This window comes from Rhinatrema bivittatum, chromosome 1, assembly GCF_901001135.1.
Source record: "Rhinatrema bivittatum chromosome 1, aRhiBiv1.1, whole genome shotgun sequence".
NCBI classification, from domain to species: Eukaryota; Metazoa; Chordata; class Amphibia; order Gymnophiona; family Rhinatrematidae; genus Rhinatrema; species Rhinatrema bivittatum.
In genome coordinates, this window is record NC_042615.1 from 207,415,048 (window position 1) to 208,390,222 (window position 975,175).

Sequence of the window (975,175 nt, forward strand, 5' to 3'; positions counted from 1 at the left end):
AGGGCTTCTCCCGTCGGCGTGGCCATCTGCCACAGTACTCAAGAATCCACTCAAACACTTCTAAACCATAACAGATTGCTAACTCCATGGATTCGGCTCAGCTCACCGCATTGCAGGCCATTCCAGGCCTGGCCCAGGGAATCTCCAAACAGCAAAATGCACTGGAGAATTTGACTGCTGCATTTAACCAGCTGCACGCACAGATGAATTCACCGACCACCACAGGTAAAGAAGTTACTCCGCCAGAAGTGACGGTCAAGACCATTGTACCTCTATCTGCTCCAACATGCTACTCAAGAGAAGTTTGGAAATGTAGAGGATTTATCAATCAGTGTTGCATGCACTTTTCCCTGCAACCTAATCATTTTCCTACAGTTTATGCCAAGACCACCTACATCTTGTCTTATTTGGATGGAAGAGCATTGACTTGGGCCTCTTTGCTCTGGAAGTGCGATGATCCTATCCTACATGATCTTGCCAGGTTCCTTGAACTGTTCAGATCAGTTTTTGATGACCCTGCCCGGCACACAACTACAGGATCTTCATTGGTTCACCTGAAGCAAGGTAATAAACCTCTATCGGACTTCACCATAAAATTCAAGACACTGGCATCTGAATTACATTGGGACCCTAAATGCCTGAGGACCCTCTTCTTTGAGGGACTGAACTCTCGTTTGAAAGATGAGCTGGCAACTCGCGAGATGCCGGAGACCTTGGCCGAACTGGTGACGTTGACAACAAGGATTGATCGCCGACTTCGTGACAAGGTTCAAGAGACCAAGACTCCCAGAAGACCCCTTCAGGGCAAAACTCAAGTTAAGACTATACCCAGGCCTGTTCCTTTGGGTCCAGTTGCTGGCGAAGAAGAACCAATGCAATTAGGCCGCAGTCACCTGACGTCAAAGGAGAGAAGAACGCGGAAGAAGTTGGGACTATGCATGTATTGTGGATAAGTTGGCCATGCTGTACAAACATGCACTATATGTCCGGGAAACTGGCAGACTTAAGTCCTGCAGGAGGGCTCTTCTTAGGTCTAACTGCATCCTCTCCTCCACTCTCTCTTCCTGTATCCTTGATCTGTGGACCCTTAGAATTCCAGACTCTTGCCCTAGTAAACTCAGGGGTAGGGGGAAACTTCATTCTGAAACAATTAGTGGAGCACTTGCGGATTCCCACCACCACCATGACGTCTCCACTACTCCTATCTTCAATCCACGGGGAGTTCTTACCGAGCGAAGTAACCCAGCTCACCGAACCAGTGAGTTTACAGACCAGTGCTCTCCATTCAGAGACTATCTCCTTCATTGTACTAGAGAAGGCCATGCACCCTGTAGTACTGGGGCTTCCATGGCTGCAGCAGCATATGCCTCAATTCAATTGGGCCACTCTGGAGCTTTCACGTTGGGGTCCAGATTGCAATGGTAAATATCTGATGGAGGTCTCTCCTATACACTGCATGCCATCTACTCCATTGATGCCTGGGTTGCCGCCTCAGTATGCATCTTTTTAAGATGTATTTTCCAAAGAAGCCGCAGACGTACTACCTCCTCACAGATCCTATAACTGCGCCATCGATTTGAAGCCTAACACTGAACCACCCAAAGGAAGGGTTTACCCTCTTTCCGTGGTAGAGAATAAAGCTATGTCTGAATACATACAGGAGAACCTTCAGAAAGGCTTCATAAAACCCTCCAAGTCTCCTGCCAGCGGCAGGCTTCTTATTTGTGGGGAAGAAGGATGGAAAATTGCGTCCGTGCATAGACTACCAAGGTCTAAATGAGATCACAGTGAAAGACCACTATCCCTTACCACTCATCTCAGAGCTATTTGATAGACTACAGGGAGCCAAGATATTCTCCAAGCTCGATCTCAAGGGAGCCTACAATCTAGTTCACATTCACTCTGACGATGAATGGAAGACAGCCTTAAATACCCGGGATGGGCACTTTGAATATCTAGTGATGCTCTTTGGTTTGTGCAACACCCCGGCTGTCTTCCAAACCATGATGAATGACATTCTGCGTGATCTACTCTACAAATGTGTTGTCGTTTATTTGGATGACATTTTGATATTTTCCCAGGACATGAACACTCATCTGGAAGATGTCAAAAGAGTGCTGCTAAGACTCCATGAGAACCGTCTATACGCCAATTTGTCTAAATGTGAGTTCCACAAGGAATCAGTGCCTTTCTTAGGGTACATAGTTTCCAATCAAGGTTTCCAGATGGACCCACAGAAGCTGGATAGCATTCAGAAATGGACACAACCCATAGGTCTAAAGGCTCTTAGATGATTTCTGGGATTTACTAACTACTACAGAACATTCATTAAGAACTACTCCTCACTAACTGTTCCGCTTATAGCAATGACTAAGAAAGGTGCAAACATCGCCAATTGGTTTATGGAGGCAGTAACAGCATTCCAGAAACTTAAAGATGCCTTCTCGAGCAAGCCATGCCTCCGACATCTGGATCCGACCCTGCCCTTCATCGTAGAGGTCGATGCCTCAGATGTAGGCGTAGGGGCTGTGTTAAGCCAGGCCGGTGACTCTAAGGCCTTACACCCATGTTCTTTTTTCTCCCGACGCTTCTTGCCAGCGGAGAAGAACTATGGCATAGGGGATAAAGAACTACTGGCAATAAAGATGGCATTCGAGGAGTGGCACCCTGGGCTTGAAGATGCGCAACATCAGATCACAGTTTTCACAGATCATAAAAATCTGGAGTAGCTCCGTCACGCTCAGCACCTAAACCATAGGCAGTCAAAACGATCCCTGTTCTTTAACAGATTTGACTTTGTGCTGAAATACTGCCCTGGAGATAAGAACATCAGAGCAGATGCCCTATCTCGCTCATTCCTCTCTGAGGACATACCTGATGAACCTCAACATATCATCGACCCGAAAAGAGTTATCCTATCAGCTACGCACCCAGTACCTGCGGGTAAGACCGTTGCACCCAAGAACCTAAGGAAAAAGCTGTTAGCTTGGGCTCATGATTCTAAACTGGCTGGACACCCTGGTCAACCAGAACTCTGGCTAAACTACAGAAGTATTACTGGTGGCCCACCATGAAGGAAGGCATATTCTCCTAAGTTGCTTCTTGTTCCAATTGTGCCAGACATAAACCGCTGCCCAGTCATCCTTGGGGCCTACTCCAACCCTTTTCAGTGCCAGATGAGCCCTGGACTCACATCGCTACAGACTTTGTGGTAGACTTACCATTCTCGGGAGGTAACAATACCATCCGGGGTAACAGTGGATCATTTCTCGAAGATGGCTCACTTCATGGCTCTCCCTGGCTTGCCCTCAGCCTTGGAGCTTGCAAAGCTTTTCATCGCTCACATCTTTCGCCTACACAGCATGCCAAAGCACATCGTCTCTGACAGAGGAACCCAATTCACAGCTAAGTTCTGGAAAGCACTGTGCAAGAAGTTTGATATCTCTCTCAACTTCACCTCTGCATACCATCCTCAGTCTAACGGGCAAATGGAGAGAATGAATAGGACACTCAAGCAGTTCATTTGTGCCTATGTGGGTACTTGTCAAAATGACTGGGCTGAATTTGCCATCAACTCTCATCCAGCATCATCAACTGGATCAACACCATTTGAAGTGGTCTACGGACAACTACCATTACCACCCTTACCACTTCCACTTTCAGTGTCATCCCCAGCAACTCAATCTACTGCCAAAGATATCCAACAACTATGGACTAAAACCAAAGAGATGCTCCGTAGAGCAGGACAAAGAGCAAAGAAAGGCTATGATGCTCATCACTGCAAGGCTCCAGAATTCCAGCCTGGTGACAAAGTCTGGCTGTCTATAAAACATCTAAGACTCAAGCTACCATCAGCTTGTTTTACTCCAAGCTTTGATGGACCCTTTCCCATTCTCCAACAACTAGCTACTCTTACATACAGTCTGAAATGTCCACCAGCATTGAAGATTCATACTGAAACCGCTAGTCCTCAGCGAGTTCTCAACTAAGACACCTGAACCTACACCCATTGATGCAAAAGAAGACTTTGAATACAAAGTAGACGCTATCCTTGATGTGAGAAAGAGAGACAGAGTATGGGAATACTTCCTGTCATGGGAGCGTTATAGACCTGAAGAAAACTCTTGGGAACCTATGGCAAATATCATGGATAAAGAGATGCTTCAGCAATACCACAGAATGCATCCTCAGAAACCAAGACCAGGTAGGAGGTCTGGAGGGGGCCCTTTGAAGGGGGGTACTGTTGCGTCCGTCGGTCTCAGATGGCTTTGACCCTTGTACCTCACCTTTTTCTCTGCTCTCCGCACTAGCCTTGGGAAGATGGCTACCACAGCGTCTGCAAGCTGAATTCTCCGGCGTCCCCAGAACGGCTATGGCAAAGCCTCACGCCATGTTTCTCCTAAGGGCCTCCTAGGGTGCACACATGCATGCCACCTACATCTTTATCCACGTCATGGCGGGAATCTCGGGGGCGTCCCCCTCGAGTGACGTTGCCATGCGGGTATTTATCTTACGCTTGTTTGCTAGTTCATTGAGTTAGCAAGGATTGGACTCGTCAGGTCTAAGCTACTCTGCCACTTCCGTGCTGCTGCTGAAAGCCTCTCTGGCCTTCAGGGTATTCTCTAACCTGGGTACCCGCTCCTCGGGGACCCTTTGCTTTATTTCAGGTGCCTTACTGGGATCGGGTACTCGCTTTTCGAGGGCCTGCTCTCCCTGCTTCGGTGCCTGTTACCATCTACTTCTGCCTGGTGGAATCATCAACCATACAGCTACCATCTAGTGAGTAATCTAATTCTCAGTCTGTCTCATCTACAGCTCTGCTGTACTGGGAAAGCTACACTTGGATATCCCTATACCATCTTGGTAAGAAGGGTTCCCTCTGCCGAGGGTTCCTAGACTGCTACCTCTGGATCACCTCACTACTGCCACCTCTGTTGGTATACATCAGCTGTACAATAAAAGACTATCTCTGTGTTTGTGCGTCCTGAGTCTAGCCCAGTACTGTGGCTCCCCACAGAGCTCTCCCCGTGGGCGTGGTCATCTGCCACAGTACCCAAGAATCCACTCAAACACCTCGAAACCATAACACAAAGGAACGAGTAACTAGAGGCGCTCAAGCAAAGAAAGACCTAAGCCTTGTAAGTCCACGTCCAAAGGATAAGCGAGAGAAGGCATCACTGACAGGCTAGGATCAGAGCTGGCAGCAAGTGGAAGTCATGGCAAGCAACATAGAACTCTGGACACAGAGAGGTCTGTAGCATAGTCAATCAAGCAATGGTCAGGGCACGGAGAAGGCAGGCGTAGTCAGACGTAGCAGAGGTTGGGATGCAGAGAAGTAGAAGAGTGGTCAGGCGTAGTGGAGGTCTGGGGCTGGAGAGAAGCTGAAGAGTAGTCAGGCGTAGCGGTAGTCAAATCCAAAGAGTCAGTCCAACACATAGATGAAACAGGAACAAGGAAGACAGGAACCAGGAACCACAGGAATCAGGAACACAACAAAGAGACTATTCTAGGATCAGCAACGAGTACTCGGAGTACGAGGAGATGTGTTGCAAAGGCAATGCTATTGCTATGGAGCGAGGCCTGAGCTTTTATATGCTGAAGAGTCTGACATCAGCCTCTGGGTCCGCGGCCAGGTTCCCGCCGCAGGCCCTTTAAAAGAACTAATGATGCGTGTGTGTGCCTAGGAAGGGGCGTGGTGCCGATGGTGGCATCTCTCCGCGGGCCACGTGGAGAGGCCTGGCAAACAGGGATATGTTGGCTGGCAACACTGGGTAGCGTGGCAGGGCCGGAGGCTCTGGAGAGAACCCGAGGTTGGAGCTGGCTGCCCACCGCTGCCAGTGAAGAGAAGTCAGGAGCTGGAGTCCGTCTGAAAAGGTGAGAGGGCTGCGCCACGGGGCTGCTGTGGGCGGCACGTGTAACAGAGGGCATGAGAAGGGTTTACATTTGAAGATCAAGTTGTTAGACAGATAAAAAAACACACACCAACTTTGTTATCTCAAATGAAGACATAAAGTATGCATATTAGGTACACATACATTTTTTAAATGTAAATATACTTGTGTAGTTTTCAACCACACCTCCAACACTTTCCCTGGAGTGCCTCTTTTTAATTTGGCTAAAAGTATGAGAATGATAAAGTATACATATACTTTTAGGTGGATGAAAATCCACTTCTACAGAATCATAGATGCAGCTAATCCTATAGTTTAATGATGTAGCTCCTAACTAAGCCTTTGAAATTTTGCCCTTTAAGGATGACAAAAAGCATTTGTCCTATATAGGAGAGAAATGACTACTCATTTGAATTTTGTGTCATGGTCTGAAAAAGTGGAAGAATCATCTATATAGGCCTATAAAGTTAAGCTGCTTCAGGGTCTGGAAGAGTCTTACATGTCTGTTCAGGAACTGAATAAATCCCATTAGAGACAGAATATATATCATGATCAGAAACACATGTGGGAAATTTATTTAAGATGCCTACCCACCATTAGAAGAAAAAAGAAGACCACAGAATTAAACTAAAAGAGGAAGTAAAAGAGCCAAAATATAGACCAATTAATGTTGCTTTAAATTTAGTTAAGTTGGAGTCATATTATGATGCAAGATGTTTGTGAATTTAGGACACAGAAAATAAGTTATTTAAAGATAAGAGAACTAAAAGGCTTTTTTCTATAGTAATGAGTTACTACATTGCATTTAGTAGGCTGCCCACATAAAGTTAAACCAAATTAAGAGTCCTTAAAACAGTTGGCATTTACATTGTAGGATAACTATAATGGTTCTCAATATAATTCTCAAAAACTGCACAGAAGTCCTGAAGAGCAGAGCTCTACAGACAACTGTTTAAACTAAACCAGTTTATTAACAATGCAGATGTGATACTGCCAAAAATAGACTTGAAAGTATCAAAAAGCTGGCGATTCCCATCCCTTACATCCTAAAGAGGCAGCACAGTTGGGGCTGAGGATTCCCTTCCTGTGCTCCAGATAAGCAACACGATTGGAATCAGGGATTTGCTTACATTAGATTGGTAGGAAGGGTTAGAAAAAGAGAACAAATAGAGACAGAAAAGAGATTATAAGGTTAAAGAGGAGTGAAGGAAAAAGGGAAGAAGGAAAGGCAAATCAGTAAAGAGAAAAGAGAAAACAGTTTAGTGAAAGAATTAGTGGGAGACAGGAGAGCTGGAAAGAAAACAGGTAGGAAAGTGAAGACAGAAAAAGGAAAAGATAGTGAGATAAAGGGCATGCAAATGCATCAGTTCACTTTTTAAAACTGGTTTAATACCTGCAGTGTGAAGGTGCAAATTTGGTTACCAGTTTTGTCAAGTACTCCTATAGATGCACTGAACTGGTTTGGTTAAACCAGTTTCAAGAAGGTTTATATGGCATGGACAATAGGGATATGCAGTCATTTGAAACGACATTTCCTTTATCATCTTGTGTCATTTTCTAAACAAAACAAAAAAGTACCCATTATTTGCAAATAGCATTTGTTAAAATGTTTTAGCGCACACTATAGTCAAATAGCAAGTGTTATTTCCAAATAGCAATCACTTATCTGGCTAACTTTGGAGACATAATCAAAGTGCTGCCACACTATGGAATAAACTCAGCTATTTTAAATTGGAGTTAGCAAGTTAACATAGCGGGCTAATTCAACTTCTCCCAGTTACATCCCTGGAGTGCCTCTAAGTTAACCAGCTAAGTTCTAGCCTGCTGTCTTATTAGCTGGTTAGAATTTAGCTGGATAAGTGACAAAATATTCATTTATGTTACGATTCTGCCTGCGGCTAGGCTGCGAGCAGTCTCTCACCTTTTTTTGCCGCCAGCTAGTCAGCTCCCCGATGCCGTGTCCTGTAGAGATGTGAATCGGAACCGGAACCGGAATCGGTTCGGTTCCGGTTTCGATTCAAATCTTAGAATTTTTATCGTCCGGCCCGATTGGTTTTTTGTTTATCGGCTGCACCCGATCTGATAAACAAAAAACCCACCCTGACCCTTTAAAACGGACCCCTTAGCCTCCCCCACCCTCCCGACCCCCCCAAAAACATTTTAAAATTACCTGGTGGTCCAGTGGGGGCGCGGGGAGCGATCTCCCACTCTCGGGCCGTTGGCTGCGCTAATAAAAATGGCGCCGATGGCCCTTTGCCCTTACCATGTGACAGGGTATCCGTGCCATTGGCCGGCCCCTGTCACATGGTAGGAGCACTGGATGGCCGGCGCAACAAAACATTTTATATCTCAAATACAAACTTCACTAATGGGGGAAACAAATCTGGTAAAATACTGGCTAGATTGGTGAACTCGGGTGCTCACTCCAGAAGACTCATTACTCATATTCAGGAAAATATGCAGACTCTTATGACTACTCCTTTAATTTCTAAAGCTTTTGAATCATATTTTAAGTCCTTATACACTGCTGAACCTAAAAATGAATAGGCTCACTAAAATATCTTTTTGGGCATAAACTGCCAGGGCCAAGTGCACAGGCTAGAGAGATGTTTGGAGTTGCCTATTCAGGAGGCAGAGATACATAGAGCTATCAGGCAGTTGAAGTTACTTAAAGCATCTGGGCCTGATGGGTTAGAGCCAGAATTTTACAAGCTACTAGGGACTACTCTCTCACACCTTTACAAAATCTGTTTTATGAGAAAAAGGAGAGGGGAGAATTTGATAGAGGGCATAATCTTACCACGATTGTTTTGTTGCCCAAGCTGGAGAAGTATCCCAATCTCACTCAATCATATAGGCCCATTTCCCTCCTTAATCAAGATATTAAATTGTTGGCGGTAGTCCTAGCATTGCAAGTTAATTCAGTGGTGTGAGAGGTGGTTTCTCAGGATCAGAACAGATTTAGTAAGGGAAGAATCCCTAACTCCAATTTATTAAAAACCTTGCTTGCATAATATACCTCTGCAGATGGTAGTCAGAATGGCTTTCTCATCAGTTTGGATGCCGAAAAGGCATTTGATCATGTATAATGGTCATATTTGCTGCAGGCCCTTGAGAAATTTAAATTTGGGGAATCGTATCTATCATGGGTTAAATTATTATATAAGTTACCTCAGGTGCAACTGATGATAAATGGGACCCTATCAGAGATATTTCCCTGGGTAGGGGTACATGACAGGGGTGCCCATTATCCCCCTTATTATTTGTTCTTGCCCTGGAGCTGCTAGCCGCTAAGCTATGAGGTCTCAGTTCATTCCAGGGTATACAGATGATAAAAAAAATCAAATGGTTAAGCTAAGTCTTTTTGTGGATGTAGGATGATTTATGTTGGTAACCCTAGTAGCAGTCTTAGGGATATTATTGATGACACTAATAAATGTGGGTCTTTTTCTGGGTTCCAGATTAATTATGAGAAATATGAGGCATTCCCTCTATCCCCCCAGTGTATAGAGTCGCTGGAAGGGTTTCTTTTCACTGGCCTGGGCTGGGACTCATCTTCACTATTTGGGCATCCAGGTGGCCGATCAGTTAAAGAGCTTTATGAGCTTAATACTGAAACTGCATTGCGAAACATTAAAGATCTGTTGCAGCGATGGAAGGCTTTGCCTCTCTCTATGCTAGGCAGATGTGTCTTGGTAAAAATGGTTATCCTCTCTAAAATCCTCTACCCATTACAAATGCTACCTTGGTAGCTTAAAGCTAAGAGTGTAAAAGTCTATAGTTCTATGATTGGTTCTTTTATATGGCGCAATAGAAGGGCGAGGGTGAGTTTTGATGTGCTGAGACAGGACAGGAAACACGGCGTGGTTGCTCTTTCTGATTTACACATTTACAATGCTGCGTGTCTTCTCTGTTATGTACATGAGTAGGCGTCTATCCATTCTAAATTTAATGTGGCCGGGTTGATGTCTGATTGGATGTCCCCCCACTCTCCAATCAATCTGATATATCTAAGCTTAGGCAAACTGTCCTCTTTGAAAGATTCTGCTTTTTGGCTTATGGTGATAAGAAAGGCTTGATCCTGGTGGCAGGGATTCATGAGTCGTAGCTCGTCGGTCTCACCCTTTTTGACCCTGATTGGGAGCCCAGATTTCTCGCTTGGCTTGGGAACTCAATTTTTCAGGGGTGGTCCAGAAAAGGCCTTCACAATATAGCTCAATTGGTAGACTCCATGTCCTTTTGTCTGTATTCATTCTAGCAAATGTGAGAGGATTGGGATATACCCAGAAATCACTTTTTTGCATATTTGCAAGCCTGACATTATTGTTTAAGTGTTTACACAAAGGATATTTCCTCTATAGTACGAATTGATGATGAGGAGAGTTTCTTGGAGACTGCACCCTAGCTCAACAAAATAGCTATTTGGACGAGACAGATGATCTCTGGTATACTAGCAACTCATCTAACACGTTTGGCTGCACAGTGGAGCGAGGAATTTGAAATACCTGTAGAATTGCTGTCACATGCCTTTATTTATTTATTTATTTATTTGTAGGGTTTTATATACCGATATTCGGTAGAGCCATCACAACGGTTTACAAATCTGCAATTATCATCCAACATATGCAATTATCTTACAGTCAAATGGAGTTAACATAGTAGTTGGGAACAGTAGGGTTTTGTGAACAATCAACATATTTTCTTAGTCGTTGAATAACAGAATATTGCGGAGAACATTTTCAAAGAACTTAACGGATAAAGGGAGTGAGCAGGGAGGGGTAGAAAAGGAGGGTACATCAGGAGAGCATGAAGGAGGAGGATTATGCTTGCAAGTTCTGTTGAGTGCTGGGATGATCAGGTGTCAGATAGTTAGAATAGAGTTTGCGGAATAAAAATGTTTTTAGGTCTTTTTTAAATGTTTTTTGGATGTGCTGGGTCCTCAGTTCTATGGGTAGGGTGTTCCAAGTTTTGGTGGAAGCAATGGAAAATGCTCTTTCTCGCGTAGTTGAAAGATGAGCGTCTCTTAAGGTGGGGATGTTTAGGAATCCTGTGTTGTTGGAGCGTAGGTTTCTTTGTGGGTTTTGGGGGGTAATGTTTAAGCCTTTTAGTCCATGAAGATCATCATTTAAGATTTTATGAATGATGGTCATAGATTTGTAGGTAATTCGTGCAGAAATAGGAAGCCAGTGAAGAGAGGTTAAAATGGGTGTAATGTGTTCGTTTCTTTTTTTTCCGGTAAGGATTCTGGCAGCTGAGTTCTGCATTATTTGGAGTGGTTTGAGGGATGATGAAGGGATTCCAATAAGTAATGAGTTACAGTAATCGAAGGTGGAGAAAATAAGCAGTTGGAGGATGGTTCTGAAGTCAGAAGGGTTGAGAAATGGCTTTATGTGTCTTAGGGTTAGTAGCTTGTGGTATCCTTCTTTCGTTTTATTTACAATGTGAGGTTTGAAAGAGAGTTCAGCATTGATGGTAACTCCAAGGTTCCTGGTATGGGTGGTAGGGATTATAGTTGTCATTTGTTTATCTAGGATTGTCAGGGGTGGCGGAGTTGGATTGGGTTTTTTATCCATGAGTATGATTTCAGTTTTGTCGAAGTTGATTATGAGTTTCAGGGAGTTTAGTAAGTGCTTGATTGAGATAAGTAGATCTGATGTTTTTTTGTATGCGTCTTCAATTGAGTTTTGAATGGGAATTAGAAGCTGAAATTCATCAGCATAGAGGAAATGTGAGATTCCATGATCTTTTAGTAATTGGCAGATGGGTAGGAGGTAAATGTTGAAGAGGGTAGCGGATAAGGCTGAACCTTGTGGAACTCCAGTTTTGAGGTCAATCATTTTTGATGGGGTGTTGTTGATCACTACTTGGTATGAACGATCAGAGAGGTAGGACGAGAACCATTGTAATGTAGTACCAGAAAGGCCAATGTTTGACAGTCGTTCTAACAGTATATTGTGGTTTACTGTGTCGAAAGCGGCTGATAGGTCAAGGAGTATGAGTAGGTATTTTTCACCTGTGTCAAAGCCTCTGATGATAATATTTATAAAAATATGTCAGCATTACATCTCTGCCAACATGAGGGAGATTAAGTTCAAGGTATTGCACAGAACTTATATAACCAGGGTATGGAGGGGGGGGGGGGGGGGGGGGGTCAAAATTAAATTGTGGTACTCTGACTTATATTTGAAATGTAAAATCTTGCCAGGCAGTTTTTACCATATTTTCACAGGATGTCAGAAACTGCAATCTTTTTGGAACCAGATTATGGTTTCTCTTGATAAGCTGGTGGGATGTGACATCTCTTGATCTGGACTATCTGTTTATAAGTGTATGTGGCAGGGCAGAATGGCACTGCCTCAGGGTGGGAGTAAATTTCTTGTGGTGGCTACCCGCCTTGCAAAGAAGTTTATTTTACTGTGCTGGAGGTTGAAGGAAAGCTCTAATGCTGCAGAATGCACAGATGAAAAGAACTAGGAAGAGGGAAAATAAAAAATGTTTTGTACACAAATGATTTTCATGATCTCTGGACCAAGGTATTGCTTGCTACCTAAAGGATCAAATAAAATATTGGGGCAGTGTTTAACTTGCTTTCCTTGGAGTCATGGAGTAATTTGAGTTGTACTTTGGGGGCTGAGCTGACAGGTTGTATGAATGGGTTAGTGTGTGATTGTGAATGTTGGTGTGCTTGGGGAGAGGTTACATTTGGAATGGAAACAGTCAGCAATGTAGTATTTGGAACTAATATGGTCGCTTTTGCTGTTTTGTAGTCTTATTCTGTTATTACTTTTAATGACTTAATAAAGAGAAATTATAAAAGAATTTTGATTTACTGTTTTTTTTTAATGTACACACCTATGTTTGAGAACTAATTTGCTGAATCTTTGCTGTCTGACAACTTTTTCATGGTCTAGTAATACATTTTTACTATGTCAGAACAGATTGGCTACATAAACTCTTAAGGCAGAACCCATATTATGATACAGGATTAGGCAACTCCAATCCTGGAGTGCCACAAATAGGTCTGGTTTTCATGATATCCACAATGTGGGCCGGATTTTAAAATGTGCGCCCTATTTTATAACATGTGCGCGGCTGCGCGCACATGTTATAAAATCTGGGGTCGGCGCGCACAAGGGGGTGCACTCTAGTGTACCTTACACACGCCGAGCCCTAGGGGAGCCCCGATGGCTTTCCCCGCTCCCTCTGAGGCCGCTCCCCTAACCTTTATTTTATAAGTTGTGCCTGCCTCTGGTCAGGCGTAGGTTGCGCGCACTGGCCGAGTGCTGGCGCACAATCCCCCTGCCCAGCGGCTGTACGGAGACTCTGGCCCTTGTCTCATCAAGCCTGATAATGTGAAAGGAAGGAATATCAAACAATCCGAATGAGGCTGATCTAAATGGTCTAGATGAATGATACAATTTTAGAGTGTCATTGAAACATGGACGTGCTAGCTCATGAATTCCTTTAAACACCAACATTAAAGTCTGAAGCTTGATGTGCCATTTCACTAGAGTCATAGTAATGTGCTGGCGAACATTAGTACCAGAAACTATTCAAGCGCTGAGTTTTGTACACACTGGAGGGCTCGAATAGTTGTTTGGGGGAACCCTAAATATAAATAAGGCATTACAGTATTCTAGAGATGAAAGCATGAGAGAATGCAAAATAGTTATGTCATTCTCACCCAAATAAGGACACAATCAGCTCAAGAGATGCAGTTTGTAGTTTGCATCCTTGACTACCTGACTAATATGAGGTTTCATTTCAAGTTTGGTATCTAGGACAACCCCAAAATTCTGAGCTTGATAAACAATAGGAACAGACGTTCCCTCAATAGTTATTGAACTAGGAAATTTGCAAAAGGGAATCTAGCAAAATATAAAATCTGTTTTCTTCATGTTTAGCATAAGTGGTTTACAAAACAACCACCCCTTTAAAGCAATTAAATATGATGAAATCTTATCCAGAATTTTCTGAAGAGAATCTTTGATGGGGATAAAAATTTGTATGTTGTCAGCGAATATACAATATCCCATGTCTAAACTTGCAAGAACATGACAAATCAGAGCAATATAGATGCTATCAAATAAGCTATAAGGGCTGAACCTTGGGGAACTCCAGTCAACATTAAAGACATCTGGTTTAATGTCAGCTACCACAATCTATTGCATTCGGCCTGTTAAAAACAATATGACCCAATTTAGAACAGTGTTTGCTTTCCCAATCTTTTGTAAACATTTTATCAATGATCTATAATCTACGGTGTTGAAGGCCACCATAATATGTAATAATACCAGAAAAAAATCTGTGCCATTATCAAATCCATGGTGGAAAGTATCTGTTTTGGACAATAAGAGAGTAGTGCATCTCCATGCAGATTGCAGGGTAATAAGTTTAATAGCTATTACCCTGCAATGCAAGGAGGTTTGCTAGTGGGGTGGCTGCTTACTGGGCCTTCTTTTACCATGGGAAATTTAACTCCCAGTCACAGGCAGGAGTTAAAGTTCCTGTGGTAAAAAGGAGGAGATTGAATCCCACGCGAGTGGTCAGACAGGCCTGGCAGGTGAGTCCACCCTTCCTGCCTCCCCAAGCAAGCCAAACGTCCTTCCATCTTCAAAAAAAATATATTGACTGGGTCGGGGCAGGGAGCTGGGCCTCCCTCCCAGATAAGGCTAAACCTCCCTCCCACCCGCCTTCAGATTAGCTGGGATGGAGCAGAACTCATCCTCATGAACACCATCCTACTCATAAAATAGACTTGATCCCTCCAAACCCCTTCTCCCCCCACTCCCAGGGAACCCCAGCTGGAGAAAACCTTACCTTCTCCAGCAGGTCTACTCCCTCACTGGCAGCCAATTGGTCCTTCCTCTGTCAAATGTCAGTGAAAGGATCAATCCCTTTTCAGAATTCTGAAAGTGCAGCCTTCTGAAAGAGAGTTGGTCCTTTCACTGACAGCTGACAGTGGAGGGATCAATCAGCAGACAGTGAAGGGGATAATACATTTAATATTAAGTACAGAACTTAATATTTATTTTTAATCATTTTTATTCAGCAGACAATGCATAACACTACTGGTCAAACTTTACAACGAACAAGAGATATAATGTATATATTTAGGAACACTGAATATTCATTCCTTCACTGCCTACCTCCAAAGTCAGCTATCACTGAAAGAACCAATCCCCTTACAGAAGGCTGCACATTTTCAGAATTCTGAAAGGGGATTGGTCCTTTCACTGAGAGTAAAAACACCAATCAACTGCCAGTAAGGAGGAGGTAAGGTTTTCTCCAGTTGGGGTTCTCTGGAGGTGGAAGAAGGGGATTTGGAGGGCTTGGGGCTATTTTATGAGTGGTAGAGAGTTCAAGAGTGTGAGTTCTGCTCTGACCAAGATAATTTGAAGGCAGGAGGGAAGGAGGTTTGGTCTGCTCTGGAATGAATGAAGTCACATGGTCTAGCCCACAAGGTCTGACTGACACCCCCCCCCCTCCACTGAATGGAATTTAATGGTCTCCTCTCAGCTGCACTCTTTTGAATTTTTTGTGTTTATTTACCCAGACTCCGGATTAATGGAACACAAAATAGTCAATCAGTTAAAAAAGCTGTTTAGCCTGCTTTTTTTTTCCTCCTAGCCTATTTGCATGTAATTAGCTTTCTGCATCTTGCAGGGACCACAGTTTTTAATGCATGCGTTAAATAAAACAACACTAACATTTTGTGCGGATTTTATTACATTGGCTCCTAAATAAGCATTGGAGGCAATTGCATACATAGAGATGCTGCTAAGGAAAAAAATAAGGTAACAGGAATTGATATGAGGTAGAAAAATTACAGAAGTGTTTTTTTTTATAGTAAGCTAAACCACAGCAAGTGAACCAGATTCAAAAAAACTTGTATTTCAAACATGATATTCACTGTAACAATTGCCCCTCACTCGCAGGCAATTGCTTTTGTACTTATTGTTCAAGAATTTCAACCTATGTCCAGAAGATTTATGTTTTTGTGTGTGAGCAAGCATTCTCCTATTACTTTTGGCAGTAAATTTCATGTGCTTGGCTGCAACATAAATTTAAATACAAATATATAGAGAGCCAGACTTGCTAGGTAGAATTTTAATTAACAGTTCAATTTGACAGTGTGTTTGCCCCATTTCTAAACCTTTAAGCTGATGCACGCACTTGTGCATAACGTTTGACGTGCATATCTCAAATAAAAGAGAGAGATTAGGAACTCAGATGTGCAAAATAAGAATTGTGCCTTGCATATGTATTCCCAAGGATCTTCCATGTCTCCATGTACTATTGTCATTATCCCTGGCAACTATATCTGCTTCTTTGGGTTCCTTGCTTGCCATTTAGTTTGATCCCTCTATATGTTTTGTTGCCACATATTAGTGCCTGCATGGTTTTGATATTGATGCAGGGATGATCAGGGCCAGTACAAGGCTATTAGGCGCCCTAGGCAAACCTTCTGCCTTGTGCCTGCCCCTCCCCCTCCCCAGGTCTAGGCCCCAGCTCTGGCCCTGACCTCATTCATTCAGACAGGCCCCCTCTCTTACACATACTTAGGTTCCTTGTCTCATTCACACACGCACCCTTACTCAGGCTCCCTCCCTCTCTCTTACTAACACCATTGCTCTCTCGTACACACACAATCCTGATAACTCACACACCCACACAAAGAGAAGCGCTCATGGCCCATCGAGACTCTGCTACTCTCGGACACGAGTGGGATGAGCTCCGCTTGCGGCCTCACACGGCTGCTCTTTGCCAGCCCCTAATGACTAGCGCCCTAGGCGACCACCAGTTTGCCTAATGGGATGCGCCAGCCCTGGGGATGATATACAGGCCTGGGTTTCTCTTACGTGCACTTGGCCTGCACGTAGGGCAGCAAAAATCTGGGGCCAGCAGGCTGGCTAAAAATGTTGCCTTACAGCTGTTCTAAATCTCAATCAGTAGAGATTAACCCTCTGCTTCCTGATCCATCCCCTCCCCTCTCAGGCAACATACAGGATGGGAGGGGCCAGCCTGAATACAGACAGAGCAAAGGGGATCATTTTTGGAGGAGCTGCATAGGGATCACTGGAGGATGAGGAGAGAGGCTGAAGGTCAAGAGGGGATCACCTAAGCAATGTGGCTTTGTGCGAGAGAGAAGGGAATGAGGAAGCATGCAAAGCTTGTGAGAGAAAGATGTGTTTGTAATAACAACTCTGATTGTTTGCAAATAAACAACTCTGACCAAGTCTTAAATCACACAATAATATATTTATTATACTGAGTATAAGCAATGGTATACGCAGGAAGCAAAGGTATACTTACAACAATGTACATAGCACATCTATGGTCTGGAACATTTGCTTAATTTTTCCTTTTTGCAAACTCTTTTTATATACATTTTCAATAAGCTAATTGATAACTACTATTTACTCCAAACCACAAGATTTCAGTTAACCTCGCTGCAAATACAGCTGTTCTTTGTTCCTGTTTGATCTTATCTTACTTCATATGTACAAACTTTCTTCACAGATACCCTTTTTCAGATCTGTTATCTTCACAGATACCCTTTCTCAGACCTGTCATCTTCTTATCTTATGCTCATCCTGTGACTTCACTTGTTGACGTTTCACCTGGATTCTGCTAATGTGTGTTTTGCTTTGCAAAACTAGGCCATAGTTCATATGTTGCTTTGCAGAACTAGGCCATAGTTCACCATAGCTTCTTCTTCTTTCTTCAGAGCCTTAATTCATTTTGAGGCCTCTGGTATTTTTTCCTTCAGGATATTCTACAATCCTCCCTTGAGCCAGATTGACTCTGGCTCACATTAGGTGTCTTCATTCTTCACACAGGGGAACAGCATAGAGACTAGGGTTTTCTTCTTTGTATCTGTGGACACCTCCCTAGGACCTCCCTTTTTTAACTGCTCTCACTTTCCGTTTCCCAGCTATCATCTGTACTGATTGTGGTTTGGACCATTCTAGTAGTTCTCAAGTTTATATTGCTATACGCTATCATATTGGTTACTGGTTTTGGTGTTGGCATCTTTGGTCGACAATATTGTAATACTGAACAAATACATGGAATACAAAAACATAACATTATGCCTAAAACTAGTAATCCAAGAAAAACCCCTACTATCCCCTTCAAATGACTAGATAAGTTAGAAAACCAGGAGGTTATGGAATCCCACCAAGTTACTGAGATTCCTCCCTCAAAATCGCTAGCTTGAAGTCTAGCCAGTTCTTGTATCTTTTGCATTGCGTTGTAAACTATATGAGAGCGATTAACCACTACTGTACAACATTCAGAGCTATTAAGTACCGTACACAATCCTCCTTGGGCAGCCAATATATAGTCCAGACCATGTCGATTATATGTAGAAACAGTAGTTAATTCATCTACCGTGTCTTGAAGGGCTTTAAGGGCGATCTCTAATTCATGCGTGACTACATGGAGAACAGATTGTAGTCGCCGAATGGCCATTCCCAATTCAGCTGCAACTGCAGGTTGGGCAAATGGCAACCATGAGGTATAGCTTAATGCATCTAATCTAGTTTTAGTTAAAGGGTAGGTTGTGTTAATATAATCCAATGAGAGTTGGATTGCTTGATCTTCAGGGACAGCTGAGGGAATACTCCTTCGGGAGCGGGTATGCATAGGGTGATTTAATGGAATAATTCGAGAAAAATAGTTAAATGTAACTAACACACAAAATTCATAGTATGTAGGGAGTTTGAGGAAGACTATTCCATCACACAACCAATAATGTCCAACATAAAGATTTGCAAAGTTTTGTATTACGGTATCATTGCTATTGTCATAAGGGCCATAAACAAAAGGAGATTTATATTTTCCTAATACACTACAAGGAACCAAAGATAAGTCATTTTCAGATGAACAGTTATTGTCTGCTATGTTGAAGAGGTCACACAGACGTGGACAGACAGTGTAGGTAGAATTGAAAGTGCGTATGTATTGGGTGTCGGTGGCTACATGTACAATCTTGGACAGATTTGCTATACATGGGAGGCAACCTGGTGGAGGAGATGCAGTAATATGTGAAAATGTGCAATTACAGCTTATTACAATGTCAGTGAAAGGGGTGCTGGGTAAGATGGTTCCCTTACGAATAATCCATGTTGTATTGTATGTGGAGTAAGTATAGTTGCAAGGAATAGGGTTCGGGGAAGTAACATTACTAAGGCAAAGAAAACCATTTTTTGGTAAATCAGCTGTAAGTGGGGGAGGTTTGGCATTACCCAAATATTGTGTCCATGTTTGTCCTGCTAATGGATCTATGGTCATATTGTGTGGTCCATTATCTTTAAATCCTAAAATATGGTGTAATGGAACTGGAAAGGAAATGGCTGGGACATGTGAATGGGCTTTTTGATGTGGAGTACAGACGATACAATCAGTAACATCTGCTGGAAGAGTCTTTACTAATTCTTGTATTGTCTGTACCCACAAATTTGTTAAACCTGAGACAGGGGCCTGTTGGAGAGGGAAAGAAATAACAAGTGGCCATGTATACGTTAGTACATATAAACAGGTTAGTAAACATAACATTTTCTTTTCCTTCAGTCGTCAATCTACTTCAGAGAGAAAAGATAATGCAACAGTCCAATTATAGTATCGGATTAAATGTCCGTATATCCGACAAATGTACCCAAGTGGAATGTTCAGATAGTTTAGCAGCAGTATGGCTGAGGTCTGTGATAGTGAAAGGTCCAACGTATATCGGATCCTTCCAAGTCTTGTGGGTGTAATTCTTTCGTAGTACTTGATCACCTACTGAAAAGGAAGCGCAAAAAGATTGTTTAGGAACCTTTTTCGATTCAGTCTGTATTAGATCTGCTGCCATGGCTACTAGGGGCTGAACTTTTTTCCAATACTCTACTTGAGTATCAGTTTGTCTTATTCTCACCGGATTCATAATCCGTCCTGTCTGTAATTGAAATGGAGTAATCTCATGGATTGTACCTGGCGTATTCCGTATATTCATTAAGGCCAATGGTAATACATCCAACCAGGTATATAATTTGTTTGTTTTGTTTTTATTTAATGCTGCTAGCAATACCCTCAATTTGGTTTTCAATATTCCATTATATCGTTCTACCAAACCATTCGAGGTTGGCTTATAGACTGACACACGTCGATGGATAATATTACAGATCTCTTGTAATTCATTCATAATTTGATTATTAAAGTGTGTCCCATTATCAGATACAATTTTGATCGGACATCCATGGGCTGGTAAAATTCTATGTAAAAAGGTATCAATAACTACATGAGCTGTTTCTTTTGTACATGGGAAAGCTTCTATCCAATGTGAAAAGCTATCCACCCATACCAATACATACCGTTTTCCTTTAACTGCTTCAATCATATCAGTGTAATCAATGTGCCATTCCAAACCTGGTCCCTGGGGGATAGGCAAGTTCCCAGGACTCACAGCTGGGCCTCGACGAGCTATATGAGTAGAACAGACTAAACAGTTATGAATTATCTGTACAGCTAAAGCATAAAGATTCTGGTTCCAATGATTACTTTGTATGCCTGCTAATAGTGCAGTGGCAGACAGATGCATGGTTGCATGCCATGCCAAGAAGTATCGCAACACTTCTGATGTTGTCAGACATTTTTTTCCATTAGGGTGGAGCCATTCTTTCCCTTTTTTATAACATCCAATTGTCACCCATTTCTGTAATTCCTCACCACTAGGTTGTTCATGGAGTATGTCAAGTGGCATGGGATATGGAGTATGCATTAATTCTGAGCTAAACCGTGTTTGCATAGTCATTAGTTTCACAGTAAGCACTTCTGTAGCAGCTTTATCTGCTAGGTCATTTCCTTGTGCCTCAAAGCTCATATGTCCAGTATGTGCTGGCGTCCATACTATAGCAGTTTTAGAACCAACCCCTTCCCTTTTCGATAATAAATTCAATATTTGTTTCCAGTTGTTGATATGTTGTAAGGGCTGACCCGTGGCAGTAATCATTCCCCTTCTTTTCCATTTCAATAAATGGTATTGTAGAGAACTAACTACATATGAACTATCAGTATAGATCGTGCAGTGCTCTTTTATTCCTGAAGATTTCAAAGCTGCTATTACAGCAAGGAGTTCAGCTTCTTGTGCTGTTACACCTTTCTCTGTTTGATACTGTATTTTGGTAATAATATCTAAACTGGGTGTAACACTTAATGCTGCAAACGCTGCTTGCTGGTCTTTCTGTGCCCCATCTGTAAACCATATTAGTCCCTTGTCAAGGGGATCAAACTGGGTCAGTAAAAGATCCGGGATGTCTTTTCTTTCAATTTGTCTCTGTACATTACTAGGAAAAAAACAATCTAGTAACTTATTCTGAGCTTTCGTGAGAGGTGCTGTTACTATATCTTGGCCAGTCAATATTGTTTGATATTTACCAAATCTGGTTGCTGTCAATGCAGCCTGACTAGTCGTTAGCAAATGATGTATTGAATGAGCGCAGTGTAAAATTAACGAGCTATATGGCATCATAGCTCGCCATTTACCAATAGCGGCGACAATAGCAGTTAATAACTTTGGAATTTCAGGTAGAGCCATTTCCACTGGACTATAGGATCCAGATAGAAATGCCACTGCTTGTTTCGGTGTATCTTCTTGATTTACAAAAGCAGCCCATGTGTTTCCCATGTCTCGGACCCATATATGCACTTTCAGCCTGGGGTCTACAGTACCTAAGGGTTCAGCCTGTAGTAAAGTCTGTAATACATCTTGTATTACCATTTCGTCATCTTCAGTCAATTTTATTTGCGCATAAGACCCAGTACCAGCCGGTACCTGTAAATGCCTCAGTAGAGGAGAAATGCGCGCTGAATAACCTGGTATCCATTGTCGACAGTAATTAAAAGTTCCCAATAAACCTCGTAATTGCTTTAAATTCTGGGGAAACTCCTGTTTCTGTAGTTCTAACAATAGGTCCTTTGTTATGTGTTTAGTAGCTGAGGATATTATTTGACCTAGAAAATTTACTTGAGTCTTAGCTAATACACATTTCTGTTGATTACATTTATATCCTGCCTCACCAAGCCTTTGTAATAATTTAAATGTCCATTCACAACATTCTATTTTAGTTTCAGCAGAAAGCAATATGTCATCAACATATGTAAATAAAGATACTGATTTAGGTAAAACACTTCTGAACTGCTCTAGATCCTTGTTTAATTGTTTTGAAAATACAGTCGGGCTATCTGTAAAGCCTTGGGGCATCCGTGCCCACCGATAAGCTTTTGTGCCTAATACAAAAGATGTTAAATCACGAGAAGCAGTATGTAAAGGAATTGCAAAGAATGCATTAGATAAATCAATGACAGAGTTGAACTTATATATGGGCTGTGTTTGTAATAATGTCAGAGGATTAGCACATACTGGATATTGTGGAATCACTATATCATTCAATGCACGTAAATCATGAACAATTCTGACATCATTTTCTCCTTTTGGCACAGGGAATAAAGGAGTATTATAGGGTGACTGTGATTCTTCAATAATACCATGTTTTAACAATCTAGCAATATGTTTCATAGTAGGTTCCATTAATTTTTCTTTTACTGGATAAGGGCTCACATTTGGTCCCAGCTCAAATGGTACTGTTTTAATTCGATAAGCTGGAGCTGTTTTTGCCCTACCATAAGGAGCCTCTTCAGTGCTCCACAAATCTAAAGGTAGTTGATCCCATTGCCATTCATCTGGGATTTCATTCTCCTCCTCACTTCCTATTGAAGTGAGTAAGGAAAGGAGGCTCTTAGATGCTGGGATTTTAAAGGTGAGAGTTAATCCAAATTGAGTAAGTAGGTCTCGTCCTAGTAAATTTACAGGGCAATGCTCAGCAATTAAGAATTTAACTGAAGCTTCTCTTTTACCTTGTGTAGTGTTAATTACTACTGGGGTTAATTCAGTTAAATGTTTTTTACTGGGCTTGCCATCAAAGCCAATAGTGGTGTTTGTTTCAATGGATCTTTTTACAGCGCTTGGTTTAACACAAATAACAGATGATGTAGCGCCTGTATCAATCAAAAATTGCATTGGAACCTGCTGAGGACCTACTAATAATTGAATAAATGGCTCTGAATTATGTAAGAATACAGTATCTCCCTGGATCATTCCTCTATTCCCTGCAGTCTGTCAATAATTACCTTGGTCCCACACAGGGAATTGTGAGGGCTGTTGGCCAGCCTGTAACTGAGCTGGTGCTGATAACGGCGATGTCTGCAATGTTTGGTTAAGCGGCGGCGGTGTCTGTAAAAATGTTTGTTGATCAGGGACTCCTGATCGCCTGCATTCAGTTGCATAGTGTCCAAATGACTGGCAATTCCAGCACTGCACATGAGCTCTTCTATCAGGGGACGGTCTATTCATTATCCCTTGTGCAAAACCTCTTCCTCCCCTTCCCCTTCTCATCCCTCGACCTCGGGGGATATAGGAGGGATATGCTCCCTGATATATTCCTGCATACGGGGTACGCGGAGGACCCTGTATCACATAACAATCCTGTATATCACTGCCTTGTAGGTTTACTGTATCCTGATTTCTTTGTGTTTTCATATTCTTTTTCTCTTCTAAGTCCGCTATCTGTAATGTCATTAATTTGCTAGCCATTTTCTGTTGCTCTTTATTAGAAGTTCTTATCATTTTGCAATGCACTGAGGCGAAATGCATTAAAGTGTTTCTCACCTCTGGCCATGTTTTTGTTGAAAGTGCCACAACATTATTCAAATTAGTCTGCATATTTGCAGGCAAAGTAGCATAGAATAAATGTAAAAATACAGGGATGTTTGGCTGTATATCAGCATCCTGCCCGGTTTGTGCCTTATACATGTCCATACATTTTGTCAAGTGCATTGCAAAATCAGTTAAGCCATCCCACTTGGCTGCAGTGATAGCTGTAAAATCTATGCTTGTAGGATACAGGACATTTAAAGCATTTACCAAATCTATCCTATCTTGGCCTTGGAAAGGAATTCCGTCAGCAATATGGGTGATAAGTCTCGGACGTGCGCTTACTGCTGAGAGTTGTGGTAAACTAATGCCGGAAGCTGCACATAGCGCCTTAAAATCCCCTATGGCTAAATGTGTTCCGGCCGTATTAGTATCTATTGCCTCGAGCCAGAGCCTTGCTCCTTTATGTATACTAGGCAATTTTTGTATAATCGTACTAATATCTACTGGTGTATATGGTTTATAAGCTGCAATGGGTGGCTGTTGCCCATTATCTCTTAAGAAGATAGGAAATTCTTTCAATTCCACATTATCTTTCTTGTTTCTTACTCCCTTAGCAGGTGGCGAGTTTAAATCTTGTATACATTTTAACCATATGTCTAAACCTTTTTGGATAAATTCCAAATCTTCTGACTCCTTGCAATATTTGTTGACTAATTCCCTTATTTCTGAAAGCTGTGCTTCAGTTACTGGCCCTTCCGGGTGGCAAGGAGTGTTTATATTTGCATTGCCTAATTCTGTCTTAACAGTGGTCCACCATGGAGCCCCATATGAACCTTCCTCATTCGTTTTAATCCTTTCTTTAATCATCTCTGGTGTCAAGGATGACCCTTGAGCCGTTTCTGTTGACCGACTCTGTGGGGTTTCTGATAACACATTAACCCGTAATTGCTGACAGTCCTTGCCATCGGCAGGTGTCAGGTGCACTAATCCCTTAATTTTAAAGTTATCTGTTCCAGGGAAAAGCTCAGCAGCTTCCCGTTCAAATTTAGCTGCTTGTTCTAAGTCCGGATATAAGGGTTTAGGCTTTTGTACAGGACCTTTCAACGGACCATAGCCTGCTGGTATAGGCATTAAAATTTCGTGATCACTGTCTTCCAGCAGGGGACATGTAGTCACATATGGGGGCGGATTTAGGGATTTTGATCCTATCTCACCTATAACCTTATTTTTCTTTTTTATTTCTTTATCAGCTGTATATAAGTCACCTGTCACTGAAAATAAATTCCAGACATGCAGGTGTTTCTTTAGACTATTTTTCTTTTTATTATCTTGTAGGAATGTTAACAATGGCAATAAATAACTGAGTTTCAAAGATCCTTCCATGGGCCAGGAAAAGGAATCTTTAGCAGAGTATTTACCCCATTTGTCATTTGTTTTCTTAATAAGGTCTTTTTCAAATGGAAATAAATTAATTACATGCTGGACAGCCGTACATGTATCATCACTGTTAACATATAATGTACGTACCGTGGTAGGCTTTCCTAATTGTCCTTCTGGGACCCTTTTAGGGGTTGGGTGTGTGTTAATCATTTTAAACTGTCGTTTACTTAGGCTACGCACATATAACTGTATATAGTAACCAAAACAAAATAAGAACACAAAATATATACACGCTAATATCAACCCACACAGTAAATACAAGAAAAACAACAATTGCTGCAGCGTTAAAACCTCAGGCGCCTTTTCTCAAAACTATCACCACGATTTACACAGGACTCCTGGCTTTAATTACCGATCACTCCTGGACCAGTTGATCAAGCTGGGCCCTAGGGGATCACACCAGGAGAACGTAAATCTTTTACTCTTCCCAAGAAATAATCAGAGTTGCTTCCGCAAACATGTGACAAATGCCCGCATTCAATCCACCAATTGTTTGTAATAACAACTCTGATTGTTTGCAAATAAACAACTCTGACCAAGTCTTAAATCACACAATAATATATTTATTATACTGAGTATAAGCAATGGTATACGCAGGAAGCAAAGGTATACTTACAACAATGTACATAGCACATCTATGGTCTGGAACATTTGCTTAATTTTTCCTTTTTGCAAACTCTTTTTATATACATTTTCAATAAGCTAATTGATAACTACTATTTACTCCAAACCACAAGATTTCAGTTAACCTCGCTGCAAATACAGCTGTTCTTTGTTCCTGTTTGATCTTATCTTACTTCATATGTACAAACTTTCTTCACAGATACCCTTTTTCAGATCTGTTATCTTCACAGATACCCTTTCTCAGACCTGTCATCTTCTTATCTTATGCTCATCCTGTGACTTCACTTGTTGACGTTTCACCTGGATTCTGCTAATGTGTGTTTTGCTTTGCAAAACTAGGCCATAGTTCATATGTTGCTTTGCAGAACTAGGCCATAGTTCACCATAGCTTCTTCTTCTTTCTTCAGAGCCTTAATTCATTTTGAGGCCTCTGGTATTTTTTCCTTCAGGATATTCTACAGATGGTACATTGATACATTCATTTGTTTTATCAACAATAAATAATTGTGAAAATATGACCGTGTGTCTCCTGTTTTAGCAAAGCTCCATTGGCTACCTGTTTTAGCTCAGATCCAGTTTTAAGTTCCTCTTTCTTACCTGTAAAGCAGTACAATCCTGCTTAATAATCAGTCTTTTAATTGTTCACACTCTTTCTAGAGCTTCACAATCTAGTGAACAACAATTGTTGAGGATTCCACCACTGTCTGAGATCAAACTAGCAAGAGCAGATGAACTGCTTTTGCTTATCAAGCACCCTATTTATGGAATGCGTTACCAATGGAGGTTCATTTGGAAATTAATTTCATGAAGCTCAAAAAGAGTGTAAAAGATTTCCATTTATGCTCTGATAGAGTCGATCTCGTGTGTCTGAGCTCCCACTGGAACAGAGGTATTTTATATAATTGCTGTGATATTTTGACCACAGCACCTTAAAACATCAAAGACCAAAGAATCCAGTGAAAGTTCAATACTGCATTTGTGGGCCAGGCGAAGTGCTAAAATGAGGAAGGTGGTAAAAGCGAAAGTGGCTGAGATGGAAAGCATGGCCGGTAGCTGATCTTCTGACGATGAACAGGAAGATCTCGTGGAGGATCTGGCGGGAGGAAGGGACCACATTTCAAATCTGCTAGAGTCCTTAAAAATGATCCAATACAATAATTGGCTGGGTACAGTCATCGAGAAACCACGCAGGAGGTGGAGTCTGTGAAAGACAATTCCACACAACTTAAGCATAGAAACATAGAAATGACAGCAGACAAGAACCAATAGACCATCCAGTCTGCCCAAAAAGCTTACCATGGTAGTATCTAGAGATGTGAATCGTGTGCCAGATCGTCTTAATGATCAGATTCGGCTGGGGAGGGGGGGGGGGGAATCTGATCGTTAAGATATGTGAATTGGAATAGTTTCCGATTCCAATTCACATCGCTAATTTTTTTTTTAGGGAGCCCGCGCCGCTAAAAAAAAACCCCCACCCGACCCTTTTAAATCGACCCCACCCTCCCGACCCCCCCAAAACCTTTTAACATTACCTGGTGGTCCAGGGGGGCCTCGGGGGACGATTTCCTGTTCCCAGGCATCAGCTGCGCTAAAACAAAATGGCGCCGATGCCCCTTTGCCCTTACCATGTGACAGGGTGTCCGTGCTATTGGCCGGCCCCTGTCACATGGTAGGAGCACTGGATGGCCGGCGCCATCTTGGCGCCGGCCATCCAGTGCTCCTACCATGTGACAGGGGCTGGCCAATGGCACGGATACACTGTCACAAGGTAAGGGCAAAGGGGCATCGGCGCCATTTTTGTTTAGCGCAGCTGATGCCTGGGAATTGGAAATCATCCCCCGAGGCCCCCCTGGACCAGCAGGTAATGTTAAAAGGTTTTGGTGGGGTCGGGAAGGTGGGGGAGGCTAAGGGGGGGTCGATTTAAAGGGTCAGGTGGGTTTTTTTTATCGGGCCATCGGCGCCATTTTAATTAGTGGCAGCCAAAATGGCGCCGATGGCCCGAGAACGGGAAATCGCGCCAGGACCCCCCCATTGGATCACCAGGTAATTTAACATTTTGGGGGGGGGGGGTTCGGGAGGGTGGGGGAGGGTAAGGAATTGGTTTTAAAGGGTCAGGGGTGGGTTTAGGGGTTGTTTTGGTGTGCCGGTTTTCCCGCCCTCCCCCAAGTAATTCCCGTGCCCTATTTAACGATTTAGGACGATTTATGACGATAAATCGTGGGCATTTGTATTGTATCGTGCACTCTGATGATTTAGGACGATTTTAAAATTATCTGACGATAATTTTAATCGTTCAAAAATGATTCACATCCCTAGTAGTATCTGCTGCGCCATGCAGGATACTCCCATGTAACAGTCAGTGCTGCTTGATGTGCTTTGCTTATGGCCTTGACTGTAGAGCACTCCTGTGGTTTTTTTCCCTTAATGTCTGCACATCAGTGGATTTAGAGGATTCACTTACTTTATTCTGGGCTAAGCTGGACAAATTTGATCAGTCACAGACAATAGTTCTGTCAAAAATTGATAATCATTTTTCCACACCTAGATTACTGTAACAGTTTGTTTCTAGGTTTACCTAAATCTTCATTACAACCACTACAGTTACTACTTAATTCTGCTGCTTGGCTAGTTTCTAATTCAAAATGACATGAACATATTACACCTGTTCTGTCTCATTTAAAATGGTTATCAATTGCCAAACGTGTTCGATATAAAATTGCAATGACAGTCTATAAACTTCTCAGTCCTGACTCTCCTCCTTGGACCAATGATTTGCTTCAAATTTATCAACCAACCCGGCAATTAAGATCGTCACAACGAGGCTTACTTGACATCCCTTCTGTGAGGCATGCCCATTTGTTTTCAACTCGAGAAACGGCTTTTTCTGTAACTGCCCCTTCTATCTGGAATTCCTTACCTTTTGAGGTTCAGACACAAGAAAACTTAAAGAAATTCAGGTCTGCTTTAAAAACTTCCTCCTACAATGTGCCTAAGGTGTTTACTATATATCTGATGACTGCAAATGTTATGTTACATTATGTCTTGATAACGTCTGTATTTTATATTGTTGAATTTGTTTTTAAATTTGTGTATGTTCCATTGTATATCACCTAGGCCAAAAAATTTTGTGTTAGTGTGATTAATACTTTTAATAAATGAAATTAATGAAATCTCAAGAACCGTTCCCAATGCAACAATATATGCATAGTTGGGCTGCCAGAGAAAAACAGAGGATGATTATCCGATCGTATTTGCAGCAAGATGGCTCCCAAAACTATTGGGTGTAGAATGTAAAAATGGCACCTTGAAAATAGATGAGCACATAGGTTCCTAGCCCTGGTCCCAACACGTGGAAGTAGACCTCGAGCTCTCATAATATGGCTGCACAACTTTCAAGTCAAGCAGCGGGTTATGAATGCAGCACGCAAAGCTGGCTCATGCAGAACTAGGAAGTTAAAATTATGATCTTCCAAGACTAATCCTTGAAGATGCAAAAGCAGCGACAAGCATTCGGAGCGGTGAAAAGAGAGCTGCAAACTGTGGGGGGTGAGATATGCTATGATGTTCTTGGCCAGGCTGCACATTGCATTCAAAAATAAAGCAAAACTATGCGCCATGGTACAAGAAGCGGAGGGTTTCCTCGATGAATGCAAACCCCCCCCCCCCCCCCCAAGCTTCAAAACAAATTTCGTCAGATTTATCTCAGCGGGAGGTGACTTATGTGGAAATAGTTGCTCTGGAAATGTTGGAAGTCCTTGTTTATTACTCTGGGAGTCTGGGGACTTTTACTGGAATGAGAGCAGTCTATAATGGAAATTATTTATTTTTATTTTTTCTTCTTTTTATTACTAACTTTTTACTTTTTTCTTTGTTAACCTCAGTGCATCCACCTAGTGTTGGTGAGACAGGACCGGCAGCCTCCAATCTAGATTGAAGTTTGGTCCTCTTGAAACGCAGGGCCTAGTGTGCATCTCCCTTCTTATATATAGATTATATACATTTAGATGTGTCTCCTTTAATTTAGAGGAATTTCCTTGCCGATCAAAAGAAAGCGTATCCTGCAGTTCTCCAGACAACAGAAGGTGCAGCTTTTGTTACTGCAGGAGACACATCTAAACAATGCTGAACATAAAAAATTAAGGCGGGGGGGGAAGGTTGGGTAAGGTTTTTTACTCCTCATATAATTTACAGAGTAGAGAGGTGTGTGCGTGGTTTGATAAGCACTTCCCCCTGATGGTACACAGATCCTTGGCAGATCCCCAGGGGAGGTACCTGATCTTGGAATGTTCTTTAAATGCTGTGAAATTCACTTTGGTCAATGTCTATGGGCCTAATCAGGGGAAATCAGAGTGTTTTTTAATCATCCTACTGATACCCTGGTTACTTTTGACTTTGAGCACCTCTTGCTGGTGGGGAACTGGAATGAGCGTATAAACCCAGAAGTAGGCAAATTGTTTGCCACCAGTTCTGTTTCTCAGACACAGCCTATCTACAAGGAGTTACTGGATGTATTAAATCCAGAGATGGATTTAGTATTTTGGTACCCCTAGGCACTACTAGTGCTGTCACTGCCATCACTGCCCTCTTCCCCCAAGGTTGGACAACAGGGAACAAAAGTTCTAAGATACAGTCCCCTCTTTTCCTGTGGCAGCTCAGGGATAGATTATATGGCAAAAATTTAAAAATTCTAAAGCAAATTAGCAAACATTTCCATCTTTGTATCAAACTATTAAAACAAATGTGTTTAATACTATAATTATTAGTATCATTCATTTTATTTTTATTGGTGAAGAAAAGTGATCTCAAAAATCAGTACAGGGAGGCTATCACATTGATGTGTAGAGGAAAGGAAAATCAGGAATAGGGTGAGGAGAAAGCGGGAGGTGCATGAGAAGGAAAAGGCATGGGATAGGGGAGATGGGAAAGATTAAGTATCTGGGATGGGGAAAGAGGAGGGAAAGAGGGATATTTTTGTACAGAGGAAGGAAAGGAGGAAGTAGAAAGAGTTGGGGACTAGATTCCAGGATGTGGGGGATAGAATCCAAGATAAGGGAGGGAGGATTTGAATTTCACTGGTTGGGGAGGAGAGGAAGAAGGCCCAGCTCCTCCTTGCATCTCCTCTCTAATATCCCATCCAATATTACTCACACACACACATACCCTTGTTCCCCTTTCTTTCACATAAAGACATACACTTCCAAGTTGATCCCCCTCATCCTACAACCTCTCTTCCCACCTCCAATTATTTCTACTCATCTCCTCCTAACCTCCCCAAAATGATTCCCCCTTTGCTCTGTCTGCTGCTCCATTCCTCTCTGTTCCCTGCATGCTGCCTGGAGGATCGGGGCTGGATCAGGAAACAGAGTGATGTTCTCTGTTGAGTGAGATTCAACACAGCTAAAGACAGGACTTCTTCCGTCTACCTGCTACCACCACCACCACCCCCTCCGATTTTTGCCACCCTAGGCACAGGCCTAGTGTGCCTATTGACAAATCTAGGCCTGATTAAATCTAGTAGATGCCTGGCATCATTATCCTCCCAGACATAAGTCACATACGGCCAGATTTTAAAAGGGTTACGTGCGCCGGGCCTATTTTTAAAAGGCCCGGCGACGCGCATAAAGTTCTGGGACACATGTAAGTCCCAGGGCTTTACAAAAGGGGCGGTCCGGGGGTGGTGTGGTCCAGGGGCGAGGTGGTCCAGGGGCAGGACGGGAATGGGGCCAGAGGCCTCTGACAGAGTGGCTATTGCCACTGTGTTGGAGGATCGCGTGCTGGCAGGCTGCCGATTGCGCGCAACTTGTGCCTGCCCAGAGGCAGGCCGCAAAAGGTAAGACAAGAGTCAGGGGGGGTTAGAGTAGAGCTAGGGGGGGAAAGTTTAGGGGAAGAGATGGGAAGGTTAGGATAGGGGTAAGGGAAGTTCCCTTCCAGGCTGCTCTGATTTCGGAGTGGCCTGGGAGGGAACGGAGGAAGGCAGCGCGGCTCAGCGCACGCAAGGTGGCCCCTTGTGCGTGCCGACCCCGGATTTTATAACATGCACATGCCTGCGAGCACATGTTATAAAATCAAGCACACATGTGCGTGCGCCAGGTAGCGTACACACATGTAGGCTGCACACGCTTCTTTTAAAATCTACCCCATAGTAGAGCAAACTATTTTCTTTCCACTCCAAATTTCTTAGCCCAAAGTGTATCAAATTCTCCTGTGTTATATCTGACCACGAACTCTCCCTGTGCTCTTCTCGCTCACCTGGTTTTACGTGGTGGCTCAATGCCTCCCTACTTGGACATAAGGAATTCCTGGGATTGCTCCGAGAAGCAATGTCAGAGTTTGACTGGGGTAACCAAGTAGACAATTACTCTCCAGTGCTGCACTGGAAAAATCTTTACAAGTTTTCTTCCAAGGCAAGATGATTAGCTATGCGAGTCACTTCCATAAGGAGCAAAGCAAAAGGATGGTCGAAATCTTAGATGAAATTAGTAGATTGGTAAAACAGCATAAGCAAATCTGTTACCTATAAACTGGAGGGCAATGCATAAAGGCCTACAGACACTGGAAAAAACTAAGAGAAAGACTTATGATACACTCATTTAAAGTTCTACAAGAACGGTGATAAGCCGGGGAGCATTTTTTTTTGGCTCAAAATACCAATGGGTTCCCCCACTTTGAAGCCCGTGGAAATTGAGAACCTTTTTCGGCAATATTTTTCAGAGCTTTACTTGGACCCCACACTGGCAGTGGCTGATGACATCACTGACTTCCTTGCTTGCTTAGAGCTGCCCACTCTAACAGGTATGCAACAGGAAGTTTTAGCTGCTCCCATCTCCTTACAAGAAATACAAGACGCAGTCGGGTGCTCCCAGGAGGGAAGTGTCCGGGGCCAGATGGCTATCATATAGATTTATATAAAAAAAAACCTGCCTGCACTGGCCTCTTATCTATTGCCTTTGTACAATCAAGTGGACAAGCACAAGTCATCACTAGGGGAATTAGGGGATGCCTATATTTCATTAATAGATAAGAAAGGAAAGGATGTGTTGGAATGTAGTTTATATAAGCCTTAGCTCACTGTTTAAATTTGGACCTGAAAATATTTGCAAAGATACTGCAAATTTGGATGGAGACTATCTTGCCCTCCTTAATACACAGAGACCAGGACAGTTTTTGTGACAGGTAGGATCTCCACATCTAATACCAGGGAGACTGTTTAACATACTACACTTGACCAAAGGGCTGGAAAAGACAGCTCTGATGATCTCTCTGGACACAGAAAAAGCTTTCGATAGGCCTTCTTGGCCTTTTTTATTCACAGTGCTGCATATTGCAAAAATACTAGACCATTACTTTGCATTAATACAAACAATGTACGCGAAACCTTGAACATGTTTATTAATTAATGGGATACAATCATCATTTGTCACTATAGCTAGAGGCATGAGACAAGTTGCCCCCTATCCCCATTACTATTTGACTTGGCAATTGAACCGCTTGCAGTTGTGGTATGCCAGGACTGGAATATTAAGGGTCTGATATCTGGCAGACGAATGCATAAGATCTCCCTATATGTGGATGATGTTCTAACTTACTTGACTGATTTGCAAAGCTTGTGTCCCTGCCTTGCTTCATCTACTGCAGCAATATGGACGCTTAGCAAGGTATAAAGTCAAGTGGGACAATTCCAAAATTTTCCCCTTGGAACCTAAAGTTCAATTCTGTCTTATCTTTTGGGGTTTAAGGTGGGGCGGGTTGGATTCAGGTGCCTAGGAGTTTATATTCCTAAACATCCTAAAGATCTTTACTCAAGCAACTTTGAGAACCTTATTGCTAAGATTAAGCAAGATCTATTAGCTTAGGAGGATCTCTTCATCTCCTGGGCATTGTATGTATTTGTTTTCATGTTACCTGTCAAGCTCCACTTGAGTGTAGTTTCTCGTTTATTGTAAACCGATGTGATATCCCTAACGAATGTCAGTATATAAAACCATTAAATAAATAAATAAATAAATAAATAAATAAATAAATAAATAAAATGTCAATCTAATAAAAATGAGTATTCTTCCTATATTACTATACCTATTCCAGCATGTTACTATAATATTCCCTCCCAGGTATTTGATGATTTACATAGAGCTGTATCCTGATTCATATGGCAAAATAGGAAGGTGTGAATATGGCTCACTTTGGCTGCACTTTTGCTATGTTTTAAATAGTGGTTTGGGCCCTTTGAAGATTCCTGGCTCTCACTGGAAAAAAAGCAAACAGATATAGCTGACCTCACAATGTTTCCATTTTTACTCCTGTTTCAGCAGTCGAAAGACGGGTTATGTGAAAAAGTCCTAAACTAGCCCATTCCCTACGTATCTGGAGGCAAATGCAGAAGTTTCTGGGAGCAAACAGCAAAGAGATCTTATTGTTGACACCCCCCCCCCCCCCCCCCCCCCCCCATTCATGGCGATTCCCTGCTTTCAGGTTACCAAGAAAATTCCAGAAGGCTTATGAGTCAGCTTCTGCTCACTGCTTGCTCACTATAGCACGTTCTGGAAAGCATAATCCCTGTATGGATTACTGGAAATCACAAGTGTGGGATCTTGGCTATTATGAAACACTGAGATATCTATTGAAACATAGGCGGCATAAAAATATAATTGTGGGCCTGGGGGATTATACAATCAACAAATTGTAAGAATAATGGTAATCATAAGTGATCTGCTTCAGAGAGTTTTGTTGTAGTCCAGGACTGTTTAAATGCCTGTACTGCCTTCTCTTTGGTTTGTCTGTATGTGATGTGATTAGTATTGTATACTGGAGTTTATTACAGCTTCTATCTCTTGTATAGGAAGGACCCACAAAGCAAAGTTGGTAGTTGGGTCTAGTGTAGCCAGGGCTATGAAGAAAACAAAAGCAGGCCGAGGCCTTGGAAAGCAAGATTATTCAGTTTAGAACAGAGCCCGCCCGACTCTGGCCGAGTTTTCGCCTTCGGCTGCATCAGGGCTCTTGAGATTGAATAATTTAAAGAGTATGTACTCAGCATAATATGTAGTGTCAGAATTGTCAGCTTGGAAAGTTTTTCTATCCACGCTTTGCCTAGAATGTAGTATTGCAGTCTTTATATCAACCGGTTTATGTGGGATGGAATGCTTGTAATCATGCTATCATACCCCGGTAGCACATTTGATCCAAAAAGTGGTGTGACTTAAATTTACTCAAACTGCTTCGGCCCAATATAATCTATCTCTTGTATGCCTTGAAAAATCTATAAATGAAAGGTTTATATAAAAGAGTATAAAGACATAGTTATTTAATAAGTTGTGTGAGGAAGACTAGCTTTTTATTATCTGTGTGCATTTAGTTTTGCTGAAAACGTTTATCCTATTGACTCAATGCCCTCTTTAACAAATAGCGCCCACCCCTCCACTAGTTTGATCCATCCTGTCATTGCGATATAAATCGCACCCTGTATCACAGTGTCCAAATTGGTTATCTTTCTTCCACCATGTCTCTGACATGCCAATTATATCTACCTCTTATTCAGTGCTCTATACTCTAACTCTCCCATCAGAGACGGTACAGTTCAAATCTGCACACGGATGCACATATGTGCACATTTGTCGGCCCACACCCAGGGATACAGTTATTTTATAACTTGCACAAGTATATGCGCACATATTATAAAATAGCCCTACCCATGTGCACATGTGCACTAAATTTTAAGTGGGCACGCGCAAAATGCACGCAAAAGCTGTTTTCGCTCATGTTGTCTTGTCTGTGTATATGCAAGTGTTTTGTCATATAGTGTCTGCATGAAATATGGCACACTATTGTCATCTACTCTTTTGCTTGTTTGCGTCATTTGGTCCAACTTTGACGCAATGAATGCTCCCTCCTGCTGTTCTTCTTCTCTGTTGTCTCTCTGTATTTGGGGCATTGTTTCCTTGCTGTCCTTTGGGCCTTGTCCTGTGTGGCATGGAATAGAAGACAACATGCTTTTCTGGCTTCCCTGGGTAGTGTCTGTCGTAGCTCTCGACATTCTTGGCTTCATTTTACCACACCTCTTTTCTGTGCATCCTACTTTCCCATTCTTTGTTTAATGGGCTGTTTTAATCCCTTATGGGGCCCTGGATGACTTTGTGGATGGGCTCTTGTGTGACTCCTGTGCGCATGGGGCGAGGTGGGGGTACGACACCCTCCTCACCTCCTTCTCTACCCTCAATGGTCTAGGTCCTGATGCTTTTTAACCAGATTCCTCCTACACCCACAACATGAAATTCTTCATTTAAAGAGCTGATCCCACCTGAACTGTAAGAAGGATTCTCCTTCCCATGCATTTCACATTCACATCAGTTGTATATCGCACAAAGAGGAGGAAGTGCCTCTCGGTATAATACAGGATGGAGTCGGACAAAAAGCTCTAGGATGGCCTTCCAATTCCACTGTCTTTCTGACTAGGGCCTGGGATATTTCAGGTGAACGGGTAATGTGTGCTGGGGACCAGGAGCTGGGGGAGACTCAGCCACTGAGAAGGAAGTCCATCAAATGGGGATAAGTTGATTCAGGAAATTTTCTGATGGCGCCACTGTTTTCAATCAATGTCCATTGTATCGTGCTTACCTATCATCAACCGTGGTTCTGAGACAGCTGGAAAATGGGCTGCTTTATTGGCAGGGCTTTCATATCAAGCTAGTTTTTACTTTCAGTGCTGAGGAAAACCTAGAAGGTTTGTGCTGGGCTGTGCCATTAATGTCCCTCTTCTAACACAGTTGTCTGCATCTTAATTGCCAGGGTGGTGAAAGGTGCATAGGCTGATCCCATGGTACCTCTTGTGCTACAATACTCAACATACTTACATATGAGACTGGTGGATGCATGCACATATTCCTAGGAATATGCTTTTATTTATTATTTGAAAGTTTTGTATACCGACATTCGTTAAGAAAACATCACATGGGTTTCCATAGAACAATAAGTAGCTAACAGGGCTTTACAATATAGGGCTTTGTAGAAATGGTGCCCATTTGAGGCATACTGAATGACTGTTTTTTTTATTTCTCTCTTTGAGCCTTTACCTGCCTGACAAGCTGCAGATCTGGCAATTGTAGCAGTGAAAGGAGGTCCCCCCAAGTGATGGAGGGAATACCTGCCACTCCATGAAGGGCGAAAACCTTAAAACCTATGGGGTAGAACTTTAAAAACTACGCGATCTCGTACTTTTGTTCGCGCACCAGGTGCGCGAACAAAAGTACGCTGGATTTTATAAGATACGCGCGTAGCCGCGCGTATCTTATAAAATCCGTGGTCGGGCGCGTAAGGGGGTGCACATTTGTGCAACCTGCACGCACCGAGCCCAGCGCGGCCTGCCTGTTCCCTCCAAGGCCGCTCCAATTTCGGAGCGGTCTCTGAGGGAACTTTTCTTCGCCCCCCCCCCACCTTCCCCTCCCTTCCCCTACCTAACCCACCCCCCCCGGCGCTATCTAAATCCCCCCTACCTTTGCACGCGTCGGCCGGCAGCACCGCTCCGCCCTCCGGTCCTGGGGGCTGGTCCGGAGGCCTCGACCACGGCCCCGGGCCGGCGCCACGCCTCCAGGCCCGCCCCCGAAACGCCACGTCATTTTGGGAACGCCCCGGACACGCCCCCTCCCTCCCCTTTTCGAAAGCCCCGGGACTTACGCGCGTCCCGGGGCTTTACGCGCACCGGCGGCCTATGCAAAATAGGCGCGCCGGCGCGCGTGGCCCTTTTAAAATCCGCCCCTATGGTTTTTTATTTCTTAGAGTAATATTTATTTTGGATCATAATCATAAGAAAGAGTTCTTTGATTTGTTAATATTCAATAATTTCTATATTAAGGGTTTTTAATCAATTAAACTTAATTGATCAGGTATTTTGCAGATATATATAGCAGTTGCCATTATATATTAGGGATGTGCAATCATTTTTCCCAAATTAGGCAATGTCAATGAAATTGCCTAATTCGGGATGGTTCGGGAGAATCGAAAAACGATTGAATTTTTTCCGAAATTTTTGAAAAAAATAATTTTTTAGTTAGTGTGCACTAACGGGAGTTAGTGCGCGCTATCTCCTGTTAGTGCACGCTAACTCCTGATAGTGTGCACTAACTCTGCCAGGTTAGCGTGCACTAACACGAAAATCGGGGCCCCCGAAAAAAAAAAACCCGAACCATGGGAAAAAAGAAATTCCCGTGGGGGAGCCACGAAACGAAGCCCGACATGAAATTTTTACCCGAAGCACATCTCTAATATATATAGGTGATGTATGACAGAAGCACGTTTACAGTTTCTAAGTTATTTCAACAGATCGATCAATTCTAAACTTACACAGATTTCACCTACCGGTATATACAAATTCTACTAGTTAACTAAGCCCACATTACTTAAGATTGATTCCCTGACCTTCACAACATTATTAGGATTTAGAGCCTGTTTTCTTACCAATCAGTGGTTGAAAGGTTGTGCAGTCTCTCTCTGTGGGCAAGGAGCCTCTGTGCTGGACAGGAACACAGTGTCAGCAGTTTTAGGTACAAGGACTTATTTATTTATTTATTTATTTGTAAAAATGTATATACCGCAAATTGCATGTATGTTCATGGTGGTTCACAAGCATACATGCATAACTAAAACAGGTAAAAACAATATAAACAATAAAAGCTTCAGAAAGAGGCAAACATTTGCTACATATGGTCTTTCTAATCTTTGAAAGCCAAGGTGAAGAGATATGTTTTCAATACCTTTTTGAAGGCTTTCAGATAGGGAATTCTACACAACAATTAAGGTATAGAGTTCCACATTATGGGTCCAGCCAAAGATATAGCACAGTTTCTTGTAAAGTCAAGACTGACCAGTTTGACAGTGGGTACTTCCAGTAGGTTCTTAGTTGCAGAGCACAACTGCCTGGGAGGTTTGTAGAATTGTAGAGTTGTGCTCATCCAAAGTGATGAATCATTATTGAGCAGGTTGTATGCAATAAATAGTACTTTATATTGAGAACTGTGCAACATAGGTAGCCAATGCAAATAGTACACCAGTTATAATCCTGGCAGCAGAGTTCTGCACTATTTAAAAGGGGTGGATTACATTAGCAGGATGGCCAAGGTATAAAGAGTTACAGTAGTCAAGTGAATTGAAAATCAAACTTTGTACAAAGGAATTGAAATTTCCATGATCATATAAAGGTTTCAATTTCATTAACACTGAAAATTTATGAAAAGAAATGTGAATTTTCATTGTAAGTTTAGAATATATAATAATACCTAAGTTCTTAGCTTTTTGTCTGATTGGTAAACAGTATCCTTGGAATGTCAGTGTAGTTGGAATGGGATTGTTACACTGAGAAGAGGACAAGTTTAGTCTTAGAAATGTTGAGTTATAATCTGTTATGAAGTGATCATCTTTTAACCAAATTGAGGCAGAGAGACTAAGTCAACCATATTGGTCCAAGATAAGGAAAACAGTAAAAGAAATTGGAAATTGTCTACGTAAATTTTGTAAGTTACCCCAAAGCAAATGAGAATTCTGCAACAAGAACTAGATAGACATTGAATAGAATGACAGATAAAGTGGAACTTTGGGGAATGGCTAAGGACATTGGAAACCAATCAGAGAGAGCTGAATGAATTTTGGACCTAGTTTCATCATTTTGCTATAAATTTCACAGGCCTAACACCCACAATAAGGAAAAGGGGCATGTTTAGGGAAATTTTCCTGTTACCGCATTGCACAGCTATTTTATCACAACATGCATTAAATTTATCACATGCCGTATTATTTCACATCTCACCTTGCGTTACTGCCCAGACAGGTTTTAATCACATTTGGAGGGGAACAAGAGAGAGAAAGACTCTCCCATTAGTAAACTATTTATATCACTATAAGAGAGACAACTAGTAACTCGAGGTGAGGTTTTGGTGGTGGTCTAGGGTTTGGGGGGCAATTTTACATGCACAGTCAGACTTACGAACAGCACAATACACAGTGAAGATTTGATGTGATTTGGAGAGAGGAAAGGTACACAAAGACGAGATTTGTACATTATACTCTCAACTTAGTTTTATGCGCTCTCTACCTAGATGCTATCAAGCTAGGACAAGAGTACAATGTACAAATCTCGTCTTTGTGTACCTTTCCTCACTCCAAATCACATCAAATCTTCACTGATTTGTACTGTGCGAACATTTGTACTGTGTGTGAACATACATACAATTCATACCTCTGATTGTGCATGTTAGAATGTCCCCAAACTCTAGACCACCACCAAAACCTTACCTTCAGTTACTAGTTGACCCTCCTACAGTGGTATAAATATGTGTGCCATACCAGAGGCTCTCTCTCTCTCTACCTCCCTCCCTCCCTCTCCAAATCAGGATTTACAAAAAATCCCATTTCAGCCACAACACATACCTATCACAGGCATAACACTAGGAAAAAAGGTGTAGTTATATCCCATGATAGCATGTATAATGCATGCATTGTGCTATCACACACATCATTAGCACTTCTCATTTCCATTTACTCCTCCCAAAATGTGGGCATACATTGCTTAAAGTTTTGAAATTTGCATACTTGGCTCGCGATGCGATAAATAATGCCTGCATTATGGCATCGCAGGCGTTAGGGCCCTAACACATTATAATGAGTGACGCTGTTGATTTGTTGTGAATGATCTTTTATGAAAGATGAAAACCATCTGTCATAACAGCTGTCTGTATGCTAATAACAGGAGATAAGGCAGAGATGTCGGCTGGTCACGGGATAGCAGACAGAGATGTAGCAGCTTCTGTGTAGGAATCTTCAGCTCATTGATTTGGTATAGAAATCTCCAATCAGTGTCTGACTTCAGGCCATCGGCAGTTTTTGCTTGGATACCAGCCATGGCATTGTTGGTCCCATGGGTATATCTGTTGGGTAGCTGTGCCCTGAGAAAATGCCGTCTTCCTGATATTGGCAGGCTCTGATGTAGATGATAGCCCTGCTGATTTGTAACAGATCTTCTGTCTTGTTCTTGGTTTCCATTTTATAGCAAATGAAAAGGCAAGAGTATATGAATATTGAGGGGGTCAAAACTCAGCATTTGATTGGAGAATTCCTTTTTTGGAGAAGAGTTCATCATGGAATATATGACTGCATACCCTGAGGAATGCTTAAAGATAAGCAATGTCCAGTCCTTTTAAAGTAACAGAGTATAGCCTTTGAGGAGATGTTTGTGAAAACCAGATATTTGGCTGCTAGTCATGCACAGTAGGTCCAGAACTGTGGATGTGAATTGAGCCCTAAATATTTTTTAGTATTTTTTTATTATTATTGTGTATGTATTTCTGGAAACTGCTTCGACCTACCCTCATTGAAGAGTAAGGTATATTAAAATTTTTAAATAAATAAATTCATGCCAAATTGTGCTAAAATTCTTGCAAGACAACATAATATAGTGAAAGGTGGAAGTGGTAGTGGTAGTGGTAGTGGTAGTGGTAAATACCTTTTCTGCCATCGACAGATTACTGAACTTTTAGTTCATAATTCTTATATACTGAACTATGACTTAGTCTTCCACTTTGTAAGTATCTGTCTCATTTATATTGATTTAGGGTTTTGCCACCCCTAAGCATTATTGCTGCTGTTGCACCTCTCCCCCCATAAGATCAGACCTCAGGAAGCAGAAGGTCTAGGGCACAGCCCTCCATTTTCTGCAGCAGCTCGGGATTAGAATCTGTGTCAACACTTACAAAACTCTAAAGTACATTGGCAAACATTTCCATCTTTTATATTACATTATAAAAATGAAGTAATTTTTCCAACCTTGCTTGTGTCTGTGTAATTTATCTTTTTATTCAGTGAGGAAAAAAAAAGTTTGTAAGCCTCAGTAAAGGAGGGAGATCTCAGGGATAAGGAAAGAAGGGGAGGGTAAGAAGATCAGGGATGGGAAGAGAAAAGAGGAGGACCAGGAATGGGCTGAGGAGAAGGTGAAAAGACCGGGGCAAGAAGGGAGGAGTGTGTAAAGGAAAAAAAGACTGGGGATGGGGAGAGGAGAGGGAGAGAGGACTGGGAAAGATCGAGGAATAGGGAAGATCAGGAATCTGGGATAGGAGAAGAGGAGGGAGAAGGAATAAGGTTCTGGGATTGAGAAAGGGGAGGAGGGATTAGGAGTGGTTAGGGGATGGGTTTCAGGATCTGAGAAAAAGGCAGAGATAGGAAGTGATGTTTCAGAATCTGGGAGAAAGAATCCAAAGTTGGGAGATGCCAACAGTAGCAGCTGCGTTTACTCTGCTGACGGCCCCTCCGTTGAGGCTACAGTCATATCATTCTCCTGCGACAGCCTCAGCATCACATTGTCAGAAGAGCCTGGTTGAGGTGGAAGAAGGCGTTCAGGAGGGCTAAAAATCCAGTGGTTCACTGCTCCCTCAGTGGATTGCGCTCCTTCTAAGTCCATCAACCGGCCAAGAACCGAATCCAGTGTGCGCTGGCCAGGGAGAGTCACTGACTTGGAGGGAAATAGCCTAGGCTTTTTACTTTCATATTTTGAAACTTTTATATTTCATATTTTTCTTTCATAAAGCTCATGCTCTTTTTTATGGGAAAAGTATCTGGATTTATCCAGATATAGTTAAATCCACTCAAGAAATAAGTAAAATTATTTCTTGCTATGTGCCAAGAAGTTATGTGATTGGGTGCAACTTTTGGGGCAGATTTTCAAAGGGTTACATGTGTAATATTCGCGCGTAACCCCCGAAAACCTACCCCTGCACGCACCGACCCTATTTTGCATAGGCTCGGCGGTGCGCGCAAGCCCCGGGACGCGGGATGTCCCGGGGCTTTGAAAAAAGAGTGGTCCGGTGGTGGGAGCACCAATCCCGGGGCGGTCCCAAGTCCTCCGGCACAGCGGCTGTGCTGGAGGTTCATGCGCCGGCAGCTGGCCGGCGCGCGCAAGATACGCCTGCAAGAGGCAGGTGTAAAAACATAAAATAAGGTAGGGGGGATTTAGATAGGGCTGGGGGATGGGTTAGATAGGGGAAGGGAGGGGAAGGTGGGGGGACAGAAAGAAAAGCTCCCTCCAAGGCCACCCTGATTTCGGAGAGGCCTTGGAGGGAATGGGGAAAGCCACCGGGGCTCCCCTCGAGCTCGGCACGCGCAAGGTGCACAAGTGTGCACCCCTTTGTGCGCGCCAACCCCTGATTTTATAACATGCACGTGGTAGCGCGCACGTTATAAAATCGGGTGTACATTTGTGCACGCCGCGTAGCACGCACAAATGTACGCCCCGCGCGTAAGATTTAAAATCTGGCCCTTTATACTTAGATATCTGTGTAAATGTATTATTACTTATGTTGGTTTTAGATATAATTTCCTCTTACCTGAACAATTACATTTCTTTCTAGATCAGAAGAAGACTTTAACTTCAGTGCCCCCAGTAGGCATTTAATAATGTTATTTAATCTCAACCATGTAGCAAATTAAGCTCATTTCTTATACCGATTCCTTTTGTTTAAAAGCTCCCCTAAGTTTGTATCTCCTCCCCCTATTATTGTGGACTAAGGCAATGTATTTTTGACCCTTCATTTTTCTTTTTATAATTATTTCTGTTATATAAATATTTTCTCCTGTTTTGCCTTTTCTTTGTCATTTATGGTTTTGTAATGATAAACTAAGAAATGTGTAAAAAAATTGTTGGTTTTTTTTTTTTAAAGTAGTGCATTTGCTGCTACTTAACCAGATAAACTGGAATATATCTGGATAAGTGCTACCCTTTATCTGGATATGTCCTACTTTCAAGATTTATCTGGCTAAGTAGCGGCAGATAAATTAGAAATCATCAGGATGAGTACTGCACACCTGCTATATCATTGTATTTTTATATCTAACTAAAAATATGTGCATGGAGATTTTACCTGCATAATTTACATGTATTTACATCTCTGTAAGTTGGGTTTTACACATGTAAATCGGGAGATTTTCTAACATGTGTGCCTCAATGAAATTACCAGTCTACCAGTTTGCCTACTCCATCTGCAGGTCATCGAGACCCTACTGACTTTTCAGCTTCAGTTGCCTCCATTTCATCCAAGCCCTCCAATCAGTCAGTATTTCACTTTTATTTTCACTTACTCCAGATACAGAACAGGTGTAAATATACACAAGTAAGCTGCTAAATGTAGATATGTAAATTTCTTATAAAACAGCATCTTATACACCTAAATGCTGGCCCTGTCCCAGAATTTCCCTTGTCACCCCTTTTTTACATGCACAAATTTTCTTGTAAACCCTTACTTATGTGTATATTTTGGAGGTTTATAAAATAGCATACATTACTCTTGGGGGAATTCTGCACACACAAATTTAAATTTCTGTGCACAAAAATCTAAAATTCTTCTAAATTCTGAATTATTTATATTGGTCAAAATAACACAATATACATCACAGTCTTTCAGTAATTCATTTAAAATGTAATACAGAAAAGTTATTACTCAAAGATGAAGAATTTTAAATATTTTGAGCAGAATTTTCCTAGAGGTAAACTGTAGGAGTGCCCCTTCCACCCTCTCTCCTTATTACCCTGGTCAGACCCCTTTCACTTTGCCCTCTCAAGCCCCAACTCCTCCACCCTATCTCCACTCCCCCTCTAGATTCAACCCCTTCTACACTATCTTTGCTCCCCATCCCTCTACTTCCAGAGTTTGACCCCTCTCACAACCTGTCCCTCACACAAGCTCCTTTCCTTCCTCTTTCACACACATGGAATCCTTCTCTCTCTAGCACACATACTCACCCTCACACAGGCCCCCTCTCTCTCTTGCACACACATACCCCCCCCCCCACACACACACAGGTTCCCTCCTTCTCTTGCACACCCACATCCCCCTCACACAGGCTCCATTTCTATCTTGCACACATACCCTCATACCCTCACACAAGCTTCCTCTTGCTCTTGCACGCACACCTACACAGGCTCCCTCTCTCTTATGCACACACCCACCCCTGCGCACAGGGTACCTTTCTCTCTCTTTCACCCCCACCCCGCACATAGGCTCCCCCTCCTTATCGCACACACACCTACACACCCTGACACAGGCTCCCTCTATCACAAACAAGCTTCCTCACTCCCTCATACTCACACACCAGCTCCCAGTCTCTCACTCATATACATGCTTTTTCACAATCTCTCCTCATATTCAACTCGCATACATACCCATGCACCCTCACAAAGGCTCCCTCTCTCTCTCTCACTCACACACACACCCTTGCACACTGGCTCCCTCTCTCTCATACAAATACACCTCCTCTATAGACAGGGTCTCTCTCACTGGGCCTGTCAGATGGGTTCTGACAAGCCCAGTGGGATGGGTTCTGTTTGTGGCTTCCAAGCCTATGACATCTTCACTCCAAGCAGGATGAAATCCACTTGCAGCCGCTGGCCATATGACATATTCACCATGTGCAGGAAGGGCTCTATTTGCGATCACTGAGTCTTACTTACCTTCATTGTGAGCTGGGTGGGCTCCGCTCATGGCTCTGTGGCTCACTCATCTTTGCTGCAAGTGGGATGGGCTCTTTTTGTGGCCGCAGGACCTGTGACATCTTCGTCTTGAGTGAGATGGGCTCTGCTCATGACCGCCAAGCCTCATTCATGTTCACCGTGAGTGGGATAGGGATCTGCTCGTGGTCCGCTGTGCCTCTCTTCAAATTCTGCACCGAAGGGGAATTCTGCGCAAATTCTGCACTCCACAGCAAGGCAGAATTTCCCCAGGAGTAATATATGTGAGTATGTGCTATTTATGCATGTATATGTTGATTTTTATGAGCACAACTTTTGAAAATTCACCTTTAAGTGACAATAGACTAGAGACAGAAATGTGTAGACAAAAACTGCAATAGAACCTCCATGAAGCCAAATTCTATATGCAGTGCAACACTGGAGAAATAGAAACAGAAACAGATTTTCTCCTGTGCTGTGCAAATTACAAAGATATCAGAGATGCATGTTTCTCAAAACCAAAGACTACCCACAAAGAATGAACAGGAACAATTCTTTATAATCCTAGGAGAAATAGAAGCTATAGCAGTAAAATATGTGGCATCCTGCCACCAGGCCATAAACATTATCTGAGCAGGGACAATATGGACCAGCACGAACACTTGAGACTTAACCTTGTTATTGTACTTTCTGTAACTTGTGATTTTACTTTACTATTATTATCTTTGAATATTTTTTGTCTTTTATTTTCATCAGTCTATCTATTACTTTGGAAATACATGTGAAATTGTCATGCTAATAAAGTTATCGGAATCAGAATCTGTCTTCGAAGAAGGCAACAGCAAAATTGAGTAGGGGATGGGATGTTCATGATGTTTGCTTCACAGGAAACAGAAGACATATCTCTGCCTCCGTGCCTACCTTGCTGCTAGCTGTTACTGTAGCAGAAAGAAAATGTTGCCTTCCCATGTCAGGAACAAAAGACAGAATAAACAAATAAACTCTGTGTGTATGATAACTTTCTTTTCGCTTTTTTTTTTCTTCTCAGCAAGCCTATCCAGAGCAGAAAAGCTGGAACCAGTTTCTGACTTCAAAAGAGCAGCTTTCAGCTCCTCTTGCAATACACCTGGAAGTTACTGCAGCGAATGTTAAATACTGTGCTGTGGTCTTGGTATAATGCTTTACTGTTATTGCTTTCTGACTGGGCTGGCATTTTTTTTTAAATACATAATACACACTTAAATAACAATGGGGGGGGGAGGGGGGAGATGAGGAGAGAAAGTCCTAGCAAGGGAGTGTAAATATATTCCCATAACTGCATTGCAGCCTAGGATTTATAATAGCTAAATGTCTGGTAACGGCTTCCTAAATGCCCATGCTCTTTAAACAACCTAATTTATAATTTAAAAAGCTGACAACTCTTAAAGTGTTTTATTTTATCTTGTCTGAAATAATTGAAGAGTAAGTTATTGAAAACCTTTATTTTTCATTAGCCTTAAATTCAGCTACAATTAATGTGCCCAATTTGATTATAAACTGCACAAATTAAACAATAAAGAGCTGTCTAATGAGAAATTAATTATGAGGAACAGAAGAGGAGCTGGGCTGGATAAAAGTAATAAGTTATGGCCTATGGCAGGATGTGTCAGGTTTTAAAAGAGACAAAGGGCTTTTGCCTCCATGTGTGCCAGTGCTGATAGGGCTCATCACAGATCAGTAGATCCAGAAGCCATAACAGCATGGTAATTGAAACTGCCAAAATCAATAGTGCTGACAACCTTAATTAAATTAAATATGTCTCTGATGAGCTCAAACAGCATGGCAGCAGGACCACTTGACCCTTTCCCTGAGCGCCGGCTTGATAGAATGCAGTATGCAGCTTGATGGATTTCACCCCTGAGGACAGTTGGAGCTCTCTTGGCTACTGTAGAAAATTGCTGGAAGAATAATGGTCTTCTCGGTGTAACTAATATCACTGACTGGTGAAGTACAGTGCTGGAGTTTCTTTCTTGTGGCAGTTTGCCCTCTGCGAGGCTGCTGGGCCACTGATATTTTAGAGCCGCTCTGCTTACGTGCTGTGTTTAGTCAGAGAGGTAAATCATCACAATTGGCCCATTCTTTCCTTCTTCCACATTACTAAGAAAAACTAAAACATGAGCAAAAACAATTGTTTCTCTTTCTATATATTTGTATTGATATGGGGCCTAATTTACTAAGTTTCTTTCTCAAAGACATAGAATGGGAAAAATGATTTAGGAAATCAGGCACATAGACATATTTTTGTATGAAATCTATAGATATACTGTATATAAAAATCATATCTATCATTTTTATCTTGCTATCTCTTTCTATATATCTAGATCTATACATGTTTGTTTACGTGTATGTTAGCAGAATTACCTGTTCTAGGCATGAATGTGTATGTGTTTGTGCTTGTGTTTAGGTGTTTAGGTGTCTCTGTTGTTTGTATGTTTATGTATGTGTGTGCTTGTGTGTGTATGCATATGTCCATGTGTTTGTCTTGTTGTTGGGGACTGCGTGTTTGTAGGTGGTGATGTGGTGCTGCATGTTGTGGGTATGGTCATACGGGTGAGAGTGTGTGGGTGCGTCTGTGTGCATGCAAACATATGTGTGTGTATGTGTGTGTGTAAGTATTTGTTAGAAAACATTATGTCAGATGAGACAAAGTGGAGGAAGGAAGCTTCTTTCAGCAACTGAAAGAGAAACAAAACTGGAATTTTGAGCCACTGTCTGGCAGTATGGTTGCCTGTTTGCATGATAACCAATTCTAAAGCTGATTGGACTATTAGACTTTATGTCAGATGAGCTTTATGATATCAGACTAGTTATGCAGCCAGGCTACCCCTCTTATTTTCTAACCCTCTCTCCAATATCTATATCTATATTATATATCTATCCATCATCTATCTATACAGAGAGAGATTAATTAAACAAACTGATTGTAAGATATTTGCATTGCTAATAATCCAAAGTGTATTTGCTTTGCTATGTATAAGTCCAAGTTTGATTTTATTTCAGTGCTTCACAGTTATTCATCCCTGCACCACTCATAAAAACAAAAGCAAAAACCCATAGCTACACACACAAATACACTGGAATCTAAAATATTCTATCTTTAACATGGCATTTAGAAATACACAAACATTCAGCATGCACCTAGATTATGGAGTAATATTTTAGATCAGCAATCATAAGTGATGGCTTTATGGAAAAGAAAAAGTACCTACAGATGCTAACTGAAAAGCTTAATAATGATAAATCATCATTGCCCTAATCTCAATTCAGTTTAATAATATACATTTGGTTTTTTTCCATAAGAAGTGATATGAGTAAATATTTTCATACCAATTCTGATCTGTGGGCTTTCCAAACAACATAAAATAATAACACCTCTAGGATTTCAAAATGTTTATGTCAGCATTAGCAAACTGTTCCTTCATTATAAGCCTGTCAAAGATCAGAGGCTTGGATTATTGAAGCAGATTCCTTTCAAATGCTAAAGTTGTTGCTGTGACAACTCCAGAAGAGAAAAGATTGTTGGAAGGGAACAAACTGTGGGCTTTCCATACCAAAAGAGCTGAAATAATCCACCTTTACTGCCTAGCAAAATACTTTAATCAGGCTAAACACCCAAGCGCTAGAAAGAGAGGGTTTGGAAAGGTAAAACATGTAATTATTGCCTTTATGAGAACCTAGTCTTAAACTAAATGGCTGTGCCTGCAACATACATATTTAAGCTGCAGTAATTCTCAGCCTAATAAGGGAGGGATAAGTGCACTTTGCTTCCTGCATGACAGCTTTCAGAAAAGATGTGTGGCAAATGTGCTTCAGAGCATCACTGGATAAAAAGAATGTTTACAAGCCCTTGCATCAGCCAAAGACAAGATAAAGATTATTGGGGGGGAAAGGGATATCAGAAAATATATACGAGCAGAAAACCTCATCTCGCTCACACATGCAAAACACAAACAGACCCTCATCAAATAGGGAAGAAGTGACCAAAGACTAGAAATAGAAATGTGCAGATAAAAACTAAACTGAAAACCCCAAGAAGCCAGACTTTGCATGCAGTGCTACATTGGAGAAATAGAAACAGAAACTCATTTTCTCCTGTCCTATGCAAAATAGAAAAATATCAGATCAGAGTTGCATATTTCCCAAAACTTCCAGAGAAAATCAAAGACTTTTCACAAAAGAGTGATCAGGAAAACTCTTATAAACTTGTGGGAAACAGAAGAAACAGCAACTACATCAGCAAGACATGTCATACTATTTCCTGTCACTGGGCCATAAATGTAGATCTTACCATGGACAAAATAGACCAGCACGAAAACCTGGGAACTATCCTTGTTATTATCCTTTCTTTAGTTTTATATTTTATTTTACTGTTATTATTACTGTTTTCTAATATTTTTCCTTTTTTGTTTTAATCATGTTGAAGGTAATTTTAAAAGATAGTACATTACCTGCATAAATGACCTCATGTAAAATTGCTTGCCTGATCAGCAGGTAGTAATAGATATGCATAAGGTGTACACGCGTTGTTAGGATAATGGACCTTTGAGCTGAGACGAGGTTGACGCTACCTTAAGGGGATGGCCCCTGTAGGTCCTCATCATCGGAAGTCGGTTCCAGGAGAGAGGACCCAACTGGACCTTCACCTATACCAGCTCTCGTTCCCCGCAGGTTGAGCCCTTGGGTACTGGGGCCAGCAGGACTTAAGCGTGGGTCTTTCGAAGAAGACAATCCCAAAAGGCAGGAGGCAGAAGCAACGTCAGATATACCAGAGGTCAGGGCAGGCAGCAGACGAGAGGAACGGGGCACAGTTCAGGAGTCAGGGCAGGCAGCATACGAGAAGAGTTGGAGAACAGGCAGATGATCAGGCCAGGTGGCAGTCAAAGTAGAATCCAGGAATGAAGCAGGGTCAGAACCAGGAGAGCAATCCGAGGAGGCAAGCAGCAAAGACAGGAATCAGAAATGCAGGAATCAGGAGCTGAAGCAGGAATCAGGAACAGGAATCAGGAACGAAAGAACCAAGGCAGGCAACTCGCACTCTGCAAAGAGCAGGACCCATTGCTGAGGCGAAGAGGGATTGACAAGGCAGGGTATTTATACCTGCCTAGCCTGACATCATCTTCCCGGGTCATGGGGAGCTTTCCCATCATTGGCCCTTTACATTACAGGAAATGGAGCGTGCACGTGCCTAGAGGGTCTGCGGGAGGTGTTGGCAGAGTTGGGAGACTCCACAACGGCAGAGGCAGACCGCAGTGGCAGAGGCCAGGCCCGGAGGTGAGGGCCGGTGAAGGACGGGGCAGGAGCAAGCCTTCTGCCCCTCAAGGTGAGGGGACCCGGCTGCACGGGCCCGCGGTCGGGGCGCCTAACACACGTATACTGGAGAGGCATTCCAGGGGATGAAGTATGGGAGGGAAATGGACTCAGGTGCACATCAATTCTACTGGGCAAGCTACCTGCACACATTAGCAGGTGCAAATGAGTAGGGCTAATTTTCTCGGGGATAATTTTCCAAATGAAAGTATTCATGTATTTTTACTTTGAAAATTAGGGTACAGTCTGCAGGCAAAAAATATTCACAGACTTTACACCGGCCAAAAATGACCCACATTTATATATTACCTTGGTAACACATGTAAAAATTGTCATTGACAATTCATTTATCCAAATCCAGTCTAGCAGTTCCACACCATGCCTGCTATCTGTGCCTTGAAGGGCCATGTCTGTGTTAGCAATTATCCAATGAGCATCACATATGGAAGGTTATGCTGATACTATAGCAATGTACTTCGGTAATTGCTAATTAACCCTACTGCTCTTAAATCATGGGTCCTGACCTTTATTATGATTTGTTGTGCCAATAACTGAAATTCATTACATCGAGCATGTTTGTAAACAAAATGTATTGCAGATTTCAATTTCTGTTACACTTAAGTGATTGTAATTCCAAAGTATAACAAGTTACTATTAATTGTCAAGCTGTGTTGGGAGAAAAATATCTTGGGTTTTGCTGTTCACTGCTTAATTAAGTCTCTACATAGAGACAGAGGGCGATAAATTTGCTTGTGACCTGGAAAAGGATCCTGCTTGGAGAGCATGATTAAAAGCAAAAGTATCCTCCATGCAATGCTTTCTTTTAAGGTGGCTATTTTCAAAGGAACTTCTGTGAGTAAAGCGGTGCTTTGCCTGCAGATATGGACCTATAGAAAATTGTGCCGCCAATAAGTGTGTAAAATTACAAATATATACACTGCATGTGCATCCTGTTACCCACATAGGGGAGAGATGGTCCAGAGAGTGGGGTGGGTCTGGGTCTTGCGCGCATAGTTTTATATTTTAAAAAGTATACACATAAATTCTCCCTGCAACATCACATACACCAAAAAGCAGGTATAGTTTTGTTGGTATAGCGTCAGAGGAAATATATGCATGTAATTCCACTTTGAAAACTGGTATATCTTATGTGCATATTTGTTTGCTAACATATGTGCAAGTTACAAAATTACCCCCTAAAAGTGCACTGTATTATACTCCACCCATCAGTTAAAAATGGTCTTGTTAAATCAAAATTTCTTTTATTCTTTAAGTTGTTCTCCTACTTCTTGGCTGTACTTTGGAAAAGAGTCTCAGATTATCTCACATGTACTGTACAGTGTATATGATTGGTCTGTACAGACTCTGATGTCACAAAGGACATCAATCAGGCTAAATGAACCAATCAGGTCCCAGTGTGTATGAAGGAATTTCTGACTCTTTTCCAAGCATGGCCGCTCTCACAGGATCAGAGACGTTGCAGGGAAGCAGCTTAAAAGATTTAAAAAAATAATTTAGTAGTAACATTTTTAATTAATTTAAGGTGAGCATTAATATTTTGCCATCTATACTTTAGAAATCTTCCACAATTCTTATTACGTTTAGTTAAGCCATAGATTATCCTGCCTATTATGATAGTTCTAGCCAATTCAGGAAACACTTTTGCAACCAAGTATATATACTAGCATAATTCATATTATATACTATCGATTTCAATTGGCAGGCACTGAAATATGTTCCAATTGTCTTACTGGGGCCTGGAAGAAATTATTTTAACTGAGTTATAGAGCAAATTGGGTCTTATAGCAATATTTTATTAGCCTTTTTCTGGATCATCACACATAAAATGCACAAGTGTGGGCAGCTTGAAAAAGGCTGAACTCACTCCAGTGTTTTCTTTCACTCAAACTATTTCAACTGTTTTAAGTAGAGTTGGTGAAACAGTGAACCTCCTCCGATCTGAGTTGAAATAAAGCTAAGGTTTATGAGGATTTGACGTTTGATTTTACTTGGATAACATGAATCAGTTTCAACTTAATACAGATTGGCATGTAGATCTAATTTTATGCAATCTGGATGTACTTGGATTGGTTAAGATTAATCATGCAATTATTTGCAGTAATCCAAAACAGTGGAACTAACTGAATACCTTGAATATGCAAATTCTGAAATCTAAACATAGTCTCAAAAATCCTTAAAGGCTGGTCTGATAGCTCAGCAACAGCAAAATGTGCTATTGTGAGAGGTTCAACTTGGATTTCTGGGACCAGCATCTGCTCTCCAGACCTGGGGCTATTGTTGAATCAGTACTCATAGCCTCTGAGACAGAAGGAGGCTCTGCCATGGCATGTGCCTGACAAGTAGTAGCCAGACTCATAATACCCTGCACGTTGTGTTCAGAAGGAGCTGTGGTTTGTGGCCCCTCACTATGGCTTGACACTGTGAGGTTGGGCTCGAGGGAAGGAAGGAGACTGTTAAAAATTAAAAAAAAAAAAAATCTGAACTGGGTAAATATAGAGATCAGAGCCAAGAGACGAAAAGGCTGGATTTATTCAAGCAGCATCCCAAACTGACTTAGATTCATAGCCACCAAATTACAAGATACTCAAATTTGACACTCTTCATCCAAGTCTCCTTTCGCTAGTTCTACAAATTTAAACCAGTCTGGTTTACCAGCCTATAGTTTTAACATAACTAGAAAGAAAACACATACCAAGAAACTCTTGTTTTTTAAATTTAATGCATCAAAGATAAACATTATTTTTCAGGGTACCCTGAATTCAGTAGGTTACATTTTATGGACCTTTGTGTGCTTTCCAAAATAAAACAAATTGGAAAGAATTATGTAAAAGCTCTCCATATCGGTCTGTCAGTCTGTTCATCTGTTTGTCTGTCTTTCTGGGAGAACAATAACCCTTCAAAAAAGATAGGGAAAGTTACCAAATTTTGCTCACTGGAAGAAAACATGAATATCTTTGTTGAGTTTAAAAACCAGAAACATCAGGTTATCCTTTTTGTAGAATGAACCTTCCCAAAAAATCATCAGGCAGTTAGAGCTTGCAGAGTGTTGACAAAAGATAAAAATACAGAAATAGCTGGTAAAGGATTGTACCTTTCAAACATCCCCACACACATCCCAATCCATTTCTCCCTCCCAACATGTCCCCCATACACATCTGCATCTTTTCCCCATGACAACTACAACAGCAATGCACTCACAGACATACATCCCTCCCCATACACTCCATATCCACTGTACATGACCTCACTCCCACAACTCTACATGCAACCCTCTCCATACAAACTGCTTCCAAGACATGCACCCCCACATATCACACACACATCCATACACTGCCATATCCCTACTCAAAATATTCCTCCCACAGCACACCCACAAACCCCCGACACACAAATATCCACAAACAGACACACACACCACACATCTCCATACATATCCCCACATTTGTAGTGAGAAAAGTCTCACTACAAATGTGCCGTTCATATGTCTCACTCTGCATGTAAAACTGGCCCCAAAACCCTAAACCACCACCAAAATTTCACCTCGCATTATTAGCTGGCCCTCCTATGGTGATATAAATAGTTGAATATTGTGAAGGCCTTACAAAATCTCTCTCTCTCTCTCTCTCTCTCCTTCACAAGTAGAAAGATTATAGCATTGATGAATCTAGGCCTTTGAGACATATGGAGGGCTGTGAATCATACTGAAACCTCAGTGTGCACAGTCTCACAGTTGTGCGACTTCTCATCTATGAAGCTATCTGATCTTGAGGGAAGAATGGGGAAAATAGAATCTCAGGTGACTTCCAATTCTTCAATAATGCAGTCATCTATAATGGCTGGGATTAAAGATAATTTGAGTTTGCATTATAATTGTGAATTGTTAGAGAAAAGGATGAGATCCAAGAATCTCTGGCTTCTAAATTTTCCTAAAACACGATTAATATTAGGGTATGAGTTATTTAGAAAATATGTTATAGAAATTCTTTAATTTTCTTCAGATTAAATGTTTCTTGCTTTCTAAATACTTTTATGCTCCTGATATAAAGAAGGTGCCTATTTCAGAGGAAGGGGAAAATATTTCTTCTAGAACGACTTTTGTTATTATTTTGCTTTAGAATCAGATAAGGATTTAATACTTCATCGGTACTTATCTGTTGTGGACAGAAGATCCAGATGTTTCCCGATGTTGCTAGCGAAACCCAAGTTTGAAGGAAATTCTTCAGTTTAAGCAGCTTGTTCTTGCATTAGGTGTATCTATCTTCCTGTAGTTTACATGCAAATGTGAAGTCGTTTTTCAAGAGAACAAATTTATGTTTTGTTCATCCTCTTCACTTAGAAACTTTCCTTGTGGATAAGTCATAAAATAGCAGTGTTGTCAAAGTTGGTGTAGTTCGCTTGGGTTGTATCGCTAGAATGTGATGGTTTTTTCCTTATATATTTTTTCTTGTTTCTTTATGTCCCCTCTTATAATGTGGACTAGTGATGTATTTCTTTTATTATAATATTTCATGTCCTTTATAATATTTCTTGTGTTATTATTCTTTGTTTTTGGGGGTTTTTTCATGCATATGCATGAAAATAAAAAAAAAATAGTAAAAAAAACCCCTAATACAAGCCAAGTCCTTAATACCTGCCACGCTTGATGCCACTTTACCCCACTCTTAGTATCTTAAGGTACTGCTTTCTCTGCTGCTGATGCCTGCCTGCAAGTTTAATAAAACTTGGATGGAAAACCTGAGAGGCCAAAATAGAAAGCATTGCTTTCCCCGCACACTTTAATGAAAAGGAAATAAATGACAATGAAATTACACAAAATTGCAATTGAAACAAAACAAAAAACAAACATTTTTCCTTGCACACCCCTAAATGGAGACTCTTCTAAAGGAATGGCGAATGAAGTATCTTGAATCCAGTGGGATACAGGATCTGAGGCAACATGAGTTTAGCAAAAGGAGATTGTGCCAGACAAATCTGATCCGTTTCTTTCATTGGGTGACAGAGAATTTGATCATGGATATGCACTTGATGTGCCTTAGAGGGATTTCAGCAAAGCTTTTGATATTTTTATGCATGGAAGGCTCCTAATAAACTGAACTGGATTATAAACTGATTGAGTCATAGAGAAAGGGTAGGGGTAAATGGCATTCAAAGTGAGAAAATAAGGGTGATTATTGGTAGGCCTCAGGGATCTGTCTTGGAGCCAGTTCTATTCAATAATTTTCTGAGCAATATTGCAGAGGTTAATGGAAAAAGTAGGCCATTTTGCAGACAACACTAGGATCTGCAACAGAATCTGCAACCCACCTCTTAGGGGGTAGACATTATGAGGTGATTTAAGAAAGCTTGAGAAATGCTTCAGTGCTTCCAGTTATGATTCAGTGCGAAAAGTCACAGAATCATGCACTTGGGGTACAGAAATCCAAGGGAGAAGTAGCCATGGGGGGAGGAGGGATGAGATACTAATGTGCATCAACCAGAGGAGAGATTTTGGGTTGATCATTTCAGCACAAAAGTGTGGTAAGGTGGTGGTCAGAACCAGAGGGATGCTAAAGTGCAAAGAAAGAGGCATAAACAGTAGAAAAAAAGGAGGTGTTAAAGCCTCGCCTCGAATTATAGATGAGGTACCTCTGAAAGCGTATAAATAGGGTGGATACGGTCCAGCAAAACACCACTAAAGTAGTTCATGTAGCGATGTGCGCATGTTATAAAATACAATACCCACGTGCACCTGCGTGCCCAATTTTTATATCGGCATGTGCATGTGTGGGTGGGGAATTTTTAAAGCACATGTGGCGATGCAATCAGGCCTTTGCCCTGTTCTCTCCCAGTCTGCTCCAATTAAGGAGCGGACTGGGAAGGAACTTTCCTATCCCCCTACCTACCCTTCCTCCCTTTTCCCCTCTCCTCTTCTCCCTGACCCCTAACCCTCCCCCCAACTAACCTATTTTTTTTTTGTTTTGGAACTTACCCCCTCCTTCGAGCAGCCGGTCGCTGTCCTGGCTGGCCCCCGCCCCTGCCCTGCCCAGATCCACCGCCGGCTCGCCTCTTTGACAGAGCCCGGCACTTCCGCACATACTGGGAGATATGTGCGTGGCCGGGCCATTTTTAAAATGCGCTCAGTGCGTGCACGGCCCGGGCACGTGCATATCTCTCAATTTTTGCACGCGTTCTCAAATCTAGGCGTGCTGTTTTTGAAGGAAAAATGTACCTGCAGAAAAAGGAAGGGCAAATCTCTCCCAATATTTTTTCCCTAGGCAATTTTCAAAGAGAATGTACATGTGTATTTTCCTTTTTGAGAACTTCCACAAAGCTCATGGGTAAACGTATGTGTGGACTTTGCGTCAATATGCACAGTTTTGAAAATGTCCTCCTTCATACATGTTGATCAAATATCCCTTTCAAACAGGGTGCAGTTAAAGAAGCAAAAATATCATTGTTAATATATTATTTATTGATACTCCAAATAATTTCCCCGTCAAACATGCTTAAGGTTGTCTTCATTAGGAACATGAATTTTTCATATAAATACTTAAGAAATTTCAAAGACAACTGATGGGTGCACATTGTTAGGTCACATTGTTGCCCTTTTTGGCACTGTAGGCATCTGGTTTGTTTGTGATGTGAAACTGTATACCCTTTCAGAAAGAACGACATATGTTTCTTGATCACTTTAGCAAACAAAGGTTTCCAGAGCTTGCTTGCTTCACTTTGTAGTGCAGGTTATTTACTGTAGCTGGATAATTGCTTGTTACCCTAGTCAGAGCTCCCAGACCTAAGCTGAAAACATCTAATGAGGTCAAGAGCATTTATACTAGTGATGGAAAATGTTGACAAGGGGATAACTGCTATTACAAAATAGTTGGTAAAAATGTGGAATAATGTGTGGTTTTTTAAAATCTGTTGCTTCAATTGTAACTTTCAGCAAGCTTTCAACCTGCAGAGCAGGACTGCTTGAGCTGGCAGCTGATCAGTGGGTGAAAGTGTTCCATTTTCTACCTCAATTTTTTTTTTGGCCTGATCAAACTGCATTTTATTACCTTCCATTCTCTTGTAGTCCATGGTGAAGTCAAAAAATTCTCAGTGAGTCTTGGAAAAGTTTCACATCAAGGCCATCAAATATGCCTCATATTATGATCACCTTGACATTTTCAGCAAGTTTTGATGCTTGCCTGTGATTACTCTATTAACTAACATCTTTTCTGATATAATACACTTAACCCTCAGTGAAGAAGAAGCATATAGATGGAAAGATACAGCGCGATTGTTTGTGTAATATTAAAATCCTAATCTTTAGCATCTGGAGGACAATTATCAAAGTAATTTACCTGAGTAAATAGCAATTTACCCATCTAAACTAACCTTGCTGAAATCTTCCCTTCTCTGAATGACTAAAAAGTACATATGGGGTTTGCACAGTAACTATAACAATACTGGTTGCTAGGCAGCCTCCGCCCCCCCCCACACACACACACACCAGGGGCTCTCTGTGGGTTGCAATCAGTCCTGCTCTAGACTCTGCCTTGAAGACTGGATGACACAGCAAGGCCAACCTCATATAACCCACCCTCACAGTTAGCTTGGAGCCTAATCATCAAGTTGCCCAGCTCCGTACTCTGGCCAACCCTACACTTTGAAATTGTTCCCAGTGTGGCCTGTTAAAGGCCTTCTTGCCTTGCCGTGCCTTGTCTAGCTTCTGCTTTGTTTGTTCCTGTTTTCCTTTCCTGCCTGTTTGTTTCCCTAGTTTTTGTGGGGCCTCTTGTTTATGTGTATACCATTACCTTGCCTTGTCCCTGTCCTATCCTGTGTGAGCTTCCTGGTGGCCCTCCTGTTCCCTCTGTTTTGTCTAGATCTCCCAGTGGCCTAGTTTGTTTTGTGGTTTGTTCTTGTTCTATGTGGGCCTCCCAGTGGCCCTCCTATTCCCTGTGTCCTTTCTAGGTTTCCCAGTGGCCTAGCTTGTACCGTGCCTTGTTCTTTTCTGTCAGGCCTCCCAGTGTCCCTCCTTGCCTGTGTGCTCTTGCCTTGCCCTGGTAGCCTAGTTTGTCTGTGTTCCTGGTTCCTGCCTGTATGTTTTACCTTGTTCCTGCCTGTGTTTTCTTTGCCTTACCTTGAACCCTGTTCCAGTTTCTGTCCCTTTTCTGTCCTTGTTTGTCTGAGTCTGTGTTGCCTGTCCTGTTTCCTATCTTGCTATGCCCTGACTATTTGCCTGTAACAGTTCCTGCTTATCTTGCAACTCCTTGCCTCTGATGGACTTCTCTGCCCTGACCACAGTTGGCCTTCATCTCTGTCTCCTGTTAGCGAAGTCCTACTGTTGCGTGTGTGGACCCTTGAGCCGAGACGAGGTTGATGCTGCCACCAGGGAAAGGCCCCTAGTGATCCTCATCATCGGGAGGTGGTGCAGGCTGAGAAGATCCAACAGGAGCTTCACCTTTACCAGCCCGCGTTCCCTGCAGGTTGAGCCCTTGGATGCCGGGGCCGGCATGACTTAGGTGCGGGTCTCTCACGTCGAGGAGTCCAAAGGAGAAGACAACTTGTTATTTATCCCTCAAGCTAAAATGACTGACACATGTGTAAACTGTATTTTACCCTACTATACCCATGTAAATAATATCACTAAGATTGTAAAACGCCACTGGTCTATGTTGGCTTTGCATAAGGTTTTTGATTGTCCGCTACGTTTTTCATTTTGTCGCGGTAGAAATCTCAAGGATCTCCTAGTACATTCGCATTTTCAGGACTCTCCTGTGTCATTGTCGCAAAGTTACTCTGGTCATCAACCATGTGGGCACTGCTCAGTTTGCCCCCATGCTATACCCACATTGATTTTTGAACACCCTGTTTCTCACAAGAAATTTCATTTGAATTTCTCAACTACATGTCAGTCCCTGGGGGTAATTTATGTAATCTTGTGTCCGTGCTCAAAATTGTATGTAGGTAAGACTACCCGTCTGATTCATACTAGAATCGTGGAACATCACTCAAATATTAAGAATAGATAGGAGAAAGCCCCCTTAGTTACCACTGGCTTGCATTAGGACATTTAGAAAGTGACATTAAATTTCTTGTCATTGACGTGTTGTTTCCACCATCTCGAGGCGGTAACTTTTCAGAAATACTAATTCGTAGGGAACAGAAGTAGATTTTTAAACTTGACTGTTTACATTCGAAGTGGTTGAACAATGAGATTGAATGGCAATATTTCATTTAATATTCATAATACTGTGGTTTCCTTTTTGTAACTCTGATTTCTTTGTTCCCTTATTGTTTGTTTTAATCTGTTTATATAAGAACATAAGTAATTGCCATGCTGGGTCACACCAAGGGTCCATCAAGTCCAGCATCCTGTTTCCAACACAGGCCTAACCAGGCCACAAGAACCTGGCAATTACCCAAACACTAAGAAGATCCCATGCTACTGATGCAATTAATAGCAGTGGCTATTCCCTAACTAAACTTGATTAATAGCAATTAATGGACTTCTCCTCCAAGAACTTATCCAATCCTGTTTTGAACCCAGCTACACTAACTGCACTAACCACATCCTCTGGCAACAAATTCCAGAGCTTTATTTTGCGTTGAGTGAAAAAGAATTTTCTCCGATTAGTCTTAAATGTGCTACTTGCTAACTTCATGGAATGTCCCCTAGTCCTTCTATTATTCGAAAGAGTAAATAACCGATTCACTTTTACCCATTCTAGACCTCTCATGATTTTAAACACCTCTATCATATCCCCCCTCAGCCGTCTCTTCTCCAAGCTGAACAGGCCTAACCTCTTCAGCCTTTCCTCATAGGGGAGCTGTTCCATCCCCTTTATCATTTTGGTTGCCCTTCTCTGTACCTTCTCCATCACAACTATATCTTTTTTGAGATGCGGCGACCAGAATTGTACACAGTATTCAAGGTCCGGTCTCACCATGGAGCGATATAGAGGTATTATGACATTTTCCGTTTTATTAACCATTCCCTTCCTAATAATTCCTAACATTCTGTTTGCTTTTTTGACTGCTGCAGCACACTGGGCCGACAATTTTAAAGTATTATAAAAGTATGTGTATAATCTGGTTTTGTACATACGTTTACACACATTGGCACTAGGTGTTCTGGAGGGTGGAGCTGGGGTAGGGATATAGCTTAAGCTTATACTTTTGTATTTTTTAAAGTATGCATGTAAGTTACCAAGCACAAGTTACGCCATGCTTAGCAGGACCAGATTTATATTTTGGGTGCACATATAGCAGGAGCAGAGGTGGTGGTGGTGGTGATGGAGAGGGTCCCATCTCCCTCTTCCCCTGCTCCAAAACAATTGAGGGGTGCAAGCTAGGACTGGTTGACTTCCACCCTCCTCAGTGACATCAGCAATACCACGGGGAGGGAAGGAGATGGGAGCGAGAGACCCCAGATTGCCCCTGTCTAGGGCTTCCCTTTCTGGTCCTCCTCTCTCCTCTCAGCCACTTGTTTCCTAAAGTGGCAACATTCTATTCCAGCAGCAGCAGCAGCAACAACTTTCAAAATGAAATTCAGCATGGGGCCTCCAGCTGCCTGTCATGTGCTCAAAGCCCTGTGGCAGCCCCCACCCCACCTCTCACAAGGGCTTCCTGCTACTTTCCCGAAGTTGTTGTAGTTGGTGCATGACTGGAATATCGATGCTTTAGGTAACAAGTAGCCGGGAGGTAGACCAGGACAGAGCTATAGAAGCAGCGGCAACACTCTGACGTCTGTCAAGGTTTGGCACCGGAGGCAGTTGCCTTTCTTGCCTACACCTGAATCCGACGTGATGCTTGTAGCAGCTGTAAATTTGTATGTGAACAATTCCATATGGACTCGTTAATGTAGGGAGGAAAGTTCAAAACTTTGAAAATTGTGGTTAAAGTTTATATGTACACATTATAGGAAGACTTTAGCCCTACCTGCACAGTTATAAAATTACTCTCTTAATGTTAATGTACAATGAAGCATCACTCCAAGATAGACGGGAGTGAAACTATGCTTCAATTTATTATCTAAAAAGTTCACACTCAAGATTGTCTTTGCATTTCCGTTGTTAAGACAGAAAGCTGCAATGATGTTTTTTTTGAGAGTTTGGCTTAAGTTTCCATTTCTGGAAGTCAGGGTAAGTTGGATTTCTTTGAGGGCAGCTGTTGGTTTAGCCAAAGTAAGATTATCAGCATACATAAATTGGCATGATGCTGTTTGTGGCATATCCCACTATATAGATATTGAAGTTTTGGTACTAGCACTAACCCTTGTTGTAGTTGTTTAAAAATTAGGTTGAACTGATTTTATCATTCAGTTGGATATGCAACTCTTTATTACTCAGCATCATCCATAATCAGACATGACTTAAGAGGGATCTTTGTAAGTTTCAGCATAAGACCTTTGATCTATATAGTTTCCTATGAAAATGACAGATTGACAAAGGTTGTGCCAGTGTTATGCTTCTTCTGAAAGCCAGATCTGCTGCATGTTGTAAATACTTAGAATTGGTTGCAACAACTACATTTATAAAAAAAAACAACTCCTGCCTGTCCTTGGGGAATCATTAGCTCATTAAATTCTTGATTCTCTGGAGGTTAAAGTTTATAGGTAGTACACAAAAGGGATATTGGTCTATAACTTCCAAGATCACTAATTGTTTTTTTCTGATTTAGGTAGTGCAATCCTCTCCATGCTTTAGGAATGCATTCAAGTTCCATTATTTTACTGAACAGCTTCATAGGCCATTGGAATCTCTTTATGCTAAGTTGGAAGAACTGTGAATGGATATCACTTTTTCCAGCTGTTTTCCTTATTTTCTTTGCATAGGTCATCCTTCCCTTCCATTATGCTAATATTAGTTTTTTAAAGAAGGATCAAAGCCATTGTCTGATTATGTTGCAAAGATACCTCCTTATTTAATGGACTTTTGATAATCTCTAGCAAGTTTAAGTTCTAAGGGAAAAGACCAGTTTCACAGGAAAATAGGGGTCCTAGAAAGAACCTATAACCCATAATATACAAAGTCTTTCTATGGGTATCTAGAGGGAAGGGTAGTATGAAGAATGGAGCAGATGACCAGAATATAGCCCCTATGTCTACTAGCAAAACTAGGAAAGGTAAGGGTTGGTGGACCTTTAAAAAAGTCTGAAAGAAGACATATGGTAAGGTCTCTTAAGGCACAGAGTAATGAGAGGAAGGAAAGAGAAGAAGTCGACAGTTCACAAAGCCTTTTTGCGAATAGGCATCGGGAAAGTCCCAGAAAGAGAGTGATTATTTTTAAAAGTAAGAGAGGCAAGTGCTTCCCCACTGAATGAAGAGCCAATGAGGAGCTGAGGGGGAGGGTATGTGAAAGGGTATAGAAGAGAGATCTCAGATCACCTTAAAGGATCATCTCTAGTTATCTACCTTAAGGGAGACCCAGGAGAAAAAGCCAAAGCAAAGGACAGATCTCTAGGGAGAAACATAAAAGAAAAGTGAGTAGGAAGGACTAGGAAGGGAGGAGGAAGCAACAAAAACTACATTATATGTCTGACTGCCCTAACTTTGTCACTGGGATATCCTAACTTTACGACAGGAATAAACTACTGAGGTAAGCAGATTGTATGCTGTTTCTTTTGCTGTACACAATGGAAGTATGTCTTTTTGAGAGAAAGCCAGAGTCTAGTTGCTTCGGTTCTTCAGCATCCTCCCTGAAAACAAGGGCCACTCACATGGTATTAGCGATATGCAGGAGTCTACAAATTAGTTTCAGTTCATTGTTTCATAGGTCACAGTCATTGATCAGATTCATTTTGAAATGGGAAAAAAGTTTCTTTTTCATTTCATTTATTTTTTTCATTTACAATTAAGACAAAGGAATAAGGTCCTATTGAGTTCAATGTAAAGGAAAAAATGGGCCAGGGCCCAGGTTGGATGCCAGATATCATCACTGAGGCACAACCAAGGCCTAGGACTGACTCCTGGGCCCACAGGTTCCTTCACTGAGGCCTAAGCCAGGTTCAAGGGTGGATCTTATCACCAAAGTCAAAGCTTGGGCCTAGGCCTAGGGCCGACACTATGTCCCAGTCACCGATGCCCAGGAGTAAGCCCAGGCCAGACACCAAAGCCCGGCCAAGGCTGGGTTCCATCCCAAAGACCCAAGACCTAGACCTTGACCTGACACTAGGGCCTGGAAAAGAATAGGTCCCAATCTCCGAGGCTCAGACCCAGGCCCATAGCCTAGGTATGAAGGCCCAGGAGCAAACCTTCCAACCTCCACTTTCTTCTTCCATCAACAAAAATGTCCTCTGTCCAGAAGATGCACTGCAGTGACAGTTGTACAACAAAATGGTGCTGTCCTCTTAGGAGGAAGGTGCTAAAGTAATGTCACTGCAGTGCATCCTTCAGGTTATTTTTAGTTGATGAAAGAAGATGCCAGAAGATCTGCTCCTAGGATTCTGGGCTTAGGCGTCAGCCCTGGGCATAACCTAGGCCTGGGCCCTGGCATTGAAACCAGACCTAGGCCAAGCCCCAGCATTGGACCTAGGCCTAAGCCCATGCCTGGGTATTAGCAATGGGAATTGGCCTTAGCTGGGGCCCAATGTCAGACTCAGACCTAGGCCTCGGGCCTATACCTGGGCTCCACAATGGGACCCAGTCTCGGGCCAGGCCCTAGGGATAAGAATATGCCATTGTCTTATCCTACTGGAGGCCTGTTTGTTTTTGTTGAAAGTTTTGGCGTATTTTTGTTTGAGAATACGTTTTTGCTCGTATGCTTTGTATGAACCAAAAATGGCCTCATTCATTGTGTTTTGCCCATTTGTTTAAAAAGAATGCACATTCCTTAATGAAATCACAACCTGGGTTTCTCAGAGTTTATCCATTTAACTTTAGGACTGTTCTCCAACTGTTCTAAAGTTATCCGACTATGTTAGCTGTATAACAATGAAAATCAATATTTATTAGAGATGGAAAGTTATTTACAATGAAATAGGAAATACAGATGATATTTCCTATTTTGTTGCATTTTTGGGAAACCGAAAAATGATAGGAAAAAACACAAAATTTCATGTTGCTTTTCCAATCATTTTTTTTTTTTGGGAGGGGGGTTAAAAAATGTAAAATTTAAAAGGAAAAAAAATAACAGAACCTGCGCAAACCCTTACTATTTATTAAAAAAAAGAGCCCCCTTCACCATTGCACCCTGTGCCTACCCTCCCCACCCCCCCCCCCCCAGTACTCACCACAAACACCCAGTGGTCTAGTGGGGGACTTGGGAGTGACCTCCCACTCCTGGAATGGCAACTGCCCTCATTCAAAATGGCACTGGCTGACTTAACATGTGACAGGGGCTCCCAGTGCTATTGGGCAACCCCTGTGACATGGTAGGGACAATGGATGTCTGATGCCATTTTGAATGAGGGCAGCTGCCGGCCCGGGAGTGGGAAATTGCTCCTGAAGCCCCCCACTAGACCCCCTGGTGTTTGTGATGAGTACTGGGGGAAGGTCGGGAGAGTGGGTGGGGGAGGCTTTGATTTTTTAGAATTTTTTTTTTTTTAATGAAATGGGCAAAAAAAGTAAAAACAACAATCCGAAATGGCCCAGCCCCAGAACAAAAATGATATGGCAATGACATTTTTCCAGGGCTCCCACCCTTAATATTTATTGTGCTAACTTTTCTGGGTAAGCGATGCCACATCAGAGTGCACCTGCCCCATCTCAAACTTATCTGGACCCATGCTTTCCCAGGTTAAAGCACCTTAAGCTTTAACCATATTCTTCTTGTATGATGTTACAATTTCTTCCTACCTTTACCTTTCTTCCAGCTATTTAAGCTTCCAAGTTCGTACTCCTTGTTAAATGTAACTTTGCCTTATTCACCTCTATTGTTATTTACTTTATTTTTGCCTCAGTTATCCCTTTGTTATTTGTAAACCGATCCGATATGGTTATTACTATGAAGGTCGGTATAAAAAAGTTTTAAATAAATAAATAAATCTAGGTAAACATTTAGCTGGATAAAAAGTTAGCCAGCTATGTCTGGGGCTGTTAATCTGGTGGGAATTTAAATCTTGTGGTTTGTCTGGCTAAATCTGGGACTTTCTGATCTGAAAAACAGGCAACTAATTTGAAGTTGATGATCCAATGACAACGCAGGTTTCTGCCAACAAAAAAAGGTTCCAGTTTTCTTGAAACCTATAAAAATCTAAAGCTACCTCCAACCACTATTAATAAATTCTTCACATCCTAAAATGACATCCAGGGTCATCAACATTTTAAGCCAGCCTAAAACACTGCTCTGCACCTCTTAACAACCCACTAGAAACAAAATAGAGAAAACTACTGTTAAATCAGCAGCCCAAACACATATATTAGACAGCATGCATGCCATATCCTTCTCCAAAATGCCAACTCCGGTTAAACATCTAGATCAGCAAACACTGAAGACATGAAAGATCTATTTAAGCATCTGAACTCAGACAAGTTGAAAGTATCAGAGCCTGCTCAGAAAATTCAGATTATGAGATGAACAAAATTAGCCCCAGTTTAGAAAACTGGACAAAATTCTGGATGCGATTGGTCTAACCTGAACTAGCATCTGAATTAGGTCATAGTGGATTTATCCAATTTTGTCCTTCATTGTGTTAAAGGGAAATACTTTACTTGGAAATGTAGATAACCAGATTCTTAATGAGTTCCATTCTTTCTCTCCCACCAATTTATGATTACACTTTCACATAAAAGCAAGAAAGAATAAAACAGTGTTAATAAAATATTTCCCAAGGACATGTTTCTGATGGGGGATGTGATGTAGGTGGACCCATATTATAGAAACTTTCTGTTTTTCTTAAAAAATGCTGAGGGAGTGAGTGAGTCATTAAGAAATAAAATGGTGTATAATTTAAGGTTTCTGATTAAACAGTATTGCTAGGCATAGTAGGCATTAGAGGATTTATAGGTAGAAGTCTCCAATGAAACGATGTTCTCTAAGTCCTTCCCTCCTCTAATGCTAGTCAGTGGTGATATTTATAGTTTTTTTTAGTTATTTAAAAAATGTTGCAACAATAGCAGGTTGCTAAAATTAATCATTAAGTTATTCAAATTATAGCCTAGTCTCACATATACCATGTAAAATAGAAACTAAATAGGCAGGCACATACTCTGTGGAGGTGCAATCCCTCTGTTCCTCCCCCAAAACATTTCATTGCACAGGTTGTCACTGTGCACCGTACTATAATATGCCACCTTTAGTCAAAGGTGATGTCTTATAATGCATTTTTCTGCATTAAAGCTGTTTTTGTTTGCTTTGCAAATCCCTTACCATAGAACTGACTTGGACATCTTTTGAAATATTTTTTCGATACTAAATCTTTTTGCTGCTCCTGTTGGATTTCTTCTTTGACAGGAGCTGGACCTTAGTGTTCTGTCATTCCTACAATTAACCTATTTACCTTATTTTAGAATTATTTTTCTTTGTCCTCTTGTCCTGTCCTAACTTTGAATCCTTTCTCTGTAGAAAAAGCTGTTTAGGGATACTCTCTTTAGCTCACATTCATTTCACAATATGCATTTCAAGAGACTTGCTTACTCTTATCCAACAACACTCCTGCTACCTCTAGTATTTCATTCTGACACTGATACCATGCAGCTTATCTGTTGGGCCATGTCATCAGCTATGTGACACTTTACTCCATTATAATAGCAAAAGGGTTCAGTTTTTGCACTTATCTTCCCTAAAATTTCCAAGTTACTATACTATAGTTATTCATGCAGTGTTCTTATTCTGTGCTGTTAGAGCAATTTTCAATATTAGATTCAGTCTCCTGTAGTGCCATTTGCTGATTTTTTCTTTTGGTGTTTTATGCTGGATTGTTTCATTTTCATCTTCTCCTAGATATTTTTATTATCATAGTCTGCGCCGCTAAGGATGGAAGAAAGGTGCATTGGCTAAGCAAAGACATACTTTGAGAGGCTGGCTGATCTGGAGCTGTTGACTTCTGCCTAAGGCAGATGTTGTTCACTGTGGGTTGAGCCCTTGGGTGCAAGTGGCTGACAGGACTTCCATGGGCAAGCAGGAACTGGAATGGATTAAAGACCAGGATTGAAGCAGGAAGCAGGAGTATAGAGGAAGACAAAGACCGGAGCAGGAGCTAGGAACACAGAAATACAGCCAGGAAACAGGATAACAAGAATGAACTCAGTATTGACTGTTGGACCAACAAAGATGTGGCAGGCTGGAACTTCTTATACACAGCTATCTATTTGAGCCACACTTAATGCTAGTTCAATAGGAAGCCTCTGGAGGTAGATCTCCCTAACTTTGCCTGGCTTGATATTAACTAGAGGATTCTTTCTGACTTACAGTCTCCAAGGTTTTACTGGAATATTGTGTGGTCTTAAGTACCTAGGGCTGCAGGTTTGATCCCTGCTACCTCTGACAAGAATACCTCTCCTGAAGTAGCCCCTCCTAGGGCTCTCAATCTGGGTGTTCCTGGTAAAATTTGGCAACCAGTTCTTTTGCATGGACATTTTTGGCTGGTTCTTAACTGTGGTCCTCTGGGATATACCTTTTCTATCCCACAAAATTGTGTAGGCATCCCCTGATAACGCTGGCATCAAAAATCTCATGGACAATAAACTCTTGATTCCCTTTAACCATGACTGAAGCTGGAGGAGGGGGTCAACTTCCTGGGAAAGGATTGGGTTTGTAGGGCTTCCAAAAGGTCACATGGAATACTGGGGGAACATGTAGATTGGCTGTCAGCTGAAACCTTAATGCCACTGGATTTATTTGTTCCTGAATCAGGAATGGCCTATAAACTTCTGCTCAAGCTTACTTGACTGTCTTTTGTTCCTTATGAGCACAGCAGCACTATTGAATATAGCCAAGCCACCTATCTTAAAGTTAGCTGATAAAAATTACAGAAGCAGCGGAGATACTGATCTAGAGTCTTAGGGGGTTATTTATTTACTAAAGGTTTATCTCGTGTGATAGAATTTAAATTAGCTGGTGGGGAGGAGTCGGGGAGGGGAGGCGAAGAGTTGGGGAGGGGGAGGAGACAACTGCGGCACCACTGCAAGCGATAATGTGAGGAACATGGTCTTCCCTTGTGAAAGTGGGAAATCTGTAATAAAGTCAATTGATACCCATTCCCATGTATTTGAGGGTAAAGGCAAGAGTAGTCCATGAGGACAGTGATGTAGCACCTTATTCTGGATGCATACTTTACAAGAGGTGACATACACAGTTACATTTTGACTTCATTCTGGCCACCAAAATTCATGAGTAACTAGTGTTTTAGTTTTGTGGCAACCAGGATGATCTGTCAATGAGGAATCATGACAGCTTCAAAGGACTTCCAAAAGTAATGTACCTTCTGATACATTAAGTAAATGAAGGTTTCTTGCCGGCTATACACGGTATCTTTTCCTCCTTTTTCCAAACCCTGCAGCCAGGCTTGTGCTAACTCATCATGCTACAGGTTCCCCTGGATTGCCTCCATCAAATCAGAATGTCGACTTCTGAAGGTGAAGTTCTCTAGTTGAAGGATTGTGGTGAGAGCTTCTGTTCTGCAGATTCTTCTAATTCCCTCTAGGATAAAGCATCTGCCTTACAGTTCATGGAGTCTGGTCAGTAAATTAACATGAAATCAAACCAGGAAAAGAAGAAAAACTAATGCGTTTGCCTGGCATTCATGTTGTGTGTGGTCTTAAGGAAACCCTGGGCTTGGTGATGGGCCTTTTCCAGAAGGTGATGCCATTTTCAAAGGCAATTCTTATAGCCAGAAGGTCCTTGTCATAGATATGATCATTCTTTTCAGCAGCTGTAAGCATACAAGAGTAGAAGGCACATGGATGAAGGAGTTCTTTAGGTTCTCTCCTTTGCAATAGTATAGCCCTGATAGCCAACCTTGATGCATCAGCCTCTATTATAAATGGTTTTTATGAGTCTGGGTATACTAGGATTAGAGGCATCATAAATGCCTTCTTCAGCTAATCAAAGGTCAATTACTGTTTATGGGTCCACTTGAACAAGATTTCCTTCTGAAGAATCTTTATTAGAGGAGCTGTCAATTTGGAAAAACCCAGGCTAAAACATTGTTAAAGTTTGCAAACCCTAGGAAATATTGGATTTCTTTAAAATTATTTGAGATACAGCTGACTTTACCAGGCTCCATTTGTATTTTGGGTGAAATTATGTGTCCCAGCAACTCCACTAATTGCTTGTCCAATTCATATTTCTTGAGCTTTGCATACAATTTGTGTTTCCAAAGATGGTCCAAGACCTGACAGACTTGCTGGTCATGCTCTGCTGGTTCTTCAGAAAATATCAAGATGTCACCCAGGTAAATAACTATGCTCTGATTTAGCACATCATTAAATATTTTGTTCACCAGGTTTTGGAACAAAGGTGTAGCGTTTCTTAAGCCAAAAAGCATCACCAGATATTCAAAGTAGTTAAGATTACATAAATAGCTGAACATCCCTTCTAGAACCTCCAAAGCACCACATAAGAAGCAAAGCATCACAAACCAATACCTAAAGTTAAAGAGAACTCTGGAGATCTACAGTAGTCATTGTTTGTAAATTGTACCTCAGACCTGGGTATAGAGCAAAAGACTAATCCGTAGGATCTGATGAACTTACTACCCCTGGCCAGTGAGAAGTACTACACAACTGTTTTATTTGTGTGATATTTTAATGTTTTATGTGATATGTTGTATGTGTTATTATTTATGGTTATATTTTATGTAATCCACACTGGGTGAATCTTTTGGAAATTAGTGGAATATAAGAAATTTTAAATAAATAAAAAAAAATATATATACTGTCTGTGTAGACAAGACTTCTGACCTATGTATAAGGCAAAACAATAATTGAACTATCTAGAAGCCAAAAGATGATGAACCTACTATCCCTGGGCAGCAGGAAGCCAGAGAAAATATCTGGAGAAGGTATGTAGTGGTCTTGATGTGCAAATCAGAACAAACACCTGTGTAAGGGCAAGAAACTCATTGAACCAAGAAAATGGTAATGTGACTAACACTGGGCAGGGAGAAGGCATAGAAAATATTTGCAGGAGTCTGTAGTTGTCTAGATGTAGTTTTCATATGGCATCAGTAGGGGAAAGAATTTTGGGGGGGGGGGGGGGGGGGTCAGGTTTGGAGATCGACTTCCCCTTTGCTGTGTCAGTGTTGAAGTAAAAACACCCAAATGCAAAAAGACACCCCAGCGCCATTTCCCCTACCATATGATAGCAGTAGGAAATGTGGAACAAAGATGATTATCTCTTTAATGCCACATGCCCAAGCCCTTCAGACTGAAGCTCAAACCTTGTATGGTTAGGCTAGATGTGGCCCATGACTCATAGGGATCAGGCCACGTCATAGTTGGTTTGCTTAGGAATGCAGCCTAAAATGGGTGGTATAATCCATTGAAAACTAAATACCAAATGAGACCAATAGCCAATAACTACTGTAAGGAAATTTGAAAAGATATTTGACGAAAAAGTCCAAGAAGACATGAAGCAAAGTATGAAAGGAAATTGAGTAAGGTCCATGCAGTACACTGAGAGAATTTGAACCAATAGTACAGTTGATCAGATTAGGATGGTGGATCACCAATGCTTGTGTCATGTGTAACCAATTCTGAAACCCAAGGCATTGAATTAATAGCAAAGTAGAAGAAATTTAGGCAAAAACACTTGCAAGGCAGTAAACAGGGGCAAAGATGAAAGAAAACTGGCATTAAAAACCCAAACAATAAGAAGTATATAAATGTCTCCACATAATAAATACCAAAAATACAAATTAGTGGGTAAAAAAATAATAAAACAACCCTTAACAAAACCATATAAGTTTATGTTATACATTTGTAGCATCAAATTTTAATTGAAGCAAGTCACCTCTTGTCATCATATATCAATTTAAATATAGCAGTGAACAAAAACAACCCTTAAGCTTTAAAACATGATGCTCATGATAAATCAAGAGAAACTTAATCTTTATATTGAAAGTATTTAAATAATCCACAAGCTCAAGTGATAGATAGTGTAGCATTGATATAATCCTGGACAGATCCCAACATCAATGTTTCATCACAGACTGATTCAGAGGACCTGTGGAGAAAGACTGATGCCGTGAAAACATCGAAGTAAAATTTAAAAAGTACCACATCCTTGATTTTGTCAAACTTGTAAGATCACATGATACAAATCACCTAATAAAGAGAGGACATACAATGGCAAGTTGAATTTAAGAAACATAGACTAAACAATATTACATATGGGGAGTGGAAATCCGAAAGAATTGTATTTGATGGGAGGTGAAGGACTGATGTGCACGGAGCAGGAGAGAGACCTTAGGGTGATAGTGTCTAATGATCTGAAGTCGGCAAAACAATGTGACAAGGCGATAGCTAAAGCCAGAAGAATGCCGGGCTGCAGAGAGGAATATCTACTAAGAGAAAGGAAGTGATGATTCCCTTGTACAGGGCCTTGGTGAGACCCCACCTGGAGTACTGTGTTCAGTTCTGGAGACCGTATCTCCGAAGGGACAGAGACAGGATGGAGGCGGTCCAGAGAAGGGCAACCAAAAAGGTGGATGGTCTTCCTAAAATGACTTAGGAGGAGAGATTAAAGAACCTAAATATGTACACCCTGGAGGAGAGGAGGAGCAGAGGTGATATGATACAGACTTTCAGATACTTGAAAGGTTTTAATGATTCATGGTCAACATCAAATCTTTTACAATGGAAAAAAATCAGTAGAACTAGGGGTCACAATTTGAAGCTCCAGGGAGGAAGACTCAGAACCAGTGACAGGAAGTATTTCTTCACAGAGAGGGTGGTGGATGCCTGGAATGCCCTTCCGGAGGAAGTGGTGAAGACTAAAACTGTGAAAGATTTCAAAGCGACGTGGGATAAACACTGTGGATCCATAAAGGCTAGAGGATGGGAATGAAGAGTAAAGCCATGGGGATGACTGCTGGAATGATAACTACTACCTAGTGATTACTACCCTTACTCAAAAAAAGACCCTTGCACGGTTAATGCAACCCCAACATTGCTCTCTGCTTCAATGGCAAAGGGAAATGTAGAAAAGAGGATTTGCATTCAGATAACGACCAAAAAGGACTGAACTTCACAATCTGGGTAAATAAATAAACGTGGGGGTAGCTTGCTTATTACGGCGGTTACTTCCCTAAACCAATTAAGCCTGATACATCACTTTGAATGCATACACAGCATTGCTCTCTGCTTCTACGGCAGGGGGTAATGTGGAAAAGAGGATTAGCATTCAGACAACAACCAAAAAGGCTAAACTTCATAATCTGGGTAAACAAATAAGCATGGGGGTAGCTTGCTTATTACGGCGGTTACTACCCTAAACCAATTAAGCCTGATACATCACTTTGAATACATATATAATGCTGCTCTCTGCTTCTACGGCAGAGGGAAAAAGTGGAAAACAGGATTTACATTCAGGCAACAACCAACAAGGACTGAACTTCACAATCTAGGTAAACAATCGTGGGGGTAGCTGCTTAGTACGGTGGTTAATACCCTAAACCAATTAAGCCTGATACATCACTTTAAAAGCATATACAGTGTTGCTATCTGCTTCAATGGTAGGGGGAAATGAGGAAAAGAGGATTTACATTCAGACATCCTCCAACAAGGCATCGATCTGTGCAATCTGGGTAAACAAGCATCGGGGTAACTTACTTGATGCGGCAGTTACAACCCTTAACCATAAGCCTTATGCTCACCTTTGATGCAACTCCAACATTACTCTCTGCATCAATGACAGGGGATGGCAGGAAATTTGAATCAAACAGTTACCCACAAGAGTCCTGAAGCTGGTGGTTGGTGAAATAGATAAGTATGGGAAACTAAGAGTGGAAGCTTACTGGGCAGACTAGATGGGCCGATTGGTCTTTTTCTGCCGTCATTTCTATGTTTCTATGCTTCTATATTCATGCTATGGGGGCCTGAAAATCCAATGCTGCTCCTTTTGAAGTAATCACTGATTTTAAGTTGCCACGCCTTATGGAGGGAACAATCAAATCAAGAATACTCCACTTTAGGGATTCACAGGAATGTTGAAATTCCAAGCAGTCACTAACCACTGGAGCCTCAAGTCTATGATTAGAAAGACAACTGTGATGTTCAATCATTGTCTGAACATTCTTATGGTTTTACCCTTATATACAAGTGGATACATTGTAGGGAACATGGTTTTAGGTTTGCTAGGAACTGGAGAACATTCCTTTTGCCCATACCTTCTCACTCTCCAGTCTTATTTTTCAGAGTTCTGGCTTTTCGCATGACATTTTAAAGTAGCTTTATTTGTATTACTATTTTTAGTGTACCCACAATCTTCTTATTATCAGATGATACAGGCAGCTTGTAGTGCTTGAACCTGCTGTAGCAGAAATGAATCTGTTTCTGATTCTCCCTTGCCAAAAAATATGTAAAACTAGTAAAAACTTTCTTTTAAATTCAAGCAGCAATCAGTATTAAAGTCTTTTTTTCTCTCAGCAAAAGCTGAAACTGAGTAACACTGGATCACCAAGCAAATGGCTTGCAAGTGTGGTCCACTTAGGCAGAGAGTTGCAGCTATGATTGGACTCACATAGACTACAGTTAACAAAATAAAATCAAAGAAACAAGCACCTACCTCAGCTGAGCAGTTATTAACTATATTTTTCCCTCTCTGCTTAGGCAGGCATAAATCCTTTAACCTCTCTCTCTTTCTCTCTCTCTATATATATATAAAAAAAAAAGAAACCTGCAGCGATACCCTTTCTTTCTTTTTAGCTGTTTTTGCTGCCAGAGCACAGCAAAGCTGGAGGTAGAGGCTTGAGGCTCTTGAATTGTTGGATCTTTTAGGTTTGGGGCTGGCAAAATCTGTCAGGGTATGATCAGGGCGTAGATACAACAGGCACAGTTCACAAACAGCTTCAATTAAAGAAAAATGTATCAAACATAACACAGGTTCCTGTCTTTCAATATGCAGGAGAGCCAAAAGTATTCAAGAGTATTTCCTTACCAGGCAAGTGAGGAGTGAGATCTAAAACAGCTCAACCAGATTCAGAGAGGTCCTTAGACCCAGCCCAGGGAATTACAGATTTGTTGTGCCAGCAGACACTCTCTGCCGGCTAGGGGTTTAAACAGAGTGTGCTGTCAAGGAAGGGCCTCCGTTTCAGCCAAAGAGACTTTACTGGGTGTTCCCCAGCCCCTAATACCTGAAGGATATAAACAACGATGCTTCCCTAGCTCTGCACAGCCAGCTTGACTCTCCCTGCCACAGTTCAAGACCTGCTGGTCCTGACACAGGCCTCAGCTCAGGACAGATCCCAGTGCAGGGCCAGAATTTTGGCCTGGTGAGGGGCTGCTGGAGGTCCATTTTTCCCCCCCAAAATGCCAGGAATATTTTCAGTTTATTCCATTTGGTTTCTGAGCACATTATCTTTGTCATTCAGCCAGGTTTCAGATATGCAAAAAACAGGGTGGTTTAAATCCTTTAGTAAGTCGTTAATTAGCGGGATTTTTTTTTATAGAGATTGAACATTTTATAGGAGCAGAGTAAACATGAAGCAGGAAGAGAGTGAGGCAGAGTTGTTTACTTATCGTGAGGAAGATCAGCTTTGTGTTCCTTTTAATTTGCTTCTTTTTTTGGGGGGGAGGGGGGTTCTTTCTTGGCTCACCATTTAGGCCCTGTCCAAATATGGGTTCAATGAAGCGAAATTGATCCATTATTTTAGTTGCAATGGTCAGGAGGCTAATATCAAGTGGTAGACTTGCTTTGGGTTTGCTCTTCATTCATACGCAAAGGGGCACACAAAGGGGCAAGCTCTCTCTCATATACACACACATACATACACACACACACACACACACATGTACACACACACACACACACATGCACACACACACACACATGCACGCACAGTCATACTCTCTCTCATACATGTACACATACATGCTTTCTCTCTCATACATGTACACACGCAGACATGCCCTCTCTCATACACATAATCATCCACACACACACATAAGGACATTCTCTCTCACTCACTGCCCCTCCCCTGGCAGCACAATGCCAAATAGGAACAGCCTCCTCCTTCAGCCCCCGCAGCCCAAGGACGCTTGCTCTTTCTCCAGGCCTGTGGGGGCTGCCACTTCTCTGCCTCCTGCTCCCAACACCCGAGACTTGTGCTGCTCCACCTTCTACAGCTGAGCAGGGAACAGGGCTGATGTTACTGCTTCTGGAGTGGGCAGGGACGCGCTGCTCCTCCTCCTCCTTCTCTTCACTGCCATGCGGGCCTGGGGCTGGTGTTACTTCTTCTGGCGGCAGGGGACGCAGTCTCATTCTTCCTGCCTCTGCTGGTGACAGCATGGTCTCTCCTTCCTGCCCATCTGGGACCAAACCATGGTGCTTTAGCACCATGTTTATCCTAGTATGCCTAGCGCTTCTTCTGGCCCTGGTTGCATTTATTTTTATAATTATATCTTTATTCATTTTAAAGCATTACAATAAATGATAAAGAAAAATCATAAAAATGTTAAAATATTTCATATATAAGAATTGCAAAAAGAAAAACTTCCAATATTTACATAAATCAGTCCCCATTAGTAAAAGAGAGGGGCAATCATTCATTAATAAAGGTAGCAATCATCAGAAACAAGGAAGAAAGGAAATAAGCATTCTATATATATCTACCTATATACGGCAGCTTGCTAATTGAAATTAAATGCTATGCATGTATTTATTTATTTGTTTGTTTGTTTTTCTATACCGATGTTCATCGGACATATCACACTGGTTTACATTGGAAACAGAGGAGTCTGTTAGAGTGGGCTTCTTGTTTTATAGTGGAGCATTGCGTCATATACGATTAATAGAGATGTGAATCGTGTCCTCGATCGTCTTAACGATCAATTTCGGCTGGGAGGGGGAGGGAATCGTATTGTTGCCGTTTGGGTGTGTAAAGTATCGTGAAAATCGTTAAAATCGTGAGCCGGCACACTAAAACCCCCTAAAACCCACCCCCGACCCTTTAAATTAAATCCCCCACCCTCCCGAACCCCCCCCCCCAAATGCCTTAAATTACCTGGGGGTCCAGCGGCACACTAAAATACGGCACACTAAAACACGGCACACTAAAACCCCCTAAAACCCACCCCGACCCTTTAAATTAAATCCCCCACCAAATGCCTTAAATTACCTGGGGGTCCATAGCCTTAAATTACCTCCGTAGTGGCGGTCCGTAGCTAAATCGGGGGAAGGGGGAGAGCAGGAAAAGCGGCACACTAAATCGTGTAGTCTTCAGCCGGCGCCATTTTGCAAAATGGCCACCGCAAAATGGCGGCGGCCATAGACCAAAACGATTCGACGCAGGAGGTCGTTCCGGACCCCCGCTGGACTTTTGGCAAGTCTTGTGGGGGTCAGGAGGCCCCCCCAAGCCGGCCAAAAGTTCCTGGGGGTCCAGCGGGGGTCCGGGAGCGATTTCCTGCCGCGAATCGTTTTCCGTACGGAAAATGGCGCCGGCAGGAGATCGACTGCAGGAGGTCGTTCAGCGGGGGTCCGGAACCCTCGCTGAACGACCTCCTGCAGTCGATCTCCTGCCGGCACCATTTTCCGTACGGAAAACGATTCGCGGCAGGAAATCGCTCCCGGACCCCCACTGGACCCCCAGGAACTTTTGGCCGGCTTGGGGGGGCCTCCTGACCCCCACAAGACTTGCCAAAAGTCCAGCGGGGGTCCGGAATGACCTCCTGCGTCGAATCATTTTGGTCTATGGCCGCCGCCATTTTGCAGCGGCCATTTTGCAAAATGGCGCCGGCTGAAGACTACACGATTTAGTGTGCCGCTTTTCCTGCTCTCCCCCTTCCCCTGATTTAGCTACGGACCGCCGCTATGGAGGTAATTTAAGGCTACGGACCCCCAGGTAATTTAAGGCATTTGGGTGGGGGATTTAATTTAAAGGGTCGGGGTGGGTTTTAGTGTGCCGTGTTTTAGTGTGCCGCTGGACCCCCAGGTAATTTAAGGCATTTGGGGGGGTTCGGGAGGGTGGGGGATTTAATTTAAAGGGTCGGGGTGGGTTTTAGGGGGTTTTAGTGTGCCGTGTTTTAGTGTGCCGCTGGACCCCCAGGTAATTTAAGGCATTTGGGGGGGGGGGGTTCGGGAGGGTGGGGGATTTAATTTAAAGGGTCGGGGGTGTGTTTTAGGGGGTTTTAGTGTGCCGGCTCACGATTTTAACGATTTTCACGATACTTTACACACCCAAACGGCAACAATACGATTCCCTCCCCCTCCCAGCCGAAATCGATCGTTAAGACGATCGAGGACACGATTCACATTTCTATTTGTTATGGGAACAACAGATATAGCAAATATATGCTCATTTGTTGTGTTTTATCCATGTGTTTCAAATCAATGCACATATCTAGTATCCATGATCAGTTTCACCATGACTTATAACTGTAGAAGGGTTGTTATCTTTACCTGAAAATTCTTCACCATTGCTAGCACTATTAGTCCTAATGCTGAGGCTATTATTGGGCACCATAATTTATAATTTTGCTGCTTTTCATGCTTAAGTAATAGTGGTTGCCTTGATAAGATTTGATCTAGACTTTTTTTTATGTTTAAATGTGTTTATTAATTTCAACAAACTAGGTACATGGTTTAAATTGTTTATTTTATTTATATTATGCCTTTTGTGACAGTTCAAAATGGATTACATTCAGGGACTATATTGTATAGTAGGGTCACCTCTTAGGTCAGTGTGGAGATACTCAGGTAAGGAAAATTTACTTTTTTTCAATTATTCCCAGAATATCAGGATCATTGCATGGTATTACTGATTGAACTGGAAGCCCAAAAGGAGCAGGAGGAAACTGCCAGCTCAAAAGAATAAAATGAGAACTGAAAGATACATGACAAAATCACTTTGTGAAAGGAGGGAGAACATGTCAGTCAGCAAAGTAAAGTAAGTGAGATAGAATAATGGAAAGCAGAGAAAGAATATTACTTTTACAAATTATCTAGATAGCTGATGAGGAACCAAAAATCCCCAAAAATATTTAACAGAGGCCTGCTTCTTGGAGGTAATAATACAATCCAATAAAAATCTTGTAAATGTATACGGCTAGCTGCAAGAATGCTACAGAATCCAAACTGCAAGACTGTTAGCAAGACAAGGTGATGAGTGTATCAGGAAGTGCTCATAGTGCTCCTTTCATTCCATATACAGAAGATTAGTATTAGATTTCCTCATTGTTGGCCAGCATAAGGAAGTTTCCTTAATGGAACCAATAAAATAAATGGATCAGGCAAGGTATTTGGGGGTAGCACTTTTCTAAGTAGAACATTTTACTCACTGCTTTTGTAAGTAAGAAAATACTTTCCCTTGGCTCAGTCCATTAAGCTTCCTGATTCCTGTAGCATGCTCAGGGGTGGGCAATGAAAAGGAACTAAGGTATCATAAATTTGTGTCTTGCAGCTGGGATAAATGGCTTGAAAATGTTCAGCCCCTAATTTTGACCTGGACTCTGGAAGTTGTTCAACTGACAATATATTCTGGTGTGATGATGTTATATACTTTCCGAGATAAGGGGGCAAACCCTTATTTTAGAAGTGTACAGTCAAATTAGAGAGAGAGTCTGCAGCATGTTACTCCTTACTGTATAATGATATTCTGCTAAAATGCATTGAAGACATTATTACAGACATTAAGTCTTGCCTACCAAAGAACACAACCTAATTGTGTCAAAAAACCCATATCTGGCCATATGATATTTAAAAAGATGGACCATGGACTCAAGCTATTCATTTTCCAAAAGCTGTCAAAATCCATTAAATTTGTTCCACCAATTTTGAGCAGAGCTTATTATGCCCACCTGACACTGCAGTTAAATTTTGCTGAGGCATGCTGTATGCCATTTTCTAATTAAGTTACCTTGATTCAGAGAATGGAGAAAAGAAATATAGGTCTGATTAATTAAGGGTTTCTATTTTGTGTCTGTGGGAAAAGCCTTTGATAAATCAGGTCTGTGGTAATGTTTTTGGTTTGTTTTTGTTCCTATATGAAATAAAAATGTGCAGAAGAGCATATGGAAAACCATAACAAAAGATTCTTGTATAAAAAAAAGTAAAGACAACTTTTCAAGAAGCCTCATATTATATTAAACTCAATAGCTTTTATTTCACTTTCCAGTAACTGTTTGAATGAGATTCAATATATACATACTTGTGAATTGTACAATATTTCTTGTTTTTTTCATACTTGAATATTCATCTCCAAATACATTCCACTATGTCTATACAGTAAAATGAATTTTAGACTATATGATGAGGTCCTTATGATGGTTTGACCCATTGTGTGTCAGTGAAAACATGCTTAATACATTACATATGGCCCTGGAACAGGATTAGGCTTCAAGCAAAGGTAGAGCAAAAATATACATAAAGCCTGCAGATCGATTTGCTGATACAATTCTGAAATAGCAAGTCTTTTGCCCAAATACTTAATTTCCTGTAATTTCTAAAGCAAAAAATAAAAATACAGAAAACATTTGCACAAAAATAACTGTGTGCCCAAAAGTGTTAAATGTAAGAATCAGGAAAACCTTCTACAGGCTTTATTGCACGTTTTGTATCACATGCATTTTAAAGTGGAAATTTTTCCTTTAAGTAATCACAGGAATTTAAATCCTTGTACCAAAGATAAGCTATTGCAAAACTGTGCAAGCAAACTGATTTGATGTGCATGTTTTTCTACAGTTTTTGTTTTGCTATTCTGTTGGTCAGAAATTAAATCAGGACCATTGTCACTTAGAGGTTTCTCAAAAGCATTTCATTTGTTTGCACTTGGATTTTTTCTTGCCAGTTTTTTTTTCCATTTCCTGAAGTTGTAGGAGATAAATACTTAGCAAAAGAGGCACCATTTCAAAACTGTGCAAGCAAATTGCCTTTTTGCTCTTCTACTGGCTTAACCTCTAAATCTGGCCCTAAATCACTAATGGCTTGATTTTCAAAAGCATTTACATGCTTAAAATCGGATTTTACATGTGTAAATGCACGTCAGCCGTGTAAGTGGACTTTTGAAAATTGCTACAATATATGCCATTTAATTGTCCATAGGATTTACCTGCATAAATTGCTATAATAGTAGTTACATTTGAACGTGTAAATCCTTTCGAAAATTACCCCCAACAGGTGCTCACTCTAAAATAGTCCCATATGTGTATGTAGGCCACGTGCGAGCAATATGAATTCTAAGAAGCCAGGAAGTACGCATGTCAAGAATAAGGAGGCAAAAAAGGGGCAGGGCATGGGCATTCTGTAATGGGGTCAAGACTTACACGCATATTCTTGAATTTTGCAAAGGCTGAACATGGCAATGCATCTGCATAATTTTACTGCCAGTCCTGATGAGGCATAAGTCTGGAGATTTTGAGCCAGAGGGGTCCTGAACACTGGTGGTGGGGGGGGGGGGGGAGAGGGAGAGAGGGGGGAGAGAGAATCAATATGACATTCTGTATATCTCCCTCTGTAAGAGGAACACTTTCAACTCAGGGTGGGTTTTAGGGGGGATGGGGTAGTGTTATATTTGTCTGCCTAGGGAGCAAGGGTATGTAGACCCTTGTAACATCACCCCAACCCCAAACCCACTCTGAGTTGAACGTGCCACTCTTACACAGGGAGATATATAAAGTAGGGATGTGCAGACAAAAAGTTTAAGTTCATAAGTCCATAAGTCGAAAAGGGGGGTCAATTTCGGTCAATATGGACATATGGAGAATTCCATGTTGAGTCTATGTCCATACGTGCACCGGTTCCCTAAATAAAAATTTAAACCCCTCACCCTCCTTAATCCCCCCCCAAGACTTACCAAAATTCCCTGGTGGTCCAGCGGGGAGTCAGGAAGCCATTCCTCTATTCCTTTGCGAGGAGCACGTGACATCCGCGTCACGTCGGAGTGACGCGGCCGTCACGTGGTCCACCGCGGTTCCGCTCCCGGACCCCTCGTTGGACACAAACGGAACTTTTGGCCAGCTTGGGGAGGCCTCCTGACCTCCCCAAGCTGGCCAAAAGTTCCGTTTGTGTCCACCCGTGACGGCCGCGACACGAGTGGACCACGTGCTGGCAAAAGCCAGCAGTGATCGCACCACCACGGTGCGATCGCTGCTGGCTTTTGCAAACCAATAGCGCCACCGTGAAAGTTGGTATATTGGGCGCGCTACTGGCAGCGATAAGATGTCCTACCTTTTCACCGTCAGTGAAGTCGTCACGGAGTCCGCCCCGACGCCACCCCGGCTCCTCCCCTTCTGGTGTGGACTCCGCCCTGACTCCTCCTCGATTTAGCTATCACATGCGATCCCTTTAGAAAATGACCCCCTTAGCCAAACATCAGGATTTGGAAATCTCGCCATGCTGACTGATCATGAAATAGCCAGATAACATGTTTTCCAGCTAACTTGGGACAGGGCGGGGCATTATGGGGGCAGATCAGTTATCCAGCTAAATTACCCGGATAAATGCCAATTTTTCAGCATTATCTGGCTTACGTAAATTAATAATTTTGGAAGTATCAAATACTTCATCCTAAATTTAGGCACATTAACTTATCTGACTTACTTTGAGATAGCTGGGTATATTCAGTGGAGTGAGCGCCATTGAATATCCCAACAAGTTTACATTACTTTACTTTGTTAAAAATTTCTATTCCACTCATATTCCTACATTCAAGGTAGATTCCATCAAGCACACTCATAAATAAGAACACAAAACACCAAAATCAAACATGAACAAACCCACCCATGAAACCTGGAACAAGATATCATATGCCAAGTTCAAAAGATGATAAAACAAAGCCACTATATGCCAAAAATCTTCAAACTGTTAGCCATAAAGTTGCAATAACAGATGGAATAATGTCTGTGATTTACCTGGATAGGTCTGTGGGTTAGCCGGATAGGCTTTGGCTGGACAGTGGCTCAAAATGGACCCCAAAATTCCAGAATCTCACACACACATGTATACTAGATTCTGGAAGGAGCTTCATCTGTGGTCCCTGGCTGAACTATCAATGTTGATGGCTGGATTAGATGGGAGCAAGGTATAGGGGGGGAAAGCCCAGATAGGTGCAAATGAAGGTGCCATAGCCTTGTAGAGTGTGGTTCTGATTGACCTGTAAGCGCTTACCAAGTTTAAAAAATGCATAGAAACTTTTACATTTGGCATTGGTAAAAGGAGTAGCCTACTGGTTAGAGCAGTGAGCTGGGAAGCCAGGGTTCAAATCTCACTGCTGCTCCTTGTGAACTTTACTCTCCATTCCCTGAAATACAAACTTATATTGTGAGCTCTCTGAGGATAGGGAAATGCCTATAGTATCTCAATGTAATCTGCTTTGAAGTGCTGAAAAGTGGAATATAAATTTAAAAAAAAATCTTCTCTGTGCTGCAAAGGTCTTAATCATTGTACCAGAAAGAGAAGCAGTGCAGTGCTGCTGCTTTTCATTTTTCTCTTCACAGGTGCAGCGTCAGGGTGGGAAACATTATGGAAATTGCAGTTGCAGCACTGCTAGTGATTTGTTTGTCTCTGGGCACACTCAGAGACTGAAGAGAAAGAGTCTTTCTAGGATGCTAATCTTTTTTTGTCTGTTAAGGTTTAACAATTAATGTTTGTATGTGGAATTAGTCAGCACTACTGCACATATCACATCACATATTCACTGTATGTGTCTGTGTATGTGTGTGACACAGGTCTCTATACTGTGAGTGGTACAGTGAGTGTGGGTACAGTTACAGTATCAAATTTATTTTTAATATCTAAACCCCTAATAGGCAGCACACCTCAACAGATTCTATCATGTCAGGAGATGAGAGAGGAGGGGATCTTAGCAGGATTGGCAGCTTTGGTTGGGGCAATAACAAAAAATCAGTCCAGCACCTAAATTAAAGAGGGACTTTTTTTTTAGGTCCAGAATAGCAGGAGAGGAATGCAGCTCAATGCAGAAGAAATTGAAATTGGGTGAGCATGTGCCACCACTACCCGTTCCTTTTCCTTTTGTTTTAGAGCAGAGGGGGAAAATGTGAAAGTCATCCAAGACTGGCATTGGCATGGCAGGAGTAGTAGACTTGCAATTCTCAAAACCAGCATCATGCTTCTCATTGATTCCTGATTCTAAGGCAGTTAAGGCAGTATTTGCATAAACTGATTCAGAGGAAGAATCTTGTTGGATTCTCTGAATCAGAAGATATTGAAGAGTGAGAAGCCAAAGAGAACTTGGGAAGTTTAGTCAATATCATCTTTTCCTCCACTTCAGTGATAGGGGAGAGAGATGATACTGATGTTGAGGTCAATACCTAGGAAGAGCAGGCAGCACACATCTCAGGTTCCACCTTGTACATTAACTCAAGTGCCAGCATCAGTCACCAAGGATGTAAAGAAGTGATAGCAAAAGAGATCTCTGATCTGAAGGCATTTTAAAGTGAGGGAGGTCATGAATTTTTCTCAGTGTATTCACTGCAGGAAGGATATCAACTGAGGAATGCTACTGGGGATTCTCACAAATGCTAGTATGCAACATCATCTACAGAAGCAGCATACACTAACATTGGCTGTACTAGCCTGGGGACCCCTTCTACCACTCCAAATAAAAGCAAAAGAATAGGGATTGAAGAAGAAAAGACATTTCCCGAAGTTGATTTCACAGCCCCTTCTAGCAGTCAGGTGGCAGGCCAGCAGTCCCCAGCCATGTGTCTGAAGCAGCTACCCACCTTAGAAGAAATGAGTTGATGTTTCATAGCATTATTCCAAGGCAAGAGGCATCTAAAATAGTAACAAAGAGCATTGGGAAATGAATGCTCTTGTTGACCAGCTCCTGTAGGTAGTAGAGATTGTTGGTTGTAAGTGTCTACTCCATGTGTTAGCTCACAATTACAACATGCTCTCAAGGACTTCATGTAGTAAGAAGGTCATCCCTACCTTGTTCAACTAGTAGGGATGTGCAAAGCCCGAACCTTTTGATTCGGGCTTCATTTTTGGCCCATCACGGGAAATATCATATTTCCTGTGGTTCAGGCCTTTGAAATTCGAGGGGGACCCAAATTTTGGGTTAGTGAACACTAATGGGGTTAGTGCGCACTAATTTCCCATTAGTGCGCACTAACTCCTGTTAGTGCGCGCTAACATTTTAACGTTAACAGCCACAAACGGGAGTTAGTGCGTGCTAACCCAAAAATGAACTTTTCCTAAAATTTCGGGAAAATTTTGTTCGGGTTTTGGGGTCCCCAAACCAGCACGAATTAGGAAATTTCATTGAAATTGCCTAATTCATCCTGAACGAATGCACATCCCTAACAACCAGTGTTATAGTTGGATCAAGGCATGGCTGGTTAAAGCAGAGGGGAGTAGCAGTTAGGGATGTGCATCCGTTTTCCACGTATTTGTAATCCGCAACTTATTTTGTCCTATCTGTTAAATACGTGGGGAGGCAAAATGCTCCAGCGGCGAGTCCAAAAGCCATCCCTGCATTCTCACACCCTCATTTGCGTCTCAAAATGGCAAAGGTGATCGGCGCCATTTTGAGTATTGGCATCGGACGGCCGGCGTGCACGAGGTCGCTCCCGGACCCCCGCTGGACTTTTGGCAAGTCTTGTGGGGGTCAGGAGGCCCTCCCAAGCTGGCCAAAAGTCCCTGTGGGTCCAACGGGGGTCCCGGAGCGACCTCTTGCACACCGGCCGTCCGATGCCAGGACTCAAAATGGCGCCGAAAGCCTTTGCCCATACTATGTCACAGGGGCTACCGGTGCCATTGGCCAGCCCCTGTCACATGGTAGGAGCACAAGATGGCGCCGGTGACCATGTGACAGGGACTGACCAATGGCACCGGTAGCCCCTGTGACACAGGCTATTGGCGCCGTGATGAAACCGGCAAACGAGGGTGTGAGAATGCAGGGATGGCTTTTGGACTCGCCGCTGGACCACCAGGGAGTTTTGGTAAGTCTTAGGGGGGTCAGGAGGGTGGGGGGTTGTAGTTAATTTTAATTTTAGCTGGGACATGAATTTACTCGCCGTAGTAACGCATCGGGGCGTCATACATCCGTATGGAACGGAATTGACCTTCCACAAATCCGAATCACTAACGCAACGAAACCTTTTTGGCTGCACATTCCTAGTAGCAATGATATATTAACCAGCACAAACACTAAGCAATCTTAGCTCTCTCTAATAGTACACTGTAGGACCTGGCTTAGGCTGGGACTGACAGCAGCTCTAGTGGGGATGAAGCATCAGGGTGCAGGTGGGCTTTGCTACTCACCAGTCTATCAGCTATAAGAAAGATGCTGGAGTGGTTGCAGCTAGACCGGAGAAGCAGGAGTCGTCAGGTAGGTTTCTTTTTGACAGTCTGAGCTTCCAAATATGATAAAAGAAACAGAAGATTGGGCTATCAGGTTATCCATTGCTTTGCACACTTGCTGCATCTGGCATGAGGGATGGCTTGGGTCTGGAGCCCAATGAAGAGTAATCCATTCCTGAAAAACCTGATAGAGAGAAATAAGAAAACAGCAGGACATTCCATCAAAACATGAATGCAGCGCACCTTCTCTATGAGAAACAGAAAGAATTTGGGATGCCTCGCAGGCATCAGATTCATGATGCTGGCACACACTAGAATTCCACCTATACTGTATAATGCTGTAAAACATTAATGGAGCAGTAGACAACCATTTATGATCTGTCTCTGGAAACAGAAATAGGTGTGTATTGCCCCTTGAGGCTTCATTATTAGGTAGTGGTGAGGCAGCTGGTACAAATTCTGAAGCCCTTCAAAGATGCCATGGAGGATCTGAGTTCCAGAAGAGCAAACCTAGGTGTGGACATTCCTAGAGTAAATATTCTTGAAGAAAAGTTTGAGGATTTCTGTAAGAAAGAGGGAATGGAAGCAGTGGTACTGTAGTTTCTAGCCTCCTTCCAGCAACAAGTGCAAGATAGACTAAAACCTCTCACACAAAACAACACATGCAAGCTTCCTACATTTTGTTATCCATGGGTGAAAGGGAATACCACCTTCCAGTCCCAGCATCTCTTGAAGAAGATACTGGTAGCTAGTTATATGAACAGGAGCACCAGAGGCTTAGGCACAGTGGGGATGTAGCACAGGAAAAATTGGTTACCTCATACAGTAGTTTATTTATTTATTTATTTTATTTATTTAAAAAGTCTTCTATACCGATGTTAGTCGAAACATCACCTCGGTTTACATGGAACAAAAGCAACGGAAATTACAAGTAACAGGGGAAGGGTAAGGGGTACAAAAAACCAATAGGAGAGCAGAGAAGCATAGGAACAAACAACAAGTGAACTATAATGTCATAAGAACAAGGTCATAGTTAAATTCAGGTCATGATCCATCACAATTCAATATTCATCAAGGCTTGTTTGAATAGCCAGGTTTTGAGCTGGGCTGTGAATTTGGTGATGCAAGGTTCAAGTCTGAGGTGGGTTGGGAGTGAGTTCCAGTGCATAGGTCCAGCAAATGGAGAGCGCCCGATCCCTTGTAGCTGTGAGGTGTGCTTTCTTTAGGGATGGCACATGGAGGGACCCTTTGTTAGTGGTCCTTGTCGGTCGATTCGAGCAGGCAAATTGGAGGGGATCTGCCAGCCAGTTGGAGTGATGGGAATATAAGGCTTTAATGTATAATGGTCAGGGATTTAAAGAGGTTGCGGGAGGGAATAGGGAGCCAGTGTAGGTCTTTCAGTATAGGGGAAATATGGTCGTATTTGTGAGCAATAGTAGTGAAAGAAGGAGTAGTGAAAGAAGGAGCAGCACCCTGCCAGCTACCATTTCCTCCCCCACCTCAATATGCCAAAGTCATGTTGCCCCCAAGCAGACATCTCTTCTGGCACATGCTATAGCTAATACGTCTCAATAGTGCTAAGTCGCTATAGAGTCGGGGATCACTGATTATATTAAAGTCCCTTTCACATACCAACTGTTCCCCCAATCACATTTTATTCTAGACGCCACTTTTGACTGTCATAATAGGCTTCATTGCACAATAAAGGTTCTCCTTATTGCTCTGCCTTGCTTTTAATCATAGATCAATATTGGATGATATCTTTTTATGACACGGGGCCGTGTTTTGGACAATGGGGTCCTTTTACGAGGGCTATTTCTGCGTCAAGTAATGATAAACTCGATAGTCAATGATTTAAGCAAAATCACTCAGAAGCATCACAAGTCCTACTTACTATTCTGGCAACCTCTGCCTTCATGGAGTTCCATGGCGTTTTTTAGTAATTTCTCTTCTGGTCCAGCCTGGAACCGTACTTTAAGTGGTACTCCTCTGCTACGTCGCTTACCACCCGACTTTTGCTAAGTCCAAATAAGGTTAATGACATCACACATCACCGTGAAAGGTGGTGCTATTGGGCATGCTACTGGCGACGATAACGGTGCTTACCTTATCGCTGCCAGGGAAGATACCACTGCATTCCCTTCCTCGCCGCCCCGACTCTGCCCCTAGCAAGCTTTTCGCATGTGATAGGCTTAGAAAATGACCCCCTAAGTTCTTAAAAAGGCAAAAAATAAAGTATCTTCATAAATACTAAACGCAATGCATGGAATTATTCTCTGCTATTGTGGGAAATTTGTTTTTCAAACTTTTGTCAAAGTTGAAAGCTACACAAAAAAACAAAATAAAGTGTGAATCTCCAAAACTTCTGAGCCTATATTTCTCAAATTTGGCTGTTGAATCCCTCCTGGTAAATTGCAAAGGAAACTGGGTAATATTGCACAGGGGCTGTAAAATAGGGCCAACAATCTGCCATGATGCTGTAGCTAGCACATGTACTGCAGTCAGGTTCTTCTTTGTCACAGCAAACTTAGGGGCAGATTTTCAAAAGCCTACACGCGTAAATCCATTGGATTTACGTTTGTAGATGGGGTTACGTGTGCCGGACCTATTTTAGAAAGGCCCAGTGACACACGTAAAGCCCTGGGACGCGCGTATGTCCCTGGCCTTCGAAAAAGGGGTGAGGAGGGGCGGAGCAGGGCAGGGTCAGAGGCTCCCGACACAGCGGCTATTTGCTCAGAAGGTAGGACAAAGGTCCGGGGGGGGGGGGGGAGTCTAGATTAGGGCTAGGGGTTGGGAGGGTTAGGAGAAGGGGAAGAGAGTTTAGGTTAGGGGGTTGGGAAGTTCCCTCCCAGGCCGTTCCAAAATTGGAGCAGCCTGGGAGGGATCGGGGGAAGGCTGTGGGCATTGGCATATGCAATTTGCACAATTGTGCACCTCCTTGCATGCGCCCACCCCCGATTTTATAACATGCGCGCAACTGCATGCACATGTTATAAAATCGGGCTTCCATGTGCGTGCGCGAGCAACCTTTATGACATAGTGAGGGCAAAAGTAGCGCCGGCGCCATTTTGAATATTGGCAATACGGCCCGAGTGCAGGAGGTCGCTCCCGGACCCCCGCTGGACTTTTGGCAAGTCTTGTGGGGGTCAGGAGGCCCCCCAAGCTGGCCAAAAGTCCCTGGGGGTCCAGCAGGGGTCCGGGAGCGATCTCCTGCACTCGTGATGTCGGGTGACAGGAACCAAAATGGCGCCGGCGCTACCTTTGCCCAGTCATATGGTAAGGGCAAAGGGCCACCGGCGCCATTTCTATTAACGCAGCCATGGCCCGAGAGCGGGAGATCGCGCCGGGACACCCCCCCCCCCACTGGACCCCAGGTAATTTAAAATATTTTGGGGGGGTTCGGGAGGGTGGGGGATTTGTTTTAAAGGGTCGGGGTGGGTTTTAGAGTTGTTTTGGTGTGCCGGTTTTCTCGCCCTCCCCTGATTTACGATTTTTTGACGATAAATCGGGGGAATTGCTATTGTATCGCGGCTCTAATGATTTTTGACGATTTAAAATATATCTGACGATTGTTTTAAATCGTCAAAAAATGATTCACATCCCTATTGCTAACATCCTCAATGTGCAAGATAAAGAAGAGTCCAAATGAAGCAATATGCCCAAATAGAATCTTAAGTCTAAAGGAGGTTTAACTGAGGGAGGCCATGATTCATGGCTGAGGAGGACCAAGTTTCTATCACTGCAGAAACATCCAGCAGCTCTTCCCTTTGCATACCCTGTCTCGATGACACAAAAGTCCAAGGACTCCCTTTAACCGCCGGAGACATCATACTTCCACTCCTCGTAGCTTGACCCCTGTCATCATCACAACATGATGGGGTTGCTGCGGCTCTCAGTTGTTCTCATGAAACTGGCGTTATAGAGCACAGAGGAGAGAGAGATATTTGGTTTCCTGTAGAGAAAGGTTCTCCCAAGCCAAGCCCTGGAAGGGATACATCCTCCAATGAGCCTGTCACTCCTTCAGGAAAGGCTTCCAAGGTCTGCTGCAGCAATGGGGTGGAAATCAATTTAGGGGTACATTCTCAATTTACCTTTCTGTTTAGGAAACTCAGTAGATGAAGTCCACCTCAAATAGAAGAGCAAAGGTAAAAAAATACACCTCAGGCTATGCAGTAGACAAACCTGACGCTGTCAGGGGCCCTGCCACCATCTTAAAATCCTCCCCACCATTTAAAATGTTTTAACTATAATGATAGATGCTACTATGGCGATTGCAATAATCAGGTGATAACAACATCTGTCAAACATCTGGAATTAAAGCATAGTTCACAAGTAACATAGTCAAAATCAAAAGAAATGTGCAAATTTTTCAGATTAAAATTGGTAATAGAGATACATTTATTAATTTTATATTTGAAGTGACATAAATTCTTTCTCTGGAGTTTTGTTTTCTTATTTCATCTTTATTAACTCCAACCACAGAAAATCTTAGGAGATTAATGATTTTATTTAACATCCTACAGAAAGGTGGCTGTTGCGTCAGAGAAATGGAATGCCTCTCTTGGACTGAAATGCCAATAATTGCCTTAGGACCTCTACACAAAGAAAGTTTTAGTCTTGGGTCTGTCTGGACTGGCTGGTCTGTAATTGCCATAATATACAATCAGTCCTAGACTGAAAGAGAAAATGACATATATTTAGAAACTTCAATAAGAGCAGTGCAAACAAGTGATGCCATTATCTGTGATTTTCAACAATTTGTATGTTCCAGTGCTCTGTCTCAGAAACTGCTTTATTGTTCAATAGGAGTGGACTTGAATCTAATAAAAAAAAGTTTGATAAAGTAATTGGGCTAACCACAAATACTCTCTGTGCACCTTTTATGTCTGTTTAGAAATATTTGTTTAACTTCCTTGTAAGAAATCAAGCTGATATACAGTAATTGATATCTGAATTTTCTGCTTTAGCACTGATCCACAAAAGTATTCTTGTCTATCTACCAGTTAAAATTCTCATCTTCCCTATAAAACTATTTGGATTAATATTTGAAAGATTTATATGGTTAAAACTGTATTTTAACCATACAAATCTAACTACCTCCCCCTGCCTGTCCTGCTCTGCATCTACTATCTGGTTAAATTTTGTGCACACAAAATCACTGTGCTTACAGATTTATCTGGACAAAAAAGGTAGCAGGGGCAGGATATGGACCTGCAGGCTTTTAAAATGTAACCAGTTAGCATGATATTCAGTGCTAATTGGATAAATCGGTGTGGACAGCTCCATCCACGTAAATGGTTTTCCTAAATCTAATTGAACAAGCTTTGTATGATTAGATTTAACCAGGTATTCAGCTGCATAGTTAACCAGTTCAATGCAGTCGAATATCCAAAGGTAACTGGTTAGTGGTTACAGTTAACTAGTTAATTTTGCCTGCTCTGCCACTGCTGGATCCAAATTACTCTTCCTGTATCTCCATCTTTTTGTAAAGCTTACAATGACTAGATTCAAAGAAGACTTCAAAGATCAAATATGCCTAACTATCAAATCTGCTCTCCAGGAAATATGTTGAGAATGAATGAGTTTTAGGTGTTGAAAATCAAGAGGGGAATCTTTCTCAGTTCCATGGATAAACTATGTGGCTTTTAGGTTTTCCTCATGGAAAAGTACGTGCATATATATTGGACACATGATAACAGATGCAGAAGACTGGTTGAATTAGAAAGAAGCTGTAAATTTGTGATCAGCATTTTATGTTAACGCAACCATTTTTCCTGTGGGTCTTTCCTTTGAAATCTGGCTGCAACTGGGAACAATTCGAAATCATTGTCTGTAAAGAGAAAAGCAAGGAAAGAAATTAGCTTCTATATTAATGTACTAGGTGATAGCAGAAAAAGACCCAATTGGTCCATCCAGTCTACTCAGTTATTTCTGTCCACGCTGATAAGGATATATCTCAGCTGCCAGCCATACAGAATGACCACTTGTAAGATATCACTCCTTATCCAGGACAGTTTTTGTGGTCTGTCTCCTTAGTATGCTACCAATTTGTAAGGTCATTTATCAAAATGCTATAAGGTGTTTTTGCATGATTAAGGGCTTATCACATGTGAAAATGCCTTTAAGCATGCAATAGCACCATATCGTATGGTGCGATGCAAATCTGAAAAAGAGGAGTGGGTTTACCATTTTGCAAAGCCCTATCACTTGGCTTTAATGCTGTAGTGTTAAGGCTTTATTGCATTTGGTGATGTGTTTTCAAATGCCTGTTTTTGTACCTAGCTTGATGTTACCCAGGTAGGACTCTCTACCTGGGTAACATCAAGCTAGGTTGAGAGAACATTGCACAAATCTCATCTTTGAGTGAGTTTCCTCACTCCTAAGGTCATCAAATCTTCACAAGAGAGCACTGTTCTGTTTGCACGTCTCACTTTGAATGCCAAAGTAGCCCCTAACCCCTATACTAATACCTAAACCTCACCTCGAGTTACTAGGTGGGCCTCCCATAGAGATATAAATACCTACCTAGTGGTGGGGCATTATGGCTAGGTGCACTCACTCACTCTCTCTTTCTCTCTCTCTCAGTAAACATGGTCCCCCCAGTGGTTGTATGTAGGAAATGGCACTTATCTGAAAGTGCAAAAATAGGTATTAGCATAAACTGCTTATAACTACACCCCCTTTTTTAAATCACAGGCGATATTTATCACATTTTGATAAATCCAGGCCTTGGGTAGATAAGCATACAAGATCCCCTATTTAGCCCCCCAGTACCCCTTTCTTCCCATGTCTAACAATAAAATTGTTGACTGAACATCTGACCTCCTAATTCCCTATATAGCCTAGCAGATAGACCCATCTACATGAGCGCCTGAGTTTCCACTAGACTTTGCAATTGCTGTACTTGAAGCCTGCCTGAAAGTTTCTAATTTAATTCTATAATCACAGTCTCTGTGGTGTGCTCAGCTCCCTAAACAAGTTTATATTGCTCCAAGTTTAGCCTTTTTTTTTTTTTGCCACTCTATCTCATTCATGCCCATTTAATTCCTCCATATTCCCCTCAGGATGATATCTAATCAAAGTAAAAAAGCTGTTATTCAGGTCTTTCCTAAGTCATTATTATGAACTCAGCTCCCTTGCAGACTGATAGTTCATTGCCTCCTGGATCAATCAGAATAAGAAGCAGTGGTGGTACAGTTCTCCTTTCATACATTAAAATCAGTATTAATTTATTCCAGCTCAATCCACATATTTCCATTTAGTACGCACGTACCCCCTTTTGGGCTAATCCTATACATATTCACTGTCTCCTCTCCACAGGTTGCTTCTTGGTCCAAAACATGAGTGAGTGGCCCTAGATTCAAACTAACCTCCACCTGCCCATTGGGTCCTGCTTGAGCTCAGCCTTCCTTTGTAAGGCAGAGCATCATCATCCCCAACCGATTGCACTGGCCTGCCTGACTCTGAGGAGCTGTAGACTGCTGGTACCAACCTGGTTACACTAATGGCCTACTGCATCATTAAGTCATCCGTCTACTACTCTTTACTTTTTTGCCACTAGGATCCTCTATGCTTATTCCATGCCTTTTTGGACTCTTTTTAACATTTTAGATTCCACCACTAGGAAGGGAGTTTCAAAGGTCCACCAACTTTTCCATGAAAAAATATTTCATGACATTGTTCCTGTGTCTATCCCCTTGGAGCTTCATAACATAACCCCTAGTTCTAGAACTTCCTTTCTGCTGAAAAGGTTTATTTCTTTATTTTTTTACTTCCTGTTTATTGAATTTTTTGAAATTATACAAAGTAAAAGAAAGCTTTGCACGGTAATGTGAGAGAAATATTATAGGCAGCCCAAAACAAAAAATATCAATAATAAACAATCAGATATTCTCTCTAATTCAAAACATAAAACAAAGAGGGGGGGGGGGTGGAAACAAGGAGAAGAAAAGCAGAAACAGGAAAAATATTACATGTTCAAACTATAGACGGTGTAAAAAATGCCCCTGTAAAATAACGGATAACTTTAAAAAGTCTCTAGGTTTACTTCTTGTGAATTAGTAATATCTTAAAGGTATTTCAATGTTTTGAGAATGTCTCCCCTGTCTCTTCTTTTCTCTAGGGCAGGGGTAGGTAACTCTACATAAGAACATGAGATATGCTATACTGGATCAGACCAAGGGTTTATCAAGCCCAGTATCCTGTTTCAACAGTGGCCAATCCAAATCACAAATACCTGGCAAGCACCCAAACATTAAATAAATCTCAAGCTACTATTGCTTATTAATTAATAGCAGTTTATGCGTTTTTTTTCCTCTAGGAACTTATTCAAACCTTTTTTAAACCCAGTTACACTAACTGAAGTAACCAAATCCTCTAACAATGAATTCATGAGCTTAACTATACGCTGAATGAAAAAGAATTTTCTTTGATTTGTTTTAAATGAGCTACTTGCTAACTTCACGGAGTGCTCCCTATTTCTTCTATTATCTGAGAGTAAATAACTGATTTACATTAACCTGTTCACATCCTTTCATAATTTTGTAGACATCTATCATATCCCCCCTTAGTCATCTCTTCTCTAAACTGAACAACACTAACTTCCTTAGCCTTTCATCATAAGGAAGTCATTCCATTCCGCTTTTCATTTTGATCTTCCTTCTCTGCACTTTCTCCAGTGCAACTATATTTTTATTGAGATGTGGCAACCAGAACTGCACATAGTATTCAAGATGCAGTCCCACCATGGAATGATACAGAGGCATTATAACATCCGTCGTTTCATTTCTCATTCCCTTCCTAATAATTCCTAACATTCTGTTTGCTTTTTTGATCGCCACAGCACATTGAGACAACGATTTCAACGTATTATACACTATGACACCTAGATCTCTTTCCTGGGCGGTAACTCCTAAGAGAGAACCTAACATTGTGTAACTACAGAAAGGGTTATTTTTCCCTAAGTGCATCACTTTGCACTTGTCCACGTTAAATTTGATCTGCCATTTGGAAGCCCAATCTTCCAGTTTCGCAAGGTCCTCCTGCAATTTATCGTAATCCGCTTAAGATTTAACTACTCTGCATAATTTTGTGTCATCCACAAATTTGATCCCCTCACTCATCATACCCTTTCAAAATCATTTATAAATATATTAAAACGCACGGGTCCAATTACAAATCTCTGAGGCACTCCACTATTTACATTTTTCCACTGTGAAAACAGACCATTTAATCCTATTCTCTGTTTCCTGTCTTTTAACCAGTTTTCAATCCACAAAAGGACATCACCTCCTAACTCATTACTTTTTAGTTTTCTTAGAAGCCTCTTATGTGATACTTTGTTGAATGCCTTCTGAAAATCCAAATACACCATATCTACCGGTACACCTTTGTCCACACGTTTATTAACCCCTTCATAAAAATGTAGGAGATTTGTGAGGCAAGACTTCTCCTGGTAAATCCATGCTGGTTGTGTCCCATTAAACCATGTCTATATAAATGTTTTGTGATTTTATTCTTTATAACAGTTTCCACAATTTTTCCTGGCACTGAAGTCAGGCTCACCTGTCTATAGTTTCCTGGATCACCCTGGAGCCCTTTTTAAATATCGGGGTTACATTGGTCATCTTCCAATCTTCAGGTACAATGGATGATTTTAATTATAAGTTACAAATTAATTAAAATAGGTCTGACATTTTATTTTTTAGTTCTTTCAGAACCCTGAGGTGTATACCATCTGGTCCTGGTGATTTTCTACTCTTCAGTTTGTCAATCTGGCCTACCACTTCTTCCAGGTTCACTGTGATTTGGTTTAGCTCTTCTGAATCATCATCCTTGAAAACCATCTCCAGAATGGGTATCTCCCCTCAGTAAACACCGAAGCAAAGAATTTGTTTAATCTTTCCATAATGGCCTTATCTTCCCTAAGTACCCCTTTAACCCTCGATCATCTAATGGTCCATCCGACTCCCTCACAGGCTTTCTGCTTCAGATATATTTTTTAAAGTTTTTATTATGAGTTTTTGCTTCTATGGCCAATTTCTTTTCAAATTCTCTTTTAGCCTGTCTTGTCAATGTCTTACATTTAACTTGCCAACTCTTCTGCTTTATCCTATTTTCTTCTGATGGAGCGCTCTTCCAATTTTTGAATGAAGATCTTGTGGTTAAAATAGCATCTTTCACCTCACTTTTTAGCCATACTGGCAATTGTATGGCCTTCCTTCCACCTTTCTTAATGTGTAGAATACATCTAGACTGTGCTTCTAAGATGGTATTTTTTAACAGTGTAACCGAAGATATCCTGATCTGAAACGCAGAAATGATACGTAGTCAGAGAAGTTCCTGAGGCAGCTTTGGACGTGAAACATGGTTAAGTCGAACTGTACTCTGTTACCATCAGAAGGGTAGCACCCTCCACGAACTTTCTCTGCTATCCCTGGAAGGGAAGTACTTTTGAATTATTCATTCTAAAAATGGAATGCAAAATTATTTAAAGGCATATTTTATTTAAATGAAAAATTGTGAAAAAAATCGAAAAAACAAAAAAATGACTTGAACACAAGTGAATTCATGACCTATGATTAAAGATGATCCCAGTAGCGGCTTAACAAAGAGCAGAGATGCCCAAAGAGACCGCGGGATGTTATGAAGGTCAACAAATCACTTGTATAAATATTGCATAGTGGAACTCGGTACCAAATTTTTGATTCTTTGAAATATTTAAAGGAAGTTGACGTACAGTTTACAATTATTTTGCGATATTCATCAATTCAGAAAAAAGTAAGAGTAATTTACAATATATTTTTTAACAGTGTCCATGCCTGTTGCACACTCTTTACCTTTGTAGCTGCATCTAGTTTTTTAAACTATTTTTCTAATTTTATCAAAGTTTCCCTTTTAAAAGTTTAGTGCTAGAGCCATGGATTTACTTATTGTCGCACTTACAGTCATTAATTCAAATTTGATAATATTATGATCACTATTGCCAAGCGGCCTCACCATCGTTAGCTCTCCCACCAAATCCTGTCCTCCACTGAGAATTAGATCTAAAATTGCTCCCTCTCTCATTGGTTCCTGAACCAATTGTTCCATAAAACTTTCATTTATTCCATCCAGGAACTTTATCTCTCTAGCATGTCCTGATGTTTCACTTACCCAGTCAATACTGGGGTAATTGAAATCTCCCATTATTATTGCACTACCCATTTGCTTAGCTTCCCTAATTTCTCTTAGCATTTCACTGTCCATTTCAACATCTTGGCCAGGTGGGTGCTACTATACTCCTATCACTATACCCTTCCCTAACACACAAGGGATTTCTACCCATAAAGATTCAATTGTGCATTTAGACTCATGTAGGATCATTATCCTGTTGGACTCATGCCATCCTGGACATAAAGTGCCACCCCACCACCAAGATGTTCATCTGTCATTGCATTATATAATTTGTACCCTGGTGTAGCACTATCCCATTGGTTATCCTCTTTCTATCATATCTCTGAGATGCCAATTATGTCTATGTCATCATTCACTGCTATGCATTCTAATTCTCCCATCTTACTTCTTAGACTTCTGGCATTAGCATACAAACATTTCAAAGTGTGTTTTCTGTTTGTATTAACATTCAGCTTTTCAGCTGACAGGGATAAATTGGAATTTTTAGCTCAGGTGAGTTTTTAATTATAGGCACTTGGACTACTTTTCTTATTATTGGAACCTCTATGTTGGGATGCTTTAATTCTAATGCTTCATTAGTATCCTTTGAAGATACCTCCCTCTGAAGCATGCACTGCTGAGTGTCTGTCAGCTTTCCCCTTTGATTTAATTTAAAAGCTGCTCTACCTCCTTTTTAAAGGTTAGCGCCAGCAGCCTGGCTCCACCTTGATTAAGGTGGAGACCATCCCTTCAGAAAAGACTCCCACTTCCCTAAAAGTTTCTCTAGTCCCTTACAATCCTGAATCCCGCTTCCTTGCACCATTATCTCATCTACGCATTGAGACTCCGAAGCTCTGCATACCTTTGGGGACCTGCGTGTGGAACGGGGAGCATTTCAAAAAATGCTACCCTGGAGGTTCTGGATATCAGCTTTCTACCTAAGAGCTTATAAATTTGGCTTCCAGAAATTCCCTCCCACATTTTCCTATGTCATCGGTGCTCACATGGTACCACGACATCCGGCTCCTCCCCAGCAGTGTCTAAAATCCTATCTAGGTGATGCAAGAGGTCTGCCACCTTCGCACCAGGTAGGCATGTTACCAGGTGATCCTCATGCCCACCAGCCACCCAGCTGTCTACATTCCTAATAATCGGAACACCAACTATAGCGGCCAACTTAACCCTTCCCTCTTGGGCAGTAGTCCAGGAAGACACATCCTTGGTGTGGGAGGACACTGCACCACCTGGAGAGCAGATCCTTGCTACAGGATCATTTCCTGCTGCACCAGGTTGATGATCTCCGATCATGAGACCTTCCACTTCCAAGGCAGCACCAGGGCTGCCAGACTGGAAGTAGGCTACTATGTCCTTGGAGGTCTCATCTATATACTTCTCTGTCTGCCTTAACTCCTCCGCCACTCTATCCTCAAAAGATTGAACTCTTTCTCTGAGAGACAGGAGCTGTTTGCACCAGGTGCACGTGTATAACTTCTCACCAGTGGGTAAAAAAATCATACATGTGACATTCAAAGCAAAAGACTGGGAGGCCCCCCTCTTGCTGCTGGACTGCTGCCTTCATCTTATATTTGTTCAGTTTCTAGTTAAGTTTAGGTTGCTGTGGGAGTAGGAATGCGTATAATTGGAGTCCTTTAAATATATTAGTGTATTCACTATTTATCTGGTAGTGATCTTCAAGGGAATGATTAAACTCTTGATAAGGTGTGAGGAATTTCTGAATTTAAGTGAAAAGGCTGATTAATTTTTTTTTTTAGTGTGAAAGTGTCACCTGCCTATAAATTAAAGATGAGCTAGGGGTGGGTGGAAGGAAATACCAACACACAAACTCCCAGTTTTTGCCTGCCCTCTAACCAGTTATTTAATACAGACACAAAATCACTAAACAATATATCCCAATAGTTTACTTCTCCCCAAAACCTAAAAATTTCCCCAAGCAGTACTTACCAATTCTTTTCAGCCACTAGCAAGGTGATCCTCTCCTCTCAGTGCTCCCTCTAGTCCTGGAATGCCACAAACAGATCTTGTTTTCAGGAAATTCACAATGGGGTAGACTTTAATACATGTCTGCGCGCGTCCATGTGCATGCACTTCCTGAATCTCCCTCCCACATTTTCCTATGTTGTTGGTGCTCACATGATAGGTCAAGGTGAGGTGTTAGTGGTGGTTTAGGGTTTAGGGGCCAGTTTCACATGTAGAGTTAGATGTACAAACAGCACAGTACAAATTGGTGAAGATTTGACATCATTTTGAGTGAGGAAAGTCTCACAAAGATGAGATTTTTGTACTATGTTCTCTCACCCTAGCACAAATCTCAGTGTAACCAGGACTCAACTAATAATAGAGAGAAGGAGGGAGTCACTTGGAGTTTCAGTCAGGTGAGAATGATTTGTGGGGATAGAATGGGGATGAATGCTAAAAACAGGTAAGGAGAGAAGAGAGTAAATGCTGGTAGTGAGAGATAGGTTGAATACTTGGTGGAGAAGTGTAAAAATACTGTAAAGTTTGTCTATAGTGCCTAAGGCCCTTTCACCGGCCCGGAGAGCATGTGCCACAACAGGAACCCCCACCATTCACCTATCTCCATCTTCTTCAGGGGAAAATGCTGGGGAAAAGGTGGGAGACATGTCAAGGGTTCCTGGGGGTATGGCAGGGTTGCCAGCTTCCTAGAAACATTATCACTGACACTCTGCCACTCCTCTGGGAAATCTGACCCCTACTTTCCCCCTTCTGCAGCATTTGAAATCACTGAAAAGGCCAGACCACAAAGAGATGCCCTCCCTTGCTCTTCTTGATATCTTGACCTGTGCTGTGCCTTGTGGGGAGGGGGGAAGGGAGTGCCATCTAATCCCTCGCCTCAGGCAGCATATTGCCTTGAGCCACCCCTGAATTTATATTTAGCCATTTAATTTGGAATATCTACTTCTTCATTTTGATCCAGTGACTAAAGAGTATAGGCCTTGCATCTTCTGGATTAGTTTGAATTATTTCTTTCCTCTCTGAGTGGTTTCAGGAGATAGTGTTTGGTGACCAGCAGTCATCTTTATTTTCTTTTCCCATGGTCCCACAGGGTTCTGCACGTTCTGCGACTTTGTTTAATATCTATATCTTTCCTTTGTATCGGTTGCTTTCTAATTTGCACATTAGCTATAGGATTTATGATGATTTTCAGTTTATTGTGCCTATTTGCCCAAATGTTGAAGTGACCCTTGCCAAGATTTTCAACTGTATTGGCACAATCCATGACTGATTGATTAAGCATAGGTTGGTACTCACTATTAGAAAGATAAAGATTCTCTACTTGGCAAGGATTTCTGTAGCTGATTTTTCTTCCGATATATCTCTTGAAAATGTTAAGATTCTTATTTCAAACCAAGTATGAGACCTAGGATTTATACTTTATGCTTCCCTTCTATATGTGTTTTCAGGTAAGGAGCCTGGGGAAGAGTTCTTTCTATAAGCTCTGGATATTGCACCAGTTGAAAACTTTTTATCTGAGAGCAATCTAAAAACATGGTATGGGCCATCCATTGCTCCTACCATGTGACAGGGGCCGGCCAATGGCACCGATTGCCCCTGTCACATGGTAAGGGCAAAGGGCCATTGGCATAATTTTGATTAGTGGCAGCCGATGGCCCGAGAGGACATCGCTCCTGGGACCACCGCTGGACCACCAGAGACTTTAGGTAAGTTTGGGGGGGGGGGTCGGGAGGGTGGGGGATTGTAAATAATTAGATCTGAAGGGTTGGGGGTGGGTTTGGGGTTGTTTTTTTTCTGTGTGCCCTTCACCCCCCCCACCCAAAAAAAAAAAATGATAAGAAAACCACACAAAATTTAATGGGGTTTTCCTATCATTTTCAGGGACCCCTGATACATGACGAATTATGAAATATTGTACGATATTTTAATTTGTCATAAAAACGATGCACATCCCTAATGCCTTGTCCACTGGAACCACTAGACTGAGTTGTGAATTGACTAATAAAAATTAACAATGAACAAATGTGTGCCCTTATCTAATTGTTGTCAGAGGATCAAATATACTTTTCTTTTAGTCAAACCTTATACTACTAACACACCAAATCATGTCAGGTTTCTCATCTGACATGTCACTCTCTTGGCCCTCCAGCTCAGTTTATTGTATGAGAAGCATTTTTTCTGTTTCTTCTAGAGTATTAACCGCATTTCTCTCGCAGACCCAAAGAAGCAATCTTACACGGTTTCTATGAACAATGTTGCTCTTTCCTGAGTTTGAACATATTTGCTCTTTTTATATATATATTTATTAATTTGAATTTTCAATGCGTACAGGTATTGCATCATTCAGAAACAAGAAATACTGTTTAGGCCAACTGAAATAAAGAAAGATAATAGACCAAAATAACATCAATTTGTTGGCATAATACATAGTTAATAATACAACAAAAGAGAGAGCATACTCTCTGAGGAGCGAATTAAAAGGAAAACATAACACGTGAAAGGCTTTACCAGTGTGGGGCTGCTATCTATTTATTTCTAGACAGTTTAAACAAAGGTAAGTACTGCAATCGGGCTTGAGCATTTAAAAAAGTTCTTAATTGCTATGGAATAAAGAAAATATAACAATTGTTATCATTTTTAATAATACACTTGCAGTGATATCTCAATAGAAACATTGCACCTAAGGAAATTATTTCCTGTCTCATTGAAAAAAAAGCTTTTCTCCTTTTCTGCATTATCCTTGAAATATCAGGAAATATTCTGACAAAAGACTCATGGAAAGAAGAATTTAAATGTCGGAAATAATGAGACATGAATTTACTAATATCTCGCTCAACTATCAAAGAAACAAGGAAAGTAGGACGATCTATAACTTCTTGTCCAGATTATTCAAGGAAATTTGTCCCTCCTGTTAACCCTCTGACAATGGTTTGGACCCTAGTGGTAGAGTAACCGCCTACCTTCAGTGGAGTGGTAGTGAGGAACGAACCCCAGTGGTTGTCCAGATCCAGGGCCAGTGACGAGACAATACTCCAAGGCAGTCCGGAATTGGAGCAGGCAGCGACACAGCACATGCAAGACCAGTTCGGGTTCAGGGCAGACAGTGAGACAGCGGATCCAAATAAAAGTCTGGGTTCGGGGAAGGCAGCAAGACAGCAGATCCAAGTAACAGTCCGGGTTCAGGGCAGACAGCAAGACAGCAGATGCAAATGACAGTCTGGGTTCGGGGCAGGCAGCACGACAGCAGATCCAAATGACAGTCCGGGTTCGGGGCAGGCAGCACGACAGCAGATCCAAATGACAGTCCGGGTTCAGGGCAGGCAGATGACAGCAGATCCAAATAACAGTCCAGAAACAGAGGAAGAAACAGCAACCAAGAATGCACCAGCACAAGCAAACCTGTAGCCGAGGCACTTGCTGTGCTGAGAGTCTGGGTTTAAATGCCCATTTTTCCCGCGCTCTGTGCTGGCCGGTCAGAGACGTGAACGTGAGAGGGGCGGAGCTTCCAGGTATCTTGAACCGCATATAACACCAACACGGGTCTTAACCTTCAGATCCAAAGAGTTAGTAAGCAATTTGATCTTTAAGTTATAGCTTTCAATAGCCTGCATGAGCTCACAGTTAACTTCCAGGGTTTATCAAGAGTTACAATTGCTGGCTTGATAGGGGAGATGGAAAGCTCATCAGGTGTTGAAGGGACTCCATCAGGAGGGAAAGACATCGCAGGGCCTCCACTGGCTGCAAAACCAGCCCCAGATACATCTGTGGACAAAGCATAACCAATTGCCAGCATTTATCCTTCCTTCCCAGGAAGTGTGAATGACAAAACAGCTTCTTCCCTCTGTGCTCCGTGTGCTCCCTCCTGCAGCATCAAAATTCTGACATCATCGGTCATCGACGCTAGCAGTGCACCTGGAGCAAAGTCCCTCAGAGCCAATGCTGGTCTAGTGTTGGAGGGGCTGAGAGAAACCTTACCCCCAGACAACGACAATGCTCCTCCATCGCCAATCACAATGGGGTTAACCCCACCAGAATTTTCAGCTCCCAGAACCAAGAAGGTGGAAATCAGTGGTTACTCTGCAAAGTGTATGGGAACTGAGGGGAAACACCCTCACTTTGCCCTTACATTGGGACCCGGCCTTCATTGGATACCCGATCGATCAGATATGTTTTTTATTTTATTTTCAGGGGTCTTGGCAGAGGCCCCAGAATTGGAGCTCGCTTCTGCTGAGACCATGGCATTATGCTTTAACCTAGGCCTGGCCCCTGCTTTGGGCCTCGGCCCAATACATTGCCGTTGTCTGGGGGTAAGGTTTCTCTCAGCCCCTCCAACACTAGACCACCGTTGGCTCTGAGGGACTCTGCTCCAGGTGCACTACTAGCATCGATGACTGATGATGTATTTCGCTGCTCCAGAGAGATTTCAGTCTAAGGGCCTCATTTACTAAGCTTTTTTCCAGACACAGAATGGCGGAAAAGCCTTAGTAAACCAGGCCCTAAGTTTGGTAATTGAGGTGAAGTGATTTTCCTAAGGTCACAAGGAACATCACTGAGAGAAGTGTGATTTGAAAACAAATTTTCCTGGTTCTGAGACCACTGCTCTAACCACCAGGCTACTGTTTCATGGCATATATTCTTCACTGTCCTGAATCTTATAGAGCCCATCACTGTTCCCAGGGAATATGTGAAGATCTGGCTTCTTCATCATCTTTTTCCATTATAACCACATCATGAAACCCTTCTATGGAGTCCTGACACTCTGGTAAGGTTATCCAGCAATGGCATTTTCTGTCTTTGATATACTGGGCTAGACTTATGCTGAGCAATCTTGCTGTTTGAAGCTCTCTTTGCTGGATAGCATCATGGATAAAATAAGTATCAGTGCTCTTTCACATTAGTCAAAATGTACTCTGCCCGATAGGTTGTCTTTCTTAAGCATTTGCTGCAGGGTGGGAGCCACTTAATCCAGCTGAAGCATGTGTCGGAGATCAGACAGCTTCTTCTGTTCCAGAAGTTCTGCATTTATTGAGTCAAAGCTGTTGAGCAGTAGGGATGTGAATCGTTTTTTGACGATTTAAAAAAATCGTCAGATATTTTTTAAATCATCAAAAATTGTTAGAGTCGCGATACAATAGAAATTCCCCCGATTTATCGTGAAAAATCATAAATCGGGGGAGGGCGGGAAAACCAGCACACCAAAACAAACCCTAAACCCACCCCGACCCTTTAAAACGAATCCCCCACCCTCCCGAACCCCCCCAAAATGTTTTAAATTACCTGGTGGTCCAGTGGGGGGGTCCCTGCGCGATCTCCCGCTCTCGGGCCATCGGCTGCGTTAATAAAAATGGCGCCGATGGCCCTTTGCCCTTACCATGTGACAGGGAATTCGTGCCATTGGCCGGCCCCTGTCACATGGTAGGAGCACTGGATGGCTGGCACCAAGATGGCGCCGGCGATCCAGTGCTCCTACCATGTGACAGGGGCCGGCCAATGGCACAGATTCCCTGTCACATGGTAAGGGCAAAGGGCCATCGGCGCCATTTTTATTGACGCAGCTAAAGGCCCGAGAGCGGGAGATCGCTCCCCGCGCCCCCACTGGACTACCAGGTAATTTTAAAATGGTTTTTGGGGGTTCGGGAGGGTGGGGGAGGGCTTTTTTGTTATCGGATCAGGCGCAGCAGATAACAAAAAAAAAAATCGAGCCAGACGATAAAAATTTTAAGATTTTGAATCGGAAGCGGAACCGATCAGATTCCGGTTCCGATTCACATCTCTATTGAGCAGATCCTTGAGCTAGACCTCATACTGTTCCTTCTCTTTTTCATGCATCCCATCCCTTGCAACATTATCTAGCTCAAAGCCCTGTCATGGATGCTTGTCTGACATCACCTCCTGGATACCCCTCAGCCACCTTAAACTTAACATGGCCAAGCTGAAACTTCTTGTCTTTCTTCCTAAACCTGCTTCTCTTCTTCCCTCTTTTTCTGTCTCTAGGGATGGCACTGTCATCCTCCTTGTTCACTTGACCCATAACCTTGGGGTCATCTTTGATGCCTTTCTCTCCTTCTCTACACAGATCCAAAATACAGATAAAGGGTATTGCTTCTTCCCCAACAACAATGCTAAAATCCATCCATATTTCTGAGCATGCTATCAACATGCTCATCCAAACTTTTATTTATTTTTTATTTATTTAAAAGATTTATAGGCTGCACAATTCATTGATCTTATCACTTCCCAGTTAATCTGCAGCAACTTACCTTTCACAGTGCTACAACTGGACCATCTTTCTCCATTGCATTCTATTTTAATTTCAGCTGAACAACTTATCTTCCTTCAACATCCCTAGCAAATGCCATTTGTGTTCTATATATTGTACTAATAAAAAATCTCATATCACCAATCTACTTTTGTTTTGGGTTCTTTCTTGCTACATTGGATCAGCTTCCGTGTTGTTTCTTGGGATCACCCCGCTTCTCAAGTCACTACATTGGCTTCCCATCTACTTCTGTAAACAGTGCAAACTTCTCTTTCTCATCTACTAATGCATTCACTCTGCAGTTCCTTATTACCTAATTTTTTTTCTCTCTTCCTACTGTTGCATCCGTCGCTGCTCAACGCCCTCACTCCGCCCTCTTTACCTCTGTGGCGACTCCCTCCAGGTCTGATGGACGGTTAGCTGCCGCGACATCTTCTTGCTGTCTCCCTTTGGCGTCCCCAGACCGGCATGATGCTGCGGATCCGCCATGTTCCTGATGACGTAGGGCACGTGTGTGCATGCGCTCCAATTGATGTACCAGGTAGGGTGCGAACCTCAGGGCTGTCCCCCTGTGATGACGTCATCCGCTTCCAATATATAAAGTCTCAGTATTCGCTAACGAATCGAGTTAGCAAGGGGATTGCTTCGGCTTTACTCCCAAGCTACTCTGCCTCCTCAGACTTACCAGGGTTACCCGCTCCTCGGGGGCCTCGCTCTCTTTCCTTTATTTCAGATTGCAGATAGGAACCGGGACTCGCTCCTCGAGGGCCCATGTTCCTGAACACTCTGAAGATTCTCTACTGCTTGGAAGCTTCACAGATACAAACAATTGTGAGTTACCATCGCTCTCTCAGAGCTTTCCATGGAACCAGGTACTCGCTCCTCGAGGGCCTAAACCTTTCCAGCTACTGAGCTTCTTAAAGACCTTATGTGAGATTGTCATCCAGTTCTGGCTATGAACACAGCTTACCCTGTCTACTCACTATCTATAGTTTCTCTACAGCTCAGCAACCCTGGGATCGCTGTTCCAGTACCTGAGGGACTTCAGCCCTGCAGGGCATATCAGCTCACTACTGCCACCTCTGGTGGTTCTACTAACCTGTCTAATAAAAGAATTATTTCTGTCTGTCTCTGTACTCAAGCCTAGCCGGTGGTCCCTTCCAGGATATCCTCATTGGGGTGCAGTCATTTGCCATCGGTCCAAGGATCCACCTATCTACATTCCTCTACAGTTGAGTGCCCTCTCCACGCACTCCACTGGTAACAGATTGCTACTTCTTCTCCATCAGGAGTCTTCCGCAACAGATTCATAACAGATTGCTATCTCCGCAGTCTCAACCCTATCAGATTGTTAACTACTCCCTCTACAGGAGCTGAACATATCAGATTGCTAACTCCTCCTTCCACAGGAGCAGATTCATTTACAGATTGCTAGCTCCTCCCTTCTTGAGGAGTAGATCAAAACAGTTTGCTAAACTCCTCCATCCACAGGAGCTAAAGCCTAACAGATTGCTAACTCCTCCCTCTCAGGAGTCTAGATAATAACAGATTGCTAACTCCTCCTCTCTCGAGGAGCCAAAGCCTAACAGATTGCTAACTCCAGTGGATCCAGCTTTAATTTGGAGAAGCAGTACTCCTGGAAATCCAGCTTAAGGTATGAGATGTCAGTAACCCCATGGACCCGGCGCCTCTCCGCCTTGCAGGCTATACCGGGCCTGGCTCAACGCATCTCAGAACAGCAAGAAACCTTGGAGAAACTTACTGCAGCATTCCATCAGCTTCACACACAGAAGATACAAGGCACAGCTTCTACTCAAGAAGGTCAGTTACAGGAGGTAACTTTAAAGACTGCTGTTCTACTGGCTGCTCCTATTCACTTCTCCGGAGAACTCCAGAAGACTTGGTGTTTTTTGAACCAGTGCAGCATACATTTCACCTTACAGCCTTCATTGTTTCACACGGGCCTCTCTAAGACCACCTACATTCTGTCATACTTGGATGGGAGAGCCTTGTTGTGGGCATCTACCTTATGGGAACGCAAGGACCCTATTTTGCAGGACATAGAAGGATTTATGGACTTGTTTAAATTTATTTTATTTATTTATTTTATTTAAAGGGTCTTTTATACCGATATTAGTCGAAACATCATATCGGTTTACATCGAACTATAGGAATGACCCTGCTCACATGTCTGTTGCTGGGTTTGCTTTAGTGGACTTGAAGCAAGGCAACAGATCATTGACTGAATTTGCCATAGAATTCAAGACTTTTGCAGCGGAACTTTGCTGGAACCCCAGATGTCTCAAGACTCTCTTCTGCAGAGGCCTGGATACCCGCTTGAAAGACGAGATGGCCGCTCATCAGACACCTGACTCGCTGGAAGAATTGATAGCCTTAGCTACTCGGACTGATTGTCGTCTCCGAGACAAGGTGAAGGAACTCCGGCCTAAGGTGTTAACTGGGTTGAAACAGGCCAGTATGCCTGCACCTCGGATGGGTCCAGCAATTCCTGCTGTTGATAAAGATGAACCGATGCAACTTGGTCATGGCCACTTGACCTCAAAGGAGGGAAGATTTCGGAAGAAACGCAGCCTGTGCATGTACTGTGGTCAGCCCGACCATGATGTCTCTACATGCCCCATTCATCCGGGAAACGGACGGGCCTAAGTCCCGCGGGAGGACTGTTCTTGGACCATACTGCGTTATCTCCTCCGCTCTCTCGTTCAGTCTCTGTGACCTCTGAACCAGCAACGGTTCGGACTCCTGCCCTGGTGGACTCAGGGGCAGGAAGCAACCTTATTCTCAGACATCTTGTGGAAGACCTGAGGAATCCCTTCGTCAAATTAGAAGATCCATTATTGCATCACAACTTGAAGTGGGCTTTGGACGTTCCTTTACATCACCACTTCTCTTGAGGATCTTAATGATGTCCACAGCAGTTTTACTCTTGGCTGCTGTTATTCATAGCGGTTGCTATGTTCGCCATGGCTAGATGGCACTCTACATCTTTACTGTCTTCACGGGCTATAACTTAGAGATATCTGCTATGATTGTTTCACTCGGAAATCGTGTCTGAAGCTCTACAGCACAATTAGATCCGAAGAAGATATCTCCAGCTACCAGCCTGTTTGATTTGCTGGTGCTGCCACCATCTCTCTTCCAGCTTTATCTATGGAAGAGTTATCCAGAAGTGGGGTTGGACGTACCCCAACATTGCCACTTCTGCTGAAGGTTCTGTGACGTCCGTAGCAGCTGGGCTATTGCTGCTGAATTCTACACTTCATCCAGTTACATTACTGAAGAAGTTACCCTTAGAAGTGGGGTTGGACATACCCCAACATCGCCACTTCCACTGAAGGTTCAGTGACATCATAGCAGCTAAGCTATTGCTGCTGAATTCAACATCTCATCCAGTTACCTTACTGAAGAAGTTACCCTTAGAAGTGGGGTTGGACGTACCCCAACATCGCCACTTCCACTGAAGGTTCAGTGACGTCATGGCAGTTAAGCCATTGCTGCTGAATTCAATACTGCTTTCAGTTACTTAATGAAGAGTTCCCTTTAGAAGTGGGGTTGGACATACCCCAACATCACCACTTTCGTTGAAGTCTCAGTGGCGCCTATAGCAGTTAGTTATTGCTGCTAAATACTACCATTTCTCATCCAGCATCATCTACTGGAGAGTCATCTTTAGAAGTGGATTTTGGATATTCTTCAACATCACCACTTCCACTGAATTCCTCAGTGACGTCCACAGCAGCTCTACCCATTGCTGCTGATATCAATAACACTCTGAAAGATTCTTATGAATCTCAAGATCCATCTGTCACCATTGCAGAAGACAAATTACAAATCAAAATCAAAGAGATTCTGGATGTTCGTAACAGAGGCAAGACTTTTGAATAACTTCTGATTTGGGAAGGCTTCGGCCCCGACTTGATCACTTGGGAGCCTCAGACCAATATCTTGGACAAAGAGATGCTTCATCAGTTTCACCTGGCGCATCCTTGAAACCTAAGCCTGGTACCCGAAGAGGAGATTGCCCTTTGAAGGGGGGTACTGTTGTGTCCATCGCTGCTCGACGCCCTCACTCCGCCCTCACTCAGCTAACCGTCCATCAGACTCCCTCTGCGTCTGATGGACGGTTAGCTGCCGAGGCATCTTCTTGCCGTCTCCCTCCGGCGTCCCCAGACCGGCATGACGCTATGGATCTGCCATGTTCTTAATGATGTATGGCGCGCACGCGCGCTCTGATTGATGTACCAGCAAGGGCGCGAACCTCAGGGGCATCCCCCTGTGATGACATCATCCGCTTCCAATATATAAGGTCTCAGTATTCGCTAATGAATCGAGTTAGCAAGGGGATTGCTTCGGCTTTACTCCCAAGCTACTCTGCCTCCTCGGACTTGCCAGGGGTACCAGCTCCTCGGGGGCCTCGCTCTCTTTTCTTTATTTCAGATTGAATAGGAACAGGTATTCGCTCCTCAAGGGCCCATGTTCCTGAACACCCTGAAGATTCTCTACTGCCTGGAAGCTATCACAGATACAGACAATTGTGAGTTACCATCGCTCTCTCAGAGCTTTCCTTGGAACCAGGTACTAACTCCTCGAGGGCCTAAACCTTTCCAGCTACTGAGCTTCTTAAAGACCTTATATGAGACTGTCATCCAGTTCTCGCTATGAATACAGCTTACCCTGCCTACTCACTATCTATAGTTTCTCTACAGCTCAGCAGCCCTGGGATCACTGTTCCAGTACCTGAGGGACTTCAGCCTTGCTGGGCATATCAGCTCACTACTGCCACCTCTGGTGGTTCTACTAACCTGTCTAATAAAAGAATTATCTGTGTCTGTCTCCGTACTCAAGCCTAACCGGTGGTCCCTCTCAGGATATCCTCCTGGGGGCGCAATCATCTGCCATTGGCCCAAGGATCCACTTATCTACATTCCTCTACAGCTGAGTGTCCTCTCCACGCATTCCGCTGGTAACAGATTGCTACTCCTTCTCCATCAGGAGTCTTCCGCAACAGATTCATAACAGATTGCTATCTCCACAGTCTCAACCCTATCAGATTGTTAACTACTCCCTCTACAGGAGCTGAGCATATCAGATTGCTAACTCCTCCTTCCACAGGAGCAGAAAAATTTACAGATTACTAACCCCTCCCTTCTTCAGGAGCCAAAGCCTAACAGATTGTTAACTCCTCCCTCTCAGGAGTTTAGAACATAACACCTACACTCTTCCTCATAAACTCCATTCATTAGGCAAGTCATTCTTATATGTGCCATTCATTTTTACCACCACTTCCAACTCCACACTTTCCATCATGCTATGCAATATGCATAGAATAGACTTCTTGAATTGACATAGCATCCTTGCTCTCTGGTCATATTAAAATTAGGTCTAAAAGCTCACTTTTGTAAGACTCTTTTAATTTCTAATGACTTATCTACAACAAATACACTTTTGATAGACTCCTGTTTGTCATATATGTTTGTACTGAATAGATTGAAAGCTTTATTGAGCCAGAACTGTCTCTTATGAGTATCTGTATAGCACTGTGTATGTAGTAGCACTTTAGAAATCATAAAGACTAGTGGTAGTAAGAATCAGCCATGTCTACTGTGCCCCTGCACAAGAGAAGACATTAGTTTTCTGTTAGCCATGGGAAGAGGAAAAGAGATCTACCTGGTCTTTGTGTCACACTAGTGCATCATGACAACTGGTTGAGAGCCACTGTTCCAAATCACTAAACTGATTCTTATTTTGAAGATTTTCCTCCAAATGAGGGTAATAATTATTTATAAAACAATGTGACTGGGTGGATGGGAGATGGGAAAGGATGGTGGGAATAAAACACCAGTGATTACTTCCCCAGGAAATAGTTCTCGCACCTTTTCAGATGATGCAAGTGACCTTTGCAAACTCACAATTATAAACTTCAAATTAAATTCTAACCTTAAACTACAGAAAAGGTTAATTCAAATTCTGTTTCTCAGAACATACATAATTATAAACTTAGAATTAAATTATAACCTTAATCTACATACATAATTAATTCAAGCTCTTAAATTACTTACCAGTACACAAACATACACAGTGATATTTTAACTCTCCAGTTTCCTTTGCCTATTTAAGCACTCTTTCCCAGTAAGTTGAACATATCCAACAGAAGAAGGAGCTTCTGCTTTCTGCAATTGCTCAGGACACTTCTGTTATATATAGTTACAAAAATAGTAATTAAACAATAATTGAAATATTAAGAAAACTGTTTAAGTATAAAAGATATTTTGGATGGTAAAGGAGTGTAGATGTACAGTGTGTGGTATGCTTCCTGTAGAGTGTGTAAATGATAGAGATGTGAATCGTATCCTCGATCGTCTTAACGATCGATTTTGGCTGGGAGGGGGAGGGAATCGTATTGTTGCCGTTTGGGTGTTTAAAGTATCGTGAAAATCGTGAAAATCGTGAGCCGGCACACTAAAACCCCCTAAAACCCACCCCCGACCCTTTAAATTAAATCCCCCACCCTCCCGAACCCCCCCCCCCCCCCAAATGCCTTAAATTACCTGGGGATCCAGCGGCGGTCCGGAACGGCAGCGGTCTGGAACGGCCTCCTGCAATTGAATTGTGTTGTCTTCAGCCGGCGCCATTTTTCAAAATGGCGGCGGCCATAGACCAACACGATTCGACTGCAGGAGGTCGTTCCGGACCCCCGCTGGACTTTTGGCAAGTCTTGTGGGGGTCAGGAGGCCCCCCCAAGCGGGGGTTCCGGACCCCGGCTGAATGACCTCCTGCAGTCGATCTCCTGCCGGCGCCATTTTCCGCACGGAAAACGATTCGCGGCAGGAGATCGTTTTCCGGACCCCCGCTGGACCCCCAGGGACTTTTGGCCAGCTTGGGGGGGCCTCCTGACCCCCACAAGACTTGCCAAAAGTCCAGCGGGGGTCCAGAACGACCTCCTGCAGTCGAATCGTGTTGGTCTATGGCCGCCGCCATTTTGCGCCGCCATTTTGAAAAATGGCGCCGGCTGAAGACAACATGATTCAATTGCAGGAGGCCGTTCCGGACCGCTGCCGTTCCAGACCGCCGCTGGACCCCCAGGTAATTTAAGGCATTTGGGGGGGGGTCGGGAGGGTGGGGGATTTAATTTAAAGGGTCGGGGGTGGGTTTTAGGGGGTTTTAGTGTGCCGGTTTTCCTGCCCTCCCCCTTCCCCCGATTTACGATTTTTTGACGATAAATCGGGGGAATTGGTATTGTATCGTGGCCCTAACGATTTTTGACGATTTAAAATAAATCGTCAAAAAACGATTCACATCCCTAGTAAATGATGCCACTAATACTGAATGACTGCTTTTCTCCTTCTCTGTTCAAGTTTCTTCCAGCATGGCACTGTATACATGCTGAATAAAATAATATAAAACAAAACTTTGATATAAGTCATACCTATCACCACTTTGTCTCCTCTCCTTCCCATTCCTGTCTCCCTTCTCCAATGACAGCAAGCAGTCAGTGCTTGTGAATGCCTCATTAGGGACATATTAATTGGAACTGATTGGTTGGGAATCATTTTAGTGTATGCATATGGCTGTGAATTGATGCAAAATTGCATGTCATGAGCAACGGTTGGGAAAGATATGATAGGAGCACATGCATGAACAGTAATTTGTGACTGCCCAAAAATACAGAACTACTAGAAACCTGTTGAACAAAATGCACCTACTTCTGGGGCCAGCATAACACACTGAATATTAAAACTGTGCTGAAATTCAGCACCTTTTCACAAGCTAATTTCTTTCAAACTCTTGATGTAGTAAGCTAATGGGATACTAATGCATTAGGAGTAGAAAATGAATGCCAATTGTAAAATGTGCACAAAGAAAAGGCTTAATGCACAGAAAAACATGATTGGTGTACAGAAATCATATCTTATGTGCAGAAAACATGTTTTGGGGGCCCAAAAACTATATTTTCTGTATATAAAATAAGATTTATGAACAGAAACAATTCAGCACAGAAAGCAATTACGGGTTCCAGCACCAGAACTCCAGCTTCCACCCATAGGCTAACACTAGCACTGGAAACTTTACTTCACCTCTGAAGAGAAGCAAAATTTACACAGCTAAGAAAAAATGACTAAAGCCAGCACACCTGTCTGCACAGAGGGGGTGGGTAACAGCTAATGCCTGAGGTCAATAAGCACTATGCACAGTTTATGTGCACATTTTTTTGGGTATAAAACTCACAATTGCAGGTAAAACTGTGCACTTTACTAAGGACACCTTATTACCCTGGGCCTTCTGTCAGGAAGCAACCGTTGGTCTTGACCGGAGGGACTGAAATGGAAACAGTGTGCTCATGATGAAGCTTGTATAAGGAAATGAGAGGAGGCAGATGGCACAAAGGCAGTGCTGGTTATCTTTCATGACCCCTTCCCCCGCTGAGGATCAAGAATCACTGAATCTAGGAAGGTGGGTGTCGAAAATGTACATGAATGTATATTAACTTTTTGTGTTTTTTGAGGGGGAGGGGGGGATTTTTCAAGATGGGAGAGAAAGTCTACCAGTTGAGAGGCTTGGCTGGTGCTACTAAGAGCTATAAACTGCATTCTGTATTTTTCTGTACAGTACCAGTAGATTATCAGAACTACTTACATTCATATGAATTTTAAATTGAGCTTAGGACTTCCAAGGAGATTATGATACACTGTACAAAAAGTTTAAATTATTGTAAAGACTTTTTTTTTTTTTTGCTTTGCTTTGATCTTCACTCAGAAATATATCCGGAAGCAATGTATAAGTTTTCCTTCCTTCCTCTCTTATTTCCTGTAACTTACAGCAGCAGCAGGTAATGAGAAAAAAAAAATCCATGAACTGAATTTGCTCTGAATGGAGAATATTCATAGAACTGCCAGCCACAAATCCATGAGAAGCTATTTACAAACATGCAAGTGCTTTTAGAAAGGACAGTCAGCCTTTCTCTAGCTGTGCATTCAGAACAAATCCAAAAAGCTGAAATAAAACGGAAGGAGAATCATTGAAAGTTTAAATCCCAGCTCAGGTGACCCATGTGAAATGGGATGGCAGTCTTCAATAGCTGGGGCCAATAGCAGAAAACTTCACATCACGGCTTCTGCCACATTTCTGAGAATCTGAATTCTGCTACGACCCACCCACCCCGGGGACCGGGGACAAGGACACCAGAGAGACAACATGAACATACCTTGGGTAGCAATCTTGAAAGAACTGTGGCTGCAAGCTAAACCCCTCTTATGATTAGATTGAGTTTGCGGATCAGCTCAACATTATGAACAACCAGATAACCTGTTCGGATATTATTCCGCTACCGAATCAGTGTCTTCGTTGAATCAGCATAATTGTTTTAACTGCAGCGCATGCTGGCTGCATGCCATGGTTCCCTTTTCGGATGCTAATTTAATCTGTGTCCTAGAAACATCGGACTGTGCGGTGTTCGCGGGAAGCTGTAAACCGTGCCGCCTTGGTGCTGCATTCTTTCCGTGTAACTTTTACCCGTTTCTGAGGCCGAGGGAGCCATCTATACCGAAGTTGGGTCTTTGCGGTGGAGGGAGGGCAAAGCTCGTGCCTGCCTAACGGAAGGAGGCAGTTTCTCCTGTGCAATGCTGTTCATTGCTTTGCTACTAACCAAAGAAATCTACACGTGTTTAACTTATCTTGTATTTTTACTTATTAGTGCTAGATACGATTGTTAAGATTCCAGCGACCTTCCTCTAGTTATTTTACAGCAGGGAAATTGCAATGTATTCATCTGTAAGTACTCTAACCCTGCAATTAAACTTTCATTGCATCGTACTTTCCTACCTTTTTCTCTGGTGGAATTATTAATTCCAAGGGAAAATAAAGTGCATTTTTCAACACTCGCTTCAGATATACATATCTCATTCTTAATGAATTTCCCCCAAAAGTAGTATCTCATGAACATGCACACACATGAAATACGAATGCTTTTAAGTCATTTGAATTGCTTTAATCTTAAATTCATTTATGTTAGTTTTGAAAGATTTGCATAAAAATAGCAATTGATTATTCTAAATCACGTGGATCTATCTGCACCTTAACATAACGCACCAATCAAAACCAGAAGGTGAAACAACTTTTTTAAAGTCTTCCAAAAAAAAAAAAAAGGAAATCCTAAACAACAATAAATAATCAAAATAAATTTTGAAACGGCTGAATTGCTGGGTCCAGGGATGTAAACTAGGATTATCTTTCCAGGGCACACAATTATTTATCTTTGTCAACCGCAGAAAATGTTTCGACTAAACAATAAGGACGAAACAGGATATTGGAAAAGATGCCCGGGCAAAATTCTTCTCCTGTCCTTGTTTTGTGCGCTGAGCGGAGAGCCTGCGTTCATTCCTCTAAACATAGCTGGAGATAATGAGCATTTTAAGGTTTAGCTGGTTTAATGCCTGTCCTTACCCAGCCCAGTCTTACTGTTCAAGCTTTGCGACTAAAGAAAGCTTCTTGAAGGTTAGAGGGAGGGAAGGGAATATGATAGAGAATTCTCATTTCATAAGTAGAAAAGAGGAACGGACAGATCCTGGCATCCTGCCAGGTGCTTGTAACCTGGATTGGCCACTGTTGGAAACAGGATGCTGGGCTTGTTGACCCTGGGTCTGACTCAGTATGTTCTTATGATAGAAGCTGGCAGAATACAGTTTTTATTCTTACAGTTTAAATGCTCGGTTTACAGGCAGACGGATGACCGACCTGAATTATCTGCGGGCGATACTTCCCACGGCAGCAACATCCCTTCCTCAGTAAATATTTACAATCCGAGTCTTAGTACAGAGAGATTAAGTGACAATCTCAAGGTCACACCATAAACAATGGACTGAGGAACCCACTTAGGGTCGCCAGTATTGTAACTTTGTACTCTAACCGCTGCCCTCCTCTTGAGTTAAGAAAAGTGAATTAATACATCTGCAAAGCAGCTAGCAGATGAAACATTTTTTTGTGCATCTCTAAACTCCTCCCTCACCCATCTGAAAGTACTGTGATGATTGCTGTTTGTAGCATTATATTATATAATGGGCATTATAACATTGACAATTATGTATATAAATATGAAACTCGAAGCTTATCTAATGTATCTACCCTTTTAAAAATAAGTATCTTTCACTAATCTGTAAGAGTGCTAAAGGCTATCAGAGTTTCTTATATTATGCTTTTTAAATAGAAATTTAAGATTGAAATCGTGCTTGATCTTTGTTTTGCCTATTTAATATTTTGAAACCCGTCTTAAGTTTTTCTTCCACTAACAAAGTTCTATTTGCTCATAGGAATTAATGCAGGCTCTTCTGCTTTTGTATGACAGATTTATTTTAGTTATCTGTTTAATCACTTCGGTGTTATAGCGGCACTTATATAAACGCCCTTAACATTTTAGACGAGAAAGAGGAATGTTTCACTACGCAGAATCGGAGGACCTTAGTAATAATTAGTTATAGGTACCCATGCAACCTATGATGATTATTCTCCACCTTAAAAAAAACAAAAAAAAAAAAAAAACAAACAAACCAGAAAGAACAACTTAAATGTATCTAACAGGAAAGGTTTCACCCGTGATCAAAGCGACATGATGTATGAATTTAATTTGATGTGATTAATATATGTATGTACTTTTGCTCTAACTAAAGTGAAGCGACTGGCTTATAACTTACACCACTGCGTTTCCCTGCGTGTCTGTTTTCTTTCTGGGCTCAGAACTCTATTTCACTATCAGGAATACATCTGCTTTTAAGAAAACGTCCCTGTTCTTACAAAATTGCATGGAAAACCTACCTGCACTTTTGTTCGTCAGTGCGTTACGGCTTATTCCTGCATTTGGGGGTAAGGGAATCTGAAAGTTTAGTTAGCCAGCCTGTTAATCATCCTTCTTTCAGAGTTTCAGAGGTAATCGCTCTCTGAACCTTTTCGAGTGAGATAAGGATTGTGGAGCCTGTTTAAACAAGTGAGTCTGAACAGGAAAATCAAACGGACGGGGCAAGACTTCAGTTTCTTGGGTGATACGATGCTAAGCATGATAAGCCAGGATATATTTTCACATAATTGGCCTGTGACAGGGGTTCTGCCGTTTGATCTGATTGGAAGGTTATATATGCTCTCACATCAGAAGCCTGTTTAACTACAAATTAAGGCAGCTTTCCGAGTTAGTCTAGATAAAACCTCAAATTACATTAAGCCTTTAATGGGTCACAAACTAAAGTCACTAGACTCGGTCACCGTATATAATTAACGCAAAAAAGTGTAATTAATTCTTTTTTTTTAAAGTGTGGGGGGTACCATTTCTTTTATGAATATTGTCACATTTCATTGTATATAGTCCTTTTGATCGAGAAGATCTACTAATATTAGTGCAGATCTGATAGGAAAAGCTTTTCAGAGTATTATTTCTGCCTTCAGTTTGGCGGTGAGGGCACTGCAAACTGGCCCGTGGTGAATTGTATTTGGGTGTCAAGGCACAACCCCCCAGACTATTTTCTTTCATTTATTTTAGGGTTAAAACGTGTAAGAGTTGTGAACAATTTGTGCACCGTATTCTCAAGGCAACATTCCTATATCCAAGTGCAGAAGTGGGTAAGTTACATTCACGAGCTCGGGAGGGATTTCTTCGCGCAAGCTTTTGTCTTGGTGTTGGTTGTTTCATTTTGCACTTCGAACTTTTTGTCCGGCATACATTTTTTTTTTTTTTAACAAATAAAAATATTTATTACTTTGCAGTTGGAGAATGTAAAAGACCATCATTTGTTGTGTCCTTTAGAGAGTTACTTTGCTCCAAACTGGAACGAAAATGTACATGAAAAGTGTTACTACAACTTGATAATCCTAACAGATTTAAGATCACGCTTTCACTCTTTTAAGTTATTTCATTTCTATTTTGCAGCGGAGTAAAGAAAGTGAACGCCGGGGATGAATTTCACTAATTCATACCAACCATATAATATATATTGCTCTCTTCGGGTTAAGGCTGTACATTTATCTCAGTTCTTGTTGAAAGAAAGACGACTTCGGTCAGGCAAATATAGGAGAGCAGAGGAGCAGTAGGAATTCGTTTCGAAATCAGCAGGTTTCTGGGGTTTAGTTTTGCTTTTAAAGTGGGACCAGTCGCAGTAGTTTGTCAGTGGAAGCTGGAAGTTACTACGCTAGGGCGTCTTTTAATGAGACTTTACTGTACAATCGTGCGTTGTGCCTATGTCCAACATTAATGAACAAAAAAAAAAAAAAATGCTCCTAACCTCAAGGTATTGGTGAAAGCATTACCACTACGTTTATTTCATATTCACTTTATCACATATTCACATATTTACATTTATTTCATATTCACTTTATCAAGAATGTGGATGTCTTCATCGATTGCAAGCTCCATTTTTCTCTGTCCATTTGGCACAGGTAAGTTAAGAAATATTATAGGATTTTAGATACAGGCAGTAGTAGTAGTAGGTATCCTTGGAGGTAAGCTTGGAGGTATTTCAAGTGAATTTAAAAATTCATTTATTATAGCATTTCTTGTTTATATCAATGCTGGCTGTATGTGTTGTATGTGCCAGGCCGCACTGCTCTAACAACAAACGAGATAAGGAAACAGATGATACTGATGATGCTTAGATTCATCGATCTCTTTAGCCAGCTATTTAGCTCCAGTGTTATTCTCCACATGTACGTAGACAGTGAAAGTGATATGTACTGTGTGTTCGCGCGCGTGCACGTGTGTGTGTGGTGTTGGAGAGTCTTAGCAGTTGTTGGGAATTGGCACATGAACAGCCTTGCTTTTCCATGATAGTTTTAAAGGAATGATGTAACACTCAGAGAATATAGACACGTTTCTTCCTGGTGCCTTCATGCATTCAGAGATTGGAAGGAGAAAATGAAACTGCTTCGGCAATTTGGTTTTAGTAGAAGGAAGGAGAGTGGGGAGACTTTGGTTGAACATTGTCTGGTTATGTTTCACCTCTGGGAATCATTTAAGGAGTAAGCATTGTGACATAGAGCACATTTGTGACACAAGTCCTGACTGAGAACTTGTTGAATTCTGGGTATATGTTAGGGACTGGGACTGATCTAACAGCAGTGGAAGGTACATTATTAAATACATTAAGTTCTATATTGCTTCTCTCACATTCATATATTTTTATTCCATTCACATGCAATTTTTTTTCTACAGTGAGCAAAATATTAACTCATCTGGAAGGATACTACAACCGGATTCTGCAACATTCTTATCTATTGATAGAGCAAAAGGGGTGGGAATTAATGCCATACTTGGACTACATAAGGAACTGCAGATTTCCAGATTTCCTGAAATTTCTTTATACGTTTTGGCTAAAGCAGCTTTCTATTTGTACATCAAACATATATTTCTAGGAAGGAACTAAGGGTGAGTTTTAAGAACAATGATAATTAAATATTAATTTTCTTATTAGAGACAGAAATATCTTCTGTAAGTATAATTGATTTCCAAATAATTTTAATTGAAAGCTCACATTGGATATTCACTCAGTATGACTTTATTTATTTTATTTTATTTATTTAAATTTCTTATATACCGGCATTCGCGATGGGAGTCGCATCATGCCGGTTTACAAATAACAAGGTGTGACAACAGAATAAATACTTAATAACTTAAAAACATTAACATGTGATAGAAGAATAAGGTAGCAGTTACAATAAAACAGGGATAAAATGCAACTTGGAATGAAGAGAAGGCAAAAGAGAGATTAACACTGAGATAACAAAAGAATGACCAAGGTAAATAAAACCAAGGTAAATAAACCTTTAAATTTAACCTTTCCCCATGTCCTATTCCAAAATGTCCTTATATTATTACAGATTCCTTATCTCTATGTGACAAAAATGACATCTGTTGAGGCCAATTCAATAAGAATTGGGTTGAAAACGGGCGCTCAAATTGAGCACCCATTTTCTAATGCATGCTTAGCCACATCCCTGTGCACCCCGATGTAATATGTAAATGGGAGACAGCGTAAAAAAGTGTGCACAACAGGAGAATGTGAGCCTCTGGCACTCAAAAGAGATTATTGCATTGGGTGTCCACAATTGCGACATTTATCACAACACAGAGGACCATATTTAGGAATGTTTCTCATGAGCCCTTGACTGAGAGTTAACTTTACTCCACCTCTGGGGCTGGAGTTAAATTCTCCATGTTAAAAAGTGTGCATTGGGTGCCCAGCTCTTTCCTGCATCAGGCAGTAATAGCTAATGTCCTCATCCATGAGGAATTTGCATGCACTGGTATGCTCTCAGGTTTGCATTTATTAGGGCGCACGTTTTGGACACGCTAATCTCCTTACTGCATCTGGTGCAAGTCTTGCACTCCCAAAACATGTGCCCAACTGCAGATAAAACCATGCATTAGGCTGAGCGCACTTTATTGCATCGGCCCCATTAACTTTCTGAACATTAAGTTCAGAGATCTTTAGCAATGTCCAGACTGTCCTATCAGCAATAAAATACGATGTCTGAGTGAGGGATCAAAACTCTCATTGATTGCTCCACAAGAGAGCCCATTGTGCAGGCTCCTATAGGCCTCGAAGACTTTTTTCCACCACTCAGCAATGTCCAAGTGTATTTTGCAAAATTTGATGTAATCTTAAAGCCCCTAAGAGTTTGTCAACATTTCAATGCAAAATTTAAAAATGTCTGATACACCTTACAAAGAATGAATATCACTTTTCCCTGCTAATACACAGTGTCTCAATTGAAGCTGTTTAAGTCTTTGAGAACTTACCAAGTTGAACCTAATTCTTATGTCGCTGAAAGTCATCAGCTCTTTTCCATTTTGATATCTGATCCATTGTCCATATGCCCTGTCTTTGCCACACTGGCAGATTATAGCAAGAATTTCCAATCTTAAACATTAGGTTGTACAATAGAAGTAGTTTGGTAGTATCTTTATATTTCATTTCCAATGAATCATCCAATTTCTGAAATGTTCTAAAGTCTGATATTCATTCTAAATTTTTCTTAACAATTTTTGTAGGAACCATCCATGGAATTTGACATAGGACAAGAGGTTCAACTCCAATTACTGAGGAATTACTTTCTTTTTTCTAATTTTGCAGCCACATACCTCCTTGTTGCAATATATACAGTATGCATAATGAGAGAGTTTGTGAAGTTAACCTCACCTTTTTCTTTGCTTAAATATCTTTTTTTTCCAAATTATCGCAATTGTTATGGCACTATCACATGTGATAATGCTGTAACGCATGTGATAATCAGCGTATCGCAAATTGAGTATGCAAATTTTAAAAAAAATTTTTGTGAAGAGGGAGGAGTTAGGGTGGGGTTAAGTCAAATTAGGGGCTGGTAGCACTACGAGCGATGAAGTATAGCATGTTAGTGTGGGGAATTTTGCCGGAAATAACTACAGCTTTTCCCATGGCGCTACAGGGGAAAAGGTTAGTAGTGCAACCGATGTCACGTGGTCGATGCCACACTGCCGCATTCCATATTTTGCATATGCGATGTGGCAGGCTGCAAATTTGCCTAGCCATGCCCCTTTTCCCAACGTGGCTGTTATCTTTGCTATAAATATAGAATTTTGAAGAATCTAGGCCTAAGTCATTAGCTACAGGGCCAGTGCAACCCACTGTGCAAGCCGTGCACTTGCACAGGGTGGCGGCCTGGAGGGGGTGGTGGTTTCAGGGCCATGAATGAGGAGTCAGCTGCTGGTGCCGCCATGCTGCAAAGAAGAGAAGGTGCTGCAGGCCACAGCGTCGAAGAAGAGGGAGTTGCAGGGCTGCGTGGCAGTTCCCAACCCACCATGCAGTGAAGAAGATGAGGCGGCGGTGGCGGAGGACCACGCGGCAAAGAAGAGGAAGAACCCTAGTGCTGTGTGGTGAAGAACAGGAGCCCTAGGGCTGCGTGGTGGTTCAAAATCACTGCTTGGCAAAGCAGGCACCAAGGAAGGGAAAGTGTCATCTCAGGAGAGCCGCAGACCGAAGCCTGACCCTGTAAGAGGGATTTGTGCCTCCCATTAGCATAGTCATGATTTTCATCTCCCTGGGCATGCTCCTGTGCTGCTTTCCTCTAGGCTTGATTCCTCCTGCCATTAAACTCTTGGAGGTAAGTTTCTGCCTGGAGCTTTTCCAAAGTTTGCATCCGTACTTTAGAAATAAACCTTGTGTTTATTTTTAAGTGTAAAGAGGCGTGCCAAGAGATGAGATCTGCCTCCTGCCGAGTTTAATGTAAAGAAAAATCCAGAAAGAGAAGTATCAGTGGGTGTTCATCTGATGGTGATTTTGACTCTGCTGGTGCACAGTTTCAAAACTTTTAGCAGTCGACGTTTTTCATTATTTTTTTTTTCTGGTGTGTTTGGATCGTGTTTGTTTGGTGCGATCCAAGCAATGTAAAAGTTTGAACGCATCTATTGCTGTTGCATTCCTCTGCCACTGATCGGTGAGAAGCAAACTGACTCGCAATTGTGAGGTTTAGCTTTTCTGCAGGTGTCCTAAAAGGAGAGAGAGAGAGAGAGAGAAACCAAACTGTCCCAGACCAGAAGGGTGGGTGGGTGACACAACACAGGATTCCCTGCCTTAACTTGGCTGCTCGTCCTCTGTCCAGCAGAAATGTAGCATCTCTCAGGGTAGTATAGGATCATGTTGCAGGCTCTTTGCCTTTTAAATTATATTACATGTTGATTTATTGCATTGGTGCCTTAGGTAACTGCAGTGTGGGAGGTGGAAGGAAAATTTATAAACAGGTTGAGAAGTTGGAGTAACGGGACTTTTGAGTAGTCAGCCAGGGCCAATCATGTGAAGGGAAAGGGGACCAGTGGGAGATTAGGAAGGAAAGGCAAAATGTAATGAAAACATGCATGTGTATCTGTTGGACATACTGTAAAACACAGCACCTACAGATAAAAAATATTTTTGAATTGACACAAGTTAGAGCCTTCTAAATAGTGGTGATGCTCAAGGCTTGAAGCCTGCAGCTCACAGTGCTAATTCAGCCATTTATTTTGGTTTATGTTTGGAGCGAATGAGAGGTGCACATGGCACGCAGAATTCTCTGGGCTACATTACATCTTCCAGGGCTGGATTTAAGATTATGATGTCCATAGGCAGAGGATCAAGAGAGAGAGGTTTCACCTCCAGAAGTTAGAAAGCAGAAGGGGGAATCTGTTTTTCAGCACCTTTAAAATTCGGTGCCATAGGCATATGCCTATTGCATATACCGAAATCCGGCCTTGCTAGTTAGACAAAATATCTTGCAAAAATGACAGGATTTTATTGTTGAGGAGGGGAAATAACTTTCACTTTTTCTCATGCAAATTGCTACTGCCTGGGAGGACAGTATAACTTGGCATGGCTGCAGTTGATCAGTCTTAGCTGGAGAGTGTTTTTTATGGGGTGGGCGGGCTGTAAGTCTGTTGTTGACTTGTTTTTTTGCCATAGGTTCAAGCTGATCGAGGTGGATACCGACGTCTGTCTAAAAAAGATGATCTTTGCTGTCTAGTTTCTTGTTGTTCATCAGACCCACTTGAAGAATCATCTGATGTGGCACAATTAGTCCAAATACCAAGAGAGGCTTTTTTAGTTAGCTTAGACATTGAAGCATTGTACAGTAACGTACCTCAAACTGAAGCCTTAGATTTAGTAAAGGTCATCTTGTCACAAAGAGTTAGACCACAGTGTATCCCTTCTGAGTTTTAAATATCACTAACAGAATTGATATTATTTAATAACTTTTTTTCTTTTGAGTAGAAATATTTTTTACAGGTTCATGGAGTAGCCATGGGGTCACCTTTAGCCCCCGATGTGGCTAATCTTTTTGTCACTAAATTTGAGGAAACTGCAGTCTATCAATCAAAAGTTTTTGAACATGTCATACAATGGTCGCGTTATATAGACGACATATTTTTCATATGGATGGATACTGAAGAACAGTTAAAGTGCTTTCACACTTGGTTTAATCAATCTCATCCACATTTAAATTTCACGCTCTCCTACCATCGTGAACATCTTTCGTTTTTAGATATTAACATTAGCAAAAACATGCATGGCATACAAACGACTCTTCATAGGAAAACCACAGATAGAAATAACTTTCTTTGTTTTGAAAGTCATCATCCATGTCGGTTCAAAGAAGGGCTTCCAGTTGGCCAATTCTTTCGTATCCGTAGGATTTGTTCTGATAAACAAGAATTTTTTGACCAAGCATCACTACTAAGAGAAAGATTTCATGAAAGAGGTTATCCTAACCATGTAATTAATCGGGCATTTAAAAGAGCCATGTTCTCTGACTGGGAACAACTGTTAGAATACAGAAAAAGGACTCAGACTCCAAGTTTTATATGTGTACTATAATACACAGAAATGACCCAACAAATTAAGAAAGTGATTCTACAGAATTGGCATGTGTTGAGTCCATATTCCAATTTCCAGGCTCCACCTATGTTTGCCTATACAAGGGGCACGAATATTAAACAGCACATTCTTAAAGCCGCTCTTCTAGTAAGGTCATCTCACATTCTAGTAGGACAAGTCCAATGTGGCAAGTGTACTTTCTGTGCGCAGGCGCACATGGGCACAGAATGGCAAGACCCGTGTAGTGGTTTAAAAATCTTCAGCAAACATGATGTCAATTGTCATACAGACTATGTGATTTATGTTCTTCAATGTCCTTGTCCTAAAATATATGTTGGCCGCATGGAGCACAAGATTCGTATACGATTCACAGAACACAGGAGTCGCATTAATAATAGAGCTTTGAAAGCGCCTATCATCCAGCATTGTATTAAAGAAAATCATTATTTAGAAGATTTTAAATGGATCATTTTAGAGCATGTCCCTCCCGTGTGGCAAGGAGGAGACAGACAATCCATTCTCAACTTCAAAGAAAATCAATGGATGTATCGCCTTCAGTCTGTTGAACCGTTTGGTTTAAATGAAAATATTGAGTGGTATTCTTTAATTTGACAGATAAGGAAAGCCTTTCATTTTAAGATGGCTTCCCCATTATGCACATACCTATATTAGGTTTATTCAGCCCCATCATAGACGTCATGTCTGGCTGTCAATCTCTAATGCCGGTGGAAATCCCCTTTAAAATGGCGGCATATCGAGCAGCTGCTTTTCAGTGATGGATCTGCCATCTTGTTTCAGTAGGTAGATCATTTCACCACGTATGTAAGATAAGTTGACCTTCCATCATAAATACAATAATTTGGAGATTTTATAGTATTTTCAGTTCATAAGTTTATTTGATTTATATTTTCAGCATTAAAGATGTATGTCCCGATAGTCTGCTGACCGCTTTGCACAGACTAAGTAAGTGTTTTTTCCAGACTTATACCATTTTATATATATGAAGTACACATTCAAAAGGGATTTCTTCTTTCTGCACATGTTACAGGTATAGCTCTCCCAAGTACTTTATTCCCTCCTGTTTCCGTTGAAAAGAGTAAAAATCTACAATAGCCTTTGTACAATTAATATTAAGAGGGATAGCTTCTGATTTAACTAAAAGATCCCAAAACAAGGCAAAAGCACCCAACAGTTTAGGAATGGAAATATCAAACTCAATAAGATTAGTATGTCATCCACATAGATGGTTAATTTGCACTCAGTTGCACTACCACTGAAACAATGAATTTCTTTAGCATAACTGCAATTGCTAAAGGTTCTAGCAATAAATTTAAAAATTGTGATTAGGGACATCCCTATCTATTATTTGTACCTGGAACAAAGGAATTCCAAATTAATAACCTAATACTAGAATCCTTGTATAATATATCTATCATTTGCGCTAGATTTTCCAAAACTAAACCAATGTAAAACCTGCAATAAATATTCTTACTCTACTTGATCAAAAGCCTTTCAGCATCTAATAAAATTGCTATAGCCAGAACCTCCATTGTTTAGATTTTAGCAGGATATTACGGAACATCCTTGTATTATCTGTGGAGTAATAACCCTTTAAAAAACATGACTGTGTCATGTGCATTAATCCTCCCATGACTTTGCTTAATATTTGAGTTAATATCTTGGCATAAATTGTACAATCCACAGTAATTAATGAGATATTCTTGTAATTGTGAGTATATAGTAGGTCTAGACCTGGTTTCTTCAATACTAAAATTATAATCTCAGGAAAGGTACCCTCTACTTTACTCTTGGAAATTAAATTTTCATATAATTGTTATAATTTTGGAGACAGCTTACTCTTAAAGGCTTGATAAAATTCCACCATAAACGCTCCAGTACTGATGACTTGAGGGGTGATAGAGATTTAATGGCTTCTTGAATTTCCTTTTCTATAATACTTTTCTTCCTTCAGAATTAACTGGGGCAGATCCAAAAACTAAATTAATATTATATAGGGAGGGTAATTTATTTTCAAGGACATTTCTGAGGGTAAAACATTATTTTACCCATGAAATATCTGTTTTAAAATTGCCTGCCAAATATGAAGGGCAAACATTTGCATGTGTGTCCTGTGTACACAAACTTAACCTGGCCTGAACGGAGGCATTCCCAGGGACAAAGTTGGGGCAAGGTTTTCAGTTACATACATACTTTTGCATTTCCAAAAAAATACATGTAAAGGTTTCCCCAAATTTCTGCAAACATTTAAGCCGGTGTAATGGTGTGAAGGCAATTTCAGCGGGATAATTATCAAAGCGATTATATGCACAGTTTGAAAATTGGTGTCTCGTGCTTTTTTGCCAATTTCTTATGCTACTGGCATAAAATTAACCCCATAGTTTCTGATAGATACAGGTTTGAATAGTACTCCATAAATCACTGGACAATCTTAGTACCCTTATAAATTAAGTTGGTATGTGATAATTGTATAGTTAACTTCTCTTCCTATTGCTTCTTGCTTGTGCTAATAACTGAAAACGTTTATTATTCTCTGAAAAACAGCTAGCTTTCTATAAGCAAATTGATTTATCAGCTTGTTAACTACAAATTATGTTTGTATTTTATCTTCTGAAGTTGTATCAATAAGGTCTTATTGCTTTCCTGTATACACTTGTACTTTTTATTATACTGCCACCCTATGACCTGCTTTCATATTGATTAACTCAATTACTTTATAAAGGCATGTTGGCTGGGTGCTTCTGGTAACTAGTGCTATGTTCAGGAAGAGGCTGGATGAAGGCTGAGCCAAGGCCTGTAGAACCAGCCTCGGCATACTGCTGCTGTAACAGTGGAACAGGCTCAAAAACAGGAACCCAGGACAGAGGTGTGGAGCAAGAACCTGGGAGCAGGGTGGCAGAGCTGAATGTAGCACAGGCACAAGGCCAAATGAGCGGAAGTTCCAGAGAATGTACCCCAGGAGTCTCTCTTGCAGCAGGAGCAGCAGCAGCTTATCTGTGCAGCTACACAGCAAAGCTGCAGTGTGGAGAGAGAAAAGCTATCTTTCTTGTTGATGTGTTGGTTCTCCATATGTCTGATTTCTCTTTCCAAATTGTGCAATTCCTTTCCTGCTTCCTTCGCATATTCTTTCGGTTCATAATCGCTTCCCTTAGAGTTGCTTTAAAAGCATTCCGTTCAATTGTGAGTGAAACCTCACACAAAACATTTAATGAAAAATATTCCACAATTGCCTCACCATTTCACCTCTCAAATTCAGACAGTCCCAAAGCTACAGTTAAAGTTTCAAATCAGATCGGGAAAAATGGACTCCCTGCCAGCTTCAAGTTAGAGATTCCAGCACGATCAATGCTCTTAATTGAAGGTGAAGGAACAATGGAGCTCCCCACGGTTCTTCCTTATTCCCTCTTCTTTTTAATATTTACATGGTTTCCTTGGGTAATGCTTATCCACTCTTTTGGGTTTGTTTCTTTTATTTATGCAGATGACATCCTTTCGGGAATAATCAGCAAGATGTTATGATACAGCTAAATGAGTTTTTCAGTGTGGTAAGTGATTGGTTAAAGCAAAATGGGTAGTATCTATCTAATACAAAAAAAGACAGAGCTATTACAGGTGAGAAAGGTAGGGGACAGATCTTTTTTGCAGGTCGAGGGAGTTTCTGTGATGGCAGTGGATCAGGTGAAATCTCAAGGAGTTACACTGGACAGTGAATCGAGATGGAGGAACAGGCAATTCAAGCTGGTGGCGAGGTTATTGTAATCTTAAATTGTGAGGCAGATGAAGCCATTTTCAGAGTTTCATGCCTTAAAGGCAGTGATCTATGCATTAGTATTCTCACATGTAGATTACTGCAATGCTTTATATTTGGGGGCTGTCGGGAAGGTTGCTTAGAAAACTACAAGTGAAACAGAACACAGCAGCTAGAGTAGTGCTGGGAAAATCTAGACCCAATTTGTTCTGGAGGACACCCAGCCAGGATATCTGCAATGAATATGCATGAGGGAGATTGAGTGAATTGCATGCAGATTTATCTCATATATATTCAATGTGGATATCTGAAAACTTGACTGGCTGGGGAGTCTTCCAGGACAAGTTTGGGAACCACTGATCTAGTCAAAACTGAGCAGGCCCATTATAACTAAAACTGCATTAGCTGCTGATTAAATTATATTGTAAATTTAAATGCTTAGTGTTGGCATTTAAAATTTTGAGAAGAGTAGGACCTCCACAAAGCAATACCTGTTTAAGATGACAATGTTCAGGGCAGAATTTAAGATCCAACTCCCATTATCTAGCTCAAGCTTTTAAACATGCCAGTTGTGAAATGGTTTTCTCAGCTACAATGGTGGAATGCTCTACCATTCGAAATGCGAGAGAAATGTGATTTCATTAAATTTTGGAAGAAGTTGAAAACTTGGCTGATGTTATCAGGGAATAAGGTTATTGAAGATCTGGAAGGGCGGGTATGACATTCAGCAAATGGGAGTTTAAACATTTTTAACTGGAAAGCGATTTATAAATGACTTTAAATAAGTAAGTCATTCACTTCTTATACCACGCTCTCCACACTTTGTTAATAATTGGACCGCTGGTGCATATGTTAATCCTCCTTCAATTCAACTCGCTAAACGATGAAGCCGAGAATGATGTCATTTAATAGGAGATAATTGTTGCAAGCATCTCGATTGTTTAAGAAATTAGAGGATTATTTGGTATTTGAAGGAGGATTTAAATAAGTAAGTACTTAAATAAAATATGCTCTGTCTATCTCCCTCCCATCCAGGGATGACCCCAGCACTTTTTGTCTATCCTCAAGTCATGCCTAGCACTCATCCCCTTTCCTGGCCCCAGGACCATTTCCAGCATTCTCTGCCACCACCCTCCCTAACCCCCAGGAATTTGCACACAGGGCTTCTGCAAGGGATCTCACCCAGCAGAGAACAACAGTATGCTTCTTGCTTCAACTAGGGTTGCCAACTGGCTCCAGATTTTTTAGGACAGATTGATCTAGTCCTTATTGCATGCTGGGACTTATTCTGATTTACCTATTGCATTCCCTCAGAAAATCAAGACTGTAAGTACCTGCGTGCAGGGGAGTAAAATCAGGACTGGATCGACCTGTCCTGAAAATCTGGAGCTGATTGGCAACCCTGGCTTCAACCCCTACCTACCAAGATGGCCTGCAGGGGACAGGAGATGAGGGGGTGAGGCAAAGGCAGACAGAACAGAGAGGAACTCAGCTACTCTGGAGAAGTAGCCTAGTGGTTAGAGCAATAGGCCAACACCCAGGGAAGCCATGCTTTAAATCCTGCTGCTGTTCCTTGTGGCATTGGGCAAGTTATTTCACACTTAGGATCCTTGGGGACAGGGAACAACCTAATAAATAAATAAAATAGTCTCTACCTGAATGTAACTTGAGCTGCCAATGAAAAGGTGTGAACTAAATATTCAAAAAAAATATATTAAAATCTAGACCCTCTCCTCCTATCTTGCAGAGAAGAGGGGGGTGAATTTGAAATAAACAGAGCAGACAAAAAAAGAGCTATTGGGGAGAGAGAGTGGTGTTAGAGGCAGCAAAGGGCATCCCAGTGAGCAGGTGGGTTAAAGCGTATAAGAAAGAGAAAGTGGGAAATGGTGCTGGAATAAAGCACAACATCATTTTTTTTTATGTGTGAAAAAGAAGCTGAGTTTAACAATAGAGGCTGGCTCCAAGTAGACAGGAACTGCGACTCCCAAGCTGGACTCTTGCTCAGACAGACTGGCTCTCCGGGAATAATTTACAGAAATCTTGGAAAGTCTGGACTAAGACTTTCCTGCCTTGTTTTAGGAATATGGTTGACCACAGATAATTGATAGCCTTGGCGTATAATAAGTAATGGGAAAGGCTGAAGTTGCTTTAAGAAATATTATTAAGGAGAAAAGGTGGAGATGGTCTAGCCTGGTCATAACTAGTAAACTCTTCTGGGGAGGCAAAGTGAACACTGAGAGGGGTTGTCTAGAAAGCATACCATAGAAGGTTTGAAGGCATCTGTAGAACAACTGCAGTTAGGGTATGTGGATGTAATTTTTGCATACATACCAGATCCTAACACACCAATGGAAGAAACAGTGAGCGCAATGACCCCTGTCATCAATCAGGAATGGCCATGTACTGGGGAACGTGTAGCTAGAGTTCCATGGGGATAATGGAAACATATTCTGTAGCTCAATCAGTTTAACCTGATCCCGCCAATCAGGGTCAGATTTAGGATTTTGTCGCCCCCTAGGCACTTCTGATGCTCTTACCCCTCAACCTCCTGTAAGGATCTGTTATAGGTTAGTAAAAGGCTGTTCTCTGCTGAATGAGTTTCAGCAGAGCTGGAAGGAAGTAAATTTTAGCCTAGCCTGCTGCCCCTAAATGTTTTCCACCCTAGGCACAGGCATAATGGGTACTTATTGACAAATCCAAGGCTGCCACCAATCTGTAAGCAAGCCTAGTACCACATGTTTCAGAGAGAGAAGGTGGAAGTGCAGTTGCCAGAGCTTTACCACATAATAGGCTAGGGTGCTGTGATATAGTCCTTGTTAACCTGTGGGATCATTTCTGGGAAAGATGTTAGTGGCATTTCCTCCTTACTCTACAGCATCCTTGAAGGGTTATTAGAAGCTAAAAGATAAGATTCTGAATGAAGAGGGGAGATGACAGCAGACATAACTGAAGGAGCTATAAGCCATTGCAGAGTGCGTGGGATGCACACTACCACAGCTAGCAATAGCTTGGTGTCTGAGAAATGAAGGCCTTAGCTCCATTTTGCTAGAGGCCTCCAATGCTGATCAACTTTTGGAAAATATTGGAGCATTACAGGTCCATCCTGCATTTCCTTGGGTTTTTTATTATCAACTTAATATTCTGTTCCTCTTTATTGCAGCATGATTATGTTTTGCCATGTGTATGTATGTAATTGATTATATTACATTTCACCGTTACATATGTTTTTATGTACCCTGCCCTGAAATTTGGAGGGATCAGATAAGAAAATACTTTTAATTAAATAAATAAGATACATAAATACTCTGTTCCCTAATCCAGCCACTCTCCTCCTGTTGTTTCTACCCTTTCCAGGCAGCCTGCAGAAGCACAGGCCAGCACTGCATGGTAATCTAAGAGGGAGTGGGGAATATCCAGTCACCTGATTGTACACTATTCTCCAGAATGAACATAGAAAACTGTGTTTGCAAACTCTGTGTAGACCCCATGCCACCCCTCTCAGATCCCAGCATTTCAGTTTGTCTCAGTATCTAACTTACTTTATTAAAATTACCCCTTGACATGAACAAGGAATTGTGGTTGCCATGTTAGTCCACTTGGATATGTAGAATTAAGCTAGTCATAGAGATATTAAGTTAGTCCAATAAAATAACAACTGTATCACTGCAACTTGTTTTTTGATCGTTAAATATCCTATTTGCAGTAATGCTATCCCCTGTGCCATGATGCGACTGACACAACCCCAGGACTGGCTTTGGTCTACTCTGTTGGCAGGCGAGCACATCTGGGCATGGGCTGGCTGAAACAGGAACATTCGACTTAGAAATGGGAACATTTCTGACTTTGAACAGGAACACTTGGCCGTCCAACATGCTCCAGGAACTGAGAACCAGCAACCCATGCTGGTCTCTGGGGTAGCCCTCTGGACACTTGAAAGCCCTTTCATTCTGCCGCTTGGAAGTGGTTTGAGCATGAGGACAGATGGAGGCTGAGGACTGAGAAGATGACTCGAGATGTGGACAAGATGCTGAAGACTTGGACATGAAGAAGGCTCAGGACTTGGAAATATGACAAAGGCTTTGAAAGAGTCTGGTGCCACTGCACGCCCTACACAACCCTGGGGCTGGCTGTGGACAATGCAATAGCGGCACAGGCACTGGACTCAAAGACTTGAAACAAGATGGAAGCTGGAACAAGAACTCTGAAGATCAGGGACAGGACTCAGGAACTCAAAACTCAGATTCAGGAACTTGGAATTCAGACTCAGGAACTCAGATTTAGACTCAGGAACTTGGACTAGGAAGTCAAGACTCAGGAATTCAGACTCAGACTCAGGAACTCAGATTCAGACTTTAAAACCAAGTAAAGACTTCCAAAGACTTGAACCAGCAACAAAGACTCTGAAGACTCTAGACAGGATGAAGGCTTGGGACCAGGAACAAGGCAAGGATTTGGATTCAGGAACAAGGCGAAGACACCACAGGAACCAGGAGATCAGGAACATGAAACAGGAAACATGGAGGACCTTGAAAGTGCTAGTAGACCTCTGTGAAAGCAATCAAGAAATGACTGAAGAGCCCTTTTATAGGGCTACAGGAAGGTCATCATCAGAAGGGGATGCAGGGCTTTTCCCTCTGCGGTCCCTTTAAAGCTGGAGCTGGGGCACATGCACACACCTAAGGAGGTGCTGGGGTGCATTGAGGTCGAAAACGATCCAGGCCATAAGAAGACAATAGTGGCAGCATCACAGACTATGAAAATCACATGCAGCACTGGCGGCTCTCTGGTCGTGAAGCACGGCAGAGGCAGCATTTACAGGGTGCGCAGGAGTGAGGCGACCCAACAGAGACAGTGGCATACAGATTGCAAAGAAGATGGCAGCGGTGGTGGCTCATAGCTGCATGGCAGACTTGTGGTGTATCTCCAGCTGCATAGCTCATGGAGGCAAGGGCACACAGGAGAACAGAACTGGTGGAGACCAGCATTGGTGATAAGTGAGGCCGCATGTGGAGCCCTCCCATGAGCACTATCGTAACAGGATAGACATTAGGGGAGAGTGGGGAAAAATAAACTTGGGATTAGGGGGAGAGCAAGAGAAGAATGGAGACTCAGGAACTGGTAGGAATCTAGAAGAAAAAAGACTTGGGGACTGGATGAAAATACAGGGGAAAATAGATCTCAAGAACTTGGGGAAGATCAGGGGAAAAATGGAGACTTGGAGACTGGGAGACAGCAGGAGAAGAATAGGACTAAGGTGAGAGTGGTGATTCAGGAATTGAGGAGAACAGTTGAAGAATAGAAACTCAGGGTCTGGGTGGGGGTCTGGGAGAGCAGAGACTGAGATTGAGAAAATGGGGACTTGGAAATAGTGGGGTGCAAAGCAGGGGTTATGGGGACAGTAGGGATACAGCAATTGTGTGGGTATGAGTAGGGGGTGTATTAGATGTGTTGGAGGATGTGAGATCAGGGTAAGAAAGGGAAGCTAAAAGGTAGTATGGGGTAGATAGGTGGTGTGAATGACCTGGAGGTCATGAGAGAGGGTGAGAATCAGTGAGAAGAAATAGGGATGCTGTTGACGTATGAGAGGGAGGAAAAGGATTTGTCTGTGAAGGGGTGAGAAAGTGTGGAAATGGTTCTGGGGAGGTGGAGAAAGAGGGGGTAATAGGAGCCTGGGTAGAAGGTAAGTGACAAAAGAACTGTCTGGAGGCCAGGGAGGGGAATGAGTGACAGGAAGGAACTGGAGCTGGTGAAGGGATGAGAGGGAGAGGAAGGTAGACGAGAGCTGGAGAGGAGGTGAGTATAGCAGGCAGAAATGGAGAACTAGGGAGTAGGTGAAAAATACAGGGGAGAGTAGGAGGCTGAGGAAGGACTGAAAGAGAGAGGGGGGAAATGGGAGGGTTGGGGAGGGTTGAGAGAGAATATGGAAAGCTGGTAGGTAGGTGACAGGTTAAAAGGGGGAAACTGAGGACTAGAGGATTAAAGCTATAATTGATGGAACCCAGCTCTTGAACCTTTTTAATTAATTTAATATGTTTTTCTTGTAGATTTGTGCATTGTTTTAATTACAATTTAACCATGCTATATAATTATTTTTAACCTTATTGTAAACCGTCAGGTTTGTACACCAGATTGAAGGTATATAAATAAATATATTATTATTATTTTTATTATGAATATGTTGTATGCTATTTTACATTGTACATTGCTTAAAGAAATTTATCAGTTAAGTGATTAACAAATTATTTTATATAAATAATAAATAAATAAATAAATAGGGAGAAGGCGGGATGAAATTTAGCTGAGGATAGGTAGAGAAAAGAGAACTGGAGAAAAAAGATGAATGGGATAGATCAATGTCAGATAGATAAGAACATAAGAACTTGCCATGCTGGGTCAGACCAAGGGTCCATCAAGCCCAGCATCCTGTTTCCAACAGAGGCCAAAACCAGGCCACAAGAACCTGGCAATTACCCAAACACCAAGAAGATCCCATGCTACTGATGCAATTAATAGCAGTGGCTATTCGCTAAGTAAACTTGAATAGCAGTTAATGGAGTTCTCCTCCAAAAACTTATCCAAACCATTTTTTAATCCAGCTACACTAACTGCACTAACCACATCCTCTGGCAACAAATTCCAGAGATTAATTGTGTGTTGAGTGAAAAAGAATATTCTCCGATTAGTCTTAAATGTGCTACTTACTAACTTTATGGAATGCTCCGTAGTCCTTCTATTATCCGAAAGTGTAAATAACTGATTCACATCTACTCGTTCAACACCTCTCATGATCTTAAAGACCTCTATCATATCCACCCTCAGCCATCTCTTCTCCAAACTGAACAGCCCTAACCTCTTCTGCCTTTCCTCATAGGGGAGCTGTTCCATCCCCTTTATCATTTTGGTTGCCCTTCTCTGTACCTTCTCCATCACAACTATATCTTTTTTGAGATGTGGTGACCAGAATTGCACACAGTATTCAAGGTGCGGTCTCACCATGGAGCGATACAGAGGCATTATGACATTTTCCGTTTTATTAACCATTCCCTTCCTAATAATTCCTAGCATTCTGTTTATTTTTTTTGACGGCTGCAGCACACTGAGCTGATGATTTTAAAGTATTATCCACTATGATGCCTAGATCTTTTTCCTGGATGGTAGTTCCTAATATGGAATCTAACATCATGTAACTACAGCAAGGTTTATTTTTCCCTATGTGCAACACCTTACACTTGTCCATATTAAATTTCATCTACCATTTGGATGCCCAAACTTCCAGTCTTGCAAGGTCCTGCTGTAATGTATCACAATCCGCTTGTGATTTAACTATTCTGAATAATTTTGTATCATCCGCAAATTTGATAACCTCAATTGCCATATTCCTTTCCAGATCATTTATATATATGTTGAAAAGCACCCTGAGGCACTCTACTGTTTATTCTTTTCCACTGAGAAAATTGACCATTTAATCCTACTCTCTGTTTCCTGTCTTTTAACCAGCTAGTAGTCCACGAAAGGATATCGCCTCCTAACCCATGACTTTTTACTTTTCTTAGAAGCCTCTGATGAGGGATTTCTTCAAATGCCTTCTGAAAATCCAAATACACTACATCTACCGGTTCACCTTTATCCACATGTTTATTTACCCCTTCAAAAAAATGAAGCAGATTTGTTAGGCAAGACTTCCCTTGGGTAAATCCATGTTGACTGTGATCCATTAAACCATGTCTTTCTATATGCTCTTCGATTTTGATCTTTAGAAGAGTTTCCACTATTTTTCCTGGCATTGAAGTTAGGCTCACTGGTCTATAGTTATCCGGATCACCCCTAGATCCCTTTTTAAATATTGGGGTTACATTGGCCACCCTCAGTCTTCAGGTACAATGGATGATTTTAATGATAGGTTACAAATTTTAACTAATAGATCAGACATTTCATTTTGAGTTCCTTTAGTACCCTAGGATGCATACCATCCAGTCCAGGTGATTTGCCACTCTTTAGTTTGTCAATCTGGCCTACTACATCTTCCTGTTCACAGTGATTTGGTTCAGTTCGTCTGACTCATCACCCTTGAAAACCATCTCTGGAACTGGTATCTCCCCAACATCCTCATTAGTAAACACGGAAGCAAAGAATTCATTTAGTCTTTCTGCAATGGCCTTATCTTCCCTATGGGCCCCTTTAACCCCTCGGTCATCTAATGGTCCAACCGACTCCCTCACAGGTTTCTTGCTTTGGATATATTTTTAAAAGTTTTTTTTATGAGTTTTTGCCTCTATGGCCAACTTCATTTCAAATTCTCTCTTCACCTGTTTTATCAATGTTTACACTTAACTTGACAATGCTTATGTTTTATCCTATTTTCTTTAGATAGATCCTTCTTCCAATTTTTGAAGGATGTTTTTTGGCTAAAATAGCCTTTTTCACCTCACCTTTTAACCATGATGGTAATCATTTTGCCTTCCTTCCACCTTTCTTAATGCATGGAATACATCTGGACTGAACCTCTAGGATTGTATTTTTAAACAATGTCCATGCCTGTTGAAAACTTTTAACCTTTGCAGCTGCACCTTTCAGTTTTTTCTAACTATTTTCCTCATTTTATCAAAGTTTCCCTTTTGAAAGTTTAGTGTTAGAGCTGTAGATTTAAGAATTGTCCCCCTTCCAGTTACTAGTTTAAATTTGCTCATGTTATGATCACTATTGCCAAGTAGCCCCACCACCATTGCCTCTCTCACCAAATCCTGCATTCCACTAAGAATTAAATCTAAAATAGCTCCCTCTTTTGTTGGTTCCTGAACCAATTGCTCCATGAAGCAGTCATTTATTACATCCAGGAACTTTACGTCTCTAGCAAGTCCTGATGTTACATTTACCCAGTCAATATTGGGTAATTGAAATCTCCCATTATTATTGCACTGTCAAATTGGTTAGCTTCCCTGATTTCTCTTAGCATTTCATCATCTGTCTGACCATTTTGTCCAGGTGGATGGTAGTATACTCCTATCATTATACTCTTACCCAACTCACATGGGATTTCTACCCATATAGATTCTACTGAGCATTTAGTCTTTGTATGATCTTTATCCTTTCGGACTCTATACCCTCCCGGACATAAAGTACCACACCCCCACCAAGTTGATCCTCCCTATCATTGTGATATAATTTATACCCTGATATAGCACTGTCCCATTGTTTATCCTCCTTCCACCAAGTCTCTGCGGTATGCCAATTATGTCAATCTCATCATTTACTGCTATACACTCTCACTCTCCTATCTTACTTCTTAGACTTCTGGCATTGGCATTCAGACATTTCAAAGTGTGTTTTTTGTTTGTGTTAACAACCTGCTTTTCAGTTGTTAGGGATAATTTGGAAATCATTAGCTTCGGTGATTTTTTACATATAGGCAAATGCACTACATTTGTTTTTATTGGAACCTCTCTGTTGGGATGCTCTAACTCTCCTGTTTCATTAGTATACATCAAGGATACATTGCTCCGAACCATGCAGTGCTGAGTGACTGTCGGCTTTCCCCCTTGTTCTAGTTTAAAAGATGCTCTATCTCCTTTTTGAAAGTTAGTGCCAGCAGCTTGGTTCCACTCTGGTTAACGTGGAGCCCGGTTAAGGTGGAAAAGTCTCCCACTTCCCCAAATGTTTCCCCAGTACCTTACAAAACTGAATTCTTCTTCCCTGCACCACTGTCTCTTAGACGCATTGAAACTCTGGAGCTCTGCCTGCCTCTGGGGACCTGCACGTGAAACAGGAAGCATTTCAGAGAATGCTATCCTGGAGGTTCTGAATTTCAGCTTTCTACCTAAAATCCTAAATTTGGCTTCCAGAACCTCTCTCCCACATTTTCCTATGTTGTTGGTACCCATATGTACCACGACAGCCAGCTCCTCCCCAGCTCTGTCTAATCCTATCTAGGTGATGCATGAGGTCTGCCACCTTTGCACCAGGCAGGCAAATTACCAGGCAGTCCTCATGTCCTCCAGCCACCCTGCTATCTACATTTCTAATAATTGAATCACCAACTATGATGGCCGGCCTAACCTTTCCCTCGTGGGCAGTAGCCCTGGGAGACTTGTCCTCAGTTTGAGAGGACAATACATCACCTAGAGAGCAGATCCTTGCCACAGGATCACTTCCTGCTACACCAGGGTGATGTTCTTCTACTGGGAGACCTTTCTGATCCAAGGCAGCACTGAGGTTGCCATACTGGATTTGGGACTTGGCTACTATGTCCCTGAAGGTCTCATCAATGTACCTCTCTGTCTGCCTCAGCTCCTCCAAGTCTCCTACTCTAGCCTCAAGAGATCAGACTTGTTCCCTGAGAGCCAGGAGTTCTTTGCACTAAGTGCACACATACAATCTCTCACCGGCAGGTAAAAAATCATACATGTGACACTCAATGCAAAAGACTGGAAAGCCCCCCTCTTGCTGCTGGACTGCTGCCTTCATCTTAGTTTTATTGAGTTCCTAGTTAAGTTTAGGATACTAAGGAAGTTGGAATTAGAGTACTTTAAATTTACAGGTGGATTTACTAATTAATCAGCTAATGTCCTTCAAGGGGATGATTAAACTTTCAATAAGGGCTGGTACAATAGTATGATTTAGATAAGACCCTGATTGATTTTTAATGAGAAAGTGTATCTTGCCTAAAAATCAAGGGTTAAGTGGGTGGGAAAGACAGACACTAGAATTAACTATCTCAGACACATACAATCTCTAAATAATATATTTCTCTATTTCACCTTTCACCAAACTTTTATAAATCCAAAGTTATACTTACCAATCCTCTTTAACTACCATTAAATTGATCTTCACTCAGTTAATTGAAGGGTTTGAGATTCCCAAGGGATGCTGGGAGCAGTATGCAGATGAGCCTTCTGGTCCTCTTCAACTGCAAAGGATGCGAGGCCTCTGGAAGCTAGAGCTGTGGAATTCAATCCCTGGATCGCTTGCGGTGATGTCTAGACTCCTCTCTTGGGGGATGCTGGGAGCAGTATGCAGATGAGCCTTCTGGTCTCTTCTACTACAGGGAGGGAAGAAGATAGGAGAGGGAAGAAATGGAAAATGGAAAGGAGACACTGGAAAAAAACATAGGAGAAGACCTAAAAGAGACCAGAACCAACCCAATTTTAAAAATAAAATGCTCACATAGTGAAAAGTAGAAAAGAAAATCTTTTATTTTCTATTTTCTAAAGAATAGAAATTTGCCAGGTTTGGGAATGTGATTCTCTTAATATTTTGCTCAATTCAGAAGGAAATGTACTTGTTTCTCATTCTCTGGTGTTGCACTACATGCAAAGTCTAGCTTTTGGGGGATTACATAAGAACATAATAACATAAGAACATGCCATACTGGGTCAGACCATCAAGCCCAGCATCCTGTTTCCAACAGTGGCCAATCCAGGCCATAGGAACCTGGCAAGTACCCAAAAACTAAGTCTATTCTGTTACAGTTTTGTCTACATGTTTCTGTTTTTAATTTGTGGCCCCTTATTTGATATTACATAAGGGTCGGTCTATGTTCTGCATGTGTGACTGAGGTGAGGGATCTTATTTATTTATTTATTTATTTATTAAAAAAACAAACAAACATGTATTTCCTGCTTGTATCAAACCAGTTGATTCTGCTAGCAGATAGTGTCTGTGTAGGAATCTAGAGCAGTCTGGCAGGTATATTGTTCTAGGACCTGTAGAAATATTTGTATTGGTGCTATGTTTTAGGAATGGTTGCTGCTATTTGAGTTCTAGGAGTTAGTGCTATTATGGTATAGTAGGTTTGCTATATAAAGGCTTTGTATCTTTTTGCAGAATTTTGTGTTTCTTCAAAAAGTGGCAGTGGAAGTTGTTTATGTTGCTATTACAGAAGTGACACTAAAATTTGAATTTTATTTTTTTTTATAAGGTGAATTGTACAAGGAAGTTCCTGTGTCCATTGCTGAGAGAATTTCTGTGGATGCAGAGTGTGTGTTACAGAACTGGAGGTGCAGGATGTTTGTTAAGATTCTTCTTCTTCCTATATAGATTCCAGACTTCTCTCCCATATCTAGTGATTGAATGCTATCAAATAATTTTAATGATATTTATTTATCATTTGATTTATATTCTGCCTGTCAGGCACTACAAAGTGGATTACATTCAGGTACTGTAGATATTTCCCTGCCCCCGGAGGGCTTATAATCTAATGATAGTTTTACTGCCTAAGAATGGTTTAATTGCACAGATGGTCCTAGCCAATTTAAACACAAGTGCGATATTGTAGGGGTAGTGAAGTGTAGAAATGTCACTTTGGCTTACCCCTTCCATACTCAGCTTGTTCCCCTGCCACTTCCTCAAATGCATCTCTCTAGAGACACCACTGCCACTCTGCTGGGAGCGATAGTTGTCAAGATTTACAGAGCTAGTTTTCCGCCAATGGCTTTCCACTCTTTGGACTTCCCACTTGAGGAAGCACATTTCCTGTGTGAACCATGGGGACAATTTCTTACACTTTGGTTTTATTACTTTCCTTGGAGCAAAGGTGTCTAATGCTGAGGGGAGGGGAGATTTAGATTGCCAGAAGTTCACCAAATCTTCAACATTGTGATATTTAGCAGGAGAAAGAGAAGGTAGCTGTGCACTACCTAGCTCAACAACATCAACATGTGGCCGACGTAAGGTTCAGGGTGGAAGGTTGGCCAACGGAAAATCTAGATCAGGGCCAGCCAGGTTGTAGTGAATTAAATGATGATCTGACCATGTACAAGTTAATGGCACCGCTGCAGTTTCCACCCATGAATTATAAACAAAAATGTGATCTGGTGTATGACCCTTGTTATGTGGAGGAGAATTAACAATTTGGGAGCAGCCTAATGCCTTCATGAGAGACAGAAAGTAATCACAACTAGGGGAAGAGGCAATGCATAAATATGAATATTAAAATCTCCTAAAACTAAGACATTTTTTATATCTGCTTTCATAACCAACAAACAATCAATAAAAACAGTTGGGTTGGAATCTAAAAAATTTGGGGGACAGTATGTTAATCACAACTCCCAATTAAGACTGGAATTCAAAAATAGTATTTAAAGCGAGGGAGTCAGTATTACCATGTGAGGCCACGGTGAATTGTAAAGAGAATACTAGCAATCCTCCACCATGCTTGTTTGGGTGGGATTTTGAAAAAACAGAGTAGCCAGGAAGGCTAAGGTATTGTAAGAAAACAGTATCTGAGGACAAAAGCCAGGTTTCAATGAGGAAAATATCAGGAGAAGAGTCCCGACTCCCTAATAAGATGTTATTACAGGTATTTTGCCACTCATAAAATCCCTTAAGGAATAGGCACAGGTAAAATAGAAGAGCAGCAACCCAATATACTTATAAAAGCCCTTCATGGTCAAAAAAGCAGTAATCATGACTATTGTCTTATCATATACCTGGTGGGTAAAGACAAACAAGAAGTTATACAAAGTTTTCATACAATAATCAGAATGAGAATTAAAACAACCTAGATTCTTTAAAACAAACAAGCAAAGTCCTGTAGCACTCATGCTTGCAAAGGAACATTCTCTTTCATGCGTGCGACAGAGGCACATGCTCCTCTTAAACATCAAAGCCAGGCAGGGAGACAGGAAGCAGCAAGCACTAAAAGCACTGACCTGAAAAACATACAAGCAGCCAAAACTAAGTCCAGGAGCTTCTTGGGAGGGCAGAGCAGCGTCACAGCAAGCAGTGCAAACAGGCAGACAGGTAACTGGGTCTCCAGTCCCACTCAGTCACTGGTATTTATCAAACAATGGCCTAGATTCACCATTCTAATGCAGAATGGTGAATCTAGCAAAAACGGGGGGGGGGGGAGCAAGGGGGTGAAGGGGGGCGGGCCTGCGAAAGCCGGCAGCCATCGCACCACCGCAGTGTTATCACTGCCGGCTTTCGCACCCAATAGCGCCATCGTGAAAGGTGGTGCTATTGGGCGCGCTACTGGTGACAATAACAGTGCTTACCTTAGTGCCACCAGCGAAGACCTCGCAGCGTTTGCCTCCTCGCTGCCCCAACTCCTCCCTTCGCTGCCCCGACTCCGCCCCTGGCAAGCTATCGCACATGATAAGCAATAGAAAATGACCCCCAATGTTTGCTTTTTCAGGTAAGGGGTTCTATGGTCTTCACAGGCTTTGTGAACACTTCATCAGACATCACTGAATGGGCTTTACTTAAGACATGCTGGTATATCCCTACTGACTGCATTGCCGAATCCGATCACTGTGGAGAGCATGTTTGTTCAGCTATGGCTTATATGAACTCTTCCCAGCCATTGGGTATCCTCCACTGTGAAAAAGTGTGGGCCTGTGTAACTCCACAAACCAAATCCAGTAGGTTAGAATCATTTAGAGAGGCATTCTCCTAAATACAAAAGTCCCATTACCTTCCCAGGATGCCCAATCCTTGTTCTTTGACAGTTTATTGACTAGTTCTTGAGTATGCTTCCTATAGTGCAAGCAGATGCTGTTTAATATTTCCTAAAGGATTGGATCTGCTTTCTAGCAATTGTGCTGAAGATGCATTATGATGTACCAGTAGATATAGGTTTATTTTTATTTTTCCATTTCTCCTTGTCTGTTAAGCAAGAGGTAGCAACTGAAACACTTCGGAATAGCGTTTGACCTTTTCATGTTCAGGCATACCCAAGCTTAGAAGAATATCTCTCATTTCTTCATGTAGACTTTGAGTGGTAGTGTTTGTTTTTAATAGTTTCTGGGAGAGAAAGTGTCATTGTGGTTAGACTAGAGTACAGCACTAGGAACCAGGAGACCAGAGTTCATATCCTGTTTTTGTCACTGCCACTCATTATGATCTTGGGCAAATTGTTTTAGAGGTTATGGGACATGGGTGAAAGAGGGTAGACTCAGTTTAGTTTAATTTATTTAATTTACTTGATGAATTGCTATTTCTTACACTGGTAAAATAGGAGTAATCGAAGGAAATATTTCTTTACAGAAGCAGCATCCCCCAAGAAGGTGGCAGAGGCAAGAACAGTACCTGAACTCACAAAAACATGGGATAATCACAGAGGATTTGTGAGAGAAAGGTAAAGATTGTAAATATGAATAGTTGGTGTGGATGTATCATGGCAAACTAGATAGGCTCGATGGTCTTTTTATGCCATCACGTTTCTATGTTTCCTCTAAGCCTGGTTGAGTTTTTGACTAGAAACCAAGTACATTTTCCCTGTGGGGATACAACCCCTGGGTAGGAGATAGTCATAGTCATTATAAAATGGTGAGTACTAGCAGATGCAGGGTTTCAGAGGGAGCCCTGGTGTATGAACTCCTGCTAGGTACTCTTCCTGAAATAATTGGATTAAGTAAATTGGGAGAGGATATAAAATATGGGCAAAATCCTTGGATAGTTATGAATGAAGGTTCACGGTGCCAGATACCAAACCTGTATCTAGCTTAGTTGGGTCAAAATAAAATCAGTCATTAATGGTTATTTCACAGATTATTGAACAGAAAAACAGAGTAAAAAATGAGAGAAGGCAAAACAGCACAGTGGGCTTTATAGAAAAGATGGATGTATGAGTGTGTGTGTGGTGTGTGTGTGTACACCTGTGAGTGCTAGGAAAAGGATTGAACAGATCAATATAGTAACATAGTAAAAGAGTATATGGCAGCAGACAGAGACCCAAATGGTCCATCCAGTCTGCCCAGCAAGTTGTTTAGGCTACGAACTGGTGCTTCATGCAGGTTATCATGCAGGTTATCTTCATGCTGAACTATTACAACTGAAGTTAACAAATATTACCCCTTTTCTTCATTTCCATCCTCTAGCTATAAGAACATAAGAAAATGCCATGCTGGGTCAGACCAAGGGTCCATCAAGCCCAGCATCCTGTTTCCAACAGAGGCCAATCCAGGCCATAAGAACCTGTCAAGTACCCAAACTCCAAGAAGATCCCATGCTACTGATGCCAGTAATAGCAGAGGCCATTTCCTAAGTCAGCTAGATTAATAGCAGTTAATGGACTTCTCTTCCAAGAACTTATCCAAACCTTTTTTGAACCCAGCTACACTAAGGGGCAGATTTTAAAAGTTATGCGTGCGGCCTACATTTGTGCGTGCTACCCGGCGCGCACAAATGTAGACCCAATTTTATAACATGTGCATGCAGCCACGCACATGTTATAAAATCAGGGGTTGGCGCGTGCAAAGGGGTGCACAATAGTGCACCTTGCACGCACCGAGCCTTCGGGAAGACAAGCTGGCTTTCCCCATTCCCTCCGAGGCTGCTCCGAAATCGGAGCAGCCTCGGAGGGAACTTTCCTTTCCCCTCCCACCTTCCCCGACCTCTCCCACCCCCCCAGCCTGAAACCCCCCCCCCCCCCATAACTTTGTTGTGGAAGTTACACCTGCCAGAGGCAGGTGTAACTTGCATGCACTGGCCAAGTGATGGCGCGCGATCACCTGGGAAAGCGGCAAAGGGCCGCTGTGCCGGAGTCCTTGGCAATGCCTCCCAGACCACCCAGCCATGCCTCCGGACCTCCCACCATGCCCCTGGACCACCCGCCATGCCCCAGGACCATCTGTCCTGCCCGGCGCGTGTAACCCCCCTACGCGAGTAAATTCTCCTGGATTTATGCGCATAGGGCTTTGAAAATCTGCCCCTAACTGCCCTAACCACATCCTCTGGCAACAAATTCCAGAGCTTATTTGTGCGTTGAGTGAAAAAGAATATTCTCCAATTAGTCTTAAATGTGCTACTTCCTAACTTCATGGAGTGCCCCCTAGTCCTTCTATTATCCGAAAGTGTAAATAACCAATTCACATCTACTCATTCAAGACCTGTCATGATTTTAAAAAGCTCTATCATATCCCCCCTCAGCCATCTCTTCTCCAAGCTGAACAACCCTAACCTCTTCAGCCTTTCCTCATAGGGGAGCTGTTCCATCCCCCTTTATCATTTTGATTGCCCTTCTCTGTACCTTCTCCATCGCAACTATATCTTTTTTGAGATGCAGCAACCTGAATTACTCTAGGTGAGGTCTCACCATTGAACAATACAGAGACATTATGGCATTCTCCGTTTTATTCACCATTCCCTTCCTAATAATGCCTAACATTCTGTTTGCTTTTTTGACTGCCGTAGCACACTGAGTCTACAATTTCAATGTATTATCCACTATGATGTCTAGATCTTCTTCCTGAGTGGTAACTCCTAATGTGGAACCTAACATCGTGTAACTATAGCATGGGTTATTTTTCCAAAGATGCATCACCTTGCACTTCTCTACATTAAATTTCATCTGCCATTTGGATGCCCAATCTTCCGGTCTCACAAGATCCTCCTGTAATGTATCACAGTCTGCTTGTGATTTAACTACTCTAAATAATTTTTTATCATCCGCAAATTTGATAACCTCTCTCGTCGTATTCCTTTCCAGATCATTTATATATATATTGAAAAGCACCGGTCCATGTGCAGATTTCTGAGGCACTCCACTGTGTTTATTCCTTGCCCTTTTGAATTTCATTACTGTTCTTGTCTTCACCACCTCTTCTGGGAGGGCATTCCATGCATCCACCACCCTTTCCATGGAGAAATATCTCTTGATGTTGTTCTTGAGTCTAACCCTTGGAATTTCATATCGCGACCCCTGGTTCTACAGCTTCTGTTCTATTGGAAAATGATTGATTCTTGTGCCTCATTTATACCTTTATTTAAAGGACTTTTTCATATCTTCCCTATCTGTCTTCCTCTCCAGGTATGCATATTTAGTTCCTCCAGGCTCATCTCATAAATCTTTTGGTGCAGAACCCCCTCACCACCGCCATGTATAGATAGATAATCTTTAAATATAACATTACCAGGAAAATACCATAATGTTTTCTTCTCAAATCACATGTATAATCAAGGTTCATGGTTTCTTGTTAAAGTTTGAAGGTAGATTCTGCAGTAAGGATTTATTTTTGAAGTTCTGTGAAAATGATGTGGCACATTTGCATATAATTATATATGCAAAACATTTCTATTGAATATTGATTGTTGTATGCATCTAAAACATTTTTATCTCTTTTCCAATTCAGTCTTCTCTTTTTCCTTTTACTTTATCTCTCCCTTCCTTTCTTTTTTCTTCTTTCTGTTATTCACTTATTCTCACTAATGCTAGTTTCTCTCTCTTTCAGGTACCTCTTTTCCATTCAATTACCTGTGCTCTCCCCAATCTTTTCTTACCACTCTCCTCACACTCCCTTTTCACATTTCTCTTTCCCTTCACTCCTTACTGCTCTCAACCCCAGCCCACTTACTCTGTCATCTCTTTCCTTCTCGCACTTTCCTTCATTATCTCCAGGTCTGGCACGACCATTAGGCAGGACTAGGTGCTTGCTTAGGGTGGAGTCAGTGGGCGGAGCACCACCGAGGTACACGAGGGTGCCATTTACAAAATGTGAAAGATGGGGCAACAGCAGTCATGGAGCACTCTCTAGGTGAGAAAGAGAGAGAAAGAGAGACCAGTGTAAGAGGGTGACTATAACCCTATACATCTACCACCATCAGAGGGCACATTCAACTGAGGGTAAGGGTTGGAGGGGGTGGTGTTACACTGGTCTGCCTAGGGCGCTATAACCCTTGTACCAGCCTTGATCATCTCATCCACTTTCTGAACCCTCCATACCTTCTCTCCCCGTTCCAAACTTCTCACCCCTGCCCTTTCCCATTTTTCCTCCTTCTCTACTCTTCTCCTCCACTATTATCCTTCCTCCTACTACTATGTTGACACATTTCTTACCTCCCACATTGCCTTCCTTCACCTACCCCATCCCTGACACTGGCTTCAAAATTACTGTAGATTCTGCAGGGATCTATTAATTCTGAGGCCTACAGTCCCAACAGGAATGGTTAGCATTGACATGACTCAGTGGCCCGTGGCTTGATCAGAACGTAGAACCAGACAGCCAGAGCGATGTGAATGAAGAAGGCAGATTGCAGAAGTGGGAAAAGAAGGTGTGAGGAATTTATTTTAATTTAAAAAAATGAGTAGGTCACCTTACCTGACACAAGTCATACCAAGGCAGAGTAAAGCCATTATCATAAAACCATAAAATGGCAATGTACAAGACAAACAGTAAAACTGGAGTGACTCAGGGAGGGAAAGGTGTGAAGCATGAAAAGAAGGAAGATTGCAGCATCTAGAAGTGAGGGATGAGAGGAAGAAATTACAGTGGGGAGTAGAGACTGAAGAAGCAAGGACAATTGCAGCAGGGTGTGAGGCAGGAGAAAAAATATTGCAGAGGATAGAGGGGGAGAAAGAAGGTAGTGTGGCAGCCCCTCAGAGAGGCAGGAGATGTAGAGGCAGCTGCCATATTCAGGCCTGGATTTGTCAATAGATATACAGGGCCTGTGACTAGGGCAGCAAAAATCTGGGAGCAGCAGGCTGAATGAAAATTTGTGTCTTGTAGACCTGCTGACTTTCACTCAGCAGATCCACCCTCTTTCACTCAGCAGATCCACCCTCTCCCTTCCTAGGAAGTGTGCAAAGAACAGGAGAGGAAAGGGTGAGTCTGGCATAGACATAGCAGAGGAAAGAATATATACTTTGCTCCCTTATCCAGTTCCTTCAGGGACAGAAGGAGAGGGGGTGAGCTTTAGTAGACAGAGTAAGGAGGATCATTTTAAGGAGGTTAGAATGGACTGAGAGGGTCTCATTGAAGGGTGAGGAGAGGGGCTGAGGAATAAGAGGGGATCAGAAGGGAGACATATATAGGTGTATGAGAGAGGGGAATATATGGGTGAGAAGGCAGTGTTTGTGCGTGAGAGAGAAGGGATTGTGTTGGGTGTGTGTTTGTGTTTGCCAGATTGGGTGGGTGGTCAGAAAGAGGATGCAAGGAGAAGCAGGACTAGAACATGGTAGAGGCACCTGCCTCTTCCTCCCTCTCTTCCTCCCTCTCTTCCTCCCTCTCTTGCCCCCCCCCCCCCCCCAACAATTCAGATCCTCTCTATCTTGATCTCAGATTCTATTCCCCAGTTACTGGAACCTCCCTTCCTTCCTACTTTTTCCAAATCCTCCAACTCCTTCTAATTCCTATTCCCTCTTCTCTTTTCTCAAACTCCTTTCTCTTCTCACATCCCATATTCCTTATCTTCACCTCTTCCTTGATTCATCCCATTCCCATTTTCCCCATCCACAGTCCTCTTTCCCTCTCCTCCACCAATCCCCAATCCTATTTTCTTCAAGAACTTAACCCCCCCCCCCCATCCCCATTCCTCACCTTCTTCTCTCCCCATCCCTTAGATCTCCTCCCTTTACTGATACTGGGGATATCATTTCCTTGTCCAATAAAATGAAAATAAATTATACAGATTCAAGCAAGTTTGGAAATCTACTTTATTTTTGTAATGTAAAATAAAAGATGGAAATGTTTGCCAATGTGCTACAGAATGTTCTCATTTTCATAGAATCTACCTCTGAAATGCCAGAGGAAACTGTTGGGACTGTGCCTTAGACCGTCTACTCCCTGCTGTCTGACTCTATGGTGGGGTGGGGAGGGGGGACTAGTGTTTAGGCTCTGGATGGTGAGAGTTTAGTGTAAGAAGAGAAGGTAGAGGGAAGGGAATAAAATAGGAGGATGGGAGAAGAAGATTCATGTAGAATGAATTGATTGGGAATAGTAACATCGAAACTGTGCTCCCTTCCTCCAAGGTTTCCCGTTAGAATATTCATGAGGAAAATATTGAGCTGAGGTTAGAAAAGAGAGGGGGGGAAGATGTGATGGCGGGGAAGAATGAACTGAGACTAAGTTTGTATTTGTATTTGTGTAACTGCAAGAAAATTTACTTCCTATATTTGCTTACCAATAAACTTTGTCCCCAAAAATAAAGGCAAGAACTAATGATTAAGAACAAAAGGCACTATGGGAGCCCATGGCCTTCAGGAAATACTGAGATTTTAGCACCAGAAAGCAGCTGGGTATGTTTTGAGAGATTCCATTCTCCCACAACTGCCACTCCTCTGCCAAGCCCAGCAGCTCTTCAAGCTATTCTTTCACTAGACTAGAAAGGAAGAACATAGCTGAGTACATTTGGTGATCAAATTTCCATCCTACCTGCAGTCCTTCACATTTAGCAGGTGCCAGGTCTCTGAACACTGTTATGGTTTTGATGAAGTTGTGAACACCGGGCTGAGGTGAAAGATGTCTCCGCCCACAGGGAGGAGCCCTGTGGACCTCACCATCAGTTGGCGTGGTCTCAGCGATGTAGGACACAGCTGTGAGAGAGACTTTATTGGGAGAAAAGATAGTACATAACCCGAGGAGCGGGAAATGTAATAAACACTGTCTTTGAGCAAATACAGTAGTCAAGATGATAATGTAGATACGAAGATCCGGTAGTGGCCCGCAGCGCGGGGTATGCCGAGGAAACTGTACTATAGATGCCAAGGAGGCAGAGGTCTGTGATACAGGAACCAGGCCATAGACCTTGTAGAGCTGGAGCAATATCCTGAGGCACAAGATGAGTAGCATAGACAGACTGAAGAACGGTAGTGGCCAGAGAAACGGGGTACACGTGAATCTTCAGTGAGGTTGTTAGAAGCTGGAGAATGTACTCACACAAGGAAGTCCCAGCAGAGATACCCGAGGAGCGGGTCAGGAAGTCCTAGGCAGGAGGGCCCTCTGAGGAGCAGATAGCCAAGATGCGGAAGAGCCCCCAAGGAGCAGGTACTCAGAGCATCCGAATGTCAGGAGGAGAGTCTGGAACAGAAGATCCAAGTTAGAGCAGATTTAACAGACCCGAGCCGCTTAGACTTAGGTGCGTCCTCTGGGGATGGAGGTACGAAGAGAGTCCAAAGAAGAAGTCAGAGCCAGGAGACCAACAGGAACTTCACCACTGGAAGCCCGTGGTCCCCCAGGTAGGAGCACATGATGACCCGAGCCACTTGGACTTAGGTGCGGTCTCCAGAGGACGAGGGCCTTGAAGATAAATCTGAATCAAGGCAGGCAGCAGAGAGGCAAGACAAGGAGGCAAACCAAGAGTAAGGGCAGGCGGAAGACAGCAGAGACCGAAGACAAGCCAGAAGTCAGGAACCAGGAAGATGAGCCAAGGGGACGCAGGAACAGGAGTAGGCAAGGGTGGGCTGGAGCAGGAACAAGACTGGAGTAGGACTCAGGAAAATGCTGGGACAGGAACAAGCAGGAACAAAGACAGCAACTAGCAAACTCAGAGTGAACCTCGTTGTAAGGTGAAGAAGAAGACTGTGAGCACGGTTTAAATACTTGCCAGTGTCTGACGTCAGTACAAGGAGAATTTGAATTTCCTGCATTGGTCCCTTTAAGTAAGCCGACTCTGCGCGCATCTAGGGGCGGAGCCGCGGAAAGGCCAGGCTGTGGCCTGAACGGAGCAGCGGACCGCCGAGTGTTGCTCTGGGGCTGGCTGGAAGAAAGGTCTGGGCCCGGTTGTGATGTCCTGCAACCGGAAATCATAAGAGTACCCCCATCTTATGCCCCCTCCTCAGGGGACTTGGTGCGTTGGGATGCTCCTGGTGAAAGCGATGGAGAAGTCTTTGTTCAAGATGTTGACTATTGGCTCCCAAGTATTGTCTTCAGGGCCACAGCCCTCCCAAGATAACAAATACTCCCACCGGCGATGCTGGAAACGAACATCAAGAACATGGTGAATCTGACAGATGGAATCATCTTCAGCAGGAGGTTTGGAAGGTTTGACGTCAGTACAAGGAGGATTTGAATTTCCCGCACTGGTCCCTTTAAATAAGCCGGCTCTGCGTGCGCGTGCGTCTAGGAGGGCTGAGCGCCGTCGCGGCAGGAAGTTCAGGAGCTCAGCAGCATCTCCCTCGTGGAGACGCCGCCGCGGAAAGGCCAGGCTGTGGCCCGAACGGAGCAGCGGCCCGCCAAGTGTTGCTCCAGGGCTGGCTGGAAGAAAGGTATGGGCCCGGTTGCGGCGTCCCGCGACTAGAGATCATAACAGTGGATTTCCCCAAGTCCACCATAATAATTATGTATAGACTTTTCTTTAAGAAACTTGTTCAAATCTTTTGTAAATGCAGCTATACTAATAGCTTTCACCACATCCTCTGCCAATGAATTCCAGAGCTTAATTATGTGTTGAGGAAAAAAAATATTTTCTCTTGTTAGTAACTTCAGTGTTTGTCTCCTAGTCTTTGTACTCCTTGAAAGAGTAAACAACCGATTAATGTTTACTCATTCCACTCCACTCCACTCATTATTTTATAGATGATTATCATATCTCCCCTCAGACATCTCTTCTCCAAGCTGAAGAGTCCTAACCCCTTTAGCCTTTCTTCATAGGAAAATAGCTCCATTTACTTTATCATTTTGGTTGCCCTTCTCTGTACCTTTTCTAATTCTGCTATATCTTTTTTGAGATGTGGTGATCAAAGCTGAACACAATATTCAAGATGAAATCACACCAAGGAGCAATATAGAGGCATTATGATATTCCCTGTTTTATTCTCTATTCCTTTCCTAATAAATCCTAGCATTCTATTTGCTTTCTTTGCTGCTGCTGCACACTGAATAGAAGATTTCAATGTATTTTCAATAATGACGACTAAATCCTTTTTATGAATGGTGGCTCCTAGGGATGTGAATTGTGTCCTCGATCGTCCTAACGATCGATTTCGGCTGGGAGGGGGAGGGAATCGTATTGTTGCCGTTTGGGGGGGTAAAATATCGTGAAAAATCGTGAAAAATCGTGAAAAATCTAAAAATCTAAAAATCGCAAAACCGGCACATTAAAACCCCCTAAAACCCACCCCCGACCCTTTAAATTAAATCCCCCACCCTCCCGAACCCCCCCCAAATGAGTTAAATAACCTGCGGGTCCAGCGGCGGTCCGGAACGGCAGCGGTCCGGAACGGGCTCCTGCTCCTGAATCTTGTTGTCTTCAGCCGGCGCCATTTTCCAAAATGGCGCCGAAAAATGGCGGCGGCCATAGACGAACACGATTGGACGGCAGGAGGTCCTTCCGGACCCCTGCTGGACTTTTGGCAAGTCTCGTGGGGGTCAGGAGGCCCCCCACAAGCTGGCCAAAAGTTCCTGGAGGTCCAGCGGGGGTCAGGGAGCGATTTCCCGCCGCGAATCGTTTTCGTACGGAAAATGGCGCCGGCAGGAGATCGACTGCAGGAGGTCGTTCAGCGAGGGTTCCGGCGCCTCGCTGAACAACCTCCTGCAGTCGATCTCCTGCCGGCGCCATTTTCCGTACGAAAACGATTCGCGGCGGGAAATCGCTCCCTGACCCCCGCTGGACCTCCAGGAACTTTTGGCCAGCTTGTGGGGGGCCTCCTGACCCCCACGAGACTTGCCAAAAGTCCAGCGGGGGTCCGGAAGGACCTCCTGCCGTCCAATCGTGTTCGTCTATGGCCGCCGCCACTTTTCGGCGCCATTTTGGAAAATGGCGCCGGCTGAAGACAACAAGATTCAGGAGCAGGAGCCCGTTCCGGACCGCTGCCGTTCCGGACCGCCGCTGGACCCGCAGGTTATTTAAGTTATTTGGGGGGGGTTCGGGAGGGTGGGGGATTTAATTTAAAGGGTCGGGGGTGGGTTTTAGGGGGTTTTAGTGTGCCGGCTCACGATTCTAACGATTTATAACGATAAATCGTTAGAATCTCTATTGTATTGTGTTCCATAACGGTTTAAGACGATATTAAAATTATCGGACGATAATTTTAATCGTCCTAAAACGATTCACATCCCTAGTGGCTCCTAATGTGAAACCTTGCATTGTGTAGCTATAATTTGGGTTACTCTTCCCTAAGTGCTTCACTTTGCACTTGTCCACATTAAATTTAATTTTCCATTTGCATGCCCAGTCTCCCAGTTTTGCAAGGTCCTCTTGCAATTTCTCACAATCCTTTTGATATATAAATAACTATGAACAATTTTGTGTCATTTGCAAATTTGATCACCTTATTCATTATCCCCATTTCCAGGAGGTTTATAAATAACTTTAAAAGTAGTGGTCCCAGAATAGATCCCTGGGTCACTCCACTATTCATCTTTTTCCATTGGGAAAATTTACCATTTAGCCCTACTCTCTGTTTTCTATTTTTTAACCAGTTTGCAATCCACAATAGGACTTTTAATTTCTCATGAGGGACTTTGTCAAATGCTTTCTGGAAATCCAGATATACTATATCAACTGGCTCACATTTATCCACATATTTATTTAAGCCCTCAAAAAAATTTAGAAGATTGGTGAAGCAAGACTTCTCTTGGCTAAATCCATGTTGGCTTTCTCTCATTAAACTATGTCTACCTATATGTTCAGCAATTTTAGTCTTTATGATAGTTTTTAAAATTTTACCTGGCATAGATGTCAGATTCACTGGTCTGTTGTTTTTGTGGATCACCCTTGAGCCCTTTTTAAAAATTGGTGTTACATTGTCAACCCTCTAGTCTTCAGGTACCATAGACAATTTTATTGATAGTTTACAAATTACTACTAGCTGGTGCACATTTCATTTTTCAGTTCTTTCAGCATGCTGCGATGTATTCCATCTGGTCCAGGTGATTTGCTATTCTTTAGTTTGTCAGTGTTACTTATGTGGACCATTGGGCTGCGACAAGATGGTGGGCCAATGGAGGTGCCCCAAGATATCTGCGGTTAGCAGGTGGACTCCCTTTTGAGGGCCAGGGGCTTGGTACGAGGCCTGACAGGTACAGTCTGACGTAGGTCGGCAGTTGACAAACAGAGAAGAGTCCAATGCACCGTCCAAATCAGGGCAGGCAGCAAGCAAGAAGAATCCAAGGCACGGTCCAAATCCAGGGCAGGTGGCAGGCAGAGAAAAATCCAAGGCACTGTCCGAATCAAGGCAGGCAGCAAGCAGAGAAGACTCCAAGGCACAGTCCGGCAGGGAAACGTGTCAGACAGGAGACCTGTAGCTGAGGCACCGATAGCAGGTCAAGCTGCCCTTAAATAGGAGCAGCTTGATGATGTCCTTCACCTGCGCCACCGAGAATTCCCGCCACAGTCCCTTTAATGAAAGGGCTACTGCATGCGTGCACGCCCGGGGGACCCACGGCAGCACGTCTCTGCTGTGGAATGGTGGCATTTGGCAGTCAGGCATGTCTCAGAGGTCCATGGAGGGTAACAGTACCCCCTCCTTTAGGGCCCCCTCCACGAGGTCTTGGTTTCTTAGGATGAGTGGCATGAAAGGTCTTTAAAAGGCTCTTATCTAGGATGTTTGATATAGGTTCCCAAGAATTTTCCTCAGGACCAAAACCTTCCCAAGAAAGTAGGTATTCTCATTTATGCTTCCTCCAGCGAATATCCACAGCTTCTTTTACTTGGTAGACTTGATCCTCTGATGCAATGGTGGTAGGTGCAGGTGTCTTCTGGGAATGTCATGTAAGAACCAGCAGTTTGAGAAGCGACACGTGAAAAACCTATGTATGCCCATGGAAATGGGTAGTCGTAGTTGGTAGGTGACAGGGCCAATATGTCGGAGGATGGGGAATGGCCCTACATATCGAGGTGGCAATCTCATGGAGGGTAGGTGGAGTTGAAGATGTCAGGTACTTAGCCATACCTTGTCTCTAGGCTTAAATTGGGGAGCAGGTCTGTGATGTAGATCTGCAGATGTCTTGGCTTTCCGTGCCGCTTGTTTTAGCATTTCCTCAGTACAAATCCATAGTTCTCCCAACTCCCGAGCGGTGGATTAGGCTGCAGGCGAAGGTACCGATAGATCCATTCGGAGGAGATAGCCTTCCTTGTGTTGGATAAGGCTGTCCACCCCGTGGTGCTAGGGTTGCCATGGTTACAGAAGCACTCGCCCACAATTCAGCGGGATACTCTACAGATTGTCAAGTGGAGCCCTTTTTGCCTAGCTAACTGTATGAAAGTGCCTAGGACTCCCGCACTTCCGTTGATGCACTCTGCTCTAGGTCCTCCTGCACCTTATGAGGACTTTACGGACGTATTTTCCAAGATCAAGGCGGAGATCCTTCCGCAGCATCGTCCGTATGACTGCGCTATAGACCTGTTACCTGGTACTATGCCCCCCCGAGGAAGGGTGTATCCCTTATCATTACCCAAAACCCGGGCCATGTCCGAGTACATTTCAGAGAATTTGGCCAAGGGGTTCATTCGCCCGTCCAAGTCGCCTGCAGGGGCAGGCTTCTTCTTTGTCAGCAAGAAGGACGGCTCGCTGAGACCGTGAATAGACTATCGAGGCCTAAATTCCATTACTAAGCGAGACCGTTATCCGCTCCCGTTAATCCCGGAGCTCCTCGATAGGCTCCAGGGAGTGAAGATTTTCACAAAGTTGGACTTACGAGGTGCTTACAACTTAGTCAGAATTCGTCCCGGAGACGAGTGGAAAACCGCTTTTAATACCAGAGACGGGCATTACGAGTATCTTGTGATGCCTTTCGGCTTATGTAATGCTCCGGTGGTGTTCCAGCACCTTATGAATGAGGTGTTACGGGACCTTCTGAACACCTGTGTAATCGTTTACCTCGACGATGTGCTAGTCTACTCCTAGGACCTGCCTTCACACCGTCAGCATGTCCGTCAAGTGCTCCAAATACTTAGGGAGCATGGTCTGTACATGAAACTGGAAAAATAGTTTCGAGAAGACTTCACTGCCATTCCTGGTCTACATAATCTCTGCAACAGACTTTCAAATGGATCCTGAGAAAGTGGCGGCAATTAAGAATTGGCCCCGGCCGAAGGGTCTTAAAGCGTTGCAAAGCTTCCTCGGCTTTTCCAATTTCTACCGTCACTTTATTCCTAACTACTCCTGTATTTTGACTGCCCTCACCCGAAAGGGGGCCAACGCAGTGGATTGGCCTGTTCCCGCCTGCCAAGCCTTTGAGGCCCTTAAGGAAGCGTTCTTGTTTTCTTCTTTCAGATCCCTTTTCCATTTCTTGAAAAATGTTCTTTTAGCTGTTATAGCCTTTCTCACCTTACCTTTTAGGCATGCCAATGGTCATTTAGGTTTCTTTCCACCTTTTCTAGTGCATGGAATACATCTGATCTAGGTTTCCACAATGTCCATGCCTGATGTAAACTCTTAAACTTTGCAACTGTTCCTTTCAATTTTTCCTAAATATTTTCCTCATTTTATCATAGTTACTTTTTTGAAAGTTAAATCTGTTGAGGTAGATTTCTTTAATGTCCTCCCTCCAGTTATTAAGTCAAATTTGATCACGTTGTGATCCCTATTGCCAAGTGGTTCTAATACTGTTACCTCTTGCACCAAATCCTGTGTTCCACTAAGGTCTAGGTCTAAAATAGTTTCCCCTCTTTTTGGTTCTTGTACCAACTGCTTCATGAAGTTGTCATTTATTTCATTTAGGAACTCCTGGTGTGACATTCACCCAGCGAATATTGATGAAAATGAAATTGTCCCATTATTATCGTGCTGCTGATTTTGTTATCTTCTCTAATTTCTTTTAGCAGTTCAACATCTGTTCATTCTGGCCAGGTGGATGGTTATACACCCCCCCCCCCCCCCACCCAAAAAAAAAAATTAGTCCCCTTTTCACCTGGAATTTCTATCCATAAAGATTCAACATTGCATTTTGATTCCTGCAGAACTTTTATCTTTTTGGATTAATTCCCTCTTTAAAATATAGTGTTACCCCTCCACCCATTTGATTTATCATTTCGATATAATTCATACCTTGGCATCCCAGTGTCCCATTGGTTATACTCCTTCTACCAGGTCTAAGAGATGCCAATTATATCTACCACTTCATCCAGTGCTGTACTCTCTAACCATCCCATCTTATTTTTTAGTCTTTTAGCATTTACATAGAGACATTTCAAATTATGTTTTTTGTTTGTATTAACAAACTGCTTGTCAGTTGACAGGAGTAATTTGAAATCTTTCTGCTCTGTCTACTCTTTACTTAAAGCAACATGGTCTACTTTAGCATTTATTGCAATCTCTCTACTGGGATGCCCTAATTTCCCTGATCTTTTGATATTCATCAAAGATACATCATTCAAACCATGTGCTTCTGAGTGACTGTTAGCTTTCCCCCCTTCATCTAGTTTTTCCAGCAGCCTGGTTCCTCTCTGGTTAAGATGGAACCCATCCTCTCGGAAGCAAGATAAGAATGGAGGGTACAAAATGAGAAAAACAAAGGAAAGAGTGATGTGAATAAATAAGATACTGAAAACTAAAGGCCCGCTGAAAGAAAAGATGAAAGGCAAATGAGACTGAGAGATTAGAGAAGAAATTCAACAGCCAAGAAAAAGTGGCAAGCAGAAGGGTAGGAAAAATAAATAGGATGCAAATAAAGGAGTATACAGAAAGAGGAGAGACACAAAATAGCAGAGAGAAATAACAGATAAAGAAATAGAGCATAGGAGAAGGAGGGAAATAAGGGCAGATAGAACAGATCACAAAACTGGAGAACAAAATGACAAAAAGAAGAGAACTCGGAAAAAAAACAAGATTAAAGAGCAAAACAGTGATGTTGGTAAAGAAAAACTGGTCAAAAAGATTAAAGCAAGGAATTTTATACTTTTGGTTTCAGTGAAGTAACATAAATGAGTATTTCACCAGAGGAATCAAATGTGTGTGAGTTTATGAAAGTGTAAGCATGTGTGACTGTGTGGACAGAGCTAGCTCCATGTATGTTCATGGGAACGAGGGGAAAGTAAGAGGCAAGAAAGTGAGTGAAAGACGAAATGGTCATGACAAAGTGGAGACTGAGCTGAAATAGAAAATGTATTTATTGACGGATTGATTGCAGTTTGTTAGTTGCCTAATTTTGTAAGCCTTCTAGGTGATGTGCAAGCTAAAACATAAAGACAGACAAATGCCAACATTAAATAAACATAGGATAAAAGTACAACAGACAGGAAAGATAACTGTGTGTTTGTGTTATGACTGAAAGGGATGAGTAAGAATAACGGGAAATTAGGTGAATGTAGAGGGTCCTCCAAAGGTTGTGTGAGAACCCCCCATCCCCAGCAAAGTTACTGCCTTGGACAACGAACTTAGGAAAGACCTGCCTGTCATCCTTACAGGGTTTGCTGTAGTAATTTTAGCGAACAAAGTATTGATCTTTGAATCATGTGTCATTGTTACTAATGATAACGTTAATACAAGTTCTGCCCTTTGGCCTGTGAGAACACAGTCATTCATGCTAAGCTAGCACCTCTGCCGGGGACGGATTCTCCAGAGAAAATGTCTTTGGCTGCAGGGAGAGAACTGCTTTTTTGCCACGGCTTTTACCCAGACGGCCAAGTTTCCTTCTGGGCAAAGCCGAGTCTCGAAGTCTGCCTGACATCTTGAAGCTTAAATAACCGTAAGGCATTGTTATTCTCTGGCAGCAAAGTGCCTCGTTACGCCTGATTGAGCTAATTGCTTTGAAATAGGATATATTATCTATAATTATAGAGATCTTGGAGGAGCCAGTCAGCCTTTTCTTTCATCTTTTCCAAATGCATCATAAAGTCGCGATCAAATTAATTTGGGCCACTTGAAATAGTGCATTCCATTCCGGCCAGCACTAATGCCAGCCTTAAAGGGACAATGACGCCTTTTCAAGTGCCAGTTTTGGGTCATCCAAATATGCCACTCATTGGAATCCCTTCCAAGGCATGTTGATGACTGTAACCTTCAATGCATGTCAGAATATGTTTGATTTCATTCAAACGGCTTTCAATTCAACTGCTTTTTTTTTTTAATTTTTTAGAATCGGCATGTGAATTAGAAAGGAAGAAAGTTTAGGGCAGAGTAAAGAAATCTTACATTGTAGTTGATAATGAAGACGGGGGACCGAATCCTGAGAAACTACACACACAGCCATTTCTTAGTTTTTCTTTTGTGTGTGTGTGTGTGTGTGTGTGTGTGTACACACTTTATGGAGTATCCTGACTAATGATTTCCAAATCTGCAATTCTGCCATGTCCTTGGAGTCCTGTCTCCAGTACTCTTAAGACAAAAGTGTCTTGTCTTGTGAACTCGTTTTACTACCTCTCCGCCCTCATTCAAAGCTAACGTTTATACATGGCAAACAATGCCCTGAATTGGCTCATAGGTACCCTTTTTTTTTTCCGCTTCAGCCATCATTTGTGGCTATCCACACTGAAGGAAAACGCGCTGGGTAATCGGTTTTCAGAACGCATTCATTATATTTAAGGAGGCTGTTTAGGATGCTAATTGTGCAATATTGTCAAATAGCGCCAGTGCCCCACTGAGCACTCCCATTTCCAATCCAAACACAGAACTGCAGCAAACACCGCCCCGAGAAAGCAATCAACTCCACTCTCATCTTGACGGCATTTCTTAGATCTCAGAATAAAAACCCCTTTTTTGTGTGAGAATAAAAAAGGAAACGGATGACTAATTTAAAAGCCTTAAAGTATCTACTTCAAGTCTAAAGTGCAGAGTACACAAGAAAAAAAATATTTCCCTTTAGTGTTTACAAATACGTAGATCGAACTGAGGGCAGATTTGATATTACACTTTGATACAATCGAGAATACAGCTTGTTATGAACGAGTTGGAGGAAACAAGTTTTGGCTTCAAAAGTGAGTTTAGTGTATTTAAGAGCAAGTGGCTTTGTGTGTGTGTGTGTGTGTGTGTGTGTGTGTGTGTGTGTGTGTGTTACACAGGAGTGTAGCTTGCCAACATGCAAATCCCAAACAAGTATCCTCTTATATATGCTAAAATCGAAATACCACCAAGGGGTAAAAATGCACAAAAAGATCTTTCAGTACTGCCAGACAGACATAATCATCTCTTTCTGTCACGTGCACATTCTAGCTTTCAATCCAAGCTAGCAATAAAAAAAACCAAAAAACTTCATCTCATTAGGTTATTTTTTTTAACTCTCCTAGATTTTCCCCCTTCTATTAATCCTTCTTCCCCACAAAAAAATTGAAAGATTGATGGGGACTGTGCTATCAGTGAATTTCCTAATTTTCAGTATGGACAACAATACTAACCCATGCTTATTAGGAGTGAAACTTCAACACTGTGCTCCACAGAGGACCCTAAGATCACAACACAATATCTAACTATACCTTCTACTAGGAACAAACATCTAAGGCACCTAAGAGACTGAATGTTTTCCATAGCAGGCCCCAAGTCCTGGAACTCCCTTTCACAGCCATTATGCCAGATAACAGTGAAAAAAGAATTTCAAACCTGAACTGAAAAATGGCTGTTTAGAAAAACTTAGGATTTAACATAAAACACCAATATACTGAAAACCTCATTGTCAATACAAGAGAGAATGGTGGTGAAGTGAGCAATAAGTAATGATTGATGTAAAGTGTATAGGTAGTTGAATTAGAATCTGCATTTGATGTGATGCCCAGGAATATGAAGTCTATAAATCCACTGTCATGTTGACCAAGAATAAGTAGGAACATGAATAAGAGCATATATCTGCTGTGGTTTTGATCTAGATTATGAATGCTGACACAGAATGTGATTGTTAAACAAGAATATGAACCATGATTTTGTAAATGTTGTGATCTTATTCTGGAACCACAGAATATAAAACGCCAAATAAATAAATAAATTGTGCTAATGAATCAGGGGTCGAGACAAAACAATAAATAATATATATGATAGATACAGATATAGAGAGGGAGAGAGAGAGTGTGTGTAAGCATATAAGATAGATATAGTTATATATACACACACATATGTATTTATATAGATAGATACATAATATGCTCCTGTACCCATATATTAGAAGTTAATTTAAAGCCAAGGTACATATTTCAATATATGAAATATATATATACACACACACACATTCCTTCTTCCCTTCCCGTAAGATTGAGCTTTGAGAAGCGCTGGAGGTCAGAGATTGTTCAGGCTGAATGGACTGCCGTCCCTGCAGGGCTCTCTTGATGCGGGTTAACCTTCTCAGTAGTCCACTCCAGTTGAAGCCTTTGATCAAACCGCTGCTGGCGCCTAAAAACAACATCACTTGTCTGCCTATTAGAGGCACTGACTAATCGTGACAGATTGTTTATACTCGCAATTAGCAATGCAGACGCTTCCCGGAGAAGTCACTAAACCCTCGCCAAGGGCCCGTGACCCATCCCAGCACAAGGAAAGAGTCGTCACAGAAAATCGGGCTTTATTCCCACCAGCAGGCGGGATACGCCGAAACATACTAGATTATTCTCCACTGTAGTGTGGACGAATTAAAGTTAAGATAAAGCATAAATGCTATTACTTTTATATTCTGTTTCTTCTTTTGACAGATTTCGTTTTTCAAATGAATTAAAAAAAAAAAAAGCAAAAACAAGGTTTAATGAAATATATGTGTATGTGTAATATCAAACCTGAACACACATCTATACATCATATGCAGAAAGAAATAGAGATACAGATATAGTTCTCTACTTTTCAGACTTGCCAGTCATCTGTCAACAACGTTTCCATTATTTAACTCGTTCCGTATCCATATGCACATAATGTATAGGCTTTAATATGTCCAGTTAGAAGGCAGGGGAATTGACTGTCCCTCCCTTTCAGATAATTACTCTTAAATGACTGCAAAAGCCTCTTGTGTTTCTAGGAGATTAGAGCCCTGCAGCTATCAATAAACTTTTCCCAGCGAGCGGCCAATGGAATTATTAGAGAACTGCTCAGTTTTACTGCACATCCGCCCTAAGCACAGGCAGAAAGAAATGTAACTACAAACTTAGCAAGTTCTGCAGTTTCGAGTTGGGGCTTTTGCAAACAAAACAACAAAACATGTTCGCGTCTAATGAAACAAACCAAACATCCTGCCGATTTTAATGATCAAATATATGATTTCATAATGTGAAAGACTTTTTATGGGATTCGTTGCTAACCGATAAAGTAAACATTTAGGCACAAGGTGGGAATTTGGTTTTCAGCAGATGAGTCAAAAAAGAGCAGGATTCTAAATAGCATTATCTAAAAAAAAAACCACCTTTTCTCGATGATATAATAATTAATTACTCCTTGAGGAATTCGATGAATAACAAATGAAGAGCAATTGGCATAGATCCTCCGATATGTCAAGACGTTGACATAGGTTAAAAGATGACATTGTGTTTAAAACAAAACGCTATCAAGTGTCAGCTTTCAATTTCTTACCTAATACAAAGTCATTTAAATATTTTAATTTTATCTACAGGAAAATAAAGTGGTGGAAAAGTAAAATATTTTTAAATAAACTGCCTTTGTAAAGAGGCAGCTTCTCTCTGTGTTTAGGTGAACATTTCATAGAATAATGTCTCTGTTCTGGTCTTGAATTAATCTTAATATAGAGGATTTTTTTTGCTTAACACCCCCCCCCCCCCCCCCGCAAAAAAAAAAATCCTAGAAGGGTGGAAGTGGTTGATGTACACAATTTTGTGTTTTCCCTTTAAAGATGAGGGTTACTGTTTCGATATCTAGAACTAGAACGCCGCTTTCACTTTGTTTTTTTTTTTTCTTTTTTTCTGTACAGAAGAGAGAGAGAGACCCTATCGGACTTCCAGAATCCGAAACTTCACTGAGCCCGGGGGAGGGGGGCTCCCTCCCCACTCTCGGCGCTTTGGGAAGAGCGAGGGGGATGGGGGGACGGGGACCGCGGATCTTAGGGCAGCCAATGGCGGCCCGCGGCGCCTCCCACCTTCGCGCTGATTGGACGCCGGCCTCGCTGCGCTCGCCTTCATAACAAGTCTCAGCTCCTGCGCCCTCGCCTGAAAAGTGACAAAATAAGTGCGGGCGCCGGGATCCGAGCCGCCGCCGCGCGCCCTCTCCCTCGTCCGACAGCACATGACCGGCCGCGCGCCCGGGCCGGGGGAAGCGATCGACTCTGCATGGCCCCTGGCACTGACCTGATGGCCTCCTTACAGCTCGCCGGGAAAGGGGAAGAGTCGTCTCTCGGCAAGCAGAAGATGCAGGCGGGCCCGGGCCTGGCGGCAGAGCGGGAAAGCGCCGAGAAGCCGAAAGTTCCCGCGGCTCTTCTGCCCTTCAGCGTGGAGGCGCTGATGGCCGATCGGAAGCCGGGCCGGGAGAGGGAGAGCTGCGGGCCCGAAGCGCCGCCGCCGCTGGCTCCAGGCACGTCCCTGGCGCTCAGCCCCAGGCTCGGGTCCTTGGCGGCTGCCGCCGACACCCCGGCTGCCCCGCTGGCTGTGAACAGCCATTTCCCCGTAGGAGGACTAATAAAACTACCCGAAGATGCCCTCGTCAAGTCGGAGAGCCCTGACAAGCAGGAGCGAAATCCGTGGATGCAAAACTCACGATTTTCTCCTCCTCCCCCAAGTAAGAAATGCGCGGCCGTCTCGATCTCTGCATCCCAGATGTACATTTTAGAATCCCTGGACTGCGGGGGGGGGGGGGGGGGGCGCAGCAGACACGGTCTTATTATGAAAGCAGCTTTTATTTAAAAAAAAAAAAAAAAAAAAGCCGTAGTAGTATGTCCAGAATATTTATAGTGTTGAAGCACACAATATTACTTTCTTCAAGTGTCAGCGCTGATTGTAGTTATCCAAAAATAAAACGTGTTGTATCAGGTCAGTGGAAGCCCTCGTGCCCAATCCGTGTTGAACTGTGCGAGTTAGCTGTCAACTCTTAAGTTCGGCTCGGAAGTATTTGATCAGAAAGGTTAAGTTGGCTTTTAATTCAAGCGCGGTTTCCCTATGCACTCCTCATTTATGTTTGTGCGCGTCCTTTTGAATATAAAGCCATTTACCCTTGAATGATTTTATTGCTGCTGTTGGGTTGTCCGAGGGCTTCTGACTGTGCATATGTCAATGGTCAACTGCCTTGCATTAATGTGTGTAACTGTTCTGTTTTCAAAACAATACGGAATTTCTTTTGAAAGCAAACTATATCATTCTTTAGCGTGTTCAGAGCTATCTTTATCAAACCTAAACACTGTCTGCAGTCTCCGATTACAATGACCAAATTTCAAATGATATTTGGAGGCAAGCTCGTATGACAAGTCAGCCTAAGTGAAATGTAGTGGCATGAAAGATATAGTGATTAATTTTCCAGGATTGTCAAACATTGTGTAGGTCCTTACATTAAAGCGGGACAGGAGTTTTTGGGCGGGCGTACAAAAGCAAAGGCTGCTGATGTGTGTCTGTGTGCTGTGTTTCTAAAAGGCTTGTCTTCGCTTCTGTTTCAGGACGGATGAGCCCCCCAGCCTGCACCCTGAGGAAGCACAAAACCAACCGGAAGCCACGGACTCCCTTCACCACCTCGCAGCTGCTGGCCCTGGAGAGGAAGTTCAGGCAGAAGCAGTACCTGTCCATCGCGGAACGGGCCGAGTTCTCCAGCTCCCTGAGCCTCACGGAAACCCAGGTCAAGATCTGGTTCCAGAATCGCCGGGCCAAAGCCAAGCGGCTGCAGGAGGCCGAGATGGAGAAACTGAAAATGGCAGCCAAGCCCATGCTGCCCCCGGCTTTCGGGATTTCCTTCCCTCTCGGGAGCGCGGTGCCTGCCGCCTCGCTGTACGGAGCCTCGCACCCTTTCCAGCGGCCCACGCTCCCGGTGTCTCCCGTGGGACTTTACACGGCTCACGTTGGATACAGCATGTATCACCTCACCTAAAGGGACCTCAGAGAGAGATGCCAGAGACATTTTGATGTGATTGATACTTTGTGAATTCTTTCTCAATCAGGTGTTCTCTCAGTATTTATAGCAACAGAAATGGTTGTGAAGCATTGCAATCCTCCACCACCACCACCAATTTCTCCAACTCATTTCTTAACCAGCTTCTAGTATTTCTGCAAGTTCTAAAGGATTTTGCAGCTAAAACTAAAAAAAAAAAAAAAAAACAACAATCAACACAACGTTTCCGTTTCTTTTCATGTTACCTTACACTTTAATTGAGTTCTTATTGGGATACCCAGTACATAATAAATTTACAGAAACAGATGCCGCTTTGCAGCAGCGCAGTGTTCTAGTAGTGAGGCATTTCTTTGAACTGTCATTTGTTAAGTTCATTAAAAAAAAAAAATTCTGTTCATCATAACTGGGATGCGATGTATTTCCTATTACCAGAGAAGATTTGGTTTTGGAAGAAAAATCGTTTCACAAAGGCTTTAAGAAAGGGATGCTATCTCTTAAGAATAAGAGACCAGCATTTCTATTTAACAGCATTGTCTGTGTTCCTACAACAGTCCCATTGGCTGGGATTTTGCGTACCATGTAATATAATGTATATTTGAAATTTTATTATCATTTATATTATAGCTATATTTGTAAAATAAATTAATTTTAAGCTACACTGTTGCAGAGTATTTTGAATTATTCTTTTTCACCTTTCTACTAGTCTTTACCGATTTTTATTTTATGGTCCCGACATAGCAATAGAAAATGCCCCCACCCCCCAAGATAGGAATTAATTCCCTGACAACAAACTCTCCAGTGCAGTGTTGTATCATTTATTATTTACTCAGTAAATGCACAGCCTATATAGTTTGCTTTTAAAGATGTGAGAATGTAAAAAACATAATACATTTACAGAAAGTACAGATTTGATGCTTGAAGCACAAGTACACTTTATTTTAGGATCAGCACTCTTAATTTTGGGAGTTAATAAATCACTCTTTTTTTTTTTTTTAACAAAAATGTGCTCAGACAAGTTTTGCACTTCACCTACTCCTATAATAAACTTCTTGTCTACAATATCGCAAACAAAAACAATCTACAAAAATAACATTTCTAGATTTTTGGTAGTCTGATAGTACAGTTGAATCAGAGAAAGTTAACAAGAACTTTATTGAGGGGGGTGGGGAATGGGGGAGAGAGAGATGATAGTAAAAGTGACCTTATATGTTGCCTAAAAGCTGAAGTACCATGACATCTACACTATTTATGCTGAAAAAGCATTAAAGTACACAGACCCAAACAGTCAAAGTGTTCAGATAGAAGAATTGTATTTATATTTTGTATGCAATCCATCCATTAGCACTTTCAGAGGTTACTTCTTCTGGTCTTATTGAAAAAAATGTTTCTGGGCAAAAAAGAAAAAGAAAACCTTTGGAAAATTGGATTCAGTTTCTCAGTCCGTGCAGTGCATCCACTTTTTGAAAAAATTTGACAAACCAGCCTCCGGTGCTTTTATTTTGTTTGAAACAATTAGAATTGTTTATAAACAAATCACGATGCTAAATACAACAAAGGGATACCTTGAGGTAATGCTTTTTGCTGCTGATCACACAACTGTACTTGAGTTTGTAAATCTGCTTTGTGCATAAATATACTCGATACTTTTTTTGGGGGGGCGACGACACTAGAGAACTCACCACCTTCATGCATTGAAAACTTTAAAGCAGTGGGTTTTCCTTCCAAACGTTTTCTCTCTTTCTAAGCTTATGAGTTTTTCTCCTAAGTGAAAAATACGTTCCTTAAGTATTAAATCTGAAACCGGACAACTATAATTTAAATTAAAAAAAACCCCAAATAAACATGATTTTCTTCGCAGTGTAGTAGACTGCCCCAGACTGTTCTAGTTTGGAGCAGTTTAAAGAATCTCAGGGCCTCTTTGGTCCTTACACAGTGTGACGGCCTTTTCTGAGTCGGGGGGAAAGTACTAAAATGTTTTTCCTTTTGGTCCCAAGATCATCTTTTCATAACTTTTGCATGGGCCCCCCAATCGCTATCCCTAGTGACCAGGTTGGGTGATGAGGTCTGAACTTGGCGACATTGCCCTAAAGGAAACATTAAGGGCTCTTGAGGTATTTAACTAATAGCTGAGAGAAACTTGGGAAAGACATTGGGAAAGCAGAATTCTGTTTTGATCTTGGAGTAGGTATTTGTGATTTGTCTAGGGAAACCTGCAAACAGCAGCGGTATCAAACTTAATGACACGAAGACTATAAACTAAAAAAAAAATATATATATACAACCTCTGCATATACCCATATATCGTCCTGTTTTCTTTCTTTCTTTTTTTGCATTGAAACGTAGGAGTTTAACATACAACAACTTAACATGTGCTAGCACCAGACCATTGTGTATATATGTTTGACGTGAAGCAATGCTTTAAAACCGCTAGGAGTTTAATTGCAGTGCAGCAAGATAATTGCAAAATGGTTTTTCCTTGCCTTCACCGTGCAGTTTGGACCTTTGCTGGATTTGCTTTCAGCAATTTAAAACTTTTATGTTGGAGGCAAAGTCGGAGGAAAATAATTGCTGTAACGAGCCCAAGCAATCTCCTGCAGGCTCACCATGGCTCCAGCGAGACTGGCGCTGGGGGCCAGGCGAGGCTTTCATGATACCAAGCATATCCCTGAAGCTTTCAATAAAGTACTCGCCTCGGTGTTTGTTTCTTCCTGGTTCCTCTCTCCATTTTTTTTTCGATTTCCTCTCTTTCTTTTAATATGTTTCCTCTGCTTCTCTATCCTTTCATTTTTCCCCCTTTCTTTTTCTCTGTTCCCCGCTTCCTTTGAACGCTCCTTCGCTTTCTGCTCTCTTTCTCATCCGGCTCTCTTTGTCCTCGGTCCGTTCTCTAACCTCCGTGGTTTACTCCCTCTCACTTTTTTTCTCGGGTCCATCTCGACTCTTCTTCGGCGGTAGCGCAACATGCAAAGTAACATTCGGTTGCATTACGTTATCAGAGGGACGCGAGCACTGTGCTTCCAGGTTATTCCAGTGATTCAGAGATGGATAATCGATCTGCCCTCACTTTGTTTTTTTTCCGAAGGCTCATCCAAGATAAGGCTGCGGGCACGCTGTAGGTTATATCCCGTACCAAAAGCCGAGTGGCAGAGGCCTTGCAAAACATCAAAAGACAGAAGTGAACAGAAGGTCCCCGGGCAAGAATTTACTGTTTGGGAACCAGTTTTCACGGTTGTCACACCTACATTCGCCTGCTTTCCCGGTGGATTGATGGAAAAGCAGACAATGAAAATGCTGTGATATGAAATCGAGGAATAGCTCATTCACCTTTTGCCTTCTGAGATTTTAACCTCCTCAAGTGGGAACCTGGGGAAAGGGATCCACAGACGTGATTCCCACAAATATGTGTCACTTCTACGTTTAAGCTTCTTTTTTTTTTTTATTGACCTTTGGGTGAAAAGTCCTGTCTTGCTCAATTAAGCCCAGATGAGAACAATTAATAAATAAGTGATGACAATAAGTTGGGAATCACACGGATGAACGCTTCATCTGAATAGAAAGCGCTCACACAAAAGCGCAAAAGGGATTTGTCGGCTCTTTTTAAAGAGGAATTGGCTTTTCTTTTTCTTGCCTCGGGCTTACCAGCAAATAAAACTCACTTTTGTGTCTTTGTTGTCTTCGGGATCTCTACGGGTAGTTGGAAGTGAAAATCGGTATTTCCCTTTCAACTTGAGGGTGATGGCGCCAGGCAGCCCCCATGGATAGAGGGGCAGCCGAAGCAGAGTTTCCTAATCAATTTTTTTCCCCTAGTCAATTCTGTTCCACAGCGAGAGACCTGAAACACAGACGGCATGCACACAACACAGGCCTCAGACCACGACTTACATGCAAATTGTATGCAAACACTGGCTCACTGAACAGTAGTCACATTCACATGCACAGAAAGATTAGTCTTTTCTGTGCTTCTTTGATACAACACACATATCACACAGAAAATAAAGGCACATAAAATATGACAGTAACAAATGCACTTAAACTTCATGCAAAATAGATGAGCACTTTCATATGAAGCATACATTACACATAATATATGTAAGACTAGGTGTGCAAAATGTTTTGCCTTTTTTTAGTCTATACGAAATTGCTAAATAGAACTCCTCTGGAAATAGGTACATTCCCATAATACCCATGACATTTTAGGCGTGCAAGAAACAGAATTTGGATCATGAAGGAGAATATTTCTACGGAGTAATATATTTACAAATTTACATGGGCAAATAATCCATAGTTTATATGCAGAGACACAAATATGTGTAAACATGATTCTACTGAAATATTTTTAAGCTTAAATAGGTATATGAACTTTGTGCATCTTGTTCAGGATCTTTTATCTTGTGTGTGTGTGTGTGTGTCTGTATCACTTTCTATAGACAGACAGACAGACAGACACATATTGGATAAACGATCCTCAAGCTGCACGAAGTACACATATAAACATAAAGGGCCAGAGGTAATAAACATGCCTTCTATAGACAGTAATGAGGCAAACCCCTCAGTAGAGCCAAAGACACAAATCCACTATATATAAATACAGGGCCCATAAACCTGAATTTGAGTATGCAGGGTGTGACCTGCATTTCTAAATTAAGGTACAGATATGTGCCAACTTCGCAGTAATGTTTATTAAACGAAATACTAACTGGGCTTATCCAAATCTACACAGTAATGATACAATCATCACCGCTGATCAGTAACCCATGACAAGAAACCTCGGGTAATAGCAGAACTTTTCACAACTCTTATCTACGTCTCCATTATAAACGGGGAGCGCTTCACAGTTGCGTACATCAGCGCTTAATGAAAAAAAAAAAATAAAACATAAAAAACAGAACAACGTATATTTGTAAATACCTGCACTTAAAATCAGTTCCTCAATCTTTGTATAGGTCTGCAATCTTGTGGCAGGTTTTTTTTTTTTTAGAGTTATTCTTTCCAATTCAACACAAGAACGTTTAAAGAATCACCTATGTTTCAGTTCAGATTCATGTGCAAAGGTAATCGGCAGCACTCTGAAACGCAATTAGGAAGGGCAGAAGTGAAGGAGAGCAGAAGCGTGATGCTAGAATAAGGAAGGAGTTAACTATTTCTGTCTCTATGCCTCCGGTGGGGGCGGGAAACACGGCTTGGCTTTTGAAGAAGTGAAACTTTTTAAATGCTTCAGTATACGATTCTAAAGCTATTGCAAGGTCTTTGATCCTGTAAGATTCTTTAATGTAAATACAAAAAAAGTTCACAATTACATTATTATTATTATTAATAATATTCAGTGATAACAACAGAGAACATAGTAGCAAGAATGTAACAAGAAGTTTGCTAACCTGGAGAAAATCAGAATGGGTGAGGGTTAAGCTACTTGTTGAAAAAGGTCAAACGGCTTTTGTAGCCCCGAAGGCAAAGCAAAGCCACTTTATCAAACTACAAAAACCAGGTGAAGTTAAGAACAACCCCTGCTCGTTTTGATCGATCGAGCCTATTGTTTCTCCGCCTTTTATAGTCTCTCCTGTTTGTCTTCAGTGTCTCCGTGCTCCTAGCCTTCCTCCTACCCTGCCACGAGTCTCCTTCTCCTCCTTATCTCACCCCATTGAGAGGAGTCACCTCTAGCAGGAACGGACTTAAAGATGCTCCTCTCAGGCCGACATTGATTTAGGAAGAATCTGCAGAAAGAAAGAAATCAGATAAACGCAACGCCCAGACTCCTCCAGAAATGTCCTGCAGCTTCCTGACAACGAAAGTGCATTTTGTTCAGTTTCTTAAATCAGAATTTCAATGGAACACAGACGCACGCAATGTTTTTGGGGTTGTTGGTTTGTTTTTTTTTTTAATGTGCCTTAACAGTTAACACATCCGTTTCTTGTAAAATCCAGATGAACGAGAAGGTCTGGTCTCCGAGCACGGATGAAGTACCGCACCTCTGAGCCGCTCTCTGCCATAAATCAAGGCAAGGAGGAAACGCTCTCTCTGCTGCCTTTTTCATTCTATGAGAGCTGCCTAAATAAACTCGCAAAGGGCGAGGAGCCTGTTTTCCACAACCGAATTGTAAAAGCAATTCCACAATGTTAAAATCATTTGCATTGTAAAATACACTAGCTGTGCGGATAGGTTTCGTTGCATTAATATAAATAATATACATGTAGACACTTTTTTTTTTACGCCTGGGCGTAAAAAACCCCCCAAAGCAAAAACCCCAAAGCAAAACAACAAAGTAAGTCTATGAGGAGAAAAAGTTTAATATATCTGATCCTTAGAATGTACTACTTTTCTAGAATAAAGGAAAAAGTTAGTGAATGGGATTACATTGCTTTTAACAGAGAGTCGAATCGCACAATGTGTGGATAGTATGAAAGATGACAGTTTCACACTGCAAATCTATAATTCGTTTTTTATACATATGATCTCAGCAAAGAGCACGCGAGTATCTCCATAATAAAATTGGTATTCCAAATATGATCTATCTCCCTAACTATGCATACAATTTGTAGGCCAAGCTGCGATATTTTTAAAATAGAACACGTAGTGGAACTAGGACTCCTGGAAGAACAGTTTAGTTGACCTCCAAACAACTGTTATAAAAATGAATCAGCGGTACGAGTCTGGATTTATGACAATCTTATCAGGACTTTCTGTCGTTTTGCGTCAATGGGAGCTACCGTTAGAAGAAAAAATAGCTCTTAATTAATGGCTAATTATATGAATCGAGCTGATGTAATTTGAAGGAGCACAGAGAGCGTTGCAGCACTCACGCAACAGCAAATACCGACCCTCTTATGCTATGCTACATATGAGCGTATTCATTTCTGAGATTGCACGTTAGAAGCATTATTATTTATTCTGTTGGAAGATGCAACATTTAAAAAAAATCAGAAATCACAGCCAACTTTTTTAGGTCAGAATTCATAACTAGGTAGAGGAGGTGCTGTGCTGTGCTGTTAAGATGAGGATGAAAATAAAATTTCCAACCTACAGAGCAACAATTGTATTTGTGTAAAAAGGAAGACATTTAGCACATATTCGAAGCTTGTCAAAAAGAATTCCTTACAGGCAAGTCAGGATGTGAGTCAAAGTGCTAAGTACACCATCTGCTGTCCAACAAGGGGTTCGGCTGGTTTGTAGAACAGATTGCAGTTTGCGAAACCGAATCCATTCGTCCACGAACCACAGAATCTTGTCAGCGCCACGCATTAGCATAAATATAGAATCTGCCAAGCCTACACGCATGGACTCTGGTTTCTGGCTGCCAGCTCATCTCACTTGTCATTAGTTTGCAGTCGGAAGACCTGGTATATGTTTAAAGGCAGAGTTTGCGACTGCACTAAGAATTTGGAAGTGCCGGTGAAAGAAATCTCCACCGCTAAAATAGAAATAAGTTGCTCCACGCTGAGGAGCCGGAGTAGAAGACGACGAAGCTGCCGAAATGTTGAAAAATTACCTACACCAACTGTGAGTAGCATTTTGCTTGCAAAAAAATATAATATACTGCAGATTAGTAGTATGAATCTAAAAAAAATTAAAAATAAAAAGATTGTGGACTGTATTCAGGAAAAATAGACATGTAGATCAGAAATAGATTTAAAAAAACCCCGTAATATTTTCTATTTGATACCCTGTAACATTTTTTTTTTTGCATTTGAAATCCATTGTGCAATCAGTTTATAAAGTTAGATTGTCATTTTATTTTATCAAGATTTAACTGAGCGATTGCAATTTCTTATTTTTAGCTGTTACAGTTTAATGTTCGTGGTTCACAAATGTCTTGTTTATAGATGCTCAATGACAATTAACCTTCGGGAAACAGGGCCTTAATTGTTACGACCGCTGTGTCCTGAAACTTATCCTGCAGCCCAGCGGTTTAATACTCAGCCAAATATGCAAGGACTGGCAGAGCAGCATCGTAGCTGCCTGGATCACTAAACTTCACTGCTTTGATTTTTCCTAACGCCCTGCTACCGTGAGTCCCTCACTCAATCACCGGGTGCTCAAATTGTCGCGGACGTTTCCTTTGGGCAAGGCTCAGTCTACCCAGATTAATTTTGGCCTCCTCTAGAGGACAGAGAAAAAGGGGCAAATAATCAGATTTTTGCTGAATTCCAATTGTTATTCCTTAGGGTAACCAGATGGGAATATTTGGGTGTTGCCGCTTAGCATAGCTGTTATCAAACGGGTTATTCAGGAGAGATGCAGGATGGTCAGAAACATATTGGGATCACATTTATCACCCTCTTATTTGCTCCTAGGTATTTGGCCACATATTTACACTGTTTTTATCGCCCCCATCCACCTCGAATTCTCCAACCCAAATATATAGTACTTACCTCAGCCTACGTTTGGGATATCTCCAGAAGCTTTGGGTTTTTGGTTTTGGTTTTTTTGCTACAATGATGCAGCTCCCACTATGGTCTATGGGAGTGATCTGGTCACTTTTCTTTTTCCCTTATGACCAGATCGGCAAACCTCGCTCAAAGAGATCATGCTGCTTTACTTCTTGTGTTTAAAAAGCACATGCTGCACTTTCTAAGGGCACAAGTCACATTAACCTTTTAGGTACCAACCTTCTACAAGTGGAACATTTTTTCATATACTTTTATTTACTTGCAAATTTTTTTATACCATATTTATGCCAAATTTGGGTCTAGTTAACTAAGATATGTAAAAAGGGGCATCAGGAAATAATTCCTTCAATGAGCAGGATCTAAAAGGTTAAAAACACAGCACCAGTTTCTCCATTGCACAGCATTCTCTTTAAAAAAATGTTTGGGCACTTTTATATTTTCTTGCCCTGTTTGTAGACTGTTCCATTAATTCTCTATATGCTGCTGCACACACTAAGGAAATGTTTATTAGACACATTTTCTTCCTGAGGTAATCTCCTTAAATCTGTCTTTTGGGGTCATTCCTAGCCATGTGCATAGGGAATCAAATTCAAAATTGGAGTCTGCCCCCTTGTTCTTTGATTTCAGGGTGAACCTTCCCCCCCCCCCCCCCCCCCACACACACACACACTTCCAGTCCTCTGCCTGTAGGTGCCATAATCTTAAATCTGGCCCTGGGTCACTCCTAATATCCAACTACCATGACAACATCACATTAGCAACTTGATAGGCTGTATGGTCTTTTTCTGCCATCACATTTCTATAATTCTGTGTTTCTATGCTACAGACCCACAGCACAATATCAAGGAGCTACACTGTTCTCATGAAGACAAGGGCACTCATTTGATAAAATACAGAGAAATTATTTTATATACAAAGTATTTATCAAAACCTGCCTGATGTATTGTAATGGCAGCCAGAAATAGTAGCTACAGAAGGCAAAATACTGGTTAGTTGGACAGATTAGTGAGGTGAGAATATTAATGGATATTTTTCTTTCTTATTTTTTTAAATATTTATTTATAATCCAGGCAACCTACAAATATAGGGGCAGATTTTAAAATTTATGCGCGGGAATAGATTTGTTCACGCAACCCGGCGAGAACAAATCTATGCCCAATTTTATAACATGCGTGCACTGCCACGCGCATGTTATAAAATCCAGGCTCGGCGTGCGCAAGGAGGTGCACACATGTGCACCTTGTGCGAGCATAGCCCGAGGGGAGCCCCGATGGCTGTCCCCGTTCCATCCAAGGCCGCTCTGAAATCGGAGCGGCCTTGGAGGGAACTTTTTTTCTGGCCCTCCCCCACCTTCCCCTCCCTTTCCCTATCTAACCCACCCCCCAGCCCTACCTAAATCCCCCCTACCTTATTTTATTTCTTACACCTGCCAGAGGCAGGCGTATCTTGCACACGCCGGCAGGCTGCCTGCGCGCGAACCCCTGACATGGCCGGAATGGAGGAGGGCTCGAGACATGCCCCCAGACTGCCATCAAGCCCCCAGACCGCCCCCAGACCCCAGACATGCCTCCAGACATGCCCCCAGACACGCCTCCAGACCACTGTCATGCCCCTTGTCCACCCCCAGACCGCCCACTTTTGAAAGCCCCGGGACTTACGCGTGTCCCGGGGCTTGCGTGCGCCGCCGAGCCTATGCAAAATAGGCTCGGCGCATGCAGGGGCATATTTTCTCAGGTTACGCGTGTATGTTACACGCGTAGCCTTTGAAAATCTGCCCCATAATATCAATAATTCATGAAAGGGCAGCAAATACGTTACAACAGACATAATATCTGAGCTAAACATATTAACATACCCAACATAAAGAAAGTTTCTAAACAATCAGAAATGATTATTGAAAGAAAGAAAGAAAGAGCCAGATAATAAGGTAATCCTGACAGCTCTCACCCATTCATGGAGTAAAAGTGCCAAAATATGCCTCATTTTGAACATTATTTGTGCAAGTCCCTCTTCAAGGAATGGGTCATCCTGAATAGCTGTGTTTGCTAGGGTTGTGCAGAAGGAAAAAATTAATTTCAATTCGATTTTCATTTTGCCAGCACCCAAATTCATTGAATTAGTTTCATAGGGGGAAAAACCAATTCGTTGATTAGTTTTATTCATTTTCCATTTTCCCATTAAAGTCAATGAGGGAAGTATTTGCAGCCTATTTTTGGCTGCAGCATTAGGGTTTTCTTATCAATTCTGATGAAAATTCTGGGGAGCAATCATCAGAACGAGAAAAGAGCTCCAAGGTACTTAGACTGTGGCAAAGCGGCACTAAAGTGGCATGAATAGCCTAAGGCACTGTAAAGGGGCAAAGGGGTACCAGAAGTGGCAAGAGTGCTTTAACAGAGGTGCAAAACAGCAGAGAGAGTGTCAAAAACACCACAGCTTCAAAACAGAGCACCGATAACAGTTGCATGAACCCTCGAAGGCAGCACAACAGGCAAAGTGGCAAGACAAGTGGCATCAACATCCTACAGCGCAATGAAGGGGGAACATAGCAAGCAGAAAGAGTGTCATAAAAAACCACAAGGCGCCGATAAAGGGACAAAGCAGCAGAAAGACTAGCACCAACCCACTGAGGAACCATGATAGTGGCAAGAATACCATAAGGAGTAGAGTGAGTCGTCTGGTGTATGGCAGCAAGGCAGAGTGGCAGAAAGGTGATAGGGGCAAGACAGGCTGGCAGAGCTGAGGTAGTCAGGTCCCTGTAGTTTTGATATGTGCAAGACAGGCTGGCCCCAGGGAGAATTCCCTTTCCTTTGCACAGGAAAGGGCTCCCTAGAATGGGTTAGCCCCTAGAGTGGGGTGTTTCCGTTGGCGTCTAGTGAGCTCTCGTTGGTCTTTTAAAATCTGGTGGATGTAGCAGATATACAAACAAGAATTTTGAAGACCGAGGTGGAGGAGGTTTCCATGTGAACAGTGGTTCAACATGGCTCAGAGGGTGTTAAGAGATAGGCTGGCTACGCCCAGGGGGAGTTCCCTTTCCTTTGTGCAGGAAAGGGTTCCCTGAAATGGGTTGGCCCCTAGAGTGGAGCACGAGCCTTCAAACGTGGCGAGTCGACATTGAGGAAGTTTCCATGTGAACAGTGGTTCAACATGGGTCAACAGGTGCTAAGAGATAGGCTGGCTACAGCCGGGGAGAGTTCCCTTTCTTTTGCGCAGGAAAGGCCTCCCTGAAATAGGTTGGCCCCAGAGTGTCATGGTTCCGTTGGCATCTAGTGAATACTCAGAAGCTATTAACTGTTCTTATGCACTTCAGCTGATGACAAAGGAACTTGAAGAGCTCTCAGAAATAAGAAAACTGCTATTCAAGTCCAAATCTACAATATCAACCTATGTTGACTGTGTACACTACAGTGCCTCTGTAAACTATGGGAACACAGAAGATGAACTATAGTACAACTACCACCAGTGTTCTATAGTAATAGAAACATTAATGTTGGCACCTAAGAATCATCTAGGGAAAATGGCCCATATTATGAAGGTCATGAAAACTATTGAGCATATGAAATATCCAAACTCCAAGCTGGACAGACAGGCACAGTGATGTAAGGGCTGGATGGACAGGCACAGTGTTTGAGGTCAAGCCCTTGTAGGGACCTAAGGCCTGGATGAACAGGCACAGCATTTGAGGTCAGGCCCTTGTTTGGATGTATGACCGGGATGGACAGGCACAGCGTTTGAGGTCAGGCCCTTGTAGAGATATATGGCCTGGATAGTGGACGGACAGGCACAGCATTTGAGATCAGGCCCTTGTTAATACGCAGAAGCTATTAACTGTACTTATGCACTTCAGCTGATGAAAAAGGACCTTGAAGAGCTCTCAGAAATAAGAAAACTGCTACTCAAGTCCAATTCTAAAATATCAACCTTTGTTGAATTTGCACCCTACAGTGCCTCTGTAAACAAAGGGAACACAGAGAATGAACTAGAGTACAACTACCACCAGCTTTCTATAGCACTAGAAACATTAATGTTGGCACCAAACAAACATCTAGGGAAAATGGCCCGTATTATGAAGGTCATGAAAACTACTGAGCATATGAAATATCCAAGCTCCAAGCTAGACAGACAGACACAGCGTTAGAGGTCAGGCCCTTGTTGGGACGTAAGCCCTGGATGGACAAGCACAGTGTTAGAGGTCAAGGCCTTGTAGGGACATAAGGCCTGGACCGACAGTCACAGCATTAGAGATCAAGCCCTTGTAGGGATGTAAGGCATGGACAGACAGGCACAGCGTTAGAGGTCAAGCCTTTCTAGGGACGTAAGGCCTGGACAGTGGATGGTAGGGATGTGAATCGTGTCCTCGATCGTCTTAACGATCGATTTCGGCTGGGAGGGGGAGGGAATCGTATTGTTGCCGTTTGGGGGGGTAAAATATCGTGAAAAATCGTTAAAAATCGTGAAAAATCGAAAAATCGAAAAATCGAAAAACCGGCACATTAAAACCCCCTAAAACCCACCCCCGACCCTTTAAATTAAATCCCCCACCCTCCCGAACCCCCCCCCAAATAACTTAAATAACCTGCGGGTCCAGCGGCGGTCCGGAACGGCAGCGGTCCGGAACGGGCTCCTGCTCTGAATCTTGTCGTCTTCAGCCGGCGCCATTTTCCAAAATGGCGCCGAAAAATGGCGGCGGCCATAGACGAAAAAGATTGGACGGCAGGAGGTCCTTCCGGACCCCCGCTGGACTTTTGGCAAGTCTCGTGGGGGTCAGGAGGCCCCCCACAAGCTGGCCAAAAGTTCCTGGAGGTCCAGCGGGGGTCAGGGAGCGATTTCCCGCCGCAAATCGTTTTCGTACGGAAAATGGCGCCGGCCATACGCGTATGGCCGGCGCCATTTTCCGTACGGAAAATGGCGCCGGCAGGAGATCGACTGCAGGAGGTCGTTCAGCGAGGCGCCGGAACCCTCGCTGAACGACCTCCTGCAGTCGATCTCCTGCCGGCGCCATTTTCCGTACGAAAACGATTCGCGGCGGGAAATCGCTCCCTGACCCCCGCTGGACCTCCAGGAACTTTTGGCCAGCTTGTGGGGGGCCTCCTGACCCCCACGAGACTTGCCAAAAGTCCAGCGGGGGTCCGGAAGGACCTCCTGCCGTCCAATCTTTTTCGTCTATGGCCGCCGCCATTTTTCGGCGCCATTTTGGAAAATGGCGCCGGCTGAAGACGACAAGATTCAGAGCAGGAGCCCGTTCCGGACCGCTGCCGTTCCGGACCGCCGCTGGACCCGCAGGTTATTTAAGTTATTTGGGGGGGGGGGTTCGGGAGGGTGGGGGATTTAATTTAAAGGGTCGGGGGTGGGTTTTAGGGGGTTTTAGTGTGCCGGCTCACGATTCTAACGATTTATAACGATAAATCGTTAGAATCTGTATTGTATTGTGTTCCATAACGGTTTAAGACGATATTAAAATTATCGGACGATAATTTTAATCGTCCTAAAACGATTCACATCCCTAGTGGATGGACAGGCACAGCATTTGAGGTCAAGCCCTTGTAGGGACGTAAGGCCTGGACGGATAGTCACAGCATTTGAGGTCAAGCCCTTGTAGAGACGTAAGGCCTGGATGGACAGGCACAGCATTAGAGGACAAGCCTTTGTAGGTGCATAAGGCCTGGACGGATAGGCATAGCATTTGAGGTCAAGCCCTTGTAGGGACATAAGGCCTGGACAGACAGGCACAGCGTTTGAGATCAGTCCCTTGTAAATACCCAGAAGCTATTAACTGTTCTTATGCACTTCAGCTGATGACAAAGGAAATAAGAAAACTACTACTCAAGTCCAAATCTAGAATATCAACCTATGTTGACTTTCTACCCTACAGTGCCTCTGTAAACAAAGGGAACACAGAGGATAAACTAGAGTACAATTACCACTAGTTTTCTATAGCACTAGAAACATTAATGTTGGCACCAAACAAACATCTAGGGAAAATGGCCCGTATTATGAAGGTCATGAAAACTATTGAGCATATGATATATCCAAGCTCCAAGCTGGATAGACAGGCACAGCGTTAGAGATCAAGCCCTTGTAGGGATGTAAGGCCTGGACAGGCAGGCACAGCATTAGAGGTCAAGCTCTTGTAGGGATGTAAGGCATGGATGGACAGGCACAGTGTTAGAGGTCAAGCCCTTGTAGGGACGTAATGCCTGGACATGGACAGACTGGCACAGCATTTCAGGTCAGGCCCTTGTAGGGACATAAGGCCTGGACAGTGGACCGACAGGCACAGCATCAGAGGTCAAGTCCTTGTAGGGACGTAAGGCCTGGATGGACAGGCACAGCGATTGTGATCAAGCCCTTGTAGGGACGTGAGGCCTGCATGGACAGGAACAGTGCTAGAGGTCAAGCCATTGTAGGGATGTAAGTCCTGGACAGTGGACATACTGGCACAGCATTTCAGGTCAGGCCCTTGTAGTGACGTAGGGCCTGGACAGTGGACAGACATGCATAGCATTTGAGGTGAAGCCCTTGTAGGGACGTAAGGCCTGGACAGTGGACGTACCGTGACAGCATTTGAGGTCAGGCCCTTGTAGGGACGTAAGGCCTAGACATTGGATGGATAGGCACAGCATTTGAGGTCAAGCCCTTGTAGGGACATAAGGCCTGGACAGTGGACGGACAGGCACAGCGTTTGAGGTCAAACCCTTGTAGGGACATAAGGCCTGGACAGACTGGCACAGCGTTTGAGGTCAAGCCCTTGTAGGGATGTAAGGTATGGACAGTGGACAGACAGGCACAGCGTTAGAGGTCTGTTGTGTCCTTCGGTCTCAGAAGGTCCTTGTAGTGAAGTAAGGGCTGGACAGACAGGCACAGCATTTGAGGTCAGGCCATTGTAGGGACATACGGCCTCGACAGTGGACAGACTGTCACAGTGTTTCAGGTCAGGTATGTGTGCTGCTATTATCTGAAGCATAGGAGGCAGTTGGAGTTGCTGCAAGGCTTTCATTTGCTTTTTTTATTATTTTTTTTATTATTTAAATTTTTTATTGAATATTATAACATTTACATCGAAATGATATAATAGGAAATCCAAATAACCAAAGAAATCAAAATGAACAATGAACACATCTTTTATTTAACACTCCATAATATTTGGATATCTAGCACACATCTAGGAGGAGGAAGAAAAAATGATTTGGATATGTACTCCTAATTTTTACAACCCTTTCCCTTTAACAGCTCAGTTGTTAGTCAGAGTCTTATCCCTTAAGAAACGTTCCAAATGTAAAGGGTCAGTGAAAACAAACGTATTATTTTGAAACATTATCTGGCATTTACAGGGGAATTTTAGGAAAAAATTAGCCCCTATATCTAGAACAGATTGCTTATGTATCAAGCAATTGTTTTCTACGTGCCTGCGTAGCACGAGACACATCAGGGAGACCTGCATTTTTTGCCCACGAAAATTTAGATCTTTTTTTTGAAAATATTTAGAAAAAAATGGTCTTTCTCTTGTTTTAATGAAAAAGATATACGCAACATTGCTCTAGAAGACATATTATCCATTGAGTCTTCTAAAAAGGTGTAAGTCTGAAATTCTCTATTTGCTTCCCAGCAAACTGGAACCGAGTGCCTCCCAGCACTCCGACCATTTCCTCCTCTCCTCCGGCTTTCAATTGCTTTTATACATCTTGCCATTCACAGGGAAAATTTGGAAACCCAAGGAAAGGCATGTTTATTTTCAAAAACACTAGCATTTCCATGAACTCTGGTGCCAGCCTTGAGCGGTGAGGGCTCATGATATCGCCTGTCATTGAAAAAACACATTCACTGGACACACTGGTTAGTGGACATGACAGATATTGCTGAGCCACTTTGGCTAGGTGTGGCCAGACAGTGGACTTGTGGATGTGGAGACCAGGTGGAAGCTTCAGATGGTAGGTGAGTTTCCCAATACATTGAAGGACTGGGAATGGTCCCACGTAGTGAGGAGAAAACCGAGAGGAGGGTAGTTTAAGTCTGAGGTGCTTGGTTGACAACCAGACCTTGTTTCCTGGCTTGAAGACTGGAACTTGCGAATGGTGTGCATCCTAGTACTTCTTAGCACGGTCACTCGCTTTGATTAGCATGTCCTTTGTCTTAACCCACAGTTTATGGATATCATCAGCAGTGGATTGTGCTGCTGGGGACGTCACTGAGAGCTTCAATGGAAGTGGCGGTGTTGTAGAACATCCATAAACCACTTCAAATGGTGACTCAGTAGTGGATCTTTCAATTTGATGAGGGGACTCCTCAAGTCTTCAGCTAGACATCTGAGAATGAAGTTGCTTCCTGCCCCTGAGTCCAGTAGGGCAGGAGTCTGAACCGTGACCAGTCCGTAGGTCAAGGAGACTGGGAGAGAGAGTGGCGGAGAGGGTGCAGTATGGCCTAAGAACAGTCCTCCTGCAGGACTTAGGCACGTCCGTTTCCCGGACGAATGGAGCATGGCCGGGCTGACCACAGTACATGCAAAGGCCACGCTTCTTCTGAAGTCTTCTCTCTTTGGAGGTTAATTGTCCATGACCAAGTTGCATCTGTTCATCTTTATCAGCAGCAATGATTACTGGAACCATCCAAGGTGCAGATGCAGCACTAGCCTGTTTCAACCCAGGTAACACCTTAGGCCAGAGTTCCTTTACCTTGTCCCGGAGCCGGTGATCAATCCGAGTGGCCAAGGCTACTAATTCGTCCAGCGTCTTGAAGAACCTTTGGTTGCACATTTTAAAGAATCAGGACATACATTTCAAGACATTAAATGGACTGTTTTGGAAATTGTTAATCAACATTGGAGGAGGGGGAATCGAATAAAGACATTGAGACAATGTGAGCAGAAGTGGATTTTTCGTCTGCAATCAGTCACTCCCGGTGGACTGAATAAGGAGATAGAATGGTTTCACTATGTGATCTCTCGCTGAAATCAGCAAGGAATTGGATATTAGGTGGCTGCCTGAGTGTTTCATTTCCCGCCAAAATCACACATGAATGGAATGTCAAGTGGATTCCCGAGTACCCTATTTAGAGCTAGACCGGGCCCTGAGCTGTTTCACCACCAAATACATTTTTACGCGGAGAAATGGTGTTGGGTCCGGTAAGTACGTTCAGGAGCTAAGCCGTGCCAACTGCAAAAAATGCATCGTAAAAATATTCTAGAAAAATGTTTTGCTTAAAAGTTAAGATTGTCATAAAGATGCTTTCATTTAAAGTTTTTGCTTTTTTAGAAATAACAGTGGACCTTCAGTTTCCAGCAAGTCGCTATAGCAATTTTTGGCGATTCCAATAGAAGCACTGGTGAGGAAGAATTGTCTACCGTCCCGTGTGCAAGACACATGGGAGTGCGGGATTGGAGAGTCAGAAAAGCGTATGTCTCTGAAGCAGCAGTGTTGCGAAACGCGCGCATCGGACTACTGACTCCGACAGTTCACCGAAGGGAAGTTATACCTTTCATATCTTTTACATAAAAAGTTAAAAATTGCATGTTTGGATATTGGACTCATTTGGACCGCTGATTAAAGATGACCCAATAAATTGCAAAATACACAAGTTTTAACTTGGAAGCACAGCGGGTGGTATGATGGTCCCTAACTTCACATAATGGTGCATTTTTACAAAAATAATTTCTTTGAAATAATATACAGCAATATATAGTATTATAGCATTTCAGATTGAAAAAACATATTGAACCACGTTATTTGTTTTGATGGTAATTGAAATCTCCCATTATTACTGCACTATCAATTTGGTTAGCTTCCCTAATTTCTCTTAGCATTTCACTGTCAATCTCACCATCTTGACCAGGTGGACGGTAGTATACTCCTATCACTATAGTCTTCCCCGACACACAAGGGATTTCTACCCATAAAGATTCGATTGTGCATTTAGTCTCATGCAGGATGTTTATCTTGTTGGACTCTATGCCATCCCGGACATAAAGTGCTAAATTGCCTCCCGAGTGCTCCTCTCTGTCATTGCGATATAATTTGTACCCTGGTATAGCACTGTCCCATTGGTTGTCCTCCTTCCACCATGTCTCTGAGATGCCAATTAAATCTATGTCTTCATTCACTGCTAAAAAAACAACAAAGGGACTACCTTACACCGTGGAAGATTTTATTAGAGATGCATCTCTAATAAAATCTTCCACGGTGTAAGGTAGTCCCTTTGTTGTTTTTTGCGTTGGCTACGTGGGACCGCCTTCCGATTTGTTTTATTGGACCTTCATTCACTGCTATACATTTTTATTCTCCCATTTTACTTCTTAGACGTCTGGCATTAGCATACAAACATTTCAAGGTTTGTTTTTGTTTGTATTTTCATTCTGCTTTTTTAATTGATAGGGATAAGTTAGAATTTTTTAGCTCAGGTGAGTTTTTAGTTACAGGCACTTGGAGTACTTTTCTTACTATTGGTACCTTACTGCCGGGATGCCCTAATTCTAATGCATCATTAGTATCCTTTGAAGATATCTCCCTCCGAACCATGCACTGCTGAGCGATTGTTGACTTACCCCTTTGTTCTAGTTTAAATGTTAGTGCCAGCAGTCTGGTTCCACCCTGGCTAAGGTGGAACCCATCCCTTCGGAAGAGACTCCTCCTTCCCCAAAAGGTTCCCCAGTTCCTTACAAAACTGAATCCCTCTTCCTTGCCCCATCGTCTCATCCATGCATTGAGACTCCGGAGCTCTGCCTGCCTCTGGGGACCTGCGTGTGGAACAGGGAGCATTTCAAATAATTCTACCCTGGAGGTTCTGGATTTAAGCTTTCTACCTAAGATCCTAAATTTGTCTTCCAGAACCTCCCTCCCACATTTTCCTTCGTCATTGGTGCCCACGTGTTCCACAACAGCTGGCTCCTCCCCAGCACTGTCTAAAATCCTATGTAGGTGACGCATGAGGTCCACCACCTTTGCATCAGGCGATCCTCATGCCCACCAGCCACCCGGCTGTCTACATTCCTAATAATCGAATAACCATCTATGTCGGCCGACCTAATCCTTCCCTCCTGGGCAGTAGGCCTTGGAGGCACATCCTTGGTGCAAAAGGACAATGCACCACCTGGAGAGCAGGTCCTTGCTACAGGATCCTTTCCTGCTGCACCAGGTTGATGCGTTCTGATCATAAGACCTTCTTCCTCCAAGGCAGCACCAGGACTGACAATCTCAAGTTGGGACTTGGCTACTATGTCCCTGAAGGTCTCATCTATATACCTCTCTGTCTACCTCAGCTCCTCCAGGTTTGCCACGCTAGCCAGAGATTGGACTCGTTCTCTGAGAGACAGGAGCTCTTTGCATCACATGCACATGTACAATTTCTCACCGGCGGGTAAAAAATCATACATGTGACGCTCGATGCAAAAGACTGGGAAGCCCCCTTCTTGCTGCTGGACTGCTGCCTTCATCTCAAATTTGTTCTGTTCCTAGTTAAGTTTTAGGTTACTATGGGAATAGGAATGTGTCTAATTAACGACCTTTAAATGTATTAGTAAATTTACTATATGTCTGGTAATGGCCTACAGGGGAATGATCAAACTCTGAATAAGGTTTTGTTTTTTTTGTTTTTGTGAAAGTGGCACCTGCCTATAAATTAAAGGGGTGGGTTGGAGAGGGGTGGGAGGGTTGTGAAATACAAACAGTCTAACTTCATTTAGTCAGCCAGAGTGACTCACTGCTCTCTTGATTAACAATAATTGGTACCTATTCAAACCAAATCACACTACCTTAACACCTTTCCAAGGTGAGTAACTGAACTGAGCTTTTCAACCTTTTTACTTAGGTATACACAGCTCCTAGCTTATTTCTAGCTTCTGGTACCATTTTTTTGTTTGTTTTTTTTGTTTTTAATATACAAATACTCTAACTTCTGCTTATTAGCTGCCTTACTGACTGACTATTTAAAAGGTTCTAGCACAAGGGATTTATGAGTTCTCTGAGGGAGTAAACTTAGGAGGAACATAAGGAATCATCTTTTCACTGGAAGGTTAATGGAAACCCGTGCGAAAGGCAAGGCCACAACTGACTCACAGGATCCACACTTATTACTGTCACTGTCATCCTCAGATCACTCCAGGCCAGGGGCACTAGGATTGAGCCTTGCTGTAGAGCAAGGATCGCTTGGACAGAATCTCTACAACTGGTGGCATTAATTCTTTCAAGAGTTCGGAGCTCAGCTTTAATGCCATCCTAATAATCCTTAGAATGTTATACTTCACAAATGTCTATGGAATGGCATTTAGCAAAGTTACTATTTTAATACATTTGTACACATTTCTGTGTGATTTCTTCCCTTTAATTTCTAATAGTTCTGCTGTCATCAATCTGTTGATACGTATGGTACATTACTTTGGGATTGCTGTAGTTTACAGCCTTCATCATGGACCTGCCTTCTTGGATAGATGGAGCAACATATAGATGTATTTTCTGTGATTCTCCTGGACCCTCTGAGTACAATATATTTACTCTGCAGTGCAGAGCTGGTGCAAGGTAATAATTACCCAGACTTGCTTCCCCTCTCTACAACTGCCTTTTGAAAGTTGATATTACTATTAGTATGAATACAAATTCTGCTTTTATAGTTACAGATTTATTTTACATTAAAAAATGAAGAACATTATACTGATTGGAACATTAGGTGATGGCAGAGAAAAGCCAGCAGATCTATCCTGTCTGCCTAGTAATTATTGTCCACTTTGTAGGGATATATCCCAGCTGCTGGTCTTGGAAGCAGAGGCATTGCTGGGTACTTAAAAGAACTCAGAGCTTGGACCCATAGGGGCCTCTCTCCTGAGACGTTGATAATTAAACTCAACAATCATAATTAGTCATTCCTGCCACCCCCCTGAGACCTATCCTGTAAAAACACAGAACTGGAATTGTAACTGAGATCCTGCTGGCCTTAGGGAAGGAAATTTTATTACTGTGCCTGTTTGGATAAAGCTGATGTGTACCTTTTGGGCACAGACTTTACCCACATTTATAAGTGCAAACCTATGCCATGAGTTTGCTTTGAAAATTTGCTGGTAATAATTAGCCTGGTACATGAACAGATTGTCTTGCACAAAGTTACATCTTTTCTTTTAAGGGTGTAACGTGTGCGGGTAAACTTACGTGCACACTTTTTCAAAATCAAAAAAGTATGCACACAAATCCACCCCCCTGGTACGCCTCTCCTCAGTTCATGCAAAAGTATTTGCAAAACTGGGTTATGTGCATACCTTTATGTGCACAGAGCCCTGGGCTATTCTCTAACAGTCATTTATGACCATAAAATAAAGTTTTATGCATGTAAGCAATTTTGAAAATTCAACCTGAATTGTGCATTAACCATGCAGGCAAACACATTGAAAGAGCTAAGAGAACACATCATACTGGTTGATTCCTACTTGATCAGTGGTGCACTGCCAGTTTCTGGTCAAAGGACTCTTACCAGCTCTGGTCCACTTGGTGAAGCACTCAGTATTCACAAAATTATTTAACCCTCCATCAGCTTTTTCCAGTTAACAAAAACATAAAATGTACATAGACCATACAAGAACTTAATTCTGAAATTTACATTTCAATCATGGGATTCTTGGCAGATTGAAACACTTTACTGGATCAGAATTAGCATTCTTAAAATATTGTATATGAGCATATGCGAGAGTAGCATGGTTGAGCATGTGTGAGTGTAAGGGATCATGTGTGTGATCATGTGTGAGTATGAGGGAGAAAGCAAGAGTGAGAAAGGAAGCATGTTTTTGAGCATGTGTGTGTGTGTGATCATGAATATGAGAGATAGGGGGCATGTGTGTGTGTTTGAGAGAGAGAAAAAAAGAGCATGTGAGTGTGAGAGATAGAGTGTGTATGTGAGAGAATGATCATGTGTGTATATATGAAAGAGAGAAGAGAAAAAGTTTGTGTACCCCTTTCCTCTCGTACTAATGCATGACATTCTCAGGGTGACTGGAAATGAAAAGTTTCTAGGTATGGAGAGAGGTGGATTTTTTAAGATCCTTATTGGTTTTAATTATTGGGTGTTTTTTTATGGTCTGCTGTTTTGAAATATTTTATTGGTGTTTGGAAAATTTTAAATAATTGTTATATGAGTTTTTAATTATTGGATATTATATTCAGCTGTTTTGAAACATTATTTCTTTTTATTAGTATGGTTTTACTGTTATGCTTGACATTTTATATATATATTTTTATTTTATTGTCTAATGTTTTATGAGAAAAGCTGATGTATCTGGTTTACCATAGTCACACTGCAAACAGAGTCTGGCTTTTTGCAGTTTCCAGTTCAGTTTTTGTCTGCACATTTTTATTTATTCTGTATTTGGTGAGAGTCTGTCTGCATTCTGCATGTGTGGCTGAGGTGAAATATTCTGCTAGTGTGTGATTTCTCTATAGTAATCTATAGTAACCTGGCTGGTAAATTGTTGTTTTAGAGCCTGGTATAATGTTTGGAGTGTTGCCTTTTCTTAGGTAGAGGGTTACTGTTTGACTGCTGGCAGCTGTTTTGGTCATAGGAGGTGTACTATATTGTAATTGTAATTCAGTTTACTCATGGCTTCGTGGGGAAACCCACACTCAGCATGCATAAGCCTAATACCAAATGGATTCCAATTATATTTTTTGCTTTTTTTGCAGAGTATTCTGGTTGGAATGACAGCAGTGTTTGCAAATATAATATACATGTTGTTGTAAGTGATACATTTAGTTCAGAAGACTACTTTGAATGTCCTTTTTCATCTAAAGACCTGGTTATTTAAATCAGCATTTGACAACAATAACTTGGGTTGAAAAACAAAAGACAGAGAAAAAAATTCAGAATTGTTTGATGAGCTAGAACATTAGAGGGATGAATGGGAATATTACCATGTTGTATTTTTGTTGTTGTTGTTAGGAATGTTTTTAATTTATTTAAGAATTTTGTAATTTAAACATTGTAAACTGCCATGATGGTGTAACAGAATGATGGTGTATAAATAAATAAAATAAAATAAATGTAAAATATTATATATGCATACTTTTTAATTCAGTGTGGAAAGGGTCATAAAAGGGGAGGGTGCAAGGCAGTAAGGTTCAACTAGGACACCTAATAGGTCGTATAATATCCTTGTACCGGCCCGTGTGCAAAATATCCTGGGACCCAATTCAAAGTCTCTGACTGGGATGTGTCACCCACAAGGAGTTTGCATTGTTTAGAGAAGTTTGGCCACTTATTCTTTATTGATATTTTTTTTTTATTTATATGTGGATAACGGCTGGATTTTGTTGGCTGATTTGAATTTTTCTGGTGCATAATTAATTCCCTTGTATGTTAGACATACTTGCCATCCCTAAGGCTTTATATTGGGGTTGAAATGTTTAGTGGTTTCAAAATTCAAAGGATGTGCTTCATAAGTATATTTTGAGATGAGAATATGGCAGTTTTCCATGGGGATAGTCCACCAGATAATCACCCCTCCCTGCAGAGCAACTACTTGCCCACCATTGATATTATGAGGAGAAAGTGTCCCAAATTTATCCGCAGGCAATCTGATCACTTTACTTTAACTTCACCACACCTGTAAATGATGTTCAAACACAATAAGTTATTGTTGGTGGGGGGGGTGGAGAGAAGCCTATGAATGGTTCCATAGCCTCCATTAGAATCCACAGGAGTGGGTGGGTGAGGGGGGGCAGCACATTAATCATTTGCACAGGGCAGCAAAACAGGTAGCCCGGCCCTGGTGGCGACAACAGTCCAAAGCACCGTGAGAGCAGCAAAGCAGCACCGATAGTGGCAGGAGCTGTTCAAGGCACCGGGAGAGGGACAAATCAGCACAAACAGTGGCACGAAGATCCCAAGGCACTAAAAAAGAGAGGCAAAGAGCTCCAACGGCAGTGGCATGAATACCTCAAGGAACCAAGAGCGAGGCAAAGCAGCATTAAGCGTGGCACCAGAAAAGGGGCAATGCAGAAGGAAGAGATTCATAAACTGTGAAAGGAGACAAGCAGCACTAAGAGGATCACGAACACCCCAAGGCACTGTGAGAAGGACAGAGCAAGATTATTTGGTTGGTCTTTTAAAAAGATATTACAAATCTCCAAAGAGCCTGTTTCTCCAGGAATAATAGCGCTCCTAAAATTCTTGTTAATGCACTAAAGAAATATTACCTCTCAGCAAATACATTCTTGTATAAAAAAAAAATTAAATACAGCTTTCTTCTTAAGCCTGTAAACATGGGAAGGAAAACATGACATGATGATATGGTTTTATTACATGCAGGTCACTGGAAGGTTGTATGGAGAGCAAAGCAGCAAGAAGAGCGACGTCAGCACGCCAAAGCACAGTGTGCTGAGTGACACATCAGGCGCATTGGCATGAAGATTAAGGGACCCTGAAAGGTGCAGCAAGTGCGTCAAGCATCAGATTACCATGGCAATGGTAGCAGCCTGGTTGTCATTTCCTTTACTTTGTAGGCAAAGTAAAACTGGAGGAAAACAAATAAACCACTTTCAGAGTTACAGTCTATCAAAATATACTATCCAGGAAAAAAAAATACATATAACAGAATAGCAGTATGGATCTCTGGTATACCTTCTGGCCTCCACGGCTTTCTCAGAATCAGTTAGGCTCTTCTGTTACTAATACAGATTTTTCTTTGTACCTGTAAAAACTACTGTCCTTCAGAAATGGCTCCACTCGCCTCTCTTTGGTATAGTCATCATCCAAAGATTGCACACATTCAGTTCTCACCAAATTCTCTTGCACAAAAATAGAATATAACTATTATCTACAGATTTCTGTTGCGTGTCCCATCCGCGCTAGACCTGCGCCCGGGCCTGCCCACCTTGATCCTGCACTAGCGGGTCCCGGGTCATCCTCTCCCACTGCCAGCACCACCCGTCCGCGGTGACCGGCGGCGACGTCCCTTAGGCCCTCCACTTCGGGCCTAGCTCCACGCCGGGGCGCGGCGTCCTCTCCTGTGCCGGCCCCGCCCCTTTAGTGCGCGTGGACCACCCGGCCCTTTAAAAGGCCAAGGGCGGGAACCAGCTCCGCGGTACAGCCCGATGACGTCACTTAACTCCAGCATATAAGCGAGGCCCTGTTCCCCAGGACCTCGCCTTGGCAATCAGGTTGACACCGTTGGTGTAGTAGTTTGCCTCTCCTTGTTCCAGCTTCTCCTTGTTCCTGAGTCTCCGTGTGTTCTTCCTGAACTGTTACCTCCCTGAAGGCTCCGGAGCTTCCAGTTCGGGTGTAGTCCATACTCTCTGCATCAGCCGCACACACTTGCTCGTGGTGGGCACACCCCTCCACTACCTCTTCAGGAGACCATCCAAGGCCCACCTAAGTCCAGGCGGTCCGGGTACCCAAGGGCTCAACCTGCGGAAAACCTGGACTATTGGCGAAGCTCCAGCTAGCCTCTGTCTCCTCGTGTGCTCCGCCTCCTGGTGGCAGGCATTCTCTGGGTCCGACCAGAAGGCCGTACCAATCCTGCACCAGGCCAAGGGTCCACCTCCAGTGCAACAATTTCTAGCTCACCACGAGAAATCCTTGGTCACCAAAGAATTTACAAAGGGTTGTGCTTTCCTCCCTTTGTGAGAAAAAAAGGGGAAAACTCTCCCACTTCCATTAAATATGAGAAAATACAATGTTTGTATGGAAAGATAAGTGGCCTTTCCACTGGAACTGGAAAAGATAAGAAAAGTTGGAGAAACCTCTCCATAGAGCAGGCTAGCATCTTTGCTGCCTCTTTCCTTTCCTCCAGGATGTCTAATCCTTCTAGTGCCTTGTGGAGACACCTATTTAATATAATATAAAAGGATCCAACCTTAGGGATGGGCCATGTCAATCACTTCACTATTACCTCTACTCCCATGGCTAGAAACTTCCACATTTTATCTAATAGTGACACTTACTAAATTTACATAAGTAATCAACTTCTTTTTCTTTGTGGGTTACCAGGGCAGGTCTTGGACATTTCGAGGACCCTGTCCAAAGATTTGGGGGTCCATATTATTTATAACTACTGCCTTTACATAATTTTGTGTATTTTCTATGGCATTGAATAGATTACTATAGAGTAACACAGCTGACAGTGCTCATGCAGATCCAGTCACCATGTTAACCCTTTGTTAGGCCTACCCTCCTACAGATGTTTCCTCTCTTTGTGTTATGTCTTATAAAGGTGTGAACCCCTTGGCCGAGGTGAGAGGTGTCTCCGCCAACAGGGAGGAGCCCTGTGAGCCTCACTATTGGTAGGCGTGGTCTCAGCAAAGTCAGACACAGCCGTGGAACAGAGTCTTTTATTGATAGAAGAGAAAGGCACAACCCGCGGAGCGGGAGATGCAGTAAAGTTCTGGGTAGAAGGGTATACCCAAGGGTGATACCTCAGATGTGAAGATCAGGTAGTGGCCCACAGAGCGGGGTACATCGGAGATGTGTCTCATAAGAACATAAGAGCATGCCATACTGGGTCATACCAAGGGTCCATCAAGCCCAGCATCCTGTTTCCAACAGTGGCCAATCCAGGCCATAAGAACCTGGCAAGTACCCAAAAACTAAGTCTATTCCATGTTACCATTGCTAATAGCAGTGACTATTCTCTAAGTGAACTTAATAGCAGGTAATGGACTAAAAAGTCTCTGGGGTGGTAATGAGAAGGTAGTCCGAGGTGCAGGAACCCCAATGAGATTCCTGTAGCGGTGGTGCGGTAATGACCTGCAGGCAGGGTATACTGGAGTGGTTTCTTCTGGAAAGAAACAGTAGAGGCCCGAGGCACGGGGTACACCATAGAGGATCCCACAACGAGGCTTGCTAGTTGAAGTCTGTAGAATTAAGATACTCACAGGAAGTAGTTCCAGGAGAGGTCCTGGGGAGTGGGATAGATAGCAGTCCAAGGCGGAAAGGTCCTCCGAGGAGTGGATAACCCGAGATGAAGTAGGGCCCCCGAGGAGCAGATAACCAGAGTGTCTCACGCCAAACCTAGTATCTGGAACCGGAAGTCCAAGGATGGAGCGGAATTCAGCAAGAGGGAACTCCTTGCTAACTCGTCAAAGTGAAGGGCCAGCCAGCTTAAATACAGGAGATGGGTGATGTCATCCGGAGGAGACGCCCCTGAGGTTCCCGCATTGATGTGTACAAGAGTGGCTCATGCACGCGTGCACCTAAGTAATTCCTGGAATAAGATGGTGGTCAGCAGCAGCCACGCCGTCCCAGGAACACCAGGCTGGTCGGCAGTGGTTGGCAGAGGCCACCATTCTTCCAATGTATGACAATGCAGCAAAGAAAGAAGTGATCATGGGTGGTTGCAGCCATCTGCGACTGACGGGTGTAACAGTACCTCCCTTCTTAGGGCCCCTCCCCGGGGGTTTTGGTTTCCTAGGATGAGAAATGTGTTATTGTCTGATCAACTTGTCGAGGATGTTGTTTGCAGGTTCCTAACTATTCTCCTCGGGACAAAATCCTTCCCATGAGATGAGATACTTCCAGCACCTTCCACGTTTTCTTACATCTAATATATTCTCGACCTGATAATTGATGTCCTTTTCTGCAGTAAGAGGTTGAGGTTTAGGTGTTCTCTTCGAAAATTCCAAGAGAATGAGTGGTTTAAAAGGGAGATGTGGAAGGTGTTGTGGATTCTAAGAGAAGAGGGCAACTGAAGGCTGTAAGTGACAGGACCCAGGCGGTGAAGTAGAGAGAAAGGTCCAATGTATCTGGGCGCAAATTGAGCAGAGGGCAACTTTAAGTGGATAAAACGGGTGCTGAGCCACACCTTGTCTCCAGGATGCAACTGCGGAGCTGCATGATGGTGAGCGTCATAGAACCTCTTTGCCTTTTGTCTAGCCTTTTCGAGGAGTTGCTTGGTATGCTCCCAGAATTGGTGCAGTTCTTGTGCTGAAGCCTGTGCTGTAGGGCAGGGGTACCCAACCACTGGTCCGCGGACCGGGACCGGGCCGTGGGGGTTTTTTGCCGGTCCGCGGCGCCGCCAAGCACAGGCAGGTGTGTCGCGCGCTCCCGGTCTCTCCCGCTGCCGTTGCCACCGGGCTATCAGCACGTTCAAGCCCAGTGGGAATGGCAGCGGTGCTAGAAGAAGCTGTGGCACCCATGGCTGGCCTTTTCTTCTTCCCGCGCCTGCCCCCTCCCCCTGTGATCTGGAACAGGAAGTGATACGCGGTGCGTGGGAAGGAGAAAGAGCTGTGCCGAGCAATTGAAGCAGCCGGTAATCGAGAAAGGAGTCAGCAGCATGAGCCTCCCGCGGCCGATGGGATTCTTCTTTCTTGGCCTGCGGGGGCTGCTGCAGCTCCCATTTGTGTTCGGGGGGTGGGGGGGAGAGAAGTGAGTGAGAGAAAGAGAGAGAAGCAGCCAGCCAGCCTGTGAGTGATTGGTCAGAGAGCTGATGTGTGTGTGTGTGTGTGTGTGTGTGTGTGTATGAGAGACAATGAAAGTGATTGCTCAGGGAGATGACTGATGTGTATGTGAGAGTGTGAGACATTAGTCAGGGAGGTGACTGATGTGTGTGTGTGTGTGTGAGAGAGAGAAAAAGCATGGAAGTGAGAAGTCTGGGTATGTGAGAAAGCATGGGCGTAAGAAGCCTGGTGTTGGGGGGGGGGGGGTGAAAGAAAGCATGGGAGTGAGAAACCTGGGTGAGTGTGCATGTATGAGAGAAAGAGAGAGAGAGAGACTGGTTGGTAAGGTGACGGTGTGTGTGAGAGAAAAAGACTGGTGTGTGTGAATGTGAGAGAATGTGATTCAGGGAATGAGAAGCCTGTGCACGTGGAGAGTGAGCATGGAAATGAGAGAGACTGGTGTGTGTGTAACAGAGAGAAAGTGATTATGGGAATGAGAAGCCTGTGCATGTGAAGAGAGTGAGCATGGGAGTGAGAAACCTGGTGTGTGTGAGACACAGCATGGGAGGGAGAAGCCTGTATATCTGAAAGAGAACATGGGGTGGGAAGCTTGTGTGTGTGTGTGTGTATGCATGAGCGAGATCAGGTGACTGGTGTGTGTGTGTGTGTGTGTGTGTGTGAGAGAAAGAAAGTGATTATGGGAATGAGAAGCCTGTGCATGTGGAGAGAACAAGCATGGGAGTGAGAGACTGGTGAGTGTGTGTGTGTGTGAGAGAGAGACAGAGAAAGTGATTATGAGAGTGAGAAGCCCATATATGTAAGTAGAACATGGGAGTGGGAAGCCTGTGTGTGTGTATGGCATGAGAGAAACTGTTCAGGAAGGTGACTGGTGTGTGTGTGCCAAAGACTGTTTGGGAGATGATTGGTGTGTGAGAGACAGAAACTGGTCATGGGGGCATGACTGGTATGGTGTGTGTGTGTGTGAGAGACATGGACACTAAGGAAGAGGACCATAAGTATAGAGCTTAGCTTCTACTGCTGCTTCTGGTGTGTGCCACGGCCTGCAGGGAAGGGGAGTAGGAGAGCTGCTGGAAGGGGTAAGTAAAGGTGGCTTTTTAAGTTTATTTTTCTTGACTGCCATTTTAATTGTGTGATGTCTGCTTTTTTGAAATATTTTATTGGTGTTTGGAGAATGTTTAATAGTTTTTATGAGTTTTTAATTGTTGGATGTTATTCTGTTCATAGCTGTTTTGAAACATTTATTCTGCTTATTAGTACAGTTTTACAATTATTTTTGTGTGGGGATCTATAGCTGCTTGCTAGTTCTGTTTTCATAATAAGAGGTGTATTGGTTTTTAGGACCTGATTTAATATTTGTAGTGTTGCCTTTTCATAGATAGGGTTGCTCCTGTTTGAGTGTATTCCATAATACAGGTGTAACTGTGTGCGGATTAGTTTATGTACATTACTACAGATTCTGGGAGTATGTTAGGTCGGTTCTGTGTCTGTTACCTAGATGAGATATTTTACTAGCATGTAAGCATTTGTATCAGTCTTATTTATTGTGTTTTCTCAAGAGGACATGCATTGGTGGTAAACTGCTGTCTTTTCATAAGTAGGGCTATTGAGCCTGAAAGTAGAAGGAGTTTGAGTTGCTGTTTCTGAGATGACACCAGAACCAGAATATCTTTTTTATAGGGTGAGTTGTATGGGGAATGTCCTAATTCTGCTTTACATCCATTATTGTGGGTCAGGGGGTTCCCGTGGATGCAAACTGTACTTTTACATCTAGCCCCGTGACGATCATGGGTCAGTGTGTCATGCATGTGAGAATCTATGGTGAGTTGAGTCACATTCACATTATAAATGTCATAATTAAATGATAAGTGTGCACTAAAATCCAACCCCCTCCATAAACCCCGCCCCCATATGACCAAAGCCCCGCCCCCACCCCACCCCCACCCTGCCCTGCCGGGCCATAGAAAAATGCTCTTGCTTGAAGCCGGTTCCCTGGTGCAAAACAGGTTGGGGACCACTGCTATAGGGGATGATACCAACAAAAGCACTGGGAGAGGAGGTAGAGGTTGATGTCTATAGACGATTTGGAAAGGTGAAGATCCAGTTGAAGCAGACTGGTGTCTGCAAATTCAGCCAGGGAAGCAATTCGGACCAGTCACTCTGTCTGGAGTTAACGTATGCCTGGAGAAACTGTTTTAGCATGCGGTTCGTCCTCTCAGTCTGGCCATTGGCCTGCGGATGGTAAGCTGATGTGAGATCCAGGGAGATGTCAAATTTTTGCATAGGGATTTCCAGAATTTTGCTGTAAATTGGACCTCTCGATCAGAGGCCATGAAGGCGAAAGACATGGCGGATGAAAAGCTTTGCCAATTCAGGAGCTGAAGGTAACCTGGGTAATGCCACAAAATGAGCCATCTTTGAAAAGCGGTCCACAGTGACCTAGATGGTATTGTTGTCATTGGATACGGGTAAGTCAACAATGAAATCCATGGCTATATGCGACCACGGTTCGCTAGGTGCAGGGAGTGGCTGAAGAAGTCCCCAGGAACGACCAACTGGTGGTTTTTGTTGAGCACACATAGGACATGACTCTACGTAGGTATGGACATCTTTGTTCATGGTGGGCCACCAGTAGAATCTTTGTAGAGTGGCAAGTGTTCTGGCTTGTCCAGGATGACCTGCGAGCAGAGAGTCATGTGCCCATCTGAGGATATTTTTTCTGAGTGTTTGGGGAACCACCGTCTTCCCAGCCTGAACCGTGTGGGTAGCAGAGAGAAGTACTCTTGTAGGGTCAATGATGTGACGTGGAGTATCAGGTACATCTTCTGTAGAAAAGGAACGGGAGAGTGCGTCAGCGCAGGTATTCTTTTCCGTGGGACGGTACCGCAAGAGGAAGTCGAAGTGATTAAAAAATAAAGACCAGCAGGCCTGCCTGTGGTTCAGGCGTTGTGCATGATGTAAGTATTCAAGGTTTTTGTAGTCGGTGTAAACTATGATTTGATGTTGTGCACCCTCGAGCCATGGACGCCATTCCTCAAATGCCAATTTAATCGCCAATAACTCTTTATCTCCAATCCCGTAGTTTCGCTTGGCAGGGGAGAAGCATTGAGAAAAAAACGAGCAGGGATGTAAGGTATGGTTGTCATTATGTTGGCTGAGGACGGCATCAACCCTGACGTCAGAAGTATCCACCTCTACGATGAAGGGTCGTCGAGGATCTGGGTGGGGTAAGCACTGTTCTTGGAGAAATGCCTCTTTAAGTTCCTGAAAGGCGGTCATGGCTTCTGGAGACCAGTAGGGGGATTGGGTCCCTTTCAGGTCATGGCTGTAAGAGGTGCGGTCAATGTAGAATAATGGTGAATGAATGATCTGTAGTAGTTAGTGAACCCTAGGAATCTTTGCAGATCCTTGAGGCCAATGGGTTGTGGCCAGTCCTGAATACTCTTGGTTTTTTGCGGATCCATCTGGAACCCTTTGCTGGATACCACATAGCCTAAAAAGGGGACAGACTCCTGGTGGAAGGAGCATTTTTCCAATTTGGCATATAGGCAGTTGTCTCGTAATCTCTGCAGAACATTAATGACGTCTAGTAGATGGCTCTGGAGATCTTGAGAGAAGACCAGTATGTCACCTAGGTATACTACTACACAGCTGTAAAGCATGTTGCTGAAGATTTCATTCATCATGTTTTGAATAATGGATGGGGCGTTGCAAAGGTCAAAGAGCATGACTAAATATTCAAAATGGCCGTCGCGGGTATTAAATGTGGTCTTCCATTTGTCGCCCTGGTGTATCCAGACCAAGTTGTATGCCCCTCTGAGGTCCAATTTAGTGAATATTTTGGCCCCTTAGAGCCTATCAAAGAGTTCAGAGATCAATGGCAATGGGTAGCGGTCCTTCATGGTGATCTCATTTAAGCCGGGAAGTCTATGCACGGGTGAAGGGATCCATCCTTCTTTCCCACAAAAAAGAACCCGGCTCTAACAGGAGATTTAGAAGGTCAAATAAAACCCTTTGCCAAGTTTTCTTGAATATAATCAGACATTGCCTTAGTCTCCGTCAGAGAAAGTGGGTACACCCTTCCTCTGGGGGGTTCGGTGTTGGGTAATAAATTTATGGCACAGTCAAAAGATCTGTGAGGTGGCAAAGTGTCTGCCGCTTTCTTAGAGAATACGTCTTGATAAGAGGAGTACTGCGGAGGTAAATCCGGAAGAGATGTGGTGGTGGTCAGGCAAGGCATAGGAGTTACAGTCTCTAGGTACTTCCCATGGCAGGACGCCCCATTGAGACAATTGCAGGGTACTCCAGACAAATTGGGGGTGTGTGTATTTGTAACCATGGCAGTCTGAGTACCACAGGATGGATGGCCTTATCTAAGACCAAGAAGGAAATGGTCTCCGTGTGCAGAGATCCAGTGCGGAGTCTGATAAGTTGCGGGGAATAGGTGACTTCGCCAGGCAATGGCTCACCATGAATCAATGATAATAGCAGAGGTGTAGATGTCTGATCGGTGGGGATTCGTAGGTGCTCCACGAGATGTTTGAGTATAAAGTTCTCTCCGGCACCGGAGTCTACCAGGGCTAAAGTTTGGAACTCAAGGGTGTCTGAGTTAATGGAGACTGGAAGTATCAATGGAGGAGATGGCGAGGTGAGGCCTAGGAAGAGTCCTCCGGAAGATCCTTTGTCTGAGAGTTTCCTGGACAGATAGGACAAGAAGGCACAGTGTGTCCTGGCTGACCGCAGTACATGCAGAGGCCTAATCATTGCCGGTAACGTCTCTCTTTAGCAGATAGGTAGTTGCAGCCCATTTGCATGGGTTCTTCCTCCTCGATACTGGATGTAGGAGTAGCCTGGGTGACTGGTGTTGGACGAGGGCGTGGAACCCCCGAGGACAACTTCTTGGACCCTTTAGTCTCCTGGGATTGCTCACGCAGGTGGCGATCAATGCCACCAGCGAGGTCAATGAGTGAGTCCAGAGTTTCGGGGAGCTCACATGCAGCTAATTCGTCTTTTATGCATACATTGAGACCTTCCAGGAATATAGCACATAGGCATCCCAAATCCCAATGTAGTTCCGAGGGCAGGGTTTTAAACTCAATCACGTACACAGTTAAAGGTCTGGTACCTTGTTGTAGATGCAGCAGTGCAGATCCATCGACAGTCTTGCGAGTGGGGTCGTCAAATACAGAACAAAATAGGACAAGGAAACCTGTCAAATCATTGAGGATTGGATCCATTCTCTCCCAAAGAGGTGATTGCCAGGCCAGGGCTTTCCCATCCAAAAGGGACAGGTTGTACGTAGTTTTGGACACTACGCTGGGAAATAGGTACATTGCAGCGAAAAGTGCATACAGCATTGATTCAGGAAGCTCCTACATAACAGGGGATCACCTGTAAAAGGAGTAGGTGCTGGCAGGGGCACAGAAAGCCGGACAGGCAGCATCTGTGAAGTGGATATGGGCTTGAGCAGGCAGCGAGGAGGAAGAACCCATACAAATGGGCCGCAACTACCTATCTGCTAAAGAGAGATGTTACCGGCAATGATTTCATTCTTGGAAACTGATTGATGGCATTAGCTAAAGTCTCTAATACCTTTTGTTGCTCTGAGATGCGTTGGGCCAGGCCAGGGATGACCTGGATGGCTAAGGCCTGAGCCGAGTCCATGAAGTTTGCAATCTGTTATGTCTTGTAAAGGTGTGAGCCCCTGGGCTGAGGTGTCTCTGCCAACAGGGAGGAGCCCTGTGAGCCTCACCGTCAGTAGGCGCGGTCTCAGTGAAGTCAGATACAGCTGTAGAACAGTCTTTTATTGCTAGAAGAGAAAGGCACAACCCGTGGAGAGGGAGATGCAGTAAAGTTTTGAGTATACCCAAGGGTGATACTTCAGATGTGAAGATCTGGTAGTAGACCGTGGAGCAGGGTATGCCGGAAATGTGTCTCTGTGGTGGTAATGAGAAGGTAGTCCGAAGTGCAGGAACCCTGATGAGGTTCCTGTAGTGGTGGTGCAGTAATGACCTGCAGGCAGGGTATACCAGAGTGGTTCCTTCTGGAAAAAAACAGTCGTGGCCCGAGGCACGGGGTACACCGTAGAGGATCCCACAATGAGGTTTGGTAGTTGAAGCCCGTAGAATTAGATACTCACAGGAAGTAGTTCCAGGAGAGGTTCTGGGGAGTGGGACAGATAGCAGTCCAAGGTGGAAAGGTCCTCCGAGGAGCGGATAACCTGAGACGAAGAAGGGCCCCAGAGGAGCGGGTACCCAGAGTGTCTCATGCCAAATCTAGAATCTGGAACCGGAAGTCCAAGGATGGAGCGGAATTCAGCAAGAGGGAACTCCTTGTTAACTTGTCAAAGTGAAGAGCCAGCCAGCTTAAGTACAGGAGATGGGTGATGTCATCCGGAGGGGATGCCCCCAAGGTTCCTGCCATGATGTGTACAAGAGAGGCCCATGCGCTCGCGCACCTAAGTAATTCCTGGAACAAGATGGCGGTCGCCAGCGCCCACGCCATCCCGGGATCGCCAGGCTGGTCGGCAGTGATTGGCGGAGGCTGCCTTTCTTCCAATGGATGACAATGCAGCAAAGAAAGAGGTGAGCATTAGTGGTCGCAGCCGTCTGCAACCGACGGGCATAACACCTTGCAGTTTAAAATGTAATAAAAATTATAGACTTAAGTAAATATGAAGTCACTAAACAAGGCTAGTTGTTTTACACAATCCAGGAAAATTACATATTAATAATTGACAATAACTGACAATAACAATAACAAGGATCGGCCCTGCCGTCCATTGCTCCTACCATGTGACAGGGGCCGACCAATGGCACCGGTAGCCCCTGTCACATGGTAAGTGCAAAGGGCCACTAGCACCATTTTGTTTACTGGCAGCCAACGGCCCAAGAGCAGCAGATTGCTCCCGGGACCCCCGCTGGACCACCATGGATTTTAGGCAAGTATTGGGAGGGTCCAGAGGATGGGGGGGTTATAATAAACTAAATTTTAAGGGTTGGGGTGGATTTTTTTTTTCTTAATAAAGGTGCCCCTCCTCCCCGCGCTAACCTGAACAGCGAATTTTCTCCGAAGTTCAGGGAAAATCCATCTCGGGATTCGGGTCCTCCTATCCATGACGAATTGGACAATTTCTTTGAAATTTTCCAATTTGGCAAAAATGAATGCACATCTTTATTGGATAAGTTCTTGGAGAAGTCCATTACCTGCTGCTATTAATTAAGTTGACTTAGAAAACAGCCACTGCTATTACTAGTAACAGTAACATGGAATAGACTTAGTTTTTGGGTACTTGCCAGGTTCTTATGGCCTGGATTGGCCACTGTTGGAAACAGGATGCTGGGCTTGATGGACCCTTGGTCTGACCCAGTATGTCATGTTTTTATGTTCTTATGTTCTTATGCTGCTATAAGTCTAGTTGCCACCGCGACATGAATAGCAGGATTTTGGAATATTTTGGTAACTTTGTTGATCCCGTCAAGGATTTGATGTCAAATGAAACTTGAGTTGATGAATGGATAAGAATACAGATGGTCTGACAAGTTGCTTGGTTTGGATACTGTTGCACATCAGTTCTAGTATCACATATTTCATGAACCTCTGACAGTTGGTAGTGTAAAGCCTTTGTGCTTATGAACTCTACATTCCCAGCAATTTTTTGAGAGCGGTTTAACTATCAGTTTGCAGTGTTCTTTTAACATTTTCCAGTACTGAGATGAAGCAGAGAAGAAAACAAAAATTCGCTGCAACAGTCCAAAAAACATAATTTTAGTGTCTGATGAGGAGGCGACATCACATATTATTGTGATTACTGTAAGGCAAGTAAAATGCTCTGTTGTTTGTGTTCAAAATTCTTGCCTGCACACCAATATTTTTGCCCTTTATGTTACTACAATTATTGTAACATTGACCTCAGGCATTATATATATACAAGCCGTTAAGCCCGTTAAAACGGGCTACATTACATTTTGTTTTCAGTCCATTTTCTAACACAGCACCCTTCTACACTTTTTCTCCATCTCTCCCCCTTCCCCTCGTTCACTCCTTCCCTTTCCTCCACTCAGTCTTACTCACTCTCTGTCTCCCACTGCCTTCTTCCCCTCACTCTCACCTCCCTCCCCTTCCCTCAGTCACTCACACCTCTCTCCCCTTCCCTCAGTCACTCCCCACCCTCTCTCAATCCCATCCCCTCCCCCTCAGCCCTCCTCCACTCCCTTTTTCTCTGCTCCACAACCTTCTTACCCTTCCACTTACTCACATCCCTGTCTCTCACCTCTCCCTCATTCTCCCTCTCCCCCTTCCACTTACTCTACATACCCTGTCTCTCACCTCTCCCTCATTTCTCCCTCTCCCCTCACTCTTCCCCACCCCCTACCTCCCTCCCACACCACTCACCCACTCCTCCCTCCCTCTCACTCCCCTCCCTCTCTCTCCTTCCCTCTCTCTCCCTCAGTCCCTCCCTCCCAGTCCCTCCCCTTCTCAGTCCCTCCCTCCCAGTCCCTCCCTCTCACTCAATCCCTCCCTCCCTCAGTCCCTCCCTCCCACTCAGTCACTCCCTCCCCACTCCCTCTCTCCGTCCCTCCCACTCCCTCCCTCCCTCTCACTCAGTCCGTCCCTCCCTCTCTCTCTCTCCTCCCTCCCTCGCTACTGGCCGCTGCTGCTGCCGCTACCGCCGCCGCCCGCTGCCACCGCCGCCGCCCGCCGCTACCGCCGCCGCCGCTACCGCCGCCCCCTGCCACCGCCCGCCGCCGCCGCCGCTACTGCCGCCGCCGCCCGCCGCCGCTACCACTGCCCGCTGCCGCCGCTGCCACCCGCTGCCATGTTTTTTTTTTCCTTACCCTGCCTAAGACCGACGTGCTCGCCCGCACATGCGCAGTAGAGCTGCTCTCTACTGCGCATTTGCGGCACGTCGGTCAGGCTTCATTTATCTAGTTATATAATTTTGCTTTAGAAACTTCAAAATTGTTTCACTTAAACACTCTCTTGTTATGTCAGTCACAATCAAGAAACCTACAAAGCTATCTTTCATCTACAGGATTTCTTATGCAGTCAGATTGACATATCTGACAATAACTGACATCTATTTTGTTCAAATTACATTGGTTGTACAATCAACATTATGGAGAGGTATTTAGACTCTATGACATTGCTAATGATTCATATCAAAATGTTCTTTTCCACAAGAAAATTATTTCATTTTGAACATGGTTCCCAAGTAATGGTCAAATGTCTTTTATTTTGAATATGCTGAATATGCTCTTCCAAAACAGGGTCAAGAAAATGTCCATTGCTTGACTTATCTAATTTCTTAACATTTCAATAAAATGGTAAGCTTCTTTCAGCCTAATGTAGAAGGCCTGCTATAATACAATACATAATTTTTGCCATTGCATTCTTTCTTTTTCAATCAATTTCTGAATGTGAGCATCAAATGTTATATTTGTCTTCAACATCAATTAATCCCCCCTCCCAAAAAACAGCAAAAAAAATGTCAGGGCCGCCCCAATTACCAGGTCCAGTGGAAACAGGATGCTGGGCTTGATGGACCCTTGGTCTGACCCAGTATGGTATGTTCTTATGTTCTTAATACTGCATCAACATTAGCTGGTTTTATAGCATCACCTTCATTGACATTTACATCTAATTTCAATACTGTGCACATTAATCCCTTCTTCATCCATATGCATGATTATTTTGGTTTGGAAAAAAGTCTAGTCAATTTCATGAGCTTTTTTGTCTGTTGAGATCTCTCATGTTCCTTCTGTTTTTTTCAGTTTCCTTTTCTTGGCACCAGATATTTACCTTCTGCCCATGCACGCATATTGGGCTCATTTAAACCAGTTAAAAAAAAAATTCTATTGTTAGTCAATTTTAGTACAACTACTGTACTTTGCCACTGTGGCTTACACTCGGGCTGATACAGTACAGTGCGCTCCAGTGGAGCGCACTGTTAACCTGCATTTGGACACGCGTTTTTGACGCGCTAGATTTACCCATTATTCAGTAAGGGGTAATAGCGTTCCGAAAATGCACGTCCCACCCCCCCCGAAACTAATAGCGTCCGCAACATGCAAATGCATGTTGATGACCCTATTAGTTACGCCTGCGTGATTCAGAAAGTAAATGGAAATATGTTAGACACATGGCGATATTAAGTCAGAGGTCCAAAAAGTTACAAATAGTTGAAAATTAAAAAAAAAAATTTAAAATGGGCCCACAGCTCATGGGTTGAAAACCGGATGCTCAATTTTGCCGGCGCCCGGTTTCTGAACCTGTGGCTGTCAGCGGGTTTGACAACCGACGCCAGCAAAATTGAGCTTCTGCTGTCAAACTCGCTGACAGCCGCCGCTCCTTTCCAAAAAGAGGCGCTTTACCGTGGGCCCTAATTTAAATAAATAATTTACTGAATCGCTCGCACAGGAGAGTGGCCTGTGCGCGCGCCGGGAGATTGGGCGCTCGCCCGCTCTCCCGCGAATTTTACTGTATCGGCCTGACTGTAGGTACATTGCTCTTACTAGCTTTGAAGACTGACTAGCTTGACTATTCCTTGCTCCCTGCCTCCCACACTCCATTCATTAGACACAGCATTTACAGAAAAAACAGAAGGCTCATTAAGGTAGTGTGTTATTCATGACCTCTTCTTCCTATCAAAATAGATTCTATACATTAACACATTTGGACATGAGATATGTTTTTTTGGATCTAGACAAAATTAATGTTTCAGGAATTGGGGACAACTTTTTCCCAGCAATGTTATATTCTTCACAAGCAACTGGATCATTATTGTTAAAAACATTTCGTTCCACATATTCTCCCCATTTAGAGACACATTATGGTTAAATGTGATCAGTTATTTGAATGAGCTTATCACCAGTGGGAAGCCCTTATTGTACTGAAACTTATGATAAACGAGTTGCTTAAGCACACATGAATTAAAAAAAAAAAAGTTATTATGGTCTGAACATATTATTAAAAAAGATATACAAAATCTCTTTGACCATAGGATAACAAACACCTAGGCAGGAAGAGTTAGAAGCAGCAGAACTAGGAAATACTTTTTACAAATTCATGTGATAATTAAAACACAAATAAATCATTAAGATACTCATTTTTATTCTGTACTTTATGAGAAGATAATAGTGTTTAAAATGAGTATAAGCAAACTGGGGAAGTGATAGGCTAAGCCTCATTAGAACCACCTACAGGGATCACATTGAATTGATTATATGCAAATATAAATAGAGAAGGAATGAGTGAAGACTGGACTCGGGGGAGAAGAAATTTAGAACAGGTTGTGCTAACAACTTTTAGTCCCAAATATGTGAAAATATAATATGCTAACATGATAGATGTAGAAAGGCTTAAACTAGGTCTATTTAGCTTGAAGGAGAGATGTCTGAGATGGAGTATGAAAGAAATTTATAAAATCATGAGTGCCATGGAAGTAATTAATAGGGAACAGTTATTTACCCTTTCAAATAGTATGAGAACTTGGGAATGTTCCATGGACCTAACTGGTAGCAGATTAAAAAAAAAAAAAATTAAGAAAGTCGTTTTTTGAATCGATGCACAATTAAGCTGTGGAATTTGTTGCTGGAAAATGTGGTCAAGCCTAATAATATAGCTGGGTTTAAAAAATGTTTTGGATAAGTTCCTGGAGGACAGGTCTATTAACAATTATTTGCCAGGGAGACTTAAAGAATGCCATCACTGACTTCTGAGAATAACATGGACTGAATCTTCCCATTAGGATCTGCTGGGTATTTCCAAGTGACCCGGATTGGCCCCTGTTGGGGACAGAATGCTGGGCTTGATGGACCATTAATCTGACCCAGAATGGCACTTATTGAAGTCGATATTCAAAAGCCATTTAGATGGATAATTGAAAAGCCGGCTATATATAAAGCTGTATGCATCTAGAATTTAGTTGCATAAGTCGGGGCATTTCGTGGGCAGGCAGGCCAGGGTTAGCTGGTATTCAGAGTTAGCCACTTAACTTATGCGGCTAGCTCTGATCGCACAGTAGAACTGGCCTAAATTTGGTGCATATATTTATCCAGCTAATTTTAAGATAGCCAGGGATATTCATCATTCCTGTTAAGTTAGCCGGGTAATTATATCTGGCTAAGTTAATTAGCCGCTCAGTGGCTGAATATCGACCTCTTTATTTTTTAGATGGCATATAAAGACTGATTAGCTTATCCAGCTTGCCCAGGTAGTCCAGTTCATACTACTAATGTAATACCACAGCTCAACTGCTTATAGAATATTGCTGCTTATCCAGGTCAGTTTTTGTTGTATTCCTCTTTGGTAGGGATGTGCAGAGCAAAATTTTATGTTCATATTTTTTATGTCCGAAAGGGGGTCCCACTTGCGGCCAATATGGACATAAAAAAATCCAATGAGTTGGGTATATGTACATATGTGCAAAAAAAAATTAAACCCCCTCACCCTCCTTAATCCCCCCCCCAGACTTACCACAACTCCCTGGTGATCGAGCGAGGAGTGAGGACGTCATTTCTGCAATCCTTGGCGAGAAGCATGTGACGTCGGTGGCACGTCGAGTGACGCGGCGTCACGTGATTCCCGGCTCGTTCGCGCCGGACGGCTCGTTCGGCCCAAAAAGAACTTTTGGCCAGCTTGGGGGGGCCTCCTGACCCCCCCAAGCTGGCCAAAAGTTCTTTTTGGGCCGAACGAGCCGTCCGGCGCGAACGAGCCGGGAATCACGTGGCGCCGCGTCACTCAGACGCGACGTCACGTGATTCCCGGCAAGTTCGCGCCGGACGACTCGTTCGGCCCAAAAAGAACTTTTGGCCAGCTTGGGGGGGCCTCCTGACCCCCTCAAGCTGGCCAAAAGTTCTTTTTGGGCCGAACGAGCCGTCCGGCGCGAACTTGCCGGGAATCACGTGACGTCGGCGTCACGTGATTCCCGGCTTGTTCGCGCCGAACGAGCCGTCCGGCGCGAACTTGCCGGGAATCACGTGACGTCGCGTCTGAGTGACGCGGCGCCACGTGATTCCCGGCTCGTTCGCGCCGGACGGCTCGTTCGGCCCAAAAAGAACTTTTGGCCAGCTTGGGGGGGTCAGGAGGCCCCCCCAAGCTGGCCAAAAGTTCTTTTTGGGCCGAACGAGCCGTCCGGCGCGAACGAGCCGGGAATCACGTGACGCCGGCGTCACTCGACGTGCCGCCGACGTCACATGCTTCTCGCCAAGGATTGCAGAAATGGCGTCCTCACTCCTCGCTCCATCACCAGGGAGTTGTGGTAAGTCGGGGGGGGGGGGGGGATTAAGGAGGGTGAGGGGGTTTATATTTTTATTTTGGCTCAACAATCGCGATTTCCCACATATCGAACATATCTATGTTCGATATGTGGGAAATCCGATCGTTATGTCGAATCAATTTTTTAAGTAAAAAAAAATATGAGTTGCGTTTTACTAATGCGGTCAATCCGAATGCACACCCCTACTCTTTGGTTCTCTATTATTCCAGGCAAATGAGCCTTCTGGTTCGTATACTCAATAAGTCAGGAAAAGCTAGGAATAGGAAGAAAAGAAGAATTCAGTTGAGTCAATGAACAGGCAAATTGATATTCGGAAGAATATAGCTAGCACTTTTCCATTAACATACCCATTTTGATTTGTGCTTAATGTCACAGGGTGAAGTTGCCTATTTTAAATTGTCCAGTGCAACTGTTAAATGCAATTAGTTAATTATGGAGCTGTGTTACAAAGACCTGCAACCAGTTTATTTTACTTAAGTATAAGAGGTCAGAAATCATAAACCATTTTCAAAGTTCTTTCCTTATGTTCACAGTGTTCCAAATTAGAAATATATTCTGGCTGTAGTTATCTTGAAATTCATGGATCCATAATAAAGTGGATCCGTACTTGTCATAACCGAAATGGAGAGCAGCTGCCAAAGCAAAGAATGCAGAAGCATTATGACACTTTTAATGCATTCCCCTTGTCTTCAAACACCACCCATCTCCGATAAGATATGAATTAATCTTATTATCTGTCACAAAGGGCTCACAGAAGGGCTGCTCCAAGTGCCTGCTTAGCTGGGGAAAATGACAATGCTGACAATATTGTGACAGTCCTCCAAGAAAGCCTTTTGAATGGTTGGAGCCCATGAGTTTTCTTGTGGGCTTCATTCTTTTTAGCAACAGCTCCAGTACTGTATTTCTTAAAAAAAGGTTTGCTGAATTTTGCCATGTTCAATTATATTATACATTTTTTTTTAATTCATTGGTGTGAGGTTTCTTCAGCTATGAAAATAATGTTACAGCATGAGAATTTGTATGGATATTTTCCCCATTTTTAAAACATATTATAAGCTCTGTTTAGATCTGTCTTATGTACCAAATTGCAATTGAAATATTTTTGCTGAATTTAATGTATTTCTTTACTTTGGCCTCTGAATTTGAATATTCCTGAGCTGCACAGGTAACTCCCCTCCTGTATCCTCATTCAGAAGGAGGGTTCCATGTGTAGAGCTGTTCCTGAACATGGAGGAAGTTTACTTTCTAGGCTCTTAGGATTTTTACCATTAGACTCAGATGGCATTTCAGCTGTAAAATCAAATTTCATTGATTGTGATAATCTGGCAGATAGTACATTTACTTAGAGATGAATCTGTTTCTTCCTTTTTCATGCTCACAAACCACATAAAACCAGACCCCTTGCTTTCCTAATGCAGGATAAGAGCATGGGAATATAAGAATTGCCATACTAGGTCAGACCAAGGATCCATCAAGCTCAGTATCCTATTTCCAACAGTGGTCAATCCAAGTCACAAGCACCTGGCAAGTATCCAAATATTAAATAAATCTCAAGCTACTATTCCTTATTAATTAATAGCAGTTTATGGATTTTTCTTTTAGAAACTTATCCAAACCTTTTTTAAACCCAATTACACTAACTGCTGTAACCACATCCTCTGGCAATGAATTCCAAAGCTTAACTATGCACCGAGTGAAAAATAATTTTCTTTGATTTGTTTTAAATGAGCTACTTGCTAACTTCATGGAGTGTCCCCTAGTTCTTCTATTATTTGAGAGAGTAAAGAACTGATTTACATTAACTTTTTCAAGTCCTTTCATGATTTTGTAGACCTCTATCATATTCCCTGCTCAGCCATCTCTTCTCCAAACTGAACAGCAATAACTTCCTTAGGCCTGAATTTACTAACGCCGCTGGGCTCTCTGAATCCTGCGGTACCAGAGGGCAGGGGGGTGAAATGGGGAGATGGTCCTGCGATAGCCGGCAGCGATCGCACCTCCGAGGTCAGGATCAAGGAGTATCCCACGGCTTCCTGGGCTCAGATGGAGGAGCCTTGTCACAGTCCTCCAGCCTACCTCCCCGAAGGGAGGTGTATCTCACCAGACTCCTCCGAAAAAAGCGTCGCAGCCCTTCTGGTTTTATTGGGTGGTCGGGTCCTGGATGATGACGTCGCCGGGGTCAGGATCAAGGAGTATCCCATGGCTTCCTGGGCTCAGATGGAGGAGCCCTTTTGCAGTCCTCCAGCCTACCTCCCCGAAGGGGAGGGGTATCTCACCAGACTCCTCCGAACGCTGCTGCCCTTTCGGTTTTATCGGGTGGTCGGGCCCTGGATGATGACGTTGCCAGGGTCAGGATCAAGGAGTATCCCATGGCTTCCTGGGCTCAGATGGAGGAGCCCCGTCACAGTCCTCCAGCCTACCTCCCCGAAGGGGAGGGGTATCTTACCAGACTCCTCCCCCATGATTTTTTTTTTAAACTTTACTGGCATTGTGGAATGGACATAGTTTGAGTCTGCTAATCCTGCCCCAGCAATTTTGCAAGGGAAAGGATGAACTGAAATGAAGCAAGCCTTTTTTTATGGCTACTCTCGACTATTGTAAAGCAATATACCTTTGCCTACCTGCTGCCACAACAAAGCTTCCTCAAGTTGTTCAAAATCTGACTGCTAGGGTCATATCTGGAACCGTGGTATGCAAAACATAACTCTTGCTTTGGCGTCTTCACACGGTTTCCTGTCTGTTGGACAGCATTCCTGTTTCTTTCTCTGCTGTTGCTCAGTGTTGCTGAAGCCCCCACCCTTCAATGATGTCTTTTGCTTCCCCTATTAGAAGCCCGCAGTGATGCCAGAGGTGCGCACACCTCAGTTGCACACACGAAGAAGCATGACTAAGGAACATGCTCTTTTGTGTGCTCCTTCATGCGCATTTTCTGTGCACTGCCATTTTAACGGGAATTTCTCTCTATTTCTCTTTCATTTTAGTTGTTTTTATTTTCTGTACCTCAGATGTGTGCCTCTCACCCCATGTTTTATTAGATGCAATTTACCTCCTAGAAAGGCTTAAAGCCTTGATAAAACTTTGAACCATTGTATGATATTGTGTGCTAGGTAGACATTTTATTTTACAATATGCATTCCCATTCATTTGATCTACCTGTTAAGAGGGTTTTTAAAGTATATTATTTCATTTGTTGGTTTCACTTTCTCCCCCTACAATACATCCTCTCGCACCGAGGATGTGTCTCCCAGGTCTACTGCCCCGGATAGAATGCATCACCTAGATAGGATTTTAGACAGTGCTGGGAAGGAGCTGGTTGTCATGGTACATGTGGGCACCAATGACATAGGAAAATGTGGGAGGGAGGTTCTGGAAGCCAAATTTAGGCTTTTAGGTAGAAAGCTGAAAACCAGAACCACCAGGGTAGCATTCTCTGAAATGTTCCCTGTTCCACGTGCAGGTCCCCAGAGGCAGGTAAGAAAGAGGGATTCAGTTTTGTAAGAAACTGGGGAAACTTTTGGGAAAGGGGGAGTCTTTTCCAAAGGGATGGGCTTCTCCTTAACCAGGGTGGAACCAGGCTGCTGGCACTAACCTTTAAAAAGGAGATAGAGCAGCTTTTAAACTAGAACTAAGGGGAAAGCTGTCAGTCGCTCTGCAGCAAATGGTTCAGAGGGAGGAATCTTTGAAGGGTACTAATAAAGCATTAGAGTTAGGGCATTCCAACAAAGAGGTTCCAATATTAAGAAAAGCAGTATAAGAAAAGAATCACCTGAGCTAAAATATTCCAAATTATCCATGACAACTGAAACGCAGACTGTTAATACAAACAAATTTCAATTCACTTTACCTTGGTTGTTCTTGCACTGCACTTCGTCCTTTGCAATTAATCCAAAATACAGCAGCACATATTCTAACAGGCTCCTTTCGAAGAGATCATATAACACCAGTATTGCAATGCATGCACTGGCTTCCTGTCAGTTTCCTAATTCAATACAAAGTTCTTTCCATCATACACAACTTAATTCACTGTCATTCTTCTATCAGGTTATGCACAACTTAACGTATCTACAAACCAAATAGGCATCTACGATCCCTTGACAAAAATCGGCTTGAAGTCCCAATTATTTGTCTAGCAAGACTTGATATAACCAGGAGATGTGCCTTCTCAGTCGCTGGTCCCCTTCTTTGGAACTCAATCCCAGATTCCCTAAGACAAATAACAAATCACAAATAATTCAAGAAACATTTAAAAATGTATTTGTTTTCTATAGGCATTTGGATCTGCCTCCACTTCATGATTCCAAATTAACCAGTTCTGGAACATTGTAGCTATGAAGAATTTGTTATTTTTTGCATTGTTTTTGTATTTTTGTTTTTATGTTTGATTTACTTGTTTTGATGTGATTTTTATTATGTTTTTATTATGTATATGCAAACTTGTAAACTATTTTGATTAACCTTGGTTGCAAAAGTGATATATAAACAACTTTATATAATTAAATAAATACATAAAAAAATAAAATAAAAAACACACTTTGAAATATTTGTATGATCATGCCAGAAGTCTAAGAAGTAAGATGGGTGAGTTAGAGTGTATAGCAGTGAATCATGACATAGACTTAATTGGCATCTCAGAAACATGGTGGAAGAAAAATAACCAATGGGATAGTGCTATACCAGGGTACAAATTATATCACAATGATAGAGAGGAGCAACTTGGTGGTGGGGTGGCACTTTATATCTGGGATGGCATAGAGTCCAACACAAAGGTAAAGAGTGTGCTTCAGATATGGAAATTTTTTAAAAATGCCATCTTAGAAGTGCAGTCCAGATATATTCCACACATTAAGAAAGGTGGAAGGAAGGCCAAACGATTGCCAATATGGTTAAAAGTTGAGGTGAAAGAGGTTATTTTAGCCAAAAGATCTTCATTCAAAAATTGGAAGAAGGATCCATTAGAGGAAAATAGGATAAAGCATAAGCATTGGCTAGTTAAATGTAAGACAGGCTAAGAGAGAATTTGAAAAGAAGTTGGCCAAAGAGGCAAAAACTCATAATAAAAACATTTTTTAAATATATGCAAAGCAGAAAGCCTGCGAGGGAGTCGGTTGGACCATTAGGTGATCAAGGTATTAAAGGGACACTTAGGGAAGGTAAGACCATTGCAGAAAGACTAAACAAATTCTTTGATTCAGTGTTTACTGAAGAGGATGTTAGGGATATACCCATTCTGGAGACGGTTTTCAAGGGTGATGATTCAGATGAACTGAACTGAGCCAAAATATGATGAACCTGGAAGATGTAGTAGGCCAGATTGACAAACTGAAGAGTAGTAAAATGCCTGGACCATGTGGTATAAAGCTCAGGGTTGTGAAAGAACTAAAAAATGAAATTTCAGACCTATTAGTAAAAACCTGTAACCTATCATTAAAATCGTCCATTGTACCTGAAGACTGGAGGCACAAGGCCCGGTGGCACATGTAACCCCTGTGTTTTATGCATGCAGGCCATTAAAAATCCAGCCGTTAATGTTTGGGTACTTGCCAGGTACTTGTGACTTGGTTGGCCACTGTTGAGGATACTGGGCTGGATGGACTCTTGGTCTGACCCAGTATGTTCTTATTGTTACACTTGCTCACTCACCTGACACCGCACTATGGTGGTCGGGCCAGCCCCAGGCTTCCTGATAGTAGCAGGAGCTAATGCCACTGCTGCCACTCTTCCTTGCAGCCCTGAGCTGCCAGCCTGATGCTACTGATCCCTGCTTCTTCATGGCTGGAATGCTGCTGACTTCCTCCTACACCTGGTGTCGTCCTTAGCGCGCACCCCTCTCTTTTTTACTTAAGGGGCCCACAGCAGGAATGTGCCTGTGGCCCTCCATGATGACATCACTGCCTAGGGACTATTTAAGACTGGTTCCTGCCTTCAGCCAGTGCCTTGGCAATGGGTTTCCTTGCTCCTGAGCAGTGGATTGCTGTTCCTGAGTTTTGAGTTCCCTTCTCCCGTGTTCCTCGTCTCCATCCTTCGTTCCTCAGACTGATCTTTGCTTTGACTTTGGACTGGACCTTGACCATATGCTATGCCACCTGCTCAGCCCTTGCTTGGACCTTGACCATGAGGTATGGTGCCTGCCTCGACCCTTGCCTGGAAGCTGACCACAAGCTTCGCTGCCTCCCTTGACCCTTGCCTGGATCTTGACCTCAAGCTTCATTGCCTGTTCCTGACCTTGGCTTGCACCACTGTGTCTCTTCTTCCACCTGGACATTCATCTCCACAGCTGGCCCCGGCACCAGAGGGCTCAACCTAAGGGGAATGTGGGCTGGTAGTGGTGAAGCTCCAGCAAGGTCTTTGCTTTCAATCAGCCTCGCCTACCGATGGTGGGGACCTGTGGGGCTCCTCCCCACAGGTAGCATTAACTCCCCCTCAGTCCAAGGGTCCTCCAGTATAACACTTCTGTTCTTATGTTCTTGTAATTTATGACATAGGATGTTTTGGCTGCCTACCTTACAAAGTTTCCAAGCATGGTAGCCCTGGGAGCAGTCACACTTCCTTAATATCTATTCACACTGACATTTCCAATGGCATTGATAGTATTAATCCTGGCAATCTATCATTTGATCTCATTAATGCTCAGTCTATTTGTCATAAAATCCCCATTTTAGTAGACCTAATCAAGGACATTTCCTTAGATCTACTGTCTATCACTGAATCATGGCTCCTATCTTCTGATTTTGTGCTATTGAATCAGCAACAATACCTGGTTTCTCTGTTTTCTCTAAACCACATGATACTAGACACAGCAGTGGCCTCCCGGTTGTAGCTAGAACTTCTCTCAATCTAACTCCCATCCCAACTGTATCTATGGTACCCTTAAATATGCTTTTATTTAACTTCAGCACAAAATTGAAGTTCATGTCTAATATAAAGTCCCCTGGGTTACTTAACTGCCAATATCTTATCCTTATTTGACCATCTGTTCACTGCAAAAGTTCAGTCTTCACATAGATGCGCTCCCTCTATCTACCAGTAGTGAATTTCTCTTAACCACTATGTCCTCACTAGGATGGTCTCACATCATCCAAGTCCCTATACATAGGTTAGGCCATACACTTGACCTAGTCTTTGTCCTCAGCAAAGGGGCCGCTTGCCATTCCTCATTAGTCTCATTTACCCCTATCCCTTAGATGGACCACCACTTAATTCACTGTATGGTAACAGTTTCTGGCCTCAAATCTCCGGTCTCCGCTGGAACCGCCAGCCTCTTACCACCCCTCCCTCCTGAGTGTCTTTGCAATTGCTGGCTACCCTTTGCTTTGTATTCCTATGTTCCAAGGCTGAAGATCTAGTGTCTAGTTGGCAGACCTCACTCTACTCTGCCCTGGATGACATTGCACCCCTTAAACTGACTCAGGTTCCCCAAACATTATATACCCTGGTACTCTGTTGAATTGAAAATTCTAAAAAGAGAATTATGATGAATTGAATGGATGTGGTAGAAAAACAAAGCAAAGGTAAGCAGAGAAGTGTATCAAGCTAAATTAGCACTTTATAAAACTACCATAGACACTACCAAGAGAGAATTTTCTCCCAAAGAATCTCAGCCACTGCTTTCTGCCCACAGGAATTATTTTGCATAATCCGCTCTCTGATACAAACATCTCAAAGTGAGGACTTTGCTGCCTTCTTTAACAGGAAAATTATCAAGCTCAGGAAGGGTTTGCCAGGTTCTTCAAACAGCCCCCTCCTGTCTCTTCCTCTTCTCCTGTTTCTTGGTCTGCCTTTGATCTTTCTTTGACAGTTGAAATCTGCTCAATACTTAGCTTCACTTAAGGAAACTATTGTCCATTTAACTCGTGCTCCACTGCATCAATCAGGGTTATGAGGTCAGATCTGGGCAATTTCATCAAGGCTATTGTTCAGGCCTCCCTTACACAAGTTAGAATGCTACCAATTTAAAAGAGGCAACGGTTTGCCCTATCTTTAAGAAACCAAATTCCATTTCTCTTGATTTAGTGAACTACAGGCTAATTTCTTCCCTCCCTATGCCATCCAAAGTTATTGAAAAGTAATTTTAAATCAGCTACAGCAATGATGGCGAAATCCAGTCCTTAATTGCCGCAAACAGGCCAGTTTTTCAAGATATCTAAATGAATATGCATGAGAAAGATCTGTATGCACTGGACTGGAGTTCACCATCACTGAGCTACAGGATTTCCTAACTGAAAATAACATACTTCATGAATCCCATTTCGGGTTCCCTCGGTGTCATAATACAAAGACCCTGATTCTTTGTAATTTTGATATGATTAAGGATGGATTTGTCAAGGGACTTAAATATTTCTTGGTCCTTATCGATTTATCTACAGCCTTCAGCACCATAAATCACCATATTCTTTTGGGCTGTCTTGAATTACCGGGTATTGTTTCTACAGTCCTTCACTGGTTTTTATCTTTTCTAACAAACTGAGTGTTTACAGGCACCTCATCCTTCTCCACTAAACCTCTTATTCCAGGGATCTCTCAGGGTTCCTCACTTTCCCCTGTACTATTCAAAATTTACCTGCTCCCTTTTTGCTATATTTTCTCTCAACTCAATATTCCTTCAAACTATATGCCAATGACATACAATTTTTTCCCTATTATTTCTACATTTTCTGCTGCATTTGACAACCTTTTGCTCTGCTTTTCACAGATCAATGATTGGTTATCATGTAACAGTCGTACTAAATCTTGGTAAAACTAAGATACTTTTTCTTTCACAGACTGAAACTGATTCCATTCCCACTCGCTGGACCTTTAAAGACTTTAACATTCAAATCAAATCCATAGGTTGAAATGTAGGGGTCCTCCTAGATTCTATTCTCTCTCTGCACACACAAATACCGACACTGGTTTGTAGCTGTTTCTTTAAACTCTAAATGCTCCACACTAGTAAACCATTCTTAAACACCTCTGATTTATTTCTTGTCATACATGCTTTAATTGTATCTTCTCTAGATTATTGGAATTCCCTATACCTATGATTACTTCAGTCTACATTGCAGGCTTTACAGGCCATCCAGAATTCTGCAGCCTATTTGGGGCTCCTGTACACACACACATCTCTCTAATTCTAGCAGAGCGTCACTAGTTGCCTATATGCTGGTGCATTAGATTTAAAATCCTGACATAAGTATTAAAGGTCTTATACCTAGTGATTTCCCCCAAACCTGTTAGCTACTGCACCATCCTTGCCTTACTATCCAGATCAAAAGGTCTGCTGGTTGTCTCTGATTTTAAAAAGATCTGATTAGTCCAGTTTCGTGACTGTATGTTTAGTGTTGCAGGCTATCAACTATGGAGCAAACTCCCAGATGACCAAATGACCAATTGTGCTTCAGAAAACTACTGAAATCGCTTCCAAGCTTTGCCATGTGATTCCCCTAATGGTGCTACATTGCTGGAGCATGATGCTACAGAGCCCTTGTAAAATTGGAGCATGGCTGAAATGGCCCTGCATTCACAATGGTGCTACCTTGCGATAGCAGGATCCTATGGAGCACTTAGCGAATTGAAATTCAGCAGGTGAGGGGACGTGGTCACCCCTGGGGTTGAGAATATTTTAGTAATTGATGTTTTGTAAATTGAATTAATTTTAATAATTGTAATATAATAGTTGTATGCTATGACCTATACTGCAGCCATATCCATCCAATAAATATCTTCTTTCGAACAATGAACTCACAGTAGTTTCTTGCAAATATGACAGCAGGGGACAAGGGTGGGGTTAATTATAGATTGGCAAGAGGTGGCAGTTGCATCTGAGATGGTTGAGGGGCCAGCCTGCCCCCAATCTAAAGTGGGGCGGCCATAATCGGTGAGGAGCAAGGGAGGGGGCAGGGGCTGGGGGGTTGGGCCGGCAAATAATTTAAAGGTGAGCCAGTCTCCCATCCCCTTCTTTTGGCTTAGTGTACAGCTGCAGTTAAAAAGCAAATAGAATGTTCTTCATTCCCTCTTCACCTCTATTTTATCTTTGTTACTACTATCTCTTTCCATTGAATGACTCTATCCCAAGTCTACTCTCTCCTTGCTATTCTTCCACCAAACTGAGCTTCACAGTTAGTACCATTGATTGTGTGCCTTGGAAGAAGTTTTTTAATAGAAAGTCTTTACTATGTCTTTTGATAATTGTTCTCACAGATATACATGGCTCCATGAAGAAGGTTTCAGCCGAAACACGGACGGTATTGAGCAGTTTGTGAAAAACCTCTGAACGCACTGGGTCTATAGTGTTTCTCCAACTAAGCTAAGTAGCTTGCATTTTTATATCACAAATGCAATGAAACATTAAAAAAAAATTGAAATACTTCATGTTTGTGAAAGGAAAGCATGTCACTATAAGAAGAAAATTCTGTCACGATAAGCATAATGAAAATAGCATTTTTATGACCAATGATTAAAACCTTTGGCAGAGGCAATCATCCTTGCTATCTTGCACATCTGAGCCCGGTATGAGGTCAGTTAAATGTGAAAAAAATGGTTTTTTTTTAGTAAATATTGACTTTGGATTGTGAGAGGTACTTGAGTCTTTTTTTACATCACCAATTTTTTAACAATGTCCATGCCTGTTGCACACTCTTAACCTTTCTGGCTGCATGTTTCTGTATTTTTTAAACTATTTTTCTAATTTTATCAGTTTCCCTTTTGAAGGTTTAGAGCTAGATTAGTGGATTTACTTACTGTCCCCCTTCCAGTCATTAATTAAAATTTGATCATATTATGATCACTATTGCCAAGTCGCTCCAGCACTGTTACCTCTCTCACCAAATCTTGCGCTCCACGGAGAATTAGATCTAAAATTGCTCCCTCTCTCATCCAATCCTGAACCAGTTTCTCCATATAACTATCATTTATTCCATCCAGGAACTTTATCTCTCTAGTAGGGATGTGCAGAGCAAAATTTTATGTTCATATTTTTTATGTCCGAAAGGGGGTCCCACTTGCGGCCAATATGGACATAAAAAAAATCCAATGAGTTGGGTATATGTACATATGTGCAAAAAAAAAATTTAAACCCCCTCACCCTCCTTAATCCCCCCCCCAGACTTACCACAACTCCCTGGTGATCGAGCGAGGAGTGAGGTCGTCATTTCTGCAATCCTTGGCGAGAAGCATGTGACGTCGGTGGCACGTCGAGTGACGCGGCGTCACGTGATTCCCGGCTCGTTCGCGCCGGACGGCTCGTTCGGCCCAAAAAGAACTTTGGCCAGCTTGGGGGGGCCTCCTGACCCCCCCAAGCTGGCCAAAAGTTCTTTTTGGGCCGAACGAGCCGTCCGGCGCGAAAGAGCCGGGAATCACGTGACGCCGACGTCACGTGATTCCCGGCAAGTTCGCGCCGGACGGCTCGTTCGGCCCAAAAAGAACTTTTGGCCAGCTTGGGGGGGCCTCCTGACCCCCTCAAGCTGGCCAAAAGTTCTTTTTGGGCCGAACGAGCCGTCCGGCGCGAACTTGCCGGGAATCACGTGACGTCGCGTCTGAGTGACGCGGCGCCACGTGATTCCCGGCTCGTTCGGCCCAAAAAGAACTTTTGGCCAGCTTGGGGGGGTCAGGAGGCCCCCCCAAGCTGGCCAAAGTTCTTTTTGGGCCGAACGAGCCGTCCGGCGCGAACGAGCCGGGAATCACGTGACGCCGGCGTCACTCGACATGCCGCCGACGTCACATGCTTCTCGCCAAGGATTGCAGAAATGGCGTCCTCACTCCTCGCTCCATCACCAGGGAGTTGTGGTAAGTCGGGGGGGGGATTAAGGAGGGTGAGGGGGGTTTATATTTTTATTTTGGCTCAACAATCGCGATTTCCCACATATCGAACATATCTATGTTCGATATGTGGGAAATCCGATCGTTTATGTCGAATCAATTTTTTAAGTAAAAAAAAAATATGAGTTGCGTTTTACTAATGCGGTCAATCCGAATGCACACCCCTACTCTCTAGTATGTCCTGATGTTACACTTACCCAGTCAGTATTGGGGTAATTAAAATCTCCGATAATATCCGTATAAACTATCCAAAATACAACGAATTATACAAACGCTGCAAATGTACACGTTGCACAGAAATCTTAAATTTTTTCAATGTGTTCTATTTTTTAATATTTTTTAATATATTTGGGACCATCATAACACCCGCGGTCTGCATGCATGTTATGCCTGTATTTTCAGCCGCTACGGGTCATTTTTAATCATCGGTCCAACACTGTGAATGTCTTTTTTTTTTTATTTATCACTTTTTCAATATTTTTTTCAGAGTTTTAATTTCTTCTATAAAATATGTGGAATGGGTACTTCCCTTTTTTTGGTCCTGCCGCGCTGCCGCACAAGTCCAGTCCAGGTACTTCCCTGGACATAGACACATAGACACAAACACACTCTCTCTCACTTCCTACCCTGCTCCCCATCAGAAGCACAGCAGCTGTTTCCTCCTTCAGCCTCCGTGACAGACGGGGACTCTTCATTTTTCTTGAGGTGGCATGGGGGCTGGTGCAGCTTTACTTCCTGCATCTGTGGTGGTGAGGGTGGGGCCAGTGCTGTTGCTCTTCCTCCTGCTTCGGGCCCAACTACATGACCTTACTTCTTCTCGCCAATGCGTAGTCCCACCACTTCCTCTTCCAGGCCACGAGGTTGGGAAGAAGAAAAGGCTATGCAGTTTCCAGTTCCAGACCTGTGGCGCTCTATGTTGTCACCCAGTGGTCCCACCGCTCGCAGCCTGGAGGACTCCCTCTTCTAGCATGAGCAGGATGGGTTTCACTCACAGCCATCGTCCTCCCGGCTGTCACCTGGGGCAGACCGCATCCCCCCCCCCCCCCCCACATTGTTCACCACTGGCTCTGTCTTCTTTTTAAAGGTTACCACCAGCATTTTCATTCCACCCTGGTTAAGGTGGAGCTTATCCCTTTGGAAAGGACCTCCCCTTCCCCAAAAAGTTCCCCAGTTCCTTACAAAACTAAATCCCTCTTCCTAGTAATAGCGTCTCACCCATACATTGAGGCTCTGGAGCTCTGCCTGCCTCTGGGGAACTGTGAATAGAAAAGGCAGCATTTGAGAGTATGCTTATTGCTTCCCTGGCTGTTCTGGATTTCAGCTTTCCACCTAAGAGCCTAAATTTGGCTTCCAGAACCTCCTCCTGCATTTTCATATGTCATTGGTGCCTAAATGTACCATGACAGCCGGTTCCTTCCCAGCAGTTTCTAAAATTCTATCTAGGTGATGCGTGAGGTCCACCAACTTTGCACCAGGTAGGCATGTTACCAGGTGATCCTCACACCCACCAGCCACCCAGCTGTCTACATTCCTAATAATCGAATCGCCAACAATAATGGCCGACCTAACCCTTCCCTCCTGGGTAGTAGCCTTGGGAAACACATCTTTGGTGTGAGAGGGCAATGCATCACCTGGAGAGCAGGTCCTTGTTACAGAATAATTTCCTGCAGCACCTGGTTGATGGTCTCCAATCAGAAGACCTTCCTCCTCCAAAGCAGCACCAGGGCTGCCAGACTGGAGTTGGGACTTGGCTACTATGTCCCTGAAGGTCTCATCTATATAACTGTCTGTCTGCCTCAGCTCCTCCAGGTCTGCCCCTCTAGCCTCTAGAGATTGGACTCGTTCTCTGAGAGACAGGAGCTCTTTGCATTGGGTGCACACATACAACTTCTCACCGGCAGTTAAAAAGTCATACAAGTGACACTTGATGCAAAAGATTGGAAAGCCCTCCTCTTGCTGCTGCACTGCTGACTTCATCTTAATTTTGTTCAGTTCCTAGTTAAGTTTAGGTTGCTATGGTGTAGGAATGCGTGCAATTAGGATCTTTGATTAAGGCATGCTTAACAGACTGTATTTGTTTAAAATCAGTTTCCAAGGCATCAATTTTCCTCAAGTGATCTTGATATTGAGAAATTTAGTAGACATTTTGTTTAACTTGGTGGTGGTGAAAGAAACAGCAAAGTTAGCCATCAGACCTCAGATAGTCTCAAGAGTTACAACATTTGGTTTTACAGGCAGAACAAAAGGTATGGCATGAGTTGACACCACCATTGATGTGGCAGCACCTCTATATGCAAAAATGGACCCTTCCTCAGCACTCACCAGATGGACCTCCCATGCCTGAGTGGAATTGAACAATACCAACACATCACCCTCTTCTGCAAATGCTGGAAATTCCACGGAGCCATCTTGTGCAGTGGCTCCCTCTGAAGCTGTCGTGCTTATGATGAAGTCATCATCCTATGCCACAGTTGTCACAATGGGAACGCTTTTAGTGTCAGAGATATGCAACTGTCAGTGGGGCTAAGCAATACCTCCTCCCCAGGCAGAGATGGCATTCCTTTGCTGAAATCATGAATGGAGACCTCTATAGCCCCTTCAGCTGCAGGAGCCACAAATTCCGTGATTTTTTACTGTCCCAGGAGAGGGGCAGCCTTGGATGGAAAGACTCAATCTCCCCTTCCATTTCGAAGGCATCACTACAAGGTAAAAGTCAAACTAAAAGCAGAGAATATAGAACACCAGAGCCTGAGGCACACTCATGCCGCCATCTTTGCTCCTCCTCCAAAATGTTACACGTTAAGATTTGTTCATTCTAGCCACTCACAACATACAGTTTATTTTTTTTTTATGTAAACTTTATCCTTATTCCTCCTCCAGATCTCCAGGAAAACCATAGACTAGATGGTATAACCATAACTTTTGATAGGCCTGATAGGGGAGCATGTAATTGTGGGATCTCCTTTAGGCAACATTGTAAATCTGTGTGACACACCATCTAATTTATACCTTGGCCACTATAATGGAAATAGAGGTCTCAGCCCATAGAGTGGCTTACATATATTTATTTATTTATTTATAACTTTTATATACCGAGGTTCAATTAACAGAATTAATTATCACTTCGGTTTACATTACAACCAGCAAATGACAACAATGACATAGTCTTGTCTTACATTGAACAAGGTGGAGAAACCTGGATAAACATAACTTGGGATAAAACAGTGAACGTGTTTTGAATTACATTGAACAGAGTGGAGATAAAACTTGTAAAAACAACATATGGGAGAAGATGAAGTGAAAGCGTGGTGAGATGTACTCGAAGGGTGAAAAAACCGGTATGGAGGGGTTGGTTAAAGGGGTGAGAGGGGGATGAAAATGGTGGCTTTGTTACAAATACTTAGGATACTTGAGGGAACGCTTAGGTCAGGACAGACAGGTGGGGCTGAGGAGGAAAAGAGTGGTTATGGGAAAGCTTGGCCAAACAGCAGTGTCTTAAGTCTCTTCTTGAAGGTGATTGGACATTGTTCAAGCCTTGTGTCTCCACTGCAATAAAGGATTGTTTTAAGACTACAGGCATCTATTTCTTTTCTTTCATCCTGACGGCTATTATAGATCGCCTTCCTTCGTACTGTTAATAGTTTATAAAGGATTCTGAACTTTATTGGGAGCCAATGTAACTTCTTTTAAAATCGGGGTTATATGGTCCCTTTTATTGGATTTTGTGAGAATCCTTGCGGTTGCGTTCTGTAACAACTGGAGCGGCTTAAGTGAGATATCTGGCAGGCCGTGAAGAAGGGCATTGCAATAGTCAATTTTTGAGAAAATGATAGATTGTAAGACTGACCTGAAATCCTGGAAATGGAGGAGGGGTCTTAGCCTTTTTAGAACTTGGAGTTTGAAGTAACACTCCTTTACCGTGTTGTTGATGAAGCCTGTGTAGCTCATTTGGCTGTCCATGATTACCCCGAGGTTTCTGACTTTGGGGGAAAAGGAAGGAAACACTGATGGTTGTAGGTTGTTTAGCGGTATGCTGCCATCTTGTGTGATTAGTAGGAACTCTGTCTTGTCTGCGTTGAGTATCAAATTGAGGTTCAAGAGGAGGTTATTAATGGAGAGTAGACAGGCGTTCCAACGGAGAATGGTTTTTTGCAGAGAGTCGGTAATTGGTATCAGGATTTGGACGTCATCTGCATATAGGTAATGGGTTAGCTTAAGCTCAGAAAGAAGTTTGCAAAGCGGGAGAAGATAGATGTTGAATAATGTGGGGGATAACGATGATCCTTGTGGAACTCCAAGGGTGGAGATGAAAGGAGGGGATTCTTTGCTGTTGATCTTGACTTTATATTGCCTATTCTGAAGGAAGGATTTGAACCAATTTAGGACAGTGTTTTTGATGCTGATCTCCGTTAGTCTTTCAATGAGACACTGATGGTTCACTGTGTCGAATGCGGCTGATAAGTCTAGGAGAATGAGCAGGCAGGGCTGTTTCCTTTCTAGGTTCATGAGGATGTTGTCTGAAAGAGATATAAGGAGGGATTCCATATTTCTAGCTTTACAAAATCCAAGTTGTGCTGGAGAAAGGATGTTGTTATTGTCCAGGAATTTGGAGAGTTGTTTATTGACTATTCTTTCCAGGATCTTAGCGATGATTGGAAGGCTTGCAATCGGGCGAAAGTTTGCTGGGTTGTCTGTGGAGAGGTTTGTTTTTTTTAGTAGGGGTTTTAAGATGGCAAGTTTGAGTGGTCAGGGACATGACCCTGGGCTAAGGAGGCATTGATGATTTGCGAGATAGGCTTGGAGACTTCATTGGCAATCGCTATGAGAAGATTGGTTGGAATTGCATCCAATGGGTGGGAGGTTGGCTTTAGTTTCCTTAGTAGAGTTTCTATTTCTAGAGAGGAAGTAGATTTGAATTCCTCAAGGCATGCCGTATGAGGCGATGAGGCAGTGGGTAATTGCTTAGACTTGGAGATGAGAGGCGGAGCTACGAGGAGAGGATGTGGTTGGCCAGGAGATGTTTTCACTATGCGGGAGGTAAGTTAGCTATTTTATCCTTGAAATAGTTGGCAAGTTCAATGGATTTGAGTGCTGTTTTGTCATCTGGAATTGCTGGAACTGGTGGTTTGGTGAGCGAAGAAACCAGGGAGAAAAGGGCATTTGGATCAAAGATGAAGTTGTGGATTTTCTGGGAGTAGAAATCTCTTTTTGTCAGAAGAATGGCGATCCTGTATTGGTGCATGAGAGATTTAAAAGACGATAGGTTTGAGGACGAAGGATTCCTGCGCCAGTTCTGTTCCCTTTTTCTGAGTTCACACTTCATGGATTTTAATTCTGGAGTGAACCAAGGTTTTTTCTTGTCCTTGTTAGAGAGGATAACTTTGGTTTTTAGGGGGCAGGTCGAGTCCGCCACTTTGTTTGTGATTTTGGTCCAAGAGGATAAGGCCGTGTCTGCATCAGTGAGGTCAATTAGGTTTAACTCAGGGGTGAGGTGAGAGATTAGGGTTTCCTGGTTGCATAATTTTCTGAATTGTATTGTGGCTTTCTTTGTGGCTGAAGGAGTAGGATGTTGGTTAATGAAGGAAGTGGAGATAATATTGTGGTCCGACCAGGGAATTAGCTGACAGACAATATGCGATGCTTGGGTTAGGCTTTGGTTAATGAAGATTAAATCCAAGGTGTGCCCTGCTTTGTGAGTGGGTTCATTTATGAGTTGATTGAAACCCATGCAGGAAAGAGTGTTGAGGAAGGATTCACAGTTGGGGGAACGCTGGGTGGCGTCCACATGAAGATTGAAATCGCCTAACAGGATGGCTGGGGCGTCTGAGTTGATGTTTTTAGCTATGTATTCTATTAAAGGAGATGGGTCGGAGTCTAGGCATCCTGGTGGGGCATAGGTGAGTCCAATTTGAAGTTGAGACGATTTGAAGACTGCAAATTCAATGGAACGGGATGAAGTAGACAAATGAAGTGTCAGCCCCAGATTTTTGTTGGCAGCGAGGAGCAGACCACCTCCTCTTTTCTTCAGTCTGAGGATGGAGAAAACGTCGAATGTGTGAAGAGGGAGTTGATTCAGAAGGACTGTGTCTTCAGGTTTAAACCAAGTTTCTGTGACAGCACATAGGTCTCGAAGATCATCTATGAGGTAGTCGTGTAAGAAGTGGGTTTTTTTCGAGAGTGATTGGGCATTTAAAAGAGTTAAGGAGAAAAGGGTAAGACCCAGTAATTGGTTCAGTGGTGAAAGCATGATGGGGATAAGTCTTTTTTGTTGTTGATGATGTTTGGAAGGTGTTTGTCCAGGAATGGTTGCTGAGAGTCTTCTGTGATAAGGAATGATGGGTATGGTGGAGAGGGGCATGGTGGTTATCTGAAGTCAAAGGTGAAAGGGAGTTTAGGCGGAGTGGGAGCCAAGGAGTAGGAATGATTTTACTATTGAGGAAGGCTTTAAGAGAGATATAGCTTACTAATGCAATGGTAGATTTTTGGGGCAGCTAGGACTCAAAGTCAGCAGGGTCTGACCTCAGGGGCTGTACGAAGGGGCGTACAAAGGGGCAGGCTCCTTTGTTGCGCTCCTTAGGTGCGCGACACCTGTGTGAGAGGGAGATTTAAAGGTGGATTTGTTTAGTTTCTGTGACGTCTTCCAGCTGGGGGAGGGGTTAACAGCCACGAGGTGGAGGAGGAGGAGAGGGTCCAATGGAGGGCTGGGTACAGCAGAAATCTCAATCCAAGCCCTGGATCCTGGCTTGGAGAGCAGTTGCACAAACAGAAGCAAGCAGAAATGAAGTTACCTGCACAAAAGGGAGATTTAAAGGTACATTCGTTTAGTTTCTGGGACATCTTCCAGCTGGGGGAGGGGTTAACAGCCACGAGGTGGAGGAGGAGGAGAGGGTCCAATGGAGGGCTGGGTACAGCAGAAATCTCAATCCAAGCCCTGGATCCTGGCTTGGAGAGCAGTTGCACAAACAGAAGCAAGCAGAAATGAAGTTACCTGCACAAAAGGGAGATTTAAAAGTGCATTTGTTTAGTTTCTGGGACGTCTTCCAGCTGGGGGAGGGGTTAACAGCCACGAGGTGGAGGAGGAGGAGAGGGTCCAATGGAGGGCTGGGTACAGCAGAAATCTCAATCCAAGCCCTGGATCCTGGCTTGGAGAGCAGTTGCACAAACAGAAGCAAGCAGAAATGAAGTTACCTGCACAAAAGGGAGATTTAAAAGTACATTTGTTTAGTTTCTGGGACGTCTTCCAGCTGGGGGAGGGGTTAACAGCCACGAGGTGGAGGAGGAGGATAGGGTCCAATGGAGGGCTGGGTACAGCAGAAATCTCAATCCAAGCCCGGATCCTGGCTTGGAGAGCAGTTGCACAAACAGAAGCAAGCAGAAATGAAGTTTACCTGCACAAAAGGGAGATTTAAAGGTACATTTGTTTAGTTTCTGGGACATCTTCCAGCTGGGGGAGGGGTTAACAGCCACGAGGTGGAGGAGGAGGATAGGGTCCAATGGAGGGCTGGGTACAGCAGAAATCTCAATCCAAGCCCTGGATCCTGGCTTGGAGAGCAGTTGCACAAACAGAAGCAAGCAGAAATGAAGTTACCTGCACAAAAGGGAGATTTAAAAGTACATTTGTTTAGTTTCTGGGACGTCTTCCAGCTGGGGGAGGGGTTAACAGCCACGAGGTGGAGGAGGAGGATAGGGTCCAATGGAGGGCTGGGTACAGCAGAAATCTCAATCCAAGCCCTGGATCCTGGCTTGGAGAGCAGTTGCACAAACAGAAGCAAGCAGAAATGAAGTTACCTGCACAAAAGGGAGATTTAAAGGTACATTCGTTTAGTTTCTGGGACGTCTTCCAGCTGGGGGAGGGGTTAACAGCCACGAGGTGGAGGAGGAGGATAGGGTCCAATGGAGGGATGGGTACAGCAGAAATCTCAATCCAAGCCCTGGATCCTGGCTTGGAGAGCAGTTGCACAAACAGAAGCAAGCAGAAATATATAACCTCGTCTTTGTTGCAGGACTGACTAAATGGCTACCATTTTCCCTGGGATGTAGCACAAACGTCTTAGACCTCTCTCTTTTCTTCCTATCTCTGGTATGGATAAATAAACCACTGGGTTGCTGGGGTTCCACCGTTGGGGAGAATGTATAACCTTCGGAGCCCTCAGTGCCATAGGGGAATAGTCCTTTCAAATAATTCATAGAATACTCACTGTGATAGATTGGTAGACCACATCAAGGAGATCAGAAAAAAGTACTGCCAGAGTCTTTTGGTGGTGTTCAACATAAAACCAGGTTATTACAGCTTGAAAAAATAAAATCCAGGCCAAGATTGCAAAAATAATGAAAAGAAACAGGAAAATAATAACTAGGGATGTGAATCGTTTTTTGACGATTTAAAACAATCGTCAGATATATTTTAAATCATCAAAAATCGTTAAGAGTCGCGATACAATAGAAATTCCCCCGATTTATCGTGAAAAATCGCAAATCGGTGGAGGGGGAGGGGGAGGGCGGGGAAAACCGGTACACCAAAAAAACCCCTAAACCCACCCCGACCCTATAAAATGAATCCCTTACCTTCCCCCACCCTCCCGAACCCCCCCAAAACTTTTTACGAGTACCTGGTGGTCAGCTGGAAAAAGGGGTGGAGCTTCATCCCTCGCCTCTCCTAAAGTTCCAGCCAGAACACTCCCTTCCTTTTCTTTCCTCAGCTTTGGTTTGCACAAGCTTGTCTTCATCCTTGTCTGCTGAATCCTCCTCTTTTCTTCCTGATAATCCTGTCACAATTACGGACACATTAGGTGGCCATCTTTAAAGATGGCCACCGCCTTCATAAAGATGGCTGCCACTGTATTTAAAGATGGCCTCTGCCGTCATAAAGATGGCCGCCACCATCTTTAAAGATGGCGCCGGCCATCCAGTGCTCCTACCATGTGACAGGAGCCTGCCAATGGCACGGATACCCTGTCATATGGTAAGGGCAAAGGGCCATCGGCACCATCTTTATGAGTGGCAGCCGACGGCCTGAGAACGGGAGATCGCTCCCGGGACCACCACTAGACCACCAGGTATGTTTTGGGGGGCTCGGGAGGGTGGGGGAAGCTAAGGGGTCGTTTTTAAAGGGTTGGGTGGGGTTTTTTTTTATCGGGCCATCGGCACCATTTTTGAGTGGCAGCCAAAATAGCACCGATGGCCCGAGAGCGGGAGATCGGTCCCCGCGCCCCCACTGGACCACCAGGTACTCGTAAAAAGTTTGGGGGGGGGGGGGGTTCGGGAGGGTGGGGGAAGGTAAGGGGTTAATTTTAAAGGGTCGGGCCTCACTACAAAAAAAATAACGATGTGAATCGGAACCAATTCCGATTCACATCACCCACATCACCCACGATCAGATTTTTTCCCCCCTCTAGCCGAACCCGATCGTTAAGACGATCGGGCACACGATTCACATCTCTAATAATAACTAAAAGATCAGCAGTATTTTACACATAATAGCCATTATTCTTGCTCTCCTTCTGTTAATTGAATCAGAACTTCCCTGCGAAGGGTGGGAAGTTGTGGCTCTTTCTGAATCATGAGCCACCAAAAATAGATTGAATTAAAAATAGACTCCTGTCCGTCTCTACTGTTAACTGAGCACAGCGAATCAAATAAACTGGAATGTACTCCCTTCTGAAAGGGGTAACCTTTAGGTTGAGATAAATCAGACTCCAAAGACTCAATCTCAATTTCCAAACATAATGTCCTACATGGTGGACCTAGAGGCCTACCAATATACAGTAAACTCAGACTCTGATTGTCAATGTCTGATGCTCCTACAAAATCTCCTTTCCCCCCTTCCAAAATAGTACTGCTAACCCTTTTTACAGGAAAACTCATACCCATCTTCATTAAGGGTGGGACCAAATCAGGGGAAGTAATGCAAAACCTCCCATACCATGGAAAACTGAAATAGTACAGAGGAACAGAGGCAAAGCCATTGTTACATATCCACGGTGTAACAGAGATGGACTGGCTTGAGAGGGATATTTTGTAGTGTCCTATGTAGAATTACACCTCTGCTCAATATTTGTACACCCCAAATGTCACAAAAGAGAAACTTTTGTAAAAATATATTTAATTACATTTCTTATTTGTCTTTTCAGTGATAGCTGAAGGTGAGATACATATTCATTTTATGCGAATACCTAATGTGTCCGTAATTGTGACAGGATTATCAGGAAGAAAAGAGGAGGATTCAGCAGACAAGGATGAAGACAAGCTTGTGCAAACCAAAGCTGAGGAAAGAAAAGGAAGGGAGTGTTCTGGCTGGAACTTTAGGAGAGGCGAGGAATGAAGCTCCACCCCTTTTTCCAGCTGATAGGCAACACAAAAGCAGAGAGCAGGAAGAGGAAGAATGGGTCACTGGAGATGGAGAAGCTAGCTGAGAGGACTGGAGAGCCAGAAGGTCTAGGTGAAGAAGAGAATAAAGGAAGTGTATGATTCTGCTTCTGGGCTAGGCCCACAAGCAGGCTCTTACCTCAGCAGGGCCTGGACGCCGTTGCTGCCGACGTCAGTTCCACCGCTGCTGCTGCCGCCATTCCTCCTGCAGCCAGGAGGCCGCCCAAGTCTCTCTCCTGCATGGCAGGCTTTACTGCCGTGCTTCCATGCGTACCGGAGGCCTCCGTCTTCCCTGCTCTGGCAGGGCCGCCGCAGTCCTGGTTTCACGGCCCAGAGTCGCTGCCCTCTTCTCGGTTAGGCCACCATTGAAGTTTCTCCCGGTGCAGCCTGGAGGTCGCCGCCAGAGCCGTCCTTCCACAGCCAGGAGGTCACCCCAGAACTCCTCTTTTTGCGGCCTGGGAGCTGCCATCAATTTCCTCTCTTTGCACCAGGGTGCCACCAACGTCAGGGCCTGTTCTTCCTTCGTGGCATGAATGCCGTTCTCTGAGGTCCCGCCCTCTTCCTAGGCGCATGGTCATGCCTCTTCCCTTCATTTAAAGGGCCCGCGCTGGGCAGGGCCCTGTGGCTCCTCCTGATGATGTCTTCTAGGCGTCTCCTTCTTCAGCCCTATATAGATGGCCTTCCTTTAGTCAGTCATCGCCTTTGCAAGGAGTTGGTTAGCTCCTGGATTCTCCTTGGTTCCAGCTCGTCGTTCCAGGAGTCTTCTCTATTTCATCTCACTTCTTCAAGGCACTCTGTTCTTCATGGGAATTCCCTTGTCTTCAACTGTGGTTCCTGATCCATCATCTTCACCTTCATTCCATGTCCTGGTCTCTCGTTGGGTCCTGTGTCCTCGTCATTCTCATCTCCAAGATGTTCCTGTCTTTAGATGCTCCTCCCTCTGGATGTTCCTAGTTCCAATGTTCCTGCTCCAGAGATACCTGTTGTTCCATGCTCCATGTCGCAGATGTTCCTGATGTCTTTGTCTCCAGAGGTCCTGTCATCTAGTGGTTCCGATGTCCTGATGTTCTGATGCACCCAATGTCCTTTGTTTTTGTCCTGATCCTGATGTCCTCTTCGTCAGTTCTTCGTCCAACTTCCAAGTTACTTTCATCCATCCTTCCTGGCATGCCTCTGTCGTGGTCCATGACCAGCCCATGGGGGGATGTGTAGGGTGCTTCGTGGCACAAGGCCGATCTTCACCTAGCAGCACAGTCTCCGGTGGACCCTTGCTTTTAATGTTCCTGAATCCGAGTTCCAAGTTCTGAGTCTTCAATCCTGAATCTTGTATCCTGTCCCCACTCATCGGAGTTCCTTGTGCCTGCTTCCGTTCATGCCTAAGACTCTGCCAGAACCTGTTCTGCTCATCGTGGTCCACGACCAGCCATGGGCGGCTGTGTAGGGCATGCCCCAGTGCAGGCCTTTCCTGAATCTTCGTCATGTCCTGGCTTCAACTTCCACTTCTTTGTCTGAAGTCTGCTTCACATTTAGTGTGGTCCGCAACCAGCCATGGGCAGCTGTGTAGGGCGCGCTGCGAAGCAGTTCTCACCCAGTACTTTCGCCTGAGTCCTGAATCCTTGTCTGAGACCTCCAAGTATCCTGAATCCTTGTCCGAGTCTTCTGAGTAACCTGAGTCTTTGTCCGAGTCTTCTGAGTAACCTGAGTCTTTGTCCAAGCCTTCTGAGTAATCTGTATTAGGGATGTACATTTGTTTCATTCGTTTCCCATTACATGCCAATTAGATGTGCATTCATTTCATATGTTTCATATTACATGCTTGTATAGGAAACAGATGAAACAAATGCACATCCCTAATCTGTATCCCTGTCTGAATCCTCTGAGCATCCCATATCTCCATCCACGTCTGAGCATCCTGCATCTTTGTTTACGTCTGAGCATCCTGTACCTTCATCCACATCTGAATTCTTGCCTGAGTTCTAAGTTTCCTCGTCTCGTCCAAGTCTCCAAGCACCTACGTCGTGTTTCTGTACCATCACCTGTCCTCGACCTCTATCCGTCCGATCGCATCTGCTGTCCCCAAGCGGCATGTCTGAAAGAGCTATCGAGTGGCAGGAGGGCTACCCCAGAGACCAGCGTTGCATTGCTGGGTCTCTTTTGGAGTGATGGGTTCGGCAGAGGTCAGGCCTCCTGGTCTTCTGCCTGTCCTTGAGCACATCTTGCCTCGGTGCACCCTGGAGTCCTCTGGGGTTGTGTCATGGCCTAAGGGGGGTCATTTTCCAAGGAGTTACCGCTGGAGATAATTCCGCAAATCACACTAACGCGATTTGCGTATTCAGGGGGCGGAGTATATGTAAAGTAGGAAAGAGTTATCATGTGCCGCGAAACAGCTGCAGTGTTAACGCGGCCAATAGCTACACCTCTTTCATTTGCGTATCGCGGTTCATGATGTTTCCAGACAGCCTGGGGGGGGGGGGGGGGGGGGGGAAGAGAGAGAGAGAGAGAAAGAGAGGGAGAGAGAGACTACATTGCCCAAATCTCATCTTGGAGTGAGTTTCCTCACTCCAAAGGCCATCAAATCTTCACAAGAGACCACTGTTCTGTTCGTACGTCTCATGTTGAATGTGAAAGTGGCCCCCAACCCCCTACACTCATACCTAATCCCCACCTCGAGTTACTAGGTGAGCCTCTCATAGGGATACAAATACCTGTCTAGGGAAGTGGCACTATAGGAAGTCTCTCTCTCTCTCTCTCTCTCTCTCTCTCTCTCTCTCTCTCTCTCTCTCTCTCTCTCTCTCTCTCTCTCTCTCTCTCTCTCTCTCTCTCAGCTGTCTGGAAACATCATGAACTGCAATGTAGCCCAAATTGGGTTAAGAGTGTGTTGCATAGCTGTTATCACAATTTGTAATACACATGCTTATTGGCATAAGGTAACACCCCTTTTTGGTATCGCGTGCGATATTGGAAAATGAGGCCCTAAATCTTCCCAGAATTGGGATCGCTCCCTAGCACTCCCCCAAACAGGAAGATGGCCAGGTCCAGAACCACGTGCCCAAAATGAATAGAACATTTGAAATCAAAATCTGTTTTACAATTACTTCTGTCTGTGTTCTATGTCTATAATATAATAGTTCTTAATTTGTTAAGTGTTTTCCAAAAACGTTTGCTGCTTGCCACAAAGGTTGTTATAACTTACATGTTTTTATCTTAGTGTGAATGAGAGTGTATTTAGATTTAAATTGCTTTAAAAATTTTTGATATGCTGAATTGTATAAATATTTGATATGTGCCTTATAAAATGTTTAGAATATAAATAAAAATCATTTATATACTTGTGGATAGGAATAATAAATCCTTCTAATTTTTGAAATGAGGAGGAAGGTAATTGCTTGTGTTTTACATCTGTATATTGTATATACCTTCCAGCAAAATATTTATTACTTTTATTCTTTTATGATGTATAGGACTAATTTAGTACACATCTTTTTTTCTGTTTGTTTGCTGTGAAAAGTGGGGTTTTTTTTTATGACTGACATAGCACAATGATAAATATTTCATAGGAATTACTTTGAGGGACAAGATTAGCCTGTGTAATCAAAATCTAATATGAATGGGTTTCATATACAGAGGTACTACTTACTTATATTGGTTTAAAGGGTAGAGCAATAAAAGAAAAATTGTTCATCTGATATTCTACCACTAGATGGCAGTATATGTATGAAGATGAATGATGTGTTTGTCACAGTTGTCTATGTTTTTGAATAACGAAAGTAAAGGGCAACCTTGGATCTTGTCAGTTTTTCATGGAGCGTACAGTTCTTTCTGTTATGGCATAGCATAAACTTGGTAATATTTTTTCATAAATAAAATTACACTGATTGTTTTCAAATCATGAGAAATATAGGATAAAATAGTGGATGGCATCTTAATTCTATTTATACCCTCCTTCTCCCCCACCTCTTATTATGGAATAACAAGCCATAGGACTGGCAAGATCCAAAATCATGATACTATTATGGATATTAATCCTTATCTTTCTGGGGCCAATTTATTACGATAAAATAAAACAGCACATTCCCGTGCTGTGTTTCCGTGAGAAAACTCTTACAGGATTTACTAGACTGCAGAATATGAATACCATAGCTTAATAAATCCCATGAGAATTTTCCTTGTGTTTCTGTTGCTAAGAAAACAGCATGTTCCCTGTGGAAGCAATTCGTGATGATGCCCCGCCCCCCCCCCCCCCCCTCCATTTTTGGTGGTTCATGAGGTGACTCCCCTGGTGGGGCCGGCACATAAATTCAAAGAAAAAAAAATTACCTACTTAAGCTTCAATGTCTGCCCTCAATTGCATAAAAAGTGCCCCCCCTTCATAAACCAGTATTCCACCCCCTGGACCCTCCCCAGGCTTATTGCTAAATCCTGGGAGACATGAGAGGAAAAAAGTCCACATTTGCTTCTGCTCCACCAGCACCATCTTTCAAAATGGCACTGGCTAACCCCAGACAATCCTTTGCTCCTCATGTGCATGGAGAAGAAGCACCCAGAATCATCCAGCACCAATTTAAAAGATGGCACCACAAGGCAGGAGCAAGTGGGAATCACTCTTGTCCTCTCAAGACCTCCAAGATCTAGCTGAGAGCTTTAGGAGAGTCTAGAGCAGGGATGGACAACTCCAGTCTTTGAGTGCCACACACCAGTTGGATTTTCAGGATATCCACAATGAATATGCATGAATGTGCTTGCATTCAGTGGAGGCAGTGCATGCAAATACATCTCATGAGTATTCAATGTGAATATCTTGAAATCCCAACCAGATTACGGTATGCGAGGATTGGGGTTGCCCACCATTGGCTAGGGAGTAGGGTTGGGAAGTGCTTTCTGAAGCGAACACATTTTCTTCAACCCCTTAAGGCTTGAATCCTACAAGTGAGACTTAAATGCAGGAAAACTTTTTTTTAAACAATGTATGCACTGGGCAGGGGTACAGGGAGTCCAGAGGAGGATTGCCTCATGGATCAACAGGACATTTTTAAGGGGAGAGGTAGGGGAACTTTTACAGGCCTTGTGGTCCCTATAAACCAGTGTTTAGAAAGAAACTTAAAGCTTTGTATTTTAATGAAGCTTTTTTCTTAATTTCAAATAAATCAAGTTTTTTTTAATTGTTTTATTTGTTTTAAGTATTGTTGTTATTTGTGCAGCAGATTTTATTGTGTATGTATTTATTATGAATGTATATACTGTAATCTGCCTTGAACAACTTATGGAAGTTGCCAAATATAAATGTATGTAAATAAATAAATGTGTCCTGGGAGCATCGCTAAACATTTTAGTTTGGCGATTCACCTAGTGGTGAGGGGAGGATAGGAAGTTAGCTACACCTCTTGAGATATAGCTAATTCTTCTGCAGAACTGTAGCTTGCAATATTTTTCACAAGCTGCACTACAGATTTCCATGATAATGAACATGCAACTCAGCTCATTATCATGGCCTCATTGCACCTGATATAGGGGCTAGCAAATCATTTATGGAATTTTTTGTAATTACAGATTCTGCCCCTTTATTTTCCATTACCATGCAATAACATGTAAATAGGCAACTCTGTATGTCTTTGTATGCATGTGACAGTCCTTCAACGTCAAACCTTCTTTTGCTGAAATAACTTTAGCTTAGGAACCCAGAACTGAGTGCAGCGATGTTCAGCCCTCCCAGCACTAACATCCTGCTGTGAATATATTAATTTAACATGGTTATTTATGATTCTACTCATTTGCAGCTTCCCCTAGGCTCTCATGATTCTGCGATCATGGGAGAAACTGCATAATTAGACTGGTGCCACATAATTTATAACCTGCCACACAATCAACAAACCTGATGCTCCACCATCTCCTAAAGAAAGGTAGAGGATACCTGCCTTCTGCTCTCTCTGTCTCTTTCTGCTTCCTGCTCCAGCCTCTCCCCTGGTAAGAAGCCTGAAGGGAACAGGAGAGGAGGGGTTTGAAGCTCAGGCTGGAGCAAACAGAGCAAAGGAGAGAAGAAGTGCTCTGCTCCCTAAACCAAACCCTCCCTTCCCCACCCTCCTTCCATTCCTGAATGGGAAGGGTGAAGTTGGAGTGTATAGAGAAAGCATTCAGAATGTTTGATATCTGAAAGATCTCTTAAATCAAACAAAGATGACTTTGATAGAATTCCTGGGAGGAATATCCCTTTAGAAGAATTTCATTTTTATGCAAAGGCTCCTCCACCTGCATATGTGGCCAAATATACATCAGCTATAAAAGACATGGATGTGCTTTGGAAGTCTGCAACAGTTGCTCTCCCACAGCTGCAGAGAGGCCAACATTTTAAATTCATAGAAGCCTTGATGACTGGCAGTATTGCTGACAAGTTTCAGACTTGTACCATTCAACCTTTTTTTGTTTTTGTTACCATGAGTTTGCAGAAGAACAAATTTTGTTTGTATTCCAATTCCTACTCAGTGTTGGTTGCAACTCCTGAATTGAGTGAGGATAGGAAAAGGGAAAAACACATTTTTATAACTCACATTCAGTGATTGGATTGTGGCATCTCTGTGTTTTGAGTATTTTTGAATTTTTGGTGAAGTTTTTTGCCCATACTTCCTGCTCAAGCGAGAAGTGGGGAAAGAAGAGGATACTGCTTTCCCTGTTGCATGATTTGTGAAAATTTCAGCTTGAAAGAGCCAAATAACATCTGAGAAGAGAAAGGCCAAAAAGGAAGCCAAACCAAAGTAGATAAGCTAATATCAAAGTTCTCCTCCTCTGCTAGTCCCATCAACCTCGCCAAACCTGATCTCATCCATACAATGACTAGCAACAATACTACAGTGCTCTCCTCTCTAGACTGCACCTCAACATTAGAAATAGAAACTTTTATCAAGAAAGCCAAACCCTCCACGCACCCATCTGACACCATACCCACAAAACATCTTCTCACAATACCCAATATTATTTCTAAACCTTTAACAAATATCATTAACCGATCCATTAACTCTGGACAGGTACCTCTCCCCCTGAAACAGGCTATTGTTAAACCTATCCTAAAGAAACCCAAATCAGACCCTTCTAATCTAGCCAATTATCGCCCCATTTCTAACCTTCCATTTATCGCTAAACTCCTTGAAAAAACTGTCAACAAGCAACTTACAGAATACCTTGAACACATTCACATTCTTGCCCCCGCACAATTCGGCTTTCGGAAATCTCACAGCACGGAGACTCTATTACTTTCCCTGACAGACCATATTATTAAAGGATTTGAGAAAGGACAATTATACATACTTGCCTTCCTTGACATCTCATCCGCATTTGACACCGTCAGCCATCCCATTCTTTTACAGCGGCTGACTGAAATAGGCATTACAGGTGTTGCCCACAACTGGTTCAAATCTTACCTCAGCAACAGAGACTACAAAATTCAGCTAGGCAATCACGTATCCAATGCCATCCCCCTTAATCAAGGTGTCCCTCAGGGATCATCCCTTTCCTCAACCCTCTTCAATATTTACATCCTTCCCCTCTGTTACTTCCTATCCAGCCTAAATCTCCCTCACTACATATACGCTGATGATGTTCAGCTGCACATACCCATCACTGATTTCCTATCAAAAACCATGGATTTCTGGAATGATACTCTCCAATCCATAAACAATCTCCTTTCTTCTATTCACTTAGCTCTTAATACATCTAAAACTGAAATCATGCTCATCTCATCCCTTAACCACTCGATCCTCCCCCCTCTTTCACAGTTCCAATTTGCCCAACAAGTCCGTGATCTGGGAATCATCCTCGATGGGCACTTTACACTGAAGAAATTTATCAACAATATACTAAAGGATAGCTTCTTTAAACTCCATACCCTAAAAAAACTTAAACCCTTACTACATCCCCGATTTCCGGACAGTCCTTCAAACTACTATCTTCGCCAAAACCGACTACTGCAACTCCCTCCTCCTCGGCCTTCCCAACAACGCCATTCACCCCATTCAAATTTTGCAAAACACAACAGCCCGGATCTTGACCAACTTACGCAGACATGACCATATTACACCTGTTCTAAAAGATCTTCATTGGCTCCCAATAGCATCCCGTATACAATATAAGGCGCTCTCTCTCATCCACAAGGCATTATACAACCCTGAAATGAACTGGTTTAACGAATCCTTCCGCTTACACCAGTCTAATAAGCCTACCAGACATGCACATCTCACAACCATGCCTATCCCCTCTCCTAAACTCTACAAACTAACCTCCACGAGAGCCCGTGCACTATCCATCGCTGGGCCGACCCTTTGGAACACAATGCCAGTTGAATTAAGGCAAGAGGAATGCCTTAAATCTTTCAAGCGGAAGCTCAAGACCTGGCTCTTTGCCAAAGCATACACCTAATTCCCCCTCTTCCTCTCCACGGCCTCACCACGGCCCTCCTTCTGTCCCCCCCATCTCGCCCCTTCCTTCTTCTTTCCCCCCCCTCCTCTCTTGTTCTCCCCCCCTGCTCTCCACCCCCCCTTCCTAGTATTCCTATATCCCTTTTCTCTCAGTCTCCCCATTTTGTACATATGTATATAATTGCAAATCTTGTTTATTATTTAATGCAATTTCTCCCATGTTTTCTTACCCCCTTATTCCCGTGTTAACATGTTTTATTTGTTCTATGTAAAGCGCCATGCATGGCGTCTGTTTGCGTTACACTGTGAACCGATGTGATATCCTGGATGAATGTCGGTATATAAAAATTTTAAATAAATAAATAAATAAATAAATAGGGAGTTGAGAGAATTTAATTTGAAGGAAAGAGGAGAGACTCACTGGAGATCTCTTACAGAAGTCTCTACCCTGGTGTTATGATTAGTATGTAAGTGGACCCTTGGCCCAAGGTGAGAGTTGATACAGCCTGTGGGGAGGAACCCCACAGGTCCGCTCCATCAGGAGGCAAGGTGTTGGAGTGAAGGGAAGCTCTGTGCACAGTGAAGGGGAGAGCCCCAGAGACCAAGAGATGACCCTTGTAGGGTAGCAGTCTGTAGATAGCACTTGGAGAGACTGAAGAGAAAGGGCGCTAGGCAGATCATGGGATGATGGTGCCCGAACAGCCAAGCAGAATATTCTCCGATGGTGCAGCCCAGGGGGGTGGAGCCACAGCGCAGTGTGTGTAGAGGGAGAGTGTAGAAGAATCCCCTGGGACGGAGAGGCCGAGCCCAAGTCCAGTCGCTCAAGTAGACAGGTACCTTGAAATCAGAGGATAGCTGGCTGACTAATGGAGAAACAGGCCCATGGAGTGGGGCAGCTGTCAATTGTTGAATCACAAGGAGCAAGCCCCGAGGAGCAGGGAAGCTCAGGGTGGTCTTGGAATAGGTGAGTGCGGCCCAAGGAGTGGGAAAGGCGTGAACAGTCTTTGAAGGATACGACGCAACCCCGAGGAGCGGGGAAGGCTGGCTGAGAACTCACAAGTCACTGCAGTAGTTCCCAAGGAGAGCCGAGGTAGAGCAGTAAGCCAGATGGAACGCAAGAGGCACAGGCCAGCCCGAGGAGCGTGTTAGGCCAGGGAATAGCTCCCCATAGAGCGCACACTGACCCCCGAGAAGCAGGTGCCAGACAGGGTCCACGACACAAGTAGGAGCGGCGTCTCAGGAACAAGGCAGGCGTAGGATTTGTATGGAACTTGTTGCCAAGTTGGCTTGCTGGGGGTGAAGCAGGAGCTTAAATACCAGAGTCCAATGACATCATCAACAAGGGACACCTCCGAGGTTCCCGCTGAAGTGGCTTCAAAGGTGGGACTTGTGACATGTGTGAGCGCCTAGGAGGACCCGACATCAAAGCCAGAAGTAATGACATCCATGCTCTTTTTCTCCTTCTCCCAGTTCTGCTACCCTTGTTAAATGTAACTACACCTTCGGTCACCACAGTTCCAGTTTGATGTATCTACTGCACTCCTGTTTTATGTAAACCAGCAAGATATGTTTTTCATGATTGCCGGTATATAAAAACCTTAAATAAATAAATAAATAAATAAATAAATAAATGCTTCCATGAGGAGGGCCATGGAACACGGCGATGCAGAGAGGCCCGTGCAGTGAGGAGACCCAGGGATGGTAGGAAAACAGAACAAACTGTGAGTACTCATGGTCGCAGCCATCTGCGACTGACAGGCATAACAGTACACCCCTCTTAAGACCCCTCCCTGGAGGTTTGGGTTTGTGAGGGTGGTTGGCATGGAATTGCCAAAGAAGATCCTTGTCAAGGATGTTAGCCATGGGTTCCCAGCTGTTCTACTCAGGACCAAACCCCTCCCATGACAGGAGGTATTCCCATCTCTGGCCATGCTTTTGGAATGCAAAATTTCACTAACTAGGTATGTGACATCAGCCTCTGAAGACACTGGGACAGGATCTGGGGATCCCTTGGAGAATTCGGAGAGAATCAGAGGCTTCAGTAGAGACACGTGAAAAGCACTGTGTATTTTAAGTGATGATGGCAATTGCAACTGATAGGTAACAAGCCCCAGACGACGTATCACTGGAAATGGTCCAATAAATTTAGGAGCAAAATGAGCAGAGGGCAACTTAAGGCGAATGAACTTGGTGTTGAGCCATACTTTATCTCTGGGTTGAAACTCGGGTGCAGCATGGTGATGGGCGTCAAAAGCCTTTTTATAGATCTCTGAATGGCTTTCTCCAGCAGCTGTTGCGTATTTTGCCACAGTTGATGTAACTCTTGGGCAGTTGCCTGTGCTGCCAGGGATTCCACAGACAGTGGAAGTGGTAGTGGAGGCAAGGGTTGATGTCTGTAGACCAGCTTGAAGGGTGATGAACCCATGGAGGTGGAGACATGAGAATTCAGGGCGAACTCTGTCCAGGGCAGAAGGCTGGCCCAGTCATCTTGCCACAAGCTTACGTATGCTCGGAGGAATTGCTTAAGGGTCCTATTCGTCCTCTCGGTTTGGCCATTGGCCTGAGGGTGGTAGGCTGAGGTAAAATCTAAGGCAATATCAAATTTTTTGCAAAGGGCCTTCCAAAAGTATGCAGTAAACTGGACCCCACGGTCCAAGAGAATGTGTCTGGGGAGACCATGGAGCCGAAACATGTGCTTAAAAAACAGCTTAGCCAGCTGAGGTGCTGTAGGGAGACCTGGTAGAGCCTCAAAATGTGCCATCTAAGAGAATCGATCGATGGTAACCCATATGGTGTTATTTCCATTGGAGACCGGCAAATCCACAATAAAATCTGTGGCAATATGGGTCTAGGGTTCGCTGGGCATGGGGAGTGGTTGTAAAAGTCCCTAAGAGTTCCCTGCCAGAGGCTTATGCTGCGCACATGTGGGGCAGGACACCACATATGCTTGCGTATCCTTGCGCATGGAAGGCCACCAATAGTACCGTTACAGAGTGGAGAGAGTCTTGGATTGACCTGGGTGTCCAGAGGTCAATGAATCATGGGCCCATTGTAAAACCTTGGGTCGCAGTGGATGAGGAACCACGGTCTTACCTGGAGGCACTGGAAAGGTGGCTGAAAGGAGAGCCCTTGCAGGGTCAATGATATGACGAGGAACGTCTGGCTGATCCTCAGTGATCAATGATCGAGAGAGAATGTCGGCACGGCCATTCTTATCCCCATGGCGGTAGCGTAGGATAAAGTTGAACCATGTAAAGAAGAGGGACCAATGGGCCTGGCGGCTGTTGAGGCGCTGAGCCTGGTGTAGATACTGGAGATTCTTATGGTCCGTATATACTGTAACCTGATGTTGTGCCCCTTCAAGCCAGGGGCACCATTCTTCAAAGGCCAATTTAATGGCCAACAGTTCTTTATCCCCGATGCCGTAGATTCGCTCTGCAGGTGTGAAGCATCAGGAAAAAAACACCAGGCATGGAGTGTGTGAGTGGGGGAGAACTGGCTCAACACATCACCATCTCCGACGTCAGAGGCGTCAACTTCGACTACAAATGGGCATGTGGGGTCTGGGGGTCAGAGACAAGGTTCTTTCAGGAAAGCTGACTTGAGATCCTGAAAAGCAGTCATGGCCTCTGGTGACCACTGAGAAGGATTGGTGCCCTTACGGGTCATGGCGGTGAGTGGTGCTGTCAAGGTAGAGTAATGGTGAATAAAAGAGCGATAGTAATTGTGGAGTGTGCTTCTGAAGCCAGGGCAACCCCAAAACAACTGGGTGGATGGCCTTGTCTAAGATATGGAACGAAATGGATTCCTTATGCAAGGTTCCGGTGCATAGTTGGATGGGAGCAGTGGAATGAGTGACCTCACCAGGCAGAGGTTCTCTGTGAATAGACGAGAGAAGCAGGGGAACTGGAGAGAGAATGGTGGGAATCTGCAGATGCTCGGTGAGTTGCTTCAAGATAACGTTCCCTCCAGCCCTGGAGTCCACCAGGGCTAAAGTGTGGAATTCCTGGTTGTTCACGTAGATGGAAACAGGAACCGTCAGTGGAGGAGATGGCGAGGTCAGGCCACATCGTCACCAACAGCAGTCCGGTCTTTGCTTGTACTGTGGTCAACATGGGCATGCCATCTCTTCCAGGTTGACCACAGTACAAGCAAAGGCCGGACTGCTGTCGGTGACGATGTTCCTTAGGAGAGAGTCTACTCCTACCCATTTGCATGGGTTCTTCCTCTGAGGGTTGGGGGGAAGGAATGGGTTTAGGAGAGGGTGAACGTCGAACTCGAGATGGCCCAGGAGTTGGTTTCCGGGAAGCTCTGGATTCAAGAGAGCGATCTTGTATCTGACAGTCTATGCACTCTGTGAGCTCAATGAGAGAGTCCAAGGAATTACGCAATTCGTGAGCAGCCAACTCATCCTTAATGCATGGACTCAAGCCCTCCAGAAAGATAGAGCACAGACAGTCGGAGTCCCACTGTAACTCTGACGCAAGTGTTCGAAATTCAATGATGTAGTCAATTAAAGGGCGAGAGCCCTGCTGAAGGTGAAGGAGAGTTGACCCAGAGATGGCACATCAGCTGTGATCTTTGAGGATGGACCAAAACAGGGCCAAGAACTTTGGGAGGTCCCGAAGGACGGGGTCTGTTCGCTCCCGGAGGGGTGATCCCCAGGTGAGGGCTTTGCCTTCTAAAAGAGCCAAGATGTACGTGGTCTTGGTGACCACATCAGGGAAGTATGCAGGTTGCAAGCAGAAATGCATATTGCATTGGTTCAGGAAGACTCAACACATGACTGGGTTTCCTGAGTAGCGTGGTGGTGCTGGCAGCAGCATGGTCAGCCAAGGAGCCAGTGAAGAGGTAGGGGCTCTGAGCTTGATAGATGTGGCTGAGGTAGTCACTGCAGAATCTAAACGAGAGCTCAGGTTGTCTATGGCAGCAGCCAGTGACTCCAAGAACTTCTGCTGTTCGCTGATCCGTTGTGCCAGGCATGGCCTGCAAAGCTAAAACCTCTGCCAGGTCCAGGACTTGGCAATCTGTTATGATTAGTGTGTATGTGGACCCTTGGCCCGAGGTGCGAGTTGATACAGCCTGTGGGGAGGAGCCACACAGGTCCGCACCATCAGGAGGCGAGGTGTTGAAGTATAGGGAAGCTCTGTGCCCCAGAGACCAGGAGATGACCCCCGTAGGGTAGCACTTGTAGTTGGCACTTGGAGAGACTGAAGAGAGAGGGTGCCAGGCAGATCACGGGATGATGACACCCAATTAGCCAAGCAGGATATTCTCCGATGGTACAGCCTGAGAGGCAGAGCCACAGTGCAGTGGGTGTAGAGGGAGAGTGTAGACAAACCCTCCCAGGACAGAGAGCCCAGGGTGGAGAGACTGAGCCCAAGTCCAGTAGCTGACATAGACAGGTACCCAGAGATTGGAGGGTAGCTGGCTGAGTAGTGGAGAAACAGGCCCGTGGAGCGGGGCAGCTGTCAATTGTTGAATCACAAGGAGCAAGCCCCGAGGAGCGGGGAATCTCAGGGTGGTCTTGGAATAGGTGAGTGCAGCCCGAGGAGTGAGAAGGCATGAACAGTCTTTGAAGGTTACGACGCAACCCCGAGGAGCGAGGAAGGCCGGCTGAGAACTCACAAGTCACTGCAGTAGTTCCCAAGGAGAGCCAAGGTAGAGCAGGAAGCCAGATGGAACCCAAGAGGCACAGGCCAGCCTGAGGAGTGGGTAGACCAAGGAACAGGTCCCCGTAGAGCGCACACTGACCCCTGAGGAGCGGGTGCCAGACAGAGTCCACGACACAAGCAGGAGCAGCGTCTCAGGAACAAGGCAGGTGTAGGACTTGTACGGAACTTGTTGCCAAACCGGCTTGCAGGGGGCGAAGCAGGAGCTTAAATACTGGAGTTTGATGACATCATCAACAGGGGACGCCCCCGAGGTTCCAGTCGAAGTGGCTTCAAAGGCGGGACTTGTGACGTGCGCACGAGCCTAGGAGGACCCGACATCGGAGCCGGAAGTAATGGCGTCCATGCCTCCGCGAGGAGGGTTGCGGAACGCGGTGATGCAGAGAGACCTGGGGAGGGTAGGAAAGCAGAACAAGCTGTGAGTACTCGCGGTCGCAGCCATCTGAGACCGACAGGCATAACACCTGGGAGAACAAGATGGAGAGGAACAGAGCTTGTGAAGTCAAGTAGTGGACCGCAGGTATTTTGGAAAGGGAGAACTACCAGAATTAAGAGATTCCATTCCAACCTGGGCATCTTATTTCCTACCTCCTTGAAAGAGAGGGAATGTCAGGACAAATAACAAGGGACATATACAGAGACTAAGATGGTCTTTGAGTGTTTGCGGTAATCATATATATATCTACAAGAAAGTGTGTTTGGTGTCAACTGATTTCAATAGACCAACAGTAAACTTTTATTTTGGAACCCAACGCATGCTCAGTTTTTTTTTTTTTTAACATTTGTAATCTAAAAGCCTTAAGTACTGAGCTTGCATTCCTATATAGAGACTTTGCACAATGCCTCGGGCACTGAAGGTATACACCCACCCCCATTTTATGAATCCACACGAGGGTTTAGAGAGACTTAGCCCAGACTAAGTCCTGGTACTGTTTCCTTACTGGCCAACACTAGACGAGGGGCTACATTTTTATTGTTCCTACCTAGATTTACAGCTAGCCAGAAAGTTTTCTGAAAATAACTATTTTTAATTTTATTTATTTGTGAACTCTTATAATCCACTTTTCCCACTAGAGTGCAAAATAAAAATATACTGGCAATGCATAGGTTGATATAATAAGTGGCACATCAATGCAAACTTAGCAGCTAAGAGGTAATTTTCAAAATGCTTCAGCCATGGAAATGGCCTGTTATAGAATTGCCTGCTCGGTATGTAAGTAAATATCAGAATTAAAAATGGTATAGAGCAGGGCAACGGAAGTAATAAAAGTAATGAAATGATTCTCCTGTGAGGAAAGACTAAAAAGGTTAAATCTCTTCAGCTTAGAGATGAAACGGCTGAGGGGAGATATGATAGAGGTCTATAAAATAATGAGTGGAATGGAACGAGTGAATATTAATCCATTTAATCTTTCAAAGAGTAGACTGGGGGCAAAGACTAGGGAGCACAGAATGAAGTCACTAGATGATACATTTAAAACTAATAAGAGAAAATTAAGCTATGGAATAAATTCCCAGAGGATAGGGTTAAAACTATCAGTGTAGCTACTTTTAAAAAAGGTTTGGGCAAGTTCCTGAAGGAAAAGTCCATTAAAGTGGAGTTGCAGAAATCCGCTCTTATCTTTGGCATAAGCAGCATGAAATCTATCAACCTTTTGGGATCCTGCCAGGTACTTGTGACCTGCTTGGCCACTGTTGGAAACAGGGATACTTTTCATCTGACCCAGCTTGGCAAGTCTTATATTCTTAAGGCCGAATTTTAAAAGGCCTGCGCACATCAAAACGGGCAGATACGCGTGTGGATGGGATGTGTGCATGCCACGGGGATTTTAAAATGCCTGCAGCCATGCGCGTATCTGCCCGTAAGCTCAAAAGAAAGGGCTTGTGAAAAAGGGGTGGGCCAGAGATGGGGTCTGGGTGGGGTCTGGGCATGCATGGGTGGGCGAGGACAGCCATTAGGTAGGCACTGTCCTGCTGAAGCGCGCATCGGGAGCTGACTGGCCTGCACAAGTTGCTGCTGCTCCGGAGAGCAGGTAAGTTTTAAAAGAAAAAAAAACTAGGGTAGGCAACGGGGTTTTAGGGGTCAGGGCTAGTAGGGGAAAAATGAGGCAGGTTAGGTAGGGGGTTAGGAAGTTCCCTCCCAGTCTGCTCCTTTACTGGAGTGAACTGGGAGTGAACCACGCTCAGGTTGTAAAATCCCCCCACTTATGCCCGCGATTCGGCACTCGCACAAACTTGCTCGTGCCGATATAAAACCTTGCTTCAATGCACTCATGTTATAAAATCACTGCATCCATGTGCGTGTGCTGGGAACCACATGCACAAGGATGCCTACACGCAGGTCTTAAAATCTACCTTTTATGTTCTTAACTTACCTGCATATGCCCTGTATGCATCTAAGGTCTTATCTGCAGTGAGTAGTTAAGGTTTGGGTGCACTTCTGCCTTACATTTCCATTTTCAAAAGCATGCATGTACATTTTCCTGAACGTTTTCTATGCATGTATTAGCAGGTGTAATTTTATGCTGATGTTTTTGATGGGATAATATTCAAAGGGAAAGTATGCTTGTGTAATTGTAATTGATACACTTATTTGCTGTCTAATTTATGCAGAATGTTACAAAATTTATCCTTAATAAGAGTACAGAAGTTCTAAGAAATGCTTCTCATTAGTTTTAGGTTTTATTTTCTGTTCCTTAAATAAAATAATGCACTCAATTGTATTAGTGATTTCTTATGTTAGATTTTATTTTAGAGAATTAATATAAATGATGCTGAATAATTCAAAAGAGTATGTGACGGGACTATGCCTGTCACTAATACTGCTCCCATATACATATTTCAGCAATGGGCAGTAGGAGGCATTTTGATATCTGGGATTCAGTGGGTTAGGAGCTGCGAAGTGGGAAGACAGAGTGTGAGGAGAGTAGGGGAGTGCAGAGGCTAGAGATCATCTCTGGGTTGCAAGTACTTTGGAGAAGAGAGGAGAACGATTAATTCTTGAGAGGATTTTTGGATAAAGATTAATCAATTCCAGAAGGAAGGGTGTACCCCTGGTATCCTGAAGGACTATATCAGAGGATCTTTTTGTTTAGGCTACCAGTCACCAGCTGTTTTAAGAAGAAGTTGTGGTTTGAGAAGAGAATCGGGAGACTTGAAGACACTTCTGAACATTTTTGGATTACTGTTGGAGTTTTTGACTTGTTGGAACCCAGCTAACATTTTTTCTGCTTGGAGATATATTTTTCCATCTGACCAGTTTATGCTGGAGCTACACTCTAGTTATCCCACCCTCACTGGTGAGGATATAATTTCTATGGATGAAGGTGCAAGAGATAGGAGAGTGATGAGACGATCTATAATGGATAAGGAAACCATATTTTTCATTGTGGTGATTTGTTTGATGATGCTGGTTTTGATTTTTTAAATTTTGGCCTTGATACTTCTCTTTAAGATGCAGTAAATTCATTCTTTTGAACACCATATTTGGTCTCTGATTTTTCTTTCTTCTACCCAGTGCTTGGGCTGCATGGATGGACACTGGTTTGAGTCTTGCTTTCTACCCATTTGCTAATCCTGTCTTCCTTGATCTTTTACTGGACCTGTTTTGCACCTGTTGGAGATCTTTCAGCTAGAGTTGTGAGCCTTTGTCTGTAGTAGTGACTGACTATTCCAGGGGCCCAGGATAATAGTTTCTTCTCCTCATCTAGATTTGGACCCGGACCTGTAGCACCCATATGGGGACCTGATACAAGTATATGGCGACATGTGATTAACTTTATTTATTTTAAATCTCTTCACAGTAATTCATATACTGGTGAAAAAGTTCTAATAATGACATAGAATGTCTTTATACCAAGAAATTGTCTTAAAGGAAAAAAATCAGTTTCCATACACATGCAGTGTTTGGCATCTCTATTGAGGTTTCCCACAATGGTTCTATTAAGTGCCAAATAATATACTAATAAGACAAATAGAGAAGCCAAGCAAGCACTGTTCATAAGAACATAAGAACTTGCCATACTGAGTCAGATCAAGGGTCCAACAGGCACAGCATCCTGTTTCCAACAGTGGCTAATCCAGATTACAAGTACCTAGCAAGTACCCAAACACTATCCCATGCTACTGATGCCAGCAATAGCAGAGGCCTTTCCCTAAGTCAACTTGATTAATATCAGTTAATGGGCTTCTCCTCCCAGAACTTATCCAAACCTTTTTTAAACCGAGCTACACTAACTGCAATAGCCACATCCTCTGGCAACAAATTCCAGAGTTTAATTGTACGCTGAGTGAAAAAGAATTTTCTCCAATTAGTCTTAAATGTGCTCGTTGCAACTTCATGGAGTGCCCCCTAGTCCTTCTATTATCTGACAGTGTAAATAACCGATTCACATCTACTCGTTCAAGACCTCTCATGATCTTAAAGACCTCTATCATATCCCCCCTCAGTCATCTCTTCTCCAAGCTGAACAGCCCTAACCTCTTTAGCCTTTCCTCATACGGGAGCTGATCCATCCCCTTTATCATTTTGGTTGCCCTTCTCTGTACCTTCTCCATCGTAACTATATCTTCTTTGAGATGCGGTGACCAGAATTGTACACAGTATTCAAGGCACAGTCTCACCATGGAGCAATTCAGAGGCACTATGAAATTTTCCGTTTTATTCACCATTCCCTTCCTAATAATTCCTAACATTCTGTTTGCTTTTTTGACTGCTGCAGCACACTGAGGTGATGATTTTAGTGCATTATCCACTATGATGCCTAGATCTTTCTCCTGGGTGGTAGCTCCTAATATGGAACCTAACATCGTGTAACTACAGCAAGGGTTATTTTTCCCTATGTGCAACACCTTGCCCACATTGCATTTCATCTGCCATTTGGATTCCTAGTCTTTCAATCTTCCAAGGTCCTCCTGCAATTTCTCACAATCCACTTGTGAATTAACTACTCTGAATACTTTTGTATCATCTGAAAATGTGATTACCTCACTCATCGTATTCCTTTCCAGATCATTTATATATATATATATATATATTGAAAAGCAGCATTCCAAGAACAGATCCCTGAGGTACTCCACTGTTTAGCTTTTTCCACTGAGAAAATTGACCATTTAATCCTATTCTCTATTCTTTTAACCAGTTTGTAATCCATGAAAGAACATCACCTCCTATCCCATGACTTTTTAGTTTTCTTAGAAGTCTCCCATGGGGAATTTTGTCAAACGCCTTCTGAAAATCCAAATACACTACATCTACTTTTTCACCTTTATCCACATGTTTATTAATCCCTTCAAAAAATGAAGCAGATTTTTGAGGCAATACTTCCCTTGGGTAAAACCATGCTGACTGTATTCCATTAAACCATGTCTTTCTATATGATCTATGATTTTGTTCTTTAGAATAGTTTCCACTATTTTTCCTGGCACTGAAGTCAGGCTCACTGGTCTATAGTTTCCTGGATCATTCCTGGAGCTCTTTTTAAATATTAGATTTATATTGACCACCCTCCAGTTTTCAGGTACAATGGATGATTTTAATGATAGGATACAAATTTTAACTAATAGATCTGAAATTTCATTTTTTAGTTTCTTCAGAATCCTAGGTTGCATACCATGAGGTCCAGGTGATTTGCTACTCTTTAGTTTTTCAATCTGGCCTACTACATCTTCCAGGTTCACCTATGATGACATAAGGGCTACGGCAGGTAGGCATTTGCTAGAAAGGCCCTTATGGTGGTGTAAGAAACAAGGCAGATAGGCATATGCTAGCAAGTTTTCTATGTTAGAATTAGGGGTATGGCAGCTAGACACCAGGCAGCAAGTCTGCTATGCTGGTACTAGTAGTATATTTTAATTTGTTTAATTTTCAATTTTTTTTATATGTAATTAACTGGATTCATCACACTTATGTATCCTACTGAAATATCTAAAAAAATTTTGAAAAATGTTTAAAAGGTTTGCCATTTTTTTAGAGGAATATCGACTGAGCAGCACTTTGCGAGCTCTTTTATGGATTTAAATAATGGACGAGGTTGAGCTGGGATGTGTAGCGATCAAGTGGCTTCCCCTGATGAAGAAGCAATTCGAAACCTGGCCTTGTTGGGGCAAACGCCGCTAAGGATTACATCGAAGCCTGAGGATTTGAATTGGAGATGTGTTATATGAGATTGTGCTCAGTTTTGAATGACGGGTTGGCGACCTGTATTCCTCTGTTTTAAACTGTTTTGTCACACTTACATTTAAAGAGGTTTTTTGAACATATAAAAACAATAAAATAAATAAAACGTTTTTTTGAAAAAATAATTAAAGGACTATAAGGTGGATGGTGGTGCTGAGGATTAAACAAAAAATTAAGTAAGGTACACTGGATAGTGCCCCTGAAGTTATATGAAGCATCACTTTACACCTTTTAAACATTTTTCAAAATTTTTTTAGATATTTCAGTAGGATACATAAGTGTGATGAATCCAGTTAATTACATATAAAAACATTTGAAAATTAAACAAATTGAAAATTATAAAAATAGAAACATTTTCTTAGTGTGGGTTATTTGATATGATTGATATTAGGATTGCCCCCACTGTTGGTGGATTGGTAGTAATTTAGGTACTAGTAGTATGGCAGGTAGGCATCAGGCAGCAAATCCCCTATAGTAGTACTCAGGGTATGGCAGCTGGGTATCATGTAGCAAGTCCCTCATGTGGTACTAGAAGTATGTTGGCATGGCATCGGGAAGCAAGTACTCTATGCTGCTGCTAGTGTAAGGCAGGTCAGGTAGTCATCAGGCAGCAAGTCCCCTATGTTGGTACCAGGGGGTATGGCAAGTAGGCATGTGTGAGCAAGTCTCCTGTAATGGAATTAGAACATGGCAGATAGGAATTTGCCAGAAAGTTCCCCATGGTGGTATTAGGGGTATGGCAACTAGATATAAAGTATCAAGTCTCCTGTGGTGGGATTAGAGGTATGGAAGGTAGTATCAAGCAGCAAGCCCCTATGGTAGTACTATGGGTATGGCAGCTGGGCATCAAGCAGCAGACAGACCTGAGAATGACAACAGAAGGAATGCACACTTTGTATAACACAACTCAGACATACTCAGATCCTAGGTCTGCAGAGCTTTGATAAGTTGGTTTAAAAATGCTTTACTGTGATACATTGTCTCTTTGACAATGTGTCCTGCCAGGTCTGACAAGAATATGACTTACTGGGCTGGCTGCTAATTGCTATACTGTAACAACTACTAACTTACTGTATTGCACCTATTATTCTCCATAGACTTTAATGGTCATTGAAATGAATGGGGGAAAAATGAATAAAATGAATAGGATTCATTTAATTTGGGGTCCCTCACAGTTTGTTTCTGGAATCCCTGAAAGAAATAGATTTGATCCAATTCCTTTCGGAATGCCCATTTATTTTGAATAAATTCAAATCTTTACTTCTTAGTATTACATGCTATACTACACCAGTAGCACTCCTTGCTTCTGAAACTCTCCCCTGCCTTTTATGTAGGTTTTATTTCACAGCTTGAAATCCATCTTCCTTTACTACTAATGCAATAGCATCTCCCAGAAGATCATTAATATAATAGTAATATTATGTAATGCTTTACAGGACAATTTTCATTGTTCCTAATGACATTGATGTGAGTAATAAAACATTACATGTTTGCCATTTTCTGTTATAAAAAGCTAGAGCTTTATTCAGAAAGGACTTTCTTCCCATTCTGTATCTATGTAAAAAATCTTTATTGACCCTCTGAGCCCAGTTTACTATGTGTTTTTTACCCGTAAACACAGAAGCGGAAAAAAAAAGCCTGAATATATCAAGCCTTTTGTATTTTACTAGTCCTGAAGCTTATTCTTATGAACCTTATGACTCATTTGGTTGAATTAACATAATATATTTGTCACATTGGAAGTTTTGTTTACACATTTGGGTTGATCTCCCCTTCCTGCCTGAGGCAAATACTGCAATGGCGGTATGTAACAAAGGAGAGTTTAAGCAGTAAGGGTCCAACACTCTTTATTTCATATACCCACTTTAACAACAGTAGTGTAGCAGGCAGTCTGCTTACAGTTTTAGATCTCATTATTCCCCCAACAAAGAGGTGTTTTACTTCTCTATGTTTAACCACTGCAGTGGTGGCTCTAGACCAGTGATGGCTAACCTATGACACGCTTGTCAGAGGTGACACGCCGAGACGTTTTTGCTGACACGCGCAGCGTTTCGTGGACTATCGGGATTTTTTTTTTTTTTATCGGCTGTGCCGAGCCTTTTTTTATAGGCTGTGCCGACCCTTTAAAATTAGTTTTTTAGTATCCCCCCAATGCCCCCGGGCGCAGGGAGGCTCATGCGGTGCAGCGACAGGCAGATAGGCAGGGCCGTGGTGAGGCTCACGTCACCACGGCCCAAAGAAAAAGATCGCGATGCTCCTCCTTCCTGCCTGTGCAGCCCCGGAAGTAAACGTTGCTGGAGCCGTGTGGGCAGGAAGGAGGAGAAGCATCAGCGCGTGCAGAAGAGGAGCAGCGCCACGAATCCCAAGTCGCAGCGGCCCGAGAAGAGGAAGTGGCCCGGTAGCAGGGCCGCTGAGCCCGAGAGGATCAGGGCCGCTGCAGAGCTCATCCTGCGGCGACCCATGAAGAGGAGGCCCAGAGGTGAGAGAGAGGCTGAGGGTCTGTAGAGGGTGTGTGTGCCCGTGTATGAGATGAGTTGAGAGATTGTGTGTGAGAGTGAGGACCTGAATGTTTGTAGAGACAGCATGTGCTTGAGCAAGACAGCATGTGGGAGTGAGAGAGAGCCTGTGTGTGTGAGAGTCAGACAGCATGTGCCAGTGAGAGACTGTGTGTATGAATGATTGTATGAGAGAGAGCATGTGACAGTGAGAGCCTGTGTGTGTGTGAGAGAGAGAAATGCATGTGAGAATGAGAACCCAACTGTGTGTTTGAGGGAAGAAGATGGAGAGAAAAGAAACAGAAAAAAGGACAATATAAAAGGAATTGACAAAAAGAAAGGAAAGGTGGAAAAAGTAAGAAAGGGAAGGTGGAAATAAAAAGCCTGTTACCAACCAATTAGAAAACTAATATCAGACAGCAAAGGTAAAAAAAAAATAAATAATTTTTAGTGATTGGCACATGTAATCTTTGGGAATGTGCAAGAATAGCACTTTCTCTATGCGGATCTCGCAATGTATGAGATCAGCATGGAGAAAGTGGAAGCCCAAGGGGCCTGCACAGAGGAGGCAGCAGAATGGGCTTCAGTGTCAGTAGCAGCAATCAGCGCCTCCCCAATAGCCACATGGCAGCAGTGACAGTGGCAGCAGAGGAATGAGAGAGGTTCTGAGGTTGCTGGCAAAAGAGAGGGGGATCTGCCTTTAGTGTGTGCATGTGTATGAATGGGACTGTGCCTGGGGGTGTATGTGTGTGAATGCATAGGTGCCTGCCTGGGGGTCTGTGTGTGTGAGAATGAATTGGTGCCTGCCTGGAGGATGGAGCGGGAGTGGTGTGAAAATGAATGGGTGCCTGCCTGGGGGTCAGAGTGAGTGTGTGTGTGTGTGTGTGCGTGTGAGAGAATGATTGGGAGATTGCCTGGATGTGTGTGTTTGTGTGTATGTGAGGGAGCCAGTGAGTATGAGAGCATGTGTGTGTTTGAGAAAATCCAGGGGAGTGTGTGTGTGTGTGTGTGGGGGGGGGGGGGTGTGTGTGTGTGGAGGGAGAGAGTGTTTTAATTGAAGATTTAGCCAATGAAATTCAGCAACAAAAAAGTCACTAAGCAGGTAAGGTAAATAATTATTTGTTTTTGCTTTATTAATAAATACAGTACATATATTAAAATTATAACTCTTTGTTATTAATTAGAGCTACAAATATCACAAAATTATTGAGTTTTCTAAAAGTGACACACCACCCGAGTTATGCTCCGTTTTTTTTAATGAATTTTGACACACTGAGCTCAAAAGGTTGGCCATCACTGCTCTAGACAATAGTGGCTGCTCCACACTTATAGCAGTGTTCAGGCATGGGCACTAGCAGACATGATCAGATACCATCAGCCCTACCTCGGTATGGCTGCCCCTTCTGGTCCTGTTACTGACTGGACCTCTCAGCCTTTTCCCTGGGGTGTTACCCCCCCTCCCCCCCCCACATGGATTTCCCTATCTAGGAGCAGGGACTCTCCTCTAGAGAGTCCCAACCACATTCCTACAGAGCTTTAGGGTCTCCTGCCTCTAACACTGACAATTCCTGTTTGTAAATACAGAACAAACTAACAATGCAGAAACTTTACTGATCACATTTAGTTTCACATCACCCTCTTTGGCTTTTCATGTTCCCCTGGCGGATATTCTCTCCTCTTCATACCCTCCCAACAGGCCCACTTCTCTCATTGGGGCCGATGCAATACAGTGCACTCAGCCGAGCGTACTGTTTAACCCGCTGCCGGATGTGGGTTAAATAGGCACTAATCCACCCCCTAATACAATAGGGGGATTAGCACCTATTTAACGCATGTCTGACGTGGAGTGAATGAGTTAGCGCTCATCACAGGCAAATGCATGTGAATGAGGCTATTACTCATTCACTCCAAATGCAAAATAATAAATGTGCATTCCAGACGCACATTTATCGCTCAGCTATTAACGCCTGCCTGGAGCAGGCGTTAAAAGCTGAGCGCACTGAAAAAAAGTACAGAAAAGCAGAAAAGTAAAAAGTAAAAAAAAGTGCAGAAAATTACAGAAAAGTAAAAAAAAAAAGAAAAAAAATCTCTGCAGGCCACTTTGAAGACCAATGCTGATATGCTCGGCGTCGGTTTTCATAACCCGCGGCTGCAGTAATGAAAACAGACACGATAAACTCGCTGGCTGACTGCAGTTATGAAAACCGATGCCAAGTTTATTGGCATCACTGTTCATAACTGGCAGACTGCCGGTAACCGCGGGGTCGCGTTAGCAAGGAGGCGCTAAGGTCCGCTAGCGACCCTACCACCTCCTTGCTAGCACGACCCCTAATTTGCGTATTGCATGGCCCCCCCTTGCGGGTACCATGCGTGCGTTAAGAAAGCGGGCGCTGAAATCCGATCTGGTTCTTAAAGGAGGTGGCTAAAAAAATAAAGGCAAAAAGAACAGCATTCAAGAAGAGGAACACAGGGCAGAATACATTGTGAAAGTGAGTGAAACAAAGAAAAAAATCTGGAAAGAAAATGGTCAAGCAGAGGAAAGGATTGCCTAAGAGGTAAAGTGAGGTGACAAAACATTTTTCAGATATATCAGACAAAAAAGGAAGGCCAGAAGTGGTATAGTGAAATTGAAAGGTGACAAGAAACAATGTGTAGAGAGAGAAAAAGAAATGGAAGAAGTATTAAAAATAATTCTTCAGTTCAGTGTTTACCAAAGAAAACCCTGGAGAAGGACCATTGCTGGTTGACAAGACTATAGATAGGGGTGGGGTAGATGAAACTCTGTTTACAGAAGAAATTTATGGGAAGAGGCTATGGGGCTTGATGAGGTACATCCCAGGATACTAAGGGAGCTCAGAGATGTGCTGGCAGATCCAATGAAAGGCCTGTTCAATAGATTCCTGGAAACAGGAGTGGTGCCACAAGACTGGAGAAGAGCGGTTGTGGGCCCGTTTCACAACAGTTTTTAGCTGTTATTAATTTATTGTATTCAATGTATTTTTCCTTCTCAAAATTATTGTAAACCGTTGTGAAGGCTAGTCCGATACAACGGCAAATAAAACTAATAAAACCATAAACCATAACAAGAGTGGTAGCAGAGAGAAGGCTGGAAACTACAGGCCAGTTAGACTCAACTCGGTAGTAAAAACATTAATGGAGGCTCTGCTGAAGGAAAAGATAAAGAGCTATTTACAAATTGGTGGGTTGCTAGATTCAAGGCAGCATGAATACACCAGAGGAAGATCCTATCAGACAAATCTAATTGACTTTTTTTTTGATTGGATGACTAAATAATTGGATCAAAGAAGAGTGCTTGATGTGATTTTCTTGGATTGCAGCAAAATGTTTGATATGATCCCACATAAGCTCATGAATGAAATGAGAAGCTTGTGAATGGGCGCCAAGATGGTGGAGTGGATTACAAAGTGGTTGACTGACAGGAGACAGCATGTAATAGTGAATGGAAACTACTCTGAAGAAAGAGCAGTGTTAAGTGGAGTGCCTCCAGGATTGGTTTTGTGATCAGTTTATTAAATATCATTGTAAACATCATTGCAGAAGGGGTAGAATGTAAAGTTTGTTTATTTGCAGATGATATTAAGATCTGAAACAGAATGGACATGCCGGAAGGAATAGAGAGAATGAAAAGATTTTTGAGAAAACTTGAAGGGTGGTGAAAGATTTGGCAGCTGGGATTCAATGCCAAGAAGTACAGAGTCATGCACTTGGGGTGCAGTAATCTAAAAGAACTGTATATAATTTGGGGGGGGGGGGGGGGGGGGGGGTGAAAGGCTAATGTGCATTGACTAGGAGAGGGGCCTCAGGATAATAGTGGATGGTGAACTGAAGGCAGTGAAACAATGTGACATGGCAATAGCTAAAGTTAGAAGAATGCTGGGCTGCACAGAGAAAGGAATAACCAGTAAGAAAAAGGAGGTGACATTAGGGATGTGCAGAGGGATGCCATATGTTGCATTCGGGATTCATATTCGTCGGGGGGCAGATACGTTGCATTCGGCAAGGGGGCCCCCCAATACGTTTATACGTTAATTTTTATTCGTTTCCCAGCTAAAATTAAATTAACCAGAACCCCCCACCTCCTGACTCCCCCAAGACTTACCAAAACTCCCTGGTGGTCCAGCGGAGGGTCCGGGAGCCATCTCCTGCACTCACACCCTCGGCTGCCGGTATTCAAAATGGCACCGATAGCCTTTGACCTACTATGTCACAGAGGCTACCGGTGCCATTGGTCAACCCCTATCACATGGTAGGAGCAATGGATGGCCGGCACCATCTTGTGCTCCTACCATGCGACAGGGGCTGACCAATGGCACCGGTAGCCCCTGTGACATAATAAGGGCAAAGGCTATCAGCGCCATTTTGATTACTGGCAGCCGACGGCCCGAGTGCAGGAGATCGCTCCCGGACCCCCGCTGGATCACCAGGGACTTTTGGCAAATCTTGGGGGACCCTTCTGACCCCCACAAGACTTGCCAAAAGTCCAGCGGGGTTCCGGGAGCGACCTCCTGCATGTGGGCCATCGGCTGCCAGTACTCAAAATGGTGCCGATAGACTTTGCCCTCACTATGTCACAGGGGCCGACCATCGGCACAAGATGGTGCTGGCCATCCATTGCTCCTACCATGTGACAGGGGCTGACCAATGGCACCGGTTGCCCCTGTGACATAGTAGGTCAAAGGCTATTGGCGCCATTTTGAATACCGGCAGTTGAGGTTATGAGTGCAGGAGATGGCTCCCGGACCCCCCGCTGGACCACCAGGGAGTTTTGGTAAGTCTTGGGGGGTCAGGAGGGTGGGGGGTTTGTTTAAATTGGCTACTTTAGGCGGCCGAATAATTCGGCGAATATTCGTTGTATTCATGGGGAATAGTGATACGTTTCGCTTCCCCACGAATACAATGAATATGGCCCTATACGTTGCGGATTACCAATTCGTAGGGAACAAATGCACACCCCTAGGTGACATTGCCCTTGTACAGGTCCTTGGTGAAGTCTCACCTGGAATACTGAGTTCAGTTCTGGAGACCATATCTCAGAAGGATAGAGACAGGATGGAGGCAGGCCAGAAAAGGGTAATCAAAGTGGTGTGGGGTCTGTATCAGAAGACTTATGAGGAGAGGCTGAAAGGTCTAAATATTAGAGATGTGCATTTGTTTTTGCTGAACAGGAAAATTTCAAAGAAATTGTCCAATTCGGCATGGATAGGAGGACCTGAATCCCAAGATGGATTTTCCCCGAATTTCGGGGAAAATTCATTGTTCGAGTTAGTGCAGGGGGAGGGGCACCCTTATTTAAAAAAAAACAAACAAACCCACCCCAACCCTTAAAATTTAGTTTATTACACCCCCCCACCCTCCAGACCCCCCCAAAACCTGACTAAAATCCGTGCTGGTCCAGCGGGGTCCCGGGAGCGATTTCCCACTCTCCGGCCATCGGCTGCCAGTAAACAAAATGGTGCCAGTGGCCCTTTGCCCTTACCATGTGACGGGACTACCGGTGCCATTGGTCGGCCCCTGTCACATGGAAGGAGCAATGGATGGCCCGCGCCAGATACACAAAATGTTTTAATGATGCTTGAAATTCTAACCTTTTCTGTTGAAAAGCAAACACAGTAGAACTAGGGTTCATAAAATGAATCTTCAGGGGGTCATCTCAGAATCACATCAGGAAATATTTTATCACAGAGAGGGTGGTAGATGCCTGAAATGCTCTTCCAGAAGAGGTATTGAGGACAAAAACAGTAAACGAATTAAAAAAGGAATGGAATAAACATTATGGATTCATGGCTAGAAGTTGGAAATAAAGAAAACAGTGCATGGGGGTAACCTGCATGGAGTGACTGTTACTACCCTTAACAGAAGGCATGGATATAACTATCCTTAACCAAATAGCTTTCATACTTTTGATGCAACTGCAGCATCACTGTCTTCTTCAACAGGGTGGGGAGGCAGGGGAAGGGGAATTGGATTTAGACAACAGCCAATGCTGGGCCCCAACTTTTACAGTCTGTGGTAATGATATGCAGACATTAGGGAAAAAGCACAGACTGCTGCTACAACCAAGTCCAAAAGCAAAGCATGTTCAAGCAGAATTTTCTGAATTATCAAGAAAGCCATTCACTCTAAAAATGTTGCTAGCAGTAAATTTGTCATGGGTTTGACGGCTGCTTAGTTTTGATTGTAAATATTACTACTCTTACCATAAGGCTTGGGGGTAACCTGCACAGAGTGACAGTTACTATACTTAACAGAAAGATGGGGGTAACCTGCATGAAATGACAATTACTATCATAATAAACTTGCTGGGCAGACAGGATGGACCATTTGGTCTTTTTCTGCCATCATTACTATGTGTTATGTTCCTAAAGTTATATAATCTAAGAGGAAGACTTTTTGATGGTTGTGCTCATTCTTGATGTCATGCCTAACCATGTGAAGAACTCTGAGGCAAGTAAAAATACTATAAACAAACTTCATATCCACAAGCTTAATATAATAGAAAACAATAAAAAGATAAAGAAGTAACAAATACAAATCATAATAAAAATAATAAATAAATTCTCATTATCAACAGTAGAATTCAAACTCTTTCTTAGTTGAGATTTCCCTTCTTTTTTTCATTTTTGCTTGTTAATATTTTTCTTTTGAGTTTTTCAGTTTATTTTAATAGAAGAGATTTTGAGTTCTTGAATTCTGAATCATTGAGAACTTGATGGTGTTAAGATATAATAGTTGCTCTTTTTGACATCATGATTACTGTTATTCTTTTTTTTTTTAATGTATTGTTCAAAAAGAGATTGCTGTAATATCACCATTACCATTTCAAGTGTTTATTTCTTGGAATTATGTTTCATATTTGAGTAAATATAAAGTTAAAAAAGATAACCCCCTTTCCCCAGTAGACACACAGAAGCTTAGCTGACCTGATAGCTCAATGAGAAGTGGTGTAAACTGCTGTATAGCAGTAATGGGTTCAAGTCCCAGTCCAAAATAATGCTCCTTAGGCTAACTGGGGCTGGGAATGCTACAGTGGCAGAGTTCACAGCCTCTGTGAGGCAGGACTTTCAACCATTATTAAATGGTAACACCTACCTGTTAGATTTAGGATCCACATGAACTAGGTTCTGGAGGAGACCATGGCTAAGGACTTTTGCTACGATGGAGTATATAAAAATAGGGAGAAAATTGCTCAGTAGAGACCAGATCCAATGGAGCTTTAATCCCAAAGGATCAGGTGGAAATTACCAGGTTAAAAAAACAAACAAACATGGAAATTGACAAAGTAAAAAAAAGCCAAATAAATAGAAGTTTGTTAGGCCTATATAGCATGCCCATTTTCCTTACTTATTTTAGCATCATTTCTATTACTTGATATTTGGCTTAATATCCTCATGTTACCATTGCCATCTTGAATTCCATTGCTGTTTTTATCTCCACCACATCCACTTGGAGTCTGTCCCATGCATCTACTGCTCTTTCAGTGAAGAAATGCTTTATTACATTATCCCTGGTTGCACCTCTCCCCCTCCCCCAGAATCCCATCATGAGAGAGCACAATTTCCATTAAATATGCTTGCCCATTGTGTAATATTTATACCATTAAAGTATTTTTATGTCTCTGTAGTATCACTTCTCTTCCAGGATATAAATATACAGGTCTGAGATTCTTTTCTTACAGGGTTTATAGTGCAGACTGTAGCATTAAGTTAGTTATTCATGCATTGCTAACACTAACTCTTTTATTGGTCTCTTAAATCAATTTCTTAAATGGTCTTTTCATAGGTTTTATACCAAGTTTCATGTACACAATAGTAAATTAATTCTTTATTTTTAATCTCTGTGGGGGGGTTTTCAGTTAGGAAAGCTTATTGATTCTCAAACTGTAATGGCTTGTTATTTTCTAATTAAGAACAATCTTGACACCAGTTATAGCTTTAAAGTTCAAGGAAATTCTTCTTCCAGAACAAATAGGCTTCAGTCAGTCATGCTTGCACAATGGTAGTGAGGGCTTGTACAGTCAGAGCACAATTCAGCTTGCAACTTCTAACAGGAAAGGAGCCCAAAGCATATTACAGGATGAAAAAGGGAGGGAGCACACGTTTCTCTCTTCAGGTCCTGAAGGACATTGCTAAAGATACCACATACAGTTTTTCTGATTAGGTCCAGTAAAACCAGGGATAAGCTTGAAGAAGTGGTGTAAACTGCTGTATAGCAGTCATGGGTTCAAGTCCCAGTCCAAAATAATGCTCCTTAGGCTAACTGGGGCTGGGAATGCTACAGTGGCAGAGTTCACAGCCTCTGTGAGGCAGGACTTTCAACCATTATTAAATGGTAACACCTACCAGTTAGATTTAGGATCCACATGAACTAGGTTCTGGAGGAGATCATGGCTAAGGACTTTTGCTATGATGGAGTATTTAAAAATAGGGAGAATATTGCTTAGTAGAGACCAGATCCAATTGACCAATGGACCAGTAGAGACCAGATCCATTGGACCAGATCCAATGGTTGAATGGGAGAGCATGCCAAGGATATCTTAAAATACTTCCATAGGCGTCCTTCTCCTGCTGGTATGTCTCTTATCCAACAGTCCATGTTCCCTCTACCTCAGGAAGAAAGCAGTAAGAGATAGAGAAATAAATAATTGAAGAAATGTTAAAAACAATAAAATGATGTGTTGTTGGTTCCACCAGATAAGAACTGTTGAACTTTTCCTAGGTTTCAGCAACTTTGATTTCAGTGGCAGTTAGATTCCAGCGAGCCTACTACCCATAATTCCAAGAGTGCTTCCCCAATCCAAGATTTTTTGGCATATCCCCAACTGGCAGGAGTTATTAGGTTTGTTTTAGAAATTGCTCTGTTCATGACCGAAGTACTGCTGTCCATGCAGGCAAACTGGGACTGGAGAAAAGTCCCAGAGTTAGAGAGATGCTAGTTTTAAATTGAAAGGTTAATTTTTCTTCTGAGGGTCTTGAGTACATATTCTAGTGCTGAGTGTGGGCAGCATTTCAAGCTAGCTGAATTTTGAGTCGGCTAAGGCTGAAATGCCTTTTGGAATTATATAAATATGTTTTTATTTACTGAAAATCTATCATTTCAGCTTCATGCTAAAAATCATATTATACTGACTAGATTATCTGTTCAGTAGAAATGACAAATTTACCTTCCGTGCTTTCCTTCTAAATTTGTGATTTCCATGCAAAGGATATGCATGATCAGTGAACAGTAAGTGTTGAAAATATAACATTTAATGATATTGTAAGATACATTTGTGAATTCCTCTGTATTTGTGGATATATAAATATATATGTATGCATCTTTTTATCACTAATGCATGTCTATAATTGGACTCAATTCATCAGCAATCATTAATCAAGGCAAAATTGGTTCATCTGAAAATGACTGCAATGTTGTAATCAGAAGGTACATTTCTAGGAGGCACGTCATTGAACTATTTATAAACCAGCCTGTAATACTCAGTGGGGAAAAAAACAACCTTTATTTTGCTGGATTGAAAAACAACTAGGAATTGAACTGAGACAGACTGAATGATGCTCTGAGGAAGCTACAGTGCATGTTTTTGAACAAAATCTTGCTTGCGGCTCTTCCTAGCCTGATTACTGATAGGATAAAAGACTTCTATCAGCAAACATGGTATAAAACAAAAGGAAAAAACAGGAGAGATTTTACCTTCCTGACAGTCCCTGGGGCCTGAGATGGCAGTCAACCAATGTCCAATTTGACCTGAAATGAGAACTTTGATGGCTTCCTCAGGTTTGCAATAAGAACTGGTGAGGCAACTTGTGAACTGGCCAGCAGGGGATGATATGAAGTCACCCAGAACTAATCAGGAAGAAGTGGAGCAGATATGAGAGCTGCTGCTACAATTTTTGGTTTTGTTTCTTTTATGGATTAGAACAGGGGTGCTCACTGGTCTTCGGGGTCACCCCCTCCAGCCCGCCAAGCTTTCAGGATATCCCTAATGAATATGCATAAAAAGTATTTGCTTACATTGGAGGCAGTGCATGTAAATAAATCTCATGTATATTCATTACGGATATCCTGAAAACCTGACTGGCCGGGGGCTCCAAGGACCAGTTTAAGTACCCTTGGATTAGAAGCTGGGAAACAGACACACACACACACAAAGATGAAGAGGGAAAACATTGCACCCTTCACTTTTCTTTGAAAAATGTGAATAGGTTTAAGTTTTGCTATTTTTCTCTCTTAATATAGCCCTAGGCACCAGAGGGTTGCAGGGGCAGGGGTAGGAGATGGTTATTAGTGGCCCCATCTGAACAGGATGGGAAAAAAACACTATGGGTCGGTGCTGGGGTGTCATGAAGCAGCATTTTGAATTTTTGAACAAAGCATCACATACCTATCAGTCTGTCACATAGTACTGAACTGTCATTTCAAAAATGACCTTTTCCCAAAGTGACACTGAACACAGAATGGCACCATTTTGAATGTTCTAGACCCGGGGCAGTAGTAAATGAACTTCACTTCTGCCCTTTCAGCTTTTTCAAGGACCCAGGAAAGGGATAAGTGAGGGCCAGTGTTGTAGTTCACCGGCCCCAGCAAATTTGAATGAGAGGATGGGAGGGGCTTAGAGATACTCTGGCTGGGCCTGGGCCCCAGGCTGGGCTTGAAATGTGTCAGAAGTGGGAATCGGAGGAGCCCAGAGAGTCATCAGCTGGGCCCAGGGAGGCTCAGCTAGCCAAGCCCTGGCCCCAGGTTAAATTGTAGAAGGACTGTTCTGTCCCCAGCAGTGGGTACATGTTTTTAACTGTATATACTGTAATTTAACTGTGTTTAGTGCAGTCTTCCCTTCTGAGGATTCTTGATATTGAAACACTTTTTGTAACCCATGATAAAAGTCTGTGAACCTTGCCTTTAAGAGGAGCCTTTGCCCTTAAGAGAAGCTCCCTCCCCCCTCCACTTTCTCTCACTATCGGAAGAGCTCGAATGCTCCTCAATCTAACTTGAGTCTTCATAGGTGCTTTATAGGCTCAAGCGACTGTCCTTCATGCTCCTCCTGTGTCACATGGTTCTTAGGCGCGCTGCCATTGGACCTTGCCCCCAGCTTGTGGAGGCGTTTCCCTTAGCAGCTGTCGACCTGAGCCCAGTCTTGCCCATGTGGGCTTCAAAGTCAGCAGCGCTCTGTAAAACTCCCTGAAGCAATCGAGTTTTTACGTTCTTTTTTACTGTCTTCTTCTGAAGACTAAATCAGCCTCATATCCCTCAAGCTCCCTATCTCCACCATAAATTAACTCATGCAACTCAAGAGACATCCTTCTCCCTCCTGCTACCCTGTCTCCAGTTACCAAAGATCTTTGCCTTGGGGCTCACGTTTGAGATGCAACAATTGTAAGTAGAATTTACCTGAACAATAAACAATTTCAAACTTAAAGAATCTTTGTCTTGAGGACTGATTGGAAAGAAGGTTTATCTGCCTGGATGGCAAACTCTGATGTCTGTCTGATCCAGATCAAGGATCCATGGGAGGCCTGGTTTGTTTGTTTTTTAAAATCAGTTTGTTTTTTTTTTTAATTTGAAATGTTTTTTGTTTTCGGGTTTGGCAAAAGAACCAAACTAAAAAAGCATTAAACTAACAAACCAATAAAATGAACACCCCTTTCACAAAAACAAAAATTTGGGGGCTGCACCTCAATACTGTAGGGCACATCCACATACAATCTAGAAAAAATTAGATAATACATTGTTGATGTCAATCAGTAGCTACAGCAGACTAACTGCAAAATTGTCTTAGTTGCATAAATAGAGAAATATCTTGGATTTTTGACTGGCTTCTGGTATATTTTCATTATGCAACAAAAAACCCCATTTGGATTGGCTCAGGGAGTGAGGTGCAGAGGGGCATTCATCTCTGTCATATGGAGACTGGCTCCTGTGCATAATGTTCTCCCACTGCTGAATTTCCCAGACTAAAAGCCTTAGGGCCTGACTTACTAAGCTTTCCCCCTTCCATTCTGTCTGGAGAAAAAAAGCTTAGACCATAGTTTTCAAAAGATCTAGGTGCCTAGATTATCCTAAATACAAAGTCTCCCCTGTTTAATGCCTAAATTTAGGTGCCTTAAAAGAGGGAGTAAGCTGGGCAAAAGGTATGGCCAGGTCAGGGAACAAAGTTAGATGCCTAATGCTGATGTCCAGTGCTGAGTGCCTAACTTAGGTGCCTTAATTTATGAAAGGCATTAGCTGGACTAAATTATACGCCTTAGTTTAAAGTTCCTGAAGTTAAAGTTAGGAGTCTACATTTACCCCAAACTGAAGGTGCCTTACATCAGGTGAAAATAGGTGCCTAACTTAAGTTTATAAATTGAGGCACCCAGCATTATTGGCCAGATTTTCAAAGGGTTACGCGCGTAAATCCAGAGCTGAAGTAAGTTTTGCAACAATAAAAAGAAATCAACAAACGTAGAGGAGGAAGGGGAAGGGAAGAGAAAGTGGGGTGGGGGTAGGGAACGGGAGAAGGCAGCGCGGCTCGGAGCGGGCTCGGCGCACACAAGGTGCACAATTGTGCACCCCCCTTGCGCGCGCCGACCCTGGATTTTATAACATGCGCGCGCATGTTATAAAATTGGGCGTACATGTGTGCGTGCCGGGTAGTGCACACACATGTACGCCTGCGCACTCCTTTTTTAAAATCTACCCCTATTTGAATATCAATCTCTTGGAAAGCCAAACCATTAATGATTTCAAATTTGTTTTTTATGTCTGATATTGACACAATATATGCCCATTACAGCCTTGTGCAAAATGATGTCCTTTGTGGATATTATGGAAGTGTGGGGCTCTTATAAATCAAATTGGTTTTTCTCTTATCCCCATTTCAATGCTTACAAAAATGTATGTTTTTGACAAAAAGAGATATCCTAAAGCTATGAACTTGTATAAGAACTAAAATAAAAATTAAGGATTATCTTAGGCTTTGCAGGTTCAGATTGTAGGAATGTGCATATGTTTAAAATACATGGCTCCCCAAAACAAATGGGACCACATTTGTTTTTTTGCGAGTCCCTGAAGCAAAAGGAGGGGGTCCCATGTATGAAGTAAATCCTTTCGTATTATTCATTTAGTTCCCCATTAATTCCTATATCCAATTGAAGTCTATGGGCCTTAGAAATCAATGGGGTAGGGGAACAGGTATAACTATAGCAAAAGCCCTTCCCTGTGAGTCATGTGTGACCTCACTGCCTTGTCGCAGCCTGGGCAAGACATGATGTCAAGGAGACCATAAAGGAAACATATCACAGTGAAGATTTTTCTAATCCAGTCTATCGCTGCTCTCTGGATCCAGTGATGTTGATCCTAAAGAGTGAGCATGTGCAGGGATTACTGTGTATTTCTTTGGTAGACTTTGTCTTGGACGGATACAGTGCAGTGGAGCTCTTACAGAGTTTAACTTTTCAAAAAATGCTTTTTGGCTGTTGCCAGTAATTTTATTCTGTGCTGCCCTGGTTTCACCCATTGTGCCAGTCGGGAAAGACAAGCAGTAACACTTAGCTGCTGTTTTTTCTCCCCCCTGGAGGAGATGGGTCCGGGTGTGGGTGGGAAGGTATGGAGAGATTGCAGCAGTGTTTCTGATTTTGTCTCTGACTATTTGGGCAGTGGGCCGTAGTCCAGTGAAGTGAGCAGTGGACAGTACTGTACAGATCTTGAAACATACCAGGCTGCCAGTGTGTTTTGTGGTTCCTGTGTCAGTGTCAGCAGTCTCAGCACTACTGCACAGTATAACCCTGCATTGTCTGTGTTATCCACACACACATACTTTAGCATGATGCAGTCAGTTGATGTACTGTCAGATAAGGCAACACTAATAAATAAAAAAATCATTTTAATATCCAAACTTCTGTGACAAATTCCATCATGTTAGGGATTGGGAAAGGTAGACAAGAGAAAGGAAATGTTGGTAAGGCAGTAATAACAAAAGAAAGTAGTCCTGCACTCAAGTTAAAGCAGGACTTCTTCAAGTCAAGAATGACAGAAGTCAGCTTTACCTATAAGAATTTGGAATATGGAGAGTAAGGGTGTGCAGCCAAAAAATTTCATATCATTTTTTTAGTTTTGTTTGCTATTTTTTTCAACCATAGGGGTGAATTTTCATACCTGCAAGCGGGCGTACATGTGCACGCGCTACCCGGTGCTCACACATGTATGCCGGATTTTATAACATGCGCGCGCAGGCGCGTGCATGTTATAAAATCAGGGGTTGGCATGTGCAAGGGGGTACACAATTGTGCACCCTGCGCGTGCTGACGCCCGCGGGCTTTCCTCTTTCCCTTCCCCCTAAACTAACCTTCCCACTCCTTCCCCTAACCTTTTCCTCCCTAACCCTACTCTAACCCCCCCAAATTTTTATTCTACCTTTTGCGCCTGCCTGGAGGCAAGCGCAGGTTGCGCGCTCCGGCAACCTACCAGCATGAGATCCTTCAACGCAGTGGCAAATGACCACTGTGCCGGAGGCCTCTGGCCCTGCCCCCGGACCACCCCTTTTGTAAAGCCCCGGGACTTAGACGCGTCCCGGGGCTTTACACGCATCGCTGGGCCTTTATAAAATAGGCCCGGCACGTTTAACCCCCTTCACGCGTGTAAAGCCTTTGGATTTACGCATGTAGGCCTTTGAAAATCTGGCCCTTAGTGTTTTTTTGATTCATTTTGTTTTTACTGCACACTAATTCCAAGTTAGTATGCACTAACATACATTAGTGTGCATTAACTCAATATTAGTGCACATTAAAATAAGAAAAAAATGCTGCACATCCCTAATGGAGAGCATGTGCCACTGAAGACTGCAGATATTTTTCTCCCTTCTGTTTCTGAACAGAGAGAAAAGAGTTACGCAAAAAGGCAGAGAGTAGCAAGGCAGCAGGGCCAGAAGAGCAATGCCTAAAACCAACAGTGTGCTCTTCTGTACTCCCTACCACTTGGGTCATGAAGGAAATATTTTTATCAACTGATTCAAATGAAAAATCTTTTCTTGGATTTCCTGAATCACGAGACATTGAAGGGATACTAGGCGAAGAAAATTTGGGCGGCATATACAGTAGTGCCTTAACATCCAGTTTAATGACTTGAATGGGTAAGTGTGAAACGGTTATTTACTCTTTCAGATAATTCAAGTGTGATGGACCCTACAGTCGTGTCATCAGTAAGACCTGGATGAACCCTTAGTATAGTTAATAAGAGTGCAAGTAAGTGTGAGGGGGAGAGCACCATTCAAATGCAGTTCCTCCCTTTCTGGGGTTTGACATGGCCATCCCCTTGAGAGTCTATTTAGTAGCTTTCCAGTGAAAGCTCGGGAGGCAGTCCCTTTAGGTTTGCAAAGAGTTCAGAGGTAGAGAGATGTGTTTTGCTTAAGTTGTCCTTTCAGACCCAATCAGAGGACCCAGACAAGCCCTGCTTGGTTGTCCTGACCGGGGTCGGGAGCGGTTCCTTTTCCAACCCACTCACTGGCTGGTTAGGATTTCCCTCTGGGTTTATTTTTCGAGTTTTAAGATTTTAAGTGGTAGGAGCCTTTCTGAGGCACATGAATTGGGGAACCCTGTGTCTGGGTTGCCCATAGACAGGAAAGATCTTCCTCAGAAGTAGTGGTGACCCACTGTGAGGAGGAACTTCGGTGTTATTATCATTTTGAGGAAAAGAAAGCATTTTGTTAGAAGATCCAGGAGGAAGTTTTGGCTGCCCTTTAGGGATGTGCAGAGGGATGCCATACGTTGCATTCGGGATTCAGATTCGTCGGGAGGCGAAAACGTTGCATTCGGCCATATGGCGTCCCGATTCGTTAATACATCCATTTTGATTCATTCTCCCACTAAAATTAAATTAACTACAACCCCCCCACCCTCCTGACCCCCCCAAGACTTACCAAAACTCCCTGGTGGTCCAGCGGGGGGACCGGGAGCCATCCCCTGCACTCACACCCTCGGTGCTGGTTTCAAAATGGCGCCGATAGCCTTTGACCTATTATATCACAGGGGCTACCGGTGCCATCGGTCCACCCCTGTCACATGGCCATCGACGCCATCTTGTGCTCCTACCATGTGACAGGGGCTGAGCAATGGCACCGGTAGCCCCTGTGACATAATATGGGCAAAGGCTATCAGCGCCATTTTGATTACTGGCAGCCAACGGTCCGAATGCAGGAGGTCACTCCTGGACCCCCGCTGGACCACCAGGGACTATTAGCAAGTCCTGGGGGACCCTACTGACCCCCACAAGTCTTGCCAAAAGTCCAGCGGGGGTCCGGGAGCGACCTGCACTCCGGCCGACCGTCGGCCCTTGTGGCATAGTGAGGGCAAAGGCGATCGCCTGCCAGTATTCAAAATGGCACCGATCGCCTTTGCCCTCACTATGTCACAGGGGCCGATGGTTGGCCCCTGTGACATAGTGAGGGCAAAGGTGATTGGCGCCATTTTGAGTACTGGCATCCAACGGCCGGAGTGCAGGAGGTCGCTCCTGGACCCCCGCTGGACTTTTGGCAAGTCTTGTGGGGGTCAGGAGGGTCCCCCAAGACTTGCCATGGTGGTCCAGTGGGGGTCCGGGAGCAACCTCCTGCACTCGGATCGTCGGCTGCTAGTAATCAAAATGGCGCCGATAGCCTTTGCCCATACTATGTCACAGGGGCTACCGGTGCCTTTGGTCAGCCCCTGTCACATGGTAGGAGCACAAGATGATGCCGATAGCCATGTGACAGGGGCTGACCAAAGGCACCGGTAGCCCCTGTGACATAGTAGGTCAAAGGCTATCGGCACCATTTTGAAACCAGCACCGAGGGTGTGAGTGCAGGGGATGGCTCCCGGACCCCCTGCTGGACCACCAGGGAGTTTTGGTAAATCTTGGGGGGTTAGGAGGGTGGCGGGTTTCTTTAAATTGGTTTCTTTAGGCAGCCGAATAATTTGGCGAAGATTCGTGTATTCGTGGGGAATCACAATATGTTTTGCTTCCCCACGAATACAATGAATATGGCCACATCCATTGCAGATTGCCAATACATAGGGACTGAGTGCTCACCCCTACTGCCCTTCCTTCCTGTCTGAAGCAAGAGAGCTGCTGTTTCAAGGAGATCCTTTCCATCAGGGATCCAGAGAGAAGAAATAAAGAGACTGTGTAAAAATCAAGGACATCCAGAATATCTGCTAACCGTGAGTAAGGGAAATCAAAGATCATTGTGGACACCCATCCGGTATTTTCACTGCCCTGGGGAGAGAAAGAGAAGATTTACTCTCTGTTCCATAGATGGTTATTATTACTATCACCTTGGAAGGGTTTTTGACCAGTCTAAAAAGGCCCTGTCCACCTAGGGGCTCCACTTTATCTAATCTAAGTGAGTGGAGGTTTTCCCTAGCCCTGATATGTGAGTCCTGCACAGACAGAGGGAAGAGACTGTAAACAAATCAAGAGGATTTTGGGGAGCTGTAGTTTGAGTTATTGTGCCATGCATCATCAGTGTTAAACAGTAAAGACTTTAATTTTGGACACTAACTCCAGTGTCCTTGTTTGGGCACACAGCACATAGCACATAGCACATAGCACATAGCACACAGAAAGAGAAATGATTATCTCTCCAGGATAATCAAGAGGAAGTTAGTCACCCCTACACTGAGACCTGAAAAGAAACCTTTCTTCCCCCAGCCAAAAGGATTCACACCCTGGGGAAGGGGCAGCAGAGAAGAGTTAGTCAGGGTTCCTGCCCCAAAGAATTTACAAATATTTTTATGGTCCCTCCTTTACAGGACAGGCACATCAAGGTGAAGTTATACAATGACTAGGGGGCACTCCATGAAGTTAACAAATAGCTCATTTAAAAAAAATTGGAGAACATTCTTTTTCACTCAGTGCACAATTAAGCTCTGGAATTCATTGCCAGATGAAGTGGTTAAGGCAGTTAGTATAGTTTTGGATAAGTTTCTGGAGGAGAAGTCCATAAACTGCTACTAATCCAATAGGGAATCGCCACTGTTTGTTGCCAGCATTAATAACATGGGATGTATTTAATGATTTAATGTTTGGGTACTTACCAGGTACTTGTGTCTTGGATTGGCCGCTGTTAGAGACAGAATACTGGGCTTGATGGATCCTTGGTCTAACCCAGTATGGCATATCTTATGTTCTTATTGATGGAGGAGGCAGAGCAAAGTGAGGATGGTGATGAAGAACAGGCAGCATGAGTGATGCTCCTGGCATTGTTCCTCAGGGTCACAACTACAGTAATAGCATCCACCCCATGGATGTACAGAAGTGATTGTGGAAGAAATCCATGATCTGGAGGAACTCAAAAGTCAGGGAGGACCCACACTTCATGCAATGTATTCACTGCTTGAAGGACAAAAGTCAAAGGAAGCAAGTTGTCAAACACTGGTATTCAGTATCTCCCACAGAAGCAGCATTTACTAGTATTGGCTTCTGGGGAGGGCTGCGGTGCTAGTAGCCAGGGGACCAGGGGACCAGAGTTTGAAAAGGGGGAGAGTGCTCTCCAAACTGATCCCATACCCTAGGCCTTTTCCAGCAAACATGTGGCAGGCCAGCAGCCCCCTGCCATGCATCAGAAGTGACAACCAACCATGGAGGAAATGGAGTAGTGTTCAGTAGCACTGTCCTGGGGCAGGCAGCATCAAGAGTTGTAATGAGGAGCATCAGGGAAATGATTGCCCTTAATGACCAGCCCCTGCATGTAGTGGAGAACATGGATTTTAAACGCCTGTTGCGGGCTTAGAGCCAAATTACAAAGTCCCTTCCAAGTACACATTCAGTAGAAAAGTCATCTCCAATCTGTACAATCAGTACTATAGTTGCATTTGGGCACCACTGGCTAAGACAGAGGGGAGTAGCATGCATTTCACCTGCGACATCCATACCACTACAAACATTACACACTCAAACTTTACACTCTTACTCAGGTACAAACGTATCCCTAGATGCAATAAGCCACGGTAAATAAAAAAGCTTTATGGCATGTTAAACTCTTGCGATAAACATATGTGCGTGACTAGTAAAATTTCCAAAATATCACATTTTGCGATATCTTTTTGCGTCACGTGCCAGTTTACATTTAGTGTGCTACCTGGTTGCGTCTCACGATACTGTGTCATGTCATATGTCTCTTTACGTGTCACACGATATACTTTGAGGGTATGGAGAGGGTGGTGAGTTGGAGAACTGGTTGAAGTTTAGTTGGAGTTCTGGAGGAGAGTTCTATCGATTACCTGAGTGAGTTGTCCTGTTTATTATTTGTTTACCTGTACCTTTGTCTATTGCATTTATCTGTGTGTGAATGGAGAGAGTCAGTTTTTGTGCGTTTGTCTTGTTTGTCCGTCTGTCCCTTTGTGTAGAGGAGAGGAGAGTGGAGTGGAATGGAGTAGGAGAGGATGGAGCATGGAAGACATGGGGAGAGGGAAGAGAGGAATGAGGAGGAAGAGGAGAGAAGAGGAAGAGAATTAGAGCAGGAGTGGTAGGGCAGAGTGATAGACGACAGTGGAGGAACAGTAGGAGTAGGAGTAGAGACAGGGAGGAGGGAAGGCATAGGAGGAGAGAGTAGGAGGGGGCCTAAGAAGGCAAGATGAGGACATTTGGGTAGGGCACAGAAGAGAGGACAGAGGGTTGAGCAGTTGTCAGGGCAGGTGTAGGGATGGGGGGAGAGGGCAGGGAGCTGGGAGTGAGAATTCTTGGAGTGACACCACCTCCTTGGAAGTGGAAGTGACAACCCAGTCCTCAGGCAGCCATGCGGCACCTTGTGCACAGCTCCGTGGACACAAATTCAACATGGAGGACAATGAGATGCTCATTGCAGTTGTCCTAGACAACTACAACATGCTATTTGGAAATCAGCCTGAAAAGACCTCCAGGGCTGCCTTTAGAGGGCCATCGCACAGGCCATATCTTGATGCAGTGGGATTAAAAGGAGTGGAGAGCAGGTGGCCCACCACTACAGGGATGTCAAGGCCCAGTTGAAGGCGAAGGTGTCCAGCCGAAAGGTACATGTGGCAGACTGGCGGAGGAGCCCCTTATCCTATAGTCCTCACACCCATTGAGGATCAACTCATACAGTGGCTGGGACTGGATGTCTTCGAGGGCATGGATGAGGTGAGCCAGGGCAGGTAAGTGACACCACCTGTAAACATGAACATTGCTACAGTTGTACACACTTTTTTGCACTGGATGCTCACATTGAGTGTTGCAATCAAAGTGAACATCTTATGCAAAATAGTACATGTGCACTGGTTAGCATTCATACTTATATCTTCTTTGTTTCTACAGCTGCCACAAGGTTGTCCCCAGCCCCAGCCAACCAGATCCAGGTTCCAGCAGTGCAGCCCCAGGTCTCAGGGGTCCCTTTCAGCTGGTTGCAAAGATACGGTGGACAGAGGGAGAGGGAGAGGAGGAGCAGCAGCAGCAGCAGCAGCTTGCTACTTGAGCACCTGGGGTGCCCATACCCCTTGACATGAGCCTCTACTTGTCCAGCTTAATGGAGGGCACTGCCCTGCCATGGATAGAAGATGCATAGTCACCAGCTGCCTCTAGCACCCCTCATGTCCTGCGGGATATTCAAGATGACACCCAGCAAGCTCAGCCCATGAGCCCATGAGCCAGCATTGCAGCCGCAGACACCATCTCAGCAATCTGCAATCCCACTACCAGCAGTACCAGCAGCACTAGCAGTGGTGGAGAGAAGCCTGCATGTCATACTTGACTGTATCAAGAGGAGGCATGGGCTGCAGTTATACCAATTACAGGCAGAGCTGGTCCGATTGAGGAGGGCTCAGGTACAACACACACCTGTGCTGTAGAGCAGCAAACAGTGGCCATTATACAGGGCTATATCACTGTGCAACATCAATCAATAATTTGACCACAGCGATACTGAAGATCATACAGCACCTGCCACAGCCTGTAACTTTGCTATCCCCATCTCACAGGAGTCTACGCCATGGAGCAGTGCCCAGATATCAGGATGGGCTAGGGGTAGGTCTGCAAAATAAATACCATCCCCAGGGAGGAAAAGGGCCATAAACCACACTGGTGCAGAGTTTTTGTGCCAGCTAGATGGAAGACTGCTAGGCTGCTTGTCCTCTCTACAGTGTTCCTGTGCCATTCAGTTGATTTAGATAGTCCTGTATTTGCCAGCATAGTGCTCCAGTTACCTTTTAATGCCCTCCTCTATGCTCTGCCTGTACTCGGGCCTCCATGCTGCTATATCCAAACATGATCCTGCTGTTGTGTTATCTCATCTCATCCCGCTGCTGGTGTCTCATTTGATCATGACTCATCTCATCCTGCTGCAGGTGTCTCATTTCATCATGCTGCTGCTGTCTTATCTCATCATGTGTCTAACTGAATACAATCTTAAAAAAAACAAACAAAAAACTACTCAAGACACATTTATTCCATCTGTCATTTGACTATTGAAGACCTCTGTAGTGATACGAAAGCAGATTCATGCTGGCTTGATTCTTGTTTATCTGTTTTGTATTTTAATTTATTGTTCATGTTAATGTTGTAAGCCTTCTACGGCTTTAAATATATGGCATATAAATCTCAAAAGAAATACATAAAATAAACAGGAAGATAGACATCTCCCATGCCATTCTGCTACATCCCTTGTGCTACACCTTGGGGTACTTTCTTTCACTCTGCCTTGCCGCTATATCCAAGACTCTACCCCTCGGGGTGCTCTTGCCACTCTGGGGGGATGCCTTGCCCCCTCATGGTGCTTTGATGTCTTGATGCCACTTGTTGAACTGCTTTGTCCCTGTATCAGTGCCTTGGGGTTCTTCCTGCCACCTTTTCTGTTTTGTTCCTCCTTATAATGCATAGGATGTTGATGTCGTTCTTGGTGCCACTTTGCCTTTCATCCTGCCTTTGAGGATTCATACCAGTATTGTTGGTGGCCTCTTTTGAAGCATTGGGTTGATCTGGCCACTCTTGCTGCTTCTTTGCTCCTCTGACAGTGCCTTGGAGAACTCCTGCCATTGCTGGTACCCCTTTGACGCTTTATGGTGCCGTAGGCCATACATGCCACTTTTAATCAAACTTTGCCCAGTCTAGCTATCTTGAAATTCTTTTCCCCTTCTGATAATGCCATCCTACAAATTTCATGAAAATTGAATAGAAACCCCCAGTTCTGAAGCCCAAAATAGACTGCAGTGCTTCCCCTATTGATTTTAATGGCAAACAAATGAACAAATAAAACAAAACAAATAAATATATTTTTGGGGGGGGCAGGGGAATGCAACACTGAGGTGGCCACAAAACAAATGAATGAACTAAAACACATTTTTTAGCTCTGCACATCGTAGAAGATTGTGAGCCTTCCCCTTTATGAAATGAATCCGCTTTCTCAAAGAATATGTGTGAGAAGCTATAAAATCCCCAAAGACAAAAACTATATATGCCTGGATGTCTGGAATGCCCTTCCGGAGGAAGTGGTGAAGACCAGAACTGTGAAGGACTTCAAAGGGGCATGGGATAAACACTGTGGATCCATCAAGTCTAGAGGACATGAATGAAGAGTGGGTTGCTTGCGGGAATGAAGGCTACTACCTGGAGATAATACCCCTATTCAATATACATACACACGGTTAATGCGACTCCAACATTGCTCTAAGCTTCAACGGTAAGAGGAAATGTGGGAAAAAAAAAGGATTTGCATTCACAAAAAAGCGGGGTGTAGCTTGCTTGTTACGGCGGTTACTACTAGGGATGTGCAGAGCAAAAGTTTATGTTCATAAGTCCATAAGTCGAAAGGGAGTCCCATTTGCGGTCAATATGGACATATGGAGAATTCCATAAGTTGAGTCTATGTCCATACGTGCAAATAAAAATTTAAACCCCTCACCCTCCTTAATCCCCCCCCCAAGACTTACCAAAACTCCCTGGTGGTACAGCAGGGAGTCAGGACGCCATTTCTGAACTCCTTTGCGAGGAGCACGTGACGTCGGCGTCACGTCGGAGTGACGCGGCGTCACGTGATTCCCCGCGCGATTGCTCCGGGACCCTCGTTGCACCCAAAAGGAACTTTTGGCCCCCCCAAACTGGCCAAAAGTTCCTTTTGGGTGCAACGAGGGTCCCAGAGCGATCGCGCGGGGAATCACGTGACGCCGCGTCACTCCGACGTGACGCCGACGTCACGTGCTCCTCGCAAAGGAGTTCAGAAATGGCGTCCTGACTCCCTGCTGTACCACCAGGGAGTTTTGGTAAGTCTTGGGGGGGGATTAAGGAGGGTGAGGGGTTTAAATTTTTATTTAGGATCAACAATCGCGATTTCCAACTTATTCAAAATAGCTATGTTGAATAAGTTGGAAATCCGATCGTTTTCGCCTCATCACTTTTTTAAGTTAAAAAAAAAAATAAGTTGCGTTTTACATTTAAGTTCAAAACGAATGCACACCCCTAGTTACTACCCCCAAACCAAATAAGCCTGATACTTTACTTTCAATGCATATCTAGCATAGCTCTTTGCTTCAACGGCAGGGGAGAAGTCTGATACTTCACTTCAACGCATAGCCAGCATAGCTCTCTGCTTCAACGGCAGGGGAGAAAGTCTGATACTTCACTTCAACGCATAGCCAGCATAGCTCTCTGCTTCAACAGCAGGGGAGAAAGTCTGATACTTCACTTTCAACGCATAGCCAGCATAGCTCTCTGCTTCAACGGCAGGGGAGAAAGTCTGTTACTTCACTTTCAATGCATAGTTCTCTGCTTCAACGGCAGGGGAGAAAGTCTGTTACTTCACTTTCAACGCTTAGCCAGCATAGCTCTCTGCTTCAACGGCAGGGGAGAAAGTCTGTTACTTCACTTTCAATGCATAGCTCTCTGCTTCAATGGCAGGGGAGAAAGTCTGTTACTTCACTTTCAATGCATAGCTCTCTGCTTCAACGGCAGGGGAGAAAGTCTGTTACTTCACTTTCAACGCTTAGCCAGCATAGCTCTCTGCTTCAACGGCAGGGGCAATGTAGAAAAGAGGATCTAAATATAGACAACAACCAACAAGGACTGAATTACATAGTCGAGTAAACAAAAGCATGGGTGTAGCTTGCTTATTGAGGCAGTTACTACCCCTAACTAAGCTACATATTCAATTAGATGCAGTTCCAACACTGCTCTCTACATTAATGGTGGGGTGGAAGGGAAATAGAACTGAAAGGTACTAAGAGCCAAGCGTAACAAGTAAGAGGGAAAAAAAAAGTGCATAGCTTGCTGGGCAGACTGGATGGGCCGTTTGGTCTTCTTCTGCCGTCATTTTTATGTTTCTATGTTTCTATAGAAAGAGTTTAGGAATAACAGATTCATCATAACAAAGGATTATTCTAGCTGTTGACAACATGCCAATGGAAGAGTAAAACAATTAATTAAACTGATATTAGATATGCACTAGTGTTATGATCATCTGCTCCACAAAGGATGGAAAACTGGTACGATGGCTGAACCAGGGTGTACCTTGAAAGGCTGGATCATCTGGAGCTGCTGTCTTCTATTAGGGCAGCCACTATTCCCTGCAGGTTGAGCTGACTTAAGAGTCCCTGTGGCTCCACTGCAACACGTGGAGTGGCAGGTTTGATCCCTGCTACCCTTGACAACTAGTGGGACATTAGGAAGAATTATCATGTTACAATATGGTCATAGATATTTTTTTCTTTTTCTTGCCTTATTACTTTTAGGATTTCAAACATTCAATTATTTAGTTTTATTTTTTATCATATTTTTCTTTTTTTTATCATATTTTTCTTTTCACATATATTTTTCCTTTGTTTATATAGCCCTTGCTTCAGGATTTTAGCTAAACAATGTAGGGGGGTCACACTCAGTCCGACGGCTAAGTCCTCTCATAATCACAACTCCAAAAACAGCTCCAGATGTGAATTCTCTTATTGGGGGGAGGCTGAACCTTCAGGGCCCATGTGCAGGGGTAAAAGCCTCTTCTTGGAGTGTACTTAAGGTGTGATGGTGGTTACTCAGTTATAGGTGCAGAGCAAAGCCACTGGACACCCTGGCTGGGTGCTCCAAAAATAATTTTACTGAAGTTCTTCCCATCTAATCATCTGTCCTGTTACATCCATGTGCAGAAATTATTTCTCAAAACTGTTCCTCTTCCTCTCTATGCCTGTGGCCCTCAGACTGGGCTCACCCTCCAGGTAATGGACTGGTCAGTATCACAGGTGTGCAGGTGGGTCCTATCCAAAAGGTAATCCTCTCCCTCGGGTCCAGGGGTTTAATAGATTGTCTTCCAAAGTTCACACTTCTCCTTTTCCCCAGATGGAGATTTCCAGTGTGTGTGTGTGTGTGTGTGTGTGTGGGGGGGGGGGGGGGGTCTCCAGGTTTCCTCCTCCACTGGGCAGGAAGGGCAAGAGGGCAAAATCTTCCTTCCGAAACCAGGAAAAGTCTCCCTCAAAAATACTTCTAAAAGGAATCCTCATGCGGTGAGTCACCACTGAGCTGCCATCCACAGGGTGTGAGATGGTGCTAGTGGGTTTTCTCTACTCCTGAGCCAGGGACCAAGGATTTCACAGGCAACTCCAAACTATCAAAAAAAAAAAAGAGATTGCAAGAATAAAACTCAAAAACTGAAGACAACTCAACCAGAAAGGTGATGTACTAGAAGGAAGGAAGTCTCCCACTATCTAAGGCACCAAAACCATGAGACCTGGCACTGGAAATAGACAAACAAAAACCAGACAGAACTCCTTCTCTTCCAAAATGTAAACTGAAGCTGCCATACTGCATTTTCTGCTCTGCCTGTTTTTATACAGGCTGGGCTGACTAATCCAGCAACCTCACCGGAGAGAAGCTATTCTACCCCCTCCTACCTCCTACATCTTGACACATGGCTTGAGCTAGAATCATATAGTGGAAATCCCTGAGGGGATCTCGCTATGCAAATGAATTTTAATGACAGTTTCCATAAATAATTTGGTGTATTTGCAGTGTCCTTTGAACAGATGTTTCACTATATTTCCTCCTAGGAATTATATAAATGAAGGCATTGTGACAAAGTCATCCAGGGGCCCTAAGACTCTTGGAAAGTGTTGGGTTTGTGGCATTGTGGACCCTTGGTCACTGTGGAGATGACTCTGCCCACGGGGAGGAGCCCCGTGGGGAACCACAATGATAGGCTGAATGCAGTTAGCAGGCACAGTATGGATAGAGGCTTTATTGTACTGCTTGTAGATAGATGGTAAAGCAGGAAGGTAGGGCACTGATCCGATCCCAGAAGTGCCAGTACATTCAACAGGCTCAGAAGTGAAGTTTCACCCAGATGTTTCACGATGGCAGAAGCCCGCAGTGCAGGTGATGTCGCAGCTGGTGGGTGGAGCTGGAGCAGCGGATCGTAGAGGTACTCACAGGAATAATGGCGTCTTCCTGATGGTGTAAAGTTGGGACTGAAGGTCCGTGGTGCAGGATATAATGGGTAGTAGGCCCTTGAGGAGCGAGTACCCGATGATCCGATATCCTGAAATGTAGAAAAGAGAGAAAGACCCCCGAGGAGCGGTTGTCTAGTATGAGAGGACCCCAAAGGATAGTTGGAAGCGAGAGACCACCGAAGAGTGGGTATCTTGTGCTTCTACTGGAGCGAGGCCCTTGGAGAAAGTAGCGTCTAAGCATACAGCTTAGAGCGGTCAGAGTAGCTTAAACCAAAGTCCTAAACCGAAGCAGAGGCTAGATATACCCGGAGGTACTGATGTCATGCGGTGGGGCTGCCCCCGAGGTTCCCACCATGATGTGTATTTGAGCATAGGAGATGTGTGTGCTCGCTCCCTAGGAGGCCACGGGAGTGAGCATGGCGGATGGGGACGCCAATGCTTGCCTGGATACGCCGAGGCCCTCTGAACTCGGCAACAGAGGTAACCATCTTGCCCAGAGAGAGAGAGAAAGGGGAGAAAAAGAGGAAAGGCAGAGCGGTCGCAGCCGTCTGCGACCAACGGTCGCAACAGAAAGCCCATGCATCTTGAGCTGCTATGAGAGTCACTCAGGATGGGAGATGCAGCAGAGACTAAAGAGGGTAATTTTGTTATCTTGGTATAAATTAGCAAGGCTAATCAACCTAATAAATGAAGGTTGACCGACGTGCCGCAAATGCGCAGTAGAGAGCAGCTCTACTGCGCATGTGCGGGCGAGCACGTCGGTCTTAGGCAGCGTAAGGAAAAAAAAAACATGGCGGCGGCGGGTGGCAGCGGGCGGCGGTGGCAGCGGTGGCGGCGGGCGGCGGCGGCGGCGGCGGCGGGCGGCAGCGGCGGCGGCGGTAGCGGCAGCGGGTAGTGGTGGGCGGCGGCAGCGGCCAGTAGCGAGGGAGGGAGGAGAGAGAGAGAGGGAGGGATGGACTGAGAGGGAGGGAGTGGGAGGGACGGAGAGAGGGAGTGGGAGGGAGTGACTGAGTGAGAGGGAGGGATTGAGTGAGGGGGAGGGACTGGGAGGGAGGGACTGAGTGAGAGAAAGGGGGGGGAGGGACTGGGAGGGAGGGAGAGGGAGGGAGGGACTGAGTGAGAGGGAGGGAGGAGTGGGTGAGTGTGTGGGAGGGAGGTAGGGGGTGGGGAAGAGTGAGGGGAGAGGGAGAATGAGGGAGAGGTGAGAGACAGGGATGTGAGTAAGTGGAAGGGGAGAGGGAGAATGAGGGAGAGGTGAGAGACAGGGCTGTGAGTAAGTGGAAGGGGGAGAGGGAGAATGAGGGAGAGGTGAGAGACAGGGATGTGAGTAAGTGGAAGGGTAAGAAGTTGTGGAGCAGAGAAAAAGGGAGTGGAGGAGGGCTGAGGGGGAGGGGATGGGATTGAGAGAGGGTGGGGAGTGACTGAGGGAAGGGGAGAGAGGTGGGAGTGACTGAGAGAAGGGGAGGGAGGTGAGAGTGAGGGGAAGAAGGCAGTGGGAGGCAGAGGGTGAGTAAGACTGAGTGGAGGAAAGGGGAGGAGTGAACGAGGGGAAGGGGGAGGGAGGGAGAAAAAGTGTAGAAGGGTGCTGTGTTAGAAAATGGACTGAAAACAAAATGTAATGTAGCCCGTTTTAACGGGCTTAACGGCTTGTATAAGCATAAGTTATACCAATTTGCAACGCAGACTTATGAGTATAAGTCCAGTTGAAAATTATCCCTGCAAAACTATGCACATACATCTGCTATTTGCTGCATCTGGTTTCGTCAAGATAATTTACATGCATATTTTTTAAAATCCAAAAGGATGCTGGAAATCCCAGCCCCATTTAGATCCACTCCACTCCTGGAATGCCCCTATGTGTGAAAGGTACATGCATATATGTGCTTAAATTTAGGTGCATATTGGTTGTGCAATTTTCTAAAGGGACATTTATGTCAATAAAGTACTACTTTACCTACAGAAAACCCTTTGAAAATTACCCTCCCTAAGAACAGGATCCAAGGTACTTTCCTAATCAGGTAGTTAAGAGAGACCACCAGCCTGTTTGGGGGCAAGTTCTGCAGTTCTAACCTCTTCTGAAGCTCACTGTGTTGCATGGTCAGAAACTGCAGCTGCTGTGCTTTCTGCAAGCTATTGTGTTAATACCAAGCTAAGCTAACAAAGACTTATTTCTGGAATCATTCTGAATTGTGGATGGGCAGGGAAGCCAGCTGTTTTCTGAAGGTGGGCTCAAAGCAATGGTGTCCAACCGGGAAGTGAGAACCTCTAATGAAAAGGTTAAAGATTTTGCTTGATTAACTAGGTTTTGTTTTGCAGGTTTTTATGGAGGAAAGTCCTTCCGGTTTTGAGCACACCTGAACATTATTGCCGCCTGCTGCTTGGTTATTGAGCCACACCCTTTGAAATGACATTGAGTAGCTCGGATGCTGTAGCAGCCACTGCAGATTCTTCATCAATACCTCTGACAAAGTGCACTCTCGGTAAACCCATTAGTCTATAAGGTGCTACCAGCATGCTTCATTTCATCATATCAGTCTTACAAAGAATATTTGACTGAACTTTGTTAGCTACTGTTAATTGTTTGGTTTTATTCTTTTGGTTGAACTTGGGTTATAAATATTGTTCAAACAGGATTCCCAATGAACCCCTCCTCTCCCAACAAAATATATGAAACTGAGTAGACTCTATTAATGTGGTATGGTTAGTTCTTACTATTCATAGCTGTCAGGTTAGTTAGTTGCTGGGTGGTCAGTCTGTAAAGTCATTTACTATCATGGAATACAATACACACTAGCAGTGGTATACCTCCTCATGTAGAGAGAAATCACCTGCTGCAGGCTTCATGTAGATCCAGCCTTCAACGCCCACTGACTTACTCCTTTATTGATAGATAGATATATAAAGGCATATTCACTATACAATAACTATATTATTATTATTTGTAGTAGTAAGTCATTTGTAAATTCATCATTTATATATTTCACATTTTTCCATCAAGATCCAATTATAATTGAGGGAGGGTATAAGGTAATCACCTAACAGAACAGTATTGCACATAACTAATCAAATACTAAATGCAATGAAATAAAATGAAAAAGTAATAAAATGAAACAAAAATAAATGATAAACTAAAAATTCATGTGCATTTTGTATGAATGGTGGGCAATATAGATACTTTCACATAGATAATGCAAACCAGATTTACACAGTGCTGGCAGAGATTACCAACTAATCAAAAGGCAGATTGACAAAACAGACAAAAAACAAATAATATGAGGGTTTGAGTTAAAACAGTTAAACCATAATTCAACACCCCCCCCCCCCCCCCCGAGGTGGGTAGAATTGAAGAAGGGGCAAGGCTCTCTCTTCTTTCCTGTATCCTTCATTTTCTGTGCTTCATCAGCTTAGGGAACTTTGAAATCACAGCAGCCTTGTCACACATATTGCACTTTTCTGAATCCTTGAAATATATCTTTTCTTTTTCTTGGAACAGTATTGCAGTTTTGCTTCTGATATATTTTTGTAGTTTCTTGAAGAGATGATTACTTTCACTTCATTATTTGTTCATGCTTTTATATTTTCTTGGCCTTCAAAGTCATTTTCTGTTTTACATACGTTTGTAAGTAATCAATGTTTGACACCCTCTCTGACTTGCCAGACACTTTTCAATACAAAACGTTAGTCAGTATTGGATCCTATTTGTTGCCATGGGAATATCTTTTTCAACCACTGGCTGGATAACAGAGAATGCAATTTTAAACTTACTCTTCTTTACCTAGATAGGAAATGTGGACAATAAATTAGTATTGGCATATATTGTAGATGTGGTCTAGTAAGATCTGTTAAATGAGGTTATTGCAGTTGCTTATGAAAATATGGATATAGTATGGTTTCACTTAAGCACATGGAACTAGAGGTCAATAAACAAAAAGAAATACATAAGGTGATACCTTTTATTGGACTAAATATAGTTCTTAAGTAGCTTTTGGGAGCTATGCTTCCTTCATGATGAAATTGTTAATCCAATAAAAGGGCATCATCTTATCTATATTTTTAAATTTATTCACCTTCATTTCTGCCCTATGTAAATTTAGTGATGTACTAAATTGCGATAAGTGGTGCAGTATTTATTACCTGATAAATGAATCAGAAAAAAATCTATGTGCAGATTGCATCAAGAATAAAAGCTCACATCTCAGAGAAGAGCTTCCTGGCACTAACATGGAGAGTCTCATTATACCATGATTATAACAGTATACTTCATTGCTATTATGGCAATGCAGCCTATTGTTTACTGCTAATTTAATACATTTTATTTTTGTATATTGAATTTTGAATATGTATTTTTTTAAACTTATTTGTATGTTCTGTTTGTAATTTTTTACTTCTTGTTTTGTATATTATAGGACATCCTCAAGTTGTAGTAGATAAGCAGCTTAGAAATGTAAATTAGAAATAAATAAGCAAGTAAATAAACAAATAAATAAATAAACAGTAGTGGGTAGGGAAGATAGAAAGAATGGAAAGAGACAGTCACAGACTGCAAGGAGACAGATTGGAAGGAGTCCTGAGTCAGAAGAAGACAGGAGACCACAGCAAGCGCCGTTGCAGAAGAGACCATGTACAGCAAGTAGAGTCAGGACCTGGCACCACTTTGCTGTGTCTTCCTGAGGCAGACGTCATCTTCAGATATAAACTGAATTCAAATGCAATTACAGCTTTATAGAGGAAATTAAAGGTGATGTTTGTGATGACAAAATGGTGACAAAATTTGAAAGGGTGTGGGAGGAACGCACAGAATCCACAAGAACATAAGAATCGCCACACTGGGGGTCCATCAAGCCCAATACCTTGTTTCCAACAGTGGCCAATCCAGGTCACAAGTACCTGGCAGGATCCCAAACAGCAGAAAGATCCCATTCGTAGTGCAAGAGGATAAAAATGAAGCACTGGGGTAACCTATACAGAGTGGCAGGTGAGAGAGTAACCGATACAGAGAGGCAGTTACAGCCCTAAACAAGAAAGCGAGGGAGTAACCTGTACAAACTGTCAGTTAAAATCCTGAAGAAGAAACTGAGGGACTAACCTGATAGGAACAGCAGTTATAATCCTGAATACCTTGCTGGATAAACTAGATAATTTTGTCTTTGTATGCCATTATTTACTATGTTAGTATGTGACCACTTTGCTTTATTACTATGATCTTCTGATAGCCATGCATCCATCTTTGTCAAGTTCTTGAACCCATTGAGGTCCATATTCAAACTCCATTTAGAGGGATAATGTAATAGTTATCCATGTAAATGGCTTACCTGGCTATATTCATCCCATATCCAGTTAAATTCTAGCTGAATAACTATTTACCCAGCTGGAATTTAGCCATGTAAGTCTGGGGCATTTGGGAGGCAGGCAGGAGGCATTCCAGGTAGGAACAGAGTGAGCCGGATAAATTGGTCATGCTTAAGGTGTCCTAAAATTAGCCGGTTATACAAAACTGGCTAATTTTAAGATAGCCAGGCATATTCAGTGGCACAGCTCTGTGGTTTGTGACATGCACAAGAAAATTCTGAATATAGTGCTCAAGTTTTCTGGGTCATGCCATGATTCACATGTCTTATGTCAGTACATCCTCTTTGAGCAATTTGAGGAGGTCAATACAGCAAGTCTGACTGCTGGTTAAGGATACTTTATTTCTATTAGCACTTGATTTACATTAGGGATGTGCATTCATTTTAGACGAATTAGACAATTACAATGAAATTGTCTAATTTGTCCTGGTTCGGAGGACCCAAAAAACAATCGTAATTTTTCTGAAATTTCGGAAAAATTTGTTTTTCGGGTTAGTGTGCACTAATGGGAGTTAGTGCGCACTAACCCGAAATTCAGGGTGGCCGAAAAAAAAAAAAGGCCCGAACCGCAGGAAAACGATATTTCCTGTGCGGGCCGATAACAAAGGCCGAACCAAAAGGTTCGGCTGAATCACATCTCTAGTAGATATGCTTAATTCATGTATACTTCATAAAATAACAATAAAGTATCATATTCTATCTGAAATTAACCCAGATCTAGCAGAGGATCCTTTCTATCCCTTTCTGCAGTCAAGGAATCTACAGCGAGTGGGCATCAGATCCAAATACAGAGAACTGTGGATTATTTTTTTGTAAATGTGACAGCAACCTTGGTATTTATCGTTTTTCCAGGCTTGACATTGTAAATTATGTGTGGGTGTTCAATGTAAAAGCCTCTGTGTCTGAAGCTCCTTAAAACAGCAGAGGTTCAAATCACCACCCCCTTAGAATAAGCCTTCTGTACCTTAAATATAGTGGTGGATTGTGATAAATTGCAGGAGGTCCTTGTGAGCTGGAAAATTGGGCATCCAAATGGCAGGTGAAATTTAATGTGGAGAAGTGCAAGGTGATTCATATTGGGAAAAATAACCCATGATGTTATGTTCCATATTAGGAGCTACTTCCCAGGAAAGAGATCTAGGCATCATAGTGGATAATACTTTGAAATTGTCGGCTCAGTGTGTTGGGGCTGTCAAAAAAGCAAACACAATCTTAGGAATTATTAGGAAGGGAATGGTGAACAAAACGGAGGATGTCATAATGCCTCTGTATCGCGCTATTGTGAGATGGCACCTTGAATACTGTGTACAATTCTGGTTACCGCATTGCAAGAAAGATATAGCTGCGATGGAGAAAGCACAGAGAAGGGCAACCAAAATGGTAAAGGGGATAGATCAGTTCCCCTATGAGGAAAGGCTAAAGAGGTTAGGGCTGTTCAACTTGGAGAAGACGGCTGAGGGGGGTCTATGATAGAGGTCTTTAAAATCAGGAGAGGTCTAGAACGGGTAAATATGAATCAATTATTTATTCTCTCGGATAATAGAAGGCCTAGGGGGCACTCCTTGAAGTTTGCATATAGCACATTTAAAACTAATCGGAGAAAATTCTTTTTCACTCAATGCACAATTAAACTCTGGAATTTGTTGCCAGGGGATGTGGTTAGCTGGGTTTAAAAAAGGTTTGGATAATATCTTGGAGGTGAAATCCATTACCTGCTATTAATCAAGTTGACTTAGAAAATAGCCACTGCTATTACCAGCATCAGTAGCGTGGGGTATAATTAGTTTTTGGGTACTTACTAGGTACTTGTAGCCTGGATCGGCCACTGTTGAAAACAGGATGCTGGGCTTTATGGACCCTTGGTCTGACCCAGTATGGCAATTTCTTATGTTCTTATGCATCTATGCAGAGTAAGTGCTCTAACCTGCTCTCTCTTTTGCCTTGGTTGTGGTTGTGGATTGATTTCCCTAGAAGCCTTTAACCTGTTCTGGTCTTCAGTATGTCCTTCATGGCACTGAGCTGGTCTGAATTGATGAGCCGGTATTTTCTATATATTTCAGAGTAGTCACTTGCTGTCCTTCTACTTCTTTTTGCAGTGGTTTGCAGTACTTGGGATTCTCCCAAACGACTGATGGCTGAAGTGGTATCATAGTAAGATAATAAATGATAGCAGATAAAAACCAAGGGACCCATCCAGTCTCCTCAGGTCTTCCTGTCTGCACTGCTAAAAGTATATCACTCTGTGTCTAAGTCAGTTTATGTTGTCTGCTAGGTCCTACCCAGTTATTTGCCCCTGAGAGAGAGAGAGAGAGAGAGAGAGAGAGACTAATGAGATTAGAGTCCATCAAGCTAGGTTGAGAAAACATTGCACAAATCTCATCTTTGGGTGAGTTTCCTCACTCCGAAGATCATCAAATCTTCACAAGAGAGCACTGTGCTGTTCGTACGTCTCACTTTGAACGTCAAAGTGGCCCCTAACCCCTACACTTATACCTAAACCTCACCTTGAGTGACTAGGTGGGCCTCCCATAGAGATATAAATATCTATCTAGCGTGAGGGCATCATGGCTAGTCTCTCTCTCTCTCTCTCTCTTTCTCTCTCTCTCTCTCTCCCTCTCTCCCTCCCCCACCTGAACATGGTCCCCCCAGTGGTTGTATGTAGGAAATACATGAATCCTGGCACTTATTTCAAAGTGCAAAAAAGTTATCACACTAAGATAGTGCTTCACATAGGTATTAGCTCAAATTGCAATAAACTGCCTATTACCATAAAACACACCTCTTTTCCTATCACATGAGATATTTAGTGCATTTTGATAAATCCAGGCCTAAATTTGTTCCTACCACTGTCCTCTATATTTGTACCAAGCATACTTTAATTCTGTCATACTCCCAGTTTTCTACCACCTCTTTTGATAGGTCGTCCCAGGCATCTCAAATTTCCATCTTCCACAATTTTGCCTTTGCCACTGTAGATCTCTCGCTGGAGTCTTTCCAGAAAAAGACTGGGTAGTACTCCAATAATACAATCATTCTCATCCATGCTGAACTGAATGCTCCATATTATGGATCTGCACTCTTCTTAGCCTGGGAAAGCACTTTCAAATCCAATGATTCAGATTGCTAAAAGACTTTCCTCATCCCTGCTGTTTCATTCTTCTTCCTATTTCCCTCTTCCTCCCCACCCAGTCCAGTCCTATTGTTTAATACAAAACACAAACTTATTGTTTAATACAAATCACATTCAATTTCTTATCAAGACAATGAGGACAACATTGTAGATAGCACTATTTTATTTTCAAAAATTGCAAATACATGTATTTTTGGCACAAGAAAGTATGAATCTCTAGCATGTTGATCTCTCCTCACAACATAGAAAACAAAAGATAAGCAAAAATTGTTAAGCTTGTCCCTTGGCAAATATTGAAAATTGAGGTCCTGTATTAAATTGTGAAATTCAGGAGCTCATTTTTAGCTCTTATAGTATCTTAGGCATTCTTCTTTCTTTCTTCTTCCTGTATGAAGCTGTCATTGAGTGTCCTTGTCAGAGGTGGCACTTGCATGTCTCAGAAATGCTTGATGTATTGCAGTAAGTGTGGGAGAGCATAAAAGCTGAATGTGCCCATATGCTTTGCTTCTAGATGCTGAAACACTGGGATTATGATCAACATCGAGAAACAGAACATTTGAATGCCAAAGGAAAGGTCTTTGATTTAGCTTGAAAAACGTAAAAAGGTGAAGAGCAGATCGTCACTGGAACCATCTATTCCAATGAACTGTCTGCACATACTGAATAAACCTATTTGGTAGGGGTGTGCATTCGTTTTGAACTTAAATGGAAAACGCAACTTATTTTTTTTTTTTAACTTAAAAAAAAGATGAGGCTTAAACGATCGGATTTCCAACTTATTCAACATAGCTATGTTGAATACGTTGGAAATCGCGATTGTTGATCTAAATAAAAATTTAAACCCCTCACCCTCCTTAATCCCCCCCCCAAGACTTACCAAAGCTGGCCAAAAGTTCCGTGAGGGTCCGGGAGCGGACGCGTGGGGAATCACGTGACGTCCGCGCCACGTCGGAGTGACGCGGCGTCACGTGATTCCCCTCGGGTTCGCTCCCGGACCCCTCGTTGGGCCCAAAAGGCACTTTTGGCCAGCTTGGGGGGGTCAGGAGGCCCCCCCAAGCTGGCCAAAAGTTCCTTTTGAGCCCAACGAGGGGTCCGGGAGCAAACCCGAGGGGAATCACGTGACGCCGCGTCACTCCGACGTGACGCCGACGTCACGTGCTCCTTGCAAAGGAGTTCAGGAATGGCGTCCTGACCCCGCTGGACCACCAGGGAGTTTTGGTAAGTCTTGGGGGGGGGGGAGGATTAAGGCGGGTGAGGGGTTTAAATTTTTATTTGCACATATGGACATAGACTCAACTTATGGAATTCTCCATATGTCCATATTGACCGCAAATGGGACCCCCTTTCGACTTATGGACTTATGAACTTAAACTTTTGGTCTGCACATCCCTACTATTTGGTATTTTCTGCTCTTTAAGCAATGGCTATTTAAATGTTTCAAACTATAGTTTTCCACCAAACGTCCTGGTGTTTTCCAAGCTTTCAGGACCAGTGCAGCAGTGAATCTGTCAATTATACAATTTCTTGATAATATTACTACAAAGCAGTTTTCACAACCACTTCTGGTAGGTTTTTTGTTTTTTTTTTCATTTGTTCCATATTGATTTAACTTCTAAATCCATCATTGTTTTCTTCCTATTTTTCTTTATTTGTGATAATGGGAGGTAGAATTCTAACAAAGATCCCGGTGGTAAGGAGATTCAGTGGAAGCTTAAGATTGTATGAAAATAAAAGAGTTTCAGGCGACCCCATCTGGTACAAAATTATACCTCATGGTCAGTTAAATGGCAGCATTTATGTAGCTCTTGGGATTTCTGTATCCTCTTTTCTTGGTTATAAGAACTTGCTGCAGTGTTTGGCCTATATAGAGTATAATAAAAGATATAGGGAAGAATACATGATGGCTCCCCTGTGAGAGTCAGATGGTAAGACATAAAAAGAGCTGTTTGATAGGGGTATACAAAAAAAAAGGAAAAGAACACAGCAAATAATAAATGTAATTGAAGGATAGAATAGTCTTGAACATAATGTTTTCAATTAAAACCCAAAAGATTTTCATTCAAAAGATTTGTAATTAACCTAGGGCTCAATCCATCCCATGAGGTTTAGGCTTCTACCAGGCAGATAGAGGCCAAATATCAGGCTTCCCCTGTCACTGGACACTAGCTGGTGTGTTCTGAAGCACTCTAAAACTTCAGTTTCACTGTGTCTCCTTCCCGTATCGAGATACACAACTTTTGTTTTCCTCCTTGAGAGTCCTACTCCAAATAGATTAACTCCTGATTTCATTTGTGGCTTATTTGTAGATGCAGGGTTATGATCATAAGAATATAAGAACTGCCATACTGGGTCAAAGCGAGAATTCCTCAAGCCTAATATCCTTCTGTTTCCAACAGTGGCCAATCCAGGTCACATGTACTTGGCAGGATCACAAACAGAAGATATATCCCATGCTGCTAAGACCCAGGATAAGTAGTGGCTTACATCAAGTCTATCTGGTTAATAAGTTTATGGATTTCTCCTCCAGGAGCTTGACCAAATCTTTTTTAAACCCAGCTTCGCTAATTGCCTTTTCCACATCTGCCAATGAATTCCAGAGCTAATTGTGTGTTGAGTGAAAAAGAATTTACTCTGACTTGTTTTAAATGTGCTATTTACTAACTTCATGGAATGTCCCTCAGTTTTCATATTTTTTTAAAGAGTAAATAACCAATTCACATTTACCCATTCTATTCCACTCATGATTTTATAGACTTTTATGATATCCCCCCTCAGCCATCTCTTCTCCAAGCTGAACAGCCCTAATCTTTTTAGCCTTTCCTCATAGGGGAGGTGCTCCATCCCAATTATCATTTTTACACAATAAACAATAAATTAGACCAGAGATGTAAAAAGGCAATGGAGAAGGATGATAGCAAGGAATTATGGAGGGGGAAGTAGAGAGGGAGGAAGAGGAAGGGAAGAGAGAAGTACTGGGTGATGGGGAGGTGAAGGCAAACAAAGGAAGGAACAATAATAATAGTGCTCACTGCACCTTCTACTTTTTGACCCACCAGATATCATTGTCTTCCTTGGAAAATCAGGGGAGTCATCTATGCCACCCTCTTTCCTTTTACTTTATCCAGTTCCGCCTATACAGTAAAATGGATTGCGCTTCATGGACGCGCGTTGGACGCAGCTTGCATTTGCATGCCATTTAAATACAGTATCGAGCGGTATGTGATCCAGACTGTGCGTGTGGCAAACACGGGTGCGCCCGGCACTAACACACCTCTTTCTACCGCACCTTACTGTATCGGCCTGTTAGTGAATAGCCATTGATATTAATTGCATCAGTAGCTTGGGATCTTCTTAGTGTTTGGGTAATTGCCAGGATCTTGTGGCCTGGTTTGGCCTCTGTTGGAAACAGGATGCTGAGCTTGATGGACCCTTGGTCTGACCCAGCATGGCAATTTCTTATGTTCTTATGTTCTTAACTCCAATATTAAGAGTTAGTCAGACGACTTATCTGGCTAACTGATCGTGCCATAGACTTGTCCTCAAGTTAGCCAGATAAACGTTTCTGACTAACTTTTAGTTTGCCTGCAAAGACTTCAACATATGATGCTTTGAACCTTTTGAAGCAATTGGTAGTAATGTTTATCCTAAAATGTGTTATATTTTAGGACTGAGAGTTTGGAGGTTTTCTCATTTTTTCCTATGGAGTCATGGTGAAAAAGTGTTCAAAGAATAAGCAAAAGAGGCTGTATGGAGATTGAAATATGGGTAGGAATGTTTGGTTTCTTTAAGTTACTTTGCGCCGATGTTAGTCTGTACATGCTCAATGTGGTTTCTTTTCTCAGCCTTTTCAGTAGGGGATTAATGGCAATTGAATGACTTAGCATGTCTGAAAACAAATATTGATGATCATGCATATCAGAATGAAACTGATAATTCATTCTCAACTCACAATTCATTCCCACTTTGCCACTATTTGTCTTCCAGCACAACTTCTACTCAAGCTTTGAAAGATTTTTTTAATATATTTATCTTTCCAAATAGATATTCACTTCAATCATCCTTTTGGCCTCCACCTAGGTGACTCAAGCTCCTTTGTTTAAGAAACATATATTTTTTTGGACTCTCCATACAAGTAACTGACAAATATCAATAGTGACTTTGACCTCACTCTGTTGTTATCTCCCAGAGTTGGCACAAGCAGGTGAGCTAGAGATGTTGTGTACTTAATGAAATGTATTTGCAGAAAATATCTAAAATATGTTAATGTTGGTACATTTAAATTAAATTGTGCACTATTGATAAGTTTTACATAAAACTACCAGTGGTAACCAATGAAAAAGGAGGGGGTAGCAATAGAAATACCATGAATCAATATTCAAAAGCAAAGACCTAAATCATTGTGGTAACACTATTTATTAAATCAACAAAGGAGTTTTGTTTCTAGTAATAACAAACCGATCAGGTGTTGCAATCGGCGGTCCATGGGCCTGTCCCATGGACCGCTGCTCTTACCTCCAGCCCGGACCTTGGTGCACAGCTCCCTGATGCCGCGGCCAGCCTCCCTGGCAAGGATGCAGCCGTCCAACGCAGTGCAGCTAGGCCAACGCTGCCATCACCACAGACAATTCTGGAGGGATTCCTTAGACATGCGCTTGCCTGACTTGCCAGCATTTAAAGGGCCTCTGGCCTTTGATGACATCAGACTTGGTATTTAAGGCAACCTTTCCCTGCAGCCTACACCTCGGCAAAAGATTGACTTCTCCTGGAGAAGTGCTTTGCATCCCTGTTCCTGGCTCCTGCTTCCTGGTTTCCACTGTGTGTCGTTCCTGTGCTCCTGTGTCCTGTTCTTGGTTCCGTGCCAGTCTGGCTTGTCTCCTGAGTTCTTGTCTTCGTGGTTAGTCTTTCCTTCATTTGTATTCAGTGCGTTGTCTTGCCTCCGTGGTCCCTTATCCTCTTTTCTCCTCTTTGCTTCTCATCTTTTCGAATGTGACTTCTGGCTTTCACTTCAGATTGGACCTCAACACTGCTTGACTTCCATCTATGCCTGACCACTGCCTTCTTCCGCTTCTGACTGAACACCACCTGCCCAGACCACTGCCTGACCCATGACACTGCAAGAACGCTGCCTGCCCCTGACCACAGCCTGAACCTGACCCTGTTGATTGCTGCTTGTCCTGACTCTACTTCCTTTTCTGTGCTGGTCTGCAACAACTTCACCGCTATGAATCTTTAGCTCCACAGAGGCCCGCACCTAAGACCAGCTGGCCCTGGCACCCGAGGGCTTAATCTAAGGTGATCATGGGCTGGTATTGGCGAAGCTCCAGTTGGGACTCTGCTACTGCCAGCTCCGTCAGCCATCAGTAAGGACCTGAAGGGCTCCTCCCTGCAGGTTGCGCCAACTCCCCCTTGGCCTAAGGGTCCACATTCACAACATCAGGTAAATAAAACAATGTCAAAATATCTTAATGGAGCATGAGAAAATTACTCAAACATATATGGAACCCCCAGGCTGGTGTCCCCTTGCAGGACCCCAAGGTCCACACCTCAAGCAAAGTTTGTACTGGATACAGTCCTCTCTTGATGCTAATTTACTCTGAGTGTCCGGAATTCCCTGATGGGGGAACATTACTTTTCTAGGCTCTGTGTGTTAAGTGTTAATGCAATAGTAAAGTCAACTGTCAACAGCATGCGTGAAGCTGATGTGGTTTTCAACTTCAGCTTTTACTGATTTACAAAAAAAAAATTGATAATTTCCTTATAACTCTTGATTATTTACAGAGTCCTTGATATTTACAGAGTATGCAATTCTTCAATAAATTTGTGATTTCATTCTTCCAATCTATTTAACTAGTGGTTAAAGCCAATTCAATTGTGTAATTTATTCCTTGTCCCTACCAAGCATAGGAGCAGTTTTTAAGTTTCCTCCTGACAAATGATCTATAGGATTTGATTTCTGACCCAATTTGGTTGTATTAGTTTCCAGTCCCATTTGTCATATCTTTCCTATAGCTACTCCATGTTCTCCTTTCTTCTGTTTTTTTTACCTGAGTGGTACCTTTATGTTTCTCTTCTCCTTTGATCATCTACCTGAGATGGTAGTGGATACAACTAAGTGGTGCTACCGTTCTGCTTCTCTCTCCATTTCACTCTTTTTCCCTGGGAATGAATATAGATTAATTGATTTCGAATAGCATGGCAGTATGGCCTCTTTATATAGTCAATGAAAAGCAAAGCCTTTGGCAATGTTCCATGATTTCTGCCTGTTTTAAGCACAGTTGCAAGTTAGACTATAGGAAAAGTCAAAGGTAGAAAGAAAGCAAACATAGAAGAGGAATAACAGTCCATAAGAGCTTACAAGTTAGGATATTGTTCTGCCTTTGCCAAAGGAAATGCATACAATAGAAGAGTTTTCTACTTAAGATTTAGCACAGATTTGTGTTACTCTCAGTAAACTCCTTATCCTTATGCCAGACATTAATGTACAATCATCAGAGGAATGGGTGCTCAGAGAGAGGAAGAGAGCACTGGGAATCACAGAGAGGAGTCTAGGGCAGATCAGCGAGAAGGAGAAAAGGGGAGCTCAGAGGGAGGAGGATAACAGAGGTAGGAATACGAAAGATCGAGACAAAGGGGACTGTGAAAGGCAAAGAGGGAATAGGAGAGTAAAGTGCGGGAGACAGAGAAATGTAATTAAGAAATGTAATTAAGTGAATGAAGAATAATCAAGGACGAGACCAGGAGAAAGGAATGGCAGAATATAAGAAGGAGGATGAAAGATCAGACAGAGAAAGGTTTGAAAATAGATATTTTATCAAAAAATAGTAATATGTTACATAACTAAGTTACCTGCCAGAACAAAGGTACATACAGTGGACCTGGGTAAAGAGTCTGTTTAGTTTAGCACTTGGACTCCAATATATATTGTTTGCATATTTATTTAGATTTTTATATTCTGCTTTTAGGCACTTCAAAGTGTACATCAATGTGGATTATATTCAGGCACTATAGGTATTTCCCTATCCCCACAGGGCTTACAATCTAAGGGCTGGATTCATCATTCTTCGCAGAATGATGAATCCAGCGAAAAAGGGGGCGGGGAAGCAAAGGGGGGGGGCGGACCTGTGAAAGGCCGCAGCCATTCACACCATGGCGGTGCGATTTCACCGGCTGCAGTGCAGCTGGCTGCAGCCTTTCGCACAAATAGCGCCACCATAAAAGGTGATGCTATTCGCTGTGCTACTGCTGGTGATAATGTCCCTTACATTATCGCCGGCAGCGGTGCCGTGGCCGACTCCTCCCCCTCCCTGCCCCGACTCTTCCCCTCCCTGACTCCTCCCCTCCAGCTTATTTGCATCCTATCGCACATGAAAAGGCCTTTTTCGGGTGCGATAAATGTTTAGAAAATAATCCCCTAAGTTTGTACCTGAGGCAATGGAGGGTAAAGTAGCTTGCCCTAGGTCACAAGGAATGACAATGGGATTTGAATCCCAACCACTAGACTATTCCTCCACTCCATTTAATTGAATACAAGCTTTACTATATGTAAGAAACACATATTAGTTACTACCACAATATTTGTAATCTTTTCTAGTAATGTAGCTGTAAAACTCCCCCTTCTACCAACAACATTTCTTACAGGTCTCCTCTGAAGTGCCACAGGTCCTGAGTTTGGAATTGCAGCTGATGGCTATGTCTGCCCCTGGGTTTCTGCACAAATTAGCATAAATAATGCCTCCAATCATCTCGTTCTTTCCCAGTAAGGACACTGGGGGTGCTGCTCAAGTAAAAAAACTAGAATCTACCCAACAATCTGAACCCCTGCATGTTTAGGCAATTAGCATGTCTGAAGATCCCAATTTCAAATAAAATATATTATAGTCAAAACCTGAAAATTTATTTACTGAACACAGAAGACAAACAGGGGACAAGAATGAGTCCCTGTTCACTTTCACAATGTAAAAATAAAGTGGGTGAGTGTGGGAGGAGGGGGTAGAGTGGAGGCAATATATTTTTGTTTGACCACTAGATGTCACTATAACAAATTACAGGATGTGCCATACTTCTTGATTACAAGATGTAAAGACACTCTGCAATAAATGCTGACTTATATTTCTTAACCACAAGGTATCATTATAATGCTTAGAACAAACTGTGAGATATACAGATCCATGTTCAGCTGCTGGCCAGCTAGGAAATTTAGCCAGAAAAACTTATCTAGCTAACATAGCCGGGATCTTCAGCTGTGTGTGGGGCACTGCTGAATATAGTCAGCTATCTTAGTACCTGATTCACTGAGGGTTTTTCCCATAGACACCAAATGGGAGAAAAGCCTTAATGAATCTGGCCCTTAGTTAGATGGGATAGGTTTTTCCATGTAACTTTAGGATTGCCCTTCAGCTGTCATAAAATTATACTGCTTTGGGCCAGATTCATTAAGGCTTTTCTCCCAATTTGTATCTGTGGGAAAAACTCTTAGTGAATCAGGTACTATTGTTAGCTGGATATTGCTGAAAACTTGATGTTTATCCAGCTTACTGAGCGAGATAACTGGTTATGCCCCAGATCACCCTTGCTGTGTCCCAAAATGCCCCTGCCCTGCCTCCAAGCTAGCTGGATAACTTTTAGGTGGATACAGGCTCGATGCAATTGGGTGTGCATACTATGCATTTGCATGGGGCGGCACACCCAGGGGAGGCAGGAAGCCGGTGGCAGCAGGAGAGGCTGCAGTGCCGCCGGCAGCTGAAGAGGGAGAGAGGCTGCATGCTGCCAACGCTCAAGCCACCAGTGGCCGTCAGAGAGGCCCATCTTCCGTTTGCGTGAGTGCACCTACCAGCACACAGCTTCTACTCTACCCCCCAATCAGGAAGGCCAGTGGGCCATGGTGGAGCTCATCCCACCACAGCCTGAAGTCATCCAAAGGCCCACAGGGCCATAGTGGAGTTCATCCCACCATGGCCTGGAGACATCAGGGTGCCCACAGGGCAGTGATGGAGCTCATCAAACCACAGCCTGAAGACATCAGCATGGATTTACCCAAGGGAAGTCTTGCCTCACAAATCTGCTTCAGGTTTTCAAGAGGTTAATAAACATGTGGATAAAGGTAAACCAGTAGATGTAGTGTATTTGGATTTTCAGAAGGTATTTTGCAAAGTCCCTCTTGAGAGGCTTCTAAGAAAACTAAAACGTCTTGGGATAGGAGGCAATGTCCTTTTGTTAAATACAAACTGGTTAAAAGACAGGAAACAGAGAGAGGGATTAAAAGGTCAATTTTCTCAGTGGAGGAAGGTGAACAGTGGAGTGCCTCAGGGATCTGTATTTGGACCAGTGCTTCTCAATATATTTATAAATGATTTGGAAAGAATACGATGTGTGAGGTAATCACATTTGCAGATGATACAAAATAATTCAGAGTAGTTAAAACACAAGCGGATTGTAATAACTTTCAGGAGGAACTTGCGAGACTGGAAGATTAGGCATCCAAATGGCTGATGAAATTTAATGTAGACAAGTGCAAGGTGATGCATATAAGGAAAAATAACCCATGCTGTAGTTACACAATGTTAGGTTCTATATTAGGAGCTACCATCCAGGAAAAAGATTTAGGCGTCATAGTGGATAATACATTGAAATCATCAGGTCAGTGTGCTGTGACAGTGAAAAGAGCAAACAGAATGTTAGGAATTATTAGGAAGGGAATGGTGAATAAATTGGAAAATGTCATAAAGCCTCTGTATCGCTCCACGGTGAGACCGCACCTTGAGTACTGTGTACAATTCTGGTCGCCACATCTCAAAAGAGATATAGTTGCACTGGAGAAGGTACAGAGAAAAGTGACCAAATTGATAAAGGAGATGGAACGGCTCCCCTATGAGGAAAGGCTAAATAGGTCTAGGGCTGTTCAGCTTGGAGAAGAGATGGCTGAGGTGAGATATGATAGAGGTCTTTAAAATCATGAGAGTTCTAGAATGGGTAAATATGAATTGGTTATTTACCCTTTTGGATAATAGAAAGACTAAGGGGCACTTCATGAAGTTAGCAAGTAGCACATTTAAAACTAATCAGAGAAAATTCTTTTTCACCCAATGCACAATTAAGCTCTGGAATTTGTTGCCAGTGGTTAGTGCAGTTAGTGTAGCTGGGTTAAAAATCATTTGGATAAAATCTTGGAGGGGATTTCCATTGAAAGCTTTAATCAAGCTGACTTAGGGAAAGGCCTCTCCTATTATTGGCATCAGTAGTATGGGATCTACTTATTGTTTAGGTACTTGCCATGTACTTGTAGCCTATTGGCCACTGTTGGAAACTGGATGCTTGGCTTGATGGACCTTAGTCTGACCCAGTAATGCAATTTCTTATGTTCTTCTTATGTGCTGGCAAGGGTGAGGCAGCAAGGTTATATTGGAATGAATCCTCTCAGAGAATCGTGAATTGATGATGAGAACTAATATTCTAGGGAAATAATATCAACCACTTTGGTGGCTTGGACTTTGGACTTTATTGAAGGGAATCACACCTTCCCTGCGGTGGCATGGCAACAGTCCAAATAGCCCTATCGATGCATTTTTGTCACTGACCCAGAAATGATTGCCAGTCCCTTGGATACAGTAAAAGAAGAGGGATATTTCCACTTACTTTCCTATTTTTACAAAAGTATAAAAACGCCGATAAAAAGTAATGGAAGCAGCACTCAACCCTGCTCATACTCTTGCATTGGGTATAAGAATATATATTTGGGTCTGTCTGCTTCCAGAGAGGAATAAAAGGCACATAGTTATTAGGGTGCATATATGTTTGTTATAACTATGTTATAGATCTGCTAGGGAGTTAGCAATCTGTTATAATCCGCTATGCTGATGGGAGGAACAATCAGATAAGAGTAGCAATCTGATGTATTCCATAGGTGGAGCTAGCAATCTGTTGGAGGATCTGCTAGGGAGTTAGCAATCTCTATGCTTCGACTCCTGAGAGGGGAGGAGTTAGCAATCTGTTATGTGCGAGCTCCTCTGGAGGGAGGAGCTAGCAATCTGTTATGGTTAAACTCCTATGATGGGGAGGAGGTAGCAATCTTGTTAGGAAAGCTCTGTGATAGAGCTAGGAGTAGCAATCTGTAGTGTACTAGGTCCTGAAGGAGATGAAGTTAGCAAGCTGTTGATGAATCTGTTGCTGAAGACTCCTAGTAGGAAAGGAGTAGCCATCTGTTACCAGCGGAGTGCTTGGAGAGGACACTCAGCTGTAGAGGAATGTAGATAGGTGAATTCTTGGGCCAGTGGCAGATGACTGCGCCCCCAGGAGGACATCCTGAGAGGGACCACTGGCTAGGCTTGAGTATGGAGACAGACACAGATAATTCTTTTATTAGACAGGTTAGTAGAACCACCAGAGGTGGCAGTAGTGAGCTGCTATGTCTGGCAGGGCTGAAGTCCCTCAGGTACTGGAACCACAATCCCAGGGATGCTGAACTGTAGAGAAACTATAGATAGTGAGTAGACAGGTATGCTGTGTTCATAGCCAGAACTGGATGACAGATCTCACATAAGGTCTTTAGAAAGTTCAGTAGCTGGAAAGGGTTAGGCCCTCGAGGAGTGAGTACCTGGTTCCAGGGAAAGCTCTGAGAGAGCGATGGTAACTCACAATTGTCTGTATCTGTGATAGCTTCCAGGCAGTAGAGAATCTTCAGAGTGTTCAGGAACATGGGCCCTTGAGGAGCGAGTACCGGTTCCCATCGGAAATCTGAAATAGAGAAAAGAGAGCGAGACCCCCGAGGTGCGGGTACCCCTGGTAAGTCCGAGGAGGCAGAGTAGCATAGGTAGCGAAATACTTTGCTAACTCGATCCGTTAGCAATTTCTGAGAGCTTTTATATTGGAAGCGGATGATGTCAATTCAGGGGGACGTCCCCGAGGTTCGCGCCCTTGCTGGTATATCATTCGGAGCGCGCACATGCGCGCATCCTACATCATCAGGAACATGGAGGATCCACAGTGTCGTGCCGCTCCGGGGACACTGGAGGAAGACGGCAAGAAGACACCGCGGCAGCAAACCGTCCATCAAGCCCGGAGGGAGTCGCCACAGTGGTAAGGAGGGCGGAGTGAGGGTGTCAAGCAGCGACGGATGCAACAGTAACCCCCTTCAAAGGGCAATCTCCTCTTCAGATACCAGGCTTCGTTTCAAAGGATGCACGAGGTGAAACTGATGAAGCATCTCTTTATCTAAGATATTGGTCTGAGGCTCCCAAGTGATCAAATCGGGGCCGAGGCCTTCCCAAATCAGAAGGTATTCAACATTCTTGCCTCTGTTACGAATATCCAGATTCCCTTTGATCTTGATTTCTATTTCATCTTCTGCAAGGATGATAGATGATCTTGAGATTTGGAAGAATCTTTCAGAGTGTTATTGATGATAGCAGCAAAGGGTAGAGCTGCTGTGGACATCACTGAGGAATTTAGTGGAAGTGGTGGTGTTGAAGAATGTCCAAAATCCACTTCTTAAGATGTATCAGCAGCAATGGGTAGCTACCATAGACGCCACTGAGACTTCAATGGAAGTGGTGATGTTAGGGTACTTCCAACCCCACTTCTAAAGGTAACTCTCCAGTAAATGATGCTGGATGAGAGATGGTAGATTTTAGCAGCAAAAGCTAACTGCTATGGACACCACTGAGACTTCAATGGAAGTGGCAATGTAAGGTTTCTTCCAACCCCACTTCTAAAGGTAACTCTCCAGTAGATGTAGCTGGATGCGGTGATAATTTCAGCAGCAATAGCTTAGCTGCTATAGCGTCACTGAACCTTCAATGAAGTGGCGAAGTTGGGGTACATCCAAACCCACTTCTAAGGATAGCTTCTTCAGTAAGTAACTGGAAGTAGTGTTGAATTCAGCAGCAATAACTCAGCTGCTATAACGTCACTGATCCTTCAGCGAAAGTGTCGAAGTTGGGGTACGTCAAACCCACTTCTTGATAACTCTTCTGTTGTTGAAGTTGGAAGAGAGATGGTGGCAGCACCAGCAAATCAAACAGGCTGGTAGCTAGAGATATTTTCTTCGGAACTAATAGTGCTGTAGTGCTTCAGACATGTCTTCTGAGAATGCTTCCTCGGTAAACTGAGGAGGGATACCCTCATCCTTCTAGTGGCACAAAAATACTTAGACCCAGGGCACCAACATGAGAAATCCAGGGATGTCCAGTCAAATAGAGGTTGGTGCATCAGCAGCCAGGGAAACCCCAGGATGATATGGTGCATAGCCTTTTCCGGTACAAAGAAGGAGATGGTTCCTGTAAGGAGCGTGACAGATATCTCTACGTTATAGTCCGTGAAGACGGTAAAGATGTAGAGCACCATCTGACCATGGCGAACATAGCAACCGCTATGTATTTCAGCAGCCAGGAGTAGAACGGCTGTGGATGTTATTAAGATCCTCAAGAGAAGTGGTGATGTAAAGGAACGTCCAAAACCCACTTCAAGTTATGATGCAATAATGGATCTTCAAATCTGATGAAGGGACTCCTCAAGTCTTCCACAAGATGACTGAGAATTAGGTTGCCTCCTGCCCCTGAGTCCAACAGAGCAGGGGTTCAAACCACAGCTGGTTCAGAGGTCACAGAGACTGAACAAGAGAGCGGAGGAGAAAATGCAGTATGGCCCAAGAACAGTCCTTCTGCGGGACTTAGGCCCGTCCATTTCCTGGATGAATGGGGCATGTAAAAACATCATGGCCAGGCTGACCACAGTACATGCATAGGCCGTGCTTCTTCCGAAATCTTCTCTCCTTTGAGGTCAAGTGACCATGACCAAGTTGCATCGGCTCATCTTTATTAACAACAGGAATTGCTGGACTCTTACGAAGTGCAGGAGTACTGGCCTGTTTCAACCTGGTTAACACCCTAGGCCGGAGTTCCTTCACCTGTCTCGAAGCCGATAATCAATCCGAGTAGCTAAGGCTATCAATTCTTCCAGCGAGTCAGGTGTCTGGCGAGCAGCCAGCTCGTCTTTCAAGCGGGTATCCAGGCCTCTGCAGAAGAGGGTCTTGAGACATCTGGGGTCCCAGCAAAGTTCCGCTGCAAGAGTCTTGAATTCTATGGCAAATTCAGCCAATGATCTATTGCCTTGCTTCAAGTCCACTAAAGCAAACTCGGCAACAGACATAAGAGCAGGGTGATCAAAAATGGATTTAAACAAGTCCATAAATCCTTCTATGTCCTGCAATATAGGGTCCTTGTGTTCCCACAAGGTAGATGTCCACGACAAGGCTTTCCCAACCAAGTACGACAGGATGTAGGTAGTCTTAGAGAGGTCCGTGGGAAATAATAAAGGCTGTAAAGTGAAATGCATGCTGCACTGGTTCAAAAAGCCCCGAGTCTTCTGGAGTTCTCCCGAGAAGCGAATACAGGAGCAGCCAATGGAACAGCAGTCTTTATAGTTACCTCCTGTAACTGAACTTCTTGTGTAGAAGCTGTGCCTTGTATCTTCTGTGTGAAGCTGATGGAATGCTGCAGTAAGTTTCTCGAAGGTTTCTTGCTGTTCTGAGATGCGTTGAGCCAGGCCCGGTATAGCCTGCAAAGCGGAGAGGTGTGCCGGGTCCATAGGGTTACTGACATCTCATACCTTAAGCTGGATTCCCAGGAGTACTGCTTCTCCAAATTTAAAAGCCAGATCCACTGGAGTTAGCAATCTGTTATAGATCTGCTAGGGAGTTAGCAATCTGTTATAATCTGCTATGCTGAAGGGAGGAGCAATCAGATAGGAGTAGCAATCTGATGTATTCCATAGGCAGAGTTAGCAATCTGTTGGAAGATCTGCTAGGGAGTTAGCAATCTCTATGCTTTGACTCCTGAGAGGGGAGGAGTTAGCAATCTGTTATGTGCAAGTTCCTCTGGAGGGAGGAGCTAGCAATCTGTTATGGTTAAACTCCTATGATGGGGAGGAGTTAGCAATCTTGTTAGGAAAGCTCTGTGATAGAGCTAGGAGTAGCAATCGGTCGTGTTCTAGGTCCTGAAGGAGGTAGAGTTAGCAAGCTGTTAATGAATCTGTTGCTGAAGACTCCTGGTAGGAAAGGAGTAGCCATCTGTTACCAGCGGAGTGCTTGGAGAGGACACTCAGCTGTAGAGGAATGTAGATGGGTGAATCCTTAGGCCGATGGCAGATGACTGCGCCCCCAGGAGGACATCCTGAGAGGGACCACTGGCTAGGCTTGAGTATGGAGACAGACAGATAATTCTTTTATTAGACAGGTTAGTAGAACCACCAGAGGTGGCAGTAGTGAGCTGCTATGCCCGGCAGGGCTGAAGTCCCTCAGGCACTGGAACCACAATCCCAGGGTTGCTGAACTGTGGAGAAACTATAGATAGGTAGATTTTAAAAGGGTTACGCGCATAAGTTATGTGCGTAACCCTTTCAAAACCCCCCTGTGCACGCCGAGCCTATTTTGCACAGGCATCCGAAATCGCTCCCGGGCCGGGGAATCGCGCAGCAGTGGCCGATCGGCTCACGCGAGTTATGCCTGTTTGGAGCAGGCGTAACTTTCATAATAAAGTTAGGGGGGGTGTAGATAGGGCTGGGGGGGTGGGTTAGGTAGGGGAAGGGAGGGGAAGGTGGGGGGAGGCCGGAGGGAACGGGCAGCACGCGCAGGGCTCAGTGCGCGCAAGGTGCACAAATGTGCACCCCCTTGCACACGCCGACCCCGGATTTTATAAGATGCGCATGGCTACATGCGTATCTTATAAAATCCAGCTTACTTTTTGTTCGCGCGGGCGTACATTTATAAAATCTACCCCAGTGAGTAGACAGGTATGCTGTGTTCATAGCCAGAACTTGATGACAGATCTCACATAAGGTCTTTAGAAAGCTCAGTAGCTGGAAAGGGTTAGGCCCTCGAGGAGCGAGTACCTGGTTTCAGGGAAAACTCTGAGAGAGCGATGGTAACTTACAATTGTCTGTATCTGTGATAGCTTCCAGGCAGTAGAGGATCTTCAGAGTGTTCAGGAACATGGGCCCTCGAGGAGCGAGTACCAGTTCCCATTGGAAATCTGAAATAGAGAAAAGAGAGCGAGGCCCCCGAGGAGCGGGTACCCCTGGTAAGTCCGAGGAAGCAGAGTAGCTTAGGTAGCAAAATCCTTTGCTAACTCGATCTGTTAGCAATTTCTGAGACCTTTTATATTGGAAGCGGATGACGTCAGTTCAGGGGGACGCCCCCGAGGTTCACGCCCTTGCTGGTACATCATTCGGAGCGCGCACGTGTGCGCGTCCTACGTCATAAGGAACATGGCGGATCCACAGCGTCTTGCCACTCCGGGGACACCGGAGGAAGATGCCGGCAAGAAGATGCCGTGGCAGTAAACCATCAAGCCCGGAGGGAGTCGACACAGTGGTAAGTAGGGCGGAGTGAGGGTGTCGAGTAGCGACGGACGCAACAAACTACAGATGGGGTCAAGGATGTTAATGGAGCATGTTTGGAGATTCTTCCTCCCCTGCAGGTCAAATACATTTTTTGATATGTGATGTATATTGTTTTGCCAGTGATATCTTGAATACCTACTTTTATGATACCTGCTATTTGTCTTTTCATTTCTATTTCCCTCTAGAGGCCAAAAACATTTTGGGTGACTTAAGCCTAAAACTCTCATTTAGCTAAAGTCATATCAAAATATTCCAAAAGACAGCACAACTAGTGAACACTTACAAAACAGATAAACAAGAAGAAAAAGCCCCAATGATTATTTCATGCTCACATGAGTATCTCTTCATGGTACTAAAACTGAATAATTTTATAGATTAAATACCTCACCTCTTCCCATTCTACATAAGCACAAGGTCTCGTTTATCCTGTATTTTCTCACCAACTTATTTCTGGTTTGAAGTACCTCATGTGTCTGAATCAATGAGTTTTTATGCATTAAAATACCTTTTACAATTCTCCTATCATTGAGCATCATCCTCTTAACCGTTGATCAGGAAGTAGGGTTACCAACTGGCTCATCTGGACAGGTTCATTCATCTCTGGGGATACCCCATTGCCTTATGGACTTCCATCCACATGCCATGAAGCCAGTTGCTTAACCCTCACAGAAAGGTAAATTAGCATCCACAGGTTTGGAAAGGATGCTTATCTAGGACATGAAGAAAGGGAAAAGGAAAAGCAAAATGTGTTCCCCCTAACCCCCAAAATCAGAAGGGGCTTGAAGTTTTACAGACTAGATACCAGGGTTGAATAGCTCCAATTTACTCCATTGAGGTTAGCAGGTTGGTGCTTGGATCAGATCTATTAATAAATGGATTTGATGGATTATCTAGCAGTTTCATATTATATTTCAATATATTTTATGTAACATGGGGGAAAAGAAAACCCACAGTGGACCAGAGAAAAGGGCATTACTGTTTTCAGTGCAGCTGCACATAGGTTTTAGGAGGCTGATTATGGCATTTACTGATACAATTTAGCTGTATAACCTAGTTTGTTGCTAAAGTGGAAACAGAATAAATATTTCTTTTTTCTAAATGAAAGAACTTTCTGTTTAAGTGAAATGCCATACATATTTAAAGGGTCTGCTATAGCCACAAATGGCATTCAAATATGACCTTTTAAACACACGGGCTGCAAAACTAAAAAGAAATTTGTACTGAATACAATTTATATCATTTTGGGTTCCATTCAAGAATTTAATGGAACAAACTACTGACTACATTTAAAAAGGAAACCTTTTCCTTATTATGGGAATGTACTGTTCATATTATTGAGGAAATCATTAAAGGTATTTTTTGCAAGATATCTGTTTACCAAGCTAAAAATACCAACTCCTCATAGATAATAACAAATGATGCTTGGAAAGATTAGCATATAGAGCAGTTCTATTACTTTTCAAAACACATATTTTATTAAATAGCTATACAGATAAGAATATAAGAATGTAAGATAAAGATATGCCTTGCTGGGTCAGACAAAAATCCATCAAGTCCAGCTTCCTGTCTCCAACTGGGGCCAATCAGGTCACAAGTACCTGGCAGATCCCGAAAAATAGATCTTTTTCTTGTTTCTCACTTACAGGGATAGCGATGGTTTTCCCTAGTCTACCTGGTTAATAATGTTTTATGGATTTTTCCACCAATAACTTGTCCAAACTTCTTTTAAACCTTGCTATGCTAGTTACCTTGACCATGTCTTCTGGCAACAGATTCCACAGCTTGATTGTGGGCTGAGTGAAAAAATGTTTTCTATGTTGTTAGTTTCTAGAGATGTGTATCGTGTGATCGATCTTCTTAACGATCGATTTCGGCTGGGGGGGGGGAGGGAATCGGATCATCGTGGTTTTGTTTTTATAAATATCGTGTAAATCGTAAATCGGGCGAGGGCGGGAAAACCGGCACACTAAAACATCCCTAAAACCCACCCCGACCCTTTAAAATAAATCCCCCACCCTCCCGAACCCCCCCAAAATGTCTTAAATTACCTGGGGTCCAGTGGGGGGGTCCTGTTGTGATCTTCCACTCTCGGGCGTCGGGCACGTTGATAGAAAATGGCGCCGGCGCCATTTTGGTTCCTGTTCCCCGATGTCAAGAGCGTAGGAGATCACTCCCGGACCCCCGCTGGACCCCCAGGGACTTTTGGCCAGCTTGTGGGGGCCTCCTGACCCCCACAAGACTTGCCAAAAGTCCAGCGGGGGTCCAGGAACGACCTCCTGCACTCGAATCATGTTGCCGTACGGCCGGCGCCATTTTGCTGTACGGCAATATGGCCATATGGCGCTACCTTTGCCCTGTCATATGACAGGGCAAAGGTAGCACCGGCACCATTTTCTATCAACGCGCCCGACGCCCGAGAGTGGAAGATCACAACGGGACCCCCCCACTGGACCCCAGGTAATTTAAGACATTTTGGGGGGTTTCGGGAGGGTGGGGGATTTATTTTAAAGGGTCGGGGTGGGTTTTAGGGATGTTTTAGTTTGCTGGTTTTCCCGCCCTCCCCCTTCCCCTCCCCCTTCCTCTCCCCCTTCCCCCGATTTACGATTTTTGACGATAAATCGGGGGAATTCCTATTAAATATTGCCTCTAACGATTTTTGACAATTTAAAATATATCGGACGATATTTTAAATCGTCAAAAAACGATTCACATCCCTATTAGTTTCATGAAATGTTCCCTTGATTTAGTATTATTTGAAATGGTAAATAACTGTCCTTAATTTACCCATTTCACCCCACTCATTATTTTATAAACTTCTATCATTTTCCCTCTTAGCCTTCCCGTATTCAAGCAGAAGAAAGAAACCAAACCTGGGTAGCCTCTCTCCATAGGGAAGCCATTCTATCTCCTTTATCATTTTTGTTGCCCTTCTCTGTATCTTTTCTTGTTCTGCTATGTCTTTTTTTATATCAATTCACCAGAACCTTGACAATAATCATGGTGCAGTCATATAATGGCTTAATACAGAGGCAATATAATAGACTTTGTTTTATTCCCCATTCCTTTTCTGAAAATTCTAAATATTCTCTTTGGTTTTTCGACCACTGTCATACACTGAGCTGAGGATTTCAACTTATTCTCCACAAGGATTATGAGATCTTTTTCCTGGGTGTTTGTTGCGATTCCGGGCCGGTCCCGGAATCGCCACCTACCCCGTCGTGCTTCCGGGTTGGGCCCGCGGTCCCCGGGCCTCCGGGGACCTCTGCCGCCGCAGGCCCGGCGCCTGCCCACCTCGCCTGGGCCTGCAGCTCCTTCTGCCACCGCGTCTTCGCTGCGTTGGAGCAGCCGGCGTCCAGCAACAGCTGGCTCCGCCCCCTAGACGCGCGCGTGCGTCCCTCCCTTCAATTTAAAGGGGCCAGCGCGGGAAACTCCAGCACAGCCTCAGGATGACGTCAGACGCCCTCAGGGTATTTAAACCCTGCATCGAGATCTGCTCCTTGCCTTGCAACGAGGTTCCCAGGTATTCCTGTCTCCAGTTGCTGCGTTCCTGTATTGTTTGGCTTCTGCTTGGCTTCTGACCATGGACCGGCTTACGTTGATTCCCTGGCTTCTGACTCCGGACCGGCTTACATTGATTCCCTGGCTTCTGACCCCTGACCAGCTTACGTTGACTCTTTGGCTCCTGACCTTGGACTGGCTTACGGTGATCCCTTGGTTCCTGACTCTGGACTGGCGAGCGACGACCCTCCGGCACTTAACCTTGGACTCCATCTGACTCAGCCCCCGCGGGCCCTCCTAAGTCCCAGCGGCCGGGTTCCTACGGGCTCCTCCTGGGGGGACTCCGGCTTCCAGGGTGAATCTCCTAAGTCCCAGCGGCCGAACTCCTACGAGCTCCTCTCGGGGGAGGATCGGCTTCCAGGGCGAAGATCTTCCCACCACTGCGCCAGCTCCATCGTCTCATCCTTCCTCGCCAAGGCCCTTGGTCGCATAGGGCTTCCAGAGTCCCTCCTTCGGCCATCCACGAGTCTGTCCTTGCCGCCTCCCGGTCGGGACCACTGCTGCAACCTCCTTCAGCAACTCATCCTTCGGTTCCGATCGGCCCAAGGGTCCACGAATCCAACAGTGTTAATCCTAATATAGAACCTATCATTGTGTATCTCTAGTTGGGATTATTTTTCTCCTATGTGCATCCCTTTGTACATTTCCACATTATATTTCTTTATTTTTTTATAGTTTATACTTTATTCAATTTTTAAATTCAAAACAATAAATAAAATTAACATAAAAGGCAATAAACAGTGAACAATTCAGGCAAACTTATTACAAAAAGACTAATACAGTCAAAAGTAAATTTGATTGTCACATTGAGCCAATAAATGAGTGAGGGTCTTTATACATTATATTTCATGTCATTCAGATGTCCAGTCTCTTAGTCTTCAAAGGTCCTACTGCAGTTCCTTACAATCCACTGCTGTATTAATAATTAAATAACTTTGTGGCTTCTGCAAATGTGGTTACCTCACTCATCATTTCCCTTTCCAGATCATTTATGAGTATGTTAAACAGCACAGGTCCCAGTACAAATTGTTTTGAGAATGTAAAATATAAGAATTTTAAATAAAAGATAAATACTGATCCCTGTGGTACTCCACTAATGGGTGGCTAGTCTTTGGTGTTGGCATCCTTGCAGGTAAGAGCAATGAGTGGAGCTGCCATGAAGGATTAATTTGGGATACATTAACAATAATAATTCGCAAATCTCAAGAATCTTTGTAGACTTGGAGCCCTTTGGAGTGGGGCCAGGCCGTATTGGCCTTCACTTTGGCAGGGTCCCATGTGGTATCCCTCACAAGACACTATGTATCCCAGGAAGGGGAGTTCTTCTTGCTTCATATTAGGAGCTAGCACCCAGGAAAAGGATCTAGGCATCATAGTGGATAATACTTTAAAATCGTCGGCTCAGTGTGCTGCAGCAGTCAAAAAAGCAAACAGAATGTTAGGAATTATTAGGAAGGGAATGGTTAATAAAACAGAAAATGTCATAATGCCTCTATATCGCTTCATGGTGAGACCGCACCTTGAATACTGTGTACAATTCTGGTCCCTGCATCTCAAAAAAGATATAGTTGCAATGGAAAAGGTACAGAGAAGGGCAACCAAAATGATAAAGGGGATGGAACAGCTCCCCTATGAGGAAAGGCTGAAGAGATTAGGGCTGTTCAGCTTGGAGAAGAGACGGCTGAGGGGGGATATGATAGAGGTCTTTAAGATCATGAGAGGTCTTGAACGAGTAGATGTGACTCGGTTATTTACACTTTCGAATAATAGAAGGACTAGGGGGCATTCCATGAAGTTAGCAAGTAGCACATTTAAGACTAATCAGAGAAAATTCTTTTTCACTCAATGCACAATAAAGCTCTGGAATTTGTTGCCAGAGGATGTGGTTAGTGCAGTTAGTGTAGCTGGGTTCAAAAAAGGTTTGGATAAGTTCTTGGAGGAGAAGTCCATTAATGGCTATTAATCAAGTTTACTTAGGGAATAGCCACTGCTATTAATTGCATCAGTAACATGGGATCTTCTTAGTGTTTGGATAATTGCCAGGTTCTTGTGGCCTGGTTTGGCCTCTGTTAGATACAGGATGCTGGGCTTGATGGACCCTTGGTCTGACCCAGCATGGCAATTTCTTATGTTCTTATGTTCAAATTGATATTTTTCCATCTTGGTGTAGAGGTTGTTCTCCCACAGTCATTGGAGAACAAGGCAGACATTTCAGCAGTGTGAGTTCAGTGTTTGTGAAAAGATTAAGATGTCTAAGTATATGACCACACAGGAGTAAAGAAGGTCATGAAAGATCTCAGTGCCCATTTTAGGGAAAACAGTGGGGGCATTATAGAGCCCAAATGGAATGACTAAGTATTCGTAATGTCCAAAACAAGTGTTAAATGCTGTTTTCCACTTGTTTCCAGCTTCGATACATATGAGGTTATACTCTCCCCTGACTGCAGCTTAGTGAATATCTTAGCTACTTGTAGGCAATCAAAAAGTTTTGTTATTAGAGGTAATGGATACTGGTCCTTCTTGGTGATGGCGTTCAGGTTGTGATAGTTGATGCACAGCCTGAGGGATCCATCTTTTTTTGCAACAAAAAAGAACCCAGCACCTGCTGGAAAGAAAGACGGATGACTAAATCTGTGTTTCAGGTTCTCCTGGATATAGTCAGACAGCCTGGGTCTCGGGAAGAAACTATTGCGCTCGGCAGTTCCATCCTGTGGATTGACATTCCATCCTGTGGATTGACATTCTTATCTCCAGCCCCAAGCCTCTTCCAAGTATGCCCAATGCCAGGGTAGACTGCCGAGGGCTCAACCTAAGGGGAATGTGGGCTGGTTTTGGTGAAGTTTCAGTTTGGCTTCTGCTTCAACCAGCTTCACCAGCCAACAGTGAGGATCTGTAGGGCTCTTCCCTGCAGGTAGTGCCAACTCCATCTCGGCCCAAGGGTCCACGCCTGGAACAAAAACAATGGGTAAACCCAACTGTGTGGAGATTTGCTCCCTAGGAGGAGTTAAAAACCGTAGTTGTAAGGATGATATGGTGACAGGATTTCAGCCTTCTTTGAAAAGAAGGCTGGGGAAATCTGTGTAAGGTGGAGGGAGCCCAGGACATAATGTAGCTATGGTCATTTCAGTAGGAGGTTCAATGTATTCCAGGCAGGAGTCTGAACAGTCGTGGCACCAATGGGCAAGTTGCAGGGCAGCCCAATTGAATTGTGGTTGATGCCTCTGGAGCCAGGACAGGCCCAAAATAACAGGATGAATGGTTCTTGAGATTACGTGTAGTTACTAGAATGACTCCATCAGGAAGGGGTCTCCGTAAATGAAAGAGATGACTAGTGGAGAGGTTATGCTGACTGATGGAATCAAAAGTTTCTCAATAAGTTCTTTAAAATAAAATTCCCTTCGGTCCTGAAGCCACAAAATATTGAGTAATGAAGCGTGTGGAACTTAGATCCAGGGATACAGGGACCAATAGTTGTGGAGCAGGAACAGTGAGGCCTAGAGTCATCTCTCCACAGAACTCTAGGCATGGAATCTGTCTGGGTTGTGTATGTGTGTGAGAGAGAGAATGTGTCTGCCAGTGGATCCCAACCTGCCAACAGCTGAAGTGAAGAGGAAAGGTTGTATTAGCAGATCCCAACCAAAGAAGAGCTGGAGATGCCCCGATGTGTGTCAGAGAGAGGAAGCATGTGAGTGAACATATATATGTTTGTGTGAGTTTGAGTGTGTGTGTGTATGTGTGTAGATATATATGAAAGAGATTAGAAAGATTTGTGCACCCCAATCCCACTACTCCAGGACAATGTCAGGGCAACTGGAAATCAAAAGTTCCCAGGTATGGAAAGGGGTTTTTTTTCTTTATCCTTATTAGTTTTGTTACATTTGGTGAATTGCAGGACAGCCCCTGCAATCCAGCGCATTCACCCTCAATGCATGCTGGGCCTCCTCTCAGTGCCGGGACCCCACCAAACCTCATACACATAGCAGGATGCCACCAGACTGCCTCCTCTGGTTTTATTTATGTATTTATTTATTTTTAATTTTTATATACCGAAGTTCTTGTATCAGCTACAAATCACTCCGGTTTACATAAAACAGTGAGATGCCCAAACGGAAGGGGCTTTACATATAACTGAAGACAACAGACTTTACATATAACTATAAAACTATAATAACAACGTCCAACTGTAACATGGTATAGAGATAGTTACAAGGGAAGGAAAAACTTTTGATATCAATATCATATTATAGCGATAAATAACAATGGGTATGGTAGATTTGAAAATGAGCTAAAATAAATAAAGGTAAAAGTAATGCATTAAAACAGAAAAATTGCAAAGTAATAAGCGCAGTATATACAATAAAGTATATTATCTTAATGGGGTAACATGTGGAAGCGTTGATTTGATTGAAAACTCTGTTGTATATTACGCAAGAATGCGAGCATCTAGGCTGCGTTAAGTGTCTGGGTAGGCTTGGCGGAAGAGCCAGGTTTTTAGTTTTTTTTTTAACTCCTGATGACTGGGTTCAAGTCTTAGATCTGGGGGGAGCGCGTTCCACTGGTGGGGGCCTGCTGAAGATAGTGCTCTTTTCCCTAGTAGTGTTTTTGCAGGTGGGGCATAAAGTGTGCCTTTGTAGGTGCTTCTGATGGTTCCACTCCTAGGCACCCATGCACCAACATCATGCTATTTAAAGGACTAGTAGCGGGAAAAAGTTGCAGTGCCCATCAATGACATCTCCAGCATTAGCCCTATTTAAGGGCTGCCCACAGACATTCCTACTAGGGATGTGAATCATTTTTTGACGATTTAAAACAATCGTCAGATATATTTTAAATCGTCAAAAATCGTTAGAGCCGCGATACAATAGCAATTCCCCCGATTTATCATCAAAAAATCGTTAATAGGGGGAGGGGGAGGGGGTAGGGCGGGAAAACCGGCACACCAAAACAACCCTAAAACTCACCCCGACCCTTTAAAACATATCCCCCACCCTCCCGAACCCCCCCAAAATGTTTTAAATTACCTGGGGTCCAGTGGGGGGGGGGGAGGGGGTCCCGGCGCTATCTCCTGCGATCTCCCGCTCTCAGGCCATGGCTGCGTTAATAGAAATGGCGCCGGTGGCCCTTTGCCCTTACCATATGACAGGGCAAAGGTAGCGCCGGCGCCATTTTGGTTCCTGTCACCCGACGTCACGAGTGCAGGAGATCGCTCCAGGACCCCCGCTAGACCCCCAGGGACTTTTGGCCAGCTTGGGGGGGGCCTCCTGACCCCCACAAGACTTGCCAAAAGTCCAGCGGGGGTCCGGGAGCGATCTCCTGCACTCATGACGTCGGGTGACAGGAACCAAAATGGCGCCGGCGCTACCTTTGCCCTGTCATATGGTAAGGGCAAAGGGCCACCGGCGCCATTTCTATTAACGCAGCCATGGCCCGAGAGCGGGAGATCATGGGAGATCGCGTTGGGACCCCCCCACTGGACCCCAGGTAATTTAAAACATTTTGGGGGGTTCGGGAGGGTGGGGGATTTGTTTTAAAGGGTCAGGGTGGGTTTTAGGGTTGTTTTGGTGTGCCGGTTTTCCCGCCCTCCCCCGATTTACGATTTTTTACGATTTAAAAAAAAAAAACCAAAACCATGACGATCAGATTTCCCTCCCCCCCCCAGCCAAAATCGATTGTTAAGATGATCGATCACACGATTCACATCCCTAATTCCTACTGTTGCATCCATCGGTCTCAGATGGCGAAAACCTTTGTGCCTCACCTTTCTTCCTTCTCTCTCCTCAAGCCTTGGGAAGTTGGCTGCCACCGCATCTTTATGCTGCTCTCCCCAGCGTCCCCGGATCGGCAAAGGTTATGGCATTCACCATGTTTTCCTGAGGGCCTCCTAGGGTACACACGTGCACGCCACTCACATCTTTATCTACGTCATGGTGGGAACCTCGGGAGTGTCCCCTCTAAGTGAAGTCAGCACATCCTGGTATTTAGCCTGCCCTTTATTTGCTAACAAACCGAGTTAGCAAGGATTGGAATTACTCCAGTCTAAGCTGCTCTGCCGCTTCCTAGCTGCCGCAGAAAGCTCTCTTTGCCCTTCAGGGTAATTCTACTAACTTGGGTACCCGCTCCTTGGGGGCCCTTCTACTTTCTTTCAGGTGCCTATCCTGGGATCCCAGGTACTCGAATCTCGAGGACCTGCTCTCCCTAACTTGGTGCATGCCACTCTACAATTTCTGCCTGCCAGGACTCTCAAATATACAGCTTCTGCTCCAGTGAGTACTAACATACCAGGGGATCCATAAAGTCAAGAGGCCGCCAATGAAGAGTGGGTGACTCGCCAGAATGATGGCTACTGCCTGGAGACAATACCTTTATTCAATAAACATACACATGGTTACTGTGACTCCAACATCGCTCTAAGCTTCAACAGCAAGAGGAAATGTGGAAAAAAGGATTTGCACTCACAAAGCCGGGAGTAGCTGGCTTGTTACGGTGGTTACTACCCCAAACCAAATGTGCCTGATACTTCACTTTCGATGCATATCCAGCATAGCTCTCTGCTTCAACGGCAGGGGAGAAGAAAAACTGATACTTCACGCATATCCAGCATAGCTCTCTGCTTCAACGGCAGGGGAAAAGAAAAACTGATACTTCACGCATATCCAGCATAGCTTCAACGGCAGGGGAGAAGAAAAAAGGATTTGCACTCACAAAGCGGGGAGTAGCTGGCTTGTTACGGCGGTTACTACCCCAAACCAAATGTGCCTGATACTTCACTTTCGATGCATATCCAGCATAGCTCTCTGCTTCAACGGCAGGGGAGAAGAAAAAACTGATACTTCACGCATATCCAGCATAGCTCTCTGCTTCAATGGCAGGGGAGAAGAAAAACAACCAATAAGGGCTGTATAACATAGTCTGGGAAAAAACAAATGAGCATGGGTGTAACTTGCTTATTGCGGCGGTTACTACCCCTACTACCCCTAACTAATCAAGCTAGATATTTCACTTGGATGCAGCTCCATCACTGCTCTCTACATTAATGGTGGGGGAGGAAGGGAAATAGAACCAAGAGCTAAGAGAAACAGATAAGTATGAGAGAAAAAATGTGTGAAGCTTGCTGGGCAGACTGGATGGGCCGTTTGGTCTTCTTCTGCCGTCATTTCTATGTTTCTAAGTTTCTATGTTTCTATATCTCCTCTACAGCTTCAGTGCTCTACATCTGGGACTTGTTCCTGTTCTCCACGCTGTCTCCACCTACTGTAAAGTGAGAATGGTCCTCTCTGCCGAGGATCCCTGGACTACCACTGCTGTCTGCTTCCTGGGCAGTGCCACCCTGCTGTACAATAAAACTATCTTCTCTGTGTTGTGTGCAAAGAGTCTAGCTTAGTATTGCAGTTCCTCCCGGGGCTCCTCCCCATGGGAGTGGCCATCACTGCAGTACCCAAGAATCCACTCAACACCTCACACCATAACACCTACTTTGCCTCAGCAATGGGTCTCCTGCATTGCTGATGCAGTGTGTGTTGCTTCTCCTGTGTTCCTATGTTCCTGGTTCTTTGCCTCATCTCTCCAGCCTTGCCTTGTCTCTCCAGTCTAGCCCTGCCCACCTCTACAGCCCAGCCTTGCCTCATTTCTCCAGCCTTGCCTTGCCTTGTCTCTTCAACCCATCCTCATCTCTTTAGCCTTTCCTCATCTCTTCAGCCCAGCCTTGCTTCATCTCTCCAGCCCAGCCTTTTCTCATCTCTCCAGTTGGCCTTGTCCCATCCAGCCCAGCCTAGCTTCATCTTGTCCAGCTCCCTCACCATCCTGCCTGTCCTCTTGTGTAAGTCCTTCTTCTTGTCTCCTTGCCTGTCCTTTGGACTTCCTTGAAATTACACTTGCCTGAACATTGACCATCCTGTGATTGCTGCCTGCCTCTGACCCTTGCCTGGACATTGACCATCCCTATTTGCCTCCAGCCTCTGACTCTTTCCTGGCCCTGGATTACTGCTTATGCTGTTCCTATACAGATTCTTACCTAAGGCCTATTGGACCACAGAACCCAAGGGCTCAACCCAAGAGGAAAGGGGTTAGTATAGGTGAAGCCTTAGTTTAGTCTCTCATTAGCATAGCTCTGTCAGCTGTTGATGAGAGCCTGTGGGGTTTGCCCCATAGGTTGCGTCTACCTCACCATAGCAACAATGGTCCACACACATTACAAATTTTAATTATTAGGTGTTATTTGAAATATTATTGATGTTTGGGAAATTATATAATTTTTATGTTTTTAATTATTGGCTGTTATTCTATTAATCAGCTGTTTTGACATATTCTTTTTATTAGTATGTATTTATTATTATTATGATTGATGTTTTTTATATCCCTGATTTTATTGTTTTGAGGAATGGCATTTCTATTTTTCCAATATTGTTCTGCATATGGTCAGTTTGGTGAGGTTTCCAGTTAATTTCTGTTGATGCTTTATGGTGTCTTTATTCTGTATTTGGCGAGAGTCTGTCCATGTTCTACATGTGTGAATTGGGTTAGATATTATGTTGCCATGTAATTTCTGTGTAGGATTATATAGCAGGTTGGCTTGTTCTGTTTTTCTAATAGGAGGTGTATTGGTGTTTAGGGTCTGGTGTAATATTTGCAATGTTGCTTTTTCATAGTTAGGGATTTTACTGTTTTAGGGCTGGCAGTTAGTGCTGTTTTAGTATGGGAGGTTTACAAATACTGTAATTGTAATTAAGTTTACTCTAGGCTTTCTGAGGGCAGAGCCCACACTCAACACGCATTTCTAAAAGCTTAATTCCATATGCATTCCAAGTGTGGTTTTTTGCAGGGTTGTGATATTTTTTTTATCTCAAAAGACTGAATTCTCAATGTCCTTTTTCATATAAAATTAATTATTATAAATGTAGAATTGTTTGTGTGTGATGGGGGGGGAGAGGGCAGGGGCACAAGGCTGTAAAGTTTGCCTAGGGAGCTTAATCCCCTTGCACCAGCCCGGAGAGAGTTTGCCAAAGATCCCCCAACATTCACTCATCTCCCACTTCTTCAGGGGAAAATGTTGGAGGAAAGGTGGGAGGCAGGTCTTGGGGGTCCTGGGAGTGTGGCAGGTGTGCCAGCTTCCTAGAAAATTATCACTGACACCCTATATGCCACTCCTTTGGGAATTCTGACCCCTGCTTTCCCCCTTGTGCAGCATTTGAAATCACCAAGAAGTCACAAAGAGACCTCCCTTGCCCTTCTTGATGATTTGGCCTGTACCGTGCCTGGAAGGGGAGGGGGCACAATCTCATCTCTTGACTCAGGCAGCACATTGCCTTGAGCCGCATCTGGGTCAGTAGCAGGAGGTGGTCAAGCATATCCAGACACAGGCATTGGTCAATGGAAGGAGGAAGTCAAATGTATCCAGAGACAGGCAGTGGTCAGTGGGAGACGGAGGTCAAATGTATCCAGAGGCAGGCAGTAGTCAGTGGTAGGTGGAGGTCAAGCATATCCAGAGGGAGGCTGAGGTCAATACCAGGTCCAAAGGGAATGGCAGGATGGATAGGCAGGGATGGATAGGCAGGGAAGGAAGGTGAGGAGAAGTACAGGAGGCAAAGAACAATGAAGAAAATGCTGATCCTGAGGACAAGACACTGAAGACCAGGCTGGGCTGAAGACAGACACTGAAGCAACATCCCCTACACTAGGTAGTGGAACCTGTTGCTGAGGTATGTTGCGACTAGAACATTGCTTTTAGATAGGGTTCTGCTGCTGATGTCATCAATCAGGGCCATGGGGGATTTCCCGACATGGTCCCTTGAAATACAGAGGAGGGTCGTGCGTGCACACCTAAGGAGGATGTGCAGAAGTTTGTCGGTGATGTCCCTGACGCATGTGCGGGCGGTGTCTTGCCACTTATGCTGGTGGCATGCTGCTACTTTGGGGGTTGTTGCATCAGACCAGCCCGGAGATGGAAGTGGTGGTTTGTGGGGGTAGCCCATGGACCACTTAGCATAACATCAAGTGGTTACTCAAGGAAACATTATTCTTGTGTCTTTCCTTAGCATTTGTTGGCTTTTATACGCTCAAGTGAGCACATTTTAAAACATGCACGCATGAAGGAAATAACCAGTTTGACCACTTAGTCCAGGGGTGGGCAAGTCCGGTCCTCGAGGGCTACAAACCAGTCGGGTTTTCAGGATACCCCTAATGAATATGCATGAAATAGATTTGCATACAACTGAGGCAGTGTGTATGCAGGTCTCTCTCATGCATATTCATTAAAGATATCCTGAAAACCCAACTGGTTTGCAGCCCTCAAGGACCGGAATTGCCTCCCCTGACTTAGTCCACCAGTTGTCCAGTCTACTGTATCTCTAGGTATTCAAGATTCCTCTGGTTTTTCAGCCTGCACCCCCCCCCCCCTCCACCCCCAGTATTCCCAGACCCCTCACCCAGTCAGTTTTTGGCTAAATCTAGTTGTATTCTAACACGTGAAAAAAAGCAGAAGTAAATATGTGCAGGAAACAGCCCGAAGTGTGCTGCATTTACCGGTTTTAAAATCAGAATTTATGTACGTAAGTATTGGCATCTCCTCAGAACGTCCCTTGATCTGCTCCAAATCCACCTCTCTTTTTCATGCTTTCTATTGTGCACACAGGTACATATTTCCGGCTTTAAAATAACAGCTGCTTGTGCTTGGCCCATATACTCACATATATTGACCTTTTAATGCAAGCAACTCTTTTAAAATTCACCCCATGTGAACTCCCAGGTGGAAGGATCTTGCTTGAAGAGCACATTTCATGTGAGTAGTACTACTAAGAAGAGAGACTGAAGGGTGGTAATATTAGGAATTGCCTGTTGGAATGCTGTGCAAACTGAAGATTAAGAAGAGAAATGAGACAGTGAAACCTTATACCATCCTGGTCAAGCAGCAAGTTCAGTTGCTTTGGATATCAAATAACACCAGTAATTATGTTTGTCAGCGTTATAACATCTTGCTATATTGCCAAATAAATTCAGCAAGTTGGAAAGAATTGAACTGGTGTGGAAGACATCAGTTTTTATTACAAACTGCACTGATACACTGAGCAAAATAGCCTCTAAGAATCAATTTTGAAGACAAGATATCCTTGTAAACCCTGATAGCTTTCAGTGTGACTGAAAGAAGAGTTTAATACTGTTGCAATAGTACTGAGGTGTTACACAATGTTGAAAGAATAAGGAATTGTACTTTACTTACCATGTAGGCTGTGTTAACCTCTCTATTTATTTTCCAGTTTCTGCAAGCTTTTATTTATTGACGTACTAGCCGATAAGCCCGTAACAACGGGCTTCATTTAAAAAAACATTTTCGGTCTATTTCCTTCCCACTTCCTCCCCCCTCCTCCCTCCCCCCACCTCACTCTCTCCTCCCCCCCTTCCTCTCACCTCCCCCCTCTATTCTCCCTCTCCTCCCCTCACCTCATTCTCTCCTCCCTCCCTCCCTCCCCCCACCTCACTCTCTCCTCTCCCTCTCACCTCCCCCCACCTCACTCTCTCCTCCCTCTCACCTCCACCCACCTCACTTTCTCCTCCCTCTCACCTCTCCACTCTATTCTCCCTCTCCTCCCTCCACCTCACTCTATTCTCCCTCCCCCCCTCTATTCTCCCTCTCTCCTCCCTCCCACCTCCCCCTCTATTCTCCCTCTCCTCACTCCCCCTCCCCTCACTCTCTCCTCCCTCCCCCCTCCCCTCAGCTCACTCTCCTCACTCTCTCCTCCCAGCTCACTCTCCTCACTCTCTCCTCCTCCCTCCCCTTTCAGCTGATCCACAACCGGCAGACAGGGGGGTGTCCCTCCCTCCCTCCCTCGCGCGCGCGCCGCTGCTCCTGCTTGTCGCCGTCGCCGCTCCTGCTCCTAAGGAGCAGGCACCATTTTTTTTTGGGGGGGGCATGCTCTGCTCTGGCCGACGTGCTCGCATGCGCAGTAGAGCTGCTCTCTACTGCGCATTTGCGGCACGTCGGTCCGGGCTCCCTTATGTAGTAGATGCTATTATGTATTTATTTCAACTTGATGTTCACTAATTCAGGGGAAGAAAATCCTCTAAGTGGTTACAAATAAAAACCAACACATAGAGCATAATTATGGTGCAGAAAAAATGCATGGCTTCTGCTAGAACAGGAGCTGGCTCCATAGTAGCATCATCTAAACCTGAGTACTTGTGTTTTGTGGAAGGAATATTAATGAGCGAGAAATATAAGGAAGCAAAAGCGAAATAAACTAATGAAAGGGTGTCAAACCACAGTTCTTGAGGGCTGCAGACTGGTCTGGTTTTCAGATGATCCCTAATGACTAAGCATTCTGCATATATATTTGGAGAGCAGGACAAACTGTAGTGATTGGTATAATCTGGGATTCTTTATTGGTGTTTCGCTCTCGCAGGAGCTGCCTCAGGGGCTACTGTACCAATGGTGGCTTGTATTGTCTCATGAATAATACGAGAATTTTACATCATATTATTTGGAATTATAGTGGGTTGACGCAACATGGAAGCAGTCACTTTGCAAAACAGAGTGTAATTGATGTTTTGAAAACACGAACACCACTCTTAATGCGGTATATATCTTAGTCACGTAATAAAAGGCCTTTCCTTTTTTGTCCTTCTTTCCAGCATTATTGATCAGCTTCCGATTTGTTTCTTGAGTCCTATATTTTGGAGAGTGCATGCAGTTTTACAGTATTTTATGTATATTATTTAGAGATCGCCTGAAAACCAAACAGGTTTTCAGCCCTCAAGCTCTGCAGCTTGACTGTCCTGATATTATGGAATTGACTGTAAGAGAACAATGTTGTAAAAACTGAGGATAAAAAGAACAGTCTAGACACTAGAGAAGGAGACCTGATCCTGAGATAGAAAAGAAATACAGGAATATAAACATAAGAACCACCATACTGGATTAGACCAAGGGTCCATCAAGCCCGGTATCCTGATTCCAACAGTGGCCAATCCAGATCACAAGTACCTGGCAGAATCATAAAGAGTAGATACATCCCATGCTGCTTAAACCAAAGGATAAAATGTACAATATTCAGCTATTAATAGAACTCAATCTATGATGTTTTCTAGCAACCGTCATAAATGGCCACAATTGCTAATGGCTTATTTGAATCAAGCCCTTAAAGCACTGGGCTTGTATAATCATAGGTTGCTGAAAATGGACAGGGCAAACACTGTGTAAAAACTACTAATGTTTGCACTTAGCTTGTTCCACCAGACAGCAAATGAATATTTTTCAATTCCTGAAGTACTTGCTCCAACACTACAGTGTTTCGGAGTTTCCAACTCCTTCCTCAGGGAACTTCAGGGAGGCAGTGTGCTGGTAGGAAAATTCTGTGTGGAAAGACAAAGCAAAACAGAGTTCTGAACATTGCCAAAGGCTAATGAACCAACAATAGGCTGAGAGCTGGAATCGGGAGACTTACTGTATAGCAGAGGCTGAGGTCATTCAAAACGCTGAAAAACATTTGCTGTGAATGCTGCAATAAGTAACACAAATTGGTTATATCCTCCTTATTATGCCGACAAAACAAAAATTAGAAGGCTGGAAATGTGCAGACAGCGTGAAAGAGTGTCTTTTTAGAAGTAGTATACCTCTGCGCTGAGATCTATAATCGGACATCGCGCTAAACTTCTTTGAATTAACAACTAAAAAGTATCAAAGTCTCTTGAAAGTATAGAAAAATGCCACTCTGGTGCAAAAATGTAAAAAACTTACGTGTACTGCAACTGTACAGCCTTACTGTGATTTGTGCCGCTGAATGACAAGTAAACGCGGGAAAAACTGCTGGCTTTAAAGGGGACCCGCCGACCAAGTTTGTTGGTAGCAGGAAATGACGTATACGACTCAAAAATGGAGGTGACATATTAAAGGAATCCTTGTCTGAATGTGATGCAAAGAAGGGCAATGATGTCATAAGTCGGCCATTTTGAAAAACGGGGTTGCAGTCAAAGAATGGACACCCTGCTATAAAAGAAGGGAATCCTTGTCTAAATGTGATCCAAATAAGGGCAATGATGTCATAAGTCGGCCATTTTTAAAAACAAAACAAAATTACATAATGGCAGAGAGAGAGGTTCTGTGGAGCGTAACTGGAAAATCCAACGATTCTCTTAATAATTTAACCGTGATGTTCTATCTCCTCCTCTCCAGTGCAGGGGAATGTGTTCCAAAATAGTCCATTTATAATCTTCGAATGTATGTGTGTGTGTGTCATGCTGTGTTGGACAGAACCTTTGGGGCTAAATGAGAAGGTGGAATGGTTTTCCCTTATTTAATCATCCAGTTAATATAGTGTTCCTCTGCTGCGGTGTGTCCATTCTCTCTCGGCCATCTTTAAATATGGCGGCGGCCATCTTTACGAAGGCGGCGGCCATCTTTAAAGATGGCGCCGGCCAGCCAGTGCTCCTACCATGTGACAGGGGCCGGCCAATGGCACGGATACCCTGTCATATGGTAAGGGCAAAGGGCCATCGGTGCCATCTTTATGAGTGGCAGCTGATGGCCTGAGAACTGGAGATCGCTCCCGGGACCACCACTAGACCACCAGGTATGTTTTAGGGGGATCGGGAGGGTGGGGGAAGCTAAGGGGTCATTTTTAAAGGGTCGGGTGGGTTTTTTTTTTATCGGGCCATCGGTGCCATTTTTGAGTGGCAGCCAAAATGGCGCCGATGGACCGAGAGCAGGAGATCGGTCCCCGCACCCCCACTGGACCACCAGGTACTCGTAAAAAGTTTTGGGGGGGTTCGGGAGGGTGGGGGAAGGTAAGGGATTTGTTTTATAAGGTCGGGGTGGGTTTAGGGTTTTTTTTGGTGTGCCGGTTTTCCCCGCCCTCCCCCCTCCCCCGATTTACGATTTTTCACAATAAATCTTGGGAATTTCTATTGTATCACGACTCTTAACGATTTTTGACAATTTAAAATATATCTGATGATTGTTTTAAATCGTCAAAAAACGATTCACATCCATAGATGATGTCCTTATTTTTTCTAAATCCATAGACCCTCATTTTACACATATGCGACAAGTCCTCCAACACCTCCGAAAACACAAGCTTTTTGCCAAGATAGAGAAGTACATGTTTCACAAAAAGTAACTATCCTCTTTAGGCTACATTATTTCTCAAACTGGACTGCAGATGGACCCAGAAAAACTTAAGGTAATCATGGACTGGTCTAAATCTGTAGGCCTTAAAGCCTTATAACGGTTCTTAGGATTCTCTAATTACTATCGGCAATTCATCCCTGCCTATTCAACTTTGGTAGCACCTCCCACAGCAATGACTAGAAAGGGGGCTGACATCCATAATTGGACCCAAGAAGCTGTCAAAGCCTTCCAACAATTAAAAGAGAAATTTACTAAGGACCCTTGTCTACAACACCCAGATCCCACTAAGCCTTTCTTTCTTGAAGTGGATGTCTCCTCCCTAGGGGTAAGAACTATCCTTTTACAACCATCAGAAGAAGGGAATCTTGTCACCTGTGCCTATTTTTCTAAAACATTTTCATTAACAAAAAAAACTATGCCATTGGGGACCGAGTTACTGGCTATCAAGTTAGCATTGGAGGAATGGCGACACTTGCTGGAAGGGGCAAAACACATCATCACTATCTACACTGACCATACAAATTTGGCTTATCTATAACTTGCTCAACGTCTGAATCCGTGGCAGGCCCGTTGGGCCCTATTCTTTAGTCGCTTTATTTTAAACTACTTTTCCATCCTGCTGAGAAGAATCAGCGAGCTGATGTGTTATCAAGAAGTTTTCTGTCGGTTGACATTCCAGAACAACCTCAACACATAATTTATCCTGCCCGGTTTATGATCACTGCTACACTTACGGTTCCAATAGGGAAGATAGTAGTACCCAAACGTTTGAGGGAGAAAGTCCTATGGTGGGCCCATGAATCCCACGTGGCAGGCCATCCATGATTCCAGAGCACCAGGGAACTTCTTTTCCACCATTATTGGTGGCTGCATTGGAAGGAGGACGCTAAGAAATTTGTTTAATCCTGTCCTACTTGCATTTATGCACAAATCCTCCCAGACTCGACCCTGGGGGTTATTTCAACCCTTACCTATACTTGACAGACCTTGATCCCATATTGCTACTGATTTCATCATGGATCTACCCCTATCTGAAGGAAACAATACCATCTGGATCATAGTAGACTGTTTCTCTAAGATGCCCACTTTGTTCCCCTTCCTGATTTACCTTCAGCTTTAGAGTTGGCTTGTTTATTTATTCATATAAAGTGGAAAAACTGGCTATTAATGTGGCAGTTATATATATATGAAAGCAATGAACCCCATATATTAATAAATGCCACTTATTTTTGTGTGTTTTAAGTGATAACCCTCATAAACGAGCAGGCAACACAAACGTGAAAAAACATTTTGTGTTTTTGTTCACTTACAGATAATGCAATTCTTACTTTGCAAAGTGTAACAGTAGACTTGCTCGGTAATTTTCAATCCCGGGGTTAAACACTTGTTTTATGTCCATAAAGCCTCTTGTTAAATCTAAAGAAACTTTGTATAAAGTATGTGAAAGACACTTATCCTTGAAATGATACTGGAGCATTAGATGTTATCTGCTCTGCTCCGCCCACCCGACACAGACTGTGTTTCATAATCTTCATCAGGGGCTGTTCTTAATGACTACAACAATAAAAAATAAAACTTTTTAATATAGTACCCTTGGTTTGAAAAAAAGCAGAAGAAAGAATAAAGTAGCCTTCAAACATTACATACGTGTCTTGAATCAATAGTTTTCCTCAATGTATAGGATGTAATTGGCGGACATGCCAGTGTTGACAAATGCTCTGGGCTATGGCTGGAGATAAATTGGCATGTTGTAACACATACACATCTTGTAGCAGAGGTTTCCTCATCTGATATTCGAGCAGGGCTTCTCTTGGGGAATAGAGGGCTCTTTTATATGCGGTACGTACTGTTGACAAGGGATAGCCTTGATCTCAAAAACGTTTGGCTAAGATGTATGCCTGATGTAAATTTGTCATAATAATCACTACACACAGGCCACCGGGACATCACCTTTCTATTTGGTCTTTGGTCGACACCCCCCAGATACTGCTACCCATTGCCACACCTTCATCTTGCCCTGTGGTTGAACTAGCCACCCAAAATCTGAAGGACTTATGAAAAGAACCTGCACCCTCTTACAACAGGCTGCAACCAAGGCAAAAGACCAGGCAGATAAGAAGTGAAGAGCAGCCCGACAACTTCATCAAGGAGACCTAGTTTGGTTAAGTACCCATAACCTTAGACTACACAGCCCTTCCTTGAAATTCACCCCTCGCTTCGTGGGTCCATTCCCAGTCGAGAAACAGATTGGAGTAGTCACATATAAGCTGCGATTACCACCAATACTCTGCATCCACAATGTGTTTCATATTTCCCTCCCTAAACCAGTGATCTTGTCCTAGCCTTCCAAAAAACCTAAACAAGTCCTGCCCAACGTTGTGGAGGAGGACACACAATATGAAGTAGAAGAAATTCTGGACACCACCCGTAATAGCCCTTAGTTAAACAGTCAGTTTAAATAACCTGGGCAAGTGTTATCATTCTTGTCAAAAGTTCCTCATCTTGTTTTTCTGTTGAAACATACATGTCAGCATCCATCTTATGAAGTCTGCATCCCTCTTGTGGGGTCAGTATTCATATTTGGTTGCTTACAGTGGTAAAAACTTTTGATATCTCCTACAGAGCTGTCAATTTAGTTTGGATAGTATCCTAGTGTGGACTGAGTTGCAGTAGTCCAGGTGGGAGATCAGGTGGCAATCAAAAAAGCAAGCAGAATGTTAGGAATTATTAGGAAGGGAATGGCAAATAAAATGATGGACATCATAATGCCTCTGTATCGCTCCATGATGAGACCGCATCTTGAATACTGTGTGCAATTCTGGTCACCACATCTCAAAAAGGTTATAGCTGCACTGAAGAAAGTGCAGAGAAGGGCGACCAAAATGATAAGGGACATGGAATGGCTGCCCTATGAGGAAAGGCTAAAGAAGTTAGAGCTGAGCAGTTTAGAGAAGAGACAACTGAGGGGGATATGATAGAAGTCTACAAAATGATGAAGGGACTTGAACAAATTAATGTAAATCAGTTATTTACTCTTTCAGATAATAGAAGGACTAGGGGGCAGTCCATGAAGTTAGAAAGTAGCTCATTTAAAACAAATCGAAAAAAATTCTTTTCAACTCAGTGCATAGTTAAGGTCTGGAATTCATTGCCAGAGGATGTGGTTACAGCAGTTGGTGCAACTGGGTTTAAAAAAGGTTTAGATAAGTTCTTAGAGGAAAAATCCATAAACTGCTATTATAGTAATTAATAAGCAATAGTAGCTTGTGAATTATCTAATGTTTGGGTACATGCCAGGTACTTTTGACTTGGATTGGCCACTGTTGGAAATAGGTTACTAGGCTTGATCTGACCCAATATGTCATGTCTTATGTTCTTATGTTCCTATGTTTTTATGTTCTTAGGCAGGCTTGGATGATTGCTGCAAAGGTGGGTTTCAGGAAGAGGCTAGAGGCATCATAATTATCGTAGCTGGAAGAAGACTGTTTTAGTCTGCTAGGACTTGGGCTACAGTGGAAAGTTTAGAGTTTAGTTGGAATCCTAGGCTCTGGACTTGGTGGCGTTAGGGACCTTCTAGAGTTACCTTTGGTTCCAGGTAGTTGGACCTTTGTTCCCAGCCTATAGCAGTTCAATCTTTTGCAGGTTGTTTCAACTTCTTTAGATGTGGCCAAGCAGAGATTCTTCTAGACAATTGAGGATTTGAACTGCCCTGTCTGTGCCTGGACAACTTTGTTTTAGCAGAGTTCTGTAAACTCAACCTTTATCTGAGGGTGCTTGAGGAACTTGTCATAATAACACACCAGATTTTAACATATAAAGGCCAGTTGTTCCTTCTGATATTGCTCTAGCTAAGGATATCTGCCAGCTGTCAGCCATACAAACATGACCAACTATGTTGCTCTAACGTGCAGGAATTTCCTCCTTATCCAAGTTGGCTTTATTATGTTTCCTTTTGGTTCTCTACCACTTGGGTAGATGAGCATATGGGGCAGATACAGTACGCAATAGCAAGAAATGGAGTAGAGAGAGGTTAAGCAAAAGAAGTGGAGGCGATCGCCGCCATTTTGAGTATTGGGATCGGACGGACGGCGTGAAAGGAGGTCGCTCCCGGACCCCCGCTGGACTTTTGGCAAGTCTTCTGGGGGTCAGGAGGCCCCCCCAAGCTGGCCAAAAGTTCCGGTTGGGTCCAACGAGGGTCCTGGAGCGACCTCCTGCCATATGACCTGTCACGTGGTAGGAGCACAAGATGGCGCTGGTGACCATGTGACAGGGGCTGACCAATGGCACCGGCAGCCCCTGTGACACAGGCTATCGGCGCTGTGAGGAAACCACAAACGAGTGCAGGGATGGCTTCCTGACTCCCTGCTGGACCACCAGGGAGTTTTGGTAAGTCTTGGGGGGGGGGGGGGATCAGGAGGGTGGGGGGTTGTAGTTAATTTAGTAGTAACGTATTTACAGATCGACAACTTATTGAATTCTCCATACGTTCGCATGGAACGGAATTGACCCCCCACGAATACGGATCGCGTACGCAACGAAAACTTTTTGCCTGCACATCTCTAGTGATCTCTTCTGTTGGTGTTTGTTAGGATTCTAGCGGCTGCGTTTTGGAGCATCTGAAGAGGCGGAGAGACCTAGCAGAATGGAATTGCAATAGTCTATCTTGGAGAATATAATGGCCTGGAGAACAGATGTGAAGTTGTGCAAATGCAGAAGAGGTTTAAGTCATTTTAGCACCTGTAGTTTATAGAAGCAATCCTTGGTTGTGTGGTTGATGAACTTCTTTAAGTTCAGATGATTGTTGATTATTACTCCAAGATCTCTTGTTTATGTGATTAGAGTGTTGGGGTGGGTCAGCTGAGGGGTATTGCTGTATTCAGGGGATATGAGGAGGAGTTCCGTTTTGGCAGAGTTAAGTACCAGGTTTAGGTTGGTGAGAAGGAGGTTGATAGCTTGGAGACAGCTGTCCCAGAACTTAAGTGTTTTCGTAAGGGATTCAGTTATAGGGATCAGGATTTGTACGTCATCGGCGTAGAGGTAGTATTTTAGTTTTAGGCTTGTTAGCAGATGGCAGAGGGGAAGGAGGTAGATGTTGAAGAGGGTGGGAGATAGGGAAGAGGCCTGGGGTACTCCTAGTGAAGAATCGATGTGTGGGGACACTTTGTTGTTGATTTTGACTTTATATCCTCTACTACTGAGAAAGGAGTCGAACCATCTGAAGGCCGTTCCTGTTATCCCAATGTTGGATAGTCGATTTAGGAGGATGGAGTGGTTCACCGTGTTGAAAGCTGCTGAGATGTCGAGGAGCACTAGCAAGAAGGAGTGTCCATTGTCCAAGCCCATGATGAGGTGGTCTGTGAGGGAGATGAGGAGGGTTTCGGTGCTTAGTGATCTGTGGAATCCGTATTGAGTTGGGTGAAGTATTTTATGGTCTTCAAGATAATCTGAGAGTTGAGTATTGACTAATTTTTCCATGATCTTAGCGACAAAAGGCAGATTGGAGAAAGGGCGGAAATTGTTGGGGCTCCTGGGGTCTAGGTTCGGTTTCTTAAGAAGGGGTTTGAGTGTGGCGAGTTTTAGAGCATCAGGGAAGATTCCTTGTGATAGAGAACAGTTTATAATATCAGCCAGTTGCTTGGAGATAGTGTCCGGCACCAATAGGAGTAGTTTAGTCGGCATTTTGTCGGAAGGATGGGTAGAGGGCTTCATTCTCTTTAGTATGGTTTCAATCTCCATGGCAGATGTGGGTTCAAATGAATCAGGTGATGCTCCCATATTCGAAAAAGAAGAGGAGGAGATGGGAGGAGGGGTAGAGCTGGGGGGTAGGCGTGTTAGGAGGTTGGAGATTTTGCTCTGGAAGAAGGAAGCAAGTTGATTGGCTTTAGATTGTGCTTGGTCGTCTGGGATGGATGGGGTGGTGGTTTTTGTGAGTTCAGATACGTAGGAGTATAGGGCCTTAGTGTCAAATACGAGATCATGAATTCTGATAGCGTAAAAATCTCTTTTTGTTTGTAGTGTTGAGTTCCTGTAGAGGTGGAGGGCGGATTTGTAGGCAGCTAGCGTGCTGGGACAGGGGGCCTTGTGCCATTTGTTTTCTTTCTAAGGTCTTGCTTGAGTTTTTGGAGTTCATTGAAGAACCAAGGTTGTTTATTTTTTAAAGCCGGGCTGATTTTTTGGTCGACAGTGGGCAGAGTTTGTTAGTTACCGCTTCAGTGATGCTGTGCCATGAGAGTAGTGCCGAGTTGGGGTTTGAGACATCTAGGTTAGGAAGTTCTTTGGCTAGGTGTTCCCTGAGGACATCAGAGGTGCACGATCTCCTGTGGTGAAATGTAGATTGGAGGGGGTGAGAAATAGGACTTTCTTTCATTGCGAGGGTGGTGGAGATCAGTGAGTGGTCAGACCAAGGAACTTGGACACATTCGGGAGGGGTGGAGAGTGTGAAACCAGAGTTAATGAAAATAAGGTCTAGCAAGTGGCCAGCTTTATGAGTGGGCTTGTTAATAATTTACTTGAAGCCCATGGCCGTGAGGGAGGTGAGAAATGCTTCGCAGTTGGTAGAGAGTGGGGTTGAATCAACGTGAAGGTTGAAATGCCCTAAGATCATAGCTGGGGAATCCAAGTTGAAATACTTAGCTATGGTTTCTACAATAGGGGAGGTGTCTGAGTCTAAAAGTCCTGGTGGAGTGTATATGAGGAGGATTTGAAGCAGGTTTGATTTGAAAAGGCCTACTTCTAGTTTAGATGCAGCCTTGGCTGGTTGAAGGGTTAGCCTCAGCTCTTTTTTGGCAGCTAAAAGAAGGCCTCTGCCTCTTTTTTTTGTCTGGGAAGTGAGAAGAAATCGTAAAGATGTGTAGGTAGCTGATTTATCAAGGCTATATCCGTAGGTTTGAGCCAAGTTTCCGTTATAGCGCAGAAGTCTGGCTTTGTGTCAAGGAGATAATCATTGAGAATATGCTATTTCTTTGTGAGAGATTGTGCATTGAAGAGTGTCACTGAGAACAGTGCAAGACCTAGGAGTTGGGTAAAGGGGGAGACCATGATTGGGATGAGGGTTCTGTTGGAGTGTGTCCGGGAATGCGTGGGTGATTTTCCAATGGTGAGGAGACTGTGGTGTATGATGGGGATTGGGTAGCCTTGTGTCATGCTTCTCTTGTTGTGGGGGAAAGTAGCTTAGTGTTGAGTGAGAGTCCATCTGTTGGAGTGCTGGAGAGTGGTTGAATGCTGAGTGAGAATCCATCTGTTAGAATGCTGAGTGAGGATCCGTCTGTTAGAATGCTGAGAGAGAATCTGTTAGAATGCTGTTAGAATGATGTTGGAATGCTGAGTCTGTTAGAATGCTGAGTGAGAGCCTGTCGCTGCGTGAGAGTCTGTCTGCTAGGGTTTGAGGGTGGAAGATTACTACTGAGCAGCGTTCTGGTGCGCACGAAGGGATGTCCTATTAGTCTGAAAGATTGCAGAGAAAGGGCAGAGCAGAAGAAACAATTATCTGAAGTACAGTGTGAGTAGCAGTACAGTGGCAAGGGAATCAGGATTGCCGTAACAGAGGCGTAGAGAATTGTACGGTTGAGGGGATTACATTGCATTAGGGTCTGCAATGTAGACCGATGTGCTGGGAAGCAGTGCTGCAGCGGTGCTGAGTTCTAGGTGAGCAGAGTGGTGTGGCATGGAGGAGCGGATGGCTGTCACCATCGCTGGTTCGGTTCGAGGTCGTTGGTCGATGGCGGTCACCGGTTAGTTGGTGTTAAGGAGGTGCACTCAGGAGGCGCACGAAGGGGTGCAGAAAGGGGCAGGCCCCTTTGTCGCGCTCCTTCATGCATGCGACGCCCAGCGCGAGACACCTGAGGCTGTTTGGTGATTTTAAAGGGCTTCCCTCCACCAGATGTGCATTCCCAAAGGGGGCGGTCTGAATCACGTCGTGTGGCTGAGTTGTGCTGTGGCCTGGTGCTTGGGCTCGGACCCCGATGGGTCTCCCTTGCCGAATGCAACAAGCGGGAAGCGAGCGGGCGGCGGCGCAATGAAGGCAGGTCAGTAGGTTGGACGGTCCGGCACGAAAGGAGCGATTTCGGGCTTGCCTGGTGATTTTAAAGGGCTTCCCTCCACCGGATATGCGTTCCCAGAGGGGGCAGTCCAAATCGCATCGTGCGGCTGAGTTGTACTGTGGCCTGGGGCCTGGAACTGGAATTCCCTTCAGGGTTGTACCTTAAGATGGAGCAGGCTAGGGATGTGCAGAGGGATGCCATGTGTTGCATTCGGGATTCGTATTTGTTGGGGGGCAGATACGTTGCATTCGGCAAGGGGGGCCCTGGATACGTACATGCATTAATTCTTATTCCTTTCCCGGCTAAATTTGAATTAAGTACAACCCCCCACCCTCCTGACCTCCCCCCCCAAAGACTTACCAAAACTCCCTGGTGGTCCAGCGAGGGGTCCAGGAGCCATCTCCTGCACTCACACCCTCGGCTGCTGGTATTCAAAATGGTGCCGATAGCCTTTGACCTTCTATGTCACAGGGGCTACCGGTGCCATTGGTCTGCCCCTGTCACATGGTAGAGCTGATTGATACCGTCAAGGGTACCAACTCTTCCTTTTCCATGAGAATACATTTTGGACTTCCCAATGGGGGATCTCTAGCAAGGACTCTTCTTTATAGCTGGTTGAGGTGGGCCCACAGAATCTCAAAATCCAGGAAATTGTGCCCCAGGACAACTGGATTTGAGGGTTGCTGGAGTGTTCCCACTTCAAGGCTAGCCTGTCTTGCCAATGCCCCCAGTGAGATCTGTGTGGCAAGTGTATGCTACAGTCACTGGAGGTTCATACTCAGTATAGACTCACTTAACTGGCTCCCTCTGAATGAGGGTTTTTTAACTCCTAGAATTAACTCCTAGAATTAAATGGCCGGCGCCATCTTGTGCTCCTACCATGTGACAGGGGCTGACCAATGGCACCGGTAGCCCCTGTGACATAGTAAGGGCCAAGGCTATCAGCGCCATTTTGATTACTGGTAGCCAACGGCCCGAGTGCAGGAGATCGCTCCCAGACCTACGCTGGACCACCAGGGACATTTGGCAAGTCTTCGGGGGGGGGCCTCCTGACCCCCACCAGGGTGTTTTGGTAAGTCTTGGGGGGATCAGGAGGGTGTGTGGGGGTGGGGGTGTGTGTTTAAATTGGCTCCTTTAGACGGCCGAATAATTTGGCGACGATTCATTGTATTCGTGGGGAATTGCAATACGTTTCGCTTCCCCACGAATGCAACGAATATTGCCCTATACGTTGTGGATTACAAATATGTAGGAAATGAATGCACACCCCTCTCCTCTGTGCAGGCACTTAGAATAGACATTCCACTTATGCCACCATAAGTGATACCATGCAAGCACACTTTGGCTTTATAAGGGTGCCAGAGGACAGAATAGTCTGGACTCTGGCCTTTCCTCCACAGAATCAGCTTTATTATTTATAAGCATAACAGAAAACAAGTTGAAAGATCTGCTTACCTCAGCAGTTTTAAATCAAAAGTTACAGCAATCAACAGTCTTGACACAGGAGCTGCCTTCTCCTCGTCCTCAGGGCTTTCTGTTCCCTTCTGGGTCTGCTATTTTATTCCTCTGCTTAGGGAAATGCACTAGGACTAGAATTTCCATTGGGACTGTGCCTTAAGTTGGACAAGGCTTGGTCCTCATCATTTAAGGGGGTCCTGATATGCATTTCTTTACACAATCCATTTCTCAAATATAAACTGCCTCCTTCTCACACAAACACATACACACACACACACACACATACACACACACACACATACACACACACACACAAACACATACACACACACACACACATACACACACACACACACACACACATACACACACACACACACAATAGCATCTCTGTCATCAACACACACAGAAATTCAAACTCTCAAATGTATACACAAAGGGGCCTATGCACTAAAACATGCATTAATGTTCGTTTAACAAGAGCATATTCAAAATTTTTACAAGCATGCTAACACACTCTTAAAGAATAATGCATTAATAGCTGAATTTTTAAAAGGATTTATGCACATGTAGTAAATCTCCCATACCAAAACTGCAATAACTGCCAGCACTCAAGCACTAACAACCCTACTTATGAAAAGGCAACACTGTAATTATTACACCAGGCACTATAAAATCAATGCACTTTTTAGGAAAAAAAGAAAAAGCTAAGCTGCTATAGAACCTAGGGATGGGTATTCAGGAGAAACAAAATAGGAAATGAGATGAAATTTCCTATTTCCTTTCATTTTGTTCTCAAAACAAAACAATTGAAAATCCAACAAAATTTCATTGGTTTTCACATTTTGTTTGAAATAAAACCAAACAAAAAAAGTATTAATTGGGCCTAGGTAGGTTACAGATTAAAACATTTATAAAAGCAAATAAAGAACCCCTTACTCCACAAAGCATGAAAAACTAACTTAAAAGAGAACAAAAATACCAGTTAAAAGCAAAGCATGCTAAACTAACTTAAAAGAGAATGAAAATACCAGTTCTTTTTAAACTGTTTCAAATCAGTGAGGAATCTCAGATGTTCAGTTTCTCGACTCAGTTAAATGAGTGAGCTTTGTGCAGGTATTTCCAGCAAACTCTTGTTAGCCATATGCAGAGGGCGAGATGTTTAGTAAATTCTCAACATGGCATGGGACCATGGAATCTCCAAATTATTGACTATCTTATGTACTAATGTCAAGGTTTTAAATTTAATTCTGCATTGTAACAATGAAGAGCAGCCCCGCAGTGGAGAGATGTGTTCAAATCTGGGTGTTCTAGAGAGAACATGGGCAGCTGCATTTTGTACAAGCTGGAGAGCTCGCAGGCTATTGGCTGGTAACCCTAGAAAAAGGGAATTGAAGTAATCAATGGAGGGAAAAATTAGTGCTTGTAAAACAGACCAAAGTCTTCATATTTTAAATGAGGTTTCAGCCTATGCAACATCTTGAATTAAAAAAAAATGCAGTTGTTACTAAGTTTTTAATGTAAGGATTCATTGAAAAAGAAGAGTTGACTATCACTCCTAAGTTTCTAGTCTGGGCCTTGATTGGGAATAGAAAACCATCAAAAAATGAATTCAGCTGAGACATCAGCCTTGGGATATCTGTGCAGAAAACTATTTCTGTTTTTTCAATGTTTAAGACCAGCCTATTAAGAAAAAAACATCTCTTGGTGGATGATGGAGTTAAAAATTGAAAAGTGGAAAGCCAGGAAGAAGTGATTGGGAAGAAGAATTGTATGCCATCTGCATACATCTTATTTAGGACGCCTATGATTGCCAATAGCTTGCAGTGCAGAGTCAAGTAGATATTAAAAAGTGCTGTTGACAGTGCTGAGCCATGAGGCCCTCCAGTCTTCATTTGATGCCCAAACTGAGAAATTCTTTTCTAGTTTGATTTGCTGCATGCGGTTACTGAGAAATGAGGTGAACCACAATAGGACCGTGATGCCAATTCCAACCTCAGTCAATCTTGAAATCAAGATGGTATGGTTAACAGTATCAAATGTAGCAGTGAGGTCGAGAATAACCAAGACATACCTTGTCCCTGAATCAAAACCATGCTGTATTGTACTGAGGCTGGACATTAGTAAGGCCTGTGCGCTGAAATTCTTTCCAAAGCCATTTTGCTGGTAATCTAGAATGAGTATCAAGAAATTCAGTTATCTGTTTTACTACCACAGACTCTCTTATTTTTGCAAGAAATGGCAAGGTAGATATGGGCCGGTAATTCGCAAGAATAGTAGGGTCAAGATTGTAGGATCAAGATTGTTTTTTTTGCTCAGTAACGGATGAATCGCAGATCTTTTGAGTGTTTTGGGAAGATACCCTTCAAGAGAGGAGGTATTCACAAGTAATCGTGGGGACAAAACCTTCCCTGAAGGCTCAAAGTAATATAGTTGGACATGGGTTTAAAAAGGAGGGCAAAAGGTAAAAATCTGATGAATTTCAGGTGGGAAAGAATCCCAGAGCACTGACTCATAGTAAGGGTTCAATTTAGGTAGTTATGAAGGGAAACTGTTGCTCAAATTAACTAGATTGTTATGAAAAAAATCAGAAAAGCCTGGGGAAGGTCAGCTTGAGAACAGAGAAAAAAAATTCTCTGAGAGATTAGATCTGGGGGAATCCCTTAGCTTCCTCACAGTTCAAAAAAGTTATTGAGGATTATGTAAAGCGTCTTGGTTTTTCATGAGTTAAAATACATGCTTGTCTTCATTCACCTTTCCTCAGTATAATTTTAGAACCTGTTGGTACATGTCATAATTATTCATAACAGATGAGTAACACCACGTCCGCTCCAAACAGTGAAGGTTCCTTTTAGCTGTTCTGAAATCACAGGTGAACCAGGGTAGGGAACTGAATTTCTTCTGAATTGTATGTAATCTGTTTTACAGGAGCTAATTAATCAGTCACTGAGTAGAAAATAGTATAAAATGATCTACAGACTAACACACATTTGAAACTGTGAAATTATTGAGATGAGGTTGAAGAATAAGTCTAAATTTATCAGGATCAATTTGTCCATGTTTCCAAATCATTGTTTATGGGGTATCAGAGGAGTATTGATCATATGAAAAGGAAAAGCCAAAAGATAACAAAATAGTGGTCAGACCATGGAACTTTTTCCACCTTAAGAGCAAAGCTCATGGAAAATTTAGCAGCGTTATAGAAAATTAGATCCAAGGTATGACTCTGTGTGTGTGTGAGAGAGAGAGAAAGAGTGTGTGCGTATGTCTGTGTCTGTGTCTGAGCCACTGGATTGCAGTGTGGTTGCCTCGTTGCTTGCCAACTGGTTCAAGAACTGATTGGTTGCAAGAAACTTTAACATAGGTAAGGAATCCAGGATCGACATACATGAGAGATTTAACCAAACTTGTGTGGGGTGGGGTGAGAGCTAATCAATTGAATGGATGGATGGGGGATTGCAGTTAAGCTTGCTCATCCCTGGACTAAGGTGTGCTCTACTTCTTCGTTATTTAGGAAAAAATGTGAAATTTACATTATAGATATTTTGGCTATAGGTCCATGATGGACATCTCAAGTTTCAGCATAGCATGCTTCTGGGAATTGTTGAAGCACATGCTGCACAGAAAGTGCACAAGGGATTCAGACATATAAGCCAAGAGCCTGTTTGAAAAAATGCCCCTAGCTAATATTTTCCTACAATCCACCCCTGCTTTTGCTACTGTCGCCCCATACCCACTGATAGTTGGGCAACAGGGAGCAAACGGTCTAATGAATAGTCCTACTGTTATGACCATCGGTTGCAGATCGCTGCGACCGCGCCTACTCACATCTTGTACTATCCTGCTTCCCTCTCTGGGCCTACTAGCGGCGGGGGCCAGCCTCCACCGCCATGTATCCCAGTGTTATTCATGGTGGCTGGGACGCCGCCGCCATCTACATCGACTCCGGGCTATCTTAGGCTCGCGTGCGCACCCCCGGTCCCTCTTTTAAAGTTGCTATGGCGGGAACCTCAGGGGTGTCCCTGTCCTATGACATCATTGGATCAGAGTTCTTAAGCACCGCCTTCGCCCCCTGCTAACTGACTTGGTGACGAGTTCCATCGCTTCACGTCTAGCTACTGTCTCCCCGGACCTGTGGTGATTGCCTGCAGACCTTTCTTGGACTCAGGACCCTGACTCAGGTACCCGCTCCTCGGGTCTCCTGGCTTCCCCTGCTCCTCGGGCTAGCCCTGCACCTCCCGGGAGTCCCTTCTACTGGCTTCCCTGCTCCATGGAGTTGCTATTGTGTCGCCCTCACCACTTGGGAGATCTATCGCCGTGCTTCCCTGCTCCTTGGGGCAGTTCCTACGTTCTACTCCAGAGACTGCCTGTACTTTCCCACTCCTTGGGGCAGTGCCTAGGTTCTACTTCAGAGACTGTCTGTGCTTCCCCGCTCCTCGGGGCAGTGCCAACGTTCTACTTCAGAGACGATCTGTGCTTCCCCACTCCATGGGGCAACGCCTACATTTTATACCAGAGACTCTCATGGCTTCCCTGCTCCTTGGGGCAGTGCCTACTTTCTATGCCGGTGCTTGCCGGTAATTCCCCATGGCTACATTATCACCTGGAGACCTGACTTGAGCTTTCTCGCTCTGTGGGGTATCCTATGTCATTACATAAGTACCTTCCTTGCCACGTGGCTCCGCCTCTTGGGGTTATCTCTGCAGCATACCTCCTGCGTTCCTTGCCTTGTGCTGCTCGCTCCTTCTCGGAGGTCTCCGCCCAGGTACCGCTCTCCAGCCTATCAGCTTACTGTGGGTCCCTTACTGCTGTGTCTCTCACCCCACTCCTCAGGACCTTACCACAGACTCTCCCCAGAGCTCCTGCCATACCAGACCTCGCCTCCCGGTGGTGTGGACCTGTGAGGCTGCTCCCCACAGGCGGTAACAACTCACACCTCAGGCCAAGGGCCTACGAAACCCACAAGCCTTAACACCTACAGTTTCCTGTAGCAGTGGAGGGTAAACAAGTTTTTAGATACATTTTTTAGATAATAAAATGCCTCCCATTTGTCTTAGATAATGGATTTTTATTAAGGGGTTTATTAAGTCTAATACAATAAATTTATCATAATAAACTTAATGATTGTCAGTTGTTAAAAGGTTTACATATTCAGCAATTATTTCAAATAGAAAATACTCTGTTCTTATAAAATCAGTAAGACATTAGCATAACAGATTAACTTTCAAACTTGATGAAATTAAAATATTCTAATTACCCAGCTGATAGTAACTTAAAATGCCCAATCTCACAAATGCAGTCAGTTCACAGAATCACTTCCTTGCTGCAATGTCTTTTGTGCTGCTATGTTGCTGGTCTTCATACTGCCTACCTTGGAATTTACAGCACTTCTCCTGAGGTGGGCACAGTCACAGTCTCCTGAGGAAAACTGGATTGTATGGGACTCGAAGACTAAGGAGCAGGCTGCAAGTGAGATCTGTCTGGGTTGATTCCTGTTCTAGCTGACCCATGTCACTCTCTCTCCCCTGAGTTCTTTATTCTCATCCTTTTCAAATACGTTAATTTGCATTTCCTTTGTTCATTAATGCAAATCCATTAGCTTCAAGATCAGTAGCATGATTGGTCCAAGTCATCCATTTTTTTTTTCAGACAGTTGGTTCAACATGCAGGCAGTTGAATATTTACTACATGGCTTGTGGTAAACATTTGCTTGATAAGTCCACAGGTTCTGATAGGTGGGTTTGTGTGGAAAAGCAGTAAAGATGAGACTTACTGGCCCTGAACTGGTTCTGTTTTGCAGTAAAACAGTCGTTCTTTGTACTTGTCTCTCTTCAGTGGTACATGGTCAAGCATCTGATGCTACTTTGTGAAATGACCCCATCTTGGCACTATACAAACAGGGTAGACGTTTTCACTGGGCCTTGCTCCTACAGCAGCTCAGGGGTAGATTCAGTGGCAAAAATTAGAACATATTGAAGCAAGTTGGCAAATGTTTCTAGCTTATTTATTTAATTGATTTAAATTCTGCTTTTGGTACTTTTCAGCTGAAAGGCAGCAAATCTTCAGCCAGCCTGCTGCCCCACCAGATTTTTGCCGCCCTAGGCACAGGCCTAGTGAGCTTATTGACAAATCCAGGCCTGCCCTGTGCTGGATCTCATGAAGCAGAAAACAGCATTCGGCTTTTTGATCCAGCCTTTCTCAGGTAGTGCAGGAGAAGGAAGTGGGGCGGGGAGGAGGGTGAACGTGCAGCAGTCAGAGCAAAGGGGAATCATTTTGTGAGGTTAAGAGGGGCTAAGTGCAGATCACTGGAGGTTGAAGAGAATAGCTGGGGGATGATAGGGGATCAACTGGGGTCTGTGTGTGTGAGAGAGAGAGGCACAGAGGTAGGAGGGCAATGTTGTATAAGTGAGAAAGAAGGCATTAATGCCAAGTCTGTGTGTGTGTGTGTGTGTATGTCAGATTGGGTGGAAGGTTGGAGAAGAGATGCAAATCGAATAGGACTGCAACATGTTAAGGACATTTCCCACCCCTATCCATTACAATTCAAATCCTTTCTTCCTTGATCTTGGATTCTAGCCAGCAGATCCTGGAACCTCCCATCCCTTGCTATCTCATCCAGATCCTGGAATCTATTCCACAATTCATCCTACTTCCTCTTCCTCATTCCCAGAACCACCCCTCGCTCTCCCACATATTCCCGGCCTTTCCCATCATGCCCATTCCCAGTTGTCTGCTTCTCACACTACTCTTCCCCATCCCTAGTCTTTTTGCTTTTCCTCAACTATTCCTGATCCTCCTCCCTTCCTTTCCCCATCCCTGAGATCTCCTCCCTGTACTGATACTTGAGATCCCTTTTCTTCACTCAAAATAAAACATAAATTATTCAGACGCAAGAAAAGCTAGAAAACTACTTAATTTTTATAATCTAATATTAAACATATAAAGGCTTGCCAATTTGATTCAGTTTTTGCCACAGAATCTATCCCTGAGTTGCTACTGCAAACTGTAGAGCAGTGCCTTAGACTGTTTGCTCCCTGTTGTCCAGTGTTTTATGTGTGTGTGTGTGGGGGGTGGGGGCGTGCAGTGCCAACAGCACCAACATTGCCTACATTAGGCTCCACAACTTTGAATTTTGTTATTATCCCCTGTTATTTGCATCCAAGTCATGGTTTTGTTTATAATGTAAACCGACTTGATTAGTAATTCTGTTACTGGAAAATCGGTATATAAAAGTGCTAAATAAATAAATAAATAAATAGGGATAGCCAAGTCCTAAATCCAGCGCTGCAGGTAATCCAGGGCTGTAGTGTTTAGCATTCACAGCCCACGTTCATTAGGGACCTGAATTCTTTACATCTCTTTTGGTTTATAGGAATTTTTATTCTGGTAGTTAAGCGGCACAGAATTGTTTATAATTACATTAGTCAAACATCATTCTTGGTCTAAAAGCCAGAAACATCCTGTGCCAGGTTAATTCTAGCTCATATTTCACAGGTATGCATATTGCAAGCTAAATACCCAGCTTAAGAAAATAATTAGCCCATTCTCATGTATACTTGACAGGAGCTTATAAATGCCTGCGCAGACTCTTAGCTGCAGTCCTGGTGGTCAGGTCCAATGTCTGATCTCAGGGCTGTTATCATGCAGGAAGTCCAGCTACACCCACAGCTTAGGAAGCAGACCGAAGAGCGAGCTCCACAGAGTCCAATGACAGCAGGACTGGAACACTTGCAGATGTTTTCTGTAATTAAAGATTAAGCAGGAAGGCAGAAAACTTGGCAGGTAGCTGAACAAGCAATTCTACAAGGACTGACATCTTTCTTTTGTCTTCAGTCACTTTTAAAGTTTTTTTGGGGCCTTATTAGGACTTCATACAAATGCATATGATCCAAAAACAGACATTGTGATTGGATACACCTCAGTTCACTGGTATAGGATTGGTGGGTTTGGAAGCTGCTTCTTTGTAGCAGGCACATTCATGCTTTGTGTGTATGAACGATGATGGATGCTGGAGGACACCTAGTTAACTGAAATGGGCCTCTCAAATAGCTACAAAGTTTGACAAGGCCACAGAACTCGACAAGTCTGGATCTGGCTGTATCAGCTAATTATTGCTGTGAAGAATAATGTTCAGTGTTTAATTGAATTAATTGTGAATGTAATTAATTAATTACTTAATTATAGTCTGCTGTTTAGGGCACTTCAGAGCAGATTACACTGAGGTATTGTAGGTATTTCTCTTTCCCCAGAGGCCTTACAATCTAAGGGGTTGATTTTTAAAGCGTTGCTCGAGCTGAAAAGCCTATATACGCGAGTATATGGGCACGAGCTAGCAATATGGATTTCAAAAGCCATGATTTGCAAACGTATAAGTGCATGTGTGAGCAAAAAATAAGGAAGGGGGGGAGGGCAGAAAAGAGGCGGAGCATGGGTGGGGCATGGGCGTTCCAGGGCAGGGCCAACTGTTACACACAGAAGTTCGTATTTAAAACTGGAGGCTGCAGCGCGCGCCGGCTTGTTAGTCGCTTAACTTTACTGCTTCTCCTGATGAGGAGCAAGTTTGTAGATCTCATGGTTTTTTTGGGTTTATGCGACAGGGTGAGGGGTCCGGGTCAACTAGGGGGCGTGCAGGATGAAGAACAAGAGGGGTCTAGATGATCTCAAGACTGACTCGGCAAACTGGTGGACCAAGTCTTTGGAAAAACTTGGAATGTCCTTCGAGTGAGCATGTTTTAAAATCTGCGTACCTACAAGTGTTAAAGCCAGCAAAGTCCTATGAGAGATACACAAAGTAGGTTTGCGTGATTAACCTCTTAAATAAGGAATATTCTTAAATGCAGTAGGGGTATTTTAAATCGTGCGCTTATGATTTAAAATTCAAGCATATCTCCACTTACGTGCTGACTGATGTGCACTCATTTTAAAATTAGCCTGCTAGTTTGTACCTGAGGCAACGGAGGGTTAAGTGACTTGCCCAAAATCCATGATGGGATAGATATTTAAAAGCCATTTAGATGGATAACTCACAAGTTACACTTGATTAATCTTGCATAAGATGACCAATCCTTAATGCAGGAGCGCTGAAAAGATTGAACTCCCAACTATGAATACCAACGATATCCCCAACCATCTTAGCTAATTAGTCGGAATAATGATTAAATTCTAACATGTTGACCTTCATAATAGGCATCATCGTATAGTACTTATGACTTCTGTATTCTGCCTTATATATAATCATTGGTCAAAGGAAACTTTTTTTTTAAGCTTTTTATGTTGCTATAAGTGAAAGTCCAACACCATTTAAAATGTATATGCTGATATTTTTTCACTGCTTTTGTGTAATTACACTTGTATTCTTGCACTTATCTTAAACTCATAGAAATCAATTCATGCCCGAATATTTCCAAGGTAAGGTTATCAACACCTGACACGGGGCTGTGCTGTGGACAGCAAAAGTCCTTTGTCAAGGGCTAATACATTGCGTCAGAAAAATACAACAATACTTTGTAGATATCATTTGAAAAGGTTTTACAACTAAAATGCAATACATGTTTTTCGGAGCAACAGCAGTACTACTTACAATCAGGGCAGCATCATGGCATTTTTTAGTGTTCTACTTCTGGTATTCCCCGGATCTTTGTTATATAGAAAAAAAGATACCTATGCCATTGTGCTCCCCTTCTTGCTAACCTTTGTGCTTCCTGTAAAATAAGTTTAGTTATGTTTGTCATTTAATTAACCTTTATTAAGCTGTCTAGCTTTTTGCTTTTTTAATATTTGTTTCATTCTAGATGTTCAATGTATTAGACTAAGGAAGTATATTTCCTGCTTGTTCAGCTTTCACTGTAAACCGGCCTGATTTGCATTTCATTTCATGCAAGAAGGTCTGTATATAAAAATTAAAAATAAATAAATAAATAAATTAGACACATGACCCAAAGAGTCATCTCCTTAAAATAAGGAATTCCAATCTATTGCGCAATTTAAACCAAGCGGGGCTACCGTATTCATACGAAAGATCCATTGTTGCTCTCTCAGATTTAAAAGACTGTTGGGGTCACCTCCTCATGGATTCATTGGAACTTGTTCCATTATATGCCAATGTAAATCTTTGAAAGCGTGTTGTTTCTCCAAGTAGTGTGTAACCATCGGTGCTAATACTTTGCCTGTAGTAATACAACTACGGTGTTCTGTCAATCTAACTCAAATAGAGTGTTTAGTATGACCAATATAGTACAGTTTGCATAGGCAAACAATTAAATAAATCACTCGTTTTGAGGAACAATCAGTACATTGTTGAGCAGTATATGAGATGCCCCGAGAATCAGCCCACTGGGGGGCCAACAATGGCTTGATTGCAAAAAGAGCAGTGATGGCATGGCCAATGACCATGTTTCTTATAGAGAGATTGGTCCGGTATGGGACTTAAGAATGAATGTGTCACTTCATCACCTATATTTTTGCCACAGCTGTAGGTAATTATAGGTACTTCTGCAAAAACTCTATGTGCTTTTAAAACTGGCCAATGATGACGAATAAGAGATACTATTGAAGCGGCTTTATCAGAAAATGGTAAAGTACATACCAAAGGAATTTCTGCTTTTTCTGATGTTTTTTCCAAAAGTAGCCATTGTCTTTCAGCGTGATATGCATGATTATATGCAGCCTTAATATACTTATAAGGATATCCATGAAGTAACAACCCCCATTGTTTTGTGCTACATAGATGTTGGAGATGCAAAAATTGGCCCACCAGCAAATTTTTCTGGAGATGGTACATGTGGAAACTAGCAAAATGTAGTAAAGTATTGCCCTCACATGGTTTTCTGTATAAGGTGGTGGTCAATAATCCTTCAGACTTGGTGATCTGTACATCCAGAAAATTAATTGTTTTTTGGTGAAACGAGATTGTGAACTGTAAGTTACTGTCCAACGTATTGATCCACTGATGAAATTGTAGAAGACTCGTTTCATCCAAATGCCATAGGAAAAATATGTTGTCTATGTATCTTATCCAATTCGACACCTTCTGAAACTGTGGAGCATTGTACAAGAAATCTTCTTCAAATGTTGTTACATATTTATTTATTTATTTATAGATTCTTTTATACCGCGGTACGTATAGTTATACATCACCTCGGTTTACAGTTAAACAATAATTTAGCAACAGGCTTTACATATAACAGTTTAAACAGTAAAACATTTAACAGCAACGGGCTTTACAGAAACATTGGATTTCAAGGGAAATATGCTTACATCATTAACTATAATAACCATAAAATATTAATAATCAAGTATTACGCAGGAGTAAATTAACTGTCAAAGGCAAGACCAAAGTCATATTAAAGACAATAGCCAGAATTGAATTACAGAGGGGGGGATGGAATAGCAGAATGATAAATACAAATGGTTAAGATAAGACCCTGGTGAAGGTGAAAAATAAAATGGAATAGTTGAATTTTAGGTTAGATATGATTCATAGAATGAATGCTTGTTCAAACAACCATGTTTTAAGGTTTTGTTTGAAAGTTTTGTGACAGGATTCAAGACACATATAAATTTGTGAGACTCGGAACCATGGTAGCTCCTATAGCCGTGCCTCGTTTTTGTTTATACCAAACTTCCTGGAAAGTGGAAAAATTTTCACATAGGGCCAGTTCAGCTAAGGTTCTCAAAAAATTAGTAGGAATGCGGTGTGGTTGTACTCTTTTCTCCAGCGTCTGTGTTACTATTTCTAATGCCGCCATCTGGGATATGTTGGTGTATAACGCTTGGATATCTAATGTGACTAGAATAGCCTGTTCTACATTTTGGACTGCCTGTATGATATTAAGCATGTGTTTGATGTCTTTGCAGTAAGAACGAGCCTTTGACACATAAGGTTGTAAGACAACATCCACAAAAGTGGATAAGGGTTCAAGAAGAGATCCTATAGTGGTGACACTAGGATGTCCTGGTGGGTTAACTGAATCTTTATGAACCTTTGGACTCACAAGTTATCCATCTAAATGGCTTAAACAACATATTGAGCCTCTTATCTGGCTAAATCATAGCTAGATATGTTGTTATTTGCTATAATTTAACCAGATATAAAAGGAGAATTTTGGGGACGTTCCGGGGAGGAGCCCCATTATCTGGTTAACTTAGGCGACTATCAGGTATATCCAGCAAAGCTATCCGGTCGCGTGGGACCATATAACTTGAGACTTAACTGGATTTCCGCTTCCATCGTAGTTGCCTAACAAAGGCAGAGGTGTCTCCAGAAGCACTGGGCCCAGATTGCAGTATATGGCTACCATGATCTTGGCCATTAAATTAAAATAAAGGTACTGGGCGAGGGGTGGTTGGGAAAAAGGAAAGGATTGGGATGAGTGTCGGTGATTCAGAGGGCCACTAAATTAAAAATGTACGCATTTAAGTGGCAGTTGGTGCAATGGGTGGGGGAAGAGAGAGGGTTCTTTTGGAGCTATACAATTTTTATTTTATTTAAATGAACTGTTTTAGGGAGATGGAAAGGGCGGCCCCAGAGGATCTTTTCAACTCGAGCAGGAAGGAGGTGTTGCGCGCCCCGTCTGTGCTCGGCCCACGCATGGGCCTGCTCACCTCGCTAGCTCCTCTGCCTCCCCAGTGGCAGCCGTGAGCTCCTCCAGGCCTTGGCGTCCCACGGCGGCGGTCGTTGGGCCTTCCACTGCACACCAGGCCTCATGCTGGAGTTCAGCATCCTCAGTGGCGTTGGCCATGCCCCTACGCACACGCACACGGACCACCCTGCCTCTTGTAGGACCAGGGGCGGGTCCTAGCTCAGCGGTGTGTCCTGATTGAACGTACTACATAAGGAAGTTCCTGCCTGCACTTCCTTGCCTTGGCAATCGGGTCGGCACTGTAAGTGTACTAGTTTGCCTCCTCGTTCACAGTCTTGTTCCAGTCTTGTTCCAGCATTCTCCTGTTCCAGTGTCGTTCTGTTCCAGCATCTGTCTGTCCTGTCTTCCCAGGTAGTACCTTCGGACTGACTCTCTGGTACTGACCTCTGCCTGCTCCATTGACCATTCTGCTCGCTGCCTGGATCTTGACCTCTGCCTCCCTTCCTGACCTCATCTGACTCTGGAACCTGACCCCTGCTTCGTTGACTACTCTCGGACTGACTCCTGGTATCTGACTCCTGCTTTGGCTGACACTCCTCGGACTGATCCTTGGAACCTGACCCCGGCTGCCATTGACCACTAGGGATGTGAATCGTTTTAGGACGATTAAAATTATCGTCCGATAATTTTAATATCGTCTTAAACCGTTATGGAACACAATACAATAGAGATTCTAACAATTTATCGTTATAAATCGTTAGAATCGTGAGCCGGCACACTAAAACCCCCTAAAACCCATCCCCGACCCTTTAAATTAAATCCCCCACCCTCCCGAACCCCCCCCAAATGAGTTAAATAACCTGCGGGTCCAGCGGCGGTCCGGAACGGCAGCGGTCCGGAACGGGCTCCTGCTCCTGAATCTTGTTGTCTTCAGCCGGCGCCATTTTCCAAAATGGCGCCGAAAAATGGCGGCGGCCATAGACGAACACGATTGGACGGCAGGAGGTCCTTCCGGACCCCCGCTGGACTTTTGGCAAGTCTCGTGGGGGTCAGGAGGCCCCCCACAAGCTGGCCAAAAGTTCCTGGAGGTCCAGCGGGGGTCAGGGAGCGATTTCCCGCCGCGAATCGTTTTCGTACGGAAAATGGCGCCGGCAGGAGATCGACTGCAGGAGGTCGTTCAACTTTTGGCCAGCTTGTGGGGGGCCTCCTGACCCCCACGAGACTTGCCAAAAGTCCAGCGGGGGGTCCGGAAGGACCTCCTGCCGTCCAATCGTGTTCGTCTATGGCCGCCGCCATTTTTCGGCGCCATTTTGGAAAATGGCGCCGGCTGAAGACAACAAGATTCAGGAGCAGGAGCCCGTTCCGGACCGCTGCCGTTCCGGACCGCCGCTGGACCCGCAGGTTATTTAACTCATTTGGGGGGGGGGTTCGGGAGGGTGGGGGATTTAATTTAAAGGGTCGGGGGTGGGTTTTAGGGGGTTGGTTTTGCGATTTTTAGATTTTTAGATTTTTCACGATTTTTCATGATATTTTACCCCCCCAAACGGCAACAATACGATTCCCTCCCCCTCCCAGCCGAAATCGATCGTTAAGACGATCGAGGACACGATTCACATCCCTATTGACCACATCTCTTGATTCTGGCTTTGTCCCTTGCCTTGTCATTGCCTACGCTGTACTGGCCTTCCCTGATTCTCCAGGCCTACAGCCTAGTGACCGACCGTGCTCCCTTGCTACTTGTGTGCATGCCTCTCTTCTACCTCTCCGGGAGACCCTGCAAGGCCCACCTAAGTCCAAGCGGCCCGGGTCCCTAAGGGCTCCACCCGGGGGGACTGCGGGCTTCCAGTGATGAAGCTCTTCCGAGCCTCTGTCTCTTCCTGTGCTCTGCCCACTGGGGGCAGGTGCTTCCTGGTCCCTACCAGGGAGCCTTTCTACACTGCTCCAGGACAAGGGTCCACCTCCAAGCGCAACAGGAGGCAGAGGGACAGGCCACATTGGGATTTTTTTTTTTCTTAAGCATAACTTAACCAGATATATTCTTTTTTGTATATATCCAGTTAAGTCTCAAATTATATGGTTAACCATAGCCAAATAACTTTATACATAAAAAGTGATATTCAAAAAGATTATCCAGTTATGTGACATGTCATCCAGCTATGGTTAGTCAGATAACTTGTGTTGCTCAACTTCCATTTTGGATGGTTCAAGTAGTGCATTTAATAATGACATGGGCTTATTCCTACATACCTCACTCATGATTTTCTAAACTTTTATCATATTCCATCTCAGTCATCTCTTCTCCAAGCTGAAGAGCCCAACTTGTTTAGCTTTTCTTCATAAGGAAGCTATACCTTTTCTGGTTCTGCTATATCTTTCTTGAGATGGGGATGAGCAGAATTGAACATAGTATTCAAGGTGTGTTTGCACCATGGATTTATAGAGAAGCATTATGATATTATTTTTATTCTCCATTTCACATCACCATCATCATCATCAAAGAATATTACCAGATTTTATACACTTTTATATTATTTACTCTAAATTTCTTCTCTGTGTTTCACCAGCTGCACCTGATGCTACAATATAATTGTGCTCTTCTTCATTCTCAGGCTTTGACACTTTCATCTCAGAGCCATAATTATTGTCAGTTTAGCACAACTGGCCTCAGGCTTCCCTGCAGATTCAGATAGATTAGAAGAGAGAGAGAAAAAAAAAGGTAAAGGCTTTTTTTTCAACTATGGTTTTAGTTAATTGTTTTGGTTTGGTTGTTTGCTTTTTTTTTTAATAGTGTTAATTAGGAATAATGAGGTCCATTTTCAGCTGCAGGCTGCTCAGGTAAGTTATCCAGATAAACTTATCTAGATAAATTCGACCATATATTCATCAGTGCGGTTGTACTGCTAAATATATCTAGATAAATCAGTTTATCTGGATAACTTTAGGATTGGTCTGTTTTCCAAATAACTCACATATCTAAGTCAGCCATATCTTGGAACAGCCCCAGAATGCTTCCAGTTTTTTCAACTAAGTTTTTATCTAGACAACAACTTAGCCTGATAAGTCGGAGCTGGCAAATGTGGCAGGAAATTTAAAAACTATGCTGGACTACTTAGCTAGATAAACCTTCTGGATATGGACCTCAATGTGTTGTATTTATTTATTTTTCTTTGCACAAGGCAAAACTTTGTTAATTGTGCTAGATGGAGATTTTTGTTTTTGTGATGATATTGATGAGATAGTTTTGAGTAGTCAATAGTTAACTATACTGCTCCTGCAGGTGACAGCAGCTGTTGGGATATGTCAGGAAACATTTTTAGTATTCTTAGACCTAGTTTCAGGGAATGGACTCTTTAATTTATTTCTGCTGTTTTCAATCTGTGGTATGCAAACCCATGAAATTTGGCCAGAAACCATAAAATAAAGGCTTAGTTCCACAGAGCTGTCATTCTGCTGTCAATTCTACAACTAGAGCAATACATAATCATTAACAACTGCTTATTGTAACAGAGAGGGAAGAAATCTCAACACAAGTATCCACAATGATTGGAAAATGCAGTATTACCAAGTTCATCTCACTGCTGAGCCATCCTATCTGCGTCTCTTGGATCCTTGCAGAAGTTGGTCATTTTACACAGAGCTTCCACCTACAATGTGATCTCAATTTTCTGAAAATGTGGCATGCATATTCCAACTAATGAGTGTCAGTCTTTAAATATTATTCATTCTGAGAGATAGCAGTTGATGAAATACCTCAGGGAGCAGATAAAGGGGCAGGCTGAGAAGTATTCAGGAAGATCAAAGTTTTATTGATATACAGTATTATATATGGAGACCTCAATGTCCATCAATAACAGTCAGCTAGACAGGATAATATGGGCAACAAAAGAGAAATAAAACAAAGCATCCCATTTACTCAAATTCTAGAATTATAGACACTACTAGCAGCTGAGAGCACACCACCCCCAAGTCTCAATCAATTAGATTGCAGAACTAGTTTGCAGTCCAAGTATCACCAAAGGAGGAGAACATGCAAAACCCAGAAGAGGGGAAGTTGAGCACTCCAAAGACCATGAGAAAGAGGAGAAGGGTTGCTGTTGATGACTTTCTTTTGTGGGACAGAGGGTTTCATCAGCTGACCAGAAATGCTGTCTAGGAAGGTGTACTGCTAGCTAGGAGCCTAAATCTAGGACATAAGAGAAAGATTGCCAAAACTCATCAGGTCCTCTGACCATTATCTTATGCTGCTTATCCATATAAGCACCAATGATACAGCAAGATATATATTTACTTATTTATTTATATATTTAAAGGCTTTTATAGACCAGTATTCATAGGAACATCATATTGGTTTACAAGGAACTTAAACGCAGTACATGGAACAGGTGTATGGTAACTTGGAGGGAGATGTAAACAGGACTTGATTATTATTTATTTATTTATTTATTTATTTATTTGAAAACTTTTATATACCGAAGTTCGTATAGATATCACATCGGTTTACATAAAACAATTGGGAAGAAGAGGAAGAGTATAGAATAGATTAGAATAATTATAGAGGATATACATATATAGGGCCTGGATATACATGTACGTAAACAACTTGGAAAGAATAGAGGATATACAAACAATAGTACAATAATGCATACAGTACAATAAGCAATTCAATAATACAATAGAATAATGTTGATTCAGAGGATGCTATGTGACTCTGAGCAGATCAGTAAGGACTAACTGATCCTGGGAGTGTGGGTAAAGGTAAAGGCATGGAAAGAGACAGCAAAACATTGGTTTCTTGGATCATGTATAGACATTCAATGGAGGACTGCTGATTAAAGATAAGATATTCTTTCCATTTCTTGACAGGTTTACTTTTGCCTATTGACTTGTCTACCTAGTGAGGAGGGCTTCCAATTAGTATTGTGGCTTTGGCTCAAATGGAGCATAAGGAACACCACCATTCGAGTGGGGCAGGACAGCATGACAAAGCTGACTCAAGGCTTGGAAAGGCATGTAAGGCTGGAGCAAGACTTGGACAGGCAGGTAAGAATGGAGCAAGGCTTGGACAGGAATCCCATGCAGGCAAGGCTGGAACAGCAGGCAAGTAAAACTGGAACTGAGTCTTAGACTGGAACACCTTGCAGGTAAGACTGGACTGAGGCTTGGACTAGAACAGTGTTCAAGTTAGACTGGGACTCAGGCTTAGAGTGGAACAGCATGCATATAAATCTGGGGCTGAGGCTTAGATTGGAACAGTGTGCAGGTAAGACTAGAATTTGGTCTTAGATTGGAACAGTGTGCAGGTAAGACTAGAATTCGGTCTTAGACTGGAACAGTGTGCAAGTATGACTGGACTGAGTCTTGGACAGGAACAGCATGTAGGTAAGGCTGGACTGAGGTTTGGACAGGAACAGACTAAGGCAGGACACGACAGGATGAGACAAGGACAAGACAGAACACGAAACATATAGGCCCGAAGGCAGCGATACAGAAAGGCCCCGAAGGCAATTCAAAGAGAGGCCTAGATAGGTCACAGAGTAAGGCATGGCCAATATAGGCCAGAAGGAAGGGCAAGAGGCAAGAAGGCCCAAAGGGCACAGGGCAAGGCTGAAGACAGAAGGCCCGTAGGCCACGAGGTGAGGCAAGGCAAGGCTGAGGTTAGAAGGCCTGGAGGCCATGAGGCAAGGCAAGAATAGGTCTGGGGAGGCCTCAAGGCAAGAGTGTCTAGACAAGGAGCCAAGGGTGACTCAATGTGGAAGCATCTTGGGTTTGGTAAGGCAGGGTTATGTAGAGCTGGAGTCTGGGTATGTGCATACAGAAAGGAGGAGCTTGGCCAGCCTGGACAGTAAGCTTGTTGAGGACCCAGGTGGAGGGGAGGCTGTAAGACAGGTTGAGTCATGAGATCAGGGATGAGATGGTGAGAACAGTTCTGAGCGGGGATCACTGGAGGCCCCTGCTGGTAAGGAGGCATCATAGTCAGGGTACAGTTAGGATGCATAGCAACTGAAATCGTAACAATTAGGTTCACTCAAGATGGTGACAAAAGTCCACAGGTAAGGAGGATAAAGAGTAATTGAAATAAAGTCTTGAAAATAGGAAAATACATAGAGAGTTCTTTATAAGCATGTGGACATATCGAAGCAATAGTAAATTGGAATGCATTTAAAATATCAGATGAAAAATTGTAAGGCTGAATTGGGGAGAGCCAGTGTGGAGATAAGTGGAATTCCTAGGTAAAAATAGATAGGAAACAAGAGAAAAGGAAGTAAAACTTGGAAAGTCATGTCTACAAGTGGTTATAAAAACATTGACAAGCAGTCATAAAAACATTGACCAAGAAGCCACTGTGGTGGATGAGGACATTGATATGGTTGCAGTAATTGAATCACAGTTCAGTGATAATGTGTACTGGGAGGAGAATATGCCAGGGTATATTTTTTTCAAAAAAGACATTACAAATAATAAAGGGTGAGGAATAATTTTATGTTAGGAACAAAATAAAAGTCATTAAGATTCTAATAAAGCAAAAAGCATCTAAGCTAATATGGGCTCTAATAAAGAATCTTAAGGTGTCTAATATCTATGTAGGTATAATTTATAGCCACTATCACAAGGAAAAGAATGAGATATGGACATCAGAAGCCATCCAAAGGATAGCATGCAAAGACAAGGTGCTGTTTGTGTGGAATATACATCTATCAGCTGTAGATTTGAGAATGTGAGCTGCTGGATCAACTTGAAGTAGGTGGATATTGGAATCCTTGGAAAGAACTAGTTGAGAAACCCACTCATGGTAAGGTGATACTGAACTTGGCACTTACAATTGAAGACAGTATCATCGAAGTTATGATAAAGGACAACCTAGGCTCCAGAGATCACTTGAAATTTGTGGTTCAAAGCAAACACTAGATAAGATTCAAACTATACTAGAATTTGTGTTCTAGATGTCAGAGGGCCGAACTTTATATGTTCAAACTGTTTATTAACATAAATAATAAACACTCCCCCACCAGATTTATATTGATCACTGATGCACATCTAGCTACATTCAAAAACAGTCATTTATTTATTTATTTAACTCTTTTATACACCGACATTCATGAATCATATCATATCGTATCGGTTCACATGGAACAGGTGTATTATAACATTAACATTAAAGAAGAAGATAAGTTACAATAAACAAGGGTTATGGGAATCTGGGTAACTGAGAGAGCAGATGACAGAGGTTTAACAATATAAACTTAACAAGGTAAGTATTGGTTGTGCTATGGATCCATATAGAACACTCTATAAATAAATATAGAACTTGTATACTATAAAGAAAATAAGTGTGGCTACAATGCAGTGAGATAATACCTTTTTTGTGCAATTTACATCCTCTCTTCCCTCCTGTTCCACACCATCATGGTTTTTAATGATGGAACTATAAAACAAAGAATTATATTTGAGAGTAAGAAACATACCTTCAGTACAATGATGAAATTATTTAGATTCCATTGTGATCAGACGTCTTCCAAAGCCTCCGGCGCCCCCCCCCCCCCCCCCCCCCCCCTATCACCTATTTGTTACAATGCTTGTCTAGGGAGAAAAATTAAATTCTGAGCCAACTGCACATAGTACATATATATATCATCCAATAAAGGTAATAGTCAGAGTCAAATCAGATAATGATTTTGCAGGGATAATTTGTCACCTCACTTCTAGCTCTTGGAGAAATTTGTTGGATGTATGGATCCCATATTGCAATAAACTTAAGTTTACTCTTATAAGATCTGGCTGTAATGCATTTTATTTCTCCAATATCAAAAAGAGGGCAGAGATGGAACACCCCAAACCACAAGAATTGATTTTTTTTCCCTATCAGGCAGGCTTTCCTTAATAAAAGGACTGGCCCCTTGCCTCTTACTGGAAAGGGAAGTAGTCAATTCAAAAAGGACCTCATGTGGTGTAAATGTCAACCTTTGATCTAGAAGAGATGAAAAATATTTGAAGATCTTGTCTCAGAAAAGCTGAATAACAGGACAGAGCCAAAAGTAATGATCCAATGTGGTCCTATTCTGTTGACACTTGATACAAAGCTCAGAATCAAGGCACCCCACTCTATATAGTGCAATGTGGAAGTTAAATAAGCCCTACTTAGAAATTTATATTGCAGTTCTCTAAGATTTGCATCCTCTGACAATTGTGGTATTGGAGCAAAGGCCTTGGACAGCTGAAGGCCATTTAAAACAATCGATAATTCAGATTGACATTTACTCAACAAAATGTCTAAAGGAACTTTGGGCCCCAAAAGCACAAAAGCCTTGAAGATTTGTGACACCCCCATCTTTCGTCTTTGCTCTATTTGAAACAATTCTTCACGTTGATCCTGAAGGGCTTCCTTTAAGTTAGCCTCCTGAAGACTTTTAATATAATGCTGTAATTGGTGCTAAGCAAAGAAGTATTTAGAGTGCAATTCAAAGTTGGACTGGAGTTCTAAATAGGGCACCATTCTCCCCTGGTCATCTACCACCTGAGATACATAGTGCAAACCCTTTTCAGCCCAATGTGCAAAGGCCCCCAGAATGTATTCTCAGGGTAAAATCTAAATTACCTTGGATTGGAAGATATTCCAATTCTCTCGAATCGTATCCCAGTTTACGACAATGGCCTTATGTAGGGGTATAATTAAAAGATTGCATCACAAGTCTTGCAGCAGACTTTCGACCTTCACATGGAGAACATAAGATTGGGAGGGAGATATCAAACCTTTTTCAAAATCAAGAGGTGTAAATTGAGAAGTATTAAAGACCCGTTCTCTAACATGCCATAACAAACATGTCATGTTATAATCTTCAATATTCGTGATTCTTAAACCTCCTTCCTGCGACCCATCCACCATCTTATTTATGGAAATTCTGGCTCTCTTGCCCTGCCACAAAAACTAGAAAATATAGCACAAATGAGATTAGGGGTAGATTCTGTGGCAAGAACTAGAAAATTCTGAAGCACATTGGCAAACATTTCCTTATTTTATATTACATTATAAAAATCAAATATTTTTCCAACCTTGCTTGTGTCTCTGCAATTTATTTTGTTTTTATTGGGTGAGGAAAATGGATCTCAAGTATCATTATAGAGGGGAGATAATGGAAATAGGGAGAGGGGAAGGAGAAGGTAAAAAAGGCGCGAGATGGGGAGAAGAGAGAGATTACAGGAGATTGGGGAAACAAGGGGGAGAAGGGTCAGAATACGATGAGCAGAAGGTGAGAGGACTGGGAAAGGATGGGAGGAAAATAAGAAGATGAGACTGGAGATGTGGGGAAGAAAGGGAAGGAGGACCAGGTACAAGGAGGGTGGAAGAAGGGGAAGATTGAAGAAAGAGGAAAAATAAAAGAGGAAGGATCAGGAATCATGGATGAGGAAAGCAGAGGGAAAAGATCGGAGATTGTTGACTTGAGGAAGGAGAGGAGGAAATAGGAAGGGGATCTGAGGAGGGAGGTTCTGGGATCAGAGGTTGCGGGGAGGAGGTTTCCAGGATCTGGGGAGAAGGAAGAGCAAGATGGAAGGGAAGGTTCCAGGATCTGGGGATAGAATCTGAGATCAAAGGAGGGAAGACATGAATTACAGGGGGTGGGGTGGGAGTGGAAGGAGATAAATGTCTTTACCATGCTCCAGTCATGCCTCCTTGTGTCTTGCATCCCCTTCCCCTCTCTAAGCCTCTACCCAATCTGGCATGGACACCCACATACCTGACACCAAACCCTTCCTTCTTCACATTCACAAACATTGCCCAGCTTCCCCTTTCTGTCACACACAGACACATGGCTCCCAGTCAATCTCCTCACATTGTAGGATCCAAGGACCAGGGACTGCCCATTATATGTCTCTGCTGAGTGCTGCATACATCTGGCATTCCCTATACAAATAATAATATTAATGATCCCCCCAGATCCTTTCTTTGTCTCCCAATGACCAGCTTCTCAATTCCTTCTAACCTTTCCAAAATGAACCCCCCTTTGTTATGTTTGCTCCAGGTTCACCCCTCCATACTATTCCCTGCACATGGCCCGGGAGGTGAAGGGCGGGAACAGAAGGCAAAAGGGGTGTTTTCTGCTGAGTGAGAGTCAGTTCAGCAAGGAGGCAGCACCACCTTCAGCTAGACTGCAGACCCCAACCTTTTGCTGCCCAAGGTGTAGGCCTAATGTGGCTATTTGCAAATCCAGACCTGAAGAAAGGATGTAGCACTTTTAGCATTTATACTCTGTGCTTGCTATTTGTCAAAGTGAAATTCCTCAAAGAATTTCTCTTTGAAAATGTCCTACAATGTACATGGACTAAAAGTGTCCATACATATTACAAACAATATGAGCTATTCAAAATTGTCCCTAAAATGTGTCTGCTAAAGAAGTCTTCTTGTTAATATTACTGTTTTGTTTCCTGCTGGTAACCTAACATCAGGTCTTTCTTAATCACATCAGATTAGAGAAAAATATTCTCCAGTTTGATTTATGACAATATCTCACACTGAAGTGCTGAAAGATGGAATAAAAATCAAATGAACAAAATCAATAAATGCTACCTGTTTCACTGGTACGTACATTTGTGTTTTAGACTAGTCACTGACTGACTACTCTAGCTGCCAGGCAGCAGCATCCATGCACAAAATTGGAAACATATACAATTAAAAACTGAAATCACTCTTTGTCTCGTACAGTAGTTTCTCAATCCAGTCTTTGGAAAACATCCATCCAGTCTGGTTTTCAGGATATCCAGAATTAATATGCATGAGATAGATTTGTACACAACTGAGGCAGCGCACGCAGCTCTATCTCATGCATTTTATTGTGGATATCCTTTTCTGGGTATGTATCAAGGACTGGGTTGACAACCACTAGTCCAGAATCTGGAAAAGGGTTGTCTAATTTAAAAAGGGTTCAGGTCTGCTTAACTATGAATGAGACTTGCTTCTACTTCCCTGGCAGTCTCCTCCCAGCTTTCTATTTTTTCATCATTTTTGCCTGATTTTCTTATAACATAGTTATTTGAAAGTTATTCCTACCTTGTCTCACTCTCACTTTTTGCCATTTACTCACTTTTCTATCTGTCTTTAGCTCTGTTTCCATCTCCATCCCTCCCAGCATATCAGGAGGCTGATACACTAAAGTAAACTGAATTTCACAAAGACCACATCACATGTAAAAATGGACTTAGAGACACAAGTTTCCCTCTTTTCGCATAATTTTATAATTTTTTAAAACTTTTATATGAAGTAAACTTGTGTGCATAAGTTTACTTTTGTGTACTTTATGCAAAATCAAAATGAATGAACTGCTGTAATGCAAAATCATGTAGAGCAGCTCATTAACTATGTTTCCATTGCTAAAATAAGTGCAATAGGCCTTCTCAGGTCAGTTTTTACAAAGAATATAACTACATCTCATGAAACAGATATTTTTTTGTTAAGTTGTCCAGAGGAAACTGGAAAACTTTGCTCATAAGTTTCCCACCAGGCTTATTTGCACATGAGTTCCAGGAGAAAACATACATGTTGAAAACTGACTTCTTTGTGAAATTTTGTACACCTTAGTACATTGTCCACAGAGAGAAGCTCATCTTGACCTTTTTTACTGAGCTGCTTCAAATTGAGATTCAGATGCAGCTGAGCATTTCTGTGTTTTTCATTATAAACCAGAAACATTCTTTTTTGGGGATCCACTCCTTTCAGATAAATTTTTAGACCACAGCTTCTGAAACTCCTGAGTCTTTTAAAAAAATATTCCACCCATCTCTAAAACAAAACCAACTCAAAAAGTTGGTAGGATGTCACCTGGAAACTGTCCGAAAAGAAAATCAAATAGAAATACTTGTGCATAACATTCCGCAATCAGAGATCACAAAGAATATGATTCACAAATACACAGTCAACAATATCCACAATCACCTACAATTTGAAGTAATAATCATCTATTTCTCTGCACCTTTAATAGTTATGGACACTAGTGACACAATGCATTTATGAAACCTATAATGCAGATTGCAGTCTGAGCTATTTGTAGTTGAGATGCTCCAAATGAGTGATCATTTTGGTTTACTGCTAGGATTTATCCTTAAAGCACTTTCTTTTCCCTGTGCTCTATGCATAAGATCTGAAGAAGTCCTATAGCACTGAACCTATTGTTCTGAACATAAGCCCATCCACCATACTAACCAAACCAGTTATGTGCATCTTTTAAATGAAAAAATTAAAAGGAAACCTGGAGTGCCAAACTGATTTGGCACTATGTACTAAGGTGTGCAGGATTTCACAAAGAAGTCACAATTTTCAGCATGCATGTTTATTTTTACATAGGTTTATTAAAAAGTTTTATTACTTAGTATAAATCACATAATATAACTACAGTAAACGTGCTACTAATGTACATGCATTCACAGTTTTATGCAAGAGCAGTCTTAAATTTCCTGGTCACCCTCTATCATGCTAGTGGATTTTGCTTGTCTGTATGCAATTGGTCTGCTTTAAGATCTGATTTAAGAAACTGTCTTTAGTGATTGCAGTATAATTGTTAATAATAATAATAATAATAATAATAATAATAATAATAATAATAACTACATTGAAATGATATATATATTCTGTTGAAATGTGTGGAAAAAAGTACAGTTTTCAGAAGATGGAGGACTCCACTAGATGGCACTGTAATGACAAGAATCAGTTTCACCAAATGTTTTGCTGGATGTTGTGACTACAAAAGCAGGTGTTTGGGGACAATTATTCACAACATGCCTTCAAATTCTACTAACTGGAAAAGAATGGATGATCATGCACATCACCTCAAGATTAGGATCTCTGTCTTCAGACTTTATTAATGAATTTTTATGTTCTAAATTACCTTTGATACCCTAGATTTAGACCTTTTCAAACAGGAATTAAAGTGAATGTGTCAGTGGGGGTATAATTATTTTATATTGCCTTATAATAAGACAAGTTTGCTTTCCATCCAAACCAGAATTAAAATCATCAAACTTTGCAAACATTTTACTGTTTGATATTGTAGGAAACAGGCAATTATACTGTACCATATGCTTGAATGAATTTCTCCCTCATTATAGCTTAATGCGATCTTGTTGAAATAGATCCTTTCATCAAGGCATAGTGGAAACATGTGAGAAAAGCTGTGTTTCATCTCAGTGACTGCATAAGAAATACTGAAACCCTTTCACTGCAAGGATGCCTCCCCACACCTCCTTTTCTCCTCCCCCATCTCTCCCTCCCTCTCTCTCGCTCTCTGCTGGTCCGTGATGAAATATGTATTGTTAGTTAGTAGTAGTAGAAGCAATTTCTGTCAGAGAAAGATGAATCGCCTTCATTTTGCAGAATGATTTTACACACACAGAGGATTTCCCCAGCTCACAGTCCAGCCAGCGTCCTGCCGATGATGGAACTTGTATACAGCTTGGGTGTGGAGGAGGAGGCGGCTTAAACTCCAAGCATGGACGGCAATATCAGGCTTCCTTCTGCTTAATCAAAGAAGGAGCCGAAGGGAAGTGCCAGGAGGGAAGGTGCTCGGGGGGTATCCCCTGCTCCATGCTCTGTTGCAGCTGACCCAGAAGAGGAAGAGACGGCTAGTATCACTTAATGCTTCGCTTTGATTCTCCGGGAGATGCTGCTACTCCACCTTGTGAAGCTGTCTGCTGGGGATGTGGAAGAAGCTGTGAAGTAATATGGGCGCCAATCACTCCCATAAAACTCCAGTGTTTGATGAAAATGAAGACGGTAAGGAGCTGTCCAATGTACCCATCTTTGATTTCCCTACTCCCTCTTCTCTGGCTTCCTCCTCTTTCCTTTGAGTAGCAGCAGTGTTGTATGCTTTTGGCTGGTTCTCTGTGACTTTTCATTCACTTTCACTTATTCCAGGTTAATTCTGTGACATCCTGATGCTGATCATAAAACACTGATCTTTACTTTTTCTGCTTGTAGATTATATATATATATATATATATATATATATATATATATATATATATATATTGTCCTCTTTATCCATTCTGATTCTTTATTAAGCACTGTCCTTTCACTGGCTGCATGAGGTCCCTGAGTAAAACAGACAGTTACAAATCCTTTACAATAATGAAAAACCAGTTCTTCTGTCATGGAAGTGTAATATTAACTATATTATGTTTTTCATCTGGACTTTTGTACCAAATAACAGTTGTTCGCCACATTAAAAAGAACATTTTTACCAAAATTTGATCTTTGCTTGCATTAGCATGTTATTATGTGTTTTCAATGATACATTCTTTCCCATATTGTTTAACTTTGCTTGATAACTTTCTCTTTATTACTTCCGTTTATTATTCAAAATCATATATGTTTGCTAAGATTAAAATATCATGAGAGTAGCAGTTTTCACATTTAAGGACATATGAACTGTGTTTTATGATACTTAAAAAAATTGACTTTTATTTTGTATCCAATCAAAGAATGATAAAATAGACACCTAAACCAAGCTTATCAAAGATTTTTTTTTTCCTTTTTTGGTGTGGTTTATGCAAATGCACAATGCACCATAGTCTATGAGTACACAAAACTTCTGAAGACTCTGGGGTTTGAAAAGGTAGTAGTAGTAGTAATAGCAGCAGCAGCATTATGAATAGGATTTGTTATCACTGCTTGCTATATACTATTATTTCATCCTACAGGAGTGCCAAACAAGATTCAAAACCCCAGGCAGACTGCTGTTTTAAGTTACTCTTTAGTTTTACTTTGCCATGTCAGAAGAAAAGAGACTGCGTTTGAAACACAGTAGATTACTAATGCATCTGAGAATGTTCATACTTTGTTTCATGTTTCTCATAAAATACCTTACATAGGGAATCCATGGTACAATAATGCTTATTACTTTTTCTTAATTATATTCACTAGAGAACTACATGAGGGGGAATCAAACTGTACCAAACTGTTATTTATTTATTTTTTACTATACCCCCTTGATACCTGCTCAGGTAAGATAACTGTTTGCAGTTCTGTAAATAACGGAGAGTAAGGTATTATCTGCAAGTCTAGAATACCCACAAAGGTATTTTTGAAAGTGCAGAATAGCTTCAAAAGTATATTTTCTCTCCTTCTCTGTGGAATAGCAGACTATAGGGACACCAGGGGGTTGGTATGACACTCTCTACAGCTGCCCGCCCACATATTTCCTATTTAGAGTAGAAGCACAAGGGTAGGGGAGAAGGAGTTACTATAAGGACAAAAGTTTAGATAAGTAAGGCCTCGGATCTTGGGAGGTTAAGGTAAGGGAGGCTGAGACCTGGTGAGCCTCATATGAGTTAGCTTTGAGAGGCTAATTAGTCCTTTGTTAAAGAGTGCCTCCTGCTGGGGATGAGAGAAGTTTTGGAGAGGAAGTAGGAATGTGTGTGTGTGTGTGGGGGGGGGGGGTTCAAAGTAGGTTAGGTGGTTGTGGTTTACGTATTATGCCTGTATTGTTCTATTACAGTAATATTATTTGCAATATATTTTTGTATTATTTTGTACCCCATTCTGGGTGCTTTTTGTAAAAGGATGGGTAATGGAATGAAATGAGAAATCTCTCAGCACCTTCAATGCCCATGTTGCTAACATATTGAAGGTAGAAAGAACACGGAGCACATCTGGGAGATTTTGGGGGAAGGGGGGAGATAGGAAACTATGGGCGAAGTGTTATGGAGGGCTTTCAGTAGAGAAGAAGTGGTTAAGAGTGTTGGAGGAATAAAGGTGGAAGATGGAGGACTCTGGGAAGGGGAATGGGAGTTACAGTTAGGAGGACTGTGTGGGGGGGGAGATTAAAATTAAGATACTGATAGAAAGAGGCTGAGAGCAGAGTGGGGGAGATGGAAAGCTGTCAAGGGGCTGGTGGGAGAGGGAAATTAGGATGTGGTAGAAAACTGGGGAGAGAATGAAAGGCTGCCAGTGGGAGATGATCAATGGAAGAGGTAGAAGGCTAGTTGGCAGGGGTGTTATAGGAGTGCTTTAGGGAAACATTTTGTTTAATTTTTCATTTTGGTTCTTTTTTTGTTTGTTTTATTTCTTTTTTCCCATTTGTTTCATTTCATTTAGTGGTTTAAATCATTTTAGCCTGCTCTAAATGGTTTCATTTGCACTAAAATCATTTAGTGTGTGCCAACCATTTTAGCTTGTCCTAAAGGTTTTTGCCTGCAATAAAAAAAAAAGAAAGAAAGCACATCCCTATGAAGACAACAGACAGGTGCTGGAAAGTTAGTTCTAGAACAAGAGATCTTGATCTCAAAGATAGAGGGGAAGACACAGAAGTAACTTTAGAAAATGTTATTTCTCAGAAAGGATGGTGTGTGCATAGAATAGTCTCCCAATGGAAGGGTTTGAAGGAAAAACAGTAACAGAATTTAAGAAGGCATGGCATAAGCCCAGAGGCCTCTGACTTGCAAAAAAGATTAAGGGAAAGACTTTATCTGCTGTCATACTCTATGTTTCTGTGCTGCCAGCAGAGTAGAAGGACCTGCGGGTAGGTGAGGAGGCAAAGTGATGGATAACTAGGCACTGGCAGTGATGGAGGGATGTGGAATGGCTAAGCACCAGAAAAAACTCAAAGAATGTCACCAATTTTCAACTTTTCTTAGCACATTTAAATATTATTCACAATGTTAAATTGCTGTTGGGACACAATTAAACGCCATTAAATGCCATATAGCCATGAGAAAGGACACTTATCGTTTGGATGTCTGCAGCGGCACAAAGTTTTTTTTGTAAACACAATTTTTATTGAGTGACTCACACAAAAAGAAACAATATTTGTCAGGAGATCAATGGAACATAGAACAGAAACAGATATCAACAACCATAGTCAGAAAGACAATATAGAACCACTCCTTTACTATTTTCTCTGTGTACCTACACCCGCGCTAATATCACACCCCAGGGTCGCCCCTTGTATGCGCAGTGCCAAATAGCGTCGGGGATGTTGTATTCTTATACATCCCCCAGACCAATTGATCCGGCTGCTGTAGAAGGCGAGGCCCCAAAGGAACAACTTATAGGTACACGAGGCCTCCAGTCCCACCCTTATCCCTTCTCTCCCCACCTCCCACCTCCCTCCTCATAACCCTACCCCCCTCCCCCCCCCCTCCAGGTCTAGGCATATAGAAAACATGGATATAGCAACATTTTTGAGAATCGAAGTTAACTCATAGGGGTGGGAACCCCATCCTTGTCCAAAAATTTGATTGACAGTCAATGGTCAAGCATTAAGTATCAAACTTCGGGCATGATGTGGCAAGGCTTGTAGATATACCTCCCAGATGTCCATGAATGATCGTCGTTGCGCTGGAAACATTGTAGAAGTAATGTTGTCCATTTGCATCATTCGATGAAAATGATTCCGCCAAGTCCAGTAAGAGGGCGCTGACTGTTCCAACCAATTAAGTAAAATAACTTTTTCCCCACCAGTCAGGCCTTCTTAACCAGAATACGCCACCCCACATTTCTAATAACAGACTGGGGAATGCAATCAAATAAAATCAGCTGAGGAGTGATTGTAAAGCGCACTTTCAAAAGGTGCTGTAAATAATTTACAATTTTCCTCCAATACAACTGTATGAGAGGACAAGCCCAAAAGGGTGGCAATGGTGAGGTGCCAATGGCGAGGTGGCAATGGCGAGGGCATGTGGAAATGGAGATGAGACGCACTCGCCAAGCAACCTGTGGGGAGACAAAGGCCCTCCGCAGGAATTTATATTGCATTTCCTGGTAATACATGCTGTCAGAAATCTTTTTTAAGTTCCCCATACAAGCCGAAAAAGTCACTACTGGGAGCGTAAACACTCCATCCTGTCCCCAACGCTCTACTGAGGTAACATATGTGCTTTGTGACATCCCCCGCTGGAGACCTCTGTAATACATGGAAAGGGATAAAGGTCTTTTTCTGTCCAAGTGAAAGAAGGATTCCACTGCTAGGAACTGAGCAGGGCTATGACAGTCCAGCTTTAATGCCAGAATGTAATGCCTGAGTTGGATATAACCAAATACCTGAGCTGAAGTTAGGCCATAGATGCGCTGTACGGTGGGAAACGACATTATCGCCCCATCTGGCTCCAGCACATGGCCCAAATGGGTAATACCTTTCTGTGCCCACCCCTATAGGCTCGTAGCTTGGGAGCCCGGAAGAAATACTGGGTTTCCCTGTATGGGGAGGAGGTACGGACTACATTGAGGCAGACCCAGTCGCTTGGTAAGATATAACCAGGCTTTTCGAATCGGAGAAATCAGTGGGTTGAGAGATACCCCAGGCGGCAGTTCTTTGCTCGGCTCCGTCAAAACATAATTGAGTGCTAAAGGAGCCACCAGAGTACTTTCCGCCAAAATTTTATTTATTTATTTATTTATTTATTTATTTATTTATTTATTTATTTAAATTTTTATATACCGACATTCATCCAGGATATCACATCGGTTTACAGTGTAACACAAACAAACGCCAAACATGGCACTTTACATTGAACAAATAAAACAAGTTAAATATCCATTCCCGAATGAGACGAAGATTCACTGCTACACAATACACACTGAGATTAGGGACACCCATACCTCCTTCCCCCCAAGGAGGGGGGAAGGAGGTATGTGTGAGCCAGGACATCGGTACCCGCGCCCTCTTTCCTTGCCATATAAAGTGCCTTATCATTTTTTGCAGGGCGACATTGTCACAGTGCCTTAGCGTCAGAGGTAGATTCTGCAACACATTTAGCCACCTTGGTAGTAATATCATCTTAAACAAATTAATCCGCCCCCCCAAGGAAAGTGTTAAATTTTTCTAGAGATTGAGTTTTTCCTTAGTATGCTGGAGGATTCTTGGGATATTTAACTCATACATAGCTGACATGTCCAAAGACAGGTTTATCCCCAGATATTTGATTATGCCGTCTGCCCAGTGCAATGGAAAGGGACCTCCCCACGAGTCACGAATAGTGGTGGGAACCCCAATGCCTATGATTTATCCCAATTGATCTGAAGGCCAGAGAATACTCCATAGTCCTTCACCATGTCCAATAATGCCGGCAATGACTGACTGGGATTAGTAAGAAATACCAGTAGGTCATCCGCGAACGTGGCGTATTTGAAAACTTCTTTCTGTCCTTGAGCCTGAAATAGTAGCCCTCGGATCTTGGGAGAGGCCTGAATGGCCAATAATAAAGGCTCTAGAGTCAATAAAAACAGTAGGGGGGATAATGGACATCCTTGCCTGGTACCTTGGAACACTGGGAAAGAAGTTGAATACTGACCATTCACCATCAGTGATGCAACTGGCTTTGTATACAAAAGTTGTGCCTGATAGAAGAAACCTCCAAACCCCATCTCTCCTAAGAGGCCAAACATAAATTCCCACTCTAAACAATCAAAGGCCTTTTCTGCATCTAAACTTGTGATGAGAAAGGGAGCACGGTGTCTAGTGCAGAGGTCGATAGCAACTGTCAGACGTCGTATGTTGGTTAAAGTATACCTTTTCTGAACTAAGCACACCTGTCCCAGTTGGATTAGTTGTGGGATAATATTCCCCAACCTATCTGCCATAATCTTTGCTAGGAATTTATGGTCTACATTTAGTAGAGAGATGGGGCGATAAGAGGCAGGCTGTAATAAATCTTTGCCAGGCTTGGGGATCAAAGTAATGTGGGCCACATTGCCATGAACTGGAAAACTTCCCTTCGTGATCAGTGTGTTAAGCACTAAGGGAAGAAACGTAGTGAGGGGCTCGCTCAAGCAATGATAAAATTCAGAGCTATAGCCATCCGTACCCAGCGCCTTAAACCTCGGGGAGCCACGGATAACCTGCCTAACCTCCTCCTTAGAGATAGACCTATTTAGCCACTGTATCTGGCTTTGGGTAAGTGAGGGAAGGTTCAAATGGTCACTAAAGGCCTTCCATTTTTCCGAATCCCAGCCCTCTGCTTGATATAGCGCGGAATAGTAATCCCTAAAAACAGTTAAAATATCAGGGGTGTCATGTACTATGTGGCCCTGAGGATTGTGAAGAGCCATAATGTGACGGGATCCCCTACTGGACTTGACCAGGTTCGCCAACAGCTTCCCCGATTTGTTGCCATGTCGATAGAGCCGATGTTGGTAGTAAAGGAGACTGTGTTTGGCTCTTTGATATAAAAGAGAATTCAATGCAGACTGGGTAGCCATGTAAACACTCTTGGTGTCAGAGGTATGAGATTTCAACAGCGTCTGTTTAGCCTGTTGAAGTTTCTTGATCAGTAATAATAACCGGCTGTTCAATACTTTTTTCCGGTGGGTGAGGTAGGAAATAATGTCACCCCTAAGTACAGCCTTAGCTGTTTCCCAGAACAAGATAGGATTGTCGCTATGTTGAGCATTAAGTGTTGCAAAATCTTTCCATCTTTCGAGTAAGAATGCTTGAAAGGCAGCATCCGTGGCCAAATAGTAGGGGAAACGCCAGCAACACCGATTACCTTCCTGGAGAAGTAACGTTAATGCTGCCCAGATAGGGGCATGATCTGAGATGGCAATGTCCCCAATTCCAGCTCCACAACTCTTGGAGAACGAATGAGTGCTGATTAGCCAATAGTTTATGCGGGAACGGGTCGCATGCACTCTAGATATTTGTGTAAAGTCCCACTCAAAAGGGTGTAAGGTGCGCCAAGTATCTGCTAAATGCAGATTCCGTTCAAGAAGATGTATCCCCTAGCCTATGACCCCAGCTTGCCGCACATTCGAGGACCTATCCAGCTCAGGGTCTCTCAGGGCATTAAAATTGCCCTCCACCACCAACAATTGATCGATATGAGGGAGTAATAGTTTATGTAAATTCTGAAATAATGGCTTTTGGTATGAATTCGGGGCATATATGTTGCAAAGCACCACCGGCGTTTGAGTAATCAGAGCTTCTAAAATAAGAAAACGCCCTTGAGGGTCCCGGTGCTCGGAGATAATCTGCAATGGGATATTTTTGCGAACCAGTATAGCCACTCCTGCAGATCTCGTGGTGGCAGATGCAAAATACACTGATTCCACCCCATTTTGATGCAATTTCTTATGCTCCACATCGTTAAGATGTGTTTCTTGCAGAAACACTATATCTGCTGTCTTTTCAATGCCTGCAAAATTTTGGACCTTTTAATGGGCGAGTTGATACCACATACATTCCATGAAATCAATTTAAGTCCGCGCGTTGCCAATACCCCATATCATTCCACTGTAGAGAAAGTTGAACAATGAGAAATTTCCAACTCCAAGGGAGCAATGGCCATCCCAGCTCTGACCAGCTCCCTTTGACAGTGAATTCCCCACCCCTTTCAAACATCATATAACCAACAACCCCAAATTGCCCAGACCTGGAGCCCAGTCCCTTCCCACCTACCCCCTCTCCTTGCCCCATTCCCTCACCCCCCCTGTTTAACCCAGTCCCTACACCCCCTACTCACCTTTCCAAAAATCCCCATCGCAACAATCCCCCCTCCTCGGAGATCACCCCAGACACTGAGACTCCTTTCCTCCCTCACCAGCCCCATCCCTGCAACTTGAGAACTTCTGGTAGGCTGAGTGCTGAAAAGTGAATTTAAAGAATTAACCACAAACAACAGATCCCACAAAGACAGGTCACAGCACAGTCCCTATGGGACAAATAGTAGATCCATTACAGAACATGTGTGATGTGGGGATATGCTACATCTGGAACTCCAAATATCATGATTTAACCAAACCCATAAACAGGGAATCGCATGTAAGGAACAACAGTAGCCCAGCCCCCACATCCTTTTACCCAGAACCAGGTGCACTGCATATCATGTCTTGCCCCTATATATAAGCATAGAATATAAGCAGGACAGACAACTTTTTTGAGACACATCACCCAGTGTCAGACCCGGAGCTGCGTCTGCCCGATCTGCGCTCCTCCACACGGCCCAGCATAGCAATGTAGTCTTTTAGTTCAGCCACCTCTGTAAACCACCTGGGCCCTTCAAGGGGTGCTCACCCACACTCGCACCGGTAAATGATCACTGCCCTTTGGCCAAGATTGAATAGCTGGGCACACATGGGGGGAGAGCGCTCTTCTCTGCGCAGACAAGGCACCTGAAAAATCTTGAAAAACTAGGATCTTCTTTCCATCGTACATCAAAGACTGCCCCCGGCGAGCTGCGCTGTAAAATTTCATTTTTATGAGCATAGTTCAGCAGTTTTAATAATCACCACTTACGGTTTGTCAGACTGTGTACGCTTTTGCCCCAGCCAATGGGCTCATTTCTATGCGGAGGGGGACCATGCTCTTTATCCAGGGGTATTTCCCGGTTAACAGTGCTCCAAAGTTCGTGGCAAATCTCGTTCTTCAATCAGGTGCAGATTGGACCTCCGGGACCTGTTTTCCAGGTCCTCGAGGCATGCCGTATGCGGACGATCTCTGCCTCAGCTCCGTGACCTCTGACCACGTGGTCTGTGCGCCATCTTCTCCATCAAAGATCCATTGTTCAAGTGCCAAAAAACGCGCCTCATATCCAGCAATTGCCGCAGTCACCTCAGCGATCTGGGAGGATAGTTTTTTAAATTCTGGTTCCAAAGCTTCTACTATGGCAGCGCGCAAGTCTGCCCAATTTGCGGGCACTGGGGAATCCGCCATGTTATATTCGTCTTCAGGTGCCCTGTCAGTGGGCGGCGATTTTTCTTTGGTCTGCTCCCTCTCTCTGCATGCCGTCCACGTTGACATTGTGCTCGCGGGCAGCTCTATCGGACAGCCGCTGTTGAGAGATGTGTTTAGGGACCTCCAAAAACACACAGAGATGCAGGATGGGGCTGGATCAGCGAAAGAAAGGAGCCAGAGAGGGTTGGCTACATCCACTCCCTCTCACGCATCACGTGATCTCGCGGCACAAAGTTTAAATGCCCTGCCCTGCCTGGAACGCCCAGATGTATGCAGCGACACAAAGTTTAAATGCCCAGCCTGGAACACCCAACGCCCGACACAGCGCGTGTTTCGTTAAGAAAACTTCGTCAGGGGCTCAAAGGGCTCAGAAGACAATATCTGTGTCTTTTGAAATGCCGAGCTTCTATAATATACTGGGAGCTAGAAAAGTTAAAAGAAAATTTAAGACAATTGGAAAAAAAAAGAAAAAAACTCCTTAAAAAAAACTTTGTTGACAAACCCTATGATTATAAAAAAATTTAGTTAAGCAGTTTATTTCACACTTGGATATTGCAAATATGTCCTTATAAGTGAATATTGTAAAACACATTGTTGTGTTGGAACAATTGCTGCTCACCAATGGGGGATTTGTCAAAATTACATTAACACTGGCATTGTACATTACGTGGTTTATTGGTTTTTGAATTTTGTTATATTGATACCACTATTTTCCAGTTTTTTTGGTTTAAACCAATTTTCAACTAGCATGATGAGCAATCTTTTTGATGTTTTATTATAAAAAGACTAACATACAAAACTATCCTAACATATGAAAAGAAGTGTTCAGAAAAGAAGCTTATGTGGCTGGTTTATGAACCACTTTCTAACATGCTGTGTCCAAGGAATACATCCCTTGATAAATCAGTCCCCATGGGTCAAAAAATTATTTCATTACTGTACAATGATTAGAATAGAAATCTGCTCACATTTGATTAGGTTGCCTTTTTGTTAAAGGTTTTAATTGGGAAAAATTGATTTAGATTATCTTTGAAGTGATAAAAAACTTAAAACCAATTGTGCTTAACCAAATCAAATTTGTTTGGATGAATTACCTGATATAGTCAATTTTTTTTCCGGAAGACAGCCTTTCTTAAAATGTATTTCAATGCAGTAAAATTCCAGTTATAGATCCCAATTAATATTCTGTTAGGGAAATGTTCTAGGCTTCATTTCTACAAATTTCCTGAGCCATATAAATGACTGAACATCTGACGATATTCTGGCAACAAACATTTTCTCATGCTGCAAGGAAAATATTTTGGCCAGCCCAAGGAATGTTCAAGTTTGTACTATAGACGTTTACTACCTATGGAAAAAATGACTTGTAAAGCTTTTGATTTCACACATTGGAAGCCTTTAAACAGAAGGTTATTAGTTTCTAGGGGTGTGCATTCGGATTGACCGCATTAGTAAAACGCAACTCATATTTTTTTTTTACTTAAAAAATTGATTCGACATAAACGATCGGATTTCCCACATATCGAACATAGATATGTTCGATATGTGGGAAATCGCGATTGTTGAGCCAAAATAAAAATATAAACCCCCTCACCCTCCTTAATCCCCCCCCCCCCCGACTTACCACAACTCCCTGGTGATGGAGCGAGGAGTGAGGACGCCATTTCTGCAATCCTTGGCGAGAAGCATGTGACGTCAGCGGCACGTCGAGTGACGCCGGCGTCACGTGATTCCCGGCAAGTTCGCGCCGGACGGCTCGTTCGGCCCAAAAAGAACTTTTGGCCAGCTTGAGGGGGTCAGGAGGCCCCCCCAAGCTGGCCAAAAGTTCTTTTTGGGCCGAACGAGCCGTCCGGCGCGAACTTGCCGGGAATCACGTGACGTCGGCGTCACGTGATTCCCGGCAAGTTCGCGCCAGACGGCTCGTTCGGCCCAAAAAGAACTTTTGGCCAGCTTGAGTTCTTTTTGGGCCGAACGAGCTGTCCGGCGCGAACTTGCCGGGAATCACGTGACGTCGCGTCTGAGTGACGCGGCGCCACGTGATTCCCGGCTCGTTCGCGCCGGACGGCTCGTTCGGCCCAAAAAGAACTTTTGGCCAGCTTGGGGGGGTCAGGAGGCCCCCCCAAGCTGGCCAAAAGTTCTTTTTGGGCCGAACGAGCCATCCGGCACGAACGAGCCGGGAATCACGTGACGCCGCGTCACTCGACGTGCCACCGACGTCACATGCTTCTCGCCAAGGATTGCAGAAATGACGTCCTCACTCCTCGCTCGATCACCAGGGAGTTGTGGTAAGTCTGGGGGGGGGATTAAGGAGGGTGAGGGGGTTTAAATTTTTTTTTTGCACATATGTACATATACCCAACTCATTGGATTTTTTTTATGTCCATATTGGCCGCAAGTGGGACCCCCTTTCGGACATAAAAAATATGAACATAAAATTTTGCTCTGCACATCCCTATTAGTTTCTATTCTGTCAAATTAGAGGGTAAAAACAAAGGCCATGAAAAGTTGGGCAAATATTAGGAGATAATTCTGGATTTGAATTTTTTTCTTCAGCCAAAATTATACTTCACTTGATTTTCCAGTCATTTATATGGCTCAGGACATCATTGTGTAAAAACCATGAAATCTGGCCTCTGTAGATCAACTCCATTATTTTACCTGGCAACTTGGATGATAGCCAAAACATCAGGAAGTATTTACTTACATGATGGTCAAGTTTCAAAGCAAAGAAAAATGAAGCAAATTACCACAAAATGATGCCAAATGATGAACCCAGCAGTAAACGAAGCAATAAATAGTAAATAATAATCAATTAATAATAAATGGTAATTATTTAAAAAAAATGAATAGGACAATAATAATATACAAACTTTTAATATACAAGTTAAAATAAAACAGTGGAATACACAACATAAATATATCTTTAAAATACACAACCTTACGTGGCCATGTTTCGGCAACAGCACCTGCATCAGAGGTGAATTAAATTTAAACAACAAATATAATATAGGGACCGAATAGCTGGTATAACTCAAAGGTCATCAAACCAGAGCATGCGGATGATAGTGTATGAACACTAGAGTAATTCAACTGTAAATCTGGTATTGATCATCAGAAAACTGATATGCAAAGGGCTGTGGTCCATGCAATCACCATAGGATTAGTAAGGCACTGCTTCAAGGCACTGCTGCAGATTTCATCTATATTATAAACATGATGCTTCTGTGGTAATATATTAGTGAGCAGTCCCAGGATCAAACTTCTGAGGATAGACCCTGTAGCATTCATACAATGCCTGATTGGTTCTGTTCTGCTTTCTTGGGCCCACATCCCTTTGCACATCAGTTTTCTGATGATCAATATCAGATTTACAGTTGAATTATTCTAGCAGTTCATGCCCTACCATCCACACACTCTGATTTTATGATTTTTGAGCTATTCAATTTTCAAAGTCAGTTATCTGTGTAAATCACGAGTCACCAGGAGTCCCACACTCTATCTACTAGCCCAAAATAAAAACCAACATTAACATGATCTAAGAAACCTTTGGTCTCCTTACCAGAAGGACTGAACCAAATTACTAGGGAGGTACAGACAGTTAGTATAAGCAGAGGTTTGGGTGCAGTTCCTCCCTGTGAAAGAAGCAGATGGTGTGCTCAGAGGCTTTATAAACTCCTCCCACCATCTTGGATAATAGATTTGCAGTTGGATTTTTGAACTGAAAGCTTGTATATTAACCTTTAAGAGACAGCATATCCTATGCTACTATGTTGATTATTTTTAGGGTAAGGTTTTAGTTGCCAGAGGATGAAGTACCTTCCACCCTTTCTGCCTCTCTTTGAGTTGTTCTGTTGAATATAATATTGTCTTTTTGTGTTACTGAGGCACTTCTCCTCAGCTGCTGCTGCTGCTCTGAGGAGAAGTGCTCTGCCTTTAGAGGTGTCATCAAGGACGAAAGGACTGACATCCATTTCCAGAAGCTGAGGTATGGTTTAAGGATTTTGTATAAACTCAGGGAGACTCACTAGAGAAGAGAAATGTGCTAAAGGGGCCCATGTGATGCCACATAGCTGGGAATGGAGAAAAGGGAAGACTGTGTGTGGAAAGGTATGAGAAATGAGACAGTTGGTGGTGGAAAATATGTGGATAAATATTCCCTCCATTCCCATGGAGAGAAACTGAGGGTTAAGAATTAAAGAGTATGAGCTAAGGACACAAATAGTAGAGCAACAAGAATTAACTAAGGAGTCAAATTACTCAAGGAATTGGCTGGAATAATTGGAAGAACTATTTCTGGAAAATTGGTTACAAATTTATTGAGTTTTATGTTACGGAAATCTATTGAACTATTTCCACTTTTGAGTTCTTAAAGAAATTATCAATTCACTTTTGCAAACTATCCGTAAAATTGAGTTGAAACCCACACAGCCTGGTTATTGCTGCTAAGGGAAGAGATCATCAGTGCTGTTTACAGGGTGTGTGAAGAAAGACTGAGGAGTGAATAATGCAAAAGGGCCATGAATGTGAGCTTCCCATCACAGGGTACCCTGGACACTCAGAGTGGTGCTATCTTGGTGAGAACTCTGCAATTAGTCTCCAAAAACTGAAATGTGAGCTATTGAAGACAGTATCAGGGTGTTCCTGCCCAGGGATTACATCAGCATATTTGTGTGCTATTTGTAAATGATTAAAACAATGAGCATAAGAACATTTGTATTCAAGAAGCAATTCTAATTAGTCATTTTATCAGTCAGAATCCAGTGTAAGAAGAGCTCCACTTGCTAAGCTCTTATATTTTGGTTCCCATGAGTAGTCAAATCTAGCTCTGGTTGGAAGACTGGAATAAATTCTTGCATGTTTTAATTTTTGTATATATTTCATCTCATTCTAAAGCTTCTCTTTCCTGTGAAATGTACACAACAGTATATGCAGAATTACACTCAATTAATTGCTCGTTCATATGAACCAAAGAGAACTTGACCAACTTAAATAACTATTTTAAAATAACTACATATGTGTTTAGACCTGAAAGGGAGCAAGGTGGCATCCCTGGAATAACCTATACTTGTTTATGTCAGTTTCTTGAGAAGTCAGTTTTTGTAGAAATCGTTAACCTATATATAGTGCATGCTGTTTATTCTCTTTTAAATATAAAATTCTTCAGGCGTCTCATGCTGTCATTATTTCTGGAAATGAAAGAGGCAGCTTGAATCTAATTGTATGCTGAATAACAGTAGGGTGCCCTTTTCACAGAGAAAGTAATCTCTCTAGTCATTAATGCAAAATTTATACGTATATTATTTTCTGTGGCGCTATCGAAGTAGTGTAACATCAACAGCAGCTTTATACTAGCATTCTTGTGTAATAACATTCCATTATGGGGCTAATATTTAAATAAACATGTGAAACTACAGATATTATTTTAGATATTATCCTTTACCCTGCTGGAGGGTTTAAGATACAGCTGTATAAATCCTGATGTTCACAGGTTCAAATCTTGACATAGACCCATTTTTTTATCCCTTCAGAACAGAATGAGCTTTCAAATATTTTTAATAGTAAGGTCTTCTCAGAAACTGATTATATATCAGAATGAAATGTTGGAATTTTAGATATGGGATTACCACCTATTTTAGAGGCCAGAAAGGAAGCTGAGGGGAATAAGTGTTTGGGAGGGGGAACAGATGATATCTTGTATGTTATCTTGAGTTTTATAAAAGGATACTCAGGCCCCTGAATAGAGATAAATAAGCCAATAATGAGCTTATCATGGGAGATTTTAGGCAGGCATTATTCTATGAGTAAGAATACATTATTTGCCTCATTTAAATATATATCTGAAATGTTATTCCTTTTTGTATACACCAAGTCAATCTGTCAGCAATATTGATAGCTGGGTAGAAGAAATTCATGCATCATTTTAAATGAGAAACATCAGTAGGATCTATGAGCAAGAAGCCAAAAAAGCTTGTTCACACCAGTCCCATTTACATATACTTTCAAACACTTATTCATCCTGACTCCATAGAACAGAATGGGGAAAAAACAGCATCAAAATATATTGAAAATGCTTTGTTACATAGTAACACAGAAGATGATATCAGAAAATAACCAACTGGTCCATCCAGTCTGCCTAGTTCATTATTATTGTTTATATTGCAAAAATCAGCCTAGCCAGATGATGTAGAACATGACTACTTGTAAGATTTAAATCTTTATCCAGGACCATTTTTGCTATCTTCCCCACCGTTCATGCTACTCCACTCCTCTCTTGTTGGTTGCAAGGGAGATTGGCATGCTGGGATCCCAGTCCCCCAATACAAGCATCTTCCTCAGGAAAGGCACAACAAAGAGAAATCTTCTCCAAACCTGACCTCCTATTCCCATTGATACATAGGGAGGCTTCACTAAGACCATTACAGATCTCTTCCTGAGTCTCCTCTGGCTTACCCCTGCCCAGTGATAGGTTTTCCATCTTTCAGCTACAAGATAGTTTGATTAGTCTTTTACCCTTATTGGCTTAATGATCAATTTATACATCAGAACTGCTAAAGACCTCCTTCAGAGATTTCCTCTAGCTTCACCATGTCCAGGGATAGTAAATGCACCATCTTTCAGTTACCTGTTAGTTTAATTAATCTTTCACTTCTATGAACAGGTTGGATGACTGATTTACCTGTCAGGATCAGATTGTACCTCATAAGGACATAAAATGTGCCATATTGGGTCAGACAAAAGTTCCCTCAAACTCAGTATCCTGTTTCCAACAGTGATAAATCCAGGTCTAAAATATGTGGCAGGATCCGAAAGTGTAGAAAGATTCCATGTTGTTTCTCTCAGGAATAAGCAATGGATTTCTACAACTTCACTTTACTAATGGTTTATAGACTTTTCTTCCAGGAACTTGGCCAAACTTTTTTTTAAATCCACCTATACTAACAGCTTTCACCACATCTTCTGGTAAGGAATTCTAGAACTTGGCTATGCATTGAGTAAAAAAATATTTTCTCTTTATTAGTTTTAAATGTACAACTTAGTAACTTCATTGTGTGTCTCCCAGTCTTTGTGTATTAACTGGCTCACCTTTATCCACATGTTTGTTTATGCCCTCAAAAAATTAGCAGAATAGTGAGGCAAGACTTCCCTTGGCTAAATCCTTATTGGCTTTGTTCCAGTAAACTATGCTTATCTATATGTTCAGTAATTTTGTTATTAATGATTGTTTCTACCATTTTGCCCGGCACAGACATCAGATTCATTGGTCTGTACTTTCCTGGATTACCCCATGGATCCTTTTTTATATATTAGCATTATTTGGCAACTCTCCAGTCTTCAGGCACCATAGACTATTTTATTGATAGTTACAAATTACAAATAGCAGGTCCAAAATTTTATTTTTGTGATCTTTCAATACTCTGGGAAGTATACTGTCTGGTCCAAGTGATTTGCTATTTCTTAGTTTGTCAATTTGCCCCATTATTGCTTCCAGGTTTTACTGAGATTTGTTTCAGTTCCCTTGAATCCTCACCTTTGAATATCATTTCTGGCATGGGTGTCTCTCTTATATCTTTCTCAGTGAAGAAGCAAAACATTCATTTAGTCTCTCTGTTATGGCTTTGTCATCTTTAAGTGCATATTTTACCGCTTGATAATCTAATGGGTCCACCTGACTCCCTCACAGGCTTTTTACTTTGAATGTACTTGAAAAAGGTTTTATTATGAGATTTTGCTTCCATGGCAAACTTCTTTTCAAATTCTCTCATTGCCTTCCTTATCATTGCTTTGCATCTAACTTACCAGTGCTTATGCTGTTTCCTGTTTTCTTCATTCAGATCCCTTTTCAATTTCTTAAAATATATTCTTTTAGTTATTATAGCCTCTCTCACCTCATCTTTTAACCATGCCAGTAGTTGTTTGGCCTTCCTTCTACCTTTTCTAATGCATGGAATACATCTGGTCTGAGCTTCCAAAATAGTATTTTTAAACAAGGTCCATGCTTGATTAAAATGCTTGACCTTTGCAGCAGCACCTTTCAGTTTTTTTCTTCCATTTTTCTCATTTTATCATAGCCACCCTTTTGAAAGTTAAATGCTGTCACTTTGAAATCTTTAGTATCCTCCCTCCAGTTATTAAATCAAATGTGATCATGTTGTGACCACTATTGCCTAGTGACTCCAACATTGTTACTTCTCACACCAAATCCTGTGTTCCACTAAGCACTAAGTCTAAAATAGATTCCCCTCTTATTGGACTTGTACCTGCTGCTCCATGAAGCAGTCATTTATTTCATCTAAGAACTTTACCTCTCTAGCATGTCCTGATGTGATATTCACCTAGTCAATATTGGGGTAATTGGAATCAACCATTATTCGTGTTGCTAATGTTTTTAGCTTCCCTAATTTTTTTTCTTTTATCATTTCATTGTCTGTTTGTTCATTCTGGCTGGGGGGATAGTAATACACCCCCACTGCTATTTTATTCCCCTTTTCACCTGGAATTTCTATCTATAAAGATTCAACATTGAATTTCTTTTCCTGCAGAACTTCTATCCTGTTTGACTCAGTGCCCTCTTTAATATATAGTGCCTCCCCTCCACCAGTCTGATCCATTCTATCGTTTCAATATAATTGGTACCCTGGTATCACAGTGTCTCATTGGTTATCCTCCTTCTCCCAGGTCTCTGAGATGCTAATTGATTCATCAAGTGCTATACATAAGAACTCTCACATCTTATTTTTCAGACTTCTACCATTTGCATACAGACATTTCAAAGTATGTTCTTGTTTGTGTTATCAACCTGCTTATCAGTTGACAGAGATAATGTGAAATATTTCTGCTCTGTCTGCTCTTTACTTAAAGTCACCTGTGCCACTTTAGGATTTATTGCAACCTCTCTACTGCGATGCCCTAACTTTCATGTTTTATTAGTATCCTTCAAAGATTCATCATTTCAAACCATGCACTTCTGAGCGACTGTCAGCTTTCCACCATCATCTAGTTTAAAAGCTGTACTATCTCCTTTTTAAAGTTTAGTCTGGTTCTACTCTGTTGAAGGTGGAGCCCATCCATTTGGAAAAGGCCCCCCTCCCCTCCCCAAAATGATGCCAAGTTTCTAACAAACCAAAAGGCCTCTTCCCTGCGCCATCCATGCATTGAGACTCTGGAGCTCTGCCTGCCTCTGGGGTCCTGCATGTGGAATGGAGGACATTTCTGAGAATGCTACTCTGGAGGTTCTGGATTTCCCTAGAATCCTAAATTTGACTTCCAGAACCTCCCTCCTGCACTTTCATTGGTACCCACTTGTATAAAAAAATCTGGTTCCTCTCCAGCACTATCTAAAATCCTATCTAGGTGACACATGAGGCCCATCACCTTCACACCAGACAGGCAATTTACCAAGTGATTCACATGTCCACCAGCCACTCAGCTATCTGCATCCCTAGTAATCGAATCACCAATTAGAAAGGCCATCGTAACCCTTTCCTTCTAGGCACGTGCCCCTGGAGGCACATTCTCGGTGCAAGTAGATACTACATCACCTTGAGGACAGGTCCTAGCTACAAGATTGCTTCCCGCCTCACCAAGGTGATGCTCTCCTTTCAGATGGCCTTTCTCCATGGTACATTAGGGAAATATTGCTCTGGATTACTAGGTACGTTTTGGTTCCCCTTGTCCTCTTTTTGTGCCTTTGGGATTACATTCCAGTATTACCGATTCCCTCTATGCTTCTTTGCTGCCTTGGAGTCTTCATGCCACTGTTTCTGCTGCTTTGCCCTGCTCGCAGTACCTTGGGAGGTTCATGCCACTGGTGGTACTGATTTTGCTCCTTTTTTTTCCCTGCCTGGGGTTTTCATACCTCTGTTTATCATGCCCTTTTCCCCTCTCATGATACCTTCGGTCTTCATGCCACTGTTGTGGCTACTTTTCCCTCTCTCAGTGCCTCAGGGAGTTTATGCAACTGTTGTTCATGCTATTTGCCTCTCTTTTGGTTCCTTGGGGTATTTGTGTCACTGTTGTGTGTGCCCTTTGTCCCTTTTGTGGTGTCAGGTTTTGTTCTGTCGCTGTTTATGCTGCTTGGCTCCTCTCATGGTGCCTTAGTCACTGTTTTATGCCACTTTGTGCCCATTTTGTTGGCCTGGGATCTTCATGCCATTGTTGATGCTGCTTTTCTGCTGTGACAGTGCTTTGGTGCGTTGATGCCACTGTCGGTACTCTTTGCCCATTTTTTTGGTACCTAGGAGACTTTATGCCTCCCTCCGTGCCTTGAGAATTCGTGCCACTATTGTTGTTTCCCTTTGCCCCTTTTTTGATGAATTGGGTTGTTCATGTCACTGTTCATGTTGCTTTATAACTTTTACAGTGCATTGAGGTGTTCATATCTATCTTTTTGCCACTTTGCCCCATTATTGGTGTCTTCGGGTGCTGTATCCTCTGCTGCTGATGCCTGCCTGCAAGTTTCATAAAACTTAGATGGAAAGCCCCCAATATTAAGAGTCAAAAATAGGATGCATTGCTTTCCCCATAATTTTAATGGAGCTAAATAAATGACATAACTTGTGAAACAAAATGAATGAAATAATACAGAAAAAAAGCAAAATGAAAAAAATGACAGGTAACTAAAGTTTTTTTTATCTGCACCCCTGGTTAATACTCAAGATACGCTTCCATTTGTTCTGTTTAGCACTTAAGTCCTTTAATGTGTTAAACAAAATGAAACAAAACAAAAAATACCTTTAAAAAAACAAAAACCATGAAACATTTTTTCCCTTCATACTCCTAGTTAGTAGTATGATTGTAATCTGCCAGACAGATCCAGCTGCTAGTTAACTCTATCATCACAACCTGCCGCATAGACCCAACTGTGTGGTTAACTACAGTACTGCTAGAACTTCTAAACATTTAACGTTACCCCACTTTGCCATTCATTACGGCAAAGCCAAAAGGAGCTTTTGAATCATTCGAGCAGGGAACTTTACAGTTAACATAGGCCATTAGTTCATACTTTTGCTATTTCTTCATTTTTTTCAGCTAAGGATCCTTTGTCCTTATTCCTTGCCTTCTTAAAATTCATTACCATTTTAGCCTACACCACCTGCTCTGAAAGGCAATTCAACACATACACCACACTTTTCATGAAAAAAATATTCACTGATATTGCTCCAGAGTCTACCTTTTTGGAACCTCATATCATGATCCCCTTGTTCCAGGAGGAACCCCCTTATTTATTAATTAATTAATTATTTATTTATTTATTTATTTATTTATTTAGAGTTTTTCTATACCGACCTTTGTTGTTGGACATCAAATCGGTTTACAGGCAACATAGTGTCAGCAACAGTGCTTTACAGTGTAACAAATAACTATTTATACATAGTAACTATAATATTGTTTTAACAGTTTAAAGCAACATTGAGTTAGCAACCATGCTTTGCAGCGTAATCAGTCTAACAAATTCAAATTCTCACAGTATAACTATAATGGCAGTTTGACGGTTTAAGAGTCTTACAATATAACTATAATGACAGTTTGACAGTTTAACATTATCACTTTAGAGTGGGACTTAACATTATCAGTTTAGTTAGAATTCTTGAGATTATGAGTATGCTTGTGAGAAAAGCTGTTTTGAGTCTTTTTTTAAATTTTTGTAGGCAGTGTTCTTGTCCAATGTCAGAGGGCATGGAATTCCATAGTGTGGAGCCGGCAATTGATAGGGCACATTCTCTGGTGGTATTGTAATGAGTGAGTCTGGGTGTGGGAATGTTTATGGTTGCTAGATGGTGTGATCGAGTAGGTCTGTTTGCACTGCAGAAGGAGAAAGTGTTATGTAGCCATTTCATATCTGGGTTGTGTAAGGATTTGTGAATTATTGTGAGTGTTTTGTAGTGTATGCGCTGTTGAATAGGTAACCAATGTAGGTCTCTGAGGATTGGGGTTATGTGTTCGTTCCTGCGCGTGTTGGTGAGTATGCATACCATTGTGTTTTGCAGTAATTGGAGTGGTGATATGGCATTTTTTGGAAGGCCAAGGAGTAGGGAGTTACAATAGTCTACTTTTGTGAATATTGTGGACTGAAGTACAGTCCAGAAATCATTAAAATGTAAGAGTGGTTTTAGTTTTTTTAGCATATGCAATTTGAAATAACATTCCTTGAGGGAGTTCTTAATGAATTTTTTGTAGTTGAGTTGAATGTCTATGATGACTTCTAGATTTCTAGCATGTTGGGATGTAATGATTGAATTTGCAGGAGGTTGAGTTGTAGGCATCGAATTAGGGGAAGTGTTTTGTTGATTCGATATGAGATGTTTGTGTGGGTGGGTTATTATTAAGGTTTCTGTTTTTGCAGTATTGAGTGCAAGGTTGAGACTAGAGAGGAGGTTCTTGATGGCTGCGAGTGATGATTCCCAAGTTTTAATGGCTTTAGGAAGTGAGTCTGTGATTGGGATGACAATTTGTACATCGACTGCGTATATGTAATGTTGAGTCCAGGGTCTGAGAGGAAATTGCAGAGGGGCAGGAGGTAAATGTTGAAAAGTGTAGAGGAGAGCGAGGAGCCTTGTAGGACTCCTTGTAGTAGATCGAATGCTTTGGATTCTTGGTTGTCTATTCTTACTTTGTATTGCCTGTTTTTTAGGTACAATGTGAACCAAGGGAGAGGGGTTCCTGAGATGCCGATTTCGGTTAACCGTTTAAGTAGCACATTGTGATTTATGGTGTCGAATGCCTGCTGATATATCTAGAAGTTGCAAGTATGAATGAGTGGCCTTATCTAGTCCTTTGAGTAGATGGTCGGATAGTGATAATAGGAGGGATTCAGTGTTGAAGGATTTACGAAAACCATATTGTGAGTTGGATAGGATATTGTTGTTTTCTAGGTATTCTGTAAGCTGGATGTTAACTATTCTTTCCATAACTTTTGATATGAATGGTAGGTTGGATACTGGGCGGTAGTTTGTCAGTTCATTTAGGTTTAGAGTTGGTTTTTTGAGAATGGGTTTCATCACTGCTTGTTTTAATTCTGAGGAGACTTGACCCAGTGTGAGAGATCTATTTATAATTTGGGCTAATGGATGGGATATAGTGGTGGGAATAGCGAGGAGGAGTTTGGTGGGTATGGTATTGTATGAGTGTGTGGGAATGGACTCATTTTTCTTAGACATGTTTCAATTTTGGGAGGGAGTGGTGTTCTCAAAGGAGTCCATGGTTGCTAGTGGTGTTAATGTATGGCTCTTGGGTGTGGTTTGGCAAAGAGAAGATGGGTTTGTTTGAAATTGTGTCAAGATTTTTGCTATTTTATCATGGAAAAATTTGGGCTAAGTCTTGCATTTGTTTGCCGCTTCCTCTTCAGGGATAGATGGGGGGGAGTTTTTTGTTAGATTGGCTATGTATTCGAATAATGCTTTGGGATTAAAGTGGAATTTGTGTATGCAATTCTGAATGGAAATATGGTTATTTTTAGGATTTTTTCATGGTATGTGTGCAGGGCTTGTTTGTATTTGGTGAGTTGAATGGTAGAGGGTCTTTACGCCAGTTCCTTTCTAACTTTCTGAGTGTTGCGCTTCATTGTCTTTATCGGTAGTGTACCAGGGTTTTTAGGGTTAGGTGAGTAGTTAATTTCTTGGATTGTAGTGGGCATAGTTTGTCGGCAATGTTACTCGTAGTTTGGGTGCCAGGATGAGAATGCTGAATCTGAGTCAGTTAAGATCAAGTTTGTTGATGTTATTTGTTGATGGTTGCAATGAGGTCGTCCACTTGGGCATGGTTTTCTGTAGTGGATAATGGAGTGTTTTAGCATTGGTATCCGAATTAGGGGTTTTTGGAAATGGTGAGCATAGCTTTGATTAGGGAGTGGTTGGGTCCATGGAATTGTGTGCAGGAGGGGTTATCAGAGTTTATGTGTTTGTTTGTGAATAAGAGGTATAACATGTTCCCTGCTCTGTGTGTGGGATTCTTTATTTTTTGTTTGAATCCCATTGCTTTTAAGGATGTTAGGAAGGCCTTGCATGAGGGGGTGAGGGGGATGGTATCAACATGTAAATTGAAATCCCCTAGGATAATAGCTGGTGTGTTCATGGATATATTTTTTGCTATAAATTCAAAATAAATGCTTATAATGAAAAAGGCATACTTTCTGCGCTTTACTTTATCTTTCAGGCATTTGAATGTCTCTATTATATTCCCTCATCCATCTTCTCCTCCAGATATACAAATTTATATCCTTATGTCTCATCTCACTGGGCTTTGGTGCAGATTCTGCACTATTTTATAATCCTTCTCTTAACACTGGTACCAACAGCATTCAAGTACAGTGTTCACCTTAAGAAATAATATTGCACAGGAGCTGCCTTCCCTTTCAAACCAGTTTAATTTGAGGATAGGAATGTTAGATAGGAGCTGCCTTCCCCTGGAGATCTGGGCCTAGTCGCCTGATCCCAGCTGGGCTTTGTCCCCATCTGGGTCCCACCCACAGGACTCTTCCTGCCCAACAAGGTCCCAACCACAGAACCCTCTCCTTCTATGGGATTTAAGGTGAACCAAGCATCTATCGTGATCCTGCACAGGTTAAGGAGGGAAAATAGGGTCACTCCTTCATATACCTCCCTCTTAGCTTGAACCTATTGGGGCAAGCATCTTCACTCACCCTGAATCCAAATCAAGGAAGTGGTTTCACACCCCAATGTGCCCTGTCTGGCCTCCCACCAGCTAAGCTCTTAGTTGGGTTTGGGTGATATTTAACCAGTCTTGACTCAACTTTAAGCTCAAGATAGCAGCTATAGGATCCTGGTCTCCCTTTCTCTATAGGGTAACCTTTAACCCATACCCAACCATCACAACGCCTCACTGTGTGCTTTGCCTGGGGTCCACCCATAGTCATTTACAAGAGCCAAACAGGAACTCTAACTTCCACTTCTCCTCTGACAGGACTTTTGTAACTTCTCTTGGGTTTTACTGTTGTGGCTTCTTTTTTGCTTGTCTCACCACTTTTCTATGTAGAACTGTGAGATTTCTTTTTCAGCATGAATTTCCTGCATTTGTTTTTCCAGCCCTCATAACTTGGCTTGGACATTCTTCGGCCTGCTTTTCTTTCCTTCCTGGAGGTGCTTAGCTTCCCACTCTCTTTACAAGCCTGTAGCTCTTTTCCCAAGGAACTTTGGAAGTGACTCTCAGCAGACACCTTATCCACAAGACTAGCAAGCTTCTCCTCCTGCTCTTGTAGTAGTCTGGCTACCTCAGGTATCTGGCTTCTCTGAGAAACTTTTTCTGTGTCTATTTTCCTTATTGGCATCTTCGCTGCCACAAGTTTCTCTTTCAGTGTCAGACTCCTCAACTTCCCTTCAAAACTGACTTTCATATGAAATGCAAAATGGTCTATCACTCCTGTTTATTCCTTGAATTTTACTTGTACTGCCCCCTGCAGTTTGCTCACAACTTTTCCTATTTTTATTAGATGCTGTTCTTCTGCACGTTCTAACTTGGACCTCCAGGCTTCCAAAACTCTCTCTTTTCCTTCCAAATCTAAGTGCATAGGCTCCAAAACCTTAGTCTCTTTTGCAAGGGCAGAACTCTCACCTTCTTGACTGATTTTTAGCCTTTCCATTACAGACTGTTGCCCTGACGTCAGCCTTGAATTCCAAAGTTTTATCACACTTGTATGCTCCTTGTTGGCATACTCCTGCTTGTTTTCTCCAGATTCCTTCTCTTTAGAGATCTTCTTTAATTCTAAATTATAGGTCATTAGCTCCCTTTGGACAAGCCTCTATTGGTTTTTAAAGTTTTTTATATTTGGAGGTTTCATTCTGACGCTCCTGTGTCAGCTGCTCACTGGCCACTTGAGCATCCTTCATTTCTGCCCTAGAGTTTTGGATCTGAGTATCCAGCATGGAGATCTGTTCCTTGAGTTCCTTAGCCTCCTGCTGCTGGTCTGCGAGCTCTGTCTCCACTGATGCTCCACTGTTTGGGTTTCTCATTCCCTTCATTCTTCCTCCAACTCTTCATGTTCCCAAAACGGTCATCTGTATCAAGAAGGAGAGCTGAGATACCAAGTCCTTCAGCTGTGCTGGTAGCTCCTGCTGCCTCAGCAGGTGGCACAACTGGTCCACCTCAGCTAATGTCCCCTCATGCTTGCTCTTCATGTCACAGAGCTGTCCCTGAAATTCTTCAGCCAGCCTGCCACCACCTTCCAGCACTCCCTGGCTCAGGTGCTCCTTCAGTGGCAGGAACTGATCTTGCATCTGCTTGCCTGCCACCACCTGGATTGGCCCACATTCTGAAACTAGCACCACACATGGAGCTGCATTGTGAGTGGACACTCAGGGGAGTTTGGGCATCTTCTGCCCCCTCATAGTGTCTGTGTAGAGTGTTCAATTCCTTCCTCAGACCATCCAGGTCTGCACAGACTGTCTCTTATTTCTCTTGAGCCTCATCCTCACTGAGGGCTACCTTCTGCACATAGATTTGCATCTCAGCATTGGTGGCCCCCAGTTCCCGAGCCTTGGCTTGCTCCAGGCTATGGGTCCATATAAATTTCTCCAACTGTCTCTGCAACTGTAATAGGTTTCTTTGGAGGGCATCAGTTTCCTTTCCATGTAGCTCTGGGTGGATATAGGTTGCTTTCAAGTGGTCTATATTTTGTAGAAGCTGTTCCTTTTCCAGTTGACTATTGTCCTGCTTCCTGGTTGCATTTGCCACTTGTGCCTCCATGTCAGTGATGGGGACTGCATATGATTTCCTTAGCTTAGTGTGTTGCCACAATGGCACCTGCTGAGCTTGCATTGCAGCCATTAGCTCCTCTGCAGCTCTCCTCACTGGCTCCTCTACAGTGACGCCCTCTGAATTCCTGGTAATGCCTGTCTTTGGTCACCCTGCAGCACCCCCCCTCTGGCCACTCTGCAGGGGTTACTTCTGTGCTACCAACAGTGCCAATCTGGACTCTCTGCAGCCCCAACTAGGTTTCCTGTTGTCCTCCTCTCTGGGCTCTCTGAGGTACCTCTCTCTGGGCTCTCCTCAGCACTTTCTCTGGGCTTTCCACAGCACCTTTCTCTGGCACCTCTGCAATGCTTTCCACAGGCCAGCCCATGCTGTTTCCAAGTGGTGACTCCATACTGCCCTCTTCTGAGCTGACTGAGGAGCCTCTATCTGCTTGCACTCCACTGTGCCTGCTCTTGCCCCTTGGACTCTCTCTTTTCTGCCACTTACTTAAGCAATGTGTTTCCTGGCTCCCTGCCAAGTTCCTCTATAACACTGCCCACTGGTTCCTCAAGAACACTTTGCCACAACTCACTCAACACTTGGTCCATCTTTGCTGAAATCACCCATATTTCAGCCATCGTCTGAAGCCATTCACTTCTCTGGGCAGACAGAAGAACTGGAGTGAGTTTTCTGGCTTTACTGTCTTGGCTTGCTTCTCTACTTGCCATACTTCCAGCCCCAGGTTCTTCCTCTTGTCTGACCTCTCTGCAGCATCTGCATCTGGTTCCTCCACAGTGCCTCCCATAGGCCAATTGGTACTGCATTCAGCAGCCATTCTGTATTGCTCCTTTCTGGGCAGTCTGTGTGGTCTTCTCCAGGCCAGGTTATAAAGCTCCACCATGAGCTTTCTTGTGTCTCAAACTCAATCACAGCAGGATCATTCCTCCGGCACTCCTCCAGAAGCTCTTGCCATTCAAGGACTCTGTTGGCTTCAGCCCCATTGCTGCTTTAAGTTCTCTCAGGAGTGGTGTTTCTCTGAAGGGTAGAACTGCAGTCATGTGACTTAGTGAGCTGCTGTGCTCTCTCTGCTTCCATCTTTATCTCTGCCAGGCAGACAGTAACTTGTACCCAGTGTGATTCCCGGATCATTTGGTTCCTTCTGGCACTCTCTTCTCTCTGGGCTCTTGCCTATTAGGACCTAGTCTAATGTCAGCTGCCTTGCTGCTTCCAGCTTCCTCTGAAGCAGTGTCACTTTTAAGGCTAGAGGAGACAGGTGTCTGGGTTTGCAATGGTGTTCTCTCTGCATCCAGCTGTACTGAGTCCAATCCTAGGTTTTACATTAGCCAGACTGCCCTATCTGCTTTCTGTTTATCTCAGGTGTTTGTCCAGAGACTCTGGTACTTCAGAACACTTTCCTGCAGCTGCTTCTTCCCTTCTAGGAGGCTCTGAACCAATGCTTGCATATTTACTCAAGTCATGCTTTCTCTTGTCTGTTAAGACACAGTTTGTTGCTGGGCAGTACACCCTGTGCACACACTAGCAGTTTCAGTTTCTGCCTGGGATGTAACTTATGTAAGCAGCGACAGGCCACAAATGTATCTCTCTCTTTTTTTTTTTTTCCTTTTAAGAGGTAAAAAAAAAATAAAAAAAAAAATTCTGCCTTTCCAGCACTGACTTCACTATCAGGCCTAACTCCAACTAGAGCTTACCTCCTTTGCACTCTGTAAACCTCAACCTAACTTCCTTCTAGGCCCTTCTGTTTTAAAGGCAGTTTCACTTTTTTTTTCTTAAGTGCTCTTCTTTGAGCCAGCAAGCTTTAAAGTTTCAGTGCTCTGCAACTCTAGTAGCACTTTTCTTCTGTCCCAGCTCCTTTCCTTAGGCAGGGTGGCATAAACATTTACTTTTCATCTGCTTTATTTCTATGCTCTTGTGCACCTCTGTGATCTGTACTTTTCAACTCTCTGGGGCCAATACAATATTTGTGCGTAGAAAATGGGTGCTCAATTTTGAGCGCCCGATTTCCTAAATCACACCCAGTCATCTCTCCTGGACGCATGATGCAATATTTAAAAAGAGGGTCATGCTGAAAAGCAGGTGCTAGGGAAAATTGTGTGTTACTAGTGCTTCCTCAGCATCGGGCACACAGGAGAGGTGGCTGTCAGTGCAGCTTGGTAAAATGGATGCTCAATATGAGCATCCATTTTCTCCTGTAGCGGAAAAATATATGGGGTAGATTTTCAAAGGGTTACTCGAGTAACCCTTTAAAACCTACCCCTGCGTGCCGAGCCTATTTTGTATAGGCTCGGCAGCGCGCGCAAGCCTCGGGACGCGCGTATGTCCCGGGCTTTGAAAAAGGGGTGGGAAGGGGGCGTGGGCAGGGCGCTGGTCCAGGGGCGGTCGGGGCAGGCGTAAATACTGCAACAAAGGTAGTGGGGATTTAGATAGGGCTGGGGGGCAGGTTAGATAGGGGAAGGGTGGGGAAGGTGGGGGGGGGGGGGGGGGAAGGAAAGTTCCCTCCGAGGCCGCTCAGAGGGAACGGGGATTTCGGAGCGGCCTCGGAGAGAACGGGGAAAGCCACCGGGGCTCCCCTGGGGCTCAGCGCATGCAAGGTGCACAATTGTGCAGTCCCTTGTGCGCGCCGACCCCGGATTTTATAACATGCGCGTGGCTGCACGCGCATGTTATAAAATCGGGCATAGATTAGTGTGCGCTGGGTTGCGCGCACAAATCTACGCCTGCACGCATGTTATAAAATCTGGCCCTATGTGCACAAGATACACGGTCTGGACATTGTATCTTGGGCGTTTATATTGGACGCCCAGAATTATTATTATCTTTTTACCTAAGACTTTTTTTTACTGGAATCTGCTTTGTGTGGTTCCTCCTACTCAGTATCGCAACAATACTAATAGGAGGAATTACGGAAAGCAGGATTTTTTTGTTTTTATTAATGAACACTTGACTTGAGCGCTATCCCCAGGCTGGCATAAAATTTGCCACGTTGCAATTGGCACATTGCACCCGCTTTCCGCATTTATTATAGCATAGGCCCCTTAGTTTTTTTTTTCCATCTTGCGCAGAGAAAATTCCTAATCTGAAGCCATATGTGGCACTGTAGTGTAAATCAGCAATCAGCTTTGTGTTCAGTGATTTTTATTTACAGTGCACATTAAAGTTACAGGAAAAAGTTACAGTAAACACTGGTACCAACAGCATTCAAGTACAGACTTCACTTTAGGACAGTAATATTGAACAGGAGCTGCCCTCCCCTTCAAACCAGTTTACTTTGAGAATAGAAATATTAGATAGGAGCTGCCTTCCCCTGGAGATCTGGAGCTAGTCTCTTGATCCAGTCTGGGCTCCGCTTCTTAATGTCCCCAGCTAGGTCCCACCCACAGAGCTCTTCCTTCCCAGCAGGGTCCTACCCACAGAGCTGTCTCCATCTATGAGATTTAAGGTGGACCAGGCATCTATCCTGGTCCTACAAAGGTTAAGAAGGGAAAATAGGATCACTCCTTCACCCACCATTTAGCTTGATAGATCAGAACTTATCCTGCTAAGTGGTCTCAAATATCAACCTCAATTCCCTCACTAGGGCTTGCAAATGACCCATACAATGACTTAATCATTTCTTTATTCCTACCTTTCCCCATGAACTCTAGCATTCTTCCGGCTCTAGTCACCAGTTTGTCATATTTTCCCTTACCTTGCTATTTATTTATTTTTGGTTTTTTATATACCGATCTTCTTGCATTGGATGCAAATCAAACCGGTTTACAGAAAACAATTCAACTTGCCAAGTAGCATTACATGGAACAAAGAACATGGAACAATATAATAATATAATATTATGATATATAATCATCCTGAGGTCTCTTTCCTACTTTGTGGTCATCAGTACCTCACCTCCTATTGTGTATCTCTCTCTCTCCTAGCTATATAATCTTATTTTCCTAGTTATATAATCTTATTTTCTCTGTCACTAAATTACAAATATCTTGCCCCTTAGCATACAACACTGGCCGTTTTAGTTGACAAAGTAGATCTTTCCCTTATGCAGACCATTTAGCGGATAATATTCAAAGTATTTGCATAGTTAAATAGCAATTTACTTATGTAAATTGTCCATCTGAAAATTGCTTCCCTGAATATGGCTAAAAGTGTGCACGGTGTCCTACAAATGAGCAATTTTAGTCATGTGGCGGGAAGGATCCTTTTTACATGCACCCAGGGCTACATAGAAGAAAAATATGATGATGGGTCCTTTCTACACACCCTGCTATTTACTCTCTCACTCTTGGCTGCTCCATGGATAGCACAAGATATGAGTTCCAGGGCATCTCAGTGGGGAAAGAAGAACAATTTCAAAGTCCCTTGTCCTTTTGCAATAGCCCAATACAAATCATCGCCGCCCCTTGTAAACAGCACTAATAATTAACAGTCTTTCCAGTCACAAAAACACACTGAGAAGCAGGGCAGTTTCCAACTTAGTTTACTGATAGTTGATTTGACCAAAGATGAATATTTACAGCTTCATTTTCTCTCTTAAAGTCAATAAATAATAGGACAGCAGAATGATTAATACACTTTTGACCTCATTTCTATAGCAAGTTCTTCGAATTCCTTTAGAATCATTCTTCTCAATGCTTGTTCTCCCTCTCTTTCCAGTTACTTCGGTTTCTCCCAATTACTCAGATTTCTCAGATTACTGAGATTGAAGATAGTTCAGGCCTCCTTTAGTTTCCCAATTTATACCCCAACTTCAAGCTACTGGTCAGAATACAGTCCCAATATTTTATCAGAACAAAGTCCCAGTTCATATCTTTCTAAAGTCTTCTTAAATCTTTTAATTCTCCTGTTGTGCACCCTCCTCACAACCCCTTCTCAGTTGATTTTGCAGCCTTCTCAGCTCTTAGGAAGAATATCTTCAACCCCTTGCCACTTTGTATCTTCTAATTTCCTTCCCTCTATGGCACTGGCAGGGATACTTGTTTGCAGCTGGATTTCTCTAAACTTCAGTTTCTTCCAAGATGAAAGACACCATTCTCCAACAGGTTTGGTTATTGAGTTCTGAGTACCAAGGGCCATCAGCTCCCAGTGAACCCAAAAAGGGGAAAAAAATCAAGCAAGAAACGGGAAGGGTGGAAAAATCTTCCTTGCCTCACAACAGAGGAGAAAGTCCATAAGAACATAAGAACTTGCCATACTGGGTCAGACTGAGGGTCATCAAGCCCAGCATCCTGTTTCCAACAGTGGCTAATCCAGGTTACAAGTACCTTAAAAGTACCCAAATATTAAATAGATCCCATGCTACTAATGCCAATAATAGCAGTGCTATTCCTGGGTCAGTAACTTTGAAACAGCTGCGTGGGCACACATGCATGCGTGTTTGCCGGCTCACATCCAGAGATGTGGTCATTTTATAACATACATGCGTATATGTGCATAAAATAAGAAGAATGCACGTACATGTGCATACAATTTTATATGGATGTGCACATATGCATGCAAAAGCCACTTCTACCACATTAGTGGAGGGATTTTAGTAGACATGTGCGCCAAGACAATTACCAGTTCTCCCAATTCATTCCCAGTTCACCCAGGTAAGGGATAGGACTTCCTAATCCCCCTAGTTAAATAGCCTCCCTTTTACCCTTTTACCCTGTTAACCCCAACCTTTAAAACCCTGCTCACCTCTTAACATTTTTTCTTGTCTGACTTACGCGCCATCCATATCAGAAGTAAAGATACGTGGCAAGGGACCCCAGTGCACACTTGTTTGCATAAATATTTATGTGCACATTTCAGGTTAAGTCCCAGAATGCCCATGTTCTGCCCAGATAACGCCCACCCCTTTTCTGGACATTTTAATTTGTGCGTGTACTGGGAGATTTGAGCAGCTTTTAAAATCCACTTGATATATGCCGGCCCAACATATTTATGTATCTCTTGGCTTCGGTGCATGCAGGACTTTTAAAATTCACCTTTAAGTCAACTTGATTAACAGCAGTTTAAGGACTTCTCCTCCAGGAACTTATTCAATCTTTTTTAAACCAGGCTACTCTAACTTCCCTAACCACAACCTCTGGAAACAAATTCCAAAGCTTAATTGTGCATTGAGTGAAAAAGAATTTTATCTGATTTGTTTTAAATGTGCATATGGAATTTGCTAAATTCATGGAGTGCCCCTAGTCCTTCAATTACCTGAAAGAGTAAATAATCAATTCACATTTACCTGTTCTAGTCCTCTCATGATTTTATAGACCAAAAATAGTTAAGCTAAAGTTGAAACGTCTCTGCATTGGGTCACTTCAGGTCCATCCTCTGAAGGAGAGATAGCACACTGTAGGACTTCTCTATCCCTTGATCCAGTCTTGAACAAAGTTATGCCCCAATCCACTTCAACAAGGGGGATCAGGCTCTCACAGGGAATTCTCCAAATTGGATTAAAAGAGTGAAAACAAGCAGAATCAGGTCAGATGGGAGGCTGACCCCAAAAGGGAAAATTCCTAACTCCTTTCCAATAAATAAGGAAAAAAATTATACAGCAGGAGACAATGAGCTCCTGTATACATGAAAGTAACTCAAAGTCAACAAGGATAGATGGTGCTAGAGGATGATAAACAGTAGGGATGTGAATCGTTTTTCGACGATTAAAATTATCGTCCGATAATTTTAATATCGTCTTAAACCGTTATGGAACACAATACAATAGAGATTCTAACGATTTATCGTTATAAATCATTAGAATCGTGAGCCGGCACACTAAAACCCCCTAAAACCCACCCCCGACCCTTTAAATTAAATCCCCCACCCTCCCGAACCCCCCCCAAATGAGTTAAATAACCTGCGGGTCCAGCGGCGGTCCGGAATGGCAGCGGTCCGGAACGGGCTCCTGCTCCTGAATCTTGTTGTCTTCAGCCGGCGCCATTTTCCAAAATGGCGCCGAAAAATGGCGGCGGCCATAGACCAACACGATTCCACGGCAGGAGGTCCTTCCGGACCCCCGCTGGACTTTTGGCAAGTCTTGTGGGGGTCAGGAGGCCCCCCAAGCTGGCCAAAAGTTCCTGGAGGTCCAGCGGGGGTCAGGGAGCGATTTCCCGCCGCAAATCGTTTTCCGTATGGAAAATGGCGCCAGCAGGAGATCGACTGCAGGAGGTTGTTCAGCGAGGGTTCCGGCGCCTCGCTGAACAACCTCCTGCAGTCGATCTCCTGCCGGCGCCATTTTCCGTACGAAAACGATTCGCGGCGGGAAATCGCTCCCTGACCCCCGCTGGACCTCCAGGAACTTTTGGCCAGCTTGTGGGGGGCCTCCTGACCCCCACGAGACTTGCCAAAAGTCCAGCGGGGGTCCGGAAGGACCTCCTGCCGTCCAATCATGTTCGTCTATGGCCGCCGCCATTTTTTGGCGCCATTTTGGAAAATGGCGCCGGCTGAAGACAACAAGATTCAGGAGCAGGAGCCCGTTCCGGACCGCTGCCATTCCGGACCGCCGCTGGACCCGCAGGTTATTTAACTCATTTGGGGGGGGTTCGGGAGGGTGGGGGATTTAATTTAAAGGGTCGGGGGTGGGTTTAGGGGGTTTTAGTGTGCCGGCTCACGATTCTAACGATTTATAACGATAAATCGTTAGAATCTCTATTGTATTGTGTTCCATAACGGTTTAAGACGATATTAAAATTATCGGACGATAATTTTAATCGTCCTAAAACGATTCACATCCCTACTAACTAACTCTTTCATTTTGGGCTAGTTAATGTAAGGAAACATATGCAGAGCACAGCCATGTTACCATGGCTGCAGTGTCTTTAATAAAAGCATAAGAGTGCTGCTACATTCTGAATATAATTAGTTTGGTACAACATATGTTAAAATTGGCAGGTAAGTCATGTTGCCCTGCCAGTTTTAATGGTGATTGATAAACTGAACTTTAAGAGATCTATTTACTAAGCTGCAACAATGTGTTTTAATGTGCTAAATGCCAAAATTGATAAGAGGATAGGTGAAGGGAGTAGAGTTTCTTCTTTGACTGTGGAGGTGGAGTTTACTTTGAAAACAAATTATGGGGGGAGGGAGCAGTGAAACTGGGGACTTTGTGCCCTTTTTGCCCTTTACTAGAAAGAGATGCTAGGACTGCACATTCCCTGCATGTTCACTTAGATGTTACCGTCACTGTTAACATCTGCACAGGAATGGGAACAGTTCTTTTGTATGCACTAAACTGTGCTACTTCATTAGTAAAGGGTGGTTAGTGAATACCATGGTAACTGTGAGTTTTAACAGACTCTAGTAAATGAACCTCTTAATGTGTTTAAATAGTTACCATTTCCATTCAGTTATATCTGAGACAAAGAAAAATTATATTCTGAAAATAAACTATGAGATATTAAGGGAAATCATGATGTTTTGTTCAGACTAAAATGTAAAAATCTACTCAAAATCCTTCTAAAAATATGTACAAGTATCTTAAATCCAACTGCAAGAATTTTAAATTATACATCTACTGTATCTAATTTATTGTATCCATCTATATATTAGCAAAATGAAACCTGGCAAGGAAATACTAGATTTTTATGAATTGCATCACCCACAGAATAATGTGCCATTAGTTGCAGTAAAGCACAATAAAAGTAATACACTTTAGAACAATTCTTCCTGATTGATCAGCAAAGTTACTTAGCAATAAATACATCAAGTGAAATCTTCTTCAAAATACCAATACTGTTTTTCATTGTGATGATCCAAAAGAACACACAAAAAACCCCCCTGTAGATCCCAAGTCAATTAAGCTCTAAAGATAAAAATGTTCTTCCTAGTATTCAGAATTAGATATGTGGGGGAATGGATCCTAGATGAATATGCATATTGTGAAGATGGACTGGTTATTAGCATGGTCGCATCTTGGTCCCCTCTGTACCTGATCCAGGCTAGTCCTGGGGCTTATCGAACCTTAAATATCCCTCGCAGTTTGGTGCAGCCATGTCGACAGGCTTGGCGATGGATACGGTCCAGGGGAGGACTGTCTGGTCTTTCCTCTCTTTTCATGCCCTTAATGGGCAACTTAGATTTTTCTCCGGGCCGAGACAACCATTTTCTTTTTGATGTATGGCTACAGAAAGGTTTAGCGTTTATTTTTCACTTCTATGTTACTGACTCACCAGTAGTGCATGACTTTGCATCTTTGGCCCGAGAATATGACTTGCCAGCTAAACATTTCTATGCATATTTGCAGACCCACCATTATCTCCAATCCTTTCACTGGACTGAGGAGTCCTATCGTCGGGAGTCAGCTTTTGCACAGCATTTTTTTGATGGGGCTCTAAAGTGTAATTCCATCAAAGGTTGGTGTGAGTTTGGCAGAGCATATCGCTCCGTGCCGCATGGGGCCTCTTTAGCACGATACTGGGCTGAGGCGTGGAACATGGATATCCCTACTTCTTACTTGCTTTCATGCTTTAAACTTACACCCAAAAGCCTACCAGATCTCTCTCTTCAGGAGCTACAATTCAAGATTTTGCATCACATTTTTTGTGACGATGTTCGCTGTTGCCGGGTGGGAAGGTTACCCTCCCCAAAATGTATTAAGTGTCATTAAGTGACAGGCACTTTGGCACACAAATTGTTTCTTTGCCCTGTTTTGCGACCATTTTGGATGAAGGTGCTTGCAGTAGTAGCTCAATGTACTGGCTCTTCCATTGGCTGGACGGACAAGTTACTTCTTTCTGGTTTAAGAGGAGCTCTTCCTTCTTACAATCTATCCTTGTGAAAATTTGGCCATACTGCAATATTACTGGCATGTCGTACAATCTTAGCTGACTGGATACTACCAGATACGCCGCCCAACCTGCAGGCGTGGTTTGGGCGGCTGGCCTTTTCAATGCAAATGGACTGACTGGTGGCCATGGGCAGTGAGAAAGAAAGGGATATGCTATAGCAGTCTTGTTGGTCAACCTGTTATGGCCTGTTACTGCAGGATCTTCAATCTACTTTAACCGCCGCTGGCTATCATCCCTCTTGGAAGTGACTGAAAATCTCAGGTTACCTAGCTTATCTTATGACTTGACACTTGATCTGAGAGCATTGTACATCACAGTGAGGACTGAACTTTGTGACGGCATCTGATGTCTCTTTATTAAAAATGTTGGACAGTGCTAGTTGTGGAGGGGTTGTCTCCCAGGGCAGGGGGGGAGGGAGATATGTGTGTAGTGTGTGGACTGTTAGTGGTTGTCTGTGGTGGGATTGGGTGGTGGGATATGCTTGGAGTTCAATCTGCTTCTCTGGGTCAGGCGGCCCTAAAAAAGGAGAGTATGCGGGGTGTTGTTCTAGTTGACCGTGCTATGTTGGGGAATTGCCCTTGTAATGTGTCATATTGCTAATATTCTATTCCATCTGTGCTTTCTTCTCCTAAGTTTGGATTATTGATTGTACCTGTGTTGCTCTTTAATAAAAAAAGGATTTTGACAAAAAAAAAGTATGTGATCAGAATAAATCCTTGGAGGCACACCTACTAACAAGTCTCAAGAAATCTGACTACTTACTAATGTTATAACCTGCTAGGAATACATCTGGCTTCATTTTGAAATGTGGACTGAAATCACTGTCTAACATGCAGGCTATAACATAGTACCCTTAGCATAATGAACACTTTCCTGTCAGTGAGCTTCATTTTTAGATCTCCTCATCTTTATGGGTGGTCCCTGGTTCTATTCATAGCTCTAGATGAAAAAAGGTGTCTTGAAATAAGTTGATAAGGTCATTTGATATATTTTAACAGGTGTTCAAATTCTCTTTGATCTCCTTTTTCCAGGGAGGATAGTCATAGATGAGCTGCCGTAATTTTATGTAATTATCTAGAGACAATTTCCAAATTGGGTTGTCTCTGCATATTACAAAACTTAAGCCAGAGTTTGTTGTGTATGCTTTCAATATTTCACATTTTCTATTACTGCTCTTCTTAATAATTTCATTGTATCAAAGTGCTCATAAGGTGTAATATCAACAGACAACATATGGAGGAGAACTTGGAAGGTCTTTCTTGTTGATATCACATGATAAGTCTGAGACATAGAAGGTATTGCCCCATTTTGTGCTCACAAGAAACAGCTTTTTTAAATCAGGCACAATGTCATTATCTTAGTACTGCTTGTGATGATCCTAGCTGTTCCAGAAATGTTCTTGTGCCGGAATGATGTACTCCTGCTCACTTCTGCTTCAGCTTGCACTTGGCTCCTGTAATCTTCTTGGTCCATTTGTTTCTCTACCTGCCTGTTGGATGTCCTTGGTTCTGACTTCAGTCACTTCTGTCCCTAAGTGTGATTGCCGGACTTGCTCTAATGTGGCTGTAAATACTTGCCTCATCTCTGGAGTCCCAAAGGCTCATTTAGTAGAATCTATCTGGATTATTCCTTCATTGCTCTAATAAAAGGCATCACCAAAAATGAGGGAAAACATGAGTGTGGAAGTTGTTTTTTTTTCATAAAATGACACTACTCACAAAACTCTGCAAACAATTGCTAGGACTATTCTCACCTGCAGTCACTGCAGAGCTAAGGAAATTTGAAGAAAATTAGCATGCTTTATAAGATTATTTGGGAAATTTTGAAGAATGAGTGTCAATCTGGGCAGAATCTTTCCATTAATTTTATTCAAAAACTAGGTCACAGACTATGTGATTTTAAGTGGGGTTTGTCTTTAACATGATATTCTTTGGTATAAGCAAGAAACCAGAATGGAATTTGAATTTTAACACATACAAATTATACTAACATTTTTTGTATTATTGTTTTAAACCACAATATAAAGTTAAATACAAAACATATCCTAGGCAGTATATGCCAAATATATGCACTATATGCATCCACATCTTAAACAATTACATGTATCACAAACATAAATAATGTAAAATTCTTATCAATCACATATTTATTTATTTATTTTATTTGAAACTTTTATATACCGACAACCGTTTGCACATCGTATCGGTTTAACATACATCCCCACACTCATACATGCTATTCACTCACATGCCACTAAAAGAAATGACCCAGTATATTATGTCACATACCTCTATTACTGTATTCCAAACTAAAAGTGACTCCCCTGTTAGGCTTCTTCAGGGGGATCACAATACTTTGTTTTTCTGAAAGGTGGACCAACTGATCATATTTATTGTAACAAATCACTATCTGCATATCAATATGTTTGTTGTGGGAGAGTTGAATGTGCCTTAATGCTCAACTTCTTATTCAATTCTATCATAAGAAAATGGAAGTAATCCATAATCGGCGCCATTTTGATTCCTGGCAGCCGACAACGAAATCGCTCCCGGACCCCCGCTGGACCCCCAGGGATTATTGGCAAGCCTTGGGGGGGGGGGGGGGGGTCAGGAGGCCCCCCCAAGCTGGCCAAAAGTCCCTGGGGGTCCAGCGGGGGTCCAGGAGCGATCTCCTGCACTCGTGCCGTCGGATGCCAGGAATCAAAATGGCGCCGATAGCCTTTGCCCATACTATGTCACAGGGGCTACCGGTGCCATTGGTCAGCCCCTGTCACATGGTATGAGCACAAGATGGCGCGATGACCATGTGACAGGGGCTGACCAATGGCGCCGGTAGCCCCTGTGACATAGTAGTTCAGAGGCTATTCGGCACCATTTTGAGCACGGCTTGCAGTAGCACACCGGGCACGGAGGGACAAATGGAACCTGGAACCTCGCTGGACCCCCAGGGATGTTAGTAAGTCTTGGGGAGGGATCGGGATGGGGGGAGGGTGGTTGTATTATACTTAATCTTGATGTTTGGGATGGTTTTTAATTTAAAAAAAAAAAAAGTGCCCCTCTCCCCACACAAACCCGAAAAAACGAAGTTTCCCCCGAAGTTCGGGGAAAATCCTTTTCAGGTTTCGGGGTCCCCGAACCACGACGAATTAGGCAATGTCATTGCAATTGCCTAATTCGTGTTAAACGATTGCACATCTTTAATGTTCGTAGGTCCTGTGTACTCTATGAAATCATCAAAGATATTTTTTTACTTACATACAAGGTTTTACAAAAAGCTATTCAAAAGAGACCTTATCACATCTCCCATCAAACAACAATGCTGGAACCTTTATACCAAGATTTCAAGAATAACTCCCTTATATTATGTATAACTACAATGATATTTAAATTATTTACCATTTGTATCAGATTTGCCCGTCCTTCTTTCATCCAAGTCATTTAAACCAGACAGCACTCTTCACATACTGTGTCTTCATACTCTGTGTCGCATAGTCTGTGTCGCTCTGTGAACGGGCAATGGCAGCTATAATTAGCTGCCATTGCCCGTTCACAGCGTTCCCCACACGATTTGTGTAATTCTACAAATGCAGTGCATGCTCATTAAAGAACCAGCAAAACGATGCTAAACATTGTGGTAAAAGACTATTATTCAAATAATACCTACCAAACCGTCTTGTTAATTTTCATCAAGTATTGTTCAAAGAAAATATTATCATCAAGACGCTGTCTCTCTGCACTGCTATACCACGAGCTTTGGAATCCCCTTCAACCAATGAAATACACAACTCGAATCTGACGCACTTCATCCGGGCATTTTGAATAAACTTTATAGTTGCCTACATCCAGAGTCTAACACGCTACATCCGGGTATTTTAAATAAACTTTATCACCTACATACAGAATACCACTGATTCTCAGACATTTATTTATATAAAGGTTACTTAAAAACCAAAGCATAACGAAAAACATTATTTATCTTTGTGTTATTATGTACCAGATTTTAAATTACCTATAGAACACAGGACAACTCGATCTACTACATCCAAGAATTTTAATGAACATCATAAATATCTACATCCAGATGATTCCAAATACTCACCAACCTCTATTTCACTAACTATTGATAAACTGAATGATACATGCTAATAGGATATGCCCTACAAACTTTCCCTGTAATGCATCCTTATACCACTGTATATTTTTTTATGTACCATAGAATACATCCCATTCAACCGCGTCATTTAATCCATAAGGGACTACAGTCTTTCAATTATATATATATATTTCTGCTCAATTCTTTTGAGGAATTTTGTTTCACTCTGATGTACCTGACTATAACATTGTTGGACAATAAAAAACTTTAATTGTTCAACATCATGTTGCGCTTCCTGCCAATGGGCTACAAGGGGGGCTCCTATTTTTTCTGTGCGTAATCTGCTTTTGTGTTCGATAATTCTTAACTTAATCTGCCTTTTCGTGTGACCAATATAAACAAGATTGCAAGGACCTTGATAAGATTTTACAGTAAGTATATTATTGCACACTACACATTCCCCACAAGGCTGATTTCCCTATGTACCATCATCCTCTCTATTATTCTTATGAGCAAGCATAGGCCTGGATTTATCAAAATGCGGTATGTACCGCATGCGATAGCAAAAGGGGTGTGTTTTATGCTAATATAGTATTTATTTCAATACCATTTCAGGTTCTGCAATAAGTGCCAGACCTATTGTATTTCCTACATTCAACTACTGGGGGACCATTTTTAATGAGAGAGAGAGAGAGAGAGAGAGAGAGAGACTGGCCATAATATCATGGCCCATAGGCAGGTATTTGTATCCCTATGGTAGGCCCACCTAGTAACAGTGGTCTCTTGTGAAGATTTGCTGGCCTTTGGCGTGAGGAAACTCACTCCAAGATGAGATTTGGGCAAGGGTCTCTCAACCTAGCTTGATGGACTCTCTACCTGGGTAACATCAAGCTAGGTTGAGAGAAGTCCATCAAGCTAGGTTGAGAGACCCTTGCCCAAATCTCATCTTGGAGTGAGTTTCCTCACTCCGAAGGCCAGCAAATCTTCACAAGAGACCACTGTTCTGTTCGTAGGTGTCACGTAGAATGTCAAAGTGGCCCCTAACCCCCTACACTCATACCTAAACCCCACCTCGAGTTACTAGGTGGGCCTACCATAGGGATACAAATACCTGCCTATGGGCCATGATATTATGACCAGTCTCTCTCTTTCTCTCTCGCTCTCTCTCTAGCTGTCAATTCAGCTGATTTACAGGAGACATCACAAATGGCAATGAAACCTTACCACACAGTCACAGCAGCTATCACACAGCCTAACACATTTGAAAGAGGCATAGTTAAAATTGGCATTATGGCTGTGCAATAGCTCTTTGCAGACAGACTAACCCAGCCCACTCTCCACCCCTAACTCCTCCTATTTTTGGAATTTGCATCGCACCATACGATATGGTGTGATCGCATGCGGTAAACACGTTTTCGCATGCATTAAGGGCTTATCGCATGCGAAAACGGGGCTTTTTGCATGCGATAAGCCCTTAAAGCATGCAAAAATGCCTTACCGCATTTTGAAAAATGACCCCCATAGATCTTAAATTCATTCCCTTTTCATAGCAAAGATAGGGGTTTCCTCAAAACCCGGTAACTTTGCAACTACATTCCAATGCTTCATAATGATTTTTTTAATACCTTCAGATTTAGATGAAAATGGTAAAGTACAAATAGGTCTTGAAATGGAGTTCTTAGGGGTAAAGGAGTTCTTGTGGGGGTAAAGCATGTATGTGTTGTATGGGTATGAATGTGTGAGAAGTAAAAGAGTAGTGTGTATGGGGTGAGTTTTAACGAGCATGTTTCACTTAGGTCCATTGTAAATGGTTAATAAAGAGTCTAATTCAAATGGATCCAAACACAGTATAATGGTTATTGGATTACCTCCATTTTCTTATGATAGAATTTCCTGAGTTTTGGAGGGTATGCACAATGTTTTTCAACTTCTTATTCAGACAGGCATCACTATGGGTACCAGATATATCTGTGCATCTATAACCATATAAAACACATATTTATATGGTAACCTTTATTGTTATCCATATTATCTGTGTAACACCATGAACACAAATAATAGACTAACTATACTTCATGTGCTTGTGCATACAGGTAGTGAGAAAGGATGTTTTGGATCTATTTTTATTATTACTGCATGAAAATAGAGATAAATAGAACATATAAACATCTTGCCTGTTTGATTCTCTTGACAATACATCAACTTGCTCCGTGGTAAAAGCAAAAACTTTGCACTTATAACAAAATGTATGGTTTTCTGTCAGAGAACAGAATGAGAAGCTTGATTTAGAGCTCTCTCTGTTCATTTTGTTATGAAAATCTTGACAATGTGAAATTCTTATTCAAGTATCATCATATGCTCCAGTTAAAATTTAATCTGATACAGTAATTTCATCTTTTTTTTTTGTAATATCTCAGCTTTTATAATAAAAGGGATTCATTTGATTTGTGATATCCCAGAAATAACTCTACCTAGAAACTCCAAGTTCCTTATCTAAAGATAGGCAAGTCAACTGTGATTATGATTCCAAGAAACTGATGTACTAACCCATAGGGGTAGATTTTATAAATTTGCGCACACGCATACTTTTGTTCGCGCACCAGGCGCAAACAAGAGTACAAGGGATTTCAATGGATACGCACGTAGCCATGCGTATCCATTAAAATCCGGGGTCGACGCGTGCAAGGCTGCCCAAAATCAGCAGCCTGCACGCGCCGAGCCACGCAGCCTGCCTCCGTTCCCTCCGAGGCCGCTCCGAAATCGGAGCGGCCTTGGAGGGAACTTTCCTTCGGCCTCCCCTCACCTTCCCCACCCTTCCCCTACCTAACCCACCCCCCCCGCCCCTATCAAAACCCCCCCTACCTTTGTTGTACAAGTTACACCTGCTCGAAGCAGGCATAACTTGCGCACATTGGGCTGGCCGCCGGCGCGTCAGGGTCCGCTCCGGGGACTGGTCTGGAGGCCGTGGCCATGCCCCCCAGAACGCCCCCGATGACGCGCTGGCCGCAACACACCCCTGACACGCTCCCCCAGGAAAGCCCCGGGACGAGCGTAAGTCCCGGGGCTTGCGCACGCCTCTGAGCCTACTCAACATAGGCTCAGCATGCGCAGGGGGAGTTTGGGCGCGTATCCCTTTGAAAATCTGGCCCATAGTATTTACTGCTATTTTGTGCAATGTTGCTACTGATGCAAATTAGCTACTTTGCTTCCAAAGCAAACTTTCTCATGAAATGTTCCACATGTTGCCATGGCTGATAATTTTACATGTTCCCAGCTGTGGCAATGCGCAAAACACTTTGCAGGCTGTCAACCCCAGACAGAACCACCATGTTGTAAAGGGATCCATCTCCAGGAAAGTCAATGGTAGGTCAGTGACCTCCTGACCCCTAAACCCCTCACAGGGCAAAAAAGTGTAAATGAAGCAGGACTTCTAAAAGTACTACCCAAAACCCCACTCCATGATCCTCCTCACCACATAAAAACATTTCAAATTATAGCTTCCTCCCTCTACCACTATTCCCTGACCCACCAAGCTTACCCAAAAATTGGGGGGACTTCTAGGAACAGAAGTGATGTCCACTCACTCCTGCCCCACCAGTTGCCATTTTCCAGTATGGCACTAGCTGTCCAGCTGTCCCCATTCAGTCCCTTGCAATGGGAGGTATAGTTATTTATTTTTTGCGAAAACAGGCCTGTGAAGCCTTTATTGCGCTACTGTTTTTGCAAAATCCCCTTTAATGAGTTGTTTTGCATGATTTTGCATCTCAGCAGCTCATTATGGGGGATGTAAATACATTTATGTGCGAAGGTCACCATGTTTGTGAATTTTTTTCATAAATGGGGTTTTCACAAAAAATATTACACAAAATGCCCAGCCTTTCATGTTTTTGCATGTTTCTGGGCGTTGTGCAAAACTTTTACACTGAAACTTGTTTTGCAAAAAAACTTTGGGGTACATTTTAAAAAACAGCGCGCGCACGTACTTTTGTTCGCGCAACCGGCGCGAACAAATGTACGCTGGATTTTAAAAGATAAGTGCGTAGCCGTGCGTATCTTTTAAAATACAGGGTCGGCGCCCGCAAGGCTGCGCAAAATCGGGGGCGTTCCGTTTTTTTTGTCCCCCCCCTCCTTTCCCTCCCTTCCCCTATCTAACCCACCCCCCCCAGTCCTACCTAAATCCCCCCCCCTACCTTGTTCGATGGAGTTATGAGTGCCGGCTGGCCAGGCCCCGACACAGGCCGCTGTGTCGGGGCACTCGGCCACACCCTGGACCACCCCGGACTGCAGACACGCCCCCGGACCGTCCATTTTAGCAAGCCCCGGGACTTTCTCGCACGTGCCGGCGCGCGTAAATCAGGCAGGATTTACGCGCGCAGGGCTTTTAAAATCTACCCCTTTGTGCTTAAGTGCATCAGCTTCTTAGATTGGATTTCCCAAGGATATCCAACCAAATAAACTTGACCAGAAAATCTAGTCACTGTTTATAAAATTTACAAAAAAGATTTCTCACTCCAGAAACATCTAAATATATGAATGTTCAAGAGTTTAGGCTCAGATGTACATCAAATCAGACTTTGCTATTATCTTAGTAAATCAAATCACTTGTAATTTCAATATACATGATGATATCTTGGAATTGTATGGAGCTGGCTGCAATATATAATTACTGGCGACATGCTATACTAGCCGCACATGTTGCTTTGAATACAAATGACTATTTTCAGGGCCACTAGGACATTTTAGAAAAGTTGCAGGTTTTAGAACAATTTCTTGCAGAACTTCTCTAGTCAGTGCTTGAATCTCATAAGAACATAAGAAATGCCTTGCTTGGTCAGACCAAGGTCCATTGAGACTATTCTTTTGTCTCTGACAGCTTACACTGCGAGTCACAGGTACCCGTCAGATCCCCAATAATGGATCTATTTCTTGTATCTCACTCCCAGGAATAAATGCTGGCTTTCACAATTCTATCTGGCTAATAACTGTTTATGGACTTTTTCTTTCAGGAATTTGTCCACAGTCCTCTTTTGAATCCCACTATGTTAGTTGCCTTGACCACATCCTCCGGCAACAGATTCCATAGCATGATTGTGGTCTGAGTGGAAAAATTTCTTCCTACGGTTTGTTTTAAATCTGCAATTTGCTAGTTTCATGTAATGTTCCCTAGTCCTATTTTTGTTTAACCTTTCCTTATTTACCCATTTCACCCCACTCATGATTTTATAAATCTCAATCATATCCCCTCTCTGTCATCTCTTTTCCAAGCTAAAGAGACCTAATCTGTTTAGCCTTTTTCCATAAGGGAGCATTTCTATTCCGTTTATCATTTTTGTCTCCAAGCTCTGTTTCTTTTCTATGTCTGCTGTGTTTTTTTTTAGATGGGATCTATATATAGGCATAATGATATTATCAGTTTTGTTTTCTATTTCTATCCAAATAATTCCCAACATTTTATTTGCCTTTTTGAAGACCACCAAACACTAAGCCAAGATTTTAAGGTATTCTCCACAAGGACTCTGAGATCCTTTTTCTGGGTGATGACTCTTATCATGGAACCTAGCAGTGTGTACCTGTAGTTGGGATTATTTTTTCCTATCTGCATTCCTTTGTACTTGTCCACATTAAATTGCATCTGTCATTTAGAATCCCAATATCCTATTCCCATAAGGTCATTCTGCAGCTCTTAACAATCCTCTGCTGTTTTAATCACCCAAAACAATTTTGTGTCATGTACAAATCTGATCACATCACTCATCATTCCTTTCTCCAGATCATTTATGAATATGCTAAATACAGACCCCTGGGGCACTCCACTAATGACTTTTCTCCATTTGAAAAAAAGACCATTTAGTCTTACCCTCTGTTTCCTGTCTTTTATCCAGTTACCAATCCTTAATAGTACACTTCCTCTGATCCCATGACCTTCCAATTTCCTCAGGAGTCTCTCATGAGGGACTTTATCAAATGTCTTCTGAAAATCCCAATACATAGTGACTCACCTTGGTCCGCATGTGTATTTACATCCTCAAGAAAATCTAGTAAATTGGTAAGTCAAAACTTCCCTTTCCAAAGCCCATGTTAACTCTCTCCCATTAAACCAAGTCTAGTTATATGGTCAGTAATTTTGTTTTTAAGAATAACTTCAACCATTTTGCCATCTCTTTGACTATATCCCTTCAATGTCAATTCAGATCCAGTAATACCTGAGCCAGTATGTGCTTGATTTATAGAAGGCTTTTTACCATGCTTCCCAATTTGCTATTAAATGTATGCAAACAAAATCTGGAAGATATAAGAAAAATATAATAAAAATGTAAAAAAATGTGAAATTTGTGATATCACCGGTAAACTGTGGAAATGGCAACTTTATTGCACTCATACTTTTCCACTGAGTAGTTATTTTCCTCACATTATTATGATCTGCAACTTTGAACTAATTTAATCATTTTTAAGTTATTGACCTAAAAGTAATAACATATTTCATTATACATCAACTTCATTTTCTGCAAACAGATCAGGAAGAGATTTTACAGCGAAGGCCACCAAAATATATTCCAGATCTCTCTCTTTAAGAAGCTCCATATAAAGGGGCGGATATTAAAAGGCGCGCGAATAGCCTACTTTTGTTTGCGCTCCAGGCGCAAACAAAAGTACGCTGGATTTTAGTAGATATGCGCGGAGCCGCGCGTATCTGCTAAAAACCTGGATCGGCGCGCGCAAGGCTATCGATTTTGTATAGCCGGCGCGCGCCGAGCCGCGCAGCCTACCCCCGTTCCCTCCAAGGCCGCTCCGAAATCGGAGCGGCCTTGGAGGGAATCCTCTAACGCCCTCCCCTCACCTTCCCCTCCCTTCCTCTACCTAACCCACCCCCCCGGCCCTGTCTACACCCCCCCTTACCTTTCTCCGGGGATTTACGCCTCCCGGAGGGAGAAGTAAATCCCCGCGCGCGAGCGGGCCTCCTGCGCGCCGGGCCGCGACCTGGGGGCGGGTACGGAGGGCGTGGCCACGCCCCCGGACCGCCCCGGGCCGTAGCCACGCCCCGTACCCGCCCCCAAAACGCTGCCGACACGCCCCCGAAACGCCACGACGACCGGGCCCCGCCCCCCGACACGCCCCCGACATGCCCCCCACGGAGAACCCCGGGACTTACGCGAGTCCCGGGGCTCTGCGCGCGCCGGGAGGCCTATGTAAAATAGGCTTCCCGGCGCGCAGGGCCCTGCTCGCGTAAATCCGCCCGGTTTTGGGCGGATTTACACGAGCAGGGCTCTGAAAATCCGCCCCTAAGTAAGAGTTTGCTGTGTGCAGATTTCCTGCAAAATCTAGAACTATTGAGCAGACTAACTATAATGCAGGCAATTCCTTGAGCAGCCAGAATGTTATGCATGGTTTCCTCTCCCAGATGCACACTGATGGCAGCTAGATGAGGCAGGGGAGGGCAGTAGTCGTAGTGGGGATACACCAGAAGGGTACAGTGGCCCAGCTTTTATTTTTTTTTACCCATAAAACCAGCGTGCCTAATGAATGAATATTCTCAATCGTACATTCTGAGCCACATCATTCATGGCTGGCACCAGAGTTGGTGGAAAAGTTGATCTTCTGTAAAATAAATGTCCCTCTGCAGGATTTCCCTGAATTTCAATGTCAGTGCAGGAGGACTGAATGCACAACCGTTATCCACAGTGAACCAATATCCAGTGATTCAATACCCACAGTTTTTGCCCTTAGAATCTTGGTATATTGTACCATTTGCCACTCTTGCCGCCGCTGCCTGGCCCGCTCCTCATGCCCTGCAATTGCCTTGGTTATACTTTCCAAAAAACAGCTATTTTAAACTGAAAAGAAAGAAAACTTTCTTCTCCAATCCTGTCGCTCTCCTGTTCAGCACCTTGCTGAGTTGTTGTACCATGTTACTGCCATCTTGCTCCTCCAGCCCTGCCTCTATGTTGGTTATTTTAGGTTGGTCTCAAAAAGAAAACATTTAAAAAAAAAAAGGATAAAGTGAAAAACTTTCTCCTCCTATCCTCTCCTTCTTCTGGTTCAGCATTTTGCCTCTTACTGCCTGCACTTGTCCCTCTCATAGCCCCTTGGAGAATGTTTGCCACTGTTGGTAGCTCTTTGCCCTTCTCATGTACCATTGGGTATTTGTGCCACGGTTTCTGTTGTTTTTCCCTGCTTTCTCTATCATGGGGTTTTAATATGAATGTTGTTGCCTTTTGCTGCTATTTTGGAGCTTTGGTGTTTTGATACCACTTTTCTTCTTCCCATACACCTCACTCTTTGCCTTGGGGTGTTGAGGCCACTGTGCTTACTTCCTTACCCCTCACTCAGGGGTAGATTTTCAAACGGGTACACGCGTAAGATACACGCGTACCTCCCGAAAACCTACCCCAAACCCCCCCTGTGCGCACCCAGCCTATTTTGCATAAGCTCGGCGGCGTGCGCAAGCCCCGGGATGCGCGTAAGTACCGGGGTTTGCATGGAGGGGCGTGTCGGGGGTGTGTCTGGGGCGTGCCGGGAGTAACGCGCCGTTTCGGGGGCATGTCGCGAGTAACGCGGCATTTCGGGGACGGCGCCACGGGCGTGGTTTTGGCCCGGGGGCGTTCCGGGGGCATGGCCGTGGCCTCCGGACCAGCCCCCGGACCGGAACATGGAGCCCGGCTTCCAGCAGGTGTAACTTTGCTGACAAAGGTGTGGGGGGGTTTATATAGGGCCGGGGGGATGGGTTAGGTAGGGGAAGGGAAGGTGCAGGGGGAGGGGGGTGGAAGGATGTCTCATGCCTGCCAGTACCAGCAGTCTCAGAACTGCAGAGCATTGGCTAATGGCTATTGGCTCCTATTGTGTTCATGCGGGCTGACATAATCTCACAAGGAAGGTGGTATATGTTTCCAATTCTGTGGATGCATTGAGTCTACAATGTCTTCTTGAATGCCATTGTCAAATGCTGGTGGGGGAAAAGCAGCATATAGTGTGAATGATGATTTGGGGGCATGGTCATCTGTGGTTCCAATTGGCTTTTGCAGCCATCTGATAAGTCTTACACAATCTTGTGCTCATCGTGCTATGTTTAAAGAAGAAGCTATGCTGTAGGACTGAGCTACAATTTATGCAGCTGCCTAATCAATTCCTCACCTTTCTATGCTCTAGTGTGGCTCTGTGCTTCCGCATGAAAATTTTCACCAGATCCATGCTGAACAAAGTTTCTGGAGATGGGCAGCAATGGGAAAGGGGCATGAAGTCATTTTATTTTTCAGTTCTATGTAATGTAGTAGCCAGGGCCTTTTAAATAAATATACTGGGATGCTTACATAAGAATTTTACTGCTTGCTTTTGCTAATTCTACCTCCTTTGTACTCTACTGTCTCAAGATGGTCTCAGATGAGGCTGATATTGAAAAAAAGATGAGCTCCTAAATCTAGGCACCTATTTTCAGTTGTAATTAGGAGCTTAATTTCAGCTGCAAATTCACCTAACAAAATCTAAAATACAAACAGCACACGCAAAAAAAACAAAACAAAAAACAAGCAAACAAAAAGTATCCTCCTGAGAAAAAAATTGAACTAAAAGCTGCTATATCAAAATAATACAATATTTACATATGGACCAATAAGATCTTAAATACTGCCCTATATACATCCTAAATGCCCAAATGTGTCAAAGTGCTTCATTTTCATAGAATACAATTATATTGCTATCAGTGGAAAGAAACCCTGCTATTCAGTAGCCTTTATCTTTTGATTAGGGCATGAACCACCCCCCCCCCCCCAAACAAAACCAGCAATGAGATCCAAAACTTTGATGTGCCAAACTATTGAAAAGTCATCCAAGAATGGTTGGCATCATGCAGAACTGCAACCCAACCACTAAAACAGTCTGCAGTACAGCTGGTTAACCGCTCTGCCAAAAATGTAAATGCATCTGCACAGAAAAGGCCGAAATCAACTAAAATTAATCTTTTGGCAAGACCCATTGTTGGCTCATTTGCATCATTCTGGTCACCAAGATTTCTCTTCACATCTCTGTTGACAAGACTGTCCAGCAGACAGGACATACAGGTAAAACGATTATAAATTTAACTTTTAGCAGTACGTGAAGATAAATCAAAGGCATTTGTATTTAAAGCAAGTAAGTGGAATCACTTCTTTCATTCTCTAACACTTATCAAAGGCAACTTATCTAACAACAGGTAAAATTCAGTTCAAAAAACAACATGAAGAGTTTGTGGAAAAGGTAAAATGCTTTCCAAAGGGAAAGGTGATTGTTTAAACAATCAAGATAAAAGCATCACTTCATACTACCTGACTCATTAGAATATAAAATATTTGCTAAACTATATTGCTATTTTACTTGAATTCCTGATTATGTTTTTATTATTAACATACTCTGTTTAGTGGGAGTATTGTCTCAACAGTCTTTGGTAGTGTCACATTCTGGATTGTTAGGCATAGCTAAGCTCCATCCCATAGAGACTCAACCACACCACAGCAACAGTGAACTTCTTTATTATTTCCCAGGGCATAACATATGCTGAAGCACTAACCTTTATATGCCACATTGCATCTTCCCTCTTTGCTATTGTGAACGATTTCATATGCTAGAAAACAAAACAAACGAGCATTTCTAAACAACCCTGGGACTCTACCATGTGGAGTGCCTGGGACACATACCATGTGGAGTGCCTGGGGATTATTTTGTCCCCTACTGTCTGTCATCAGACTATAAATCCAGTCTAATAATGGGTTTTACTATGCCATCGATTACACCTGGTTAATGTGGCATCTGAGGTCTGAAGAAAGTAAAAACATGGTGCATTATGTTGCTCAGTAACCACAGATGTCCTGTCCCAAAGGTTCTCACCATCTGTTTTGAGACAAATAACTCGCTCCCACCGGACCTCCACCAAGAACCCTGCCCTTTGGTATTCAAATAGAAACTAAAAACATTGGCTTTTCAGCCAGGCGTTCCCTGAGAGCTAAGGTCCGATGAATGGCGCTTCATAGACGTTGCTCCACTTATTCCACTGTAAATATGTTTTGAATTGTACTAATTATGTCAGCTAATCATGTTTTTAAATGCATTCCACTTGTTCACTGTAAGTTCACTTCAACCTCGTTCCAATGTATCCGCCCCTGAGGCGGCAGTTCAGTTCTCTGTAAACCGGTGCGATATGTATTCTATACAGGAACATCGATATATAAAAATTAAAAATAAATAAATAAATAAATACATACATAAGATCTTCTGGGATGAGAGTAGGTAGCAGTTTTGCTGAATGGCATCTCTTGTAGAAAGTCTCAATAGTAGCAAGGGATGTATTTAATGTTTGGGAACTTGCCAGGTACTTGTAACCTGGCTTAGCCATTATTGGAAACAGGATACTGGGCTAGATGAGCCCTAGGTCTGACCCAGTATGTCAATTTATTTATTTATTTTTATTTAACATCTTTTATGTACCGGTATTAGTGAGGACATCATACCGGTTCACAATTGAACAGCAGGATTGAAATTACATTATAACAAGGGAGCGTAACTGGGAGGGGGATAACTTGAAAACAGCATGGAAGGAGAGGTTAAAACAACAAGAGGAAACTCTATAGAGACTAAAAATACAGTATCTTAGAGGAGCAAAACCTGGAGGCGCAGGGAGGCAAGGTACTATTCTGGGTAGGCACATTTAAATAACCAGGTTTTTAGCTTCTTTTTAAATTTGATGGAGCATGGTTTGAGGTGCAGGATGGGGGGAAGAGCATTCCATAGGGACGGGCCAGCAATTGAGAGGGCACGGTCCCATGTAGAGGAGAGGCGGGCTGTTTTGAGTGGGGGTATGATTAGAGTGCTTTATTGGCAGTTCTGATGGGTCTCGAGGACTGGTATGGGTTAAAAGGCAGGTCGAGCCAGTTGGAGTTGTGGACATGGAGGGATTTGTGTACAATGGTAAGCGTTTTGTAGTGGATGCGGGAGAGGATCGGGAGCCAGTGCAGCTCTTTGAGGATTGGGGTGATGTGGTCACCCTTGCGGGAATTTGAGAGTATTCAAATTTCTTATTTCTTATATTCTTATTTCTTATATTCTTATATTTTGTATCATTTTTGTTGCCTGACTATGAAATCAGACCATTGCAGTGCAAACATTGCTAGTAGTGAAGGAAGGGTAGCATGAGAAGTTCAACCCATTAACAACTTAACAGGACTATCCCTGTAAATTCTATTGGCATAGTGTGATAACTTGAAGGGCCATATTGGAATCCAGTTAAAACAGGAAACTTTTCCACTTACTACTGCTCTTTCTGCCAGTCCATTCACTTGTGAAAAATGGGGATGGATGTCATGATGAGCTGCTTCTATGTTTCTATATAAAGTGTGCTTGGATTTACATGCATTCTTTAGAATATCAAAAGTATGCATGGGAATCCCAATCCCATTCCATTTCTGCATCTTGGAATGCCTATTTAGTAAGTGCATAAAAATACACACAAGATGATGTCATGTGCATATTTTTACATGCATACCAGTCAGGGCAATTTTCCAAATGCCATGTATATGCATAAAATAGGTTTTATGCAAATGAGAGCTTTTGAAAATTACCTCCACAATGGCTTAACTTTCCTGCCTCTTCCTCTTGATTTCCCTACTGGGATTCATTTGCATTTCATGTGATTTTTAGGTCCTGCTGTTACTAAACAGAAGGTGGACCCCTGTTCCAAGGTAGAGTTAGTGCTACCAAAGAGAGAGTCAACCTTCTTAGGTCCCTACCATCGGAGGGCAAGGCCTGATGAATCAGCAGCTGAATGAAGACTTTGCCCTGGAAGCTCGTGGTCCCCCCAGGAGGAGCCCGTAGGGACCCGGGCCACTGGGACTTAGAAGACTCACTGAAGACTGAAGATAGGTCTGGATGCAGGCGCCTCCTGCAGGTCATGGATTCCAGGCAGCTGGCGCATCCAGCAGGTCGTTGTCAGTCCAGGAGTGGAAGCTGAAGAATGGTCAAGAGCTGGTCCAAAAGTCTAATCCAGGAGAGGGGTCGTAAGCCAGTCCAGGAGCAAGTCAGGAGAATGGTCCGAAGCCAGTCCAGGAGCAAACCAGGGGAAGGGTCAGAAGCCAGTCCAGGGTCGAGCCAAGAGAAGAATGGAAGCCGGTCCAAAGGTCCAACACCAAGAATCAGTCCAACGAGGGAGTAGAGAAAAAGCAGGACGAAGAGCAGGAACAAGACCAGGAAGCGGGACCAGGAACACGGAGCTCAGGAATAAACCAACAAGGTGCCTCAATACTAAGGCAAGGTCTGAGGAGTAGACCTTGCCTTAAATACCCAAGTCAAGGGAGGAGTCTTCAGGAAGGAGTCACGGCAACTTCCTGTCATGGCCCCTTTAAATTAAATCTTCAGCCACGCGCACGGCTCTAACAACCTGGAGGGAGAGGAGTCAGCCTGGCCGAGCAGTAACCATGCGGTCGGGCTCAGCAGTGGCAGCGGCCGCGAAAGGAGCATCAGAGAGGGCTGCCTGCACCAGCAGGCGCCCCGGAGGTGAAACGATGCGGCCTGCCAGTACCTGACCCCGGTCGCAGACCGCCGCGGCTGACGGCCATGACAGTTGTAGCATCTGAGGAGCTCCGCCACCTCGGGCGAGGAGCTGGCCCCGGTCGCGGACCACTGTGACCGGCGGCCATAACACCTGCTCAAAAGGCTGAGGAGAACTGGTCTGGAGATTAAATATATGAAATGTTTCTCAGAAGATATGGTTCATGAGATGCATCCTTCATGCTAGAATAAGATGGGGGCCTAGTTAACAGAGCCTGAGAGGGAATTACAGAGTTAGGATACAGAAACTAAGAAGGAATGAATGTGTGTTAGATTAGTATTATTATTATTATATCTAATAGAACAGTGTACTCACGCTTGCAGCCTCAAACACAATTAAAAAATGTTTGGTTCTGTTAAATCACTGCATTGTTGTGCAGTGAAACTGTTAGTTTGTATTTCACATTCTTAATTGCCACTGGCAGGCTAAGTGCAAAGGCATTAGCCTGAAGCTTTATGTGTAAGCTTCTAAAACAAAGCAGTTTTAATGAGTGGTTTTCTGGTTGCCTCAGCAGTGCTTCAAGATTTATTAATTCTAGCTAATGCTTCTCATCAGCAATTGAAATTATTTGATGCGCAAAGATATATTTGGCAAGGGGAGGTTTACATAATATAATACTTGACTTTTACCAAAATTAGACAATGGATTGAAAGAAAAATGTTTCAAGGTACCATACAAATGCATATCAACCAGATGTTAGTGTACAATATTAGGGCAAAAAGTAATGACATGTGATTCATTTCTTAATAGGATTCATTTATTAGTTTAATAGGAACTAAAATTGATCGTTTAGGGAAAATAGTAAAGCACATGTTAAATTACAGTTTCTCCTATTTTTCTTAAACTATAATTAAAGAATAAAGTGCACGTTCCTGAGTTGCTAACCAAGTAATTGTGTGATTCATTTGATTCATTATGGCTTTTATTAAGGGACAAACTTGACTACAGTATTTGCTTGCCCAATGTGTAACCATTTATCTCAGCTTTATATGTAAGAAAAGGTTGACTCAGCCAATACCAAATGAGTTAACCTTTTCCACTGAATAGAGCTGAGATGAGCAGCTGAATATCGACCATACAAACAGTTTGAGTTAAACCCACAAAGACGTTTCTTCTCGAAACAGTATGAGAAAAAAAATACTTTCATGGGCCTCAGAAATCACTGTGCATTTGCATAGTCTCAGTAACACTCTAGCAGATAAATAGAATTGACATATGGTCTAAGACTGAAGCATGGAGCTATGAATCAGGTGAACTTAAGGGCCATAAATACGAATTACCTGCTACTGGTTCTCTGTGAGAGTTTTGGAATTATACTTGGTCACTCTGGACCCAAAATTCAGTGCTACTTAACTGCTTAAGTGGTGGCTGCTGAATATTCAGCTATGTTCAGCGGTCATCACTTAGCCGGATAAAGTGCTTATCCAGATAAGTAGTTAACCGGATATCTAGTGGGTGGGCGGTGGATGAATCAGGGTGTCTCTACTTATCCGATATTCATACTTATCCAGTTAAGTTAATCCGATAAGTTAGGCCTACCATAATTTATCTGGCTAAGGAGCACCAAATAGGGGATATTCAGCAGTATAGCCATTCTGATGAACATTCCATGTAAGTTAGCCGGATAAATGTTATTCGGCTAACTTACATAGACATTTTATTCTCAATATCTACCTCTAAGAGTCTTAGATTATGCTACTTGAACATATGTAGTAACATTACTGTTAACTGTTTCTATCATAATCCCCTCTCTTCTTTAGCATCTGTTGTATAGATCTGGTACTTAAACCATCTACCCTATAGGTGACAACATATTTGTTTCTTTAGTATCATCATTATAAAACAATAACTCAATTCAAACTATTATTATTATAACTATTTGCATCTGCCTTCACAGCTTAATTTAAGAGAAAACTGGGTGAACTTCAGAAAAATATGTGATTCTGTTTCATTCAGTCCTCATCTTATAAAAAAGACTCTCTTTGCAGCTCAGCTAATTAGCCAGATAAACATATCTGGCTAACTAGCAGGGAACATTCAGTAGCACTGAATATACCCAACTATATTAAAGATAGCCAGTTATGTCTAACCAGCTAACTTTAGGACAGCTCTATGGCCCAACCAGAGTTAGCCACATAAGTTAAGTGGCTAATTCCGAATATCAGAGTTAGCCGCATAAGCTATGTGGCTAACTCTGGTCCACCCAGAAATGCCTCCTGCCTGCCCCTGGAACGCCTCTGTCTTATGTGACTAGAATTTAGCTGCATATGGCGATGAATATCGCTGCTTTGCCTTATGATGGATAACTTTTCTGTTAGCCATCTACATGGCTTCTGAATATTGGCCTCTCTATTAAAAACAGATATGGGAAAGAACTAATTTTCCTCCATTTTACTAAACTACAAAGCAAAGCAAACTATGGAGATATTTTTCAAAAGGTTTTACACATGTAAGTGAACATTATATGCATAAATTGGGTTTTAAAAATTACTACTTAGTCACACAACTCCTTTTAAAATTCACTCTGTTGGACTGAATTGTTAAAATGTTTTACATGCATAAATGCACTTTACGCACATAAATGGGCTATAGAAAATTGCTACGATATATGCTACTTGTACATATGTAGCTCCTTTGAAAATTACCTCCTAAGAGCCTAACTTTCAAAGTTATTCATGGTACAACATTTGCATGCATAAGTGGGCATACAGAGATTAATATTAGTACTGTTTATAGTACTGTGCAGTGGGAACTGCAAAGTTCATAAAATACCGTGTAATTCTGCTCCCAAAGTATGTGTATATGTGTCAGTATTTCCAATGCAAAAAAAATGCATACTTTCCCTTCCTATTTTATAAACATACATGTGAATATTTTAGGTGCATAAAAAATATAACAGGCAAGTGTAAAAAACCCAATTTATATGCAGAGGCAGATATTTTATAAAGTATGCACTTGTGCTTGTACTTGAAATCACCAGTTTGCCTACACCTCTGCCAATTCACCCAATCCATCACCAGTTCACTTAGACCCTCTAGTACTTCACCTTAAACCTCCCCACACCAGTTCACCCAGACCTCCTACCCAAAAACTGCAGCTAACAGACAAGTTTGATTTCACTTGCATCAGTGAATGAGCAGGTGAAAAGTGTACAAATAAGTTTATTAATGTATACGCATATCTCTCTTACAAAATAGCAAATACCATACATATGTCTGAACCCCCTCCCCACCCCCACTGGAATGCTCCTAGCCTGCACCTTTTTTCAGACTGTAAAATGTACATACAAACGAGAAAATAAAAGTGTTAACTCTCGAAGTTAATAAAAGAGCACATATGCGAGTACATGCTACTTACTCATATATGCTATTTTAATGAATGAAACCCCTTTGAAAATTTACTCCTAAGAGACCTACTATTATTCAATGATATCCCCTGCGGCTTAACCCCTTGCTGCATCAATACATTACTTAAACTTATCTGTTAAGTTATGTTTCATTGTTTAACAGGTTATTTCTATAGTTCTGATCTCTTGTTTGCCAGTCTCCGGCTACCCTTCTCCCCTGTTCCTTGTAGTCCCATCCCCTGTCCCTGTTTGATGTATTTTCTACCTCAGTTCAGATGTAAACCTGTATGATGTAACCACTAATACCGGTATAAAAAAGAATTAAATAAATAAATATTTTTAATCTTTCATAATAAACGAAATCTTATTTATCCACACTTTTCCAAATTGTCCAAGGCAATTTCCAAATAATATCGATCAACAATTCATCAAGTCTAAAATACACATATTATTTACAATGCATCATAAATGAAGCATATCATAGTATATGTTACAAATAATAACTAACATTGAAATAAAATCATAGTATCCCACATTACAGATACAAGCAGCACTTAATATGTCTTTTACAATCAAATCAGGAGGTTTTAACAGTATAATGTAAGCAAAATAAAAACCCATGACTTGATATTTTACCAAGATTAAATGCTGTCAAAGGCTTGAGCGAACAGTCATGCCTTGACTAATTTCGTAAATATTAGAAAGTCAGTAGTTAAATAAACCTCCTTGGGAAAATGGTTCTAAAGGTCCAGACCAGCACAGCTTACAACCATAGACTAGAACATGTTATCAAAAGGGCTGCCAAGAGGGCCTACAAGGAAGATCTCAACTGCAGGTATATAGCAAACTAACCATTTGGAAAGATAATAGGGCACCTGCCCATGCAGAGACTTGAAAACCAGTGCTAGTAACTTAAACAGCTATGAAATTTAACAGGATGCCAGTGCAGTAGGGGTGTGCATTCGTTTTGAACTTAAATGTAAAACGCAACTTATTTTTGTTTTTTAACTTAAAAAAGTGATGAGGCGAAAACGATCGGATTTCCAACGTATTCAACATAGCTATGTTGAATACGTTGGAAATCGCGATTGTTGATCCTAAATAAAAATTTAAACCCCTCACCCTCCTTAATCCCCCCCCCAAGACTTACCAAAACTCCCTGGTGGTCCAGCGGGGAGTCAGGACGCCATTTCTGAACTCCTTTGCGAGGAGCACGTGACGCCGCGTCACGTGCTCCTCGCAAAGGAGTTCAGAAATGGCGTCCTGACTCCCCGCTGGACCACCAGGGAGTTTTGGTAAGTCTTGGGGGGGGGATTAAGGAGGGTGAGGGGTTTAAATTTTTATTTGCACGTATGGACATAGACTCAACTTATGGAATTCTCCATATGTCCATATTGACCGAAATTGACCCCCCCTTTCGACTTATGGACTTATGAACATAAACTTTTGCTCTGCACATCCCTACAGTGCAGTTCTCTTAGCACTGGCATCATTCTCTGGGGACTAGTTCTCTGACTGCAGCATTTTGAACATGTTACAGAAAGACTAAGGGGTAGATTTTCAAAGGGTTTCGTGCATAATATACGTGTGTAACCCTTTAAAAACCCTCCTGCGCCTATTTTGCATAGGCCGCCGCGGCGCGCGCAAGCCCTGGGAAGCGCGTATGTACTGGGGCTTTGAAAAAGGGACGGGAAAGGAGCGGGGGAGTGGGCATGGTGCAGGTCTGGGAGTGGTCCGGGGGTGGAACCGAGGTCTCCGGCACAGCGGCTATGCTGGGGGATGGCGCACCGGCAGCTGGCCAGCGTGCGCAAGATACGCCTGCCAGAGGCAGGCGTATATACGTGAAATAAGGTAGGGTGGGATTTAGGTAGGGCTGGGGGATGGGTTAGATAGGGGAAGGGAGGGGAAGGTGGGAGGGAGCAGATTTTGGAGAGGCCTTGGAGGGAACGGAGAAGGCCATCGAGGCTCCCCTAGGGCTCGGCGCTCGCAAGGGGCACAAGTGTGCAACCTCTTGCATGCGCCAACCCTGGATTTTATAACATGCGGGCAGCAGAGCGCGTATGTTATAAAATTGGGTGTACATTTGTGCGCGCCGGGTAGCGAGCACAAATGTACCCCACGTCGCTTCTTTAAAAATCTACCCCCTAAATTAATTTATTTGCTTCCGAATGTAATACACTTTGAAGTGCAGAAAAGCAGAATATAAATAAATAAATAATGAGGATGTTGGTGAGATATCAGTTCCAGAGATGATTTTCAGGGGTGATGAGTCAGATGAACTGAACTAAATCACTGTGACCCAGGAAGCTGTACTAGGCCAGATTGACAAACTAAAGAGTAGCAAATCACCTGTCCTGGATGGTATGCATCCCAGGGTTCTGAAGGAACTAAAAAATTGAAATTTCAGATCTTTTAGCTAAAATTTGTAACCTATCATTAAAATCATCCATTGTACCTGGGTGGCCAATGTATCTCCAATATTTTAAAAGGGCTCCAAGGGTGATCCTGAAAACTATAGAGCAGTGTGCCTGACTTTAGTGCTAGGAAAAATAGTGGAAACTATTCTAAAGATCAAAATCACAGAACATATAGAAAGACATGGTTTACTGGAACACAGTCAGCATGGATTTACTCAAAGGAAGTCTTGCCTCAGAAATCTTCATTTTTTTGAAGGGGTTAATAAACATGTGAAAAAAGGTGAACCTGTAGATGTAGTGCACTTGGATTTTCAATAGGCATTTGACAAAGTCCCTCATGAATGGCTTTTAAGAGAACTAAAAAGTCATGGGATAGGAGGCGATGCCCTTTTGTGGATTGGAGAGCATCAACCTGGTGCAGCAGGAAAGGATCCTGTAGTAAAGACCTGCTCTCTAGGTGGTGCATTGTCCTTTCGCACCAAGGGGCGGATTTTCAGAGCCCTGCTCGCCTAAATCCGCCCAAAACCGGGCGGATTTAAGCGAGCAGGGCCCTGCGCGCCGGTGAGTCTATTTTACATAGGCCTACCGGCGCGCGCAGAGCCCCGGGACTCACGTAAGTCCCAGGGTTCTCTGAGGGGGCGTGTCGGGGCGTGTCGGGGCGTGTCGGGGGCGGGCCCGGTCGTCGCGGCGTTTCGGGGGCGTGTCGGCAGCGTTTTGGGGGCTGGTACGTGGCGTGGCTACGGCCTGGGGCGGTCCGGGGGTGTGGCCGCGTCCTCCGTACCCGCCCCCAGGTCGCGGCCCGGCGCGCAGGAGGCCCGCTGGTGCGCGGGGATTTACTTCTCCCTCCGGGAGGCGTAAATCCCTGGAGAAAGGTAAGGGGGGGTGTAGACAGGGCCGGGCGGATGGGTTAGATAGAGGAAGGGAGGGGAAGATGAGGGGAGGGCATTAGAGGATTCCCTCCAAGGCCGCTCCTGATTTCGGAGCGGCCTTGGAGTGAACGGGGGTAGGCAGCGCGGCTCGGCGCGCACCGGCTATACAGAATTCATAGCCTTGCGCGCGCCAATCCAGGATTTTAGTGGATACGCGCGGCTCCGCGCGTATCTACTAAAATCCAGCGTACTTTTGCTTGCGCCTGATGCGCCAGCAAAAGTACGCCTATTCGCGTTTTTTGAAAATCTACCCCCAAGGATGTGTCTCCAAGGCCTGCTGCCCAGGAGGGAAGGGTTAGGTCGGCCGTCATAGTTGGTGATTCGATTATTAGGAATGTAGACAGCTGGGTGGCTGGTGGGCGTGAGGATTGCCTGGTAACATGCCTACCTGATGCGAAGGTGGCGGACCTCATGCATCACCTAGATAGGATTTTAGACAGTGCTGGGGAGGAGCTGGCTGTCGTGGTACATGTGGGCACCAACGACATAGGAAAATGTGGGAGGGAGGTTCTGGAAGCCAAATTTAGGCTCTTAGGTAGAAAGCTTAAATCCGGAACCTCCAGGGTAGCATTCTATGAAATGTTCCCTGTTCCACGCACAGGTCCCCAGAGTCAGGCAGATCTACGGAGTCTCAATGCATGTATGACACGATGGTGCAAGGAAGAAGGATTCAGTTTTGTAAGGAACTGGGGAACCTTTTGGGGAAGGGGGAGTCTCTTCCGAAGGGATGGGCTCCACCTTAACCAGGGTGGAACCAGACTGATGGTGCTAACCTTTAAAAAGGAGATGGAGCAACTTTTAAACTAGAACAAAGGGGAAAGCCGACAGTTGCTCAGCAGTGCATGGTTCGGAGGGAGGTATCTTCAAAGGATACTAATTATGCACTAGAATTAGGGTATCCCGACAGTGAGGTTCCAATAATAAGAAAAGTAGTCCAAGTGCCTGTAACTAAAAACTCACCTGAGCTAAAAAAATTCTAACTTATCCCTCTCAATTAAAAAGCAGAATGAAAATACAAACAAAAAACAAATTTTGAAATGTTTGTATGCTAATTCCAGAAGTTTAAGATGTAAGATGGGAGAATTAGAATGTATAGCAGTGAATGATGACATAGACTTAATTGGCATCTCAGAGACATGGTGGATGGAGGATAACCAATGGGACAGTGCTATTCCGGGGTACAAATTATATTGCAATGACAGAAAGGAGCATCCGGGAGATGGTGTGGCGCTTTATGTTCGGGATGGCATAGAGTCCAACAGGATAAACAACCTACATGAGACTAAATGCACAATCAAATCTTTATGGGTTGAAATTCCTTGTATGTTGGGGAAGACTATAGTGATAGGAGTATACTACCGTCCACCTGGTCAAGATGATGAGACGGTCAGTGAAATGCTAAGAGAAATTAGGGAAGCTAACCAAATTGGTAGTATGGTAATAATGGGAGCTTTAAATTACCGCAATATTGACTGGGTAAATGTATCATCGGGACATGCTAGAGAGATAAAGTTCCTGGATGGAATAAATGATAGCTTTATGGAGCAATTGGTTCAGGATCCGACAAGAGAGGGAGCAATATTAGATCTAATTCTCAGTGGAGCACAGGATTTGATAAGGGAGGTAATGGTGGTGGGGCCGCTTGGCAATAGTGATCATAATATGATCAAATTTGAATTAATGACTGGAAGGGGACAGTAAGCAAATCCAAGGTTCTCGTGCTAAACTTTCAAAAAGGAAACTTTGATAAAATGAGAAAAATAGAAAAAAACTGAAAGGAGCAGCTACAAAAGTAAAAAGTGTGCAAGAGGTGTGGTCATTGTTACAAAATACCATCCTAAAAGCACAGTCCAGATGTATTCCACACATTAAAAAAGATGGAAAAAAGGCAAAACGATTACCGGCATGGTTAAAAGGGGAGGTGAAAGAAGCTATTTTAGCCAAAAGATCTTTATTCAAAAATTGGAAGAAGGATCCAACAGAAGAAAATGGGATAATGCATAAGTGTTGGCAAGCTAAATGAAAGACATTGATAAGACAGGCTAAGAGAGAATTTGAAAAGAAGTTGGCCGTTGAGGCAAAAACTCACAATAAAAACTTAAAATATATCCGAAGCAGAAAGCCTGTGAGGGAGTCAGTTGGACCGTTAGATGATCGAGGGGTTTAAGGGGCACTTAGAGAAGATAAGGCCATCATAGAAAGATTAAATGATTTTTTTGCTTCGGTGTTTACTGAAGAGGATGTTGGGGAGATACCTGAATCAGATGAGGTTTTCATGCATAATGATTCAGATGGACTGAACCAAATCATAGTGAACCTAGAAGATGTGGTGGGCCAGATTGACAAGCTGAAGAATAGTAAATCACCTGGACCGAATGGAATACACCCCAAAGTTCTGAAGGAACTCAAAAATGAAATTTCAGACCTATTAGTAAAAATTTGTAACCTATCATTAAAATCATCCATTTTACCTGAAGACTGGAGGATAGCTAATGTAACCTCAATATTTAAAAAGGGCTTCAGAGGTGATCCGGGAAACTAAACTACATACCAGTTAGCCTGACTTCAGTGCCAGGTAAAATAGTGGAAAGTGTTCTAAAGAACAAAATCACAGAACATATAAAAAGATATGGTTTAATGGAACAAAGTCAGCATGGCTTTACCCAAGGCAAGTCTTGCCTCACAAATCTGCTTCACTTTTTTAAAGGAGTTAAACATGTAGATACAGGTGAACCAGTAGATGTATATATTTGGATTTTCAGAATGCATTTGACAAAGTTCCTCATGAGAGGCTTCTAGGAAAAGTAAAAAGTCATGGGATAGGTGGCGATGTCCTTTCATGGATTACAAACTGGCTAAAAGGCAGGAAACGGTAGGATTAAATGGACAATTTTCTCAGTGGATGGAAGTGGGCAGTGGAGTGCCTCAGGGATCTGTATTGGGACCCATACTTTTCAATATATTTATAAATGATCTGGAAAGAAATACGACACATGAAGTAATCAAATTTGCAGATGATACAAAATTGTTCAGAGTAGTTAAATCACAAGCAGATTGTGATAAATTGCAGGAAGACCTTGTGAGACTGGAAAATTGGGCATCTAAATGGCAAATGAAATTTAATGTGGATAAGTACAAGGTGATGCATATAGGCAAAAATAACCCATGCTATAGTTACACAATGTTAGGTTCCATATTAGGAGCTACCACCCAAGAAAGAGATCTAAGTGTCATAGTGGATAACACATTGAAATCATCAGTTCAGTGTGCTGCGGCAGTCAAAAAAGCAAACAGAATGTTGGGAATTATTAGAAAGGGAATGGTGAATAAAATGGAAAATGTCATAATGCCTCTGTATCGCTCCATGGTGAGACCACACCTTGAATACTGTGTACAATTCTGGTCACCGCATCTCAAAAATGATATAGTTGCAATGGAGAAGGTACAGTGAAGGGCGATCAGAATGATAAAGGGAATGGAACAGTTCCCCTATGAGGAAAGACTAAAGAGGTTAGGATTTTTAACTTGGAGAAGAGACGGCTGAGGGGGGATATGATGTTTAAAATCATGAGAGGTCTAGAACGGGTTAATGTGAATCAGTTATTTACTCTTTCAGGTAATAGAAAGACTAGGGGGCACTCCATGAAGTTAGCATGTGGCACATTTAAAACTAATTGGAGAAAGTTCTTTTTCACTCAATGCACAATTAAACTCTGGAATTTGTTGCCAGAGGATGTGGTTAGTGCATTTAGTGTAACTGTGTTTAAAAAAGGATTGGATAAGTTCTTGGAGAAGTGCATTACCTGCTATTAACTAAGTTGACTTAGAAAATAGCCACTTCTATTACTAGCAACAGCAACATGGAATAGACTTAGTTTTTGGGTACTTGCCAGGTTCTTATGGCCTGGATTGGCCACTGTTGGAAACAGGATGCTGGGCTTCATGGACCCTTGGTCTGACCCAGTATGGCATGTTCTTATGAGAGAGGAATACCTAGTAAGGAAAAAAAGGTGATAATGCCCTTGTATAGGTTCTTGGTGAGGCCTTACTTGGAGAACTGTGTTTGGTTCTGGAGACTGTATCTGAAAAATCATGGAGGCAGGATGGAAAAATTCAGATAATGGTGATAAAATGGTTTAGGGTCTATACCAGAAGACTTATGAGGAGAGGCTGAAGGATCTGAATATGTACAGCCTGCAAGAGAGGAGGTGCAGGGTTGATAATGTACAGATCTTCAGATACCTGAATAGTTTTAATGATGCATGCTTCTCGAACCTTTTCCAAAGGAAAGCAAACAGTAGAATTAGCAATCATGAACTGAAACTTCAGGTGGGTCAATTTAGAATCAACATCACAGAATATTTCTTCATGGAGAGGGTGGTGGCTGCTTGGATTGATCTTCAGGAAGAGGTGGTGATGAATAAAACATTGAACGAATTCAAAAAGGCATGGGATAAATACTGTGGATCCCAAAAGGCTAGAGTTGGAAATTATGAAATGGGTGCATGGGAGATAACCAGCATGGAGCAGCAGCTGCTACCCCTAACAGAAGGCATGGGGATTACTACCCTTAACCAATTAGCATACATGATATCGATGCAACTGTAGCATTACTCTCTGCTTTGATGGCAAAAGGAGTGAAAAGTAGAATTTGATTCAGACGACAACCAGTGCTAGGCCCTGACATTTACAGACTAGGGTACCTATATGCAGACATTAGGGAACAAGCACAGGACTGCTTCTACGGCTAAGTCGAAAAGCAAAGCATTTTCAAGCAGCAGCATTGTATTAATTTGCAGAAAGGCTGCTCTCTCTGTAAAAATGTTGCTAGCATTAATTTTGTTATGAGTTTGACAGTTGCTTTGTTTTGATTTGTAATATTACTATCCTTAACATAAGGCTTGGGGGTAACCATGGAGCGGCAGTTACTACCATAAGAAGCTTGCTGGGCATACTGGAAGAACCATTTGGTCTTTTTCTGCCATCATTACTATGCTACTATGTTACTATGTGTGTGGATTGTAAATTGGTTAGAAGAGAAAAACAGAGAGTAGGGCTAAATGGTAAATTTTCTCAATGGACAAAGATGAATAGAGGAGTACTTCAGGAATCTGTTCTGGGACAACTGCTTTTTAACATATTTATAAATGACCTAGAGATGGAAACAATGAGTGAGATGATCAAATTTGCAGATGAGACAAAATTTTTATTTTATTTTATTTTATTTAAAATCTTTTCTATACCGTCGTTAAGCGGGTGCCATCACAACGGTTCACAAAAAGGCACAAAAACTATGTTGTATAAAGTGTTTAGAATTCTAACTCTTAAACAGGTGCCATCAAAAATACTGTAACATAATATCATAATAAATACGATTTGGTGAGTGTTATAAGTCATGTCCAGTTTTTCTAACTCCGTTATAAGATTTGTGTTGCTTAACTCTAGTTCTTTGTTGTATAAAATAAAAAGAAGAATTTAGAATGTAGAAGAGAAGACACACTTTAAGAAGAAAGGTGTGTGTGTGTGTTGTTAGTTCATAAAAGGATTGTGAGAAACTGCAAGGGGACCTTGTAATGCTGGGAGACTGGGCATGCATATGGCAGATGCATTTAAAGTGGACAAGTGCAAAGTGATGCACAAGGGGAAGATCCAGCTAAACTATATCTACACAATGCAAAGTTCCATATAGGGAGTCATCACTCAGGAAAAGGAGCTAGGCATCACGGTGGATAATATATTGAAATCCTTTTCTCAGTATGCAGCAGCAACCAAGAAAGAAAATAGAATGCTAGGAATTATTAGAAAAAGAATGGAGAATAAAACAGAGAAAATTAAAATGCCTCTGTATGACCACATCTTGAGTACTGTGTTCAGTTCTGGTCACCGTATTTCACAAAAGATCTAGCAGAATTATAAAAAGTACAGAGAAGGGCAACCAAAATGATAAAAGGGAGAAAATGCTAAAAAAAAGTTAGGGTTTTTCAACTTGGAGAAGAGATGGCTTCGGGGAGATATGTTAGAGGTCTATAAAATAATGAGCAAAATGGAATGGGTGAATGCAAATTGGTTGTTTACTTTTCTAAAAACGTGCAAAGACTAGGGGATATGCAATGAAGTTATTAAGCAGTACGTTTAAATCAAATACGAGAAATAATTTTTTTCTCAATGCATAATTAAGCTCTGGAATTCATTTCCAGAGGATGAAAGCTGTTAGTATAACTGGGTTTAAAAAAGGTTTGGAAAAGTTCCTGGAGCAAAAGTCCATAAACCATTATTAAAGTGGACTTGTTGAAATCCATTGCTGGGTATAAGCAACATGGAATCTATCAATCTTTTTGAGATCCTGCCAGGTTCTTGTGGCCTGGATTGTCCACTGTTGAAACAGGATACTGGGCTTGATGGACCTTTGGTCTGCCCCAGTATTGCAAATTTTATGTCCTTAACCTCTTCAGATCCCAAATATTTAGCAAATGAATCCCTAACAATGAATGCATAAAATGAAATATATTCAAGAGGAAATGTCCAATAGTAGTAATGGATTTCACGGGTTTCTTTTGTCACCCCTGGGCAATGTTAGTGCCATTTCCCCTTTCTCCTGGACCTCAGGTCTGATTTCTTTTCTCTCCCCTCCCATCCAGTGTGAAACTCCAATCTAATTTCCCCTCCATACCCCCATCCCCTCGGACATGAAGACATCTGATCTGCAGAGATTCCAAATTTGATTTCTCCCTGCTCCTCCGCAGATCTCTGATCCCTTCTCTCTTCCTGCTGATTTCATCTTCCACTCATGGATCTCAGAGTTCCAGTTTTTTTGTACTGTCATCAGAAGGTAGTGATCATGTGGAATGAGTCAGCCAAAAGCCTTGCACCTGCATGGAAGTGCAGAGATGAGGGAGTCACCATTGCACTTGTGAGCAAAGGTTCATGAGCTGACGTCATCTCCATAGTCACTAACTTTGGATGACATCACCCCTATAACTGGAACTGGAGCCAGGGCTCTGTGGTCTGCAGTGGATGGCTGAAGGGAAAAGTTAGGAGGCCCAGGCCTTGAAGGTGGATACAGGCCCAGACATAAATTTTGCTACCCCCACTATTTTGGCATTCTAGGCACAGGCTCAGTAAGCTTGTGCATAAATCATTTTATGTAAAGGAGATTCCTATGGGAAAGAACAGTATATTAAATTCTACTAAGAAGTATTCAGCATAGAACTGAATGTAATTCAAAGAAAAAAATGTGGTCTTCCAGAAAATATACAATAAGACAAATTCATATGTATCAAATTCTATAAAAAATCTTTATAAGTACAATGCAAAGTTAAAAGCATGTAGATTATATAGACTTCCAAAAGAAGACCCTTTTTAAATTGAAAAAGACATCAAAGTCCCAAGGATTTCCTACAAAGGTCAATAAGTCTGAATACAAGAGTTGTTTCAATTCCAAACATCTTAACAAAACCTCAGCCTGAAAAGTAAAACAACCTAAAGTATAAATATTTTATAGAAAAAATATTTGAAAAGCAGGAGAATAGAATTTTGCTTATTAATAATCTTCCTTTGTTCTAATATTCTGAACATTTGTTCTTTTATAATAAAATGTCCTGTGTATGGAAGCAAATATTTAAGAAACAGTAACGTTAAAATGTGATTTTGGTATTTTTTACTTTGTGTTTCGCAAGCTATTTTAAAGTTATGTTTTCTTTTACAGTTAATTTTGATCATTTTCAAATACTACGAGCAATTGGAAAAGGGAGTTTTGGAAAGGTAAGAATGAATTATTTTTCACTAATAAGATAATATATCCAATCCCAATAATGTAGGTTGTTGTTGTATAGTGTATATATATGCTAGCTGTATTGTGGAGAGCTAATATAAAACTGTTACTGCATGCATATTAGAAAGAAGTGGCTTATTGTTAAAAACATACTACTAGTAGCCAGCTTTGAATTTCCCTCATGAAAAATTAAGCACAGTTAATCAAGATCTCATTTCATGATAAAAGACTTGTAGCTACATATTTTAACTGCATATTTGTCATCTTTTATTTTTCAAATATAAAATATGTCTATTGTCTTCAAAAACTAATAGCACTATGTAATATTTTGAGGAATGATACTGTGAGAATATACAAACAAAAAAATCACATCTCCTCTTAACAATCAATTTTTTAAAAAAAATTCCAAAGCCTTCATCCAAAACGATTCTATTTCTATCAGAGATATTTTCAATTTTATGTTTTCCCCAAAAAACATTAAAAAAAAAATATAAAACAAAAATTTTTTTTATGGATGGTAGGAACATTTCATATATTGTTTTTATACAACACCATCCAGGTGTTCTTCAAATATCTTTAATCATTAACGTTCCCTTCTCCATCCATAATATTTTTAACACATGTACAAGTACAAAAATTGTGCCAACAATCTAGCAAATGCTTCTAATATACTCTTGAATGTTAATGAATTTCTCTAAAATGACATTAGTGGACCATCATTCACTATGTAAGTATAAGCTCCTGTTTGTTAATGTCCAAAGCTGAGTGAACAAGGTTGTAATTTGTCTGTTAATTTTAAATAGCCTAACATACGTAGGTTATCCTTCACTATACAGATAATAACCACTTATCTGTTTGGTGTTCAACGACTCAGGTGAACAAAGTCCCGACTTATCTGTTGGTTTCAAGTAGCCCTGTTAATGTCCAAAGCTGAGTGAACAAGGTTGAATTTGTCTTTTAATTTTAAATAGCCTAACATACGTAGGTTATCCTTCACTATACAGATAATAACCACTTATCTGTTTGGTGTTTAATGACTCAGGTGAACAAAGTCCCGACTTATCTGTTGGTTTCAAGTAGCCCGATGAGGCCTCGTTTCAAATCCCCTAAGGGATTTTTTTCAAGGGATTTTATAATAGTATCATCGATGGTCAGGTGACTTCGACAGTCTGATTGAAAGAGAACTGGGATAACTCTATGAAGTATTCAGTTTCGTTTCACATCCATTGAGTGTTACATGGAATTTGACGTTTGGAATTTGGGAACAGACACCTTATACTTAGTACTTGCTATCACCACAATGGATGCATGACACAAGGGTGGGTGGTAGGCAGAGGGTTTGGTAGGAAGGATAAATACAATAAAAGCAGCATATAGATGACCAGGCAGTCGACACAGAAGAATCTCAATGCAGATCATTTTCTCTGTGGCTTCCTCCTAGGTGTCACAGAAAATGGAGATTGATCATGTCGCCATATCTTGTGGATTCTGAGAGACAGGAGATACAGTGAAGCTAATTTGCCCACTTGCTACATAGTAAAACATATTTTAAGAGTGGTTAAAAAATTGCTTCAGGTGTTTGGATTGCTCACTTAGAACTGGGAGATTCTTCATTGTTATCAATAGAATAGATCTACTGGGTTAGCTAAGGCATCATCTAATGCCAGGCTCTGGTCTTCCTCCTTGCAGACTCTCCTGACTGGATGTTGTCTGAGGGTATGTGGTACACCCTCTATGATGTTGACAATGCCTCCCCCCTTTGATTCCTGTCACTTCATGGCAGCTATGGAGTTTACTGGCAGTGGTCCTGTGCATGTGATAGCTTGGGGTGCTGCCCACAAAATCATTGGATCTGGGAAACAATGAAGAGATGAATAACTGGTATTTCTGAAGCATGATATTAAGCTCATGAATATAAATGGTCCTTAAAATTAATGAATACAGAGGATAGTGAGTGGTGAACACAAGGCTATATTGGATAATATTTAATATATTTATTTCAAAGGACTTAGTATTGGACTATTGGTATTTATCCTTTGATTCAGACTGGGGATTTATACAATAGTTGAAATATATGCATAATTTTATGTCCATCAGAAATGTCAGGCTAATATACAGCAAGGCCCTTACTCTGTAACTCCCCTCCCCTCCCCTCCTCCCCCTTAAATATGTTAGTGCCCCTCCAAGTTCTCAACTTTCCTAAAAGATCCTGCCGTAAATTTGGCCTCGGCCATCCCAGATGGTCCCAAACCTGCTAGGTCCCCAATACAGTCATAAGTTTCTCCACCCACTAGGCCTGTAACCTACAGGCTTGATTGATTAGTTGGATCCTGCAGGACTACACTAGAAAGAATGTTAGTGGACTCTTGCTGTATGTTCCTTATTTGTGTTTTAGTAAAGCAGGTAACTCAATAGCTTATCACTGATGTCTTTCTGATGATATATCCATAGATTCTGGGAGGTCAACAATAAGCCCAAAGTTTCAGCAAGGCAATGGTGGGAAGTGAAAATGATGGACATGGCCAACTTTCATCTTCCTCTGATAGGCATATGTCTTTGCAGACTTTACTTAGATGTCCCTTTGTATATCCTAGCATAATTGTTTAATGTATTTTATTATCATGAGGGTGTCAATATCAGAAGTTATTCATTTCCACCAATGTCATGTTCTCCTTTGACAAGGATTTGCTTGTGTAGTCTTATCCAAAGATCACACAAGAATTTTTCAGTTTCAGCTCCCAAGGGGGGGGGGGGGGGAAAGGGAGAGAGAGAGAGAGAGAGGGAGAGAGAGAGAGAGAGACTGGCCATAATATCATGGCCCATAGGCAGGTATTTGTATCCCTATGGTAGGCCCACCTAGTAACTCGAGGTGGGGATTAGGTAAGTGTGTAGGGGGTTAGGGGCCACTTTGACATGCTACGTGACACCTATGAATAGAACAATGGTCTCTTGTGAAGATTTGCTGGCCTTCGGAGTGAGGAAACTCACTCCAAGATGAGATTTGGGCAAGGTTCGCGTTAAAGGGGGCTTTTCGCATGCGATAAGCCCTTAACGCATGTGAAAACACCTTACCGCATTTTGAAAAATGACCCCCTAACTTTGCAAAGATAAATAGCAGTGTGGATGTGCTGTTGAATATCCCTGGCTATCTTAAAGTTATCTGGATCAATGCTGGAAGTGTCCGGGATTGCACTGTACTGCGATCCTGGGATAAAAATGTGCAACCCGGTTTAGGTTCTGACTGGGAGGGCTATGAAGGGAAGGTAACAGTGTGGGAGGATTGTTTGGGTGGGCTGATGAGGCAATATTCAGTGATATGTTTAGCGGGGAGGGATGGGGCAGGGCTAGGCCCAGCTGGCCTCTCCAACAAATCTATTTTTAAATTTTAGGACATTGGGAGAGGGGTTCTGGCCAGAAGGGTAGAGGGAGAGTGTCAGATTTTTCTGGTGAGGTGGGTGGGAATCAGGCCAGAAGGCCCATGGATGTTTGTTTTTTAAAGATTGGCCACTTAACCGGATATATTTTGAAGATATCCTGTTAAGTGGCAGGTTATGTGGCCATACTTTAGAATGGAATATTCAGTGGGATATTTATCTTGCTGAATATATGGAATAAATTATCTGGATAACTTGTCCACAAACTGACCTATGGAATATGACCTCCATAATCTCAAGTTATAATTCGTTTTTATTGAACTATCAGTGAAGTTATCTTAGGATCTCATCATGGTCTCCAGTGTGATTTTTACTAAATAATAATAATGGACATTGAAAACACCCAGGACATTAGAGAGAAAATCTGCCCCCTACAGGGAATCCTGGAAAGAGTTATGTAGTTTATTGAAAATAATGGGACTTGGAAAACAGATTAACCCCAGAATGAGAGGAGTGTCCTTGGACTCCAATGGAGAATATCAGCCCAGCGGTTACATATGTTTGACCACAGTGCATATAACTGGGGCTGGCCATAACCTCAATATACTTAACAATTACAAGCAAACTGAAATTGTTAGATCACCATGTCTCTTATCAATTACACAAGTAACCTCAATTAACTGGAAACTTTCAAGCTACAAGCAAGAGCCATCAGCATCTCTTACTCTGAGCGGTAATCCATTGACATCTAGCCGACCTAATAGCACATTACACAGTAAAAAACTAAGCATGTGTACAGTGCAGCAATTCTAAGAATTTTAGCTTATTAATTATGAAAGCTTTTAGTCTGTAACCAACATGTCCATCCAGTTTAATAACTGTGTTATGTAATTGATGAATTAAAATTTCCATTCTTTAATTGCATGGAATCAAAGGTTAACAAACAAAGAAAAAATGTATGGTGATATCTTTTTATTGGACTAGCTTGATGCATTTCTTGACTAGACTTCAGGTGGTAACCCTCCTTTCCTCAGATCCAAACATAATGAATAAATGTTGACATTGCAGGAAAACATGTTAATCATAAAATACATTGCAATGATAGTGGAGAGGAGAAGCAGGAAAGAGAGGAGGATTTGATTTGTTAGAGTGATAAGAACGTGACTGAGAGGCAGTAAAATCATTTCTGGTAGTAAGTTAACAATTCAAATCTCTGTTAAGTCTTTTTTTATGTGAGTTCTGAAGAGTCTGATAATTTTAAATTCAAGTGTCTTACATTCCTGGATTGTTCTGAATTTACCTGGAATTCGTTACCAGAGGATGCAATAAAACAAGTTGGTGTGGCTGGAAGAAAAGTCCATAAACCATTATTAAGGTGGGGGAAATCCATTTCTTATTCCTGGGATATAAGCAGCATGGAATTGGGATCCTGCCAGGTACTTGTGACCTGGATTGGTCACTGCTGGAAACAGGATCCTGGGCTTGATGGATCTTTTGTCTGACCCAATATGGCAAATTTTATGTTCTTATAAGTTCAATGATGCAGTGGTCTGTTCATGAAAATATTTTCCCATGGAGGTGGCATCTTGCCTTTCTTTGCGACTTGTAATTTTGAGGTAGATAATCAAACTACCCTTGGTCTAGGCAAACCCCCTTGTGTAGTTTTTACCTGTTGGGTTTGTTGAAATAATCAAAGCAAAACTATGCAGTAGTTTTGCTTTGATTATTGTGTCATTAATAATAACACAAAATATTTGTGCCTGCTTTGTGTGGGCATTTTTTTTATAGGAAAATATATGCGGGTAGTTTTGTTGATTCAAAACTATCTGTGTAAATTCTTCCTCTGACCTAACCCTACCCAAGAAACAGCACCAAAGATACACGGATAAAAAGTACCAGCATTCCTGTCATACTCAGGTACTTTTACCTGTGCAGACTAGTATGGACAATAATTTCAAATGTCTATTTCTGTGTTTAAAATGCAACTAGAGTTGTAAAAAGGGAAACTTAGATAACAGTTTGGTTATCACTTTTCTATTTTAAAGAAAGTGAAAAGAATCAGAATGCTCTAATAAAGAACTGGAACACCGTAAGAAAAAAAAACCAAACAAACAGAACACCATTCCAGACTGTTCGACCCTGGTATGATTAAAAAAATAATACTGGAAAGCTACTGAAATACCAACAACTGTTTTGAAGTTTGCTATTCTCCCCAAACAAGAAAATGGGTTTCTTACAAAAAGTTTTTTTAAATCTGACTATACTTTGGGGCCTATGTAAAAAAAGCAGTGCCAAAAATTGTGCTGAAAACGAGGTTTCCTATCTATATAGTAAGCTAATTGTTGTGCTGGAGGTGGACCCTTGGCCCTGTACTGCCCACCGGTCAGACCTGGAGAGCGCCTGCCACCAGGAGGCGGAGCACAGGAGGAGACAGAGGCTAGCTGGAACTTCGCCAATAGCAACCGGGGGTTCCCTCAGGTTGAGCCCTTGGTTATCCTGGCCGCCTGGTCTTAGGTGGGCCTCACAGGATCTCCTGGAGAGGGAGGCATGCCCACCACGAACAAGGGTGCGAGGTCGAGGTCCAAACCAGAATGTCTAGTGGTCACAGGAGGCCAGAACAGAGAGTCCAAATGAATAGCGAGAATCAAGGCCAGAGTAGTAGATCAGAATGGTCAGCCGAAGCAGGGGTCAGTACCTGTAGTCAATCCAGAAGCAGTTAGTGTCCAGGCAGAGGTCGGTTCCAGGCAGCAGTCAAGAATGGTCAGTGTTCAGGAAGAGGTCGGTTCCAGGCAGCGGTCAAGAATGGTCAGGAGCAAGCAACAGTCAGTACCGTGAGATCAGTCCGGAGGGTACTACCAGGGATGGAGAGATGAAGGAACAGGAGATGCTGGAACAGGAGACACAGGAGATGCTGGAACAGGAGACACTGGAACAAGAGACACTGGAACAGGATATGCTGGAAGGAAAACTAGACACACAGGAGTGTATGACCTGATTGCCAAGGCAATGAGATAAGAGCTGAAGCATGGTTTAAATACCCTGCTGAAGTGATGTCAGACTCGGGCGCTGCCCGAGGTTTTCCTGCACTTGGCCCTTAAACTCGGGGAGAACTCCATGCACGCACACTAGGGGGCGGGGCTGACGCCGAGGAGGATGCCGAGCCCCGGCGCGAGGATAGCTGTGATGAGGAAGGCCGCGAGGAAGCCGGGGACACCCGTGGAGGCCGTGGCCGAGCAGTGCAGGGACTCAAGGCGGAGCTGGTAGACGGTCGGGCCAGGTGAGCAGGACCGGCCGCGGAGCGGATGAGGCCAGGAAGCTCAACACTAATGATCTGCATAACACACATAAGTTAAAAAATGTGTGCTAAAAGGAAAGGGTGCTGAAAAATATGCTAAAAATTGTCATGGTTCTAGTGGTCCAGATCCAAGGGTCATTGGTCTGGGGCTGTAAGCTATGGATGTCTCTTTAAACTTTTGATAAGAAATTGAAGTTATTATTTTGGATAAAATTAAAATTCATCAAGGCATAATCTATTTAGTGTGATTTATTTACCCTATAGAAATAGCTTTAACCAGTTTTGGGGATGTTCATTTGCTTGAAATGAAAGGGTTAAATATAACATATGTGCCCATAGTTCTTTCATTTGTGGGACCCTGACCAATCCCCAGACCCTGACTGATCCCTAGACATTGCCCTATTCACATGACTAGGGCAAGGTCAGGTCGGCACCTTGACCCATGCTTAACCTCTCTTTTGCCTCTCTAGTTTACATTTTGCATAGCCCTTTATATCTAACGCTGGAGCCTCGGGACCTAGAATAGAGTCACAGGGCTCCTATATTAGATTTAACAAAATCCAGGTAAGTGTTGTTAATTTATCACTGCTGATCATTTTCTCAGCTGGCATGATAAATTATTAACATAGAATTGAATAGAAATGAACCACTTTGCATGAATTTGCATTATTCATGCATGCAAATCGCATCCACTGCAGATCATTGTAATAGGGGAGAGAATCTAGGCAGGAGCCATATAAAATATTGTATATCACATGATAACCCCATGATAGTGCTGTATCACATGATAAACAGAATATATAGCGTAATATACCCTATTAAATGCACATTAGAGTCCTTTCGTGGCTTGATGCATCTCCCAGTGAGCCATATAAATAGCAATATTTAAACTTATCTAGCTATGGCCTAGATTCATCAAGCTGCTCTGTTTTTTCTCAGTGAGGTCCTACTATCACGGGGGTGGGGGAGGGGACTATGATAGTGGGGCCTCTCCCCCAACAACACTTTGTGGGTTGGTAGTGGGTTCTTTTGCGTCGCAGCCAATCACCTCAATAAAAATAAAGCAATGAGTAGCACTTTAACGCAATGGCAGCCCAACCTCATAGGACCGCCATTGTTTGTTTTAAAGGGCTGCTAGTCCCTAAAAATATAAAACGCGGCCAAACGGGGAAGTTGAGTTTCAACCCAGGGCCACCAGTCAAGACAGCCCCAACTTTCCCAAAAATGAAAAACTACTGTAAATATGCGTGCAATGCCAACCCCCCTGAAGACTAACTCCCTGCCCCTGGGCCTCTAACAGTATGAACTCCCCCCTATCCCACTAGCCCCCCCAATGGCTCAAGACCCTACCTCAGCCCTCCAGACAGCTAAACCCACTAATCCCTCACCCCCAGCCCACCCAGTGGCTCAAGACCCTCATCCCCTGGCCCCCTGACAGCAAACCCATCCACTCTAAGCTTAAAGTGGCTTGATGAATAATCCAAAAAGTTAGCCAAATAAGTTAGATCTAAAGTTAGTGAGATAACCTTATCTGGCTAACAAAAAGTTATCTGGGTGTATTCAGTGGCATGATCATGCTGCTGAATATCCCAGCTAAGTTAGCTGGATCTGTTTATCCATCTATTTATTTTTATTTATTTATTTAATAACTTTTATATACCGACGAACCTTTTATATACCCGAACCTTTTATATACCCTTTTATATACCCGACGTTGGGAACATCTAATTTCCCTCACCAGATAATTTTTGAATAGGGACCTCTTTTGGATTTGGCACTGCAAAAGGATTGCTTCTGTTCTACTGTTTGTTGCAATAGTCTTATACACTCACTGTGTCAGAAAGAGAGGCAGTGTATGCTGCAGATTTTGATTTTTCTCTTCTCTGAGTTAGGGTCAGGGTTGGAGACAGTGTAGAGATTGCATTTGCAGCAATACTGGTGATCTTTTTGTCTGGACAGCAGTTAGGTGAGCAGTGCACACTCAGAGACTGAAGAGAAGAGTCTTAACAGGCTTTCAGTCTTTTTTATTTCTGTTTAACAGTATTTCTCTTTGTGTGTATAGAGTCAGTCAGCACTAGTGTACATAGCAGGAAACATATATACTGAATATGTATGTGAGTCTGTGTGTGAGACACGGTTCTCCATACAGTGAGTAGTACTGTGAGTGGGTGTAGTTACATTATCAATAAATTAAGAACATAAAAAGTTTCCATACTGGGTAAGACCAAAGGTCCATCAAGACCAGCATCCTGTTTCCAACAGTGGCCAATCCAGGCCCCAAGTACTTGGCAAATACCCAAACATTAAGTAGATCCCATGCTACTAATTCATTTCTAATATCCAAACCCACTGTAGGTAGTGCACGTCAAAAAATTATATCTTAAGACATAAGACAGATTCCATGTTGCTTATCCCACTAACAGTCTTTACCACATTCTCCTGTTATGAATTCCAGAGTTTAATTATGTATTGAGTCAGGAAAAGATGGAAAAGGGGATGTTGGCAGGGATGACAGCTTTGGTAGGAGCAGCAATAAAAAAGGCAGTCCTGAACTCAGATTTAAGAGGTACTTTTTATGGTCCAAACTGACAGAAAAGAAAAGCAGCTCGATATAGAAAAAAAAAAATTGAAATTTGGACACCATGTGCCATCACTGCCTGATCATCTCTCTCTTGATTTTGAGTACTGGAAAAAAATGGAAGAGTCACCAATACTAGCATTAACAGGGCAGGGGTAGCACATGTGCAACACCCAAAACCAGCAGCACATTTACCTTTGGTTCCTGTTTCTGAAGCAATGAAGCCAGTATTTGCACCAATATTTGCGCCAGCTAATAGCTGAAGAGAATTTGAGAAATTTAGTAGTTATATTTGGTGGCTTACAGGATGCTGCCACGAACTGCCGCACTTACACATGCTGCTTCCCAATGTTGACAGAGGCCTCCCATTGTGGCTGTATCCCCTGTCACCAAATGCTGATGACCATCACTGATGCAGGCATCTCAACTAGGCCACTGTCTCCCCTTAGGCATGTGCACACATGGGTGCAAATAATACACGTGCCATGGCATGAAACCCAGAGCAGTACCTCCACATGACCTCAGTCTCCTTGTCTACATAAGCCAAGGGCCCACAGCATTTCCTCACCTCAGCAACAGGTCTATTGCTACTGAACTATTGGGTGTTGCTCCTGTGTGTTGGTTCCTGATTCCTGTCAAAGTTCCTGATTCCTGTGCCTTGCCTTCCAGTCTTGCCTTTTCCAGCCTTGTCTTCCAACCTTATCTCATCCATTGTTTCTCTCAGCCCTCCTTGTCCAGCCTCACCTTGTCCTACTCATCTTGTCCAGTGTCTTCAGTGTATCTACATCCACCCTGGGGTTGATTCTTTGGATCTTGACCTCTTGTTTAGACCTGACCATGATTGCTTGCTGCCTGGAACTGACCCCTTGCCTGGACCTGACCACAATTTCCTGACATCTGGACCTGACCACTCTTTCTAGCTTCCTGCCCTGACCTTGGCCTGTCCTGACCCCAGTGTGCCTTTGGACTTTAGTTATCTCCACTGCTCCAGTGACCCACCTATGACCTGCTGGTCACCTGAACCCAAAGGCTCAATCTGCAGGGGAGGCAGTTGGTAAAAGTGAAGCTCCAGACTGTCCCACTACAGGGCATATTCACCAGCTTCTGGTGTAGACCTCATAGGTTTGCTCTTAAGGCTGCATCAACTACACTGCAATACATTAGTCAGTAGCATCTTAGCCTCCAGTTCAATGTTAGGGGAGAGATATGATGCTGATGATGTTGAGATTAACCCCCAGGAAGAGCAGGCAGCACAGGTTGAGGGCATGAGCAATGCTCCTGGCATTTTTTCTCAGGGTTCTCCCTCTACCTCAACACTTCAATTCCAGTGCCAGCATTAGCCTCCAAGGATATATAGAAGGGATTGTATAAGAAATCCCTCATCTGGAGGTACTTTAAAGTGAGGAAGGATGCAAGTTTTCCTCAGTGTTTTCACTGTAGGAAGGATATTATCAAGGGAAGCAAGTGGGGCACCTCACAAATGCTAGTATGCAGCATCAACTGCAGAAGCAGAAACCACTAACTTTGGCAGCAGGGGAGGTTGGCAGTACTAGTATTAGATAACCATTCAGGCACTACAAGTAAAAGCCAGAAGAAGAGAGTTGAAAAAGGGAAGAATCTTCCCGAAGCTGATCCCATAGCCCCTTCCAGTAAGAACATAAGAACATGCCTTGCTGTGTCAGACCGAGAGTCCATCAAGCCCAGCATCCTGTTTCCAACAGTGGCCAATCCAGGCCATAAGAACCTAGCAAGTATCCAAACACTAAGTCTATTCCGTGTTACTGTTAGGGATGTGCAGAGGGACGCCATACGTTGCATACAGAATTCGTATTCATCGGGGGGGCAGATACATTGCATTTGGCAAGGGGGGCCTCCGATATGTTAATGCATTCATTCTTATTCATTTCCCAGCTAAAATTGAATTAACTACAACCCCCCACCCTCCTGACCCTCCCAAGACTTACAAAACTCCCTGATGGTCCAGCAGGGGGTCCGGGAGCCATCTCCTGAACTCATGCCCTCAGCTGCCGGTATTCAAAATGGCACCGATAGCCTTTGACCTTACTATGTCACAGGAGCTACCGGTGCTATGGGTCGGCCCCTGTCACATGGTAGGAGCAATGGATGGCCGGCACCATCTTGTGCTCCTACCTTGTGACAGGGGCCGACCAATGGCACCGGTAGCCCCTGTGACATAGTAAGGTCAAAGGCTATCGGCGCCATTTTGAATACTGGCAGCCGAGGGTGTGAGTGCAGGAGATGGCTCCTGGACCCCCCGCTGGACCACCAGGGAGTTTTGGTAAGTCTTGGGGGGGGGGGGTCAGGAGGGTGGGGGGTTTGTTTAAATTCGCTCCTTTAGATGGCCAAATAATTCGGCGAAGATTCATTGTATTCGTGGGGAATCGTGATACGTTTCGCTTCACCAAGAATACATCGAATATGGCCCTATACATTGCGGATTACCAATACGTTAGAAACAAATGCACACCCCTAGTTACTGTTGCTAGTAATAGCAGTGGCTATTTTCTAAGCCAGCTTAATTAATAGCAGGTAATGGACTTCTCCTCCAAGAACTTATCCACTCCTTTTTTAAACACAGCTATACTAACTGCACTAACCACAGGTGGCAGACCAGAATTCCCCAGCCATGCATCTGAAGTCATCTCACCATAGGGGAAATGGATTAGTGTTCTATACCACTGTCCAGGGCAAGAGGCAGGCAACATCTAAAATAGTAACAAAGGAGCATTGGGGAAATGATTGCTCTTAATGACCAGCCCCTGCAGGTAGTGAAGAAAGTGGGCTTTAAGTGGGCTTTAAGTGTGGATTAGCCCTCAATTACAAAGAGCCCTCCAAGATTATACTTAGTTGGAAAGTCACCCACATCCTGTGCAATCAGTGCTATAGTCGCAGCTGACTAAGGCAGAGGGGAGTAGCCTGCATTTCACCAGCAATATATGGACCAGCATGAATGCTATGCATTCTTACCTCTCCTTGATAGCATACTGGTGGGACCTAGCTGAGGCAGGGGATAGGAGCAGCTCTAGTGGGAATGGAACATCACAGTACAGGTGGGTTTTGCTGCATACCCAGTTGACACATAGCCCCCATACCTCATGCAATAATCTATCAGCCATAAGAAAGATGCTGGAGGGATATGAAATAGACCGGAAAGACAGGGGTCTTTAATCAGGTTGCTTTGAGACAGTGGTGGAAATATCATAAAGGCAATACAAGATGGGGCATTCATAATATCCATTGCTTTAATACTTTGCAAACTTGCTGCACCTAACAGTGAGGAATGTCCTGGAGCTGTGGCCCAACAATGACAGGAATTGATTCCTGAAAGAATCTGATGGACAATTACAGGAAAATAGCAGGGCATTTCCTTAGAAGAATTAATGTGGGACAGCTCTTCCCTGAGAAGAAGAAAGAACCTGGGATGCCTCACAAGAATCTGGTTCAAGATGTTTCCACCTGCTGCATTTCCACCCATATGATGCAGAGGAGGTTAATAGAGCAGCAGATACCCCTTCATGTTTAGTCTCTGGAGACAGCGATAGGTGTAGCCCCCCCTGGGGCATCATGATTTGGTAGTGATGAGCTACTGTTACAAATATTGAAGCCCTTCAAGCATTCCAAGGAGGATCTGTATTCCAGAAGCACCACCTTGGGTGGTGTCATCCTTATAGTAAATATTTTGGAGGAAAAGTTAGAGGGCTACTAAGAGCAAAAGGGAATGGAAGCATAGATGTTGCTGTTTCTGGATTCTTTGCTGCAGCAGGTGCAAGAAAGACTGAAACCTCTCATACAAAACAATACAGACATGGTTACCATACTTTGTGATCCATAGGTGAAAGGGAGTCTCACATTATTCCAGTCCTAGCATCTCACATTCATGAAGAAAATGATGGTAGTTAGAGTGTGTGAACAGGATCACCAGAGGTAGAGACACAGTGGGGATGTAGCACAGGAAAAAGTGATGTCCCCAAAGTGTAGTGCAAGCAGGAGCCACGTCCTCTGCCTTCTCAATATGCCAAAGCTACATTGCCTGCAAAGAATCATCTCTCCTGACACAGGCCACAGCTAAAGCCACTGGCTAGAGTGATCCTCACCCCAACCCAGCAAAGGAAAGCCCAATAAAGGTTTCTGTGACACCCTATCTGGCAGAGCCTATTGAGGACCTGGATACAGATGCACTGGCATATTAAGCACACAAGTCCTTAGCACTATCTTTCATGTCCACCAACCCCAGCGTGTTCAATATGTCTTCCCAATAACGGGGCATCGTGAGCTCTCATCACTCAAAGCTGGCACCAGAGTTGATGGAAAATTCTGGGTTTCCAGGATTTTCATGTGAGTGGCAAGGTAACTGACAGCACCTTGAAAGTCTTACTGCTGTTTTGTCTAGCTGTCATGCCACTGATATACCACCTTGTGAGTTTTGCTGCCACATGCCTAACTTCCATGCCTCTTATACACCATCTTAGAGACCTTTCTGCCACATTCCTACTTGCCATGTCCCTGATATACCACCTTAGGGGTCTTTCCGCTACTGTTCTGCCTACCTGCCATGCCCTAGATATAGCACCTTAGGGGTCTTGCTGCTACCACTCTGCATACTTACCTTGCCCCGATATACCACCTTGAGGGTCATTCCATTAATTTTCCTACCTTCCATGTCTATTTTGTACCAGCTTGGGAATTTTGTTGCCTCTGTGCTGTTTGCTGTTTGGATCGCAGCTAATTCTCCCAGCCTGTTTTTTTTGTTTGTTGATTATTCTGGGGTGATTTGTCGCCAGGAAATTTTGTTTTTTTAATAAAAGAAAGCAATATACACGTTTCTGCTCCCACCCACCTCTTTTCTGGTTCTGCATTTTGTTGTACCCCTCTACAATCCCAACCTAGTTCTCTTACCCTGCTTCTTTGTTGGTTATACTTGGGTGTTTTTCCCCAGAGAAATATAAATAAAGAAAAAAATACAAGTTTCTCTTCCCACTCCATCTCTTTTCTGGTTCTTCATTTTGTTCTACCTCTCTACAAACCCAGCCTGTTTCTCCCACCCTGTTTTTTGTTTATACTTGGGTATTTTGCACCCAGAAAACCAATTTGAAAAAAAAAATACACATTTTTCCTCCTACCCCACCTCTTTTCTGTTTCTTTATTTTTTTCTACCTCGCTGTAATCCCAGTCTAGTTCTCCCACCCTGTTTCTGTGTTGGTTAACTTGAAGAAAGAAAAAAATGTTTTTCCCATCCATCCCTTTTATGGCTCTTTACCTTACTTTTTTGTTGTCCAGCTCTAGGATTATATCCTAGTTCTCCCATCATTCTTCTTTCTTGTAGTGTGTAGAAACCCTCAGTAAGAAGAAAGAAATTCAGGAACACGAGAAAAGATGCACAGGAGAGACTTTTTACATGTTCTAAATATGGTAAAGATTTCAATAGGAAGAGAGAACTAATTCAACACCAGAAAATCAACAGAGGAAAAGGACCATGTACAGATAAAGATTATGGCAAAGGCTTTCTTAATAAAACAAATCTCACAAATTACCAGAAAAGCCACACTGATCAGGGACCAATTACATGTTCTGATTGTGATAAAAGTTTAAATCGGAAAGCAAATTTCACAAGAAATCCAAAATTCCACCTGGTAGCAAGATCAATTTCAAGTAGGGAATGCAATAAATGCTTATGTCTCAAAACTGATAGAGATGACAGATCATTCTCTTGTACTAAATCTGACAAGAGGCAAGTGCTTCAACAGGAAGACAGACATCTCCAATGCCACTCTGCCTTGTTGCTATATCCCTTATCCTACACCTTGGAGGCCTTTCTTCCACTCAGCATTGCTGCATACCCAGACTTTGCACTTTGAGGGTCTTTCTTTCACTCTGCCTTGCTGTCATACCACAGACTCTACAACTTGGGTGTACTTGCCATTGTGGGGGGCTGTTTGCACCCTTTATAGTGTCTTGGTGTCTTGATGCAATTCAATTCTTTGTGCTGCTTTGTCCCTTTATCGGTGCCTTTTGTTTTTCCTGCCATCTTTTCTGATTTGTTCCCGCTTCATGATATTGATTCCACTCTTGGTGCCACTTTGCCTCTCATACTGCCTTCGAGAGTTCATGCCACTGTTGTTGGTGCCCAGTTTTGAAACCTTGGGATCTTCTTCCCCTTCTTGCTGCTTTTTTTGCTCCTCTGATGGCGCTTTGCAAAACTCTAGCCACTGCTGGTACCCCTTTGCCCCTTTAGGCTCTTCATGCCACTGTTTGTGCCATGTTGAAACAACCTTGATGCATTGGCATGCTTTCTTCCTTCCGATGATGTCTACTCACCAGTTTTATTAGAACTGATGAGAAACCCCCAAATTGGGAGCCCAAAATAGGCTGCAGTGCTTCCCCCTTTGACTTTAATAGTAAATAAATGAACACATAAAATGAATAAACAAAAAGTTTTTTTTGTTTGAAACTAATGAACTGAATGGAAGTGCCCTACAAAATGAAGGAATGAACTGAAATGACATTTTTCTCTGCGCATTCTGACCAGGTTTCATGTCAAACATATGGCTATATTGTCATAGCCCAGAGGTCCCCAAACTATGGCTCATGGAGTTAATTTTTCCAACCTTTCTTCTTTGCCTTCCTGTTGCAGGATCTGGAGGAAGTTTTTATTTTTCAGTGGAAGGCTGTCAGGGTTTCCCAGATCCCCACCAGTAGAAGCAAATGATGACGTGCAGTGATGGTGAAAATGGAAAAGTTGGTGGGGTTTCCTAGGTCTGCTAGCAGAAGAGGAGCTTGCCAACCACACTGCTAAATGGAACTGCTGATGGGGTGGCCAGGCTCTAGCCACTTAAGAAAGTTTGGGCGAGGGGGTGGGGGAGGAAGGAAGAACAAGAGGAGTGAAAAGGAAGCAAAAGATGAGACAGAAAGGAGCGGTGGGATGGGATGAAAGAGGGGAGGGAAAGGGGAGGGGAGGGAAGTTGAGCAAGGGAGGAATTGTGAGAAGGGATGCAAGGAAGGGGAATAGAGGGAGAGGGAGAGGAACAGGGGAGAGGTGGCAAGAATAGGCATGGGAAAGGAAGCAAGGGTATATGAGGAAGAGGGAATTAGAGGGATTGGAAGGGAGATGAAGGGTGGAGAGGAGGAGCAAACATGTGAGAAGGCAGAAAGGGTAGGAAAAGTAGAACAGGGGAAATGGAATGGAAAGGAAGGGGGGACAAGGCAAGAGGGGAAAAGAGGGAAGGGAGGGAAGGAATTGAAGGAAAGAGATGAAAGAGAGGGGGAAAGGGAAAGAGGGAACAAGGGAAGGAGTGTGTGAGAGAGGAGTCAGGGGATCAAGGAAGGGGAAGAAAGGGAGAAGAAGGGGAAGCAGGGGAGAGGGGGAAAGGGGAAGGAAGTGAGAGGGGGAGGGGGTGGGAAAGGAGAGGAGGAGTGGGAGAGGAAAAGCATAGGGAGTGAAAGGGAAGAGAGGGAAAGGAAGGTAAGGGAAATGAGGGGGATGAGATAGAAGGGAAGAGGAAGCAAGGGGGGGGTGAGAGGAGAGGGGGAGAGAGAGAGAGACGGAAGAGAGATGAGAGGGAGAGAGAAGGGGCAGGGAAGTGGGGGAGTGAGGTGGAGTGAGAGAGAAGGGAGAAGTGTGCCCCTCACACATACCCTTGCATCTCGAAGGCAGGGAACAGGGGGAAGGATTCACAGGGGTGTGGAAGAGTTGCCATTTCTGAGAAATCTAGAAATAATGTTAACATTTACTATCTGCTCTCTCCCTGGGAATCCTGCCTCTTGCTTCCCCTCTATCATTGGAAGGGACAGAGATACCCCCCTTCCTTACCCACCGCTCAGCAGAAAACTCTGAGGAGGTCCCTTCTCCTGCTCAATAAACTCAGACTCCAGAGGGAGGGGGACATGCCCCAGCCCGTCCAATGATTTGAAATTTCTCTGTGGCCCTTCCCTTTAAATGTTTGGGGACCCTGCCATAGGCTATGAACCATTTTCTATGTTTATTTTTTATAATTTTGTTTCTGATATAAATAATTTTGAGCATCATAATTTGTAATTATTAAAAAGACATTTCATAAATATGTGCATTCATCTTACATTATCTTGCTACTCAAGTACAATTATGCATTATTTTCCAATTTTCGCCCCATAACATCCAGAGCTGGAAAAACTGAGGGAAATAATTAAAGGCCTACAGCCACAACTCCTGGAGGATGAGTCAGTAAAAGAAATATTCCCTGGCCTTTCAGCAACCTCCGAATCCGATGAAAACATTAGTAAGAAGCAAGCTTCTAACAGAACTGAAAAAGAAGAAAATGGCATAGATCCCTGCGGTATTACATGCTGCAAACTACACCAGCACTTATGAAAGGATGCCTCAGATATTCACATGGGAATATCCAGCATATGGGGCCTCTCTTCATGGGCCTCTTCCAATGTAGTATAGATTATTCAGTGCAGAAAATAGGACGAGGGGTGTGGCATTGGTGAAACAGGCCAGAAGATAAAGATGAGAATAATCATATACAGACACAAAATTACACAGCATAAAGAAGAGCAAAGTAACCCCCTCCACAGGGAAGAACCTTTCGCTATACTACTACTGCGTAGCTGTCCTTATGATCAGGATACTATAGGATAAATTCAGAATAATCTAGCAGCTTGATCCACAACTGTCATCCATGGCCAGCACTGCAGAATTGCTGGACATGCCTTCTGGAACTGGACGGGTGGAAGGGGTCTGCATCCCTGGGATGAATGTCATGTCTGAGTCCTGGCCTTCCGTCCCTAGCATGTGATCCCAGGAAACCAAAGCTGGATTTCAAGATTGCTCCTGCTTGGGTTATGAAAGAGTCTGTCAGATCGGAGGAGTCAAGATTCCTAGGGTCTGAATGAAAGATCCTAGTCTTGCTTTTACGTTTAACCATAAGAAAAGAAGGCAATATCACTGTGCAACAGAGTTCAAAGGAGTGTGCCCAGGAAGCATATGCCGTCTTGGATTCACATTAAAGAAATAAATAACAACAACAAGTTCTAAAGAAGACTAGAATTGGAATAACATTTCATGATGGAAAGATAGTAAATTGGCAAATGGGCAGACTGGATGGGCCGACTGGATGGGCAGACTGGATGGGCAGACTGGATGGGCAGACTGGATGGGCCGTTTGGTCTTCTTCTGCCGTCATTTCTATGTTTCTATGTTTCTATATGATGCATAAATTGTAGAAATTAATTTAGGACCAGTTGCGACCTGTCTGAACACCAGAGGAAATGTGCACAGAAACAACAGCAGAATAAAGACCCAGGCTCTGCTTTTATTTGATTAGCATAATTTGTTTTATAATTAAACATTAAAACACAGCAGGGAGTGCTCTTCTGAGTCATTGCAACATAGCTCGAGTGTGATGTGAAGCATGGTAAAAGAGGTAGTTGTTAGACAAATTGGGACCCGAAGTATCTTAATATTGAGGATGTATAATCAGTGCAATTATATTGGTTTCTTTTAATGTCAAGTTTATGAGGCCATGGCAATGTTTGTGCCTAATCATTACAACACACATATGGTCTCACATGCAGCACATTTTTTGGGGGGGGCAGATTTTGAATTCATTGTATAATTTAGAACTGAAACATTGCTCAGACTGAGGGGCAGGAAGTTGACAGGGTGCTATGATGCCAACCTGTCTATCTGGTTGCATACTGGGGGTAATTTTGAAACAGCGCACATAAGAAAGCCCGTAATCTTGTACCTAAGTTGCTCTGATTTTCGAAGCGGACTTCTGCGCATAAGTCCACTGTGAAAATTATCCCACCAAATTTTCCTGCACACAGTTGCACCTGCTATTTTATGCCTGGAAAATGTTTGGGGAAAATCCACATGTATAGTTTGTAAAATCCAAAAGTATGCACATAAGACCAAACCCCTCCCCAAATCTGCCCCCAAGAACACCTCTGCTCAGTTCAAACAGGACATATACAGGTAAGTTTACCCTCATATCAGGCGAGCAATTTTGCAAAAGGTCATTTCTGCTGGTACAACAGTTTTACCCACGGAAATGCCTTGAAAATTATCCTCCTTATGTGTTGTCAAAATGTAAAGCAATTTGTTTCTCAGTGATCAAGCAGCAAAGATTTTAAGAACAGTTTGTAGACTTTGATGTTTTGAACTCTAATATTAAAGTTAATAAAAACGAGAAGAATCTGTGAGTTGATTTCACATCCCTTTTTTCTTTTTTGGTTTTCCAAATCATTACTGTTTTGTCCTAGCTTGATGTTGGGGATCTTTTTTTGTGGTCTGACTGCTAATTTGGGCCTAGATTCATCAAAATGCTATAAATAATATAGCGGAAAATAGCCCTGTGATAAAAAGAATGAGTGTTGTTAGCACACATAATATATTATTGCAGCACACACCTGCAGCTGTTATGAGAAAGAGAGAGAGAGAGAGGCCATTTGACATGCTTACCACTGTAAGAGAGTACACTTTCATCTTGGGGCGAGCGGGTAGTTTGGTACTGCATTGTACAAAGCAATAAGGCGATAAGGCCCTAACATGACTTGAAAAATGACCCTGTTAGTAGCTTAAAAAAAAATCCCACAAAAAGGGGCTCAAAATGGCATCCTTATCAGCAGCAGCATATTTTGGCACTGTCCTGTTTTTCTATTCACTGTTCTCCTGTTTTCACAGTGTCCTCCTTCCTCAGCAACCTTTCTGTTTGTGTTGCTATGCTGTGCTCATGCTTTTATTCTGCTTAGTTTCTTAATTTCTGTTATACTGTCAACTGGTGGTCAGCTTGCATGTTCACACCTTCTTCTGTATTCAGAGGATCCTGGTTGCTTTTCCTCATGGTTTTCAGTCAACTCTGATCAGCTCTGGTCAGGCCTATGCGATGCAGCAGCTAATCTGGCCTAACCCTGAAGAATTATCCTAAATTTACATGTTCTTATTTCTGTGATCCAGACTATACAGGTCACTGTTACCTCCAGTTTATGTTCAGTAAGAGCCTGTTATTTGTTTTGCCTGTCAATACAATTTGTAGTTGAAGAAGCAGCCTCCTCTGTGTGAAAGTAAGGACAGAGTTAAGCTATCTGTTTAAGCTATGCATAGGTAATACATAGCTGAGACAGAATACTGAGGTTTTATTTTTCCTTGAATTGGTGTTGTCCAATTTTTTTTCCACTATGGTGAGGAAAAAGAAGGGCAGGATAACTGCTTACCTCTCCAAGTCTCTGCCATCCTAGACTGCACTGATTGATCCTTTTTTCAACTTTGTTCTGCTGTTGAAAACAGCACTGTGCCTTAGGTGCTGCTGCACCAGAGGAGGAGAAATCGGCATCATTGGCTTCATTAAGCCTAGGAGGGCCTGAGCAGCCACTGCTAGAGATGTGAATTGAAACCGGAATCGGTTCCGATTCCGGTTCCGATTCACATCGTACATTTTTTGTGTGGCCCGATCGCAGTTTTGTTTATCGGCTGCGCCCGAGCCGATAAAAAAAAAAAACCCACCCGACCCTTTAAAACTGTTCCCTTAGCTTTCCCCACCCTCCTGAACCCCCCCAAAACTTTTTACAAGTACCTGGTGGTCCAGTGGAAGTCCCGGGAGCGATCTCCCGCTCTCGGGGCCGTCAGCTGCCACTAATCAAAATGGCGCCGATGGCCCTTTGCCCTTACCATGTGACAGGGTATCCGTGCCATTGGCCAGGCCCTGTCACATGGTAGGAGTAATGGATGGCCGGCGCCAAATGGATAAAATCTGTAGATAAACAATACTTGCAGACTCTGTCCTCTGTAGGCTGTTAGAAAATTGTTCTCACTAATAGGTTCTCACTAATAGGTCAGATTTTGGCTAAATCTAGCCAACTAGATTTTGGGATGAAAATGTATCCTAAGTCTAGCCAACTAACACTTAGGGCCTCATTTTCTAAAGTATCGCAGGCCTGCGATACTTTAGAAAAATGTGGTAACGAGGGGCGGGGGACCGAAACGGGGGGGGGGGGGGGGGGGGGCGGTCTTGCGCTGCCAGCATCGCGCCCAATAACTCTACCATAGAAGGTGTACTTATTGGGTGCGAAATAGGCAGCGAAAAGGCCCTTACTTTTTCGCTGTCTGTGCCGTCGTCGCAGAGTGGGCCCCGGTGACGCCCCGACTCCTCCTCTTCCGGGGCCGACTCCGCCCCGATGTAGGTAGTGCAGGCCTGCGCTAACTTCGCTAGCTATCGCAGGTTTGCACTGTTAGCGCAAGACTGTGATAGCCTTGGAAAATAAGGTCCTTAGTCTGCCAGAATTAGGATGCTCTGCTAAAATTAAACAAATTGCCAGAAAAATAGCATTATTTATTTATTTATTTATTTATTTATTTATTTATTTAGAGTTTTTCTATACTGGCATTCGTGATTAAAAATCACATCATGCTGGTTTACATATAACAAGGGGGCGTGAACGCAGAAACGAAACATTAACAAGTGCAAAGAGGTCATAAAGTTACATCACAACAAGGTTCATATAACTGGGGAGGGAATTAGAGCAAGATAACCGAGCAGTTAGGATTAACTATTTACATTATATTGTGGCATTAGACATCTAAGTCCTCTCCCTCCGACCCAGTGTACCCACACCCATTAAATTTAGTGTGGCACCATCAGTTCCCTGTCCCCTGTGATTTCCTGCCAAAGTTAACAGTTCAGACGGTGTCAACTGCCCTTCCATGATACTCATGTAAAATTTTGGTGGGGGGACTGAATGCCCCCTGTTATCCACATTTTCTCCTAACCAAAGATGAAAACAGTTGGAGAGGCTGACAGCCCCCATCCCAGGACAGCCTTGCAAGAGGTCAGGTCTGGCTCAAGGAGTGAAAAAGATTAACCAGGGGGCTGTTAGGATTTGGAGAGGATGTGGTGTTTGAGTGGGGTCTCACTGCTCCACGTCCAGTTCTGATGAGAGTCTGACCTTGTTTAGGATTAAGATGAAATCTCCCATGCTAAGTAATTGGTCCTTGGCCTCAGACCAGTAAGCATGGGATATTTTGACATACAGTATGTATATTGTATGCATATTACACTTTTGTTTTAGTGTACATGCTTTTTCCATGCCCGATGAAGAGGCTTGTTTTTCATGGGTGCACAAGAACGCCCATGAAAACAAGCCTATGTTAAGTTGGCTTTTTGCATGCATTCTACGCTTTTTAGCATTTTTTTTTAAGTGTTAAAAGACATTTAGTGCAAGTTTCATGCACAGGTAACCTAGTATCTGATTCACTAATGGCCTAATTTTAATTCCCTGGCGCGCCAATACCGGGAGATATGAGCATGGCTGGGCCGCGTGTGCGCTGAGTGCATTTTCAAAGTGGCCCAGCCATGCTCATATCTCCCGGTATTGGCGCGGAAGAGCCAGAATTCGAAAAAGGGGGTGGACTGGGGGAGGGCGGGGTCTGGGTGGGAAAGCAGCGGGGTGGGGTCCAGCCAGGACAAGTGCCGGTAGGCGCATGGATCTTACTGCTGCTCGGGAAAACATGTAAGTTCCAAAATAAAAAAATTTGGTTAGTTGGGGGGGGGGGGGGGGGGGGGGTTGTTTAGGGGTCAGGGGAAAAAGTGAAGTTGCGTCGGTGCGCATTTGTTAAAAAATTTCTCCCGTTGTGCGCGCGAGTCGGCAACTGTTGACACAATATTCAGTGGGATAAATGTCCCACTGAATGTACATGAATAAAGTAATCCAGGTATATGTAGCCAGATAGCTTTGAAACCTAATCGACTATGTTTGAATATCGTTGGCATTAATCCTTATGTGTTATTAACTAATAAAAACATTACATGGCAACAGGGAGGAAAATTTCAAAAGCCATTTAGTTAAAATAATATTACCCTGTGTGCAAGTAAGCGATTCATGCGTCCTGCCACCACCTGCATAACTTTGCACGCAGTGAGAAGAGATATTTCTGGGGATGGGCTGGGAAGGGGCTTGCACTTCACAACTATGCATGTATTTTTGTTCTCAGGAAAACCACCAACACAAAATAGCAGGCATATGTGTGTATATGTGATAGATTTATCTGAAATAATTCGTTTTCGAAGTGAAGGCACTTTCAGGCAAAGTCTGCAGGTAAAGAGAATTTATGGGCTTTGCACCAGCGCGGGTGGTTAGAAAACGACTCCTGTTGTAGACGACAGCGGTTTGCCTGGTTGTTCTCTTCTACTACACTGCTATAGCTAAAGATATATCCCAGCGATTATCTACAGTGCAAGTCTGACTGCCTGTAGATATCATTCCTTATCCAACTCAGTTCATTTTTATGTTGTCTCTCTTTTGACCTCTTTAAAGTTCTGGATAGATGAGCATACAAGTTCCCATGCATTAGCACCTATCCACCCCCATCCCATTCCAATCCATTTCTTTTACCCTCTCAGCTATGTTTTATAGCAGTATTTTTAATGAGCATACTTAGCAAGGATAAGAGAAAGTGAAGGTCAAGAAGCTATATTATGAAATGAAGGAAAATACCTGTTCATAAGGAGAGAAACACAATTCAAATGATAATGCTATGTAACCAATAGCTTCATACACTGTTTGATCTATGCTCTCACTGTAAAAAAATTGGACGTACTACAGAAAACAGGCTGAACTGACCTTTGCGTATCTAATCGTGTACAGCAGTTAGAAGTAATTAGGAAAATATTTGAAAGGAAATTAGAAAAAAGTACATCATCCCATTTTTTTCTTTGGGGATTAAGTAAAATCTCTGTAATGCTGTTTTGATATTTATTTTAGGTGTGCATTGTGCAGAAAAGAGATACCAAGAAAATGTATGCCATGAAGTATATGAATAAACAGAAGTGCATTGAAAGGGATGAAGTCCGGAATGTTTTTAGAGAACTGCAAATCATGCAGGGCCTTGAGCATCCATTTCTGGTAAATCTGTGGTATGTTTTTAAAAATCTTTATATATATATTTATCTATATCTAAAATATTCTTCTCATAGCACCCCCAATGATTTTAAATGAATGCTTGCTATAGGTGTTGAAGACGATAGATATTTGATGTTGCAAAAAAAAACAACAAAACAAAAACCCTAATCTAAATTAATGATATAAGATTGAGAGTTCCATTGGCCTTGCCTGTGGTGGTTTCCATTTGGGAATACATGCTCAATACCAGTGCCATAATTTAAAAAAAAAAAAAAAGCAATGTTCTTACCATTTCAAGCAAGTGCAAATTTTATAATTATCAATAAGAAAACCTTCTTTAGTACTATTTTTAAAACTCCTCCCCCCACCAATATCCAATCTCAATAAAGATAGACAGGGAGCCTAACTTTCAAATCTATCCGCAGTACATCATTTACTCATGTAAGTGGAGTTGCACATTTTATAAATACTGTGTAGTTCTGCTCCAAAAACACATATGTATGTTTCAGTACACATAGATATTTCCAATGCAACAAAATGCATACTTTTGTTCCTATTTTATCAACATGCACGCATATATCTAGGTGCATAAAAAAATAACATTATGCATAATAACCCTGATTTATAGGCATATACCATTTTGTAAATACTTATTTGCTCATGTACATTAAATCAACAGTTCACCCAGTCTGTCTCCTGTTTACTTAGACCGTCTAACACTTTACCTTGAACATCTGTTAGTTCACCCAGACCTCGCACCCACAAACTGCAGCCAACAGCGAAGTCTGATTTATTTATTTTTTTATTTTTTAAAATTTTTTTCTAGACCGCCGCTAAGTTATATACCATCACAACGGTTTACATGTAGGCACATAAATCAATGTAGGTGGATGCGTACTATAGTACATTCTAACAGGTGCCACAAAAGGTTCAGTTACAATAAATCGTTAAAGACAATCAATTGTTTAGTGAAGTAGGTCATGACCAAGGGCCTCATTTTCTAAAGTATCGCAGGCCTGCGGTACTTTAGAAAATCTCGCTAATGGGGGGCGGGGAGTCGACATGGTGGGGCAGTCCTGCACTATCCGGCAGCGATCGCACCACCACAGTGCGATAGCTGCCAGTTTCGCACCCAATAGCACCATCATAGAAGGTGTAGCTATTGGGCGCAAAATAGGACGCGAAAAGGCACCTACCTTTTCGCTGTCCACGGCGTCTTCACGGAGTCGGCCCCAATTTAGGTAGCGCAGGCATGTGCTACCTTCGCAAGCTATCACAGGCTTGTGCTGTTAGCGCAAGCCTACAATAGCTTTAGAAAATGAGGCCCCAAGTGTACCTGTAAGGAACGGTTCACGGGTAAAAATCGTATTTATAGTGCTGTGCTGTGTGCTGGTGTTCTTCTGCCTATTCCTGTATATTTTCATGACATTCTCCAGTCTCTTTATAAAATGCTTGTTTAAAAAGCCAAGTTTTTAAACTTTTCTTAAAGGTTTTGAGATCTCTTTGCAATCTGATCTCTAGAGGCATTGTGTTCCAAAGTGTGGGGCCTGCTAAAGATAAGGCCCTTTCTCTCACTTGAGTTAGTCTCGTTGTTTTTACTGAGGGAATGGTTAAGAGTGCTTTATTTGCCGATCGAAGGTTTCTGTGTGGGACGTGTTCTCACAATGCTGTGTTTAGTCAGTCCAATTTTTCATCATGTATTAGTTTATATATGGTACATAGGGCTTTGTATTTAATTATGTGTTCAATAGGTAGCCAATGCAATTCTGCTAGGGTTTTGGTTATATGGTCCCTCCTCCTTTTTCTGGTTAGTATTCTAACTGCTGTGTTTTGAAGTATTTGAAGTGGCCTTAATGTTGAATTCGGGAGCTCTAGTAAAAGGGCATTACAATAGTCCGTGCTGGAGAAAACTAGTGCTTGAAGTACTGTTCTGAAATCAGTTAGTGTTAGTAGTGGTTTTAATTTTCTGAGTACCATGAGTTTTGCAAAGCCTTCTTTTACTTTTAGTGATATATGCTGTTTTAGATTGATTTCTGGGTCCATTATTATTCCAAGGTTTCGTACTTTTTCTGCTAGTTCAATTTTCTGGTTGTCTTTGAGGAAATTCTGTTTTTTCAATATTAGGTTTAACGTTTTCTTGCGCCAGTGAATTAGCAGGTGTAAAAATGTATGAATAAGTTCGGTAATGTATACATGTATATCTCATACAAAATAGAAACTACTGCATATACTTCGGTGCCCTGCCCCAGAATGCCCCAAGCCTATTCCTTTTTTCCGCTTGTAAAGTGTATGCATGAAATGTATATTGAACAAACTCTAATATAACACTGATATATATAAATACCTACAAATACACGCACACACACACATACATACAGAAAACAAATCATCAAAACATAACATAAAAATATAATTTAAAAATTTTGGAAATACAATTATTACACATCTACACTGAAAATCATAGTCCCTTATAAAAGTTCATCAAGATCTAACAGGAATGGTAACTTTAAAATGAGCGTGCAGGTATCTGTAAATGTACTTATGTTCGCATGAGTGTACATTCATAGGAATTTTAAATTGTGCGCACAATTGCGTGTGCAGGATTTAAAATACACCAAGCAATCATATGTGTGCTCCTAATTTCAAGTGATCACATGGGCATACATAGTTTGCATATCCTCTTTAGGACTTTTTCGGCTTTAACACACGCTCATAAGTGGATTTTAAAACATGCGCACATGAAGGACAATCCCAGTTTTACCAATTAATCCACCAGTTTGCCCAGTCTATCTTGAAGTCATCCATTTCCCTCTGGTTCTTCAGCTTGCACTCCCCCAGTTTACACAGACCCCTCATTTTAGGCCTGAAAAGAGATTTCTGCAGACTTACACTTTATCAAGAGCAGAAGTTAATATGTGTGGCTAACAGCCCTCCACCAGCTGTGGCCACTGGATTTAAAATATGGATTTTTGCACATAAATGTTGGCCCATCCCGCAAGGCCCCTGATGCACCGTGACTCTGCCCCTTTCCTCCACTTGTGCATATACACGCATAACTGGACTGTTTTAAAATACGAGTTGCTCGCACTCAGCCCAGACACTCATATTTATGTGCCTTTTAACACGAGCAACTCTTTTAAAATTCACCCCAAAATGTTTATTCAGTGGTGTCTTTTATTTCACTCAGGATTTACAGTTCATAAGAATGTTCTTAAAGCAGAAACTGAAGTAGAAGATATTGAATATCTTTGCCCTTATGTTTTTGGAGCAATGGTTTACAAAATGTCCTTGTGGATTGTGAATCCTTTGGTTTTTGAGAATAGTAATAAAGAAGATTTTAAAATCAATAGATAATTATAAAATTTGTTCTTGGTTGAAATGCTAGAGACATCAGTTTTTAAATTGAATGGCACTATGTGTGATGATGCGATTTAGCCAATAGCTTTGTTTTTTTGCTCAGTAACAGTCACTTGTTAAAGTAAGATTCTTATAATGCAATCCTCTGAATAATACTGTTGCAAGGTTTTACCTACATAAATCCTAAACTGTCTTCTACATTTCCAAACCATTATAATCAAGTACCACAATCATGCTGCACGCCCTGAGTGTTATTTTTCAAGTGCAAAATAGCTTTGCTAACATAAGCAATGATATTTTCTGAACTTCAAGCATGAAAATCAAAGACTGCTAGACTAAAGCACTAGATTTATTCTCTAAAGCATTCTGTATTTATAGTCAGTTCATCCTACACATTACAAGTCATCTTAAAGAGCAGCGTAGAAGGGGGTGAATGAGCAGTCAAGTGGTAGGAATAGCATGCTGAGCAGTAGAGAAGCCAGGGTTCAGATCCTACTGATGCTCTTTGTGACCCTAGGCTAACTGCTTCACCCTCTGTTGTTAGATTGTAAGCCTGTTGGGGTAAGGGAAAATACTTCCTGTAGCTAAATGTATCTCATTTTGAGCTACCAATGAAAAGGCATGAGCTTAAAAAAAGGGAGAGAAGCAAAGAAGGATAATGAGGAGCTGCAGTATGAATTTATATATTTATTTAACAGGCATATAGTCCGCATTATACAACACACTTAGGTTAATAAAACTTGTTCTAAGTGGATAACAATGTCAATATAACTACAATTGTGGTAAAAACATTGACATAGGGAGGCAGGATTTGTGCAGCATCACTTATTTTCCCTTCCTTTTCCCAAAAAAGACAGTAAACACATAATGGCTTCACAAAAGGCCGCAGTTTATTACTTAATAAACATAACCTGAGCCCAGACAAGCAAAGAACATGCATTTTAATCATCAGCAAACCCCCACCCCCGTATGCTACCATGTGCCAGTGGCATACCGACTTAAACACTCCTCCAGTATTTCTTACCCCGTCTCTTCCCAGCGAGGGCAGGTCTACAGCCTGAGCAGCAACCCCCACTGCTCGCCTACTGTCTCGTGTAGTAGCCCCCCCCAACTATACAAGTATCCCCCTCCACCTTAACATTTTAGTTATAAACAAATGACAATTTTGGGCTTGGGTTTCCGCCTCCAAACTGCGATATAACAGATACACAATATCAATCAAATTTATAATATACCAGAAAAAGGGAGGGAGGGAGGGAAAAACTATAGCACCACCTAACCACACTGTGAAAGACCCCCGAGGACCCAAAACCTTGAGACGTATGAAACCAAGCGCTGCCCTCAGGGACTGATAACCGCACAGCATTTTAAAATTGTTTATAAATGCTGCAACGGTCCCTGAGGCACAACCCCCTGCTGTCACCCTCCCCCAATGAAAATGTCATGCATAATTCCCCACCCCCATTTTAATATCAGCAAGGGGGGATCAAGCCCCCCAGACTTTAACTAACATACAAGCTGATACAATACGGATGCGCTAAAATGGGAAAATGTCATAATGCCTCTGTATCGCTTCATGGTGAGACCGCACCGTGAATACTATGTACAATTCTGGTTGCCGAATCTCAAAAAAGATATAATTGCAAGGGAGAAGGTACAGAGAAGGGCTACCAAAATGATAAAGGGAATGGAACAGCTCCCCTATGAGGAAAGACTAAAGAGGTTAGGACTTTTCAGCTTGGAGAAGAGACGGCTGAGGGGGGATATGATAGAGGTATTTAAAATCATGAGAGGTCTAGAACGGGTAGATGTGAATCAGTTATTTACTCTTTCGGATAATAGAAAGAATAATAGAAAGACTAGGGGGCTCTCCATGAAGTTAACATGTGGCACATTTAAAACTAATTGGAGAAAGTTCTTTTTCACTCAACGCACAATTAAACTCTGGAGTTTGTTGCCAGAAGATGTGGTTAGTGCAGTTAGTATAGCTGTGTTTAAAAAAGAATTGGATAAGTTCTTGGAGGAGAAGTCCATTACCTGCTATTAATTGAGTTGACTTAGAAAATAGCCACTGCTATTACTAGCAACGGTAATATGGAATAGTCTTAGTTTTTGGGTATCTGCCAGGTTCTTATGGCCTGGATTGGCCACTGTTAGAAACAGGATGCTGGGCTTGATGGACCCTTGGTCTGACCCAATATGGCATGTTCTTATGTTCTTATATTCTTATGCCTGCTCTTTCAACACGTGCACAGCTCCCTCTCCTGGGCGAGCGATAGAATATTCAAATGAGACATAAATAACAACAGCACCAAAACAGCACACGGAGATCAAAAAAGAGCATCCATAACACTTCTCATTTTATTGTATTGGACGTCCATATAGTATCGCGTATGTGGACACGCTGAACGTCTGTCAAAAGGACATATATCTGTCAGATGGAATAAGAATTTCCATTTTATTCATTTTCAAATCTATCATAGCTCCCCCAATGTGACATCATGCTGTGCGTCATAATCCTGCCTGCGAGGTATATAAATCACTGCTGGGAGTATGACTGTCCTTTTGTATTCACTTCAAATTGAAACTGTATTATATACAGACTGGTATGAACTAGTGCCTGGATATCGCGGGAATATCATGATCGAGATCAACATCGTCATCGCTTCATTTTGAACAGGTAAGAGATGGTCAGAATCATGGATGTCCAAGAAAGAAGCAGCACGTCCATGATTTATACTCAATCGCCCTGCTCCTTTCCTAGATGCTCATGACTTGGGTGGCCCAGTACAGGCCTGTAATGGAAGCTCAGAATCATGGACGTTCAAGAAAGAAGCAAGACATCCATGATTTGTACTCGGTTGCCCTGCTCCTTTCCTGGATGCTCATGACTTTGGGCAGCCCAGTACAGGCCCGTACTGGATGGTCAGAATCATGGGCATGCAAGAAAGAAGCAGGACACCCAACACATGGCCTGTACAGGCATGTAGTCAGTCGCCCAAGTCCTGTTCCTTTCATTAACTGCATTTTTTGGCATCTGTTCATGCAATCCATGTGCCTTGCTTCTTTGTTCTTACAATTAACTGCATGTATTGGTATCTGTTAATAATAGCCATTTGGCCAGCTTCTCTCTTCTTTCATTAACTTCATTTTTTGGCATCTTCTCATGCTGTCCATGTTCCCTCTTTCTTTGTCCTTACCATTAACTGCATGTATTGGAATCTGTTAATACTAGCCATGTGGCCAGCTTCTCTCTTCTTCCGTTACTATTAGTAGAAAGTTAAATTGACATCACTCAGTGGACAGTGGATATTCCAACATTTTATCTTGAATTGAAATGTATTATTTATTAATAACTGATGTATGCACTGTTTCATTCACAGTCCCAACAAGCAGAGACAGATTGTCATGGCTGCAAAATGAACCTTTTCTCAGGTGGTGAGAGAGGCTGGAGATCTGGAAGAGCAGGCAGGCACTTGCGGTAACCAAGTGTCCAAGAAGCGAACATGTGATGCTCACTTTATGGACGATGAAAAGGACCTACAATGCCGCGCCATCTGCAAGAACTACAAAGATCTCTTTCTTCTTCTACAAAGAAATGATTTTGGGAGAGGATCATGCTGGATGTCAGCTCCCTGTAGGAAACACACAGGGAGGTCAAACAAATCCAGCACCAGTGGCACGACACTAGATGGAAGGTAAAAGAAAAGGCCACCAAAATTGATGCTTAAGCATGCAGGACTGATGGGGGTGGGGGTGGGGGGGGGGGCACCATGTGTTATTGTTTTGATCCCCTCGAAGAGCTCATCTTGAGTACTATGCATTCAGGGTTCATAGCTGCTGTGACTTCAGTGTACGGCACTGACACAGGAGCAAGTGAAGGAATGAATTTTGAAAGTGCCACCTTGTTTGCATTGCATGTTTTTCTTTAAGGCTCTTTGGTAGGCAACAGTTGAAAAGTATATAAAGAACTTCAACTTGACTTTTTCCATCTCTCTCCACAGATGGAGTGGGTAATAATGTTGCAGATGTCGTTGAGGAAAGACACAATCCTTCCCATACCGAAATTTGTCTTTCCTTTGAAAGCTGAGGAGTCCCCCAGTGAACTAGTCCAGGATAATGATACTCAGGGCCCTATCGCACTCAACATTATGAGGTTAAATCTGAAACTCAGGGAACTGAGACATCTGCAGCCCTGGACAATAATGTTGCAGATGTCGTTGAGGAAAGACACAATCCTTCCCATACCGAAATTTGTCTTTCCTTTGAAAGCTGAGGAGTCCCCCAGTGAACTAGTCCAGGATAATGATACTCAGGGCTGCAGATGTCGTTGAGGAAAGACATCTGCAGCCCTGGACAATAATGTTGCAGATGTCGTTGAGGAAAGACACAATCCTTCCCATACCGAAATTTGTCTTTCCTTTGAAAGCTGAGGAGTCCCCCAGTGAACTAGTCCAGGATAATGATACTCAGGGCCCTATCGCACTCAACATTATGAGGTTAAATCTGAAACTCAGGGAACTGAGACATCTGCAGCCCTGGACAAGGCAGCAGTGGCACGTGGCCTTGAAGAGGCTTTGTTCGGCATCGATGGGCTGAGCGAACTCTTCATGTCTGAGATACTGTCACAACAGGAGTGCAATGAAATAAAAAAGGCAGTGGCTTCTCAGTCCAACTTGATGAACGATCTGATCAGTGCCATCTGAGATGTTGCTATTGCTTTGCATTCTGTACACCCATGAATATTAGCCAAATAAAAATGTTTGTTCAGTGCAAGCAATGAATTATGTTTCCTATTTATGGGCTCTTGTTTAGACAAAATTCAAGTCGTCCGCATAACCACTGTAATGGTTAATTGGGTAATGGTGGGATGGGGATCCTGGCCCTGAACTGTACACTAGGCTAGAGGGAATGGGAGATGGGCATGGGAGCCCATCTGGGGCTTCGTTTTATAAAAAATAGTCCAGGAAATTAGTAACCAACATTAAACATGATTTTTAAACCATGCAAATATAATATATATCGGATCATATGGCACAACCCCCACTTCCTCATCCTCAATCTCTTCTCTTGTATTCACTCCCTCCCACTCGTCCCTTGGCGGCATTGCCATCTCCCTCCCCTCTTCCCCCACCATCATTGTCATGTCTCTCCCCTGGTATCATCATCTTCTTCCCCCCCTATACTCACCACCACTACCACCATCTGTAACATCACCTTCCTTGAACCAAAATTGCATCCCTCCCCTTTGTATGCTTTGTACACAGGACAACCACCATGTTTTAGTAAAAATCTTATTAAAATAATACTTTTTTTTTTACAAAATTATAATAATTAACATATTTACAGAAGAGGAGGGGAAGGAATGAAGAGGGGGTGGGAGTTAAGGTCCATGGGGGCTGAGGAATATTGTCACCAACGGGGAGATGGTGGCCAGCTTGGTGGAGTCCAGGCCATGGCCATCAGTGATTGAGCTGCTGCCATAGATTGTAGTACCTCAATCATTTCCTGCTGGCCAAGCCCAGGTCTTCCAAGGTGGCCACCATTTGGACTGCCAGGCTCTCCAGGACATCTAGACCGCGGGTCAACCAGACCTGAAGAGTTATCATAGCATCCAGGCACACCTTGATGGGAGAGGGTCTGCCCTGCTTCCGTGGCATTTCCCTGGATACTGTGCCAGCCTCCAGGAATCAGTGACCCGCTATTACTACCTCTGGCAGAAGCCGGTCATTGTCTATGAGGATGACCTCCTCGGCCTCCATGGATGGTGGGGTTGGAGAAAAGGGGACTTGGGAGCAGGTGATGGACTTATTGCCTCCTGCGGCTCAGGGAATGGTTGAAGAGGTGGCAGAGATGGTGGCGGTGGTGGTTCCTCGCCATTCTCCTCCTCCTCCAAAGTGCTAGAAATGTTTTAAGTGAGAAATATGAAAGCATTATTAAGATTCAATGTAGGGGAAAGGGACCTGATGAGCCTGCAGAAGCGAGTTATTTGTAAAGATTTATCAATTGTACATAGTTGATATAGGCTGGCACTTTTGCAGGCATCCCTTTAATAGCCATGATTGATTGCTATTTATAATTTATAGGGATGTGCAGAAGGAAAAAATTTGTTTTGATTCTTATTCATTTCACCAGGACCCAAATGTGTTGCATTAGTTTCATGGGGAGAACCCAATTCGTTTGATTCATTTTATTCATTTTCCATTTTCCCAATAAAGTCAATGGGGGAAGTATTTGCAGCCAATTTTTGGCTACATAATTGGGGTTTTCTTATCAATTCTGATGAAACATCTGGGGAGCAATCATCAGAAAGAGAAAAGAGCTCCAAGGTACTTAAACTGTGGCAAAGTGGCACCAAAGTGGCATGAATAGCCTAAGGCACTGTAAAGGGGCAAAGGGGTACCAGGAGTGGATAGAGTGCTTTAACAGAGGTGCAAAGCAGCAGCAAGAGTCTCAAAAACACAGCACAGCTTCAAAAGAGAGCACCGATAACAGTTGCATGAACCCTCGAAGGCAGCACAACAGGCAAAGTGGCAAGCAAGTGGCATCAACATCCTACAGCACAATAAAGGGGGAACATAGCGAGCAGAATGGGTATAAGAAAAAACCACAAGGTGCCGATAAAGGGACAAAGCAGCATAAAGACTAGCATCAACACACTGAGGAACCATGATAGTGGCAAGAACACCACAAGGCATACAATCATCTGATGTATGGCAGCAAGGCAGAGTGGCAGAAAGTTGATAGGTGCACGACAGGCTGGCAGAGCTGAGGTAGTCAGGTCACTGTGGTTTTGATAGGGGAAAGACAAGGAGGCAAGACAAGACAAGGCTCAGCATGTGGCGCGACTGTCAACCGGGGCGTACTGTCCACCTGACCCATCTTGAAACATGGACCAAGGAGTCTAACATGCGTGCTAGGACGTGAAACATGATGGGGTGGAGTGTTGCTGCTGTGCACATGGCTGGTGCAAGGGTATTAGGCACCCTAGGCAAACCTTACAGCCTGGTGCCCTACCCCCACCTCCCCATACACAATTTTAAATTATGCATTTAATACATATTTTACATGAAAAGTGAGATTCTGAGGTAAAATGAATATATCCATTATTGTGATAATTTCATGCACTGTTGTGATGCCAACAAGAAAACTTTGCATCTTGGAATTCATATGGCATCATACCTATTGTGATATATTTCGGCATGGTCCTCCCATATCAACACAATACTATCTGCCAACACTCAAAGAATAACAACCCTACCTATGACAAAGAACACCACAAACATTACACCAGAATCTAAAATATCAATATACCTCCTATCAGGTAAACAGAACAGGCCAAGCTAAAGCTACTACAGATCCCTACAGAGAAACAACATATTAAAAGAATGCTTCATCTTAGTCTCTGCATGCAGAACACAAACCCTCACCAAATACAGAATAAAGCCACATAAAGTATAAATAGAAATGTGCAGACAACAACTGAACTGTAAAATGGATCACACCAGACTCTATACAGTGCAACAATGGAAAAACAACAATTTTACCATTCCTCATGAAACAATCAATAAAATCAAGATCTATAAATCATTAATTATAATAGTAAAATCATACTAATAAAATAATTTCAAAGCAGCTGATGAATAGAATATCCAATAATTAAAGACTCATGCAAATTTTGAAAGCTTTACCAAGCACAAATAAAATATTTCAAACAGCAGACACATCACATACTACCCAGTATTTAAAATGGTAGTCAATCAAGAAAAATGAACTTAAAAAGCCACCTTTACTTATCCTCTCCAGCAGTTCTCCTACTCCTTTCCCTTGCAGGCCACACCAGAATCAGCAGTAGCTACTGAAGCTGTCCTCACTGTCCTCTTCCTTAGGGACCACAACCAGTCTCTTCTGTATCTCACACACACACACACACCAGTCACACCCTCAGGACCAGTTTCTATCTCTCTCCTATTGGGGTACCTGCTCCTCGGGGGCCTCTCTCATTTCTTTCAGGTCGCTATTAGGGATGTGAATCATGTGATTGATCATCTTAATGATCGATTTTGGCTGAGCGGGGAGGAAAATCTGATCGTCATGGTTTTTTTGGTTAAAAAATCGTTTTATCGGGGGAGGGGGGAGGGCGGGAAAACCGGCACACCAAAACAACCCTAAAACCCACCCAACCCTTTAAAACAAATCCCCCACCCTCCCGAACCCCCCCAAAATGTTTTAGATTACCTGGGGTCCAGTGGGGGGGTCCCGGCGCGATCTCCTGCTCTCGGGCCACGGCTGCGTTAATAGAAATGGCGCCGGTGGCCCTTTGCCCTTACCATGTGACAGGGCAAAGGTAGCGCCGGTGCCATTTTGGTTCCTGGCACCCGACGTCATGAGTGCAGGAGATCGCTCCCGGACCCCCGCTGGACCCCCAGGGACTTTTGGCCAGCTTGGGGGGGCCTCCTCACCCCCACAAGACTTTCCAAAAGTCCAGCGGGGGTCCCGGAGCAACCTCCTGCATGCGGGCCATATTGCCAATATTCAAAATGGCGCCGGCGCTACCTTTGCCCTCACTATGTCATACGGGTCGCCCGTGCTGGATAGTCAAATAAATAGGATTTATCCGGTTATCTAGAGGTCCGCTGAAAATCAGTGGCCACTAAATAGCTGTTTAAGTCACTTATCCGGCTATCTTTTAGCTGGCCAATTTGTGGGCGGACAGTGGGCTGATATGGGTGGCTCTTCATATCCAGTTAACTTAACCAGATAAGTAGCAATATTCTTCCTTATCTGAATAAGTTAATTGGATAAGTTAGATCGGGTGCCAGGAACCAAAATCCCTTTTCGCATGTGATCACTAAATGGGGGCGGCATCAAGACCGGAACAGAAGGAGTCAAGGCGGCACCGGGGAGGACATCGCGAGGACATTGTGGACAGTGAAAAGGAAAGAACCCTTTTCGCTGCCTATTTCTCGCCCAATAGCAACACTCACCTTTTATGATGGCGCTATTGGGTGCGAAAGCCGATAGCGATCGCACTGCAGAGGTGCGATCGTTGCCGGCTTTCACAGGCCTGCCCCCCGCTTTGCCCCCCCCACCCCCCATTAGTACGTGTTTCAGGGAGCCCTGCGACATAGGAAAATCTAGCCCTAAGTTAATTACCCAGCCAGTGCTAAATATCGGGCCCTTAGTGTCTTACAAAAGTGCTAGATTATATATGCAAATAATTTACTTCTCATTACATTGGTATCCTTGTTTAATATTGCTTGAAAGACAACAATTTTATAAAAGTTCACAGTTCTCACAAAGACAGATTTTGTTGTTAAGAGCTTTATTGTCCACATAACTGTTCGATATAGTTTGCAGTGTGTATAGGATGCATAAAAATGAAACACTATTGCTACTTTCTTAATAACTATTGTCTGTGAGCTGCATCGGGAGGACTATAAATCTATAAAGCTTGTTAAACTGTCAAGATGGATTTTATTCACTGGAAGAAAGAATGTTATATACATGCTTTTAAGGCTCACAGTGAAAAGCAAGTTATCAAATTTAAAGAATGAATGAATGCTGCACGTTTACAGTAAATAATGGGATATTCCGATGGGTCCTTGTTGCCCAAACATATCAGGTTTGTAGGACCTAAAGGTGAGTTGAAGTTGTGCAGAAATTCATCTTGGGAAAAGTCAGATTTTTAAACTAGAAACTGGGATCAGAAAGCAGTGCACTTTGAGCACTAGACGCACCACTATGACCTTGCTTTGTATGTAGTGTAAAAGAAAGGAAAACATTCACTAACAGGCTCTGCCAAAATTAAGAGTTTTCCTTCTATTTATTTATTTATTTATTTATTTATTTATTTATTTTTACTAATCCATATCTTTCCAGATACCTGTGCACACCATCATTGGTGTAGCTAAAATAAAATAACTTGACTACCACAACTTACATTTCTTTAGTGACAGTTGATATTTATTCTGTTAAATATGCCCTTGTATGACTATATATTGATCACATGGGAGGGGTGGAGACACCCAAAATAGTTGGAATAATTGGAAGTTTAGGTAAATGTGATTGTACTGTATGAACTGTCGATTCCATGCTTCTCATTATTATTTACTACATCTTTTTTCCTGCAGTACAAGAATATTCTCTTTCCCCAACTTGTGGTGGATAGGGCTAGGCTTCCTCTCTTTCATTGTTCCCTGTGGTTTTCTCCAGTTACTTCTTCTGGCGTGCTGGGAGCCAAGCTGCTAATCGTTTCTAGAACACCCTGGAACTCTAAATAAAAGCTTCTTATGCTACCATTCCCCGAGACTTTCTCAGGCTGCCTCTCCCATTTTCATCCTTGAGCCTTCTCTGGCTGTTGAAACTCCTGGTAGAGAGTCAGAGGGAAAACTGATGATAATGGTATATTAGGGCCTCATTTTCCAAGGAGTTACCGCGTGTGATAATTCCGCAAACCGCGGTAACAGCAGTTTGCAAATTTTTAATTTCGTATTCAGGGGGCGGAGCAAATGTAAAGTAGGGAGGATTTATCGTGTGCCACGAAACAGCCACACTGTTAGGGCGGCCAATAACTACACCTCTTTCATTTGCGTTACGTTGTGCGATCGCATGCGCTACAGGCCGGTAAAGGTTTATCGCAGTTCACGGATGTCTCCTGACAGGCCTGTTTCAGAGAGAGAGAGAGAGAGAGAGAGAAACAGGCCTGTCAGGAGACATCATGAACCGCAATGTAGCCCAAATTGGGTAATGAGGCCCTTAGATAGGGAGCCCTGGACAAATAAGCTTTGAATAACCAGAGCTACTGTACCATTATCCATGTCCTCACTTTCAAAATGAGTCACTCTAATTTTTAATGCTTTTAAAACCAGAGACACCAGTTTCCTGCAGGATCAATATGGCTACTAGATCCGCACTATTTTTTTTTTAGTTAATTGCTTCAACAAATCAATAAAAGCTGCAGTAAGAATTGGTAAGCTGCTTTTAGTATAGGGGTGGCCAACTGCAGTCCTCAAAAGCCACAAACAGGTCTGATTTTATTTATTTATTTTTTATTTATGCTAATTTTACATTCTTACAGAAAAAGAATTGACATTGTACAGATATTTCATATAGTTCTAAGAATACTTATATTTAAACAGTATTTAAATTTATCTGTAACTTTAAAGAATTGAAATTAGAAATGCTCCAGGAAAAGAAAAGGAAAATAAGCGGTTAACAGGAAAACAAGAGAAACCCCAAACAACTGAAAAACTGAAGACTCCTCCTAGCTTTTTATCTTACTGCCTCGCACCTAATGCTAACTTTCAGGGGGAATGGGAATCGAGGAATTTACGTAATTGTGTAATTTCAAAATAAACATATTTCTGACCATTTCTCCATATTTCACATCTACATGGATATTTTAAGGTCATTTTTCCACCTTTATTTTCACTTCAGATCTTAACTCTAAAAATTTTTTCCTCCTTAATTGTGTCATTCTAGAAAGGTCGGGATAAAACCAAACTTTCTCCCCGTGGAAATTTTCTGTTCTTTTCTTCATAAATAATCTAAAGATGGCATCTCTATCAGTTGCAAATACAAAAGAGACATGTAATGTTGTTCTGTTAACAATCTTAGAATCTACAGTAGCTTCTAATACTTCGGATAGGTTTAATGAAGATTCTTCTACTTTATTCTCTTCTGATATTTTACCCCTAGTATCAACATATTATATTTTAGATATAGTAGGCATGGATTTCTGGGGCCACTTTAATATATGAGTTAAATACTCCTTAATCATATCTAAGGGTGATACTAATCTAAGCTTGGGAAAATTCAATGCTCTTAAATTTAAATATTTTTGAGAATTTTCAATCATTTCCAGTCTTTTATTGTAAAGTATTTCAGTTTTTGTAAATCTTTGATGACAGGTTTCTAATGCACCTATTCTTATCTCCATCATTTCTTTTTATTTATCTATCCTTTCAATAGAAGATTCTATATTTTTTGATTGCAAGTTTGAATCAAATGTTTGCTTCGTCAGTTTTACTATTGCAGTCTCAAGAGATGTGATAGCTGACCATAAAGAATCCAATGTTATCTCATTTGGTTTAGATGGCAATATTTTCAATTAACAGGTCTGATTTTTATGATATCCACAATGAATATGCATGAGATAGGTTCACATGGACTACCTCCACTGTTTGCAAAACTATCTCATGCATATTCATTGTGGATACCCTGATCTGTTTGTGGCTCTGGAGGACTGCAGTTTGCCAACTCTCCTTTAGTACATTTTGCTCTTTACAGCATAAATAAACATATATTCACATTTGAGCTAATCAAATATTTCTCACAATACTAGCCATTAATATCTGCCAGGGCATAAGAATCATTTGACAAGTAGTAATCTCACTGTATCATTTTATTACATTTTGAAGAAAAATGAATACACAAAAGATTGCATTAATGTATTGAAAACTATAAAAATTAAGAAGTCTTTGTTGCTTTCCAAGAGCTTCTTGAAAATCTTTAGAATGCAGGATATGCTAAATTATACATAAGCTATTGTTAATGCTTCCAGCATACTACTGACAGAAGCAGTGCTGGAATGCTGGAAGTGGGTTCCTGTTGTACTTAACTCCCAGCGGGGGTTATTAAGTATCAGGGAGATGGGAGGAGTACCAGGGAGTGGAGGAGCAGCCCAAAACTGGCACTGCAGGTGGTCAGAGCACAGGCAGCATGATTTAACATCTATTTACAGAATCGAGATGTCACGGGTGCAAGTGTTTGGACTGTGACGTGGTTGACAAGGCCCAGAAGGCGAAGCCATTAGGCCCACGCCGACAGCAGGTAGATTTGCTTCTACAGGGACTGGTTCTAGGGCTTCACCTAGAGTAGCCCTGCTACCTGCAGGATGGGCCTCTAGGTTCCAGGGGCTGGCAGGGCTTAGGTGAGAGTCCTATAAGGAGTGGTCAGACGAAGTTGAGTAGTGAGCAGAAGACAGGGCTGGCAGCAAGAAAACGGTGTCCGGGTCTAGGCCATGGTCTGGGCAGGTGGCAGGCAGAAGAATAGTCAAGTCCGTAGCAAAGGTCAGAACCAGGAGTCAGGCAGAGATGGACAGACAAGATGAAGACAAGATACTGGGTGCCAAGACACAAGCAGGGCAAGGGAGGGTAACAAGGAGGCAAAACAAGGCAAGATAAAGTACAGAGACAGCAAGCAAAGCGCACTGCAAGGCAGGAGGACCTGTTGTGGAGGCTGGGCTTGGAGTGAAGCTAGGGTTTAAATACCTCACCGCGTGACTTCATCACTGAGCGCCAATGGTTCAGCTTCCCGCTGCAGGGTCTTCAAAGGTTGACAGACCTAGGGAGACCCGGAGACATGGCGGCATGGTAGTGTCTCAGCCAACTGGCAATGTTCAGAGGGTAAATGTGGCCGATCAAAATGTTACAAAGAAAGAGAGCAAAGGCTTCTTCTGTGGAGTGGGATGAGATTGAAAATTTAGGAGGGGTTTGGGAGTGGGGAGTGAATGGTTTGAAAAGGGTTTTATTTGAAGTTTTGAGAGGAAAGGTGGGGATCAAGCTGCAGCCCTGTTTAAATCTTTTCTTTCTTTTTCTTTTTTTGTATAACCAGAGCTACTTAATATAGAAACATAGAAACATAGAAATGACGGCAGAAGAAGACCAAACGGCCCATCCAGTCTGCCCAGCAAGCTACGCACTTTATCCATTGTTTTATTTCCCTTTTTCTCTCTCCCACCTGTTACTATTGGCTTCCAGTACCCTCCAGCCCTAATTCCCTTCCACCCCACCACAATTTCCCTCCACCCTACCACCAATGTAGAGAGCAGCGCCGTATCTGCATCCAAGTGAACATCCAGCTCAATTAGGGGTAGCAACCACTGTAACAAGCAGGCCACATCCCTGCCCCATATCTTACCCACCCCTGTTTTGTTTTTTTTTGGAGATGGCAGCCCTTCATCCTTCCGCTCCGTGAAGGTGGAACTCCAACCACTGGCCACTGGCATCCCGCTCCGTGAATCCCTCTGTGGCTACTGCCGCTCCGTGCAGTGTTTTGCTTCCTCCTCTTTATTCACGCCCTCTAGACTTGATGGATCCACAGTGTTTATCCCACGCCCCTTTGAAGTCCTTCACAGTTTTAGACTTCACCACTTCCTCCGGAAGGGCATTCCAGGCATCCACCACCCTTTCTGTGAAGAAATACTTCCTGACATTGGTTCTTAGTATATCCTTTGAAGATATCGGTTTAAGTAGCAAGTTATCTAGCCACACAAGGCCTGATAACTAAAAAATGTAACCACTATATTCAAAATTAGCTGGTTAGGATTTTTTTTTTTCTTATTCGTCCACATGTAGCCAAATTCCTTTAGGTGAATACATTAGATGGGATGTTTAACCTGCTGAATGTCTGGGACAAGCTACCCAGATAACTTTATCTAAATAACTTGCCCGCTCACAATGTACTGGAAATGGGACTCTTCGAACATTACAAACTCTGCAAAATGCTGCTGCCCATATTTTGAGTGGTGCCCTTGCGAGATCACATCATCCCAATTCCCAATTCCCTCTTTTGGCTTGCTATCCAATGGAAAATTATTTTTAGAATTGCCATGACAATTCAAAACTATGAAATAATTAGACATGTGCATTTGTTTTTCCCGAATTAGACAATTTCAACAAAATTGTCTAATTCGGCATGGTATGGTGGCCATGAAATACAAACAGAATTTTTCTGAAATTTCAGCAAAATTTGTAGTTTGTTAGTGCGTTCTAATCATGCTAAGCTGCAAGGTTTTTAAAAAGTGCATGAGTACATGCGTATCTCCCAGTATGCGCACAAAAAAATTGCAAAAAAAGGGGTAAGGCATGGGCGTTGTCTGGGCAGGGTATGAGTGTTCCTAGATTTCTCAATAAAATCTGCACATATTTATGGGCACAAGCATGCACCAGGGTCCCGAACCATGTAACTTTTCTTCTGCTATGGATGGCGTGTAAGTCTTTTAACAAAATAAGCTAAAGAGGTTAGTGGGGTTTTAAGGGTTGGAGCTAATAGGGTAAAAGGTAGGCTAAATATTAACAGGGGGGGGGCTGGGAACTGTTGAATTTAAATTGACATCAATAAAAAAAAGTAAAAAATTAATGAATTAATTAATTAATTAATTTAGCGTGAGTTTTAAAAATAAAATTTGACTTGTTTTCCATGGAGTGTTTTTGAAGTTAAAAATATGCAAAATATACTAGGAAAAATCAAAGAAAGTATGGGAACATCAGGGATAGGATTAATAATTCCCATTTAGGGGTAGATTTTAAAACCTGCGCATGGGCATACATGTTCGCGCTCTACCCGGCGCACACACATGTACGCCAGATTTTATAACGTGCGCGCAGGCGCATGCATGTTATTAAATCGGGGGTCGGCACGCACAAGGAGGTGCACCTTGCGTGCGCCAAGCCCGTGCCGAGCCGCGCTGCCTTCCCCTGTTCCCTACCTCACCCCACCTTCCCTTCCTTTCCACTACCTCCCCCACCCTTTCCCCCCCACACCCTTTTCTGTTTTTTCCTTTTGTTACAAAACTTACTTCAACCCTGGGGCTGAAGTAAGTTGTCCGTGCCAGCCCACTGCCAGTGCACGATCCCTGCCACAGCGGCAAATGGCTGCTGTGCTGGGAACCTCTGACCCCGGCCCCGGACTGCCCCTTTAGTAAAGCCCTGGGACTTAGACGCGTTCCGGGGTTTTAGCACATCGCCGGGCCTTTATAAAATAGGCCTGGCACGCGTAACCCCCCAAATGCGTGTAAATCCTCTGGATTTACGTGCATAGGGCTTTTAAAATCCAGCCCTTAGTGTTTATTTTGGGCAACATTATGGTAATCATTAAAATTTGGACATCGTTACTTTTTGGGTATTTTTGTGGGTTTTTGTAGGTGTTTGATAGTTTAGGATGATATTGCACATTTTTTATGGTCGTTGATTGATACAGAACAAATTTGAAATGGTTTTAGATTTAAAAAATTTAATTTTTGGTTAATTTAAATAATCAGATTAAACTTTTTGAAAATTGAAATTGTATTCACCTTTTTGGTCTATGGGGTAGATTTTAAGAAATTGCGTGCGGGCGTCCATGTGCGCGCGCTACCCGGTGGCACACATGGATGCCCGATTTTATAAAATGCATGCACAGGTGCACGCGTATTATAAAATCAGGGGTCGGCACGTACAAGGCGTGCACCGACACCTGTGGCCTTCACCCGTTCCCTCCCAGGCCACTCTGATTTCGGAGTGGCCTGGGAGGAAACTTCATAATCCCCTAACCTAACCTTCCTTCCCCTTTCCATAACCCTCCCACCCCCAAGCCCTATCCTAACCCCCCCAGACCTTTATTTTACCTCTTGTGCCTGCCTCCGGGCTGGTGCAATTTACGCGCGCCAGCAGTCTGCCGGCACTTGATCCTCCAACACAGCAGCAAATGGCCTCTGGCCCCACCATGCCCCGCCCATTCCCCACCCCTTTTCAAAGCCCCGGGACTTAGATGCGTCCCAGGGCCTTTGTAAAATAGGCTCGGCGCGTGTAACCCGACCTACACACTTTTAAAATCTGGCTCTATATGTTTAATGTGATTATTTAAATTTATATACACAATGATTTGCAGTGATACTTTTTGCCCTGTTTGTTTATAAGAAATTTCCCTTAAAGAAGCTTTAATAAGCAAAACATGTTGGGAAGTGTGTTTTACGTATTATGTATGAAGGTTTTATGTAGGAAAGTTTTGAGTGAGTATGTATGTAGTATGATAGCTGTATGAACTGTGAGTGTGTTCTTTTTACCATTTTTAAATTTAGAGATAATGAAATGGTTTTTGATATGATGATTATATGTATTTGTTGGATATGATGGTATGTAATAAAGTTTTGTAAAAAGATTTTTTGAAGTAATTTATTATATTATTATATACTATATATCATTATTGGTTTGTGACTGTTTAAATAAAAATATTTTAAGAGAAATAAACTCAGGTATTCAATAACATGATGACTTACAGAGAGAGAAAAATCAAATAAAACTGACTGAAAGAGAATAAATAAAGCACAGAATGAATGTTAGTGTAATAAATGGTGAATAAGAAATAGTGAAAATTAGTGATCAGACAGTAAGATTCACTAAAGAAAACTAAAAGAGATAGGAAAGAAGAGGAAGAAAAGCATACACATAGCAAAGGTTCACACATGGAAGAATAGTGAGAAGATGCGGTAATACTTACCTTTAGGGAATTACAGTTCTATTTCTCAAGATAGTCTTGAAGTGTCTGGAAAAAAAATAAGAAAGCACAAAGAATCAATTCCTGAGTTTATAGTAAAGATAATAGAGCAAAAGTAGTGTAAGGAAAATTTTAAGGATATTTATTTATCGGATGAAAATCAATTGCTCTGTAAAGGAATCGGTTTCACAAAATTAATAACAAATCTGAAAGCAAAATTACAGAATTTGGTTGAAATAAAATAAAATGGTTAATGAAAGTTACTTTCTGAATGCTATGGAATATCTCACATTGCATTGCTTGAGTATTTGACCTGCAATTTGATTTATATAAGCTCATTGCAATTCATTTACAAATATTAAGAACACTGTTTTCTAAAGAACTGGCTACCTATTTGCCAATTTAATTGCCTCTTGAATAAAATTGTTATTGTTTGAAGTGTTATTTTTCTCATTATTTAACCTGTGAATTTACCTTGGGTTTTAACATCTGATGAACTATTTTCAATAAAAACTAAGTGGAAATCCCTAAAGACTTTAGCCATCAACCATAATCGTGACCATACAAGAAAATAGTTCCCTGCCCAGGTGGTTTACACACATAAATCAAATTTTATGCCTATTAAATATACCTTTGTGCACACATTTGTCAGGTTAGCAATCATCCCCAATACAGATTAAAAACAGATATACACAAAATCATTCCTAACCTGAAAACCCTCCAAAGTCCCACGAAAAGGAGAGAATATCATTCTTTTATGATGTCACCCACTGTAAAAAAAAATGAAAGATACAATCTCAGCTGGTTCTGCAAGCTATCCCTTAATAAGGAGGAAAACATCACTCTTAGATGTCATCCACTATGAAGGTGACTATGCAGCAACTAACAGAAGCTTACATCACAGAATCAAACAGCATTTAATTGCTTCTAGGGCGGGAATAAAATGGCAAGAATAGAGAATATTAAAATACTAGCCTGAAAAAATTCATTTTGTAATCTCAGCTAGTCCTACAGGCCACCCTTAATAGGGGAAGAATATCACTTTTTGATTGCTTCACCCAGTGTAAGGGCAACCATACAGCAACTATCAACAGCTCATATGCCCAACAGCATCTGAATTCTTCCAGAGCAGAAATAAAATGACAAATGCAGTTGACATTGAAACAACTGAGCTGAAAGGTACAAAATGAAATTAAAGTATGACTTGCATGTTGTCAATGAAGAATAAGCAGATTGCTTGGGAACCAATAAAGGGGCATGCTCCATTGCAATGCTTCTTTGCAGGTGCGTCACCGTGGTGCACTGCCGCTGGCACTGAGTCAGGCAATTTAAAGCAGCAGCAGCTACTGAAGTAAGCACTGCCAGAGTCAGTATCAATGGGAGAAGCACGGGTGGAGGATGGAGATGCTCACCTGCCACACACAGCACACTTACAAGTGAGGAGCCCTTCTCTATTCACCCTTGTAGGTTTCAACCTCCCTTGGGACAACAACAAGTTTTCAGGTTTTCTCAAATAACAGCAGAGTATTTAAGAGATATTCAGATCTGGCAAAAAAAAAAATTTCATTATGACTTGAATAAAGATGCATGTGAAAAGTGCTGTTAATGCATCCATATTGTATGGTGTGATGCAAATCTGAATGAGAGAGAGAGAGAGAGAGAGAGAGAGAGAGAGAGAGAACCTAGCCATAATACCCTCACACTAGACAGGTATTTATATCCCTATGGGAGGCCCACAAGTAACTCGAGGTGAGGTTTAGGTATTAGTGTAGGGATATAAATTGGAGGAGTGCCGAGGTGGAATTAAATTTGCTGAATAGCTCAGGGTTAACTGAATTATTTTCTTTTCCTCCCATGGAAAATTATGAGAGCCATGCCATGGAATGTGAAAGAAATGTCAGGACAAATCTCTTATTTACCATTTTGGCAGACTTTGAAACTGCTTTTAAAGATACAGTATAATTTCTCTGCTGGAGATCACAGCACACACAGTTTTAAAATTACTGTAGCATACTCTACTTACTATACACTCTCACTGACCACAAATACCCAACTCTTTCATTCATACCTCATCTATACATCCCCTCCCATGTATGTACACTGCCGATACCCACATTTGACATATATCCCTTCATTGCCTAAGATAGAAACTTAAAACATGAGCCCTCGGGGAACAGGGAAATATGTAGAGTGTTTAAATGTAATTCTCTTTGCCTGAAAGACAGAATATAAATCAAATAAATAAATAAAAATAAATATATAGTCATAATCCTGTACATATATCATCATTGATGTTCTCAGGCTATGAAAACATCAGAAAAGACAAAAGAGACATAATTTAAATAAACTATACAAGTTTTGCGGAATATATTTAAATGTTTTAATGTTTTGTGTTTTTTTGTGTTCTTTTAAATGTGGGTTACCTGCAAGTCAGTTTTTTCGTGCAAAACGTATTTGCTCTACAATGATGGATTTTGAGATTCAAGCCTCTATATTGCGAGACTGATTTTTGGAACGCGGGTATCTGAAATCAGCTATCAAGAAGACTTACAAAAGGGCTAAATATTCGGACAGGCAGAGTTTACTGCAGTTTAAACCTTCTAAACAGGATCCACAACTCGTCTGTGTATTAAAACAATCTGTTGCCACAAATGTTATTGCAGCATCCATTCACTGACATTGGCATGTATTAGCTCTGCACGACATTTTTAAAGAGACACCTCTTATTGTGACCACTCGTGGAGCTAATATTAAAGATAAACTTGTACATGCTCAATCTTTGCCGCATTCCCAGGTTCCCATAACAGGACACCAACAGTGTGGACAGTGTCCCCACTATGGAAATAGTTGGCAAGAACCAGTTACAGGATACCAAGTTTATCGTAAGCATAATACAACATGCAATTCAGATCATGTAATTTACGCGGACATCTGCCCTTGTCCTTGTGTATGTTGGTAGGACTGCCCGCAAAATCAGAGTGAGATTAAATGAACATAAATCCAAGTTGAACACATCCACATTAACAGCACCAATAGTAACACATTGTGTGCAGCAAGGCCACTCTTATAGTGAATTAAAATGGACTGTGATTGATCATGTACCTCTTACCATAAGAGGAGGAGATTGGGAAGGTTTATTGAATAAACGAGAGGCATTTTGGATTTTTACTTTGAAAACGCAAGTTCCCCAGGGATTAAATGAAGCGCTGGATTGGGTTTCATTAATTTGAATCATACGTCATTACGTCACAGCAACGAGCGTTGTGATTGGTCCTTGAGCCATCTGTACACTCAGGTTAAAAGCAGAGTCTGTTAGTGAGTAGCGTTCAATGGTGGAGGAGCGCTAACGGCGCCTTGAGGAAATTATATATAACATCGTTGTATTCATCTCTAGCTATCTTGGTACACCGACTGATTATAACAGGAGAATATCCCCTGAAGAAAGGTCCTTTAATGGACGAGAAACGTGGCTGCGTCGGGTTTTTCAACAATACCATATAAGTCGGGACTTTTAAAGCATGCTTCTTAAATGATTTTTGGCACATAATTTAAAAAGAAAAAACTATATGCAGTTTTCACCTAGGGTGTACAGAATCATTGACAAAAACATTGGATGGAGGAGGTCTGGTTGATGATTATACATGAAAAGAGTTCACCCATGGGGGTTCAATACTCATATATATGAAACCCTTCCTCTATCTTTCCAAAAATTTTTCTTTGGTTAAACAGCTGGGCTATAGGAGTCAACAGAGACTCCGCAGCCCTCACGGGCGGATTTACGTGAGTAGGGCCTTGCGCGCCGGCGCGCCTATTTTCCATAGGCCGCTGGCGCGCGCAGAGCCCCGGGACGCGCGTAGGTCCCGGGGTTTTTCGAAGGGGGCGTGTCGGGGCATGTCGGGGGCGGGGCCAGATGACGCGGCATTTCAGGGGTGGGGCACGGTGTTTCGGGGGTGGGACCAGGGCATGGCGCCGGCCCGGGGGCGTGGTCCAGGCCTCCGGACCAGCCCCCGGGTCGGAAGACGGCACGCCAGCAGTCTGCTGGCGCGTGTAGATTTACGTCTGCTTCTCGCAGGCGTAAACCTAGGGACAAAGGTAAGGGGGGGGGGGGTTTAGATAGGGCCAGGGGAGTGGGTTAGATAAAGGAAGGGAGGGGAAGATGAGGGGAGGGCGAAAGGAAGTTCTCTCCGAGGCCGCTCCGATTTCGGAGCGGCCTCGGAGGGAACAGAGGCAGGCTGTGCGGCTCGGCGCGCGCAGGCTGCCGAAAATCGGCAGCCTTCCGCGCGCCGATCCAGGATTTTAGAGGATACGCGCAGCTATGCGCGTATCTTATAAAATCCAGCGTACTTTTGTTTGCGCCTGCTGCGCAAACAAAAGTACGCGATCGCGCTTTTTTAAAAAATCTACCCATCAGTGAATATCGTTTGGATTAATACATGACTCATTGTTTTGAGCATATAATAGTGTATTTTGAATGTTCAGAGAAAAGATATTTATGGGGCATTAATCCATTGATTTGATAGTTTATCATAAATTCCCCAGAATAATTGGGTGCTTTTTGAGGTTTGTGTTTTTTTGTGACATCTTCAAAAGGGATCCAGGAGGAAGGGGCAGAATATGAATTTACTTGTCAATACATTGCTTGGCTACATGTCTGATGTGAATTTTCAAAGGAGTTACTCACATAAATGTTCACAATCATAGCAATTTTCAAAAGCCCACTTACACAGATAAAATGCATTTACACATGTAAAACCCATTTTTAAGTGGGTACATGCTTTTGAAAATCAGGCCCATAGATTATAAGCTCTTTTGAGGTGGGACTTGTATGCAATTTGTTATATCAATCCCCCCCTCCCCCAGTTTAGAACACTATTTAAAAGACAAAATAAAGATATTGGGCCTGATTTTTAAAAGTATTTACTCAAGAAAAACTGGGTTTTACTTGAGTGAATGCACTTTACTGGAGTAAATGGCTTTTGAAAATTGCTACAATAGTAGTTACATTAATGCGCGTAACTCCTTTTCAAAATTACCTGAAAATAAAGAAAAATAACGAATGGAGTTCAGGGGTTGAATTTTGAATGGCTGGCTTAAGGAAATGAGTGGGACTAAGTATTAATGTTAAAGATCAATAGCAATTAAACATTAGCTATTATTCCTGTTAGAATAATGGCATATGGATGAGGACTTTTGTTAATTAGTCAGCTATGTCCTGATAGTTATGATTATGAAGGAAAAATAAGAGAAAATAGAAGAGGAGGAGGAGGGTTATTGGTGATTTATAGGACATTTGTAAAGGTAATTAGAATGCCATTGAATTTAAATAGAGAAGTTGAAGGGATAATTTAGCGAATAGCACGCTGTATATTTTGTCTAATGAGACAACCACTGACTTGTTTGATTGTGAATTTAATGTATCTCACAGAACTGTTAATCTCTCTTTATCCTACTATATAGAATCTTATTATTTTAGGAGATTTTAACTTGCACATGGACAATCAAGGGTAGGTGAAAATAAATGATTTTATTGAAACAATGACAGCTAGTGGCTCAATATAAATCCAGAAACCTACCCAGAGGGAATGCCAGTTTTTAGAACTAGTTTTCTGCTATGAAAGCTCATTCGTACAGAATGAAATCATTGTAAAGGACATATACCAAGTATTATGGCCGAACTCTTATGTGACACATTTTTCTTTGATTATCCGTCTAAGTAAAAAAATGTATTAAGAGTTGATGATAAACTTGATAGATTTTTTTTGTTGATTGGACAGTGGAAGATGAAAAGTTAAAACAAGAAGGAATAGATGTTTCCAACTTGGCTAAATGCTGAAATAGTACAATGAATAATATTTATGATAGGTTAGCCCCCTTAAAGGAAATTTGGGTTAATGAAAATAAAAACTAAGCACTGAGGTTTTACACAGAGTTAATTATCTTGAGATAGAATGTAAGGAGAAGTGAGAGAAATGGAGGAAAACAAAGAATATTGAAGTAAAATAAATATGTCTAAAGTTTTTAATTAAAGGATTATAAAAAAGTAAGTGAAGTCAGAAAAGAGTATTACTCAGAACAAATAAAATCACCCCTAAATAGTCATAAAAAACTATTTTCACAATAAGAAATTTACTAAGAGCACCTAAAAAAATCATCTATAGACTGTATATGTCTGACTGTGACATTGTGGCTCAGTATTCTTTATAAGTTGATGACCTGTATTTAGTTCTGCAGAGAGATGAGACTAATATTTATAAGGGGGTTATTTATCAAAGGCTTATCGCACGCGATACAGCCGTATCACCTGCAATAAGCCTCTATCACATGTGAAAAGGCCTTTTTTGCATGCAATAGCATGTAAATGAGATTGGGGCGGAGTTGGGGAGGGGAGGGGCGAATTCGGGGCAGGGAGGAGGCGGAGTCGGCGGTGTCTTCGCTGTCGGCGATAATGTTACTAACATTATCGTCGGCAGTAGCGCACCGAATAGCACCACCTTTCACGGTGGCGCTATTCGATGAGAAAGCCGGCAGCTGGCGCACCACCATGGTGCGAAGGCTGCGGGCTTTCACAGGCCCGCCCCCCTGTTTTCGCAGGATTCATCATTCTGCGAATAATGATGAATCCTGGCCTAAGATAGAGTTGGCAAGTGTTGTTAAAGATTTTTCTGAATTTGCATGGCTTATGATGAGTGATGACCGACATAAAGAAATGAATTCCACAATTAAAAGCAACTTACAGCTATCTTGATCCATGTCTGTTTTAAATTATTCAAACATTAAAGGAAGACATGTATGAAGTATTGGTGAGAATTGTTAAGACCTCTTTGCAAGAAGGCATAATAACCTATTATGCTAAAAAAAAAAAAAAAAGCCAGAATGTAGCCAGTGTAAAAACTCTTACCATTATAGTTATCTAAAGTTTCAAATAATTGACCTATCTCAAATTTGCCAATGATTAGCAAGATAATAGAAAAATGGATATAAATACAGTTGAATGAATATTTAAGAAACTTAATTCAGATTTAGAAAAGCCTATGAATTGGAAACTTGCATGCTTTCCTTATTGGAGAGATTGTATAGAAAACTTCATGGAAAAACTGTAGTGTTGTTAGTACAGTATAATGCATCTGCATTCTCTAAATCACAGTGTCTTACAGGATAGATTACAGACTATTGGGATTGGATCAACAGTATGGAGCTGGTTTAAGTTCTTTCTTAGTGAAAAACTACAAAAAGTAATAATGGAGGATAAATGCTCCTCTTGGAAGTTATTAAATTCAGGAATACCACAAGAATCCTCGTCAGTTGTATAGTTCCATATATATTTGCAACCTTTGACTAACTTATTAAAGTATTAGAGGTGAATTATTACACATATATTCAGATGATATATAGCGTATTATCCCTTATGATCCAGATGGAAGCTTACCAGAAATATAGAATAGGAGGGAATTTCCTTTTATGGATTGCAAACTGGTTAAAAGTTAGGAATCGGTAAGACTAAATGGTCATTTTTCTCAGTGGAGAAATGTAAACAGTGGAGTGCCTCAGTGATCTGTACTGGGACCGGTGCTTTTTAATAGGGATGTGCATTCGTTTTGAACAAATGCACAATCCAAATGTATAGGTCCCTATTCGTTGCATTCATGGGGTTCCGAAACATATGGTGAACCCCCACGAATGCAACATATCTTAAACAAATAAAACCCCCACCCTTCTGACCCCCCAAGACTTGCCAAAAGTCCCTGGTGGTCCAGCAGGGTCCTGGAGTGATTTCCTGCATGCGGGCCGTCGACTGCCAGTATTCAAAATGGCGCCGATAGCCTTTGCCCTTCTATGTCACAGGGACTACCGGTGCCATTGGTCGGCCCCTGTCACATGGTAGGAGCACAAGATGGCGCTGGCCATCCATCGCTCCAGGACCCATGCTGGACCACCAGGGACTTTTGGCAAGTCTTGGGGGGGTCAGGAGGGTGGGGGTTTGTAGTTAATTAAATTTAAAGGGTCGGGATGGGGGTTTTTTCAACTTTAATGGGAAACAAATACCATATGTAACTAATGGACGAATCGGGGTCCCCCGAAAACGGATGCAACGGATTTGGGTCCCGACGAATACAAATACCGAATCGGACGAATCCCTCCCTGATTGTGATACATTGCAGGGGGGACCTTGCGAGACTGGAAGACTGGGCATCCAAATGGCAGATGAAATTTTATGTGGACAAGTGCAGGGTGATGCACATAGGAAAAGTAACCTACACTGCAGTTACATAATGTTAGGTTCCGTATTAGGAGTGACTGCATAGGAAAACAATCTAGGCATTTTAGTGGGTAATAAATTGAAATTCTTGCAGCAGTGGTCAAAAAAGCAAACATAATGTTAGGAATTATTAGGATCAGAATGGTGAATAAAACAGAATGCCATAATACCTTTACTTCTTTCCATGGTGAGACAGAACTTGAGTATTTGCTTTGGGATGACAGATACCACCCAAGATGGGGAGAGGAAAAGAGAGAATAGAATACTGGTAGAGGGATAAGGGGAGCAAGAGTGAGTGATGGGTGCTGGTGGGGTAAAGGAAGAGTTTGTGAGGAGATTTCAGGGATTGTGAGGGGAGAGAAAGTGAGTGAGGTGTGCCACAGGGACTAGATGGGAGAGGGTGAGCAAGGGGCAGGGAGGCAAGAATGAGTGATGGGATCTGAGTGATTGCAAGGAAAGGGAGAGGGAGAGGTGGATGGGAAGAATAAGTGAGGGGTGGGGTTATAGGAAGAGTGAGGGGATCTGAGTTTTTGTGGAGAAAGAGAACATGAGTGAGTGTGCAGGGGGATTGGAAGAAAGAATTGTGAGGGGATCAGAGAGGAAGCAAGAAAGGGATTGAGTGTGGAGAGTGGAGAGGATGCAGTGGGTTAGTGAATGAAGGGCTTTAGGGGATTGGAGAGGATGTTTGGAAAGACAGTGAGTGAGAAGACTCGCATGGTTGTAGGATGCGAGTGAGGGGATTTAAAGGGATGGTTTGAGAGAGAGGTTTCACCTTGAAAGCAATAAGGAAGGCTATCTATGAACGCCGTGAGGGAAACAAAGTGGAATAGATGCCAGATGTCCGATCAGAATCTTTATTTTATGGAGACGTGATTTTTTTAAAAAAATAAGCCCGACTCTGGCCGAGTTTCGCCCCTTACATTGGGGCTGCCTCAGGGGCTAAAATACACAAACAAACATATATAACTCAATACTGATTGATAAATCAAATAATAATTCAAATCATAATAAAAACATGACAGTTGACATGACATAAAATGGCAACATATACAACTGTGTGTTAATATAACAAAACAAAGAGTAGTAGTGTGTACATTTGATGATGAGTATTGATAAATCTATTATTAAACAGCTCTAAAGGATACTTGTTGCATATTTGATTTTAGAAAAAACAGATCATTTTGCTGTAACACTAATACCAGTTTTTACCTGTGTGCAGTCAAGTGTGTTTAATCTGAAGAAACAGTCTCATTGCATTAGATGGTCTGATTAAATCAGATGGTCTGAAAAAGTATGCATATAAAATAATAATATAGATAAAATCAAAATTGTAAACATAGTTACTCTACAATAATGTAAAAGTATGATATATACAAAAGAGGGATAGTGCTGAGTATATAAAAATGCACCAAAATGCTTAAAATATGGGCCATAAATATGTATTAAAAATAAACTAATAGATAAATAAAAATAAATGAATATGCAGCAAGTATCCTTTAGAGCTGTTTAATAATAGATTGATCAATACTCATCAAAAAAATGTATACCACTACTACTCTTTGGGGCGGATTTTCAGAGCCCTGCTCGCCTAAATCCGCCCAAAACCGGGCGGATTTAGGCGAGCAGGGCCCTGCGCGCCGGTGAGCCTATTTTACATAGGCCTACCGGCGCGCGCAGAGCCCCGGGACTCGCGTAAGTCCCGGGGTTCTCCGAGGGGGGCGTGTCGGGGGCGTGTCTGGGGGCGGGCCCGGTTGTCGCGGCGTTTAGGGGGCATGTCGGCAGCATTTTGGGGGCGGGTATGGGGGCCGTGGCTACGGCCCGGGGCGGTCCGGGGGCGTGGCCGCGCCCTCCGTACCCGCCCCCAGGTCACGTCCTGGCGCACAACAGGCCCGCTGGCGTGCGGGGATTTACTTCTCCCTCCGAGAGGCGTAAATCCCCGGAGAAAGGTAAGGGGGGGGGTGTAGACAGGGCCGGGCGGGTGGGTTAGGTAGAGGAAGGGAGGGGAAGGTGAGGGGAGGGCGTTAGAGGATTCCCTCCAAGGCCGCTCCGATTTCGGAGCGGCCTTGGAGGGAACGGGGGTAGGCTGCGCGGCTCGGCGCGCGCCGGCTATACAGAATTCATAGCCTTGCGCGCGCCGATCCGGGATTTTAGTGGATACGCGCGGCTCCGCGCGTATCTACTAAAATCCAGTGTACTTTTGCTGGCGCCTGATGCACCAGCAAAAGTACGCCTATTCGCGTTTTTTGAAAATCTACCCCTTTGTTTTGTTATATTAACACACAGTTGTATATGTTGCCATTTTATATGTTGTGTCAAATGTCATGTTGTTATTATGATTTGAATTATGATTTGATTTATCAATCAGTATTCAGTTATATATGTTTGTGTATTTTAGCCCCTGAGGCAGCCCCGATGTAAGGGGCGAAACTCGGCCTGAGTTGGGCTTTTTTTTTTTTAATTTTATTTTTATTTGCTTTTAAATATTTAAAACAATTATTCAGATATATAATAAAGAACATATCTCTATGGCATGTTTATACAAAACATTCGAAAACATTACTATATATCATAATATAAAGAAATTAAAGAAACATCAAGAAAATTAGAGAAAATTGGTTCTTAAGTACATAATGAAGCAGCAATCAAAGGAAATAACATTATTCTATTACAGATTGTCTAACTCCTTCATCAAAAATTGATTTCCCTCTCCAAGCAACTTCTAAGAGTGTGAATCAAGATATGTACACAACTGATCTGGCTGACTGAAAACATGTCTTGTATCTTGGTGTTTAATAAAACACCTACAAGGGGATCTTAGAAAAAATTGAGCGCCTCTATCTAATACCTCAGCTCTCATAGCAATAATTTTCTGCGTCTTAACTGAGTAACTCGTACTACATTGGGAAAGATTCTTATACGATGGCCATAAAAATCCTGGTTCTGATATCTAAAGTGTAACCTTAATACAGCGTCTCTTTCTAGAAGTTAGGAAAACTGAACTAATAAAATAGCTCTTGTGTCAACTTTCATCTCGTATGATTTTTCAAGAAAATCTGTAAGATTCAAATCAGCTTTGTCCAAGTTCTCTTGATTTAAATTACCTTCTCTATTCTGAGATTGCTGCAAATAGTAGATCTTAGACAATATAGGAATAGATAAATCTGAATATTTTAAAATATTCTTCAAATAACTCTTAAATAAATCTACTGGAGCTGCTAAATATATTTTGGGGAAATTTAAAATTCTAAGATTAAATTTCCTGAGTTGGTTCTCCATTACTTCAAATTTATACTCATGCTCTTTCTCAAATTTTATTAAATTTGTTTGTATTTCCTCAACTTTCATTTCTAAGGTATTCACACTTTTATCTATACTATCGATTTTTCTCTGTACAGAGATATTTTTATTCAAAGCTTCCTGAACTGTTACAGTAAGATTATTTATGGATTTTTGCATCATAGACCCAAGTTCTATGGTGTGATAACTGAGATATTCTCAATATTCCCTAATCGCACTTGTTCTTCCACTCTTAGGGCCTCATTGGTAACGCATTAGGGGGCGTTTCCAATGCAATGAGGCTTCTTTCGTGCAGCGGGGAAACATCGCGTGCGGTGATGTTTTCGCCGTTTGCGAAAACATTAGTGCCATTCGCGATGTTTTCCCGGTGCACGAGGAAACATCGCAGCATACGATAGTTGTCAGTAGCCGACAGAGGGTTAGTGCAGGAGAGAGAGATAAACTGGTTCCTGTTTTACATATGCTCGGCCCCAACTCCTCCCCCTGACTACCAAATTACTAATTTGCATTCGCAAATCGCGTTAACGGCTGTTAGCGCGGTAAACTGCTTGGAAAATGAGGCCCTTAGTTGCTTGGATGTCCCTCCAACTTCATCTGTAAAGGACTTCTCTCTGGGAGCTAAATGAGTCTTTTAAGATTAAATTAGATTCTAAATCCATCTTCCCAGATGGGGGAGGCTGGTTTTTCTGGGGCACCGGGACTCAGAGATGTTTCACATGCCTGGTAGTTTGGCTCCTGCTCCTGGCCTGAACTTCCTATGACTCCTACCGGTGCTGATGAGGAGATTGTTTGAAAACAATCCACTATTCGGGGTTGTGTTAATCTCATATTAGGGGTAGAGGTAGAGGAAAACTCTCTCAGTTTAGCTTTCCTCTTTGTATGAGGCATAGCTAACTGAGAAATAATATTGGTACCACTGATAGAATTTGTTCCTCAAGAATGAACTTGCCTGAGCGTAATTGTATTCAACTAGACAAAAACAAGTTACTTAACTTGCCAATAATGTCAAGGCCGCTGATTTGCCAGTATATCCGCTCCAAGCCGTTCCAATCTGGGCTAAGCCAGGCAAAGCCTGCACGCGGCTTTGTTGTCGCGCCAGCGGCATCGCGCCAGAGTGAGGCAGTTCTTATTGCCGATCTGGCTCCTCCCACCGACGTCACCACAGCAGGCTTCAAACCAAGGAAATTAATGAAGAAAGCTCAGAGCTCACCACTGGCGGATCCACTCAGCTCCAAGCAAGTTCAAAATCAGTGGCAATGTCGCACCGGTGTGAGGCAGTTCTTATTGCTGACACAGCTCCTCCCACCGAAGTCACCACAGCAGGCTCCATACCAAGGAAATCAATGAAGAAAGCTCAGAACTCACCACCAGTCGGTCCGCTCAGCTCCAGGCAAGTTCAAAATCAGCGGCAATGTTGCACCGGCTTGAGGCAGCTCTTATTTCTGACCCGGCTCCTCCCACCGATGTTACCACTGCAGGTTCCATACCAAGGAAATCAATGAACAAAGCTCAGAGCGCACCACCGGCGGGTCCGCTCAGCTCCAGGCAAGTTCAAAATCAGTGGCCAGTCGGGCTTATTTTTTAAAAAAAATCATGGTCTCCATAAAATAAAGATTCTGATCAGACATCTGGTGTCTATTCCACTTTGAGAGAGAGGATTGACATCTGAGGCAGTGGAGTGAGTGGATCATGCCTTCATTTTTTGACTCTAGATCCCCCTTCTTAGATTCCCTCCTTCTTCTCCCCCTTCATGAGCTTTCTCCCCTCTCCTTGCTGATTCCCCCATCCTTTCCCCCCTCTGCGTCTCTGTCCTCCTCCATCCTTTATCCCTCTAAACCTCTTGCATGAGATCCCTTCTCTCCCTATCTCTATATCCCTTTCCCTTTCCTTCCAGCACTAACCACTAAGATCCCTCGTCCTCTGATAAAAAGCTACATAAATTAAATGGACACCAAAATGTCAGAAAATGACAGCAAATTATACAAATTTGTTAATTGCCACAGAAAAAATTTGAAAAATCTGCCACAGAATTTGCTAACTCTTGCTGCAGAATCTTGAAAATTCTGCTACAAGAAACCAGGGGCTCAGAATATAACCATAGTCAACTATTATTTTCTTTAAAGGCTGCAGTCTTGGTTGAGCCTTCTGGTAAGCCATTTAGACTTACCTGTAAATGGAATTGTGTATTTTCTTATATTGCTTCTTATCTTTGCAATTCATTCAATGCTGAATTATTTGGATTTTAGAAAATTGGAGAAAACATTTCCTTTTTCTCAGGATTGATTTTTTTGCCTAATGTTTTGCCCTGAAGCTTTTGCTTGCTAAAGTTTTTCTTGCTGGCTTTCTTATTTTATTTTAATGTGTTTCATTTTGTTTGCTTTCATTGTGTGTGTGTTAAATGAGTTATGATTTTATGTACTCTATTTTTTTTTTTGTTTTGAATATGTTTATATTTTCTATTGCATTTTATTTTTGTTTTGTTTTTGTGCTGTAACTGGCTCAAAGTAGTTCATGCATATTAGCAAGTAATAGATTTTAATAAATACATTAATTTTATTTACATCCATAACCCATATGCTTTTTGACTGGCTGTCAAAGAAAATCATTTTGGGTTACTAGCAGCTAATAACTAGATCTTTAGAATAACAAAGATCATATAAATAGTTAATTTCAAAATAATGACAAAATCACCCAAAGAAAAGGAACTAATGCTATGAGAATGAAAAAAATGATTGCTTTTTAGAAAGAAATGAGGCTATTAATAAACTTTTTGGACCTTGATTAAAACCCTCTGAAAGCAGAAATCTTGCTTTGTGTTCATATCTGTATCATATCTGTCATTTATGACTTGAGCTCATGACTGTTCATAGGGTCTGGATAGAAACTTTAAAATAATGAATGCAGCCGCTCGGCCTTATCCAGCTACTCTACAGACAGACATGCAATATTAATAAGGAAATATGCTTTGTTATATTAGAATATTTTTCAACCGAGAATGCCAAACAGAGCATTTTGCTCATAAAATACAATACTAAGTCATCAATGCACAGCAGAGGGTGATACAAAGAGTATCCATTGTAAAATTGGTAAACTTCTTTGTGAATAGATGGTTGAAATATATTAACTTCTAGATTTTGTTCATGAGTAGCATTATTTTACCTTCCAATTATTCAGAATTTAGTCAGATGTCATACAACTACTATTTTAAAGCAGATTTTAAAGATAACAAGTTCTTGTTAAAATGAGGGTTTTGTTGTCTATATGAGGCCCTTCTTTCAGAAAGAAGTCATTATCAAATTATCTGGCTGACAGCACTTTTTTTTCAGATGTTTAGTATCTGCACAGTAAGAATGATTTAGGATTTAGGACACTTCTTTCAGGAGCTGACATCATTAGATAATGCTTTTCTCTTGTATGGTGCTATCAGCTCCTGAAAGAATCTTCCGGAGCTTTGCTTTCTTTTTCTGTTGTTTCATTGACTGTTCAGTTTAATTGATCTGGTTAGAAGGGCATTTTTAGGGTAGCCTTTTAATGATGTTTTTTGGACAAACAAAAGTAGGAGTTAGTATACTGAAGCTACTCAGACAGTACTTAATAAGCACAGAAAAAGCAGAATACAAAGACTTTTATTCAAAAAGCTGTGTTTAGGTGCAAAAAAAAAAATCAAATCACAGGTGCAAAATGCAGATGTGCTAATAGAATGTACAAGAAAAGTACCAGAGCACAACAACAAAGCTAGTAAAAAAAACAAACTGCTGCACCAGTTGTCAGATTTAACAAAATGTTTTTACCTGCTGCAGTGTGATTAGAGAGCAATATTAAATTTTTAAAATAACCACTGTGTTTCCCAGTCATCATCACTATAATTGTGATTAGTATTTACAGTTTTTAAGCAGCAGCAGTACTAACCCCTAAGTTCTTATCAAACTCTGGCCTGGATTTATCAAAATGCACTAAATATCACATGTGATAGAAAAAAGGGTGCGTGTTTTATGTTAATTTCCACAATGTGTTCTATATTGTGGTAATGCCTACATGTTGGGGGAGGTGGGGGAGGAAAAAGAGAGAGAGAGAGCGAGAGAGAACAAGCACCTACCCATAATGCCCTAACACTAGATAGGTATTTATATCTTATGGGAAGCCCCCCTAGTAACTCGAGGTGAGGTTTAGGAATTAGTGTAGGGGTTAGGGGTCACTTTGACATTCAAAGTGAGACGTACGAACAGAACAGTGTTCTCTTGTGAAGATTTGATGACCCTCAGAGTGAGGAAACTCACTCAAAGTTGAGATTTGTGCAATGTTCTCTCAACCTAGCTTAATGTTACCCGGGTAGAGAGTCCATCAAGCTAGGTTGAGAGAACATTGCACAAATATAATCTTTGAGTGAGTTTCCTCACTCCAAGGTCATCAAATCTTCACAAGAGAGCACTGTTCTGTTCGTTCGTCTCACTTTGAATGTCAAAGTGGCCTCTAACTTCTACACTACTAATAAAAGAGATCACATCACTCCTACACTACTTCTACACATACTACACATAACTTCTACATACTTCTACACATACTTCTACATACTTCTACACATAACTTCTACACTACTAATAAAAGAGATCACATCACTCCAATCCTTCGTAACCTACATTGGCTTCCTATTAACCACAGGATCCTCTATAAAGTGCTCACAATTATTCACAAAGCAACATACAATCTTGCTCCGATCATGTTAAGCACCCAACTCCAACCTCATACTTCATCCAGGACAATTAGAAGCGCATACAAAGACACATTGCAAGCCCCACAGGTAAAATCATCACTGAGCAAAAGAGCACTATCTTCAGGAGGCCCCCACCAATGGAATGCGCTCCCCCCAGATCTAAGACTAGAATCAAGTCATCAGGAGTTCAAAAAAAAGCTAAAAACATGGCTTTTCCGTCAAGCCTTCCCAGACATCTAATGCTACCTAATCAAGTCTTTTAACCCAAATCATGGGTTATCTCACTGTTTTTCCTATTACGATTTTTTTTCAACTGTACCTTAATTTTTGAGCTCTTTCATCTTTTGTATTTATACTGTACTCACACTCCATTTACTCTATCTCTTTTATATTTATTTTCTATATAATATTTATTACTATATTACTATGTTTAATTGGTTATCTATTCTATTTGTTCCATCATTATTGTTAGTTCTATTGTTACCTGTTTTATTGTTCAACTGTTCTATGTAAAGCCCACTACTCTTTTTGGGCATTTAAAAGTTGTATGTAAACCGGATTGATTTGTAGTTCCTACAAGAACTTCGGTCTATAAAAATTAAAAATAAATAAATAAAATAAATACTACCTAAACCTCACCTCAAGTTACTAGGTGGGCCTCCTATAGGGATATAAATTGCTAACTATTAGGTGGGCCTCCTATGGGGATATAAATTGCTAACTACTACAAAGACCTTGTGGATAGGCTCTCTCTCTCAATATGTAGGTATTACCACAATATAGCACAGATGGTAGAAATGAACATAAAACACACCCCTTTTTCTACCACAAGCAATATTTACAGCAATTTCTTAAATCTAGCTATAGGTATCAAATGGTAAAAAGGGAATGCAAATATGCATTTCTGAGCATGAAAATAAATCTCATTTTAGTCATATTTCTCCTTTAATCTACATTCTGTTTCTATGGGAAAACAATTATTAAATTAGGCCCTTAATTATTATTTCTAAGCATGAAAATTCCATGTGGCACTGAGAGGAGAACCCGAAGAACTGGAATCAAGCATCAAATAGCCCACGAAGCAGTGAAAATATGAATTTTTGAGCATGACGAACAGAAAAAATGAACATTATAGAGAAAGATTATTCAATATTAAAAATGGAAAAATAGATTTTTTTGTTTTCCATTATTTCCTGGTGAAATCAATCTATTGACGGCTTTCTTCTTCCTGCTTGTTCATTCCTACTGCTATTCAATCATGTCAGTTTAGCAGATTGAACGTAACTTCACATAAACCGCAGCAACTACAATTTCTGTTGTGTGTCTCAAGTTCCAATGTACTTTATAAGTAACAGAAAGAACAGTGATCTGCAAATCATTGTTTCTTTATGTCATGCTAGCTCAAGTAAGCCTTAGAAAACTGAACAGCAAAATGAATGAGATCTTTCTTCCTGAAAGTTCATAGTTCATCTGATGAAAGTTAATAAAAATACACAGCGAGGCAGTTTTTCTCAGGAGTTCATTTCTTCAAATCATATATCCCTAGTATGATAGAAGGGCTTTTTCTTCTAGGCAAGGGAATTCTGCTACTCCTGGATCGTGTATTGCCTCATTTTCATGTACTCTAAGAGACTGGGCTTTGGCCCATTTTTATCTGTACTTGATGGGCAGCCTAGTGATAGCATTTTATTCTCAGTGCCTGGAGCCAGCACCTAAGGACACACTATGAACCTGTTGGAGTCATTTTTTTGTTACTTTGCTGAGGATGTATATAGAGGTTAGGCCATATGGATTCATAGTTTTCACCCAGACACAAACTAGTTTGAAGGCCACAAGCCAACCTCTGAGTGAACTCCTGCTCCTCTTGACCTTGGGCTTACTTCACCCTCCATTGCCTCAGGTGCAAGCTTAGGGCCTCATGTACTAAGGCTTTTCTCCCATTCTGAGAAGTAGATTTTAGGAGCCGTGCCAGGCACACATGGGCGTGCGTTTTCCGGCACGCGCACAAGGACGCGGTGATTTTAAAACATACGCGCGTATATTTGTGTATACACACGCTTGCTTTAAAATCAGCTATTCGCAAGTACATTGTGCATATGATTTCAAACTGATGCGCACATGTGTGCGGAAATGCCATCTTCCTCACCTAAGACTTGGTGAACTGGAAAAAATGGGAAAAAAGCTCTAGCATCGAAGCGCATGGGGATTTTACTAGACATGCGTGCCGATGCTAGAGCTTTTTTTCCCGTTTTTTCCAGTACACCAAGTTAACCAATGGGAGTTATCCCCCTCATTACTTTGCCTACCTTTTACCCTGTTAGGCCAGACCTCCTGAACCTAACTAAATATCCTACATTTTTTCATTTTACTACTTACATGCCATTCATAGTAGAAGTAAAGTTACGCGGTAGGGGACTCTGGTGCACGCTTGTGTGCGCGTAAATAGGTGTGTGCAGAAATCATGCTTCCGCCCCAGCCCGCCCATGCCCCACCCAAGGCCTGCCCTGACCACGTGCACACCCTGCCCCTTTTCCCCGCCAAATGTTTTGTGCACGTAACGGGAGATACGCATGTTGTTGTGGGCCTTTTAAAATCCGTGCAGTGCGTGTGCGTCTGAGACAGGCACATATCTCCAGGTCTGGTGTTCACAAGGCTTTTAAAATCGACCACTTGTGTCTATGGGAGAAATTCTTTGCAAATGAGACCCTTATAGATTGTGAGCCTTTTGGGAGCAGGGAAATATCTACAGTACCTGAATATAATCCATTTTGAAGCGGAATATAAATAAATAAATACATGTGTACAATGCTACACAAGCACCAAAACAGCCATAGCAACTGCATGCTCTGTGTATCACTACCTTTATGAATTAGATATTTAAAAAGCTTTTAGCGTGCACACAAAAATATTAGCATCTTGATCTAAAGGTTTTTAGCATGAACTTTGGTGAACATGCCTGTTAATACTGTATAATGTATCTGTAGTTTAATAAACATTTTAGTAGCTTTAAGTTTACCCTACCATAATAAGTATTAGTAAATTGGTTACTAACTTGGGCCTTTAGGGATTAGTGAATAAGAAATTTGAATGAAAATGAAAGTAACTTCTTGAAGTACACCTTTAGTTCTTATGTTAGGAATTCAAATTGTCTGATCTAAATCATCATTTATTTACTGAATATTTAGAAACCATCCTAGCCAAAATTCTAAGCAGTGTACATTAAAATACCTACAGTACCTGAATGTAATCCGCTTTGAAGTTCCAAAAGGCAGAATATAAATAAGTAAAATAAATAAATACATACACATATATCAATAACATTAAACTTTAAGACAATACATCTCAGGAGACAAGTAGCTGTTCTGTTTAACCTTTCATACTCAGTACAACTGTCGCATGATCTGATAGTGACAACTGCTCCAGAACAGAGTGAATGTTATGCTATTGCCTCTGTCTCATTAATTACCTTCAGCTTTTTTCTAAATGCCTTAAAATTGATAGTAGCTCTGATATCATCAGGTAGTGCATTTCAGAGTTACAGAACAGCTACAGTGAAACCTTGCCTGGGTGTCTCCTTTAAACAAACTAGATCTGTGGAAGGATTGCCTCTCTGGTTTCAGCACAATGATGTTAGTGCCCTAGCTGGTTCATACAACATAAGCAGAGCACTACCGCAAACTGAGGATTCCCCTGCCAAGGTCCTGTGAATTAGGGTCACAATTTAAATTTGTATATCAAAGTGACAGACAGCCAATGTAGTGAAAATAAGATGAGAGTAATATGATCTTTAAGTTGAGTGTCCTTTAAAACCCTTGCTGTGGCAGTTTGTTGGATTTTTAATAGAGATGTGAATCGTGTGATCGATCGTCTTAACGATTTATTTCGGCTGGGAGGGGGAGGGAATCGGATCGTCGCAGTTTGGGTTTTTTAAATATCGTGTAAATCGTGTAAGTCATGTAAATCGTGTAAATCGAAAACCGGCACACTAAAACAACCCTAAAACCCACCCCGACCCTTTAAAATAAATCCCCCACCCTCCCAAACCCCCCCAAAATGCCTTAAATTACCTGGGGTCCAGAGGAAGGGTCCCGGTGTGATCTTTTACTCTCGGACCTCCGTGCGTTGTAGAAAATGGCGCCGGCGCTACCTTTGACCTCTCATATGACAGGTCAAAGGTAGCGCCGGCGCCATTTTGTTTTTTTGTCCCCCGACGTCAGGAGCATAGGAGATCGCTCCCGGACCCCCGCTGGATGCCCAGGGACTTTTGGCCAGCTTGGGGGGGCCTCCTGACCCACACAAGACTTGCCAAAAGTCCAGCGGGGGTCCGGGAACGATCTCCTACCGCAAATCATTTTTCCGTACGGAAAAACGATTCGACTGCAGGAGGTCGTTCCGGACCCCCACTGGACCCCCAGGGACTTTTGGCCAGCTTGGGGGGCCTCCTGACCCCCACAAGACTTGCCAAAAGTCCAGCGGGGGTCCGGAACGACCTCCTGCAGTTGAATCGTGTTGCCGTACGGCCGGCGCCAATAGTCTTGTGGGGGTCAGGAGGCCCCCCCAAGCTGGCCAAAAGTCCCTGGGCATCCAGCGGGGGTCCGGGAGCGATCTCCTATGCTCCTGACGTTGGGGGACAAAAAAACAAAATGGCGCCGGCGCCATTTCTACAACGCACGGAGGTCCGAGAGTAAAAGATCACACCGGGACCCTTCCTCTGGACCCCAGGTAATTTAAGGCATTTTGGGGGGGTTCGGGAGGGTGGGGGATTTATTTTAAAGGGTCGGGGTGGGTTTTAGGGTTGTTTTAGTGTGCCGGTTTTCCCGCCCTCCCTTTCCCCTCCCCCTTCCCCCGATTTACGATTTTTTGATGATAAATCGGAGGAATTGTTATTGGATCGCGGCTCTAACGATTTTTGACGATTTAAAATATATCGGACGATATTTTAAATCGTCAAAAAACGATTCACATCCCTAATTTGTAACAGCCTGTGAGGAAGCATGTAAGGAACTCCCTCAGAACACCTTAAAGGACCAGCTACAGCTAAACACCTTAAAGGACTGGCTTCAGCTATCTGTACTGATCCTCCTTAACTCCAAATCCAGCAAGGGATTCTGGGATGGGGTAGAATAGTGGAAGCAGAGATAAGAGACCTGTTGTGCCACCGACCTGCGGACCCCCGCGGGCTGGCTCCCTACTTACCGCGGGTTGCCTCGCGGCAGCTGCGGCTTCAATGAGGACTGCTCGGGCCTACTCGGCTTCTCTTCGCAGTGCTCCCTCCGCGAGGGCGATGCTGCCGACGTCCTCTGGCTCTGCCCCTCTAGGCGCACGCACGCGCTGGTCCATAACTTTTAAAGGGACCAGCGCGGGAACCGTGGCTCCACCCCCGAAGGATGTCAGATGCCAGCAGGGATTTAAACCCTGCAGCCAGTCCTGTTCCTCGCCTTGCAACAAGGTTCTCCCTGTTTCAGAGATTGCTAGTTGCTGTTCCTGGTTTCTGACTTTGGCTTCTGACTTTGGCTCATCCACTGGCTTCTGACTTCAGCTTCTGTTCCTGGTCCATGACTTCTTCTTGCTCCTGGTGTCCTGTTCAGCTTCATCCAGGAGGCCTCGCCTAAGTCCAAGCGGCTCGGGTTCTCACAGGCTCCTCCTGGGGGGACCTTGGGCTTCCAGTGGTGAAGTCCCAGTTGGCCTCCTGGCTTCAGCTTCGGTACTCCTCAGGATTCCTGGATTCCTCTTCAAGACTCACCCACAGGAGACCGCATGTATGTCCAAGCGGCCTGGGTCCTCAAGGGCTCCTCCCAGGGGGACCTCGGCTTCCAGTGGAGAAGATTCAACCGGTCTCCTGCCTCGTACCGCCCCCCAGCTTTGACCTCCACTGTGGGTCCTCACACTGTGCGCCATCACCTGTCCGAGCTGGCTCAAGGGTCCACAAAATCCAATTTCAACAGTTTTCAAGGCCATGGACCCGGCGGACGTGGCTGGCCTATAGGCCATCCCCGGAATTGCCCAGCATCTACAGCAGCAGCAGCTTTGCCTAGCTGTCCTGATGGTGACAGTAGAGAGACTGGCCAACCGCCTAGATGCCCCACCTGTGGCAGCCCCTCCTGCACTGGTTTCCTTGCCCGATTCAGGACCAGTGACCCCCACACAACTGCCGGTACTGCCCAGGTACTCGGGGGAAGCGAAACAGTGTCACGGATTCCTCAACCAGTGCAACATACACTTTACCCTGCTTCCTTCTCAGTTTCCGACTGACCTAGTAAAGACCAGCTATATAGTGTTCTTGCTTGACGGGAAGCCCCTGGCCTGGGCCTTCCTGTTGTGGGAACATAAGGATCCTATTCTTGGAAACCTGGAACAGTTAGTTTCCGCCTTTCGACACATTTTTTATGAGCCTGCCCGCCGACCTACAGTGGTTGCCGAGTTACTTCTATTATGCCAAGGTACTCGTTCCTTCGCAGAGTACGCGGTTGAATTCCGTACGCTGGCCGCCAAATTGGACTGGAGGGATGACAGTTTACATGGTATATTCCTGGAAGGAATGTCCTCACGTCTCAAGGACGAGTTAGTGGCAAGGGACCTTCCAGATGATCTGGATAGCTTGATCGACCTGGCAGGATGGGTCGACCGCCAAATCCAACATTGGTTCCAAGAATGGAGACCCAGCCGTAGAACCGGTAAATCAGAGTCTACATCTCCTCGACCTGTACCCACTCCATCTGCTTCCACCAGTGCCCAAGGGGTCGAACCCATGCAATTGGGACGAGGGCCGATCTTGCAAGAGGAAAGAAGATGTCACCGCACTCAGGGTCTGTGCTTATACTGCGGCAACAAGGGACACTTCCTAGCCCAGTGTCAGGAGCAGCCGGGAAATGCCAGACCCTAGGTAATACCGCTTCCGCCTCCCCATGTACCTTACTGGTTACCCTCAGTTACCCCGGAGGTACCTTCGATATGCTGGCCTTGGTAGACTCCGGAGCAGGAGGGAATTTCATTCTCTCTGACCTTGTTCGGCAGTTACAGCTTACAGTCCAACCCCGTCTTCCTCCACTCTGAGTTTCTTCAATATACGGCACTCCCCTCCCGGGGAGCATCTCCACTTGCACCAAGCCCTTGACTCTACGTACTGGTCTCTTACACTCTGAAGAGATTTCATTTCTCGTCCTGGAGAGATTCTTTCACCCCATCATCTTGGGCTTACCCTGGCTCCGGAAGCACTCCCCCGTTATCCACTGGGACACTCTCCAGATCGCATCTTGGGGTCCATCCTGTTTTACCTCCTGGCTGGGGGCAATCCCTCGACCCAGTGTGCCACTTCTGACCACGCCTATGTTGCTTCTGCCGCAATATCAAGATTACAGGGAAGTCTTCTCGAAGGAGAAGGCCGAACTGCTCCCCAAACATCGGCCCTTTGATTGTGCCATAAACCTGGTTCCTGGTACTATGCCTCCCAAGGGACGGGTTTACCCCTTGTCGCTCCCGGAGACCCGAGCCATGTCTTCTTATATCCAGGAGAACTTGGAGAGGGGCTTCATTCAGCCTTCCAACTCCCCCACTGGAGCTGGGTTCTTCTTTGTTGCCAAAAAGGACGGGTCACTCTGATCCTGTATAGACTACCATGGTCTCAACGCCATCACACGATGGGACAGATATCCTTTGCCTCTGATTCCCGAATTGCTAGACCGGCTGCAAGGAGATAAAATCTTTACCAAGCTGGACCTCCAGGGCGTGTATAACCTAGTAAGGATACGACCCGGTGACGAATGGAAGACCACATTCAATACCAGAGACGGGCATTACGAGTATCTGGTCATGCCCTTCGGCTTATGCAATGCTCCTGCAGTTTTCCAGAACCTTATGAACGAGGTATTGCGGGATATGTTGCATACCTCCGTCATAGTGTACCTCGACCAATGTATTGATTTATTCTAAGGACCTATCCACGTACTGCACACATGTGCGACAAGTGTTACAGAAGCTTCGGGACAACCGTCTCTTCGCCAAGATAGAGAAGTGTGAGTTCTAACAAGAATCGTTACCCTTCCTCGGATATATTGTCTCTTCCACGGGCTTCCATATGGACCCAGAGAAGGTAACGGCCATCAAGGATTGGCCACAACCAGTAGGGGTCAAAGTGCCTCAACGCTTTCTTGTCTTCGCCAGTTTCTACCGCCAGTTCATACCCATTACTCTTGTATGGTGGCTCCGCTCACGGTCCTTACCAAGAAGGGTGCCAACGCCAAGAACTGGTCTCCAGCAGAGTTAAAGGCCTTTCAGGAGCTGAAGGAAGCTTTTCTTCTAGATGTCTGCCTTCATCACCCTGATCCTCAGCATCAGTTCATTGTAGAGGTAGACGCATCTGACCTCGCGGTAGGAGCTGTCCTGAACCAGATAGCCACAAGGGGTAAACCCCTACCTTGCTCCTATTTCTCTCAGAAGTTCTCACCTGCTGAGAAGAATTACAGTATAGGAGACAAGGAATTATTGGCCATTAAGCTCGCCTTGGAGGAGTGGTGCCAGTGGCTGGAAGGGGTTCAGCACCCTGTGATTGTTTATACAGACCACAAGAACCTGGAATTCCTGTGCCGAACCCAGCGTCTCAACCCTCGACAAGCCCGATGGTCACTCTTCTTTAGCCGGTTCAACTTCCTCCTCCATTACAGACCTGCTTCTAAGAAAGTCCAGGCAGACATCCTCTCCCGCACTGCAAAACCAGAGGATAACCCCAATCCGCCTCGATATATCCTCGATCCTGCTAAGGTCCTGCTAGCAGGCTCGGAGGTGGTCCCTATGGGTAAGACGGTGGTACCGATCCGTCGACGCAAGAAGGTTTTGTCATGGGCCCATGATTCTTTAACTGCAGGTCATTCAGGGGTCGCTCGGACTTTGGACCTGTTGTCAGAGTACTACTGGTGGCCTTAGGTAAAAAAAGATGTCCGTCTTTACGCTGGTTCCTGTCCAACCTGTGCCCGACAGAAGCCTCTGCCTGGCCGTCCCTGGGGGCTTCTCCAACCCTTACCCATTCCCACCGAGCCCTGGACCCATTTATCTACTGACTTCATAGTGGATTTACTGCCCTCGAAAGAGAAGACTGTGATATGGGTCACGGTTGATAGATTTTCAAAGATGGCCCATTTCGTGCCCATCACTAAATTACCAATGGCACCCAAGCTTGCAAGACTCTTCACTCAGCACATCTTTCGCCTGCATGGACTTCCTCTCCATATTGCCTTCAACCGGGGCTCATAATTCACGGCTAAATACTGGAGAGCACTCTGCAAGAAATTTGGGATCCAGTTAGACTTTACAACAGCTTTTCACCCTCAAGGCAATGACCAAGCGGAGCGCATGAACTGGACCTTGAAAGCTTTCCTCCGAGCCTTTGTGGGAGATCTACAAGATGACTGAGTGACTTTATTGCCGTGGGCAGAATTCTCCTACAATAATCATAGGCATTCTGCCACCATGTCTCCCTTCCAGATCATCTATGGGAGTTGACTCAGACCTCCTTTGCCCCTGCCTTTGGCAGTGCCATCACCGGCCGTACAACTCACTGCCCAACAATTGTGGAATCTGTGGGGTTCCACTCGAGAGAAACTACAATACATGGCAGCCACTGCGAAGAAATACGCTGATCGTCAACGACGCCCAGCTCCTGCATTTCTGCCTGGGGACAAGGTATGGCTGAGTACCAGACACCTTCACCTGTGGGTTCCTTCTATGCTCCTAGCTCCAAGGTACATTGGTCCGTTTGCAGTATCAGAATGGGTGGGTGCCGTCTCCTTTCGCCTCCACCTTCCATCCACACTAAGGATTCATAATGTCTTCCACGTATCCCTGCTGGTGGGTTCAGGGGACAAGTCCCCTGAACCCGCCAGCCCCCTGAACCCACCAGCCCTGTGGCTCAGGAAGACACCATCTATCAAGTAAAAGAGGTGTTCGATGTGCAGTTTCATCATAGATGTTGGGAATACCTCCTTTCTTGGGAGGGCTATGGCCCTGAAGAGAATATGTGGGAGCCTGCTTCCAGTATTTTGGATAAATCTCTCCTCCACCAGTTTCATCTATGCCACCCTGCTAAGCCAAAACCCCCAGGAAGGGGGCGTAGAAGGGGGTACTATTGCGCCACCAACCCGCGGACCCCCACGGGCCGGCTCCCTACTTATCTCACGGCTCCCTACTTACCTCCCTACTTACCTACTTGCCTTGCGGCAGCTGCGGCTTCGATGAGGCCTGCTCAGGCCTGCTCAGCTTCTCTTCACAGTGCTCCCTCTGCGAGGGAGACGCCGCCAACATCCTCTGGCTCTGCCCCTGTAGGCATACGCTCGCGCTGGGGCACAATGTTTAAAGGGACCAGCGCGGGAACCGGTGGCTCCACCCCTGAAGGACGTCCGACGCCGGCAGGGATTTAAACCCTGCAGCCAATCCTGTTCCTCACCTTGCAATGAGGTTCTCTCTGTTTCAGAGATTGCTAGTTGCTGTTCCTGGTTCCTGACTTTGGCTTCTGACTTCGGCTCGTCCACTGGCTACTGACTTCAGCTCGTCCACTGGCTTCTGACTTCAGCTTTGTCCTCTGGATTATGACTTCAGCTTCTGTTCCTGGTCCGTGACTTCTTCTTGCTCCCAGTATCCTGTTCAGCTTCATTCAGGAGGCCTCACCTAAGTCCAAGTGGCTCGAGTCCTCATGGGCTCCTCCTGGGGGAACCTCGGGCTTCCAGTGGTGAAGTCCCAGTTGGCCTCCTGGCTTCAGCTTTGGTACTTCTCAGGATTCCTGGATTCCTCTTCAAGACTCACCCACAGGAGACCGCACATAATTCCAAGTGGCCTGGGTCTTCAAGGGCTCCTCCCGGGGGGACCTTGGCTTCCAATGGTGTAGTTTCAACCGGTCTCCTGCCTCGTACCGCCCCCCGGCTTTGACCTCCACTGTGGGTCCTCACACTGTGTGCCATCACCTGTCCGAGCTGGCTCAAGGGTCCACGAAATCCAATTTCAACAGAGACCAGGGCTAGAGGGATGAAGGAGGCCCAGGGAGAGACAGAAGCCTCGAGAATGCAAACTGTAAGCTATGATGGTGTTGTTGAAGTGATCAAAGCAGCTGTTTTGTTTATTATTGTTTAACAATAAAAGATAGGGATATGCAGAGGGACGCCATACGTTGCATTCGGCCAGGGGGGCCCCCAATACGTACATGCGTTAATTCTTATTCGTTTCCTGGCTAAAACTGAATTAAGTACAACCCCCCACCCTCCTGACCCCCCCCCCCCCAAGACTTACCAAAACTCCCTGGTGGTCCAGCTGGGGGTCCGGGAGCCATCTCCTGCACTCACACCCTCGGCTGCCAGTATTCAAAATGGCACCGATAGCCTTTGACCTTCTATGGATGGCCGGCACCATCTTGTGCTCCTACATGTAATATACCATAGCTCTCGCTACTCAGATAAGTAACCTCAAGGTTTTACTGGAGCCGAATTTAGCTTTGAACGTACTGGTAAAAGCAGTAAAGCAATAGTCCAAAAAGCTATTTGTAAATTGTGAATTTTAATGGAAATAAAGCCATACTTATACCCAGAGGGGTAGATTTTCAAAGGTACGCACGTACCCCCCGAAAACCTTCCCCAAACCCCCCCTGCACGCGCCAAGCCTATTTTACATAGGCTCAGCGGCGCGCGTAAGTCCCGGGGCTTCGTAAAAGGGGCGGGAGGGGGCATGTCTGGGGCGTGTCCGGGGACAGGGGGCGGTTCGGGGCGGGTCCGGGGGCGTGATGCTGGCCCGTAGGCGTGGTTGAGGCCTCTGGACCAGCCCCCGGGTCGGGTGATGGCGTGCCAGCAGCCTGCTGGCACGCACAGATTTACACCTGCTTTCGGCAGGCTTAAATCTGTCAACAAAGGTAGGGGGGGGTTTAGATAGGGCCGGGGGGATGGGTTAGGTAGGGGAAGGGAGTGGAAGGTGAGCGGAGGCGGAAGGAAAGTTCACTCCGAGGCCGCTCCGATTTCGGAGCGGCCTCGGAGTGAACAGGCAGCGCTGCCGAGCGCATGTTATAAAATCCAAGGTCGGTGCACGCAGGGGGGTGCACAATTGTGCAACCTGAGCCAAGCAGTCTGTCTCCGTTCCCTCCGAGGCTGCTCCGAAATCGGAGCGGCCTCGGAGGGAACTTTCCTTCTGCCTTCCCCACCTTCCCCTCCCTTCCCCTATCTAACCCACCCCTCAGCCCTACCTAAATCCCCCTCCTAACCTTTATCGAAGAAGTTATGCCTGCCTCTGGGCAGGCGTAACTTGTGTGCGCCGGCTCTCCATCCCCCGGCACAGCCCCGCCCCGACACACCCCTGGACTGGTGCCCCCACCCTTGAAAAGCCCTCTTTTGCAAGCCCCAGGACTTATGCGCATCCAGGGGCTTGCGCATGCCGCCAAGCCTATGCAAGATAGGCTCGGTGTGCGCAGGGGCAGCTTGGAGCAGGTTTTCGGTGGTTACACATGTATCTTACACGCGTACCCCTTTGAAAATCTACCCCCAATATCTCTTCAAAATTCGTCAAATGCCTCCTTTTTGTGTACATGTAAAACACTGAGCTTCCATAAGGATTGACCTCCCCCTTCTCTAGTAGGTTTGCAGCTATTGTTGTTATTATTGAATTGCATGTTTTGTTCACTTTGTATTCAATGTAGTTTTTATGATTCTCTTGTAACCTGCTCTGAGCAGTTTCATAAGGACTGGATAAATATCCAAGTAAATAAATAAATTAGTGTGTATATTCTCACATTCCTTATAATGCATAAACATGCTCCATATATGGACTCCATTACTTCCTGCATTCTCATATCTTGATCTCCATGTTATCATTTTTTATTTATTTAATTTAATATATATTCTGCTTTTTGGCACTTCAAAGCCGTAGATTGCTGACAAAACTCACTGGTTCACATTTAAAATTAAATGATGTGTCAGCACATAACTGCAAGATTTCTATATAGACTTGAATTACTATGATGCATTTTCTGCATGTTACTTGCATTTCACTACAGGAAATCTCTTTAAGATTTTCCACATTTTGTAGAGGCTGCTGCGGATGTGTACCCTTGGACCAAGGTGGAGTTGACTCATCCTGCAGGGTGGAGTCCTGCAGATCCTCACCATTGGAAGGGTGGACTTGGATGAGGCAGAGACCCAGCTGGAGCTTCGATTTTACCAGGCCATGTTCCCCTCAGGTTGAGTCTTTGGGTACCAGGGCCGGCAGATATTAGGTGGGGGCCTCTGCTTGTAGAGACATCTGTGGATGTAGCAGGGTTGGAACAGCAGAAGGTGAGGTAAATCTGGTGCCAGTCTATGGTCAGAGACAGGCAGCAGTCAGGCTGGTCCAGGAGTCAGGCAGTGGTCAGTGGCAGGCAGCAACGAGAATGTCTGGAAGTCAGACCGAAGTCAATATCAAGAATCCATTCGAAGGGAAAAGAGGGATGGATAGGCAGGTCAAACAGGCAAGGAGCGGACAAGCAGGTGAGGCACACTGAAGAACTGAAGAGGCAATCACAGGAAATGATGAGTAAGACAAGGGCCACAGAGGCTGGAGAAGATGACAAAGACTGTTGGAGCTGAAGACAAGGGTGAAGACCACTGGAGCTGGAGACAAAGGTGAAGACTGACTGAGCTGAAGACTGAAGACACAAGACAAAGTACACTGGAGGTGAAAACAAAAGATACAGGATGAAGGATGCTGAAACTGAAAACATAAGATGAAGGATGCTGGAGGGCAATTCACTCTACTAGGATGTGGGGAGACCTGTTGCCGAGGCAAGGACTGAAGGGAGCAAGATCCTTTTATAGGCAAGAACCTATGAGGCTATCAGTGGGTACCAAGGTGGATTTCATGCTGCAGGCCTTTTAATTCAGGGCAAGTCAGTCGCATGCACACCTAGAGGAGCTTGAGAGAGAGTGCAGGAGTGGCACCATCTGCCGTGTGTTGGTGGTGTCTTGGTGTATTAAGGAGCATCCAGCACAGCCTGGACCACCAGCGGTGTCCTGCTGCTTGCACAGGAGTGGACCTCTCGGTGTACAGTGGCCTGCTGCGTGAATATGCGAGGGGTCCTTGGCTGCATCAGCTGATGGCCATAGTTTGGGCCCAGGGCTGGAAGTTCATGGGACAATCTGCAGACCACTGATCAAAACAGAGGCACTATAGGACTCCATTTTATTTCTGAGGTAAATTGTCACACATAATCAACTCAATTGTAACTGGTCTCTGCTGGGGCTATAATGCCATGAGACTTCATTTGCAGCTACCCAGCATTTATTCCCCATTCTATAACCTCTGTCCTTCTTGTCCATCCATTCAATTTTTGTTTAAGGGGGCACAAGATCTTTCTGTATCATTTTGGGGGTGTGGATTTGTGTGTCTTTTCTGTTTTATTTCTTTTTTTTTGTTTCATTTAATTTCATTCTTTATTTACTGCATGCTATTTGCAAATAGCAGACACCGAAAAGAAAACAAACTTAAAATATGGGGGGTTTTTTTTTGGCATTTTTTTCATATCATCTTTAAATGACACAGCTTGTGATAACATTTATCTGAACATATTTGTGTTACAGTATTCTGATTCCCTAGTATTTACTCTTTCTCCAGCTTTTGATTAAATAGTTTGCAATGGTTATGATTTATATAATTTCTAAGATGTGCAGATTTTAGACACAGGGAGGACAGTTATCAAAATTATTTACCTAGATAAACAGCAATTTGCCTGGGTAAATTGGCTTGTGAAAATTGTCCTATCTCAAATCTGCTAACAGTATGTGCGAGGTTCTGTAGCACAGGTACTTTTGACCAGATTGAGGGGAAGTGTTCCTGGATGCATGTTTAGGGTGTGGTTGGAAAACACTCATATAAGTTCATTTTCAAAGGAGTTATGCACATAAAATGAGCATATATGCATGTAAGTAGCTTGTACTTCAGTATATGCTATTTTATAAACATAAAAAATCTGCGTATTTTTGATTTTGCATGCCCAGTTAACAGAGCAAAAAATGGGGCAGTCTAGGGTTGTGCCAAGGCAGGCACAGAAGTTGCTAATTTATAAAAGATTTATAAAAATATATTAGACAACTAATTCATGCAATTTTATACCTACTAAGTAACTAGTGCAATTGATCTGAAACTCATCTGTTCTCGCCTATTTTTGGGTGGGAGGTCTAAGTGAAATGGCAGTTCAGAGTGATGTAGCAGGAGGATCCCGGTGAACTGGTGGTGGTATTGGCAAACTGGTGATTCAAATACATGTGCATAGTTTAAAATATACCTTCTTCTGTGAGTAAAAAAGGGCCAGATCTTAAAATCTACACCCGATTTTATAATATGCGCACGCTGCTGCCGCGCGCATGTTATAAAATCCAGGCTCGGCGCGCGCAAGGGGGTGCACACATTTACACCTTGTGTGCTCCGAGCCCGAGGGGAGCCCCAATGGCTTTCCCCGTTCCCTCCAAGGCCGCTCCGAAATCGGAGCGGCCTTGGAGGGAACTTTTTTTCTGGCCCCCCCACCTTCCCCTCCCTTCCCCTATCTAACCCACTCCCCATCCTTAACTAAATCCCCCCCCCACCTTTACTCCAAAAGTTATGTCTGCCCGAGGCAGGCGTAACATGCGCGCACCGGCAGGCTGCTGGTGCACCATGCCCCGGCACAGGCCGCTGTGCCAGAGCACTCGACCCCGCCCCAGGACCGCCCCTGGACCACCACCACGCCCCCAGCCATGCCCTCGGATTGCCCCTTTTTGCAAGCCCCGGGACATACGCGTGTCCCGGGGCTTGCGCGCACCGCCGAGCCTATACAAAATGGGGCGGATTTTAAAAGGAGCGCGAATAGCCTACTTTTGTTTGCACTCCAGGCGCAAACAAAAGTACGCTGGATTTTAGTAGATACGCGCGGAGCCGCGCGTATCTGCTAAAAACCTGGATCGGCGCGCGCAAGGCTATGGATTTTGTATAGCCGGCGCGCGCCGAGCCGCAAAGCCTACCCCCGTTCCCTCCAAGGCCGCTCCGAAATCGGAGCGGCCTCGGAGGGAACTTTCCTTTGCCCTCCCCTCACCTTCCCCTCCCTTCCCCTACCTAACCCACCCGCCCGGCCCTGTCTAAACCCCCCCCTTACCTTTGTCGGGGGATTTACGCCTCCCTCTGGGAGGCGTAAATCCCCGCGCGCCAGCGGGCCTCTTGCGCGCCGGGCCGTGACCTGGGGGCGGGTACGGAGGGCGCGGCCACGCCCCCGGACCGCCCCGGGCCGTAGCCACGCCCCCGTACCCGCCCCCAAAACGCTGCCGACACGCCCCCGAAACGCAGCGACGACCGGGCCCGCCCCCGACACGCCCCCAACACGCCCCCCTCGGAGAACCCCGGGACTTACGCGAGTCCCGGGGCTCTGCGCTCGCCGGTAGGCCTATGTAAAATAGGCTTCCCGGCGCGCAGGGCCCTGCTCGCCTAAATCCGCCCGGTTTTGGGCGGATTTAGGCGAGCAGGGCTCTGAAAATCCACCCCAATGGGCTCGGCGCACGCAGGGGCAGATTTTCTCGGGTTACACGCGTATGTTACATGCGTAGCCTTTGAAAATCTGCCCCTCAGTGTTTTACTCATAGGAGTTATATTTTTTGTTACATGTAAAATATATGCTTGCAATTTTAACAAGTTTACACATGTGCATAAATAAAAATTTTGGTCACCCCCATTTTGGTCCACCCCCAAATCACAAATTCTTTTGCCGTTGCAAATTTCATTAAAAGAAAAAAAAAAGCCTCAGTCCTTCATATTTAACTAAATGGAAAGCCCCCCACCCTCCCGATCCCTCCAAGACTCACCCAATGTCCCTGGTGGTCCAGCGGGGGGCCTGGGAGCTCAGAGCGATCTCCAGCTCTCGGGGTTCGACAGCTGCCAGTATTGAAATGGCACCCTTTGCCCTTACCATGTGACAGGTAAGGGCAAAAGGCCACCAGCTCCATTTTCAATACTGGCAGCTGTCGGCTCCCGGGAGCTGGAGATCGCTCTGAGCTCCCGGGCCCCCCGCTGGACCACCAGGGACATTGAGTGATTCGGGGGGGAGGGGCTTTCCATTTAGTTAAATTTGAAGGATTGGGGCTTTTTTTTTTCCTGAAAAAAAAATAAAACGATAGGAAAACCCTCAAAATTTTGTGGGTTTTCTTATCATTTTTTTTCTTCCCGAAATGCAACAAAATAGGAAATTTCATCTTTATTTCCTATTTCGTTGCAAATGATTGCACATCTCTATAAAGTATTCACTTTCAATGCATTACAAATATTCTTGTGTAATGAAACATATGCACATTTTAAAATCTGCACAGACCAAATATGTATGGATTATAAAATACTATAGTCAGGGGTGGTTCTATAATGAGGCAGGGTGAGGCAGCCACTTCAGAAGGCAAGATTTCGAGTCTGCAAAATTGCCCCCTGAAACCTTCCTGCCACAGCCGCCTCATCCTTCATGCAGGCAAACTCTGGCGGTCTGGAGCAGCAACATGCTGGTGAGATTTCCACTCCCCGCCAGCAAAAGAAAGGTCCCGGCATCCCATGGCGGCGCAGAATTGTAACATGCTGGCAGAGTTTCTCCATGTCAGCACAAGATAGGTCCTGGTGTCTCACGGTGGTGCGGATTTATGACATGCTGGTCTCCCTGCCAGCACAAGATAGGTCCCTGCGTCCCGCAGCGGTGCGGCTTTGTGACGTGCAAGAAAGGTCCTGCGGCGGTGCCAGCACAGAATGCAGCATGTCGGAGAAAGAGCGATAAAGCACGGCGGCTGCAGGCCAGAGACCTGGGGATTGAGGTGAGGGGTGTGTGAATGAGAGGGTGGTGGGGGTGGGGTGTGTGTGTGTGTATGTGTGTGTATATGAGAGGGTGGTGAGGATGGTATGCGTGTGTGTGTATGTATGTATGAGAGGGTGGTGTGTGTGTGTGTGAGTATGTGTGTGTAAGAGAGGGTGGTGGGGTGGTAAGTGTGGTATGAGAGGGTGGTAGGAGTGGTGAGTGTGTGTATGAGAGGGTGGTGGGATGGTATGTGTGTTTATGAGAGGGTGGTGGGAGTGGTGTGTGTGTGTGTGTGTGTATGAGAGGATGGTGGTGCTGGTGTGTGTGTGTAGGAGAGGGTAGTGGGAGGGTTGTGTGCGTGTGTGTATATGAGAGGGTTTTTGTGTGTGTGTGTGTGTGTGCGTGCATGTGTGAGAGTACCTGTATATATGTGTGTGAGAAAGGTTAAAGTTTGTGCACCCTCCTCCAATCTACGATAATCTCAGGACTGGAAATCTAAAGTTTCCAGGTATGGAACGTGGGAGAATTTTTTGTTATCCTTGTTAGATTTTATTATGGGATGTGATGTATTTGCTATTTTAAAATATTTTATTAGTGTTTGGTAATTTAAAACATTTTTATATGTGTTTTTAATTGGCTGAATTTATCAGCAGATTTGACATTCTTTTTATTGGTATGTTTAATGTTTTATACTTCTTGATTGTGTTTGCATTGCTGACAGAGTTTGGCTTCTTGTAATTTCCAGTTCAGGTTTTATATGTACATTTCAATTTATATTTTATGGTCTCTTTATTCTGTATTTGGTGAGACTCTATCTGTGTTCTGCATGAGTGACTGAGGTTAAGTATTCTGCTAGTATGTAGTTTCTGTATAGGGATTACAACAACCTGGTTTTAATCTGTTTTCCTAATAGGAGGTGTATTGGTGTTTAGGGCCTGATGTAATATTTGCAGTATGGCTTTTTCATAGGTTGAGTGCTGGCAATTATGATATGGAAGGCTTACTATATTGGAATTGTAGTTCAGTTTATTCCTGGCTTTCTGTGGGCCAAGTCCACACCGAATGTACTTTACCATAGGCCTAATACCAAATGGGATCCAGTAAACCGCCTTGATTACTATGAGAAAGGTATTTTATTAAGTCTATTAAGCTATTATTATTGAAAGTGTGTTTTTTTTGCAATGTATGCCTATATAATATATATGTTGTTATAAGTGATATTTTTACTTCAGAAGATTGTACTTTGAATATCTACTTTCCATACGCAATCTGCCTTTTTAGGTTGTAGAAATTAATAAATTTTAAAATGTAAAAGAATGCATAAGTTTTAATTATTTGGTGAGGGGAAGGATGGGGGAATGAAAGGCTGTAAGGTTTGACTAGGGTATCTAATATCCTTCTATCAGCCCTAAGAGAGAAAGTGCCACACACACAGACTCCCACCTTTCACAAACCTCTCACACCCCCAGGGGGCAGATCCTGGAGAAGGGTGAGAGTTAGGCAATAGGGAATGGAGGAGTCTTATTTCTAGACCCAGGAGATGGGGCACGCCCCATTAAATATTTCTCAGGTGCCCCCTAGTGCAGATGCCGAAGACTGAGAACAAAAAAATAACAGGCACAAAAACTAAGTTGTTAGAGCAATGGGCTGCAAAGAAGGAAGCCAGAGTTCAAATCCTATTGCCATCCCTTGTGACCTTGGGCAAGTCACTTCACCCTCCATTGCCTTCCCCCTGCCCTGGCCTCTGGTGATTTCACCTGCACCAGGCCTTGCGGGGGAGGGGGGGGGATGTCATTTCATCCTTCGCTTCAGGCAGCAGATTGCCTTGAGCTGCCCCTGACTATAGATCTCCACACCCTATATAAACACTTGTGGGGATCTTTGAAAGTTATCTATTTAAATTATATTTTCCAATCTATGTGTTCTGTTTTCCAGCAAAACTCTTTCCACAGATAAAGCAGTCCTTTGTATGTGCAGACTTTGTTTCCAGTGGGAAAGTACTTTGTACCTAGGTGTGCTATTTGATAATTGTGCCCTCCCTCCTTCCCCCCCCCCCCCCCCCCCCCCCCATTTCCAGGGAACATTCTAAAATCTTAGGGGCCGATGCAATAATCTTTGTGGAAAGCGGGTGCTGACTTTTCAGTGCCCATTTTCTTAACACACGCATGGCACCCACAAGGGGGGGTGTCATGCAATATGTAAATGAGGGGGTCGCACTAGGAAGGAGGCGCTATGATCGCTCGCGTGACCTTAGTGCCTCCTTGCTAACGCGACCCACCGCTGCTGCCGGTTATGAAGACCGACGCTGGTAAACTCAGTGTTGGTCTTCATAACTCGGAGGTCTGCCAAGTTATTTTATTTTATTTCTTTTTACTTTAAAAATAGAACAGAAAAGCAGTTTTTTCTGCTTTTCTGTACTTCTTTTCAGTGCGCTCAGCTATTAATGCCCTAATGTGATTTGATAAATGACCCTGATAGATTTGAAAATGCAAAATCCATACATGGTAGCCTCCCCTGCTTTAACTTCACTTGCGAGCCCATTTACTGTTTCCAGGGACAAAAGTACTAGCACTGTTTATCCCATCCATACCTTTTCCTGTGGGCAATGTACAGCCAATGTATCCAGAGAAATGGCTTTTTGAAAATAGCTCTCTTCAAAACATAAGTCATGACTACTATTTGCTGTTACAAAATTTGCCAAAAAAGAAATCTATCAAGTTTTACAGGGATCAGGAAAATGTTTCCAGTAAGGAAAGGTTAACCTGATTGCATGACTATCAATTTGTCACAATACTGCATAAGAAGTACTGTAGTGCTTGGTATTCTGAGAATACTGCAGATATCCATAAGCCTTCTGTGCAGAACCATGAATTGACAGTCATCTCTAGCATTTACAATTTACATGAAGCAGATTTATATTTGACTTACATATTATAGTATATTGCTATAGACATCACCAGCAGCTATTCCCATAGTCCAGATTGGAACTGGACTCCATGGTAAAAGGTATTTTACCAAAAGTAGATTTCTAACATCAAACATTTCAATACACTGCAGCAATATGCACTAGCATTTCTTGTTAAAAAAAAAAAAAAGAACTATCTGCTTTATTATTTGATCTGTATTTTATGTAAAATGTTTGAAGGAATAACCACTGATTCAAATATTTTGATATAATGATGGGGAACACATTTCATTCAACAACAGTAATTACATTCCAATAATTGCACTTGGGAGGTTAGTAGATTGAAAGAATGGGAAATGGAGGCTGTCGTGAGTAACATTACAAACCGTGAGTCATTTAAGTAGAAGCAGCTGGGAGGGAGGAACTTTTATCAGAAAGGCACATCTGTTTGCTGTTCTCATAAAGTTGCATTTACTTCTATTTAAACAAGTTACAATCAATCCTCTGCTCATTGAAATGAAATAAATAGTACTAACCCTATCCATCCTGTAATTTTAAAAACATCACTTGCTGTGTGGTTCATTCATAAGATCCTGAAGAATAAATATGAAAGGAAAATGTATTGCGTGCATTCAGTATTGTGCATGAATAGAATTCTGCTACTGTAGATGGTCAAAAATATTTTTCTGTTCTTACTAAGTTTTGGTTCTTTTTTAGGGCAGGGCAGATTTTGTGGGTAAGTGATGTTGATGCTAAAGGTATTGTGTTGGTCAAGAATTGACTATGTTTGCTGAGTATATTCGGAATGATAATATAGCAAATTTCCCCCATATTTATTAAAAAGCATTAACATGATAATATGCATGAATACACATTAATATCATATTAACAGGTATTATATGTAATGGATGCTTCCTTAATACCGATAATATGGAGAGTTTTGGGCCACTGCACATCAGATAGTAATGATCTGCTTTGCAAGAAAATAAATGCAAAGCAGTTCTTTAATATTAACATATCATGTGAAGCTTGAGATCCCTCTTAAGCTTTGTTAACTATTCCCCACACTTGTCCTGTCCCCTGGGCCTCCATCTTCAATGAGACAGTAACTCCAAGTGATATTCCCCCCTTGCTGTGACACCCCTCTAACACAAACTGCTCCCCCCGGAGTTAGAGTCACTTACTCTCCCCAGTGTCAGCCCCTTGCTGAGGGGGCTGGGAGGGAGGACATCAGGACTTAAACACAGAAACATAGAAACCTAGAACATGATGGCAGATAGGCCATATGGTCCATTTAGTCTGCCTACCCACATCTCCTGCTCAGCTTTATAGTCCCTTCCTTTTCCTCAAAGATCTTCTGTGCTTGTCCCACATTTTCTTGAATTCAGATATGGTTATCATCTCTATCACCTCCACAGGAAGACTGTTCTATGCATTCACCACCAATTCTGTAAAGAAATATCTCCTTAGATTATTCCTGAGTCTAACCTCTTTCGCCCTCATCTCATGACCCCTTATTTCAGATCCACCTTTCCACTGAAAGAGGCCCATCTCCTGTGCATTTATTCCTTGGACGCAGGCATTTAAATTTCTCTACCATATCTCCCCTTTCCCTCTCTTCCTTCAGGGTATGTATGATTAGTACTTTGTTTGTCCCCATATGCTTTCTGATGAAGACTGTTGACCATTTTAGTGGCTGCCCTCTGGACCAATTCCATATAGTTAATATCCTTTTAAAGGTGCAGTGTCCAGAATTGTACACAGTAATCCAAATGAGTTCTCACCAGAGACTTATACAGAGGATATTGCCTCCTTTTTCCTGTTGGCTACTCCTCTTCCTATGCAACCAAGCATCGTTCTGATTTTGCTGTTGCCTTGTGTACATGTTTGGCCACCTTAAGATCATCAGATATGATCAGCCCCTGCTCCTGCTCTTGTTTTATGCTCAGAAGAACTTCACCCTATACTATACCACTCCCTTAAAGGTAGATTTTAAAAGTGCTGCTCGCACAAAAATGGGACACATACGCACAAAATTTAAAAGCTGGGAAGTACATGCATCAAGAATAAGGAGGCGGAACCAAGACTAATGCATGCAACTCCGAATTTTGCAAAGGCTGATTGATCATGGAGTGCATTGGCATGTTACCCATGTAACTTTACTGGTGGTCCTGATGAGGAGCAAGCCTGGAGATTTTGAGTTTTAAGACTTTCAAGCACAAGTGTGGGGCTTACAGGACAAGGAACGAGAAAAAGAAAGAGAAAAAAAATGGCACTTTATATAACTCCCACTGTAAGAGGGGCACTTTCAACTCAGTTGGGTTTGGAGGAGACAGTTTTATATTGGTCTACCTAGGGCCAAGGGGCTGTAGAACATATGCACAGTATGCAGAAAGTACCATCCCCCCTCAAAACCCACCCTGAGTTGAAAGTACCCCTCTTATAGTAGGAGATATATAGAGTTTCATTCTCTCTCTCTCTCTCTCTCTCTCATGCAAATACACATGTAAAAGTTGTGTGCAGAAGGGACATTTTAAATGATATGCATTATCTACATAAACAATATAAAATTATGTATCTCTGTTCATATGCCAATACATACATTCCTTTTAAAATTAGCCAGTTAGGTTTTTGCAAGCTAAATACATAACCCAGCATTTTTAGTGCTGAATGTTAATCGCCCAAATCTAAACCATTCATCAAAAATCTCTAGATCCCTACTCATGCGTTCCATTTTCCATGTAAGTTTTGGTATTATCTTTCCTGATAGCCCTTCTGCAATATTGTTGATGAAAATGTTGAAGAGAACCCGGAATGAGGACTGATTCCAGCGGCACACCATTGATAATCCCCCATTCCCTTGGAGTGAACTCCATTTATCACTACTGTTTGTTGCCTCCCAGTCAATCACTTTCTAACCCAATCAGTCAATTTAGGGAAAAGTTTACTCCCAATGAAACAAAGAATTTTGCATACAAAAAAATGTGTGCATAGATTTGTATGCACCACTGAACGCCCTTGTATGGAAATACGATGCAAATGAAGGAATTAGTTATTATTCCCAATGCAGAGAGGTGCACTGGCTTAACTCCTACTGTTTAACACTAGAAATTTTACTCCTAGTCTGAGGCAGAATAAAGTTTCCAGCACTACTTTTAGTCTATGAACAGAAGCAACAGTTCCGATTTAAGGACCACTAGTCAGTAATTTATTTATAGAAAATATGATTTGTGTACAAAAAGCATATTTTCTGCATACTGTCCATATGTTCCCAGTGTTCCTCACAAAGCAGTGCAGAAAGCATCAGACTTGGATCGCAGTAGCAGCCTACCATGTTCCCAGTTGAAGATAATGATTGTCAAAGGTTCTGGGAGGATGGGAGGGAGGCAAAGGAAAGGGTCAATCTTTGAAAATGACATGGAATAGGGGAGCTGGCAGGGTAGTTGGGGAGGGAGACTGCCTGGACCCCTTAAACATTTTAAGTGAAAATCATTTCAGAAGGATTTGGGAAGTGTAGGGTAGGCTTGGCTCAGCACGGTGCATGATTTAAAGCTTAAGAGCATAAGAACATAAGAAATTGCCATGCTGGGTCAGACCAAGGATCCATTAGGGACGTGAATCGTTTTAGGATGATTAAAATTATCGTCCGATAATTTTAATATCGTCTTAAACCGTTATGGAACACAATACAATAGAGATTCTAACGATTTATCGTTATAAATCATTAGAATCGTGAGCCGGCACACTAAAACCCCCTAAAACCCACCCCCGACCCTTTAAATTAAATCCCCCACCCTCCCGAACCCCCCCCAAATGACTTAAATAACCTGCGGGTCCAGCGGCGGTCCGGAACGGCAGCGGTCCGGAACGGGCTCCTGCTCCTGAATCTTGTTGTCTTCAGCCGGCGCCATTTTCCAAAATGGCGCCGAAAAATGGTGGCGGCCATAGACGAACACGATTGGACGGCAGGAGGTCCTTCTGGACCCCCGCTGGACTTTTGGCAAGTCTCGTGGGGGTCAGGAGGCCCCCCACAAGCTGGCCAAAAGTTCCTGGAGGTCCAGCGGGGGTCAGGGAGCGATTTCCCGCCGCGAAATCGTTTTCGTACGGAAAATGGCGCCGGCAGGAGATCGACTGCAGGAGGTTGTTCAGCGAGGCGCCGGAACCCTCGCTGAACGACCTCCTGCAGTCGATCTCCTGCCGGCGCCATTTTCCGTACGAAAACGATTCGCGGCGGGAAATCGCTCCCTGACCCCCGCTGGACCTCCAGGAACTTTTGGCCAGCTTGTGGGGGGCCTCCTGACCCCCACGAGACTTGCCAAAAGTCCAGCGGGGGTCCGGAAGGACCTCCTGCCGTCCAATCGTGTTCGTCTATGGCCGCCGCCATTTTTCGGTGCCATTTTGGAAAATGGCGCCGGCTGAAGACAACAAGATTCAGGAGCAGGAGCCCGTTCCGGACCGCTGCCGTTCCGGACCACCGCTGGACCCGCAGGTTATTTAAGTCATTTGGGGGGGGGGTTCGGGAGGGTGGGGGATTTAATTTAAAGGGTCGGGGGTGGGTTTTAGGGGGTTTTAATGTGCCGGTTTTGCGATTTTTCGATTTTTCGATTTTTCACGATTTTTCACGATATTTTACCCCCCCAAACGGCAACAATACGATTCCCTCCCCCTCCCAGCCGAAATCGATCGTTAAGACGATCGAGGACACGATTCACATCCCTAGGATCCATTAAGCCCAGCATCCTGTTTCCAACAGTGGCCAAACCAGGCTACAAGAACCTGGCAAGTACCCAAACACTAAGAAGATCCCATGCTACTGATGCCAGTAATAGCAGAAGCCATTCCCTTAGTAATCTTGATTAATAGCAGTTAATGAACTTCTCCTCCAAGAACTTATCCAAACCTTTTTTAAACCGAGTTACTCTAACTGCACTTACCACATCCTCTGGCAACAAATTCCAGAGCTTAATTGTGAGTTGAGTGTGTTGTGTTCACAGAGGAGAATATGGACCCCTTGCCCGAGGAGGAGTTGGCAGTACCTGTGAAGATAAACCCCCACAGGTCCCTACCATTGGGAGGCGAGGCTGAACTGATGCTGGGGCCGGCTGGAGCTTCGCCATTACCAATCCCGTTCCCCGTGGGTTAAGCCCTTGGGTGCGTGGGACTAGCTGGACTTAGGTGGACCCCTGTGAATATGGTGGAATCACAGCTGGAAGAAATGATGATAGTCAGCCCAAGGTCAGAAGCCAAAGAGTCACCGATAGCCAGTCCAGGGTCAGAATCCAGAGAGTCACTGAAGCCAGTTCGAGTTCAAAATCCAGAAGAGTCATCAAAGCCAGTCCGAGGTCAGAAGCCAAAGGAACTAGAGTATGGAAACAGGAGCAGAAACAGGACTCCAAAGGCAGGAACAGGACTCGGAAGACAGGAGCAGGAACTAGGGATGTGCAGAGGGACGCCATACGTTGCATTCGTGATTCGGATTTGTCGGGGAGCAAATGCGTTGCATTCGGCCGTATGGCGCCCCGATGCGTTAATACGGTGATTTCTATTCGTGTCCCAACTAAAATTGAAATTAACTACAACCCCCCACCCTCCTGACCCCCCCAAGACTTACCAAAACTCCCTGGTGGTCCAGCGGGGAGTCCAGAATCCATCCTCTACACTCTCACACCCTCAGTGCCGGTTTCATCATGGCGCCGATAGCCTGTGTCACAGGGGCTACCGGAGCCATTGGTCAGCTCCTGTCACATGATCATCGGCGCCTTCTTGTGCTCCTACCATGTGACTGGGGCTGACCAATGGCACCGGTAGCCCCTGTGACATAGTATGGGCAAAGGCTATCGGCGCCATTTTGAGTACTGGCATCGGATGGCCGGAGTGCAGGAGGTCGCTCCGGGACCCCCGTTGGACCCCCATGGACTTTTGGCCAGCTTAGGAGGGCCTCCTGACCCCCACAAGACTTGCCAAAAGTCCAGCGGGGGTCCGGGAGCGACCTCCTGCATGCCGGCCGTCCAATGCCAGTACTCAAAATGGCACCGATCGCCTTTGCCCTCACTGTGTCACATGTACCGACGGTCGGCCCCTGTGACATAGTGAGGGCAAAGGCGATCTGTTGCCAGTATTCAAAATGGCGCCGATCACCTTTGCCCTCACTATGTCACAGGGGCCGACCGTCGGTACCTGTGACATAGTAAGGGCAAAGGCAATCGGCGCCATTTTGAGTACTGGCATCGGACGGCTGGCATGCAGAAGGTCGCTCCCGGACCCCCGCTGGACTTTTGGCAAGTTTTGTGGGGGTCAAGAGGCCCCCCCAATCTGGCCAAAAGTCCCTGAGGGTCCAACGGGGGTCCCGGAGCGACCTCCTGCACTCCAGCTGTCCAATGCCAGAACTCAAAATGGCGCTGATAGTCTTTGCCCATACTATGTCACAGGGGCTACCGGTGCCATTGGTCAGCCCCCTGTCACATGGTAGGAGCACAAGATGGCGCCGATGGCCATATGACAGGGGCTGACCAATGGCACCGGTAGCCCCTGTGACAAAGGCTATCGGCCCATGATGAAACCGGCACTGAGGGTGTGAGTGGGGATGGCTGCCGGACCCCCCGCTGGACCACCAGGGAGTTTTGGTAAGTCTTGGGGGGGTTCAGGAGGGTGGGGGTTTGTTTAAATTTTTATTTAGGTGGCCGTATAATTCGGCGAATATTCATGTATTCGTGGGGAATCGCTATACGTTTCGCTTCCCCACGAATACTACAAATAGTGCAGTATACGTTGCGGATCGCCAATACGTCGAAAATGAATGCACACCCCTAGCAGGAACCATGGCACCAACAAAGCACAAAAGACCTCACCGAAGCGAAGCAGACTCGTTGCCAAGTTGAGGAACATGGAGAGGAGACTCCAATATATAGTTTCAGGCTCCTGATGTCATCCCAGGGGCTGGCCTGCTCTAATTGGTGCTGGCCCTTTAAATCTGAGCAGGAGGCATGGCTGCGTGCCTAGGGAGGCCCTGTCCTAGCAAGGGCTGGTGGAGGCATTGGTTTGCGGCCTTGTGCCGCAAAGAGGAGGACGGAAGTCGTCCTTCCTGCCGCGGAATGCAGCACAGAGTTGGCGGCCGGTGTCGAGAACAAGGAGAAGGCCAGAGGCTTGCGCCAGGGATACCTCCTTGCCACCGTGCCGATGCAGACAGTGGTCCAGGGGCCTGGAGAGGAAGTAGGAGGAGCAGGCCACGGCCACCCACAGCTGGAGAATCTAACAGAGTGAAAAATAATTTTCTCCGATTAGTCTTAAATGTGCTACTTGCTAACTTCATGGTGTGCCCCTAGTCCTTCCATTATCCGAAAGTGTAAATAACCAATTCACATCTACTCGTTCAAGACCACTCATGATTTTAAGGACGTCTATCATATCTCCCCTCAGCCATCTCTTCTCCAAGCTGAACAGCCTTAACCTCTTCAGCCTTTCTTCATAGGGGAGCTGTTCCATCCCCTTAATCATTTTGTTTGTCGTTCTCTATACCTTCACCAGTACAACTATATCTTTTTTGAGATGCGGTGACCAGAACTGTACACAGTACTCAAGGTATGGTCTGACCATGGAGTGATACAGAGGCATTATGACATTTTCCGTTTTATTAACTATTCCCTTCTTAATAATTCCTAACATTCTATTTGCTTTTTTGACTGCTGCAGCACACTGAGCTTCGGAGGGAGCAGTGATTCTGGCTAGGCCCATAAGGTTCTTTTTATTGTGTTGAACATGGCAGCATCACTTAACCAGCTGTATTCTTTTGACTATAGCTGGTAAGGATAAAGTTATTTGGTCACTTAATGTTTCAGGAGTACTAGGGAGCGATCCCAATTCTGGGGAGAGTGGTGTGCCCTTTGACCATGACGCGACTGCAGAGATGAGCTCTATGGAAGCACCGAGGCAGGTGAGATGTGTCCAAGCACAGGTGAACAGGCAGAAGACCAGGGACTCAGGCCTCTGCCAAACCTGACGCATCAGTAGAGACCCAACAACGCAATGCTGGTCTCTGGGATAGCCCTCCGGCCACTCGATAGCCCTTTCGGACCTGCCATATGGGAATGGCAAATGTGCCAGGATGGACAGAGGTCAAAGGCAGACGATGGAACTGGAACAAGACGAGACTTGAAGACTGAAGACGATGATCAGACGATACTTGAAGACAGGGTCAAATGATACTTGATAAGGATGAGTCAAGGCTGAAGAGAAGAACATCAGGGACACTGATGAAGACACTTGAAGAGTGGAAAGATGACAGAAGAGTTAAAACTCAGTATGAAGGTATCCAGCCAAGACTCGTAGCAGCATCCATCTTGGACTGAGCTTCATATATGAGGCGTGATCAGTGTAGGACAAACTGAAGAAGCGATGGCTTCAGATTCAGCACGGAAGATGAATCAGAAGGTCAATACCGAAGTTGAAGAGAGGACAGGCCACTAGGAGGTAAAATCCGGAACCAAGACATCTGAGAGGAAGGCTACCCTGACGAGGGAGCCAAAGAGTCTGAAGGCTTCCTTGATGAAGGAGCCAAAAGGGTCTGAACGCTTGACAGCAAAAGGACTGAAGATGAAGATGTCAAAAGGATTTGAAGAAGAAGACAACTTGACATGAAGACGTCTGGAATGTCAGGACATCTGGACTTCAACCCCCAGGACACTCAGTGAAGAGCATTGTGGAGGTGTTTAGTGAACTGGAGAACAAGACATCTGAGATATGTGGACATCTGGACTTCGGACACCCAGGTCACCCAATCAAGAGCGTCAAGGAGACTCTGAGGGGCAGAACAACAGGATGATGGACTTCAGGAAGGACAGGACATCAGAAGGCGAGGACTTCAGGAAGATCTGAAGGTGAAGACATCAGGAGGGTTGAATGACGAAGACATCTGAAGACAAGGACTTAGGATCTGGTGAGAGATCAAACATGTAACGAAGATGCAGATGAAGGATCAGGAACCACAAAGGAAGACAAGGGAATTCCCACGAAGAACAGAGTGCCTTGAAGAAGCAAAGGAGGACATCATCGGAGACTTCTGGATCGAAGAGCTGGAATGGAGGATCCAATAGCAGTCCAGCAGTCCATGAGGAGGAGCCAGGAGGACTGGCCCTTTAAATCTGTAGAGGAAGCGTGGCCCCACACCTAAGGAGGCAGGACCAGGGACAGCAGCCATGCTGAGAAGAGGAAGTAGGCCCAAGGCGGCTCATGCCGCAGGAGATAGCTGGGGGTGACTCCAGCCGCTGAAGAGAAGATTGAGGGCAGCTCCAGCCGCGTGAAGCACTGGCAGCGGCCTCTGGGCTGCGAAGACGAGCTCCGGAGCAGCCCTCCGGCCGCAAGAAGAGGAAACTGAAGGCGGCTCCTGCCGCGGAGGACGGTGCTGATGTTGGCGGCTCCCAGCCACGAAGCGGAGCGATGGCGGCGGTTCCAGGACGCAAAGGGAAGCTCCAGGGCGGCCTAGCCATGAAGGGAAGAATAGATGCAGCTCCCTGCCGCTACAGTGGGGGGGACAGCATCGGCGGCCTCCGGGCCGCATGGAGGTATGGATGCAAGGCCCGCCGTGCAGGAGCAGAGCATGGTCGGTCTCTGGACTGTGGGGGGAACACCGGCAGCGGCCTCCTGGCCACAAGGCTGAAGAACAGCGGCTCCAAGTGCCACGAAGCACTGAGGATGGCATCGGTGAAGCAGGGCCCACTGGCTGGAAGAAGGTGAGAGGCTGCTTGTGGGCTTATCCCACAAGCAGAATCGTAACATTTTAGAACAAATAACTTTAAACCTAGCTAACAATAATAAAAAGAAAGCTGGTTAGGTTTAAAATTATCTGGCTAAAGGTAGACAAATAACTTTAGCTGAAGATATTCAGTGGGATGTTTATCGTGCTGAATATTCGAGATAACATATCTGGCTAATTTTAGCCAGATATGTTATCAGTTGCAGGCTTTTTTAAAATATTGACCGCTTTAAGCCTTAGGAGAGTATTTGCCTCAGAGAAGAGGCCATTTGACTTTGGGGGATTAACTCAGAGTGGTGTGGAGAAGTGTCATGTTGGGGGTGGTGGGAAGTGGGACTTAACAATCAGGACTAGTGCCCCATATAAAATGGAGGACAAGGGAGCCAGGAGTGCATGTTCCTACAGTGAGAAATGTAGGGAATATCCCAATTCTTACTAACAGGACAAGCAGCTAAGATGGACTCTCTAACTTCAGTAAAAATGGACATTGGCCTGTTTGGCTATGTGAGGCCAAAGACAGATATGAGAGAGAGACTTTGCAGTTGCTGTGTATGTGACCAGCTTGACAGATTTACAGGTCCTTCCAACCTAGATGGCATCCAGTGAGGCCAAAAGAAACATAAGGACAATTGATGCTGTGTGAATCTGGGCACCCAGAACATTAGGGGCCTCTTTTTATGGATCTGGGGCCAATCCTAGAGCAGGACTTATCAAATGACAGTTGTCCTGCTGGCTGTTCCCTGAACCTAGAGAAAGAAACAAAGGACTTGAAAAAGAGTGCAAAAGACAGCCTATCAAAACCTTAATTGTGTATTCACCTGCCTATGCATGAAGCTTCTGAATTATGTATAGGTAAGCACTCAAAAGATGGGGGAAGCAAGCATTCGTGCTGTCAATCAATTGTTGCTCATCCAGCAGAAGAAGACGATGACCCATTCAAGTGCTGTCGCCGAGCACCCTGCTTCCGTGGCTGAGGGAAGGGCTGATCTCCTCCAAAGTGTTCCTGAATAGAGAAGCTAGAGCACATCTTGTTGCTGGTGAGGAACAAGGTGAAGTCCTTCTCAGCTCTGGATGCCCTTGCCTGGGGAACAGATCCTGCTACCTCAGAATCTGGAGGTTCAGCCCAGAGAGAGCAGACTGAGCTGAATGTTCATTGCACTAGTGAGAGTTTTAATCAATCCCTATCGTGGGTCAGAAAGATAGGTTTTTGTTTAAATCTTGTATGCAAGTCTCCTCTATGGGAGGCGACGAAAGCATTTACTCCGTAATCTAATAAACTGGTTGATAAGTAAGAAGTAATAATCTAATTTTGTGTTTCCTGATGACGTATTGGGGCAGATTTTAAAACATACGTGTGCGGCGTACATTTGTGCGTGCAACCCGGCGCACAAATGTACGCCTGATTTTATAACATGCGCGCGCAGCCACGCACATGTTATAAATTAAGGGGTCGGCGCGCGCAAGGAGCTGCACAATTGTGCACCTTGCACGGGCTTAGCCACACCGCCTTTCTCTGTTCCCTCCCAGGCCACTCCGAAATCAGAGCAGCCTCGGAGGGAACTTTCCTACCCCTCCACCCCATATTCCCTTCCCTTCCCCTAACTCTCCCTCCCCCCAGCCCTAAGCTAAATCCCCCTAAAAAATTTATTTTACCCAGTTACGTCTGCCTTGGGCAGGTACAAGTTGTGCGCGCCGGCCAATGGCCGGCCCACGATCCCATGCACAGCAGCAAATGGCCGCTGTGCCTTGAGGCTCTTGCCCCGCCCCTGCCCAGCCATGCCCCGCTCCTTTTTTTCAAGCCCCGGGACTTACACGCATCCCAGGGCTTTACGCGCGCCTCCGAGCCTTTTGAAAATAGGCCTGGTGTGCGTAGGCCTTTGAAAATCTGCTCCATTATGCATAGCCCTGTGCAACTGAGAAATAAAGCCTTACTCAGACAAACAGTTTGATGAATTCTCTAAGCAGACAGAAAGGAGAGATTGCTGGTAAATTAAGGAGGTACACTACGCACCGGGAAGTCCTAACTCTTCTCCCTACAGAATCACATTTTCTGTGAGAATTTGGGATTGACTTAAGGTTTCTTAAATTTCACATTCATCTCAGGGAATGATGGCATAGCCTAGTGGTTAGAGCAGCAGAGCTACAAAGCCAGTTTTCAAATCCTGTTGCCACTCTCTGTGATCTTGGCCAAGCCACTTCATTCTCCATTATTTCACCTGAGATTGTAAACTCTCTGGGAGCAGGGAAATACCTACAGTACCTGAATGTAATCTGCTTTGAAGTGGCTAATCAACTACAGAATGTAAATAAAACATAAAAAAAAATTATTAAAAATGTGCATTATGGCACATATTAACATGTTTAATAAATAGGACCCTTAGTTATCAATAGGATCTCCAAAAGTAGAAATATTATAATAGATGTAATCTTATTTGAACATTATTTCCTTGAGTTTATGAAGCAATAGTTTTATAAGATTAGTTTTATGATATTTATAGATACAGATGAATTGATCCAAAATTGTGAATCATAGTAAGGGATTGGCTGTCCAGGAGTCTAGTGAGTTGGAATTTTTCTCAGTTTTTTACTGTAATCCTTTGATTTCACTTATAATTGTAGATTTCTAATCACAATTTACCCTGAGGTAGAAGACTTTAAGGTCATATATAAGGTAACATCCCATGTTTGGATTTGTTTAGCATTTCATATACAATGACTGACACCTGCTAGGCTCCATTTTTTTACAGGCAAGCTGATCCATTTATAATTTTAACCCATTGTATGGGTGGAAATCATAAATATAAGTTTATAGGTACCATGTGATTTAAAAAAACCCAGAAATTGATCAACTTTTTTATTATTAAAAAAAAAAAAATTGGATCCAACTGGCAACCTTACTTTTTCTAGGTGAAGATAAGTAAAAAAGACTGTTAACTTATTCACACAGAGAATAGAGAACATGTAATCTGAACAATAGCATATTCAAACACACTGGGGCCGATGTAATAAATATGCGCTGAAAGCGGATGCTGAACACTCAGTGCCCACTTTCCTAATGAGCCCCCAGGCACCCCTCCTAGGGATTTTATTTATTTATTTAAAATGTTTTTATTTATTTATTTAAACATTTTTATATACCTCAAAATAGGACAGTAGTCTGACCGTCTAAGCCATGCAATATTTAAATTAGGGTTCACATTATCAAGGAGGCCTCGAGCATTGGCCATCCCCCGGTTAGGGAAACAGATGCTGAATTTATTGGCGTCCATTTCCCTAAAAGGCGCACAGCCAGGGGTTCAAGAAACGGACGCTTGTCAACTGAGTGCCCGTTTCCTGCACCCAACTGCTGGCACTTTTTTTTTAACTTTTCTTTTTTATTATTTTCTTTAAAGATTTGTTCCTCCTACTTAATAGGAGCGCTCAGCAATTAACGCCTGCTCCGGGCAGGCGTTAATTCCTGAGCGCAAAAATGTGTGTCTTACAGATGCACATTTTTTTTTTGCATTCAGAGTGAATAGCTAATAGCCTCATTCACAAGCATTTGCATGTGATGAGCGCTATTAGTTTCACTCCGCATTGGATGCATGTTGTGGAGGTGCTAATCCCCTTATTTCATAAGGGGATTAGGTAGCGCCTATACAACCCACGTCCAACTGTGGGTTAAACACTGTGCTCGGCCTAGCGCACGGTATTGCATCGGCCCCCAATGTATACATATAGGGCCAGATTTTAGTACCTAAGAGCGGGCGTAGATTTGTGCACGCAACCCGGTGCACACAAATCTATGCCCAATTTTTATAGCATGCGCACGCAGCTGCATGCATGTTATAAAATCCGGGGTTGGCACGCGCAAGGGGTTGCACACTTGTGCACCTGGCACGCAGCAAGCCCTAGGGGAGCCCTGGTGGCTTTCCCTCTTCCCTCCGAGGCCGCTCCAAAATCGGAGTGGCCTCAGAGGGAGCTTTCCTTCCACTCCCCCCCCCCCACCTTCCCCTGCCTTCCTCTACCTAACCCACCCCCCAACGCTACCTAAACCCCCCTAACCTTTATTTTGGAAGTTGCACCTGTCTCTGGGCAGGCGTAGGTTGCGCACGCTGGCCAAGTGCCTGCATGCAATCCCCTGGCACGGACGCTATGCCGGAGGCCCCGGTTCCGCCCCCGCCCCTTTCACAAAGCTCCAGGACACACGCACGTCCCAGGGCTTGCGCTCGTCGCCGGGCCTATGCAAAATAGGCTCGGCGCACGTAGGGCTTTTAAAATCTGCCCCATATGTTTTAAACGAGGCTATAATATTTCACAGATGAGTATTTTGACATTTTTTCATTTCCTTGGAATAAAGAATGTAATGTAAACTTTTGAAAAGAAAGTCATACCTTTTAACCTTGGCCCGTATAGTACATAAGAAACACAATAATCTTTTGCTATAAAGTAAGTCATTTACAATGGAGTGCAATAGGAAAAGGAAAGCTATCAATAAATCCAGCTCTTTTCAGAAAGGTTTTTTCCATTGTCAATGTAAGTAGCATTGCAACCAGTACTGCTGTAGTTTTGTTACGACTGTTCCCTCCAATTAAAGAGGAAGTCTGGATATCATCATGAATTTCATTCGGATAGATTAAACCATATATCTAATTGCATCATCATTGAAATATCTTATCATGTCACCATCCCGTGCAAATTCTCAGTAAAAGAAAGGCCCCATGGATCCTGTTATTGCAATATTTAGAGATCTTGAGATCAAATTCAAAACTATGTAGATGGATAACTAAATGGCAAGTTATCCATCTAACTCACAAGTTATCCATCTAACTCATAAGTTAGCCAACTAACTCATGATAGCCATTTTAATGTTTAGTTTAAAATATTGACCTCCTAATTTTAAATGACATTCAAACTATTGCTTTTAATTCTCATAAGACTATACATAATTTAACATTGAATGAGTGTATGGCTTTACAAGATATTTCTAACAACCGCACTATAGAAATTAAAGCAGCAGATAAAGGTGGTGCATTCATGGTGATGAATAAAACTGATTGCAAGAAATACATTTTATGACAGTTGGCTGATGTATGATTTTACTCTCCATTATCTGAAGATCCAACACCATTATTGCAAGAGCAGATTGAGGTCATTCTAGAGAATGCTCATAACAATCTTCGATTACAAGGAGGAAATGTCATTTCTTGAAAGTAGAATATCCAGTTGTTCTGGTACTTTATACTCTCCCAAAGATTCCTAAGGTATTATCACAGCCCCCGGGCCAGCCGATTATTTCAGCCCATGGCTCCTTATTTGAACCATTATTTGTTTTGTTGACTAATTTTTGGCTCCATTGGTTCCTCGATTACCATCGTATTTGAAAGACCTAGCTGATGTAATAAGACCTTGGACAATTTCACGGTGCCTTTGAATAGTCTATCTATAACTACAATAGATGTGGTATCATTATACACTAACATACTGCAGCAAGCAGCATTTTCTATCATCAGAGATGAGTTACAAGACTGTATATTAATAGATGAGAGCACACATCAGTGAATACTGCAGATTGATTGCAAATGCAGATAAGTTGATGAGATTGTTCAAAGTGTATGATGGGAAATATTTAAAATTTGCTATGGACATTAATACAGGAAAATACATTTCAAGGAAGATTGGTAGATGATTTGATCTTTCATAGAGATGTGAATCGTGTCCTCGATCGTCTTAACGATCGATTTCGGCTGGGAGGGGGAGAGAATCGTATCGTCGCCGTTTGGGTGTTTAGAGTATCGTTAAAATCGTTAAAATCGTGAACCGGCACACTAAAACCCCCTAAAACCCACCCCGACCCTTTAAATTAAATCCCCCACCCTCCCGAACCCCCCCCCCAAATGCCTTAAATGACCTGGGGGTCCAGCAGCACACTAAAACCCCCTAAAACCCACCCCGACCCTTTAAATTAAATCCCCCACCCCAAATGCCTTAAATTACCTGGGGGTCCGTAGCGGCGGTCCGTAGCTTAAATTACCCCCGGGTCCGTAGCTAAATCGAGGGAAGGGCGAGCGCAGGAAATCCGGCACACTGAATCGTGGTGTCTTCAGCCGGCGCCATTTTGCAAAATGGCCGCCGCAAAATGGCGGCAGCCATAGACCAATACGATTCGGCGCAGGAGGTCGTTCCGGACCCCCGCTGGACTTTTGGCAAGTCTTGTGGGGGTCAGGAGGCCCCCCCCCAAGCTGGCCAAAAGTTCCTGGGGGTCCAGCGGGGGCCCTGGAGCGATCTCCTGCCGCAAATCGTTTCCGTACGGAAAATGGCGCCGGCAGGAGATCGACTGCAGGAGGTCGTTCAGCGAGGGTTCGGAACGACCTCCTGCAGTCGATCTCCTGCCGGCGCCATTTTCCGTACGGAAACGATTCGCAGCAGGAGATCGCTCCAGGGCCCCCGCTGGACCCCCAGGAACTTTTGGCCAGCTTGGGGGGGGGCCTCCTGACCCCCACAAGACTTGCCAAAAGTCCAGCGGGGGTCCGGAACGACCTCCTGCGCCGAATCGTATTGGTCTATGGCCGCCGCCATTTTGCGGCGGCCATTTTGCAAAATGGCGCCGGCTGAAGACACCACGATTCAGTGTGCCGGATTTCCTGCGCTCACCCTTCCCTCGATTTAGCCACGGACCCGGGGGTAATTTAAGCTACGGACCGCCGCTACGGACCCCCAGGTAATTTAAGGCATTTGGGGTGGGGGATTTAATTTAAAGGGTCGGGGTGGGTTTTAGGGGGTTTTAGTGTGGCGGGGTGGGTTTTAGGGGGTTTTAGTGTGCCGCTGGATCCCCAGGTCATTTAAGGCATTTGGGGGGGGGTTTCGGGAGGTTGGGGGATTTAATTTAAAGGGTCGGGGGTGGGTTTTAGGGGGTTTTAGTGTGCCGGTTTTCCTGCCCTCCCCCTTCCCCCGATTTACGATTTTTTGACGATAAATCGGGGGAATTGGTATTGTATCGTGGCCCTAACGATTTTTGACGATTTAAAATATATCGGACGATATTTTAAATCGTCAAAAAATGATTCACATCCCTAATCTTTCATGCTTTCTTTGCTGATACTGTTCGTAGTCCGTAGCAGGCAAGAGACAGTGGATTACCATATGGTTCTATTTTGATCCCATAGTCCCTTATTTCTGGGTGTTTATTTTTAGTTGAGTCCAGATTTTCATACAGTTTTTCACGTTGGTGTGTACTAGGCCACCCCTTTTTGTTGCTGTTTATTCATTTGAGTGGGAGGTGTGTTGCTCTTTTTTTGCTTTATTAGATATTCTAAAAGAATGGCAAATTATTCTATTAGAAGTAATAAATACAGAAGATACAACATAGTACCCCTCCACCCCAAAAAAGGAATAAAACATCTTAATAAACTTAAGTCATTTCTTGACAATGCTTTTTATGGGGTTTTCATCTACAAATTAAGCAGTAACTGATAATGTACATTAGAAAGGGTAAGAAAATAAAAAAATGTCTTAATCTCATTAACACTTCTGCTTCTTCATTCAAGGACACCTCCAATGCACATAAAGGCATCAACCAGTAGCTCAAATTCAAAGCAGAGTCTTCTCTTATGTGAACTATCCCTAAATTAACCCCTGCACTGATTTCATGACCTGACAGCACATATTTAGCAAGGGCAATTTTTTAAACTGTCTCTATTGGGACAAAGTTTGCAGGTATTTTAAACCTACGGTCTTTGTATCAGTTTTCAAAGAGGAAATTTGCATGTAACTTGCCATGGGTTCAGTGCATAGTACTCATTGGCATTTGTACTTGCTTCTTCTGTAAGTACTTTTACCATGGTGAAGATGTACATAGAGTTGAATATACCATCTATTCATGTTACTGTCCTTTCCCAACTTAAACACTCACTTGAACATGTCTTTTATATAAAAGTGGCTAAAAGTATACGCGTTAAGGAGCAACATACATACATACATTTATCTGAACTGAGGGAGGGCAATTTTAAACAGTCAATTTAATCACGTAAATCACTTTCTACTCATATAAGCAATTTTGAAAACTGCTTGCTTAACACAGTTAGAAGGGACAGCAAGGGTAGGGGCAGGGAAATGGAAGCACATATAGGGGCTCTATATGTCTGCAATATCCACCCTGCAGAACTCCACATAGAGCATAGTATTCACACCTATATTCATTCAAGATGATCTGTCTTCATACATGCCACGTGCAGCAGGATCTAGGGATCTTCTGCAAGGTATCCATCATCCATTTTCAGAAAGAGAACTATATGGTTTAAAGTTCTTTTTTCACTCCACTTTTACAATTCTGAAGAATAATATTGCATTTCATCAGATATGAAAATCAAGCAAGGCATTTGTCAGGTTCCCCAACCACACCAGTATTCACTAGAAGGAGTTGAGGGTTGATGCAGGGAAAGGGATTCTAGCATGCTGGAGAAAGAACTGGAGGCTAGGAATTGGAATTGAAACCTGGAGCAGGAACTGAAGGCTCAGAGCAGGAGCGGAAGTCCAAAGCTTGGAGCAAAAACTGGATCAGAGGCTTGGAACAAGTACTGGATGCACAGGCCTTTTCCAGTGGAAAGAAAACTGTAAAACAAGGAGGCATAATATGAAGCTCCAAGGAGGTAGATTCAGGAACAACATCAGGAAATATTTCATCACAGAAATGGTGGTGGATGCATGGAATGCTCTTCTGGAAGAAGAAGCAAAGACATGAACAGTCATAGAAGTCAAAATTGCATGGGATAAACACAGAGGCTAAAGGATGAAAAGGAAGAAATGAGGTGACTTGTGTTAACCAGGAAAAACTGCATAGAGTGACAGTTATTATCCAAAAAATAAAATAAAAACAAAAAACCTTGCTGGGCAAACTGGATGAACCATTGGCTCTTTTTCTGCTGTCATTTTCTATGTTACTGTGTTACTTATGCTACTATCTGCAGCCTCCTGGAGCAAGGGTTGGAATCAAGAATAGATCTGTATACTAGAATGAAGACTGGCCTGAGGACTGGACCCAAGCACTGCAGCAGAAGTTTGAAACTTGGAAGTCTGGCAACTTGGCAAGGAGTGGAACATGACAAAGACTGGAACAGGATGTTGCAGCTTGGAGCTTGGCTGGCTGGAAACTTGGCCAGGACAGGAACCTGACATGGACTGGAACAAGGAGCTGCAGCTGCAGCTTGAAAGTTGCCAGATAGGAACATGGAAAACTAGGACAAGAAGCTGCAGATGGAACTTGATACTTGGCAAGCTGAAAACATGACAAGGACTGAAGCAAGTGGCTTGGAAAACTAGAGATAAGGCGAGGCAGGCTAGGCAGGGGCTGCGGTGGAAACAGGGAAGCAAGGCTAAAGCAAGGCAAAACAACTATAAGAAAACAGACTGGGTAGAAAGAAAGGCAACTGGAACTAGGAAAGGCCGGATACAAGGCAAGACAACTGAAAATAGGTAAAGCTGAATACAATGTTTAATTTTAATAAAACCTGATATACCATTCACAACATATCACAGCAGTTTACAATTTTAAAATAGAAACCAGCATCAGAATCATCACATAAACAATATGTAATACAAATGTAAAACATACACAACTAACACATTCCAAAAATATAAAAATAAAAGAAATATAAACAGTGAAGAATAACCATTGATCCCCTAAGATCTATTATATTCAACTTATTCATCACAACAACCATATTCCCCCTGATAAGAATCATGACCAGCGGATGGCCCCGTGATCTGCAACACTCACCCCCAAAACTACCCGGTCTCAACTGCAGTAGGAATGTTGCTGGATCCACTATGCTTGCCGCCATGTCTTTTTATTCAGCCCATCCCATAGGTGTGCACAGTAGTGGAAAGTAGGGATGTGCAGAGGGACGCCATACGTTGCATTTGGGATTCGTATTCGTTGGGGGGCAGATACGTTGCATTGGCAAGGGAGCCCTCCGATATGTTTAAACGTTAATACTTATTCGTTTCCTGGCTAAAATCAAATTAACTACAACCCCCCTAAATAATGTTACCTTGGCCAGCGCCATCTTGTGCTCCTACCATGTGACAGGGGCTGACCAATGGCACTGGTAGCCCCTGTGACATAGAAAGGGCAAAGGCTATCGGCACCATTTTGAAACTGGCAACCGAGGGTGTGAGTGCAGGGGATGGCTCCTGGACCCCCGCTGGACCACCAGGGAGTTTTGGTAAGTCTTGGGGGGGGGGGTCAGGAGGGTGGGGGGTTTGTTTAAATTGGCTCCTTTAGGCGGCCGAATAATTCGGCGAAGATTTGTTGTATTCATGGGGAATCGTGATACGTTTTGCTTCCCCATGAATACAACGAATAGGGCCTTATATATTGCGGATTCCCAATTCGTAGGGAACGAATGCACACCCCTAGTGGAAAGACTTCAAGCAGCGTCTTCTGATATTATCAGCATCCTTCTCTATTTAAGCCCAGGCCCCACTGCAGTTTCTCACCTCAGCAACAGGTCTCCTGATGTGCTTTGCTCGTCACTGCATGTTGTTTTCTCCTGCATATTTGTCTTGCTCCATGTTCCTATGTTCCTCATTCCAGTCCTGCTCCTGTGTCCCAGCCTTCTTTCTCCTTGCCTTTGTTCCATCTTGCCTTATCTTGTCTGTTCTCCCTTGGCCTGATTTCCTGGATTCTGACCTTGGCTCTGGACCTTGACCATTCTCATTTTCTGCCTGGACCTGACCCCTGCTTTGGACTGACATCACCTTCTCTGCTGCCTGGCCTGACCTCCAGCCCATCTACTGTATCTCATTGCTTGCTGCCTGCCCTGATCTCCACCTGGCCTTAGACTCTTGTTCTTTCCACTGCTCTAGGAACCCACCTAAGACCTACTGGCTACCAGAACTCAACAGCTCAACCTGTGGGGAAGGTGGCTGGTATAGGGAATCTCTGCCTGCTAATGGGAGTGGACTTAGTAGGTTTCCTGTTAGGTTGTGTCAACACTCCTCAGAATCAAGAGTCCATCAATCAAATCCATTACAGTTTGCCTATGCCATAGACCCAGTGAATCTAGCCACCCTCCAGGCCATCCCAGGCATGGTTCACAGTATTCAGCAGCAACAGGGCATTCTGGACCAGTTCACAGGAACACTGGCAGTCCCGGGTCCCCCTGTAGTTCTGCCACTGTCAGCTCTGACTTCTGCTCCATGACTGGTTCCACAACTACTTCCACCAGCTCAATTTCATGGGGTATCAACTGAGTTCAGAGGATTTATTAACCAGTGCCACATGCACTTTAACCTCCAGGCAGATCTCTTCCCCACATATAAGGCCATCCTGTCTTAGTTGAGGGGTTTGGCACTAGCTTGGGCCTCCTCCCTCTGGAAAAGAGACTACCCTTTCCACTCAAAGCTGGATCAATTCTTGAGGCAATTCCATCTTGTTTTCGATGAGTCCAGCCGCACCATGTCTGCAGCAACAAACCTTCTCCAAACTGTCAAGGTTCAGAGTTAGTGGAGGAGTAGGCAGTCTGTTTCTGGATGCTCGCCTCAGAACTCCAATAGAGGGTGAAGATCCTAATTGCCAGGGCCTGTCAGGGTCCATAAAGGACGAGTTGGCAGGTCGGGACTTTCTGGCCACCCAGTGGCAGAGTTTATCAGCTGAGAAGAACAATCAAGCTGACACTCTATCCTGTTCTTTTCATACAGAGGAGGACCCTGGAATCCCCCCAGCATACCATTGACCCGGCTAAAATTGTGGTTGTGGACACATTCACAGTTTCTCAAGGCAAGACTGTGGTGTCCCAGTGCCTATGACAGAAAGTCCTGCAAGGAGATCATGACTCCCGCCTGTCTAGTCATCCTGGCATCATTCAGACATTGAAATTTATTGCATGACACTAATGATGGCTTCAGATGAAGATAAATGTTAAGTGCTACATTGAGTCCTCATCTACCATAAGTAAAAGTGTGAGAGCGCAGCCTTGGGGGTTTTTACAGCCGCTGCCATCCCCAAGGAACCCTGGACCCCATCTGGCCATTGACTTTGTCACCGACCTTTCCCTCTCTGGCGAGAACAGCAAATAGTGGGTAATATTGGATAGATTCATGAAGATGGTGCATTTCAAAACCCTTCCAGGTCTCCCATCTGCACCCAAATTGGCTAGACTTTTCATTCAACACATCTTCCACCAGCATGGCCTGCCACTTCACATTATTTCAGACCAAGGGGTTTAATTCATGGTACGTAACTGAAAGAGCTTGTGCAGGAGGTTTGGAATTTCATTGGATTTCACCTCCACTTATCACCCCTAGAGCAATGGAAAAACTGAGAGTGTGAATCAAAATCTCAAGGCCTTTCTGCATGCATATGTAAATCAATGACAAGATTATTGGCCTTCCCTCTTTCCATAGGCTGAATTTGCTCATAATAATCAATGTGAACAGTTCCACAGGGTCATTGCCCATTTACATTGTGTTTGGATGCCACCGTCGTATATCTAGACCTGTTCCCATTCCTAACAATTGCCCAACAGTTAACCTGATGAGGCAGGAATTCCAGGAATTATGGCAAAGAATGCACCTTCTCTTAGACCAAGTGGCGAAGTGTTCTAAAGAACAAGCTGATAAAAATTGCAGTCCAGCACTGCCACTCCACCCAGGGAATCTAGTTTGGCTCAGCACCAGGAATCTATGACTTAAAATACCATCCATGAAATTTGCCCTGCAATTTGTGGGGCCCTTTCCTGTTGAGTGATAACTCGGCCCTGTAACATACAAACTTAACCCTAGATTCATCAAAATGTTATAGATATAGGTAAATAGGTAAATTTAAATATAGAGTAGATTTGCACAATGTTCTCTCTACCTAGCTTGATTACAGTTAGGTAGAGAGTGCATCAAGCTAGGTAGAGAGTACATTGTACAAATCAACTCTTCTTTAACTTTCATCACTCCAAATGACAGAAAATTTTCACTGATGTCAACTTTGCTATATATACCCCTGACTATGTATCTAAAACTTCCCCCCCAAACCCTACCCCACCCCCTAAAACTCACCCTGAGTTACTAGTGACCCTTCTTACAGTGGTATAAATAGTAAACTTACATGTTGGCCTCTCTCTCTCTCTCTCCGGCAGCATGAAACACCATTTGTGATTAAAAAAAACAAACCTTTTTGGTTGCTGATGCAGGCACAATACACAGAAAAAAGGTGTAGTTATTTCCAGCATTAAAACCCACATTGCTCTGTGTTACTCTATCACATTTGACATTAGGAGCTGCTCATTACCATTAACTCTGCCCAAACTCCTCCCAATGGTATAGCAAATGTGAAATTTGCTTAGTAATGAATGTTGCACTATTCAACGCATTCATTGGGGCCTTAACGCTAGCATTAAGGCCCTAACATGGAATGATAAATGACCCTCTTAGATTGCTGGCATCTCTAAAGATTCACGATATATTACATGCGTCTCTGTTAAAACCAGCAACCTTCTCCTAGCTAGGCAGACCACTCCTCATGACCACTAAAGTTGGCACTGAGGAAGCTAGTCAGTTTGAGGTACAGGAAATTCTGGATTCTTAAAGGGTTCGGAACTAAAAACAATATTTCATTTCATGGAAGAACAATGTACCTGAGGAAAACTTGTGGGAACCAGCCTCTAATGTGCAAGCCCCCCAACTCATGGCAGAATTTCACAGGAAATTCCTTAATAAGCCAAGGCCCAGAAGACTGGAGAGGAGGCTTTGGAGGGGTAGTACTGTTAAGATCTGTGACCCGCGGGTAGCGCTGTGAACAACAACACTTACCTCCAAGACTGTTCAATCTCAAACATGGTAGAAATACTGCTGGATCCACCACGTACGATGCCATGTTTCTGTACTTGGCCCATCCCATAGGCATGATCGTGTGCATGTGTGAGCATAATATGCACACCATGGCGGGAAGAATTTGAGCGGTGCTTCCTGATGATTTAAGCCTCCTGCCCTATTTAAGCCCTTGTCTCTCCACAGTTCCTCACCTCAGCAACAGGTCACCTATCTTGCTTTGTTCTTCATTACTTCTTGCTTTCTCCTGTGCTCTTGTTTTACTCTGTATTCCTGTGTTCCTCATTCCATTTCTGTTCCTGTCTTCTGCCTTGTTCCTGTGTTCCTGCTTTTCCCTCTCCTTGCATTTGTTCCAACTTGTCTTGCTTGGTCTGATTTCCTGGATTCTGACCTTGGCTCTGGACCCTGACCATTCTTGTTTGCCGCCTGTACCTGACACCCATGCTTTGGACCTGACCTCACCTTGTCTGCTGCTTGCCCTGACCTCCAGCCCATCTACTGGATCTCACTGTCTGCTGCCTGCCCTGACCTCTGCCTGCCTTGGACTCTTGTTCTTGCCACTAACCTAGGGCTCCACCTAAGACTTTCTGGCCACCTGAACCCAAGGGCTCAACCTGTGGTGAAGGCAGCAGGTATAGGTGAGGATCCAGTCCATCCATCACAGGGCATTACCACCTGTTGACAGAGTGGACCTAGTGGGTTTCCCGTTAGGTTGTGTCAACCATTCCTCAGCATCAAGGGTCCACCATCCAGATCCATCACAACCCCTATAAACCCGAAATTCCCAATAGGTTAGCAAATAGTCTAAGAATATGCATACATCACTATTCTAAAAATTAACATATATATAATCTAAAGCTTTTCATATTTATCTAAAATCAGATAATACATTTCATCCGGCAACCAGCCTGACAGGCTACCATATATAAGGTTAAAAATCTTGATTAAAAGCCATATCTTCATTCTCTTTCTAAACATTCCACAACTGGCTTGAAGACACACTTTTATTCCATTTCAGAGCTGTCTGGTAGGCAAATGTAGTGTGTGTTAGGTATCGCCAATTCTTATTTCTAATAAAGTTGGTACTCCTAGTAACCTCTGTTTTGATGAGTAAAGAGATCTTACTGTTTTTTAGGAGACTAATAAATCCACCAAGTAAAAGGGCAAACATCTGTACAGAGCTTTAAACATTACAAATAAGATCTTAAGTTTAATTATAACCCCAAGCACAAACCAATGTAATTCCCTCAGTATTGGGGTGACATGATGGTCATATTTAGACATTCCAACGATCACCTTGGCTACTGTATATTGCAGAAGTTGAAAGCATTTTAATGAAATTATGGGCAGGACTATAAATAGCAAGTCAGATTTATCTAATCAAGAGAAAACAAATGCATGTACCAGGACTTCTAAATCAGATTTATCCAGGAAAAGCTTCAAGCGGCAGACAAACCAAAGATAAAGCAGGGTGGTTTATGTCATTGATGAAATTTGATTTGACATAGTTGAGTTACTATCCAGGCAAGGAAGACTAGGAAACAAGGCAAGAACTTTGCTGCAGAATGGGAGCTTTCACTTACACAATAGAGCTGGGGTAGCCTTCTGGTTTTTGTGAACAACTTCATGTACACATCATCCCTTTTAGCCTGGCTTTGGTCAATCCCCTTACCTCAGAGGCAAGATTGCTGTCATAACAATGCACCTACACTAAGGGTGGGACAACTTAAACAGAACAAGGTAATTGAAGTGCATATGCAAAAAAAACCCAAAAACAAAACTGCAACAATATACTGCTGTAATGGTAAGTCTAATAGCAAGGGGTTCTCTAGCAGGGAACTTTGAAATAAGGAACCAGTTTCCACCAGTTTCATCTGGTGGCTTAGAGATCAAGCAAAGCCCTTTGCTCAACGACGTCCCCAGACTGGGACCTGATGAGGGATGACCTGACATCATGCACAAAAGAACAGCCATGTGGATTTAGAAGAATGGCTATTATCACTCACTCTCCCTTCCCCTTTTATAATAACTGCTGTTCATTGTGAGAAATAAGAACAGGATATGTTTCAACCAGCATACTGGTATGGCAGGTGCTATGTAGATTTTTTTTAATATGCATGCACTATATGGTACTTGGAATTTTTATATACTGCATGTCTGCTGCTTGTGTCTCTCTACTTTGGTCCTGTGTATGGATACCCTATCATTTCCATTCTGCATTGTGGATGCAGTTGCCAGTTACATATTGTAAAGAAAAGAAAACAATTGTTACTTCTATGGAGAGTATATTTTATTCCAAGTGTGGCTACCATGTTACTGTCAGTGTCTATCTCACATTGCCTTTATTTTGTTCTTTGTATATTCTAGATTTCCAGTTTCAGTCTAAGAGTAGAAATTCCAAGTATGATGGGAAAAAGTCTAGGAGTGAGGGTATACTACCATCTGACCAGGATGATGAAACAGATGTAAAATTCTAACAAGATAGATGGTCTACCAAAACGGGAAACACAGTAGTAATGGGAGATTTCAACTATCCAATAAAGACTGGGTGAATTTTTCATCAGGGCAAGCTAGGGAGGTAAAGTTTCTAGATTGCATAAATGATTGATCTGGAAATTGTGAGGAAGGGAGCTCCTTTAGATCTATTTCTTAGTGGAACATAGGCCCTGGTACTAGTGGTTAAGGTGCTGAGCTGTTTGGCAGTAGTGATCATCATACCAATTTTGTAACAACTTTGACACAGTTCCACATAGGGAACTTATAAATTAACTGAATGCCTTGCCATGGACCCTAAGGTGACTGATTTGGTTAGAAACATCCTAAGTGGAAGGTGAAAAAAGGTAATGGGCATTGGTAAATGGAATTAATTCTGAGAAGAGGAGTGCTACTAATACTATGCTGCAGGGATTGGTCCTTGGACCAGTTCTTTTCAAATTTTCATAAGCAATATCAAGGAAGGACTATCAGGAAAGGTTTGTGTTTTTGCAGATGATATCAAAATCTTCAACATGGTAGACTTGCAGAAAGGTGAGAAACACATGAAGAATGGTCTAAAATACAAACATACAGCCATACATACAAATGGTGCCAGCTGCCCTGAGATGGCATCATTTTTGGTGCTAGACTTGGGGCCAGGTGCCATTTTTAAATAATTGTGACAGGGTAGGTACAAGTGGGGATCACTCCTGCCCCTTTCTTCTACCAGAATCACCCTGGCAGGGGTAAATGAAGGATGGTGAGGTCCCTAACCCTAACTGATTTATGAGGAATTGGGGTGGATCAGAGAGGATCATGGAGGCCCCAGCTGGGCTTGTCTCAGCCCAGTTGGGTAATTCCTGGCCTTGGCTAGTGGTGGGGGCTGTGTTAACTTTTTTCTTGGGAAATAGTGCATACAATTTCCTAATAGCATGAACCATTTCCTAAAATGAAAACACTCAAAATGTTTAGGATTTTCATAGAGACAACACATTCTTTTGGGTAATCCAAACCAAAACAAAAATGGGCCATTTTGATTCAGATTATCCATTTGTTTAAAGCAAAAGAAAATTCCTATCAAGCACCACATGATGGTACAAAATATCCTCTCTAGAGATACAGCTTCAAAATTTATCTGATCTGAGGTTAGATTTTCCTAATCTGACTGTATATTTAATATTCACATTAACTCCAAGATACAGGCAAAGCTACTAAAGTTATGCCTTCTCTAACTGCCCAGGGGTTTTGTCCAACTAGTAACCTTTTTTACACATGTAGGGACCTTTGTTTTCAGTTTTTATTTTATTTTATTTTTTTGCTGGAAATTTATCAGCGGGGAAATGGAGAAATCAAATCAATGGAAGAAAATGACTTGTCATTTTTCCAGGTAAGTATCATTTTGTTCTTGTTTTAATAAACACTGATAAATTTCCAGGAACAATACAATATAAAATGAAAATTAAGGGCCCTATACACATACTAAGGGACAGAGTCTCTAGGTTTATGAGTTTTAGGAGTGATGTGCGTCTGTTAGAAAACTTGCAGTCATTGCACATTATATGTTCAGATCATTTTCTACTACCCTTTTCTTTGTTGTGCTTATATTGACCAAAATGTCTAATAGAATAATTCAGAGATTTAGATCAAAGAAGGAGTTAACAACTTTTAGATTAATGGAAGTCCTAAATGAAGGAAATGGTCTTTACTAAGAAAGTAAGGTATGTGAACAAAATGAAAAAAATAAAAAACAAAACCCTGTCTCAAGTCCTAGTTGGGCTTGCTCCAGGGAAAGTTAGTTCTATTTCCACGTTTAGAACCTCTCCCTGGTTTACTGAGGAGCTTTGGCTAAGGAAACGGCAAGGCCGTAAACTTGAGAATAAGTGGTGCCTGTCCAAAAGGAGCCCAAATAGCTCACTTTATGATCAGGTGCCTGTCCAAAGGTAGCTTATATAGCACAAAGGACCAGAGCTTGAGAAGAAAAGATTCTATGCATACAAACTGCTTTATGCTCAGAATATATCAAGGGAGCTTTTAAAGATAGCTGCAAGTCTACCAAGCTCCTCTGGCTCATGGTTCAATCCTGGTTGATTGAGAGTATGATAGAATACCATATCCAGATTTTGTTGTTTATCATTTTGACTTGTATATTATTGTTTGTAGTCTATATCACCTCAAGCCCAGTAGAGTTAGAATATCCCTTGTGGATAAGACTGAAGTAACCCACATAGTTTTAGACAAAGAACTCACAGATGCGAATGACTCTAACTTGTCTGTATCATTTGTTAGTATAAAGATTGTGACTCGAAAGAGAACTGAAAGTACAAATAAAAAACAATACTTAAAAATGTTTGTATGCAAATGTCAGAAGTCTGAATAGTAAGCTTGGTAAATTATACGAGGATTTAGAGATTATAGGCATTTCAGAGACATAATGGAAGAAAGATAACCAATGGGGCATTGTGATACCAGGGTATAGATTATACCAACATGATAGGGCAGATCAAATTGGTGGAGGGGTGACACTATATGTCAAAGATGGTATAGAGTCAAGCATGATAAAAATCCTGCAGGAAAAAAATACACTATGGAATCCTTATGGATGGAAATTCCATGTGTGATAGGTAAGCATATAGCAGTGTGTATATGCTATTGGCCAAGATGAAACAACCTGTGAAATGCTAGATGAAATTAAAAAAGCAAATACATTTGTCTACAAAATAATAATGGGAGATTTCAACTACCCCAGTATTAGGGGTAAGAAGAAAAAAATGTTTTGTTTCATTCATTAATTTTTTTGGAGGAAACAATTTGTTTCATTAGTTTCAAAATGAAAAAAAAAATTATTCATTTAATTTTTGTTTTTTTATTGTCATTAAAGTCAATGGGGAAGCACTGCAACCTATTTTGGATTCAAAATTGGGGATCTCATCACTTCTCATTAAACTCGTGGAAAGAAATAATCAGAAGGGGGAAATAACTCACAGGTACCTCCACTGTGGCAAACTGGAACCAAAAATGGCATGAATAACATAAATCTCCGTAAAAGGGCAAAAGAGGTATTAGCAATGGAATGAGCTCTCCAGGGCACTGTCAGAGGAGCAAAGAAGCAGCAAGAGGGAGAAGAACACCCCAAGGCTTCAAAAGAGGGCCCTAACAACAGTGGCATGAACTCTTGAAGGCAGCATGAGAGACAAAGTGGCACCAAGAAGGGCATCGGAATCCTAAGAGTGGCAGAAGGAATCTCAGGGTGTGAAGTCTGGGTGTGGCAGGAAGGCTGCCTCACTTTCACACTTTGATGGAAGTGCCCTGCTATTTTCTTGTATTTCTCTAACAGCTCTGGCAGGTATTCATTCCCATGCTCCTTGGGCCCCTGCTCTGGGCATCTCTCACTGCCAGAAGCAGAGTATGTGCAAAACATCATATAAACTGAAACCCCCCCACTATATTATGCCTTAACCATATCATCTGGCAATTCAAAAACTTGATTATGTGACACACCTCTTGACTGTTGATTTTTCAACAATGTCCATGACTCATGACTTTGCAATCACTTTTAGCTTTTTTCTAATTTCCTCATCCTAACATAATTTCCCTTTTTAAGGTCATATTCTACTGTAGTGGTGGGGGCTGCTAAGCAATAACATTATGATTGTTATTGCTTAGCAGCCCCCACCACAGTAATCTCTTGTACCAGGTTGTGCATTCCACTAAGGACTAGATCTAAATTAGCTGCCAGTCTAATTGGTACTAGGACCTTCCATGAAGAAGTCATTTATGGCATCTAGAAATTTAAACTCTCTAGCATATCCCAATGAGACATTGATCCAGTCAATACTGGACAGAGTTATGGCATCAGAAAAGAATGGGTTCCTTTAGTATCATTCATGAGATCCCCGAAACAAATGGGGATCATCCCATGAATGAAATATATCCTATTTATTTAATTTGTTTCATCCCCTATTCATTTCTATAGGCCTTTGAGATCTATGGTAATAAGAATCAATGGGGAAGGAATAGGCGCAGTTATAAAGTATATTTAAGTGACTAAAGCAGCCAGTCCTTCCCTGTGAATTATGTGCAACCTCACCACCTTGTCATTTAATGAGAAGGACATCTTAGCAAGGTGACCACCGACTCGACATAGCACAGTGAAGCATTTACCAATCCAGTCTATCGCTGCTCTCTGGGTCTAGTGACACTGATCTCAAGTCTAAGCATGTGTGAGAAGTACTGTGCAAAGGATGCATTTTCTCTGTAGAAGGAAGGATGCCGTTTCTGTCTCTCTCACTTTGTTGAACTTTTCGAAAAAAAGCTTTTTGGTTATTGCTAGTTCTTGCTACATTGGAGTCACCCACTAACAGAGAAAGGAAAGCAGTGCCAGCCAGCAGTGGCACTTTGCTGCTGAATGTTTTTCTCCTCTGAAGGAGGGTGCAGGCAGAGTCTGGGTGTGAGTGGGAGAGAGTGAGGAGAGTTACAGCGGATCAGCTATGCCAGTACAGAGTAGATGTGAAGATCATATGTATACAGCGCTACTTATTTGCAAGTAAATAAACTGCTTTGCATGCATTTGCATTTGATTTTAGGGGTTGGAAATAAAATGTGGAACTTTTAAGTTCTGCAAATTATTTCTGTTTTCCTGCGCTATGGAACTTTAACATGCAATAAATGCTGCTGTTTACCACTTTAACATGTTAGCACAGCTTGGTAAATCACTCCTGAAGAGAGCTGAATAGTAAAGTGCCCCAGGGATCTGTGCTCTGTTTAGTGGTTTCATTTAGTCATTAATTATTTGGAAAAGGGATCAATGAATGAAGTGATCAAATTTACAGATGACACAAAATTATTCAAATTAGTTAAAACACAAGTAGACTGAGTAATTGCAGGAAGACCTTGTGAAACTAGAAAACTGGGCATCTACAGTAAATAGCAGATGAAATGTAATGTGGACAAGTATAAAGTGAATCACATAGAGAAAACAATTCTAAGGACCCCTTTTACTAAAGCATATAAAATATGTGCTTCAGTGTGCACTTTAACGTATGTTAGTGCACAGACTGTAAAGGCAGGATTTACATTATAGGGTGTTAAACCCTTACTAATTACATTACTAATTGGTTACCAATGGCCAGCAATGCATCTCTGAACCTGCTGATGGTAACAAATCAATGTTATTGTTCTCAGTAATTCTAGTCTATCCCCACCTCTCTAAAAGAGCCATCAGAGGCCCAAAGTAATCAACTCAAGCATCATCCCCCTCCTACAAGCAACCAACCATCCCTCAGGGACATTCCAACTGGATCAGACATCCTTTCCTCTTGGAGTAGATTTCCTCTGGAGCATCCTCCCATTAAGAAGCAAATACCCCCCTCGAGTATCCCCTCCTCAGAGCAGATCTCCCAGAGTATCTCCTCTGCAGCAGGCACCCCTGGAACACCCATCCATCCAAGAGCAGAACACCCGCCCCCCCCCCATTTGAGCATCACCTCCCATCTGGCAAAAATTCCCTCAAGCTACCCATGGCATCTGTCCCCTTACCCAATATGAAGATGTCCTAGGGTTAAGAACAAAATTAGACTTTGCTCAGTCCTGCTCTGCCATTTCCAGTTTTCAAAAATGAGTGATTGGCAGAACTAGTGATGGGCAGATTGACAATAACTGCCTTCAACCTGTCCCTCATTGCAACAGCATTCCCCTTGTCTATCACTTTCTCCACCTACAAACCATAATAGCCAGGGCCAGGAATCAAAGCGGAAAGGCCTAGACTTGGATAACTACTCAATGGGAGCAAGATGCTATCTACTGCTATCTACTGCAATATAGCATGAGGATGCATCATGGTGCTTCGTTGCTGAAGGACCTTGTCATTTTTCATCTTCTGATTTTCTGCAACTGGCAGTTTCTACCAATGGCTCACTTTGCTTGCAAAATGTCTTCTATTCCATAAGGGAATGATAGTCATGTTGTGTTGCCTTATACACATACTTTACTGCATTTGTTTTAAGGCTAAATTTCTGCTGTGTAGCTATGTATAGCATTTGCAAAAGTGTTGCTTTATAGCTTGTCGATACAAATGTTTTGATTTGGAAGAAATCCTGTGTTTGTTTTTATTGAGTGAGTTTTGGTTTTGGGGGAAGGGGAAGGGAACTTTCTTACACATTGCCCCTTCCTTCAGAGGTGATTGAGAACAAAGAGAGGATAAGGATCTGAAAGTTGGAAAGGTACAAAGAAGGGCAGTTTGCTCCCCATTTTTTGCCCCTTGCTGTGTCTTTTTCCATTCTTGCTGGCTGCTAGGCTGTCACTCCCTAGGCCTCATGTCAACAGCTATCTATTCCATCTATCCTCTAAAATATCTTTCATCCTTCCTTCCACCCAAGGTCTGGCCTTTGACGTCTTCTTCCATCCCACAATAATTTGATGAGTTAGAAAATGCAGTGCATGTTGTGCAGCTAGCATTGGTGTATGAGAAGGAGCTGTATGGCGTTGTTGCTAGCAGCAGGTTGCCCTTGGTCAGAAAACCTATGGAAATGGTCACCTTGTTGCTTTCTCCTTCTTCATGCCCTCTTTTTCTCCCTTTCTGCTCAATCTTTCCTCTCTCCTGACTTTTTCCTTTCTGTCCATCTCTTCTCCTTGCAGCAGCGAAAATGCTTGAAATTTCTTTTATAAACTGCCCCTAGCCAGCAGGTGGCTTTTATAGTATTTGCAATCAATGCCTAATATGTGGTATGGAAAGGGTGATAAAGTGTTGGGACCATAATATAAGGTCACTAGTTAGCACATGGTTTATTGACTACGATAATAATTTACAAGTAGTGAAGGAGAAGATAATTTTCAAAGACATTTATGTGGAAAAATATTGATTTATGTGCATAAATTGACCCTCTGAAAATTGCTCTCCCTTAATGCAGCTAAAAGTATGCACAGTGTACTACAACATGCAGACTGTTACCTGCATTTAGATAAGGCATCCCTAAGAGTGTGTTTCAGTTAGAGAAGGAAACTAACATGCATTTGCTGCATTTTAAAGTCTCTGAGGTTGATTTTAAAATGAGCTTGCTTACGCCTATATATGCGTGTATCGGATCATGAGTGAGGATACGTTATAATTTTTAATCATGTGCGAACTTGCAAGTGTATGTTTTAAAATGCACCAACCATGCATAAGTATGCTCCTAATTTTAAGAGGTTACTTGAGCACAGCTAGGGCACATGTGTCTTCAGTAGGACCATGTCAGCTTTTACATGCACATGTCAGTGAATTTTAAAACATGCTCGTGTGAGGCACAGTCCCAGTTTTCCAATTAGCCAATAGTTTGTCCAATTAATAGTGAGGGCTTTCAGATCCCTCTGGTCTTTGGTCCTGCACACTGCCCAGTTGACCTGGATCAATCACCCTGTCCTATAAGCCCTAGAGCTTAAGATCTATAGATTTGCTTCTCATCAGGCGCAGCTGCAAAGTTACATGGATATCTAACGTACGCATGCTGTGGGTTTTGTTTTGTTTTTTAAATTTGGAGTTATGCACGTAAGTCTTGGCCCATGCCCCACCGCTTTTACACTCCCTTATTCTTCACATAAGCATGGGTACATTTGCACGTATTTTTGTGACTTTTTAAAATCTGTGCTGCTCCTGCATGGCCCACATATGTGCGAATGTAGACATTTTTGCAGGAGCATCACTTTTAAAATTGACCTGTATGTGCATTATTTTCCCATGATAAAAGTACCTGTACAAAAGATAGGTGCAAAAAGTCTGTCAGTACTTTGAATCTGTGGCAAGTTTCAAAGTGAAAACACATGCCTACTTTTGCTTTCCAAATTGGTGCAAAGTCTGTGAGTAAAAAAACACTTTGTACCAATGTGGGCTTTTGAATGTTGCCTTCTAGGAATTCATTTGTAACTTCTTATGCTCACTAGCAGGGTCCACAACATTACAGTTTACCACCTGCTCACTAAAGTGTTAGCAGGTATTTTAATACATAAGTTAAATATTTAAGGCTAGATTTTAAAAGCTCTGCGCGCGTAAATCCTCCCGGATTTACGCGCGCAGGGCACTTGCGCGCCGGCGCACCTATTTTGAATAGGCCGCCGGCATGCACAAAGCCCCGGGATGCGCGTAAGTCCTGGGGCTTCGTAAATGGGGCGGGAGGGGGTGTGTCTGGGGTCAGGGGGTGGTCCGGGGTGGGTCCGAGTCCCCCGGCACTGCGGCCTGTGCCAGGGGATGCGAGGCAGCGCACGCAAGTTTCGCCTGCTTCAAGCAGGCGTAACTTGCCCAACAAAGGTAGGGGGGGATTTAGGTAGGGCCGGGGGGTGGGTTAGGTAGGGGAAGGGAGGGGAAGGTGGGGGACGCAGAAGGAAAGTTCCTTCCGAGGCCGCTCAGGGAACGGAGGCAGGCTGCGCGGCTCAGCGCGCGCAGGCTGCCGATTTTGCACAGCCTTGCGTGCGTCGACCCCGGATTTTATAAGATACGCTACGTATCTTATAAAATCTGGCGTACTTTTTAAAGATCTACCTCTTAGTGAATAAAATGTTCTTTATTATACAAGTGTAACCTGTTTGGTATGCATGATAACTGTTAGGGAGCTTTAGTGAATTAGCCTCTTGGTCTTTTCGGTGCTTTATTAAAAATGTACCCCAAAAAAGTGGTCTTAATTTTCAGAGACATTGAGGGAAAGTTATACTAAACTAAACTGCACTAATTTTGGTAAATTATTATGGGCAACTTACTAATATTATTGCATATATTTAAAAAAGTCAATGCCACAATATGAAATCTATGAATTAAAGCTTAGTATGCATAGTATTTCCATTTAGCATGCACTAAAAATAGTCTGCTATATATTAATGGCCTAGGATACATGTTAAACCAGACTGAACAGATGGTAGTGTGAGTACTAAAATACTAGCATGGATGCCAGATCTTCCTAAAACTCTCCTGCAAACCTCCCATCCAGTCAGATATTCAGGATATCTGCAATGAATATGCATGAGATACATTTGCATACATTGACTGTGGGGTCACCAGAACTGTTTGGGGAAGTCTTGGTGTGTGCGAATGTAAATGAAGGAATATCAGATTCAAATTAGGATTTAATGGGTATATAAATATATTTTCAAATCTAAGGTTCACTTATGGCACTTATTTTTCAAACACTGTTGCACACTGCATAATATATAAGGCACAGTATTGTAACTATTGCAAATAAAAGTCCATCCCACAAGTTCCAATGAAGCACCATGATTGTGCTGAAACACTGCAATGCACATGGTCTGTGTCCTGCATGGTTTCAAATGGTCTATAAAACAGGGTTGCAGAGGAAACAAGACTGTTGCAATTGAGTGGTAAGTGGGAATTAGGAGGGATGATCATAGGGTAGTCTTTATCTCCAGCCTTTCCACCTCAGGTTCCTGACCCTCTGTAGTGGTCTCTTCTATGTAATATGGATAGAATCATGCTGCAGAAGGAGGAGGGGGAATAGCTACAGGAGATGGGGTACATGATGATGTTGTCAGTAATCTGAGCTTGCTTTGCTGGCATATGGCATTGGCTGTTGCTGCTGCAGTCATTCTGAAGCTTCAGCATGAACAGCTGTCACTGTGTCATTACTATCTAGACATTGCAGGGTGTTTGTAGGTGTAGAGGGTAATGGTCAGAAATTGATATCCTTCTGACTCCTCCTCAATAACAGAGCTGGAAGAACAAGAGGAGGACGCTGAGGGGCATATCATTGAAGTCTTCAGATTACTCCAGAGCGAGCTGTAGCAAGAGATGGAGGACAAATGTCAGGATGCCATGCTGAGTAAGAACCTGTCTAGCTCCAGGGTTCCCTTCAGCAACTCATTGCCATCCATTCCACCCACCATTTCTTTTGTAAATCCCCTAGCACTACCTCTAGAACCCTGAGCAGTTGCCCCCTAGCCCCTCCAGGAGCATGACGTCACGGGACAAACAAAGATGAAGCATACCCTTCAGAGTGGTATCAGAGGAGTAGAAAAGCAAATCCATCATTGGTGAAAAGACATCTGACACTTGAACCAAAATGTCACTGAGGTGTACAATATCCTCTCTGAAATATCTGACGTCCTATAGACAACAGTGCTTGTAATGTAAAAAGCCTAATAAAGAAAAAATTATAAAAAAAGAAATCAGCAAGATTATTTCTATTATTATTATCATGATTTGTGTAGCACATACCAGTTGAATGCAGCACATTCAAGACAGAAGGGACACGTAGTGAAATAAACAGATAGGAGGAATTAGGTATGACTATGACAGCAAGGCCATGACCGAGGAGGTTTATGGTAAGCGGGATTACAAATGAGGAACAACTTTTAAAAGAATATCATCAGAGGACACAGTTACCTGAGCAGGATGAGTTGGGATTCAGGTATTAAAAGCATTCTCAAAGAGATGATTTGTTGGGGCTGTTTTTGAATCTGGCCAGAAAGGGAGCCTGGCATATATGTACAGGAGGGCCATTCCAGACAATTGGTGCAGTCAGGTGGAAGATGCAGAGATGAGATTTGTTGATGGGAAAGATGAGGGTAGTTAAAAATCTGCTTACCCAATGAACAAAGTTTGGGAAGAGTGGTGTATGGGGAAATGAGAGAAGAGAGGTAGCAAGTTACTGCAGAGTGAATGCACTTATAGGCAAGCATAAGAAGTTTATATTTTATGAAGAAGTAGATGGGGAACTAGTGCAGTGATTTGAGAATCAATGTTACATGATTGTAATGGTGTCAGTGGAAGATTAGTCATGCCACTGAATTTTGTACAATCTGTAATGGCGAGATGTCATCCAGCAGTAGACCCTTGATGGGATCAGGGTGCAGTAGTCTAGCCAGGAGGTAATGAGAGAACAAATAAACCTTCTGGTGGAATGCTCGTAAAAGAAAGGACAGATTTTGGTGATATTGTAAAGAAAGAAACAACTCTTCTTAGCAGTGTTGTGCATGTGATCAGAGAATGAGAGAGAAAGGAATCGTAGAAGACCCCCCAGGTTAGAGGCTGAGAGGATGAGGAGGGATGCAGGGTTATTTACAATGATTGGGAATGGGGGAGGAGATCTGTATCTTAGGGAATACAATTAGGCAGGGTATAGAGGCCCTGCATGGAGTCCCCTCCTATATCTTCAACCAATTTTACAAAGAGCTTTTCCATACCAAGCAGGAGGCCAAGAAGTGTGGGGACGGAAAAGAACACTTGGGAATTTCATTTTGAAATCTCCACATCTACTTTTTACATGTACTTTTCATCACTGACCCTGAATTGTTGCAGCTCCCAGACAATTTCAAAATTACCCTCCTGGTTGCTGCATATGGCCTCCTTGCTGTACGAATAACAAAAATAAACTACTACCATTGTTTATGAACATTCTCAGAAAATAGATATAAACAGATTGGTAATATGGCAATATAGCACCCACTCAAAACCCTAAAAATGCAAAAGGTTAACAATTGTATAAGTAATAATACAATAATATAAGTAATAGTCATAATAGTAAGTTTCATTATGATGCAAAAAGAGTCCCAGTGCAAAATACAGGTGCCGACTTCCCAATTAGTGTCTTTAATTAGATTCTTAAATTTAACGCTATTGACTTAGTTTTAGGATAAGCTGCCAGGTGGATTATTTTTCTCCTTTACATACATCAAAAAACTTATTTAAAGAAATACTTTTTGCTATTCTGTGCCCATGAAAAAAAATCTGTATTAAATAAGGCCATAAACTTTAAAAAGAATAAATTTGCAGCTGATAGACTTTTATTTACACCTCATGCTAGATTTATGTTATTTGCACATGGTTAATTGCTAGCCTTCATCTGTTCATTTACTGCTGTCATTGGAGCATGTTGCTGAAAATTATTGTATCAGCAGTACACTCAACATATCCAGCTGCCAGGTCCTGATTATGATGGATCTCCCATAGTTATGGTTTGCAAAATTACTTTTTCAGGAAATACACTTTTGTGGGTGTCTTTATTCATGCACATCCAGTTCACTCAAGTTTTGTACAATGGAATTAAATATGTTTCTTTTAATAGCCTTTTTTTGCTGGTAAATTATATCATGATGTTATGAAGCATACAGATTCATATCTGAATAGATTTTAAAGAAAAAGAGATATGATATTGTAGTAATATGTGAAATGGTTTGGGTTAGATTTAAACTGATTTCTTCATCTCCCTTAACTCAGAAGGATTCAGGAAAAGCTATTGACTCGACTTGAAGAAGATTCAAATTTAGGGCCTAATTTGCATAAGAACATAAGAATTGCCATATTGGTTCAGACCTAGAGTCTATCAAGTCCAGTAGCCTGTTTCCAATAACTGCCAATCCAGGTCACACGTACCTGGCAAGATCCCAAAAAGTAAATAGATACCATGCTGATAATGCCGACAGATAAGTAGTGGCTATTCCCTAAGGGGGTAATTTTCATAAGGATTTACACGTGTAAATGTAACTGCTATTGTAGCAATTTTCAAAAGCCATTTACTTGAGTAAAAGACACTTACGTGAGCAAATCCTATGGACAATTCATGGCATATATTGTAGCAATTTTCAAAAACCCACTTACACGAGTAAAGTGCATTTACTTGAGTAAAATCCAGTTTTAAGTGAGTAAATGCTTTTTAAAATCAGGCCCTAAGTCTACTTGGTTAATAACAGTTTACGAACTTCTCCTCTAGGAACTTGTCCAAACCTTTTTTAAACCTAGCTAAGCTAACTGTCTTAACCACATCATCCAGCAATGAATTCCAGAGCTTAATTGTGCATTGAGTGAAAGAGAATTTTCTATGAATTGTTTTGAATATGCTATGTATTTCAAGGAGTATCCTCTAGTTTTCTATTTTTTGAAAGAGTAAATAACCAACTTATATTTACTCATTCTTTTCCACTCATGATTTCATAGACCTCTCTCATATCCCCACCTCAGCAGTCTGTTCTTCAAAGTGAATAGCTCTAGCCTATTTAGCCTTTTCTCATAGGGAAGACATTCCATCCCTTTTATCATTTTCATCACCCTTCTCTGTACCTTTTGCAGTTCAGCAATATTGTTTTGAGATGTGCTGACTAGAACTGCATACAGTACTCCAGGTGTGGCCTCACCATGGAGCAATACAGAGGTATTATGGCATTCTCTTTTTTGTTCTCAATTCCTTTCCTAATAATTCTTAACATTCTGTTTGCTTTATTGACAGCCACTGCCCTCTGAGCTGAGGATTTTGAAGTATTGTCCACTATGATGTCTAGATCCTTTTTCTGGGTGATAACTCGTAATAAGGAATCTAAGATAGTTTAACTATCATTTGGGTTACTTTTCTCCATGTGCATCACTTTGCACTTGCCCACATTAAATTTAATTTGCCATTTGGGTGCCCAATCTTCCAGTCTCGCAAGATCCTCCTGCAATTTTTCACAATTTGCTTGTGATTTCAAAACTCGGAATAATTTTGTGTTGTCTGCAATTTTAATCATCTTACTCATTGTTCCCCATTCTAGATCATTTATAAATATATTAAAATACACTGGTCCCAGCACAGATTCCTGAGGCATTCCACTGTTTTACCTTTCTCCATGTAGAAAACTGACCAATTAATCTTATTCCCTGTTTCCTATCTTTTAACCAGTATGCGACCCACAATAGTACATTGCCTCTTATCCTATGACTTTATTTTCTCAGGAATCTCTTATAGGGCACTTTGTAGGGATGTGAATCGTTTTTTGACGATTTAAAATATCGTCCGATATATTTTAAATCGTCAAAAATCGTTAGGGCCACGATACAATACCAATTCCCCCGATTTATCGTTAAAAAATCGTAAATCGGGGGAAGGGGGAGGGCAGGAAAACCGGCACACTAAAACACCCTAAAACCCACCCCCGACCCTTTAAATTAAATCCCCCACCCTCCCGAACCCCCCCCCAAATGCTTTAAATTACCTGGTGGTCCAGAACGGCGGCGGTCCGGAACGGCCCCCTCAATTGAATCCTTTTGTCTTCAGCCGGCGCCATTTTGCAAAATGGCCGCCGCAAAATGGCAGCGGCCATAGACAAAAACGATTCGACGCAGGAGGTCGTTCCGGACCCCCGCTGGACTTTTGGCAAGTCTTGTGGGGGTCAGGAGGCCCCCCCCAAGCTGGCCAAAAGTTTCTGGGAGTCCAGCGGGGTTCAGGAAGCGATTTCTTGCCGCGAATCGTTTTCCGTACGGAAAATGGCGCCGGCAGGAGATCGACTGCAGGAGGTCATTCAGCGGCGGTCCGGAACCCCCGCTGAACGACCTCCTGCAGTCGATCTCCTGCCGGCGCCATTTTCCGTACGGAAAACGATTCGCGGCAGGAAATCGCTCCTTGAACCCCGCTGGACTCCCAGAAACGTTTGGCCAGCTTGGGGGGGCCTCCTGACCCCCACAAGACTTGCCAAAAGTCCAGCGGGGGTCCGGAACGACCTCCTGCGTCGAATCGTTTTTGTCTATGGCCGCTGCCATTTTGCGGCGGCCATTTTGCAAAATGGCGCCGGCTGAAGACAAAAGGATTCAATTGAGGGGGCCGTTCCGGACCGCCGCCGTTCTGGACCACCAGGTAATTTAAAGCATTTGGGGGGGGTTCGGGAGGGTGGGGGATTTAATTTAAAGGGTCGGGGGTGGGTTTTAGGGGGTTGGCTCACGATTTTAATGATTTTTCACGATATTTTTAAAACCCAAACGGCAACAATACGATTCCCTCCCCCTCCCAGCCGATATCGATCGTTAAGACGATCGAGGACACGATTCACATCTCTAGCACTTTGTCAAATGTCTTCTGAAAATCCAAACATACCATATCCACTGATTCACTATTATCCACATGTTAACCCCTTCAAAAAAATGTAACAGATTAGTGAGGCAAGATTTCCCTTATGCAAATCCATGCTGGCAGTGTCCCATTAAAGTATGTCTTTCTATATGTTCTGTGATTTTGTTCTTTAGAATAGTTTCCATGATTTTTCCCAGCAGTGAAGTCAGACTCACCAGTCTTTAGTTTCCCAGATCAACTCTGGAGCCCTTTCTAAAGATCAGTCTTATATTTACCACCATCCAGTCCAATCCAAGAGGAACACTGGACTCATTTCTACCTTCAACTGGATCTCAGAACACTGCTCCTAGCTATACGGCAGGAGCCTCTTCAGTTTTTTTCAGCTGAACGCTGAAACCCTGACTTGGGCTGCGACCACCTTTGCCCTCCCTTGTGCCGCGCGGTTCTAACCCCGCCCTACCTCCAATGTCACCAGGAGGCGTCAGCATAAGGGTCCAAGAGGGATGCCGGAGGCACATGCGCCGGGGCGTCGTGCGCCGAAGGTGCGCGACAAAGAGGCATGCCCCTTTGTGCGCACCAATTACATTTACTATTTTCTGCTATCTGCATTTTTACTATTCCTTACTTTTTAGGTAACATCTCCACTCTTGAACCTAAAAAGATGAATATTACAATGATCACTGGACAAGGAAGATATTGATCACTACACTCCAGACGCTATGCTCTGCGGCACCAGCAAGTAACTCCAGTCACAATGTCTAACTCTTTTACAACGGCTCACTCACTTATACTTACTACATTAACCATTTTGCTAATCAATATTCAATCTATAAGAAAAAAACCTCCAATAATTCATGACTTAATATCTTCAACCTCAGCGGATATCATACTCCTGACAGAAACCTGGCTATATGATCATGACCCCGTGATTCTAAATAATTTATGTCCACCCGGGTATATGCCTATTTCTCAGCTGAGAGTAGATCGTAGAGGAGGTGGTTTATTAGCAATAATAAAAACATCTCTCTCACCTTGTAAAAAACCAATTATGACAAATGATTCAAAGACAGAAATGCTCTTAGTAATGACCAATTGTATTAACATCTGTTTAGTTTATAGTCCTCCCGGTGCATTTAATAATCAAGTCTCATCATTTTTGGAAACTTTAGTCACATTACCATGTGATCTGTCAAATGCAAAATTGCGGGTGACTTCAATCTACACTATAACAAGCCTCAACTGAGCTCGACATTATCTAGTTTAACAGATGCCTTAGCTGGTTTAAATTTAGAAACATTAATATCTGATTCCACACACAAATTAGGAAATACACTAGATCAAATTTAACGCATCATCCTTTTCATTCCAAACTGATATCTCCCCTGTTCCATGGTCAGATCACTACTTGATAAAAGCTACTGGTTCCTGTACAATACAAAATAATAAAATAAACAATATTCCTTGTGAGAATATTATACTACGACGTAATAAAATCAATACAGAACTTTTATCAGATGCCATTATATCAATACTAAATCAAAACCCACATACTGAAGTCACGAGCATGTTATCTTACTGGAATGACACTATAACTGATCAACTAAACACTATAGCATCATTAAAAACTCATAAACCACATAAGAAAAAATCAGCAGATTGGTACACTAAAACCTTAAAAGATTACAAATGTAAGTTAAGCAACTTAGAGCGCAGATGGAGAAAAAACCCATTATCATGTCGTAAACAAGAATACTTCACTTACTTGCAAAAATATAAAAAAGAAATAATTAAAACAAAAAAAGCATTTTATGCATCAAAAATAAAGGAGGCTCATGGAAATCCTAGAATATTATTTTCAATTGTAAAAGACCTAACTACTATGCCAGACTCAACCTCACAAATCATCTCAGACGAAGTATGTAATCAAATTGCCAGATCCTTTACAAAAAAGACAGAAGACATTTCATCAGAATTCGACTTTTTACCACTACTAAAATCAAAATCACCACATCTAGCTTGTTCATTTTCAGAATTTTACTCAATTAATCATGAGACGATTATCAAAATACTAACTAAATCAAAACCTTCGAACAGTCCGTTTAACACCTGTCCTGGCTACATCCTCAGAAACATGAAAGATCAGATTGTTCCTTCTATATTAAATATAGTAAATGCTTCCTTTGCCCAAGGTATTGTTCCAGAAGACCTCAAAAAGACATCAGTTCTACCCATACCAAAGAAGAAACATCATGATCCTTTAGATCTAACTATCGCCCCATTGCTACATTAACCTCTATTGCAAAAATATTAGAATCAGTAGCATTACATCAAATTTCTGAATACATCGAAGAAAACAATATACTGCACAATAATCAACACGGATTCAGGAAAGGACATAGCACAGAGTCTTTACTAATTTCATCATTCGACACGATCTTGAGAGGTTTTGATTCAAACACAAATTACATACTAGTATTACTTGATATATCAGCAGCATTCGATACGCTCAACCACGACATTCTGATAGATAACTTACTTCAAATAGGTATAACTGGATCTGCTATACATTGGTTTTCCTCATTCATCTCAAACCGTCCCCAAAGAATCTCTATGGGTAAATACAAATCCGACTGGTACTCAACCAAAACAGGTGTACCGCAAGGCTCGTCCCTTTCTGCTCTGCTATTCAATATCTATCTTTTACCGTTATGTCGCCTGTTAACAGGCCTAAATTTATTCTTCAAAATTTGCGCAGATGACATTCAATTCATAATTCCATTCACTGAATCTTGGTCAAAAACCTTCTCAATGTTACAACTATATCTATCTACAATAAAAATATGGTTATCACATAACAGATTAAAACTAAATACTAATAAAACAGAACTGATTTACTTATCAACAATACCCAAATCACCTTATCAACCACTTCCGTTTTTCACATTTGAAAATCAAAATATTCCTATTAAACCACATGCAAAAAATTTGGGAATGATCATAGATTCTCGCCTATCATTATCCAAAAATATTTCTGAAGTAGTAAAAAAATCATTCTTCAAATTACATATGTTGAAAAAAATCAAACCTCTTTTGTTACCACACGATTTCCGTCTTGTAACTCAAGCTTTAATACTGACTACCTTAGATTACTGTAACGCATTATATCTCGGTCTGCCTCAATCGTCATTACAACCTTTACAACTTGTCCAGAATGCAACAGCCAGAATACTATGCAATGCTTCACGCAGGGACCTTATCACACCACTACTATATCACTTACACTGGCTTCCAATTCCATACTGCATTTCCTACAAAATTTTGACTACGATTCATAACTTATTATATAACCCCCAACTCAATCTGGCTATGTTCACTTCTAAGACTATATAAACCAAACAGACAACTTAGATCCATGAATAAATGTATGCTGGAAATTCCCACTATAAAATCTGCAGGTCTGACATTAACCAGAAAATGAGCCTTTTCTATTGCAGGTCCCACTTTATGGAACTCAATCCCTGAGTATATTTGTTTAACAGAAAACCGAAATGACTTCAAAAAAGCATTAAAAACGTACTTATTTACTTGTGCTTACAATATATCTGAATGAACATCCCACCTCTGCTTCTTACAATGCTTGAGACACTGATAACTAGTTGTAAAGTAACTGTAATGTACTGTATTTTACTGTATGTCTTCTGATATTATGTCTTTTGATTTTATGTATGTTTTAATATGTAAACCGCTAAGATGGATAGACTACTACCCCTAGTGCGGTATATAAAAACTTTTAAATAAATAAATAAATAAAAATAAATAAATCTTTGTGTACAGTGAATGATTTTAATGATAAGTTATAAATCACTAGTAATGCATCTGCAATTTCATTTTTTGAGTTCTTCCAGAATTCAGGGGTGTGGTCTGGGCAATTTGCTACTCTTTAGTTTATCAATCTGCATGATTACATCTTCCAGCTTCACTGTGATTTGTTTTACTTATTCTGAATCATCACTTTGAATAAAGTTTCCAGCCTGGGTATCTCCCCAACAACCTCGTCAGTAAATGCAAAGAATTAATTTGAAGGTAAATTGTAAAAGAGTTGCGAGTGTAAAAATGAGCATGTGACACACAGGGCCAGTAACTTTCACAGGGATGCGCGGGTGCACATTGACACATGTGCATCGGCACGCATCCAGAGATGCAGCTATTTCATCACATACACATGTATGAGATAAAATAGCCGAGGCGCACTTATGTATGCGCCCAATTTTCAACTGGGCATGCACAGCCATGTACATCTGGGTAGGAGCCGCACATGTGGGGGAGTTTTATAACAGTGCGCGTCTGCGCCATGACCAGTTTCACCAGTTCGTCCACCAGTTCCCCCAGTCTAGAGCTAGGTCCTACCCCCGGTTCTTTAGCCTGTACTCCTCTCAGTTACTCCAGACCCCTTAAACCACTCAGGGATGCCTGTTTTTGGTTTTTTTTTTTAACTTACTCTTCTGTCATAGCAGAAGTAAAGTTACGCGGCACTGGACGTGAGCGCGAGCGGAGGCACGCAAGTACTTGCGTGGCCTTCTCTTGGCCCCACCCAAGAATGCCAGTTCCCCACCCACACCACACCCCTTTATTGTTCCAAGTGGGGTATTCACATATCGGGAGATGCATACACATATAGGTGACTTTTAAAATTGGGTGGAAAAGCACATGTCCTACATGCACAGACATCTCCTGATTTTGGCACGTGCCCGACTTTTAAAATTCACCTTAAAGGAGGTAATTTTAAAAGGAGTTACACATGTAAATGTAACATACAGTTGTAGCAATTTTAAAAAGACATTTACATGCATACGGGCGGATTTTAAAAGCCCTGCTCGCGTAAATCCGCCCGGATTTGCGCGAGCAGGGCCCTCGCGCGCCTGCGCACCTATTTTGCATAGGCCGCCGGCGCGCGCAGAGCCCCGGGACGTGCGTAAGTCCCGGGGTTTTTTGGGGGGCGTGTCGGGGGCGGGGCCGAACGACGAGGCATTTTGGGGGCGGGATGTGGCGTTTTGGGGGCGGGCCCGGGGGGGCGTGGTTTTGGCCCAGGGTGTTCTGGGGGTGTGGCCACGCCCTCCGGAAATGCCCCCGGGTCGGGTCTCGGCGCGCCAGGAGCCCGCTGGCGCGCGTGGATTTACGTCTCCCTCCGGGAGGCGTAAATCCATGGATAAAGGTAGGGGGGGGATTTAGATAGGGCCGGGGGGGGGGGGGTGGGTTAGGTAGGTGAAGGGAGGGGAAGGTGAGGGGAGGGCGAAAGAAAGTTCCCTCCGAGGCCGCTCTGATTTCGGAGTGGCCTCGGAGGGAACGGAGGCAGGCTGTGCGGCTCGGCGCACGCCGGCTGCCCAAAATCGGCAGCCTTGCGTGCGCCGATCCAGGATTTTATAAGATACGCGCGGCTACGCCTGGTGCGCCTGGTGCGCCTGGTGCGCCAACAAAAGTACGCGAACGCACTTTTTTTTTAAATCTACCCCATAATGTGCACTTACATGTATATAACTTATGGACAATTCTATAGCATATATTGTAGCAATTTTCAAAAACCCACTTACATGGGTAAAGGGCATTTACACATGTAAACCCTGATTTTAAGCATGTAAATGCTTTTTAAAATCAGGCCCAAATAGTGCATATTCGCACAAGTGCTATTTTATAACCCTCAAACATACATGTGCAAGTAATGGTTTGCGAATATATTTGCTAACATAAGAACATACAACTTGCCATACTGGGTCAGACCAAAGGTCCATCAAGCCTAGTATCCTGTTTGCAACAGTGGCCAAGCCAGGTTATAAGTACCTGGCAGGATCCCAATGGGTAGATAGATTCCAAGCTGCTTATCCCTAGAATAAGCAGTGGATTTCCTCCAGGAATTTGTCCAAACTTATTTTAAACACAGCTACACTGATAGCTTTTACTACATCCTCTGGCAATGAATTCCAGAACTTAATTATGTGTTGAGTAAAAAAAATATATTTTCTCTTATTAGTTTTAAATGTATTGTGTGTCCCCCTGGTCTTTGAACTTTTTGAAAGAGAAAACAACTGATTAACGTCTACTCGTCCATTCCACTCATTATTTTATAGACCTCTATCATATCTTCCCTCAGCCATCTCTTTTCCAAGCTGAAGAGTCCTAACCTCTTTAGCCTTTCTTCATAGGGAAATTGTTCCATCCTCTTTATCATTTTGGTTGCCATTCTCTGTACCTTTTCTAATTCTGCTATATATGTCTTTTGAGAGCTAATGACCAGAACTGCACACCAAATTCAAGACGAAATTGCACCATGGAGCGATACAGAGGCATGATGATATTCTGTGATTTATTCTCCATTCCTTTCCTAATATAACTAGCATTCTATTCGCTTTTCTGGCAGCTGCTGTACACTGAGCAGAATATTTCAACTATTTTCAACAATGACACCTAGATCCTTTTCCTGAGTGGTGACTCCTAATATAGAAGATATATATATATATATATATATATATATATATATATATAGCCGCAATTCTATTTATATTTGTTTTTTTGACGACTTGTTTTAATGTAACGCCTTAGCCGCGATTGTTCTGTTACAATGGAAACCGGTATGATTTGATATTTTTTTCAAGAATGTCGGTATATAAAAATTCTAAATAAATAAATAAATAAATAAATAAATAAATAAATAACCTTGCATTGTGTATCCATAATTTGGGTTAATCTTCCCTCAGTGCATCACTTTGCATTTGTCCACATTAAATTTAATTTGCCATTTGCATGCCCAGTTTCCCAGTTTTGCAATGTCTTCTTACAATTTCTCATAATCGTTTTGCAATTTAACAACTTTGAATAGTTTTGTGATATTAGCAAATTTAGGGGGTCATTTTTCAAAATGCGGTAAGGTGTTTTCGCATGCGTTAAGGGCTTATCGCATGCGAAAAGCCCCGTTTTTGCATGCGATAGGCCCTTAACGCATGCGAAAACGTGTTTACCGCATGCGATCGCACCATATCGTATGGTGCGATGCAAATTCTAAAAGTAGGAGGAGTTAGGGGCGGAGAGTGGCTGGGCTAGCCTGTCTGCGAAGAGCTATCGCACAGCCATAACGCAGATTTTAACTACACCTCTTTCAAATGCGTTAGGCTGTGCGATAGCAGCCGTGACCATGCGCTGAGGTTTCATTGCCATTTGTGATGTGTCCCGTAAAGCTTATTTCAGATGATTTGAAGGCTCCAGAGCCCGGAGAGAGAGAGAGGGCAATGTTCTCTCAACCTAGCTTGATGGACTCTCTACCTGGGTAACATCAAGCTAGGTTGAGAGAACATTGCCCAAATCTCATCTTGGAGTGAGTTTCCTCACTCCAAAGGCCAGCTAATCTTCACAAGAGACCACTGTTCTGTTTGTAGGTGTCACGTAGCATGTCAAAGTGGCCCCTAACCCCCTACACACTTATCTAATCCCCACCTCGAGTTACTAGGTGGGCCTACCCTAGGAATACAAATACCTGCCTATGGGCCATGATATTATGGCCAGGTGTTCTCTCTCTCTCTCTCTCTCTCTCTCTCTCTCTCTCTCTCTCTCTCTCTCTACTCCACACCTTGGGAAATCTCTTTTAACCAGTTGGTAACACTAGCTCAACTTTATCCACATGTTTATGTTCGCTCTCAAAAACATACAGCAAATTTGCTAGGCAAGATTCCCCTTGGCTAAATCCATGTTGGCTTTTGTCCCATTAAACTATGCTTATCTACATATTCAGAAATTTTGCTCTTTATGATAGTTTCTACCATTTTGCCTGGCACAGATGTCAGACTCACTGATTTGCTGTTTCCTTTGATCCCTTTTTAAAAATTGGCATTACATTGGCAACCCTTCAATCTTCAAGTACCATAGATGATGTTACTGATACTTTACAAATTTCCAATAGCAGGTCTGCAATTTCATTTCTCAGTTCTTTCAGCACATTGGGATGTACATCATCTGCTCCAGGTGGGCTAGGTATTGACCAGGGGTATTACAGGGTAGGTCCAACATTTACGCAAATAAAGTGCTATTTTAAAATCTGCGAATGTGAACCACATATGGATCTTACCTACTCATGTTTACACCTGCTAATTAACTGATATAAGTCAGAATTAAAATCTATAAAGTCAAATACTGACTAGGGATATGTAAGGAAAAAAAATCATTTTTGTTTTTGTTTTGTTTTCAGGAGGTTTTTTTTCCCATGAATATTTGATTCATGGAATGTTTGATTCATTTCATTGATGTGACAAAAAGAACCAAATATTTAAAAAAAAACAAATAAACCCCAAAATGGACCCCCCCCCCCTAAAAAAAAACAAACAGGGCCAAACAGGGCCTCCCATCCACCTGGAAAAATGCCTGGGCCAGGATCCCCCTGGCCCCCACTTACCTGATCTGGTGGGGATCCACTGGTGAGTCCTAGGCCCAGGCCAAAACCTTGGCCTTGCGTAGGCTAAAGATGAAGTAGGTCACAGTGACCTTGGCCTTCGCAAGACTAAGGCTTTGGCCGAGGCTGAGCCCAACACCTCAGCCACAGCATAGCCCAGGCCGAAGCCTCAGCTTTGCATGGGCCAGGCCTCAGCATCTTGTCTATGTCTAGGTGGAGGTCCCAGTCTCCGGGTCAGGTCAAGTCATCAGGACTGGGTCCCTGCTCCGGCGAAGTCTGAGGCCTGGGCATTGAAATCTGGCCTCCAGTATGGGCCCTGGCATCAGGCCTGGATCTGGGCTGATGCTCCGGCATCAGGACCCAGTCTCTGGACCAGACCCCAGCTTCAGGTCTGAGCCCAGGCCCTGGCCTAGGCTGAGGCCCAGGTGTTAGGAATTGGCCTCCGGGTCAGGTCGTGGGCTCAGGTCTGGTTCTTGGTCAAGGCCTCGGCATCAGAACCTGGCCATAGGATGGGCCTTCGCATCAGCCTGTGTCTGGGCAATGGCCTAGGCCAAGTCCCAGATGTCAGGACCCTGCTTTCTTCAGATACCCAATGGATCAGGTAAGAATTTTATTTTTTATTTTTGGAGGTCTCAACCAAGGCCCCAGTGTCAGCCTGGGCCTTTGCCAAGATCCCAGCATTATGCTCAGGCCTAGCGCATGGATCCTATTTTGACCTATGCCCTAGGTTATGCCCTGGCTTTGGGCCTAGGCCGAGGCCGAGGCCGAAGTACTGACTTTGTGCTCGGGCATAGGCTGTGGTCTCTGCTCTGAGCCTCAGCCTATGCTGTAGGCAAGGCCCCAGGTTCAGGCCTAGGCCTAGACCTGATGCATTAGTTTAAAATGAATGGAACAAATTAGGTTAATTTGTTGTTTTTTTTTTTTGGGGGGGGCACCCAATTCAGTTTAGGATGCCTGTAACGAAATGAAGTGGCCTTATTCATTGTGTTTTGTACTTTCATTTTAAATGAAGGTACATCCCTAATACTGACTGGTGAGGGTTCAGGCTGAAGAGCCAGGGAGGTCTTGTTGACCTAGAGATAGTTTGGACAATTGGTGGACTAATTGGTAAAACTGGTAACTTCCTTCACACAGGCATGTTATAAAATTTGATATTTGACGTGTAAAATCCAACAAGTGCTAAGGAAAATACTTGAGTTAAATTTCTTCATGTAAATAATTAAAATTATTAGCACAAATACACGCACATAGTAGATGTTCGCCGCTGATTCAGATAATCTTTGATTATCTGACTATATGGCGGCAATGCTACATAGCCAGATAAGTCTTAAAAAGTACTACTTAGCTGGATAAGTCGCCACAGCACCACTTAGCCGTATATTTGTCGCCACTTAGCCAGATAAGTCAAAACTTATGCGGCTATGTTTAAAATATTTGATATGCAAACAAGGTAGATTTATCTGTATATTATATTGTGTGTGAGCATTTACACATGTAATATAAAATACGTATGATGTATGCACAAGGTCATATAGCTATGTATATGGGCACTCTCGTTAGTGTTTTAAAGTTATCCTCATAGTCTTTCCACAATGGCCTTATCTTCCCTAACTGCCTTTTAAACCACTTGATCAGTTAATGGTACAGTTAACTCCCTCATAGATTTCCTGATTTGGATATATTTTGAAACATTTTTAATTATGAGTTGTTGTCTCTATGGCCAGGTTTTTTTCAAATGCTCTTTTAGCCTGCCTTATCAATGTTTTATATCTAACTTGCCAATGCTTATGTTTGTTCCTATTTTCTTCAAATAGATCCTATTTCCAGTTTTTGAAAGAAGTTCTTTTGGCTAAAATAGACTTTTTTACATCTCCATCATCCATGCCAGCAGTTATTTGGCTTTCCTACCAGTTTTTTAATGTGTAGAATACATGTGGACTGGGCTTCCAAAATAGTATTTTTAAACAATGACCATGCCTGATGTAAACTCTTAACCGTTGTAGCTGCACCTTTCAATTTTTTTCATTTTATCAAAGTCTCCCTTTTGAAAGTTTAATCCTAGAGCTCTAAATTTACTTAATGTCCTCCTTCCAGTCATGAAGTCAAATTTAATGGCACTATAATCACTGTTGCTGAGTCGCTCTACCACAATTATTTCATGCACCAAATTTTGTGTTCCTCTAAGAATTAGGTCTAAAATTGCTCCCCCGTCACCATTTCCCAACTGCTCCATGATACAGTCATTTATTTTATCTAGAAAGTTTACCTCTCTATGATGTCATGATGTTACATTTACCCAGTGAATTTTGGGGTAATTGAAATTTCCCATTATTATTATGCTGCCAAATTTGTTAGCTTCTCCACTCTCTGTTAGCATTTCATTGTCCGTCTGTTCATTTTGGCCAGGTGGTTGGTACAATACCCCCACTGCTATACTCTTGCCATCACACATGGAATTTCTACCCATAAAGATTCTAATGTGCATTTAGGGGTAGATTTTAAGACATGCGCACACGTCCATGTTCGCACACTAGCCGGCATGTACACATGGACATGCGATTTTACAACATGCATATTCAGGTGCACGCATGTTATAAAATCGGGGGCCAGCACACACAAGGGAGTGCACAATTCTGCACCTTGTGCATGCCGAGCCCGCGCCAAGCTGCACTGCCTTCCCCCGTTCCCTACCCCCACCCCACCTTCCCTTCCCTTTCCCTACCTCCCCATGTGGAGGCCTGTGGCCATGCCCCCACCCTGCCCCGGACTGCCCCACCCACCCCCTCCCTGCCCCTTTTTGCAAGCCCCGGGACTTACACGCGTCTCGGGGCTTTATGCGCATCTCCGGGCCTTTTGAAAATAGGCCGGGCTCGCGTAACCCCCCCTATACGCATAAGGCTTTTAAAATCTGGCCCTTAGTCTCCTATGGAATCTATATCCTGTTATATTCTAGGCCATTTCTAACATAAAGTGCTACTTCTGCCACCAAGTTGAACCTCCCTATTATTGTGATATAATTTGTACCATGGCATAGCACTATCCCATTGATTATCCTTCTTCCACCAGGTCCCTGAGATGCCAATTAAGTTTACCTCTTCGTTCAGTGCTATACATTCTAACTCTCCACCTTACTTTTTAGACTTCTGGCAGGCTTTTCCCCCATTCTGAGTCCTTAGGAAAAATATCTAGGAAATGAGCCCATTAATTTGAGTGCTTTTGCTTCAGCTTGCAAATTCATAAGTCAAATTTCATTGACACATGCATACTATTTTTAATTCATTATTGGAATCTTTGTAATTGAGATACCTTTAAAATGACCAACAAGAAAGATTTTGTATTATATGAGGTTCAAAATCTCACAATCCTTTTCTTCAGGTGTGATTGTTGAACTGGAAAAGATTTTATGCCTAGAGAATGTTGCAGATTGCAAATTCTTACAATAGATTTCATCTGGAGGTATCCATAACAAATTGAATTAGAACCAATTAGAGATAATTAATAAAATCCTAATGACTGAAGATGTTAAAATACTTGTCAAGAGGATGTTAAATAACACTTTATCAGAACTAAGAGCAGGTGATGTTAAAGGCTCCTACAGTGATTAGGGATGAGTGCTTTTATTTAGCATGCAATAAAATATTTAAAGGTGAATTTTAAAAGCCTGGCACATGCATCAGTTATAGGATGCATGAATAAGTCATGCTCATGCATGCCAAGTGGATTTTAAAAGCCAACCAGATGTGCATGTAAATGCTGGAGCACACACATCTCGGAAATTTTCAAAAAGGGGCAAGGTATGGGTGTGGTTTGGGCACTGCATGGGCATTTTGGGGCTTGAAATTGAGATGTGCACATAAATATTTACATGTTCTGGCGTGCTCTGATGCCTCCTTCCATGTAACTTTACTTCTGCTACAGATGTCGTGTAAGTTATAAAATAAAGATAAATAGGCAGATTGTCAGGGATTTAAGGGTTGGGGATATTTGGAGTGAGTGAAGTCTATTAAACCAGGGGTTTTTGGAAGTCCTCTCTGTTAACCGAGTGAACTGGGGATGAACTGGTAAAACTGGAAATGGCATTGGCACGCGCCCCTTTTAAAATACTCTGATTTGCGAGGTAGAAGCGGCATTTGCTTGCACCCACTTAAAATTTGGAGCACATGTGTGCCCAGCAAGGTTGCTTTTTAACATGTGCATATACACGTGCAAGTTATAAAATAGCTGCACCCCTGAGTGTGGGCCGACAAATATTTGCGTATAGGTGTTCACGCGCCGGTTTGAAAACTGACCTTTTAGTGTACATCAAATGGTTTCCTGTGCAGTATAATGGTTCGAGTGCATGCTAAATGAAACAAACCTTCAACAAATAACCCGCCACCAAAAAAAAAAAAGGAAACATTTTTCCCTTCATGCCCCTAACAGGCATTCATGCATGCAATTCATGAATCAAGCCCTTATTTTTGAGGTGGTAGAGTCAGGCCTTTGGAGGCAGGGAGGATGATTGTTGCTACTGAGGCAGCCCCTGTGGCAGCCCCTGCTGGCCAACGAGTGGAGCTAAAGGTATGCCTCAGAGGAGGTACCTCCTTAGCCCTCAAGCCAATAACATTTCTAGAGATGCCAGGGTATGCCATCCACAGAGGGCAATAAAAGAGGAAAAGAAAAAGACATGGAACTGTTCTGTTGGTACAGACTACAGTTGCAAGAACAGTATATATCCTCTCGAGAGCAGAAAAGAAAATGTAAAATATTTCTGGAGTATTCAGAATTAAATTATTTGTCTCTTTCACAAAGACTTTGTTTTGTAGGTAACCAAAATAGACTGTGAAGAATATTGAAAGGAGGGTGCCGATTGGCTTGTTCCCCCTGCTTACTTTTACATATACCTGAATGAGGACCCCCAGGATTCATCAAGAATTGATCGTGTAGAAAGAATGTTCAAAATATATGTACATTTATTTATTTATTTAACAGCTTTTTTTTTATACCGACATTAAAATACACATCATATCGGTTTACATATTAACAAAAAGGAGGAAATTACATTAAACGGGGGGGGGGGGGGGGTGACAGGATAACTGATAGAATAATAAGTAGAAAAAAGGAAGGAAGTGAACTTAACAGAAAGGAACCAGCAACTAGTGAAAAATTAAATATAGGAGGCAAGATTGCAAGTCTCCAGAATTGTTACAATTCTGCTATGCTTCTTGCAGCAACATGTTTCTGCTTTGTTTATTTAATCTTGCTCTGCAAGATTTTGAAAATTGGCCCCTGTATAAATAAAACCCCTTAATGAATAATTGTAGTGATTTTTTGGCATAAACTAGCTTTAGCAGTATGCAGGCCCATTAAAGAGTTCTTTACATTTTTGTTGCAAGTATGTTTCTTTCACCTTTGTACAATCTTTCAGAATTTTTCTTTTTGTTTCTTTGTATGTAGCAATGTTGTTCTCATCAGTTAACAGTTTTAAACATTTTTGTTATTGACACTTAAGGCCGGATTTAAAAAACCCCCATGTGCATAAATCGTGGAGTTTACGCGCTTGGCCGGGCCTTACGCACGCTGGGCCAATTTCAAACGGGCCTGGCCATGCGCGTAAACCCTGGGACATGTGTAAGTGCCGGGGCCTTAAAAGGAGGTGGACCGGGGGATGGGGCGGAGTAGTCCGGGGGGGGGGGGGGGGCAGGGCAGGGCGGGACTAGAGGCACCAGGTTGTTGCTGTGCTGGGGGATTGCGCGCTGGCAGGGTGCTGGTGCATGCAACTTGCTCCTGTGGACTGGGAGGGAACTGGGGAAGGCCATGATGTGTCGGGCGATAATTTGCTTAATTATATCCCCCCTTGCGCCCGCCGACCTGGAATTTTATAACATGCACGCGCCAGCACACTCATGTTATAAAATCATGCATCCATGTGTGTGTGCCGGGTAGCGCATACACATGGACGCGTGCGCGTATTTTTTTAAAATCTAACCCTTAGTATTTTAGTGGCTCTTCATGCTTGCTTCTTTTTCAGTTTACTTTTCCACATATTGATTCTGGTTTTTCCGCTATGCAATTGATTTAGGCAGTTCTCAAGATCATGTAGTTTGAAACTATTTTTTTTTTAATTTTATCTTTATTAGCTTTTCCAAAATATAACAAAGTAAAAACTTTGTAATGATAATTGAGAGTCATAAAAAGAAAAAAAAAATTTACAATCAGTGAAAATCACTCTCAGGAGAACAAAACTCTCATCCTTCATAAGGGCACATTTGAGAGGGGCAGATAAGCTGAAGAGAAAAATTAGAAATATTTAAATGTGGAAATTACACATGAGATACTCCAAAATAATTACGATGACCCAAGTATAATACTAATTGTTAGGAGAGACAATCACTCTGGCATTCAAGAAATCCTGTAATTGTTCTGGACCAGTGAATATATAGGTATTTTCTCTAAACTCGATTATACACTTACATGGATATCGTAACATAAATCTTGCTCCTAATTTATAAACTTCAGAACGCATATTCAAAAAAGCTTTCCAACGCAATTGAATAGGCCTAGTTAGGTCAGGGTAAATACGAACCCTGTTCCCTAAAAAGGTAACTTCTAAATTTTTAAAATTATGTCTCATCAATAGACTTAAATCTTGTTTGGAGAAAAAAGAAACAAGTAAAACAGATCTATCTATTCTATATCAGAACTCTCCAAATATTCAGATAAGTTAGAAATATTCCCTCTTTCACTAGATGAATTAACTTGCGGTAGTCTTTGTCTCTGAGAAAGAAAAACTATCTTCTTTACTGCGGGAATTAACTCACAAGGAATTTTTAGAACATCAGACAAACATTTCTTAAAAGTGATAAAAGGAAGTTCACCAAGAATTCTAGGAAAGTTCAAGAAACATAGATTAAGATGTTTCAATAAATTCTCCAATGATTCTAATCTTCTTGAAGAATATGTACAGTCATGGATAACTGCCACATTAGAGGCTTGTAAGGTTTTGAGGTCTTGAAGGACTCAAGAGTTACCACTGCTGGTTTTATAATCTCAATAAGGGGGCCGACGGTGCCATTGACGGTCGGCCCCTGTGACATAGAGAGGGTAAAGGTAGCGCCGACGCCATTTTGAATACTGGCAATACGGCCCGCGTGCAGGAGGTCGCTCCTGGACCCCCGCTGGACTTTTGGCAAGTCTTGTGGGGGTCATGAGGCCCCCCCAAGCTGGACAAAAGTCCCTGGGGGTCCAGCGGGGGTCCGGGAGCGATTTCCTGCACTCGTGACGTTGGATGCCAGAAATCAAAATGGCGCCAATAGCCTTGCCCTTACTATGTCACAGGGGCTACCGGTGCCATTGGTCAGCCCCTGTCACATGGTAGGAGCACAAGATGGCGCCGATGGCCAAGTGACAGGGGCTGACCAATGGCACCAGTAGCCCCTGTGACATAGGTCAAAGGCTATCGGCACCATTTTGAAACTGATACCGAGGGTGTGTGAGTGCAGGGTATGGTTCCCGGACCCCCCGCTGGACCACCAGGGAATTTTGGTAAGTCTTGGGGGGTCAGGAGGGTGGGGGGGTTGTTTAAATTGGCGGCCGAGCAATTTGGCGAAAATTCGTTGTATTCGTGGGGAATCGTGATACATTTCTCTTTCCCCACGAATACAATGAATAGTGCAACATACGTTGTGGATCGCCAATACGGCAAAAACGAATGCACACCCCTAATGCCAACCACTCTAGGCTTATAGCCGAAAAATGCCTTACGTATCTGCTGGGTTCCTCTCAGGACATCAAGAAAAAGAGAAATAGATCGACCACAAAAAGTCTTATCCTTAAGATGGAATAAAAGACTTAAGGTACAGTCTTTATCTTTCTCACAGGCATGTGTAACTACTAAAGTAGCCCTTTCCATTCCTTCAAAGCTAGAATGTTCTAAAAATCTGGAAAAGGTCAAACTGATGAGATGATAAATTTGTTTGAGATGCAGGAGAAGGAATGGCATGAGAAGGTAAATAGAACAATTTAATGATAGATGGGATAGCATCTTTAGAAACTTTTAAAACTCCCCAGTAAAATTTTTTTTTAACAATCCCGTTGGGGATAGTAGGGAACATTTAAGAAAGCTGAGAAAACTAAGATTACAGTTCCTCATCTCATTGCACATGTTATCTATCCTACAGTACAACAATTGATTATCCTTAATAAGAGAGAGATGGTGCGCCTGTAGCAAATCACATTTCCCTTGAAGCTCTCTTAATCTTCAATTCACTACTTTAGGTATCTGAAAATGCTCCTCAACTTTCACAGAAAGATACCCCCAAGTTCCCAAAATTGCAACAATTTTGGGAGAAACAGTTTTCCCTGAGTTTACTGTCACTCTCCACAAAGAATCTAAGGTGACTACTGCAGGTTTAGTACTCGTGGAATTAACCACGGGAGCCTCTGTAGCTTCACCAGTAGGGGTAGATTAAAACTCCCACCACTGATGGGAGCTCCCCACCTAGTATGGGAGAGGGCAGAGCAGGATAAGCTCTTTCCGCCCTGGACACAGTTCCCCTGAAGTTAGAGGAAATTGCCTGTGGTGAAATAGGATCAGTAGGGCTTAAGTGAGATCGAAGAATCACTGGGAACGGGGGCAGAAACCCTAAGTTCCTCTTGACCCTGAATTAGCTGGAACATGAAGGAGTTCAATGTTGTCTGGGCAAAAGAGAGAGGAGCTGACGATACAGAGCAGGAGCAAGCGAGCAGAACCTTTTCACTTCTTTCCCATCTCGACTGTTGGAATTCCAGACAAAAACTGCAAAGCTCCGAAATCAGCAGCAAGGGGCACGCGCCTTTGCCATGTGGCTTGGGCGAACTGGCTGTGGCATGCCACAGGCACTGGCCTCTTATGGGTCCCAGCAGCCCTCCGATGTCACTGGGGGGCAGGAACAGCAGCAGGAGCTTCCGGGCGGTGCAGCGATGTCGGGGCTTCAGGCAGCACTCCCCATCCCCTTGATACCTTTTTAATCCCAGCTGGGAGAAAGGGATGGTCCACCCTGCTCCCTGCGCCTTGACAGCTTCTTCAAGCATTTATTAATCTGTATCCACTTACCCAAATGTTTGATTAGCTATCTTTATACTAATTTTGTTTTTGATGGGCTAGCACAATACTTTAATTCTGTCCTCTATGCAGGTGATACATGTCAGCTGAACTGGGTGGCTGCCAGTTTCCTTTTGTAATTATTATATTGACATTGCCCTGGGTTTCTGGAGGGAGGAAATGAGAGGATAGGCTGAACACGTAGTACCACAGCAATATTGCAGGGTCTGGGAATTCTGGGAGCCATCATTCAGAGCAGACTAAGAAGATTTTCAAAATCTTTATCAGCAGCATATTCTCCAAAAGAAAATTGAGGAAATCCTTCTATTTCAGTAAAAAAAACAACCCAGTATCTTGGTCTTGCAACTATGGAAGGGAGATGAGAAAGAATTAACCAGACCTTCTCTTTTATGTGTGCAAAATTAAATGGTCATTCAAGCAAACACACTATTAATTCTCAACCTACTGTATAATGATCATTTAATTTCCACCTGCAAACAATCAAATGGATAACATTAACTCATTTAAGAACATTATGGGCCTTTGCTTTATTTAGATTTAAATTCTGTGATTGTGCCACACTTAAATCATTAAATTTGCTAATTGTAAAGGTATTATTTTTCTTTTACTTCAAAGGGAGCTGATTACAACTCGCTAAAATTGTTCCTTAAGCAAGAGGAAGCAGGAAATTCTTCTGTCATGACAATTATTGTCTAATATTTCTTCCCGCTACCGTTTCATTTAACAAAAATTAGTATTTAAAAAAAAAAAATTGGTTCTGGTGAGCTGTTAATAGCTTTTTTTTTTTCATATCCATTTGCAATCATTGAGTTACTACAGAAGTCCAGGCTAGTCGCAAACATTGCATAAAATTCAAACAATGCAGTAGCCCCTGTTGCCATCACAATTTATTTATCTATTTATCCCTTTTATATACCATTGTTCCAAAAGTAGATCGTAATGGTTTACAAATATAGGGGGTCATTTACTGTTGCGTTCGTGCCTGTTCTTGCCCTCACTCCACCCTCTCTACCTTAGAGGCAACTCCCTTCGGGTCTGACAGACAGATGCTGCCGAGGCTTCTTGTTATGCTTAGGCTTGTGAACCCTTGGGCCGACGGGAGGATGGTATACCTTGCGGAAGATCCGTAGGTTCTCTCGTTGGGTGGCGAGGCAGAGCAGAAGACGGGACCAGCTGACCCTCGGCACTGGAAACTGAAGTGACTGCGGAGGCAGATGAAGAGATGAGAAGAGGACCTGTGTCTTCACCACTGGAAGTCTGCGATCCCCCCAGGAGGAGCCCGTAGGGACCCAGACTGCTAGGACTTAGGCGGACCTTTGAGAGGTCAAGGTATCGGTGCAAGGGCTGACTGGAGCTTTGCCCTGGAAGCCTGTAGGGACCCAGACCGCTGGGACTTAGGCGGGCCCTTGGAGATGGTAGTCCAGAAGAAGTCCAAGGTCAAGTAACAGAGGGTCGTCGCTTACCAGTCCGAAGTCACGCACCGAGGGATCACCACTTGCCAGTCCGAAGTCACACACCAGAGAATAACCATCAGCCAATCCGAAGTCAGGAACCAGGAACACCAAGACGAAACAGGAACAAGGATCCGAAGCCCAAGGAACTCACCGAAGCAAGCAGACTAGACAACGCTGGAGAACGTTGCCAAGCCAGGGAATGGTCAGAGGAAGTCTCCTTTTATACTTCCTCTGGCCCGGTGGATTGGGATCAGCTGTAGGCAATTAAAGGGACGAGGTCCCTTTAATTCTGGTGAGGAGGCGTGGCCTCGCGCCTAAGATGGCGGTGGCCATCTTGGATCATGGGCCGCAGAGGAGAGCTGCTGGCTGCCGCGAGGGAGGAGCATGGATGGCTCCTGACCCGACGGCTAGCCCGGAGGCCCGCGCCAATGCACAGGGGCACCAGGCCCAGACGTAGGGCAGTCTGTCCCGACACTGCCGCCGATGGCCCAGCACGGAGGTCAGGTAGAGGGCCGTGCCCGTGGATGGCCGCAGGCGCTGAACACAACACTTCTCCTCGCAGTACTTCCTGGAATCCCCAGGCTGTCCTGACGCTGCGGATCCGCCATGTTCCTGATGACGTAAGGGCACATGCTCCAGAGTTTGTACCGGCAAGGGCACGAATCTTGGGGGCGTCCCCCCCTCCCCCGTAGTGACGTCATCTACTTCCACCTTAAAAGGTCTTTGCTTGATACTTCAAATTGAGTTAGCAAGGGGAATTCTTTCTCCACTGCTCTGCCTCCACCACCTTACCCAGGGGTACCCACTCCTCGGGGGCCATGCTCTCTCTTCTTGATTTTAGATTGTTAAGATGGGATCCGGTACTCGCTCCACGAGGGCCTACGTCCCTGAATGCTCAGAAGACTCCTTACTACCTGGAAGCGATTGCAGACATGAACACAGTGAGTTCTATTACAGATAGGAACCGGTATTCGCTCCACAAGAGCCTATGATCCTAATCTCCGAAGACTCCCTTCTGTCTAAGATGATATCAGAGGTACGGAGATCATGAGACATTATTGTAGATTGCAGATAGGAACCGGTACTCGCTCCACGAGGGCCCATGTTCCTAAATCCCTTCTCAACTCTCTTCTATATTAGAAGTTATTATATACCTTTATCTGGTGCATTACTATTATAGATTGCAGAGAGGAACCGGTACTCGCTCCATGAGGGCCTATGTTCCTAAAACTCATTCCAGACTAGTTCTCATTCCAGACTGCATTTAAGAACCAACACTCGCCTACGGCTCCTGTTCCTGAATATACAGAAGACTCTCTTGCATAGATACAGATATCTACAATTGTGAGTGTATCATCTACTACTGGTTATGTGTCCAGCATACCCTGTCTACTCACTACCTATAGTCTCTCTCTATATCTCAGCAACCCAGAGACCGCAATTCCAGTATCGAAGGGACTTCAGCCCTGCCGGGCACATCAGCTCACTACTGCCACCTCTGGTGGTTCTACTTCCTGTCTAATAAAGAACTATCTGTGTTTGTCTCCATACTCCAGCCTAGCCGGTGGTCCCTCTCAGGATATCCTCCTGGGGGTGCTGCCATCGGCCCAGGGATTCACTATTTACCTCAAGTGTGATCCCGTACACTACTAGAGTGGTATTATACGACTGCCACTCTGTGGGAAGCCAATCCACCACAGATCATTAACTCCGCCTATGGAGTATTACAATTGTTAGCTCTTCCCCTTGGCAGGATGATCCATAACAGATTGCTAACTCTCTGGCAGACTTATAGCAGATTGCCACTCCTAGCAGCAGGGATTGTTAACTCCTCCCTCTCCAGGAGGAGATCCATAACAGACTGCTAACTCCTCCCCCTACAGGAGGAGTTCGATATCAGATTGCTATCTCCGAGCAGCAGAATTATAACAGATAGCCAACTCCTCCCCTCTGGAGGAGCAGATCTACATCAGATTGCTAACCCCTCTCCTCTGGGGAGCAGATCTACAACATTTACCAAGCAAATCACACGCGATAAGGGACGTTTTGCACTTGAAAAGTCCCTTATTGCGTGTGATACCAAGATGGGGGCGGAGTCGGGGTGGCATCAGCTTTGGAAGAGGAGGAGTCGGGGAGGCACCGGAACTGATGGCGCGAAGACTGTGCCAACAGCGAAAGGTAAGCACCTTTATCACTGTCAGTTTCGCGCCGAATAACTAAACCTTTTATGGTGTAGTTATTTGGCGCGACGCCGGCATCGATCGCACCATGGAGGTATGATCGCTGCTGGCTATTGCAGGACAGCCCCCCATTTCGCCCCACCACCCCCCGTTACCGCAGGATTCACTATGCCTTGCGGCATTAGTAAATCCAGCCCATAGTATTGATTTACATTTTAGAAAGATAAATTTCAAACTGCATTAATATAAAAGTATGAAAAGGATATAAGAATAAGAGTGTTATTAATTACTACAACAATGGAGGATAATTCCAAGAGATTATTTAAACAGAAGGTTTAAGAAAGTATACATTTCAAAGAAAATTAAGAGTGAGATCAGTCTTTTTACTAAGTATATCTGAATAATTTCAGGTGAGTTTACAGGCTTTTTTGAAGAGCCATGTTTTTAGATCTTGTCTGAATTTCTTTTTTTTTCAGTCGTTAGTCTTAGTGAATTAGGTAGGGAGTTCCAAAGTTTGGGACCAGCAATAGAAAACAAATTATCTCTGATTTGGGTAGGATGAGCAATATAGTTAAAGAGAACATCTAATAGTCTTCATGACTGGTCAGCCTTTCAAGTAATTTGTCCATAACTGGATAAGAAGATCACTGAAATTATATTGCACTGTTTACTTAAACTGCTCATCTCACAGCATCATATTATTCTTAAAGTTTAAGTATTCTTTTACAGGTAAATGGCTCTGTAGTTTCTGCTATCTTCAGTTTCTGAAACAACAAATTAAAATGTACAGCAGCAAGACTGCACAATAATAAAAAGGAATATTAGAAGACCAGCTTGCCTATTACAGCAAGGTATCCAATCTGTTTAAAGAAAAGCCTTAGAAAAATATAGAAACATCGAAATGATGGCAGAAAAGAACCAATAGTCCATCCAGTCTGCCCAGCAAGCTTATGGTAGTTTCTGCCACACCATACAAGTCACCCCCCATAACTTATCAGTTTCACAAACTGTCAAAATTAGAGTCCTTGTTGGTTGCTGTTTGAGTCCAGAGAGCAATTTTGGAGTTACATCAAGAGTTACAGGCTTATTGGTTAAGGATAGTAACCACCACATCAGCAAGTTACTTCTATGCTTATTTGATTTCCCAAACTGCAAAATTCAATGTCCTTCTTGGTTGCTGTCTGAATCTAATTCCCCTTTTCTACTTATCCCCCTGCCATTGAAGTAGAGAGTAATGATGGAGTTGTATCAACAGTATAAAGGCTTATTGGTTAAGTGTAGTAACCACCACACCAGCAAGCAATTTACCCCCTTGCACTCATTTCTTCATCGAAATGGGATGCCACAAAGAAGTCTTTTTCAATCCTTTATTGGTGGAGACGTTATTGGTGGGCAGTTTTTAACATCTCCACCAATAAAGGATTGAAAAAGACTTCTTTGTGGCATCCCATTTCGTTGTTTCCCTTCGGTTGTACTGGATCGCCTACCTTGTTGCTTTTTTGGGTCCACTCATTCCTTCATCTTCATTCTCTAGCATTTAGGGATCCACAGTGTTTATCCCATGCCCCTTTGAAATCTTTTGCTGTTTTTGTCTTCACCACCTCCTCCAGAAGGGCAATCCAGGTATCCTCCACCCTCTCCTTGAAGAAATATTTCCTGACATTGGTTCTGAGTTGTCCTCCCTGGAGTTTCATTTCGTGACCCCCTAGTTCTACTGATTTCTTTCCAACTGAAAAGGTTTGTTGTTGATTGTGCATCATTAAAACCTTTCAGGTGTCTGAAGATCTGTATCATATCTCCTCTGCACCTTATTTCATCCAGGGTATACATATTTAAGTCCTTCAACCCCTCTCATAAGTCATTTGATGGAGATGCCTCACCATTTTGATTGCCCTTCTCTGGACCGCCTCCATCCTGCCTCTGTCCCTTTTGAGATATGGTCTCCAGAACTGAACACAGTACTCCAGGTGAGGCCTCACCAAGGACCTGTACAAGGGGATTATTACCTCCTTTTTCTTACTAGTTATTCCTCTCTCTGTGGAGCCCAGCATTCTTCTGGCTTTAGCTATCACCTTGACACATTGTTTCACCATCTTCAGGTTGCTAGATGCTATTCAGATTGCTAGATACTATCACCCCAAGGTCCCTCTCTTATTCTGTACACAACAGCACTTTACCCCTCATCACATACAGTTCTTTGGATTAGTTCAGTTTGTATAGCTGTGTTTAAAAAAGGATTGGCTAAGCTCTTGGAGGAGAAATCCATTACCTGCTATTAATTAAGTTGACTTAGAAAATAGCCACCGCTATTACTAGCAACGGTAACTTTAAATAGACTTAGTTTTTGGGTACTTATGGCCTGGATTGGCCACTGTTGGAAACAGGATGCTGGGCTTGATGGACCCTTGGTCTGATCCAGTAAGGCATGTTCTTATGTCCTTATTACTGCACCCCAGATGTATGACTCTGCACTTCTTGGTATTGAATCCCAGCTGCCATAATTTCGAACACTGTTCAAGCTTCCTTAAATCGCGTCTCATTCTCTCTACTCCTTCTGGCATGTCCACTCTGTTGCAGATCTTACTATCATCCGCAAATAGACTAACTTTACCTGCTATCTCTTCCGCAATGTCGCTCACAAAGGTATTGAACAGGTCCCAACACCAATCCTTGTGGTACTCCGCTTAACACTGCTTTTTCTTCAGAGTAGTTTCCATTTACCATCACATGCTGTCTTTTGTCTTCCAATCAGTTTGTAATCCATGCCACCACCTTGACACTCACTCCCAAGTTTCTCATTTTATTCACAAGCCTCCTATGCAGGACCATATCAAAAGCTTTGCTGAAATCCAAGTAGATCGAGCGCTTTTCCTTGACCCAAATCTTTAGTCACCCAATCAAAAAAATCAATCAGATTTGTTTGACAGGACCTTCCCCTAGTGAATGCATGTTGCCTCACATCTAGCAATCCTCCTGACTGCAAATAGTTTGCTATCCTTTCCTTCAGTAGAGTCTCCATTAATTTTCCCACCACCAAGGTGAGGCTAACTGGCCTATAGTTTCTAGCTTCCTCTCTGCTACTGCTCTTGTGGAGCTGGACCACCACCACTCTTCTCCAGTCACGCGGCACCATTCCCATTTCCAGGGATAGATCATGCAGCGGACCTGCCAGCATATCTCTGAACTCCCTCAGTATCCTGGGATGAACCTCATCCAGCCCCATGAACTAGTCCACTTTCAGTTTTCCAGGCTCATTCCATACATTCTCTTCTTGATTTCCTTCTTCGTCTCCCTCAGTTTCATCAGATATTCTTTCCTGTGTTCCTCATTTTGGGATCCTTTATATTTCTTGAATGCTTGTTTTTTTGCTTTTAGTTTATCAGCTACATCCTTTGAGAACCAGATTGGTTTCTTATTTCTCTTACTTTTGTTTACTTTTCTAACATATAGATTTGTTGCCTTTGTAAATTGCTCCTTTTAGTTTGGCCCACTGTTATTCCACCTCTCCCATTTTTCCCCAGCCTTCTTGTTCTACCTCCAGGTACATCCCCATTTCGACAAAGTCTGTATTTTTGAAATTCAAAGCCTGGATCTTCGTGTGACTTATCTGCATCCTATTAGCGATATCAAACCCAGACATTAGAGATATTATCCCCATTAGTGAGCACTAAGTCGAGTATCACATCTTCCCTCATGGGCTTCATTACCATTTGTTTGAACTGAGCCCCTTGCAGGGCATCCACTAACTAAACAGTTGCTGGAAGTAAGGCTTTTGTCTTTAGCTCAGCCCCAATAAAATCTGTCCCCTCTTAAAAACCAAGTCAATCCATAATCCACAGATCCTACATCCAGAACAAAACATATTGCGATACTGCAATATTTATTAAGAAGCCCCATGCTTTACTGCCCAAAGTTTGACATTAATAATATGGCAACTTTTCTGCCGGTGAGTCCCATTCTCCTCTACCCTTGTGGGGGTTAGGGGTGGAGAGAGGGTGGGCAGGCTATGGAAATGCAGACAAAGCAGGCGAGGTCAGTATAAGTGACTCTCTCCCCTCACCTCTAGCCCCAAAATGAGAAGCAAGCTGCAGCATTTCTTGCTGCATACTCACAAGAATGGAGTCCCCTGGGTCATGATAACTTTACTTCATCCTCTGCCATGAAAGGCACCTTATCCTATTGGCATCTAGGACTTCAATTTTCACAGCTTGCTGCCTGAGCATGTTTCTTCTTTGACCAGCAAGTTGGAACTCCACCAGGGTAGGTCAGAGGGTGACAGTTACCCAGGTGGCCAATGATATATGCATCCCCTCTCTCCTATTGCCCTGTGCAGTCCTTTTTGGACCTAGCATCACTGATGAAAAGCTTCAAGGGCAGTATGAGTGGAAGAGATAAGCTGGCAGTGCTGGACAGGGACTTGCCAGAAATGACTTGAGGAGTGGCATCAAAAAGGTATACGGAGCAGGGCTGAGCCACTGGCAATAAGGGCCATGGCAAATGCAGCTTCAGCTTCTGCATATGATTTGCAAATCCAGTTGTTTACCAAATGAGCATGCTGTTTTCTTAGCTAATGTGTTCATCTTTCACCTCTGGCAGTTTAGCTGTGTGAGGCTTCCTTTGATTCTCTCTGGGCTGATCATTGATGTTTTTAGCCTGGTGTCACTGTCAGTATGCTGGCAATGGCAAGAACAAGGTCTGGCGCCAGTAATGTCACCTTATCTGTAGAAGCGGGACACCTTAATGTAAGCTGAGCAGTGAGCTATGACAGATTGTAGGGATGCAGTGGGGATGAGAAAAGCTGAAAGTGTACCTTAAGAGGCACATTGGAGACAGCCTGAGCAAAGAAGAGAACTAAATCTGCTTTGTGCAGCCAGGCTTTCCAATGTCATCTCAGGGACATGTGCAGCCCCCCAGCTACATGCAAACTTGAACTAAACAAATATAAGTTGGTAGCAGCAGACATAAGTAAAGGTCCAGACCACTGCAGTGGCAGGTAATGTGATGTTTTCCTGATTCTTTTTATGGGGCACAGTTTTACACATGTTCACACAGTTAAATATCATAGGCAAATATTTGGGGGGTGAAACTAAGCTATGCCTCCAGCAGGTGTAGTTAATGTGTTTTTGGGATAAAGTTAGCAATTTTGCATAAACTTTATCACAAAATATTGCTCATGAGCATGTAACAGTGGCTTCACACTCTTACCAAATATTTTCTATCTGCTGAGAGATTTTTGCATTTTTAGATCCCTGGTTTTGGATTGGTCAGGGCTCCCCTCTATAAACTGGGTTGAGCCTGCTCAAAGTGTGATTGGATGCAGCTTTTGGTTGGTGGTAGATTCTGTTATGGGAGAGAATTGGAGTTGTTTTCTGGTGAATCCCTGTAGGCCCCACACCCTGCAACAGAGGGATTATTCAAGCACAGAAGACCTGCTAGAGTCTTCACAGACCTAGAGGCTTTGGTCTTGTGGAAGTAGAGGATTTGAGAAGAATATCTGGCCTTTTTTCCAACCAGCACCCAGCTCAAAAGAGCAAAACCCCTTGCCTGAAAGGACTAGATTATAGTTCCTAGCTCAGTGCCCAGTCAAACAGAGTCACCAGGGCAGGATACTGCATTGCCCTCCACCCAGTCAAAGTGGGGTGTGTGGTGTCCCAGGAATAAGAATGGTTGTGAGAAGTTTTTTTTGTTTCCTTGAGGAAATACTGTAGGTATTTTTTCCACCACCATCTCCCTGCCTAGTGTTGGAGAAGTGAGTTTTCTTTCTTATCACTGGGAAGGGATTTTGGACTTTGGACACTGATTCAGAAGCTGAACATGGACAGAGAGACTGTAGCATTTGGAGTTATCATTCTTCTTGTTATAATGATGATTTTTGCCATTCTTGCCTAGATTCTATTATTTAAGTTACAATAATATTTTGTTTGAACACCATCCCAGTCTCTGACTGCTTTCTTGAAACCCAAGAACCACCCTGTTGAAAACTATTGACATCTACAATCATGAGTACTGTGGAAGAGTAGCTGTGAGGAGAAAGAGACTGTACCAGGAGCCCACCCCCAAGAGCCTAGGGCCCCAAAGGCTTGCCCTCTTCCTCGTCAGTTGGACCCCAACTACCCAGGTGCTAACTACTGTAATGAAGTTGGGAGAAGAATAAAAGGTCCAGGACAGTGAGTGTGGCCCTGGGACTGTGTGACCCCTACCTTAAGGACCTCAGACCAAGAGGGGTTTACAGACGTGAATAGCATAGTATGTAAATGGCTCCATAGAATGAGAAAAATATTTTGCATTATTCCTGCAGAGCTTTCTGTGGGTTAATGCATTGGTCCTTCATTGAGACATAAGCTTTTGAGGACCAAATTTCACTTCATCAGATCTGATGAACTCATGTCCTGAGCTTATCCCTCAATAAATCTGTTAGTCTATAAGTCTTCTGTGTCTTTTTCTAACCAGCAATTAATATAACTACCTTTCTGGAAATGTTGTCAGAATATAATCAGTTATCACAGTACCACATTACCATTTATTGAAAACATAAAACATAAAACTAGAAAACAGAGTAGATGTTTATATTTCCTATAATATATTGAAGATTATATCAAAGGATTCCCAATAATGAAGTCCTCTCAAAAGCTTTTAATGGAAATGCAGAGACATTTGTGGAATACTATTTTATGATGACAAACCAAACTTTTAAATATTTACAAGTGTAAGCTGGTGGGAAAAGGCCCTTGATAGGAAAATGTTGCTGACAGTGCACATTCTTCTCCCTCTAGAGAATCAGGCAGCACTGGAGGCAGGGCCAGGACAGACCAGGAAAAACAAGCTTGGGGAGTTCATTTTCAGATCCCCATGTCTGCTTTTCACTAATGCAACTTGCATACTTTTTATCTGCGTAGTATGTAAGTTAAATACTCCCTGTGGCATGGGCCTGCTGGCAGATTTTTAATGCAAAACTCTGTGGGGGTTTCCCTTTGAAAACTGGTTTGCAGGCTCATGGATATGAAATGCTTGTGGACCCGTAAACTGCCACCTGACACTGAAAATTGCCTTTCCTTTCATATATTCTTGCAAAAACAGCTACTGTAGTGCAAAAACAAAATATTTTTTTTCAGAATTCTGAGAAATGCCATTAAATTAACAGGACAGTTTCTAATATAAATATTGAATTGAAAAAAAAAACAACCCACAGCTTCAAGGGTTAGTAGTTTAAGATATCTTTCATTGAACCAACTTAATAATAATACAATTTGTGATAGTACATGAGCATACAGCACTACACGAGTCCTTTATTCTGATGTGACTGCATGCCTGAAGGAAGTATATTAACTATAGTGGAACATAAGTCATTTTAAATACATAAATAAAACTATTATGGTAGACTGAATGAAAGGTTCTTGACTACTTCAAGCAATGATAGGAAAACATTGGTCCTAAATTATCAAAATCTTTTCCCATTAAGAAGAGGAAAAATATTTTACAATTCAGGCTTATTGTGTTTTTTATTTATTAACAATGTGATAAAGTAGTGTGATAGTCGTGTTATTCCACTTCAAGGCCTGGAATTAAAGGTTAACAAACAAAAACATAATATAGACAATGCTTTTTTATTGGACTAACAATATAGTTCTTGACTAGCTTTTGGGAGTTGAGCCTTCGTTAGGTGTGAACATAATGAGCAGAAGAAGACATTACCAGAAAATATAAGTGAATCAGAAACAAAATTAGATTAAGAAGCAGTCCGTACTGCTCATAAGACACTGTTCTTCAAATATTTCTTTCAGTGGTATAAAAAGAAGGAAGCTTATGATTATTGCTTTCCTTCACAATTTTAATTTATTTCTATTTCTGTTCTCAGTGATTCTTTGTGGCTATTACATTTTCACTTCCTACTGTGGTGATAAATGCATATCTGAATGCCTTATTTATTTCCTTTAAATTATGGTGTATTACAGTTTGGATAACACAGTAGGATTTTCAAATTATAAACATGTAAAATCCCAGCAGTCCTTAAGCTGGCCATCAAGAAGCAATGTTAAAAAAACAAAACAAAACAAAAAACTATGCCTCTGTTCAGCTTTCTTTGCTTTTAAAATTATAACCGCTACAAACTGAGGAACAGATATGCAAGTCAGATTTTATATGTAAAGCTCACCAGGCTTCACCATAGAGTAAAATGTGGAAACTTCCAGCATTAGGAAGTCCCAGCTGTGTGGAGTTATTTTGTGAGTGTTGGTTAGGATCCATCCTCAGCAGGGTGGGTCATTGGTCCAAATTCTGTAAAGGTGGCTCAGTGAGCCATTCGGGGCAGTTTGTAAACAAAAGGGAGCTTAGGAGAGGCAGTGCTCTGCTCTCCCTGCTCCAGGAGGGGGAAAGGATGCATTGCTTGCTTTTCCTCTCCAAGAGAGAGTGCGTTGGCTCTCCCTCTCCTAGTTTAAAGTAGTTCCAGGAGGGACTCTGAGAACAGTGCCTAGGAGGGTGACTATTCCCAGGTCTCAGGGAGAGGATACTTGTCCTTGCTACAGTGTTCACCAACAAGGTATGCGAGAGCTTATCATAAGTGGGAGGAGCTTCTAGTTCCATTTGTGCTTCTAAAAGAGGAAGGAAGAACCAGAAGAGAGCTTAGTTTCCCTACTAATTTACTCAAGTGCTATGAAATAATTGACTTATCTTCAGTAAAAGTATATTTTATTGTGGAACACAGCACACTGTGTGGAAAGCCTTGTTTGGGTCTTACAGCTTTTGTTGCCCCCCCCCCACACACACACTGGAGAATCCTGATCTGGAGTTGCAGCCAGTTTTTACGTACGCTGCAGAGTCTGAAAGTGGCCCCTTACTTGTTTTAGGGAGTGCCCTGAGAAAGGGGAGGGGTTACATATATCACAAGACATGTATGGAAAAGTAATAATTTTGTCTTAATGTGTTTTCCAGGTATTCTTTCCAAGATGAAGAAGACATGTTCATGGTGGTAGACCTGCTGCTTGGAGGGGATTTACGCTACCACTTACAGCAGAATGTACATTTTAATGAAGAAGCTGTTAAATTATACATCTGTGAACTAGCACTTGCTTTAAATTATTTACAGAGATATCACATAATTCACAGGTAGGTTATTAACTGTCACAATTGAAAAAATGCAAATTTCAACTTACTTGTGTAGACATAGGTATGACAGGTTGCCAAAATCCTTTTCTCTTTATATTGCTTTGCATTATGACTTTTACTACTTTTACTCATATTTTATGACTTGTAATTTCCACATATCTGCTCTATACTTCAGTATAGGGACAGTATTGTAAATACTAATGTTCACTTACCCACTCACACGGTAAAACAATAAAGCATTATTAATATTTTGCCAAAAGTCTTCCCTTATTTTACATACTATTAAGGTTCCTTTGTATGTGTCCCAAGCAAGCTTGAATTCTGTCACTCTTTTGGCTTCTATCATCTCTGCTGGAAGTCTGTTCTAGATGTCCACCAAACTCTCATTGAAAAAAAAAATCTTCATCCCCTCAAATGTATACAAGAATCTTTTATCCTTCAGTTTCTTTTTCTATGGAAAATTCTGTCTTCTGGTACTTTATTGAAACCTGCTAGAAATATAAATGTTTGTATCATAACTTCCCCTTCGGTTCTTTCTTCTAGAGAATATATCTTTGGCTGATTTAAGGCCTGATTTTCAAAAGCATTTGCATGCTTAAAACTGGGTTTTACACATGTAAATGCACATCGCCTGTGTGTATTTATGCCATTGAATTGTCAATAGGTTTTACCCATGTTAAGTGCACTTAACACAAGTAGATGTCTCTTGAAAATTGCTGTGGTAGTATGTTACGTTTTCATGCATAACTCATTTGAAAATTTACCTCTAAGTCTTTCTACATATGACTTATAATGCAGGTCATGTACTATTTTGAATTGCCTCTGCCTTATCAATGTCCTTTTGTATATATGGTCTTCAAAACTACAAATAATAGTCAAGGTGGAGTCTCATCAATCATCTGTACATAGATCATATTACTTCCTTCTAGTGATTGCTCATTATGCTTCCTACTATTTAGATTTTTATATTCTGCTTTTTGGTACTTCAAAGTGTACATCAAAGCAGATTACATTCATATACTATAGGTATTTCCCTATTTCCACAGGGTTTATAATCTAATTTTGTACCTGAAGCAACAGAGGGTAAAGTGACTTGCCCACGGTCACAAGGAGCAACAGTGGGATGTGAATCCTGTTTCCTGAGTCATAGCCCACTGGTCTAACCACTAGGCTACAGCTTTGTCACACTGACCAGCTAGACGTCAGCAGGCTTTTCAGGGAAAGGTGACAGAACACTAGGGCTGTGTATTCATTTTAAATGAAATGGAAAATTTTTAATAAAATTTCCCCCATTTCATTTCATTTTGTTTTTAAAATTAAATGAAAGAAAAATGAACAAAATGCAATTCTTTTCCTTTGCTTAATTTTAAAAAAAGACAAGGCAACCCTTCCAGACCCTCCCTGATCCTCCCCAGGGGCCCCAGGAACCTCTTATCCCATTAAATAGTCTTAAGTACTCAGAGGACAGGAGTCCTATCCCACTGGTGTAGCTATTATAAATGGCTGCAGCAGACCAAAGCCAGTGGCACTTTTACCTTCTTCGATACAAGAAAATGGGCCTGGCCCTGGCCGACACCATTTTGTACAGCAGAAATTAACAATAATACTAGCCTTGGTCTTCAAGTGCTATTTGCAATAGCAGCACGAGCGCCGCAGGAGCGACTGGGAATCGCTTCTGTCCCATGAAGACTAAAGAATAATAAACGGGGTAAGAGGGTCCAGGAGGGATGCCTCGAAGAATCAGGCAAGAACCCTGTGGGGTGGGGATTCACAGCAGGGGCTCAACATTTTATATTTTGGGGTTTTTTAAATTTTAAATAAACAAGAGGAAACAAAGCAAAGAAATGACCGTCCACACCCCGAAAAAGCACAAGTTGGTTAAAAAGTAGTTTTAGCCCAGCAAAGCAAAAAAAAAACCCAGCAGATTACTTTCTATGAAAACAAAGCAGCTCTCAGCAAAATTATTGAAATCAGTTTTGAGTGCAGACACCTAGACAGTTTGAATCATTCAATAAGCCTACCCTTATAATTATTTGATAGCATTATTCAACTAATTCTTCTATATGGAGTCTATACAGAATGGGATAGAATCTCGATATAAACCTTGCATCTCCAACTCTGTAACACACTGCACATCCACAGTAATTCCCCCAGTAACAGGTGCAGAAGAGAACCATGGCATTTCCCCTTATAAGTCATCAAACAAAAAATATATTCATATTTTAGAGTTATCTCCACTGCTAGTAATATAAACATCTGTAGAAAGGAACTCAGAATCTATATAGCAAATCTGCCATACCAAAACAGCACAAACTCCTAGAACGCAAACAGCAGTAACCCTACCTATGAAAATTGAAAACACAGTACTACAAATATTCCTTCAGGCCCTAAAACATCAATACTTTTCCTTTTGGAAAAACAGACCAAACTAGAATACTACAGAATGCTTCACAGAAATTAAATAGGACCACACTTCGATCAAAGACACAAAACTCAGACCAATCCTCACCTAATGTAGAATAAGGGCACAAATTAGAAACACATGCAGTCAAAAACTGAAATGGAAACTCTGAAAAGCCAAACTCTGCAAACAGTGGAGCACTGGAGAAAAAGAAACAGAAATGCATTTTCACCTATCTGAGCAAAAGAAAAAGAAATATACATCCCTAAAGTTGACATATTCCAATGACTAAAAACTGAAAATAAGGACGTTAACTTGAAAACTCAATATGACCCATGATCAACAAGGATGACATCACCTGTGAGTGTTAAAGACATGCTACCAAAAAGGTATAAGAGATGAAACAAGACAGGGAAAGTTCAGAAGAGCCAACATCATTACTATCATGAAGTAATCATGAGTGCAGAATGATCACTTGATCTCTCTGCCCATCTCATCTATAAGAAACAGTTTGGCTAATTGCCAGTAAATCCTAATGTATTGTTTGCAAGCATAATAAGTAGCAGAACCTTGCTTTATGTTTACATGTCCTATCTTTAAAGATTCCTAGTGAATGAAATTATCTATATTTCTGTAAAATCATTTATTTTATTTATTTATTTTATTTATTTGTTAGTTTTTATATACCGCCGATCATCCGAGATATCACGCCGGTGTACAGAGAACAAAACAACATACGCCATAGCGTTATACATAAAACAATATGGTAACAATTGAAAACCAATACATAAAACAGCTAATGCAGTAACAGTGATTAACTTAAATACATAATAGAAACAAGGTATAGCTATTACAAAACAACTTAATAAATTAACGAGGTGTAACTTAGGGCAAAGCTTAAAGGAGATAAAAATAACTTAAATTGACAGGGAAAGCTGAGGGGGGTTGGGCAGGAGGAAAGAAAGATTGAGAATAAGGGTGCAAGGCTATGATGGAAGTTGCATCTAAGAATAGGCATAAGAGTGGGGTAATAAGGCATCAAGGGAGCCGAGTAGTGATTATATAGAGGGAAAGCGATTACATACAGGAAATTCTAGAGTTACATGGAGTATAAAAGAGGAGGGTGAGAGAGGCGACACATAAAAGATAATGTTTATTGTGAATGGGGATGGGTAGGATTAGGCTATAATGGAGCATGTAGAGATCATGTGTAGGCTTGAGTGAATAGCCATGTCTTGAGCTTTTGTTTGAATATCTTGGGAGACAGTTCAAGACGTAAATCAGTAGGCATGGAGTTCCATAACATAGGGCCAGCTAGGGACAGGGCACGGGCTTTAGTAGATGCATATTTAAATATTTTTGGTGAAGGGGTTTGCAGGGTGGCTATGTATGGATTTCTAGTTGGTCTGTTAGATTTTTGAAATTGTAAGGAGTTAGAGAGCCAATTCATTTCTGGATTGTGGAGAACTTTGTGAATGAGTGATAATGCCTATGTGGGAGTGAATGGGGAGCCAGTGTAATCCCTTAAGGATGGGGGTGATGTGCTATATAGGGATGTGAATCGTTTTTTGACGATTTAAAATATCGTCCGATATATTTTAAATCGTCAAAAAATCGTTAGGGCCACGATACAATACCAATTCCCCAGATTTATCGTTAAAAAATTGTAAATCGGGGGAAGGGGGAGGGCAGGAAAACCGGCACACTAAAACCCCCTAAAACCCACCCCCGACCCTTTAAATTAAATCCCCCACCCTCCCGAACCCCCCCCCCCAATGCTTTAAATTACCTGGGGATCCGGCGGTCCGGAACCCCCGCTGAACGACCTCCTGCAGTCGATCTGCCGGCGCCATTTTCCGTACGAAAACGATTTGCGGCAAGAAATCGCTCCCGGAACCCCGCTGGACTCCCAGGAAAATTTTGGCCAGCTTGGGGGGGCATCCTGACCCCCACAAGACTTGCCAAAAGTCCAGCGGGGTCCGGAACGACCTCCTGCGTCGAATCGTTTTTGTCTATGGCCGCCGCCATTTTGCGGTGGCCATTTTGAAAAATGGCACCGGCTGAAGACAACACGATTCTATTGAGGGGGCCGTTCCGGACCGCTGCCGTTCTGGACCACCGCCGGATCCCCAGGTAATTTAAAGCATTGGGGGGGGGGGGTTCGGGAGGGGGGGGATTTAATTTAAAGGGTCGGGGTGGGTTTTAGGGGGGTTTAGTGTGCCGGCTCACGATTTTAACGATTTTTCACGATAGTTTACACACCCAAACGGCAACAATACGATTCCCTCCCCCTCCCAGCCGAAATCGATCGTTAAGACGATCGAGGACACGATTCACATCTCTAGTGCTATATGCTATATGCTATAATATAATTAGTGCTGTAATTTGTGGTATTTGTAGTCCTTATAATAAAATATTTATTTAGATGATTTTCTGATCTCCAAGAATTATTTGGTTTCATTTGCAAGTCTGACTATATGTTTTGGCATTATCACCCAGATCTAATTACACTCAAAAACACTGGTAGCAATTATTGGTTCTGAACGTGGGTAGGACAGCACTGTTTACAGAAAGCAATATTTATCTCCCACTTGACCTCTCCCCCTCCCCCGGGGTGTTAGCATTAGAAATTTTCACTATTTCATAGTAACAGTTTTGGTTTATTTTCTTTTGGATTGGGTTTTGTGGGAGGGTGGTTAGCTAATTGTAAAACTTCTCAGACTCAAGAGGCATTCTTCGAACCTGTGAGAACTACAATAAGGCAGAACGTGTTATAATTTTTTTTTATTTGCACTTTTTTTATATTTCATAACATTACATGAAATGTAATACAGCAAGAAAAACATCTTTATCAACATAGCAAAATTTTTAGGACTATTAAAGCAATATTAAGGCATATGCCCACATTATCAGAGAAGACTAAAAGGAAAAACAAGAAAATAAAAAAAGTGATTTAATCTACCAGGAAATCCTATACCCATACCTTCAACTAGGTTAAACTTGTCCACTAAAAACCTCTTAAGATCTATAGGATCCAAAAAATAAACTTGTTACCTTGAAGGCAAATGACATACTTACAGGGATATTTTAAATAAAAAGGTGCTCCTAGGTCTAACACCCGAATTTTCAATTGCAGAAATTGCTTCTTTCTTTTTTTTTTTTTTTCATTATTTATTTATAATTATTTTACATAATATACAAATAGAACATTTGTATAGGCAATACAGAGATATTATAGAAAATATTATTTAAGGCCGGAAAAACCTTAATATACAACAAAAAAAAGATAAACATTTCTCGTTCTCTAGTTACATAGGAAACAGGGAGAGAGTAGAGACATAAATTTATAAGGAGTATATACTATAAGCATATTACTAAGTTAGATGTTTTAACCACAGATATATATATCTATACCCGTTGTCCTTCATCAGGAAGCCTCCTCTCAGAAATAAAGGCCCTCAACTGTTCTGGTACAAAAAAAACATACGTATTCCTGGCAAGTTGAATTATACATTTACAGGGGTAACGTAGCTTAAAACTACCCCCTAATGCTAAAATCTCAGGTCTCATAACTAGAAAATCTTTCCTACGCTGCTGCGTAGATTTGGCTAGGTCAGGGTACACTCGGATTTGACACCCTAGAAAGGAAACATTTATATTTTTAAAGTAACTCTTCATTATCAGAGATACCGCCATTTCATCAAAAAAGGTTACAAAAAGAACCGCACAATCCATTATTTCAATACTAGAATTTTCTAAGTATTCTGTCAGATTCTGAAAATCAGATTGCAGAGGAACTGTTAATGGTGTGCTGGTTTTTTTTGGTAAAAAGAAAAGCTTTTTAACTGGTGGTATCATTTCATTTGGAATTTTTAATGCCTCAGTTGCATATCTCTTAAATGACAATAGAGGAATTTCCCCTGCAATAACCGGGAAATTTAACATTCTAAGATTTAAATGTCTCATATAATTTTCTATGGATTCAATTCTTCTTAACGATGATATTTTTTCTGAGACCATTACAACATTTGCATTCTGTAGGCTTTTGATATCCTCCTGTATTTTTAAAATAGAGTTATCTTGCTCAGTAAATTTAGATTTTGTGTCTGATTTGAGGACACTGACCTTAGCCACTATCTCATCTAGTTTTTGGGTCTGAATATCTAATTTAAAGGACATTCCTGCTACTAATTCCCAGATGTTCTCTAGGGTTATCACCGCCGGTTTGTTTAATTGCTGGGGAGGGTTCCTTACCCCAAGTCCAACGCTATCGTCGGGTTCAGTCGATGTTATAGGGAACAGCATTCCCCTTTCTTGAGGGTCCTGGGTAACTCCCTCCACTCCACTCGCTTGGCTAACGTCTGGGCCACCCAGCGAGCTCTGTCTGATACCGTCCTCAGATTGCAGCTCATCTCCTCGGTCAGCCATTCGGGGCAAAGTTCTTGGTGGCGTTCTACATTCGGGAGGGCTCAGTGAAAGTTCCCCGGGTGAGTAAGACTCTCCTTTCGCCTGCTCACCAATGGGGACTGAAGCCTTTATTTGCTGTGATTGTAGGGGTTCTGAGCCCTTCTCTGGTCCCGGGCAAAGGCTTCCAAAATCCAGCACAGCCGCACCGATTCTGGGACAGAGTGTTTCTCCGGTTTCCAGGTAGCTCTCTCCTCTCTCTCAGTCGCAACAAAAGTCTCTCCTGCGCCGGTTTTATGGGCGCCTGGGTTCCTTCCGCTTACGTCAGGAGTCGGGGGGCGGGGTTCTGAGCCCTTCTCTGGTCCCGGGCAAAGGCTTCCAAAATCCAGCACAGCCGCACCGATTCTGGGACAGAGTGTTTCTCCGGTTTCCAGGTAGCCCTCTCCTCTCTCTCAGTCGCCTTGCTTCTTTCTTGACTGAGTTTTCCTATAAATATCTGGAAAAATCTGAATCTTTTGATGGAAAAACATATCTTTGTCTGTATCTAATACAAAGGTAACAACAAATGTAGCTCTTGTATTGATATCATCTGATTCAAGAAATGTTGAAATATTAAGAGTTACTATTGGTGTCAGAACATCGAGAGACCCTTCAGCCATAATTGCCCCCCTATTTTTAACAGGCAAATAATAAGAATTAGATATTAAAAGTATCCTGTCATTTGAGAATTGAAGAACCTCATTTACATATTTTTTAAATAATTCAACCCCAGAATGGAGATGAGTTATAGGAAAATTCAACAAACAATTTTTTGAACGCAAATGGTTCTCCAAGATGTCACACTTCTGATGGATAATTAAATTATCTTTAATGCCTGTGATTGAGGTTGATTGTAAATTGGATATAGTTGCAGACTGTAACTTAACTTCTGATTCTAATTTAGAAGATCTTCTTTCCAAATCTGAGAACTTCAGCGATGCCTTTTCAGTATAAAGACTAAGTTGATTTACTGAACTTGCTAAGGAATTATCAATCCTGGAACTCACTCTCCAGATATCTCTTAGAGAGATTTCTGCTGGGTCCTCATAAAAGCTAAAAGCTGGCCCATCATTTGACAAATTTAGAAGAACTGGCTCAGGAATAGGCAGAGTAGTTGTAGACAAAAATGGTATAGATTCAGTAGGTAAATTGTCCAAATTTTCAAAAATCTCAGTCATTAATTTACTGGAATTAGGCCTAGGCCCCAAGTCCCCTTGAGCCTTCAAAGTGGTCATATCTTGAGAGCAATGAGAGGTATTCAAAGAAATATTAGAGTCATTCGACAGCATACCTTGTGAAGCTTGAGGTTTGGGAGGAGGAGAACAAGCTTCTCGGGATAAAGATTTCCCTGCTAATTCCATACTCGAATCTCGCAATGGTGAATTAGCTTGAATTCATATAGATCCATGGGCCCGAGGATTGAGGTAGGGGTAGAGGCTACCATCAAAGTTTTCTCTTTCCTTTTCTTCCTCTTAACAGAACTAGAAGAAAAAAAAAACAGCATAAGGGGTGTGCCCCTTTGGTGCATGGCTTAAGTGCACTAGCAGCAGCATGCCACAGCATGCCACGATTTGAAGTCCTTGGGTCCTTCGAGTTGGGCAAGGTGTCCAACTAGATACCTGCAGCAAAGGTCTTAGAAGCCTCCAGGTCTCGGTAGAGAAGCAGGAATGTCCCCTCTAAAACTGCAGCATGCCACAATTTGAAGTCCTCGGGTCCTTCGAGTCTGGCAAGGTGTCTTAGAAGCCTCCAAGTCCCTATAGAGGAGCAGGAAAGTCCATGATTTTAATTTGTTTTTGAATACACATTTTGGCTGCTAAAGATCCACATTCAGAGTTAAAATGCAGACGATCATTTAATACATATGTTCTAAGTATGTTGTAGAAGTACAAATGTTCTCAATTCAATAACTGCCGAGGTTCTCAGTATTCTATAAGATTTTCAGATTCAGTGCGGTTTTCAGTTCTCAATGTTTTCATATCCTTCCCTAATAAAATACTATTTCATAGGGAGTGTGCTCTGTACCACAAAAAGCATGCCCTTAGGCATAGCTCAGCAACTAAGAGGTCCATATTCAAAAAATAGCCAGCTAGGGAAGTTAGCTGCACATACATATTCGGCTAATTTAGCCAGGATATTCAGTAGCAAGGCTGCACTGCTGAATATACCCAGAAACTTATAATTAGCCAGATAATTTTATCCAACTAACTTTTAGACCTGCTCAGTAGCAGATTTAACTTATCTGACTAATAGGGAGATTAATCAAGCTGCGAAACAGATATAATGCAGGTTAAACAGCGTATATCATGCGAGAAACACTATATATCATACAATATAGCCCTATTATGATGATATCACATGATATTCCCAATATTGTGCATATTTTGGCCAGATTCCCACCTCTATGACAATGAGCTGCTTTGCAATGCATTTGCATACATACCTTTTGCAAATCCATGCAAAGCAGCTCATACATATCTAATCCTATATAAATATAATAATACAGCTGACTTAGAATTTTGTCAGCCATGTTATTTTATCTACAACTTTTGGACAATAGTTAATCTACCATGGGAGCACCAAGACTCTAACATGGGTCGTCCCCCCCCCCCCCCCAACCTGCTCACCCTAGGGCTTCCAATTGAGGTGGCCCCACCCAAAAAACCCCAAATAAAATGAAAACTATCCATGCGATGCTGTTGTCCCCCGGCCACCCAGATCTTTAGTGCTCGAATAACCACCTCCCAAATAGTCACCCTCTCCCTGCCGCTCCCCTGTGCTGAAAGGAATAGGAGGGGTGGGTGAAGTTGGAGTGGACAGAGAAAGCAGTCAAAGTGTTTTATCCTTCAAAGATTTTTTAAATCAAACAAAGATGATTTTATTATAATTCCTAGATGGAGTGACATCTCTTTAGAAGAATTTCATCTTTATATAAAAGATTTTGTGGACCTGTAAATGTGACTATCCAACCCCGGCTACAAAGACTTAGATTTGTTTCTGAATTCTGCAACTGCTGGTGTCCCACAGCTGGCAGAGTGAGCATTAGTTTCAATTCACAGGAGCCTTGATGACTGGAGCTACTGCTGATGAGTTTGAACTTGTGTTAATTCAACCTTTTCTTGTGTCTGTCACGTGTCTAAAATATGCACATGTGACTTTCTGTGTAATTAACAGCATGACAAACTGCTACGGTTGAGGGCATTTTCCTCATATGTAGCCCCTGTCTCAGTCAGTTCTTTGGCACAGGGGCATATGGAGATAGTCATGGACCATGCAAGGCCCCCTGACCTCTCGGAGTTCATCATATATGATATGCACATTATAAAATACCATGGTAAAACTTTGCATGGCTACATACAAATATATATGCTGCCACCTGCAATTGTTTGAAAGTTAACCTCATAGATTAGAAAATGGCAAAAGGTGAATGGGAAGGATTGTATGACATAAGCAGTATTGAAGGAAGGAGAGAATAAAGAAAGCATTCATGAAATAATGGAGTGAGAAAAAGGTAAGGAAGCATTAAATCTCATATAGGAAAAACAGGAAAAGCTTGAAGGGGAGAGACTGTTAAAAATATCCAGCAAGTTAAGAAAAAGCAACAGACCTTATGATAGAGTAAGAGTAAAGGGAGGATTAGATCAAGAAAAAAAGCTGGCAAAACAATAGGTACAGAAATGACTTTCATTAATTGATGAAAACTACATCCAAATTTTGGTGATTCACTTGGAGGAAGTCATTGGGAGTAGAAATGGAGGGTTAAGTTGAAAATGACTACTGAGTGTTTGTGGATGCCAGACTGTGTGAAAAGTTTTGTGACGAGCTTAAAGAATAACTTTTTTTCAGGCAAAGATCTCATTTTACAACTAGCATAAGAACATAGGAAGTTTTCATACTAGGTCAAAGTGAGGGTTCATCAAGCCCATTATCCTGTTTCTAACAGTGGCCAATCCAGGATACAAATACTTGGCAAGTCTCCAAAGATTAAATAAATCCCATGCTACTAATGCTGGTAATAAGCAGTGGCTATTTTCTAAATCAACTTGATTAATAGCAGTTTATGGACTTCTCCTCCAGGAACTTGTCCAAACCTTTTTTAAACCTAGTTATGCTATCTGCCTTTACCATATCCTCTGGCAATGAACTCCAGAGCTTAATTGTGTGTTGAGTGAAAAATAATTTTCTCCTATTTATTTTTTTATTTATTTATTTAAACACTTTTATATACCGACCTTCATGAAAAGATTTCATATCAGATCGGTTTACATGTAAACCATGTAAACATGTATTTGTTTTAAATGTTCTATTTGCTAACTTCACGGAATGCCCCTAGTCCTTGTATTATCTTAAAGAGTAAATATCTGATTCACATTTCCCTTTCCTAATCCTCTCATAATTTTATAGACCTCTGTCATATCCCCCCCCAGCCATCTCATCACTTCTTGTAGGGGAGCTGTTCCATCCCCTTTATCATTTTGGTCATCCTTCTCTGTACCTTTTCTAGTACAACTTTACCTTTTTGGAGATGCAGTGACCAGAATTGTTGCACTGGAGGTGTGGACCCTTGGCCTGGTGCAGAATTGGTACGGCCCTCTGATCGGACTCAGAGAGCGCCTGCCACCAGGAGGCGGATCACACAAGGAGACAGGGCTAGCTGGAGCTTCGCCAATAACAGTCCGGGGTTTCCGCAGGTCGAGCCCTTGGGTACCTGGACCGCCTGAACTTAGGTGGGCCTCAGAGGGTCTCCCGGAGAGGTAGCAGAGAGGTGTGCCCACCACGAGTAAGGGTGCGTAGCTGATGCAGAGAGGATTGACAAGAACTGAACTGGAGACTCCGGAGACCTCAGGGAAGTAGCAGTTTAGGAAGGCTCTCCGGGCGGAACAGGAAGCGCCTATGGGTCTGGTCGGATGAAGGCCATGGACAGAGTCCAAGCAGGTCGGTCTGGTGGTCACAGAAGGCAAGAAGAGAGTGTCCAAGTGAAGCGTAAGGGTCAAAGCTAGGGTATCTATCCAGAAGTAGTCAGCCAAAGCAAGGGTCAGTTCCAAGATCAGTCCAAGCATAGTCAAGACAAGTGAGGGTCAGTTCCAGGTGGCAGTCAACATGGTCAGGCAGGCAGAGATCAGTTCCAGGCAGCGGTCAATGTGGTCAGTAAGCAGGCAAAGGTCGGGACCAGGCAATGGTCAGTAGTAGTCAGGCAAGTCAGGCAAGTCAGTACCGAGAATCAGTCCGAAGAGTACTACCAGGGAACATGGAGCAGGAACAAGACAGACGCTAGAAGACACGAAGGACCACGGAACACAGGAACATGGAGACGCTGGAAAACAGGAACACTGGAACAAGCAGGATCAGGCACAGGAACAAGGAACAGGCAAACTAGTACACTGAGGTGTCAACCAGATTGTCAAGGCGAGGCTCTGGGGGAAAAGCCTCACCTTATATACCAGGGTTATGTGATGTCATCTCCTGGTGGTGTGAACGGGTTCCTGCGCTGGGCCCTTTAAAGGGAACTGCGGTCTGTGCACGTGCGTGCGCCTGGGTCGGGGCCGATGCCATGGAGGACTCCGAGCCCCTGCGTGAGGAGTTCTGAGAGCTGGAAGGCCCCGACGGGCCTGGGGATGCCTGGGAACGCCGTGGGCGATGGGAACTGGCCGCTGAAGCTAGAGATGGGGAGCCGGAGCTGGTGGATGGGAGCGCGAGGTGAGTAGGCCCGGTCGCGGCACCAATGCGGCCGGGACGTGCAACAAGAATTGCACACAGTACTCAGGGCAACAAAACAGGATTAGCAGCCGATGTCCAAAAATTGGATTTCTTTATTGCAAGGTAACACGAGTGTGTGAAAAGTGCCCAACTCTGGCCGAGTTTCGCCCTCTTACAGTGGGGCTACATCAGTGGCTACAACATACAAATAACACACATTGATAAATAATAAAAATCATAAAAACATAACTACTAGACTAAATTTCAAATGTTATTTGCACAGTCGTAGTTTAACCATATCAATCATTTTTGTTACATATTCCCATACAGCTTATGTTCATCAATACATTTTTTCATTTTTTTCATTTTTGTTTGAATTGGTTCTTTTATTATTGCTTGGACTTATAACTTTCCTAGTGGTCTCTACACTATGCACAATCAAACATTAATCATATTTTTACCTCTGTTTATGGTTACAATAGAACACCAGTTAAAAATCAAATATCACTCGCACATTTCAAATTATTGTTTTCTCAAAACATATAGCCGAGTCATATGTTTTAACTTTGTTCAAACAATGTTTTTTCCAAAAGATACCAGTACATTCACTACCTTTGTGTTGATGAATACATGAAAAAACAGTGATATCGCTGTCAATAAGTTTTTTCAAGTCAAGCCAATCCAATAGTGAGTACACATCGTATTTTTTGAGTATTAAATGGTATACATTTTTTAATTAGAGTGACATTTTTGAGTTTTAATACATGTTTCAAATTTATTATTAGTTTTTATTATTATTTATTATTTCTTAAATTTCTTAACATGCCAGCTCATTTAGTCTTACTTTTTATATTACAGACTACCTAATGCATAGTCTTTTTTAAGATTTGGTTTCTTTCATCCAATACACGAATTGAGTTGAGGTAAAGGTTATATTTTTGCTGTTTTGATTACATGCAATTTGTCATATTCTGTATGTTACACCACATTTTTATGTTACCATTTTATTCGTTTTTATCAATTATGTTTTTATGATTTTTATTATTTATCAATGTGTGTTATTTGTATGTTGTAGCACCTGATGTAGCCCCACTGTAAGAGGGCGAAACTCGGCCAGAGTTGGGCACTTTTCACACACTCGTGTTACCTTGCAATAAAGAAATCCAATTTTTGGACATCGGCTGCTAATCCTGTTTTGTTGCCCTCATGGCTTTGTTAGACAGCCTTCCTTGCTGTTTCTTCAGTCCTACACAGTACTCAGGTGCAGTCTCGTCATGGAGCAATACAGAGGCATTATGACATTCTTTATTTTATTCACCATTCCCTTCCTAATAATTACTCACATTCTGTTTGCTTTATTGACTGCTGCAAGACACTGAGCCAACAATTTTAATATACAGCATTGTTCACTATGATGCTTAATCTTTGACCACATTAAATTTCATCTGCTCTTTGGATGCCCAGTCTTCTTGTCTCGCAAGGTCCTCCTGCATCACAATCTGCTTGTGATTTATTAATTCTGAATAATTTTGTGTCATCTGCAAATGTGATCACCTCACTCATCGTTCCCCTTTCCAGATCATTTATAAATACGTTAAAGACCACCAGTCCAAGTACAGATTCCTGAGGCATTCCACTGTTTACCTTTCTTCATGTTTAACAAAAGTAGAACATGTCCTGATGTTCCTTCCATTTGAACCAAACATATTGTTTTTTTGAAAATCATATGCTTAGTTTTCAAAAGACACTATCCACTTATCTTAGGAATAAAATATTAAAACTGCTTTAATATTCATAGCAATAAGAAACCGCTAATATGATTTCAGCAACAACTTACTTCATGAGTATTGACATGCTGGCATGAAAAACTCTAAGAAATAGGCAGTGTTTATGTTCAGCTTCTATTGAAGAGAGCTAACCATTCCTTTATAAAAATGTATGCTAAATTCAAATTGACTCTGTGACTGTGATTAACAAACCTGTAGCAGTGTGAATCAGCAGCAGTGTGAGCAGGTGGATTTGAAAGTAGAAGAATTCTAATACCCCGACTTTGAGGCAGGGATTACATTTAAATCAGTATTTAGAGATATGTGAATGGTTTTCATTACCATAAGTCTCATGGTTATATTTCAAAGACTGAAAAGAAAATAAATATATCTTGCAATAGTAGAAGTCAAACTTAAAGAAAAACTGCAATATAGGCCAAACTACTTCAAAGAAAATAAAGCCTCATAAATTATCTTGCAACTTAAATTATAGGCAGATTTCATATGGGAAATACATGCTAATTTATCTTTTGAAAAGCATGACTAAATGATCTGATAGCAATATATCCACAAGCCTCCAAGATGAGATGCGCTGGTAGCAGATTGACAGATAGAAGATGATGAGCTGGAGAGAGGGACAAAAGAGGAAGGGAGAGGAAGATGAAAGGAAAAAAGAATAAGAGAGAAGGGAGCGGAAGGTCTAGATATGGTCTAAAGGAAGGCGGTTTCCTTCTCATCTCAAATTTCTAAAGATGTGAAAGAGGTGTCAGAGGTAGTAAGCAGAGCAGGCACACCCTATCCAGAGGCAGGATCAGCAAGATTGTTTGCAGTGTAGAGGGGAATGACTTTTCTCTTGACCTGGTCCTTGAGTACTATTTATCACTTCTAGGAGGGGATCCAATAAGAAGACCACGCCAGCACAGGACACATTGTGGAAGAAGAAAGCCGTGACTTGTCAGTTGTTTCAATATATTGCTGACTGCCTCGATGAGGCAAGGGATTGCAAACGACTATTCAGCCAGAGGAGATATCAGTACTAACTAAGCTTATCAAAATCGAAGGAGGGAGCACCATGCTCCATTTAGCTTTGGGTCATAGACACAAAGTTGAAGACTCTTTTGGGATGGAAACAGGTTGGAGGGGAGGCACACAACAGAAATGCATGGGCTAGGAAATCAGACTTTGTAGTGCCTGCATGGTCTCCTCAGCTATTGTGCTTACTGAGGCTGCTCCTTCAATCCCCTTGCTATTCTGGAATGTCCTCCTCACTCCCTAATTTGTTTCTTCCTCTATCTTTCACTTACTTTTTCTCAGCCTTAGTTACTCTTTTTACCCTCTCATATTTCCTCTTTCTATTCTTTTAGTCTTTCTTCCCTTTTTTCACCATCTCTTTCTCATCTCCTTCTTCTCACTCCTGCTGCAGCCAAAGCATTTATTATTACTGGTATTTCACAACCATGGTACATATGTAATACATAGGGCAGCATTTACCATGAATGGTAAATCCTTTAACAACATGCGCTAAGAGATATTGCATTTTAGTACAGCCATCAGCCATCCTTAGAATGCCGATAAAAACAAAAGTAGGCAAACATTGGGACCCATTTACTGGATACTGTTGCATATTAATATTCACACTAACAGCAACAGTTTTATTCCCCATTAATGTGGATTTTTGCATTTCAATTTAAATGTCATTTAATATGCAAAATTATGCCAACCAGCTCATTTCATTTTAGTTTTAATAAAAAAAAAAAGCCCTTGCTAATCCTGCAGTTAATGAAAAACTTTAGCTACACCCATAGTGCTGCATCAATATCCCCCATATTTTCTTTTAAGAAAGTCTTTGCTTGATCAGGATCAAAGAAACTATGGACCATATCTTTACACTCGATTCTACGTTAAGGGGGCATTTTTTGAAATCCCCATGGTACTTGCAGGCCTACAAATACTACATGGGCTTGAGAAAGTTAATGTCTCATGGGGAGGTGACAAAAATGCTAGCTTACTGAACTCATAAGGCAGGGAGGTGTCCTGGCATCTGCAGCAAGCCCCTTTCCTGCCTGCTCCATGCAATACAACCCATAGTTGCCTCCCAGATTTTTTTTATTTATTTGATTTATATTCTGCTTTGTCAGGTACTTCATAGCAGATTTCATTCAGTTGCTGTAAGTATTTCTCAATTCCCCAGAGGGCTTATAATCTAAGGCCTAAATTCATCATTATGCTATAAATTTTGAATGAATAGCATCTGTGATAAAAAAAAACAGGGGGGGACATGTTTAGGGTAATTTTTGAGATCCTGCAACACATGCTATTTTAGCGCTTTGCATAGGTATTTTACCACAATGTGCATTAAATTTATCATACTTGCAATATTTCCACATTGTAAGCTTAGAAGGAGAGAGAGGGAGAAAGAAGAGACTCTTTATAAAGATTGTATATAAGTCAACTATTTATACCACTGAAGAGGGTCAACTAGTTACTCGAGGTGAAGGTTTGGTGGTGGTCTAGGGTTCGGGGGGCACTTTTACATGCACAATCAGAGGTGCAAACAGCCCAGTACACATCAGTGAAAATTTGATGTGATCTGGAGGGAGGAATGTACACAAAGATGAGATTTGTACAATGTTCTCTCGACCTGCCTTGATAGCATCAGTGCATTTTTTTTGCACTGGCCCCTTAATCAGCTTAAAAAAGATTTTGAGTATCAGATTGCTCTTCAGTTTCAAGAATCTCAATGTCTACAGTGGTCTTTAGCCACATTAATAATGTGGATGACAGCAAAGATCTTTGTCATCTGACACCTTATTGCTTGGAAATACAATTGCCTTGTGTAAAGAAAGCTGAACTTATACTTAATGTGCTCAAGTCTGTGGTAGTATGTCTCCTTTGTCATCTCCTTCTTTTTCATATATTCCCTATCCTGATGGTGTTTTTTGAAAGCATTCCTGTTGGAAGGGAAAGAGTGGGTGGAGGTGGGGGGCATAGGCTAGTCACTTACCTTTGGGGAGAGTCCCACTGGAAGAAGGACAGCAGCTTTTGTGACTAGCCAGGGGGTGGGGCTGGGCCCTACCACAAAAAAACCTGTCATGAACATACGCTTAAATACCAGCAGTGCTTAGTGGCTACACTGAACATGGTAATGGAAGCAATTAGGGACTGTGCAGGGAAAAACGTTCATTTTGCTTTTTTGTTTCATTTTTGTTTGGTTTTTTTCCCCACAAATTTAGTTTTGTTTAATGCTTATTTCATTTTCTGTAATTTACATATGCAAAATAAACATTTTAAAAATCCTTCAAAAAATGGATTTAAAAAAATTGAAACAGGGCCTTCTGAGGATCCCCCACTGCCCATCACTACCCATCCTCCAAAAAACCGCTAGGGCTAGGATTCTCCCCAGCCCCCACTTACCCAGTCCAGTGGAGAGCAAAGAAGAGGCCTAGTCCCAGGCCCAAAGTCTCAGCCCTTGTGAAGGCCTAGGCCCCAGGAATACACCAGGTCCTTGGCCTAGGCCCAATGCTGAAGCCTAGCTTGGAGGCTGGGTCCTGTTGCTGAGGCCTGCGTTAAGGTGAGGCACAGCTTGGAGATCAGGTCTCGATCCTGGGGCCTCGACCTAGGCCAGGGTCCAGACCCAGGTCTCACACCAGGGTCTGGGCAAAGGAAGGATCCCAATGCCAAGTCCTTTGCCTTGGACAGGCCAAGGCCCAGGTCCAGCACTAGATCCTGGCGTGGAAGCCGGGTATTTATGCGGGGCCTCAGCCTATAGACCAAGGCCAAAAAACTGGGGTTCAACCCAGAGGTGAGGTACCAATGCCGAGGCCTCAGGCTATGCTCAGGCCCAATGTTGGGGCTTGGCCCTGGAGGTCGAGTCCCAATGCTGGGACCTTTCTTTAGGCTAAGGCCTAGGACCAAAATCGGTACCTGGCATGGAGGCCAGGTCTTAACACGGGGGCCTTGTTCTAGGCCCAGGCCTGATGCCAAAGCTTTGCCCAGATGTAAATAACCAGTTCCTGGTGGTTAGAGCCGTGGGCTATGAACCAGGAGACCAGGGTTCAAGTTCCACTGTCCCTTGTGACCTTGGGCAAGTCACTTAACCCTCTATTGCCTTAGGTACAAACTTAGATTATAAGCATTCTGGGGATAGGAAAAAAACCTATTCAGTACCTGAATATAATCTGCTTTGATGTGCTGAAAAAAGTGCAAAAAGCAGAACATACAAAATCTAAATAAATACCTAGCATGTGCCCAGCATGTGCCTAGACCCAACTCTGGGGGCCTGCTCTGGAGGCTGGTTCTCAATGTGAGGTTCTCAGTCTAGGTCAAAGCCAAAGGCCATGCCTAACACTGGGGCCCAAACTGGAGCCCAGTTACTCTTGCCCGGGCCCAAGGCTCAATCCCATCACTAGGGCTTCTGCCCAGGCCTGGTGGCTGGAGACCATGTCTCCAGTCTTCTTAAAATGGAATCCTCTTCGTGAGGTTGTGCCAGAGTAATTTCACTCCAGCACCTTCCTCCTAAGTGGAGGGTACCAGTATGTGAGTATTCTATGCATTCCCAAGGGCACAACACATATACCTTTCACATAAATTTCCATAAAAGTTTTCTGCAGGCATAATAACAAGTTGAATTGAGGGTGAGGAAATGCGATGGGATAATTTTCAAAGCAGATTTGTGCACATTCAAATAGCCCACATAGTTGCAACATATGTGATTGCTTTTAAATGTGTATACTTTATGCAAGTTTTCAAAAAGAACTACCCAGGTAAAATTTGCATGACATCCATGCACTGAAAGTTCCTGTGTACTTTGCACCTGTTATTTTGGGCGGGCAGTTGAAATTGTAAAGTACATGTGCTATTTTTCTCTGCTAGCCTAGACAGTTCCAACAAATGTGAGTTAAAGATTGAATCTTAGAAATAAAAGTGATTTCTAATGAAGTTTTTAAGCAAGAAGACTGGGTCTGGAGCTTTTGCAGCAAATAATATCCTCCCTGACACTCACTGTCTACTGTAATGAAGGAAAGTCATTATTTCTGTAAACAGTTATTGTAATTTGTCTGTGTTCAAATGATATGAGAGACTGAATAATTGTTCCTGGTTTAACAAATGTAATATCATCCTGCCCTGTGCTCAAAGTAATTGAACTGACATCTGAATCTATTTTTCCTGTTACAATTTTCTTACAGAAAAAAAAAAAAAGACTTTTATTTTGGAAATCACAACCACATTCTGCTTGTGTTATTGGAAAAGAAGGCCCACTGGAAGTTTGTGTGCATGTTGTTAAACTTCGTCTGGGGCCTAAGAGATGTGTTCGGTCACCTATGAAGAAGAACCATGAGTAAAGTGTATATATATTTTTATGTGACCAATTTAGCAGGGAAGTTACACAAGAAAAAGCATATTTTACTTTTGAAAGGACAGTTTCAAACCCCAGTCTCCCATGGTCCGAGAAAAAAATGGAAATTAACAAATCCCTTTTTTTTCAAAGGCATTTTCTATGGTCTTTCTAAGTCCTGTGTAAGGTTGTCCTGATTCAGATTGTACTTTGCCCTAATGAGGATGACGTTGTGTGCCGTTGCTACTTTAATAGTTTCTGTTGGTAATGGTGGTAACAATAGTAGAGCTGATTGAAATGGATCAATTATGAAATTAATGACGTGAAGGAGCGAGACCTAGAGGAAAACCAGCTAGTAATGAGAGTGGAGAAAATGAGGAAAACAAGTTGTACTTGTTTTGATTGTTGGAAACCTTTCTACCTGCGTCCCGCGACCTCCTGTTGAATTGTGCACTTCGTGTGTGACTGGGTTTTCAACAGTCAGTCCAAGCAAGAAGAAATGATCACCAGCAAACTTGTGTGGCATGCAAATGATCCTCATCATCTGTGAAGGATAGTGGTAAAAAAATATTATACTGGTCATTGTCTTCATCTTTACTGGATAATATTTTAGGCTTATGGAAGTTTGCTTTGGCAAATTTATGTGGACTCTTCCAGTATTCATTTGAGGTTATAATTGATGATGAAATTGCACTGTAGAATACTTGAATTGGCTCTTCACACTCTTTTCTCATTTCCTGATTTATCTATCTCCCCCCCTCCCCCCCCACCACCACACAGCACTACAGATAAAGTATTGCCTGTCTCTTCATCGAAAATTTGATGGGCAGTTTGAATGCTGTATATAGAGAAAACCATAATGCCTTGTTAGGAAGCACTCACCTCTGAATGAATGCTAGGGTAGGGATGTCACTTTACAGGACTTGAACATTGTCCTTCAAACCACAATTTCAAATAAGATAATCTTTCATTTTCTCTTACTTCCTTTCCCTTTAGCCTCTTTATAAGGATACAATCATGTGCATTTTAATTTAAAAATAATGTTCTGAATTCCTTCAGCTCAATCCGGGACTAATTCACTGACACATGCTAAAAGTTGCCTTTTATTATTGCCATGACAATTTGTACAAGTATTGCCAAGGTAATTCATAGGAGCAATGAATGATGAAAGTGATGCTTTACCAGCGGAAATGATGTGTAATAAAACTGCCTGCGTGATGCATGGACAAACTTATGTGCATATGTCCTGTATGCTTGTTACTCAGACTTAGCAGAGGCATTCCCAGGAGTGGGGTTAGGGAGGGGTTGACAGTTACATGCACACTTTTCAATTTTCAAAAGTATGTGCATACATATTCACAGAAATTTCCCACACATATAATAGCAGGTATAATGAGGCACGAGTAAATTTGATGAGATAATTTTCCCTTCCTATCTCTCTCCCCACTCTTTCTTTCCCTCATTTCATTCTTCTTTATTGTATTACCGCCTTTTCTGTTTCTTCTACTTATACCTTCCTTTTTCATCCCCTTCTCTTTCTCTGTTTTCTTCCCTTTCTTTGTATCCCTCCCTCTTAAGAACATAAGAACTTAAGAAATTGCTATACTGGGTGAGACCAACGATCCATAAAGCCCAGCATCCCATTTCCAACAGAGGTCAATCCAGGTTACAAATAACTGGCAAGAACCCAATCACTAATTAAATCCCATGCTACTTATGCCAGTAATAGCAGTGACTATTCCCTAAGTCAACTTCATTAATACCAGTTAATGGACTTATCCAAACCTTTCTTAAACCAAGTTACACTAACCACAGAACATGTTATAAGGCCTCTATCTACATCCTCTGGCAACAAATTCCAGGGTTTAATTGTGCATTGAGTGAAAAATACTTTTCTATGATTAGTTTTAAATGTGCTACTTGTAATTTTATGGAGTGCCCCCTAGTCTTTCTATTATCCGAAAGAGTAAATAAACGATTCTAAACTTCTCATGATTTTAAAGACCTCTATCATATTCCTTTTCTCCAAGCTGAACAGCCCTACCCTCTTTAGCCTTTCCTCTGTACCTTCTTCAGTGCAACCTTCTTCAGATGCGGCGACCAGAATTGTACATAGTACTCAAGGTGCAGTCTCACAGAGGCATTATAACATTTTCTGTTTTATTCACCATTCATTTCCTAATAATTCCCAACATTCTGTTTGCTTTTTTAACTGCTGCAGCACACTCAGCTGATGATTTCAAAGTATTATCCACTATGATGCCAGGATCTTTTTCCTGGGTTGCAGCTCCTAATGTGGAACCTAACATTGGGTAACTACAGCATAGGTTATTTTTCCCTATATGCATCACCTTGCACTTGTCCACATTAAATTTCATCTGCCATTTGGATGTCCAATCTTCCAGTCTCACAAAGTCCTCCTGCAATGTATCACAATCTGTTCGAGATTTAACTACTCTGAATAATTTTGTATCATCTGAAAATTAGATTACCTCATTTGTCTTATTCCTTTCCAGATCATTTATAAATAGATTGAAAAGCACCAGTCCAAGTACATATCCCTGAGGCACGCCACCCTTTCCCACTGATAAAATTGACCATTTTAATCCTACTCTGTTTCCTGTCTTTTAACTAGTTTGTAATCCACGAAAGGACATCACCTCCTATCCCATGATTTTTTAGTTTTCTTAGTAGCTTCTCATGATGGATTTTGTCAAACACCTTCTGAAAATCCAAATATACTACATCTACCAGTTCACCTTTATCCACTTGTTTATTGACGCCCTTCAAAAAATGAAGATTTGTAAGGCAAAACTTCCCTTGGGTAAAGCCATGCTGACTGTGTCCCATTAAATCATGTCTTTCTATATGCCCTGTGATTTTGATCTTTAGAATAATTTTCACTATTGTTCCCGGCACTGAAGTCAGGCTCACTGGTCTAGTTTCCTGGATCACCCCTGGAGCCCTTTTTAAATATTGGGGTTACAATGGCCACCTTCCAGTCTTAATGTACAATAGACGATTTTAATGATAGGTTACAAATTTTAACTGAAAGATCTGAAATTTAATAATTTTTTAGTTCCTTCAGAACCCTGGGGTGCATACCATCTAGTGCAGGTGATTTGGTACTCTGTAATTTGTCAATCAAGCCTACTACATCTTCCATGTTCACAGTGGTTTGGTTCAGTTTATCTGACTCATCACCCTTGAAAACCATCTCCGGAACCGGTATATCTCCAACATCCTCATTAGTAAACAAAGAAACAAAGAATTCATGTAGTCTTTCTGTAATAGCCTTATCTTCCCTAAGAGCCCCTTTAACCCCTCGGTCATCTAACTGTCCAACCGACTCCCTCACAGGTTTCTTGCTTCGGATATATTTTAAAAGGTTTTTATTATGAATTTTTGCCTCTAAGGTCAACTTCATTTCAAATTCTCTCTTAGCCTGACTTATCAGTGTTTTACAATTAACTTGACAATGCTTATGCTTTTTCCTCTTTTCTTTATTTAGATGGATCCTTCTTCCAATTTTTGAAGGATTTTTTTTGGATAAAATAGCCTCTTTCACCTCACCTTTTTTAACCATGCCGGTAATCATTTTGCTTCTTCCACCTTTCTTAATGTGGGGAATACATCTGGACTATGCTTCTAGGGATGTGCAGAGTGAAGCCATATGTTGCATTCGGGATTTTTATTCGTCGAGGGGCAGATACGTTGCATTTGGCAAGGGGGGCCCCTGATACGTTCATGCATTAATTCTTATTCGTTTCCTGGCTAAAATTGAATTAAGTACAACCCCCCCACCCTCCTGATCCCCCCCAAGACTTACCAAAACTCCCTAGTGGTCCAGCGGGGGGTCCAGGAGCTATCTCCTGCACTCACACCCTCGGCTGCTGGTATTCAAAATGGCGCTGATAGCCTTTGACCTTCTATGTCACAGGGGCTACCGGTGCCATTGGTCAGCCCCTGTCACATGGTAGGAGCAATGGATGGCCGGCGCCATCTTGTGCTCCTACCATGTGACAGTGTTTAAAACCTCAGACTAATGAGACCAGTAAAGACCAGCATTAAGAGTCTAAATAGTGAGAAGTTTATTAAAAAGAAATGCATATTTTCTTTGGAGCAGCAAGCAATACAAAGCAAGTGGTGCAAAGCTCAAACCTGCTCAGAGTTACACTGCTAGCGCACAGGGTTATAAATGGCTACCTTCAGCCAATCCACAGGTGTCTGCATTTACCCACCTCTTACCTTATGACCAATCATTAAATTTGTGCATGTGAGTACGTGCCTGATTTCTATGGACAGATGCCCCTGCACTCATTTCAGGAAATGGGTCCAAGTAAGTTTTGTTTCATCCATACTGAGACATGTCTCACACTAAGAGGGCAAGCAGTGGGATATGGTAACAGGGGCTGACCAATGGCACCGGTAGCCTCTGTGACATAGAGAGGGCAAAGGCTATCGGCACCATTTTGATTACTGGCAGTCAACTACCCGAGTGCAGGAGGTCGCTCCCGGACCCCCGCTGGACTTTTGGCAAGTCTTATGGGGGTCAGGAGGGTCCCCCAAGACTTGCCAAAAGTCCTTGGTGGTCCAGAGGGGGTCCAGGAGCAATCTCCTGCACTTGGGCCATCGGCTGCCAGTAATCAAAATGGCGCCGATAGCCTTTGCCCTTACTATGTCACAGGGGATACTGGTGCCATTGGTCAGCCCCTGTCACATGGTAGGAGCAATGGATGGCCGAGGTCGGCCCCTGTGACATAGTGAGGGCAAAGGCTATCAGCGCCATTTTGAATACTGGCAGCCAACGACCCGAGTGCAGGAGATCGCTCCCGGACCCCCGCTGGACCACCAGGGACTTTTGGAAAGTCAGCCCCTGTGACATAGTGAGGGCAAAGGCTTTTGGCTGCCAGTATTCAAAATGTTGCTGATAGCCTTTGCCTCACTATATCACAGGGGCTGACGGTTGGCCCCTGTGTCATAGTGAGGGCAAAGGCTATCGGCACCATTTTGAATATTGGCAGCTGACTGCCTGAGTGCAGGAGGTCGCTCCTGCACCCCTGCTGGACTTTTGGAAAGTCTTGTGGGGGTCAGGAGGGTCCCCTAAGACTTGCCAAAAGTCCCTGGTGGTCCAGCAGGGGTCCGGGAGCGATCTCCTGCACTCGGGCTGTCGGCTGCCAGTAATCAAAATGGCACCGATAGCCTTTGCCCTTACTATGTCACAGGGGCTACCGGTGCCATTGGTCAGCCCCTGTCACATGGTAGGAGCACAAGATGGCGCCAGCGAAGATTCATTGTATTTGTGGAGAATCACGATATGTTTCACTTCCCCATGAATACAACAAATATGACCCTATACATTGCAGATTACAAATATGTAGGAAATGAATGCATACACCTATATGCTTCTAAGATTGTATTTTTGAATAATGTCCACGCTTGTTGTATATTTTTAACCTTTGCAGCTGCACCTTTCAGTTTTTTCTATTTTCCTCATTTTATCAAATTTTCCCTTTTGAAAGAGCTATAGATTTACATATTGTCCCCCTTCCAATCATTAGTTCATATCTGATCATGTTTTAATCACTATTGCCAAATGGCCCCACCACCATTACCTCTCTCACCAAATCGTGCATTACACTAAGAATTAAATCTAAAATAGCTCCATCTCTCATTGGTTCCTGAACCAATTGCTCCATGAAGCAGTTGTTTATTCCATCTAGGAACTTTACATCTCTAGCATGTCCTGATGTTACATTTACCCACTCAATATTGGGGTAATTGAAATCTCCCATTTTTACTGCACTGCTTCCCTGATTTCTCCTAGCATTTCATCATCTGTTTGATCATTTTGGCCAGGTGGATGGTTGTATATGCCTATCACTATACTCTTACCCAATATATATGTTTTGATTAAACATTGTTTGTAAAAGCGGTATAGAAACATTTTTAAATAAATAAATAAACAAACAAACAAACAAACAAATACATATATGGGATTTCTATCCATATAGATTCTACTGAGCATTTAGTCTTTTGTATGATCTTTATCCTGTTGGACTGTATACCCTCCTGGACATAAAGTGCCACACCCCCACCAAGTTGATCCTCCCTGTCATTGCGATATAATTTGTTCCCTGATATAGCACTGTCCCATTGGTTATCCTCCTTCCACCAAGTCTCTGTGTTGCCAATTATGTCAATCTCATCATTTACTGCTATACACTCCAACTCTCCCATCTTACTTCTTAGACTTCTGGCATTGGCATACAGACTTTTCAAAGTGCATTTTTTGTTTGTATTAACAACCCGCTTTTTAGTTGATAGGGATAATTTGGAATTCTTTAGCTCAGGTGATTATTTATAGCTCATGGACTAATTTTGTTCTTATTGGAACCAGTCTGTTGGGATGCTCTAACTCTCCTGTTTCATTAGTATCCTTCAAAGATACATTCCTCCCAACCATGCACTGCTGAGTGACTGTCGGCTTTCTTCCCATCTTTCTGTCTCCCTCTCCCTCTCCCTTTTGTCTGTGGCCACTGTGCAGATTTCAGTATCAGAGGACGTGCAGAGTGAGAAAAGAAGTCTAGTCACTACATATGCTGAACAGAAAATAAATGTCTTTGGACTTTGTAGCTAATTACACACAAATTCCTCTACTATGGCACATTGCACTGTGGAAAATACATTCTTAAGGTGTAATGTTTGCCTTGGGGGTAACAACTGTTATGAACTGAAGAGATAATGTGATATGTATTAACTTGAATAAGTTGTATCATCTGACTAGAAATAATTTGGGGCCAAATTAAATAAATTCAGAAAAAACAATGATTGGCAAAAAAACAAAAATAAATGTGTTTCACTGTTGAAAATTCCAACAATATGGAATCTGGTTTTGTTCCAATATACACAATTTGAAAATTGCCCCTTATGTTTTTACTAACTCCTAAGCTAAAATTATTTTGCACAAATTGTGTTGCCTAGGCCCGTTATGATAATTTTTTATGCTATAATTGGTAACTATTATATTAATTACATGATTTTTCAGCAAGGAAATATCATGGTTTTAATCCACTGACTTTCTATTCACATGTCTTTGGCATTTAGATCAGCAATTCAATATATATGATAAGCTCTTGAATGAATTATGTGTAATTAAAAAGTTCAGTATTGCCTCTTTTTCCTTTCCAATAGAAATACAAAAAAATATTAATGGAATTTAATATCTATTTGGTTCAATCAACCTGAAAATACTGCAAAACCAGTAAGCCAACTTTCTTTGTTTAGAGGAATTTGATTTTGGATATGCTAGTCCATGAGCATGCAGCCTGCATGATGTCACCACAAAGTTAAGGACAAGAAGCCAAAAATACTGGCTCATACTTCAATTACCCCACTTCCCCATTTAAAAATGGTCAAAAGTACACAGTTTAACTCTATAAAACAAATGCAAAACAGAGACAAAGAAAACAAATAGAAGAAATAGAAATATATATTTACTGGTGACAATAATGATTTACAGGAAGAAGCCAAGTATATAAAGATATATATATATATATATATATATATATATATATATATATATATATATACAGATAGATAAACAGATAGTAAAATCTGAAAATGAACTAAAATGGGTTCATGCATATTGAATACTTTACTATACATTTTCCTTTAGTAGCAGTACTCTGTGTTAAAGAAGCATGTTCCTTTCACAATCACTACTTTATAAAACTCTGAAGCTTCTGTTTCCATTTTATCCCTGCTGAGATAGGTATCTTAGAACTGTACCACACAGAGCAAACTATAGAATGGGATGGGCCCTGGCCCAACAAACTTTGAATCCTCACATTCCTGAGCCATTTGAAGAATTCAGATGCTGTCAGGTAAACCTCTGGATTGAACTCAACAAAGTCTGTTCACCTCAGGGCAAGAAACTAGGTGTAGGATACAAATTTCACCCAGTCGTCATACTGGTTTGGTAAGAGAGTAAATTACCCATGGGTATTTTCTAATGGTGGGTGGAGACCTGCACTTTGCTACAAGTAACATGTGTGTTAAGTATGTGCGTTTGATGCATGGAAATATATGGTTTGAATGCATTACATGTATATTCACTATTAAGGAAGATACACAGATGGCAGGTGCATAGCTATATCTCTCACGGACCATATTGTTGGGGCTCACCGAGCCTGAGGTGATGAGGTGGTACAGATTGAGTTCAGAAGACATTTGGGCCTTGAATGAGAATGATCTGGATCCTCTGAAGGGCAGGTCTCAGTCTATACCTGGCATTGTCAAGCTGTTGTGAACCTGGATAACTTTAAACTTAATCAGCTGAATTCAAAATGTAATGCTCCCACTGCCCCCCATCCTACAAAATCACTAAAAATGTCAGGTATAGAACCCAATTCCTTCCCATACTCCCCAAGCAATGATAAACATTGCAGGCCACAATGTGCCCAAAACAAGTAGGGTCCAAGCCTTCTCCATCCCCTGTCCTCCCATCTGTAATTTATTTATTTATTTATTTATTTATTTATGTAACAGTTTTATATACCTAAGTTCTGGTAACAAAGTTACTAATCACTTCGGTTTACATTACAATTAAATTGACAGTATATAGAATAATGTCTTACAATGAACAAGGAAAATTGAACTTGGAAAATAAATAATAATAATAACTTACAAAGAGCAAGGAGAGTATAATAAATACAAAATATTTTGAGGAAAAGTGAATATAATTGCTGGAGATGACAAAGTGGAGAATTATGTCAACCGTCATGAAGTTCAAAGCTTGGTTATTGGGATTAGGATTAAGAGAAAGCTTGGTTGAACAACCAGGTCTTGAGTCTCTTTTTAAAGGTGGGTGCTGATTGTTCAATTCTAAGGTCTGGTGGGAGAGAGCTCCAAAGTTTAGGGCCAGCGGTGGAAAGAGCTCTTCTACTTAGTGATGTCTTGAGAGGATGGGCCTTTAGCGTGCCTCTCTGTGCTAGTCTCGTCGGATGAGAGGTGGAGTGAAGCTGTAAAGGGATGGTGAGGTCAATTGGAGTGGAGTTATTGATGGCTTTGTGGATTATTGATAGGGTTTTATAGATGATTCTATATTTTATAGGGAGCCAGTGAAGGTTCTTTAAGATGGGAGTAATGTGGTCCCTTTTGTTAGATTTAGTTAGGATCCTCGCAGTGGCATTTTGTAATCCCAAACTTACCTCCTACCTAGAGCTCCCCAAAAGACCCAGGGCCATTGGGACCAATGTATATTCATACTGCTGCCGGAGATGGCCAGTATTGCTCCAGCACCACTATTTAACCATCTCTATTTTGAATATAGCCATTTAAGTATAAAGTTATTTAGGTACAGGCATTCGGATAACTTTAGGACTGCTCTTAGACATGTCCAGTCTTACCCAAATAACTTATCTGTCTAATTATGAATATCAGAATTATCTGGGTAATTTTTCTGGTTAATTTAACTGTACTCTAGAACAGTGGTTGGGTAATTTTTCTGGCTAATTTAACTATACTCTAGAGTCTAGAACACTACTGGTACACCTCCAACTTATCTGGATACATTTTATCCAGGTAATGATTAATCCAGATAAAATGTATCTGATTAAAGGAGCTGGTAATTTAAACATCTAGGTTTATCTGGGTAACTGTAAAGTCATCTAGAAAAAACACTTTTGAATATGGAACTCAAAAAGTTTAGGAGAAAAACAAAATATTTGTTTTTTTTATGCATAATAAGATAACAGTTGCAGTTTTCAAGGATTCTTGGAAACAGGTGGAGAACCCACTGGAAATCAGCTACAAATAGATCTCTTTCAATTTGCAATGAAATGAGTTTGAAATGCTTTCCATTTGACTTTCAAACACATTTTAAATTTGGAAGTCAAATGGAAAGCATTTCAGACTCACTTTGATGGAAAATGTGGACTATACTGTAGCTTAGCAACACATCTCTGTGGGTATGGGACATTATCAAAGTCCCAAATGCCTCACAAGTGTTTTTCAATCCCCCACGGTCTATCTGTGAACATAGGGCTCTATTATGCCCAGTAGGAGTTTGAAATGCCATTCAGATGAAAACTACCAGTTTCTGTAAGACTAGCACCTAAACTATGGAGGGACCCCCCCTCCCCCCGCCAAAAAAATGTTAGTTTTATCTCCTAAAGGGGATGAGATATATACAATAGTTCTATACAGTTATTTGAAGATTTCAGCAAATTGGCTTTAGAGTTGTCTCCTAAATATAGGCCTAGCTATTAAATATTGACAGAAAATGGAGTCTAATGCAATAGGTAAATTATGGTATATGCCTCTCATGCAATTTTTTTGTTCTCTGGCAGATTCTTCTTTTGGCTTCTGGATACTTTGGGTTTATAGGCTATAAGCTTTTCACTGGCAGCTACCTGTTGGGGTTGGGGATGGGATGGGGATCTCCATTTGTATTCCCTCTCCCATTCTCGTTTATAACTCAGCCATGGCAGCAACAGTCCTCAGTAGGAATGCCACAGACCACAGATCAGTCCAGAATCTCTGCTCACAGCAATTTTATAAACCTTCATATACCACAGTATACACAGAACACCTTTTTCCTCCAGTTTTAGGGATGTGAATCGTTTTTCAACGATTAAAATTATCGTCCAATAATGTTTATATCGTCTTAAATCGTTATAGAACACGATACAATAGAAATTCTAACGATTTATCGTTAAAAATCGTTAAATCGTGTTAGTGCGCACTAACTCGAGTTAGTGCGCACTAACTCCCCGTTAGTGCGCACTAACTCGATTTAGTGCGCACTAACTGAAAATGATACAAATAAACACTTTCCAGGTCACTGAAGGTCAGTTAGGAATGAATATGTGTTCCTATTGGCTGGCTGCCCTCTTATCTATTGATGTTACCAAGGTTACCACTGAGGTGATGGTTGGGGGGATGGGAAATGGAACTGGAAACTAACGAACACCAACAGAAAATGAAACAAAGTGTTCACACTTCCCAGGTCAGTAAAGGTCACTTAGGAATGAATATGTATGTATGTATTCCTATTGGCTGGCTGTGCACTTATCTATTGATGTTACCAATATGGTTGGGGGGATGTGAAATGGAAACAGTTGGAAGCTTGACAAAAAAAGTAATGTAATGATCAGCACTCACGTGACTAGAACTTGTTTGTTTATTATTTTGTTAGCAGGCACCTGAAATGCTAGTGCATGTTGAATTTGCCAATCACTGTGCATTTTAGAAAGGTGGTCCTGGCTGGAACTGTACACAGTTCAAATATATGTAATTGATTGTTGGTAAGTGTATTTTTTAAGTAGCCACACTGGCACCAGTATGTTTACTTTTCCTCCTACTTAACTCACTAGCTCAGCTTTGTAAGAAGGGCTTCTCTGCTTGTGTGTTGTTTTTGTTTGGTGTGAGGAGAGCAGAAACATCAGATCTTTATTCAATCTACTACAGTCATCTCTTACAGTGCCCTATCCCTATTAATACCAGGAGTGTTGTGATCTTCCTGCACACAGTGCCCTAACCCTGATACCAGTCTGAGACAGCTCCCTCCCTGCATTACTAGTGAGAGGCTGGCTTCACAGACAGGGGGGAGCTGCCTGACCCTCACTCCTGACTTCCCCCATGTCCCAGCTAGTGAATGGTGTGTGGGTGAGGGGGGGGGGGGAGGATGGTGAAGTCTGAGACAGCTCCCTCCCTGCATTACTAGTGAGAGGCTGGCTTCACAGACAGGGGGGAGCTGCCTGACCCTCACTCCTGACTTCCCCCATGTCCCAGCTAGTGAATGGTGTGTGGGTGAGGGGGGGGGGAGGATGGTGAAGTCTGAGACAGCTCCCTCCCTGCATTACTAGTGAGAGGCTGGCTTCACAGACAGGGGGGAGCTGCCTGTCCCTCACTCCTGACTTCCCCCATGTCCCAGCTAGTGAATGGTGTGTGGGTGAGGGGGGGGGGGGAGGATGGTGAAGTCTGAGACAGCTCCCTCCCTGCATTACTAGTGAGAGGCTGGCTTCACAGACAGGGGGGAGCTGCCTGACCCTCACTCCTGACTTCCCCCATGTCCCAGCTAGTGAATGGTGTGTGGGTGAGGGGGGGGGGGGAGGATGGTGAAGTCTGAGACAGCTCCCTCCCTGCATTACTAGTGAGAGGCTGGCTTCACAGACAGGGGGGAGCTGCCTGACCCTCACTCCTGACTTCCCCCATGTCCCAGCTAGTGAATGGTGTGTGGGTGAGGGGGGGGGGGGAGGATGGTGAAGTCTGAGACAGCTCCCTCCCTGCATTACTAGTGAGAGGCTGGCTTCACAGACAGGGGGGAGCTGCCTGTCCCTCACTCCTGACTTCCCCCATGTCCCAGCTAGTGAATGGTGTGTGGGTGAGGGGGGGGGGGGTGGATGGTGAAGTCTGAGACAGCTCCCTCCCTGCATTACTAGTGAGAGGCTGGCTTCACAGACAGGGGGGAGCTGCCTGACCCTCACTCCTGACTTCCCCCATGTCCCAGCTAGTGAATGGTGTGTGGGTGAGGGGGGGGGGGAGGGAGGATGGTGAAGTCTGAGACAGCTCCCTCCCTGCATTACTAGTGAGAGGCTGGCTTCACAGACAGGGGGGAGTTGCCTGACCCTCACTCCTGACTTCCCCCATGTCCCAGCTAGTGAATGGTGTGTGGGTGAGGGGGGGGGGGGAGGATGGTGAAGTCTGAGACAGCTCCCTCCCTGCATTACTAGTGAGAGGCTGGCTTCACAGACAGGGGGGAGCTGCCTGACCCTCACTCCTGACTTCCCCCATGTCCCAGCTAGTGAATGGTGTGTGGGTGGGGGGGGGGGGAGGATGGTGAAGTCTGAGACAGCTCCCTCCCTGCATTACTAGTGAGAGGCTGGCTTCACAGACAGGGGGGAGCTGCCTGTCCCTCACTCCTGACTTCCCCCATGTCCCAGCTAGTGAATGGTGTGTGGGTGAGGGGGGGGGGTGGATGGTGAAGTCTGAGACAGCTCCCTCCCTGCATTACTAGTGAGAGGCTGGCTTCACAGACAGGGGGGAGCTGCCTGACCCTCACTCCTGACTTCCCCCATGTCCCAGCTAGTGAATGGTGTGTGGGTAAGGGGGGGGGGGAGGATGGTGAAGTCTGAGACAGCTCCCTCCCTGCATTACTAGTGAGAGGCTGGCTTCACAGACAGGGGGGAGCTGCCTGACCCTCACTCCTCCGGGGTATTGTGATCTTCCTGCACACAGTGCCCTATCCCTGATACCAGGGGTGTTGTGATCTTCCTGCATGCAGTGCCCTATCCCTATTAATACCAGGAGTGTTGTGATCTTCCTGCATGCAGTGCCCTATCCCTATTAATACCAGGAGTGTTGTGATCTTCCTGCATGCAGTGCCCTATCCCTGATATCGGGATGTGTGCAAGAAGATCACAACACCCCCGGTATCAGGAATAGGGCACTGTGTGCAGGAAGATCACAACACCCCCAGTATCAGGAATAGGGCACTGTGTGCAGGAAGATCACAACACCCCTGGTATTAGGGATAGGGCACTGTGTGCAGGAAGATCACAACACTCCTGGTATTAATAGGGATAGGGCACTGTGTGCAGGAAGATCACAATACCCCTGGTATCAGGGTTAGGGCACAAGTTCTAGTCACATTGACTGATCACATTACTTGTTTTGTCAAGCTACCAACTGTTTCCATTTCCCATCCCCCATATACTGTCAGTAGGAAACTTGGTAACATGAATAAATAAGAGGGCAGCCAATAGGAATACATATTCATTCCTAAACTGACCTTAACTGACCTGAAAAGTGTCAAATTGTATCATTTTCAGTTAGTGCGCACTAACTCCCAGTTAGTGCGCACTAATCGGAAAAAACGATTTTTAACGATTTTTTAACTAAAAAATCGTGCCTAAGACGATTTTCTTGCCCTGCCACACGATTTCTATCGTTAAGACGATATGGAAAACGATTCACATCCCTATCCAGTTTTATTAAATGGCAATCTCCAATTCAAAATTAGATTCAAACCAAATAATCTTGCTGAAAATGTAAACTGTCATGCTTTTTAACTGTAGCCAGATTCTTAGAAAAAGTAGAATCACTATGTGAAAAGAAAATAGGAAAAGTAACTAGAGTGGGTACCCACTGAAATGCAGAATAAAATGTCAACGGGGAAGAATTTTAAATAGTTGAGAGGTGAAAAGACCGGTAAATAATAATATAAGGAACAAGAGATATTAGAGAAGATTGTGAAGAACTCCAAGAATAGGAAAAGCATCACAACTCCATATTGATTAAAATATTAAAGAATCTGAAATATAAGAGGTAAATATTCAGAACCTTTTAGCCAATTAACTCAGAAGTTTTCTGGCTAAATAAACATTTGGGATCTTATCAGTCTAAATTCTAGCTGGCTAGAATTTATTTGGCTAAGCTATGTTCCAGGGGTGTAACTGAGAGGAGATAAGTTAGACAGTTATGTTAAGCGGCTAACTCTGATATTCAGAGTTAGCTGGCTACTTTAGCCGGCTTATAGGGTGATGCATCAAGCTGTGATTTGGGCTCTCATGCAATGAGCTGCTTTGTATGGGATTTTCATGCATGAATTATGGAAATTCACAAAAAGTAGCTCATGCACAGGTAATCCAATGTAAATAAATTAACGGGACCAACTTTGAAAGTTGTCAACCATGTTAATTTAGCTATAGCTCCTGGGAAAATGTTAATTGGGACATTATTGTGGGTCCCAATGCTCCCACATGATAGTTAAAGGGCCAGCTTATGGAAATTAAAAAAGTAGCCAAAAGTAAAACAATTTTGAACTGCCTCCTCAGCCTGGAGCTGCCACTTGAGGTCACCATGATGGCCAAATTTTAAAAAATTGCTCAGCTGATCATGCTACAACAGCCTCCATTTCCTCCAACAATGTCACCATAGGTAAAAAATACATCTTTGTGTATCCCCATCCCCTTTTAAAAATACCAAGCAGTGGCAGATTCCCCCATACCCCTTCTCTCCACCCCCAAATGAAAAAATATGTAATTGATGTAGAGGGACCCCTTTCTCCACTGGACCCCCCAATAAATGATCATTGGGATCGAGGTCTCGTGACGTGAGGGTGGAGTAGGTCATGTGCCTGCCTAGCTCCGGATCCCCACCTCCCATTTTTTTGTTTTTGACCGGGCTGAAAGGAGAGTTGTTCACAGAATTATAGGTGATTTTGCTGTAGAGAATTCTGTGTAACAAAATGATCCATTTTTTTTTTAGCACATATGTATTATTTTATGGTCTCAAAACTACAATGCTGTGAGAAGGAGAAAACTAAAATGGTGAGTTCAAAAATGGCAGCTTCCCTAAGTGCTCCTCCATCTCTGGAAGTGGCTGAACCTAGAGGTACAGAGATGGTGGCAGAAGTTGTGGCCACTAGAGGTGTGAATCATGTGATTGATCGTCTTAACAATCGATTTTGGCTGGGGGGGAGGGTCGGGTTTTTTTGTTTTAAAAAATCATTAAAAATCGTAAATCGGGGGAGGGTGGGAAAACCAGCACACCAAAAAAACCCCTAAAACCCACCCGAACCTTTAAAAGAAATCCCCCACCCTCCCGAACCCCCCCAAAATGTTTTAAATTACCTGGGGTCCATTGGGGGTTCCCGACGCGATCTCCCTCTCTCTCTCTCTCTGGCCACGGCTGCGTTGAGAAATGGCGCCGGTGGCCCTTTGCGCTTATCATGTGACAGGGCAAAGGTAGCGCCGGCACCATTTTGTTTCCTGGCTCCCGACGTCACACCTGCTGGAGATCGCCCCCGGACCCCCGCTGGACCCCCAGGGACTTTTGGCCAGCTTGGGGGGGGCCTCCTGACCCCCACAAGACTTGCCAAAAGTCCAGCGGGGGTCCGGGAGTGACCTCCTGCACGCAGGCCGTATTGCCAATCTTCAAAATGGCGCCGGCGCTTCCTTTGTGACCTCCTGCACGTGGGCAATATGGCCCACGTGCAGGAGGTCGCTCCCAGACCCCCGCTGGACTTTTGGCAAGTCTTGTGGGAGTCAGGAGGCCCCCCCAAGCTGGCCAAAAGTCCCTGGGGGGCCAGCGGGGGTCCGGGGGTGATCTGCACGCGTGACGTCAGGAGCCAGGAACCAAAATGGCGCCAGCACTACCTTTGCCCTGTCACATGATAAGGGCAAAGGGCCACCGGCGCCATTTCTCAACGCAGCCGTGGCCAGAGAGCTGGAGATCGCGCCGGGACACCCCCACTGGACCCCAGGTAATTTAAAACATTTTGGAGGAGTTCAGGAGGGTGGGGGATTTGTTTTAAAGGTTCGGGTGGGTTTTAGGGCTTTTTTTGGTGTGCCGGTTTTCCCGCCCTCCCCCGATTTACGATTTTTAACGATTTTAAAAAAAAAGAAAACACGAAGATAAAATTTCCCTCCCCCCCCAGCCAAAATCGATCGTTAAGACTATCAATCACACGATTCACACCCCTAAAAGACATGGCCCCCTAGGATTTAATTTGTAAACCATACTTATCAGAAAGTTGTAGTCCTGTTCCTATAGCAGCTGCATGCAAAACTCCAGTCCAAGTATTGCGCACATAATAACCCTAGTGAAGGCTGCAGGATCTGGATTGCAAGATCAGAGAGAAGATCAACCCAATCATGGCCAGGTGATAATCAACCCATTCCCCCATATAGCAAGGCAGTCAGGTATTAATGTTCTCCACAATGATAAAGCTTAAGCTTCAAAACACTCCCCTTGATTACTTAAACATCCTCAGCCATTTCATACTGGATATCATTAACACTTGAGCCAAGCTGTGTGATGATGGGTGGGTAGAGAATTGCCATTCCTAAGCCTCATTCTGATTAACTCATGTAGGCAAAATGAATCTTCTTTACACGTGCTGAAATCAATGTTAATTGCAATACGCACAAATCAGCCGGTGTGCACATGTCACTCATCAATGTTAATTGATAGCATGCACAAATCAGTTGTGCACGTTCATGTAAATCATCAGTTAACTGGCAGCGCACACAAATCAGCCAGCATGCATATATTGCGCATCAATTTTAATGGCCCACGTACTCAACTGCTATGCACACAGATTGGACCCACCTGTGTATGTAATATACACAGGGAGGGGTGCAAATTATGCAGCCAACAAAACTTTATTGACCCATTCACTGTCCTACTTGCACCATGTCTCAGGTACATGGAGCAATGATCAGGAAGCCTAACTTCCTACCAGCTAAGGTAGACATGATTGTTGAGCATTTCATACAGTTGCAGAATCTGCTGTATGGTCCCCAGTCCAAGAGGGTGAGTACATAATGGAAGGAGCAGATATGGAAGAGGATTGGACATGCAATCAACTCTGTGTTCCATGACAGCCGTAGCACTGGGGAGCTGATGCACAAATGGCGGGACCTGAGGAGGCATGTCAAGCAGAAACAGACACAGAAGATTGCAGAGGGACAAGGCAGCCACATCAGCTTCACCCTATCAGAGCAGCTGGTTCTGAGCACCTTATCTGAAGCAGCTGTGGGTAGACTTGGGCAGCTAGACACCATGCAATAACTACAGCAGGAAGGTAAGCATTGTATTTTGCATTCTAAAAGTAGGCTATGTCTACAGATATCCATCAGGTACTTCTTTATAAGTGAGACAGTACAACCTTATTAAACATAATGCCATAGTAATGTATAATATGCAAACCATTTGGTTACATCTCTACCTATCTGTATGTACACAGTACAGACCAGCATACATCTTTTGTCTGTTGCTGCTTTGTTGATTTCACTTATCATGTGAAACTGTGCAGTGGTCTTTCTGGTGTGTATGAAGATATGCTGTCACCTATAATACAATCAATTTTTTTAATGGCAAAATAAAATACATTGTTTAATGCGTTGTTGCATAGCCTGTATATTAAAGAGCTTAAGGGATGTTCTTTGTTGGGGCTAAGCTATCTCCTCTGTCCATTTCCCCATCAAAGTTCCCCAAGGGATAGCAAGCGTATGTGGGCCCAAAAATAACCTTCTATTCCAATGTCAGAGGTAACATCTATTGTGTGGTTTTTTTCTGTGTTTTCCTACAGCTTTAGGGAAAAGGCACCTTTATAAAGGAGTCTGCAAAAACAGGATGTCTGTTTAAAGCATGAGTGTGTAAAATGTGTGTGCAGCTACAAGCAGGGCCCCAAGATTTAAACAAGTTAGGATGTAATGATTTTCTATCTTCTATCTCCTAGCCCCTCAAGGCAGGGGCTGTGCAAATGTTTAGCCTCCCTGGTGTGCGGGTGGGATCAGCTAACAGTGAATGCATCCCTGACCACAGTAACTGTCCTAAACAGTGACTCCAAAAGTCCATTCTGACTGTGTCTTGTGTCCTAGCAGTGGAAATTACATTAGGGGTGTCTTTGTGAATTTCTCTGCTTCTCTCCCCTTTCATTACTCTTCAAAAGACAGGGCCTTATCTTTGTATGAGTGGTAGACTGTGACCCAAATATGTAGAGCACACATGGCAGACTTACTAGATGTGGTCTTGCCTATCTCCCCCATGTGGTTTCTATTTGGTTGTATTTCACCTATCAGAGTTCGAGATCCTGGTTCACGCCTGCTGTTACAAAAAGCTAGTCTAGTGGGGAAAAAGGTTATTTTGCTAGTTTGGCGGTCCTCGGACACACCGTCCTTTTGGGTTTGGAGGAACCATTTCCATGCAATGATGACGATGGAGAGTATGGCTGCTCGGGGTTCTCCACGTCGGTGCCATCTGTTTTTAAACATCTGGAATCCTTATCTTCAACAGCTTTCCCACCTGGCACATAGTCTTGTGCTGAACGACTGAGTGGAGGATTGCTTCTGTATACATGGACACTCCTGACGATCATGATAACGATGCCTTCTCTCATCTGTCTGTTCTGTATAGTGATGGACTGTTGGAGGGGGTGGGAGGGTGGGGAGGGGCTGGGGGGACTTGCTGGAGGGTAAATGTTGAAATGTTTATTGGTTCTGTTTGCATCTAGGAGGGATCTGAAACCACCCTCCTCATAGTTACTGTATGCTCTTTGAAAAAACCCAATAAAATTGTTTAAACATAAATTGCTCTGTCTCCTTAAAATTTCATAATACCCAAGCGCTCTGCCTCAGGGACTCCCACCTGGAGTGTAAATCAGGGTAGGGGCAATACCATGGATGGCACCTGCCCTTGCTGAAGATCCTGCTGTGTCCCAGCCACCTGCATCTCAGCCTGCACCAGGCTATCCCTCGATAGCACCTCAGCAAGAACCACACCCGCCTGCACCACCTGTCATGCTTCCGCCACCAGTACTACCATTGCCACTGCTGCCTCCGGCTGTACCTTCCTGCAGCCATGAACTTGAACTGCCACAACCTTCTTTGCCCTCTGAGGGCAGCATGAGCAGTTGCAGGAGTCTACTGCACAGGAGCTCCAGGTTGGGGCAGCATAAGCTTCCTGAAGTCAGAAAAAGAGACTGGTCAAGGAAGTGATGCTTTACTTTGTTATCCTTTATTTTGCTGCAATTATTTGTAGGGATGTGAATCGTTTTAGGACAATTAAAATTATCGTCCGATAATTTTAATATCGTCTTAAACCGTTATGGAACACAATACAATAGAGATTCTAACGATTTATCGTTATAAATCGTTAGAATCGTGAGCCGGCACACTAAAACCCCCTAAAACCCACCCCCGACCCTTTAAATTAAATCCCCCACCCTCCCGAACCCCCCCCCCCCAATGACTTAAATAACCTGCGGGTCCAGCGGCGGTCCGGAACGGCAGCGGTCCGGAACGGGCTCCTGCTACTGAATCTTGTTGTCTTCAGCCGGCGCCATTTTCCAAAATGGCGCCGAAAAATGGCGGCAGCCATAGACGAACACGATTGGACGGCAGGAGGTCCTTCCGGACCCCCGCTGGACTTTTGGCAAGTCTTGTGGGGGTCAGGAGACCCCCCCCAAGCTGGCCAAAAGTTCCTGGAGGTCCAGCGGGGGTCAGGGAGCGATTTCCCGCCGCGAATCGTTTTCGTACGGAAAATGGCGCCGGCAGGAGATCGACTGCAGGAGGTCGTTCAGCACTCTCTCTCGTGTTTCTATACCAGTGTTCTGTAGTCAATCACAATGTGGCAGGTACGCAAAAACAGATAAATTACATCAATAATAAAACAAGCAGATAAATGTAAAACATTATAAGGTCAAAAACAGATTAGAATAAATTAAAATTATATAATCATATGAAAAAAAAGACTAAGTTAATAAAAGTCAAAATAAAAAAGAGAGAAGGCCTCAATTAAAATTCCAGTTTCCAATGCCAACCAATATAGAAAGCCTTATTTTAACCATCAGTCTCATAGGATAACTTAAAAAGCCATGTCTTCAATCCTTTCTATGTTTCTATGTATCATTTTAAAACGAAAGAAAAATGAGTGAAATTTTGTGTTTGGTTTTGTTCTGCTATTATTTTGCCCTAGCCACCATTTTTAATTAAAACCCACACTCGTCTGGTTTAAAAAAATATTCCTAGGCTTTCTCCTGACCTTATTGTACCTTCGTGCACTCCCTCCAGGTTCTCCCCAGCTTACCCACTGTCCAAATAGTTGACAATTGATGACAAGTTTATATAGAAGTTTTATTCTTTATAATAAACCTTGGTTATAGTCACTGTTTCCCTAAATAGATTTTGTAATTTAGTTTTCTCAAATTCTGCAACAGCATGTTCTTTTTATTATAATCCTGTTGATTTCCAGGAAGATTGCAGTGAAACAAACACAGGTATTAGGCTTTTCCTAGCATCATATAGTTTTCTTATTGATGGATAGTGACCTGACAGAGTCATAAAGATCCAAAACTCTTAACAATTGTTGTCAAAGGACAAGTTTCAGCTAATAGCATGACAACATGGCCCAATTTTTTACTTTGATTTAATAAAGCAATCTATAGCTTATAGCACTAGTCTCTATTACCATATTTCACTCTTTTTTTTATCAGTCAGGACCACTTACATATACAGCTACTATCAAGTAGTGATGTTTATGTTCCTATGATATTATATTTTAACAAGGTATTCTGTTTAATCATTCTAAACACATTCAAATGCTGTGTGAGATTTTCTTTAGCATCTGACCAGTTTGCATTTCACAGTGAAAGTTTCTGCTATAGGCATATAGTTAAAAGCATGCTACATCGTGTTCTTTTAGGGGGAAAGTAGATGGATATGCTCTGATTTAATGGCAAATACTATTTCTACAGTTTAAGTGGGGTATCGCAGAATTGTTTAAAATTATACATACCTCAGTCTAGATTTAAGAATCAGAAAAAATAAGGGTGGAAAAGCACAGAAGGCCTTCAATTCAGTTTGCCTGCATACATTTCAAATACCTTAAATGTGAATTTAAAAGCTGGATGCGCGCCAAAACCAGGAGATCGGTGAGCATCTAGCACATGCGCATGTCCATCCAATTTTAGAATCCACCTACCTATGTGCACAAGTACTGATGTGTGAATATCTCGCATTAGGTAAAAACGGGGCATGGGCATGCCAGGCGGTTTAAGAGATATGTGTGCATGTAGCTTATGCACCTGGGTGCGCACCCAGGTCCCATTCAGCATAAAGTTACTTCTGCTATGGATGAGGTGTAAGTTCGCATAAAACTATTTCCAGCCATCTATGAAGTGTTTGAGAGGTCTGGGTTAACTGGGGGCAGTGCAGGCTAAAGGACCAGGGGGGCTGGAGGACCTAGCTGCAGACTGGGCAAACTGGTGGCCGAAATGGTGAAACTGCTCATGGCCTGGATGCGTGCCTCATATAAAATTCCCTCACTTGCGCATCTCAAAGTCGACATTATGCTGCTGTGCTTGTATAACCTTAAAATTAGAAGCACACAAACACGCATCGGGGCTATTTTATAACACGCACACGAGTGTGCGCACATGATATAAAATTGTAGTGCATCTGGTTGAGCCCATACACACATATAGGTGTGTGCCCGTGTTCCTGTTTTAAAGTTACCATCTTATCTTTTCCCTCTTTTCCTGCAACTTAGAGAATGGAAAATGTTTCACAGAAGTTTTGCCATTCTGGAAGTTGCAGCAAACTAGGGATAAGATGAGCCATCTGAAAACTGCCTTTTATGTTTTTCTGCACTCATTTTGCCAGATTCTTAAATCTAGCCTGATTCTTTAACAGCCCTCCCCAACTCCTTCTACCACCTCCCTTTTGCTAGAGAAATATTATTTGTAATTGAACCTGAGCAAGGAAAAGCTTGTGGTAAAAAGCTTAATGGATTTGTTTTGCCTGACACTTAAATCTGCCTCTTGAATCTAATCTAAAATGAAGCATTCTTTAAAAAAAAAACATTTTCCCAGTTTTCTGCTCTATTTTATCGTCTCTTAAAAACCATGCTTGCTCTACTTCTAATTAAACTCCTCACCTCCCCCAGGTCACTGGTGATAATTAAGTCACTTTGTTGAGGTCATTGTGGACAAGGGACTTGCAGTGTAGCCAATCTAACTCCAGGTCCCCATGAGAGTATTATGATCTAGTCCTGTTTGTTCTCTCACACGTTATTGATTTAGACAGCTCATAAAAGAACAAATTGACAACATCCATCAACTATGAAAACTAAGTCATTCAAGACTTTCATGCTTACAAATATAAATGATGATTACACAGGGCAAGTGATAGAGAGAATATCTGAACTAAAGATCATGAGCAGATAGATCTTAATAAAGAGGAAAAATAAAGGAGCCAATTGATACAGTGATTCTCGACCCAGTCCTTTGGACACACCCAACCAGTCTGGTTTTCAGGATATCCAAAAGGAATATGCATGAGATAGGTTTGCATGCACTGCCTCCATTATATATGCTAATCTATCTCATGCTTATTCATTGTGCATACCCTGAATACCAGTCTTACTGAGTGTGTCCAAAGGACTGGATGTAGAAACACTGCATTAATGGGATAATTAAAATGCAACTGCTCCATGACCACAGCCTAAGAACTGAAAGGGCAAGTTATTCAGGCAATAGTAGAGAAGGTTAACATTTTTTTTATAGAAGGCACTTGAAAGCTATGGCAGTAGAGTTGCTAGCTGGTTCTATATTTTCAGGACAAGTTGATCCTGTCCTGGATTTACCTCACTGAATGCAGCTTGTAGTGTTGTCATTCATAGGGAAAGCAATAGGGAAATCAGAACTACAACTCCCTGCATATAATGAAGTAAAACCAGGACTGGATTAACCTGACCTGAAAATCTAGAGCCAGTTGGCAACCCCTAAGTGACAGATGTATGGGTATTGTTGGGAATGGGAGGTCACATTGCAAAATAAAAAATTATGCTAACCTCCAAGTAAAGCATCAAGTTGCCTCATAACATTTTCAAAATGTGCAAAATTAATGCAGCAATCCTTGTAGTTTCCAACATCATAATCCTCAATGCCCCAAGTTTACCTATCACCTTAAATCCCGCATGTCTACTATTCCAGACACTGACCAAGAGACTGATATATTAAGGTGTGCTGAAATTTTCACAGAAGTCAAAATGTTATGTCTATACATTTTCTACCAGGTTTTTCATGCAAATGAGCCTGGTAGAAAACTTAATACACAGAAGTTGCCTATGAATAGCTTTATAAAAGGATGACAATACTTAACTGAGGAATAGACATCTTTTCATAAAAATAACCAGTAAAGGCCTTATAATGTATATTTTGTATTGTAAACAGTAAATGAGTAAGTTTGCATGATTTTGCATTGCTGGTCATTAACTTTGAGTTAGCATGAAATTTTGAAAGAGTAAACGTAACATGCATAAGTTACTACATATGAAACAAATAAAATTAGCAAAGTCCACTTTGTATGTAAAAAGGTAAACTTGTGCATCTAAACCCAAAAAGATTATCTTTTATTTAACAGTAGGGTAGGGTAGGGTGTGGACAGCAAATTTCAGTGACAATATTGTCCTTCAGGTGACTAAAGTATTGTTAGCAGTGTACCTAAACACTATTCTTGCTAAGTTATGAAAAGATAATACCTCTTTTATAGGGGTAGGCAACTCTAGTCCTGGAGTGCCACCAACAGGCCTGGTTTTCAGGATATCCATAATGAATTTGCATGAAATATATTGGCCTACAATGGAGGCAATGCATAGAAATCTTATCTCATGCATCTTCATAAGGGATGTCCTGAGAGCAAGTCCTGTTTTTGGTACTCCTGGACCAGAGTTGCCTACCCCTGCTCTATTAGCAGAAAGGAAATTAGAGACCCAAACAACAAAGGAGAAGTTGCTACCAACTCTGCAGGGTTAACCCTACAGAAGCTTGGTTTTCTAGATATCCACAATGAATATGCATGAGACAAATGTGTATACATTGGAGACAGTACATGCACATTTCTCATTTATATCCATTGTGGATATCCTGAAAACCAGCTCTGTTTGTGGCTCTTCAGGAGTGGAGATGGCCACCCCCCACCCTACTGTTAAATAAAAGATAATTTTTGACAAGTAGTGTATTATGAATATAATTTTGCTTTTTTTGTGCATTATGAACTTTATTTGGATGTCAGAAAGAAGTGTGAAGTTATCTGTGTAAAATAAAAAGCATCAAGGGACCTATTTTGGGTCACGCTATCTTAGCAGATCTGAACGCCAAAGTATCAAGCCACAGAAGTCACCATGAGAATGTTCAATACTGGTAGACTGTTTTTTCACGGTATTGAAAGATTTCCATGCATAAACATTGGACAGTAACTTTCAAACTGGTGTGCGGGCGCAATGTATGTACATTCATCAGCCCATGTCCACGGAATTGGCTATTTTATAATATACGTGCATATATTCGCACATGTTATAAAATAGGCTGTGTGCACGCATATATACATTGAATTTTAAGTGGGCATGTGCTTGTGCATGCAAATCCTGCTTCTACTGCGTAAGAGGGCGATTTTAAAAGGGACATGATCCAATGCTATTGCCAGTTAACATTTCTTTCCCAGTTCACCCAGTTAAGAGAGAGGACCTCCAAACTCCCCTAGTTTTAAAGCCTGCACTCTCCTCCAGTTAGCTATGATTCTTTAAATACCACAGATCTGCCTAGTTTTCTTACTTTAATGACTTGCACAGCATCCATAGCAGAAGTAAAGTTACGAGGCAGGGGGCCTTGGCGAGCACTGGATCACATAATTATTTACACGCAAATTTCTGGTTCAAGTCCCAAAATGCCTATGTACTGTCCATGCTCATGCCCCGCCCAGACCACACTCATGCCCCGCCCCTTTTTTGAAATGTTCTGAGATGCACATGCTCCAGGAGATACGTGTGTATTTCAGAGGCTTATAAAATGTGCTGGGCATGCTGAAGCCCGACATATTCACACATTCCCTAATTAATGCATGTGCTGTGCTTTTCAAAATCACCTTTTAATGTAGAATTTACTTTTTCAGAAAGAAACTTAAACCTCCCTGAGATGTAGCTGTATCATGAGAAATCACTCTTGATGTGATTTTCCTTGCAAAATTTAACGTATGCATAATTACCAGTAAGCTGATGTGCACGATTTATCAGATCATTATTGATTTTGCATAAGTTTTGTGAACAGGTTTGGTAAAGAAAAACAGCATGTAAAAATTGAATATAGTGTTCACTATTTTTTGCAAACGCAATGTAACTCCAATTTAGGGTACATAAAATGTAACCAGTGGCTGGGAGTCCAAATCTTTTATTGGTCACTAGGGATTTTGAAATGTAATTGAGCAGATGGTGTAATGCATCCCAAGATGAACTTAGGAGCAGATGGTTTAAGGTATTCCAAGATGAATTTCTTTCTTAAACAGAGAAAACCTTTCCCCTCGGAGGCTGAACAGATGCTTCCCTAAGCAAATTACTTTTCTACCCCAGGAACAGTTCACTGATAATGTTGACATCTGCAAACCCACACCTTGGATTGGTGGTTCCAATAATGTCAAATTTATTAAACACAAATGGGCCGATTCAGTAAAGTCCGTGGGAGAGCACACAGGCCACTCGCCTGTGCGCGCAATTCTGTATTTAAATGAGGCCCAGCAGTAGAAACAGGCAAAAGGAGGCACTAGGGACACTAGCGCGTCCCTAGCGCCTCCTTTTGGCCCGGAGCGGTGGCTGTCAGCGTGTTTGACAGCCGATGCTCAATTTTGCCGGCATCGGTTCTCGAGCCTGCTGACAGCCACGGCCTCGGAAACCGGACGCCGGCAAAATTGAGCGTCCGGTTTTCGACCCAACAGCCGCGGGCCGACTTCAAATTTTTTTTTTCTTTTTTTTACCCTTCGGGACCTCCGACTTAATATCGCATTGATATTAAGTCGGAGGGTGCAGAGAAAAGCAGTTTTTACTGCTTTTCTGTGCACTTTCCCGGTGCCCGAAGAAATTAGCGCCTACCTTTGGGTAGGCGCTAATTTCTGAAAGCAAAATGTGCGGCTTGGCTGCACATTTTGTTTTCTGAATCGTGCGGGAATACCTAATAGGGCCCTCAACATGCATTTGCATGTTGAGGGCGCTATTAGGTTCGGCGGGTTGGACGTGCGTTTTCGGCCCCTTACTGAATAAGGGGTAAGGGAAAACACGCGTCCAATGGCGGGTTAACAATGCGCTCCATCGGAGCGCACTGTACTGTATTGGCCCAAAAGATAGGTTGCCTTTAACAAGTTTAACTTCCAGAGACTTCCCCAGGAAATGACCAGGCAGACAGGAGCAAAATAAGAATTCCCAGCACAAAAATTGCCTTATGGTTGTATTTTCAAAAGAGTTCCATGTGTAGAAATAGCATATATTGTAGCAATTTCCAAAAACCCATTTACAGGCATGAAACCTTTTGCAAATTACCTCCTAACTGTGAAGAATTCATTCCTGGCAAAATCCAGACCAGTTTGTCATTTACAAGTTCATTCACTTACTCAGTTCTTTCAGTTGAGGTAAATGATTTGACTTTCATAAGGTAGACTGTTCCTTCATCTGTTGTTCCCATGGTGATCCCAGCAGCTCTTTAGAAAGAAGAAGGCCTTATGTCTTGAAGGACTATATTCACTACCTTCATGGAAAACAAATTAACCACGCTTCTGCACCCATAGGCCCTGTTGGAAGCTGTGGTTTAACCTCAGTGTTCAAAGTAATTAGTCCAGCAGAAAGAATGCACATATCACTTAATAGTAACTTCAAAACAACAGAATACTATTTATTTGAGAAACTAAACATCTTTGCAAAACAAGAATGCCTACTCTTTTCAGAAGCTGCAACACAGATGCTGGGTAGATCAGATGAGAAACCAGAAAGCAGCAAACAGGGAGAAAGAGAGAAACAAGATGTGTCTTATCTTATGACATCAGCTCAATCACCTTGTCCAATCACAGGCAGTAAGTGCTAAACAGTGAAAGAGGGAAGACATTTTAACATTCTTGTTAGACAGAAAATTAACCAAATGAGAGGGATAAAAATGAATTTATCCCCTTTATATTTTAGAGATGTGCATTTCAATTAAAAAAAATAAACTATTGAAAATCTACAAAATGTAATTGGTTTTCATGTTTTGCTTTGAAAAAATAAGTCACTTTCAGGCCTAGGTCCAGCCTGAGCCCATGGCCTTGCCTAGGAATAAGCCGAGGCCCAAAACAGGGGCTACAGCATATTCCTGAGCATGACACTGGTGTCTTGCCCTAGACCTAGGGTTGTGGCCTATGCCCAAATGTGAAACTGGAGTCTCTGCCTAGGCCTGAAGCTGAGCTTTGGCAGAGACTCAAGCAAAGGCCCAGACCTGAAAAAGTTTTCCGGTGTCAGGAAACTTCCTGACCCCCACGTACCTCATCCACCGGAGATCCAATGAAATGGCTCAGCACCGACACCTAGGATCAGGCTCAGGACACATGCCTAGGACTGGACTGGAGGCCTGGTCCTGAAACTGGTGCCTTGGCCTAGGCCATCGGGCCAAGATCCAGAGGTTGGGTCCTGATTTCCAAGCCTCGGCCCAGTCCCAAACCTGACACTGGAGACTCAGCCTAGGCCCAGGACTAGGCCTGATGCCAGGTACAGGGCCTGGCCTAGAAGCCTGGACCTGATGTTAGGGCCTCAGCTTAGGTCAAGGCACAGGACCAGACCAAAAGCCAGAGCCAGGCCTGGAGGCTGGGTTCCGATGCCTGGGCCTTGGACCGGGCCCTACACCAGAGAATGGCATGGAGGCTGGGTTCCAACATCTGGGCCACAGCTCAAGCCCAGGCCAGACGTCAAGGCCCACAATCAGGACCAACGCCAGCACTTGGTCTGGAGGTCATGTCTCGATGCTGGGGCCTCTGCCTCAGCCTAAGCACAAGCCGGGAGGCAGGGGACCAGTCCATAGTGATCCCCTTCTTTCTTCTCTTCTTAAAATGACATCATCCACTGAGGATGCGCCAGAGTAACTTAATTCTGGCACCTTCTTCCTCAGCAGAGGGTGCCAATTTGATATAAGACACTTCATTTAGACCTCTTCTTCAGATTCTAGGGATGTGCAGAGGGCACAGATTTGTCTGATTCGGCATTCGTATTCGTCGGCGGGAAAATTTGTTGCATTTGTCCAATGGCGCCCCCGATACGTTGATACATGCATTCGTTTTACGGTTCCCATTAAAGTCAATGGGGGAAGTATTTGCAGCCTATTTTTGGCTGCAGAATTGGGGTTTTCTTATCAATTTTGTTGAAACTTCTGGGGAGCAATCATCAGAACAACAAAAGAACTCCAAGGTACTTAGACTGTGGCAAAGTGGCATCAAAGTGGCATGAATAGCCTAAGGCACTGTAAGGGGGGAAAGGGGTACCAGAAGTGGCAAGTGTGCTTTAACAGAGGCACAAAGCACAGTAGCAAGAGTGTCAAAAACACACCACAGCTTTAAAAGAGAGCACCAATAACAGATGCATGAACCCTCGAAGGCAGCATGGCAGGCAAAGCGGCAAGACAAGTGGCATCTTGAAGGAGGAACATAGCAAGCAGAAAGACTAGCACCAACACACTGAACAACTATGATAGTGGTCAGAACACCACAAGCAGTTGAGTGAGGCATCTGGTGTATGGCAGCAAGGCACAGAGGCAGAGGGTAGATATAGGCTGGCTACACCTGGGGAGAGTTCCCTTTCCTTTCTACAGGAAAGGGCTCCCTATAATGGGTTCGCCCCTAGAGTGGAGTGTTTCCGTTGGTGTCTAGTGAGCTCTCGCTGGTCTTTTAAAATCTGGTGGAGTTAGCAGATATACAAATGAGAATTTTCAAGGCCGAGGTGGAGTAGGTTTCCATGTAAACAGCGGTTCAACATGGGTCAGAGGGTAGATACAGGCTGGCTACACCCGGGGAGAGTTCCCTTTCCTTTGTGCAGGAAAGGGCTCCCTAGAATGGGTTCACCCCTAGAGTGGGGTGCTTCCATTGGCGTCTAGTGAGCTCTCGCTGGTCTTTTAAAATCTGGTGGATGTAGCTGATATACAAACGAGAGTTTTCAAGGCTGAGACGGAGGAGGGTGCATGTGAACAGTGGTTCAACATGGGTCAACCAGTACTAAGAGATAGGCTGCAACACCAGGGAGAGTTCCCTTTCCTATGAGCAGGAAAGGGCTTCCTTGGAATGGGTAGGCCCCTAGAGTGAAGCACGAGCCTTCAAAGTGTGGCGACCTGGAGCAGGGTGCCATGTGAACAGCGGTTCAACATGGGTCAAAAGGTACTAAGTGATAGGCTGCAACACTGGGGAGAGTTCGCTTTCTTTGAGCAGGAAAGGGCTCCCTGGAAAGGATTGGCCCCTAGAGTGTATAATGGTACAAATTGTTAGGATTTAAGCATTTGCAAACAGATCATGACTTCATAACCAAGACGGAGGAAGTTCTCTTCTCTGCCCTGAAACTAAAGAAAACTGCTTGTTTTATTTAATTATCCATGCTGTGAAGGATTACTAGTTTTAATTGTCAGAAACTGAGGTTTCCCTTTGCAACAAGGGTTCAGCCATTAGGACTGGACATAAGGCCTGGACGAACAGGCAGAGCAGTTGAGGACAGAGGTCAAGCCCATGTATGGACATAAGGCCTGGACAGACAGGCACAGCAATAGAGGACAGATGTCAAGCCCACTTAGGGACATAAGGCCTGGGCTGACAGGCACAGCAATAGAGGACAGTGGTCAATCCCACCTAGGGACATAAGGCCTGGATGAACAGGAACAGCAGTCGAGGACAGTGGTCAAGCCCACGTATGGACATAAGGCCTGGATGAACAGGCACACCAATCGAGGACAGAGGTCAAGCCCACCTAGGGACATAAGGCCTGGACGAAAAGGCATAGCAGTGGAGGGCAGAGTTCAATCCCACCTAGGGACATAAGGCCTGGATGGACAGGCACAGCAATTGAGGACAGAGGTCAAGCCCACCTAGGGACATAAGGCCTGGATGAACAGGCACAGCATTCAAGGATAGAGATCAAGCCCATTTAGGGACATAAGGCCTGGACGGACAGGCACAGCAATAGAGGACAGACATCAAGCCCACTTAGGGACATAAGGCCTGGATGGACAGGCACAGCAATAGAGGACAGTGGTCAATCTCACCTAGGGAAATAAGGCCTGGACGCACAGGCACAGAAATAGAGGACAGTGGTCAATCCCACCTATGGACATAAGGCCTGGATAGACATGAGGCCTGGATGAACAGGCATAGCAGTCGAGGACAGAGGTCAATCCCATGTATGGACATAAGGCCTGGACGTACTGGCACAGCAACAGAGGACACAGGTCAAGCCCACATAGGGACATAATACCTGGACGGACAGGCACAGCATTCGAGGATTTCCTTTGTGCAGGTATGTTGTTGTTTGACCTGTCACTTCTTCCTGAACTGGTTCACTGCCAGAAGAAAACGGCATCTTTTTCATTTCTGAAACATAATTCAACAGAGGATGCTTTTAGAGCAATAGATACTGCCATTTGTGAAGCAAGAACTGAGCTGGAGATTATTTTTGAATACCCAGAAGCTATTAACTGTACTTATGCACTTCAGCTGATGACAAAGGAACATGAAGAGCTCTCAGAAATAAGAAAACCGCTACTCAAGTCAAAATCTACAATATCAACCTATGTTGACTTTGTGGTTTACACAGTGCCTCTGTAAACAATGGGAACACAGAGGATGAACTAGAGTGCAACTGCCACCAGTTTTCAATAGTACTTGAAACAATACTGTTGGCAAGGTCATGAAAAATATTGAGCATATGAAATATGCAAGGTACAAACATCTTAAGCCAGCTTTTTATGTTCTTACATTCCAAATGTGGATGGACAGCCACAACGTTAGAGGCCAGGCCCTTGTAGGGACATACGGCCTGGACAGTGGATGGTCAGGCACAGTGTTTGAGGTCAGGTCCTTGTAGGGACGTACGGCCTGGACAGTGGATGGACAGTGGATGGACAGGCACAGCGTTTCAGGTCAGGTACATGTGCTGCAGTGCTTATATTATCTGGAGCACAGGAGGTAGTTGGAGCTGCTGCAAGGCTTTCAATTGCTTTTATTCATCTTGCCATTCGCAGGGAAATTTGGAAACCCAAGCAAAGGCAGGTTTACTTTAAAAAACACTAGCATTTCCATCAACTCTGGTGCCAGCCTTGAGCGGTGAGGGATCATGATATCCCCTGTCATTGAAAAGACACGTTCACTGGGCACACTGGTTGGTGGACATGACAGATATCGCTGAGCCACTTTGGCTAGGTGTGGCCAGACAGTGGACTTGTGTGCCCAATATGCCAGCAGATCTGTCTGCATGTTCTCTGTTGGCTCTGAGAGATTCCGTGTCACTGACAGCTGTGCTGGTGTCTCCTTTGCTTGGGTGGGCTGAGAGACACTCATGCCAGCTGCTTTCTTTCTCGCCCGTCGCACAACAGATGAATCTTTATGGGCAACATGCCTTTGGCATTCTGAAGTGGAGGAGGAGGTACTATCTGTCGCTGACAGAGTGCTGCTCCTGCTTGAGCTAGCAGTACAACACTCTGAAGTGCCCGCTGTTTCCACCTCTGCTTCACGCCTAATCTGTCTCTGCTTAAGGCGCTCCTGTTCACGGACTTTTGCTAACAGCAGGTCCTTCACCAATAAGAGACAATCGTACTGTAAGGCAAGTTTCCCTTTCACACGGGATCACAGACTGTGGTGAGCATGTATATGTTCTGTTAAAGGCCTTAATCTCTCTTCCACCTCTGCTGCAAAACGTCCAGACAATGCAGCACCTGAACTGTCATTCCCTCTTCCTGTTTAAAGGCCTCCAAATGTTCATCCAGGAAATTAGCTATAGTGATGATGTCAGCCAAGGTGGCACTTCTGGAACTCAGCTCCTCCATGACATCCTTGAAGGGCTGCAGGATTTTTACCAACTGACTCATGACTAACCAATCATGATGCCCTAGTGGATTCTGCACACCTATGTCCATTGTACCAGAAAGTTCATGAAGGGGTGTCTGCAGCTCCACTAACCTCTTGAGCATCATAAAGGTGGAATTCCACTGGGTGGCAATGTCTTGAATGAGACGCTTGTGAGGCATCCCCAAATCAGTCTGCTTTTGTCGGAGAGCCTGCCCCGCCTTCACACTTCTGTGGAAGTGCGCTGCTATGTTCCTGCACTTCTGTATCAACCTATGCAGGTATTCATTCTCTTTGTCATTGGAATCCAACCCCAGAGCTGATTTCACTACCAGGTGCAGAGTGTGTGCAAAACATCGGATGTTCTTAAAGTGCCCATCGTTTATTGCCTTAACCACGTTTGCACCATTGTCTGTGACAAAGAACCCTGGCTGAGGATTCCTGTCTCGCTGGTGTAGTTGCCAGCCCTCCAGCATCTTTCTGATGCATGCTAGAATATTGGCTGCGGTATGGGCCTCATCCGTCAGGTGGGTGTGCAGTAAAGCCCACCTCCACCCTTATACTTGTTCCATAATAGAGCTGCTGCCTGTCCCTGCCTCAGCCAGGTTCCACCAGTGCGCTGTCAGGGAGAGGTAGGAGTATGCAGCATTAATGGTGGTCCAGATATTGCAGTTGAAATGCACTCTCCCCTCTGCCTTAGCTAGCAGCGCTTGCATGCGACTGTGACACTGCTTGTACAGGCTGGGGATGACCTTTCTGCTAAATGTGGTTCTGGAGGGGACTTTGTAATTTGGAACTACAACCTTCAGAAAACGCTTGAAACCCACATTGTCCACTAACTGCAAGGGCTGGTCATCAAGGGCAATCATTCCCCCAATGCTCCTGGTTACAACTTTTGAGGCTGCCTGCCTCCTACCCTGGGATAGCATTACCACACTCCACCCATTTCCTCCATGGTGGGTTGTCACTTCTGCCACATGTCAGGGGGTTGCTGGCCTGCCACCTGACTGCTAGAAGGTGATGAGGGCGTGGGCTGACTCTGCTGCTTTTGAACCACTTTATGCGGCTTGGAAGGGTCCCCTGACTGGTACTGCCACCATCCCCAGATGGAAGTACTATTGGGAGTTGCCTCTTCATATGATGCGTCATGCCAAAATTAGATAGCTGTCCCATTTGCTTGCCTCTGCTAATAGCCCTGCCACAGTAATTACACCGAGCAAAACGCGGGTCATCCGTCACTTTAAAGTGGCTCCAGATCGCAGATGTCTTTCGTGATCCTCCCTTCTCTAAAGCCTTGGGGCTGGATGCTGGCACTGAAGCTGAAGTAGTGGGTCACCCTGAGAAGCAATGCCATGGGCCTCAGTCACCCTCTGTGCCTGCACTGACTACTCTTCCTCCTCCTCATCAGTTTCATCTCTCCCCTGCTGTACCGAAGAGGAGGCTAAGACAGGACTAACTGATCCTCCTAAAGCTTCATCAGCTATTACTTCTTCCTCTTCTGATGAGAATCCCACACAAGATGATTCTTCATCTGAATCAGAAGCAAACAGTGACTGTGCTACATTGTTAATGCTAAGTCTTAGTCGCGACTTCTGTCCCCCTGATGCTTTTGGGTGTCGATGTTTTGTCTGGCATGACTCAGCCTCCCCTTCCCTCACCTCCAAAAGTACAGGGTCAGAAACAGGTGGTGGTGATGGCGATGCATCATGGTCAGATTTCATTTTTTTCTGGATGGAACTGCCTGCTCCTCCAAAGAGTTTAGATTGCAACAGGTCCCTTTTTAACTTTAATGGGGGACTGGCACTAGTGCCTTTTGAAGTGCCTCCTCTGCCAGTCCCAATCACTCGACCACATCTAGCTTTCCCTGACATTATGGATTTAATGTCACTGCCTAGTGCCTACTGGCTGCCCACTGTCACAGTGCCTTGCTATGCACTAATGTAACGTGTGTGGTGTGCCACTCATGCAGCTTGCTTGTAAGCACAAAAGAGGCAGACTGGGGATTTCACTGCACAGACTGTCCCAATAATAAAGTTCAGTCTGATAAACTGCCCACTGTCACAGTGCCTTGCTATGCACTAATGTAACGTGTGTGGTGTGCACACACACACAGCTTGTTTGTAAGCACAAAAGAGGCAGATTGGGGATTTCACTGCACAGACTGTCCCAATAATAATGTTCAGTCTGTTAAACTGCCCACTGCCCACTGTCACAGTGCCTTGCTATGCACTAATGTAACGTGTGTCGTGTGCACATACATACTACTTGTATGTAAGCACAAAAGAGGCAGACTGGGGATTTCACTGCACAGACTGTCCCAATAATAAATTTCAGTCTGCTAAACTGCCAGCCCACTGAAGCCCAGTGCACAGAGAGACTGAGTTGAATTATACAAACTCAGTTTAAAAAAGCTGGAATTGTTGGCACAGCAGGAAAATTGATGAAATATATTTTCCAATGGAAATTCTAGCAAACTAGCTAAAAATGGAATATATCTCTCCCAGCCACAACACCCATGCTTGCAGCCTAGCCCAGAGGGTGAATTAAACAAAATGGCACTGCTAGCAGCTTCTCTCCCTGGCACAGAGAGACCATCTCAGATCACCTAAATAAACTGCTGAAAAAACAAACAGGGCTGTTTTGCACTGCAGCAAAATAAAGAAATATATTTTCCTCTTAAGTAACTAGCCTAGCTAGCAATTGAATAGAGATTTCTGAACTCAGACTAGCTCAGAGTCCAGCCACCTTCCGCAGAGACCACCTCCCCACACCACCCCTGCAAAGAAAGTGCGTGGCACGCCTCGTGCTTAAATATATATACTGCTGGGTCATCAGGAAAATCGTCATCGAGCACTGAATGACAGCGCGATTGGCTGCATTCAGTGCATTTCACAAAATGTTATTGCTGATACGCTGCATTCCGGTATCCGTGCCAACCTGTCCGACCCACTCTGACAGGGCTGTGAGGTCACTGATGACTCACAGGAAAGGGCTGGTTTTTGGATCTTGATACACCCAAATGGCGTCCTCCGATTGCAAATGGCAGTGAAGAAAAGCATGCGCACGCACCGTGCAACGGATGAAACGGATGATACTTTATATTCGTGGGGAGTCACGATACGTTTCACTTCCCCTTGAATATAACGAATAAGGACATATACGTTGCGGATTGTCAATACATCGAAAACAAATGCACACCCCTATCAGATTTCCCCCCCCCCCCCCCCCACTGGACAGATAAGTGGGGGCCAGGGAGGATCCTTGCCCTGGCATTTTTCTGGGTGGGAGGCATGGGTGGTAGGGAGGCCTTGGGAGACCCCATTTCTTTTTTAAATCTCTGTTTACAAACCGTTTCCATGGAAATTTCTGGAAAAAAGTGGCACCAATGCCCACCAGCTGCTGTTGTCGGAGAAAATCCTTCCTCCTAAACTGGGTGCATGACTCATATCAGGGACCCACAAAAGGAATTATCCTTGTTTTGAAAGAATAGCCAGAGAATGAGATCTTTATCACATTCACAACTAGAGGAGATCAGGAGAATTACTCAAGTAGATATCACATCCTGGGAAGTTTATGTTTAAAAAAAGCTGTTAATTAACCATCAGCCTGTTTAGCAATACTTTTGCTTAGCTAATAAATATTAATAAGTCTGATCTCCAGGAACTTGTCCAGACCTTTTTTAAACCAGGCTTCTCTGAAAACAAACGCCACAGCTTAAATGTTGCATTGATTGAAAGAAAAATGTTTTCCTAAATGTGTTTTAAAACGCTTCCATTTAATTAGTCAGAGCACTATTGGAAAGGGTAAAGAACACTTCCCTTTTGCCTGTTCCACGCCACTCATAATTTTACAAACCTTTATCAAATCATATCCCCTCTCAGTCGTCTCTTTTCCAGGCTGAAGAGTCCTAACCTGTTTAGCCTTTCCTCATAGAGATCCATTCAATTCCCTTTATCACTATGGTTGCCCTCCTCAGCACCTTTCCTAGTGCTATATCTTTCATGAGATGGAGGTGACCAGAAATGCACACAGTACTCAAGATGTGGTCACACCGTATATCTGTATAGAGGCATTATAATATGTTCTGTTATTTTTCATTTCTTTCCTAATAATTTGTAATTTCCTATTTAATTTTTGACTGCCACTGCACACTGAACTGAGAATTTCAATGTATTGTCTCCATTTTTTGTCCAGTTCAGATCTACTATTTATTTATGAATTAACAAAATGTTTATTCCGCTGTCTCTCAGGAAACCTAACCGATGCAGAGTACAACAATAAACAAACAATTTCAGATGTACACACTGTCCCTTTATTCATCGGCCGTATCAGCCTGAGGATATTGCAATGAACTTTACATTGGGTTACCGCAATCAGCACTATATGCCTAGCAGATGGTGAAAAACTCTGCAGCATGGGTTGTCACTGGGGTTCCACCTAGGATTTGCCCTGGCTGCCTGTGGGTTTCAGCGTTACTTTGAAGATATTATTACTGTCCTTTAAGATCCTGAATGGCTTAGCAACAAAATGTTTTAGTTTGGCCCTCGAGTTTTGCCAGACAATGCACTCGCTGAAATCCTCCTCAAGGAATTTATTGCAGAGTCTCTGTCTCAAGCAGTTTAAGCTCTGCAAGCCTACCTGTGCTGTGTGGCTGGCCCCAAATTGTCAGAAGGTTCTTCCTAATGAGCTTAGGGCAGAATCTTCTCTTCTGAGATACAGGAAGCTATAAAAACTGCACATTTTTAAACAAGCTTTTGCAAGTAGTGTCACATGATGACATGTTTGACTGATGTAGTGATATTCAATCGTTTGGTAGTACTTTATTTCTGTATTGTTAATTCCATGTTTTTATGTTTGATATTTTCATCATTAAGGATTTTTGGGTGTCTGATGTTCTGTTTTAACCTATATATTTATGTATGTGGTCCTATAAACCCCCCTAAAAGTGTTGATAGTGCAGGCTCCAAATTTTTATAAATAAATAAATAAGAACATAAGAACATAAGAAAATGCCATACTGGGTCAGACCAAGGGTCCATCAAGCCCAGCATCCTGTTTCCAACAGTGGCCAATCCAGGCCACAAGAACCTGGCAAGTACCCAAAAACTAAGTCTATTCCATGTAACCATTGCTAATGGCAGTGGCTATTCTCTAAGTGAACTTAATAGCAGGTAATGGGCTTCTCCTCCAAGAACTTATCCAATCCTTTTTTAAACACAGCTATACTAACTGCACTAACCACATCCTCTGGCAACAAATTCCAGAGTTTAATTGTGCGTTGAGTAAAAAGAACTTTCTCCGATTAGTTTTAAATGTGCCCCATGCTAACTTCATGGAGTGCCCCCTAGTCTTTCTACTATCCGAAAGAGTAAATAACCGATTCACATCTACCAGTTCTAGACCTCTCATGATTTTAAACATCTCTATCATATCCCCCCTCAGTCGTCTCTTCTCCAAGCTGAAAAGTCCTAACCTCTTTAGTCTTTCCTCATAGGGGAGTTGTTCCATTCCCCTTATCATTTTGGTAGCCCTTCTCTGTACCTTTTCCATTGCAATTATATCTTTTTTGAGATGAGGCGACCAGAATTGTACACAATATTCAAGGTGTGGTCTCACCATGGAGCGATACAGAGGCATTATGACATTTTCCGTTTTATTCACCATTCCCTTTCTAATAATTCCCAACATTCTGTTTGCTTTTTTGACTGCCACAGCACACTGAACCGACGATTTCAATGTGTTATCCACTATGACACCTAGATCTCTTTCTTGGGTTGTAGCACCTAATATGGAACCCAACATTGTGTAATTATAGCATGGGTTATTTTTCCCTATATGCATCACCTTGCACTTATCCACATTAAATTTCATCTGCCATTTGGATGCCCAATTTTCCAGTCTCACAAGGTCTTCCTGCAATTTATCACAATCTGCTTGTGATTTAACTACTCTGAACAATTTTGTGTCATCTGCAAATTTGATTATCTCACTCGTTGTATTTCTTTCCAGATCATTTATAAATATATTGAAAAGTAAAGGTCCCAATACAGATCCCTGAGACACTCCACTGTCCACTCCCTTCCACTGAGAAAATTGTCCATTTAATCCTACTCTCTGTTTCCTGTCTTTTAGCCAGTTTGCAATCCATGAAAGGACATCGCCACCTATCCCATGACTTTTTACTTATCCTAGAAGCCTCTCATGAGGAACTTTGTCAAACGCCTTCTGAAAATCCAAGTATACTATATCTACCGGTTCTCCTTTATCCACATGTTTATTAACGCCTTCAAAAAAGTGAAGCAGATTTGTGAGGCAAGACTTGCCCTGGGTAAAGCCATGCTGACTTTGTTCCATTAAACCCTGTCTTTCTATATGTTCTGTGATTTTGATGTTTAGAACACTTTCCACTATTTTCCTGGCACTGAAGTCAGGCTAACCGGTCTGTAGTTTCCCGGATCACCCCTGGAGCCCTTTTCAAATATTGGGGTTACATTTCATTTCATTTTATTTTTTTTCTTTTCAATTATTTCATTTAGTTTCTTTTCCTTTATTTAAAACAGTAAAAATTAATTAAACAATATTTCAAAAATTAAGAAAATCAAAATGCAAAACACAACTGAAAAAGAATCTCTGTGCGGCACTGTAGGGCATATGGTCGCTCCTACTCCACATATGCTGTGATTACCACCCACACCTCTTAATGCTAGCCAAAGCCAAGATACATTTTCGCAACAAATAAAAGACCTGGGAGTCATCCTAGACAGTGGATTCAGCCTCAACAAATTCGTTAATAACACTACAAAAGAATGATTCTTTAAACTACAAACCTTAAAGAAACTAAAACCACTCCTCTTATACAGAGACTTCCGCATGGTACTACAGGCCATCATACTCCCAAAACTGGACTACTGCAACTCCCTCCTTCTAGGCCTACCAGCATGCACCACAAAACCACTTCAGATGGTCCTTAATGCCTCAGCAAGAATCCTCTCAAATGCCAAAAAAAGAGATCATATTACCCCAATCCTTCTTCATCTCCACTGGCTCCCGATTAAATTCAGGATCCAATTCAAATCCTTAATGATGATACATAAAACTTTGCACAACATCGCACCGCTCAAGTTAACATTCCAAATTCAACTACACACATCTACAAAACCCACCAGAAGCGCTTATCAAAACAGACTAACCACCCAACCGGCTAAATCCTCGCCGAGGAAACGCGCTCTATCCACAGCGGGCCCTTCACTCTGGAACTCGCTTCCTCCTGACCTTCACCTTGAACCATGCCACGCTACATTCAAAAAGAAACTTAAGACTTGGTTATTCAAACAAGCATTCCCATAGAACCAAGAGCAGGAAGAAAATCAGTCACATATTTTCCGATCACCCCAGCATATTTCACATAACCTTGTTATTTAACCATGTTATTTTCTCATTAACCCTCATGTTATTTTACCAACCGCTATTGTATTTTATTTATTGTCATTTTTTATTGCCATTTTTCATTGATATTTATTGTTGTTTATTTATTAATTATTTATTAATTGTTATTGCATTTATTTTCATTTATTAATTGTTATTTATTAATTGTTAGCATTGTTATATATATATATATTTTATTCTGTTTCTTGGATTAACTATGTTCATTGTAAACCGCTAACTTGAAGCGATAGTTACTGTTCATTGTAAACCGGGGTGATATGTATATTATACAGGAACCTCCGGTATATAAATCCTTAAATAAATAAAAATAAATAAATTACAAATGACACAGTATACTGAGGCCGGCATCTTTGCTAATTTCTTCCATACGCTGGCATGAGTCTAGTCCTATATATTTTTTATAAAATGGTACCGTCAGGCCTAGACCAAGCCTTTGCCATCTTATGAGGAAGAAATCAACAGAGATGGCGGCCATACATCCAGAAGATGTTGCCACAGTGATGGCATTTCAGTGCCATCCTCCAAGTGGATGGTAGCATTTCTCAAGCTACAGAGCTCAAAGTAATTGTTGGGAGGTCCGAGCACTGGCCTCAGTGCAGGGTTCAGGCCTTAGGGCCAGGCTCCAGCTCCAGGCCTAGGATTCAGCACTGGGACTAGGTTTCAGAGCTGGACCTTGGCAATAGGCTTAGGCAGTCACTCATGGGACCAGCCTCAGGGCTGGGCCTTGGCATCTGGACCAAGTGTCAGGGCTGAGCCTTGATGCTGGGTCCAGGCCTCAGGGCCGGTCCTCAGCACTAGGATCAAACTTCAGGCTAGGTTTCAGTCTGGGAGCAGGCCTCAGGGCAGGGATTTGGCACCAGCACCAGGCCACCTGCTGCGTTGAACCTCTCATGGTACCTTTGGGTGCTTTTGCACTTGCTCCTGCTGTCTTCAAAATTCATTTCAATTTCCCTTCATTACTTACTATTAGTCTCATCATTAATTTAGCCTTCTGTAGAGTATGCTATCCATTGTAAACTGCATTCCCAAACAACCTTCCATTGACCAGCATGGAATAAAACCATACCTTCATGTCATTTTCATTCACTCATTTAAAGGCCAAGATAAAAGCTGTATTTATTTTTTTATTTTTAGTGCATTAAGAAGTACTGTTAAGAGATTTATAATTCCTAAAAACGGAAGCCTTTGGAGTTTGTGATACCATAGGGTACCAACCTAACAATCAGGCCGATACAGTACAGTGCACTCCGGCGGAGCACACTGTTAACCTGCAATTGGATGCACATTTTCGACACCCTAGCTTTACCCCTTATTCAGTAAGGGGTAATAGCGTGTTGAAAACACGCGTCCAAACCCCCCCCCCCAAACCTAATAGCGCCTGCAACAAGCAAATGCATGTTGATGGCCCTATTAGGTATTCCCGCGCAATTCAGAAAGCAAAATGTGCAGCCAAGCCTCACATTTTACTTTCAGAAATTAGCGCCTACCCAAAGGTAGGCGTTAATTTCTCCGGGCACCGGGAAAGTGCACAGAAAAGCAGTAAAAACTGCTTTTCTGTGCACCCTCCGACTTAATACCATGGCGATATTAAGTCGGAGGTCCCGAAAATTAAAAAAAGTTAAAAAAAAAAATTTGAAATCAACCCGCGGCTTGCGGGTTGAAAACTGGACGCTCAATTTTGCCGGTGTCCGGTTTCCAAACCCATGGCTGTCACCGGGTTTGAGAACTGATGCCGGCAAAATTGAGCATCGGCTGTCAAACCCGCTGACAGCCGCCGCTCCTGTCCAAAAAGAGGCACTAGGGACGCGCTAGTGCTCCTAGCGCCTCTTTTTGCTGCGGGCCCTCATTTGAATACAGAATTGTCCGCTCTCCCCGTGACTTTTACTGTATCGGCCTGAATGTGTCAGTACATGCCACTGCTCCTGATGTCCTGCACCTCTTATGGTACCTTGGATTTCTCATGCCAGTGTCTTCCCTCTCTTGTGCTTACATTTTAAAATGTTCAAGTTGGCCAGCAGGTCCAGGGTCGTTCCTCCTCCAAGGCGCTTCCCACTCCCTTTTGAAAATAAAGGGCTGATGCAACTCCTCTGGCAACGCTGCCCCAGATTTGTCCTTTCACTGACACTGTCATCTTTCAGAAAGGGAATTGGTCCTTTCACTGACATATGGCAGAGAAACTGGAAGAAAGTTCTCTACGCACTATTTTAGTTCACTTCTGTACTGCAAAGTGCCATGGAAGAGTGTGTTTCTGAACAACTCAGAGTTGAAGTTAATTTGCACAAGAGCCAGGAAAGGAAGGGCACTAGGTGAATTTAAAAATGAGATGAGCTCTGCGGTTTTCTCATGTTTCACACTGTGTTACTGTGCATAAAAAAATACTGCCTGTTCAATGTTACAGTTTCACTGTGCTGTATCATTTAACAAGCAGAGAGAAGAGTCTGAGACAGAGTGTGCATGTTTCTCTCTCTGTGCTGGGCAGTTTACTTTTCATTTCATGGCAGAGTACTGTGTAGGAAAGATTTATTTTAAAAGCTGCAGTGGCATTCAGTAACCACTTCATTGACTAGATAAAGGAGCAGTCTGACCCTGGCTTCAATTTTTTTGTTACAAAGTGCACTCCAGGACTTCATTTAGAGGTGAATTTTAAAAGCTGGGTGAGTGCCAAAATCAGAGCATGCGCATGTGCGTCGGGTTTTAAAAGCCACCAATATGCGTGCACATCTCCGAATATGTGAATATCTCAATCCGACTCAAAAAGTGGCATGTTGTGGGCATGGTTTGGGTGGGGCATGGTCATTCTGCGATGGAGCCAAGAGACGTGTGATCAAATAGTTAAGTGCCTGGGCTCGCACCCAGGTCCAGTGCCACATAACTTTACTTCTGCTATGGAAAACATCCAATTCTGAGGGGTTTAAATGGTCTGGGGTAACTGGGGAAACTGCTGGATGAACTGGTGAAACTGGTCATGGTATGGATGTGTGCTGGTTATAAAACTCCCCCACTTACGTGGCTCAGACCTGGATATGCTCAACTGTGTGCACCCGCTTGCAAAATAGGGTGCACACATTCATGTGCCTATGCTATTTTATACCATTGACGCCTTTGCATCGGTGCGCACCCAGAGACGCAGCTATTTTATAACATATGCACACATGCACAGGTATAAGAACATAAGAAATGACATACTGGGTCAGACCAAGGGTCCATCAAGCCCAGTATCCTGTCTATAAAAGTGGCCAATCCAAGACAAGTACCTGGCAAGTACCCAAACATTAAATAAATCTCAAGCTATTATTGCTTATTAATGAATAGTAGTTTATGTATTTTTCCTCTAGGAACTTTTCCAAACCATGTATGCATATGTTATAAAATAGCTGCATCTCTTAGTGAGCATCTGGAAGGGAAAAAGATCTTAAAGACACATAAAGGATTCTTCCTCCTGTTCTGAGTGTGGAAAAAAAGTGAAGGAATAAATGTATTTTAGAAAAGAAACAAAGAGATTCATTAGGAAATTCAGATGAGAATTCTTCTGCGTATGAGCAAAGTGCCAGTAATATCACATGCACAGGGGAAGAGCATAGGGATCCTGTAATTCTGAAATCACAGCAGAGATAAGATACTGAAGACAGAAAATATGCATATACAGACTATAACAAACCATTTAAAAGGAAGAAATGCAGGCAGAACAGAAAGCAGGCACAGGAGGGAACTTTATATGTTCTGAATGTGGGAAAGGTTTCAGCAGGAAGAGAAAACTAATGTAACATCAGAAAATCAACAAAGGGAAGAGACTGTGTTCAGCTACAGAATGTGGGAAAGCTTTGCTGATGAAGCAAATCTCACAAATTACTAGGAAAGCCAAACTGATAGGAAACTATTATTATGTTCTGATTGTGACAAAAGTTTCAATCAGAAAGCAAATTTCACAAGAAACCCAAAATTCCACCTAGCAGCAAGATCAAGTTCAAGTAGGGAATATAATCATACCTTATGTCGCAAAAATGATAGTGATGATAGTTCAGTCTCTTGTACTAAATATGACAAGTGGAACATCTTTTAATGGGAAGACAAACATCTCTCATGCCACTCTACCTTGTTTCTACACCCCTTATCTTATACTTTAGGAATCTTTCTTCTACTAAGTATTGATGCCATACCCAGACCTTGCACCTTGAGGATCTTGCTGTGACTCTGCCTTGCTGTCATATTCATCGCACCCATGTTTTTTATGTAAACCGACATGATGTGAATTTTTCATGAATGCTGGTATAAAAAAAACCCTTAAATAAATAAATAAATAAATAAATAAATATCTCAGACTCTGCACCTTGGGGTGTTCTTGCCAATGGGGGATGCTTTGAACCGCTTATGATGCATAGCTGAGTTGATCACACTCTTTGTGCTGCTATGTCCCTTTATCAATGTGTTAGGGGTTTTCCTGGCAATTTTCCCTTCTTGGTGTCTTAAGATTTGATGTCATACTGCCTTTAAAGGTTCATGCCATTGTTGTTGGTGTGTCTATTTTGAAGCCTTGGGATGTTCTTACCACTCTTGCTGCTTTTTGTTCCTCTCATGGTGCCTTGGAAAACTCCTGCCATATATATATTTATTTTGATATTCTGCCTTTCAGCCACTGCAAAGCATTTTACATTCAGGTACTGTAGATATTTCCCTGTCCCCAGAGGGCTCACAATCTAAGACCTAGATTCATCAAATCACTATAAACATAGCGAAAATAGCACTCGTGATAAAAAAGGGGCGTGGTTAAGGTAATTGGCAGCCTGCCGCATTGCATACGTAAATACCACACGTGGTGTTGTGTCAGCGCATGCGGCATTGTGTCAATGCATGCGACGTTACATCAGCGCATTGTACATTGCATCACCGCACGGTGTATTATGCCAGTGCGTACCGTGTCATTTTATACGGCTCACATAAATTAGTGCATAGTGTATTATTTTTTACAGTTTATATATATACAGGTTTCCTGCAGCTGCCTCTTTGAGGGTGTGCCGAGGCGTGGATTAGAGGAGAGGAGGTGAGTAATGGTCAATGGATTAGGAGTTAGTTGGTAGTGCGATTTCTAAGTGCAATGTCCTGGTCTTAACTGTTTTTCCTTCTGTTTACCTTGACCTTTGTCTTTTGTCTATCTGTGTGGGTGAAAGTTTTTGTTAGTTTGTTACATTTGTCCGTTTCTCTTTTTTTGTGGAGGAGGTGAGTGGAGGAGTGAGGAGCTGTGTGGAGGAGGTGAAGTGGAGGAGTGAGGAGCTGTGTGGAGGAGGTGAAGTGGAGGAGTGAGGAGTTGCGTGGAGGAGTGGAGGTTGTGGAACGTATGGAGTGTGAGAGGCATGGGGAGAGAGGAGAGGAGAGGCATGAGGAGAGGAAGCCGGAGGATGAGGGCAGGAGTGTTGGAGTAAGGGGGAGTAGGATTAGGGGCAGGGACAGGAGTAGAGAGAGGCAGGAGGGAAGGGATAGCAGGAGGCAGGAGGCAGGAGGCAGGAGGATGGAGGGGGAAGAGGATAGGCAGGCAAGGACAGAGGGAGGAGGATGGCAGGCTAGAGAGAGAAAGAGAGGGCAAAGGGGAAGGGAGTTGACAGGGCAGGGGCAGGAAGGGAGGGGAGAGTGGGAGAGAGAGTGAGGAAAGGGAGGACACTTCTCTGGAAATGGAAGTGGCACCCCCTTCTGACAGCCAGGCAGCAGGACGCCCTCATCTGTGGGCTATCAAGTTCAGCATCCAGGAGAATGAGGTAGTCATTGCAGGGGTCCTGCACCATTATGCTGTGTTCTTCAGTAACCGGGCAACCAAGATATTGAACATAGCCCAGAGCATCACCATGTGCAGCGAAGTGCAATGAAGTGGGGAGCAGGTACTCCAGAGGTACCGGGAGATCAAGGCCCAGCTGAAAGCAAAGGTGATGGCGAGAATCAAATACATATGACATACTGGAGGAGGAGCCCCTTGTCCCATTGCCCTGACCCCCATGGAAGAATGACTCAAGCAAAAGCTGGGACATCTTTGAGGGCATGATTGAGCAGCTAGACAGCATGCGAGATGCAGCCGGTAAGTTAACCTCACCTGTAACTGGGCAGGCAGCAACGGATGTACACTCATTTGTTATAAGATGCTCACAATGTTAAGAAGAAAAGTGCACCTCTGATGCCAAATGAAAAAAGGATACTTGCTGCCATTGGTACTCATATCTTATGTTTTGTTTCCACAGCTCTTGCCAATGAAGCTTCCGGTCTCAGCCAGGAAGCCCCAGGGACCAGCTGCGCACTACCGCCTTTGGACAGGCCCTTCCTCATGGATGCTCACACCCAGGCTAATGAGGAGGAGGAGAAGGAGCAGCAGCAGACCCAGGTTCAGCAGCCATTGGTGATGATGCAACCCCTGGGTTCACCCAGCCCACTCAATGTGTCCCTCAACCTATCTGGCTTCATGGAGGAACAGAGCCTTGAGTGGGAGCCTCCAGATTCTGAACTACCTCAAATCAGCATACCACAGCACCAGCCAGAAGCATCATGCACTCAACAGGAGCAGCCTATAAGCCCGGTCATGCCACTTTTGGAGGCCCAAATTCCAGCACTCAACCTCCACATCACAACATCCCCAGCAGCACCGGCACCAGGCCTGGTGCCAGCACCAACAACATCCCCACCATCAACAGGGGAGTCCATACATGAGCAGCTAGACTAGCTGGAAAGGAGGCATGGGGTCCACCTCCGACACATATGGGCAGAGCTAGTGCACCTGAAGAGGACTGTCAACAGGCAGAATAAAATCCTGTGCAAGCAAACACGCAGAACATGATGATACTGGCCACAGCAGTCAACAGCATGACAAATGTGCTCACACAGATCCTGAAAATGATGCCCGAACCACCATCAGAGTAATCCCCAGCAACACTGGAGTCCACACTCCATAGCAGTCCCCAGGATGGCAGACAGCCAAGGGGTAGGCCTCCAAAATTCATGCCTCCTCTCAAGTGGCAAGCCAAGACGTGACAAGGGGCCATAAAATACAAATGGTGGTGCTATCAAATGGCAAATAAGACGTTGTACCAACAATCCAACACCTCTACAGAGTTGATGTGGTGAATAGATGGAAGAAGGCTGCTGTGCCTGTCCTCACTACAGAGTTGTACCATCTAGATCGAAGAAGGCTGCTGAGCCCATCCTCACTATAGAGTTGTGCCGTCTAGATGGAAGAAGGCTGCTGGGCCCATCTTCACTACAGAGCTGTTGTGCCAGAAGGTAGAAGGGATGGTCTACTGTCAGCCATTGTGGTCCAGCATCCTAAATGTCTCCTCAATGCTCTGCCCGTATTCCATTCTCCTTGATGCGGCCGCAAGTCATGGTCCAGCTGCTGCCTCTTCTCATCACGTCTCATCTCCTGCTCTGGATGCTGGTGTCTCATCTCATTTTAGCTCCTGCTGCCTCCATGCTGCTGGTGTCTCAACTCATCTCAGCTCCTGCTACTGCTGCCTGCATGCTGCTGGTGTCTCATCTCATCTCAGCTCCTACTGCTGCTTTCTCCATGCTGGGGCATCTCCTCCTGGGCTTCCTTCCTCCATGCTGCTGGGTCTCCTCCTGGGTGTCCTGCTTCCATGCTGTGCTCTTTGACCCTGGTCCTGCTGTACTGTGCTCTTTGGTCCTGCTGCTGCTGCTGCCTTCTTGCTAAACTCTGTCATGTTGCCTCTTAGGCTCTCCCCTTGAGTGCACTCTTTCAACATGGACTGTCTGGGGTCTTCACTTGAACTCTGCTGCCTTGTCCTTTAGCCCGTCCCCTTGCGTGCACTCTTTCAATATAGACTGTGTGTGTGGGTCTTCTCTTGAACTCTGCTGCCTTGGACCTTATGTTGTTACGGTTATTGATGTTTGGGTGGATCCTTGGACACTGTGGCAGCTGACCACGCCCACGGGGGGGCAGTCCAGTGAGGGACCACGGTGTCAGGTTAGACTCTGGACACACAAACACAGATTTGAATCTTTATTTAAACAGTTTTGGAAACCACCAGAGTTGGCAGTAGTGAGTAGTACATGTTGAGCCTGGCTGGGCGAGACTGAGAGTTATGAGTACACAGTGAGAAACATGTAGAATAGGTAGAATAGGAAATAGAATAGGAGAAGCTCCGAGACAGGGAGAGCAGGCCCTCGAGGAGCGAGTACCTGATCCCTTAGAGTAGAGAGACTCAGTGGTATTGTACTCACACAGCGATTCCACTAGACGAGAGGTCTGGCACTGGAACAGAGGGCAGGCCCTTGAGGAGCGAGTACCTGGTTCCAGGGAAGCAGTACTGTGGAATAGATGGTAGTTGTACTCACAGATGGAAACTGTTAGTGAAGTCTTCTAAGTAGAAAGGGTTGTAGATGCAGGGAGTGACTCAGGGAACATGGGCCCTCGAGGAGCGAGTACCGGTTTCCTGATAGCACCTGAAAGAAGCAGAATAGGCCCCTGAGGAGCAGGTACCCCGTTAGGAATAAGAGTTCCAGATAATGCTGGAGTGGCAGAGCAGCTTCGGTACAGAGAGCAAATCCCATCCGTAGAATTCTGGTTGCTAACTCGATTAGCTAACAAACGTAGCTTAAATATCCGGGTAGCGTGACGTCATCTCAGGGGGATGCCCATGAGGTTCGCATCAACGAGAAAATAAAGATGAGTGCTGCGTGCGCGCATGCGCCCTATGGTTCCTTGGAGGAGCATGACGGGAAGCAGCACCAAAGTCGGTCCGGGGACGCCAGAGAGGTTGGCAGACAGACGCCGTGGCAGCCAGTAGTCCGAGGTGAGCGGGAAGAGCCGCAAGAAGAGTGAGGTAGGCAGGGCGAAGCCGTCGTAGACCGACAGTCGCAACATATGCTGTTCCCTTGAGTGCATTCTCTCAACATGGACTGACTGGGGCTTTCACTTGAACTCTGCTGCCTTGGCCCTTAGGCTATCCCCTTCAGTGCACTATTTCAGCATGGACTGTATGAGGCCATTACCTAGCCATCTTATAGCAAGGCTGCTTATCATCTCCAATATTAGAGCTGTATTTAGCTATTGGGGGTGTCACTTCCACTTTCTATGGTCTTTGTTGTAATCATAATTTTGCCAAAAAAATAAAATGCTAAACTTGTATATGTAATGATGCCATTTCAAACAATGTATGTACAGGTCTACACAGAATGTGCTGTGTATATAAATTTACAATGTTTTATGCAATTTGCTATCTTGTCCTTGCAGATTGTGATTACCTGAGACTTTGACTTGATTTTAAAACGTGGCCTACATATATTAACTAATAAAGTGGTCACTGGTTTGAAAATAATACTTCCTGGTTGGCTTCTTTCATTGTGTGTTTTTTGTGTAAAGGGTTCACTAGGTACAAGGTTTGCCCTCCACATGACCTTGCATACTAGAATGCCCTTGCACATTCCAAGTAGCCACTTATTTGCAGGCAAGACCATTTGTGTTAGGCCATACAACTGAATGTTCAGTGTATGTTTCTAAGGAAGACAGCGAGAGGTAAAGAAGAAGTTTATTACTGGGGACCTTCATTATTGCCTCTTGTAGCCTTCTTCACAATGCATACTCTTAGCTAACTCTTGCTTACATGGGCCTGTATGTGAGATGGACAGTAATTAGCTGCCCAACATAGTATATTGTGTACATGTTGAACTTGTGTGATGTTAAGGGGAAGTTAGAGTCATGTTTTAGATTTGAATTAAGATTATTTCTAGGTTAACTGTGATTTATTTTATTTTGTTGTAAACCATTATGATGGACTCTTAGTGACGGTATATAAAACCTAATAAATAAATAAATAAATAAAATCATCACAAAAGACTTCATCTTTGGCCCCATCACTTGTGTCATGACTCAAAAGCTATCTGTACCCAACCATTTGTACCTTTCACACTAAACGAAATATGATGTCTGCTTGATGATACTTCGAACAGAATGTTAGTAGCTTTGTGATAACTAGGGATGAGGAGTGAGGGAGTATTGTCATGTTGAGAATGTCCATAGGCCAACTGCTGAGGCCTAGAGAGCTGCTGCTGCTTGGGACCAGGCACACTTCCACAGACAAGCTAGAACCCCTGTACTGGTATGGCTTGGGAATCTGTATAATAGATGCAAGGTAAGGATGATCTTACATTTAGTATCCAGATCCCAAAGGCATCCCACTATAGGGATCTGGATACTACATGTAAGGTCATCCTTAGTCTGTGGAAGTCTGCATGGTCCCAAACAACAGCAGCAGCCTTCTAGGCCCTCTGGCCATTATGCTATACACAGAGCAGATAATTGACAGTGTAGAAGCACACTTGCCATGCTCACCACTAACTGTAAATGTGAGTTACACTACACAAGGCAGAGCCTAAAGGATAGCGTATGGACTGCAGGAGGTTGTTCAGCGAGGCGCCGGAACCCTCGCTGAACGACCTCCTGCAGTCGATCTCCTGCCGGCGCCATTTTCCGTACGAAAACGATTCGCGGCGGGAAATCGCTCCCTGACCCCCGCTGGACCTCCAGGAACTTTTGGCCAGCTTGTGGGGGGCCTCCTGACCCCCACGAGACTTGCCAAAAGTCCAGCGGGGGTCCGGAAGGACCTCCTGCCGTCCAATCGTGTTCGTCTATGGCCGCCGCCATTTTTCGGCGCCATTTTGGAAAATGGCGCCGGCTGAAGACAACAAGATTCAGGAGCAGGAGCCCGTTCCGGACCGCTGCCGTTCCGGACCGCCGCTGGACCCGCAGGTTATTTAACTCATTTGGGGGGGGTTCGGGAGGGTGGGGGATTTAATTTAAAGGGTCGGGGGTGGGTTTTAGGGGGTTTTAATGTGCCGGTTTTGCGATTTTTAGATTTTTAGATTTTTCACGATTTTTCACGATATTTTACCCCCCCAAACGGCAACAATACGATTCCCTCCCCCTCCCAGCTGAAATCGATCGTTAAGACGATCGAGGACACGATTCACATCCCTAGCAACCATAAATCCTATATTTAGCCACATCGATTATGAATCCCTCCTGTACCTCTCCTCACTCACCTCTGCCTCTGGGGATGTGAGCACTGTCTCCACTGCATCTCTAGCCAGTTTGCAGAGCAGAAGACTTGACCCAGGATTCAAAACCAAGTCTTCTGCATAGCACAGCACTGCCACTGGGCTGGCAAAATTTCCTTTCTTAAACATTTGATAACTTTTTTCATCTATCATTTCTACCCAACTACTTTTCTGGTTTTCTTTTGATTATAATTTTTTAAAATAATGTGAAGTCATCAGTTTCCTACTCTTTTAAATGCATGTCATTAAACCTAAAGATGGTTTAAGACAGTGCAGCATTTTTAACAAAAGCCTTGGAAAAATTAATTAACCTTGTTATCTTTTGAACCATTGGTTCCCTCTGGTAGTTAAGTACATTAGACTTGCAAAATATTGTGTGATTCAAACAATAGGCAAAGTAAATTCAAATCTGACAAGGCATATTAAACTAAAAGTCACCAAGAAACAGCATAGAAAATCCAGCAAGAAGTTACAGTAAGAAACAGGTGGACACCATTGAATCAGAAATCAGATGAATATGTCCTTGACTATAAGAAGCTTCTCAATAGATGTGGAATAATTTTAGATTGCTGTAATTGAGACCACGTCACTGCAATTGTAACAGTATGTTGGAACACTAATTAAAGAATTCTGAATTGTTTGCAGGTATAGAAAATAATTATTTCCTTTTGACATGCTGAGCCAACCAATTATCCTCTAAAAAGTTAGGTCGATATTATTAACTGTTAGAAAGGTAACTGATGCTGTAAAGAAGCTTTCCACAATTTGCTTCAGCTGGGGAAACCAAACAAGATTATCACAAAATCAACTCATTTTAAATCAGTTGTTTTAATATATTGTTGTCTTTCTTTTTTTTCAGTATAACCATGTTCACATTTTTTAAATTGCAACTTTCAGATTTTTAGATCACCCAGTTTGGTAGTAATTGAGCAACAAGTGATAAAAAAAAATATTCCAGTAAGGTCTCACTACCAATCAGTGTAATCACACAATCCCTTCCCATTACATATTAGGGATGTGAATCGTTTTTTGACGATTTAAAATATCGTCCGATATATTTTAAATCATCAAAAATCGTTAGCGGCGATATATAATAGGAATTCCCCCGATTTATCGTCAAAAATCGTAAATCGGAGGAAGGGGGAGGGCGGGAAAACCGGCAAACTAAAACAACCCTAAAACCCACCCCGACCCTTTAAAATAAATCCACCACCCTCCCGAACCCCCCCCAAAAAGTCTTAAATTACCAGGGGTCCAGTGGGGGGGTCCCGATGTGATCTTCCACTCTCGGGCCATGGGTACGTTAATAGAAATGGCGCCGGCGCCATTTTGGTTCCTGTCCCCTGACGTGATGAGCGTAGGAGATCGCTCCCGGACCCCCGCTGGACCCCCAGGGACTTTTGGCCAGCTTGGGGGGGCCTCCTGACCCCCACAAGACTTGCCAAAAGTCCAGCGGGGGTCCGGGAACTACCTCCTGCACTCGAATCGTGTTGCCGTATTGCAAAATGGCGCCGGCCATACGGCCATACGGACAGCGCCATTTTGCAATACGGCAATATGGCCATACAGCCGGCGCCATTTTGCAATACGGCAACACGATTCGAGTGCAGGAGGTCGTTCCCGGACCCCCGCTGGACTTTTGGCATGTCTTGTGGGGGTCAGGAGGCCCCCCCAAGCTGGCCAAAAGTCCCTGGGGGTCCAGTGGGGGTCCGGGAGCGATCTCCTACGCTCGTGATGTCGGGGGACAGGAACCAAAATGGCGCCGGCGCCATTTCTATTAACGCACCCGTGGCCCGAGAGTGGAAGATCACACCGGGACCCCCCCACTGGACCCCAGGTAATTTAAGACATTTTGGGGGGGTTCGGGAGGGTGGGGGATTTATTTTAAAGGGTCGGGTGGGTTTTAGGGTTGTTTTAGTGTGCCGGTTTTCCCACCCTCCCCTGATTTACGATTTACATGTGGTGGATCCCGAGGGGGTAATCATGCCGTTCTCCACTGTTCAACGTTTGTATGGTATCCCACAGGCCCAATTATTTGGGTATTTCCAAATTCAGCATTATATATCTTCTCTGAGGATTGGCACTCAGGGCCCACTGCATTTCGAGGCATTAGAATCATTTTTTCAATTGGGTAGGGAGCGACCACTCTCCCTTTCAACGTATTATAGAACGATGCATCGGGGCAGGTCACAATGCACATATGAGACCTCAGTGGCACGTTGGGCCAAAGATGGAGTATTTACGATTACAGTAGCTACCTTTTCTGCTTGTATGGGGACTCTAAAGCGATCCACTGATAATATGTACATGCGGGAAATGCAATATAAATTTTTGAGGAGGGCTTATGTCTCCCCACAGGTCGCATGGAGAGCGCGACTTATTACAGACTCCACATGCCCTCGTTGTCAACTTGCGGATGGTAGTCTGTCCCATGTCTTTTGGGCATGTCCCCTTATCCAACAGTTTTGGCAGAAAATTGTTAATTACATGCAGCGCCTTCTGAGAATACGATTCCAAGTTACTCCACAATTGATTTTATTTGACTGTATACCCCAGGCGCTCGTTCGCAAGGCAGGAACTCGAACATTGATTAGAAAGGCCTGGTTAGTGGGAAAGAAGGTGATTCTAGCCCACTGGTTGGAGATATCGGCACCATCCTATTGGACTTGGTGTAACCACTTCCATCGACTGATGATTATGGACAATATTACTTCTAAACTGTCTCCAGCGCACCGCAGGATATTCTTGGAGATCTGGGAAATATATGTGCAGACTTTACCACATCATGCTCGTAGCCTGATATCCAATGCCTAATGTATGTTTGACTGTTTGAAGGAGTGATGACCTCATACCCTCTGATGTTCTACGCTTTATATATAACCTAGCTGATTGGTTTGTTTTGCTTGATTGCCAGACCTTGGGAGGGGGGGAGTGGGAAGGGGGTGGGCATTTTGGGGGGTAGGGACGTTTATGGAATTCCTCTTCATCCTGTCCGTGGGAGGGTTAGCCCTTACTATTGGTTCAGTTTCATGGCCGGGAGAGGTATCAGAGCGCAGCCTCTCTTGGTATTTGTAGGCTTAGCTACACCCGAAGGGCTGCTTCTATGTTCTATTTAGTCTACGTAATACTGTATTAAGGACAGGGGGAAAAAGTGGAGTGTTCCCTAATTGTCTTATGACACAGGTGACTGGTACTGTATTATGTTCATTTAGCTGATTCATTTGATGTTCGCAATGTTTTTATCGTGTAAATGGATCACTCAATAAAAAATTGTGATTATAAAAAAACAAAACCGCGACTATCCGATTCCCTCCCCCCCCAGCCAAAATCGATCGTTAAGACGATCGATCACACGATTCACATCTCTACTACATATCCCTCTGATATCCCTCCTTATGCATCCCAATATCCCTCTGGATCTGGCCACCACCTTGTCACACTATTTCTCTGAGGACAAGCAGGATGGCAGTCCTAATACATAGGTGACTTCATTGGATATAACCTGTCTCAGAACTTTGATCTCAAAGATTCTAGAGCTTTCAAGCATGTCCTACTGAGCATGTGCAGCTGTAATTATCACCCTGCCCCCTAGGCAGAGTCCCTCAGTCTTTTTTTTTTCAACAGAGCTGTGTGGTCGCGAAAGCCTTGTGGTTACTGTATTCAGCTTTGCTCTCTGCTCATTGGTTTTATTTTTTCTAAAGCTGTAACTGTTTTTCTTTTTCTTTCCTTTTTCTTTCCTTTCTGTTTTTTTTAAATTTTATTTTCTTTTCAACTTTCTGCAAGCCACATGGTGGGCTGTGCAACTTTCCTTAGTAAATAAATACTACATGGTCCTCTCCTTGCTCTGTTTGATTTTGTGCCTTTGTTTGGTGCTGACAGGACTGATGAAATGCAGTCCATGGGTGATCTGTGTAGGCTGCTAAGCCTGGGGATTCACCTGAGTTCTACTCAGGTGAATCCTACTCAGGCAGGAGTTCCTTGTTGTTTCATCGATCGATCAGCTTCAGTGGAGTTGTGGACAGTGAAGGGGATCATGGTCCACACTGTTCTTGTGGGGGGAGAGCTCATCCTCCCCACATTCTAAGGAACTAGTCTCCACAGGTAGGAGCCCTGGATAATGTAGCCTCCCCTCCTGCTTGCCAGTGTTGGCAGTGCAGAATTCTTTGTGAGAGAGAGTGAGGAGCAGCCTGGGCAAGCAGTGTTGCTGCTGCTGATGCAGCACCTTTGGTGCCATGCCTGGTAATGTTTGTCCATGCACACTTGTGCCACCACACTGAAAGTCTGACATGTCAATGTCAGCACTGCATTAGAGATCAGGACTGCCATTGAGCACCATGGTCATCCTTGATGCCATTGAGGTCCCAGGGCACCCTCGATGCCATCTAGGTGCAGTCAGCCCTTGATGCCATAGAGTGCCATTGAACACCATGTATGCCGTTGATTGCCCTGACTTGGGGTGGGAGCTCTTCCATGTTATAGGTATCAGTGGGTGCCATCATGCACCATAGATGCCATTAAGTGCCATGGGCTCTCAATTGGCCAGAGGATTGGCACTGACCCAAGTGTCATCGAGTGTTATGGGCATCGATGCAGTTGAGTAGTAGCACCAACCTTGACTGTTATGGTCCAGTCTATTTCAGGGACCAGGACTGCCATCAACTGCCATGGTCACCCTCGATGCCATCAGAGCCAGATAGAGGTGCCTGACTGCCGTTGAGGCCATCGAGTGCCATGGAGGCTATCGGGCATGTTTGCCAGTGATGCCATTCATGGCTGCACATGATGGTGTCGAGCAACATCACTGTCAGAGGGCACCGGGATAACCATCGAGCATCTGGTGATTCTCGAGGCCATCAACCACCAGGGTGCAGGGATCCTAAGAGCCCTCAAGCACTATGGAAGCTCTCAGCTGACAAAGGCTTCAGGCCTGGAGCGGCCATGGCACCATCGAGTGCTAGAGTCACCATCAACCAGAGGAACCCTAGAGCGCTGAGGCATCCAAGGTGCACCATGGCCCGGTACGAACAAGCTACTGAGCACTGGAGGCACTGACAAGCCCCCTTTGTGGTGTCCTAAAGTGCCATCAATGGCGTAAGGTCATTGGGTGCAGTGAGAGCTGACGCTCTTGGGTGCGTGAAGCAGCCGTAAAGCACAAAAGGCGCTGGGGTCATGGGGCATCAGAGGCCCTGCAAAGCTTCAAGCACCATCAGTGCTATCGAATCTGAAGTTGCTGCTGAGGCTAGCATTAGCCATAGGCATTGGCATGGATACTATCGAGTCTGCAGCATCGACACTCTTGGGTGCATAGGTGAGCCAAGGGGAACCATCTAGGATGCCGGCCATCAACGGTTCCTTTTGACACCAATGTAGCACATTGGTGCTGTGGGGCACCTGGTGGCACATTGGTGCTACAGGTCCTCTGCCTTCAGGCACCCTGGGTGTCATCAATACCGCCTGAACATAGACATCTTCTTGCACCAGTATCCATCAAGTACATTTTCAGTCTGCGTTGTTCGTAAGTCATCAGCGCCTTTGAGTGCCATGTACACCATGGGTGACAGCCAACTGTCAACATTTGCAGGTGCCTGGTGCACCATTGATGACACTGCATACCATCAAGTATGCCAGGTGCCTGTGGCAGGGTCAAACGCTGTCAGAGCTCTAGGCGTGGCATCATTGGTGCCATAGATGTGATCCGTAGCATGTGAGTGCCAAGGACACTATTGGCACCTGGTGTGCCATTGCCACTGTGGGCACCAGTGGACACAGTAAGATGCTGTGAAGACCCATCGCAGAGTACCATGGGCACCATCAGTTACCATGGCCTTTCCTTCTACCATTATGCTACAACTCCAGTTCAGGAGCTACAATCATCTTCTTGATGTTATCAGGTACCATGGGTACCATGGGGGCAATGGTGCCTACCAATAGGGATAGTTATAGTCAGAACTCTACTGGCACTGGAGACACCTTCATCATACTGTACATGCTGACTCCATTAGAGTATGGCGGTTGGGTACTGTGGGGGTCATCTACTCCTCCAAAGAGCCTCAGGCACTGGGGTTGGCATTCTCTCTGTCAGTGCCATTTACAGTCATGCCAGAGATAGCGGGACCACCATTGTCATGCCAAGGTATCAGCTTTCTCGTTTGTTTCTCACTTTAGAGTGTGATGGAACACTAGCGAGGAGGGTAGTACGCAGCCACCAACTATAACAGGTGGTGCTCGGTCCCTGCTGTGCCGTGAGATTCTACACACAAGCATGGCATGGGGGATGCATATGTGATCCACCATCTGCAAGACGGGGTACCACTGTATGAGTACTGGACATCACATTTTGAAAAGCAGAGGACATTATTCCTTCAGCTGCCCTTTAGTGTAGGTGTGTGTGTATCATGGTGTCGCTGCCACAAGACTGACCTAAGATTGAGTTCCTGGTAGAAACGCTAGGGGCGTGGATACCAGGAGGGTAGTGTCAAGAGTCTTTCCCTTCTTCAGAAGAGGGGTATGTCCTTCAACCCTCCCATGGTAGCTTACATTGAATATCCTTAGGAGGGAAGCTTCTGGGGCTCTATCCCTTGCAGGTCAGTTGCCAAATGGGAGCCTTGATTCTTTTGAATTTGTGCACCTTCTTGTAGGCCAGGACCTGTGGGTACTGGGGAGATGGCAAGGATGGTTGTTTGACAATTCTTGCTGGTCCATGGATTACTGTGGTGGCCTACCCCATTTGACTGGGTGGCCACCGGTGGCCAATTTGGTCCCTTATGTATCTCAGCAATAAGCAAGAGTAACCCACTTCCCCTGGAAAGTAGGAGGGTTTTTCAAGATCAAGAGGTCCCAATTCCCATTGCTTTCCTGTCCCCTCAGGAAGGGGAAATATGATCGGATTTCTAGAGGTGACCCTTATGGGTTATCCCTTGGACACCGAATTGTCCATCCCTACAAAGGTGGCCCTCATTCTCTGTTTCTCAAAAAAAGGATTTCATTACCTCTGACTGGAGGGATCTGAGAGCAAGTCATGTGTTAGCACTCTTTCCAAGGTCATCCTAATAGCAAGTCATGTGTTAGCATCCTAAGGTGCAGCAGGTCTATTATGTGAGGGAATTATTCCAGATTTGGTCTCCCTGTCGTACCCGAGGTCTCTCCTTCTGGGCAGCTCCTTGGTGAAGATTATGGAGTTCTCCTATGTGGGAGTCACATTTTTGATACCTGCCAAGCACAATGTGCAGTTTTCACAGATGACCACTCTTGTCAGTCATTCTCACATGCGAGACCCTACTTCAGTGAGGAGGGTTCTGGTCCATTTGCATCACAGTTGGCAGGTATGTCGTTCAACCTCTTGCCATATCCATGGCTATGTGAGTTAGGGGATGAGGGACCCCACAACAGAGGTGTTACACTTTTGTTGCAGTGGTTTGCGAGCTATACTTCCCCCTTTTTAGGGATATCCCTGTTTGCAAATAGGGAAGTCCTAGTTCTTGTAACTGATGTTCCATGTACCGGACCACATGATTCCTTTGGGAACATATACGTAATCCTGGCCTTGGATATTGATATTTAGCTCTGGCTGTTGGTCAGTCTGTTCCGAGATCAGATCGACCTTGCCCTGGTACCCTTTGGGTTGCCAGGTCGGTAAAGGAATTCTGTTTCTACAGGGGTTTGCACAGGCAGCATCTCTGCTTTTTGTATCTTGGTGGATCTCTTCCCCAGAAGGTTCACTCTCAATTTCAGCTGTTCCTATTATGCTGAGAAGTCTACCTCGGGGGTAACTCTCTACTGCAATCAGCAATGAATTTGGTTGGAGTTGATAAATACAGCCTAGTGGCTTTTCCTTTTCTCTACAGCCATGGGATCTGCCTCATTGTGTTCATCACTCCTTCCAATTTCCAGTTGGAATGTTGGGGGGGGGGGGGAGGCAGAAAAGCTAGGGCATTCATAGTATATCTTAGTGTATTCAGCAAAAGTCAAGAGCTGAATTAAATACCCCAACTAACGTAAATGTGAGGAATGGAGGGTATCACAGACAATCAAGTAATTGCTGAGAATTCTGATAGAGAATTTGCTTCAAAGTCTACCAGAAGTATCACATTTGTAAAGAACATCCAGAGGTTGCTCACCGAAGTCCCAAACCCCAACACTAACCATGTTTTACCTTAGGGCTGTCTCAAGGGGGGGAAGAAGCAACCATCTACAAAAGGAATGAAAACAGTGAAAACAAGGCACTTCACATCATGCCCCTGCCTCAGTTTGTACCTGAGGCAATGGAGGTAAAGTGACTATGCCTCTACAATGCATTGGGGTATTTGTGTTTCAGTCTTTTCTATGGTTTTCATTTGTAGAATCCATCTCTTTTCCCACCTGGGTTGGCTGCCTCACAGGTAAATGGGAGAAAAGTAGTGCTTACAGCAGTGTGGGGTTCCCCGTGTTTTGAGCAGCCTTTAACTAGGGATTCACCCATGTGTGAGGACTACATCCTGCTTATCCTTGGCAAAAGTGGAGTTGCTCATCTGTAGCAGGTGTTCTCCAAGGACAAAATGTTGTCAGTACTTTTGAAACCCACTCGTTTCCCCTGGGAGTTTATTTCTCCATGTATTAGCTATATATTGGACTGAGGGACTCTATCTAGGGGGCAGGGTGCTAATAACTACTACTGCACATGCTCAGTAGGGCATGTTTGTAAGCTCTAGAATCTTTGAGTTCAAAGTTCCAGGTCAGGCCACATCTGATGATGTCACCCATGGGTGAAGACTGACATTCTGCTGTCCTTAGAGAACATGTATTAGAGATAAGCAACTCTGATATTATCAATACCTTGAAATCATCAGATTCAATCTGACAGTATATGTCCTTCTGCTGAAACTATGTTGCCTCAGATACTGAAACCTGCTGGATTCATGATACTTTATTATTCTTTAATTGAGAAGAATCTCCATAAATTTTCACACAAAGTCAGACTAAATTGTAAATTCTAACTTCCTCCCTATTACCATTCTTATGGAAATGTACAACATTCATCCTTTTCCAGTCCCCCAGAACTACTCCCATCATCATAAAAACATACAATAATAATTTAAGAAGTGTCATGCTGTGTCTGACCAATAATCCATCAAGTCCAACATCCTGAATTTAACAGTGGTGAATCCGAGTCACTTGGATATAACAAGCAGATGCTAACAGGAGGATCCATTCCATGATGCTTTTTCCTCGTAGTAAAAAGTGTGATTCTCATGTCTACCTGGCTAATAATTAACAGACCTGTTCTCCAGAAACTTGGCCAAATCTTTCTTAAATCCAGCTATACTATTAGCCTTAACTACATTCTCGAGCAATACATTCCAGAGTTTAATTGTGTGTTGCCTGAAAAAATACTTTCTTGTATTTGTTTTAAATCTGCTACCAGCTAGCCCAAGTACTATTTGAAAGGTTTAATAATAATTTTCCTATTAATTTCTTCCATATCACTTATGCTTATATGAACATCTATCATATCCCTCCCCAGTCATCTCCTTTATAAGCAGAAAAGCACTGCCTGTTAAGCCTTTTTTTTTTTTTTTTTTAAATAACGGAATGCTTCTGTACTCTTTCATTTTTATTGCCCATAATTGTACATTCTAGTTTTGGTATATCTTTTTTGAGATAGGGTGACTAAAACTGCACATGCAACTCAAGGTGAGGTCTCACCATGGATCAATTATGGTGGCATTACTAGGTCCATATTCAAAACCCCTCTCTGTGGCTGAGTTACCTGGATAACTTTATCTGGATGTTCAGCAACTTTTATCTGGGTAAAAGATCTGCTGAATATATCTGGATAAAACAAGGGTCCAATCATCAACCACCAAGGACAGATCCTAACCCTTCTGATGTGTTCTTGGTGGTTGATGATTGGACCTTCGAGTTCTTTCTACTGCTGTGCCTTGCCATACCACGGTTCTTGTACCTTGAGGTGTTCCTTCTATTTTGGGAATGGGGCTGCTTTTTACCTCTCATGTTGCTTTGGTGTCTTGATGCCTGTATTTGTGCTGCTTGGCCCCTTTATCAGTGCCTTGGGGTTTTTCCTGCCACCTTTTCTGCTTCATTTAAAGCCACCACCTGCCACCTTTTCTGCTTCATTTAAAGCCACCTTCCTGCCACCTTTTCTGCTTCATTTAAAGCCACCACCTGCCACCTTTTCTGCTTCATTTAAAGCTTTTTTTCTATACCGAATTTCTTGATACAGATCAAATCAAATCGGTTTACAGGGAACAGAAGCATTATAATGTTAACCATAACCAGAAGGAGCGGAAAGTTACAATAAAACAGGGGGATGTAACTGGGAGGTGATAAGCAGAGGGGGAAAGAAAAACTCAATATCTAATTACAACTAAAGAGATGGTGCCTTAGGTTGCTGATGACATGTTTGGTGCCATTTTGCCTCTGGTGCTGCCATCAAAGATTTATGCCATAGTTGCTAGAGCCCTCTTTTAGAGCTTTGGGTGTTCTGCCCACACAATATTTTTTTCTTTGTTCCCCTGGTGATACCATGGACAACTCCTGCCAATGCTGGTACCCCTTTGCCTCTTTACGGAGACTTAGGTTATTCATGCCACTTTGACACATTTTAGGTACTTTATTTTTTTCCCCCCTTCTCATGATTTCTTCCACAAGTTTCATAATTATTAATGAGAAAACACCAATTCTGGATCTCAAACTTAGCTGCAATACATCCCCCATTGACATTAATGTCAATGGGGGATGCATTGGAAAAACAAATAGAACATAAAAATGAATTTTTTCATTTTGAAATTAATGAAATGAATTTAGGTCCATGTTGTAAAATTTACACATGTTGTAAAATCCAGGGTCGGCGCGCGCAAGGGGGTGCACAGTTGTGCAACCTGCGCACGCCGAGCCGAGCAGCCTGTCTCCGTTCCCTCCGAGGCCGCTCTGAAATCGGAGCGGCCTCGGAGGGAACTTTCCTTCCACCCACCCCCTGCACCTTCCCCTCCCTTCCCCTATCTAACCCGCCCCCCAGCCCTAACTAACCCCACCCCGACCTTTATTGAAGAAGTTACGCCTGCCTCCGGGCAGGCCTAACTTGCACGTGCTGGCTCTCCATCCCCCGGCCCGGTGGCTGTTCTGGAGGCCTCGGTCCTGCCCCCGGAACGCCCTCGGTATGGCGCCCCGCCCACGGCCCCACCCCCAGAACACCCATTTTTTAAAGCCCCGGGACTTACGCGCATCCTGGGGCTTGCGCGCGCCGCAGAGCCTATGCAAGATAGGGGGAGGCAGGGGTAGGTTTTCAGGGGTTGCACGTGTATCTTACACGCTCAATCCTTTGAAAATCTACCCCAAAGTTTGTTCTTGTCTCTATCCTATGTCACTATTTCCTGTTCCATTTTCATTAGTACAATATATAGTTTGATCCAAATATGTCAGGTGCAGTCTTATATTGAGCAGTTGATAGTTCACTTATGGATTCCTTGTTGAAACACTAAATGTTGATCCACCACCATTTGTCTTAATGCAAGTTTTTGTTTTATGGTATGTGTAATTTTATGTATGTTTTTTATTCTTACCTACTTCAAACAGTGAAAGAAGTGGGATATCGATCTTTTAAAATAAATAATGTTATGATTCCTCTCATAGCTGTGCCACGAGAGGACTCTCACCTTTTCTCTGGAGGCCGCACCGAAGCCGGGGCCTTGCCTGGACAGTCTATCCCGGTTTTGCCCCATGGCCTGGGAGGCCGCCGTTGCCATCTGAGCCTACCTGAGGCTTGCTCTGCTTCCTCCTTGACTTTCTGGTTTGGGCCTCACCCCTTCTTCTTAAGGGTCGGCCCGCAGTTCTTCTCTTTAATTATAGGGCCAGCCGGGTGTGGCCCATCTAAACTCCTCTCAGGGAGTTGCCTGCTTCCTGCTCTATAAAAGGACTGTTCTTTCAGTTCTGCTTTGCCTTGCATTGGAGTTACTTGCTCCTGGATGTCTCGCCTTCCAGCGCTCCATCAGGCCTTCATCCTTCGTTGGAGCTCCATATCTCATCTTGATGTCAGTGATCCTGTCCTGATGTTCCTCGCCTGTTCCTGATGTCCTGTACCCCAGGTTCCTCAATGCCACCCTTTCCTGGCGTGCTCATGGTACATTGCCTGTCTTCTCGTCAGCAGCTCAAGTATCCAGAGGGTCATTCTTGCCCGAAGCCAAGTCCCGTCTTGGTCCTGTTTCCTGTTTGAAGCCAAGTTCCATCTTGGTCCTCCGTCCTGACTCTCATTCTGGCCCTTGGATGTTCTTGGCGCAGTTCTGTCCATGCCTAAGACTCTGACTGAACCTGTGCCAATCCAGCGTGGTTTGCGACCAACCTAGGATGGGCTGGTACAGGCTTCTACCGAATCTTCGCCATGTTCCAGTTTTCATCTATTCCACACCTTGTCTAGAGCCTGCTTCGTATTCAAGCATGGTCCGCGACCAGTTCCGTGGGTCCGCCCTGTGGTGGGCTGTGTAGGGCACGCTGCGTCGCAGTCTCAACTTAGTATTAGAGTTTGCTCCTGAGTACCTTGCCTGTAGTACCTTGCTTCTGAACCTTTTTCCAAAGTCCTTGCACGAGTCTTTGTCTGTGCACTCAAGTGAGTATTCGTCTGTACCTCCAAGTTCCTCGTCTACGTCTAGAGTCTCTATGTTCCACAGTCTTCGTCTGCCCTTGTCCGTAGTCCGGCCTGCTACTTCTTGTCATTCCTTGTGGCAGGTCCAAAAGGACTGGGAACAGTCAGAGGACTGTTCAATAACCAACACTATGTGTTGGCTCCAGAAACATGCAGGTCCGGCAGAGGGTCAGACCGTCCATCTCCACCCATGCTGGGACACGCCTCACCAACCCTCTGTGCTGCCTTGGAGTCCTCTGGGGTCGTGCCGAGGCCCAAGGGCACACAATCCCCTCAAGATGGGATTGCTCTCCTAGCAATAAAATAAAAAAATGTGGGTAAATTTTCTGCGGGCAACAATTTGCCCGAACAAAATTTATCAGCTCAGCAATGGGCTACTTTAAACACAAATAATTATCTGGTTTGACTCCTAAAGTCAGCTGGATAAATCTCTTGAATATGAACTAGGGATGTGAATCATTTTTTTACGATTTAAAATATCGTCCGATATATTTTAAATCGTCAAAAATCATTAGCGGCGATATTTAATAGGAATTCCCCCGATTTATCGTCAAAAATCGTAAATCGGGGGAAGGGGGAGGGCGGGAAAACCGGCACACTAAAACATCCCTAAAACCCACCCCTACCCTTTAAAATAAATCCCCCACCCTCCCGAACCCCCCCAAAATGTCTTAAATTACCTGGGGTCCAGTGGGGGGGTCCCGTTGTGATCTTCCACTCTCGGGCCACGAGTGCGTTGATAGAAAATGGCGCCGGTGCTACCTTTGCCCTCACAGGGCAAAGGTAGCGCCAGTGCTATTTTGGTTCCTGTCCCCGATGTCACGAGCGAAGAAGATCGCTCCCGGACCCCAGCTGGACCCCCAGGGACTTTTGGCCAGCTTGGGGGGGCCTCCTGACCCCCACAAGACTTGCCAAAAGTCCAGCGGGAGTCCGGGAACGATCTCCTGCACTCGAATTGTGTTGCCGTATGGCCGGCGCCATTTTGCAAAATGGCGCTGGCCGTTCGGCAATATGGCCATATGGCCAGCGCCATTTTGCAAAATGGCGCCGGCCGTACGGCAACACGATTCGAGTGCAGGAGGTCGTTCCCGGACCCCCGCTGGACCCCCAGGGACTTTTGGCCAGCTTGGGGGGGCCTCCTGACCCCACAAGACTTGCCAAAAGTCCAGCGGGGGTCCGGGAATGACCTCCTGCACTCGAGTCGTGTTGCCGTACGGCCGGCGCCATTTTGCAAAATGGCGCAAAATGGCGCCGGCCGTACGGCAACACGATTCGAGTGCAGGAGGTCGTTCCCGGACCCCCGCTGGACTTTTGGCAAGTCTTGTGGGGGTCAGGAGGCCCCCCCAAGCTGGCCAAAAGTCCCTGGGGGTCCAGCGGGGGTCCGGGAGCGATCTTCTACGCTCGTGACGTCGGGGACAGGAACCAAAATGGCGCCGGCGCTACCTTTGCCCTGTCATATGACAGGGCAAAGGTAGCGCCGGTGCCATTTTCTATCAACGCACTCGTGGCCCGAGAGTGGAAGATCACAACGGGACCCCCCCACTGGACCCCAGGTAATTTAAGACATTTTGGGGGGGGGGGGGTCGGGAGGGTGGGGGATTTATTTTAAAGGGTCGGGGTGGGTTTTAGGGATGTTTTAGTGTGCCGGTTTTCCCGCCCTCCCCCGTTTTACGATTTACACGATATTTATAAAAACAAAACCGCAACGATCCGATTCCCAACCCCCCCAGCCGAAATCGATCGTTAAGACGATCGATCACACGATTCACATCTCTAATATGAACCTTCATGATATTTATAGTATTATTCTCCATTCATTTCCAAATAGTGGCTAACAGTGACTCCAAGGTTCTTTTCCTGATTGGTAACTACTACTAATGTGTAACATTGTATGCATAGGGAGAGTAATTGTCAAATGCTTTATACTAGGGATGTGCATTTGTTTGAGACAACATAGACAATGTCTTTGTCATTTTTTGTCATTTTCAAAACAAATCAATAGAAAAAAACAGGAAAATTACTTTTTTCTTCTATTGTTTTTATCACACACTATTTCTGACCAGTGCATACTCTTTCCAAAATACATAAAAAAAGGAAAAATGACAATGAAAATCAACCCTCAAATGACATGACACGACATGAAACAACATGCTTTGGCCTGTAAACCAGTACTTTATGCACAGAAATGGTCTTTTATAAAACTGTCTTCCCAATATACATATGTGCCTATGTAATGTATTGACAAATTTAAATGGAATGAGCAGGGGACTTTTGGGGGCAAGAATGAGGCATGTTTTGGACTTGTGCATATACTTTTGGATTTCCAAACATGTACACACATATTTTCAAGGCAAACGTTTGTTCTTATTTTAGCAGGTGTAAGTATGTGCAGGCAAGTGAAAAATGCTTCCAGAAGAAGACAGACATTTCCCATGCCACCTGCATTGCTGCTCTGTCCCTTAGGAGTCTTTCTTTCTTCCACTCAGCATTGCTGCCATACCCAGTATTTTGCACCTTTTGGGTCTTGCTGTCACTCTGCCTTGCTGTCATTCCCCAGATTCTACATCCTGGGGTGTTCTTGCCACTCTGGGGGGCTGCTTTGCTCTGAACATGGTGCTGCGGTGTGTTGATGCCACTCTTTGTACTGCTTAGACCCTTTATCAGTGCCTTGGGGTTTTTCCAGTCACCTTTTCTGCTTCATTTCCCTTTCATGGTACCTTAAGATATTGATGCCACTCTTGGGGCCATGTTGCCTTTCATGCTGCCATCGAGGGTTCATGCCATTGTTGCTGGAGCCCTTTTATGAAGCCTTGGGATGTTCTTCACCACCCTAGATGCTTCTTTGCTCCTCTGACGGTACCTTGGAGAGATCCAGCCACTGCTAGCATCCTCAGGGAGACCTGGTTGGCCCCGGAGGAACTCGCGGCAGCACAGGAGGGTCCCGGGTACACAGAGGAAGCACGGGCGTGGAGGCGACTGTCCACCACCACCAAGGAGGTCAGGCCAGCTCCAGAGGCCTGGTGTCGGGGATGAGTGAACCTGGCTGCGGGCCTGACACGGCCGGGGAGCGCAACATACATACTCCTAACTCCTAAATTCTTATTTCGAATGAACTTAATCTTGTTTTCCTTTTTACTCAACATTTGTCAATTTTTGGGGAGGCTTTTTGTTTGTACTGCTACTTTTCTTCTACAGAGAAAGGCCCATTATCTGACATGCATTGGTAAATAGTCCGTGCTGGTTAATTGAATATGCCAGTTATCTGGGAGTAATTTTCTTTCTCCTTTATCTTTAAATGATGATTAGCATTCTATTCAAACTTTCTTGGCAGGAGTTCCAGCAATCTTCCTTCACTCAGCGCTGAATTTGATGTCATGGGGCAGTAATGAAACTTGTACGTGCATGCTCCCCATCCCACTGAAGCTGTAAAAAAAAAAAAAATAAAAATAAATAAATAAATATATATAATATATCCATGCTTCTAGATGCCGATTATTTGCGCTTTCCAGTTGGTTGAATGCCAGATAACAGGGCTTTTACTGTACTTGAATTCTTTTTTGGGAGAATTTATTTATTTATTTATTTATTCCTTTTTTTTTTTTTTTTTTTACATAAGATCTTTTAGATAACCATTGAAGGAAGCAAGTGAAGTGAATTGCAAATATGAAAGTTTAGTGATAGTAGCAGGTGCAGTTGATTGTAATTTTTTTTGCATATAAATTGGTTGTGATTGGCAGACATCACTGCATAGGATAGTGTCTCCTGAATCTTTAGAGAAAGTGGTAAGCATACATTATAGCTGGTGGCAGATAAGATGCAGTAGTGTGACTGGTGTCTGTGATTTCCCTGTCATGATAGGCAGACAGGCATTGTTGCAGAGTTAGAGGTCAAGGAACTAAAGGCTGACATTGGTTTGTTTCAGTTGAAGAGTTTGGTTTTGCATTCAGACAGCCTGTTTGAAGAAAGACAAAAAATTGTGGTCCTGTTCTAAAGCCTTCTTTCACCTGTTTATGTAATGCCTTGTATAATTTCTGTGCTTTTTTCTTATTCACTGTATTTTACACTGCATGTCCAACAATATAAATGTATTTTATGATTTAGAAACCCATGTATTAAATGTGGGCTACTTCCAGTGCCTACAGTAAGTGCATGCTAAATATAGCACTATATACTAAACACTATAGCACAGCCCAGTATTATAGTTAGTGAGGTTTGTGAGGACCCTTGGACACTGTGGCAGCTGACCACGCCCACAGGGGGAAGTCCTGTGAGGGGCCACAGGTCAGGCTCAGCTCTTGGACACATAAACACAGATTGATCTTTATTTAGACAGTTTATGAAACCACCAGAGGTGGCAGTGGTGAGTAGAAGATGTAGCCCGGCTGGGCTAGTATTCCCCAGGGTGCTGGAACAGCGATTCCTCCTGTAGCAGTGCTGTAGTGGAGAGAACTGAGATAGTGAGTACAATAGAATATTCACAGAGTCCCAAATATGGAGAAGCCCTGAGATAGGGAGAGCTGGCCCTCGAGGAGCAAGTACCAGATCCCTGGAGGCAGAGAAACTTGTTGGCAAAGTACTCACACAGCGGTTCCACGTAAGAGATGGCACTGGCGCTGGAATGGAGGCAGGCCCTCGAGGAGCGAGTACCTGGTTCCAGGGAGACAGTTCTGAGGAGTGGATGGTAGTAGTACTCACTCACTGATGATGTCTGTAGCAAATTCTTCCAAGTAGAAGGAGAAGATAGATGCAGGCAGCGGGTCAGGGAACATGGGCCTTCGAGGAGCGAGTACCGGTTCCCTGATAGCAAAGCAGAGAGTCCCCCGAGGAGCGGGTACCCCATTAGCAGAAAGAGTCCAATGGAGTTTGGAAGGCAGAGTAGCTGGGTATGGAGAGCGAATCCCATCCATAAGATTCCCCTTGCTAACTCAACAGCTAGCAATAAAGTGTAGGCTTAAATATCCGGGCAGCGTAACTTCATCATGGGGGGGACACCCCTGAGGAACGCGCCAATGAGGAAATAAGAATGAAGGCCGTGCGGCACGCGTGCCCTAAGGTACCTGAAGAACATGGTGAGAGGCAGCGCCCAAGCCGGTCCAGGGACGCCAGAGAGGACAGCAGGCAGACACCGCAGCAACCAGGCATCTGTCAACAGCATGAAGAGCTGCAAGAAAGGAAAGGTAGGCGGAGTGAAGCCTTCGGGCAGTGATGGTCACAACAGTACCCCCCTTCAATGGGCGGTCTCCTCTGCAGGTACCAGGTCTTGGATTCCAAGGATACGAGAGATGCATCTGATGGAGCATATCTTTGTCAAGGATATTAGCCAGAGGCTCCCAAGAATTTTCTTCGGGGCCAAAACCTTCCCATGAAAGAAGGTATTCCCAAGTCTTGCCTCATCTTCGGACATCAAGGGCAACTTCGACCTTGTATTCTAGGTCATCTTCTGCATTGATGGGAGATGGTTCTTGAGACTTGGAAGAGAACTCACTGAGAATGAGTGGTTTCAAACATGAAAAGTGTTGTGGATGTTAAATCCAGGTGGTAGCTTCAGACTGTAAGTGATTTTGCCAAGATGTCGGAGGATTGGAAATGGTCCAACATAGCGAGGAGCAAATAGAGTGGAGGGTAACTTCAGTCTAAGTTGCTTAGTGGATAGCCAGACTTTGTTACCAGGTTGAAAGGCAGGCGCTTTGGAATGGTGAGTGTCATAAAACCTTTTGGCTCGATCACTCGCTTTGAGTAGCATTTCTTTTGTCTGAGTCCATAATTGATAGATATCATCAGCAGTGGATTGAGCTGCTGGGGACATCACTGAGAGCTTCAGTGGAAGTGGCGGTGATGGTGAACATCCATATATCACATCAAAAGGTATTGATCCAGTGGATGATGCTGGATGAGAATTAATGGCGAATTCAGCCCATGGTAACAGTTCGGCCCAGTTATTCTGATGGCAGTTCACATAAGCCCGAATGAACTGTTTCAGGGTCCTATTCATCCATTCTGTTTGGCCATTTGATTGAGGATGATAGGCAAATGTATAATCTAGAGAGATGTCGAGAAGCTTGCACAGAGTCTTCCAGAATTTTGCTGTGAACTGTGATCCTCGATCCGAGACTATATGCTTTGGTAGGCCGTGAAGGCGAAAGATGTGGTTTATGAAGAGCTTCGCAAGCTCCAAGGCTGAAGGTAAGCCAGGCAGCTCCACGAAATGGGCCATCTTGCTGAAGCGGTCGATTGTGACCCAAATGACATTCATACCTCCACAGAGGGGAAGATCGACTACAAAGTCAGTAGTGACATGCGTCCAGGGCTGTTGCAGAGCAGGAAGTGGTTGCAGCAATCCCCACGGTTGGCCAGAAGTAGGTTTGTGCTTGGCATACTTGGCACAAGATGCTACGTAGGAGAGTGTATCTTCCTTGATAGTTGGCCACCAATAATACTTCTGTAGCTTCAGCAGGGTACAGCGTTGACCAGGATGGCCAGCCAGCTTGGAATCATGTGCCCAATAGAGCACTTTCTTCCTGAGGTGTTTAGGTACGATGGTTTTACCAGTGGGCATAGTATGAGTAGCCGCCAAGATGACTTTCTTCGGGTCAACAATATGCTGAGGTTCTTCTGGAACATCCTCCGAGAGAAAGGAGCATGACAGAGCATCAGCTCTGGTATTCTTGTCTCCGGGGTGATATTTGAGCACGAAGTCAAAACAGTTAAAAAATAAGGACCATCTGGCTTGTCTGTGGTTAAGACATTGCGCATGGCGGAGATACTCTAGATTCCTATGGTCCGTAAATACGGTAATTTGATGTTTTCCACCCACAATTATCATAGTCGTTAAATCCTCGAATGTGGAAATGGCCTCCACAGACCATTTAGAAGCATTGGCCCCTTTCCGGGTCATTGCAGTTAAGGGCAAGTTAAAGAATAATAGTTCTTTATAAAGCTTATATAGTAATTAGTGAACCCGAAAAATCGTCTCAGGGCCTTCAAGCTGGTAGGTTGGGACCAATTTTTAATACGTTCTAATTTTTGGGGATCCATCTGGAAGCCATCTTTAGACACTATATAGCCAAGAAAAGGCACAGAGTCCTTATGGAATTCACACTTGGATAGCTTGGCGTAGAGCCAATGTTCTCGAAGTCTTTGGAGTACTTGTTTGACATCCTGTAGATGAGTAGGCAGGTCCTGAGAAAATATCAGGATGTCATCTAGGTACACTACGACACTCTTGTACAACAGGTCCCGCAAGATGTCGTTATCATGTTCTGGAACACAGGGGGTGCGTTGCACAGGCCGAAGGGCATTACTAAGTACTCAAAATGACCATCTCGAGTGTTGAAGGCTGTTTTCCATTCGTCGCCACTGCGAATGTGAACTAAGTTATAGGCCCCCTTTAGGTCAAGTTTCGAGAATATTTTGGCACCTTGAAGCCAGTCGAACAGCTCTGAGATTAAAGGTAGGGGATATCGATCTTTGATCGTGATCTCATTCAGACCTTGATAGTCGATACAAGGACGTAAGGTACCATCCTTCTTCCCCACAAAGAAAAAGCCTGCGCTGGCTGGAGACTTTGATGGTCTGATGAAATCTTTCTGTAAATTCTCCTCGATGTACTCGGACATAGCCTTATTATTCTATGATAGGGAGTGGATAGACACGTCCTTTAGGAGGTTCAATGTTCGGTTTCAGCCTTATGGCACAGTTGTAAGATCTGTGTGGAGGAAGGATGTCAGCAGCTTCTCTGGAGAACACATCACTGAATGATGCATATTGAGGCGGCAGTCCTGCCATCATTGGAGTTGTAGGCATGAAGGGGACAGGAGAAATCTCCTTAAGGCAACTGCCATGACAACCTGGGCACTAGCGGGAGAGTTCCAAGGTGGCCCAGTCGAATTGAGCCTGATGCGACTGCAACCAGGGTAACCCCAGTATGATAGGGTACATAGCCTTTTCTAAAACAAAGAAGGAAATCGACTCAGTATGGAGGGCTCCGGTACGGAGGGTTACTGGTCCCGTCATCCGGCAAAGGCTGTCCATGGATAGTTGATAAGAGCAGTGGAACCTTCAAAGTGATGAGGGGAATCCTCAAATGTTGCACTAGGCGTTGAAGTATAAAGTTGCCTCCTGCTCCTGAATCCACCAGGGCAAGAGTTTGAATCTCGGATGGTCCGCAGATCACGGAGACTGGGAGAGAGAGCGGAGGAGAGGGCGTAGTAAGGCCTAAGAAGAGTCCTCCCGCAGGATTTAGGCCCATCTGTTTCCCGGACGAATTGGGAATGTTGGGACATCGTGTCCAGCTTGTCCACAGTACATACACCGGCCATGCCTCTTCCGAAGTCTCCTCTCTTGTGAAGTCAGGTGACTGCGACCAAGTTGCATTGGTTCTTCTCCACTGGTGACAAGTATTGCTGGAACCATCCGAAGTGCAAGTTTAGCACAAACCTCCTTCTGAACCAGTCCTTTACTAGGCTTGAGTTCTTTCACCTTATCACGAAGCCGGTGGTCAATTGTAGTAGCCAAAGCCACTAGTTCATCCAGCGAGTCAGGTGTTTCACAAACGGCCAGCTCGTCCTTCAAGCGAGTATCCAGATCTCTGAAGAAGAGGGTTTTCAGACATTTGGAAACCCAGCATAATTATGTAGCAAGAGTCTTGAACTCTATTGCAAAATCAGCCAGTGGTCGGTTGCCTTGCTTCAGGTCCACCAGAGCAGAACCAGCAACTGTCACTCGAGCAGGAACATCAAAAACGGATTTTAACAAATCCAAGAATCCATCAATGTCCTGCAGAATTGGATTCTTTCAGTCCCACAGCGTTGAGGCCCAAGACAAGGCCCTTCCATCAAGATAAGATAGAATATAAGTAGTTTTGGCGTAGGCTGTGGGGAAGTGAGAAGGCTGTAATGCAAAATGCATGCAGCACTTATTTAGGAAACCTCTAGTTCTTTGAATCTCTCCAGAGAAACGAACTGGAGCAGCCAGAGGTACCATAGTCTTTATAGTTACCTCAGGTAACTGACCTTCATTACTGGAAGCAGCGCTTTGATTCTTCTGTGCATGTAGCTGATGGAACGCCGAAGTGAGTTTCTCCAATGTGTTTTGTTGTTCAGCAATGCACAGGGCCAGGCCAGGAATGGCCTGCAAGGCATTGAGTTGTGCCTGATCCATGGAGTTAGCAATCTGTTATAGTTAGTGAGGTTTTGGTGGACCCTTGGACACTGTGGCAGCTGACCTGTGACCCTCGTGAGGGGTCACAGGTCAGGCTCAGCTCTTGGACACACAAACACAGATTGATCTTTATTTAGACAGTTTATGAAACCACCAGAGGTGGCAGTGGTGAGTAGAAGATGTACCCGGCTGGGCTAGTATTCCCCAGGGCGCTGGAACAATGATTCCTCCGGTAGCAGTGCTGTAGTGGAGAAAACTGAGATAGTGAGTACAATAGAACATTCACAGAGTCCCAAATATGGAGAAGCCCCGAGATAGGGAGAGCTGGCCCTCGAGAAGAGAGTACCAGATCCCTGGAGGCAGAGAGACTTGTTGGCAAAGTACTCACACAGTGGTTCCACGTAAGAGATGGCACTGGAGCTGGAATGGAGGCAGGCCCTCGAGGAGCGAGTACTGGTTCCAGGGAGACAGCTCTGAGGAGTGGATGGTAGTAGTACTCATTGATGATGTCTGTAGAGAATTCTTCCAAGTAAAAGGAGGAGATAGATGCAGGTAGCGGGTCAGGGAACATGGGCCCTCGAGAAGCAAGTACCAGTTATCCGATAGTGTCCTGAAAGAAGCAGAGAGGCTCCCGAGGAGCGGGTACCCCGTTAGCAGAAAGAGTCCAATGGAGTTTGGAAGGCAGAGTAGCTGGGTACGGAGAGCGAATCCCATCCGTAAGATTCTCCTTGCTAACTCAATGGCTAGCAATAAAGTGTAGGCTTAAATATCTGGGCATCGTGACGTCATCACGGGGGGATGCCCTGAGAAACGCGCCAATGAGGAAATAAGAATGAGGGCCACGTGGCACGTGCGCCCTAAGGTACCTGAAGAACATGGCGAGAGGCAGCGCCCAAGCCGGTCCGGTGACACCGGAGAGGATGGCAGGCAGATGCCACGGCAGCCAGGCATCCGTCAACAGCAGGAGCCACAAGAAAGGAAAGGTAGGCGGAGTGAAGCCGTCGGGCAGCGACGGTTGCAACATCCAGACAGCATTTTTTAGCATTTGTGTAGGTGTCTTAAATATTAGCATGGCCTCATATGCTAGATTGTTGTATAGCATAGTAATGACTTCATTAGTCATTACCATGCTATGTACTAAGCCTGCAACATCAGAAATTAAATTTCACATTTTTTCCTAGCATGGCAGGTTCAACTTGGTAGGTGATTATCCATCCCTTCTCTGGATTACCTCTTAACCCCAGCCCCTGAATCCCCATTCACCAGTCAAATTAACCTCCCTTTACACCTGATATAGTAGTTAGTCCCCACCTCCAGCCAACACATTTGTCACCCCCTTCCCCCACCCAGACCCTCTTAACTTCAACTTGGACTGGTCTTCAATAAGACAACTTTTTGCCTTCTATTGGTTCAATGTCCAGCATAATTATAGCACCACCTAGCATTGTTTCAAACTCCTGTACACTTTCCTCCTCCTCCTCCTCCACTACATCCATGATGGATGTAGATCCATCTACATCCTACCTGAGAGAAGACAGGTATTTTTGGAGTCTTTTCTGCCTTCATGAATTCTCCCATTCCCTCCTCCTCCTGTGGTTCTGCACTATGCTGTAGTGTATACCTCTACTGCATGTCTAATGGTCAGATCCTGGGCTATGCAGAATTCCTTCTACACCCCTCTGGCCTGGCTCTGATTCTGCACCTGCCTGACCAGTACATCCTCCCTCTTTGCTTCTATCAGCACAGACATACAGAGGAAAATTAATACACAAAAAGATTAATTTTAAAAGCTTTACTTGTGCCAAAGCCGGGAGATAAGTGCAGAAATTAGGCTGTTGCATGCCTTGCAGATTTTAAAAAGCATGTGAGTATGCATCGTATCTCCCAGTACATGCACAATTTCTTTTTCCAAAAAAGAGGCGGGGTAATGCGTGGGTGTTCCTAGATTTCTCAATTAAATCTGCACATAAGTATTTACGCTAAACAACAGAAACTGTGTTATAGGGGTGTATATTCAAATACTTGTAATAAAGGAAACACCCACATAAAAGAGCTGAATGTGTGAGTATTGCTTTGTTGTGGGTACCTCATATGTTTAACTTGGGCTTTATTTGAGATGCCTCAAGATTAAGGTGTACAGTATGTTCATATACTGTTTTGCATGTCATTCAAGAACATTTAGTGACTATGCTTCACCATCATTTATAATCATCGGTAACCACGTATTTGAAAGCAATCTTAAATTATGCAGAAGGCAGAGTTAATTTGCACTTATCTTGACAGTTTGAGAGAACACCAGCCCAACCCGACACGATACGTGTTTCGATGGCTTCTTCAGGAGTGGGAAGGTACTGCGGTGTCTAAAATACAAACAAATAATTTAATTTAAATTAAACTTATCTTTTGAAGAGATAAACATCAACCGTCTGACGAGGTTCAATTATCTGGTTACTTTAAATCACTGTCTTTCTGCTCCAAAAATGCTGGTAATGGCTTCAGCTTGAATTCTGACAGCAACCCACCATTGATTAAACAGGAACTTTTAAAGCGGGAAACAGGAAGTTGAAAAATGATTCAGGGGAGTGGCTTAGAACTGTCAATCAGTGATTGGATAGAGTCCAAAAAAATGGATATTATAATAATGATGTCCATTCAACGTTATCATTTAATCCTAATGGTGCTTCTGTAGCAAGCGTGTATATCCACCATTGTTCGCGGTAGTTTAGATGGTAGCGCTGATTACCACCCCGATCAGTACATGGCACCTGCTCCAACACTGTCCATTGTAGATCGTTAAAATCATGATGAAATTGCTGGCAGTGACTTACTATTGGAGCTTCGATATTGCCGGTATGAATTCGACTTCTATGCTCACGGAGACGGATCTTAATGGCTCTGCTAGTGCATCCCACATACAGCAATGGGCACGAGCATATAATTAAATATACAACTTGTGATGATGCACTAGCAGAGCCATTAAGATCCGTCTCCGTGAGCATAGAAGTCGAATTGGACTGGACTAGATCTCCCTTTCACCTATCGTCTCCAGCTCCACTCATCTCGGACCCAAGATCCATCCTGGGCCGCTCTTCAGGACCAGCCACGCAGAGGCCCACCTAAGACCAGCCGGCCCTGGCACCCAAGGGCTCAACCTGCAGGGAATGAGGGCTGGTACTGGCGAAGCTCCTGTCAGCCTCTGATTGTCCGGCCTCACTTCCCAATGGTAGGGACCTGTGGGGCTCACCCCCCACAGGTAGTGCCAACTCCACCTTGGGCCAAGGGTCCACAAACCCTAACACCAGTTCACATAAGAGTACATTTGGAACTGGGTTTTATGCACAAAAAGCCCCAGGCTATATTTTCACACATTTACACTCATAAAACTGTATTTTATGTAAGCCATAATAGACAAACTAAAGAAAAATGATACACAAAAGGAGTAAAAGACCCAACACAAAAAATCTTGGATTTTCTTATCTGGAACTCTATCTTCTCTATTACCCTCCTCTCCTAGGTCTAAATGCTTTTCTACTTCTTTCCAAAGCATGGACAACCAGCTCCTTCTGTCCTGCTAACTTTTATACAGATTTGAAGCAAGGAGAGGGAGATATGAGGAAAAGAGCACTGAGGATGTTCAGTTTAGCATGTGGTGCTATATTTGTTATATCAACATGCTATTTAGCTATCAGGTGACTAGAGCACTGAGATGCTAATCTTTTGTGATTAGCATGCATGTTAATTATGCATACAAACTAGGAATGCTACATTTTATTGGCCATGCTAAAATATTTAGTGCATAGCCAGTTAAGTGCTGATGTTCTGTGCATGTTGAAACTTTTAGTAAGTACAAGCTAAGTAACATTTTAGAATGTTACTTAATGCTTAGGCCCCTTAATCGAATTATAGTTTTTGAAAGGGAAACTCAGAAGATCTCAGACATGGAAAAAGGTAACAAACTTAGGAGGACTGAAATGAAGACAATATGAATGCCTCAGGAAAGGAAGGAGATTAATGACCTTGAGTTGTGAGAGCAGATCATTTGTTAATTTTGGTAGGTATAAGGTATAAGAACATAAGAATGTAAGAAGTGCCTTGATGGATCATACCAGTTGTCCATTGAGCCCAGCATCCTGTTTCTTACAGTGGCCAATCTGAGACACTACAGACTATAGGGATGTGCAGCAGGGATGGATTTGTCCCATTTGGTATTCGTATTCGTGGGGAGCCAAATCCATTGCATTCGTTCTCATGGGACCCCAATACATTCATTAGTTCCATATGTATTCGTTTCCCAAAAAAACCCCCATCCCAACCCTTTAAATTTAATTAACTACAATCCCCCACCTTCCTGACTCCCCTAAGACCTACCAAAAGTCCCTGGTGGTCCAGCAGTGGTCCTGGCGCGATCTCCTGCACTCGGGCAGTCGGCTGCTGGTATTCAAAATGGCGCCGATAGCCTTTGCCCTCACTATGTCACAGGGGCTACCGGTGCCATTGGTCGGTCCCTGTCACATGGTAGTAGCAATAGACGGCAGCGCCATCTTGTGCCTCTACCATGTGACAGGGACCGACCAATGGCACCGGTAGCCTCTGTGACATAGTGAGGGCAAAGGCTATCGGCGCCATTTTGAATACCGGCAGCCGACAGCCCGAGTGCAGGAGATCGCGCCAGGACCCCCGCTGGACCACCAGGGACTTTTGGCAAGTCTTGGGAGGGTCAGGAGGGTGGGGGGTTTATTCGTTAGATACGCTGTATTCATGGGGGGTTCGCCATACATTTTGTGACTCCACGAATACAATGAATAGGGACATATACGTTGCGGATTGCCAATACTTTGAAAACGAATGCACACCCCTAACAGACTGTATTAATGAAACTGCACTCTAGTAACCTGCCCAAACATATGCTATTAACTTTGATCACATCCTCTAGCAACATATTCCAGAATTAAATTGTGCATTGAATGAAAAACTACATTGTCAATTTATTTTAAATCTCCTACAAGTTCATTTCATGGAGGGTCCTCTATTCCTAGTACTATTTGAAATGGTAAATAAACAGGCCTTATTTACCTGTTCTGCACCATTCATGATTTTATAAACCTGTAGCATGTTCCCTCTCTGATGTCTCTTCTCCAAGGTGAAGAGCCCTAACCTGGTTAGCTTTTCTTCATAAAGGAGACATTCTATTAACTTTAACATTTTAGCTGCCCTTCTCTATACCTTTTACTTTGTCTTTTTTGAGAAGGGGCAACTAGAACTGCATACATTACTCAAGGTGTGATCACAGTATAGTTCTATACAGAGCATTATGATATTCTCCGTTTTATTCTCCATTCCTTTTAGAAAAATTCCCAACATTTTATTTGCTTTTTTGACCACAGCTGCACACTGATCTAAGGCTTTCAGTTTTTTGTGACAGGATCGGCAGTTGAGTCTTCATTCACAATGTAATATTTCAAGGCATTTTGGGTGGGGAAGACTCTGGAGTGTCTTTGATCTTAAGCTGTGCAAGGAAAATTGTTAACTAGACATGTAGTACTGCTGGATGGTCACTGGATGGCTTCAAGCACAGTCCTGAACTGTGTAATGTATTATGGATGTTGAGAAGTTTTAACCAGAAGTACCACAGGGAGTTTGGTGTGGGTTTCCCTTTCAGGGATTTAAGAGAGGAGAATCTGTTGGAAGTGGCCTAGGAGAGTATACAGTAAGGGTCAAATTGGCTGGAATTGCCCTTTCCAGAATATGGTGTATAAGAGGAAAGAGACCTCCAGGATGTAAGAAGCCTAGAGTAGCCAGTATGAGGGCTGATGGGCCTAGGAATCCCCACCCCAGTATGGAGGAGGCCCTGCAAAGAATTTTTGCCTCAAGAGAAGAGGCCTGAGGCCAAAGGTGTGGAGAAAAGGCAATTCCTTCTCCTGAGGAAAAGGCCTGGATCTAGGAGGATGGAGTTGTTCCGAAAAGAGGAGTCCCCTAAGGACTAGAGGAGGATACCAGGGAGGCCTACATGTTGCTGGAAGGCTGAAATTGGGATGGCTAAATAGAAAGTCAAATGACAATGGAGTCGTGAGTAGACAATAGGGATGAGAGCCCCATGTCCTACATGGAATTTTGAGTAGAGGAGGAAGAGGAATTAGAGAGGTATGATTTATATGTCCCACAATGGAGTTTAGTTTAAAAGGAAGATAAAGTGTGTAATTTACATGTCCTTTGTGTGATGGGGTGGAGTATGAATGTGAAAAAGAGGTGTACCTGTAAGTGGGGAAAATTTGGGTACTGGATGTAAGCCATAAATTGATAGTGTTTGGAGAAATTTTATGGTAGTAGTGGATGGGAGGAAAAACTCTTTAAAGTAGGAGATGGTCTTCCAATCTCTGGGATGCAATGTATTGCCTTTGATTTTTAAATATTTAGCTTGACTGAGTATCCCATGAACTCTGAGTAATTCACTAAGCTCTGTATACCTTCCATGAGATCTGTAAATAGCTGCTAGCTGGACATTCCAAAAAATAAAATTGAGTGTTTGATGAGACTGGAGTGGATGGACATTTGTGGGATCTTAAAGGTAGCCACCACCTAATGCCCTAAATAGGGGCAGGATTTTATAATCTTCCTGACCAGTCTAAGTCATTGCATCCTACCCCACTGCCTCTTGCTGGATCCATTTCTCCATCTGTTTGACCCTCTTGCAGCCTACCAAATAAATTAGAGACTGACAGCTAGAAAAATGGGTCAAATTTTCTCACTATTGTTTGCCTCTCATTAGAGGGGCTGCAGTATTAATGTTCACAATGATCCTAAGATCCTTTTCTTGTGCAATGACTCCTAGTACAAAACCCAGCATTGTGTTCTTATAGTTAGGATTATTTTTCCCTATGTGTATCACTTTGCACTTGTCCACATTGTCATTTAGATGCCCACTTCCCCATTCCAGCAAGGTACTTCTGCAGCTCTTCAAAATCAGCTTATTGTTTAAGAACTTTTAATATTTTTGTGTCATCTGCACAGGTATGCAACATTTTATTCTGTTTTACAAACTTGTTATAGCATATAGGGTAGATATAGACCTAAATTCACCATGCAGCACCATTCCCAGGTTTTCTTCCTTTTGAAGGAATATTTCTTTTTTATAGTCATATTGAATTCAGACTTGCATTGTTCTTGATTACAGTTAAATAAAATTCAGTACAGTGAAGGGTATAATTCATAATCTTTTCTTGATTCTAATTTTTTATGAGTTCCACTATGAACCCATTTCTTTTACTAGGTCACACCCTATTCATAACTGAGAGCATTTTTTCAGCAAATGTGCTGGCTACTGGTATACTCCAAACAAACGACAACAAAAGGGTATTCATTGTCTTTAAGCAAGCACTCCACCAGTCTTCTACAGCTTCTCTGGACAACTTTAAAGCATAAACAATTGACTTTATTGCACCAAATATTCATGTCCCATCGTTTTGTTATTTAACAATACTTGTCACATCTGGAGTACTTTCTTAAGTATTTTACAAGGGGTTGCAACACTTGGCATATTTTTTCAAGTCATTAGCAGCTGTATTTTACGGGGTGTATTTCTATAAGGGATTTATTACTGGCCTCATTGATCTCAATAAATAATGCTGACTTACAATCCATTGATGGAAGAGAAGGTAGTGCATCATATACTTTGTGATGTAGTTTCTTTGTATAATTCTTTATATTTATTTTAATATTAATGATTGCATAATAACATTTGTTATATATGATTCTTTTTGAAGTTGTTTTTCGAAGAGTGTTTTTCATTGGTGTACAACAATGAGCAAAAGGACACTTTGAACATCTAATGCACTTCCTTTCTGCTTAGTGCTGTGCTTACTTTAAAAATAAAAAATATCCAAGAAATGAGGTGCAGGGACAATATAGTCGCAACATTTTTCAAATGAATTTACTTAAATGGTATTATTATTATTTTGTTTTGTTTATAGAGAAAGGAGAAATGGTGCAGTAGTTTTATTTCACTGTCACTTGCCTGCAATGGGCTTCAAACAGTATCAGTGTTGGAGCACCAAAATTATCAAATCATTTGCTATAACTCTCTTGATTATTACATGAAAATAAAAAACTTTATTGAACCTATATAACAATTTTATCTTCAAAATCCTATTTTCTAAGAAAACTGCTGAAAAAATACTTAGCTTTATGAGTCCAAGGTAGTGGAGATTCTCAATGCAGGGAGAAGATTCAGGTTGGAAGGAAGTCTGCTGGAGGGGGGTAATGTTGGGTTTGCTGAGCCCCTTACTGCCTGTGCCATGATTTGGTGAGGGACTAAAATTCCCTGTGTTAACTGGCCATTCTGCTCTGGGATAGTTAATACAGGGATTTTGATATGCAGCATACGCCAGCTTAATTTTTTTTTTTTTTTATATTTAAATTTTTATTGGCAATGTCATACATCCTAGACACAATTTACTAACAGAAATCAACGCGAACAAGTACATAAAAATTGTGAAGGAACCAGCGAATATTAAACGCCAGTATATATGAATGAGATTCCCAAATCCCCCCCTCCCCCTTTAGAGGTGTACAGCCAGATACAAAATAAAGAGGACAATGCACAGATGACCACAATAAAATGCATGTATAGGACAGGTGAAAGGCCGAACTCAACGCTAGACATGACTTCAGACTCCACTCTCCTGCAGAGTACAATAGACCATTCAGAGGAAGCAATGTTGCCAGCGTTCATATAGGCCCCATGTCCTGTGAAAGGTATGGAGTGAGTTATTTTTGTAAGCCGTGATACGTCCCAAGCTATGGATATGTTGAACAGAAGCTTGGATCATCTGCAGCGTTGGGACTCGTGGATCCTTCCAAAACTGAGCTATCGAACATCTCGTTGCTGTAACCACATATTTAATAAAATAGTCATGATATTTATAGCCGTCTTTCCTGTCGTTATTAAGCAAAGCTTGCGCCGGAGTCAGCTGGAACTGTATTCTTAGTACACGAGCAATCCATTCAGATACCATGGTCCACAGTTTCTGTTAGCGAGCATGTTTTTTACATACCCACTACAAAGACTGCTTTTTAGTGGTCCTGCAAAGAAATTTTGTTCTTCACCCCTTAATTGCCATATTAGTGTTCACAGTAACAATTTTAGCTCATGCATGCTGAGAAACTCAAGAACCAGAAGGAAATGACCAGGCCAAGCACCATCTTTAATACCTCAGAACCAAAAATATATAATATAAAGTGAGAAAATAAACACATCAGTTTTCTTAATTTTACAAAGTTCAGATTTGAAAAATTAAATGCTTTGAAATTTCAAAGCATTTAAATATTTTGAATAATCAAATGGTGCCAAAATAGATGTCTGTTGCAATGCATATAGCATATAAATTGGAATATCTAAATGAATTACTACAGCTCTAGTAAATTACTCATCAAATCAAGACTTGACATATTCAAGCAGCCCATTATTTCAGCAAGATAAGTGAAATGGGAAATGATCAGTTAGTAAGTTTTAAGATTTTTGATGCAGAAAATTTGAAAGCAGCAAAGGTTAACTATACGTTTTTTGTCTTACAGAGACATCAAACCTGATAATATTTTGCTGGATGAACATGGTAAGATGACACATTAAATTTTTGCAAAATTTGTAGAACATTTATAACTCAAGGAGATTAATGAAATCCTATCTAGAGCTAGTCTATAAAAAAAATGTGATTTTAGCTTCAAAAATTCTACTTGAAAAATATTGAAAACTTATGTTTCATATACTAGAATTCTTTCAGGGTGGTTGTTGTATCTTTTTTATACTGAATCAAGAAAAGCATATTTATCTATTTATTTATCTATCTATATATAATAGTTAATGTGGTAGATTTTAAAAGGTGCGCGCGGGAGTAGATTTGTTCGTGCAACCCGGCGCAAACAAATCTACTCCCGATTTTATAACATGTGCGCACTGCCATGCGCATGTTATAAAATACAGGGTCGGCGCATGCAAGGCTGCGCAAAATCGGCAGCCTGCATGCGCCAAGCCGCGCAGTCATCCTCCGTTCCCTCCGAGGCCGCTCCAATTTCGGAGCGGCCTCGGAGGGAACTTTCCTTCCAGCCCCCCCACCTTCCCCTCCCTTCCCCTATCTAACCCACCCCCCAGCCCTAATTCCCCCCCTACCTTTATTTTACAAGTTATACCTGCCCCTGCTCCGGAACCACACCCGTGGCCCCGCCACCGGAACGCCCCTGATGACGCATCGGCCACGACACGCCCCTGACACGCCCCCCCAGGAAAGCCCCGGGACATACGTGCATCCCGGGGCTTGCGCATGCCACTGAGCCTATGCAAGATAGGCTCGGCACGCACAAGGGGGTGGAAGGGGCAGCTTTTCGGGGGTTACGCGCGTATCTTACGCGCATAACCCTTTGAAAATCTGCCCCAATATATTTATAACAGATTATAAATATATATTTATATAGAAATAGATTTTTGGGGGCCTCAAAATTTCCTTCTCAGATGTTTCAATCTTCAAAGTACCCTAGTCTCTTTTCTTTGACCTTGTACTTGTAGCGATAAAGAGCATCTGTGACTGTGACATCCCTAAGGTTATCATTTTAGTACTGACTGAATGCTTTAGCCTTTGGAGCATCTACTTCTGAAAGACTTAGAAAATTCAGGATAGAGTCCTAATTGCCATTTGGTGCCAGGCTTTTCTAGTCACCTTGTCCAACCTTGACGACATCCTTGCTTCATGTTTGTCATCCAATATCATGAATATCATAGAAATATCTACTTATTTTTTTCCTACTTGCCAAAGGAAAGAAGACTAATGAGATTGCCATATCTATGTGTAAGGGTGTGTGTGTGTGTGTGTGTGTGTGTGTGTGTGTGTGTGGGGGGGTAATATGTGTATATGTGTTAGTGTGTCCCCCTCCTTATAACTTTTGAGTCTGATGTCCTATCCACATCACTTTTTCAGGTGTTGTCAGGGAAACCAAGAGGATCCTGACTTGGGTATTTTTTTTGGTGATCCACAAATACTAATTCTTTATAGAACTTTTTGTTTGCTAGAAGAAAACCTTCTGAAATGTGATAATGCATGGAAATATCAGCAAGTCACATGTTTGCATAAGCAAATTTTAGCGCCTGCTATGAGTTGTTTTTCTATATGTAATTTTGTGGTTGTGAAGCCGTCTACAAAAATTATGCAAAAGTGATAATCAGCTGAAAAATCATAGAAATCAGATCATTAACAATTTCGGCATAGCAAAATTACATGCAGAGAATCTCACAAAGTGATAATTTTACACAAAAAATCCTTGTAAAGCCTTAGCATATGGAAATGGCCTGGTATCACAAGAAAACACCTTGCACTACTGAACCATTCCTGCAGAACCAGTCACAGTTTAGTGCATCTGTCTTCTAATTTTTCTAATTTCGGGGGTGATTTGGGTTTTGGGGGGCAGTTTAACATGCTCAGTCATATGTACGAACAGCACAGTAACCATCAGTGAAGATTTAATATGATGTGGAGTGATGAAAGGTGAAAAAAAGAGTAGATTTGTTCCATGTTCTCTCTACCTAGCAGCAATCAAGCTAGGTAGAGAGAACATGGTACAAATCTACTCTTTTTTTCGCCTTTCATCACTCCACATCATATTAAATCTTCACTGCAATCAAGCTAGGTAGAGAGAACATGGTACAAATCTACTCTTCTTTCACCTTTCATCACTTGACCATTATGGATTATTAAAACCAAAGGTTATCATAACCCAAACAATACTACTACTACTTTAGATGACATACAGCCATATCAACCTAAAAATAATAAATTACAAATTTGATGCAGAACATGCCATAGAAAATAGCTACATCTAACAGCTTTCATATCAATATTGTCCTGGTCACTATGCCACTCAGAACGCTTTCTATGTAAATTGTTAGTTTGAGCAGTGCTAATACCTATAGGGGGTCATTTTCAAAGGAGTTACGCATGTAAATGTGACATACAAGGATGACAAAAACTAAACATCTGTGCTTTAACCATTGCAAGATCAGAGATTTTCAGCTGTCAGTTTGAGCAAATGTTAAACCCTCTATGATAGAGGTAATGCTGGATATGGCTGCTGGTCATGGCTTCTCACCCCATCTCTGTTTCTAGTACACCAGCAGAGAGGAGGTTCAATGAGGCACACGCATCCACGCTCTCAATCATCGAGCACACCTTTGGTGTATTGAAAAGTCACCTTTGCTGTTTGGACAAAATAGGGAAGGGAGGGGATGTCTTACAATATAAACATCTTAGAGTAGTAGAGATAGTATTTGCCTGCTGCATGTTGCACAATGATATCAAGTATAGCATCCCAGCACAGATTAACTATGATACAGAGGAGGATCCTCACTGCCCCTCCCTGCACATCTTCAGGAAATACACAGAGTGGAATCTAGCTTTGCAACAGAATCATCGAACACTACTCTGCTTGTAAGTACAGGTCATGATCTCTGCTTAACCTTTATCTGTTCACTGATGAGTGGGTGTTCCATTTCTGCTATCATTATCTCTTTGTTTTTTTCAGCAGTCTTTTCCTTCTGCGTTCCCACTAAAGCACAGCCTTTAGGCACAAGGAACATCTTTGGGAGAGTCACTGGGCATAGTGAGGATACTGATTTTGCACAGGTAACATCCAGCTGCATACTGTATAGTGCAAAGCCTTGTGCCCGATGAAATATACAACCCATTGTCTGGAAATGTCACAAAACTGGAAGAATGGCAATGCTCCTTTTCAAAACAGCTGACACTAAAACTGATCATGACTGTACCTCACACTGATAACACTGGGAAGGTAGCATGGACACTTGTTACCACCATACCATCACCTGCATGCATTACTGTAAAATAGCCCCTCAATGCATCCATTGAGCATTTGCTAGGGACACAGTGTTTCATGGTCATAGCTATTGATGTACTCCTAGGTGTCAATTTTGTGCCTTTATCTTCTAATGTGATGGAGCTGGTGCACCTTCTCCTTGAATAAACTATTATGCGTAGCTGCTTGCATCTAATCATCTCAGACCTTCTATGAAAAAAATCCTCTCTGGGATAGCAAGGTGTCATGTGTTGTATTTTTTTTGAATCAGCTAAACTGAAGAGGCCATAACTTTAGCACTAATGTTGCCAATTATTAGGTTCACACCTGTGTTCTTCCTTGCCTTTATGTGTATCATAGCAGAAGAATGGGCTATGACCATATTCAAAGACCTTCACATAAAGTGCTATGTATTCTTTCCACTTTGTCCATAAGATGTGCATACACTTTCTTCATTCACCAAAGCTTGACATCCATATACAGTGTAGAGCCTGAAGTGGAACAGGCCAAACTACAAGCACATGTGCAGTCATGAGTACTAGGTGCTACTGTTTACTTAGTGGGGAAAATTGTTGCATGGGAGAACCTTTCATGGGGACTGATGCAGTCAAAGACATACATCTTACTGCAGAGTGGCCCTCTGGAGGTAGCAGTGATCAGCCACAACGAATGTGTCAAAATCAAGGATTATTGACAGTGGACAAAAGTCTCTTCATTCTATTGAAGAGCATAGCAACATTGTAGCCCAATGTTTCTTGAAGGTTATTGCCATAGCTGTAGTCAGAGGAGTCAGATGGCCCTGCCTAATCCCTTGTCTATATGCTGTCTTTGGCAGCATATAAACTGACTTAATAGCCAGGAGCTTGTGCGACATCCTTAAATGTGCACACTATAGCACTGGATCTAAAGCATTCAATATTTCACATCTCCAGGGTTGCTTTGCTGACAGGCAGTATTCTACTGGTTGTGGTTTTAAGTTCTACATTTCACAGCAACTTTCCATGTAAGGTCTGTGCTCATGCATAGGGTTATTGCTCTGCGTCAGGTGGTTAGAGACATTAGTAAGAGAGGATAGGTATTATGTTTGTATCATATGTCAAGCTTATTATGTGTTGCAAATGCAAACTGCTTATCTCTATTGAAGGTACACATTACACTCTCACAAAAGCACCTTCCCTGTCTCACACACAGAAGCACCATTCCTTTCTCACATACACACACACAGAAGCACCATTCCTTTCTCACATACACACCACATACAACATACAGAAGTTTCTTCATTCAGTGTAGAACAAATATAAAGAGGGTACATCAGAAGATACCTATGCAGCTTTTTTCATTAAAGGGCAGTTCTCGGAGGGATGAATATTCCACTCCAAAATCATGACTTTTTGGAGTGAGAGATGGAAGAGGAAGAAAGTGCAATAGTATACTTACCTTGTGAATGGATTGGATAGAAACATCCCCAACAGACCCAAAGTACTTTTCACAACAGGAACCAGTGCAACCTCCAGGAAGCCGGAGGTCATTCCTTCAACAAATACAACTCAAGAACCCATTTACAGAAGAATCTGTAAAGACATCCACCAACCTCACAGCTGAAATACCAAGCAGACAAGCTTGATGGGACATATGGATGGAGGATGGTATCCCTTTAGAAGAGAAGTTAAATACATGAGATCAGAGCAGCCAACCCAGGTAGAGCACACTCACACACTTTCCCCAATGGGAGATCAAGTCATCGTATTAGCAGATGACATTCCTGGTACTCTCCAAAGCATAAATACAATGTAAGAGCTTATCCAGACCATGAACCATGCCATCAGTTTAATGTTCTTACAGGAGGCAACCACTCCCTTTTCTACCTCCACCAAAACAATGCTGCAAAGCAGCCCTGCTTGTGATGCTGTGAGAACCAGAGGTGGAAGGTGTGGACATAGCAGGGGCAAGCACTTCCCACTGGGCAAGAAGCTTCCCCAGTCATCCACCAATAATACATCTGAAGTACAAGAAGCTCTTCTCTGCCAAGTCCTGGGTCAAGAGCCAGTCTGAGGATAAATGAGGGCTCTGGAGAAGACAATCTTGCAATGATTTCACCAGTGCTCCTGCTGCTATGTGGACCAGGCGATACACCTTCACCCTGCAGGTGACACACTAACGTGTCACGACACACAGTTTGGAAAGCTCTGTTTTAACAGATGCATCTCAAAGCACATTACAATAACTGGATTTTTCTACTGTCATCCATTTCTAAACAGATGTATTTGAAAATGGATTATAGCAACTGGGCTTTATCTACTGTCATTGTAGATAATGGATGTTCTATGATATTTTCATCATTCAGTCACTGCCTTAAAAATGCTTAAAGCATAGCATCTGGCAATGAAAGTATTTATATTTAACATTAATAACAATCATTTGTTTTTGTTCTTCACTTTCTGGTCATGTCCACTGGGATGGTCATGATGGACCTTTGATATGACCCAGTAAAGCACTTCTTATGTTCTTATCCTTCAACTTAATACATCGCTTTTATAAAATTATTGTTTTTATTTGCAAGCATTGTGATCTTTCTTGTTGTTGCTGGAGTCTGGAGGCCCACGGACCAGAAGGTCTTGGGGCCAGGATGACAGAGGTTGAGAGGGAACCTTAGAGCCAGGGCACCAAAGATTGGAATCCTAAATATAGGATTCAGAAGCTTGGGGAGCCTAATTCCAGAATTCCCAGGCCTAAGGATCTTGGATCCAGAGCTCCAAGGCCTGGGAAATCATGATTGCAAGATAATGGCTAAGGTGCCTGTTTAAAACCATTTCAAAATTCTCTTCATATTGTATAGTGCATTCTCATTGGTGACACCACAAAAACCACAGGTAAATCATGCTGGCACAGAGAAATAGCTGTGAATTGTCACCGCAATATAACTTGTTCTCCTACAGCGTAACTTATTGCAGTTAACAATTGCAAAATACTTGCGTTAACTTTACTTCATCTCTAACCTTGAAGTTACATTTCCTGCAATAATAAAACAGCATTAAGTAGCTCAGGTTTTAAATCACTTATCTTTATTGGAAGTAATAATTAAATTATGTGTTAAGTCATTCACATGCTCGTTTATATATATAAAAGCTCTATTTTTAATTCATTTTAGTCATCAGGTTATAGGGCACTTTATACGCCCTAAAACAGATGTTATATCAGTAATTATTTTATCACACAAAAAGTATGCTAAAGCAATAATAAAAATATCACATTAAGGATAGTGCACTTTAATACATTTGTTCCATAGTATGTTATGCAAGTAAACACCTGATAAGCTAGTGATGACTTTCTGCCAGGTCACCAAACTGAAACCTTTTTGAACTTGCATCCTTTGCCACTGGCTCCAAGCTGATGCATTTTTTTTCTTTCCAGAAAATTACCACTGTCGAGTTTAGGATTGTGATTGGCACTATGTAAAGGACTGCTTTCAGAATTGGGTAATCATTGATGGACTGTTATTAAAACATTGCATGAGGTGCACCATATAGCCCTGTTACTGAGCAATGATTTCCAATAAATTTTGGAAACAGGTCTTTTAACAGAGAGCACTACTTCAATTTGTGTAAGCATATATTGCTCAATATGGGCAGGGGTTAGGCCTTTACCTCTGCCTCCTACCCCACTCCCTCCCTTCCCATCGCACAGTTCCTCCCCACTCATCAACTCTTGAAATTAAGACTACCATACAAGATAAACAATGTTTTATGGACATATTATGATTGCAGCATCAAAGCAACATATTAAACCAGTTAGCAATCCAATTATAACAGAACTAACATAAACAGCATACTGCCTTACATATTAACATATCATTGAAATCTCTCCCCAAGTGACCAGCACCGAATCCAAGAAGCCAACAAGCCATTGGTAGCCTAGACAAACCCAGCCATAGACGGGGTCGCTGGTAGAGATGTGAATCGGAACCGGAATCGGTTCGGATTCCGGTTCCAAGTCACATGCGGTTTTTTTTTCATCGGGCCCGATCGCGGTTTTGCTTATTGGCTGCACCCGAGCCGATAAACAAAAAACCCACCCCAACCCTTTAAAACTAATCCCTTAGCTTCCTCCACCCTCCCGACCCCCCAAAAAAACTTTTTACAGGTACTGGTGGTCCAGTGGGGGTCCCTGGAGCGATCTCCCACTCCCGGGCCATCGGCTGCCACTAATCAAAATGGCGCCGATGGCCCTTTGCCCTTACCATGTGACAGGGTATCCATGCCATTGGCCGGACCCTGTCACATGGTAGGAGCACTGGATGGCCCGCACCATCTTGTGCTCCTACCATGTGACAGGGGCTGACCAATGGCACCGGTAGCCCCTGTGACATAGTAAGGGCAAAGGCTATCGGTGCCATTTTGATTACTGGCAGCCGATGGCCCGAGTGCAGGAGATCGCTCCCGGACCCCCGCTGGACCACCAGGGGCTTTTGGCAAGTCTTGGAGGACTCTCCTGACCCCCACAAGACTTGCCAAAAGTTTTGTGGGGGTCAGGAGGCCCGGGAGCGGGAGATCGCTCCAGGGACCCCCACTGGACCACCAGGTACCTGTAAAAAGTTTTTGGGGGGGTCGGGAGGGTGGGGGAAGCTAAGGGATTAGTTCTAAAGGGTCGGGGTGGGTTTAGGGGTTATTTTTGTGTGCCGTTTTTCCCGCCCTCCCCCAAAACGATAAGAGAACCCCCATGATCAATATCGTGGGGTTTTCCTATCGTTTTGGGGGAGCCCCCGATTTCTGAGGATTTTGAAAATATCGTCTGATATTTTCAATCGTCCGAAGCCCGATTCACATCCCTAGTCGCTGGCAGGCTGAGATCATCACCGTAGACGTCAACTGACCTCAGCTGCCCTGCCCCCTTTTCATCTCCCCTGGCTGCAATCGAAGTGTCAGGGTTCCAGATCTCAGTCTAATGGCTGCTGGCCCTGTGACGTCCTTAACTCCCCATACCCTGCCCCCACATGCAGCTGCCTTGATTAAGATAGAGTGAAGGGGAGGTTCGGAGGGCCCTATTAAATTCATTGGTCACCATGCCACTGTCCCCTGGTAACACATTCCTTTTTCCAGGGGAACCCCCACCTTACTCGCTGAGTGTTACGAGCGTGCCCTCCGGCGGTTGCTAAGGACCGAGGGCTGGTCGGCCTTCGACTATGGTTACAGGCACAGGGGCACAGTCATCTCTATGGCTGGTGAAGTGAGCCCTTGGGCCACGGCATGACCCAGGGAGGAGCCCCAAGCCACACCGCGGGAGGTGAGCTGGTGCGAGCATGGGTAACAAGGCAAGACATGGCTGAAGCAAGGACTAGGGAACAGCATCTGACCCTCAGCCGGACCTGCATGCCCCGGATAACCGACAACATAATGTTGATTGATGAACAGTCCTCCGAGCGTTCCAAGCCCTTTCGGACCTGCCGCTGGGTATGGCAATGGGCGGCAGGCCGGACAGAGGTCAAGGGCAGACGGAATCCTTGGAACACAGAAGACATTACAGTCGAGGGCTGATGTGAAGACATCACAGACAAGGCGGGAAGCTGGGAAGGTAGACATTGGCACTGTCTGTCAGGGCGCCCTACACAGCCCACCTTCACGGGCAGACCCAATGGGCTGGTCGCGGACCACCCTGTCCCACTGCGCACCCTACACAGCCTGAGGAGACTGGTCATGGACCACGCGGGAGCAGGGCAGGCTCAGGAAAGGAATCCAGCTGGCAGGGGCTTCTGTGACCGGAAACAGGAACCAACAGAACGGATTTACCCTCGGGGTGGCCACCTGGAGGACTAGGAGAGCTGGAACATTGCAGGAATAGACATCAGGAAGATCAGGTACATAAGGACCTCTAGCCATCGAGGACATCAGGCCTTCTGGAACATCAGGAGGGCAGAGACGGAGGACGTCAGGAACATCAGGATGGCAGAGACGGAGGACGTCAGGCTCAGGAAAGGAATCCAACTGGCAGAGGCTCCAGTGACCGGAAACAGGAACCAACGGAATGGATTTACCCTCGGAGTGGCCACCTGGAGGACTCGGGGAGCTGGAACACAGCAGGAACAGACATCAGGAAGATCAGGTATATAGGCCCTCTAGCCATCAAGGACGTCAGGCCTTCTGGAACATGAGGAGGGCAGAGACAGAGGACATCAGGAACATCAGGAGGGTAGAGACACAGGACATGGAGCCATCAAAACAAGAAAAGACACCGGATGACCTGATCGATGAAGGAGCACAGTCGACTGTGAGACTCAATCCAAAGGCCCCCAGGAACTGAAATGAAGATCCTTTTATACAGCTGTAGACAGGCAACTCCCTGGGAGGAGTTTGGATGGGCCACACCTAGCTGGCCCTATAACTGAGGAGAAGTGCTGCGGGCTGGCCCCTAGGGGAAAGGGCGTGGTCCCAACCAGGAAGTCAATACAGACCCAAGCAAGCCTCAGGCAGGCCCCAAGGACCTCTAAGGCCTCCCAGGCCCTGGAGAAAATCCTGGATAGTTTGTAGCGAGACCCTGGCTTCAGAGCGGCCTCCAGAAAAGGTGAGATGCCTCCTGTGGCACAGCTACCGAAGAAATCGTAACACTGAGGCCAAATCTGTCAAGTAGCGCTTCCAACACATCCTAGAAGTCACTATTAAATATATCCCAGCCTATGTCCAACAAATGCACCCCATCCGGCCGAAACAACCCTGAGGTCTTATCTAACAAATCATGTTGAATATGCAGCCCCTAAATTGTGGGCATGAATCTGCAAATCTATCTATTGATTTTTCTGCTAACACTCTCCACTGCCTGTTGTGGCCATTCCCCTTTCAAACCCATCTGGGGGTAATGTAGGACCATATGATAATTGACTGCGAAAACAATCTGGAAATCTGTTATAATTAGTGAGGTTTGAGTGGACCCTTGGGCACTGTGGCAGCTGACCACGCCCACGGGGGGGGCAGTCCTGTGAGGGGCCACAGGTCAGGCTCATCTGAGGCCACACAAACACAGAGATTGATATTTATTTAAACAATGTTGTGTAGCCACCAGAGGTGACAGTGATGAGTAGTTGAAGATCCCTCAGATGCTGGAACAGTGACTCCTCCGGTAGCAGTGCTATAGTGGAAAGAACTGAGAATAATGAGTACAGAGGAATACGAACAAGCCCCAGTACGGAGAACCCCAGGAAAGGAAGAGCAGGCCCTTGAGGAGCGAGTATCTGATCCCTGAGAGCTCAGAGGCTTGAAGGAGATGTACTCACACAGTGGTTCCATGTAGGAGATGACACAAGGGCTGGAATGGAGGCAGGCCCTCGAGGAGCGAGTACCTGGTTCCAGGGAAAGCTCTGAGGTGGAGTTGGTAGTACTCACTGGTGTTGAAGATAGCGAATCCTTCCAGGCAGAAGAGAAGGTAGAAGCAGGCAGCGAGCCAGGGAACATGGGCCCTCGAGGAGCGAGTACCAGTTTCCTGATAGCGATCTGAAAAGCAAGTGAGGCCCCCGAGGAGCGGGAACCCCGTTATCATTAAGAGTCCAATGAAGATTGGAGACAGAGTAACTGGGTACGGAGAGCGAATCCCATCCGTAGAATTCCCCTTGCTAACTCAAAGGCTAGCAAACAGTGTATGCTTTAAATATCTGGGCAGCATGATGTCATCACAGGGGGATGCCCCTGAGGTTTGCGCCAAGTAGGAAATAAGAGTGAGGGCCACGCGGCACGCGCGCCCTAAGGTACAGTTGGAGCATGGTGGGAGGCAGCGCCCAAGCCGGTCCAGGGACGCCAGAGAGGATGGCAGACAGACGCCGTGGCCGCCAGGTGTCCATTAACAGCAAGAGAAGGAGCAAAAGGAGAGAGGTAGGAGGAGTGCAGCCGTCAGGAAGGGACGGTTGCAACAAAATTTCAATATGAGCTCTTTGAATTTTTTTAATCATCTCCACTCTGCGTGTCATTGCCAAATCATTGCCCCCTAGATGGATAATCATTGCAAGGAGGGGAGGGTGAGAAATCCTTGCTCATATGCTGAATAGTTGGCATCAGTTGGTCCCATCTCATCCCCAGGATGTTGGGGAGGTACCCGTAATGGAGAAGGTTTTCATGGGTAATGATTCAGATGGACTGAATCAAATCACGGGGAACCTAGAAGATGTAGTAGGCCTGATTGACAAACTGAAGAGTAGTAAATCACCTGGACCGGATGGTATTCACCCCAGAGTTCTGAAGGAACTGAAAAATGAAATTTCAGACCTATTAGTAAAAATTTGTAACCTATCATTAAAATCATCCATTGTACCTGAAGACTGGAGGATAGCAAATGTAACCCCAGTTTTTAAAAAGGGCTCCAGGGGCGATCTGGGAAACTACAGACCGGTTAGCCTGACTTCAGTGCCAGGAAAAATAGTGGAAAGTGTTCTAAACATCAAAATCACAGAACATATAGAAAGACATGGTTTAATGGAACAAAGTCAGCAAGGCTTTACCCAAGGCAAGTCTTGCCTCACAAATCTGCTTCACTTTTTTGAAGGAGTTAATAAACATGTGGATAAAGGTGAACCGGTAGATATAGTATACTTGGATTTTCAGAAGGCATTTGACAAAGTTCCTCATGAGAGGCTTCTAGGAAAAGTAAAAAGTCATGGGATAGTTGGCGATGTCCTTTCATGGATTGCAAACTGGCTGAAAGACAGGAAACAGAGTAGGATTAAATGGACAATTTTCTCAGTGGAAGGGAGTGGACAGTGGAGTGCCTCAGGGATCTGTATTGGGACCCTTACTTTTCAATATATTTATAAATGATCTGGAAAGAAATACGACAAGTGAGATAATAAAATTTGCAGATGACACAAAATTGTTCAGAGTAGTTAAATCACAAGCAGATTGTGATAAATTGCAGGAAAACCTTGTGAAACTGGAAAATTGGGCATCCAAATGGCAGATGAAATTTAATGTGGACAAGTGCAAGGTGATGCATATAGGAAAAAATAACCCATGCTATAATTGTTACGCTCAGGCTTGTGAACACTTGGCCAAAGGGAGGATGGTATACCTTTCGGAGGATCCGTAGTTTCTCTTGCCGGGAGGCGAGGCAGAGCAGAAGATGGGACAAGCTGACCCTTGGCACTGGATACTGAGGTGGCAGTGGAGATGGATGAAGAGACGAGAAGAGGAGCTGTGTCTTCACCCCTGGAAGTCTGTGGTCCCCCCAGGAGGAGCCCGTAGGGACCCAGACCGCTGGAACTTAGGTGGACCTTTGAGAGGTCAGGTGTCGGTGCAAGGGCTGACTGGAGCTTTGCCCTGGAAGCCCGCGGTCCCCCCGGGAGGAGCCCATAGGGACCCGGGCCGCTGGGACTTAGGTGGGCCCTTGGAGACGGTATCTTGAAGGAGTGCTAGGTCGAGTGCCAGAGGGTCGTCGCTAACCAGTCCGAAGTCGTGCACCAGAGAATCACCACTTGCCAATCCGAAGTCAGGAACCAGAGAATCACCGTAAGCCAGTCCGAAGTCAGGAACCAGAGAATCACCGTAAGCCAATCTGAAGTTAGGAACCAGGAACACCAAGATGAAACAGGAACCAGAATCCATGCTCAAGGAACTCACTGAAGCAAGCAGACTAGACAGCGTTGGAGGACGTTGCCAAGTCAAGGAATGAGCAGAGGAAGCCTCCTTTTGTACTTCCCCTGCTCAGGTTGATCAGGAACAGGTGAGGCTGGTTAAAGGGATCAGGGCCCTTTAAATCTGAGAAGGAGGCGTGGCATTGCGCTTAAAGGTGGCGGCCATCTTGAATTTCCTCCGTGGAGGAAACGCTGCTGAAGGCCGCGAGGGAGGAGCAGGGATGGCTCCTCCTGCGGTGATCAGCTTGGGGAGCTGTGCCGGAGCAATGGGCCTAGCGTCCAGGGCTTCCCCCGGAGTTCCCGCGGCAGGTCGCCATCACGGGTGAGGTAGGGGATCGCAGCCGTGGCCTCCCAGGGCTGCAGAACACAACAGTACCCCCCTCTTTAGGGCGCCTCCCCGAGGCCTGGGTTTAGCCAGATGGTCTCTGTGGAACTGCTCCAGCAGATTCCGGTCCAGGATGTTAGCAAATGGTTCCCAGGAGTCTTCTTCAGGGCCGAAGCCCTCCCACGCTAACAGATATTCCCACTTCTTGCAATGTTTTCTCACATCTAGGATCTCCTGGACCTGATAGGTGAGGTCATCTTCAGCGGCGACATGTTGGGGAGTTGGAGGCGTGCTGGAGGGCCACAACAATACCAGAGGCTTCAGGAGGGAGACGTGGAATGTGTTGTGTATTTTAAGAGACGGAGGGAGGCGAAGTTGATATGAGACTGCACCCACCTGTCGGATGATGGGGAACGGCCTGATGAATCGTGGAGCCAGTCGCGATGATGGCAGCTTCAAGCAGATAAATTGCGTGCTTAACCAAACTTTTTGGCCCAGTCTAAGAGGCGGGTATGGTCTTCTGCACTGGTCAGCATACCTTTTAGCTGCCTGGCTGGCCTTGATCAGGGCGTGCTACGTGGATATCCATAGGCGGTGTAGCTCTTCAGCAGAGAGCTGAGCTACTGGAGACGCTACTGTGGTGGGGACAGGCAGTGGCGGTCGTGGCTGTCTGCCATAATCTGAAACAGGGAAGATCCCTTAGCCGCAGAGGTATGGGAATTTAGCGCAAATTTGGCCCAGGGTATCAGGCTAGCCCAGTCATCTTGTTTTTCGTTGATGTACAGGTGGAGGAATTGTTTCAACATCTGGTTTGTTCTTTCTGCGAGGCCATTGGTCTGAGGATGATAACCAGACGTATAGTCTAAAGTGACGTCGAACTTTAGGCAAAGGGCCTTCCAGAACTTGGCAGTGAATTGCGGCTCTCGATCCGAGAGGATGCTTTTCGGGAGACCATGTAGCCTGAAGACGTGTTGAACAAACAGCTGAGCCAACTGTGGAGCGGATGGCAACCCCAGCAATGGCACGAAGTGCTCCATTTTACTAAAGCGGTCGACGACTACCCAAATTACCGTGTTGCCGCTGGATAGTGGCAGGTCTACCACGAAGTCGGTTGCCACATGAGTCCATGGTTCGGAAGGCGCAGCTAGTGGTTGAAGTAGGCCTGGGGTCGGACCGAAGATCCTCTTGTGGCGGGCGCAGGACTGACAGGATTCTACGTATGCTCGGACATCCTTGTTGACCTTAGGCCACCAGTAATAGCGGCGCAAGGTCTGTAGTGTCTGGGATTGCCCCAAGTGACTGGAACAGTGGGAGTCATGGGCCCATACCAAGACTTGTTTCTGCAAGCCCGGGGGAACCAAAGTTTTCCCTGGAGGGATTGTCGTGGTAGCAGACAAGAGGATACAGGACAGCTCGATGATGTATCGTGGTTCCTCAGAGCCTTTCGTTGATTCAAATACTCTTGATAGGGCATCGGCCTTGGCATTCTTCTCGGCCGGTCTGTAGAGGAGCACAGAATTAAACCGGGTAAAAAACAGAGCCCAACGTGCTTGCCGTGGGTTGAGCCGTTGTGCCCGGTGCAGGTATTCGAGATTCTTGTGGTCCGTGTAGATCGTGAACGGGTGCTGTGCTCCCTCCAGCCAGGGGCACCATTCTTCGAGGGCGACTTTGATCGCTAACAGTTCCTTATCTCCTATGGCGTAATTTCTCTCCGCCGGGGAGAACTGGCGCAAGAGGAAGGCGCATGGACGAAGTTTGTGATTATCAGACTTCTGACTCAAGACGCGCCTATGCCTTCCGATGAGGCGTCTACTTCAATGATGAACGGCTGCTGTGGGTCCGGATGCCGAAGGCAAGGTTGCTGCAGGAACGCCTCCTTGAGGCAATGAAAAGCGGTTTCCGCTCCCAGAGGCCACTTCTTGGGATCCACGCCTTTCCGGGTCAGGGTCGTCATCGGGGCAACTATGGACGCATAATGTGGAATGAATGACCGATAATAATTCGCGAATCCCAGGAATCGTTGAAGTGCCTTCAATCCAGATGGCTGGGGCCATTCCTGAATGGCTTTCAGCTTTTGAGGATCCATACGGAACCCTTCACTGGAGATGATGTATCCCAGGAAGGGAAGGGACTCCTTCTCAAAGAGGCACTTTTCTAATTTTATGTATAACTGTTGTTCTCGGAGCCGTTGCAATACCTGGATGATGTGCTGACGGTGTGCAGTCAGGGAATCCGAGAATACTAAAATGTCACCCGGGTACACCACCACGCACTTGTATAGGAGATCAAGGAATATCTCATTCATGGTGTTCTGGAACACTGCAGGAGCGTTACAGAGCCCAAACAGCATCACTAGATACTCATAGTGGCCGTCTCGGGTATTGAAGGCCGTCTTCCACTCATCACCTTCCTTGATTTGGAAGAGGTTGTAGGCCCCTCGGAGGTCCAATTTGGAAAAGATCCTCTCCCCTCGGAGCCGGTCAAAGAGCTCAGAGATGAGGGGCAAGGGGTAACGATCCTTGACCGTAACAGCATTTAAGCCCCGGTAGTCAATACAGGGGCGAAGACTCCCATCCTTCTTCGCAACAAAGAAGAAACCAGCCCCAGCAGGGGATTTAGACTTCCGAATGAAGCCCCTCTCCAGGTTCTCTTTGATGTACTTGCTCATAGCCTGAATACCTTCCAGAACTGGAATCAGGTCAATGGATTGCCATCAGCATGTATCAATAGCTGTCCGCCAAGCAATGGGAACTGTCCCAAGTAAAGCCCTGTGCAATGAATTGGACAAGTGCTTTCCCTGGCCAATCTCTGCAAAACTATCTTGGAACCTTTAGCACTTTGATCGATTTGGATCTCCGGATGATAGCAACTAATTTGTCATGCCCTAATGTTACATCATTCAACTGTAAACAAGATACACCTGGCCTAGCAGCTGACTGAGCCGCCAACTCACTCACCTGGAGTGCCCCATAAAATGAAATGAAAAATGTGCAGTGAAAAAGGCAGGCCCTAAAACTGTTTAAACAAACACCATCCGATGCCTCAAGTAAGAAGGTCAAAGAGCTGTGTGTGATGGGTTGTCTCATGTCCCAGGTTCTGCTCTTCTCCTTGGCCCAGCCCATAATGAGCCTTTTGACTGGAAATAGGGTAGAGAAGCAGGGGAAACCCAGAACCCTAAAAAAAATAAGCCAGCCAAGCAGGTAGCCACCGAGGATCTTTACAATAAATCAAAGTAAGTAACAGTATGGGCCAGACCCCATCCTGCCCTCATCTGCAAGAAAGACATGAAAGTCAGACAATGCTAGGCAATATCTCCTCCTTATGTTCTCTGCCAATGAACCCCAGGATCAGCTCCCAGACATTGGAGGGACAAGCTGCCATCTATCCTCGGGTGTGGGGGTGGGGAAACGATCTGCCTCCAGAGCGAAGCACCTGAAAGATGCTCACTTAAAGCAGGAAAGAGAATCAGAGATTTTATTCTCAGAATCCAGGATATGTGCTGCATGATATGGAATATTAAAATGCAAGCAAGTGAGCACTAAATGTCTAATACATGTGTTTGCTCCTATAGTTCTTGCAGATAAACCATTAATTACTTGCACTATGGACATATTATATGATCTAAAAATGATGCTGGCCCTAGATTACTGTCCTCCCCACAATGTCAGAGCCACCACAATAGCAAAGAGCTCCAAGAATGTTAAATTTCTAGTGATCCTGCACTCGTGCCACCCGGCCGGCCACGGTTTGGCACACTAGGCTCCCCTGAGGTATAGGCAGAATCCCATGCCCCTGGAGGTATCAGTGAAGAGTTCCAATTTGTTGCTACCCCTAGGCAGGTCCTGCCAAAAAGCCACCCCATTGAAATCTCTAAGGGAATATCTGCATGCCCTGCCTGATTGCCCTCGTAACCCTGATGTGGCTAACCTGCACATGAATGCCCTCCTCATACGGATTACCCGGGATGCGAAGCTAAGTAGCCTAATGAGGGACTGAAACTGTTGCAATGTTGCCTTCCTATAACTGCACATGTCTCAAATAGCTTTGCGTAGTTTTTGGACCTTGTCCCTTGGTAGCCTGGAGATCTATGCCTACGCATCCAGCTCTATACCTAGGAAAATTATTGACCTAGATGGCTCTTCAATTTTTTCTATTGCCAGCAGGATGCCAAATTCCACTGCAACACCTTGGAATGTGGCCAATAGGTACCTGCACTGCTGCACATGTTTACCCATGAAAAGGAAATAGTCCTACAACACTTGTGGATCTTGTACGCTGCTCAACCACCCAATGCAGAAAGGAGCTGGACAGATCGAGTTTCATACATCAGATTGAGCAGCCCATTGGGATGCACCTGTCAAAAAAACCTGACCTTGGAATTGAAACCCTAGAAGGTAAAAGGAACCAGGGTGGACCAGCAGCAGGCTAAATGCAGATTCCATGTCAGTCTTTACCAACTTGACACAATCCCTCGCCTCTGTGATCATAGCTATGGTTGAATCGAGGGAAGCATAAGTCATTCATGGAGTGGGTAGGACAAATTGCGAATGAGCCTGAACTTCCTGGGCTCCTTTTTTGGAACCATCCATCGAGAGGATAGCACCAATTTTGGAAAGGAAGGAACTGGAAAGGGGCCCACAACCCTACTGATGGTGATTTCCGATTAAATCTTCCATTCTGCCTCAGCTTCATGGGTAGATAAGGATTTTGCATTGTACATGGAATGCATTTGGGCCAGGGGGGTCAGAATGATAGGGGATAGGAAAACTGTTGGTGAAAGCCACTGTGAGCTCTGCTGCCTACTTTGCAATGGGTAGCGCTCTAACCACAGCCTCATGGCTTCAGTGTTAACCTGTGTAGGTGCTATAACCCTCAGCACTACGTGCGGGGATAGGGGCTGCTGCTATTTATGATCCCTTGCATGCCGGCATTGGGTCACCTGGTGTGCACTGCCACAAGAGGAGCACACGTGCTTGAATTTGCAGTGGGCCTATGTGCAGTGTCCGGCATTGAACTGCTTAGAAGTGTCCCATCTCCCTCCACCAGGTGGTAGCGATCTATCCTGGGAACCACCTGCACTGAACTCAAGTTTGTCAGATGCCAATGACCTATTATGCATAGTCATCTCGTCAAGCCTAAGGTCCACATCGAAACTTGAAATCATAATTCAGCCAAGCCTAACTGCCCTGCTTGTGTGCTTTCATAATGGTTTCTAAATATCTTATTAAATAAGGTGCTTGCTCTGATTCACGCTCCATTATGACACTTATGAAAATGTGAATCGCTGCCATCCAGTAATGGATATTCACCAAGATTTTTGGTCTCTTTTCTTTTACTTCACCTCCAGCCTCCTTATCCTTTGCTTCACCCTCACCCCTGTCCTAGTCTCTGATCAACAGGGAAAATATATCTATCAATTCCAACCTCCAAATTTTCTTCTTGATTTTCTTAGGTACACTTCAAGCTAAAGAGTTAACCCCACATAATACCTTCTGCTTGCAGAGGTGTGTCAAGTTTGACTGCCTAATAGGGATGTTTTTTGACGATTTAAAATATCGTCCGATATATTTTAAATCGTCAAAAATCGTTAGGGCCACGATACAATACCAATTCCCCCGATTTATCGTCAAAAAATCGTAAATCGGGGGAAGGGGGAGGGCAGGAAAACCGGCACACTAAAACCCCCTAAAACCCACCCCCGACCCTTTAAATTAAATCCCCCACCCTCTCGAACCCCCCCCAAATGCCTTAAATTACCTGGGGGTCCAGCGGCGGTCCGGAACGGACCGTTCCGGACCGCCGCTGGACCCCCAGGTTATTAGGGACTTCCCAGATTATTAGTTCTCCTGGGGGAACTAATAATCTGGGAAGTCCCTAATAACCCTAATAATCTGGGAAGCTGCTGAAAACCCGGTATCTGCACCCCAAACAGTCACACCTGAACCGGCTTTTCCAGTTTTTACTTAAATGGCTTTAAAGCAATATGCATAACAATGGCTAACGCCAGTTCTTCGTCGCTGCTGTCAGAGGAAGAATCAGAGTCAGTCACTGTGTGCGCCACAATTGTCTTACCTCAGTCTACTATCTGCAGACCAGTGGTGCCCCTTGAAGCTGGAATATTGCCAACTTGAAGAGGAATGCCGGCCCTTCTTGCTTACCGGCTACTGTCATGCCCAGCTGAGCCTGATATGCACTGCTGAAGCCAGTCCACACCGTGAGTCTCCACTGCTGCCAAAGTTCCAATATGAGCTCTTCAAGATCCCGCTGACCTGTACCGGAACTGGTTTCATCCCTGCATGGTGTTAAAACACGTGGGAATTGACAGTTCAATGGTCTCTTGCCCTCTCAAGGTGCCAAGTTGGAGGATGGTTTGACTTTCCGTGCTCTCCCCTCACATATAGACCTTTGCCCAGAGTTGCTCCCCTTGACTTACTACCTTGCGCATGGGGTTTTGAGCCATTGGGGACTATTGATTCATTATGTTTCTTAGGAGCCATCTGTACTCTTCACCACAGTACCTAACTTGTAATAAAATTGCTGGGAGTGAAGGGAAGAGCACGTGAAATTGAATTATTCAGCCGTAATTTTTTTTAAATTATTTTTAAATTACGACCATCTGAAAAGGGGAGGAAAGAATAACTGCTCATCACCACGCTGTCATACAAAACGTGCACCCCTTGCAATACAAAATGTATGAATGCTGACTTCTACCCAGCTCTGGGCTGCTTTCAGCCTGCCCCCTTGTGCGAGCTAGCTGGCATTGAGCAATAGCTCCCGATATGAAGCCTGTTTGCCCCGAGCATGAAAAGCAGCCTCCTTTACTATGATGGCCAAATCCAAGTGAGATCACCTTCAAACAAAATGGACACTGCCCTGAACAAGTGCCCACAACATAGATGGCCGATGCCATGCTGGGCCGAAGCTCCCTTTACCAAGATGGACACTGCCCTGAACAAGTGCCCACAACATAGATGGCTGATGCTCCCTTTACCAAGATGGACACTGCCGAGTAGGAATAGCCTACAATCAAAATGGCTGCTGACCCAGCCAAACACCCACTCTAAATATGATCACCCTCAAGCTAAACCTGCCGAGGGGAAGACCAACAACATCAAAAGAAACCCCTCAAAACACCCACCCCCTTCTCTGCCCTGGAGATGATGACTTTCATCGCAGCATTGCTCCCGATATGACTGACTGCGACACAAATAGTTATTTGCATACCAATGTTAAAACATCACCACCAGGAAAAGAACACTACCGCTTTCAGGTACTGCCCACATGGCCATTATCTTCCCAAATGTCTCCCTGTTGGGCCAACAAGACCCTCTTAGCTGTTGCTCTGTCACAGCTCCATGCTGGTTCATGGCTCCATTCAAACCCGCAGTCTACCTAGGTCACAGCGATCCCAGCACTCTCATTAGATGACCCCTTTTCTGTTTTTCTTTTTTGTTTGTTTGGTTTTTTTTGATGAATATGAAATATGAATTTGCCATGCCTTGCCAGGCTCCCGCACGTTCCTTCCAAACATGCCGCGTTGTGAGCGCCGCTGCTGCTTCCCCCTGCTCGACTCGGTCTCAGGCTCTCCTCTGTTGTTTTTGCAGTTAGCATCAGCACACATGGAAGATTCTAGTGATCTCACACCACTAGCACTGCTGGAAAACAGACCCCAGCTGGTTAAGTCAAAGTGCCGCTAAAACGCACAGCTAGCAGTATGCTGAAAGGAAAGGCTGAAAGACACGCTGTGCCAAGGGGAAAAGGGGAGCTACACCTGCTGGCTACTCATTTGAACTCCCACCTCCACCAATCCTGAGTCGTCCCATCTCCCCCCTCCCTCCCAATCCCCTGCTCTTCATCCCACCCCCCTCCTTTACCCTTAACGCCTTCTTACCTACCTGTACTACTTGCAGCAATTTCCTCTGGCCTCTTCTGCCCCTACTGTGCCCTGTTCCCCAAGGGTTTTGTCGCAGGGTCTAAACTACAATATGTGTTATGCAGAGCAGAACAGCAGTGCCAGATGAATGACTGGATGCTTCTACTTGATTGATCTGTAAACACTAATTTCTCTTTTCAACAAACAGCAATCCTTGAATTTGTGTTAGAACACATTGTTAAATTGCAACTTAGGTTACGTGTGATATAGTGCAGGCTAGGAGTGCCAGTTATGTAATTGACTTGCTCCTAGCTGATTTTATAAATGGCTCTGGAATAGTAGTGTACTTTGCAATTTTGGGAATAAATGGTAGAGAGTGGGTGAGGGATTACTAGATTTGGCATCACAGAACATGCCATCCAATCAATCATACCATGTCACAGAATCCAAAACTGCTGTAGAAGGCATTCATTTGCCTGTCCAAAAATAAGCAGCCTGTTGTTGAGACACTTTCTGCTGTGATAGATGGAGCTGTAGCAACACATTCAAATAAGTAGCATTACAACACTTGCACCATTATAGAAGAAATGTTTGAAAAAAAAGCAAGCAGTCATAGAAAATAACTATTGTGGCATTCAAATGATAGTGATTCATGTCAAAAGTTTAAGTGTATAGTACTTTTCCCTTCTGAATCCAAACCAGATTTCAGATGTTCAGTCTTGGAGTCAGAAAGACTAAAAATCATACTAAAGCAGTTTGACAGAAGAAGGTTTAAGAGATGGAGGAAGACAAGAAAGTAGCAAAAGAGGTGAGGAACTAAAATGAGTCAGAGATGAGGAACAAGAAAGATATTGATGTGTTGGAGCAGTGAAAACAGGTTTCGCAGTTCCTACTTTCAGTCCCAGACAGGTATCATAGTCTTTACTGTCAGGATAACTCTTCCTCTTAGATGAAATAGGAGATGGTTACTTTAGATGCTGATAATTAAGAACTTCTTTGATTTCACTATAATACCAATACAAAAAAAAAAGTAACAATAAAGGAACGAACCACCCTGGCTGGTATCACATTCCTATTTACGAAAGTGTGCATTTTACAGCTTCAAAGTATGTCCTAAAATAAGGTGCAGAACAGATGAAGAACTGATGCATGCAGCCTAAACCAGAAGATTAATATTGGTGTTAATGTTTAGTATTGTACTAGGTGACATGTGAAAGACTGCTTCCAGGAGTCAATCACTAGAAGAAGATGCTTGTATGCATATTTATTTTTTTTATCAGTCATTTGTGGGGTCCCAAGAACCCACCACCTTGCAAATGGAGGTGTAAACAATCTTTTTAAAAATTTCAAATGCCTTCAAACATGAAATTGATCCAGATGGGTGTATGAGTGAAACTTTAATCTTACAATCACAACCTTGGATCAGACCATTTTTGATTGAATACCAGGAAGCTGATGTATTTTTTTCTGTGCTTTAGTCTTGCATCCCAGATCATGCTCATTTATTTTATCACTTTAGAGCAGCTTTCAGTGGTGAATTTCCCTATAATTGTATGGCTAGAAAGCATTTCTGTCTTTCCCAAAAAATGTGATTGCTATACATGACATCAGGGGTTCGTGCCTAATAGGGAAGAGTTAGGATGGCCATTGTAGTAGGTGATTTGATCATTAGGAAAGTAGATATCTGGGTGGCTATGGAGCGTGGGGGATCACTTGGTAATAGAGATGTGAATCGGAACCGGATTCGGTTCTGATTCCGGTTCTGATTCACATCGTGATTTTTTTTTCGTCCAGCCCGATCGGGTTTTTTTTTTATCGGCTGTGCCTGAGCCGATAAACAAAAAACCCACCCCGACCTTTAAAAACTAATCCCTTAGCTTCCCCCCAAAACGTTTTACAGGTACCTGGTGGTCCAGTGGGGGTCCTGAGAGCGATCTCCCGCTCTCGGGCCGTCGGCTGCCACTAATAAAAATGGCGCCGATGGCCCTTTGCCCTTACCATTGGCCGGCCCCTGTCACATGGTAGGAGCACTGGATGACCCGTGCCATTTTTAAATATGGCGCCGGCCATCCAGTGCTCCCTCCATGTGACAGGGGCCGGCCAATGGCACGGATACCCTGTCACATGGTAAGGGCAAAGGGCCATCGGCACCATTTTGATTAGTGGCAGCCAATGGCCCGAGAGCGGGAGATCGCTCCTGGGACCCTCCCTGAACCACCAGGTAATTTTAAAAGGTTTGGGAGGGGGGGGGGGTCGGGAGGGGGGGGGAGGCTAAGGGGGTTGGTTTAAAGGGTCGGGTGGTTTTTTTTTTATTGGGCCATCGGCGCCATTTATATTAGTGGCGGCCAAAATGGCGCCGATGGCCCGAGAGCAGGAGATCGTGCCGGCCCCCCCCCCCCCGGACCATCAGGTAATTTAACATTTTGGGAGGGTTCGGGAGGGTGGGGGAGGGTAAGGGATTGGTTTTAAAGGGTCGGGATGGGTTTAGGGGTTGTTCTGGTGTGCCGGTTTTCCCGCCCTCCCCCCAAATAATTCCCATGCCCGATTTAATGATTTTTGACGATAAATCGGGGGAATTTGAATTGTATCGCGCACTCTAACGATTTTTGATGATTTAAAAAATATTGACGATTTTTTTAAATAATCAAAAAACGATTCACATCCCTATCCAGTATCCTGTGTTCCTGTTCTTGTTCCTGCTCCTTGAGTCTGTTCCTGCCTCCAGATTCCTGTACCTGCCCTCCATACCTTCTTTCTGCTCCAGTCCCATCCTTGGTCTCCTTCGGACGGACTTCCTGGCTTCGACCTTGGACTGGATATCTGCGTACCTCTGGCTTCTGACCTTGGACTGGATATCGGCGACTCTCTGGCTTCTGACTTTGGACTGGCTATCGATGACCCTTGGGCTTCTGATCTTGGAGAGATCTTGGACAATTCCACTGACACTTCCATTCTTCTTCACAGCCGGCCCACGAACACAAGAGCTCAACCTGCGGAGAACGGGGATGGTATTGGCGAAGCTCCAGTTGGCCCACTGCACCAGTCTAGCCTTGCCTTCTGACGGTGGGGACCTACCAGGGTTCACCCTCACAGGTAGTGCCAACTCCACCTCGGGCAAGGGGTCCACCAGCCTCGTCGCAACAGGTTCCTCCTCTACTAACCAAACTAACAAGGATAAGAGGCTGTGGAGCAGCGAATGGACTCTTTTGTAATTAAAAGCAATGAGTTATGAACAGTAAACTGGCATGCACAACATGGGAGAAGAGTTGTCTTTTGGAGCGCAAAATGGCAGCACCCTCTCCGAAAGTGGGTAACGACAGAAAGGTAGCAATTATTTCAGAGGATGTTGCTCACACCATATCTAGAAGCATGTCATCTGCCTTAGAGGACTGGGTATCAAAAATATAATTGACGATAGAAGAGATTAAGGACAGTCTGGAAAATCAAACACAGTGTCTGCAAGAAGTAGAACAGCACGTGTCGGCACAAGAAGACCATGCAGCTCAGGTAGACACCCAGCTTTTGGCCTTGGAAAAGGAAAATGCCAAATTGTTAGACTGCATAGAAGACCAGGAAGACAGAATTCTCAGAAACAATATTCAGATTATCGGTCTCAAAGAAACCATTTCAGAGAAAGACCTACCAGATTTGATTGAAAGATGGCTACCAGCCACGTTGGGTCTGGATATCATGGAGGCCCCCATCACATGTGAACGAGTACATCGGGTAGGTGTATTTAAGGATAATTTTACCAAGCCATGTCTGGTGATAGCAAGAATACTAAACTGGGTTGATAAGACCAGAGTGCTACAAGCATATTGGGCCAAGGGAGGCCTAGAACATGAGGGCTCCAAGCTCTTATTGTTTAATGATTATTCAGCTAGGGTTGCAGCCCAGAAGAGAGAACTTTCCCCGACCTGGCTGAGATTCAGTGCCTGGGGATTCGGTTTGCAGTTTTGTATTCTGCTAAGTTGAGGATTGTTCATGGGGGAAAATCCCTTTTCCTAACTACGAAGGAGCAGATTCTCAATTTCATGAACACTTTGCAATAGAAGTTCATTCCGCACTGAGGTGACAAGAATCAGGTTTACCTTTACTTGAACAGCTAAAAATTGTACTGTGAAGGGGATGAATATAAGCAAAGAAGTGCCATATTGGTTTTCTTTTTCTTCTGGGCAATGTTTCATTCATAGGACATGGTTGGACTTGGATTTACCTTTCCCCCCTTCTGCACTGTCGGCTTACACCATATAATACTGTCAAGTGATATACCCAGAAGGGAGGATATAACATAAGGTACTATCCAGATGGAGAGTATTTTGATTTTTGTTTTCTCTCCCCTTCCCTTGCTTTATTCATGGCTTAAAAGGAGATGAAGTTCGCCAATGTTTGGTGTTAATGCTACGTGAAAAAAGAGGCTTTGACATATACACACACAACCTCCAGTCCAAAAACCAGAGGATCCGAAGGGTTACTTCACTCCTGCGCTATGAGACTTCCTGAGCCTGTCCCGCTCCCCTCGTGGTCCATGACCAGCCATCCGGCTGTGTAGGGTGCGTAGGGGACAGTGTGGTCTGCGACCAGCCCCATGAGCTATGTAGGGTGCCTGAGGGTCTTGCTTGTCCCCCTCTATCTTCTTGTCTTCATCCCAAGTTCTACGTCTCCTCCTGTATGTCTGAGTCTCCAGTGTGGTTCATGACCAGACCGCGGCTGTGTAGGGCACCTGAGGGTCTTTGCTTGTCTCCATCTCCTCATTTTAGCCTCCAAATCTCCATGTCTGAGTCTTCATTCCAAGTTCCATGTCTGAGTCTTTCTTCCAAGTTCCATGTCTGAGTCTTCGTTCCAAGTTCCATGTCTGAGTCTTCAATCCCAGATCCTCCGTAGGCTGCCTGAAGGATTTTGCTTGTCTCCACATCTCCTCGTCCTAGTCTCCAAGTCTCCACGTCTGAGTCTTTGTTCCATGTCTCAAACTTCCTTCCAAGTTCCACATCTGAGTCTTCATTCCATGTTCCACATCTGAGTTTCATTCCAAGTCTGAGTCTTCATTCCACATCTGATTCTTCATTCCACAACTGAGTCTTCAATCCCAGAGCCTCTGTCTGCCCTTGTCTCCTGTCCATCCTGCCGCCTTTGCCATTCCTTGTGGCAGGTCCGAAAGGGCTTGCATGGTTGGCCTCACCAAGGCTGTGCAGGTCGACGGGGGTTTGGGTTTCTGGTCCCAGCCCAGACGGACTTGCCTCACCTGCCTCGGTGCTTCCTTGGAGCTCCTCTCCTGGTTCGCCGAGGTCCAAGGGCTTACTTCTCCCGGGGATTGGGAGCGCTCCCTAGTGTTCCCTCCTACGTTTCCCCAATACTCAAATGCTGGATCAAAGGAATGCACAGCTCCATTTTTTCATATAAGCATTCTTGCAGGGAGCTGCAAGGAGAAGTGCACTTGTTTCATCACCTGCTTAGTGCAAACAGACCCAAACACACTCCCTTTTGAGGCTATCAGGGAGGAAAATCTTGGAAGAGTTGAATTGGGTTGTTTTTAAAAATCCACGAAGTTTGTTTTCTCGAGGCTCGCCAGATCGTCTGCCTGATCACCTGCCTGTGCATTTAAGAACTTCGCAATCACTATGTGGGGCATCTGATCGTCATTTTTTTTTCTGCCCTAGTCTATGCATCCCCTCTATGATAAGATTCTCCTTTAAGCTCAGCAGGCCTAGCACTTTGGAAAGTCAAGCGAACAAGATTTCATCCAATTTACCATCTTCTAGTTCTTTGGGGAAGCCCAGAAAGCATAAGTTATTGCACCTTGATCTATTTTCCAACTCATCTATTTTATCTTCTTGCACTTCCACTCTTTTCTCCAACTTTTGTATTTTATTTTCTACAGCCAGTGTCTTCTCTTCCATGACCTTCCAGGGTATCCATCCATGGTCTGAACTCAGTTAATGTATTTTTTTAGCTCTGAGATTTGTTCCCATATCCCATCTAATTTTTCTGCAATCGCTTCAGATACTGCAGTTTTTATAGCAATCACCGTGGTTTCATCCAGTACACTTTGCAAAGTATTTCTTGCTGCCATCGCCATTTTGCTCTCGCCAGACCTGGTTTCTTCTTTCTCTTTTTTAGTAGTTTTTATGGGCATACCAGATGGAGATTTCATCATATATCTGTCAATATTCATATATGCAGCTTATGCCTCCAGTTCAAAATTAGCAGGGAGCTAGGATTCAGCAGAAATTAACAGGGAGCAAGGATTGGCACCAGGAGCCTGAAAGGAATTGTCCACCTGGGTTCACCGTATCAAGTGACTCGTGATTTTTTTCATAGCTTTTAGGAAAGCTCCCTTTCACAGGGATGCTAAATAAGAAAATTTAAGTCGACATGTATAATAGTTGAACTTCAAAATGAAAAAGAAGAAAATGAATGAGAATAGAATAAAATTCATAAGAACATAAGATATGCCATACTGGGTTAGACCAAAAATCCATCAAGCCCAGTATCCTGTCTCCAGCAGTGGTCAATCCAAGTCACAACTACCTGGCAAGAAACCAGACTTTAAATAATTCCATGCTATTAATGCAGGCAACAATCAGTGCTATTCCCTATTGTTTAGTAGAAGTTTAATGACTTCTCCTCCAGGAACTTAGCCAACCCTTTTTTAAACCTAGTAACACTAGCTGCCTTAACCACAAACTCTGGCAACAAATTTAAGAGCTTATTTGTACATTGAGTGTTGCGGTCCCAGTCGTGGCAGTCGCGACTAGGCCCTTACTTCCTTGGTCTCGGTCCATCTGCGAGGGTCTGCGGCCTGTTTCGCGGCATCCCCATGGGGGGGAGGCCGCCGAGAAGCCCTGCCTAGACGCCTTCTCCCTAGGCGTGCACGCGCAAGCCGCGCTTATGAAGGCCGTTTCCCGCCACTGAAGGCTCCGCCCTATACGTGGTGTCCGACGCCGCGGACTATGTAAGGCCGCCGCAGAGCCCAGGACTTTGCCTTCCAATGGGGTTCCTTGCGGTTCTCTGTTGCGCCGTGCTCCGGAGTGTGCTATTGCGTTAGCAACTCCGTTCCTGCCTGAAACTTGTTTCACTCCATGCCCAAGTCTTGCTTCTGTCTGGCTTGCTTGCAGTAACCTGTTCTGCTTCAGTTCCAGCTTGGTACCAGTAGCCAGTCCTGCTTCAGCTCCTGCCTGGTTCCAGTAGCCAGTCCTGCTTCAGTTCCTGCCTGGTTCCAGTAGCCAGTCCTGCTTCAGTTCCTTTCTGGTTCCAGTAGCCAGTCCTGCTTCAGCTCCTGTCTGGTTTTAGTAGCCAGTCCTGCTTCAGTTCCTGCTTGCTTCAGTCCCAGCCTGCTTCAGTTCCTGCCTGACTCCTGTTCCCTGCCTGCTTGCTCCAGCTTCCATGATCTCCTAGGTCCCAGCAGCCGGGCTCCTACGGGCTCCTCCTGGGGGAGTACCGGCTTCCAGGGTGAAGCTCACGTCCAGCTCCTGCCTGGTATCCACCTCCTGACCTGTCAATCACTAGAGACTATAGTACACCTCTCCCCAGTCTCTCACAGGTCGGCCCAAGGGTCCACTAAACAGCTTATTCACAACACTGAGTGAAAAAGAATTTTCTCCAATTTGTTTTAAATGTGCTACTTGCTAATTTCATGACGTGCCCCCTAGTCCTTGTATTATCCAAAAGAGTAAATAACCATTTCACATTTACTAGGGATGTGCAGAGGGACGGCATACGTTGCATTCGTGATTCAGATTCGTCGGGGAGCAAATGTGTTGCATTCGGCCGTATGGCGCCCCGATGCGTTAATACGGTGAGTTATATTCGTGTCCCAGCTAAAATTAAAATTAACTACAACCCCCCACCCTCCTAACCCCCCCAAGACTTACCAAAACTCCCTGGTGGTCCAGCGGGGAGTCCAGAAGCCATCCCCTGCACTCTCACACCCTCGTTTGCCGGTTTCATCATGGCGCCGATAGCCTGTGTCACAGGGGCTACCGGTGCCATTGGTCAGCCCCTGTCACATGGTCACCGGCGTCATCTTGTGCTCCTACCATGTGACAGGAGCTGACCAATGGCACCGGTAGCCCCTGTGACATAGTATGGGAAAGGCTATTGGCGCCATTTTGAGTCCTGGCATTGGACGGCCGGTGTGCAGGAGGTCGCTCCGGGACCCCCGTTGGACCCCCAGGGACTTTTGGCCAGCTTGGGGGGGGCCTCCTGACCCCCACAAGACTTGCCAAAAGTCCAGCGGGGGTCCGGGAGCGACCTCGTGCACGCCGGCTGTCCGATGCCAATACTCAAAATGGCGCCGATCGCCTTTTCCCTCACTATGTCACACATAGTGAGGGCAAAGGCGATCGGCGCCATTTTGAGACGCAATCGCCTTTGCCCTTTGCCTTTGCATCTCAAAATGGCGCCGATCGCCTTTGCCCTCACTATGTCACACATAGTGAGGGCAAAGGCGATCGGCGCCATTTTTAGTATTTGCATCGGACGGCGATTTTGAGTCTCAAAATGGCACCAATCGCCTTTGCCCTCACTATGTGTGACATAGTGAGGGCAAAGGCGATCGGCGCCATTTTGAGTATTGGCATCGGACAGCCGGCGTGCACGAGGTCGCTCCCGGACCCCCGCTGGACTTTTGGCAAGTCTTGTGGGGGTCAGGAGCCCCCCCCCAAGCTGGCCAAAAGTCTCTGTGGGTCCAACGGGGGTCCCGGAGTGACCTGCCGTCTGATGCCAGGACTCAAAATGGCGCTGATAGCCTTTGCCCATACTATGTCACAGGGGCTACCGGTGCCATTGGTCAGCCCCTGTCACATGGCCATCGGTGCCATCTTGTGCTTCTACCATGTGACAGGGGATGACCAATGGCACCGGTAGCCCCTGTGACATAGTATGGCAAAGGCTATTGGCGCCATTTTGAGTCCTGGCATCGGACGTCCGGCGTGCACGAGGTCGCTCCCGGACCCCCGCTGGACTTTTGGCAAGTCTTGTGGGGGTCAGGAGGCCCCCCCCCCCAGCTGGTCAAAAGTCCCTGTGGGTCCAACGGGGGTCCCGGAGTGACCTGCCGTCTGATTCCAGGACTCAAAATGGCACCGATCGCCTTTGCCCTCACTATGTCACAGGTACCGACAGTCGGCACCTGTGACATAGTGAGGGCAAAGGCGATCTGCTGCCAGTGTTCAAAATGGCACCGATCGCCTTTGCCCTCACTATGTCACAGGGGCCAACTGTCAGTACCTGCGATATAGTGAGGGCAAAGGCGATCAGCGCCATTTTGAGTATTGGCATTGGAAGGCCGGCGTGCAGGAGGTCGCTCCCGGACCCCCGCTGGACTTTTGGCAAGTCTTGTGGGGGTCAGGAGGCCCCCCCAAGCTGGCCAAAAGTCCCTGTGGGTCCAACGGGGGTCCCGGAGTGACCTCCTGCAAGCCGGCCGTCCGATGCCAGGACTCAAAATGGCGCCAATAGCCTTTTCCCATACTAAGTCACAGGGGCTACCGGTGCCATTGGTCAGCCCCTGTCACATGTTAGAAGCACAAGATGGCACCTATGGCCATGTGACAGGGGCTGACCAATGGCACCGGTAGCCCCTGTGACAAAGGCTATCGGCGCCATGATGAAACCAGCACCGAGGGTGTGAGTGCAGGGGATAGTTCCCGGACCCCCCTGCTGGACCACCAGTGTTATGTTTGTGGACCCTTGGGCTGGTTGGAACAGAAGATGGAGTGCTGTAGAAGTCCACAGCGAATGTCCCAACCAGGAGGCGGTTCGGAAGCTTGATGCTGGCCTGCGCTCTGGTCTATGGTGAAGTCCTTTGCGACCAAGGACTAGACCCTCACTGGACGAATGGATGGTGTTGGACCGGAGAGGAAGAAGACTCTTCACCCTGGAGACCGGCACTCCCCCAGGAAAAGCCCTTAGGAGTCCAGCCGCTGGGACTTTAGGAGATTCACCCTGGAAGCCGAATCCCCCCAGGAAGAGCCCGTAGGGACACGGCCGCTGGGACTTAGGCGACTTCCTGATGATGCGGGTGGTCCGGATGCAGGCGCCTCCTGCAGGTCGTGGTTCCGGACGGCTGGCGCCTCCAGCAGTCGTAGGAAAATCCAGAAGTCAATCCAGGAGTCGGAGTCCAAGGATGGTCCGCAGCTAGTCCAGGGGTCGATATCCAGAGAGCGGTCCGCAGCCAGTCCAGGGGTCGATATCCAGAGAGCGGTCCGCAGCCAGTCCAGGGTCGGAGCCAGAGAACGATCCAAAGCCAGTCCAGGGGTCAGAGCCAGAGAGCGATCCAAAGCCAGTCCAGAGGTCAAGTCCAGAAGAATCCACAGCAAGGGAAGCAGGCAGAAGCGGGACGAAGACAACCAGGAACGCAGCAAACACCAGACAAGTCCAGGAACCTTGTTGCAAGGCACTGGAGGATCCTAGAAGCAAGATACTTATGGCTGAAGGCGTCTGACGTCATCCTCAGCTGTGCAGCTGATTTTCCCGTGCTGGCCCCTTTAAGAAGGCTCCTCCCTGCGCGTGTCAGGGGGCGGGGCCAGCCGCGCCGAGTCGCCGACGTCTCTCCCAAGGAGGGAGAGATGTGCTGAGGGGCCTGCAGGCCCGGGGAAGCTCCGAAACGGCCCGGGCCGCCCCCGAGGTAGGTGGAGGGACCGGGGCACGGCCCGGGTCCGCAACAACCAGGGAGTTTTGGTAAGTCTTGGGGGGGGGGGGGTTTCAGGAGGGTTTGTTTAAATTTTTATTTAGGTGGGCCGAATAAAACAGAAATCCGTTAAATACGTGGGGAGTCACGATGCACACCCCTAACATTTACCCATTCAAGTTTTTTCATGATTTTGCAGACCTTTATCATAACTCCCCTCAAGCGTCTTTTCTCCAAGCTGAACAGCCCTATCCTCTTTAGCCTTTCCTCATAGGGGAGTTGTTCCATCCCCTTTATCATTTTTGTCACCTTTCTCTATACTTTCTCTAGTGCAACTATATTTTTTTTTTAGATGCAGTAACCAGAACTGCACACAGTATTCAAGGTGCAGTATAACCATTGAGTGATACAAAGGCATTATTTATGACATCCTGTCATTTTAAGGCTAACCAATCCTTTTAAGTTGCATTAGAAGAGTTTGCATGTCAACGTTCATTCTTTTTATATTCCTGTATTGTATCTTATTGCTAAACTTCAAGTTCATTTCATTGCATAATTAAAGATATGTTTCACTATAAGAAATAAATCGTTCCCCCCTCCCCCCGCTTATTTCCTTTTCGTTATCTGTAAACCGATGTGATATCATTGATCTAATGTCGGTATATAAAAATGTATAAATAAAAATAAATACATTTATCATTCCCTTCCTAATAATTCCTAACATTCGGTTTGCTTTTTTGACTGCTGCAGCACTCTCAGCTTTCAATGTAATATCAACTACGCCAATTGCAATGTAATATCAACTATGACACCCAGATCTTTTTCCTGGCTGGTAACTCTTAAAATGGAATCTAACATCATGTGGCTGCAGCATGGATTTTCTTCTATATACATCTCCTTGCTTGTCTCCACATTAAATTTCATCTGCCATCCGTATGACCAATTTTCCAGCCTCACAAGGTCTTCTAACAATTTATCACAATCTGCTTGTGATTTAACTACTCTGAATTAGGTTGTGTTATCTGCAAATGTAATCACCTCACTCACTGTACCTCTTTCCAGATCAAATATAAATATATTAGAAAGTAGAGATGTGAATCGTGTGATCGATCGTCTTAACGATCGATTTCGGCTGCGGGGGGGAGGGAATCGGATCGTCGCGGTTTTGTTTTTGTAAATATCGTGTAAATCGGGGGAGGGCGGGAAAACCGGCACACTAAAACATCCCTAAAACCCACCCCGACCCTTTAAAATAAATCCCCCACCCTCCCGACCCCCCCAAATGCCTTAAATTACCTGGGGTCCAGAGCAGGGGTCCCGGTGTGATCTTTTATTCTCGGGCCTGCGGTGCGTTGTAGAAATGGCGCCGGCGCCATTTTGTTTTTTGTCCCCTGACGTCAGGAGCGTAGAAGATCGCTCCCGGACCCCCGCTGGACCCCCAGGGACTTTTAGCCAGCTTGGGGGGGCCTCCTGACCCCCACAAGACTTGCCAAAAGTCCAGCGGGGGTCCGGGAGCGACCTCCTGCACTCAAATCGTTTTGCCGTACGGCCGGCGCCATTTTGCGCAAAATGGCGCCGGCTGTACGGCAACACGATTCGACTGCAAGAGGTCATTCCCGGACCCCCGCTGGACCCCCAGGGACTTTTGGCCAGCTTGGGGGGGCCTCCTGACCCCCACAAGACTTGCCAAAAGTCCAGCGGGTGTCCGGAACGACCCTGCAGTCGAATCGTGTTGCCGTATGGCCGGCGCCATTTTGCACAAAATACGTGCGTATCTTATAAAATCCGGGGTCGGCGCGCACAAGGCTGTGCAAAATCGGCAGCCTGCGCGCGCCGAGCCACGCAGCCTGCTTCCGTTCCCTCCAGTGTCCCCCCACCTTCCCCTCCCTTCCCCTATCTACCCCACCCCCCCAGCCCTACCTAAATCCCCCCCCCCTACCTTTGTTGCTTGAAGCAGGCGTAACTTGCGCGTGCCGCCTCGGCATCCCCGGCACAGGCCGCAGTGCCGGGGGACTCAGGACCCGCCCTCCTGGCAGGCCCCCGAACCGTCGCCACGCCCCCAGACCACCCCCTGACCCCGGGTACGCCCCCAGACACGCCCCCTCCCCGCCCCTTTTACGAAGCCCCGGGACTTACGCACGTCCTGGGGCTTTGCGTGTGCCGGCGGCCTATGCAAAATAGGCACGCCGGCGCACAAGTGCCTTGCGTGCACAAATCCGGCAGGATTTACGCGCGCAGGGCTTTTAAAATCTAGCCCATAACCTTTGCAGCTGCACCTTTCAGTTTTTTTCAGTTTTCCTTTTGAAAGTTTAGACTAGAGCCATGGATTTACCTCTGACATTTATTTTCTTATCTTTTGTCTCTCAAACTCTCAGACATATATGGGAAAGTCAACTGTTCAAGCAACAGAAGGCAAATATTATCTGGATTTTAAAGACTTTACAGGATTAACTACATCCATATTCGAACTGATTCAGAGAATCATCTGTCCAGACTTCCCTCACCTTTTCCAGACAGCAGTCCTTGTTATTCCGGCAATATGTTTAAGCATGATCAGTTTAAGGCTGAGTTTTTAATTCTTCTGTATCTCTAGGAAGGGTCTTCCCATTTAACCATGCTTCAATTCTGGATTTGAACACAGTAGCAAATCAGTACTTACTAGTCGTATCTATTGGTCTTGGCATTCTACTTCCGTGTGTGTCTGCTTGTTAAATTTCCTCTCTGACTGATGTTCTGTCTTGCTGAATGACTGCTTAGCAGGCCAGTTACAAGGGATAGATCCAAAAGGGGACTACACTGGATGCCAAGTCTAGGAAGGGCAGTGCCACATCAGCCCTTTTGAGTTATTCTGTGAGACTGTGAACACATGAGCCCATAAAGGAAGCTGGTGTCAAAAGCAACCTTTGCTCAGAGTATGTTTTGTCTAGCACTTACACTGCTACTTAGTAACTCTGCTCCGATTCCCTCGTATTTCACAGTAGTCGCATAAAAATAGTTAGCTTTTGTGCATCACCCATGCTTTCTCTTTCACATATATTGAAACAGATTAGCTGCTTGATAAGAACTCAGGACTCACAGGCTCTGTCTGCCTCTGTGCTGCCCTGGTTTGCTCTGCTCTGTTATCTCTCTCTTAAACTCTCCTCACTGCACTGATTGGAATGTTCAGTGCTAATAACATAGTCCCAGTTGCCAATCACGCTTATTCTCTTAAAGTCAAGCTTATACTGAACCTTTTCTACAGAAGGAAATTAAATTACTTTTTCTTGGAGAGCAAGGGTGTCACTAGCCATGAGCATACAGAACTCGTACCCTAAACCTCAAACAGCTGTTCTGTTTACTGCTCCAGCCTCTCCTCTCCAGGCAGCCTGCAAGGAGCAGAAACAGTAGAATGGGAAAAGGGAGTAGAGCAATTGCTTTTTTTCTAGGCAGCGTCTGCTCTAGGCTCACCCCTCCCTTTCCTGTCCCCCACAGAAGGGAAGGGGTGAGACACTATAGTCAGCAGGTAAGAAGAAGCAAGAGGGCAGGAGCAGGACAAGGGAACAGAGTAATTGCTTTATTTCTGCTATGTCTCCTCCAGTCTCATCCTCTACCACCCTACCTCTTTGTTTCAACAGGAGAGGAGTGGCTGGACTAGACACAATGAAAGCCACAGCCTGTGATCCCAGGATTCTGGACTTAGGGCACAGTGGGAGAGCAAGACAGAGACATTGTAAACTAAAAAGTGGAGTATAAGTACTGAAATAAATAAATAAACTAGAGCACAATTCAGGAGCTGTAAGAGATTGAGGAGGAGGAGGAGGAGGTAAATGCTGAAAGGGGATAAGGTAAAAGAGGACGAATGCTGGGGAGTTGAGAAGATATGGTAGTTAGGGAGGAGAGAAAAAGATTGAATGCTAGTGGGAGCATGAGAAAGGGAGGTGAATGAAAGTTCTTCTCCCTTCTCACTGAAATCAGCAATTCAAACTTGCTCTCTGAGGTGATGAGAAAGAGAGCCAGGATATGAGGGTGCACCATGAGAGCCATGTGGGAGGAGGGGATGTGTGCATGTGTGGGGGAAGTGCAGGGGTATAATTCCTGGGGAGGGGTTACAAAAGAGCTGTTGGTAATGGAGTTTGAGAGAGTGAGAGCCAGAGAGGGAGTATATGTGTGAAAGAAAGCCATATGTGGTGATGGTGGTGGAAGAGCCAGTCATGGTGTTAGGATGGGGTAGATATGGTGATGGAGGGTGTGTATATGAGAAAGCCAGAGATGGTGAAGAGGAAGGGAGGGTGAAAGAACCAGAGGTGGTAAAGTGAAGGAGGGTAACAGAAAGCTAGAAATGATAAAGGGGGGAGGAGAGCTAGAGGTGGAATAGTAGGAGTGAGAGAAAGCCAGAGGAGAGTAGGGGGTAAGGGGGTAAGAGAGTGCCAGAGGTAGTGATTGGGAAGTGTTTAGGAAAGAAAGAGGGATGTTACAGGGGTTGGTGTGTAAGAGCCAGAAGGGATGATGGAGGAGCATATAAGATAGAGAATGTAATTTATTTTTTTTTGGGGGGGGGGATTAGTATGCAAATGTATGACTAGGAGATAAGAGTAATTTGGAGATAGAGTGATGAGGAGTTCAGAATGAAGGAATATAATGGGGGGGGGGGGAAGGGAATCAAATCAGGTATGAAAGCAGGACCATCTTTAGAAGGGATGAATAAAGGTGACTGCCCTGGCTCCCATACCTCGGGCGGCCCCACACTACCATGGTAGCCCCATCCCCAACACTTTAATTTCAGATTGAGGATGGAACCATGCACATCAGTGTTTCAGGCATCCGCTGCAGTTAAATTATTCTGGGTCTTGCAACCTCCTAAGGTTAGCCCTGAATGATGAGGTGATAGATGCAAACCGGAGGGGATGGGAGAATGTGGGAGGAGGTAAGTAAAAATGAAACAGTTGGGGGGGGGGGGGGGAGAAAATCAGCATGGGGAAGATGGAAGATAGTGAAAGAGGAGAGGTGTTTATTGGGGGGAAAGGGATCCAGATAGCAAGAGATTGATGGTGAGAGTAACCTAATGAGGAGAAGATGGAGGGTGAGAGGAACAATGGAGGGGAAAGTTAAGGTAGTGAATTTATAGGACAGGGATAACTGGAGGATGAAAAATGAAGGCTAGAAGAGGAGTGAGGGAGAAGGAGGAATGCGATCAGAGAGAAAGATGATGGCAAAGTAAGGGAGGAATTTAGAGGCAGAGAAGAGAGAGTTGAAGGAAAATTAAAGGAAAGAGAAATGTAGGTGTAAGGGTAAGGGAGGAAGTGATGAAGAAACGAGAGAAAAAATAAAATGCAAAGAAGAGCCTGGGAATGGAGTTAGGAGTAACAGGGGAGAGGAAAACTGGAAAACGAATGAGAAGAATGTAAATAAAATCCTCAGCCAGACAACAAACAGAAAAAGCATTATAATTAGTTTAGTAATTGGAAAATGTAATGCAGTGCAGTTATCTAGCATCTGCATGGATCCTGGAGTAAACTTGAATCTCTGAATGGCTGTAAGAGCTTTCAGTGGATCAATATAGATATAATTGTTTAATTTTATTTGATGTTTTTGTATTTTGTAACTCGCCGGAAGCAAAAAGTGTTCATAAATAAATATCCAAAAATGTTATGCATGAGCTATTAAGACCACATTGGTTCCTTCATCAGATATGAAGAGTGTCTCTGATGTGGCACCTGAAGTAGGGACCTCTGTGGTTTCAAAAGACCATGTGCCATATTTTTAGATAATTTGTACTTTAATCTAGTAAAAGACTTCAGAAGCTATCAAAAATCACATGATGGGAATGTAACCTACAGTACTAAATTATTGTATGTTTTGGAGTGAATTTTCAGCAGGATTTTGCACATAAAAATAGCATTTATTTGAATAAGTAATATGCATTGCACATACATGCTATTTTATGACCCTCAAGAGTACATGTGTATTGCCACTTTTGTTATAGACCTTTTTCCTTTCCTTAGTTTTCCCAAGCTCTCCCCCCTTCCCACTTTGCTTTATTACATTTCTATTTCTTTTAACTCTTTTTTTTTTCAGTACTGTAATCCATTTGTTTTCTTGACAAAATAATCTCTTTTTTTTATTTTGTATGTTGACAAAAGAATCTCTTTTGTTTTGTTTTTGTATGTTGAAAAATCATAAATAAAGGAATTTAAAAAAAAAGAGTACACGTGTATTTCTGGTTTTGTGCATATATTTTACTGGTGGTAAAAAGAGGCAGTCCAGGAGCATTCCAGGGTAGGGTTCGGTTCAGAAGTATGCGCAGCTGGTGCTGTTTTGTAAGAGATATATGCAGGGCTGGTGCTAGCACTTTTGCTGCCCTGTGCAAACAGTTACTATGCTGCCTACCTCCATTTTGTTGTTTTCCAAATAGCCAACACACAATAGAATCTGTCAGTCTCTTGCTCTGTCCTAGACCTACTTTCCCTGCCTAAAAAAGTCGTGCTCCCTCCAGAGATCCAAACTTGCAAAATTGACACACCCTCTGAACATATCTTACCCTATCCGCAGGTCCAAAATCCCTAAATTATGCAGGCGTGATCCCCAGGTGCTCTTGACCCATCTACCAATACGTACAAATGGCACTGGCTGGGCTCTGTAACCAGAACCATTTTGTTGCACAGAAAAACTTGCACTGCTGTGGTGCTACCCAGAAAACCCTGCCAAAAAAAGTCACTTGGAACCCATAAGTAATTAGGCCTACTGTAACGTGTGATAGGTGTGAGTTTGGCCCTCAGAAAGCTTTGACTAAACTAAATGACAATAATGATATTAATAATGTTATAGTAAATATACACACCAAAACAGTACTAACTGTGCAACACTCAAACTGGAACAACCCTCTCTATGAAAAGGCAACACTGCAAATATTACATCAGGCCCTAAAACACCAATACTCCTCCTATTATGAAAGCAGAACAAACCAGACTGCTATAAAATCCTATATAGAAACTACATGCTAGCAGAATACCCCAACTCAGTCTTCATGCAGAACAAAAATGGACCCTAACCAAATACAGAATAAAGAATAGACTTGTGTAGACAAAAACCAAACTGGAAACTGCAACAAGCCAAACTCTGTATGTAATACAGCAATGAAAAAACAGAAACATCACAAGTCCTATAAATCAAACAATAAAATCAAGACATTATAAACAATCATAAAAACCATACCAATAAAAAGAATATTGCCAAAGAGCTGATGAACAGAATAACATTCAATAACTAAGAACACATAAAAATTTTTTAAATTTTTCAAACAGCAATAAAATATTTCAAAATAACAGACACAAACACCCAGTAATTGAAACTAATAAAGGTGGAAAAATCCCCTGCTCCCCCTACCTGAAAACTTTTCATTTAAAGTCAACCTGAGCTTGTTGTAGATTCGTAGAGGTGGTACAAACTTTCTTCATACACACACCAATCTGGCAGGTTGCCATTCAAACACATACACTCTTCATCTGGCAGGCTGCCGTTCATATACACACACACACACACACATACACCCAGACTGACAGGCTGCCATTCACACACACACACACAAACACACACACACACACACACACACACACACATCCCCCCCAATGCTGGCATTCACATACATATGTACACCAGGCTGACAGGCTGCCATTTGCACAAACACACACACACTCCCCAAGCTGGCAGGCTGCCATTCACGCACACACAATGCAGGCTGGCAGGCTACCAATTACACACACACACACACAAACACACACACACACACACACACACACACACACACTTAACCTCCTCAGACCTGACACAGGACATGGCACAGCACTGCTTCCATTCCTCTTCTTACCAGGCTCCCTACATTGCCCAGAACCTCTGCTGCTACTCCTGCTCCTGCTGGTTTTTCCCTTCAGGGCATTCCTGCACAGCTTAAGTGCTTCCAGTGGGTCATTGGCATGAAAGCAATTATGCCTTCCTGAGTCCCCATGAGACGTAGCTCCCTGCCACTCTCATCAGCTGTGGGGTGGGCCAGTGCAGAATGGGGTAGATTTTCAAAGGGTAAATGCGCATAACCCTTTAAAACCTATCCCTGCGCGCGCTGAGACTATTTTGCATAGGTTGGTGGCGCGCACAAGCCATGGGACGCACATATGTCCCGAGGCTTTAAAAAAGGGGCAGGCCAGGGGCGGGGTGGGGTGGTGGGCCAGGGGCGGTCCTGAGTCCTCCGGCACAGTGGCTGTGCCGGGGGATGGTGCGCGCCGGCAGCCGGCCAGCGCGCACAAGTTACGCCAGCCTCGGGCAGACGTAACTTTGACAAAAAAGGTAGGGGGGATTTAGGTAGGGCTGGGGGGTGGGTTAGATAGGGGAAGGGAGGGGAAGGTGGGGGGGATCGAAAGTGCTTCCAGTGGGTCATCGGCATGAAAACAATTATGCCTTCCTGAGTCCCCATGAGACGTAGCTCCCTCGGAGGGAACGGGGAAAGCCATAGGGCCTCCCCTAGGGCTCGGCGCGCGTAAGGTGCAAAGGTGTTCACCCCCTTGTGTGTGCACAAATGTACCCCGCGCATGTAAAATTAAAAATCTGCCCCAATAGGAATTGGCTTCTGATGAAAAAATAAAAACTGCTTGGAGGGTACCACATCTCCATTGGTTTCAGCAGGGCACAATCAGGGAAAGCAGCAGGGGAGAAGGTGGAGGGAGGAAGCTGCACACGTGCGTTCCCCAAGTCTACAGCTTCTGATCTGCTTGGCACTGATCTGGCTTACAGGGACTTGGGAGGATAAGGAGGCGTTGAATCTGCCTGCTACTGCCACCCCCTTGAGTTTGCCGACCCATTGAATTGCATGGTGTGCACACCCAGTTGCGCTGGGCCTGGATATATGCATATACATTAGCAAATTGTTGCACATAAATGAAATTGGACTTTTTGTTGTCTGTAGTTTTTAGGTGGGAGATCTGGATAAATTGGTGGGGGATCAGGATGAAATGTGATGGGGATGCACTGGGTGAACTGGTGAAGGTATCAGCAAACTGGTGATTCTAAGTATGTGAGCAAGAAAACATTTTCAAAATGGTATGCATGCAAAACTTTATAAAATTACCTCCCTCCATGTTTTATTCTGGGTATTCATTCACACAGTATCGCAATTAGCTTGATGTAAAACAAACATGCATATGTTTTCAAAATGGGTAAAGGCAGTATTAATTTTATTGCATTAAAAATATAAATATTAGTGATAGGAAGTCATTTGCAATGAAATAGGAAATACAGATGAAATTTCATTTTTCATTGGGTTTTTGGAAAAACAAAAAACGATAGGAAAAAACACAAAATGTTGTGTTGCTTTTCCAATCATTTTTTGGGGGGTTAAAATAATGCAAAATTAAAAAGAAAAAAAAACCCAGAACCCACCCCAACCCTTCCCATTTATTAAAAAACAGAGCCCCACACCAATGGACCTTCACCCACCCTACTGACCACCTGCTCCCAGGCCAGAGACTGCCCTCATTCAAAAGGGCACCAGCCGCCCTTTGATTCCACCATGTGTCAGGGGCTGACCAATGGTACTAGAAGCCACTGTCTCAAGTTAATGGCAAAGGGCAGCCGGCACCATTTTAAATGAGGGCAGCCACTGGCCTGGGATCAAGAGGTCGCTTCTGGGCCCCCCACTAGATTACAAGTTATTTATGGTGAGCCCTGAGGGGGTTGGGGGATCAGGAGTGTGGGCAGGGTTCCTCTGGCGAGGGTCTCTGTTTTTTAAATAAATGTTTTATGTTTTTGTTTTTTAACAAAACAGCCCAACAATGAATTAAAAAAAAAGTGATCGGGGCATGGGAGGGGGGGGGGGGGGGAGACCCAAAATGGTCCACCCCCAGATAAAAAACAAAAGGACAATGACATGTTTTAGGGCACCCGCCCCTAATGAATATACTGAAACTTATGCATGTACTTTTGCAGCAGAAATGCATGGTATTTTATAAACTGGGCAGCTCTTGCCACACAGTTTATAAAATTCTACATTCATCTCTGCATGTCCACTTACATGCACAAATGCTGTACTGTGGATAGGTTTCAAAGTTAGGCTCTCTATGGACACATTTTTTAATTATAAGAGAGATGGTGGAGGGTTAAACTGGGGAAGGCCTGGTTGCATCACCACACGTAATTTAAATTTAGTAATGTTATAAAATCGGCGTGTCCATGTGCGCACGCCGGGACCTGCACGCACTCCTTTTGAAATCTATCCCTCGTTGTTTAGATATACAAAGGAAAGGTCTCCAGCTACCTCCCTTGGCCTTGATGGCTAGAGAGTCAAAACTGGTTCCATTTCTCACTTGATCCTTCAGGGCGGTCCCCATATCTTCAGATCTGGTGCCCCTTTGTCTTTCTCAGATCCTCTTCTTCTCTACTCTTTCCAGAGAAAGTAAGTCAGCACTCCCTTTCTTCGCTGCATCTACATTCTTCTCCATATTTCTCTTTTCTAGGTGTAAGGATGTGGTTACTGGCCTAGGAGCGGCAGTGAAGCTTGGTCCCCACACACTTTCTTATAACTCCACGCAGGGTTCTTTTTTCTGAATCTTTTTTTTTTTTCATTTCTCCCAGCTTAATCAGGCTGGGTTGTTCTTGTCTCTGAGCTGTTTGACTGTTTCTTCCCCTGCTCTATCTGTAGACCCTATCAGAAGGTATTAACATAAGAAAAAGCAAGAAGCATTGATGTATGCAGCACTGATCATACTTAGTGTCCGCAATAATTGTAGCACATTTTATAAAATGATTAGAACATCAAATCATGTCAGAGGATGATACATTTGCAGAGATATTTTTTCTAGTTTTCAAGGAACTCTTTTGCCTTGGCAGAATAGAAAGAAGGGAAAGAGTTGATTGCTAATTGACAAAGCTTACAAAATATAACGGTCAGGAGTGATCTAATCTTTTTTTAAATTACCAGCTCTAAATGAAACTGAAATGTGCCCTGCACTGGAGGCTTACAGCTCTTATATTGCCTGCAAAGGTTGTACAGAGTTTATCTCGGGAATTGGAGAAGCTTTAGAAATGGAATAGAAAATGCAGCTTTCATAGATAACATTCTCCTCAGCTTTAGCAGACAGAAGTAGAGACTGTAGAGATTTGAAGAGAGGCAGATTTAATGTTACATGCATAATTTAGATATTTTAATCTGGAAACCTTTCTTGAAATTCAGAAGATATCTTGGGTAGATGAACTGAATCAAACTTCTAAATTAATTGGTCTAGGTAAGGGTGTCCACTGAAAAAGAAAGTTTGACTGACCTTCTGTGAAAGTGCATGCTCTGGCAAGTCAATGTTCATTTCCTTATCTGACACATCAACTTAATCAAAGTGTGCAGGGAAATGAGGTCAGTTTAATTCTAAAAACCTTGTATTGTTTGTCTAAGACATATATAAACATTACAGTAAGGAAGGACCAAGCCCAATAGGGATGTACAGAGACAAAAAATGTGTTTCTATTTTTTGCAGGGGAGTGTGGATATATATTTTTTTTAATTTATTGTTAAAATTAATTTTTTTGCAAATAGTATGCACTGTTTGAATTGTGGATGTGGTTTGCAAATAGCACATATTTTTGCCCAAAACAAAATCGAACAACATTTTTTTTTTTTTTTGGGGGGGGGTTTCTTTGAAACAAATTGAAAACAGGCTCATTCATTCCATTTACAGATTTGTTTCAAATGAATGCACATCCCTAAAGCCTAATAAACTTGACAAAGCAGGATAAATACAGTGTGGTGCTAATTATATAAAGCTTAATTAGTCATTAACCAATGTAGAATTAAGTAGATTTAGGGAATTCGAAGGTCAATTTGCACTAACATGTGCTATTAATTAATCTATAGACCCCATTAATCATAATGGGGCCTATTGACTAATAATGTGCAATTATACATTAGTACAAATTAATAAATATACACCTTAGTCATAGGAAGGGTAATTTTCAAAGCTGTTTCCAAGGGTAAATCAGTGCTTTATTTGAAATGAAAGAAAACAAAGAAATGGAAAACAAGAAATAGAAAAAGTCAGATCCAGACCCTTTTCCACTAAAACCCCCTTACAACTTCTATATTTTAAAAGCCTTCTCCCTGAGCTTATGACCACCCCTAGAATTTCTGCAACTGTTCTCTTGCCTTATCGACAGGTCTTTCTTCACAGAGCTGAAACAATCCCAGTCATTCCTGCTCTACCAGTACTATTTCTCCTAATGGCGCTGGAATTTAACTTTTTTCATTCAATAAAATGGCTCCAGATGACCAGGAATGGCCTATGCCATTTCGTTGTATGGGAACCTATCAAGGTTTGGTGCCATTATGAGAGACAGCTCGGGTAGAGCCAGAGCACCTGGGAATCACTCCTGCCCTGTGAAAAAAGATCCACATATGGGGTAAGATGGGTGGTTAGCGAACTCTAGGAGACTCAAGTTGTCCTTAAGGGCTCTCCAAAAGCCCTGGAAGCTTTTATTATCATTATTATTATTATTATTACTTTTATTTAAAAGACACCTTTTGTTATGCTGGAACGTGCTGAAAATCAGCTTTGAAAATGAAATGAACCAAATGAACAAAATATTGTTTGTTTTGTTTTTCATTTTCAAAACAAAATAAAATAAAATGGGACAAATTATTAAAATGTCCTGTTTTATTTCAAATGAAAGCATATCCCTATTGATTATTTCTTTCCTCAGTGCAAATAAATGTGCAGGCACCATGAACAGCCTACCTAAAACAATGAACCCCAAATCACACTCCATAGTCAAAATCTTTAGAGCTGTCCCTGACAAGGAAGAATCAAATGAAATGTTTAAGTCACCCCAAATGATTAACTTTGGGTAAACAACTAGGGACTGAATAATCACCATTGGGAAAATATGGCTAGCACTACATGAAGGGATCTGTAAACAATGTCAACCTAGAAGATGTAGTAGGCCAGATTGACAAACTAAAGAGTAGCAAATCACCTGGACCAGATGGTATGCATCCTAGGGTATTGAAGGAACTCAAAGATGAAATTTCTGATCTATTGGTTAAAATTTGTAACCTATCATTAAAATCATCCATTGTACCTGAAGACTGGAGGATGGCCAATGTAACCCCAATATTTAAAAAGGGCTCCAGGGGTGATCCAGGTAACTATAGACCAGTGAGCCTGACTTCAGTGCCAGGAAAAATAGTGGAGGCTATTCTCAAGATCAAAACCGTAGAGCATATAGAAAGATGTGATTTGGTGGAACACAGTCGACATGGATTTATCCAAGGGAAGTCTTGCCTAGCAAATCTGCTTCATTTTTTCGAAGGGGTTAATAAACATGTGGCTAAAGGTGAACCGGTAGATGTAGTGTATTTGGATTTTCAGAAGGCATTTGACAAAGTCCCTCATGAGAGGCTTCTACGAAGACTAAGGAGTCATGGGATAGGAGGCGATGTCCTTTTGTGGATTGCAGGCCGGTTGAAAGACAGGGAACAGAGAGTAGGATTGGGTGATCAGTTTTCTTAGTGGAGAAGGGTAGACAGTGGAGTGCCTCAGGGATCTGTACTTGGACTGGTGCTTTTCAATATATATATAAATGATCTGGAAAGGAATACGATGAGTGAGGTTATCAAATTTGCGGATAATACAAAATTATTCAGAGTAGTTAAATCACAAGCAGACTGTGATACATTACAGGTTGACCTTGTAAGACTGGAAGATTGGGCATCCAAATGGCAGATGGAATGTGATGTAGACAGGTGCAGGGTGTTGCATATAGGGAAAAATAACCCTTGCTGTAGTTACACGATGTTAGGTTCCATATTAGGAGCTACCACCCAGGAAAAAGATCTAGGCGTCATGGTGGATAGTACTTTGAAATCATTGGCTCAGTGTGCTGCAGCAGTCAAAAAAGCAAACAGAATGTTAGGAATTATTAGGAAGGGAATGGTTAATAGAATGGAAAATGTCATAATGCCTCTATATTGCTCCATGGTGAGACCGTACCTTGAATACTGTGTACAATTCTGGTCACCGCATCTCAAAAAAGATATAGTTGTGATGGAGAAGGTACAGAGAAGGGCAACTAAAATGATAAAGGGGATGGAACAGCTCCCTTTGAGGAAAGGCTGATGAGGTTAGGGATGTTCATCTTAGAGAAGAGACGGCTGAGGGGGGATATGATAGAGGTCTTTAAGATCATGAGAGGTCTTGAACGAGTAGATGTGACTCGGTTATTTACACTTTCGAAAAAAAGAAGGACTAGGGTGCATTCCATGAAGTTAGCAAGTAGCACATTTAAGACTAATCTGAGAAAATTCTTTTTCACTCAACGTACAATAAATCTCTGGAATTTGTTGCCAGAGGATGTTGTTAGTGCAGTTAATGTAGCTGGGTTCAAAAAAGGTTTGGATAAGTTCTTGGAGGAGAAGTCCATTAACGGCTATTAATCAAGTTTACTTAAGGAATAGCCACTGCTATTAATTGCTTCAGTAGCATTGGTTCTTCTTAGTGTTTGGGTAATTGCCAGGTTCTTGTGGCCTGGTTTGGCCTCTGTTGGAAACAGGATGCTGGGCTTGATGGACCCTTGGTCTGACCCAGCATGGCAATTTCTTATGTTCTTATGTTCTTATCCTAGATTCATCAAGAATGCATGCCAAACCCAACAAAGCATTAAGACTGTAGTTTACAAAAAACCAATAGAATATGAGAGATAAGGCCACTTTTCTTCCTAGGAATCTGGACTGGCTCATCACCTAATATCCTATTGGACAGAAAACTGTCGAACTAACATTATTCCCTACTTCAAACCAAATCTCCGTGACACCTAATATTCTAACCCCATTACAGAATTTAAAAGGATATGGAAGGGGGCCTGGGTGTTGGTTTGTTTATTGGTCCTGGGGGAGGTAGGGTTAGGGATATCAGCCCCTAGGTTGGGTTGCTAGCAGAAGAAGCCATAACTATGGTGGGTATTTTGCAGTTTGGGATGAATATAGAGAGAAGTGTTGGTGGGAGTTGGGGATTTGAGAGATTTCATAGATGACCCTGTAGAAGGGGAGTATATATATATATATATATATATATATATATATATATATATATATATATATATATATATTTTTTTTTTTTTTTAAATTTAGTACATGCTTTTTCATTGGTAGCTTAAAGTGAGTTACATTCAGGTACTGTAAGCATTTCCCTTTCATCAGATGGCTTACAATCCAAGGGCATCATTTACTAAGTATTTTTCTCATAGATACAGAATGGTAGAAAAGCCATAGTATAAATCAGGTCATAAATTTGTATTTGAAGCAATGGAGGGTGGAGTGAATTGCCTAACGTCACCAAGTACTGGAAGTGAGATTTGAACGCTGGCATCCCTGGTTCTTAGCCCGCTGCTCCAATCACAAAGTTTGGCTAGTCCTCCACTCGTGTTTACACATGTATCTACCCAAAGTGAGAAAATCTCAGCTGGATAGACTGGTTATGGTATTTTGATCTTTATCTGCCATTTTTCACCTTGTTACCATATATTTGAAGTCTGATTCATGAAAGCTTTTCTCCCATTTTCTCCCATTCCCATGTTAATAAATCGGGGTCTAGGTATCCTTAGTGGTTTTAACTTGGCTTACTGGAGTGTGTGCATGTTTGAGTGCCAGAGTCTGAACACATGTATGCAGGATAATGCATGATAATGCATACTTCTGAGAATGATTTTGAGAAAGAGGTATGATGATTTTTTTTTTTTTTTTTAAATAGACAAGTTCTGCAGTGTACTGTGGTAATTGTACATTTTAAAAACGTGAAGAAACAGCTCTGGGGCAAGATGGAATCTTAGTGCATCATGCACAGCTGGTGTTCCTGAAGGCCATTGATTTTATAATTTCCTTGGTTGTTTTCTTTTCCTTAATTCCTCACTAGATGAGAAAGAGAAAAGGAAAGTCTTGGGCTTACCCTGCAGCCCCTTACACTTTCCTCATCATTGGATCTGATGGACTCCTTTGTTTTGCCTGCACCATTAGAGGTTGGGGATGTGAGGGTTGCTGGAAGGTTCGGGGGGGGGGGGGGCAGGAGGGAGCTGTGTCTTAAACATTCCTAGGCTGGGAGAATCTCTCTCAGCCCCAACATGAGGCAACTGCCCAGGATCTTGCAAAGGGAAAAGTGGCATCTTCCCCTCAAGCTCTGTTGCCAGCTGATAATGCTAGGAGCTCAGTGGCATGGACAGGGACAGTCAAGACAATAAGTTCTGTGGCTGGTGGTATTTGTTTGCCATTTGAAGAGGATCATGAGGTCTGGAAGTCAGTTACAGTGCATTCTCCAGGGGACATTGGACATCAGCAGGTATCAGACAACCTAATTATGCAGGGGAGTGTTGAGATTACTTTCCAGCTAGTGACCTTCCAAAGGCACTAATGACCTTAAAAGTGGACAAAACTCAGTCCTTACAAGTGAGAGTTGCTGCTCAGGTATTTCAGCTTTTGGATTTTGGTAAACACCTGAAATTACTAGAAAGTTAAGCTACCAAAGTTGCTGGTACACAAAACGCTATCATCTGAGATACTCTATCTCTTCATTCTAACAGGTTATTTATCAAATTGTGATGGACCGTTATCCCATGCGTAAGGGTGTTATCGCACGCCTTCCTTCTTAGGAATCTGGACTGGCTCATCTCCTAATATCCTATTGGACAGAAAACTGTCAAACTAACATTATCCCCTTCTTCAAACCAAATCTCCATGACACCTAATAAATTTAACCCCATTACAAAATTTAATAGGACATGGAAGGGGGCCTGGGTGTTGGTTTGTTTATTAGTACTGTGGGAGGCAGGGTTAGGGATGTCAGGCCCTAGGTTGGGCTGCTAGCAGAGTTGGAAGAAGCCATAATTATGGCTGATATTTTGCAGGTTTGCTACAAATGTGGAGAGAAGTGGAGGTGGGAGTTGGGGATTTGAGAGATTTGTTAGATGACACTGGGGAAGGGGAAGCGCGATAACGCCCTAACACATGCGATAACTACCACATTGCAATTTGAACATTTAATTTAGGGAAAGGGGAGGAGTTTGGGCGGGGTTTAGGGAAAGTAGGGGCCTTAGCACTGCAGGCGATAATGTATTACACATTATTGCCTGCAGTAGCAATGGAAATAGCTACAGCTATTTCATTGGCGCTACGGGGGCGATAGTGTGCAGCGCGGCTGCAACCACAGTGGGCAAAAATGTAAGAACATAAGAACATAAGAACATAAGAACATAAGAACATGCCAAGGGTCAGACCCTTGGTCTGACCCTTGGTCTGACCCTGGGTCAGACCAAGGTTCCATCAAGCCCAGCATCCTGTTTCCAACAGAGGCCAAAAACCAGGCCACAAGAACCTGGCAATTACCCAAACACTAAGAAGAACCCATGCTACTGATGCAATTAATAGCAGTGGCTATGCCCTAAGTATAATTGATTAATAGCCATTAATGGACTTCTCCTCCAAGAACTTATCCAAACCTTTTTTGAACCCAGCTACACTAACTGCACTAACTACCTTCTCTGGCAACAAATTCCAGAGCTTTATTGTGCGTTGAGTGAAAAAGAATTTTCTCCGATTAGTCTTAAATGTGTTACTTGCTAACTTCATGGAATGCCCCCTAGTCCTCCTATTATTCGAAAGTGTAAATAACCGAGTCACATCTACTCGTTCAAGACCTCTCATGATCTTAAAGACCTCTATCATATCCCCCCTCAGCCGTCTCTTCTCCAGGCTGAACAGCCCTAACCTCTTCAGCCTTTCCTCATAGGGGAGCTGTTCCATCCCCTTTATCATTTTGGTTACCCTTCTCTGAACCTTCTCCATCGCAACTATATCTTTTTTGAGATGCGGCGACCAGAATTGTACACAGCATTCAAGGTGCGGTCTCACCATGGAGCGATACAGAAGCATTATGACATTTTACGTTCTATTAACCATTCCCTTCCTAATAATTCCTAACATTCTATTTGCTTTTTTGACTGCTGCAGCACACTGAGCCGACAATTTTAAAGTATTATCCACTATGATGCCTAGATCTTTTTCCTGGGTGGTAGCTCCTAACATGGAACCTAACATCGTGTAACTACAGCAAGGGTTATTTTTCCCTATGTGCATCACCTTGCCCTTGTCCACATTAAATTTCATCTGCCATTTGGATGCCCAATCTTCCAGTCTTGCAAGGTCCTCCTGTAATGTATCACAGTCTGCCTGTGATTTAACTACTCTGAATAATTTTGTATCATCCGCAAATTTGATAACCTCACTCGTCGTATTCCTTTCCAGATCATTTATATATATATTGAAAAGCACCGGTCCCAATACAGATCCCTGAGGTACTCCACTGTTTACCCTTTTCCACTGAGAATATTGACCATTTAATCCTACTCTCTGTTTCCTGTTTTTTAACCAGTTTGTAATCCACGAAAGGACATCGCCTCCTATCCCATGACTTTTTAGTTTTCGTAGAAGCCTCTCATGAGGGACTTTGTCAAACGCCTTCTGAAAATCCAAATACACTACATCTACCGGTTCACCTTTATCCACATGTTTATTAACCCCTTCAAAAAAATGAAGCAGATTTGTTGGGCAAGACTTCCCTTGGGTAAATCCATGTTGACTGTGTCCCATTAAATCATGTCTTTCTATATGCTCTACAATTTTGATCTTGAGAATAGTTTCCACTATTTTTCCCGGCACTGAAGTCAGGCTCACTGGTCTATAATTACCCGAATCGCCCCTGGAGCCTTTTTTAAATATAGGGGTTACATTGGCCACCCTCCAGTCTTCAGGTACAATGGATGATTTTAATGATAGGTTACAAATTTTAACTAATAGATCAGAAATTTCATTTTTGAGTTCCTTCAGAACCCTAGGATGCATACCATCCGGTCCAGGTGATTTGCTACTCTTTAGTTTGTCAATCTGGCCTACTACATCTTCCGCGATGCAGCCGCCTGCTCACTATATTTATAATGGAATGATGAAACTAGGTCCAAGCTTGAGAATTTTGAAAATTCACTGAGAAATTGCAGCCTATGGATTATTAATTGTTCAATCTCTCAGCAGTAGAAAACTTTAAGTGGTATATGGGGGAAAGTTTGAAAGTGTCAATCCGGATGATGCCTCCAGTGGTAAAGGCATATTATTTGCCCCTGTATGTTAAGAGACAAGCAGAAGAGGGTTAACTTGGGCTTTCATCAATATCTCAGGATACTTTGAATATAACTGCTCTTTTAGAATTCTCGGAGAAGAAAGTTACTCCAGCAAACTTGATTGTTTCTCTGCCTTTGGCATCAGAGAAAGAAAAGATTTCAAAACTTTTTTTTCCAAGCGTCAGGAGGAATTGTGGAATGTTCCCTGATGTTGCTAAGTCTACACAAAAGAAGGCATAAACAATTCATTCATTAAAAACTATGGTACTTCAATTAGATGCCCTTTTTTGTGTTAAAGTTTCCATGTCAATGTTATATTAAGTATAAAAATGCTTCCTATGTATTCTTTGATCCTGGACAGTTGTTTCTTTTTAAGTGATAAGGTTGTGCAGTCGGGGGTTGCCTTAGCCCAGCTCTCTACTCCTTGATCTCCCTGCAATATGCCTCTTTTGTTTAGTGGTATTGCTCCCTTCTATTAATATTGGACTTTGGTTGAATCTGCAGATAGGACAAATTTCCTTTTTTGGTTGTTTTTTTTTAATAATTAAACATATTTTGTGGTCTGCAATTCTAATATTTCATTTCAAGTTGTAATTACTTGATTTTCATTTCAAAATTGTATAAATAGAAAGCTAAAAAAAGACAGCTCTGAAACAGAACCATATAAAATTCTCTACCTTAACATGAAAGGCTGCCCAAACTTGGGCCTAGATTTATCATTTTACTGACAGTCAGAGAGAGAGAGAGAGAGTCACCAAGTACTGGAAGTGAGATTTGAACGCTGGCTTCCCTGGTTCTTAGCCCGCTGCTCCAATCACAAAGTTTGGCTAGTCCTCCCCTCGTGTTTGCACATGTATATACCCAAAGTGAGAAAATCTCAGCTGGATAGACTGGTTATGGTATTTTGATCTTTATCTACCATTTTTCACCTTATTACCATATATTTGGAGTCTGATTCATGAAAGCTTTTCTCCCATTCTGTGTTTAAGGGGGAAAATGTTAATAAATCGAGATCTAGGTATCCTTAGTGGTTTTAATTTGGCTTACTGGAGTGTGTGCATGTTTGAGTGCCAGAGTCTGAGCACATGTATGCAGGATAATGCCAGATAGGGGAACAGTTAATCCAAGGAAGAGGAAGTCATGTGTGGATAGTGTAGGATCTGGAAAAATTACTTTTAAATAGACAAGTTCTGCAGTGTACTGTGGTAATTGTACATTTTAAAAACGTGAAGAAACAGCACTGGGGCAAGATGGAATCTTAGTGCATCATGCACAGCTGGTGTTCCTGAAGGCCATTGATTTTATAATTTCCTTGGTTGTTTTCTTTTCTTTAATTCCTCACTAGATGAGAAAGAGAAAAGGAAAGTCTTGGGCTTACCGTGCAGCCCCCTACACTTTTCTCATCATTAGATCTGATGGACTCCTTTGTTTTTCTTATATTGGAGAGAGCCATTCATCTGATTGTCTTGGGCCTACCCTGGCTCCAGAAGCATTCCCCAGTTATCCACTGGGATACTCTTCAAATCGCAACTTGGAGTTCCTCCTGTTTTGCCTCCTGCCTGGCTACGGTCTCATGGCCCTGTGTTCTGCTCTTGACCGCCTCCGTGTCTACACCTCATGTCTACCGGGACTACATAGACATTTTCTCTAAAGAAAAATCTGAGCTCCTCCCAGAACACCGGCCCTTCTATTGCGCTATAGACTTGTTGCCAGGTACCACACCTCCCAGAGGGCGCGTATACCCTTTATCACTTCCGGAAACCCGGGCTATGTGTAGCTACATTCAAGAAAACGTAGACCACGGCTTCATACGACCCTCCAAATCTCCGTCCCGAGCCGGATTCTTTTTTGTAGCGAAGAAGGATGGATCACTTAGGCCCTGTATCGACTATAGTGGCCTCAATGCCATTACGAGTCGAAACAGATACCCCTTGCTGCTGATTCCGGAACTCCTAGACCGACCGCAAAGAGCTCAGATTTTATCCAAATCGGACCTTCGGGGCGCATACAATCTGGTAAGGATATGACCAGGCGATGAGTGGAAAACCACCTTCAACACGAGAGACGGACATTACGAGTATCTGGTCATGCCGTTCGGCTTATGTAATGCCCCAGCGGTTTTCCAAAACCTAATGAATGAGGTGTTAAGGGATATGTTACACACTTCTGTCATAGTATATCTAGATGATGTACTTATTTATTCTAAGGATCTGGCCATGCACCGCTTGCATGTTCGACAAGTGCTACAAAAACTTCAAGACAACCGTCTTGCCAAATTGGAGAAGTGCCAGTTCAAACAAGAATCCCTGCCGTTCCTTGGATACATTGTATCCTCCACGGGCTTCCACATGGATCCAGATAAAGTAGCAGCTATTAAGGAATGGCCTCACCCAATGGGGGTTAAGGCTCTTCAACTGTTCCTTGGGTTCGCCAACTTTTACTGCCAGTTTATACCGCACTACTTCTAGATAGTGGCTCCGCTCACTGCCCTTACCAAAAAAGGAACAGATGCCAAAAATTGCTCTCAGGCAGCGCAAAATGCCTTCCAGGAGCTAAAGAGAGCCTTTCTTCAGGGTGTATGTCTCCATCACTCAGACCCACAATATGTCAGTTTGTTGTGGAGGTGGATGCATCCGACCTTGCGGTAGGAGAGGTCCTAAGTCAAATATCCAGTAGAAGTAAATCATTGTCATGCTCCTATTTCTCTCGGAAGTTCTCACCCGCTGAGAAGAATTATGATATCGGGGACAAGGAGCTGTTGGCCATTAAGCTGGCATTTGAAGAATGGCGTCAGTGGCTGGAAGGGTCCCAATATCCTGTTCTTGTTTATACTGACCACAAGAACCTAGAGTTTCTGTGCCGGGCTCAACGCCTCAACCCACTGCAAGCTCGTTGGTCCCTATTTTTCAGCTGGTTCAACTTTCTTCTCCGCTACAGACCAGCATTTAATAATGTTCGGGCCAATACACTCTCTCGCACTCCAGAGACTGAAGATAACTCCAATCTGCCTCAATACATCTTAGACCCTGCCAAGGTCCTCCTTGCAGCTTCAGAGGTAGTCCCCATAGGTAAGACGGTAGTGCCTGCTCGCCTGCGCAAGAAAGTATTGTCATGGGCCCATGACTCTCTCATCGTGGGTCATTCTGGAGTCACCTGGACCTTGGAACTATTGGCTGAATACTATTGGTGGCCTCAAGTAAAGAAAGATGCGCATCTATATGTCAATTCCTGTCCTACTTGTGCTCGGCAAAAACCCCTGCCCGGTCATCCCTGGGGGCTCATCCAGCTGTTATCCATCCCAACAGAGCCATGGACTCATCTCTCCATTGATTTCATAGTGGCCTTGCCACAGGCAGAAGAGAAAACCATGATATGGGTCACGGTGGACTGATTTTCAAAAATGGCTTACTTTGTGCCTCTTACCAAATTGCTGACTGCGCCTGAACTTGCGCAACTCTTCACTCAGCACATCTTTCGTCTACACGGATTCCCCCTCCATGTCACCTCGGACAGAGGTTCGCAGTTCATGGCTAAATACTGGAGAGCACTCTGCAAGAAGTTTGGGGTCCAACCAGACTTCACCACGGCCTTTCACCCACAAGGCAACGGCCAAGCAGAATGCACGAACCGAGCCTTGAAAGCATTCCTTCAAGTCTTTATAGGGGACCAACAAAACAACTGGGTGGCTTTACTGCCGTGGGCAGAATTTTCCTATAACCACCATCAACATTCTGCCACCAATAGGTCCCCTTTCCAGTTGGTCTATGGGAAACAACTCAGACTTCCCTTGTGATTGCCTCTGATGGTTCCGTCTCCTGAAGCGCAACTCCCAGCCCAACAGTTATGTGATCTTTAGAAGTCCACTCAGGAGAAATTACGGCAGACTGCTGCTACCTCAAAAAAACACGCAGACAGACTGCGACGTCCTGCTCCTGTATTTCACCATGGAGATAAGGTGTAGCTGAGCACCAAGAATATTCGACTACGGATTCCCTCCATGTGCTTGGCTCCTAGATATATCAGCCCGTTTGCTGTAGCGGAGCGAGTGGGCGTTGTCTCCTACCGTCTATGCCTTCAGTCCACACTAAAGATTCACAAAATCTTCCATGTGTCCTTACTCAAGCCTTTGATCCTGTCAGTCTTCCATGACAAACCTCCGAACCCCATCAAACCGGCAGATGAACAAGACATCATCTATCAAGTGAAGGAGGTCTTGGATGTACGGTTCCTTCATAGAAGATGGGAGTACCTTCTCTCCTGGGAGGGGTATGGCCCCGACGAGAATACTTGGGAGCCGCCTCCAACATCCTGGATAAAAACCCTTCTTCGCCTGTTCTGCTTAGACCATCCTGCAAAACCCAGGCCCCCAGGAAGGGGACATAAGAGGGGGGTACTGTTATGATTCCCGGCCGCGGGACGCCACAGCCGGGCTCCTACCTCCCTCCAGTCCAGCTCCGGGGTGTTCCCCGACAGCCCTCCGCTTGATACAGGCCTCAACCAGGCTTCTCCGTGGCGGCGTCTCCACAGGGGAGATACCGCCGAGCTCCTGCATGTCTTCCTTGCCCCTATCCCCGCCTCCTAGGCGCACACGTGCACTGGGGCTGATCCTTTTAAAGGGGCCAGTGCGAGAATACCCATCTCACTGATGTGATGATGTCAGTCGCCTTCCAGGTATTTAAACCCTGCTTAAACTCCCTTTGCCCTCACTATGTCACAGGTACCGACGGCCGGCCCCTGTGATATAGTGAGGGCAAAGGCGATCTGCTGCCAGTACTCAAAATGGCGCCGATCGCCTTTGCCCTCACAATGTCACAGGGGCCGACCGTCGGTACCTGTGACATAATGAGGGCAAAGGTGATCGGCGCCATTTTGAGTACTGGCATCGAACGGCCGGCGTGCAGGAGGTCGCTCCCGGACCCCTGCTTGACTTTTGGCAAGTCTTGTGGGGGTCAGGAGGCCCCCCAAGCTGGCCAAAAGTCCCTGAGGGTCCAACGGGAGTCCCGGAGCGACCTCCTGCACGCTGGCTGTCCGATGCCAGTACTCAAAATGGCGCCGATAGCCTTTGCCCATACAATGTCACAGGGGCTACCGGTGCCATTGGTCAGCCCCTGTCACATGGTAGGAGCACAAGATGGCGCCGATGACCATGTGACAGGGGCTGACCAATGGCACCGGTAGCCCCTGTGAGAAAGGCTATCGGCGCCATGATGAAACCGGCACCGAGGGTGTGAGTGCAGGGGATAGCTCCTGGACCCCCCGGCTGGACCACCAGGGAGTTTTAGTAAGTCTTGGTGGGATTCAGGAGGGTGGGGAGGTTTGTTTAAATTTTTATTTAGGTGGCTGTATAATTCAGCTAAGATTCGTGTATTCGTGGGGAATCACGATACGTTTCGCTTCCCCTCGAATACTACGAATAGTGCAATATACGTTGCAGATCGCCAATACGGCGAAAAGGAATGCACACCCCTAAAAAATCTACTTTAAAAAAATGGTTGCAAACATTCATAGGCAGCCTAACTTTCAAACCTATGTATGGTACAGCATTTGCGCACATATAAGTGAATATTAAAAGCCTGGCATATGCCAAAGCTGGGAGATACACAAGTATGTCTGGCTGGCACGAGCTGTGTGGATTTTAAAAGGCACCCATGTATGCACATATCTCCTGGTATGAGTACAAATAAGAAGTTGCAAAAAAGGGGCAGGGTGTGAGCGTGGTCTGGGAGGGGAATGAGTAGGCCATGGGCGTTCTGGGGCTTAAACAGGAAATGTGCACGTAAATATTTATGCACACAAGCATGTGTCGGTGTACTCTGCCACAGAACTTCACTACTGCTATGGAGGGCGTGTAAGTAATAAAATAAAAAAAACTAGGTTAGTCAGAGGGTTTTAAGGGTTGGTGGTAACAGGTAAAAAGGAAGACTATTTAACTAGGGGGGTTAGGAAGTCCTATCCCTTACTTGTGCAAACTGGGAACAAACTGGGGAAACTGGTAATTGTACATCTACTAAAATCCACCCCCCCCCCCGTCCCACTTATGCAGTAGAGGAGGCATTTGCTCGCACATGCACACATTCATATAAAATTTGGCATACATATACGTGCGTTCAGCCTATTTTATACCATGCACACATATACTTGCATATTTTATAGAATGACTGGGGCAGATTTTAAAAGTCCTACGCGTGTAAATCTGTAGGATTTACGAGCGTAGGTCGGGTTTTGCATGCCGGGCCTATTTTACAAAGGCCCAGTGACACGCATAAAGCCCTGGGATGCGTCTAAGTCCCGGGACTTTGGGAAAGGGGCAGGAAGGGGGCAGGGCAGGGCCAGAGGCCTCCAGCACAGCGGCCATTTGCTGCTGTGTCAGAGGATTGCGTTGTGGCCGGGTGCCGGCGTGCACTACCTGTGCCTGCCCAGAGGCAGGCGCAGAAGGTAGAACAAAGGTCCAGGGGGGTGGGGCCTAGAATAGGGATAGGGGGTGGTTGGTTAGGGGAAGGGGAAGGGAGGTTAGGGTAGGGGGTTGGGAACGGGTGAAGGTCACGGGCACACCGACCCCCAATTTTAGAACATGCTCGCACCTGCACGTGTTATAAAATCGGGTGTCCATGTGTGTGCGCCAGGTAGCACGTGCACATGGATACCTGCGCATAGCTTTTTAAAATTTACCGATGTGTCCTTTGGTGCAAGCCGACATATGCGCATACATGTGCACCCGCGTGGCTGTTTAAAAGTTACTATCTTAGTGAACATGTACTGTTTTATAAACTGTGCAGTGGTAGCAGAACAATTTATAAAATACCATGCAGTTCGCTTTTGAAAATGCGTGCAATTGTTTCAGTACACAGAAATGTTTCCAATGCAGGAAAACGCTTGCTTTCTCTATGTATTTTATGAAGATACATGGGCATATTTTAGATATGAAAAAAGACACATATAGTTAATAACCCTGATTTATACAAGGATGCAGGTATTTTATAAAGTATGAGCAGAAACCATTTAGAAAATACTTGCATGCAAACTTGAAATCACCAGTCCACTGATATCCCTGCCAGTTCACCCAATTCATTTCTAGTTCATTTAGCACTTCACTCTGAACCCCCACCATTTCACCTACAGCTCCCTCACAAAAATTGCAGACAAATGGCAAATCCGATTTTACTTGTAACAATCAATTAGCAGGAGCAAAAGTGCATGAATACATTTTGGTAATGTATACGCGTATCTCTCTTACAAAATAGTAACTACAGTACGTACTTCTGAATTCCGTTGAGAATGCTCCAGCCTGCCCCTTTTTTCTGCCAGTAAAATGTATGCATAAAATGGAAAATACACACATTTTCTCAATGTTTATAAAATAGCATATCTGTGAGCACATGCTACTTATGCATAGATATACTATATGTATACTCAAAATCTATTTGAAAACTTACTTCTTTGTATTAGTTAAATAATGCAAATCCTACACTTCCTCGGAAAGCATGATTTATGGCCTGTATTACTATGTTTTTTCCCTTAAACACAGAGGTGCTGATGCAATACCATGCACTGCAGATAACGCATGGCCGATCGACTCTGGGAGGGGATCGGTCTTTGAAAATGCGGCTAAACTTATTGACAATGTATTGCAACCTTTAGTTAAGGATATTAAATCCTATGTTAGAGATACTACTGCATTTATCACCATGATTTAACATCTGGATGACGTAGGATATAACAGCAGACTCGTCACAGCAGATATTACATCGCTGTATACGAAGCTCTATACATCATTAACATGTCTCTAACTAAGGGCTCATTTTCCAATATCGCACAGTATCACATGCAATATCAAAAAGGGATGTTACCTTATGCTAATAAGCATGTGTATCGCAAATTGCGATAACAGCTATGCAACACGCTCTTAGCGCAAGTTGCGCTATTAACCCAATTTGGGCTACATTGCCAGTATATATCGCGGTTCACGATGTTTCTGGACAGCCTCAACAACAAGCTAGGTGGAGAGAACATTGTCCAAATCTCATCTTGGAGTGAGTTTCCTCACTCCGAAGGCCATCAAATCTTCACAAGAGACCACTGTTCTGTTCGTACGTCTCATGTTGAATGTGAAAGTGGCCCCCAACCCCCTACACTCATACCTAATCCCCACCTCGAGTTACTAGGTGGGCCTCCCATAGGGATACAAATACCTGTCTAGGGAAGAGGCACTATAGCAAGGTGCTCTCTCTAAACTTTTACCAGCCTCTAGCTCACAACGTACCGTAAATGAAAGAGGTGTAGCTATTAGCCGCACTAACACTGTGGCTGTTTCGCGGCACACGATAACTCTTTCCTACTTTACATATGCTCCGCCCCAACTCCGCTCCCTGATTAAGGGTATTCCCATGGGTTCACCCCTAGCCCCTTCAGTTGCTTGCTTGTATGTCAGCATGTATGAAGAGAGATATCTATATACATCTAGATATTTTCATCAAGTATGTTTTTATAAGAGATATATAGATGATCTTTTTTGGATTTTGGAGGTTAATAGTGAAGAGATGAAGGATTTTGCTCAGTATTTGAACTCCTGTGACTCTAATCTTAAATTTACTGTACAATCCATTTTAAGTCAACTGTCATATTTGGATATGAATGTGAGATTAAGCAATGGAAAAATCTCCACCTCTGTATATATAAAACCCTCAGATAAAAACACAACACTTCACTTTCAAAGTTCCCATCCCACAAAATTAAAAGAGAGTATACCTGTAAGTCAATTCTTGCGGTATAGACGTATCTGTTCACCGGTTGATGAATATAGAAAATGTGCTAATACACTGATGCTCAAGTTCAGAGCGAGAGGATATCCCAAAAAAATGCATAAAGCGAGCATATGAGAGGGCATTATATGCTGATAGAAATAATCTCTTGCAATTGAGCCCACATAATCGGATAACCAGACCAATATGCACACTCCCATTTTCATCCAAGTCCTACTCTATTAAACGAAGCATACTCAAGCACTGGGACATTTTAAACGGTTTACCTGGGTTTGATGAACCACCTATCTTCGCCATGAAAAGAGGGATTAATCTTAGGTCTATGCTAACCAATAGGGGTAAATTGGAGGAGGAAGTAGTGTGGGGCCAATTTAAATATGGTGAGTGCTCTGTATGCAATAATGTGTTGGAGATAAAATCTTTTAATGTACCGGACAGGAAGTATTCATTTATTATCAGGAGAAGATTCACATGTAGCTCTAGCATGCTCATCTATACGATCAGATGTCCTTGTGATCTCCTATATATAGGATACACAAAGAGACAGATCAGACAGCGCATTATTGAACATAAAAGCAGGTTGAGAACTCAGAAAATTGGAACCCCCCTGGTAGCCCATTGGCGTGATGTGAATCACAGTGTAGAGCAGCTTCAATTTTTTGTTTTCCAGCAGTGCTATATACGTCAACAAGGCGAAATAAATACAGCACTGAGAAGGATAGAGCAGAAATACATATATCAATGGAAAACAGTTTCCCCTAGGGGACTTAATGAGATGGTGGAATGGGAGGCCTTTTATGGAACATAATAGGGTAAGATATGAATTAATCAGTTCGATAGGAGTTATCATCCTGCAATTAATTGATTAAGAATTGGCTAGCATACAGTATGAATAATAGCCCATATACATCGTATATATTTAGTTTTGGAAAATTTAAGATTAGACGCAATAGTTAGGTGATGTAGTTTTAGTTTCAGATAATCTGAACATGTAAAGATTTGAATATCTACAGATGTAGATTTGTTTATGGATGCAACTGTGTATGATACGGACTATGGGCCATACTGGTAGAAGTGAATGGGGCATAGTATAGGTAACCTAGTGCAGCAATGAGGTTAGTGTGGTGATCATTTGGGATTGCAGAGGTGAAAGGTTTTCCTATTATAGGGGCATATACATCGGTAATTTTATATACGCATTTGCAACTGAAAAGCGATGATCCGATGTGATGGGAGATTTTTAAGTAGTTATAGTTAGGTTTCCATGTGTATTTGATCTTATGCTCATGGTTTAAATTGTGATTGCATTTGAATGCACCATAAAGTTATTTGACAAAGTGAGCCAGTCCCCAGATGTATTAATGTGATGGTGGTGTAGTTTTCAAATTTGATAAAGCTGGTTTGAATAGTAAGATTCCCAGATGGAGTGGACTGCACGAAAATGTGATATACCGTGCAGTCTGATTGGTTATAACACATTTAAATGTGTAAGGAGTGGCGTTGGAAAATGATTAATTTATTCATGATCCATATGGTACGGAGGGAGAACGTTCGGAGGCCGTTTTGAGTGAGTATCAGGCCATTTGGATTTTTTGAAGTGAGTATATATTGAGCGGTCAATTGGATAGAAGATTAATGATCCTTGGATTAAATCTAGTAAGCTCTGTATGAGTAAGGAGTGTGTACTTCAGTCATTATTGAGGGTACACGGAGTAAATCAGGTTGTAATTTGTAGGTTTGTTGAAAGTGTTTGTATTGAGAACACTATACTAGAATTGTGTGGATAGTGGTTAATTTCTACAATACATTTGTTACAGATATGGGATTGCATAAGCTATATAAGAAGCCGATACGTGACATATTTTTGATTTTGTCATAGAGCCAATAAAGAGATGCGGCGGTTATGAGATCCACATGATCATGATGACATCAAGCTGGTATTGTCCATATTAGTGGTGATGGTGTACAATAGGATGTTAAATGTCATAGGCAGATGAGATAAGTGGTTGTATGATGATAGTACGTTATTTATTGTCATTTATAGATATCATTGCTATGGAATAGACCACATGCAGTATAAAAGTACTTCTATGAAAATTTATTGCTGGTCCATGAATAGTATGAAGAAATACATCTCATGATGAAAGTTTGGCGAAAGTTTGATGACACGTACAAGCACTGTGGTTCCCTGAAGAAGCCCTGTTCTGAGAGTGAAACGAGGCTCTTGTTGGAAGTGGATATACATAGAAGGAACATAAATATGTTCAATGACAATATTAATATGCATATATAATCATAAAACATCAAATTCAGCAGATTGGATATGTATATGGTTGAAATGGAAGCATTAATTGTATAAAATGGATGTACATTCACTTGAACTAATTCTCATTGTGTAATATGATGGTCATGTGATTTAAAATATTACATTGTTAAGTGTATAGATTATATGAATGTAGTGAAGTATCACCTGGGTCATCAGCATGGAAAAATCAGTAATGTTAGGTTTATGTGATCATATTTTAAGAGATATGTGGTATGGAAGGTATGAGTGGTGTGAATGAAGGGTAATGTATGAATGAAGTGTGATTTTTTTAGATATAGGAAGGTATTGTGGTGCATAGTAGTGTGATGATGTAAATGATATTTAAAAATTATTTGGATAATAAAGTGTGGGCATGATATTTTGCCGAGTTCCTCTGAGTTGATTGAGTAGTATATTTACATATCAGAGGGATTGCATGTGTATTTTTGACCTGTTGAGGTTAACACCTGATTGGCCATGCATTTTTGACATGCATCCATAACCCCCAATGCAATACAGGGATTAGCATGTCCAAAACGCGTGTCCAAACCACCGCAGATTTAATAGTGTTCATCATATGTAAATTCCTTGTAGATGAGGCTTTTAGCTAATACCTGTGATACAAAAAAATTCCCACATGGCCAATGCGCTTATTGCAACGTGGCAAAATTTATGCCAGCCCAGAGCTGGCATAAAGGTATGCCACACTCAAGTGCTCATTGATAAAAACAAAAAAATCCTGCTTTCTATGCTTTCTCCTATTAGTATCATAGAGATACTAATTCAGGTAAATTGATTCAGGTAAAAAAAAAAATAATTCTGGGCACCCAATATAAATGCACAACTTACATGGTCCAGGCAGCGTATCTTGTGCATGTATATTTTGCCAGTAGCGTGAGAAAACGGACGCATGTATTGAGCATCCATTTTCCCAACGCGCACTGTCAGCCACCTCCCCTGTGTGCCCGATGCCGAGGAGGAGCTAGGGATGCACAATTTTTCCCTAATGCCATCCATTTTAGCACGACCCCTTATTTAAATATTGAATTGCGCACCCACGGGAGGTGGCGGCAGTGCGTTAGGAAAATGGGCGCTCCACATTGAGCACCCGTTTTTTACGCACAAATGTTGCATCGGCCCCAGAATGAAATAACAAAGCCTTAGTAAAGCAGGCCTTCTTTTGAAAGCAATGAGAAATGGTTTTGTTATGTTGTTGTGTTGTTGAGTTAGCAAGGGTTCAGGTTACTCTACCTAAGCTACTCTGCCTCCTCGGAGGCCTCACTCTCTCCTTTTTTTGCAGATGACAGTCTGGAACTGGTACTCACTCCTCGAGGGCCCTCATTCCCAGACTTGCTCCGTATTCTCTTCTGCCTGGAAGTCATCACTGCCAACTACATCAGTGAGTTACCATCGCTCTCTCAGAGCTTTCCCTGGAACCAGGTACTCGCTCCTCAAGGGCCTATACATTCCAGCTCCTGGGCTTCCAATAGACATTGTGTGAGTGTTACCATCAGGTTCGGTACATGAACTCTGCATACCCTGCCTACTCACTATATTTCAGTTTCTCTACAGCTCATCCTCCAGGGATCGCTGTTCCAGTATCTGAGGGACTACAGCCCAGCCAGGCATTCCAGCTCACTACTGCCACCTTTGGTGGTTCAGTATACTGTCTAATAAAAGAACTGGTGTGTGTCTGTCTCCTAACACTGAGCCTGACCAGTGGTCCCTCTCGGGATCTTCCCCCAGGGGCGTGGTCATCTGCCACTGGTCCAAGGATCCACCCACAACTCTCCTAAATAAAAACAGATTGCTATCTCCTAACAGATTGCTAACTCCATGGATCCGGCACAACTTAATGCCTTGCAGGCCATACCGGGCCTGGCCCAGCACATTGTGGAGCAGCAAGATGCCTTGGAGAAACTTACTGCAGCATTTCATCAGCTACACACACAGAAGGTTCAAGGCACAGCCTCCAACCAAGAAGGTCAGTCGCCGGAGGTAAATTTGAAGACTGCTGTACCACTGGTGGCTCCAATCCGATTTTCCGGAGAAATCCAGAAGACCCGGGGCTTTTTGAACCAGTGCTGCATGCACTTTGCCTTACAGCCGTCTCTATTTCCTACAGCTCTCTCCAAGACTACCTACATCCTTTCGTACCTGGATGGTAGAGCCTTGTCTTGGGCATCTACCTTGTGGGAACGCAAGGACTCCATTTTGCAGGACATAGAAGGATTTATGGACTTATTTAAATCCATTTTCAATGACCCTGCTCAAATGTCTGTAGCCGGTTCTGCTTTAGTGGATTTGAAGCAAGGCAACAGATCATTGGCTGAATTTGTCATAGAGTTCAAAACTCTTGCGGCACAACTTTGCTGGGACCCCAAATGTCTCAAGACTCTCTTTTGCAGAGGCCTGGATAACCGTTTAAAGGACGAGCTGGCTGCTCACCAAACACCTGACTCGCTGGAAGAATTAGTAACCTTGGCTACTCGGATTGATCACCGGCTCCGGGACAAGGTGAAGGAACTCCGGCCTAGGGTGTTACCCGGGTTGAAACAGGCCAGTGCTGTCTCTACACCTCAGATGGTTCCAGTAATCCCTGCTGTTGATACAGATGAACCTATGCAACTTGGTCACGGTCGCTTGATCTCCAAAGAGAGAAGATTTCGGAAGAAGCGCAGCCTTTGCATGTACTGTGGTCAGCCCGGCCACGATGTCTCTACATGCTCCACTCGTCCGAAAGCATGGACAGGACAAAGTCCCTACAGGAGGACTATTCTTAGGCCTTACTGTGCCCTCTCTTACGCTCTCTCTCCCAGTCTCCTTGATCTACAAACCAGTCACGGTTCAGACTCCTGCTCTGGTGAACTCGGGGGCAGGAGGCAACTTCATTCTCAGAAGTCTAGTGGAATATTTGAGAATCCCCCTCATCAAGTTGAAAAACCCACTACGATTATCCTCCATTCATGGAGAGCTCTTACCGGGAGATGTGACTTTCCAAACCGAATCAGTTACTCTCCACACCAGAGCTCTTCATACGGAATCACTCTCCTTCTTTGTACTGGAAAAAGCTGTGCACCCTATCGTCCTGGGGTTACCCTGGTTGCAAGTACACCAACCCCAATTTGACTGGGCATCTCTGGATCTCTCCCACTGGGGCCCAGAATGTTATGGGAAATGCCTTAAGGAGATATCGCCTTATTATTGGCATGCCTGCGACTCCAGAAGTTCTGGGCCTGCCGCTCCAGTACACCCCCTTCGGGAATATATTCTCCAAAGAAGTAGTTGATATTCTTCCTCCACTGGAGCCCTATGACTATGCCATACGACAGAAGTCTAAAGCTGAGCCTCCAAAAAGACAGGTGTACTTTCTCACAGCTTTTGAGAATAAGGCAACATTGGAAAATATGGAAGAAAATCTCCAGAAGGGCTTTACTCAACCATCAGAGTCGCCAGCTGGTGCAGACAATTGTTTTGGGGGAAAGATAGATGATACGATACCCAGTGAATGTTCTGCAATATCTCAAGACGAAGACAATACACTAACCAGTGAATGTTCTTCAATATTTTATTTCAAGACGAAGACAATACACTAACCAGTGAATATTCTTCAATATCTCAAGGTGAAGACAATACACTAACCAGTGAATGTTCTTCAATATCTCAAGACGAAGATGATACAACTCCTAGTGAACTATCTTCAATATCTCAATACAGATGACGAATTATAACTCAAAGTCACAGAGATTCTGGATGTTCGTAAAAGAGGCAAGACTTTTGAATACCTTCTAAAGTGGGAAGGCTTCAGCCCCGAAGTGATCTCTTCGGAGCCTCAGACCAATATCCTGGACAAAGAGATGCTTCGTCAGTTCCATCTTGCACATCCTTCAAAACCTAAGCCTGATACCTGAAGAGGAAATCGCCCTTTGAAGGGGGGTACTGTTATGTCCACCGGATCCCGACGCCCTCTCTCCGCCCTCCTTACCTCTTTGGCGACTCCCTTTTCGACTACGGGATGATTGGCTGCCGCGGCGTCCTTCTGTTGAAATCCTCCGGTGTCCCCGGACCGGCTAGACGCTGCAACCCGCCATGTTTCCTGGAGGCCTAGGGGCGCACACGCGGCGTAGCCCCGACTGAAGTACCTGCGGTGGGCGAACTTCAGGGGCATCCCCCTGAGATGACGTCACCTGCGACGGATATATAAGGTCTTAGAATTTGCTAACAGATTGAGTTAAGCAAAGGTTCGGGTTACTCTACCTAAGCTACTCTGCCTCCTCGGACTTAACAGGGTACCCGCTCCTCGGGGGCCTCGCTCTCTCCTTTTTTTTCAGGTGACAGTCTGGAACTGGTACTCACTCCTCGAGGGCCCTCATTCCCAGACTTGCTCCGTATTCTCTTCTGCCTGGAAGTCATCACTGCCAACTACATCAGTGAGTTACCATCGCTCTCTCAGAGCTTTCCCTGGAACCAGGTACTCGCTCCTCAAGGGCCTATATATTCCAGCTCCTGGGCTTCCAATAGACATTGTGTGAGTGTTACCATCAGGTTTGGTACATGAACTCTGCATACCCTGCCTACTCACTATATTTCATTTTCTCTACAGCTCAGCCTCCAGGGATCGCTATTCCAGTATCTGAGGGACTACAGCCCAGCCGGGCATTCCAGCTCACTACTGCCACTTCTGGTGGTTCAGTATACTGTCTAATAAAAGAACTGGTGTGTGTCTGTCTCCTAACTCTGAGCCTGACCAGTGATCCCTCTCGGGATCTTCCCCCAGGGGCGTGGTCATCTGCCACTGGTCCAAGGATCCACTCACAACTCTCCTAAATAACAACAGATTGCTAACTCCTAACAGACTGCTAACTCCCTAGCAGACTGCTAGCTCCTAACAGATTGCTAACTCCCTAGCAGACTGCTAACTCCTAACAGGTTTCAAAACCTCTAACTTTATAAAAGTGTTTTGTTTTTTTTAAATTACCACCCTTCCCTTTTTTGCAGGTGCATTTACCTTACCATTAGGATGATGACATGCAGGGCCTTTGATCATTTTCCCACCAAAATAGAGAAACTCCTACCCCCTTCCTCCTCATTGGACATCTTACTTCCCACTCATTATTTGCCCAGTGGAGAGTTCTAAACAAACCCACTGTCTCGAAATCATGGGCTTTTGAAGCATTCATTGGGACTCTCTTTCCCTTTTCTTCTGAAGCTAAAGAGTATTAACTTCATTTTGATTAAAGAAGAAAAGACTATGAACCTGCTCTTCCCATCTAATCATTACTAAAGGTGCTAAAGTATTAATGCGAACAGATCAAAAGCACTTGAAAAACTATTTCTTTTGCTACTTCTTTTATGAGAAGGAAACAGACATACCAACCTAAAGGGGTTTTCATGAGCTTTTGATCTGTTCGCAATAATACTTTGGTACCTTTGGTGAAGAATTTCCAGATTGCACAATGCATAAACATTACTAGCAGGAAATTAGTATCTATTGGGTCTTTGCAGTTAATTACCTCTGTTGGGAGTAAAGGACATAAATTGAAACCATTAAGGTAAACTCGGAGGAGCCATAAAGAAGAGATTTCATGTAAGTCTCTCCTCTAAATGGTCCCTTTTTTTGCCTTTAAAATAAAACATAAAAGGAAGCCAAGGTACTCAGGAAGAGTTCACATAGGGCCTTGTTATACATTCTCTCTTTGTACTAATGTACTTTATTGCAGGGCTTACTAAACCTGTCCTGACCATCCCACAGCCAGTCGAGTTTTCAGGATATCTACAATGAATATGGATGAGATAAATTAGCATATACTGGATCTCCAATGAAGGCAAATTTATCTCATGTATATTCATTGTGCATTTCCTGAAAACCTGACTGATTCAAAAGCAGCATCACAATTAAGGAGCGGACTGGGAGGGAACTTCCCTACCCCTACCTCTATCCTCCCTCCCTCTCCCCTCTCCTCCCCAACCCCTACACTAATGTTACCTATCCCCAATTTCTTTATTTTTATACTTACCGCTCCTCAGGAGCAGAAGTAAACCCCATATGCTGGCCAGCTGCCGGTACACACTTCCCCGGGACAGCAGCTAATGGTACTGTCCTGGTCCACCCCCCGGCCTGCTCCTTTCTTTAGGCCTGGCACTTCTGCACGTATCATTGGTTAAGCGTGTAGCCGGGCCCTTTAGAAAATGCACGTGGCGCACACAAGGCCCAGCCTCGCACGTAGCCGCCGGTATTTGCGCGTGCAGGCCTCTTACAATTTGGCCATAAGGTTCCCGAGTCTTCCCTTTCCTGATTGAGCTATTTGGCTTATTGCAAGTTATACGTGATTGTGTTTCTTTGTAGAAAATGACACCTCCTCAGGAGCACTGTGTAACTTCCTGTGTGTTACGTCCATGTGTGTGCAGGCCCAACCTGGGATTTTTCAAAGTGGATTTAAGGGCATACATCTGCTTTGAAAACTCAAGTCTGCAGGGACCTACGCTGGCTGTTGAAAATTCCCTCAGAATGGGAGAAAAGCCTTAGGGAATCGAGCCCTAGGTCTTGTACTAAACTAATAGTAAGGCTACAGTGCAGGACCAATGGAAGTGTATTAAGTGATCTAGGCAAACTTTCTGCCTTGCGCAGTCCCCCCTGCTCCTGGTCCAAACACACAAGTAAAAATTATGCATTTATAATAGATGTTACATGAGAAAGGACAATCAAAATATAGTTTTCTGAGATAAAAGTATCACTTAAATCAGTGCATGTAAATGTAATATACATATTGTAAGTCAACCAGAAAACCTTGCTAAAAGGCAAAAAAAAACCCCAACAACAAACACTTGGAAACTAAATGGTATTAGACCTATTGTAAAGCATGTTAGGTGTAGACTTGGTACTCAAAGCCATGAGTAAAGTGAATTGCAGTTACAATATAGTAAAACTCCCATATCAAAACAGCACTAAGTACCAGCACTCAAATACTAACAACCGTACTTTTGAAAAGGCAACACTGTAAATATTATACCGGGGCCTAAAACACCAATACACCTCCTATTAGAAAACAGAACAAGCTCAGATGCTAAAGAACCCTACTCATAAATTACATGCTAGCAGAATACCTAAAGTTTGATCGCATATGTAGAACACAGACAAAATCTCACCAAATACAGAATAAAGAGACCATAAGGTAAAAATTAAAAATATGCAGACAAAAACTGAACTGGGCCCATAATAATAGACACTGGATGCAGCACAACAATGGAAAAAAAAACTTTTGATCTCATTGCTGGATAACAAAACCCCGTTTTTACACAGTTGTATAGAAATAAGCTTAGTGAAGAAAAGTCATGAGAAGATTTTTGGGATCTTGATAAATATCGTTATGCAATGTGATGTAGTGCCTCATGAGCAGGCTTGGTGATGCTTTGAAAATTTCCCCTGAGGAAGCCCTTTGTTTACAGGGTGAAATGAAGAATTCTTTGTCAGGAGTTCAAGGAAAGAGGAATTTAGAATTTGCAAGTGTCTGTGAATAATTCTTCCACTCTGTTGAAAATATTTAAAATATTTGAGATGAAGTTGATATGATTGGTGTTTGATGCTGAAGAGGAAGATTCTTTACCTTACTATTTGATTGAATTTAATATTATATATCTTTTGTAAATTAAGTTAGTTTTATTGTATTGGGTGTGTTGTGGGACTTTCAGTTTAGTGGACCCTTGGGCCGACCTGCTGGAGACTGGGAAAGATGGTCAATGTCTCTAATGACTAGCAGGCTGGGAGGCAGATGTTCAGGCAGGACGTAGATGCTCTTCACCCTGGAAGCTGGTACTCTCCCGGGAGGAGCCCGTAGAGGCCCGGACATGCTGACTGTGTGACGAGAGGGCCTGGGAGTAGACTAACACATCGTCGAGGTATTCAATCATGCAGGTGTTCAGAAGGTCCAGCAACACCTCAGTTATCAGGTGCTGGAATACTGCCGGGGCATTATATAAGCCGAAAGGCATCACGAGGTACTCGTAATGCCCGTCTCAGGTATTAAACGCGGTTTTCCACTCATGTCTGGGACGGATTCTGACTAAATTGTACGCTCCTCGTAAGTCCAACTTTGTGAAAATCTTCGCTCCTTGAAGCCGATCAAGGAGCTCCGGGATTAACAGGAGCGGGTAGCGGTCTCGCTTGGTAATTGAATTTAGGCCTTGATAGTCTATGCACGGCCTCAGTGAGCCATCTTTCTTGCTGACAAAAAAGAAGCCTGCCCCTGCAGGCGACTTGGACGGGCGGATAAACCCCTTGGCCAGATTCTCTGCAATGTACTCGGACATGGCCCGGGTCTCAGGTATAGATAAGGGATAAACCCTTCCTCGAGGGGGCATAGTACCAGGCAGCAAGTCAATAGCACAATCATACGGACGATGCTGCGGAAGGATCTCCGCCTTGGTCTTAGAGAATACATCCGTGAAGTCCTCATAAGGTGCAAGGGGACCCACGGCAGAGTGCATCAACGGAAGTGTGGGAGTCTTAGGCACTTTCATACAATTAGCTAGGCAGAAGGGACTCCATTTAACAATCTGTAGCGTATCCCACTGAATCGTGGGTGAGTGTTTCTATAACCACGGCAACCCTAGCCCCAAGGGGTGGACAGCCTTATCCAACACTAGGAAGGCTATCTCCTCCGAATGGATCGCCCTGGTGCGGACCGTAATGGGTACCGTGGACATCTGGACAGGACCAGGAAGAAACGTCCCCTGGATAGAGGTAATTCGTATCGGGACCTCCCGTCTATGCATAGGAATTCGCAACTGGGAGACTAGGTCGTGCAGGATGAAATTACCTCCGGCTCCAGAATCCAGGAACGCCATCGTCTCAAAAGAACCTCCGGGGTATTCCAGAGTAACAGGGACAGTACATTGAGGAGCTGTAGCACAGCCTAGGAGGAGCTCCTCCCGACCTCCTATGCTTTGGTGTTTTCCACACGCTCTTGGCAGCGTGCCAAAAAGTGGCCCTTCTGGCCACAATATAAACACAACTTCAACGAACGGCGACGTAGCCTTTATTCAGCAGAAAGTGGGGCCCGACCCAACTGCATGGGTTCACAGGTGGGAGCGTCTGGACGAGAACTCTTAGGAGAGGGCACGGGTCTCAGCCCACGAGCCGGACTATGGCGAGAGGAGCACTGCTCCTTGGCCCTTTGCTGTAGGCGGCGGTCAATGCGAGCAGCCATCTCAATCAAGGCGTTGAGGTCCTCCAACAGATCTCGAGCCGCAATCTCATCCTTAATGCATCCGGACAGGCCTTCCAGGAAGATGTCCTTAAGACTACCATCTTGCCAACCTACTTCCTGGGCTAAAGTCCAAAATTCCATTGCATAATCTGCCAAGGAGCGGGCCCCCTGACGCAGTTGCAGCAGATCAGACATAGCCGTGGCTACTCGGGCGGGCTCATCTAAGGCCTGACGAAAGTTCGTGATGAACAGTTGTAAATCCGTTAGTGAAGAATCATTGTTTTCCCAAAGGGGAGAAGCCCATATCAAGGCTTTCCCATCGAGCAGGGACAGGATATATGTCACTTTCACCGCATCCGAGGGGAACTGCCGAGGCAACAAGGAGAACCGTACAAAACATTGGTTCAGGAAGCTGCAGCAGGTCCTTGAATCACCAGCGTAGTGGGAGGGTGCCGGCAGCTGGGTCACTGACGAATCCTGGCCCTCGGGTGCTGGTTCTGGGGCAGACGAGGCCCTGGCATCCAATCGGGCCGACAACTTCCCTACCGAACCAGTAAGGACCTCAAGGTATTGTTGTTGATACTGCAACTGCTGGGCCAACCCTGGCAGGTCCAAGGGAACAGGCGCATCTGCCGAGTCCATGGCCTTGCAATCTGTTGTGGGAGTCTCAGTTTAGTGGACCCTTGGGCCGACCTGCTGAAGACTGGGAAAGATGGTCAATGTCTCTAATGACTAGCAGGCCGGGAGGCAGATGTTCAGGCAGGACATAGATGCTCTTCACCCTGGTACTCCCCTGGGAGGAACCCATAGGAGCCCAACCGCTGGGACTTAGGTGGCTTCCCCCTTGGAAGCCGAAGGCCCCCCGGGAGGAGCCCGTAGGGGCCCTGACGCTGGGACTTAGGCGGGTTGTGGATCAGGACAGGTAACTGGAACCAGACTAGGACAGTAGCAATACTGTAATGGGGTTCGGGTTCTGGAACCAGGCAGGAACTATAGCAAGACTCAGGTACTGGAACCAGGCAGGAACTGTAGCAGGCATGCAGGTACCAAGCAGGTACTGTAGCAGGAACGGAGCGACGAAGCAAGGCAGGTCACTCCGGGGCACAGCGCAACAGGGAATCGGGACACAAACCCGTTGCAAGGCGAAGACTGGATGGCCACGGCCGGCTTATCAAGGGCACGGCGTCTGACGTCAGGAACTGGGCGGAGTCACCACTGGGGGGAAACGGGCTAGAAAAGCGCCCGAGTGGCGCGCGCGCGCCTAGGAGCAGCACGTCCACAGAAACCTTGGCGGCGGCGCAGCCCCAGCGGGGACGCTGCCAAACAGGGCGCAAGACAGGGTTCCGGAAGCGGGAGCAGGTCAGGAAACACGGAGGTAAGTGCCTGGCTGCGGTGCTCACGGCCAGGACCGCAACAGGGTGGATATGGAAAGGTATGAGTGTGTTTGAATGAATGCTTGTGGATTTTTTTTATTGTATTTTTATGGGTTGGGATATAATCTAGCAATTAAATAGTATCAAATTGTATATTATGGGGTAGATTTTCAGAGCCCTGCTCGCCTAAATCCGCCCAAAACCGGGCGGATTTAGGCGAGCAGGGCCCTGCGCGCCGGGAAGCCTATTTTACATAGGCCTCCCGGCGCGCGCAGAGCCCCGGGACTCGCGTACGTCCCGGGGTTCTCGGAGGGGGGCGTGTCGGGGGGCGGGGCCGGAGCGCGCGGCGTTGCGGGGGGCGTGTCGGCAGCGTTTTGGGGGCGGGTACGGGGCGTGGCTACGGCCCGGGGGCGTGGCCGCGCCCTCCGTACCCGCCCCCAGGTCGCGGCCCGGCGCGCAGCAGGCCCGCTGGCGCGCGGGGATTTACGTCTCCCTCCGGGAGGCGTAAATCCCCCGACAAAGGTAAGGGGGGGGTGTAGACAGGGCCGGGGGGGTGGGTTAGGTAGGGGAAGGGAGGGTAAGGTGAGGGGAGGGCAAAGGAAAGTTCCCTCCGAGGCCGCTCCGATTTCGGAGCGGCCTTGGAGGGAACGGGGGGAGGCAGCGCGGCTCGGCGCGCGCAGGCTATACAAAATCGATAGCCTTGCGCGCGCCGATCCAGGATTTTAGTGGATACGCGCGGCTCCGCGCGTATCTACTAAAATCCAGCGTACTTTTGTTTGCGCCTGGAGCGCAAACAAAAGTAGGCTGTTCGCGCTCGTCTGAAAATCTACCCCTATATATTTTGTAAATTTTTGCAATTTATTAAAAATATGTTGCAAATGATAGTTTTCTCTTTATTGTTATTCATTCATTCTTTATTGTATGTGAAAGGAGATAATATTTTTATCCTTCATTGTTTTTCTACCTAAAACAGAAACACTGCTATTCTTCATAAAATATCAAACAATAAAATGAAGACATATAAAACAATAATAGGGCCAGATTCATTAAGTCTTTTCTCCCATTTTGTATTTATGGGAAAAATCCTTAGTGAGTCAGGTACATAGTAAAACCACTAGAAAAAAGAAATATTTCAAAATAGCAGATAAAGAGAATGACATCCAACAATTAAAAACTTATAAAAATAAAAATGATGTTCCAACTCCAAAACAAAAATTAAAAAAACAGCACACACAACAAATATTAACACCCAATGATTAAATAAACAAGGATAAAAAATGAACCAACCACCATACCTGGGAACATTTGATTTCCAGATGCCCTGAGATAGTCATGGATTAGCTGATGGGGTGGGAAGCAGGGATCATTGCACACAAACTTTCTCCTTTCTCTCTAACATACAAACGTATAATAATATATGTTCATTTTCTTTCACAAACATATACAAGCTCTCCCACGTGTTCAAACTCTATCAGACACGCACACACATATGTTCTCTTGATCATACCCTCTCTCCCTCACATACACACACCCTCATTCACTCAGACAGGCTCCTTCACACACACACATATGCCCATTGTCTCATTCACACATGCACCCTCGCATCAGCTCCCTCTCTCTCACATACACACAATCCCTCTCACGCACACATACCCTCATACACACTCCTCTCTCTCTCTTATACACATTATCTCATAGTGGCTCCCTCTCTTTCACATACACACACCTTCCCTCTGTCTCTCCCTCATACAGACACTCTCTCTCTCTTGCACACACACACTCCTTCATATAGGCTCCCTCTCTCTTAGGCACAAACCCTTACAAGGCTCCCTTTCACACACATACACACATGCATTCTCACTCCTTCACATAGTCTCCCTCTCTCTCTCTCTCTCTCTCTCTCTCTCTCACACACACTCTCACACATACACACACAGATGCACCTTCACATACACACACACACACACTTCCAATCTCTCTCTGACTCACAGGCTCTCTTGCTCTCTCCTTCTTCCTTCTGCATGCATATGGGCTTTGCCTCCAGCTCTCCTCAGACTATCTTTTCTATCTTCAATCATTCCCAGGCCCCTCTCTTTCTCTCTTCTGACTCAAGCAGTATAGGCACACTTGCAGCCCCACACAGCTGCTCTTTGCCACTCCTAGTGGTTGGCGCCCTAGGCGACTGTCTAGTTCGCCTAGAGGATGGCAAGGCCCTGCTCAATGCACACCTTGTAAATAAGGAAATTGCTTAGAAACCATTAGCAAAAGTCACTTATAAGATTACAACTGATTTTATATTCTATTTAGCAAAACTACATGGCATAACGGAATGCTGAAAACAACCTCAGAAAGACACTGTGGTAAATGTTCCTTTGTGGATGAAATTGTTTGAAGTTCTCTAAGCTTTATTCTTCTTTGACTGTGAAAGTCATCAATGAAGGGTATGAAATTGGTAACATTATGCATAATGCAAATAGTAATTTGCATAGTTTGTTTTGTTTCTGAAGGTCAAGGATATATAGAGAAATTGGCAAATGTATGCTATTGCTGTCAAGGATAAGACATCAATGATGATTAACTTCTAAGCACTCTCTTCCTACTCCAGTTTCCATGAGCTATGAGGCCAATATTCAGCCATGGGATATCTGGGTAAGTTAGCCAGATAAATTTCTAACTTATACCAGATATTTAGTGCTATGGAATACACTGCTAAATATCCTCAGCTATCTGCAAGTCAGCCAGATACATTTATCCAGCTAACTTTAGGGATTCTCTCTAGCAATCCTGAAGTTATCCAGCTAAGCATTTGAATTTTAGGACAGGGGTGGGCAATTACAGAGACACAATGAATATGCATGAGATAGATTTGCATACAATGAGGCCATTCATGCAAATCTATCTCATGCAGATTCATTGTGGATATCCTGAAAACCTGGCCTGTTTGTGGCTCTCGAGGACAGGAGTTAACCACCCTTGCATTAGGGCAATAACATAGCCATCTCTTATTCTATTTATATCATGTGGAACAATGTTGGATATATCATATTGATATTTTTTATTTGTTTTATGTTTTGTTATTTGTTCTTAATATGGATATTTTGTAAGTGTGGCTGCAAATTGTGGAGCAGCAGGTAATACATTTTTTATAATAATAAGAAGAAGAAGAACACTAAAAATCATTAAGTGTGGGTTGGTCAGACTGGAGGGATTTTAAATCCAGCAGTTTGTCTGATTAAGTTCTGGACTTAGCCAAATAAACTGCTTTCAGTACTGAGTCTTAAAGTTACATGGTATAAGAGACACAATTGGTTAACAAAGACAGATTTTTTTGAAACCAAATAATGCTTTTCTCCCATTCTGTTTCTATGGGAAAATACCTTGATGAATCATGCCCTTTTCCTGGAGTTGGTTTCACTTTGGTGGTTATGTTATTCATCCATGTAGCTCCTTCCTTTCAGGCCAATATAATAGGAAGCAGTAACTCTAGCAGCACTTTTAACTCCTGCTTTAGCATGGGTTTTTCAGTGCTAACATATTTTTTATACCAGTGGTTCTCAACCTTTTTTCGGTCGGGACATACCTCACAGATGGTTCTCACATGTGTGACACACTGAACATGTGACCATCACTAGGCTAAATGTAAACAAACACTCTGCATTCCACAGCAACCCCTCGACCCCCAACAATGGGTGCAGAGCAAAACTAGGACATTCCCTGTTCAATTTACCATACAAAAAAATATATTTCTGGTTACATCTCAATAACACACTCTCTCCTACCAGGTGCAATAGACCTCTTTATGAAAAAAACAGTAATTTACCACCAATGCATGTTCTATTGAGAAAGCACAACAAATAATATTGATACAAATGCCTACATGCTAGTAAAATACTTCACCTCGGTCACACACATAGAATCAACCTTCACCAAGTACAGAAAGACCACAAATTACAAATACAGAAACAGAAACTGGAATGGAAACCCAAAAAAGCCATTCTGCATTCTGTGCAAAACAAAAATATAGCACCTATCAGAGTTCCAGGATCTGAAATAATGTACACAAACTAATGCACATAAAGTTATACCTGCATTATGGAACTCTAACCGTAACAACGCTACCTAAAGGTAGCACTGCAAAAATTACACCAGGCCCTAAACACCAATACATCTCCTATTAGGAAAACAGAACAAGCCAAGCTACTATAGATCCCTACCAAGAAACTACAAGCTCACAGAACACCCTTAGCTGGGTCACACACGCAGAACACAGACAGACCCTCACCAAATACAGAATAAAGTGACCATAAAGCTAATGTTTTTGTTTTTGTGTTGTTTTACTGCTTCTTGCTGTTTCCAGTTCAGTTTTTGTCTCCACATTTCTATTTATACATTCCCCGAGAAATATAAAATAATCTAAAACTAGAATATAATAAATGTTTCAAAACAACTGATAAATGGAACATCCAATCATTAAAAATTTTCAAAATTATTACAAATTCTCCAAACACCAATAAACTATTTCTATCAGCAGACACATCACATAATACCTAATAATTAAAATGGCAGTCAATCAAGAAAGATAAACTTAAAAAGCCACCTTTACTTACCCTCTCCAGTAACTCTCGTACTCCTTTCCATTGTAGGCCAATAGCACATACCAGAAGCAGCAAGGGCTGCTGAAGCTCTGTCCTCACGTTCTTCTTCCTTAGGGCCCATGACTAGTCTAGATCACACACACCACAGTCACCTGCCTGATCAAGCTCCCTTTTTCTCACATACACACACCAGTCACCTGCCTGACCAATCTCTCCCTCTCTCACACCAGTCACCCGCCTGACCAATTTCTCTTTCACACACACACACACCTACACACACACACACACACACCAGTCTCCTGCCTGACCAATCTCTTTCTCTCACACACACCAGTGACATTCCTGAGCAGTCTCTTGCTCTCACACATTTCTCTTACTTACACACACATTCTCTCATACACTTACACACATGCTGATTCACTCACCCCCACCCAAAGCACACATAGCAGCTACAGCACAAGGTAGCCGGTATGCTGCTATTAAAAGCAGAGTCCTGACAGGCTGGAAACTGCAGCAGGAGCAACGTCCCCAGCCCCACAGCGCTAAGAAGGCAGCACTCAGCTGTTTGCTTGTGTTGCCATCGATCGCGGCACAGAGCAATCAGCTGAGATTGTAATTTTATTATTTTCTCCCCACACCAGCCTTTTTTTTTTTTTTTGCAGTTTGATAATTATAATTTAATATTTTCTTGAAGGTGTCGCGCTGGCCAGAGAAGGGGAGGTCGGAGCTGGGGGGGAGGGGGGGCAGTGGTGCCGTGCTCCTTCTGCAGCAGCAGCATGCAGGCATGGCCTTTTCTTCTTCCCGTATGCCCGGTAGACATCACTTCCTCTTCCGGGCCACAGGGGCGGGAAGAAGAAAAGGTCACATTCCTGTTGCCGGCTTCCACAAAACACTGATGCCGTTCCCCTCAGGGCTTGTAGGTGCTGATAGCCTGGGCAGGAACGGCAGCAGTGTTCGTCTCGCTGAGGTGAAAGAGGGGGGGGGAGACCAGCGGGTGCGCGACACTCCTGCCAGTGCTTCGCAACACACTAGTGCGCCACGACACACCAGTTGAGAACCGCTACTTTATACTGTATGTACTATAGGAATGTGCTTTAAATTTTAACAACTTCGAAATGCGACCTTGCCTATTTCATTTCATTTTGTTTCTAAATTGAAATGATAAAAAAATTCACAAAATGTTGTTTTTTATTTTACATTTATTTAGTGCACACTTGATTTAGTGTGCACTATTACAACACGAATAGTGCGCACTAAATTGAAAATGGTGCACACTAAATCAAAATAGCGCGTACTAAGGGGGTAATTTTCAAAAGAATTTACATGCTTAAAACTGGGTTTTACATGTGTAAATGCACTTTACACCTGTGTAAGTGGGCTTTTGAAAATTGCTACATTATATGCCATTGAATTCTCCATAGGCTTTACTCATATAAGTGTACTTTACATGCATAAATGGCTTTTGAAAATTGCTATGCTAGTATGTTATATTTACGCAATTAACTCCTTTGAAAATAACTTCTGAAATGAAAAACAAAATGAAAGAAAACCTAACAAAACAAAAAAAAGGGGAGAAAAATAAAACATAATGAAACAAAACAAAAATGTTATTGATGCACACCCTAAGCTGGTAGCTTTAAAACGAGCATGCACATACCCAAATTACGGGTGCATCAAGGAAAATGTGCACATTCCCGTACACAAACCTATACACATACTATCTACGAATAGTTGTATATATTACAAAGCTTATGCACTTATGTGTGTGAGCGGGTTATGTACCTGCTTCAGTGATGCACAGCTTCTGGATTTGCAGGGGTGTGGAAACAAAAATATGCCTCTTTCAACCCAGCAGCCTAATTTCAACATTAGAGACATCTAACGCCTGGCATCCCTGGTGGTGGAAAATGAAGCAGACCTCTCCTTTGCTCCAGGGGTCCAAAGAAATGTACAGTGCAACAGAAACATCTGGCAGCAGCTGCACACCACCTTTAACCGTGATGCTTCCTACCCAAGTGGGCTAAGAAGAAAGGGAATAATGGGGATGGAGAAGGTAAAGCAATGCAGATGGGGCAACTGGGGGGGGGGGGGAGGGCTGTGGGAGGGAGGGGTGGAGAAAGTAAAGCAATGAATATAGGAATATTTAGGGGGACTAGAGAGGGGTGGGGGGAGGAGTGGAGAAGGTTAAGCAATGCATGAGGAGGGGTAACTGTGTGTGTGGGGGGGTTGAGTTTCTACAATTACTCACGTAATTGTAGGAAACGGTGCTCACATTGACAGCAACAGTGCAGACTTTATTGGGGTTATCCTTTTCTCCCCTATAGTTTGAAGAGTTCAAGAAGAAGGACCAGGAGCTGCACCTGAAGTGAAAGTGAATAATTGACCGGCTGTATGCTCAGCGGGATGGGGCTGGAGATAAGATTGTCATCAAGCTATCTAGGAACTGGGAACAAGGTTCATCTATGTCCTTTTTCCGTCAAGGTCAACACTTGTTGCCCACAACTCTGCACCACCCTGTCCAGCCTTCAGCTTACACAAACCCTCCTTCACACATTGGAGTGGAGGAATAGCCTAGTGATTATAGCAGTGGGCTGCAAACCAGGGTGCACATCCCACTGCTACTCCTTGTGACCTTGGGTAGGTCACTTCATCCTCAATTGCCTCACATGCAAACTTATATTATAAACCCTCTGGGGACAGGGAAATCCTTGTGGTACCTGAATGTTATCTGCTTTGAAGTGCCTGAAAAAGCAGAATAAAAAAAAAAAATCTCTCTGTCTCTACTATCCTAAAGTATTTTAGAGAAACCACCATCTACCCTAGCTGGGACACTTTCAGGAAGTTAACACCCTCTCCAACTTTCCATGTAAATGAAATAACCCTTGTCCATTAGAACAATTCTAGGTGTCTGGCTATGTATACTTCAAGCAGTCGTTGGGAACCCTGTCTCACATTTCAACCCCGACCCCATAGCACATAGTAATCTCCAGCCAACTACATCATGCTCAAATCAAGAATCTGGATGTGCCTAGATCCATCAATGGAAGGCAGCAAGTTGTTGACAGGGTTGTCCCATAGCTAACAAAGCTTCCTTTTGCCTTCACCTCTCCTGAAAAAGGGAATCCTCTGTGTGCCTCTGTCACCCTGCACATCATACTCTGCAGCATGTGAGCACACAACATGATACACAATTGTTTTTCTCTTCACAGATGGAACCCCCTCCTCTTCCTCCTCGCTCTCAGAGAAGGCAGAGGAAGAAACAGGTGGTGGTGGTGGTGGTGGTGGTGAGGTCCCAGCCCCAGTCCTTGTAGATGCAATTAGCCACTGTTAGGGAGGAGCAGAATGCTTCTCCCTCACCCCATCCACCACCAAGGGATGATGTGGTGGTGGTCCTGTCCCTCTGCTCCCAAATCGGCACACCCCGGGCCTGCTGAGGCCAAACACCCCTCTCCCTATCCCAGTAGGGCCTCCTCCCCTTTTGCTGGGATTCAGATTGGCCAGCCATTGCTGACTGAGGAAAGCCCGCATCCCTCCCCTCTGCATCCTCAGCCGTCATCTGCAGTGCAACAGCCGGAAAGAGGCTCCTACTCAATACTACTTTGATGCTGTGATGTAGATGCTGGCAGAGGAGTGAGGGTTATGTGAGCAACCCTTGGGAGTCTGCTCAGTATGGTGGACCGCCATGGTCAGGCACTACAGCCCTTGACCCTGGTGGTGCAGATTATAGCCCTCAGGCAGCACCTACACAGAGCAGACTCCTAAATCTGAGTTCTTGGGCATCCCTAATTCCTTGGATTTTTTTTTTTGGTTGCTAGTTTGCTCTCTAGCTTGCTCCTCACCTCTCTCTCTTTTTTTTTTTGACAAATTATAAATAGTTTAGAATGTTGTATCTCTTTTAAATTGAAAATAAAACTTTTGTATTTTTTGAAGGCTTTGTCTGTGTGTACCTTTGTGCTTATAGTTTCCATGAGGTCAATAATCAATATTTAAATGGATAACTTCGAGTTAGATAGCTAAATTGTGAATTATCCCTCTAAATTGCTTTGGATATTGACCTCTATGGCTTTTCTGGTGTGGGTGTGACCATGATGGCAGTTCACACACTTTCATTTTATGCTTGAAAGATAGAACAGAAGGGTTGTTCTTTTCCAACCACATCCCTCAGGTTCCTTCTCCCCCCAATCTCTCATTCCTCATAGCTGGGCCCAGAAGAGGAATGTGGCAATAATGTGGTACGAACTACAAAGGACAGAATATTCACACCAAGGGATAGCTTGCACCTTAGTCTGAAAATTTGGAGGAAGTGAATACAAGTCAGCGCCACAGTTTCAACTAATCCTGGGTGTGTGGCCTACATGTTTCTTAGGCTAGCATACCAGGCTTTGCTCCCTATGTTGCTAGTGACCATGATGTTCAGATTGAAAGAAGGATTATTATATCTGGGGAAGGGGGTGGGGTAAAGAGATAAGGAATCAGAGAGAAATGTGCTAAAGAAGACCAGGTAGGATTCATTTAGTGCTTTTGGTCAGGGGAGGGATTAGAGAAACATGATTTAATGTGGTGCTGAAGTGGGCAAGAAGACAGATTAAGGACAGAAGGAAGAGCAGGGGATAGCATCACATCTATTGTTTTTGTTGCTCTTTATAGGGATTTCTTCATGTCATCTGTCTGTAATACACTCAGGCCTTAACATTAAGGCAAGCCCTTGTGAGACAGGAGAGAGATAGAGTACACACAGTTCCTTTATGTTACCTAGGCCTAGCAACTGTATGGAAACACAACTCTAGCATTTATTTTATGTCACATGTGTCACGCTGGGAACACTGACTACACTTTATAGACATTTACAAATACCTTTACAAATCAAGCACAGTAAGGCTGCTGGTGGATGGGAATGCAGAATCTCTGGGGTTCAGGTGAAAAAGAACAATAGAGTTAATGGTGCTGTGGGTTTTTGACCATTCCTCCTCTAATACCTCCTAAGTATGCATCTGCCTCCCCAGCCTTCCTCACTTATATTTCCCAGTCATTCTGATGTGAAACACCTACTGTTCCAAGTCCACAAGTACTATTGTAGAAGAACAAGCTATGCAGATTTAGGAGCTTTTGATGGGCTGTTACACCAGCCACTTTTGTTGGTCTTTTTATATGCATGCCTGAATCTCTTACATATATGGTTAAAACAAAAGGAGGGGCAAAGTTCCCTGATTGAAGGCAATCTTCACAGCAAGGCTCCCCGCTGGAGGTAGATGTAAAGTTTAATAGGTAGTTTCTCTTTCACATCCTTACATTTTAAAGAGGCAAGAGGAATGGGAAGGGGCAGGAGCACATACATGGAGAGAACACAAGGTGGGCTGCACATGTCGAGGGACACGGTTCTTTGATAAAAGCTAGGAGACGCATACTCCCACATAAGGTTGCATTTGCTGATATAGAAACAGAAAGCTTGCTGGTGTGGCCCACATAGCCATCTCACCAAACAAACCCTGTGGTGGCAAGCTAAGTGGCAGAAAAGATGGATAGAGCTGGCATTCAGCCTATACAACTAACACTTTCCACCTATTCATACTGGATACGGCTAAGCAGTCAGGTATTCTTATTTATCATATTGAATTTGCATGAAGTTAACTAGCAGGCAATGAGCGTAGAAAGAGGAAATCCATTTTCTGCAGTAGCATTGGTAAAATGAGGAACATATGATAACCTGCAAGTGGGAACCCAGACATAATGAGGAGTCAGTGTTTGACTTCTTTACACAGCCATAGAGTAAGATTACACAATTATAGTAGGAGCCAGGTACATGCATTAAAATGCTTTCTATTTTAATTGTTATCTGGTAGATTTTAATAGGGCCGCGGTGTGCCCATAAGATACGCGCTATTTTATAAAGCATACACGTAGGTTTTAAAATACTCTTCATTTGTGTATATCTGCAGTCTTTACATACATAATGAGAGAGAGAGAGACTCAGCCTGTCACTCAATATATGCACCATTGTAAGGGGGCACTTTGATTTGGGGTGAGTTTTCAGGAGATGGGTTGGGGTTAGGGTAGGTGGTGTTACAGAAACATTCAGAGGCATTCATTGTAAAATTGACATCATTAAAGAATTTTAGACCTTATAAGTGATGAAAAGGAGTTGATTTGTACAATGCAGAAGCAGAGACTGCAGTTGACAAATCAACTCCTCTTGTTGGAATTTTCATTGCTTATAATGTTCTAACAAGAGGAGTTGATTTGTCAACTGCAGTCTCTGCTTCTGCATTGTACAAATCAACTCCTTTTCATCACTTATAAGGTCTAAAATTCTTTAATGATGTCAATTTTACAATGAATGCCTCTGAATGCTTCTGTAACACCATCCATCCTAACCCTTGGGCACTTTCCAACCAGACCAGCAGCAAAGTAAGTACTGTCTATAAGATACCTTGTATCTGTATATGTATGATTGTTATAGACAGGTTTATATATGTCATGTATTATGTAGGGCTACCCCAGGTCCTCCAACTTTAAAGCTTCTGTGCAGATGTGCACACAGAGAAGACCCAGATTCACCCCTTGGCTCCAGAACACCATGTTTGGTGTGTAGGGCACTGAACAATAAGTAGGAGGAGCTCTTTGCTCTTTTTACCATGACGCTATAGTAACACCCTTGGTAAACAATGCATGTGGCTTCTTTCATAGATAGCTTGTAATAAAAGTTCTAGACATGCACATGGTGTGTAGCGTAGTCAGGCATAGTGGAGGTCTAGGTCTGGAGAGAGGCTATAGCATAGTCAGGCAAAGCGAAGTCGAAATCCATGCAGTCAATCCAAAGCATAGACAGGGCAGGAATGAAGAGAACAGGAACCAGGAACAATGAGAGTTGGAATAGGAAAGTAGAGACTAATCTCTCACAGCAACGAGTACTCGAATAGCGAGGAGACCTGTTGCAAAGGCAACGCTATGGAGCGAGGCCTGAGCTTAAATACATAAGAGTTTGACATCATCACCCAGGGCTGCGGCCAGGTTCCCACCACGGGCCCTTCATAAGGATCAGCGATGCGCGCGCATGCCTAGGGAGGGGTGCAGCGCAGGTAGTGGCGTTTCTCCGTGGGCCACAAGGAGAGGCCCGACGAGCAATGGCATCTTGACCTGAAACGCTGGGGGCTATGGCGGAGCCGGAGGCACTGGGGGCGGCCCAAGGATGGAGCTGGCTGCCCACTGTCGCTAGTGAGGAGGAACCTGGAGTCTGTGTAAGAAGGGGAGGGGGTCGCGCCATGGGTCTGCTGCGAATGGAACGCGTAGCAGAAGGATGGGAATAAAGAACAGAGCAAAAAATAAAGAAAAGGCATCTAGATCAGGATCAGGTGAGAAAATAAAGGATTGGAAGTACCATTTTTGCCTTCAGAAGTGAAAGAAGGATGAAATAAGGATAAGATACTGTGAGCTGAGCCCTTGGAGAAGCACATTTCTGATACTTCTGTTCAGTAACACACAGGCAAGCATACTCATCAGAGAGAGACTGACAAAGTCAAGGTAGAGGAAGCTGAGAGCACAAACAATAGGAGAAAGGTTGAGCAGAAAAGGTCAGAGCAGAAATGTGAGTGAAAAGTAAGTGGAAACCACAGTTACAAGGAAAAGGGTAGGAATAAAAGATAAGGATGACTAACAAAAGGCTACAGAAGCTACCAATAGTACCGGGTTCATTTTACATAGGCCATGACAGCAGGAAGGGATTGAGAGAAGTGGTGAGGACCAAGACAATAGAAGAGAAAAAGAAGCAAATGATAATCAAAAAGAAGAAAATAAAAAAGGAAGAAAGTGAACAAAAATAAAACAAGAGCTGACAGCTCTCTTCTTACCTGATTGGTTTTATATTGCCACCCCCCACCCCCATCCTGTTTGTTGTTTGTCACTCAGTGTAAAGTCTGGAAAATGCAAGGATTTGTGCTGTGAGGCATAGGATTCACCTTAAAGACACAAGGAATCACACTCCAAATAAAATCAGTCCACACCTAGAGTTGTGTTCCAAAACAAAAATAGTTTACTTAACACAAGAGTTAAGTCCAGCATGTAAAATATATAGAGAGAATTCAAAGTACAAAAAGGTAGTACCAGTTCAATAATGCCAGTCTGGTAATTGTAGTGGATACAAAAGTAGTTCAGGCTCAGTTGCAGAAGTAAATCACAAATCCTCAAACCAAATGAGTACTGAAGCAGGCCTTGGAGGATCCCTCCAGGTTCTCATAAAGGTGTCTTCTCCTCTAGAACTCTAAATGAAACCACCCAACAATGTGAAAATATACAGTATACAAGAAAAATTGATCACTTACAGGCCAATACAGTAAGGACGCGTAAGAAAGAGTGCGGCAGTGCCGGGCGCACCCTCGTGCGCCATTGTGAGAGCCATTGTGGTCAGTGAAGAGGCTGGAAGGTTTTTCTCCTTGTGCTACTGGAATTTGCATTGTGATTTTGCATTGTGGCTAAGTATCCTGCTTATTACTTTCAAGTTTTGTGGAAAGCTTCTGTGAATAATTCCTGTCTGTGTTTCATTTCTTGTTAGTAAGATATATTCTAGCAAGTTAATTTGCTGTTTGGTTGCTCTGCCATAACGTTAAAAAAAGAAAGAAAAAAAAAAAAACAAAGCATTCCAGCTTTTAATCTGTAAAATCTCTCTCTTTTGGAGTTAGCTGGCATAAATAATCTGGTCAAATTTGGAGTTAGCTGGCATAAATAATCTGGTCAAATTTTTATATTGGGGCATAAAGTCTGTTTTAAAGCAATTGATCAAAAAGGACAGATACACTTCCAGAAGTGACCTCATCTAACTGGATTGGGTGTGTCTCAGACCTTGGGGGAGGTAAAGTTAGTGAGAAGGAGAGCCATTGTGGTCAGTGAAGAGGCTGGAAGGTTTTTCTCCTTGTGCTACTGGAATTTGCATTGTGATTTTGCATTGTGGCTAAGTATCCTGCTTATTACTTTCAAGTTTTGTGGAAAGCTTCTGTGAATAATTCCTGTCTGTGTTTCATTTCTTGTTAGTAAGATATATTCTAGCAAGTTAATTTGCTGTTTGGTTGCTCTGCCATAACGTTAAAAAAAGAAAGAAAAAAAAAAAAACAAAGCATTCCAGCTTTTAATCTGTAAAATCTCTCTCTTTTGGAGTTAGCTGGCATAAATAATCTGGTCAAATTTTTATATTGGGGCATAAAGTCTGTTTTAAAGCAATTGATCAAAAAGGACAGATACACTTCCAGAAGTGACCTCATCTAACTGGATTGGGTGTGTCTCAGACCTTGGGGGAGGTAAAGTTAGTGAGAAGGAGAGCCATTGTGGTCAGTGAAGAGGCTGGAGTATATATTTGGTCTGGTTCTTTGCTAATTCGTTTGCTTTAAGATTCAATATACCTGCATTTCTCTTATTGTAGAGCTATCTTTATAATCTGTTTAACATTGGCACATAAGTACTGAGAGATCATTTAATAGAGGACTATTATTGCTCCAGGAAGTGCCCTGCTTTACCCAGCTTGTCCCAGATTACACTGTTTGACTCCCTCCCACCCTACCCCTCTACCCACCCACCCCTGGGGCTTGTTTTCTAATAAAGACTGCCTAACTTAACATTAGCAGCAAGATACATTAGTACATTGATAAGTCAAGGAAATACAAATCATATATTACCAAAATGAGGACTATCCAATGTAACTGCTGTGGAGCCTGTATTCTGAGGGAAAGCATCTGGAAACTTAGAGCTTGCCCAATTTGTGCACAACTCTCTTCCTTGAAAAAGGAGCTGACTGAGGTTAAAGCTCAATTAGCTTCAATTACAAGTATTACACCCACATTGCATTACTCAGAAATTAATTCCCCAATATCACAGAAAAACCAAGAGTCAAGAAAAGGAGATTCATTAGGCTCAGGTAGGACCCACAGTCACCCATTCTTGACGAATGGACAGCCAACAGATACACCCCTCCACTCAAACAGGTCATTAAGAAATTCTTTAAAATCCAGGATTACAGTGGGCTCTGGTAGAATTAGACCTGTGATGAGGAGACACACAATGTACCAAATGCAAAAAGAACAAAAAGCCTTCTCTATATTAAAAACTAATGAAGTTCTTGAGAAAAACATTGAAGTGTTACCAGAAAAGAGAAAAAAAACACAATGCATGCAGAATATCAAGTTCCATAACCAAAAGAAAAATCTAATTGAGATGGATAACTCTGTCAACAGTGGCACAACTGCAAAAGGAAAGAGTGAAGGGAATAACAAATCTCAACTAAAGTCTCATAAGGAGTCCAGGAAAAGCAATAACCTTAAAGAGAGTACCTGGAAGGCTATGACCACAAATGCTCATAGTTTGGGAAATAAAATCCCAGATCTACAGGCCCTAATGACAGAGGCAGAATTGGACATTGTTGCTATCACAGAGACATGGTTCACTGAATCTCATGAATGGGATACAACAATACCAGGCTATAACTTGTTAAGGAAGGACAGAGTGGATAGAAAAGGGGGAGGTGTGGCTCTTTATGTCAGAAACAACATCCAAGCATCTGAGCTGCAAGGAAGTTGGGGCAAGGAAGAAGCACTATGGGTCGACCTAAAAAAAGATGACGGAGCATCCATTTATATTGGAGTGGTTTACAGGCCTCCAAACCAAAAGGAAGAGCTGGACAGAGATCTGGTTGAAGACATCCATAAGATAGGTAAGAAGGGAGAAGTGGTGATCGTGGGTGACTTTAATATGCCAGATGTAGACTGGAAAATCCCATCTGCAGAAACTAAAAATAGTAGAGCGATAGTGGATGCCATGCAAGTAACTTTGTTCAAACAAATGGTGTTGGAACCCACGAGAGAAGGAGCTATACTCGACTTAGTGCTCACTAATGGAGATAATGTCTCCGATGTCCAGGTGGGCACCCACCTCAGCACCAGTGATCATCAAACGATATGGTTTAATATCACTAAAAGAATAGGGAAAAGAACCACAAAGACCCGAGTTTTACAGTTCAAAAACACAGACTTTGAGGAAATGGGGAAGTACCTGGAGGAAGAACTAAAAGGATGGGAGAATGAAAGAGATGTGGATCAGCAGTGGACCAATCTAAAAGGAGCAATCACCAAGGCAACTGCTCTATATGTTAGAAATGTAAAGAAAAGCAAAAGAAAATTGAAACCTATCTGGTTCTCAAAGGAGGTGGCTGACAAAATTAAAGCTAAAAGAACAGCATTCAAAAAATACAAAAGATCCCAAAGGGAGGAGCACAAAGAAGAATATTTGTTTCAACTGAGGGAGACGAAGAAATTAATCAAGTTGGCAAAAAGTCAAGTGGAAGAGAGGATTGCCAAGGAGATAAAAAATGGTGACAAAACATTTTTCAGATACATCAGCGAAAAGAGAAAGGTCCAAAGTGGTATAGTGAAATTGAAAGGTGGTAATGATCAATGTGTGGAGAGAGATGAAGAAATGGCAGAAATATTAAACGAATACTTCAGCTCTGTGTTCACTAAAGAAGACCCTGGAGAAGGACCATCTCTACACAACAAGAAACTGGAGGGAAGTGGAATAGATGAAAATCCATTTACAGTAGATAATATATGGGAAGAGCTAAAGAATCTGAAAGTGGAGAAAGCTATGGGGCCTGATGGGATTCATCCAAGGATACTGAGGGAGCTCAGAGATGTTCTGGCGGGTCCGCTGTGTGACCTGTTCAATAGATCCCTAGAAACAGGAGTGGTACCAAGAGATTGGAGAAGAGCGGTGGTGGTCCCGCTTCACAAGAGTGGGAACAGGGAGGAGGCTGGCAACTACAGACCGGTTAGCCTCACTTCGGTGGTGGGAAAAGTAATGGAGTCACTGCTGAAAGAGAGAATAGTGAACTATCTACAGTCCGGAGAATTGATGGACCAGAGGCAACATGGATTCACCAGGGGAAGATCCTGTCAGACAAATCTGATTAACTTTTTTGACTGGGTAACCAAGGAATTGGATCGAGGAAGAGCGCTTGATATCATATACTTGGATTTCAGCAAAGCTTTTGATACGGTTCCGCACAGGAGACTGGTGAATAAAACGAGAAGCTTAGGAGTGAGGGCCGAGGTGATGACCTGGATTGCAAATTGGCTGACAGACAGAAGACAATGTGTGATGGTAAATGGAACCTTCTCTGAAGAGAGAGCAGTTTTAATTGGTGTACCGCAAGGATCGGTGTTGGGACCGGTCCTGTTCAATATCTTTGTGAGCGACATTGCGGACGGGATACAAGGTAATGTTTGTCTTTTTGCGGATGACACGAAGATCAGCAACAGAGTGGACACGCCGGAAGGAGTGGAGAGAATGAGACGGGATCTAAGGAAACTGGAAGAGTGGTCGAAGATATGGCAGCTCAGATTCAATGCCAAGAAGTGCAAAGTCATGCATTTGGGGAGTGGTAATCCGAATGAACTGTATTCGATGGGGGGGGGGAAAAGCTGATGTGCACGGAGCAGGAGAGGGACCTTGGGGTGATAGTGTCTAATGATATGAAGTCTGCGAAACAATGTGACAAGGCGATAGCAAAAGCCAGAAGAATGCTGGGCTGCATAGAGAGAGGAATATCGAGTAAGAAAAGGGAAGTGATTATTCCCTTGTACAGGTCCTTGGTGAGGCCTCACCTGGAGTACTGTGTTCAGTTCTGGAGACCGTATCTACAAAGAGACAAAGACAAGATGGAAGCGGTACAGAGAAGGGCAACCAAGAAGGTGGAGGATCTTCATCGGATGACGTACGAGGAGAGATTGAAGAATCTAAATATGTACACCCTGGAGGAAAGGAGGAGCAGGGGTGATATGATTCAGACTTTCAGATACTTGAAAAACTTTAATGATCCAAAGACAACGACAAACCTTTTCAGACGGAAAAAAATCAGCAGAACCAGAGGTCACGAGCTGAGGCTCCGGGGAGGAAGACTAAGAACCAATGTCAGGAAGTATTTCTTCACGGAAAGGGTGGTGGATGCCTGGAATGCCCTTCCGGAGGAAGTGGTGAAGTCTAAAACTGTGAAAGACTTCAAAGGGGCGTGGGATAAACACTGTGGATCCATCAAGTCTAGTGGGCATAAATATAGAGGAGGTGGTAAAACACTGCACGGAGCGGCAGTAGCCACAGAGGCATTCACGGAGCGGGATGCCAGTGGCAAGTAGTTGTTCCACCTTCAGGCAGCAAAATACTGCACGGAGCGGCAGTAGCCACAGAGGCATTCACGGAGCGGGATGCCAGTGGTTTGTGTTCCACCTTCACGGAGCGGAAGGTTGGAGGGCTGCCATCTCCAAAAAAACAAAAAACAAAAAAACAAAAAACAAACAAGCAAAACAGAGGTGGGTAAGAGTATGGGGCAGGGGTGTGGCCGTTTATTGTGGCAGTTGCTACCCCTGATTGAACTGGATGTTCATTGGGATGCGGATACGGCACTGCTCTCTGCATTGGTGGAGGGGTGGAAGGGAATTGGGGCCGGAGGGTGCTGGAAGCCAATAGTGACGGGGGAGGGGGAGAAAAAAAAGGGGTGGGGGGGGAAGATAAAAAAAAAAATGGATAAACTGCGTAGCTTGCTGGGCAGACTGGATAGGCCGTTTGGTCTTCTTCTGCCGTCATTTCTATGTTTCTATGTTTCTATGTTTGCCGCGCGCACAATTTGGTTCACATACCGCTCAATACAGTATTCAAATTAGACGCAAATCCAAATGGTGTTCAAAGCGCGTCAATCAAGCGGTAGGCGTGCGCAATACATCTTAATTAATGTGACCAAGATCTGAGTCAAAATTGAACACTCAGAATGGGCACCCATATACACAAGATATATAATCAACGGAACAGAGTGCCACTGTTTCAAAATTGTAACCCACCTTACATAAACACAAAAATATATTTTTTGGAAAATTTGTTATCAGGTCGATCCAGTAAAGTGTGCTCCGTCGGAGCGCACTGTCACCCTGCTCTGGACGCGTGTTTTCCCTTACCCCTTATTCAGTAAGGGGAGGAAAACACGCGGCCCACCCGCGGCACCTAATAGCGCCCTCAACATGCAAATGCATGTTGATGGCCCTATTAGGTATTCCCGAGCGATCCAGTAAGTAAAATGTGCAGCCAAGCCGCACATTTTACTCTAAGAAATTAGCGCCGCCCAAAGGTCGGCGCTAATTTCTTCCGGCGCCAGGGAAGTGCACAGAAAAGCAGTAAAAACTGCTTTTCTGTGCACCCTCCGACTTAATATCATAGCGATATTAAGTCGGAGGTCCCCAAAAGTAAAAAAAAAAAAAAAAAAATTTTGAATTCGGCCCGCGGCTGTCGGGCCGAAAACCGGACGCTCAATTTTGCCGGCGTCCGGTTTCCGAGCCCGTGGCTGTCAGCGGGCTCGAGAACCGACGCCGGCAAAATTGAGCGTCGGCTGTCAAACCCGCTGACAGCCGCCGCTCCAGGCCAAAAGGAGGCGCTAGGGACGCGCTAGTGTCCCTAGCGCCTCCTTTTCCTCGTTTGCACCGCGTCACCTAATTTAAATACTGGATCGCGTGCACCGGCGAGGGGCCGGTCCGCTCTCCCACGGACTTTACTGGATCGGGCTGTATGTGATTAAAAATTATTTCAATAGCAGTGTCACAATCCAATTCTAGATATGGCCAAATGCTCCAACTTTTTTGAAGCTATGAAGAATATTCTAAAAATGACTTATCTCAATAGCAGTGTCCCAATCATGTATTCAGCAAACACCCAAATGGACCACATTTCAAAATGCGTCCTCTTCAGGGACCTGTAATCATTAGCAGCACTGCACAACCTCCTGAACCAAAACTCTTCCGCTTCAAAACTACGAGGATCTCTTGTATGCTGTACAACTTTCTGAAACCGTTAAACACTAGTATGCTTTAGGTGAGTCAAAATACACAACAACATATATGCATAATAACCCTGATCGAAAGGCAAAGGCAGGTATTTTCTAAAGTACGTGCGGACACTGTTTTGAAAATTCTTGCATGCATACTTGAAATCATCAGTTTGATATCTCTTCTAGTTCAACCAGTCCTTCTTCACTTCACCTAGACCCTGTAGCTCTTCACTCTGAACCCACACCAGCTCACCCAGACCTGCCACAGAAAAACTGCAGACAACAAACAAGTCTGATTTAACTTGTGCAGATCAATTAGAGGGCATAAAAGTATAAGTTCTGCAATATATATACATATCTCTTACAAACGAGCAACCACTGTGTGTACATTTCAACCCCACAGCCTGCCCCTGTTTTCTACTGGTAAAATGTAGGTATGAAATGGAAAATATGCACATACTCTCAACTTTTAAAAAATAGCGTATATCAGGAAAATTTTAAAAGGAGCGCATGTGGGCCCATGAGCAAAGATACGCTTAATTATAAAATTGTGCATGCAAATACACACATATAATTTAAATTATCCCTTCTGTGTTTACATATATATTTTAATAACATGCTTGCACAAGTGACCATGGAGAGAGGGGGGGAGAGAGAGAGAGAGAGAGAGAGAGAAAAGAGAGAGTGACACTATGACTATATAATCTCCTACTATAAGAGGGGCACTTTTAAATCAGGGTATATTTTTTTGTGGGGGGGACAGTGTTACAAGGGTCTACAGATCCTTGCACCTTAGGCAGATCCATGTAACATTGCCCCTCCTCAAAACTCACCCTGAGTTGAAATTTCCCTTCTTACAATGGGAGATATATAGAGTGTCATATTGTCTTTATCTCTTCTCTCCCCCCCCCCCCCCCCCCCAAGTGTTCAGGACCCCTCTGGCTCAAAATCTCCAGACTTGTGCCTCATCAGGACCAGCAGTAAAGTTAAGCAGGTAACATGGCAACGCGCGCCATGATCAGCCTTTGGAAATTTGGGGTTATGTGTGTAAGTCTTGGGAATGCCCATGCCCTGCCCCTTTTCTGCCTCCTTATTCTTGACACGTGTACAAGTATGAACGCACGTACTTCCCATCTTCTAAAAATGTGCTGCTTGCACATAGCCCATATATGCCTGTATGGGGCTGTTTTTGTATGAGCAATGCTTTAAAAATCTACCTGTAAGTGAGTACATGCAACTTACTCGCATATATGCTATTTTTATGTTCAAAACCCCTTAAAAATGTACTACAAAATACATTCCATGCATTAAAACAGGTGAAAGGAAGAGCAACGACTACCAGTATAGTTAAAGGTGTGGTGAAGAGGAAGGTAAAGCCAAAAGGACATCTTTCAGAAAATAGAAAACAGATTCAATTGAGGAAATTAGGAAAGAGTATAAGCACTGGCAAGTTGAATGTAAAACATTAATAAGATAGGCCAAGAGCAAATTTGAAAAAAAACTCACCATAGAGGCAAAAACTAATAATAAAAACTTATTTGAGTACATTCAAAGCAAGAACCCTGTGAAGGATTAGTGGGACTTCCTAGAAGACCAAGAAGTAAAACGTATATTCAGGATGACGAAGCCACAGCAGAAAATGAATTCTTTGCTTCAACCTTTACTGAGAAGGTTGATAGGGAGATACCTATACAAGGAAAATTCTTTGATGGTGATGATTCAGAGCAACTGAAACAAATCACTTTGAAAATGGAAGATGTAATGCAGCAAATTCATAAACTAATAGCAAACCACCAGGACTAGATGGCATTCAACCCATAGTTCTGAAAGAACACAATTAGAGATGTGCATTGACAAAATTTTAATTTTAGTTTGTTTCTTTAGTTTTCAGGTTGGTTTTGGTCTGAATTTTATTCTAAATGTTTGTTTGTTTTTCATTTAATTTTTTGCTTTGTTTCAGAATATAGTGCAAACTATCTGCAAATAGTGTACAGTATTTTCCAAAATGAACAAAAACAAAATTTTATGTTTTTCAGGGGCATTTTTGATTCATGTCAAATACTTTAATAAAAATGGTCATTTTTAGTTTGAATTACCATTTGTTTTTAAATGAATGAATATTCATATCATATAGTAATCTGTAAACTATCAAGAAAAAGGAGGCTGGCCAATGTAACACCAAGTTTTAAAAAGGGCCCTGGAGTGATTCATGAAACTACAGAACAATGTTTATTTATTTATTTATTTACACAATTTATATTCTACTATCTCTCAGGAAACCTGTCCGATATGGAGTACAATACAACAAAAACAATCTTATAATACTATTAAACCATTATCATAAACATTAATATATTAAATAACACATTCTTATAAAAACAATAAAAAATAGTGTGCATGTTAAGCTTGATAGTAAAAGGAAAGGTCAACTCTACCCCATAACTAATCAACAAAAGCTGCCTGGAATAGTAAGGTTTTACACACTTCTGAAATATTTTTATATCAGTTTCTTTCTTCAATACCCCCAGAAGATTATTCCACAGGGTAGGCCCTAATACCAAAAATGCCCTCTTTCTGGGTACTCATTAAACAATACTCTCTAATTAAATCAACAATTAGAAGATCTTGTTCACCTGATCGCAACACTCTCTCCAGGTTATACGAAACTAGCAAATTCCTCAAATAGCTCAGTCTAGTTGTAATTGAGCTCTAACCACAAACATCATGCATTTAAATTTTGCTCTCTGGATAATGGGCAACCAATGTAATTTTGACAATATTGGCATTATATGACTTCTCATTGGGACACCCTGGTATTAGCCGAATTTTGTATTATTTGTAATATTCTGTCTGCTTCTTTTAGCAATCCATTGTAAATGATGTTACAATAGTCCATACTGCACCATTGTTCAAAAATCATCTTTCCTCAAAACAACCCTTAATTTAAAGAAAGTGGCTTTCATCACTTTTCTTAACTGTGGTTTAAAAGATAATTCATAATCTAAAATAATCCCCAAGTCCCTCAATTCTGTTTGCAGAGGAACCACCTTCCAATCAATCAAAATCTTGGGTGCTTCTTCCATTGGAATTGTACAACTTACTCAGAGCATTTCAGTCTCGGTTATGTTCAGTATCATCTTATTTGCTGTCATCCATTCTTCAGCTTTCTTCAAATAACTTGTTGTTTGTAAATTTATATCCATCACTGCATGGTTCACTGGGAAAAGAATCTGAATATCAGCATAAAACTTAAATTTCACTCCAAGGGACCTCAAGAGCTGGGCTAGTGAAGTAAAAATAAAAAAATAAATTAAATAATAGGGCCTAAAAATCCGCCCCTTGAGGGACCTCTACCCTTGGTGTTTTATGCACCGATGTGACAGCATTCCATTGGACATGAAATGTGCATCCTGCAAGGTAAAATCTAAACCATTGTAACACTTGCCAACTCACTCCAAAATAATGCAATCGCTTAATTAAAATTTTGTGTGAGACTGTAAAACGCTGAAGCCAAATCCAAACATACCAGTCACAATGTTGGTGCTAGGAGTAGTGATAAAAGATGTTCTTAAAAACAAAATTACTTTCCATATGGAGAGATATGGCCTAATGAGGAAAATCTATCATGAGACTAGTAAAGGGAAGTTTTGCCTTATCGATCCATTTTTTGAAGATGTTAATAATATGGATAAAAATGAGTCTGTTGATATAGTGTATCTGAATTTTCAGAAGGCATTTTATAAAATCCATCCTGAGAGTTTGATTAGAAAATTAAAAAGTCATGGGATAGGAGCTGATGTCCTACTGTGAACTGTTAATTGGTTAAAAATAGGAAACATAAAATAGGATTAAATGGTCAGTTTTCCCAAAGGACAAAGGTAAAGTAGTGGAGTCACTAGACCTGAGTCCTGTGCTGTTTATCATATCATAAATGATATAGAAAAGGAATAATGACTGAGGTGGTCAGATTTGCAAATGACACAAAATTATTCAAAGTTGCTAAAACAATAGCAGATTGTGAGGAACCGCAGGTTGATCTTGTAAGACTGGGGAAGTGGACATCTAATTATCAGATAAAATTGAATGTGGATAAGTGCAGTGCAATGTGATACATTTAGTGAAAAAACAATCCTAAATATAGGTAAACAATACTAGGTTCCTTGTTAGAAATCATCATCCAGGGAAAAGTTCTCAGAATCATTGTGGACAATAGGAATGTGCATTCATTTTAAACAAATTTCAAAACCAGGACAAATAAGAGCAATTCATTTCATTTGGAGGGCCACGAAACAAATTGAGGCCCCTCTGAATAAAACAAACCTTATTTGTTGCATTTGTTTAAAATGAATGCACTGGGCCCAGGCCTAGGTCCGAGGCCAGGGCTTCACCTAGGGCTTAGGGCAAGGCCCAACTTAGGGGCTATGGACTATTCAAAATCTATGCAGATGATATTCAGTTCTATGTTCCATATAAAACATCTTGGTCAGTAACATTATCTTTGGTTTCCCTCTATCTACCATAAACTCTTGGTTTTCTCATAATCGGTTAAAATTAAACTCCTCAAAAACTGAAATTATGCATTTATCGTCTATTTCAGATACTTCAATAGGCCCACCATCACACCTGTCAATAAACAATACTACTATACCCATAACACGTCAAGCTACAAACCTAGGTATACTTATAAACTCAGATCTTTCTATGAAGCAACATATCTCCTCACTTACCAAAAAATCATTCTACAAACTACGGCTCCTAAAACATCTTCGACCACTACTCTTTTATCGTGACTATCGAACTATTCTTCAATCCCTAGTTTTCTCCGGTCTCGATTATTGTAATGCTCTTTACTTAGGGCTACCAGATTCTTCACTATACCCCCTTCAACTAATTCAAAACAGTGCAGCTCGAATTCTAACAAGAACACCTTTACATCATCATATCACTCCCATCCTTCAATCTTTACATTGGCTCCCCATAAAATTCAGGATAAAATATAAAATTCTTTCCACTATTCATAGCCTAATTCATAACCCAACTTCCACCTGGCTCTGCTCATTACTACGGATTTACAAACCAACAAGACACTTAAGATCACTTACCCAAAATCTTTTAGACATTCCCTCACCAAAACAAGCTAGATTAGACATCACCAGAAAGAGAGCTTTCTCGGTAGCTGGTCCCATCCTTTGGAACTCACTCCCAAATCCTCTCCGATCTATATCAAATCCATCTCATTTTAAAAAATCACTCAAAACATATTTGTTCCAACTCGCATTTCAAACATCCACTCAAGAATAAGTTTAATGCTCACTCATTTTCATTTCCACATCCATCAGATTCATCTCATTCGTTCCCATTTACCATTTCCCTATTCCCCTCTTATTAGCTACACTTCCATTTTTTTCATACCCCTCCCCTTCCCTACCTTCCCCTGATAAGTAGTCCAAGGCAACATATTTTATTATTTTGTTTTTGAGTAATTAATTTGATTTATCTTTAAGCTAAATTTTAGCTATTAACTAATTTTTGTATATTTTAATTTATTTTAATTTGATTTTCTTTGAATAATTTTATTTTAATTATGTAAACAGTTTTGACAAAAACTCATTTTATAAAACGGTATATAAATTTTTTAAATAAATAAATAATAAAAACATGACGCTGGTGCTCTCAACTAGGCCTAGACCCAAAGCTGAGGCCTCACCTAGGGCATAGGCCAAGGCTCAAAGCAGGGGCTGTAGCTTAGGCCCCAGCATTATGCTGGGGTCTTGGTTGAGACTCATGACTGCTGATCAGTCACTTATCTGATCCATCAGGTATCCGAGGGCCATGCCGGGTCCCAACTCTTAGACCAAGGCTGGGTCCCAGGTCTAGGCTCAACACCAGAGACCAGGCTCGGAGGCCGGGTTCCAATGCTTGTGCCTGGGTCTAGGTTGGAGCCTGGACCCAGGCCCAACACTGCAACCCGGCCCTGAGACTAGATCCTGACACTGGAGCTTCAGCATAGACTCAGGCTCAGAGGCTAGATCCTGATGCCTGGGCCTTGGTCTAAGGTCAAGCCCAGTACCAGTGCCCAGACCTCACAGCTCCATTGACATCATCCTCTTCTTTCTTCTTGAAACTTAAGCTGTACACTGGGGTTGTACCAGAGTTAACTCCGGCACATTTACCCCAGCAGACAGCACCATTTTGATGTATGGCATTGAGGTCGCGGTGACCTACCACGGCCTTTGCCTATGCAAGCTGATGTTTCAGCCTGGGCCTAGACCTCACTGACGGATCCCCACCAGACCAGGTAAATGGCAGCTGGGGCAATCCTGGACCCAGCATTTTTCCTGCTGGGAGGGATGGGTGGTGTGGATGGGAGGCCTTGGGAGATCCCATTTTATTTTTTTGTGTCATTTTTGTTTTTTTAAATGTTTGATTCATTATTTTTACATGAATGAAACAAATCAAATATTCCACAAACCAAAATTCATGGGGAAAAATGTCCTGATAATGAACCACAAACACATTTTTTATCCCTGCAAACCCCTAGTAGACAATATGTTGAAATCTTCAGCTCAGTATTTGTTGATGGTCAAAAAAAGGCAAATAGAATGTGAGAATTATTTGGAAAGGAATACAAAATAAAACAGCTCTGTATTGCTCCAAAGCTATGACTGCACCTTTATTATTGTATGCAGTTCTGGTCACCCCATCTTTAAAAAGATAAAGTGGAACTGGAAAAGATACAAAGAAGAACAACAAAAATCATAATGGGGATTGAACAGCCCCTTATGAGACTGGTTAAACAGATTAGGCTTCTCGAGCTTGGGGAATAGGCAACTGAGAGAGGTTATGACTGAGATTTATAAAATAATGAGTTGGGTGTAACAGGCAAATAACTAAGACTAGAGGACACTCCATGAAACTAACAGAAATTTAAAACAAATCAAAGAAAGTATTTTTTAACTCAGTGAACAATTAATCTGATAAATTTATTGCTGAAGATGGGTTGAAGGCATGAAGGGTTTAAAAGGGGTTTGGATTAGACAAGCTCCTGGAGGAAAAATCTATAAATCGTTATTAGCCAAGAGATTTGGGAAAACTGTCACTTAGCTCTGGGAGTGAGCAGAAAGGAATTGATTTACACTTTTTGGAATCTGCCAAGTACATTTGTGACCCAAATTAGCCATTGTCAGAGACACAATGCTGCATTTCATAGATCTTTGGTCTGAATCAGCATGATATATATTGAGGTCAATAGTCAGACATCGCCGGCTTAGTAAGTTAGCCAGATAAGACTTATCCAGCTAATTTAGGCTATTCAGTGGTACAGCCGTGCTGCTGAAAATACCTGGATGTTTAAAGTTAGCTGGATAAGATAATTATCTAATTTTGAATATAGCAGCTTACCCAGTTAAATTAGCCAGATAAGTAGCACCTCCCAGTTATGCCCCTGGAATGCCCCTGGAATGACTTATCCGACTAAAATCTAGCCAGATAAGACACTAAATAATCCAAAACTTGTCATTTAGATGAATAACTTTAAATTATTCACCTAAATGGCTTTTGAGTACTAATTCCTTATGGTCATATGTTCTAAGTCATTGTGTATTGCTATTATTTGGAAGGGATGTTGTAGACTTCCAGATCACAAGTTTTTTGGATCCTTTGAGGGAGTAGAGGCAGATTTTCAAGTCTATTATGGCATTCACTTTGTCATCTAACCAGTTCCTCCATGAGCTAAGTCATCTCCTTCATCACTGCAGAGATCTGCAACTCCAAACTCTATATCTATAACGTCTTTCTAAGGGCTAAAGCTCCACAAATATCATACTTTTTAACTCCTATGATATGTAATATGTTTTTCTTTAGAATTTTATAATTATTATATTTCATTTTTTCTAAACTTGCCTTTGCTAACTATCCCTTGTAATTTCCTCGAGTAACAGGAGAAAAGTCTGTCCTCCACCCTTTGAATTGTCTATGTAAGAAAAACAGGAGCTAGTGATGGTGGGTGTGGGCTAGAAAGGGTAGGAATCTAAGTAAGAAATCTGCTCTTGTAAGGCAACTCAAATACTATCCAATTCAGCTAAACTACAGACAAGCCAGCCTTGTTCCCGAAAATTAAAGCAAGTAAAGCAAAATGCCCAATTGATTAAGAATATCAATAATAAAGATAGGAATATTAGGTTTCAGAAATCTTTTAATTAACTTCTATTCCTACTTTTGTATTTTAGGACATGTTCATATCACTGACTTTAACATAGCCACTATCATGAAAGGATCAGAAAAGGCTTCCTCCATGGCTGGCACCAAACCCTACATGGGTAAGTTTGTAAAAGGTTTTACAATAAATTCTACAACAAAACATGACTTTCACTGGTTGTGGTTTATATTATAGTGCACGTGTGGAAACATTAACATAGAACAATATTTGACTTGTGTTTTTTATACATTGAACCTTAGCATGAAGATTGGTACAGTGCTAGCAAATTTAGGGCTCTATCAATCCAATAACTCAAATGTGTGCTGAGGGTTGCCATAGACATCCATGCCTGGCACCATTGAAGTTAACTGTAGTTCAGTAGTTTGCTGAAACAATCCAAGGAATGGATTTATCAGTACTACAAATTGCTATATCCTTAAAGCATCTAGCAGTGTGCTGTATCACCTCAAGCTCATCAGCCATGGTGATTTTAAAACTATACTTACACATTAGAGGGGCTATGTTTTTATCAGAATACAAAATGTGTTTTGGGGTTTATGGCTTTATCTGTTTACTAACTGCCATGGTACAAAGATTTTTAAAAGATTCATGTAAAAATATCCTAATCTGTCTGAGAGTTTCCTCCATTTTTATAATTGTTTTCTCACTGAAGATGTTGGTTTCTCTCTTTGAGGTGCACCATCTGCACCTCACGGAAAATGTCAAAGAGGACAGAGACCTAGAAGCCATCCTTTTAAATGAGCTGAAGGTACCAGGCATTGTAATAAAGCAACTGGGAAAGCTAACAATATACTTGGTTGCTTAAGTAGAGGTTTCATCAGCAGAAAAATGAGGTAATAGTACCTCTTTATAGGGCTTTTGTGAGACCTCACCTTGCCTACTGTAGAAAATAATGGGAATCTTGCCCCCCAGGGGTGCTTTATACACTGTAGCTGTTGAGGGGGATGCACAGGTAACCATTTATATTTATAGGTATTTGGGTAATTAGGGCCTCCAGCTTGAACAGTAACTGCAATAAGGCATGAACCAACGTCAGAATAAGCTGTGTTAAATTATTTGGGCCTGATATTCAGCTCTGGCCGTTTAAGTAACTTGGCCGGATATGACTAATCCAGCTAAGTTACGATGTATATTCAGAGGCACAGCAAAGCCAGTGAATGTGCGCGTATGTGTTTGTACTTAGCCGGATAAGGCAACCCTGGTAAGTTTAGACCTGCTCCATGGGGCATCTAAGTTTAGACATACACTTATATGGCTAACTCCAAATATTGGTAGTTAGGTGTATAAGTTGTACATCCCTCTGCCCACGATCTGCCCAGTACACGCCAACTTTTTATGCGCATACATTTTAGCTAACCAGTGGCTGCTGAACATGGGCGCATATTCAGCAGCCGCTTCTTAGCCACATAAGTCCCACTTATCCGGCTAAATAACGCTGAACTCGCTATGAATATTGACCTCACTGTGTTTCTCCTGACCTTTAAGATGCTGCTTCTAGGTGACAAGAATGGAAAATGTTATTCATTCAACTAATGTGTAGCAAGTACTAAAGGTCTGAAAAGTATCGTTATAAAGAACCCTTGTATGGGTCTTGTTTTCTCTGTACCTAGAGATAAACAGTTAGCCCTGTGTTTAAACCACCACTGGTCATCTCTCAGGTAGTGGTTTAGCAATCTTTTACACCTGCAAGTTGCATGATGTTTGTGCTCGGTGAATTGTCATTATTGTGTTCTCACCTGATACTAGGGCCAGATTGGCTTCTGCTCACCAATTTCCCAGTCCATAAAAAGCCTTTACTGAAGACACTGAGTGTGGCCTTTGACTCCCATGTGCACAGGGAACTTCCCAGGGGCCCAAACCTTCCTAATTGGTGGGGTTTGACAATACTGGGTTCAGTTCTGGAGGCCATACCTTCCTAAGGACATTGAAAGGATGCAACTGGTTCATAAAAGGATTATTAAAATGATAAAAGGCCTAAAACACGGGAAGGACTCAAGGTGGTGCCTTTAAGAAATGATGTGCTTGGAGCCCTTTCTGAACCTGCTCTTGTTTTACTCCCATTTCACTTTATTACCTGTTTCTTTGTGTCATGGTCAAAACCAGAGGTTTAAAATATAAATTTGTTACCTGGGCTGCTGCTATAAAAGCAGTGACTAAGGCAGCGACAGCATTTTCTTTTTTTTTTTTTGTGCTGTCAGCCATGGGAGCTGTACTGTGTCTTCTGCGGTGCAGGAGGGCAATCTGGGCCATCAGCTGTTCTTTGCCACAGGGAGGCTTGCCCATCTCCCGCAGTGAAGAAGAGAAGCATTGCTGCTGTTCCTGAGATGAAGGGAGAACCAGGATGGCGAATATTTACTTTTAGTTTGGCAGCGGGAGCCCTGGGGAAGCTGCGGCTGTAGGAGGAAGGCAGAGGATTTCATTGGGGGCTCCAGGAAAGTTCCCAAGCGTGAGTTGGTAGTGGAGACCGTGCTGACCAGATCCCGATGACATCACGTCTGAGGACTGGGGGCAGGCATTGCCGGTGAAATTAAAGTTTAGAAATAGATGAAAATAAGCAGCAAAAATGAAAGAAAATCCCCAAATTCAGGTGGGGAAGGTCCAAGGAAGTTACCATGAAAGTTTCAATGCCGCAGAGCCAAGATGGTAGCTATGACAATAAAAGTATATACAATGAAAGGATCCTATAATAAAGCAAAACAAGTATAGGGTTCATCTGTGGGGACTTGGAGGAGAAGTCCATTAACTGCTATTAATCAAGTTGACTTAAGGATAAGGAATGGTCTCTGCTGTTACTGGCATCTGTAGCATGGGATCTTCTTAGTGTTTTGGTACTTGCAAGTTCTTGTGGCCTGGTTTGACCACTGCTGGAAACAGGATGCTGGGCTTGATGGACCCTTGTTCTGACCCAGCATGGCAATTTCTTATGTTTAAAATAGCACTACCATTCACTATTTCCACTGGTTATTAAAAGCAGATGGATAAAGGAAGGTTGATGCTATTCTAAATGCCAATCCCAAAGACCCTCAGCTACTATTTTCTGTTACATCATTGGCAGGGAATAAAAATCCCCTAATCAGATAAAAGGTTCTGGTTACATGTAGTTCTGAGCAGAGAGAGAAGCAGCTTTCACTGGATAGGAGCATCACTCCTACTCTGTCACAAGGCCTGTTCTAGTGTCTAAAGATGCAGTAGCAACAGAGAGAGAATAAATATACTTGATTTGGATTGCATGTGAGCTGCCTGTCACAGAGTTTTTAATCATTTTCTAAAATTCATGAAAGTAAAAAGCCAGAATTTAGTCAATGTTAATTGAATAGCTGAAGATGCAGCTTGTTTTGATTCAGATTATTGAGAACAGGAATGTGTAAGAGAATCTTGTGGGAAGAATTTAAAAGTACATATTTTGTTTGATATAAATTGTTCTATTTGATGGAATTACTCTAAAAAAGAAGCTACTATTATTTTATTTCTGAGAATAACCTGCTGAGTGCAAGCCTAAGTAGCTCAGTTACATACTAATGAAGACTTTTACGTTTGAAACGGAAGGAAATATTGAACTACCTGTTAATGCAATTTGCTGAATTGTACTATAGCCAGTTAACTACAGTGGCTGCTGCTCTATGTTATACCAGAGATTTATCAGACCTTAAGCAGGGGAACAGAAGGGTTGGTAATCCCAACCATAGGAAAGTAAAAAATCATTGAAGTAACCACAGGGCTAAACCTGAACCACAGTTACTCTGCCAGGAAAGGAAGCTTCTGTAGCGATAGCGAGTGTGAGAATAAGACATAGTGGTGAATGTCAAATTCATTGCAACTGCTGCTTCAAAAGACACTAATACATCTTCTTATTCTCTCTGATACGATGTGAATAGAGGAAAATATATATATATTTTTTTTCTTTAGTCAGATACAGTGTCAGCAAGCCTTTGAGACTACACTGAGGGAACATTGCCTATTAGTTCATCTTCAGAAGAATATCACAAATAGCGTAGTTAGTTAGTCCCTTCCCATTTTATTTAATTAAAGAATAGGTGACACCCTTGTGAAGAAAAGAATAAAGAACAAGAGGAATTCCATGGATTCAGTATACACAGAAACTGCAGGATCAGAAAGGAAATATGCCACTAAGCTACAAGGACTAAGCAAAAGGACCTAAGCTAAGTATCCTTCCACCACAGTCTAGCTAGACCAATGTAGAATTAAGACAAAGGCTTAAACAAAGATGTACACCTACACAGATGTAAGGCACCTTTGGTTTTCCCTTACTAAAGGAGTGTACCAATCGACTGGGGAGTAACTGTGCAGGAAATAAGTACAAGGTTTGGCTTTTGTTTCCCCCAAGTGAGAACATGCAAGTGGTATATCCCAGATGTTCATTATCCCATCACTCCTGCCATCCTGGTAGATTTTTAGTTTGCAACTTGTGTTAATGGATTTTTAGTTACTCTTTCAAGCAAGCAGGATGTTCTCTGTCTCCTGCTTTAATTTTTCCTAATTTATGGGACAGGAGTAAGGAAGAGTTCCCATTTAGGAGTCAGTCTTCCATTGACTTGACTATTCATCCTTTTCAGATTGTTTAAACTTTAAGACAATTTTTGAGAATTGCCTATGTGAGCCAATCCCCCTGGTTGCAGTGGATTGGAGCGCACCTGTATTCTAGGCTGCATTTGAAGTAAGGAAGACCTGCACTGTTCTATATCTCCTTCTGGGTATAGACCTGACAGTGACCTGATACAGAGGAACAATATTTTTGCATTAAATTTTGTTTGAACTATCTCCTCTGTTTGGAGGCATGGAAGATTTTTTCCACCATTCCTGCTTGATTTTTTGTCCACTTGGAGCTGACAACCCATGGTATCTGGGGGTCAGAATACCAAACCTTTGGAAGAGAGAAGTCTTTCACCTGGAAAGATACAGCGGTGTTACAAATTCCATCTAAAGCAAGGGATAGCAGTAAAGTGCACTACCAAGAGAAACAAAGAAGATATATCATCAAGGTAACAAGAACTTTGTTGCTATTGAGGGAAGTCTTACATGAGGGAGTGAGAAGTGCCAACCAGGCACTGCTTAACAGGGATGTGAATCAGGCTTCGGACGATTGAAAATATCGGACGATACTTTCAAAATCATCAGAAATCGGGGGCTCCCCCAAAACGATAGGAAAACCCCACGATATTGATCGTGGGGGTTCTCTTATCATTTTGGGGGAGGGCGGGAAAAATGGCACACAAAAATAACCCCTAAACCCACCCCGACCCTTTAAAACTAATCCCTTAGCTTCCCCCACCCTCCTGACCCCCCAAAAAACTTTTTACAGGTACCTGGTGGTCCAGTGGGGGTCCCTGGAGCGATCTCCCACTAGAGATGTGCTTCGTGTTTTGCTACCGGGTCGTTTTTTGACTCGGATAATTCGTGGTAAAGTTCGGTTTTTATCGTTTAGTTTTTTTGAAAAAAAAAAACTAAACGGGGAAAACCGAAACCGGGCCAAAAACCGACGCGGGAAAACAAAGCTAAAAAAAAAACCCACCCCACGCATTTAAATTAATTTTAATACATTACATACACCCCCCCCCCATCCCGATCCCTCCCCAAGACTTACCAACATCCCTGGTGGTCCAGCGGGGTCCCGGGTGCCATTTGTCCCTCCGTGGCGTGCCCAGTGTGCTAGTGCTAGCCACGCTCAAAATGGTGCCGAATAGCCTCTGAACTACTATGTCACAGGGGCTACCGGCGCCATTGGTCAGCCCCTGTCACATGGTAGGAGAACCGACCAATGGCGCCGAAAGCCCCTGTGACATAGTATGGGCAAAGGCTATAGGCGCTATTTTGATTATTGGCAGCCGACGACAACATCGCTCCCGGACCCCCGCTGGATCCCCAGGGATTATTGGCAAGCCTTGGGGGGGGTCAGGAGGCCCCCCCAAGCTGGCCAAAAAGCTTGCCAATAATCCCTGGGGATCCAGCGGGGGTCCGGGAGCGATGTTGTCGTCGGCTGCCAATAATCAAAATGGCGCCGATAGCCTTTGCCCACACTATGTCACAGGGGCTTTCGGCGCCATTGGTCAGTTCTCCTACCATGTGACAGGGGCTGACCAATGGTGCCGGTAGCCCCTGTGACATAGTAGTTCAGAGGCTATTCGGCACCATTTTGAGCGTGGCTAGCACTAGCACACTGGGCACGCCACGGAGGGACAAATGGCACCCGGGACCCCGCTGGACCACCAGGGATGTTGGTAAGTCTTGGGGAGGGATCGGGATGGGATGGGGGGGGGGGGTGTTATTATAGTTAATGTTTGGGGTGGTTTTTAATTTAAAAAAAAAAAAGTGCCTCTCTCCCCATACAAACCCGAAAAATGGATTTTCCCCGAAGTTCGGGGAAAATCCTTTTCGGGTTTCGGGGCCCCCGAACCAGGATGAATTAGGCAATTTCTTTGTAATTGCCTAATTCATGATAAACGATTGCACATCTCTATCTCCCACTCCCGGGCCGTTGGCTGCCACTAATCAAAATGGCGCCGATGGCCCTTTGCCCTTACCATGTGACAGGGTATGCGTGCCATTGGCCGGACCCTGTCACATGGTAGGAGCACTGGATGGCCGGCACCATCTTGTGCTCCTACCATGTGACAGGGGCTGCCAATGGCACCGGTAGCCCCTGTGACATAGTAAGGGCAAAGGCTATTGGCGCTATTTTGAATACTGGCAGCCGATGGTCCGAGTGCAGGAGGTCGCTTCCGGACCCCCGCTGGACTTTTGGCAAGTCTTGTGAGGGTCAGGAGGGTCCCCCAAGACTTGCCAAAAGCCCCTGGTGGTGCAGCGGGGGTCCGGGAGCGATCTCCTGCACTCGGGCCATCGGCTGCCAGTAATCAAAATGGCGCCGATAGCCTTTGCCCTTACTATGTCACAGGGGCTACCGGTGACATTGGTCAGCCCCTGTCACATGGTAGGAGCACAAGATGGTGCCGGCCAGCCAGTGCTCCTACCATGTGACAGGGTCCGGCCAATGGCACGGATACCCTGTCACATGGTAAGGGCAAAGGGCCATCGGCGCCATTTTGATTAGTGGCAGCCGATGGCCTGGGAGCGGGAGATCATTCCAGGGACCCCCACTGGACCACCAGGTACCTGTAAAAAGTTTTTGGGGGGTCGGGAGGGTGGGGGAAGCTAAGGTATTAGTTTTAAAGGATCGGGGTGGGTTTTTTGTTTATCGGCTCGGATGCAGCCGATAAATAAAACCGTGATCGGGCCCGATGAAAAATAAACCACATGTGAATTGGAACCGGAATCCGAACTGATTCCGGTTCCGATTCACATCTCTACTGCTTAAGGAGTTAACAGAATCAAGAAAAGAGTGTAAAGTACCCTTCTGGTGCTGAGGAGTTAAAATACATCTAAAGGGATTTCTTGTAAGATATTAAATCTGGGACTAAGTTCTGATTAAATTCAGATATTAAATCAGGGACTGTATACATTCTAACAACTTTCAATGGAAAGATTTAAGAATTAAATTAGGAGGTAAAGGAAGATTGATCTAACTTCAATCTACATAATCTGTGTTGTGAGGGTGGCTGTAGAGGGGTTGTTGTAGACACCACCTCCTGGAGTGGCACAGGATGGCAGCACTGGAACAGAGTGTGGATAGTCTGTGAGGCTGAAGCAAGGGATAATTGCAATCTGGGGGTGGAGTTCAGGGTCGCAGTACAGGCAGGAATGAAGCTGTGGAAAACTGGAACAGACTTGATCTGAGTGCAGGTAAGAATGATCTGGAACAATTGGAACAGACTGGATCTGAGTGGAGGTAAGAATGAACTGGAACAGGTGGATCAGGATGTAGGTAAACGTGGAGCTGGAATACTGGAACAGGGACTAGGGCAAGACAGGACAAGGACTACACAAAAAAGGGAACATAGAATGCCTGAAGGCAGTGTAGACAAGGAAAGCTCTGAGGGGCAAGGTAGAGAGAGGTCTAGAAACAAGGAAAGAGCTAGGAGTCTCAGGGCTAGGCTGGAAGTCCGGGAGGCAGGGGTGGATTGTGGGAAAATATCAGTCCGGGGTTTTTTTCAAAACCAGCCCACAGGTTATTTATCTCGTGCACTTTCCCTGCAGTGCATGCTTTGACAGCTCCCAAAAGCAAGCCAAACTGACTTTTTAGAGGTATATCATGTGACCTAGAGCCTGGCAAAATTGAGTAAAAACATTTCAAACATAAATATCATATTTCTCCTAAACAACTAAATAGTACAGCACACCCTAGTCAAGGGGTGAGTAAACAGAGATGCCATTATTGTTCCACCCATGCAATTGGTTGGCCCCCTCCCACTCATCTCTAATATAATATCCTGGATTCCTGGTCTCATGTTAAAGTGTCTTGCTAATCAATCCGTTCTTGAACTAGTTGCCAACTAATGAATCAACCATGCTGCCAGTCAGTGTCAGACACCCGTCTGTATTGACTTCTTAGACACAAACACCCACTTTGTCTGTATCTGAAAGTATGTGTGAGCATCTCTCTGACCCAAATACACACACACACACACAAACACACACACATACTTGCTCTCAATGGGCCAGATTTTAAAACGTATGCGTGGGCGTAGATTTGTGCACGCAACCCGGCGCACCTTGTGCGCGCCGAGCCCTAGGGGGAGCCCCAATGGCTTTCCCTGTTCCCTCCGAGGCCGCTCCGAAATCGGAGCGGCCTCGGAGGGAATTTTCCTTCCAACCCCCCACCTTCCCCTCCCTTCCCCTACCTAACCCGCCCCCCAGCCCTATCTAAACCCCCCCCTCACTTTTGTTCGCGAAGTTGCGCCTGCCTCCGAGCAGGCGTAGGTTGCACGCGCCGGCAACGGCCGGCCCACGATCCCAGACACAGTGGCAAATGGCCGCTGTGCCTGGAGGCTCTGGCCCTGCTCCCCGCCTGGCCCCCGGACCGCCCCGCCCATGCCCCACCCCATTTTTCGAGCCCCGGGACATATGCGTGTCCCGGGGCTTGTGCGCATCGCCGAGCCTATGCAAAATAGGCTCGGCACGCGCAGGAGTGGGTTTTTGGGGTTACGCGCGTATTATATGGGCATAACCCTTTGAAAATCCACCCCAATGTGTGGGTATGACTTTGTGTCATAGAGAGAGAGAGAGAGAGAGATCTACCCACCCACACAATCTCACTGAAAATGTGTGTGTGTGCGGATTTCTCTGACACACACCCTCTCTTTTTCTCAGACATGCAAATTCCACTGTTGTGCTGCTACTCATGTGCTCAAATAGTGAGTACCCCCCGTACCAGCACTGTAATGTAAAGTTTTTGCTTGCTGCCAGCCCCTTCCTAAGCCTGCAGAAATCCCCCTTTTTCCCATTCCCATCCTTCTTGGCACCCCTACTCTCCAGGAAGCTCAATGGTTTCACAGCCAGCTGCCCTCTCTCAGAGCTTGGCTCAGCCACCTCAAATAGAAGTCTCCCCATCACTGCACAGGCACTTTATCATGGACATGGACACCCCATCTCTTTCTTTGATTATAGCTTGCCTCCACTTCTCCATACCCCATCTCCACCAGGGCATTCCCATTGACTTTATGCTACACAGTGTCTACTGCTTTTATGTTTCCTCAGGCTCTGTTCTGCCTACCTGTTCCAACAGAGAGGGGGAAAAGAAGTGATCCATGCTGTTCTCCAGGGCTGTAAAAAGAAAAATTAAGCCTGGCCAAGACTGGGGAGAGCTACTGATCCCAAAGTAGCACAACTCCAAATTGAATTATGCGTTCCCACATGGAGACCGTGCAGCCAGGGCTGATGCAAGGGTATTAGGTACCCTAAGCGAAACTTACAACCTTGCACCCTCCCACCCCTCCTCTCTCTCTCTCACACACATACAATTAAAAATTATGACTTTATGACATATTTTACATGGAAAAGGACATTCAATTTTCTGAGGTAAAACTATCACAGCATGTATATTAAATTTATATGCACTGCTGTGATGCTAACCAGAAAATGCTGCAACTCCCCCCAAAAGAACACTTGGAACCCATAACACATTAGGCGAATTATAATGAGCATTGGGTATAGGCTTGACCCTCAGAAAGCCATGAGTAAACTTAACTATGATTACAATATAGTAAATTCCTATAACAAAACTGCACTAACTGCGATCACTTAAACAGTGACAACCCTACCTATGCAAAGGCAACACTGCAAATATTACACCAGGCCCCAAAACACCACTATACCTCCTATTAGGAAAATAGAACAAGTCAAGCTGTTATAGAGTCCTGTATAGCAACTATATGCTAGCAGAATACCTCACCTTGACACATATGCAGAATGCTGAAAGACCCTCACCAAATACAGAATAAAGAGACCATAAAGTATAAATAGAACCATGCACACAAAAACTGATCTGAAAACCACAAGTCACACTCTGTATGCAGTACAACAATGGAAAAACAGAAACATCACCATTCCTCATGAAACATCAAAAACTAAAATCAAGAAATATAAATCAAAAGTAAAACCATACTTAAAAAAGAATAAATATTTCAAAACAACTGATGAATAGAACATCCATTAATTAAAAACTCATATAAAACTTTTAAACATGTCCCAAACACCAATCAATTATTTTACAAAAGCAGACACATCAAATAACACCCAGTAATTAACTTAAGATAAAAAATAATACCCCACTCTCTCAATACCTGGGAGCTTTTGATTCCAGTCACCATGAGATTGTTATGGATTAGTTAGGGGCAGGGTTGAGGAGGAGACATACAAACTTTCTCCTCTCTTTCATGGATCAGCCATAAACACACACACACACATGCTCCCCCTGATGCTGGCCCCCACACATAAACACTCTCACACACATAACATGCTCACTCACATACTCTCTCTCATGCTCACAGACATGCACGCTTGCTTACACGCTCTCTCAAGTTCACACAAATGCAAACACTCACATGTTCTCGCAAATTCACACATATGCAAGCTCATTCTCTAAGTCACTAGCATTCTTTCTCATTTTTTTACCCCCTTGGCCACTGAATACATTTTTTTAAATGCTTTTACTTACACTGATCAGGAGGGATGCAGGCAGGGCTGCTGTTGATAATCCTGGCAGTGCCCCATAGTGTGGGAAGAGGAAGGCTGAAAGGCCCTGATGCTTGGTAGTGAGGGGGGTAAGGATCTAATTTTTTTGCCATGGCAGAGCATTAGGAGGGACTGACAGAAGACAGCAGTGCAAGAGATCTGCTGGTTGCCTCCCGCCAGCATAGGAAGAGACAGGCAGAGAAGTGAAAGGAAGCTGTAAGAGTGCTTCCCTTTGCCGCGGTACTTCAAGGAGAGGTGCACCTGAGAAGAACAGGCCAAAGCCCTTGCTACTGCAATGCTGGTTGGGGAAGAGAGCGGGCAGCACCCCCATGCTGCTGTTGCTGTCACTGCCACAATAAACATTAGAAAGCAGTCCATGGAGAGCCTCTTGGGAAGCTCCGGCTGCCTGAGAAGAGCTATTGCAGGGCTGGCATTGGTCGCTGCAGCTCTGCGAGCTGTGATCAACACCAACCCATGTGATTGGCCAGATTGGCCCACCAGGGCAAGCTTGAAGCCATAATAGGCCAATCCACCCCTTTCTAGGAGGCTAAAGAACAGGAAGAAGATCAGAAGGCTCACAGGCCACAGAGAAAACAGGGAACAGAAGGCCCAAAGGATCAAACATGGCAGAACAGAGAACAGAAGACCCTGAGTCCACACAGGATCACAAGGAAAGGCCTTGGAAGGCCGCAAAAGTGAGAGTAGCTAAAGCAGGGAGCCAAGGAGAACTCAATGTTGAAGCATTGAGGAGAAGGACAGACATAGTTAAGAAGGATAGGAATCTGGGTGTGGTATGGGCAGGAGAGAAAGGCTTGGCCAGCAAGGGTCGAGAGCTCCTGGAAGTCCTCTGCTGGCATGGACACTGTAGAACAGGCAGAGGACAGTGACTAAGGACATGCTGGTAGTTCAGAGCCAGGCTCACTGGGGTCCACTGGTGGAGGGGAGGCCACGCAGTGGCCGGAAATGCAACAGTACCTTCCCTCAAGACTCCTGGGTCCCACTTTTCTTGGGGGGGGCGGGGGTCTGGCTGTGACAGCAAGGTGAAGCTTGATGGGTACCTTTTGCTAGAGATATTGGTTGCAGACCAATATCCCCTACTGGATACCCCTTACTGGGCAGATCAGCTGTGTCAAGGTACCCCCACCTGCATGAACTGGATAGGAACAGATGCCCTCTTCTGGGCTGGCAGACTGGGAACAGAAGTCCCCTTCTGGAAAAAGTTGCTATAGCTCCCCTTGGAGCTGCATGGCAGACTTGAGCCCCTCCTGGAGCTGCTGGACTGACTGGGGCCCCTCCAGGAGCTGCTGGACTGACTGGGGCCCCTCCAGGAGCTGCTGGACTGACTGCGGCCCCTCCAGGAGCTGCTTGGCTGAACTGGGCCTCTGCTGAAGCAGCAGGGCTGGAACAGACACTCCCTTCTCGGTGGGGCCTCCTGTTGGGTAGACTAGTTGCGAGTAGACATCCCCTATTGAACAAGCTGGTTGCGAGCAGGCATCCCCTGCTGGGCAGGCTGGCTGAGAATGATTGCCGCCTGATAGATGAAGTGGCTGTGGATAGGGGCCTGCACCCAGGGACCTCCTACTGGAAGGACTTCCTGGTGCAGGTCTCTCGTGCTGGCTGTGGTTAGATGCCCCCTCTTGGGTGGACTGACCTGGACTGGGTGCCTCTGAAGCAAGGCTGGAACCCTCTGCAGAGCTATCTGGAACAAGCTGGTTGTTTTTGCTGAACTGAGGGAGCAGGGAGTCAGAGGTCTAATGAATTAAAAAACACACTGCTTTCAGCCGTCTCCCTGAAAAGCTCATTAACTTCTGCTGGTGGATTGCAGGTGGAGAAAATTGAGCCCTGCTGGGCTTAATTAGTCCCCCCTACTCTTGGCAGGTATGTTGCTGCAGACGGGATGGAAAAACCAGAGGTTCATAGCAACTTGGGTTAATGACAATCTTTCTAGGTAAGGATTTGTCTGAGCTGGAAAAGTTTCTGCAGATTTTATCCTTTTAATTGTAATATTTTCAATGACAGTTCCAATGGTCATTAGTACTTCTTCTATTGGCTAAGATTCAGATTTAATTTCAGTGTTTGCTGATACGGATTCTAATTTAATTGTGGGAGCGGTTGCAGTGTTAGGGATGTGATTCAGTTTTGGCTGGCAGGCAGAGGGTTTCAAAGAATCTGTGCATGTAAAAGCTTCTGTGCTGGTGTTTCCTTTGCATCCTGCAAATAGGTAAAATGTATTCTCTTGGGCTGTGGCAACCCCTGTGTGGACTGCAACAAGGATTCAAAGGTGTTCAGAAATTCTTGCTCCCTGTGGCTGTACCTGGGAGGGTTTTGGACCCGAGGAAAACAGTTGGGAACTTGCTGCCAACATATGGACAAAGAGATGGTGCCTGCACTCCCCTGCTCCTCGGGGCTGTGCTTCAGTTCTATTTCAGTGACTCTACTCAGCACCCCCTCTCCTTGGAGTAGTGCTCTCGTTTCTCTGCCAGAGATTCCATCATGCACAGCCCTGCTCCTCGGGGTTGCTTTTGTCACTACTGCAGAGATTCACCCGGGCTTCCCCGCTCTGCGGGTGGGCCTACATTACTACGCCAGAGCCTCTCTTGCTGTGCAGCCCCGTCCCTCGGGTCATTCTCCGCTGCGGACCTCCAGACGTTCCTGTCTCGCGCTCCCCGCTTCTTGGGGCCTGCCCCGCGCTTCTCTCTCTCGCAGGTTCCTGCTCTGGTATGTGCCTCTCCAGTTCAGTGAGTATACTGTGGGTTCTCCCAGATCTGTGTCTCTCACCCCTCTCCTCGGGATCACCCACAGTACTCCCTTTACTGCACCTACGATCACATGGCTGTGATGCAGGATACTTCATTCCTCTACATTACTGATTCTCCTACCACAGCTGACCTTGCCTCCCGACGGTGGGGACCTGTGGGGCTCCTCCCCACAGGTGGTACCAACTCTCACCTCGGGCCAAGGGCCCACGAACCTACCTAACAAGGAGTTGGAGTACCTTCAAAGATAGAGCCTTGGCCAGAGCAAAAGTTAATCCAGACTACCCGTGTGCAGATTCTGCAAAAGCTTCCAGCACAATCACAGAGTATTCCGATCTGCCTGAATAATGTAAAGCAAAGTCAGGTTTCAGAGAAAAAGAAAATCCAGCAACACTACTGTTTGCAGCTCCATTTCTGTAAAAAACAGTTTTGCCAGCACAGCAGCAAGGAAAACCTCCAATCACTAAAACAGTCCTAAAGGCACAGAGTCTGTGAGAACTCAGGGGAATTGCATACCTTCACCTCCTACAGTGAGACTTACTCTCAAGTACAGGACAGGAGGTACTCCCACTTTTTACCAAGTTTTCTTACTTCCAGGACCTCATGAACTTGATACGTGACATCTGCTTCTGATGACAATGGTTGAGGCTCTGGTGGCTTTTTGGAGAAGCTAGACAGTATCAAGGATTTTAGTACTGAAACATGGAAGGCATTGTGGATTTTGAGCGAGGAAGGCAGCTGGAGTCTGTAGGTGACAGGGCCCAAATGGCTCAAATATCGGAGCACCGGAAAGGGACCAATATCCCTGGGAGCGAAGCGAGTGGAGGGCAACTTTAGTCAGATAAAGCGGGTGCTGAGCCACACTTTCTCACCGGGTTTAAATTGAGGTGCTTCACGATGGTGTGCATCAAAGGACTTCTTAGATCTTTGGGCAGACTGCTGGAGCAGCTCAGTGTTGTTCCAAAATTGACTCAACTCCTGGGAAGTTGACTGTGCTGCTGGAGAGGGCACAGACAGTGGTAGCAGAAGTGGTGATAGAGGCTTTCGTCCATAGACCACTTGGAAGGGCGACGATCCTGAGGAGGTAGACTAATGAAAGTTCAGGGCGAACTCCGCCCAAGGAAGGAGGTTGGCCCAGTTGCTCTGCTGTAAATTCACATAGGCACGCAGAAATTGCTTCAAGGTTCTATTAGTTCTTTCAGTTTGCCATGGGCTTGTGGATGGTAGGCCGAGGTGGAATCCAAAGAGATGTTGAATTGTTTTGCAGAGAGAGCTCCAAAAATGAGCAGTGAATTGGACACCATGATCTGAGAGGATATGTTTAGGCAGGCCATTGAGCCGGAACATGTCGGATGAACAATTTAGCAAGCTGAGGTGCTGAAGGAAGACCAGGCAGAACCACAAAATGGGTCATTTTTGAAAAACGGTCGATGGTGTCCCAGATAGTGTTGTTGCCATTGGAGGCAGGCAGATCCACTATGAAATCCGTGGTGATATGGGTCAAAGGCTCACTCGGAATAGGCAATGGTTGCAAGAGTCCCCACAGACGACCCACAGGAGGCTTCTGGCAGGCACAAGTGGGACAGGACTCTACATAGGCTTGTGTGTCTTTTCTCATGGTAGGCCACCAATAAAACCGCTGGAGTGTGGAGAGTGTTCTGGCTTGACCTGGATGTCCTGCAGTCAAGGAATCGTGAGCCCACCAAAGGATCCTCCGGCGTAGTTGGTGAGGGACACCATCTTCCCAGGTGGCACCGGAAATGTAGCAGAGAAAATGACCTTAGCAGGGTCAATTATATGCCGTGGAGTGTCGAGAACGTCTTCGGCAATGAAGGACCTTGAAAGCATGACAGTCTTTGTTGGCAGGGCAGTAGCGCAGCAGGAAATTGAATCAGGTGAAGAAGAGGGACCATCAGGCCTGGCGATGGTTCAAATGCTGAGCATGGTGCATATACTCGAGGTTTCTTTGATCGGTATACACCGTGATCTGGTGTTGAGCTCCCTCGAGCCAGGGACACCACTCCTTGAAAGCCAGCTTGATGGCTAGTAGCTCCTTATCCCCAATACCATAATTTAGTTTTGCTGGGGAGAAATCCCTGGAGAAGAAAGAACATGGGTGTAAAGTATGAGTAGTTGAGTACTGGCTTAGAACTGCTCCTACCCCTACATCAGAGGTGTCGACCTCAACTATGAATAGATGTCTGGTGTATGGGTGGCGGAGACACAGCTCCTGGAGGAAGGCAGTCATGGCTTCCAGCGACCACTTAGAAGGGTTGGCGCCCTTTTGGGTCATGGCTGTGAGTGGTGCGGTCAGGGTAGATTAATGGTGAATAAAAGACCGATAGTATTTGGCAAAGCCAAGGGATCTCTGTAGAGCCTTGAGGCCCGTAGGTTGAGGCCAATCTTAAATACTCTGTAATTTCTGGGGATCCATGCTGTGTTGTGAGTAACCTCACCAGGTAGGGGTTCTCCATGGATGGACAAGAGAAGTAATGGTACTGGGGAGCAGATGGTGGGGATATGGAGATGCTCAGTAAGTTGTTTTAAAATAAAGTTCTCACCGGCCTCAGAATCCACCAAAGCCAGTGTGGAATTCCTGACTATCTATCTTAATGGAGACAGGTACTGTCAATGGAGGAGAAGGCAAAGTCAGGCCTAGGAGCAATCCTCCTGCTGAACCTAGGCCTGGGAGTTTCCTGGACAGACAGGGCAAGAGGCTATGGCATGTACAGCTTGGCTGCAGTGCAGGCAGGGGCCGGATTGCTGGTGCCGGCATCATTCCTTGGGAGAAAGCTGGCTGCAGCCCATCTGCATTAGTTCATCCTCAACTTTGCTCTGTGCTGCACTGAGCCTGGGTGAAGAGGAACATCAAGTCCAAGACAAAACTAGCATAGATTTCTTAAATGCTCTTGACTCTTGTGAACGCTCTTGCAGACGGCGGTCGATGTGACCAGCTAGGTCTATCAAAGAATCCAGTGAGGCTGGCAGTTCACGAGCCACTAACTCGTCCTTAATCTGCAAACTTAGCCCGTCAAGGAAGATGGATCATAAGCAGTCAGAGTCCCAGAGACGTTCCGATCACAGGGTCCTGAATTCAATGACATAATCAGTTAATGGTCGAGAACCTTGTTGGAGATGGAGAAGAGATGCCCGGAGATGGCTCTGCATCCTGGATTGTCGAAGACAGAGCGAAATAGGGCGAGAAAGCCAGGCAGGTCTCGAAGAACCGGGTTGGCATGCTCCCAGAGGGGTGACGCTCAGTCCAAGGCCTTACCATCCAAAAGTGACAGGATGTAGGTCATCTTGGTGATTACATCTGGGAAGTAAGCCGGTTGCAGGCAGAAGTGCATATTACATTGGTTCAAAAAACCCCTGCACATAAGGGGATTCCCCGAATAGTGTGGAAGTGCTGGCAAGGGCATGGTGGGCCGGGGAACCGGCATAGAGGTGGAAGAAGTGAGCTTGATTGATGTCGTGGTAGCAGTTATGGTAGCAGCTAAACGAGAGCTCAAGTTATCAATGGCTGCTGCCAGTATTTTCAGGAACTTTTGTTGCTCACTAATCCTCTGTGCCAGGCCAGGGATGGCCTGGATAGCTGAGACCTCTGCCGGGTCCATGGACTTGGCAATCTGTTAGGATTCATGGGTTTGTGGGCCCTTGGCCAGAGGTGAGGGTTGGTACAACCTGTGGGGAGGAGCTCCACAGGTCCCCACCGTCGGGAGGCGAGGTCAGCTGTGGTAGGCGATTCAGTAGTGTAGAGGAATGGAGCATCCTGCATCACAGCCATGTGATCATAGGTGCAGTAAAGGGAGTACTGTGGGTGATCCCGAGGAGCGGGGTGAGAGATACAGTTCTGGGAGAACCCACAGTATACTCACTGAACTGGAGAGGCACATACCAGAGCAGGAACCTCCGAGAGAGAGAAGTGCAGGGCAAGCCCCGAGGAGCGGGGAGCGCGAGTCAGGAACTTCTGGAGGTTCGCAGCAGAGAGTGACCCGAGGGGCGGGGCTGCACAGCAAGAGAGGTTCTGGCGTGGTGACATAGGTCCACCCGCAGAGTGGGGAAGCCCGGGTGAATCTATGCAGTAGTAACTATAGCAACCCCGAGGAGCAGGACTGCACATGATGGAATCTCTGGCAGAGAAATGAGAACACTACCCCGAGGAGCAGGGGTGCTGAGTAGAGTCACTGAAATAGAACTGAAGCACTGCCCCAAGGAGCAGGGGAGTGCAGGCACAGTCTCTGTTGTAGAACGTAGGCACTGCCCCGAGGAGCGGGGAAGGACGGGTAGAGTCTCTGTAGTAGAACATAGGCACTGCCCCAAGGAGCAGGGAAGTGCGGGTAGAGTCTCTGTAGTAGAACGTAGGCACTGCCCCGAGGAACAGGGAAGCGCAGGTACCGTCATAGTTGTAGAACGTAGGCACTGCCCCGAGGAGCGGGGAAGCTCTGGTACTGACTCCAAATTGAAGGTGGTTCCAAGAGACGACCCTGGGGAGCAGGGATTCTGATAGGCAGGAGCTCTGGGAGGTGCAGGGCTAGCCCGAAGAGCGAGGAAAGCCAGGAGATAGTGTCTCGCACAAGAGCACGGTGGGTAGTCCAGTGAGGCTGAAGCAAGGGATAATTGCAGTCTGGGGTGGAGTTCAAGGATACAGTGCAGGCAGGAATGAAGCTTGGAAGACTAGAACACCAGAACAGACTGTATCTGAATGCAGGTGAGAGTGAACTGGAACAGATTGGACCTGAGTACAGGTAAAAGTAAACTGGAACAGCTGGAAAAGAGTAGATCTGAGTCCAGGTAAGAGTGAACTTAAAAAGGTAGAAAAGTGTGCAGGTAAACATGGAGCTGGAATACTAGAACAGGGACTAGGGCAAGACAGACTAGGACAAGACAGGACAAGGACTACCCAAAACATGGAACATAGAATGCCCAAAGGCAGTGTAGGAAAGGAAAGCTCTGAGGGGCAAGGCAGAGAGAGAGGCCTAAAAACAGGGAGAGACCTAGGAATCTCAGGGCTAGGGAAGAAGTCAGTTACCAGGGTAGAAGGCCGGGAGATCAAAGGACAGAAACAGGATCAGAAGGCCCACAGGCACTGAGCAAACAGGGAACAACTGGGAACAGAAGGCCCAAGGTCACTGGGAACAGAAGGTCCAGAGGCCACACAGGAACACAAGGAAAGGCTTGGAAGGCCACAAAGCAAGAGTGGCTAAAGCAGGGATCCAAGCAGGAATTGATGCCAAAGCACTAAGGGAAAAGACAAATAGGGTTAAGTAGGGCATGAGTCTGGGTGTGGTGCAGGCAGGAGAGAAGGGCTTGGCCTGCCAGGGCCAATAGCTCATGGTGATCCTCTGGTGGTGTGGAGACTGTAGGATAGGCAGAGGTCAGGGACCAAGGACTTGCTGATAGTTCGGAGCCGGGTTCATCGGGGTCCTCTAGTAGAGGAAAAGCCACACAGCAGTTGGAAATGCAACAAACTGAGGAATTTGAGTAAGTGGGAGAAGAAATTTCATTGTAAATAAGGAGTACTTCCAAAGTGATTAAGAGACTGTTACGGATCTGGCAGTGGACCCTTGGTCCGAAGTAGAGTTAGCGCTACCTAGGAAGGTAAACCCTCTTAGGTCCCTACCGTCGGAAGGCGAGGCCTGATGATGTAGACGTGGAATGAAGACTTCACCCTGGAAGCTCACAATTCCCCCAGGAGGAGCCCGTAGGAACCCGGCCGCTGGGACTTAGGAGACTCCCTGAAGACCAAAGAAGATCTGGATGCATGCGCCTCCTGCAGGTCGTGTAATCCAGATAGCTGGCGCCTCCAGCAGGTCAAAGTCAATTCAAGTGTAGATATCTGGAGATTGGTCTGAAGCCGGTCCGAGGGTCGAAGCCAGAAGAATGGTCGGAAGCCGGTCCAGGGGTCGAAGCCAGAGGAATAGTCAGAAGCCGGTCCAGGAGTCGAAGCCAGAAGAATCCATCCAATGTGAGGAGAATCAGGAACAAGGACCAAGAAGAACAGGAACCAGGCAAGCAGGCAGCGAATCAAGAACTCGAGGCACAGGAACTCACAGGACCAAGAGCCAAGATACCAAGGCAAGATCTGAGGAGCAGACCTTGCCTTAAATACAGGAAACCAGGAAGGAGTCCTAAAGAGGAGCCATGACCAATTCCTGTCATGGTCCCTTTAAATTACCTCAGCAGCTGCGTGCGCGGCTCTAGGAGACCCAGCAGGGGTCAGAGTCAGCAGAAGCGGCAGACATCTTGGAAGTGGCACAGCCGCAAAGAACTTCAGTGGCGTCTGCCGGCTCCTGTGGGCGTCCCAAGGGGAGCCCGACGCCGCGGGTAAGTGGCCGGTCCCAGTCGCAGACCACTGCGGCCGGCGGCCGTAACAGAGTCTGTTAAAAGATGTGAAATTACAAGTTTATTCTATCTGCTGTCTTATTGTTGCTAATCAATTGAATAAGAGATGTGTAAATATTATTCAATCATCTGATCAAACTATCAGTAAAAACATTGGAAACCACTATTCTTCTCCTGTATGTTTATTGGGATTCAAACTAAGTGTAAATTGGTAGTGCTATGAACCAAAGGATGGAGGCAGGGCTTAATTGCAAAGAAGCAGGGTATAAGAGCTATTGTTCAGCCCCACAAATGGGAGCCTGGCATAAAGACTAAAGTTATCTGTGGAACAAGGGAGAGGTGTATAGATAATGTGGAGGTGTGTTAAGTAGAGAGGTCCATCCTTTATTCTTTCTATTTGTACTCGGGTGCCAAGTAAAGGATCCATCCCACCCAGCGGCTACACAGAGAAAGAAAGGTGAGAAATTACAAGTCAGCAAACAGAGAATGGTGATGCATTTGTTACAGGCTTCCAGAATCACTGGGGTAACCTTTATGGAGTGGCCATAATTACAACTTTCAAGAATACTGGCATAATCAGTATACAATGGCCATAGATACAACCCTAACATCAGTGTTACGGCTACATTAAGCTTCCAAGAAGGTTGAGGTAATCCGTAAAGTCAGCCATTCTTATAATTTCTAACAATGAGTATGATTTGGAGAATTATAAAGAAGGTAGTGGTAGGAACAAGGTTAACAGGTTCAATAAAAGACTTGGGATTGGTTTAAGTTGGGAAACTACTTGATAAAAAAAAAAATCAGAGAGGAAGACAACTGAGAAGACTGAATGGACCAATTGATTTTTATCTGCCATCATTTACTTTGTTACTATCAGCAAAGTATCATTACAGTGACATTTTACTGGTGTATACAGAATCAATCCTTACCCATCAACTGTTGTGATTGTAGCACTATACATTGAGAATGAAAGGCAAAATTTCACAATTTCAAACCCAGTTGGAAACAAGCAATATAAACAAATACAATCTTTCAGATAGGGGAAACTGCATCTGTATAACCAGCATTCAACTGTGAGAAGAAAGCAACTGGAGACTTTTCCAAAAGTCAGACAGTGACCTAAATAGAGATATGAAACCTTAACACCATTACTTTGCATTTTGACCATAAAGATCTGTCTCCAAAGGGATTACATTTGTGAGGAGGTAGGGAGGAAACAAATATGACACTAACACTTTCACATGGCTGAGTTGGAGCAGGAGCTTATTTGATTGGCATTATTCTCAGCAACTACAGGCCATTCTGCAATTTTTTTCACAGCGAAGAGAAATTTCCATAGAGACAGATCGTTATGACTGAAGCCCAGCATCTCATATTGTCAGAGCACTGTATATGATAGAAGAGTAAATTATCTCTGCTTGGGTCACTGACTTTCTTTATCTTGAAAAGTCTCCAGTAGTTGTCTCTCACAGCTAGCAGCTAGTTATGGAGGTATAATATCATATCATTCCCTTCTCAAGTGTTTGTATTTATTTGTAGCAATATACCATATACTGAAGGGTAACTCCATATAAATACAAAATGCCACCATTCAAAAATGGTTTAAGAAAATTTTTGAAACCACTGTCATCAACTGTTTGGTTTACCAGCTAATCTAATACCAAAAGATTTAATAAAATATTTTACCAACAATTTGCAGCAAGAGCCACCTCGGGCCCACTTCTCCTTCACAGCATGGCTGCTGTCCCTGGTCCTGCCTCCTTAGGCGCAGGCCTGCGCCTCCTCTCAGGATTTAAAGGGCCAGTCCTCCTGGCTCCTCCTCATGATGTCATTCTGAGTGTTCCTCTTCAGCCCTACAAAAGGGCTCAGCCTTCAGTTCCTCTTTACCTTTGCAAGGAGTCAGTCATGGAGTTGGACTGCTCCTGGATCCTCCGTTCCAGCTCTTCTGTCCAGGAGTCTCTGATGATGTCCTCCTCCACTTTTTAAAGGCACTCTGTTCTCCATGGGAATTCCCTTGTCTTCCTCTGTGGTTCCTGATCCTTAGTCTGCATTTTCATTCAATGTTTGGTCTCTCGCCGGATCCTAAGTCCTTGTCTTCAGAGGTTTTCATTGTCCAACCCTCCTGATATCTTCACCTGCAGATTTTTCTGAAGTCCTCACCTTCCGATGTCCTGTCCTTCCTGAAGTCTGTCTTCCTGTTGTTCTGCCTCTCTGAGCCTCCTCGATGCTCCTGGTTGGGTGACCTGGGGGTCTGAAGTCCAGATGTTTCATGTCTTGTTCTCCAGTTCACTCGACACCTCCTGGATGCTCTTGACTGAGTGTCCTGGGAGGTTGAAGTCCAGATGTCCTGACTTGCCAGACTTCTTCGTGTCAAGTTGTCTTCATCTTCAGAATCCTTTTGACGTCCTCGTCTTCAGTCCTTTTTGCTGTCAAGCGTTCAGACCCTTTTGGCTCCTACGTCAAGGAAGCCTTCAGACTCTTTGGCTCCCTAGTCAGGGTAGCCTTCTCGGATATCCTGGTTCCATATTTTACCTCCTAGTGGACCGTCTTTTCTTCAACTTCGGGATGAACCTCGGATGCATCTTCCATGCTGGATTGGAAGTTTTGTCTTCCTTCGATTGACCTGTCAGGTGCGTCGATCACGCCAGGTTCCAGAAGCTCAGTTCAGGATGTATGCTGCTATGAGTCATGGCCGGATACCTTCATACTGAGTTTTAACTCTTCTGTCATTTTTCACTCAGCAAGTGTCTTCATCATTGTCCCTGAAGTTCTTCTCTTCAGCCTTGCCTCATCCTTATCCATTATCGTCTGACCTCATCTTCAATTATTGTCTGATCATCGTCTTCAGTCTTCAAGTCTCATCTTGTTCCAGTTCCATTGTCTGCCCTCGACCTCTGTCCATCCTGGCGAATTTGCCACTCCCGTATGGCAGGTCTGAAAGGGCTATCGAGTGGCTGGAGGGCTACCTCCGAGACCAGCATTGCATTGTTGGGTCTCTATTGATGCATCAGGTTTGGCGGAGGTCCGAGTCTCTGGTCTTCGGCCTGTCCACCAGTGCTTGGACACATCTCACCTGCTTCGGCGCTTCCATGGAGCTCCTCTCTGCAGTTGTGTCGTGGTCCAAGGGCACACCACTCTCCCCAGAAGCGGGATCACTCCCTAGTGCTCCTGCAACACAGATTAAATGGAGGAAACAAGTAGATTTATGAATTAAATCTTTTCTTCATGATATATACAACACTTTATTTTTGAAAAAAAATTCTCTATAAAAGAAAGTGATAAAAATAACATTTTAATGATGTTGGTTAGTAACATTTTTTTTTTGTCATAAAGTATAGTGCATAAAAATGAAAAAACTAAGGGCCTGATTTTAAAAAGCATTTACTCGAGTAAAACAGAGTTTTACTCGAGTAAATGCACTTTACTTGAGGAAGTGGGCTTTTGAAAATTGCTATAATATATGCCATTGAATTGTCCATAGGATTTACTTGTGTAAGTGCACTTTACTCCAGTAAATGGCTTTTGAAAATTGCTACAATAGTAGTTACATTTACTTGTGTAACTCCTTTTGAAAATTACCCCCTAAGTAAGTAAATGATGAGTACATCTGTGCTACAATTCATAAATGTAAGGCAGTTTTGGTGTTCAATGTGATAATCTTCTAAGTATTTATGAACATACTAAAAGTTGTTGGTAAAAGTAATTAGTTTGAAAAATCTTTTGGTATTAAATAAGGATACTTAGATTACCTGGTAAACCACATAGTTGATGATATTGGTATCAAATGTTTTTAAAATCATTTTTGAGTGGTGGCATTTGGTATTTATATTGAGTTAAAGTAATAAGGATGACTATATTTTGTCTTAACTCTTTACTGGACTTTATTGTTTAGCATTTGGATGGGGCCATGTATTTATGTACTGCTGCATCAGGAAAAGTGTTCCCATTCCTAAACTTTCTTATTGGTTATGAAACGACACTTGTTACAATAACTGGAATAAAATGTCTGCTCTCGCAGATATACACATTATTTATGCCACAGTCATTAACCATGGGCTTCCAAGGCAGTGGACAAATCCACATACCCACATATCAAAATCTTGGCCAAAATGTTTTCATCAATAAAGGCCAGGCACTATTTGTCACAGATGAAGCCTGTGACAAACATTTACAGGCAGACTACTAAAATAATATGAGCTTGTGTTGGTTAGCAAATGTCATTTTCCTTGTGTTTACAGGTTTTCTTAAACTCTGTGTTGTGTTTGCCAAAGCTCAGCAGTGTCGAAGAACATACTGTGAACAGCTCCATCCACAGCCTACACAAGAGCATCAGGGCATTCATTTCGCAAACATGAAAGCTAATCCTACTGGTTTCATCTCAATAGGAAGTGTTTTTTTTTTACCCTCTATCATCAGTTTAAAAAAAGAAAAGAAAATAGCAGAAGTTTTAAAAATCCAGTTTATGAACAAATATTCAGAGGCAGTTAAAAATGGGTAAATATAGAAAATAATAAAGATTGGAAGAGAAAATGAGAAAAAAACTATAAATAAGACTAAGGGCTTGATTCACTAAGCATTTTTTCCCATACATGTAGAATAGGAAAAAAGCCTTAGTAAACCAGGACCTAAAGGACAAAAATAAAGTGAAAGAAACTGTTGAGTTGAAATGTTAAGGAAAATTGATGGTACTACATTTTAAGCTCTAGTTCTTAGATATAAGCTTTATGGGCTATGTAAAGAAGAAAAAAAGTTTTGGGACCGGTCCAATAGAGCTTTACATGTGTAAATTAAGCTCTCCCAGGCTTAGTTATGATTTAATTTTTCTTTATTTAAGCTCTGGAAGAATAGCATGGATCACTTCTAATCCTCCCTGGAGTAAGTAGACAGAGCCCTGGGAACCATGAAAGAAGCTAACTTTATGTAGCACACAGTCAATGGGAATATGCTGGAGTGGTGGTAGTAGGGTGGGGAGGATGGATGACATAAGAAATTGAGACAATCTACAATCACAGAAAGGGAAGGGTTAAGCCAGGGGGAAATGCCTGTGTAGTAATGGTGAGGCTTCTGTCTGAAGTGGCTGGGTTAAGCTCTTACAGGGTAGCTGACCATGTAGCCAATACATTTTCTGGAGATTGTGGGTGCTAAGAAGAGATGTGAATGGAAAGGAGGGGGCTGCTGCTGGCTGGAGAAAGGCTGGCAGCAAGGAAAAACTTTACATAATGATGCAGCAGTGCTGAAAAAACAGCACTCACTGTGAGTACATGAGCAGCAGCACAATAGCAGAATGTGTGTCTCTGAGAGAAAGATTGGGTATATCTTTGTCTAGATAAGAACATAACAAATTGCCATGCTGGGTCAGACCAAGGGTCCATCAAGCCAAGCATCCTGTTTCCAACAGGGCCCAACCAGGCCACAAGAACCTGGTAATTACCCAAACACTAAGAAGATCCCATGCTACTGATGCAATTATTAGCAGTGGCTATTCCCTAAGTAAACTTGATTAATAGCAGTTAATGGACTTCTCCAAGAACTTATCCAAACCTTTTTTGAACCTAGCTACACTAAAGGGTAGATTTTAAAAAATTGCGCGATCGCGTACTTTTGTTCGCGCACCAGGCGCGAACAAAAGTACGCTGGATTTTATAAGATACGTGCGTAGCCGCGCGTATATTATAAAATCCGGGGTCGGTGCGCGCAACGGGGTGCCCAGCGCGCGCTGCCTGTTCCCTCTGAGGCCGCTCATATCTCATGGGATATTCAACTGTGGAAATTTCATCCTATGCATAATATTTTACACATTTTTAAATTTCATAGAATAAAGTTTACAGTTTCTAAATCAATATGCTAATGTAAAATGCTGTCCATTAACATGTAGCAGGTTCTCAAAGTCAATCTGTAAAGATCAATGTGGGATCGCAGGCAGTTTCATTGTCTATATGGAATTCTCACTAGATTTCCAATAGTTACCCATGGATTACCTCCTGATTTCAATACACAGCAGTAGGTTTCCATTTTCACTACAGTACTTATTTCAATCTCTTCACAAAAGTGTATGGATCCAATTTTAAACCAATGCAAAACTAAGGGATCTATGTACTAAGTATGTTTCCCATAAAACATGGAAACATCCTTAAGTACATCAGGCCATATTTTTTTTTTGCAGGTTGTGATACCTAATTAGGGGCCAATAGAATCATCCAAAAACATATTGTTTCTTTCTTCAGATGTGACCCTACAGTTGCAAACTCTGCATATTAAATTAAAAAATATATATCACTGTCTTCAGTTATCTTAAAATGCATTTAAAGTAGTTTGAGTGGGCTGGCCTGGTCGCTTAGGTAGCAAGTGCTGGACAATGTTATGCAGAATAGATCCCGGCTTGAACCCCAATTTGGCTAGGGTTAGAGGTGCGGTGGAGGTGGTATTTGCATCCTTTAGGGGGAGGGACTCATTGTCATTGCTTAAGGGTGATACCTGGTAGTAGACTTGGTGAGCCTGATTGCCAGGATTCTAAAAGGAGCCCTATTGCATGGCTCCCAGACCCATACCATCACTGCTATGGGAAGATTAGGGTTGTTAAGTAGGTGACATAAAATGGGAGAAAATGCCTGGGTTTTGGCAAATAAAGGCTCATGGCACTAGATCCCAGCTCTGAAACTGGTAGTAAAAAAGTCAAATAATAAAAACTGGATCAAAACAAGTTTTGTATGTATTTTTAGAGAAAATTAAATGAGGGCATTGTTATAATGCAGATGTGAATTCCTGTGCGAAACTCAGAATTTTTTTTTCTAGATAGGTGTTACATTAATAAACAATTACTTATTGGTAATACATTTAAGAGTGAATTTTCAAAAGCTTAGCCAGAACTTATGCACAGAAAAGTAAGGAGTTCTGCACATCAACCATATATGCTTATAGGAAAAGTAAATACTTGCCTATAAATATATGCGCAAGTTCATGATACACTTCAATTTGGCTGCATAACAGAGGCATCTTGTGAATGTTTCAGGGAAGTTTGAATTTACATGTGTACCTTAAATTTTCAAATGTTACAGTTTGCAGTGTATAAGTGTATAAACTAGAGCATGCAATTTATACTCTTGGGGGAGAATTTTTGACGGAGTTAAATGCGCAAAATTAGAATACGTTTGTAAGACCCAAGATGGTGCCATAAGGAGAGGTTGTGGTAGTAACAGCTCCTGCAATTCTCGACTCTGTTAGTTTTTCCTACAATGATAATGCCGCGTACTAAAAGGAAAGGGCGAGTCAGAGAAGGAGCCTCGGCCTCTCAAGTACCCGCGCTGATACAAACGACGATTGCACGCTTTTACCCACCAACAGATTCTGTTCCTCCAGAGGTTCCCGTGAGAGTGGTGGCTGGTGAGCAAACACCCCCGCACATGGGAGAAGTCACTCTACGTCCCGGAGCTCCAACGACGCCCTCCCCTCCAACGAGCACCGCTACCGCAGCCCCAAGCACACCTTATCGACGGATGGCTTCTGTTGGGGTGAGTGTCAGCAAGGAAGGTGCTGCGGGAATCATCTCAATGCCGGTTTTTGTGGGTGGAACAACAATGTCTACCCCATGGTCGGAAGGGCCTAATCTTGAATACGATCGAGCTGGTAGTGGCGATCGAGCCATGGAAACTCTGAGAGAGACTGCACAGATTTTAAGGATCCAAGATGAACAGATGCCTCAAGCACTCCAAATGGTAATGTTTATCCCACAATTAACATTAGAAAAACCAAGAATAGTAACTATGGATTCGCTATGGCAAGCCATTTCTACTCTGCAAAATTCTATAGTAAATTTAACCGCCGTTATAAAAGAGACACAAACACAATTTAATAATATTAATCCGGTGGAATTTCAACACACAGAAAAAGTGGAAAAAGAGACAGAAAAAGTTAAAATAAATAAGGTGCAAAGTACCTTGATACAAGGGAAAATGGCACTGAACAAAAAAATAGAGAACCTGGAGAATTCAGTGAGATATTCAAATTTGAGAATTTTGAATTTCCCAAATGCAAGATAGTTTCTAGAGATGTGAATCGTGTCCTCGATCATCTTAACGATCGATTTCGGCTGGGAGGGGGAGGGAATCATATCGTCGCCGTTTGGGTGTTTAGAGTATCGTGAAAATCGTTAAAATCGTGAACCGGCACACTAAAACCCCCTAAAACCCACCCCCGACCCTTTAAATTAAATCCCCCACCCTCCCGAATCCCCCCCCCAAATGCCTTAAATTACCTGGGGGTCCAGCGGCGGTCCGTAGCTAAATCGGGGGAAGGGGGAGGGCAGGAAAACCGGCACACTAAAACACCTAAAACCCCCCCCCGACCCTTTAAATTAAATCCCGCACCCTCCCGAACCCCCCCCCCCAAATGCCTTAAATTACCTGGGGGTCCAGCGGCCGTCCGTAGCTAAATCGGGGGAAGGGGGAGGGCAGGAAAACCGGCACACTAAAACACCCTAAAACCCACCCCCGACCCTTTAAATTAAATCCCTCACCCTCCCGAACCCCCCCCCCCCCCCAAATGCCTTAAATTACCTGGGGGTCCAGCGGTGGTCCGGAACGGTCTCCTGCAATTGAATCGTGTTGTCTTCAGCCGGCGCCATTCTGCGCCGCCATTTTGCAAAATGGCGGCGGCCATAGACCAACACGATTCGACTGCAGGAGGTCGTTCCGGACCCCCGCTGGACTTTTGGCAAGTCTTGTGGGGGTCAGGAGGCCCCCCCAAGCTGGCCTAAAGTCCCTGGGGGTCCAGCAGGGGTCCGGGAGCGATCTCCTGCCGTGAATCGTTTTCCGTATGGAAAATGGCGCCGGCCATACGCGTATGGCCGGCACAGTTTTCCGTATGCCGGCAGGAGATTGACTGCAGGAGGTCGTTCAGCCGGGGTTCAGGACGCCGGCTGAACGACCTCCTGCAGTCGATCTCCTGCCGGCGCCATTTTCCGTATGGAAAACGATTCGCGGCAGGAGATCGCTCCCGGACCCCTGCTTGACCCCCAGGGACTTTTGGCCAGCTTGGGGGGGCCTCCTGACCCCCACAAGACTTGCCAAAAGTCCAGCGGGGGTCCGGAACAACCTCCTGCAGTCGAATCATGTTGGTCTATGGCCGCCGCCATTTTGCAAAATGGCGGCACAGAATGGTGCCGGCTGAAGACAACACGATTCAATTGCAGGAGACCGTTCTGGACCGCCGCTGGACCCCCAGGTAATTTAAGGCATTTGGGGGGCTTCGGGAGGGTGAGGGATTTAATTTAAAGGGTCGGGGGTGGGTTTTAGGGGGTTTTAGTGTGCCGGTTTTCCTGCCCTCCCCCTTCCCCCGATTTATGATTTTTTGACGATAAATTGGGGGAATTGGTATTGTATCGTGGCCCTAACGATTTTTGACGATTTAAAATATATCGGACGATATTTTAAATCGTCAAAAAACGATTCACATCCCTAGTTTCACCAAGAGAACAATTTAAAAACTATCCGAAGAGATGGGCTCCACCTTAACCAGGGTGGAACCAGACTGCTGGCGCTAACTTTTAAAAAGGAGATAGAGCAGCTTTTAAACTAGAACAAAGGGGAAAGCCGAAAATCGCTCAGCAGCGCATGGTTCGGAGAGAGGTATCTTCAAAGGATACTAATGATGCATTAGAATTAGGGCATCCCGACAGTGAGGTTCCAATTATAAGAAAGGTAGTCCAAGTGCCTGTAACTAAAAACTCCGCTGAGCTAAAAAATTCTAACTTATCCCTATCAATTAAAAAGCAGAATGAAAATACAAACAAAAAACAAACTTTGAAATGTTTGTATGCTAATGCCAGAAGTCTAAGAAGTAAGATGGGGGAATTAGAATGTATAGCAGTGAATGATGACATAGACTTAATTGGCATTTCAGAGACATGGTGGAAGGAGGACAACCAATGGGACAGTGCTATACCGGGGTACAAATTATATCGCAATGACAGAGAGGAGCACCCAGGAGGCGGTGTGGTGCTTAATGTCTGGGATGGCATAGAGTCCAACAGGATAAACATCCTGCATGAGACTAAATGCACAATTGAATCTTTATGGGTAGAAATCCCTTGTGTATAGTGATAGGAGTATACTCCCGTCCACCTGGTCAAGATGGTGAGACTGATAGTGAAATGCTAAGAGAAATTAGGGAAGCTAACCAAATTGGTAGTGCGGTAATAATGGGAGACATCAATTACCCCAATATTGACTGGGTAAATGTATCATCGGTACATGCTAGAGATATAAAGTTCCTGGATGAAATAAATGACATTTTTATGGAGCAATTGGTCCAGGAACCAACAAGAGAGGAAGCAATTTTAGATCTAATTCTCAGTGGAGGACAGGATTTGGTGAGAGAGGTAATGGTGGTGGGGCTGCTTGGTAATAGTGATCATATTATGATCAAATTTGAATTAATGACTGGAAGGGGGACAGTAAGCAAATCCACAGCTTTCATGCTAAACTTTCAAAAGGGAAACTTTGATAAAATGAGAAAAATAGAAAAAAAAACCTGATAGGAGCAGATACAAAGGTGCAAGAGGTGTGGTCATTGTTAAAAAATACCATCCTAGAAGCACAGTCCAGGTGTATTCCACACATTAAAAAAAGGTGGAAAGAATGCAAAACAATTACTGGCATGGTTAAATGGGGAGGTGAAAGAAGCTATTTTAGCCAAAAGATCTTCATGCAAAAATTGGAAGAAGGATCCAACAGAAGAAAATAGGATAATGCATAAGCATTGGCAAGTTAAATGTATGACATTGATAAGACAGGCTAAGAGAGAATTTGAAAAGAAGTTGGCCGTAGAGGCAAAAACTCACAGTAAAACCTTTTTTAAATATATCCGAAGCAGAACGCCTGTGAGGGAGTCATTTGGACCGTTAGATGATCGAGGGGTTAAAGGGACACTTAGAGAAGATAAGACCATCGCGGAAAGATTAATTGATTTCTGTGCTTCGGTGTTTACTAAAGAGTATGTTGGGGAGATACCCGTTCCGGAGAAGGTTTTCATGGGTAATGATTCAGATGGACTGAACCAAATCATGGTGAACCTAGAAGATATGGTAGTCCTGATTGATAATCTGAAGAGTAGTAAATCACCTGGACCAGATGGTATACACCCCAGGGTTCTGAAGGAACAAAAAATTAAATTTCAGACCTCTTAGTAAAAATTGGTAACCTATCATTAAAATCATCCATTGTACCTGAAGACTAGAGGATAGCTAATGTAACCCCAACATTTAAAAGGGCTCCAGGGGCGATTCTGGAAACTACAGACCAGTTAGCCTGACTTCAATGTCAGGAAAAACAGTGAAAAGTGTTCTAAGCATCAAAATCACAGAACATATAGAAAGACATGGATAAAGGTGAACCAGTAGATGTAGTGTACTTTGATTTTCAGAAGGCATTTGATAAAGTTCCTCATGAGAGGTTTATAGGAAAAGTAAAAAGTCATGGTATAGGTGGCGATGCACTTTTGTGGATTACAAACTGGCTAAAAGACAGGAAACAAAGAGTAAGATTAAATGGACAATTTTCTCGGTGGAAGGGAGTAGGCAGTGGAGTGCCTCAGGGATCTGTGTTGGGACCCTTAGTTTTCAATATATTTATAAATGATCTGGAAAGAAATATGTCGAGTGAGGTAATCAAATTTTCAAGTGATACAAAATTGTTCAGAGTAGTTAAATCACAAGCAGATTGTGATAAATTACAGGAAGACCTTGTGAGACTGGAAAATTGGGCATCAAAATGGCAGATGAAATTTAATGTGGATAAGTGCAAGGTGATGCATATAGGGAAAAATAACCCATGTTATAGTTACACAATGTTAGGTTCCATATTAGGTGCTACCACCCAAGAAAGAGATCTAGGCATCATAGTGGATAACACATTGAAATTGTTGGTTCAGTGTGCAGCGGCAGTCAAAAAAGCAAACAGAATGTTGGGAATTATTAGGAAGGGAATGGTGAATAAAATGGAAAATATCATAATGCCTCTGTATCGCTCCATGGTGAGACCCCACCTTGAATACTGTATACAATTCTGGTCGCCACATCTAAAAAAAGATATAATTGCAATGGAGAAGGTACAGAGAAGGGCGACCAAAATGATAAGGGAAATGGAACAGCTCCCCTACGAGGAAAGACTAAAGAGGTTAGGACTTTTCAGCTTGGAGAATAAACGGTTGAGGGGGGATATGATAGAGGTGTTTAAAATCATGAGAGGTCTAGAACAGGTAGATGTGAATTGTTATTTACACTTTCAGATAATAGAAAGACTAGGGAGAACTCCATGAAGTTAGCATGTGGCACATTTAAAACTAATCAGAGAAAGTTCTTCTTCACTCAATGCACAATTAAACTCTGGAATTTGTTGCCAGAGGATGGTGCCTTACAAGTTTTTCATGGTAGCTTTCTCACCCATAGGAATGCTTCATAAAAACTATGTGGAGTAGTAGAAGGTGAAAGAGTAGGGTCCATGGAGCTGTTCTCCATGCAAAAAAGGAAAGAAAAGTGAGTGAAAAGAGAAAAGGCCATATATGGTATATATTGAAATTTTGCACATTTTTACTTTTGCAGGCCATGGCCTAATGCATTTGGACCCAGTGGCCTTGGAAGGGCAAGATGACATTCATATGTGCTGCCAAAATGCACTGAAGAAGACAGTGAGGATGAGGAAGAAGTGCCAGAAGATGAGCATACACATGCAGAGTGTTGCTAGGCTTTCATGGGGGAGAAGAAGGAGACGAGGCCAGCACATACCCAGCCATGCACTTCAGACATTTGGCTGCATGCAGTTGATGAGAGGAAAGACAGGCACCCTGAGGAAGATATCATCTCTGCTAAAAAAGAAGAGGTGTCTTCCACTCAAGCTGAGAGCACATGCTGCAAATCAATGAAAGCATGACAGACAAGATAGCAGGTCCAAGACAAGGCATTTAGGGCTTGAAGGATGTGGCTTGGGAGGAGATACAGGGAGTATATCAGGAGCTGCAGAGGGTAAAGGAGGCTACCCATTCATTTTCACAGTGTGACATGTATGATTATTTCCTAGTTGGTAAGCGATTGAAGGTGTGCCCTTGGTACAACGAGGTGCTAGCCCTCAGAATGAGTCCTATCTCTGAAGGGTAGAGTGGCAGACCTGGAGTAGCTCAGGAAGATAAAGCAGTATATAAAGGAGACCATTATGGATATAGTAGAGCAATCCCACCTCCAATCTGGCAGCCCCTGTGCTGCCTTGGAGGAGAAAGATAGCCTGAAAGGAGAGCATCACCTTGGTGAGGCAGAAAGTAATCCATCAATTCAGACAGAGACAGAGATCCGATCAAAGACATTGAAAAGATGGGTAAGAAGGGAGAAGTGTTGCTCATTGGAGATTTTAATCTGCTGAATTAAGACTGCGGAATCTACGAGAAGTAGAGAGATAGTGGATGCCCTCAAAGGGGCTATGCTCAAAGAAATGGTAATATAATCCATGAGGGAGGGTGTGATACTTTACCAAGTGCTCACAAATGGGGATAATATTGCTAATGTACGGATAGGTTCCCACCTCAGAACATGTGATCATCAGACAATATGGTTTGATATCGCAATTAAGATACAAAGAAGTCACACAAAGACACGAGTGTTGAATTTCAAAAATATGGACTTTGAAAAATGGGGATGTACTTAGAGGAAGAACTAAAAGACTGAGAGAAAATGGGTAAGGTGGAACAACAATGGGATAAATTAAAAGGAGCTATTACAAAGTCAACAAAGTTAGAAAAAGAAAAAGAAAAAGTTACAAAGAAAAAGAAATCGATTTGGTTCTCAAAAGAGGTGCCTGCAAAAATAAAGGCAAAAAGATCAGTGTACAGGAAGTATAAAAGATCCCAAAAAGAGGAACACAGGGAACAATACCTGGTAAAACTGAGGGAGATTAAGAATCATCAGAAAATCAAAAGGTTAAGCAGAAGAAAGGATTGCCAAAGAGATAAAGAGAGGTGACAATGCATTTTTCAGATATGAAAGAGAAAGAAGGAAAGCCCAAAGTGGACAAGGAAATGGCAGAAATATTAAACAAATACTTCAGTTCGGTGTTCACTAAAGAAGACCCAGAAGAAGGGCCTTTACTGGCTGACAAGACTGTAGATGGGAGTGAGCTAGACACAACTCTTTTTACAGAACAGTATGCATTGGAAGAGCTAGGAAAACTGAAAGTGGACAAGTCTATGAGGTCAGATGAGGAACTTCCCAGGATACTATGAGAACTTGGAGATCTCCTGGTGGGTCCGCTAAATGATCTGTTCAATAGATCCCTGGAAACAGGAGTGGTGCTGTGAGATTGGAAAAGTGCGGTTGTGATCCCACTTCATAAGAGTGGTAACAGAGAGGAGGCTGGAAATTACAGGCTGATTAGCCTCACCTCAGTAGTAGGAAAATTAATGGAGATACTGCTAAAAGAAAGGATACCAAACTATCTACAATCAGGTAAGTTGCTAGACCTGAGGCAGAATTAATTCACCAGTGGAAGGTCTTGTCAGATAAATCTGATTGATTTTTTTATTGGGTGACTAGAGAATTGGATCGAGGAAGAGTGCTCGATGTCATCTACTTGGATTTCAGCAAAGCTTTCAATAAGGTCCCACACAGGAAGCTTGTGAACAAAATGAGAACCTTGGGAGTAAGCACCAAGGTGGTGGCATGGATTACAAACTGGTTGACTGATAGAAGACATCGCGTAATGGTAAATAGAACCTACTCTGAAGAGAGAACTATGTTAAGTGGAGTGCCACAGGGATCGGTATTGGGACCAGTTCTGTTCAATATCTTTGTTAGCAACATTGCTGAAGGGATAGAAGGTAAAGTTGGTCTATTTGCGGGTGATACCAAGATTTGCAACAGCGTGGACATGCCTGAAGGAGTTGAGAGAATGAAAAGTGATATACGAAAGCTTGAAGAGTGGTCAAAGATTTGGCAGCTGGAATTCAATGCCAAGAAGTGCAGAGACATGCATCTGTGATGCGGTAATCCAATAGAACTGCATGTGATGAGGGGTGAAAGACTGATGTACATGGACGAAGAGAGGGATCTTGGGGTGATAGTGTCTGGCGATCAGAAGATGGTGATGCAATGTGATAGGGTGATAGCTAAAGCCAGAAGAATTTTAGGCTGCATAGAAAGAGGAATATCCAATAAGAAACAGAAGATGGTGATGCCCTTGTACAGGACCTTGGTAAGGCCTCACCTCGAGTAATGTGTTCAGTTCTGGAGCCCTTCTCTCAAAAGGGATAGAGACAAGGTGGAGGCAGTCCAAAGAAGGGCAATCAAAATGTTGTGAGGTCAGTATCAGAAAACCTGTGAGGCAAGGCTGAAGGATCTGAATATGTATACCTGGAAGAGAGGAGGCACAGGGGAGATATGATACAGACCTTCAGATACCTGAAAGGTTTTAATGATGTATAAATGCAAACCTTTTCCATTGGAAAGAAATTAGTAGAACTAGGGGCCATGAAATGAAAATCCCAAGGAGGAAGTCTCAGAACCAATGTCAACAAATACTTCTTCCTGGAGAGTGTGGTGGATGCCTGGAATGCCCTTCTAGAGGAGGTGGTGAAGACCAAAGCAGTGAAAGAATTCAAAGGGGCATGGGATAAATACCGTGGATCCCTAAAGCTAAAATATAGAAATTAAAAAGTCAATTCATAGGGGGCAGTGTCCTATTGTGGATTGCCAACTGGTTGAAAGATATAAAACAAAGTATACGGGTAAATAGTAAATTTTCTCAATGGAGAAAGGTGATTAATGGAGTGCCCCAGAATTCTGTTCTGGGAGCACTGCTTTTTAACACATTTAAAATTACCTGGAATTGGGAACAATGAGCGAGGTAATCAAATTTAGTGATGACACAAAATTATTCAAAGTTGTTACATTTCTTTATCTATTTCTTTCTTTCTTTCTTTTATTTATATACCGTCACTTTCTGATACAATTGTGGCAATTCACAAGAGGATTGTTAGAAATTCCAAGAGGGCCTTGCAAAACTGGAAGACTGGGCATGTAAATGGTAAATTAAATTTAATGTCAACAAGAACAAAGTGATGTACACAGGGAAGAGTAACCCAATTTCTCCATTCCTTTTTGGATTAGTCCTGGCATTCTCTTTGCTTTCTTGTCTGCTGCAGCACAATGAGCTAAGGATTTCAATGGATTGTCTACAAGGTCTCCAAGTCTCTTTTCCTGGGTAATGATTCCCAATAAAGAAATCATTGTGTACCTGTAGTTGGGATTATTCTTCCCTGTGTGCATCACTTTGCAATTTTCCATATTAAATTTCATCTTCCATTCAGATGCCCAGTCTCCCAGTCTTGCAAAGTCCTTCTGCAATTCCTCACAATCTCCTCATGTTTTAACAACTTTTAATTATTTTGTGTCATCTGCAAATTTGTTCACCTCACTCATTTTTCCCTTTTCCAGATCTTTTATGAATATGTTAAAACAGCACAGGTGCAAGTATAGATCCTTGTGGAACTCCACTTATGACATTCCCCCATTTAGAAAACTGGTGATTTAGTCCTATCTTGTTTCTTTCTTTTCACCAATTACTAATCCAATAGGACAATGTTCCTATGCTATCACTTTTTATTTTCCTGGGGAGTGACTCATGGAGGACTTTGTAAAATATCTTCTGGAAATCCAAATATATTGTATCAATCATTGCATATTATCTACATATTTATTTTCACCTTCAAAAAATTCTAATTGATTTGTCAGAGAAGACATTTTTCTTTGCTAAAACAGTGTTGACTCTTCCCCATTACATTAAACTATCAATATGGCCAGACATTTTGTGTTTAAGTATAGCTTCTACCATTTTGACTGGCACCAATGTTTGGCTCATTGTTTTGTAGTTTTCTGGATGACCCCTGGAGTCCTTTTAAAAAAAAAATTGATGTTTTATTGGCCACCGTTCAGTGTTCAGGTATTGTGGTTGTTTTAAATGATAGGTTATGGATTACTAGTAATAGGTTTGAATTTCATATTTGAATTCTTTCAGGACTGTGGTAACTATCCAGTCCTGGTGAATAGTTACTCTTTAGTTTATGAATTTGTTCTATTTCATCCTCCATTATCACAGATATTTATTTTAGTTGCTCAGAATCACCACTATCAAATAATACCTCCAGCATAAGTGTGTTCCTTAGTATAGAGCTAGGCAAAGAATTAATCCAGTTTTTCCTCTATTTTTCTGTCCTTCCTGAGCACTTATTTTAGCTATCAGTCATCAAGCAAACTGACTACCTCATAGATTTTCTTCTTTTAATATACTTGAAAAATATTATGATTTTTTTTTTCTATGGCAAGCTTCTTCTTGACCAAAATGCCTTCTGGTTTTCTAGCATTGATCTTCCTATTGGTTGGAATGGAAATATCCCAGGTGATCACAACTTCCATTCTCCTCAGTTCTATTAGGGTGGAGATCCCAGTGTTTTTTCAGTACTGCAATGTTATAGTGTTTACACAGTTTACAATGGATGAGTTGTGCCACCTTGTTATGCCTTTCTGACATCAGCACATCTCATGCAGTGTGGAGATTTGCAACCATTTTCAGTTCTGTTTTAGAGAATCTGCATTTGTCCTTTTTACCATGTTTTTCTATTCTGGCTGTGAACCATCTTTTCTGTAATCCACTATCCGATACTGAAATGATTAATCTCTCATCCGTAGGCTTGAGTTCACCTCTCTGTCCCAACCATGCTTAAATTCTGTCACTACACTGGTTTCCACCAACTCTGCTGTTAAGTTTTTCCAGTCATCCACCACCCTCTCACTAAAGAAGTATATTTCATGGTACCTCTGAGCCTACCTTCCTGTTACTTCAGATCATGTCATCTTGTCCTTGAAATTCCTTTTCTATGGAAAAATCACCATCCTTCACATTATTGAAATCCATTAAATATTTAAAAAGACAAGAGTCAAGAGGCACCTTATAGACTAACTAATGTATTAAAGCATGAGCTTTCGAGGGCAGAGTTCACTTTGTTGACTCCCGACTTTTTTGCTTCACCAGACTAACATGGGTTATCCCTCTGAAGATTTTTCACCATCAAATATTTGAATGTTTCTTTCATAACCTGCCTTTCTTGTCTCTATATGTATTGTAACTGAAGAAGGTAGTAGAACTTCAAAATATAGAAAGAATAATGGCAAGAATCTTGCTCATTTCTTAGAAATACCAATCTGTTTGTAGTTTTTTTGCAGTTTGTTAATTTTGAAAAATCTCTCATTATAAGAAGTGTTCAGATTGAGAATACTGTATCTGTCTTGTGCTACCATACATTATAAAGATAATTCCTTGTTCCTTCTTGCTGATATAATTCATATTTCATTTGCTTCGTGATGGTAATTTGTACAGGTCTAATAAAGAGTCAAAAAATATTGATGCAAAATGTATCCTGGTGAATCAATCCTAGCATTAAAGATAGTTTTTAGAAAAAAATGTTGTACCTTCTGTGGTCTTTTTTTTTTTACCTATTATTTTGCAAAAGGATATTACTATCAATATATTTATTGCCATTCATTTTACTAATCAGAGGTCTTCCTGCCTGCCATTTGCTGTTCTCTGTAGATCCTGTTGGGATTTTTGTATTGAGTGCCATGCATGGGGAAGGTAATTTTCAAAAGCAGTTTTGCAGGTAAAATAGTATTTAACTAAAGAAATATACTTTTTTAAAATTGCCCTCTGATATGCAAACAAGCTTGTCACAGTCAGTGAGCCCTTGCACTGAGGCGTGATTGGCACTGACGAACCTATTAGGTCCACTCCGTCGGTAGGTGGACACTCTGAGAGATGAAGGCTAGTCTTTGCCTCTACCAACCCCTTTCCCCACAGGTTGAGCCTTTGGGTTCGGTGGCCAGCAGGACTTAGGCAGGGTCCCAATGAGCAGAGGAAGTCCAGAGGCAAGCCAGGGGTCAGGGCAGGCAAATATAAAGGCTAAGTCATTTTCTAGGCAGTGGTTGAAGCTGATGGCATTCAAGCATAGAGAGTTACCAGGCAGGAGTCAAGGCAGGTAGAGTTCAGACACAAACAGAATTCCAGGTAGAGGTCAGGGCAGGCAGCATACAAGCAATATCAAGAAATAAGCAGCACTCAAGCACAAGAGATCAGTCCAAAGGGCAAGGCGGCAGAGGAAACTGGGTAGAAAGCAAGGAGTGAGTCAAGCGAGGAGGAGAGAGTGAACAGAGGCAAGGCTGAATTCAAGACAAGGTCGGGCTGGGTGGGAAAGAACTGGAACTGGAGAAGAGCTAGGTTCAGGAGCTGGAATGAAGGCCGGAGCAACACATACTGCAGCAAGATAGGAGGACCTGTTGCTGAGGTGCTGGCTGGTAGCAAAGGACTTCCTTATGTAGTCATGCAGGATGTGGTGTCATCAGTCCCAGCTTGAACCTATAAAAGGAGTCCATACCTATAGGAAATTCATACATGTTCTTTGGATGCAGCATGATGCTTCAGATTAAAGGTGAGGGGTGTTACAAAACTTAAGTGTTTATGTCCTGTTAACATGTAAATTTACCTCAATTGAGTGAAGACATTGATGAGAGTGGAGCTGGGGAGGAATTTGTACTTACACATATAAATTTTAAAATTCAAATGTAGTCATATAAATTTCCCAAAAAATCCCATACACTAAATAGCAGATGTGTGTGCAGGTACATATGGTGAGTTCTCTTTGAAAATTGATGTAACCTATGCATGTATTTGCTGGTTAGCTTGTTAGCAATGTTACAAAATTACCCCATTATGTCTTATAAAATAAATATTAAGCACAGCATGGTCTTATTGTAGAAGTTTTTGTTTTGTTATAGGCACTGAATGGAAGAAGTCCTTTGGGCATAAGGCCCTGTATTTTATTGTCTTTCAGAACATAGAATAGGGGAATCTGTTGCTATGCTACCAATGAAAAATAAATCAAGTGATCATTCAGCTCTTTGTACTTTTATGTATGAGGTCTCTTCTACCAGCAAAGGTGTTTTATGTCAGTGGTGTGAGCTTTGGGATCAGATAAAGAAAGCTGCACCAAACTAACAGCATTTATTCTCTTATCTTTTCTTTGAATACTTCAGTGCAATGTATTTTCCATAACTTTGCCCGAATTATTCTATCCCCTAAAGACATATATGAAAATTGTGCTGACATCCTGTTGTCATAAAGCAAGGAAAAGTGGTACAGGAGAAAGAAAGATAATTGAAATAAGTGCTATTAAATGCACATATTATATCACTCTATTTTCCCATTTTAAATGTTCCTATTTTCACATTTAAATTCAGCAACTGCATTTTTTTGTTAGGACATAATAATTGTGTGTTATTCAGTCTACATGAGACTATATTGAGAAGGAATGTATGTAATAATGACTGTAAGCATATTGGATTTTGCTACCTCTCATTTTTTTATCTTTTGGCTTTGTTTGGACTCTATGAAGTCCATATTCAGTAGGGCAGTTAGTGGACAAGTTATCCGACTAAACTAAGCTGGATAACTTGTCCTATATATTCAGTAGGCTAAACATCCTGTTTAATATATTTGCTCATAGTTATCCGGCTACATGTAACTGGATAACTTTGAAACTTAACTGGCTATGTTCAAATATAACCGGTTAGGTTATAAATTTATCTTGGTGGCTGCTCTTGACAGCAGCCCAACCAGCCTTTTTGGACCTAAGACAATCTGTATATATGTATATACGTATATATGTATATATGTAGATGCGGGATGAGGTAAGTTTCATATACTTAGACGCATACCTCCAGGGCCTTGCCTCTTATTTTGCTGTATAATCATTAACTTACCTCCCTCCCACTCCCTTTATTTTATGCAAAAACAATTTTTAGAATTTTATTCAATACTTTATTTAATTCATTTTCTTAAAAAGTGTGATCTTCACCTTATCTCTAGGCTTTCCAAATTTTTTAAAAATTCTGCCTTTAAAGACATGAATATTTGCTTATAGTGAAAACTTGAATCTTATAACCTAGTCGATGAGGAATGATATCACTTTTATCTCCAACTAAGAACTTGTTCGTGAAAACGCCAGAATCATATTATAAATGCCATATCGTTATTATGAATCATATAGACTTATCTCCCAACACAGCCGTGTTTCGAAAAAGTGTCCTTTCTTCATCAGGGGAGCATATGTCCGTTCTTTAGTTCACGCTCTCCGGTACAAAGACGCTGGTGTATGGCCTGCTTTTGTCTATTCGCGTCTTTCTCGCCTCAGGTTAATAAACGCTGATCGATGGCATTCTTCTTCCTTCCTCTCTCTCTCAAGCCATCTCTCGAGGAAGGAAGAAGAATGCCATCGATCAGCGTTTATTAACCTGAGGCGAGAAAGACGCCCCTGTGACATAGTGAGGGCAAAGGTGATCGGTGCCATTTTGAATACTGGCAGCAGATCACCTTTGCCCTCACTATGTCACAGGGGCCGACCATCGATACCTGTGACATAGTGAGGGCAAAGGCGATCGGCGCCATTTTGAGTACTGGCATCGGACGGACGGCGTGCAGGAGGTCACTCCCGGACCCCCGCTAGACTTTTGGCAAGCCTTGTAGGGGTCAGGAGGCCCCCCCAAGCTGGCCAAAAGTCCCAGGGGGTCCCGGAGCGACCTCCTGCACTCTGGCCGTCCGATGCCAGTACTCAAAATGGCGCCAATAGCCTTTGCCCATATTATGTCACAGGGGCTACCGGTGCCATTGGTCAGCCCCTGTCACATGGTAGGAGCACAAGATGGCACCGATGGCCATGTGACAGGGGCTGACCAATGGCACCGGTAGCCCCTGTGACAAAGGCTATCAGCGCCATGATGAAACCAGTACTGAGGGTGTGAGTGCATGGATGGCTCCCAGACCCCCCCGCTGGACCACCAGGGAGTTTTGGTAAGTCTTGGGGGGGGGGGGGGGTTTCAGGAGGGTGGGGGGTTTGTTTAAATTTTTATTCAGGTGGCCGTATAATTCGGCGAAGATTCGTGTATTTGTGGGGAATCGCGATACGTTTCGCTTCCCCACGAATACTATGAATAGTGCAATATACGTTGTGGATCGCCAATACGGCGAAAATGAATGCACACCCCTATAGCTCGCTGCCTTCACTCCGGTTTACAGGATAACAACTTATTACATTTAATAACAGTAGAACCATGTAACATATTAGAACTGATCATCTTAAAACATTTTGTTAAACAATATTAATGAGCAAGGAATTACAATGAACAATCAGGTAGTGATTAACATGTCGTATAAAGACTTGTGTACTTCATCAATTGTTGGGGGGGGGTTAATTTTTCTTACTTGGGTATTTCATCATTCTCTGGGAGAGTTTAGATTTCTCTTACTTGGGTAGCGTTGGGACTGAAGGGAAGTATCTTATCACGGAAAGCAGTGAGATGCAGAACAATTGATTAAATAAGAGTAACTAAATTAGGAGTCTGTGGATAGGCATGTGGTGTCACGAGAGGTGTTCTCTCTAGAGGTTAGTATGTGCATAACGTAAATTGTTTATGTGTATGTAGCAACGGTAATGAAGACACCTCACACGGGATTCAGGGTGAAGCGTGCTCCTCCAGGCTTTTGGGAAGGCTGCTCTTTTATTGTAAATGATCTCATATGATACATACGTCACATATTTTCCTGCTACAATGTTTTCCACCACAAGTGTTTATGCTGACCTTTTACTACGTGGGTGCAAGTGGGCAGTAGGTGCAAGCGGTCAGTCTTCAGGCAGGGAGGGGGGAGGTCATTAGCTGGTCATTTGTTCTAAACTATCTAGGTGTGAAAAGCAAGTAGGTCATGAGCTATTCTGGGGCTGCAGAAAAGCTTGCACTAGATGCTTCCTGCTGACTTCCTGTTAGCTGGGGGCGGTTCATATGCTGCGGTCAAACATTTTCTTTATACTAAGAGTAGGTGTTAAGGAAAAACCAGTTAGAGATGGCAATGGAGTTTTTCTTTCCATGACGTGGCTTGCCAGCTGCCTGGAAAGCCAAACTCCTCCCCCACATCTCGTCTTTTTCTATTTTTTAATTTTAATTGTAAGCAACATACAGAACATCTCTTTATCCAGGCCGAAATTGAGGTTTTAGAATGGATATGAGATGGGGTAATGTACTGAACGCAGCAAGCCAAACAAGGAAGCCTATCTTCAGGAATGCAACAGGAAGGAGTCGTGTGATACCACCGATATTAGGAAGCCAGGACTATAGCCAGTCCCAGGGGGATGCTGGTGTACTATCTGAGGGTGGCTCTTCTGCAATCATGGTCTCTATCTGCTCTATGGTATGTGTAAGATTTGCTTTATAATCTGATATATATATATACAGTAATGAGAATAGTCTTTCTGAGACCTGGAGCCAGGAGATGTTTGTGAAATTGTGCATGTGGTCAGTGATGGTTGCATTAGGGAAGGAGTATTTTCTAGATATGATGTGGTGCAGAATGAAGGTTTGATTGCAATATGGGTAAGTCCCTACCCTGAGCCCTGTGATACTGTCATTATTTTATTCCAACAAAAACAGCATTAATTTGTACCCTACTATTCAAATACATTACTGTGTAATTGACTGGTGAATTTATAAAGGACCCTTGTGTAAGTCCATGGGTAATTAGTCCATCTTGATAGGTTAAAAACTGCATGCATCAATAGTCCTTCTCTGGAATGGGTTGGCATGTGTATGCAAAACCCAGCAATCTGTTTTTTCAATAGTTGTGATAAAGTCTGTGCATCGGTAATGTACATATTGGATTGTCAATAGTTCTTGTTCAGACATCGCAATGGCAGGAGAGATGAAGCTAAATATGAGTATACAGAACACAATTGTTAATGAGTTGGCATTCAGGCAAGAAAAGGCAGCTAATAAGAAGTTCTCTGGAGTTTTCTCAAAGCTTTGCTGTTCCAAGAGTTGTGCAGATTGGTGGGATAGGGCTTTGATCTATTTCCAGGTTATCAGGGGCTGCTTTTTGCGGGGAGTCCGGTCTCTGACCGTCTCTGGGTTGTGGAGGCTCAGGGAGAAGTTTGGGATCGGGTTTTGTGGATCCGGACACCTTTCCATCTTTCCACGGCTTCATACAATGGATTGGCACCCAAATTGGACCTGTGAAAGAAAGCACAGTAGCATGCCCGGGAACGGGACCATGCCAGACAGTATTAGGCAATACAAAACTGACGGTTGTGGGTGACTAACTTTAGTCCCATAATGATTATCCGCGACTGTGGTCTGATTTGAAGTTGATATATTTAGATGAGTTAAAGTGTTTTGGGGGGAAGACCAATGGCAAAGTCCAATGGCATGGCATTTCCCGCTTTCTGTTTGTTTGTGTGTATGCTCCAGGAAGAGAAGAAGCAACATTACAAACATACTGGCTATCAGAAATAATGTTTAAATTAGCATTGATAAAAATTGCAAGGGTAGAATGACTGCAGCTAGTTCTGCTTTCTGCGCTGACTGCTGCAGCAAGATTAATAAAATTTAATGATGTCATAGTCAATCTTACAGCAAGGTGTATCAATTTGTCATTCAGCAAGGCTTAAATTGTGATATGTGTTTCTTGTAGCGTCGGGTACCTAATATAGGGAAAAAACTGAAATTCAGATTAATTAATGACATTTCATTATGGCTATAATTCTACTATTACTAATCTTATATAATGTTTTTCCACTTTATGAGTAAAAACAATGAAGCATCAGCTTAAGTGTCATAGCAAGATGTAACAGAAATAAATTAGATCAAAGATCAAAAATCAAAAGGATGTGTAAGAAATGTTTGAAAAATTGTTAAAAGAAGCTGCAAAGTAAAGCGTTCATCTTCACATGTCTCATGACAGGAAGACTGTCAATCTGGAAAATATTAAAATCTAGCACTCAGCAACAAATTATTAAGGCAATGATTAAAGTGAAATTGTTACATTTTGAACCTTGGAGAATTAATTCTATTATACCATTTAATAAAATCAATTTGGATTTGCAAGAAAAGACTTGGGAGGGATTGCTTTAGATGTAGCAATGTCTATTAGTAAAAAATAAAGGTTCAGAATTCTGAATAAAATTTAGAAAAAGAAAATAAAACTGAAGTTTCCTGAAATAAAACTAGTATTCAAAGAATTATTAAGATAACAAAAAAACAATATGGTATATCTGGTAGTAACATTTGGTAGAATAACACAGTGCCTCATAGTGGATGCACTATCATCACTTTATAGATGTTAACCTAGAATAAATTTAAGCAATAAGATTCTGAGCTGAAGTATAATGTGCAATACTAAGTAATTAGAATAATTAGAACTTAAACATCAAACAGTTAATTATCAAATGAGTAGAGCTGGAATATGCTCCATTTAAACAAAAGTAACTGTTTGTTTCTTATTTCCGTTCACCGCACAAGTCACTGACAAGAATACTTCTATAAGCAGTGCTGTGCCTGTCACCACAAAACGTACTTCCTCTTTGTCTTTTTTTTTTTTTCTTTGCTCAGCACTGAACTGACAGAAGCAGTTTCCTAGAACAGTGCTTTTACGGTTAAAGCAACTTTTGCTTCCCTAAGAGACAGTTTAACTCTGTGGTTAAAATGTCCTTTCAGATTGTCAGTAACCTCAATTCAGTATTAACACAGTTTGAAAGCATTAAAAACGTTTTAGTTTTGAAGCTTGAGGGAAAATAGATTTGGATCAGCAGAAGATCTGAGCTTCAGCGCACAGTTAAAGAAATGTATCAGATATATACAAATACAAAATTAGAGAGATAAACTGCAGTACTAAGTTCAGTTTTTTTTTATTTTCAAAAGTTCTCCCTCCCCCACACGAGTTAACAACAGAAAGACAGTGTGTGGGAGGAACAGTGTTTCTCAAGAGAAAAAGAAACAGAGGAAAAAACTCCATTCAATGAATCAATAGTCAGATTTTATCCTAATCTACTTTATCCTAAAAAAAACTAATTCTGTGCACTATTAATGTAATCAATAGCTATGAAATATAAGGTTCAGAATCACGAGGTCATTTTAAATTTTGGTCCGATTTAACTTTGTGAAAAGGGAAACATTTCACATGAAATTTACAGTGTCTTGGCCAAATTTCAACACAGTTGTAACATACATTGAATCTTTTTTGATGTGCGAGGGGCCCCTATCATTTCCTGTAGGGAAATGAGCTTTAAATACGTATGTTTTGTTTATTCTGGTTTCCAATAGAGCATTGTACTGTCTTATTAACTCATTTCTCTCACGTTGGAACCGTTCTTGCTTATATCGCTGCTGCGATATTAGGAGTACCTGGCCCAAGTACCTGGCTAATTTCTTGGAAGACCTGGGAGCATTTTTACTGCGTACGGCACTCCGGGCGGTGTTCAATTCAATTGTTGTCAGAGATCCTTCCAGAGGACAGACTCTTTTTTGTGGGCTTAAGGCAAGCGTCCATCCGTGAAATAAATCAACCCAAATGGTGACATAAAAAAATGAACGTTCTAATTTGGCAACTTGTGCTGCTGGAGGACCAGCGACAGGCGAAGGTACAATGACTTTTTCAACTTCCTCACTACTGTCCGTGCCTTCCTCATTATTCTCAAGAAAAATAGGCATGGATTGGAGGCAAGGGTTAGGTGACAGGTCAATCAGTGACAATTCAGGAAGCTCAGGGAAACCCTGTCTCCTTGATGCTTGTGCGGAGTTAGGCAGTGACAGCTCAGGATACAGGGAATTTATGGGTGGTGAAAGAGCTTTAGGGTAAGGCGAAGAGAGACTAGCTTCTCTGATTTCAGTGTCTTTAGTTTCCTGAGGTTTTTTCTCTGAGATGAACGCAGAGGAAACCACGGGAGCCGTGGTTGGGGACTGTGCCTTGTGAGTGTGTGTTCCCAGATGTTCTATGGATTCATAGACTGTCCTCCCTAGTTCAGTAGTCCTTTCTCTACTGAGAAAGACTTGAAGTCCTTCTAATAATTCTTCTCCTGTAAGATTTTCTTTGCAAATTGGACCACACTGGCCAGGTTGTGGTTCAATTGTGCCTAGGAGCTGTTTTTCTGAATCAAACTGGGAAGTCTGAATGGACTGCGTCATGGGTTCTGGCATGGGAAGCTGAGGATACAGCGAAGTTGCTGTTCCTGAGGGTTTTTGCAAATCTGGTAAGGGATGAGGGTGTGTACTAGCTGTGCTGACGGACAGTCTGTCTGTTTCTTTACTGTCTGTGTCTAAGGACGCATGAACTAAAAGTGGTGGCTTGAGATTTTTAGTCCTGATGTGTTCTAAAGTCTCTGTACATTTTTTCCAGAGCAATAACTGCTTTAAAGGAGCTCGTGGATATGTATGCAGACTATTACCTATCTGGATCCAATCTTCTACATTTAGAGTTCCTGATTCGGGGTACCAGGGACAACGACAAACTATTTCTTTCATCAATTTTTCCATATCCCCCAATTTGATATGTACCCTTTCTCCCTTGGTGACTAAATAATGATTCTTCACTAATATTTTCAATTCTTCCACATGACTTCTATGCTGAATTGAAATGCTATCTCCCATACTCACGAATGTTTGGGAACAAACTCGCTGAATAAATACTTACGACGGGTCTGTTGTAGGGAGCAAACTCGCTGAGAGAAAAATACTTACGTTTGTGGGAGCGAGTTTTGCTGTTGTACGATGCGCATCTAGGCTTTCTATCCAGCCAAATGAGCAGGGAGTTGTCACGTCTCGGGTCACTCCTTGGATCAAGACTTACATCACGTCGGGCTCACCACATGTAGCAACGGTAATGAAGACACCTCACACGGGATTCAGGGTGAAGCGTGCTCCTCCAGGCTTTTGGGAAGGCTGCTCTTTTATTGTAAATGATCTCATATGATACATACGTCACATATTTTCCTGCTACAATGTTTTCCACCACAAGTGTTTATGCTGACCTTTTACTACGTGGGTGCAAGTGGGCAGTAGGTGCAAGCGGTCAGTCTTCAGGCAGGGAGGGGGGAGGTCATTAGCTGGTCATTTGTTCTAAACTATCTAGGTGTGAAAAGCAAGTAGGTCATGAGCTATTCTGGGGCTGCAGAAAAGCTTGCACTAGATGCTTCCTGCTGACTTCCTGTTAGCTGGGGGCGGTTCATATGCTGCGGTCAAACATTTTCTTTATACTAAGAGTAGGTGTTAAGGAAAAACCAGTTAGAGATGGCAATGGAGTTTTTCTTTCCATGACGTGGCTTGCCAGCTGCCTGGAAAGCCAAACTCCTCCCCCACATGTGTAAGAGCAGTTGTGAGCAAATTAACCAAAGCCATCATTGAATGTTTGGTTAAATATCCATGTTTTGAGTTCCTTTTTGAAAGATTTGATATTGCTGAGTGAGCTTAGGTAATCTGGTAAGGAGTTCCATAATTTTGGTCCTGCAATGGAGAAGGCTCTGTTCCTAGTGTTGGAAAGCTTTGCTAAAGGAAGAGATGGTATTACTAGATGCAGTTTACTGGCGGATCTTGTCGTGTGTTGTGATTTGCGTTTCTGGTATTTATTTATTTAATAGATTGCTGCCCAGAGGTTTCATCAAAATAGATAAGAAAACCCCAATTCTGCAGCCAAAAATAGGCTGCAAATACTTCCCCCATTGACTTTAATGGAAACCGGAAAACGAATGCACGTATCAACATATCGGGGGCACCATTGAACGAATGCATGAATTTGCCCACCGATGAATACAAATACCGAATCGGACGAATCTGTACCCTCTGCACATCCCTATCACAAGCATCTAAGGAAACTAGGGATGTGAATCGTTTTTTGACGATTTAAAATATCGTCCGATATATTTTAAATCGTCAAAAATCGTTAGAAGCGCGATACGATAGGAATTCCCCCGATTTATCGTCAAAAATCGTAAAGCGGGGGAAGGGGGAGGGGAAGGGGGAGGGGGAGGGCGGAAAAACCGGCACACTAAAACAACCCTAAAACCCACCCCGACCCTTTAAAATAAATCCCCCACCCTCCCGAACCCCCCCAAAATGCCTTAAATTACCTGGGGTCCAGAGCGGGGGTCCCAGTGTGATCTTGTACTCTCGGGCCTGCGGTGCGTTGTAGAAATGGCGCCGGCGCTACCTTTGCCCTGTCATATGACAGGGCAAAGGTAGCGCCGGCACCATTTTGTTTTTTGTCCCCCGATGTCAGGAGCGTAGGAGATCGCTCCCGGACCCCTGCTGGACCCCCAGGGACTTTTGGCCAGCTTGGGGGGCCTCCTGACCCCCACAAGACTTGCCAAAAGTCCAGCAGGGGACCGGGAACGACCTCCTAAACTCGAATCATTTTGCCGTATGGCAAAATGGCGCCGGCCATATGGCGATACGGCGTTTTGCCGTACAAAATGGCGCCGGCCATACGCCGTATGGCCGGTGCCATTTTGCCGTACGGCAAAACGATTCGAGTTTAGGAGGTCGTTCCCGGACCCCCGCTGGACTTTTGGCAAGTCTTGTGGGGGTCAGGAGGCCCCCCCAAGCTGGCCAAAAGTCCCTGGGGGTCCAGCGGGGGTCCGGGAGCGATCTCCTACGCTCCTGACGTCGGGGGACAAAAAAACAAAATGGCGCCAGCGCTACCTTTGCCCGTCATATGACAGGGCAAAGGTAGCGCCGGCGCCATTTCTACAACGCACCGGAGGCCCGAGAGTAAAAGATCACACCGGGACCCTCCCTCTGGACCCCAGGTAATTTAAGGCATTTTGGGGGGTGCCTGAGGGTGGGGGATTTATTTTAAAGGGTCGGGTGGGTTTTAGGGATGTTTTAGTGTGCCGGTTTTCCCGCCCTCCCCCGATTTATGATTTACACGATATTTTAAAAAACAAAACCGCGACGATAAGATTCCCTCCCCCCCAAGCCAAAATCGATCGTTAAGACGATCGATCACACGATTCACATCTCTAAAGGAAACATCAGCTCATGGTATCATGGTGGCAGAGGAGGCTGGAGCAGATGGTGTTTCTGCCATGCCAAGGCTGAGCTGCATCGGCAGTGAGTGCCGCGGCTCGCATGGGCTACTTGCGGGCCACAAATCCTAACAGTGGGTCCTTCTCCATTATAATGAGCCAGGTGAGTGAGATGATGAGGTAATGGTTAACTCTAAAAGTCCCAGATAGTTCACAGCTGTGTGCTTTTTTGAAAAAGCCTTCAAGCATTTCTTTTGCCTGCATGTCATATAGAAGACAGGGGCTCTTGGAGAAATGCTGTATGGGTTAGCAATATTCTATAGGAATGTGGAACTTCCTGAGACATTTGTTTTTGAAACAAAACAAAAGGATTCATAGCTGTGAGCTGAGAACCTTGTAATTGAAAGCTGGCTCTGTCTGGGTAGTGAGCCAGAGTATGTATAGTAATGATGAGGATTAGACATGTAGTTAGTTACTTCAGCCATCTTGGAATTAAACAGGTGGGTTACATAACTAATAAATTACAGGTCTAATCCTTGCATAGCCACCATGGTGTAAGACAGGATTTTGGGCCCTATTTATTTCCTTCAACATTTCCAGCATTTGGAAGAGAGAGATGAATGATTAGAACTTGATGCACACAGCTAGTGTTAAAAAAAAAAGCACCTACCTGCACATCTACTTATATGGCACCTCATCTCTACTGGAAGGTTTCTGATGTAGAAAAGGCCACTTTAACTTAGTGTATTGATTCCCCATTATACGATAGTATTTGTAGTGTTGCAGCCAAGTTATTACTATTTAAAGATTATCTCTGTGTTTGTGGCTTTACTTCAAACACAACTCTGACACATAGGACACTCAAGGGAATTTTGCCTAGACTTGATACTCATATATTTTCTCCACCGAGGTAGCTGACAGGGTAAATGAAAGGAGGATAAAGGTTATTGGAATGAACAGGATGCATAACTATATGGAGGCCATTGTGTATATGTGTGAAGTGAGTGCATTCGGCTGTCCTAGCAATGGCTTGACTCAGGGGTGTCATGGCATGCAAACGAATCATCCAGATGCAAAGGTTAATACATATAAAATATTTATCATTTTAAAACTATAAATAAGTATAAAATATAAACAAAAGATGGGGAGGGAAATGAATGTCTAGGGACATATCTATTTACAAAACAGAAAGGGCCCCATGAAGACAAGTCCTGATAAGCTTAGGAAAATGGAGGCACTGATAGTTGGCACATGCCAACCAGCTCAAGGTCAGCTGTGTGACCCTCTTGATCATGGACAAGGCACTCGACTACCACCATCAGCTTCCTAAGGTGATAGGCCATTTCCCCCATCATCAGAAAAGCAGTGTTCATAGTTGTGAGAGACTGAGCGCTCTGCCTCAGAGACAGCCTCCACAACCACTGGGTGCTGACCTGATTTGGTAGCAAGTTGTCCTACATCATGCTCATCTCCCACCCAGGCAATGGCGGGGCATAATCAGGACCTGCATCATGAGGTTCCAGGGGAAAAATGGAAAGGAGGCCCTATGGGGGAACAGGTGGGGACAGCTGGAGGTCAGGGGTTGATAGTAGGGGAGCAGCCTGAATAGGCCTTTCCCTAAGAGTTCGGGGGCCGCCTTATGAGGGGTGGGGGTGTGGGAGTTCATTGGGCTGCCTTTGCAGGTGGTGATGGTGATGGATGGCCACCTGCAGACGGCACTGCAGCTGCATCGGTAGGAGGTGTTATTCATGTTGTTAGAAAATTACCTTTTCCTTGGACAATTTTCAGAGTGGTTTACCTGAGAAAATAAATATTTACTGTGGAAAGTGCCTACAATAATATAGAGTATTACTGTCCAATTTTACCAGGATTTAGTAAATAGCCTCCTAAATTATGATATGACATGTATGTTTGTATTACAATCGGTATTAATAATAAAACAGGATGTACAATGATTCATGCAAAAAAATTAAACTGTAGAATAAAAAGATCTGGAAAACACCTCTATACCATTAAATATATACTAAGCCCTTCTATCTATGCTGAAACCAACACCACTTTGCAAATAGGTCACGTCCGTTATCAATCCTTTTAAATAAATCATCAGCTTTAGTATGGCCCACTAGTTCCAGACTTTCTATTGCTTATCTATGAAGGGTTAGTCATGCTACCCTCTAAGAATATCCAACTGTTATTATGTATTTATTTATGTGCTTGATTTTATATTCCATCCTTCCATAAAATAATATCAAAACATGTCTTGTGTTAGTAAAGCATGGCACAAAGCATGAGTAGAAAACTGAACAATCATTCATCCCTAACGGTTAAAAAGAAACAGAATCACAGAGGCTTTCTGTAAGAAAATTGTCTGATTTAAAGTAATAAAAATAAGACTGACACTGGTATCAATTTAAAAAAAAAAGTGACTCTTAAGGGTGACATTAAATTGATAGGATTAATACGTATTTAGGGAGAAATTTTGAATAGCCCATGTTTACATGCCCGCCTACATTATACAGCTATTGAACTTTCATTATGCTTTAAAGATCTGTCTATGTACATCTTAATAAGTCTTTTTGTTATGATTCCTGGCCACGGGACGCCATGGCCGGGCTCCTATCTCCCTCCAGTCCAGCTCCGGGGTGTTCCCCATCGGCCCTCCGCTCGTTATAGGCCTCAACCAGGCCTCTCCACGGCGGCGACTCCACAGGGGAGACGCCGCCAAGCTCCTAGTCCTCTTCCTTGCTCATTGCCCCGCCCCCTAGGGGTGCGTGCGTGCTGGGGCTCATCTTTTTAAAGGGACCAGTGCGGGAAAATCCCATCTCACGGATGTGATGACGTCAGATGCCTCCCAGATATTTAAACCCTGCTTAAACTCCCATTCTTTGCCTTGCAACGAGGTTCGCTCTTTGAGTTTGATAGTTGCTGTTTTTCTTCCTGTCTCAGCGTGTTCCTGAGTCCTGTTCCAGCCTGCCCTTGCCTGCTCCAGTTCCTGTGTCCCCCTGGATTGTCTTCCTGGCTCCTGACCTCGGCTTGTTCTACGGTTTCCTACATCACTGCCCGTCCCAACTTCTGGCTTGTCTTTGGTCTCCGCTGTCTGCCGCCTGTCCCGAGTCTTGGTTTGCCTCCTCATCTTGGTTTGCCTTCTCTCTGCTGTTTGCCTTAATTTGGATTTCGCTTCGAGACCTTCGCCCTCCAGAGACCGCACCTCAGTCCAAGCGGCTCGGGTTCCCAAGGGGTCCTCCTGGGGGGTCCTCGAGTTTCCAGTGGTGAAGACTTTCTTGGAATTTCAGCTCAACTCCGCCTCCCGGCTACGACTCCGCTGTGGGTATCCCTTCAGCGCTGCATCACCACCTTCTAGCTGGCCCAGGGGTCCACAACCATAACAGTTTGCAAGGCCATGTACCTGGCGGATCTCTCCGGCCTCCAGGCTGTTCCTGGGATTGCTCAGCGCCTGCAGTAGCAGCAACACTGCCTGGATGTCCTAGTCGCAACAGTAGACAGGTTGGCTAACCGCTTGGAATTCACCCCTCCTGTAGCGTCTCTCGCTCCGGTCTCGGCTCCTACTCCTGGCCCGTCAGCCTCCATGCATCTACGGGTTCCTCCTCGGTATTCAGGCGATGCCAAGCAATGCCGCAGATTCCTTAATCAGTGCTATATTCGCTTTACTCTACTGCCTACCCAGTTCCCCTCGGATCTGGTAAAAACCAGCTACGTCATATCCTTGCTGTATGGGAGGGCCCTGGTCTGGGCCTCCCCACTATGGGAACGTAATGATCCTATCCTGGGAAACCTTCAGCACTTCATAACACGTTTAAATAAATATTTGATGAGCCAGAACGTTGTTGCGTCCGTCGGTCTTCGACGGCTTTGCCTCGCCTACCTCTCTCTACTTGCGGCTCTTCCCGCTCACCTTGGACTGATGGTCGCCGCAGCGTCTGCTTGCCGACCTCTCCGGTGTCCCCGGACCGGCTTTGGTGCTGTCTCCCGCCATTCTCCTTCAAGGTACCTCTAGGGCAAGCGCGTACGCTGCCCTCATCTTTATTTCCACGTTGGCGCGAACCTCAGGGGCGTCCCCCTATTCTGACGTCACGACTCCAGGGTATATCTGCCTATTACATTTGCTAGCTCATTGAGTTAGCAATGGAATTCGTACGGATGGGATTCGCTCTCTGTTCCTAAGCTACTCTGCCACTCCAGCTCTAACTGGAACTCTTGCTACCCTTCGGGGTCACTAACAGGGTACCCACTCCTCGGGGGCCTCTCTGCTTCTTTCAGGTGTCATCAGGAAACTGGTACTCACTCCTCGAGGGCCCATGTTCCCTGTGTCACTGCCTGCAACCTCTACCTTCTACTTGGAAGAACTAACTACAGTCACCATCTGTGAGTACAGAAAACATCTCTCGCTACAGTACTGCTTCGCCGGAATCAGGTACTCGCTCCTCGAGGGCCTGCCCTCTGCTCTGGTGCCAGACCTCTTGTCTAGTGGGATCTCTGCTACTGCTAGTGAGTACAACGCTACTGAGTCTCTCTGCTCTAAGGGATCAGGTAGTCGCCCCTCGTGGGCCTGCTCTCCCTGTCTCGGAGCTTTCCTATTCTACTTGGGACTCTGAATGCTAATTCTATTGTGTGCTCATAACTCTCAGTTTCTTTCCACTACAGCACTGCTTACAGAGGATCCACTGTTCCAGCGTTCTGTGAGAGATGCACCCAGCTGGGCTCTACAACCACTACTCACTACTGCCACCTCTGGTGGTTCCATATACTGTTTAATAAAAGATTCAAATCTGTGTTTGTCTGTCTGGAGTTTAGCCTGACACTGTGGTCTCTCACAGGACTGCCCCCCGTGGGTGTGGTCAGCTGCCATAGTGTCCAAGGATCCACCCAAACACAAATAACCATAACAGATTGCTAACTCCATGGATCCGGCTCAGCTCAACGCCTTGCAGCCCATTCCAGACCTGGCCTTGCGCGTTGCTGAACAACAAGAAACACTGGAGAAATTAACTACTGCATTTCATCAGCTGCACGCACAGAAGAATCAAGGTTCCATATCCATTAATGAAGGTCAGTTACCTGAAGTAACTATAAAGACTTTTGTGCCTCTTGCTGCTCCAGTACATTTTTCTGGAGAGATTCACGGAACACGAGACTTCTTAAACCAGTGTTGATTGCATTTTGCATTGCAACCTACTCATTTCCCCATAGCCTACGCCATTTTTTGGATGCTGCTGGGTTTGTGGTTGACTAAGTTGAATACATGCTAGGTTTGTATTTTGAAGACTGGTTGATAGTCTTTATGTTTTATGATTTAATTGTATCTTGTGAGCTGTATAAAGCTATCTGACTGGATAGTGTGTATCATCCTTTGAATATGTGTTGGAAGTGAAGTTGCTGTCAATTTGGATTTTGTGAGTGGTAAATTGCTGGTAGTGTTTGAAGTGATATTTATTTTGGTAATTTTTCTTTAAGGAGGATTTTACATATTCAATTAATTTTTTGATTATATTTGTTTGGCAGGGCTTGTTTAGTAATGGAGCGACAACTGTTTAGTGTTTTGCTGTTTCTTTTGGGTAAGTAGATTTTTTTGTTTGGCATTTGATTGTGGTACTTTATTCTTCAGTAATTTTTGTTTTCTGGTTTTGTAAAGTTCCCCTGAGGCAACCTTTCATGAGGCAAAACATGGGCCTGTGTTGGAATACATGATATAACATCATTATGTGCTACAACATTGTTTGGAACAGCAGTAGAATAGGATATAACACTACAACTTTGGTTGGCGAGATGGTATTGGGAGGTAGTATGATACCGTTAAAGGAACACATTTGCCAGGTGATGGTTTAAAGGCTTTGGAATAGAAGGACATTTGTATATTGGTTGAAGGATTGGATAGGTGATACAATGTTTTTAGGGGGAATCAGTTTTAAGGCAGTGGTTGTATTTTTCTTGAGATATTTTAGCATTTTGATGGGTGTGTTGTTGCGGTCCCGGTCGCTAGGCTAGCGACCGGGTCCTTACCTTTCTGCTGCCTCTCCCGGTCTCGCCGCGTTCCGTTGCTCCTGGGGCCTGCAGGGCCGCATGGCAGCGTCTCTCTCCACGTGGAGACGCTGCCGAGGGACGACTCAGACTCCTCCCACTGCCAGGCAACGCGCGCGCGCGAGCAGGGGGCTCTTAAAGGTCCAGCACCCGGAAGTGCTGAACCGCCCCGTTCCTGACGTCAGACGCTGGCCGGCTATTTAAACCAGCGTCTGACTTCCTTGCTTTGCCTTTGCAACGAGGTCACTCTACTGTGTGCTTAGTTGCTTCCCAGCGTTGCTTTCAGCCTTGGTTCCTGCTTGTTCCAGCCGTGCCTTGCTTCCAGCCCTGGTTCCTGCTTGTTCCAGCCGTGCCTTGCTTCCAGCTCCGGTTCCAGCTTGTTCCAGCCGTGCCTTGCTTCCAGCCCTGGTTCCTGCTTGTTCCAGCCGTGCCTTGCTTCCAGCTCCGGTTCCAGCTTGTCCCAGCCGTGCCTTGCTTCCAGGTCAGGTTCTGTTTGGTCCTGCTGTGCCTTGGCTCCAGCTCTGGGCTCTACTTGCTGTCTACATATCCTGACTCCAGCTCCGGTTCCTGATTCTCCTTGTCTTCAGCCAGCCACGAACCTTGGTCTTCTTCACGATTCTCCTTTGTCTTCAGCCAGCCACGAACCTTGGTCTTCTTCACGATTCTCCTTTGTCTTCAGCCAGCCACGAACCTTGGTCTTCTTCACGATTCTCCTTTGTCTTCAGCCAGCCACGAACCTTGGTCTTCTTCACGATTCTCCTTTGTCTTCAGCCAGCCACGAACCTTGGTCTTCTTCACGATTCTCCTTTGTCTTCTGCCAGCCTCGAACCTTGGACTCATTCACGATTCTCCTAAGTCCCAGCGACTCGGACCCCTACGGGCTCCTCCTGGGGGGGTCTTGGGTTTCCAGGGTGAAGACGCCATCAGTCCGCTCCAGCTGAGTGCCGCCTCCCGGCTTATTAACTCCTGTGGACGCTGTCCACCTCAGCCGGCCCAAGGGTCCACTATTGACTTTACTCATAACATAACAGTTTGCAAAGGCCATGGACTCGGCGGACTCCGCTCCTATGCAGGCCATCCCTGGCATGGCCTAAAGAATCCAGCAGCAACAGCAATGTCTGGAAGTCTTGGCTGCTACGGTGGATCGCCTAGCCAGTCGCTTGGACGCCAATCCTCCTCCGGTGGCACAACCCCCGCCTCCACCGGTGGTTCTAGCTCCCGCGCAGACTCAGCTTCCAGCGCCTACTCGATACTCCGGGGATGCCAGATCGTGCAGGGCGTTTTTGAATCAGTGTTTCATCCGCTTCACTTTGCTACCAGGGCAGTTCCCGTCTGATGCCGTCAAGGTAGCATATATTTTGTCTCTGCTCGATGGGAGAGCTATGCTATGGGCCTCTCCCATGTGGGAGAAACAGGACGCCATGCTGCACAATTTACAGGTTTTCGTGACTCACTTCAAACAGACTTTTGACGAGCCAGCTCGTGCTACCACCGCTACCACTGAAATTCTACAGCTACGACAAGGATCCCGTTCTCTGGCGGAGTACGCTATTGAATTTCGTACTCTGGCGATGGAGCTCGGCTGGCAGGATGACTGTTTGCGGGGTATTTTCTTGGAAGGCCTTGCAGGCCGTATCAAGGACGAGCTGATGGCTCGTGACCTGCCCTTCACTCTGAACGGGGTGATAGATTTGGCCGGGAGGATTGACCGGCGATTGCAGCAACGAGCTAAGGAGGGTCGAGTTCCTCGTCGGCCTGTCTCTTTGGCACCCTCCTTCTCCAGGTCTCTGACTTTATCTCACAAGACATCATCAGCCTCCCACAGCCCCTCTGAGGAACCTATGCAGCTTGGTCGGGCGCCCCTAACCGAGGAGGAGAAGACACGTCGCCGCACTCAAGGCCTGTGCTTATACTGCGGCACTAAGGGTCATTTCCTGGGTCAGTGTCCTGCGAGACCGGGAAAAGCTCAAGTCTAGGGAGAGATGAGGAGGTTCCCCTAGGCTATGTTAATGCTACTCCTCAATGTACAGTTCCTATAACGTTGGAGTATCCAGGTGGCTCCTTTCAGACTCTAGCTTTCATTGATTCCGGAGCCGGAGGGAACTTTATCTGGAGAGAACTGGTACACCAATTAGGACTACCTACTAAGCGCCGGATACCTCCATTACGGGTTACCTCTATCCAGGGAACCCCTCTACCTGGATCCATTTCTGAAACTACGATGCCTCTCACTTTACGGACGGGAGTGCTTCACACTGAGACAATCTCCTTTTTGCTACTTGATAAATCGGTGCACCCTGTGGTCCTGGGACTCCCTTGGTTGCAACAACATGCTCCGGTGATCCATTGGGACTCTCTCCAAATTGCGCAATGGAGTCCTTCCTGTTTCCAGAATTGCCTGGATCCCGTTCCTAGACCGGAGATATTACTCTCTCACTCTGCCCTGGACCTTCCTTTGCCGTACCAGAATTACGCTGACGTGTTCTCCAAACAAAAGGCTGAACTGCTTCCATGCCATCGGCCCTTCGACTGTGCCATTGATTTACTACCTGGTTCCACTCCTCCGCGGGGTAGGGTATACCCTCTTTCTCTGCCAGAAACCCATGCAATGTCAGACTACATTACGGAGAATCTTGCCAAAGGGTTCATTCGTCCTTCGCACTCCCCTGCAGGAGCAGGATTCTTTTTTGTGTCCAAAAAAGATGGCTCCCTCCGGCCGTGCATAGACTATCGAGGTCTGAACTCCATCACTAAGAAAGATCGCTATCCCTTGCCTCTGATCCCAGAACTGCTCGATAGACTTCAGGGGGCCAAGATCTTTACAAAATTGGATTTACGTGGAGCATACAATTTGGTTCGTATTCGTCCCGGTGACGAGTGGAAGACAGCGTTCAACACGCGAGATGGACATTACGAATACTTAGTAATGCCTTTCGGCTTATGTAATGCCCCTGCTGTCTTCCAGAATCTGATGAATAAGGTACTCCGGGAGATGCTTCATTCCTTCGTCATAGTGTACCTTGATGACGTCCTGATCTATTCCCAAGATCTTTCTTCCCATCGCCAACACGTCAAACAAGTCTTACAGGCTCTAAGGGACAATCATCTATACGCTAAATTTGAAAAATGTCAGTTTGAGCGCGAGTCGCTTCCGTTCTTGGGATATATTGTTTCCTCGTCCGGTTTCCAGATGGACCCAGAGAAGGTGGCGGCCATTGTCAATTGGCCTCGCCCGTCTGGCCTGAAGGCGCTACAGCGATTCCTTGGATTCGCCAATTTTTACAGGCATTTTATACCACATTACTCCCAGAAGGTAGCTCCTCTCACGGCGCTTACTCGCAAAGGGGTTAACGCTCACGATTGGTCCACTACCGCCTCGGCTGCCTTTGAAGACTTAAAACAAGCATTCCTAGCCGCTTCCTGCCTACGACACCCAGATCCACAACGACCCTTCATCTTGGAGGTCGATGCCTCGAATCTTCGGGCAAATTGATGCCATGTTCTTACTTCTCTAAAAAGTTTTCGCCTGCTGAATGTAACTATGGCATCGGAGACAAGGAACTCCTAGCCATTAAGTTAGCCTTCGAGGAGTGGAGGCAATGGCTGGAGGGGGCTAATCATCCGGTGACAGTGTACACTGACCACAAAAATTTATTGTACTTGGCCCGAGCTCAACGACTAAACTCGCGGCAAGCAAGATGGTCACTCTTCTTCAGTCGTTTCAATTTCATCCTCAAGTTTCGACCAGCGGAGAAGAACGTTCGAGCCGATGCTCTATCTCGTACCTGTCAGCCGGAGGAAAAGGACGACTCTCCACGAACCATCCTGGATCCTGCCTGTGTTCAACTAACTACTACTTCCATTTGTTCCTCAAGTAAGACTACGGTTCCTAAAAGGCTTCGGAGGGAAGTCCTGTCTTGGGGCCACGACTCCTTGACCGGGGGGCACGCTGGTAGACTAAGAACTTTGGATCTTATAAATCGTTTCTATTGGTGGCCAGGTCTTCGACGTGATGTTTCCCTTTACGTGAGTTCTTGCCCCACTTGCGCTCTGCAGAAACCGCTTAATGGCCCCCCGAGAGGGTTACTACAACCGTTACCTATACCCACGGAACCCTGGACACATATTGCCACTGACTTTATGGTGGAACTCCCTCCTTCGCAAGGCAAGACTGTGGTATGGGTCACGGTGGACCGCTTCTCTAAAATGGCTCACTTTGTGCCTTTACCCAAATTACCTTCCGCCACTGAACTGGCTTCTCTGTTCACACACCATGTATTCCGTATTCATGGTCTGCCTCAGGACATTGTTTCAGACAGAGGTCCTCAATTCACAGCCAGGTATTGGAAAGCCTTATGCAAAAAATTTAAGATCCAGTTGAGTTTCTCTTCCGCTTTTCACCCGCAAAGTAATGGGCAAACTGAACGCATGAATCGTTCTTTAAAGTTGTTCCTACGAGCGTTCATTAACCACAAACAAGATAATTGGGTGGAGCTTTTGCCTTGGGCTGAATTCGCCTATAATAATCAAATACATACGGCGACGGGGAAATCCCCTTTTCAAATTGTGTACGGTAAACAGCTCAAACCACCGTTACCTCTACCTGTACCAACCTCCTCACCCGCTGCTCAATTGTCCGCGGACCAATTGAGTAAATTGTGGTCCTCAACTCAACACCGTCTTCAGAAGGTCGCACGCACTGCTAAACGCTACTATGATCGACACCGAAAACCTGCATTCACCTTCCTCCCAGGCGATCGAGTGTGGCTTAGTACAAAGAACATTCATTTGAGGCAACCTTCCAAGAAACTCTCTCCCAAGTTCTGAGGTCCCTTCCGCGTAGCAGAAAGAGTAGGGTTGGTCTCTTACCGTCTACGACTCCCAACCACTTTACGCATTCATGATGTCTTTCACGTCTCTCTCTTAAAACCAGTAATTCTTTCCAGATTCCACCCCAGGCCTCTTGACGACGCTTCCACCACCACGGATGGGGATCCTACGTTTCAGGTACGAGAGGTCCTGGATGCTCGTTTCGCCAACAGACATTGGGAGTATTTGCTGGCCTGGGAAGGTTGTGGAGACGAAGACAATACGTGGGAGTCTGCCCGCAACATCTTGGACAAGACTCTCCTACAGCAATATCATCTGGACCATCCTGACAGGCCTAGTCCTCTGAAGAGGGGGCGTAAAAGGGGGGGTACTGTTGCGGTCCCGGTCGCTAGGCTAGCGACCGGGTCCTTACCTTTCTGCTGCCTCTCCCGGTCTCGCCGCGTTCCGTTGCTCCTGGGGCCTGCAGGGCCGCATGGCAGCGTCTCTCTTCACGTGGAGACGCTGCCGAGGGACGACTCAGACTCCTCCCACTGCCAGGCAACGCGCACGCGCGCGAGCAGGGGGCTCTTAAAGGTCCAGCACCCGGAAGTGCTGAACCGCCCCGTTCCTGACGTCAGACGCTGGCCGGCTATTTAAACCAGCGTCTGACTTCCTTGCTTTGCCTTTGCAACGAGGTCACTCTACTGTGTGCTTAGTTGCTTCCCAGCGTTGCTTTCAGCCTTGGTTCCTGCTTGTTCCAGCCGTGCCTTGCTTCCAGCCCTGGTTCCTGCTTGTTCCAGCCGTGCCTTGCTTCCAGCTCCGGTTCCAGCTTGTTCCAGCCGTGCCTTGCTTCCAGCCCTGGTTCCTGCTTGTTCCAGCCGTGCCTTGCTTCCAGCTCCGGTTCCAGCTTGTCCCAGCCGTGCCTTGCTTCCAGGTCAGGTTCTGTTTGGTCCTGCTGTGCCTTGGCTCCAGCTCTGGGCTCTACTTGCTGTCTACATATCCTGACTCCAGCTCCGGTTCCTGATTCTCCTTGTCTTCAGCCAGCCACGAACCTTGGTCTTCTTCACGATTCTCCTTTGTCTTCAGCCAGCCACGAACCTTGGTCTTCTTCACGATTCTCCTTTGTCTTCAGCCAGCCATGAACCTTGGTCTTCTTCACGATTCTCCTTTGTCTTCAGCCAGCCACGAACCTTGGTCTTCTTCACGATTCTCCTTTGTCTTCAGCCAGCCACGAACCTTGGTCTTCTTCACGATTCTCCTTTGTCTTCTGCCAGCCTCGAACCTTGGACTCATTCACGATTCTCCTAAGTCCCAGCGACTCGGACCCCTACGGGCTCCTCCTGGGGGGGTCTTGGGTTTCCAGGGTGAAGACGCCATCAGTCCGCTCCAGCTGAGTGCCGCCTCCCGGCTTATTAACTCCTGTGGACGCTGTCCACCTCAGCCGGCCCAAGGGTCCACTATTGACTTTACTCATAACATAACATGTGTTGGAAAGAGTTGGGTAATGTTTTTGTATATGATTGATTTCTTACTGTTTATGTACACTATTGTATTTATATGTTCCTTATGTGTATGATTTCATATGATTTTTGTATTATTTTTTATGTTGTGTCTTATGTATATTTTATTGATACATTAAAATATATTAAAGATTTTTTTATTATGTTTATTTGTAAAATTGTTATACAGATTAAGATGTAATTTTGAAAATGTATGCACATTTACCCTGTTTTATTGATGATTTATTAATAACGGTTGTGTTGGTTTAGCCAGTGCTTTATCTCTTTTCCTTATATTTTTTTTTTACTGTTGCCATTTTATGATTGTTTTATGATGTATCCTGTATTGAATTATGGAAAGTGGGGAAACAAAACTTTTTATTAAATAAATAAACAAACCAATGAAAAGTTTCAGCAAAGTCACAAACATCCTTGTATGGCTGATTAAATTTATAACACACTCCTCCATTGGTCAAACATTGAAATTATTATTATTTTTTATTCAGTTATGAAACCTCATCACAGGAAGAGAACCTGGCTGGAAAAGTACAGGCTTTATTTTTAAAAGGCTTTTCCCCCCATTCTGAGCTTATGGAGAAAGTATTTTTAAATAATATGATCCAATGTCATCAAGGCACATGGATCCTACAATGTTTTGACCTTTAGTGTTCTGAAAGTTCAGACTAATATAAAATATGGCCTAGATAAAAGTTATTTTGTATAAATGATGAGACTAAAGTCTGAGAATCTGCTGCTTAAAGTCTGGGAATCTGCTGTTGTGCAAATGCCAGGAGCTTCTACCGGTGTTTTGAGTTGCCATTTCAGCTTTCTGACCTCAACAGACCCAGCTATAGGTTTCCATGGCAATGCCTGAACTATTCACAGAAAGTCATGGATTTCAGGGCCTTTCATTTCACTAGAGTTCAATGGTTGTATATTTGTAGCTTTTCAATCAACTTTATCTGGTCAATTTATTCTTTAAAACTTGGATTTTTATACAGAATTGTTGCACTATATGATATATATATATAGGATAATTTTCTTTAGCATTCAATAGTACCAAAGACATCTTGTTATCTAATGATTTCATCTCTTGAATGAATCCTCCTGAGATTTATATTCCAGTGCTGAAACTCTTTATTTATTATTATTTACTTATCAATATTTCTAGACCAGCTTCACAGTCAAGGTAGTTTACAAAATCAACACAATGCCATCTCAAATAAAATCAAAACAAAGGCAGGCAACTACAAAATTCTAATAAAAACAATAAACCATTACACATATAAGTAAAACCATCCTGCAATTTACCAGCCAAAACTCTCCTTATCAACCTGGAAGTTTATATCAGAAAAAAACATTTAAGGAGCATTAGGAAAAAAAATACATTTTTATCATTTTTCTAAAGGGTAATAAATGTTTCTCTTACCTAATCTCGATAGGTAAGCTGTTCCACAATGTTGGTAGCACAAAAGAAAACATCCTTGATCTCAATCAAGAGTCCTACATCCTACAGAAAATAAGGAATCTTATCAAGTTGCCCTGACTATATCTAAGCTGGAGAGGAGCAGTAGCCTAGTGGTTAGAGTGATGGACTATAAACTGGGGAGACCAAGTCCACTGTCACTCCTTGTGACCTGGCGCAAATCACTTTACCCTCTATTGCCTCAGGTGCAAACTTAGGCCTAGATTTACTAACCTACCGCAGCATTGTGAATTGCACAGTACAGGGGGGCAAGCCTGCAATAGCTGGCAGTGATCACACTTCCACAGTGCGATCGCTGCTGCTTTCGCACCCAATAGCGCCATCATAAAAAGTGGTACTATTGGGCACGAAATTGGAAGCGAAAAGGCTCCTTACCTTTTCGCCGTCCACGCTGTCTTTGCGGCATCCGCCCCGACTCCTCCTCTTCCGGGGCAGACGCCATCCCAACTCCGCCCCCTTTTAGCTATTGCACACAAAAGGACTTTTCGCGTGCGAAACGTCCATTTTTGCGTGTGCTTGCCTTAGAAAATAACCCCCTTAGATTATAAACTCTCGGGGGATAGGGAAATACTTACAGTATCTGAATATAATCTGCTTTGAAGTGTCAAAAAGCAGAATGGGGCGGATTTTCAGAGCCCTGCTCGCCGGTACGCCTATGTTCAATAGGCCTACCGGTGCACGCGTAAGTCCCGGGGTTTTCCGAGGGGGGCATGTCGGGGGCGGGCCCGATCCGCGCGGCGTTTTCGGGGCGGGACGTAGCATTTCGGGGGCGGCCCGGGGGCGTGGCCGCGCCCTCCGGACCCGCCCCCAGGTCGCGTCCCGGCGCGCTAGCGGCCCGCTGGCGCGCGGGGATTTACGTCTCCCTCCGGGAGGCGTAAATCCCCCGACAAAGGTAAGGGGGGGGTTTAGACAGGGCCGGGAGGGTGGGTTAGGTAGGGGAAGGGAGGGGAAGGTGAGGGGAGGGCAAAAGAAAGTTCCCTCCAAGGCCACTCCGATTTCGGAGCGGCCTCGGAGGGAACGGAGGTAGGCTGCGTGGCTCGGCGCGCCGGCTATACGGAATCGATAGCCTTGCGCGCGCCGATCCCGGATTTTAGCGGATATGCGCGGCTACGCGCGTATCTACTAAAATCCAGCGTACTTTTGTTTGCGCCTGATGCGCCAATACGCCAAATCGCGCTATTTGAAAATCTACCCCTGTATGAATAAGCTCCCTACTTGGGTGATATCAATCATGTCTATCTGTCTGCCTCTCAAATTCAGGGGACAGTTACTTGCTTCAGAATGACCACATTAAAAAAAATCAGTGTTAGATCTGCAGAACCTAAGTGGTCTGATAGAAACAGCATAAAAACTGCTGTTTGAACACAGATAATAGTCTCTTTTAATGTGTAGTGTTTTCCCATTTTATTTCTTAAAATTATAAACAAGCTCTTAGTGAGAATATCTGCCAAAAACAGTTTTAATAACCTCCACATAGCCATAAGGACTGAAAAAAAAAGAAAAAGAAACCCTTAAAAATTGTAAGTGTTTTTCGGTTCGAGGGTGGGCCATTTCAGTCCACTCCAGAATCAGAATTTCGTTGAAAAACAAAACAAAACAAAACAAAAAAGTCCCAATCCTTGAAATTTAACTAACTGGAAAGCCCCCTATCCTCCCTGTCACATGGCCGCCGGTGCCATTTTGAATACTGGCAGCTTTCGGCCCCTGGGAGCTGGAGATTACTCTGAGCTCCCATGCTCCCCCCCCCCCCCCCCCCCGCTGGACCACTAGGGACATTGGGTGAGTCTTGGAGGGATTGGGAGGGTGGGGGGCTTTCCATTCAGTTAAATTTGAAGGATTGGGGTGCATTTTCTAATTTACTGAGATTTATTTATTTATTTATTTATTTAAAGAATTTATATACCGGGGTTCCTGTATAGTATACATATCACCCCGGTTTACAAGGAACCAAAACTATCGCTAAGGAACCGTAACTATCGCTTCATTTAGCGGTTTACATTGAACATTTAGCGGTTTACATTGAACATAGTTAATTTGAGAAAACATAAATAAACATAAATAAACATAAATAAACATAAAATAGTTAATTTGAGAAAAGGTATATAATATGGTTAACCAGTTAATAACTAAAAGGCAGGTTAATAAGTACATAAGTAAGTAAATAACATTGAACTTGATAGAATCTGGTAACAGGATAAAATATAGTGTTGCATATGCTTAAGTACAGTTTCGTGTTAATTTCTTCAGAGAGATATAAGCTGGGGAAGATACGGAGGATATGAAATGCCTTTTTTTCTTGCTCATTAGTTCTATGGGAAAGCTTGTTCGAACAACCAAGTCTTAAGTTTCTTTTTAAATGTAGCGTGGCACGGTTCAAGGTGAAGGTCCGGAGGGAGCGAGTTCCAGAGAGAAGGGCCCGCTGTGGATAGAGCACGTTTCCTCAGGGAGGATTTCGCCTGTTGTGTGGTTAGTCTGTACTGATATGCGCTTCTAGTTGGTTTCACTGATGTGTGAGATGTGCAGTTCCTGAAAAAAAAAAAATATAGGAAAACACAAGAAATTTCATGGGTTTTCCTATCGGTTTTTTTCTTCCCAAAATGCAAGGAAATTGGAAATTTTGTCTTTATTTCCTATTTCATTGCAAACAACTGCACATCTCTGCTTGGAATACTTTATCTACCTGACTGCGACTGTCTGCTTTTTTTTCAACTGCACATGCACAGTACCTTAAGTATGTAAATGTGAGAGGCAGGCACCTAACTTTGAGAATTGCATGCATAACTTGTGAAAAATAGGGGGTGTGCACATGCGGAACATTTTGGTTTCATTTCCTGTATCATTTTTGGGGGAGGGTTAGAACATAAGAACATAAGATATGCCATATTGGGTCAGACCAAGGGCCATTAAGCCAAGTATCCTGTTTCCAACAGTGGCCAATCCAAGTCACAAGTACCTGGGTTCATTTCATTTTGTAAGTTAGTTTATTACATTTTGTTTCTGTTTTATTTTGTGTGTGCTTGTTTGTGCAAATAGCATGCACTATAACATTATAGTATGCACTCAGACCCAGAATTAGGCGTAGTAAACCTAGGCAACTGTTTCTGGTGCTATAGCATGCTAGAGCATTGCCATTCCTTTCACAGCTTCTGGGCCTGATACGTGTTCTTTTCCATTGGGCCTGCAGCAGTAGTAGTAGCATCATTGAAACTTCTCATGGGAGCTTGGAGCTGGATCACACTTCAGAGTCCCTGCAGTGACCCCACTCCCTTCTCTGCATGGTTTTACTATTAGTAAGGAAACCTATGTATGGGGAAGTGCTGCTGCAGCATCACTGATTCACACATTGGCTCCAAGGCCCTGTATGTAATACGAGGGGTTCAGGAACCTGTCTGCTATGGTACGCCTTGTGTACCCCTCTCCCCACACATATCAGGGCAGCAGGCTACAGACAGTTCTTCCCTATTATCTCCTATACCCACACACAATCCGAATCATTCAAGAATGATTATGTGTTTTATCTACAGAATTAGATTTTCATTTGTCAGACTTTGCAAGCTTAGTATTTAGAAAAAGATAAACAGTACATATCTCTAGCATCCTTGCTACTAAGCACCAGTTTATACTGAAAAAAGATCTACAGGAACAGTCCAGAACCCTGATGCTAAATCAAAGCTGGTAAAATATTTGATGCTCTGAATTTTGGTTAAATTCTGATCCATGTGGGCCATCAGCCACCTGGAAAAGGGTGCAATCTTGTTCAGTTTCCTGTAGTCTATAGCTAGTCTCCATGTGTCATTCTTTTTCAAGATAGACCATATGGCGCTGTTAAACATACTGTTACATTGTTTAATTCCTCTTTCTTCTAGAATGTTTAAGATTTCTTGCGCTGACTCATATGAAACTAGCGGTATTTTGGAGTAGGGTAAAAAACTTGCTTGCTTTTTGGTTCTGTAAGCACTTGAATGACAAGTAAGTCAGTCAGGCCACAATCATAAGCATCAACAGCAAAGATATTTTTATATTTATATAATAGTTCTTTTAGTTGATCTGTCTTTGTGGAGCTCATGCAAGCATCAGTTTCCAGGAGCTGATTGTTTACTGTCTTCTCAAAACCGGAGAAGTGTTTATTTGGAGCGATCTCCACTCGCTCTTCTATCTCCTCTAAGATGGAGCGAGTCTGAACTGAGCTAACAGTTCATACCCTTCTGCCTGGATTTCATCTATCTTGCTTTCATCAAGCTTCCTTGACAGTAGGAGGCATTCATCTTCTAGCTGAACCTTAGAGGTTTGATCATCATAAGGCCAAATAAACTGTAAGTTGATAAGGCCTTTAGGTAGCATTTTGCAAAACTCAGGGGGATCTTTTCCAGAGTATACCATGAAGGATCCCAAGGGTTCAACTTCTCTCAGTGTAATTTGGGCTGGGCCAGTATTAGCTACTCACAGGTACAGTAATGCGCCCAACATCTCTATACAAGGTGTGGCTTCCATGGACAATCCAGATTCTAGAAATCTGGTGTTTAGTAAGAAGAAAGTCAACTTGTCTAACATTTGTTGACCTTTGTCTATTCTGACCTTGAGGGGATAATTTTGTACACTGCTAAGAATTTGGGTATTCTCAGCACTCACCACTTCACATACCTGTGGGACTGCCTGGCCAGATCTGAGTGGCTTGTGAATGCCATGGCTGTTTACTGGATCACCTTCCAGTCGGTTCCAGACATCATTCACTAGATCGACATAGGTTCTCAGTCTGATGAGACAATCTGATTATGGAGAATTTGTCTTTACATTTTTTACTACTTAACTTCAGTTCTAAGTTACAGGCTCCCACTTACAACTTAGTTTCTTGCCCATGTATCTCTACCAAAGTATTATTGTGTTTCACTGTATACAGTTCTATTTTACCTTTCACCTTACGGAAGAGGGACTCGCTCATGAAGGAGTCCTTTCTACTGAGCATCAGAGATAGCTGTATGTTTTGGTGTCTGCTAGCTAGATATACACTGAAAAGGCATCTCCACTCCAGTGTATGTGGGTCAGCTTTCTGGGGTTTACCAGGTGTGTGTTTTTTATTACAGGTAGAATTATCTCCTGAGCTCCTGAGTCAGCTCTTCTCTAGTCAATTGGAGGTGGGGCTCAGTGGAGACAAATCTCCATTCAGTCAGGATCTAGGACAATGCTGAAAATGACCTCCTTTTTCAAGAGGACAACATTGTCATTATTAACTCCCCCTTCTTCTGCCTCTCTGTACTGAAGTACTACTAGAAAGGGATCTGTTTACCTCTGGAAATTTATTCTGAGAGTAGTCTCTTTCTGCTCTGTGGAGCAGGGTCCCTTTCCCCTTTAAGCCATCCATATGGGAGAGAATACCTGACCTGAGTCCTCATGACCTCATTTACATACTCAAGGATGGGGGACAGTCTCATGAGGAGTTCATTCCCAATTAGGAATTCCTCACCAGTGGTGTTGGTGATCAGAACTAGGTGCTTCACTTTCACCTTCCCTATCTGAACAGTGAGCCATGCCTTACCTCTAACCTCCACCGGAATTCCTCCATAGGCCCCCTAGGTCCACCTCTCACAGGGCTACTTTTGGAGTGGACCTACTCTCTAAGGAAGTGGAGAGCTTGTCAAACAAACTCTGAGTGACTAGGGTGACCTCGGAGCCCATATCTGGAAGACCCTCACAAATTAACACATCTTGCATTTGGATGGGGATTGTATAGCAGAGTCCCTACAATTTTCCTAAGAAATACTTCAATTTTGGATGGGGATCGTGTAGCAGAGTCCTTTCAATTTCCCTAAGAAATACGTATGCTTCATGACATAGTCCACATCCAGAAAGGGTGCAGAACTCTCCTGCGGTTGGATGTCACCTCGTATGGTAGAGTTACTGACATCTCTGATTTCAAACAGGGAAGTCTCCCGGGCACTTACTGCAGAGTAGGGATGTGAATCGTTTTAGGACGATTAAAATTATCGTCCGATAATTTTAATATCGTCTTAAACCGTTATGGAACACAATACAATACAGATTCTAACGATTTATCGTTATAAATCATTAGAATCGTGAGCCGGCACACTAAAACCCCCTAAAACCCACCCCCGACCCTTTAAATTAAATCCCCCACCCTCCCGAACCCCCCCCCAAATAACTTAAATAACCTGCGGGTCCAGCGGCGGTCCGGAACGGCAGCGGTCCGGAACGGGCTCCTGCTCTGAATCTTGTCGTCTTCAGCCGGCGCCATTTTCCAAAATGGCGCCGAAAAATGGCGGTGGCCATAGACGAAAAAGATTGGACGGCAGGAGGTCCTTCCGGACCCCCGCTGGACTTTTGGCAAGTCTCGTGGGGGTCAGGAGGCCCCCCACAAGCTGGCCAAAAGTTCCTGGAGGTCCAGCGGGGGTCAGGGAGCGATTTCCCGCCGCGAATCGTTTTCGTACGGAAAATGGCGCCGGCAGGAGATCGACTGCAGGAGGTCGTTCAGCGAGGGTTCCGGTGCCTCGCTGAACGACCTCCTGCAGTCGATCTCCTGCCGGCGCCATTTTCCGTACGAAAACGATTCGCGGCGGGAAATCGCTCCCTGACCCCCGCTGGACCTCCAGGAACTTTTGGCCAGCTTGTGGGGGGCCTCCTGACCCCCACGAGACTTGCCAAAAGTCCAGCGGGGGTCCGGAAGGACCTCCTGCCGTCCAATCTTTTTCGTCTATGGCCGCCGCCATTTTTCGGCGCCATTTTGGAAAATGGCGCCGGCTGAAGACGACAAGATTCAGAGCAGGAGCCCGTTCCGGACCGCTGCCGTTCCGGACCGCCGCTGGACCCGCAGGTTATTTAAGTTATTTGGGGGGGGGTTCGGGAGGGTGGGGGATTTAATTTAAAGGGTCGGGGGTGGGTTTTAGGGGGTTTTAATGTGCCGGTTTTTCGATTTTTCGATTTTTCACGATTTTTAACGATTTTTCACGATATTTTACCCCCCCAAACGGCAACAATACGATTCCCTCCCCCTCCCAGCCGAAATCGATCGTTAAGACGATCGAGGACACGATTCACATCCCTACTGCAGAGACCAAAGGAGAAAAAACATAATCAGTTAGTCAGTGCATGCTATTGGAGGACCCTTGAGTACTGGGGCCTGGCACTACTCTTAGATTCCTCAGAATTTTCTGTTTTTTTCTGGGGAACTTTTTCAGGCGTATTGTGCGTACTGTGTTTTTGGTCAATGAGTTTCTGGATGGTGGCCATCAGTTCTACCAGCTGACTCTCCACAGACGGACTCTGGTTATAGTATTGCCAGTGCTTCCCATTTTGATTCCTTTTGGGAGGCTGTGAATCACCTGCATCCTTTTCTGGATTAGCTGCTGGACCAGCGGATTGCTCCTGGGGAGGCGGCATTTGGGGCCTGTCAGACTTAGGATAAGAAGATAGAGAATTAGTTGCAAAGTGCATCTCTGAACTCTCTCTCATGGTGGACACTTGGTTCCTCTCCTTCTTCTTATATGTCTTGGGCTGTCTTTCCTTTGTGACAAATGGCATGGAGCTTCTCTGCTTCCTCTACAAGGAAATGTAAGGGTGCCTCCTTGAGGAGATACAAGCGAGTTTGCAGAGTAGGGGATGTGACTCAAAAAAGAGGTTTTGGAGAGAAAGACCTTGTCAGCTTCTGTGACACAGGGCCCTTCATAAAAGAAAGTCTGCTTAAAGCAATAGCTAAAAACTTGGAGACTTTCCTCAGGGCCACATTTTAGGTTGTAGGTGGCCTGCTATGCCATAAGTCCCAAAGTGCTCTTTGAGGGAGAACTCAAATTGTCTAAAGACTTTTACCTTGGTGGGGATGCTATCTAGGTATTGTCTAGCTTCTTCACTGAAACCACTCTGGAGTAGGGCTACCTGATCTTTTTCATAGTGAGTGCCTGCTGCATCAAAATTTTCATGCAACCTGGTCAAGTGCTGCAAAATATCTGATTCCAAATTTTCCTTAAAGGGGGTAATTAGTGTCTGAAGGAGCTTAATTTGTTTGGTGAGGTTTGAAGCTCCTTCCAGTGTTGGCTAGTGGGAGCTCCTGATCCCAGCCCCCTGTTGGACTTCCCTTATGGGTGGACCCACCCAACGTCTGGGAAACAGGGAGGGGCACCCTCTCCTTCTCCCAGGCTACATGGGGAGGTGGTGGTGGTGGTGGTGGTGGGGGGGGGGGGGGGGCTGCATCTCTTGCCTTTGTACCAGTGAGAGGCTGTATCTAGAAGTTAACATGTCTGCTTTGCCCCATGCCTTAAGCTTTTCCCTTGGTTCTGGTAATTTCTCCCATCTTGGATAAAAAGATGTCTGTAGCTCTGGGCTGGGCATTCCTCCTCCCATCCCTACCAATCCTTAGTGAGGTGCAGGGTGAGAGGCATTTCTTGAGCTTTGCTGGGATACTCTAATATCTGCATGCTCAGTTGTGGAGAGACAGGATTTGGCATAACAGTAGCTGTTTTTTCTTTCAATAACTGAACCATATTTTGAGACAGCTTCAGCTGATACCTAGATTCATTTAAATTGATTAATAATTTTTGTTTTTGTTTTTCTAAATTTAAATTTGCTTCATGTAGATGGAAAGTTGAGCTGTATTTTGTTTACTCTGCATATCTGCAGAGAGCTGCGTATCTACCTGTGCTCTATCAAGCACCTGACCCCCCAAGACTTGCCCAATCGACCCCCCAAGACTTACCGAAAGTCCCTTGTGGTCCAGTGGGGTCTCGGGAGCAATCTCCTCATCTCTGGCCATCGGCTGCCTCTAATCAAAATGGCGCCGATGGCCCTTTGCTCTTACTGTGTGACAGGCTATTGGTGCCATTGGTTGGCCCCTGTCACATGATAGGAGCAATGGCTTACCCATGCCATTTTTTAAAAAATTGTAAATGTGTAGAGGTATATCAGGGTAACAAGTCTATATTTGTAGACTCGATGCATTTAGAAACATTTTTAGTGGGGTTAGTAATTAAGAAAGTCTACTCTTGGTTGGCTATTGTTTGAATTAGAATTTCCTTATAGATTACTCCTCTGTATTTCCGTACGCCCCCCGAAATATTGTCAAAGTGGATTAATATGCTTTGAAAATTAGTGCAATTCATGTATTTGCTGGCTAATTTGTGTGCGATGTTACAAAATTACTCCAGAAATGACTAAACAGGTGCTACCTACTTAATACTCAAATATTGTTTCACAACAACAAATAGCAGAAAAACCCAGCAATATATATATATTTTTTTTTCTGATCCTGAGAAAAAATTAGGAACCCTGAATATCTTTTACTTGCACTCTTATGCTCTTTCTGAATTTGGCAGGATTCAGCTGTTTTCTCATATATTGCATGCAATAAGCAATGTAAACTCATCTTTGTATTAAATCAGTGGTTTTCAACCCAGTTTTTGAGGGGCAACCCCATAGTTCAGATTTTCAAAATATTCAGGGAACACGTATGAGATATATCTGCATACACTGGGGTTAAGAACCAGGTTCATTTTCATAGTTTGGTTACCCTGAAAGCAGACTTGCTTGAGATGTAAAGCATTAAATAAAACTCTAGGGCTCTTAATTTATCAGTGGTTTTAAATTGAACAGTCTGCAGTACCAGTCAGAGAACAAAATTACAAATGGATCAACAGAATGGAACAACAGAATGTAAATGTTATTGGCCATTTAATTGGACATAAATCTGCTGTATTGAATGGATTTTGAGCTATGAATTGAATTATGTTTCTTTGATACTAAAAACATTTATGAATGAATGAGGACTACTTGGATAATAGGACAATTCAGGAGTGGAATAATGTCCATATATTAATGTACTCCAAACTAGGAATATACAATTAAAATAAGTAATGGTCTCTGTGGAGCATTAATGATGATAGATGAGAATAATTTGTAGTTAGCCATATCTCGTAATAATGCTTGTTTAGACCTGCTGGAACAAGCATAATGTGTTCTGGGAAAAACATACTGAACATTATTTGTGCTCACTTTTTGCTATTATCTCTTGTCAAAATATGATTGTAGGTTAAGACAGCATTCACAGCCTTTATTTTTGCTTTCCATCATGCCTGTGCGGAGTAAACAGGATCTAAATTGGCAGTGAAGCAATCAGAGCAGAGAGCTGGAAGCCTAGAGATACTTGTTCAGTGCCTTCTTTATCAGTCCTTGTGTGACCTATAACATACCTCTTCACCACCCTGTGATCAGATAGCAGGGAAGGGAGAAGAGCAGAAACACACAAGTGAAAAATATTCAGAGAGGAAGGGAGAGAGAAGAGCACAGACTGCATGGGGCTGGATTCATCATTCTTCGCAGAATACTGAATCCCGCGAAAAAGGGGGCACGGGGTTGAAGGGGGGGGGGGGCGGGCTTGAGAAAGGCCACAGGCTTTCGCATGAATAGCGACACCGTAAAAGGTGTTGTTATTCGCCGTGCTACTGCTGGCAATAATGTTCCTCACATTAGGGTAGGTGGCGTTCAAAAGAAGTCCAGTAGTCAGGCAGTGGTCAGTGGCAAATGGCATTCAAGACAAGTCCTATAGTAAGGCAGTGGTCAGTAGCAGGCAGCGTTCAAAAGAAGTCCAGTAAGCAAGCCAAGGACAATACCGGGTATCTGTCCAAGGGAAGGTATACAGATAGGCAGGGCAAAAAGACGAGGAACAACACAGGAGGCAAGGTACATAGAACAACTGAAGACTGGCCACAGGAGCTGATGGATGAAGTGAAGACCACAGAAACCAAGGACAAGACATTGGAACAGAAGACAGGAACGAAGACCAGGAACTGAAAACAGGAACTTGGAAATGCTGACAGGAACACTGTGGCAACTCACACTACAAGGCTGTAGGAGACCTGTTGTCGAGGAGTCAGAAGGATGTTTGCCTTGGCCTTGTATTCTTTAAACAATAGATCTTTAACAACCGATCATCAAGGGAAACCCCTAATGCGTGGTGATGTGCAGTCGCTATATCCAGGGCAACCATTCTGTGATTGTCCCACTCAATAGTTCCCATAATTTATTCTTTAATTGTTTAATTCAACTCATTTTTTTTATATTTAGGTTTTTGAGTGCTTTTTCTTACTCCCCGGCTGTTTGTCCGACCCTCCTTGGTTGTTACCACTTCACTTTTAATGGTGTTTATCAGTTCCATATATTGTAATGCAATTATTGCCACTCCTACAGGGTCAGACTTGCTTGCCCGACATCGGCCGTTTTTCGGCAGAGTTCTGCCTGCTTCAGGGATCTTGAGAGTATTTGCGCTTCCTTTCAAAAGCACTTCATTTTTTGTTTGTTGTAAACGCCTTCTTGTGTGAGCAACACCTTCATCTGTTATATAGGCCAGAGGAGATGGCAGGGCACCTGTCAGGATTTCCCACTGCTGGCCCTTTAGGCTGGAGAAGTTGGCACATGTGTGCCCTAGGAGCAGCAGGGCCCAGCAGTGTCAGCAGTATCCTGCCGAGCTGGAGTTCAGTGACGTTCTGCTGTGTCACGGCATATCTTCCTGATGCATTTGGAAGAGATGCAGTCTGGCGGCATCCCAGCAAGTAGGAAGGCCTGGCATGGGAGTAAATGCGGCTGTCCATGGGAGAAGCCTGTGGACCGTCAACTGCAACAGATGTCAATATTATAAATGAAGGGATATAAAAAATGTATCCCATTCTACTGCTGACTTTCTACATTTCAAGTTCATGCTCACCTCCTTGCTGTCTGCTGTTGTACTCTTTAAGCAAGAATAGACTTGCTATTATGTTCTGCTTCCAGGTGCCTCTTTGAGTCTTCAGTAATCTCTTCATAACCAAGACTAGTGGTCTTTACTCAGTCTTCATCCTCCCTGACCTATCCACTGTTTTTGACATCACATTCTGCCTTAACAATAATACCATTCACTTCAGAAAACCCTGCTCCAAAGAAGACCTAACCTCCTCTCTCTCCAACAACCTCAATAATATAGACCTTACCAGTCCTGATGCCGCAATCTCCTCCTGGAAGAACCTCACCAAAATATTGCTGATGAACTATGCCCCATTATCAGCAAAGAAATATCCCATTCACACAAATCTAAGAAACCTTGGTACACACCGGAATTAAAAAAACTTAAACTTGACCTTAGAATAAAAGAGAGAACTTGGCGTAAACATCCCTCCCCCAAAAATTCAGCCATATATAAAAATGCCCTCCACACCTAGAGAAACTCCACCCTCATGACCAAACGTGACTACTACACAAACAAAATTCATGATTACCAGTACAACGCTAAAACCCTTTTCTCACTTGTATCAAATCTCACGAAAACAACTCCCTCCCATTTCCGACGAAGAGTCCAAAAGAAAAAGTGAAGAACTTGCCCAGTACTTCAACAATAAAATTCAAAACGTATTGTTCCATTTCCCTAAAACCACCCATGCATACCCTCTACCAAAAAACCACAGCGCCAAACTAGAAACACTTGATCTCACCTCAACCACTGAAATATAATCCATTCTAAAGAAAACTAAACCTGCCACTCACCCATCTGACACTATCCCTACCAAATCCCTCTTATCCATTCCTAATGCTATTGCTAAATCCCTAGCTGAAATTATTAACTGCTCCCTCTTCCTAGGCAAAGTCCCTGCTCACTAAAACAGGCCATAGTCAAACCCCTCCTCAAAAAACCCTCCCTCGATCCCGCTGATCCTGCCAATTACTGGCCCATTTCAAACCTTCCTTTCCTAGCTAAAGTCATGGAAACGGTAGTTAATTCCCAACTCTCAGACTACTTAGAAAACCATAATATCCTTTCCCAGTCCCAATTCGGCTTCCACAAGTTCTTCAACACTGAAACCCTCCTAATCACCCTTACTGACACCATTCTTAAAGGGTTTGACCAGGGTGAAACCTACATTCTTGCCCTACTTGACATCTCGTCTGCATTTGACACTAGGGATGTGCAGAGGGACGCCATAAGTTGCATTCGGGATACTTATTTGTTGGGGGGCAAATACGTTGCATACGTCCGTATGGTGCCCCGATACGGTTATACGTCAAATCCTATTCGGTACCCGGCTAAAATTAAATTTACACAACCCCCCACCCTCCTGAACCCCCCCAAGACTTACCAAAACTCCCTGGTGGTCCAACGGGGGGTCCGGGACCCATCCCCTGCACTCTCACACCCTCGGAACCAGTTTAAAAATGGCGCCGATAGCCTTTGACCTACCATGTTACAGGGGCTACCGGTGCCATTGGTCAGCCCCTGTCACATGACCATTGGCACCATCTTGTGCTCCTACCATGTGACAGGGGCTGACCAATGGCACTGGTAGCCCCTGTGACATAGTAAGGGCAAGTCTATCGGCGCCATTTTGATTCCTGGCACCTGACGGCACGAGTGCAGGAGATCACTCTCGGACCCCCGCTGGACCCCCAGGGACTTTTGGCACACTTGGGGGGGCCTCCTGACCCCCACAAGACTTGCCAAAAGTTCAGCGGGGGTCCAGGAGTGACCTCCTGCACTCAGGCCATATTGCCAGTATTCAAAATGGCGCCGGCGCTACCTTTGCCCTCACTATGTCACAGGGGCCGACGGGGGGGGGGGGGGGGTCCGGGATCCATCCCCTGCACTCTCACACCCTCGGTGCATTTCAAAATGGCGCCGATCGGCCCCTGTGACATAGTGAGGGCAAAGGTAGCACCGGCGCCATTTTGAATACTGGCAATACGGCCCAAGTGCAGGTCACTCCTGGACTCCCGCTGGACTTTTGGCAAGTCTTGTGGGGGTCAGGACCCCCCCCAAGCTGGCCAAAAGTCCCTGGGGGTCCAGCGGGGGTCCGGGAGCGATCTCCTGCACTCATGCCGTCGGGTGCCAGGAATCAAAATGGCGCCGATAGCCTTGCCCTTACTATGTCACAGGGGCTACCGGCGCCATTTTGAAATGTACCAACGGTGTGAGTGCAAGGGATGGATCCCGGCCCCCCCCCCCCCACTGGACCACCAAGGAGTTTTGGTAAGTCTTGGGGGGATCAGGAGGGGGGATGTTTAAATTGGTGGCCGAATAATTCGGCAAAAATTTGTTGTATTCGTGGGGAATCGCGATACGTTTCGCTTCCCCATGAATACAACGAATATTGGCACATCCGTTGCGGATTGCCAATACGTAGGGACTGAATGCACACCCCTATTTGACACCATAAGCCACAATATCCTTTTGAACCGGCTATCAGAAATAGGCATCACTGCCCATCTCTGGTTTAAATCTTATCTTGAGAAAAGAGACTACATAGTCAAGATTGGCAATTCAGAATCCTTACCCATCCAATTAACTCAAGGTGTCCCCCAAGGATCCTCCCTTTCCTCCACCCTCTTCAATATACACCTGTTGCCCCTCTGCCAACTCCTCTCTGAACTTGGCCTCAAACACTTTATCCATGCAGACGATGTTCAAATACTTATCCCTATATAAGAATCCCTATCCAAATCCCTTAAAATCTGGGATAACTGTCTCTCATCCATGAATACCCTTCTCAACAATCTTCACCTAGCCCTAAACACTTCTAAAACAGAGCTACTCATCGTATCCTCTAACCATAACATATCATGCCTCACCAGTGATCCCCTCCTACCCCCTATCCCCTTCCTGCACAGTGTACGGGATCTTGGCGCCACTATTGACCAACAACTAAATCTGAAAAAACATATCAACACAACCTTAAAAAATGGTTTCTTTAAGCTACAGGTTCTCAAAAAATGTAAACCCCTCCTTCATGTCCATGACTTCCGCACTGTCCTCCAAGCGACTATTTTTGCTAAAATGGACTATTGCAGTTCTCTTCTCTTAGGCCTCCCTTTCACCTCCATTAAACCCCTCCAAATGCTACAAAATGCAGCAGCTAGAATTCTCACCAACACTTGCAAGTCTGACCACATTACCCCTAGCCTCAAAGAATTCCATTGGCTCCCTATCTCCTCTTGCATACTCTACAAAACACTCACCATTATCCACAAAACCCTACATGCTCACAACATCTACTGGCTCGATGACTCCCTCCGCTTTCTCTCTACTAACCGTCCCACTAGAAAAAGCTTAAGACATGGCTTTTCAAACAGGTATACCCTGAATAGAGCCCATTCCTCCCCCCCCCCCCCCCCGCCCTTCCTTCCCTCTATTCTTCTTGCTTCCTCTCCCCCTGGGTTCCCCTTACTTCCGATCCTCATCCCCATTATTTCACTGTATTCATCATATTTTAAATAGTTGTATTCGTCATATTTTATATAGTTTACTGTATTCATCTTATATTATATCATCCAGTGTTAGTCCTGTAAATTTTCTCTCATGTATTTTAGTTTATCTTTTGCCTTTTTTACTAGATTCACCTTATTTTATATTATCCATTTTTAGTCCTGTACTTTATGCCCCCTGTATTTCAGTATATTTTATGCCTTGTATTTCAGTATATTTTATGCCTTGAATTTCAGTATATTTTACGTCTTGTATGTCAGTATTTCTTATGCCTTGTATCTCAGTATATTTTTGCCCCGTTTTTCAGTATTTTCTATGCCTTGTTACCCCTGTACCATCTAGCTGTTATTTATTAGTTATGCCACTTTTTCTCTGAATCCTCTTCCCCTGTGTATTTTAGTACCCTGTTTCCCATGTTACCTTCCTCTAGCTTCCTCGTTCATATTAGTTTCTCCTATGATTCCATTTTACCCCTCCTTACCCCCCTTGTTCTTTGGTTTCTCTATCGTTCCCTTGTTTTCCCTACCCTTGTTCTCTGTAATACATTGTTATCTGTAAACCGATATGATGTATAGAAAAGTTATCTGTAAACCGATATGATGTATAGAAAGGTTCTTAAATACATAAATAAAGTTGGATATCGGGACTCTGTTCTTTTCTGGTTCTTCTTTTTACCTCTTCCTTCACATATTTAATTAATACTCTGGTGGATACTCTTACACTGCTATCCACTATCCACTATCAGTTGCTTTCAGTTGACGTTCCTCAGAGTTCTATACTGGGTACTCTTCTCCTCTCATTACACTCATTATCTTGATGCTCTAAACTCCTCCCATGCTTTTCATTACCCATTGATTCCTAGATCTATTCCTATGCATGAAAATTTTAGCCTAGAATCCATTCTCAACTCTTAGCCTGCTTGGAAGCCCCATCAAAACCCTAAACTTAATATGGCTAAGAGAAAAATTCCTATCGTTTTTGTAAAGCTCACTTCCCTCTCTATCTCTGTCTCCATGGGTAACACTGTTATTTACCTAGTCCTCTTAACTTGCAAACTTGGTGTCATCTATTCCACTTTCAATTTTACTGCACACTTTCAAAAATGTCATTTCATTCTCTATTACATCCCCCCAAACCATCCCTTCCTTTATGAATACCGAAATTTCTCTCCACTCTATAAGCACTCCACACTAAGACTACAACAATCTTGCTCCTCATAGCTATCCCTCATATGTCAGAGTAAGTCAAATAAAGCAAACCCGATAAAGGATGTGCATTCATTTTAAACAAATCAGTGAAATGCAATGAATGAAGCCATGTTCAGTTTATATGACTGGAACAAACCAAAACATAACTGGAAAATAATACTCCCAACTTTTTGGTATATTGGTATTCATGTGTTTTAAAAAGAAAGGGCCTCTAGAGGGCCTCCTGTAGAAGATGGGGCCCAGCCTGAGTCCAGAATCCAGATCCTATTGCTGAGGCCTAGGCCTAGGACCAAGGAAGCTGGGGTAGCCAAGGCTCAGGTAACATCACCAGGGCTGAGGACTAGATCTAGGCCTGAAACTAGGGCCTGGCTGAGGTAGGGCCCAATATCCTAAGTTTGAGACTGGACTTAGGCTGAGGACCGATGCCAGGACCTGGCCTAAAGCTGGAACATGCACTGAGGCCCAGGACTAGAACTAGTGATGTTAGGTAACTGCTGACTGGGTCCCATCACCAAGGACCAGTCCAAAGCCTAGGCTCAGCCCTGGGCATAAACCTAGGGTCCACATTGTTGCTCATCCCAAGGTTGGGGCCTGTTACCAAGGCACATATTTAGGTACAGGTCCAATGCCAGGGCCCAGCTGAGGCAGGGTCCCATCACTGAGGACTGGGCCTAGACTTAGTCTCAAGCAATAGGCCTGAGCCCAATACCAGGGCCCAGTCAAGGCCAGGTCCCGAATCCTAAGCTCAGGCCTGAAGCATAGGTCCAGGCCCAACATTTGAGCCTGGCCAAGGATATACTCCATTTCCAAGACTCTGGTCTGGTCCTGGGCCTGGGATGAGTTCTGGTTCCAAAGCCAAGTCTCACCAGCAAGGCCAGATCCCTTCATTAAAGTGCAAGCGTGGGTCTAGGCCTAGGCCCAATGTCAGAATACTGCCTGATACCTGGGCCCATCACTGAAGCCCAGGACTAGGCCCGGACCCAACACCATGGCCCATTTTAGGCTGGATTCTGGCCCATTGCCAGGACCCAGTTGAGGCCACGTTCCATCACCAAAGCCTGGTTTTAGGACTAGGCCTAGGCATGAGCCACTTGAAATGAATGACTGTACTCCAATATGGTGCTGTCTGGTCAAGAAGAAGGCTCCCCAGTGACATCACTGAACTGCATCCTTCTACCAGACAGCATTATTTTTTGTTGACAGAAGAAGAAAGAAGTTCCGTAGAACTACTGCTCATATGCATCCAGCCTAGGCCTAATGCCCAGGCCTAGATCTTGGGCTCCAATGACAGCATCCAGCTTGTCCTGAGCTGGGATAGCACATGACCTGGAATCAGGCTCCAACATTGGGCCTAGGCCTGGGCCTCAGGGAAAGGACCCAGCCTCAGGCTAGGCCTCTGAGTTAGTCCTATGCTTAGGCACAGGCCTGGGCCCTGGCATCAGATCTGGGCCTACACCTGGGCCTCGGTAATGGGATCTGGCCCAGCCTGAGCCTTGAGGATGGGCAAAATCTTGGCTGGGACCCAGTATCGGGATTGAGGGTGGTGGGCCCCAGCCTCGAGACAGGTCCCAGCTTTCGGCCTGGGCCTACAGGCACAGAAGTTTCATAGTGCTATGTAAACAGACAGTCTCCAAGGAACTTTATGATTGTCAGGACAATTACTGATCTTGCTTTAGTTAGCTTGGCCGGTTAGCACTGCAGGCATTCAGAGACTTGACCACAAACAGCAGTTTTGGTGAGGGAGCCCTGTTCCAGCCTCTCATTAGTCAAAAAACTAGGAGGCTTCCTTCTAGGAAGGCTCATCCTCCAGAGATGAGCCAATATGCCCCCTTCTTTCAGTTCATTTTATTTTTATTTATTAAAATTTTATATTCCACACATTACTTTGATAGTTAATGACTTCACAGTTCTTTTTCCTCTCATCAGTATGACAGGGAAAACATGGAAAAGGGAGGGGGAAAGAGAGAGAGAGAAGCAAGCAACAGAGGAGACAAATCTACACAAACTTAAAAATAAATCTGCCTTTATTTACACTAGGCAAAAATATTTCCAAATAATACGTTAGAGGTCTTAGCTGTCATTGACATTGTTAGTGTGGCTAAAAACCACTATAGGAATTCAGAGACTTGAGGCTGAAAGCAGTCTGAGCCTGAAAGCTTCTATGAGCTTTCTAGTTGTTTTGGTTTGAGTGCAGAGGTCATTTCTTTGAGCTTTTAGGAACTAGCAGACTGTATAATGCAGCATTTCAGTTTCTACACCACAGGGTAGTCATAGGGGCAGGAGTGGTCAGATGTCAACACACTTCTGAATCATGGCAGCCAGATTACTTGCTTCCATTCCCCCTTTTGTTTCCAGCCATGTCTTTTCACATCACTCTCTGAAGAACCAGTTTTCTGCTCTTATCAGGGGCAGCAGAATGCCTTTTTGGTTGGGGGTGGGGTCAACCAAGCTCTGCCCCCAGCTACATCCCCAGCTCCACCCCCAGCTCCGTCCCCCACTCCCACTTTCTTACTCTTACATTCTCCCATCCCCTCCAGTTTGTCTCCCTCATCCTTAATTAAACCCTCTCATGCTTCTCCCCATTACTCTTCCTCTCTCTGATTAACTTTCTCCCTCTTTAATTCTCTTCCAAGTTTTCCATCCCCCAATATCCTCTTTGGCTCTCTTTCATACACAATCTCCCATCACCCTTTCCAGCACTCACATAACAACTGCCCCCCCCCCCCCCCAATCACCCATCTTTCTCTCAAACGCTTCAACCTCCCAATCACTCTTTATGGCTCTTTCTCCTCCACCTCCCCCAACACTCATATAACACCTCTTGTTCTTCTCCACCCATAGTCACTATTAGTTCTCTGTCACACTCACCCATTTTTCCATCACAGGTTCTGTTACCCTTTCTTCCCCTTTACCATCTCTGGCTCTTTTTCATACACACTCTGACCCTCCATTACCACCTCTGACTTTCTTTTACACAGACCCTCCCTCTCGGCTGTCTCTAGCATTCCATTATCTCCAACTCTTTTGTATCTCATCCCCAGGTATTTGAGCAAAATACCTGGGGATGGAAAAATGTTGCTCATGCTCATGCACTCCCCACGCACATCCCCTCCTTTCACATGGTTTTCATGTACCCCTACACCCTAGCAATCTCTTTTCACCTCATGCAGCTGAAGATTACATAGTTGATTTCAGGCAAGTAGAGGTGAAAACCACAATTACCTCACCACCTCATGCTCCTCCCAGCATTCAACCTCCTCTTCACCCTTCCAGCATTCACACCATTTTGTGCCACTCCCTCACCTCCCCCAGTATTCATCACCTATCATACCACTCCTATTTTCACACCATCAGTATTCACCACTGCTTCACCTTATCCTGTTTAAAGATTTACCTCTTCACTCTCCACTGTTTAAAATTATCAACCACTGGATATGAGTTGGATTAAAACTCTTTACTGGCTAAGACTCCTCAGCCCAGGCTTTGGCCTGCACTATACATACATAAGGGAACTGAATGAAACAGCTCCTTATCTCTCAAATCTAAAGTTAAAAAATCCATCCAGACACTAGTGGGTCACTTGCTAATATAGAAGCAGGACTAAACCATTGCAGCAACCTCCAATGGGTGCTGTGGCAAAGATGGGGCATTCTTCTGTCCCTTTGGGGACAGAAAGAGGAGAGGGGTAAGTCTGGAGCAAACACTGTGGAGAAGAAAATAATTTCTCTCTTCCCTTTTCCAGCCCCTTACTTCCTACTTCTTGCAAGCTACCTAAAAAGATGGGACTGGAGCAGTAAGCTGTTTGTTACTGAGGGGTTACCCTCAGTAGATTCAAGGCATGAACTCTGTGTGTGTTGCGACCGCGGCCTTCAGATCCTGATACAGGTGCAGCCGCTAGCTCATGGGAGAGCGTGAGCCCCTGAAACATAGCACGACTCAGGGAGGAGCCCAAAGGCACACCGTGGGAGGTGAGAGCATGCAAGCACGGGCGGAGCAGGAACAAAGCAGGAATGGAACTAAGGCAAGGAACTCTGAAAAAGAACCAGGCAGGATCAGCCCTCTGCTGGACCTACACGCACCAATGAGATCCAGCAACACAATGCTGGTCTCAGAAGTAGCCCTCTGGCCACTCGAAAGCCCTTTTGGACCCGCCGCTTGGGAACGATGAGTGCGTGAGGCCAGACGGAGGCTGAGGGCATGAACAAGATGAGGAGTTGGAACTTGTAAGGACTCAGATGAGGACTTGGAATTTGGAAGGTACAGGTGGGCACTGTCCTTCAGGGCGCCCTCACAGCCCGCCATGGGCTGGTCACGGACCACCCTGTCCGCTTGCGTGCATTACACAACCTAGGAAGTCTGGTTGTGGACCACACAGGAGCTAGACAAGCGCCAGAAGGGGATCCAACCAAACGAGGCTCCAATGACCGGAAACAGGAACCGGATCTATACGGATTTACCCTCTGGGTGGCCATCTGGAGGACTCTAGAGCTGGCAGACTCGGAACTTGGAAAACTTGGAACTTGGAACACTTGGAGTTCAGGATCATCAGGAAATCAGAACATCAGAAAATCTGGACCTAGGACAAGACTACGGAGGACATCTGGAACATCAGGACAAGGCAATGAAGGAGCTGCGATGAGGAACGAGACCAGGACATCAAAACACGAAATGAAGAATCATCTTGGACACATGAAGACCATGGAGGACCTGGACCGGCAAGGAAGAAAATGGTCAACCATGAATTCCGATCCAAAGGCCCTGAAGAACAGGAACTGAGCCCTTTTATAGGGATAAAGCAGGAAGTTGACAGAAGCTGGCATCCGGTGGGGCCATGGGCTTTTCTCACCGCTGGCCCTTTAAATACAATGAAGAGGTGCATGCCGGTGCCTAGAGAGCCTAAGGGCAGGACCAAGGACAGCGGCGGCCTTCAGGCTGCAAAGAACAGGGACAGGCAGGCATCGGGAGCGGCATCCAGGCCATAGAATGGAGACAGCAGCTGAGTGAGGCTTCCCGATGGCAGCACAGGTCGCGAAGAGGATCCCTGGTGGCTCTCCTTGCTGTGAAGAGTGGCGGCGGGCGACGGCAATGGCAGCTTCAGGCCGCAGAAGAGGAAGCAGAGCCCGGCAACATTCACAGCAGTGGTGGCGACTTCCTGCTGCTTAGGGAAAGCAGGAGCAAGCCTCGGCGGTAGCACTAGGCCGCGAAGAGAGGACTCGTTGGAGGCTTCCTGCCGCAAGATAGAAGACATGTGCGAGGGCTGCCGTGAAGATGAAAAAGGTGACAGAGGCCAGGCCGCAAAAACAGGTGACAGCCACGGCTTCCAGGCCGCAGGAAGATGGTATCGGTGGCAGCCTACAAGGGAGGCAAGAGCAGCTATCTGGACGGCAGCATGGTCCAACGGCATCGGAAATGGTGAGTGAGGACCTGCTCGCAGGATGAACTCCACGAGCAGGATCATAACAGAACCCCCTCCTCAAAGCCCCCCCTTCAGCCTCTTCTCAACGACTGAAGGTGAGAAGGCATATCTTTTATACCCACTGGGGAACTTGGGGTCCAAACACAAGATCTTCAAGGCTTGGAAGGAGCTGAAGTGATGAGGCGAAGCAATATACTGATGACAACGTAGACACATGATGAAACTCAAAAGAACACATGACCCAGGTTGAACTGGAGGCATAGAAGTAGAAAAAGCATCTTAAGGGATGGTCCAGTTCAGGATTTTATTAAATCAAAATGTGAGTGAGGAACATCTCCACAACATCTTCTTCTTGAGCAATAGCCAGATAGTAAGTTTAAGACATCACTGTTGGAATCTTAAATGCAAGATGGGGTATCAGGAGAATGCAAGCTTGCAGATACCAGTTGTTTAAGAAAACATTGATATAAGGAGTGCCGAGTGGAGTAAAACAGTCCAAACATTGCTCAAAGGATGGAAAGCTGGTCTTGGTGTAAATTCTATACCTTGAATGATAGATGGCACATGGAGTTGTGATCGACAGATGGAACAAAGATATACAGGGTCACTAAACTCAAACTCTTGTAAAGCCAGATTGATGAGAACAGTTCCTTTAACTAGGTTGAGAAGAAGGTTGCATCTCAGGTACAATCCACATGTCAACGTGGGCTCCCATATCACGAGGAAATACTCCATAAGGTGTTAGATGGTCAACAGAATTACATGCCCAGCTTTATACAAGGAACCCTTTCCTGAAGAGGAACTCCAGAATGGCTTGACAGGTGGTAAGCTCCAGAAGGCAAGGCTAGAAGACAGTCAGAGATTCCAGCAGAGACTGTTAGATGGTCAATTCCATCATAGGTGGAAAACAGCTAAATGCTGGCAATATTTGAACACCATTGAAGAGCAGTCCTTAGATGGAGCAAGGGGTCCTTCTTGATGGAAAATGAACTGAAGGACAATGCAGGTTTCCCAGACAAGCCAGAAGGTGGTGATCATGAACCTTGTCTGGTAGCGGAAACAGCATCAAATGGGCGGATGAAGAACAAGTCGGATTTCCCATTCCAGACTCAAGCAGCTCAGAAACTGTGCAAAGGATACCAGAAAGATGAAGGCTGCAAGCTCTGAGTTCCAAACAACTTGCCATGTTGAAATTAAGGCAAAGAGGTAGAACAAGATGATAATTCAAGAAATTTGGAATTAATAGTTGAAATTCCCACTTGTGCAGAGCAGGGTCAGGATTGTAGCTGGAATTAGTCCCATGATGGACACCAAGCTGAGTGAAGCATGGACTGAATTGGAACTGCGGAATGAAGACAGGCTTAGGGTTCAGGCGCCCAAAGACCTGGGGTTGCTGTAATTTAATTCAAGTAGGCATACACTCCTTGAAGCTTGATGATGCTCAGCAAAGAAGCAGAAATTGGTAACGGTGATGTGGAAACTTGGGCACCTTCTGCAGGTCATGTGGAACCCAGGATGGAATACCACATCTCTGTGGAACAGAACAAAGATGGTATCTGGAAATAGTGCAGGTGCCTCCTGCTGGTCGAAGGGAGTTTCAGGACTGGACTGGCTTACAAAAACTGGATGCAGGCGCCTCCTGCGGGTCGTGAAAATCCAGACATACCAAAAACAAAGCAAAGAGTTAAAAAATTTTTAACCAGGCAAGAGTCCAGTTAACCAGGAGCCAAAAAGTTTTTCTAGGCAAGGAACAAGATTCAAAAAATATCCAGGAACTTGAGCCCGTCGCAGACACATCCTCACCGAGCTCATGGCCTTTGGATCCTGTTGCGACCGCGGCCTTCAGATCCTGATACAGGTGAGGATGCTAGCTCATGGGAGAGTGTGAGCCCCTGAACCAAGATACGACTCAGGGAGGAGCCCTGAAGAACAGGAACTGAGCCATTTTATAGGACTGAAGCAGGAAGTTGACAGAAGCTGATATCCGGTGGGGCCGCGGGTTCTTCCTGCTGCTGACCCTTTAAATACAATGAAGAGGCACGCGCCGGTGCCTAGAGGGCAGGACCAAGGACAGCGGCGGCATCCAGGTTGTGAATAACAAGGACAGGCAGGTGTCGGGAGTGGCTTCCAGGCCGTAGAATGGAGACAGCAGTGGAGTGAGGTGTCCCGATGGCGGCACAGGCCACGAAGAGGATCACTGGCGGCTCTCCTTGCCACAAAGAGAGCGGTGGGCGATGGCAATGGCAGCTTCAGGCCGTAGAAGAGGAAGCAGGGCCCGGCAACATCCGCAGCAGCAGTGGCGGCTTCCTGCCTCTTAGGGAAAGCAGGAGCAAGCCTCTGCAGTGGCACTAGGCTGCAAAGAGAGGACTCGGCGGCGTCTTCTTGCTGCAAGATAGAAGACATGTACAGCGGATGCCGCAAAGATGAAAAAAGCGTCAGCGGCCAGGCCACGAAAACAGTTGACAGCTGCGGCCTCCAGGCCGCGTGAAGATGGTATCGGCGGTGGCCTGCCACGGGAGGCAAGAGCAGCGGTCTGGGCGGCAGCATGGTCCAGCGTCGTCAGCAATGGTGAGTGAGGGCCTGCTCAAGGGATGACTTCTGTGAGCAGGATCGTAACAGTGTGCCCATGGCTAGCAATGCCCCTGGGTAATACATGCAGGGACCAGCAATGCACTTACTTTTTTACCCATGGAAAAAGTAGATGGGCTGAGAAGGAAGGTTAGATTGAGGGAGACAACAAGGTGCATAGTTTTGCCTTTTCAAATCTATTCTTGTTATTTTGAAGGGCAAAAGAACCTGAAAAAAATGCAGGTGCAAATCTCTGCAGTTCCTGTTCCCCTAGGCAGTTTACAAGTGGAATGCGTGCTCATAGTACAGATGTGCTTTTATTGGAAATGAAATAGGAATTCTCAACGAAATGTCCTAGTCCGTTTCCTTTCATTTTGAAAATGAAATGTAAAAAAAGCAAATTAAATTAAATTTGTTTTTCTTTCTTTTCATTTGGAAAAAGGACTTTCAGCCTCTACTGCAAAACTGAAAGTAAAAGCTCTTGGACTTAGTCAAAGACCACCACCCCCACATTTTATACAGAAACATAAAAATATAGAACATGACAGCAGACCATACAGCCATTGTAACATAGTAAAGGACAACAGAAAAAGACACAAATGGCCCATCCAGTCTTTTAGGGCTGTACCTGCCGCTCTGTGCAAGCAAACAAATAATGAATGAATTGATTAATAAACCAGCCAATTAATTAATTAATTAGTTCATTCATTCATTTTAAAGACTTATATCCCTCCTATTTACCATTCTAGGTGGGTGGAGGCTCACTAGACATCAGGGATTATGGTGTATGTTGGGGTGGACCCTACTACTAGGTTGGGATTGTTTTTGATCAGAGGGGTCTTTGGTTGTGACGGGGTAATTGTTGATCAAAGGGGATGAGTTTGGGAAGAGGGGGCAGGGTATTGCTTCATGAATAATTTTTAGATATTTTACAATTACAGGGCCTACTGGGCTACCTCTAAAGGCAGCAGGGGTTGGGCGAGGAGTCTTGCTTGACCCTTGGTGGGGACGTTGAATCTTCGTGAGGAGGGTTTGAGGCCATGTGGCCTTTAAAATGATGGAGGCCCTGTGCAAATTGGGTCACCATCATGTGCTTTTCTGAGCTCTGCCGTGTTATTTTTTATCAGCACTGTAGATGATCCAAAAAGATAGCTTGAAAAGATGAAATGAACCACAAAAATATCAATTCAGCTACATTGTGAGAACTTTAATGAAAACTCTTTTTAGAAAGATATCTAGCAACCGTCATATATTCCCACAAAATGCTTTCTGGCTTATATTATGGAGTCGGTGTAGCACTGGACTTGTCTAATCATAGGTTGCATAGATATCCAATATTCTCCCTTCGGGGCTATATCGCAAGAGCAGGCACTTGAAACAACTAATGCATGCACTTATCTCAGTCCACAAGAAAATTAATGGCATGTGTAGTCCTGAAGTGCAGAGTTTTTCCACGATAAAAAATAATGCGGAAATACTACCATGATATTTTACAGGGGGGGGGATATATTGTGGGACCACCCCCACGATATTTTGTCCCTCTTGCAGTACATCAGTAAATCTCCCTATCTATTTGAGCTGTAGCAGTTGAGTTGCTATTGCTAATGTATTTCTAATCAGATATAGCAAAGCAAATTTATTTCACCAATTATACTTCATTTATTGTACATTCTGTAATCACTTAATGTTACTGACGGAGAAAGTAAAGCTATAAAGGATGCTCTGTAAAGGAAATAGAATACATTATTCTTGGAAGGAAGTCATCCATTTACAGCTGGAGATTGCTTGAGAGTGCCTCTTCTTCTCAGTGTTGTGCAGTGGATTTCTGACACAAGCAATAAGCTGGAGTTAACAAACAATGATAAACTGCTCCTCCAGTGCTGTATGTCTAATGCAGCGGATGGAAGTGACAATGATGTGTTGTGGCAAGATGAAAACATGCAATAATGCAATTTCTGATCCTGAAGGTTGTTGAGATGACAAAAATGAATCATAATTTGTTGAAAACGAGTACAGTTTTGATAAAGCTGATGATACCAACAATGCAGAAACTGAAGAACTTTGACGGAATTTTATGATAACAATAATTTCTAATTCAGCAGTATTTCAAGTACAAATGCAGCTCGCATGCCGTGTGTTTATATTTCCTAATTGCTCTGTGAAGTCAAAAATCATACAGGTTAATATCATAATCAAGAGCATTTAAGTTCTAAGAGTTAAATATACTTATTTGTATATAATATGCATTTCCTTTTTGGAAGCATTTTTCTAACAAAACGTTCTATTCTTGATATTTAGCGGTTTATGGATTAGCATTATAATTAAGACCACCATATGAAAAGTCACATTGAAGAATACTCATTTCCATTTACAAGATGGAGCCTTCCTTGCTAATTTTGTGACTGTGAAACCATCTTCATCTTTGAAACAAAATTGAGGCTTTGTAGAGTAGCACTGAGTACAGTTTATTGGCTCAGACTAAAATTGGAAGAACTTACAGAAAATGGATTCCTAGATAGGTTTTGCCAGATCAGGCAACTCCTCTCCAAGCTTTGTTATAAGCTCAGGTTGCATTTGCAGGTATACAACCAGAACCCCCATGCTTTCTCTGAGGAGGTAAAAGTCATGATCGATGTTTACACAAACTTGAATGAAGGATCACCACGGATACCTTTTTCCCTGCCTATCACTGCTCCAGCTGTTTCACAACGAGCCAGATTTTAGTAGCTACGTGCAGACGTAGATTTGTGCGTGCAACACGGCGCGCATAAATTTATGCCCGATTATATAACATGCGCACCCAGCCGTGCGCATGTTATAAAATCCGGGGTCGGTGTGCGCAAGGGGGTGCACACTTGTGCACCTTGCGTGCGTCAAGCCCTAGGGGAGCCCCGATGGCTTTCCCCGTTCCCTCCACCCCCCCACCTTCTCTTCCCTCCCCTACCTAACCTGCCCCCCGGCCCTACCTAAATCACCCCCCTATCTTTATTTTATAAGTTGCGCCTGCCTCTGGGCAGGCGTAGGTTGCACGCGCCGGCCGAGTGCTGGCACATGATCCCCCGGCATGGCCGTTGTGCTGGAGGCCTCAGTCCTGCCCCGCCCTTGGAACGCCCGCCCCTGGACCGCCCTGCCCACTCCCTGCCCCTTTTTTCAAGCCCCAGGACATACGCGCATCTCGGAGCTTGCGCACATCGCTGGGCCTATGCAAAATAGGCTTGGCGCACGCAGGAGCAGGTTTAAAAGAGTTACGTGTGTAACCCTTTAAAATCCGCCCCAATATGAATGTCTATAAGACTATGGTGGCCCACATGATTCAAACTATAAAATGGCTGGAATAGGAACAGATGAGGAAAAAGGTATTGTCAGTTCCCCACACAGGTTAACGCAGTGTTTCCCAATCTTCTCCTGGAGTCACGCCTAGTCAGTTGGGTTTTAAGGATTCCACACTGAATATTCATGAGATAGATTTGCATACCCTGAATCTCCAGTGTATGCAAATATGCATATTCATTATGGATATCCTAAACAACTGCTTGGTTAGGCATGCCTCCAGGAGAGGATTGGGAAACACTGTGTTAATGGGAGCATTGATAATGTCTGTACTTCTTTCAGAAATTGACTGTGGGCACAGTTGATATTAATCAGATTTCTGTATTTGGGTGTTTCATTTCAGTTGTGGAAGTTATGCTAGCTTAGATCTCCCAGTGCTTCCATTTCTCCTTTATTGATTGCGGGATCTGAGAGATGCAAAGGCAAGGTCATGAAATAATCAACTTTCCACTGTGGCTATTTCTGGTATACATGTGAGTTTACTGTCTGCCAGTTCCTAAGAGACTTTTTACATCAACTGAAAACATTTTTATGGTTTCCACACACAAGAACATTGTAACTATAAAATACTTATCATAGATGCTGTGGACAAATTTCCTAAGTCTTGACATGGTGCCCATTTAGTTAAACACAACTCAATCCTATGGCATATGTCCCCACAGCGTGGCAGACAAAACTTGCTCTTGGTTAAGTACAAGTGATAATGGCTTCCTACCTGAACTCATGCTTTGCTGACTTTATCTTGGAATTCTGCCTTTCTTTTTCATTCTTTCTAGGACATGGGATCTATTTACTGTTTGAGATCTTACCAGGAGTTGTGACCTGGATGCTCTTGCAAACAGAATACTAGGCTTGATGGACCATCGATCTGACCCATTGTGGCATTTCTTATGCAATACTTTGCTATCTTTGCATACGTTACCTTTCCTCTATCATAGGAAATGTATGGAGGAAGGGTATAATCCTACGTCCAAGGTCAAAAGTTTGTGATTGAGACAGTTGTAGTTCTCCTGAAAATGAGACTTTGATGTAGGACTATATAATTATTGCTCATTTTGGCTCCCCTAAAGCTCTGCAAAATCATTATGGTTTGTGTCATACATACATACATTTGCCATCTCAGAGGAGCAACCCAAGTTTAGAGATATTTTAGAGCCTGAAAAGTAAATCAGTGTGACAAATGTTTCACTTGAGGCAGCTATGTAATGAAAATTACACACAGTCAATTAGTGAGTGATAGGTGAACTTCCCATATACCAGTATATGAGAAGTTCACATATATAAGTAAAAACATATGGGGTAGATTTTAAAAGGTGCGCGCAGGAGTACATGTGCGTGCACTACCCGGCACGCACACATGTACGCCCGATTTTATAACATGCGCGCGCAGGCGTGCGTATGTTATAAAATTGGAGGTCAGTGCGCGCAAGGGGGTGCACAATTGTGCACCTTGCGCGTGCCGAGCCTGCGCTGAACCGCGCTGCCTTCCCCAGTTCCCTCCCAGGCCGCTCCGAAATCAGAGTGACCTCGGAGGGAATTTCCCTACCCCCTCACCCCACCTTCCCTTCCCTTCCCCTACCTCCCTCGCCCTTTCCCCCCTACCTTTTTTACGCCTTTTCTTTTGTTACAAAACTTACTTCAGCCATGGGGCTGAAGTAAGTTGTGTGCACTGGCCAACTGCCGATGTGCGATCCCCGTCACATCGGCCGTGCGGAGACCTCTGGCCCCGCCCCCACCCTGCCCCCAGACCGCCCCGTCTTTCCCCTTTTTGCAAGCCCCGGGACTTACATGCGTCCTAGGGCTTTACGCGCGTAACCCTTTGAAAATCCGGCCCTATGTGTCTAAACCTATTTTTGTGCAGATAAATGTGTGCTCAAAATAAAAATATGTGTGCAACTTTGATGTTTAAAAAATAGCATATATGCAAATACAAGCTACTTATGCATATATAAGCTAACTTTACATGTGTAATTCCTTTGCAGATGTATTCATGTGTATACATATGATTCAAGATCTTTATGAATGCCATATTAACTATATCTTGTATCCACATTGCCAAGAAGTGTGCTATGTACTCACAAATCAGCCTATTCTTGCAGCTTCGGGAAGCATATTTTATGCCATTTTTCCATGTCCAAATGTTCCTGAATATTCTTACTTCAAGATGTCACCTTTCAAACTGTTTCAAAGACAGATCAAAGCATTGGAGGGGGGGAGATTAATAAATGTAACTATATTAAGCCCTGATAAGATTTCATTAGGTGTTGAAATGGAGGCCTGCTGACAACATTTCAGTATGCTTCAGTTTAGTGTATGATAGAGCTAGCTGAACAAGCACATAAAACACATCCTTTAGAAAACAATGAAAATGACAGCTTGATTGAATGTGATATGTAGAGACAAAACTGGGTGTGCAATGGAAATTAAAAAAGTTAAAGAAGAGGCTTGTGCCATGTGCTTATAGAGAAGGTAGAGGAGAAGAGAGCTCACAAGGGCAACAGATAATGGAAGTATTAGAATAAGAAGGAGACTTCAATGGATAAATGGGCTATCCCTGAGGGACATAAACCTTTCCAGGAAAGATGGCCTGAGAGATGCTCTGGTCTTCAGCGAACAGTTTAGATCCTATACATGTTTAAACTAGTTAAGGGGGGTAATGATTCAAAATCTCAAATTTCCATCACATTCTGTTAAAACAAAAGGCACCAACTCCAATTAATGTGTTCAAGAGATAAAAATGCCAATATTTTAGTTTTGAAAACAATAATGAAAACATATGTGCAAGATCCAAACCCCAAACTGGTCAACAAACAAGCAAAACAGAAAGCATAGCATTCTCTGTGATATTACACATTTTTTATGGACCCTTTGATTTCATTCCATGTGACACTATATATATAATACTGGCCGTATTAAACTCAAACTCCATAGCAGCTTGCACATATTGGGGTAGGTTTTAAAAGGTTGCGCGCGGGCGTATGTGTACGCGCGCTACCCGGTGCGTACACATGTATGCCCGATTTTATAACATGCGCGCGCCTGTGCGCGCTGCCTTTCCCCATTCCCTCCCCCCTAGCCTGACCTTTCCACCCCTTCCCCTATCCTTTCCCTCCTCTAGCCCTACTATAACCCCTCCCCCCCCCGACTTTTATCTTACCTTTTGCGCCTGCCTCTGCCAGCACGCGATCCTCCGACACAACGGTAATGGCCGCTGTGTCGGAGGCCTCTGGCCCCGCTCCCGCCACGGACCGCCCTGCCCCCTCCCCGCCCCTTTTTGTAAGGCCCGGGACTTACACGCGTCCCAGGGCTTTATGCGCTTCGCCGGGCCTTTTAAAAATAGGCCTGGCGCACGTAACCTTTTTAAAATCCGGCCCATTTTCAGCATGTCATGGCAAATTTCAAATTTCACCATTTTCTGTGAATTTATTCAAATATTCACAATATGACAATGGATGCAGGTAGTTTTAATTCAAAATTGCCATTTGTGAAACTCTTCTAAAATGACTGCTTTCAGGGAAATTATAGGGAAGTAAGTTTAAAAAAATGTCTAAATAATGACATGGAAAATGTTGAGATGATATTAAGGGGCATATGACTACTTGTGTTTACTTTTGACATAGTACACAGAGGTCCATCTTTCTTTCAATATCAGCTCAAATAACATTTTCTTTGAAATGGTTAGTGGAGGAGCTCTCAATGCAGTCCTTGGAACCCACCTAGCCAGTCAGATTTTCAAGATATCCAAAATGAATATGCATGAAATATATGTGCATGCAAGGAGTCAGTGCATGCAAATCTGCCTCATGAATATTCATTGTGAATATTCATTGTGAATATCCTGAAAATCTAACCACTGGGTTATTGAATTCATATACATTGCATAATTTTTATTGTCCTAAAGTAAAAACGTCATTATTTCATTTTATTTCTCTGTTTAGCTCCTGAGGTTTTCCAGTCCTTCATGGAAGGGGGTCCAGGATACTCATATCCTGTAGACTGGTGGTCACTAGGAATCACAGCATATGAATTACTACGGGGTTGGGTAAGAGGTTTTATTGACTTGTTTCCCAGGCTGTAATGTACATTCATATAAGAAGAGCTAGACCCTTGAAAGCATAAACCTGAAGATTTTGTTTGAATACTGTATCTAATAGTGGAAAACTTCTTCACTTAATTCTTAAGCACATTTGTTGTATTCTTGAAATACCTCATATTACCCTGTCTGTCTTCATTTACTTCTAATAATTTGCCTCCATTTATTTAATAATTATTAAATTACTCCCCAAATGTTACCGCCCCGGGCTGTGCCCCGGGACCTCCACTTACGTCAAGGCTGGCCCGGGCCGCTGGAATGCCGACAAGGCCTGTCCTGGCCTCGGCTGCGGCACTCCCTCCTTGAGGGAGACGCCGGCGATCCGCTACATCTGGCCCCGCCCCCTAGGCGCGTGTGCGCAGGGGCTCAGGATTTAAAGGGGCCAGCGCAGGAAACCACAGGACTGCCTCCAGATGACGTCAGATGCTGCATGAATATTTAAAACCTGCAGCTAGGCTCTTACCTTGCCTTGCAACAAGGTTCACTCTGTTTAGAGTTGCTAGTTGCTGCTTCGGATCTCTGATCTGGTCTTCGGCTTCTGACTTCTGGTTTTCGACTCCAGCTTCCATCCCTGGACTTCCGATTCTGCTTCTGTCCTTGGCTTTGTCTTCGGCTTCTGACTCCTGGCTTCCGACCTTGGCTCGGCCACTGACTTCTGACTTCAGCTTCTGTCCCTGCCTTTGTCTTCGGCTTCTGACTCCTGGCTTCCGACCTTGGCTCATCCACTGACTTCTGGCTTCAGCTTCCATTCCTGGCTGGACTCTGGCTTCTGGCTTCTCTACATGCACAGGTATCCAGTTCTTCGCCCACCAGGGGGCCTCGCCTAAGTCCCAGCGGCTCGGGTCCTCACGGGCTACTCCCGAGGGGACTGCAGGCTTCCAAGGGTGAAGTCTTTCTCGACCTCCTGGTGCTGGCTGCATCCCTGGCCTATCTCTTCTGGTCCTCGGTCTCAGAGGATTTCACCTAAGTCCCAGCGGTTCGGGTCCTCACGGGCTCCTCCTGGGGGGACCACGGGATTCCAAGGGTAAAGCCTTCCAGGGCCATCTCTTCAGCACTGCCTCCCAGCTGCGATGTTCACTGTGGGTTCCCACAGAGCATCACCATCCGACTCAGCCGACTCAAGGGTCCACGTTCCTAACACCAAAATGGTCACATAACTACTTCATGTGTCATCTTGCAACATCATAGTGTGCAATTCTCATCTGCCAACCTCCCTTTCATCTTGACCCTCTCCAGTCTTTTCCCAAATTAAAGATGAATTTTAAAAGCTCGACATATGCATTAATTAGGAGATGTGCAAATATGTCAGGCTCACGTGTAAGAGCATTTTTTAAAAGCTGCCGAGATTCGCACTTCAATATCTTGAAAGTTTTCAAAAAGAAGTGAGGCGTGGTGTAGTCTGGAGGAGCAATGGACATTTTGGAGTGTGAACCTGACATGTGTGCATAAATACTTATGCAATCTGGTGTGTACTAACGCCCCCTGTCATGTAACGTTTCTTCTCCTATGCATATTGTATAAGTTAAAAAATATAGAAGAGAGGGGGGAGGAACAAGATGGCTGCCTGAGTGGACTTATTTTCTGCTGCTCCGCTTCCAGATTTCCTCAAACTTTACTGTACCTGTATTATGCCTCATAAAAGGAAAGGGAAAGTTTGGGTTTTTCCATCCGAACCCTGCATTCCCTTGGACCAGAAATTCATCTCTGAATATGCCATCCCTACCCTGGATTTGAGGGCTTCAAGCCCCGCTGGCGTGGTGGGGAAAGGAGCTCTGTTTTCGCCTGGGGAGGTGTCATTGAGCCCGCCGGACCCATGACCACTACTGCTGGCTTCTCCTCTGGACGTCGCCAACATGGCTGAGATGCCGGGTGATGGCCTCATTGAGCAGCCTCAGTCAGATGGATTTGCTGGCGTTTGCTCAGACAGGGCACTGACTCCCCTCACTGCTCTACAGCCAGAGGCTCCCAAGGAGAGAGGAGCGGTTGGTGGAGTCAGCTCCCTGTTTTCATCGGAGGGGAGCAGCCGTGTGGCTGGATCAGGAGTTGAAGTTTTTTTGGCCCTTGTTGGAGATTAAAAAAATGGCGGTGGTCACTTTAGAGTCCCTTTGGGACCTAATTGCAGGTATTAGGGGTGTGCATTTGTTTGCAACGTATTGGCAATACACAACGTATATGCCATATTCGTTGTATTTGTGGGAGTCATGAAATGTATGGCGAACCCCCACGAATACAACGTATCACTAACGAATAAACCCCCACCCTCATGACCCCCCCAAGACTTGTCAAAAGTCCCTGGTGATCCAGCGGGGGCCCTGGAGCGAACTCCTGCACTCGGGCTGTCGACTGCTGGTATTCAAAATGGCGCCGATAGCCTTTGCCCTTACTAAGTCACAGGGGCTACCAGTGCCATTGGTCGGCCCCCTGTCACATGGTAGGAGCACAAGATGGCGCCAGCCGTCCATTGCTCCTACCATGTGACAGGGGTCAACCAATGGCACCGGTAGCCCCTGTGACATAGTAAGGGCAAAGGCTATCGGCGCCATTTTGAATACTGGCAGCCGACAGCCCAAATGCAGGAGTTCACTCCAGGACCCCCCGCTGGACCACCAGAGACTTTTGGCAAGTCTTGGGGGGGGGGATGTCAGGAGGGTGGTGGGGTTGTAGTAAATTAAATTTAAAGGGTTGGGATGGGGTTTTTTTTGGGAAACAAATACATATGTAACTAATGAAAGGATCGGGGTCCTCCGAGAATGGATGCAACAGATTTGGGTCCCAACGAATACAAATACCGAATGGGACGAATCCATCCCTGCTGCACATCCCAAGCAAGTATGTCTCTTACATTCAATGAACAGTCCCGGCACTTAGAGTTGCAAGAGATCATCAGTGTATACTCCAGGAGCATTCCTCTTCCATTCAATCTTTGAATAATGATACTAAACGTTTGCAGGATTCTAATGCCATATTCTTGCGGGAGCACATGTCCTCCTTGAGAAGGCTGGAATCTATGGAAAATTTCTGAGGCACTTGAATCTGCAATTGCTGAATTTTCCTAAAGCTCTTGGTGAGTTACCACTGGTTATCTTCAAGAGATATATGCATGAAGTCCTTAAAACTTCTTTAGAGGTTGTTCCCGCTGAAAAGAAGATGCTGTTTCTCTCTCAAAGACAGAGTTCTACTCAGTTTTGTCCTCCTAACAATGTGGTGGATTTTTCAAATTTATCTGAATATTTAGCAAATTCTAATTTATCTGAATATTTAGCAAATTTTAATATGGAGGTAACTGAAAGATCTATTTTTTTGTGTCCTTTTTTGAGCAAGTCCTGAGTCTGCTTATGAAATTTTATTTTGGGGACGTGGTCCAAATTGGTCCAAATTTATCCAGACCTAGCCAGAGCTACTCATTTCCGTGGCAAAGTTTTCCTATTAATGCATCCTGAAGTTAATGCTTTAGGTGCAAATTTCTTATTATGATATCCTTGTAAATGCATAATTAAGTTGTCTGGCAATACTTATATTCTCTTTAGTTCAGAACAGTTGTGGGAGTTCTTGAATGCTAGAGGGAAAGGTTCTGTAATTACTTTGTAAATCAAGTGTGTGGGTCATATTAAGTGAGTATGGGGTAGTTCGAGCAGTATTCCCGCATACATAAGCTATCATTGTTCTCCTCTTTTTTCCTCTTTCCACCCCCCTCCTGTTTCTATGGAAAAAAAATAAGAGATGATTTGGGGTTTGCTTTTTTGTTGTTTTCTGTTCTTGTTAATTGTATTAGACATTTCTTTAATACTGTCTCTTAATTTCTATTGCAGAGTTGATCTTTGTTATTATTTGTAAAGACTAACAAATAAAAAATGAAAAAATAAACAAAACTAGGCAGAAATGTGGAGTTTTAAGAGTTGGAACTAACTGGGGGGGGGGGGAATGAAGGCTATTAAACTAGGGGGGTTTGGAGGACCTAATCTTTTAACTGGGTGAAGTGAGGATGAACTAGTAAAACTGGGAATAGCCTCAGTGTGTGCCCCTTTTAAAATCCCCAATTTATGTGGTAGAGGCTGCATTTCCGCACATCTGCATGCACCCACTTAAACTTTGGTGTACATGTGCGCACAGCCAGGCTATTTTATAACTTGCATGCATATGAATAGTTAGTCATGCCCTTTGGTTTGTGCAATGCCCCAGAAGTCTTCCAAAAAATGGTGAACAATATTTTCCTGGCTCTCCTATATTCTTCCATGGTGGTATACCTCAATTACATCCTCATCTTTTCCCACTCTCCCTCTGCTCACAGGACCTAGGTAAAACAAGTACTCCAAACCTTACAGGAAAACCATCTGTATACCAAGTTGGAAAAATGTTTTTTTGAACAAGAAAGTCTGCCCTTATTGGGGTACATCATCTCCAGAACTTGGCTCAGCATGGACCCTGCAAACAGGAGGCCATCCTGGAATGGCCCTCAGCTGGTAGGGTTGTGAGGATTACAACGATTTCTCGGATTCTCCAGTTATTCCCAGCATTTCATTCATGTATACTTCATTCTGGCCGCTACAATTATGGCCTTAAACTGAAAAAGGTGTGAACACCATAAACTGGCCATTGGACGAGATCGAAGTCTTCCAGAAGAACATAAGAGGTAGATGCCTCTTACGTTTGGGTTGGGGCTGTCCTCAGTCAACAAAGCACAGAAGGAAAATTTCTCCCTTGTTCATTTTTCTCTTGAAAATTTTTTCTGACTGAGAAAAACTATACTATCGGAAACAGAGAACTTCTAGCCATCAAACCCACCCTGGGAGAGTGACAGCATCTCCTGGAGGGCTTTCAACACAAAATCACCATCTACACCATTCATAGAAACTTAGAAAACCTCCCATAGGTTCAATGCCTCAATCCTTGATAAGCTTGCTGATATCTCTTCTTCTCTCAATTTGATTTCGAGATCCACTACCATCCTGACAAGAAGAACCTCTGAGCAGATGTATCTCTGTCCTTCCTAACCAAGGATACCACTGAAGCACCATGACATATCATTGACCTGGCAAGGATCCTTCTGGCCTTCACCCCTCCATTCTGGCAGGGAAATCTGTTATTTCCAAGAAACTCTGGGGAAAAGTATTGAAATGGGTGCACAACTCCTCTGTAGCAGGTCAACCAGGAATGTCTAGAACCCTCAAACTCCTTCAGCACCACTACTGGTGTTGCACTTCAAGCAGGATATAAAGGATTATGTAAGATTCTTCCCAACTTGTGCATAGAACAAAACTGATCATGCCTAACCCCAGGGGGCTATTACAGCTGTTGCCAGCCCTCAGGAAACTATGGGCCCATATATCCACTGACTTTGTGGTGGATCTTCCCTTCTCACGTGGTTCCACAAGGATATGGTTCATTGTGGAACCACAAGGATATGGTTCATTGTGGCAGGTTCTCCAAAATGGCTTACTTCATGCCTCTTGCTGTGCTTCCTTCTACTCCTGAATGAGCCTGCCTCTTTGTACAACATGTTTTTCAGCTGCATGGATTGCCATCTCATATCCTCTCTGACATATGTGTTCAATTTACTGCCTATTATTGGAAGGCTCTTTGCCGTAAGTTTGGCATTTCTCTGGACTTTACCACTGCCTATCACCATCAAAGCAATGGACAGATCGAAAGAACTAATCAGCGCCTCAAAACCTTTCTCAGATCATATGTCAACAGAAGGCAGAATGATTGGGCCCCCTTACTATCTGGGGTGGAATTCTCCCACAACAATCATGTAAATAGTGCCACTGGCTCTTCACCTTTTCATGTTGTGTAAGGGAAGCACCCACATGTACCACCCCCACTATGTATCGCTATCAATTGCCCAGCAGCCTATCTAATTGCTCAGGAACTCAATGTCCTCTGGATTCAGATCATCCAACTAATATCACAGACTGTTGTACTAGCTAAAAAATATGCTGACACCAAATGACGACTAGCACCCCAACTCAAGGAGGGCAATTTGATATGGCTGAATGCTCAACACCTACATCTCATAGTTCCTTTCCTCCTCCTGGACCCGTGTTTTATTGGACCATATCCCATTCATTGATAGATGGGTCCTGTCACATTTCAATTAAAGCTTCCAAAAACACTCATAATCCATGATGTGTTCCATATGTCCTTGATGAAACCACTAATCTTCTTCTGGTCTTCCAAAAAGCTTCCCCTACCATGAACATAACTGTGGAAAAGACACACAGTTTGAGGTAGAAGAAATTCTGAACTCCCTGTTGAGGCAATGATCCAGGAACCACGCCCAGGTGCCTGATCCTGGACTATAAGGAATGACTTCATGAAAATCTGGTCCTTATTGCACCACATCAGGTTATTTGTTCGGAGATCATCCTCCTCCTGCTATTCCTCATACAAAGTTAATGATTCAGGCCATAGACTAGGAGACATAACAGTGTCAATCATCGGGTTGATAGGTGGGCCCTCCAAGCAGGGTGGGGGCAACAGATAAGGCATAAAATGGGCAGACCTCCAGTGACAAAGTTTGTTTAAGCTGGACAGAGTCCATCTTTTGTATTCTTAGTTAGGACATATTTAGCAAAGCCAAGGTTCCAGGAGACGATTGTTGGAATTGAAAGCGGCCACAGCTAGTTGTTGTTTGGGGGTCATGAGGCAAGGGCGCTCCTACCTCTTGGTACCCAGGCAAGTAGGGGCATTTTGGATGTCGTACTGGTGGGCATCACGATCCAGGTCAGCAGTTGACTTGTGCCTTGGGTGGCATAGGGAATGGTGTTCCTATGGGGGGAGGGGGTGCACTTGCTTGGGGATGAGGCAGGGGCCCGGTGCAATGTTGCCCTGTTTGGTTATTACAGAGGGCAGCTGAGGTGGTTGTGTAGCCTGTTCTTTTGGCAACTGCCATACCGGCTCGGGCACCAGTTCGTAGAGGGTTATATATATGTATTTACTATTATTAAAGCTGCTGCCTTTTTCCTCCAATATCTGTCTTTGTGGTTATTCCATTATATTGAACTACATATGCAGGTAGTGTCATGGGTTTATTCAGAGGTGATTGGGAATGGGAGGGATGTGGACGGGATGACACTACAGTTACGGCTGCCAGAGTTAATGAGTAGGCCTGTGATCCCATGCATGGAGCCCACCAGATAACCTGGTGTCGTGCACAGCCTTCATGATCATGTCCTCTGGTGGTCGGCTCTGGCGGCGAGCTGAGCCACAGTGTGGCTTACATAAGAACATAAGAAAACATAAGAAAATGCCATACTGGGTCAGACCAAGGGTCCATCAAGCCCAGCATCCTGTTTCCAACAGTGGCCAATCCAGGCCATAAGAACCTGGCAAGTACCCAAAAACTAAGTCTATGGCTTGTCTTCCTTCTCCTCACATCAGCCCGACGCATGCGGCAGCAGCGTGGCTGGGTGGGAGGAGATGAATAGTTATGGCATGATGACATTGCAGCTCATTTAAACAGCCGTGACTGGGGCGCATATGGCCTATTCCTCGTGGCCAGCGTTCATGGCCACCCATCCTGCTTACCTTGAAAACAGGAGACTTTAGGTCGACTAGTGTTAGTGTTTTATGTTAGTCAATTATATAGCTATAAGAATATTGGTTAATCTGAATTTGAGCCCTTGTAGATGGGATAGATAGCACCCAATGTTAGCCAGCACGACTTGTTTATCATTGTTATACGCAAATGAGGCAGATAGCAGCTCATGTTAGATAGTCACTTGATGGTAAAATGTACAGTTGTAATGTAATGTTTCAGCAGTAAGGGTGGCGGGTTATCTGGGCCAGTAGGGGCATTTTGGATGTGGTGCCAGCGGGCATCACGGTCCAGGACAGCAGTTGACGTTCGTCTTGGGTTGCATAGGGACTGACGTTCCTGTGCCGGAGTGAGTTCCTTGCTTGGGGATGAGATGGGGGCCCGGTGCAATGTTGCCCTGCTGGTTATTGCAGCGGACAGCAGTGAGATGGTTGCCTTGCTTGATTATTGCGGCGAGCAACTGAAGTGGTTTTGTAGCCTGGTCTTTGGGCAAATGCCATACCGGCTTGGGTACCAGTTCATAGAAGGTTATATATATGTATCTACCATTAATAAATCTGCGGCCTTTTTCCTCCGATATTTCTCTTTGTGGTTATTCCATTATATTGAACTATGTATGCAGGTAGGGTCATGGGACATTCAGAGGTGATTGGGAATGGGAGGAATGCCAGAGTTAATGAATGCACATCCCTAATTACTAGTGAATTTTTATTATTATTATTCTTTATTCCTATTATAGGAAACCTTTCCAGAAGAAGGTCACATTTTTGGCTAATTGCTAGAGTTGTATAGGGATGTGAATCGTGTCCTCGATCGTCTTAACGATCGATTTCGGCTGGGAGGGGGAGGGAATCGTATTGTTGCCGTTTGGGGGGGTAAAATATCGTGAAAAATCGTGAAAAATCGTTATAAATCGAAAAATCGAAAAATCGAAAAACCGGCACATTAAAACCCCCTAAAACCCACCCCGACCCTTTAAATTAAATCCCCCACCCTCCCGAACCCCCCCCCAAATAACTTAAATAACCTGCGGGTCCAGCGGCGGTCCGGAACGGCAGCGGTCCGGAACGGGCTCCTGCTCTGAATCTTGTCGTCTTCAGCCGGCGCCATTTTCCAAAATGGCGCCGAAAAATGGCGGCGGCCATAGACGAAAAAGATTGGACGGCAGGAGGTCCTTCCGGACCCCCGCTGGACTTTTGGCAAGTCTCGTGGGGGTCAGGAGGCCCCCCACAAGCTGGCCAAAAGTTCCTGGAGGTCCAGCGGGGGTCAGGGAGCGATTTGCCGCCGCGAATCGTTTTCGTACGGAAAATGGCGCCGGCAGGAGATCGACTGCAGGAGGTCGTTCAGTGAGGTGCCGGAACCCTCGCTGAACGACCTCCTGCAGTCGATCTCCTGCCGGCGCCATTTTCCGTACGAAAACGATTCGCGGCGGGAAATCGCTCCCTGACCCCCGCTGGACCTCCAGGAACTTTTGGCCAGCTTGTGGGGGGCCTCCTGACCCCCACGAGACTTGCCAAAAGTCCAGCGGGGGTCCGGAAGGACCTCCTGCCGTCCAATCTTTTTCGTCTATGGCCGCCGCCATTTTTCGGCGCCATTTTGGAAAATGGCGCCGGCTGAAGACGACAAGATTCAGAGCAGGAGCCCGTTCCGGACCGCTGCCGTTCCGGACCGCCGCTGGACCCGCAGGTTATTTAAGTTATTTGGGGGGGGTTCGGGAGGGTGGGGGATTTAATTTAAAGGGTCGGGGGTGGGTTTTAGGGGGTTTTAGTGTGCCGGCTCACGATTCTAACGATTTATAACGATAAATCGTTAGAATCTGTATTGTATTGTGTTCCATAACGGTTTAAGACGATATTAAAATTATCGGACGATAATTTTAATCGTCCTAAAACGATTCACATCCCTAGAGTTGTATTTTTGTAACATAAGATTCTGATTCTAATCTCAGTCACAACAATTTTGCACTCTGTTTCTTAAAACAAAAATCCATGGAGGGGGCAATAATTGCAGGCATATATTCCAACTCACTTTCATTTCAAAGGTTATCTCAAATTTTTAAGAAAATCATGCTTTACCTTATATCATCAAATTTCAAAAGTAGATTTAAATCAGGGGTTTGCAACCTCACTCCTTGAGGGCTGTACAGTACAAACTAGCATGTTTTTAGGATGATAAAACAAATGCAATGTTTTCTGTTTCTTACACCAAATGTTTGCAAATATGTATTGAATAATGAATATTCATTGAGAATATCCTGAAAACTAAACTTGTTGGTACCCTTAAGGATAGTGTGGCATACTCCAGATATAAAATGTTACTCTCATTAAATGTAGAAATTATCCAGAATAACAATGAAACATTTTGTGTCTAAGAACAGAGAATTTTGCAGAAGGACCTTATAATAAATAACTGATCTTGTCAAAAGTCTTGACCACCTATAAAATCATATAATGATATTACTATTGTGTAAGCATTGCAGATTACAAAGCTGGAAAAGTTTAAAATCAATATTTTAAATAGAGGATACTGGTTAATAAGCATTACTTTAACAATTACATTATTTTAATTTTTATCTCAGAGGCCTTATGAAATTCATTCAGTCACTCCTATTGATGAGATTCTTAACATGTTCAAGATAGAAAGAGTGCACTACTCCTCAACATGGTGTACAGGCATGGTGGAATTACTTAAAAAGGTAAGCAATACAAAATCATGTCAAGGTTCTCATTAATATGATGGTGTTAGTGCACAGTATATCAAAAAATCAGTAACCCTTCACAGAAATTCAAAATGCTACATTGAACTATTTCTTCTTGAATTCTGCAAATTAATGTATTTATTTATTTATTTATTTATTTATTTATTTAAAGTCTCTTTTATACCGATATCCGTTGACACATCACATCGGTTCACAAAAAACAAAAACTTTTGGGCGGAGCCCTTACATATAACAGCAGAAAACAATTAACTTTTGTTAATTGTTAATTGTTAATTGTGATTACATTAAAAATGTAATCACATTTTTAATGTTTTTCCCCTCAAGACCCTCAAGAAAAAAAAACAACAGGAAAATTTATTTACACATATAATTAAAAGAAAACAAGACAAGAAATGAAAGAGTATGGAAACTGGATATACTGAATACACCCAAAAATTAATTGGGAAATATATTGGTATTTACATTGAAGTAAATCACTTTACATTAGGACTTCCTAAATCCATGCTGGTGGCTCTACAGTCAGGCTTTCAGGATTCCACAATGACTATGCATGAGGGAAACTTGCATACATTGGAGACCCGGTGTATATATACATTTTTCACTTGCATATTCATTAGGAATGTGCAGGGAAAAATTTTCCTGAGGCCAGCACCATTTTGTTGTATGGTTGTTAGCTCTATTTACTGTGATCATAATGTACAGCTGATCTTTAATAAGTTTGATCTGTGTGTACCCTATTATGTTCTTTTACAAACATTTGGAATTTCAGGATGCTTCAGGGTAAAAAATCAACAAGCTTTTATTTATTTATTTATTTAAGGTTTTTTTATACCGGCATTCATGAAAAATTCACATCATGTCGGTTTACATAAAAAACAGGGGTGCGATGAATACAACAACGAACATAAATAAACGTGATGAAGAGATGCAGTTACAATTAACAAGGGCTATTGAACTGGGGTGGAGGAATTAAAGAAAGATAGAAGAAGTTAATTATATACAAATATACAATATATACAGTGTACAATACATATAAGGACAAAAAGCTTGACTTTTTTTGTCCTTCAAGATACATGAAACTCCATTTATTCTAGCATGTAAAAATTATATGGATTAATGAACTCCAAATCTGCATCAGACAGACTCCATTCTTCTAGGTTAGGGGTAGGCAGCTCCGATCCTGGAGTGCCACAAACTAGGGTTGCCAACTGGCTCCAGATTCTCAGGACAGGTTGATCCAGTCCTGGTTTTATTTCCCCTGCATGCAAATAGTTATAGTCTTGATTTTCTTAGAGAATGCAAGAGGGAAATCAGAATAAGTCCCATTATGCAATGGGGTAAAACCAGGACTGGATCAACCTGTCCTGAAAATCTGGAGCCAGTTGGCATCTCTAACACAAAGGTCTGGTTTTCAAGACACCCACAATGAATGTACATGAGATCTATTTGCATACAATGGAGGAAGGACATGCAAACATGCCTCATGCATATTCATTGTGATATCCTGAAAACCAGAGCTATTTGTGGCACTCCAGTACAGACGTTGCCTCTCCCTGTTCTAGGTCAAGAAACATTTTTTGATTTCTTCCATTGTCTAATACTACAAATGTAAGATGAATGTATGCAAATTTGGGTATATGTGCATGTTTCTAGATCTGGTAATTCTATGTATGTGGATCAGGTCGGAGGTCCCTGCAGTATGAACCACACTGAGGACAGTGTCTCAATGCTGGTTTATTAATAGATAAGGCAATAACATAAACATTCCCTGACTTATGATGTACTTGCAGGCATAAATAAATAGGGATGTGAATCGTTTTAGGACGATTAAAATTATCGTCCGATAATTTTAATATCGTCTTAAACCGTTATGGAACACAATACAATACAGATTCTAACGATTTATCGTTATAAATCGTTAGAATCGTGAGCCGGCACACTAAAACCCCCTAAAACCCACCCCCGACCCTTTAAATTAAATCCCCCACCCTCCCGAACCCCCCCCCCAATAACTTAAATAACCTGCGGGTCCAGCGGCGGTCCGGAACGGCAGCGGTCCGGAACGGGCTCCTGCTCCTGAATCTTGTCGTCTTCAGCCGGCGCCATTTTCCAAAATGGCGCCGAAAAATGGCGGCGGCCATAGACGAAAAAGATTGGACGGCAGGAGTTCCTTCCGGACCCCCGCTGGACTTTTGGCAAGTCTCGTGGGGGTCAGGAGGCCCCCCCAAGCTGGCCAAAAGTTCCTGGAGGTCCAGCGGGGGCCAGGGAGCGATTTCCCGCCGCGAATCGTTTTCGTACGGAAAATGGCGCCGGCAGGAGATCGACTGCAGGAGGTCGTTCAGCGAGGGTTCCGGCGCCTCGCTGAACGACCTCCTGCAGTCGATCTCCTGCCGGCGCCATTTTCCGTACGAAAACGATTCGCGGCGGGAAATCGCTCCCTGACCCCCGCTGGACCTCCAGGAACTTTTGGCCAGCTTGTGGGGGGCCTCCTGACCCCCACGAGACTTGCCAAAAGTCCAGCGGGGGTCCGGAAGGACCTCCTGCCGTCCAATCTTTTTCGTCTATGGCCGCCGCCATTTTTCGGCGCCATTTTGGAAAATGGCGCCGGCTGAAGACGACAAGATTCAGGAGCAGGAGCCCGTTCCGGACCGCTGCCGTTCCGGACCGCCGCTGGACCCGCAGGTTATTTAAGTTATTTGGGGGGGGGTTCGGGAGGGTGGGGGATTTAATTTAAAGGGTCGGGGGTGGGTTTTAGGGGATTTTAATGTGCAGGTTTTTCGATTTTTCGATTTTTCACGATTTTTAACGATTTTTCACGATATTTTACCCCCCCAAACGGCAACAATACGATTCCCTCCCCCTCCCAGCCGAAATCGATCGTTAAGACGATCGAGGACACGATTCACATCCCTATAAATAAACAGGTAATTTGAATCAAGATCATAAACTTAAATCCAGTCTGGATCAGTTTCCACAGTAATCCCTCTTCATTGACAAACACGGTCAATATGAGGCCCTACTTCTACTTACAGGACTAACACAGAGCTTCAAGACTTTCATATCATATAACATCAATATTTATAGGATTAAGAGCTCACATATCTTCCACCAGGATCTCACATCATTTTTTAGCCTACTAAAAATGCCAGGAGCACATTCCTAGTTTCCCAGCATACCTATTGAATCACCTGAGGACCAATCTAAGTCTTTGTGGGGGAGGCAGAGCCATACCCCAGGCTATCAGTAATCTGAGTCTAGCTTTCTACAGCTGTTCTGTGGCTTACATAAAACATACCATCACCAAATGAAGAAAACACTAGTTTGAGGCCAGCTGTATCACTTTCTACCCTAACAACATCTGTGTTTCACGCAATAAACAACAAACATACACCTCATAATGTGTGTGTGTATGTATAAAGACAATATATTGCCTGATCCTTAAATCAGCAGTACATTATGTAGAATAAAATACTTTGTTTATTTTCAGCTTCTTACTAAAGACCCAGAATGCCGACTTTCAAGTCTTTCTGACATACAAAGCTCGCCATACTTAGCAGACATGAACTGGGATGCTGTCCTTGAGAAATCTGTGACCCCAGGCTTTGTTCCAAATGTAAGTCAATGTTTTATCTTAATTAGAAAATGAAAATCTTCAGTTGTACACAAATAGATATTGTGGTTTTATTTATCTTAGGATATTTCAGACATTTTCCTTACAAAAATCATGAGTTCATTAAAAACGTACTTCTCTTAAGAAACCCTGGTGGGGACAGATGTGCAGCTTGAACTCCGCTGTATCTTTAAGTTTCTTAAGGTCCATATTCAAAAGCATTTAGCCAGCTAACTCAGAAGTTAGCCGGATAAATTAATATTTGAGTACTTATCCAGTTAAATTCTAGCCGACTAAAAAGTTAGCTGGCTAGAAATTAGCATGCTAAGTTAGAGGGGTTCCAGGAGTGTAACTGGGAGGAGTTGAGTTAGCCTCTTGCGACAGGAGTCTGCAGGCTTCTTCCGCGAACTGCTCTATTTACCCCTCGGGCCAGACCCTGCTTGACATTCCCCGACATCCCCGACATCCCCTTCTCTCTTCGTGGTGGGATTCCATGTTTTTCACAGTAGGATGCCACTAATGCACCTCATGGCAGGACGCCACTGACACTCTCTCGGGCCTCCTTTAGGCATGTGAATGTCCGATGTCATGCCATTTAAAGGGCCCATGTCAGGAAAGGCCCTACAGTGCCCCCTTGATGACCTCATACTTGATGTTTAAAATCATGAGAGGTCTAGAATGGGTAAATGAGAATTGGTTATTTACTCTTTTGGATAATAGGAAAACTAGGGGGCACTCCATGAAGTTAACATGTGGCATATTTAAAACTAATCGGAGAAAGTTCTTTTTTACTCAACGCACAATTAAAATCTGGAATTTGATGCCAGAGGATGTGGTTAGTGCAGTTAGTGTAGCTGTGTTTAAAAAATTGATTGGATAAGTTCTTGGAGGAGAAGTCCATTACCTGCTATTAAGTTCACTTAGAGAATAGCCACTGCCATTAGCAATGGTAACATGGAATAGACTTAGTTTTGGGGTACTTGCCAGGTTCTTGTGGCCTGGATTGGCCACTGTTGGAAACAGGATGCTGGGCTTGATGGACCCTTGGTCTGACTCAGTATGGCATGTTCTTATGTTCTAATTTCTTATCTTTGCCTTGGCAACATCTCCCTACTGTTTAATAGTGTGAGTTGCTTCAGCGTTCTTCAACTTCAGTTCCTGTGTTCCTTGTCTTCAGTTCCTCAGTTCCAGAGTCCTTCTCTTCAGTTATCTTTGTCTCCTTGCTACTCACCTGTTCTTCTCCTCATCCTCCTGCTGCCTATCCATCCCCCCTTCCCTTTGAACAGATACCCAGTGTTGGCCTTGTTCTGACTTCTGGATTCTCTTGACCCCTGCCTGCCACAACCACTTCCTGTCCCTAGATACTTATGACTGCCACCCGCCACTGACCACTGCCTGCTACTAGGCTCTCCTGACCTACGTCCACTCTGACCCACAAGCTAAATGGATCTCTCCTCCTTCAACAGAGGCCCCCTTCTAAGATCTGCCAGCCCTGGCACCTACAGGGTGAGGATGAGGCAGAGGCTCAAGTGGGTGAAGCTCCACTTGAGCCTCTGCCTCATCCATTTAAACCTGCTGATGTTGGGGACCTGGAGGGCTCCTCCCTGGAGGTTGTCAACTCCACCTTGGCCTAAGGCTCCATGAATCCAACATAGCCAGTTAAGGGGATCATTTTCAAAAGGGATCGCATGCGAAAAGGGACTTTTCACATGTGAAAAGTCCCTTTTCGCGTGCGATACCTAGATCGGGGTGGGTTCTGGGCGGCGTCCGCACTGCAAGGGGAGGAGTCGGTGTGGCACCAGGGCGGATGCCATGAAGACGTCGCTGATGGCGAAAAGGTAAGGGCCCTTTTCGCCACCAGTTTCGCGCCCAATAGCACCACCTTTTCGATGGTGCTATTGGGTGCGAAAGCCAGCAGCGATAGCACCGAGGAGGTGTGATCGCTGCCGGCTTTCGCTGCCCTGCCCCCCATTACCGCGCAATTCAGGAAGCCGCGGTAGCTTAGAAAATCTAGGCCTAAGTTAGCCAGCTACCTCAGATATTCAGAGTTAGCCGGATAACTTAGCCGGCTAAGTCTGGGAGGACCATAGGCCTTGTCCTAAAGTTAGCTGGCTATAGTTAGCCGGCTAACTTTCAGATAGTTGGCTATATTCAATAGTACAACTGCACTATTGAATATACCTCTAAATGTAGTTGGATATGTTTATTCAGCTAACTTTTCTATCCGGATTGTATCTTAATATGGACATCCTTTATGGATGGCCGGCCATGGCCTGTGCCATTTTTAAAGATGGCGCCGGCCATCCATTGCTCCTACCATGTGACAGGGGCCGGCCAATGGCATGGATACCCTGCTACATGGTAAGGGCAAAGGGCCATCGGCGCCATTTTTATTAGCACAGTCGATGGCCTGAGAGCGGGAGATTGCTCCCCGCGCCCCCACTGTACCACCAGGTAATTTTAAAACATTTTTGGGGGGTCGGGAGGGTGGGGGAAGCTAAGGGGTCGGTTTTTAAGGGTCGGGGTGGGTTTTTTGTTTATCAGATCGAGCGCAGCTGATAAACAAAAACCCAATCTGGCCGGACAATAAAAATGTTAAGATTTGAATCGGAACCGGAACCGATCAGATTCCAGTTCCGATTCACATCTCTAGTCAGCATGGTTTCTGCCACTAGCCTATGAATATTACTTAGCTGGTGATGTGCATTCAAAATGAAATGAATAGGGGCTAATTCTTTGATTTTCATGGGGCCCCAACGCAAACTGAAGAGGTCCCATAGATTAAATGGATCCTATTTGTTTTGAAATAGAATATCTATAAGCCATTATAATCAACGGTCTCAGAAATCGTAGGGAGAGCAACAAGTGCATGTGTACAGTTAGAAACCGATACAGTGTAGAGCAGACAGTCAGCAGAGAAGGGGAGAACGGGCATGCTGTTAAGGAGATGAGAGGCATGGCATATCACAGTGAAGCATTTTGCTAGTCTGAACTACTGCTGCGGACTGGGTACCGTGACACTGATCTTGAAGACGAAGGGTGTCAGAGATTTGCTCTGCAATGCTTCTCAAGACAATGTCTGTGTGAAAGCATAGCTCTGAGCTCTCTCTGAGTTCTTGGTAAAGTCTTTTGCTGTGGCATATTGTATTGTCTCACTGTGCCAGCCCATCAATAGCCTGTCACACAAGAGAGGAAAGCAAAGCAGAGAGGCAGCGCTGCATCACAATATCTGTGTCTCATTGCAGATTTGCGTTGATTCGTTTGCAGTCGCTGTTTTGGTTTTCCTTTCTGGTGATTGAAGCCTTAGGGACAATTGAGATTAGTCATTTGTTCTTTGCCTGGCAGCGGGCACAGTGTGGGCAGTGGGCACTACTGGGCATAAATGAGCAGTGAAAGCAGGGCAGAGAGTGCAGCATAACAGGCTATATTGTGAACCCTGTCTGTGTCAGAGAAATAGTGCAGACAGAGTAGACAGTGTGATACTCACTTTTATGTGGCCTGCACAATATGGGCAATGGGCACTAGACAGTAGGCATTACAATACATTGCAAAATATTAAATCTTTGTTGTAATCTTCCCATCCCCAGTGGCATAAAAGCAGTTATGTCATGAACAAGGAAAGGTAGAGCAAATGAAGTAAATTTAAATGTTTCCAAAATTGGGCAGATTGGCACTGGCATTGGCAGTGCCTAGAAGAACCCAAAAAGTAGTCCTACACTGAAACTGAAGAGGGATTTCTTGGTTTATACTGTTATACTGTTATATGCTGATTTTTTTTTGCCTAAAAAGCCCTCATTCTGAAAGAGAAAAAACTGGCACAAAAGATGCTCAAGCATAACCATTTCACTGTTCTGAGTGCGATAACATTTAGAATAGTGCCAGAGATTTCATGTAAAACCAGAAAATCAAGAAATGGAACAAGCTGAGGGCAGCTCAGTGATGTGGGACATGGTCTCTAAACCACCCCACAATCAATTGTGATGTACTAATTGTGATATAAACCTTTACATTTGGCAAGCCCATTCTACAAGAAAATCTAAATTCCACACTGCACCTTGGGGGTCTTTGTGCCACTTAGCCTTGCTTCCATGCCCAGAACTTACACTTTGGAGTTTCCTTTGCTACTGTGCCTTGCTGTCATAACTAATCCCTTTCCAGTCTGGGGGAGCTGCTTTGTACCTCTCATGGTGCTCTGGAACCTTGAAACCACTAGAGATGTGAATCGTGTCCTCGATCATCTTAACGATCGATTTCGGCTGAGAGGGGGAGGGAATCGTATCGTTGCCGTTTGGGTGTTTAGAATATCGTGAAAATCGTTAAAATCGTAAACCGGCACACTAAAACCCCCTAAAACCCACCCCCGACCCTTTAAATTAAATCCCCCACCCCCAAATGCCTTAAATTACCCTGGGATCCAGCGGCGGTCCATAGCTAAATCGGGGGAAGGGGGAGGGCAGGAAAACCGGCACACTAAATCCCCCTAAAACCCAACCCGACCCTTTAAATTAAATCCCCCCCCCCCCAAATGCCTTAAAGTACCCTGGGGTCCAGCGGCGGTCCGAAATGGGCTCCTGCTGTTGAAGCGTGTTGTCTTCAGCCGGCGCCATTTTGCAAAATGGCCGCCGCAAAATGGCGGCGGCCATAGACCAACACGATTCGACCGCAGGAGGTCGCTTCCGGACCCCCGCTGGACTTTTGGCAAGTCTTGTGTGGGTCAGGAGGCCCCCCCAAGCTGGCCAAAAGTCTCTGGGGGTCCAGCGGGCGTCCGGGAGCGATCTCCTGCCGCGAATCGTTTTCCGTACGGATAATGGCGCCGGCAGGAGATCGACTGCAGGAGGTCATTCAGCGGAGGTCCGGAACCCTCGCTGAACGACCTCCTGCAGTCGATCTCCTGCCGGCGCCATTTTCTGTACGGAAAATGGCGCCGGCCATACGCGTATGGCCGGCGCCATTATCCGTACGGAAAACGATTCGCGGCAGGAGATCGCTCCCGGACGCCCGCTGGACCCCCAGAGACTTTTGGCCAGCTTGGGGGGGCCTCCTGACCCCCACAAGACTTGCCAAAAGTCCAGCGGGGGTCCGGAAGCGACCTCCTGCGGTCGAATCGTGTTGGTCTATGGCGGCGGCCATTTTGCAAAATGGCGCCGGCTGAAGACAACACGCTTCAACAGCAGGAGCCCTTCGGACCGCCGCTGGACCCCAGGGTACTTTAAGGCATTTCGGGGGGTTCGGGAGGGGGGGAGGGATTTAATTTAAAGGGTCGGGGGTGGGTTTTAGGGGGATTTAGTGTGCCGGTTTTCGGCCCGTTTCGGACCGCCGCTGGACCCCAGGGTACTTTAAGGCATTTGGGGGGGGGGGGATTTAATTTAAAGGGTCGGGAGTGGGTTTTAGGGGGATTTAGTGTGCCGGTTTTTCGGCCCGTTTCGGACTGCCGCTGGACCCCAGGGTACTTTAAGGCATTTGGGGGGGGGGGGGATTTAATTTAAAGGGTCGGGGGTGGGTTTTAGGGGGTTTTAGTGTGCCGGTTTTCCTGCCCTCCCCCTTCCCCCGATTTACGATTTTTTGACGATAAATCGGGGGAATTGGTATTGTATCGTGGCCCTAACGATTTTTGACGATTTAAAATATATCGGACGATATTTTAAATCGTCAAAAAACGATTCACATCCCTAGAAACCACTCTTGGTGCTGCTTGGCTCCTTTATCAGTGCCTGCCTTGGAGGTTTTATTGCCACCTGTTCTGCTATGATCCTCCTTAATGCTGCCTTAGGATGCTAATGCCACTGTTGTCATCAAGGGTTCATGGCACTGTTGCTAGTGCCCTCTTGGAGCTTTGGGGTGTTCTTCCCACTTTTTCTACTTCTTTCCTCCTCTTACATAGACTTGGTGAAATCTTGCCAACTCTGTGCTACACTTTGCCCCTTTACAGAATCGGAGGCTATTCATGCCATTTTCCAGTCTGCTCAGTCTTTCTAGGTACCTTGGAGTTCTTTTCCCCTTTCTATTGATTTCTTCAACAAGTTTTTAGACAATTGATTAAAAACTAGGGATGTGAATCGGGCTTCGGACGATTGAACATATCGTCGATAATTTCAAAATCGTCAGAAATCGGGGGCTCCCCCAAAATGATAGGAAAACCCCACGATATTGATCGTGGAGGTTCCCTTATCGATTTGGGGGAAGGCGGGAAAAACGGCACACAAAAATAACCCCTAAACCCACCCCAACCTTTAAAACTACCCCCTTAGCTTCCACCACCCTCCCGATGCCCCAAAAAACTTTTTACAGGTACCTGGTGGTCTAGTGGGGGTCCTAGGAGTGATCTCCCACTCTGGGCCGTCCTCCCACTCCTGGGCTGTCGGCTGTCACTAATCAAAATGACGCCAATGGCCCTTTGCCCTTATCATGTGACAGGCTATCCTTGCCATTGGCCGGACCCTGTCACATGGTAGGAGCACTGGATGGCCGGTGCCATCTTGTGCTCCTACCATGTGACAGGGGCTGACCAATGGCACTGGTAGCCCCTGTGACATATTAAGGGCAAAGGCTATCGGCGCCATTTTGAGTCCAGCGGGGGTCCGGGAGCGACCTCCTGCACTCGGACCGTCGGCTGCTGTCATAGTGAGGGCAAAGGCAATCGGCGCCATTTTGAGTATTGGCGGGACGGCGATATTGTGTCTCAAAATGGCGCCGATCACCGTCATAGTGAGGGCAAAGGCGATCGGCGCCATTTTGAGTATTGGGATCGGACGGACGGCGTGAAAGGAGGTCGCTCCCGGACCCCCGCTGGACTTTTGGCAAGTCTTGTGGGGGTCAGGAGGCCCCCCCCAAGCTGGCCAAAAGTCCCTGTGGGTCCAACGAGGGTCCCGGAGCGACCTGCCATCCGACGCCAGGACTCAAAATGGCGCCGATAGCCTTTGCCCATACTATGTCACAGGGGCTACCGGTGCCATTGGTCAGCCCCTGTCACATGGTAGGAGCACAAGATGGCGCCGATGGCCATGTGACAGGGGCTAACCAATGGCACCGGTAGCCCCTGTGACAAAGGTTATCGGCGCCATTATGAAACTAGCACCGAGGGTCTGAGTGAGTTCCCGGACCCCACTGCTGGACCATCAGGGAGTTTTGGTAAGTCTTGGGGGGGGGGGTCAGGAGGGTGGTGGGTTGTAGTTAATTTAGTAGTAACGTATTTACAGATCGACAACTTATTGAATTCTCCATACTTCCGCAGGAAACGGAATTGAACCCCCATGAATACGGATCACGTACGCAACGTAAACTTTTGCCTGCACATCCCTAATAGGAGGAAAAGCTTCTGAGGATACATGCAGGATCTCCAAAATATATTCTTTAAAAATATCAACTGAAGCAGTTTAAGCAAATTTTGGAAAATTTAACACCCATACATTTAAATATCTGGAAAAATGATGAGACATTTAAATACCTCAGATATATCAATGTAGAAGAGGCAGGTCTCTTTCAATGGAAAGGAGACTCTAGATTGAGGGGGTCATAAGATGAGAGTGAAAGAGGATAGAGAGGAGCAATCTAGGGAAGTATTTATTATAAAGGATGCTGGATGCATGGTACAGCCTCCCAGTGGAGGTGGTAGAGACAAATACAGTATCTGACTTCAAGAAAGCATGGGACATGCACAAAAGACCTCTGAGGTAGCTGAAGGGGTTGTAGATCTGAGCAGTTGTGTGGATTGGGCAGATTAGATATTAGGTATTTTTTTGCTGTCATGTTTCTATATTTCTTGAATCTCCTTTCTGCTTGCAGAATTTCCATTTTAGTAATCTTGTATTGGAGTAAAATTTGAAATTTTACTTTTGTAAGAGATTGTTTATTCTATCTATTCATGATATGTATTTTATTATTTTTTATATTAACTTTTATTCCTACTTCCCCTCCAGATCTCTGGGAGAACCATAGACCAGGTGGTATATTCATAACTTTTAATAGACCCGGTAGAGGAGAAGGCAATTGTGGGACTCTCCCTCTGTGACACACCATCTAGTTATACAATAGTGGAAATAGGCTGGTTTACATACAACGAGTTAGGAGTCACTACCCAGAAAAAGGCTCTTGGAGTCATTGTGGGCAATACATTGAAATCCTTAGCTCAATGTGTGCTATTCGTTAAAAAGCAAACAGAATGTTAGGAATTATTTGGAAAAGATTGGTGGATAAAACTGAGATTATTGTAATGCCTCTGTACCTGACTGTAATGCGCACCTTGTATACTGTGTTTAGTTTCAGTCACCCCATGTCAAAAAATATATACCAGAACCGAAATACAGAGAGGGACAACACAAATGATAAAAGGGATGGAACAACTCCTTTAAGAAGAAAGGCTACACAAGTTATTTCTTTTCAGCATGGAGAAGAGATGACAAATGGGAAATGATAAAGGTTTATAATATCATGAGTAGGGATCAAACAAGTAAATAGAAAACAGTTATTTACTTTTTCAAATAGTAATAAAAATATGGATCATGCCATGAAACTAACAAGTAGCAGATTTTAAATGCTAACCTGAAGAGAGGATAACTCTCAAAAGCTAGTCACAGATGTAGTAAGTTAGTTCATTAAAAAGTATAGCCTACAACTCTTTTGTTAACCCTTAAATCTACAGATTTAAAACAAATTGGAGAAAGTATTTTTTCACTCAGTGCAGGATCAAACTGTGGAATTTGCTAATGGTGGTTATTATCAAAACAGTGGAGGAGACGCCGCAACGACCCGGCGGCTACCGGGGCCTCCGCAGCTGGGAAGACTGCCCTTGGTGACCTCATCGGGAGGCGCCCGGGCATCCCAACAAGTAAGGTGCGCTCCCCAGGCATCTCGCGCTTCGGTGCGCGACAAAGAGGCACTCCCCTTTGTGCAAGCCTTAGTACTTACACCAAACTAGAAAATCTTACTGCTGCACTCCAAAAATGGCAAATGCTCAATCCCTTGACTACAAACACCTCAAGACCAGCAGAAAGAAACTAATCACAGGTAACCCACAGAACAAAACAGGAAAAAAACCCAAGAAAGACTGTGAGTACCAACACACACAAACCTCACTCACATCATCAACACTAAGACCTACAGCAGCTACATAGCACTATCATTCCTACTATTTAATGCACAATCCATAATAAAGAAAATACCCATCATCACTGACCTACTCGAAGATTACAAACCGGATTTCATAGCCATCATGGAAACATGGATAAAAAACAACGACCCTGTCCTAATCAACCAAATCAATAACCCTATCTACAGAACATTTTCAATCCCCAGACCAAAAAAGAAAGGTGGAGGTCTTATGCTAATCATCAAAAAAAACCTACAGATGAAACTATTTCCAACTAACACCCACACACCACTGGAAATTGCACTATTCGACTCACCAAAACTACAAATCTGCCTTGTATACTGCCCCCCCAATTCACTGGATCAGAACCCTCACCACTCATAGAATTTTTCTTGACCAAACTATCAACAAACCCATCATCATATTAGGTGACTTTAACATCCACATAGACACCCTCCCCCACATGTACCTCAATTATAGACGCTCTCTCATCCCTAGGCCTAAGTCAAATCATCAATGGCCCAATGCACAAAGCAGGTCACACACTAAATCTCGTATTCATCAATACTGAAATATGGGCTACCTACCAAACAAAGATCACGAATATCCCCTGGTCGGACCACTCTATAATCCTCTCCACTCTGACTTCCAATTCTAAATTTACTACAATAAAAAGCCCACCTAAATCCTTCTTTTACCGGCCACCCTTTAACATCGAGACACTTCAAGATAACCTACAATCAGAACTATCAAACATAGAACTATCCAACGCAGAAAACGCCACTTCCTCTTGGCTCACCATAACTAAAACAATAGCAGACAAGATAAACCCCATGATAAAGAAAACAATAAAAAACCCAAAACACCAGAACCAATGGTATAATGACTAGGGATGTGAATCGTGTGATCGATCGTCTTAACGATCAATTTTGGCTGGGGGGGGGGGGGGGAATCTGATCGTCATGGTTTTTTTGGTTAAAAAATCGTTTTATCGGGGGAAGGGGGAGGGCGGGAAAACCTTTGCTCTCACTATGTCATACGGGCTGCCCGTATGACATAGTGAGGGCAAAGGTAGCGCCGGCGCCATTTTGAATATTGGCAATATGGCCCGCGTGCAGGAGGTCGCTCCCGGACCCCCGCTGGACTTTTGGCAAGTCTTGTGGGGGTCAGGAGGCCCCCCCAAGCTGGCCAAAAGTCCCTGGGGGTCCAGTGGGGGTCCGGGAGCGATCTCCTGCACTCGTGACGTCGGGTGCCAGGAACCAAAATGGCGCCGGCGCTACCTTTGCCCTGTCATATGGTAAGGGCAAAGGTCCACCGGCGCCATTTCTATTAACGCAGCCATGGCCCGAGAGTGGGAGATTGCGCCGAGACCCCCCACTGGACCCCAGGTAATTTAAAACATTTTGGGGGGGTTCGGGAGGGTGAGGGATTTGTTTTAAAGGGTCGGGGTGGGTTTTAGGGTTGTTTTGGTGTGCCGGTTTTCCCACCCTCCCCCGATTTACGATTTTTTGACGATAAATCGGGGGAATTGCTATTGTATCACAGCTCTAACGATTTTTGACGATTTAAAATATATATGACGATTGTTTTAAATCGTCAAAAAACGATTCACATCCCTAATAATGACAACATCAGATCAGCCAAACGGGAACTCAGAAAAAAAGAGAAAACATGGAGGAACAACAAAACAACAACACTACTTAACGCCTACCGATCATAATTAGCTGACTACAAAAAACATATCCACAACGCAAAAAAGACTTCTACTCAAACAAAATAAACAAATACCAATATAACCCAAGAATGCTTTTCAATATCATACAAAGCCTAACCAAATCCTCCAATGACCAGATACCATCAATCTCCAAGATCACAAGCAACAATTTCACAGACTTCTTTAATGAAAAAATAAAAAACCTCATAAATAACAACCTCAACAACAACACGCAAGACCCGAAAATACAAATCAATCAAACAATAAGTTGGCCCAACTTTGATACAGCATCTTCACTGGAAATCCAAAAAATCATCAAAAAAATGAACCCAGCTAAACACCCTATCAATTGCATACCCATACCAACAATCAAAGCCATCAAACCATCAATAACCAAAACGTTAACTGACATTGTAAACCTATCCCTCACAGAAGGAAACTACCCCTACTAAAATCAGCAATTATCAAACCCATCCTGAAAAAGACCAATCTTGATCCAGAAAACCCACTAAACTAGCAACCCATACCAAACCTACTATTCATTGCCAAAGTTATTGAAAAAATCATCCACTCCCGACTCAGTGACCATCTGGAAGACAACAACATCCTTCTCCCCACGCAATTTGGTTTCAGGAAACACCTGAACAATGAGTCACTACTCCTATCTTTAAATGACATCGTGCTCAAAGGCTTTGAAAAAGGACACAGCTATCTGTTAGTCCTACTTGACCTATCAGCAGCCTTTGACACAGTAAACCACTCAATCATGATTGACCGTCTCTCTGAAATTGGTGCAAAAGAAAAAATCCTACAATGGTTCTCATCCTATCTATCACAAAGAACCTACCAAGTGTCGATCAAAGAAAATAAACCTTGACACTGGAGTGCCCCAAGGATCCGCCCTATCTGCGACACTCTTCAACATTTATCTGCGCCCGATATGCCACTTCCTCTCAAACCTTAAACTGACCCACTTCATATCTGCGGATGATATACAAATATTAATCCCAATACACAACACTCTGGAAGACACCTACAAAAAAACAGCCACTTACCTCACTAAAATAAAACAACTACTAACCAACATGAAACTCATCCTAAACTTTGATAAGACAGAAATAATCATACTGGACAGAAAGAACAACGTTCCTCAACTATCACCTCTCAACTTAATGAACCAAAAAGCTGCAATCTCACCTGTCACCCATGCCCACAACCTAGGAGACATAATTGACAAGGAACTATCCTTCAAGAACCACATCACTTCTAAAATCAAAGACGGATATCACAAACTCCTTACCCTACGCCATCTAAAGCATTTCCTATCCACCAACAACTTCAGAACAGTCCTCCAACTACTCATCTTCTCCAACATGGACTACTGCAACTCCCTTCTATTCAACTTACCTCTCACCACCATCCAACCACTCCAAATACTCCAAAAAATACAGCCGCCAGAATACGCTCTGGAACTAAAAAACACGATCACATTACTCCCACACTTATTTCACTACACTGGCTCCCAATAAAATTCAGGATAGAATACAAAATGCTATCCATATTACACAAAATAATATATGAAAAGCAAACAAACTGGTTAAGTACATCTATAAAACTACACTCCCCAAACAGAAACCTCCGCTCAGCTAACAAAAGTCTATTAAAGATTCCACCTACATGTTCCAAACAACTTACCTCAACTCGGAAGAGAGCCATATCCCTAGGAAGTCCCAAACTCTGGAACACCCTCCCAACCAAACTTAGAACACAGCATAATTTAAAAACCTTCAAAAAAGAACTAAAAACCTGGATGTTTACCAAAGCCTATCAAAGCACCCAATGACTCTCACATAGTACTTCACTCCGACTGGACCTATGCAAACATGTGGAACCAATGCAAGCAAGTAATACAAACATAACTCAAATCACATAGTTTGAAATACGATTTACTTTTAGAAAGCCTATAATATTTTATGTTGACAATCACATTGAATTTTTGGAAACTCTGTTAAACATTGAAACTTTGTAAACCGTTGTGATGGCGAAACCGAACGACAGTATATAAAACTCGATAAATAAATACATTAAATAAATAAATAAATAAATAAATAAATAAATAAATAAATAAAATTTAGCATAGCTGGGTTTAAAAGAGGTCTGAATAGGTTCGTAGAGGAAAATCCCTTAACAATTATTAGCCAGTTAGGTTAGGGAAAGTCCCTGCTTATTCATGGCCATGAGCATAAGGAAAGGATCTACTCTTTGGCATTTGCCGGGTACCTCCTAATGACCCAGCTTCGCCACTGTCTGAGGCCAGACACTAGGCCTTATGGACCTTTGGTCTGAAGCAACATAGCACATCTTATGCTCTTAATTGTATTTCTTCAGAGTCTACTGTGATGCTGCTATTGAGATGATGCTGGGAATGGAAGCTTCGGGAAATTGGATTCAGTTAAAACATTTACTTATAACTTTTATATACCGAGGTTCCTGTATGGGATACAGATCACCCCGGTTTACAAAAAACTACAACTTCGCACAAAGGCAGTACCATAAAACAAGTGAAAAACAAGAAATGGTGTAAGAAACAAGTGTATCAAATAACTGGTACAATGAACTCAAACTGCAAACTGAATATTATGTAATAACAAAGAACTCTAGCTGAATATTATATACTAAAAATCGGTCCGGGAGACCGTCACAGGGAAATTAATGGGAGAGTGAGAAATAAACAAACATAAAACGAGTACCGTATGTGTGTAAAAAATTCCGTACGTTGGGCTGAAGGAAGGGGAGAGAAAATACACTGGGTAAATGAACATTGGGAACTGAACAGGACTGAACAGAACTGTAATTAGGCCGAGGCAAAAGATAAGTGAAGGTACATTGGTCATTGGACAAGGCTGTTGTTGAACCCAGGCCAGGGTTAAGTGTCAGGGAAAGCTTGGATGAAAAGCCAAGTTTTTCGGTTTTTTTTGAAAGCCAAAGGGCATGGTTCTAGTCGTAGGTCCGGGGGAAGGAGCATTCCATTGGTGGGGGCCTGCTGTAGATAGGGCACGCTTCCTTAGTGATGTTTTCGCTGGTGGGGCATATAGTGTGCCTTTGTATGCACTTCTGATGGGTCTAGTTACATCAAGTAATCTGCTTAAATAGCAAGCATAGGCTAGCCCAGTGGTGTGCTCAACATTTTTTCTATCAGGACACACATGAGAGATGATGCTCACATGCATGACACACTGAACACATGACCATCATGGGACTAAATAATATAAGCATATGCTCTGCATCCGTAGGAGTCCCCCGCTTCCTAACAATGAGTGCAGAGCTGAACTAAGACATTTCCCAGTACAACTCACCATACAAAAAAGATTCTGATTTTGGTGTCATCTCAATAACAGCATCACAAACTCCCTCTACTGCCAGGTTCATTGTAAAATAATACAAACAAACCTTACTCTGTGCATGTCTATCAAATCTGCCAGACCTCAGCAGCACTAACTCCAAGAAATGAAACAGCAATAGCCCTACCTATGAAAAGGCAGCAGTTCTCCACCAGTAAAATATAATATTGAGAAAACACAACAAATAAGGCTGATAAAAACCTCTAGTAAAGTACCTCATCTCAGTCACATATACTCAGAACACAGACAGACCCTGCCTTCACCAAATATAGAATAAAAAGACCACAAACTTCAAATGTGCAAACAAAACCTGGACTGGAAACTCCAAGACCATCTTCTGCATGCAGTGCAAAATTGGAGACTAAAAACAAAAATATATTTCCTCCTCCACTAAGCAGAGTTCAAAGAGAGAAGAAATGCATATTCTCAAAACTGACATAGTATGGCTCTTGTACCCAGCCACTCCCTTTCATGCCCCCATCACTCCTCACTTCTTCCAATTACTCAATCATCCCTTCACATGCTCTTATCGCTGTCCAACATTCCCGCTCCCCCACCCCACATCCTCTTCCCTTTGCTTCTTCTCTCCCTTGCTCAACTCTTTCTACCCTTCCTTCTCTCCTTTCCTACCCAGAATCCCTCGGACCACCTTTATCTTACTACTTCCTGCTCAGCTTCCCCCGCTCCCCTCTCCCCCAACCCAGCAGCCCCACACCTCCATCCATCTCTCTTCCCTGCCCAGCAGCCCCCAACCCCTCTCTCCTCCACCTCTCCCTACCCAGCAACCCCAACCCCCTTTCCCCCATCCCTGATTCCCTATCTCCCCATGCCTTCCTACCCAGCACATTCCTGAATTCTTATCTTCCCATGCCTTCCTGCCCAGTTCATTTCCCCCTCCTCCTGGCTCCCAGCCAGCAGAAAAAACTTCAGTCCAATCAGTGGGTCTCCCTCCCTCTTTATCAGCAGCAGATAAGGGCAAGAAGGAGAGGAAGATGAGGAGGCAGCAGCAGCGAACCTATAGAGCATGCATATTTCTCCCTTATGTTCCTGCTTTCACATCCAGGCCCCATGAGGTGAAGAGAGTACTCACTGCCAGGCCAGGCAGAGGAAGATAAAGTTGGTGTTCTGTTGGGCCCATTTGAGCAGGAGTTGGTGATATCGTGCCCTGATCTGGGTGAAGGAGGAAGAAACAATCTCCTGCTGGCCAGGAAGACAAGGAAGCAAGAGCAGCTTCCTGTCATAAAAGAGAAGTCAGCTAATACCTACCCAGACTGATGAGGAAAGATCAGTCTTCTGCTGGTTCTGTGATATACCTCCCAGGACTTCCCAACACATTAATGTGTCCCAACACACCTGTTGAGAACCACTGGGCTAGCCTACCTCAAAACTGCACATGTGTACAATCTTTTTGTTGCTGTGGTTCATATTCACTAGGGGGCAGACAACCCAAATTCTGGTAAGGCATCTATGGTTTCTTCTCTAAAGGGTAGTAAAACTGTGAGAAAAGGTAAGGATGCCTATCAGAACCTACCTGACTTCTGTCAACTCAATCTGAGACTGTGAGATGAGGGGGAAGGTAGGAATGAGGGAAATACGGCTACAGAGGGGACTTAACATCTTGACCCTTCCCATAAAAATGTACTTTGCCTACCCAATTTAATATCTTACCTGCTGCTTCTGTCCAGGGGATTAGATGCCCTGGGCACCTTCTGCCTTGCACCCACCCCCCTCCCCCTCTCATCGTACCACCCCCACCCGGTCATACCGCCTCTCCCGGTCATGCCGCCACTTCCATTAAGGGCCGTGATTCACGTGGGGCCACGAGTGGCACTGCCGCAACAGCAAAGAGGAGTGAGATTGCCGAATCTCCACTTCTCTTTGGCGCCGCCGCCGCTCACGGCCCCACATGGCTCGCACCCCCCTAATAGTCAGTGCCCTAGGCCCAGAACTAGTTTGCCTAGTGGTTCCACCGGCCTGCTTCTATCCTTCCTCCAGGGAGAAATCCACAACATGTAAAGTTGTCAAATCTGAGGGAAAAAAACCTCACCTATGCCTATGTTCTATCTTTATCCTTCTCGCCTTGTACCCACTACCTGGCCACCAGTATTCACTCCCTCTTCCTAACTCCCCCAGCTTTCACTCCCTCCTCACACTTCTCTCCAGTTTTCACCTATTCCTTACCTCCCCTTTCAGCATTCACCCATCCCTGTGCCTGGCCACTGAGCCCCAGCATTCATTCCTTCCTCATGACTTAGTTCCTCCCAGCATTCAACTCCTCCTTGGCTGGTCACCTACCAAAGGATTCACCCCCTGCTCACGATTTATCATCCACTAACATTCAGCTCCTCCTTGTTGCTTCCTTCCTAACATATTCACCCCCTATTTGTTCAGATCTAGCATTCATCCCTCCTTGTCACACTCTAGCATTTAACCCCCTCATTGTCCCGCCCCACAGTATTTACTCCCTTCTTGGCACTCCCCAGAAATCACCTCACCACCTCTCTTCCCTCAACATTCACCTCTCATTGAACCACAGAATTATCTCTTTGTCCCATCCAGCATTTGCTCCTCCTCATCACCCCCAAGAACTTACCCCTCCTCATGCATCTCCCAAGTTTTCATTCTCTGCTCACGCCCAGGGGCGGATTGACCTATCGGGGGATCGGGCTTCCCCTGGTGGGACGGTCACTCCTGTCATGTGATTTTTTTTTTTTTGTATTATAAAGTTTCCAACCAAAGTATTAGGGGGCGCTGCGAGCAAGGAGGCTCATGCGGCTGCTGAGCAGCGACAGACAGATGGGCAGGGCCGTGGCGAAGAAAAAAATTGCATTTAAATGCACCTATGCTCCTCCTCCTTCCTGCTTGTGCGGCCCCAGTAGTAAATGTTGCCGGAGCCGCCTGGGCAGGAAGGAGGAGGAGCATCAGTGCGTGCAGAAGAGGAGCATCGGCCGGAGAAGAGGAAGAGGCCCGGTAGCAGGGCCGCCGTGGCCCAAGAAGATCAGGGCCGCTGCAGAGCCCATCCTGCGGCGACCTGCGAAGAGGAGGCCCAGAGGTGAGAGAGAGGCTGAGGGACTGTAGAGTGTGTGTGTGTGTGTATGAGATGAGATGAGAAATTGTGTGTGGGAGTGAGGATCTGAATGTTTGCAGAGACAGCATGTGAGAGCCTCAGTGTGTGTGAGAGAGACAGCATGTGAGAGTGAGGGCCTGTGTGTATGAATGATTGTATGAGAGAGAGCATGTGACAGTGAGAGCCTGTACTTGAACACGACAGCATGTGGGAGTGAGAGAGAGCCTGTGTGTGTGAGAGTCAGACAGCATGTGCCAATGAGAGCCTGTGCTTGAGCAAGACAGCATGTGAGAGTGAGAGAGAGCCTGTGTGTGTGAGAGTCAGACAGCGTGTGCCAGTGAGAGACTGTGTGTATGAATGATTGTATGAGAGAGAGCATGTGACAGTGAGAGCCTGTGTGTATGAATGATTGTATGAGAGACAGCATGTGAGAGTGAAAGCCTGTGTGCATGAATGATTGTATGAGAGACAGCATGTGACAGTGAGAGGCTGTGTGTGTGTGTGAGAGAGAGAGAAAGCATGTGAGAATGAGAACCTGAGTGTGTGTTTGAGGGAAGAAGATGGAGAGAAAACAAATAGAAAAAAAGACAATATAAAAGGAATTGGCAAAAAAATAAGAAAGGGAAGGTGGAAAAAAAAAAGCCTGTGACCACCCAATTAGAAAACTAAGATCAGCCAGCAAAGGTAAAAAAAAAATAAATTACATTTTAGTGATTGGCACATGTAATCTTTGGGAATATGCAAGAATAGCACTTTCTCTATGCGGATCTCACCATGTACGAGATCAGCATGGAGAAAGTGGAAGCCCACGGGGCCTGCACAGAGGAGGCAACAGAATGGGCTTTGGTGTCAGTAGCAGCAATCGACATCTCCCCAATAGCCATGCGGCAGTAGTGACAGTGGCAGCAGTGGAATGAGAGAGGTTCCGAGGTTGTTGGCAAAAGAAAGAGAGGGGGGTCTGCCTTTAGTGTGTGCATGTGTATGAATGGGACTCTGCCTGGGGGTGTATGTGTGTGAATGCATAGGTGCCTGCCTGGGGGTCTGTGTGTGAGAATGAATGTGTGCGTGCCTGGGGGATGGGGGAGGGAGTGGTGTGAAAATGAATGGGAGCCTGCCTGGGGGTCAGTGTGTGTGTGTGTGTGTATGTGAGTGTGAGAGCATGAGTGTGTATGAGAAAATCCAAGGGAGTAAGAGTTTGTGTGTGTGTGTGTGTGTGTGTGGAGCAGGAGTGTCTTAGAGCCTGAGAGTGTGTCAGTGTCAGTGAGAGTGAGAAGTTATGGTGGGTATAAGAGCATGAATGTGTATGTATGTGACAGTGTATGTGTGAGAGAGAATGGACATGTGAGTATTTGTGAGAGAGAGAGGATAACCTCCTAATCCTCGACAATATCAGGGTGACTGGAAATAAAGAGCTCCCACACAAGGGGACAGCAGGGGCTTTTTAAAATCCTTATTAGTTTTAATTATTGAATGTTATTTGATATATGTGCTGTTTTGAAATATTTTATTAGTGTTTGGGACATTGTAAAAAATGTATATGATTTTAATTAATAGAAATTCTATTTATCAGTAGTTTTAAAATATTCTTTATTATGGTTTTACAATTATAACTGATGCTTTATGTTTCTTGATTTTATTTGTTTTATGAGGAATGGTGGTTCTATTTTTTTATGGAGTCTGGAATGGTGGTTCTATTTTTCTAATGGTGGTTCTATTTTCTATGGAGTCTGGCTTCTTGGAGTTTCCATTTCAGTTTTTGTCATTTGTGCTACTTCATTTTGTATTCTGTATCTGGTGAGAGTTTGTGTTCTGCATGCAAAGACTGAGATGAAGCATTATTTTAGCATGTGGTTTCTCTGTAGAGATCTGTAGTAGCTTGGCCTGTTCTGTTTTCTGATAGGTGTATTGATATTTTAGATTCTGTTGTAATATTTGTGGTATTCTTTTTCATAGGTGGGGTTGTTATTCTTTGAGTGTTGGCAAATAGTACTGTGTTGATATGGGAGGACCATACCGAAATATAGGGGTATGTACATATATATGTAAATTATATGTAAATTATATATGTAAATTATATTGTATATGTAATTGGGTACCCATGGGCCAGTATGGAGAAAAATCCCCCGGGCCACTATTTTCCCACAATCCGCCCCTGCTCACGCCCCACTTCAACATTCACGCTCAACGCATGTCTCATCACATCCTCATTCACCCCCTTCCTTTTAACTCAGCCAGTGAGCAGCAACGGAGTCTGTTCCAAATCGACTTTTATACTGACAGTTTTGAACTTGTGCCAGCACCTGGCCTGGACAGATAAAAATCAGACTGATTGGTCTACAGCCAATCAGTTTGCAATCTAATAGCATGTCATAAGGAAGTTCGGGTTTTTTGTTGTTTTTTTTTTAAATCTTCTCTAGCTGCTGCCATATGTGCAAGAGACCATATCTATTCTTCTTCAATCAGCAATCCTGAAAGGATACAGGCAAATGTCCTGCTGACTGAATTCTGCTTGCAACTGTAGTCTGGGTGTTTTTAATCCCTTTCCTGCCAAACCATTTGTGAAGTCTACTTTCCACATCACCAGATGTCTCTTATAGGTCAAATCTCCCTTCTTCATGTGGTCGCTAAAATTCATCCACAAGAGCATCTTTGTATAATTTTCATGTTGATACAATAAAAGGTTTTACAACCTAGAACAAAACAAATTATTTAAAGGCAAAGATGTCTGAAGTAGCTAATTGTGGTTCACACCAGAACATTCTGGCAAAAGAGACATTTATTCTCAATATGCTCATTTTCAAACTAAAAGTAGATCATGAAAAGAAAAGGGAGAAAACTGGCCTCTGATAATTACAAGTCACTGTGTTGTATTGATTTCCAAGGCTGTATTACATCAACTAGATCAGACAGACTGATTTATAAAAGATGGTAGCAGTCATTAGTAAGGTAAAACAGTGCTAGAATATATAATTACTTTCCTATTGTGTTGGCTGCAGATTTGTCATTCACTATGGCATGTCCTTAAAAAAAAAAAGATTCTATTCCATTCAAGGGTAGGCAGCACCCAGTTCCTCCTGGATACCAATCCTCTTAGATTTTCAGGATATTACTAATGAATTTGCATGAGAAAGAGTTGCATGCACTCTGCTTCATGTTGAACCGCCGCACTTATTCCGCTGATCAGGCCTCCCCCGTCACACCCCGAAGCCACCAAACTGCCCTTCCTTCTAGCGCACTACCAACAGCTTCGGGCCCTGCTCCTCCTAGGGCGCACACCCCCGACCTCATTACTTTTAAAATGCCTGCTGTGTGAAAGCCCAGGAGGTGTCTCCGGATGACATCACTCCTTCAGGCCTATATAAGGCCTTGACAGATGCTCCATCAGTGCCTCGGCAACAGGTTTCCCTACAGCTTTGTAGTGTGAATTGTTTCAGCACCCCTAGTTCCAGTTCCTGCTTTCGTCTTCGGTTCCTGTGGTCCCTCTTCTCTTCTCCAGCCTCAGCGTCAGTGTCTTCAGGTCTTTGCTTCCTCTTTATTGTCCTCGCCTGCCCCTTGTGTCTTGATCCTTGCTTTCCTGCCTTGCTATCTGTCCTGCCTTGCCTTTCGGATGGATGCCTGGTATTGACCATTGCCTGCTTTTTAGATCTTCCTGAACACTGCCCACCTCTGACCTCAGCCTGCTTCGGCTTGGCCTGTGCCACATCTGCTACAGTCCAGTGACTCCAACGGACCTTCCGATCATCAGCAGAGGCCCCCGCCTAAGATCTGCCAGCCCAGGCACCCAAAGGCTCAACTTGAGGGGAACATGGTCTAGTAAAGGAGAAGCTCCAGTTGGACCTCTGCCTTGTCCGACTTCGCCTTCTGACAGTGGGGATCTGCAGGATTCCTCACTGCAGGTTGCACCAACTCCACCTTGCTCCAAGAGTCCACGAGCCCTGCAATTCGATTCTATGCAAAACTATCTCATGCATATTCATTATGGATATCCTGAAAATCTGAGTTAAGTAGTAAGCCTGTGCTTTCATTTGGAACAAAATGGGAAGTTTTAATACAATTTTCTGTTTCAATTCACTTTGTTTTTAAAAGAAAATGAAGAAAAATGAATACAATTTTGTTTATTTCATTCATTTCATTTTTATCAAAATGCCATTACCACCATCAAAAAAAAAAATAAAAATCCCTGGATCCTCTTACCCTATAGTTGAACATTTCTTCACAAGCTGAAGCAATCCTGGCCGCTCCTGCTCCATAACTGCCACGATTGAAAATAGCACCAGCTGACAGATGCCTGCGCAATTGTTAATTTTTCCCATACAAAATAGTATCGACCAGGCCGGTGCCATTTTCTATGATAGAAATTAACAATGGCACCAGCCTCAGTCTGCCCCTGATATTTCCAATAGTGGCAGAGGAGGGGCAGGAATGTCAAGAGATTGCTCCTGCTCCATGCAGAAAAATGTCAGCTACAAGATAAGAGAGTCTGAGGATGAGGGGGAGAAAAGGAGAGGTTGCTGAGCCTTTACTTTTTTGGCTGCAGACTCAAAATTGTTTTAGTTTAGATTTGTTGTTTTAATCATTGTTTTCATTTTAAAGTAAAAAAACAACAAACAAAATGAAAAAAAGTAAAAACATAAAGCAAACCAAAAAATGTCAGTGGACACCCTTACTAAATGGTGTCTATAAGAACTGGACATGGTCTACCCCAATTCCCTTTTTCTATACTGATATAGTGGAAATAGTATTTGTAAATTCTCGTGTCTGGAAATTTTGATTTCTGCTGATTGAAAGCCTCGCATGTAAGTTGAAAAACAAATGCAGAAAACAGCAGGATGAGCCAGGATCTAAAACAGCAGAACTGGCAGGATACCTCAGGCCCTGCTAGCCAAGAAACTGCAGGATGTGCTGACAGCAAACACAGTGGGACTGGCTGGATTTCTGAAGCCCCATCAGTGAAAAAAAGGAAAATGTCAAGAACTCATTTTGAAATTTTCAGTACTCCATGGAGTTTCTGAAGTTGTGCTAGAGAAGGCAAAAATTCTTTATATGGAAGCCAATATGCAAAAAAACTGTAGTTATCCAGATAAGTTATCAGGGATATTTAGTAGGATAAATGTCCCACTGAATATCTCCAAATATAGTTAAGTGGGTAAACCTGCTCAGATAACTGAAATCTAACTGCTAGGTTTAAATTTTGTTGGTTAGGTTGCAAAGTTATCCAGATTTAATTTAGTTTACTAAAATGTGATATATTACTTTACAAATAAATCAAAACTGTTAATCAAATATAGTTACAGTGTGAATGCTGTTATAGTAATCCACTCTGATCAATTTGTATTGGAGGAAATGGAATATCAAAAGACATAAATGAATAAAATCCTGATCAAAAAGCCAGGCTTTTACAATTAGGCAGAATTTTGAATAATTAGATTCTAACCAAATATCATATGGTAACGAAGTCACAAAAATGGTGCTTGATATGAAAATGTTGAACATCTTGTCGAATCTAATCTAAGTTGAAATGGGATCACCAATAAATCTTTTTGAATTTACCTTAATGCTCTACTAGGCTGATAATGAATTAATACATTAGAAAGGTACTATGGCTGATCTCTGTAAAGAAGGTTAAAAACCATATAGAGTATTTTCAACTCAACACAAAATAAGAAGCTAGTGAAGTCTTCCCAAAACAAAAGACACATGGACAAACCTCTTCAAATTAAAGATCAGTCGAGCTGCAATGTTCTGTAACAATTGATACCATCTATTTACTTTCACTAGTAACCCAAGAGAGAGGAGGAGGGTATTATGGTAATGTAAACATGAAAATATATGTTAATGCATGACTATCCCAAGATCATGCTTTTCCAAGAAGGGTCACAGATGGTTAATTACTTGAAAAATGAAAAATAATAAACGAACCACAGATAAAACTTGTTGTACCATTGATATTTTAGAATCAATATAAATACCTATGAGATCATCATAGGAGGATTTGCCTTACCATCCATTTGAGGAGGAAGCTCCACAGGATTTTCATGTCTACTACTTCATAGTGCTTCTAATTGTTCCAGGTTAACCTTAAGTTTATGAGAGGATAGCCATTGTGAGCAATACAATTTAAACAATTACTAAAATTAATCAAATTATCCATGGACTCTGATTTGCCATAAGCAATGACTTGTATAGAAGTACTACATCCCAAACTTTGAATCATGGTCACAAAAGTTATGTATATATAACTGGATAACTTTAATTTAAACAGCAATATACAAAGAGTATCTCTAATTAAGCAGTGATTTCTGAAAAAAAGCCCCTGAGAGCACCTCACAGCCAGATCCTTTACCCCCCACCCCACCCACCCCAGTGAAAAGGATGATCCCCCCAAGTCCCCCAAATTAAGTATTCTACATTGCAGGCCTTTAGGCCCCAAAAATCTGTCTCCCCCTCTCCTGCCCCCCCCCCCTAAAAAAAGTCCAAAGATGGAATAATATAAGATCTGCAGCATTGTGACCCCTAACTCCACCAAGTCCACTCACACCCCTCCCGCCCTCAACCTCTAATGGCAACCAGGACTTTGAGCCTGCATCCGGCTCCCAGTGCATCAAGCATTGCTCTGACAGCAATGCTGGATGCATATGCTACCAGTGCTGTAGTCAAAATATTTGACTGCCATTGCACACTGAGCCAAGGATTTCAAAGTATTGTCCATGATGACACCTGGATCCTTCTCCTGGGTGATAAATCCTAATATGGAACCTAACATCATGTAACTACAGTATGAGTTACTTTTCTCCCTAATGCATCACTTTGCAATTGTTCACGTTTATTTATTTATTTATTTTACCAATTTCTATTCTGCTGATCTGGAAATGTCAGCAGATTACAGCTGCATATACATAGTTATACAACAATAAGATTTATTTACATAGTGAAATACAAAAAAACTTGACAATACAAACACAAAACAATGAATAGCAGCAAAACATCAGAAGTGAAATTTAATCAGCAAAGGCACACCCAAGGAGGTACGTTTTTAGGGACTTTCTGAAGTAGGCAAAGTCTTCATCAGCCCTAATCTCTAAGGGGAGGGAGTTCCAGTGTTCAGGTCCAGCAATTTGAAAAAAACATACTCTCATCTCAGATAAATGGGCCACTATAAGGGAAGGGATGTCCAGGAGATGAATTTCATCTTCCATTTGAGTGCCCAGTCTTTCAGTCTCGCAAGGTCCTCTTGCAATTTCTCATAATCCGCTTGTGATTTAACAGCTCGGGTTGCATAAATAATGCTGCATCTCAGCTGTGTGATTTAGAATGAGCCTGTGAAACATGCAACACAGCTCCTGTAGACAAGGAGTAGAGGCTAGAGCAGATAAACATTACTCTTGCAAGTTATGCAAGCAGATCTAGTACATGCACATTTACATAAAATATTCAGGCTCTTATGTGCTATAGGAGAGACTATCCAGAAATTTTGTGCATGTCGATTTCATTATCTATTCATATGGACTGAGTTGTCTGTAGAAATTTAACTGGGTAGTGCTGAATATTGCACTAACGGTTCTTTCTTACTTGGCTAAATTTGTGCTGGTGCATATTTTTGCCCCTGCACAAATTTAGCTGGGTAAAGTGGGGAACTTTTGAATGGGTATCGTTTACCTAGTTAAAACCTGGTTTCAGCTGAGTATTAAGCCCTCTTCAGGGAACAAGTAAATTGTGAATATGTAAACTGGCATCCTATGTGTGCCTCTTTCATTTGGCATATCACCAAGAGGCTCATGCATCCAACAGTATTTCTGCACAGATGACAATAATATTAAAAAAGGGGAAAAAAATGGGCCGTGCTTGACTTGTTGGTGAGATGCATCTCCAATACACTGCAACCATACACGGAAAAATTACTGTTATCTGAAGATCTCAAAAATGACATAGCTAGAAAGCAAATATGACTAAGTGATACGCATTAAAATATTTTCAATGCAGCTTTCTACCAAGATTTCCTCTTCCTAGGCATCAGAACATGAATTTTATATAGATGAAATTCAAGACTGTGACCTTTAAAATATCTGAAAAGTTGACAGGAATTGTCAGAGATTGTCAACAAACATGAAACTGTGAATCACCTCCCTAGATCTAGACTAGTGACATTGTAGCTGAAAGGTCTGCTCTGTCCTATAAGGCAGCACATTAGTCTCTGTTAACCAGAAGTTAATTTTCTCATAGAAAGCAGTGACTCTTGTGTAACGCCCCCACCAAGCAATGGGGGAAAAACTTGCTGCCAGTAGCTGAAGGACCAGATGGGGTTTGCAGGTTCTTTAGATACTGGGGAAAGGACCCAACTACCCCTGATTTAGTGCAATTAATATCACTGTTCCTAAGCATAATGACACAGGATAAAACACAATACGCTGTAATCTTCAATGCCATTTTACTCTTAGTTAAAGTAGAAAAAAAGCATAAATGCAAGGGTAATTAAACAAACAGCAAGGGTAATACCCCATAACAACAACAGGAGCAACAATTAAATATGTATATGTATATATAATTATGTGTCTGTAACAGTCGGACAGGGTTACTATTAACAACAGAACATCCCCAGATGCAAACAGCAGGATCACCAGCAGCCTGCAATGTAATCAGTTTAAACTCTTGGAAAAAAAAAAAAAAAAAAGCAGTTCTCCAGTCCTGGTAGTGTATACACACACAAAAAAATAAAAACGTTGCAGGGCCCCTGATCTCTGGAATCAAACAATTGTCCATACAATTTTGCTACTCTGAAGGCTATAGCTCCTCCGGGGAGCCTGTGTTTAATCCAGTATATATTGCTAATGCAAATAGCTATTACATGTCCCCACTTGGTAAAAGCAGGGCACTGCTTAGGGATTCCTTCCTTGGCAGTCTCTCCTCTCTGGGGAAATTGCACTTTCAAGCCAAACCCAGGAGCAGTCTAAATGCTGCTGGAGAGGAATCAACTCATATACTTAAGAGGATCCAGTGCAGGGAAGCACTTTCTAGGAAACACTAGCTCTCAATCTTATAGTACAAGTTTAGGTTTCTTTTTCTTGACTTATTTTAGTTGATTCTTTCTTTAGCAGGGTAGTATCCCATCCAGGGATGCTGAAATCGATGTCTTCTGCCATCAGGGCAGGTCGCCAAGGAGGAGCTTATTTTCAGCTCGACTCCAGTCCCTTGTTGTTGGGAGATTCTTTCCTGTTCCATTCCTAGGGTTTCTTTTCTGCTAGCACAAATTCCGAATGTCTGTGTGAAGTTTTCACAGCAGCAGGTCTCAGACCTTCCTTCCTCTCCTCCAATGCTGTGACTCCTGGATGTGCAAAAGCCCATATCTGTGTTTTCCTCTCTCCCCATTGGACAGCAGCACTTGGTTTCCTGGGTAGTCCTGAGGCTCCCCATTGGTCCAACACACTTCCTGGAGCAGCTTAACTTGGCCGTCCTCAAGAGTGGGGGGGTGGAGCTTTGGAAAACAGTGAACATTTTCTCCAGGTTCATAGTAAGTTTGCTGCAGGTTTTCTTGCTTCTAATCGTATTTATTTCAATAAAGGGCTATCATAGTTGGTGAATGCTTTCCATGCATGGAACTTAAAAGCAGTTTATCAGTTTTAAGCCATTCAAAGTCCTTGTGCTGTTCAGACCAGAGACATATACAAGCTCATGGGGATAGGTACCCTTGTTATAGTGCCTTTTCACTCTTAGATGCACCGAGATGTAATTTCCTTTAACTGTTTCGCAATAACTTGTGAGCTGGTCCAGTATGTATTGCTAGTATTACTTCTAATGGGTCAGCTTGAAATTGTGTCTAGTGCAGGAACTGTAGGTAATGTGTGGTTCCATATATACATTACTTGATTATTTATTTGTTGCACACTACTTTGGGCATCTTTTATTCTGGAAGGCAGTTTATAAATAATTGTAAATAAATAAATGTATAAATATGAAATTTTACCTTGTGTCAGCATTACCAGTGGAAGTAAAGTGGAAATGCATCTAGGTAGATTACTTTCTAGAATATACCATTCCCCCACACTTATGAATTAGAAACTATTTATGTCATATAGTAGCACAGGGATAGGTAGGGGGAAATTTTCAATCTGTTGGCCTTGGGCCAAAGTCCATGGGCATTTTTTGGCTATGGACTTTGCCCCTGCACAAATGTAGCCAAGTAAGAAAGAACCATTAGTGCAATATTCAGCACTACCCAGACAAAGCATATACATACAGGTCTATTTTTAAAGCATTGCTTGAGCAAAAATACCCACATAAGGATGTATGTGGGCCATGTGCGAGCAAAGCAGAGTTTTAAAAGCTGCAAAATACATGGGTATGTACCCGTGCATGAGTGAGGAAAAAGGGGGCAGCAAATGGGCAGGGCATGGCCATTCTGGGGCGGGGCCAAGACTTACACATTTATCTCAATATTTTAAAACTGCAAACTGCAGCGCACTTATGTTAGATATCGGCATAATTTTATTTCTCTCTTGATGAGGAGCAAGTCTGTAGAACTCGAGTATTAGGGCTTATAGAACAGGATGACGGGTCCAGGTCAACTGGGCGGTGTGCTGGATGAATAAACAGAGGGTCTGAAAGACCTCGATACTAACTGGACAAACTGGTGGACTAATTGGAAAACTGGGAATGTGCATCATGTGAGCATGTTTTAAAATCCGCTGACATAAGCACATAAAAGCTCTTGCTGTCTTCCTGGGGAGCATATAATGAGCTTTCAGTTTATAGCCTAGTTCATATGGTCTTGCATGTAAAAAAAATATGCCTAGTTGGAATGGTCAGTGACACCCTAGAATGTAAGGTCATATAGGTCCGAAACCCTTAAGACAAAAACCACAGAATGAAAAGACACATCCATAAAGTAAAGTTTCAAAGTATGTGACCACTTTATTAAAAATTTATAGTCGCCACATTCAAAGCAATTCAACATATTTGGTAATCACATTCTGCAAGGACAAGATATAAAATAGCATGTGACATTGTAACTGAAATGACCAGCACATATAGTGGAGGTATGTGCATGCATTTTTACAAATGGCAAAATGCCATATCCAATATTATGATCTTATCCTTTTGCAAAATCATGATTAATCCAAAGAACCTAGAAGGTGGAAGTACAGCTCTAATGTTAGAGTTGATGCCAGCACAACTATGTGATGGCAAGCAAAAGCCCAGACAATCCATGTTGAAAGACTGCACTCAAAAGGGCAGCCTATGGGCCATGGCAGCAAAGTTCAAGTAGCAGGCAGCAGGACCAGGACTGGATAGCGCAGCAGGAGGCAGCAGGACCAGGATGGGAGAGTGCAGTATGGAGGCAGGAGCCCCTGGAGATGAGACAGCAGCATGGAATCAGCAGCAGGATGAGATGAGAAGAGACACCAGAATGGAGCCAGCAGCAGGTTGAGATGAGAAGAGACCCCAGTAGCAGGACCGGGAGATGAAACATGATGAAAAGAGACAACAGCAGGACCATGACTGGAGACCACATCAAGGAGATAGGACTATGGGCAGAGCAGCAGCAGGACAACACAGGCAGTCAGTAGACCATCCATATCAGCAAGCCCGCACAGGAACTCTGTAGTCAGGGCAGACCCACCACGCATCTTCCAGCTAGCTGGCATAGGACCTATTTAGTCAGGATGGGCCCAGAAGTCTCCTTCCATCTAGCCAGCACAGGAACTCTGTAGTCAGGACAGGCCCAGCAGTCTCATTCCATCTAACCAGCAAAGGAACTCTGTAGTCAGGATGGTCCCAGCAGGCATCTTCGATCTATCCAGCACAGGAACTCTGTACAGAGGACTGGCCTGGCTTATTTGGACAAGTCATCTTTGAGTGAATTTTTTAAGACTTTTTAACTGGCGGGGGGGGGGGGGGGGGCCTCATGCGTCTTTTCCTCCGCGGGTTTTTTGAGTGGTGGAGGGTGATATTTCTTTGGGGGGTCTACTCTGGCCCTTCCTGAGAGCTGGGGACTGCTAAGCAGAATGGACTCCTGGGAGGATGGGGATGGCATGGGTGCAGGCTCTGTTGAATTAGTTGGGTTATCACTGTGGTCAAATTGTTGATTGTGGTGGAGATAATGAATAGGTCCTGTGTAAGGGTTGCTGTCTGTGCCTGCATGGCCTGGGTGTGACTGATCTGATCCCTCCTCAACCGTACCATATCTACCCATATATGGTGCAGGTGGAGCCCATGCCTCCTCACTATGCAGTCGAGTGTGTCCTGGACTATACCTGGTGCTGCAGGCACTGTGGTTGCTGGTGGCTGAGGCGCTATATGTGGCTCTGATGCTGGCAAGACTGGGCTGGTGGGCTAAGCTGGCCGGGTGACTGGTGCATCCTGCTGGTCATTTGGTGTGCTGGAGGCAGGTAGGGACTGGCCAGCTTCCTCCCTCGGCAGGGATGTACCCTCCATAAAGCTGGAGAGGTTTAGGCTGGTGGCGAGGGGTAGGACTAAGTCATGGGGTTGCAGTAGCTGCTGCTGCTCCTCCTCTTCCTCAGTCCACTAAGTCTGAGCATCCAGTTGCCAGGCTGCGCTGAGAGCTGGGGCTGCGCTCTTGGTCTCTGATGCTTGAAAGCTGGGACCAGGGGTTTTCTGGGTGAGAGCTGGGGAAACAAAGAAGAAGATATAAGAATGAATGCTAAGAAGTGCATATGTACTGTTTGCCGTAAGATGTGAACTTTGCATCAATCAATGTATGCATCTTATGCCAAAATATGTGGACATCTGCAGCAGACTTGACATTTACAGGTGATGTGAACTGACCAGCCTCAGCTCGCGTCATGTCTAGGGCCTTGTCCATCCCCTTGAACATGTCGGTCCCAGCCATTGAATCAGATGCTCCTTCATTGACATGAAGATTATCGGGCAAGGACCTCCTCCTCCCATCTGGCGCAGATATATGTTGCAGCTTGCTACCTTATTTTTCAACTGCGTCTTGATGTCCCGATAGTGATGGGCCACCCTCTCTCCTGTCCTCTTGATTCCGTCACGCCAGGATATGGTCTGGGTGATGGTGCACCATATCTGGCCCATGGCTGCCCTGATTTTCTTCGCTGCTCGGTTTCCAAACAGTTAGTTGTAATTGTCAAGGACCCTGGCGATGAGCAGCTCTTTATCCTCGATGCTGAACTAGTAGGCGTGACGATGAGGCCAACTTGCTGCCGGATGATTGGGGTGCCACGTCGACTTCCGAAAAAGTGTCAGTTTCCACGCTCTCCCTCCCATTTCCATTCACCTCCCTTCCTCCCTCCTCTCCCCACACATGCCCTGCCAACACCCCCTGCCCTCTCTTTCTAGCCCTAACCTGCCATCCTCCCTCCATCTCACTCACCTGCTATCCCTGCCTCCTCCTTTCCCTTCTCTACTCCTGTCCCTACTTCTCCTCCTCCTCCTACCACTTCTGTCTACCTCCTCCCTCCTCCTCTTCCCTTCTGCCCTCCTCCTCCCTTCTCTCCCTCCTATCCTCATGCCTTCCACACTCCAGTCCTCACTCCTCCACCACCCTCCATCCTCCTCCACCAAACAAAGGGACTAACTGACAAACAAAACAAACTAACAAAAACATCCACACACAGATATCGACAAGAGTCAAAGGTACAGGAAAACAGATGAGAACACAAAACAGGATAACTCACTCAGAAATCGCTGAGGAACTCCTCCTAAACTTCAACTAACTAACCAACAAATCTCCTCTATCTCCAAGGCCTGATATACTCTCAAAGAGGCAGCTGCTGGAAGAAGGTATATATAAATAAAGAAAATAATGTGCCAGACGTAAACTGACGCATGACACGATAAAGTATCGTGAGTTGAAAAACTTCTATACATGATGCAGTATATCAGTAATTTCCCTAAACACACCCATTTTTTTATTGCAGGATGCTAATGTGCCAAGTTTCTGCTTTATTCATAGCATTTTGATGAATCTAGGCTTTAGTTTCCTTACATTGTGTTATAGAGATCTGAATCGTGTCCTCGATCGTCTTAACGATCGATTTCGGCTGGGAGGGGGAGGGAATCGTATCGTCGCCGTTTGGGTGTTTAGAGTATCATGAAAATCGTTAAAATTGTGAACCGGCACACTAAAACCCCCTAAAACCCACCCCCGACCCTTTAAATTAAATCCCCCACCCTCCCGAACCCCCCCCCCCCAAATGCCTTAAATTACCTGGGGGTCCAGCGGCACACTAAAACACCCTAAAACCCACCCCCGGCACACTAAAACCCCCTAAAACCCACTCCGACCCTTTAAATTAAATCCCCCACCCAAATGCCTTAAATTACCTGGGGGTCCGTAGCGGCGGTCCGTAGCTTAAATTACCTCCGTAGCCTTAAATTACCTCCGTAGCCTTAAATTACCTGGGGGTCCGTAGCTAAATCGGGGGAAGGGGGAGAGCAGGAAAACCGGCACACTAAATCGTGTAGTCTTCAGCCGGCGCCATTTTACAAAATGGCCGCCGCAAAATGGCGGCGGCCATAGACCAACACGATTCGACGCAGGAGGTCGTTCCAGACCCCCGCTGGACTTTTGGCAAGTCTTGTGAGTGTCAGGAGGCCCCCCCAAGCTGGCCAAAAGTTCCTGGGGGTCCAGCGGGGGTCCGGGAGCGATCTCCTGCCGCGAATCGTTTTCCGTACGGAAAATGGCGCCGGCCATACGCGTATGGCTGGCGCCATTGTCCGTACGGAAAATGGCGCCAGCAGGAGATCGACTGCAGGAGGTCGTTCAGCGGGGGTCCGGAACCCTCGCTGAACGACCTCCTGCAGTCGATCTCCTGCCGGCGCCATTTTCCGTACGGAAAACGATTTGCGGCAGGAGATCGCTCCCGGACCCCCGCTGGACCCCCAGGAACTTTTGGCCAGCTTGGGGGGGCCTCCAGACCCCCACAAGACTTGCCAAAAGTCCAGCGAGGGTCCGGAACGACCTCCTGCGTCGAATCGTGTTGGTCTATGGCCGTCGCCATTTTGCGGCGGCCATTTTGCAAAATGGCGCTGGCTGAAGACTACACGATTTAGTGTGCCTGTTTTCCTGCTCTCCCCCTTCCCCTGATTTAGCTACGGACCGCCGCTACGGAGGTAATTTAAGGCTACAGAGGTAATTTAAGCTACGGACCGCCGCTACGGACCCCCAGGTAATTTAAGGCATTTGGGGGGGGTTCAGGAGGGTGGGGGATTTAATTTAAAGGGTCGGGGTGGGTTTTAGGGGGTTTTAGTGTGCCGTGTTTTAGTGTGCCGCTGGACCCCCAGGTAATTTAAGGCATTTGGTGGGGGTTCGGGAGGGTGGGAGATTTAATTTAAAGGGTCGGGGGTGGGTTTTAGGGTGTTTTAGTGTGCCGGTTTTCCTGCCCTCCCCCTTCCCCCTTCCCCCGATTTACGATTTTTTGACGATAAATCGGGGGAATTGGTATTGTATCGTGGCCCTAACGACTTTTGACGATTTAAAATATATCGGACGATATTTTAAATCGTCAAAAAACGATTCACATCCCTATTGTGTTATGAACTAGCTCCTATGAAGGGAGGAGTTAGCAATCTGTTATGCTTCGACTCCTGAGGAAGGGAGGAGTTAGCAATCTGTTATGAATCGGCTCCTGAGGAAGGAGGAGTTAGCAATCTGTTATGCTTTGGCTCCTGTGGAAGGGAGGAGTTAGCAAACTGTTATGATCTACTCTTCAAAAAGGGAGGAGTTAGCAATCTGTATTCTGTAATGAATCTGCTCCTGTGGAAGGAGTAGTAAACAATCTGTTAGGGTTTAGACTGCGGAGTAGCAATCTGTTATGAATCTGTTGCTGAAGACTCCTGATGGAAAAGGAGTAGCAATTTGTTACCAGCGGAGTGTTTGGAGAGGGCACTCAGCTGTAGAGGAATGTAGATAGGTGGATCCTTGGGCCAATGGCAGATGACTGTGCCCCAGGAGGATATCCTGAGAGGGACCACCGGCTAGGCTTGGATACGGAGGCAGACACAGATAATTATTTTATTAGACAGGTTAGTAGAACCACTGATATGCCCGGCATGGCTGATGTCCCTCAGGTACTGGAACAGCGATCCCAGAGTTGCTGAGCTGTAGAGAAACTATAGATGGTGAGTAGATAGGGTATGCTGTGTTCATAACCAGAACTGGATGACAAAACTCACATAAGGTCTTTAGGAAGCTCAGTAGCTGGAAAGGGTTAGGCCTTCAAGGAGCGAGTACCTGGTTCCAGGGAAAGCTTTGAGAGAATGATGGTAACTCACAAATGTCTGTATCTGCGATAGTTCCAGGCAGTAGAGAATCTTCAGAGTTTTCAGGAGCATGGGCCCTCGAGGAGCGAGTACCAGTTCCTATCGGCAATCTGAAATAAAGAAAAGAGAGCAAGGCCCCCGAGGAGCGGGTACCCCTGGTAAGTCCGAGGAGGCAGAGTAGCTTGGGAGTAAAGCCGAAGCAATCCCCCTTGCTAACTCAATTCATTAGCGAATACTGTGACCTTTTATATTGGAAGCGGATGACGTCATCTCAGGGGGACACCCCCGAGGCTTGCGCCCTTGCTGGTACATCAATCGGAGCATGCGTGCACGCGCGCCCTACGTCATCAAGAACATGGTGGATCCGCAGCGTCATGCCAGTCCGGGGATGCTGGAGGGAGACGGCAAGAAGACGCCGTGGCAGCTAACCGTCCATCAGTCCCGGAGGGAGTCGCCACAGAGGTAAAGAGGGCAGAGTGAGGGTGTCGAGCAGCGATGGACGCAACACATTGGTTGCCTGTGAAGTGGAGGGTCCAATATAAAATTGCGAACCTAATCCATAAAGTGATACACAATGATACTATCTGCTGGATCAGCACTATACCAAGGATTTATAGGCCTCCATGATCTCTAAGAGCTGCTGGGAAGTATTAGAAATTCCTTTCATTAAACTAGAATGATTAGACCTAATAAGAGACTGAGCCTTCTCGCCTTCTCAATAGCAGGCCTGCACCGCTGAAACTCCTTACTAGAACATATTAGAACTATCAAGTTCAACAGCACCAACATTTTTAAAAAAGCTTTAAAAAAAAGCCTATAATTTGGAGCCATCAGTATAAATTATTGGATTGTATCAACCATGCGTATTTTGAAGCTTTGCTGGGCTGATTGACTGCAAGTCCAATGTCTGTGAGCAGCTCTTATGTTTGTAAATATGTCTTTTTTATAATGTATACATCTGATTCTTTGCCTTTTAGGAATGTTTTTTAATGGAATCCACTTTAAAATGGATTGCCTGTGATCAGTGCGGAATATAAGTTTTAATAATTTAAAATTCAAATACCTGCTTTTGGTGTAGATCGTTTTTCCTGGAAAATAACAAATGTAGAGTTGAAAATGCAATCTGTGCGTGTTATTTTGCTATCCTTCCCAAGAATGTCTCCCCTAAATATGCCTAAAATTAAGCACACTGAAGTCCATATTCAATAGGATTTAGCTGGATAACTTGTGAGTTATCTGGCTAAATACCAGCTTTTTAATGTATCCACCACTTATCCAGCTAAATATAGGAGCATTCTGGGGAACAGTCAAGTTAGCCAAATAAGTTATCCGGCTAATTCTGGTTATGCCATAGAGCAGTCCTAAAGTTAGCCAATAAACTTATCTGGATAGCTTTTGGATAGCCAGGATTATCCAAAGTTGCTGCTGTGCCACTGAATATCCCACCAATCTAAGATCCCACAGGATACATTTTTTTTGCTTAGTTTGCTCTGCCTAGCAGCAGCTGAACATGGACTGTAACATGTGGACTTTTAGCTGTGTTGGGGGATGGCAGTTTTCAGAGAGCCAATGTATGTGAATCACTATTGACATGTGTAAATTGCTTTGAAAATTGCCTCATATTGTTCCAATTACTAAAAAAATAAAGCAATTATAGGCACAAAATTAATTGAATACATTTGTATAATAGGAAGAATGATAGATTTGTATAACAGAAGAACGATAGATTTCATCTAAGAGTCTGATTCATAATGGTCTTGTTGTGATTCTGCTCGCAGCTCGCGTCACGGGCAGCCTCTCACCTTCTCCTTGTGCCACCAGCCAGCCTCCCAATGCTGCCTCCATGCTCCGTGGCGGGTCAGCCACTGCTGCTGCCTCTTTGCGGCCTGGAGCTGCCGCCATCTTTCTGCCTTCGTGGCTGGAGCCGCAGACGCTGTTCCTTGCGGCCTGGAGGCTGCTCTGAAGCCTTCACCCCATGCGGATCAAGCCGCCGACGACCAGGCCTCTCATATGGCCAGGAGGCTGCCTGGAAGTTCCTCTTCTCGCGGTGGAGAGCCGCCGTCAATCTTCTTACTTCAGCAGCAGGAGCTGCCTCCGATGCCTCAGGCCTGCTCCCTTGCTTCAGCATCCTCAGTGTCTTCAGCAGGGCTGCTGTCCAGGGTCCTGCCACTTCCTCTTCCTGCCGTGTCTCTTTTCCGGCTTTAAAGGGCCAGTAGGGAGTGGTCCCTCTGGTTCCACCTGGATGACATCACATAGGTATGTTCATCTTCAGCCCTACTTAAGGGCCCTGCTTCCACTTCTGCCTTGTCTTTGAAAGGAGCCAGTTCAGAAGTTGGATTGCTCCTGGATCCTGTTCCAGCTCTCCAGTCCAGGAGCTCCTGATGATGTTCTCCTCCTCTTCTTCAAGGCATTCCATTCCTCGTTGTCCTTATCTTTGTTCTCTTGTTCCGTGTCCTGGTTTCTGCTGATGTTCAAGTCCTGTTGTTCCGTGATCCAAAGTTCTATTGTTCTGTGAGTCAAGTCCTGATGTTCAAGTCCTGATCTTCCATGAGCCAAGTCTTGATGTTCAAGTCCTGATGTTCTGTGACTCAATTCCTGATGTTCTGTGTTCCCAGTCCTGATGCTCCAGGTCCTGAATAACCCGTGCCTCCGGAGGTTTCTTGCTTTTAACTCCGAGTTCCAGTTTTCAAGTTCCAAGTTTTTATCCTGAGTCTGTATCCTGTTCCGATTCTGGAGGATCCAAGGAATCACTTCGTTCCTGAGCTGGGAGACGTCCTGAGCTTGCCCCGCTCCCCTTGTGGTCCGCGACCAGCTGTCCGGCTGTGAAGGGCACCTGAGGAGCCTTGCTCGTCTTTGTCTGTGCCCTCGTTCCACGTTCCTCGTCTGAATCTCCAGTGTGGTCCACGACCAGCCCCGCTGGGCTGTATAGGGCGCCTGAGGGACTTTGCTTGTTCTTCGTCTGAGTCTACCTTTCGAGTTTCCATGTCTGAGTCTACGTTCCAAGTCTCCATGTCTGAGTCTTCAATTCCACAATCTCCGTCCACCCTTGTCGCCTTCCGGCCTGCCGCCTTTGCCATTCCCAGCGGCAGGTCCGAAAGGGCTTTGGGTGGTCGGAGAACCACTCAGAGACCAACCTTGCATGGTTGGCCTCAACTAGGCTGTGCAGGTCGGTGGGGACCTGGGCTTTCGGTCCTAGCCCAGATAGGACTTTGTCTCACCTGCCTCGGCGCTTCCTTGGAGTTCCTCTCCTGGTTCGCCGGGGCCCAAGGGCACACCTCTCCCCAGGATCAGGAATGCTCCCTAGCGTTCTCTCCTACGGATCCCCAACAGGTCTTTCCCATAGACACAGAATTGAGGAAACCCTTAGTGGATCAGGCCCTAAATCAATGTGGTTTGCACATTTTGTTCAACTAAATATTGCATATTTGATAATGCATGTTTATATTTTTAGAGAATGACTGTTTATTAAAATCATTTATAGAGGAGAGCCTGTAATTCATACAGAGCTTGTCAAGCAACAGAAAAGTTATATTGTTAAGTTTTACCAGACATGTAAAAAAGTAAGTGGTGGCAAGGGGGTAGACTCAGAAGTAAGTATAGAAAGTATTTCTCCATGGCACGGGTGGTGGATGCATGTCATGATCTCCCAAGGGAAATGGTGGATGCAAGAATAGTAATGGAATTCAAGAAGCTATGCTAGAAATACAGAGGATCCCAGTTTGTGAATGGAAAACCAGTGACCTATGGCAGCACTGTACCAGGATGTAAATTGCATTTTATGGTCCTTCTCTGCCTTCATTCTCTATCCTTCTATGAGATGTATTAAGTGGAATGCAAATACATAATAATGATGCTACAATTAACCAAATTGTATTTTTGCATTCCATGAACAGGTTGAACAAATTCACCTTTCTTATATACCATCAAATCAGATACAAGATCTGCCTGGAGTGGTGTGCAGCATCATTTAAAACAATTTAAAAACAGAATAAATGAACAGTAATTATAAAGACTTTTAAAACTATTTTAATACATATTTCTTCCTTGTCCCCTAATCCCAATCAGGATGATCTAACATATAGCAGGTAAATTTAACTCAACAAACTGATAACTGAGTAATGTATTCAAAATGAAAAACATAATAGAAACATACTATAAAACTAATAATTTGTATAGTAGTTTATTCATCTAATATTAAGGGATTGATTCAATATCTGGTCTTCTGAGCCTCTTTTGGCTAAATAAAAGGAGATATTTATTGTTTTCTGAATAGCTATTGTCACAAAATAATCTATTTAGGAAGTAATCAGAGCTGATAAAAAATTTATTCAGCAGACCTTACAAAAAGCTATTTGAGGTACAATATAGGCAGAACCATCAGAGATACTCCATTAACACCCTCCACCCAACCCATGATCTAGGCCACCAGGTATTTCCCTTACACTTCCACATTCCTCCACCCAGAATATATATTATATACTCCACTTCACAGCAGGAATAAGTCTGGCTGGGCCCTAGTCTTTTTGCCATGCAACATCTTTAATTTTCTACAGGAAAAAGTGTGTTCATCTGCATAATTTTTCTGCCTAGTACTCTGGCAGAGGAGTTTTGGAAAGACATGAGCTATCTGTCTTTCACATCTTCATCTCAACAGATTCAATAATATCAATTAATCTGACTGTAGAGTTCTAATTGCTTTGAGTAACCAGGATAGAAAATGGAGCTGTATAGATTTCTGTGATACTGGAGTTTTTCTAGCACATAGTTTCTGGGTTACCATCTTTTATCCTTATAGTTGTGTCTTTGAAATTAATCTTAGTGGTGAAGTGTTCCAAGACACAGAAAGTTGTATGGTTGTCCCAATTTCTATTTGTAACTTCAGGATACTTGGTAAATACTGGGTTTTGGGGTTTTTTTGGGTTTTTTTGTTGTTGTTGTTGTAAGATATTCTTAAATATTTTATAATGTTACTGTGTAAAGAACTTTTTCCATGTTTCCATAAACTGTGAGAACAGCTGTGGCTACGTATGGGGTATGTCTGCAGCTGTAGATATCCTATATGTCAAGCTCCAAAATAGATATTTCCAGAGGTGACATGACTTCCAGAATGACTCCTCTATGTCTCTCCAGCGCTAACCGCAACTGGTTCATTTGCTCCATTGTTGGTTGGATCTTGCTGGCAACTATAGAACCCACCAGCATTTCTCTTACAGACTTTGCATTGCACTGTCAGTGAGTGAAATACTATAGGCTGCTGTTGCTTTGGTTACATGTAAAGCATGTTTGTTTATATCTGTAAGAAAAGGGTCCATTAAATTACGCTATGTTATGTTTTATAACCATGCAAATCACAAGGCATTGTAATAGTTTTTATAAATCATTCTAGTTTACTCAGTCAACTGTACCTGAGTCTCTGTTTTTTCTGCCATAAGTGCTTTTCAACTGTGATTTGAAAAATGTATCCCTATTTAAATAAATAAATGAATAAATACATAAAAGCTTACATAGGCACTATTGCAGGGGCTGTCGCTCAGATATCTTCTATTCCAATCCAGAATCAGCTGGCAAATGTTTGTCATCTAGTGTGTGTATTTATTAGAAGGGAGAGCTTGGGGTGAGAAAGTAAAGTCATTTTGCACAGTCTCAATGATCCAGGACTTGTCTATTTTGGCATTCTCTCTCTACAAAACTACATTGAGGCCATCAGACATAGCTACTGGAAATAAAAATTAGCAGAATGCAGAGGTCAAAAAACGATTTTGTTATGCAAATCTGAACAAGAGAAAAAATAGCTTGGGGTATAATTTATCATTCATTGATGATTTCTCTTTGTCTGCAATGTTTTAGAGTAGTTTGTTTGTCATATCTAAAGCTTCCCAGCTAAAGATGACTGTCAAAGACTTTTTGTTTCACATCTTAGCAATATAAACCTTTATAGAAAGCCAGGTGTGTTTAGCTTTCTGTCTCAATTTGGATAGCGTTAAATGCAAAAGATTCTTTCAAGTTTAGTCTGTTTTCTTTTTCTTTTTTATTCTTGCAGAAAGGAAGACTGAACTGTGACCCAACATTTGAATTAGAAGAAATGATTCTAGAGTCCAAACCTCTCCATAAAAAGAAAAAACGACTTGCAAAAAACAAATCTAAAGATGGAGCAAGGGAGAGCTGCCCTCTGGTAAGCCACAGGGAGAGTCATTTTATACCAACCTGCATAACTTATGCATTTCAAAAATGCCTACGTTTTGCCAATTTTTAAAGCAACTTCTATTGACTGGTGCTGTGCCCCAAGACTGGCACAATACCCTCTCACATTGTATGTGCCTTCCAGAGAGAGCTACAAATGCATACTTTTTAAAATCAAAAGCATGTTCAAAAATCCCAACTCTACCCTCCAGAACACCTATCTTTTGTGCACGAAATGTCTGCGTTCCTATGTGCACCCTGGACTGCCTGTAGTATTTTGTTTTTGCTTTGAAGTCTCTTTGTGTGTCTACTCTTGCTGCCTATATCAAGATATATAGAAAGTTTGGTTAGTTTTTGGTATTGACTGGATTTACATACCTGAAGCTTACCTCCTTGAGGTCAATGGTTGGCTACCTATCCTCGCACTTATGGGACAAGGTCATTACGGCAATTTGTGCCACTCTAAGCATCCCATATCTAAGCATTCTCCTGCCCATTTAGTTTCTATTCCCAGATCAGTTTCCTCTGAGTCTTTGCCCGTAAATAACCTTTTCATTTACTTGATGAATGTGAGATCCTGAGGTCCTGCTGATTTTTGATATGTGCTTTGTATTACTGTGACATGGTTATACGAAACTGGTTATTTGAATCAAATGTGTCCTTCTACCTATTCAATTTTTTTCAAGCCTCAGATCTATAAACATGGTGGTGAGTTGATAATTGCTGTCAAGAACTCCATGGTTATGATACAAGTAGAATTAGAAATATATCAGCGATATGAAATGTTATTGCTAACAGAAACCTAACAGCAAGAACCTGGGGGATCTGCTTATGCTGTTGTTCCCCCTGATTATATAACCAGTCTCCCCTCATTGAGACCTTTGTCACCCTGCAGCTGACTTCAAGAAGTATCTCAGTGCTAGGAGCTTTTAATCTACATATCGTTCAAACTTCTCAAGCAGTTTCTTTCAAGGACTTCCTGGCACCAAAGCTCACTTTTTGTTGGGAACAAGGCATACCTGAACCCACCCACGCTCACACCTTTCGTTTGATTTTAAAAAACGATTCACTGGTAAACCACAGTTCACCTGATCTGGCTTGTACTGAAATAGCCTGGACTAATCATTATATATTAGTCTTAAAGACTGGCATACCAGCTGAAAGCGCCAGGAGCATGGCTTCACATTACTTTACAAGAGGTCAGACTGATACCAATCTGCTGCATTTCCATTGGGTACAGAAGCTTACTCAGATGCCTGGCTCTAATGTTAGCCTTGCTAATTACATATGGCATGATTCCTTGAGTTAGACTGCAAGTGAAATAGTACCCCTTAAGAAGGTGATTGCATAAAGATCAACCAGTACACTATGTCTCTCCGATGAGCTAAGGAAGGAAAAACAAGTTGTATGTCAACTTGAATGTAAATGAATGTAAATCATTCCACTAGTGATCTCAATGGTTGGTTATCAAATGCAACTTGCGAAATATAAATTGGTTGTGAATATTACCAAAAAAAAAATGAGGGTCATATTCAGTAGGCTGGTTAGTTTACAAGTTTGCTGGATAATTTGTCCCATACATTCAGCTGGATAAACATCTGGCTGAATACACTTTCTTAAAGTTATCCAGCTGGACAACTTGCTAATTATCCTGATATCTTCAAAAGATACCCAGTTAAGTAGTGCTGCTACTTAACCAAATATCATTCGAAGATATCTGGGTAAGTAGCACTGTTTTTTAAACCAAAATATAAAGATATAAAAGGGCCTGTGGCCCGATACCCAACTTCTTGTGTAAAATTTCTTCTAGCCCTGTCGGGCCATGTATCCCTTACCCTCAACTTCACCTAAATGCTCAAAAAATGTCTCAGGACTCACAGTTCGGACCCCCTCCTTCTCCTGGTCTTTTAAAAAACTACAAATCTAGTTGCCCCCGATGATGCTCTACCCACCAGCAGTCCCTATATGTAGCCCTACTCCCGAACGCCCCAGACCCTCAATATCCAGACTAAGAGCGAGATACCCATTTTCCTGCTCCCGGCACTTCCAGCGCTGCTGTGTTGCTCCTGGTCTGGGTTTCAGGAGGGGATCCAGTGGAGTCGGGAGGGCAGGGTCACCATAGGGGGGCAGCCAGATTTATATATATTTTCTTAAAAGAATATAGGAAATGGGGGGGTTGCTGAACTGCAATGCCCAAAACATTTCTTGAGCATTTAGGGGGGTGGATTGGTGGTGATGCATGGCCCAAGGGGCCAGATTAAATTTTGGACAGGATGCTGGGGCTTGGACCACAGGCCCTATTATATCTTTATTTTTTCGTTTAAAAAAAACAGCACTACTTACCCAGATATCATTTGAAGATATCCAGGAAAGAAACAAGTTATCTGGCCACACAAGGCGGGATAACTTAGCCAGTTGAAAATATCTTTACTCCTCGCCAAAATGCTCCCGGAGCACTTCTTTTTTTATCCAGCTAGATTTTAGGCTGATAATTATTTAACCAGCTAAAATCTTGCCAGATAAAAGGCTGAATAGACACAAACTTTGCCATGGGTGAACCTTCCTGAACCACCTCCTCCACCTCAGATGATTATGATGATGTGTATGGAAGCTGGCGTATATGTCACCAAAGCCGATGCAATCAGCTTGGCCCTGCCTGTTATTGCTAGCAGCCCCCTGCAACAGGAAAAATGGTACCTATTTTATTTGCACGTGGAGTTTCCATGTGAACAGTCAGTACAGATCCCCAAGGCTTCTTCCAGCACCTCGGCTACTAGAGAGAAACTTTCTAACATGTATCTCTCTTCCCAAAATATCTTCCCTCCAAACACAAGCTGTTACTAATCCTGCCTAGCTGCTGAGGGCAACAATTATCTGCAAACACTCTTCAAAAGGGTGGCTTCTTGCTTCTAGATGTGGCACAGTGCGGAAAGCAGGCGTAAATCTGCGCGCGCCAGCGGGCAGCACCATCACCTGACCCGGGTAAACGCTGTGTTCAAAAACAGCAGGAGGGTGGGGAAATTGTGCCACAAGTGGTGTGACTTGCAGAATGCAGTGAAACACAAGAAAACTCAGATGTGGGCTGATGGATTGGACAGCCAAGCGACATTCACGAGGGCAGAGCGTGTGGTGTTGTCCATCATAACATAGTCCAGTGAAGTCCACTGTGAGTGGGGTGGTGGAGCTAGACACCTTCCAGCAAAAACAGCAGTAGAGCAAGCACTGGGGTAGATTTTCAAAGGGGTACACGCGTACGATACGTGTGTACCCCCCCGAAAGCCTACCCCAAACACCCCCCCCCCCCCCTGTGCGCGCCGAGCCTATTTTGCATAGGCTCGGTGGCGCGCGCAAGCCCCAGAACGCGCGTAAGTCCCGGGGCTTGCATGGAGGGGCGTGTCAGGGGCATGTCTGGGGGGCGTGCCACGAGTGACGCAGTGTTTCTGGGCGTGCCGCGAGTGACGCAGCGTTTCGGGAGCGGGCCCGGGAGCGTGGCGCCGGCCCGGGGGCGTGGTCGAGGCCTCCGGACCAGTCCCCTCCTTCTCTTTCTCACCCTCCCCACCTCCTCTTACCAACCATGCTCTGTCACCCTTCCCTCTCACTCACACACCTTCCCTCTCACCGGCATCCCCTCCCCATGCTCTCTCTCACACCCTCCTGCTCTCTCTCACCCTCCCCTCCCCGACACACATTCTTGCTCACTGGCATGCCACGGGACGCGCTCCATTCGCGGCGAAGATGAAGGCCTGGCGCACCGTTCTCGGTACAAGGGGGCCTTCCATTTTCACCTTGAGTGGAGCACAGTCCGTTCAGGGCACACGGAGGCCTTCCCTTTTTGCCGTGAACGGCGCACCGGGCCTTCATCTTCGCCGTGAATGGAGCACATCCCGTGTGCCACGGGATGCACTCCGTTCGCAGCATACCGGGGTCACCTCTGCTATTTTCTGTGCAGAATTTGGCAATTCTGTGTAAGGGGGAATTCTGTGCTAATTCTGTGCTCTACAGTAGCGCAGAATTCCTCCAGGAGTACTCTATGAGCAAATACTAACTCCAGTTGGAAGTATGTGTCTCATGGCCCTTTATCACAGAATGGTGTCCCTTCACATAGGCAGGCTACCTTGTGTTCTCTGTAAGTGTGTGCTCCTGCCCCTTCCCATTCCTCTTGTCTCTTTCAAATGTTAGTATGTGAAAGAGATGCTGCCAATGACACTTCACATCAACAGCAGGTGTGATAGTTGCTGTCAGGATTGGGTGCAATCAGGAAACTTGGCTCCTCCTTCTTTAACCCATATATGGAAGAGCTTCAGGTGTGCAGATCACAAGACCAGCAAGCAACGTCAGCTCAAACAGGCCCACACAAGCTCTGAAGGCTGCATACCTTCCTCCTCCGGTATAGTACAGGGCACCTGGAATGGTAGGTCTTTTATAGCTCTGGTTAGAGCTGCTCTTGTAAGAGATTTCTTGTTGTCATCCATCTGCTCTATAGTTCTGCCTTTGCAGAAAGGTAAGCCCTTGTGAGGCATGAGAGATGTGGATTGAATACAATTTCTTTTTGGCCACTAGATCTAGCTAATGAATGGAAACCTAACAGTTGCATGTATTGCTTGTCAAATGTATCACTCAGGGGACATTGACCATACTGTATATATCTTTACTCATACCCTTACACATGCAACACTGTAAGATTAATGGTGCATCGAAATGAAGGAATGTGTTGGTTCATGGAGAGATAGATAATAAAGAGAAAGGTGCTGCATGTTTTCTACCACTCCTACCTAATACCTCTTGAGCAGGCATCTGATTACCCAGTCTTCACCAAAATAATTGGTCCTGCCTCAGATTTCCATCTTCTCAATAGTTGATCTATGGCTCCTAAGTGTGGTCTCATATTCCTGGACTGCTGGCCCATGTTTTTCCTTCTTTTCCTAATCTGTCTGCTTCAACTCTTCACCATCACACTAAATTTAGTTCCCTCTAATCAATCCGATGACCTAAAGCATAGAAAAAACACTACCTGGAGTTCTTCACATTTCACTCTGATACCTTATCTGTTTTCCCTACCGCCATCCCTAGCTGTACTATCCTTCTTTTCACTCTCAACTTCAAGGTGACCAGCAACATTGGGAACAGAGCCTGCTATGCTAGCTTCAAAAACATATAGGCCACACGCACAGGATTAGCTGAAGCTGTGGTGCTGACATATAGTAACTTCTTCCAAAGTTGCAGAGTAAGGTGAAAGCTACCTCTTGGTGTCTATGATCTGTCCTTTTGTCATTTGCAACACTCTGTAAGCATATTCCTCTTCTTGACCCAGCTATGCAGAATGAGAGACTGTGGAGAAGGGAAACCTGAGGGAAGTACTTGAAGAAGAACACCCTTTCTGCTCTACCTCTTAAGCATGAACTTAAAGTGTGTGTGAAGTATCATCATGGCTATTCCCAACCAAAAGAGCCATAGAGGTCAATATTCAAGCTATGTAGAGGGATAACTCACAATTAGCCACATAACTCCAAGTTATCAGTTTCAATGTTTTCTTTTGGATTATTCACCTCATGGAAACTATCAGTACAGGTTAACTCAGACAAAGTATTTTACTGTGTTAACAATTTTTATTAACATAGTAAAAATTGTTTTTCTTATTACATTATAAACAAACATTTAAAAATAAAAAGGGACCAGGAGGGGCTACCTAGGTAGCAAACTATTAACCAAACTATTAACCAAACAAAAAAAGCCCAGGAAATTAGAGAAAGACACAAACTCAGATTTAGGAGTCTGCTCAGGTTGGCCGCACCCATCCTCTGCAGGGCATGGTCAAAGCAGCGCACCATCGTGAGCAGACTCCCAAGGGATGCTTGCATCCTCCTCTGCTCCTCTGCCATTACCTGCACAATGGCTTCAAATTGCCACCTAGAAAGAGACTTTTTGCTGGGAGCAGGAGCTCCCATTGAAGAATCTTTCTCTGGAGTACGGATGAAAGATTCTTCCGCCTCTTTTTGCCACGGGCTCCTGTCCAAAAAGAGGCGCTAGGGATGCGCTAGTGTCCCTAGCGCCTCTTTTTGCCATGGGCCCTCATTTGAATACAGAATCGCACACACAGGAGAGTGCCCTGTGCGCACGCCGGGAGAGCGGGAGTTCGCCCGCTTTCCCGCGACTTTTACTGTTTCGGCCTGTTAGAGATATAGCCTTTGTAGGGAGAAGTGAAGACAAAAGGAAGCATTATTAGATAGATATGGGACAACGCAGTTATCAGGTGTTGCCTTCCATTTTGGTAGGAGATGCGGCATTTTGCTCATTGATGGGAACATGATGTACATTGATGGAGGCTACTATGTGCTAGGGGGTGAGGGAAAGAAATGGACTACAGAAGTTAAACTCACTGGTAGAGATGTATGTAGCAAGACATGTAGAGTTGTGATGCTGCACATTGTTGTATTGCCATGTTGGAGTGGGAGAAATGTCCCTGAAAGCATGCCTGTTAGGCTATAGGGCGTCTTTCCTAAACACTTTCAGGAGAATGGAGCCTGTGACACAGAGATATGTGAAGGAGGTTTAGCATAAGGTGAAGGCTGATACCAACTGTGGCAGAGGAGGGGACGACTAATCTGGTATTTGTCGCAGAGAGGATATAGATGGAGCTTCTTAACAATTCCAGGCTGGCATGAGGAATATCTTACCTCCAGTCCCATTCCGCCAAGCATGCAGCCAGTCCAGCCAATGCTCCATTTCAGGCACAGCTCCTGGGCCTTTTTCTTTAAGTCCTTAATCTATAGGGCAACAAAATATGAGGCACATTATTAGTGCAAGGTTGCTGTCAAATGTTAGTGCCATACTAGTATGTTATTATAGATTGTTATTTGCTCAGATGTGAGTAGCTGTACCAAACTCAATACCCCCCACCCCAGTAGCCCTGCCTATGCATGGCCTGGCTCTCACCACACATGCCTCCACCCCCCTCTAGACCCCTCTAGTAGCCCCCATGTATGGCCTGACCCTCTCTACAGTATTACTAGCATTCAACTTAACCCACATGGGTAGGAGGCACTATGATTGAAAATGTGCAGAGCTCTATTCAGGCAAGTTTATTTTTCCTGAGGTCCCGGGGCACCCCAGGAACAATAAATAAGTTGGCCTCATTGGCCACTACCAGGGAAGTCAGAAGTTGTACATCCCTGGTGGTAAAATTGGGCTGGCAGGCAGAGCGAGGCATTTCTGTATGTTCATCCCTACGGATCCAGAATTGGTGTGGTGCTGAAGCAGGCGTGCCACCCGCCCATGCAAATGTGCGTGCGACATGTGTTGTGTGCGCGCCTATACGTGAAGGATGCACGCAAAGAAATGTGCACGACCGCAAGTGCATTTTGTAAAGTGTGTGCATACTTTGGCGTGCCACTGAAAATTCATGGTTCTTGCACGCGTGTGTCCACTTTTCAGTGCATGTGTGCGCATGTGCGCTTGTTTTAAAATTGACCTTGCAGTGCATAGTATACAATTCAGCATGGGCAAAAACAGCCATAGCATGCACACTAATGTTTAGTGCACAGGTCTCCGAGTGGCTACATTTGTACTGATATGGTATTTTGCCATGAAAATTGATTTCCCTGATAATAATTGTATGCCTTGAAATGTTTCAAAGCCCATTTACATAACTATGTTACAGGAATCTTCTGGTTTTAACATAGAGAACAAAAGTCAGGAACTTGAGAGTTCTGAATATTACAGCAACCATAAGACAGCACCCCTTTTCACTGTTGTGATATCATGAATAGTTTCTATAAATACCCTCTTCCAGTTATGTGACAAACAGGTTAGCAAAGAGAGGCATGGGAGGGCAAAGGTACAGAGGAAAGACTGACAGGAGAGGAAGCTGCACAGGGAAATGAGAAGCACAAGGGAGAAACAGGCAGAGAGAAGATACATGAGAAGAAGAGGCACAGAGTGGGGTCAAACAGAGATAAAGAAACAGAAGGTAGAATGAGAAGTACAGGGAGGTCATGAACGGGATGATGGACAGAAAGAGAGGCAAAAATGAAGAGAGGCACAAACTGGGCTCTGTAACCTAATACTTTTCTAAATTAAACTAACAGCTTTCTCTCTTTCACATGGTATTGTCGTTTGTGATGCCAGCCATGATGTTGTTTGTGATGTCTTTAATATTTTACTTCACTTTCTTTAGCAAAGTCAATTTTCCATTTTTTTTTTTGGGGGGGGGAGTGTAGTTCTTTATCCTCACTAGAGAATAGTTTAACTTACTGTGACATATTTTGATTATGTCCAACTGCTATTTTTAGCAACTCCACCGCCACCAAATCTATGCCCCTGATTTCTTCTGAGAAATCCAGACGTTCGAATTAATGTCTGTTTACAGCTCCCCCCACTAGCCCTGCTGGTTTGGTTTAGCATGCAACCTACCTTGGTATAATCAATCTCTTGTTATCTTTTCAAAGAATGGACATCTTCAGCAGTGCTTGGAAGCGGTGAGGAAAGAATTCATCATATTCAACAGAGAGAAGTAAGCATCTTTTTTTCAAATATGCATGTAAGATGCCTCAACAAAGAAAGCCTCTTTCTTGCCTTTTACTGCAAATGATTAACAACAGAAGCACAAAGCCCCTCCATAAAAACAAAAACATGTTAAGGTGTATGATTTTTAACTGTCATTGATTGTCTTCCCATAGTTTTAATATTTCATTTTCCCAGTTCTTTAACACCTGAAAACATCTAGTGGTGTTCTTCTTCTGCCACACGTTCAGGATGAATTAGAAAAAAAGAAAAGAAAAGAAAACAAACTGTGAAGTAAATGTCATTGTCTGTCTCAAGAGAAACCATCTATAATCCAGCAAAGAGAATACTCTGAGTGGCTGCTCTTCATGCATAGACCAAAGACAGAAAAAAAGGCTACGGCTCATAAAATTTTAAGAGGGAAGCCGCAGCAGTGTGCAGCTTGGCCCTGCGGACCTCAGACATTATCTTTTCCTTTCATCACCACTAAACGCTGGAAGGAAATTAGATATCTTTATAAAAACAACACGACACTCAGACAGCATTTTTGGAAGCAGGATTTAGATGCCGAGAATTCTCACTTTACGTTCTGCTATGAAGTCTACTGCTCAACTGTCACAATAACAGACTATTTTCTGCTATTTTGTTTCAAAACAAAATATTAAAATGGCAAGAGAACCCCCCCCCCCCCCACAAAAGGATATGTTCTTTTACCTGAGAATCATTTAGATGGCTTGTTCCTTTTTGTTTTTGTTTTTTGTGATCGCAGTCTTTTTTGGGACCAATTTTAAACATCCTGTATTGCTGCAAACTATGCGGGAGGTTTTCATGTGCATACTTTTATGCTAACGTTCAAAGGGAAACTATGGAACCATGTGTACTTTCAGCTGCGGTAAAGGAGGGCCGTTTTCTGTAATTCATTTTATCCAGGTAAATACCCAGGTACCTGGTTGAATGCCTCAGAAAACCTCCCTGTGTTCTTTCTTCAAATGTGACAGCTTCAGAGTTTAGAAATTATGCTCCCACGTTTTGGTAGAAAATTGGGTCCCATCCACTTTTATGTTAAGAGGTGTAGAAAGCAGGGCCTGGTGATCTGCCGGTGCCTCCACTGCAAGTTAAGGATGTGAACCAGCCTTTGGTCTCCAGTTGCCATACAATCATTGTAAGAGGAACCCGTTCGGCATTGTATATCATCAATAAAACAGAATAGTCTTTAACAAAATAAATGAGCTACATTTTCAAAGGAATCTAGCTGGCTAAGTAAGAGTTAGTCCAACTCTTGGGGGGTGGGGGGGAAGGCAGGGTGAGGCCGGGGCTGGGCAGAATTTTGATGGGGATTCTTTTGCCACTTCAAAATTCTGCCTCCTGAAGCGGCCGCCTCACCCTGCCTCATTGGCTCGTGAGTGGCGGCGGCGCCCCCTAATGGTCGGTGCCCTAGGCACGGCCCTAGCTGGCCTAGTGCTTCCTCCGGCCCTGAGTGTATGCCAGAATTAGGATGTTCCCGTGTATGTAGCACTTGAATGCATCTACCCGATTTTAAAAGGCACCCGCATATGCACGCAAAAGTTGATGTGCAAATATCTGACTGTAAACCAAAAAGGGGCCTGGTCTGGGCGCAGCATGGGCCTTCCAGGGCAGTGCATAAGTACTTATGCACATGGGCACGCGCCCAGGTCTAGTGCCATGTAACTTTACTTCTGCTATTGAGGAGGTGTAAGTCTAAAAAAACAAACAGTGTGAAGGCATCTCTCAGGTGTTTGAGGGGCCTGGGTCAACTAGGAGGGATGCAGGATAACAAACTAGGAGGGTTTGGAGGACCTAGCTGTACACTGGGCAAACTGGTGGACGAACTGATGAAACTGGTTATGGCGTGGCTGCACGCCTGTTATAAAATTCCCCCACTTATGCGGCTCAAACTTGACTTTATGTGGCTATGCGTACCCATTTGCAAAACTGGGCACAGCCATACGTGCACCAAGGCTATTTTATAACATACATGTGTACGTTTGCACATTTTATAAAATGTCCACATATCTGGGTGCGCGTCCACGCAAACATGTATATGTGCGCCCATTTGAAAGTTATCATCCCTGTGCATCAGGTTTCCTCGTTTGTCTGCAGCTGTTGATCTTTGTTCAGATATTTCAACCTTGCTCAAGATGATTTTCCTTTTCAAAACAATACACAAAAAATCATAACTACTATGTGACAGGGGCTACCGCTGCCATTGGCCGGCCCCTATCACATGGTAGGGGCAATGGATGACCGGCGCCATGGCTACGTCATCGGCAGCCTCACTGGTAGCCCTTGTCACATGGTAGGGGCTAAAGTCCATCGGCGCCATTTTGGTTAGTGACAGCCGATGGCCCGGGTGTGGCAGATCACACCCCGGCCCCCTGCTGGACCACCAGGGTTTTTCATGAGTCTTGGGGAGGGGGGGGTCAGGAGGGTGGAGGGATTAAATTTGGGTGGGTGGTGCAGGGGATGGGGAAGCAGTGGCATGTGGATCCCGCCCCTGGAGTCAGGGCTGCGACCTTGGGTGGGGCAGGGGGGATGTCGGCACGAACAGTGGGGAGGGAGGCACAAGGCAGAAGGTGCCTAGGGCGCCTAATCCCTTTGCACTGGCCCTGCAAATGCCAGCTTTTAAAATTCACATTTAAGCATTTTCCCCATACAAACAGAGCTACATTTTCAAAAGAAGTAAGAGTTAGTCAACTAGATCAAAACCTTTGAAAATTTAGCAGGCTGAGCAGCTAAATGTATCCCCTAAATTTTACTGGGTTAACTAACTTTAGGCACTCACATTCTGGGTGGTCCAGAAGGCAGGGTTAGGTCGGGGGGAGAATGTTAGGCATCTATCTCTGATTTTTGTGGCCAAATCTAGGTGCAATAGCAGTCCTAAATCTAGCCGGCCAACACTCATCAACCCTCTACCATCCCCAATACCTCACCCACCCAGCCGAAATCAGTAAGGGACGAGTACGACTAAGAATCCCTCCAATCTCGCTCCAACCCACTAGAATGAAGTTAAATGGAAATGGGAGGTGTTGACAATCCCTCCAGTCCGTCCCCCCCCCCTGTTGCCTATCCAAAACTGATATTAAGAGCAGGACCAAGAGTTCCTCTGCTTTCTCATCTATCTTAAGATGACATTGAGAACAGGTTGAGTACCCCACTCTCCATTCCCCTTTCCCATCCTCAAGAATGCAGTTAAGTGGGGGGCATCATCCACCCCGATCCCTCCTCAGGTCCATCCAATTTCTTGAAAGAATAATTCTCCTCCATCCCCTCCACAAGGAGTATACTGATTCTCCCCTGCTGTAGTTTCACAGAAGTTCCCTCCGGCACACCCCTTCCTGATCTCCTTCTACTGGCAGAAATGACCTATCCTCACTCTGGGATGCCCCTTTACCAATTATCTCCTTGTAGCAATGATTTAGCCCCCTTCATGGGCTATCTGCCCCCCCTCCCCCTACACACACACACACTCACACCAAAGCCTCACCCACTCCTCAGAATTTGCACTTACAATTTCAGCGATACCCTCTTTTAACACTGATTGGAGGAACTGCATCCCCAGCCTAGGCCTCCTGGTGATCCTTGCTCTTAAATGATTCAAGGGCCCCCAGGCCTCATCCTCTTCCCTGGATGTCTCTTAACACATCATTGGTCTAAGTTCAAATGGAGCAGAAGTAATCCTCAATTGCTGCTGCTCCACTGAGTCAGTATTTTAAAATGCTGCCAGATTGAGAAGGCCAGAACCATTTTATTGCACGGACATACAACTAAATATTTCTACAGAAACATGGCACGGGCCAGCCAGCGCCACTGTGAAATACCAACCCGTAGGATAGGAGTGGTTGGGGATTGCCCCTCCTGAACGATGTGGTAAAACGCATCTGGAAGGGTGGGAGCAGGGTCTTGAAATTTTAGAGACACAGGGGGATTTTGGCTGGGGGGGGTGGGTCTTGTCTTGATTTTTTTTTTTATTTCAAATAAACAAAGTGAAATCACAAACAAAGCAAATCAAAATCAAAAATTGAAAATGAAATGAATAAACTGTAAATGCACACCCCATTTGCAATCTGCCATTAGTTAGGAAGCACTTTATCAAGGGGGAAAAAAAAAACCTAGTTCATTTTTTCAGAGGCTGTTGCTGAATTGTCAGGTCAGCCACTCATAGTCTGCAGCACCTGTTATGTTTACACTTGAGTACCTGGAAAATTAAATTAAGCATTTCCTGACAGAAATGTATCATCCAATTTCAAGCATGCTAACTTGATTATCTGCAAAGCAGACACAGTATGTTTTGTTGCCAGTATTCTGAATGATGGACAATAAATGTCACTGTTCCATTGCCTATTCCAGGAATATATTCTTTTGCCCCCTCAGAAAAAGATGTCAATGGCCTATTTGACTTCATTGCCTGGATGGTGAATAGAAAGATTCTGCAGCGTAATATATTTATATCTGTTCACAAAAATGCATTTATAATTCATGTTTTAGCAGAACCTTTAGCTATCTCAAAAAAGAAAAGACCACATTTTCAAAGGCCTTCACGCGTAAGAACTGGGGTTTTATGTGCATGGCCAGGCCTGGCATACGCAGCGCACATTTTATAACAGGCCGGTCACGCGCGTAAACCCCGGTACGCGTACAAGTGCCGGGTCCTGAAAAAGGAGCGGGCTGGGGTTGTGGTCTGGGCAGGGAAGGATGGGGAGAGACAGAGGCTGACCGGGACAGTGGCCATTAGCTGCTGTTCCGGGGAAGTACACACTGGCAGCTGGCCGGCACGCATAACTTGCTTCTGCTCTGGAGGAGCAATAAGTAATAAAATAAAAAATTTAGGGAAAAGTAGGTTAGGTTTAGGGGGTGGAGAGGAGAGGAGAAGAGGAAGGTAGGGAACTGGGAAAGGCACAATTGCATCACCGTTTGTGTATTTTATAAAAATCTGCCCCCCCCCCCCCCCTGCGTATGCCGCCCACACATGAGCACGCAGATTTTAAAATCCAGCACGCATGTGCGCGGGGCCAACTCATGTTATAACATGGGTGCGCATGTTACAAAATCAGCGCGTCCATGTGTGCGCGGTGGGAACCGCGCGCACAAGGATGCGTTTGCGCTGCTTTGAAAATCTACCCCAAATGTTCTGTGTCACTATTTAAACAGTCAGTATTACCCTCAGAATGGCATCTTTTGGAGAGGCAGGGACCAGTAACTAGTAATACAACATCTTTGTGTGATTTTTGAATAGGCCCTCAGTTCCGCAGGTGACTGAAGGCTAAATGAAAATTTTTCTCTGAAACTGAACCTATTAGGGACACACCTTAGCCGGCTGGAGGCACCAAAACTTTCAGTTTCTAGAAAAGTAGAGGACCCAAGCACTCGCTCTATCTTCTATGAGATCACTAACTTAGGGGCCGAGCGCACTGTATAACCCGCAGTCGGACATGGGTTGTACAGGCGCTAATCAATCCCCTATTGCAATAAGGGGATTAGCACCTATTCAAAGCGCTTCCAATGTGGAGTGAATCTAATAGCGCTCATCACATGCAAATGCATGTGAATGAGGCTATAAGACATTCACTCCGATGCATAAAACAAAATGTGCGTCTCTGACATACATTTAACGATCAGCTATTAGCGCCTGCCTGGAGCAGGCGTTAATAGCTGAGCACATTTAAAACAAGTACAGAAAAGCAGAAAAAAAAAATTTCTGAACTTTAAATGCTTAAAGAAATTTTATTAAAAAGAAACAAGTTTAAAAAAAAACCCACTTGAAAGTCGGGTGTAGGAGACGGACACTCAACTGACAAGCGTCCGTTTCCTGAACCCCCGGCGTCAGTTTTCTCAGCGGCAGATAGCCGAGTTAGGAAAACCGATGCCTCCTTGCTAGCGTGACCCCCTAAATTAAATATTGCATGGCGCCCCAAGGGGGGGGCGCCTGGGGCGCATTAAGAAAGCGGGCGCTGACTGTTCAGTGCCCGCTTTCTACGCAAATGTATTGCTTCGGCCCCTTAAGGAGCCATCTCCACATCGTTAAACTCCATCAATCCAGAGGATGAAAATCCTGGTGCCATCTGAGCAGTTTTTTCACACAACACAACAGCTTGCACACAACCAAAATGTGGTTGTAAAACCTCAGATAAGGGTGGGGCTATAGTTATCCAGGATACGGAAGCCTATGTAACAGAAATACAGCGTCAATTGAGTGATCTCCAATACTATCAAGTGTTGAGTGAAGATCCTACTGAATTCCTCCGTGAAACAATTGACTCATTAGTCAAGGAAGGGTTGGATAGGGGTTTTTTGTCCTCGAGGGAAGCTCGGGCTTTGAAAGTTCAATATCCATTACATCCAGTCCTGTATACCCTGCCCAAAATACATAAAAATTTAGACGTGCCTCCGGGCCGTCCAATTGTAGCAGGGCGTGGGTCTATTTTAGAACCCCTATCAAACTTCCTGGATTTTTTCCTAAAACCTGTTGTATTAAAATCCACTTTGTTTCTCCAAGATACGTCTCATATGCTTCGTATCCTCCAAGATCTTCCACCGGTTGCTGAGGGCTGTTGGCTGGTAACTTTAGATATCACCTCACTGTATACCAATATTCCGCAGGATGAAGCGTATAATTTGGTACAATAAATTTTGAAGAATCGCCCACGTCCACATCGGGTACCCACTGGGTTTTTGCTGGATATGTTGAAACTAGTGCTGTTTAAAAAATTTTTCAGCTTTGATGGGACTTTCTATTTACAGGTCCAAGGGGTGGCTATGGGGGCTACTGTTGCCCCCGATATTGCTAACTTATATGTAGCCTGCTTTGAGGATAAATTCCTTTATGACTCTGAATGGTTTAAGGATATCCTAATCTGGCGGCGCTACATTGATGACATATTTTTTGTCTGGACAGCAACATGGGATGCGATACAACTTTTTTGGGTTGGCTAAATTCTCAAGACTCCCATCTTCAATTCACAGCTCATTGTGATCAACATTCAGTGGCCTTTTTGGACATATTGATTAAAAAACAGGGAGATTCTTTTATAACTTCCCTATACAGGAAGCCCACTGATCGTAATCATTACTTAAGGTATTCCAGTTTTCATCCTCAAAGGTTAAAGAATGGACTCCCCATCTCTCAATTTCTTCCACTACGCAGGATATGTTCGTCGCTGGAGGATTTCAAATCCCAAGCCTCAGTTCTTTCCACAAGATTTGTTCAAAAAGGCTACCCCCGTGGAGTAATAAGAAAGGCATATAAGAGGGCTCGCTTTGCAAATAGAGATCTTTTGTTACAGTATCAGCAACGTCCTTACAACCAAGAACTTACTTGTACCTTGAAATATTCATGTCATGTAAACGAGGTGGTCAATATTGTACGTGAACATTGGAAAGTTCTAACGTTGCATACGGTGTTCCAAACGAGCCCTAGATTTGCCTATTTTAGAGGTCAAAACATTAGGGATCGGATTGTTCATTCCCGATTTTCGTCATTTAAGAATTTGCTTCCCTCTGGAGGCCACCAGGCATGTGGGACTTGTGACATGTGTGCACAGACCCTTACAGGAGAACAATGGCAGGCGCCCCATTCGGGGGTGGTGATTCGGCATAACAGATTGACTACATGTGATTCAATGGGTGTCATTTATGTAATACAATGTCCTTGCAACCTGGTCTATGTTGGCCGCACGAAGAGAAAAATCCGCACGCGGCTTATTGAGCATAGGAGTTGCATTAAGACATCGAAACTTGCGGCTCCTTTAGTGCAACATTGCATGAATGAACATCACCAATTCACTGATTTGCGGTGGTCCATTTTGGAACAAGTGGATCAGAATCCTAGAGGAGGAGATATACAGTCTGTATTAAACTGACGGGAACATTTTTGGATCTTTTCCCTTAATACTGTGGACCCTAATGGATTAAATGAGAGGATTAATTGGTATTCCCTCATTTGATTTTTTTAAGATCTTTGATTATTTTAAGATCTGTGATTCACACTATATTAGGGGCTATTAGTAAAGTTGTTCTACCAGGGATGGACACCAGTTTAACCGATCTGGATGTATTATTGATGGACAAATATTCAGCGATTGTTTTTCAATAAATTGCATGGACTGCCGTGAGAGGGCGTGATAGAGAACGCTTGATGAGCATTTTTCAAGAGATTCATTAGCGCGCATCTGGAGAGGACGTGATGGAGAACTACTTTTTAAGGGACACATGAGCTGAAGTTAGAGTGGACGAGACGGAGAAATTTTCGTGTTGATTTAAGGGTTGTGCAGGAAGTTTTGGCCCCGGTTGTTTATAACATTTTGATTGTGGGTTCAGAGGAATGGAAATTGTTGTTTTACTATTTACATGTAGAGAGGTTTGCGAGATCTACAGCGCGCTTTTTTGTGAGGACGTGATAGGGAACTACCGCCTGCCACCGGAAGAGGAGGTACTAAGCGCTGGTATAGTATAAATAGGTTCCGGTTGTCGCCATTGTTGAAATACAGCGGGTTGAAACGCAACTCGCCTTTACAAAAAGGATCGGCACGGAGTAAATACGCCGCAAGAAGAAGATGTTTTCTATGACTACCTGAATTGGTTTCTTCCTTTTCCCCTGAAGCAGGACAGCGGTCCGAAACATGGCCATGTCGGGTTACCTGGGACCTTTTCAGTGCGGATAAGTACCTGTTTTTTATCTTGATTGGGAATTGCCCTATAATTATTGTGAAAAAACTTTGAAAAACTAAAAAATTGAGTTCATGGATGACTATGGTTAAAGTAATAGTGACCCCTATGAGAAACGAGTTGTACACACAAAATGTCTGCTCGTGAATAGAGGGTCTTATATAAGTTGTTTGGCGTTCTAGGTGCTATATTAAGTTCAAGACCAGTACACTGTTTGTTTTGGGCCATCTGAGCAGAAACATAAGTCCAAAAAATATTAGAAAATTCAAAGTACTCTCCAGAGCAGAAGCAAATTCAAAATACAGCAACTTTTAATATAAGATGCCAGATAAAACCAGAAGAAAGTTTGATCTCTTTCTGAGGTCAGATCAGCATCGCTTCATGCATTACCCTTCTTCAGGGGTGTGAAGAAGCAGAACAGCATGAAGTGACATCAAGGTTTGCCGGGATGCAGCAATCTATAATGAAAGTTTTCATCCATATAGATAAAATGAATTTTAATACACTCTAAATAATATAAAAGTGGTCAGGCTTAGCTAGAATTGAATGTGTATTGCAACTGGAATGTAACCGACAAGACATTTGATTCACTTTTTCTCCTGCTGAATACATTTTTTTTTTTTGTAGGTGTGTTATTATTCTTGTAATCTCTATTCATTTATGGAGATTAGTAATGCTGTCATGCTTTCCTCCCTGCACATTGGAAACAAAGTCTTTCAATAAACCAACTCTAATCTTTAGAGTTAGCAGAATCTTAGAGAAGGGGGTCGTGCGATCCATTCCAAGCACCTTTGATGCACTGTAGTGATACTTAAGCCTTGACACTCAGAGAGCCACTTTAGCAGCAAGCCGAATGTCACAGAGCTACATTCAAACATTATCTTGTTTTTAGTGTTAGAGATATAAAGTTCTTTGCTGTGCTGGGCCATACTAAGAATCCAAAAGAGTCACATGGTGCTTCTTAAACTTTGGCTCGGTTAATTACAGCTATTATTTCTATTTTTTAAACCTAGCATAGAGAAAAGCAGCTGCCTGCCTAATAGTAAATTGTTTGGGCATAGACTGTTCCTATTGTCCTTGGAAAGTGATCATTCGAAACTACTTTACAGAAGGCTGCCTCAGTGTAAAAAATGCCAGCACTGAAATATCCAGCTATTAACCTGTTAACTAATTAAAGAATATCCACTTCTTGTGTGAGCATGGAGAGTGGAGCCCTGACAGGTACTGTAATGCTACTGTTTGGATTCAGTAATACACTCCACCTTGAAACTGCAGTTCTCCCTTAAGGCCAACTGCTCACCAGTCAATGGTGGACTGAGAGCTCAGGAAACTGGAAAATAAAACTTTTTCATGCTTGGATTGGTGCATCCATGTTAAAAAAAAAAAAAAAAAAAAAAAAAAGAGAATTAGGATTCAGAAGTGGGGTATTAAAGGGAAGAACAAAAGCTTAGAACTAGCACTGCAAATTCAGTAAGTGACCAGCCAGTCATACGGGGGTCAATTTTCAAGATTTACCTGGCTAAAGGCAGTTTGTGATTGATTAAATCTGCCCCATTTAAAATCTGACCCCTGTAGACAATTACATTTATTCAATCAGATTTATATCCTGCAGAAATTTAGCTGGGTAGAAAAGAAAAAATAGTCAGAAGCATTCCCAGGGTAAGCTTTTCAAATCTGGCCAGTTAATGCAATATTCACCCAAGGAGGTGATTTATTAAGCTGTGATAGTTTATTCCAGGAGGGGGGTCAGACATCACAGGGGGCATCCCTGTCATGTTTGGCCCCTCCCCAACAAATTATCGTGGCATTACCGCAGTGTGATTTTTTTTTTATTGTGACAAAAAATCAGGCTGTGATAAAAGCCCTTCCCATGCAATGATGGCCCGCCTCAGCTGGGGGGCCACATCACTTAACGGGCCAGTAGCCCAAAAAATAGCCCTCCCCAAAAGGCAAAAAAAAAATCACCCTGGGGCTTGATATCGATCCCTGTCCACTCCTCCACCACCTACCAAGGCGGATCTTGCACCCACCCCCAAAAATTAAAAATTAAGAAATGCCACATACGCACTGATGACCCTTTCCTTCCCCATCCTCAAGGCCACATTGCCCATTGATACAGGATAGCCCTTCCAATGCCCCACTCTAGCCCTACAGCTCTTCCAAAGATAAAATCGCTGGTGTCTAGTGTCCCCCACCACTCCCCAACTCCACCCCGCCCCAAAAAATAGTACCCTAGTGGTCTGGGGGGCATGTGACAGGTGTGAAAAATAATCAAAAAGAAGAAAGAAAAACATAAATAAAAAAAATCGAGACGTTTTTCTTTAACAGGCATGTTGCACTAAATCAAGCTAATCTAACGGATATGCACACCTTACTAAAAAGAATCACATACAGAAAGAAGCATACCACGAATCAGCATAAATATTCAGAGCACATCCAAGTAAAAGGAAAACCTCAGGGGAATAATAAAGGTAGTATGATTATATGTGGAGATGGTATCCAATCTCTAAGGTCTAGAAGCAAAAAATGAGCTTTTCAAAATATGAAGACTTATTTTGTACATGCTGTAATAACTTGTAGAAAGGTAAATATTTGTACATATATATATACACAGTAAAGACTCCAATATGCTCTATATCAGATTTTGATATTTAATTCACACATGTGTGACACACCCAATCCAAAAAATAAAGAGAAAGTAAATAGCAATTGGATAACGAGTCAAATGCTGAGAAATAAGAACATCGATGCAATATATGCAGAGGCTAAAAATAACTGCATGCGCTATGTCCATTATATTCTAATTAAAAGGTTGAAAATGTACAATTGCCAGCAAAGGGTATTAATCAGATTACAGCGAGATGAAAGGCCATGGGCTGTAGTACACAGGCAGTGCATTATAACATGATGACGTGCTCTTCCCCCTTCTCAGTATTCTTTTTCCTTCTCCTAGCCCAGGCCATAACTTAAGACCGGCAAGGATCAAAACCCCAACAAGACACACCTATGCAATAAAACTTTAAAGTAAAAAGAATTTTTAATGTATAACTTGATAACATGTTTACATGTATGTTAAAAAGAGACTTCATATTCTATGAAATACATTTTAAGAGGACCCTTTAAACTTTCCCTCAGTACATGGGCTTGGTACAAATGTGGTCATTAACATAGAAAAGTATAACATCCGTGCTAGCTGATGTGAAATCCTCCATGATATCCACCCCAAAATGAAAGGGCAAGATAGCAAGGGGAATTTCCTGACCTTTAACCCACTCATAAAGAATGTGCCAAACACCCTATTCCCATGGCAACAATGACAGCCCTCTTCCTCTCTGGAAACCCCCTCTGACCTCAACAGTGGCCCTCTCCAGGCACCATCTCCCCTTGTCAAAATGACTAACATCCTTCTGGGCACCATTCTCCCTCCCTCTGTTTCTGGCATTAATGAATTGCCCCCCTCAGGGCAACCCACCCTCCCTCCCTTCTCGCAGAAGTAATGACTAAATCCCTCTGGGGCTTCACAGCCTCCCCTGGGACAACAAGCTATCCAAGACTTTATCCCCCCAATACCCACCCCTCTAGAATTGGCACTTACCATTCCAGAAGTGCCCTTTTCTTTATCAGCATGGGGACTGCAGAATCCTCAAGCCAATAGGGCCTCCAAACTATGACTCACACCACCTATCAAATTTTCACTATGCATCAAGTGGCATCTCCTGGAGGGGGGCTATCATTGCCAACGGGGGTGGGGGGAGGGAAAAGGGGTATCAGTACCTTATTTATGGAGAGCTGGCAGAGAAAAATTCCCCATGCTAACTGGTTCCAGTACCGGGCCTGAAAAATATTTATCACCTGGTTCGATTCAGGCATTACATTTTTTAATTTACCAAGCCCATGGTACCTAGCATGAGAGGAAGGCATACCATGCAAATTATCATGCACATATTAAAGCCTCATTTGCACACGATTCTTCCTATTTTGCATTTGGGTAGGCACACATTTTTCCACATAAGCATTGAGGGACCATCTTAACATGCACATTAAGGGGGTAATTTTATAACATAGTGTTATAAAATAGGCCTGGCACAGATAATGTGTGCTCCTAATTTTAATTGTGCATGCAAATATCAGGGAAATGTCAGCATTTAGACGCAGTGGTGAGGGAATTTTATAACATATGTGCATCCAGGAAATCATCGGTTTAACTAGTTCGTCCACCAGTTTGCCCAATCTAACTCCCCCCAGTTGAGCCAGATCCCTCAGGTAGCCCTAGTCAGCAGGATTTGAAGGATCAGGGCTAATAGAGTAAAGGGTGGCTATCTAGCTAGGGGGTTTAGGAAGCCCTTTCTTTACTGTGATGAACTGGGTACAAACTGGGGAAATGGATATTTGCATCAGCATATGTGCCTAGTAAAATCCCCCAACTTATGTGGTAGAAAGAGCATTTGCATGTACATGCATGCATCTTTATAAAATTCTGCACATGTACGCCTACTGCCGATTTTATAACATACATGCATATATGCGTGTAGGGTATAAAATGGCCATGTCCATTGGCACGAGCCGGGATACATGCGTACATGTGCGCCTTTCGCAGCTATTTAAAAGTTACCATCCCCGTACGTAAATCCCAACCCTGCCCAGATTCCACCTCATCGAATGCTTGTCCCCATGCATGCAAATTATGCACTAAGATGGTAACTTTTTAAAACAAGCCCGCAGGTGCCCATACACCCGTGTATGAGTGCACGAGTGGACATTCGCTGCAATTATAATTTATGTGCACAGTTGTGCATGTATGATTTAAAATACTCATACCAGGCGAATGTGTGCTCCAAATTTTAGGACGTTAGACAAGCAAGCATACGTTGCGTACCTTCCTTAAGACTTGTTGGTTTTATCACGTGCAAGTAAGCAGATTTTAAAACAAGCTTGTGTGAAGAACATTGCCAGTTTTACCAATTACTCCACCAGTTTGCCCAGTCTATCGTGAGGTCATCCAGACCCCTCTGGTTCTTCAGTCTGCACAACTGCCAATTGACCCAGGTCCCTCACTCTGGCGTGTTAGGCCTTAAAAGCAATTTCAGCAGATTTACACTTCATCATAAGCTGTTGTGACTGGGCTGTGGTAAGGCAAGAAGTGGACCCTTGGGCCGGCCTGCAGGTATAACACAAAGCAGACCAGGGGGCGGAGTCAGTGCCTGGCAAGGATACCCGGAGCCTGGAATCCCCCCGGGAGGGGCCCGTAGGGACCCAGGCCCTGGGGACTGGAGCAGTCAAGGTAGTCCAGAGAGGGCAAGTCCGTGGGTGGTCTGGAGAGAGGTCAGATAGTTCAGGGAGAGCTACCGGTGAACAAAGCAGGTTGCTGGCTGGCAGGCAGGTCAGAGAGGTAGGCGGAGTCTGAGCCGGTGGCGAACTGGAGGCTGGGCCGTGAAGCAGACCAGAGTAGCAGCAGGCGGCGGGTTAGCAGAGAAGGCCGCGAGGCAACCCGGGATCAGGACTGGTGGCAGGCTGGCAGAGAAGTCCGTAGCAAACCGGGATCAAGGCGGGTGGCTGGCTAGCAGAGAAGTCCATGGCAAACCGGGGTCAAGGCAGGCGGCCGGCTAGCAGAGAAGTCCGTTAGGCAAACCGGGGTCAAGGCAGGCAGCAGGCTGGCAGAGAAGTCCATTAGGCAAACCGGGGTCAAGGCAGGCGGCAGGCTGGCAGAGAAGTCTGTCAGGCAAACCGTGATCAGGAACCAAAGAGACAACAAGAATCAGCAAGCAAGGACAGGAACAGGAAGCAACTAGTCAGCAGGGAACCTCGTTGCAAGGCGTCTAGTGGAGGACTGGACGCCTGTTAAATCTGGAGCGGGGCGTGACGTCAGCAGACGAGGTGGAGCCAGGCTTCCGGGTGCTGTGCGCTTAAGAGAACCCTCCTCGCGCGCGCGCTCGGCCAGGCAGGGATAGGCCTGTAATGGCGCCCTCCTCGTGAGAACTCCTCAGGCGGAGGCCCTGTCGAGCCCGGGTCCCAGCGGAATCCTGCGAGAACTGGAGAGATGGTAAGCGGGCCTGATCCCGAACATGAGAGGGGCGGTTGGGACCGCAACATAAGCAGCAGTAAATATAAGCTGCTAACAAGCCGCTGTGCACTGCAGCCTCCGGATTTAAAATAAGGAATTGCGCATGTAACTATTGAGCCTACCCTGGAATGCCCCTGACACACCCTAGCTCTACCCCTTTTTTAAAAACTCAGGCATGTGTATATACACACAAAATTTCTGGCTTTTAAAATACATTTTGCTCTCATGCGGCCCAGATACTCACATAGGGGCAGATTTTCAAAGGGTTATGCGCGTAACCCCGAAAACCTGCTCCTGCGCGTCACCGAGCCTATTTTGCATAGGCTCAGCGAAGCGCAAGCCTTGGGACGCATATGTTCTGGGGCTTTGAAAAAAGGGCGGAAAGGGGGCGGGGTTGTGCGCGGGGCGCCAGTACGGGGGAGGTCCGGGGGCGGGATCGAGGCCTCCGGCACAGCGGCTGTGCCGGGGGATGGCGTGCCAGCAGCCGGCCGGCATGCGCAAGTTGCGCAAGCCAGAGGCAGGCGTAACTACTGAAAACAAGGTGGGGGGGATTTAGATAGGGCTTGGGGGGTGGATTAGATAGGGGAAGGGAGGGGAAGGTGGGGTGAGCGGAGGGCAGCTCCCCTAGGGCAGCGCGCGCATGTTATAAAATCAGGTGTACATTTGTGCGTGCCAGGTAGCGCACACAAATGTACCCACGTGTGCAGGTTACAAAATCTGCCCCATATATTGGCCTTTTAGCCCAAGCAATGATTTTAAAATTCACCCCAATCAGTGTGTGTTTGAATTATTTTATGCACATATTAGTCACCCAATTTTCTAAAGGGCACTACAGCACTTTACCAGCCAAAGTCCCTATGAAAATTACCCTCTAAGGCAGTGATGGCAAACTCCAGTCCTCGGGTGCCACAAACAGGCCAGGTTTTCAGGATATCCATAATGAATATGCATGAGAGAGATTTGCATACAATGGAGGCAGTGCATGAAAATCTCTCTCATGCATATTCATTGTGGATATCCTGAAAACCTGGCCTGTTTGTGGCACTTAAGAACTGGAGTTTGCCATCACTGCTCTAAGGCCTTAAGGCATAGCACAGCATGTTTAGCATATACAAAAGACCCTTACCATGTATGCTTTATTGCATAAGACCCTTGGAGTGAGAAGGAGAATTCCACTTCATTTATGCTCCCACCCAAGATATATAATTTTTATTTGCCTTCCTGAGATCTCTACCTAGAATAAGTACATTCCAGCTCAAAGCAGAGTAAGTTTATCCAGCCTCCCATTTGCTTGCATAACTCCTATTATTTCTCATGCAAGGAAATATTTATTTTGGATTTGTATCTCCTGCCGTGAAAAATCATTGCAATATTTCCATTCATTCCACTGGAATAAATACAAATGTTACATGCCTTCCTTTCACAAATTCCACTTGATCAGAAGCCACTAAGTCCGGAATGGCACAACTCAATCAAGCTGCTGAAACAGAGGTCAATATCTTATGTCAACATTAAAAAGGGGATGTAGGATGATAACACTTTGGTTTTGTTAAGTTTTTACCCTTTTTGGAGAAAACCGTTATAAGAGCTTAATTCAAATCAGAGAGAAAAGAACCCCACTCCAAGGAAAAATTATACATTTGTAATAAAGAGTTCACTATTTTATACCTTAGCAGCTTATAAAGTTCCAACCCAAAAACCTCCATGCCAGGAGCTTTTCAATTTTTGAATAACAAAATCAATCTCAAGTTTGGTGATAGGCTTATCAAGACCTGCCTTTTGGGCCACTGATAACCTAGGTATTTGTAAATCATAGAAAAGTGTTCCCTATCAGAATCTGATGTGGAGTGTTCAGACTAAAGTCAAGTCCAGAAATCTAAGAATATTTAGGTAATCTTTGTGGTATTCTTAGAAATCTCGCCTTTAAAATTATGTGGACTGGGAGGGAACTTCCCTACCCCCTACCCTAACCTCCCTTCCCTTTCCCCTATTCTACCCGGCCCCTGTCCCTATCCTAGCCCCTCCCCATTTTCTAAACTTTCTTTGTGCTCCTGCAAAGGAGCAGGAGCAAGTTGCACGGACCAGCAGGGTGCCGGCACGCGATCCCCCAGCACAGCGGCAAATGGCCACTATACCAGGCGCCTCTAGCCCCACCCCCTGGACCGCCCCACTGCCAAGGCCCGGCTCTTGTGCACATAACAGGGATTATGTGCGCGACTGAGCCACTTTTAAAATGCGTGAGGTGCACTCAAGGCCTGGCCACGCGCATAACCCCTGTGTTTTACCCGCACAGGCCTATAAAAATGAAGCCTTTTGTGTATTATTTAGCTGAGTGCTAAAGAAGCACTAACAATATGTATTTAAGATACAGCTCTGGCCAACAGGAATTTGGAAGATAAAATAGAAGCGCAAGGTCTTATGATAGAAAATTCTAATAAGAAGATAGTTGTACGCAAAAGACAGATATAGCTTTGTCAATGAATTTGACTCTAATTAATAATTCTAAAGATGAAACTGGAGAATTTAGAAAATTCTGTTTCTTAACCTTAGGATAGTGAACTTCTCTAAAGTGAAAAACATCTCAGGATTAGAACTTTTAAAATGTATTGGACTATTTCAAAGTTTCTATTGAGGCTCTTTACCACAGTCAAAAGCCTACTCTTTGTCAGTGAAGGCTTGAGCACCTAATGAGGTTCCAGTTATTGACGACTTACTTTTGAATACTTAGAGTAGATGAAAATAACATCCTTGGGAAATAGGGTCCTTGAAATTCAGTACTGAAACTGTGTGTCTTCACACCCTGGGTACTAAGATTCAGTTATATCCATATATTTTCAAGATACCCAGGAATGAAATAGGCTGTTCATGGCCTTACATTACGGTGTTATATCCCGGGAGACCAAATTTGTATTGAGATACACTGCTGAAGGCAGAATTAATTTCGAGGAAGACCTTTAATTTTTCTGAGACCCAGAACAATTTAAAGCCTTTAATTTAACACATACATCTCTCATCAGAGAAAAAAGGGGTGTGGTGTGGGCATGGGGTGGGTGGAGCATGGCCATTCCGGGTCATGGCCAAGAGATGTGCACAAGTAGCTATGTGCCTGGGTGTGCAGCAAGGCCCAGTGCTGTTAAGTTTACTTCTGCTGTGGAGAAGGTGTAATTTAAAAAAAAAATAAATACAGGCATCCCTGAGGGGTTTAAGGGGTCTGGGGTAACCGGGGGGAGTGCAAGTTAAAGAACCAGGGGGATTTGGAGGACCCAGATGTAGACTAGGTTAACTGGTAAATGAACTGGTGAAACTGGATGGATATGCATCTGTTATAAAATTCCCCTACTTGCATGGCTCAAACTCAACTTTACGCAGCTGTGCGCACCCACTTGCAAAATTAGGCGCAAATATAAGCGCCTAGGCTATTTTATAACACATTAAATTGCTGTGTCTCTGGGAGTGCGCCAATGCACATGTGTACATGTGTGCCCGCTTGCCCATTTGAAAGTTACCATCTTTAGAGAGTAGGGCTGAACTCCAAATTTTCAAACCAGATGTATGTATGTAAATGTGCATACATTTACATGCATATTTTAAAAAATAAAAAATATGTGCCTAAATGGTATCCCTGCCCCCAACACTGCCCCCAGGAGTGCCTCTTTGCAGTTTGCACACAATCGTTTCCATACAAATTTTTTTATGTGTATAACCCTGGGGGTAATTTTCAAAAAACACATTTTCCATGCATAAATGCTTTTCAAAATTACCCCCTTATTAAAGATGTAATCAAACTAAAGTTTCAAAAATCCCCATAAAATTAAATTCAAACACTTAAATTTAGATACCCTAGAGGAAAGAAGAGAGAGGAAAATATGTCAAATGTACAGATAATGCACAATAAGCAAACATTTGTTCAGTGTGAAGTCCTAGAGCAAGATGCTTCAAGGAGGGTAGATTCAAGAGTAACATATGTATTCACAGAAAGCTGGGGTGAATGGAGCCTGTGGAATCTGCTGTGACTTGCAAACTTAACATCAATGATGATGTGTCGCCATCATATATCGAAACATCCTGTCACTTACTCTAGCTGTCACCTTACAATAGACAAATCCGACTGCCTGGTGCAAAACTTCCAATGCAACAAATGTCCAAAGATTGCCTTGATCTATTGACTACCTGATACTCATCCCAAATCCTTTCTTAAATTGTCAGAGTTCATCTGTGACTTGACCATCAAGTTCTAAGATATCTTAATTCTAGGAGACTTCAACTACCATTCCAAGCATGCCCCCAATGGCATTGCATCCATCTTCTCTCACAACATGAATGATCTGAGTCTTATCTAACTTATCAATGTCCCCACCCACAAATATGGTCACATGCTAGACTTTATATTTATTTATTTATTTTATATCTCACTCTATCTCACTCTGTTATATCTCACTCTGCAAACATTAATATTGGCACTACTGCTATAACAATGGACCTTGTTTCATGGTCCAAACACTTTCTTATCCAAAGTCATCATCCTAATACCAAAACAAACTCCTATTACCCCCCCTCCCTCAAAAACCACCCTTGAGGACCCTGTCATCTATTATAATTGACAGCTTACTACAACATCTCAACATACTTGAGACTCAGATTGCCTCAAACTCACTTGAAGCCCTGGTCCAATACTGGAATAATGAATTTAACTCAGCAATCAACATTCTTGCTCCATTTAAACCTAAACCCCCTAAGTATCCTAGAAACTGCTCATGGTTCCAGGAGGGTCTTCTTTTTCCTCAAGCAGCAATCCCGCCAGCTGGAGGGTGTTTGGTGGCAACATAGAACAGACTTTAACCTTTGCAACTATAAGTAGTATGCAAAGAAATACAAAACAGCCAAGAAAGACTATATCTCTAAACAGCTCAAGCGCTCTATGAACCACCCAGGCAAATTGTTTGAACTCATTCAGAAGCTTTCTAAACTCATCTCTCATTCCACCTCTAATCCTGCCATTGATCTCACTACAGAGGACTTGGCTCATTTTTTTACCAAAAAATCTCAGTGATCCACTCCTTCTTTATTTATGTTAAAGTTTGTATATACCACACCTGACAAACAGTATTGATCGAGGCAGTTTAACACTTTTCTCCTTACTCCACCTCCACCTCAGTAGGAAACTTCTACCTCCTACTACAAAGCCATTCTGTTGGATTTCAGTCCTATTACCCTCAATGAAGTTAGTCGGTCTACAAGCCCGCTAGCAACCATTCGCCCTAGATTCATCTGTAGTCTAAAATTTATTCTAGCTCCATAGCTTTATGAATAATTAAAGTCATCTTATCAAACAAAATTCTGCCTAACACACTGAACCTATACTGAAAAAAAATGAACCTATGACACCAACATCCTAGACTACTACAATCCAGTTTCTAGCTTCCTCTTCTTGTCAAAACTAGTGGAAAAAGTGCTCACCAACTACTTGACTTCCTTGAAGAGAGCAACATACTACATTCCCACCAATTGGGCTTCAGAACAGGTCACAGAACTGAATCTATTCTCTTAGACATCTCAAATGAAATTCACCTTAACACAGACCAAGGGGCGACTCTATGCTTATCTTATTCAATCTATCCGCAGCCTTCGATACAGTTGATCACAAACATCTGATCTAGCCCCTGAGAAACATTGACATTGCAAGCACCACCCTCAGATGTTTTGAATTTTTTCTATCAAACAGAACACAAACTTTTTTGTGGGCCTACACATTTTCTGCCTTCAGGATTCTCACTTGTGGTGTGTTACAGGTCTCTGTTCTTTCCTGATTCTTTTTAATATCTACGCTTATCCAGTTTGCAACTTGATTCAAAGCTTCAATGTCAAATATGACTTGTTTGCTGATGATATCCAACTTATCATCAACATAGGATCTGACCAAGATATCCCCATCTCAAATATCAACAACTGTCTGCAGCAGCACAATGGCTTTCTTTTCATAAGCTCAAACATGACCCTGCCAAATCAGAACTCCTCTGGTTGAGCTGCCTTGGTGACCCCCTACTTGACCTTCCCTTCCAGGAATTCCTCTTCATTCCAAAGAAATGGCCTGGAGCCTAGGGGCCCATCTGGACCCTTATCTGTCGATGACCCCTCACATCACCAAAATACTTAGAGCTTGCTTCATGCATCTCCGCAAACTACGTAAATACTCCAGTCAGCATAAACTGGCCTTTGTCATTCATGCTCTGATCACTAGTTGCTTAAAATATTGCAACTCCCTTCTAAATGGAATCTCCAAGACAAACTTGAAATAGTTGAAATTCATACAAAGCACAGCAGCCAGACTTCTTGTAGATGCCAAATCTTCAGATCACATTATACCCATCCTTCACAATCTTCAATGTCTTCCTATAAAATCCAGGAGAAAATTCAAAATCCTTTGTTTCACCCACAAATGCACGTACAAACAGGACCCAGATTTTCTCTTGCCTCTTCTTACTCCTTACATCCCAGCAAGAGAGCTCAGATTCTCACAGATGGTCCTTCCAGCCGCCTCTCCTCTGACATCACAAAACTAACCTGAATGAGAAAGAAAGCCTTTTGCTGTTCTGCCTCCAAACTCTGAACATAAATTCCCGGATGACTTGAACCAGGTTACCTCATTTTCATAAAGAAAGAAAAGACATGGCTATTTGATCAGGCCTTCTTCTAGATTTCTTGTTAAACTGACCTATACCCTGCCACCATGAACTTACCATGGAGGGCAACCAAAGCTGCTAGACTATGATACAGAACTATATTTCTGGACCACTCATAGACACTGCAGTCAGATTGCTTTGTTACTTAACTTTGTGCCACCACCCTCACCACTCAACTGAACGTCTATAGTGCTATTCCTGGTCTGTTTCTGTTTTTGACCTTTACTTTATGTTAAGTTATATTATTTCTGGTTCTCTCTGTCAAAGCTCAACTTATGTTTTGTGTTAAGTTAAATTAATTATTCTATACTGTTGGTCATGCTTGAGCGTCTGCTCTGATATTGACCTGTTAAGCTATTCAAATTTATTGTAATCTACTTTGAGTCTGGTCTGGATAAAAGCAGAATATCAAATATTTCAAAATAATTAAAGAAGAATTGAGGATCCTTAGTTGTGAAAAAATAAAGGTAAAGTTAGAGGTCAAACAGGAAAGGCCAACTTCAGGTTGAGAGTCCTGGTTATCTTTACTGGCTGTCATATTCTATGCACGGAAATAAAGGTTAAAAAATAGAACTAAAATTAAATAAAACAATACCTTTTCATTGGGCTAACTTAATATATTTCTTGACTAGTGTTCAAAAGTAATACTCTCTTCCTCATGTTAGAAAGCTAACTTACTGTATATTCCATAAGAAAATGAATGCTGTTCTATTTGCTTCTGCCTTTGATGATTAAAAGAGACTGTTTATGTGTGTTGCTTTTTAAAAGTATTAGGGGTGGATTTATCAAAATGCGGTAAGTACCGCATGCGATAGCAAAAGGGGTGTGTTTTATGCTAATATAGCATTTATTGCAATTTGTGCTAATTACCTGTGCAAAGAGCTAAGTTAGCACAAATTGCAATACCCTTTTCAGATTCTGTGATAAGTGCTGACCTGTTGTATTTCCTGCATTCAACCATTGGGGGACCATTGTTAATGTTCCAGAGAGAGAGAGAGAGAGAGAGAGAAAGAGGGAGAGACTGGCCATGATGTCATAGCCCATAGGTAGGTATTTGTATCCCTATGGTAGGCCCACCTAGTAACTCGAGGTGGGGTTTATGTACGAGTTTAGGGGGTTAGGGGCCACTTTGACATTCTACGTGACACCTACGAACAGAACAGTGGTCTCTTGTGAAGATTTGCTGGCCTTCGGAGTGAGGAAACTCACTCCAAGATGAGATTTGGGCAAGGTTCTCTCAACCTAGCTGTCAAGCTAGGTTGAGAGAACCTTGCCCAAATCTCATCTTGGAGTGAGTTTCCTCACTCCGAAGGCCAGCAAATCTTCACAAGAGCCCACTGTTCTGTTCGTAGGTGTCACATAGAATGTCAAAGTGGCCCTTAACCCCCTACACTCTTACCTAAACCCCACCTCGAGTTACTAGGTGGGCCTACCATAGGGATACAAATACCTACCTATGGGCCATGACATCATGGCCAGTCTCTCTCTCTCTCTCTCTCTCTCTCTCTCTCTCTCTCTCTCTCTCTCTCATCAATTCACCTGAAATAGGACTTACGGGAGACATCACAAATGGTGATTAAACCTTACCGCATGGTCACGGCAGCTATCGCACAGCCTAACGCAATCCAAAGAGGTGTAGTTAAAATCGGTGTTACGGCTGTGCGATAGCTCTTCGCAGACAGGCTAACCCAGCCCACTCTCCGCCCCTAACTCCTCCTATTTTCTGAATTTGCATCTCACCATACGATAAGGGCTTATCGCATGCGATCGTACCATAACACATGTGAAAACGTCTTATCGCATTTTGATAAATGACCCCTTTAATGTTATTTTTATGTGTGCTGTATTTTGTTTCATTGTTATTTTTATGTGTATATGTTTTTGTTACCCACTGAGATCTATCAGATTGGTTGGATATAAATAATTTTAAATAATTATTAATAATAATTTTTTAAATCATTTAGCACTTGGCATGACATACAAATATGTAAACCTGCCAAAGTTCATCATATTCACTTCCAGAAAAGTATTTGTGCAATCATAGAGAAATATAAAGGGATCACATGGATTACTATTATAGACTTTCTAAAAATGAACTCTTCATATTGATTTTTCATTTTAGATTGAGAAGACAGCAAGAACAAAGTGAGCAGACTTCTGGAATGGAAACCAGAGCCTCCTCCCAAGCCCATGGAAAGCTTCAGGATGGACGAAACAACAATATTCTTGGACATGGCTGCACGAGAGGGTGCAGCAGCTAGTTGCACAGATACATTTTATAGGACAATCTTGATCTTCTAAACGGTCCTAAATGTGCATCACTTTGCTTGCCTTTTCTCCTCCTGAAAAGCTGTGATTTCTTCTCAAAGTGATGTTTTGTAATACTTGAGCACAGTTCATGAGCTTGAGTTTGTATACTTGAAGTGGATAATTATCAGACTGTGTTTTTGAATAAAAAAACAAAATGACATCCACTTCAGTGTATACAAGCTCCAGTTTCCTGAGACAATACTATCTTCAACATCCTGGAATAAAACTTGAAGAGAAATAATTTTGAACTCTGTCAGAATTCTGGCTTTATCTGAGACACAAGTCTCTTCAAGAAATATTTGTCCTTAAGATCTTTTCTTTTCTAAACTGGGAGGGGGATGGAGGGAATTATTTCACCATGAAAACTATTACTAAGGTTTGTTATTGTGCATTATTAGGGAATAGGCCCCATTTAAAAAAAATGGGAGCCACGGTACATAAAAGAACGTTAACATGTGTTACTGCATACCACACCTTAATAAATAGACACCCATGTTTGATAATTAGATCAATATGCTTTGTTGAAAGAAATGGAGGTTTCTGCTAAATATGGCCAGGGAAGAATTGCAATCTAATGGTTATAGTAATGAACTCTTGAATTAGGAAAGTTCTCCAGATTTGTAAATTGAAATCTTCAGGCTTCATGAGTGAACTTGGGAAAAGCTTTTATTGTTCTGTGGCTCAGTTGTAATTGAGTACTAATTACAACATAGTTCCTTCTTCCTCTCCTCTTTGGAAATGGTCATACAAATGAAGCAGCAAAATTAATAAAAACAGGACTTTTAAGTCCCAGAAGAGGCTGTGTGCATGTTTCTGAATTAACAAAATATAAAGAAGTGTTAAGATCCTGTTTGGGTGTTGTGCTGTGTAAATGCACACTGTTACCATGATTAATGCTGGGTATGTACATAGTGTAAATATAAGCGTTTAATATGAAATACAGTAGGTCAAAGTTCTGATACTTTCAACAAACTACCTGAAACTGTTAGAAAATTACAAACCAGTGCATGAATTTAGGTACATCTTATCTTCACTTTGTGCATTACAGATTAGTATTAAGGGCACCATACTGGTATAAAGGGAAGACAGCCGTTAGCTGGTGAAGGTAGTTTTTCTTCCAGATACAATTCAAAAAGAATTCACAAAGTACATTTAGGGCTGAATTTTTAAAGCCATTTACAAGCATAAAATGTGATTTTATGTGTATAAATGACAGGTTCGAAAATTTGCTGGTCTTTGCATGCAAAGGGACGGATTTTAAATGCCCTGCGCGCGTAAATCCGGCCGGATTTACGCACACAGGGCCCTCGCGCGCCGGCGCTCCTATTTTGCATAGGCCGCCGGCACGTGCACAGCCCCGCGACGCGCGTAAGTCCCGGGCCTTCGTAAAAGGGGCGGGGAGGGGGCGTGTCCGGGGGCCAAGGGCGGTTTGTGGCGGGACCGGGGGACGTGGCGCCGATTTCGGAGCTGCCTTGGAGGGAACGGGCAGCACGCGCTGGGCTTGGCAAGCGCAAGTTGCACAAATGTGCACCCCCTTGCACACGCCGACCCCAGATTTTATAAGATACGCGCAGCTACGCGCGTATCTTATAAAATCCAGCATACATTTTGTTCGTGCCTGGTGCGCGAATAAAAGTACGCGCTCGCGTAATTTTATAAAATCTACCCGAAAATGTATGCGTGTACCTTGATTTTGGGCATGCAAAAAAAAAAAAAAATGGTGTTCCAGAAGGAGGAATTGAGGCAGAGTTCAGATTTACGCACATACTTTTGATTTTAAGAAGCATGCTTGTAAATCCACATGCATAAGTTACATCATGCCAGGAGCCAGTTGCAACTTTGTGCAGGGGAGTTTGTGCGTAAACCTTCCTTCCAAGAATTTTCAAAGCAAAAGTTGTGCTTTGAAATTTTATGGAAAGTTTGTGGGTAGAAATTACCCCCAGACTTTCCTTTCCTTAAAAATTACTGCCTTAAGGAAAAGCATAGTTAGCCGCTATGACGTGACCTCCAATCACCTTTCAAGGAGTTTTAAACTGTAGAAAAGAAGATTCATGTTCCCTTGTTCTGAAACAAGGAGAGTGCATCATATAAATGATGATTATCAATCAAGTAGAAGGAGTAGATAACTTCTAGTCCGATTCACACATTTCAAGCCAGCACATATGGCAGAAGGATCTTAAGTGATCCTTCAGATGGTATCTTTTTTTCTGGAGCACCAATTCCCAATATAGGCACCAAAAAATGAATTAATAAAACCTGGGCAAAACCTATTATCCATAACACACCTTTATTTTCCATCTAGTTATGAGACCATAACTAAAAACATGAACAAAAACATCTTGCATATCCTCTATTTTGAGCATTAACTTGTGAGAAGTTGATATTCAAAGGGTCTGGCCAGGTAACTTGAAAAGTTACCAGTAGCCATTGCCAGATGAAAAGACAGAGTTATAAGTTATGTTTCTTTAAAATCTAAATAAATAAATAAAATCCTAGTGATTCTTTACTATTAGAGAAGATTTCTTCACCATAAGATAGTTTTTCCTTCATTAACATATATTTGAAGGAAATAGTATTTAAAAAAAATCTTCAAAATAATCAGAAAATTTAGTGTGGAAGAATTTGAGATGGTGGGCTTTGCTACAAAAAAATGCTGCTGCCTGATTATTAGTGTGAATATTTTATTGCTACCAAGGGCAAATTATCTTATGGTGTGGTCTCAGTGCTTGTAGTTTGAATGACCCTGGCTGATGGTGCACATTCATGTGGTACACACCCATGCATGATCCGACGTTCCATGAAGCAATGCTAAAAAGGAACAAGTTTTATGGAATTTTTAAACTGTGATCACCATTTTTATATTTAATACACAATTGGGTTTTTTGGAAGTAATAAACATATTTTTCTTTAAAATATTCTCTATTTTTATTGTATCACATTGTTTTGTAACTTTATTTTTTATAAAAACTGTAGCTGCTCCAAGTCTATTTTTATTTTTTTCCATAATAATGTATAATTTCCAGCATAATTATGTAGCATAGATTTTCCCAGGTTGATAGTGGGCTATATCCACTCATTGTAAATCATCCCTTCTTGAGGTGGAATGGCATGATTTTAAGAATTCATTAGAAAATTATATTGATTTCTCTGGTTATTTATAGGATGTGTTATTGTATATGATTGATTAAGAACAGGATTAGAAATGAATAGTTGTTGGCAATCCCGATTGCAGTATGTTGCGTAAACTATTTCTTCTCATTGTTTTCGTTATGACCTAGCTGTTGCTTAGTATTATATGTTGGAGTATATTCTTTCTTCCTGCAATGTATCAATTCCACTCTAAATTTATTTTCAGGTTTGTGATGCCTTTTTTTGTATAATGAATAGTAATTGATAGTTATGTTTTCATTATTACTTGCATATATTTACAGTGGGCACAAATCTGCAAATTTCCTTAGTCATGCAAAATGAATATCTGGAGATATTTGACTAACAGATTTTTTTCTCATGTTGCAAAAAGGACACTTAGACCATTTCATTGCATATTTGGTTCTAATGCACAGAGATTTGCTCTTATGCTTAATTTAGGGGGTATTTTTTTTTTTTTTTACTGCCTGCATTTGTACAAAATCTGCAGGTACGTTTTGCCTATGGACTTTGCTCTAGTTTTCAAAGTGAAAGTATCCACATGGTTTCACTTTGAAAATTCTCTAAGGAAAGCTACCTACATATATATATAAACCTGCTGTTTTGTGTATGTAGTTTTTCAAAGGAAAAATGCATTAATATTTTTGAAATCCAAAAGTATGCACAAAAGTGCAAGCTGCTACCCACCCTTATGCCAGGAGCAGGATTTCCATTTCTATAACATCTCCTAAAGGTGCCATCAGCTGTATTCTTCACCCTGTGCTTCTGTCTCCTTCCACCTTAATTATTGTCATTTTAGATAAGAATGGCCTCCATCTTCCTTAGGCTTCAGTGAATGGACTTCCTTAAGAAATTACATAAAAATACACAGGAGCTAATTCATGTTTGTGGATGTTTTGACTCTCCTTCATTTCTTTTACTTGAAAATCTACCACTTTCAGAAACATAGGAAGACTTCTAGTATATTCAGCATATGTAGGGTCTTTAATGAGTTGGTCTTCAAACTGTTCATGTAGCTACTCATCTCTCTGATATTCAGCATAGTCATTATATGGCGTGGTACATAAGGGTAGGAAGTATTGAAAGTTGTAGTTCAACCTCTATATTCAAAGTAAGTTGTCCAGAAGAAAGAATGCACCCACCCCTTAACAGTAAATTCCAAAAACTAGTTTAGCATTTATTTGAGGAAATAAGACATCTGTATGAAATAAGAAAGCCTACTCTTTTTAATAGCTATAACAGTTGCTGGGCAGATCAGAAGTGAAATAAAAGCAGCAAACATGCAGAGAGCAAGAAAAAATGACATCAGTTCAACCCCTTGTCCAATCACAAGCAGTAAGCTGGAAGAGGAAAAGGAGGAACATTTTTTTTAACATTATCTTTTACATAACAGTTCACAAGAACCTTCCATTTTATACTCTTAGGAATTGATGTTCCCAACAGTAAGCTGCAAACAATTGCATCACTTTCCTCATAACCAAATGGCCAGCTTGAGGCAACTATGTCAAGGTTTTATTTTTGGGTGGATTTCCTGGGTTCACCCGATGATGATGTTTTCAGTTCTCTGGTAACAGTATTGTTATAAATTCTACTTCTCTTAAATTCTACTTCAGGAAGAGAGAAAAGATGGTACTTCACTTCCCTCCCTGGATTAACATTGCTTTCTCATAAACCTCTTTTCTCTAGCCGAGGATTAAGCACATTGTAGAGACAAACTGCTATTTCCTTCACTCACCTCAGATAATGATGGGGAATAATCAGATTCTCAAGCCAAATCCAGGTAGTCCTGAAAGGTTTCTGGCACGGGGACCAACAAAGCAGCCATCTTTCAAGATACGGTGCTCTCTTCCTGAGCCAAGGACTCCAGGAAACTAGATATAAGATCCCAATTCTTTAAAACACCCATCCATTGCCTATAACACTTGGGGAAATCTTCGTTTCTCATTCATAAACATGGCACATCAGGCTACATACCCATCCTGCAGATTGTGGCAAATTTAAAGGACTAGGGAATGGTGAACATCATACCATGGTGGCACTGGAAGGCTCCAATGGTACTGGGTTTGTTGTTAGAGCTAACACAGGTCATACCTCTCCACAATAGGGATGTGAATAGTTTTTTGACGATTTAAAATATCGTCCGATATTTTTTAAATTGTCATTAATCGTTAAAGAGTGCGATACAATAGAAATTCCACTGATTTATCGTGAAAAAATCGTTAATCGGGTTAGTGCACACTAACAGGAGTTAGGACACAACCTAAAAACCCACCCCGACCCTTTAAAACCACTCCCTTAGCCTCCACCACCCTCCCGACCCCCCCCCCAAAAAAAATGTTTTAAAATTACCTGGTGGTCCAGTGGGCCCCGGGAGCGATCTCCAGCTCTCGGGCCGTCGGCTGCCACTAATAAAAATGGCGCTGATGGCCCTTTGCCCTTACCATGTGACAGGGTGACCGTGCCATTGGCCGGCCCCTGTCACATGGTAGGAGCACTGGACAGCCGGCACCATTTTTAAAGATGGCGCCGGCCATCCAGTGCTCCTACCATGTGACAGGGGCCAGCCAATGGCACGGTTAACCTGTCACATGGTAAGGGCAAAGGGCCATCGGCGCCATTTTTATTAGTGGCAGCCAATGGCCTGAGAGCGGGAGATCGCTCCCGGGGCCCACTGGACCACCAGGTAATTTTAAAACATTTTTTTGTGGGGGGGTCGGGAGGGTGGTGGAGGCTAAGGGAGCAGTTTTAAAGGGTCAGGGTGGGTTTTTTGTTTATCGGCCAACAGCCTGAGCATGAGAGAACGCTCCCGGGACCCCCACTGGACCACCAGGTAATTTTTAAAACATTTTTTGGGGGGTCGGGAGGGTGGTGGAGGCTAAGGGAGTGGTTTTAAAGGGTCGGGGTGGGTTTTTAGGTTGTGTCCTAACTCCCGTTAGTGTGCACTAACCCGATTAATGATTTTTTCACGATAAATCGGTGGAATTTCTATTGTATCGCACTCTTTAACGATTGATGACAATTTAAAAAATATTGGACGATATTTTAAATCGTCAAAAAATGATTCACATCCCTATAACACATACATTACGTTTTTGCAAAGAGTGTATATTTTTCTCATTATAGTTTACTTTTTGAGAAATTAAATTATTTTGAGTTTGAACACCTGTTAATTTCAATTGGAAATCAGTAGATACTACATCCATCTTTTTTTCTATCTGTTCATAGCTGTCTGGAGTCTCTTTAGTGAACAACTTCCTCTGACACACTTCACACTGTAACCAAAAGAAGGAAAGGTGGATAGAAGTTCATTCAATAAACATAGCAAGCTCTTAAGCAAAAGGGAAGAAATATTCCTTTACTACTCTTCCAAACCCTAACCTTAACTCAAATGGCCCAAGGGTCTTCTTTTCCAAAAACTCAAAGGAAAGAAAACAGGATCAGGAAGAGCACCATTCTGCCTCGTGAGAAGTTAAACTGAAAATCTATACCTTCTCTAGATGTTTCCCCCTTTTATAGGAACAGGAAGCAACCAACACAGCAGCCCACATGGACAAGCTGGAAATCACTTGGTACATTTCTCCTCTATCTATGCTGATGGTACACTCTTCTTAGTAGAGATCCAATAAGGCTCTACATCTGTAAAAAAAAATAAATTCAAAATTAGTCTCTTCATTTGATGGCTTGTTAATTCTACTGCTTCCAGATGAGCATATCACTTTGATCAGTGATGGCCTTAGGGTTGTTGTGGGCCTGGGTAGGAAAGTCAATCATGACCCTTTAGAGGCTTCATTTTGATGCCCGACAAGCAAGTCAGAAATCTGTAAAATATTTTTTCAGGAAATTAAATAAATGCTGTAGTTAATTGTTAAAATGCAGAGACACTTTGCCCTCCTGAAAAGAAATCACAAAATGTTCAGCTCTCCTAAAATATGGGGTTCTTATCAGTCAGCTGATTTATTATACCCCCACCTCACGCACACACACACACACTACCACCACCACCACCACCACTAAGGCTACCTCTGAATTTTATTTCTCTGAAATGCAGTATGTGACACCATAAGTGGTCTTTGGCTTGCCAAAGGACAAATTCAGGTTGGACTCTGGCTGTTTTCTCATAACTTTTATTCGGTGCAGACAATAAAGACAAGCAGAAACAAACCTGCTTATTCAATAGTTTCAAAGCAAAAGTCATAACGCAATTCATGGGATCCAGTGTTAGTCTTCTCTAGGCTTCCTTTTCTTCTCTGTTCCTTCTGGGGTCTGCTATTATATCCCTCTCCCCAAGGGAAATGCTCTGCACCCAGGATTTCCTGGTATGCTATTGTTAAGGTGGACCAGGTTAAATGCCTGGTTCCAATCTTTTAAGAAGAGTCTGAGGTACACTCCTTTACATATCCTCCTCCTCAGCTTGATCATGTCAGGTTGAGCACCTGCCTTTATCCTCCTATGAAAATGAATTACTATTCCTATTTTATTTTCCCACTCTAAATTGGGACTGCCCATTCTTTTTCCCAATAAAAGGTATAGCCAGGGTAGGGATCATTAAGCCAGAGAGTACCTTCTCACACTACTGATGCTATTACTAGTATGATATCAGTAGCATGGGATATACTTAGCTTTTGGGTACTTGCCAGATACTTGTAGCCTGGATTGGCCACTGTTGGAAACAGGATGCTGGGCTTGATGGACCCTTGGTCTGTCCCAATATGGCAATTTCTTATGTTAACCCCTGTATCTTCTTCCTACCATACCCAAGGGAATTATCTTACAGAGGCACTTACTTAATTTATCTAGGGTAACCCTTCCCTCCCCTTTCATCATGTAGCATCATCATCTGAGCAGTCTCTAAACACTGAGGCTTTATAGGTTTTCTTCTCCAGTGCTGCCTCCATGGTGTGAATATGTATGGTTTCCTGTTGACCTGTAAAGTTGCTTCCCAAAGAGATGTTGTAGTATAAGTTATGTTATGAGTTATGTTGACTGGTCATAAGCTGAGTCCACAGATTCTAAAACTGGGGAAAGTCTCACCCCAGAACAACAGGGTATGGAAGGTCAGGGGGGCTGGGGGGGGGGGGTTATTGCCACTTTTATGGTAGCTTGTCCCACCAGAGTTGTCAGCACAGGACTCAGGTTTTGCCTCTGATTGCCATGTATATAGGCAAGTGTTGCCTTCTTCTTGAAATTGATATGCTCTCACTGGGCTAGGTCCTATGGTTAAGAGTCTTTCTATACCCTGAATCTACCAGAGCTTGGGTGGGGATCACATTCAGTTCAACTGAGATCACAATTCCTTAAATCCCAAATGAAGACTAACCACAAAGTTACTGCTTTGTAGTTTTGCAAAAGCACACACTGATTCATGCTCCCATTCTTCATCTTCTAGCCAAGGGCAGTCTTTGATAACGTGCTCTTTTCCTCCACAATGGGAGCATGCCTGCAGAACCCTCTCTGCTTTAACTTCAACACATTTCACCAAGGTTTCATCATTCTTTCTTATAAAGGAAAATCTCCTGCTCATGTCAATTCCCGAACAAAGTGAGCAAAGAAGAAAGCATCTGTACCCTTGCTACTTGTTTGTGCAGGTACCTCAGAAACGTCTTTTTCTCCAACTTGGTGGTTATCCCTGCTTTGAAGATTTTCCCCTGTCGGTGTGAACTTTAGCATCTAGTGCTGGCTGTATCACCAGGCTGACATCCACAGCTTTGCTTTAGGGATGTGAATCGTTTTAGGACGATTAAAATTATCGTCCGATAATTTTAATATCGTCTTAAACCGTTATGGAACACAATACAATACAGATTCTAACGATTTATCGTTATAAATCGTTAGAATCGTGAGCCGGCACACTAAAACCCCCTAAAACCCACCCCCGACCCTTTAAATTAAATCCCCCACCCTCCCGAACCCCCCCCAAATAACTTAAATAACCTGCGGGTCCAGCGGCGGTCCGGAACGGCAGCGGTCCGGAACGGGCTCCTGCTCCTGCATCTTGTCGTCTTCGGCCGGCGCCATTTTCCAAAATGGCGCCGAAAAATGGCGGCAGCCATAGACGAAAAAGATTGGACGGCAGGAGGTCCTTCCGGACCCCCGCTGGACTTTTGGCAAGTCTCGTGGGGGTCAGGAGGCCCCCCATAAGCTGGCCAAAAGTTCCTGGAGGTCCAGCGGGGGTCAGGGAGCGATTTCCCGCCGCGAATCGTTTTCGTACGGAAAATGGCGCCGGCAGGAGATCGACTGCAGGAGGTCGTTCAGCGAGGGTTCCGGCGCCTCGCTGAACGACCTCCTGCAGTCGATCTCCTGCCGGCGCCATTTTCCGTACGAAAACGATTCGCGGCAGGAAATCGCTCCCTGACCCCCGCTGGACCTCCAGGAACTTTTGGCCAGCTTGTGGGGGGCCTCCTGACCCCCACGAGACTTGCCAAAAGTCCAGCGGGGGTCCGGAAGGACCTCCTGCCGTCCAATCTTTTTCGTCTATGGCTGCCGCCATTTTTCGGCGCCATTTTGGAAAATGGCGCCGGCCGAAGACGACAAGATGCAGGAGCAGGAGCCCGTTCCGGACCGCTGCTGTTCCGGACCGCCGCTGGACCCGCAGGTTATTTAAGTTATTTGGGGGGGGGGGTTCGGGAGGGTGGGGGATTTAATTTAAAGGGTCGGGGGTGGGTTTTAGGGGGTTTTAATGTGCCGGTTTTTCGATTTTTCGATTTTTTAACGATTTTTCACGATTTTTCACGATATTTTACCCCCCCAAACGGCAACAATACGATTCCCTCCCCCTCCCAGCCGAAATCGATCGTTAAGACGATCGAGGACACGATTCACATCCCTACTTTGCTTCCTTCATATCAACAGCCTCTCTTTCCCCTTTTGAAACAATCTAGGGAGCCTGAAGTCTGTGACCTGAGTATGGAACCAAAGCTGTATTGTTCTGAGGACTATTGCTGGGGTCTTGCACACTCACTGTCATGCCAGGGAGCCTGTGCAAGTTGTCTTTCTAGCTTCTGCACTAGATCTGGTATCAATTGACCCTGGCAGAAGGCATTTGCCACTTCTAATGCAGTTTCCAGGGTGAGTCCCTGAGCTGATACACCCAATTATACATGGGTCAGTCCAGCCCATCTAAGAACTGCACCAGGAGGACATAATTGGCTACTTTGAAGCCTGTCTTCAACTCAGGCTGTAGCCACTTCCATCTGGCATCCTTTTGCTGACAAAAAAAAGGCTTTGTGGACTTTCCCCAGCCTTTAGGATGTCATGCCAGAACTGTTTCCGATATGTATCCATAATGTAACTCGTCTTTTCCAGGATGGCAGTTTTGATTTGCAAATAGCTGGTTCTCTCATATGGATCTGCTGCTTTAAAGGCTGCTTAGCTTTTGTCTGTCAATAGATTTGCCAAGTATATGGTCCAGGTGGCTTCTGGCCAGCCAACCATGCAGGCGATTCTTTCAAAATTCTATAAAGAAAATTCCAGGATTTCTCCAGTCTTAATTTTAAACAAAACAGAAGGCGAGGTTGTCCGTGTTGTGGCAGCTTGAATTGCTTCTGCTGTCTGTGTTAGTTTCCCCTATTGCTGGTTAAACTATTCATGTAGGGTTTGAACCAAATTCTGGAACTGCTGCTTCCCTTCTATGATCTTGTACTACTCATTCCATGCTAGCTTACTAGGCTCTGGAAGCAAAAGACATTTCTTGAAGGACTTTGTTCAGAAGCACCCTACATATGAAAATGTGAAATGTGCCCTTTCCCTTTAGGGCAAAAAACAAAAAAAAACTGCCTGTCTGGCTCTGACTCACTATACAAGTCCCTTTCTGCAGTGGAGCTAATCCCCTTAGCCTGCTGTAAATTAATCTCCCAGGTAGCAGCTGTAGCTAGGCCTCAGAAAAATAATTTTCCCTTTTTTTGTTGCTTCTTTTTGGCATGGGTTTCTGCCCGTGCAAGGCTTAACACATAAATCCCTGAACTGATACCATATGTGATACTGTGAGTGGTCTTTGGCTTGCCAGAGGACAGATTTGGGATGGAATATGGCTATTCTGTCATAAGTTTTATTGAGTACACAAAAAACAAGCATAAATAGACCTGATTAACTCAGCAGTTTCAAAGCAAAAGTCACATTGAAATTCATGGGATTTAGTGTTAGTCTTCCTTAGGCTTTCTTCTCAGGGGCCTCCCTGTTCCCTTTTGCACCTGCCATTATATTCCTCTCCCCAGAGGAAAACACCCTAGTATGTTGTCTTTAAAGTAGACCAGGCTAAATGCTTGGTTCTGATGTTTTAAGGAGGGTCTGAGTTAGACTCCTTTACATCATACTTTGGGAAAAATCACTATATAAGCAACATAAAAACAAACATTACAAATGGAAGCATCCACTGGCATTCTGTTGGAAATGGTGCTCATCATAGAACGTTTAGGATACTATAGTCATTGACACTTTGTAGCTATATAAAAGGATCTGGGAAATTCCAGGATTACCCTGTTGCCTTAGGAATGGTAGTTTTCAAATGGACTTCTGTGGGTAAAGTAGTGCTTTACCTGTAGAAATGGCCATTTAGAAAATTGTGTGACTGATACATACATAAAATTATGTGCATATACATTGTATGCAAATACTTTTATGCACATACTGTAGATACGAGGTATTCTGGAGTAGAATCTCAGTGGGGTTGGGACTACATGCATATTTTTTTAATTAAAAAAAATATATATGTACGCAGATTCTCTCAGCAAACCTTTGTGCACCAAATAGCAGGTTTAATTATGTGCACATAGTTTTGCAGGGATAATTTTCAAAGCAAAATCAGAATTTATCTTTAAAATGTAGTGTACAGTCTGTGTGTAAAAAGTACCTACAGACTTTACATCAGCTGAAAATTATGCCCTATATGTTTATGCTGCAAGAATTGACTGTATGCTGTGTAACACTGATTGCTTTCATAACCTCAGTCATGATCAAGTTGTATCTCTTATTTACCTCTTTTTGTCCTTGTTAGCCTGTGCATTTAATGTGTCATGATATTATATTATCCCGTAATTACACTTTAGCTGTTGATAATTTAATGTTTGTTTGTATGCCTTGTATAAGATTCTTCTATTTCCTGATGTCTTTGTTGTATTTTGCAATCTAACAATTCTCAATTAAAATTTTCTTTAAATAACATCAGGAATACAAAAGCTTACTGAAATGTGTTATCATTCAATGCTATTTTTCCAGATAAGGAGAAATGTGGATGAAGTGACCTTGTGAGAGAAAAATGCCCAAACCATTTCTAACTTCCTACTTTGTGTAGTTTTAGATACTTATGTAGCACTAGGTGACCTTATTATTCAGAACCAGGACTTCCCATATCTTTCTCGAGGATCCATCAGCTAGTTAGGTTTTCTGACTGTAGACAATTTGATTTCATTTATTTCAGCTTATATGCCATTTTTTTTGAAATATTTTAAAACTATTTGCAACATAGATTTAAAAAAAAAGAATGAGATACATATGTATATATATTGGCAACCCAGTTTATGCAAATTTCTCATGAATATTCATTATGGATGTCCTGAAAACCCAACTGGTTGTAAGGTCCCCATGGTCAGTCATGGAATTAAAGCAAAAGTACTTGGAAAATCTTATTTAGTCATAATTAATAGCACTGGGTTTTTTTTCAAGCATGAATGCATAATCTACCATAATTTAAAAATGTACAAACAAAATAATACAGGGTGGCCCATTGAAAAGTAGCCCACCTCCAATACCAGTGTATTGGAGGCAGGCTACCTTTGCATGGGCCACCCTGTATAATAAATTTTATTTAAAAAAATTACAGAAAACAAAAAAGGGGAGTTTCTGGAATATCACTTATTAGCATTTCGGATTGTCATTCAATATGGTAAGATGGTACATGGATTTTTGGTGATCAGCCCAGAAATTTGAAGCCCAAATATATTATGATCTTCAACATAAATCCTATGTTATCCAAATATGAAAATTTCCATTGAAGTATTGGCATGTGTTAAGTGCATACCATGTCTTTAAAGGGGAAAAAAGCAATTTCTCCTCATGCACATAATATCTAAAGAAGTGTCATTGATCGTGAAAATGAAAAATAACGCATGACACAATTTCAGACCAGCTGTTGGATATGACAAAAGTAGCCAGTCACATAGATTTTGTTCCATTTTTCATCCAATACCATATAAGACTTAACACAAACAGAAGTGCTTTGAACTGCAGTGATGTTATAATATCACAATAATAATGGGGTCTATTTAATAAAGCATATTGAAAATGTGTGTTAACAAGCATTTTTAAGACTTGTTTAACATGATTTTCACTTAAGAGTGTAAAGCTCTTGATGAATGCTACATACATTAAAAGCAGTTTTGCCATGATCGATAATGCATATATGTTATTGATGGTGGACCAGCAGTAAGATCTTCTAATCCACCCCGGTGCTTAATGGACCACTGCAGGCTAACAATTTCCTCTCCTTCCTTCATCTGAGCAGAGGCTCTGAGCTCTAACATGGGCTCTTCCATGCCACCAGGTCTCCACCACCATCACTCACCCAATTG

The 975,175-nt window shown here is 43.5% G+C and overlaps 2 protein-coding genes, 1 long non-coding RNA gene and 1 pseudogene across 4 annotated transcripts; 3 read left to right on the forward strand and 1 right to left on the reverse strand.

Moving 5' to 3' along the window:
• The first annotated feature begins 130,287 nt into the window (after positions 1-130,287).
• On the forward strand, positions 130,288-131,533 carry LOC115093897 (annotated as a pseudogene).
• A 31,509-nt stretch (positions 131,534-163,042) lies between these two features.
• MSX1 (msh homeobox 1) lies at positions 163,043-165,153 on the forward strand. The gene is made up of 2 exons (XM_029591122.1): positions 163,043-163,592; positions 164,461-165,153. Exons 1-2 carry the CDS (start codon positions 163,148-163,150, stop codon positions 164,883-164,885), a joined length of 870 nt encoding a protein of 289 aa, XP_029446982.1. The 5' UTR covers positions 163,043-163,147; the 3' UTR covers positions 164,886-165,153.
• Positions 165,154-346,386: 181,233 nt separating this feature from the next.
• Positions 346,387-357,052, reverse strand: LOC115080263. The gene is made up of 3 exons (XR_003853549.1): positions 356,899-357,052; positions 351,196-351,262; positions 346,387-346,513 (listed from the first exon to the last, which is right to left on the reverse strand). It is a non-coding gene; the product is annotated as an uncharacterized LOC115080263 (long non-coding RNA).
• Positions 357,053-425,009: 67,957 nt separating this feature from the next.
• STK32B (serine/threonine kinase 32B) lies at positions 425,010-962,219 on the forward strand. Of its 2 annotated transcripts, XM_029591132.1 has the most exons (11): positions 425,010-425,062; positions 449,077-449,228; positions 577,679-577,852; positions 679,737-679,774; positions 779,917-780,006; positions 875,528-875,631; positions 885,798-885,914; positions 889,426-889,551; positions 929,095-929,226; positions 937,679-937,743; positions 961,279-962,219. In XM_029591132.1, exons 2-11 carry the CDS (start codon positions 449,110-449,112, stop codon positions 961,415-961,417), a joined length of 1,104 nt encoding a protein of 367 aa, XP_029446992.1. In that variant the 5' UTR covers positions 425,010-425,062; positions 449,077-449,109; the 3' UTR covers positions 961,418-962,219. The 2 variants fall into 2 exon arrangements, with proteins under 2 accessions (XP_029446992.1, XP_029447001.1); XM_029591141.1 differs by lacking the exon at positions 779,917-780,006.
• The last annotated feature ends 12,956 nt before the right edge of the window (positions 962,220-975,175 follow it).

Bases quoted from the DNA above. Each gene is read 5' to 3' on its own strand.
- MSX1 (XM_029591122.1), top strand. From the start codon at position 163,148: ATGGCCCCTGGCACTGACCTGATGGCCTCCTTACAGCTCGCCGGGAAA. The intron at 163,593-164,460 runs GTAAGAAATGCG...CTTCTGTTTCAG, and splicing joins ATTTTCTCCTCCTCCCCCAA to GACGGATGAGCCCCCCAGCC.
- STK32B (XM_029591132.1), top strand. From the start codon at position 449,110: ATGTATGCCATGAAGTATATGAATAAACAGAAGTGCATTGAAAGGGAT. The intron at 929,227-937,678 runs GTAAGCCACAGG...ATCTTTTCAAAG, and splicing joins CAAGGGAGAGCTGCCCTCTG to AATGGACATCTTCAGCAGTG. The intron at 937,744-961,278 runs GTAAGCATCTTT...TTTTCATTTTAG, and splicing joins ATCATATTCAACAGAGAGAA to ATTGAGAAGACAGCAAGAAC.